At 44.7% G+C, this 1,153,433-nt stretch overlaps 4 protein-coding genes across 4 annotated transcripts; 3 read left to right on the plus strand and 1 right to left on the minus strand.

The window, feature by feature from the left end:
* The first annotated feature begins 77,482 nt into the window (after positions 1-77,482).
* LOC126210032 (axoneme-associated protein mst101(2)-like) lies at positions 77,483-78,217 on the plus strand. Its single transcript, XM_049939135.1, has one exon. It carries the CDS (start codon positions 77,483-77,485, stop codon positions 78,215-78,217), a length of 735 nt encoding a protein of 244 aa, XP_049795092.1.
* A 3,340-nt stretch (positions 78,218-81,557) lies between these two features.
* On the plus strand, positions 81,558-82,829 carry LOC126210034 (axoneme-associated protein mst101(2)-like). The gene has a single exon (XM_049939136.1). The coding sequence runs from the start codon at positions 81,558-81,560 to the stop codon at positions 82,827-82,829; it is 1,272 nt and encodes a 423-aa protein (XP_049795093.1).
* An 811-nt stretch (positions 82,830-83,640) lies between these two features.
* LOC126210575 (uncharacterized) lies at positions 83,641-84,972 on the plus strand. Its single transcript, XM_049939838.1, has 2 exons — positions 83,641-84,257; positions 84,351-84,972. The coding sequence occupies exons 1-2, from the start codon at positions 84,015-84,017 to the stop codon at positions 84,729-84,731; spliced, it is 624 nt and encodes a 207-aa protein (XP_049795795.1). The 5' UTR covers positions 83,641-84,014; the 3' UTR covers positions 84,732-84,972.
* A 229,677-nt stretch (positions 84,973-314,649) lies between these two features.
* LOC126210035 (activating transcription factor 3) lies at positions 314,650-862,426 on the minus strand. The gene is made up of 7 exons (XM_049939137.1): positions 861,710-862,426; positions 345,019-345,753; positions 344,859-344,967; positions 341,852-342,015; positions 328,574-328,681; positions 322,958-323,111; positions 314,650-319,694 (listed from the first exon to the last, which is right to left on the minus strand). The coding sequence occupies exons 2-7, from the start codon at positions 345,196-345,198 to the stop codon at positions 319,465-319,467; spliced, it is 945 nt and encodes a 314-aa protein (XP_049795094.1). The 5' UTR covers positions 345,199-345,753; positions 861,710-862,426; the 3' UTR covers positions 314,650-319,464.
* Positions 862,427-1,153,433: the final 291,007 nt, after the last annotated feature.

Genomic DNA, 1,153,433 nt, shown 5'->3' on the forward strand with positions numbered 1-1,153,433 from the left:
ATGCATTACGCTGATGTGCACAGATGCAAACAACTCGTAAGTTACAACGTCATGCAGTGGCTAGCACACTGGACTCGCTTTTGGGAGGACGTTGGTTCAATCCCGCGTCCGGCCATCCTGATTTATGTTTTCTGTGATTTCCCTGAATCTCTCCAGGAAAATGCCGGGATGGTTCCTTTGAAAGGGCACGGCCGACTTCCTTCCCTAATTCATTGAGACCGATGACCTCGCTGTCTAGTCTCCTCCCACAAACAACCCGACTCCAGAATTACTGAAACAATGCAGTACACACCGTGTACATCACTGAAGTAATGCATGCACAGACACTCACTGCAAGTAAAAAACCCAGCCTATCAAGCACTCGAACCCTGATTCGACTTGATGGAACCCCCCCCCCCCCCCCCTTCAACGCATAGAAACTCACCAGATGCGGGAGAGACACCCAAATATCCAAATATCCATCCTAATTACATAATTAATCACAAAGATCGTTCATAATTACACAACTATGTGCATAGCGCTGCACAAGGACGGCTTAAAATAACAAAAATATTTATACCATACATCTAGTTTTATCCTGCTTTAAAAAAATTTCCCAATACCACTCCAAACTCACGCTAATATCGCAATTAATCACAAAGATCGGACAACTATATGCATAGCGCTGCACAAGGACGGTTTAAAAACGTAAAAACTGACAACTCCTGTTATCCTGCTGGGAAAAAATTATACCACTCTAAACTTACGCAAAATATCGATCCTAATCACAAAGATCTGTCCAATTACACAACTATATGCATAGCACTGGAGAAGAGCGGCTTAAAACCGCAAAACTGACAACTGGTGTTATCCTGTTGGGAAAAAAAATTATACCAGTCGAAACCAGCGACAGAAACTCTCAAACTCTACGCTACACATACGAGTTAGGGGTGGGGGGGGGGGGGGGATGCTGCTGTTGGACAGACAGGAGTTAAAGACAGTGAGTGTGTGTTACCTGCAGGCATATAGCTACCATCTTTCGCTGTTTGACGTCACACTTCACTACACACGCCTACTAAAAACTCATTCTAACCGAAACCAATACGCGCCATCACAGCTGATGCGAGAAAAAAATTCATCACACTACTCAGGGAAATCCACGTCCTAAAAGACTGCCTTCTCATCTATCTACAATCACAAGCTATGGAATGGAGCTGCTACAACGACACTCTCCATGCCCGTTCTGACGCCAAGGCGAAAGTCCCGCCGACTGAATGGAGTGCCCCCAACCGAAATGCCTCGATAGTAGATATAGATATAACAGGACAGGCCCAAAACACCTCTCTTTCTTAGACTTTGTTTGACGTCACGTAGGACGCTTCGGTAGCGCTCTTGTGTGGGTCTCGTCCGCTCCATTATTTATTTAACATCAGCTAGACTCCTCTAATAAAGCAAAACATTCCCGACCATAATAAATGTCCTCTTTCCACGAAAATAGACAAAGTCCAGTTTTATGAGCAAAATGGGTATGGTTTTTTACGTTCGACTGAGACAATTGTCACGTCTGCGAAGACATTTTTGTGGAAACCGATATTTCCACTCGAGAATACAGATCTCGGTGATGTAGCAGATTCCAAATCACCCCCTATAATTTACAAAATCGAATAACGTCTTTCTCATATCAAGAGAACCGGCAAACGTGTCTTCAACGTCGGAAATACACCCTGCTGACAGCTGTAGCTCTGGAAAAAGAAATATCTTTACCATTCTTATGACTTGACATACGCCTCCCTGCGTCATCGCATTATTGCACATCAGATCCGTACCTTCCTTACGACTGGACATAGTCATTTCCTTTGCACATGTCAGAACGCAAACACGTACTTTATAAGCCTCAGAGTCAAGGCGAGCCTGTCACACACCCCCCACTACTAAGCGTAATGCATCGTCAGTAACTGATGGGCTGCAATACGAAATAATAAAACTGACCGAAAATCAACCATGGGCTGACATGTCTAATACGTTTTCTTGCGAGTGGTGCCACTCGAGATTACGAACAGCGTAATGTTAAAAAAACACAACCATCACAAGCGGTCCTGGTTCTACAGGCGCATACTAGAACCAATGTTAAAATCTATACCCACTTTAGAAATGGAGTTACAGCATTACCTCTGAATGAGGTGGCTTTTTTTGTCCAGACAAATACCACAACACTGAATATAGACGGTGATCGCTCGAGTATACTCGGATTTGGAATCAAGTCCTCCCATTCAAACACATACCTGCGTAGGATCCTATGCAGAAGTCCTTTATTGATTTCAGCCACTAGTGAATCATATTTCTAGCACTCTCATATCTCGAAACGAGCCACCTTTCTCGAACCTATCTGCTACAGTAAACTTCAAACCCTGTTTTAGGTAGCCCCCACGCATCTTGCAGCTGCTGCCATTTCTCCATCGTTATGCATGTGATTGTTCCAATTTAACTCGGAACATAGAAGTGAGAGTGTGACAGCAAGAGTTATATTGCACAAACTCGGCAAGGAAGCACTGGAAACGGAGGAAAATATATCTACCACCTTCTGCAACCCATCTAGAAACAGGCTAAGCTGCGTTACTGCGACAGGACTGTGTTTTGACCATTCGATGGAGACGGGAACAGCCATAAGGACAGGGATTTTTTGCTACTGCGCTGTGGTTCGTCCCCAACTACATACAAGTACTACAGATCCGTGTCCATTCACATCTATCTTCGTTATTCTGTACCATCCAACAGAGTAAAAAAAATTAAGAACTATAAAAGCTCGACTAACTTCATACCATATAGAACTCGATAACATTTTTACCGCATCTCTCTCCTACCATATATCGAAAACAAATACCGTATGCGTGCAGACATCGAGCCCATGTGACGATCCTGTTAAATCTACAGCTTGTGATCAACCGCACAGCCCAGTTTAAAGTTTCATCACCTGTTCTGTAGGAGGAGGGTCGTATCCTGAGAACTGTACCGTAAGTCGCAAGAGGCGCGCCCTGTCACCCCCTCTTGTTGTTTGAAACTTTGCTTTTTTCTGCTCTAACACGCATTGTATACCGCCAAACATTTTATTTTTTCCGCCACGACTTCGAGGTCTGGGTCAGGTTCTAAACTGACATTAACACGTTCTGATCCACATCATCTCACAGAAAACTGGACCTCGCACGGTGACGCGATTGTCGTCAGCTGATGATGCGATTGACGTCATTCATATAGGTAAAAGGGGTTCACTATACTTTCAACTACTTTTCAAGGTCATCCGACAACCCACTTTCAACAACCGAAATACACTCCTGGAAATTGAAATAAGAACACCGTGAATTCATTGTCCCAGGAAGGGGAAACTTTATTGACACATTCCTGGGGTCAGATACATCACATGATCACACTGACAGAACCACAGGCACATAGACACAGGAAACAGAGCATGCACAATGTCGGCACTAGTACAGTGTATATCCACCTTTCGCAGCAATGCAGGCTGCTATTCTCCCATGGAGACGATCGTAGAGATGCTGGATGTAGTCCTGTGGAACGGCTTGCCATGCCATTTCCACCTGGCGCCTCAGTTGGACCAGCGTTCGTGCTGGACGTGCAGACCGCGTGAGACGACGCTTCATCCAGTCCCAAACATGCTCAATGGGGGACAGATCCGGAGATCTTGCTGGCCAGGGTAGTTGACTTACACCTTCTAGAGCACGTTGGGTGGCACGGGATACATGCGGACGTGCATTGTCCTGTTGGAACAGCAAGTTCCCTTGCCGGTCTAGGAATGGTAGAACGATGGATTCGATGACGGTTTGGATGTACCGTGCACTATTCAGTGTCCCCTCGACGATCACCAGTGGTGTACGGCCATTGTAGGAGATCGCTCCCCACACCATGATGCCGGGTGTTGGCCCTGTGTGCCTCGGTCGTATGCAGTCCTGATTGTGGCACTCACCTGCACGGCGCCAAACACGCATACGACCATCATTGGCACCAAGGCAGAAGCGACTCTCATCGCTGAAGACGACACGTCTCCATTCGTCCCTCCATTCACGCCTGTCGCGACACCACTGGAGGCGGGCTGCACGATGTTGGGGCGTGAGCGGAAGACGGCCTAACGGTGTGCGGGACCGTATCCCAGCTTCATGGAGACGGTTGCGAATGGTCCTCGCCGATACCCCAGGAGCAACAGTGTCCCTAATTTGCTGGGAAGTGGCGGTGCGGTCCCCTACGGCACTGCGTAGGATCCTACGGTCTTGGCGTGCATCCGTGCGTCGCTGCGGTCCGGTCCCAGGTCGACGGGCACGTGCACCTTCCGCCGACCACTGGCGACAACATCGATGTACTGTGGAGACCTCACGCCCCACGTGTTGAGCAATTCGGCGGTACGTCCACCCGGCCTCCCGCATGCCCACTATACGCCCTCGCTCAAAGTCCGTCAACTGCACATACGGTTCACGTCCACGCTGTCGCGGCATGCTACCAGTGTTAAAGACTGCGATGGAGCTCCGTATGCCACGGCAAACTGGCTGACACTGACGGCGGCGGTGCACAAATGCTGCGCAGCTAGCGTCGTTCGACGGCCAACACCGCGGTTCCTGGTGTGTCCGCTGTGCCGTGCGTGTGATCATTGCTTGTACAGCCCTCTCGCAGTGTCCGGAGCAAGTATGGTGGGTCTGACACACCGGTGTCAATGTGTTCTTTTTTCCATTTCCAGGAGTGTATATGCTCATGCGTCATTTTATAGAGGAATTATCTTAGGATTTTTGGTAGGCTTTCCACCAAATGGAGAACTCTAGAGTCCCTATTGATGAAGAAAAGCTTGCAAAAGGTGCACAAAATATAAAATGTAGCTTGCCACATATCTAAGTATGAGAGGAGCGCACATAAAAAAGAAAAAGCATTATGTAAGTAATGTGCTGGTTGAGACTTGAAGTGTTTGTTTTTATTTCATGAAGTGAACAAATCATGGGAGTTACTATTAAATCAATTGAAAGTTCATCAGGAAAATTAAATTAAAAGTGGGGACTAAATACCTATCCACAGTATTAATATGCACATCTTACAATGAAATTATGGAGTATTCTACACACTAAAGGTATGAGTTTGTTGTGATGAATTCACAAACAATAAACACATTCCAAGTGCGGGAAACCCTTCACTGCATCTACATAACTCTCTGGATTAAAATTGTCTTTGACAGATGAATAATACTGAATTCAGTTTGTGTTAATGACCAAATTTTTAAATAATTCAGGGATAAACATTATAGTTCTTGGTTCAAACATAATTCCCACCTTTTGGCAAAATTCTAGCCTGTTCTAATAATAGTATTTCTTTGGGTTAGTACACACAGTAACAGAACAGTTGTCGTAAAAGAGAACAATACCACTTGTGCCAGATCTACATCCATGAACATACTATCCAGCAAGAATATTTCATGATATGTAACTCAGGCGGAGAGTTAAGGAAAAGGACTCTTGTGTTAAATAGGTATAATCTTGTATATATGGTTCTCGGGCGAGACGTCGGATGCCATAGTGAAAACTCCACAATATTTCGTCAGCGCAACTGGCCGACATCTTCAGGTGCGACGAACACACTGTTAAGGCAGGTTTTTTTTTTTCTTTATTGTGATTTTGATCACCTTACACAAGGCGGGCTGTCAGCAGCAGAGTACGCCGCTCTTCAGCCTTGAGTTTTACAATAAGTAATACATATAGGTGGCACAGAGAATACAATCAAAACGGCGGGCAAAAAAATGTAGACACTAAAAAACAAAAAACATGGAGCCGTTCACGCTGGATGACAAACATCACTAACACTAGTTGACACGGCGCACATAACATGGATGATGGCGACGGTACACGTGAACAGTGGTGGCGTGACGGCGAACAAACACTAAACACAAACGAAGGCACACACACGAGACACTGATGGCGGTGATCTGCGGCGCACGAAAGTCCACGTAGCGTGTGCGAGTCCGGGGACCTGACAAGAAAGGAGGAGGGGGGGGAGAGACAGAGGGGAGAGCAGAGATGCCATGGGCAGAGGAGATAGGAGGAGAGGAGGAAGGGGGAGGGGAAGCCCGGGGGAAGAGGGATGGAGGAAGAGGGATGGGGGGGGGGGAAAGGAGAGAGGAGGGAGGGAGCGCGCCTAAAGGAAAGGACACCGGAAGTGGGGGGGGGGCAGGATCAAAGTTGGTAGGAGGGGTAGATGGAGAGGAGGAGGACATCATCAGGGAGGGGGAGCTGGTGGAAGCCACCTTGGGAGAGGGTAAGGAGGGTGGAGAGATGGAGACCGGGTGGGACGTGGGAATACAGGCGCAGCAGTGGGCGGGGGTGGGAGAGGATGGGCGAGACAAGCGGGTGAGGAGGATTGAGTTTGTGGGAGGTGTACAGGATCCGTATCCTTTCAAGGAAAAGGAGGAGGTGGGGGAACGGAATGAGATCGTACAGGATCCACGTGGGGGAGGGGAGACGGATGCGATAGGCGACGCGGAGAGCGTGGTGTTCGAGGATTTGAAGGGATTTATAAAAGGTAGGGGGGGGGGCAGAGATCCAGGCCGGATGGGCGTAACGAAGGATAGGGCAGATGAGGGATTTATAGGTGTGGAGGATGGTGGAGGGGTCCAGACCCCACGTACGGCCAGAAAGAAGCTCAAGGAGACTGAGTCAGGAGCGTGCCTCGCCTTGGATTGTCCGGAGATGGGGAGTCCAGGAGAGGCAACGGTCGAGGGTGGCGCCAAGGTACTTAAGGGTGGGAGTGAGGGCGATAGGACGGCCATAGATGGTGAGATAGAAATCAAGGAGGTGGAAGGAAGGGGTGGTTTTGCCTACAATGATCGCCTGGGTTTTGGAGGGATTGACCTTGAGCAACCACTGGTTGCACCAAGCAGTGAACCGGTCAAGATGGGATTGGAGAAGGTGTTGGGAGCGCTGCAGGGTGGGGGCAAGGGCAAGGAAGGCGGTGTCATCGGCAAACTGGAGAAGGTGGACGGGGGGGTGACGGCGGCGGCATGTCTGTCGTGTACAAAAGGTACAGAAGGGGGGAGAGGACGGAGCCTTGGGGCACACCGGCGGAGGGGAAAAAGGTGTAGGAATCCGTGTTATGGATGGCGACGTACGAAGGACGGTGGGAGAGAAAGGAACCGATCAGACGGATGTAGTTAATAGGAAGGGCGAAGGTTTGGAGCTTGAAGAGGAGACCGGAATGCCATACGCGGTCATAATGACGTTCGAGGTCGAGGGAGAGGAAGATTGCGGAGCGACGGGAATTAAGCTGGTCGGACAGGAGATGAGTGAGGTGAAGGAGAAGATCGTCGGAAGAGAAGGACGGCCGAAAGCCACACTGGGTAACGGGAAGGAGGCGGTGCTGGCGGAGATGCTGGTGGATGCGTCGGGTGAGGATAGATTCCAGGACCTTCCTGAAGAGCGAGGTAAGGCTGATGGGACGGTAGGAGGAGACGGCGGACGGCGGTTTGGCAGGTTTAAGGAACATCAGGATACGGGAGGTTTTCCACAGGTCGGGGTAGTAACCGGTGGACAGGACTACATTGTAGAGCCTGGCCAGGACGGAGAGGAAAGAGACAGGAGCTTCACGAAGGTGACGGTAGGTGACACGATCGTGACCAGGAGCAGTGTTGCATTTCGTGCAGAGTGTAGCAATGAGATTCTGTGTAGTGATAGGGGCACTGAGTTCCGTGTGTGCAATGTTGTCCAAGTACTGGAAACCAGGAGCGAGGGGAGGGACAGAGGTGTCAGTTCGATCGCAGACATCTGGGAAGAGGGAGTAATCGAACTGGGGATCATCGGGGATGGAAAAGACATCGGAGAGGTAGGAGTCAGGGACGGGGTGATCATCATGGAGAAGAGGATAGTAGTGGGAGGGTTTAGTTCCGGTAAGGCGACTGAAGGCTGACCAGAACTTGGACGAGTTGATAGGTAGGGTAGCATTTAAACGGGTGCATGTCTGTCGCCAGTCCCGGCGTTTCTTAGCCGCGAGCAAATTACGAATGTGTCGCTGGAGTCGCCGGTGTCGTCGTAGTGTGTCCGGGTCATGCGTGCGGAGGAAGGCATGGTAGAGACGGCGGGATTCACGGAGGAGGAGGACGGCCTGTGGGGGTAAGGTAGGACGTTGGGGGTGGATGGCGACAGTACTAAGGCAGGACCAGGGCCCCCTATTTATGCCAGTTTTAGGCAGGAAGTGCGCATGCGTGGAGGCGCCAAATTCGATGGCTAATAGCGACGATATCAACTGGTAGCTGGAAGGACAGTAACGCCACCTACAGGATGAAGAACCAAATACTTCGGCGCATGCGCGAGGCTGCCGCCGCTGCTCTGCGCTGCCATCGGCCGCCCCAGCGACCTCTGTCGGAAGCCGCAAGCAAAGATGCGCGTCCGCGTAGGTGCCTTGATTATCCTCCCGTTGTCAACAGGATATTTATGTTGGTGGCGAATCGTCATCTGTCGTATGACCAATAGTACTCCGAAGCGACTTCAATATTGCCAGTGCTGGATCCCCAGCTGTACTAAGTTGAAAGCCCGTGTGTCTGTTTATAAGATTCGTCGAGCTACGTATTTCCACTGCTTCCTTAATAACACTGTCCCAGTACGAACTCGTCGATGCGAGAATTTTTGTATGTTGATAATTCATAGAATGGCCTGTACTGAGACAATGCTCGTCCACTGCAGACCTTTCTGGTTGCTCCAGACGAGTGTAGCGTCGGTATTCAGTGCATCTCTCTTCTACAGTGCGACAAGTTTGTCCGATGTACGACATGCCGCAGCTACAAGGAATCTCGTAAACACCGGGTCTTCTTAGGCCAAGGCTGTCCTTAGATGAGCCCAAGAGAGCTCTGAGTTTTGCTGGCGGACGAAAAACACATTTAACTTTATGCCTCTTCAATAACCTTCCTATTTTTGAAGAGACACCGCCGATGTATGGCAAGATGACCATTCCCCTATGTTCTTCGCCTTCTTCCACTTCCTCACGTTGGGTAATCCGCTCCGGTTGTAAGGCACGGCGAATTTCCCGTTCAGAGTATCCATTTTGTTGGAAAATGGTACGGAGGTGGAGAAGCTCATTGGATAAGCTCTCTGAGTCTGATATGACTCGTGCTCTGTGGACCAACGTCCTCAGTACGCCACTTCGTTGCGAAGGATGGTGACAGCTGATGGCCTGTAAGTATAAGTCCGTGTGCGTTGGTTTACGGTACACTGCGTGACCTAATGTGCCATCTTCTTTTCTCCGTACCAACACGTCCAGGAATGGAAGTTCGCCGTTTTTTTCCATCTCCATCGTGAACTTGATGTTGGGATGAAGCGAGTTAAGATGCTCAAGAAAAACATTCAACGATGCAATGCCGTGAGGCCAGATAACAAAGGTGTCGTCCACATATCGCCAAAAACACGTAGGTTTCAAATCCGACGTCTGGAGCGCTCTCTCCTCGAAGTCTTCCATGAAAAGATTAGCCACAATGGGTGACAGGGGACTACCCATTGCGACGCCGTCAGTCTGTTCAAAGTATTGTCCATTAAATAAAAAGTATGTCGAGGTGATCACATGTTGGAATAAATCTAAAAGTTCCCCATCCAGCTTCTCGCTAATGAGCAACAACGATTCCTGCAATGGTACTCGCGTAAAAAGTGAGACTACGTCAAAACTCACTAGTATATCTGATGGTGCGAGTCGTAAGTTCTTGAGCCGACGAATAAAGTCTTGTGAGTTACGGATATGATGCTCACACTTTCCTACTAAAGGGCTCAGGTGCGCTGCCGACAGCAAAAATTCAGCGAAAACCTTTGGAGCTACTCAAAAACAGCACCATCTCCGATGTGGTTGCTAAGAGACTACGTACACAGGCGCCCGTGCCTCCCAGGCTATACGGATTGCCCAAAATTCATAAGGATAATGTGCCACTGCGGCCTATTGTGAGTAATATCGGGGCGCCAACGTATAATCTCGCAAAACATCTGGCAGCACACAGGTATAATCTTATGTAGGAAGCACCTCACATCAGGACAGGATATTATGCAAAAAATTTGTACTTCTAGAATTACTTTATATTTTCTATTTACCATCAAGATCAATCAAATATGTGTTATAAGATAAATGGTCAGAAACCATTACTTGACACAAACAAAAATTTATGAATAGACACAAGTGGTACAACAGCCCGCCAAAACATTTTAATTTGATTTAAGTAAAGTTACAACACAGAGGTAGCGAATAAGTAACAAGGATTGTGAACTTCTGAATTCTGTATGACAAAGTAAAAAATAACAGAAATGCGATTTACCAATTGAAAGATAGCAGAATCCAAAAATTTAATCCTACATCATCTGTTAGCAAAAACAGCACAGTTTCACACCTATTTCAGTAAACTATATATTAAATCATGATTTCAGTTTCAGATATCACTATGAGCGATCGATGTTTACAATGAAAAACAAGTTATGTGCATTTTATATACTGATGTAGGACCGCCAAATATTGTTTGTGTAATCATTTCGAAATCTCACTTGTGAAATGTGAAGAACAATATTTCAGGGTCATGGGCGTATATTGAAAATGGAAAAAGGAAATTGAGTGAGCTGGCAATAAAGAGAGAGAGAGAGAGAGAGAGTGTAAGTAGTGAGGATACATACAGAAGAGAGGCATGGTATGGGAAGGATAGCAGTGTAGGTTTGGGAGAAGGTGCTAGTGCTGCCAATGGGAGCATGGGGGGGGGGGGGGACATAGTAGAGACAGGATAGTGAACCGCGAGCTGCAGTGTCCGGAGGCTACACTGGGGTTGTGGGGGAATGGACAAAAGTAGAGAAGAGAAGAGGATTGTGTCAGTTAACCGACGGGATAGAAGTGCGTTAAGGTCAGGGGGTTGGTGTGGATGGAATGAATCCAATCGATGAAGCAGTCATTGAATTCAAGCATATTACGCTGGGTGGCGCGCTCAGCAACTGGGTGATCCAGCTGTCTCTTGGCCAGTTTGGCGGTAGCTATTCATTCGGACGCACAACTTGTTAGTGGTCATAACCATGTAAAATGCCACAAAGTGGATGAAATAACTTGGTAGATCACGTGGTTGCTTTCACATTTGTTCCTGCCTTTGATTGGATGGGATATGCTGCAACAGGACTGGAGCAGATTATAGAATGGGACAGGTTTTGCATCTGTTGCAGGATAGGACCTATGGGGCAAGTGGTTCGGCGCAGGAGTGGAATAGGGGCAGACAAGGATATTGTGTAACTTGGATAGGCAACAGAATACCACTGTGGGAGGTTATTTTTCATTTCAGGACACAATGACAGCTAGTCAAAGCCTTGTTGTTCTCTGGAGTATTGTTAATGCATCATTAATGAACACTGATGATGACATCAAAATTATTATGAATTATCATAAATACAAGTCACTCAATCTTAGCATTTTAAGAAAACTCAGTTGTGTGGGTGCCTTAGCCTCAAATCAATATTTATGTCTCCAAGAATATATATCCTGTTCTTAGACAGTTTTGCAAAAGATAAGTCAATTTTCTTCAAGGCTGCCCAAATGGTTCAATATTAGTGTCTGGCATAGATGTAGTTCTGATTTTTAACATGGCTGTAACAGTGCAGCTGCTTCCAGTGCATTTTCTATGCTTTTATCACTAACATCAAGGACATTGTATTGTGTAAGTACAGTAAGTCTATTAAACTGATTTTTGTAGTCTCTTCTATAACACATCTTTGGCAGCAGATCAGTCTGAAGTCGTAAAGCTGAAAATCATAATGAGTACAGGATGGCATTTGCTCAAAAATGTACACACCACCACAATTTTGGTTTTACTTCCTCACACACTATCTTCAAGACCCTACTGCTTGGATGATGGCCAATTTCTTAACTTCACAGGAAAAAGAGGAGCCTAATGGCAGAATTGATGGGATAAATTATAAAGTTATTGAAGCACAGCTATTTAGAAACACTGTCCAAGAGTCAATGATAGCTCCAAAAATTCAATACACATGGCACACAATGCAGTTCATATTTACACTAAACATTACAGTTCACATGCAGCACTGTCCTGCAGTAATGTCCTAGAGAAAAATGCACAACAATATTTCAGTCCACACAACCTTTATGAAAGCCACCATTCTCAACAACAACTTGTTCCAATGACAATTATCTTCTGAACATCCTACCAGCCACACTATAATTCAGACAAAAAAAAATTCAGCCTGATATTTTTAAAAAAAGCACTTTCAAGTTCTTAGTCACCAACACTTAAGCTATTGCAGGTGCTGATACACATATTTTCAGGAAAGACTGCACGTAACTATTGCATGAACGAACTCTGGGAGTAGACTTGACATAATTGTTACTAGCTTCACTGGGACTCTCAATTTTATGTAACATCTGACTAATTAAAGACTGGCATATGAACAAATTACTATTTCAGAAACTACACAATCATTTGAAAACTGCTAGGTTGAATATTGTTACTCAGAATAGACTAAATTATTAATAACAACTTGATTTGTAAAAACGTGTAGTGGTAATAACCTGTTTATGGCTACAAGAACAATATTGAAAATTATGGCCCATTTATGGGTACAAGCACAATATTGAAAATTGTAGTATATTTTGCGAAACTCATAATTAATGGCTCAATCAGTTAATGTTGTAAGCCACCTTGTGCATAAATATTGGACTAACAAAAGTCTAGTAGTCAAAGAAGGAATCTAACCAGCACAGAGTCAAAAATCTGCAATGTAAATCGTTGCTGCCTCTCAACTTTAACGATAATTACGTTGTAAGCTAATTATTAGGACAAATTTGAACTATGTTGATGAAAAGTTGTAATTTCTGTACAATGAGTGGTATAATCCTTATCAAATCTATTAGCTCAAAATATTTTCACTGCTATTTACTGTAGAAATTTTTTTAACCAGACACAACTTTTAATTAATGTGGTTTTAAACAAAATTAACTGTATCTTTGCAATTAGATACTGAGACTACAAATGTAAAAATGAAACAGAATAAAATCTGACCTAAAAAACAAACTGACAGATTTGTGCCTACATCACATACGAATATTACTGAAAATCAGAACCAAATAGTGCCCATAGATCGAAAAACATTACTGGGTATAATTGGGGTGGAATTAGAGCAGACGGAGGATGCCAGCTTGAACTGTCACAGTATGCCAGGACTGACATATACCAGAGGGCCTATCCCCCAATTATGTGATGGTCTGTAAAATACTGTTACTGAAATCCAGGTGGTACATAAAGTTGTAGCTTATCTTCCTGAGCCAACATTTATTAACACACAATTTAGTCTTCTTGTTTACAACCAACAGAATACTATGATTACCAATTTTATTTTTCAGTGACCTGACGTTTAAATATATCAATAGTCATGAGTCATCACCACAAATGGGTAAAGGTGGTAGCAGCGCATAACTTTTCTCACTTAGTATATTCTTCTGTTATAAGGAGATTGTGTACATAAACAACAGGTAGCTCTTTGATCAACTGAATCCAGGTGATCCCAGCAAAGTGATTTACTCAGAATGAGCCATAAAAAAATCAGTTTCTTTCTTGTTCTGGCAGCCTCTCACACAATGACTTCTTTGTTTTCATCCAAGTTGTGTGTATTTGTTTCTTGCAACTTCTTGCTAATATAACTATGCTTGAAACTTTATAATACCCTCCTATGAAATGCAATTGTTTCCCCTTTCATGGATTTGTCTATGGATTTGTAGCAGCTACAGTAAGTGTGAAAAGCTGGACCAAATACATATAACACTTAAACCTCAGTCATTGCATAGAATGTAAACAAACAGTGAAATACTGTAGTCACGTAATAATTCCAGCTTGATGTTCTCAACTATGTATCACGAAATAAACTAAAACTACTTACTGAATCCCCCCCCATGAACCATGGACCTTGCCGTTGGTGGGGAGGCTTGCGTGCCTCAGCGATACAGATAGCCGTACCGTAGGTGCAACCACAACGGAGCGGTATCTGTTGAGAGGCCAGACAAACGTGTGGTTCCTGAAGAGGGGCAGCAGCCTTTTCAGTAGTTGCAGGGGCAACAGTCTGGATGATTGACTGACCTGGCATTGCAACATTGACCAAAACGGTCTTGCTGTGCTGGTAGTGCGAACGGCTGAAAGCAAGGGGAAACTACGGCCATAATTTTTCCCGAGGGCATGCAGCTTTATTGTATGGATAAATGATGATGGCGTCCTCTTGGGTAAAATATTCCGGAGGTAAAATAGTCCCCCATTCGTGTTGTGGCGTAACAAGCTAGTCACGCCACACTGAGGAGGAAGCCAAAGGCACGCGTACACACATGCCGACTGGCGTCAAGTCTGGAACAGGATAAGTTATGACTGCTATAAAGAAAATACGTAGCTTTGGAATATACTTAACTTTTAATGCTTCCTTTGGTACATCTCTCTTGACTATACAAATGAGACTCGTAAGATACATGCACTGATACAATTGGCGCCTTGCTAAGTCGTAGCCATTAACTTAGCTGAAGGCTATTCTAACTGTCTCTCGGCAAATGAGAGCAAAGGCTTCGTCCGTGTAGTCGCTAGCAACGCCGCCGTACAACTGGGGCGAGTGCTAGTACGTCTCTCGAGACCTGCCGTGTGGTGGCGCTCGGTCTGCGATCACACAGTGGCGACACGCGGGTCCGACATGTACTAATGGACCGCGGCCGATTTAAGCTACCACTTAGCAAGTGTGGTGTCTGGCCGTGACACCACAATTCGGATCTCCGGGCGGGGACTACTCAGGAGGACGTCGTTATCAGGAGAAAGAAAACTGGTGATCTACGGATCGGAGCGTGGAATGTCAGATCCCTTAATCGGGCAGGTAGGTTAGAAAATTTAAAAAGGGAAATGGATAGGTTAAAGTTAGATATAGTGGGAATTAAAGTTCAGTGGCAGGAGAATCAAGACTTTTGGTCAGGCGAATACAGGGTTATAAATACAAAATCAAATAGGGGTAATGCAGGAGTAGGTTTAATAATGAATAAAAAAATAGGTGTGCGGGTAAGCTACTACAAACAGCATAGTGAACGCATTATTGTGGCCAAGATAGACACTAAGCCCACGCCTACCACAGTAGTACAAGTTTATATGCCAACTAGCTCTGCAGATGACGAAGAAATTGAAGAAATGTATGATGAAATAAAAGAAATTATTCAGATAGTGAAGGGAGACGAAAATTTAATAGTCATGGGTGACTGGAATACGGTAGTAGGAAAAGGGAGAGAAGGAAACGTAGTAGGTGAATATGGATTGGGGGGAAGAAATGAAAGAGGAAGCCGCCTGGTAGAATTTTGTACAGAGCACAACTTAATCATAGCTAACACTTGGTTCAAGAATCATAAAAGAAGGTTGTATACATGGAAGAAGCCTGGAGATACTGACAGGTTTCAGATAGATTATATAATGGTAAGACAGAGATTTAGGAACCAGGTTTTAAATTGTAAGACATTTCCAGGGTCAGATGTGGACTCTGACCACAGTCTATTGGTTATGAACTGTAGATTAAAACTGAAGAAACTGCAAAAAGGTGGGAATTTAAGAAGATGGGACCTGGATAAACTGAAAGAACCAGAGGTTGTACAGAGTTTCAGGGAGAGCATAAGGGAACAATTGACAGGAATGGAGGAAAGAAATACAGTAGAAGAAGAGTGGGTAGCTCTGAGGGATGAAGTAGTGAATGCAGCAGAGGATCAAGTAGGTAAAAAGACGAGGACTAGTAGAAATCCTTGGGTAACAGAAGAAATATTAAATTTAATTGATGAAAGAAGAAAATATAAAAATGCAGGCAAAAAGGAATACAAACGTCTCAAAAATGAGATCGACAGGAAGTGCAAAATGGTTAAACAGGGATGGCTAGAGGACAAATGTAAGGATGTAGAGGCTTGTCTCACCAGGGGTAAGATAGATACTGCCCACAGAAAAATTAAAGAGACTTTTGGAGAAAAGAGAACTACTTGTATGAATATCAAGAGCTCAGATGGAAACCCAGTTCTAAGCAAAGAAGGGAAACCAGAAAGGTGGAAGGAGTATATAGAGGGTCTATACAAGGGCGATGTACTTGAAGACAATATCATGGAAATGGAAGAGGATGTAGATGAAGATGAAATGGGAGATATGATACTGCGTGAAGAGTTTGACAGAGCACTGAAAGACCTGATTCGAAACAAGGCCCCGGGAGTAGACAACATTCCATCAGAACTACTGACAGCCTTGGGAGAGCCAGTCCTGACAAAACTCTACCATCTGGTGAGCAAGATATATGAGACACAAGCGAAATACCCCCAGACTTCAATCCCAAAGAAAGCAGGTGTTGACAGATGTGAGAATTACCGAACTATCAGTTTAATAAGTCACGGCTGCAAAATACTAACACGAATTCTTTACAGACGAATGGAAAAACTGGTAGAAGCCGACCTAAGGGAAGATCAGTTTGGATTCCGTAGAAATATTGGAACACGTGAGGCAATACTGACCCTACGACTTACCTTAGAAGCTATATTAAGGAAAGGCAATCCTACGTTTCTAGCATTTGTAGACTTAGAGAAAGCTTATGACATTGTTGACTGGAATACTCTCTTTCAAATTCTGAAGGTGGCAGGGGTAAAATACAGGGAGCTAATGGCTATTTACAATTTGTACAGAAACCAGATGGCAGTTATAAGATTCGAGGGACATGAAAGGGAAGCAGTGGTTGGGAAGGGAGTGAGACAGGGTTGTAGCCTCTCCCCGATGTTATTCAATCTGTATATTGAGCAAGCAGTGAAGGAAACAAAAGAAAAATTCGGAGTAGGTATTAAAATCCATGGAGAAGAAATAAAAACTTTGAAGTTGGCCGATGACATTGTAATTCTGTCAGAGACAGCAAAGGACTTGGAAGAGCAGTTGAACGGAATGGATAGTGTCCTGAAAGGAGTATATAAGATGAACATCAACAAAAGCAAAACGAGGATAGTGGAATGTAGTCGAATTAAGTCGGGTGATGCTGAGGCAATTAGATTAGGAAATGAGACACTTAAAGTAGTAAAGGAGTTTGCTATTTGGGGAGCAAAATAACTGATGATGGTCGAAGTAGAGAGGATATAAAATGTAGACTGGCAATGGCAAGGAAAGCGTTTCTGAAGAAGAGAAATTTGTTAACATCGAGTATAGATTTAAGTGTCAGGAAGTCGTTTCTGAAAGTATTTGTGTGGAGTGTAGCCATGTATGGAAGTGAAACATGGACGATAAATAGTTTGGATAAGAAGAGAATAGAAGCTTTTGAAATGTGGTGCTACAGAAGAATGCTGAAGATTAGATGGGTAGATCACATAACTAATGAGGAGGTATTGAATATGATTGGGGAGAAATGAAATTTGTGGCACAACTTGACTAGAAGAAGGGATCGGTTGGTAGGACATGTTCTGAGGCATCAAGGGATCACCAATTTAGTATTGGAGGGCAGCGTGGAGGGTAAAAATCGCAGAGGGAGACCAAGAGATGAAATACACTAAGCAGATTCAGAAGGATGTAGGTTGCAGTAGTTACTGGGAGATGAAGAAGCTTGCACAGGAGAGCTGCATCAAACCAGTCTCAGGACTGAAGACCACAATAACAACAACTTAATGAATGTGGTTGAAATATGGTATGCCACGCCCACATTGCATTTTTTTATAGTTTATGTGCAATATGTGTTATGCACTCACTAGGAACTTGTGTATAATCCTGTGTATCCTTTCTGAATTTACCTTTCAGTTCATTTTTATAAAAAGAAAAAAAACACTAAATATGGTACGAACGTAGACATCATCCTATGCTACAGATCAATCCGTTACATAGAGCTCAAAACTCCCTGGCACCAAACAGCATCGCAGTCTTCTCAGCCCCACTTCTGCCTTCCTTCTTGCTCCAAAGGAGTTCTGCTTTAGTCTGTAATCATCTGCCAAGTTGTGCACTTCACCCACTATCAGCAGATGTGTTAGTTGTTCACATGCTGTTTTTCTTCTTAGGCTCTCCAGTCAAAGACTACTGACTTATTTGTTGTACTGGAACGATCTTTTATGACCTTTTGCAGATTCACTTGCTGTAGCTTAGAAGTTCTACTATCCAGCAGGCTTCATCTGCTGAACTACACCTCCCCTACCAGGTAGTGCTCGCACACAACAAAACCCCCACCACATCCACTGCACCCACACATACAATACTATCTGCACAGGTATTGAACAAGTTACTTTACCCTCCACACTCTGCTTCCACATTCAGCTTTGCATCTTGTAACCAAACCGCCACATTCCAGACTAACCTAGACCTCGGGCTACACTACAGATCAGCCATCACAACAAACTGGACATTCAGTCTTGTTATGTCATTGTTCATATTAATGTAGAACCATTTACAACATGGTTCAACTGTGTTCAAGAAAGTATAAAAAAACACTATCTGAATATCCCTTAAAGGCCCATATCGCTACTTCTCAGTAAATCAGCTTCTCAATAGGTCTCACAAGGGCTGAGTGCACTTTGCTTGCCAACAGCACACGGCAGACCCAGATGGTGACCCATCCAAGTGCTAGCCAAGCCCAACAGCTCTTAACATCGGTGATCTTACAGGAACTGGTGTTACCACTGTGGCAAGGCCATTGGCCAGGAAAAATATTGGTTTCATTTTTTATTGTGTTCTGACCAAAGGAAACTAAGGTGCAATTGTCTTGCACATGTTCCTTGGTGTATTACATAACTCACAGACTTCTGCATGTTTACACAAAAAATATTAAATACAAAATAATTTTTAATCATTATGGGCTCCAAATATTTAGGTTTTGTGTGTAATATTATGACTCCTAGCAGGTTTGTATGTCTGCGAATTTTTCTATTTGTGTTACAAAATCATTGATTAAAAAATTGGCTATTTAGAAACTGATTTCCCACGAATAAAGAGTATTAGATATGTATTTCAACATAGGAAGCAAGCTGTACAGGATACTCCCTCAAGGCAAAATTCATATCCTTTGGCAGTACTTTGTCAGTGGTGTTACTAATACAATATACATTATGCCCTTGCTCCGTGCAAACCAAGTTGAACGTGCAATATTAGACAATGAATGCCAGTGTAATAAAATCTCAATCAATACTATAATGCTTACTACAATTACAATTCCACATTTTGCTCATCTTTACTGTCAGTGCATTTCCTTTGCCCCAACTGAATAAAAAATCTGTAAAATTGTAATTGTAAAGATCACAGTACAGTGTATAGATATACTATCAATACTGTACAAATTACAGTGAGTACTGTTATTAGCTAACAAGAATAGACACTACATTAACCATTGTTGATTAGCTAGTTTATGACTTTCATGTAGAATAGAAGCAATACAAAGAAAAATCCTTATATACAGGGCAAAATAAGATTTTAAAACTGTGTCAGAATAATGGCCACAAAGGATGAAACTCAAGAAATGTACCAAGAACTGTTCTTCAATTGTTGATAGGAAAAATAAAACAATCTTAAATGCACACATCGTAAGCTATTTATTTTACAACTTTACTTACCATCCCATGATTGGAATACAGTCATTTTTTGAGCACTGCCATAACTTACTCTTCCTGCCCATGTATCTTATAAATAAGCCAAAAATTTGTAGCTGTTTTTGAAGCACTTAATGGTGTCTTCTGCTGTATTTTATGCACATTCCTCAAGCATGCATCATCAATATTTGGGCATAGTCTGACAGTGTTGAGACAATACACAGTAGCTGAAGTGGATGGGGTAAATTCTGTGAACGACGAACGATGTTACTTCCCATGTTTTGGTGTGAGTACAGTCTTGTGTTGATTTTATAAAGTTCTGTCATATCATAGTTAAAATAAGACACCTCTTTAAATGACATATTTCTAGGTCGTTAATGTAGTTACTATAGGGGAACATGGATTCGACCTACACTCCTGGAAATGGAAAAAAGAACACATTGACACCGGTGTGTCAGACCCACCATACTTGCTCCAGACACTGCGAGAGGGCTGTACAAGCAATGATCACACGCACGGCACAGCGGACACACCAGGAACCGCGGTGTTGGCCGTCGAATGGCGCTAGCTGCGCAGCATTTGTGCACCGCCGCCGTCAGTGTCAGCCAGTTTGCCGTGGCATACGGAGCTCCATCGCAGTCTTTAACACTGTTAGCATGCCGCGACAGCGTGGACGTGAACCGTATGTGCAGTTGACGGACTTTGAACGAGGGCGTATAGTGGGCATGCGGAAGGCCGGGTGGACGTACCGCCGAATTGCTCAACACGTGGGGCGTGAGGTCTCCACAGTACATCGATGTTGTCGCCAGTGGTCGGCGGAAGGTGCACGTGCCCGTCGACCTGGGACCAGACCGCAGCGACGCACGGATGCACGCCAAGACCGTAGGATCCTACGCAGTGCCGTAGGGGACCGCACCGCCACTTCCCAGTAAATTAGGGACACTGTTGCTCCTGGGGTATCGGCGAGGACCATTCGCAACCGTCTCCATGAAGCTGGGCTACGGTCCCGCACACCGTTAGGCCGTCTTCCGCTCACGCCCCAACATCGTGCAGCCCGCCTCCAGTGGTGTCGCGACAGGCGTGAATGGAGGGACGAATGGAGACGTGTCGTCTTCAGCGATGAGAGTCGCTTCTGCCTTGGTGCCAATGATGGTCGTATGCGTGTTTGGCGCCGTGCAGGTGAGCGCCACAATCAGGACTGCATACGACCGAGGCACACAGGGCCAACACCCGGCATCATGGTGTGGGGAGCGATCTCCTACAATGGCCGTACACCACTGGTGATCGTCGAGGGGACACTGAATAGTGCACGGTACATCCAAACCGTCATCGAACCCATCGTTCTACCATTCCTAGACCGGCAAGGGAACTTGCTGTTCCAACAGGACAATGCACGTCCGCATGTATCCCGTGCCACCCAACGTGCTCTAGAAGGTGTAAGTCAACTACCCTGGCCAGCAAGATCTCCGGATCTGTCCCCCATTGAGCATGTTTGGGACTGGATGAAGCGTCGTCTCACGCGGTCTGCACGTCCAGCACGAACGCTGGTCCAACTGAGGCGCCAGGTGGAAATGGCATGGCAAGCCGTTCCACAGGACTACATCCAGCATCTCTACGATCGTCTCCATGGGAGAATAGCAGCCTGCATTGCTGCGAAAGGTGGATATACACTGTACTAGTGCCGACATTGTGCATGCTCTGTTGCCTGTGTCTATGTGCCTGTGGTTCTGTCAGTGTGATCGTGTGATGTATCTGACCCCAGGAATGTGTCAATAAAGTTTCCCCTTCCTGGGACAATGAATTCACGGTGTTCTTATTTCAATTTCCAGGAGTGTATTTTCAGCGAGAATTGTCAGACTTGTTGACGTAGTTCACTGGGAATCTTATATAATTTCGTTGCGAGGAGCATACAATCTGCTCAGTTGGAAGCAGCCTGATCCCTACTGAAGGAAGCCTGCCGCCTACTGAGCAGCCCACCACCTGCGAGCATAAGCCGAGTCGTGACTGATGCAGGTCAATGCACAAATGGATGTCACAACAGCCTCCCAAAATAAACATCATGCCCAAAAATACGAGAGACACTGACACCCCAGGAGGACATCCACAACGATCACCCTGGTATGAAAGGCAAAAAGGTGATGTTGGCCAACTGCACAACACGACTGATGGAGGCTACCTGAGAGGATAGTCAGATCAACTCGAACAGTGAAGATTGATCAAAGAGTGATAACTGATGAAGTAATCCACTATAAAGGGTGGCTGCCACAGCAGGAAGAACTAAATCATAATATTAGCAACTTCGAAGAAGATAAAAGGCACCGAAGACTGAGTCGTGTGTGGGACACCATGGCAGACCATTTTGGCTACCGTGCTGGAAAGGAAAAGATTAGTCCCAGCTAAGGCTGAAACCTGAGAAGAAACCCCAAGGCACAACGTTATTTACTTGCCATTTTCTTATAATGTTTTTTTTAGCTATACATGTACCACATATAAATTCAATGTTCTTGTCTTTTCTTTAGCTATAAGTGTTATTTATGTGTAAAACTTGTAACAGCAGTCTAAAGAAATAACTTAAAATGGTAAGATTGAACAAAAGAAACTACCTGCTTTTTGCAAGAAAAGGTATATAAATGCAATAAAAATAAAATTTGTTAAAACCTATGGCTGTAAAGGTATTTAGCATAGCCCTCAAACAGCTTGCTCCTCCCCCTGATGGAGGAGACTGAGGGGGGGGGGATGATAATGTCCTTACCTTGAACTTTGGCGGGCTTGGATGGCAATGGAGCGGTTTGCACCTGCTAATATTAATAAAAATAAGATACAGTGTTAAGCCTTGTTGTTAATGACATACCATACCCATGATTATAAATATGTGTTACTCAGGGAATGTAGCTGATGAAACTTCCTGGCAGATTAAAACTGTGTGCCAGACTGAGACTCAAACTCAGGACCTTTCATATCAGCGCACACTCCGCTGCAGAGTGAAAATGTCATTCTGGAAACATCCCCCAGGCTGTGGCTAAGCCATGTCTCCACAATATCCTTTCTTCCGGGAGTGCTAGTTCTGCAAGTTTCACAGAACAGCTGCTGTGAATGGAAGGTAGGAGACGAGGTGCTGACAGAACTGCAGCTGTGAGGATGGGTCGTGAGTCGTGCTTGGGTAGCTCAGTGGATAGAGCACTTGCCCATGAAAGGCAAAGATCCCGAGTTCGAGTTTCGGTCCGGCACACAGTTTTAATCTGCCAGGAAGTTTGGTTGGTTGGCTTGTGGGACTGAAGGAACCGGATTGCTAGAGCCGTTGGTCCCTTTTTCCACGAATGTGAAACACTAACAAAGAATAAAAACAAACAATAGAGTTCACAAGAGACGACACAGGACAAGAAAGACTCATACAGAGACCAGACAAAAAGAATTAAAATCACACAGAGTGTGACAGTGGTTGACCGACCATAAAGACAAAAAAGGAAAAGCCAACCACCAAGAAATGCACTAAAAAACCCAGTCTAAAATCGTAGCCCAAAGGCCACACTCAACACAAAAAAAGAAACACTTAGATCAAGTGATAAAAGTCCCCTGCCCGAATAAAATGCAAAACTAAGCCTGCCATGGCAGCGTCATGTGTTAAAAGTGCAGAGAGCGTATCAGGCAGCGCAAACGTCTGCCTGAGCGCAGTTAAAAGGGGACAGGCCAACAAAATGTGGACCACCGTCAAAGCTGACCCATAGCGACATAAAGGTGGGTCCTCACGGCGCAATAAGTAGCTGTGCGTCATCCGGGTGTGGCCAATGCGCAGCTGGCAAAGAACAAGAGACTCCTTGCGAGAGACCTGCAAGGAGGAGCGCCAAGCACCAGTAGCCTAGTTGATGGCCTGAAGTTTGTTGGGTGAAGGAAGGGTGCGCCATTCTTCATCCCAGGTGCGAAGTACCTTCTGCCGCAGAAATGACCTGAGGTCACTCTCCGAAAGGCCAATCTCCAAGGCTGGTGCACTGACTGTTTGGCCAGCGTGTCAACACGTTCATTGCCCAGGATGCCGACATGACCCAGGGTCCACACAAAGACCACAGAGCAGCCACAGTGGGCAAGAGTATGGAGGGACTCCTGGACAGCCATCACCAGACGAGAGCAAGGGAAACACTGGTCGATAGCTCGTAAACTGCTCAGGGACTCACTACAGATAACAAAGGACTCACCTGAGCAGGAGCAGATATACTCTAAAGTGCAAGATATGGCGAACAGTTCGGCAGTGAAAACACTGCAGCGAGCCGGCAATGAGTGTTGTTCATAATGATCCCCTAGAATAAAAGCATAACCAACATGACGAGCAACCATTGAACCGTCAGAGCCTTGAAACGCGGCAAGGATTGAAAGGAAGCGGCGCAGGAGAGCCTCAGGAGGGACTGTCCTTCGGGCCCTGTGCCAAATCGAGCCAAAGGCACGGGCAGGGCACACACCACGGGGGAAAATAGGTCGAAGACGGAAAAGCTCGAGCCCAGAGAGAAGAGCTCTGACGTGAACTGCTATCGTACACTCTGACCGGAGCCGCCGTTCCGGAAGATGGACGACCGACTGAGGGAACAGGAGCCGATAATTGGGATGCCCGGGCAAGCTAAAAACGTGTGTAGCATAATCAGCCAGTAATCGTTGGCGCTGGAACCGCAATGGAGGGACACCTGCCTCCACAAGTATGCTGTTGACAGGGCTTGTCCAAGCTCCAGTGGCAAGTCGGATCCTGCAGTTACGGATGGTGTCCAGCAACCACAATGCGGAAGGGGATGCCGAACCATAAGCCAGGCTCCCATAATCTAGACGGGACTGAATTAACGCCTGGTACAGCCATAGAAGGGTAGACCGATTGGCACCCCAGCTGGTGTGGCTTAAGCAACAAAGAGCGTTAAGATGCCGCCAGCACGCCTGTTTAAGCTGCCGAATATGAGGCAGCCAAGTCAACCAGGTATCGAAAACCAATCCCAAAAACCGATGCATCTCCACCACAGCAAGAAGTTTGCCGTCAAGATAAAGCCATGGCTCAAGGTGAACAGTGCGTTGCACGCCTTGCGGATAGCGCCCTGCAGCTGCCGTTCAGCAGCTGCTATGCCAGTGGAGTTATAGTATAGGCAGAAGTCGTCAGCATACAAGGGAGCTGAGACAGACGTTCCCACCGCCACAGTGAGCCCATTAATTGAAAAAAAAAATGGTTCAAATGGCTCTGAGCACTATGGGACTTAACTTCTGAGGTCATCAGTCCCCTAGAACTAAGAGCTACTTAAACCTAACTAACGTAAGGACATCACATACATCCATGCCCGAGGCAGGATTCTAACCTGCAACCGTAGCGGTCGCGCGGTTCCAGACTGTAGCGCCTAGAACCGCTCGGCCACTCCGGCCGGCATTAATTGAAATTAAAAAGAGGCAGACACTTAAGACAGATCCCTGCAGTTCATATGGTTCAAATGGCTCTGAGCACTATGGGACTTAACATCTGTGGTCACCAGTCCCCTAGAACTTAGAACTAATTAAACCGAACTAACCTAAGGACATCACACACATCCATGCCCGAGGCAGGATTCGTACCTGTGACCACAGCAGTCACGTGGTTCCAGACTCAAGAGCCAGAACCGCATGGCCACACCGGCTGGCATCCCTGCGGTACCCCATTCTCCTCGACTCAGAAGCAACTATGGGAGACCACAACCTACACGTGGAAGTTACGAAGCGTCAGCAAATTTTGTATGAAAATCGGCAGCGGACCCCGAAAACCACAACCGTGAAGTGTAGAGAGGGTGGGATGTCGCCATGTCGGATCGTATGCCTTCCACATGTCAAAAAAGATGGCGACTAGGTGCTGGCGGCGGGCAAAGGCCGTACGGATGGCAGACTCCAGGCTCACCAGTTTATCGGCGGCAGAGCGGCCCTTACGGAACCCACCCTGAGACGGAGCCAGAAGGCCCCGAGACTCGAGTAGCCAACTCAACCGCTGGCTCACCATGCGTTTGAGCAACTTGCAAAGAACATTGGTGAGGCTAATGGGGCAGTAGCTGTCCACCTTCAGTGGGGTCTTACCAGGTTTGAAAATGGGGATTACGATACTTTCCCGCCATGGCGAAGGGAACTCACCCTCAATCCAGATACATTTGAAAAGGTGTAGGAGGCGTCGTTGGCAGCCCACCGAAAAGGTGTAGGAGGCGTCGTTGGCAGCCCACCGAGAGGTGCTTGAGCATTTGACAGTGGATGCTATCTGGCCCGGGAGCCGTATCAGGGCAAGCGGCTAGGGCACTTTGGAATTCCCACTCACTGAACGGAGCATTGTAAGATTCAGGGTGGAGTGCGTGAAATGAAAGGCTCCGACGTTCGAACAGCTCTTTCAGCGAGTAGAGGGCCAGTGGGTAATTTGCAGAAGCGGAACTCTGAGCACAATGCTCTGCTAAGTGGTTTGCAAGTGTGGCAGAGTCAGTACAGACCGCTCCATTCAGCGAAAGCACAGGTACGCTGACAGGGGTCTGATAGCCATAAATTCGCCTAATCTTGGCCCAAACCTGCGATGGAGAGGTACGGAGTGCAGTCGCCCGGTGTAATGTTAAGCTCTCTCTATACAGCTTAAGCGTTTTCGTGGATTTACTTGTTGAAGAATGCTGGTTCTGCTTTCTTGCAGCGCCGATGTCTTCTGCTAGCACCGGACACTTCTCCGAAGATTTCACTGCTAGGAAGGGGAAATTTTCGCTCTCTCGCCCTCTCTCTCTCTCTCTCTCTCTCTCTCTCTCTCTCTTTCTCTCTTCTTACTTAAAAAATATGCTACTCTTGGAATATCATTCAATGCATCAGAACATATTTATTTTCACTTTGTACCAAAAAACAACTTTATGGCGTAAGCCCACACATTACTGGGCACCCAGAATCAGTTAATTACACATTTTTGAACACAATTAATACATAATCTTTTATCGTGGCTGACTATCCACGTCCAGTCCACGTACTCTCAACAGCAGTTCAACGTCTAATAAACAGTCACTATTTCGAGTCTCTCCATTTGTTTTTCAACAATACGAAGCTACATTACTCTTTGTAGCTGGCCACGGAGCTTCCGGGCCGTATTTGATTATTCTTGGCAGGTCGCGCTGAACACTTGCCAGCGCCGACGAATTATCTCCCTTCCAGTTTCGCCTGCAAAAACAACAAATGGGTGCAGTATCCCATGCTCATCCTTACGCCCTGCTTTAAAATAACGCCTGTTCGAAACGGCTGGAACACAAGTGTCTCCAGACTTTCGTAAGATTCTGGGGGCACTACTGGAGGCCAATGGAGGAGATATACCTTTCGCAGCACTCCTGCTTGCATCGGCGAATGAGGCGGCGCGCTCGCGCACTGAGCCGTTTAAAGGTGATGAGGTGTTCCATGAGGGATGCCGCTTGTGACGCTGGAGGGCCCGCCTGCGATCTTTAATAGCCTCAGCGATCTCTGGCGACCACCAAGGCATAGTGCGCCGCTGCGGGGACCCAGAAGAACAGGGAATGGCAAATTCTGCGGCAGTAACGATGCCGGTGCTGACCGAGTGAACCACCGCATAAATGGCGTCATTGGAAAGAGGCTCAGTACTGCCAATGGAGGTGAACAAGTCCCAGTCAGCCCATCTACAGGGGCGCCCAGAAGAGTGACGCTGTGGCAGTGACAGAAAGATCGGAAAGTGGTTACTACCGCACAAGTTGTCGTGCACACTCCATTGGACAGATGGTAATAGGCTAGGGCTGCAGATCGAAAGGTCGATGGCAGAGTATGTGCCATGCGCCACACTGAAATGTGTGAAGGCACCATTATTCAAAAGAAAAACGGCCAAGCTGTACCAACACTTGCTCAACGACGCTGCCTCGGCCTGTTGCCACTGATCCACCCCACAGAGGATTATGGGCGTTGAAGTCGCCCAGTAACAGAAAAGGTGGCGGCAATTGGGCTATCAGCGCAGCCAGGACATGCTGCAGGACATCACCATCTGGTGGAAGATTGCAGACAGTAACAGTCTGAGGCATCCACACCCGAAAAGCGACAGCCTCTAAAGGTGTTTGTAGAGGGACAGACTCGCTGTGAAGAGAGTGAAGGATGTAGATGCAGACGCCACAAGATACCCTCTCATAAGCTGTCCGGATCTTATAATAACCCCGATAGCCACGGAGTGCGGTGTTCCCATCGCTGGAAACCAAGTCTCCTGAAGAGCAATGCAGAGGAAAGGGTGAAGGCTTAGAAGTTGTCAGAGCTCAGCAAGATGGTGGAAGAAACCGCTGCAGTTCCACTGGAGGATGACATTGTCCATGGCCAAGAAAGGCGTTAAGAGACTAAGGAGGCAGATTAGGCCGCTGGGTCACCTGCCGCCACCGATTGAGTAACCGAGCAAGTGACATTCATTGCGTCCAAGGGTCTGACGAGATCTAGGTCCTCAGCAGACGCCAGAATCTCGACCTCATCCTCAGACGCTGAGCTTGTAGGGAGCGGTGGGATGCGTGCCATTGCATGCTCTGGATTCTTGGGTGCCTTCTTCTTTTTCTGTTTTTCTCACTGTGCCTTCGGTGGTCCTGGCTGGGAGGGCTTCACTGGGTCAGTCTCAGGGATGGACAAGGACTGTGATGCCCTACGACCAGCGACCTATGGTTGCTTCAGCCACTGGCGGGTGTCCGCTTTCCCAAGGGACCCCTTCCTGGCGAGATGAGCCGAAGAAGACTTACACTTCTCTGGCAGGGAAGTGGGAACTGATGTCCCTGATGGTTGGAGGGTTGTTGCTCCTGAAGCAGATGGAGCAGGAGCAACAGGGAGTGAAGTGCCTCCCACCATCAAGGGGGCAGGTGGAGTCTGACGGATCAGAGAGCCAACTGTTCACGATGAAACAGGAGACGATAGAACCGTTGTCACAGCAGTGACGTAGGTGGATGTATTGGCACAGGATGGAGTCTCCCATATTTCCGTTTAGCCTCAGTGGAGGTCAGGCAGTCCAGGGTCTTATATTCCATTATCTTTCGTTCTTTCTGTAAAATCCTACAGTCCAGAGTCTCCACAGTTAACACAGATGGCTGGAAGTACATCGGGATGACATATGCCAAAACTTCCAGCATTTAAAACACCGCATCGGGGGTGGGATATATGGCTTCAGATCACAGCAGTAAACCGTCACCTCGACCTTTTTGGGTAAGGTGTCACCCTCGAAGGCCAATATGAAGGCACTGGTAGCTACCTGATTATCCATTGTACCCTGATGGATGTGCCGGACGAAGTGAATACCTTGTCGTTCTAGGTTGGTGCGCAGTTCATCGTCTGGCTGCAAAAGAAGATCCTTGTGGAATATGATACCCTGGGCCATATTTAAACTCTTATGGGGTGTGCTGGTAACTGAAACACCCCCCAACTTGTCACAAGCGAGTAACCTCCATGACTGGGCAGAGGATGCTGTTTTGATCGAAACTGACCCAGAGCGCATTTTGGACAAGCCCTCCACCTCCTTAAACTTGTCCTCTAAATGCTCCACAAAAAGCTGAGGCTTCATCGACATAAATGATTCGCCATCAACTCACATACAGATGAGGTACCGGGGTGAATAAACTTCGCTGGCTTCTTTAGCCATGCATTCCTCCCATGGAGTAGCCAGGGAGGGAAATGATCCCTGATCCTATTTCTTGCCATTGAGGTTAGACCTCGATCGCTTAGAGACTGCTTGTGGAGGCCCACCAGCAGGTCATCTGCCCTGATGCCACCCACTTGGACCAGGGGCTCTCCCCAAGGGCTCCACCCAGCCACAGCAAATACCACCTGGCGGGATGGCCTTTGCCACGAGTCATAATGCCCCAGGTAGACGGGCATCTACCCCTCGGCATACGTGGGGAGGTAGCAGCTCATGTATCAGCAGTGCGATCCCTGTGTAGTCATGGGGCTACCACCAAGAGGGTACATGACGACCCCACCACAATGGACTGGCTACCGTGGTGGATTTCGGGTGTCAAATATCCATTTGTATCGTGAGGGCGCAGATGTAAGTGCACAATGGAGGTAATGTATGCTACCCAGAACACAATGCAGCCGTTGTGTAAGTTCAACTCCATGACAATATCGAGTGTGCCAGATCTGAGGGCAAGATGGATTTATGATGTATCACGTGAGGCGTCCTTCCCATCATGGTACACACTAACAGAAAAGTTTGAAAAGTAGAGGTCAAACCCTTTAGGGGACCATCGCATTAAGATCGAAACGTTTGAGACTCGTTTTAGTCGCCTCTTACAACAGGCAGGAATACTGCGGGCCTATTCTTACCCCCGAACCTGCAGGGGGAGCCAGGAAGTTTCTTATCAGCGAACACTCCGCTGCAGAGTGAAAATTTCATTCTGGAAACATCCCTCAGGCTATGGCTAAGCCATGTCTCCACAATATCCGTTCATCCGGAAGTGCAAGTAGTGCAAGGTTCGCAGAAGAGATCCTGTGAAGTTTGGAAGGTAGGAGACGAGGTACTGACAGAATTGAAGCTGTGAGGACGGGTCGTGAGTCGTGCTTGGGTAGCCTGTGAAAGGCAAAGGTCCCGAGTTCGAGTCTCGGTCCGGCACACAGTTTTAATCTGTCAGGAAGTTTCATATCAGTGCACACTCCGCTGCAGAGTGAAAATCTCATTCTGGAATATAATTGATAGTTATTTATTTGTGTTATTTCTTTGATATAACATTGTTTTTTTAAAGCAGTTAAGAATAATCAATGGACAACCTGTAACTTTCCACATTTCGTATACCCCAGTCAAATTAAGAAAAATAGGGTAAATAATGCATAAGCTTTTGAAACTTTAGGAAAATAATCATACTGGATGTAGTAGTGAGAAACAAAAAAGTTCCCTCCCTTAGTGGGTGAGCGTCTGCCTCCACTGCCCCTTAATTCAGTTTTTTGAACTTTATTTTTCTGTCTTCACTTAAAACTTCCGGGCTGAAAGGCCGTGGTCGAAGTATAAACTCTCCCCCGACGTTTCGTCTCCGACTTCGGGAGACATCCTCGGAGGTAAAGCGGCGAACTGCGAAGAGAACTCGAGGAAGCGCTGATTATATAAGCAATACAGAGGGCGCCACAGTCGATCACGTGGCGTCGGCTATGAGATTGTCTCTGGTGATGCCAACATTCTCGATTGAAAGTAATCGATCGTCACGCTTGCGGTGCAACGCTGACATCCAAATTTTATCCAGTTTAACACCTTCGTCTTTCCTGTTAAAATTATTACGATATACAAGCGTGCATAATAATGCGAGGTTTTTGATATGACGCTTGTCTCGCTGAATTTTATTTCATGATCACCTTCCTGGTAAACATGTTCCGCTACGGCCGATTTATCCGTGTGACCCAGGCGGCAATTCCTCTTATGTTCAACAAGACGGGTGTTCACACTTCTCTTTGTGGTACCGATGTAAACGTGTCCACAACTACAAGGAATTTTATATACCCCCGGTGTAGCCAAAGGATGACGTGCATCTTTTACCGACCTTAAAAATTCTTTTATTTTCCTAGTGGGTCTGAAAGTAGTTTCCACCCCCATACTTGCCTAAAACTTTCCCAATGCGATCTGTGACTTTACTAATGAATGGAAGAAAAACTTTGCCCTTGGGCGACTGTTGTTCGTCGTTGCTACTGATTCTCTGCCTAGAGCGAAGTGTTCGATCTATATCGTTGCTGGAATAGCCATTCTTCACGAAAGTTGCCCGTAGATGTTCAATCTCATCTTTTAAATAAACAGGTTCACAAAGTTTGTGCGCCCTGTCTATCAAAGTTTTCATTACACCTCTTTTTTGTCTAGGGTGGTGGTTTGAATCTTTATGTAGGTAACGATCAGTATGTGTGGGCTTTCTATATACACTCCTGGAAATTGAAATAAGAACACCGTGAATTCATTGTCCCAGGAAGGGGAAACTTTATTGACACATTCCTGGGGTCAGATACATCACATGATCACACTGACAGAACCACAGGCACATAGACACAGGCAACAGAGCATGCACAATGTCGGCACTAGTACAGTGTATATCCACCTTTCGCAGCAATGCAGGCTGCTATTCTCCCATGGAGACGATCGTAGAGATGCTGGATGTAGTCCTGTGGAACGGCTTGCCATGCCATTTCCACCTGGCGCCTCAGTTGGACCAGCGTTCGTGCTGGACGTGCAGACCGCGTGAGACGACGCTTCATCCAGTCCCAAACATGCTCAATGGGGGACAGATCCGGAGATCTTGCTGGCCAGGGTAGTTGACTTACACCTTCTAGAGCACGTTGGGTGGCACGGGATACATGCGGACGTGCATTGTCCTGTAGGAACAGCAAGTTCCCTTGCCGGTCTAGGAATGGTAGAACGATGGGTTCGATGACGGTTTGGATGTACCGTGCACTATTCAGTGTCCCCTCGACGATCACCAGTGGTGTACGGCCAGTGTAGGAGATCGCTCCCCACACCATGATGCCGGGTGTTGGCCCTGTGTGCCTCGGTCGTATGCAGTCCTGATTGTGGCGCTCACCTGCACGGCGCCAAACACACATACGACCATCATTGGCACCAAGGCAGAAGCGACTCTCATCGCTGAAGACGACACGTCTCCATTCGTCCCTCCATTCACGCCTGTCGCGACACCACTGGAGGCGGGCTGCACGATGTTGGGGCGTGAGCGGAAGACGGCCTAACGGTGTGCGGGACCGTAGCCCAGCTTCATGGAGACGGTTGCGAATGGTCCTCGCCGATACCCCAGGAGCAACAGTGTCCCTAATTTACTGGGAAGTGGCGGTGCGGTCCCCTACGGCACTGCGTAGGATCCTACGGTCTTGGTGTGCATCCGTGCGTCGCTGCGGTCCAGTCCCAGGTCGACGGGCACGTGCACCTTCCGCCGACCACTGGCGACAACATCGATGTACTGTGGAGACCTCACGCCCCACGTGTTGAGCAATTCGGCGGTACGTCCACCCGGCCTCCCGCATGCCCACTATACGCCCTCGCTCAAAGTCCGTCAACTGCACATACGGTTCACGTCCACGCTGTCGCGGCATGCTACCAGTGTTAAAGACTGCGATGGAGCTCCGTATGCCACGGCAAACTGGCTGACACTGACGGCGGCGGTGCACAAATGCTGCGCAGCTAGCGCCATTCGACAGCCAACACCGCGGTTCCTGGTGTGTCCGCTGTGCCGTGCGTGTGATCATTGCTTGTACAGCCCTCTCGCAGTGTCCGGAGCAAGTATGGTGGGTCTGACACACCGGTGTCAATGTGTTCTTTTTTCCATTTCCAGGAGTGTATCTTATGGCCCAACGTTCCGTCCCGTCGTTTAATCACAGACACATCCAGGAAATTCAATTGCCCATTCCTTTCCGTCTCCATAGTGAATTGGATTTTCGGATTAATGCTATTTAAATGTGTCAGGAAGGGATCCAACTCCTCTGCTCCGTGTGTCCATACTACGAGCGTGTCATCGACATAGCAATACCATCTTGCTGGTCTCTTACTGGCAGTCTGCAACGCCCGTTGTTCAAAAGTCTCCATAAATAAATTAGCCACAGCAGGACTGAGAGGACTGCCCATAGCCACCCCTTCAATCTGTTCATAAAAGTCATTATTGTATTGAAAGTAGGTTGTGGTGAGGCAGTGTCGGATTAATACCACAATATCGGTAGGAAAAATATCCGCTATGCATAAGATAGCTTCGTTTACCGGAATCATGGTAAATAACGACACAACGTCGAAACTGACGAGGATATCATCCGGGCCCACGCTCGTTTCCTTTAACTTGTCAATGAAATGAGCTGAATTTTTAATAAGACTGTCCGTCCTACCAACATAAGGCTGCAGCATTGAGGCGAAAGTTGAAATTTCTGTACTAGCGAAAGGAGGCAATTTTGCTGTGACGCCCCAAAACGTACCCACAGAGGATATTGTAGCAAATATTGAGGCCGGTATCCGTCAGCTTCCACAGCAGTCCGCTGACGTAATTAGGATGGAAACGGCTAGGATTTGACGTACATGTAAGCCACCTAAAAGTAATTTGTCGCAGGCTCAAAGGAAGGCGCTGAGGGATATAAATGCAGATAAAAACATTATTGTTCTTAATGCAGATAAGGGTAATGCCACCGTCATACTGAACAGTAAGGACTATCATGGAAAAATCAATGATATTTTGGTTCCCTCCAATTACAAGAAACTCCAGAAAGATCCGACTATGAAGATTTTAAGAACGACAAATCGACTGGTGAAAGCGTCTTCATTTGGCTCCGACGATAAGAAGCTGATTTGTAAAACAGAAGCGTACCCACCTAGACTTTATGGCTTACCCAAAGTTCATAAACCTGGGATTCCGTTGAGGCCAATTGTCAGCGCTATAGGCGGACCAACACACGAGTTAGCTAGACACCTTGCCTCAATGCTGCAGCCTTATGTTGGTAGGACGGACAGTCTTATTAAAAATTCAGCTCATTTCATTGACAAGTTAAAGGAAACGAGCGTGGGCCCGGATGATATCCTCGTCAGTTTCGACGTTGTGTCGTTATTTACCATGATTCCGGTAAACGAAGCTATCTTATGCATAGCGGATATTTTTCCTACCGATATTGTGGCATTATTCCGACACTGCCTCACCACAACCTACTTTCAATACAATAATGACTTTTATGAACAGATTGAAGGGGTGGCTATGGGCAGTCCCCTCAGTCCTGCTGTGGCTAATTTATTTATGGAGACTTTTGAACAACGGGCGTTGCAGACTGCCAGTAAGAGACCAGCCAGATGGTATTGCTATGTCGATGACACGCTCGTAGTATGGACACACGGAGCAGAGGAGTTGGATGCCTTCCTGACACATTTAAATAGCATTAATCCGAAAATCCAATTCACTATGGAGACGGAAAGGAATGGGCAATTGAATTTCCTGGATGTGTCTGTGATTAAACGATGGGACGGAACGTTGGGCCATAAGATATATAGAAAGCCCACACATACTTATCGTTACCTACATAAAGATTCAAACCACCACCCTAGACAAAAAAGAGGTGTAATGAAAACTTTGATAGACAGGGCGCACAAACTTTGTGAACCTGTTTATTTAAAAGATGAGATTGAACATCTACGGTCAACTTTCGTGAAGAATGGCTATTCCAGCAAGGATATAGATCGAACACTTCGCTCTAGGCAGAGAATCAGGAGCAACGACGAACAACAGTCGCCCAAGGGCAAAGTTTTTCTTCCATTCATTAGTAAAGTCACAGATCGCATTGGGAAAGTTTTAGGCAAGTATGGGGGTGGAAACTACTTTCAGACCCACTAGGAAAATAAAAGAATTTTTAAGGTCGGCAAAAGATGCACATCACCCTTTGGCTACACCGGGGGTATATAAAATTCCTTGTAGTTGTGGACAGGTTTACATCGGTACCACAAAGAGAAGTGTGAACACCCATCTTGTTGAACATAAGAGGAATTGCCGCCTGGGTCACACGGATAAATCGGCCGTAGCGGAACATGTTTACCAGGAAGGTGATCATGAAATAAAATTCAGCGAGACAAGCGTCATATCAAAAACCTCGCATTATTATGCACGCTTGTATATCGTAATAATTTTAACAGGAAAGACGAAGGTGTTAAACTGGATAAAATTTGGATGTCAGCGTTGCACCGCAAGCGTGACGATCGATTACTTTCAATCGAGAATGTTGGCATCACCAGAGACAATCTCATAGCCGACGCCACGTGATCGACTGTGGCGCCCTCTGTATTGCTTATATAATCAGCGCTTCCTCGAGTTCTCTTCGCAGTTCGCCGCTTTACCTCCGAGGATGTCTCCCGAAGTCGGAGACGAAACGTCGGGGGAGAGTTTATACTTCGACCACGGCCTTTCAGCCCGGAAGTTTTAAGTGAAGACAATACCGGCCGTGAAAGCTTACATTGTATTTATTTTTCTGTTTTTATGAAAAACAGTTTATTTTTCGAAGACATCTATTATGACAAAAAATATTTCTAGTGAAATTCTGCTGAAAGAAGTTCAAATGCATGTTTCAACCAAGATAAACACGTTAGGATTACAGGAGACCACTCACTGAAAAATAGAAGTATTGAGTTGTCGATGGCCACAAACAAAAGAAAGAGAGCTTGCTAGCTTTAAGATTTATCCATTGACGAGCTAGACTAACAAAACACTCTCTCTCTCTCCATGCTGCCAGGTAGGCTGACAGTGTCAGTGTTATTTTGATTTTGTGGCATGTGGGCTGATTGTAGTGGGGTAGTGTCAAGCGGGGTTGGGTAGAGGGAAAGGAGGTGGGAGGGAGGGAGATGAGATGCTAATGGGTAACTAGCAGCTCGGACAGAGATGGCCATTTTGCCGGCTAGGAATGTGGGAGGGAGGGGTGGCAGGTATATGGGCTGGCACAATTGTAGCAGCCAGCGGGAAGGGGCACATGCTGAAAGCAACTTAACTTGGGAGGGGTGACAGGACGAAGGGGACAGAAATTGTTGGGTTGAGGATTTCAGAAACAGAGAATATGTTGTAAGGATAACTGCGGTCTGTGTTGTTTAGAAAAGCTAGTCGTGGAGGGGAGGATCTACGTAATCTGGGTTGTGAACCAGCCATTAAAATCAATCATTTTGTGTTCAGCTGTGTGTTGTGCCTCAAGTACAATCTACTTTGCTTTTGGCCACACTTTGGGAGTGCCCTTTCATCCTGGTGGACAGCTGGTTGGTAGTCATACAATAGACAGCTGTGCAGTAATTGCACCAGAGCTGGTATACGATGGCTGCTTTCACAGGTGGCCCAGCCTCTGATGGGGTGGGATAAGCCAGTGACACGACTAGATTAGTAGGTGCTGGGTGGGTGGCATATCTTGTACTTTGGTTGGTTGGTTTTGGGGAAGGAGACCAGACAGCGTGGTCATCGGTCTCATCGGATTAGGGAAGGATGGGGAAGGAAGTCGGCCGTGCCCTTTCAGAGGAACCATCCCGGCATTTGCCTGGAGTGATTTAGGGAAATCACGGAAAACCTAAATCAGGATGGCCGGACGCGGGATTGAACCGTCGTCCTCCCGAATGCGAGTCCAGTGTCTTACCACTGCGCCACCTCGCTCAGTCTTGTACTTTGGTCTGCCACATGTACATGATCTCTGTGATAAGCAGATGAGAGTGGGAGTGGCACAGAGATACACTAGGACGATGTGTAGGTTGGGTGGGCAATGAAACACCTTTTTAGGAGGGCTGCAAATGATCTTGGGTAGCATGTCCCTCTTTCTGGGCAGGAAGAGAGATAAGTACCTGGTGAACAGTATGGTTCACTTGTTCCAGTCCCGAGTGATATTGGGTGATGAGGGGGTGCTCCTTTTAGCTGATTCTTGGGGATGGTGGGAGGATTGGGTGTGTTGCTGAGGTCTCCCGTCACAGCACAGCATAGCAGGAGACACATCAGGCAGACATTGAAACCCTGTGGCAGCATCATGTTTACTGCAACAAATAAACTATGGTGGTGCTATCTTTTTGTTTGGTCATCAGCATACTCAGTTACAGATATTGGATGACAGTGTAAACTTCCACATGAGCCCCCCCCCCTCCACAAATCGCCTCACTAGACATGGCAGTCACCAGCTATACACCATGAAGTGAACTGTTATAACCATCTCTCAACCAAATCATTTACATTTACAATAGCTATGGCTTAAGTTACACGATCAAGTCAGTGTCCCCAACTAGACATTTCCATTTCAATCACAGAAATTTTGTCATTAATATTATCTTGTTAAATAGACAGAAGCAGAGTACATATTAAGGAGTTATTTTTCCCAAAAATATTTGCAGAAGTAAGTAAATTATTGACTAGATCATCTTAATATGATGGATTTATTGCATCAGAAGACCTGAAAATTTCACAACCTTTGCTCCTGAAGCATAAACCAGGTAAGTAGCACAGCTGTATGATACGTTATGTTATTTTAAACTGTACTCACCCAAGACAAAAGGAGTGACTTCATTCTTGTAGGTTTATGTCCAAATCAGCAGATGGCCTCTGATAAAGAATTTACATCATTGTACTATGCACCTGGTAAATAACGAATTCAGTGTTAGCCACAACCCATTTCATCTTCTGTACCTCTCTCACTGTAATGTTACTGGAAACTTATTACCTATAGACGTACTGTCACTGAAGAAGGAAATGCAACGTAACTGACTTTGCTTTTTGCATAAAAGCAAAAGTGTGCACAGGCACAGGTCATTGTTGTGTGGAGAACAGTTCTTGTAGCAAGACTTCAGCTGACAGAAATTGGAACCATCTCTTCAATGACAAACTGTTGCTCACTAGAGAGTGGTGCATTAAAATTGAGATCAGGTACGCAGTATTTCATTCTTTTGCAGTTACGGGGAATTTCCATATTTCTTTACCATGTTTTACTTAATCAGTATTTTTTCCACCTGCATTTGCATTGTAAGGAAATGAAACTCCATCATTCTGGCAGAAACAGCTGTGCCACACATGCCAGCTGAAGAAAATCAGGAAACGAAAGCAGATAAACGAAAATAAATAATAGCCATGAAATCAAACTTACTATACTTCAGTTACCACTAAATTTTTTTATATATATTTTCAGTTTGGGGATAATTTTCAAACATGCTGATGAACAGAAACTGTCATGAATTTCAATCAAGAAGACAACTTCTACTGCGAAAACACATTGTGTAGTGTAAGCTAAGTTTTGATCATGGAATCTATCAATTTAGCATCAGTTTCAAGTTTATGCTCTGAACAAATTTCCTCTCTGTTTATTTTCTTTACTTACCACTAACTCGATTTGAGGCAATGTTCATTTGGCTGCTACTCAGCCACTGATCTGATGTGAAAAGCCTTGAGGAAGATTGTGTCCATCTTGATGGAGACCACATAGTAAGAGATAAGCTCTACTCTTGGCAAGATATCTGTTGCATGTACTGTCTGTTGGTAGAAACCAGGTAGTCTGTCCTTACTACTGTGGTCAATGGGACATTAAACACTAAGCATCACACAATGGAAAATCCATTATGTAATAATGATATGTTATTCAAAGGGTAGTTGTGGTGAATGCCTGTTTGGCTGAAAGTTTTGTTTGACAATATTTTCGTTGTGCCTAACTTTGAATCAGCATCTCCACTATATGGAGAGTAGCATCAATCTTTTTTATAATATTGTCAAACATTAATATTACTTTTTTATTGCTGTGAGATGACAAAGCAATCCAGGTACAGTTATTGGTGTCACTATAATAAACCAGACAACTGCTTTTGTTGTTATAAACAGTGTTTGATGGTATACTGTACCGAAACCTTTGATAAAAAACCATTAAAACGATGTTTTAAGGCATTAATTTAAAAAAGTCCATGGTAAGTCACAGTACTGGTACTACTATTTTTTTTTTTTACAAATCAAGCACTGGTCATAACTATTGCCACTTCTGCTTGTATTTCTTCAAGATCATGTCATATCAAAAGGTGAAACCAAACTGAACATATCTAGAAGAAACTTGTAAATTAGTGTTCATTTTTGTAGCTCATTATGTACTATCACAGACTGATCAATCCAAAGTTATAAGTAGAGGAGAGGTGATGTGTGGAAAGAATCAGAGAAAAAGAACTGAACACATGAAAAATAAGAAGCTGTGTATCAAATACAAATTAACCTCAAATGAAGTACCTATGCGTTAAACCTCCTGCATTTGAACAAATATTAGTCAAATGCTGAAGCACATGTCCAGCTACTCTGATCACACATTACATCACATTGTAAGTGGGAAGCTGGAGATAGAGACACTACTGTTCAACAACAGTAATTTTGTAGGTGCATCTTTAAGGCATTATGCACTCTCACAGCACCTTCACAATATATGACATAAATAAACAATCACAATTTCAAAAGAATAGTGATTTATACCACTCACTGGCAATAATGACATCAATGCAAAACAAATATTCACCCAAACATCAAGCACACAAAATCCTTAAAATTTTAACACAAGAAATTACAAACCTGAAAACTATTGGTGTTGTAAATTTCGCGTGACCTACATATCTCAAATGGAGACCTCAATACCAGTAACCCATACAGAACTCAAAAACTCAACACAATTTTCACTTGACCTACATAGCTCCAACAAAGCCCTCGATACGGGGAACCAACCACTCTAAAATATGGTGTTGCAAATTTCACTTCACCTACATAGCTTGTAAGTAGGCTGTTTAGGTTTTTTTATTGGTAACGCCACCTCTGTATGAAAATCACTGGCTGTGCTGTGTGCAGCCTGTGGCCAGTTTGCATTGTTGTAATACTCGCCATTGTAGTGTTAGGCAGCTGGCTGTGAACAGCGCGTAGCGTTGCGCAGTTGGAGGTGAGCCGCCAGCAGTGGTGGATGTGGGGAGAGAGATGGCGGAGTTTTGTAATTTGTCATGAACTGCTATATATATTATGACTATTAAGGTAAATACAGTGTTTGTTCTCTATTAATATCTTTCATTTGCTAACTATCCCTATCAGTAGTTAGTGCCTTCCATAGTTTCAATCTTTTATTTAGCTGGCAGTAGTGGCGCTTGCTGTATTGCAGTAGCTTGAGTAGCGAAGATTTTTGTGAGGTAAGTGATTTGTGAAAAGTACAGGTTAATGTTAGTCAGGGCCATTCTCTTGTAGAGATTATTGAAAGTCAGATTGCGCTGCGCTAAAAATATTGTGTATCAGGTTAAGCACAGTCATGTAAAATTGTTCTAAGGGGACGTTTCATATGTCGACCCTTAGCCTAGGATACCTCACTGGAATCTTCTGATTTTTTTCTTTTAGTTTGTGTAATTAGTGTAGATTTTGTTTATTGCTAGCGCGTAATTGTAGAGAGAATCTCCTTTGTAGTTGCAGTCTTTCATTGTTGTACAGTAAAACAGTTGTGGTATGCATGTAGATTTGCACCAAGTATTTCGCAGCTGCAATTAACTAGATATTATTTTCAGTGCTATGTTAATGTGTTCCCCTATTTTTGCTCTTCAAATTGTGTTTTTCTGTGTTGTCATGTGAAACACTGTGACAATAATGGCGTGTGAAAAACGTAATACTAGGCTCCAAAGTAAACTGAGAAATGACAGTGAAAACGAAAGCAGTGTGTTAGCGCCACCGAGTAATGAATTAACTGATGTTCAAATTAGTAATTTGATAATTGTGCATAGGGAAATGGAGCTTGCGGCAAACAATGGCGTGGATAGGGAAACAATTAGTGAAGAGGGAAGCATTATCGATCGATCGGTCGGCAACAGCTCGCCTCAGGAATCGGGAATGACAGAACACAATATTGCAAATACTGTAGACTTAGGTTTTGGGTCCTCACCGTTTTCTCAAATGAGTCAAGACACATTTTCTGCTTGTCAAAATGTGAATGTTGCCGGTGCAAATGCACTGCCAAAAAGCATAGAGAAACAGATTCCGGACACTAATACATTATTATTGCAATTAATGCAACAAATGGAACAAAATCAGAGACAAACACAGCAAAAGCTTCAAAAATTAGACACAATGGAAGAAAATCTTCAAAAGTTAGACACAATGGAACACCAGAGACAAACACAGCAACAGTTAGACGCAATGGAACAAAAGCTTCAAAAGTTAGACTCAGTGGAAAATAAGCTTGAACAAACACGTGAAGATTTAACTACCGATTTACATAACATTGAATCGAAATGTCAAAAAGTCTGTAATGATGTAAAAACACAAATTTGTGAGCATTTTCAACCTATTTTTTCGCGGCATGAAAATGCATTACAGAATCACGAAGCAGTCATAAAAGAACTGCAAATTATTGTTCATGAAAATCATGAGACCTTGCAAGCTAAAATTGACTCAGTTGCATCTACCGATTCGGTTACGCAACTTGCAAAAACCCAGGAAAACTTAAAGGACACAGTAGAAAGACACATGGAGGAAATTAGTACATTATCGGAGAAAGTAGCCGAACTTTCGGATCAGTTCACTAATTTATCTACGAAGGTAGATGATAATCTGAATGACACAAAACCGGTAGTCTTTAATGACACAGAAGAGAGCGAACAAATTAGGAAACTGAAACAAAATCTGAATCAAATTAATACGCAACACCAAAGAGAAATCCGGGAAGTACAAGATCAGCTGACACAGGTAATACAAGAATTACGTATTTCAGAGGACACTCGCGCTCCAACACGGGAAGAGGGACTTAGAAATACGGAAAAGCCGCAAAATAATAACATAGGTCATTTCGGAAATTATGAAAGAAACTGGCAATGTGCACCGAATTTTGAGATGGAACGGCCGACACGACCTAACAATGACCGATATGCTACTCGCCGACACGATGATTTTGACTATAAGCTGTTCATTACTACACGTAAATTCAAAACATTTAAGAATTCCGGCAACGACATTCATCCACAAGCGTGGCTTCATCAATTCTCTCATTGTTTTCCTCCCAACTGGTCATTAGAGCACAGATTAGAATTTATGTGTGGCTATTTAGAGAATGAACCAGCTGTAAGAATGCGATCGGTCATTCACGATTGTCACAGTGAAGGAGAATTTTACCATGCCTTCCTCTCAGCATATTGGTCTCAAGCTACACAAGACCGGATAAAACATAGCATCATGATGATGAAACACTTTGAACAATCTGAATTTTCCAGTCTTGTCAAATATTTTGAAGACATGTTGCATAAGAATCAGTATCTTTCAAACCCATACAGCCCCTCAGAACTCATCCGCATTTGCTTACTCAAATTGCCTGAACATTTACGACATATTATTTTGGCAGGACGTTGCAAAGACGACATTGAAACTTTTCAGGGACTCCTACAAGAACTAGAAACTGACACAGACAATCGGGGAACGCGGAAACAGGAGCACAACAATTACAGTTCACATCTGTCACAATTCCGCGATGAAAGAAATAATAACTGGACACGACGAGGCTATTCTTACAACGCAAATCGTGAACAAAATAGACACCACCCATATGACAACCACTGGCAGAGTAATAGTTACAGAGAAAGTTCGCATTTCCGTAGTAATGAATATGACAGAGACAATCATAGAAACAGAACTATTATTATCAAGGGAGACAGAATAACTTCAGACGCAACAGTTCGGCGCACAGTTACGATTCAGGGAGAAATTCTCCACCACGTGACCGACAAGAAAGAAACTATGGAATCTACCGACATGACGACAGACGATATGATCGTAACGACAGACCTGAATTTTATCAGAACTGGCGAACTTCAAACAGGGCAGGGCCTTCTCGTCAAAGTGAATTTGTAGAAGTTAGGTCTCCTAATCCCAATAACGGCGCGCGCCAACAAAGAGACAGACAATGACTCGCACAGCAGGCAGCCGCGTGCGCCCGCTGGCTCCGAGAAAAATAACATAAGACGCTAACCTTGAGAAAAATTCCAGTATTCCTTACCGACGTATACCGCATGATAATTGCGTTCAAGTTGAAAGAGTAAAGGTTTACACCACATTTCACATGTAAAACCGTTTATTGAAAAATGATCTGCTTTTTAACTTAGTCTTTGCCATAAAATTTTTCACTTTACATTACTAGTATGCTTGTCAGATTTAGAATCTGTTAACATGCAACAATGTTTGAAGTTAAATATCCAGTCAAGAACCAAGAGAACTTATTTAAACAGAAATTACGAATGCATTGTTGTTGTGAACAGACGACACAGTGTTATTGTGTGTGTGCATTCTTGCTTGTTTGTTGCACAATTACGTAACGACTATAAGGCTCACATACTTAGAACATTTACCAGTACTGCTAATGAGATTTTAATGCAACATTTTGGTTTACTTGAAAATACATTCTGGATTTAAAGTACTTTCTGTGAAATACCAGATGACACAGTGGTTAGTTTATGTGACAGCTACACGATTTTATCACGACGCTACTAATGAGTGACAATTTACAATGGTGCTTTTGCAGTGTTTCTGTTTTATTTCTGCACAGTTTTTCTGTATTATTCCGGAAAGTAAAACATGTTTTAGTAGTAACTTTTGTGGTATAGCTACAATGAGACAGCCTTTTTCGTGGCACAACAATACGTTACAGTACAGTACTTTCTTCATCACAACAATAAACGTAATAAGTATGGTATCCATACGCAAAGCATTTCACTTTCGTTTATGATGAGGTAAGTATACTGACTTCAGCAGAACTTTGCTTACAGAGGACGATAAATACGAGACTTCCATAGAGATTATCTTACAACATGACGCACATTTAGCGCTACAGGACACGCATTTGAGTGATTAATTTTGTACTTAAAACATTTATTTTTAAAGATATTTGAAGTGCAATGATACAAGGGTTTTCCGTGATACATTTCATTCCATTGCTGTAATCTGTAACACCTGAGGCTATAATTACATTAATCCTCAGGGGGGTACACGCTTACTTTGTGTACCATGTGTGTGGCAACCACAAGGAGCCCTAGCTAATATGGTATTTGCTTATACAACTTTACACATCAGTACCATATTTCTCTAACACAAAATTACACAGCTATCTGATCATTTAACTGAGAGATAAACATTTTTTTTTACTACATCAGTGACACATGTTTTCGCAATTACACAGTTGGATAACTTAACACTTACGAAATTGTATTTTGTCTGTACTTTGTGAAATGCTCATATTTTTCTGGAACCATTGTGATACTATGAGAGCTTTGAATGATGTATTTGGTAAGGGAGCATGATTTTTAAAGTACGTTTGAGGTAAATGACACTACTGACATGAGCAGAGAATTTTTTTTAGGTTTTGAAATTATTGGAGGAAGCTACGACGATTTTGAGAATTGACTGAGGTGTTATGATGTTATTATTACGATGACTATGTGTATTATGCTGTTGCGGTATGTTTATGATCAGTAAGCTGATGCTATATGAGTTATTTGATTATGCTGCGTATTTATTATCAGGAAATATTGAAGAAGCGTCGACGAATTTGTATATGGGTAATAAGGTAAGGAGTAATGAATTAGGGACTCTGACTTGTAAAAAAGGATGTTGGAAACCAAGAATCGTACTTTAAGAGGTAGGAAATGTGTGTAAATGCGTGAATGTATCACAATGCCGGCGAAAATTTTTTGGACACTGTTATATTCATAAGATATTGTTTCTACACATTTGTAACCAAATTCTCAACCTGTGAATTTTTTTATATGAGACTGTCACTGTAGCGAAAACTGCTGTCGTCAATATTTCGGTATGAAAGGTAAGTGACCGTGACGTAATTCGTTGTGAGCGGCCAGGTGTGCCAGCCGCCTTGAGAAAAAGCCATTAGGTGGTAGAAAAAAAAGGGGAGGCCATTATCCTCGCTATTGACATTCCTTTGTAGAAAGCATCGTAAATACGACACGCTAATAATAACTTGGAAACATTTTTACATCTACACACCTGATTATGACAAGCGTCTTTCTACGAGAGTTGAGAGATTTTCTGTACTACCTTATGAAATGCCCTATGGCTAATGAATGATGTTTCATGCCTTCCTTTGTACATATTTACTCATTTTGTTTAATATCTAGTTTCTAGCTGCACTGCAGCATTGGTTAAAATAAAATTTAATATATGTACTAATATAGTTATTTTATGCCTACAGATCGAGTCAATAAGAAATTTATGATCTACTTCCAAGAAAACGAGGGCACATAAATAGACATTTCCCTTCACAGGAATTGCATAAATAATTTCTTTACGATTTGGTAACTTATCTGCTAGTGTAAGTTCTCGTGATGCATCACTCTAGTGTTAAGATGTGACATAGGTATTAGACATGGCCATTTTTAGTGTAATACTTTTTCTGCTTGAACTTTGTCATGTTTAGGTATAAGTTATGCTGTTTGCCAGGCATAGTGCTACTGAATTTTAATTTGTGTTACTCTGCTAAGCCAGATTTATTTTTCTTGTTTGCTGCACATTGCCTTACATTAGTTGTAATATTGCAATTGCTTCGCTAATTTCTAAAATGCTGCTTCCTTTGCAAATCTGCACCTTTTTGTCATTGCTGTTTGCGTTAATTGTTTTATGTGCTGCTGCATTGCCTCGTCCCTTAGTTTAGAATCTGAGCTCAGTAGATTTAAGTTAGCTTAAGAGGGGGTAGACTATATAAGAAACTAACTATGATGAATTGGAAGCAATGCATTGACAAGGTATATAAAAAAAGATTTGGGCCAGAATGAGTATTGTACAATGAGAAATAATTATTTTGAAAGAAATATGAATAGAATACAGGAACGAGGTTTAGATAGGACTTTTTGGCAATGATGATGAATGAAGGGAGATCTCCAAGAAGTAAAGAAAGTTTTGTTTGCAAAATACTGTAGTAAAACAAACCCTGTCCTTTCCTTGTATTATTCCGCTATGTGTTTGTGTACCCTTGTGTGTTTGTTTTCTTCCTGTCTCTGTGTAGTTTCATAGAATTTTTTCTTCTTCTAATACTAAGCTACATTCACTATGATGAGGAATACTGTTATCCTCAAATATAATTGGCATTAATAATATGTTATTTTCTTTGTAAAGATGTTTAGACATTATTTATTCTGTTTTGTTTTAATGCTCATGTGTAAAGTTGATGTTTCAAAATTTATTCTGATCTTATATGTATCTACTTATGTCATAATTCCTGTAACACTATTGTATATGTTATTTTGATTCTTTTGTAAAACCTGTACTACAAATGTTATCTGTATTGTTATGTTCTTTAATGATGTATTTTCTACCTTTGTAATTGTATTCTTATGTTATAAAATTGTAATTGACACCAGTTCATCAAATTAAGTAACTTGTAAGTTACATTTCACTGCACACGTTTCTGTTGGTTATAGTATATGGACAATATGTGAGAAGTAGGGACTGTTAGTGTTTGCGCGTGTGTTAATAATTCTGCAAGGGACTGGATAACAGCACTGCTGGTTCTAAGGACAATTCCAAAAACTTTGTGAGTGCACAAGTGGTGGTTATGGACTTGCTACATTATCCGCAAGACTCTTCGATGGTGATTGTGCAACTGCACAGTGGCAGCAGATGGCTGCTGGCCATCTCTACAAGGACTGCAGTGGGTCTACACCTTTGCTGACTCACCAGTACCATTATTTCTACAAGGACTGCAGTGGGTCTGCACCTCTGGTGGCCCACCAATACCACAATTTCTACAAGGACTGCACTGGGTCTGCGCCTCTGGTGGCCCACCAATACCGTAATCTCTACCAGGACTACAGTGGGTCTGCTCTCTGATGACCTACCCACCAATACTCTTCAAAACGTCGACTGACTCCGCTGTGAGTTTGCTCTGTTGTGGCCCATGACCTGTCTGCATGTCGAGAGTCAGCACTGTCTTTCCGTTGGAAGGACAACGCTACTTCTTCAAGATTGCATGGAAATCCACTACTTCCGTGTGCATTTTCTTTTCCTGCTCAGACTTTGAGAAAAACACTGCAATGTGATGAATGATCAGGACTTTCTTTATGGACTATGAGAAAATTTTAGCTTTTGACCAACATTGTATCAATAAGTATGTGCATTTGATTTCTTTGTTATTGTAATTATAAAAATTTTTTTTTCAAATCTGTATTGGCCACTGCCCAAACCAATTTGTAAAATTTTTTGTGGGGAGCATGGGGGCTATGTAAGTAGGCTGTTTAGGTTTTTTTATTGGTAACGCCACCTCTGTATGAAAATCACTGGCTGTGCTGTGTGCAGCCTGTGGCCAGTTTGCATTGTTGTAATACTCGCCATTGTAGTGTTAGGCAGCTGGCTGTGAACAGCGCGTAGCGTTGCGCAGTTGGAGGTGAGCCGCCAGCAGTGGTGGATGTGGGGAGAGAGATGGCGGAGTTTTGTAATTTGTCATGAACTGCTATATATATTATGACTATTAAGGTAAATACAGTGTTTGTTCTCTATTAATATCTTTCATTTGCTAACTATCCCTATCAGTAGTTAGTGCCTTCCATAGTTTCAATCTTTTATTTAGCTGGCAGTAGTGGCGCTTGCTGTATTGCAGTAGCTTGAGTAGCGAAGATTTTTGTGAGGTAAGTGATTTGTGAAAAGTACAGGTTAATGTTAGTCAGGGCCATTCTCTTGTAGAGATTATTGAAAGTCAGATTGCGCTGCGCTAAAAATATTGTGTATCAGGTTAAGCACAGTCATGTAAAATTGTTCTAAGGGGACGTTTCAAGCTCAAGTAAAGCCCTAGATACCACAATTTCACTAACTCTATCTAAACCAAATTTCTCAGTACAAAAAACCAAACTATGCTCACATGACTAATATCAGAAATGTATCCTAAGCAATGACAGTACATCAATACCCATGATACCGACCAACAACATCCAACAATTGGCAAACACTAACGAGTAAGTCCCGAAAATTCACGAAAACTTTCATCACCACCAATTTCAATATTCACAAACAACTTCGCTCATTGCCACAAGCAATGAGCTACTCATAAATATCTGTATCTTCTTCACAACTGAAGAAAAGAGAAAAATATTAAATCTCCGACCACAAGAAACACATGGCACTAATATTTCCAAACATAAAAATGAATCAGTCAGCCAAAATATGCAAATTCAAAGTAACTCACCAGAAAGCCAGCACAAATTCTTTCAATGGCAACCTGAAACATTCAATTCATGTCAGACAACTCACTAACAAACATCCAGCGCAAAAGAGCGCCACCAAATACTACAACACACAATGTACAAACACAAAGACTCAAAAACATCAAGGCTCACCATGAAATCAAGGGTCAAAGCAGATGGGTGTAGCATCGGCACTTGACCTTGTGTGAATAACCTCACATTAGCCTCAAGTAGGAAATAGTGATGGGGCAATGACTGCCAATTGACAAGAAAACAATGCTAAATTATCAAGAATGTAACTTAATTACTGTTGGACCATTTGTTCAGAGTTTGCGTCTTTTTGGTACAACCCAAAAAGGCCAGTACTGCCTGCTTTGCACTTAGATCTTTCTCACTCTAGTGGCCCACAAACAGGACTGACAGCATTCTTTTATTCAATCTGTCCTACAGCATATTCTTTCTAGGTAGCACAGCTAAGATCTAAAAATTGTCCATTCTAACACTGAAATTCTAATACTTACATGCTAAACCAGTGACTCCCTAATGGTACTTACGATTAATAATAAAGAGTGAATTTACTAGACACTGATTATTTTACGAATTTTCTGAATGTCAGGCTAGATATTCATATGAATCCTTACCTGCTATTTCAGCATCTTGTTTTGCAAATGCTTCCCACAGTATCTCCAGTTTTGCTGCATTTCTGTTCTTGTTTTTAGCGAGTTTCATCGCTATATACTTCATTGACTAAACATAAAGTTCAACTACTCCATTACTTAACATCTCAACATGTTTAAACGAGAGTTACCTTTTGAAGAAGCCACTACAACAGTACTAGTTTCACACAACACAGCTATGAAACTAAATCCGCCGTTTGTAACGTTCATGACTACAACACTACACGTGAGGCCATAGTACATATGTCACAGTATTAAATAAATCCTATACATTTCCTGTTATCTCTCCAACAATTTAGTGTTCCACTTTTCGTCTCTTAGAACTCACAATAGCACAAAGCCTATTGCTGAGTTACTACAACAGTTCCATGCAGCATCTAAAACCCCGACGAAAACAATAACAAACACAGATCTTTCTGCCCGCCAAAACTTTCGTCTTCAAAGATAACACTCGCAACGTCTTCAGTTGGATGTGGTAACTTCTGTACACTACGTCACTTCTCGTGTTTCGCTGTCGCTAGAGTCTAATGTTACTTCTCATTGGCTCTTACCGCCAACCAATGAGACTTTGGTGCCAGTTGCAATAGCTATGTATAATGCCTCGTTCCCCTAGACGCAAGTGTTAAAGCTCAGTTTACTCAAGCTTTGAAAACTTGCAGATGCACTAGTTTGTGGCTCCATTTTGCACAGGAGCATATTTGAAGTGCAAGAGTTTTCCATTGGATGCACTGAATTGTGCGGTTGTCAAAGTTGTATTCGAAACGGTGAAGTTGTGTTATTGTAACGAATTACGGAATGGAAAAGAAAACCAATATACGCGAGATAATAGAAACATTAAATGACCCCACAGAAAAAATATTGTGTTAGGTAAACGAAATTTACAGTTTGTAATTCAACAAATTCTTGCGATTATTGTGTGGTCACGATGAAAGTGCATTAATTGTTAATCTTTTTCTGTTTTGTGTGTTGTTCAGGAGACGATAGGAGTTGAAGGACGATGAGGTTCTGTTAAAAGGGGTTATTGATGGACTAAACGCTCTGAATTATGATCGAAACACAGGGTCGCCAGATCAAGTGGAGATCCTGAATGCTTATCAAAAGGCTCGAGAGGTAGGTATATAATGATATAATTAATTTCAGGTAACGATAGCAGAACGTCATTGAAAATATCATGATATTCTGGCTGCCAAAGTGGCATTGACTAGAAAGGCTTTCTGTAGGCTTTGATCTCTACAAGGAAATATTTTTCAAATATATTTATTCTTCTGTTTATTTAAAATGCGAAGTAGTGTAATGTCTAGAAATAATGATGGCTCACTTCTGCTTCGTCCCCTGGGCAACAATGACTTCCAGGTAAATGCCAGGATGGTTCCTTTGAGAGGGCATGGCCGACTTCCTTCTCCATCCATCACAAATACGATGGGACTGACAATGTCGCTGTTTGGCACCCTTCCCCAAATCAACCAACCAACAGTGACTTTTACCTGTTAATAAATTCAGTATGTGCATACGCCAGTATGTGCATACGCAGCTACCGCTGATTCTCAGATATACATCTTTGACTGGCAGGTCATTCCACGTCAAAGGGACCAATATTAAAAAGTGTCCCCACTCGACTATCTTCAAATCTAATGAAATTTTGTGTGAAGGTTCTACAAGGTCTTTGATGGTTATATACCAAATTTCAGACCAGTATCTTCAGTTGTTGAATTCGTAGGGGATTTTAAAGAGAAACTACTCACCTCTGCATCATGTACAAAGGCGCAAATGAGCCAACTTTTCTAGGCTTTCGTAAAAGTTCTAGCAAACATTTGATCATATTCTTAGGGGATTTTAAAGAGAGGCTACTCACCTCTGCATCATGTATGAAGGTGCAAATGTGCCAACTTTTCTAGGCTTTTTTAAAAAGTTCTATCAAACATTTGGTCATTTGCTTTAATATACATAGACAACTTTTTATGCTGAATCACACCGTGGCAAAAATTAGGGATTTAGCCATATCTAAATGTAGATACAAGCCTCTAAAGTGACTAAAATATTCATCGCGCTATTCTGAGAGCAATGGTTTGATCGACCACTGCTACTTTTCGTATCAGCCAATCATGTCAAAACTTCAGATGGCTATTCCCACCTACGATGTCTATATACCATCCAAATTTAATTAGTACTGGATGCCTAGATGAAAAGATATGCATCTGCAAAGTTGGCCAAAATTTTTTACTTGAAAATATTATGGTATTTTTGGGGGGCAATGTCTTCTTCAATCCTTTTTTTCTTGCAACAGTTGGATAGAGCATCCTTCAAGCTTTCAAAGCTATATTGTTTAATTTCTGGTTTTTGCATATTGATGAGTAAGAATACCTATCAACAGTGGGAAAATGAATTACTGATAAATACAAAAATTAATACAATTTGAAGTTGCAAATCAAAAGATGCGTAATTGTAGTGTCTTTTAAAGTATAAGATTTTCCTATGGTTTCGAGAAAGTAACTATGCTAATAAGTGTTTTTTACATTGTTTTACAGTATAGAATATAAATATAATAAAACCTCAGAAAGTGCCCTGAGGATTACAAAATCTAGAAGATCATAATGGAATGCTGTGTTGCTTTAGAAGGTTTTAATCCTACAATGCATTGTCACTCGGTTTCCATTGGTATTTTAGAGCAGCAATAGTTGTTTAAGGCTCTGTCCTGATATACATTGCTGAATCACCACTTTCAATTGCTGCTTTCATTATTGACAATTTTCACAGTGTCAGTCTTTTGTGCTGTACAGTCTTAGTGTTGAGTATTGAGTTTATGAATAATCAGTAATAGTTGTTGTAGCTGAAGGGAAGCACTAAAACAATATGTTTTGATAGCCTAATTTATATATTTTATAAAAAAATAACACTGAATATTGTCTGAAGTCATCACCAATCTATCATGGCAAGAGGGAACTACAATCACTTAAGGAAATGTCACCAATTGACAAGGAGCTTCTTCGCTGTAGGTCTGGGCTTGGTGTTAATGTAGATGCCCAAATTTGTTCATACCAAAATGCCTTGTTGACAACAAAATTTCAATTCCTGCAGAATTTCTGCAATCCATTTGGTAAAGTAAATCATATAACCAAGAAGGCTGGAACACCAGTAAACACTGCAAAGTCTGATAGGTTGAAGTTACTGACCAATGAAGTTTTTAAACTTGGTCAGAAAATTTGTACCAAATGTAGACATGAAATACCCAAAAAGAATCATCCTGCCAGAATAAGCAAGAATCACCATCCACTGAAGACATGAGTGTTGTTGTTGCTTGCTGTACTGCTAACACTTCATTATCATCACTTGGAGAAGCACTACTGAAGTTTCAACAGATCAGCCAAAGCAATACAATTGGACACACTAAGTGCAAATGTCTGAATGCCCAAGGTGGCATTACTAAGGTAATTGCCACAGCTGCTGCTGTGAGCCAAGTAGTTATTGCTCAGATACAAATGGAAGGTATGGACATCTTAATTGCACAACTTAAGATTAAACTTCAGACTTCAAGCAACAGCAGTAAAGTTCAAATTTTGACCCTGGCCCAAATAACTGCAGTACTGAAAAAATGGCAAAATAATTTGCTGTTTCAACTGAGAAGGTGAAGAATCCTAGGAAACTAAAGATGGAAGATGGCATTTTGGCAACACCTGCAAATCTAAATGGGAAAAAGCTCACTCTCTTTGAAGATGATGAGTTTTCTCGTCTATGTCCTGGCAAAATAGATTGTGTTGCAGTAAGAATAAATGGGGAAAGATTCACAATGAGAAACGCCTGCTCCTTCGTAACCTTAAGGAAATGTTCATTGCTTATTGTAAGCAATATGGAAAGAAACTAAGCTTCTCAAAATTTTGTGAGCTCAGGCTGAAATGTAGTACAGCTGGTGCTTCTGGATCACATTCAGAAAGCGTATGTGCAATTCATCAAAATTTCAAATTAATGTTGGCCTCAGCCATTATAAGGAACGCCTAGGAAAAATGCGACTAGATGCTTTTCTGGAAGACTCTTTTAAAGACCATGACCCTGAAGAAACAACGGAATACAAGCAGTGGGTCCAGGCTGGCAGACACACATTGGAGACTTGTCAGAGAACTGTTGAAGATTTCATGAAAGCATTGATTTTTGAAAATTACTGATTTTGTTGAGAATTATTCATTTATTGTTCAGGATACTGCACAAGGATTCCATTGGGAGAATATTCAGGCCACATTTCATCCATCTGTTGTCTATTTCAATGGCAAAGAATGTCAGAGTATTAGCATTTGTATTGTCAGCGACTATTGTGTCATGATACCATTCCTGTCTGTGCCTTTCAAATAAAGTTGATAGCATATTTAAAGACAGACTGAATACATTAAGAACATTTATTAATTTACTGATGATTCAGCTGCTCAGTATAAGAATTTCAAAAATTTCAGCAATTTATGCCTGCACAAAAAGGATTTTGTCATCACTGCCAAACAGAATTTTTTTGGAACAAGCCATGGTAAATTGCCTTGTGATGGCACTGAGGGAACAGCAAAAGGACTTGCAGGCTGTGCTAGTCTGCAGAGGGCCTTAGATGACCAAATATCGACTCCATATGATTTATTCAAATTGTGTGATGACAGTATTCCAGGTGTAAAGCTTTTTTGTGAACCAAAAGAAGAAATTGAAAAAATCCACCCAAATCAAAAACAAGGTTTACTATGGGATATACAGTATCTGGAACAAGAGAAAATCAATTAATTGTAATCAGCCCAGAATAAGCAGAGTTTCCAATAATGCTACCACATCCACAGTTAATGCCTTTGAAGCAGATGAAGAAATTCCAGCAGTCTCAATTCAAAGTTTGCAACCAGGACAGTATGTTACTTGTACGTATGGCAATTCTTGGTGGACTGGAAACACATGAAGTTTCACATGAAGAACAAGATGTCCTCATGGCGTTATGCACCCACATGGTCATACCTGTTCCTTCAACTAATTGACTGCTAAAGACACCTGCTATATTCCTGAGCAACATATCTTCATGACTTTAGAAGCCCAATCAACATCATCACCAGGGAGACAATACAGTTATCCACAATCTGTCATTGACCAAATTGTAGAAGTGCTTAACCTAAAATAGAACTGACTCTTTAGTATTTTTCTTCTGCAAATTTGCTGTGTTTTGACTATACTTGTTTTTATGTCATGGGTTAAACTAATGTTTGGAATCTTCAACTTTTGTAGTCCTGTCTTCCCCAGTTGCGTGTAATATTACCGTATATTGATAATTTTTACAGTTCAAAACATTACTACTTAATAGGAAATACCAACCACCAGAACAGTTTATAACCTATAGGCACAGTGACAAAAATGTAAATTAAATAGCCAACATATGTGCATATTCCAGGCCACTGATGATGCGTTGCAGAAAATAAAGGCAAAACACGTATGGCACTAAAATTGTGTTTTATTCAGTTGCTGTCAGATGGTCCATAAGTAAAAATTATCAATATACCATAATGTTTGAAACTTATACACTTGAATAAAAATAATTAATTATGGGACAACATTAGCAAAATATTTGACTTTTCAATTTTCTTGAACTGCTAAGATAACTTTTGAAATGTATTCTTACTTGTCAAACTGAAAGATCCAGAAATTAAACAATATTTCTTTCAAACTGTCAAGCATTCTTTTTCCAGCTGTAGCAAGAAAAAGAGGATTGAAGAAAACGCAGTTGAAATATATTGTCCCCCAAAAATACCCTAAAATTAGAAATTACAAAATTTTGCCCAACTTTGCAGATGCATATATTTTCATCTGGGCATCCAATGTTGATTAAATCTCGTCGATATATAGACATCATAGATATGAATAACCCTCTGAAGTTTTGGTGTGATTTGTTCATATGAAAAGTACCAGTGGTTCGTGAAACCATGGCTCTTAGAAAGAACAACGAATTTTTAGCCACTTTAGATGCTTGTATCTATTTTTAGGTAAGGCTAAATCCCTAATTTTTGTCAAGGTGTGATTCAGCATGGAAAGTTGTCTATGTATATTAAAGCAAATGATCAAATGTTTGCTGGACCTTTAAAAAAAGCCTAGCAAACTTGACACATTTGCACCTTCTTACATGATGCAGAGGTGAGCAGGCTCTCTTTAAAATCGCCCTAAGAATTTGACCACTGAAGATGCTGAACTGAAATTTGGTATGTAGCCACTAAACACCATATAGAACTTCCACGCCAAAATTCATTATATTTGGAGATGGCTGAGTGGGGACCCCCGGTTCTCTTGACATGGTGTAAGAGAAATACATTTAGGGAGTTTCAACTGAAGAAAGACCCAAAAGACTGCCAACCTTCCCCATCAGGTGCCTCAGGAATCCCATGTGCTTGTCCTCTTCGACCTGGAGAAGTGATGGCCGCTTATGGACTGGGTGGTGCAGATCTTCCGGGCTGCAGCTGCAAAATGTGATTCTTAATTCCTACTGTTGCGAAAACCCATAGCCTACTGTAACCTCAGATATCTGCCATTGAAAATGTTTTATCTGTTGCCATCTCATGGCTCATTTTTGAATAAACAAACTTGAATTAATTTACTTTAAACAGGATTGAACTGTTATAACGAAAAACTCATTTCACTGAAGAACAGATAATAATCGGAATCCGGTCGCTCTCTCTCAGTAGGCCAGTGAAAGAGAAAAAAAGCTCCTTCCCTCTTAACTAACGGCCAGTGTGCTGTCATTCTTGGGTTATGCTGGTTCTGAAAGTAGGTTCTGCTACTGTCATTCCAAAACTTACTCATCTGATTGACATTCTTAATCCTGTTAAGTTATACTTTGGACTTAAAGTACAAATATTGGTTCTCCTTAGCCTTCATGTATCAGATGCATGTACTGTCCAGTAACTTACCGATGATGATCTACATGACAGAAGCGTGCAAATGTGAAGAGAACAGAACAAAGAAAACTTCTTTTACAGCAACATTAGTTTTTGGGGTATAGGTTCTGGTGATAGCACAAGCTGAAGTCTGGGTTTGGCTGGAAGGTGACAGTTTGGTTGAGAGTTAGTGATGCCTATGATTTTGTAGGTGTGGTGAAATACTGGTCTGTAGGGCAACCTGAAATCTAGGTTTGTTTGAACGGTAACAGTTTGGTTGTGAATTGGTAAAGGAGTGTTTTGGTTAATCCCAAGTGTCCACTTAATAAGCCCATACCTCTCTGACAGATCAGAAATCTGGCTGAAATGTAGTAGATGATGCAGTCAAACATTGCGTTATACAGTGATATTACTGTTACAAACCATCAGTTTTTAATTTTTTTTGTGATTAAATGATGTTATCTCTCTTATTTGGCCTTAGGCTCTTTCTATTTAGCTTTGCTTCATTGAGCCAAGATATGCCCTCTCCCACTTACTATTTTAATGCACTTGTTATTTTGCCGTCTGCCTCGAATTGCGCGGTTCAAGACTCAAACCTTTTCCTTGTAGTGCCAGTTTATTTTGCAAAGACTCAGAAGTATTGTGCTTATGTCTGCTTGTCTTCATTTACAGACTCAATAAATTATTTACTTATAATAATAAGGAATTTTCTTAGAATAATTAATATTAGAAAGCTTTTAGAAAAACGAGTTTTGCACTTTGTTTAAATTTTACATAATTTTGTATTGTTTCTTTGTAATTCATCTTTCTCCTCTTAAGATTCGTGAATGTATGTGTAGTTGCAAGCTGTACCCCAATTTCTGCTCAGTTAATAGTTTGTTCTTTGTTTTCTTTTTGACCAGACAACTGATTTTTTTAAAATTGCTTATTTATGTCAACTGGCATTTCTGTTAGTTGTGCAGTCCAAGCTGCAACTCAGCATTGTGGCTCATGGGAGTGAGTATAAATGGGAAACGCCTTTATGGTCACTCTCAGCAGCTACCATGCAGTATGTCAGCATGGAGTGTGTGACTTGTATTATTTCAGCATCCATTTGTATGAATAATTTAACAGCTGTCATAGACAGTGTGCTGTTAATAAGGTTTTTGGCATTTGTGAATGGCAGCCTTTCTGAATTGCTGAACATTAGGTTGTGTGAAGATGGGGCACGCTGAACTGGGCCAGGCGGCAACTGGCAGTGACCAGACTTACAGCCATTACTTATGTTCAGAACCAATCTTGAGCAGGCTTCTAGAAGCAGTTAATGTACCACAAATAAAGCCTCTACATTTCCTTGGCAGGCTGCAAAATTCGCCCTGGACATTTCCTTTCACTTGGTTTGCTAGTTTTGTTTCCCTTTGCTCTTCAGTCAAATTATATTTTTTGCAACATTTGTTGTTCTTGAATGAGTCTTTTCCGTGTGTTAAAAGAAATGCACATTTCCAGAATGTTTTTGTGGAAAAGAATTCTTGAGCGATGCTTAGTTTGCCAATAAAACCTCTGTATCCTGTTGAGCTGTATATCATCTTTTTCTTGGGCTTTTAGGTATTCAGTTTATGATGATACTTTGTGTGTTTTGTGGCATAGTTAAGTTATTATTTTACAAAAAATGACGTTAGGGAACTAGAGAACATTTTTATAAAAATTATTTACCTGAAACTGATGTCAGTTGCCTATATTGCAAATTGTGCTATCAGAAGATGTACTTTCTGATAATGCTTACCCGTGTACATATTTTACTTGCAGGACCATGATGAATATAAATTTCAACTAAATGACTGCAAAAATAAAATAAAAGAACTGAAGGAGGAGCTTGAAGCAAGACAATATCTCCATAGCAGCAGATTTATCTCAAATCAATGAAAGGGTAAGCAATATATGGTCATAATTTACACATGTTCCTGCTAACAATTAGTGTATAAAGTAGGTTCCTTTCCTTGCAGCAGTTGCAAATCCAGTAACTGTATCAAAAAACTAATACCATTTGAATATTCTTATATGTGAATAAATTAGTTCCTTTGCTTATAAACACACAAGCTCATTTGGTGGTAGGATTTTAGGTTCAGAAACGTCTTGTGTTCATAACCCTATCCCTTGTTTGGTGTTAATTCACATTCTAAATATGGTTACTGAATTACTCTTTAGTGGTAAAATTAAGCCACAAAGAATTTGGATAAACTAGTGTAGGACAAGTTTCCCATCCTAGATCAATCGAAGGTAATGCTTTGCTGCTAATGACCTAAACACCACACCCAAGTTGAACACTAGTCTCCTTGAAATAGGGCTATATACACTAAATAAATACCCTTCAGTGGTATAGTTAAGAGATGAGTAAACTTGTTCTGTTTTAGGCACTAAGTTTTTTTTTAAACTGTTCAGTTTTACTTGTACAACATTCCTTTTTTTAAATTCATAAATGTCTTTAATGAATAATCCATTCCAATTCCTTGTTTAAATTAAAATTCATAAATGTTTCTAATGAATGCGCCATTACAAGTACGTACTTTAGAAGCTCGAAATAACACAGTTGTTGGAGGACATGCTTCCGTGTTATCATACCGATGGAATATTGAGAGTGAACTGTGAAATGACAAACTATGCATGGAATATTAGGAAGAACACACAACACAATGTTATATATGGTATACTATAGTGTATTTACATTTAAAGAACATTAGAAGTAAAACATTTCATAAATTTATCAAATAGGGTACAGAAATTAGACAAACTTTGCTCAAACATCAATGAAACAATAATGCAAGTCTCAATACGGTATACTATCACCTACAGTATGATAATTTACAGCACTACCTGCAAGCTACAATACATCATTATTCTTCTGCTTTAAAGAAGTCAGTTAACTTTCTTTGGCAGGTCATTTCACAAAGATTCAAACTAGCTTCATGCTTTCACTGTCAAGTGCAGCTATGGGTTAACACCGAATGGCACTGATGCCTTCTCTGATTGCATTCTTTGCACCAATTTGCAAAACATATTCAGTGTTATATGCAGTTATTAGGGGACCAGAACAGATGAAGCAGACATATTCCTTCAGTGCACTCAAATGCTGCACAGTGGCAACATCTGGGAGGCAAAATAATTTGTAGTAACAGCAACTGCATTTAGTGTCACTAATTGATGGGAAATGACCCACCTCTAGAAGACTGTGGTTTCTGCCACTTTTGCATATAAGGGGGAAACATTGTAACTCTCCACAATTGATAGTTAACTTCTGTAGACAAAAGTGGTAGTAAGGGTCAAACCTCAGTACCCTTGAAGTAACATGTATAAGGCACACAAACAAGAATTTTCTGTACGGATGATAGAGCAAAGGCAAGCTGCTTAGTGACCCGTTTTCCACCTTGGATGATAGCAAAATGAGCATGGTACAGTTTGTTCTTGGTGCCCTTTATATTCCCCCCACCCAACAGCTCCTCATTTCTCCAACAGTTGGAGTCTGTGTTTCTTCCATCTGTAATGAATAATCAATTGATCTCATGAAGCTGTATCCATAATTTTTATTTATAAATATTTCTGGTAAACTAATTAAAAGTAGCATTTTGAATGCTTGAGAAGTTATTTCACCTCATGGTTTAAAAAAGAAAGATACATTTTCTCACTTTATTAATTAATGGAGTATGACTGCACCTGGTTATTAGCTTTGTACGAATCTAGACTTATAATAATGCCATGCATTTCAGTTTAATCATGCAATTAGATTTATTCAGGACATTATAAAAAGAAATTCTGTGCAACTTATCGTGTCTTATGTATATGTGTTGGTGTCTGTTCTTTTGGACATGTCTGAAAGAAAAAGACACCATGCATTCATATAATTAATTCACCTCGATGGGCAATGAATCCACAACCTTCAGTGTGGATTGACAACAATGGTAGACATCTGATGGAAATCTAGAATTAGTGAGCGTAGAGGACATGGATCGAGACAGATATCACTCCGTCCCTTCCTTTCCATTTCCTTTCTCTCCTCTCGACTTTCAGTTTGTATAATTATTGCATCTTGTTACATAGGAAACGCTGGAAAGTTTTTGTGCCCTAACAAACAAAAATATCAAACAAGTTTGATTAGGAATCTGGCATATGGTCAGAAACAGAAAGAACAAATCAATTTCGTACAGTGGATCATAATAAAATGTAAAATTGTGAGCTGTGATTCCAGCATATGAAATTGTACTATACCAATCTAATTTACAAAGAGTGTGTAAGGAAAGATAAAGCACTGACGTTATGAATGATCCTTTTCAACATCCCTCTCCCTCCCTCTCGCCAGATCTACACATATGCCTCTCCCTCTATAAAAAGGGATGTGGCTCTTGTGGGATGCATGCATTTTGTGATCAGTCATAATGTGTTGTAGGTTGCGACCACAACTGCTGAGGTGTGTGCTGGTGCATTGTCATGATGGAAAAGGACTTTTTCGCGGTCCAATCGCTGGCGTTTTTCTTGCAGCTCGGTTTTCAAACGGTCAAATAACGATGAATAATATGCATCTGTAATAGTTTTACCCTTTTACAGATAGTCGATGAGGATTATCCCTTGTGAATCCAAAAAGACAGTTGCCATAACCTTCTTTAAAGTGCATAAACAGGTTATTAAATTATTGAAGCACTTAGGTAAGAACACACAATATATTCTATATAATGTTATTTGAGCGGGGAGAAGCCATCAGCCTCTGTCAAACAGTAGTAAGTCACATAATTAGCTTTTTTTTGTTTGTTGTCATAGTTTAATTATGAAGTTAGAAATGGTAGGATGGATAGGGTGTGTGTTGGACACAAGAGGAGCTGTCTGCAGTACATGATCAGCTGAAGGTGCTTTTAACTATGGTTTGCTGTCTTTAGGCTGCTGCATTCAGGTGTAGTGGTGGTGGAGAGGAGAAACTGGTGCATTGCTTGGAAAAGCTCAGGTATCATTTGTTTCACCATAGGCTCTGCTGTTGAGGCACCTTCTAGTGTATCTGATGTGGTGGGTCTGCCCTGACCATAGGATGAGTGGCGGTCGGTAATATATTTGCATCACTTGAAGCAAAGGGTCAATGTTGAGACAGGACATTGAGGGGGGGGGGGTGGATTGCACATGGTAAAGTGAGCATTCATGATCAAGGAAAGATGCTAGCAGAACACAGATTAAAGTGTGGCTGGAAGGAGGGTTGGGGCATGAAGAGAGGAATATCTTTGTCTGATTGTGGAACTACACTCCAGAAAACACCCTCTATATGTTTCGATGGCTATCAATATCAACACTAATAGGTAAATTTGGATATCATCTTATAATGATTGGTATTGGCAGTCATTAGGTGTAGTATGAAGGTCTTTGTGATACTATTCACCCTGTGATTTTGGAATCAGCTGAAGGCATTTTTCCTTCTACACTGTATAAACAATGTTTTATATCCTCATGATTATTATTGAATTGTTATGTGTGTTTGCATATTCAGCAAGGCATGATATTGTTTATAATGTTTGCAGTATTAGGTATTTAATATACGTATTGGCTAGCTACGCAAATTCCCAGTTGAAAGTGAATTTGCAATTTATTCAGACAGAACACTGCCGTATAAATTGGGATCATGCCTTATGACATGTAGTCTATAGTCTTGTCATAATGCTGTGACATAATCCCTTCTGGTTTTGTATTTATTACGACTCCAACACCACCCCCCCCCGCTTGCTACCACCATTTAGTCACTATTTATCTTACTTATACCCTTGACCATGCCTCCTCACCTTCCCATTACTCTTGCACAATCCAACCCCCCTCCATGCAAACAAACATTCTGTATATGAAATTTGGTCAGATATGTTGAAGAAATCATCAGCCAAGCCATGAGGATGAAGACCCAGCATGACTTCCATTCTATGATGCAATGGGTAAGTTAGAGTGTAAACAAGCAAGGAATCAGAGGAGTCTTTTTGCCACCAAGGAAAATTAAAGAAAGGTTGTGACCTGACAAACATACTCTCAGGCTCAGTGTACCAGGGATTTATAACATTCCTTGTGAGTATGGTATCAGTTATGCAGGACAGCCTATACAAACTACTCTAATTGCTGTGTTGATCATCATCACCTCAAGCATGAAAAAATGAAAATCAGCAGTTTCCGAGAACTGTTTAATGAGTAAATGCAAGATAGCCTTTAAGCAGATGAGGATCTGGCCCATATTTCTAGCTGTTGGGTCTCTGTAATTATGGAAGCAGCTGAAATTAGACTGTATGATCACAACAATACACACACTGGCTATGTAATTATCAGTTTATTTATTTGCTATTTTCTAATTCAAGAACAAACCACATGTTGCACATGAGGCAGTATATATGAATATAACACAATATTTTCACACAATTTCAAATTAATTAGTATAATTAAGCAGTTCATGGAAGCATGCACTTTGGAAAGAAAAATTACAGAGAAAAGCTTCACATAGTCCACCATCTGTTACAAGTGATGGCACTGCAAGCTATGCTGGACAGCTTGCAAAAAAGGTGACCTATGGATGTAGATGGTGTTGCTTTACCATATGCTTTCTCCATGATGTAATTTAGCCAACTGCATTGTGTCTGCTGGGTATAAATGTGAACCTCATTAATTTTATGACAGTCAGCCTTGGCCCCTGATAATGGCGATGGAGGCAGTAGTCACAAGCATGGGATTCTATTCAGATTTGATGTGGAATCTTATGAGAGAACTTTTTATCTTGTGAGTAAGATTATTATGTAAAAGTGATAGTTTGACATCTTACAGAAGCCTTCTCGTTGTCCTTGAGTTTTACACTCTGATGTCAATATATTAACCACCTAATTTTATTTACTGTCAATAAGAAGTGTGAATTTAGGATTATCTGTGAAATTAATTACTTGAATAGACTGAGTCTCTGCCTGGGATTCAGAGTAGAAATTTACATTCTGGTGCAAGGTCAGAATTTTATCCGTGATGGATGGTGCTGATCTCCATGATTGTTCCTTTATTCTACACCCTGCTGGCAGGCGTGAGACAGAAAACTGGAAACCCCAGATATTAAATAAATGGAATTACTTTTGAAACAGTGATTTATTTCCATATGCTCCACAGACAGCCGCTGCCAATGGGTCTGAAGATGACCACATAAGTGGTCGAAACCAGTCACCACAAATAAATTCAAATTGTGATCGAGACGATTTAAAGTAAGTTATCCAAAATAAATATAAAGTACAAGAGTATCTCATTAGCCTCTTCTCCTATAATTAATCATAATGTTTGGACTCAAGGAAGCATGTACTGGAGAACAGTAATGTTCATATTAAACAGATATTTAACTTTACAGTTATATGAACAGCTGATGGTGCTCTCTAAAAATTATAAAATGGTTTGTATAAACTATTAGAGGAAACAACAGTTGAGTAAAAAACTATTTCTAGCTTTCTGTAGCTGTAGTTCCTTCCTCTTGGAAGATGAATACATTAGGGAAGATTGGAAATGAGGGTAGTGTCACTCAGACCACAAGTTGAGAGAAACCCGCCTGTATTGAACACTGATGCAATTCATTCTGGAGTACCACTTGAATTTTTGGGATCTCCACCAGGTCAGTTTAAGGAAGAAACCAAGCAGTTCGGAAGTGGGCTTCTAGATTTCTTACTGGTTGGTTAAGACAACATGCAAGTATTATGGAGATGCTTCATGAACTCAAATGAGAAAACCCTGGACAAACATGTTCTTTTCATGGAACACTATTGAGAAAATTTAGAGAAATGTCATACAAGGTACTCATCACCACATACCGCAGACTAGGCCCTATGTTTGTAATACAGAATACAGAAAATAACTATGAGTGAATGTCTAATATATTAAAACATACAGTATCACTCTGAAACTTTGTGATTTATTTCAAATGTTTTGTAACACATTTCACTGTAACTGATAAACTGTGATTACCAGTGACCTACATCTATAACAGTCTCACGATTTGGAGATGTGAGTATTGTCCATACCAATTAATAATTCCGCAGTCAGCTTTGTTTATCACAATGCCATATGAACATAACCCGGATTCTGAAAACTAGATAAGGTATAGGAAGATGCAGTTCGTGCATAACATTGACATATAGTTCTTTGTTTACTCAACACTGACCAAAATTGAACATAACATATACTTCGCCTAGAGCACAATATTGGGACACCCCCACCTCCTGGAAATCTATGGACTTCTCTGTGATGTTGTCTGAGGCCTAGGTTAGTTGAAGGGTGATAATTTCGTTAGTTGTGGAACTCGTAAAGTTTGAATGCACAATAATTGTTGTGGTGACAGATGGACATATGGCATTGCCTAATATTTACGTTTGTGTTATCTATGAAGGTACCATATTTATCTCACTTCTTGCAATAAAATCTAAAAGAACAAGGTAAAATCAGAAAACATAGTTAATGAATAAGCATTCAAAGAGGATTTTGATACATATTATGAACAATATCGTACATAAACTGCAGAAAATGCAAGGAATATGTATGTAACTTTTACATATATTTGGTCCGCTTTTCCGCATTTGCTACAGCTTCAACCGGGTTAGTCTGTCACCGCATTCACGATTATTCACATTCGAACCAGGTTTTTACATTTAATTCCCATAAGCTAAGCTCCGTTGAATAATCTGGACTTATTTGACGTTCCAAAATGACAGCTGTATGCAGATCTACATTTAATGGCTTTTTAAACAACAGGTGAGCGACATAGATAATGTCAATAGAGCTCATTACAGTTCTCGTCACCAGGCGGCACTGCTACACACGTTCTGTCTTCCTGATGACGTCATGAGCCTCAACCAATCAGCAGACCCAATTCCATGGCGTCCCCTAGAACGAGGCATTATACATAGCTATTTAAACCGGCACCAATATCTCATTGGTTGGTGGCAATAGCCAATGAGACGCAGCTACCTGTAGGTAGATCTTTGAATGCTTCGTATGATTTTTCCTGGGACCTATCTTGGTGTGTGTGTGTGTGTGTGTGTGTCTAAACAAACATTTGAAGAGAGACAATTTCGCTTCTGGAAAGATAGGAGACAAGTTGGTTACATCTCTGTTACCATATAAATGCTGTGTGAATCTTAATGTAACACAAGTGCAACCAGGTGGCTGGTTTATTGTGAAGCGTGCTATATTGGCGAAAATGTTATGGAGATATCACCACTGTGATATCCCCAGTCTGAACATTTTTAGTAGCCTCTGTGCATTGCAGATTGAGCAGAAACGTTCAGGTAACACAAAAAGCACATGAACAGGTGCAGGGTTAGGCAATAAAGGAAAGGGTTCAGGAGGTTTATTACTAGGTAACAGTCGTGGGAAGTAATGCCAGAACTGGTGTAAAACTCTTTGAATGACGATTAACAGGTAACTAGTATATTTAAGCAAAGTACAGTGTCAATTGTGATGTAGGCCCTCTGGATAGATAGTTTACGAATAGATGGGGGTGCGGCCTTTCCTCTCAATATTTAAAGTAGTTTAATGAAGCACAAATTACTTATTTTTGATATTTAAGTAATGCAGGCCCTACTTTCTCACTGCGGCTTCGCTGTGTTGTTCCACATCCCTGAAGATTCTCCTTCATAATTTGCAGTATGAAACATGATGGATGAATAAGTGCATTAATTCTGCATACACGTTCTTTTTCCATTGCAGTACGCTATTGAGATATTAAGCAAAAACCTGTTTTCTTTGTTATTTAGATGACATGTACCGAGTGCAATACATTTAGATGCTCTCGGAGGCAAGAACTGATACACCATCTGGAGTGTGTTCACCAACGGAAAATGGAGTGCAAAGAAATGACATTTAATTCTGTGGAAGGTGAGGAAACAAAAGTATAGTGTGTCGTTTGTATTTGCCAGATAACTGATGTTGTACATTGTTTGTATATGTTGGCCTTTCCAATGAGTTAATGATATGATGTAATAATTATTAGTGTTCATGTTGAGTATCATTAATGTAAATATAGATAAGAAAGTATTGTAGGGTAATCAATGATTGGCAATAGATTTTCAGTGTGTACCTTAAACAACTCTATACTGTCGGATTTAAGTTCCAGCATGCTACATGTTTCTAAATCTTGGCGGCAGTTTTTTTTTTTTGTGTGAGGTTTTAGGGCGCAAAACATGTAAGGTCAAAAGCGCCCAGTAAAAAACCAGGGAATGCTGGGACCGTGAGGGGAAAAAACCGTACGGGGTCCAATACAAAAGGGAAGAAAAAACAAATCTAACACATCAAGATGTCACGGAAGAGTAATTAAAAGACGTCGACAAGAAATTGGAGTCACCAGGTAGAAATCAAATCTCTTTTGCCATATTACTGCTTTTAAAAAAATTGAAACGCTAGTCACGGCTCGCACGTCATCTGCTAAAATGTCTGGCAAAGTGGGTAGCAGCCTGACCCTGAGGCGTAAGTGGCTAAAGTAGGGGCAGAGGATCAGGAAATGTCTGACTGTTAATGGCTGGCTACAGAAAGGACAGCTGGGTGCAGGGTCGCCACTCAACAGGTGGTGGTGACTAAAGCGGCAGTGCCCTATTCACAACCGAGCTAACATTACTTCTTCATGGCGAGACGGGGAGGATGTCGACCAGGCTGTTGGGAGAGGTTTCACTTCTCTGAGTTTGTTCCTATGAAGGGAGCACCAATGGTCACGCCAAAGTGACGTGATACGCTGATAGAGAAAAGTACAAATATCTTGTGAGGGAACAGAGTAAGAGGTGGGCCGACCGAGATGGACGGCGGCCTTGGCTGCAGCATCAGCAGCGTCATTCCCAGGCAAACCAACATGGCCAGGAACCCACATGAACATCACTTGGGCTCCCCCATCCGGGAACAAATGGAGGCAATCCTGGATCCGTCGAATGACGGGGTGGACTGCATCGGGATCATTGTGACTCTGAGGGGCGCTGAGGGAGTCAGAGCAGATTATACAGCGAGCTAGCTGGTGTCCATGGACATAGTGAACACCCTGATTGAGGGCAAAAAGCTCTGCTGTAAAAATTGTGCACTGGTCGAGAAGCCAGTATTGAAACTTGTCAGCCCCGACGACAAAAGCACAGCCAACACAATGGCCGGACTTTGAACCATTAGTGTACAAAAATATGCTATCGGCAAGTTGTGAGTGAAGTTCAAGAAATTTGCAGCGATAGGTCACCTTGGGAGTCGAATCCTTCAGAAACGAGCTGAGGTCAAAACGAGCACAAACCTGTGTCTGAAGCCAAGGTGGTGAACGGCTCTCCCCCATTCGCAAAGTGACAGGAAGCGTGAACTGCAGCTGCTGAAGCAGATGACGAAAGCGGATGCCGGGAGGCCGCAGAGAAGAAACGTACATCTCGTACTGGCGGTCAAGAATGTCATAAAAAAAAGGGTCAAAGTTTGGGTGCCCTGGCGTGGAAGAAAGCCGACAAGCATGCCGACTGAGTAGGATGTCGCGCCAGGATGACAGTGGTAGTTCACCGGCTTCTGCATAGAGACTCTCAACAGGGCTAGTATGAAAGGCACCAGTGGTGAGACGGATCCCCAAATGGTGTATTGTATTTAGAAGGCCGTGCGGAGGGGTAGACAATGCATCCATAATCCAACTTGGAGCATTTTGGCCCAGTCGCAAGGACGGTGGAAGAAACGCCTTGTACCGCCAGAAGTTGATGCAAACGGATTTGGTAGCAGAAAAGCGGAAACCGTTTGTGACACTCCACGAATATAGATATTCCAGACAACGTTGAAGACAGTGTTGCAGGTGACACGTCCGCTGGGAGCTGCAATAAATAGCAAAGTCGTCCACGAAAAGAGAGCCGGAAATGCCACCTGGGAGGCAGTCCATAATGGGGTTGGTGGCTATGGCGAAGAGGACGACACTCAGTACGGAGCCCTGAGGCACCCCATTCTCCTGTGAAAAGGCGTGGGATAAGGAGGAACCCACACATACTCGGAAAACTCGGTCTGTTAAAAATTCCCGGATGAAAGTGGAAAGACGACCACGAAGGCCCCATGTGTGCGTAGTACGTAGAATGTCTGTCCGCCAACAGGTATCATAGGCTTTCTCCAAATCAAAGAAAACGGCCACTGTTTGTCGCTTCTGCAGAAAATTATTCATGATGAACGTCGACAGGGTGACGAGATGATCAACTGCGGAGCGGCACTTTCAGAACCCACACTGAGCATTAGTGAGAAGATGGTGTGACTCCAGCCACCACACCAATCGACCATTGACCATGCGTTCCATCACTTTACAAACGCTGCTGGTAAGGGAAATTGGACGATAACTGGAAGGAAGAGATTTATCTTTACCAGGCGTAGGTAGGGGAACAGTAGCAACTTCACGCCAAAGCGTGGGAAATACACCGTCAGTCCAAATATGGTTCTAGGTATCGAGGAGAATGCGTTTTCCCACAGGAGGAAGATTCTGCAGCATGAGGACGTGGATAGTATCGGGCCCAGGAGCAGAAGACCTGGATGAGGAGAGAGCACGCTCGAACTCCCTCATAGTAAAAGGAGTATTGTAGCATTTTCGACTCAAAGAGAGAAAAGAGATTGCACGAGCCTCCTCCGCCTGTTTCCGAGGAAGGAAGGTAGGATGGTAGTGGGTGGAGCTTGAAACTTCCGCAAAGTACCGACCCAAAGTGTTGGAAACATCGACAGGGGTCGACTATGGCGTTTCCTGCCACAGTCAGACCAGAAATCGGGGAGTGGGTGGTAGTCCCGGAAAGCCAGCGCAGGCCACCCCAAACGAGAGAGGACGGAGTAAATCTGTTGAATGAGCTGCTGAAGGAAACGCAGCAGGCTTTCTTGCTTTCCTTAATAGTGTGACGGCACTGCGCATGTAGTTGCTTGTAGCGGATGCAGTTCGTTAACGAAGGATGACGGTGAAAGACACGAAGCGCACGTCGTCGGGCACAAATTGCATTGCCGCACTTCACAGTCCACCAAGGGACCGGGACCCAATGGGGAGAAGTAGTAGTACGAGGGATAGAGGATTCGGCAGCTGGGAGACTAACGTCCATCAGGTGCTAGAGCTGATCATCGCAGCTGCGAAACGGCCGGTCGTCAAAGACTGCCAAGGAGGAATATAGCCTCCAGTCAACAAGAGAGAATATACACTGAGCGGGCCGCTGTGGCGGGGTATGAGTGTACAGGCGAGTCACACCACTCGAGACGTCGAGCGAGCTGGGAAGAGCAGATCGAGAGGTCTAAGTAGGAATAAGTGTGCGTGGAATCAGAGAGAAACGTGGCTTCGCCAGTGTTGAGGCACACGAGATGAAGATGATTAAGAAGATCCGCCAAAAGAGAACCTCCTGGGCAGGTGACAGGCGAGCCCCAAAGAGGGTGATGGATATTGGTGTCACCGAGGAACAGAAAGCTTGTAGGAAGATGAGCAACAAGCTGCGTCAGGTCCGCTCTAGTGACAGTGGAAGACGAAGGGATATAGATGGTGCAGAGGGAAAAGGTAAATTCGCGAAGGAAAACACAGGCAGCAACTGCTTGCAAGTGGGTGTGCAAATCGATAGGACGATGACAAACATCATCTCGTAGAAGCAGCACGACTCCACTATGAGCAGGAATCCCTGCCATAAGGGGAAGGACCATACGTAGCGAAGTAAAATGGGAAAGAGCAAAATGGTCTTGAGGATGTAGCTTGGTTTCTTGGAGACAGACTACAAGCGGAGACTGCGATCGCAGGAGCAGCTGGAGGTCCACCCTGTTAGACCAAAGGCCACGGATATTCCATTGTAAAAGGGCCATAAAATTTAGGAACACCGGAGAATGGAGAAGAAACACTCACCTCGATGGCCGCTTAGGGTGAGCCATCGAGGGAGGACGGCCACTAGAATCCACAGATGGAGGATCTTCGTCCATCAACTCAGCGAGATCAACGGAGCTTCCCCAGTGTCAGTCAGTTGAAAGGGACCGACGAGTCGAAGAGGGCCGATGAGTCAGAGAGGGGCAAGACTGTTTGCCTTTGGATGATTGTTTCGGCATTTGGCGATTGGCAGAAGAGCCAGACGGCTACGAACTTGGGGTACACAAGAAATCTTCCCGGGAATATTCCTTTTTGAATTGACGGTTCACTGGCTGCGTTACAACTGTCTTCGCCAGTGTGGGCGAAGAACAGGTAGCAGAATCTACAGCCTGGGAAGCAGGAGATGGAGTGTCAGCTTGAGGGCAAGGCGACTTTGCCACCATCGAACTGAACTGTAGGTCACAAGTTTGCGTAGCCATGTTTTTCGTGGGTTGGGGAGAGGCTAACATGGTACTGTAGCTTCCAGACGAACGGACAGTCGGTTTCGGCTCGCCAACAGTTTCCGGGCAACAGGAAAAGGTACCTTCTCCTTCACCCTTATCTCCTGAACAGCCCGCTCGTCTTGATAGACGGGACAAGAACGAGAAGAAGCAGCATGGTCTCGATGACAATTAATGCAGTGGGGGGAAGGGGGTGGACAGGCGCTTTCGTGTGCATCGCTGCTACAAGTGACACATTTGGCTGCGTTTTTACATGACGTGCTGGTATGATTGAACTGGTGACATTTATAACACCGCAATGGATTGGGAATATAAGGGCGCACAGAGGTGACTTCACAGCCTGCCTTTATCTTGGTAGGAAGTGTTAACCGATCGAAAGTCAGGAACAATGTGCGAGTGGGCACCAAATCGGCAGCTTCTTTTTCATAACTCTATGAACAGCAGTAACGCCCTAATCCGATAGATAATTAATTATTTTGCCCTCCGTCAAACCATCCAACAGCAGGATGTAGATAACACTGCGGGACATGTTAAGTGTCCTGTGAGCCTTCACTTTTATAGGATATTCTTGGAGGATTTGGGTCTTGAGCAGTTTCTGGGTCTGGAGAGCACGATCAATTTCCAAAAGCAGAGTACCACTGCGGAGACGAGAGTATCACTTCACAGGGCCAGCGATGCCATCCACGACTCTCTGTATAAGAAAGGGATTAACAATAGCAAAAGTCTGGTTTTCTTCTAAACGTGAGACTACTTGACATCGAGGTGCAATAGGAAGAAATATTGAGGCAGGAGCCTCATTACACTTTCGTTTGTGGGAAACACTCGGAGAAAGACAAGGAAAGTCAGTCATTGGGAAGAAGACCCCATGATTGCCAGCGTCTCTGATGGCCCGCACACTCCAGCAGGGGCCCTCCAAAGGGGAGCCCCCCACATTAGGTGATTGTCCTCACCTTAGGTCACACCTCCCAAACGACAGACGGAGGGACCAATCGCAGAGAAGAAAGCTAACAGATCAGGTAATCAACCCTCCCTGGGCCTGGCCTGTACCAGGGGGTATGTGCAGGCCCTACATGCCAAACCCGGGCTGGGAATTACCTGTTACCCAGTCTCCTGCTACGCGGCAACGCGTGGATGGCCGTCAGGCAGGGAGGAGAAGAAGAGAGCACAAGGAAAGGAGGAAGGAGAGAATGGCCTCAAACGCCACGATGGAGGAAAAAGAGATCGGAACAAGGAAAGAGCTGAACAAGGAAAGAAAGGATCAAGGAAAGAGCAGAACAAGGAAAAATGAACAGGAGAAGAGGAAACAGGGAAAGAGCAAAACGAGGAAAGAGCAGGCAGGGAAATGGCAATACAGGAAAAGGGCAGTGCAGGGAAAGAGCAGTGCAGGGAAAGAGCGATACACGAAAAGAGCAGTGAAGGGAAAGAGCACTGCAGGGAAAGAGCGATACACGAAAAGAGCAGTGCAGGGAAAGAGCAGTGCAGGGAAAGAGCGATACTGGAAAAGAGCAGTGCAGGGAAAGAGGAGTGCAGGCAAAGAGCGATACACGAAAAGAGCAGTGCAGGGAAAGAGCGATACACGAAAAGAGCAGTGCAGGGAAAGAGGAGTGCACGGAAAGAGCGATACACGAAAAGAGCAGTGCAGGGAAAAGAGATACAGGAAAAGAGCAGCGCAGGGAAAGAGGAGTGCAGGGAAAGAGCGATACACGAAAAGAGCAGTGCAGGGAAAGAGGAGTGCACGGAAAGAGCGATACACGAAAAGAGCAGTGCAGGGAAAAGAGATACAGGAAAAGAGCAGCGCAGGGAAAGAGGAGTGCAGGGAAAGAGCGATACACGAAAAGAGCAGTGCAGGGAAAGAGGAGTGCAGGGAAAGAGCCATACACGAAAAGAGCAGTGCAGGGAAAGAACAGTGCAGGGAAAGAGCGATACACGAAAAGAGCAGTGCAGGGAAAGAGCAGTGCAGGGAAAGAGAGATACACGAAAAGAGCAGTTCAGGGAAAGAGCTATACAGGAAAAGAGCAGTGCAGGGAAAGAGGAGTGCAGGGAAAGACCGATACACGAAAAGAGCAGTGCAGGGAAAGAGCAGTGCAGGGAAAGAGCGATACTCGAAAAGAGCAGTGCAGGGAAAGAGCTATACAGGAAAAGAGCAGAGCAGGGAAAGAGGAGTGCAGGGAAAGAGCGATACACGAAAAGAGCAGTACAGGGAAAGAGCTATACAGGAAAAGAGCAGTGCAGGGAAAGAGCTGTACAAGAAAAGAGCAGTGCAGGGAAAGAGGAGTGCAGGGAAAGAGCGATACACGAAAAGAGCAGTGCAGGGAAAGAGCGATACAGGAAATGAGCAGTGCAGGGAAAGAGGAGTGCAGGGAAAGAGCGATACACGAAAAGAGCAGTGCAGGGAAAGAGCAGTGCAGGGAAAGAGCGATACACGAAAAGAGCAGTGCAGGGAAAGAGCAGTGCAGGGAAAGAGCGATACACGAAAAGAGTAGTGCAGGGAAAGAGCTATACAGGAAAAGAGCAGTGCAGGGAAAGAGGAGTGCAGGGAAAGAGCGATACACGAAAAGAGCAGTGCAGGGAAAAGCGATACAGGAAAAGAGCAGCGCAGGGAAAGAGGAGTGCAGGGAAAGAGCGATACACGAAAAGAGCAGTGCAGCGAAAGAGGAGTGCAGGGAAAGAGCCATACACGAAAAGAGCAGTGCAGGGAAAGAACAGTGCAGGGAAAGAGCGATACACGAAAAGAGCAGTGCAGGGAAAGAGCAGTGCAGGGAAAGAGAGATACACGAAAAGAGCAGTTCAGGGAAAGAGCTATACAGGAAAAGAGCAGTGCAGGGAAAGAGGAGTGCAGGGAAAGACCGATACACGAAAAGAGCAGTGCAGGGAAAGAGCAGTGCAGGGAAAGAGCGATACTCGAAAAGAGCAGTGCAGGGAAAGAGGAGTGCAGGGAAAGAGCGATACACGAAAAGAGCAGTGCAGGGAAAGAGCGATACAGGAAATGAGCAGTGCAGGGAAAGAGGAGTGCAGGGAAAGAGCGATACACGAAAAGAGCAGTGCAGGGAAAGAGCGATACACGAAAAGAGCAGTGCAGGGAAAGAGGAGTGCAGCGAAGGAGCGATACACGAAAAGAGCAGTGAAGGGAAAGAGCAGTGCAGGGAAAGAGCGATACACGAAATGAGCAGTGCAGGGAGAGAGCTATGCAGGAAAAGAACAGTGCAGGGAAGGAGGAGTACAGGGAAAGAGCGATACACGAAAAGAGCAGTGCAGGGAAAGAGCAGTGCAGGGAAAGAGCGATCCACTAGATGAGCAGTGCAGGGAAAGAGCGATACACGAAAAGAGCACTGCAGGGAAAGAGCAGTGCAGGGAAAGAGCGATACACGAACAGAGCAGTGCAGGGAAAGAGCGATACAGGAAAAGAGCAGTGCAGGGAAAGAGGAGTGCAGGGAAAGAGCGATACACAAAAAGAGCAGTGCAGGGAAAGAGGAGTGCAGGGAAAGAGCGATACACGAAAAATGCATTGCAGGGAAAGAGCTGTGCAGGGAAGGAGCGATACAAGAAAAGAGCAGTGCAGGAAAGAGGAGTGCAGGGAAAGAGCGATAAACGAAAAGAGCATTGCAGGGAAAGAGCAGTGCAGGGAAAGAGCGATACACGAAAAGAGCAGTGCAGGGAAAGAGCTATACAGGAAAAGAGCAGTGCAGGGAAGGAGCAGTGCAGGGGAAGAGCGATACACGAAAAGAGCAGTGCAGGGAAGGAGTTGTGCAGGGAAAGAGCGATACATGAAAAGAGCAGTGCAGGGAAAGAGCAGTGCAGTTAAAGAGCGATACGCGAAAAGAGCAGTACAGGGAAAGAGCTATACAGGAAATGAGCAGTGCAGGGAAAGAGCAGGGCAGGGAAAGAGCGATACACGAAAAGAGCAGTGCAGGGAAAGAGCGATACACGAAAAGAGCAGTGCAGGGGAAGAGGAGTGCAGGGAAAGAGCGATACACGAAAAGAGCATTCCAGGGAAAGAGCAGTGCAGTTAAAGAGCGATACACGAAAAGAGCAGTGCAGGGAAAGAGCAGTGTAGGGAATGAGCGATACACGAAATGAGCAGTGCAGGGAAAGAGCTATACAGGAAAAGAGCAGTGCAGGGAAAGAGCTATGCAGGAAAAGAGCAGTGCAGGGAAAGAGCCATACAGGAAAAGAGCAGTGCAGGGAAAGAGGAGTGCAGGGAAAGAGCGATACACGAAAAGAGCTGTGCAGGGAAAGAGTGATACACGAAATGAGCAGTGCAGCGAAAGAGCTATACAGGAAAAGAGCAGTGCAGGGAAAGAGGAGTGCAAGGAAAGAGGGATACACGAAAAGAGCATTGCAGGAAATGACCGATACAGGAAAAGAGCAGTGCAGGGAAAGAGCGATACACGAAAAGAGCAGTGCAGGGAAGGAGCAGTGCAGGCAAAGAGGGATACACGAAAAGAGCAGTGCAGGGAAATAGCTATACAGGAGAAGAGTAGAGCAGGGAAAGAGCTATGCAGGGAAAGAGCAGTGCAGGGAAAGAGCGATACACGAAAAGAGCAGTGCAGGGAAAGAGCGATACACGAAAAGAGCCGTGCAGGGAAAGAGGAGTGCAGGGAAAGAGCCATACACGAAAAGAGCAGTGCAGGGAAAGAGCAGCGCAGGGAAAGAGGGATACACGAAAAGAGCATTGCAGGAAATGACCAATACAGGAAAAGAGCAGTGCAGGGAAAGTGCTACACAAGAAAAGAGCAGTGCAGGGAAAGAGGAGTGCAGGGAAAGAGGGATACACAAAAAGAGCAGTGCAGGCAAAGAGCGACACACGAAAAGAGCAGTGCTGGGAAAGAGGAGTGCAGGGAAAGCGCGATACACGAAAAGAGCAGTGCAGGGAAAGAGCAGTGTAGGGAATGAGCCATACAAGAAATGAGCAGCGCAGGGAAAGAGCTATACAGGAAAAGAGCAGTGCAGGGAAAGAGCTATGCAGGAAAAGAGCAGTGCAGAGAAAGAGCGATACACGAAAAGAGCAGTGCAGGGAAAGAGCGATACACGAAAAGAGCAGTGCAGGCAGAGAGCAATACACGAAAAGAGCAGTGCAGGGAAAGAGGAGTGAGGGGAAAGGGCGATACACGAAAAGAGCAGTGCAGGGAAGGTGCAGTGCAGGGAAAGAGCAATACACGGAGAGAGCAGCGCAGGGAAAGAGCTATACAGGAAAAGAGCGTTGCAGGGAAAGAGCTATGCAGGAAAAGAGCAGTGCATTGAAAGAGCGATACAGGAAAAGTGCAGTGCAGGGAAATAGGAGTGCAGGGAAAGAGCGATACACGAAAAGAGCAGTGCAGGGAAAGAGCAGTGCAGGGAAAGAGCGATACACGAAAAGATCAGTGCAGGGAAAGAGCTTTACAGGAAAAGAGCAGTGAAGGGAAAGAGCTATGCAGGAAAAGAGCAGTGCAGGGAAAGAGCGATACACGAAAACAGCAGTGCAGGTAAAGAGGAGTGCAGGGAAAGAGCGATACACGAAAAGAGCAGTGCAGGGAAAGAGCAATACACGAAAAGAGCAGTGCAGGGAAAGAGAAGTGCAGGGAAAGAGGGATACACGAAAAGAGCAGTGCAGGTAAAGAGGAGTGCAGGGAAAGAGCGATACACGAAAAGAGCAGTGCAGGGAAAGACCTAAACAGGAAAAGAGCAGTTCAGGGAAAGAGGAGTGTAGGGAAAGAGGGATACACGAGAAGAGCAGTGCAGGGAAAGAGCAGTGTAGGGAAAGAGGGATACACGAAAAGAGCAGTGCAGGCAAAGAGCGATACAGGAAAAGAGCAGTGCAGGGGAAGAGGAGTGCAGGAAAAGAGCGATACACGAAAAGAGCAGTGCAGGGAAGGAGCTATACAGGAAAAGAGCAGTGAAGGGAAAGAGCTATGCAGGAAAAGAGCAGTGCAGGGAAAGAGCGATACACGAAAACAGCAGTGCAGGTAAAGAGGAGTGCAGGGAAAGAGCGATACACGAAATGAGCAGTGCAGGCAAAGAGCAGTGCAGGGAAAGAGCGATACACGAAAAGAGCAGTGCAGGGAAAGAGCAGTGTAGGGATTGAGCGATACACGAAATGAGCAGTGCAGGGAAAGAGGAGTGCAGGGAAAGAGCGATACACGAAAAGAGAAGTGCAGGGAAAGAGGAGTGCAGGGAAAGAGCAATACACTAAAAGAGCAGTGCAGGGAAAGTGGAGTGCAGGGAAAGAGCGATACACGAAAAGAGCAGTGCAGGGAAAGAGCAGTGTAGGGATTGAGCGATACACGAAATGAGCAGTGCTTGGAAAGAGCTATACAGGAAAAGAGCAGTGCAGGGAAATAGCTATGCAGGAAAAGAGCAGTGCAGGGAAAGAGGAGTGCAGGGAAAGAGCGATATACGAAAAGAGCAGTGCGGGGAAAGAGCTATACAGGAAAAGTGCAGTGCAGGGAAAGAGCGATACAGGAAACGAGCAGGGCAGGGAAAGAGGAGTGCAGGGAGGGAGCGATACACGAAAAGAGCAGTACAGGGAACGAATGATACACGAAAAGAGCAGTGCAGGGGAAGAGCAGTGGAGAGAAAGAGCGATACACGAAAAGAGCAGTGCAGGGAAAGAGGAGTGCAAGGAAAGAGCGATACACGAGAAGAGCAGTACAGGGAAAGAGTTATACAGGAAAAGAGCAGTGCAGGGAAAGAGCACTGCAGGGAAAGAGCGATACACGAAAAGTGCAGTGCAGGGAAAGTGCTATACAGGAAACGAGCAGTGCAGGGAAAGAGGAGTGCAGGGAAAGAGTGATACACGAAAAGAGCAGTGCGGGGAAGGAGCAGTGCAGGGAAAGAGCGATACACGAAAAGAGCAGTGCAGGGAAAGTGGAGTGCGGGGAAAGAGCGTTACACAATAAGAGCAGTAAAGCGAAAGGGCAGTGTAGGGAAAGAGCGATACACGAAAAGAGCAGTGCAGGGAAAGACCGATACAGGAAACGAGCAGGGCAGGGAAAGAGGAGTGCAGGGAAGGAGCGATACACGAAAAGAGCAGTACAGAGAACGAATGATACACGAAAAGAGCAGTGCAGGGAAAGAGCAGTGGAGAGAAAGAGCGATACACGAAAAGAGCAGTGCCCTGAAAGAGCGATACACGAAAAGAGCAGTTCAGGGAAAGAGGAGTGCAGGGAAAGAGCGATACACGAAAAGAGCAGTGCAGGGAAAGAGCAGTGTAGGGATTGAGCGATACACGAAATGAGCAGTGCTTGGAAAGAGCTATACAGGAAAAGAGCAGTGCAGGGAAATAGCTATGCAGGAAAAGAGCAGTGCAGGGAAAGAGGAGTGCAGTGAAAGAGCGATACACGAAATGAGCAGTGCAGGGAAAGAGCAATGCAGGGAAAGAGCGATACACGAAAAGAGAAGTGCAGGGAAAGAGGAGTGCAGGGAAAGAGCGATACACTAAAAGAGCAGTGCAGGGAAATAGCTATACAGCAGAAGAGCAGAGCAGGGAAAGAGCTATGCAGGAAAAGAGCAGTGCAGGGGAAGAGCGATACAGGAAACGAGCAGTGCAGGGAAAGAGGAGTGCAGGGAAGGAGCGATACACGAAAAGAGCAGTACAGGGAACGAATGTTACACGAAAAGAGCAGTGCAGGGAAAGAGCAGTGGAGAGAGAGCGATACACGAACAGTGCAGTGCAGGGAAAGAGCTATACAGGAAACGAGCTGTGCAGGGAAAGAGGAGTGCAGGGAAAGACGATTGCAGGGAATGAACAGTACAGGGAAAGAGAGGTGCAGAGAAAGAGCGATACACGAAAAGAGCTGTGCAGGGAAAGAGCGATAGAGGATAAGATGAGTGCAGGGAAAGAGGAGGGCAGGGAAAGAGCCATACACGAAAAGAGCAGTGCAGGGAAAGTGCAGTGCAGCCAAAGAGCGATACACAAAAAGAGCAGTGCAGGGAAAGAGGGGTGCAGGGAAAGAGCAGTGAAGGGAAAGAGGAGTGCAGGGAAAGAGCGATACACGGAAAGAGCAGTGCAGGGAAAGAGCGATACAGGAAAAGAGCAGTGCAGGGAAAGAGGAGTGCAGGGAAAGAGCGATACACAAAAAGAGCAGTGCAGGGAGATAGCGATACACGAAAAGATCAGTGCAGGGAAAGAGCTATACAGGAAAAAAGCAGTGCAGGGAAAGAGGAGTGCAGGGAAAGAGCGATACATGAAAAGAGCAGTGCAGGGAAAGAGGAGTGCAGGGAAAGAGTGATACAGGAAAACAGCAGTGCAGGGAAAGGGGAAAGCAGGGAAAGAGCAATACAGGAAAAGAGCAGTGCAGGGAAAGTGCAGTACAGCCAAAGAGCGATACACGAAAAGAGCAGTGCAGGGAAAGAAGAGTGCAGGGAAAGAGAAGTGCAGGGAAAGATGAGTGCAGGGAAAGAGCGATTCACGAAAAGAGCAGTGCAGGGAAGGAGCGATACACGAAAAGAGCAGTGCAGGGAAAGAGGAGTACAGGGAAAGAGCGATACACGAAAAGAGCATTGCAGGGAAAGAGCAGAGCAGGGAAAGAGCGATACACGAAAAGAGCCGTGCAGGGAAAGAGCTATACAGGAAAAGAGCAGTGAAGGGAAAGAGCAGTGCAGGGAGAGAGCGATACACGAAAAGAGCAGTGCAGGGAAAGAGCGATACACGAAAAGAGCAGTGCAGGGAAAGAGGAGTGAAGGGAATGAGCGATACACGAAAAGAGCATTGCAGGGAATGAGCAGTGCAGGGAAAGAGCGGATCACGAAAAGAGTAGTGCAGGGAATGTGCAGTGCAGGGAATGAGCGATACACGGAGAGAGCAGCGCAGGGAAAGATCTGTACAGGAAAAGAGCAGTACAGGGAAAGAGCTATGCAGGAAAAGAGCAGTGCAGGGAAAGAGCGATACACGAAAATAGCAGTGCAGGGAAAGAGGAGAGCAGGGAAAGAGCGTTCCACGAAAAGAGCAGTGCAGGGAAAGAGCAGTGTAGGGCATGAGCGATACACCAAATGAGCAGTGCAGGGAAAGAGCTATACAGGAAAAGAGCAGTGCAGGGAAAGAGCTATGCAGGAAAAGAGCAGTGCAGGGAAAGAGGAGTGCAGGGAAAGTGCGATACACGAAAAGAACAGTGCTGGGAAATAGCTATACAGGAGAAGAGCAGAGCAGGGAAAGGGCTATGCAGGAAAAGAGCAGTGCAGGGAAAGAGCGATACACGAGAAGAGCACTGCAGGGAAAGAGCAATACACGAAAAGAGCAGTGCAGGGAAAGAGGAGTGCAGGGAAAGAGCGATACACGAAAAGAGCAGTGCAGGGAAAGAGCAGTGCAGGCAAAGAGCGATACACGAAAAGAGCAGTGCAGGGAAAGAGCTATACAGGAAAAGAGCAGTGCAGGGAGACAGGAGTGCAGGGAAAGAGTGATAGACGAAAAGAGCAGTGCAGGGAAAGAGCTATACAGGAAAAGAACACTGCAGGGAAAGAGCAGTGCAGGGAAAGAGCGATACACGAAAAGAGCAGTGCAGGGAGAGAGCTATACACGGAAAGAGCAGTGCAGGGAAAGAGCTATACAGGAAAAGAAAACTGCAGGGAAAGAGTAGTGCAGGGAAAGAGCGACACACGAAAAGAGCAGTGCAGGGAAAGTGCGATACACGAAAAGAGCCGTGCAGGGAAAGAGCGATACACGAAAAGCGCAGTGCAGGGAAAGAGGAGTGCAAGGAAAGAGTGATACACGAAAAGAGCCGTACAGGGAAAGAGCTATACAGGAAAAGAGCAGTGCAGGGAAGAGCAGTGCAGGGAAAGAGCGATACATGGAAAGAGCAGTGCAGGGAAAGAGCGATACAGGAAAAGAGCAGTGCAGGGATAGAGGAGTGCAGGGAAAGAGCGATACACGAGAAGAGCAGTGCAGGGAAAGGGCAGTGTAGGGAAAGAGCGATACACGAAAGAGCAGTGCAGGAAAAGAGCGATACAGGAAACGAGCAGTGCAGGGAAATAGGAGTGCAGGGAAGGAGCGATACACGAAAAGAGCAGTACAGGGAACGAGTGATACAGGAAAAGAGCAGTGCAGGGAAAGAGCAGTGGAGAGAAAGAGCGATACACGTAAAGTGCAGTGCAGGGAAAGAGCTATACAGGAAACGAGCAGTGCAGGGAAAGAGGAGTGCAGGGAAAGAGCGATACACGAAAAGATCAGTGCGGGGAAGGAGCAGAGCAGGGAAAGAGCGATACACGAAAAGAGCAGTGGAGGGAAAGGGGATTGCAGGGAATGAGCAATACAGGGAAAGAGGAGTGCAGGGAAAGAGCGATACACGAAAAGAGCAGTGCAGGGAAAGAGCTATACAGGAAAAGAGCAGTGCAAGGAGACAGGAGTGCAGGGAAAGAGCGATACACGAAAAGAGCAGTGCAGGGAAAGAGCTATACAGGAAAAGAGCAGTGCAGGGATAGAGGAGTGCAGGGAAAGAGCGATACACGAGAAGAGCAGTGCAGGGAAAGAGCAGTGCAGGGAAAGAACGATACATGAAAAGAGCAGTGCAGGGAAAGTGCGATATACGAAAAGAACCGTGCAAGGAAAGAGCGATACACGAAAAGCGCAGTGCAGGGAAAGAGGAGTGCAAGGAAAGAGTGATACACGAAAAGAGCAGTACAGGGAAAGAGCTATACAGGAAAAGAGCAGTGCAGGGAAAGAGCAGTGCAGGGAAAGAGCGATACATGAAAAGAGCAGTGCAGGGAAAGAGCTATACAGGAAAAGAGCAGTGCAGGGAAAGAGGAGTGCAGGGAAAGAGCGATACACGAGAAGAGCAGTGCAGGGAAAGGGCAGTGTAGGGAAAGAGCGATACACGAAAGAGCAGTGCAGGGAAAGAGCGATACAGGAAACGAGCAGTGCAGGGAAATACGAGTGCAGGGAAGGAGCGATACACGAAAAGAGCAGTACAGGGAACGAGTGATACAGGAAAAGAGCAGTGCAGGGAAAGAGCAGTGGAGAGAAAGAGCGATACACGTAAAGTGCAGTGCAGGGAAAGAGCTATACAGGAAACGAGCAGTGCAGGGAAAGAGGAGTGCAGGGAAAGAGCGATACACGAAAAGATCAGTGCGGGGAAGGAGCAGTGCAGGGAAAGAGCGATACACGAAAAGAGCAGTGGAGGGAAAGGGGATTGCAGGGAATGAGCAATACAGGGAAAGAGGAGTGCAGGGAAAGAGCGATACACGAAAAGAGCAGTGCAGGGAAAGAGCTATACAGGAAAAGAGCAGTGCAGGGAGACAGGAGTGCAGGGAAAGAGCGATACACGAAAAGAGCAGTGCAGGGAAAGAGCTATACAGGAAAAGGGCAGTGCAGGGATAGAGGAGTGCAGGGAAAGAGCGATACACGAGAAGAGCAGTGCAGGGAAAGAGCAGTGCAGGGAAGGAACGATACATGAAAAGAGCAGTGCAGGGAAAGTGCGATATACGAAAAGAACCGTGCAAGGAAAGAGCGATACACGAAAAGCGCAGTGCAGGGAAAGAGGATTGCAGGGAATGAGCAGTACATGGAAAGAGGAGTGCAGGGAAAGAGGGATACACGAAAAGAGCAGTGCAAGGAAAGAGTGATACAGGAAAAGAGCCATGCAGGGAAAGAGGAGTTCAGGGAAAGAGCGATACACGAAAAGAGCAGTGCAGGGAAAGTGCAGAGCAGCCAAAGAGCGATACACGAAAAGAGCAGTGCAGGGAAAGAGGAGTGCATTGAAAGAGCAGTGCATGGAAAGAGGAGTGCAGGGAAAGAGCGATACACGAAAAGAGCAGTGCAGGGAAAGAGCGATACACGATATGAGCAGTGCAGGGAAAGCGCAGTGCAGGGAAAGAGCGATACACGAAAAGAGCAGTGCAGGGAAAGAGGAGTGCAGGGAAAGAGCAGTGCAGGGAAAGAGGAGTGCAGGGAAAGAGCGATACACGAAAAAAGCAGTGCAGGGAAAGAGCGATACAGGAAAAGAGCAGTGCAGGGAAAGAGGAGTGCAGGGAAAGAGCGATACAGGAAAAGAGCAGTGCAGGGAAAGAGGAGTGCAGGGAAAGTGCGATACACGAAAAGAGCGGTGCGGGGAAAGAGCTATACACGAAAAGAGCAGTGCAGGGAAAGAGCTATACAGGGAAAGAGCAGTACAGGGAAAGAGGGGTGCAGGGAAAGAGCGATACACGAAAAGAGCAGTGCAGGGAAAGAGGAGTGCAGGGAAAGAGCGATACACGAAAAGAACAGTGCAGGGAAAGAGCGATATAGGAAAAGAGCAGTGCAGGGAAAGAAGAGTGCAGGGAAAGGGCGATACACGAAAAGAGCAGTGCAGGGAAAGATCAGTGCAGGGAAGGAGCGATACACGAAAAGAGCAGTGCAGGGAAAGAGCTATACAGGAAAAGAGCAGTGCAGGGAAAGAGGAGTGCAGGGAAAGAGCGATACACGAAAAGAGCAGTGCAGGGAAAGAGCTATACAGGAAAAGAGCAGTGCAGGGAGACAGGAGTGCAGGGAAAGAGCGATACACGAAAAGAGCAGTGCAGGGGAAGAGCTATACAGGAAAAGAGCAGTGCAGGGATAGAGGAGTGCAGGGAAAGAGCTATACACGAGAAGAGCAGTGCAGGGAAAGAGGAGTGCAGGGAAAGAGCGATATAGGAAAAGAGCAGTGCAGGGAAAGAAGAGTGCAGGGAAAGGGCGATACACGAAAAGAGCAGTGCAGGGAAAGATCAGTGCAGGGAAGGAGCGATACACGAAAAGAGCAGTGCAGGGAAAGAGCTATACAGGAAAAGAGCAGTGCAGGGAAAGAGGAGTGCAGGGAAAGAGCGATACGCGAAAGAGCAGTGCAGGGAAAGAGCTATACAGGAAATGAACAGTGTAGGGAAAGAGCGATACATTGAAGGAACAGTATGGGGAAAGAGCGATACAGGGAAGGAACAGTATAGGGAGAGAACAGTACAAGAGAAAAGAGTCCTACAAGTAAACCAAAGCAAATGAGCTTCAATATCCCATGAAGGTACGAGACATCTCCCCTAGAGAGGGGAAAAGGACAGGAGAAGAGGAGAAAGGCAGCACGGAAAGAGAAGCGGTGCTGCGAGGGCTGAGGCCCTGTGGTCACTAAGCATGTGCTCACCAAAGAGCGGTGAGCCCTTTGCGGTGGCTTGTGGGGGGGGGGGCGGGTTTGGGGGGTTGGTGGTGGTGACAGGCTGATCTGTAATGTAGACCTAGGCTTAGGTTAGGTTGGGATATTGGCATAAAGCATTCTGACATTGACTGTATGTACATAGCACAACCATTTTCAGATTCTATGACACATGAGTAGGAGAGACTGTCTCCATTACCATTATTTCTCAGGCACCTTGCTTATAATAATTATTGGAGGGCTGCTAATATGTTTTGACCTTATTCAGTGTTATCTTGTGTATTTCAACTAAATGATTTCCTCAGAATAACACATAAATGCTGTACTTATGTTTGTATTTCTTATGCATTGTAATTTTATTTTCACTTTCTGTGGAAGGAACAGATGGAAACTGAAGAAAAGGTTTCCTTCATAAGACCAAGGGGAAAAAGGAAATGTAATTTTTTTGTTTGTCACCGCTCTGATATATGCTGACAAAACAGCTTCAGGCAGAAGGTTAAACGAACCTTCAATCAAAATTGGTGGCACCTGCCCTGCCTGTTTGGTAGTCAAAAATTTGTCGTCTAACGTGGTTAATGCCAAGTTCTACATGACACACACAGGACACAGTCTCTCTGTGGGTAGCCTACATCTGACCACAGCTGACAGGGCTATGGTTGCTGAATCAATTGCACAAGGTGTTCCTGATACTACAATTTTGAAGAAAGTGAGAGGGAAGATTCAAGTTGGACTCTTCAGAAGAGTTCATCTTTTAAGCAAACATGATATTAGAAATATTAGGAAAGAATACAAGCTGGATTATATTACTGCACATCCAGATGATGCAACCATTGTTGAGCTGTGAGTGAGACAACAAGAGCGCTTAGGGAAAGATTCCCCGGTGATTTATTACAAAGCCCAAAGCACTGGGGATAATGGAAACAAATTATCAGAAAGTGACTTTATGATAGTCCTTATGACTGAGTACCAGCGGAAAATGGTAAAAAAGTTCTGTGCAGGAAATGTTTTGATAGACAGCACACATGGCACTAACAGATATATATTTCATCTGACCACACTGCTGACCATGGATGAATTTGGTGCTGGATGCCCAATTGCTTATTGCCTCAGTACACATACTGACACAAGGTCCAAGCAAGTTTTCTTTGAGCAGATTAAAAAATATGCTGGAAGCATCAAAACAAAGGTAAGAAGACAGTTTCATTAGAAAATGTTTGATCCACCGCTTGCTGGAAATAACTATAGCATTGGCATATATGTTTTATTTTTATTTTTGTAGGTATTCATGCCTGATAACTGTGACAACTACTACAGTGCCTGGAGTGTAGTTATGGGCCATAGTGAACATAGGTTATTATGTACCTGGCATGGTGATCGGGCATGGAGACGGAATCTATGTGCAAAAGTAAATGGGAATGCAATGCTGAAGAGTACTGTGTACAAAGCTCTGAAAACTTTGCACTTACAGATAGAGAGAAGTTACCAGAGCCGCTGGATGGCGTGTTATTTCCAGAAAACTGAAAAAGATAAATGCTGGGGGTTATGGAATACGGACAGAAATAAGAAAGAGAAGCAACATTCAATGAAATGCTTTCTCAGACACAAAAATCACAAATATTACATTCTGAATCTCCACTTCCTGATTCAGAATGCATTCTGACCACCTCATCAGTGGAATCTTGCTGCTTCACTATATCTAAATCACGGGAGTCCGTAGTTTGGGGCTTTTTCCTCCATTCAGACTCCTTTGAGGTTTTCTTTGCACTGATCGTTTCTGGTAGAGATGATGCGATTCGACGTCTTCTTGTTTTTTGTTATAGGCGATATGTTGTAGGGACTCCCAGCAACTGGAACGGCAGACAACCCTGGCAGAAAGAAAATGGTTTGTGTTTATTTGTGAAGTGCAGCGTGTTTTGGACATTGTAGAATGGCAAAACAAACTTTTTTGTAATAGACAATTAATAAATTTTGCTAACATGCTTTAGCTCTACACTTACTTAGCTGCTCCTGATTTTCTTGCTCAACATGACGTTGGGCATATCCGTTCCCAAGACTTCCTCCGCTTACAGCAGTGAAGTCACGATCACTGAAAACATTTCTGTTCTGCAGGAAAACGGCGGTGACCCTGAACACATTGACTGTAATTTCAGCGGTCTGAACTTTCATATAGGCTCGACCAGAGAGTTGTGCAACATTAGCTGGTTCTAGTATTCCGTAGAGTGCTTGAAGCCATTGCCAGGTCACTTCACTGCAGTAGGTCCTCAGCGGCCCCATAAACATTTTCCCAGTGGCTGGATCTTACAGGGGCAGTGAGGAGGTAGGCTAACTAAATGAATATGATGAACGAAAGCCATTTCAGTTACCTGAGTGTTTTAGGTGTGACTGTAATGACCTTGTAAAATGAGAAGCACATGAGAGTCCATACTCGGATAGATTTTGAAAACGAAATCTTTAAACCACTGCTTCAACAGGTTGCTCTATACTTAACAAGAGAGATGACACTGAAATAGACCCACGTGGTGTTCCTCTCATTAACAGCTGGTTCATGTTGTTCTTCGGGAAGCTACATCATAGGAGGAAAGAAGGAACCATCAGCATTCAAAACCATCGTACAATATGTGTTAGATGAGTATGTGCCAAGCAAGATCGTAAGAGATGGAAAAGAGCCACCGTGGTACAACAACCGAGTTAGAAAACTGCTGCGGAATCAAAGGGAACTTCACAGCAAACATAAACATAGCCAAAGCCTTGCAGACAAACAAAAATTACGCGAAGCGAAATGTAGTGTGAGGAGGGCTATGCGAGAGGCGTTCAATGAATTCGAAAGTAAAGTTCTACGTACTGACTTGGCAGAAAATCCTAAGAAATTTTGGTCTTATGTCAAAGCGGTAGGTGGATCAAAACAAGATGTCCAGACACTCTGTGACCAAAATGGTACTGAAACAGAGGATGACAGACTAAAGGGCGAAATACTAAATGTCTTTTTCCAAAGCTGTTTCACAGAGGAAGACTGCACTTAGCTCCTTCTCTAGATTGTCGCACAGATCACAAAATGGTAGATATCGAAATAGACGATAGAGGGATAGAGAAACAGTTAAAATCGCTCAAAAGAGGAAAGGACGCTGGACCTGATGGGATACCAGTTCGATTTTACACAGAGTACGCGAAGGAACTTGGCCCCCTTCTTACAGCGGCGTACCGTAGGTCTCTAGAAGAGCGTAGCGTTCCAAAGGATTGGAAAAGGGCACAGGTCATCCCGTTTTCAAGAAGGGACGTCGAACAGATGTGCAGAACTATAGACCTATATCTCTAACGTCTATCAGTTGTAGAATTTTGGAACACGTACACTCCTGGAAATTGAAATAAGAATACCGTGAATTCATTGTCCCAGGAAGGGGAAACTTTATTGACACATTCCTGGGGTCAGATACATCACATGATCACACCGACAGAACCACAGGCACATAGACACAGGCAACAGAGCATGCACAATGTCGGCACTAGTACAGTGTATATCCACCTTTCGCAGCAATGCAGGCTGCTATTCTCCCATGGAGACGATCGTAGAGATGCTGGATGTAGTCCTGTGGAACGGCTTGCCATGCCATTTCCACCTGGCGCCTCAGATGGACCAGCGTTCGTGCTGGACGTACAGACCGCGTGAGACGACGCTTCATCCAGTCCCAAACCTGCTCAATGGGGGACAGATCCGGAGATCTTGCTGGCCAGGGTAGTTGACTTACACCTTCTAGAGCACGTTGGGTGACACGGGATACATGCGGACGTGCATTGTCCTGTTGGAACAGCAAGTTCCCTTGCCGGTCTAGGAATGGTAGAACGATGGGTTCGATGACGGTTTGAATGTACCGTGCACTATTCAGTGTCCCCTCGACGATCACCAGTGGTGTACGGCCAGTGTAGGAGATCGCTCCCCACACCATGATGCCGGGTGTTGGCCCTGTGTGCCTCGGTCGTATGCAGTCCTGATTGTGGCGCTCACCTGCACGGCGCCAAACACGCATACGACCATCATTGGCACCAAGGCAGAAGCGACTCACATCGCTGAAGACGACACGTCTCCATTCGTCCCTCCATTCACGCCTGTCGCGACACCACTGGAGGCGGGCTGCACGATGTTGGGGCGTGAGCGGAAGACGGCCTAACGGTGTGCGGGACCGTAGCCCAGCTTCATGGAGACGGTTGCGAATGGTCCTCGCCAATACCCCAGGAGCAACAGTGTCCCTAATTTGCTGGGAAGTGGCGGTGCGGTCCCCTACGGCACTGCGTAGGATCCTACGGTCTTGGCGTGCATCCGTGCGTCGCTGCGGTCCGGTCCCAGGTCGACGGGCACGTGCACCTTCCGCCGACCACTGGCGACAACATCGATGTACTGTGGAGACCTCACGCCCCACGTGTTGAGCAATTCGGCGGTACGTCCACCCGGCCTCCCGCATGCCCACTATACGCCCTCGCTCAAAGTCCGTCAACTGCACATACGGTTCACGTCCACGCTGTCGCGGCATGCTACCAGTGTTAAAGACTGCGATGGAGCTCCGTATGCCACGGCAAACTGGCTGACACTGACGGCGGCGGTGCACAAATGCTGCGCAGCTAGCGCCATTCGACGGCCAACACCGCGGTTCCTGGTGTGTCCGCTGTGCCGTGCGTGTGATCATTGCTTGTACAGCCCTCTCGCAGTGTCCGGAGCAAGTATGGTGGGTCTGACACACCGGTGTCAATGTGTTCTTTTTTCCATTTCCAGGAGTGTATTATGTTCGAGTATAATTACTTTTCTGGAGACTAGAAATCTACTCTGTAGGAATCAGCATGGGTTTCGAAAAAGACGGTCGTGTGAAACCCAGCTCGCGCTATTCGTCCACGAGACTCGGAGGGCCATAGACACGGGTTCCCAGGTAGATTCCGTGTTTCTTGACTTCCGCAAGGCGTTCTATACAGTTCCCCACAGTCGTTTAATGAACAAAGTAAGAGCATATGGACTATCATACCAATTGTGTGATTGGATTGAAGAGTTCCTAGATAACAGAACGCAGCATGTCATTCTCAATGGAGAGAAGTCTTCCGAAGTATGAGTGATTTCAGGTGTGCCGCAGGGGAGTGTCGTAGGACCGTTGCTATTCACATTATACATAAATGAACTTGTGGATGACATCGGAAGTTCACTGAGGCTTTTTGCGGATGATGCTGTGGTATATCGAGTGGTTGTAACAATGGAAAATTGTACTGAAATGCAGGAGGATCTGCAGCGAATTGACACATGGTGCAGGGAATGGCAATTGAATCTCAATGTAGACAAGTGTAATGTGCTGCAAATACATAGAAAGAAAGATCCCTTATCATTTAGCTACAATATAGCAGGTCAGGAACTGGAAGCAGTTAATTCCATAAATTATCTGGGAGTACGCATTAGGAGTGATTTAAAATGGAATGATCATATAAAGTTGATCGTCGGTAAAGCAGATGCCACACTGAGATTCATTGGAAGAATCCTAAGGAAATGCAATCCGAAAACAAAGGAAGTAGGTTACAGTACGCTTGTTCGACCACTGCTTGAATACTGCTCACCAGTGTGGGATCCGTATGGTTGATAGAAGAGGTAGAGAAGATCCAACGGGGAGCAGCGCGCTTCGTTACAGGATCATATAGTAATCGCGAAAGCGTTACGGAGATGATAGATAAACTCCAGTGGAAGACTCTGCAGGAGAGACGCTCAGTAGCTCGGTACAGGCTTTTGTTGAAGTTTCGAGAACATACCTTCACCGAGGAGTCAAGCAGTATATTGCTCCCTCCTACGTATATCTCGCGAAGAGACCATGAGGATAAAATCAGAGAGATTAGAGCCCACACAGTGGTATACCGACAATCCTTCTTTCCACGAACAATACGAGACTGGAATAGAAGGGAGAACCGATAGAGGTACTCAAGGTACCCTCCGCCACACACCGTCAGGTGGCTTGCGGAGTATGGATGTAGATGTAGATGTAGAATGACGGAAATGAGTCAGAGTCTTTGTGTCATGGTGGGAGCTCCTATCTGACTTTTCTCCATGAGACTTCTGAGGCAGAGAATTTGCTTTGAACGACAGACAAACTGATGCTGTGTACGTTGGAGAAATTTCACACCGCTTTTCAGTTGACTCTAGAAGCTCTGGCCTGTGATGTACCAAGTGGATTCCGAAATGATAAAATATTTGTGTGTCTAAAACATCATCTCAGACAAACCTTTACTGCGATGCCAGTGCTACCAAAAGGATTGTTGATACTATTCCTAACAGCCAGCTGATAAGGCATCTGGCTAATATCTCTTCTCGTTCGCTCACAGAAAAGAGACTCCACGCCTAGGCAGTAGACAGTTGGCGCCTGTCGGAGATTCGCTGGTAACAAAATTCTACATGCAAATTTCGTTGTAGCTGCATCCTCCTCATCAGAGGTTTTAGACGTAGCCCGCCGAAACATTGTCGTCCAAGGGACTTCAGACATTGTGGCAGTTTTCAAATATCCCATTTTCGTTTCCTCACTAACGTAACAGCTTTTGCCATTTGCTCAGAATGCAGTTTCTTACATTGGCGTTCGTCTTGCGACACAATTTTCTTGTAGCTGTGAATTATTGAGCTATCAAAAAGCATGGGGATTGTATTAGCAGACTATATTTTGCAGTAATTGTTTGAAATATATGAAACAGCTTTGAACACAAGAATTATGATTTAAACAGCCATGTAAACGTGGAGGGGTTATGGAATACTTGAGAGCCAGACTGGTCCATAACTACCTCTCAAATACAACCTGACTTTGCCCATTCGGTGGATGAATAACTTCTAGAGCCATCATGTTGAGTTGTAAAATAGTTTTACTTTATTAAATTACTATCTGACACCCTCTTCACCCCAAAGAGCTTTTACCTATAAATATTTATAGTGTTTTTCGCAAGTGATGGGCCAGCCAAATACTCTGTGTTTTCTTGTTTTCCTCTGGTGTCAGTTGCGCTTTAATTGTCAATTTTCAACCATCTTCCAGTTTTTCACGTTTCCTTCTGTTTTCTCAGCAACTGTGATGGACACGTAGACACAACAAACGTCGTACCGCAGCTGTATCAGTCAGCACCTGAATGAGGCAGTAAAAGAGGCAGCAGGGGCTTCCGGCCCTTGCGTCTATTACAGACTACACTACACCCAGGAGAGATTCCATGCGGTGACCGTAAGCCCAGTGCCAGAACCAGTATAGTAGATGTACACCAGCAGAATGACTCCGACAATGTCCTCGAGGCATATGCAGTAAGCGCAGCACCTGTCTGATGGCGAGGCAATTCCTGAGGGCGGCATCACTGTCTTGGAGGGACGTCAGCAGGCAGCCTGTAGCAGGCAATGGCGAAGAAATTTCTGTATGACATCAAAGTGAGAATGCGAGGGTTACAGTAAACCAGCAGCAGTGCATCTGTTACAAGCTAGTGGACTCCCAGGAGAGATTGCGTGTGGTGACCGTGGCTTAGGTAGTCCGTGTATAACGGTTGGTGTGGCTGTGTATGTGCTGTTCTGTCACCTTCTAAAGGCCGCTTACAACACCTACAATTACGTTTAGTATTTCAGATGTGATTCTGGCTTTGGTAATTGAAGAACTTAAACACAAGGTAAGGTGTGGGATGCGTCACCAATAGCCTCTCCCACACAAATGTCAACCTCACCGGCACGTGGTATCCCCTGCTACGCTAACGAGGCTCTGGCGACCGAGTTTCTCCCGGGATAAGGAGAACCCTCTACTAAGTCAACGACCTTCTAGAGGGCGGATGAGCTGGTAGAGCAAGGGCACCCTCTTGTCCTTGGAGCGAGAAATCACTCCTAAAGACGGAAGAATCACCAAGGGTGGTCAACGGCATAGGATGCTGAAGGCAACGGGAAACCACAGCATTAAAGATCCAATGGATATCCCCAGGAAAACTCATCATGGCAGAGTTCAATGTCAAATTATCCGGAGTTTCAACTCCCCCACTCGGATCTCCGGGGGGGAGAGCCTTGAACAATGCCACAAGTAAATACAAAAATAATGCAACAATAGCAACTTGGAATGTAAGATCATTATACCAACCAGGCAAAGTAAATAATGTTATACAAGAAATGAAACGTCTAAAAATTAATATTTCGGGTGTAAGTGAAACAAGATGGCCTGACTCAGGAGAAATGACCATTGACAACATGAAAGTATATTACTCGGGAAATTCTGATAGCCAGCACAGGAATGGGGTAGGAATAATTTTAGATGAGTATGCTAGTAAATCTGTCAAAAGCATTTTACCAATCTCAGATAGAGTAATCAGTCTACATTTACAAACGAAACAAACAAATATTAATTTAATCCAAATCTATGCTCCAACAGCCGACAAAGAACAAGAAGAAATAGGAAAATTTTATGAAGAATTAACACAAGCAATAGGAACCTCAAAAAGCAGAGACATTATTATCATCATGGGAGATTTCAATGCCAAAATAGGTGAAGGAAGTGAAGGTGATCTTATCGGACCTTTTGGTTTAGGAACAAGAAATGAAAGAGGAGATTTGCTGTCACAATTTTGCCAGGAAAACAATCTGTCTATTACAAACACATTTTTTAAACTCCCTAAACGAAGACTTTATACTTGGAAATCACCAAGAGACTGTAATGAAGAAGTTTGCAGAAATCAAATTGATTTCATACCTATAAACAAGAGGTACAAAAATTCTATTCATGGTGTGAAAACATATCCGGGAGCTGATATATTTTCTGATCATAACCTTTTAGTAGCAAAGTTCCATGTGAAACTGAAAGCCATACAAAAGAAACAAAAGAAGGACTATATAAATACAACTATTCTAAGAGACCCCTTGACTAAACAAAAGACTTCTGAAGAGATTAATAAGGAATTAGTTAGGATAAAGAATAATCAAACAGAAGATATTGATGGCAAATGGGAACTTATAAAAGACACATTAAATAATGCATGTAAAAACATAATGGTGACCAAACACGACAACATGAAAAAGAAGTGGATGACAGAGAAGATATTACAATTGATGGAACAAAGAAGAATACTTAAAAATAGAGATGAAAGTGAGTATAAAAGATTACATGCAGAAATACGAAAAGAAACACGGCGAGCAAAAGAAGAATGGTACAAGGAACAATGCTCTGAAATTGAGAGTTATGAAACAAGACATGATAGTTTCAACTTACACAAAAAAGTTAAAGATTTAGCTGGACTTAATAAAAAGAAAAGTACAAGTTTATTGTTAGATAAAAATGACAAAATAATTCCTGATGTTAAAGGTAAACTGGACAGGTGGACAGAATATGTCAAAGAACTATTTGAAGACACAAGAAAAGATCAAAAAATTTATGATAACATGATTGGAGAACGAGGACCAAGCATATCGAAAGAAGAAATATTACATGTTATCAACAAATCGAAGACAGGAAAAGCCCCTGGACCGGATAAGATACCAAATGACATCCTGAAACTCATAGGAATAGACCATATAGATATATTTGTACAATTGTTTAATGATATTTATAATTCGGGAATTATTCCTAGGGATTGGTTGACATCTACCTTTGTTACATTACCCAAAAAGGCTAATGCCAAAACTTGTAATGATCACCGTACAATAAGCTTAATGAGTCACACCTTAAAGATATTTCTAAAAGTTATACACCAACGAATATACAAAAAAGTAGAAGAAGGTATAAGTGAAACACAATTCGGTTTTAGAAGTTCCCTCAGTACAAGAGAAGCATTGTTTGCTTTTAACATATTAGCGCAACGATGTATGGAGGTTAACCAGCCACTATATGTGTGCTTTCTGGATTATAATAAAGCATTTGACAAAGTTCGTCATGATCATCTCATAGAATTGTTAGAAAATAAAACACTTGATAAGAAAGACATCCGCATTATATACAACCTCTACTACAATCAAACCGCAACCGTGAAGGTAGAAAATGAATTTTCGAATGATATAGAAATAAAGAGGGGTGTGAGACAAGGTTGCGTTCTCTCACCCTTATTGTTTAATATGTATTCAGAAGACATAATCCAGGCAGCTCTATCAGATGAAATAGCTGGCATTAAAGTGAATGGGCTAAACATTAACAATGTTAGGTTTGCTGATGACACTGTACTACTAGCTGGAAACCTCAAAGATCTACAATTACTTCTTGACAAAGTCGCAGAAAAAAGTGAAGAATTTGGCTTGACTCTTAACGTAAGCAAGACTAAGTTCATGGTGATATCTAAAACACACCAACAAGAAAATCTTACAAGCAATAGGGAAAGAGTCGATCAAGTACGTAAATTTAAATATCTCGGAACAATTGTAAATGAGGAGATTGAAAGCTCAGAAGAAATTAAATCGAGAATAGGACAGGCCAGAAGTATCTTTAATAAGATGAAAAATGCATTCTGTTCGAGAGACATTTGTTTAAACACAAAAATGAGGTTGCTAAGATGCTATGTGTTCTCAAAATTATTATACGGAATGGAAGCGTGGACATTGAAAAAGAAGGACATGAACAGTTTAGAAGCTTTTGAACTGTGGGCATATAGAAGAATACTTAGAATTAGTTGGGTGTCGAGGATTACTAATCAAGATGTCCTAAGAATAATGGGAAAGGAAAAAGAATTAATTAAAACTATTAAAGTAAGGAAGCTACAATATTTAGGCCATGTTATTAGGGGAGTAAATTACAAAATATTGCGAATAATACTAGAAGGGAAAATTTGTGGGAAGAGAACGAGGGGTAGAAGACGGACATCCTGGATTGACAATCTAAAAAATTGGTACAACTGTTCAACGTCAGAACTCCTTAGATCGGCCAAATCAAGATCAGAAATTGCCATGATGACAGCCAACCTTCTTATAGGAGACGGCACATGAAGAAGAAACACAACTACCTCCTTAACAACCGCTAGTGATCTCAGATGCCTCGTAGTAGATAAAGCTCGGTCAAATATGAAGTTATCGTATAGTCTTGGTTGCAGCTTTTCTATTCGGTCAAACTAATTCTTGCGTGTGAAAATAATACTGAGAAACACTGTCGCCAGCCAAAATGACGAATCGACTGACGTTATTCAACCAATTCGCCAAATTTGGTCTTTACTATAGTTCAGTTTTTATTAAAACTTTTTCTCTTTTAATAATCTCCATCAGTGAAGGAGCAGGGTAATGCACGTTGATAGCAGAATAATGACTGCTTTCAGAAAAGATCACACGCAAACACTTAGAAAGTTTTGGTCCATGAAAACAACGCCTTAACAATAATACCTACTTACGTTTCTGAAGGTAAGATCAGCAACACTGCCTCTGAAAAGATTCATAATACACAAGAAATATTTTACGATAGTTTTGTAAGGATCGAAATGATTGTAAAAAGTGTTATACTTGGTTTTTCTCAGTTTTATTGAAATAGTTCCTTTACGTAATTTCTTGGACAGAAGGTCCCAATAACCAAGTTCACACACTAGGTAGAATTTTTATTTACTTTACGTAGTGTCAATGCAATCTGCAATTCTCCACATTTACTTTAATTTCTGCACTTGAGTGATGATTTAAATTTACTTTGAAAGAAAACACTCAGTTGGCCAATTATGTTTCAAGCCAATGGATTTTCGGTTTCTTTCTCTTGAGTATACGAGAGGATCCCTATTTGGAACACTTTAGGTTAAATGAGTCGTTTTGCGTTTGAAAAACAATTAAATGATTATCGAATAAAGCACACAAAAACTGGTCAACACAGCTCGTGGTCTGAACTATGGACGGTTAAGTTCTGTATTGTCGTCGTGAGCACAGTTGATGGAGATTTAGGTGCTTTCAAGGCACGTACCATTTTGCAGCGACGGAGATTATTACTTGTCTTCGTGGCGTTGAATTATGCAATTTATACCGGCGCAATTATGAGTTTGGCTTTCGCGGGGATCTGCGTCGGTCTAATTAATGGATGCCTTAGACCTTTCCCATCCAGGAACCAACACTCGCTGCAGACGTAATTTTATGTCTCTTCTAAAGCGTTGCAAACACGTACCTCAGCACTTCCCTTTCACTCAGTCAAACTGTTGCCTTTGTTTAAGCAATACTGCGGAGTGCAGCGCGCATCAGGTTTCGCCACCTGCCTCCACAGTGTCCCTCCACTTCTCCCCTCTGCTACCTGCTTCCGTTAGCAACAAAAAATCTCCACCTTTTTCGCCCTTCCAGAACGTCGGTAGATCCCTACTGGTTTTCGCCTACATTTACCTTTCGCCCTGAGCTGGTGTTGACTTCTCTTTACAAACAATTATATATAGTTAAATAAATGATAGTTATTGTTACTTACATAACATTATAAACGTTTGTTAATTACACATAAACACTAAACATCACATAGTCAAAGAATATTGTCTTCTGCAGACACTCTTATACACTACATACTGCACAAATCTCATTCTTTGCTTCAATAGTGCAAAGTCTCTCGACTCTCAAAAGGTCGATGGTGTTACACGTGCAGCAATGTTAGCTACTAAGCCAGGATATCAGGGCACATCTGCGGCACAAGTTTTAATTCAATTTTTCACCTTCTATCGTTTTCTTAGGTCGTAGATATGGTCATTAATCGGTGCGCTTGTGGAATATGCAGAAAATAACAGTTCCATCAAAATAAGGCGATTTAGTCAGATAGAATGTCAAATATTTCCTGTTTTGAAGTCAGTATGCTCTTTGTTTCTTGGAGATGCATGTTGATTTCTTTTCTGAAGTGACTTTTGGTGTAAAGGGTTAAGAAAGTTGACGTTTACTATACAACACACAACGGCTGTTGAGAAGAAAGACAGTGCACTTCTGGTAAAACTGTTTTATCAGAACGGCATGACCAGCACCACTGCGTTGGGGGCGGACGGCCCACAGAAATAGGCGGCCGATTCCCACGGCAGTTGTTGATCGCTTAAGGTACCGTTGACCATTCTCAAATTCTGCAACCAGTGCTCGAGTTGTGCATGGGACTTGTCCCTTCTCTAGTCAACACTTCAAAAGATTTTATGGTGCACTGAAAGTACTCCAGCATTCAATACGTGCAGCAAATGAAGCCCCAAGGTAAGCTACAGTGCTGTGACTTTCCCCTTTTTTTTGGCATGCGTGGAAATTGATGGTTTGATGGTGTGTGGCTGGGGAGTATTCTTTGGATGGACAACGCACATTTTACTCTGCACAGTGCTTTGAATGCACAGAACTGTCACATATGGAGTTCTCCCCCTGGTATTTAACTTCTCAGTTGCAAATAAAAAAAAATTCTGTTTCAGTGTTTTTGGAAACTGTACCCGTAAGGGGATGAAATAAAGGATGAGATTTTTTATGAAAATAATTTGTTACGAAAGCATTTTTAAAGCTAAATTTATGAAAATTTAGATTTGGCTTCTCAGTTAGAAATTAAAGAATGTGTGTTTCACTGTGTTTAGAAATTCTGTCCCTATGGGTTCAATTTGACTCCTATGTGGTGAAACAAAGGATGAAAGCTTCTGTGGAAATAGTTCATTATATTATGAAAGCATTTTTGAGGCTAAATCTACGAAAATTTGTATTTGGTCTCTGTTAAAAATAAAACATACACGTGTCACTGTTTTTGGAAATTCAACCCCCCTAAGGGAGTGAAATAGGGGGTGAAACGTTTTATGAAAATATTTAACTGAGAAAGCATTTTTGAAGCTAGATATTTGAAAACTGTTGTTCGGCTTCTCGGTTATAGATGAAAAAAGTGTTTCACTCTTTTTGGAAATTAAACCGCTAAGGGGATGGAATACGATCAGGCTGATTCGTTGACTCAGGCTCAACAGCTAACGATAGAAACCTGAAATTTGGAGAGCGTGTGGATCTTATACTGCAGGCATCGCACAAGAAGGGACTGTCCGAAATTCCACTCCTAAGGGGATGAAATAGAGGATGAAAAGCCTTTTGTAAGTATGTCGCTGTGAAGGGACTAGAACTACGAAAATTGGTGTTTGGTTTCTCAGTCAGAAAATAAAAAAATACGTGTTTCAGCATTTTTGGAAATTCAAACACTAAGGGGGTAAAATAGCGGCCGAAAGTGTTTTGAAAATAAGTAATTACTGAAGACAGTAAAGGATTTTTATGGGTTACATCTATAACAACTAGTATCTGCATTCTCGGTTAGAAACTAAAAAAAACGTTATTCTGGAAATTAAACCCTAATGGTGTGTAGTAGGGGATGAAAATTTTTCTCAAAATATTCCGTTACCTTAAAAAAATTTCAAGCTATACTTATGAAAATTGGTATTTCACTTCTCCCGTAGATATAAAGAAATATTTGTTAGTGGATGAAACTTACTATGGAAATATCACCACAAGAACACAAAAGGTATGATTAACAAAAATATTGGACTCTAACTGACAGCATCGCTTTTCGGTCAGAAGTACATTCGGAAAAGACCGTGACTACGTGGTCTTAAGTAGCGTGAAAAGCTTACAAGGTGTTGTTGTTTGTGAACATAAAAATTTGGTTAAATAAAAACAAAACAAAATCTCTGCAGGCCATACAATCTACGCGGGCAAAGCAGCGGGCACTAAGTTAGTCGTAGATAATACTGACTGTGCAAAGGAAAACAAAACTGCCCATTTTCACAGCACCGCATTTTCTTTCTCTCAGTCGGTAATACAGTAAGGGAAAACCAGTGCACTGTTATGTTTGAAAAAATTTGGAGCATATGTCTTCACCGAATGTTCATTAGCGTATCATATAAAAATTTGAAGTAAATCGGTCAGGTACTTTTCGAGATTTTTGCTAACAACTTTTACCCTTTGTGTATTGTGTACATATTGACGCACAATAGATTTTTAAAAATATCTAGTCTACATCTGTCCAAACGTTTATTAGAGAATATAACGACACTTCCTCTACACGTATTAAAATTCACAGTAAATCGGTATGGAACTACTCGAAATTTTTGCTGACAACATTTACTCCCGGGAGCGAATACAGAATTTTTTTCTTGGGGTGCCATAGTGTGTGTGAGACACAGGTATTAGAAGGGTAAACACGTCTTACAGGCTTTGTGAGACTAATTTTAAAATAAAGACACTCTCACTCTCACGCTCTGCCTTCCTCCCTCCCTCGATCTCTCTCTCTCTCTCTCTCTCTCTCTCTCTCTCCTTTCCTTCCTTTATTTTTTCCTCAGGCTGTCTGGGTGGCACGTGCCCCCATGCCCCCCTGATTCCGCCCTAGTTTACTTTTTATGTATGATATATAGTATCTTTATGTATCACATATATTTAAAAACTGTGAAGCTTATATCCGTTAGAACGTACATTAGAGTATTGGGTAAAAATTTGAAGTGAATTCGTAAAGAACTTTTCGATATTTTTGGCAACAAGGTTTCACCATTATATAGTACGTAGATATTTATTTATATGCCATATATGTTTAAAAAAAAAGTAGCCTATGTCTGTCTGAAGGTTTATTAGAATATCGTGTTATAATTTGAAGTAGATCGTCAAAAACTTTCCGAGTTGTTGGGTAACAACGTTAGACAACAAAACTGATATAGGCTTGAGTAAATGTAAACAGGCAGAACAAGGCACTGCAATTGGCAACGCCTACATAAGACAACAAGTGTCTGGCGAAGTTGTCAGATAGGTTACTGCTGCTAGAATGGCAGGTTATCGAGATTTAAGTGAGTTTGAACGTGGTGTTATAGGCGCACGAGCGATGGGACACAGCATCTCCGAGGTAGCGATGAAGTGGGGTTTTTCCCGTACGACCATTTCAAGCGTGTACCATCAATATCAGGAATACGGTAAAACATCAAATCTCTTGACATCGCTGCGGCCGGAAAAAGATCCTGCAAGAACAGGACCAACGACGACTGAAAGAATCGTTCGACATGACAGAAGTGCAACCATTCCACAAATTGCTGCAGATTTCAATGCTGCGCCATCAGAAAATGATAACGTGTGAACCATTCAACGAAACATCATCGACGTAGACTTTTGGAGCCGAAAACCAACTCGTGTACACTTCGTGACTGCCCGACACAAAGCCTTAGGCCTCGCCTGGGCCCATCAACACCGACACTGGACTGCTGATGACTGGAAACATGTTGCCTGGTCGGACGAGTCCCGTTTCACATTGTATCGAGCGGATGGACCTGTACGGCTATGGAGACAACCTCACGAATCCGTGGACCCTGCGCGTCAGCAGGGGCTGTTCTAACTGGTGGAGGCTGTGTAATGGTCTGGGGTGTGTGGAGTTGGGATGATATGGGACCCGTGATACGTCTAGAGACGAGTATGACAGGTGACACGTACGTAAGCATCCGGTCCGATCACCTGCATCCAGTCATGTCCATTGTGCATTCCGACGGACTTGGGCAATTCCAGCACGACAGTGCAACACCCCACGCGTCCATAAATGCTACAGAGTGGCTACAGGAACACTCTTCTGGTTTTAAACTCTTCCGCTGGCCACCAAACTCCCCAGACATGAACATTGTTGAGCATAGCTGGGATGCCTTGCAACGTGCTGTTGAGAAGAGATCTCCAACCGCTAGTATTCTTACGGATTTATGGAGAGGGCTGCAGTATTCATGGTGTCCATTCCCTCCAGCACTACTTCAGTCATTAGTCGAGTCCATGCCACGTCGTGTTGCGGCACTTCTGCGTGCTCGCGTGGGCCCTATACGATATAAGCAGGTGTACAAGTTTCTTTGGCTCTTCAGTGTACTTATGTAGTAGATTACCAGTACGCCAGACAACTCGTGCAGCCACAGACACACAGTTTGGCAGCTCGCTAGTATTATACTCTTCATAGTTCAAATTCCCGAACTGTCCTCCATAATCACACACTCTCACAAGGCAGACCCGAACTCAGTATTTCTCATGTAAAAGTATTCTACAAGAGTATGCAATCACAGAGCTCGGTTGGAAGACCCTGACACCGGCAGTGGACACAAGCGTCAAGGTGCTGCGAGGATCATACAGTGTAAGTAGGCTGTTTAGGTTTTTTTATTGGTAACGCCACCTCTGTATGAAAATCACTGGCTGTGCTGTGTGCAGTCTGTGGCTGCTTTGCATTGTTGTAATACTCGCCATTGTAGTGCTAGGCAGCTGGCTGCGAACAGCGCGTAGCATTGCGCAGTTGGAGGTGAGCCGCCAGCAGTGGTGGATGTGGGGAGAGAGATGGCGGAGTTTTGAAATTTGTCATGAACTGCTCTATATATATGATGATATCAAGGTAAATACATTGTTTGTTCTCTATTAATATCTTTCATTTGCTAACTATCCCTATCAGTAGTTAGTGCCTTCCATAGTTTGAATCTTTTATTTAGCTGGCAGTAGTGGCGCTCGCTGTATTGCAGTAGTGGGAGTAACCAAGATTTTTGTGAGGTAAGTGATTTTTGAAAAGTACAGGTAAATGTTAGGCAGGGCCATTCTCTTGTAGAGATTATTGAAAGTCAGATTGCGTTGCGCTAAAAATATTGTGTGTCAGTTAAAGCACAGTCGTGTAAAAATTCAAAAGGGGACGTTTCATATGTCGACCCTTAGCCTAGGATACCTCACTGGAATCTTCTGATTTTTTCTTGTAGTTTGTGTAATTAGTGTAGCTATTGTTTATTGCTAGCGCGTAATCATAGAGAGAATTTCCTTTGTAGTTGTAGTTTTTCATTGTTGTACAGTAAAACAGTTGTGGCATGCATGTAGATTTGCACCAAGTATTTCGCAGCTGCAATTAACTAGATATTATTGTCAGTGTTATGTTAATGTGTTCTCTTATTTTTGCTCTTCAAATTGTGTTTTTCTGTGTTGTCGTGTGAAATACTGTGACAATAATGGCGTGTGAAAAACGTAATACTAGGCTCCAAAGTAAACTGAGAAATGACAGTGAAAACGAAAGCAGTGTGTTAGCGCCACCGAGTAGTGAATTAACTGATGTTCAAAGTAGTAATTTGGTAATTGTGCATAGGGAAATGGAGCGGGCGGCAAACAATGGCGTAGACAGTGAAACAATTAGTGAGCAGGGAAGCATTATCGATCGATTGGTCGGCAACAGCTCGCCTCAGGAATCGGGAATGACAGGACACAATTTTGCAAATATTGTAGATTCAGGTTTTGGGTCCTCACCATTTTCTCAAATGAGTCAAGACACATTTTCCACTTGTCAAAATGTGAATGTTGCCGGTGCAAATTCACTGCCGAAAAGCACTGAGGAACACGTTCCAGACACCAGTGCATTGTTATTACAATTAATACAACAAATGGGACAAACACAGCAAAAGCTTCAAAAGTTAGACACAATGGAACAAAATCTTCGAAAGTTAGACACAGTGGAACAAAATCTTAAAAAGTTAGACACAGTGGAACAAAATCTTCAAAAGTTAGACACAATGGAACAACACCAGAGACAAACACAGCAACAGTTAGACGCAATGGAACAAAATCTTCACACCACACTTGAACAAACACGTGAAGATTTAACTACTGAGTTACATAAAATCGAATCGAAATGTCAAAAATTCTGTAACGACGTAAAAACACAAATTTGTGAGCATTTTCAACCTATTTTTTCGCGGCATGAAAATGCATTACAGAATCACGAAGCAGCCATAAAAGAACTGCAAACTATTGTTCACGAAAATCATGAGACCTTGCAAGCTAAATTTGACTCAGTTGTATCTACCGATTCGGTTACGCAACTTGCAAAATCTCAGGAAAACTTAAAGGACACAGTAGATACTCTGAAACTTGGTTCAGAAAAACACACTGAGGAAATAAGTACACTATCGGAGAAAGTAGCCGAACTTTCGGATCAGTTCACTAATTTATCTACGAAGGTAGATGATATCTGAATGACACAAAACCGGTAGTCTTTAATGACACAGAAGAGAGCGAACAAATTAGGAAACTGAAACAAAATTTGAATCAACACCAAAGAGAAATCCGGGAAGTACAAGATCAGCTGACACAGGTAATACAAGAATTACGTATTTCAGAGGACACTCGCGCCCCAATACGGGATGAGGGACTTAGAAATACGGAAAAGCCGCAAAATAATAACACAGGGCATTTCGGAAGTTATGAAAGAAATTGGCAATGTGCACCGAATTTTGAGATGGAACGGCCGACACGACCTAACAATGACCGATATACGACTCGCCGACATGATGATTTTGACTGTAAGCTGTTCATTACTACACGTAAATTCAAAACATTTAAGAATTCTGGCAACGACATTCATCCACAAGCATGGCTCCATCAATTGTCTCATTGTTTTCCTCCCAACTGGTCGTTAGAACACAGATTAGAATTTATGTGTGGCTACTTAGAGAATGAACCAGCTGTAAGAATGCGATCGGTCATTCACGATTGTCACAGTGAAGGAGAATTTTATCATGCCTTCCTCTCAGCATATTGGTCTCAAGCCACACAAGACCGAGTAAAACATGGCATCATAATGATGAAACATTTCGAACAATCTGAATTCTCCAGTCTTGTGAAATATTTTGAAGACATGTTGCACAAGAATCAGTACCTGTCAAACCCATACAGCCCCTCAGAACTCATCCGCATTTGCTTAATCAAATTACCTGAACATTTACGGCATATTATTTTAGCAGGACGTTGCAAAGACGACATTGAAGCTTTTCAGGGACTGTTACAAGAACTGGAAATTGACACTGACAATCGCGGAACGCGAGAACAGGAGCACAACAGTTACAGGTCACATCTGTCACAATTCCGCGATGACAGAAATAATACACGACAAGGCTATTCTTATAACGTAAATCGTGACCAAAACAGACACCACCCGTATGACAACCGTTGGCAGAGTAGTAATAAGTACAGGGAAAGATCACCTCTCCGTGGTAGTGACTATCACAGAGACAATCAGAGAAACAGACAATTTGGGAACCAAAATAATTATTATCAAGGGAGACAGAATAACTTTAGACGCAACGGTCCAGCGCACAGTTACGATTCAGGGAGAAATTCTCCACCACTTAACCGACAAGAAAGAAACTACAGGAACTACCGACATGACGACAGACGATGGGATCGTAACGACAGACCTGAATTGCATCAGAATTGGCGGGATTTAAACAGGGCAGGGCCCTCTCGACCAGGTGAATTTGTAGAAGTTCGGTCTCCTAATCCCAATAACGACGCGCGCCAACAAAGAAACAGACAATGACTCGCACAGCAGGCAGCCGCGTGCGCCGGCTGGCTCAGAGAAAAATAACATAGACGCTAACCTTGAGAAAAATTCCAGTATTCTTTACCGACGTATACCGCATGATAATTGCATTCAAGTTCAAACTCTGCGTACTAGGAAGAGCAGAGGGTTACACCATATTTCACATGTGAAACCATTTATTGAGAGATAATCTGCTTTTTAACTTAGTCTTTGCCATAAAATTTTTCACTTCACGTTTCTAGTATGCTTTGTCAGACTTAGAATCTGTTAACATGCAACAATGTTTGAAGTTAAACATCCAGTCTAGAACCTAGGGAACATTTTTAAACAGAAATTACGAATGTATTGTTATAGTGAACAGACGACACAGTGTTGTATTTGTACATTCTTGCTTGTTAGCTGCACGATTACGTAACGACTATCAGGCTTACATACTTAGGACACATACTGGTACTGCTAATGAGATTCTAATGCAACATTTTGGTTCACTTGAAAATACATTCTGGATTTAAAGTACTTTCTGTGAGATACCAGATGACACAGTGGTTAGTTTATGTGACAGCTACACGATTTTTATCACGACGCTACTAATGAGTGACAGTTTACAATGTTGCTGTTGCAGTGTATCTGTTTTATATCTGCACAATTTTTCTGAATTCTTCTGGAAAGTAAAACATGTTTTAGTATTTAACTTTTGTGGTATAGCAACAATGAGACAGCCTTTTTCGTGGCACAACAATACGTTACTGTACAGTACTTTCTTCATCACGCCAATAAGCGTAATAACTACGATATCTATACACAAAGCATTTCACTTTTGTTTATCATGAGGTAAGTACATTGACTTCTGCAGAACTTAGCTTTCGGAGGACGATAACTACGACACTTCCACAGAATTATCTTACAGCAAGACGCACATTTAGCGCTACAGGACACGCATTTGAGAGATTAATTTTGTACTTATGCCATTTATTTTTCAAGATTTTTGAATTACAAAGAAAGTTTTCCATGATACATTTCATTCCATTGCTGTAATCTGTAACACCTGAGGGTATAATTACATTAATCCCCAGGGGGGTACACGCTTACTTTGTGTACCATGTGTTTGGCGAGCACAAGGAGCCCTAGCTAATATGGTATTTGCTTATACAACTTTGCACATCGGTACCATATTTCTCCAACACATAAATTACACAGCTATCTGATTATTTGACAGAGAAACAAACATTCTTTTTACTACGTCAGTGACAGATGTTTACGCAATTACACAGTTGGATAACTTCACACTTACGAAATTGTATGTTGTTTGTACTTTGTGAACTGTTCATATTTTTTCAGAACCATTGTGATACTATGAGAGCTTTGAATGATATATTTGGTAAGGGAGCATGATTTTAAAGTACGTTTGAGGTAGATGACACTTTTGACATGAGCAGAGAATTTTTTTTAAGTTTTGATATTATTGGAGGAAGCTACGACGATTTTGAGAGTTGACTGAGGTGTTATGATGTTATTTTTACGACGACGATGTGTATTATGCTGTTGAGGTATGTTTATGATCAATAAGCTGATGCTATATAAGGAATGTGATTACGTGTTTATATGTATATGAATAATCAATAGAAGTTAGGGACTCTGGTTGGAAACCGAGAATCGTACTTTAAGAGTTATGAAATGTGTGTAAATGCGTGAATGTATCACAATGCCGACGAAAATCTGTTTGAACACTGTTATATTCATAGGATTTTTGTTTCTACAGATTTGTAACCCAAGTCTTGACCTGTGAAATATTTTTATATGAGACTGTCACTGTAGCGGAAACTGGTGTCGTAAATATTTCGGTAAGAAAGTTCAGTGACCACCTGCACGTAATGGGTCGTGGGCACCCAACGGAGCGGCCAGGTGTGTCAGACACCTGGAGAAAAAGCCATTATTGCAAGCCCTTTTCAGTGGCAGAGGTAGAAAAAAAAAAGGGAGGCCATTATCGTCGCTATTGACGTTCCTTTGTAGAGAGCATCGCAAAAACGACACGGTCGAACTTGAAAACATATGATTACACTGTGAAGCCCTTAATTTATGATATTTACTAAAATGCCTAATGAAACGATGAGAAACATTTCACAGCTATTGTCGTGCTAGTTGAGAGAAATGCCATATGGCTTGCTTTATGTATTTATTAACTCATTTTGTTTAATATCTAGTTTCTAGCTGCACTGCAGCATTGGTTAAAATAAAATTTAATAGATGTACTAATATAAATATTTTATGCCTACAGATCCAGTAAATAATTTTATGATCTATTCAAAAAAACGAAGGAGCATAAAAAGATATTTCCCTTCACAGGAATTGCATACGGAATTTTCTTTTCAACTACTGGGTAATTTTTTTTGGTAGAATAACTTCCTGTGCTGCACCACTTTAATTAGTTAGACATTACGATGTGATTATACATTTCCCTTATCTGCATTGTTATCTTTAGTGTACTATTTTTTCTGCTTGAGCTATGTCATGTTTAGATATTTCATTTTCTGCTGCTGTTTGCCAGGCATAGTGTTGCTGAATTTGAATTTGTGTTACTCTGCTAAGCCAGATTTATTTTTCTTGTTTGCTGCTCATTGCCTTATATTAGTTGTAATATTGCATTTGCTTTGCTAATTTATGCTGCTTGCTTTGCCTTTTCTATTTTTTATCATTGTTGTTTGTCTTAATTGTTTTATGCTGCTGCATTGCCTCGTCCCTTAGTTTAATATCTGAGCTCAGTAGATTTAAGTTAGCTTAAGAGGGGGTAGACTATATAAGAACCTAACTATGGAGAATACGGAAAGAATGCTTTGGAGGTTATATGAAACAGATTTGGCAAAAATGAGTATTGTGCACTGCGAAATAATTATTTTGAAAGAAATATGAATAGAATACAGAAAGCAGGTATAGATAGGACTTTTTGGGAATAATGATGAACGAAGGGAGATCTCCAAGAACAAAATAGGTTTTGTTCGCAAAATACTGCAGTACCAAAAGTTACACTGAAAACGAACCCTGTCCTTTCCATTGTGTTATCCCCCTATGTGTTTGTGTACCCTTGTGTATTTGTTTTCTTCCTGTCTCTGTGTACTGTTTCATAGAACTTTTTTCTCTTCTAATACTAAGTTACATTCACTATGATGAGGAATACTGTTATCCTCAAATACAATTGGCATTAATAATATGTTATTTACTTTGTAAAGATGTTTAGACATTATTTATTCTGTTTTGTTTTAATGCTCATGTGTGAAGTTGGTGTTTCAATAATTATTCTGATCTTTTATGTATGTACTTATGTCATTATTTTTGTAACACTGATGTATATGTTTATTTCTATTCTTTTGTAAAGCCCCTATTACTTCGAATGTTATCTGTACTATTATGTTTTTAATGATGTTTTCTGTATCTTTGTAATTGTATTCTCATGTTATAAAATTGTAATTGACACCAGGTCATCAAATTAAGTAACTTGTAAGTTACATTTCACTGCACACGTTTCTGTTGGTCATAGTATATGGACAATATATGTTAGTGTTTGTATGTGTGTTAATAATTCAGCAAGGGACTGGATAACAGCATTGCTGGTTCTAAGGACAATTCCAAAAACTTTGTGAGTGCACAAGTGGTGGTTATGGACTTGCTAAATTATCCGCAAGACTCTTCAATGGTGATTGTGCACCTGCACAGTCGCAACGGATGGCTGCTGGCCATCTCTACAAGGACTACAGTGGGTCTACATCTTTGATGATCCATCAATACCATTATTTCTACAAGGACTACAGTGGGTCTGCATCTTTGATGACCCACCAGTACCATTATCTCTACAAGGACTACAGTGGGTCTACATCTTTGATGATCCATCAATACCATTATTTCTACAAGGCATGCAGTGGGTCTGCGCCTCTGGTGGCCCACCAATACCGTAATCTCTACCAGGACTACAGTGGGTCTGCTCTGTGATGACCTACCTACCAATATTCTTCAAAACTTTGACTGACTCAGCTGTGGGTTTGCTCTGTTGTGGCCCATTACCTGCCGGCATGTCAAGAGTCAGGACTGTCTTTCCGTTGGAAGGACAACACTACTTCTTCAAGACTGCATGGAAATCCACTAATTCCCTGTGCATTTTCTTTTACTGCTCAGACTTTGAGAAAAACACTGCTATTTTAACGTCATGAACGATCAGGACTGTCTTTATGGACTGTGAGAAAATTTGAGCTTTTGACCAACATTGTATCAATAAGTGTGTGCATTTGATTTCTTTGTTATTGTAATTATGAAAATTTTTTTCAAATCTGTATTGGGCACTGCCCAAACCAATTTGTAAAATTTTTTGTGGGGAGCATGGGGGCTATGTAAGTAGGCTGTTTAGGTTTTTTTATTGGTAACGCCACCTCTGTATGAAAATCACTGGCTGTGCTGTGTGCAGTCTGTGGCTGCTTTGCATTGTTGTAATACTCGCCATTGTAGTGTTAGGCAGCTGGCTGCGAACAGCGCGTAGCGTTGCGCAGTTGGAGGTGAGCCGCCAGCAGTTGTGGATGTGGGGAGAGAGATGGCGGAGTTTTGAAATTTGTCATGAACTGCTCTATATATATGATGATATCAAGGTAAATACATTGTTTGTTCTCTATTAATATCTTTCATTTGCTAACTATCCCTATCAATAGTTAGTGCCTTCCATAGTTTGAATCTTTTATTTAGCTGGCAGTAGTGGCGCTCGCTGTATTGCAGTAGTGGGAGTAACCAAGATTTTTGTGAGGTAAGTGATTTTTGAAAAGTACAGGTAAATGTTAGGCAGGGCCATTCTCTTGTAGAGATTATTGAAAGTCAGATTGCGTTGCGCTAAAAATATTGTGTGTCAGTTAAAGCACAGTCGTGTAAAAATTCAAAAGGGGACGTTTCAACAGTCCCCTGGACGAGGGAGAGGAGGAGGAGAAGATTGCTGTTTAACGTCCCGTAGACATATAATCCCCTGCATTTATAAGATAATTGAATATGCATATGTAAAGGTTATTTAAATTAGTAAAAACACATAGCGCCCTTCGCGGGAATTAAAGTGGCTGATAAGCTAGCCAAAAAAGCGATTGTCATGGGCAGTCAGGAACACGATGAGTTTCTGTAGGGTAAATCCGGGGGAGGTGCCGGATGCACTATGGTACAGGCTACGCACCGCAAACACAGACCGAGTGTGCGCGTATCGGCACTGCAGTTTCTCAGTGCACGCCACGCCATAATACAAGTGTTAACGTTTCGATCGAGCAAGTTGTACATAAGCTCGTGGGGAACAATCGAGGTAAGTGTACAAACGTCCCTTCAAAAACTTCTCAGCGTCAGGATTAGGTCTTAGTATATGGTGGCCAGTCAAATATAACCAAATGTTTCAGTAGTTGTATTAGCAGTAAGTTCTATTGGGCTTGTTTTGATTCTAGTACGGCTGTCTTGGCTATTAAGGTCGTGAATTTATAAGGTGCGGCGTCTATCCCCTATAGATCGGGATACATGCTGCAATAAAATCCGGTACATATGTTCAAATGTGTGTGAATTCCTAAGGGACCAAACTGCTGAGGGCATCGGTCCCTAGACTTACAAACTACTTAAACTAACTTACGCTAAGAACAACACACACACACACACACACACACACACACACACACACACACACACACAGACCCGAGGGAGGACTCGAACCTCCGGCGGGGGGGGGGGGGGGCGCAGTCCGTGACATGGCGCCTCAAGCCACGCGGCCAGTCCGTGCGACTCCGGTACACACGCTGCTCTTTTTTTCGTTAGGGATTTCGTTAGGTGTTCACACAGTCTCGTGCAGATCAATGCACAATGTTATTCCCAAAATTACTTATTTCATTCGGTTTTCTTTCCATTTTCTGAGCCACAGTCGACACGAAACATATCAAAAACTGTGCAATCTTCGTATAAGCAAAACTACAAGTTCGCAACATAACCAGTCACATTTTTTTGTAGTTTATAGGTATAATTCTCCACACTCCTTACACATATCTAGCGATACTTCGATTCTTTTGTGTCGTCATCGTGTGGTCTGGCAATAGCCTCCTTTAATCTTTCTGGGTCCTAAAGACCGCGAAGTTTGCCCCTGGTTTTCGCTTATGAAATAACTGTACTGATGTCACGTGAGCAGTTCGTTTAGTCGCCTCCGCTTGGGTGTTGGCGGCTTCTCAGTTAAGATGGGCAATACTCCGAAATATTACATGTATGCATCTTGCAAATGCGAGACAAATTACTAAGGTCGGTGTGAGTATGGCGAGACGACCTGCACGAAACTGTGCAAGCAATGTGACGGATGGAGCTCCGACACGGACGCCAGTTTTGATAGCGAAGACGACGAGGACCTGTACGACCCCCTTGCAGTCACGCTGTCTAAAGCAGCCGAGGTGACACACGGTATAAATCACGTAATATTTTGCACCATTGTACATCTCTACTAATCAATTTTTCTTTCGTAACGTTAATGATTCAGTTACAATTTCTCATTTGTAGAACAGAAACAACCCACTGTTCAGCCTGGACCTTTCACAGCCTCGGAGGATTTTCCTGGATCTTCCATGGCCGAAGACTTTCCCAAACGGAGACGAGTAAAACAACTGCGTACACGACATCAGTACGTGTGTTTCTACCCATATCGATAGTTCACTACATAAATCATCTTTCTTTTGTATCATGTTGTGTCACTAAATGCCTTCTTTATATTCCACATAGGGAACCTACTCGAAGTGATGATCCAATAATGGGCTCGACATTCAGTCGTTTCATGACACGTGTATATTACTACATGTTGTTGTTGTGGTATTCAGTCCTGAGACTGGTTTGATGCAGCTCTAAATGCTACTCTATCCTGTGCAAGCTTCTTCATCTCCCAGTACCTACTGCAGCCTAGATCCTTCACAATCTGCTTGGTGTATTCATCTCTTGGTCTGCCTCTACGATTTTTACGCTCCACGCTGCCATCCAATACTAAATTGGTGATCCCTCGATGTCTCAGAACATGTCCTACCAACCGATTCCTTCTTCTAGTTAAGTTGTGCCACAAACTCCTCTTCTCCCCAATTCTATTCAATACCTCCTCATTAGTTATGTGTTCTACCCATCTAATCTTCAGCATTCTTCTGTAGCACCACATTTCGAAAGCTTCTATTCTCTTCTTGTCTAAACTATTTATCGTCCATGTTTCACTTCCATAGAGATACTTTCAGAAACGACTTCCTGACACTTAGATCAATACTCGATGTTAACAAATTTCTCTTATTCAGAAATGCTTTCCTTGCCATTGCCAGTCTACATTTTATATCCTCTATACTTCGACCATCATCAGTTATTTTGCTCCCCAAATAGCAAAACTCATTTACTAATTTAAGTGTCTCATTTCCTAATCTAATTGCCTCAGCATCACCCGACTTAATTCGACTACATTCCATTATCCTCGTTTTGCTTTTTTGATGTTCATCTTATACCCTTCCTTCAAGAGTCTGTCCATTCCGTTCAACTGCTCTTCCAAGTCCTTTGCCGTCTCTGACCGAATTACAATGTCATCGGCAAACCTGAAAGATTTTATTTCTTCTCCATGGATTTTAATGGTTCAAATGGCTCTGAGCACTATGGGACTCAACTGCTGAGGTCATTAGTCCCCTAGAACTTAGAACTAGTTAAACCTAACTAACCTAAGGACATCACAAACATCCATGCCCGAGGCAGGATTCGAACCTGCGACCGTAGCGGTCTTGCGGTTCCAGACTGCAGTGCCTTTAACCGCACGGCCACTTCGGCCGGCATGGATTTTAATACCTACTCCGAACTTTTCTTTTGTTTGCTTTACTCCTTGCTCAATATACAGGAGAGGCTACAACCCTGTCTCACTCACTTCCCAACCACTGCTTCCTTTTCATGTCCCTCGACTCTTATAACTGCCATCTGCTTTCTGTACAAATTGTAAATAGCATTTCGCTCCCTGTATTTTACCCCTGCCACCTTCGGAATTTGAAAGAGAGTATTACTACATACAGATTTCATATTCATCTCTCTGTTCAGTGTCATGTACCTAATATGCTGTGAACATAATTTGCATATCTTTTCATCAAATATGCTTTCCCAGCAATTCGTTGAAAACAGCCTTTTTGAAGCGTAATACACCCGAAGTATAGCGTCGAAGAGAGAGAGAGAGGGAGAGAGGGGGGGGGGGGAGGAGGTGTCGTCTGGCTTTAGGGAGCAGAAGGTATTTTTACTAATTTTCGCTTTGCTCACGCCTCCCTTGTGAGAAAATTGAATGTAACAGACTTCTCTTGTACGAAATTTAATGCTCTTTTACGTTGTGTAGGTGTTTTTGTTGGTAACATGTATGTTTTCCGAGTTGTATGGCTTGTGAGTGTGCATTTTGACGTTTTCGGAGAAGTGCCAAAAAATCGTTGCTTTTCTGTCCGTTGTAGAGCCTACGCTGCTCGCCATGAAGACAAATCTGACTAATGCGTTTTGTAGGAAATTTTGTGTACTTTAATTTCTGAAAAGAGTGGCCATATTTGAAGGACGTATAGTTTTCGAGATTGTAAGACGTGTATATTTCTATTGTCTATTGTCAAATCACAATTTATGAAAGATGTTTATATTTTATTAATAGGATTAAGTAGGAATATTTAATATTTGTCACGTTGGAAATAATTGTGGTAGCAGGGAATGTCTGCACCAAAGTATTGTTGACAAGAGAGACCGCAAATTGATATAATTTTAAAAAGGGCGGGAGAGACCGCGTATGAATACGTTTTAAGAAAGGAGCGGGAAAGACCGCGCATTGATACATTTTGTAATGGTAGCAGGGATTGTCTGCACCAGAAAGCACTTTAGCGTTCGTAGGAAGCCAGTAGTAAGCGAGAAGTGAAGCGAGTCTGTAGCAGGTCTGAAGCGAGAGGCTGAGTGAGAGGAGCGGTGTGCCTGCCAGCCACCAGCTGTGATTTACAGGAGATTAGAAACGCATGTACAGAGACATCACCTAACTGTCATCATAAGAGGAACTAATATTATTGAATTGTTTTCTTTGCGAAACTCAAGACTACTGAAGGTATGTTTGCGCAGTGCTAGTTGTAAGATTATTGTAAAAAGTAAGTCCCATTTGAACGTTTGTAAAATCATTTCATTACCAACAGTAAATATTTGAAGCGTTTTCAGAATATAATTAATTTTTGCCAGCAATGTTGCATTACTGATTATAATCCATCCCAAAAACCATCAACGTAAAACTTTGCAAAAATTTTATTGTTGTTAAAAAAATGTGTAACTATGAATTAGGTAACTTCAGTCAAATTAATTAAAAAATAACGTCAGCATTGCTATTAAAAAATAACGTCAGCTTTGGTAATAAATACAGCCACTTATTATGGCAGCCCACCAGTAGTTAATAGAGTATAGTAAACCAGAGTAAGTATATTCATGTCGCAGTTCGATGTAGCAGTCAGATGGCGATCCAGTAACAGTAAAAAAAGGTAAGGAACAGTTTTGGGTTACTGCAGATAACGACTGAGGGCCACAACAACGACACATTCTATGTTTCGTCTAAATAATCAGAAAATCACTTTTAATAAGCAGCAATTAAATCTGTATGCGAAGATTGAGAAAGAGAATAAATTTCAAAGGGAAGATTTCATTTGTTATTATTAAGCAAGAGATAGAAATCCTAAGGGAATGTTTCATAGGTTATTGTAGAAGGGAAAGTTAGCGTAACACAAAATAGATATAGAGGAGACGGGAAGGTTTCAAGATATAAGCGACAAATAAAAAAGTGGGAACAATGAAGCCGAAAAGGCAAAAAATATGGAATTCGGATTCAGTACCAGAGAAAACATATCGAAGAGCTGAGAAAAAAACTTGCGCAATTTTGTAACGGGAAAGTCAGCATGTGGCTGGGCTACAGGCCGACAACAGACTTGAGCGCACGGGCCGCGAAGCCTCGTCGTCATCGTTACTGTGCGGGGCGGGCCCGAGCGTCGCACTTCGCGGGAGAGCAGCAGAACTCGGAGGGGGGATCCAGGCGCCGCTGCAGTCTCCAGGCCGAAGGCAGCTCTCCACAGTCTTCTCTAGCCAGTTTGTGTGATAAGGACAAGAGACCTCTAATCAAACTGCGCGCCAGTCGAGTATCGTTTCAGTCTTGCGACTGGATACGTCATTTTCTGTCAGAGAGGTCACAGTACGAGGTCCGTTCACAGAATTCCGGAACATTCGTAATTTCGCGCCGGTAGTGTGTTGGATCGAAATGCGGTCGCCATCCCTGTACACGCCTGTGTTTAATATGTAGTTGTCGGAAGTTTCACTGTTGCATGTCTGTTAGTAATTATTCAGTGCTGAATGCAGAACGTCGTGTCGCACAGTTTGCGAATTTCGAGGTGGCCGAGTCAGAGGAGCAACTGTGCCGTGAAAGTCAGGAAAGCTTTGCAGAGACAGACCACGTAATGCAGGAGTGAGTCCTCGAGCCATACTCGGTGTTACGAATGGTTCACGCGGTGTAAAAATGGTCGGACGGAAGTTAAAAGACGACACTCGTTCAGGACGCCCTTCGCCGTCTACCGACGACGCTCGTCTCAGGAAGGTCAACAAAATTTTGTCTCCCCGAGACTGTCCGAGAGATTGCAGAGGAATGTAACATTCCAGTTGGATCACATCGTGAATTTCTGACACAGCATCTAGGGATGTATCGTGTTAGCAAAAATGGTTCAAATGGCTCTGAGCACTATGGGACTTAACATCTGTGGTCATCAGGCCCCTAGAACTTAGAACTACTCAAACCTAACTAACCTAATGACATCACACACATCCATGCCCGAGGCAGGATTCGAACCTGCGACCGTAGCAGTCGCGCGGTTCCGGACTGAGCGCCTAGAACCGTTAGACCACCGCGGCCGGCTGTATCGTGCTAGCGACAAGTTCGTACCGCGGTTCACGAGTCAAGACCAGAAAGACCTTCGCCTCGCAATCTGTGAAAAGCTTTTGGATCGAGCAAATGTGAACGAGATGCTCCTTAAGAGAATCGTAACTGGCGTGACACGTGCGTCTGCGGACATAATGTTAAGACCAAAATTCAGTCTTCACAATGGGTCGGGAAAGGTTCTCTAACACCAAAAAGAGCTTGTCAGGTCACGTCAAATGTGGAAGCCATGCTGATAGTTTTCTTTGGATTTGAAGGAATAGTTCACCATGAACTCGTGCTACAGGGGCACACTGTTAATCTATGGGCTATCGGGACGTGTTGCGATGCCTGCGAGGAAATGTGAGAAGGAAACGACCTGAAATGTGGCGAGACAATTCGTGGCTCTTGCTTCACGATAACGCACCCACACATTCATCCCTGTTGGTGCGTGGCTATAGCACCAAAAAAAAAAATAAAATAAAAAGAAATGACTGTGCTGCCTCTTCCTCAGTAGTCTCCAGACCTGGATCCTGAGGACATATTTTTTTTTTATTTCCAGATTTGAAACCCCTGTTGAAAGGACGAATATTTGCAACGATAGACGGTATGAAAGAGAATTCTCAGACAGCGCTCCGCGCGATCCAGCAAGAGGCGTACCGACGATGCTTCCGCAAGTAGAAACGGCGTTGGGAGCGGTGTATCAGTTGTGGAGGGGAGTATTTCGAACGAGACCGTGCACAATAAGTAAAAGGTAAGCGTAGGAAAATTTTGTGCACATGGTTCCAGAATTTTTCAAACAGACCTCGTACATAGTATCCGACGGAAAATCATCGAGTAAAACAAAAGTGATATCCGGCGTTCCCTGAGGAAGTTTTATAGACCCTCTGCTGCTACTAATCTACATAAACGATTTAGGAGACAATATGAGCAGCCCTCTTAGATCTTGTGCAGATGATGCTGTTACTTTACCGTCTGGTAAAGCCATCTGATGACCAAACCCAATTGCAAAATGACTTAGACACGAAAAATGCCAAAAGTAGCAGTGTTGCTCAATAAGGAAAAGCGTGAGGTCATTCACATGATTATACAAAGAAATACCTGAAATTTCGGTTAACACTATAAATCACACCTAATTTTCATCTTCTCACAAAAGTCACCACCATCTCAATGAATTTGTAGATTATTGGAAAACAGTAGCTGAATGAAATGCTTCCACATCGTTGGGCTATGGTTTAATGCTAACCATTCATTTACTCTACGAGATAGAACCTGAAGCTCACATTTTTTTCGAGCCCAACTTTGGTTCAAATTATCAAACACTGTCAACGCGCGTTGGAAACCTTTGTTTTGTGGTTCAAACCATCGTCTTCTTACTGGGGAGAGTTTTATAGAACTTATTTTTTTCCTTGCAAAATCAGGTGAAAATGCCACTTTTTTTTACTTTTTTGCAAAATCTTCCACTTTCAACTTAATTTATTCAGTATTAGAAAGTGTCACATAAATGAAACTTTATATTTTAAAACCTTGTGTTGTTAGGTTACTACATACGATGTTTCACGACATCATACCTTTAGTCCGCGAGATTTAAGAAGCCAAACTCTAAATTTTTAGGGCGAGTTTACCTGAACTGTTCTGACTGAGCATCGCTTATTTCTGTCAACAAAATATTACCCGAAGTAATTTAACAGGTCACAAGCCCTAGAAACTCGGAAATTCACGCTCGCTCTGCGCAAAGTCGCGTATGCAGTCAAACAAGGGACTGTATTTCGACCATCGTTGCTTCGGCGACCGTTAAAGTTTACCAATGTTCATAGGGAACATGTGCCAAAGTTCACTCAAAATTTCATCTAAATTGGCAATGGTCGAGTAGAAAAAGTTCCCGAATCAGTGATTTCGCGTGGAATGATCTATGCAGTTCGTTGGAGAGCAGACAGCGTGAGCCAAGGCAGACCATTTCAGTTTATCGTCGCAAATACGTCGTATATATAACGTCAACTATGTAAAAACAGGTACCATGAACGTAATGTAATCCCATTAAGAATAGATGAAATGAGATGCTTGAATTCTTCCGAAGTTCGGAAGTGGGATATATCACAGTAACAACAATAGCAGTGTAAGAAAGAAATATAAATTCTAAGTATTTCAATTTTCACTACATTTAAGCTTCCTACTTTACCAAAACGCCTCTCTTACCTTGTTTTCTTTTGTAGTCAGCTGTAGAGTCATTACTGGGAAGCAGAAATGGTTGGTGATAATATGTTGCATAGCACATCTATCCAGACAACCACACAAAAATTCCAGACTGCATCAGGATTCACTGCAAGTACTATGACAGTTGGATTTCATGGTCGAGCGGCTGCTCATAAGCCTCACATCACGCCGGTAAGTGCCAAACGACGCCTCGCTTGGTGTAAGGAGCGTCAACATTGGACGACTGAACAGTGGAAAAACGTGTGGAGTGATGAATCACGTTACACAACGTGGCGATCCGATGGCAGCATTTGGGTACGGCCAATGCCCGGTAACGTCATCTGCCATCGTGTGTAGTGCCAACAGTAAGATTCGGAAGCGGTGGCCTTACGGTGTGGTCGTGGTTTTCATGGACGGGGCTTGCGCTCCTTGTTGTTTGGCGTGGCACTATCACAGCACAGGCCTACATTGATGTTTTAAGTACCTTCTTGCTTCTCACTGTTGAATCCAGGGATGGCGATTGCATCTTTTAACACGATCGAGCACCTGTTCATAATGCACGGCCTGTTACACGACAATAACATCCTTGTAATTGACTGGCCTAGCACAGAGTCCTGATCTGAATCCTACAGAACACCTTTGAGATGTTTTGGAACGCCGACTTCGTGCCAGGCCTCACCGACCGACATCGATACCTCTGCTCAGTGTAGCACTCCGTGAAGAATGGGCCGCAATTCCCCAAGAAACCTTCCAGCACCTGATTGGACGTACGCCTGCGAGAGTGGACGCTGTCATCAAGGCTAAGGGTGGACCAACACCAAATTGAGTTCCAACATTACCGATGGAGGGCGCAAGGAACTTGTAAGTCATTTTGAGCCAGGTGTCCGGATACTTTTGATCACATTGTGTATTTGTCTGAGGAATTGGTACATGTTGGTTTAATTATTATATATTTGAGATGAGGAAAGAGGCAAGAATATTTTATTACAATTATTTTGATAAGTAACAGAACAGGATTTAATGTAAGGTAATCGACTTCAAAAAAATGGTTCAAATGGCTCTGAGCAATATGGGACTTAACTTCTGAGGTCATCATTCCCCTAGAACTTAGAACTACTTAAACCTAACTAACCTAAGGACATCACACACATCCATGCCCGAGGCAGGATTCGAACCTGCGACCGTAGCAGTCGCGCGGCTCCGGACTGAGCGCCTAGACCCGCGAGAGCACCGCGGCCGGCTAATCGACTTCAGATTTTGTACTTTATTGCGGCAGCCTGTAGATACGCGTTCTTGGTTCAGACATCCAGAGACTTGAGTATAGGGAAAGATAAACAGCAACGCACAATTCTCAATTTGAATTTGTGGGTAAGGAATAACTGCTGAATATTTAATGTCATTTTTTAGGAGTTCCACGTCTGAAAAGATCTCATTTGATGTTAAAGACTACTTCTGTTTGTTCTCTTAAGAACTGTTTGTGAAGCAAAGAAACATAATTTTTCAGTCTAGAACTTTTCTAGTCTGAAATCTAATTGCATTTGATGTTATAATTTATCCCAACCATTGTCTGCATCCAAAGTCCATGTCAAAGTATGAGTTATCATTTTTACTTATTCAGTTTTGCACTGCGTCAGGCCTATCTCAGTCGTTAGTTGTAGCTCAGGAAATGTGACACGCTTTCAGGAAAATAGCAGTATCACGGTGTTTCCATTGTACAACAGGTAAGCCAAAATTAAATAAAAAAGGCCCAATTTATCAGTTTGAAAATTTACTGATTCACAGTGTTAAATTCAGACAGTATGCTTGCCACGACGAATGTTTAAATAGACAGAAATCCAGATAGGCAGTTTCTAGTTTTTTTCTCACAGTCAGTTTGTAAGACATTCTCGCAGTCGAATTCTTGTGTTCAATGTTTGTAAATTCCGATGTTGCAAGATTGTATAATTTCATAAAATGCAAGAACGATACTACTAGATCTATTGTAAGCAGAGAGGATAAGAAATATGTTTGATTGTTCGCCGAAAGACAACATGAAGAACAAGAGCGAACGCAAGCGAATGCGAACCGGAATCGAGGGAATGCCGCGTGCTCGCGCGCTCCTAGCGTTTGCAGGAGAGAGAGTTCTCGGTCGCTGTCGCACGTTCGCTTGTGTCCGCTTCGGTGTTTAATGGGGTAGACCAGGGAGACACGCCATTTCGGAACCGATATTCATGACTTTTTCAGTAAAATAACAAACTAACTTTAGACCTTTATTGTACAACTTGTTTTATGTATTTTTTAAGTAAAAAAACTTTCATCCAGAGGACACTACACGAAATCGACGAAAGGTCTTCGCAGAGCGGTTGTTGGGAGCTCTGAACACCACAATTTTCATCCTAGAACAAATTTACAAAACTACTTTGAATCTGATGATATTTTCAAACGCAGTACGTGTAGATATTTAAAAGAAATGTTTTTAACAAAATGGCGGCACTCTGACAAGTCAATGTTTCTATAAAAAAGTCTTTACAAAAATGTGCACTAAAAGTCGAGATTAAAATACATAGCAACAATCCCACGTGTTACAGAAGAAAAAACGCCGATTCACAACTGAGAAAAAGGTATAATGAAACTGCATTTAGATTTCATGAGTTATAGTTCCTACCAACTTCAAGAATGTTGTTTTGGGAAAAAAGCATTCAAAGTTTCAACTTGAGTTTTTAAATATTTAATTTGAACAAACCTTTAATCGGCAATGTGAGCACTGTACCGTTCGCTTTGTTTTTCGCCGATGTCGGAACACTCTCATTTTGACGAAATCATACGGATTAACTGGCTTTCGCTTACCGATCGAAGCGTTCTTGCACGACTCGGATTGCTTTTCGAAACTTTTTTATCCGTACGACTACGTTTGATCGTCATTTTCAGGCACCCACGGTTTACTTCGTATATAATGCAAGTGAGATAACAAGTTAAGCGGACGCAAAACATGCACGTGCTTTCAGACTGTTTACCATAAAGGAGTCGTGTTACGAACAGAAATTGTGTTGAAAATAGTATTTTAGTTGACACTAATGCCTTCTCCAGTTGCAAGTGGAGGGGAAGAGGCCCAGAGGAAGACCAAGAGATAGATGGGTGAAGGGAGTGAAGGAATGTGTGACGAGAAGAGAAGTGGACGAAGGCGGAAGAGGGGGAATGGTGGAAAGACAGAACACGATGGAGAGGCTTGTGTTCCCGACCAGTGGCTGGAAACTGTCCAAGATGATGATGATGATGACTAATGCCTTCTGCGATACCATCCAAAGCCCCTGTTCCATCGGTAACGACTATAGTATTACTTCGGTTGAATTGGAGCTCTCGGATGTGCCAGATCCCTCATGCAGTGAATCGCGATTTTAAGATATTTTGCTTTTTACTGCACACATTATATGAATGAATCTTCAAAAGTGACTCTCTAAGGAACATTTTAAGCCAGCAAAAAATTAAACTAAAAAAATTTCTAGCCTGGTCTGTCCCCGTAAGGAAGACTTTGCTAAACGAAATAAGCAATAAAATTGCAATCGTGAGCACGTGAAAGAACTTTATCCCTGCGGAACTGTAGGGAAACAGAACAAGCACGGAATGGCTCTGGTACACTATGTGGTAATGGTGAAATAATGCCGACTGACAGAGTAGCTTCCTCTGTGTGTGTGTGTGTGTTTACCTGCAGAGCGCCGGACGCCCCCAGCGCCTGGCGCTAAACGAGCAGCGCTGGTTTTATTATTAATTTTTTCTCGGAACTGCGGCCACCTTTATTTATAAAGCGTTACGTAGCGCGTGGCGCTCTAAACGGGTACAATGGGCGCCGACTCGTGTCTGCTCGGGCAGTTACTTGCGGTGTGATAGGAGCAAGGGGGGGGGGGGGGGGGGAGCGGCCGCGGTGGAGGGGGAGGGGCACGCTAACAATAGACATTACGTCGCTGCGGCGTCGCGCCGTTGCCTGGCAACAGACACATGTCAAGGACGGCCGGCAGAAGGCAACGTGCGCGATGAGCGCTCTGCCAGTAGCGCTGCGAGGAACCTCCTATCCGCCGTAGAACAGGAAACTGCTCCGTACTGACGAATGTGCGTGCAAAGTTCTTCTTCAGGGTATTTGCTTGCCTATGTGCAAACATCTACAGAGTGAGGTTATTCGTTCAACCATCATGTCCTGTAGTGTCGTTCTTAACATCAAAGTACTTGCCGGTGTCAGTCGCGTTTTCTAATTGCTTAAATATCTTACGATGCTATACAGGATGGCGCACGAAAAATTCGGTTCCGATTGCTGATTGCCGCTCTTCAGTTGTCATCTGTTGTTTCGAAGCTGTTGCGAGTACGTTTTGTGTCGTCAGTACGAACGCCGTTGCGACTTGATCGAGACGTGTGAAGTAAATATCTCAGCGAGATGTATCTTCAAGAGAGACTCGCAACAGTGGAGGCGTGCGTCTCTACCGGTTCATTTAAGGAAACGCGGGACATTTGCAAAAAAGTTTCCTGGGGTTTCCGTACGGTCAAAAAAGCATTATACAGGTTTAGGTGACCAAGTGGCTTACTACTATGAGTAGCAAAAACAAAAAAGAATCGATCCCCGTTCGTTCTTACACCTCTGTGATCGTTGATATTCGAGCACGAATGATCGAGAGCAAAAAATAGCGACTCCTAAATTGTCGCAACAAATGAACGTTTCGCGTACGTCTTGTTTCACACCATATAGGGATGACGATCGACAAAATGACAGCTGTCCAACAACTGAAGGAAAACGGTGACTTACTGTACGTGGCTGTGTCAAATAACTGAGAGTGGAAAGGTTAACAATAACAACAACAACAGTAATAATAATAACAATGGTATTTTGAAACAGTAGTAGGTAGCACCAGCAAGCGATTGCCTGTATGAAAAGAGAATTACAAGCTTTACGTCCGAAAAAATTAAATTTGGTGAGTCGACCAGCACAGAGGTAGTTCTTGACCTAGACGTCACTGCTGAAGAGGAAATTGATTAAAAACTGCTGAGGAAAGAAAACTACGTTTTGAAAAGAAGTAACAGGGTCCTGAAAGCCGAGTTTTCGAAGTATACTATGGAAGTAAATCTGCAATAAAACAACAAATCAGAGATAACGTGAACAGCATTTTGTTTCAGTATTTGACACCAGACCACATTCGATCTTTGCTTGCTAAAAAGAGGGTGAAGTCTGACGGGAAAGACAGTGCTAATGCTCTGATCTGAAGAGTTTTCTCTTCCAAAGCTTACATTTACTTCCGAAAAAAGAACTGCGCTTTTCCTTGCCGGTCAACACTTCAGAAATGGATCAAACACATGGAATTCCGAAAGAAGTGCTGTATCTTATATTGCAAAGACATAAACATTCAAACTTCTAGAGAAAATAGAAATCCTATGCTATGGTGGTCACGGATCGTGGTTTGTTGCCATCACGAAAACAGCGTGTATATTTTGACTTCGATAGAATGGTGACTATTGAGTTACTCCGGAACATATTAAAGCAGTTGGAAGCAGCTGGGAACCAAACTACAGCTCTAATTTGTGACACGAAAGACAAGAACTCAAACGTCTGGACGGAGCTTGGAGCTTCCACAACAAAAACATACTTTCCAAACCCTATGGACCCAGCGACAATAGTGTAGTTTTTCTGTTTTGTCCGCAATTGCTTAAATTGCTTAGAAAAGATGTTTCAGACGAGTCTTGAGCAACAAGTTTTTTGAAAATCTGTTAGCAACACAGAGCAGGGATTTAAGCATCACACATCACATTATGGAGGCTCATGTAGAAGTAATGGAACGAGCTGGGCAGAATGTGCAAATGGCAGCACACCTGTTTTCACACCTTTGTGCCAGAGTTATCAAATACCAGCTAAACAAACAGCAGGAAGGAAATGTAACATAACTGATCAATGACGCCTTTGATGTTTTAAACGCAACACTTTCTAAGGATGACAAGACATCTCTTCGAAGTGATTAAAGACAGGAGAATACACGAAAACAATGCCTGTTCCAAATCCGGAAAGGTTTCATAAATTAATTAAACTTATTCTTTGGACTGTACAATGGCATAAAATGTATGGGAGCTTCGTATATCTTGACTTCCAGGCTGAACCAAGACTGTTGAGGGATCTTTGTCTGCAAAATTCGTGGTCTACAACTTTTCGAAGTGAAAAGGTTGGTTGCTTGGTTTTGGGGGAAGAGACCAAACAGCGAGGTCATCGGTCTCATGGATTAGGGAAGGACGGGGAAGGAAGTCGGCCGTGCCCTTTCAAAGGAACCATCCCGGCATTTGCCTGGAGCGATTTAGGGAAATCACGGAAAACCTAAATCAGGATGGCCGGACGCGGGATCGAACCGTCGTCCTCCCGAATGCGAGTCCAGTGTTCGAAGTGAAAAATGGAATACGGATTCTAATATTGACTGGAAATACAGAACAGATCCCCTTGTCGGCAAATACGTCCATAATGGCGAGCACTGGTCTGGTGGCGTGTCCAGCTGAAGAAAGTGAAGAGGACCACAAGCGAGTTGTGTATCAACGTGACTGGAAGCGTGGAAGCTGGCGACAGAGAACCAGAGCTAGATGTGTTACAGCTTCCTAATGATGAACCAGCCACCAGCGATGACCGTCAATCCCGAGATGCACTGACATGTCTTGCGGCCGACATAGCATTTAGATGCAAGCGCTTTGACAGTTCCTTGGGTTCGGTCTTACAGAAACTTCTGCCGGACTCAAATAATGTCGCCTGTAACGACCGGATCTCCGTCATTTCCAGAGGGCGGCTCATTTCCCCTTCAACTGATTATTTCAATTAAATAAAGGAGTGATATTTTGCAGTTCTCATGGGCGACGTGTGACGGAGTAGTTGTTGTTGTTGTGGTCTTCAGTCCTGAGACTGGTTTGATGCAGCTCTCCATGCTACTCTATCCTGTGCAAGCTTCTTCATCTCCCAGTACCTACTGCAACCTACATCCTTCTGAATCTGCTTAGAGTATTCATCTCTTGGTCTCCCCCTACGATTTTTACCCTCCACGCTGCCCTCCAATACTAAATTGGTGATCCCTTGATGCCTCAGAACATGTCCTACCAACCGATCCCTTCTTCTGGTCAAGTTGTGCCACAAACTTCTCTTCTCACCAATCCTATTCAATACTTCGTCATTAGTTATGTGATCTACCCATCTAATCTTCAGCATTCTTCTATAGCACCGCATTTCGAAAGCTTCTATTCTCTTCTTGTCCAAACTATTTACCGTCCATGTTTCACTTCCATACACGGCTACACTCCATACAAATACTTTCAGAAATGACTTCTTGACACTTAAATCTATACTCGATGTTACCAAATTTCTCTTCTTCAGAAACGCTTTCCTTGCCATTGCCAGTCTACATTTTATATCCTCTCTACTTCGACCATCATCAGTTATTTTGCTCCCCAAGTAGCAAAACTCCTCTACTACTTTAAGTGTCTCATTTCCTAATCTAATACCCTCAACATCACCCGACTTAATTCGACTACATTCCATTATCCTCGTTTTGTTTTTGTTGATGTTCATCTTATATCCTCCCTTCAAGACAACATCCATTCCGTTCAACTGCTCTTCCAAGTCCTTTGCTGTCTCTGACAATGTCATCAGCGAACCAAAGTTAATTGCTACAATAACCTGAAAGTTTCGCGAAATGAACCACGAAAGGACAAGAACTTTCATTAGGATAAGGCATATCAACACAAAAGCTAAAACAAGAAACAGACTTGCCGTGTCGTCATCTTCCTGAGCTACAGTGAGTAGCTATGAACGCAGCTCTTAATATTACATCTTTGAAGGTGGCTATTACAACATGCAAGTGTTTATTTCTTGTAACATTAGGCTTAAACGATGCTTAATAATGTGCTTCAGCACTAAACAACACGCAATTCGTGGGGTTGATGTTAAACTCTCTCGGTAGAACAGTATTCCAGATGATATCACAAACATTAGCCAATAGCAGCGTGACTTTGTGAATGGCCTGCCCGACTGTTTGCAGTTGTCTCGCTCCGAATGTACATTCTGAGAAATTGGTAATTTCCAAGACACACACCGGGCGCGCCACTGTTACGGCGCGGGGTATCCGTTTTGTTTACAGCGTTGGCAACAACAATGATCGAGCGCGCAACTGCCATGTTTACGTTTTACACTTAACAACAAGAACAACAAAAGATGTTCCAAGAAAATTGACAGAACCACCTGCAGAAAGTTTTGTAAAAGCATTCGGCAACACTACAAAACGCCAAACGGAAAGGAATTCTCATCGTAAAAGACATTCGACGGAACTCCAGTGAAAACAGTCCTCGATTATGCCGAGACAAGGAAAAAAGAGAAAGCTGTAGTAAAAATTGGACAGACAGGGGAAAAAATGAATGAGAAGAAACTGAAAGAAGGAAATAACAAAAAGGAAAAACAAACAGGGCAGCCTAAAGAGAAAAAAAGCCATGCAAACATCTAATCAGTTTTCAGTCTTCGTCATCTAATAACGATGATCGCAATTGATATTAGTATGATGATAATGAGGATGAGGACATCTTCAATATTTTTGTTGATAACGTTGAAATCTGTCTTGTTTGTGGAGAGTCTGGGCAAAGTGAACTGCGATATACATGCATACAGTATATAGTGACGAATGGTCTCACGCAGAATACAGTGGTTTTGATATTGCAGAAAATCAAAATGTATTTTTATTGAAGTTTAACGTCGATAAGTATTGTCAAGCCTTCTTGATGTCTTACAAAAAATGATAAATATAAATTACAAGTGTTACAACACCTGTTTACTAATACTCTTTTAGTAATTACGTTTTTTCTTGACTTTCGGATGCATGGTGGTCATTATCCCAGTGACACAGAATTACCCCGGTACCCAATGTAAAGGCTGCACTGTGTATATTTCGGAAATTTATTCAACTATAAAACTTTAAGAAAATATGGCTGAAAAAATTATAATAAAAATGATTAGTTGATAAAGCTATGGTATTATTCTGAAAGAAAAAATGAGACATCTAATGAGGTAAAAAATCAATTTCCCTTAAGGTGACATTATTACCTCGATCTTCCCTACGAAGATCGAGTTTGGGTATTGCTGCCTATGAAAACTCCACAACATTCCTGACGAAGTTTCAAAAAGTTGCGATGTCTTAAGAACCGTTACAGAATAAAATTATATCTCACTAATGCAGATCTTCTACTACTACTGTACTAGTTATAATGGCTTCCTACTGTTCCGATCGTGTAGTTTTGTGTGTTGGTGTTCTGGTTGCCCTGGATTAATTTACCGATTTTCATTTTTTTTTTTTTTTGTAGTTCACTGTTGCTATTTTAGGTTACACTTTGTCGTTTGGTCTATAAAATAAATAAATAAATAAAATAAAATATTAATTATTAATTATGTATTATAGTGATTGGTTGTAATTAATATTTGCTTATCTGGAACGTGGACGTTTAATTATTTGGTATCAGACGCTTGACAATGGCTTTTTCGTAAATGCAATGTTATTCGTAGTTGACCGTGAAATAAGACTCAAATAAACGGACTTCGTATTTAAATCTTTTCCAAAGACTGCTGCGGTAGGTGCGGACTCTAAATCTAAATCTCAATATTAGAATAATTTGCCAGCCATGTCAACACGCCGTACAGAGGTGACTGTCTACTAAACATAAAAAGTTTACACAGTTAGTTAAATCAGATATATTCAACGAATAAGCCTATAGTTAAATAATTCAACTTACTTTCATAAATATTGAATCTTTACAGAGTCGAGTGCCAAGTGAGATTACAACTCGCAGTGTTCTTATATAACATCAAATATGGCAGTGTGCCAGTTAATAAAATATACGTGCTTCCAGCCTCAGCTATTCTTCTCGACCTCCTCCTTCTTAATGAAACATAAGAGTGTCATAATTGTATTTTGTTTTATCAGCGGCATAGCGCTGTAGTTCTGTGCCATAGGCTTTATTTATTTGTCAGAGATTAATTATTTAATTAAGATTTCGCGTTTCCGAGGAAACTCACACACGGCATGCAAATGTGCCTTTATATTGCCCCCTGAATTGCGAGGCGAAAGGACACACCTGCAGGCGAGCGATTCACCTAAAGGCACAAGAAAATCTAAGTTACCTACAACAGTTTACATGACACATTATACAGTATATTATATACAAAATTTGAATGACGCGCGTGCGCCGTAAAAGTTCTTATGTTGGCAAAATAGAGTGCGCGCATGCGCAGAAGCGTCTATGTGACTCCGGCACTGCCGTTATATCGTAAATTTACATCACGCGGCACAGTATTACAGTTCATATTGTTCGTGTGCGCGCGCGTTTCTTAAGTCGTTGAACAAAGAAAATATTCCACCAAGATTACATATGAAGAGTAGATTCTATGACAGGTAACTTAATTTTAAAAGTACAATATTTGTTATAATACAATACAACTTTAGATTGTTGAATGTTCTTAGTTACATAGTATTGCATTGAAATGCTTCAAAGAAAAATGTCTTTTTGTTTCAGGTGCGTTGACCTATACACATCGTGTCGTTATTACAGTTTATATTCATCTGCTGCACAGTAATGTTTCACAGGTTAGTGTCGTCGTGGTAAAGTTTTTTGATCACAGTAACATCGCTGTATAACAACGTAATTGATACATAAGCATGTCCATTTCCTATTTCCATTATAGTCGTTGTGATGCAGTTAGTTGTGACAAAAAGCATTGTTTATTACAGATCGGACGTGACCCGTCGAGTAATTGGTCCATATGCAGTTTGTTTTCGATATTCCATGGAAGCTTGGTTGCAGAACCTCGGACGGCACATAGCTGGCGTCGATCCATGGACAGACCAGGTAAGTGTGTCCGTCACATATCGAGAACATTCCATTCCCTGAAGTTCCAACCAAAATTCTTCCACTCGTCGTGTTGTTGTCTGGACAGGCACGTTGTGACCGTTTAATCCAGTTAACATCTTGAAGTTAGGTACTGTAGTAATGTCTCTAGACGATGCACCAATTATGCACTTCACATTTTCAGTTTTTTGCTAAATATAGCTGACCTAAATGTTCGTAGTTACTTATCAAAGAAATCGTTCATCGCGTTTACAAAGGTACGATGCATGATGAATGTCATTAACAGTTTCTTTCACATAGGTTTCTGCGTAGTTGCAGACTTAGTAATGTACGTTAATGTCCGTGAACAGTTGTTCACTATGCAATTTTTTTTAAAGTTTTTCACATTTTGGCACTCGTTATCGTACAAATTTTCACATAGTAACAGTTACATTATACATCATTTTCCAAAAAACATAAGTAATCACATAAGTTACACATAAACATGTTTACATCATCATTACATAGCTATAAATTATTACATTATGTCACATTTGATTACATGAATTGCAGATATTTACTTTCTCTTTAACGGTTTTGCTGGGATTTTATCGATGTTTTTTGTGATGTCATCTGAAATTAAGATAGGTTAGACACAACATTCATTACATCAGTAGGCAAGACCAGGCGTTTTCAATACTCAATAAATATTCAGAATAATAAGAGACGGAAAACTGTTAGATTCCTCGCGTTTTGTGCGTGTGTGTGTGGCCTTGGCTTCTGGTAGATGCTTTTCTTGCTGAGAGATGTGCGTCTAATCGTCAGTGGTACCTACAGTCACAAATGTTCCGTGAAAAATTAATACATCATTCACTGCTACGTAATGATAAATTTTACCTTAATATTCAGTCTTCTCGGTAGTGCCGCGGCGTTGAAAGAAAAGTTCTTCTGTCTTCAACTGCGTCACTGGTACAGCTGAAATGAAAATTTCTATACTACTTATTATCTATGTTGTAGCAAATAGAGTTTTGCGAGTTGCTTAGCAATGTTTTCATGGATATGACTTTGACATTATTTAGCATGAAATGCTCTAAGATCTCGGTGTGCGTATAGCCCAATAATTTTGTTAGTTCTAGGATGTTGTAACAGATACGCACCAGGATGCGGTATGTTAACAATAATATAAGGTCCTTCATATAGCAGACGCCACTTAGCATTGCGTCGTTTGAGTGCTACAGATTTATGATGAGTACGAAGTAGTACAAGCATTCCTGCCTTGAATTTTTCTTTTCTTTTTATTATGTTTGCGTGATGTTTGTTTCGTATCTGTGCGTGATGTGTCAGTGTAGTCAATACTTTTATTTTCCGTTCAGGTGTGATTTCCTTGTCTGACAACTTAGGTAATGGTTCTATCCATTGATCGTTCTGTTTGCAATTGAACATGATCTCGTTAGGTGTGTAATTTGTATTGTAAATATTTAAGCTATTGTGTACGTCTTCGAAAAGACTTAGGTAGGACACCCAATTAGTATGTTTTGATGAAATATAAGTCCTCGTGAATCGGTTTAGTTCTCGGAAAAGTCTCTCAGTCGCGTTACATTGTGGACTAAACCTTGAAATAAATATACTTTTAATGTTATTGTCCCTCAAGAAATTTCTCCATTTGTACCCAGAGTAGTATGCTGCATTATCTGACAGAATTGCTTTAGGTTTTCCCACGTGCGTCAGGTAATCACTTGAGAATCTTCGTATTATACCATTTGCAGTGGCGGATTTTAAAGCATAAAGTTTTACATGTTTAGAAAATATATCGTAAAAAGCTAAGATATATTTGACGCCTCCAGAGCTTGCTGGATGCGGTCCACTGATGTCAGTACACAGAATTTCCAGGGGTTTACTCGGTATAATAGAATGTAAATCTGTTTTTGTGGATAAATTCTGAGGTTTTGATTTTTGACATATGACACATGTTTTCAGTTCCCTGTAAATTTTTCTTCTCATATTGCTAAAATAACAGTATGTGCTGAGCTTTGCCAAACACTTTTTCGTTCCATAATGACCCCAAACTAAGTGTGTGTGCCAAATCAAATTACGTTCAGACTCCTTGGGAATGCACACCAGTTAGTAGCATTTTGATGTCGGTGATAAAATAATACATCACTGTGTAACTTGTAATACTTAGTCAAAGGATGATTGTGTTTTTCTACCAGTAATATTATCTTATACCAGTGAGGATCAGATTTTTGTAATTTAGCCATGTTTCTGCACATATCAATATAATATTGGTGATACTGCTTGTCTTGCATTAAAAGAATCCTGTAGTCATTTATATTTTTTAAGTCACTGTGTTGGTTTCATTCATACCTTGTGGAAGTCTAGACAAAGCGTCGGCAATGGTGTTGTCCTTACCTTTTATGTACTTAATTTCAAAAGAGTAGTTCTGAAGAGTAACTGCCCATCGTGATAATCTAGGATGTACAAGTTTACAAGTTAACAAAAATGTCAGGGCCTGGTGATCGGTATAAATTACTGTATGTTTGCCAATTAAATAATAATTGAATTTCTTGAATGCCCAGACTATGGAAAGTGTTTCTAACTCAGTAGTGGAGTATGTACGCTCACATTCACTTAGAGTACCACTTGCAAACCCAATAATTCTTCTCTGTTCCTTTTCTCTATTCTTTACAACTTGAAATAAGCAACAGCCCAAGCCAGAACATGAAGCGTCATAAGTCATACAAAAATCTAAATTGAAATCTGGATGGCTCAATATGTTTGCATTCACTAAAGCATGTTTAATTGTATTAAAGTCATTCTGGCACTGTTCCGACCAGATCCAAACTTGATTCTTTCTGAGTAGATTTAACAGATGTTTACCGTTCAAAAGTGGTTGTGGTAAAAAACGTCTGAAAAATGAACATAGCCCAAGGAATGATTTTAACTGCTTTTTTGTTCGAGGGCTAGGAAAGTTTCTGATAGCATCTAATTTACTGGGATCAGGACGTATGCCCTGTGAATTAATGATATGTCCTAAATATTTTATCTCACTGCAACCAAATTTTGATTTTCTAAGATTGGCTGTGACTCCAGATTGTGCAAATTTTTCTAAAATTCTTTGGAGTGTGTCAACGTGTTCATTCCAAGACTGTGTAGCTATCAGTATATCATCTACACAGTGTGTGGCTGTCTCAAATAAATCATCGCCAAGCACGGTATCCAGGGCTGTAATGAATACCCCAGAACTGACATTCAATCCGAAGGGTAGAACACAAAACTGATAGGTTCGCCCCCCGAACATAAATGCAGTATATTTCCGAGAATCAGGAGTGATACCTACTTACCAAAATGAATTAGCGAGATCTATTGTGGAAAAATATTTTGCATCTAGAAATTTCTGTAATTGCTCTTCTAAATTTTCGGGTTTTGTGTGAACCGGTAAAATTATTTCATTAATTTCTCGTGCGTCTAACACTAGCCTAATGCTACCATTTGGTTTTTTGACAACAAGTAGAGGACTACAGTAAGGTAAGGTGGATGGTTCAATGACCTTCCAGTCTAACATTTGTTTTAGTTCTTGCCACACGGCAGGTCGTTGAGATAACGGTACGTTATATGTCTTGTGGTAGAAGATCTTGTGAGGCTTAACTACAATCTTGTACACATACGTGTTGATAACACCTAATCGTTGGGTAAAAACTTGTAAATATTTGGATAACACTTCCTGTAGTTTCATACGTTCATGTACACTGAGAGCTGTAGCTTCATTTATCTTATGGTCAAGCAATGTTTTCAAGTCCATTAGCTCTGTGTCAGATGAGTGTGTTTGCATGTCTTGAATGTCATTGTCAAGTACTAACTGAACCTTGTACCCTGTACAGTGTTTGTCATGCTTTAGAGTTCTCCTGTCCAAATCAATAATAATTACACTGCCTTTATCATTTAAAATACATTTACCTTTGGAGAAGTCTATAATGCAGTCCTTCTCGCTCATAATATCTAATCCTAATATGCAATTTGTCACAAGGTTTTGTACAACCAGGAATGGCCATTGTACGGTTCCATTACCTATTTTAATGTTTACAAAAACTTGCTTCTTAACCCTACATGACTTATTACCTAGAGCAGTAGTTATTTTACAGTTTTGGGCGGGAAACTCAGGCACAGGCTCCAATTCACACATCTTTTTATAGAAATTAAAAGACAAAACGCTCACAGCTGCACCTGTATCTAAGATAATAGTAGTTGGAATCCCACCTACTACACCAGTAGTAGATGCTAAAACAATTTCATTTGTGTTTGAACGACATTGTGTACTGTCTTGCAAAAGTTCATCTGATATATTGTCATTGTGGTTGTATCTTATAAATAAAACAGGTAGTTTTTGTTTAGAATTATTAGGCATATCAATATTTTGTTGTTCAATGGTGGTGTCAAATAACTGATTAACATTGAAGTCGCCCCCCAAGAATTCTTCAGCCACGACCCGGGGCATAGAAGTGACTGTTTCTAGTTTGTTGGTTTAGCATTTGTATTAGGTACTGATACAGATTGAGATTGTGTATCAGGTGTCACTTCTATTATATTCACATTCGGATATTGCCTGTTGTGATCTCCAAACTTTTGCAGTTGTTGTTGCTGTTGCGCATTATGACTTACCTGTCGGTCGTAAGATATGCTCCAATTTTGTCCTGTTGGCTGCTGTGGTATAGCAGTGTTTAAATGCTGTCTTGGCTCGTAGTTATTATTATTTCTATTTCTGTTTGTGTTTTTGTTGTTACATTTGTATCCGTTGTTACCGTTGTTGTTGTTGTTACCGCGGTGCCTTTTGTATGGATTGCCGCATGAAGTGTTATTACTGTTGTAACTGTTGTTTGTATTGGAATACGCGTGTTGATTTTGATTTCCGTATTGAGACGGCATGTGAGTTTGCTGTTTTTGCTGTACCGCGTATCCAACTGTGGGCGCGCCAGAATTGAGTTGGCAAGCCTGCATGTTTTGCATACCACTAGTATAAACATTGTGGCTGCTGTTTTGCCGCGCGAAGCGCTGATCTTCTAGTAACATGTCAACCGAATCTAAAGCTGTTAAAAAATAATCTGGATCGTCATCCGGAATATACGATAATGTTGCTGTGGTTTACCATGATAATAGCTTGTGTTTGTGTTTGCACGTCGTGGTGTGTGTTGTTGTCGTGGTGTGTTTTGTTCTTGTGTGTTTGTTGTGTTCGGTATGTGTGCGTCATACTCGTATGTACACTCCTGGAAACTGAAATAAGAACACCGTGAATTCATTGTCCCAGGAAGGGGAAACTTTATTGACACATTCCTGGGGTCAGATACATCACATGATCACACTGACAGATCCACAGGCACATAGACACAGGCAACAAAGCATGCACAATGTCGGCACTAGTACAGTGTATATCCACCTTTCGCAGCAATGCAGGCTGCTATTCTCCCATGGAGACGATCGTAGAGATGCTGGATGTAGTCCTGTGGAACGGCTTGCCATGCCATTTCCACCTGGCGCCTCAGTTGGACCAGCGTTCGTGCTGGACGTGCAGACCGCGTGAGACGACGCTTCATCCAGTCCCAAACATGCTCAATGGGGGACAGATCCGGAGATCTTGCTGGCCAGGGTAGTTGACTTACACCTTCTAGAGCACGTTGGGTGGCACGGGATACATGCGGACGTGCATTGTCCTGTTGCAACAGCAAGTTCCCTTGCCGGTCTAGGAATGGTAGAACGATGGGTTCGATGACGGTTTGGATGTACCGTGCACTATTCAGTGTCCCCTCGACGATCACCAGTGGTGTACGGCCGGCGTAGGAGATCGCTCCCTACACCATGATGCCGGGTGTTGGCCCTGTGTGCCTCGGTCGTATGCAGTCCTGATTGTGGCGCTCACCTGCACGGCGCCAAACACGCATACGACCATCATTGGCACCAAGGCAGAAGCGACTCCCATCGCTGAAGACGACACGTCTCCATTCGTCCCTCCATTCACGCCACACCACTGGAGGCGGGCTGCACGATGTTGGGGCGTGAGCGGAAGACGGCCTAACGGTGTGCGGGACCGTAGCCCAGCTTCATGGAGACGGTTGCGAATGGTCGTCGCCGATACCCCAGGAGCAACAGTGTCCCTAATTTGCTGGGAAGTGGCGGTGCGGTCCCCTACGGCACTGCGTAGGATCCTACGGTCTTGGCGTGCATCCGTGCGTCGCTGCGGTCCGGTCCCAGGTCGACGGGCACGTGCACCTTCCGCCGACCACTGGCGACAACATCGATGTACTGTGGAGACCTCACGCCCCACGTGTTGAGCAATTCGGCGGTACGTCCACCCGGCCTCCCGCATGCCCACTATATGCCCTCGCTCAAAGTCCGTCAACTGCACATACGGTTCACGCCCACGCTGTCGCGGCATGCTACCAGTGTTAAAGACTGCGATGGAGCTCCGTATGCCACGGCAAACTGGCTGACACTGACGGCGGCGGTGCACAAATGCTGCGCAGCTAGCGCCATTCGACGGCCAACACCGCGGTTCCTGGTGTGTCCGCTGTGCCGTGCGTGTGATCATTGCTTGTACAGCCCTCTCGCAGTGTCCGGAGCAAGTATGGTGGGTCTGACACACCGGTGTCAATGTGTTCTTTTTTCCATTTCCAGGAGTGTATATTGGTTTCTGAACTGTACATTTTGACTGATATTTTCGTTACATTCATTCAGACTGTGGTTGATCGGTGAATTGTCTCATGGGTGCAGTGACACACTGTACTGCGTCACTAATCAGCTGTTTGTTATTAGTGATGTATTCCGCTACGGAGTTGTGCACAATTGTTGGTAAGTTTTCACGTATGCATCTATCAAAATGTTTGTCTTTGTTCTCTACCCAATCATGAAATTCTTTATTAATATTTTGAAAATGAGCTGTGGCATCAGATTGTAATCTGTCAGTCAGGTGTTTTTCAACATCGTCAAATTTATTCTGCACGTCAGCAATTCGTTTTTCAAGGTTGTCATGTACTGAAGGATATGTTTGAATTTGTCCAGTAAGAGCTTCACACGTGACATTTAGGTTTTTTACTTGTGTCTGTAAAAGTGCTACGTCATTTGTAGTCTTTTCTTGTATCGTATTAAGCTTGGAAAATTTCGTACTGAGTTCAGTCATCTGTTTGGTCAGTATGGCGTCTATAAGTTCCACACGTTTACGTAAAGTGTCATTACCTGTCTTGATTGCTATGAGATCAGATTTAATTTCGTCATTTTGAGTCTTAACTGTTCATTTTATATCTTTAACTGTTTATTTTGTGTCTTTAAGGTTGCCATATTTTCTGCGTTTTGTTTCATTAGCATTTGTAACATGTTGGCAATGTTTGCTGTTTGCAAGGTATCTGTCCCCGCCGCGTGACGTCATGTATTACCATGGGCTCTGACTGAGACTTTGAAATTTTTGTGGTGGACGGCCTATTGTCAAAATTTCCGTTAACACTTGCGTCAGTATCTGATGAATCGTCACTACCGGTTGCTGTCGTAAAGTCATTTTCAAACATTTGTCTCTCGTCCTAGTCGGATTGCGTCTGAATAGTATGTCTTTGCTGTTCCATTTTTGCGTATTGTTTTCTAGTTATGACCATGCCACTCGTAAGATATGCTTCGAGAAAATAAAGTTTGACACTGGTTTTAAAATAAAATGCAGTTGAACATGAATCGCTCGTAGCAACAATGGCTGTTTGTTAATTTAAAAATGTAAACTGAATATGGGATTATTGTTAATGGCTGCTGACCATGTTACAACGTATCGTACAGAAGTCGGCCATATTGTACACTCGTGTATAGGTATTGTTGCAGAATGTATTGTTTAAGGAAAAGCACTGAGAATGAAATTTATCACTGAAAACTGCTACGTGCGAAAGAAATACTATAGAATCTGCTGAAGAGCTAATACACTGAATTATGCGTCTGGTCAAGCCTGCCAATGCAAAGATGCTGCGTCTTACCTTGTTTTGCTGGAAGCTTCGTTGCGTCTTCCGCAAAATTTTAGAATTGGAAAATATCTTCAGATTATTGTTATTTCTCATATATTCAAGTCCAGGTCCAGAAAGTTGATTTTTCACATGAAACAAAGAGAACAATGTAACAAATGACAAAATAACAAGTCCGACACGCAGTCGCCAATATAAAATAAATAAATAAATAAAATAAAATAAAATAAAATATTAATTATTAATTATGTATTATAGTGATTGGTTGTAATTAATATTTGCTTATCTGGAACGTGGACGTTTAATTATTTGGTATCAGACGCTTGACAATGGCTTTTTCGTAAATGCAATGTTATTCGTAGTTGACCGTGAAATAAGACTCAAATAATCGGACTTCGTATTTAAATTGTTTCCAAAGACTGCTGCGGTAGGTGCGGACTCTAAATCTAAATCTCAATATTAGAATAATTTGCCAGCCATGTCAATACGTCAGATATATTCAACGAATAAGCCTACAGTTAAATAATTCTACTTACTTTCATAAATATAAATTCTTTACAGAATCGAGTGCCTAGTGAGATTGCAACTCGCAGTGTTCTTATATAACATCAAATATGGCGGTGTGCCAGTTAATAAAATATACATGCTTCCAGCCTCAGCTATTCTTCTCGACCTCCTCCTTCTTAATGAAACATAAGAGTGTCATAATTGTATTTTGTTTTATCAGCGGCATAGCGCTGTAGTTCTGTGCCATAGGCTTTATTTATTTGTCAGAGATTAATTATTTAATTAAGATTTCGCGTTTCCGAGGAAACTCACGCACGGCATGCAAATGTGCCTTTATAGGTCGTAGTGAATGGAGCTGTGAACACTAGAAAATCGAGTGCGAAGTGGAAAAATCGGAACATTTCCGCCACGATGTTATGTTTGAGTTCAGTGAGTTTGAGTGACAGCAGCGTAGGCAGCCGGAAAAGCGTTTGCACCGTGTGTGGGAGTGATGCCACGACAGGGAAACCCTGCTCTCGGTTTGAGGATGATCGTTTCGACACTAGCAACCCTCCACGTTCAGAAGGGCCTCCAGCGGTTGATGAAAAATCGTTTAGAAGCATCAGTCCGCAGTGACTGACGCCAGTGTACTCGACAACTGGCAAATGCGCTCGAGTCCGGTCGTGGGGTCATCGTGCGACATTTGAATGCAATGGGAAAGATTCAGAAATCGGGTGTGTCAGAACCACACGCTCTAAACAAAAATCACAAAAATTCGCCGTGTGGCCGTATGTGTATCCCTGCTTTCCCGTCATCAACACCGACCGCTCCTACCCTGGCGACAAGCGGTGTCTTTACGCTAACGTAAGGGAAGGAAAGGAGTGGTCGAGCCCTAAACGGAGCAGCCAGTCTCCGCACAGAGGCCTGCGCGCATCCACAACGGATAATGTTGGACCGGCAACAGTGTGGTGTACTACGAACCACGTCACTGCTGACATTTGCTGTCAACAACTGAGGCGCCTTGCACAGACAGTACAAGTGCAACGACCAGGAGGACTGCGTCCCGCTAGACAGGCAGTAAACACCCCGCGGGAGTTGTGTTGGGGAGTCATTCCGCGCCCTCGGATTTTCAACTTCTCCGCTCTCTGTCGAGGAACTTCCCTTCCGGATGAAAATTCTCCCCGAACGTGGCTCGACGAGGTCTTCGCCTGAGAACCACGTCGTTTCTACAGTTGCGGAACAGAAAAGTTACCCCAACGATGCCAGACTATTGTAAATAGTGAAGGAGAATATATTATTGATCACGACAGTCTCTGCTATGGTACCTGTCGTGCTTAATTTATGGAAAAACTCTACGAGCTCATGGAACAACCCAATAACTAAACTGTCGGCGTCCCGAGCTCTGCAGTGCGGGCTGTACACATCGTACAGTGCTGAAACATCGTAGTTACGTTCGTCATCGGTGCATCGTGGAATACCCTGCAAAAATTGTACATGACTGTCTGCCACCAGGTGAAAATACGGTGCTGTGAGCAGTCACAGTGTGAAATGTTTTCCTGTTTTGACGTCAGTGCCGGCCGCGGTGGCCGAGCGGTTCTGGGCGCTACAGTCTGGAACCGCGCGACCGCTGCGGTCGCAGGTTCTAATCCTGCCTCGGGCATGGATGTGTGTGATGTCCTTAGGTTAGCTAGGTTTAAGTAGTTCTAAGTTCTAGGGGACTGATGACCTTAGAAGTTAAGTCCCATAGTGCTCAGAGCCATTTGAACCATTTTTTTGACGTCAGTACGCTGTTTCTCAATGACGCGCACTGACTTCTTTTGTGACGTGACTGCTGGTGTAAATGGTTATGGAGGTTCAAGTTTTCTGTACGAAACGTAGTGGCTACTGAGAAGAAAGACCGTGCACTGCTGATAAAGTTGTATTATCGGAACGGCAATAGTAGCAGCACTGCATTGCGGGAATATCGCCGACAGAACAGCTGCGAAGAGGCCCCATGTCAATGAATGAGCTAAACAATATTATCAGGAAATTTAAAGAAACAGGTGAATTAGGTGGTCCAGCTGAGTGAGAAAGAGGTCCATTCCCCTGGCAGTGGCTGATGAAGTTGGTGCAGCTATAACCGACCCTGCAGCACCAAACCCTTTTAGATACAAGGCCTACGCACAGCGGCCATATTGGCACGTGACGTCACAAACTGTTTGCCATCTTATCTGTAGTCGGCAGTCCTGTCGGCGTGTATGGTGTGTTGAAAGTGTGTGCCACGCGAAAATGATATATATTTCATACAGTATTCGCCTTCAGTTCTTCGAAGTATGGGATACAAGTGTTGCGTTCCCTTTTGCCAGGGAAATTATAAATCCCAAAAAGGCATGAAAGTGCACATGTTTCGATCTCCCAAATGTGTAAAGTTGAGAAATCGCTGGATTGCAGCTATTCCCAGACAGGAATTTGTGTCTACGCATCATTTAAGGGTAAGTAAATGACAAAAAATTTATAGCGTCTTATTTGTTTCCATTGCACCACATTTGCCAATTGTTTTTAAAAGCAGTTATGTATCATGTGCCAGTATAATTTGTTTCTTAATTCTGGACCATTGCTGCGAGGTTAATACGAAGCTGGCTGTGAAATGTCTCTCATATTTGCAACTATTGTCAAACAGAATAGTCATATTAATTAGTGTGGCTCGAAACTGTTTAGTATTCCTTATCATTCCTACCAGATTATTGAGGTTCCAGTACTCTTATTTGCAAGAGCTGCAGAATGATTTTGTTCAGTTTTACATGTACAGCTATTCGGAAATAATTTCAATTTGAGTAAACTACCTTAGAAAATGGCTTTAATGAATTCAGTGTTCGACAGATTAAGCAGTATAGAAAACAGAATTTCGATGTAAGTGCATTGTGATTAAATTAACAGCACTCTGTGAGATGAATTTCAGTCAAGGATATAGGAGAAACAGTCTTTTAATGTTTAAGGTTCTGAAGTTCTGGAGAAACAGGGAAGTAAAATATTTTTTCGGTTTTTTTGTTTTATTAAACATTATGTCAGGAGGTGCTCCATTTCGCCGAATGATTTGAGTTTCGTGTAAGGTCAGCAAATTTTGAAGTGGAGAGGAAAATTTACGAAAACAACCGGGGAAACAAATTCTTAAATTCTGTAGGAGCTCCAGCTGCTTTATTTAAAACCGAAAACGTCTGCTTGTTATTGCATATTGCCGATTTTTTACTGCAAGAAAACGTAGCTCCTGAGGTAAAAGAATTTAAAATTACAGTTTGTATTCAAGCCTAGAAACTCGTACGTAAGGCAAATCGTCAAAATAATTTTACATCTTGAAATAACATAGGGCAGTTTTGTTCAGTTACCTCACGCAATGATATAAATTTCCATACTTTCATGTAGAAGAGAATCCCTGTGCGGTCTCACCCCTAAAACTCGTAAAGTGCGTATAGCTGCAGAGTGCTCAACAGGAGCCGGCCATCGGTATGTGACGTCACAGGTGTGCGCGCAGGCCTGTACTCCAGGTGGTGTTCGCAGAACCTGCCTCAGATTCTGCAGCCAGGGCCCGAGCTGTGTCATAAGAATTGTCTCTCCCCTGGTCAACAGTTCAAAAGATTTTGCTGTGCATTTTTCACTCCACGATTCAGAATGTTGCAGCGAATGAAGCCCCAAGATAGACTACAACGCTGTAACTTTGCCGTTCTTTCCTTGGCACAGACGTAAGTGGATGAGATACGACTGGTTAACGTTGTTTGGACAGACGTGGCACATATCACTCTGCGCGGTGTTGCGAATGAGTGGAACTGTCGCTTATGGGGTTCCACTCTATCACATGTTGTGTGAGAACATGCACTGCACTGCGCTCAGGTGGCTGTGTGGTGTTGTTTGAGCCCGTCTTTCTTCGAGGAGCTGACGCCTTGCGGGACTGTTAGGACACCTGCACGTTACGAGGACCTCCTCGCGCGACACGTGAGTCCAGCTCTGCAAGAACGCAGCTGTGTCCACACCACTATTGTCATGCGAGATGGGGCGACATCACATGTTGCTTGCCACGTCAGAGACTTGCTTCGAGAAACCTTCGGTAATGACTGCGCCACCCCTAGGCAATTTCAAGGTGTGTAGCCTCCGTATCTTCCGAACTAGACCCACGTGACTTGTACTGTGGGCATATCAGGCAGGTCGCGTCTAGCAGGAATGTACCCGGACTCTCGCTAATCAGAAGAATAGCGTACGACGACTTATCGCTGTGGTTACGCCGGATGAGCTGCAAGCAGCTGCCGACCGTGTCTGTCATGTACGCAGCGTGCAGCTGAGTCGCTAGAACGCGTTGAACACGTGTTGTCACTTGTGGCCGCATCCTAAACAACGTGTCGGAACCTGTGTCTTCATATGTAGGATCGTTCCTCCCCTTCTCCTGCACCCCCACCACATTCTGTCAGCATACTGCGCCATATTTTCACCTGGTGTCAGGAAGTGGAAATATTATTTTCTTTCAGCATATTCCGTGAGCACACCGATTAATGAACATACTTACGACATTCCAGCGTCCTGCGATGCAGAAAGCCCACACATCAGCACCCACAACATTGTCAGTTTATTTGTAATATATCATTTAAAGCCGGTTCCTGGAACCTCGGGATAGTTTGCGACTAAAGTGTGTGGCAGTTCAGTATCTCTGTGACACTCTCCCATTGGTCAAACAAACCTGTGAGCACGCGTGCTGCCCCTTCTCTGTGTACGTTCACAGCTTCCAGCTTCCACACGCTTAAGTAACACTCTGGCACGAGTGGTTCGTCAGCTGCCCGCTCTGTAGACTGACTGCATTTCCCTCATACTATGAGGGCACCTGCTTCACCCACCTGCGATCTTTGCATCCCACACCCTTAAGAAGTATTACACCCACGTATGTGTATAAGTTGATCGATTCCAAGTGTGACTCGTCGGTACTGGAGACATAAGGTATACTACAATCTTCGGTTTGTGGAGTACACAATTTTATATTTCTTAACTTTTAAACCAAGTTGCTACTCTTTGCACCACTTTCAAATGTTATCACCGTCTGACTTAATGCGTGAAACTTTTTTCAGACAGTACTTCAGTATAGGTAATTGCATCAAGTGCGAAAAGTCTGGCATTACTATTAATATTGTCTGCAAGGTCATCAGTACAGAACAAGAACAACAAGGCTTCCAACACAGTTCCGTGGAGCACACAGGGAAGTTCCTTGTACATCTGCGGATGACTCCCCATGCAAGACAAACTGCTGCGACTTCCCGAGCATAAAATCCTCAATCCAGGTACAAATTTCGCTCGATACGACATACGATCATACTTTTTTACACTAAGGGTGGGTGTGGTGCTGAATACAATGTTTTTTCTAAACCGATAAATGCTGTTTCTGCCTGACTGTCTCGATCGGTGGCTTTCAGGAAGACATAAGATTAAAATGGGAGCTAGGCTCCACATATTGGATGTGTTCGGAATCCACGCTGGTTGGCTCGGATTGTGGATCACTTCGGATATTCTTGTTGTACACGGCTGTGACGCGTATTTTCTTCCAACTACTGGGCACGGTCTTTTGTTCGAGGGATCTGCGGTAGTTCATAGTTAGCAGAAGAAGTAACTCGTCAGCGCTACAGAATCTGATAGGGATTCGATCGGGTCCTCGAGCTTTGCTCAGCTGTTCCTCAACACCAGCGACACTAATATCTGTATCACTCATGTTTACAGTGGTGAGAGAGTTAAACTGTAGCAATGCCTATGGACAAGGCAGAGATGGATAGATACAGCCCGGTCATACGAAATATTCTCCACTTTTGGTGGACAACACCGGCCGTACCTCGGCCACAACTTGCACGACCCCTCTTATTGCTAGACCGTACGGCAACATTGTCGCGTATTGCAGGTACATTGCAGGAACTGTGTCGGCTAAACCACTCTGGCCACACATTGCCGTGGAATACATGGCACAGTGATATCAACGTGACCACCGCCTCTGTTCGACTGCTACGTGCAGTAACCGCTTACAGACTGCAACTGGCAGCACTAGCACTGGAGGATATACACTCCTGGAAATGGAAAAAAGAACACATTGACACCGGTGTGTCAGACCCACCATACTTGCTCCGGACACTGCGAGAGGGCTGTACAAGCATTGATCACACGCACGGCACAGCGGACACACCAGGAACCGCGGTGTTGGCCGTCGAATGGCGCTAGCTGCGCAGCATTTGTGCACCGCCGCCGTCAGTGTCAGCCAGTTTGCCGTGGCATACGGAGCTCCATCGCAGTCTTTAACACTGGTAGCATGCCGCGACAGCGTGGACGTGAACCGTATGTGCAGTTGACGGACTTTGAGCGAGGGCGTATAGTGGGCATGCGGGAGGCCGGGTGGACGTACCGCCGAATTGCTCAACACGTGGGGCGTGAGGTCTCCACAGTACATCGATGTTGTCGCCAGTGGTCGGCGGAAGGTGCACGTGCCCGTCGACCTGGGACAGGACCGCAGCGACGCACGGATGCACGCCAAGACCGTAGGACCCTACGCAGTGCCGTAGGGGACCGCACCGCCACTTCCCAGCAAATTAGGGACACTGTTGCTCCTGGGGTATCGGCGAGGACCATTCGCAACCGTCTCCATGAAGCTGGGCTACGGTCCCGCACACCGTTAGGCCGTCTTCCGCTCACGTCCCAACATCGTGCAGCCCGCCTCCAGTGGTGTCGCGACAGGCGTGAATGGAGGGACGAATGGAGACGTGTCGTCTTCAGCGATGAGAGTCGCTTCTGCCTTGGTGCCAATGATGGTCGTATGCGTGTTTGGCGCCGTGCAGGTGAGCGCCACAATCAGGACTGCATACGACCGAGGCACACAGGGCCAACACCCGGCATCATGGTGTGGGGAGCGATCTCCTACACTGGCCGTACACCACTGGTGATCGTCGAGGGGACACTGAGTAGTGCACGGTACATCCAAACCGTCATCGAACCCATCGTTCTACCATTCCTAGACCGGCAAGGGAACTTGCTGTTCCAACAGGACAATGCACGTCCGCATGTATCCCGTGCCACCCAACGTGCTCTAGAAGGTGTAAGTCAACTACCCTGGCCAGCAAGATCTCCGGATCTGTCCCCCATTGAGCATGTTTGGGACTGGATGAAGCGTCGTCTCACGCGGTCTGCACGTCCAGCACGAACGCTGGTCCAACTGAGGCGCCAGGTGGAAATGGCATGGCAAGCCGTTCCACAGGACTACATCCAGCATCTCTACGATCGTCTCCATGGGAGAATAGCAGCCTGCATTGCTGCGAAAGGTGGATATACACTGTACTAGTGCCGACATTGTGCATGCTCTGTTGCCTGTGTCTATGTGCCTGTGGTTCTGTCAGTGTGATCATGTGATGTATCTGACCCCAGGAATGTGTCAATAAAGTTTCCCCTTCCTGGGACAATGAATTCACGGTGTTCTTATTTCAATTTCCAGGAGTGTATAAAGCGTGTCGGAGTGACGCGGGAAGCAGTGCAGTCGTTGTCGTAGTGCAGAAACGGAGCGATTTAACTGACGTCCAAACGGGCATGATGACTGGCTTTCTGACCAAACGTGGAAGTACTGCCAAAACGGCTAAGTTTGTAAAATGTTCGCGTGGCGCAGCGTTGTTAAAGTACCGCGTGATCAAAAAGTCAGTATAAATTTGAAAACTTAATAAACCACGGAATAATGTAGATAGAGAGGTAAAAATTGACACACGTGCTTGGAATGACATGGGGTTTTACTAGAACCACCCCATATTGCTAGACGCGTGAAAGATCTCTTGCGCGCGTCGTTTGGTGATGATCGTGTGCTCAGCCGCCACTTTCGTCATGCTTGGCCTCCCAGGTCCCCAGACCTCAGTCCGTGCGATTATTGGCTTTGGAGTTACGTGAAGTCGCAAGTGTATCGTGATCGACCGACATCTCTACGGATGCTGAAAGACAACATGCGACGCCAAAGCCTCACCATAGCTCCGGACATGCTTTACAGTGCTGTTCACAGCATTATTCCTCGACTACAGCTATTGTTGAGGAATGATGGTGGACATGTTGAGCATTTCCTGTAAAGAACATCATCCTTGCTTTGTCATACTTTGTTATACTAATTATTGCTGTTCTTATCAAATGAATCTGTCGGAAATTTTTTGAACTTTTGTATTTTTTTGGTTCTAATAAAACCCCATGTCATTCCAAGTATGTGTGTCAATTTGTACCTCTCTATCTACATCATTCCGTGATTTATTCAGTTTTCAAATTTATACTGACTTTTTGATCACCCGGGCCAGAGATGACACGGATGAACAGTGGATGTAGAGATGTGTACAGGCGAATGTACGTGCCACTGTGGAGCAGCTGCCCGCCCGTATGAACCGAGGGGCCACCAAAACGGTCTCCTCGATGACTGTTCAGAGAGGGTTCCTGTGTGTGCACTCATTCTGCCTGCTGTTGACTGGTGACGGACGCAACTAGACGTCCTCTGAAGAGCGACGTGTGGCGTTTTCAGATGAATCACTTCTTATGATCCATCGGAGAGATTGCCGATGGCGTGAAAGTTCCGAAAGTAAGCATCTTTCAACAGTCGATTCAAGGATCCAGGCCAAAAGGTGGTGTGTTGTGCCCTCTGGACAGTTTTACAGTTTTCGTAGCGTTTCCTGAGTGATCTCATTCTGGAAGACACGAGAATGCATCTATCCTTAGGAACCACGTCCACCCTACATTAATTTAGTTTTTCCCCACTGTATAGCATCTACCACTGGGACAACTCAACGTGTCACACTGCTCGCAATGTGCGTGACTGGTTCGAAGAGCACCAGCATGAGTTTACCGTACTCCCTGCCCACCAAACTCCCTGGATTTTACCCCAATCGAGAATTTGTGGGACCACCTCGGTCCGGTTGTTCGCGCCGTGGATCCGCAACCGAGAAACGTAGTGCAGCTGGCCACAGCAGTGCAGTGGGCGTGGCCCCGTACCCCTGTCGGTAGCTTCCAGAACTTCACTGAGGCCGCTCCTGCGGTCTGTGCTGGCTTCTGACAGGTGGTGACATTAATGTGGGAGCTAGCCTTGCTAGGAACCAGTAGGGGCGTTCGTATGATGTCACGGCTTGCAGAAATGTAGACGACTCTGAGGAGGAATGGAAACAAGTTCTGTAGACCAGTAGCGGCTGCGGCTGCATCGAGGCCGGCGGAGCAGCCAGCCGGCAGGAGGTCTGGATGGGGAACAAGTGAAGCCGTGCGCCCACTCAACTGCTCTGGCGCGTGCGTTTTCCGATTCGGGCAAAATAATCCACTTTTAATGGACGTAAGAATAATCTGTCCTTATGATATCACCGACGCCTGGAATAACACAGTTTGTGAGATCAGGACACGTAGCAGTAGAGTACCGTCTTGTAAAAACTAGGAACTTGTGCTCTTACCGTGCTGTCGATTGCGAGGTCACTTAAAGAACGCGCACTTGTTCGTGTTGGGATACTACACCTGCTGGACACAGAGCCGGAGCACCCAGAAGGCAGGCTCACTCTGTGCACGTAGACTGCACACCAGCGGCCGATGTGTAAGCGACTAGAGTAGGCAAGAGGCGTGTTCAAAAAGTAAGTACTACATTATTAAATTTTTTTAGAAAACTAATTGAAAAAATTGCAGGATGTTGTTGATACACCTGGTGACTAGTTTTCCGCATTATCTTCATCCCGCTCAATGCCGGTGATGAGCCGAGGCACAAGCTTCTTCATGTCCTTCGCCAAGAGCTCTCTCGCCAGCCAGCCCGGCTGGGAATCGAACCTGGGCACCTCGCATAGCACGCCGCCGCGCTGACCTCTGACCTTGTCTGCTTGGAAAGCGAAAGTCTAGACGAAAGTGTCGTAGTTGCATGATCTTAAGGCCACAACTGTCCACCTATTGTAATGAGTGGCAGATCGCGTTAAACGTGAGATAATGGATACAACAAAGAGATATAGCCCGATAGTATTCGATTAGAAGGTTAGTGGGGAGAATCCGGAACAGGTCACGTCGTACAAATACTCTCTAAGACAAAAATAAATGACGCACCACGAACGGAGTATCCGAATCGGACGGAAATCGGTAGATGCGTACGTGTACAGACAAACAAATGACTACAGTTTCGGAAAAGTGTGATAATTTCTTCGAGATAAGATAAAGAGCTCTACAAATTTCCCCCGCTCGGGGATTCGGTGTTATGTTGTCTTCATGATGAGTTCGCCCTCATCGGCTTCAGCTAGAAAGCCCTGCATCAGGCGACTCGCCGTCCCGCAGGTGGGGCACCCGGAGCAGCCACACTTGTCGTTATTCTCTGCACGACGGCGACGTTCGCCTATAATCACTGTTACTGCTGATCCTGTCCGATGTATCGTTTAGAGGTCCAGTTAAGCTTCTTTGGGGCACACGCGATGCCATTCCAGGGTTGAGTTGGTGTGTGATGTTATTTCGACGACTACAACATCGAGTCAAATTTAGGTGGAAACAGCTAGTACGAGCCCACCTATCGCTGTCATGCTGCGTCTCCTCTAGCTTAGACTCAGCGGAGGTGCGCCTCTGAAGATGACCAGCGCAGTCCTGGACGAAACGTCAGGAACACAAGAGTTTCTTGGACCACGATCTCACATCCCGAAAGGTTTACCAGCAGCTACGTCACCCGGTCGTGAAAGCCTTCACTCAAAGTGGTTATCGCCAAGCGTGAACGTGCATAGTTTTCCTTTCATTTCTTGTTCTAAGGGGGATAGGCAGGCAGCTAGCTTGTTTATGTGCAGAATATCTGATAATAAATCAGTACTTAAATATACAGATGTAAAACTGGCAGCATATATACAATGTGCATCCAATATTTTTATACGCTGGTAGGTCCATATTTTTCTGTCTGTATGTCGATACTTACGTCGATATGTCGAGTCCAGAAATGACACTGTTTTCAAATATATCGATATTTCGAATTCCCGATATTTTTTAAAATATCAACAGTCCTATCGCACATCATAGCCCCAGAAAAAACACAGCTGTCCTCTTGAAGACGCTGGACATTCTATGTCCACTATAGCGTACTGGGTCTCATTAGTGAAAAATATCCCTGGATCCAGTGACATGTTGGCAGGGTACTCCGCATGGTCTTGCCATGATCACTGGTCGACAATGTGAAACAGTGTCGAGCGCCCTTCGGACATCTACTAACACCTGCATGTACCGTCTGTAAGACATTGCGTGTGAATAATGCAACTATCTTTCACAATAGTGGCTTTTTACTGAATTGGTGCTGACCCTGTGAGAAAAACTTGTTTTCCTACACGAATGTCACGATCGTTGAGATTAAAAAGTCTCTGGAGCCCTCCAATATTTCACTGGAATACTGAACAGCAACAGTGACAAGCAGTAAGTGAAAGCAATGATAAATTTGGAAAAGAAGTTGAAATTGAGGGAGAAGAAATGACCATTTCAGAATAAAATTCAATAGTTAGTTGTGGAGGTGTTTTTATTACGATTTGCAGCAAATGAATCACATCCATGTACACGCCAATGTGTTGTGTCAGTAGCAAGAAACACAAATATGTTACTTGACAACAGCTTGACAGGTACGTAGATATGATTCATTTACTACCTAAATTTTATCAATCTCTCACTCCGTGTTTACGCTTATCACTTATTACATGTACAATTCTGGATTTATAATGGCATTAGACTTCTGTAAGAAGATACTGACATCTGCGAAACCCTAGATTCGGATTCGGGAGGACAACGGTTCAAGCACGCCTCCTGTCATCCAGATTTAGGTTTTCCGTGATTTCTGTAAATTTGGTTATTGTTTTACGTTGAGCCTTGTTTGCGTCAGGAAAAACGGACGGATGATCCTGTAGTTCGGTCCCTTTATACCTCAAACGAAACAACAGTAAAGAGAAATAAAAACGTCAGGGGAAATGACGACTGAAGTATATTCTGAAATCTACAGTTGCTGAAAAATATCAGCTACGAATAAAAGAATGTTACGAATAACATAATAACAAATAAAAACTTTTGCTGATGGCACTGTAATCTTTTCAGAGGTAGCAAATGACTTGGGAGAACAGTTGATTGGAATGAATTGTGTCTTGGAAAGTTGTTATAAGATGTATATGAAGAAAAGTAAAATAGGAGTAATGGACTGTAGCAGTATTAAATCGGGTAAAGCTGAAGGAATTACATTAGGAAATGAGGCACTAAAATTAATAGATCAGTTTTGCTATTTGGCCGAAGTAGAGAGAATGTAAAATGTGGACTGGCTATAGCACGAATATAATTTATGAAAAAGAGATATTTGTTAACATCCAGTATAAATTTAAGAGTTAAGAAGACTTTTATGAAGATACATTCTAAGGAAAAAACAACGCATCAGGAAGGAGTTATGCAAACTGGTCACAAATTGATATTCATACAGGCATCGACGGAAAATGCAAAACAGTGAACTTGGACAGCCAGTGGACGAAAGCGTGACGCAGCAATGCGTGACGCAGCAGTCCAATTTGAGCGTGTATCTGGCAGGATAGTAAACAGAGGACATGTCGATACCAGAGTAGAAAGTCCTCGCGAATTTCATTCCGCGTTTTCAATTACACAGTAACTATGCCTCGCACAAAGACGCGTGAACAGCATACGCAGATGGCAACATTTGAGAGAGGAGTGTAGTCGGCCTCGAGGAATCCGTTTGCAATTATCGGCCGGTAGATCGACATTTGCACAGGAGCGATGCCGCTATTGGACGATGTTGCCGGGAATGTGTGAACTACGGCCGATCACGGCGTCAAGAAGAGAGCGGTCGACCTGGACAGAGGGCAGAACTCGACAGCTGAGGCGGCCACGGCCCCGCCGTCAACCATCCGACGTGCGGCCGGGGCTTCACTGACCACGGGGACCATTAATAGGAGGCTCGCAGAAACGGGGCTGAGCCCCCGGCTCCCCTCGCGCCAGCTGCCACTGACCTCTGCACCGACAAGTTCTAGTATGATAAAAAAAATAGGTTAAATATATCTGAATTTTTTTTTCAATTTTAATCTGATAATTATATATTACTAGAATGCCGTGTTCCCAGTTTGGCACAGCTTTGACACAGGAAACACGAAAGCGGTCGAAGACGTCCGTGTTCTGGTCGGCTCCTGATTATGCAAAGGCTTCTATTATTTGGAAAAGAACAACCCGGATTTCTTTACGTAATCAGTATGAAATTTATAATCACCTAAGCGACCTTTAACAATGAACAATAAAAAAATTGCATTTGCAAATGAAATCATTAATAAATGGGGCAGCTATGAGTTGTATAGAAGACAAGGGGCGGCCTTCTGTACACGACCAGGATGTCGCAGTATTCTCTGCTGTAGTAAAGGCTGTTTGATAATTACAAAAATAATATGACCTGGAGGTAAAAAAAATAAAGGAAAAGAATAGAATAAGAAATCTGGTAAACACTAAATATATTTTAATAATTCTCACAAGCAATTAGAGCTTCTATATAAACAGTATAACTTACATAAGTAATTTTCTAACTGTATGTTGCGATCAGATTTCAGCCTGTCCTGTACTAGCTCCTTGGTTCACGTTTTTGTCACAGATTACAGACATTACTTTTCTCCTTCCTTCGAGACAATTCTTGCACCGTTCAACACCGTCATAACAATAACTTGCCGATTCACAGTATCGAACATAAATTACTTGAATGTTATTAATTAATAACTGTTGTCTGCACGCGGGCAAGACCTTCTTTATGCTTTCACATTACAAGCAGAAGTACGATAGAATCTGAAGATCTACAAAAGTTTTTACTGTCATCTTTTATTTAGATCGAAGCGGAACGTTCCGTTCAGCTTCTGTTAAAATGTTTCTTTCACTGCGAAATCGATGTATTAGCGTCCGCGCTAGATGCGCATCTTTACAGTTACGTAAATTATATAAAACTAATGTTTTTCAAAGCATAGGTCTGATTTCATAAGTTGATCATTTAATATACAGATAGGTGAATGCCTTTCCAAGGGTACTCACAGCTTTCATACTACGGAAATCCCAATAGTATTACAAAGTCTGGGCACACTGGGCCTGGAATCACACTCACTGGAGTAGAACTGTCTTCGGCGACGAGTCCTCATTCCAACCTCACTTTGTTGCCCTTCGTGGCAAGCCATCCTGGGCTTATATCTCAGGAAGATAATGCCCGCCCATAGACGTCGAGAGTTTCTACTGCCTGTCTTCGCACTTGTCAAACCCTACCTTGGCCACCAAAGTCGCTGGATTTCCGTCCAATTGAGAACGTATGGAGCATTATGGACAGGGCCCTCCAGCCAGCTCGGTCTTTTGACGATACAACACCCGAGTTCGACAGAATCTGGCACTACGTCTGTCAACAACTCTGTCAATGAGGAGCGAGCCAAATAACTGCTCGAATGTGGGCCAGAGGCGGACCGACGCATTACTGATTTGCTCACTTTTTGAAGATCTTTGCCGGCCAGTGTGGCCGAGCGGTTCTAGGCGCTTCAGTCTGGAACCACGCGACTGCTACGGTCGCAGGTTCCAATCCTGCCTCGGGCATGGATGTATGTGATGTCCTTAGGTTAATTAGGTTTAAGTAGTTCTAAGTTCTAGGGGACTGATGACCTGAGATGTTAAGTCCCACAGTGCTCAGAATAATTTTTTTGAAGATCTTTCCCTCGAATAATTCATCAATTTTTTTTGTCTGTATATGTCCATCACATCTACCGATTTCCGCCCCATTCGGATAATTCCTTAGTGTTGCGTTCTTTTTTATTATTTTTTTAGAGTGTATTTGTGTGGAGTGTAGCCTTGACCAGAAGTGAAATGTGTACGATAAGCAGTTTACAGAAATGCAAATAGAAGCTGTTGAAATATGACGCTACGAAAAGAAAAAATTAAATGTGTAGATCAAGTAACTAATGCTGACTTACTGAATGGAAATGGGGAAAAATTATGGCATAACTCGACTAAAAGAAGGGGTCGACTGATAGGAGACATCGTGAGGCATCGAGGAATCGTCACTTTGTAATAAAGGGAAGTGTGTGTGGTGTGCGTGTGTGTGTGCCGGGGAGGGTTGCAGGTAGGCGGGGGGGGGGGGGGGGGGTAAAAATAATAAGAGGGAGACCGATGCTTGAATACAACACGAATACAAGAATAACGTTGAAATGCGTATGGGCTGCTGGGCCGCAGTGGTTTTTCAGAGATACAGAGCTTGCGCAGCATAGGCTGGCGTGGAGAGCCGCATCAAACCAGTCTTCGGGCTGAAGACCACAAAAACAACAACTGAACAGCAAGAAAAACATTTCGCGTGCTTACCTCTGTAATGATATGTGATCTTATCTGAAGACAGAACTTGCATGGTACTCATTTATTATTTCTTTTGCGTCTTCCTTTTTTTTTTGGGGGGGGGGGGGGCGGTCGACGTAACGATTCGTAGGCAGCGAGGTCGCCGAGCACAAACGACCGACTGAGCAACGACGAGGTGGTGACTGGACGGCGGTCCGGCCTGGATTGGGGAGCCATTCTATCGCGTGCCTCGAAGCGACTGGGGTCAGGAAAATCGCGGAAGGCGTTTACAGGGTGATTATACACTGCCTGACAATTGTCAAGGAACAGCTCAAAGTTGCTAAGGAACAAATTCTGTCAGTTGCTACGAAACGGCGAGCACTGCTACGGAAGACGCGACAAATGATAGTCAAATGAGATGCAGAGGGCGGGGCGGGGCGTGTTAACTGCAGCGGAGTCTGTGCCCGAACGCTCTGTACGCGCTCGACAGTCCACGCAGTGCCGTGTTTGACGAAGGTTGTCACCGAAGGCACCGATCAGTGAGACATTCCGCGTGGTACGGCACGTCTGCAAGACACGGTTTGAGTGCTTATGATCGTGGACGACCGGTTGGACGGCTCGAAGCACAGTCCAAGTGCCACTAAAAAGGCCGTTGTACTTCGAAATGCTTTTAGTGGCGAAAGGGAACACTCGTCTCTTTCCCAGACAGATCGCAGCAGTCCTTGAAACCGCTACCTGTACACGTGTCTCTGCCCAGAACCAATTCGTGGTGAATAAATCAAACTGTTTTCTATGCCCGGAAGCCTGTTAAGTGTATCCCATATCAACTACCCATCGTCAAGAAACAGTTCGTTGGTGTAGGCAGCTTGTTCGTTGGGACCAGCAATAGTAGTACGGAGTGATGTTCTCCGACGAATCCCGCTTCACTATGGCAAGTGATTCTGACCCCCAGTTAGCGTTGACAGAGAAGGGCTGCTGGTGAACGTCATCGGTGTGACGTTGGCGTTGTGACGCGGGCAGCCACCGTGCACAGTGACAGAACACCGCTGCGTATCTTTGCGCGAGGTACCGTCACAGCACAGCTGTATTGGAGGCTAATTATTCTGGATCTTGTCCACCTAGGCGTGCCATACGTCCCGACTTTCTGTTTATGGATGGCAATGGCAGCCCACACAGAACGCTGAAGTGTCGCACGCATTGGAAACTAAAGGTACTCACCGTACGGAATGGCCTCCGCACTCACCGAACTTCAACGCTACAGAACATCCTCGGGATGCTCTCGAAAGAAGTGCTTCTCAACGTAGACCCCCTCCCCCAACCGTGCATGAACTGAAAAACTGGTTGAGAGAGGGGTAGGCAAATATCACCCGAGGACTCCCAACAGTTTGATAGCCAATGTCCATTACAGGTGTCAAATGTGCGTTATTGCCTGAGGAGGGCGTGTTCCCTACCGATAGTCCGATGTCGACCTTTATGTTGGGAGTCTGACCGGTCTCAAACATGAACGTTATTTATGTCTTTTATCTTGCTTTCCCACGTGCTGAAACCTGTACTGTCTTGCGTTATAAACACACCACTCCACCTCTGTTACGTGTCCCCTGTGTTTCATTACCTGTCATTATTCCTGTCCAACAACATCACTGTTTCCAGAATGAGATTTTCACTCTGCAGCGGAGTGTGCGCTGATATGAAACTTCCTGGCAGATTAAAACTGTGTGCCCGACCGAGACTCGAACTCGGGACCTTTGCCTTTCGCGGGCAGTTGGTAGAGCACTTGCCCGCGAAAGGCAAAGGTCCCGAGTTCGAGTCTCGGTCGGGCACACAGTTTTAATCTGCCAGGAAGTTTAACATCACTGTTCCTTAGCAGACGTCAAGCAGCGTAACGAGACTTTCGCTACTTGAGCCAGTGTACACAGAAAACTACACTACCGACCATTAAAATTGCTACACCAAGAAGAAATGCAGATGATAAACGGGTATTCATTGGACAAATATATTATACTAGAACTGACATGTGGTTACATTTTCACGCAATTTCGGTGCATAGATCCTGAAAAATCAGTACCCAGAACAACCACCTCTGGCCTTAATAACGGCCTTGATACGCCTGGGCATTGAGTCAAACACAGCTTGGATGGCGAGTACAGATACAGCTGCCCATGCAGCTTCAACACGATACCACAGTTGATCAAGAGTAGTGACTGGCGTATTGTGACGAGCCAGTTGCTCGGCCACCATTGACCATACGTTTTCAATTGGTGGGAGATCTGGACAGTGTGCTGGCCAGCGGAGCAGTCGAACATTTTCTGTATCCAGAAAGGCCCGTACAGGACCTGCAACATGAGGTCGTGGATTATCCTGCTGAAATGTAGAGTTCAGCAGGGATCGAATGAAGAGTAGAGCCACGGGTCGCAACACGTCTGAAATGTAACGTCCACTGTTCAGAGTGCCGTCAATGCGAACAAGAGGTGACCGAGACGTGTAACCAATGGCACCCCCATACCGTCACGCCGGGTGATACGCCAGTATGGCGATGACGAATACACGCTTCCAATGTTCATTCACCGCGATGTCGCCAAACACGGATGCGACCATCATGTTGCTGTAAACAGAACCTGGATTCATACGAAAAAATGTCTATTTGCCGGACGCCGGCCGCTGTAGCCGAGCGGTTCTAAGCGCTTCAGTCCGGAACCGCGCTGCTGCTACGGTCGTAGGTTAGAATCCTGCCTCGGGCATGGATCTGTGTGTTGTCCTTAGGTTAGTTAGGTTTACGTAGTTCTAAGTCTAGGGGACTGATGACCTCAGATGTTACGTCCCATAGTGCTTATAGCCATTTGAACCATTTGACGTTTTGCCACTCGTGCACCCAGGTTCGTCGTTGAGTACACCATCGCAGGCGTTCCTGTCTGTGATGCAGCGTCAAGGGTAACCGCAGCCATTGTCTCCGAGCTGATACCCCATGCTGCTGCAAACGTCGTCGAACTGTTCGTGCAGATGGTTGTTGTCTTGCAAACGTCCCCATCTGTTGACTCAGGGATCGAGACGTGGCTGCACGATCCGTTACAGCCATGCGGATAAGATGCCTGTGATCTCGACTCCTAGTGTTACAAGGCCGTTGGGATCCAGCGCGGCGTTCCGTATTACCCTCCTGAACCCATCGATTCCATATTCTGCTAACAGTCATTGGATCTCCACCAACGCGAGCAGCAATGTCGCGATACGATAAACCGTGATCGCGATAGGCTACAATCCGACCTTTATCAAAGTCGGAAACGTATTGGTACGCATTTCCCCTCATTACACGAGGCACCACAACAACGTTGCACCAGGCAACGCCGGTCAACAGCTGTTTGTGTATGAGAAATCGGTTGGAACTTTTCCTCATGTCAGCACGTTGTAGGTTTCGCCAACGGCGTCAACCTCGTGTGAATGCTCTAAAAAGCTAATCATTTGCATATCACAGCATCTTCTTTCTTGCTGTGGCCTTGTCCACCAGACATCACGGCGCCTAGAGTATCAGCAACCAAACTGACATCCTGCAGCCGCGGGTTGCCCGCTTCGCAGGCACACCGAAGCACTACACAACCGACAGGCAATATTAATGAACGGCCATAACAACAACACCACCAGAGCAAAGACACCAGCGGCCACCACGGGCCACTACCGGCCCACATAAACATAAGGAAGAGGTCGCTGCAGATCCCGGAACTATTTTCACACGTCAAACCACGTGATGGAAAATAGTTCCGAGTCCGCCGAAGCGCTATAAAGGCCGGCGCTCGGCCGCACATCGGACCAAAACCCAGGCGATCATTGTAGGCAAAACCACCCCTTCCTTCCGCCTCCTTGATTTCTATCTCACCATCTATGGCCGTCCTATCGCCCTCACTCCCACCCTTAACTACCTTGGCGTCACCCTCGACCGTCGCCTCTCCTGGACTCCCCACCTCCGGACAATCCAAGCCGAGGCACGCTCCCGACTCAGTCTCCTTGAGCTCCTCTCTGGCCGTATGTGGGGTCTGGACCCTTCCACCATCCTCCACACCTATAAATCCCTCATCCGCCCTATCCTTTGTTATGCCCATCCGGCTTGGATCTCCGCCCCCCCTACCTTTTATAAATCCCTCCAAATCCTTGAACGTCATGCTCTCCACCTCGCCTATCGCATCCGTCTCCCCTCCCCCACGCGGATCCTGTACGATCTCATCCCCTTCCCCCACCTCCTCCTTTTCCTCGAAAGGATACGGATCCTGTACACCTCCTGCAAACTCGATCCTCCTCACCCACTCATCTCCCCGATCCTCTCCCACCCCCGCCCACTGCCGCGCCTGTATTCGCACGTCCCACCCGGTCTCCATCTCTCCACCCTCCTTACCCTCTCCCAAGGTGGCTTCCGCCAGCTCCCCCTCCCTGATGATGCCCTCCTCCCCTCCATCTACCCCTCCTACCAACTCTGATCCTCCCGCCCTCCTCCTGTGCTTGCTCCTCTGGGCACCCTCCCTCCCTTCTCTCCCTTTTCCCTCCCTCCTCCATTTCTCCCCCCTCCTGCCCCGGGCTTCCCCTCCCCTGTCCGTCTCCTCCTGCCCCCGTCTCCTCAGCCATTGGCATCCTTGTTCTCCCCTCTCCCCCACCTCACCCCTGTTCCCCTCTTGGCAGGTCCCCGGACTCGCACACGCTAAGTGGACATTCGCGCGCCGGAGATCACTGCCATCAGTGTTTCGTGTGTGCCGTCATGTTTAGTGTTCAGTGTTCACCGTCACACTCCATCGTTCACCAGTGCCATCGTCTTCTTCAGTGTTTGTGCGTCGTATCAACAGTTTGCAGTGTGGATTATCGTCGAGTGTGAACGGCTCCGTGTTTGTCTTTATGTGTCTACTGCTTTATTGCCCACTGTTCTGTAACTTATGTGTCTTCTCAGTGTTTCTTCTCTGTGTATCCTCTGGCTGAAGAGCGGCGTAGAATGCTGCTGCCAGCCTGCCTGTTGTGCAGGTTTAAAATAACAATAAAGAAAAAAAAACCGCACATCGGCAGTTCATCGACCGCCAGCAGACGTGGATAGCTGCTGCCCCGGCAGCCCGGCTTGGATCTTCTCGCTGATCTCTGGATTAGGCTCGGTATATCGGAGAAGTCTCTGGCGCAGACTAGTAGGAAATTATTTCAGTTGTTTTCTAAATTATTCTTGTATGTAGTTGTGATTCGAAGACGGATGACTGTTTTGTGTTGGTGTTATACATGGAGAATTTGTTTTGGTTAATTGAACTATCCAATAAATTGTTTTCGGACTTTGATCATTAGTTTCTTCTGCTTACGCAGACATATCATTCCTGTCGGTTAAATTTCGCGTCTGTAGCACGTCATCTTCGTGATGTAGCATTTTTAATGGCCAGTAGTGTATGTACCATACGGGTAGCCAACTTCATAGGAATGATGTTGAAACCGTGCGCTACAGGATTTGCGCTGTTAGCAATGTTAGTGGCTCGGCTCGCCGTTAGGTGCCGCTGGCTGGAACGCGAGCACCGGTGCGCATTACAGCTGCGGACAGGCAGCTCGGCTCTGGACCAGGTGAGCAGGGCCTCACCCGTGAGGCTGTTTCATCAGGACGACTGTAACAGAGCTGCCGTTCTTCGCGATTATGGACGCACTAAAGAAATACAGACAAATCCTCTTTCCTCATCGGGGTTGACGAACATTATTCGGAAGCTCTAATTGACTGGCGATTTTGGAATTGCTCTTGGGATAGGCTGACGACTAGTTGCTCTACAAATTATTCAGGAAGTTACTACTGTTGCCTCACCGAGAATGATGAACATGTGACGACTGCTGAACATTCCACGGTCCAGCAGTAGAGCGAAAGTTTCATTGCCCCACGATGACTCGTTTGTGATGGGGGCCCTCTCAAGTAGAGATAGTTCAAATTATAACCACCCTGTATAAAGGATGAACATTAAAAAAACTGACAAACTGCAGGGACGGATTCTCGACTGGAAATGGAGAAAAAAGGGTCCTACGAACACGTGTCCGGACATGGACGGGGTGCGTACGACGACATCAAATCGTCCCGGAACACAGTACAGCGCCGCATCGCATCCACGCCTCAACAGCTGTTCAAAGTGGCCTCCGTGGTAGAGACTGGTCGAACTCTTTCATTCCCGTGAACTACTTCATTCATTTCACTCTTTGCTGTGAAGCGTTCAAATGAAGTAGTTCATTCATGAAGTACGGAAGCCTGGCGAAGTTGCGCAGTTCGCCGCTCAGCCGCGGCTACGCTCGCTTCTCCTCGTTCGTACAATAAAGCTTCGTAATACTTCATAATTTTTGTGGTGTCACCGCCAGACACCACACTTGCTAGGTGGTAGCCTTTAAATCGGCCGCGGTCCGGTAGTATACGTCGGACCCGCGTGTCGCCACTATCAGTGATTGCAGACCGAGCGCCGCCACACGGCAGGTCTAGAGAGACGTCCTAGCACTCGCCCCAGTTGTACAGCTGACTTTGCTAGCGATGGTTCACTGACAAATTACGCTCTCATTTGCCGAGACGATAGTTAGCATAGCCTTCAGCTACGTCAGTTGCAACGACCTAGCAAGGCGCCATTACCAGTTAACCAGTTACTATTGATGCTGTAAAACATGTACCGTCAAGAGCGATGTTCACCAATTATGGATTAAAGTTAAGTATTTCAGCAGCTACATACGTTTTTTGCTAGTATAATTTCCTTGACCTGTTCCAGACCTCACGCCAGCCTGCGTGAGCTAAAACGCGTGCCTTTCGGCTTCCTCTCATAGTGGGCTGGCTCTCTTGCCAATCCACAACAGTTTTACCAACGATGGCCGAACTAGGCAGTAATGTGCACGCAACGTTTTACGCTCTTACAGCGTCTGGGTTAAATAGAGTACGGTCGAAAGGGACAAAGAAAAGATAAACACAGAAGCCTGTCTTAATAAAGAAGGTATTACATTTAATCTTGCTTGACATTTTCTCATGAATCGCCCAAAAAAGTCTTTGTCTGCCAAATGAAACGTTATTTGTTGTATTCATGGACTGAAAACCAGGGCTACCAACGAAATGCAGTCCAATTTTATGTTCCTTTTAACATTTAATGCAAAATAGAATGAGTATGTTTACCGCTGTCACAAAGTCTATATACCTACGTTAAGTAATTATTCAGACGTTTCCCTGTAGATTTTATTTTTGTTGAGATAATAACCCTCCACATTCAAAACGTAAACTGTCACCTGTAGTCATTGGTACGATTTCAGGTAAAATCCCTCTTTGAGTGTTATTAACAAACTTTTATTTTCATGTTGGCTGTGCGTGCTCACACAGCCAGCCTCTTCGTTTGTCTTTATAATATTGATTTGTCTGCAAGCCCTGTCAACGGTAAAACCCGTAGACGCGAAGTATAACTCCACAAATAGTCACGGGTAATGATGTCAGCACTGCAGGAAGCAGCTGACGCCGCCTTCCCCTCGCCCCTCACCCCCCAACCCCTCCTAAACCTACCGTTACCCACAAACACCACGCGATTCGTCGACTGGCAGCAGAGGGAGGACTGAAGTGAAGGGAGAACGAGTGACGTATCGCCGATGTAGTGGGAGAGGAGAAGAGAGTGAGTGAACTAGAAAAATGTGTGGAGTGTGCTATCTGTGAAGAGTTTGAAGTACCAGTTCATTGAAATTGAGTGGTTAGTTCAGACTTCACCGGAGTGAAGCGTTCATTTGAACGACTCATTCACGAGCTCCCCATCACTACTCCGTGGAACTGCAAGTGAGAGGGGTAGCAGCGGCTGTCGTGCAGGGCACACGTGACCCTGCTTTGGCTTACACCGTGTCGGCGGCTGGAGCTCGTACTGGGGTTCCCCTCAGTATCCCGCAGAACCCGGTCCTCCAAATCTGGTGTGCACAAAGTCCACCGCCTACCTGCACGTTCGCCTGTCTGAAAGGGCTCGCGATCACACAAACGCCAAAAAGGGCTCGAAGTGTTGTGTAATGTGTTGGTGTCTGTGAGGGTACTTGTTTTGGTACGGCCTTGCTGCCTCTCGACCGTTACACAAACAGCGTGTTGGCTTGTTCCTGACACGAATACCGGACCATTCTGCTGCTTACAGTAGGCCGCGTCGACCCCACGGCCTGCAACGCACGAGGAGCACGCAGCACGTCACTTGTCAGCGCCATCACCGTGGCAACGGAGCGTTTCCGTACTCGTGTTCATAGGACCCTTTTCCCTTCATTTCGTCCCTGCAGTTGCAAATTAATCACCGCGGTATGCATTAGCGTAAATGGTTCGTTTCTTCATTTCGTCAGTGATTAGCTAACCACACGTATCTTACTTTATTCTTCAGTTCATTATTCGGTAAGCAGAGATTAATGGGCTCTGTGATTAGAGATTAAGAGGCTACGAGAAAGGGCGACATCTCTTACCCAACATCTCACAGGGCATGAAATTACCTTGCTTTCAGTGTCAGTTTCACATCTTTTTTGATACAACCCCACTCTCGTATTTTCCACACTATTTAAGTAACGGGAAACTGTAGTGTAACGACGCATATGGCTCGATGATTTTTGTTTGAAATATAGCCATGTGCAGACTTCGTCACCTACGTCGTTTACAAAACACTTCAAAAAAGTTATTCAAATTCTTTTAAAGTATAAAAGATTCTTGAACGAAACTGTAATTAAAACACCACGGTGTAATGTTACGAAGCGTATAACTCAATGATTTTGTTTGAAATATGACCATGTGCAGAGTTCGTCACCTACGTCGTTTACAAAACACTTCAAAAAATTATTTAAATTCTTTTGAAGTTCTCTATAAAAGATTCTTGAACGAAACTGTAATTAAAACACCTTCAGTTGAATCGTTTGTGCAACATTACGTCACTCAGCCCAACTGGTTTGCGCAAACTTTTGAAATTTAGATGTCGTTTGTTTCTTCTTGGAAGTTATATTCTTGCAAGTTATCTTATTCTTGCCATATTAAAATCAGACTGTAAAACCTTTAAGATTCAAAAATCGAAATCAAACTATTCTGAAAATTAATATCTTGGAAAAATTCTGTAATAATTCTTCCTCAATATAATAGATAATTCTCGAACACGTATTTAAGCTTTAGAGCATACACTGTTTTATTGTCTTCGTATATGCTCCATACACATGTAAACATCAGACTCGACAAAACAGAACTGAGCCGGCCGGAGTGGCGCTTCAGCCTGGAACCACGCGACCTTACGGTCGCAGGTTCGAATCGTGCCTCGGGCATGGGTGTGTGTGATGTCCTTAGGTAAGTTAGTTTTAAGTAGTTCTAAGTTCTAGGGGACTGATGACCTCAGAAGTGAAGTCCCATAGTGCTCAGAGCCATTTCAACCAAAACAGAACTGAACGAAATACATAAACTAAACATTCTGTGACGTCATTACAATGGAAAATTACAATTTTTTTATTTATTTAACTGTTGGAGGCTCCACGCAACAACCCGGACACAGGATCTGCTGCTCTTTGGCCGTTGACCCGTGACGTCTAGTCGCCAGCAATTTTCTTTCTGGTTCCGGCAGTGAAGATGCTGATGCTGTTTCCGCGAGTTGTGCTGCTCTCTCAAACATGAAACATACAAAACAAAAATACAAAACTTTAAATATTTTGCAAACATAACAAAATATTGGCTGGCTCTGAGCACTATGGGACTCAACTGCTGAGGTCATTAGTCCCCTAGAACTTAGAACTAGTTAAACCTAACTAACCTAAGGACATCACACACATCCATGCCCGAGGTAGGATTCGAACCTGCGACCGTAGCGGTCTCGCGGTTCCAGACTGCAGCGCCAGAACCGCGCGGCCACTTCGGCCGGCAACAAAATATTACAAATACATAAACAAAACACTAAATTGAACTTATATTTACCTGCAAACTGAGCTGATCCTTGTGGGTGGGTGACGCTTCAATTTCGCGTCTCATTACAAAACACGTAAGTAATGAAATGTAGCATTTTACTGAACGACGTTGGACACTGTACACAGATGGCTCCAAAACATGTGAGGGCATGTGATACGCTTTCTACAGCCCCTCTAACGGCACCTATCAAATTAGTACACTTCCTCTTAAAACCTCCATCTACACAGCGGAGCTACTGGCCATACGAGAAGCCATTATTATCTAATGCAGACATTTAAGATCCTATTAATACTCACTGACTCCCAAAGCTTTATGGAGAGATTACGGAGCCGAAAATTCGACAAGCATGCTAACAGATTGATTTAGGAGATACTGGAGACCATCACAGAATCGGGAAAAAATGACACAAACATCCACTTCCTGTAAATAAAAGGACATCTCGGAATTTTATACAACAAAATAGACCACCACCCGTCAAAGAGTAGCAGTACCGAAGGGCATTTGCCTCTAACACCAACAGTATCAAAACTACGATCACGAAAGCTGGTGACCATGACTGCAGCCGTAAATGGTACGTATCACAACATGAAGTCAGACACCTAGCACCCAAATAATGTGGACATCTTTCCTCGAATGTGCTTCACTATGTGGAGCTAAGTTAACGCCATGGGACATCCATCACTGGCATGAGGCTGGATCTCGGATGTTACCCGCACATTTAAATAGAACAAAAATTCTAGTATCTGGCCGTTGTGATCGGGATCAAACCGACATGGAAGATCTACTTATGAATCATGTACTGCTACTGATATTTAATATGCAGATTGCACCAAATGGCGCGGTTTTGATACATCTTCGTTGTGCCGTAGCTCTGAAAAGGTACATTTTCGTAAAAAAAAAAAAAAAAAAACAAGTTATAACACTAAAAACATCAACTGCAGGAAGCTGTTACCTAGCGATACTTAGTTTCCTGTAATTTTATTGTGACAGATCGTAGCTGACACGATTCGTTTTCGAAATATCCTCAATTTGCTCAATCCTCAAGAGCTCCTGTTCCTACCACGTACTCTAGCGAGAAAGAAAACCCACCAAATACAATGTTCAACACTATACGGTGGTGCCTGTGTTCTAGTTGTCGCACCCTGCTGGCCAAGTTCCTCTCCACTAGGCAAAAACCTAGTACGCCAGTTTCTTTATTCCACGCGGGCGGTTCCACGGTGTGACGTCAGCAGCGCCTCATCGAGGCCCAGGAGAGATACAGGTCGTAGCGCTGACGTCACAGCACGTGACACTGCAGGTCTCACGAGGGCCAGCAGCCGCCTCCGGCGGGGAGCGGGTAACTGTCTCAGGCTAGTTTAATAGTTCTTTACTGCATGTTTAAACGCATGCAAGTTCTCGACATCGCACGACAAAACAACACCTTTAGTGGGTACCCTTTCAATTACATATTGATTTTCCGTGGGCCTCGCACGGAGCTGAGCCTTCGTGAAGTGTGGCGGGCAAGCCGACTAGTGTGACGTCACAAATTCGTTGCAGGGCCCGTACCTCTCGTTGGGCACCGAAAAGATGAGGTGAGGTATCCACCCACAAAAATCTCACCACGTACCAAGTTACGTAAAGCATTTAATAGCCAATGAAGTTAACTTCGAACACAAACTGAAATTATATGTGCTTTACAACTCCTACTCTGTAGAGGAATTTCTGCACGTGCACATTTTTTATTTTATTTTATTTTTTTTTTTTGAGAGACTGAAAAAGGTGTCATTATTACTGGTCCATCAGTTTAACATGTTATGGATGCCAAAAATACTGAGACGAATGAATTACAGAGAATTGGAAAAACTGGTAGAAGCTAACAGCATGGAAGAGCAGTTTCAGTTGCGGAGAAACATAGTATTACGTGAAACTGTGCTGTCCTTATAGCTTATTTTACAAGGCAGACTGAAGAAAGGGAAACGTACGTTAATATCATTTGTACATTCGGAGAAAGATTTTGACAGTGTTCACTGGAAAATACTTCCGTAAGTTCTGTAGGTAGCAGCAGTAATATACCGGCAGCGAAAAGTTATCTGCGACTGGTGCGGAAACCGGACTGCCGATATAAGAGTCGAAGAGTGTGAAAGGAAAGACGTGTGACAGGGCTGTAGTCTCTCTCCAATGTTATTTAATCTGTAAATTGAGAAATCAGTAAAGGAAACCGAGGGGAAATTTGAAAAAGAAGTGAAGTTTAAGAAGAAGAAATTAGAACTCTGCTGTTAGTCGGTGACACTATAGTTATGCCCAAGACGGCAAAAGACTTTCAAGAAGAGCGGAAGAGAATGGTTAGTGCGATTATGAGTATTAACAAAAGTAAAACGGCAGTGGAATCTAGTCAGATTAAGGTAGGCGATGCTGAGGGAATTAGATAAGGAAATGAGGCACTAAAAGTAGTTGATCAGTTCTGCCATTTGGGCAAAAAAAAAGGCAACTAACCGATGCCTGAAGCAGAAAGGTTATGTAATGTAGAGTGGGAACAACAAGAACATAATTTTTGAATAAGATAAACTATTGTCCACCATTGCAAACCCAAGTATTTTCTGAACATGTTTGTGAACAATGTTGCCTTGTAAAGAACGAAATATAGAGAAGAAGCAGTTCAGACATGAGCCGCGTTGCGGCTCACGTTGGTGCCGTGTGTAGGTTTCTGCCAGACCGTATCGCTTACTTGGCACGGTTGCATTGTTTGTCTTCTTGGGGTGTTCACTGGCGCCACTCGGTAACATCAGCATTGCCCGCCGCTAGTGGCAGCAGCGGCGCTTATCGATCTGTTGTTGTGCTGCCCTATCCTTGGGGAGACCTCGTGTGAGTGTGGAGCTCGGTTAGGGACGGAGGAGCAGCGAGGTCCGCGCATAGCGTCAACACGCCGGCACCGCTGGCGGCGTGCGTGGACTGCAGTGGTCACGAGGGTGCACGACCCCGTCGAAACCGGAACATGCATGCTGAAGTTGAGTGCGTAGAGAAACCTCCAGTGACTCGGGTTCGTGTTGCTGCTCGTAGTGTCGCCGAGGCGAAAAGCGGCGAGTCGAGGACTTGGGGAAGGCGGATCTGATTAGCCTTCCTGAGCTTCTAATTGCTGTTTACTATTTTCAGCTCCTTACACTGTTAAGTTCAACCAGCGGTATTTTTCTGTCTTGTGGCCGCTAACGCCCCAGTTACCTGCCCAGGGGGTTAGCGTATGTAACGGCAGCGTACGTTTCCTCGCTTTGCCACCGCTGTCCAGTGAGGAGTGTAAGTTTGACAGCTTCTCGATTGTAGCTTTGGTGGCGTTCTTCTACCTTAGTGGTACTCATTCCTTCTTGTTCCGGGCGCTCTAGGCACAGTATTCTGCGGGCGGAGACCAGACCGCGGGTTCCGGCTATGGCGTAATTTTACATCTTGCATTTGTATTGTGGGATGACAGGTAGCCTCACCAAGATTATCATTAGTCGCTCGCTAGACTGCCACTAGTCCAGCTTGTGATCTGAATGCAATCCTTGGCAGCCTTTCTCTTCGCTCGCGAAAGGGTTTTTGGTGTGACCTACTCAGAGGCCGATTCCTGGAGCACCGTCTGTCACTGGCCCTTCCGTTTTATTTTATTATTGTATTATTAAGTTACCATAACATGTCTCGCCTATTTGGTGCTCTGTTGTTCGTTTTTTTAAATTAACTTTTTCTATGCCATTCGGCGTTTGATTGTATATTTGTTAAATTTTTCTTATAATTGCCATTTTTCGCGTTAAAGTCCTTCAGCCGTGATTCTGGTAACGTATCTTAAAGGTCAGATTTGACCTCATGGGCTTGTTTTCAAAAATTATTCATTAAAATAAATGAGTGAAATTGCAATAGTAATTGATTCGGGCTCCGTCCACAATCGTAACCACATCCTGCCTTCCTTAATTACCAGGTTTCACTGGTAGCAGAGCGTGGTTACGATTGTAATATCGCCATTACTGTTTGTTTGATTGGTTAAGCCTTGTTAGTGTTGTACGGTTCTGTCTTTGTTTTGTTGTGGGTGAGACAAAGGCAGCCATTGAGTTTTTGTTTCAAGTTGTTAGGAGCCTCGAGGACTCAACCTAGTGACTGTCAGTTAGGCAGGGTGCGGACGCAGTCGGTACATTTAGCCAACCGGATATCTGACTTAAGGGCATTAAAATTAGAGGATCGTGATAAGGAATGAACCGCCGAATTGGGGTCCTTGGTTAATGAACTGCAGTTGAAGGTCACATGTTTAGAGCTTGGTGAGAAGAGAACCAGGGAGCAGGATTTGTTACCTTCCGGGGGGTGGGTTAGCGAGCCCGTGAATAATGCCCTAATGTCATTCGAGGGGTTGGACCAGGAGTTTGCTATGCTACCTAATCGCCTGTTGCATCTGTTTCGAGACATCACAGAATTAGTTATAGACCGACTCGAGTAAATTGAAAGGTTGTTATGGTTGCTTGTTCGCTTTGAGCAACACGCTGATGCGTTTGGTGTTTCCCATCAAGTACTTTTGTCTCTATTGTATCCTTTAACTAGAGGCGAATTGAGGACCCTGGTGTCCAGGGCCATGGCAGAAGGGTTGTCCTTGCAGCAGTTGAGGGAACCTGTGATTAGCGAAAGATTGACCACGGGAGTTCGCAAACAACTCGATTGTCGCTATATTTGGAAGATGCAGCAAGATAAAGAGGAGTTACATCAGTACGTGGAAAGGGTTAAGACGGCCTGCTTGGCCTTGTTAGTTGATTTGCCAGAGCGGCAGTTTGTTTCACTTGTCCTGAGGGGAATGCGAGCGGCGGATAAGTCACACTTTACTTTTCGTGGTCGTCCCTCTACTTTGGAAGAGCTTCGTGCCGCCGTTGTAGCCGTTCGCCGACGATGGATACCCTGAAGTTAAGGTTCAGCCCGCGGGCGGTACAGAGGGGAACTCCGGATTCCCAACATCAGCTGAGTCTGCTACAGGGGAATCGCAGCGTTGTTTTAGGTGCGATCGAACAGGCCATTTAGTTCGTACTTGTGCTCAGCCGCGGACACTCAGAATCAATAAAGGACGCTCGGCTGGGCAGCGACCCTGGGGTCGAGGCTTTAAAACCTGGTGTGCCCGTGTCGCTGCTCCATCATCACCCCCAACGCCTTATATTTATTCTCGAGTAGGTGGTGATCCCATTTGTGCCGTTTTGGATTCTGGTAGCTCCTTTTCATTGTTGAGCTTGGAATGGTTTCTTGAGTTTGGCCGTCTTGCGAGACTTAAGCCGGTTCCTTCTTCGATGCAGAGATGTCGGGTTGTGACCTCCCCTCTCCTTCTTTCTCTCTCTTGCTCCATCGTCGTCGTTTTCTTCTTTTCTCCTCGGCTGTCCAAACCCTCTTCCTTCTTCTTTTGTCGTACCGCGGCTATATCTCAAGATTTTCGACAAAAGGGAGGGAGAAGGGGTCACATACGTGGTTGGTTCAAATGGCTCTGAGCACTATAGGACTTAACATCTGAGGTCATCAGTCCCCTAGAACGTAGAACTACTTAAACCTAACTAACCTAAGGACATCACACACACCCATGCCCGAGGCAGGATTCGAACCTGCGACCGTAGCGGCCGTGCGGTACCAGACTGACGCGCCTACAACCGCTCAGCCACACCGGCCGGCACATATGTGGTTGATCACCATGACGTAGTGCTATGTGTGAATGTCATCCTTATCTCCGTTGTGGGAAGATTGATGACTAAAGCTGAAACATTTCTCTAAAAAGGTAAGTGCTCTCTTTTTCAAGAGGTGAACATTGTAGTGTAGACTATAATTTTTATCGATCTACTAAATTGAAGGAACACGATACAGTTTATAAAGTTCCAATTTCGGATGAAGTTTACTGATCCCAAGGAGCTCAAACGAAACTCATCCGTTCCGAATGTCATTCACAACGAGCGTAGTTTGTTTTCTGGTGTGTACGTGTAGTGGTCACGAATGGTTGGAAATGATCGTTCCATTAATTCCATTACAATCCGTTTATTGGTTGCTAACCATCAATCGACTATTCCGTGATTAATATATGTCGTATTCAAACAGTAAATATATGTCGTATTCAAACAGTAAATCAGACCCCATTTACTGTAAGCACCAAGAACGATTACTATTACCTCCAATAATTCTTTAATAGTTATTACCGGGTTAATGTCAGTAAACCACGGTCAGTGTCACTTAATCCTTCACGCGACTATAACGCGCTATAGCCTACCGCGTATCTCAAACTTCGCGCCGTTATTTCAAAGTCCGCGCGCGATCTGTTTATAACAAAGTTTGGTCGTGGCCCTCTAGAACGTTTTCCAAACCAACTCCGGATTATGGATTATCAGTTTTAGGTCAATTCTATAAAATTAAAGAGGACCCGCACTCGATTACAGTTTGTCCGCGCACTTGAGCTACTCAGAAGTTATTAACTTTTTCAAAGAAAAATATATCACGCATAACGCTGCATTGTGATCCGCCATGTCAAAAGAAACTCATTACCTATTGATACAGTGTCAATCGCTCAGCAAAGATCGCGCTACAAAAAAATTTCGACTCGAGATGACGTCACGCGTTACAGCCTGTTTTGACTCTCCTACTCTCACGTGACACAAAGTATGTCTGACTTTCATGGACATCCCGACAAGATTACTGCTTAGAGGTTTCTTGGGCTACTCGGACGATTACCCGTGTAATGCTACACCGCCCCCACAAACCTTAATATCACAGGTCACAGATATTGGAGGTTTCTCTGAGCGGTGGCAACGTGGTGTTGTGTCCTGTTGTTTTTGAACCAGTCATTTTCAGACTCGTACCACAAGCTATGGACGCTGTACATCGATCTTTACAGTGTTGATAAAATGTGGGGTCTAACAGGATTTGCCCATTAAATAAACAACAACTGTCCAAATTTTTAGGTACTTTTTCATAACAAAATATCACACTTTCACTTCACAGCAGTAATTTCACTACACTATTAGTTGAGAAGCCCTTTTTTTAACTGACTGCACAAAGCAGGGATTGCAGCCAGTTCCGATGGAAAAATGACCAGGCAGCGGCTGCCACCGAGCTGTCCAGGCTGCTAAAGACAGCTCGGTCACCTTCTTCGTCTCTTCGTCGTTCGAAGATCCCGGTACTGCTGCTCGTCCATCGGCGATTCCAAATTTTAAACAGGCCGCTTATAACGGCAGGTTATCTAATAGCTCAGCTGACGTGGTCATCTCTGTTCCCCAATAGTGCGTCTCCTGACTCTCTTTGGTGTCAGCATGGTATCTTTGACATTTCATGTTTATCAACAAGTCGTTGCATGTGCTAAAGTAATCTGCTCTAATTTTCCCTTATAATTATACGACCAATGATATCCGAAATTAATTCACTGAAAGATATCCTCGTTATTAATGCATTTCCCCTGTTCTAAATCACTTTGGTGAACCGGTCCAGTGTTCCCATCATTCTCGTGTTTACACGATGCTCGTCCTCCCATTTCGCACCTCACTGATGATTATTTTACAACAACAATCATAAAAGTATGTTAATCTATTTCGTGTCCGGATTCACTGTAGTTGACAATGAATTTTCCGATGTGATCTTTTGCAGGTCATCTTCTCGTCGATTCTGATCTCCTTTCCTTTTTCCATATACATATTCCTTATTATCATTCCTGTCGTTTTTCTCTTTATAACCACTACACACACATATGAAATCTTTTCATCTTATTACTATTATTATTAACACATTCTTCACAATGTATAAAAATGTAAGAAAAATATTTACAGATTTTAAATCAATTCTTCATTCCTCTGAAAAACACTCTTGAAATCCGTCAGCATTTCCTCCCTTCTTAACGCAAAATCTGTGATCCAATTACTTTCCCAATTCGGATACTTTTTTTCTGCTTCTCATGACTTTCTTAATTCTGTCTCCTTTCAACATATATATACAAATGCTTTCTACTATGTACATATACTATTTAATAACAGTTGAAAAAAATATTCATCTTAACTGTATACTGCTAATATACAATACCATTCATGCTTTGCTTCTGGCCTACTCGTGTGGCTCTATTCCACTAATGGTGTCCCAGTATCAAATTCCTTCTTTATTCGTCTTTCTTGCAGTTTATTTCCATATTACTGTCCGTCTCTTCTTACTGAAAGTACTTTTTAATTTCTGTATGGTGAAATAGTTCGTTTACGGTATCTGAGTCACAATCAGCTAATATCTAACTCCCTTCATGTGACATCTGCATTATTTTGTATGGCCACTTTTTAAGTTTCCTCTTGCTGGATGGTTTTGGATGATTTCTTAATAGTATTTTCTGACCAACTGTATATGTGATTACTTTCTTTACACTTTTGTCAAACTTTGCTTTCCGTAGTTTAGCCTGATGTTGGAGGTTTTTATAAACTTTTTGCAGAATGTCCCCTTGCTTAAGATCATCTTTTTGATTCTGGACCAATTCCCTAACCAATCTCGAGATTCGTTTCTTCGATGCACTGGAGCCATGTGGTAGTGAAATCCCTCAAGTAGCAGGACAGAGCGGGTGAGGTTATATTTGTGGAAAGGGGCCAAAATACGTTGCTGTCAGTTACACTCAACATATAAATTTTATTAGTTAAAACACACAATAACATAAGCAAGAATTAAAAACTCTCAAAGTTTTAACGAAAGAGCTCCTTTGATTTGATTTAAATCGGCTGAAATCCACATACGAAAATCCAGGGCCCAAGGCCTAACCAAGGTATTGAGATACAGGAGTTCTTATGGAAGTTTCACTTCTTTCAAAAAATATTTTTTTACTTCAATAAAAATAGGCTGAAGGTCACACATTAAGCAAGAACAGTGTTACGGCTTAAGGCCAAAAGAAAGATTTTGAATGTTAATTGTAAATAGGCTGAAACCCAGCTGAATGGCGCATATCAACTAAAAAATATAACGGCTTAAAGCCTAGGAAAAAGGGCTTTCAATTTAACAGGCTGAGGGCCTTAGCTTAAAACATTTCATGCAAACTCAGCTGGAGGCCTCATACTAAAGAATAATAATGTTATGACTTAAGGCAAGGACAAGATTTTAAATTTTTAGTTTAAGAGAGATTAAGACTCGGCTGAAGGCCAGATACTAAAGAATAAACAATCTTATGACTCAACGTTTAGAGTCCAAGATCGGTGGGCGACGAACTTGGTAACCCTGGCAAGAAGCGCCTCACAACTCCCTCCAGCCGCGCGTGCACGCCGCCAACGGCTCCGGCCCGACTGCGCACGACGGGGACCTCCCCGCTGCTCTGCAACAACCGACCGACCGCCACCACCCGGCCGACCGACCGAACGACCGACCGACGGTCGTTCCCGCTGCAGCCTCCTTCAGTCGGACAGTGGTGCACGTGTGTCGCCAGCGGTCGGCGAGTACCGGCTGTCCGCGCTTCACTGGTGCTCCGTCCCCGACGCTCCTTCGTCGCCGACCGCTGCTCCGTCCCCGACTGCACTGCTGGTCCGTCTCCAACTGACTTCCAGACACACGACGACCCGGAAACTATCAGTCGCTCCAGAGATGGTAAGACAGCGCACTATCGATACGCGCTGCTGCTGCCACTTACGGGCAAGTAAGGCAGGAAGTTAGTGACGTCAGTAAACTGAATAATAAAACGAGGCGGCAGTACCGCAACAGAAGATGACAAACAATGAATGGCAGGAACACGAGCCGTGCACGGCTGGGGTAGGTCACGGCTGGACTCCGCAAAGGATACAATTTGACACATTTTGAAAAAATGTCGTAACAGGCCAGTATATACTTAAATGTCCCTCGTGCAATGGGACACGGACCACACACATCGCAAGTTATTAGCGTTAAAGGTTGGTGAGGTATTTGGGATGTAGCTCGATCCTTCTACAATAGTTTGTGCGTTTGGTCTTTTGACATATTTTGCATTTCTTCAGAATATTATTCGCTAGCCGTTCTAGGTTCGGATAATAGCAATATTGACCCAACTCAGCTTTGGATTTAGAAGGCCCAAAGTGTCCCCACGTCAGATGAGTATACCAAAGTAATGGTTCTATATAATCTTTTGGGACACAAACTTTCCAGCTATCATTCTTGTTTTGTTTCCTAAATAATACCTCAGATTGTGAAGTATATTGATATTTAGCATTAGTAGGATATGTTTAACTTTATCCCTAATAGCCTTCCAACGTTCTTGCAACTGTGGCACCTTTCGACATAGCTGAAACTTGTCCTTCACAGTAATTTAGTAATATATCCATTATTTTAAATTTTAAAAATAGCTCATCATTTTCTTCTTTAGTTCTCCCTTTTGGTAATCGAGATAAAGCATAATAAATTACGTTGTCTTTTCCCATTATGTACTGCAACGAAATGTTGTATTCTTGTAACAACAGGGCCCGTCGGGTTAACCTTGAATGAAACATTCAACTCGTCAAGATATAGGATAAAGCCTTATGATCACAGTATATCGTAATCCTCTTGCCATAAACAAAATATCTGAACTTGTTGAGTGCCCAGATTACAGCTAAAACCTCTAATTCCGTGGTACAGTATGCTCTCTCCCATTTAGACAGTGTTCTGCTTGCAAAGCCTATAATTTTAATGGTGTTCAGGTCATGCGGATCATTTATTTGAAACAATGTGCCGCTTAAGCCTGTTTCTGAGGCATCTGTTGCAATACAAAAGTCTTATTCAAGTTTCGGGTTGTGCAGGAGTTGTGCATTAGTCAAAGCATACCGGATTTTATCAAATGCTTGGCTGCATTCATGAGGTCCATTTCCAAATAACGATCTTTCGCAATAGTTGTAATAAGCAATCTTGGCTAATTATTTGGTCAGGCAGAATTCGACGGAAGAATGAAGCTAGGCCCAAAAAAGACTTTAATTATTTTTTACTCCGAGGATACGGACACTCTTTGATGGCATTCATCTTCTTGGAGTCGGGCATAATTCCGCCCGGCATAATCATGAGTCGGAGAAACTTTAGTTGATTCTTGGCGAATTTTGACTTCGTCAGATTCAGCATCACTCCATACTCTGAGAACTTTATGAATACTTTCTCTAACAAATCGAGATGCTCCTCCCATGTCGTAGTCGCGATCAAAAGGTCGGCTACATACACGGTAACTCTGTCAAGGAGATCTCGTCCTAGTACGGTATCTAATGCGGAAATAAACACTCCTCCGCTGAAGTGTAAGCCGAATGACATAACCGTGAATCGATTGCTTCTCCCAAGAAAGATAAAAATAGTGAACTTCCGTGATTCGGGTGATATGCTCGTCTGCCAATAGGAACTCCTCATATCCAGGGATGTTTAAAAGTGGGCACCATTAAACTTCTGAATAAGTTCTAAATTCTCTGGTCTCATTTGTACCGTGGCCTCATGACCGGTCTTACATCACCATTCGACTTTAAGACAGCCAAGAGAGGGCTCGAATATGAAGAATTAGAGGGCTCTATTATTCCCCACTATAACATGTTAGTGATTTCTTTTTTCACTGCCCCTCCTGTAGACCACGGAACAGAGTAGGAAGTGCGACAAAAAGCTTCCTGAGGATGTGTTTGAATACAAAACTCGAACTCCGTGATGATTCCTGGACGTTTACCAAATACTGCTGCATAATTAGTTAACAAGCAGAGTAAGTCTTCCCTCTGATCTGACATCAGATATTCGGATTGAGAGTCTTTGACTCGTACTGTGTATTGATCTACCTCTTCTTCAGAAGATTCGATAAACTCCATTGCTATATCGCACTTAACACCAATATAGCTAACCATTAGATTTATACCACTCCGGGACTACTTCGCCCTTCATCATAGGAATTGTTACCACCTCGCTTCCTGAGTCCAACGTACACATTCCTTCTTTTACCATGGACCTTGCCGTTGGCGGGGAGGCTTGCGTGCCTCAGCGATACAGATAGCCGTACCGTAGGTGCAACCACAACGGAGGGGTATCTGTTGAGAGGCCAGACAAACGTGTGGTTCCTGAAGAGGCGCAGCAGCCTTTTCAGTAGTTCCAGGGGCCACAGTCTGGATGATTGACTGACCTGGCCTTGTAACACTAATCAAAACGGCCTTGCTGTGCTGGTACTGCGAACGGCTGAAAGCAAGAGGAAACTATAACCGTAATTTTTCCCGAGGGCATGCAGCTTTACTGTATGGTTAAATGATGATGGCGTCCTCTTGGGTAAAATATTCCGGAGGTAAAATAGTCCCCCATTCAGATCTCCGGGCGGGGACTACTCAAAAGAACGTCGTTATCAGGAGAAAGAAAACTGGCGTTATACGGATCTGAGCGTGGAATGTCAGATCCCTTAATCGGGCAGGTAGGTTAGAAAATTTAAAAAGGGAAATGTATAGGTTAAAGTTGGATATAGTGGGAATTAGCGAAGTTCGGTGGAATCACGAACAACACTTTTGGTCAGGTGAATACAGGATTATAAATACAAAATCAAATAGGGGTAATGCAGGAGTAGGTTTAATAATGAATAAAAAAATAGGAGTGCGGGTAAGCTACTACAAACAGAATAGTGAACGCATTATTGTGGCCACGATAGACACGAAGCCAATGCCTACTACAGTAGTACAAGTTTATATGCCAGCTAGCTCTGCAGATGATGAAGAAATTGAAGAAATGTATGATGAGATAAAAGAAATTATTCAGATAGTGGAGACGAAAATTTAATAGTCATGGGTGCCTGTAATGAGATAGTAGGAAAAGGAAGAGAAGAGAACGTGGTAGGTGATTATGGATTGGGGCTAAGAAATGAAAGAGGAAGCCGCCTGGTAGAATTTTGCACAGAGCATAACTTAATCATAGCTAACAAGGTCAGAAAAGAAGGCTGTATACATGGAAGAAGCCTGGAGATACTAGAAGGTATCAGATAGATTATATAATGGTAAGACAGAGATTTAGGAACCAGGTTTTAAATTGTAAAACATTTCCAGGAGCTGGTGTGGACTCTGACCACAATCTATTGGTTATGAACTGTAGATTAAAACTGAAGAAACTGCAAAAAGGTGGGAATTTAAGGAAAAGGGACCTGGATAAACTGACTAAACCAGAGGTTGTACAGAGTTTCAGGGAGAGCATAAGGGAACAATTGACAAGAATGGGGGAAAGAAATACAGTAGAGGAAGAATGGGTAGCTTTGAGGGATGAAGTAGTGAAGGCAGCAGAGGATCAAGTAGGTAAAAAGAAAAGGGCTACTAGAAATCCTTGGGTAACAGAAGAAATATTGAATTTAATTGATGAAAGGAGAAAAAATAAAAATGCAGTGAATGAAGCAGGCAAAAATGAATACAAATGTCTCAAAAATGAGTTCGACAGGAAGCACAAAATGGCTGAGCAGGCATGGCTAGAGGACAAATGTAAGGATGTAGAGGCTTATCTCACTAGGGGTAAGATAGATACTGCCTACAGGAAAATTAAAGAGACCTTTGGAGAAAAGAGAACCACTTGTATGAATATCAAGAGCTCAGATGGAAACCCAGTTCTAAGCAATGAAGGGAAAGCAGAAAGGTGGAAGGAGTATATAGGGCGTCTGTACAAGGGCGAGGTACTTGAGGGCAATAGTATGGAAATGGAAGAGAATGTAGATGGAGGTGAAATGGGAGATGTGATACTGCGTGAAGAGTTTGACAGAGCACTGAAACACCTAAGTCGAAACAAGGCCCAGCAGTAGACAACATTCCATTAGAAGTACTGACGGCCTTGGGAGAGCCAGTCATGTTTAAACTCTACCATATCTTGAGCAAGATGTATGAGACAGGGGAAATACCCTCAGACTTCAAGAAGAATATAATAATTCCAATCCCAAAGAAAGCAGGTGTTGACAGATGTGAAAATTATCGAACTATCAGTTTAATAAGCCACTACAGCAAAATACTAACACGAATTCTTTATAGACGAATGGAAAAACTGGTAGAAGCCGACCTCGTGGAAGATGAGTTAAGATTCCGTAGAAATGTTGGAACACGTGAGGCAATACTGAACTTACGACTTATCTTAGAAGAAAGATTAAGGAAAGGCACAGCTACGTTTCTAGCATTTATAGACTTAGAGAAAGCTTTTGACAACGTTGACTCGAATACTTTCAAATTCTGAAGGAGACACGGGTAAAATACAGGGAGCGAAAGGCTGTTTACAATATGTACCGAAACCAGATGGCAGTTATAAGAGTCGAGGCACATGAACGGGAAGCAGTGGTTGGGAAGGGAGTGAGACAGGGTTGTAGCCTCTCCCCGATGTTATTCAATCTGTAGATTTAGCAAGCAATAAAGGAATCAAAGGAAAAATTCGGAGTAGTTATTAAAATCCATGGAGAAGAAATAGAAACTTTAAGGTTCGTCGATGACATTGTAATTCTGTCAGAGACAGCAAAGGACTTGGAACAGCACTTGAACGGAATGGTCACTGTCTTGAAAGGAGGATATAAGATGAACATCAACAAAAGCAAAACGAGGATAATGGAATGTAGTCGAGTTAACTCGGGTGATGCTGAGGGAATTGGATCAGGGAATGAGACACTTAAAGTAGTAAAGGAGTTTTGCTATTTTGGGAGCAAAGTAACATGATTGTCGAAGTAGAGAGGATATAAAATGTAGACTGGCAATGGCAAGGAAAGCGTGTCTGAAGAAGAGAAATTTGTTAACATCGAGTATAGATTTAAGTGTCAGGAAGTCGTTTCTGAAAGTATTTGTATCGAATGTGGTCATGTATGGAAGTGAAACTGGACGATACGTATTTAGGATAAGAAGAGAATAGAAGCTTTCGAAATGTGGTGCTACAGAAGAATGCTGAAGATTAGATGGGTAGATCACATAACTAATGTGGAGGTATTGAATAGAATTTGGAAGAAGAGGAGTTTGTGGCACAACTTGACTAGAAGATGGGATTGGTTGGTAGGACATGTTCTGAGGCATCAATGGATCACCAATTTAGTATTGGAGGGCAGCGTGGAGGGTAAAAATCGTAGAGGGAGACCATGAGATGAATGCACTAAGGAGATTCAGAAGGATGTAGGCTGCAGTACGTACTGGGAGATGAAGCAGCTTGCACAGGATAGAGTAGCGTGGAGAGCTGCATCAGACCAGTCTCAGGACTGAAGACCACAACAACAACAACAACAACTGCTCCAGATCGACACAAAAAATCAAGACCCCAAACACAAGGCACGGCCATTTTCGAAACGATCAGGAAGGTACTTTCTATAGAAGACCCCCGCATTGTAATGACTCGTGCCTTTGAGACTCTCTTCGCACCAAATGCACCGGATACAGTGCATCCAGTAACAGGAAACGCTAACACTCTCCATTCTCGGCTGATCTGTTTATAACAATCTTTCGTCATTACGCTAATGCCTGCGCCTGTGTCGATCAAGATTTCGATATCGATACCATTTATTACTGCCTGCACCACAGCTTGTAAAATTCGCCCACATTTATTGGAAATATTCGGCACTTCCTCACTCAACTCTTCCCTTAAGTCCAAATCATTATTATATCTCAATACATTTATTGAAAAATGATGCCTGCCCTCCTCTTCATCCCCGGTCATCCTAGGAAGGCTTTTGGAGACCGGTTTTAGTTTAACCTTTCGGTAGATATCTTCATCGGTGGTTCATGAACTTCAACTATACGAATGTCGTGTTCAGAGTTCGGTATTGGTCCCCCGCAATTCCGGTGGTCTGTCATTCATTGGTATCGGTCCTTGCGGTTGTGATGCTGGTGCGGCTCCTTGCGAATGATCTGCCCACGGTTGCATACCGTCAGGACCTTCTTCCGGATATATATCACGTCTGCGGTGCCGACTAGGCTTTCCCGCATTGATATAATTTACGTGATTACCATTATTCCCATAGGTTTTCTTAGTATAATGAGCATCACGTTTATATTGATCTCTTTCATTGTTAGTTTTATGATAGCCAGAAGACGTCGTTTGCTTTGTTTCTGGTAGTGTAGGCTTAGCATTCCTATCTCTGTTGTCGTCATTACAACCACCACCGCGATTATTAATACCCGCATCATTACGCTGCGTAGCAGACCACTGATTGTTACTCAGAACTTTGGCATCTTCCTAAATCATATCAATAGAATCAACTACAGACAAAAATTGTTCCACATTACTATCAGGAACATTTATCAGTTTTTAGCGAATATGAATTGGCAACCTTCCATTTAGAATGCGTATTACTTCCCGATGTGAGATGGGCTCGCTCCAGTATCTCGTTCTGTTACTGTATTTTTCGAAATACTGTCGCAGTGAGCTACGCTTACTCTTATAATATTCCGATTGGTACACTTCCTAACGCAACTGTTCCTTTTTGCTGTTGGACCAGTATTTTGACAGGAAAAGCTGCTCAAATTCTGCTCAAGTATTACAGTTCTCGCCTGCTTCTGCAGTCGACAGTGCTGTTTCACCTGTGATTTGGATACGATGAACGTAAGCTTATCTTGTTCCCACCAACTATGTGGAAAAATACTCTTGAAGTTATTTATGAAAATTTTTGGATGGATGTTGTCCTTTTCTGACGAAAAGGTCGGAAACTGCCTGCTTTTAAATATGCTGGTTTCCGCTTTTAGAGACGACAGATACCTCTCTGAACAAGCAGTCTGCACGCTAAACAACACAGCGACATCAAGAAATAAGGGGGGGGGGGGGGGGGGGGAAGAATCTGGACTCGATAGACCATGACTGTTGGACTGGAAAGTGTTGTAGTCAAGCAGCTCTGTAGCAGTAAGCGCCGGGATGGCCAGCAACCCGTGCAGCACATGAGATACGCAGGCAGCATACGCCTCAAGGTTCAAATGGCTCTGAGCACTACGGGACTTAACATCTGCGGTCATGAGTCCCTTAGAACTTAGGTCTTAGAACTAATTAAACCTAACTAACCTAAGGGCATCACACACATCCATGCCCGAGGCAGGATTCGAACCTGCGACCGTAGCGGTCGCGCGGTTCCAGACTGAAGCACCTAGAACCGCTCGACGGCAACGGCCGGCCTCGCCTCAAGGGAGAGCGCTGAATATTGTGGTTGTAGGGAGGCAAAAACAGGTGAGGACAAGGGGACGCTCCACATTGACGGTCTAAGCAGTTATTACTGTGCTTCAGACCTCAGACGCAGCACAGCACCATCGGGCGTCAAAGCATGCAGTCACCTGGTTGGATTCCCATTTCGATAAATTGTGCGTAGCAAATTATTTCATAACTGCTCAGTGTCGTAATGAGCCGAACACATACACTACTTGACTACTTGACGAGTCAGTATAAAGAAAACTATCCCGAAGGTTAATAAGGAAAACTATTCAGAAGTTAATAAAGAAAACTATCCCAAAGAATAAGCTAAGACTTCACCTACGTTACTGGACAGACTACAAACGTACGCTGCTATTGAGTTTATAGTTGCCCTTGCTGCAATATGGAAAGAAGGACTCCTCTACAAATTCGCAAGTCTTAGTTGTTGTTGTGGTCTACGGGCCGAAGATTGATTTGATGCAGCTCTCCATGCTACTCTATTCTGTGCATGCCTCTTCATCTCCAAATAACTACTGCAACCTTCATCCTACTGACTCTACTTACTGCATAGATCCCTTGGTCTCCCTAAATAATTTTCAGCCCCCGCCCCCCATTCCCTTTCCCCCACTTCCATTCAACACTAAATTGGTGATTTCTTGATGTCTGAGAAGTGTCCTAGCAACCGATCCCTTCTTCTATTCAGGTTGCACCACGAATTTTTTTTCTCCCCAATTATGGGCAGTACCTCAGTATTGGAACAAGGCCAGTTCTATTCCATTGACAGTACCATTCCAAAGTACCGTTATCGATGGCGTCAGAGACACATCCCCCCGCCTACATATACGCGTTAGGCATGAAATGTTTTCATAACACCGCCACCATTCCAAAGCACAGTTATTCAACAACAACAAGGTCGCACCCAGTGTATCCACCACGTGGTGCGTGTCAAGTTCCTATTGCCGTGGCGCGGTGCGAGAGAGAGAGAGAGAGATAGCGTCATCTCTCTGTCACACCCCCGCGCCTACATACACGCGCTAGGCAGGACCTATATAAATCAGTGCACGGTCCACCTCACTCTCACACTGCTCGTATACTTCGTTCGTCCAGTACTTGTCACGTGTTCGTAATTAAACGTGCAAAAATGAAGCGTTCACGATCCGCCAGTGGCAACAGCAGCAGCAAACGTGCTTATGTGGACGAAGTTCCCTCGTGGTTCTCGTCTGCTGTCCCGCTCGTCGTCAGCTGGCCAGTCACCGCCACAAAGTGTAACTGCACTCACTAAGGATACGATATTTTATACATGATTACTTATTGCCTAAGCCACTTCCTCTTACGTCATCACGTACAATACATTACAATTATTTTACAGAAATACATTTCTTAAACAAATTTTTCAAAACAAAATTATAAAAACAATCATGATGGTCTTTTCCTGTGGATAAAATAAACGTTTATTAATTTAGTCATCCCATCACCACATGGTCTCTAACTACTAATTTCTCTAATTCCACTTTCTACAGTTGACGTCAACATGCTACTACTACATGCCGTGGCCTTTTATAGTAAACTCCTTTCCCTGGCGTCGCTCAGTTGCTGCTATTATCTGTGAACAATTAAAAACATTTGTTGCACATTATTGTAGGTTACTGTAACTCCGAATTTCTCCGATACCCCTTTGATGTTGTGCTTGTTTGACTGGTTATGGCATTGGTCTTCCGCTCCTAGCCTGCTTCTGTCTGTAACGGTAGACTCAATTCAACGTCATGCTTATCTGTTGAACAAAACAAGAGTTAGTTTTGCACGTTGCAGCAAGTAAAAATCAGTGCTAGTGGCCAAGGTTCATGGCTGGACTTGAGAGCATCTATCTTTTGTGGTGACCATTATCTTCCTTTAAACTGACTGGCGTGTTGTTTTAGCGTCTCTGCTTAACTCAAATACTCGTAGTTAAGCCCAGACTCGACTAGCGTCGCTAATACGTCTCTACAACACTCCTACGGCCCAAATCATCAATAAGCTCTGTCGGTCACGCTATTCCGTGCGACCAGTCACCTGATTTACGTCTTTCTATGACCGCTCAAAACTCGCCTTTTCACACAACATCCTCATCGCTCTCATTACGAATTATCCATGTTTGGTGCGTCCCTATCACCTAATTTCGATTGACTGGCCACCGGATAATCGTTTTGATCACCGTACTCACACCAGCAACACAATTGAGATAACAGGTGCGTCTCGAACACTACTGCGTCGGAGAGACCACCTCATAATTATCATCCGAAACACCCACAATCGCCATACGCTAATAACGCAACGGGTGGGTCCTGAACACTACCGCGTCGGACATCACACCCTGCACTCGTCTCAAGAAACGCAACACATTCGGTGGGACGCAATATCCACATACCACATCACAACACGCTCAACACACCCCAAATCCATCCACCACAGATCCAGATTTTGTCCTGAAAGTTCTCCTGTCCAATAGCCTTGCCATAAAATTTTGTATAGGAAGTTATCTACATAAGATAACCCCTTCTATAATCAATCTAATACTTCTAAATATTGTTTGTGTCATAGCTGAAGCAAATTTTCTATACTAAGCGATCCAGTGGTCCCCATACAACAAAATTTAACATCAAACACATAGTATACACAGAATCCATACCAAAATAAGACAAGCACATGAAAAATAGCAAAATAAATACACACAACATGAAACAAATAATCACAAAACACAAATAAAACACTGCCTATACTAATACAAATAAACATCGCCAACAAATCACAAAAATCTAATCTAATTATACACTACTTTGTTCCCGGGCGCGTTCTTCCGCTGCCGAGTGTGCCGCCCTAGTCGTTCTTGTCTGTTTTGCGCAGTTTGCGTACGGCCAGGGGTCGCCGGACGTATTTCGATTATTTGTGCAGGTTCTGGTTGCGGTCTTCGCTCGCTCTCCAGTTCTGCACTGGTTGATCCCTTCCATTTTGATTGGCTGGGTTCCAGTTATTATTACCCTGGTTCCACCTACGTCCCTGTGGCGGAAAATTTTGTCGTCTATTATCGCGCCACTGTGGGTTGTTTCCCCTATTGTTACCGTTACCGGCATAGTTATTCCTCATCTGGTTTCTGTTTCTCTCTATATTCGCGTCTTGGCCTTCCTCATGCGGTTCCCTTTGCTTCTTCTTCTCACGCACCTGCTGCTCGTTATAGGCAAACTCCAGTTCCCTAAAAATGCCCTTAAATGCTTCTACGTCATTTCCGCATCTGCCAGCTAGCGTCTGCTGATATGTAAGTGGCAACTTCATGTAGCATACGCGTATAATCTCCCCAGGGCTGCACGGTTCGTCCAGATACTGATTCTTTTTCAGCATGTTCTCAAAAAATTTCACAACACTTCGGAAACTTGAGCTCTCGAAGTCGCGTGTCATAAGGATTTCCTGTTTAATTCTGTTTTGGGTCTCCTTTGACCAATATCTGTTCATAAATGCGTCGCGGAACTCTTGGTGTGTTCTGCAACCTTTAGCAACACTACGCATACTTTCCGCTGATGCACCTTCCAAGTCCGCACACACAAAGTCAAGTTTGTACATTAACGGACACTGTAGTGGTAACGTTAGATCAAACTGTCCAATGAACGTTTTTGGATGTAACGTATTATTATCATCCTTATAGTGCTGGAACTTGCGTACCGACAGAAAGTGTTTATAATCAAACTGCCTAGTTTCATCTTTCTGCGGTGGCGTTTCGATGTTTTCATAAACCACCTCCGTGTGCGCCTCCTGGATATCCTGTGGCTCTTGCAAGTGCGAAGTGGATCGCCTAAACGGGTAGCAATTGCTTGCGCCAGTTGTTCTGCTACTGAACTCCGCCTCCGGCAAATCACTTGTTACACGCGGTACCCCGTACGTGTGACTCGCGGTTCATAGCTGCCCTGACGTTCTAACGGTCTGGTTTCCAGCATGCGTGCTTCATTATCACGTCGGTTCACAACTCCTGTGACAGATACTGTGTCCCGTTGCCGTACTTCCGAGGTTACCTCTTCCGTGGGTACCGTCTGAATATCGGCTCCAGTTTGTCCTGTATTTGTAGAAGTTCTGTCGACTGACAGTGCCTCTACCCTGCTCTCGATTTGTCGTTTAAATTCGGCAAATTCAGCCATAAGTGGTAGCTCTCCGGCTTCCTGCTTCCTGCTCGACACGGTTTCTTCAATCTTTTTCAATCGTGTCTGCAGCTTATATATAAGAGTTTTGCCGACCTTGGTCGTGTTCTCTTTGACCGTTTCTCTCGCTATTCTCCTGGCTCTCCGCGCAATTAATTTCGCCTCATTGGCGGTTCTTTTCGCTTCGGCTATGTCTCGGTCTAACTTCTCGCGCAACGCTTTTACTTCTTCCTTCACGCTGCATGTTTCACGCTTTATGACGGCAAGCTGCGCCCGGGTTTCCTTTCTACACTCCTGTATGCTGCTCTGTGTTTCTTCGCTGATTCTTTCAAGACTAGCTTGCCTCTCCTTTCTACACGATTCAATTCTTTCCTGCATCACTTTCGTACTAGCGTCTATCTTCTGCATCATACGCTCCAAGAATCCAGCGATACCTGAACCGTCTACCGCCAAGTCTCCCCTTTCCGCATGATAACTACTGTCATGACTTGCAGGTGATCCCCTGCTCATTCTTTCGTCTCCTGTCGAGTAAGGTCCAAACCCTGCTCGGTACGACAGTGTCGGACTATTCCGTTCCGATCCTCCTGTACGTAACCCATTCATGCGTCTCGTGGGCGACGTTTGCCCCCGCGGTGACACACTGCCGAACTCACGCGTGAGTATCACCAGTTCAATGGGCCTGATTGCACGTCTTGGACTCGCCAATGGCCCACCAATCCCTGCATCATGCTCCATGTTGTCCGGTGACTTTGATGTTAGGGAGATTATTGTTAAATAAATGTGTTCAATGCTACCCTTGTTTGTTTAGTAGTGATCAGTTCCCTGAACACGATTTAATTATTAAATATTAATCAAAATTTGTAAAGGGACAGTTTTAATTAACAGGTTGGGTCTCATAACAGGCTTTCAGCCAGAGCCAGTGACCCGATCCAGTAGGCAAAGTGAACAAGCAAAAGCATTCTTGTTAAAACCCCCGACATTTGGCTGACCTGTCTAGGGTCCCTAATCAGCATTTTATTGAAAGAAAACCCCTCCACGTGGCTGACCCTGCCTAGGATGTGTAGACAGCTGTAATCTTCTGATCAGTAATCACGGCGGCAGTCATTTGTGCGCGGTAAATTCTTTACACTTGTGTTTGTGTATTTATGCTGTGTATTTGTTTCATTGTTTCTATGTATTGCTGGCGCGTCGTTAATTTGTTGTTGTTGGGATTACTGTGTAAGTAGGCTGTTTAGGTTTTTTTATTGGTAATGCCACGTAGCGCTCTGTATGAAAATCTCTGGCTGTGCTGTGTGCAGTCTGTGGCTGGTTTGCATTGTTGTTTGCTATTGTAGTGTTGGGCAGTCCAAGAGGTGCAATCAGGCCCATTGAACTGGTGATACTCACGCGCGAGTTCGGCAGTGTGTCACCGCGGGGGCAAACGTCGCCCACGAGAAGCATGAATGGGTTACGTACAGGAGGATCGGAACGGAATAGTCCGACACTGTCGTACCGAGCAGGGTTTGGACCTTACTCGACAGGAGACGAAAGAATGAGCAGGGGATCACCTGCAAGTCATGACAGTAGTTATCATGCGGAAAGGGGAGACTTGGCGGTAGACGGTTCAGGTATCGCTGGATTCTTGGAGCGTATGATGCAGAAGATAGACGCTAGTACGAAAGTGATGCAGGAAAGAATTGAATCGTGTAGAAAGGAGAGGCAAGCTAGTCTTGAAAGAATCAGCGAAGAAACACAGAGCAGCATACAGGAGTGTAGAAAGGAAACCCGGGCGCAGCTTGCCATCATAAAGCGTGAAACATGCGGCGTGAAGGAAGAAGTAAAAGCGTTGCGCGAGAAGTTAGACCGAGACATAGCCGAAGCGAAAAGAACCGCCAATGAGGCGAAATTAATTGCGCGGAGAGCCAGGAGAATAGCGAGAGAAACGGTCAAAGAGAACACGACCAAGGTCGGCAAAACTCTTATATATAAGCTGCAGACACGATTGAAAAAGATTGAAGAAACCGTGTCGAGCAGGAAGCAGGAAGCCGGAGAGCTACCACTTATGGCTGAATTTGCCGAATTTAAACGACAAATCGAGAGTAGGGTAGAGGCACTGTCAGTCGACAGAACTTCTACAAATACAGGACAAACTGGAGCCGATATTCAGACGGTACCCACGGAAGAGGTAACCTCGGAAGTACGGCAACGGGACACAGTATCTGTCACAGGAGTTGTGAACCGACGTGATAATGAAGCACGCATGCTGGAAACCAGACCGTTAGAACGTCAGGGCAGCTATGAACCGCGAGTCACACGTACGGGGTACCGCGTGTAACAAGTGATTTGCCGGAGGCGGAGTTCAGTAGCAGAACAACTGGCGCAAGCAATTGCTACCCGTTTAGGCGATCCACTTCGCACTTGCAAGAGCCACAGGATATCCAGGAGGCGCACACGGAGGTGGTTTATGAAAACATCGAAACGCCACCGCAGAAAGATGAAACTAGGCAGTTTGATTATAAACACTTTCTGTCGGTACGCAAGTTCCAGCACTATAAGGATGATAATAATACGTTACATCCAAAAACGTTCATTGGACAGTTTGATCTAACGTTACCACTACAGTGTCCGTTAATGTACAAACTTGACTTTGTGTGTGCGGACTTGGAAGGTGCATCAGCGGAAAGTATGCGTAGTGTTGCTAAAGGTTGCAGAACATACCAAGAGTTCCGCGACGCATTTATCAACAGATATTGGTCAAAGGAGACCCAAAACAGAATTAAACAGGAAATCCTTATGACACGCGACTTCGAGAGCTCAAGTTTCCGAAGTGTTGTGAAATTTTTTGAGAACATGCTGAAAAAGAATCAGTATCTGGACGAACCGTGCAGCCCTGGGGAGATTATACGCGTATGCTACATGAAGTTGCCACTTACATATCAGCAGACGCTAGCTGGCAGATGCGGAAATGACGTAGAAGCATTTAAGGGCATTTTTAGGGAACTGGAGTTTGCCTATAACGAGCAGCAGGTGCGTGAGAAGAAGAAGCAAAGGGAACCGCATGAGGAAGGCCAAGACGCGAATATAGAGAGAAACAGAAACCAGATGAGGAATAACTATGCCGGTAACGGTAACAATAGGGGAAACAACCCACAGTGGCGCGATAATAGACGACAAAATTTTCCGCCACAGGGACGTAGGTGGAACCAGGGTAATAATAACTGGAACCCAGCCAATCAAAATGGAAGGGATCAACCAGTGCAGAACTGGAGAGCGAGCGAAGACCGCAACCAGAACCTGCACAAATAATCGAAATACGTCCGGCGACCCCTGGCCGTACGCAAACTGCGCAAAACAGACAAGAATGACTAGGGCGGCACACTTGGCAGCGGAAGAACGCGCCCGGGAACAAAGTAGTGTATAATTAGATTAGATTTTTGTGATTTGTTGGCGATGTTTATTTGTATTAGTATAGGCAGTGTTTTATTTGTGTTTTGTGATTATTTGTTTCATGTTGTGTGTATTTATTTTACTATTTTTCATGTGCTTGTCTTATTTTGGTATGGATTCTGTGTATACTATGTGTTTGATGTTAAATTTTGTTGTATGGGGACCACTGGATCGCTTAGTATAGAAAATTTGCTTCAGCTATGACACAAACAATATTTAGAAGTATTAGATTAATTATAGAAGGGGTTATCTTATGTAGATAACTTCCTATACAAAATTTTATGGCAAGGCTATTGGACAGGAGAACTTTCAGGACAAAATCTGGATCTGTGGTGGATGGATTTGGGGTGTGTTGAGCGTGTTGTGATGTGGTAGGTGGATATTGCGTCCCACCGAATGTGTTGCGTTTCTTGAGACGAGTGCAGGGTGTGATGTCCGACGCGGTAGTGTTCAGGACCCACCCGTTGCGTTATTAGCGTATGGCGATTGTGGGTGTTTCGGATGATAATTATGAGGTGGTCTCTCCGACGCAGTAGTGTTCGAGACGCACCTGTTATCTCAATTGTGTTGCTGGTGTGAGTACGGTGATCAAAACGATTATCCGGTGGCCAGTCAATCGAAATTAGGTGATAGGGACGCACCAAACATGGATAATTCGTAATGGGAGCGATGAGGATGTTGTGTGAAAAGGCGAGTTTTGAGCGGTCATAGAAAGACGTAAATCAGGTGACTGGTCGCACGGAATAGCGTGACCGACAGAGCTTATTGATGATTTGGGCCGTAGGAGTGTTGTAGAGACGTATTAGCGACGCTAGTCGAGTCTGGGCTTAACTACGAGTATTTGAGTTAAGCAGAGACGCTAAAACAACACGCCAGTCAGTTTAAAGGAAGATAATGGTCACCACAAAAGATAGATGCTCTCAAGTCCAGCCATGAACCTTGGCCACTAGCACTGATTTTTACTTGCTGCAACGTGCAAAACTAACTCTTGTTTTGTTCAACAGATAAGCATGACGTTGAATTGAGTCTACCGTTACAGACAGAAGCAGGCTAGGAGCGGAAGACCAATGCCATAACTAGTCAAACAAGCACAACATCAAAGGGGTATCGGAGAAATTCGGAGTTACAGTAACCTACAATAATGTGCAACAAATGTTTTTAATTGTTCACAGATAATAGCAGCAACTGAGCGACGCCAGGGAAAGGAGTTTACTATAAAAGGCCACGGCATGTAGTAGTAGCATGTTGACGTCAACTGTAGAAAGTGGAATTAGAGAAATTAGTAGTTAGAGACCATGTGGTGATGGGATGACTAAATTAATAAACGTTTATTTTATCCACAGGAAAAGACCATCATGATTGTTTTTATAATTTTGTTTTGAAAAATTTGTTTAAGAAATGTATTTCTGTAAAATAATTGTAATGTATTGTACGTGATGACGTAAGAGGAAGTGGCTTAGGCAATAAGTAATCATGTATAAAATATCGTATCCTTAGTGAGTGCAGTTACACTTTGTGGCGGTGACTGGCCAGCTGACGACGAGCGGGACAGCAGACGAGAACCACGAGGGAACTTCGTCCACATAAGCACGTTTGCTGCTGCTGCCACTGGCGGATCGTGAACGCTTCATTTTTACACGTTTAATTACGAAGACGTGACAAGTACTGGACGAACGAAGTATACGAGCAGTGTGAGAGTGAGGTGGACCGTGCACTGATTTATATAGGTCCTGCCTAGCGCGTGTATGTAGGCGCGGGGGTGTGACAGAGAGATGACGCTATCTTTCTCTCTCTCTCTCTCGCACCGCGCCACGGCAATAGGAACTTGACACGCACCACGTGGTGGATACACTGGGTGCGACCTTGTTGTTGTTGAATAACTGTGCTTTGGAATGGTGGCGGTGTTATGAAAACATTTCATGCCTAACGCGTGTATGTAGGCAGGGGGATGTGTCTCTGACGCCATCGATAACGGTACTTTGGAATGGTACCGTCAATGGAATAGAACCGGCCTTATTCCAATACTTACCTCCTCTTTAGTTATGTGATCTACCCGCCTAATCTTCAGCCTTCTTCTGTAGCAACACATTTCAAAAGCTTCTATTCACTTTTTGTCAAAACTATTCATAGTCCATGTTTCGCTTCCACACATGGTTATACTCCAGACAAATACTTTCAGAAAAGACTTCCTCACACTTAAATGTACATTCGATGTTAACAAATTTTTCTTCTCCATAAACTCTTTTCTTGTCATTACCAGTCTACAGTTTATATCCTCTCTAATTCGGGCATCATTAGCTATTTTACTGTCCAAATAGCAAAATTCATGTACTATTTTAAGTGTCCCGTTTGCTAATCTAATTCCTTCAGCATCACCTGATTTAAGTCCACTACATTCCATTATCCTTGTTTTACTTTTTTTGACGTCTATCTTCTACCCAACGTTCAAGACAACGCCTATTCTATTTAGCTGCTCTTCCTAATCCTTTGCTGTCTCTGACAGAATTACAGTGTCATCGACAGACACAGTGTCATCGACAAAACTCAAAGTTTTTATTTCTTCTTCCTGGACTTCAGCTCCCACTCCAAATTTTTGTTTTGTTTCCTTTGATGCATGCTCAATGTACAGACTGAATAACCTTTTCAACCACTGTACCCTTTCATGCCCCTCGACTCTTATATCTGCTGTCGGGTTTTGTAATAGCCTTTCACTCACTATATGTTACCCCTGCTATCCGCAGAATTTCGTATTCCAATCAACATTGTCAAAAGTTTCCTCTAGTCTACAAATGCTCTTAATGTAGGTTAGCCTTTCCTTAACCTATCTTCTAAAATAAGTCGTAGGGTCAGTATTGCCTCGCACGTTGCTAAATTTCCCGAGAATCCAAAGTGATGTTCCCGATATCGGCTTTTACCTTTTTTTCTATTCTTCTGTAAAGAATTCGTGTTTGTATTTTGGAACCATGAGTTATTAAACCGGTAGTTCGATTCTATTCATAACTACCAACGCCTGCTTTCTTTTGAATTGGAATAAAAATACATCTTGAAGTCTGAGGGTATTTTGCCTGTTCATGCGTCTTGCGCATAAGGTGGAAGATTTTTATCGTGGCTGGCTCTCCCGAATACTTCTGATGGAATGTCGTCTACTCCCCGGCCTTGTTTCGACTTAGGTCTTTCAATGGTCTGTCAAATTCTCCTGGCAGTATCATATCTCTCACGTAGCCTGACAGCGGTGTATGCTGCTAAAAGTGCCCCAAAGCATAAGGGACTAATCAAAGCAAACCGCGTGCCACCGATGCCCAACGCATCAGGCGGAGTTACCCCACTCGTCGTTCCTGCCCTTGTAGGTCTCTCAGCGATGGGTTGACTGGCTGGTGGTGGTGGTGCGGCTACTGCAAAAACAGTCAACAACACCCACAACTCTGAGGAGCAGCTAGAGGGAGCGAGAAAATATAATCACAGGACTATACCTGAAACCATACAAGAAAGGAGTGGGTCTCTTCGTAAATAAACAAAGCCCACTAACCATCCTACCAGGTAGACCACCTACAAATACAGATCTGCTCAAGTTTGTCAGGGGAAAATTCAGCATTCCAACGTTCCGAGGTGTGTTTATGAGGAATACACTACCAAAGGCTGTGTGGAAATCTAGAGAATGTGAAATTGTGAATTTAGATGTTGCTGGGGAACTCGGCACCCACTGGGTAGAGGTATGTTAAGGAAAATACAAATAATATCCACTATTTCGATTCATTTGGAGACCTGCAACCTCGAGAAGAATTACAGCGATAATTCGCTGGCAGAAGACGTGTTAGTAATTACCTGTGTGAACATCTGTGCATCATGTTCCTCCTAACGTTTACAAAGAAACATGTGTACAAAGAGGTGCATTAAGCATCCATTATTCAATTGACGTTAAGTTTCAAAGTCGTATATAGTGCGACTTTAAACGAAAAATCTTTGATATTATTCTCGAATTACTTCCCATCGACTGATTTAACCAATGGAGAGTGGAGTATTGTGCTGATTGGACTGGAGACATACAACAGCATTCTAAATATCACAGAGGCTAAGAATAAGTTTCATCTGGAAAATAGCAGCAGAAAAGAAATTGTGGAAACAGAACATTTTGCAAACGACACTGACGATTTTAATGATGTTTTAAAACATTCTCAAAAGGGATAGTGCTACGTGCAAACTTCAATACACTTAAATCTGAAATAAAGACGTAGAATGCAATGTCTGACTTTAACAGAAAGTACAGAAGGACAACTACTGCGTTTCATAAAAGGACAGTTTTTGAAATACGATCCTAACAAATTTTACCAAACAGATCGGGGAATGGATATACTTCCTGTCAGCACAATCCGTGTTGAATGTAACATTTCAACCAACTCCTATCTCAACACCAGGTTGCTTCATACAACTTTCTGATTCTTGCCATCAGTTGGAAATGGTTCTAAGAACGTTGAGAGCCCTACCAACGCTATGTACTTTCCAGGAACATTTCAGACATTGGACTATTTGGAGCTGCGTATTATGGATGAGGATAATGAACTTGTTGACTTTCATGGTGAGAAATCGTTGTGTGACCTCGTCTAACGTGGGATCAGCAGTGACCTCCAACGGGTAGAGACTTGTCTCGAAATGACAAAATGACAATATGTAATCTCAAACAGCTACAGCTAATTACAAATAAAAAATGAGAATCGCTACGTAAACCCATAGCAACAAGAATACTGACATGCAAACCAAAAACTGTACCAACTTATGCACCAACCTAATAATATGAGGGAATGTCTTGCCAAAAACACCTACTTGAAATTTAAAGGAAGCTCATACCATTTGAGTGTAAGTTTTATAGAACTCCGTAAGTCGATTTTTCTCAAGTACAGCATTTTTGAGTTGTGTCACTGATCTTGCCAGAGTGCGATGTGTTGTGGAAGCCCTGTGACGTTTGTGAGGCGTTCGACAAACTCGGCACGGGGCGCGTGACGCTGGCGGGCGACACGAGTGGTGGTTGGGCCACACGTGGCGCAGCACACGTGCCGTGCCGTCCACTACTTATTTGCGCAGCTGGGGTGAAGCTCCGTAATGGAGGTCGAGTCACCAAACGAATGCATTTCAAATATTGTTATTGTCCCGTAGGTTGTTTAATAGCAGAGCTTCGGGTCAATACCTAATCCGTTAACTAGTAAAACTTGTTCCAATAGAAGGGAGTAAAGATTGACTGTGTGCGGTATATTATTGCTCTGTTTCTACTGAGCGGCTTGTTCTTTTAAAACTTAGTGTTTTTATTCCAAGTACTGCAGTCTACTTGAGGTGCTGTTTAAAGTGGTGAACCTTATTTAACGTTGCTCGAGCTTTCTTATTGTATAACTGTTACGGGTTAAAGCTCGATGGGCCTTTGCCGTACTTATTCTAAAGGTTCTGCACAGCTACTGACTTCTTAATTGCTTAAAGGCCGTATACCCGTGGACCTGTTGGAGGGTCGGTTCAAATGGCTCTGAGCAGTACGGGACTTAACTTCTGAGGTCACGAGTCCCCTAGAACTTAGAACTACTTAAACCTAACTAACCTAAGGACATCACACACATCCATGCCCGAGGCAGGATTCGAACTTGCGACAGTAGCGGTCGCGCGGTTCCGGACTGTAACGCCTAGAACCGCTCAGCCAGCCGGGCCCGCGTTGGAGGGTTGTCTTAAACGTTCAGTGGGAAATTTTAACATTGTATGTTTTATGTATGTCAACATGAGTGTTTAATAAAAAGGCTCAGTTGCTTATTGCTCAAGGATTCCTGTATCCAACCCGGCCTGCCCCGTGGATAACCGATGCGTGCTCTTACCTTATGCTGTCCCATTTCAGAGAGTGTTTAGCGCTAATAATAACAATGCGAATGTTATGTTGGCACACCGGGACGTTCGGACTCTGCCGGACATAATAACTTCGGCTTGTGCCGAACAACAATGATTGCACAAGAACATGAATATTTTACACTTTTTTTCTGCAAGAGGTGAAAATGGAGTAGATAGAACATAATGGATGAAAATAACATGAAGGTAACCGCAGAAGACGTCAGAATTTTTGAAATGACACTCAGGGAAGTGCGTGAGATACGTTCGGTTCCAAGCAGCACATTAGGTGATAGGCTTAAAGCTTTACGCCAAAGTGAGGGCGAAATAGTTTTAGGAAACAATAATTTTCTTGCACGAACATTGAGTGATGGACAGGAAACAGTATTACATCATATCAACGTAATGATTTGTCGTCTGTCTTGCTCGATCGAGCAAGATTCACGGCAAGATTGAAGTAAATCCCGCAGCTACACTTTTCAAACTTTCGCTCAGTTTTTTGCCCAGTATTTCGCTCAGCCGGTCGAAAATCGTCATACGGGACGAACTGTTAGTGCGGACAGTTGGAGTATGTACTCTGAAACTGAAGAAGGAAACAAGATCTACACGTTGTTCGCGACGGTCTCGGGATTTTCTGCCGTGTGAATCTTCTTCGAGGAGTGCAGCACGAGGCAGAAGGTTGGCGCGGCTACTTGCGTGTGTACACAGAGGGGCGCTGCGAGCAGAGAAAATTTGTAGGTAGACGAGGGTCTGCATCATTTTAGGTGTCAATCTGGAAATTTTCAAAGTATTTAGAAATTCCTGGTAGCCTTGACGAATTCTCCGTATGATTGCTGCTTGAACTAGTAATAGACTGAAGTGGATCACAAGGTGTGCTGCCGGGAAGATTATCTTGCTAATAAGGAAAACACCGTTGCATTACACACGGTGCTCCGGAAGAACCAGCATTGTCGACAAGTGTACAGTCTTCTGTTAATACTTACGGTTCAGCTTTAAAAAAATAGTTCATTAAGGAGCTTTCGCGTAAGCATAATTTGTACGCTATATATTTCACGCGGGTACTAAACTCTTCGTTAGAACGAATGGCTTTCTAGGTTTGCCCGTGATCTCCTACGACACTCAAGAAGGAAGGTAAATGTAAGTACCATGGAAAAGGTTTTTCCCGTTCCTCCTACAGGTCCCGTGGGCGCCTTCATTTTCAGTCTCTCTTTGCGGTAAACTGTGCGAAATCAGTTGATTTTTTTTGGTGACCTAGTCTCTTGTTGCTTTCCGATCCACTTCTTTGTACTTACTAACTAAAGCGGTGTATGACTCGTGTAATCCTTAGATTTTTACTTGCCAGAGACAAGGAAAACTTTGATGCAGGTGTATGATCTCCGTGAAAAACTCGTGTGTTCGGTGTCATAATTCTCCCATTGTGTTTCGCCACTACACACACTAAACTAACAGCTGGGAACCGCAGCGTCACTGAGAAGAGACTGGCAGCGGAGAGCTAAGTTAGAGGGATAAGACTGACGTGCGTCTAGATGCACAGATTTGTCGGAAATCTTGCACGTACACGATGCTCCAACCCGTCAGACTTTCGCGACTTTGTCAAACTTGATTCAGTTCGTGTAAACTTCCATCCACACATAACCGTTCGAGAAAGCTGGCATGATGACGCAAGACTGAGGACGGACTGTAGACCAGGTTTCGCACACAGCCAGTTGATGCCTAGGCCTAAAGATAAGTTCTCGAATTTAGTGTAAAAGCGTGCAGAGAAACTGAAAAGAATGCATCGGTTCAGTAAGACAAAAGTGAAAAATCGGTAAAGACTTGTACTATGAGTTTGTGAAAAAAAATGAATACTTAATGCTGAGTGCAGCTGAATCCAGGAATTTGGAGCGAGTAGGATGTTTCAGCGGAGAACAAGTTGACAGGTTCGTAGATAAACTAGATGAGCTGGTAGACAACATCATGTTTATAGCCTTTGCGAGCCAGCTAATATTTTTGTACACCAAACATGACTTTCTAGTACATTATAATTCCATGTTCGATACAATCTTCCAAAAATTTGTACCACTTAAATGGAAAGGGTGGAAGAATATTAATAAATTCACGAACGTTTGTTGTGATGTCATATAGTTTTGTACTTCTATTAAGTAACGTAATACAATGTTGTTTTGTGTGACGAATGTTCTAGTACAGCCTTAATAAAAGAGTATGCCGCGCGGGATTAGGCGAGCGGTCTAGGGCGCTGCAGTCATGGACTGTGCGGCTGGTTCCAGCGGAGGTTCGAGTCCTCCCTCGGGCATGGGTGTGTGTGTTTGTCCTTAGGATAATTTAGGTTCAGTAGTGTGTAAGCTTAGGGACTGATGACCTTAGCAGTTAAGTCCCATAAGATTTCACACATTTAATGAAAGAGTATAATAAACGGTTAAGTCCAGCAACTCGTGCCGCTCGAATAACAACTAGTTTATGTCGTATGTCGTCCCTTACAAAGAGAATATCGATTGTACAAAGGCGAATAATGAAAATAATACGTGGTGGTCACAAACAGTCATCGTGTAGACGGCTTTTCAAGAAGTTAGAAATTCTAAATGCAAATTGGTGCAATACACATTGTTATGCTGAAAGTTAAGGACGAAAATAAATTTCTAACGATGTGGCCTTTGCAAGTAACCTCGGACCATACACAGGAAGAACTGTACAGAAGGTAACTAGTGAAGTACAGAATGAGACATGTAGGAAATACTGTTTTTATTCGAAGCCAATGCTTACGCTAAAGTCTTCAGGATTTGCAACGGTCCGCTAGACATTACAAGAGCCGAGACGTCGTCCTTTACTCCCACGGACGGCAATGCGCGCCCCCACGCTGACCACGCCCCGCCTCCGCCAGTGCGGCTGCCTGCTGTTGCTGCTGCTGGACGTTCGCTGGAGCTCGCGGCCGTCCTGCAATACGTCTGCCCGACGCACCCTACACCCACTCCATTGGATTTAAGTCGGGGGAACGGAGAGGCCGGCCCATTAGCCGAATGTCTTCTCATTCCAGTAATTCTTCTATCTGCACAGTTGGATGCTGTCGCACATTGCACGTGGCCAGGGCCGCACTCACCCCTAAAGAGACGCACGTGCGCAAGGAGTACAGTAACCAATAGCGTTGACCAGTGGGTGTAACGTTTTCAAAGATCTGGAGGATTTTACGCCCGTGCTACATAACACCTAGACAACCAAAATAATCGCATTCGACGAACTTCCTATATCCATTACGTGTTCTCATCTCTTGCGATATCAGAAAAACCAGGAACATTACATACAGATACAAGGGGCATTCAAAAACTAATGCAACTCATGTTTTTCTCGGCCTGTTTTGGTCGAAAAAATGCGGAGTTTGTCGGGAGAAATCGAGGAATATTCCAGCTGCAGCCCCTGTAGTTTCACGAAGTTCCGATAGATGACGGCGCTATACGCAGCTTCAAAATGGCGTCTGTAACGGAGGTGCGTTACACGCCTAGACCTGTCCTCGAGTTTCTTTCGGAGGAAAACCAGACTAGCGCAGATACTCGTAGGCGTTCGCAAATGTCTACGTAGACGTGTCACGGAAGAGAAGCGAGGCGAGTGGCCGGCCGAGGCGCCTGCCGCCACCGCAACCGGGCCGCGCACCCCCGCCCCGCCGAGTGCTGCAGTGCTCTCATTGGAGCTGAACGACAGGTCACAGTCAGACAGCTCGCCGCTCAACTAAGCGCCACCTGTCGGTACTGTCGGCACACTCGTCCAGCCCGCCAGTCGAGGCACTCAGAGACGTGTGCACGCTGCGTCCCGTGCCGTCTAACAAGAGACCATAAAGACGCGCTACGACGCTGATCGCGAACGTCGTAACAGGTGATGAAGCACGAGTTTACTTCTTTGAACCGAAAACAAAACTGCTTCCATAGAGTGGCCCCACACCACGTCTCCGCCTCCGAAGAACTTCAAAGCCGCATCCTCAGCCGTTAAATCGATGGCGACGGCCTTCTGGGACTCTGAAGCGCCAATTCTGTTTGGTGTCAGCCCTCGCGGTGCAACGATCAGCTATCAAGTGCAATGAAGAAACGACTTCAGCGTCTTACTCGTCGCAAAAATGCAAACGAACTTTGTTTCTGCACGACAACGCAAGCCCTGACGCGAGCTCACAAAGCTTCGCTGGGCCGCTCTCCCTCGCGCACGCTGCCGCCTGGACCTCCGTCTCTTTGGCACTCGGCGGGCAGCAGTAGGCGGCTGCTGACGCGGCAAGGTGCTGCCTCCGACGCCGACCAGCAGAGTGGAACCAGACGGCCACACAGGCCGTCCCACTGCGGTGGCGCCAGGGAGGTCGGGTTTAAAAGCGCGCTGTTGTAGCCAGAAGAGTGACCAATACTGTGCTGTATTGGATTCCTCAGTGAAACCATCCTACTTTCAGAGACAAATTGTGATGCATTACTTATGAACGCCCGTCGTATTTGACGTCTTGCCTTCTGAATGAAGGCCTGGCTTGACAATGGAAGGTATAAATTTCACTGAAATAACTTCTGTTTGACAGCTACTACTGTTCTACACACGAATACACTTGAAACGTCCCCTTGGAGAAATTATGAATGACTGTGCTTGTACACTTCTACGTTATTTGATTTTCAAACACCTCAGCAAAACTGAACGTACTCAGACAGCTTTCGCTTTACTTATTCTGATCAACACTAAACTGACACACAATATTTTAGGGCAACGCAATCTGACTTTCAATAATCCCTACAAAAGAATTGCGGTGACTAATAATAACCTATACCTTTCACGAATGACTTACCTCACAAAAATCTTCGTTACTCGAACTACTGCACTACAGCGAGCGCCAATACTGCCAGCTAAATAAAACATTCTAAGTACTGAAGGCACTGATAGGCATAGCAAATGAAAGATGAGCCGGCCGATGTGGCCGAGCGGTCCTAGGCGCTACAGTCTGGAACCGCGCGACCGCTACGGTCGCAGGTTCGAATCCTGCCTCGGGGATGGATGTGTGTGATGTCCTTAGCTTGCTTAGGTTTAAGTAGTTGTAAGTTCTAGGGGACTGATTGTAGTGGCAGCCAGTCCACAGTGACGGGTAACCGAAAGGCACGCGTACACACACGCCGACTGGCGTTAAGTCTGAAACAGGATACGTGATGAAAGCTATAAAGAAAATAACGGAGCTTCTCGTAAACTTTAATTCATTGTGGTACATTTCTCTTGATAATACAAGTGAGACTCTCTCCAGATATGGTTAATGGCGCCTTGCTAGGTCGTAGCCATGGACTTAGCTGAAGGCTATTCTAACGGTCTCTCGGCAAATGAGAGAAAGGCTTCGTACGTGTAGTCGCTAGCAATGTCGTCCGTACAACTGGGGCGAGTGCTAGTACGTCTCCCGAGACCTGCCTTGTGGTGGCGCTCGGTCTGCGATCCTGACAGTGGCGACACGCGGGTCCGACATGTACTAATGGACCGCGGCCGATTTAAGCTACCACCTAGCAAGTGTGGTGTCTGGCGGTGACACCACATTCCTCCCCCGCAAATCGGCGAACGGTCGTGTGATAAGGCTTCCGCCCGCCGTGGAGAGGACCCCATGTTGACGTATGCGATGAGGTGGGGAGCCTAACAACAGGCGAGGCTGTGCCACCCGCACCCGGCCATTCGGTCTGAGGGGAGCTAGGAAACGCCTGAAAACCTAGTCCAGGGTGCACGTCAACATGTGGTGTATGCGCCCGTAAAGAAACAGGAGGGGCCGAAGGGTCGACCTCCATTGCGTCGGGGTATCCGACGCGCGATGACGCCATCTGGTCCGGAGCGGGCAAGAGTTCCATGGCGGAGGACAGCTGGGCACGGGAAGCGATCGGCGGCGCGTGACCCACGGAGGCGCTTGGCGGCTGCAGCGAAGCGTCCACTGCGGGCGGCGCCGGCGGGAGAACAGGCGGCGGCGGCGGCGGCGGCGCGTCGCCATGTGGCAAAATGGAAGGCAGCGTCGGTAACACCTGGGGATGAGGCGAGCCAGTAGATGGGTCCCCAGGGCGCTGACCGGACGGCACCGTCGCTGAAATCAGACGGGGAGCGGCAGAACCCGTGCGACGACAGAGGCGCAGCTGATTGAGATGCCGACGCACCTCACCAGAGGCCCCCAAAACCAAATACATCGCGCGGCCGAGGCAGCGAAGAATGCGCCCTGCAAGCCAACGCCGTGAACCTCGACAGTTGCGATAGAATACAACGTCGCCAGGAGCAAAAGCAGGAGTCTGCCGCTGCACAGGAACCTGATGCGGCGGATGCAGCAAAGACATCAAGGTTCGATGAGGACAACCGTGGAGCAACTCAGCCGGCGAGCGACCACCTCGGGGCTGAGAGCGATACGAAGACAAAAACAATAACGCGTCCTCCCGAGAATGCGACTCTTTTAACTTCAACATCTGTGACTTGAAAGTCCGGACCAATCGTTCAGCGGCACCGTTTGACTGAGGCGAAAACGGCGCGGATGTCAGATGTTGAATACCATTGGCCTTGCAGAATCACTGAAATTCTGCGGACATGAATTGTGGGCCATTGTCGGAAACAATAGTCTGTGGTAGACCTTCAATGCAAACGATAGCGGACAATGCTTGGATGGTGGCAGAAGACGTCGTAGAAGACATCCAGACAACAAATGGAAATTTACTGAAGGAATCGACAATAACCAACCATCGCGCATTCCAGAACGGACCAGCAAAATCGATATGTAAGCGTTGCCAAGGGGAAGTGGCTTTTGGCCATGCAAAGAATTTCCTCGGTGGGGCGGATTGTTGTTCGGCACACGCCATGCAAGAAGAGCACATATTCGTAATCGCAGCATCGATTCCGAACCAAGTACAGTGCTGACGAGCAAGTTGTTTCGTACGCACTATACCCCAATGTCCTTGGTGGAGAAGCTTTAAGACAGAGGACTGTAACGAACGTGGGACCACGACCCTAGACTGATCATTATCAGAACACAACAACAAAATACCACGTCGTACAAAAAGGCTCTCCTTGTGAGCAAAAAACGGCGAACCAACGGATCCTCGATCCGCGACTTTGACAAGGGCCATTGCGTAGCAACAAAACGCAAAACGGTAGCAAGGACAGGGTCAGCTGCTGTGGCTGCAGCTACACGACGAAAATCAATCGGAAACGAGTCGACCACGCCATCGGTTTCCGAATCAAGGAACATACAAGCAAGTTCAGAAGAATCGAATGCTGTATCCTCAGCAACAGGCAAACGGGACAACGCATCAGCGTTTCCGTGCTTAGCAGTGGACCGATACAAGATATCGTAGCGGTACTGCGAGAGAAAAATAGACCAGCGAATGAATTTCTGCGCTGTACGTGGAGGCACAGGCTTGTGCGGATGAAAAAGCGATGTCAAAGGTTTGTGGTCCGTGATGATTGTAAAGTGACGACCATACAAGAAATCATGGAACTTAGTAACACCAAACACGAGAGCTAAAGCTTCTTTCTCGATCTGTGAATAATTCCTTTGCGCAGACGAAAGCAATTTGGACGCAAAGGCAATAGGGCGATCATGCGATCCATCTTTATGCGCAAGCACAGCACCGATCCCGAAATCCGATGCATCTACCATCAACAAAAGGGGTTTCTGGGGATCGAATGGCGTAAGGCAAGTATTTGAAAGCAACGCCGATTTCAACTGGCGAAAGGCGCGTTCGCATTCCGTCGTCCAGACAAACGGAACACCTTTACGGCGTAAGCGATGAAGCGGAGCTGAAATGGAAGAGGCATTGCGCAGAAAGCGATGATAATAGTTGATTTTTCCCAGCACACTCTGTAGCTGCTTCAAATTCTGCGGCGGAGGCAACTCTTGGATGGCACGAAGGTGCTCTGGACTGGGGTGTATGCCTTGGGCATTGATGACATGTCCTAGATATGGTAAGTCACGAGCAAAAAACACACATTTGTCCTTCCTCAAGCGAAGACCATTTTGTCGCAAGACCTGAAATAACGTTCGGATATTTTGTAAATGTTCTGCGGCCGTCTTTCCGGAGATCACAATATCGTCCAGATAGTTGGCAGCAGTAGGGACCGACGCACAAACAGTTTGTAAATATTGCTGAAACAATGCAGGGGCGGAAGCGCACCCGAATGGCAGTCTTTTGAATCGGTACAAACCAAGATGTGTGTTAACCACCAAGACGCGCTGGGATTCTTCGTCCACCGGTATTTGCAAGTACGCATCTGCTAGGTCCAACTTTGAAAAATACGTTCCCGGGCACAGTTTGTCAAAAAGATCTTCCGGGCGGGGCAAGGAAAAGTAGCAGTCACAAGTTGTGGATTCACAGTTGCCTTGAAGTCCACACAAAGTCTCAATTTTCCGGAAGGTTTTTGCAAAATAACTAAGGGTGAGGCCCAGAGAGAAGCCTGCACACATTCAATGACACCTTGTGATTCTAAATCGTTTAATGTTCTGGCGACCTCATCACGCAATGCGTGGGGAACAGTGCGCGCTCTGAAAAATTTCGGTTGTGCGTTCACTTTCAGTTCCAAATGTGCTTCATAGTTCTTAGCGCAACCAAGGCCCGGTGCAAAAATGTCTGCAAATTCTTCACATAGACGAGAAACACTGGCTGAAGGCACAGTCTGGTTCACTGATAGGACCTGTTTGTCGATAGACAAGTTAAACAATTGAAATAAATCTAACCCAAACAAGTTCACTGCCGAAGAAGAACGAAGAACGTAAAAAGACACAAGTTTTGTTTGTCCCTTGTATGTTGCAAGAAGGCTGCACTGTCCTAACACAGGGATATTCAGTCCTGAATAACTCGTGAGCTGAACATTTGCGGCACGCAACGGAGGTGCGCCCAGTTGTTTGTACGTGGCGTGATTGAGCAATGAAACTGCAGCTCCGGTATCGAGCTGGAACGGTATCACTTGTCCGGCAAAGTCCAAATCTACAAAAAGTTTATTGTCCTGCTGACGACAAGAGCGACTGTTTTGTGCAACTTGAACAGACACTGGTACAGAATCACGTGCGACGTGACGGGATTTGCGTCGACGTCGACGCACACTGTTTGTGGGACGAACACAGTCACTGTTAGCGAGAGGAACACTGGGCGGAGTGGCACTAACTACATGAATGTCCATGGGCGAAGGTTCCCGAGCCTGTGTGTCCTTGATTCGATTCCGGCGCGAAGCAAAGGGCCTGGAATGGGTGTGATTGTCTGATCTGAGCTTTTTCTGGCAAACACTTTGAACATGCCCTTTCTTATTACAGAAAAAGCAAATAGCTTGGTGTGATGGGCAATTCTCACGCGAATGTCTATTTGCACACCGCGGGCATGATTTCACTGCATTTGCTTGCTTGCGCGGGACACGTGGCTGCGCGGACGTGCGCGAGGGCAGGTTAGCGTTCCGTGCAGCGGGCCCGGCGGGCCAGTTAATGTGACACACGGCTGGCGAAGTTGCAAATGATTCCTGAGCAAAGTCAAGTGTGTCTTGCCTATCCAATATGTCTATCACTTGTTGAAGGGAGGGATTAACTAGTTTCAAAATCTGTTCCCGTATACAAACATCTGAAACGTTCTGTGCAATTGCATCACGCACCATAGTATCTGAATAAGGGAGTCCACATTCACACTCAAAAGCACAATCCCTAGTAAGGCCTTGCAATGTTGCAACCCACTCCCGATTAGTTTGACCGGCCGTACGTTTTGTACGAAAGAACGTATATCTTTTTGCAACGACATTGACTGTTTCCTTGAAATAGGCATCTAATGCAGACAAAATTTCTTCGTATGACAGAGTTGCTACGTCGCGCCGGGGAAACAATTTCACTATCACACGGTAGGTGGACACACCTACACACGAAAGCAAAAACGGCTGCCGCTCATTACCTTGAATTCTGTAGGCGGCGAGATGAAATCCAAATTGTTGTGACCACTCCGTCCAGCTTTCGTCGTCTGGACGAAAAGCACGGAACGGCGGTGCAACTGCGGGTTGTGGCTGCGGTAGCGATGAAGCGGCGGCGGCCGCATCGTTGTGCAGCGCACGTTGACCCTGGATGAGCTGTCCAAGGGCATCCAATAACGCCTGCGTCTGCTGATTCTGCAAGCGATAAAATTCGGACAGTACATCTGGAGATTGTGGCGAAGCCATGACACAAGCAAATTAGTGCAAATTAGAAAGAACACATCCCATCCTCGTCGCCAATGTAGTGGACTGACAAGGCAGCCAGTCCACAGTGACGGGTAACCGAAAGGCACGCGTACACACACGCCGACTGGCGTTAAGTCTGAAACAGGATACGTGATGAAAGCTATAAAGAAAATAACGGAGCTTCTCGTAAACTTTAATTCATTGTGGTACATTTCTCTTGATAATACAAGTGAGACTCTCTCCAGATATGGTTAATGGCGCCTTGCTAGGTCGTAGCCATGGACTTAGCTGAAGGCTGTTCTAACTGTCTCTCAGCAAATGAGAGAAAGGCTTCGTACGTGTAGTCGCTAGCAATGTCGTCCGTACAACTGGGGCGAGTGCTAGTACGTCTCTTGAGACCTGCCTAGTGGTGGCGCTCAGTCTGCGAACCTGACAGTGGCGACACGCAGGTCCGACATGTACTAATGGACCGCGGCCGATTTAAGCTACCACCTAGCAAGTGTGGTGTCTGGCGGTGACACCACACTGATGACCTCAGAATTTAAGTCCCATAGCCTCCCAGCCCAGAGCCATTTGAACCAAATGAAAGATTTTGACAGAGAACAAACAATGTTTTTACCTTAATACCGTTCAAAAGTCATAATATATATTTAATTTTGTGACATCCAATTAAACAACTTTCCTTTTTCTGACGGACACACGTCCAGATCGACCGCTCAAAACTCTGCCATCTCTCTCCCCACATCCACCACTGCTGGCGGCTGACCTCCAACTGCCCAACGCTACGCGCTGTTCACATCCAACTGCCCAACACTACACAAGCGAATATTCCAACAATGAGTCCAACCAGCCACAGACTGCACACAGCGCAGTCAGCGATTTTCATACAGAGCGCTACGTGGCGTTACCAACATAAAAACCGAAACAGCCTACTTACGCACTAAGTGATCAAAACTATCCCGACACCCCAAAAAACGTTTTTCATATTAGGTGCTTGGTGCTGCCACCTCCTGCCAGGTACTCCATATCAGCGACTTCAGAGGTCATTAGACATCGTGAGAGAGCAGAATGGGGCGCTCCGCGGAACTCACGGACTTCGAACATGGTCAGGTGATTGCGTGTGACTTGTGTCATACGTCTGTACGCAAGATTTCCATCCTCCTAAACATTCCTAGGTCCACTGTTTCCGATTGATAGTGAAGTGGAAACGCGAAGGGACACGGGCAGGACAAAAGCGTACACACAGATTTCATCTGTTGACTGACAGAGACCGCCGACAGTTGAAGAGGGTCGTAATGTGTAATAGGCAGACATCTGTTCAGACCATCACACAGGAGTTCCGAGCTGTATCAGGATCCACTGCAAGTAGTATGACAGTAAGGCGGGAGGTGAGAAAGCTTGCATTTCATGGTCGATGGGCTGCTTATAAGCCACACATGCCGCCGGTAAATGCCAAACGACGCCTCACTCGGTGTAAGGAGCGTCAACATTGGACGACTGAACAGTGGGAAAACGTTGTGTGGAGTGACGAATCACGGTACGCAGTGTGGCGATCCGATGGCAGGGTGTGGGTATGGCGAATGTCCGGTGAACGTCATCTGCCGGCGAGTGTACTGCCAACAGTAAAATTCGGAGGCCGTGGTGTTGTGTGGTCGTGTTTCTCATGGAGGGGGCTTGCACCCGTCGTTGTTTTGCGTGACACTATCATAGCACACCTCTACATTGATGTTTTAAGCACATTCTTGCTTTCCACTGTTGAAGAGCATTTCGGGTATGGTGACTGCATCTTTCAACAGGACGAGCACCTGTTCATAATGCACGGCTTGTGGCGGAGTGGTTACACGACAATAACATCCCTGTAATGGATGTAGTAGTAAAGGAGTAAGTAGTAAAGGAGCTTTGCTATTTGGGGAGCAAAATAACTGATGATGGTCGAAGTAGAGAGGATATAAAATGTAGACTGGCAATGGCAAGGAAAGCGTTTCTGAAGAAGAGAAATATGTTAACATCGAGTATAGATTTAAGTGTCAGGAAGTCGTTTCTGAAAGTATTTGTATGGAGTGTAGCCATGTATGGAAGTGAAACGTGGACGATAAATACAGGGTGATTCAAAAAGAATATCACAACTTTAGGAATTTAAAACTCTGCAACGACAAAAGGCAGAGCTAAGCACTATCTGTCGGCGAATTAAGGGAGCTATAAAGTTTCATTTAGTTGTACATTTGTTCGCTTGAGGCGCTGTTGACTAGGCGTCAGCGTCAGTTGATGCTAAGATGGCGACCTCTCAACAGAAAGCTTTTTGTGTTACTCAGTACGGCAGAAGTGAATCGACGACAGTTGTTCAGCGTGCATTTCGAACGAAGTATGGTGTTAAACCTCCTGATAGGTGGTGTATTAAACGTTGGTATAAACAGTTTACAGAGAATGGGTGTTTGTGCAAAGGGAAAAGTTCTGGACGGCCGAGAACGAGTGATGAAAATGTAGCACGCATCCAGCAAGCATTTGTTCGCAGCCCAGGAAAATCGACTCGCAGAGCTAGCAGAGAGCTGCAAATTCCACAATCAACTATATGGAGAGTCCTACGAAAAAGGTTAGTTATGAAACCTTATCGTCTGAAATTGGTTCAAGCACTGTCTGCAGCTGATAAGATTAAAAGAATCGATTTCTATGATTTTATCCTTGCTCAAATGGAAACAGGTGAATCTTTCGTTTCAAAGATTGTGTTTATTGATGAAGCAACTTTCCACACTAACGGGAAAGTCAACCGTCACAATGTCTGTATATGGGGCACTGAGAATCCGCGGGAAACAACTCAGTATGAACGTGACTCGCCTAAGGTGAACGTTTTCTGTGCCATTTCAGCCAATAAAGTTTTTGGTCCCTTTTTCTTCGAAGGTGCTACTGTAACTGGACTACAGTATCTGGAGATGTTAGAGAATTGGCTGTTCCCTCAGCTCGAACAAGAAGCACAACAATTCATATTTCAGCAGGATGGAGCGCCACCACATTGGCACTTATCTGTCCGTAACTACCTGAACGTCAACTACCCGAGGCGATGGATCGGCCGCCAGGCAGCCCGTGACAGAGCACTTCATCACTGGCCTCCAAGAAGCCCTGATCTTACCCCCTGCGATTTTTTCTTATGGAGGTATGTTAAGGATATGGTGTTTCGGCCACCTCTCCCAGCCACCATTGATGATTTGAAACGAGAAATAACAGCAGCTATCCAAACTGTTACGCCTGATATGCTACAGAGAGTGTGGAACGAGTTGGAGTATCGGGTTGATATTGCTCGAGTGTCTGGAGGGGGCCATATTGAACATCTCTGAACTTGTTTTTGAGTGAAAAAAAACCTTTTTAAATACTCTTTGTAATGATGTATAACAGAAGGTTATATTATGTTTCTTTCATTAAATACACATTTTTAAAGTTGTGGTATTCTTTTTGAATCACCCTGTAGATTGAACAAGAAGAGAATAGAAGCTTTTGAAATGTGGTGCTACAGACGAATGCTGAAGATTAGATGGGTAGATCACATAACTAATGAGGAGGTATTGAATAGGATTGGGGAGAAGAGGAGTTTGTGGCACAACTTGACAAGAAGAAGAGATCGGTTGGTAGGACATGTTCTGAGACATCAAGGGATCACCAAGTTAGTATTGGAGGGCAGCGTGGAGGGTAAAAATCGTAGAGGGAGACCAAGAGATGAATACACTAAACAGATTCAGCTGGATGTGGGCTGCAGTACGTATTGGGAGATGAAGAAGCTTGCACAGGATAGAGTAGCATGGAGAGCTGCATCAAACCAGTCTCAGGACTGAAGACCACAACAACAACAACAACAATGGACTGGCCTGCACACAGTCCACACCTGAATCCTACAGAATACCTTTGAGATGTTTTGGAACGCCGACTTCGTGCCAGGCCTAACCGACCGACATCGATACCTCTCCTCAGTGCAGCAATCCATGTAGAATGGGCTGCCATTCCCCAAGAAACCTTCCAGCACCTGATTGAACATATGCCTGTGAGAGTGGAAGCTGTCATCAAGGCTACCTGGTAAGATCATATTGAATTCCAGCATTACCGATGGAGGGCGCCACGAACTTTTAAATCATTTTCAGTCAGGTGTGCGGATACTTTTGATCATTTAGTGTAGCCACACTTAGTTGGGCTGACTATATCAAATTCTGTTGTGGATTGCGATTGCAATAAAATATCCAGTTGTCCAGTGACACAAGTAACGATGCGTCACAGGTAAATGTACCTTATTTGTAAACCTAATGTCTCTTTCCACAACATAGGAAGATGTCGCTAATGTGATACACGGAATATGCAAGCAAACATCTGCCGCAAGTAAGTAAAGGAGATGGTTTTGAAACAACTGTGATTCGTTTGGATTGGGCAGCACGTGCCAGTTCTAGAGGTTTCCAGATTGTCCCGCGTCGGTTTCCGTCCACTTTATTTATTGAGACCGTTCGAGTCGTCATTATTCAAAACATTTCGGTAGCGTGTGTTGCGGTCGGGGCTGTGGGCGGTAGACATATTAGAGCAGCAAAAGTATTCCGAGACATCTCCGACGGCCAGCGTCTATTTTTCCCCTCGCCCGTGCACGCCAGACGACTCGCCGTTGTTGCTTCAGCGGATGTCAAACTCCCGCAAGCGACGGTTCTGTTACGTCGGCCCACTGTCTCGGGCGAAGACAGGACTTGTTCTAGAAATTACTCACGGCGCTACGTGTTTATTCACAGCGGCATTTGTAACGCGATACATAGTGATCTTTATGGATTTTGAAGAAACGATTTGTAAGGTTCCTCCTAGGTTTTGATCACATATTACACATGAAAGTAACTCCGATTATGTCCTGAACTGACAGAGATACCGTCTCATACAAAATATTTAACTGCGCGAAATAACTAGTAACGAGATTTGGCTGTAAAGAGTTGTGAAATACTACCTAGGCAGTGAACGCTTCATCAAATGAAACTATATGGTACCATAGAGCTTTTCAGGTCGAGACGAACACACAGGAACTCCAAACTGCATCAGGATCCACTGCAAGTACTATGAAAGTAAGGCGGGAGGTATATATATAGACTGAAGCAACGAATTAAAATTTGTACCAGAGTGGGGATTGGAACCCGGGCCTCGGGCCTCCAGCTCGCCAAGCAGACGCGCTAGCCGCCGTAGCCCCCGACACAGCAGCTGCCTCCTCAGTCACGCCCCAACCCACTTGGAACCCCCCCCCCCCCTAAACTCGAACATCATTGCAGAGGCTGTCCAATTGTACTGGAATAGCACCTCCGCGTCGGACGAAACAGGGGATCCTGTCTGAAACACAGGCATAGGTGAGCAGCAGAACTGGATTTGAATCCTAGCCTTGGTACAAATTTTCGTTTGTCACTTCAGTCTGAAATTTGATTGTACCCGTATAATATCACCTAGGTAGTGCATGCTTACATTGAGAAACATTTGGTTGTGTAACATCACGTAGGTAGTGAACGCTTACTTTGCACAACGATTTTTTTTTTTGTAGGTTCCTGCTGATCATCAGTCCCTAGGCTTACGCACTATTTAATCTAACTTAAACTAACTTACGCTGAGGACAACACACAGCCAGGCCCGAGAGAGGACTCGAACCTCCGACGGGGACAGCCGCGCGAACCGTGGCAAGGCGCCTCAGGCCGCAGTGATTTACAAGCGGCTTAGCGAAAGGAAACTGATCTATAAAAAACCTCAGGAATTGTACCAAATGCATGAAAATATGTAAAGGTATGTGGCCTGTAGCCCTGCGATTAGCCCGTGGACACAGTTTGTTATGGTAGCTGATACGTACGTCAAATAATCACCCTTTGTACGGAATGAAGGACTGCGACTCTGCCAACTGCGTTAGCGCCAATACTCGGTTTTAGTGGCGGAAGGACATGCACATAAATACGATGCACAGTGTTCAGGGACTGATTTTACTTTAGATACGAACTGCAGTAAGAATTCTTTACATGTTCTACTAGTTGATGAAGGCAAGAAGTATTGCAGTGGTGCTTAAATTTGTAACGTTTTTCCATAAGTTTAATAAACGTAACAGATACACACAGCAGTCATCAGTAAAATATTCTTCTTCACTATTCTGGGATACCTTTTCGATTTCATGACTGTAGAAATCATGTGGTTTTGAGGCGAAGAACTTGTCGACCTACGTTGGCAGCACATTTTCATCCGGAAAATGTGCCGCAGGGGAGTGTCGTAGGACCGTTCCTATTCACAATATACATAAATGACCTTGTGGATGACATCGAAAGTTCACTGAGGCTTTTTGCGGATGATGCAGTGGTGTATCGAGAGGTTGTAACAATGGAAAATTGTACTGAAATGCAGGAGGATCTGCAGCGAATTGACGCATGGTGCAGGGAATGGCAATTGATTCTCAATGTAGACAAGTGTAATGTGCTGCGAATACATAGAAAGAAAGATCCCTTATCATTCAGCTACAGCAGTTAATTCCATAAATTATCTGGGAGTACGCATTAGGAGTGATTTAAAATGGAATGATCATATAAAGTTTATCGTCGGTAAAGCAGATGCCAGACTGAGATTCATTGGAAGAATCCTAAGGAAATGCAATCCGAAAACAAAGGAAGTAGGTTACAGAACGCTTGTTCGACCACTGCTTGAATACCGCTCAGCATTGTTGGATCCGCACCAGATAGGGTTGATAGAAGAGATAGAGAAGGTCCAACGGAGAGCAGCGCGCTTCGTTACAGGATCATTTAGTAATCGCGAAAGCGTTACGGAGATGATAGATAACCTCCAGAGGAAGATTCTGCAGGAGAGACGCTCAGTAGCTCGGTACGGGCTTTTGTTGAAGTTTCGAGAAGATACCTTCACCGAGGAGTCAAGCAGTACGTTGCTCCCTCCTACATATATCTCGCGAAGAGACTATGAGGATAAAATAAGAGAGATTAGAGTCCACACAGAGGCATACCGACAATCCTTCTTTCCACGAACAATACGAGACTGGAATAGAAGGGAGAACCGATAGAGGTACTCAAGGTACCTTCCGCCACACACCATCAGGTGGCTTGCGGAGTATGGATGTAGATGTAGATGTAGAAGTTCCTTGGAGGTTGTTCGATAGAGAGCAAAAAAGGTGAAAATCTTAGGGCGCAAGACGAGGTGAATAAGGTGGGTGCGGAATGAATTCGAAACCCTGTACAGCGCTTTCTGTCAGTCTAGCAGGATGCGGGCGGACATTGTCGTGTGGAAGCATCGCTTCACGCAGTCTTCCTGGTCGTTGTTCTTGGACTGCGTCTGCAAGGCGCCTCAGTTGTTGACAATAAATGTCAGCAATGGTGGTTACAACTCTCAAAAGCATTTTTAGTGCACCACACTGTGGCCGGTCCAATAGACGCCTCTCTTGTTGAGGCACGCAGGTCTTTGTATGAGGAATTGCTGCTTTGTTTTGGCTCAACCGTTCCTTCTTTTCCTTACGGTAGCATAAAAACACCATTTCTTGTCACCACTAACGATAAAGGATGGGAATGGTCGTTGTTGTTCAGGAGACAATTGGTGATGAGCAAGCAGAGATGCACAAATGGCCACCTGCTGATTTTGTCTTAGAGGGTACGTACCCATACACTCGATTTTTGAACGTTCCACATCGTACGCAAGAGTGGTCACAGTTCTCCAGTACACTGACGTGGGTCATTGTGGATTAACGTGTTTAAACGAAGGTCTTCATGAATGTGGAAAGTCAATAACGTCAAATGAGAAAACCGTTTTCATGCCGTGCTCTGTCCAGTGGCATTATTCCAACACATGCCGTGAACGTGTGTGGCTGCCTGCGCTGTTCAACTCGAACAGAAGCTTGCCTCTCCATTTTTTAGCGTCCATTTGTCCACTCACTATCTCCACATGACAAAATGACAATATGTAAACCCAAATAGCAGTAGTGAACTACAAATGAAAAAGGACAGTCCATAAATAAACCCATAACAAATGGGATACCAACGAGCAAAATAAAAACGCAACGAACTTACGCATCTACCTAATATGCCTCACATCGAGAGGTCGTGTGCTGACCGCTAAGTGTAAGTCGGTACAAACTCGTGCAAACAGGAAAGTGACAGCTAAGTACAAGCGGCGTTGAACAAGTAATGCAACACTTTTTTTTTTAAAAAAAAAGGAGCTTGGTTTTATTCAGGATTTCAATACACCGCGTTATAACGTATTCTTTTCGCTGCAATGGTTCTTTGTGGTTCTTTATAACTGTCTGCATTTATTCTTGTAAAGCACTACTTTCAGCATGGTTCTTTATAATCATTTACATCTATTGTTGTAAAGCACTACTGTAACATCAAGTCGCAGGTTCGAATCCTGCCTCCGGCATGGATGTGTGTGATGTCCTTAGGTTAGTTAGGTTTAAGTAGTTCTAAGTTCTTGGGGACTGATGACCACAGATGTTTAGTCCCATAGTGCTCAGAGCCATTTGAACAATTTTGAACATTAAATGGTGTAAATAAGACACTGATTTTACGTATGGTAACCACGTTTGGATTGTACCGATTTTCGGCACGATTGTGTTCCGGCCGCGAGTGTTGAGGTCGACACTGGCCTCACAGGAGGTTGTGGGGGCGCCGAGTTGGCGGCCAGTGGCCCTCTGGCGACGAGGAGTGGAGGACCAGCGAGTACCGAGCGGGAAGGACAGAACGGCAGTTTTGGCACTTCTGGTAATGAACTGATGGTGAAACCGATACGCTTGGGAAATGAACGCTGCTGTGGAGCGATAAGCCGTGGGCTCTGCGGTTGTACGGACACCACTTACGGCGAGCTGTGGCCGGTGTCGTTTGTGGGTGTTTTGCCACGGCACATACACGAGACAGCTGAACACGCTGTGCTGTAGCATGTTCGCCCACAATAAGGATGTTACGATATCGCAGAAGAAAGCAGTCGAATACAGTCCCCAAGAACTTAGAACTACTTAAACCTAACTACATCTGCAGTGTTAGTTTACTTAACTGTGTGGAGACTGAGTAGTAACTGTCACTTTTCAACGGAATTTACGATTGTGTAAAAGTGTGGGAAATACCGGACGGGCGTTGTCATAAAGTTATTTTATGTCTTATTTGTGAACTTAATTTTCTGTTCTCAGCATTACTCATTGGACAGATCTGAAATTGTCAGTTCTGCGCTGTAGTCCAGCGGGTTACAAATACTGGAATTTGACAAATATGCTAACTGTGGGTTTTGGATATGTTTTTATATCTGCGTGATAAATGAAAGTGAATTTTCAAGTTTGTAAGGTACCTTTCTAGCAATACGATTCTGTGAGTTTTTATTTGGAAGCGATGTTCTTTGCTACTGTTATTCGTTGAGGATTTATTACCCGATTAATCAAAGGAACAGTTATTTAACCAGCCCTTCTATGAAGTGTTTTGAGACTTGTTTTCAGTGAAGTATTATTAATAAATTACATAATTTATGTAAGTAATGTAAGCAATTTTGTGTAAGCAGTTATTGAAGGCAGTAGCCAGTCAACCGTGGCCAGTTGCGAACGGGCATTAATGTAACATTATGGGACTGGAGGCTATTTGTTAACTTGTGGCAACGCTAATCCTGTTGTTTGTTGTTCTTGTTGAAGTGTCTAGCCACCCCTAAATTAATTTCGCACATTGGTAGAAGAGCGTGGTTGATTGGCTGGAGGGAAGTGTTTGCAAACTATCGAAAATTAGGTTGTAGTATAAGACTGCTCGCTACTTTTTTGGACCTGACACTGCTGTAATTATTCCAGGATGCCATCGAATCTGGTGAAGGACGCGGCTTTATTGAGGAGAAGTGAGATGATGTACGAACTTCATAGGAGGGGTTTGGAACCACAAGGCAATGTAACCGAATTGTTGGAATTATTAAGGAAGAATATGCACATCCCGGTAACGACAAAAATTACTGAGTTTGGCCGCTGCCGCTATAGTTGCGCCGCTAGAGGAAATGTTGGAAAGTGTTGACGGTTTGGATGTGGCTTCAGTAACCGAAAGTCAGGTTAGCAGGTTACAAGAGAGACATGCCCATTACCTAAATCTGGTGGATGATTTAGTAGGTATGGAGAGGGAGGAGGAGAATGTAATAATGGATTATTTAAAGCGAATCAGTGACGGGCTGGCTCGCGTCCGAGGAGTGGAGGGTGAAGCGGGGCAGGTGGAGCGACGCCGTGTGGGCTCATCTTTCCAGATTGGCCGTATTCGAAATTACCTCACTCCCATGCAAAATTATTTGACAGGATGTAAGGTGTTTAGATTCGGTGGAGAATATTGTGGAGTCTTTGTATTTCATCATCGGTTTTCAGCGGAAAGCGCGAGCTGTTAACATGACGGACCTGGAAATTGTAAAACACTTAGTGGGAAAGGTAAAGAGAGAGTTGGTAGAACACCTGTTGAACGCGATTCAGGAGAGACTAACGTAGGAACAATTTAGAGGAAAAATTTGGATCTTGATTCCACCCCGTGCGTTGCAAGAATTATTTTATATGGAGTATGGTCGAGAGCAGGGGCATAGTGAAAAGATTGTCGACTTTGTCGAGAGAGTTAAAGAGAGTGCGCTAGTCTTGTGCCTGCCATACTGCGAAAGAGAAACTGTATTACATATTGTTCAAGGATTGCGACCAGACGATAGACAGAGGAAGTATTTGGCGGGACACTGCAAGCGTTTGCCCAGCTGAATGAATTAGTAAGGTTTTTTTTTTTTCTTTATTGTAATTTGAACACCCCATACAAAGGTGGGCTGGCAGCGGAACAATGTACTCCGCTCTTCAGCCATAGGCAGTACAATAAAAAAGAAAGGGAGACAGACAAGTAACAGAATGGCGGTTTAAAAAACAGGAGATACAATAGTTAAAAAACATGAAGCCGTTCACACTCGACGAAACAACAAGAAAAAACGGCGGCACTGGGCACAAACACTGACGAGGTAGACGACGCATGTGAACGAAGGAGCGTGGACGGCGAAAAACACTGATGCACAGACACGACGGCACAAACACTAAACCGAGGGCGACGATCTCCGGCGCGCGAAAGTTCACGATGCGTGTGCGAGTCCGAATTAGTAAGGCACATCGAGACTATTATATATGTAGACACACAGAGGGCGGGGCAGGACGTAAATTATGAAACGTTACGCGGTCAGGAGAACCGGTTGGGTAAGACGGAATGGAATAGGAATGTTCAAGCGGACAGTAGGAATAGTAAGGTGAGCCGTGCGTGGCTCGTGTTCCCGCCATCGTGTATTTCACACCCTGTTTTTAACGTACTTCCACCTCACTATGTTGATTTAAATTACTACTGTCACTGACTTACTGCCTTGTCTCACCATGAGCGGCGTTAGCAGCGCGTATCGATATATATCCCCTCTCGTAGTATCTTTGCTCGACTGCTATTAGGTGCCGGTCGTTGTCCATCGTAAGCGAGTTCGGTTTGCGAGTTCGGATCTGCCAGTCAGTTGGAACGTGTCTGCAGCGCAGTCAAGACCTGCCAGCCGGGGAGTTGCAATGCGGCACTAGTGCAGTCGGGTTGGAGCAGCAGTGAGCTATGCGTCGACATGGCTCGCCCGACCACTGCCGCCACCCATCACGTGAGCCGGGCCACGGTCTTGCTGGATCGTCGGTCGGTCCTCCTACTGGACAACTCGTTTTGGCTCGGCGGTCATTCATGAGTTGGCTGTGTGTGTGCATCGACTCCCGATTTGTCTTCGCGCGTTCTTAGTTATTGTTGGGTATCGTTCAGATCTTCGTGCAAGCGTTTGTCAGGTTCTGTGTGTAGTTGTCGTTACTTTCACTGACGACTATTTTAGATGTTGTCGGCATTCTGAAGCAGTCGGTCGGTTGCTGCGGACCAGGGAAGATATCTCCGCGTGGTGCAGTCGGCTGGGGCCGCTGTCGGTCCCTGCGCAGTGTCGGAGCGTGTGCGGAGCTGTCCGATCGCTACGAGCTTCGTGGTTCACCGACCCAGGACGTCAAAGTTGAGAGGTCTGTTAAGTACCCAAGACACGTCCGTTCATGTTGTGTCGTTCGTTTCGCTGGTTCGCTGTTGGGGAGGTTTTCTTGTGAGCAACACCGAGTTTTTGTTTAACTATATTAATTGACTAAAATTCAAGTGCACCAGCGGAATTTTCTGCCTGTTGGCCGTTAGTGTTCCGGTTACCTGCACTGGCCACTAACGTAATTTCAGGCAGTGTTTTTTCCTCACCTGTTGTCGCTGTCCAACACGGTGTGTAGTTTTATAAGCTTAATACATACACATATTTGATTGTGGATAATCACGCCCATAACATTTTGTGTTTGAATTCTCATGTACCGATTGGTGGCAAGCAAGTCGTTTGTCGGTCGGTCCGTGGCTGTCCCTTGGTTGGGTTCCGACGGATCATGTGTAGTTGGGATCACCACTCTCACCTAACTGAACGAGGGCAGACCGGCCCCCTGGAGGCTTCTGAGTGCTGTTGTCTTTACCGTCTTTCTCACTGGTGTAATTGTCTGTTTATAATCTATCATAGCCAATGATAAAAGAAAAATTCTTCGTTTCACTGTGTTTTATGTAACTTTGAATTCCGGCAAGTGGATATTTGCCGAAAGGTTATCACCGTGGTGTTGTCTTTTCTTTTAGTCCTGTTTCAGCTACTTAGAACTTAAGGCTTATGGTTATATTTTTTTAAAAAAATTGGGAAATTAATTGTGGGCCTTCAGTCTTGGAACCTTATTCTTAAAATTACCTTTCAAGCTTAAACATTGCGGCCTTCTGCCTTTGAGAGGTTATGGTAATTTATTTTAAAATCTCGAAAATTTTATTGTGGGCCTTCAGCCGTTTGTATTGCATCTTCTTTATGTTTGTTCTACCTACCTTTCTCTTGAGGCTATATTTTAGTTATTTTATTGGCTATGTTAACTGCATTTTTATCTTGTTGATTTTTAAGATTTCTTGTTTGGAGACCATCAACCGTGAAAGAATTAGATTTTAAATCTGGTAGCTGTAAAGGTTCGGCTATGTGCCGGTCTGGTTGTAAATGTGTTATTAAATTACAATAAATCACAATTTTAAGGTGAAACTGACCCCAACCTTATTTGGGCCTTTCCACAATACTAATCACTTGTTCTGTTTAAATGTATATACCACTACTTGGAGGACTTGGTAGTTTATAGTAATTCCATGCAGGAACATTATCAACATTTAAGGAAAGTTTTAGTGTGTTTAAGGAAGGCGGGTCTTACGGTGAATCCAGCCAAGGTAAAGTGTGCTTGTGAATCTGTGGACTTCGTCGGTCTCTCCGGAGGAGAACCATTGCTGAGGAACGGGTGCGAGCTATAAAGCAGTTGCCCATTCCTATAAATGTGAAGAAGGTTGCAAAGTGTGTCGGGGTTGCAAATTTCTTCCGTAAGTTCATTCCAGGATTTGCGGAGACGGCGGCCCCGTCGAATGCCTCACGTAAGAAGGGGCAAAAATTTGAGTGGGGTCCTTTGCAGGATCCGTGTGGGAATCCCTGAAACAGTGAAACGTCCCCTTAGAACAATTTCTACATGACTGTGCTTAAACTGACACACAATATTTTTAGCGCAACGCAATCTGACTTTCAAAAAAATCCCTACAAAAGAATGGCCCTGACTAACATTAAACTATACCTTTCACAAATCACTTACCTCACAAAAATCTTCGCTACTCAAGCTACTGCAATACAGCGAGCGCCACTACTGCCAACTAAATAACAGATTCAAAGTACTGAAGGCACTAACTACTGATAGGCATAGTTAGCAAATGAAAGATTTTGATAGAGAACAAACACTGTATTTACCTCAATAGTCATAATATATATAGCAGTTCATGACAAATTTCAAAACTCCGCCATCTCTCTCCCCACATCCACCACTGCTGGCGGCTCACCTCCAACTGCGCAACGCTACGCGCTGTTCACAGCCAGCTGCCTAACACTACAATGGCGAGTATTACAACAATGCAAAGCAGCCACAGACTGCACACAGCACAGCCAGTGATTTTCATACAGAGGTGGCATTACCAATAAAAAAACCTAAACAGCCTACTTACATAGCCCCCATGCTCCCCAAAAAAAATTTAACAAATTGGTTTGGGCAGTGGCCAATACAGATTGGAAAAAAATTTTCATAATTACAATAACAAAGAAATCAAATGCACACACTTATTGATACAATGTTGGTCAAAAGTTAAACTTTCTCACAGTCCATAAAGACAGTCCTAATCGTTCATCACAGTAAAATATCAGTGTTTTTCTCAAAGTCTGAGCAGTAAAAGAAAATGCACACGAAGTAGTGGATTTCCACGCAGTCTTGAAGAAGTAGTGTTGTCCTTCCAACGAAAAGACAGTGCTGACTCTTGACATGCAGACAAGTAATGGGCCACAACAGAGCAAACCCACAGCAGAGTCACTCGAAGTGTTGAAGACTATTGGTAGGTAGGTCATCACAGAGCAGACCCACTGTAGTCTTGTTAGAGATTACGGTATTGGTGGGCCACCAGAGGTGCAGACCCACTGCAGTCCTAGTAGAAATAATGGTATTGGTGGATCATCAAAGGTGTAGACCCACTGTAGTCCTTGTAGAGATTGTGGTATTGGTGGGCCACCAGAGGTGGAGACCCACTGCAGTCCTTGTAGAAATAATGGTATTGGTGGATCACCAGAGGTGTAGACCCACTGTAGTCCTTGTAGAGATGGCCAGCAGCCATCTGTTGTGACTGTGCAGGTACACAATCACCAATGAAGAGTCTTGCAGATAACATAGCAAGTCCATAACCACCACTTGTGCACTCACAAAGTGTTTGGAATTGTCCTTAGAACCAGCAATGCTGTTATCCAGTCCCTTGCTGAATTATTAACACACGTGCAAACACTAACAGTCCCTACTTCTCACATATTGTCCATATACTATGACCAACAGAAATGAGTGCAGTGAAATGGAACTTACAAGTTAATAATATGATGAACTGGTGTCAATTACAATTTTATAACATAAGAATACAATTACAAAGGTACAAAATACATCATTAAAGAACATAACAATACAGATAACATTTGTAGTACAGGCTTGACAACAGAATAGAAATAAACATATACATCAATGTTACAGGAATTATGAGATAAGTAGATACATAAAAGATCAGAATAAATTTTGAAACATCAACTTCACACATGAGCATTAAAACAAAACAGAATAAATAATGTCTAAGCATATTTACAAGGTAAATAACATATTATTAATGCCAATTATATTTGAGGATAACAGTATTCCTCATCATACTGAATGTAGCTTAGTATTAGAAAAATTCTACAACATAAGTCTTATCAGATAAACATATAAATACAGGAAAAACATAAATACACAAGGGAACACAAACACATAGTGGGATAACACAAGGAAAGGACAGGGTTTCTTTTGCTGCAGTATTTTGCAAACAAAACTTTCTTTACTTCTCGGAGATCTCCCTTCGTTCCTCATTATTTCCAAAAAGTCCTATCTATACCTGTTTTCTGTACTTTTTTCGTATGACTTCTCAATGCATTTCTTCCAATTCATCGTAACTCATTCTCTTATATAGTCTACCCCCTCTTAAGCTAACTTAAATCAACTGAGCTCAGATGCTAAACTAAGGAACGAGGCAATGCAGCAGCACAAAACAATTAACACAAACAGCAATGATAAAAAATACAAAAGGCAAAGCAAGCAGTATAAATTACAACTAATATAAGGCAATGAGCAGCAAACAAGAAAAATAAATCAGTAGTAAAACTGGCTTAAAAGAATAATACAAAGTGAAATTTAGTAGCACTATGCCTGGCAAACAGCAGAAGCAAATAAAATTTAAACCTAGACCTCAAGCAGAAAAAAATATTACACTAAAAATGGCCATGTCTAATACCTATGTCACATCTTAACACTAGAGTGATGCATCACAATTTATTCTAGAAAAGAAATTACCAAGTCATTAAAAAAAGTATTTATGCAATTCCTGTGAAGGGAAATGTCTATTTGTGCTCTCTTTTCTAAGAAAGTTTATCAGAAACGTATTCTTTACTGGGTCTGTAGACAGAAAATAGTGATATTAGTACATCTATAAAATTTTATTTTAACCAATGCTGCAGTGCAGCTAGAAACTAGGCATTAAACAAATTGAGTAAATAAATACATAAAGCAAGCCATATGGCATTTCTCTCAATTAGCAAGACAATAGCCGTGAAATGTTTCTCATCATTTCATTAGGCATTTTAGTTAATATCATAAATTAAGAGCTCCACAGTGTAATCATATGTTTTCAAGTTCGACCGTGTTGTTTTTGCGATGCTCTCTACAAAGGAACGTCAATAGCGAGGATAATGGCCTCCCTTTTTTTTTTCTCCACCTGCGCCTCTGGCACACACTAATGACTTCTTTCCAGGTGACTGTCGCCCATCTGGGTGCCCACGACGCATTACGTGCAGGTGGTCACTTAACTTTCTTACGGAAATATTTACGACAGCAGTTTCCGCTACAGTGACAGTCTCATATAAAAAATTTCACAGGCCAAGAATTTGCGTTACAAATGTGTAGAAACAAAATCCTGTAAATATAACAGCGTCCAAAAAATTTTCGCCAGCATTGTGATACATTCACGTATATACACACATTTCATAACTCTTAAAGTACTATTCTTGGTTTCCAACAACCTTTTTCACAAACCAGAGTCCCTAAACACTACTCATTATTCCTTACCTTATTCGTCGACACTTCTTCAATATTTTATGATAACAGATATGTATCTTACTCAAATAACTCATATAGCATCAGCTTATTGATCATAAACATACCGCAACAGCATAATACACATAGTCATCGTAATAATAGCATCATCACACCTCAGTCAAATCTCAAAAACGTCGTAGCTTTCTGCAATAATGTCAAAACCTAAAAAAAATTCTCTGCTCATTTCAATAATGTCATCTACCTCAAACGTACTTTAAAATCATGCTCCCTTACCAAATACATCATTCAAAGCTCTCATAGTATCACAATGGTTCCAAAAAAATATGAACAGTTCACAAAGTACAGACAAAATACAATTTCATAAGTGTGAAGTTACCCAACTGTGTAATTGCGTAAACATGTGTCACTGATGTGGTAAAAACAATGTTTATCTCTCAGTTAAATGATCAGATAGCTGTGTAATTTGTGTGTTAGAGAAATATGGTACCGATGTGTAAAGTTGTATAAGCAAATACCATATTAGCTAAGGCTCCTTGTGCTTGCCAAACACATGGTACACTAAGTAGGCGTGTACCCCCCTGAGGATTAATGTAATTATACCCTCAGGTGTTACAGATAATTGCAATGGAATGAAATGTATCACAGATAAACTTCGTATCATTGTACTTCAAATATCTTTAAAAATAAATGTTTTAAGTACAAAATTAATCACTCAAATACGTGTCCTATAGCGCTAAATGTGCTCTTGCTGTAAGATAATTCTGTGGAAGTGTCGTAATTATCGTCCTCCGAAAGCTAAGTTCTGCAGAAGTCAATGTACTTACCTGATGATAAACAAAAGTGAAATGCTTCGAGTATAGATATCTTAGTTATTACACTTATTGCCGTGATGAAGAAAGTACTGTGCTGTAACGTATTGTTGAGCTACAGAAAAGCTGTCTCCTTGTAGCTATACCACAAAAGTTACTACTAAAATATGTTTTACTTTCCAGAAGAATTCAGAAAAACTGTGCAGATATAAAACAGATACACCGCAAAAGCAACAAGGTAAATTGTGTCACACATTAGTAGCGTCGTGATATAGTCGTGTAGCTGTCGAATAAACTAACCACTGTGTCATCTGGTATCTCACAGAAAGTACTTTAAATCCAGAATGTATTTTCAAGTAAACCAAAATGTTGCATTAAAATCTCATTAGCAGTACCAGTATATGTTCTAAGTATGTAAGCCTTATAGTCGTTACGTAATCGTGCAACTAACAAGCAAGAATGTACAAATAACAACACTGTGTCGTCTGTTCACTATAACAATGCATTCGTAATTTCTGTTTAAATGTTCCCTAGGTTCTAGACTGGATATTTAACTTCAAACATTGTTGCATGTTAACAGTTTCTCAAGTCTGACAAAGCATACTAGAAATGTGAAGTGAAAAATTTTGTGGCAAAGACAAAGTTAAAAAGGAGATTATCTTTCAATAAACGGTTTTACATGTGAAATATGGTGTAACCCTTTGCTCTTCCTAGTACACAGAGTTTCAACTTGAACGCAATTATCATACGGTATACGTCGGTAAAGAATACTGGAATTTTTCTCAAGGTTAGCGTCTATGTTATTTTTCCCTGAGCCAGCCGGCGCACGTGGCAGCCTGCGGTGCGAGTCATTGCCTGTCTCTTTGTTGGCGCGCGCCGTTATTGGGATTAGGAGACCGAACTTCTACAAATTCACTCTGACGAGAAGGCCCTGCCCTGTTTAAATCCCGCCAGTTCTGATGCAATTCAGGTCTGTCGTTACGATCACATTGTCTGTCGTCATGTCGGTAGTTCCTGTAGTTTCTTTCTTGTCGGTTAAGTGGTGGAGAATTTCTCCCTGAATCGTAATTGCGCGCTGGACCGTTGCGTCTAAAGTTATTCTGCTCCCTTGATAATAATTATTTTGGTTCCCAAATTGTCTGTTTCTCTGATTGTCTCTGTGATAGTCACTACCGCGGAGAGGTGATCTTTCCCTGTAATTATTACTACTCTGTCAACGGTTGTCATACGGGTGGTGTCTGTTTAGGTCACGATATGTGTTGTGAGAATAGCCTTGTCGTGTCCAGTTATTATTTCTTTCATCGCAGAATTGTGACAGATGTGACCTGTAATTGTTGTGCTCCTGTTTCCGCGTTCCCCGATTGTCAGTGTCATTTTCCAGTTCTTGTAACAGTCCCTGAAAAGCCTCAATGTCTTTTTTGCAACGTCCTGCTAAAATAATATGTCGTAAATGTTCAGGTAATTTGATTAAGCAAATGCGGATGAGTTCTGAGGGGCTGTATGGATTTGACAGGTACTGATTCTTGTGCAACATGTCTTCAAAATATTTCACAAGACTGGAGAATTCAGATTGTTCGAAATGTTTCATCATTATGATACCATGTTTTACTCGGTCTTGTGTGGCTTGAGACCAATATGCTGAGAGGAAGGCATGGTAAAATTCTCCTTCACTGTGGCAATCGTGAATGACCGATCGCATTCTTACAGCTGGTTCATTCTCCAAGTAGCCACACATAAATTCTAATCTGTGGTGCAATGACCAGTTGGGAGGAAAACAATGAGAGAATTGATGGAGCCATGCTTGTGGATGAATGTCGTTGCCAGAATTCTTAAATGTTTTGAATTTACGTGTAGTAATGAACAGCTTATAGTCAAAATCATCATGTCGGCGAGTCGCATATCGGTCATTGTTAGGTCGTGTCGGCCGTTCCATCTCAAAATTCGGTGCACATTGCCAATTTCTTTCATAACTTCCGAAATGACCTGTGTTATTATTTTGCGGCTTTTCCGTATTTCTAAGTCCCTTTTCCCGTGTTGGAGCGCGAGTGTCCTCTGAAATACGTAATTCTTGTATTACCTGTGTCAGCTGATCTTGTACTTCCCGGATTTCTCTTTGGTGTTGCGTATTAATTTGATTCAGATTTTGTTTCAGTTTCCTAATTTGTTCGCTCTCTTCTGTGTCATTAAAGACTACCGGTTTTGTGTCATTCAGATTATCATCTACCTTCGTAGATAAATTATTTAGCTGATCCGAAAGTTCAACTACTTTCTCTGATAATGAACTAATTTCCTCCATGTGTCTTTCTGCACCAATTTTCAGAGTATCTACTGTGTCCTTTAAGTTTTCTTGAGTTTTTGCAAGTTGCATAACCGAATCGGTAGATGCAACTGAGTCAATTTTATCTTCCAGGGTCTCATGATTTTCATGAACAATAGTTTGCAGTTCTTTTATGGCTGCTTCGTGATTCTGTAATGCATTTTCATGCCGCGAAAAAATAGGTTGAAAATGCTCACAAATTTGTGTTTTTACGTCATTACAGACTTTTTGACATTTCGATTCAATGTTATGTAACTCAGTAGTTAAATCTTCACGTGTTTGTTCAAGTGTGGTGTCTAACTTTTGAAGATTTTGTTCCATTGTGTCTAACTTTTTAAGATTTTGTTCCACTGTGTCTATCTTTTTGAGATTTTGTTCCACTGTGTCTAACTGTTGCTGTGTTTGTCTCTGGTGTTGTTCCATTGTGTCTAACTGTTGCTGTGTTTGTCTCTGGTGTTGTTCCATTGTGTCTAACTTTTCAAGCTTTTGTTGTGTTTGTCTCTGATTTTGTTCCATTGTGTCTAATTTTTCAAGCTTTTGTCCCATTTGTTGCATTAATTGTAATAACAATGCACTGGTGTCTGAAACATGTTCCTCAGTGCTTTTCGGCAGTGAATTTGCACCGGCACCATTCACATTTTGACAAGTGGAAAATGTGTCTTGACTCATTTGAGAAAACGGTGAGAACCCAAAACCTGAGTCTACAGTATTTGCAAAATTGTGTCCTGTCATTCCCGATTCCTGAGGCGAGCTGTTGCTGACCGATAGATCGATAATGCTTCCCTCTTCACTAATTGTTTCACTGTCCACGCCATTGTTTGCCGCCCGCTCCATTTCCCTATGCACAATTACCAAATTACTACTTTGAACATCAGTTAATTCATTACTCGGTGGCGCTAACACACTGCTTTCGTTTTCACTGTCATTTCTCAGTTTACTTTGGAGCCTAGTATTACGTTTTTCACACGCCATTATTGTCACAGTATTTCACACGACAACACAGAAAAACACAATTTGAAGAGCAAAAATAAGAGAACACATTAACATAACACTGAAAATAATATCTAGTTAATTGCAGCTGCGAAATACTTGGTGCAAATCTACATGCGTGCCACAACTGTTTTACTGTACAACAATGAAAGACTGCAATTACAAAGGAGATTTTCTCTACAATTACGCGCTAGCAATAAACAAAAGCTACACTAATTACACAAACTACAAGAAAAAATCAGAAGATTCCAGTGAGGTATCCTCGGCTAAGGGTCGACATATGAAACGTCCCCTTAGAACAAATTATACATGACTGTGCTTAAACTGACACACAATATTTTTAGCGCGACGCAATCTGACTTTCAAAAAAATCCCTACAAAAGAATGGCCCTGACTAACATTAAACTATACCTTTCACAAATCACTTACCTCACAAAAATCACTGCAATACAGCGAGCGCCACTACTGCCAACTAAATAAAAGATTCAAAGTAGTGAAGGCACTAACTACTGATAGGCATAGTTAGCAAATGAAAGATTTTGATAGAGAACAAACACTGTATTTACCTCAATAGTCATAATATATATAGTAGTTCATGACAAATTTCAAAACTCCGCCATCTCTCTCCCCACATCCACCACTGCTGGCGGCTCACCTCCAACTGCGCAACGCTACGCGCTGTTCACAGCAACAATGCAAAGCAGCCACAGACTGCACACAGCACAGCCAGTGATTTTCATACAGAGGTGGCGTTACCAATAAAAAAACCTAAACAGCCTACTTACAACAGTCCTTGGCGTCAGCACCAGTAGTCGCGCATCCTGATTTACAACAAGCTGTTTTCCCAACATCCACCAGAAGATGGATGTACGAGCATATATCCTGAAGCCTATCGAGCTAAACTTCTTGGTTCTGTATTGGCCTCCTCCTGTTGCTCGACGGTCCAGTACCCTCCTGAGAAGACCTCGTTCCACAAGTTCCAAGTTTCTAACAAGCCTCAGCCTGACTAACACGATTCAGGTCGGATCGCTGTCTGCTATAGTCTTAAAGTTAGCATAGATTTAAAGATTCTTCTCGTCGTAGATGTTCGTAGTAAGATCACCTCGTTTATCCGTGCTGCCACACTTCCTTTTCCTGCCAAACCAGTGTCCTTCGTAACTTATGTTAGTATGAAACCGAAATTCGCAGCCGTCGTGAACCTTTTGGTTTTGCAAAGTCTCGGCAATGGTGCAGAAAGTCGCTGCGTTACCTTTGCATCGTTGTCGAGAACTGACTTGCAGGTCTTCTGAGAGGAAGTACTACGGGACACTATGTACAAGTTGCAGTGTTCGGTTCTGCAGTGACTGAACAGCTGTGTGTGCTGCTTTAAGCCGTACCAATCACTACGTATTCCAGCACTGGCCTATTATGGCAGATATATTGAAGAGGCTCATCCCAAGACACCGAAGACGTTGTCACGTCAACACCGGCTCTGGGACGAATAGCCTAATAATACCAATCACAGAATGAAACTTGTGAAATCGGCTCCAGTAATCAACAATGCGGGGGTGGGGGCGGTCCTTCTTCAGGAAGGGGACGAAGGAAGGAGGCCTACTGCCTACGCTTCGCGTGCTTTGAACCATTTACAAAAGAACTATTCTACACTCCTGGAAATGGAAAAAAGAACACATTGACACCGGTGTGTCACACCCACCATACTTGCTCCGGACACTGCGAGAGGGCTGTACAAGCAATGATCACACGCACGGCACAGCGGACACACCAGGAACCGCGGTGTTGGCCGTCGAATGGCGCTAGCTGCGCAGCATTTGTGCACCGCCGCCGTCAGTGTCAGCCAGTTTGCCGTGGCATACGGAGCTCCATCGCAGTCTTTAACACTGGTAGCATGCCGCGACAGCGTGGACGTGAACCGTATGTGCAGTTGACGGACTTTGAGCGAGGGCGTATAGTGGGCATGCGGGAGGCCGGGTGGACGTACCGCCGAATTGCTCAACACGTGGGGCGTGAGGTCTCCACAGTACATCGATGTTGTCGCCAGTGGTCGGCGGAAGGTGCACGTGCCCGTCGACCTGGGACCGGACCGCAGCCACGCACGGATGCACGCCAAGACCGTAGGATCCTACGCAGTGCCGTAGGGGACCGCACCGCCACTTCCCAGCAAATTAGGGACACTGTTGCTCCTGGGGTATCGGCGAGGACCATTCGCAACCGTCTCCATGAAGCTGGGCTACGGTCCCGCACACCGTTAGGCCGTCTTCCGCTCACGCCCCAACATCGTGCAGCCCGCCTCCAGTGGTGTCGCGACAGGCGTGAATGGAGGGACGAATGGAGACGTGTCGTCTTCAGCGATGAGAGTCGCTTCTGCCTTGGTGCCAATGATGGTCGTATGCGTGTTTGACGCCGTGCAGGTGAGCGCCACAATCAGGACTGCATACGACCGAGGCACACAGGGCCAACACCCGGCATCATGGTGTGGGGAGCGATCTCCTACACTGGCCGTACACCACTGGTGATCGTCGAGGGGACACTGAATAGTGCACGGTACATCCAAACCGTCATCGAACCCATCGTTCTACCATTCCTAGACCGGCAAGGGAACTTGCTGTTCCAACAGGACAATGCACGTCCGCATGTATCCCGTGCCACCCAACGTGCTCTAGAAGGTGTAACTCAACTACCCTGGCCAGCAAGATCTCCGGATCTGTCCCCCATTGAGCATGTTTGGGACTGGATGAAGCGTCGTCTCACGCGGTCTGCACGTCCAGCACGAACGCTGGTCCAACTGAGGCGCCAGGTGGAAATGGCATGGTAAGCCGTTCCACAGGACTACATCCAGCATCTCTACGATCGTCTCCATGGGAGAATAGCAGCCTGCATTGCTGCGAAAGGTGGATATACACTGTACTAGTGCCGACATTGTGCATGCTCTGTTGCCTGTGTCTATGTGCCTGTGGTTCTGTCAGTGTGATCATGTGATGTATCTGACCCCAGGAATGTGTCAATAAAGTTTCCCCTTCCTGGGACAATGAATTCACGGTGTTCTTATTTCAATTTCCAGGAGTGTATTTACGAGCTGGAGGCGCTCGCGGTATTACTTGGCTTTTTTCAGGAGCCTGGCAAGCAACATGATAGTCATGAATTGGATGAAGGTAGTTCTTCCATAGGGAGAATTAGGTCGATTCTTGCTGATTTTCCACAGCTGTTTAAAGACATTTGGGAATATCAGGAGAAGGAAGACAAGGTGCAGGAGCTAAAACAAAAATTTGAAGTAAAAGTGGTGACACCATATCTGCTTAGAGCTGGTGTATTGTGTTGCAAGGCTCAGTACGATAAAGGTTGCAAAATTGTGGTGCCTGGGGAACTGGTGCCTTTCATTTTTAAATATTTTCATGAATCGCCAGTGGGTGCCCATTTGGGAATATTTAAAACTCGCAAAAAGTCGTCAGCATTTCATATGCAAGGGCATGGATAAAGATATTAAGCACGATGTTCGCACATGTCAGGTGTTTGCTGCTGCCAAACCAGAGCAGGAGGGTAGGGTTGGGTGGCTGGAATCCGTACCTGCGGACTATCCCCTTCAGAAAATGTACCTCGATCTAAGAAAGGTAATAAGTACATCCTAGTATGTATTGATGCCTTCAAAAGGTTCTCTTGGATGGATCCCACTAGGGAAGCGACGACTGAAATTGTGATACAGAATTTGAAAAATATATTTGGCGTGTTTGGACCGCCGTAGTATTTGGTTAGCGAGAATGCTTCATGTTTTACTTCAGGAGGGTTTAAGAACTTTTGCATGGGAATGGGCGTTACCCATTTGACGACGACTCCCTATTACCCGAAACCATTGTATGTCGAAAGGGTAAATCGCTATCTCAGGGTGGCATTAATTGGCTATCCCAGTAAAGACCGGGAGAACTGGTGGGATCGCACTCTCCCTTGGCTTATGATAGCGTTTAACACGGCCAAACATGAAACGCATTTTTCGACTTCTGCGGAGCTCATGTTGAACTTCAAGATTTCCACACCTCTGAGTAACCTACGGTCCAGTAGGGATCTGATACCTGAGAACATTGAGCCTCAGCAGCTGGTGAATCAGTGGAAAAGGGCTACGTGCAATATTCTTAAGGCTTGTCAGATTCGCGCAAAGCGTTACAACGAGGGGGCGGCGGCCAAACCCGTATTAGTTGTGAGATTCGGTGTGTGTAAAAAAAACTCCTCCCACATTTCATCGGGTCTTACGTTATTAGACGTTTTATAACATCGGTCACCGTTATGCTGATGGACCCTCAGCAAGGAAAGACAATAACAGCTTATCTCTCTCAGATAAACCCGGATCCATCACTTATTCATTCTGGGAAGGGAGCCGTGAACGCCAATTAAGGAGGGGGGGGGGGGGATGGAGTATGTGTCGATATTCGGCACGATTGTGTTCCGGCCCGCGAGTGTTGAGGTCGACACTGGCCTCACAGGAGGTTGCGGGGGCGCCGAGTTGGCGGCCAGTGGCCCTCTGGCGACGAGGAGTGGAGGACCAGCGAGTACCGAGCGGGAAGGACAGAACGGCAGTGTTGGGGTCCAGGATTGTGCAGTAATAACTGTGGCACTCTTGGTAATGAACTGATGGTGAAACCGATACGCTTGGGAAATGATCGCTGCTGTGGAGCGATAAGCCGTGGGCTCTGCAGTTGTACGGACACCATTTATGGCGAGCTGTGGCCGATGTCGTTTGTGGGTGTTTTGCCGCGGTAGATAAACGAGACAGCGTGGGCCCGACCTGAACACGCTGTGCTGTAGCATGTTCGCCCACAATAAGGATGTCATGATGTTGGAGAAGAAAGCGGTGGAATGCGGTAATTGTATTAACCTTCAGCAGGCTTACGTGGCCGTTGTCACTGGAGTTAAAATCTTCTGGGTTATTAGGCCGCCTCATATTTCTACTAAAATGATCGACGTTTTGACCCCTCTGCTGGGATCTTGCTCAGAATCTTCTGGTGTCCACTACTGCTAGAACACTGTCCGAAACGAGTGTCGCGTCCTCTTAAAAAGGGGAGTTTTCTCGCGTTCCTGCTCGAGAAGTCATAGTATTGGTTAAAATTCATATGGCAACCATTGGTGGGCCATAGTCATAGGCTGATATTCCCCCTCTGATTCAGAAGAAGGGGCATTGTCGGCTAATCTCCTGTGGATACCATTGGCGATCCATCGTCATTAGATAGAAAAGGGGGATTGGTTGAAATTCCTGCTACTGCTATTGTTTGGTCGTCATCATTGGCTAGATTCGAAACGGACAGAGCAAGAGAGGGGGAATGTTTACCCAAAATATTATTGTCCGCCGAGGTGACTTGCAGCGCGTTGTTTATGTGGCTCGCACACCGTGGCCGCGTATTCACTTCCTTGATGGCGGGGAGCCACGATGCCGGAAGCCTATAGCCGTCCTCTCTATTGAAATTACATGCATTCTTGGAAATTTCAACCGCTTCTCAGACTTACCTCCTATAAATGTATCTTTCCTTAGCCAGTACACGTAAGTTATTAAAATCGATGTCAGAGCCACAGTTCTCACGATGTTCCGCTACCGCCGATTTTGCACTTTGTTTTAGCCGCATGTGCTGTTCGTGCTCCTTAACGCGTTCCTAAACAATTCTTCCCGTGTCACGTATATACGCCTTGCCGGAGCCACGTGTCACTTGATAGAGGCCTGCATTGTGGAGGCGAGCAGGTGCATCACTTCTCGAGCACGAACGCGAGATCACTCCACTTTATAAGAGGACGCGGCGCTCGTCTCTGACAGTGTTTTAGTAGTAGTGGACACCGTGAGATCCTGACGAAGATCGCAGCAGAGGCGTCGAAACGTCGATCATTTGAGTAAAAGTATGACGCAGCCTAATAACCCAGAAGATTTAAACTTTAAATCCTATTATATGTCTTATTTGTGAACATAATTTTCTGTTATCAGCATTACTCATTGGACAGATCTGAAATTGTCACTTCTGCGCTGTAGTCCAGCGGGTTACAAATACTGGAATTTGACAAATATGCTAACTGTGGGTTTTGGATATGTTTTTATATCTGCGTGATAAATGAAAGTGAATTTTCAAGTTTGTAAGGTACCTTTCTAGCAATAAGATTCTGTAAGTTTTTATTTTGAAGTGATGTTCTTTGCTACTGTTATTCGTTGAGAATTTATTACCCGATTAATCAAAGGAACAGTTACTTAACCAGCATTTCTATGAAGTGTCTTAAGACTTGTTTTCAGTGAACCATTATTAATAAATTACGTCAATCAGTAATTGTATAAGCACTTATTGTAGGCACCCAACTCCATCAGCCAATCAACCGTGGCCAGTTGGGAACGGGCATTTATGTAATATCAGGGGACTGGAGGCTATTTGTTAACTTGTGGCAACGCTAATCCTGTTGTTTGTTGTTCTTGTTGAAGTTGTAAGTAGGCTGTTTAGGTTTTTTTATTGGTAACGCCACCTCTGTATGAAATTCACTGGCTGTGCTGTGTGCAGTCTGTGGCTGTTTTGCATTGTTGTAATACTCGCCATTGTAGTGTTAGGCAGCTGGCTGTGAACAGCGCGTAGCGTTGCGCAGTTGGAGGTGAGCCGCCAGCAGTGGTGGATGTGGGGAGAGAGATGGCGGAGTTTTGAAATTTGTCATGAACTGCTATATATATTATGACTATTGAGGTAAATACATTGTTTGTTCTCTATCAAAATCTTTCATTTGCTAACTATGCCTATCAGTAGTTAGTGCCTTCAGTACTTTGAATCTTTTATTTAGCTGGCAGTAGTGGCGCTCGCTGTATTGCAGTAGCTTGAGTAGCGAAGATTTTTGTGAGGTAAGTGATTTGTGAAAGGTATAGTTTAATGTTAGTCAGGGCCATTCTTTTGCAGGGATCTTTGATAGTCAGATTGCGTTGCGCTAAAAATATTGTGTGTCAGTTTAAGCACAGTCATGTACAATTATTTAAAAGGGGACGTTTCATATGTCGACCCTTAACCGAGGATACCTCACTGGAATCTTCTGATTTTTTGTTGTAGTTTGTGTGATTAGTGTAGCTTTTGTTTATTACTAGCGCGTAATTATAGAGAGAATTTCCTTTGTAGTTGTAGTTTTTCATTGTTGTACAGTAAAACAGTTGCTCTTCAAATTGTGCTTTTCTGTGTTATCGTGTGAAATATTGTGACAATTATGGCGTGTGAAAAACGTAATACTAGGCTCCAAAGTAAACTGAGAAATGACAGTGAAGACGGAAGCAGTGTGTTAGCGCCGCAGAGTAATGAATTAACTAATGTTCAAAGTAGTAATTTGGTAATTGTGCATAGGGAAATGGAGCGGGCGGCAAACAATGGTGTAGACAGTGAAACAATTAGAGAACAGGGAAGCATTATCGATCGATCGGTCGGCAACAGCTCGCCTCAGGAATCCGAAATGACAGGAAACAATCTCGCAAATACTGTAGATTCAGGATTTGGGGCCTCACCGTTTTCTCATATAAGACACATTTTCTGCTTGTCAAAATGTGAATGTTGCCGGTGCAACTTCACTGCCGAAAAGCACTGAGGAACGTGTTTCAGACACCAGTGCATTGTTATTACAGTTAATGCAACAAATGGGACAAGGGCTACAAAAGTTAGACACAACGCTTGAACAAAATCAGAAACAAATGAAACAAAATCAGAGACAAACACAGCAACAGTTAGACACAATGGAACAAAAGCAGAGTCAAACACAGCAAAAGCTACAAAAGTTAGACACAATGGAACAAAATCTTCAAACGTTAGACACAATGGAACAACACCAGAGACAAACACAGCACCAGTTAGACGCAATGGAACAAAATCTTCACACCACGCTTGAACAAACACGTGAAGATTTGACTACCGAGTTACATAAAATCGAATCGAAATCTCAAACAGTCTGTAACGACGTAAAAACACAAATTTGTGAGCATTTTCAACCTATTTTTTCGCGGCATGAAAATGCATTACAGAATCACGAAGCAGCTATAAAAGAACTGCAAACTATTGTTCATGAAAATCATGAGACCCTGGAAGCTAAAATTGACTCAGTTGCATCTACCGATTCGGTTATGCAACTTGCAAAAACTCAAGAAAACTTAAAGGACACAGTAGATACTCTGAAAATTGGTTCAGAAAGACACATGGAGAAAATTAGTTCATTATCAGAGAAAGTAGTTGAACTTTCGGATCAGCTAAATAATTTATCTACGAAGGTAGATGATAATCTGAGTGACACAAAACCGGTAGTCTTTAATGACACAGAAGAGAGCGAACAAATTAGGAAACTGAAACAAAATCTGAATCAAATTAATACGCAACACCAAAGAGAAATCCGGGAAGTACAAGATCAGCTGACACAGGTAATACAAGAATTACGTATTTAAGAGGACACTCGCACTCCAACACGGGAAGAGGGACTTAGAAATACGGAAAAGCCGCAAAATAATAACACAGCGCATTTCGGAAATTATGAAAGAAATTGGCAAGGTGCACCGAATTTTGAAATGGAACCGCCGAAACGACCTAACAATGACCGATATGCGACTCGCCGACATGATGATTTTGACTATAAGCTGTTCATTACTGCACGTAAATTCAAGGTCATTAGAGCACAGATTAGAATTTATGTGTGGCTACTTAGAGAATGAACCAGCTGTAAGAATGCGGTCGGTCATTCACGATTGCCACAGTGAAGGAGAGTTTTACCATGCCTTCCTCTCAGCACATTGGTCTCAAGCCACACAAGACCGAGTAAAACATGGTATCATAATGATGAAACGTTTCGAACAATCTGAATTTTCCAGTCTTATGAAATATTTTGAAGACATGTTGCATAAGAATCAGTATCTTTCAAACCCATACAGCCCCTCAGAACTCATCCGCATTTGCTTAATCAAACTGCCTGAACATTTACGACATATTATTTTGGCAGGACGTTGCAAAGACGACATTGAAGCATTTCAGGGACTCTTACAAGAATTAGAAATTGACACTGACAATCGCGGAACGCGAAACCAGGAACACAATCACTATAGGTCACATACGTCACAATTCCATGACAACAGAAACAATAACTGGACACGACAAGGCTATTCTTACAACGCAAATCGTGACCAAAACAGACACCACCCATATGACAACCACTGGCAGAGTAATAATAGTTACAGAGAAAGATCGCATTTCCGTAGTAATGAATATGACAGAGACAATCATAGAAACAAACAATTTGGCATCCAGAACAATTATTATCAAGGGAGGCAGAATAACTTCAGACGCAACAGTTCGGCGCACAGTTACGATTCAGGGAGAAATTCTCCACCACGTGACGGACAAGGAAGAAACTACGGAATCTACCGACATGACGACAGACGATATATTCGTAACGACAGACCTGAATTGCATCAGAACTGGCGGGATTCAAACAGGGCAGGGTCTTCTCGTCAGAGTGAATTTGTAGAAGTTAGGTCTCCTAATCCCAATAACGGCGCGCGCCAACAAAGAGACAAACAATGACTCGCACAGCAGGCAGCCGCGTGCGCCGGCTGGCTCAGAGAAAAATAATATAGACGCTTACGTTGAGAAAAAAATTCCAGTATTCTTTACAGACATATACCGTATGATAATTGTGTTCAAGTTGAAACTCTGTGTACTAGGAAGAGTAAAGGTTTACACCACATTTCACATGTAAAACCGTTTATTGAAAGATAATCTGCTTTTAAACTTTGTCTTTGTCATAAAACTTTTCACTTCACATTTCTAGTATGCTTTGTCAGACTTAAGAAACTGTTAACATGCAACAATGTTTGAAGTTAAACATCTAGTCTAGAACCTAGGGAACATTTTTAAACAGAAATTACGAATGTATTGTTATAGTGAACAGACTACACAGTGTTGTATTTGTACATTCTTGCTTGTTAGTTGCACTATTACATAACGACTATCAGGCTTACATACTTAGGACTCATACTGGTACTCCTAATGAGATTTTAATGCAACATTTTGGTTTACTTGAAATTTGGTGTATCATGAGGTAAGTACATTGACTTCTGCAGAACTTCGCTTTCGGAGGACGATAATTACGACATTTCCACTGAGATTATGTTGCGACAAGACGCACAGTTTAGCGCTACAGTACACGCATTTGAGTGATTAATCTTATACTTAAAACACTTATTTTTAAAGATTTTTGAATTACAAAGAAAGTTTTCCATGATACATTTCATTCCATTGCTGTAATTTGTAACACCTGAGGGTATAATTACATTAATCCTCAGGGGGGTACACGCTTACTTTGTGTACCATGTGTTTGGCAAGCACAAGGAGCCCTAGCTAATATGGTATTTGCTTATACAACCGTACACATCGGTACCATATTTCTCTGACACACAAATTACACAGCTATCTGATCATTTAACTGAGAGATAAACATTTTTTTTACTACATCAGTGACACATGTTTACGCAATTTCACAGTTGGGTAACTTCACACTTATGAAATTGTATTTTGTCTGTACTTTGTGAACTGTTCATATTTTTTCGGAACCATTGCGATACTATGAGAGCTTTGAATAATGTATTTGGTAAGGGAGCATGATTTTAAAGTATGTTTGAGGTAGATGACACTATTGAAATGAGCAGAGAATTTTTTTAGGTTTTGACATTATTGCAGAAAGCTACGACGTTTTTGAGATTTGACTAAGGTGTTATGATGATATTATTACGACGACGATGTGTATTATGCTGTTGAGGAATGTTTATTATGATATGTATTAATTATGATGAAATACTGAATAAGTGTCGACGAATATGTATATGTGTAATAAGGTAAGGAATAATGAATAGTGGTTAGGGACTCTGACTTGTGAAAAAGGATGTTGGAAACCAAGAATCGTACTTTAAGAGTTATGAAATGTGTGTAAATGCGTGAATGTATCACAATGCCGGCGAAAATTTTTGGACACTGTTATATTCATAAGATTTTGTTTCTACACATTGGTAACGCAAATGCTCGACCTGTGAATTTTTTTATGTGAGACTGTCACTGTAGCGGAAACTGGTGTCGTAAATATTTCGGTAAGAAAGTTAAGTGACCACCTGCACGTAATGCGTCGTGGGCACCCAGCTGGGCGACAGCCACCCGAAAAAAAAAAAAAAAAGCCATTAGCGTGTGCCTTTCAGCGGCACAGGTAGAAAAAAAAAGGCAGGCCATTATCCTCGCTATTGACGTTCCTTTGTAGAAAGCATCGCAAAAACGACACAGTCGAACTTCAAAACATATGATTATACTGTGGAGCTCTTAAATTATGATATTTACTAAAATGCCTAATGAAATGATGAGAAACATTTCACGACTATTGTCTTGCTAATTGAGAGAAATGCCATATGGCTTGCTTTATGTATTTATTTACTCAATTTGTTTAATGCCTAGTTTCTAGCTGCACTGCAGCATTGGTTAAAATAAAATTTTATAGATGTACTAATATCACTATTTTCTGTCTACAGACCCAGTAAAGAATACGTTTCTGATAAACTTTCTTAGAAAAGAGAGCACAAATAGACATTTCCCTTCACAGGAATTGCATATATACTTTTTTTAATGACTTGGTAATTTCTTTTCTAGAATAAATTGTGATGCATCACTCTAGTGTTAAGATGTGACATAGGTATTAGACATGGCCATTTTTAGTGTAATATTTTTTTCTGCTTGAGGTCTAGGTTTAAATTTTATTTGCTGCTGCTGTTTGCGAGGCATAGTGTTACTGAATTTAACTTTGTATTACTCTGTTAAGCTAGTTTTACTACTGATTTATTTTTCTTGTTGAAACTTCCTGGCAGATTAAAACTGTGTGCCCGACCGAGACTCGAACTCGGGACCTTTGCCTTTCGCGGGCAAGTGCTCCACCAACTGAGCTACCGAAGCACGACTCACGCCCGGTACTCACAGCTTTACTTCTGCCAGTACCTCGTCTCCTACCTTCCAAACTTTACAGAAGCTCTCCTGCAAACCTTGCAGAACTAGCACTCCTGAAAGAAAGGATATTGCGGAGACATGGCTTAGCCACAGCCTGGGGGATGTTTCCAGAATGAAATTTTCACTCTGCAGCGGAGTGTGCGCTGATATGAAACTTCCTGGCAGATTAAAACTGTGTGCCCGACCGAGACTCGAACTCGGGACCTTTGCCTTTCGCGGGCAAGTGCTCTACCAACTGAGCTACCGAAGCACGACTCACGCCCGGTACTCACAGCTTTACTTCTGCCAGTACCTCGTCTCCTACCTTCCAAACTTTACAGAAGCTCTCCTGCAAACCTTGCAGAACTAGCACTCCTGAAAGAAAGGATATTGCGGAGACATGGCTTAGCTTCTGTAAAGTTTGGAAGGTAGGAGACGAGGTACTGGCAGAAGTAAAGCTGTGAGTACCGGGCGTGAGTCGTGCTTCGGTAGCTCAGTTGGTAGAGCACTTGCCCGCGAAAGGCAAAGGTCCCGAGTTCGAGTCTCGGTCGGGCACACAGTTTTAATCTGCCAGGAAGTTTCATATCAGCGCACACTCCGCTGCAGAGTGAAAATTTCATTCTGGAAACATCCCCCAGGCTGTGGCTAAGCCATGTCTCCGCAATATCCTTTCTTTCAGGAGTGCTAGTTCTGCAAGGTTTGCAGGAGAGCTTCTGTAAAGTTTGGAAGGTAGGAGACGAGGTACTGGCAGAAGTAAAGCTGTGAGTACCGGGCGTGAGTCGTGCTTCGGTAGCTCAGTTGGTAGAGCACTTGCCCGCGAAAGGCAAAGGTCCCGAGTTCGAGTCTCGGTCGGGCACACAGTTTTAATCTGCCAGGAAGTTTCATATCAGCGCACACTCCGCTGCAGAGTGAAAATTTCATTCTATTTTTCTTGTTGCTGCACATTGGCTCATATTAGTTGTAACGTTGCATTGCTTGGTAATTTAGATTTCCTGTAGCTTGCTTTGCAAGTTTCCATTTTTTGTCATTGCTGTTTATGTTAATTGTTTTGTGCTGCTGCATTGCCTCGTCCCTTAGTTTAGCATCTGAGCTCAGTAGATTTAAGTTAGCTTAAGAGGGGGTAGCCTATAAGAGAATGAGTAGCGATTAATTGGAAGAAATGCATTGAGAAGCTATACGAGAAAAGTACAGAAAGCAGGTATAGATAGGACTTTTGGAAATAATGTAGAACGAAGGGAGATCTCCGAGAAGTAAAGAAAGTTTTGTTTGCAAAATACTGCAGTAAAACAAACCCTGTCCTTTCCTTTTGTATTATTATGCTATGTGTTTGTGTACCCTTGTGTATTTGTGTACTTCCTGTCTTTAGTTGTTTATCTGATAAGACCTATGTTGTAGAATTTTTCTAATACTATGTTATTTACTTTGTAAAGATGTGTAGACATTATTTATTCTGGTTTGTTGCTCACATGTGAAGGTGATGTTTCAAAAGTTCTTCTGATCTTTATGTATTTACTTATGTCATAATTCCTGTAACACTGATGTATATGTTTATTTCTATTCTTTTGTAAAGCCTGTATTACTACAAATGTTATCTGTATTATTATGTTTTTAATGATGTTTTCTGTATCTTTGTAATTGTAGCTTGAGTAGCGAAGATTTTTGTGAGGTAAGTGATTTGTGAAAGGTATAGTTTAATGTTACTCAGGGCCATTCTTTTGCAGGGATCTTTGATAGTCAGATTGCGTTGCGCTAAAAATATTGTGTGTCAGTTTAAGGACAGTCGTGTATAATTGTTAAAAGGGGATGTTGTTTAAGGACAGTCGTGTATAATTGTTAAAAGGGGACGTTTCAAAGTGTCTAGTCACCGCTAAATTAATTCCACACAGGGTTAATGAGATTAGTTACAAATTTTGCGTTATTTGGTCTGCTACATACAAAAAGGGAACTTTTGTCAGCGTATATGGATGGGGTGTTGTTCCACATAGCGGCATACAGAATCACAGTCACACTAAAGGACGTGGAAACTACAGGAAATAGGTAGGGTTGCGTGTGGCAGATACTGCGACTAATTGCACCAGCTTTTACTGTAGAAAAGCAAAACGATACAGCTTCCCAAAGGGTTATGCAGCTCTTCACGAAAGAATCACACGTCGTAGAATCACTTTTCGAAAAGATTCATACACTTGAACGCACTCTTGAGACTTGGAGTGTGCCCAGAACACATTCCAAGCACCCACGTGGCCAACACAGTAGATGCATTACAAGTAACAAAGAAAACTGCCTGAAGTTTATAAAGCAACTCAATGAAAATACTGGGGCCCGGATTCTATTCTCTTAGCGAGCGTTTAAGATGCTTAACCACTCACGTGAGCATGGGGTTGCTATTCTGTTATTCTGCGAAACGGATTAATCTGAGATGTACCCTTTACCCTGTGGCTCCTGCAAGATGCAATTCCCACCCCCTCAGTACTACAGAAGTCAGATAGACGCTCCTAACGTTCTAAAGAGAAATGCCTGAAAAACTTTCAGCAATAAATATTTTCTGGAGTCGTCCGCTGTAAGGAAATGGCACAAAAATTCACAAAATTTCTTACGTAACTAGTGGGATACTTGGGTACTGGAGTAGTGCTAGTTAGTGTATGAAAAACATGAAATAAACGAAAATTATTATTTATTTTTTTTGCAAAAATTCTAAGAAATCAATGGCACTTTTGGTTATGAACTTAACACGTTATTTGCAGGTTCTTTGCGCAATGTGTAGTTACCTCTTATGGATAGGATTCGCTAATTAAATTTCTATACAAAGTTTAAGACTGTTATCGACTTGGCAGAATGGCTGAGAGCTGCACCTACTCAACGTGAATAATTATCCATTAGAATGTTGAAAGGTACGGTAGAGGCTGTCGCGTGTGAAATGCAGTGAAGTGTACTGTTGTGGAGGAAATATGGGGTCGCAAGAGCTGTAGCGCACAATACCGTAAGCTGCGATGACTGCTGTCTGCTGACAAATAAGATAACTCTCGTTCTATCTGGATTGACCTTCGCCAATCAAACTCTCCCTATGCCTTGATGAAGTCAAGGATTCCTATTCGCCCCTAGTCTAACTATTGGCGTGGTACACCGGTCAGATAACCAGTCCACCGCAATGCCACTCAAAATTCGCTCGCAGGCGTTTAACTATAACTCTGTCCGTTCACACCGCACAATAAATGTGGCGGGCAACACAGTGAACAACGCTTAATCGCAAGGACTCAATATAGAGAGTCGCACTTCGATTCGCTCTCGACAGAGGTGCTCTCCCAGTGAAGTACTGAGGAGAGACTTGTTCCTCGGTCTATGAGTACATGTACGAGCGTGCACGCTCTCGTTACGTGTTCTCGCTCGAAGAGCGACAACGGAACAGCGCCTCTCCACGCCAGACATGAAGGGGTATATCTTCCGGTCTCTTCCATTACTCCTTCAGCTCAAGGCGTCAGGACTATCGTCTGCCAATCGGCATTGCTCTTCTAAAACGGGAGAATGACGTTTCGTTTAAGTCGACCAATCTGGAAATCTGTAGTATCAGCGTTTGGCGCTTGCTGTGAAAATCTCTGAAACTGTGTGCTGTGTGTAAAGAATGTGTAGGCTGGCCGCTCCCACACAATGTAGCGGAATTTGCTTTTAAGCCGAACATGGGGTCGTTCCTCCTTTCACTCGGGCAAATGCTGTCCACTCCATGGGCGGTCACCGGCCAACGTAGATAGCTTGGGCCCGGCGTGCAGTTGCTCTCTCGAAGTAAAAGCTTTTGTGACCGTCGTGTCTTGAATGTGTGTGTGTGTACTCCAGCCTCGAGTATTTCAACCACGGTGCGCTTACTTGTTATTTGCATATCGTTTACATGAATTCATACAACATTGACTTTTTGCTATCGAGTTTGGGTTCGAAAGAAGCGTCTTGATGTGCGGAATATGATTGTGAGGGTGGAATAAGTAAGCAATGAAGGTCAGGAGACCACGATGTCTTACAATCGGCGCTGACAGAATTCGCGCGAACATGTGCCCATGACCTCATCATAAAGAAAACTACATCTGACAAAACTTTACTAATTAAGCAGTAACGACAAATTCTCTCAAACGAATAGATGTTACTCACAAGTGTTCCACAAACAGAGTGCATAGTCAACGGCCAACACACAATGTTCACGACTGCAGTTTACCAGTTACGTTAGACCAACGAAACTGTGATAATTAAATCGTTTTCTGCCTCTTCGCTGCCTGTACTGGCTCGAAACGACGCCGCTGCGAGCGCTGTAGGCGGCAGTGTGACCCACTCGGGCAGCTTCCACCTGTGGTGAGCACGAGCTGTGCTGCAGGGTCCCTGCACGGCCGACCCCGGACACGCCGCCAGACTGCCCAGGGGCGAACCTCTCACATGGTTGTCGCCACCTGATGCTCGCTATTCTTGACTCTGTTCATCTTTTCATGGGCCTACAGGCAATCCATTTGCTCAGGTTGCCCACAGTTCCATGCCCAGTGCACTCTACTTACCTTTGCCTTGTGCCCCACCTCTCTGTGTACCATTACATACAAACTTCATGCAATGACACACTCATAGAACCGCACAGATTGGAAGTGAGAAGCGTGACGCACAAAAATAAAACGCAGATGGGCTCATTCTCTTATCTATAGCTCATATTATAACGATGTAAAATTTTTGTTACTCCACACGATACTATGACAATCAGTCTGGTGAGATTCTAACATTACTGGTACGCAAATTGTTTAAATGGATCGTACTGACCGTACTGCTTCACTCAAACGCAATAACCGCTTCAGAGTCCCAGAAGACCACCGCGATGAGTTGCCGGCTGAGGAAGCGGCTTTGAAGTTTCTCTTCGGTGATGTAGCGCCACCGCACGGGTTGCCGTTTTGGTTCCGGTTCGAGGTGACGAATTCGTGTCTCACCACCTGTGGCGACGTTCGGCAAAAAATTGTCACGACCAGCCTCGCAACGCGCAAGCAGCTCCGCACACGCGGTCCCTCGTTGCCCTTTATGGCGGCGAGCAAACCGGCTGCCACACACGTTTGACTACACCAACTGGTGGACGAGTGTGTAAGCACTAGCAGCAGACACGTCCAGTTGTGCAGCGAGACGTTCGATTGCGATCCGTCGATCACCTCGAATGAGAGTGTCCGCACGTTCCAACACTGCAGGAGTCACAGCTGTTGCCGGCAGGCCGGGACACGTGTGCGCCACCTCGCTGCGATGGCGACAGATACCGCGCACAACGATTTACCGTGCTTTTGTTCATTACCATGTATCCGTAGTCATTCTACAAGCACCTGTGAGTATCTGCGAGACTCCGGTTTTGCGTAATGTTTGAATACTCCATTAGTAGTGTAGCGCTTGACACAGTCACGTCGGTTAAATATCTGGGCGTAACATTGCAGAGCGATATGAAGTGGGACAAGCATGTAATGGCAGTTGTGGGGAAGGCGGATAGTCATCTTCGGTTCGTTGGTAGAATTTTGGGAAGATGTGGTTCATCTGTAAAGGAGACCGCTTATAAAACACTAATACGACTTATTCTTGAGTACTGCTCGAGCGTTTGGGATCGCTATCAGGTCGGATTGAGGGAGGGCATAGAAGCAATTCAGAGGCGGGCTGCTAGATTTGTTACTGGTAGGTTTGATCATCACGCGAGTGTTACGGAAATGCTTCAGGAACTCGGGTGGGAGTCTCTAGAGGAAAAGAGGCGTTCTTTTCGTGAATCGCTACTGAGGAAATTTAGAGAACCAGCATTTGAGGCTGACTGCAGTACAATTTTACTGCCGCCAAGATAATATAAGAGCGATTAGGGCTCGTACAGAGGCATATAGGCAGTCATTTTTCCCCCGTTCTGTTTGGGAGTGGAACAGGGAGAGAAGATGCTAGTTGTGGTACGAGGTACCCTGCGCCACGCACCGTATGGTGGATTGTAGAGTATGCATGTAGATGTAGATGTAGAAATATATGTTGATCGACAAGCCAACGAACACTTTCGTAAAAATGAACATTTATTATCGGTGAAACCTCTAGATTTGCGGAGCACGTTGATCTCGCTGAGGAAAGATGATAGGGGCTGTTTGACCCGTCTCCTGTCTAGAATTTTGTCTTTCTGTAATGGGAGCTTGCACCGATAATATGTAAGTCGATTCGACTGTAATTTGCTGGCTTAGTATTATCTATTTCACTGTAATTAGTCGAGTTCATTATTTAAAAAGAACTACCAGGTCGTTTCTTATCGTATGCCTGATTTTGCGTTGTACTGCAATGTGTTTCACAGGCGAAATAGAAGAGCCGGAGATTGACGTTTCGGTGGCGAATGGCCGAACACTCTGTGTGTTATTTGGTTTATTGCTGTAGGCAACACTGCGTGCCTCTGATCGGTTACCGCCGGCAGACAGCGGCGCCTGCCAGCCCAGTCAGTGGCCCGGCTGTGACACAGGGGACCACCTGGTGGACCGGACGAGGTAAGGCTTCAGTCAGTGTTACAGAGTTCCTGTGAAGAAGATATTACTGTCCATCACCAATGTGGCTTGCCTCCAAGTCGCGACCGACAATTTATGTACAGCCATTTCTCTTATAAACTGCTATTTAATGTCGCGGCTTTGAGTAACTTTTAATTGAATATTTCATTGCGAGCCTGAGGGTAATGCCATGCGCTGAAATTTATGATTTCCCTTTCTGTACGTGATTTTCGTATGAAGCAGAGACCTACAAAATGAAGATTTGGATATGGCTGCCGCAGTAAAACATTTCCAACATTTCCAGATGTTTCGAGATCTACTTGTGGTGGTGATCGGTGGACCTCTGACAGCACAACGGTCGGTCTCTGACCTTCTGAGCTCCCATGCGTTACCTCTCACGCGACAGTACCATGGCGCCGTATCTCAGCCTGTAGAGACGGAACCCTTACAGGATCACTTTGTAGTCCGTCTCTCTCTCTCTGTCTATCCCTCTCACTGTTCAAAATCTTTTATCTCGGGAACTGGAAAACGTATTAAGTTGAAATTTACGTCACGTATTAACGTCTACTGTCCTTTGGCGATTTAAAACACTGAAACTTCTAAGCCAATGCAAACGATCGTTTTTGTCACACATTTTGATACTTTTCAAGCTCACTCATTGAGACCTTTAGGGTGCTTCCCGTTGATCTAGAGTCATGACATTTGGCAGGAAACAAGGCATCACAGCCGGCCGGAGTGGCCGTGCGGTTCTAGGCGCTACAGTCTGGAGCCGAGCGAATCCTGCCTCGGGCATGGATGTGTGTGATGTCCTCAGGTTAGTTAGGTTTAATTAGTTCTAAGTTCTAGGCGACTGATGACCTCAGAAGTTAAGTCGCATAGTGCTCAGAGCCATTTGAACCATTTTTTGAACCAATATCATACGAAAAAACTGTTTGTCATTTGTTATCCCGACTGACTGTCTGTCGGGATATTACAGAGCCTGTGTTATTCTGATTACGATGCAAAGTTGCTTTGGACATGCAGGAAGGGGCACTGCGGCGACTGCAGCCGTTATGAAATACATTAAATGAATTTGCAACTGCGAATAATCTCAACCGTCAGCTGTAGAATGGAATGACGATACCTGAAAAAAATTGTGCTTACAGGGACTCGAACCCAGCTTTCCCGCGTATCGCGAGCCGTCACCTCACCATTTTTATTTATTTTTGAACTTATTTATTTTGTTACTTAATTAATTTTTTGCACTAAGTAACTGAAACTAATAAGTACACTCGTTGTTGGGGACGCACATAACTGAAGACATACTTGGAGTTGCAGCAAAGCGCCAAAAGAAAGAGAGCAAACTGTGAGGCTATGGAAGCCATTAAATAAAGCTTAAGGGTGGAATCCGAACCACCATGAAGAGGTACTACATCATGCAACGGATGGGAAACAAAACCTGCGAAGAACCTTTCGTACTGGGGATTAAAAGAGGAAATGGGGAAAATACTGGTACAGAGTGCGAGGGTTCATGGCGAAACTCTCCATCTGCTTTATCATCCGGGTACGACTTCTGCAATGACCAAGGTAGATCCCACGTGGTGCCGTGTTGTACTCTATCGTCGTGTTGTAAATTTAGCTTCTCTTACCCGTAATGATCCAGCTGCGTGCAGGGTCGTGGTACGCACTCCACAAATAATTGGAAAAATATTGCCGATACTTTGAGTTACACAGGATCTTGCGATGTCGTTCCTGCAAATGGTTCCGAAAGTCTAAAGTATCCTTAGGGCCGTCTTGAAACAAATAATGCACTGCACATCCACGAAGCCACGTCACCGCATTATTTTTCGTGCGTGGGTAATACATGTCATCCGGGGACAATATAGTCTCGGGTTCTATATGATTCGGCGTCACTCAAAGTAAGTACGCTGCCATTTGCTTCAGTAAGTGCCAAACTGCCGTAGACTCGCCGCAGCTAAGACGGTGTTCATCGTCGTCTTGAACGCCACAGCTCGTGCACGTGTGTGAGTCCACCGTATGGATCGCATGCAGCCTTGATCTGGTCACCTGCTTACCGTTGACAGTATGAGGAGAACCCATTCTCTGAAGAAACTCTTGAACTTGCAAATGCACTTACCGACCATCCAATCGAGAAGTGCCGAGAAGAATGGCAACATCTAATTTAAAGTGTAGACATGAAATATTCTAGCCGGATTGCCTGGAAGACAATTAAGAAGCTAAAAAATGACCCTAAGCAGCAAACGGAAGCACCAAGAGTAACAGCCAAGCAAATAGCGCACCAACTCGTTCTTAATGGGAAAACGAAGACTCCAGCAAAAACCATCCCAATAAGAAGTGGCGAAAGTGACACGAACTACTACAGCCGTCCATTTACCATCGAAGAGCTAGAGTCCGCACTTAAATCTCTGAAACCTGGCAAAGCAGCAGGGCTACACAACCTTAGGAATGAACGGATCCTTAAATTTGGCGAGTACACGAAAAACTGGCTGCTCCTACTTTTCAGTACCTGTATCCGGCTAAACTACATCCCGAAAATCTGGAGAAAGGGTAAGGTCATAGCCATTCCAAAACCCGGTAAACCATTGGACGAGCCAAAAAATTTCAGACCGGTAACATTACTTTGCTGCTTGTACAAGGTGTTCGAGCGAATGCTGCTGAATCGATTTGTGCCTAATATTGATCATCAGATAATTCCGGAACAGACGGGGTTTCGCCCTGGGAAAACTTGCACTGGACAGGTCTTGAATCTTACCCAGTTCATAGAGGATGGGTACGAGAACCGTCTAATTACTGGAGCCGTACTTGTCGACCTCTCATCCGCATTCGACGCTGTAAATCACAAACTGCTGCTCACTAAAATATACGCTATGACTAATGATTTCGGGCTGATACAAATTATATCATATCTTCTCAGCAACAGACGGTTCATCGTAAACCTAGGAGGGAAGCGAAGCCGATGGCGTATCCAGAAAAATGGACTACCCCAAGGCAGTGTCCTCGCACCCACTCTTTTCAACATATATGATCAACCAGTTGCACCGCGGACGATCTTGCAATAGCCGTGCAGGGTCGGAACTTTAACGACATAGAAATTAGCCTTACGAATGCCCTCCACGGTCTAACGCCATACTGCGAAGCCAACTGCCTATTCCATCTTCGAAACCGAGACGCCAAACATACCCTAAACATCACGTGGAACAACCAACGGATCGCGTTCAGCAGCACTCCTTGTTATTTAGGCGTCACCCTTGATCGCACACTTACTTACAGACATCATGTAGACAAGGTCAGGGCCGGCCGCGGTGGTCTCGCGGTTAAGGCGCTCAGTCCGGAACCGCGCGACTGCTACGGTCGCAGGTTCGAATCCTGCCTCGGGCATGGATGTGTGTGATGTCCTTAGGTTAGTTAGGTTTAAGTAGTTCTACGTTCTAGGCGACTGATGACCACAGATGTTAAGTCCCATAGTGCTCAGAGCCATTTGAACCATTTTTGAACAAGGTCAGGGGCAAACTATCAACAAGAAACAACCTCCTGAGTAAGCTCACCTCCACAAAATGGGGTGCCGACCCACATACTTTACGTACGTCAGCACTTGCACTCTGCTACTCGGTTGCTGAATACGCTGCCCCAGATTGGGAAAGATCAGCGCATGCGAAACGAGTGGATCCTCTGCTGAACGATGCCTGTCGCGTAATCACGGGATGCCTAAGACCCACCCCGGTTAGCCAACTTGATTTGCTTAGTGGCATAGCTCCACCCAACATCAGACGAGCTATAGCAAGCGAAGCAGAGCGCCTCAAGCAGCTGCGCGACCAGCGCCATCCTCTCTTCGGACAAAACCCTCCACACACACGTCTGAAATCGAGACGGAGTTTCCTCACCTCAGTTCAACCACTCGAAACCTCAAAACAAAAGGCCAGATTGTCAAAATGGAAAGCAACACTGCCTACGGGAGACCAGGCACCTGTAATCTCACCCAACGAACAACTGGCCTCTGGAAATGAACTAAAATGGTCATTATGGAGAACGCTCAACCGCCTACGAACTGGGGTGGGCAGATGCAACGTAAACACGTGTAGATGGGGACACCGAGACGGGACGGACACGTGCCAGTACGGACAGACCCAAACAATGGACCACCTCCTGGAAAGCCTGCCGCGGTGGTCTAGCGGTTCTAGGCGCTCGTTCCGGAACCGCGCGACTGCTACGGTCGCAGGTTCGAATCCTGCCTCGGGCATGGATGTGTGTGATGTCCTTAGGTTAGTTAGGTTTAAGTAGTTCTAAGTTCTAGGTGACTGATGACCATAGATGTTAAGTCCCATAGTGCTCAGAGCCTCCTGGAATGCAGCAACATGGGGGAAGCGTGCAGGAAAGAAGATCTGGCAAACGCTACGGCAGTGGCAGTTAAATGCGCTGAATTTTGGCGGGACGTGATATGATATATATACTGTGTTTGTCTTTATATTGTAATGTGACTCCCCATTTTGGGTTTGTTTTATTTATACATATGTGTATTGTATTTGTATTTGTGTGTATATGTAATATGTGGGTTGTCTATGGCTTGGACACGATTAAATAAACCGGCAGCGTCCAGTGTCACGTGGTGAACCGTCCCCCCCCCCCCCCCCGCCCTCACACCACTCGCCACTCGACGTTCGACTGCCTCCTCTCCACGACGTCGTCGTGTCGTCCACGCTGCAGGACACGGTAAACCGCCCGTGCCGTCGCTGGTGAGGCGAGTCGAACGTAGCTGAGTTGGAGGTGAGAGACACCAGCGTACAAGAGTGACGCGGGGGCGTGGTGAACCGGCGCGGCTGGCGAGGGGGCGCCAGTGCTTCCGATAACAAACTCTTCAGGCTGTCCGGACGGCGGTGCCACAGTCTGACTAACGCGCTCACAAATAGGGCGACCGCTCTGCCATGAACGTGATAAAGGCCAAGCCCTCCCCGATCCGGAGGAAGGGTGAGAGTCTGATCTTGGAAAGCGTTCCTGAACTCACAGACACAAAAGCCGCCATTATACGGCGAGCTACCATCCACCAGTATAGGTAATATCTGGGCGATGTGCGGGATGCGTCACGTTAAATGTGTCTCGACATACTGGGTCCGTTCGACGATGTCCAGGGTTCGTAGGCGGTTGTTGGCAGTCCGAACACTTCGTAAAAGCCGTCGACAGTCGGGAGCAGCGGTTCGTCGCATGTCGTCTGTGAAATCAATGCCGAGGCATTTCAAAGTATCTCTGAGCTGGAAGGGGGTGACGCTGTCCTCAGGTAGTCCGGCTCCGATGTTCATCGCCACTGACTTTGCGACTTTGATACCACGACCAGCGGCCACGCGATATGTCGCTCTACCGCTGTGCTTATGTCATGCGTGGTGAGGCGACGACCGTCCTCCGTGTCGATGAAGCGTATCAGCGATCTCTGCCGTCGTTTACGTTCACGAACTACGTGGAACGTGGGCGTTCGCTCGCTATCCTATCCTGCGTCTTCCAGCGGATGACCACCCCCTTTAAGTGGCGTAACATAGTAGCGGTGATCTGAGCCTTAACACGGTGGACCGCCGTTTGTCGTTCCGGAGACGGCGCCATAGCATCGCAGTACCCTGAAGTAAAAATCGAGTTTATGTCTACGCCAAACAGCGTTCTTGCAACCGTAGGTTATCAACGTTCGCCTCAGAGCCGGTTTGGCGCAATGCAACCACCATCGGATCGTAGTGGGATATGCACGGAGGTGATTTTCACACGAATGCCACGTATCCTCAACGGCAATCTGGGTGCGACAGGTGGCTTCTCCACACGTGTAATCGCCGTAGGGTGACGGCGCAGATGTAAACTGAGTGGCCCGAGAAAGCTGCAGGCCACAGTTCCGCATCCTGTGTCCCAGCGGCGAGAGAGCGTGAGACATAACTCCGGTCGATGCGGCTGGAAGAGTGACCCGTGAAGTTTGTGAATCCCGGTCAGTGACCGTGAAGACGTTCCCAAGTGTGCATCATCTGCAGGTCTCGGATTAACGTCTCGAATTCGGGGCACGAATTACGTCGTGGGAGTTGGTCTCTGGGTGCCGGTACGCAGTTGTAGTCACCTCCGAACACCAGATGGTCGTGGCGGCCTCGGACGGACGGGGCAACGTCTTCCGCAAGGAACAGTGCACGTTCGTGACGTTTGTCCGTCCCAGAAGGTGCGCGGATATTGGTAACGCGGCCACCCACTGCTCTGAGTGCCTTTCCTCTTGCCCCAGGCAGAAAGAGGATTCCGACCGCAACTATCCCTTTCCGAAGAAGTACAGCTCCCTGTGGGGGAAGCTGGAGAGACGCGTGCCTGAGAAGCCGTAGACTTACACCTCCTGGAGAAGGGCTATATCGATGGCAGCAGAATTCGAGATATACTGAAGCGAGGATAACTTACCGCGCGTCCGTATAGTGTTGATCTTTACAGCCGCAACACGATAAGTTTGAGGTGTATCCGTAGCACCCATTTGGCCATCAAGACCCTGGTAAGGGGTGTGTGCGCACGTGACGTCTGGCTGTCTCATCGCTGTCACTGATGGTGGAAAAGGATCAACACTGGTGGGATGAATTCCCCTGCGTGGCGTCCGACACGGTGGACGAGTTTTCCTCACCGTCGTCCACTCAGTCGCCACGAAATACCATCGGCTGTCGGTGGCTGCTGCGGCATTCGGCGCAGACTCCTTCGGCGCCACTGGCTGGTAATCGGCAGCGGCTGTCTGCATGTGACCCTGCGGAGGGACTGAAGCCGTCATCATGGCGATCTGTCGGATGGGATGTTACTGCGGCCTCCGTATAGTCGTCGGAGTGTCCACAGTCCGTGTCAGACGTTCGCTGCAAGCACTCGTCCGATGGAGCACGCCGCCGTCTCTCGTGTTTCCGCGGAGAACGCTGTTTACGGACGTGTGTTTGAGTACCCGAATGTGGGTGGACCTCTTTAGCTGCTCCGCTGTCTGGAAGAAAAGCCGCTGTCGGCACAACCCGCGGATCAGTGTCCATCCTGTCATCTGTCGGTCGGTGATTGTCCTCAGGAGGGGGCGCCGTTGTAGTGGCTGGATCCGGTACCGCAGAATCCATCGCGGCCTCGCTATCGGGCGAATGTAGTGGGCATCGGAATGAGTGGCCGCCCGTGCAACCACGGCATAATTGAGAGGAAGGGTCGTCACCGTAGAAGGTGTCATGCATTCACCTGTCGGGATTTCAGCGACCCGTCGTCGGAGACAATCCGACCTGACGAGCCCTTCTTGGCCACAACAGGAGCAAGTGAGCGGCTGTCCGTCATACATAATAATCGCCCTACGTCCGCCGATGACAAGGTAGGATGGTACATGTTTGGTCAGTTCAATTTTGATCTGTGGCACCCCGTTAAGAACCGGGTACGCTGTAAAGGTGGTCCATTTTTCGGCCACGTGGATGACCATTCTCCCGTAAGGCTGGGGAGCCGCGGTGACCACGTCCGGTGGTACTCCGTATCGTACGGAGGCCAAGCCCCGCACGATCGATAGACTGCCCCAATATGGCCGTCACAATGTTTGAATTTAAGATCGTTCGCATCTGCGCGCACATTTCTGCTGCATACCTCGTTACTTATCAACCTGACGTAGACAACACTGCTCGTTGTTGTGACTTGGCAAGACAGCCAAGCCACTAGGAGGTGAAGCCGAAAGGCACGCGTTTAAGCTCACGCAGGCTGGCGTGAGGTCTGGAACAGTTAAAGGATTTGAGTCTAGCAAATGAAGTACGTAGCTGTACGAATACTTAACTTTAATCCATAATTGGTGAACATCGGTCTGACGGTACATGCATCACAAGATAAATAGCAATTGATAATGGCGCCTTGCTAGGTCGTAGCAAATGACGTAGCTGAAGGCTATGCTATCGTCCCGGCAAATGAGAGCGTAATTTGTCAGCGAACCATCGCTAGCAAAGTCGGCTGTACAACTGGGGCGAGTGCTAGGGAGACTCTCTAGACTAGACCTGCCGTGTGGCGACGCTCAGCCTGCAATCACTGATAGTGTCGACACGCGGGTCCGACGTATACTAACGGACCGCGGCCGATTTAAAGGCTACCACCTAGCAAGTGTGGTGTCTGGCGGTGACACCACACTCGCGATGGAGAGATGGATACCAATTATGTCCTTCCGATGAGTTTTAACATCGTCACGTAGAAAACGTTCCACTTCAAAAGCTCGCGGCTGTGCACAATCGAGTTCAAAACTGATCTCGATGGAGGTTTCTCTGTACGGATGTGCCACATCACGTCGGTAGTGACGGACTCTAAACTAGCGGCGACGAAGTACCGCAGTAAACGAGTACGGACACTCGCGACCGCGCGGACGCGACGTGAACAGGACGCCGTCGCCGCAGCCCTGCGCAAAGCAGGCTCACCACTCGGCCACCCGTGCACGACTCACGGGCGCACCCAGTCTTCCACTTGCCGTCAACCGTGCGTCTACGACGTGGCCTCCTAAATCCATTACGTATACTGCCGTACGCGTCAGACGTTGTGCTTGAAAGTCGCTTGCCCGGTACAGTCATAGAAACAGATTACGTTGGGAAGTTTCTTCGGACACGCACGCGTAACGCAGGCACTGCAATGTCGTATTTGTGTGCCAGTACCGCGCAAGCGACTTTCGAGCACAACGTCTGACGTGTACGGCAATACACGTAATGGACGTACGAGACCACGTCGTAGACGCGTGCTCGGGTGTGGCCGTGAGTCGTGCTCGGATAGCCAAAGCGGTTAAGGCGTCCGCTCGCCATAAGCGGGAAAGCCGGGTTCGAGTCCCGACCCAGCACAAATTTTCAGTGTCGTCATTCCATTCTACAGCTGACGCCAGTTGCGAGTACATTTAATGTCTGTCTGTTCGTCTGTCTATTAAAATCCCATTTTATCAGGAATGGGCAGATGTATCGAGTTAAAATTTATGTTACATACTGAGATCTATGGCCCCTTGGCGATATAATAAACGTTAGCCATAAGTCAATGCAATCAAAACATACGGCCATTTATGTCACATATATTGATACTACAGGCGAAATACCCTCAGACTTCGAGAAGAATATAATAATTCCAATCCCAAAGAAAGCAGGTGTTGACAGATGTGCAAATTACCGAACTATCACTTTAATAAGTCACAGCTGCAAAATACTAACGCGAATTCTTTACAGACGAATGGAAAAACTGGTAAAAGCCGATCTCGGGGAAGATCAGTTTGGATTCCGTAGAAATATTGGAACACGTGAGGCAATACTGACCTTACGACCTATCTTACAAGAAAGATTAAGGAAAGGCAAACCTACGTTTCTAGCATTTGTAGACTTAGAGAAAACTTTTGACAACGTTCAGACGAATACTCTCTTTCAAATTCTGAAAGTGGCAGGGGTAAAATACAGGAAGCGAAAAGCTATTTACAATTTGTACAGAAACCAGATGGCAGTTATAAGAGTCGGGGGACATGAAAGGGAAGCAGTGGTTGGGAAGAGAGTGAGACAGGGTTGCAGCCTTTCCCCAATATTATTCAATCTGTATATTGAGCAAGCAGTAAAGGAAACAAAAGAAAAAATCGGAGTAGGTATTAAAGTCCATGGAGAAGACATAAAAATTTTGAGGATCGCCGCTGACATTGTAATTCTGTCAGAGACAGCAAAGGACTTGGAAGAACAGTTGAACGGAATGGACAGTGTCTTGAAAGGAGGATATAAGATGAACATCAACAAAAGCAAAACGAGGATAATGGAATGTAGTCGAATAAAGTCGGGCGATGCTGAGGGAATTAGATTAGGAAATGAGACACTTAAAGTAGTAAAGGAGTTTTGCTATTTGGGGAGCAAAATAACTGATGATGGTCGAAGTAGAGAAGATATAAAATGTAGACTGGCAATGGCGAGGAAAGCGTTTCTGAAGAAGAGAAATTTGTTAAGATCGAGTATTGATTTAAGTGTCAGGAAGCCGTTTCTGAAAGTATTTGTATGGAGTGTAGCCATGTATGGAAGTGAAACATGGACGATAAATAGTTTGGACAGGAAGAGAATAGAAGCTTTCGAAATGTGGTTCTACAGAAGAATGCTGAAGATCAGATGGATAGATCACATAACTAATGAGGAGGTATTGAATAGAATTGGGGAGAAGAGGAGTTTGTGGCACAACTTGACGAGAAGAAGGGACTGGTTGGTAGGACATGTTTTGAGGCATCAAGGGATCACAAATTTAGCATTGGAGGGCAGCGTGGAGGGTAAAAATCGTAGAGGGAGACCATGAGATGAATACACTAAGCAGATTCAGAAGGATGTAGGTTGCAGTAGGTACTGGGAGATGAAGAAAGAGCTGCATCAAACCAGTCTCATGACTGAAGACCACAACAACAACAAGCAACATATTGATACTGGCAAAGTCACTTATCAAAAGGGACTGATGACTGCGTAGTTTGTCCCTTTACTCCCCAAACCAACCAACCAGCAGATCAAAATATATATGGCCTTCCTCCTGACTTGAATGAGTAAATTTGGCAAGAAGAAAGGATTCGTAGTGAAAGTAAAGGAAAAGAATATCAAAATTGTTAATTTGTAATTCTATCACATGGAAAAAAAAATTCTTTTGTCACTTGTTATCCGACTCAAGACGTGAAATTAAAACACACTCGTAAATATTGGAACCCCTGGGACCGACATCTCGCCAGTATGACTGTTGATAACCACCAAAAATCATAGACTGTCGATTCCCGTAATGGATGGACTGCCTGTATGAGTAATTCAGTTTTTACGGAACCCTCAGTGCGCGGATCCACTCGCACCTGGCCAACTGTTGAACAGAAAAATGCTCGTCCACATATGACACATGTCTCTGAGTTGCGTGCGCCATGTTGAGTTAAAAAAAAAGTCGTGTCGCTCAATGACCTGGTGGAAGTCTTTGAACTGGATGCCACTTGGGCGTTCCACGTCCACGTGTGGGCCCAGCTCCGACGTCGGCTCCACCCCAGTGGCAGTTACTTAAGTCGTGGGCCATCTGACCCCAGGAGGAGGCTACAACTACTTCATCACACCCTTCGCAACCGATCCACTACATGCTTTCAGGCCACACAGAGCGCGACGTAATAACCAAGAGAGAGCCCGTATTGCCAACATCTTGGAGAGGCAGTGAATCTTTTCATCAGATGTCGTGTGTAAAAGTAAAAACAGGCCGAGGAAATAACCGCTGTCCTTCATTTAGTGAGATATAAGTGAAGAACTGTGAGAACCGTCTGCGAGCTTGAGTTGCTATCTCAACAGCTTTCCTCCACAAAATCTCTTGCAGTTTTTTAAAATAAACATTTTGACTTGAAACTATAAATCACCATGTCATGTCGTCTAGTTGCATCACTCTTATTCACTCTACCTGTACTCATTTCACGCTACAATTAATAAGCTCTGCGTACGAACTTGTTGAACTGCAGTATCAACGAAGGGACTGCCTTGCACCAGTACGTGATCTTGTCTTAGGTAGTTATTGTCGAACCAGGGACCTTACTTCAAATCCGGTCGCAAGCAGAAGTTTCACACCAATGGTGCCAAGTGACAAATTATTTATATTTTACTTGTTCAACGTAGATTGTTTGAAGTTGTAAATGGATTCACCGACACTCTTCTGTCTAGTTTCCAAACAGCAAGAGAAGTGGGATTAGGGCGTTAAGAGCGCAATTTTTATATCAAATTGATATGCAAATTAATTAAATTGATCAATTAATTACCCCAACCTGCATCCCCGGATGACGTGACGTGTTTTCCCCAGCCAGCACGTGGGTCTCCGCTTCCTCACTCTTCCCGCCCCTCCCATTTCCCCACCAACCCTATTAGCGGGAATTTCGAATTTTAGCGGGAATTTAGAATTTTGGAGAGAATTTCTGTGTCCCAGGGCTGTGCTGACGTCCCACACCACCCCTCACCCTGGAATTGGCGGGAAATCAAAAACGACGGTGCCCTTTTCGGGACTCGAACCCAGTCCTAGTGAGTGGAAAGCCCAACTGCACCCCTCCCCCCCTTCCAACACATGGAAACTGTGCAAATGCAGGAGAGGAAGGTTACGTTGGTGTACTTTATTTATTCTGGTTGTGAAACTGAAGTAAAGATTCTACATCCGTATCTACATAGATGCTGCACAATCCACCGTATGGTGCTCGGCACTACTTGTCACTCCCCTTCCTGTTCCTCTCGCAAACAGAGCGAGGGAAAAACGACTGTCTATATGCCTCTGCATGAGCCTTAATTTCTCGTACCTTATCTTCGTGGTCCTTTCGCGCAATGTATGTTGGTGGCAGTAGAATCGTTTGGCACTCAGCTTCAAATGCCAGTTCTCTAAATTTTCTCAGTAGTGTTTCTCGAAAGGAACGTTGCCTTTCCTCCAGGGATTGCCGTTTGAATTCCTGAAACTTCTCAATAACACTTGCAGATTGTTCGAACCTACCTGTAACAAATCCAGCAGCCCACATCTGAATTGCTCCTAATTGGTCCTAACTGCATAATCAATCATAAAGACCGGTTCTAATTACACAGCTGTATGCTTAGCGCTAGACAAGGAGTGTCTAAAATCACAACACAGCTCAAAAATGGACGATGCCAAACAACTGGTGTTATTCTGCTGGGAAAAGATTTCACGGTACCACTCGCAACTAGTGGCAGATGTACTTAAACTCTACCCTCCACCTACAAGCTGGCGGAGAGAGAAGTGTGCAGCGGAAGGTACTATCTTCATTTTTGGCTGGAAATATGTTCAACTGACGAGAGGCTGGTGTTGAACAGAGAGGAGTTTAGTAGCTACAGTGAGCACACACAGCTGAGGACTGTGTCTGCCGCTGTTTGACGCCAGAGCTCGCTTCAGATGCCTCCCGCCGCATTGCTTGACAAACACCCTGCAGCCCAGATAATCGAAATTCAGGTGAGCCGACAAAGACTACCACAACTGATGGAAAAAGCTTCATTGTTGTAATTACACACAGAAATTTGCGTGAAAAAAAAACAGCACTCGTAATCAATGAGTCATATTGCAATACATGTGTTGGTGATGGGCAAAAATCGTCACCCCAAAAGATTGCCCCAGAAGAGAGGGGCGACAATTGCACTTATGTTCTCATCAATGTGCGACCACGAACTACCCAACTCAGAGCCACTCTCGCCACTGTGGCTGGGGATGCAGGCTTTCTGATACGGCCAGCTGCTGCCACTTCCGCGAGCCACCTGCGCACGCCACAGCCTCCCTCCGTACACGGGGTCAGAGTCTTCAGTCCAGTGCTTCCCCGGTGAAGCACGTGGCTGGTCGCTCCGCGCTAACGACACCGACACAGACGCCCCCTGAACAAAGCGGTCGCGACTCGCATGGGCCGCCACACCGGCTCCCACGCTACCAGCCATCCTGCAATGGGCAACACTTTTATTTAACGTCAGTGCATCTCTTATGAGAGGGCATCTATTAAAAAGAATAGACAATTGCGATGATAATAAATGTCCTGAAAGGAGCAATCCATTTTCTTTTACTTTTATGAGCAAAATCGGTGTGTTATTTTGCGACATGCAACGAAGTTAAAACAAAAAAAATCTTTAGCACCGTCGCCGATTACAGATGACCAAACTGCACAGGTCGGGCTACACATCTGACAGATTTATTAACTTACATCTCCTATAAATGTTGACCCTCCGTAAACTCGAAAAAACTTCCATTACCTTGCTTCCAAAACCGCTGATAACTGCAGAATGTCCTCGTTATTTCGATGGTGTCATCAGAGTACAGAAAAACCGAGAAGTTGACTCCAAAGAAGAAACCAACTATGTTTAGCGATTTCTTTCTGCTTGATGGACAAAATTACATGACTTGAGAGCATTCCTTGCGTTCAAATCAGTGCCTGTAAATAAACTGTCATGTACGTCTGTACTATGGATATTTCAGACACGAGAAATAACGTTACAGAATACAGCGTTTCCTGCCACTTGCTCACACGTCGGAAGAAACACAATCATTTTACGTTCGACAACAAGCTATAATTCAAGTGGATGTTGTTATTTTCTACACTATGGCAGTTCCCGTTTCACCAATGCAATGCTATTTTAAACTCGCGTTTACAAAACAAATCATAAGAACACATCTTGCAATAGAACCTCCTAATATCACCTAGTAGAGAATCGTATAAGATTCCTCCGACACGTTGAGAACAAATGCCGTATGTGTGACGTATTTGCTCCGTAACTCCCCTCTAACAACCTGCATGTAGGTTCTCTCATACAGCAGGCAATCATTCGCAATAACAGCAGCTTGATCGGTTCTATTTTCATAAGGAATTTGATCATCACAGAACAGCACGTCTCATGCAATCTACTCACATTTCAGGAAAAACAATATCATTTCTAGGTTCTACAACGAGCTATAATCCAAGTGGTGTCTACTTTATAGTTAGAGGTTATGATGTATGACGTAACACAGGACTTGTGGTAACACCTATTTTAAAACATGCAATCATGACGACAATGATAAAACCAGTCATGATTCGTGGAGAATAGATACAGTCAATTTCTATTAGTTTTATGAGAAAATCCGGTGTCGTTTGAGAGCATTCCGTGTGTTAAAATTACGAATTTTCATGCACGAGGGCATTATATTCATTTCAGATGTATGAAATATATATCAGCATCTATACATACAGTCATTTAGTACATTCGAGAGCAATCCTCATCATAATTTTGTAACATCCAGAGTAGGTAAAAAAAACTACGAGGTACCAGCATCCAAAGTTTAACCACTCACGCCGCTCCTTGTCACAGATCTTCCTATAAGATTTTAAAGTGTCTCTCTTCTGATACGTCGAAAAACAAGTACCACCAGCGTGGTGACATCGAGCGCACTACACGTACACGTACCACTCCACTGGAGCAGGCGGCCTGTGGTCGAAGTCACCTGTGAGAAGTCTTGTCACCTGTTCTGGAGGAAGACTGCACCCCACAGACTATCGATCACAAGAGAAGGTTCCTGTGTTCTTCTCTCATAAGCAGTTTAGGAGCTTGTTTTTCAACTGTAACACATCCAAGCAATTATGACTACAGCTCTGTGCACCGCCATACACATTGTTTTTCTACCATGAGTTTGAGGTCTGTGTCAGCTGCTAAACTGACGTCAGCATGTTTCGATCCATCGACTCTCACAGAAAGCTGGATATCACATTGTGTAAACTATGCTGCTCCCACAACACACACGAGGGTGAAATAAAACAGAGGCGATGTTTCTCATTGACAATATTGTGGGAGAATCTGCAACACAGTGGAGCATTTCCAAACAGCTGTCTGAAGGTGACGAGCCATACAATTAATCTCATCTTGCACAGTGACAGGATAGCAAATGCCTAGGTGTTCTGTTTCGAACAGCATTGTTTCCTCATTTTGCAGTTGCACTCAGGCACGTAATCACTGTTCCAGTGTCTATCATCACCGGAAGATGCTGTTCACAAAATGCACGATAGCAAAAATAAAAAGAGGAACTGTTATTTTACTGGTTAAAAAATGTGGAGGGCATCGCAGCGTATGGAATTACGACGAGTCTGCAGCATAGAGGAACGCATCCAAACAACTGTCTGAAGGTGACGACATCTACATTTAATCCTATGGTCCGCAGTGGCATGTAGCAGATTTTGAATGTTCCGCCAAGGCTCTTCATCTCAGTCAATCATTATGTGGTAATCAACAGCGACCCCGGGGACGGATGGGATGGGGAAGGCATCATCGAAATGAGATGGTGTACAACTGCAGATGATAGCGTGATCAAGTTTAGCAATCTTATCAGTTGTTCTGTAATTTCACGCCGGCCAATGACACAGCAAAACGCTTCCCAATTTCTGTGTCGTCGCTAAGCCACCCCTCCACTACTTTGCAAGTACGATAAACTAGATTCCGAATGGCGACAGATGATTGTGCAGTACATACATTCGTTCATATACACCAAAGTATACCAGACAGCGTCCTACAGCGATGCGTTTACGATATCTACATATTTCCAGCACATCGATCATAATGCAGAATTTACGATTACGACTGGCCATCTTTCCCTGTGTGGATGGGAGTCACAGAGTATTCTCGCATTCATAGGGTAAATTCGGAGATTGACAGATCTTCCCACATTGTTCTTGAGCAATCGTCCCTGCAACGCGGTGGCCAATTTAATTTGCAGCTGACCAGAAGTAGGGGGTACCATACCCACGACATTCCACACCTCCTGAAGGAACGGAGCTAGCTGTGTCCATAACCGCTCTTCAGTGAAGACTGTTCCACACCAATCTTACCTATGGCACCCAGCGGGATGCACAAGATCTCTCCAGATGTGTGCTTCTCTAGGAGGTTAGAGTAGACATGAGAGTGTTGCAGTGATGTAAAAGACGGTTAAGAAGAAACGTGTGGATTATACGTAATGGAGCTGCAGATGGATGGAATATGAAACATTTTACTTTATTCAACTGTGCTATCAATTCTGGATTATTAATGCAGCGTGTGGTGTCAGAACCAACAAGGTACCAGCATGAGTGAAAAAATCGTAGAGTATAAACACACACTCCTATGGCAACGCTCTTAATACTCTAATGCTGGACATATTTGTCAAACATCAGACATAGAACCATTCTGGAAGTTTTTTATGCCAATCAAGACGGTGACAAACTTTAAGAGGATAAAACTATTCTTGTGAGCCAGCTGTTCCCCACTCACTACGAATGCTTCGACGGTGTACACCCGCCGCTCAAGCTGCTTATTAACCAACCAGACAAAGTCGGGAGACACTGTTCTGTCTCTTAGGAAATTGTTGCATTTTGTACATCCTATTAAGACGAAAACATACGTACCCTCAATCACACTTCCCGCATTAGTCGTGCTTATTATTATTATTATTATTATTATTAGTAGTAGTAGTAGTAGTAGTAGTAGTAGCAGTAGTAGTGGTGGTGGGGAGGCTTGCGTGCCTCAGCGATACAGATGGCCGTACCGTAGGTGCAACCACAACGGAGGGGTAACTGTTGAGAGGCCAGACAAACGTGTGGTTCCTGAAGAGGGGCAGCAGCCTTTTCAGTAGTTGCAGGGCCAACAGTCTCCATGATTGACTCATCTGGCCTTGTAACACTAACCAAAACGGCCTTGCTGTGCTGGTACTGCGAACGGCAGAAAGCAAGGGGAAACTACAGCCGTAATTTTTTCCGAGGGCACGCAGCTTTACTGTATGGTTAAACGATGATGGCGTAATCTTGGGTAAAATATTCCGGAGGTAAAATAGTCCCCATTCGGATCTCCGGGCGGGGACTACTCAGGAGGACGTTGTAATCAGGAGAAAGAAAACTGGCGTTCTACGGATCGGAGCGTGGAATGTCAGATCCCTTAATCGGGCAGGTAGGTTAGAAAATTTAAAAAGGGAAATGGATAGGTTAAAGTTAGATACAGTAGGACTTAGTGAAGTCCGGTGCCAGGAGGAACAAGACTTTTGGTCAGGTGAATACGGGGTTATAAATACAAAATCAAATGGGGGTAATGCATGAGTAGGTTTAATAATGAATTGGAAAATAGGAATGCGGGTAAGCTACTACAAACAGCATAGTGAACGCATTATTGTAGCCAAGATAGATACGAATCCCATGCGTACCACAGTAGTACAAGTTTATATGCCAACTAGCTCCGCAGATGACGAAGAGATTGATGAAATGTATGATGAGATACAAGAAATTATTCAGATGGTGAAGGGAGACGAAAATTCAATAGTCATGGGTGACTGGAAATCATTAGTAGGAAAAGGAAGAGAAGGAAACGTAGTAGGTGAATATGGATTGGTGGGGGGGGGAAGAAATGAAAGAGGAAGCCGCCTGATAGAATTTCGCACAGAGCATAATCACAGCTAACACTTGGTTCAAGAATCATAAAAGAATGTTGTATACATGGAAGAAGCCTGGAGATACTGACAGGTTTTAGATAGATTATATAATGGTAAGACAGAGATTCAGGAACTAGGTTTTAAATTGTAAGACTTTTCCAGGGGCAGATGTGGAGTCTTACCACAATCTATTGGTTATGAACTGTAGATTAAAACTGAAGAAACTGCAAAAAGGTGGGAATTTGAGGAGATGGGACCTGCATAAACTGAAAGAACCAGAGGTTGTAGAGAGCTTCAGGGAGAGTATTAGGGAACAATTGACAAGAATGGGGGAAAGAAATACAGTAGAAGAAGAATGGGTAGCTTTGAGCGATGAAGTAGTGAAGGTAGCAGAGGATGAAGTAGGTAAAAAGACGAGGCTAATAGAAATCCTTGGGTAACAGAAGAGATATTGAATTTAATTGATGAAATGAGAAAATATAAAAATGCAGGAAATGAAGCAGGCAAAAAGGAATACAAAAGTCTCAAAAATGAGATCGACAGGAAGTGCAAAATGGCTAAGCAGTCATGTCTAGAGGACAAATGTAAGGATGTAGAGGCACATATCACTAGGGGTAAGATAGATACTGCCTATATGAAAATTAAAGAGACCTTTGGAGAAAAGAGAACCACTTGCATGAATATCAAGAGCTTAGATGGAAACCCAATTCTAAGCAAAGAAGGGAAAGCAGGAAGGTGGAAGGAGTATATAGAGGATCTATACAAGGGCGATGTTCTTAAGGACAATATTATAGAAATGGAAGACAATGTAGATGAAGATGAAATGGGAGATATGATACTGCGTGAAGAGTTTGACAGAGCTCTGAAAGACCTAAGTTGAAACAAGGCCCTGGGAGTAGACAAGATTCTATTACTACTGATAGCCATGGGAGAGCCAGTCCTGACAAAACTACCATGTGGTGAGCAAGATGTATGAGACAGGCCAAATACGCTCAGACGTCAAGAAGAATATAATAATTCCAATCCCAAAGAAAGCAGATGTTGACAGATGTGAAAATTATCGAACTATCAGTTTAATAAGCCTCTACTGCAAAATACTAACACGAATTCTTTACAGACGAATGGAAAAACTGGTAGAAGCCGATCTCGGGGAGGATCAGTTTGGAGTCACCAATTTAGTATTGGAGGGCAGCGTGGAGGGTAAAAATCGGAGAGGGAGACCAAGAGATGAATATACTAAAGAGATTCAGAAGGATGTAGGTTGCAGTACGTACTGGGAGATGAAGAACCTTGCACAGGATAGAGTAGCATGGAGAGCTGCATCAAACCAGTCTCTGGATTGAAGACCACAACAATAACAACACTAATAGTAGTACTAGTAGCGGTTTTGACGGATGTGGCTATGCCTAACTAGGAAATAGAGCAAGAAAGAAACGTCATGTATATTTTCGATAGTGCATACCCATGCCCTGCTGCTCGAAAATGCAGACGAAGAAGCTGCAACTTCTTACGAGGGAGTAAGCACCGTGATCAGTAGCTAAAGGAGATGTAACAGTCTTATTGCTGTTTACAGTAGCGTCACCAAGACCCTGGTAGCATTTCTCTTGCACGCCAAAGTCCTGGTAGACAGATTTTCTCACGTGTACAATAATATAGCAATTTCATCGTAACATCTTGTCTCTAGAGTACACCCTCCTCACGCTATTAAAGCTGATATATGTGGCATCAGTCAGCTTTCTACAGAACGCCCTAGGGAATGGCTTAAATCTGATAAACGCATTGATTTTTCTACTTAATACTTAAGAAATACACTCCTGGAAATTGAAATAAGAACACCGTGAATTCATTGTCCCAGGAAGGGGAAACTTTATTGACACATTCCTGGGGTCAGATACATCACATGATCACACTGACAGAACCACAGGCACATAGACACAGGCAACAGAGCATGCACAATGTCGGCACTAGTACAGTGTATATCCACCTTTCGCAGCAATGCAGGCTGCTATTCTCCCATGGAGACGATCGTAGAGATGCTGGATGTAGTCCTGTGGAACGGCTTGCCATGCCATTTCCACCTGGCGCCTCAGTTGGACCAGCGTTCGTGCTGGACGTGCAGACCGCGTGAGACGACGCTTCATCCAGTCCCAAACATGCTCAATGGGGGACAGATCCGGACATCTTGCTGGCCAGGGTAGTTAACTTACACCTTCTAGAGCACGTTGGGTGGCACGGGATACATGCGGACGTGCATTGTCCTGTTGGAACAGCAAGTTCCCTTGCCGGTCTAGGAATGGTAGAACGATGGGTTCGATGACGGTTTGGATGTACCGTGCACTATTCAGTGTCCCCTCGACGATCACCAGTGGTGTACGGCCAGTGTAGGAGATCGCTCCCCACACCATGATGCCGGGTGTTGGCCCTGTGTGCCTCGGTCGTATGCAGTCCTGATTGTGGCGCTCACCTGCACGGCGCCAAACACGCATACGACCATCATTGGCACCAAGGCAGAAGCGACTCTCATCGCTGAAGACGACACGTCTCCATTCGTCCCTCCATTCACGCCTGTCGCGACACCACTGGAGGCGGGCTGCACGATGTTGGGGCGTGAGCGGAAGACGGCCTGACGGTGTGCGGAACCGTAGCCCAGCTTCATGAGACGGTTGCGAATGGTCCTCGCCAATACCCCAGGAGCAACAGTGTCCCTAATTTGCTGGGAAGTGGCGGTGCGGTCCCCTACGGCACTGCGTAGGATCCTACGGTCTTGGCGTGCATCCGTGCGGTTCGGTCCCAGGTCGACGGGCACGTGCACCTTCCGCCGACCACTGGCGACAACATCGATGTACTGTGAAGACCTCACGCCCCACGTGTTGAGCAATTCGGCGGTACGTCCACCCGGCCTCCCGCATGCCCACTATACGCCCTCGCTCATAGTCCGTCAACTGCACATACGGTTCACGTCCACGCTGTCGCGGCATGCTACCAGTGTTAAAGACTGCGATGGAGCTCCGTATGCCACGGCAAACTGGCTGACACTGACGGCGGCGGTGCACAAATGCTGCGCAGCTAGCGCCATTCGACGGCCAACACCGCGGTTCCTGGTGTGTCCGCTGTGCCGTGCGTGTGATCATTGCTTGTACAGCCCTCTCGCAGTGTCCGGGGCAAGTATGGTGGGTCTGACACAGCGGTGTCAATGTGTTCTTTTTTCCATTTCCAGGAGTGTAACATAGCTCGTGAGACTCAGTTCGGTAGTATGTTTTTTCGACTGCTTGCGTGAGAACACAATTCGCGGTCGGGATACGTATGTTTCGCCTCTTTAATATAGCGCCTCTGTGTAGTACTTGTATCACATTCGTTGAAGCATGTGTTACGAAAATCCACATAGTTTACAGGAGGACGGTTAAAACTGAATGCCGACAGAGCATAATTTTGATGCTTTTCTCGGTCTTGACTGTCCAGGTACCTCCAACCCACCTCAACTCCCCGCGTTTCATGGTACTTTTTCTCTAATTTTAAGTATTTTCAGTCAATTTACGTAATTTTGCAAGTTTTTCGCGATTTTACATATTTCGTCGTATTTCCCTCAATATTACGTATTTCCCATGAATTTGTCGTAATTATACCAGGTTTTCAGAATGAGAATTTCACTCTGCAGCGGAGTGTGCGGTGATATGAAACTGGAAACACCCCCCAGGCTATGGCTAAGCCATGTCTCCGCTATATCCTTTCTTTCAGGAGTGCTAGTTCTGCAAGGTTCGCAGAAGAGCTTCTGTAAAGTTTGGAAGGTAGGAGACGAGATACTGGCAGAAGTAAAGCTGTGAGTACCGGGCGTGAGTCGTGCTTCGGTAGCTCAGATGGTAGAGCACTTGCCCGCGAAAGGGAAAGGTCCCGAGTTCGAGTCTCGGTCGGGCACACAGTTTTAATCTGCCAGGAAGTTTCATATCAGCGCACACTCCGCTGCAGAGTGAAATTCTCATTCTGGAAACATCCCCCAGGCTGTGGCTAAGCCATGTCTCCGCTATATCCTTTCTTTCAGGTGTGCTAGTTCTGCAAGGTTCGCAGAAGAGCTTCTGTAAAGTTTGGAAGGTAGGAGACGAGATACTGGCAGAAGTAAAGCTGTGAGTACCGGGCGTGAGTCGTGCTTCGGTAGCTCAGATGGTAGAGCACTTGCCCGCGAAAGGCAAAGGTCCCCGAGTTCGAGTCTCGGTCGGGCACACAGTTTTAATCTGCCAGGAAGTTTCATACCAGGTTTTCCTCGATTTTTACCGATTTCATGTCTTTTTTCATAATTTTTTCGATAGTTTTCCGTATGTATCCTGTCATATTGCTGGTATACCCATGTATTGTTTTACTGTATTTTACACGAGATATTTGCGTGTGCTATACACCACCCTACTGAAAAATCCTAAGAATTTCCCTATTCCAGATGATTTACATGCATGCATTTTAGGTAGGAAGATCATGAAAAGTATAGTAACACTCAATGGGTGGTGCAGATCGAAAAATCGTAACCTGGAAGGAAATCCGTATAATGCTGCAGCACATCAGAGGGCTTGTCTGCAAACTCATATAGCGACGCACTTGATGGAAACTCGAAGTCTGGCGCAGTTCTACCACGTTCATTTGACTTGTACTCTACCGAGGAGGGATGTGCAACAGGGAGTTGACACGTGTACATAGTTGATTTTTGCTGTTGCTCTGATATTTTTCCGATAACTATACTCTGTTATTGCTTATCGAGTGAGCTTTGCTAACCGGCCGGTGTGGCCGAGCGGTTGTAGGCGCTTCAGTCGGGAACCGCACGACCTCTACGGTCGCAGGTTCGAATCCTGCCTCGGGCATGGGTGTGTGTGATATCCTTAGGTTAGTTAGGTTTAAGTAGTTCTAAGTTCTAGGGGACTGATGACCTCATATGTTAAGTCTGATAGTGCTCAGAGCCATGTGAACCATTTGAAACCCGCCCAAAGATGTTAACAACCATGCATGAGTAGTGCCTATTAGACGGAGGGGGTCCGACAGCCGATCAGTTCCAGTCATTCCACTAGGAAGGAGGTACACGGCTCGTGTTGTCTGTAGTTCAACCGTGGCTAGACGGTCAATACCGCGGTTCGATCGCGTCTACATCGTTACTTTGTGCCAAGAACGGCTCTCAAGAAGGAAGTGTCCAGGCGTCTCGAAGTGAACCAAAGCGATGTTGATCGGACATGGAGGAGAAACAGAGAGACATGAACTGTCGATGACATGCCTCGCTCAGTCCGCCCTAGGGCTACTACTGCAGTGGATGACCGCTACCTGCGGATTATGGCTCGGAGGAACCCTGACAGCAACGCCACCATGCTGAGTAATTCTTTTCGTGCAGCCACACGACGTCGCGTTACGACTCAAACTGTGCGCAATAAGGCTGCATGGTGCGCAACTTCACTCCCGACGCCCATAGCGAGGTCCATCTTTGCAGCCACGACACCATGCAGCGCGGGACAGATGGGCACAACAACATGCTGAACGGACCCGCTCAGGACTGGCATCAAGTTTTCGTCACTGGTGAGTGTCGCATATGCCTTCAACCAGACAATCGTCGGAGACGTGTTTGGAGGCAACCCGGTCAGCTGAATGCCTTAGACACACCGCCGGCCGAAGTGGCCGTGCGGTTAAAGGCGCTGCAGTCTGGAACCGCAAGACCGCTACGGTCGCAGGTTCAAATCCTGCCTCGGGCATGGATGTTTGTGATGTCCTTAGGTTAGTTAGGTTTAACTAGTTCTAAGTTCTAGGGGACTAATGACCTCAGCAGTTGAGTCCCATAGTGCTCAGAGCCATTTGAACCAACCTTAGACACACCGTCCATCGAGTGCAGCAAGGTGGAGGTTCCCTGCTGTTTTGGGGTGGCATTATGTGGGGCCAACGTACGCCGCTGTGGTCATGGAAGGCGCCGTAACGGCTGTACGATATGTCAGTGTCATCTTCCGACTTCCATATCGGCAACATATTGAGCATTCGTCTTCGTGGACGACAATTCGCGCCTCCATCGTGCACTTCACGTGAATGACTTCCTTCAGAATAATGACATCGCTCGACTAGAGTGGCCAGCATGTTCTCCAGACATGAACCCTATCAAACATGTCTGGGATAAATTGATAAGGGCTGTTTATGGACGACGTGAACCACCAACCACTCTGAGGGATCTACGCCGAAGTGCCATTGAGGAGTGGGACAATCTGGACCGCAGTGCCTTGATGGACTTGTGGGTACTATGCCACGACGAATACAGGCATGTATCATTGCAAGAGGACGTGGTACTGGGTATTAGAGGTACTGGTCTGTGCAGCAATCGAGACCAAAGTAGAGGGACTACCTTCGTTTCAGTGCATTTTGTCACTGCTTGTTGGCTACATCAGGGGCAGGTATGCACTCAGGGGAAACCCTGTTTTCTCGTTTGATTGACAGATACTTAACGTATTGTTCTCCTTTGATTGACAGGTACTTAATCTATTGTTCTGCTAAAAGGATACTTCTGTTTGATTGGGGCACCAGTGCATTTTGTTATTGCAGGTTGCCTAAATCAGGAGCAGGTACACTCATGGCAAACCTATTGTTCTGCTTCGATTGACAGGCACTTAACCTATTGTTCCCCTTGCCCCCTCCCCAAACCCCTATCCCCGCGCTGTTACAGGTACACTTTCATGTCTGAATTATTGGAATAGGACCCCTCTCATTCTTATCAGTTTGATTGATTACTCAATTAAGTTGATCAATTAATTAATCTCTCTTCCTGTGGTAATCCCCTCTCCCCTCTCATCCTCCCCTCTGATAGAGAATTCGATAAGATTTTACCCGCATCTCTCTCCTCCCATATATCGAAAACAAATACCTCATGCATGCCAGCTTTGAGCACATGCTACGATCCTATTAGGTATACAGGTATTGATCCACTGCACAGACCAGTTTAAAGTTTCATCTCCTATACTGTACGAGACTATACTGTAAGTCACAAGAGATATTCCCTGTGACCCTGTGTCGTTGTTTGAAACATTGTTTTTTTTTCTACTATAACACGCTTTGTACGCTGCCATACATTTTGCTTTTCCGCCACGACTTCGAGGTCTGTGTCAGGTTCTAAACTGACATTAACATGTTTTGATCCATTGCCTCTCATAGGAAACTAGACCTCACACGGTGTAAATCGTGTTGTTACTGCGCCTACCATAACACGCCACACACACTGGATGATTTTAAATAAAAGACAGTTACAACATAAGGAAACTGTAAGAGTTTGGCAGCGTTGTGGAGAGTTTCCAAACTGCTGTCTGAAAGTGATAGACAACCTCTACATTTAAACTCATCTGTCAGTGACAGAGTAGCTGATGTCTCCATGTTCCATTTCGACTGGTTCTTCATATTGCAGTCATGTATGCAATCACTGTTTCAGTGCTGTCCATCCGCAGAAAGTGTTGTCCAACCATGAAAACTCTTTATTATGTCCGCGGGTGCAGTATTCATTATCACACATAGTGTCGGACTCCTGTCCTTCGTAACACTTGTTTGAGAGAATCTTGGGGGGATGCAGCACCTTCCAGAAGCGCTGATTCAAAGACTTTGTCAGATAATTTCCTAGGACTGAGGAGAATCGAGACATATAGGTGTTGTGAGTGTAGGCATACTATAATTTTTTTAGGTGCTGTACAGATATAAAAGATAACTGCACTGCTTGTCTGGAATGCGTATATGTTGCAGTGTGAAGATACTGCGGCTTATGGTGTGGCACGATCAGAGCAGATGAGTGTATGTCCTATTGTGAGGGACGTATAGGTTCAACAAATCGATAACTGCGAAGGTATGAGAGAGATTTTTATGTGCAAAATTATGTGTGCTATAGATACAGAGATTCGTTCTAGAACCACATCCATCCAGACCAGACATTACCTGTACATCGATAGGTGTCAGACTGCAGCAGCAATGGTAATATTTAATTGTAGTTACAACAGTAAATGTTGTCCTGGCTCGCAGTATGCTTGTGAGTCTTGTATGTATTTGATGATATGTAGACAACTTTTGTGGGGTTTAACAGTCAGTGCAATCTAGCGATCTGTACAAAATAATTTACCTGCTACATGTCTCGTCTGCAGAAATCCATGACGGACGGTGCTCCCACACCACCACCACCACCAGCAGTTTGATGGGTAAATTCAGTGACGAATGGGCTGTCCCGTTAGAATCGCTAGAAACAATGAACCCTGTGCTATTCTGGGAGGCATCGGAACATCTTTCTCTGTGTTGCACCTGCACTGCAGCTATACGTCATCACGCCAAAATGGTGCCTATGTGAACACGTATTTCGACAGGAATTTCTCAGGTGTCAAGTGTGTGTGTGTGTGTGTGTGTTTGAGTGTGTGTTTTGTCGTGTTCATCACTACACTATTCTCAACCACCACCCTGTCTCCTTATCATTTATTTAATTTACTTTTGATTCTTACATGTTTCCGGGAAAAACTGGAAAGTTTGGCACCGGATAACAATCCGAGAATGAACGGACACTACTGGCGTTCTTTCGTTTTTCTTTTTTTTTTTTTTTTCCAATTTGTAAGTAGGCTGTTTATGTTTTCTTATTGGTAATGCCACGTAGCGCTCTGTACGAAAATCACTGGCTGTGCTGTGTGCAGTCTGTGGCTAGTTTGCATAGTTGTCTGCCATTGTAGTGTTGGTCAGCGGCAGCTTGATGTGAACAGCGCGTAGCGTTGTGCAGTTGGAGGTGAGCCGCCAGCAGTGGTAGATGTGGGGAGGGAGATGGCGGAGTTTTGAAATTTGTAACACTGGATATCATGAACTGCTATGTACATTATGACTTTTGAACACTATTGAGGTACATACATTGTTTGTTCTCTATCAAAATCTTTCATTTGCTAACTATGCCTATCAGTAGTTAGTGCCTTCCGTAGCTGGCAATAGTGGCGCTCGCTATATTGCAGTAGTTCGAGTAACGAAGATTTTTGTGAGGTAAGTGATTTGTGAAAGGTATAGGTTAATGTTAGTCAGGGCCATTCTTTTGTAGGGATTATTGAAAGTCAGATTGCGTTGCGCTAAAAATATTGTGTGTCAGTTTAAGGACAGTCATGTGTAATTGTTTTAAGGGGACGTTTCATATGTCGACCCTTAGCCGAGGATACCTCACTGGAATCTTCTGATTTTTTCTTGTAGTTTGTGTAATTAGTGTAGATTTTGTTTATTGCTAGCGCGTAATTGTAGAGAGAATCTCCTTTGTAGTTGCAGTCTTTCATTGTTGTACAGTAAAACAGGTGTGGCACGCATGTAAATTTGCACCAAGTATTTCGCAGTTTGCAATTAACTAGATATTATTTTCAGCGCCATGTTAATGTGTTCTCTTATTTTCTGTGTTATCGTGTGAAATATTGTGACAATAATGGCGTGTGAAAAACGTAACACTAGGCTCCAAAGTAAACTGAGAAATAATAGTGACGACGAGCGTAGCTTACCAGCACCGCTGTGTAATGAATTAACAGACATTCAAAGTAGTGATTTGGTAACTGCGCATAGGGAAATGGAGCGGGCGTTAAATAATGGGGTAGACAGTGAAACAGGTAGTGAACAGGGAAGCATTATCGATCGATCGGTCGGCAACAGCTCGCCTCAGGAATCGGGAATGACAGAACACAATATTGCAAATACTGTAGACTCAGGTTTTGGGTTCTCACCGTTTTCTCAAATGAGTCAAGACACATTTTCCGCTTATCAAAATGTGAATGTTGCCGGTGCAAATTCACTGCCGAAAAGCACTGAGGAACATGTTTCAGACACCAGTGCATTGTTATTACAATTAATGCAACAAATGGGACAAAAGCTTCAAAAGTTAGACACAATGGAACAAAATCAGAGACAAACACAACAAAAGCTTCAAAAGTTAGACACAATGGAGCAACACCAGAGACAAACACAGCAACAGTTAGACGCAATGGAACAAAATCTTCACACCACGCTTGAACAAACACGTGAAGATTTAACTACTGAGTTACATAAAATCGAATCGAAATGTCAAAAAGTCTGTAACGACGTAAAAACACAAAATTGTGAGCATTTCCAACCTATTTTTTCGTGGCATGAAAATGCATTACAGAATCACGAAGCAGCCATAAAAGAACTGCAAATTATTGTTCATGAAAATCATGAGACCTTGCAAGCTAAAATTGACTCAGTTGCATCTACCGATTCGGTTACGCAACCTGCAAAAACTCAGGAAAACTTAAAGGACACAGTAGAAAGACACATGGAGGATATTAGTTCATTATCAGAGAAAGTAGTTGAACTTTCGGATCAGCTAAATAATTTATCTACGAAGGTAGATGATAATCTGAATGACACAAAACCGGTAGTCTTTAATGACACAGAAGAGTGCGAACAAATTAGGAAATTCAAACAAAATCAGAATCAAATTAATACGCAACACCAAAGAGAAATCCGGGAAGTACAAGATCAGCTGACACAAGTAATACAAAAATTACATATTTCAGAGGACACTCGCGCTCCAACACGGGAAGAGGGACTTAGAAATACGGAACTACCACAAAATAATAACACAGGACACTTCGGAAATTATGAAAGAAATTGGCAAGGCACACCGAATTTTGAGATGGAACCGCCGAAACGACGTAACAATGACCGACATGTGACTCGCCGACATGATGATTTTGACTATAAGCTGTTCATTACTACACGTAAATTCAAAACATTTAAGAATTCTGGCAACGACATTCATCCACAAGCATGGCTCCATCAATTCTCTCATTGTTTTCCTCCCAACTGGTCATTAGAGCACAGATTAGAATTTATGTGTGGCTACTTAGAGAATGAACCAGCTGTAAGAATGCGATCGGTCATTCACGATTGCCACAGTGAAGGAGAATTTTACCATGCCTTCCTCTCAGCATATTGGTCTCAAGCTACACAAGACCGAGTAAAACATAGCATCATGATGATGAAGCACTTTGAACAATCTGAATTTTCCAGTCTTGTCAAATACACTCCTGGAAATGGAAAAAAGAACACATTGACACCGGTGTGTCAGACCCACCATACTTGCTCCGGACACTGCGAGAGGGCTGTACAAGCAATGATCACACGCACGGCACAGCGGACACACCAGGAACCGCGGTGTTGGCCGTCGAATGGCGCTAGCTGCACAGCATTTGTGCACCGCCGCCGTCAGTGTCAGCCAGTTTGCCGTGGCATACGGAGCTCCATCGCAGTCTTTAACACTGGTAGCATGCCGCGACAGCGTGGACGTGAACCGTATGTGCAGTTGACGGACTTTGAGCGAGGGCGTATAGTGGGCATGCGGGAGGCCGGGTGGACGTACCGCCGAATTGCTCAACACGTGGGGCGTGAGGTCTCCACAGTACATCGATGTTGTCGCCAGTGGTCGGCGGAAGGTGCACGTGCCCGTCGACCTGGGACCGGACCGCAGCGACGCACGGATGCACGCCAAGACCGTAGGATCCTACGCAGTGCCGTAGGGGACCGCACCGCCACTTCCCAGCAAATTAGGGACACTGTTGCTCCTGGGGTATCGGCGACGACCATTCGCAACCGTCTCCATGAAGCTGGGCTACGGTCCCGCACACCGTTAGGCCGTCTTCCGCTCACGCCCCAACATCGTGCAGCCCGCCTCCAGTGGTGTCGCGACAGGCGTGAATGGAGGGACGAATGGAGACGTGTCGTCTTCAGCGATGAGAGTCGCTTCTGCCTTGGTGCCAATGATGGTCGTATGCGTGTTTGGCGCCGTGCAGGTGAGCGCCACAATCAGGACTGCATACGACCGAGGCACACAGGGCCAACACCCGGCATCATGGTGTGGGGAGCGATCTCCTACACTGGCCGTACACCACTGGTGATCGTCGAGGGGACACTGAATAGTGCACGGTACATCCAAACCGTCATCGAACCCATCGTTCTACCATTCCTAGACCGGCAAGGGAACTTGCTGTTCCAACAGGACAATGCACGTCCGCATGTATCCCGTGCCACCCAACGTGCTCTAGAAGGTGTAAGTCAACTACCCTGGCCAGCAAGATCTCCGGATCTGTCCCCCATTGAGCATGTTTGGGACTGGATGAAGCGTCGTCTCACGCGGTCTGCACGTCCAGCACGAACGCTGGTCCAACTGAGGCGCCAGGTGGAAATGGCATGGCAAGCCGTTCCACAGGACTACATCCAGCATCTCTACGATCATCTCCATGGGAGAATAGCAGCCTGCATTGCTGCGAAAGGTGGATATACACTGTACTAGTGCCGACATTGTGCATGCTCTGTTGCCTGTGTCTATGTGCCTGTGGTTCTGTCAGTGTGATCATGTGATGTATCTCTCCCCAGGAATGTGTCAATAAAGTTTCCCCTTCCTGGGACAATGAATTCATGGTGTTCTTATTTCAATTTCCAGGAGTGTATTTTGAAGACATGTTGCATAAGAATCAATATCTTTCAAACCCATACAGCCCTTCAGAACTCATCCGCATTTGCTTAATGAAATTGCCTGAACATTTAAGAAATATTATTTTGGCAGGACGTTCTAAACACGACATTGAAGCTTTTCAGGGACTCTTACAAGAATTAGAAATTGACACAGACAGTCGCGGGATGCGAAAACAGGAAAACAATCACTACAGGTCACATCCGTCACAATTCCGTGACGACAGAAACAATAACTGGACACGACAAGTCTATTCTTACAACGCAAATCGTGACCAAAACAGACACCACCCATATGACAACCACTGGCAGAGCAATAATAGGTACAGAGAAAGATCGCATTTCCGTAGTAATGAATATGACAGAGATTACCATAGAAACAGACAATATGGGAACAAAAACAATTATTATCAAGGGAGACAGAATAACTTCAGACGCAACAGTTCGGCGCACAGTTACGATTCAGGGAGAAATTCTCCACGGACAAGGAAGAAACTACGGAATCTACCGACATGACGACAGACGACAGACCTGAATTGCATCACAGCTGGCGGGATTTAAACAGAGCTGGGCCCTCTCGGCAAGGTGAATTTGTAGAAGTTAGGTCTCCTAATCCCAATAACGACACGCGCCAACAAAGAAACAGACAATGACTCGCACCGCAGGCAGCCGCGTGCGCCGGCTGGCTCAGAGAAAAATAACATAAGACGCTAACCTTGAGAAAAATTCCAGCATTCTTTACCGACGTATACCGCATGATAATTGCGTTCAAGTTGAAACTCTGAGTACTATGAAGAGTAAAAGATTGCACCACATTTCACATGTAAAACCGTTTATTGAGAGATAATCTGCTTTTTAACTTTGTTTCTGCCATAAAACTTTTCACTTCACATTTCTAGTATGCTTTGTCTGACTTAAGAAACTGTTAACATGCAACAATGTTTGAAGTTAAATATCCAGTCTAGAACCTAGGGAACATTTTTAAACAGAAATTACGAATGCATTGTTATAGTGAACAGACGACACAGTGTTGTATTTGTACATTCTTGCTTGTTAGTTGCATGATTACGTAACGACTATCAGGCTTACATACTTAGGACATATACTGGTACTGCTAATGAGATTTTAATGCTACATTTTGGTTTACTTGAAAATACATTCTGGATTTAAAGTACTTTCAGTGAGATACCAGATGACATAGTGGTTAGTTTATGTGACAGGTACACGATTTTATCACGACGCTACTAATGAGTGACAATATACAATGTTGCTTTTGCAGTGTTTCTGTTTTATTTCCGCACAGTTTTTCTGAATTCTTCTGGAAAGTAAAACATGTTTTAGTAGTAACTTTTGTGGTATTGCTACAGTGAGACAGCCTTTTCCGTAGCACAACAATATGTTACAGCACAGTACTTTCTTTATCATGGCAATAAGCGTAATAACTACAATATCTATACGCAAAGCATTTCACTTTTGTTTATCATGAGGGAAGTACATTGGCTTCTGCAGAACTTAGCTTTCGGAGGAAAATAACTATGACACTTCCACAGAGATTATCTTACAGCAAGACGCACATTTAGCGCTACAGGACACGTATTTGAGTGATTAATTTTGTACTTAAATCATTTATTTTTTAAGATGTTTGAAGTACAATGATACAAGGGTTTTCCGTAATACATTTCATTCCATTGCTGTAATCTGTAACACCTGAGGGTATAATTACATTAATTAACTGAGAGAGACAAACATTTATTTTACTACATCAGTGACAGATGTTTACGTAATTACACCGTTGGATAACTTCACACTTACGAAATTGTATTTTATCTGCACTTTGTGAACTGTTCATATTTTTTCGGAACCATTGTGATACTATGAGAGCTTTGAACGATGTATTTGGTATGGGGTCATGATTTTTCAAGTACGTTGGAGGTAGATGACACTATTGAAATGAGCAGAGAATTTTTTTTTTATTTTTTGACATTATTGCAGAAAGCTATGCCTTTTTTGCGATTTGGCTGAGGTTTTATGATGTTATGATGACAATGTGTATTACGCTGTTGCGGTATGTTTATGATCAATAAGCTGATGCTATATGAGTTATTTGATTATGCTACGTATCTGTTATGATGAAATATTGAAGAAGTGTCGACGAATAAGGTAATGAATAATGAGTAGTGGTTAGGGACTCTGGTTTGTGAAAAAGGTTGTTGGAAACCAAGAATCGTACTTTAAGAGTTATGAAATGTATGTAAATGCGTAATGTATTACAATGCCGACGAAAATTTTTTGGGCACTGTTATATCAATAGGATTTTGTTTCTACAGATTTGTAACGCAAATTCTTGACCTGTGAAATATTTTTATATGAGACTGCCACTGTAGCGGAAACTGCTGTCGTAAATATTTCAGTAAGAAAGGTAAGTGACCTTGACGTAATGCGTTTTGGGCGCCCAGCTGAGAGGTAGTCGTCTGACAAAAGAAAGCTATTAGGTGCAAAAAAAAAAAAAGAAAGAAAAGGCCATTATCCTCGATATTTACATTTCTTTGTCGAAAGCATCGCAAATACGACACGCTCAAACTTGAAAAAATATGATAACACTGTGGCACTCTTAATTTATGATATTTACTAAAATGCCTAATGAAATGATGAGCTACATTTTACATCTATTGTCTTTCTAGTTGAGAGATTGCTCATTTTGTTTAATATCTAGTTCCTAGCTGCACTGCAGCATTGGTTAAAATGAAATTTTATAGATGTACTAATATAAATATTTTATGCCTACAGATCCAGTAAAAAATAACTTTATGATGGATGAACTCCAAAAAAATGAGGGAGCACAAAAAGACATTTCCACTTCACAGGAATTGCATACATAATTTTTGTCAGTGACTTGGTAACTTGTCTGCTAGAGCAAGTTACAGTGATGCAACACTCTAGTGTTAAGATCTGACATAGGTATTAAACATGGCCATTTTACTGTAATATTTTTTCCGCTTGAGCTTTGTCATGTTTAGATATAAGTTATTGCATTTGCTGCTGCTGTTTGCCAGGCATAGTGCTACTGAATTTCACTTTGTATTACTCTGTTAAGCCAGTTTTACTACTGATTTATTTTTCTTGTTTGCTGCATATTGCCTTATATTAGTTGTAATATTGCACTTCCTTTGCTAATTTCTATAATGCTGCTTGCTTTGCACTCTGCATTTTTTTGTCATTGCTATTTGTGTTAATTGTTTTGTGCTGCTACATTGCCTCGTCCCTTAGTTTAGCATCTGAGCTCAGTAGATTTAAGTTAGCTTAAGATGGGGTAGGCTATATGTGAGAACGAGTTGTGATGAATTGGAATAAATGCATTGAGAAGCTATAAGAAAATGGTTTGGCCAAAAAAGAATTTTGAAATAGGATGTGAACAGAATATAGAAAGCATGCTTGGATAGGATTTTTTTGGTGGAAGCAAATGTTGAAATAAGAGGAAAGATCTACAGAACGAAGTTTTGGGTTGGACTGCAGTACCAAATGTCACACTGAAAACGAACCCTGTCTTTCCTTTTGTATTATTTCGCTATGTTTTTGTGTACCCTTGTGTATTTGTGTTCTTCCTGTCTTTATGTGTTTAGCTAATAAGATTTATGTTGTAGAATTTCTCTAATACTCAGCTACATTCACTCTGATGAGGAATACTGTTATCCTCAAATATAATTTGCATTTAGAATATGTTATTTTCTTTGTAAAGATGTTTAGACATTATTGATTCTGTTCTGTTTCAATTATCATGTGTGAAATTAATGTTTCGAAAACTATTCTCATTATTTTATTTATTTACTTATTTCATAATTTCTGTAACACTGATGTATATGTTTATTTCTATTCTTTTGTAAAGTCTGTGTTATTACAAATTTTATCTGTACTGTTATGTTCTTTAAGGATGTATTTTGTACCTTTGTAATTGTATTCTTATGTTGTAATTGTATAGACACCAGTTCTTCAAATTAAGTTACATTTCACTGCACACATTTCTGTTGGTCATAGTAATGCACAATATGTGAGAAGTAGTGACTGTTAGTGTTTGCACGTGTGTTACTAATTCAGCAAGGGACTGGATAACAGCATTGCTGGTTCTAAGGACAATTCCAAAAACTTTGTGAGTGCACAAGTGGTGGTTATGGACTTGCTATATTATCCGCAAGACTCTTCAATGGTGATTGTGCACCTGCACAGTCACAACAGATGGCTGCTGGCCATCTCTACAAGGACTACAGTGGGTCTGCATCTTTGATGACCCACTAATACCATTATTTCTACAAGGACTATAGTGGGTCTACACCTTTGCTGACTCACCAGTACCATTATTTCTACAAGGACTGCAGTGGGTCTGCACCTCTGGTGGCCCACCAATACCACAATCTCTACCAGGACTACAGTGGGTCTGCACCTCTGTTGGCCCACCAATAACATAATCTCTACCAGGACTACAGTGGGCCTGCTCTGTGATGACCTACCTACCAATAGTCTTCAAAACTTCGAATGACTCTGTTGTGGGTTTGCTCTGTTGTGGCCCATTGCCTGTCTGCATGTCAAGAGTCAGCACTGTCTTTTCGTTGGAAGGACAACACTACTTCTTCAAGACTGCATGGAAATCCACTACTTCCGTGTGCATTTTCTTTTACTGCTCAGACTTTGAGAAAAACACTGCTATTTTACTGTGATGAACGATCGGGACTGTCTTTATGGACTGTGAGAAAATTTTAGCTTTTGACCAACATTGTATCAATAAGTGTGTGCATTTGATATCTTTGTTATTGTAAGTATGAAAAATTTTATCAAATCGTTAGTGGCCACTGCCCAAAACAATTTGTAAATTTTTTTTGTGGGGAGCATGGGGGCTATGTAAGTAGGCTGTTTATGTTTTCTTATTGGTAATGCCACGTAGCGCTCTGTATGAAAATCACTGGTTTTGCTGTGTGCCGTCTGTTGCTAGTTTGCATTGTTATCTGCCATTGTAGTGTTGGGCAGCAGCAGCTGGATTTGAACAGCGCGTAGCGTTGTGCAGTTGGAGGTGAGCCGCCAGCAGTGGTGGATGTGGGGAGAGAGATGGCGGAGTTTTGAAATTTGTAACACTGGATATCATGAATTGCTATATACACTGCTGGCCACCGTAAATGCAACACCAAGAAAGACAAGAGGTAGCACAACAAAATTTATTTTGTAGATAACATGTTGACCAAGTATCAAATGATTACGTTTACAGACGTCTGTTACATGTGGTTCCTGCCAGAATCAGTAGCCAGAGTAGCCGCCATTGTTGGAGATCACCACTGCCACACGTCTCGGCATTGAGTCAAAGAGACGTTGGATGTGTTCCTGGGGTACAGCAGCCCAAGCAGCTTCCACACGTTGCCAAAGATCATCTGGTGTGGCAGCTGGGGATGTAATCTGGGTCACTCGTTGAGCAACCATGGACCACATGTTTTCTATCGGCGAAAGATCCGGAGAGCGAGCCGGCCAGGGAAGCAATTCAATCTGGTTATTGACGAAGAACCTTTGGACAATGCGTGCCACGTGTGGTTGCGCATTATCCTGTTGAAATATGGCTGTGGCCGAGCCCTGAAGGTAAGGAAGGACAACTGGCTCCAGCACCTCGGATATGTAGCGCCGGCTATTTGAAGTACCGGCAATGCGTACTAGAGGCGTGCGAGAGTAATATCCAATACCGCCCCATACCATAATACCCGGTGCAAGACCAGTGTGGCGGTGCATAATGCAGCTGTCCTGCATCCTCTCTCCACGGTGTCTCCACACTCGAATCCGACCATCGTGGTGCTGCAGACAGAAGCGTGCCTCGTCAGTAACGGCAACGTCATTCCATTCTGCCGTCCACATCCGTCGGTCATCACACCATTGGCGACGGAGACGTATGTGGTTCTGCGTCAATGGTAGACGAAGCAATGGACGTCTTGCGGACAGACCACTCTGCTATAAACGGCGTCGAATGGTACGCGCAGACACTGGATGATGCGTTACAGACGCAATGTGCTGTGCTATGGTTCGGGATGTCACTGAGCGATGCGTCACTGCCATGCGAACAATTTGCCTATCAGCACGTGCAGTGGTGCACCGAGGTGAATGCGATCGACCACGTCGGTCCGTCGTACCCTCCTGCATCTAACGGTCACATATCCGCATTACAGTTGTTTGGTTTCGTCCAACACGACTAGCGATTTCTCTGTATGATAATCCACAATCTCAGTAAGCCACTATCCTTCCTCTGTCGAACTCGGATACTTGAGCAAACGATGTTCGCTGTTGTCTACGAGGCATAACTGATCGTCTTGTGAAACAACCACAAGGTAAACACACATGCCGAACGTACACTCGTCGAAATCGCCAAGCCTTAAATGGCGCTATGAGGTGGCGCCACAGGCGCGCGTGATGTGCGTCTGCGCTGAAATTCTAATCAGTTGCATATCTCATCGCTGCAAACCCATGGTGTAAATTTCACTTGATTCGGATGCTTCCTTCAGGGTGTTGCATTTACGGTGGCCAGCAGTGTACATTATGACTTTTGAACACTATTGAGGTAAATACATTGTTTGTTCTCTATCAAAATCTTTCATTTGCTAACTATGCCTATCAGTAGTTAGTGCCTTCGGTAGTTAGAATCTTTTATCTAGCTGGCAGTAGTGGCGCTCGCTATATTGCAGTAGTTCGAGTAACGAAGATTTTTGTGAGGTAAGTGATTTGTGAAAGGTGGTTAATGTTAGTCAGGGCCATTCTTTTGTAGGGATTATTGAAAGTCAGATGCGTTGCGCTAAAAATATTGTGTGTCAGTTTAAGGACAGTCATGTGTAATTGTTTTAAGGGGACGTTTCAAATTAAGAGCCAGAACCTCCGCCCCCCTCCGATAATTTTACCTGCTGCAGGCAACGTTTTCTAGGGAGAACTATGCGGGTCTCATCGACTATCGTTTCCCAAGAATGACTCCTGCGAGCCTAATCGTTGGCCTGATGTAATGCAACTTGTTGTGAAGAAATCTGAGTATGGCCTACAAAAAGGTAACCTGTTACATGAAATCACAGAAACTTGTACGAGTTGCCCTGTGTCGTGCTGCCTGTGCACAGGGTGGGCCTACCTCGGCCCCTGAGGAATCCACACAGCGGCCGCCACACCGCGAGACACCAGGGAACGCACACCACGCTGCGATAGCGCGGCGCTCTTTCTAGTAACGTTGCACATTTTTTAAGTTGCGTTATGCAAGTGTGTAAGTGCCGATTTCGGATTAAAATGACCGGAGAGAGCTTTCTTTTGCCTATTCTGAAACCTTTTACTGTTATGTAGTTTTTTATGGTCTACATATTTGGTATTATTGTTACACGTTAAATTGCCAACACTGTGTCTCAACCGACTCGAGTATGACTGTTAGCGTGCGTGACCCGACGCGAATGAGAGTTTTCTCCTGCAAGCATAGAAAAGATCTAATAGAACATATTTTATTCATTTTTACGTAAGAAAATGGAACTATTCATGAATATTTTTGTACATCGTGTCTTCGTCTCTTATTCATTAAGGATGGTGACCAAACGTTTCTTTTTCCTTGAAGCAGAACACATGAAAATTCTTCCGAAATTTCTTTACAATGCCGATGATAATGAATTGTGAGCTGTTTGTGTGATCTTAGACACGAGGAACTGCTCCATTCTCCGTAAAATATAGAAACCAGAAGGGGCCGCTAGAGCTCAGTCGGCTGCATTCTGCACTTCCCCGTTCTTGTCTCTCGCGTTAGTGTAGCGCTCTCTCAGAAGAAGTCGACCGTACTCAAAAGCATTTACACGTCCTCGGACTCAGCTTCGGAATGCGTACTGCCAAGATGAGAAGTTTAAAACTCTTTTTCAAAGACGAGACAAATTATCTTATTGACGAAGCACGTAGATTTGTGAGGGACACATTTTACGAGACGGGCATTCCCGCGTAAAAAATTAGTAGAAGGCGATGATACCTCGAGAGAAGGCTGCAGCCGAGACTCTGACTCTGCAAAAGAAACCGAGAAGTTGAGTGTTACAGTGCACCGACAGGTTTCTACAAGAAATCGTTACACGCTGCTAAACCGTGGAACGAATATCAGATCTTTTTACAATTTTAGAGCCCAAAAATATAATTAAAATCTCAGAAATGGAACTTCCCACATTGTAAAAAGTTTAGGTGAGAATTATTTTAACATTTCTGAAGATGGTATTCTTGCAGAAATCATATGCCTAATGTAACGTATCCTCTCCCTCTTGTTTCCTTTGTTCTTGTTTTTTGTTCTTGTAGTTGTTTAGAGATATGAAATTATTTGCTTAGTCAGCCGTACTTCGGAATTTTTTGACATTAAATGGAGCCTGAAACTTGCGTAATAAATACATCGCGTGAAGTGCGATTTGCGGCATAAACAAAAATTAATTGCGGAGATGCAATCCACAGAATATTAACAGAAAAGCTTTAGAACAATGCGCACGACTGACTAGACACATTCAGAGGGTACGTACATTCGCGTACGAGTGGTTGCGATCTGATGAGAAAGATCTATCTTAATTTTTTTGTGTAAAATAATTACGTCGTAACACACTCGGAGATTTCGAACGTACAATCAGGGTAGAGGCACGTACTTTGTATCATTCCCCGTGGCCTGGGTAAAAGAATTGCAATTATATAAATTTAAGAATATTTCTTTTTCTATCGGACTCCTATTTTTATACGAAAAGGAAGATTGCAGGTTCTGAATGTCTCGGCAAAAACACATCGGAATTAATCTTAGCGGCCACCAAAGGAAAGTAGTGAGCACAATCACGTACCTCTATTGTTGAGCAGCGCCGTCGTAAAGATCGTCGCCTCCATCTAAAATTCGCCTTCTCGAATTAACAGAATAATTTGTACTCCATTGGTATGGGATTTACGCTTGATCTTGACAGAAATTATAAAACACATTTTTCATCATTTAACACCTTCATTTAATACACACATAGACATGAAACTATACAGTACGTCTTTACGCCAGCACATCAGAACAAAAAGGTCGTTAATACTAGAAGTAAGAAAAGAATCTCGAAATTAGACCTTTGTCTCTCAATGATAAAAAAGTTTTTTTAGAGTATTCCTCTGGTAGCACAGTCGAACAAATTTTCTTCTTGTATCTTTGAGATTAAATTACAACATTTTTTTAGTTCCTTTTCGTCGCCCCCTTGGGCGAATTGTCCGAAGAAATGTCAGTTTTCCGGGCAATGAGCCCAAACACTTAATACTTGACATAATGGGACTGCACTGTCAGTGTCTTTCTTCCCATATCTTCATTCTACAAACATGGTTTTGATGCCAGTTCTGACACAAGGCAATGAGGACAAAACATATACATTAGGATATACAGAACACACGTAAAACACACAAACTTACATACTATACACACAAAATCTTTTACATTGTCTTTATATTTCACATAAAATCATCACATCTGGATAATTATACACAGAATTGTTACATACTCCTTTTACCTTCTTTCTCTTCTTTTCTTTCTTTTTTATGTCGTACAGTATACACAAAATTATTTTTATTATCTCTTTGTACATTGTATTATACAAGGGTACTACATTGTTTTATACATAATACATCGCGGTATAAACAGCCTTCTCGTTCGCATGTTGACAGTAAAATTCATTTTTCATAAGTCTTTGTCTCCATGGTAAAAAAAAAAAAAAAAAAATACACGAAAGTCACATATTTATTGGAGTGTACGGATCTAGGGTGTGGGGCTAGCAGAGGTGTCTGGGGCAGCAAGAGGCGTTAGTTCTTGCTTAGAGTTGTTTGTGCTTTCCACTGCTTCCCTCTTCTACACCAGGATCTGCTTAGTGACACCCTTTTCGCATTTTACTATTGTCTCGTCATGGGTAATATAAACACGTAACAAATAAAAATTCACATTGATTAGTACTTAATACTCAAAGGTAACGTGGGACGTGAATCATGAGCTGTGGTAGTCAGACTTTATTTAGTGTGTCAGGGAACTGTTTTTCTACATGTCTTGGCACTTTGTTGGGTGTCCATTTAAACGTAGATATTGCTTTGCATTTAAATTGTCCTCCTATGTTACGCCATTAGCCAATAATGCGTCAGATGCGCATAACTGCAGACGCAACAATCAGTTTGAAGGCGCGCTGCGCGCCATTTGGAGCTCAGCAGTTGCGTGGGCCCACCGCCGTAAAGCGATGCCGCGCGCCCCGGTCCGTACTTTTCAGTGTCTCGTGCAGTGTTGGCAGAGTTTGCGAAAAACCTACCGCACTTGTTTCAACTTGCCGTTCACCTTGGCTGTGGGAAGGGACCACTGGAGTCGTGTGAAGTTAGCACCCCTTTTTCGAGAAATATACATTTTTTTCACAGTTCTTGTTAGATGTGCCATAGTTCTAGAGTTCTTTGCACTAAATTTCAATAGTTCTGCAAAATGTAACGAAGAAAACAACAATACTCGAAAACATTTTCGTATCGAAAACATTCTCTGACAATTTCCGCAAAATGTAAAGTACAAGAGCTCTGAGCACAGTTCTGAACAGAGCTCCAAGAGTTCTTTCGCAAATCCAAGTAACATTTTTTTGTGAAGCTAATAGTTTACGAGATAATTGCAATTTAAGGAGAAAATCTTTTCACTTACTGTGAAGTTGGCACCCTTTTTTTCAGAAATGTATACTTTTTTTCAGATTTCTTGATAGATATGCCATAGTTATAGAGTTCTTTGTACAAAATGTGAATAGTTCTGCAGAATTTAGCGGCGAAAACAATATTCGAAAAAATTTTCGTATCGAAAACATTCTTCGTCAATTTTCGCAAATTGTAAATAAGTACAACAGTTCTCAACACCGTTCTGAACGGAAATCCAAGCGTTCTATCGAAAACCCAAGTAACATTTTTTTGTGCAGCTAATAGCTTACGAGATAATTTCAATTTAAGGAGAAAATCTTTTCACTTACTGTGAAGTTGGCACCCTTTTTTTCAGAAATGTATATTTCTTTCACAGTTCTTGACAGGTATGCCATAGTTCTAGAGTTCTTTGTACAAAATTTCAATAGTTCTGCAGAATTTAACGAAGAAAACAACAATACTCGAAAAAATGTTTCTATCGAAAACATTTTTTGTCAATTTTCGCAAAAATTAAACTTGTACAACAGTTCTGAGGACAGTTCTGAACAGAACCCCAAGAGCTCTATCGAAAATCCTAATAACATTTTTCTATGGCGATAATAGTTTGTGATAAATTGATTTAATGTGGGACACACTTTCTCTACGGAAAATATAAATATATTCGTACAACAGTTCTGATGACAGTTGTGGACACCACGTGAAGAGTTCTATCGAAATTCCTAGTAGAATTTTTTAGTGCAGGTAATAGTTTAAGAGGTAATTGCAACTTAATTAAGAACCCTGTAAGAGCTCCTACTGTGAAGCTGGCACCCTTTTTTTTCAGAAATATATATTTTTTTCAGAGTTCTTGATAGATAAGTAATAGTTATAGAGTTCTTTGTACAAAATTTCAGTAGTTATGCAGAATTTAGCGAAGAAAACAACATTGTATAACATAGCTGATTCAGGAACCCTTTCCTTCTGATACAATTCTTACTGTTGCCACAATAAATCACTTGTGCATAGATTCCAACTGTACTGATCATTACAAAAATACAACCATTGACCAGCGGCGCACATTTCTTGCAGCGTTGTACAAAGCATTCGGCTTATCCGCTGTGAAAATACCACACTTAACGCTATTTTAAAATTTACGGTGGATGGCTTCCGTTTATCTACAATGTCAGCATCTATCGAATTCTCTTCATGGAAACGTGATGCCTGGATCACTCACGTCCCCTTTTTAGGTACGGCGGAAACTAGAGTTCAGTCTTGTGGAAGCCAAGAAAGGAAATGTGGGCAGCCCTTCTTTTACTGATAGCAAACTCTAGAGAAATCTCCACCCTTGTTTTTCTTCATCATGCCAACAAAAGAAAAATTCTCCCTTCATAGCTCTATTATCATTCCAGTACTAGTAAACCAGTTGTCCGCTTTCACATTTCGACCTGACTGATATATAGGTTTACACAGTCACAGAACAACATCAAAATGTTTATTGCTCAGTTGGTAAATCTTTCTGGTTGCAACACAGCGTATATTTCCAAATTGTACAGGTAAAATACTTAAGAATCCACACTTAAGAATCCATACTCGTTTGTTTTGATTGATACATATTGTCGAAAACTGTACCTTCCACAGAATCCTTCCAGCTTCTTGCCTACTGTAACATTTTCTCCAAGGGTGTAAGATTTGTGGTAGTTGCGTACAAACACAGTAAATATTTCCCGAATAGCTGTTAGCTTGTCTAATCGTCTCCTTTCATCACGAATAGCGCGACTGTAAAATCAAAGGCTCTCCAGAATAAATTTGAAACGTTTTATGTTCATTTGCGAGGTGAAATTTTTCAATGCCATCACCATCAGTTCCACACAGATCTTCCAGGCTTTATCTGTTACTTTTGTTAACAACAATTAAAAACAAGAGACTGATGAAGGCTTTCAATTCAATATCATCTATTGATTTTACCCCTCTCTCACGCTGAAATGAGGCTCTGATGCTCTCAAAATTCTGATTGGAATACAAAACTGCAATAGACAAATATCGTTATCTATGAGGTAATTACAGCATCACAAATGCTGCTTTGGCTGCACCTATTGGTACAGGTAAATTTCGAATAATATTATGCTCTTCGAACAATATGCTTTGGATTTCTTCAACATTATCTAGTACTTCCCACTTACAATAATAAAATTCCTATAAAATAACGCAACCAGGCGCAGTGTATTAATCTGAAATTTGACGTTCAGACAGCGGACACTGACTATTAAACAGTTCAAACAGAATTTAAGTGCAGTTTACATTCTGGATTAGCTTTGTACTACTTACTACGTTGATAAACAAATAAATTAATCGCTGAAATGAAATACGAAAGGGCACAGTGGATAAAAACGAGCAATTGGCTCATATCTCATCAAGAGAGCATTAGCGTCGATACTGAATCATACAACAATGAAAGGCACACATGAAGTGTATATTTTTAGAATCAGGAAGAACCAGATGAATTTTATTACGTAAAACAGTAATTGTTTTGAGCTCTCATGACATCCAGGACACACTAACAGCTAAAAATATGCCCAGGACCCTCATGGATGAAAGTTATGTGGCAACATCACCAGCCGCTAGGATACATAAAACCATGTGCTGTGTATAAGGAATAAATTTGAAATTGCTGTCGTTAATATTGTTGCAAACATTTGTTCTAGTTAGAAAGGAAGTGTGGAAGTTTGATGAGTTACACTACAGCGAGAGTTAAAAGTCTTTACAATGTATAGAAATGTAAGTATATATACTGAATATATCGTACAAACGAACTAAGTAGTATGTTTAAATCCTAATTGAATACATGACTGATAGAGGTGTTATAATGTTGAGGGGATACAGTATTAAAGTTAATAAGAAGTTCGAAATTTGTAAATAAGAACCTCGTTTATTTGGTCCTCAATAATCCGGATTTCCGGTTTATCCGGATTCATATTTTGTGTCCCTTGGTATTTTTCTCTTTTTTTCTTATAACACGAAGATGTGTAGTCGGTGAGGTACATAGGCTGCTTATCACTAGGCCGGTAATTTAGTCTAGTACTGAGTGATAAGGAACTCGGAGTGTGTGAATGACATTGTTTCTCAAGTATTGTACATTAATATAACGGTGTATTGATGCCCATCAAGTAAGTTGCATAGTAACCACGCCAACAGCACTCCACCACAGCTCATTGTACCTCTGGTGCGATTCTCGACAGGTGTGACACCATCTGGTTAGTGGCGCGTGTGAATGTATCTGCTCTCTCAGCCATCTGTTTGTTTTGCACTGACGAGCCTTCTCTCCCTGAATCATCTAAGCGTGCACATCCCACGCTTCCACCTACAGTTACTACAGTCAGTCTTAAGAAGGTGTACTGCCATATACATCCGGGTTTTCGATTTTCGGTTTTCCAAAATAAAAGTGAGAATTAACGATCGTACTCATAGCTGTACTTCCAGCAGTACTTTATCTCCTGCGTTCCCAATTTCGTAGAAGTTGTCCTACGAAAATTGCAGAAGAAGCACTCCTGGACGAAAGGATATTGTGACGATATTCTTTCGTCACAGCCTGGGGTTAGAGACCCGGTCCGGCACACAGTTTTTATCTGCCAGTAAGTTTCACATCGGCGCACACCCACTGCAGAGTGAACACTCAATCTATTTCATAATCTACTGGCACCATAAAAATGTTATGAGGGTTTTTAAAAGAACTCTTTCGGTGCTATCCAGAACTGTCAGCAAAAGGGTTGTGCCAATTTATTATAATGTAGACCAAGTGGGTCTCTCGAAAATGCTATTATCTCATTAACTGTTATCCCCACAAAAAATGTTATTACAGTTGTCGGTAGAACTCTTAGGGTCGTATTAAGAAATGCCATCAGATCTTTTGTACGAATTTATTACTTTTACATGACAAAAGTGAGTCCCACATTAATTATCTCATATAATGTCATCGTCACAAATAATGTTATTATAGTTTTTGGTAGAACTCTGTGGGTGATATTCAGAACTGTCATCAGAACTATTCTACGAATTTTGCTATATTAGATAAAGTGAGTATCAGATTAAAACAATTATTGTATAAACTATTATCGCCACAAAAATGTTCTTATCATTTTCAATGCAACTCTTCCGGTGCTATCCAGAACTGCCAACAGAACCGTTATACAAATTTATTTTTTCCAAACTGACAAATAATTTTTTACCATACCAAACTTTGCCGAGTTGTTGTTTTCTTCCCGAAATTCTGTAGAACTATTCGTGTTTTGAGCAGGGAAATCTAGAAATATTGCATATATATCAAGAACTGTGAAAAAAATTTATATTTATCGTAAAAGGGGTTCAAACTTCACGGGAAATGCTCATAAGCATTCCTTAATAAAGGCAGTTACTACGTAAACAATTACCTGCACAGAATATGTTACTAGTATTTTCGATAGAACTCTTACAATGCTATCCAGAGCTGGCATCATGGCATAAGAACAGACATAATTTTTTTTTGAGTAAGAGTGCCCCACAATTAATCAATTACCATACAAACTATTATAACCACAAAAAATGTTATTATGATTATCGATAGAAGTCTTGAGGTGTTAACCAGAACTGTTCATCAAAACTGTTGAACGAATTTACTTTTTCTGTGGAGAAAGTGGGTCTAACATCAAAGCAGTTACCGTATAAACTATCATCGCCACAAAAAGATATTATTAGGATTTTCGATAGAGCTCGTGGTGTTCTGTTCAGAACTGTTGTACGAATTTACTTTTTGCGAAAATTGACAAAGAATGTACTCGATACGAAAAATTTTTCGAGTATTGTTGTTTTTTTCGCTAAATTCTGCAGGACTATTCAAATTTTGTACAAATAACTCTAGAACTATGACATTTCTATCAAGAACTCTGAAAAAATATATATTTCTGAAGAAAAGGATTCCAACTTCACAGTAAGTGAAGAGGTTCCCTCCTTAAATTGCAATTATCTCGTAACGTGTTAGCTGCAAAAAAAATTGTAATTAGGATATTCGATAGAACTATTGGGGTTCTGTTCAGAACTGCCCTCAGAACTGTTGTCCGAATTTACTTTTTGCGAAAATTAATAACGAATGTTTGCTATACGAAATTTTTTTGGAGTATTGTTGTTTTCTTCGTTAAATTCTGCAGAACAACTCAAATTTTGTACAAAGAACTCTAGAACTATGCCATATCTATCAAGAACTCTGAAAATAATATACATTTCTGAAAAAAAGGGTGCCAACTTCACAGTAAATGAAAAGATTTTCTCCTTAAATTGCAATTATCTCGTAAACTATTAGCTGCACAAAAACATGTTACTTGGGTTTTCGATAGAACTCTTGGAGTTCTGTTCAGAACTGTGCTCAGAACTGTTGTACTTATTTACAATTTGCGAAAATTGACGAAGAATGTTTTCGATACGAAAATTTTTTCGAATATTGTTTTCGTCGCTAAATTCTGCAGAACTATTGAAATTTTGTACAAAGAACTCTAGAACTATGGCATATCTATCAAGAAATCTGAAAAAAGTATACATTTCTGAAAAAAAGGGTGCCAGCTTCACAGTAGGAGCTCTTATGAAATTCTTAATTAAGTTGCAAATTACCTCTTAAACCTGCACAAAAAAATTTCACTAGGATTTTCGATAGAACTCTTCACGTGGTGTCCAGAACTGTCATCAGAACTGTTGTACGAATATATTTATATTTTCCGTAAAGAAAGTGTGTCCCATATTAAATCAATTTATCTCAAACCATTATCGCCATAGAAAAATGTTGTTGGGATTTTCGATAGAGCTCTTGGGGTTCTGTTCTGAACTGTCCTCAGAACTGTTGTCCGAATTTACTTTTTGCGAAAATTGACAAAAAATGTTTTCGATACGAAAATTTTTTCGAATATTGTTGTTTTCTTCGCTAAATTCTGCAGAACTATTGAAATTTTGTACAAAGAACTCTAGAACTATGCCATATCTATCAAGAACTCTGAAAAAATATATATTTCTGAAAAAAAGGGTGCCAACTTCACAGTAAGTGAAAAGATTTTCTCATTAAAATGCAATTATCTCGTAAACTATTAGCTGCACAAAAAAATGTTACTAGGATTTTCGAAAGAACTCTTGGAGCTCTGTTCAGAACTGTGCTCAGAACTCTTGTACTTGTTTACATTTTGCGGAAATTGCCAAAGAACATTTTCGATACGAAAATTTTTTCGAGTATTGTTGTTTTCGTCGCTAAATTCTGCAGAACTATTGAAATTTTGTACAAAGAACTCTAGAACTATGCTACATCTATCAAGAACTGTGAAAAAAATGTATATTTCTCGAAAAAGGGGTGCTAACTTCACACGACTGACCACTGGGTGCCTTCTAAGTTCACTGCACGAAAGGTAAGTACTGCACTTCACTATTTGGCTTGCAACGGCACACTGGCCTATATAGTGCACAAACACTCGTAGCGTAGCAGGCTTCCTCGATTCACTATATCTCTTTTACCTCGAAGAAAAAGGTTTGTGAAATGAAACGTATTTTCACTTGCCTATTTGCGTATAGCTCACACACGGGTCACTGACACTGAATAACTCACTGTCACTGGGCAAATATACACTGTCCTGTTCATTATCCAGTTCGTTCAGAAACAAAACTGTAGCTCACGACACCACTAGCTTGTCTTTTATGATAAATGCCCACGTTCGTTATTTTTTCCCGTGCTTCTATACGGAACTATGTCGGCGTACTTTTTGCTCACAACATTTTATTACATAAATTGGTAGGTGATTGTGTTCTTAGAGAGTACGTGCCTCTAATACTACATTTCGCGGTCGCGACACTGCCTGACATCTCATAGAGCATATGAGAACACGCTTGAGAACAACAGCACTTTCTAAGTTTATGTCGTACTACTGATGCACTTATGTACTGAAGTGACAACACTAGGACATGAACGCACTATAAGTGTTTTCTAGAAGTTGTCTCCAAATGAGGCAAAATCGGTTCATTTTCTACCCGCGAGTTACTATGTGTGTGTGTGTGGGGGGGGGGGGGGGGGGGGATTTTTGTTTTTTCATCCTTTCGTCACCCAAGTTTGTAACAACGCATGGTACACACATTATAAACAAACATATAATTAAAAAAATAAGAAAATACATAAATAAATCACTATACTTAAATTGCTAGGTAGTACAAACAACAGATTAATAATGAAGCTCGGCTGCTGTGCGCTACTGCCTCTAAAGTCTGTGCTTGCGTATATGGTGTTTCTTTGTGTTCATGTTTGTGTTACTTTTTCCTTCCATCAAATATCTTCTGCTCAGATTGGACAAAATATTATAAACCTAGCAAAAGAAAAAAAAATAAGTGTACTGCATCCCTCTAAAGTCACCATACATCCTTAGTGTTTTCATACTGGAAAAAATAGATTATTAAAATCCTCTGGCATTACTTAGTGTCACGTAGTGTATTTCTCAGTGATCTTGGTAATGTAAGTCTCTGTGTGCATACAGTCCTTTGATTTTGCCATTGTGAGGGTATGCAAGTAAATAACATCCGTCGTGCGGAATATGTACAATTACGTACGGACCAGTATATTTTATTTGCCACTTAGCGTTTTTCTTAACTAACAAGGAAGATTTCACATGAGTTTTGAGTAACACCTTTTCTCTGATTGTAGATCTGGTAACACCATGTAGCTATTTATCATAATGCTTCTTTCGGCGTTGGGTTTGTTGTGTGATAGAGATTAATACTTGCCTTATTTTTTCATTTAGGTCTACAGGTTGTCTAGGAACAGACGGGATAGGGTTTACCCATTAATTATTCTATTTCTTATTGCATATCAGATCAGACGGTGTATTGCAGTATCGTATATTGGGAGATTGTTTACCACCTGTTGAAAGGTGGCTACACTGAGCCACAGCGCCAGAGATCGCGCTAGAGAGCATTGTTCCGCCGCCTCCACTGGCAGTGATTATTGAGATGTCGTAGTGGGCAGTGATTATTGAGAACTCGTAGTAGTCAGTGCTTGGGGAGAGCTCGTGGTAGTCAGTGCTTGTTAAGAACTCATAGCAGAGAGTGTTTGTTGAGATGTGCTAGTAGAGAGTGCTTGCTGAGATGTGATACTGAAAAGTTCTTGTTGAGATGTGGTAATAGCGAGTCGGTGTGGAGATATATTGTAATGATTAGAGTGATTTTGGTCAATATATGAAGGTAACGAAACTTGATTTATTTTTCATTATTTCCATGTTTTAAATAATGCGTCATTACAGGTTCAGTCAACAAAGCATCTGGCTTGTGTTCTTGTATTAGAGTGTAATTCTGGTATTCTTGAGTAATTATGGTATTTTTATTTTCTTTAATTAATTCAGTATAAATGATATTTAAAATTTCTTGTGTTATTGAAGAAGAACCGTGCCAGATGCGTACGTTGAGTCATACTTCCACACACAGAACAGTTACACTTGTGCTTTGGTTTCGTATGTTTTATAGTTGCTGGGGACTTAATTAATTAATTGTGTTAATGAAAATTTCCATTTCATTCTTTGTTATTGTTCTATGCAGTCAGATAGCGTAATAATACTACTCAGGGCCAACCGTTACAAGACTTCGTAACCGAACAGACAGCTACTAAAGCAAAAAATTAAAATTATTTGCATTCCATATTTTAATTAAGCCCCCATGCACGAGGCGACCGCTGCTTCGGATCGTCCCTTGGAATTCTTCTGATTGTAAAAATAGTAGACAGTAGTATTGTTGTAGTAATTTGTAGTTTAGTAATTGTAGTCTATTTTGCATGTGTAGATTTGGTAATTGTCATTCTTCTAATGGTTTTTTTTTTCAGAATTTAATTTTGTTGTCTTGTACACGCGTTTGACAATTTAGTGCCATTATTTCAATTGTTCGATTAATCGTGTTTGAGGGAAACATTTCGTGTGAATGGTATTGTTGGAGATAAAGTGTCATTGTGTGTAATTTTCATATAGTGACGAGTTTTGTATGTTTTGTAAATGATTACGCGTTCGATGAAAAAGGCAAAAATGATGGATAGTCAGAATGACGAAATTGTTGACATGGCGAACTCGCCAACCCAGGAGAACAGTATAATGAATAATGAAGTGGAAAACAATTTAATAAGTCGGGAAAATAGTCCGGAACCATTTCAAAATTTTTCTCAATCAGGAAATTCACAGAATACGAGATTAACGATAGAAGATTCTGAAATAGTATCGAACACAGATAGCCTTACAGCTATGACGAAGGAAACTGGTTTTGCGAGAAATGCTAGGGGCGAAAAGAATTTCGAACCAGATCATATGGAGCAGTCGATGGGTGCAATATTAGATTTGGGATCACAAATAGGAACAATTAAAACAGAGATGGGAACTTTGGCAACACGGTTAGACTTACAAAGGGGAACAATGGAAACACGGTTAGACTCACTGGGATCGCAGTTGGGATCTGAATTAAAAACAGTGGGATCACAAATAGGAACAATTAAAACACAGATGGAAACAATGGAAACACGGTTAGACTCACGAATAGGGACATGTTTCAAAATTATGAAAGATAAGTTAAAGAAAGAAATCAGAGAAGAAGTACAACCGATTTTGAATTCTCACAATAATAGATTAATTGCAGTAGAGATTAGACAAAGGGAACAAGATAGAGAACAGGAAGAAAGAGATCGCGTGATAGTACAAAAATTTTCAGAGTTAAATTTACGTGCACACGATAAGGAAGAAATATTTGAGAGAATCGAGGAATCCGTACCAAATGACAGATTAAATAACCTGACACAACAATATGAACAGTTAACTACCAAATGTGTCAACACTGAAACCCGAGTCGCGACACTTACGGAAAACGTAGGTAAACAGAAAGAAAAAATAGGTGAGTTATCGGAAAGAGTTGAGGAGATTTCAGATAAATTGACAAGTCTTAGTTTAAATGGGGATAGAGATTCAGATAATACAGCTCCATTACCATTTGCAGAAACCGAAGAGTACCAGAACATAAATAAGCATGTTGAAAATCAGGGAAAATTTAATGAACGCGTTAAAAGGGAAGTTGAGGCATTACGAAAGCAAGTCAAACAAATCGAAGGCGAAATTATAGGAAAAGACAGCAGAAGAAATTTAGAATCACAGATAGCAGAGGGCTTTGAAGAAAATAATTTGTTTCATTTACGGGACGCAACAAGAGAGCGCCAGGTGCGCGAACTTGACAATAATCGACATTCAAACTGGGACAGACGCGGTAGGTCTTTGTCGCCACGAGGCGAAAACTTTGACTATAAACACTTTTTGACTGTTCGGAAATTTAAGATCTTTCGTAATTCTAAGAATGACATACATCCATGTTCATGGTTAGATCAATTTACGTACGCACTTCCGCCAAATTTGCCATTAATTCACAAACTGAAATTTATGTGCAGCTATTAATGTCCTCAGGGGATTCACTATACTAAGTGAATATGTGCCGTAGCGAGCATAGGGCCCCGAGCTGTAGTGGTGCTATTTCCCTTTTAGTTTTCTGCACCGCTGCCTACTCTTTCACTATTCTTTGCATCTATAAAAACAATTCTTCTACTATCCATCTATCCAGACAGTAGGTAAAAAATAACCGGATATGACGATTTTACCAAAAAAGTGACTTTGGAAATTACCGTTTGGACTTAATATATTTTCTGCAGCATTCATTCGTAGCTTAAATGAAATTTTACCTGTTTATCTTCGTGACAATATTACTTCATATGTTGACGATATTCTTATTGCTAAACGTTCTTGGAGTGAGCACAACAAAATTTTGGATTCATTATTACGTATTTTTGCAAGAGTTGGCATTACAGTGAACTTGGAAAAATCTGAATTTGGTCGTTCTCAGGTGAAATTTCTCGGTCACATTATTTCTACAGAAGGTATTCTTCCTGCTCCAGAAAAATTAGACGCTATTCGTAATTATGCTGTTCCTACCACAAAACGTGATGTTCGTAGTTTCCTTGGTGTCTGTAATTTTCTTAGACGCTTTGTTAGATTGGATGATTTGGCCACACCTCGTTTACACATTTCAGTTATGCGCACTTTGGTCCCAGAAAATGCTTTCATAAATTACGAGAAAATTGCTACTTCAGTAATATGGAAAAACGTATTCGATCTGTTCTTGCCAAATGCAAATTATGTCAAAAGGCTAAGCCGCCAACTGTTTCTCACTGAGCACCGTTGTTTCCTATCATTCCAGCGAAATTAAAGGACATGGCTGCAGTCGATTTGTTCGGTCCAGTGGTTCGTTCTACTAATGGTTTTGCGTACATTTTCGTAGCAGTGGAATTAACGTCAAAATATGTGTGTTTTACACCCTTACGCAAAGCAACAGCTCGTTCAGTATCTAACGCTTTCATCAAACATTTTCTTAAAGAAGTGGGTCATGTTGAAAAGGTTATATCAGATAATGGATCACAGTTTCGTTCTAAAATTTGGCTTCGTACTCTACGGCGTCGTAAGATTAAACCAATTTTTATTTCACTTTTTCACCCTCAATCTAATGCTTCAGAGAGATGGATGAAGGAAATCAATAAATTGTGCCGTCTTTATTGTCATCAGAATCACAGAACGTGGGATCAGTATCTTCATATTTTTCAAAACATTCTGAATGAACTCCCTAATGACTCAACTTCTTTACCGCCTCTATTGATATTAAAAAATAAGGTACCAACAAATCGCATTTCTGAAATCGTTCCTTTTCCGCCTTCACGGAAACTGCGGCATTCTGAAGTTGTGAACCTGGCTCTGCAAAATATTGCATCTGCGGCTGCAAGAAGAGAGAAATCAGCGAAACGTCCTGGTCGTTTAAAAATCTTGTCAGTTGGTCAAAAGGTATTAATTAAGTCTCATCGATTGTCTCAGAAAGGAAAAGGCTTGTGTCGCAAATTTTTTCTGCTTTATAACGGTCCATATAGAGTTCGCAAAATTATTCATGATAACACTGTTGAAGTAGAAACTCTTAAATCTCGGCGCTCTAAGGGAATACATCACATATCTAACGTTAAAATTTTTGTGGAATGACATACTTGTGAGAAACTAACAGCTACGTAAACACACGGAGAGTACAAGGATACCGCGCTGTGTTTTGGCGGCGGCACATACTCAAAGCAACAGTCAGTCTGCGCACCGCACAAGGCAGTCGTTGACCGCAAACAATTACTTCCTACGTCACGCGCCTACAGCTGATCGAGCGCTCAGTGCGAATGCACTGACAGCGGTAAACAAATACACAGTCTAATTTCTCCGACTAAATTCTGTATAAAGCTATGGTGACTTTATAAATTATGTTATTAACGTTCAGTATTTTTCAGGATATGGTTGTGTAAAATATTTAAGACCTTCAGGTAAATTCTGTGCGTGTCTGACGTTAAGACGACTTGCTATGGAGAAAATTTCAGGAAGAATGTAATTTCAAAAAAAAAAAAAAAAAAAAAGAAGTAAAAAACCAAAAAGGTAACGATTAATTGAGTTTATTTTTTCAGGTAACATATTTCCACTTAGGTACGTACTTTAGACGTAATGTGCTGCTCGCGATTACGTGACTCATACTTTGTGCTAAATTTCATGTTCTATGAATTTACTTGTGAAGCGACGTGCTTGCGCACATTGACTGATTTTGACAATGAGTGATTAATGAATAGGGTTGTTACTTGTGTATATTGTGCATCGCTTGGCTGCTATGCCTTTTCACTGATGTCATATTTTTTTTATTATGTGCCTGCTGTGCTTATTTATTTAAATTGTAATTGTCAACTGATTAATTGTGCTGACTGTGGTTATGTATGTAAGTTATACTTTGTGATTTATCTGCTTGCGCCTTCATGTTTACTTATTAAGGTTACATATGAACATTTATTTGCTTATGCTGATATGATGATAATGGCCTGTTTATTATGTAAGATACATATTTGCTGCTTTGCGTATGGATTGCATATTTACACATTTCTGTTTGTTGTCATAACTATTCTTTAATTTGCTATATATAGAAATGCTGATATGAGGTGTACGTACATGGAGTTTAGGCCACAGTATAGTATTAATTATAGATTGTTCGCTTGACGGAGACTCGTTATAGGGATTGTGCTGCATCCACTTGTTGACATTCTGTTCTCTACTGGTATATTTACTCGCTATTGCATGTTTTGCTTATGCGCAGTGCTTTATATTTTTAAGATAAGTAAATGAACTGCTATAATTCTACGAACGACATTGGTACAAGAAACTGCATATAAGTCACATGAGCTGGAGATTTTATGGAAGCTGTATAAATTTATGCTAATAGGAAGTAAGTTAACGACATGACATACCAACACTAGGTTAGACCATTGACAGTTATTACACTGCATTCTTCGTGAGCAATTGAAATAGGAAGTGACACTTGACACAAGAAATACTCCACATGTTTGCTTCTGTTTGCCATAATTCTTGAAGTGGTGTACACACTGTGAAATATTATGATCATTAACACTTCGTAATCGTACTTACTTACTGAAAGTTATTCAAACTAAGTCTGTTAGAGGTCATGTATGCATTTCTTTTATTTAATGATGGACAAGGAACCAAAATGTATCTTATAATTTATAATGAGTAGAAAATTTGGGTCAGGTGGATTACACAGATGTTGTGTGTGGACACTGTGTCTTCGGATTGTATGGGATGCTGAATAGAAGTTTGCACTAGGATTTTGTCTGTACTTGTTCGAGGAGACTGACTAGAGGAAAGAGTTGTTATGGAAGTGAAATGACATTGGTGCTGAGGTTTATATGTATCGACGTATTGAAGAGGTATTATAGAGGTATTGAGATTATGTGAAGTTGATGATTATTGGAGTTTTAGTGGACAAGAGGTAAGGTAAATGATATGTGATGCTGATGATTATTGGAGTTCTGGTGGATAAGAGGTAAAGTAAGTGAGGAGCACATTTTTTTTTGTTGGCCTATATGGAACAAGGAGGATGAAGATGGCAGACTAGAACACTCAAGTAGATGGAAGATTGTCTACACACACACTTTGTTAAATCACTAAGCAGTATATACTTTTTTTTTTTTTGGAGAGAGGAAGTAATTGCATATCTTGGCTCGCTGACAGTTGTTCAGCAACCGTACATTTTGATCTGGCTTGGCAAACATTGGTCTTGACATGATGACTATGACGTTGACTAACTATTATTGGCTGTTATACATTGCTGCCACTACTACTTGATACACATGATGAACATAAAATTTTGACAGAATTGCATTTACACAGTTAACACTATTCAACTACACAGGAGCACTAAATGTGGATGAAAGATGAGTGAGTGTGTTTTGTGTGTTTTCCTTTTATAATCCCAGAGAAGTGATCCCAACCTATCTCCTAAATATTATTTTACTTGTTTGTTGTGGCTTGCACTGACACCCATAAATATTATAGGTTTACTGCTATTTGTGTATTGTAATAGTTAATATGACAATTATCTGATATCATTTGTGTGTTTATTATTATTTGTATGATGAACTGTCTAATCAGTGATAGTGAATATTATGGACTGTTACTTGCACTTTTTCTACATGATTGGTGCCACTAGGACATGTTTAATTTCTGCTGATGAACTGTGTGATTAGTGATAGGGAATATTATGGACTGTTATTTGCACTTTTTCTACATGATTGGTGCCACTAGAACATGTTTAATTTCTGCTGATGAACAGTGTGATTAGTGAAAGTGAATTTTATGGACTGCGGTCAGCACCTGGTCAACATTACTGGGTGCCACTGATGGACTGCTTCTACTGAAAAGATGTCACCTGTTGATGTCTGCACCTGCTCAACATTGCTGGGTGCCACTGATGGACTGCTTCTACTGAAATGGTGTAACTTGTTGATATCTGCACCTGTTCAGCATTGCTGGTGCCACTAATGGAACTCCTTATACTGAAATGGTGTTACTTGTTGATGTCTGCACCTGCTCAAGATTGCTGGGTGCCACTGATGGACTGCTTCTACTGAAAAGATGTCACCTGTTGCTGTGTGCACCTGCTCAACATTGCTGGTGCCACTAATGGAACTGCTTATACTGAAATGGTGTTACTTGTTGGTGTCTACACCTATTCAACATTACTGGGTGCCACTGATGGACTGTTTCTACTGAAAAAATGTCACTTGTTGGTTTTTCCACCTGTTGACCATTGCTGGGTGTTACTGCTGGAACTGTCAACTACTTGTTTCTTGGGCTATGGAAAGCGTTTATGTGAATATTTGTATAAACTGATTTTTTGTGTATTACTGTTTGTGAAAAGTTATGAGACTCTTACCTGCACATATTCGTCATTGCTGACGCTATTGATTGAACTGTTTAACCACATAATACTTGTGTAAACTATTATGTAAAGTCACATGTATGAAAGAATTTGTATTGCTTACTGTATTTTATATGTTAGGTTATTGAAAGGTCAGTGCAAAGCCAAAATTTTATCTAGTTATATGATATTTACGCATTAATATTATCTTTTATTTTTGTCTGTATTTTTTGACGAATTTGGTGGTATTTTCACCACCAATGCTGGCAAAAATACCATCAAATTCTAGCCTGTGGAGGAAGGGCATATGAAAGGTGGCTACACTGAGCCACAGCGCCAGAGATCGCGCTAGAGAGCATTGTTCCGCCGCCTCCACTGGCAGTGATTATTGAGATGTCGTAGTGGGCAGTGATTATTGAGAACTCGTAGTAGTCAGTGCTTGGGGAGAGCTCGTGGTAGTCAGTGCTTGTTAAGAACTCATAGCAGAGAGTGTTTGTTGAGATGTGCTAGTAGAGAGTGCTTGCTGAGATGTGATACTGAAAAGTTCTTGTTGAGATGTGGTAATAGCGAGTCGGTGTGGAGATATGTTGTAATGAGTAGAGTGATTTTGGTCAATATATGAAGGTAACGAAACTTGATTTATTTTTCATTATTTCCATGTTTTAAATAATGCGTCATTACAGGTTCAGTCAACAAAGCATCTGGCTTGTGTTCTTGTATTAGAGTGTAATTCTGGTTTTCTTGAGTAATTATGGTATTTTTATTTTCTTTAATTAATTCAGTATAAATGATATTTAAAATTTCTTGTGTTATTGAAGAAGAACCGTGCCAGATGCGTACGTTGAGTCATACTTCCACACACAGAACAGTTACACTTGTGCTTTGGTTTCGTAGGTTTTATAGTTGCTGGGGACTTAATTAATTAATTGTGTTAACGAAAATTTCCATTTCATTCTTTGTTATTGTTCTATGCAGTCAGATAGCGTAATAATACTACTCAGGGCCAACCGTTACGAGACTTCGTAACCGAACAGACAGCTACTAAAGTAAAAAATTAAAATTATTTGCATTCCATATTTTAATTAAGCCCCCATGCACTGTTCAAAAACATTTAAATAATCAGTCCACTTAGATTGCTTGTCTGCTACATATGTCCTCATAAACCTATTCAATTCACGGAAATTTCTTTCAATTGGGTAGGATTGCGGGCTATACCTGGATATCAATATTTGTTTAATCTGTTGTTCTTTCAGAAATTGTTTCCAAGCACGGCACGTAAAATTGGTTGCGTTATCTGATAAGATCGCCTGTGGTTTCCCAACAGACGGGAAGTAGTCGTTTAGCAAACGTCTGATAATAGGCTTAGCTGCAGTTGTTTTCGTGGCATACAATTTCACATACTTTGAAAATACATCATATACTCCAATGACACATTTTACACCTCCCCTGGCAGAGGGTAAAGGACTCATAACATCTATGCATACTAGCTCTAGCGGGTTTTTGGTAAAATACACTCCTGGAAATTGAAATAAGAACACCGTGAATTCATTGTCCCAGGAAGGGGAAACTTTATTGACACATTCCTGGGGTCAGATACATCACATGATCACACTGACAGAACCACAGGCACATAGACACAGGCAACAGAGCATGCACAATGTCGGCACTAGTACAGTGTATATCCACCTTTCGCAGCAATGCAGGCTGCTATTCTCCCATGGAGACGATCGTAGAGATGCTGGATGTAGTCCTGTGGAACGGCTTGCCATGCCATTTCCACCTGGCGCCTCAGTTGGACCAGCGTTCGTGCTGGACGTGCAGACCGCGTGAGACGACGCTTCATCCAGTCCCAAACATGCTCAATGGGGGACAGATCCGGAGATCTTGCTGGCCAGGGTAGTTGACTTACACCTTCTAGAGCACGTTGGGTGGCACGGGATACATGCGGACGTGCATTGTCCTGTTGGAACAGCAAGTTCCCTTGCCGGTCTAGGAAAGGTAGAACGATGGGTTCGATGACGATTTGGATGTACCGTGCACTATTCAGTGTCCCCTCGACGATCACCAGTGGTGTACGGCCAGTGTAGGAGATCGCTCCCCACACCATGATGCCGGGTGTTGGCCCTGTATGCCTCGGTCGTATGCAGTCCTGATTGTGGCGCTCACCTGCACGGCGCCAAACACGCATACGACCATCATTGGCACCAAGGCAGAAGCGACTCGCATCGCTGAAGACGACACGTCTCCATTCGTCCCTCCATTCACGCCTGTCGCGACACCACTGGAGGCGGGTTGCACGATGTTGGGGCGTGAGCGGAAGACGGCCTAACGGTGTGCGGGACCGTAGCCCAGTTTCATGGAGACGGTTGCGAATGGTCCTCGCCGATACCCCAGGAGCAACAGTGTCCCTAATTTGCTGGGAAGTGGCGGTGCGGTCCCCTACGGCACTGCGTAGGATCCTACGGTCTTGGCGTGCATCCGTGCGTCGCTGCGGTCCGGTCCCAGGTCGACGGGCACGTGCACCCTCCGCCGACCACTGGCGACAACATCGATATACTGTGGAGACCTCACGCCCCACGTGTTGAGCAATTCGGCGGTACGTCCACCCGGCCTCCCGCATGCCCACTATACGCCCTCGCTCAAAGTCCGTCAACTGCACATACGGTTCACGTCCACGCTGTCGCGGCATGCTACCAGTGTTAAAGGCTGCGATGGAGCTCCGTATACCACGGCAAACTGGCTGACACTGACGGCGGCGGTGCACAAATGCTGCGCAGCTAGCGCCATTCGACGGCCAACACCGCGGTTCCTGGTGTGTCCGCTGTGCCGTGCGTGTGATCATTGCTTGTACAGCCCTCTCGCAGTGTCCGGAGCAAGTATGGTGGGTCTGACACACCGGCGTCAATGTGTTCTTTTTTCCATTTCCAGGAGTGTAGGATGCAACTCTGTCTCGCAGTTCAGATTGACGGGCTTAACATTCTGACAAATAATAAAAGTTTTTTTATATTTGTTGTGTGCGTCGAAGCATATTGGGAAAGTAGCAGTACATATTTAATTTCTTACAGCACTTGCGGGCGCCGTAGTGCCCCCAAGCGTAGTGGGTATGCCAAATTAAACTTTTCTCATATGCTTCGGGTACACAAACGCACCATGTATCGCTGTCCATGTTTCTCCTGTAGAATAATACACCCTTATGTAACCTGTAATGCTGTTTTATAGGTAAAAGGGGGTTATTGTTTAACTGGGATCTGACTGTCCTCCAGCGGTCATCTTCTTCCTGTAGTTTGGCCATATTATTGCACATATCCAAAAAATATTTTTTAAATTTGGTGTACTTGATGAGCATAACTTTAAATTCTGTGTTCTCTTCTACCAATTCTTCGAACTTAGGTAATCCTTGTGGTAATCTTGACAGTGTGTCGGCGATTACGTTATCTTTGCCATTCACATATATAATTTCAAAATCATAAGACTGCAAAAATAACGTCCACCGCGCAAGGCGATTGTGTAGCAACCTACAAGTGAGCAAAAAGCATAATACCTGATGGTCACTGTAGACTCGTACATGCTTGCCAAACAGATAATAGTTGAACTTCTTAAAGGCCCACACAATAGAAAGGGCTTCTAATTCTCTTGTAGAATACCTGCGCTCGCATTCCGATAGAGTACGGCTAGCAAAACTAATTATGTTAACATTGTCGGAGCTAGCGCCTTCGTCCAGCTGAAACAGACAGGCTCCTAGTCCCGAAAATGAAGCATCCGCCGCTATACAAAAATCTTTGCTCATGTCAAGATGTTCTAGGATATTAGAATTAACCAAAGCGTGTTTTATTTTATCAGAATCGGTCTGGCATTGAGGCGACCAGATCCACTGTTTGTCCTTCTTTAATAGGCCCCGTAATGCGTGGCTATTGAGCAACTGGTTCGGTACGAACAGGCGAAAGAAAGAGCACAAACCCACAAATGCCTTTAGTTGTCGTTTTGTGCATGGAGCGGGAAAGTTTTTTTATGGCTAACAGTTTTTCTGGGTCAGTTCTTATCCCTGCAGGTGAAATTATGTGACCGAGAAATTTCATGTTTTTTCTCACAAATTTGGATTTCTTCATGAATCATAGACCTTGCCGTTGGTGGGGAGGCTTGCATGCCTCAGCGATACAGATAGCCGTACCATAGGTGCAACCACAACGGAGGGGTATCTGTTGAGAGGACAGACAAACGTGTGGTTCCTGAAGAGGGGCAGCAGCCTTTACAGTAGTTGCAGGGGCAACAGTCTCCATGATTGACTGATCTGGCCTTGTAACACTACCCAAAACGGCCTTGCTGTGCTGGTACTGCGAACGGCTGAAAGCAAGGGGAAACTACGGCCGTAATTTTTCCCGAGGGCATGCAGCTTTACTGTATGGATAAAAGATGATGGCGTCCTCTTGGGTAAAATATTCTGGATGTAAAATAGTCCCCCATTCGGATCTCCGGGCGGGGACTACTCAGGAGGACGTCAATATCAGGAGAAAGAAAACTGGCGTTCTACGGATCGGAGCGTGGAATGTCAGATCCCTTAACTGGGCAGGTAGGTTAGAAAATTTAAAAAGGGAAATGGATAGGTTAAAGTTGGATATAGTGGGAATTAGTGAAGTTCGGTGGCAGGAGGAACAAGACTTTTGGTCAGGTGAATACAGGGTTATAAATACAAAATCAAATGGGGGTAATGCAGGAGTAGGTTTAATAATGAATAAAACAATAGGAATGCGGGTAAGCTACTACAAACAGCACAGCGAACGCATTGTTGTGGCCAAGATAGACATGAAGCCCACGCCTTACGACAGTAGTACAAGTCTATATGCCAACTAGCTCTACAGATGAGGAAGAAATTGAAGAAACGTATGATGAAATAAAAGAAATTATTCAGATGGTGAAGGGAGACGAAAATTTAATAATCATGGGTGACAGGAATTCGGTAGTAGGAAAAGGGAGAGAAGGAAACGTAGTAGGTGAACATGGATTGGGGGTAAGAAATGAAAGCCGCCTGGTGGAATTTTGTACAGAGCACAACTTAATCATTGCTAACAATTGGTTCAAGAATCATAAAAGAAGGTTGTATACATGGAAGAAGCCTGGAGATACTGACAGGTTTCAGATAGATTGTATAATGGTAAGACAGAGATTTAGGAACCAGGTTTTAAATTGTAAGACATTTCCAGGGGCAGATGTGGACTCTGACCACAGTCTATTGGTTATGAACTGTAGATTAAAACTGAAGAAACTGCAGAAAGGTGGGAATTTGAGGAGATGGGACCTGGATAAACTGTCTAAACCAGATGTTGTACAGAGTTTCAGGGAGAGCATAAGGGAACAATTGACAGGAATGGGGGAAAGAAATGCAGTAGAAGAAGAATGGGTAGCTTTGAGAGACGAAATAGTGAAGGCAGCAGAGGATCAAGCAGGTAAAAAGACGAGGGCTAATGGAAATCTTTGGGTAACAGAAGAGATATTGAATTTAATTGATGAAAGGAGAAAATATAAAAATGCAGTAAATGAAGCAGGCAAAAAGGAATACAAACGTCTCAAAAATGAGATCGACAGGAAGTGCAAAATGGCTGAGCAGGGATGGCTAGAGGACAAATGTAAGGATGTAGAGGCACATATCACTAAGGGTAAGTAGATACTGCCTACAAGAAAATTAAAGAGACCTTTGGAGAAAAGAGAACCACTTGCATGAATATCAAGAGCTCAGATGGAAACCCAGTTCTAAGCAAAGAAGGGAAAGCAGAAAGGTGGAAGGAGGATATAGAGGGTCTACACAAGGGCGATGTTCTTAAGGACAATATTACAGAAATGGAAGAGAATGTAGATGAAGATGAAATGGGAGATATGATACTGCGTGAAGAGTTTGACAGAGCACTGAAAGACCTAAGTCGAAACAAGGCCCCGGGAGTAGACAACATTCCATTAGAACTACTGACAGCCTTGGGAGAGCCAGTCCCGAGAAAACTCTACCATCTGGTGAGCAAGATGTATGAGACAGGCTAAATACCCTCAGACTTCAAGAAGAATAGAATAATTTGTTTCTGAAAGTATATGTTTGGAGTGTAGCCATGTATGAAAGTGAATCATGGACGATAACTAGTTTGGACAAGAAGAGAATAGAAGCTTTCGAAATGTGGTACTACAGAAGAATGCTGAAGATTAGATGGGTAGATCATATAACTAATGAGGAGGTATTGAATAGGATTGGGGAGAAGAGGAGTTTGTGGACCAACTTGACTAGAAGAAGGGATCGGTTGGCAGGACATGTGCTGAGGTATCAAGGGATCACCAATTTAGCATTGGAGGGCAGCGTGGAGGGTAAAAATCGTAGAGGGAGACCAAGAGATGAATACACTAAGCAGATTCAGAAGGATGTAGGTTGCAATAAGTACTGGTAGATGAAGAAGCTTGCACAGGATAGGGTAGCATGGAGAGCTGCATCAAACCAGTCTCAGGACTGAAGACCACAACAACAACAACAAGGTTAGCTGTGACACCAGACGCTGTAAACCTCTGTAGCATTCTTTTCAAAAGCTCTATATGTTCATCCCACGTAGGTGTTGCTATTAATATGTCATCTATGTAAACTGTGAGTTTGTCAAGGAGGTCAGGTCCTAAAACAGTGTCGAGCGCAATTATGAAAACGCCGGCACTCACGTTCAATCCGAACGGCAGAACACAATACTGGTAGGACCTACCTGCAAATATGAATGCTGTATACTTCCTACTATCAGGTGATAGTGCGATTTGCCAGTACGAACTACGAAGGTCTTCTCTAGTTAAATACTGCACCCCATGAAAACGCTGCAGCTGTTCTTTCAGGTTTTCAGGTCGGGTGGTTACTGGAACTATAATCTTATTAATCTCCCTGGTGTCTAGAACGAGTCTCACCGAATTGTCGGCTTTCTTGACCGCTAGTACCGGACTGCAATAGGGCGATAATGAAGTCTCTATGATATTCCACGAGAGCATTCTCTTTATTTCTTGAGCCACTGCCTCTGTGACCAAGGTATAGAATAGGTGTTCTTACAGAATGTGTCGTGGGGCTGGACATCTATGCTATATTGATACATGAAACACACGAGCATAGCGTAACAATACACTTCTAAGATCACCCTAATGTTGTGAGATTTCCGAGCATTCAGATATTTTCTGCTCAATCTCATGCTGCTCTACCTGCTGACACCACAGTTCACTTAGGTCGCTACATCGTGAACTATTGAACTTTAGGATTTGGATGTGTCTAGTTGGACAAGATTTGTCGTTCCTACTCTTGACTTTTATTAAATACACACAACAATTCTTCCCGTTAATATACAAATGACACTTTCCAGATTCCAAGTCAGTTTTAGCACACTTTTCCCTTAAGAAATCCATGCCGAAAATGCACCGTTCTGTCAACCCTTCTACTACTAGAAAAATTGACTGAAAAACCACGTTTTCAATCTGCACTTCGACCATGGTTTGCATTTTAATTAGCTTGGATTTACCGCCTGTGGATCCTAATATCGTACAATTTTGTACTTGATAGGTCGGTAAAGTTGTGTGAATGTTAATATCTTTAAATAGTGCCTTGGACATCACACTAATTTTCGCACCAGTATCCACAAGGATATGCGTAGGTACTTTTCCTGTAAACTAGCTTGTACTATACCATCACCTTCACATGACTGTGGTTCTTTCTAATTCGTCAATAAATCACGCATGTCCATTTCATCTTGGTACCTGAGCAATTTACTATCATGACAGTATGGATCGCCCCCACGACTATCTATGGCCAACATTGGGGAGCATAATGAGGCCATGCTTAGTTAACGCTCCGCGGTTCACATCTGTTTGTGTTTCGTTTGCGACTTCAATTATATTTACCCCTGACGTGTTGTTCCTTAGCTGAGTATTTCTGTCGTGGTTTTGCCCTGAGTTTAGCGGCATATTGGCCCCTTAGTGTTTGAGCTTGATAGGCTTGGCTGTTAACTGGATATTGCCACTGCCTACTTTGATAATCCCCCGTGTGGTTGCGGCTAAACTCAAGTTGGAAATTATTGTAACTGTTTGCCCACTGGTTGCTATTGCCATTTCTGTTCCAGTTACGTTTTCGGTCATCGGAATAACCAGAAAAATTCCTATCACCGTTTTTTCTTTTTCTATTGTACTGTGGATGGTAGGTCTGGTTGTAGCTGTTGCCGTAATTTCCTCCCGAACTCGGGCCTGGCGTCTGTGCTGTCGGGGCGCGAACGACAAAAGCCGGTCGCGACTCAGCCGCTCACGCTACATTGTTGACACCGAAACGCGGCTGCCGCTGCGCAGGCTGGTTGCTACCGCTGCCACGAAAATTGTTTTGGTGGGCTTGATTTTGCCTGGCATCCTCATTAATTAAATCGATAGAATCTAATACAGATAGGAAATATTCGAGATTGCTCTCTGGTACTTGTACTAATTTTTCTCGGATACTGAACGGTAATTTTGCCTTCAGGTTGCGCAGTACGTCTCTGTGTGTGACGGGCTCGTCCCAGAACCGCGTTTTATTTAAGTATTTTTCAAAATACTTCCGGGGTGATCCAAATTTTGGATTGTATTGCTCCGGGTTGAACAAAGCTTTCCTTAATCTCTCTTGTACACCTTGTGACCAATAATTAGATAAAAATGCACCTTCAAATTGTTCTAAAGTCTGGCAGTTTTCCGACATTTCCATTGCCCATAGGGCACCTTCGCTTTGTATATATCCAGTTACATACTGTATTTTTTGCTTTTCAGACCAGGTCTTAGGCAACACATTCTTAAATAACTTTATAAAAATTACCGGTCGGACGGATTTTTTTTCTGGGTTAAACACTTGGAACTGCCTGTGTTTTATAAGGCTTTCCTCTAACAGAACAGCCGACAATGTTGGTTCGGTTGTCTGGTGTCTCTCTCGTTCGTCGCGGTAATGTCGGTTACCGTTACGACCTCGGTTAGGTGAAACCACGGGTACATCGGGATAAAGATAACTGTTTGCCGCATCGTCACTCTTACCTGTGCGTCTGTCATCAAATTCCTCTTCTGGCTGTTGTTCTCTCTCGTTCTGTGTAGGGTGTTTACTCTTTAGTTGCTCGTCTACATGTTTTTTCCAGTCAGGTAAGTCCTGTGTCAGAGTATTTTGTAACTGAGCTAGGTCAGTTTGTAGTTTAGTTACGGACATGTTCTGGGTAGTGTACACCTGTTCTACAGTATGAGTTATTGCTTTTTTTAGTTCTGTCTCTAAAGTATGGTTGATATGTTCGTATTTTTCGTCTAAAATTCGTCAAACTGCTGTTTTTGTTGTTTCGTCATGTCATCAACTTGGTCTACAGCCTCCTGCATTTTGACACTAAGCTCGGTCTGCTGTAAACTCATAGCTTTAAAATTTTCGGTTAAGGTACCGATCTGTGGACTTTAAGTTGTAGAGGTCTTGGCTCATGTAATTTAAATCTTCCGGTACTACCTCTATCACTTGATCCGCTACCTCTCTTCTTAACTGGGTCAGTTGAGTCGTCAGGTTGTTTTGCATGTCGGTCAGGTTCTTCACGTCATTTTCTATTTTGTCCACTTGTGTCGTAATATTTTCTACACGCCTATTTACAGTACCTATTTGTGCTGCAACATTATCTATCTGCGTGGTGACATTTTCTCTGTGAGCGTGCATTTGTGCTGTAACATTTTCTGTGTGAGCGTGCATTTGTGCTGCAACATTTTCTACACGTGTGTTAACAGTACCTATCTGAGCTGTGACGTGAGCTGCAAACTGTGACACTAAATTCGTCCGCATCTCTCTAAACATGCGCATGAGGTCTGGTTCTACTGGGTCTTGTTTATTGTCAGTATTCGCGTCTGTGTCTGTCTCTGTAGTCGACATGTTGCCGCTCGTCGCTTGCGACTGAGCACTGCCGGTCGCTGCGACTGTGTCTTCAGTATTCGCAGTACTTTCTGCCTCAAGGTTATGTAAAGGTTGGACTATGGTTTCCTCATCTGACGAAATATCCACGGTTTTGGTTGAGATCTGAGTTTCACCATGCCAATTCACAACTCAGAACAGCGTGCAGCCGAAGTTCACTATCACTACAGCTCGTACTACATGTAAATAAATCACAGATGGCTTTGCGCTCGTCCGTGGAAATTCACGTAGTAAAATATCTCTGGCAAAACAGAAGACTCGTAAATGACTCTTTTCTTTTTCGCGCGCAGTTAATAATTTTTTTCCGCCATCTTGTGATGCATTTACATATAATAGCAAATGAACTATTGCAATTTTTGCGTAAAAAAATGGACAAGAATTTGGAAAAAAGGAACTGATGCGTTCTACGCAGTGGGTGTCGAAAAAATGAAAAAAAAAACAATCCCACATATACTTTCAACTAAAGTGTAGTAATGCTGCTGCTCTTACCTTAAGATTTTTTTTTTGACGGTTTTGTAGTCAGAAGAATTAACATTAAATGGTCCAACACTTTTCTCTCAAAAATTGGTAATTTCTCTATGGCTTTTTTCTTTTTTGGTACGCAGCTCGCGTAACGTGCAACAGAAACAATGAGTTGTAATAGCAATAATGGATGGCAAAAATGGCTTAAATATTTAAACTAAAATTTCTACTGATTTTTACTGAAATAATCGTCATGGCACACGGTCGCCACTGTAACGTATCCTCTCCCTCTTGTTTTTTTTTTTTTTTTTTTTTTTGTTCTTGTAGTTGTTTAGAGATATGAAATTATTGTAGCGGTTTGCTTGGTCAGCCGTACTTCGGAATTTTTTGACATTAAATGGAGCCTGAAACTTGCGTAATAAATACTTCGCGTGAAGTGCGATTTGCGGCATAAACAAAAATTAATTGCGGAGATGCAATCCACAGAATATTAACAGAAAAGCTTTAGAACAATGCGCACGACTGACTAGACACATTCAGAGGGTACGTACATTCGCGTACGAGTGGTTGCGATCTGATGAGAAAGATCTATCTTAATTTTTTTTGTGTAAAATAATTACGTCGTAACACACTCGGAGATTTCGAACGTACAATCAGGGTAGAGGCACGTACTTTGTATCATTCCCCGTGGCCTGGGTAAAAGAATTGCAATTATTTAAATTTAAGAATATTTCTTTTTCAATCGGACTCCTATTTTTATACGAAAAGGAAGATTGCAGGTTTTGAATGTCTCGGCAAAAACACATCGAAATTAATCTTAGCGGCCACCAAAGGAAAGTAGTGAGCACAATCACGTACCTCTATTGTTGAGCAGCGCCGTCGTAAAGATCGTCGCCTCCATCTAAAATTCGCCTTCTCGAATTAACAGAATAATTTGTACTCCATTGGTATGGGATTTAGGTTTGCTCTTGACAGAAATTATAAAACACTTTTCATCATTTAACACCTTCATTTAATACACACATAGACATGAAACTATACAGTACGTCTTTACGCCAGCACATCAGAACAAAAAGGTCGTTAATACTAGAAGTAAGAAAAGAATCTCGAAATTAGACCTTTGTCTCTCAATGATAAAAAAGTTTTTTTAGAGTATTCCTCTGGTAGCACAGTCGAACAAATTTTCTTCTTGTATCTTTGAGATTAAATTACAACCTTTTTTAGTTCTTTTTCACTAAGATCCAAAAGGAGAATATCGAGTCTGGGCATCTTTAAGATTCTTAAAGTTCGTCGCCGAATATGAATTTTCCTACGTCATTTTGGTGACAAGATTTTTCACAAGTTAGTGTGTTTCAGTAGCTTCAGGTGAGCTAAGTTTCTGATAACTCAAAATAATTAAGAATTATGTTGGATCCACTATGAGTCAAGTATGTCTGCCTGGTTTGTTAATTTTGTCAACCTGGAGCTACAGGTATCGATTTCTGTGACGAAGTTTCAAAATTTGTAGCGGAAAAAGTTAGATGGAGAGCGTAAGGAGCATAATAAATATTTAGTTGCATATCTGGATGAAAAAACATTAATGGCAATAGACGGCCATCCGAAATTAATTCGAAATGTATTCGCTGAATGCGAATAACTTGGCCTCGAGAAGCGAAGGCTACGGCAATCAGTCGCAAGTGAAGTTTACCGCGTATCTAGATTTAGGTCACTGTGTGGCCATCTTGATTGCTATAAAACATGCAAGGAGCCAGTTGAAATAAGGTAATGTACATGCCTTATTAAATGTGCAGTTGCATAAGCCTTAAATGTATGTCAACCATAACATCTCGTTCAGATATCCAAGTTAACAAAATTTTTATTATTAAAACCATGCTACATACTAATCACTTAGGTATCTGAACAAAATGTTTTGCATTTTTTAAACTAGGTTCACTTGTGAAATGTGCAGAATTAATTGACCCTCCACCCCTCGCTAGTCCACACAGTCGCCGCTTTGTACCACTGTAAGATATTAGTCACTATAGTTACAATAACTATAAATTATGTACACACGTTTTTAAAAAGTATAGAATAATAAATAGAACGACAAAAATACGAATTGTAAAATAAAGTTAATACATGTCACGACTGCATCATACATGTAAGGACGGCACTGAAGATTGGTATCACATACACTGAAACTAGCTGTGTTATAATTGTAAACAGTGCCCTCAGTGGAACTCAGCCTTCTACATGAATAGTCCTGTTGGGATTGTGAGTATATACAAGTTGTTTTAATGTTTTAACTTACATTTTCCGGTATGTATTTTATGACTGACTTACATTAAAAGCTTATGAAGCTTAAAATTTAATAAGGCAGGCATGTTACCTTATTGTGACTGGTTCTTTAGATGTTTCTGGCACTGAAGATGCTCAAACAATGGCCATAATCTAGATATGCAATAAAGGTCATTTGCGACTGATTGCTGTTCCCTTTACTAACTGAAGCGAATACGGCCGCTAGGCACAACTGTTTCCCTGTGGAATCGAGCCGGACAAGACTCGGCCTCAGCTGTGTTTCGTACAGTTGTACCACCCACTGGTGACACGTGCCAGACTCCAACTCAGGCTCTCCAGTATAGGGATGTATAGGGTGGAGATCAACAGGAGGTGCAAAATAGCCAAGCAGGGATGGCTAGAGGACAAATATAAGGATGTAGCGGTGTATTTCACTAGGGGTAAGATAGATATTGCCTACAGGAAAATTAAAGAGACCTTTGGAGGAAAGAAATCACTTGTATGAATATCAAGAGCTCAGATCGAAAACCAGTTCTAAGCAAAGAAGGGAAAGCAGAAAGGTGGAAGGAGTATATAGAGGGTCTATCAAAGGGCGATGTACTTGAGGGTAATATTATGGAAATGGAAGAGGATGAAGATGAAATGGGAGATAAGATACTGCGTGAAGAATTTGACAGAGCACTGAACGACCTTAGTCGAAACAAGGCCCCAGGAGTATATAACATTCCATTAGAACTACTGATAGCCTTGGGAGAGCCAGCCCTGATAAAACTCTACCATCTGGTGAGCAAGTTGTATGAGACTAATGAAATACTCTCACTCAGACTTCAAGAAGAATGTAATAATTCCAATGCCAAAGAAAGTAGGTGTTGACATGTGTGAAAATTACCAAACTATCATTTTAATAAGTCACAACTGCAACATACTAACACGAATTCTTCAAAGACGAATGGAAAAACTGTTAGAAGGTGACTTTGGGGAAGATCAGTTTGGATTTCGTAGAAATGTTGGAACACGTGAGGTAATACAGAGCCTACGACTGACCTTAGAAGACAGACTAAGAAAAGGCAAACCTATGTTTCTAGCATTTGTAGACTTAGAGAAATCTTTTGACAATGTTGACTAGAATATTCTCTTTCAAATTCTGAAGGTGGCAGGGGTCAAACACAGGGATCAAAAGGATATTTACAATTTGTACTGAAACCAGATGGCAGTTATAAGAGTCTCAGGTGATGCTGAGGGAATTAGATTCAGAAATGAGACACTTAAAAGAGTAGATGAGTTTTGCTATTTGGGGAGCAAAATAACTAATGATGGTTGAAGTGGGGAGGATATAAAATGTACACTGGCAACGGCAAGAAAATCGTTTATGAAGAAGAGAACTTTGTTAACATATGGATTTATGTATCAGAAAGACTTTTAGAAAAGTATTTGTATGGAGTGTAGCCATGTATAGATATAAAATGTGGACAATAAATAGGTTAGACAAGAAGAGAATAGAAGCTTTTGACATGGGTTTCTACAGAAGAATCTTGAAGATTAGATGTGTAGATCATGTAACTAATAAGGAGGTACTGAATAGTATTGGGGAGAAGGGGAATTTGTGGGACAACTTGTCTAGTAGAAGGTATCGGTTGGTAGGAAATATTCTGAGGCATCGAGGGATCACCATTTTAGTATTGGAATGCAGAGTGGAGGGTAAAAATTGAAGAGATGAATACACCAAGCAGATTGAGGAGGGTGCAGGGTGCAGTAGTTACTTGGAAATGAAGAAGCTTGCACAGGATAGAGTAGCATGAGTGCTGCATCAAACAACTCTCTGGACTGGAGACCACAACAACAACACGGTTTACATATAAAGTTTAGGCCAGATCAGGAGGCGTGCACGGATAGCCTAATGCTTCAGGCGACCACTCACAACAAGCAGGAAATCCGGGTTGGAGTACCAGTGCAGCAAAAGTTTCCTTATGTCATCAGTTGGCAAATTTACTGCAAAATGAAGTATTTATGACTAAGAAGAAGTTTATTTTGTGTTATTCATTAAAATGCATTTCACTTATTTGTCTCCTTTTATAAAGACTGTTTACGAAATACTTACCATTATATTTTGCTTGTGGATCCACTTGTGTCCAAAAGTTGCTTCTCCTAAAAAAGTTGGTTGATGTTTTTTATGGTCTCAATGGTATCAAGAGGGCGGAACAAACGAGTAAAAATTCCGCACGGGCGCCAAACTAGTCAACAATGCTGCTGATGTGAAAGCTTTTTTGCTGTCCCAGTTGTAAATGATGTGTGGAAAGATCCTCAACTACTGACCCTCTGCATGAGCTCGAAGCTCTCTGACATTACCTCCACGGTCTTCTCAAGAAGTATACATGTAAGTGAGGAATATACTAGGAAAGTAGACCCATGGAATTTTAATACACTATACTGTGATGGTGAATATCTCTCTCGTAGTGTCTACACTTGATGTTGGATGAACATTCTGTGATGGTGTCACGTTTACTAAAGAATCCTGTCACCAAATACAATTCTATTCTTTGAATGAACTCTATTTCTAATTATGAATCGTATCTGTTAACCCGGCATGACGTCGGGTATGTCATACCAGAGGTGTTTTGAAGTGCTGATAGTTGAACGTCATGGTTGCCACACAAATCTCACTGTCTCAGTAGCTGGAGGTAAGGGAGAGTGGGCAAGATGCAGTGTTGAGTTTATCGTTGCACCAGCGTCAGAGGGAGATACACATGTGCAAATGTAGTCGGTGTTACATTTTTGAGCTTTCATCGATTTTATGAAATACAAAGTAATTTATAGTATTCTTTGATTTATTTTTAGATTTTATATTTCTCAGGACATCTTATGAAAAAACGGAACGTCGACTACAAGAACTTCTAGAAGCAGTTTTAGAAAATTGTTCAAACGCTATTTCCTGTGACTCCGAGAGCAAGGAAGAGATTGACAGAGTTTCTCAAGGAAGTGAAGAAAGTGATTCGGGGCAAGAAGGTATTTTGTATGATTCGGAAGATGCAAAATCTGCGATAGTGGCTCCTAGTTAGTCACCTGAAGTACATGGAATTTTTTATACGTCCAAAGGTGGTACAAAACGGATGAAGGATTGTCCTAGGCAAAAAGTTCGTATTCATTCAGAGAATATTATTACCAGTTCTCCGGGCATAAAATGTATTATAAGATAATATCATTATGTTAATTAATGAAAGAAACTGCAATTTTTTTCGAATTTTATATGAAAAACTGTTAAAGCTCTGAAACGTGTACTTTTTCTGAGAAAATATACGCACTTCATTATTTCAACCCCCCCGCCCCCACCCCCCCCCCCAAAAAAGATTTTATATCTTAAATATAGTATTCTACTTACTCATCTTGTTTAATAGACATCATTATTAATATCCCAAGTAAAAAAATATTTAACACACTACTACAGTATCAAAAATTTGTCATCAGAGTTTCAGGTATCTCATACCCACCTCATAGCTGGTGTAACAATTTTGCACCTTATTCACTCCGGGTTAAGAGTCCCAGATGAAATGCAACACTCAAGTATCCCTTTCAAATGTAGATTTTGTGAGCAATCCCCTTCACCAGTAAATTAAAGTTCCTGCAGATTCCTACAACAAATCTCAGTATGACATCTACATTTCCTACAATTGTATTTATTTTGGTATTTGCCTTTAAAAATCATTCCATACACACAGTTACAAATATTTAGTGCTTGTGACTGTTTCCATTGAGTAGTAACAGCAAAACCAAATAATAACAGGACTTTCTGGCTATTTATGTGCATTACTGTGTTTGTTTATATATACCAATCCCTTCACCAAGTGTTGATCCTCTGGTGGACTTCCACTTGTAACTGGCATTGATTATTTTTAGAATACCTTGCTCATATGTGACTCCATTCAAATGGGTCTGAGCACTATGGGACTTAACATCTGAGGTCATCAGTCCCCTAGAACTAAGAACTAGTTAAACCTAACTAACCTAAGGGCATCACACACATCCATGCCCGAGGCAGGATTCAAAGCTGCAACCGTAGCAGTCGCGCAGTTCCGGACTGAAGTGCCTAGAACTGCTCGGCCACTGCAGCTGGCTGTGGCTCCATTTTTGATCAGAAGTGATATAAACAAGACTGTCCCCTTTTTACATCATACAACATAAGTGAATATGACATCATGTGGACTGATCTTCAGCAAAAACTGGATCGAGCTGGAGAAAAATTTGCTCAAATCCTACTGATTTCCTAGTGAAGGAGTCATCTTATTCATTACCTGACAAAAGGTTAAGCCTTAACTGTGAATGTTTCAGATACTTCTTGAAAATAACTACATATTCAAGACGAAATCTAGATGGAAAAAGAAAAGAAAAACAAACCTTTCATCAGGACTATCCATCTGCCAACATAAATACTTTGGCAGAGTGTAAATACAGAATTAAACGAAGTAATTGTTGGAACATTTATGAAATAGCCGAAGCCTGCAACCTTCTGTTATATCTCTTCTTCTCGTTAATGTTTACCCTGTTTTAGTTATGGGCTCCACTGTACTCAAGTTTTGGTAATTTTGTTTTATTCAATTTTGTGGGCAGATCCCCTTCCTGTTGCGACATTCCATCTTCCATCTGTCACCAGAAGGGAAAAATAGTGCTGGAATACATTTTGTGTCAAGTAAAGAGGTCATAGTATCCACATACAGTTTTTCACTGTAAAACTCAGATTTTTCATAGTGTCCTCATACATGTAAAATGTGTAACATTCAGCTGAGGTTGCCTCTGTGAATAAAAGTGGGATCTATTTCACAAACATGAATTATAACATCAGACAAAATATAGAGGTAAGAAATAGTTTTATTACATACAGTGTTTTAATTATAGAAAAAATACATGTGGTCCATTATTTTCCAAATAACTTTTAAAGCCCACAGCTTCCAGGTACTGAAGTACTTAATACAACACTGAGATAAAAGGAATGATTCTGCACTCTGACGAACCAAGCAGCAAGCAACAAACTATCAATTTTATGTATTTGTACAAAACACTGTTACCATTCTATTACATATAAAAAGGTAATTTAGTAAAAGCTTGAAATTATACATTTTAGAATTAACTGCTAATAAGCAACTTGATAGATATTACATAAAACAGATTTTTGTGATTTTTATTTGTGTATAGTGTTATAAACATTTCTTTAATAAAACTTTTGATACTTGCTCTTCTGAAGTCTTGAGTTTCAACAATTTATTGTGTTACTGTATTACAATGCATACATAAGCTGATGAAACAGTTTAAAACAAAGTTTGTGTTATACTATTCCAATGAATTCATAAGCAGATGAAAAAAATTAAGACAAGCAATAAACAATACTTATTTGACATGTAAGGGAAAGGGTGCAGTCTGCTTCACCAGAGCAATCTACTTTTATCTATGTTTATTAAATGTACACCTCAAGGTGTTACATTTTTTATGCTGTGTTGTCAGCATTGGAATTAATTATTTACTCATGATATGAACTGTACTGCCTTCAGATTAACTTGATTCTATTGTCAGAGTATATATCTTTATAATGTGCACAATTTCACATTACATATATTCGTAAAGCAGAGTGTTATTTAGTAAACAACCACATCCTTGGCAACAAGTTCACAGAATACAAAGAAACACTCACAGTGACATACCACACAAAGAAACTCAAAATATCTATAAATGGAATTACCAGCTGTTTGACGTACCAGACATAGTTCTCATTTGGAATGGTTGAAGAAATGTATTTCACTCTGTGAAATAATATTGAAGCTGTACATTTTTATGTCAATTTATTGTTACAGATTCATTAAGATGATTGTCTTCAGAACTGTTTTGTTGTATATGCAAAAGTAAACACCTTAATGAGTGACCTCTCTGGAAGTGACGTAAATGAAAATAATTTAAAGTAATGTTCCAAGTAAAAAAAACAAAAACTCTTATTAGCACTGATTAGTATATCACTTAACAGTTTGCCATTATTGAACCTCATAAAGTGAATGTAAATTGAAATTACAGCCAGTTACCAAGAAAGTAGTCTAGGCTGATGTAGAAAATTATTGTTGTTCTCATACCAACAATAACAAACAGTAGCAGTACTTTTATCTCAATCTTTCACTTCACTACATTATTAGGAACAAAGCTCGTGAATGTGTGTACATTCCAAAGTAAAAATTAATTTGCATCAGAACAGATATCAGAAAAGATGAGCTAAAGTTACTGCTACTAATGGCTTCTTATAACTTTCTTTGTCAAATTTGTTCAAGCAAACACGACAAGAATGTTGTTACAGAATGAATGGCAATGAGTGTTTTGAACACTAAAAATTATTCTCATATAACACAGCCTAACAAGAGGTAATCAGGTCAGACCTGTATTAATTTACCACTATCCATTGCAAAAATATTTGTTTACAATTAAGGCACTTCCATTTTGGAAAATTGTTGATCACACTAGAGGTAAAACAGATACCAAAAGTGAAATATCAGCATTTATGGAAGAAAAGACCCCATCAAAACTAAATGGCACATAATGATTTAGCACACATGGAATAATAATGTTAATTTGAAGATATTCCTTTGGTAAGACTGAGGCTCTCATCCTCCAAAATACAAATGACATATCTTAGTTTAGGTATTTACAAAATATATTTGTGTCATTCCTAAGCAATAAACATTCCGTTGCAAAAAAAGCTCTCTGATTAAATTTTTGGTGATACTTTTCACTTTGAAAAATAGTACTTTGTGTACACTACAGTTATTGTCAGGTGTGAAGAAACTGAGGTGCAGCAGAAAAATGTTACTATTTCTCTGTACCAAATGTAGCAACAAGTTCAAAAAGGAGAGAAATTTACTGTTCTATTTGCTGTTATATTCTGTATAATAACAATAGTTGTTTTACCTTTGTTAAAATGTTGTCTCCACTGTAGATTCACATAAATTGCAAAAACTTTACATTCACGGGTTTCGAATAGTCAGTGAAATAATGTATTGTTCTGTTCATGGATAGCCTCATATCATACAACTCAATCTGTGTTCTACAACTGCATATACTTTACCATCAGAAACCTAGTGTCCTCAAAAAATGATTCCTTAACTCCCTTTCCTATTTACATATGAGTTCAGCTTGGAAGAGTTTTTAAGGGTGGTACCATAGCATGTTTCTTTCAGAAATTAATTCTGCAGAAGAATGAAAAGCAGTTTACTACCCTTTTATAGCTACTAAACTAACGATATTAAATTAATTGTTGATCCAAAAAGCACCTCCTAAGTGATGGAAGTATCCCAATGGAAAATCCCGTTCTATATATTTAAATATGTGATACCAAGAATGAAATATACTTAATATATATTACAAAATCAATGTGTAGAGACTATAACACACCTGGAGTGCTTGGAACAGTATGAAATGCAATAACTGTTATTGTTTCTATAAATAGGTACAAGTCTAGTCATATTTCTTGTTGCACACATTCAGTATGAGATGTGGCTATGTTCTTTTTTCAGATTCTTTAGATTTAGCTGCATCCCCAATCCCCACACACATAATGCTCCACATATTTTGCAGGCAGTCCATATTTTAATATATGACTGGAGCAAAAGCTTCAATGAAACACAATTTTGAAACATAAAAAACTGCCTTGTAACAGATAACCTGTCGAAATTCAATATTTTGTGCAACTTAATTAATGAAGCAGTTGCTACAAGTGCACTAAGAGACACAAAATTGTACTATTAAAACAAATACTTGTGGTTATTAATTTAAGAACTATATGACTCATTATTATACTAGTTTAAATGAAGAATAAATCACTCTTATAAAAATTACTTATGGTTCATTAAAACTTGTGCAAAAAAAATTACAAAAATAGAAGCTTAAAGTCTGCATCCTATTTTCTAACATTATACTAAAATATAAACAGTTATTGTATACAAGCACAACACACAACTTCTTATAAAACACAATAAAAACAATAAGCATTTTTACAAACATTAACCTTAATCTCGTAAATAAAGGAACATAGGCTATGCACACTTACAATATAGTTTATTTATTTTACACATTTGTTCTAATACCATAAGGACATAAAACATGCTAAAATTGCTTGCAGCAATGGTTTTGAAAAAAATACAATAAAAATACAAAGAACAACGTTGAATTATAGCTGCAATACAAATATATGATAAAAATTTTTATTCTTAATGCTCTAACAGAATATAAATTATCAAAGGCTATTAATCATGTGACGAACACACAAAATGTTGTGCAAGAAGAATGTAATTTTAGTAATTTAGTGAGTTTCAGAAATGTGTTTACAGAAAAATAAACATTGAAAGTAGTGCAAAGGCCTGAAAAGTGAACACATAAAAGAAGTCTTAATCCCATTTAAGGAAATTTGTAGCACCTAAGTTAAGCACCAGTTTCAACATACATCAAGAGTATCACTGATGCTAACAAGCAGCAGCAATAACAATAAGAAATTAAAGAGTACAAAATATATAAATAACACTCCTTTTTTCATGAAGAATGAGTATAAAATATGAAACCGTAACTGGAATTTCAACAGTGGCAAACAATGATCTCTCAGTTCACATCCTTTGTATCTAAAGCATCTACAACGGGAAGACACCAATCAGTGACTGAGTGTATTTTATTTTACTTTTTTCGAATAATGATGTTAATTGTCCTATTTGCGATGAGGGCATTGATCTTCATAAAGAGAAGCTTTTGTTGATGGAATAGCTAGACATTTCTAAACCTCAAATTCTCATATGGTCAGCTTTGGTGATATTCTTACAATTGACTCACAAAATATCATAGTACTTTACACACACACACACACACATACACACATTCCAGTTACAGCAATTAGATTATCACAAGTGTCAAATGTTATATAAAAGGTACATAAATGTTGTGAGTTAATATTTTGAAAATCATGGACAAGTTAAGTTTTTAATGTCCTTGATAACACATTGTTCTCTAATAAGCCATATTAGTACTTACTCACTTCTGCCACAGTGCAGTTTGAAAACTGACATTTCTGTTGTTTTGTGTACGTGGACGATTCTTTATGGAACCTTTTCTTGAAATCTTAAAAGCAGAAATTTCTGAGTTTTTCCTGCAAATTTTTAGACACTGATAGCAATTATGTGCTTGCTCTGCAAAAATGGTAAAATTATAATCTGGTAAGGCACTTTGATCTATTGACTCTTTCTTGCAGGATATTTAGAATACCTGGGTTCTTCAGACAATTAAGGCAGCATTAACATACTTTGAGAAATTATGGATATAGTTCAAATTTTATTCTACTTTGCGTATTTTAGAATCATACATGAAGGTAGAATAAATGAAAACAGTGGAAGATGACTATTTTGGAAGCATGATGTGTGCACATGACTTTATAGTTCAGGATGTATCCCAAACTGTTGTTTACATTGTTTGCTGAATGCACTGAACAATTTGTCATATAGATCTAAAGCCAGATATTTTACAAATAGGTTTTATGTACTTTGTAGACACCAGCACTGAAGCAATTTTTTATAGTGTACATCTTAAATCCAAGTTCTACAACAGATTAAGGTTACTACGGTCCTCGATTCTCGTACAGAGCTCAGGGTCCCGTTAAGCCATGCAGCCACCATCAATACCGGCCCCCGGCGAGGGATAGCCACTGCTATAGTTGCACGATGATGGGTACTGCTGCTCCGGTTGGTGCTGGTGGTGCTGCTGGGCATGGTGGTTGTGGTGGTGGTGGTGGTGATGCTGGTGGTAGGTGCTACTCGCAATGAATGCTTCGTAGGTCTGCGGCAGAGAGTCGCCATTTGTGCCGAAGTTGTCCCCGGACTGTGTACCTGCACAGTGCAAGGTAGTCCTTCAGTGACAAGACATTTCAGTATTAAGTCACAAAGGAATTACAGACATTGTATGTGAGTGGGCACTGATCGAAATCAAGGGGGAAAGTTGAAAATTTGTGCCAGACCAGGATTCGAACCTCGGTCTCTTGCTCTGACCGACATGCAGACAGTGGGTGTTGCAACTGCACAGACTACCCTAGCATGCCTCCTGTCGCACCCTCTACTAGTGCTGCCTGTTCTTTCAGATACGTCCAAAAAAGAGACCATTTTTGATCCGGCAACCATTACGAATTAAGACACAAAGGAATTACAGACAATGGCTGCGAGTGGGCACCGATTGGGTAGTGTGTCGATCAGCTGAGAGTTTGGGTCTGATGAGAGGTGTGCTAAAGCTAGTACGTGCAGTTGCAATGAACACTATGTGTAGATGGCTTAGCGGTCAAAACATCTGCCTAATAAGTAGGAGATCCAGACTCGAATCCTGATCTGGCACAAATTTTCGAATTTCCCTATTGGCTTCAATAAATCCGCACTCACAGCTGATGTCTGTCATTCCTTTGTGTCTTAATCTGTAATGGTTACTGAATCAAAAATGGTGTCTGTTGTCCGAAAGAAGGGACATCACATATATACATTTCAGAATGTATGGTCTACTAACTGGAATTTTCCAATAATAAAGGTACAACTTTGAAAAATGGCCTCAAGATAGCACCTGTGTCTACACGACATGTAAATAAAGTAATGACAATGATAGCACTCTGTTCAATCTGGCAATGCTAGACACGGGGGAGAGACAGGTGAACACGTGATACGTCACGAGTGTGTAACTGTCTGCACTAGCGTCACATTCGTTGTCCGTAGAGCTTTCTTCAGTGGAGAATGTTTTGCTCGTTCATTCGGACAGTAAGTGACTTACATATCGAGCAACGTTGTGCGATCGTATTTTGTTTCGTACTCGGGCACACTACAGTAGAACCGTTCGCAAAACACTGGCAGGCCTACAGAGACAGCATTCTGCCGTGGGCCCCGGGGTTTCGGTGGTGATAGTCATGACGGCTGGGGCAGAGTTGAATCTGGACCACACTACTGTTCATCAGAAACCACATGGTGTCGCATCACGATTGTGTCCCCTGTCAGTCAACATTTTCAGTAATCCACGTTTTGGCCATTAAGGACATTCCTGTGTGTCCTGAGCCAACTCATTCGCCCGACTTGAGTTCTTGTGACTCTTTTCTCTTTCCGCAACTGAAAACGCACCTCGAGGGAAGTCGCATTGGGGCGCTCGATAACATCCAAATGGGTGGAACCGACAGGATGAAGGTAATTCCAGTATCCGCGTTCCAGCAGTGCTATGAGGAGTTGAAGAACAGTCTCCAGCGCTGTGTGGTTTCCTAAGGCAAGTACTTTGAAGCCGACAAAGCTCAATTGTAACGCTATTGGAATAAAACAGGTGGAAAAATCACTCCTGTTAATTTGTTTGCACACCTTTATAGTCTCGATGCTGTGTAACTCACGTTACGCAAATTACACGTACAATATTCATTGAGTATTTGAGAGCGAGAGCACTTAGCAATTTAAACCAAACTTTACACACTATTTTAGAACGGTTTCATAACTTTATTTCCCTGACATCCCCAAAAAAATAAAGTAGGTAAAAAAGTTTATCACTTACGACAGTTTCACTATTCGTGCAGTAAAACTACATCATTTGCCACGACGTTTTAACTTATTAATTATTTACTACTAACTCCATTCGCAACACATTTCCAGACATTATTCACATATATCACAGAAAGTTCCCGCTGAAATGCATGAAAAACTACCTTTTCTTAAAATGGAGAGCAAATTTCCTTGACTATAAACATCCCAGTTAGGTTTTGAGTCTTTCATTAGAGTACGGGTAAATAACCTGAAACTAATAAAACCATCATAATCAGCGTTTTGTGTCTTCAACCCTAAAAGTTTTACAAGTGCAACAACAAATAATTAACAAGCTGTTTTAAACATTGTAGTTAAATTTTTTAAGAATCAGGAATAGGGGTAGGTTTACTTATAGTGCATTGTCAAGGTAGTAAGGGTATGTGTCACTAAATGAAGTTTACAAGTGACAAACAGACCTTCATGTAATGAAGGCATTTGTGAGAATGTATGTCTAGAGTTTAGCAGTGTGCGAAAGTCAATCACGAACTGTGGAAAAATCCTGAAAGATGAGAATCGAAGAATCTGAGATCATATGTTACAGGAGAAGGGAGAAAAATTAAGTGGACTGAGGAGGTCCTCCCTACAGTCGGCAAGGAGACGGATGTTGGGAAATCCCTGACTTACGATGAGCCGGGCCGGTTTGGGAGGAAATTTTCACACACACGTCATATAAGGAACAATCAAAAAGTCTCCATTGCGGCGGGATATACGAGTAAGCAACGTAGCGCGACTGCGATGCAGACATATAAGCACTGACATGTAAGCAAGGGATTATTGTGGCATTTGTGTCTTTCTGACGTTTGTGCAGTACATGTGGAAACGTGATCTATGGCGATATTATTACCAAATGCGTCCAAACAAGACCAATGTGAGATTTTTTCCTTGGCTGCGGGACAAACACCAGTAGACATCCACAAAAGAATAAAGAGTGTGCACGGGGCAGCATATCTGTTCAAGACCACCATTGTGGAATGGTGCGCCAAGTTCGCAGTTCGACACGAGACGGAAGTCGATCGGTCGTTCATTGCAGACAAGTGGCAGGCACGGCCCTGTAGCCACAATATCTCCCCGTGCGATTATCGCGCTTTTAGTCCCTCGAAAACGGCCTCGAGGGGTCGACGATTTCTGATGGGAGAGGACACGCAGCACTTCCTCGTGCAACAGGACAAGGTGTTTCACCAAATGGGTATGTGCAACCTGGCGCATCGGTGCGATCATTTCTTCAATGTTTGTGGCGATGTTGTCTGATTGGCATACCCATTCTGGATTGTACGCCCTTCGAACGGAACATTTTTGAACGTCCCTGATATCATTTGGCCTTTGGCAAGACAAGCGGCTACATGTTTTGCCTGAGCCTTCCACTGGCCCTGATGATGGGACATTTGTTAGTACTGGAGAGGGTAGTAGTGGGCAAAAATTGTTGGGTAAGACAGAGATTTGAGTATGACCAACAGATGAGCAAGGATGCTGGGGCAAGTGCTGCTCTGAGATAGAGAGGTTGCCACAGGAGAGGAACTAGTCAGATGTCCCAGCACGGAGTCTCATTTTCAATTGCTCACCTGTTGAACCAGCCGTCGGCGGAGCACCCCCCGAGTTCTTGAGGCAGGTGGGCGTGTGCATGGACAGCATGTCGATCAGCCGGCGCCGCTGCGCCTCCAGGTCCTGAATCTGGCTCTTCAGGTCGTGGTTCTGCGTCTCCAGAATTTCGGACTCCTGCAGACAAAAACCGTGTGATGCACTCACTGGGCTATACAGCTAAAAGAGCATGACGATACCTGCCGATTGTGTTCAGTCCAATTAAGGAGTGATAAAAGCTAGAACAATGTAGCAACAAGTCCACTTAAGAGTTTACACTTAAGCTACGAAAAAGTACGTGTACGTGTGTTTTTTGGTTGAAATTGGGACATGTATACCTACAGTCGGCTTTCAGCCATGTCGTTATACTATTGTAGCGGGTGACATAATCCATTAACGAGATTTACCATCCTAATCATTCGGACGTTAAACATTATCTTTGGTGCTTCTAATAACGAGCGATAATAGTGATTAGGAACAATTTACGTGATATTGGAATTATTTATAAATATATTTTCCTTTCTAATATTAAATTCTTACCTGCCATACTACCGGTTTGAGGGATTGAGCCTCTGCTTGTGGGTTACAATGATGTTAACCAATAAATCCCAAGTTTTATTTCCTTGTCGTAGTCATTTATTTTATTTGTTGCAGCTTTCACGTTGTAATTTTTGCTAAATTGATTCTTCTACTATACCTAGCCTGGCTAAAAAAGGGAAGCATCCAAAAAACACTTTGTGTACGTATACACCAGCGGCATGTATGTAAACGATTAGAGTTGCAATCCTCTTGGAACCGCGCCGCTGGTACAGTCGCAGGTTCCAATCCTGCCTCGGGCATGGATGTGTGTGATGTCCTTAGGTTTGTTAGGTTTAAGTAGTTCTAAGTTCTAGGGGACTGATGACCTTACCAGTTAAGTCCCATAGTGCTCAGAGCCATTTGAACCATTTTGCAATGCTCTGTGGAAGGAAGAGCGGGCGCCGAAGTGTGTTAGTATTTTTCCTATTTGGTGGTGAGGCATGTGGAAGCGTATATAAGGGACGCGGACAGCAGCAGATGTTGAGTGCTCACTGTGAAAGCTGTGAGCGCATAGAGTTGGTGTGCACTCGTGTGAGACAACGTTATCAGCACGAGCGACTGTCTGAAAGGGGCCTCACCGTGGGTCCCCATTTCGAGAGATGGTCGAATTGTACAACAGCCAGGTTTGCGGCGCACTCGGGTGTGTGTACGGAAACGTAAGGACAGGCATACTCGTCTGCAAGCTTCCACTCTACCGCATCTGACTGCACTAAGCACACCGTTGTCCCTTCTTGTCTGTACCTATCATCGAAGGACAAGTAATGAACTGCCTGCACGGGAAAACATTCCGTGCCGTACCGCATCACTGGTCAGAGACTAGCAGCAGCCAGGCTTGGGAATTAGTATCCCACGCGCAAGCTTCTGTTAACACTACGGTGCAAACAGCTGCCGTGACTGACAGGCGTGGACTGTTGACCAATGGCGTTCCTTCGTGTCTAGCGATGAGTTGCGGTTCGGCACCATCGATGGCGGTGACCTGGGGGAGAAGTGGCACCCTTCCACCGTTTTTCAGAGGCACAGTGGTGTTATTTCTCTGTCACGACGTGGCCAGTCCTCGGGTTGGACCTCACGTCATGGGCCTTACAAGGACACGTCACGGGCATCTTGCGGTCTCGTGTGTTGCCTCACATGTGACAGAATCGTCGTGCCATCCTTCAGCAGGACATTTGTCATCTACACGTGGCACACTTCTCTACGAACTGTTTGGCCAGCAGCAACGTCTCACGGAGCGAGGCGGCGCAGTGTTTAGCACACTGGAGTCGCATTCGGGAGGACGACTGTTCAAAGCCACGTCTGGTCATCCATGATTTCCCTAAATCGCTTCAGGCAAATTCTGGGACGGTTCCTTTGAGAGGGCATGGCTGTCTTCCTTTCCCATGCTTCCCTAATCCAATGGGATTGATGTCCTCGGCGTTTGGTCCCTTCCACCAACCAGGAACGTCTCCAGTTTTGTACCGAACAGAACAAGTATGGGACCAGCGTGGACGTGCCGCTGTTGAGACTATCGAGGACCAGTTACAACAGTTGTGAGCCACTGTGACTCAGCAGAGGGTACAACGGCTTTATGACGCCGTTATCAACCGAATCAGTGCATTCATCCACGTCACAGGCAATGAAACGTCATAGAAATAGCAGGCCTGATACCGCCAAGTTCTTTGCAAATTTAGCTTGATTTTCTAATCACTGAAATAACATCACATAACCTCTCAACCCACGAAGTTTCGTCTCCACCTCCTCCAACCCCAGCCCCCTAATGGACGGTTGGCCTTTTTTGTCAGGGAATGTATTTCATGGTCGGGAGATGGACGATTAGGAGTGTACTATTGAATTTTTGCAAGAGTTGCGTGTAATCGGAGCATATTGTGTCATGTGCATGGCGTTCATTGAGGTCTGACCATGGTTTCGTGTGGTGGTCATAGTTTTGAACAGTGTTTCTCTGGTTGTTTCGTTTTGCATATTTGCTTGTTTTCGTGATTTTATGTTTGTTATGTTAATCTGTCCACTCTAAATCCCCGCTCCCCATTCTAGCACGGTTTTCCCGTTAGTATTGGTATTTATTATTAAGGAACTGTACAATTTTCTATTTTATGATCTCACTGGTTGCCAGTCTATAATGATGTTTATGTTGCGCTTTGAGGTTTATTATTACGTCATTGGTCCACGTCCACTGATGATATCTAAGGCACTGGTTTATCAGTTTTTACTTTTACTGGTACCCCAACTACAACCTTAATGTGAACACTTTAGGTTGGACTTGACAGTAACCGTAAGGTGTTACATTTATTATTATTTCCACTATGCATTTTGGAGGGTTCCACTTCCGTTACCAAGGGGATTTATGTTAGTGAATAAACGATGGACAATGTGTACGAATGGCCTTCGCATAATCTATGACACTATGTGGCAGCAGACGACAAAAAACTAATTTAGTGCATAGTCCGAAGTTACATGGATACTTTGATTGCATCGGTTATGACAAACATAAACTTTAAATTCCTAACTTTCTTCACAGGCTGTTTTCCAGTCATATTTACACCAGAAGCACTTTCTAAAACCTGAACTAAGCAAATATAGTCTATTAGGAGCTAACATGTGCTAAGACAACCCAAACAATATTTTTTTTATAAAATTTTAAGTTATAATCATACTGATGTTAATTATAGTCATGTTGATACTGTGTGTCTGTGTGAAGTACTGCTGTGGAGGAGAACAGTTACTGCAGTCGAGCATCAGCCACGGCGACGAGCCCTGAAGGAGAATCAATCTGAATGGCCGCCGATGGTGAGAATGGCGTCCTTTTAAGACGACAGCTGGTGCGGCGGGGCGGGGTGGGGCGGTCCCCTGCAGCAGTGGTCGGTCATTGGAGTCAGTTTGGCACAACTGACTGTAGAGTGCAATTTGGACTGTGCATACAACATTTAACGTTAGTTTTTGCTGTTATGTCAGCTACAGTGAGCAAGGTGCTCGCGTACCAAAGAAAATAAAAGTAGAAATGATGCAGCTGAGAGACATAATTCTTTTTAATAAGAGAACATATCATGTTCTTCTTTCCCCCTGCTGTTGTGTGGACCGCAATGCGCTGTAAGGATAACAGTTTTTATTGTGAAAGTATTTGACAATGACCAAGGGCTGACATTAGCTATTTGTTAATTAATGAAATAACAATTATTACAATTCCATGTGGCTTAACGGCATGACGCGTGGCGACGTACATGTTTGTGTAGTGAAATAACGTTTTTATTCCCGAATGAGGAAAGTAAGAGAACAATCTTCGCATGAAAATGACTTCCTTTGAGTCTTTGAAATGAAAAGCATTTGAATTGTGGTACAATGAAGAATGTTTAAAATGAAACGTACTGATAATGTACAAACTGAACAAACAGTGAAAAGGATAGTCTAAGGAAGAGCCTCTTACGAAAAGGAGGGACAGCTCGGGGGCATCCTGTACCCCGTAATAGTTGACTTGGCACCACAACCAGCAATGGATGGGGAAAATAGTGGCAGCAGATATTAGACAATGTGCAGCATAAGATGAGGACAGCACCAAACATAAAAAGGATACAATGTAAACAACAAATATGGAATGCTGTAACATACAAAGTCAGCCCAAATAATGGTTGGCTTATTGGACCAACAGTGAATTCCATGAAGACTCTCGGCACAGTGAATGATGGTAGTAACTGAATGGTGACTGACGGTAGTAACTGAATCGATACATACTGAAGCACCTCGATCGGCACTATCACCACATCATATTGCCACTCGTAAACAGCACAGAATTTATTGTATCACTTGCTTTTGTATACAATAGCAGAGGTGACATCTTGGTTTAAAAATTGCTTCATAATCTTCATCACTCATTTTCAATGACTCCAAAATTAATAATTGATGGCCAAACACAAAATTAAACTGAGCACAGCGAAGAAAACACAGGAGGGCAAAAACACCACTTTAATGTAGCAGCCTTGGTTTTAGTATAAGAGTATCCAATACGTGGTTTGTTTATTGTACTGCTCAGTACTGTGTATTAGGTGTTGTATCACTATTATATGACTCCCTATTATCCATTACTTAATGTTGTGTGGAAGAGCTGTGAATTATTTGCTTACTGATGATGATCATAATGTATCACTGCAATGATCATATTTTAATAACATATTATGGATTTGTAATAAAAGATGTGAAATTTACAAACACTACTGTGATTTTGTAGTGGAGTTATTTTTATACAAAATTAGGTAATAGGAAGTCCTTAAAATAAACACTGTCTAACGCTATGACGAATTACTAAAACTATAGATGGCTTAGTAGATAATAATATTTAACATGGTTCATAAGATAGTTGCAGGTACCAAATGAATCAACTTTAGAATCAAGCCTCCGTAAATGCTAGTGATTTAAATAATGAAGCACCTAAGCACAAATTAGTATATTTGGAAAGTAATTGTTAAAAATTAATATTTCACAAAATTTTGCAAATAATTTTGCATGTTAAAAATCTGACTGAGTTAAATATTTTACTTTTTACTGTAAAACATACTATTATGATAATGTGTAATTTTTAACTGCAGACATTACTAATGTAAGAGAATCAAGAAGCTATTTTTCATGACAGGCTGTTATGTTTTTAGATTTTTCTTGTACTTGGTGGAAGATTGGAGTTGAAATTATCAGCAAAATGGAATCAATGGTTGCACAGAACTGTGTATTTGTCATTTACATATGAAGGGAATGAATTGGAAGAACATATGCAGATATTGTCAAGTGATGATTTACGATGAACAACCCTATATCCGTTGTTATTATTACACCGTACATAAACATCATTGTTAGTTTTACTCTATGTCCGATTAAATGTTAACATGTGGTGTCTACAGCAACTCTAGTAACAGAATTTCTCCTGCCTACAGACAAAAAAATTTTCAGCAGTATTATTCTTGTACATATGTTGTTTCGACCTCATTTCTGGTGCCATGTTTGCGCACGTGTTTCGGCGTGAATCAGTATGTATCCGAGCTTACCTGTACTAGATTCACGGTCCTCTCCCTCTTCTTCAGCCTACACTTCGTCGCAGCGATTTTGTTTCGTTCTCTTCGCCTTCTTCGCCTTTCTTCGTCTTCGGGCGTCAGCTGCAAAGTTTGAAAATTCATATGAGACTACCGGAAACAATTTTAAAACTGTTTTCTCGCTAGAACTGAATTCTGTGTGAAGCTGAAACATTTAAAAGTTACTGCGCATTTCCAAAACATTGATCCGATTTCACAGCATCTTATGTGCAACATAAATGAGAATAGAAACGTGTGGTAGCAACTAAAAGTTTTGCTTGGCAGCAGTTGTACGTTGCTGGTCGTGTGGTTGCCTGCCTGGTGCAGCCGACACCGGTTTAGGGCCGAAATGACACAAGCGGCTGTCTTGGGCAAGAAGCGGAGAGGAGTGCCGCAGCCATCAAAGAGCAAAATCTGTGTATAGCGTGTAACCATAATTTGAAGCGAAAAACGGCAGAAGGGAAAAATTACCCAACAACGATCCGGAAACAAGCCGTTTGTGAGATATTTGCGAATGTGTTTTTATAAGTCACTAATAAAGTCAGTACAAAAAAAAATACCAAAGATATAAATGTATTTGAGACATAAACTTTTCGATTACGCCGTCGTCTAATTGCGCTCAAATTTTACCAAGGCTGCCTTCTACACCTACATCTACATTTATACTGCGCAAGGCACCCAACGGTGTGTGGCGGAGGGCACTTTACGTGCCACTGTCATTACCTCCCTTTTCCGTTCCAGTCGCGTATGGTTCGAGGGAAGAACGACTGCCGAAAACCCTCCGTGCGCGCTCGAATCTCTCTAATTTTACATTCGTGATCTACTCGGGAGGTGTAAGTAGGGGGAAGCAATATCCCTCATCCAGAAACGCACCCTCTCGAAACCTGGACAGCAAGCTACACCGCGATGCAGGGCGCCTCTCTTGCAGAGTCTGCCACTTGAGTTTGCTAAACAACTCCGTAACGCTATCACGCTTACCAAATAACCCTGTGACGAAACGCGCCGCTCTTCTTTGGATCTCCTCTATCTCCTCCGTCAACCCGATCTGGTACGGATCCCACACTGATGACCAATACTCAAGTATAGGTCGAACGAGTGTTTTGTAAGCCACCTCCTTTGTTGATGGACTACATTTTCTAAGGACTCTCCCAATGAATCTCAACCTGGCACCCGCCTTACCAACAATTAATTTTATATGATCATTCCACTTCAAATCGTTCCCAGATATTTTACAGAAGTAACTCCAACCAGTATTTGTTCCACTATCATATAATCATACCATAAAGGATCCTTCTTTCTATGTATTCGCAATACATTACATTTGTCTATGTTAAGGGTCAGTTGCCACTCCCTGCACCGAGTGCCTATCCGCTGCAGATCTTCCTGCATTTCGCTACAATTTTCTAATGCTGCAACTTCTCTGTATACTACAGCATCATCCGCGAAAAGCCGTATGGAACTTCCGACACTATCTACTAGGTCATTTATATTGTGAAAAGCAATGGTCCCATAACACTCCCCTATGGCACGCCAGAGGTTACTGTAACGTCTGTAGACGTCTCTCCATTGAGAACAACATGCTGTGTTCTGTTTGCTAAAAACTCTTCAATCCAGCCACACAGCTGGTCTGATATTCCGTAGGCTCTTACTTTGTTTATCAGGCGACAGTGCGGAACTGTATCGAACGCCTTCCGGAAGTCAAGGAAAATGGCATCTACCTGGATCTCATGAACAAATAAAGCGAGATGGGTCTCACACGATCGCTGTTTCCGGAGTCCATGTTGATTCCTACAGAGTAGATTCTGGGTTTCCAGAAATGACATAATACGCGAGCAAAAAACGTGTTCTAAGATTCTGCAACAGATCGATGTCACAGATATAGGCCTATAGTTTTGCGCATCTGCTCGACGACCCTTCTTGAAAACTGGAACTATCTGTGCTCTTTTCCAATCATTTGGAACCTTCCGTTCCTCTAGAGACTTGCGGTACACGGCTGTTAGAAGGGAGGCAAGATCTTTCGCGTACTCTGTGTAGAAACGAACTGGTATCCCGTCAGGTCCAGTGGACTTTCCTCTGTTGAGTGATTTCAGCCATTAAAATTGCTACACTAAGAAGAAATGCAGATGGTAAACGGGTATTCAGTGGACAAATATATTATACTAGAGCTGACATGTGATCACATTTTCCCACAATTTGGGTGCGTAGATCCTGAAAAATCAGTACCGAGAACAACCACCGCTGGGCATAATAACGGCCTTGATACGCCTGGGCATTAAGTCAAACACAGCTTGGATGGCGTGTACAGGTACAGCTGCCCATGCAGCTTCAACACGATACCACAGTTAATCAAGAGTAGTGACTGTCGTATTGTGACGAGCCAGTTCCTCGGCCACCATTGACCAGATGTTTTCAGTTGGTGAGAGATCTGGAGAATGTGCTGGCCAGGGCAGCAGTCGAACATTTTCTGTATCCAGAAAGGCCCGCATAGTACCTCCATCATGCGGTCGTGCATTATCCTGCTGAAATGTAGGGTTTCGCAGGGATCGAAAGAAGGGTAGAGCCACGGGTCGTAACACATCTGAAATGTAACGTCCACTGTTCAAAGTGCCGTCAATGCGAACAAGAGGAGACCGAGACGTGTAACCAATGGCACCCCATACCATCACGCCGGGTGATACGCCAGTATGGCTACGACGAATACACGCTTCCAATGTGCGTTCACCGCGATGTCGCAAACACGGATGGGACCATCATGATGCTGTAAACAGAGCCTGGATTCATCCGAGAAAATGACGTTTTGCCATTCGTGCACCCAGGTTCGTCGTCGAGTACACCATCGCAGGCGCTCCTGTCTGTGATGCATCGTCAAGAGTAACCGCAGCCACGGTCTCCGAGCTGCTAGTCCGTGCTGCTGCAAACGTCGTCGAACTGTTCGTGCAGATGGTTGTTGTCTTGCAACCGTCCCCATCTGTTGACTCAGGGATCGAGACGTGGCTGCACGATCCGTTACAGCAATGCGGATAAGATGCCTGTCATCTCGACTGCTAGTGATACGAGGCCGTTGGGATCCAGGACGGCGTTCCGTATTACCCTCCTGAACCCACCGATTCCATATTCTGCTGACAGTCATTGGATCTCGACCAACGCGAGCAGCAATGTCGCAATACGATAAACCGCAATCGCGATAGGCTACAATCCGACCTTTATCAAAGCTCGGAAACGTGATGGTACGCATTTCTCCTCTTTACACGAGGCACCACAACAATATTTCACCAGGCAACGCCGAAAAACTTCTGTTTGTGTATGAGAAATCGGTTGGAAACTTTCCTCATGTCAGCACGTTGCAGGTGTCGCCACCGGCGCCAACCCTGTGTGAATGCTCTGAAAAGCTAATCATTTGCATATCACAGCATCTTCTTCCTGTCGGTTAAATTTCGCGTCTGTAGCACGTAATCTTCGTGGTGTAGCAATTTTAATGGCCATTAGTGTATTTTTTTAATATTTGTGTAAGTCGCCTTGTATGTGTTCACCTCTGAGCAAGTTGGCTTCAACTGTGAAGCCGCGCAGCAGAGCAGTCCATGCGGTAACTCCAGACACGTAAAACTACGGAACGAGTTTGACTGTCGTCTGGTTGTCAACTTACACCTCCTGGGAAACTGGATACCGGATGTTTATTTATTACGGTTTTTTCATGAAGTTCTAGCAATCACTGCTTGCTGCAGTGCTGAGCTCCAGATTACAGAAACATCGTGTTCACTCCAGGAACTGAAAGATCACCTCTAACTCAGTTTGGTGCAAGCCAGCGCGACACGCTGCCCGACGATCTGTACGGGCCACCGGCACGGCTGCACACAAATGTGACTGACGACGACGATTTCAAGGGTTCAGCTTTTGAAGGTCAGGTCTACCGGCAAGTTAGAGGCAGATTTTGGAAGATTTACCACGTTCCCACGTTCGTCTACTCGTGTGGTGCTGGGGTACAGTTTACTTGACTAACCGCAAAAAATAGAGGTTTCAAAACATATTTTGTTCAACTTTAGCTACGGCAGTCGACGTTAAAAAAAAGTAGAGAGTACGAAGGTAGTGGAATAAATCCGTTAACGTGATCAAATGGAAAGTTTTGTATGCAGAGAAACAGCTGCAGATATCATCAAAGTTGAATACGTCTTTTATGGCGTATATTTCCTGTTTGTCGAATTGGCTATTTGCTCGTTATTTTTCGATATCCAATATTATTTGTTCAAATATTGTGAGTTCCGCCTTCAGTGTGGGAACTGTAATGAAGTTTTTGTGAAAACCTGGTAGCTTCACACTGATGGGCCACAACATTATGGCCATCGCCCACCGCGAGCTTGTGTGCCGAGTGCTGGCGCCGAGGGCACGTGGCGCGTCGAGAGAAGTGTTACGAGCAGAGCAGAGACGAATGGGAAATTATTCTCGGTGCGAATGAGGAAATCCGTCGACTTGAGAAACTTTGACAACAGTCATGTTGAGGTGGCGCAGCGCCTAGGAGCGAGCGTCTCGCAAACTGCTGGGCTGCTGGGGCGCTGCTGTCGTCAGGGCCTGTGGAGAGTGGCTGGAGAAGGCTGGAGCGTCAGCACAGAAGGCAGGGACGGGCGGTTCGGCCGCTCTCCGAAGCAGGGCAGGCAGGGCGCGGCGCTGGCGAGGCGGCAGAGCGCCAGGGCGTCCCGTCTGTCTGGAGCCCTGCAGGCGAGCGGCTGCTGTGAACACGGACGCAGGCCGCCGGCACCAGCATTCAGCCGGGCTTCCAGGGGGCCCTGGAGGAGCAGTCGAAGGCACCACGGCGGCTGTGCAACGCCTCATCCTCGATGTCTTCCCGAACGGCGATGGCATCTTCCAGCAAGATAAGTGTCCGTGCCAGAAGGCCAGAATCTTCCTGCAACGGTTTGAGGGGCACGATAGTGGACTCACGTTCACGTCTTTGTAATCACAGTCGGCTTATCTGACTCCGATGAAACCCAACTGGGACGCTGTCTGGGGCCAGCTCCGCGGTCACAAACCAACCGTCCGTAAATTAGCTGTGCGTAGGCGTCTGGGGCCGCAACGCTCTGGAAACCCATCGATCACTTGTCCAATCCACGGCACGCAGAGTCGCTGTTGAACTGCGTTCCACAAGTCGACCAACGCGCTGTTAGGTAGGCGGTCTTAACTTTTGGGTCATCATCATTATCATCATCATCTTCTTCTTCTTCTTCTTCTTCTACGTGATCAGGCCCAGTGGACCGCACGCTGCTACATGCTTCCTCCTCCACTGTATTCTCTCCGTTGCTGCTATCCGCCATCTGTCCACATCTATTGACACTTTGTTTAAATCTTCATGGAGGCCATCCCTCCGACGCTTCTTGGGTCTCCCTGGGGGTCTCTTTCCTGTAGGTGTGAAATCCAGGAGCTTCCGAGACCATCTGTGATCTTCCATTCGGGCCACATGGCCGGCCCACTGCATTCGCTTGGCTTTTCGGTCATCAGTGTACGTAATTAAGGTTGGGATGACCAACTGATCCCTTCAGTGCGGGTGCACAGTAGGCTCACACTAACGGGAATCGGCGGAAGCGTAACGTGGAGCATGTTGCGTGCGCCCTTAATTGCGGCCGACCGTAAATACGTTGCGCCTGTCTCGAGAACGCCTCAGACACGGCCAACCGATTCGGGCCACATTTGGCAGGTGGCCTGTTTAGCCCCTAAACGGAAAAACTAAAATATTTTAGTAGAAAATCCCCCGTTTTTGAGAAGACCACACCTAAATTTCATGACTCGCAATCGACTCAAAATTGAGGGGACCGACAGATAACTGAAAGCTGAGCATTTTTGCAAGCAACTGTTACGGCTGTCGCTTATGTACCAAAAAGGTAAACGGTAGTCAAAGAAATGGCCGCTGGCGCAGAGACCGAGGCGTTTGGCACGCGAGCGGAGGGCGTGTGTTCGATTCCGAAACGCCTTCTGCACTTTTTTATTTTTATTTAATTTTCCATATGGACACTGGCAGGAATAGGACTGTCAACAAGGGCAGTAAATCAATAAGACATAAGAAACAGGTAGTCACACAAGTATCTCAAACTAGTTTCATTAGTGAAGAACTAAAATTAAAATTTTAATAATTCTTTTGTGAAAAGAATTCCCAGTACGATTGCTGCGAATTCGTCACGAGGGACGGCGTAGTGCCAACCACGCAGTGCTTGTGCTGGGCAGAATTTTATCCTGCAGCCTTCAAAATTGCAATGTGCTTCTGGAAAGCCATCGGGAATATTGCCCAACTGCGAGCATGCAGTAACGTTTCGTAGGGTAATTCTTCATCAACTATCAGCACCGATTTTTTGGTGAAGTTATCGTATGCGTGGTACGTATCAAAATTAATTCTCAAATAACATATATTTTCAATGTAAACCAAGTTCTTTGGCATCTCTGGTGTCACCGCCAGACACCACACTTGCTAGGTGGTAGCCTTTAACTCGGCCGCGGTCCGTGAGTATACGTCGGACCCGCGTGTCGCCACTATAAGTGATTGCAGACCGAGCGCCGCCACACGGCAGGTCTAGTCTAGAGAGACTCCCTAGCACTCGCCCCAGTTGTACAACCGACTTTGCTAGCGATGGTTCACTGTCTACTTACGCTCTCATTTGCTGAGACGACAGTTTAGCATAGCCTTCAGCTCCGCCATTTGCTACGACTTAGCAAGGCGCCATATTCAGTTACTATAATTACTTCGAGAATGTATTCTGAGCAGATAATATTGTGAATCATGTACCGTCAAGTGCGACGTTCATCATTAATGGATTAAAGTTAAGTATGAAACTAATTAGTCCGCTTTCTGAATTCTCATTCCTTGTCATGTTCCAGACCTCACGTCAGTATAGTTCTTCCCTCCTCACGCCAGCCTGCGTGAGCTAAAACGCGTGCATTTCGGCCTGCACTCGTAACACGGTGTTGGCTCTTCTGCTAACACAAAAGCATCTGGTGCTGAAAACCTCTACAAGCCATTCAAGTACTTGTCGAATCCGTGACACGCAGAATCACTGCTGAATTGCGCTCCGGAAGTGGACCGACACGCTTTTAAATAGGTGGTGGCTCATCAGAGTATGTTGTAAGGTGGTCATATCTGCGGAAACCTCAGATGTCACCTTAGTCCTGAAACCGAACCCCAGAGTACACAGCAGTTTCATTAGAAGAAAGCACCACTCAGAAAACGAAGTTATTGAAAGATTATTGCATTTATCGTTAAATCGTGCGAAGTCATATCTTGCCAGAAATGAAAATCGTCAAAAACGACGCAGGGACAAAGCAGTGGCGACAGCCGAGAAGACGTACCGTACTCCTGGAAGGCGATGCCAGGCGGGCAGGGAGCTAGAGGGGAGAGGCGTGCTTAACGTCTAGCGCGAAGAGTTCACTTGTGAGAACAAACACTGGCATTGAAGTGTTGGCATAAGAGCCAACACTGTGTTGCTAGAGGAGGCCGAAATGCACGCGTTTAATTACACGCTGACTGGCGTGAGGTCTGGAAAAGTTAAGGGAATTAATAGTAGCAAATAAAGTACGTAGTTGATATAATACTTAACTTTAATCCACAATTGTAGAACATCTCTCTTGATGCTACATGTTATAACCACAATATAAAATAATCAAATGCTATGGCGCCTTGCTAGGTCGTAGCAAATGACGTAGCTGAAGGCCATGCTAACTATCGTCTCGGCAAATGAGAGCGTATTTGTCAGTGATCCATCTCTGGCTAAGTCGGCTGTACAACTGGGGCGAGTGTTAGTAAGTCTCTCTAGACCTGCCGTGTGGCGGCGCTCGGTCTGCAATCACTGACAGGGGCGACACGCGGGTCCGACGTATACTAACGGACCGCGGCCGATTTAAAGGCTACCACCTAGCAAGTGTGGTGTCTGGCGGTGACACCACAGGGATAGTTAACAGTTTTGCGACAGAATACTGAGGGCGGAATGTAACAAAACTCGACCAAGTTTATATTTGACATCAAGTGAAAATACACTCCTGGAAATTGAAATAAGAACACCGTGAATTCATTGTCCCAGGAAGGGGAAACTTTATTGACACATTCCTGGGGTCAGATACATCACATGATCACACTGACACAACCACAGGCACATAGACACAGGCAACAGAGCATGCACAATGTCGGCACTAGTACAGTGTATATCCACCTTTCGCAGCAATGCAGGCTGCTATTCTCCCATGGAGACGATCGTAGAGATTCTGGATGTAGTCCTGTGGAACGGCTTGCCATGCCATTTCCACCTGGCGCCTCAGTTGGACCAGCGTTCGTGCTGGACGTGCAGACCGCGTGAGACGACGCTTCATCCAGTCCCAAACATGCTCAATGGGGGACAGATCCGGAGATCTTGCTGGCCAGGGTAGTTGACTTACACCTTCTAGAGCACGTTGGGTGGCACGGGATACATGCGGACGTGCATTGTCCTGTTGAAACAGCAAGTTCCCTTGCCGGTCTAGGAATGGTAGAACGATGGGTTCGATGACGGTTTGGATGTACCGTGCACTATTCAGTGTCCCCTCGAGGATCACCAGTGGTGTACGGCCAGTGTAGGAGATCGCTCCCCACACCATGATGCCGGGTGTTGGCCCTGTGTGCCTCGGTCGTATGCAGTCCTGATTGTGGCGCTCACCTGCACGGCGCCAAACACGCATACGACCATCATTGGCACCAAGGCAGAAGCGACTCTCATCGCTGAAGACGACACGTCTCCATTCGTCCCTCCATTCACGCCTGTCGCGACACCACTGGAGGCGGGCTGCACGATGTTGGGGCGTGAGCGGAAGACGGCCTAGCGGTGTGCGGGACCGTAGCCCAGCTTCATGGAGACGGTTGCGAATGGTCCTCGCCGATACCCCAGGAGCAACAGTGTCCCTAATGTGCTGGGAAGTGGCGGTGCGGTCCCCTACGGCACTGCGTAGGATCCTACGGTCTTGGCGTGCATCCGTGCGTCGCTGCGGTCCGGTCCCAGGTCGACGGGCACGTGCACCTTCCACCGACCACTGGCGACAACATCGATGTACTGTGGAGACCTCACGCCCCACGTGTTGAGCAATTCGGCGGTACGTCCACCCGGCCTCCCGCATGCCCACTATACGCCGTCGCTCAAAGTCCGTCAACTGCACATACGGTTCACGTCCACGCTGTCGCGGCATGCTACCAATGTTAAAGACTGCGATGGAGCTCCGTATGCCACGGCAAACTGGCTGACACTGACGGCGGCGGTGCACAAATGCTGCGCAGTTAGCGCCATTCGACGGCCAACACCGCGGTTCCTGGTGTGTCCGCTGTGCCGTGCGTGTGATCATTGCTTGTACAGCCCTCTCGCAGTGTCCGGGGCAAGTATGGTGGGTCTGACACACCGGTGTCAATGTGTTCTTTTTTCCATTTCCAGGAGTGTACGTCGCGCAGTACGTAATCATAGTTTACAGTAACAGTTGGTGTCGTAATACAACAGTGAAAATAACAACTGATGACGTAAGAGGAATGAAAGTAGGTCTTTCTTACTTAAATGAATCATTTGCCCACAAATTTATCTCACTAAAGTATCGACGCACTCCATCACCTTTCAACCTCGTACTAAGACAACAAAGAACCTATTCTTATTGCAGGAGTCCCAGCACAGTTCTTCTGGCGAGGAGTACACCGTTCAAATATAAAGACTTGCGAGTGTCAGTATTATCTGCTTGTCGAACAATAGCTAAATAACTTTCCCTGCAGTTAGTTTCCATTCATATATGCAATCATATTCAAAACTGTAGACGGATCTATAAATGCGTTTACCAAAAACATTTAAGATGCCGTACTTGGTTTGCCGAACGAAAATAAACAATTACAACAAAAGCTTTGGCTTTCCGTAAACAGTAGACTAATCATAAGTTGATAACTCTATGGAATTTGTTCACAATTGCACAATCTTTTTGACATTGGCTGCCTTAGGTATGAAGATATTACCTACTGCCGACATATGAAAATTGTGCTGGACCAGGACTCCAACCCGAACTTACCCCTCGTCGCGAGTGATCGCCGTAACCATCTCAGCTGTCCGAGTACGCTTTCAAGACGAACGCGGAAGACTTCCGTACATCGTACTGTCTACAACCCTATCACTTGCAACTTCACTTGCTTTCCTACTCAGGCTCTCAAGGAACAAACGTATTCCGCGTTAGTATTAGGATTGTCACTTTGGCCCTCGACAGTATGACATATGAATGTCTGGACTGGTCTTGGAAGTGCGTTCAGATAGCCTGCGTGTTTAAGGCGACCGCTTGCGAGAAGCTGGAAATCTGCGTCGGAGCGCCAGTCTGGCACAAATTTTCATTTGTCACCAATACGTGATGCCTTCACACACAGTTAAAATGATGTGCTTTGCATACCGTCTACATATAATAGTGATATACCTTAAAATACTAGATGGATAACTAACAGTCGTTTGCAGTATTACGCGTTTTGTCTACCTTTTTTTCTGAAACTTAGCTACTGGCGCATGGCACACTTGCAAGCACGCGGACTCCGAGGAGAACACAACCAGATTTTCCGCAAGCTTGGCTCAGTGGAAGAGGAGAGTAAAGAAGCTAACACGTGTCTCGGCTTATCCGTAAATACTCGACAGTTCCTCAAGAAGTAAACCGACTGCGTTCTAGCGCGCGATAATGTCAGCCAAAGTGGTGGTTCAGTGGGTAGCATCGCAGTTTCAGTTTTGTGCTCCGTGTTCTAAACCCGTGTACTGCTTTTATTTATTTTACTTCTTATATCTAATTTTCTACCGATGTCCGTAGAAGCTTACTATACGAATGTTTCTTACTAAGTTAGGGGATACAATGGCGTTGTACTAACTGTAAAATTACAATTGCTTTTCACAATGAAATGATCGTATGGCACCGTTGACCGGGAGGCCCCATCCGGGGACGTTCGGCCGCCGACTGCGAGTCTTACTTCAGTCGCCGCCATAGTGGGAGACTTGGGTGCCAGTGATGGCGACGAAATGATGGTGAGGACTCTTTAACACCCAGTCAACGAGCGGAGAGATCTCCAGCCCGGCCGGGCATCGATACCTGGCCCGCTGCATGGGAGACAAGCACGTTACCAGTCAACTGAGCAGGCGGACTGCGTTTCACAATAATTACGACGGTCGTCCACAAACTAAGTTCCGTTTCTATTTCTATCTGCGGCAGCGCTACGATCGCAGATGCAAGCATGCGCGGCGGTTACTCTGACTCAAGGAGAAGTCATGTACGCCATTTTCAGATCGCTGCTGCCGAGGTGTGCTTTGTTGTGCTTCTTTATAATGTCAGCCGTAATTGAAAATGCCGCCGCGTGTGAAATCAGATCTGTGATTCGTTTTCTAAATGCAAAGGAAGTTAAACCAAAGGAAATTCATCCGCAAATCTGCGAGGTTTACGGACAAAATTCAACGGGTAGAAGATGGGTCAGACTGTTCAGTGAAGAACATAATCAAGTGCACGATGAAGAACGAAGTGGATCCCCGTCTGTGGATACTGATGAACTGGTTCACACAACTGAAGATTAAGCCCCTTCCTGTGGAAGTTCCGCAAATCTCACGATCACTAATTCATGAAATTGTTATTGAAAAGCTAAAATTTGGAAAACTTTGCTCACATTGTATACCCAAAATTCTTAGTGAACAACACAAAAAACAACGGATGGGGCAGTGCACTTCAGTTTTTGACACGCTACAATGCAGAAGGCGATGGTTTTCTTTCTCGGATGTTCACGGGGGATGAAACATGGGTATCGTACGACTCCCCTGAAACAAAACGGCAGTCAGTGGAATGGAGGCACACTTCATCCCAAACGAAGGTTAAGCCTAAGTAAATTATGACGCCTCGAAGAGTCGTGTGCACCGTTTTTTGGGACAGAAAAGGCATTTTGCTGATTGATTTCTTACCACGAGGCCAAACAATCAATGCACATGGTTACTGCAAAACTATTAAGAAATTGCGCCGCGCAATACAGAACAAGCGCCGAGGATTACTGCCAAAAGGTGTTGTTTTTTCCCACGATAATTCCCGACCTTACACGGCGAATGTGACCAAAGAAGTGTTACGGGAATTTGACTGGGACGCGTTTGATGAACCTCCGTGCAGCCCGGACCGACTTTCATCTCTTCTTACACCTAACTTGTGTCCTCGGTGGTCAAGACTTCAGTGATGATCAGCTGAAAGAACGTGTTACCACGTGGTTGAATACACAGGCGGCAACCTATGAAGAAGGCATACAAAATTTCGGAAGCTATGTAGAAGAGTAGTTTAACAGTTGTAGATTTTTGTACAATAAATATTTTTGCTGTATCTGTACTCGTTTGTTTTATATAACGAAACGGAAGTTACTTTGTGGACATACCTCGTATCATGTACTTGTCTATGGTATTTTCAGGGGTTACAATCTTTTTAAATTATCATGTTCTTATACTTAATTCTGCCATTAATTATTGTTGTTTATTGTTCAGGAAGATTTGGTGCATTCCTTTGGAGAATATCGATCGCAGAGACATTCGGAACAAAGGAATTCCGAACACGACGAGGCTCGCGCGAAGGTACGTTTGCCACGGTGACATTTCTTCGTAGGAATCTCACCCGGGACAGACGCGCGGTCAACACTGCTCGATATTTCACGTGTTGGCAGTAATTTCATGGCAAGCCAGGCGTAAAGGATCACTTTAACAAAAAACTGGTGCTTGTTGTTGATCACGAATGAAGATACACTAAAGGAGTTGCAAGTAATTCAAAGAAATTTCAAATAATTTTCTCATTTTTTTTAATCCATTCACCAGACATACAATCTGCTGACGAGTACGGAGAACGTTATTTCGGTATACGTCGGAAAACATTCGTTTACGGACACGGGAAGATAAAAATGAGAAACAAAAATAAAAAGTTGTTCAAAAGTGTAGGGCCACGAAGGTAACGACTGTGCGACCACGTCGGTAGAACTACTTAATCGCTGAAAGGCGCCTAAAGTACGTGGAAGACTTTGACCGTCGTTTTCTCGGGAACGGTGGAGTACCCACGGATAAGCCGAGGCAAGGCAAGTGTTGGCTTATTGTGACTCCTTCTCCAGCGAAGTTTCTGGGAAACTGTGTTATGGCACTTGCCGTATTCTCCTTGTCAGTTATATCAAAATGGGCAGTTTTATAATTATGCCCCCTGTTGGGAAGATTTCCGCTGACGGCCGTGCTGGAGAGGTGTGGACACTGGAGTACCTACCTCGTCGTCGCCCTCGCGCTTGGCCGCCTTGGGCCCCCGCTCCGGACCGTACGCCCCGTCGTCCAGCAGCGCCGAGCCGGTCGCCTCCCGCTTCTTCTGGATGGTCATCTTGAGGCTGTCCTTGATCAGCTGCGAGCACATGTGCTGCACGGACGGCGGGGTGCCTGCGTACACACAAACAGACAAGCAACTCAGTTTTCCCAGCAGCCTTCCTCTGGGACTCCAGTCGCTTCTCTACAGACGACGTCGACCGGGTTCTGTCGCCCCATTGGAGCACTCGGAAGTATAATGGTGACTTACTATGAACGATTACACCGCCTCGCAATCCAACAGGTGGCACATTCTCCGACACTAAAATCTTCGCTTTTACAAGGGAAGCACGCACGCAAACGGTCACCCACCGATTTTGCTTATCTTTCGCACAATTGCAGTGCGTGCTCAGATGTAACCTATGCTGCTCTGTACGTGGCACTTCTCAACCGTTTTAGAAAACTCGAATCTTGCGCGTCCCGTTAAATTAACGTACGAGACCGCAGCCCTCGAACAGCTGCTGTAGCCCAGCCGGCTAGCGTCGTTTGACGAGCAAGGCATGCCGGGAGCCGCTGCGCGTTTGTCTGGTTCAATGTTCGCGCAACATTCGATTAGCCTCGCCTCTTCTACAAACTTGGTATCTAAACATTCAGCAGTTGCAGGTCCTCAGCCGATGGCAGTTAATTCCTCAGAATTTAAACACAGTCCCCTGAAACATTGTCTGCAGTTAGTACGTACCTAGTTGTCCTTTCCCAGCACATTCTTCGTTGTGGTACGCCCAAAAGTGTTGCAACAATACTGACTCCCCAAAAGTTGTGCACTTCCCCTACAGTAGAATGAAGCTATTTTCCTGTTTTTATGAAACTCCTAATATTTCTGAAATGAGACAAATCCTCAAAAAATGAACCGAGACAGTATTTGGAAGTACGTTCAAATGGCTTCTTGAGTTCGTCTGTGACTGCTCAGTTGCTGGCAGTGATGTTGGATTGGAGGTTACTGGGAAACTGAAAATGGCAAACATTATTGTTTCTCATTTGCATGCTTCCAGAACTCTTTCTCGATTTTGAGCAAGATGCACAGTTTCCTCTTCTTATGCCCTTCTTCACTTTTGATCGGTTTGCAGCAAAGTGTCATCTTCGTCATCAGGTTCATCAAACTCTGTGTTAGACTCATCTGGATTATTTCTCTCAACGAACTCAATGATCTATTTATCAATGAAGCCCGGTGACGACGAGGAAAAAAAATAAAACCACAATTCAGCTACGTAAACAAAGTTGGCATTGAGTCGCGAGGTATCACATATGGTACCTTCCAGTTTAAAGTCGATAAATCCGTTATAGCATTAATTTACAGTTCGCTATTAACTGAGGGATATCTGCACAGTTTTAATATAATATCAAGGCACGTGAAAACACATGTAATTAGAAAAACAAATGTCTTTACCTTTATTTCGCCGAGACGTGCTGTGCAGTCGGGGAATCCGAACCTTCCAATTAGTGTTGACCCCTCATATTGCTCGGCAGAAGAACGAATAAGTCAGCTGCCGCAAGTGGCGAAGACTGTTTACATGATACCACAGGCCACGCAAAGTTCAACTGCATATGTGTCAGAGAATGAAAACTAAAAGTATCGTATTTGATACCCTGCGACTGATGAGGCTAACTACAGCTACCGGGACCCTATTTAATGAACAACGCTACCGAATGATATGCGGAAGTTTTCGGAAACTGACAACTGCAGACACGTTAATCAGTAATGGATCGTGCCACCCAGTAATCCATAGAAGGGCGATGTTTATCCTGGTTATGCGACGGTGTTATTATCAGACTAGTAAGGTACAATAATCAGCCACAACATTACGACCACCGACCTACTATTTATACAAACCCGTCCAGTAGGCAGCAGCGTCACCTGGCGAGGAGCGACTGCTAGTCAGACACACGCAGCGAGCGTGCTGTCCGCGTGTAGAGTGGGGAAGATGTGACATCTGCCTGGGTTCGGCCGAGGGCAGATTGTGGTGGCCCGGGGGCTCGGCACGACCACTGCGAAAACTGCACGACTTGTCGCATCGAGGAGTGCTGTAAAGAGTGTCCTCAACAAGTGGCAAAATAGAGGTGAGACCACGTCCAGACGTCGTGGGGTTGGACGGTCGCCCCTCATCACAAATGTCGGACGTCGTGGGCTGGGCAGACTTGCAAAACGGGTCATGCGCCTGACTGTGGCGGAACTAGCATCACTTTAACGCTGGCCGGAGTACAAGTGTGTCCGAGCGCGCTGTGCGCCGAACAGTCGTAACGATGGGGCTCCACAGCCGACAACCCCTGCACGTGCCAATGTTAACACCACGACATCGGCAGCTGCGACTAGAATGGGCACGCGACCGTCGCCACTGGACATGGGGGCAGTGGCAGAGCGCTGCACGGCCTGATGAACCCCGATACCTTCTCCATCGTGACGATCGGAGTGTGCGAATCCGTCGTCTTCCAGGGAAACTGCTCCTTGACACCTGCGCTGCAGGAAGGAGACGAGCTGGCGGCGGCTCCACGATGCTCTGGGGGACATTCGTGTGGGCCCCCGTGGCTAAGGGGTATCGTGCACTGGCTGCACACTACTTACGCCTCTTCGTGACGGTCACGTTTTCCGACGGCAGTGGCATTTTTCAGCAGGATAACGAGCCACGTCACACGGCCAGGAGTGTAATGGAGTGGTTCGGGGAACGCAGTGGCGAGTTCCATTTGATGTGCTATCCCCCCAACTCGACATATCTGAATCCGATCGATCCTGGAGATGGTTGAACGTGGCGTCAGAGCTCATCGCCCCTGCCCGGAATTAGGTGACGTGTGAGTGCAGATGTGGCGCCAGCTGCCTACCCAGACCTCACTGTTCCCGCGCCACGACGCGTCGCTGCCGTCGGCCGACGTCCGGGCTACTGGGTAGGTGGTCGTAATGTCGCGGCCGGTCGGGGTACGGCACTTACCTGTGGGGCTGGACAGAGGCGACCGCGACGCAGATCCGCCGCCGCTGGCGCAGCCGCCATCACCGAGGCTGCTGTGACCCGGGGGCACGGAGGCGATGCGCGGCCCGCCCCCGACGCCGCCCCCCGCGACGCCGCCCCCGGCGACGCCGGCGCCGCGCACGCCGGCGCCGCCGCCGGCCGCCGTGGGGTAGCCGTCGAACGGGTTGGACATGGCGATCAGCGAGTTGAGGATCTCGGGCGTCTTGGGGGTGGTGCACGCGCCCTCCACCCCCAGCAGGCCGCCGGGTCCGCCCCCGACGCCGCCGGGCGTCAGGTTTACGTTCACGTTCAGGTTGTACATGCTGGCGCCTCGCTTTGCCGCCACCTTGTCAGCCGCCAGGGACTCCTCCTTCCTGTCAAACTACGCAGCGGAGTGGTTTCTGCTCGGCACGCCCACTAACTTCTTTGCCTAATTGCCCTGCGCTCGCTACGCCGAATAACCTCAGACGATTTTATCACAAAGACGCTTACCTATTGCCTACTGTATTAAAGCTTAAAACCTTTCGATATGTTCTACACTGCGCCAACCTCCCTATTAAAGCAATTTTCCCATGAAATATGTTACAGCGGTGATAACTAACTCTTATATTATAAAAAAAGTCTGCATAAAACTGAATGTAATTTGCGAAACTACACCAAACTGTTCGTATAAAAATATAATGCTCGTATAAAAAGAAACACAATCTTTCACGTCAAGTCCAGTCCAGTTGCCGGGTAATCACTATCTGCTGTAGATACCACTCAGTCACTAACGTAAGACCGGCAGCAACAGTTGAAGAAGCTCCTAATGTTCTTCATTCGAACAGTTCTATCACTTCCCTGGTTGCTGATGGAGGGTGTGGAATTGGGCTGCGACCTGCAACACAAATGAGAAGTAGAGAAATTAGTTATAATACAAATACATGGCTTCATCAGAAGCAAATACTGAATGAATGATGATTGGTGATCACCATCCCCGCTCCCTTACACACACGGAGTCTCTCAGATAAAAATCGAGGCATTCACATTCTTTTGTTGACATATCTTAACATGTTTTCTTAACATGATGTTAATGATATGTAAAAATACTTGGTAAATTATTTTTGTTATGTGTGTTTCCTAATATTTGACAACTTTATGGAAAAAGCATACATTCACTGTGATCTTCTCTAATTTTGTTTTAAAAGAGACACTTGCACCGTGATTTCTCTGACTACTGCTGTTAAAAGTTCTTAGATGAACACGTTTGCACACAGAAATATCTCGTGGAGGCACATGTAAACAACAGAAGTACCGCCAACACGTCACACGTTCTAAACTAAACACATGAACACGAATGAAAGACTGTACTGCAAGCAAATCAGCCAAATGAAGACTGGAGCGCACGACATGTGAACATTATCTCTGATGCTCTTCAACTTATATTCTGAAACACTGTTTCGCAAAACATGGACTGGCTTCGACTGAGGGATCAGCACCAGTATGTAAACAACATCCTTTTCGTAAACGAAACAGTGCTACTCAGTGACAACATGTTGTGTCTTCAGCTGCTTCTGAACAGACTTCACAGCAGTAGAAACATCAACAATAATTGTCATTGACAGGAAGAGAACTGAGATCGTAGTAATCAGTTGGGCTGGGGACACGACTGAGCGAGACGTTTTTCTCGTAGCCAGTAACCTGCGGCGAAGTCGGCGAAAGGAGGTGCCCGACAGCTGCCACCAGTGTAGCCAGCAACCGACTGTGAAGTGCAAACGATATCCACAGTCGAGTACAGAGTTGCGGCATTGCCAGTCGTATACAAACACGCGTTACGTGACTGGTTGAGTCAGATGGTCGAGGCAGACGTGCCCAACCCTCTGCAGCTACCTGGCAATGAGACCAACTACTGCGTCACTGCGGTCAGTGGACGCATACCTTAACCATTTAACAGTACCACAGTACATACTGTCGTCACACTGATCTTCATTTTTGTTATGCACGAGATAGAAGTGCACCAACTGAACAGTAAACTGCACTGTTGAATGCGATATCTGATGGATGCCTACAGTACCATTTATATCGATTTGTAACACAGTTTGTACAAAACGAACAGTATGTAGCGCAATTAATTGTAGCAATAACAAAAACAGGAGGTCAGATTTTGAAAGTTGTCATTCAATGGGTTTCCTAAGGAGTTCAAGCGGTGTGAGACGCTGTATTACAGGACTGTCTAGTCACGATTTTCTTGAACCCTTACGCATTTATTGAGGAATATCGTTTTTTAACGGTTATTAGATACTAAACAGCAGAAGACATGATGAACTGCCGAAAGACATCGCAGACAGTGGGGTCACAAAAGTCGTGGGGTGCCTCCTGATATCGTATCGGACTTCCTTTTGCCGGCCACAGTGCGGGAACGCGACGTGGCATCGACTCAACAAGTGGTTGCAAATCCCCTGCGGAAATAGTGACTCCTGCTGCCTCTATTTCCGTCCGTAACAGCGGAAGTGTGGCCAGTGCACTACTTTGTGCACGGACTGACCTCTCGATTAATCCCGTACATCTTCGGTGGGGTTCAGTTTGCGAGGCTTAGGTGACCAAATCATTCGCTCGAACTGTGCAGAGAGTTCTTCAAGCCAATTGCGAATAAGTCCGGCCAAGTGACACGGCACATTGTCATCCATAAAAATTGCATTGCTGTTTGGAAGCAGGAAGTCTATGAATGGCTGCGAGTGGTCTCCAAGTAGAGGAAAGTAGCCGAGAATTCAGCCCACACCATTATGGACCCATCACAGAGCTATGTTGACAACCTGGTCAAGAGCTTCGTGGCGGTGCGTCACACTCGAACCCCGCCATTAGCTCTCAGCAACTGAAACAGGGACTCATCTGGCCAGGTCTTCGTTTTCCAGTCGTCTAGGGTCGAACCGAGGTGCTGCAGCCCATGTCGTGCTGATAGCAAAAGCCTCTCGCGTCATTCGCTGCTGTCATATCCCATTAACGCCCAATTTCGCCTCACTCTCCTAACGGGTACTTCTGTCTCTAAGCTGGTCGTAGGTTTTGTTCCAAAAATGAACAGCATAGAGTGATGACACTTTCTGCAGAGCCTTACCATCACTTTGCAGGACAATGCTCAAGCACGTACAGTGCAAGCTGTTACTGATTTGTTTGACTGATGGGACTGCTAAGTGCTGTACCACCTACTGACCTACTGCGCTCCCTTGACTTAAGCTCTCGTGAATTCAACTCGATTTCTAAACTGAAGAAAACGCTTCACGGCATTCGCTTGAGAACTGCTACAAATTCGTCGCGCAACAGACCGCGCCGCTCCAACGGTCAACACAACTGGCACTGCTAAGAGTATCCTACGGCTTCCACATCGCTGGAAACGGGTTATAGACAATGCTGGTGACTACTTTGAAGGTCAGTAAAACTTTGAAACACGTATCTATTTTGTACGAACTGTAAATAAGTAGTTGCCACTATTACAGTTCCAACCCCCGTAGGACACAGGGAAAAATCGCAGTAACTTAGGGACTGCAACTGCTGTGTTCGGATGCAGCTTCAGGCAGTGTTGGCTTCGGTCACACAGCTTGAGGCTGTTGCCAATGGGCATCACTGTGGGGGTCCGGATGGGGGTTTGTCGGGGACGGCCAGCTCGTCCCACGCATCCCCTGATCGGACTAAGACTGTGGTTGCCCGGGATACTGCCCGCATTGAGGCTGATCCCTCACCTGTGGTAGAGGGATCGTCTCAAGGTGTGGCAGGGGGCGAAAGACATTCCGGAGGGCTGAACGGAAGGCCTCTCCAGTTTGTCTGACGAACCAGTTTCAGGCTCTGTCTCAGGCTGATACTGATCTTCGGCCTGACATGGCTGCTTGTCCTGTTCCAGAGGTTGCCCCTCAGTCTGCAAGATCCGGGCGGTCGCAGAGGGTGGGCTTACTGGTAGTTGGGAGCTCCAACGTCAGGCGCGTAATGGGGCCCCTTAGGGATATGGCAGCAAGAGAGGGGAAGAAAACCAATGTGCACTCCGTGTGCATACCGGGGGGAGTCATTCCAGAGGTGGAAAGGGTACTCCCGGATGCCATGAAGGGTACAGGGTGCACCCATCTGCAGGTGGTCGCTCATGTCGGCACCAATGATGTGTGTCGCTATGGATCGGAGGAAATCCTCTCTGGCTTCCGGCGGCTATCTGATTTGGTGAAGACTGCCAGTCTCGCTAGCGGGATGAAAGCAGAGCTCACCTTCTGCAGCATCGTCGACAGGACTGACTGCGGACCTTTGGTACAGAGCCGAGTGGAGGGTCTGAATCAGAGGCTGAGACGGTTCTGCGACCGTGTGAGCTGCAGATTCCTTGACTTGCGCCATAGGGTGGTGGGGTTTCGGGTTCCGCTGGATAGGTCAGGAGTCCACTACGCGCAACAAGCGGCTACACGGGTAGCAGGGATTCTGTGGCGTGGGCTGGGCGGTTTTTTAGGTTAGATGGCCTTGGGCAAGTACAGAAAGGGCAACAGCCTCAACGGGTGCGGGGCAAAGTCAGGATATGCGGGGACCAAGCAGCGATCGGTATTGTAATTGTCAACTGTCGAAGCTGCGTTGGTAAAGTACCGGAACTTCAAGCGCTGATAGAAAGCACCGAAGCTGAAATCGTTATAGGTACAGAAAGCTGGCTGAAGCCAGAGATAAATTCTGCCGAAATTTTTACAAAGGTACAGACGGTGTTTAGAAAGGATAGATTGCATGCAACCGGTGGTGGAGTGTTCGTCGCTGTTAGTAGTAGTTTATCCTGTAGTGAAGTAGAAGTGGATAGTTCCTGTGAATTATTATGGGTGGAGGTTACACTCAACAACCGAGCTGGGTTAATAATTGGCTCCTTTCACCGACCTCCCGACTCAGCAGCATTAGTGGCAGAACAACTGAGAGAAAATTTGGAATACATTTCACATAAATTTTCTCAGCATGTTATAGTCTTAGGTGGAGATTTCAATTTACCAGATATAGACTGGGACACTCAGATGTTTAGGACGGGTGGTAGGGACAGAGCATCGAGTGACATTATACTGAGTGCACTATCCGAAAATTACCTCGAGCAATTAAACAGAGAACCGACTCGTGGAGATAACATCTTTGACCTACTGATAACAAACAGACCCGAACTTTTCGACTCTGTATGTGCAGAACAGGGAATCAGTGATCATAAGGCCGTTGCAGCATCCCTGAATATGGAAGTTAATCGGAATATAAAAAAAGGGAGGAAGGTTTATCTGTTTAGCAAGATCAAAACGAAAATTTCTGTTCCGATACTGACAATGTTGAGTGTTTATGGAAAAAGTTCAAGGCAATCGTAAAATGCGTTTTAGACAGGTACGTGCCGAGTAAAACTGTGAGGGACGGGAAAACCCACCGTGGTACAACAACAAAGTTAGGAAACTACTGAGAAAGCAAAGAGAGTTTCACTCCAAGTTTAAACGCAGCCAAAACCTCTCAGACAAACAGAAGCTAAACGATGTCAAAGTTAGCGTAAGGAGGGCTATGCGAGAAGCGTTCAGTGAATTCGAAAGTAAAATTCTATGTACCGACTTGACAGAAAATCCTAGGAAGTTCTGGTCTTACGTTAAATCAGTAAGTGGCTCGAAACAGCATATCCAGACACTCCGGGATGATGATGGCATTGAAACAGAGGATGACACGCGTAAAGCTGAAATACTAAACACCTTTTTCCAAAGTTGTTTCACAGAGGAAGACCGCACTGCAGTTCCTTCTCTAAATCCTCTGACAAACGAAAAAATGGCTGACATCGAAATAAGTGTTCAAGGAATAGAAAAGCAACTGGAGTCACTCAACAGAGGCAAGTCCACTGGACCTGACGGGATACCAATTCGATTCTACACAGACTGCGCGAAAGAACTTGCCCCCCTTCTAACAGCCGTGTACCGCAAGTCTCTAGAGCAACGGAAGGTTCCAAATGATTGGAAAAGAGCACAGGTAGTCCCAGTCTTCAAGAAAGGTCGTCGAGCAGATGCGCAAAACTATAGACCTATATCTCTGACGTCGATCTGTTGTAGAATTTTAGAACACGATTTTTGCTCGAGTATCATGTCGTTTTTGGAAACCCAGAATCTACTATGTAGGAATCAACATGGATTCCGGAAACAGCGATCGTGTGAGACCCAACTCGCTTTATTTGTTCATGAGACCCAGAAAATATTAGATACAGGCTCCCAGGCAGATGCTATTTTTCTTGACTTCCGGAAGGCGTTCGATACAGTTCCGCACTGTCGCCTGATAAACAAAGTAAGAGCCTACGGAATATCAGACCAGCTGTGTGGCTGGATTGAAGAGTTTTTAGCAAACAGAACACAGCATGTTGTTCTCAATGGAGAGACGTCTACAGACGTTAAAGTAACCTCTGGCGTGCCACAGGGGAGTGTTATGGGACCATTGCTTTTCACAATATATATAAATGACCTAGCAGATAGTGTCGGAAGTTCCATACGGCTTTTCGCGGATGATGCTGTAGTATACAGAGAAGTTGCAGCGTTAGAAAATTGTAGCGAAATGCAGGAAGATCTGCAGCGGATAGGCACTTGGTGCAGGGAGTGGCAACTGACCCTTAACATAGACAAATGTAATGTATTGCGAATACATAGAAAGAAGGATCCTTTATTGTATGATTATATGATAGCGGAACAAACACTGGTAGCAGTTACTTCTGTAAAATATCTGGGACTATGCGTGCGGAACGATTTGAAGTGGAATGATCATATAAAATTAATTGTTGGTAAGGCGGGTGCAAGCTTGAGATTTATTGGGAGAATCCTTAGAAAATGTAGTCCATCAACAAAGGAGGTGGCTTACAAAACACTCGTTCGACCTATACTTGAGTATTGCTCATCAGTGTGGGATCCGTACCAGATCGGGTTGACGGAGGAGATAGAGAAGATCCAAAGAAGAGCGGCGCGTTTCGTCACAGGGTTATTTGGTAAGCGTGATAGCGTTACGGAGATGTTTAACAAACTCAAGTGGCAGACTCTGCAAGAGAGGCGCTCTGCATCGCGGTGTAGCTTGCTCGCCAGGTTTCGAGAGGGTGCGTTTCTGGATGAGGTATCGAATATATTCCTTCCCCCTACTTATACCTCCCGAGGAGATCACGAATGTAAAATTAGAGAGATTACAGCGCGCACGGAGGCTTTCAGACATCCGTTCTTCCCGCGAACCATACGCGACTGGAACAGGAAAGGGAGGTAATGACAGTGGCACGTAAAGTGCCCTCCGCCACACACCGTCGGGTGGCTTGCGGAGTATAAATGTAGATGTAGATGAAAAAAAATTCTAGAACCACACCGGGATCTGTGACGCTACGTCACATAAATATTGGCATTTTTAGCGGTTGTAAATCGTAGTTTACGTATTTTATGAATATAATTAGTGTAAAAGATATAGTTAATATTCTTGAAACAACGGATATGCAGCGATACCATCTTTATTTAATGTCTATGAAAGTAGAAAAGGATCGAAAGAGACGCGATTGTACGGCCGAGGAGGAAGGGCGTATTTTGTGTGGACACATTGTTTTGTTTCGCTACACGGAAAGCAGCCATTGAGGGGCTACACATATTTTATGTAAGTTATTCGTATTTATTGCTAAAATAAACGCGTTATTATTATTACAAAATGAATTTCTTTGTAATAGTTGTCACCTCAAATGCTCGCAGTGGCTAATTATTTTTAATAAGCATTTTTTCAGTAATTTGCGCTGCGAGAAGCTCATCTTCCGATGTAGCCTCTGGTCGGCCATTACGCGCCGAAGTATTAATTTATTTTTCAGTGTTAATAGTAACTGTAAATGCGAGAGATTTCGTTATAAGAACCTTTTTAAATTACAACACATAATTAATTTACGGTAAAGTTCATGTTTTTAAACTATACAGATTCCATGAGTTCAGTAAGTTTTATCTTGGCCGCTCCACGGCAACAATCGAAATTCTCTCAAGCCTTGCTTTGCAATCAGTAAATAGAAGTTAACAAAATTACATTCAATTCAGTTAACGGCAACTATATTTTAGTCATCACGTTCAAAATCTAAAGTTGGTACATGAATAACTGAGGCCCTTCAAGAACCCGTTTCGTATTTACTTGTGCACGTAAGTAAAAGTGATAAGAAAAGACAACATCCCTGAGAGAAAGAAGCATGCTGATAAATTATATATATATATATATATATATATATATATATATATATATATATATATATATATATAATTGGTGTTTTGCCCTTAAAGAGCGCATTTGGACTAAACTACATGGCCAGTTCCTTTTGCTGCCTTCCTTGCTGCCCAAACTTCCCTCATTCGCTCGCTGTGTTTCTGCTTCCGGTCCTCTGTCCATGCTTTTTGTCGGCTTTGTGTCTTCGGCTTCATCCTGATTGCCTTTTTGGTTGCCCATATTTCTTTCATCTTCTGGCTGTGATCTTGCTTGCGTTCTTCGGTCCATTTTATGCCTTTTCGTTTGTCACATTGTATCTCATGTAGTTTACTTTCCTTAATGATGTTTCTGAATTTTATTCTGTCGTTTATTGTGTCTGCTGTTATGTTGAGTTAGTTCAGGTCGTTTTCTACCTCTGCCACCCATTTGTTGTTTCTAGTGGTTACCCAGTCAAAGGATCTGTTTGGTCAGCTTGTGTCATGGCATTCTGTATAGGTGTCCACAGAATTGTAGTCTGCGTTTTCTAATCTTTTCTGTGATTGTCTCCGTATGTTTGTACAGTTCCTCTGTAGGTTTCTTGATCCATATTCCATTGTTGTTAGTTGCGCCAAATATTTTCCTAAGTATTTTCCGTTCTACTTTTTCTAATTGTCTGATACGTGTATGCCCTAGGATTAGTGTGGTCTCTGCTGCATATAGAGCCTCGGGGAACACCACCGTGTCGTAATGGCGTAATTTGGCTTTTTGTGAGTTAGACTTCTTGTTGTAATGATTCCACACTACTTTGTATGCTTTGTCCAGCTTAGCCTTTCTTTCTTCGTTTGAGTCTCTGTTATGTCCACTCATTTGTAGTGTTTCACCGAGGTATTTGAAGTTTGCCGTTTCGTAAATCGTGCCATACTTTATGTTCAGAGATGAGAGTTTCTTTGTGCTCATAAACTGTGTCTTTTCGTAAGAGATCTGTAGTCCAGTTTTGGAAGCGATTTCGTGCAGTTTTTCAATAGCGTCTTTTGTTTCCTTTATACCTTTCGTGACAATCGCCAAATCGTCTGCAAAAGCCAGGCATTTAATCTTTAGGTTTCCTAAGGTTATCTCCTGTTGTGATGTTTCCCATTCTTTTATGACCTTATCTAACACCAGATTGAAAAGGAGAGGTGAGAGGCCATCGCCTTGTCGGACACCTGTGCGAATTTCAAAGGGCTCTGATAGTTCCCCAAAGAACTTTACTTTGGAGGTCGTGTTGGTTAAAGTTTGCTCTATGATAGCCCGTGTTCTGTTGTCTACTTTGTATTCTGCTAGAATTTTGAAGAGAGTTTTCCGGTCGATAGAATCGTATGCCATTTTGAAGTCAACAAAGGTAATAATCAGGTTCTGTATGTGTTGTAAAATCATATAATTTCCTTTGTATATGACGTCACGAATCCCAACGGACGTCACAGATCGAACCCAAGCCGTAGTAGCGACGTGTCGCCGTTGCTACTGCGAAACATTTCGGGTAGCGTAAATTATTTGCTCTGTAAATCAGGCACAGCTGTTGAGTTGCAGCTCAGGTGGTCGCCACCCGTGTGCAGTACCAGTACGCTGTCCCTCGGCGGTTAGCCGTCGAGGCCCGGCCGTATGGTACTGGTGGGCGCAGAGCCGGTGACAGTTGAATGGGGCCGCCGCATTGTTGTGCAGGCAACTGCGGCCCCGTCCCTCACGCCGTGTTTCAACACGCGGCCTCCCCGTGGCTCCGCTCCCGGCATACTTTATTCCCCATCGCCGTAACTTTCTAGACTCTGAAAAACTAATGAAATTAGCGGAAACGCTCGGGCCCACCTGCTCCGTTGGCGGTCGCCGCCATAATTGGGTAATAAATCATAGCCTTAATTTTCCTTGTGTTACGTTGCTCCACACGTCCGCTCGTCTGCTGTCGGCGTAAATTAGTTTTCTCGTTTCGTCACACTTTTTTTTTTGCTACTGCTTTACTTTTGTTGGCCCCCCTTTTTTTTCTTTGCACCCGGACGCCGATCCGATAATTTTTCTGAGAAATCGCGGCACTGTCACAGTCAAACACACACAACCAAAAGACACTCGCTGCTGCGGAAGTTCGTACAGTGTGACGACGTCACACTAGCGCTCCTAGCGGCGAGAAAGACGTTGCTCACTTAACGTTAGATGTACCAACAGATTAATGTTTTTAGCTCTTTTCAACTTAATTTACGAAATAGTTATTGCATTTTTGCGTTCCCGGCATTAGTAAAATATCAAGAGACCTGAACACTCGTAAAATAAATGTAAGCAGAGTCCAAAATTCATGAACAAAATGACGTTAGCTACAATGATTTCATGAAGAAATACTCTCGGAACTGCATATAATTACAACTTAATTCACTGAAATCAAGAGAATATAAAACACAGTATTTCATCCATAAGAGGCAGATATTTCAGTTATTGACTGTTGTTATAATTGGGACTTTCTTTGACACGCAATTATTTTGCGCAAAGTCTAAAGATTCGCTCATCGTTCCAATTCACTCGACGTTTCCAATCCACGAATATTTATTTAATGCAAATACTCGTTCGTCGAAAGAGGCCTGTGTTGAAAAATTCTGACTTGTGTGACTCCGATGTAGCAACAGTTACGGAATTACTCGGAGTCGGGAAACAATTTTATTGTTTTTGACGTTTTATAATCATGTGTGTATGATAGTTGTCTCTTGAGATACACTTATGGTGCTTATATTGTACGCTAAACAATGTAGGTACCGCATTCCATGCCGCGTCGTCCGAGGCGTCTTGCCACAGTTCGCGTCGCTCCCCCTGTCGGAAGTTCGAGTCCTCCCTCGGGCATGGGTGTGTGTGTTGTTCTTACCGTAAGTTAGTTTAAGTTAGAATAAGTAGCGTGTAAGTCTAAGGACCGACGGCCTCAGCAGTTTGGTCCCACAGAAACTTACCAGAAACTTCTAAACTACTGCATTCCGTACCAGTTTCCTGTTTTGCACATTTATAAGGTGGTTTATTGTTAAGTATAGTGGACAGAACGTTACGTTATTATGTAAAAATACTACGCCTTTCAGCAGTCCCTCGCGTCTTATGCTCTCCACCTAGTATCCCTTGTTCTTAAAAAAAAAAACAAAAAAAAGTTATTCTTTTGTAAATGTAGGCAGGTTACACAAAAATCGTGACTAAACACTTATATCATGTGCTGCTTCATACGTCTCGACATTCTTAGAACACCCAAGGAATGACAAATTTGGATTCTTACTTTTGTTACCGATACAATTTATTGTGCTACGTACTCTCCGTTTTCATTTTACAAAGCAATAGAAAGCCTGGTTTAAACCAGAGTGGACAGAAGCAAACGAGCATCAGTGAGCCGTCATTCTTTCTGATGTGAACGACTGCATTCGGTCGTGTTACGTCCTCATTCGTGTTCCGCTCGTTGTCGGTCTTTTAACAGGAAGCTGCGTCCCCTTCGCTTCGGCGCTATCAGTACAGAGAGTTCACGCCGGCCATCCTGTCCACTTCCGTTGCTGACATGAGCTGCACGAGCGATAGAGTGATCTGTTGCTTTCATCAGGATGGAACGGAGTGAGTAAGTGTCAACCTTCCATTTCATTTTGCTAAAAATGAGTAGCGCAATAAATTTCTTCGAAAGTAAGCAAGTGCAAATATGTGTCTCTTATGCTGATTGAAATAAAAATATACAAAAGACATCATGATTCTCATTGCTTACTCCCATAGCAGTTGTTATTACATGGATTATGCATCGCTGTTCTGGTTCAAATGGCTCTGAGCACTATGGGACTTAACATCTGAGGTCATCAGTCCCCTAGAACTTAGAACTACTTAAACCTAACTAACCTAAGGACAGCACACACATCCATGCCCGAGGCAGGAGGTCGCGCGGTTCCAGACTGAAGCGCCTAGAACCGCTCGGTCACATCGGCCGGAATCGCTGTTCTGTTAGGAGATTTTTGATGATATATAAAAGTGGTTAATCCACTAAAAACTATTCTGTAGATTCTATCAAGTAACCCATGTCACAGTCATATAATTATTTCACATTTTGTTATCTTCGTTTTATTGACATTATCTTCCTTATAGAGACTTTAATGAAGTCCTTGAAGAGCTTTGGATACGTCATTGCAGACATTACAAACCATCTGAGATGTGGCGGATATCGAAATGCGCATCAATCATTAACGTAATTATCTCCAGCTTCTCAAAACAGAGAGAAAGTGCCAGCATGTCTTCACGTTATGTTGGACATCTGTAATTAGTGTTCTGCTTTCAGATTTCCTACTGGTTTGTAATGAGAACCCATCGAAAAGCGTCGGCTACCACTGTCGGAGGTTCGAATCCTCCCTCGGGCACGGATGTGTGTGTTGACCTTAGCGTAAGCTAGTTCCAGTTAGATTAAATACTGTGTAAGCCTAGGGACCGATGACCTTAGCAGTTTGGCCCCATAGGGCCTTACCACCAAACTTTCCGAAAAGCGTCAAGCGAAATAAGTGCAAAGTTTTGGATTAATTCTAAGGATAGTTGAAGCTGTGATTCCGTATTAAGTACACTACCTGCACGTATTTCACGTTTACGTACGAACTTACGACACCTGGAGTCCTTTTCTACGCCGTTTTGCTTACTTCGTTAAAGAAGAGTGGCCTCGCCCTGAAAAATAATCCTCTGTGAATATCAACGTTTTACGGCGTGGTTGTAACTACACACTGTTGTATTCCGTGTACCGATTACTGGCGCAAAAAACAATAACGAAGCGTTCATAGGCAACGTTCGTTATACTCTATACTGTTCTCTTCCGTTCGCGCTAGTGCAGTTATTCCGAAACGTTTCCTCTGACGGAACACTTTGAGAATCCTGGTACTTCGATGGGACATCGTGCTTATTTTGAAGGGCAATGAAATCAACAAGATTTCAAAAAATGAGAAAAACTTATACTCAGTGATTAATTTTAAATCATAACTAATTATACAAAAGTCATAAAAAATTTTGAAAAAATAAGATAAAAATGTCAGATACAACGCCATGTTATTAATAGTTTTTTGTGGAGGATAATTCACTTCCCACAGAACTGCGTTTAGCACACACTGCTCTGGTACGAAAGCTTGTTCACAGGTAGAAGGCAACTGCTGCTAATTCGCATTCGCTTTGGAGCTACGGGGATGAAAAATTGACCTTACTGTGTGAATACACTCGACTCTTTGCCTAACGGTTTCTTTATAGGCTAACACTCGCATCGACAACCGCAGGAACTGCTACCGGCTGTATGAGAAGAAGAATAATGAACGTTATTGCTCCTCGTTTCGCCCACAGCAATTAAAACTGTCCTCTTACGTTTCTACCTGTTATAAATTCGGAAATCGCTGCATATTCGGAAATAGACAGCGAAATATTCGTGTTAAGGAAGAAAATGTATGCTAATGCCTCTCGTTTCACTCGTAGTAATTTTAACCGTACTGTTTAGGCTCCTCTCTAAGCACACACTCGGAAATCGCCAAATATTTATTTCATCATTTCTCCTCTACTCGGAAGGAAATGTAAATAACATCGAATATAGCAGAACATACTTGCGTTGCATGCATAAGAAAGTCACAGAACGTGTTAACAATAGCGGTATGCGGACTTAATGTTTCGACTCCAGAAATCACAACAATGTCCATTACTTCGTCATCTGATCTCCTGTCTCGGTTATGATGATATATCTTGAAGCCTTATATCTTAACTGTATTATTAACTGACATTTAATGATAACGGTGCCATGCCTATGATAAAATTTCAGTGCTCCGTTACCTTGAAATAGCCTGCCCCAAATTATCATAGAAGCGTGTTTTATGCTCAGTTTCTAAATTATTGACGATAATAACTCATTCCTGAGAGAGAGCACTTAGATGAAAACATAAACTGCCGATGAATCATTATGCGATAGCAAACAATAATTATAATAAATCGTACCAAGGATGGCGTGTTTCATAAAGTCTCCGGTATCCGTGCACGAAGTCTTGCGAGAGGCTCGTATCGAACGCTAACGAAGTTCGATTGCTGTTCCTATGGTTGTCGATACTGCGTGTGACGTTAGAAAGTCTTGTGAAATGAGTGTTACTCATAGCGCCTAACGGTTTCTTTATGATCAATTATGTCAAGCGAAACTGAGTCCACAACGATAAGTTCATTACCTCAAGAAGCCGTAGAATCGTGCCAAGATGTTTTTTAGGTACCATCATCGGAGTAAAAAGAAAAAAAAAAAACCATACGTGCGGACTTGCATTGCTACAGCTTCCCTTTAGTGGAGCGTGGGGAAATGTCTCGCTTCCAAACAACGACGGCGGGCGCCCCCGATGTTGCGCCTCGCTGCCGTGTGGAAACAATTGGTCGTTACTCATTCACGACGGGGCGCCCGGCGTCTGCTGCGACGCGCGTGCGTGCGTGCGTGCGTGTATGTACAGCCGCGACGCCGCTCTTTGAAGTTTACGGTTATGCAAAGGCCGTGGAAAAGAAATATTCGACACGGCAGCGCGTACCCACTTTCACCGTGCCAAATATAGTTGGTTCAAGTGGCGGCAGACAGAGGGCAGTACTGGACAACGAATGGGGAGAGAGCCTACAGAGAATGTGTTGTGTGACAGAGAGAGAGAGAGAGAGAGAGAGAGAGAGAGAGAGAGAGAGAGATAGAAAGAGACAGAGAGGAAGCGGTTGGGGGGGGGGGGAGGGCAATGTTGACATCGCCGCTGATTGGCTGGGAGCTCAGGGCGCCATGTTTAACCTGCCTTTTGTTTACTGTGGCTGGAGTAGAGTGTGTGGTGCAGCTATAGACAGATTTTAACGTTCAAAATTACAACTCAGTGGCGGAATATTTTCCGGTGGAAATACACTTCTGCGTTTCCTTTGTCCGTTCGTTATATAATCTGCACCAATAAAGTAATCAAGTTGCAGCCGGAATCTGTGGCGATATCACAATAGATTTTCCCCCCAATTTTTGTAAACTAAATTTTGACAGATTTTACGCTTGTGGCCAATACGACTTATGTAATTTTTTCAGTGTAAGAAAGAGCAATTCCACTGAGTGTAAATATTGCAGTGGAGGTGGCTTCGGGACCGCTGTCAGGTATTTTGCCCACCCTAGGCGAGAACTGAGAAAAGTAAACAGACGCCCCCTCTCTTTTACTGTCACCGGTCCACGACCACAAAAACCCATTTTAATCAGTAACCTTGGGTGACTGGCCGTTATCATTTTTCTCCTCATTTGTTCAATTTTTTCCAGCCACTGCCGGCCCCCTAAAACCGCCCTAGGCGGGCACCTACTCTCGCCTACACGTAGAAATGGCCCTAGGTCGCCGAATGATGCAACTGTTTCCTATACATGAAAGACGCAAACAGTAGTCACTTAAAATTCTAACCCGGAGGACAGGAATCGTAATGGAGGTTTGTGGAAATCGACAAATTACTCGTTTCTGGTGAGAAGAGTGTATACTGTGCCATCAGCAATGTTTAACCAATAACATTTCGTTGCACCCGCTTTTCTTTGTACCTAATGTTCAGTATTGTAGTGAACAATTTGTATTTTACTACTATAGGGACGAATAGAAAAAGCCACATTTCTTACTGCTGAACAGTTGTCAGATGGTGAATCTAGTAGTTGGCCTACAAACATCATTAATGATATTTATTTAGTGCGTAACACTTTTTTTTGAGTTACCATTTCTTCATCCCTAGCAGTGATTTGTTAGTGTGAAGAATTTGATTTGCATTGTGTGAGATACGGTATGTCTGAAGCAGTACATCCAATTTACAAATCGCGTACTTTTCACTGACGGACTGGTTTTTTAATCACTCTTTATTGAAATTCACAGCACAAATAACTGGTTCTGGAAATGACTGGCAAGGAATACTATCTCTAAAAATGTCACTTATTCCTGAAGGAGGTAGTATTGGCCAAAACCAGAAGGGCATTAAGTATAATCATATGGCTGGAAAGCAATATCTGTCGAGATATGGTGTACTTTTAGTTGTGACGAGTAATGTGTAGTACTTGGTGATGGTCTGACATACATGATATAGTAATCTAACGCAACAAGTAGGTGTGGGCAGATGCAAACCCTGTCATGAAGGTGAGGCATCAGAATCACTTCATGAAGGTAAGGCGTGTGAACTGCTTCATTATCAATGTACTGGAAAGAACTGTCTGCGACAGACTCATAGGGTCATACACTGTAGCAAAATACTTAAGATGAACATGTGCTGCGCATCACCGATTTCTGTGCGATGAATTATCAGTGTTATCGGAGAGCGTTATCTTTGCAGAAAGTGCTGTGCTTCATGCCCAACAGGGCACAATCCCATATTTTACGGACCGTACGGGTTGGTCGAGGAGGTTCAGGAGCATGGCTTCTTCGTTAACATAACCTGAATCCGTTGAATTTCTGGCTATGGGGACATGTAAAGGCACTGATGTACGCCGAACGCACCTACGATGTGCAGATATTACAGGACCACGTGATCAGGTTCAGTGTGGTAACGTGGAAACGACTTACACTGGGAAAAATTAGTGTCGATCTTGGTCACTAAGTGCAAATATGGCGCTACGAATGCAAGAAAGACGAACATAAATGTTTCCGTACGCGATGGATTAGAAATGGGGCGTGGGCAGAAAAGCTCATACACGTGAGAAATTCATAATGCTGATTTTATTATTAACTGTCACTTACACAGTTTGTTCTATTCGAACAACAGAGAAGTCGACAGGATGCTGTACAGCGCCAGAAATGCATCTGGTGGCCAACGTTGGAACAATTCTTTTTGCAGCATAAATCGATTCCGCATTAACGCAATAGCGTACCTACCAAGTTTCGCTGTCATATGATAATTACAGCCCGCTCTGAATAAGGGCTGTTGATAAAATATCGAGACTTATAGGCGATATTTTTTCACCGATATATCGATATCAAAATGGCACTACGGTGCCGATATTTTTATTTTATATTTTTTTTCGCAATTTTCGATGAATATTTGAAATTGTTCTTTTGAAATTGTAGTATAACATAATTTTAGTTTCACTGTTTGGAGGAGTCTTACGAGTTTTTGAGCTATCATGTCCTCCCTTTCTCTTTGACTGTGTGAATCAAGTACAGGTGGCGCAAAGAAGAAATCCGAATGAAGGGGGACGGACAGAAGTGGCGGTGTGAATGGAATAACAAGATTTCCGACGTGAAGATATGGCACACCAGTTGCGTTAAAAAACGCAAGTAGTGTGCTATTTATTCTCATCGGCATTCTTCAAAGACGGCTGTTTCAAAAATCTAAATGACGAGACTTCTCTCTGCAATGGGGGCAAACGTATGAACTCAAACGCTGACGTAATCGGTGCTCGGCACTAATAACAGGAACTGCAACGTTTAGCTTCACCACGCAATTTTGACGCTAAAATTGCACGGTCGCTGAAATGAAAAAGTAAGGAAGTCGGCATGAAGTGTTCTAGTCAAATCTGATATGTGACGAAACCGAAAGACGGATCCATCGGACATTTTCTATTGTGCCACTTACTTGCTGGTACAAAAGTGGTTATCGCCAAGCGCAAAACGTGCATCGTTTTCCTTTCAATTCTTGCTCTAAGGAGAATAATCAGGCTCCTAGCTTGTTGATGGACGTAATATCTAATAATAAATCAGTACTTAAATATAAATCTCTAAGACTGGCAGCAAATTTACAGCTTGCAGCCGGTATTTTTATAGGCATTGCCGTCGTTATATGTTTCGTCGATACATCTATAAATAATTTCTATTTATCGAACACCGACTATGACAATTTTTAAAATATCGATACAGGGTGTTACAAGAAGGTACGGCCAAACTTTCAGGAAACATTCCTCACACACAAATAAAGAAAAGATGTTATGTGGACATGTGTTCGGAAACGCTTAATTTCCATGTTAGAGCTCATTTTAGTTTCGTCAGTATGTACTGTACTTCCTCGATTCACCGCCATGATTCCATACGGGATACTCTACCTGTGCTGCTAGAACATGTGCCTTTACAAGTACGACACAACGTGTGGTTCATGCACGATGGAGCTCCTGCACATTTCAGTCGAAGTGTTCGTACGCTTCTCAACAACAGATTCGGTGACCGATGGATTGGTAGAGGCGGACCAATTCCATGGCCTTCACGCTCTCCTGACCTCAACCCTCTCGACTTTCATTTATGGGGGCATTTGAAAGCTCTTGTCTACGCTACCCCGGTACCAAATGTAGAGACTCTTCGTGCTCGTATTGTGGACGGCTGTGATAGAATACCCCATTCTCCAGGGCTGCATCAGCGCATCAGGGATTCCATGCGACGGAGGGTGGATGCATGTATCCTCGCTAACGGAGGACATTTTGAATATTTCCTGTAACAAAGTGTTTGAAGTCACGCTGGTACGTTCTGTTGCTGTGTGTTTCCATTCCATAATTAAGGTGATTTGAAGAGAAGTAATAAAATGAGCTCTAACATGGAAAGGAAGCGTTTCCGGACACATGTCCACATAACATATTTTCTTTCTTTGTGTGTGAGGAATGTTTCCTGAAAGTTTGGCCGTACCTTTTCGTAACACCCTGTATATCGGATTTCCAATATTTTAAAAACATCAGCAGTTCTACACTGGACCCCTGTGAGTAGCTGCATTATATTTAAATCGGTCAATCTAAAGTTAGCAAAATTTGTTTTATTTAAAAATCTTCTAGAATTTTCATATAAAAAATTCAGTTGCATTATTTTTCAGCACGGTGTCGTACGTCCCGCGTGCAGTCTGGAAGGAACATATTGGCGGGCTGACTATTAGCCGTTCTTCATGTGGGTGGTTAGGGGAAGACGACGACAGTTGGCGGCAGAGTAATACATCTGCTCAGCGCGCCGCGGGGGCGGGGGGGGGGGGGGGGGGCACGGCAGTCTACGAGAACGACGGACTAATGTAAACGCGACTGTTTTGAAAGCTGTGCAAGGGCACGCCGGCGGCCTAGTTTTCAGCGGCGACCGGTGCTCGGCTGTCTGTGTGTTCTTTCTCTTTATTTTGCTGGTCCTCGCTCCCTGGCGCGTTTCCACGTTTCGCGTTGCGGCGCAAACAGACGGGACAGGGACGCGATTGAGGCTCGCCCCCACTTCCGGCCGGGAAATGTGAGATGGCGGGTAAACAGTTGAATGACTAACTGCCAGATGGCGTCCGCGCCATTTGCGACCGCTATTCTGGGTGCTGCGTGTCAACCCGTGACAAGTGGGCCGCGCTTCGTGTGTTTTCTGTCCGACCGACTCCGCCGAAACACAACCCAGCTGACCGAAAAACCGGCAGAATATGTGTATTTACCGATTCTAAAAAAAAAGGAAACCATTTCACTGTGTTAAAAGAGAAATATTTTGGACGCACTGTCTTCCTTTTCCCCATTTTATCCAATTTTATTTCATTTTATGTTTTCAAACTAATTATTTTTCGCTTATCTCTGTTTTTACTGGATTGATGTACCACTCCACGATTTCTTCACCTACAATCAACTTCTTGTAAATTATTCCACACACAAACACTCCACACAAATACACTCTAAGGCACCGCGAAGGATTTATCCGAATGGGGAGGAAAGAGGCGTGATATACAGGTAAGATGACAATTTCAGAAAAATGGATAATTTATTCGAGAGAAAGATTTGCACAAATTGAGCAAACGGTTATTCGTCTTGGCATTTAGTGATAGATTTGTTAAATTCTTGAAGGATACCATGGCAGATTCTGTCTAACTGGCGCGTTACACAGTCAAAATCCCTAGCTTATTGGAGGACCCCGCCCACAACGCTAGACACGATCTCAGTTAGTGAGAGATCCGGCGACCGTGCTGGCTTAGGCAGAGATTGACAAGCAGTGGGAGTTCGCGCCGGGCATTATCCGCAGCTCGTGGTCGTGCGGTAGCGTTCTCGCTTCCCGCGCCCGGGTTCGATTCCCGGCGGGTTCAGGGATTTTCTCTGCCTCGTGTTGACTGGGTGTTGTGTGCTGTCCTTAGGTTAGTTACGTTTAAGTAGTTCTAAGTTTTAGGGGATTGATGACCACAGATGTTAAGTCCCATAGTGCTCAGAGCTTGCTGAAATGTGAGCCCAGGTTAGCCTTCCGTGAAGGGCAAGATTACCGTCTATGTGCCGGTGTGCTGCGGCTGACAACCAGAGGGACCTGCTCCTTCTGTGAGAACAGGTGGCACCCCAGGCCAGCGCTCCTGGCGGGCTGCCACGATTACTTTAAAACAATCAAACCTTTCTTTACAGAAACGCCGTATTACAGCCATGTGTATATTGGCTATCCCACCACATATATCACCACAATGTAGTTTTGTTTATTGTAACATACCCTTCTGCTCGAAAATTAAACAAGACGAATCTTACCGAGTTTTGGGAAGCGTCTGTTCTGCCATCGAGCATCCGCTGGAAACGTCATCCTAGGCCAGAAGACCAGGAGTTCGATCCTGGCCTCCAGCCAAAACGCTATGCATCTTGCAAACTGGACGAGGAATACGTCCCGATGGATTTTATACCGCCTCGCTATCTGCCGGCATTATGTCACGTACGCGTCACGAAGATAGCCAGCGCATTATCTGGGTCGATTAGCAAACCGTTATCACGGGCAGTCGTCTTGTCAGTTGATCCTTGTACAGTTATCGCGCCCTGACCAAGCAGATAAGAGGTACGGACCAATCAACAGCACATTCACTTAGATATGGATCGTTATCTTCTGAAGGAATCGACTGTTGCCTTTCTGACGCCGTATATGCTGAGTTGTACTTTGCGACGCAGTATTGAATCATTTTAGATCGGTATTGCATCATTAATTCGAGTTCTATTGTTTTTTTTTTGTTTGCTTGTAGGTATCTAGCCGAGCCTGAATGCAGGCAAGTGCTGTCAACGAGAAGAAGGTAACTGAACCAAATACGCAATGAGACGAACAGAAATCACGTTATTAGAGGCAGGACTTGGTTGTTATTAAGGCGTGTGATCAGCACGGACGGCGATGCATTCTCCGCAACGAGAAGCGACGCCGGTAAGGAGCTGCTGGGACAGAGCCTTCCACAACAGCTGCCGGCCGGCAGTCGCTGCAACGCGCCAACCCGGCGCATCCCAGACGAGCGCGACGCGGTTTAAGTCGGGGGAACGGGAGAGCCAGTACATCCGCGGGATATTTTCTCGTTCCGAGAGCTACTCCACCTCGACGCGGTCGCGCATTCTCGTCCATAAAACTGGAGTCACGGCCGAGTGTACTCCTGGAAAGTCGCTCGCGAGGAAGGAGTACCGTGTCACATTACCGCCGAACGGTGAGAGAACAGTTTTTACAGATGTGGAGGTCAGTAAGCCCACGTTACATTACGCTTCCGCACACCGCAACACCTGTACCCCAAAGACGATCGTGTTCGACGATATTTGTGGGTGCATTTCGCGTTACGCACCCTCGTACGGCGGGAGGAGGGAACATGCAATGCACCGATCAGCGTTACCGATCAGGATCCTTTCCGTAGTCTAGGTGTGCGGAGGCATACTACTGCGTGGGCGTACTGACTTCCAAATCTCTGAACACGGTGCATTCACTTCTACGTTATTCTATTATTATTAGAATAAATGCGCACAAGTTGTGCACAAGTTACATAGCTATGTGATATCACACCTTGTTCGTCACATTTCAGTGTTCACACTGCTTGTTATTCTGACACTGTATTGCTTCCCCCCGGCCGTCTTTACAGGTGTGCTTTCGGCCTCGACTGCATTTCTTTGAATGAGGAGTGGACTTTTGTTCTCGAGGGACGGAATGATGGAACGTTCCGACCGTTCTTGACAGAGATTTGGTGATTATGTTGGAAAACTGTTTTTTTTTTTTTTTTTTGCGGCAATTATTGAACTGCACGAAAAAAACCTACAATAGTTACAAATTTGGCGCGCACCCACATTATTCACCGTGTTAACATCACCACATATATTCGGATGCAGTTTACGGCACGTTCTATATTATGCCTGCCATCAGTGGCGATGATGTGGAACAGACGAATAGCGAAATTCTGTATGACCCGCTGAAGTGTCGGAACATCGGTGCTGCCGATGACTCCTGAATGGCTGTTTTCAGCTCAGCAATGATTCTGGGGTTGTCTTTACTATAGCCCCACAAAAAGGAGTCGCATGTGTTCACATCTTGTCGAAGTCAGGGTCACTTCGGATAATGAGACGGAAATCGTGTTCCAAAACCTCCACGTACCGTTCGGTAGTCACCGTGCCATCAAGGAATATCGCATCGATTATTCCGTGACTGGGCACTGCCGACCACATAGTCACCCATTGAGGTTGAAGAACTTTTCGTTAGCGAAATGTGGATTCTCAGTCCGCCAAATGCGCCCAATTTCGCTTACTGACAAAACCCATCCAAATGAAAGTGGGTTTAGCGAAACCACGCAGTGCATACTAATTCCCATCATGCGTCGCGGCTAACCGTGCGGTTTGAACGTCCCAACCCAAACTGTTCACAAGGTATGACCATTTCTTTCATATAGTTCAACGCATGTATATATCACTTTAAGCGTAAGAGAGTCTTCAATAAAAGTTACTTAGTATGTCAGAATAATGTGTAACTTACTATTTCAAGCCTACTCGCATGTAAGTGTAACGTTGCAGAGTGGGATGAAGTGGAAATAGCATGCACGGTCACTCATAGGGAAGGCATATGGTCAACCTCGGCTTATCGGGATAAACCTATGAAACTGTGGTTCATTTGTAAAGGAGACCGCACACACAACACTAGTCCCACCCATTCTCGAGCACTGCTCGGATGTCTGGGGTCCCTGCCAAATAAGATTAGAGAAAACCGTCGGAGCCATTGAGATCGCCGGCCGCGGTGGTCTCGCGGTTCTAGGCGCTCAGTCCGGAGCTGTGCGACTGCTACGGTCGCAGGTTCGAATCCTGCCTCGGGCATGGATGTGTGTGATGTCCTTAGGTTAGTTAGGTTTAAGTAGTTCTAAGTTCTAGGGGACTGATGACCGCTGATGTTAAGTCCCATAGTGCTCAGAGCCATTTGAACCATTTTTTTGAAGCCATTGAGATTTTGCTAGATTTGTTGCCGGCAGAGGTTCGAGCAACTCGCAAGTATTATGGAGACGCTTTGAGAACTCAGACTGGAATCGCCGCGGGGAAGAAGACGTTCTTTTAGAGAAACACTGTTCAGAAAGTTTGGATAACATACAGCCGCGCGGGGTACCCGTGAGGTCTAAGGCGCCTTGTCACGGTTCGTGCGGCTCCCCCCGTAGGAGGTTCGAGTCCTCAAATTGTTCAAATGGCTCTGAGCACTATGGGACTTAACAATTGACGTCATCAGTCCCCTAGAACTTAGAACTACTTAAACCTAACTAACCTAAGGACATCTCACACAGCCATGCCCGAGGCAGGATTCGAACCTGCGACCGTTTCAGCAGTGCGGTTCCCGACTGAAGCGCCTAGAATCGCTCGGCCACAACGGCCGGCGTTCCAGTTCTCCATCGGGTATTGGCGTGTGTGTTGTACTTAGCGTAAGTTAGTTTAAGTAGCGTGTAAGCTTAGGGACCGATGACCTCAGCAGTTTGGTCCCATCGAACTTACCACAAATTTCCAAATTAGATGATATCTGAGACCGACTGCAGAAAGATTGCACACCCACGTTATACCCTGCAAAAATTATATTTCGTACTGAGGCATACAGGCAGTCGTTTGTGAGCGGAACGGGAAAGGACGTGACCAGCTGTGGGTGCGTGGTATCCTCCGCCATGCGGTGTACAGGTGCGGATCAGTGGTTGCCAACCTCGGGGTAATTACCCCCTGAGGGGCGGAATGAAATTTTCTTCGAGGTAAAAACAAAGGAATTAGAGTGTGTTACGGTTATGAAACAAAATTTCATAAGACTGTTATACCGATTATCAAGTTGCAAAATGGTTCAAATGGCTCTGAGCACTATGGGACTCAACTGCTATGGTCATCAGTCCCCTAGAACTTAGAACTACTTAAACCTAACTAACCTAAGGACATCACACACATCCATGCCCGAGGCAGGATTCGAACCTGCAACCGTAGCGGTCGCGCGGTTCCAGACTGTAGCGCCTAGAACCCCTCATCAAGTTGCAAATCGTTATCTTTTTTTTAAACACGAGGGTTAATCTGTTACACAATCTGGTTGCGGTTTAAGCTTTTGAAACGAATGTATCCAGATCTTCTACTCATATAGTCCACTTTTTAGATATAAATTATTTTACAATGTGCCGTGCATCTATAAAAGCAACTGAGACGTATACATCATATATGCTTTAATATCTCATCAAAATGTCGCCTCTAAGTTGTAGGTTGTCGCTACAATTGCTTTATTATTCATTTGCTTTATTATTCATTTGGCGACAGATAATCCATCTAACTGACGACACGACACAACGGTAACTACGTAATGGTGACTAAAGTCCTGCAGGGCCTTCCCAATGTTATTATTATTACTATTAGTTGTCAGACATAAAGCCTTGGCAGCCTAAGTTCTTCCAGTTCAGAAGTAATGACTACAGCAATGAAGTAATTTACAAACAGTAAGTGTAACGTATGCATTTTAATTCGGTTGCTTTTGAATGGTGGTGTAGAGTGTGTCTATCCACAATGTAGACAATTAGCTTTCTTTCTTGAAGAGTTGTTGTAGGTAGCACTTGCGGCGCACTGTTAAGTGTTTCATTATGTAATAAAAAAAAAAGATTGTTGGAAATAAGCAGAATCACTAGTCCGTGACATAATAAATCACTATCTGTCGCCATTCTAAAAATGGAAGTGTTCGAACAGATTTTTTTCATTCTACAATTCACTTAGGCACCGATGATGACGTTAGTGATGGCGGGTACTAGCTAGTATCTGACTGCATTCAGGGTTAATGACCTCAGAAAGGTCGAGAAGCACCGATGTACATGAAACATTGGGCGTTTAGTGAGGCAGGAAAATATCAAGATTCACAACTATGCAGTCGCCGTGAAATCGTTCTGGACGAAGCAACCTGTCTGCAGCATCAGCGACAGGTAGCTACGCCGCAGAACAAAGTTGCGTTTAACGCAGCCAGCACGTCCGTCACTGACTAACCTCCGCAGCCTCTGACATTGCACACACGGCCCCTGTCGCGTCACAGTGGAAGGCAGAGCGACGGCTGCGCCACTGCGACAGTAGCGGGCGAGGTTGGTACTAATGGCCCGTCCCGCCCAAGCAGGGCGGGGCTCGCCGGCGCAGATTGTAATCGAGCGCCGGGAAATCGACCCATCGACCACGCCGACAGCGAAACGGCCGGCGCCTCCGGAGCACAATGAACGATCCGGGGCGTCGCCGGCGGCGCCCGCGAGGTCAGCTGTCGACACAACAGGCCGCTGTGGCCAACAGCCGAGGTCGACCACGAGCGCGCGCACACACACACACACACACACACACACACACACACACACACACACACACACACGCTCTCGACGCCTAAGTAGTCATTTCGAGTCAGACTGCTGGAAGAAGCATTCTTCCACACGGTCCAGTCACCATAATGTGACCACCGCCTTTGTTCAGTGTCAACTTGCAACGAACACTCAGCATGCACCACTAGCAGCGGACTTTATACAATGAGCCGACGAAAGTCACGGAATAGCGACAGTGTCGCGCACACAGCGTATACAAGGGCAGTGCATTGGCGGAACTGTCATTTTTAGCAGGTGATTCGTGCGAAAAGGTTTTCAGCGCCACGACTAGAATTGACAGACTCTGAACGCGCAACGGTACTCGGTGCTGGACGCATGGGAAATCCCAGGTATCGACAGTGTACCGAGAACGCCAGATTTCAGCAATTACCTCTCATCAAAGGCAACGCAGTAGCCGATGCCCTTCAATTAAAGACCGAGAGCAATGGCTTTGCCGTAGAGTTGTCAGTGCTAATGGACGCAGCGTGAAATAACCGCAGAAATCAATACGGGACGTACGACGGACGTATCAGTTAGCACAGTTTAGCAACATCTGGAGTTAATGAGCTGCAACAGCAGACGACCGACGCGAATGCCTCTGCTAACATCAGGACACCGGCTTTCAGCGTCTCTCCTGGGTTCGTGACCATATGGCTCGGACCCTAGGCGACTCGAAAATCGTGGCCTCGTCAGATGAGTCCGCATGTCAGTTGGTTACAGCAGACCCCACGAAGGCATGTAGCTGCCAACAAGAACCACTCCGTCTACAGGCCGCAAGTGGCGCATCGGGACCATCTGACCGCCGTGTCATCCTCAGAGGACGATGCGGATAGGAGGGGCGTGGGGTCAGCACACCGCTCTCCCGGTCGTAACGGTGGTATTCTTGACCGAAGACGCTAGTATTCGGTCGAGTAGCTCCTCAATTGGCATCACGAAGCTGAGTGCACCCCGAAAAATGGCCACAGCGCACGGCGGCCTGGATGGTCACCCATCCAAGTGCCGACCACGCCCGACAGCGCTTAACCGGTGATCGCGCGGGAACCGGTGTATCCACTGCGGCAAGGTCGTTGCCCTGCCAACAAGGCACTGTGCAAACTTATGGTGGCATGCATAATGGTGTGGGTTGTGCCTACATGCAATGGACTGGCTCTTCTGGTCGAACTGAACCGATCATTGACTGGAAATTGCTACGTTCGGCTACTGGGAGGGCATCTGTAGCCACTCACGGACTTCTTGTTCCCAAACAGCGATGCGCCATATCACCAGGCCAGAACTGTTCGAGACTGGTCTGAAGAACGCTCTGGACAGTTCGAGGAAGTAATTTGGTCACTCAGGGCTCCCGATATGAATACCATCGAAGTTTTATGGGTCATAACGGAGAGGTGAGTCCGTGCATGAAATCCTGCAACGGTAACTCATTACCAGTTGTCAACGGGTACAGAGGCAGCACGACGCGATATTTCTGTTGCTGCATGGACTTCCAGCGGCTCGTTGAGTTCGTGGTACGTCGAGCTGCGAGCTGGTGCACTACGGCACTCAAAAGCAGCTATCCTATGTCTTCTGTTACCTCAGTGAAGAAAGCGTGCGGAAAAATGTGCAGTTGTTGTGAGACCTGAGTTTCCTACAGGACTGTTAGTATTTAGCTTAGATATAATGCGATATGTTTTTGTTCGCCATGATCTAAGATTAGGATCCTCTCAGGTTCCGCAAAGGATGGACGATTTTTCTTTGCGTAATGCGGGTGTCTACAAGTGTTCCTTGCAGTTGAGTCGTGTCGTGTATTAGTCGACTACCAGGACGGTAGAGCACCGGTGTACTGAGCGCAAGCGGCACACGCGCTCACAGCAACCGAGTCCGCCTCCGTAGCGTAGCGGCAGCGTTACCGCCTACCACGCAGGGGGCCCGGCTTCGATTATCCGCAGGGGACTGGCTGTTGCGTGTCTTCCAGCATCACTGACTCGCAAGTCTCCGATCTGGCGTCGCATAGAATATCCGCCATTGGAGAACATCGTCTGGGCGCCAGTCATCCTTTGGAATATGAAATCATGGAGATTCTGGCATGGACTTCCCAGCTATTGGGGTAGTGTTACTACGGAAGCAGTAGAAATTAAATTAGCAAATACTCTTACAAATAGAGATGGAGGGTTTTGTTTAAATCGTGAGTGGAATTATGCCCTCTCCTCTGTGAAAAAACAGACACAGAGTAAACGCCAACTAACCCATTGATTACGAATTTTCACTGTCGGTAACTTCTGACGTCGGTCATTTTGGTTGTGTGATAGTACTAGCGTTACACAGTGTGTGTGTTTGTGCTTTTCGGAATTGCTCTGTGAACTGAAGTTTTAAATTCCCTTGCATAGCGCTTACTTGCTGCAGTTTTGCCTTTAAAATTATAGGATGCCCCCCCCCCCCCCCCCCCACGGTCGAAATATTGGCAGCCACGCGGCTGCATTCCCGTGCAGTCGTTGTCGTAATGCGGAAACATCCAAAAGGGTACAGTCCTGGCTATCGGGCCAAGGACGGAAGCATGTCCAGAGCTTTTGCCGTGCCGTCGTGGTTGAAGTATACCGTGCATGGCAAAATGGCGCTATCCATAAGCGGCGCCGAGGTAACTGTGGTGCATGGCGGGCTTTAGCTGCAGAACGACGGACCGCCACGCTGCTACCGTCAATGTCTCGTTGATGGCTGCTGCGCGCGGTACTCCGGTGCACGCGCCTGGTTCACGCTCCCGTGCTGATGGCTGTTCATAGGCTGTAATTTGCAACCGGACGTCCACGGTGTGGTGACAGGAGGCCTTTTAAGAAGAATCACGCTCTATGCTTCATTGGACAGATGGCCGTTGATCGTCGAAAAAGTCCAAGCCGCGCGGGGTAGCCGTGCGGTCTGAGGCGCCTTGCCACGTTTCGGGCGGCTACCCCCGTCGCAGGTTCGAGTCCTCCCTTGGCCATGGGTGTGTGTGTTGTCGTCAGCGTAGGTTAGTTTAAGTTAGATTAAGTAGTGTGTAAGTCTAGGGACCGATGACCTAAGCAGTTTGGTCCCATACGACCTCACCACAAATTTCCAAAAAGAGTCCAAGCTGTGGGACGGAGCATTGTCATCTGCGAAATATTTCCTCGGCATAACCTGGATGCATAGGCTCAATCTACGAACAGTAGAGGCCAGTGAAGTGAAGTGGAAAGAATTTCTGATCAGATGAATATAAGGTAATATCAACAGCAGCAGCAAATTGTATAACAGGAGTAGGATTCGTTATGAACAGGAAGCTAGGGCAGCGAGTGTGTTACTGTCAACAGTTCAGTGATAGGATTGTTCTTATCAGAATCGACAGCAAACCAACACCGACAACGGTAATTCAGGTAGATATGCCGACGTCTCAAGCTGAAGATGAAGAGATAGACAAAATATATGAAAATATTGAAAGGGTAATACAGTACCTAAAGGGAGATGAAAATCTAATAGTCATGAGGGACTGGAATACAGTTGTAGCGGATGGAGTAGAAGAAATGGTTACAGGAGAATATGGGCTTGGGACAAGGAATGAGAGAGCAGATAATTGAGTTCTGTAATAAATTTCGGCTAATAACAGCGAATACTCTGTTCAAGAAGCACAAGAAGAGGAGCTATACTTGGAAAAGGCCGGGTGATACGGGAAGATTTCAGTTAGATCATGGTCAGAGAGAGATTCCAAAATCAGATACTGGATTTTAAGACATACCCAGGAGCAGATATAAACTCAGATCAGAATATAGTAGTGATGAAGAGTAGGTTGAAGTTTAAGACATAAGTCAGGAAGAATCAATACGCTTGAAGTTCTCTAAGGCTGTGGATACAGCAGTTAGGAATAGTTCAGTAGCCAGTACAGTTGAAGAGGAACGGACATCTTTAAAAAGGGCAATCACAGAAGTTTGAAAGAAAAACATAGCTACAAAGAAGGTAACTGCGAACAAACCATGGATAACACAAGATATACTTCAGCTGATCGATGAAAGAATGAAGTACAAAAATGTTCACGAAAATTGAGGAATACAGAAGTGCAAGCCGTTGACGGAGGAAATAAATAGGAAGCGCAGGGAAGCAAAGACGAAACAGTTGCATGAAAAATGTGAAGAAATCGAAAAAGAAATGATAGTTGGAAGGACAGATTCAGCACGAAGGAAACTCAAAACAACCTTCGGTGAAATTAAAAGCAACGGTGCTAACATTAAGAGTGCGACGGGACTTCCACTGTTAAATGCAGAAGAGAGAGCGGATATGTGGAAAGAGTATATTTAAGGCCTCTATGAGACGAAAGATGTGTCCGATATGATAGATGAACAAACAGGAGTCGATTTAAAAGAGATGGGGGATCCATTATTAGAATCAGAATTTAAAAAAAGCTTCGGAGGACTTAAGATCAAATAAGGCAGAAGGGATAGACAATATTCCATCAGTATTTATAAATTCATTGGGGAAAGGGTCAACAAAATGGCTATTCACGTTGGTGCGTTGAACGTACGAGTCTGGCGACATACCGTCTGACTTTCGGAAAAATATCATAAACACAATTCCGAAGTATGCAAAAGCGGACAAATGCGAGAACTATCGCACAGTCAGCTTAACAGCTCACTCATCCGAATTGCTGACAAGAATAATATACAGAAGAATGGAAGCTAAAATTGAGTATGCGTTAAATGACGATGAAAGGTAATGGCACCAGAGAGGGAATTCTGACGTTGCGGTTGATAATGGAAGTAAGGCTAGAGAAAACTGAAGACGGGTTTATAGGTTTTGTCGTCCTGGAAAAAGCGCTCGACAATCTAAAATGGTGCAAGATGTTCAAAATTTTGAGAAAAATAGGGGTAAGCTGTAGGGAGAGACAGATAACGTACAATATTTACAAGAGGCAAGGAGGAATAATATTAACGGACGAACAGGAACGAAGTGCTCGGATTAAAAAGGGTGTAAGAGAGGGATGTAGTCTTTCACATCTACTTTTCAATCTGTGTATCGGAGAAGCAATGATGGAAATAAAAGAAAGGTTCAGGAGTGGGAATAAAATTCAAGGTGAAAGGATATCAATGATACGATTCGGTGATGAATCTTTCTTCGATTTACTCTCAATGCATATTCTGTACTCATTAGGCTGTTCATTCCACTGAAAAGATCCTTTACTGTCCTTCACATTGAGGATAGTAATGTCATCAGCGAATATCGTTTTACCTAGAATTTTAATTCCACTCTTGAATCTTTCTTTTATTTCCATCATTGTTCCTTCAATGTATAAATTGAACTGTAGGGGCCAAAGGCTCCAACCATGCCTTACAACCGTTTTAATCCGTGCACTTCGTTCTTGGTCTTCCAGTCTTATTGTTCCTTTTTGGTTTCCAAACACACTATATAAAACGGGCACTTCCCTATAGCTTACCCCTATTTACTCAGAAGATTTTGAACCATTTGACATTGTCCAACGCTTATTCTAGGGCGACAGACTCTACGAATGTTTCTTGATTTTCCTGCAGTGTCGTTTCAATCATCAACCGCAACGACATAGCTGCGTCTCTGGTTCCGTTACCTTTCCTAGTAATCAAATCAAAACAGGTCATCATTAATTTTTAAACAAGTAGCAAACCAGACGGTGATTTTTATTCAAAATTAAATGGTGTTAAGTTCCTATGGGACCAAACTGCGGAGGTCATCGGTCCCGAGGCTTACACACTACTTAATCTAACTTAAATTAATTCATGCTAAGGGCAACATATACACACCCATTCCCGAGGAAGGACTCGAAGCTCCGACGGGGGCAGCCGCGCGAACCGTGGCAAGGCGCCCAAGACCGTGCGGCTACCCGGCGCGGCTATTCAGAATGCCATATAACAAAAGTCCATTTTTTGTTCGCTACAGCGGTGCAGCGAGTTACTGAGATAAGTTTTTATTTCTGGTGTTCATACTCTATTTGCTACTGGTTTATTCATCGATGGATTTTTTTTTTTTTTTTGCATTTAGAAAAAAGGACACACTACGAAGGAATTATCGGAGTATGACGAACGGAAATCGGTATATATAATGTACACGTGCAGAACAAATGATGACACTTTCAGAAAAATCGAATGATTTATTCGAGAGAAAGAGTTTGACAAAATGAGCAGGTCAGCAACGCGGTGGTCCACCTCTGTCCCTTATGCGAGCAATTATTTGGCTCGGCATCGATTGATACAATTGTCGGATGTTCTTCTGAGCCATATCGTGCCAAGTTCCGGCCAAGCGGCGCGTTAGGTCGCCTGAATTCCGAACTGGCAGGCCTGTGCGCATAACGCGCCACAGTGTCAACTATCCGGCGACCTAGCTGGCGAGCTCGAAGTCGAGCAGCAGAAATTCAAGCTGCGAGCGGGCGGGCATTATCTTGCTGAAATGTAAGCCCAGGACTGCTTATCGCGAAGGTGGAAAAAAAACGGGTCGCAAAACATCGTCGACGTAAGGCTGCTGCAGACGTCCTACTATGAAACAAACGGCACCCGAGACTGACTGTGAGCCGCTATCGCGCGGCTATGCTGCCGCTGCCCGCGCCTTCGGCCTGCAATGCCGGTGCCTGGGTACAGCTGTCTTTACACTGTAAGTCCCGCTTCGAACTAACAGCCGGTGAGCGGGGAAGACGAGTCTGGGATGCCCTGCACAGGCGTGCAATACCAACCGTACGGACCGACAGCCGGGAGTCACGCTCTGGGGTCCCGTTTCTTTGACGGCAGGACCTGTTTTTGTCATCCGCGGCAGTACAGCGATGTAGAGATGGGCGAACTGAAACACGTAACTGTTTCGAAACAAATGAAACAGTACAATGTAATGTTTCGATACGCTGTTTCGAAACAGTGAAACAGTTTGTGTTTTGTAATCTAATATCATCTTGAATGTCTACTCTATAAGTATGTCCATATAAACACAAATGAGGTGCGAGAGCGCTAATCATGTAGCAGAAAGTATGAAACTATCACTTAGGCGTCTTGGCAGTTTCGTCTTTCCTGCAGCAAATGCGCTGCTTTCGTGTCGTGTGACTTTTACACTTTTCAGTCGGCTGAGGACAGCCACAGCTGAAGACAGAAGAACCACCACGAACGGAACTGGAGGTGGGAGCGAACTGCAGAAACAACGGATATGCTACTGGGATTCCCATATTCTGTTAGTATGGGTAATATACCCATCCCGCTAATTTCCATTCACACAAAGGGAATCATTGTGGATAATAGGCACAGTGACTATAGACTCACAAATAACGCCAAATAATTCGAATAAATAACAAAGTATAACAGAAAAAATTTTTGTCTTTCAAGGGTTTTCGAACCGTTACTATAAATTCACCATGCTTCCCAGCCTTTCCTGTTCACCATTACACTATCAGTGATACGTCAAACAGATTGCTTGCAATTATACCTACATCAAATTTATGTATATGTCTAATAACTGTCACTCTACGCCTTTTTTTTATTCAAAATGTTATAGGCTTATTTGCGTTTCTTAATGTGATTACTGTACATGAACAGAGAAGCGTATGTTATAAAAAAGTGTAATTTAACTGAATGATTTTCACATATTTATTATTTTGAATGTGAATAGTATGCGTTGTTTTATTGTTTGGTTAGTGTTTATAAAGCAGATTTTACGCCATTTCGTAATAGGACAGTCAGATATAAACGAAGCTTTATTTTCGGATATCTTCAGCTTCACGCTATTGCTTGTCCAGAAGATTTCGACACTCTTGAAAGTGTTTCATGAAGTGTTATGTTGTGTTTCAGTACCTGTGCCAAGCCCGAATCTCGTCCGACACAGAACGGAATGAAACATCACCGTTTCGATACAATTAGTCCGTTCCAAGCACAGGTGGACTGAAACAGCCTTATTTTGAAACAACGATACAGTTTCTGTGTCTGGCTCGAGATCGAATCTGGTCCGGTTATCCGAGACAGCGGCGGAATGAAACACCACTGTTTCGAAACAGTGAACCACAGCCATTCCGAAACACTGAAACAGTTCCACGTATCGATACACTGTATCGAAACATAGAAACAGTGGCCAAGTCTAGAGCGATGGTATTCTACTCCCGTTTTGTTGCCCCTCCGTGGACGCCATCCTGAGCTTACATTTCAGCAACATAATACGCGCTCGCACACGGCGGGCGTTTCTACTGCTTCTTTTCGTGGGCAGAATTTTGCACAATATCTCTCAGTAAGACATCCCCAACCCTATCGATCAATGACAAGCCGAATAACTGCTCGCATAAGGGACAGACGTGGATCAGCGCGTTACTGACAGACTCAGTTCGTGAAGTTCTTTCGGTCGAATAAATCATCAAATTTTTGTGAAATTAGAATAATTTCTTTGTTTGCGCATGTATATCACTCCTACTGATTTCCGTCCCATTCAGACAATTCCTTCGTGCTGCATCTTTTTGTTTTGCCTTAGAGAGTATTTACGAATGCTGATTATGGCGATACGGAATTTCTGAACGACTTTTGTAATGAAAAAGCTGTTGCTGTTCGCAGATAACACAGCACACTACTTCCAAACAGCAGGGTATTTACACGTGACACTGATGCAGACTTGACTGCTGAGAACATTCAAATAATGAGAGTTTGGAGCGGACAGAAGCTGACAGAAAGGAGTCGTCGAACAAGCGTCCGTCGATTTTCTACACGTACCGCTGTTCCACATATAAGAATATTGTGGAGATTACCTGTCGTATCCGCCCGGTAGTCGATTCTTCCGTAAGCCGTAAGGGCAGCTGGCCCGCAAGGAACGCACGCGTAAACGGCCGTCAACGCAGAGATATTCGCTCGTGTGGCCCGCACTGTTTGCCGCAGACTCAGACGTCGCCTGCACAGCCGGCGCGCCTGCCGCAGCAGAGGGTGCTTTCGGCAGGGCGCCGCTTCGCCCTCGCAGCGCCACGCCGACATCCGTCCGCGTTCGGCAACTGCAGACCACTGCAGGAGGGTGCGACGTGAGTTACACCCAACACAACGCCTCGGGTACCGGCAGTTTCGTCCCAGCTCTCCTTTTCCTTTTTTTTCTATTTTTTTTTTTTTAGCCATTATTCTACTGACTGACTTCACGCTGCTCACCACGAATTCCTCTCCTGAGCTAACCTCTTCATCTCAGAGTAGCACTTGCAACCAACGTCCTCAGTTGTTGGCTGGATGCATTCCAAGCTCTGTCTTCCTCTACAGTCTGTGCCCTCTACAGCTCCCTCTAGTACCGAGGAGGTCATTCCCTGATGCCTATCAATCCGTCCCGTCTTCTTATCAGTGTGTTCCACACATTCCTTTCCTCTCCGATTCCTTACCTTATCAGGCCACCTAATTTTCAACATTCGTTTGTAGCACCACATTTCAAATGTTTCGATTCTCTTGTGTTCCGATTTTCCCACAGTCCACGTTTAACTACCATACAATGCTGTGCTCGAGACGTACAGTCTCAGAAATTTCTTCCTGGAATTAAGGCCTATGCTTGATACTAGGAGACCTGTCCTGGCCAGGAATGCCCTTTTTGCCAGTGCTCGTCTGCTTTCGATGTCCTCTTTGCTCCGCAGTCATGAGTTATTTTACTGCCTAGGTAGCAGAATTCCTTAACTTCATCTGCTTCGTGACCATCAGTCCCGATGTTAAAAAGTTTCTCGCTGTTCTTGTTTCTGCCACCTCTCATTACTTTCGTCTTTCTTCGATTAATTCTCGATCCATACTCTGTACTCATTAGACTATTCATTGCATTCAGCAGATCGTGTAATTCTTTTTCAGTTTCACTTAGATTTGGGGATCACGAAGCAAATGACCTTAAGGAATGCTGCTACCTGGACAGCAAAATAACTCGTGACTGACGGCGCAAGGACATAAAACGTAGAGTAGGATATGTGGAAAGCACTGACAAAAACAAGAGACACGATGGTACTAGCGGGGGGAGGGGGTGGGGCTGTAGAAGGGAAAACTGTAGAGGACTGGAATAGATCCACCAAATAATTGACGACTGAGATGAGAAGATTAGCAGAGGAATTGCGGCGGGGCTCCTGAGACTAGTCAGAGGACCGGTGCAAAAGAGAAAATCATCATCTCCAAAGCGTCTTTTGGCGCACCCGGTGTATTTCCATGCACTGCTATCTCGCTAAATAACTATCGCCAGCTTCGCCGTGGCCCGCGACACGGGATTAAAATTGTCACTTCTTCTGTACCGTTAATGAAGCCAGCTACTTTCAAACGACACTCACATTGGCCCAGTCGAGTGGAAAACCGTCCAAAGTTAAGTCTCTCTCTCTATCTCCCGAGAAGAGCACGCGACCACGCTGGTCGTTGCTCCAGCTCCTATGCTACCTCTACATCTCCATGATTCACAATTAGTGCGCCTTCCAGCTATGTGTCTACGGTTCCACTTTCTAACAGCACGCACGAAAAACTAGCACTTAAATCTTTCTGTGCAAGTTGTGATTTCTCTTATCTTATCATGATGATCATTCCTGGCTGTTGAGGTGGGAGCCAACAGAATATTTTTGCTTTCGCAGGTGGAAGTCGGTGACTGAAATTTCACGAGAAGATTCTGCTGCAACGAGAAAAGCCTTTGTTTCAATGACTGCCACCCTAACTCACGCATCATGTGTGTGACACTATCTCCCCTACTTCGCGATAGTACGAAGCGAGCTGCCCTTCTTTGAATTTTTTCGATGTCGTCCGTCAATCCCACCAGATGCGGATCGCACACCGCGCAGCAATACTGCAGGATAGGGCGTGGCGGAAGCAGTCTCTTTAGTAGACCTACTGCAGTTTCTGAGTGTTTTGCCAACAAATCGCAGTCTTTATTTTGCTTTATCCACAACATTATCTATGTGATCGTTCCAACTGAAGTTATTCGTAATTGCAATTCCTAAGTATTTACTTGAAGTTACAGCCTTTAGGTTTGTGTGATTCATCGTGTAACCGAAATTTAATGGCTTTCTTTTACTACTCATGTGGATAAATTCACACTTTTCATTATTTAGAGTCAAGTGCCACTTTTTGCACCATACAGACATTTTGTCTAAATCATATTGCAGTTAGTTTTGATCATGTGATGACCGTAGAAGGCGGTAAAAGGCAAGATCATCAGCTAAAATCTAAGAGGGCTGCACAGATTGTCTCCTACGCCGTTTATGTAGATCAGGAACAGCAGAGGACCTGCAACACTTCCTTTGGGAACGCCAGATATTACTTCTGTGTTAATTACTACGAACTGAGATTTACCTGAGTTGTAGAAATATTCCACAGGCACGCAATTTGATTAGAGGAAGCTTGTGAAGAAACGTGTCGAAAGCCTTCTGGAAATCTAAAAATACGGACTCAATTTGACAACCGCCGCCGGCCGGTGTGGCCGTGCGGTTCTAGGCGCTTCAGTCTGGAACCGCGTGACCGCTACGGTCGCAGGTTCGAATCCTGCCTCGGGCATGGATGTGTGTGATGTCCTTAGGTTAGTTAGGTTTATGTAGTTCTAAGTTCTAGGGGACTGATGACCACAGATGTTAAGTCCCATAGTGGTCAGAGCCATTTTTTTGACAACCGCCGTCGATAGTAGTCATAACTGCATCAGTATAAAGAACTTGTTATGTTTCACAAGAACGATAATTTATGAATCCGTGCTAAATATGTGTCAATATATCGTTTTCTTCGAGGTACTTGATATTGTTCAAAACCGTGCTGCAAATCGACGTTAATGACATGGATCTGTAATTCAGCGGATTACCCGTGTTTCCTTTCTCGGGTATTGGTGCGATTTATGCAGCTTTCCAATCTTTCGATGAGCGAGCAGTTGTATATCATTGGTACGTATGGAGCTATTGTATCAGCATACTCTGAAAGGAACCTGACTGATACGCTGTCCGGACCGGAAGCCATGCCTGTGTTAAGAAATCTGAGCTACTTCACTACACCGAGACTGTCTGTGCTCTTTGTGCGTCTGTCAGCGGAAGACAGTGTAGCGATCGTCGGACGGAGTGACCAGTCCCACGCACACCCCGTACCGCCATCTCTCGCGACAGCGGCCGCCCTCAGACGCGGTGTCCCTTTAACTGCTGCAGCTAGGGGTCAGCTGCTGCTTCAAAGTGCTGACCGACACACGCTGTCTCTGCCCGCCGCTTCAGCTGCCTCGCATTGCCACGCCTGCCCCATTTGACGCTACATTCAGGCCGAACTCACGCCACGTGACGTCTAGATTTCTGGGCGCGACTGGGGGAATTCTGGCACCCTTCATTGAGTTCCACAAAGTAGTTAACACGTTGTGTTGGTTCATCTACCTCACACTAAACTTTTCCAGAGCAGTGTACTCGTTGCAAGGTAATGCTTCCTGCCAACGCTTTGGCAAGGTTTTTTTGCTAAAGGGTATTAGCAAACAATGGTCATCCTATGGAAATCACTCGCCTTGCAGAACAGTACCGTCGGTCCAGACCACAGTTTATATGCGTTTAGGGAAGTTGACCACTATCTTCATACTGGAGAACAGCCGCCGCCACCCGTAAACCGGACAGCAGACGCTGGCATTCACATTTTCATGACGTAGGAATGTTTTTAGCAACTTTTAATATCCATTTTGCATTGTCATTAAGGATCTAATACTATAACGCGTCCACACACATGGTAAAATTATTAAGTACCATATACACTACTGGCCATTAAAATTGCTACACCACGAAAATTACGTGCTACAGACGCGAAATTTAACCGACAGGAAGAAGATGCTGTGATATGCAAATGATTAGCTTTTCAGACCATTCACACAAGATTGGCGCCGGTAGCGACACCTACAACGTGCTGACATGAGGAAAGTTTCCAACCGATTTCTCATACACAAACAGCAGTTGGCCGACGTTGCCTGGTGAAACGTTATTGTGAGGAGGAGAAATGCGTACCATCAGGTTTCCGAATTTGATAAAAGTCGGATTGTAGCCTATCACGATTGCGGATTATCGTGTCGCGACATTGTTGCTCGCGTTGATCGAGATCCAATGACTGTTAGCAGAATATGGAATCGGTGGGTTCAGGAGGGTAATACGGAACGCCGTGCTGGATCCCAACGGCCTCGTATCACTAGCAGTCGAGATGACAGGCATCTTATCCGCATGGCTGTAACGGATCGTGCAGTCACGTCTCGATCCCTGAGTCAACAGATGGGGACGTTTGCAAGACAACAACCATCTGCACGAACAGTTCGACGACGTTTGCAGCAGTATGGACTATCAGCTCGGAGACCGTGGCTGCGGCTACCCTTGACGCTGCATCACAGACAGGAGCGCCTGCGATGGTGTACTCAACGACGAATCTGGGTGCGCGAATGGCAAAACGTCATCCTTTCGGATGAACCAGGTTCTGTTTACAACATCGTGATGGTCGCATTCGTGTTTGGCGACATCACGTGACTGTTGTACTGCAAAATGTTGTACATGCCTATCTACATTTTCATATGAAATGGTTTCCACAAAACGGACGGTTTGATTTTATAAAATTCTATGTATAGCTTCTTTTATTTTACTTTAATTTGAGATTACGTCTGTCTATCCCTAGATTCTTGCCTGGTTTCTGGCTTGTGGCTTCTTTGATCAACTCTTGTGTGTCAGCCTCCTGCGTCTCGTCGAGCCTGAGCAATGGCGCTGTGCGCTCGCACCTCTTAAATGTTTTCAGCGTTGTTCCCCGCACGGTTAAGCGAGTATTACAGCGATAAGCACCAGTTTTGTTGCGTTTGCAAGTCACCAATGGCGCATGTCTTCCTGGTTAAATAGTACGTACGACAAGTGAAACTGTCACAACAGATATTTTTCGTCAGTACACGTAACTCTGCGACTAATAGTTCTGATGAAAATGTAACTTGTGTTGACGTTCATAGTTTTCTCTTTGTTTCCATTTCTGTGCTAGCACTGTGAAGATGGTCCGTGATCGAAATCGGTGGTGAGTAAATGTATTCCAAGACATCACAGTGTGCGGCGTGCCCTTCTCCAGCCTCACGATACCGACCACCACCAAGTGACAGGCGCGGCCAGCGATTGACATGCTACACCAGAACGCGACCTGCTGTAAACGAATTGTTGTTGTTGTTGTCGTGGTCTTCAGTCCAGAGACTGGTCTGATGCAGCTCTCCATGCTACTCTATCCTACTCTATCCTGTGCAAGCTTCTTCATCTCCCAGTACCTACTGCAACCTACATCCTTCTGAATCTGCTTAGTGTATTCATCTCTTCGTCTCCCTCTGCGATTTTTACCCTCCACCCTGCCCTCCAATACTAAATCCGTGATCCCTTGAGGCCTCTGAATATGTCCTACCAACCGATACCTTCTTCTAGTCAAGTTGTGCCACAAATTTCTCTTCCCTCCAATTCTAGTCAATACCTCCTCATTAGTTATGTGATCTACCCATCTAATCTTCAGCATTCTTCTGTAGCAACAAATTTCGAAAGCTTATATTCTCTTCTTGTCCAAACTATTTGTCGTCCACGTTTCACTTCCATACATTCTAGGCGCTACAGTCTGGAACCGCGCGACCGCTACGGTCGCAGGTTCGAATGCTGCCTCGGGCATGGATGTGTCTGATGTCCTCAGGTTAGTTAGGTTTAAGTAGTTCTCAGTTCTAGGGGGCTGATGACCACAGATGTTAAGTCCCATAGTGCTCAGAGCCATTCGAACCACACTCCATACAAATTCTTTCAGAAACGACTTCCTGACATTTAAATCTATACTCGATGTTAACAAATTTAAAATCATTTACTACTTTAAGCGTCTCATTTCCTAATCTAATTCCCTGAGCATTACCCGATTTAATTCGTCTACATTCCATTATCCTCGCTTTGATTTTGTTGATGTTCATCTTATATCCTCCTTTCAAGACACTGTCCATTCCGATCAGCTGCTCTTCCAGGTCCTTTGCTGTCTCTGACAGAATTACAATGTCATCGGCGAACCTCAAAGTTTTTATTTCTTCTCCGTGGATTTTAATTCTTACTCCGAATTTTCCTTTTATTTCCTTTACTACTTGCTCAATATACGGATTTCATAATATCGGGGAGAGGCTACAACCCTGTCTCACTCCTTTCCCAACCACTGCTTCCCTTTCGTGCCCCTCGACTCTTATAACTGCCATCTGGTTTCTGTACAAATTGAAAACAGCCTTTCGCTCCCTGTATTTTACCCCTGCCAACTTCAGAATTTGGAAGAGAGTATTCCAGTCAACACTGTGAAAAGCTTTCTAGAAGTCTACAAATGATAGAAACGTAGGCTTGCCTTTCCTTAATCTACTTTCTAAGATAAGTCGTAGGGTCAGTATTGCCTCACGGTTCCGATATTTCTACGGAATCCAAACTGATCTTCCCCGAGGTCGGCTTCTACCAGTTTTTCCATTCGTCTGTAAAGAATTCGTGTTAGTATTTTGCAGCTGTGACTTATTAAAGTGATAGTTCGGTAATTTGCACATCTGTCAACACCTGCTTTCTTTGGGATTGGAATTATTATATTCTTCTCGAAGTCTGAGGGTATTTCGCCTGTCTCATACATCTTGCTCACCAGATGGTAGAGTTTTGTCAGGACTGGCTCTCCCATGGCTGTCAGTAGTTCTAATGGAATGTTGTCTACTCCCGGGGCCTTGTTTCGACTTAGGTCTTTCAGTGCTCTGTCAAACTCTTCACGCAGTATCTTATCTCCCATTTCATGTTCATCTACATCCTCTTCCATTTCCATAATATTGTCCTCAAGAAAATCGACCTTGCATAGACCCTCTATATACTCATTCCACCTTTCTGCTTTCCCTTCTTTGTTTAGAACTGGGTTTCCATCTGAGCTCTTGATATTCATGCAAGTGGTTCTCTTATCTCCAAAGGTCTCTTTAATTTTCCAGTAGGCAGTATCTTTCTTACCCCTAGTGATATACGCCTCTCCATCCTTACATTTGTCCTCCAGCCATCCCTGCTTAGCCATTTTGCACTTCCTGTCGATCTCATTTCTGAGACGTTTGTATTCCTTCTTGGCTGCTTCATTTACTGCATTAATTTAGAAAGAAAAATAAACATTAGTTGGATGCAGTGTTTGGCAATGCAGCTTCTCCTGCAGACTTAAGCAGCGCTATGATGAGGTAGCGGCGGTTTCGCAAGGGAGTCTTGTGGGTGTCTGAGGATCCCTGCTTAGCCATTTTGCACTTCCTGTCGATCTCATTTCTGAGACGTTTGTATTCCTTCTTGGCTGCTTCATTTACTGCATTAATTTAGAAAGAAAAATAAACATTAGTTGGATGCAGTGTTTGGCAATGCAGCTTCTCCTGCAGACTTAAGCAGCGCTATGATGAGGTAGCGGCGGTTTCGCAAGGGAGTCTTGTGGGTGTCTGAGGACGCGATCGTGAGGAAGTCGGGGAGGGGCGCGTGACGGCTTCATCAGCGGCGCCCGCGGGCGTGCCAGGTGCCGGCCTAATGTGTGCGCATACATTTGCCTGCATTACGCTCGTCCGCAACTCGTGGGCCCCTCCTAATTAGCTGCCGGCGGTCGCGTCTGCGTATTAACCGCCGTAGAAGAAGTGTGCAACAACGAGAGACCGCCGCAATTACCTGCTACCGGCCGCGTAAAATTTATGAAGTGAGTCAGTTCGTGTAACTGTACGGTTGCGGAGACCTTTTCAGGTCTTAAACATCTACAGTGCATATGTGCACACTTAGGCGACGGATGAAAATTTGTACCGACGCTGAGTTTCGATGGAGGGTCTGCCGCCGCGCTAAGCACTACGCCACCCTGGCAGAGCGGCTTCGCGCAGCTGAACGGACCACTCCAGCACGGCTCGGAATTTGGAAGAAGATGGAAGAATCAGTGACATGCAACAAACTTTACACAAAATTTCAAACCTTTTAGAAACTTTTTCGCTCTGATACCACCTCCCCTCCCCCCAACCCACCCACCCACACACACACACACACACACACACACACACAATGCTGAGACAATATCTACATTTAACACAGGCAGTAGCCGAAAATTTATATCACTATACGACACATAGTTCGGGAAATATGACGTCATAAATATTCAGATGCGTGAAAAAAAAAAAAGAAAAAACCACTTGCTTTTGCATGGAGTGGAACGGAAATTATGCACACTGTAATTCTCCAGTCTCTCATAATTGGAACACTCACTTCCAACAAAACTTCAAGTATACGAGGTCTGTTCAAAAAATTCCGTAAACTGCCGGAAGTTTCATTGTTGTATGTCTGTTAGTTGTTGTTCAGTACTGAATTGAGTAGAACATTATGTCGCACGGTTTTCGAATTTCGAAATGACAAACGTAGTCGGGCGACGCGTCTGCATTAACTTTTGCGTGAAACTCGAGAAGACCTTTACAGAGACACACCGAGTGATGTAGGAAGGCGACGGTGGTGGGCGCTCGAGCCGTACTCGGTCGGCGGAGATTAAAGACGAGCCTCGTTCAGGACGCCCTTCGACGTGTGCCGACGAAGCTCGAGTCGGGAGCGCAAACGAAACTGTGCGTGCCAGGCGAAGACAGACTGTCCGGGGGATTGCAGAAGATTGTACGTTTCAGTTGGATCATGTGAGAAGGAAACGGCCTAAAATGTGGCGAGAAAATTCGTGTCTCTGGCATCACACTAACGCAACCATAAATTCGTCCCTGTCGATGCGTGACTACTGTGCATCCTCCGTACTCTGTATACCTTGTCCCAGCGTTTCTTTATCCAAAGCTGAAAACACCGCTGCAGAGATACACGAGGAAAAGAAAATTTGGAGACGGCGCTTCACGGAGTCCAGACTGCTTCCAGAAGTGGACAGTTAGGAGCCGAGTGTCAACTGTGGAGGGAAGTATTTCGAAGGAGCAGAATGCACAATACGTAAAAGGTAAGCGGAGACAAATTTTGTGGACAAAGTTCCGATTTTTTTTTAATAGATTCCTTAAGTTCAGATCTTTTCCACTAGTTTTCTCGCTCATACTCTTAACGTCATATATTTAACACCTATACTCATTTGTAAAGCCATCGAACGTTCGAAGACGTTTCATACACGGAAGTTGGATTATTTAAAGAGAGGGGATTTACTTCTGCTGTCCTAATTCACTTTAGTGTCGGTCCGTAAACTAAAATCAACACAGAAATGTTTTTATGACTGAGGAATGCGTTCGTCGCGACTGTGCCAGTCACGCCACGGGAAATTATGCACTGAGGCGGAAGAGCACGCACGAGAAACAGCCAGTTACGCGGTTAAGTCAACAGCAGCTCGTGCCCTGCCTGGGATATTGTGCGCGGAGGCTGTGCCCGTTAAAAGTCCGCTGCTGCCGACTGTAGGGGAGGAACACGGAAACGGAGAAACAGCGCGTCTTAAAGCGGAGCGGAATGTGGCGTGCGCGTGGCGCCGCCCATGAAGACGAGCTCTCGCCTGGGCCGAGACGCGGCGTCACTTACTTACTGTCGCCAGTACGACTTGCTGTAAAAACACAGGCGTGTTTTATAACCGACTTCCACAGGCCGGAACCGGAGGCGTAACGAATGTTATGTACGTGGCTCGGAAATGGCAGCTGTTGACTAGCACCTAATATGTTGCTCCAGCTTCAACGATGCGCGGAAGACGTGCGTCCAAAAATAGTTTCACTACTCATTTTTTTATTCCAATAAAAAAAATCACATAGCAGCTCTTTTTTTGTAGAGTGCTATTATTTTGATGTTCATCTCACACAGGCAGTATCGACTTCAGTATTGCCTCATCTTCAGGTACCTGTTACTCGTTTTGTCGCAGAGAGTAGACAGAGTTTGACACGAATTATCCAACTGTATGAGATAAGCATTATGGGCGCCTGGCTTGATTCGGAGCACTTATGGCATTTGATCCTTGAAACGAGCCCGACCGGTACACAAAGGTGACACGACATTGGCTCGAAATCGATAGTACATATGCGGGATGAATCATCGTCATCATCATCATCATTTAAGACTGATTATGCCTTTCAGCGTTCAGTCTGGAGCATAGTCCCCCTTATAAAATTCCTCCACGATCCCCTATTCAGTGCTAACATTGGTGCCTCTTCTGATGTTAAGCCTATTACTTCAAAATCATTCTTCACTGAATCCAGGTACCTTCTCCTCGGTCTACCCCGACTCCTCCTACCCTCTACTGCTGAACCCATGAGTCTCTTGGGTAACCTTGCTTCTCCCATGCGTGTAACATGACCCCACCATCTAAGCCTGTTCGTCCTGACTGCTACATCTGTAGAGTTCATTCCCAGTTTTTCTTTGATTTCGTCATTGTGGACACCCTCCTGCCATTGTCCCATCTACTAGTACCTGCAATCATCCTAGCTACTTTCATATCCGTAACCTCAACCTTGTTGATAAGGTAACCTGAATCCACCCAGCTTTCGCTCCCATACAACAAAGTTGGTCGAAAGATTGAACGGTGCACAGATAACTTAGTCTTGGTACTGACTTCCTTCTTGCAGAAGAGAGTAGATCGTAGCTGAGCGCTCACTGCATAAGCTTTCCTACACCTCGCTTCCAGTTCTTTCACTATGTTGCCATCCTGTGAGAATATGCATCCTAAGTATTTGAAACCGTCCACCTGTTCTAACTTTGTTCCTTCTATTTGGCACTCAGTCCGTTTATATCTCTTTCCCACTGACATTACTTTCGTTTTGGAGATGCTACAGTATCTTCATACCATAGTCCTTACATTTCTGATCTAGTTTGTCAACAAGTGGCCACGACAGCCTCAACAATTTTGTAGCTCTGAAATATTACTCTGCAAACTTTCAATAGAATCTGCCATCACAACTAAGTCATCCGCATATGCGAGACTGCTTATTTTGTGTTCACATATCTTAATCTCACCCAGCCAGTCTATTGTTTTCAACACATGATCCATAAATAATATGAACAACAGTGGAGACAGGTTGCAGCCTTGTCTCACCCCTGAAACTACTCTGAACCATGAACACAATTTACCGTCAACTCTAACTGCTGCCTGACTATCCATGTAAAGACCTTTAATTGCTTGCAAAAGTTTGCCTCCTATTCCATAATCTCGTAGAACAGACCATAACCTCCTCCTAGGGACCCGGTGATATGCCTTTTCTGGATCTATAAAGCATAATTCCCTGTTCCACTCGTAACACTTCTGCATTACGGGATGAATATCAGAATAAAACGTAATGAAACTGACTTTCACTGGAATAAACAACAGCAGCTAGTCCTTTGGGTATGCGATATGTAGCCGACTCCACAAAAATAGTTTGACTACGGTCAGCCTTCTAAATAGCTCTTCTCTCACGTTTGATATACTGCGTGTAACAAAAATACATGACACAAATATCAGGAGAATTTTCCTCACACGTAGACGGAGAAATAACGTTACATGAACACGGATGTGGAAACACTTTGTTTCCGTGTTACTACTCATTTTCTTCGACTCATTAATCACGGTAAACACAAGTTAGTATCATCGCGAACGTGCCCTGTTGGTGACGTGTGTTTAAGTTGTGCACGGCGAGTGTTGTTTTACGTATCCGTGTCGCCATGCGACATCGGTGTTGCTTGTCAATCACACGGGTTCCTGCGTAGAGTTAATCACAGATGCGTCTCGTGCAGTGTTAGTGGACAGAAGTGCAGAGGTGGCAGGCGCGCATCTGATGTGTGGATTACGTGACGGCAGTGGCGCTGGCGATCAACTTCTGTACCGGCAGAGGTTTCTAGGGCGAAAGTGTGCCGACAGTAAGACGTGTGAAGCCCCCCATTGTCGTCTCGGCAAACACGAGACATTTAAGCCCGACAATGACGACCGCTGGAGGCCTAGAAGGACGGGGAGGCGGCAGCTGTTGGCGCAGCTGACGGCGTCACCACAAGACGCGCAGCTGCAGCTGCAGCTGCAGCACTCACCTCGGACCACACGGCTGTCTCGCGACTGCTACACGAGCACCAGTTGTACCGATACCATTTGCAGCGTGTGCAAACGCGATCACCGGCCGATTTTCCTGCACGGCTACTCTTCTGTGAATGTCTCACACTTTCTGTCAATGTTTGGGCCGCCACTGTTGCTGACTGGTGGAGCCTTACCAGGCTCAACAAACAAGAGTACCGTAATTTCGCAGAGAACATTCTACCTGATCTGTTACTATGAGCCTTCAGTTGTGCGACAAAACACGTATTTCATGCACGATGAAGCACCTCCTGATTTTAGTGTCAATGTCCGTCGGCTTGTAAATAACAGATTCGGCAAACAGACGGATAGGTGGAGATGGACCGACTGCCTGGCCTCCACCGGACCTAAACCCACTGGACTCTTATTTGTGTGGGCATCTGAAAGGCTCTCGTGTGAGGGACCCGTGCGAGATGTTGAGAGGCTCCGTGCCCGTATTATGGAAGGTTGCGCACCAGGGATACCTCAGCGCACCCGAGATTCACCACGACGACGGCTTGGTGCACGAACCAGTGCCAACGGGGGGCCTACTGAACATCTCCTGTGGGAAAAGAGTTGCGTGTGGCGTGCTGGTGCGTCCTGTTCCCGTGTGTGTTTACTGTGATTGGAGGCAATGAGTTGTAACGTGGAATCAAAGCGCTTCAGAACCTAGTTTAAGTAGTGTGTAAGTCTAAGATCCGATGACCTCAGCAGTTTGGTCCCTTAGGAAATTCACACACATTTGAACATTTTTTGAAACAGAAAGGCTCGTAGGAGAGATGCCCATGATTACAGGCCTATATTTCTGACACCAGTCTGTTGCACAACTGTGGAATGCGCTTCCCTGTCACGTTTTGAGTTGTTTTCGGAGACCAAAAATATCCTCTATAAACGTCAACGTGGATTCCGCGAAGATATTTTGGAAACTCAGCTCGCTTTGTTTTTAATGTGACATCCAGACTGCCGTAGTCAACAGGGAACACGTTCATGTTTCCCGAAGGTATTTGGTACAATTCGGCACTGTCCGTTAGTGCGTAAAACACGAGAGTAGCGACTATCGGACCAGATTCAAAGATGAATTCAGGACTTGCTCGCAGAAAAGAACGCAAAACGTCTTTCTTAACTGAACAAGCTGGACACGCGTAAAGACAGCTGCTGAAGTACGCCAAGGAACGGTGACGGACCCGTTACTGTTCAGAGTATACACTGGTGTGCACAGATTAAGGGCGAAAGTAACCTCCGCATGATGGTACTCCCAACTAACAGGCCAAGATGAAAATTCAGTAGGTAAGTGAAACAAATACGCAGTGAGACGAACTGAAATGACTGACTAAAAGACTATAATTAGACAGAAGTCGCGCCGCAATTTACGGAGGTCTCCTGGATACTGCAAAAGGTTCAAAATGGCTCTGAGAACTAAGGGACTCAACATCTGTGGTCATCAGTCCGCTAGAACTTAGAACTACTTAAAGCTAACTAACCTAAGGACATCACACGCATCCATGCCCGAGGCAGGATTCGAACCTGCGACCGTAGCAGTCGCGCGGTTCCGGACTCAGCGCCTAGAACCGCTAGACCACCGCTGCCGGCACTGCAAAAGGCCAGACACGGTTGTTAGTAGGGTGTGTGACCACAACGGGTGGAAGGAAATGCACGCTTTGTGACGTGCTCCCTCCCACGCCGAGTTCCAGCGGCAGAGCGCCCCATTGCTCCACCAGTGCGGTGGGCGTGAGGCAACGCGCCTCCCTGACGCATCCGACACGTGGTCTGCGATTTAAGTCGCCAGCGAGAGGGGCAGGCCAGTCCATTCGTTCCGAGAGCTTTTCCGTCTGTACTGTCGCGCCTCGTCATCGATAAAAGTGAAGTCACAAGTGAATGCATCCCTGAAAAGACGCACCTGGCTAAGGAGTGCAGTGTTTGTTTTATTTTGTTTTGTTTTAGGGCGGAAAAACAACTAGGGTCACTCGCACCCTTATCAGAACCGTAGAACACGAAGACACGTAAGGAGTTAAAAACGACTACACGGTAAGCCCAATCGGCGGAAGGGAAGACAGCTACACTGAAGAGCCAAAGAAACTGGTACTCCTGCGTGGTATCGTGCAGCGCCCCCACGAGCACGCATAGCTGCCGCAACACGACGTGGCGTGGACTCGACTAATGTCCAGATGATGAAACAGGATGTCCGGTGTCACCTGTCAGAGTTGTATCTAGACGCATCAGGGGTCCCGTATGACTCGAACTGCACACGCCTCGCACCATTTCGGCCTCCACCATCTCGAACAGTCCCCTACTGACGTTCGGGATCCACGAATTGACGAGGTTGTCTCCACCGTCTATCCGCTCGACACAAACGAGCCTCGTCCGACCAGGCAACGTGTTTCCAGTCATCAACAGTCCAATGGCGGTGTTGACGGGCCCAGGCGAGGTGTAAAGCGTTGTGTCGTGCAGTCATCGAGGGTACACGAGTGAGCCTTCCTCTCTGAAAGCCCATATCGATTATGTTTCGTTGAATGGTTCGCACAGTAACACTTGTTGATGGCCCGGCATTGAAATGTGCAGCAGTTTGAGGAAGGATTGCACTTGTGCCACGTTGAACGATTCTCTTCTGTCGTCGTTGCTCCCTTTCTTGTAGGATCATTTTCCGGTCGCAGCGATGTCGCAGATTAGATGATTTACCGCATTCCTGATATTCACGGAACACTCGTGAAGTGGTCGTATGGCAAAATCCCCACTTCATCACTCTAGGAGACGCTGTGTCCCATCGGTCATGTGCCGACTAAAACAGCACGCTCAAACTCACTTAAATCTTGTCTTATAGACGCGTTGCAGACTGCAGCGCCGTATTCTGCCTCTTTACATATCTCTGTACTTGAATACGCATGCCTGTAACAGCTTCTTCGGCGCTTCACTGTAAAAACAGGGACTCGGAGAATGTCGCAATAATGCTGACCGATATGTGCGCCGTGTTCCGAAATATGCCGATCAGTACGCCCATTCATGATTATGCCTCCCACAACACACCAGGACTGCCGAAACGAACGTCTTTGTTAGTTCGTGGGTGCACTCCGTGTTCCCAGACCCCGCCATATGAAGGTACTCGTCGCCAGAGAAAAGCCCGCCAGCCCGCACCTCGCCGGTGCAGTCCCTACGCTGTTGGCACCATCGCAGACGGTGCTGCCTGTATGCGGATGTTGACGAAGCGACGCAAAGAAGGCCAGCCGGCCGCAGTCGCCGCGCCACCGTGGAGCAGCTGTCTGTCCGTTCCCACAGTTTAGGAGTCATCAGCCTTGTGACCGGTTCGGCGCGGCTCGCCACGCACTCCTCTCAGAGTAGCACTTGCAACCTGCGTCCTCAGTTATTTTGCAGCTGTATCCCAGTGTCCATCTTCGTCTACAGATTCTGCCCTCTGCAGCTCCCTCTAGCGCCACGGAAGTCACTCCCTCACGTCCTCACACATTCCCTACCATCCTGTCCCTTCTTCGTGTCAGTATTTCCCATACACAGTATTCCTTTACACGTGGATTCTACGGACAACTTCACCGTTCCTTATCCTGTCAGTCTGTGACGTCGCAAGTTATTAAGTGATAACATCTACGGCAATAAGATACGTATATGTGGAGCCGGTGGCAGGAAGACGCCTCAGCTACGAATCACCGCGCAGCTGACGCTACGTGGCCGCGCGAACGGGCTACCGTGTCGCCTAGTACGAACGTACATTCATACCCCCTACCAATCTAAATAAATCATAGCAAATATTAACCAATTGTTTTCAAACTTGGTATATTACTTTTTCTTATTCAGTAGATCTCATAAAACTTACAGCTTTCTAACTATTATAGTTTCGGAGACTGAGAAAATTACCTAAAAACCATAAAGCCGACACTTAGGGTGTCAAATTCACTTAGGAACAATAACCGTTTGTCTTTTATCAATTGAAATCATAACCAAAGTTATCAATGTGTAGTATCATTTAATTGGGATTTTCATTTTCAAAAATTTTAATTATTTCGCATTTCGTAGTATGAAATTCGTGAAAAATTAATATTTGTTTATTATGTTGCAGTGGGAATAAACGGCAACGAATGAGAGTGCGTATATGGGACACAGGTAAAATTTGATATTACTTTCTGTAAAACATTACGGAATCCGATCGTGGGAAAGCTGTATTGCTGATGACGTATGTCAAGGTGTGATTGCTTTTGTAAGAGAGCAGCAGGAATAGCTGTCTAAAGTGTAATAAGTTTCTAAATTAATTTCAAAATTATTTTTCATTTCGGTCATTTTTATTAAATAATATATTAGTATTTCCATTTTGAATGACGTCAATGACTTTTTGGTTAGTGATTGGCTAAGGCAAGTTTTGCCGCGTGAATGGTCTAGAAGGATCATTCTGATTGGTGAGTCACACTGATCAGCCAAACAGAATTAAGAGGTTCCCGCCTACTGAAAGTAGGCAGGCAGAGAGTGGGGAGGCATCGGGAGAGTGGCTCGCCAGCTATCTGAGAACGTAAGTTTGAAGCACAGAATTGTATGGTAGTGAAACGTGGACTGTGGGAAAACCGGAACAGAAAAGAATCGAAGCGTTAGAGGTGGTGGTAGAAAAGAATGTTGAGAATTAGGTAGACTGATAAGGTAAGGAGTGATGAGGTTCTCCGCACAGTCAGCATGTAAACAAATACTGCATGTAGCAAACACTGACAAGAGGAAGGGACACGGTGTCAACACATCAGGATACTACAGGGGTGGAAAGGAACACTGTATGTAGCAAAAACTGACAAGAGGAAGTTACAGGGTGTCAAGGCAGCAGGATACTAGAGGCAGTTGTAGAGGGTAAGGCAGAGATTGGGATACGTGTAGCAAACAGTTGAGGACGTGGGTTGCAGGTGCTACTGTGAGATGAAGTGCTTGGCACAGGACACGAATTCGTGGCGGGTCGCGTCGAACCTGTCAGAAGACTGACGCCTCACAAATAAAAAAATATTAAACAGAAGACCATTCGCATCTGTTTGGTAACTATACCGTTCCTTAGCTTCAGCCTGTGAATTCACTGACTTACTCCCGACAAATGTGTTCTCATACTCTTTTACGTTCGAAAATAACTTTATGTGTGGAACATATCTTTCAGTACAACCAAATGCTGCAAACAGATTTTTCCTGTGTATTGAAGAAATAGTTGGTCAGTGGTGGCAACGCACATTTTATTTTTGTGTCGTCCTGATCGGCTACTATGTTGGCGGAAATAAGTAATGAATTTTCGCGGAAACACTTTTACAGAGGTGTTCACGTTCACACTGAGCAGCGAGGTAACTGCACTGCTGTCCTTCGAGGTGGAAGGAACTTCCTGGCTGAAAAATCACCTCACGGATAACTTGAAACACAATCGCATACAAGTCACTCTATCAATTAAACTGCAACATCACAAATATAGCAGTTAAGAATCAGCTTGCTGCAATACGCACGCTCCGGTTCCAGAAGAAGCAAGCTTCCTTTGTATCTCGATCTCTTTTAGGGTAACACGCAACAAAGCGACAACACCAAGAATAAACAGTTCACTGCGTAATGACTGCGGCATCGCTTCACATTGGTACAACGCGTAAGTTGGCAGCTGCGAAGCGCCACGAAACGTTCGAATAACGACGGACAAGAACCGATTAAAATATCGTCAGTCTCAAAAACAGATTAATCATTGCTGCGCACGGCAGCGAAGGCAAATGGGGGGGGGGGGGGAGGGGAGGGTACGTGAGGAGGGAAGAATCCGAGCTTCCCGTGTCCCACGGTACAGTCCGAAACAAACAGTTTGCGGTAAATCCTTTTCCTTTAACATTATTCACATTGCAGATATTACTGTTTCTCACAATAATGATCATTTCGCTTCAAAAATACAGTAATCTGAGAGATTTACTCATATCAGTACATGTTCTGTTTATTTGAACGCGTACGGTCTAAAATGTCCTTCCTCAAACTTTCACATTATACGTTTCCGGATACATAAAATCAGGTAAATAAAACTTACCTCTGTCCACCGATCGCTGATTTTCTGGAAAGGTAATAGGAGGTTGAAAACCACAAAAAATCGCCAGTATCCTCTTACCGGTTCTAATTTGTTACGTCATTGTTCAAATGTATGTTGTAATCGAGAATGATACCATTATTTGGGCGTCGCGAACAGTCAGTGCTGAAGAGTGCCATTAGCTACGAGCCACAGATTGCTGGGGACGGATATATCTGTCGTCTGTCGAACTCACGGAGAGGGAGCAGACCGCAGAAGGATACACGGAGCTGGACAAAAGCATTCGGACACGGATCACGCGCTTATCTCACGTTCAGTTGTGACTGACGCACACACGGACTGTGTATCTGCGCCTCTGCCGTAATGAAGACGTCGACTGTGCGAATGTCACCGTACCCTCTACCTGGAAAGATTAGTTCCGTGTTACCGTCACAGGCGTGTGTTTCACGCGGAACAAAAGTGATCAGACACCGCCCCGCTTGACAAGGGAACCGCAGTCTGAAGGCACAAGTCGGCGGCAGCGAGCAGTCAGTGTACCCTAGGCAGCTGTCTCGTACTACAGGAGAGCACAGGTCTCGTCACAAAGGACCAAAGTAGGGCCGTTCCCCGTAAAGGTAAGGAAACGAATGTGAAAGAGCGAAGGCTTATTGTGCGGCTGCATAGTGAGGAAATAGGCAAGGTCGTCAGCCAAAGCTGAAAAACTGTATTTAGTATCGTACAGAAATGGAAAGAAGAAAATACTCTCGTCAATCGTCCACGACAGCGGCGTCCTCAGAAACTGAAGAGCAGGGACAAAAGGAAGATAGTTCGAATGGTGAGAAGCGACCCGCATACAACGGCCCCTGCTATAGCGACAGAAGTGGCAGAAGAGCGTTGGTACGCATATCACTGTTTGAACAGTGTGTAGGTGCCTGAACAGAGCTGGGTACAATGCCTGAGTGCCAAGGTGCAAACCGTTCGTAACTAAGTGTAACGCAGAAAAGCGGATGGTTTTTGTAGAAGAATTTGTCGGCAGGGATGTGACCTTTCGGGACAAGATTCTGTGGAGTGATGAACCCAAATTTACTTTGAGCCACGTGGATGGCCGCAGTTTAGTGTGGCGTCAAGGAAACACAAAGTGGGAGCCCAAAAACATGCAAGTAACCATCAAACATGGCGGCGGCAGTGTGATGGTGTGGGATGCACGTCTTCCAGAGGTGTTGGCGAGCTTGTCTTTATTGAAGGCACCGTGGACAGATTTCTCTATCTCGATATACTCAGACAAAATCTGGCAAAAGTGCTGCGAAGTTGGATCTTGGAGGTGGCTTTTATTTCCAAAAAGACAAAGATCCTACGGCGGAAACTGTCAAACTGTGGATCCTATGCAACACGCCTCGTCGCCTCATTGTCCCACCGCAGTCCCATCGAAAACGTACGGAATGAACTGAAAACGAGACTGCACAACCGACATGTGAGCAGTCTGACACATCTGCGTGCGCTGATAGAAGAAGAATGGATGAATATCGGTTCGGATATAAAGGAAAAGGTTGTTTACACCACGCCACAGAGACTAGGGGCTGTAATAGATGGAAAGGGACGCATTGCCAAATACTGACTGCTGAGTGTCTCAATGCGTTTTTTAACTCAAAACATATATTTTATTCTTTACGAATAAGTAATACATATGTCAATCTGAATATAAGCAGAAGAACAAGTAACAAAAGACGCCTAAGGAAAAAAAGACAAAAAAAATGGAAATATACGATGGACAAATGCAGAGTCTGAATACTTGTCTCCCCTCCTGTATGTCGTGCACACTTGTGACCCACCCACCCGCCCACACCCACATACACTCACACACGCGCGCGCACACACACACACACACACACACACACACAGACACAGACACAGACACACACACACACACACACACACACACACACAGACAGTCCTTCCTTCCCGCGCGTCGTCCGGCGTGTGACGCTTACGGCCTCGTACCAGTAGGCTCTGGCAAAAAATGAAGGAGTGTAAATAATTCGTCTCCTCCTCGGACCTGAGCTTTGCTGCTCGAGAAATGAAGCTGTTACTCCAATAAGGCGAAGAAATGTGTTCGCCGCAGCTGACGGCGGAGGAAACGCCCTGACAGCTTAGCAGATGCTACAAACACTCGCGTTCCCAGTGCCACGCTCATACGATACGTCCCTGTAAACACACATGTGCTTCATACAGCGAGTATGGGAATTCCGGAGGAGGGAACGGAGCAAAGAGGTTCCAACGCTCGGTCTGATACAAATGAAAGTGGCGTTTTCAGGTGCTTGTATGAAGACACAGAATAACTTGAATAGATGGCAGCTTGCTCTAAATATGGAAAAATGTAAATTAATGCAGATGTGTAGGAAAAAGAATCCCGCAATGCTGCAATGTTCGAAAACAGCATTAGTTCAAAATGGCTCTGAGCACTAAGGGACTTAACATCGGAGGTCATCAGTCCCCTAGAACTTAGAACTACTTAAACCTAACTAACCTAAGGACATCACACACATCCCTGCCCGAGACAGGATTCGAACCTGCGACCGTAGCAGTCGCGCGGTTCCGGACTGAAGCGCCTAGCCGGCCGCGGTGTTTTGCGGTTCTAGGCGCTGCAGTCCGGAACCGCGGGACTGCTACGGTCGCAGTTTCGAATCCTGCCTCGGGCATGGATGTGTGTGATGTCCTTAGGTTAGTTAGGTTTAAGTAGTTCTAAGTTCTAGGGGACTGATGACCTAAGATGTTAAGTCCAATAGTGCTCAGAGCCATTTGAACCATTTGAAGCGCCTAGAACTGCTCGGCCACAACGGCCTGCTCAGCATTAGTCGTGTCCTGCTCAACACAGTCACATCGGTTAAATTATGGAAGATAGTTATTGCTGAAACAACCGATTTTCATAAATGTTGTTATGGGAAATAATTAAAAAAAACTGGTTTCCTGTTATACCGCTTTGACCTGACTGTTGAATCCGTTCAAAATAATGGGTTTCTGAAATAACCGATTTTCGGTTTTCTATTGCTATTATTTCCAGCAATAAACGCAGAATCGAACAATTAAAATTATGACTTCCTCAAACTTTCGCAGTATACGTTTCAAGACGTACAAAATCAAAATGTCAAAATTCGTAAATAAAACTTAAGTCTGTCCACTGTTCGCTACTTTTCTGGAAAAGTAATGAGGGGTTGAATACTGCAAGAAATAACCATTTTTCTCCTATAGCTTCTGATTTTTTGAAACGTTGTTCTAATTCATGTTATAATCGAGAAAGATAGCTTTATTTGGGCATCGCGAACAGTCAGTGCTACAGAGTGAAAAATGAGATTTTTCGTGTTCACTAGTCCGCCTGCGAGGGCCACTATCACTTATGTACACAATGCCACCAGATACGCTACTTTCTATTATTATAGAAAAAAACTATGATCCAGTTGTTAAGTCGCAAGTGTTGTGCCTCCTGCCGTTTTTAATCTTTGAGAGCAGTGCATGGGGGCTTAATTAAATGGAATGCAAATAATTTTAATTTTTGCTTTAGTAGCTGTCTGTCCGTTTACGAAGTCTCGTAACGGTTGGCCCTGACTAGTATTATTACGCAATCTGACTGCATTGAACAATAACAATGAATGAAATGGAAATTTTCATTAACACAATTAATTAATTAATTAAGTCCCCAGCAACTATAAAACCTACGAAACCAAAGCACAAGTATCACTGTTCTGTGTGTGGGAGTGTGACTCAACGTACACATCTGGCACGGTTCTTCTTCAAAAGACAAGAATTTCAAATACCATTTATACTGAATTAATTAAAGAAAATACAAATACCATAATTACTCAAGAGAACCACAATTACACTCTAATCCAAGAACACAAGCCAGATGCTTTGTTGACTGAACCTGTAATGACACATTATTTAAAACATGGAAATAATGAAAAATAAATCAAGTTTCGTTACCTTCATATATTGACCAAAATCACTCTCATAATTACAATATATCTCCACACCGACTCGCTATTACCACATCTCAACAAGAACCTTTCAGCATCACATCTCAGCAAGCACTCCCCACTAGCACATCTGAACACGAACTGACTACCACGAGTCCTCGACAAGCACTGACTACCACGACATCTCAACACACACTCTGCCAGTGGAGGCGGCTAACAATGCTCTCTAGCGATCTCTGGCGCTGTGGCTCAGTGTAGCCACCTTTCATATGCCCTTCCTCCACGGCTAGAATTTGATGGTATTTTTGCCAGCATTGGTGGTGAAAATACCACCAAATTCGTCAAAAAAAATACAGACAAAAATAAAAGATAATATTAATGCGTAAATATCATATAACTAGATAAAATTTTGGCTTTGCACTGACCTTTCAATAACCTATTATATAGAATACAGTAAGCAATACAAATTCTTTCATACATGTGACTTTACATAATAGTTTACACAAGTATTATGTGGTTAAACAATTCAATCAATAGCGTCAGCAATGACGAATATGTGCAAGTAAGAGTCTCATAATTTTTCACTAACAGTAATACACAAAAAATCAGTTTATACAAAAATTCACATAAACGCTTTCCATAGCTCAAGAATAAGCAGTTGACAGTTCCAGCAGTAGCACCCAGCAATGGTCAACAGGTGCAAATACCAACAAGTAACATTTTTTCAATAGAAGCAATCCATCAGTGGCACCCAGCAATGTTTAGCAGGTGCAGACATCAACAGGTGACATCTTTTCAGTAGAAGCAGTCCATCAGTGGTACCCAGTAATGTTGATCAGGTGCACACAGCAACAGGTGACTTCATTTCAGTAGAAGCAGTCCATTAGTGGCACCCAGCAATGTTGAGTAGGTGCAGACACCAACAGGTAACACCATTTCAGTAGAAGCAGTCCATCAGTGGCACCAGCAATGTTTATCAGGTGCACACAGCAACAGGTGACTTCATTTCAGTAGAAGCAGTCCATTAGTGGCACCCAGCAATGTTGAGCAGGTGCAGACACCAACAGGTAACACCATTTCAGTAGAAGCAGACCATCAGTGGTACCCAGCAATGTTGAGCAGGTACACACAGCAACAAGTTACATTTCTCAGTAGAAGCAGTTCCATAAAATACACTGTCACTGATCACACTGTTCATCAGAGTTTATAAGCAGAAATTAAACATGTCCTAGTGGCACCAATATTGTAGAAAAGGTACAAGTAACAGTCCATAATTTTTTTTTTTTTTTTTTTTTACAATCACCGATTACACAGTTCATCAGCAGAAATTAAACAAGTCCTTGTGGCACCAATCATGTAGAAAAGGTCCAAGTAACAGTCCATATTATTCACCATAACTACTGAGACAGTTCAGTTATGAACAATAGTTTGAATGCACATACAATTTCTTTAACAAATTATTATCAATGCTCTTACACTAAACATACAAATCATAATAAACACACAAATGATATCAGATAATTGTCCTATTAACTATTACAATACACAAATACCAGTAAACCTATAATATTTATGGGTGTCAGTGCAAGCCACTACCAACAAATAAAATAATATTTAGGAGATAGGTTGGGATCACTTCTCTGGGATTATAAAAGGAAAACACACAAAACACACTCACTCATCTTTCATCCACATTAGTGCTATTGTGTAGTTGAATAGTGTTAACTGTGTAAATGCAATTCTGTCAAAAGTTGATGTTCATCATGTGTATCAAGTAGTAGTGGCAGCAATGTATAACAGTCAATAATAGTTAGTCAACGTCATAGTCATCATGTCTAGACCAATGTTTGCCAAGCCAGATCAAATTGTACTGTTGCTGAACAACTGTCAGTGAGCCAAGATATGCAAATACTTCCTCTCTTAAAAAAAAAGTGTATACTGCTTATTGATTTAACAAAGTGTGTGTGTAGGCAATCTTCTTTCTACTTTAGTGTTCTAGTCTGCCATCTTCATCCTCCTTGTTCCATATAAACCAACAAAAACAATATGCTCCTCATTTACTTTACCTCTTATCCACCAAAACTCCAATAATCATTAGCATCACAACATCTCAATACTTCACTAATACCTTTTCAATACGTCGATCATCAATATCATTTACCTTACCTTTTGTCCACGAAAACTCCAATAATCATCTACTTCACCTAATCTCAATACCTCAATAATACGTCGATACATATAAACCTCAGCAACAATATCATTTCGCTTCCATAGCAACACTTTCCTCTAGTCAGTCTCCTCGAACAAGTACAGATAAAAACCTAATGCAAACCTCATCATCCCATACAATCCGAAGACACAGTGTCCACACACAACCTCTGTGTAATCCATCTGACACAAATTTTCTACTCATTATAAATTATAAGATACATTTTGGTTCCTTGTCCATCATTAAATAAAAGAAATGCATACATGACCTCTAACAGACTTAGTTCGAATAACTCTCAGTAATTAAGTACGATTACGGAGTGTGAATGATCATAATATTTCACAGTGTGTACACCACTTCAAGAATCATAGCAGAAGCAAACATGTGGAGTATTTTTTGTGTCAAGTGTCACCTCCTATTTCAATTGCTTACGAAAAATGCAGTGTAATACTGTCAATGGTCTAAACCTAGTTTTGGTATGTCATGTCGTTAGCTTCCTTCCTATTAGCATAAATTTATACAGCTTCCATAAAACCTCAGCTCATGTGACTTCTATGACTTTCTTGTACTAATGTCGTTCGTAGAATTACTGCAGTTCATTTTCTTATCTTAAAAATATAAGGCACTGAGCGTAAGCAAAACATGCAATAGCGAGTAAATATACCAGTAGAGAACAGAATGTCAACAAGTGGATGCAGCACAATCCCTATAACAAGGCTCTGCCAAGCGAACAATCTACAATTAATACCACAGTGTAACCTAAACTCTATGTTCGTACACTGTACATCAGCATTGCTATATTCTAAATTGAAGAGTAGTTATGACAACAAAACAGAAATGTGTAAATATGCAATCCATACGCACAGCAGCAAACATGCCTTACACAATAAACAGGTCATTAGCATCACATCGACATAAGCAAATAAATGTTCATATGTAATCTTAATAAGTACACATGAAGGCGCAAGCAGACAAATCACAAAGTATAACTTACATATAACTACAGTCAGCACAATTAATCAGGTGACAATTATAATTTAAATAAATAAGCACAGCAGGCACATAATAGAAAAATATGACATCAGTGAAAAAGCATAGCAGCCAAGCGATGCATAATATATACAAATAACAACCCTGTTCATTAATTAATCATTGTCAAAATCAGTTAATATGCGTAAGCACGTCGCTTCACTAGTAAATTCATAGAACATGAAATTAGCACAAAGTATGAATCACGTAATCGCAAGCAGCAAATTACGTCTGAAGTACGTACCTAAGTGGAATTATGTTACCTGAAAAATAAACTCAATTAACCGTTACCTTTTTTTGTTTATTACTTTCTTCTTCGAAATGACCTTCTTCCTGAAAATTTTCTCCAAAGCAAGTCGTCTTAACGTCGGACACGCACAGAATTTACCTGAAGGTCTTAAATACTTTATACAACCGTATCCTGAAAAATACTGAACGTTAATAACATCATTTATGAGGTCACCATAGCTTTATACTGAATTTAATCCGAGAAATTAAACTGTGTATTTATTTACGTCTGTCAGTGCATTCGCACTGAGCGCTCGATCAGCTGTAGGCGCGTGACGTAGGAAGTGATTGTTTGCGGTCAACGACTGCCTTGTGCGGCGCGCAGACTGACTGTTGCTTTGAGTATGTGCCGCCGACAAAGACAGCGCGGTATCCTTGTACTCTCTCTATGTTTACGTATAGCTATTAGTTTCTCACAAGTATGTCATTCCACAAAAATTTTAACGTTTGATATATGATGTATTCCTTTAGAGCGTCGAGATTTAACAGTTTCTACTTCAACAGTGTTATCATGAATAATTTTGCGAACTCTATATGGACCGTTATAAAGCAGAAAAAATTTGCGACACAAGCCTTTTCCTTTATGAGACAAACGATGAGACTTAATTAACACCTTCTGACCAACTGACAAGATTTTTAAACGACCAGGACGCTTAGCTGATTTCTCTCTTCTAGCAGCTGCAGATGCAATATTTTGCAGAGCCAGGTTCACAACTTCAGAATGCCGCAGTTTCCGTGAAGGCGGAAAAGGAACGATTTCAGAAATGCGATTTGTTGGTACTTTATTTTTTAATATCAATAGAGGCGGTAAAGAAGTTGAGTCATTAGGAAGTTCATTCAGAATGTTTTGAAAAATATGAAGATACTGATCCCAAGTTCTGTGATTCTGATGACAATAAAGACGGCACAATTTATTGATTTCCTTCATCCATCTCTCTGAAGCATTAGACTGAGGGTGAAAAAGTGAAATGAAGATTGGTTTAATTTTCCGACGCCGTAGAGTACGAAGCCAAATTTTAGAGCGAAACTGTGATCCATTATCTGATATAACCTTATCAACATGACCAACTTCTTTAAGAAAATGTTTGATGAAAGCATTAGATACTGAACGAGCTGTTGCCTTGCGTAAAGGTGTAAAACACACATATTTTGATGTCAATTCCACTGCTACGAAAATGTACGCAAAACCATTAGTAGAACGAACCACTGGACCGAACAAATCGACTGCAGCCATGTCCTTTAATTTCGCTGGAATGATAGGAAACAACGGTGCTCTGTGAGAAACTGTTGGCGGCTTAGCCTGCTGACATAATTTGCATTTGGCAAGAACAGATCGAATACGTTTTTCCATATTATTGAAGTAGCAATTTTCCCGTAATTTATGAAAGCATTTTCTGGGACCAAAGTGCGCATAACTGAAATGTGTGTACCAAATCAATTTATTGACCCACTCATCAGGAATACAAACTAACCAAACAGAGTTTTCGACCGATTTTCGTTTAAAAAGAATATCATTGCGAACTAAATAATGCTGTCTAATCGCTACGCTTTCCTTTCTCCTCCACTTCTCCTTAATGTCCTTCCAGATTGGATCCTTGTTTTGCTCCTTAGCGATGTCCTGGAGCGAAGACGAAATAAAGTTCTCAAACGCAACACCTTGAATATACATCAAACAATAATGGTTTTCTTTGCAGTCCTCTTCAGCTCTTTGTTTCAAACCCATAGGTGCACGTGATAAAGCATCAGCAACAATATTTGAAGATCCCTGTATGTAAACAATGCTAAAATCAAATTCCTGTAGATACAACGCCCATCGTGACAATCTGCCGTGAGTTAATTTTGTTGACATAAGAAATTCCAGAGCTCGATGATCGGTGTAAACCTTAGTATGTCTGCCAAACAAAAATGTGCGAAATTTTGTGAAAGCCCATACAACAGCCAAAGCTTCAAGTTCCGTAATCGAATAATTCTTTTCGGATTTAGAGAGAACACGACTTCCAAATGCAATAGTCTTCTGTACTACAACGCCGTTTTCTTCTATCTCTTGAAATAAATGTGCACCTAGGCCTTTGTATGATGAGTCCGTCGCCAAACAAAAATCTTTAGATAAATCCGGATGTGAAAGAAGTGGAGCAGCAACTAAAGCATCACGAAGTTGTTCAAATTCTGACTGAGCTTCCTCATCCCAACACCAATTAGAATTTTTTCCAGATAGTTCACATAAACGAGGTGTGGCCAAATTGTCCAATCTAACAAAGCGTCTAAGAAAATTACAGACACCCAGGAAACTACGAACATCACGTTTTGTGGTAGGAACAGCATAATTACGAATAGCATCTAGTTTCTCTGGATCGGGAAGAATACCTTCTGTAGAAATAATGTGACCGAGAAATTTCACCTGAGAACGACCAAATTCTGATTTTTCCAAGTTCACTGTCATGCCAACTCGTGCAAAAATACGTAATAATGAATCCAAAATTTTGTTGTGCTCACTCCAAGAACGTTTAGCAATAAGAATGTCGTCAACATAAGAAGTAATATTGTCACGAAGACAAACAGGTAAAATTTCATTTAAGCTACGAATGAATGCTGCTGAAGATACAGTAAGTCCAAACGGTAATTTCCGAAACTGGTAACAGTTACCAAAGGCTAAAAAAGCAGTATATTTTCTACAATCAGGGTGGAGTTCTATTTGCCAAAAACTTGCGCGCATATCAATCGTGGATAAAACTTTAATTCCATGGAAATGTTGAAGAAGTTCATCTAAATTTTGTGGACGGTCAGTTTCAGGAATGATGATATTATTTATCTGTCTGGAATCCAGAACCAAACGAATTGACCCATCCTTTTTAAGAACAACGTGTAATGGGCTGGTATAAGGGCTGACTGCTGGCTCAATAATGCCCTGATCTAACATGTATTGAAGTTCATTCTTAACCTTGTCTCTGTAAGCCAAAGGAATAGCGTACGTTTTCCCGCGAAATGGTGTGTGTTCTTTTACTTTAAATAAATATTGTAAGCCTTGTATAGTTCCTGTGTGATGACTAAAGACTGTAGCATGTGAAGTCAAAATATGGTGCAGCTCTTCTTTTGCAACGTCATCTGGCACTTCAGCTTTCTTAACCTTTTCATTAATTAATTCTTCGCTACTAATTATATCCTCCATCGCGTCTCTGTATCTATTGTCATTGCCATGAATGAACACATTGTCGTCATAATGCTCAGCGAAAACATCAGAAGTAAGAAACCTTAAACATTTTGTATCTGATTCAGATCTTGCTAAACACTCGAAAAATTTCAAACATTTCGGCATTCCGGCAACAGTCAAATTCACACTTCCTTCTTTAAAGTTCAAAATTGCCTTATGTGCGTTAAGAAACTCCATACCTAATATAATTTGTGTACTGAGTAATGGAACAATAATAAAATTAGCAGACAATTCGTATCCTTGACAAATGAAATTTAGGTTGGTCTGTTGTTTAACTTCCACACCTTTTCCAGAAATCGCTCCTCGAATTGTAGTTTTAGAAATAGGTAACACAGGACAGGCAATAGTTCTTTCACATATACGAAAAACTGATTCACTAATGACGTTCAATGGGCTCCCAGAATCTAAAACTGCAGTGAACTTATTCTTACCCACACATACTTCAATAGCAGGATGTAAAAATGTATCTATATTATTTTCCTTTTCATCTAGCAAAATGTCTCTCATGTCTTCCAGGCGTACGTAGTGTAAAGTCGTAGTGTCATTACTTTCTGAACCGTCTATATTGCTGCCAGAAGCCGAAGCTGCTAGTCATTGTCGATTGTTTGCGTCACGTCTTTGATTATTCCCGACATTTCGCGGATCAATTTCTACTATTTCCACTTGTCTCTCTGAATTTCTGTCACGCGGAGGATGCCAATTAGGTCCTTCCTGTCTGTTAGATGCAAATTCTTGGTTGTGTCTGTTATTAAAATTTCTGTTTTCCTGTCTGTCTGCATAACTACTTCTTGTATAATTTCGACTGTCACTTCTGAAATTATTGTTAGACCTACTACCCTGGTTATTTCTGTAGTAAGAGTTTCTATTATTGTATGAAAAATTTCTGTCTTGATGATACCGATTACTGTTTCCGTATGATTGATCATTCCGGTACGAATTACCGTTATTATAATTGTCTGTGTAATTTCTGTTAGAACGTCTGTTATTGTCATAAGGCTGGTATCTATTGTCCTGTCTGTTACGTCTGTCATTCTCAAAGTTACCCATATAACGCCCGTTCCGATCACTATCCCTTTTCTCTGAAAATCTATCGTAATTACTGTTACTGAAAAAGTTACAAGAAGTCCCGTCGTCGTTGTCATACTCAAGTTCTTGTAACAAAGTCTTAAAAGTCTCGATGTCGTCTTTACATCTTCCAGCTAAAGCAATTTGTCTTATGGATTGTGGCAGCTTAGTTAAACAAATGCGAATTAATTCAGTCGGGCTATAAGGGTTGGACAGGAACTGATTCTTTCGAATCATGTCTTCAAAATATTCCGCTGGCGTGCGGAACTCAGACTGTTTGAAATTACGCTGCATAATAAGACTGTGTTTGACTCTGTCTTGCGTGTTTTCGGACCAATATGCCGATAGAAATGCATGATAAAAATCATTCAGATTATTACAATCTCTAATGAGTGCACGCATCCGCGTCGCCGGTTCGTTTTCTAAATATCCACACATAAATTCCAGTTTGTGACTTAGTGGCCAATTTGGTGGGAGTGCATACATAAATTGATCTAACCATGCACATGGATGTATGTCATTCTTAGAATTGCGGAAGATCTTAAATTTCCGAACAGTCAAAAAGTGTTTATAGTCAAAGTTTTCGCCTCGTGGCGACAAAGACCTACCGCGTCTGTCCCAGTTTGAATGTCGATTATTGTCAAGTTCGCGCGCCTGGCGCTCTCTTGTTGCATCCCGTAAATGAAACAAATTACTTTCTTCAAACCCCTCTGCTACCTGTGATTCTAAATTTCTTTTGCTGTCTTTTCCTACAATTTCACCTTCGATTTGTTTGACTTGCTTTCGTAATGCCTCTACTTCCCTTTTAACGCGTTCATTAAACTTTCCCTGATTTTCAACATGCTTATTTATGTTCTGGTACTCTTCGGTTTCTGCAAATGGTAATGGAGCTGTATCATCCGAATCTCTGTCCCCATGTAAACTAAGATTTGTCAATTTATCTGAAATCTCTTCAACTCTTTCCGATAAGTCACCTATTTTTTCTTTCTGTTTATTTACGTCTTCCGTAAGTGTCGCGACTCGGGTTTCAGTGTTGACACATTTGGTAGTTAACTGTTCATATTGTTGTGTTAGATTATTTATTCTGTCATTTGGTACGGATTCCTCGATTCTCTCAAATATCTCATCCTTATCGTGTGCACATTGTAAATTTAACTCTGAAAATTTCTGTACTATCACGCGATCTCTCTCCTCCTGTTCTCTATCCTGTTCCCTTTGTCTAATCTCTACTGCAATTAATCTATTATTGTGAGAATTCAAAATCGGTTGTACTTCTTCTCTGATTTCTTTCTTTAATTCATCTTTCATGTTTTTGAAACAAGTCCCTATTCGTGAATCTAACCGTGTTTCCATTGTTTCCATCTCTGTTTTAATTTCAGATCGTAACTGTGATCCCACTGTTTTTAATTCAGATCCCAAAGTTCCCATCTCTGTTTTAATTGTTCCAATCTCTGTTTTAATTGTTCCTATTTGTGAGTCAAACCGTGTTTCCATTCGTGCTCCGAAATTTAATATAGCACTCATCAACTGCTCCATATCTTCTGTCGCTAATCTCGTATTCTGTAAATTTTCTGATTGAGAAGAATTTTGAAATGGTTCCGGACTATTTTCCCGACTTATTACATTGTTTTCCACTTCATTATCCATCATACTGTTTTCCTCTGTTGGCGAGTTCGCCATGTTAACAATTTCGTCATTCTCACTGTCCATCATTTTTGCCTTTTTCATCGACCGCGTAATCATTTACAAAACATACAAACTCGTCACTATATGAAAATTACACACAATGACACTTTATCTCCAACAATACCATTCACACGAAATGTTTCCCTCAAACACGATTAATCGAACAATTGAAATAATTGCACTAATTGTCAAACCCGTAGACAAGACAACAGAAATGAAATTTTGCAAAATAAATACCATTAGAAGAATGACAATTACCAAATCTACACATGCAATATAGACTACAATTACTAAACTACCAATTACTACAACAATACTACTGTCTACACAATCAGAAGAATTCCAAGGGACGATCCGAAGCAACGGTCGCCACGTGCATGGGGGCTTAATTAAATGGAATGCAAATAATTTTAATTTTTGCTTTAGTAGCTGTCTGTCCGTTTACGAAGTCTCGTAACGGTTGGCCCTGACTAGTATTATTACGCAATCTGACTGCATTGAACAATAACAATGAATGAAATGGAAATTTTCATTAACACAATTAATTAATTAATTAAGTCCCCAGCAACTATAAAACCTACGAAACCAAAGCACAAGTATCACTGTTCTGTGTGTGGGAGTGTGACTCAACGTACACATCTGGCACGGTTCTTCTTCAAAAGACAAGAATTTCAAATACCATTTATACTGAATTAATTAAAGAAAATACAAATACCATAATTACTCAAGAGAACCACAATTACACTCTAATCCAAGAACACAAGCCAGATGCTTTGTTGACTGAACCTGTAATGACACATTATTTAAAACATGGAAATAATGAAAAATAAATCAAGTTTCGTTACCTTCATATATTGACCAAAATCACTCTCATAATTACAATATATCTCCACACCGACTCGCTATTACCACATCTCAACAAGAACCTTTCAGCATCACATCTCAGCAAGCACTCCCCACTAGCACATCTGAACACGAACTGACTACCACGAGTCCTCGACAAGCACTGACTACCACGACATCTCAACACACACTCTGCCAGTGGAGGCGGCTAACAATGCTCTCTAGCGATCTCTGGCGCTGTGGCTCAGTGTAGCCACCTTTCAGCAGATGGAGCATTTTATCGCACTGCCACAGCATTTTGTAAAATATTTCCAGACTAGCGACGGCGCCATTCCGATGACCTACGACGACAGCAAGAAACTATCATTCCGACCAGGTGGGGGCAGGTCTTGCACACAGGACGTACAGCCGTACCGTCCAATAAGGCACTGACGCACGGCACCATGTGTGTACACGTACACAATTATTGAACTGTACGAAATAAAATTGTCATAACTTCTGAACGGCTCAAACCGCACGTTTGGTCGCGGGGCATGATGGGAATTAATATGGATTCGTTTAGCAACGATGCCCACTTTCATTTGGATGGGTTCGTCAATTAGAGAAATTGGCGCATTTGGGGAACTCAGAATCCGCATTTCGCGATGGAGAAGCCTCTTCAGTCTCATCGGGCGACTGTGTGGTGTGCGTGTCCAGCCACGTGCGATATTCCTCGATGGCACGGTGACTGCCGGACGGCACGTGAAGGTTTCGGAAGATGATTTCGTCCCCGTTATGCAAAGTGACCGTGATTTCAACAAGATGTGGTTCATACAAGACAGAGCTCGACCCCCTCGAAGCAGGAGAGTATTTCATCTCCTGAAGCAGCACTTTGCCTCTGGGGTACCTACAGGCAACTGACATGGGCCTCGATTGACCACCATATTCTCCAGATGTGAACACATGCGACTCCTTTTTCTGGGGCTATATTAAAGACAAGGTGTACAGCAACAGGCCGAAAAGAATTGTTGAGCTGGAAAGAAACATTCAGGAGGTCATCGACAACATCGATGTTCCGACCCTTGAGCGGGTCATGCAGAATTTCGCTATTCGTCTGCTCCACACCATCCCCAATGATGGTAGGAGTATCGAACATATCATAACCTAAATTCGAATATCTCTGGTGACGTTTACATGCTGAATAAAGTGTGTGCACGCCGTGGTTTGGAACTAAGTTACGTTTTTTTTCGTACAGTTCAACAATTGTCGCCGTGTAAATTATCGCCCCAGTAGTGCTGCAACGATTCTTACGCCAAACGTATGCTGCTCGTTTCTGTCACAGACGTTATTAAAATAGCAATGATCACGTTTCCAATTTTCCATAATAACCCAATACTTCAAAGCAACATTTCTAGCGTTCCGTACAGCTATAGGTAAAAACAAATCCCTTATAGGATAGCTTTGTTGTCGTCTGTCTATCTGTATGTCTGTTTGTCCGACTGTTAAGCCCCTATTACCGATGCGCCTAAACCGTACACCTACGCACCAGCGCTCCAAGTGTGCATATCTGTAACTACAGACTGGTTCACGTAGACATACTGCGCCATCCGCACGAGATATACCTGGCGTACATGCGCGGTAGACGGCAATAATGCGTGAAACGAGGACAGAAGCGTCTGCTCTCTTGTAAAGTCGTTCGTTCTACCGCGCGAAACACAAGGGTGACCGAGTGACATCAAGGAAAGTCATTCGTTCAAATTATTTATGTGAGCTCAGGGTTCCAGTTTAATAAGAAATTGTTTTTATCATTATTTATGAAGTAATTGTTATTCTTTTATGTAGGTTACTACTGTTCTCAATTACAGACTCGACAGTTAGCTTTGTATTATGACATTTGGTTACACAGGTACATATTTACCAAAATTTACATTTTGCACATCGAGGACCCACTTGGTTTTGGAGCTACTGCTCTGGCAATGAGGGCAAATCTTCGTATTATGGCAGAACGACGACGAAAACGAAAAGCCAGACGTTGTTGAGTTCGACCCTGGCTGAAAGGAACGGACGAAGGCACTGCTTAAGAACTGAGGCCCGAACATCCGCAACAGTTTCGGATCTTCGTGAGGACGGACATGGCTTGTTTCGAGAAGCTGCTGTCTGAGACAGAAGATGGGACCAGCAGGTGTGACACAGTCATGAGGGAGACTATCTCACCTTCTCGGAAGTAAGAATTAAATGATATGATTATATGTTTTGTGATCATACCAACCTAGATCACTGATAAAATACCAGTACACGCCCTGTTATGTTGCAGGCTGGTTGTAACATCACGTTTCCTGGCGACTGGGAAATCTTTTACGAGTCTGCTTCTTAGTCACAGAATTACACAGCCCACCATTTCAGAAGTTGCTGTGAGTGTATGCACTGCAGTTTGCAACACTTTAAAGGACCAATACTTAGAGCTGTTATTTTTCCAAGTTTGGAAAATGGAATGCAATGTGCTACTCAGAGTTTAACAGTCCTCTTCTGTCGCACTGGGCGAAACTGCACGGACTTTCTCGCCATCACTGCCAGTCTCTCTTTTCTAGTATGCTGAACTATCAGTTTAATAACTATCAGTTCAATAAGTCACGGCTGCAAAATACTGACACGAATTCTGTACAGACGAATGGAAAAACTGGTAGAAGCCGCCCTCGGGGAAGATCAGTTTGGATTCCGTCGAAATGTTGGGACACGCGAGGCAATACTGACCCTACGACGTATCTTAGAAGACAGATTAAGGAAGGGCAAACCTTCGTTTCTAGCATTTGAAGACTCAGAGAAACCTTCTGACAATGCTGACTAGAAGACGCATTTTAAAATTCTGTAGGTGACAGGGGTCAAATACATGGAGCGGAAGGCAATTTATAATTTGTACAGAAACCAGATGGCAGTTATAAGAGTCGAGGGGCATGAAAGGGAAGCAGTGGTCGGGAAGGGAGTGAGACAGTGTTGTAGCCTATCCCCGATGTTATTCAATCTGTATATTGAGCAAGCAGTAAAGGAAACAAAAGAAAATTTCGGAGCAGGAATTAAAATCGATGGAGAAGAAATAAAAAGTTTGTGGTTTGCCGATGACATTGTAAGAGCAGTTGAACGGAATGGAGTGTTTTGAAAGAAGGCTATAAGATCAACATCAACAAAAGCAAGACGAGGATAATGGAATGAAGTGTAAATAAACCAGGTGACTGCGGGAATTATATTAGGAAATGAGACACTTAAAGTAGTAAATGAGTTTTTCTATTTATGGAGCAAAATAAATGATGATGGTCGAAGTACAGAGGATATAAAATGTAGACTGGAAATGAGAAGGAAAGCGTTTCTGAAGAAGAGAAGTTTGTTAACATCGAGTATAGATTTAAGTGACAGGACGTCGTTTCTGAAAGTATTTGTATGGAGTGTAGCCATGTATGGAAGTGAAACTTGATACTTGTAAACTGACCGATCAAAATCTACAGGGTACATCTCATTGACCTTCAGTCGTGGAATTTGCCAAGAAGCAAGGGTTCTCAGTACAAGTATACGAAAATATCCAAAAAATTGTTAATCTGTAAGTATATTAAACGAAAGAAATATCCGACTTAAAACTTTGAAATGAAAACATTCTAGAAAGTCTTGGAATTCTGGGGACCGATATCTTTCCAGTATAAATGTCGATAACAGTGCAAAATCGTCGAGGTTCTCAATCCGTGGAATCGATTAACTGAAGGTAATTAAGTGTGTACGGAACTCATCACACACTACAAATGTAGCGCGCCTTGTGTATTATCCTCATTATTCACGGCGATTGAACCTGAAGAGATCACTGGCCTTCCGCCTTGTGTGTGTGGTGTATGTTCTTTCGGACATGTTAGAACAGACACCATATACACTGTGTATATGATCACTGCTCGCTTCTTCCACAACGACAGCTGGTTGGCGGCGATCGGCGACGTCGCTGCGACTCGGCGACGGCTGACGAGCACGACTCCCTCACAGCGTCGCCGGGGCGCGTGGTCCCACTGTACACGCGTACTGCTGAACCGCTCCGAGCACACGATAAACAAGCAGCCCGAGTGCACGGAGCCTCGGGCGCGCGTGCAGCTGCGTTCACGGCGAGTCCGCGTCGCCCTTGAGCGATGTACCAGCATGTTCTGACCTCTCGCCTCCACAGTGGGGTTTAACGGGGGGGGGGGTTACTCTACGTTCCGGCACGCGCCCTGGCAGGCCCCCCACGACGTCCCCGGCCTCCCTCCTGCACTGTTTTCTTCACTCTGCCCCTCTCCCTCCCGCCCCAAGTTAACCTCCACGGCAGCGACGCGGTCGCATTACTAACCAGACGGTCGCCTTCCCACCGAGGCTAGCGCCAGTGCTACACCAGTTTGAGGGCGCTAGGGAATATGCGCCGAGATTTTACCCAAAGGTTCATCATTTTAGGCTCGCTTTGGCGAGCCTCACGCCCGACGTTCCAAGATCTTCCCTTCACTCCTCCATCTTTTATAGATCTGAGAAACTTCATTCCTAATGTTTCTTAATCGTCCGAAGTATTTCTTTCTTGAGTCTAATTTCAGCACCATCATCATCAATTCTTCTTCTTCTGCACTTATTACAATACTCTTTTTTAAATTTCCTCCTGTTCCTTGTCCTCCTCCTTACCTTCGCCATTGTTGTTGTCGTGGTCTTCAGTCCTGACACTGGTTTGATGCAGCTCTCCATGCTACTCTATCCTGTGCAAGTTTCTTCATCTCCCGGTAAGTACTGCAGCCTACATCCTTCTGAATCTGCTTAGTGTATTCATCCCTTGGTCTCCCTTTACGATTTTTACCCTCCACGCTGCCCTCCAATACTACATTGGTGATCCCTTGATGCTTCAGAACATTTCCTACCAACCGATCCCTTCTTATAGTCAAGTTGTGTCACAAACTCCTCTTCTCCCCAATCCTATTCAATACTTCCTCAGTAGTTATGTGATCTACCCATTTAATCTTCAGCATTTTTCTGCAGCACCACATTTCGAAAGTTTCTATTCTCTCCTTGTCCAAAGTATTTATCGTCCGTGGGGGAAAGAAATACAGTAGAAGAAGAATGGGTAGCTCTGAGGGATGAAGTACTGAAGGCAGCGGAGGATCAAGTAGGTAAAAAGACGAGGGCTAGTAGAAATTCTTGGGTGACAGAAGAAATACTGAATTTAATTGAGGAAAGGAGAAAATATAAAAATGCAGTAAATGAAGCAGGTAAAAAAGAATACAAACGTCTCAAAAATGAGATCGACAGGAAGTGCAAAATGGCTAAGCAGGCATGGCTAGAGGACAAATGTAAGGATGTGGAGGCTTGTCTCACTAGTGGTAAGATAGATACTGTCTACAGGAAAATTAAAGAGACCTTTGGAGAGAAGCTCAGATGGAAACCCACTTCTAAGCAAAGAAGGGAAAGCAGAAAGGTGGAAGGAGTATATAGAGGGACTATACAAAGGCGACGTACTTGAGGGCAATGTTATAGAAAGGGAAGAGCATGTAGATGAAGATGAAATGGGAGATATGATACTGCGTGAAGAGTTTGACAGAGCACTGAAAGACCTAAGTCGAAACAAGGCCCCGGGAGTAGACAACATTCCATTAGAACTACTGACAACCTTGGGAGAACCAGTCCTGACAAAACTCTACCATCTGGTGAGCAAAATGTATGACACAGGCGAAACACCCTCAGACTTCAAGAAGAATATAATAATTCCAATCTCAAAGAAAGCAGGCGTTATGAAAATTACCGAACTATCAATTTAATAAGTCACGGCTTGTCCATATACTCTACCATTATCTTCTTATCCTCCTTACTTCCCTTTCCGTGAATTATCTATTCATGCTTCTCACCATATTTCCCATTTTCTCAATTTTATTTGTCTTCTACTTGTTGTCCACCACCATCGGGTCTTCACCTTTTCTCTCCTCCACTCGTTATGAGTAACCCTAGTTCTCCTTTTCCTCGTTCTCCTCCATAAACTTCACATAATCTTCTGCTCATCACAGTCCGTCATCACCTTCCTCTACTCCTAGTACTGCTCCTCCTTGTCGCCCTCTTTCTCATCTTCTCACTTTCTTTTCTCTACCCATTTATACTTCATCACCACCAAGTTCCCCTTCCTCTTTAAGATCTTATCCTTTCTCTTTCATACAATTTAACATGTGGTGTGGTGGTTTGCACGAGACGGAAGAGAGTCGGCACGAATTGGATCTCTGCACAATTGCTCTGGTATATCAGCCAGCGTTGATGAGTGTTCACCCCTAGGAGAATACCGACCACATTCGATGGCTAAGTACCTTCAGCTTTTCAGACAACCGGAAGGATGTTGAGGTAATCACGAAGAAACTCTCGGGAAAACTGACACTTTTTCTAGGGATATATATGTTATAGATGTAATCTACATTTACACAGACACTCAGCAAACCACTGTTCAGTACATCTACATCTACATGGTCACTCTGCAATTTACAATTAAGTGCCTGGCAGAGGGTTCATCGAACCATTTTCATACTACTTCTCTACCATTCCACTCTCGAATGGCGCGTGGGAAAAAGGAACACCTAAATCTTTCCGTTCGAGCTCTGATTTCTCTTATTTTATTATGACGATCATTTCTCCCTACGTAGCTGGGTGTTAACAAATTATTTACGCATTCGGAAGAGGAAGTTGGTGATTGAAATTTCGTAAATAAATCTCGCCGGAAAGAAAACCGCCTTTGTTTCAGTGACTGTCACCCCAACTCGCGTATCATATCACCCCTATTGCGCGATAACACGAAACGAGCTGCCCTTCTTAGCACTTTTTCGATCTCCTCCGTCAATCCTACCTCGTAAGGATCCCATACCGCGCAGCAATATTCCAGCAGAGGACGGACAAGTGTAATGTAGGCTATCTCTAGTGGGTTTGTCGCATCTTCTTCTAAGTGTTCTGCCAATAAAGCGCAGTCTTTGTTTCGCCTTCCCCACAATATTATCTATGTGGTCTTTCCAATTTAAGTTGTTCGTAATAGGTATTTAGTCGAATTGAAAGCCCTTAGATTTGTGCGATTTATCGTATACCCAAAATTTGCCGGATTTCTTTTAGTACCCATGTGGATGACCTCGCACTTTTCTTTGTTTAGTGCTAATTGCCACTCTTCACACCATACAGAAATTCTCTCTAGATCATTTTGTAATTGGAATTGCTCGTCTGATGATTTTACTAGACTGTAAATTACAGCGTCATCTGCAAACAATCTAAGGGGGCTGCTCAGATTTTCACCTAGATCATTTATATAAATCAGTAACAGCAGAGGGCCTATGACACTGCTTTGCGGAACGCCAGATATCACTTCTGTTCTACTCGATGATTTACCGTCTAGCACTACGAACTGTGACTGCTCTGAGAGGAAATCACGAATCCAGTCACACAACTGAGACGACACTCCATATGCATGCAATTTGATTAACAGTCGCTTGTGAAGCACGGAATCAAAAGCCTTTTGGAAATCTAGGAATATGGAATCGATCTGAGATCCCTTGTCGACAGCACTCATTACTTCATGGGAATAAGAATCCGTGTTGGTTATGTATCAGTAAGTCACTTTCTTCAAGGTGACTCATAATGTTCGAGTACAGTATATGCCTCAAAATCATACTGCAAATTGAGGTCAGTGATATTGGTCTGTAATTCAATGGGTTATTCCTATTTCCTTTCTTGAATATTCGTGTGACCTGTGCTACTTTCCAGTCTTTAGGAACAGACGTTTCGTCAATGTTTTAACAGTTTTATTGCCGAACCCTGTACAATATGCGTAATTATATATACACAATGAATGCAGTTTGCCATTTAATTCAAACGTTTCACAGATCTGGTGAAACGTGGACGGAACAGGGAAACTATAGTGTGTATGGGGCAGTGGCTGCTGTCTCCCCTGTGTGTGTGTGTGTGTGTCTGTTGCTGCTAAGGAGGAAGGTCTTCGACAAATGGGGCGGAAAGTCTGGCGCCAGCCAAGGACTGAGCAAAGAAAACGACTCTGGGGCGACAAACATTGAGGGAGATAAATAGTTAGCTACAAAGAGAGAGAGACCAGTGGGTCAAGGGAGCGAAAGGTGTGGGGGGGGGGGGAGGGGGGGGGAAATTTAACATAGAGAGACAGGACATAACACCTGAGGGTGATCGTAAGCGACATCATAGTGTGACCGTCTATATGCGATAGGTGTGATACTGATAAAAGTGTTATCTAGGTTTTCATAGGGAAAGGCTTCATTCTTCGTCTGATGTGCAAAATGGCGGTTATTTCGCACTTTTTTTGTCTGCCTAGCTGTTAACACACTAGATGTTAACACACTTTGCTTGCATTCTACATTAAATGACTCTGGTTTCTCGTTTCTGTTTTCACACGCCATCACTTCATGGGCACGATATATTTTCTCCATATACACAGTTCCAGATTCTGAGTTTCTCACTTTTAGAATCATGGTTGTTGAGTGAACATTTCTAGATCTGGGCAATGTCTCCTGTCGGGTCTTCCATATGACCTGACCGAGACAAAACATCACTCTCGAAACCCAACTCGTGCCTTTCAAACACTATATCAATGCTCGAGAACTAGTCAAATATTTCTCTGGATAGTGTATTTTTAGGGAACATCAAACGAATAAGAGCAGAAAGACTTCCGAGAAGAACCGTAGATTGGACTGAATCTGGAGGTACCAGTTGATAGACCACGAACGAGATGGAGGGCCTACGTGAAGGATGATGAGAAACGAAGAGGACTGCAATGACAGGAGAGGCTAAATCACTGTGGGAGAAAAGAGAATCTTGGAAGAGACTCTGGTAATGACTAGTATAAGCAGAAACGCTTCAGGAACAAGAAGAAGAAGAATATTATATTTTTGTGCATTCTGTACAGATGCTAAAAGAGATACGTCTCGTTTCCTCATGTGGCCGAGGTCCTCTTGACATTTTGGCAGACGTCTTGTTGCTCCGAACTTTTCGGCCTGCTTCTGTCTCAAGTGCACCCACGATTTTTCGTGGGATTCTTCCTTCCAGGACTCCCAACTTCTCTAGCTTATAATTACTCGAGAGACAATCACTGGCATTCTGTTTTGACCGCAGTGTTAAAGCATCTCAGTTTGGCATTCCAGGAGACGCACTTACGGCTGGAGAAAGTTTTTAGCCGGCCGACATGCTCTCTCCAGTTTTGAGATCCGATCACGTATTGCAGCCGTTTGTGGTCCATTTTCCTTCACGGTTTTACAGAGTTTACTCGGACTTTTTTACCCCCGTAATCTGACCTATGTCTGTTTCAAGGAATTTCGGTCCATCTTCGTCGTTCACCACGAATTTGGTCTTTACTCTTCAGTACCTAAACCCCGCTCTGCTAGGGATGTTTTTGAGGTTAATATGGATGATAATATCACAATGTCATCCGCAAAGTCCATGCAGTTGGCTTCAATTCCTTCCTACTTCCTCTCTAAACAGATCAGTCATATTCCTGGTTTCTGAATTTCCAGGATATTGTTATTAAAACTAGCTGCTCTACCTGTTCCCAGCCACGCGCGACTGTGGCTCCGTAGGGTTAAACGGAAAACGGAGAAAAGAGGAAACACGCGTTTCTAGTGAGGACACACGTCGCAGTGTCCCGTCTCTGTTCACCTCCTCCTCCCTGCCCCTGCGTTCGTCGCCTCCTCTGCCCTCTGTCCCCCCCCCCCCCCCCACTCTGTCCATCACCTCCTCTCCCCTCATTATGTCCATCTTCGCCCGCCCCTCCATCTCCATCTACTCCTTCCCCTCTCCCTTTCTCTCTGTCCACTATCTCTTTCCCCTTTATCTGTCCATCTCCCGCTTTCCGCTTTCTTTGTCCACTCCCTCCCACGCCTCTGTCCATCTGTTCTTCCCCTCCTCCCGCTCATCATGAGCCTTGTTTACTTTTATTCCAAATTCCGATTTTACAGTAGTATTCAAATCTTTAAGTCAATTAATATTCCACACTTTCCTATTTGGTAATAACGTTTCACTATACATACGTAGCCTATGTCTACCCGAATGATTATTACAATACTGTGTAAAATTTCAAGTAAATCGATCTAGGACATTTAGAGATTTTTAGTAATAACGTTTCCCGTTTATGAATTACACATATATTTAGATATTATATATACACTATGTGATAAAAATTATCCGGACACATCCAAAAAATACGTTTTTATGTTAGGTGCATGGTACTGCCACCTACTCCATACCAGCGACCTCAGTAGTCGTTAGACATCGTCAGAGAGCAGAATGGGGCGCCCCGCGCAACTCACGGCCTTCGAACGTGGTCTGGTGATTGGGTGTCACTTGTGTCATACGTCTGATGCGAGATTTCCAAACTCCTAAACATACCTAGGTACACTGTGTCTGATCTGACAGTGAAGTGGAAATGTGAATGGACACGTATTGCAGAAAAGCGTACGGGCCAACCTCGTCTGTTGACTGACAGAGACCACCGACAGTTGAAGAGGGTCGTAATGTGCAATAGGCAGACATCTATCCAGGAACTCCAACTAGATCACGATACACTGCAAGCACTATGACAGGCGGTAAAACGTAACCAGATCCAGAAGCACAGCATGTTGTACATTTCTAGAGGTGATAACTTCGCTGCAGAAAGTCTTGCGTCACTCTAGACGTACACCAGTTAATCTGTTACCGACACTTGTTTATTTGTCACAACTTTATAGGCACCGTGACACACCAGCTAGTACTCCATCCGCTCTCTTCTAGCTCTCTGACAATGTGTATTTATACATCCTGTAACAATTACGTTCTTTGACATTATTGTGTTATTTCATGTTTGATGTTCTACTTGCAGTAAGTTAACCCAGCAAAAACTGACATTACGGAATGTTAGAAGAAATTAAAACGAGTACAATGATAATGCATATTTTCGAAATTAACGACCTTTTACCAGTGCAATTTTGAAACATACATATAGTTAACAATTAAGTTCTTATTATTTAGTCCAGAACATTCTCGAATATCTTTACGTAATTTAATTTATTATGCGATTTTATGAAACAACTTTGAGCTGGTAATATTTCTACATCATCAAAATTCAAATTCAAACGTTCAAAATGACTTTTTCACTACATTTGAATGCTAAAATGCGGAAAAATTACGTACAGCCCGAAACCTTTGAATCGTGTTACGAAAGATTAATGAATTGTTCTTCTTACATTATTTATGATACAAATTGTCTTTCTGAATCACGTTATGTCTCCAGTTTAAACGAACCTTCTCTAGTTTTGGTAATATCTGGACATTGCACAGAATTTCTCTATAGAATGTTCCAGAAACATTCATTACGAGTTTAATTACTGATTTTTAGTTGGTGATTTCCGTAAGAATATGTTGTCCTGACTTGCAAAGATACATAAATGTTAAGTTTTTCCAAAATTAATGGTTCACACAGTTAATCTGCGTTATGGTAAACAATGAATTTTACAAATTGAAATATAATTACAAAACTGAATGAAAAAGGTTACTAACATTTATACACTATTAACACTGATTCCAGAACTTGTTCTTTCTCTTCAAAACATTACTTTACCTGATTAAGAACATCCATTAATTGGTCTGTGACACAGTTTAACATTTTTGTTACAACTATTTCACACTCTTGCACTAAGTGACCTCATTCACTAATTGCCCTTGTTCACTACCCACATCTGTTCTAGCGTGTATCGCATACTACTAAACCTGCTGTATTGGGTACTCCACATGACCCAATACAACCTGTTCCATTACAGCGGGAGGTGAGGACACCAAGATTTCATGGTCGAGCGGCGACTCATAAGCCACACATCTTGTTTGTAAATGCCAAACGACGCCTCGCTTGGTGTAAGGGCGCTAAATATTGGACGATAGAACAATGGGGGAACGCTGTGTGGAGTGACGAATCACAGTACACAATGTGGCGATCCGATGGCAGGGTGTGGGTATGGGGAATGCCCAGTGAACGTCATCTTCCAGCGTGTGTAGTGCCAACAGTAAAATTCGGGTTCTTGCTTCCCACTGTTGAACAGCAATTCGGGGATGCCGATTGCAATTTTCAACTGATTGAGCACCTGTTCATAATGCACGGCCTGAGGCGGAGTGGTTACACAAAAATAACATCCCTGTAATGGACTGCCCTACTCAGGGTCCTGTCCTGAATCTTGTAGAACACCTTTGGGATGTTTTGAAACGCTGACTTCCTGCCAGGCCTCACTGACCGACATCGATACCTCTCCTCAGTACAGCACTCCGTGAAGAATGGGCTGCCATTCCCCAAGAAACCTTCCAGCACCTTATTGAACGTATGCCTGCGGGAGTGGAAGCTGTCATCAAGGCTAAGGGTCGACCAACACCATACTGAGTTCCAGCATTACCGATGGAGGGCGCCACGAACTTGTAAGTAATTTTCAGGCAGGTGTCCGGATACTTTTGATCACATAGTGTATATATGAAAAGAGTGACCTATAAAAACACGCGCTTATTTGAATAGAACGTTGTGTCAAAAGTGCGAAGCAATTTTTTCGGAGCCGGCCGCTTCAGTCTAGAACCGCGAGACTGCTACAGTCGCAGGTTCGAATCCTGCCTCGGGCACGGATGTGTGTGATGTCCTTAGGTTAGTTGCGTTTAAGTAGTTCTAAGTTCTAGGGCACTGATGACCTCAGATGTTAAGTCCCATAGTGCTCAGAGCTATTTGAACCATTTGAATTTTTTCGGAGATTTAAGATTCTGAAAAAACGAACGCGAGATATTTGCGAAGAACGTATCATCTTCATTAATATATTGTCATCGACAGACTATAATATGGGGCGGGGGAAGGTAGCGAGACAGTAACAGTATGTGACACACTGAGAACAGAAGCCTGCCGAAGACACGCAGCCACGCTTCCGACGCCCCACGGTAAGGAACCTCAGCATACGGAACAATAAGAAGTCGTCTCTGCCACGCACAGTATAGATTTAGTTGTAGCTGTCGCTGAATCGTTCGTTAAGTTCTTCGCTATTGCCCCCTGCTTATTGGCAGTGACGTGTTCGGTAACGTGTGAATATTTTTCGTGAGTCAGGAGACCGGTCAGCAGTGGCCCAGAGCGCTGCGTGTACGCACTTCCGCGCCCTGGAGACAGCCGGCGGGGTTATCTGCGCCTCCCACGCCGGCGCAGGCACACAAGGCGACCGCTGTGCCCCGCAGCGGCCATTAATTTCCGCCTCCGCCTCCGCCCCCGCCTCCTGCACGGTCTGCAGTATGTGTGCCGGCCAACACGCACTGCCGCACGGGCTGCTGCTTGCCACCACACAGCCTCCTGCGGCAGTCAACCATTCGCAGCCAGTGGCCTTTTTCCGTAGCGAAACCGTCTTTGTACATTTCTCTCACATACCTATTGTAGTTCCAGTTCCAAAGAAGGCAGGCGCGGGCAGGTGTGAACACTACTGACAATGGGAGGCCACGACGTTTGGAACGCGGGTTTACTGCAAACTTCGTACACTCGTAGTACTCCATTAGGACAAGATGTGTAAGCAGTAGCGCGCACTGAGAAAATCACAAGATAATTTCAGTCGTCAAATATATACCTGTTCGTGGCCATTTTTACCGGAAGCGGCGGCAACGGAATGATGCCGGCACGGTAACTCAGCGTGTTCGGACAGAGAGTTAGCTGCCCAAACAGAGTTACTGGATCAACAACGAACTGAAACGGGTGTCTTTCCACGTCCGCCCCGAGCAGATAAAACGAAAAAAATGAGATTTAAAAATAAAAAAAACAAAAACGTATCGCTGGGCCGCTGGATCGAGTTCCATTCGTCAGGTTTTTTTTTTTTTTATTTTCAACACAGTCATTTTCTTTACTATTTATATTGCAATTGATATAATGGGAAAAATACGTGTAATGGGATGAACTTTTATTAAATTTACGTTGTTATTTTCAGTCTACAAATTTTTACTGTCACAAATAATATACACTCCTGGAAATGGAAAAAAGAACACATTGACACCGGTGTGTCACACCCACCATACTTGCTCCGGACACTGCGAGAGGGCTGTACAAGCAATGATCACACGCACGGTACAGCGGACACACCAGGAACCGCGGTGTTGGCCGTCGAATGGCGCTAGCTGCGCAGCATTTGTGCACCGCCGCCGTCAGTGTCAGCCAGTTTGCCGTGGCATACGGAGCTCCATCGCAGTCTTTAACACTGGTAGCATGCCGCGACAGCGTGGACGTGAACCGTATGTGCAGTTGACGGACTTTGAGCGAGGGCGTATAGTGGGCATGCGGGAGGCCGGGTGGACGTACCGCCGAATTGCTCAACACGTGGGGCGTGAGGTCTCCACAGTACATCGATGTTGTCGCCAGTAGTCGGCGGAAGGTGCACGTGCCCGTCGACCTGGGACCGGACCGCAGCGACGCACGGATGCACGCCAAGACCGTAGGATCCTACGCAGTGCCGTAGGGGACCGCACCGCCACTTCCCAGCAAATTAGGGACACTGTTGCTCCTGGGGTATCGGCGAGGACCATTCGCAACCGTCTCCCTGAAGCTGGGCTACGGTCCCGCACACCGTTAGGCCGTCTTCCGCTCACGCCCCAACGTCGTGCAGCCCGCCTCCAGTGGTGTCGCGACAGGCGTGAATGGAGGGACGAATGGAGACGTGTCGTCTTCAGCGATGAGAGTCGCTTCTGCCTTGGTGCCAATGATGGTCGTATGCGTGTTTGGCGCCGTGCAGGTGAGCGCCACAATCAGGACTGCATACGACCGAGGCACACAGGGCCAACACCCGGCATCATGGTGTGGGGAGCGATCTCCTACACTGGCCGTACACCACTGGTGATCGTCGAGGGAACACTGAATAGTGTACGGTACATCCAAACCGTCATCGAACCCATCGTTCTACCATTCCTAGACCGGCAAGGGAACTTGCTGTTCCAACAGGACAATGCACGTCCGCATGTATCCCGTGCCACCCAACGTGCTCTAGAAGGTGTAAGTCAACTACCCTGGCCAGCAAGATCTCCGGATCTGTCCCCCATTGAGCATGTTTGGGACTGGATGAAGCGTCGTCTCACGCGGTCTGCACGTCCAGCACGAACGCTGGTCCAACTGAGGCGCCAGGTGGAAATGGCATGGCAAGCCGTTCCACAGGACTACATCCAGCATCTCTACGATCGTCTCCATGGGACAATAGCAGCCTACATTGCTGCGAAAGGTGGATATACACTGTACTAGTGCCGACATTGTGCATGCTCTGTTGCCTGTGTCTATGTGCCTGTGGTTCTGTCAGTGTGATCATGTGATGTATCTGACCCCAGGAATGTGTCAATCAAGTTTCCCCTTCCTGGGACAATGAATTCACGGTGTTCTTATTTCAATTTCCAGGAGTGTAATAGTCATAACTATCGACTGGTAAACGACCAAACACATAAAGTGATACTGAAAATGATGCTTGTCCGTGATTTGAGAAATCCCTCATACCTGGAAGGAGCCCGTAGCGACTCGTTACCTCCAAGTTTATGAGCGGCACAGACGGCTTTCGAAAGATGTGCAATTAATCGTCGGTTTCTACCTTACGAGTACAAGTTGCAGGATGGTATTTTTCGTAAAAACATGGAAAACAAAGTTAAACGGCACCAGCTGCATTGAATAAATGCTATATTTTCGCATATGCAAGGTCTTTTGAGGTTTTCCGTGGGCAAACAAACCTCGTTAACATTTTTGAAAACCTCTCTTTCAGACGATAATTTGGAAGCAAACCATGCATAACGAAGCATTTCCTTACATATCGGCGTTGCTAATTGGCCATGCAGTATCGACTGTATTTTAACAGCGTCTTCACGAGAAGCAATTTCTCGTTCTCTTTCGATTAAATAGGAAGAATTTTGAAGACACGGACAAGCATACATTTTCAGTATCACTTTATGCGTTTGGTCGTTTACTAGTCGATAGTAAATTATATTATTTGTGATAATAAAAATTTGTAGAATGCCAAATAACTTTGTAAATTTAATAAAAGTTCATCCGATTACATGTATTTTTCCCATTATATCAATTGTAAAATAAATAGTAAAAATATGACTGTGTTGAAAATAAAAAACGACTGACGAACGGGACTCGATCCAGCGACCCAATGATTACGGGGCTTCAACGCTAACCAGTCGGCTGCCGCCGGTTCATGACAAAAATGGCCACGACCGAAATTATCTTGCGATTTTCTCAATAACGCTTGAGAAGTACGCGCCACTGCTTACACATTTTGTTGTCCTCATGGAGTACTACGAGTGTACGAAGTTTGCAGTAAATCCGCGTTCCAAACGTCGTGGCCTCCCATTGTGGGATTGTCCGTAGTCGATTCCAGAGAGAGTTGCTTTCGGTTCTCTATATAGGGCCACTGGTAAAATATCGATGCATCGACATTATTCCAAGAAAATTATATACATCGGCCATCACCCAATGTATGGGGGTATAGATATCGAAACGACAGTATCGATATTTTTATATTATATTATATTTCTTCCCCAAGTTTCAGTAAATGTTTGAAATTGTTCTTTTGAAATTGTACTAGAATATAATTTTACTTTCAGCGTGTGAAGGAGTGTTACTACTTTGTCAGCTTTCAGCACGTCCAGTCTTTGTCTGTGTAAAGCAAATATAAGAGGCTGAAAGAACAAGTGCGATTGCTCTGGCGGTGACGGTGTGGATGGCATAACAAGACTTCCCGCACCAGTTGCCTTAAAAGAACAAAAGTCCAGACGACGAGACTGGTCTTTGCGGTGGGCAGAGACGTGCGAGGGGAAACGCCGGCGCTACCATCAGCAACTGCAGCGTCCAACTTGACACTACAACTGCTAGCTCGCTAGCGTTTGCGGAAATGAGGAAACAGGGAAGTGGACACGAAGTGTTCCGGAGAGATCCGGTATGTGAGGAAGCCGAGTGACGGACGCATCGGACACCTTTTACCTGCAGTTACCACTGTTGGGAAGTGGTTATCGCCAAGCGTCAACGTGCACCGTTTTCCTTCGAATTCTCCCTCTCTTGGGGATAATCTGGCTGCTAACGTGTTCATGTGCAGCATATCCAATACTAAACCAATACTAAAATAAACAACGCTATGTTTACGACCTGGAGCCGAAGTTTTTAAAGGACTGTTCGTCGAGATTTTATCTTTCGATTAATCGATATTTTTTTCGATATATCGAAGAGCTGTACTAAAAATATCAAGAGTCCTTCCTACCGCTACGTATCGCTGGCCGCGAGGTGGCGGACACGGAGCGCGGAGGAGGAAAAAGCAGCCGTGCGGGGACTGAGTTGTGGCGGCGGCAGCTGAGAGTCACGCTTACACGCCGGCGGGCACCAGACGGTGTGGGTGTGGTGCCGGGGTGCGGTGTAGCTCAGCAGGTACGGCAGACAGCGGTGGAGATCAGCCGTGTCGCCGAGTGTCAGCAAACCGTGTTGTGCGGGCCTGCGCTGGCCACGAAGGAAGCTGCGCGCTGCCGCGGGTCGGTTCTGGAGTCGGCCGTCGCAGCCGCACCGCTCGCCTGCGTTGCGTGGCTCGCAAAAGCTGTACACGCAGGGTCGATGCTAAGCGCCTTTTGTCGGTGGCACACTGCAAGTTGTTTTGGCCGGAGGAAATTTATTCTATGAGGTTGGGTAAAGGTGAATTCTACTTCGCCATGATATGGGTGAGCATCTGCAAGTGTACAAAACTTTTTTGATTGTCTTAGCAGGTTTCGCTCTGGCCACTTACTTTTATGTGAATCTTGAATGTTATCTTTATCGGCCGATGTGCTGAGTGTACTTGAAAGACAGATGTTTGTGCTGTTAGTGTTGTTTTAAAGATGTTTCTGTGATTTGTTTTGTTAAACTACCTTAAGGGTGGGGGGGGGGGGGGGGTAGGACGTCAAACGGGACGACTTGGAGCAGAAGAGACACCACAGGAATTTTTGGTTCAAATGGCTCTGAGCACTATGGGACTCAACTGTTGAGGTCATAAGTCCCCTAGAACTTAGAACTACTTAAACCTAACTAACCTAAGGACAACACACACATCCATGCCCGAGGCAGGATTCGAACCTGCGACCGTAGCGGTCGCGCGGTTCCAGACTGTAGCGCCAGAACCGCTCGGCCACCAGCGGCCGGCTCTACAATTTTCCAACCTTATTAAAAAATGTGGTAAAAATTGAGATAATTAAGTATAAAATTTGAGTTTTTTCTAAACATGAAGTTTAAAATGTAACAGGACATTCATTATTTTATAAATTAAATAATTTCTAGAGTTTCATACACCTGCAAGTATGGTTTGTATGCTGTGCAAAATTCATCGAAGAATCCCTCTTACTTATGAAGAAACGTGTACCTATAACAATAAACGTAGCCAACAGAAGTGAAAAAATGATGAACTTTCACATGTAAAAAAAATATTTTGTTATTGTTTGGAACTTCCACTGCTATGATTGTGAATCCTGAATCCTTCCTGGTCGTGCTGACAAAGTTTTATGAATTTATTTGTAAAAGTACAGACAGTGGAAATTAAAATGTCCTGTGGCGCCTCTGCTGCTCCAAGACGGCCCGTTTGACGTCCTACCCCCCCCCCCCCCTTAATGGGTGCTGAGCTTATTCAAACAGACACATACTTAATTACTCTAATTTGCAATCACTGGCCCACCTTACGGCAATAAACGTTCGGGAATTGTTTTGCTACTGGACGGGTAGCGGCTGAGTTTCATTTCTTACAAGTAAATTAACGGCTGAGTAATCGTTAGCGCGCCACTAGCTGACGCCGTGTATCTGTTATTTAAAGTTGGTTTCTTAAACCTTCTTGTTATCCACGACAATATGCTTTAGCAATAATTGCTGTAACTGTGTAACACAACTCCCGACCTCAGGGGTTTTAAAAAATAGTCGGATTTGTTGGTCGGTTCATTTGGGGGAAGGGACCAAACAGCGACGTCACCGGTCCGATCGGATCAGGGAAGGATGGCGGTGCAACTCGGACGTCCCCTTTCAAAGGAACGATGCCGGCATTTCCCTCAAGTGATTTAGGAAAACCACCAAAAACCTAAGTCAGGATGGCCGGACGCGTGTTTGAACCGTCGTCCTCCCAAATCCAGCGTTTTTTTTTGTTGTGGTTTTAGGGCGCACAACTACAGTGGTCATTAGCGCCCAGACTAAGTTATGAATGCACTGCGAGGCACACTAACAGCCAAGGGATTAAAAAAAAACTGCATAATCAAATGTCCTTAGACAGTTTTGTCAAGTGGATAAAACGAAGAACGCGAGCAGCTGCTCCTGGGTCACCCGCTGAAATTTCATCCAGAGTACATGGCAGGCCGAGATCAATGCGCAGTGTATTAAAATTCGGACAGGACGTTAAAATGTGGCGTACCCTTAGCAATTGCCCACACGGGCAGAACGGCGCCGGCGCATCCGTCAGCAGATGGCGGTGGCTGAACCGGCAGTGTCCAATCCGTAACGGGACCAAAACGACCTCCTCCCGCCGAAAAGGGCGTAAAGAGGTCGTCCGAGGCGTGGGAATAGGGTTCGAGGCCCTGAGCTTGTTTTCAGTAAGTGTAGACCAATCGGCATGCCACAGCGATAAAATGCGCTGACAAATGACCCTGCTAAAATCCGGCTATGGCATCTACCCCCTTCTGAATAACGAAAGGGTTGACAGATTAAAAATCCTTTCCGTCCTCAGATCTAGAAACTACGAGGAACTTTGGGGCAGGCGGTAGTACTTTTGTCCCTGGTGGCTGGTCAAGTTTCCGTTTTTGGGCAGATGTCGAGAGAGAAGAAGAAGAGAAATCGATTGCGGACGAATCCCCCCGATTGGCAGCGTCTCCGATGGCGCGCTCCTTCCTTGTGGGGACCGTCTCAGCTGTCGCTCCCGCCTTAGGTGAATGTTAACACCTCAGGTCACACCTCGCGAGAAACGGACGGACGGACCAATCGGCATGGTCGGAAGGTGTCAGCTCGGGCAAGCACCCCTCCCCGGGCCTGGCCTTTACCAGGGGGTACTTGTCTACCCAGGGCGGGAAATTACGCTTTGTGCTGATCACCGCGCCACCTCTCTCGGTAATTGCTCTTGCTGTTACGTATATGCTGTTTTTTTTTAGAGTTTAGAAATATTTCTGCCTCGTCTTATACATTGACGAGTGGCAGTTGGTGCCATTCATACGGCAGGCCTGAAGACTGGAGGGTCGCAATTGGATGCATATAAAACATAAAACAATACCAAAACAGCGGCTGTCGGTGCAGTGTTATTACATTTTACGGACCAGCCGCTGCCGCACGCTCCTGAACCCAGGACGGAGTCACATTTACTCGCATTCGAGGTGACCGACGCATCACAATGGAACACTCGGCTGCTGCACTGGACGCCTCTGTCGGTGGTGCTGACACGCCGCTGGGATCCTCGCCACCTGACAGAAAACCGTAAAGGGCAGCCGAGGATCGTCTGCGAGGAATCGCTTGCGCGTTAGGCGGCTGATCGTGACAAGTTTTTGTCGAACATCGTCACAGGCGATGAAACGTGGGTTCATCACTTCGAACAGGAAACGTAACGGCAATCGGTGGAGTTGCGCAGCACCACCATTCCTCGCCCCTCAGCCGGCGACAGTGGTCTGGGACTCTGGAGCGGTTGTCCCGCTTGACGGCCTCCCCCAGTGTGCGACGACTCACTCTGCAGTGTAGTGCGCTGCCTCCAGGAGACTGGAGAAGCGACTGCGGCCACGGATTCCTCCTCCTCGACGACAGCGCACGAGTGTGCGCACCCGGCAGGGGGTCGCAGAGAGCAGACCGCCACCGCACTGTTCTCCCCCCTCCACCCTACAGGCTGGCGCTCACACGTTCAGACTTCCATCTGTTTGGCTCAGAGAAGGGTGGACTCCGCGGGAAGCAGTGGGCGACACAGAGGTCACTCACGCAGCCACACGCTGACCGGCGGAGCGACGCCACGCCGACACACAAGCCCTCCCAGAAAGGTGGCGCAGAGAACGGAGATTATGTTGAAAAGTAGCGCTCCGTAGGCAAAAGACTGGGCAGCAGTGTGGTTTATTAGAATCCTTCATAGAAACCACCTGCTTTCAGGAAAAAGTGTAGCAGTAATTTCTGAGCCGGCCACGATGGCCGAGCGGTTCTAGGCGCTTCAGTCCGGAACCGCGCGACTGCTACGGTCGCAGGTTCGAATCCTGCCTCGGGCATGGATGTGTGTGATGTCCTTAGGTTCGTTAGGTTTAATTAGTTCTAAGTTCTAGGGGACTGATGACCTCCGATATTAAGTCCCATAGTGCTCAGAGCCATTTGGAGCATTTTTGAGTAATTTCTGAACGAGCTTCGTAAACAGGGCTGGGTGGCCAGCCTGCATTTTGCTCGCTCTCGCTTTTCTCCAGCAGCGAGTGCTATAATTTTAAAAAATCCGCATCCAGGGTTATGTACAAAATTAATTACCTATACGGATAGTTCATCCAACCCAGGGAATCGACAATCTCGTCGCTTTTAGCATGTTACCAATATCGACGTTGCCAACCTATCGGCCCCGGGAATTGTAAGGCCATCCAGAATGATAAAAAAGAAATATTTCTGTCGCGCGATGTAATTACAAATTGTTGTTGTTGTGGTCTTCAGTCCTGAGACTGGTTTGATGCAGCTCTCCATGCTACTCTATCCTGTGCAAGCTTCTTCATCTCCCAGTACCTACTGCAACCTACATCCTTCTGAATCTGCTTAGTGTATTGATCTCTTGGTCTCCCTCTACGATTTTTACCCTCCACGCTGCCCTCCAATGCTAAATTTGTGATCCCTTGATGCCTCAAAACATGTCCTACCAACCGATCCCTTCTTCTAGTCAAGTTGTGCCACAAACTTCTCTTCTCCCCAATCCTATTCAATACCTCCTCATTAGTTACGTGATCTACCCACCTTATCTTCAGCATTCTTCTGTAGCACCACATTTCGAAAGCTTCTATTCTCTTCTTATCCAAACTAGTTATCGTCCATGTCTCACTTCCATACATGGCTACACTCCATACAAATACTTTCAGAAACGACTTCCTGACACCTAAATCTATACTCGATGTTAACAAATTTCTCTTCTTGAGAAACGCTTTCCTTGCCATTGCCAGTCTACATTTTATATCCTCTCTACTTCGACCATCATCGGTTATTTTACTCCCTAAATAGCAAAACTCCTTTACTACTTTAAGTGACTCATTTCCTAATTTAATTTCCTCGGCATCACCCGACTTAAGTTGACTACATTCCATTATCCTCGTTTTGCTTTTGTTGATGTTCATCTTATATCCTCCTTTCAAGACACTGTCCATTCCGTTCAACTGCTCTTCCAAGTCCTTTGCTGTCTCTGACAGAATTACAATGTCATCGGCGAACCTCAAAGTTTTTACTTCTTCTCCATGAATTTTAATACCTACTCCGAATTTTTCTTTTGTTTCCTTTACTGCTTGCTCAATATACAGATTGAATAACATCGGGGAGAGGCTACAACCCTGTCTTACTCCTTTCCCAACCACTGCTTCCCTTTCATGTCCCTCGACTCTTATAACTGCCATCTGGTTTCTGTATAAATTGTAAATAGCCTTTCGCTCCCTGTATTTTATCCCTGCCACCTTCAGAATTTGAAAGAGCGTATTCCAGTCAACATTGTCAAAAGCTTTCTCTAAGTCTACAAATGCTAGAAACGTAGGTTTGCCTTTTCTTAATCTTTCTTCTAAGATAAGTCGCAAGGTCAGTATTGCCTCACGTGTTCCAACATTTCTACGGAATCCAAACTGATCTTCCCCGAGGTCCGCTTCTACCAGTTTTTCCATTCGTCTGTAAAGAATTCGCGTTAGTACTTTGCAGCTGTGACTTATTAAACTGATAGTTCGGTAATTTTCACATCTGTCAACACCTGCTTTCTTTGGGATTGGAATTATTATATTCTTCTTGAAGTCTGAGGGTATTTCGCCTGTCTCATACATCGTGCTCACCAGATGGTAGAGTTTTGTCATGAATGGCTCTCCCGAGGCCATCAGTAGTTCTAATGGAATGTTGTCTACTCCCGGGGCCTTGTTTCGACTCAGGTCGAATTACAAATTAAGAATTACAAATTAAGAATTTTCAATTATTTTCCCTTTAACTCCAATGTGAAATTTGGTTCTTGTTACGAAGAATGAATTTGCGAGTGTTAAAATATGTGATATAAATGGTCGCAACTTTCGATTGCTACGAGTTACAAGCTTAAATTTTGTACAACGCCAAGGGATCATGAACTTGAGTATGCGACATATACGAGGCCTGTTCAGAAAGTAAGCTCCGATTGATTGCCAAATTGAAACCACAGTGAACATCAGAAATGTTTTACTTGTAACAATTAGCTACACCTTTCAGCTACTTCTCTACGTAGTCGCCGTTCTGACTTAGACTTTTGTCATAGCGTTGTACCAACTTTTCAATAGCCTCATCATAGAAGGCAGCCGCCAGTGCTTTCCGCCAATTCTCCACGCTGGCCTACACCTCGTTGTCTGTGTCAAAATGTTGTCTTCAAAGACAGCGGTTCATGTGACCAGAGATGAAACTCAGGGGGAGACAATTGCGGACTGTATTGTGGGTAATCTAACATTTCCATTTGAAAACGATGCAGGAGCATCTTCATTGCCTCTGCAGAATGCGGCTGAGAATTGTCTCGAAGAAGAAACAGCACGACAGTTATGTAATGTTAGCTGCATAGCTTCAGGCGAACTTTCTCACCAGGCCCTCGTACTTGGCGGCAGACACTATTTTCTAGACATCTTTACGCACTCACTGCGAGCTCAGAAATGAGAAGAGCGACGTGATGCTAACTGGGGTTATACTAGAGACACTACCCAACACATCTGTGCAAAGCTTTATGGGATTTTCATAGTCGTTTCCATTTCGCGACCGATCGGAGCTTACTTTCTGAACGCCCCTCGTATTTCAACTTGGCACGTCTATCTGTTCAAATGTTCAAAGGTGTGTGAAATCGTATGGGACTTAACCGCTAAGGTCATCAGTCCCTAAGCTTACACACAATCTAAATTATCCTAAGGACAAACACACACACACACACACACACACACACACACACCCATGCCCGAGGGAGGACCAGCCGGATCTACCTGTTCCTGAGAAAAAGACTGTCATAACAGACGGACAGACAGTCAGACAATAAATGGCAAAAAATATTTTCCGTGCGATATAATTACGAATTAACAACAATTTTCGGATATTTTCTATAGTTGTACTGTGAAACCGTCCTTCTTACCAAGTTTCGTGATTATAGGCCGACGGGAAATACGCTATAGGTTTTGATGAGTGACTTTGCGAGTATCGAACCATGTGACATGAATGCCCGTAACTTTTGATTGCATTTTCTTATACGTTTACATGTATCACACTGCCAAGGGACACAGTCCTTTGGATGCGACAGAAATTTCAAGTTGATACGCCTCTCCGTTCCTGAGAAAATGGAGGCCTAACGGTCCGTCACACAGACATACAGACGGACGACAAATTGCTCCTGTAATGATTCCGTTTTTACCGACTGAGGTACAGAAACGTAAAAAAAAGCTACTCCTGTTGATATTTTCGTAAGGAACAGTCAGAAGAAAGGCAGGGACGCTGGTTAATGCCGCCCTGGAACTCTCATACATTTTTAGCGTTCTGTACCTCAGTCGGTAAAAACGGAACCGATGTAGCATCAGTGTGTTGCCTTGTGTCTGTACCCCTTCTGTACGACTCCTCAAGAGCACTTCTTCTCAGGAAAGGTTAGACGCATTGCCTCCCGTATTCAGGTCTACGGTCGCTTGGCGTTGTAAAAAAATGAAGTCTGCAAAAAAAGGTACGGCTGTCCATGTAACACATGTTGATACTAGCAAAGCTACGGGGTACTTGCTATCGACCTAGAATCATGAAACGTGCCAACAAGCAAGGTTTCGCAGTACAACCGAAGTAAAAAATCCGAAAGTTATTAATCTGTCATTACATCACACGAAAAATTTTTTCTATTAATATCTATCTGTCTGTGCCTCGGTCTGTTAAGACCCCTTTTTCTCAGGAAGGGGTAAAATTACCAAGTTAAAATTTATGTCACATACTGAGATCTTTAGTCGTTTGTTGCTATGTCTTGTACTACAGATCGTGTTCATCACATTCCTTTACGTCACATACATAAAAGCAGAAGTCGTGCTCCATCATAACACATGTATGTTACGATGAAGTGCGACTTCTGGTTTTATGTATGTGACGTAAAAGAAGGTGATGAGCATGATACGGGATACGCGACATAGCAGATGTGCTTGACAGCGGCTCACGGCCGAAATTAGCTGATAACACCATTTTAATATAGCACAATACAGCTTATAACGGACAATGTATTCTTTTACTGTACGGCCGTTTATGTCGGATATTTTGATGCTCGCAAACCCACCCATTAACACCTACCATGACGTACAACCATGAAATTCTGGAAAAAAAAATATTACAGTGTACAAGTAGAGGAAAAGATGTTTGTAATTATATCAGAAGAACACATTTCTTTTGTCATTTGTTATCGGGCTTCATAACCTGAAATTAAAAAAAAAAAGTGTGAAATCTTATGGGACTTAACTGCTAAGGTCATGAGACCCTAAGCTCACACACTACTTAACTTAAATTATCCTAAGGACAAACACACACACCCAAGCCCGAGGGAGGACTCGAACCTCCGCCGGGACCAGCCGCACAGTCCATGACTGCAGCGCCTAAGACCGCTCGGCTGATCCCGCGCGGCTTGAAATTAAAACCGTCTCTCTAATCTTTGAATCGAGACTGAGTACCAGTGTCGGTAACAGGGAAATTTGTCGAGATCTTCGATTCCCAGGATGGATCAACTGTCTATGTCATATCTTGGACCATTACCCCGCAGCGCAATCAGACATTACCTATCACCCCGCACTCCCCCCTGCCTGCCGTCTGTTGCTCCCCTCCCCCACATTATCAACGACTTCAGCACCTAATTGATCTGTAGAATGAGAGACTTTCCTTGGAACACTTTTATTTTTAAAATGACGATGAAACATGAAACATATTTAATTTATTTGTGTGTATGTGTATCAGAATAAATGACGAAGGAATTGGCGGTGCACCGCCAGTGCTGCCACAACTAACTATCCGCAGTGGTGGTGAACACTTGTTACCAAACACGCTTCCCTTGCATTACTCCTCTCCACTGACGCACTTTCTTGACCCGCACACTGCAGCCCCATTTGAAATCAACGAAGTTGAAAAGTGTGCGGTACAGTTAACGCTCGAAATCACTCGGTTGCTGCATTCCTTGCTTCTGAACTGGCAGAAATTATAATGTATTCTTTAATGAAACAGAATCGAACCACCTTTTAGGAAATTTCATTCTATCCCCCAGTTTGGGAAACCCTGGTCTGTGTACACAGATAAATTGGTACGGAACACTCACTGCAGTAGTCCTACCCGCACCTGCCCAAACCTGTCCAGTTTCTTCAGATAAAGAAATTATTTGGGATGGCCAAAATGGGACGTCCCGTATAACGGCTATTGCGTAAAATGGCCGCGCAAATAGACATAATCCCGACGAGTTTAAAGTTGTATGACGTATCGCGCAACCGTGTTGGTGCAAGTAGAGTGCTAACAGGCGTCACCGTATCGGATGTGAGGACGCGTCCTCTTTTAACGGAACAGCGAATGCCAGTGAGGGCACGGCACGGTGGAGCAGCAGGAAGGAAGCGGTCACATGTGGGACGATAACCGCGGCAGCGGCCCGGGCCAGTGCGTCCTGCACGCCGAGCACTTCACCGAGCCGTTCCGCGCCCCGCTGGAGCGAAGCTAGGCGAGCTGTGCAGGGCGTGGTGGGCGTGGCGCCGCTTTGAAGTCTGCCGACCGGCGGGCGTCGCCTGCCCGCAGCCTGCTGCCCGTAGCCTAGCAACGGCGTCCTTCAAAACAAGCGACTGCGCAGGATCTTCTCGCGGAACGGGCACTTTATCCTTTCAGTATCAATCCCTCCCAGGAGCGAAACACATTCCTCTTACTTATTTCAGATACCGTCGCACTCACAAGAAACATTAAAACGCGCGCCACACAGCGGCCGTCACTCGCTGTTCGGTGGGGCTGAGCGCTTCGAAAAGGCATTCAGTGAGCAGTTCGACATCGAGCCTGAAGCTGTTGTTCCTGAACGAAAATCGAATGTTTTGTGGGTGGAGACGTTTTAGACACAGGTACTGTGACAAAAAGAATGCAGGACCTTCGAGGCCGGTCATACTGAATACCCCCGAACGATCTGCACGGAAACGTGCATCTGCTTTTTGCATTTTCTGATCGCACTGTGAGGGTAAGTCTTAATTAAAACTGGATATTTCATCCGTGCAAACTGGAACTCGTGCACACGCTTCACCCACGGGACTGTGTTTCGCGAAAAACGCCTTGTGAGACTTTGATCAAAGACCTGTCCCGTGGCGCCATCGGATTCTACTGTAACGAGGCACGTCTTCATTTATCTGGACGTGTGAATAAAGAAAACATGGCACGAATCCGTGGAGAGGTCCCAAAAGATGGGTAAAGACAAGAATTTTATTTTTCATAGAGGATAGTTTTTACGAAAATGGGTGTTAACACTTTATCATACATACATTCGTGTATGAAATATAATGTCTTGTTGTTGTTGTTGTTGTTGTGGTCTTCAGTCCTGAGACTGGTTTGATGCAGCTCTCCATGTTACTCTATCCTGTGCAAGCTTCTTCATCTCCCAGTACGCACTGCAGCCTCCCTCTACAATTTTTACCCTCCATGCTGCCCTCCAATAATAAATTGGTGATCCCTTGATGCCTCAGAACATGTCCTACCAACCGGCGGTTCTAGGCGCTCAGTCTGGAACCGCGCGACTGCTACGGTTGCAGGTTCGAATCGTGCCTCGGGCATGGATGTGTGTGATGTCCTTAGGTTAGTTAGGTTTAATTAGTTCTAAGTTCTAGGGGACTGATGACCGCAGAAGTTAAGTCCCATAGTGCTCAGAGCCATCTGAACCATTTGAACCAACTGATCCCTTCTTCTAGTCAAGTTGTGCCACAGATTTCTCTTCCCTCCATTTCTACTCGATACCTACGCATTAATTATGTGATCTACCCGTGTAATATTCAGCATCCTTCTGTGTAGCACCACATTTCCAAAGCTTCTATTCTCTTCTTGTCCAAACTATTTAACGTCCACGTTCCACTTCCATACATGGCTACACTCCATACAAATACTTTCAGAAACGACTTCCTGACACTAAAATATACACTCGATATTAACAAATTTCGCTTCTTCGGAAACGCTTTCCTTGCCATTGCCAGTCTACATTTTATGTCCTCTCTACTTCGACCATCATCAGTTATTTTGCTCCCCAAATAGCAAAACTCCTTTACTACTTTAAGTGTCTCATTTCCTAATCCAATTCCCTCAGCATCACCGGACTTAATTCGACTACATTCCATTACCCTCGTTCTGCTTCTGTTGATGTTCATCTTATATCCTCCTTTCAAGACACTGCTCTTCCATGTCCTTTGCTGTCTCTGACAGAACTAGAATGTCATCGGGGAACCTTAAAGTTTTTATTTCTTCTCCATGGATTTTATACCTACTCCGATTTTTTCTTTTGTTTCCTTTTATAATGTCTTATGTCTATAAAAAGTTAAAGATGGCGGCTGCAGCCCTTGTCAAGATGTGCGCATTGTTGCACATCCTAGTTTTCGCGATGCATCGCAATCCACGAAAATGGAAAAGACTTAAATTATAAGGGGCAGTCAGATGAAAGTCGAACACCCACCACAACGGGACCACCGGACGTTCCACTGACCACGCGCGTTAAGACGCTTATCACACTGGGAGACGAGACGAGCGGTTCCTGTCTCGTAGAACGCGCTCGGCCGCCGGCGCATCCACGGCTGCGACTGCTCTCGCACTTCCCCGTCCGACTGAATCCGACGTCCGCGCGCGTCTCTCTCCAGGTCGCCAAGGATGTGAAAACCACACGGCGAAAGACCCGGGCTGTACAGAGGGTGTTGCAGCGCTAGCCGACCAAATGGCTGAAGCGTAGTCCTCGTTCGACTGGTGGTGTGAGCGCGGCCGTTATCGTGCATCCAGATGATTCCGTCTGACTTCGCTCCTGGCTGTTATGACAGTGTCTTCACAGCGCTGCAGACTGATTCTGATCCCGTGCTCGGGGAACTCGACCAGCTGAGGGCTCCTGCGCCCCAACAAAAAGGTCGTCGTGGCCTTACCCCAAGTTGTCACTTCTTTGGCTGTGGAGATGTGGCTTTGCCCTTTTCCCTCAGGCTGTCAGAATGCTGTCGGATGGAATCTTCAGTTGCACGATAACGCCCTCCTCCATACGGCCAACTGGACCAAGGAGTTGGTTGCGAAACACTCAACGTACTCCGCACAGCCCACAGCCTTCGCCGTGTGGTTTTCACATCTTTGGTGACCTGGAGAGAGACGTGCGCGGACGTGCGTATCAGTCGGACGGAGAAGTGGAAGAAGGGTGGGTGCCGTTGTGGATCCGCGAGCGGCCGACCGCGTTCTCCCAGTGGTACAAATGTCTTGACGCGCGTGGTGATTACTTTTGAACGGAACATTCCGTGGTCCCGGTGTGGCGGGTGTTCGGATTTCATCTGACTGCCCCTCGCATAATCACGTCGAGCCTTTGAACAATGCTCTGAAAAAACAAAATGGCAGCTATTTCTGAAACGTGCCAATTACTTTCCGGTCGGCGCTGCAAGAGGTGAATATTCAGATTTATGACACGTGGTGACATTAATGTGACTGGACAGCGTATAAGGTCGTTGAGATTATTGCCGTCATCAGCTCTATAAGCAAGATTGGATGAAAGTACGAATATGAGGCGTCTGTTACAAATTATCAGGTTACGAAAGATGAAAAATTATAAGGATAAACTTTTTTAAATATACTCTCACTAATACTCATCTCTTGTAAAACAACGTTTAGTGTCAATAAGTAAAGAAAAAACCCATGCCTTACCCGGTGTCAACTGCGAACTCGGCACCTTTTCTCTCTCCCTGTCTCTGACCTTTCACCGAAAATGCAAGAGCCAGCTGAGAGGTGCCGCTACAAAATGAAGGGGATATTTTGAAATATTTTTGGGGCTGCGTTGACAGTTCAAATGGTTCAAATGGCTCTGAGCACTATGGGACTCAACTGCTGATGTCATTAGTCCCCTAGAACTTAGAACTAGTTAAACCTAACTAACCTAAGGACATCACAAACATCCATGCCCGAGGCAGGATTCGAACCTGCGACCGTAGCGGTCCTGCGGTTCCAGACTGCAGCGCCTTTAACCGCACGGCCACTTCGGCCGGCGTTGACAGTTGACGTCCAGCTTACTTCTAAGTTTTGGTTAATCAACATCTAAACAGAATGTTTTAATCTTTTAAGTCTACGGCTTTTGCAGGTCGATAATGTATAACAAACACCTCTCATTGCTATGTTCCTTTAATCTTAATTAAAGAGTTGGCGGCAGTAGCCGCAATGATGTCATAAGCAAATAAATTAAGCGCTGTAGAAGCTTTTTAAACACTAAAACTCTTCGTTGTGTGAAATGGCGTAAGTACATACAATTTCCTTATCTACATTTACATTCACACGCAGTGGATGGACAGAAATGTGGTGTAGGAAAAGCGTTGGCATTCAAAACAGCTTTCTGTCCAAACGGAATGGTTAAATACAGTTGGTGTATAGTTTTATATCGGAATCTTGTACCATTATTTCTGAAGAATAGCGGTAAGTTGACGTAACGCTGATGGAGGTGGGCAGCGATCACACAGCGTTGCCTCTGACGCAAGCCACGAAGGCTTAGGTATGCCGAGGTCCGGTGAACAGACACGTCGCCGAGCTCACAAAACCAGCCTGTGTGGGCGGGGCACAGCGCCACCACCGTACCACGTGACGGGCCTCCTCAGCCGCGATGCTCACACAATTCTTGGCAGCAATCGGAGAATGGAGAGTGACCGTGGGACCCACGTAATACCCTCCATGTTTCACTCTCGGATCGTAAGGTCGGCCAGTGTGAAACAAGGCTTATCCGACCGAGTGATTTTCTTAAAATGCTCCAGCACCACGTCCCCCTGTTACAGGAATTTGCATCACACTGGACACACACTTTCGTCCGCTTTGTGACTTACCGGATGGGGTTCTTCCGCTTGTCCGGTGTGCGGTAAAAATTTTCGATACTGTGCCTCTCGAAACGCCAAACACCTTGGCTACCTCGGCTATGGAAATACCATCCGAGCACGAATAATTTGTCCACGTTCGAATTCTGTTATCTCGGATATCAGTGCTGTCTCAAGTACACAGAAGACTGTTCCGGCGCTTGCAACGAACTCAGGACACTGCGTTTGTGTTCAGGCACGCACTTCTCGCCGTGTTTACATATTTTTGTCCAACCGCATGCTCTGCAAGCCACCGTAAGGTGCACAGCGGAGGGTATCTTCTACCACCACCTGTCGTTCGCTCTCCCGTTCCACTCGCAAACAGAGCGAGGGAAAAAACGATAGTCTGTATGCTCCAGTAAAAGGCTTAATTTCTCTTACCTCGTCTTCGCGGTCCGTATGTGAGATGTACGTTGTCGGCAACACAATCTCTAAATTTTCCGAATAGCGTTTCGCGAAAAGAATGTAGACTTCTATAGAGAGATTCCCATTTGAGAATACGAAGAATCTCCGCATTACCCGGCCTGTAACAAATCTAGCAGCACGGCCCTGAATTGCTTCGATGTTTTCCTTCGACCGGACCTGGCCGAGATCTCGAGCACACGGGAAGTACTCGAGAATCGTTCCCAGAGGTGTTCTGCGCCCTGCCACTCGTACAGGCGAGCAAAACTTCCCTAGAACTCTCCCAATGAGCCCAAGTCGAGCTCTCGCCTTCCCTACTACCGACGTCACGTCGTCGTTCCACTTCTCAGCGCTCCGCAACGTTGCGCCTCTGTACGTAATTGTCGCCACTGTGGGGAGTAGGACACAGGAGACCAATGTTCCAGGGCTTCCTCTGCTAGATATCCGCGTTAAGGTGTGTTCATCTAGATTTAGAGCAGGCTGCCATTCACCATACCACACAGAAGTTGTGGGGCAATTGTCCTATATCCCCTACAGCCATTCACCGTCGACACCACAGCCTCGTCAGCAAAGAGCCGCCAACGTTGCCGGCGCTTACGTACAGGATCGACGACCAGTCCCCGTGGCCCTGTAACCCTGCTTAGTATCAACTGTTATTAGTCACGCTGATCGATATGCTGGAATCAGTTGCTAAATTCGTGTTTACATGTTGTCGGAGTCGGGTTTTAATTTGAAGCCACGGCATATGTGACTGGTCACAGTTGTACTATTGACGAGCGATTAGTAGAAAGTTTACGAGTGCACGAACAACGCACAGGGCAGATAATGAGATACATTATGGAAGCATTCCAGGAAAACGGACCGAGGTGGCGCAGTGGTTAGCGCGCTGGACGCGCACATAGGAGGACGATGGTTCACTTCCCAGTCCGGCCATCCTGATTTAGATTTTCCGTGATTTCCCAAAAACGCGTCAGCTAAATGACGTGAAAGGGCACGGCCGACTTCCTTCTCCGTCGTTCCCTAATCCGAGCTCTTGCCTCGTCTCTGTGACCTCGTTGTCGACGGGACGTTAAACACTCCTCCGCGACTCCAGAAAAGACGTAATAAGGCTGCACCGTGAAATAAGACACTTGTGGATTTGGCACTGTTCAACACAGGTGGCGGACTGGAACGAAGTGTCTGCTGCGACTGAATAGCCTCCTATCAAGTAAAAATGTAAACGTACTTCGGAACTCGACGTAACGAGAACAACAATTCGGGATCACGTGAAACAATACCTCAAGGTCAGACCTTTTCGATCCACGTTCGTAAGCGACTTACTGGACACAGACAGAAGTGTGTGCGTTTCAGCAGGCAATGCTTTCTTAACTGAGTTTCCAAATGAAGTGAACCCTGCCAAGGTTACGTTTTCAAATGGACGTGCCATTTATCGCAACTCACGTCCCAGAAATACTGTCGTTTGAGCCAAAGAGAATCCTCATTACACAGTGGGAAAGAAATCGGCCTCACGTAACGATACGGACAGCGATGACGTCACAACACCTTCTTCGACCGTACTTTTTTTTGAAGGGGCTGTGAATATTGCAAATTATTTACACCTGTTACAAACACGGTTAATACCTCAGTTGGAGGAAAGGGGCCTCACAGAACACATACGATTACAGCAACACGGAGCGCCCGGTCACCACGCGAGTTCCTAAAGGAGCACTTTCCAGATCGGTGGACAGGTCGTGGTTCGTCAGCAACGCCAGATACCGCCAACCAAGTGTGGACCTCACTACACCCGACAACTCGTTATGGGGAGTCATTCAGGCCCCACTTACCTGCACGTTGCTGTGCTACAAACGAAGAACTTGGCAGCGCTGTTGAGGATGGATTTCGCACTGTAATACCGGACTAACATAACTAATGAGGAGGTATTGAACAGAATTTGGGGAGAAGAGGAGTTTGTGGCACAACTTGGCAAGAAGAAGGGACCGGTTGGTAGGACACGTTCTGAGGCATCAAGCGATCACAAATGTAGCATTGGAGGGCAGCGTGCAGGGTAAAAATCGTAGAGCGAGACGAAGAGATGAATACTCTAAGCAGATTCAGAAGGAGGTAGGTTGCAGTAAGTACTGGGAGATGGACAGAGTAGCATGGAGAGCTGCATCAAACCAGTCTGAGGACTGAAGACCACAACAACAACAACAACAACACCGGACATACTCGAAAATACCGGGTGATCAAAAAGTCAGTATAAATTTGAAAACTTAATAAACGACAGAATAATGTAGATAGAAAGGTTAAAATTGACACACGTTTTTGGATTGACATGGGGTTTTATTAGAACATAAAAAAAAACCATATTGCTAGACGCGTGAAAGATGTCTTGCACACTTCGTTTGGTGATGATCGTTTGCTCAGCCGCCACTTTCGCGATGCTTGGCCTCCCAGGTCCCCAGACCTCAGTCCGTGCGATTATTGGCTTTGGGGTTACCTGAAGTCGCAAGTGTATCGTGATCGAACGACATCTCTAGGGATGCTGAAACACAACATCCGACGCCAATGCCTCACCATAACTTCCGACATGCTTTACAGTGCTGTTCACGACATTATTCCTCATTTACAGCTATTCTTGAGGAATGATGGTGGACATATTGAGCATTTCCTGTAAAGAACATCATCTTCGCATTGTCTTACTTTGTTATGCTAATTATTGCTATTCTCATCAGATGAAGCCCCATCTGTCGGACATTTTTTGAACATTTGTATTTTTTTGGTTCAAATAAAAACCCATGTCATTCCAAGCATGTGTGTCAATTTGTACCTCTCTATCTACATTACTCAGTTTTCAAATTTATACTGACTTTTTGATCACCCGGTATGTCAAGAAGAACACGGAGGCTATGGACATACATCACAGTTTGATGCGAAACGTACCGATGTACTGTACACTCAATACCTAAGTTAGTACTCGTGCTACAACGAATGAATGAAATTAGTTTTCGATACTCGGGGTACGGGGACTTGTCGTTCATCCTGTGTGCAGACAACGGGACTAGTCCAGTGACACTTTGCTGGGGCACCCTCGTCGGTGTCCTCGGTGTGGACGCCAGCCGGCGCCCACCGTGTAGCGAGCGGATCGCGGGCGTCGCAGACCTGTTGTTGGCAGGCGGGCGGGCTATGAATAGGTGGCGCAAACAGGGCCGCGAGGCGCCGCCGGCGGCCGCTTTGAAGTCTGCGTCGCCAGGAGGTGCGTGTGCGTGTGTGTGCGTGGCGCAACTTGGCGGCGGGCCGCAGTCGGCGTGTGTGCCCCCCGCGTTCGCACCTCTGTCGCACAGCCGTCCACCCGACAAAAGGCTTCCCTTTCTGCCCACTTCTCGGAGGCGTTTCACTGCCCCGATCCGCACAGGAGGAATGTGCGCTCAAACAGCGCGATTACGGTGCGGCGTAGGGTTTACCGCAAGCGCTCGGCATATTCCTTTTCCCTGTACCTCACTCGGTAAAAAGTTAACTCTTTTATGATCACTCTGGTGTCGCCCCTCTGCCCGTCGGTCTGTCCCACTCACAAACAAAACCCTTTTTCTCAGGAATGGATACGCGTACCAAGTTGAAATTTTTGTCATACTCTAGGGTTTCGGTCCCTTGGCTGTGTACAAAACTGAAGCTTCAAAGTCAGAGCAGTCAAAAGAGACGGCCTCTTCTTACACATATTTTGATACTCGCAAAACTCACTCAACAATATAGCGTACATCCCTTAGGCCTAGAATCATAAAATTGGTCAAGAAGCGAGGTTTCACAGTACAACTAAAGGAAAAAAATCCGAAAATGATTAATCTGTAAATATACTTACAAGAGTTCAAAAATTTAATAGTGGCAACTATTTATTTACGGCTCGTACAAAATAGACACGTGTTTCGAAGTTTTACTGACCTTCAATGTAGTCACCAGCATTGTGTATAGCCCGTTGCCAGGTAGGATACTCTTAGCAGTGCCAGTTGTGTTGACAGTTGGAGCGACGCGGTCTGTTGCCCGACGAATTTGTAGCAGTTCTCAAGCGAATGCCGTGAAGCGTTTCCCTCAGTTTAGAAATCGAGTTGAATTCACGAGGGCTTAAGTCAGGGAAGAGCAGTAGGTCAGTAGGTGGTATAGCACTTAGCAGCCCCATCAGTCAAACACAACAGTAACAGCTTGCACTGTACGTGCTTGAGCATCATCCCGCAAAATGATGGTCAGGTAAGCTGTAAGCTGGACGTAGATTCTGTTCCAAAAATGAACAGCATAGAGACAGAAGTGATGACACTTTCTGCAGGACCTTACCATCATTTTGCAGGACAATGCTCAAACACGTACCGTGCAAGCTGTTACTGATTTGTTAGACTGATGGGACTGCTAAGTGGTACACCACCTACTGCACTCCCCTGACTTCGGCCCCCGTGAGTTCAACTCGATTTCTAAACTGAAGGAAACACTTCACGGGATTCGCTTGAGAACTGCTACAAATTCGTCGGGCAACAGACCGCGCCGCTCCAACGGTCAACACAACTGGCACTGCTAAGAGTATCCTACGACTTCCACATCGCTGGCAACGGGCTATACACAATACTGGTGACTACTTTGAAGGTCAGTAAAACTTTGAAACACGTGTCTATTTTGTACGAACCTTAAATAAATAGTTGCAACTATTAGAAGTTCCAACCCTCGTATAACACCAAAAAAGATATCTGTCACTTGTTATCAGACCGTCTGTCTCTCTGCCAGTCCGTCTGCTTAGACTTTTTCTTAGAATCTGGCACACGTGTTAAGTTGAAATTTTTACCACATACTAAGATCCATCGTCCCTCGGCGGTGTAAAACAGTTTAGTTTGTAACTCAATACAGTCAATATCGCATACTTTGATATTCACATTCTCATTCATTAAAACGTGTGGGGTACTTTCCGTTGATCTTGAATCGTGAAATTCGGTAGGAAGCTACCTTTCGTCGCACAAGTAAAGGAGAAAAATCAGAAAGTAGTTAATTTCAAATCATATCATACAAAAATTGATTATTTTGTCATTTGTTATCCGATTTCAAAGATGAAAGTAACATTCGTGGAAGTATGTTCCGTATTTGTGAGGCGTTCTATTTCGGTTAGTTATTAAGCATCTTCAGTGGCGCTTTCCAAAGTTGCTAGTTCGTGTGTCTCGTCCCGAGGATGTGTTTCCTCGAACTCCATACTCCAGATGACCGGTTTTCGGAGTTCTCTCGCCCACATTTATTACAACACTTCACTCGCACTTTTCAGTGTATGTTGAGCGTGGGGAGTTAAAACGTTCTCGAAAGTCTTGGAATACCTGACACGGATATCTTGCCAGTATCAGTGTCGATAACAGGCAAAAATCGTCTAGTTTTTCAATTCTCGGGTTGGATGAACTGTCTATTTACATTCTTAATTAAGTTCGTAGGGAACCCTCAATGCGCTGCTGGCCAAGTTTTATTTTCTTTGTTGGCCTTTCGCCATCGCCATATAGTCACCCATCACACCGAGCGAGGTGGCGCAGTGGTAAGACACTGGACTCGCATTCGGGAGGACGACGGTTCAATCCCGCGTCCGGCCATCCTGATTTAGGTTTTCCGTGATTTCCCTAAATCACTCCAGGCAAATGCCGGGATGGTTCCTCTGAAAGGGCACGGCCGACTTCCTTCCCCATCCTTCCCTAATCCGATGAGACCGATGACCACGCTGTCTGGTCTCCTTCCCCAAAAACCAACCAACCAACCAATCACCCATCACAACGTACGCAGTATCTTTTTGAATGGTTATTCTGGTATATCCTCGTTTACACGATTACTCCGCAATTCACAATTAAGTGCCCGGCAGCGGGTTCATCGACCCACCTCCAGGCTCTCTACCGCTTCACTCTCGAAAACCGCGCGGGGAAAACGAACATAAAAAACTTACCGTGCGAGCTGTGATTTCTCTTATCTCGTTAGGATTATCGTGTAGGTGGGCGCCATCCGGAGGAGACAACTGGTGACCGGAATTTCTTGAGGCGATCCCACTGCAACGAATAACGCGTCTGTTTTAATGACTGCCGCCTCAAGTGGCGTACCATATGCGCGGTTTCTTTCAGGATGATACAGAACGAGTTGGTCTTGTCTGAACGTTTCCGATGTCCGCCGCCAGTCCGATCTGATGCCGCCCCCACACCGCGCACCACCAGTCCGCAAGAGGACGGCCAGGCACTCTGCGTAGTAGACCGTCGCGTCTCTTCAGTGTTCTGCTAGTAAATCGCAGTCTTTCGTTCGCTTTCTCGGTTTTGTGGTTGTATCTCATAACAGGCACAGGAAAACACTAGATGATTCACGTCTCCTTCTTCATTTCACAAATCGCACTCCCTTCAATCCTATTTGGAACAGGAGGATAAGAAACTTGCCGTGATACAAGCGCGTGCGCTTAATCGTTGTTATGAAACGTCTGCTTTTGTTCCAATTAGAAAACCACAGAGATGATGCTATTCTAGTTCGCAGCCGGCCATAATGCGTTCCTTTTGAGATGTGCCTCTGCCAGCCGTTTCTCGCTTTATCGTTGATTAAGCTAATACTCTCGCGGTAAGGGAGTCCATCATCTACGATTACGCCTAAGCTCACTGCTCGCTTCGCTAAGCTGTCTGTGTCATCATCAAAGGTGACGATGTGCCGTGGAGTCACACAAATGTGTTAGTAATCCTCATTCATTATTTGTGGCCATTTCTTTAATAATGTCTATCGTTACAGCAGAGTACTTTGAGACTCTTCACAGCTCTTAGGGAATCTGTTAACATCACAGTACTGCTTAGTACGCAAGATATCCCGTACTTTAGGGCCTGCGTAATTCCGATGGCTTCGGCGCGGTACGCTGTTGCCTGCTAACGTAGGGAACAAAAGACCTGATTATCTCCTGCGTGGCTGCATCCTGCGTATGCTGATTTGTCGCCGTCGGCAGTCCATCCGTATAAATCTTCGCCCAATTCAGGAACATGCTGTTAGCCAAAACGTTGACTTCAGTCACAAAGCTACGGAAATTTTTATATTGTACGATATTATCGACGATTAGTACGTTTGTAATATCTGTAACTGAATTTTCTGCAAATTTTCTATGTAATTACATAGCTCCTAGAGACAGATCGCATTAATATGCACCGTAGATTTTGTACATGTGTTTCATAGGCGTCTTAGCAATTTGCATTCTGTATCTAAAATGAACTTGACTACAGAAGATATAAATGCAAGGCAGCTTCGCTTGGCCGAGCGGTTCTAGGCGCTTCAGTCTGGAACCGCGCGACCGCTGCGGTCGCAGGTTCGAATCCTGCCTCGGGCATGGATGTGTGTGATGTCCCTAGGTTAGTTAGGTTTAAGTAGTTCTAAGTTCTAGGGAATTGATGACCTCAGAAGTTTAGTCCCATAGTTCTCAGAGCCATTTGAACCATTTTGAAAAAAAAAAAAAAAAAAAAAAAACAGTAAATGTTCAATTTACAAGCTGTAACTACAGCCAGATGTAGCGAATGTGAAGCGTGAAAACATGATACAGCAAGGTATAGCGAATGAGAACTGTGAAAAGATAAATACAGTTAGGTAACTGCAAAACAGCGTCATTCAACTGAGATGTTATTTGATTACAGTTAAATTTCCATCAATGATTACAGTTAAATTTCCTTGAGGCTTACTGTGTATACTTGAGTACTTCTCATAGAACTCTTGAATCATAATGTTCTAGCCAAACAATGAAATGAAGTGGACAGCGTTTAAGTTTATGGGCTAATACACCACACAATCTTTATTCAGAAAATACACTTATTATTAATGAACCACCTTCTTTCATGAAATGTGTAGTCTCGAGAACAAATTTCAATTACAAAAGACGGAATTTTTCTTATCTTTATGATGAGACATAATTGAAGTTGAGGAAACTCAACTTGCAGGCACAGTATTTTGAGAAATGTTGGGTTCGGAACGAGCGTAGCAGCGAAGTTGTGGGCAGGATTTCGCACTGGAACGGGTCCGTGCCTACGGTCTTCCTCGGATATCTCAGCTCCGATCCCAAACAACGGAATCGGACACGGCTGCATTACGCACTGCGTGCCTTCCGCGGCTGCCACACACAGCGACAAGAAAGCCCGCCGCGTTATACTTACTCTCTCGTTGCTCCTTTTGTTTCACAGTTGGCAAGTTTTCGCAATTACAGGCCGGCGGTTCATATTCGGGAGGTTAGAGAGGTTCGCAAAATACCGGTTGCGGCGGCGGGCGCGCACTTCTGTTTCGCAAGATTCCGGCCGCCCCAGGGGCCAAAGCTTTCGCCTCCTCTTTTTAATCATCCGATTTCGCGAGCTGCCTCGCGGTGGCCAAACCTGGGCCGGCGTGCGTCACTGCAGCCGCAACTCGCGTGCCGACGAGCAACGACGATACGGCGACGTTTACGTACTCAGCTCGACTGCACTAAACGCAGCGGTGTCGCAGACCTCTGACAAGGAGTGTGAATGATCTGGCGGACACTGTGGGCAGCAATCTGCTGGTGATGCTGTGGTGTACGGTAAGGCGTCCGAGTTGAGTGACTGCAGGAAGATACCAGACGACTTAAGGCAAAATTTCCAGTTGCTGTGATGAATGGCAGCTAGCCCTAAATATGGAAAAGTGTAAGTTAATGCGGATGAGTAGGGAGAACGAACCTGTAGTGTTCAGATACAGTATTACTAGTGTCCTGCTCGACAGTGTCAAGTCATTTAAATATGTGGGCGTAACGTTGCAGAGCGATATGGCGTGGAAGGAGCATGTGAGAATTGTGATAGGGAAGGCGAGTAGCAGACTTTGGTGTATTGGGATAATTTCAGGAAAGAGTTGTTCACCTGCAAAGGAGAGCGCGTGTATGATGACGGTGCGACCTTTTCTTGAGTACTGCTCGAGTGTTTGGGATTAGTACCAGGTCGGATTGAAGGAAGACATCGACGCAATGCTAGATTTGTTGCCGTTAGGTTCTGACAACACGTAAGTGTTACGGAGACGATTCGGGAACTCAAATGGGAATTCCTGGACGGAAGGCGACTTTGTTTTCGAGAAACACTATTGAGAAAATTTAGAGAATCGGCATTTGAAGTTAATTGTCGTAGGATTCTACTACCGCCGACATATGTTGCGGTTAACGACCACGAAGATAAGACACGAGAAATCGGCTCATACGGCCTTTTTTCCCTCGCTCTACTTGCGAGCGGAGATAAATGTAAATTAATGCAGATGAATAGGAAAAAGAATCCCGTAATGTTTAAATACTCCATTAGTAGCGTAGCGCTTGACACAGTCACGTCGATTAAATATTTGGGCGTAACATTGCAGAGCGATGTGAAGTGGGACAAGCATGTAATGGCAGTTGTGGGGAAGTTTTCGGTTCATTGGTAGAATTTTGGGAAGATGTGGTTCATCTGTAAAGGAGACCGCATATGAAACACTAATACGACCTATTCTTTAGTACTGCTCGAGCGTTTGGGATCCCTATTAGGTCCGATTGAGGGAGGACATAGAAGCAATTCAGAGGCGGGCTGCTAGATTTGTTACTGTTAGGTTTGATCATCACTCGAGTGTTACGGAAATGCTTCAGGAACTCGCGTGGGAGTCTCTAGAGGAAAGGAGGTGTTCTTTTCGTGAATCGCTACTGAGGAAATTTAGAGAACCAGCATTTGAGGCTGACTGCAGTACAATTTTACTGCCGCCAACTTACATTTCGCGGAAAGACCACAAAGATAAGATAAGAGAGATTAGGGCTCGTACAGAGGCATATAGGCAGTCATTTTTCCCTCGTTCTGTTTGGGAGTGGAACAGGGAGAGAAGATGTTAGTTGTGGTAGGAGGTACCCTCCGCCACTCACCGTATGGTGGATTGCGGAATATGTATGTAGATGTAGAACAGGAAAGAAAATGACTAGAAGTGGTACAGGGTACCCTCCGCCACGCACCGTACAGTGGCTTGCGGAGTATCTAAGCAGATGTAGGTGTCGATGCAGGTGTAGATGTGTAGAATCGGTTTTTTGTAATGTTTGATGTTTCTGGTACTTCAAGTTCAGAACTCAGATATGAATCACCCAAAGCCGTTCGATGCAACTCCCGAAAATTCGAGAAAATCGAGGGTGCTTTCCGAGGAACTTGAGGAATTTAAATTCTCCAAAATGAAGTGGATTATGATGCCACATAGCGTGCCACCTTCCTGCCACTGAGCTCTGCAGCAAGTGCAACCTTGTAGACAATTTGGCTTGTCGGTTGACGTGTGGAGATCGTATTATCAATTGAAGGAGGACAAAAGAGACTTCGGCAAACAATGAAGCGAATAACATTTTCTACACACCAGAAGAAAGTTACTACCCTCAGACGAAAAACACCGCAGTGATCTGATTAATGGGCAAATATACTAGCTAGATTGTTAACAACACTGGAAGTGATGAACACCTTGAATACAGAATGTATACGGAATCTGAATTCGAAAAAACACTAAAGTTTCCGACCCTGACCTCCACCACCTGTCACACGTAAAAAGTTAATCAGCAGTACAGCAAATACTGGAATATGGCGGCAAGCACGTGGTGTCTGTTACAAAGGGAAGTCTGGAACTCCCTAGCGACGCTGTTACAAGTCCGGAACCGACAAGACGCTTGGCGAGGCTGCTGCTCTGTCCGCATACTTTACCCTGCAGGAGACCAACGTGCGTACAGAAACGACTTACTGACTATCTGTGTCTGGGAATTGACGAAGAGGAACGTCAGGCTGCAGAAGAACAAAAGTGAATCCTCAACTGTCACCAGTTGAAGATGCCTCTCGAATGGAGGACGTTGTTACATTTTATTTCCACGAGCTACTGTCAAAGACTGAATGTCATTGCTCATTCTACGAATGCTGTAATTGATGACTAATTAGCTGTCACGTTATTTATTGAATTCTGTTGTTACTGCTTTTGTGAAATCGAAAATAAACAGAACGTTTTTCTTTACAAAAATTGGTAACATTGGAGAATGGTAATTAGGTAATCAAACGATCGCTCGTTCGAAGCTCACTATAGTCCTATATTTTCATTTTATTTTATTTTTGGTTCATTTCGAATACTTGCAAAATTTGATGCAAAATTCATCAAATACAGTATGAAATAATTATTTTCATGAAAAATGCACGTCCCTTGTCTCTAAGTATCTATCGCATCCAAAACTCCAATTTCCGTTGCAAATTAAATTCTTCATTGACATGATATAAACGACTGTTAATAAAGATTGATGATTAAAAAAACGCCAGCAATTTTAACAATCTCTTTATAAAACATCGAAAGTTAAGAAGTTATACCCGCTATGAGTTCTGGAATTCTGTGTGTGATATGCAATTAGGAACAAGGAGACGTGCGTTTTTTATAAAAATAAAGGTTAAATATGTGTTAATTATGATGTACGTGATGAATTCTAATTTAAATGATGTAGGTATATGAACTGAACGAAAAAATTAATAAAATAAAAAAATGAGTATAGTGAGATTCGAATCAGCAAACTGTTAATTACCTCTTATCTGATACCGACTGAGCCACGCTGCCTGTCTCGAAAATCCACCTCATTTTAGAGAAACAATGTTACTGATGTTCCTCGGAAAATTTTAATAAAGTCTGTTCCCTCGAGAATTTCTGATAGCTTCATCGAAGTGCTTTGTGGGATTGATGGTTGAGTTCCGAACTTACGTACTTAAAAAAAAAAAAAATTAAATATCCGATTGCTGGGTGGTCTTGTGAGTACATTCAGATAAGGAGCCAATGGCCGATTTTAAATAGTCGTTTCGTAAATTCAAAATCCCTCGTTCTCGCTGCAGTGTAAATATTCATTTACGTTGGAGACCGAGTTTTTCCTTTTACGTCAAAAGCATCTTTAATGGATTTAATCTGCAATAATAAGACTTGGACTATGAAAGAAAGCAATGAAGTCAAATTAGTATAGGCGATACGAAGCCTATACAAATAATCGAAAATTATAATAAATACAGGTGAAAGAAGAACAGAAAAAAAATTTAATAAAGAAACAAGTGCGACAAGGTGTCTAATACCACCCATTCTTTTTAGTAGCTATGTTAATTCTATACTAAATTAGAGGCAACACACACAGAAATATGTTAAAATATCAAAAGACGCCATTTTAAATGTTTTACTTTAGGCAAACGATGTCCTAACGTTGCAAGAGAAAGAGCACGACTTAGAAAGTGGTCTGCAGTACGCGACGTTGAGACCTCTAAAACGAACACTCAAATGATGTCTTTCTGGAGCAAAGACCCGGAGCGATCCAAAATCATTATAGATTATGTGATTGTGAAATAAGTGTCACCAGTCACTTATTGTTGTTGTTGTTGTGGTCTTCAGTCCTGAGACTGGTTTGATGCAGCTCTCCATGCTATTCTATCCTGTGTAAACTTCTTCATCTACCAGTACTTACTGCAACCTACATCCTTCTGAACTTGCTTAGTGTATTCATCTCTTGGTCTCCCTCTACGATTTTTACCCTCCACGCTGCCCTCCAATGCTAAATTTGTGATCCCTTGATGCCTCAGAACATGTCCTACCAACCGATCCTTTCTTCTCGTCAAGTTGTGCTACAAACTCCTCTTCTCCCCAATTCTATTCAATACCTTCTCATTAGTTATGTGATCTACCCATCTAATCTTCAGCATTCTTCTGTAGCACCACATTTCGAAAGCTTCTATTCTCTTCTTGTCCAAACTATTTGGCGTCCATGTTTCACTTCCACACATGGCTACACTCCATACCAATACTTTCAGAAAAGAGTTCCTGACACTTAAATCTATACACGATGTTCACAAATTTCTCTTCTTCAGAAAAGCTTTCCTTGCCATTGCCAGTCTACATTTTATATCCTCTCTTCTTCGACCATCATCAGTTATTTTGCTTCCCAAATAGCAAAACTCCTTTACTAGTTTAAGTGTCTCATTTCCTAATGTAATCTAACTCCCTCAGCCACTTATTAAGGTTATCAAATTGGCATAGACAGTAATAAAGAAGTATTACATAGGAGTATAAGTTGGTAGCGTTTTTGCTTTGCACCTTACTATTCCGGTTGCTATGGGTTTCAAAATGGCTCTGAGCACTATGGGACTCAACTGCTGAGGTCATTAGTCCCCTAGAACTTAGAACTAGTTAAACCTAACTAACCTAAGGACATCACAAACATCCATGCCCGAGGCAGGATTCGAACATGCGACCGTAGCGGTCTTGCGGTTCCAGACTGCAGCGCCTTTAACCGCACGGCCACTTCGGCCGGCTCGCTATGGGTTTATTTATCGACTGTCACTTTTTATTTGTACTTCACTTCTGCTATTTGAGTTTACATATTGTCATTTTGTCATTTTAAGATGGTGAGTGGAGCTGTGGACGCTAGAAGGAGGAGTGTCAAGTGGAGAAATCGGAACATTTCCGACATATTCTTCTGTTTGAGTTTAGCACAGGGGTGACAGCAGTGGAAAGAACCAGCCAGAAACGTTTGCGCTGTGTATGGGGATAGTTGCCATTGGACAGAGAAGGGCAAGGAAATGGTTTTCCCGTTTTAAGGGGCTATGGGGATAGTTGCCATTGGACAGAGAAGGGCAAGGAAATGGTTTTCCCGTTTTAAGGGGCATAGTTTTGACATCGGTGACCTTCCACGTTCAGGATAACCTTCGGAGTTTGATGAAGATTGTTTAAAAGCATTAATCCACAAGGGTCCACGTCAGTGGACCCGAGAACTGGCAAATGTGATGAACTGTGACCATTCCGCCATCGTGCGACATTTGCATGCAACGGGGAAAGTCCGAATACCGCGTGTATGGGTACCGCATGCTGTAAGCCGAAACCACACGAGTCAGCTGGTGGCCGGACGTGCACCTCTGCTCGCTCCTCATTACTTGGACAACTGGCTCGTGAACAACGACGACCATTCCCATCTAGCATCGTAACCGGCGACCAGGAATGGTCTCTTTCTGCTAACATGACGAAAAGATAGGGATGGCTGAGTCCAAACAAAGCAACAACTCCGCGTACAAAAAATTACGCGCATCCACAACAGAGAATGTTATGCATCCGATGGAGCAGCGACGCGGTGGCTTCCCCCAAGGTGTAGCCATATCACTGCTGACATTTATCGTCAACAACTGAGACGTCTGCGAGACGCAGTCCAAGAACAGCGGACAGGAAGACTGCGCCAAGTGCTGGTGCTGCGCGATACCGACAGCCGGCGCTCTGCTAGGCCAGAGGCCGGCCGCGGTTCTCAGCCGTACTCTGTGGCAGTACAGCATGGTGCGCCGAGCAACTTACGGCCGAATGCAAAAACGTGGACTAACGTCAAGAGCTTCTTAACAGTGTATCTTTGTTGGTCAGTAACGAAAATACTTAGGTGTGCAGGGACAGTAATATTGTAAGAGGTGCTTAGTTCAATTGTCGTTGGTTAAATCGCCGCGAGCTCAAAAACTCTGCTGCTTGCGTGGGCGGCAGAGTGTTACGCATGTCGGCCACTACTGAGGGTAAAAGAAGCGAGAGGGGCGACATTTTGTCGCCTGTCTCCGACAGCGACAGTTCACGAGTGTGCGCAGCTGCTGCGGTACGAATGTCGAACACGAGTCGCCTGGATTCGTGAATGCGTGTCGTATCATTCAGACGTGGTACATGTTTGTAGAAAGTTGTATGAGATGACATTAAGGTTGTTATAACACAACGCACCGAGTAAAAGAAAAATGACATTCAAAACACTCAGTAAACATGTGTGATCGTGTCTACTGTTATTAACACAATACATTTATTTGTGGAGATCACCAATTAGTAGCAAGATCGGTAGGAAAACGTATGGTAAAGTGGCCAGCCTGGGCAAAGTGGTCATAGTATATTTTTTGGCTTCAACAGTGCTGCTGTCTGTCGAGAAGTGGTCAAACAAGTTCTAACATACATCGCCATCGTTCAGAATCTAATCTGACAGATGAAGCTTGTTCCGTCATTTTTTAATGAAAACGTTCTTGTTTTTGAGTCGTCTCATGTAACTTTAGTCATTTGTATTATTCTTGTTACCTCACTTATATGGAGGGAAATAATGTTTTACCACATAAAAGTTTTAAAAACGTCCTTTCACCTATAAATGTAGTTGCTCGTAATTTACTTCAGTCTGATAGTTTCTTCTGTGGATCAGTAGCGCCGACACGGCGTGCTATCGTTATAAGCGGTCTGCTGCAACCGCGTGTTATTCCTTAAGCTACTAAGCATAAAGACGACTAGAAAACGTGCCCCGCAATCAGAGAAACAAACATGACGTGCTGTTGCGATGGCACTGCCCACAGCATCCGCTTGTGCACGGAAAATGGGCCACTGCGTAAGCCTTCACAAAAATGCGTGTCACTTTCACCTAAAATTATCTGGTACGATTCCTTTTAATACGTAGGTTCAAAATTTGTAAGTGGTGAGTTTCTATCAGTAATCAATGGTTGGTGAAAATTCAGTTTTCCTTTGAGTGGCCACTTGTCCCCCCTCCCGAGGTACCGCCCTACAGTGTCAATATTGGCTCTTAAGCAAAAATGTTTGGCGAGCACTGTACTAGACTACCAGAAAACACTGTACACGAGTTGGGTTGGTTCTGTACCACCTTATTCACCTGATCTTTTGCGCCCTCAGATTTTCATCTTTTCCGCTCTCTGTCGAACAACCTTCGAAGAACTTCCTTTGCAAATCAAAATGTCCTCCGCATATGGCTCGACGAATTCCTCACCTAATAACCACACGATCTGTACAGTCGCGGAATCGAGAAATTAGCCCAGCGCCGCCAGACTGTTGTAAATGGTGAAAGAATATATTCTCATTGTTGTGTTTATTAAACTTGTGGGAAAACACTACAACGTAATATATGTAAAATTAGCTACATTTGGTAACATATGTGGCGCCGTTCAAAATGTACAGTGTTCAAAATTAAGACCAGACAAGAGAAGAGAGTTAAATTTTACAAAACTGCGATTGTTCCCGCATTTCTTCATGGGATGAACGCTGGGTGCCTACAGAAATAGCATTAGGGGAAATATAAAGCGAACCACATACACAAAGGAAACAGGGCGACAAGAAATGAAAGGAGAGCCAACTGAAAGCAGAGTAATAAAAACTCCCTGAACACCTGGTACGAACACATACCAATGAATAGACACTAACAGACGTCAACTGACAAACAGGCAGCAAGAAGGCACTTGGGAAGACGTATGAAGAGACGTACAAAAGGAACACGCTCAGTGGCTAATCGATAAAGTGGAAAAGAAGGACAAGGAGAAGAGGCAGAACATAATACAGTTTTTTTCGTACCAGCTCACACCACATATTTTACAACGACAAAAATTTGACTCACTTAGTAGTTTATCCTACCTAAAAGTGAGCTTCCTCTCATCTGCTCTTAGGTAAGAGGGCGCACTTCCAACCGACTTGCAAAAAAATCACCACATATTCACGTCCACATCATTTGGTTTTGTAATTTTCATTCTTCGTTTAACGTTAGCTAAATTCTGTGTAAGACTTCACTCCTGATCTGGCGAGAACTGCTGATGTATCCTAACACATATGTGAATGATTTTCTGGTGCAACACTTTAGGTTCACTCGGTTGTCTCTTGGCTTGCTTGCGAATTTGACTGCTGCTGATCCTTAGTCCTTTGGCATTTTCTTGAAGGCTTAGTGTGATGGTGAGGTGTGTATACTACGGGCCCTGGCCCTTTAACTTGATGCACGTTGAGACAGTGGCAAGGCGGGACTGCGGCTGCTGTGGACCTGCCAGCCGACAAGGTGTGCTGTGCAGTGCTGTGTGCTCGGGCGGCTGGAGCTCTCGTTTCCAAGTTACAGGGAACGAAGCAGCCAAGAATCGTCTGTTAATGTAACTAGTGAGTTGTTTGTCACGCTTAGTTGTTCACTTAAAACGGTTTTCTTTTGTGCTTTGGTTTTGTGAATATCATAGTATTCTTGTAAGTTTGTGAGCGGTTTTTTATTGTTTGTTGCTTCAAACGTCTGATTATTTTACAACTGAGATTACGTGTTAAGTATTTGACGTTAACTCTGGAAGTGAGAAAAAACTTTAGAAATGCTTTGGAGTTATGTTTGAAGTTTGCTGAAATTCGCAAACAGTGGACGACCGTAGTCGGGATAATTTGCACTCCGTTTTAAGAAAAACTACTTTACGATGTTTATGACGTCATACCTCCTTAACTGCACGTCGTACAACGATGTTATTTCGCTGATACGTTAAATGGTATACGTGGTCACAGCCTGTGCAATGTGTTCCGAACAGAGTTAGTAGTTAGCGACTTTAGGGAAAGAAGCGAAGGAAAATATCTGAAGAAAGTGGAATACGGTGTTCAAAATTCTGCACACAAAACTGGTCTCTTCTGTACAGTGACAGTTAAATACACATCACGGAGAGGCAGTAGCTAAATTTGTTTGAATTCTATAGGACGATATCGGAGGGCACCATAATACTTTGGCTGTGTAACACTACCTAAGTAAGGTACAACGAAGGCAGCGTGAGGACAATGGGCGACATTCCTGCACGACTCACGTGTAACAGAAACACGCAAATTATTTATTTACTTCAGAACTGTGTACAGGAAAAAAACATTATATATTTACATAGGGATACTTACAGGCTACAACGTAACTGGTGACTAAAGTCTTTTGTTCTATTACAACTTTGCTACATCATCACGTGGCAGTTTCGGTTTTTCACTCTGCAGCATTGCTGCCGACAGAGCAACGAGACCACGGTTTTCTTACAGCCTACGGTGCGTCTCTGTAAACAGTGAGTCTGTAAGACTGAAAATCAGACATCTCGCCGAAAGGACTCAACGTAAATGCACAGGACTGCACACACTCGAGCATTCCTTTCCAGATCCAATGCGGCTCAGCTTAAAATAACAACTGTCGTCATGACGAAGATAAGCCTGATCCTCGTCGTAATTGAAGAACGAAGCCGGCCGCGGTGGTCTCGCGGTTCTAGGCGCGCAGTCCGGAACCGTGCGACTGCTACGGTCGCAGGTTCGAATCCTGCCTCGGGCATGGATGTGTGTGATGTCCTTAGGTTAGTTAGGTTTAAGTAGTTCTCCGTTCTAGGGGACTGATGACCACAGCAGTTGAGTCCCATAGTGCTCAGAGCCATTTTTGAAGAACGAAGTTTACTAAGTGGTTGGTCAGTTAGTGTGTATGCGAAGATCTTGTATCATACGGAGTGTCTTCACGAATACACTGTCCGATCAGAGCTTCCCGAACACCCTGTGTGAAGCAGAGGTCTCGCGAGAGGTGGGCACGGCAGTGTAAATGGAGGAGGCGGCTACAGTGTTTGTCAGTACGGAGGAACTAATGCTCGGACAGGAGGGAACAGTCACTTGCAACGTCGGCTAGTCACTGCACGTCACCTGAGTGGCAAACCCGTCAGGGGCGTTTCAACCCTCCAGACTGCCGATGGTGTGGGAGATACCGTGTCCTCCTCTTACGCAGCGGGTCGAGATGGCTTGGAACCTTCCCTCAGGTCACGGGCTGTCGACAGAAATCAACTGCGCTTCCTCTTATGGCGGGGGAGTGAGCTGAGGGACTTCGTGATGAGGGTCAGGCGGCCGCTGATGATGCGGGCGGGTGGCGCCGGAAGTGGGCGTGGCCTCGCCCCGCTGCAGGCGGCGTGGGTGGCGGTGGGTGGGCCCGCCGTACCGCACAGCTCTGCTCTGCTCTGGGCCGTCAAAGCCGTTAGCCGTCGCGGCGCCACGTCTGCTTAATACCTTGCAGGCGTAGGTGCCGGCGTTGGGACCACGGATTTACTTCAAACTTTCTACACCTTTAAAACAACATAATGTGCACTACTTCACCACGTCCAGGAAAATCGCAGGAGAAGTTTTACGAGTCCATTATGTAGGCGATATAACGATAAGTAGGTGTCCCATGCTTGAGTGGCAGCCAGCGCGGTATCTCAGCGTGTTCGTCAGAGGGTCGGGTGCCCTCCGTAATAAAAAAGAAAAGAAAAAGAATGGATCAACGAACAACTTGAACGGGTGTCACGGGACGACCGCCCCGAATACCGAACAAAATGAGATTTTTTTTTAAAAAAAGAAAACTGGTTACTATTCGAGCTTCGTAAAGGACGAACGTGTGTAAGGCGGCGATTCGACTCCCGCTCGAACCTTCATTTTTAATCTATATTTTTTTCATCACTGGCCACATTATTTAATTTATGTGACAGTTGAGAGATAATATAACTAACAAAACCACTTGCATTTGCATAAAGTTTTAGTGTATTTCTTGTTACTTGATTACTTACTATTTCTAATCAAATTTAATTATTACAACAAACATATTTATAGCTAGCGACAAGTAAATGAAGAAACGCAAAGAACTTTCCTGAAAATGTAAGCCTGTCGTCATTTGCGAAACGCCTTATACGTGCAAACTGGTAAGGTACCCTGTACTACTTTGCACCTCGACGCTTCGAAATGCAGACAAAGAGGCAGGTCCGGTTTGACAATTAACTTGCTTAGCGGTAAGATGGTTCAAATGGCTCTGAGCACTATGGGACTTAACTTCTGAGGTCAATCAGTCCTCTAGAACTTAGAACTACTTAAACCTAACTAACCTAAGGACATCACACACACCCATGCCCGAGGCAGGATTCGAACCTGCGACCGTAGCGGTCTTGCGGTTCCAGACTGCAGCGCCTTTAACCGCACGGCCACTTCGGCCGGCACGGGTTTTTCCATTTTTTTCGTACCTAGGCGGCTATGCGTAGCAAATGGTTGATATTTTTACGATGTATTCCTAAGATCCCGATTTCGAGTGGCTCTGAAAATTTCGTAGATGAATTTATCCGTTTCCGAGATGCGGGAGTTCAAAGTTATCCTACGTGTAAAATGAGAGGCGAAAATGTTGTTTACAAGGAGACTTAGCACGGAGAAATATACTGTAAGGTGTCAACGTTATCATCAGAAGAGTTCTGGGAATCCCATGTTCGAATACTGAAACACGTGCAAAATTTTTGTGCACGTAAAATTCGGTCGGAGATGTAAGAGTAGTTTTTCATTATTTCTATTTCACATAAGTAAACTATCAAAATTTTACCGCCCCCTCAAGTACTTTTCATATGAGTGACCTGCACTGCAGTGGCAGGGAAAAGAAGGGAACCAGGGAAAGAATGTTCCTACCGGAGCACAAAAAAGGCAAATAGGCTTCTGTTTAAAAGGTGGCGAGGAAGGCAGCCGGTACCCTAATGTTCAATAAGTCTTTTAAACAGGGGTATGTTCACCTTTTGTGTTGTCCGGGAGGGGCATTTTTCCGCTAGTAACGTACTGGGTTCCATCGGTCGAAAATTCTCCGCCCCAAATGACCGTAGCTTATACAGGTTTTCAGCCGCAAAATGTGGTACAGTGTCGAAAGATTTCGAAGATCTTTCAGAGTATACTGATGTAATAGCTCCATATTATGAAACGTATACAACGTATCACTCGCCAAAAGTTCTGCTCCTAAAGACTGGAAAGTTGCAAAGGTGACATCAGGAAATACGAGAACTCCGTTGAATTAGAGATCCATTTCACTGACGTCGATTTGCAGTAAGATTTTACAACACATATTGTGATCAACACTATGAATTTTCTGGATGAAAATGCTCATTTGACACATATCACGGAAAACCGAAAATATCGTTCTTTCTTGTGCAACACAGCTAGCTCTTTATTCTCAAGAAGTAATGGCTCCTATCGACAGGTGAACTCAAATAGATTCCAAATTTATAGATTTTTTGGTGGGTTTTGACAGCGTTCCTCGCAGCCGACTTGTAATCAAACTGCGTGCCTAAGGAGTATCGTCTTACTTGTACGACTCGTTTCGAGCTATCCTGCCAGTAAGATCACCGTTCGTAGTAAGTGACGGAGAGTAACCACGCAAAACAGAAGCAACATTCGGCGTTCACCGGGGAAGTGTTGTAGGCCCTCTGCTGTTCATTATCTAGGTACACGATTTAGCAGATAATCCGAGCAGCTATCTTAGATTCTTTGTAGATGATGATGTCATTTGACGTCTGGTAAAGACATGAGAACATCAAAAGCAACTGCAAAATGATTTAGCCATGATGTCTGTGCGGTGTCGAAAGTGGCAATTAAACCAAAATAATTAAAAACGTGAGTTCATCCACGCGAGCAGTGGCAAAAATGCGTTAAATTTCGATCACACAATAAATCACACAAATCTAAAAGGTGTTAGCTCAACTAAATACTTGGGCATAAGAAGTAAGAACAACTTAAACTGGAACGATAACAAAGATAATGCTGTGGGGAAGGCAAACCAATGAGTACGTTTTATTGAGAGAACACAGAAGACAACAGATCGTCTAGTTACAGTGCCCACACTATGCTTGTGCGTCCTCTTCTGGACCACTGCTGTGCGCCGTGGGGTTCTTCCTAGGTATTAGAGGACGTCGAAACAGGGTGTCTCGTGTTGTATTAATGTGAAATAGGGGAAAGAGTGTCGCAGATGTAATGCGCTAGTTGTTGCGGTAGCAATCGTTAAAACGGAGACTTTTTCGTGGCGGCGATATCGTTTTACGAGATTTCAGTCTCCGACTTTGTCCCTCCAATTGAGAAAATATTTTGCTGATACCCATCAACATCTTCGCAGAGAAGTGAGGGCAATCAGAGCTCGCACGAAGAGAAGTAAGTATTCGTTTTACGCCTGCGCTGTTCGAGATTGGAGAAATGGTGTGAAATTGGTCCGATGAACTCCCGCCAGGCACTAAAACGTGAACTGCAGTGTAGAAATCCATGAAGAGACAGTTTTCTGAATGCAAGATGCCATGCATGAACAAGCAAGGTATGTTTCAACAAAATGATGTGCTACCTGTTCCGTAAGAGCGTGCGAAATGTAACAGGACATAGGGAATACTCCAATGAGCCGGCCAGGGTGGCCGAGCGGTTCTAGGCGGTTCAGTCTGGAACCGCGTGACCGCTACGGTCGCAGGTTCGAATCCTGCCTCGGGCGTGAATGTGTGTGATGTCCTTAGGTTAGTTAGGTTTAAGTAGTTCTAAGTTCTAGGGGACTGATGACGTCAGAAGTTAAGTCCCACAGTGCTCAGAGCCATTTTTTTACTCCACTGAACAATCTGAGATGGGAACCTGGGGTGGGAGAAATCAGAGTAAGGAGATACGGAAGTAGACATGTCTACCGCTGATTTCGAGCTTATTTACAACTAACACGCGCGCAAGTTTACACGTACTGTACTGTTTATTGACACGTACATCCTTTATTTCCCGCAAGGGAGCAGGGAGGACGAGCCTGATTACCAGGAAGTCATGATGCAGGTTTCGTTTACTTTAATTGTCCATAAGGTGGCTCTGTTGTATCGTATTTGCATTGTCCCACGACAGAATGTGCTACGAATCAACGACAGACGCATCCATTACCCAGTGCTATTCAGAGACATACAGTACAATACGGTGCAGCAGTACCGGTACAGTTTCGCAGAAGTCGTTCTCATACACGTAGTTTACGTAGTTTATGGGAAAGTATGACGCAATGCTCTCGCGGCTGAACGGCTGCACACGAAATGATTCTTAACAGGCATCGTCTGTCACGTCGAGTGTTTATTTCTCTCGATTGGCGAATGCGGGAGACTGGTCCATTGGAGAGAAGAAACGAGGGACCTGACAACACGAGGACGAGAGTTTGAAGAGGAGGCGCTGCAGCGGACCCCGCTACCGGCACGTGAGATGGGCGCTGCACGTACTAATGTGTCGCGTGCACTCCACGGACAACACTTACACACATCTCAGCCACAACGAGCCCGTGCGATGCCTGTCACTCACTTTGAAGCAAGGGTCACACATTGTGGCAGTGGTTGCTCCGACAATGGACTGATCGACCAGGTTTCCTCCAAATCGTGCTGTTCACTGACGAGGCCTCAGTTGATCGTGATGATATTTCGAACAGCACGAATAGCCACGTGTGGGATGAGGAAAACGCGCACGCCGTAGTGCAGTCACACCATCAAGTATGTTTTGCTGTGAATATCTGGGCCAGCAGTGTAGGCGACAATCTCATTGGGCCATATCTTCTGCCTGCCCGTCTGAATGGCCGCCTGTACTTGAGATCCGTCCAAAGAGTTCTACCTGAGTTTTTGGAGTACGTGCTCCTGGCTGTCGGTGAGAGGACGTGGATACGACGTGGCGGTGAGCCGCCTCCCTTCAGTGCGGGTGTCTGCAACCATCTCAGTGCTGTACTTCCTGGTCTCCCGATCGGAAGGCGAGGTCCTGTACTGTGGCCTGCGGGGTCAGCTGACCTCAATTCAAAAAATTGAATAATGTGTGTGAAATCTTATGGGACTTAACTGCTAAGGTCATCAGTCCCTAAGCTCACACACTACTTAACCTAAATTATCCTAAGGACAAACACACACACACCCATGCCCGACGGAGGACTCGAACCTCCGCCGCGACTAGCCGCACAGCGCATGACAGCAGCGCCTGAGACCGCTCGGCTAATCCCGCGTGGCTGACCTCAATTCGCTCGATTATTTCCTCTGGGGATTTCTAAACTCACTTGTGTATGAGTCCTCAGTGATTACGGAGATGGAATTAGTTGCCAGAATTGTAGCTGCCTGTCGTGTGGTTCGAAACACACCAGCGATATTTATCAGGGTGCATCGGAATCTTTTTCACCGACGTCACGCTTGCATTGAGGTCGGTGGTCGTCAGTTTCGGCACATTTTGTAAGATGCACTACAAATGGCACGCTCATTGTGTCAGTGATGGTATTTGCAGTTAACTGTAACTACTGTAAGTAAAAAAGTACACGGTAGTGTGGTTTCCTTCCTGTGACCTCCTTAAGCTGGCTTCCCCGACCCCAGTTTTCTAACTGAAATTGTTCAGTGGAGCGTCCTCTATGTACCACTGAATTCTGGGACCCTCTTAGGGAAACACCGTGCAGGGTTTCGCAGAGCGTACTGACGATTACCCTAGCGGTACTCCGGCGCTGACGAAAAAACTCATTACGTATTTCGTGGCTCGCCTTTTCACGATGACATCCACATCACTTACATCACTACCCTGCAATTCACACGTAAGTGCCTGGCAGAGGGGTCTACGAACCACCATCAGATTATTTCTCTACTGTTCCACTCTCAACAGCGCGCGGGAAGAATAAACAGTTGGACCTTTCTGCGCAAGCTCTGATTTTTCTTATTTTATTACGATGGTCATCCGTCCCTACGTATGTTGGCTATAGTAACTTAGTTTCATACTCAGAGGTACAAATTGGTGATTAAAGCTTCGTGAAAAAACGTCGTCGCAACGCAAAACGCTTTTATTTTAACGACTGCCACCCCGACTCAGTTGTGATATTCGTGACACATACATTCCTAATTCACTATAACACAAAACGAGCTGCTGTTCTTCGCACTTTTTCGATGTTATTCGACAATGCTACCTGGTAAGCACCCCTCACCGCAGAGAAGTACTCCAGCAGGGCACAAACAAGCGTAGTGTAGGCAGTCTACTGAATCAGTTGATCTAGTAAGTGTCCTGCCATTAAAACGGAGTCTTTGGCTGCTTGCCCCCCAACATTCTCTACGAGGTCTTTCCAGTCCCATTTATTGATATTTACAATTCCTAGGTGTTAGTTCAACCGACAGCTTTTATTTGTGTGATTTATTGTGTAACCGGAATTTAACTGATTTCTTTTCGTGTTCACGTGGATGACCTCACAGTTTTTGTTACTCAGAGACAATTACCACTCTTCGTACCACAGACTCAGATGCCGCATCCGAGCCATTTTGCAATCGGTTTTGATCTCCTGCTGACTTTACCAGACGGTAAATGACAGCGTCGTCGGCAAACGATATGAGGTGGCTGCGCAGGTCGTCTCCTGATTCGTTCACACCGACCAGGAACAGCAACCGGCCTACAAGACTTTCCTCTTCGGAAACGCCAGATGTTATTTCTGTTTTACTTGAAGAATTTCCGCCGGTTACTACAAACTGTCACCTTTCTAACAGGAAATTACGAATCCACCAACTGAGACGATACTCCGTATTGTGAGAAACAGTGTCAAAAGCCTTCTGGAAGTCTAAAAATATGGAATCAATTTAATATCCCCAGTCGATAGGACTCGTTACTTCGCGAGAATAAAACGGTGTTGTGATTCACAAGAACGATATTTCCTGAAACCGTACTGGCTATTTGTTAAACACGTATCGACGTCAGAGATATGGGTGTGCATTTGAGCGGATTACTCCCGTCTCCTGGCGTGATCATTCGTGCTCGGTAAGCATCTCAAATGCTTCGAGACTTTCCACCACAGTTCAGAGTAAACATTAGTGACGACCCATACGCCAGCGTTAATCCCAAAAGAACACAGGCGGTACGAGTGCGTGGAGGACAGGGGACGACCTTGAGCACCGCTAGTCCCGCCTGGAGAGTGGGCGAGGGCAGATGCGCCCGGCTAACGAGTTTGCTCTGCGCTCCAGTCCGGCAGTCCGCTGTTTGGTCTAGAGAGAACGCCCGAGGGAAATGCCAGGCAGCGTCAGTAACTGGCTAACACCTCCGCTCGACCGGTCCTTCGGTCGCCGCCTAAACATGCAAATCTACTTCCACATCACGCAAGCCACGGTCAAGTCCAGGACACACGCCGCTTCCTACACACACCGTCCTACACACACCGCTGTGAGGAGGGGCAGCGAGGGAGTGTGTGCTCCAGCGCCGTGGCCACTGCTGCAGGGTCTCTCGGTTCAGGACCCGTAACGCGTACAGCGTGTAACTTGTCTTTCCTTACTGGCACAAATGCGGAACAGGTATTTAGCTGATTCGAAAATGTGCTTAATGCGTTCAAGAAAAGTTTGTCTCACGAAAGACATGTCACGAATGCAATGGTACGATGCGATTACCTGTGTAACATACATAAAATAATTTCTAATCGTCTGGTTAATCCTCATAGGTTTAGCGTCTTAATTATCCCATCGCCATTTCGATGGCTGTAGCCCTGGCCGCTACCGTACATCGTCATTCTTTGAAAGCAGTGGCCGTCAAAAATATTACACTGACTTGCACACGTAAGTTGGCAAAACTGTAACATCCACTTCGTACTTCGTACGTAGTCATGAAACGACACGAAGCGATAAGCTATCGGTCGTTTTCCATCCAAACAGAGTTGCGCTTTCCGAAAACCACGGTTCGGCAGCTTTGGTACGCTACATAAATAAAGTAGTAAACGGTAGTATTACCGGTAGTATTGCTGGTATTGGTAGCGAAAAACACATAAATAAAGTTGTGAAAGAGGAACTAGGAGCCGACGATTTCTCTTTGTGTCTTGTTTTTTTATTTGTTTTGCACATAATTTAGAGTCGCACATCGTTAAGTTTTAGCCAATTGTGTATAACTTCTGCGCTTTTATGTAACCAAACCTATTAAATTTCATGCAAGTACAGTTTACATGCACAAACAGAAAAATGTTTGTATAGTTATTATTGTTACAATATACTCAACAAAACGTTGTGAATCACAATCAAAGGTAAGAGTTCCCTGTTGCTACTGATAAGTGTGAAGTTGTTTGGCAATAACGGAAACATCTTTTGTACAAGCTCGAAAAAGTACTGAAGCACTGAAGCGATGTTGATACGGTTTTGTTATGGGTCTTTTAAAAATTTTTCCTTTTTTTGTACAGAAAACTGCACATGATAAAACCGTATTTTTTCATTTTTACTACAACATCTCTCTGTTTTACGTTACAGATCAACAATTTTCGAATAAAACCTCAATTAAACATTGATAATTTAAATTTTTCTATAATAGTTTTTATTTTCAAGTAACCTACCAGAGGATAACTACGTAAGATAAAAAAAATGTTCTGTAGGTTTGCGATTCTTTATATATCCTCAGACGGTTCACCACTTCCGGTTTCTAGGGGGATCTAGTAAGACACCGGTGCTTCGTGGAAACAAAGCGATCGAAATGAGGTAAGGCACGATAGGTATGCAACACACTTAATGTACAGGTACCGCGGTTACAGTCCTAACTGCCCAAAGCTGCCAGTCTACGCTTACTGACGACAGTCCACAGGAGCCTACCGTAGTTTTACAACTGTGTTTCCAAACGACGCGTCCGCAACCCTGATACACAGACCTGTCCAGATGTTGAAATTCAGGAACCAGATTAAAGTATTTTGTTCAAATGGATTCTACAAATGACTGCAGACACATCAGCAGAAATTTAACACTTATTATTCAATAGTAATTACAAATGACACAAAGCAGTTAAATGTACTTCTCGTAATTAAGGAAACAATAAGAAGAGCACGCTTCCTTACTTTTGTTTAAAAAAATGGATTACATGTAGATATAACGTTTGCTGGTCATCGATATACACAGTCTGTGAATTAGATATACAATTTACTCTCCTCTGATCACGTGCCTTCCTGAATGACGAAATCATCCAGGGAATGCCACGATGACGGTCCCCAGACCATAACGCTCTCTCCTGTTTCTAGGGTGTTGGCCTACAGACGCCGGCCGGAGTGGCCGAGCGGTTCTAGGCGCTACAGTCTGGAACCGGGCGACCGCTACGGTCGCAGGTTCGAATCCTGCCTCGGGCATGGATGTGTGTGATGTCCTTAGGTTTAAGTAGTTCTAAGTTCTAGGGGACTGATGACCTCAGCAGTTAAGTCCCATAGTGCTCAGAGCCATTTGAACAAACCATTTTGGCTACAGACTTCTCACGCCGTACACGCCATCGCCCAGCTATGCGATGGATCGCAAAACGTGATTCATCTGAAAAGGCCACCAGTGGCCACTGAGCGGTCGTCCAGCTGCGGCTGCGGCGGTGGCGGTGGCGTCGCCGACGAACGGCAGGCTCGGCTGAGGGGGCGGCCGCCGCTGGAGGTCGCTGGAGGAGACACTCCTGGCAGCCCCTCGCTTCACTTGGCCGTCTGTTCACCTGCACACGTCTCCGCAGCTGCCATCTTTGGCCCCTTGTGCACCACAAGAGTTTACAAACTTACATAATAAAATAAAACACCTGAAGCCGACCTTCCGATGTTATTTATTATACAGGAACCACTTTCGGTGACTCACTCCACGACCGTCAGGCCTTAACTGACGCTGAGGGCGTTTAAAAACTTACGCGTTTCGAAAATGCTTCGACCCGTGGCCCGAAAACCGAGGATCGTGCCCTTTTGGATGTGAGATGGATCACTCCGTTTTCGCATTACGAAACCAACTGCACTGCTAGTGCTGCCACCTGCGGTGGGCAGTCACTGGACAGTGCACGTCCTCTGCCAGTCGAAACAACACCACACACACGTACGGGCCTCTGTGCTGTCCCAGAGGGCTCTCGTGATGTCGTCAGTGCAGACCTTCCTGGCTGCTCTCACTGTTCCAAATACATGTAGGAAAACCAACCTGTCCACAGCATCGACAGCTCTATGTGCTGGCATTTGCACCATTTTTCATCTTATATAAATCTGCAAACTTTCGCGGCCTCGTCAGTGAAAGTAAAATCTTCTAGGTTGTCAACCCGCGCCCTGCACCTCTTCGGTTTCTTCTACACGATCTACGTTTCCACCCCTCTGCTATGATCATCTGGTATTCACGTTTGCCGGCCGGTGTGCCCGAGCGGTTCTAGGCGCTTCAGTCTGGAACCGCGCGACCGCTACGGTCGCAGGTTCGAATCGTGCATCGGGCATGGATGTGTGTGATGTCCTTAGGTTAGTTAGGTTTAAGTAGTTCTAGGGGACTGATGACCTCAGATGTTAAGTCCCATAGTGTTGAGAGACCATTTGAACCATATTCACGATTAGCTGAACCTTCTTGCTCCTGTTAGTGTACAGTAAGACGAGCGCAACACCACAATGAAGAAGTCTAGCGGTCATCCGTGGGATGCAGTGCTGATGCCTCATAGACTGGTGGGCGGACCTCAATCGACCTCGTATCGGGTCTTGCCGGGTGCTCGCACTGTTCTCAGTTCTGGTGATAAAGAGCGCGGGCTTTCTCTGTGACAGGGATCGCGGGAAAGCGAGGCAGATAGCCGCTTCCTGCAGCAGTTCCTCTTCCTGGCGACGATTCCGCTTCTCTTCTCACAACGAGGTGTGCACACCAGAAAACCCAGTGGCAGCTCCACGCTGACAAACTAATAACCCATCAAGCTGTCAGGTTGTGGCCGAGAGTCAGTTTGTCGCTAGCGCCTCAGGAAACTACATAGCTCCTCCTGGAAGGCAACTGACACGACATGTACAAGTGCAATTGTAAACAAAAGTAATTAAATATATTGAAGAAATGAATGGACGATGGGAAAAAAATACGTGAGGCTATAATGAGTTTAAATGACTTCATTGTAAACCACTAAGATAGGTTGAAGTAGTATCTTATGATTTACAGCGTATTTTAATAGTATGCACTGGAATTATTTAGAGTCATTACGTTGTCATTGCTTTTATCCAGATCGATCCTTAATTATATATCAGTAAATACCTCTCGTGACATGCTGAGCCGGGGCCTTCTACGACCAGTTGTGCTACTCTACTCCCACAAGCAGAGCGATGCTGCTCTCTCCCGCACATAACCACTGACGCTACTCTATTCCCACGCACGCACTGGCTCTACTCTATTCCTATACACGCCGTGGTGCTGTTTGATTCCCACGAACCTAATGGAGTTATTCTATTTTCAAATACTCAGTGGTGGTATTTTATTCCCACATACCCAGTGGTTCTATTCTATTTCTACATGCACAGTGATGGTATTTTATTCTCACATACTAAGTGTCAGTACTCCATTCCGAAATACCCTGTGATGGTATTCTATTCCCAAACAGCCAGTGGTGGTATTCCATTTCCACATACCCAGTGGCACTATTCTATTACCACTTACCCAGGGTAAAATTTCATTCACACATGCCCAGTGCTGGTATTCTGTTGTCACATGCTCAGTGGTGCTATTCCATACCACGCACGTTATGGTACAGCCTCTGTCAGTAATGTTCAGAAATCGTAAGTGGAAACATCAGTAATGTGATCAACACGTAGAACAGTTCGGTGACAGTTACGCGACTGTGGTAACGAATTCGACGGAAATGTGAGTGCCACTTGCAGTATTCTTTTTATTTTAAACCACGACTGGTTTCGGACCCCGAGGTCTTTTTGTCTCGGGTATACTATCAAACAGCAAATTCCGACAGAAATAGTCAAATCGTAAAGAATCTAGCAGGAATAAGCATCCTCAACAACAAAGGTACATATGCAGGACAACTCCTCCTTTTATGAAGTGCGTGGGCGAATTGTTTTGAACATTTATATATTTGACTTTGGTGTTCATCATGCTTATTGCTACTTCTTCACCGTTTAACAAAATCTGTTGTAGTTGCACAACTACAACACGCGGTGACATTTTCTTCAAAATTTAAGTTTCGGACAGGCCCGGGGACGGGGGGAGGGGGGGTTCTAGAATAGCCTACTGGCTAACGCGACTGCACCCTATACGCAGGAAATCCGGGTTCTAGTCGTGATCTCACAAATACTTTTATATTCTAACAACAATTTCATCCCCCTACAACAAGCTATGTAATCTGATGCATCGAAATTAACTTCGAGATATTATAGAAAAGGAAGATAAAGTAGGTGAAGATGCACTGGGGATCTAACACGGGCAGGTGAATTTGACAGAGCACTGGAAGACCTGCCTGCGAGTTACGGAAATACTTGGGAGTGCCAACCGCTACGAAACTTCCCCGCCTCACGACCAACCAGCCATACAGGGTGACTCAGCAGCCCCTACTGCTATCGATTTATGCAATGCGCAATGTTATAGCTGGCCTTCATAAACGACACGTGAGGTGAAACTTCCCGGCAGATTAAAACTGTGTGCCGGACCGAGACTCGAACTCGGGACCTTTACCTTTCGCAGGCAAGTGCTCTACCAGCTGAGCTACCCAAGCACGACTCACGCTCCGTACTCACAGCTTTACTTCTGCCAGTACCTCGTCTCCTACCTTCCAACCTTACAGATGCTCTCCTGCGAACCTTCAGAAGTAGCACTCCTGAAAGAGAGGATATTGCGGAGACAAGATTGGAAGGTAGGAGACGAGATACTGGCAGAAGTAAAGCTGTGAGGACGGGGCGTGAGTCGTGCTTGGGTAGCTCAGCTGGTAGAGCAGTTGCCCGCGAAAGGCAAAGGTCCCGAGTTCGAGTTTCGGTCCGGCACACAGTTTTAATCTGCCAGGAACTTTGATATCAGCGCACACTCCGCTGCAGAGTGAAAATCTCATTCTGGACACTTCGAGATTTTCATATCCTCTCGCTCGCTGAGCGCAACAATTAGTCGCAGAGAAGAAATGAACAAGGCCTTAATGTAGGAAATTTAGTGTAGTTAAATTTGTACTGGAATATGTTTTCGCTGGAGGATACGGTTTTCGTGTTGTTCGAGAATATTGTGATTTAATATTTTTGTACGTTACTCTTCAATAATTCGAAAACTGCAGCGTCTACATAAAACGCATCCAAGTACAGAATTTAACTACATTAAAGGTCCTGCAAAAAGACCTTGTTCATTTTTTCTACAGGACTAATAATTTGCACGTTGCGATCGAGAAAACATAATAATCCCGCACGTGCTTTGTGAAGATCAGATATAACATAGTGCGTTGGATAAAACAACAGCGGTAGGGGCAGCTGAATCACCGTGGATGCAAAAAGTGAAATAGCGTCACATTTCAAAAAGAATGTAATAATTTCGGCTCCAAAGGAAACAGATGCTGACAGGTGGTAACAGTACCTTCAGTTTCTTAAGTCACAGTTCCAAAATACTGACACAAGTTATTTACAAACGAATGGAACAACTGGTAGAAGCTAACCGCGAGGGAGATCTGTTTGTGTTCTAGAGAAATGCAGAACTCTTGAGTCAATGCTGCCCTATGACTTGGCTAAAAAGAAAGGCAGAGCTAAGCTTACAGCATTTGTACATTCCTAGAAGACATCAAAAGAGATTAACTGGAATACTCTGTTTGATATTATGAAGATAGCACGAGTAATATATAGGATGCGATTATTGTCTAGCAACTTGCACAGAAACCAGACTGTAGCTTAAGAGTCGAAGAACATGAAGGAGATGTAATGGTTGATGATATAGTTTTCGAGACATTTCAATGTCTTCCATTAAAACGAACACCTTGTATAGAGCAATTATTACGGAATACCAGAAGAAATTTAGAAAATGGAGTAAAGTTCACAGGGAAGAGATTAAAACTTTAAGTTTTGCGAATGACATCGTTCTGCTGACAGACAGCAAAGAATTTGGGAGAACAACTGGACGGAATGTAAAATGTCTTGAAAAGTATACGGAAGGTAGCGTTACAAGTGAGTCGTTTAGTTTTAATGGTGGAAGAGAGTCCCTGAACGGAGGGGTAATAAGTCTCTCGGAGCGACTAAGATTGCTCGCGTTTTAGACGGGTTGTGTGCTAAACGTACGCTCTGCGCCGGCACTAATAGCGTAAGTAAATCGGCACTGGCATGTTGAATGGCTGGCTGTGCACAGGTTTGCTGCAGTTACACGAACGTCGTTACCGTGTCGGTTATATTTTTCTTAAAACAGAGCGAAAATTACCCATACACTCCAGTGTTTAATAACGAGAGCTTAGTTACTTTCAACAGAAGCGAAACATACAAAACGGCTATCGCTTTTTTGGTTTATTATTTTCGGTTCTGACTGTTTCACCAGTCTATGAATGAATAATGTGATACTGATAAACCAACGAAATTAGGATTTCGTCTCTTCAACCATACAGGTTTTACATGCTTAGCGTCATTTAAGCCATTAACTCATTATATGTAAGCTGTTTTATACATGGCAGTTCGAATCTTTAAAACATCAGGCACGATCGGTTGCTGGTTGTTATAAGACATGATGATCAGCTCTTAGTAAATTAGACAAATGTAATACAGATCAGCAGCTTAAATGGGTAACAAACAGCCTAGCAAAATATGGTCCGTGATCTTCCGCAACTAAACAAGTGGTCAAATAATATTCTTTTTACTGTGATAATCATTACAGCTACATATAGTGACGAATTGAGTGTACGGATACTCTGACCGACGCGGAAAACCACACAGTGACCGCTCGACGGAAACACACTGACGCACGAGTTCCCGTACCGAGCGACTCGCTGAGGCTGACTCACGCAGCGTGCGCCACGCCTATTAAAAGACGCGTGCGGAACAGTTATTACAAAACGCTAAAATACAAAAATACAGAGATTTTTAAGTTTTAGATACAAACAAAAAATACAGAACAAGTAAGAGGTACGTGAACGGATTAGGCAGTGAAGTAACCACGTTCAGCTATAAACTGCACCCTTTTAAGTTGGCATTCATTATGGTCCTAGTTTATGGGTCGGAACTTATGGTGCGCGTGTGATTCTAAAGAACTCAACCAATAATCTTGTAGAAACTTAAATTTTCTAATCTTGTTTGAGTAAAGTTATACATTTGTATCAGCTGGGGCTACAAAAACCATGACAATGGATATTGGGAAGGGTCACCTGGTAAGATCCCAGAATAGCAGTAAAGTAGTCGATGAAAGTGAGACGTTTGTGTTTTAAGTGGAGAGAGAGGGCTTTCCATTAAGCAACGTCAATACCAAAACGAAAAATTCATTAGTGAGGCCAAATTTTTAAGTGCACATGGTTACAACATTCTTAAAGCACATGAATGTTTCTCCAAATAAAATGTTTCTACAGAATCTACTAATACTGTTATTGCAACTGGCCTGGATAATGAAGATTAACAAATTCCTACGTAGTCATTATACGCTCCACATGTAGAACAGTGATCTGAAAAAAAAATTGTTAAGAGAGTGAGATTATAACAGTTTGAGCCATTCGACGCTGCGCCGTGAGCATTGCAATATGTCGCCAGTTAAGTGATTACCGTTGGAGGCGGCTCGCCGTGCAACGCCCCCTCAGAGTGTGCGCAGGCCCACAGTCGAGCTGCGGCGGTGCTCGGACCAGGTGCGGCGTCGCCCGCAGCTGAACTCGGCGGTTCCCCGCTGGCTCCGTGACCGAGCAGCGGATTTCCGTTGTCTGCGGACGACTGGTGCTTACGTTGAAAAATGGTGGTCATCTTTCTGTGCCTGTGCAGCACTCATTAAAACTTAACTTCGCCTGCCATAATAATGTCTAACTTACTTTCCGAAGTCCACTTACGGCATATCGTAGATGACACAATAATTCGGGTTTCGGAGGCCACGTCCAGTTGCACTGTACAGTATCTTAGCGCCCTGTGTGACGGAGGCTTACAGGACGGCTCTCGGACACTGGCAGCCGCTGTAGTGTGAGGATACAAGTAGCCAGGTTTCACTGGATCGAAAAGGTCAACGAATTTGCTGCACACGATTTCTAAATATGTGGCTGCAGGGGCCGAGCTAATTTATTACTTTTTTCCCATGACATTACGACAATAATATTACCAGCCGCGTGAAGAAATGCATAAAGATCACATTCTTATATGCGAACGTACGCCTTCACTTGACGAGGAGATTAGAACTGAATCCAAGGCGTAGGAACACGGACTGGTGACCAGGGATTCGTACTCCAGAGCGCTACTCGATTTACGTCGGCTGTGTCAGAGCTTCAAATACGGAGGCGGGGACAAAGGAAAAACATCTGGCGCCCGCATGCTCTCCATTCTGTCAGTGTCGACAGCTGATAGCTCGCTTGAGTTAGAAGGGTATCTCGCCCTACCACATTACGTTCAATTACTTACTTAGAACCCAGAGTAGCCAGAAAGGCAAACGCCCTTCTACGTTGTCGAATATTATCTTTTATCCGTAACTCACACATGGGTGCCTTTATGTCTCAGTGGTTGCTAGTAACCTAGCAAAAGCCACCTCTTTAAAGAATCGAGCCCCCATTTATGAAACATCACATCTCCTGAACTGCATGTCGTACAATTATGCAATTTTTCAGGTACATTCGGTAGTGTATTTAGATATTGTCTGCGAATAGACTTAGCAGTAATGAAATAACACATTGAACACCATGCTTCACGCTGAACTTTTACTGCAGGAACAGCGAAAATGATGTAAGCGACAAACTTTTTTCCATTTATTGTCTCGTGGGAGCGACCAGCGAGGAAAAGTTTTGAAAATGTTTGAAATTACGAGTTAAGTAGTCGGAAATAGTTAAGTTCTCTGCTTCTGAAATTCTGAATGAATATAGTGTAGGTAATTTGCACGTCACCAGTTACGCTGCCTGCAGTCATGGACTGTGCGGCTGGTCCCGGCGGAGCTTCGAGTCCTCCCTCGGGCATGGGTGTGGGTGTTTGTCCTTAGGATAATTTAGGTTAAGTAGTGTGTAAGCTTAGGGACTGATGACCCTAGCAGTTAAGTCCCATAAGATTTCACACACCTTTTTTTTTAGTTATGCTGCCTGAACACACGTACAAAGTTTGTGAGCCGGCCGCGGTGGTCTAGCGGTTCTGGCGCTGCAGTCCGGAACCGCGGGACTGCTACGGTCGCAGGTTCGAATCCTGCCTCGGGCATGGGTGTGTGTGATGTCCTTAGGTTAGTTAGGTTTAAGTAGTTCTAAGTTCTAGGGGACTTATGACCTAAGATGTTGAGTCCCATAGTGCTCAGAGCCATTTGAACAAAGTTTGTGACATTATTACTTGAAATGGTGAGTTAAATCCTTAACGCAAGATTATACCCCTCTAGCGATCAGGTTACGACGGCATTCCAACTATTTTAATCGTGTGAGTAATTCTATGAAATACTGAAGATCGTGTTTTTGTTCCTCCTGGAAGCCGTTACATAGACAATATGCAATTGGAAAACGACGATCTTTTTAGCCGTCCCAAGAGGAACGGTCAATATTGGTACACGAGAGGAAAGATCATCTGAAGCAAAAACGCCTAGCGAACATGGCCTCTAAGACGCATACCTTAAGAGCTACGAGGACTTATTCAACAGAAGACAAGCGAATGTGAAGAATTGCTCAAAGCTCTTAAGGTCTCCATTTCAGAGCCCGTGCCGACCGCTGTGACCGAGCGGTTCTAGGTGCTTCAGTCTGGAACTACGCGCCTGCTACGGTCGCATTGTAGAACATCAACGGCGTACTCGCCTCCTTCAGTCTTGTAAGTCTGCCATCGCCGAACACTGAATTTCCACTGGTCGTGCCATGAATTACACTGAGACAAAAATTGTCGCCCATAAGCCTAACTTTTGTTCTATTATTAATGAATACGTGTAAAAGCGGCTGTCCGACAATCAGTCACTTATTAATCGTGGCGGCGGTTACCAATTGAATTCGGCACGGAATCCAGCCGTCGAAAAAATTCGTCGCGCGGCGCAGCAGAATCGAACGCGCTCGAGTAGCGCACGCGCAACGCCGAGTGAATCGACCACGCATGTGTAGGAGAGGCCTTAAATACCAGAGCTCAGGGAGTTTTCGCCAGTATCACCTGAAGATGGCCAGAAGACGCTGCGCCGAAATGTTGTGGCAGGAAGTTGCAAACATGTGGCAGTTCGCCAGAAATTTTGTGGAACAATATGTACGCCGGGAAAGTTTTAAATCTCACAACATGTACAGCGCATTTTGTCTTTTCATGAACAGGAAATTCAAAAAGTTTTTTTTTCCTCCCTGTTGGTAGGTGTTCAGTACGCCCCCTCGAGATGCACGGCATACGTCAGACTGTTCGCACACTGCAGCGGGCGTGTCTCGAGCCACGGCTTCCGCAGCCGCTGTGGGACCACGTCCCAGTTCACTCATTGTTTTTGCTAACGGACGCATACAGAGTCTTTTGTAAACCCCCATAAGAAATAGCTACTGACGTCCGATAATGTTAGAGGCCAGTAATGTAAGGCTCAATCATTTGGTCCAGTGCGACCGATCCATCGTTCAGTAATCCTTCCATTTAAAAATTCCCGCAGTTACAGATGTCAGTGTGGCGGTGCGCCATCCTCTTGGTAAATTATATCGTTCGCATCAGTCTCCAACTGTGGGAAAGAAAGTTCTCAAGCATATCGGGATAAGTTCTTCCTGTAAGAGTGTTCTCGGTAACGTAAAATAGACCATACACCTTTCCCTGTGAAACTGCACGAAACATCAAATTTTCGCGAGTCAAATGGTTCAAAATGGCTCTGAGCACTATGGGACTCAACATCTGAGGTAATCAGTCCCCTAGAACTTAGAACTACTTAAACCTAACTAACCTATCACACACATCCATGTCCGAGGCAGGATTCGAACCTGCGACCGTAGCGGTCGCGCGGTTCCAGACTGAAGCGCCTAGAACCGCTCGGCCACACCGGCCGGCTTTCGAGAGTCCCTCTCATGTTGTACAACTTCATGTGGTAGTTCTGCAGCGCATATTCTCACATTACGACGGTTCATCTTTCCATTTAAATTGAATCTTGCCTCGTCAGTAAACACTAAGCGTGAAAGAAAATTGTCATCCCCCATCCTGCCAAGAACGAAATTAGCGAACTCCAGAAGTTGTTTGTCACCTTCAGGAAGAGCTCGGAGTTCCTGAATTTTGTACGGTTTCACTTGTAAACGTCAGCGCAACACACGCCATACGGACATCGGGGGCGCCCTGAGCTGTCGAGCTGCACGGCGAACGGATTTCTGCGGACTCGTCGTGAGACTACAGCGTACGTCTGCGTCACGCACTCGGGGAAGGCCCGGCGATTTGCCTTTACACAAACAACCTGTTTCTCGTTATTGTTCACGTCATCGTTTAATGCTCTGTGCTGTAGGAGGATCCACACCATACCTACTACGGAAGTCGCGCTGAACAGTTATTACTCACGTTCACTGCTCAAAACGTAGAATGCAAACCAGTTTCTGAGCTCCCGACACCATTTCTACTGGAACTGAAGTGGGTGCACACTGCTGCTACCTAGCGGGAACGAACAGTACGTTGTTCGGCACATATATCAGATAACACAGTAGTTATGATTTTTTTAAAAAGATATCGGATGACCGTCTATGGCACACACTGTGTTGTACGCGGCCGCCACTTTGGCCGGCTGGTGCCTCTGAGCGGCGACCTCGCCAGGCGGCAGCCCCGCCCGCCAGTCCTCGACTCGCCCTGCAGTAGGAGCGCCCTGTCTACAGCCAATACGCTCTCCGAGGGTCTTCTCCACTCCGCCAGCACGGCGGGCGGCCCTTCCTCAAAAACACAACGGCCGATGACGCGTCCAATGCAGCCCTGTCAACAGAGACCAGAAGAGGTCGAACTGGAGAAGAAAATCGCGCAGTCGCAAGTTTTTGTACAGTGTGCAACGTGGCAAATTATTACGCGTCGTCACCCCGCACTGAAAACTTAGCTTGCCGTGGAGCCGGAAGGAGACATACTGGTTGTCGCTGGCGCTGGCTACTGGGCCGGAAGAGCCGATCCACTTGGTTACCGCTGAGTGTAACACGTTACACACACTCTCTGTGAATCCGAGGAAGCACTCTTAAACATTATTCGACCTTATCCATACTTTGTATACCAAATTCTACAGATAACAGAACCATACCCCTAAAATTTCAAATCAATAACTACAGTACTTTAGGAGATATGGGTTGGTTCGTTTCTTTGGGGGAGGAGGTCATCGGTCTCATAGATTAGGGAAGGACGGGGAAGGAAGTCGGCCGTGCCCTTTCAAAGAAACCATCCCGGCATTTGCCTGGAGCGATTTAGGGAAATCACGGAAAACCTAAATCAGGATGGCCAGACGCGGGATTGAACCGTCGTCCTCCCGAATGCGAGTCCAGTGCGCTAACCACTGCGCCACCTCGCTCGGTTAGGAGATATAAATTTTTACCTAAAACACATAATAACTGTGCTGGCATTGTGAAACCGAGTTACGGAGTGGAATATATTCATCTATAGTATCAAATGAAACTATAACTACCAGGACAGGTCCATACAATCTAATTTTCCGGAATTTTCTTTAGTTTCATTACCACAGATTTCTGACGTAATTTACAATACATTGAAAAAATATTGTTTCATCGTTCAGAATGAGATTTCCACTCTGCAGCGGAGAGTGCGCTGATATGAAACTTCTTGGCAGATGGAAACTGTGTGCCGGACCGAGACTCGGACTCGGGACCTTTGTATTTCGCGGGCAAGTGCTCTACGAATGACCTACCCAAACACGACTCACGACTCCTCCTCACAGCTTTAATTCTCCTAGTACCTCGTCTCCTACCCCCGAAACTTCACAGAAGCTCTTCTGCGAACCTTGCAGAACTAGCACTCCTAGAAGAAAGGATATTCCGGAGACATGGCTTAGCTACAGCCTGGGGGTATTTACGGAATGAGATTTTTACTCTCGAGTGAAAAACTTCCTGGCAGTATGCCGGACCGAGACTCGAACTCGGGACCGTTCCCTTTTGCGGGCAAGTGGTAGGGCAATTGCCGGCGAAAGGCAAAGGTCCCGAGTTCGCGTCCGGTCCGGCACACGGTTTTAATCTGCCAGGAAGTTTCATTGTTTTATCGTGTTTTGATGGCGTAAATGTTTCGGAGAGACTAAGAGAGTGAATGGAGGGCATAAGTAAATTTTGGATGCGATTTTTTTTAAACTATGTAAATGTTAGCGTGTAATATGGGGATTTGTGACATATGTCCGCGGGAGACTCATTTCGCAAAAGGCAGCCAGAATGGGCATTGAGTATTACATTTATCAGTGATTTATTTTGTGGAAAGGAATCGTATTCTGTTTGCATTAAATTGTACCTAGTTTCGGAATTACGAGATTTGCAGTCAAAATTGCCTGTGCTGTTTTGATTGGTTGACTAGAAATACCGCGAGTATAGAACTGCTCGAGACAATCCGATTGGCTGCTTAACGTACCGGGCAACGGGAACTCGGCGATTCCGACTCTGTGACCCTGATCCATGAGTCGATACAGTCCCCCGGCAGCCGACTTGTGGGAAACACGTATGTTAAACCGCACTGATCAAGGTTGTACCCAAATGTAGAAATTCGCGCCTTTGATCGGTTCTCGTGTCGTTCATGAAAAGCGACTGCTGTGTTCAGTATTTTGTGGAAGTTTGAAGTTCGTGAGCAGTTTATTTTGGGAGATGTTCAAATTGCCAATAAACTCCGCGTGGCGTGTTTCGTGCAAATTACGAGACATTATGAGGAACACTTCCCTACAAGAAGACTACTGAACGACTGACTGTGTTACTCGCAAGTGGCCGTGGGTCGGAGACTGTTTAGGACGTTAAAAATATCGATCGGGTCGCACTAAATGTCATCTGATTGCTTAACTAGCGTTGGGATATTAAATAATGACCTGATAGCGGTCTTCTGTGTTTTAAAGACAAAAATCCAGCTTACAGGAAATTTTCGACTTTTTTTTTTTTTTTTTTTCAAACGAGTCATGTAAGAATTTCGAAGGCCCGATAGTTTCACTAACTCCCCCCCTCCTACCCATGGACTGGAGTTACGTAGCCTTTGCGTGGCAGGTATTTAGCAGGCTTTTCGTCGACGCTGCTTTTATCGGCTAAACCAGTACCTACCGTCGCAGAGTGAAGGGGCAGAAAACCTGAAGGCTGTCGAGGTAGGTGGACAGATTGTTTAAAGGATAGTGAGAGAGCAGCCCGCCCCGCCGCAATTCGCAGGAGCGAGTATCATCAGCAGTGTACTAAAAACCCGTGACTGCTGGTGTGGGGTTTAAAGATCACATTTTCACGTTTTTCTTGCACAACTCGAATGTCACAGCTTTTGTCGAAAATGTTTCCCATTGCAAAATTAAACTAAATGAAATTTACTACAGAAAAGTTTCTATTCATTTTTTAAAGTAGAACTAACAGTTTCAGCGTTGTAGGGGATGCAAAAAACGCCGCTTATTAAAAACAGTGTATTGTTGGTATAAATAAATGATTACAGTTAAATGAAGGATGTTCAGAACACGTATTAAATGTGCGTAGCACGTCTACGTGCAGTAGAGCCCCATCAAGGGTTAAATTGTGTTCTGGGGGGGGGGGGGGGGTGTAATAGAGGGGTGGCGGAGGGGCTGGAGGGTAGAACTGCGAGGGAGGGAAGGCTGGCCGCCGGGTTCTGGTCACGCAAAAATGGTTCAGATGGCTCTGAGCACTATGGGACTTAACATCTGAGGTCATCAGTCGCATAGAACTTAGAACTACTTAAACCTAAGTAACCTAAGGACATCACACAACACCCAGTCATCACGAGGCAGAGAAAATCCCTGGTCACGCACTTCCATCGCTCAAACGTCTGCAAACTCAAGAGGGAGCAGTCTGGCGATGCAGTACGCGGACAAGCCCCGTGTATGCTTATTTTCCACAAAGTGCGTTACCACTGTAATGAATACAGATATGAGTTACTAACAATACTGACGGAAGACATGCACACGGGCAGAATCTGCGTAACTCTCTGCACCCTGTCTTACTCTGCCAGAGGGGAAATTGATTGTTAGTCACATAATATTTTTAAGTTTTCCACCTCGGCTGTTTCTCCCAAGTAGTCAATTTATTGGATCTTGGACGACTGTAAGATTTCGACATTACAAGTGATTTTCGGGCGCAGTAGGTGTCGATGAGTTGTACAATTGTCCACGCATTAAACGGCGGATGTAGCCACTCTGAAAGCGAGCACATGAAGTTAAAACCAGAAAGCTTACCGCGTGTGGTGACCGTCACCTTTGTATCTGAGGCCACGTTGTACGACACTGTATGTGCTCGTATGGAATCAGCAAGCGGGCGGCAGTGCTGAGCTGCTGTCTTCTGTCTTGTGCACAAGAAAAAATATAAGTCACGTGATATTAATTTAGGTTACGGTCGAAGTGCTTGTTGTTAGATGTCGCGACCGAATTTACTTCAATACTCGATAATCGACTATGAAATTATATCTCGACATGATAACGCAAGAAACAGAAGTGCCTCAAGCATGACAAAAAAATCAAAGCCTGGACCATATTGGAGAGTGCTCCCATACTAACATAATACCATACGGTCCTTCTGAAATTAAAGTTTAGGATTCCTGTAACAAATCTGTAATTCCAATATTGAAATGTCTTTAATTTATCACTCCATATTTTGGTACCATAATAAAATAATAATAACTTAGGTTTCACAAGGGACCTACTCGTTTGGCTAAATCGTGGTGCAATGTTAAACTTCAGTTAAAAGACGATTTTGAAAAGTGGCGTTCATTCAAGTGATACTGTAGGACAAACGATCAGCTTTTCCACAAAATATTGTAATCGACATGCATCAGACGAATTATCGATATTATTAAATTTGAAAATATTACTGACTCGCAGCCGGTCGGTGTGGCCGAGCGGTTTTAGGCGCTTGAGTGTGGAACAGCGCGACCGCTACGGTCGCAGGTTCGAATCCTGCCTCGGGCATGGATGTGTGTGATGCCCTTAGGTTAGTCAGGTTTAACTAGTTCTAGGTTCTAGGCGACTGATGACCTCAGATGTTAAGTCCCATAGTGCTCAGAGACATTTGAACCATTTGAACTCACTCGCAATATCAGAACGAAAATTCCTTTAAGATGAGAAAGTTTACATATCAATTCTCAATCGTTTTAAACATCGTGAAAATTAAATTCATATTATTTTGCTGAGATGGCAGACAGAGCAGTAGAAATAATAGTCTCTCAAGCACCGTTGCTGCCGCATTAAAATACATTCAAGCAAATTCAATATGAAAATGGAAAACTGTTCTAAGTTAAGACTAATATAAACAAAAAATAGAGACATTCTTTGACCAGTTTATTTCTATTTTTATGTTCATGTTCATACTTCATTTTCATAACCTCACTACAGATATTGTGGTAGGTCGTGTTGACCTATGCCCGCATCTCGTGGTCGTGCGGTAGCGTTCTCGCTTCCCACGCCCGGGTTCGCGGGTTCGATTCCCGGCGGGGTCAGGGATTTTCTCTGCCTCGTGATGGCTGGGTGTTGTGTGCTGTCCTTAGGTTAGTTAGGTTTAAGTAGTTCTAAGTTCTAGGGGACTGATGACCACAGATGTTAAGTCCCATAGTGCTCAGAACCATTTGAACCATTTTGTTGACCTATACATCTCTCTCTGTGAATGTGGTCCAACTGTGGATTGGTAAGAGCACGACAACATGTCCGACGTCTGTTGTTAAAGCGAAATTCGTTTCTCCCCTGTGTACGAAAAAAAATGTTATACTATGAAGACACCCTTGGGCTCTGTCAGCATTTAGATGGAACACAGAAAAACGCGACAGCGCACGCCAGCTCTTGGACCAGAGACCTGAAACTGACCGCGGACAGTAAATTCATCTGACAATACAGATGAAACGCACAACCTACATTCGTGGCATCATCGACTGGGAGATGCATAATTTAGCTTTTTTATCGACCCCAAGCGCAGAAAACGTCACATCGTACATCATCACTTCTCAACATTAGTGTACTAGGTACCAGACACTTGATATTACGTACGAGACCGTGACGCCCTGAATTTTTACATTTCACATTCACACGGTTTTATTTTTACGCCATGAGACAGTTTTGTGGGACGAAGGCAGTTTTCTGCTGGACTCCACGAGATAGGAAACTTACGGAATCAGCCGCTGTGGCCGAGCGGTTCTAGGTGCTTCATTCTGGAACCGCGCTGCTGCTACGGTCGCAGGTTCGAATCCTGCGTCAGGCATGGATGTGCGTGATGTCTTTTGTGGTGTCACCGCCAGACACCACACTTGCTAGGTGGTAGCTTTTAAATCGGCCGCGGTCCGGTAGTATACGTCGGACCCGCGTGTCGCCACTGTCAGTAATTGCAGACCGAGCGCCGCCACACGGCAGGTCTAGAGAGACTTCCTGGCACTAGCCCCAGTTGTACAGACGACTTTGCCAGAAGGGGATCACTGACAAATACGCTCTCATTTGCCGAGACGATAGTTAGCATAGCTTTCAGCTACGTCGTTTGCTACGACCTAGCAAGGCGCCGTATTCAATTGATATTTATTATATGAAGCATGTATCATCAAGAGCGATGTTCTACAATTATGGATTAAAGTTAAGTATTACAAGAATTTCGTACTTTATTGCAATTCTCAAGACATTGTCCTGTTCCAGACCTCACGCCGGTCTGTGTGTATTTAGACGCGTGCATTTCGGCCTCCTGTAGCGACACGGTGTTGGTCATTAGTCTACTGACTGGTTTGATGCGGCCCGCCACGAATTCCTTTCCTGTGCTAACCTCTTCATCTCAGAGTAGCACTTGCAACCTACGTCCTCAATGATTTGCTTGACGTATTCCAATCTCTGTTTTCCTCTACAGTTTTTGCCCTCTACAGCTCCCTCTAGTACCATGGAAGTCATTCCCTCATGTCTTAGCAGATGTCCTATTATCCTGTCCCTTCTCCTTATCATTTGTTTCCACATATTCCTTTCCTCTCCGATTCTGCGTAGAACCTCCTCATTCCTTACCTTATCAGTCCACCTAATTTTCAACATTCGTCGATAGCACCATATCTCAAATGCTTCGATTCTCTTCTGTTCCGGTTTTCCCACAGTCCATGTTTCACTACCATACAATGCTGTACTCCAGACGTACATCCTCAGAAATTTCTTCCTCAAATTAAGGCCGGTATTTGATATTAGTAGACTTCTCTTGGCCAAAATGCCTTTTTTGCCATAGCGACTCTGCTTTTGATGTCCTGCTTGCTCCGTCCGTCATTGGTTATTTTACTGCCCAGGTAGCAGAATTCCTTAACTTCATTGACTTCGTGACCATCAATCCTGATGTTAAGTTTCTCGCTGTTCTCATTTCTACTACTTCTCATTACCTTCGTCTTTCTCCGATTTACTCTCAAACCATACTGTGTACTCATTAGACTGTTCATTCCGTTCAGCAGATCATTTAATTCTTCTTCACTTTCACTCAGGATAGCAATGTCATCAGCGAATCGTATCATTGATATCCTTTCACCTTGTATTTTAATTCCACTCCTGAACCTTTCTTTTATTTCCATCATTGCTTCCTCGATGTATAGATTGAAGAGTAGGGGCGAAAGGCTACAGCTTTGTCTTACACCCTTCTTAATACGAGCACTTCGTTCTTGATAGTCCACTCTTATTATTCCCTCTTGGTTGTTGTACGTATTGTATATGACTCGTCTCTCCCTATAGCTCACCCCTACTTTTTTCAGAATCTCGAACAGCTTGCACCATTTTATATTGTCGAACGCATTTTCCAGGTCGACAAATCCTACGAAAGTGTCTTGATTTTTCTTTAGCCTTGCCTCCATTATTAGCCGTAACGTCAGAATTGCCTTTCTCGTCCCTTTACTTTTCCTAAAGCCAAACTGATCGTCACCTAGCGCATTCTCAATTTTCTTTTCCATTCTTCTGTATATTATTCTTGGCCGGCCGCGGTGGTCTCGCGGTTGTAGGCGCGCAGTCCGGAACCGTGGGACTGCTACGGTCGCAGGTTCGAATCCTGCCTCGGGCATGGATGTGTGTGATGTCCTTAGGTTGGTTAGGTTTAAGTAGTTCTAAGTTCTAGGGGACTGATAACCACAGCAGTTGAGTCCCATAGTGCTCAGAGCCATTTTATTATTCTTGTAAGCAGCTTCGATGCATGAGCTGTTAAGCTGATTGTGCGATAATTCTCGCACTTGTCAGCTCTTGCCGTCTTCGGAATTGTGTGGATGATGCTTTTCCGAAAGTCAGATGGTATATCGCCAGACTCATATATTCTACACACCAACGTGAATAGTCGTTTTGTTGCCACTTCCCCCCATGTTATCTACCCCTTCTGCCTTATTTGACCGTAAGTCCTCCAAAGCTCTTTTAAATTCCGATTCTAATACTGGATCCTCTATCTCTTCTAAATCGACTCCTGTTTCTTCTTCTATCACATCAGACAAATCTTCACCCTCATAGCGGCTTTCAATGTATTCTTTCCACCTATCGGCTCTCTCCTCTGCATTTAACAGTGGAATTCCCGTTGCACTCTTAATGTTACCACCGTTGCTTTTAATGTCACCAAAGGTTGTTTTGACTTTCCTGTATGCTGAGTCTGTCCTTCCGACAATCATATCTTTTTCGATGTCTTCACATTTTTCCTGCAGCCATTTCGTCTTAGCTTCCCTGCACTTCCTATTTATTTCATTCCTCAGCGACTTGTATTTCTGTATTCTTGATTTTCCCGGAACATGTTTGTACTTCCTCCTTTCATCAGTCAGCTGAAGTATTTCTTCTGTTACCCATGGTTTCTTCGCAGCTACTTTCTTTATATCTATGTTTTCCTTCCCAACTTCTGTGATGGCCCTTTTTAGAGATGTCCATTCCTCTTCAACTGTACTGCCTACTGCGCTATTCCTTATTGCTGTATCTATAGCGTTAGAGAACTTCAAACGTATCTCGTCATTCCTTAGTACTTCCGTATCCCACTTCTTTGCGTATTGATTGAACTTAGAACTACATAAATCTAACTAACCTAATGACAACACACACATCCATGCTCGAGGCAGGATTCGAACCTGCGACCGTATCGGTCGCACGGTTCCAGACTGAAGCGCCTAGAACCGTTCGGCCACCCCGGCCGGCTCTTTAGGTTAGTTGGGTTTAAGTAGTTCTAGGTTCTATGGGACTGATGACCTCAGATGTTAAGTCCCATAGTCCTCAGAGCCATTTGAACCATTTGAAACTTACGGAAGCGGGAAATGATCGCGTTTCGCTCATCATTATTCGTGGAAATGTCTGGGGGACGCCTTTTCCCTGTATCGTATATTTCATGATTATGATGAAATCATAATTGGGATAACGAATGACAGAGAAGGGCTTTTGCTGCGGTTTGGCAAGATGGCAGGATACTTCACTCGCTGCCTTATCTGCACGTCAAGCCCCCTAAGTATCGGAGTAAATGGGAGCGAGCACAGCGGATGTGCATTCGCAGGCTGCTCGTCAGTGCTGAGGGAACGCTGGAGAACACACCATAACGAACACACTGTACACTGAGGTGATGAAAGTCCTAGTGTCGTGTGAGGCCTCTTTCAGCGCGCCGCAGTGCACCAACTCGACCTGGCCGGGACTAGACAAGTTACTGGAAGTCGCCTCCAGTAATATTGAGCCGTGCTGCCTCTACGGCAGTTCAGAGGTCGTGCACGCACTGGCCTCTCGATTGCGTCCCATAAATGTTCGATCGGATACGTGTCGGGTGATCTGGGTGGCCGAGTCATTCGCTCAAACTGGCCAGAATGTTCTTCAAACCAGTCGTGAACAACTATGGACCGGTGATATGACATCGTTGTTTGAGAACGTGAAATCCGTGAATGACTGCAAGTGATCTCCGTACGGACGAACGTAACCATTTGCAGCCAATGGTCGGTTTCTGTTGGACCAGGGTGGCCACTCCATTCCACGTACTCGCAGCCCACACCGTTACGGAGGCACCACAGTTTGCAGAGTGCCTTGTCGACAACTCGGGTCCGCGGGTTGGTGCGGTCTGCGCCACACACCAGCCCTACCGTCAGCTCTTGCAGCCTGGAATCGGCCGCCACGTGACCAGACCACAGTTGTCCAGTCACCTAGGGTCTAACCAGCCCGAAAGAACCGCCGCAGGCGATGTTGTTCTGCTGGTAGAGGCATTCGCGCCGGTCGCCTGCTGCCACGGCAGTTACGTTCGTCGTCCGTCCCACGCCGCCTGCTGCCGTTATTCCACGCACTGTTGCTCGTGCGTTGTTCCTGACTCCTCTGCACAGACGGCGCTGCTCTCGGTCGTTATGTGTAAGCGGTCGGTCAGTGCGTCGTCCACTGTGAGAGGTGACGCCAGAAGAGTGGTACTGCAGGCACGCTCTGGACACTGTGCATCTCGGAATATTGAATTTCCTAACGATTTCCTAAATGGAATGTCCCGTGCACCTAGCTCCAAATACCGTGCCGCGTTCAAAGGCTGTCGGTTCGCGTCGTGCGGCCGTAATTACGTCGGTAGGCTTTTCACGTGTTATCACTCGAGTACAACTGACACCTCCAGCAACGCGCTGCCCTTTTATACCCTGTGTACGCAGTATTACGCCGTCTGTATAGGTGCATATCGCCATCCCACGACTTCCGTCACCTCTGAATATGAACGAGGCGTTATGGTTTTTTAGCGCTATTAATCGGTACACGGGATATAATACTAAATGACGTACGAAAAAAAAAATAGGTATCTCAGTTTGTAAGTAAACGTGACATCCTGGAGCTAGTGGACTAGACACTGAATTACAGCTCTAGCTACCCTTAGCATAGACCAAATCTTTTTTAGACACGTGCTTATCGTTAGCTTCTCATTGTAAATGAACAGGATATTTAAAAACAGAACAGTGTTTACCTACGACCGACACATCTCTGGTCAGCAGCAGCCGAGGACATTTACAATAGTGATGGTTTCGCATTTCAGTAACCGCTGCACGGACCGTAACGAATATAAGTGCAGATATTCCTATTGGTGACTGAGGTGGATGCACTGAACAATATTACGTCAGGAACTATGGCTAATACAAATTATACGTTTTTAGGTTGGTTAGTACTTCCAAGTACACTAAGACTAAAGTAAAGGCACTCCGCGATGGAATTATCGGAATAGGGCGGAAATCGGTAGATGTGATTTACACGTACTTGTACGAATGACTACAATTTCTGAAAAACTGGATGATTTGTTCAAGAGCATCTCAAATTGAGCAGGTGAATAAGATGTTGGTTACCTCTGGCTGTTACGCAAGCAGTTATTCGGCTCGGCATTCATTCACAGAGTTGTTGCGTGTCCTCCTAAGTGATATCGTGCCGAGTTCTGTCCAATTGGCGCTTAAGATCATCAGAATCCGGAGTTGGTTGGAGGGCCCTGCTCATAACGCTCCAAACATTCTCGGCTGGGGAGGGAGACGTCGAAGTTGCAGGCCGCGGCAGGGTTTGGCGAGCACCGACACAAACAACCGAAACATTACCCGTGTGCGGTCGGACATTATCTTGCTGAAATGTACGCCCAGAGTGGCTTGCCACGAACGGCAACAAAACGGGGAGAAGAATATCGTCATCGTAGCGCTGTGCTGCAATGGTGCCGCGCGCGACAACCAGACAGTCCTGGTGTGAAGTCAAATGGAAGCCCGGACCACTACTGCTGGTTGTCGAGACGTACGGCGGGTGGGTGACACCTGAGGCTCGTTGGCATTCCGGGAGACGTCTGCGCTGGCCATAGGGACTCAGTTCGAAGCGGGCCACATCACTACAGGCAGTCGGATTCCAGGTGCAAGTCATGCATGTGCCGCGTAAAACTACAGATACCTTGAACTTACGTAAGAAGATGATGCCGGCTTTCGCAAATTTTTAATTTAAATCGGCGTAATAGATATATATTGTCACTTGTTTACTTTCAAGGAAACGTTTTGCGCTTTTCGTTTTTATGAAAATAAATGTAAAGTTTGCGCTTCTTCATTTCCCACTGTACGACCTTCTGATTGATCCGTCTTCTTTTCCACGTGACTAGTTTTACTTTTGAGTGGTTCGGCAAATTTCTAGCAATGACATTTCTTTTTCTTCGTCTTTTGGATCCCAGGAGCATCTATGATATCTGCATTCTTCTGTCAGTAACATCACATTTCCTTCGGCTAAATCCCCGCTCACACCACGCATGTCGACAACGAAAACGGCAGACAGGATGGGAGACGAAAGCTCTCTGTGCCGCAAGCGACAAAGCGAAGAGGACGCGAAATTCCTTTGACGATTCGGTGAAAGATCGACAACCAGTGGAATACTGGCGAACGCAAGCGAATACGAACCGAACACGAGAAATTGCTGTCTACTTACGTGCTCGCACCGTTTACACCGGAGAGAATTCTCGTTCGTTGTCGCACGTTCGCCGTGTCCGTTCTGCCGTAAAGGCGGCTCGCAAACTGCAGAGGCCCCGGTGTGCACAGCAGAGCTGCCAGCAGCACGCACGACGCGCTCCGCCCACTCTGCGGTCGGCCGCGCCGTCAGCTCAGCTTCCTCTTGCGCGCCCTACAGTGACGCCACGCAGTCCCTCGGAAGCGGCTGTGTCCCAGGTCCCAGTGTCGCAGCGACACGCTCCTCGCAGAGGTCTGACATTTCAGCTGTTGACGCATCGCTGGGCCGCAGTGCTGTTACAGCAGCACTCATACTGTGGTGTCACCGCCAGACACCACACTTGCTAGGTGGTAGCCTTTAAATCGGCCGCGGTCCGTTAGTATACGTCGGACCTGCGTGTCGTCACTATCAGTGATTGCAGACCGAGCGCCGCCACACGGCAGGTCTAGTCTAGAGAGACTCCCTAGCATTCGCCCCAGTTGGACAGCCGACTTTGCTAGCGATGGTTCACTGACTACATACGCTCTCATTTGCAGAGACGACACTTTAGCATAGCCTTCAGCTACGCCATTTGCTATACCACCTAGCAACGCGCCATATTCTTCAAGAATGTATTCTGAACTAATAATATTGTGCATCATGTACCGTCAAGAGCAACGTTCATTATTAATGGATTGAAGTTAAGTTTCAAACTAATTAGGTCCGCTTTCTCAATTCTCATTCCTTGTCATGTTCCAGACCTCACGTCAGTATAGTTCTTGCCTCCTCACGCCTGCCTGCGTGAGCTAAAACGCGTTCATTTCGGCCTCCACTAGTAACACGGTGTTGGCTCTTCTGCCAACACAACACATACTCCTAAAAATACTATCACACATATATTCGTCACCGCTAGAACACACAACGTTCTCATCATCAGCATCATCACCACACATCACACACACACACACACACACACACACGTCGTCATTTTCTTACATGCCTCTGTGAACAAGTGAACAGTAACTGCATATTTATCTACATTGAAGAGCTAAAACGTTATCACGAACTGCTAAACAGCGTGTTGGTCCACCCACGGAACGCAATACAGCAGCGCTTCTGCGTGGCGTGGATTCGAAAATACCTTAATGTGCCGGCCGGTGTGGCCGAGCGGTTCTAGGCGCTACAGTCTGGAACCGCGGGACCGCTACGGTCGCAGGTTCGAATCGTGCCTCGGGCATGGATGTGTGTGATGTCCTTAGGTTAGTTACGTTTAAGTAGTTCTAAGTTCTAGGGGACTGATGACCTCAGAAGTTAAGTCCCATAGTGCTCGGAGCCGTTTGAGCCATACCTTAATGTGTTTCCAGAAAAGTCACGCAATTCCCATAAATTCGATCCCGGTGGTTTTTAGGCACGGAGGTGGCGCCAGATAGGGTGTTCCTCACCGTGCGGAAGTGGTGGCCGAGACATGACAAGTTCAGTATGATTCTGCTCAGAGCACTGCAACGCGGCTGCGGCCCGTTTCATTCAGCTGGCAGATGCCATCTCTGCTGGGGAATCTGTCCAGCAGCAGATGCCATCTCTGCTGGGGACTCTGTCCAGCAGGAAGGGATGCAGTCGGTCGTCAACAAGCTCCGCACGTGTCTCACACCTGTCGACTGCCAGCAGAGGACCAGATAGCAGGCAGAATGAGGGTCCCTCCACGACGGCGTAACATTGATACTGCTCCCATCGACCTGCGTCCGTGTCTCGAGCACCTGCTCGCCCGGCTGATCGCAAATCGCCACACGACACACACGACCGTGGTCCAGGTGTAGAACCTCAGAAGGGGACCCCCTCCTTACACAGCTTACGTACTCAGACAGACTTCTCCCACGCTTCGAGAAAAGAGACATACGGGCAATGAGAACAGCACTGGCAAATATCGAAGCAGAAAAAGGGCCTTTCCTTCGCTTCAATCCAGCAGACTATCCCAACAATAGGGCGGTATTGCCAGATGGATATTCCGAGAAGACATGTGACATCACTTACTGCAGTAAGATTGGGACACGTATGTTTCCCTGCACGCCTCTGTTATATTGGGGTGATATACCCTCCCACATGCAGCGAACATCCAGAAGATAGAAAAGATCTAACCAATCACGTCTGGATGTTATAAATATGCTCCACACAAAAATGGCACAACCTCGAAAAAATCAAGATTCCCTTGCCGGCAAATATTCGGTCACTAATGAATGAAAGCAATGTTGAAATTAACTGTTTAATAGCACGTTTCCACACGCACAGCCCGCTAGGCCGGGTGACGACACTAAGCAGGAATATTAATGCGCTGTGGTGACGTCACACAGCATTGCAACTCTATTTGTTAACAAACATGCAGATCCTGTGTACGTGTTCAATGGTATATTGACAACCGACCGTGTCTTCTGCGTGTTTCATTTGTTTTCGGACAGACAATTGCACCTTGCATCACTATTTTCACCAGCTTCCAAACCGCACTGACTTTTGAAACAGTGAGGTCATAATGAACAGCAATGGAGTTGTTTCCAATAGGCAACTCTAATGGTTTTGCACGAACTAAGACAGCAACGTAAGAGTTTAACATCTGTAAACGAGGACCTCGTTACGGACGAAACGTCAGGTTTGTTTGGAGAGGACAAGGTTCAAAAAATGGTTCAAATGGCTCTGAGCACTATGGGACTTGACATCTGTGGTCATCAGTCCCCTAGACTTAGAACTACTTGAACCTAAGGACATCACACACATCCATGCCCGAGACAGGATACGAACCTGCGACCGTAGCGGTCCCGCGGTTCCAGACTGAAGTGTCTAGAACCGCTCCATCACACCGGCCGGCAGAGGACTCGGGAATGAAGTCGGTCGTTTCCTTTTCGTGGGCACCACCGTCGGAGTTTCCTTAATGCAGTACTACGAAAATGGGATTTGAACCATTATCCTCCCATTACAGCAGGCGATACGAAACTTGGATTCTGCAGACTGAAACCGGGACCCAACTTACGCAACGGCAATGGAACTACTGTCTCACTATCATGGTGCGTGCTTAGTGTGTACAGATGGGTCCAAGTCTAGTGACGGCGCTGTCACTGCCCACTGGATACGCCGAAGCAAAGGCCAGGGCTGTACAAACAGGGGCCGTACTCGACATTCTGACAGCCGAGCTCACTGCCATTTTGGAAGCGCTGCTACTCGCACAGACGACCACGGCAGACCCAGAATCGGCAGTGTGTCAGCCCTATAACTGATTACACACCATCATAACAGCTCTACCGAGCCCATAGTTGTAGCAATTGCCGACATTGTGTTTCGGTTGCAGCAGAAGTACCGCAACATGGTGATGGTACGGATGAAAGACCACGCTGGGACACCTGAAAATGAACGTGTAGACGTCCTGGAAAAGCAAGCATCTCTACGTCTAGCTCATAAATAAGACAAACTCCCTCTCACAGGAACGATAACCGTGCTCAGAAAGCGGTTGTCATCGGACCAGCAAGAGGTCATCTAAAGTCAGAGGCAGTCACTACGCTCTAATTCGACCCACGATGGCATAGTCAGACGCAAACGTCAAGGAGCTTCACATGACAGTTATAGCACGTCTGAAATCATCTGTGTGTTTGGCGTGGAGGAAGAAGATCCAAACCGTATATCCCTACAGTTTCTTCGGAACACGTATCACATAAGAGACTTTGCAAGTAATCTTCCGCTTCTCGGTTATCAGTTTCGAAGCAGCTTTGTTTGCACCCAAAGATGTTGCAACGCATAAAATACTGTAGGAGTGCGTTAAGAGTGCCAACATCGAGATATAGCTCCCGCCGCTGCTGACCTAACGGTCTCGGAATACCGAGAGACGGTGAACGCTCGATTAACTGAATCTATTCCCACGTGCTACTCAGTAGGGTTGGGAACTTTGAGCCTCTTCGCGTACAATGAGGTGACAAAACTCGTGGCACAGCGATATGCACGTGTACAGGTGGCGGCAGTGTCGCGCGCACAGGGCGTGAAAGGGCGGTGTAGTGGCGGAGCAGTCGTTTGTTCTCGGCTGGTTCCTGAGAAAGGCTTCCGACGTCACTATGGCCGAACGACGAAAATTAACTGACTTTGAACGCGGAATGGTAGCTGGAGCTACAGACACGGGATATTCCAGTTCGGAAATCGTTACGGCATTCAATATTTCAAGATATACAGTGGCAAGTGTGTGCCGAGAATACCAGATCTCGGGCATTACCTCTCACCACGGACAACGCAGTGGCTGACGGCCTTCACTTAACGACCGAGAGCAGCTGTGTTCGCGTCGAGTCGCCAGAGCTCACAGACAAGTGACACTGCGTGAACTAACCGCAGAAAGGAATGTGAGACGTACGACGAACGTAGCCGTCACGACAGTGCGGCGAATTGTGGCATTAAAGAGTCTGGGCAGCAGATGACGGCTTAACAGCACGACGCCGCCTGCAGCGCCTCTCCTCGGCTCGTCACCGTGCCGACAGGACCCGAGACGGCGGGGAAATCGTGGCTGTAAGAGCTGGTGGTAGGGTCTGAGTGTGGCGGAGAGCGCACCGAGCGACGGACCCAGTCTGTGCAAGGCGGCGGTGACTGTGTTTACGAGGAATGGGCTGGTTTCTCTGGTACAACCAAACCGACCATTCACTAGCAGTGGTTATGTTCGGCTACTTGGAGGCCATCTGTGCAAGCGCCGGCACGCCAGTCGGGAACGATAGAGAGGAGGCGGCTGCGAGAAGCCGTCAGCCAATGGCACGCTGACTGGCCGCTCTCCAGGACGACAACGCGACACCAGCGCAGCGGCCCCTACGTGGAGAGGGCACGAGCGCCGCGACACCGGGCCACAACTGTCAGCTGTTGCCGGAGAAATCGCGCGTGTTATTTGGCCATCGAGACCGCCCCACATGAATCTCATCGAATATGATGGACAAGCCAGTTCGTGCACAAAATATTGCACCGACAACACTTTTTTCCTAGTAAGGACGGCTACAGAGGCTCAGTATTTGTGCAGCGGGATTCCAACGTGCCGTGTGGGGTTGCAGCAGTACATGGGGCAATAGGCGGTCCGACACGATACTACAGGTATCGCATGGCTTTGCTTACGTCACTATGTACCTTATATATGTATTGAATGAATACAGGAGTATCTATATGTGTGGCAGCAATACCGAAATCTGGTTCTTGTATACCGTTGTCATGTTCTGTCTAGAGGGTACTTATAGATCTGTACAAATATTCAATTCCGTGTCCGCAGCTTTTGACATACATTTTGTTCCAGAATGAGATTTTCACTCTGCAGCGGAGTGTGCGCTGATATGAAACTTCCTGGCAGATTAAAACTGTCTCCGCAGTATCCTTTCTAACAGGAGTGCTAGTTCTGCAAGGTTCGCAGGAGAGCTTCTGTAAAGTTTGGAAGGTAGGAGACGAGATACTGGCAGAAGTAAAGCTGTGAGTACCGGGCGTGAGTCGTGCTTCGGTAGCTCAGTTGGTGGAGCACTTGCCCGCGAAAGGCAAAGGTTCCCAGTTCGAGTCTCGGTCGGGCACACAGTTTTAACATTTTGTTCTTCTTTTAAAAATATAGTCATTAATATGGATTCTATTGGGATTATTCCGAATGTTTACCAACGGCAATCGTGATTTATTGTGTTATCAGTAGGATTTTTTTAGAATACTACGTGTTTATCCTCTGTCTCATTTCAGTCTAGTTTACTCACTTCGCTGCGCTCTGGTTGTAAGATTTGTTCCCTGTCAGAATCAGTCTTTTCTCAAGCCTATGTAACATAGTGTAAGCCTATGTAACATAGTACGAGAGTACGTCTTAAACTACTGTCTACTTTGAATTATCATAACAAACTTTAATATACTATTCCCACTTTTTTGTTTATTTATTTACAACATGTTGCATTACAATACTTGTATAGTAAATGTATGTATGGTGTGTGTGTGTGTGTGTGTGTGGAGTGTAATATCTGTGCTGTATGATGAGGATCATGATGACGGTGATGATGAGGAAAGGGGCAGTGTGAAACCCGGTGCCGGCACACAGACCGCTCCTCTCGAAGAGCGCCAAGGAGACCGCCGAGCTCAACGCCCCTGTTCGATGGGCGGATCATCGTCAACCGTGACACACGCCCACACCTGGTGACACACTGCGGAGAAGTTTGGTATCGAACCCACGACACTAGCACAAAGTCTGCACCACCTCTCCTCCCCCTACCAGCCAAATACTGACAGTGAAATTTTTTAACCGCATCCAGGATTCGAACTGGCTTACCCCTGAGTTGAACACCACCGCACAAGCGTGCGACCTCGGCCACGCAGGCGGATTATACCACTTCCGGTGTTGAGATGGCTGAACAGGCACGTGCCGAATGCCAGTTTAAACCACATTCGCCTGCAAATAGAGTCCAGTGCGCCATCTCGCTTTGGCCTCACTTTTCGAGTGGAGATTTGTGGGAACTTGGCAGCTGAGATGAGGTGCGTGTGGCACATTGGGATCAATGTCTGTGTGTGTGCCACGCCCCCCTTGTGCTCGCCGCCAGCTGGCTTTTAATTACACGCCTGTTAGCGCGTGCCAGCCGCTCCAGATTGGACCGGTCTCTTTGACTCTCGCCGCCGACCAGCTGGCACGCGTGCGTGACAACGCCTCGCTGCTCCCGAGACCCCTGAAGACGACAGTGTACACACGTGTCGAAACGTCGCCTGCGCGCTGCCATTTCAGCGACTCCGGCGAAGCGTCTTTGTGCTCTCGGACGAGATAACAGCTTCCGCTGCTGACCGCACACTTCTGGGGCTTTAGTTTGTAAATAAAGCGCGTCGGCCCCGCCCGGAAAGTTCACAGAGCGCGTGACGCTGAGACAGTTAAAACGGGCCACCACTTCCGGAATTAAATCTGTTTCTGCTTAATCTATACATACACATAAAATGGTCAAGTGTGAGTCGAGTTCACACACTGAGGGTTCCGTAGATACTATGTACGGTACACAGTTCATCCACGCAGGGAATCGAGAATCTAGACGATTTTTGGCCGTTGTCTTTATCGATAATCGCTAGATATTCGTCCTGGGAATATATATCAAGTAGGTCCTCGTACTGGCCCGGACGTACAAAAAGAAGAGAGCAGGGGGCGTCAGTCCAAATATGTAGAAACAGAAGGTTTAATAAAATGTATTTGATTTACTTACTAAAACATCAATGCAACTTACATTTTATGTTTGCATCCTGTAACAATCTTCAAGGGCAAGTTTTTCGATCTTTTTTGTGACTTACGCGGTACTGACTTGCGAAATTGACGTCTGGACACTGAGCTTCAAATCCTATGATGGGTTCATCCCCTGACGTCACTCCGTTAGTTTACATGCGTACACCGAACTTCTTCTACATAATTTCGAGATTGTTGTGCATCGCCACAGCTCGGAAATGCTGTCTTCGGTACGTAGACGTCGCCACTTACGTAAACGGAGACGACACAGGAAAGTCGTAAAGTACGCCGCTCTCAACCAGTTAACTCTACACAGCGCGCATGCAGCAGAGATACGTGATAACGCCTGTTGTTACTCCCTCACAACCCACGCACTGACAACACAATGGAACAAGTTGTACTTCGCAACACGCGGATTGTGGTATGCGTACAACTGGGTGTAAGTGTCCCACAATGTCGACAACGCAGCGACATGGGGGACACATGTTGTTACCTTTCAGTAACTAGGTAATATCGACAACATATGGGTAAATGGATACACCTAAACATACACGGAGTACGTACAGTAGCAGTTCGCAAAGTGAGGATGCAAAGAACTCTCGAATTACATCCTGAGTAATTTTATACCAAGCACCATGCGGAAATTAGTATCGTTATTTCGGATAAAAAATTGGCTGTGTGCGAGTAGGACATTACACGCAAAATCAATTACGTATACAGACAGTTGATCCATTCTGGGAACCGAGGATCTTGAGAGTTTATCCTGTTGTCGACATTTATAACGGCAAAGTACCAGTCCCAGGCATTACAAGACCTTCGCGGATGTTTTATATTCTTACTTCTGAAGTCGGATAACAAATGACAAAAGGTATATTTTTTTCGTCTGATATAATTAAAAATTAGCAATTTTTTGAGTCTTTCCTTTGCCTATACCGTGAAACTCTTTTTCTTGCCAAGTTTAATGATTCTACGTCAAGGGAAGGCCTCTACCTCACTGCAACGTTCCATCGGCGATGGACTGGTCGAGGAGGTTCGGTAGCGCGGCCTCCTCGCTCTCCACATCTGAATCCGTTGACCCTGTGGCTACGACGACATTTAGAGGCATCGGTATATGCTCAACCCAGCTACCTATGTGCAGACGTTATAGAAGCCCGCAACTGATGCTTGTGATGCAATCCTAATGGAAAGAGGAGCACCTGAAAGAGTGCGCGATTCACTGTGAAGAAGGACCGAAGGATGTCTCGGCCCTCCTTATGATGCCCCTTTCTATGGCCGGCATTACACTATCAAATTTCTTTGTCAAAGATTTGATCAAAGATGTGATCCAATATTCCGTTCAATATATTCGACAAAGATCTTTGACGTAGCGCTACAAGGGGTATTACACTGTCATCAAATTTTTCGTCAAAGTTCAAGATGGCTGACAACAACTTGTTATTAACCGCAGCAGTTCTACGTACTCCAATTGCATTGTGTGCACATGTGGAAAAGAAGTGGGGGGAAAAAATGGAACCATACATACGAGGTTGACAGTCTGAAAAGTCCTGGGATTACAACTTGATAATAAATTCAGTTGGGAGGAGCACACCACAGAACTGCAGAAACGCCTTAACAAATCTGTATTTGCAATTCGAGTGTTAGCAGATATAGGCAACATAAAAATGAAAAAGCTTGCATACTTTCATTCCATAATGTCATATGGGATAATATTTTGGGGTAAATCTTGAAGTCAAACAAAAGTTTTCAAGGTCCAAAAGCGTGTAATACGTATTATTTGTGGAGTAAATTCACGGACCTCCTGCAGAAACCTCTTCAAAGAACTGGGTATACTAACTACTGCCTCTCAGTATATTTACTTCTTAATAAAATTTGTCGTAAATAATATATCTCTTTTTCCAACAAACAACTCAGTTCATACATACAATACCAGGAACAAAAATGATCTGCACAAGGACTTAAAAGCACTTACTTTAGTTCAAAAAGGGGTCCACTGCTCAGGAACACTCATCTTCAATAATTTGCCAGGAAACATAAAAAATTTAGTTAGAAATAAAGATCAGTTTAAAAGGAGCCTGAAAGACTTACTACTGGCCAACTCCTTCTACTCCATTGGCGAAATTTTTAATAGAAACAAATGATGTATTTATTCATGTTATTAGTATTTTTATTTCAGCTTAAAAAAAATCGACATGTTCCACATCCACGAGGATCTCCTCAGCACGGATCTACGGAACGAAAAACTAATCTAATCTGGGTGAAGCCGTGGGTTTTACGACGACACGATAAAAGCATTCAACAAAACTTGTTACGTGAGCTTACAGTGGAAGACGTCAAGTCGTACATCAATTACTTAAGAATGGATGAGCATACATGTCTGTATGTGCTCAATGAAGTGTATCCTCATATCACAAAGCACAATTTTCACTTAAGAACTGCTACATCTTCAGAAGACATGCTCACTATAACACTCCGATTCCTTGCTACAGGAGAGAGTTAGGTTAGGTCAGGTTAGGTCTCCAATCTTCTTAATCTATTTTTGTATTCAGGGTGCCTCACGTTGTAAAGCGCCTCATAAGCTTCAGACATCTCTATTAATTCTGTAGTTGTCGGCACACACCAATTGTATTTACCGGCAATGGTTATAAAAACACTACAGACGACAGAACGCTGCAGCGATGCTAGCGCTCCGCGTGGTAACATGTCACATTGCAGTGAACAGAAGACAAGCGATTTCTTTGATCAAATATACGGCCTCGGCCTAGATTTGATCAAATATTGGACGACATTTGTCAAAGATCCCTATTACACTATCAAATATCTTTGACAAAGATATTGGACAAAGAAATTTGATAGTGTAATACCGGCCTATATAACAGACAGATGGGAACGAGAGAGGGAGTTCGGCTAGTATCTCAAAACCGTGTTTCACTATTATTGGTACAAACGTATTGGCTCCGAGTGATTACCACCTGTTTTCCTCAACTCAAGCACTTCTTTTTTCGGCAGAAGATAGTGTGAAAATGTCAGTTAACTCAAGGACGACGTTAGTACCTGGTTCAACATCTTGGCAGAAGTCACAGGAAAGCTTGTGGAGCACTGCAACAAATGTTTAAATTTGAACGACGACTATGTAGATAAACAAATGTCAAGATAAGATCTAAAAAAAGTTTTGTTTGTGGCTACGACGACCTGAGTTTCTCTCGGTTTATACAATGTTCATGCAACTTAACGGGAATACAGCCGGCTGACGTCGAGAACTGACGATATTTCGACAGAAGATTACCCTATTATTTTCAAGGCAAAACTGCAGCAGGAAAACACTGTACAAGGAAATTTACAACCTTGGTATGCAGAGCAATTCCAAAAAGTTAACACACACACTGTAAACGCTAACGCCACCACACCAACCACAGAGGGCTGACACCAGAATTTATCGACAGTGAGCAAACTGGCTGTTGCAGAACTTTGTGTTTGCTCCCATCATCCTATGGAATATAACATGGAGATTCTGGCATGCATTTCCAATTATTGGGGTAGTGTTTCTAAGGAAGCAGTTGAAAAGTAACCAGCTAACCGTGCAAATAGAGATGAAGGTTTCTGCTAAAATTCTGCGTGGAAACCTGATCCCTCCCTTGCCAAAAAACAGAGGGGCAGAGCCAATGCTAGGGCACTCGTTCTTCAGCATCTTCACTATCGGTAGCTGGTGTTGGTCATCTTCGGTTGTGTGATGGCGCTAGTATTCACAGTGTGTGTGTGTGTGTGTGTGTGTGTGTGGGTTATCCTTCCGAAATTCGAAATTGCGGGGGAAGTCGGGAACGCTAATGGGAACGCATATTTGAACAAAAAGTGGCAACAACTTATTGTTCCTAGTGTATTTCTCGGTGCACGAACTTGCACTATTGAGTGTTTTTTTTTTCTTTTCATTTTTATGATATTATATTGCAGGCTGTCACAAATGTCTACCCTGAGTAATAACAATGGAAATGTTAAACTACCATAGCAATACACTCAAGTTGTACCGGAGAAAGCAATTTAGGGTTGCGCCTAACAAAACAGATAATATAAAAACATAAATTTTTACGTTTTTTTTCTTGAACAGTCAAAAACTAAAAGTAAGGACAGAAATGGGATTTAAATACGAGAGCTATTCGTTTATTAAGGTCCTATCGATCGCAAAATAGAAACCACAGTGAAAATTAGAACTATTTTACTTGCAACAATCAGTTCCGCCATTCAGCTACTTCCCTACACATTCGCTGCTCCCACTTGGACATCTGTCGTAACGCTGAATCAAGTTTCCAGTACCGCCGTCACAGCAGGCAGCTGCCTCTGCTTTCCGCCACTTCTCGTGTGCAGTTCGTTGTGTGTGCCAAAACGTCGTTGATGCGAGCAGAGATGGTACTCAGAGGACTGTGTGGGTCGGTGATCAAACACTCCCCACCGAAAACGCTGCAGGAGCGTCTTGTGGCCGACAAGTATCATGACGAAGGAATTGCATGACAGGTGCGTTATGTGGGGTTGCATCAAATCAGGGGAATCTCTGTCACGGGATCGACTGGCATACTGGAGACACGGCCCAACACACCTCTGCAAAGCTTCGTAGGATTTTCACGGTGGTTTCCATTTCGCGCCCTATCGGACCTTAGTATACGAACAGCCCTCGTAACACGAATAGAGCCGTAAAGAAATAGTCAACTGTGTTAGGACTACAGCTAGGGACACAATAATACTCTAGTTGTGCAACATTACCAAGGTAAGGTCCAAAGAAGGCAGCGCACGGAGAATAGTCGACATTCTTACAGGACTCACCTGTAACACAAAAACAAAACCATTTATTTACTACAAAATTACATGAAAACAAAGTGACTATATATTTACAAATAGCGTGTTTCAAATAAGGTCCATTTTCTCTGCAATCTACAAAATAAGTGAAAGGAATGTTTGTTTGGACATGTACACGTAAGTGTGGAGTTACGAAAAATGTTAGTTAAAATATTTTCCAGAGACATTCAGCAACGAGCTATAATTATTTAAACAGAACATTTTTTCCCTATATGTAGCTGATGTATTTAAACCAAACCAAGTTTTTATCAGTTTTAGTTAGGCTACTACAAACGTCCGCAGTTTTTATAGGGATGGATGTAACGTGCCAGAAGTCGTCGTCATCTTGGATGACGGATGCCAGAAGTAACTGCCTGTATTCAGATGGATGTACTGGGGGCGGAATGTTAATCGAAATGGGCTTTTCAAACGAATGTGCATTATCTTGAATGCACAACTCCGTGAACCTTCTGGCCAACCTGAGGACGAGATGCCACGTTTATTCTACGTCAGACTCCGTGGCGTACCGAAACTCGGCTGTCTGTGCATTCCATCCCGTCTCGTGTGCGCCACTCTAAGAATGGACACTCGAAAAACCCTACTTTCCCGATACTTGCTCACCTTTCCCTGCCAATGCTACAACGCATTCCGACGCTGCCCCGCTACCTTTTGGCAGCGTCACAGCCAGACCGTTACGCTGTTAACAGCAAACGGTTTGGCAGTATCAGAACGACACAGCTGTTACATTTAACGAGAAACTGTTTCAAGCGGGATTAGTGAGATAAATGTTACAGAAGTGAAGCAAGCGAAGTACCGTCTTTGGCCACATAACTTTCTCTTTTGCGCTTGGGAAAAAACTGCCACATTTTCTCTTACAATATGAGCGATTTAAGATGTTTAAGGCAATGCTCAAATAAAATGTCTTCAATGATGGACTACAACATTTTTACAGTGATGTGATAGAGAACTCCAGTTTCCTGTCATTTCCATAGGTTTATGAAACAAAACAGGAAATTTATTAGAGCAGTTGCAATTAAAAATTTTAGTTTTACCCTCTTACATAATCAACACGTCTGACATACTTATTAACATTCAAAGCGACTCAAAATACTCGTCACTATATACTGCTTCTGTTACTATGCGTGTAATTTATACCTGGTGAGATTGTAACGTACTGTAGTAACAACTTCATATCATATGTTATGCATACAACTCAAATTGGAAGGAACACGTAGAAAACGTGGTGGGGAAGGCCAACCAAAGACTGCGTTTTATTGGCAGGACACTTAGAAAATCTAACAGATCTACTAAGGAGACTGCGCACACTACGCTTGTCCTTCCTCTTTTAGAATATTGCTGCACGATGTGGGATCCTTACCAGACGGAATTGACGGAGTACATCGAAAAAGTTCGAAGAAGGGCAGCACGTTTTGTATTATCGCGAAATATTGCAGAGAAAGTCACTGAAATGATACAGGATTTGGGCTGGACATGATTAAAACAAAGGCGTTTTTCGTTGCGGTGGAATCTTCTCACGAAATTCCAATCAACAACTTTCTCCTGCGAATGCGAAAATATTTTGTTGACACCGACCTGCAAAGGGAGAAACGATGACCTTGATAAAATAAGGGAAATCAGAGCTCGTACGGAAAGATATAGGTGTTCGTTCTTTCCGCGCGCTATACGAAACTGGAATAATTGAGAATTGTGAACGTGGTTCGATGAACCCTCTGCCAGGCACTTAAATGAGATTTGCAGAGTAGCCATGTATATGTAGATGTAGACATGCAACCACCTGTGAACTCGACCTCCATCCCCCCCCCCCCCCTCTCCCACCACGACCGTTCTCAATAACCCCCGGACTGTTCTCACAGTCACTTTTCAGGTATAGTTGTTCCATTTCATCTGTACGCATAACTAAAATAATGTGAACTTATTACTATGTTAGAATCTCAACAATTATAAATGACACACTTAGCAATACAAGTAGTGAATCGTAATGAGTACTGAGAGTCACTCTGTATTTTAATACGCTAATCAAATCTCGTGTTGAATATGTAAGAATGTAAACAGAAAGTGTTACCTGTCACATTTTCTTTCTTATTTTATTTCATCAAACTATGGAAACAGAAACGAATACACTACGGAATCATGGCAAAATATGATGAATATCCTTCATTTGAGTCATTTACTACTTTCATAAAAATGTTAAATCGTTCAAAAAATAACTGCGAATATGAAAGTTTTTCATCAATGCAGAAGACGAATGTTGTGTGGTCGCACGCGGCTTTAAGCCTTTGTTACAATACTTTATCTCATTTCTTCAGGTTTTCCCCTTAAATCTAACAATTCTGTCCTGATACTGTTATGTGAAAAACTGATGCAGATGGGACGTCCATTACGTCGACACAGTCCTTGAAAGTGCAGTTGCAGCTCCGAAACACGTTGGAGGCTTTAGAAAATCAAGAATTGAGACCGAAGTCGGAATATTACTAATATTGTCGCAAAAGAAGCTGAGTAGCACCGTGGTGTAGTAGTTATGCTACTAAAGTGTTGCATGGAGGGTCGTGAGTTCAAAAGTCACCTGCACTGTGCAATTTTAACTTCTATATTCGGTTCGAGCACGTTCTAGAAGTATTCACAAATGTCAAGAAACATTGTACTAGAATGTTCTGTAGCTGTATATACACCGTACGTGTATGGCCGGAGGCAGTTCGCTCCCCGCTATTGTATGTGCAAGTGCTGAACAAACCTTCGTTAAGTGAAGTTAGTGTTCGTCATTCATCTAATTACACCTTCTCCTACGTGACGATATTGTTACGGCATAAAGTGAAGGGCCGGCACGCCAGCCGGGAACGATGCAGCGAGCAGACGTCAGCCAGTTGCACGCTGACGAAGCCCTCTCCAGGACGACAACGCGACACCAGCGGCCAGTTCTACCGCAGCTTCGAGACTAACGACTTGGACAGAAGCGTCACGTCTAATCACTTGCAGAACTGTTATGCTGAAGAGATTTCTTATTTTTGCATGTCGTCCTTTGCTCGCGATATATCTGTGTAACACAAACTAAAATACTGTATTTTATCATTTTATAATAAAACACATGAATTTGTTTGAATGTTGTCTGGCGATCCGAGAAAGCAGGTTTCCTAGACACCCCATATTGACGACTAGGCTGGATTTAACAAATATGTCCCTAAGCAAGTTTATATTTGAAAAAGAACAACGAGGTGCATTCAAGTTATAGCACCACCGGTTTTTTTTTTCTGACTGGAAACAGAAAAACGCGGCTTCTTTTAAACTCTCTGTGAATGCGCAACAGAGATGGCAGCACTATACTGCGCACGTAACTCTAGTAGCAGCAGCAAGAGTAAGGACTGTAATTGATACTTAAAATGACGTCTTTACATTAAAAGAACAGCATGTAATTATTTGTTTTCACTGCGTGCTGTGACAGCGATGGAAATTCGTCACCAATTGGGGCATTCGGTGACGGTGTCATGGCTGAGTGTAATTTGCGTTTGTGGGTGCGACTGTTCAAAGAAGGCAGAACGTCGTGTGACCATAAACCGAGACAATCTCTCTCTCACACACCAACGACACGGTCGGGCAAATGGGGAAAGCTTTTTAGAAGGATCGCCAAATGAATGTGAAACACATCGTCACCAAAGTTGGTATTCCCGTTGGATCTGTGCACATGAAGACGTGAAAATGCGAAAAGTGTCCTCCAGGTGGTTGCCGCGAATGCTGGCGGACAATGACAAGGGTGCTCGCGTGTGCGTTGCCAGGCGATGGCGGCGAGAACGGTACGTTCCTTTCATCGGTTCTGGTATCGGATGTCGTTTTTCGATCCTCAAACGAACCGCACTGCATCTGCAGTTGCCCAGCGATCGAAACAAGACTCCTACATAAGTGTTGGTGGCGGCCGCGAAGAGTCATATCGCGTCGACGTTGTGAAACATGTGGCCGGCTGCAGGGGTGTTACGTCGAGAAGCGAGACAAGTTTCGCGTTAGTAGTCCGTGAGGAAAAGACGGACGTGCTACAACTCGAATACAACTGAGGTTGGTTTCCTACTGTAGCTACCGTGGTATTCTAAAAACAACGGGTGTTCATGTATGATGTCCACAGCGGGCAGCACTCTCGTATCGGTAGGTCGGTAGTAATGCTCTACTTTTTAGACTCTCATTGTGGTACGCATAGCACATTACAGACGTCGGCGCAATGAAATTCTGTGTTCGTTTAAACCATTCAACCACTGGGACTTATGGAAAGCGTACGGTGAAGATGCACTACCTCGAGCAACAGCGCTTAGGTGGTCCGAGCACTTCAAAGGTAGCCGACTCGTCTGTGTTGAAGCTACGTGGGCCTGGTGTTTCTGCTTCTGCTGTGACTCGAGTTACAAGCAACACGGCTGCCGTGGCTGTCCGTTAGGAGAGGCGGGTAACACTGCGTAACGTCAGGGAGGTGTTGAGAACCTCATACCGCAGTGACCTCGGTATGACCCGTGTCTGTGACCGTCGGGTGCCACGCCTGTTGATTCCCGAACAGGAGGCTGTGCGAATGGAGACACGTCGTGGGGTGCGGCTTCTCTTTGCTGATGGAGGAGATGCGTTTCTGGAACCGAATACCACCGATGACGAGTCGTGGCTACATCCTTACGATCCTGAACGAAAACGAATCGTCACAATTTGGAAATCGCCAAGTCATCAAACACCAAACGAGGAGAACGTTGTTGCATCCGCAGGGAATCTGGTGGTGATCGCATTCTTTGACTGTCACGGAATCATTTACCAGCCTGCAGTTGCCACCTCACACTTGGTTAACCTAAGGAAGCACACTGTCTCAGACTGGACGGCGAGTTCATCACGACAACGCGCGGCCTCACGTCGCAAATCTATTCGTGCCGTTTCTGGCTCAGTTCGGCATTACTCGTGTTCCACCTTACACCCCAATTTTGCCCGTTGTAAATTCTTCTTCAGCTTCATCAGTAAAGGCAAAGTTCCGAGGCAATCGGTGTGAGATCCCTGAAGCAGTGAGGCGATTGTCGAGAACCTGCACGGGTTCGAAGACGTGCAGAGACGCTACAAGAAGTGCATTCAAGTAGCAGAGGAGTACTTTGAAGAAGATCATGCTGACACTGAAATGGTTTAATAAACAACTGTGAAAAAAATTAGTCTCAGTCTTTGCCAATCAGCCGTCCTACGTCTTTACGTAGCGTGTCTACATTTTATCCTGGTGCAGGAGAGCAAAGATTAGGCACAGAAAGATACCCGAGACCACGAATTTGTACCAGTTAAAGCGTTACCGGCAAGTACGAGCGGTATTCGGAAAGTAACGTCCGATTAGGCGCGAAATGGGAACCACTGTGAAAATGCGACGGAACTTTGCAAAGGTGTGCTGGGCAGTGTCTTCAGTGTGGCTGTCGATCGCTTCCCATCGCAAAGTGACCACGCAGAAACGCTTAAAACAACAGTGTCTGCCGCCAAGTATGTGGATCTGGAGAGAGATTTCGCCTGAAGCAATGCAGCCCACGTAACATAAATGTCATGCGTCTATTTCTTCGAGACAATTTTCAGCCGCATTCTGCAGGGGTAATCAAGGGGCTCCTGCAGCGTTTCTGATAGGAAGTGTTTGACCACCCACAATACAGCCCTTAATTCGCTCCCTCCGATGCTCATCTCTGCTCACACGGACCGCAAGCTGCGAAGACAACATTTTCACACGAACAACGAAAGGCACACCAGCCTAAGGAATTGGCGGAAACACTGGCGGCTGTGAAGACGAGACCTAGTAGATAGTGTCGGAAGTTCCGTGCGACTTTTCGCGGATGATGCTGTAGTATACAGAGAAGTTGCAGCATTAGAAAATTGCAGCGAAGTGCAGGAAGATCTGCAGCGGATAGGCACTTGGTGCAGGGAGTGGCAACTGACCCTTAACATAAGACAAATGTAATGTATTGCGAATACATAGAAAGAAGGATCCTTTATTGTATGATTATATGATAGTGGAACAAACACTGGTAGCAGTTACTTCTGTAAAATATCTGGGAGTATGCGTACGGAACGATCTGAAGTGGAATGATCAGCCGACCGGAGTGGCCGTGCGGTTCTAGGCGCTACAGTCTGGACCCGAGCGACCGCTACGGTCGCAGGTTCAAATCCTGCCTCGGGCATGGATGTGTGTGATGTCCTTACGTTAGTTAGGTTTAATTAGTTCTAAGTTCTAGGCGAATGATGACCTCAGAAGTTAAGTCGCATAGTGCTCAGAGCCATTTGAACCACTTTTGGAATGATCATATAAAATTAATTGTTGGTAAGGAGGTTGCCAAGGTGAGATTCATTGGGCGAGTCCTTAGAAATAGTAGTCCATCAACAAAGGAGGTGGCTTACAAAACACTCGTTCGACCTATACTTGAGTATTGTTCATCAGTGTGGGATCCGTACCAGGTCAGGTTGACAGAGGAGATAGAGAAGATCCAAAGAAGAGCGACGCGTTTCGTCACAGTGTTATTTGGTAAGCGTGATACCGTTACGGAGATGTTATAGCAAACTCAAGTGGCAGACTCTTCAAGAGAGGCGCTGTGCATCGCGGTGTAGCTCGCTGTCCAGGTTTCGAGAGGGTGCGTTTCTGGATGAGGTATCGAATATATTGCTTCCCCATTCTTATACCTCTCGAGGAGATCAAGAATGTAAAATTAGAGAGATTCGAGGACGCATGGAGGAACGCGAGTGGAACAGGAAAGGGAAGTAATGACGGTCGCACGTAAAGTATCCTCCGCCACACATCGTTAGGTGGCTTGCGGAGTATAAATGTAGATGTAGATGTAGTGGGAAGTTTGTACAACGCCACGGCAGATGTCGGAGCGGCGACTACTCAAAGAGGTAGCTGGAAGGTGTCGCTAAGGGTTGCGAACAAAAACTTTTTGATTTTCACTGTGGTTTTGATTCCGCGACGGATCGGATCTTACTTTCCGAACAAGGCTCGTATGTTTAACTGATTTCCTAATTTTCTGACTTGAGTACAATGCGTGCAGTGCGAGTCGTCCTGAGTATGTGTGTGTGTGTGTGTGTGTGTAGAGACGCCACTCCCAGCCAGGTGGGCGCGGCCGGCACGCGTGCGTGACTCCACGGCGGTGTCGTCACTTCACGTCACGCATCTGCGCGCCTGCGTGTCGGACACGCTGCGTAATTACAAGGCGGCGTACGCAAATGCGCGCCGGCCCCGTTCTCGTATTCACCGGCTTCCCGCTCACGTTTTTTCCTCCCCTCGGTCCCACGCGCATCTCAGAAATTCCTGTACTCGGACCCACATACGGCAGCAGTGCAGCAGTCTTAGCGTCCCGTGTATGTCGGTCACACACGCGATAAGTACGGTACACCGGAAGCCACTAAAATGCGACACCACGAAAGGCAGTGAATAACGAAGTTTTGCTTATTGTGCGTATACATTGTAGACTGTCCAGCCACAGTAGTGTGAGAACCTCTCGAAGCCCCGAGTAACCACCCCCTGCAGCGCGGTCCACTGCGAGAGGTGCAGGAGGGCTGCCGGTGAGGTTCTGGGGGGGGGGGGGGGGTGCCGACGTCCACGTGTGGACCCGTGTCGAGCCGAGCGCCGGCGTCTGCTGCGCCGGGTTTCCGGTTGCGGGTCCGTGGCGCGAACAGGTGGTCGCACAGCTTCTCGATTTCATTTCAGTCCGGCGGCTTGGTAGTCATCAGGGCAGTACGGTAAACCGATTCTGGCGCTGTCTTTGAATCACGGACGTATGCTGTGAGTTGAATTATCGTGCTGGTAGACGCCGCAGTGTCGAGGAGGGGGTGGACACAGATAGAAGGGTACTTGCGTCGATCCGACGAGATCACGCAGGGAGTGCCACGGAAACACTCCCCAGTCACAACGGTGCCTCCTCCGTCACGGACCTTCCAGACGACGGCCTCGGCCGCAGTCAGCACGGGTGCAGAAGCACGGGCGCTCGCTGCGGAGGCCCACCGAACGGCCGCGGGGAAGACAGTGCCGGTTCGTCTCGGCGGTCGTTTGCTCAGCTGTTCCACACTTACTGCCCGTGCAAAACTCCGCTTTTGTTCACCTCTATCTTCTACAGCCAGCAATGTACAACAGCTGCTCGGGCGCGGGTTTTGCCTGCACGATATACTTATATCCCGGCGGCACGTGAACAGCTTACAAATTTGGCCGTTTCGAAAGTGCTTTCACTCCTGGCCTCAAAGCCAACGATCGTGCCCTTTTGGACGTCAGATTAATCGCTCCGTTTCCTCATTAAGACAACGACTGCACAGTTTTCGGCGTCCCGCCGACACACTTTGTATATCCTCCTGCTACCTGCTACCTGTGAGTGGTTATCGCTCACTCACGTTGGACATAAGCGCTGATCACATTAATGTGCCAGAACTGTGTAGTACTTTAAATCTGTTGGTGATTGGCATTGCAGAAAATTTTGTACACAGGGCTGCCACCTTCGACAGCAGCGACGGGCCTAACCTCGCTGAACGGAGCTCGCGTGACGCCGTCCCGTGCCACTTGTACACCTTACCAGAGTTTGTGAACAGTAGTGGCTGGGGAGCGGTCGCGAGCCAGTGTCTCAGCGTCGGATAACCACATGTTTGCAGCGCCCGAGATATCCACTACACTCTGTATCCAGATAAGCGGGTTGGGGTGGGTTGTTTGAGGAAGGAGACCAGACAGCGAGGTCATCGGTCTCATCGGATTAGGGAAGGACGGAGAAGCAAGTCGGCCGTGCCCTTTCAAAGGAACCATCCCGGCATTTGCCTGGAGCGATTTAGGGAAATCACGGAAAACATAAATCAGGATGGTCGGACGCGGGATTGAACCGTCCTCCTCCCGAATGCGAGTCCAGTGTCTAACCACTGCGCCACCTCGCTCGGTGTATCGAGGTAAGCCAAGGCAGCACAGCAGATACGCAGCCTTGCGTTAATTTGTTGAAAGATAACGTCGCCGAGGCCACGGAAGTAATGCACAGCTACTGGCATGTGGTTCGCACAGTCGGTTCTCTGGACACAGCCGGCTGGGTGCACAAAACTACCACCTGTGGTTCGCACTACGATTAGGATTTAACGTCCCGTGGACATCGAGGCTATAAAAGACGGGTCAGCGTCAGATCTTCCACGGAAGTCTTGAGCCAGATCTCATTTTTAAAATACTCACTACTTCCAGGTTCTTTTTAGAGAGTAACAGCTGAAAAACGTGAAGCGCGGTAACGTGCAACATCCGTTTGTCAACAGCGATCAAACATACTCTCTACAGAATATGTCTGAAAGTTAACAACAAATATTTACAACGTACAAAATAGCTTACAACACACACATTTAAATGAGAGAATATGGCAGAGCTAAACCAGTTCCACAATTTAAATATCTCCGTGAAACAATCCAGGAAAACGGATCAAAACAAAAGCAAAGCAAATTACATCCCATACGATTTATAAGATCTCATCACACTATCTGCAACAAGAAATGTACCTCCAAGCACACCAAACTAAGGTACTGCAATACAGTAGTTAAACCAGAATGCATATGTGGACAAGAAATATTAATTCCGAGTAGACACTGAAATCTCTGAGAGAAAAACGAACCCAAATGTTAAGAAAAATTCTGGGTACAAGACTTGCAGAAGAGCAATACGGACTCAGTGGCAAACAGGAAATAACAAAATGCAGAAACATCTACCGTGACAGTAGAACCAGGAGGTGAACATGCTACTGAGTCATTAAAAGAATGAACCGAGAGGGACAAACCAAACAGTCGAATTCTTTTACAACAGGAGTACAGCCGAAACGGACAAGATCAAATGCAATGGTGACATCACAAATGATCTGAAATTGGTGAAAATAACACTTGAAGATGTCAACACGGTGAAATCTTCAGGTCTAACATTCACAAACAGTAAGTTGACCAAGAGGAAAAACCAAAGATGAAGACTGGAACAACGACGGCTGATATGAAACAGGAAGCCCAGAGGAAGAGAATGGAAAATAAAATTGGACAGTAAAGGAGGGAAATACCCAACTGTTACTGTTTTGCGTGGTTCTAATGAGCTTATGCACTAATAATAATAATGATAATAATAATAATAACTGACCAGGTGCGAGTAGAGGGTTCTGTACGGACGTAATTATGTATGCAGACAGTTCATCCGTGCCAAGAATCGAGGCTGTCAACAATTTGTGTCGGTTGTCGACGTTGATACTGGCAAGAGAAATTTTTATTTAAGGTATTAAGTGGTATAACAAATGACAAAAGAAATATTTATTTCGTGTCATTTAATTATAAATTAAGAACTGCTTGGCTTTTTCCTTTGCTTGTACTGTAAAATGTTTCTTCTTACCTGTTTTCGTGAGTCTACATCAACGGAAAGTACCCTACAGATTTCAGTACGTGAGTTAGGAGTATCAAATATGAGACATAAATGACCGTATCTTTCGATCGCATTTACTTACAATGCTTACATTTAGTACACCGCCAACGGACGACAGACCTTAGTAAGCGACATAAATTTCAACTTAACACGTCGACCCTTTCGTGAGAAAAAAGGGGTCCTAACAGACAGACAGACAGACTGACAGTCGGATAACAAAAGACATTAAAATTTTTTCATCTGACATAATAACGAATTCACAATTTCCGTTTTTTTCCCTTTACTTGCACAGTCACAACCGCCAAGTTTCAGGAGTCAAGCGCAACAGTAAGAACACTAACGTTTTGTTGAGTGAGTTCGCGAGGATCGAAGTATGTCACACGAATGGCGCCCCTTTAGATTGCATTGACTTGGAAGTTCCAATGTTATACACCGCCAAGGGACCGTAGACCTTAATGCGTGGAATAAATGTCAGCTCGATATGTCTACCCGTGTATGACGAAAAGGGTTTTCAACAGACAGACAGACGGACAACAAAATGATACGGTAAGGAACGCTGAGTACCACGCACAAGTTGTCTACTGTGTGTAGAAGAAAGTACAGACTTGTCCAGTGAATTTCTCGAGTAACGAACAGTGGCACAATCATGAGCACGGCTGTAGCAGCCGACTGCCGAGGTGACAGGCCTCGCCGCGCTGCCCCTCCCGCACTCACCGACGCCGCTCCCAGAGGACGGGCTGTGCAGACGCGACACGACGGCGGCCGGCCTCGGCCCGCTGCACTGTGCGACGCGCGGCGCTGGCGCTGCCTGCGAGGCGGACACACGAGGGCCGCGCCGTGGCGACGTCCGCAGCAGTGCCTGTGTGTGCCTGTGTGACGGGGCTGGCTGGCGCGAGGAAGCTGCGGGCAGGATGTGGCCGGCGGCAAGACCCACGCGCCGCTGCAGCCTGGCCGAGGCAGTACAGCTCAGCCGAGGCGCTAACCAGCCGCCTCTCCCAGGAGAACACGTCTCACCACTTCCTCCGACCGGCTGCCTATTTCTCGTGTCGTATGCGACTTAAATCACTTAACAAAAGCAAGTCTTCCTTTCACAGTATGCTGATGCAAGAGCTCTGTACTTAACAATCATACAGGGTGAGACGTATTTAAACCGAAAAACTCTGGGAGGTTGTAGGGGACATCAAAACAAATATTTTTCCCTAATGTCATTTCTTCCTATGAGGAAGAAACCTGTGGCGGCCGTATTACGCTCTTCAGTTGTTAGAGGCCGTATTACGATCTTCAGTTGTTAGAGGGCGTATTACGCTCCTCAGTTGTAGGCAACTGCTGTCCACCAGTGTGGTAGTGCATTGTCTCTGTTTACTAATGAAGCGATACACCTGGAGTGAGTACACTGATACGGTTGGTGCGTACTACGCAGCGCACCACAACGGACGAGCTGCACAGCGGGTTTATCAACAACAATATCCTAATCGCCGTATCCCGCATCATACGACCTTCGTTGCTGTGTACCAACGTCTGCGTGAGACCGGGTCATTTAAGCAGATTACCTGGACAGGGACGCCGTCGCACAGTAAGAACGCTGCAATTTGAGGAAACTGTCTTGTAGCTGTCCCCAGATATGTCCCCTCTGGACGTTTTTGTGTGGGGAGAGATGCGCAACCTTGTTTATGCAACGCCTTCTCCATCAGAACAGGATCTCGTTGCCCGGATAGTAGCAGCAGCAGGAACAATTCAGGATACTGCTGGGGTTTTTGCCCGTGTCAGATGGTGTAACCTTTGTTTACATTTCACTGGAGGCATTTTTGAAAATCTACTGTAATTCAAATTGAGTTGTGTTAATGTGTTGTCTCTTGGTCATAAAAAATGGAAAAGTGTTTGTTGGTTTAATTAATTTGCCCCAGAGAAATCTTCCTCTACCGGTTTAAATACTCCTCATAGGTAAAAATGACATTAGGGAAAAATATTTGTTTTGATATCCCCTACAACCTTTCACAGTTTGTCGATTTAAATACTTTTCACCCTGTATACAATCGCTCGCTCGACGAAAGATCCGTACCCAAAGACTGGACAATTACACAGGTCACACCAATATTCAAGAAAGGTTGTAGGAGTAATTCACTAAATTTGAAGTCCCAATCATTAACGTCCATATGCAGCAGCATTTTGGAACATATATTGTGTTCCAACATTATGAATTACCTCGAAGAAACCCCTCTATTGACACATAGTCAATACGAATTTACAAAATACCGTTACTGTGAAACGCAACTAGCTCTTTACACACCACGTGTTGAGTGGTATTGACAAGAGATTTCTAAGTGATTCCGTATTTCTAGATATCGCAAAGGCTTTAGACACTGTACCACGCAAGTGGCTTGTAATCAAATTTCGTGATTAACTAATACACTCTCAGTTATATTTCCTGTAAGATACCACACAGTTCGCAGTAATTCACGTAAAGTCATCGGGTAAGACAGGAGTGATTTCTGGCATCTCCCAAGGTACTGTTATAGACTCTCTGTTCTTCCTTATCTATATAAACAATTTCGGATGCAATGTGAACAGCCGTCTTAGGCTCTTTGCAGATACTGCTGCCGGTTATCGTCTAGTCAACTCATCAGAAGATCAAAACAAATTGCAAACCTATGTATAAACTATCTGTATGGTCCGAAAATTGGTAATTCACCCTAAATAATGAAAAGTGTTAGGTCATCCACGTAAGTGCTAAAAGGAATCCGTTAAACTTCGGTTACACGGTAAGTCAATTAAATCTAAATGCCATAAATTCAACTAAATTAGAATTACTAAGAACTTAAATTGCGAAGATCACATAGAAAATGTTTTGGCGAAGGCAAACCGAAGACTGCATCTTATAAGCAGAACAGTCATAAGATGCAACATATCTACTAAAGAGATTGCTTACACCACGCTTGTCCGTCCTCTTTTGGACTACTGATGCGCGCTTTGGGATTCTTACTAGACAGGATGAACGGAGTACACCACGAAAGTTCAAGGAAGGGCAGCACGTTTAGTATTATCGAGAAACAGGAAAGATAGTGCCACGGGTATCGGTAAAACAAAGGCGTTTCTCTCTGCGGCGAGATCTTTTCACGGAACTTCAATCACCAACTTTCTCCTACGAATGCGAAAATATTTTATTGACGCCGATCTATACGGGGAGAAACGATCTTAGCAACAAACTAGGAGAAATCAGAGCGCACGGAAAGATGTAGGTGTTTGATTTTTTCGTGCACTATCTGAGAGTGGATTTACAGAATCATTGTGAAGGTGGTTCGATGAACCCTCCGTAAGTCAATGAAGTGTCACTTGCAGAGTAGCTGTGCAGGTGTAGATTAAAACACTGTAGCGTACCTCCACTACATGCGTAATAAAAATTAACAGTGGTTAAAACAGAAATACGCTGGACGGCACCAAAGTCGCAGCACGTAATACATGACGTGTAATTATCTATTTAAGACACGAGGCGATTTTTCTGTAACATAAGAATACGAGGAAGGGTCTGTGGGACCTCTACTCGTTTAAACTGAGATTTTAGGTAAAAATTACTCGAATTTCTATATTTATGTTATGTTGCGTTTATTTGTCAGCAGCTCGGGGACTTCCGGTAGCATTCTCGCTTCCCGCGCACGCCGTCCCGAGTTCGATTCCCGGCGGGGTCGCCGGCTGGAGTGGTCGAGCGGTTCTAGGCGCTTCAGTCTCGAACCGCGCGACCGCTACGGTCGCAGGTTCGAATACTGCCTCGGGCACGGATGTGTGTGATGTCCTTAGGTTAGTTAGGTTCAAATAGTTCTAAGTTCTAGGGGACTGATGACCTCAGATGTTAAGTCCCATAGCGCTCAGAGCCATTTGAACCATAAGCCGGGTGGATGATATTTCGGACGCTATCATCTGCTAGCTCCGCGCCCACAAACTGACAGTCCACAAGTTATAGGAATTGCGTGTCTGGTGCCACCTAACCCCGGAAACTATCGAGAACGTGGAAATGGACACACTACGTACGCCGCGGTCGCGGAACATGGCAATTTTATAACAAGTTCCATAAGATCGTATGGTGGCAGCATAACACTGTCGAAATCGGTCATCGCGGAACAATAAAAGTGTCTACGCTGCGACAGCGCCGTGAGAAGGCTGTTCATTGCCAACTATAGCGATCGCCGAGCAGCACGGCACGGGGCCCTATCGAGGGCTCGTCCGACGTCGTCTGCGCAGAATCGGTTCTGTATTCGTTCCAAAGCTGAACCGACGCGGTACTTACCTGGTGGTCGCAATGTTTCTGGCTCGTCTACACTTGTCTGTGTATCCTGCGAATAAATGGAACGAAGTGACTCACGAGGATGAGTACAAGCGAGGCTTGCGCCGACATCGCACGTCGCTAGCGCCCATCTGGCGCGCCTCTTGGCAGCGGCGGAGGTCGCTGACCCCGGCACGGCGGCGGCGGCGGCGCGAGTATTAGATGGCCGGTAATTAGGGCGGCTCTGCTCGGCCCACACCCATTAGGCCGGCGGTGGACGGCACGGGCTATCAGCGCAGATTCGCCACGACGCGTCCCACGCCACACCGCACCTCACGGCAGTGTGTCTTCTGGGCTCTCTACGTCGCCAGGTTTATCATTATCGCACACCGAACCGGCTTTTTTTTTTCACTTCATTGGTTTTCTGGTCGAGCCCGTTCACCCGTCCCAACAGTAGTGTCAATTATGACGGTACGAACTTACGGACAACACGACACCCACTTGCTAAGCGGAGATAATCTCCGACCCGGCCGGGAACCGAACCCGGGACCCTTCGGGTAGTAACCGCCGCGCTGACCTCTCAGCTACCGAGGCGAACACACCGAGCTGCGTTTTCAGCTATGGTAACCACTCACTGTGGAAGCTGTCTCAAAACGCTCCAGTTGAAAAGTGCTCTGCACGGCAATAAAAATCCACGTTAACTCTGATGATGCTTCTAATGCTTCGTCAGCCTTCAGCAGGCGAAACACGTACGTGTTAATGGAAACGAACCCTGTCACTTTCGATACTCTTGAAGCAGGGAACTGTTTGGACATAGGACAAGAGCGTTACTTCGTTGTCTTTAGATTGCTTCGACAATGTAACGACAACTTTCGACTGTGCAAAACCAGAGACACATGGTTTGATGCAGCTGTCCATATTACTCTATCCCGTGCGAGCTTCTTCATCTCACAGTACCTACTGCAGCCTACGTCCTTCTGAATCTGCTTAGTGTATTCATCTCTTGGTCTCCCTCTACGATTTTCTACCCCACACGCTTCGCTCCAGTTCTAAACTGGTGATCCCTCGATGGCTCAGAACGTGTCCTACCAACCGATCCCTTCTTCTAGTCAAGTTGTGCCACAAATTCCTCTTCTCCCGAACTCTCTTCAGTACCTCCTCACGAGTTACGTCATCTACCCATCTAATCTTCAACATTCTTCTGTAGCACCACGTTTCGAAACCTTGTATTCTCTTTCTGTCTAAACTGTTTATCGTCTACACATGGCTACACCCAACTTCCAGAAAAGACTTCGTAACAGTTAAATCTATGTTCGATGCTAACTTTTCTTGCCACTGCCAGTGTACATCTTATATCCTTTCTACTTCGGCCTCCGTCAGTTATTTTGCTGCCCAAATAGCAAAACCCATCTGCTACTTTAAGTGTCTCGTTTCCTAACCTGGTTCTCTTATCATCACCTCATTTGACTGAATTATTGTGTCTTCAAAGTTTTTATTTCTTTCCTTTGAACTTTAATTCCTACTTCAATTTCTTGTTTGGTTTCCTTTACTGCTTGTTCAAAGTGCACATTGAATAACATCGGGGGTAAGCTACAACCCCGTCTCACGAGCTGTTCACCACCTTATGAGAAGTATACGGACACCTGTACATGACACGAGAGAAGGTCGCGCCAGTGTAAGACGAGACTTTGCCCAGAGAAGACTCTGTCCCGCGGTGTCGGCCTGTGTCGGCCAGCACCCGTCGCTCACGGACAGCCTGATAAATACCCTCGCACTGGCGTCCCGGTCAGCTGGAGAGAGGAGGAGGGGGAGGCCTCTGGGAGCCGGCCAAGCCGCTGACGCCCGCTCACTGCGGCTCCCTGCTGGCAGCGCAGCACGCCCGTTTGGCCGTACCGTCACTGCGCCGCCGAGATCACAGCGCGTCACTCACTCCTACAGAACGAGGAGTCGCAAAAAAAAAAAAAAAAGAAAAAGCAAAGAGGAAAGAAAAGGAATCCTCTGCGCTCAATTGCCGTACACGTTTCGTGGAGATGTCGGGATAAAAACGTAACAAGAGTTTCGTATTAGTACGTAATTTACCTATGAATCTCTTTAATACGCTGGTTACACAGACTAGTAAAAGGTCTACATGTCTCTGAGGCACCGATCTGTCGCCAAATGAAGACCATACTGACACATGAGATCAAGCTTTGCGCAGAGTCTCTAGTGTGGCCGCAGATGGCGTCACGTCACGCTTTTCACTTGTGAGCGCGCAGCCTGGAACAGAAAACTGTGAAGTGTGCGCCGTCGTGCGGTTTCTACACGCTGAGGGGTTGCGTCAGATTTCGGGCAGTTCACATTACTGTCGCGAGTGACAGCCAAGTGCCGCGGTGGCAGAGGAACTGGGAAGCAGGGTGTGCAGATGTTCGCGATGCAAATAGTCACGGAAGGGAGGAGGTGTAGACCGGTCATTGTGTTCAGTGTGTGCATCACGCACTTCCGGAGAATCGTCTACGAAGGGCAATGCAGAACAAGGAAAGAGCAATGTTGTTCTCCTTACTGACAGTGCTCGGCTGCACGCTAGAGCTGCAGCAAAGACGCCCCTGCAGCGTCTTAGATGGCAAGTGTTCGGTCACCCACCACATAGCCTGGAAGTGGCGCCACCTCAGGTTCATCTCTTAGCTCACATGAACAGTTGGCTGCGAGGACAGCATTTTGGCACAGACAAGGAGATCCAGACCAGCGCAGACAATTGGCAGAAACACAACGCAGGCGGCTGCCTTCTATGACAGGCTATTGGAAAGTTGGAACAACACTACGCAAATGTCTGAATTGGACCGGCAACTACGTAGAGAAGTAGATGAAGGTGCAAATAAAAGTTTTTTTATTTTGACTCAGGTTTCTATTTCGTGACTGATCCTACCGTGAACAAAGGAATAATCGTCGTGTAATGGTTACAGAATGAATAAATCACAGTCTTATAACATGTAGCATCGACTGACAGCACTACGAGGTTTGGCGGTCGCTATAAATACTCGTCTCGTGGTGCCTACATATCATCATTACTGTCTGCGTTGCTTTGCATCGATACCTAGACGTCTGACTCTAGCTGGCTGCCGTATACGCGATCGGCCAGCTACGTAACGGCTTTCCACCGTTTTTTTTTTTTTTTAATATTTCCTCTCTGATGCTGCCTCAGCTTTAACATTCGCTCAGCACTGCACTTTTTAGGCGTTTTACGTTTCTTTTGACGGAAGCTATTCGCTGACTTCCATTTCTTCAACTATGAGCATATTTACGAGTCATATTACGTACCATCTTGCATTATTTTGTAATTTTGAATTTAAAACTGCTTCAGTCAATATTTTCATTGCCTCACTTTGGGTGCTAGTACTGCTCCGCAGACTCTTTACAATGACACCCGAGTCAGTGTCCTAGCTAAACGCGTTTCCATGCTACGTCACAAGCTAATTTGTAACAATCTCGCGGATGCGCCTATACTTGTACGATGATGTGCCGTATATATATATATATATATATATATATATATATATATATATATATATATATATATATATATATTACACCGCGACAAATTCATGGTCCAGCCACTGCGGCCGAGCGGTTCTAGGCACTTCAGTCCGGAACCATGCGACCGCTACGGTCGCAGGTTCGAATCGTGCCTCGGGCATGGATGTGTGTGATGTCCTTAGGTTAGTTAGGTTTAAGTAGTTCTAAGTTCTAGGGGACTGATGACCTGAGGTGTTAAGTCCCATAGTGCTCAGAGCCACTTGAATCATTTGAACAAATTCATACAGACACGATCCATGCGTTGTCAGCTGCGACCACGGTCTACGCGTTGTTGGCGATTCAAATCTGGCGGTACACAGCGGTGTTAGCCTCGAGATGTGTGAGGAGACGTCGGGTGTGACTCCAGGTCACGGCTGGTGCTGATTGAGAGAACTCTGTGGAGGGCACAACTGTGCGTCACGGACATCCTGCGTCCTCACGTACTACTTCTTATGACGCAGCTTTTCAACACAACAACGCCTCTCCACGATGGCTCAAGTCTCTACGAACTGTCTGTGTGATGCTGAGGTGCAACATCCCCAGATCTGTCTCCAGTAGAATATGGACCACCTCCGTCCCTGTTCCAGTATCCGAGATATCGAGGGCAGTTGCAACAGTTGCGGGGCAGCTAGCCTGACGTCAGGGTATAACGGCTTTATGACATCTCACGCAGCTGAATCATTGTATCCAACGAGGACAGAGGGGGTGCAACGTCACATCATTACGTCGGCCCATGCTGTAAAACTTGAACCCCGGACAAGCAGGCCTCGGCCGTGTCAGCCGCAGCTGATAAAGAGTCGCTGGATGCAGGTAGGGAGGGGCTTTTGGTCAGCACACTGCTCTCCCAGCCGGTGTTAACTTTCGTGGCTGGACGTGCTGATTGTCAGCCAAGTAGCACCTCGACTGGCCTCTCAGCGGCCACGAGCACCTCGCTGAGCAGACCAGGACGGCAGCCTGACAGGCGCTCAACTCCTGTCATCCGATGGCAGCCTGTGTTACAACTGCGGCCACACTGTTGGCCGTACTGCCAACTTCTCTGCAAATTTGACTGGTATTTAGCCGACTGAGGCGCCGCAGCGGTTAATGCACTGGACTCCTGTCGTTTGTCACGAACTACAGAAATTCTTCTCTCTGCTGTTGTTAATGTTGTGGTCTTCAGCCTTGAGACTGGTTTGATGCTACTCTATCCTGTGCAAGCTGCTTCATCTCCCAGGACTTACTGCAACCTACATCCTTCTGAATTTGGTTAGTATATTCATCTCTTGGTCTCCCTCTACGATTTTTACCCGCCACGCTGCCCTCCAATGCTAAATTTGAGATTCCCTGATGCTCCAGAACATGTCCTACCAACCGATCCCTTCTTCTAGTCAAGTTGTGCCACGAACTCCTCTTCTGCTCAATTGTATTCAATACCTCCTCATTAGTTACGTGATCTACCCACCTTATCTTCAGCATTCTTGTGTAGCACCACATTTCGAAAGCTTCTATTCTCTTCTTGTCCAAACTGGTTATCGTCCATGTTTCACTTCCATACATGGCTACACTCCATACAAATACTTTCACAAATGACTTCCTGACACTTAAATCTATACTCGATGTTAACAAATTTCTCTTCTTCAGAAACGCTTTCCTTGCCATTGCCGCTCGACATTTTATGTGCTCTCTGCTTCGACCATCATCAGTTATTTTGCTCCCCAAATAGCAAAACTCCTTTACTACTTTAAGTGTCTCATTTCCTAATCTAATTCCCACCGCATCACCTGAGTTAATTGGACTACATTCCATTTCCTTGTTTTGCTTTTGCTGATGTTCATCTTGTATCGTGCTTTCAAGACACTGTCCATTCCGTTCAACTGCTCTTCCAAGTCCTTTGCTCGTTCTGTCAGAATTACAATGTCATCGGCGAACCTCAAACTTTTTATTTCTTCTCCATGGATTTTAATACCTACTCCGAATTTTTCTTTTGTTTCCTTTACTGCTTGCTCAATATATAGATTGAATAACATCGGGGAGATGCAACAAGCCCCACTCGCTTTCCAACCAGTGCTTCCCCTTCGTGCCCCTCAACTTTTATTACTGCCATCTCGTTTCTGTACAAATTGTAAATAGGCTTTCGCTCCCTGTATTTTACCCCTGCCACCTTTAGAATTTGAAAGAGAGTATTGCAGTCAACATTGTCAAAAGCTTTCTCTGCTGTCGAACATCAAATAACGTAACGAGCCGATGACTGTCGAGGTTGCCCCTCGTTAGGAGCCAACAATTAACTGATACCAATAATTAAAGAAATTCGAACACAAATGCTACGACATCAGGGTTTTCGTGTATGAATGTAAAACATTGCTTATGTGTTCAAACCATAAAAGAAATGTATTTATTGTCGTGCTGCTTATACAATCCAAAATCAAATTATAAATCTCAGGGCCGATTTGACTGGGCGTGTACACGAGTCAGTTATTAAGGGGAAGGAGGAGGGGACGAACCGCCCCGCCATTCTGCGCTACCGTCCGCCGCACTCTGCCCTCGGCGGCAGGCGCCGCTTCGGCGCGGCGCGTCGCCTCGGAGCTGTGCTGCGCGGGTCGGCTGCCCCCATCACCGGTGGCGGCGCTGGCGTGGCCGGAGCCGCGCTGCCACGGCGTCGGCAGGCGGTGGCTGCAGGAGCGGCCGTCTCCTCTCCCTTCCGCGGTGCCTTCACCACTCTCCTCTTCTCGTCCCTCATCCATCTCCCAGCTCAGCTCCTAACAGAAATGTTGTCGTCGCCATTGGCGGACGAATTTTTCGATGCGGCCGTTTAATCGTCACGCCTCTCCGTGCGGGGTGGAAATTTCCTATCTGGCGTGTGGCTCGTGAATCGGCGTCTTTCTCACGATTTCACATTCTTTAGATGTTTTCCCGCATTCCGAGCCTGTTGGGAGCGCAGAGTTCTTTATAACCGCTCTCTCTGCGTGTGATACTCTTCACTGGTTGGCAGCTGAATCTTCAACTTGACACAATACAGAAAGTCCAGGCTAGAGGTATACGCGTACAAATCCTGATAACGAAAGAACGCGACATTTTATATTGACGGGTAAACACGCAATCCACAGAGACACTCCCCAGGATGTAACCCCCGCCATTTCCTGACCAGCGCTGAGTCGCATTGCGCGCGGGCGCCACTGGCAGGGCACGCCCTATCTCCGTCTGTTGGCGGTCTGTGCAGTTTCACAGGCGCCTCCAGATTTCATTTTCAAGCAAGATGGGTAGTGATGCCACACCCCACGTCTCCTTGTATCGGAGGGAGGCGGTGTCAGCCTGTTAACGCCCCCCCCCCCCCCCTCCCACAGCCCCCGGCGATGGTCTCCCGATCTGACTCCGCTGGATTTCAGTGCAGCGGAGTTTAAGCTTGTCAACGACATTCTATACGGAACGGAGAATCCGTAACTGGTAGATTTCGGACAATGGACCGCCGCCGCAGTAGAGGGCTTGACACCTGTCTCGCTTATTAACATGTGGTGAGGATGGAGGATGGAGGCTACTAAAACATGACTAGGCCTACACTGAACTGTACCGGCATGTTTGAAGTCGTCTCTACAGTGCTGCACAAATAGTTATGAACCTTAATAGATACTGAAATACAAACAAATGGTTTTGTGTACGTCTAGCACGGACGCCGTGTATTTGTACGATCGACGTGGCCGCCAGCTGCAGCTGCAGCTGAGTTTCACCAAACTGTCGCTACACTGGAGCCGGCGCCACCACAGGGCGTCCCAGCGGGTGTGGTCACTGTTCAGCGACGTGACTGGAACGATCGTTCGAAGAAAAAAGGCTCGTAAACGTGGGCTTTGAAGCCTAAGAGCCACGAGAACTTCTTCGTCTTTGATACTGTGATCCAAATCTCTTCTAATACAATTTCTTCCCTTTTCATATTTTGACAGGAGGCAGTACGGAACGACGTAAGAAAAAAGTCCATTAAACGTGGGCTCTGAAGTGCATACCTTAAGAGCTATGAGTGTTACGATCAGACGAAACTACAACTGTCTGGCCGTAAGTAAAGGTGCTGCGATTGCTGTGAGAATTGGTTCATTGCAACTACAACATATGAAATATCAGTTCACTTTCTTATATCAACGACAAAAAGAATTGCTTCACTCGGTGCTATCATTTGCCACAAGAGTGCTCGATAATTTACAACCGGCACTATTAAAGCATCACTCGATGATCTAATTGTAGTTCAATGTTCATCATTTACAGAACTGCGCTTCCATCTGAGACTTGAATAGCTCTTTAGCCTTACTCAGACACGCTGAGCGCGTCAGCTGAGGTCACGAACTGGGGCAGAGCGCTTCCACGCTCGGCTCTGTATTGACCTCCGTGCGAGGTCACTTGTAAGGAATGATCATTCCAAGCGGGAAAGACAAGTAAACATTGGGTCTAAGATGCATACATTATGAACTACGGACTGCGACACCAGGTCGATGCTATCAGTAGTGAGGAAGTGCACGCTTGTTCGACAGTGCAGCACAAGTTAATCTATCTTTCACTGTCTGGCGAAAGGCGACCTCAGGATGGGTTAACTCAGCTGACAGTCTCCCAGGTTGGGATATGACGTGCGTCCTGTGAACCCCTCGTGCTGAGCCGGCTGGTGACCACCATCAGCCTGTGGATACAAGTCAGCGTGAGTAGGCTTCCTGCAAACGGCATTTCTCAAAGTACTCTCGACCTCCCTACTTGCTGCAGTTTTGCTTTGCAAATGACACGCTGTGCTCCCATCGAAATATCTGCGGTTGTCGACGACGTCACCCAGCTACATTTCCGTAAGTTTTCTGAACGTTCTATACGGCGGGAGAAACTCAAGTCTCACTTTAGAGAACCTGTACGTCGGACAGACTATACAAGGATGTTAGTGCGTTAAATGTTCATCCCGCGCATTGTCCGTGACCAGAGTGTAAGAGAAATTAACGCTCGTACAGAGAAATACAGACGATATCTCTCCTCTCGTCCCATTTACGAGCGGAAATAGGAAAGTCAGTGACTTCTATTACTGATTCGAGGTACCCTACTCCATGTACCACTTACCACTGTGCAGTGGCTTGAGGAGTATCTATGTATATGTAATATGGTCACTCATTCTGTTATATCACACTGATCGTTTGTCGTGACAAAAGAAGATGAACACACACACACACACACACACACACACACACACCACACATACACGAAACAGTCCCATGTGTCTAGGGACAAACATTCACCCATGCTTCCCACCTCGAGATGCGCTGAAAGTAACGGACAGTAAGAGGACGAACAGGCGTGTATCTGTAGCTCGTCGTTCCTGCTGGGCACCACCTGGAGACTTGCCTGTCGGCCAGCTGCGTTTCTCTCCTCCCGCCGACGCACTTAATCGGAAGGCAGCAACACTACCTGTTCCCGCTGAGAGGCGTAATTGGAGGCGTCACGCGAACCGCGGCCTTGTACAGTACAGGAAAGACGGAGCTAATCTACTGCTGCTCAGTTCTGCGCGCCTCTGCAGGCAAAAAAAGCAAGCAGGGAGCAAATTTGGGGTGTAAAATAGAGATGCCCGACACGGTCGAGTTATTGGCCCACTGTTTCACTTGATGGGTGCTAAGTGACCAAACAACTACAGTTTGTTGTCGAGTAGTAGCGGAAATGATAACAGTGAAAAACTTAATATCGAGATTGGTGATCACGAAGCAGTTGATTTTAAAGAATTCTGCTAGTTTGGCAGGAAAATAAGCCGTGACGGACGGAGCAAGTATAACATAAAAATCAGACTAGCACTGGCAAAAAGAGCGTTCCTGGCCAGGAGAATTGTACTAGTACCAAAAACAGGCCTTAATTTCAGGAAGAAATTGCTGAGAATGTGCGTTTCAAGCAGAGGATTGAAATGTGAAACATGGGACTATGAGAAAACCGCAAAAGAAGAAAGTCGAAGCATTTAAGACGTGGTTCTACAGAAGGATGACGAAAAGTAGGTGGACTGATAAGTAAGACATGAGGAGGTTCTCCGCAGAATCGGCGAGGAAGGGAATACACGGAAAACAGTGACAAGGAGAAGGGGCAGGGTGGTAGGACATCAGGAAAAAACTTCCACGGTACTAGAAAGAGCTGTAGTGGTTAAAAGCTGTAGAGGAAGACAGTGATTGGAATATATCCAGCGACACAGGTTGCAAGTGCCACCTGGAGATGAAGAGGTTGGCACACGGGAGGAATTCGTGGCGGGACACAACAAACCAGAGGACTGTTGAATCTAAAGCAAAAGGCTCGGGTCACGGTGTTCATTATGTAACCTTTCCACCTCCGTCAGTGTATGTCCTACCCACGACCTCCTCCGTTGCTGAATGCTCAGCACAGTTGGCTGCCATGTAGAAGATACGGCTTAGATTCCCGATAATGGCATGGAATTTTCCTCGGGGGAGGAGTGGTATGGGGTGCACCCAGCCTCGCGATTCCGACTGAAGAGCTACTCGAACGAGAGGCAGTGGCTGCACGGTCTAGGAATTTGGAAATGTGGTGTGCTGACCGTAGCGCATCCGCGTGACGCCGCTAGGCACAGGATGACACGGCGGCCGGTCCACATCTCGCGGGCCTTCCGGGCCCGGACGATTAGCTCGCCGTGTGTCTAGTGTCTGCTTATTGCGGACCACAGGTGTTGCCACTGCCTGAACGCCGCAGTGTAAGGCACCCCCTGCCTGGCTCCGCAGACGGCCGGGAGTCGTTCGCAGGTGTCGCAACGCCGCGGGCGCGCACTGTCGTTGCATTCGCAGTCCCTGACTGCGCGGGTCCCCCCCGTAAATCTGCCGCCTATCGGCTCACCGGCCTGCTGTTTCGCCGTCCTCAGGCCGCATTTCATCCGCCTTTTTAATCGTACCGCAGCCGCGGCGGCCGGCACTTTCACGCCGTATTCGGAATGCGGCGCACCCAGCCGTGTGTTTTCGTGCGCCGATAGCCGATAGTCGCGCGGACGGCGGCTTCGGCAATTGCTTCGTCGTTTCCGAACGTTTCCCCCCCCCTCCCCCCCCCCCCTCACCACGAGTCCGTCGCGGGGAAATGCTCAGGGATCCTCCTTAAAGCCCTGTTTTGGTGAGCCATCTTCTTGCCGTGATCACGGACTGTTTTCAAATACGAATGTCGCATTCCTGTGCTTCCCAGAACGAATCTTTCACTCTGCAGCTGAGTGTACGCCGTTTTGCAACTTCCTGGCAGATCAATACAGTGTCATAATGAGAGCCTGTGATGAGCGTGGAAGCGGCATTTATCGGCTATACATTTTGTTGTGATAACCGATTTCGGCGTTCGCCATCTTCAGATCTACACTGAAGTGCCAGAAGTCACGAGATATCTTTTAGTATCGTGTCGGACCTCATTTTCGCTGTGTAGAGCGGAAACTCGACGTGGCATGGACTCAACAAGTCGTCGTGCAGTAATACCGAGCCATACTGCCTTACAGCCGTCCACAATTGCCGGTGCAGGATTTTGTGCACGAATTGACCTCCGGATGAAGACCCATACGTGTTACATGGGTGGCGGCCAAATCATTCGCTCGAAATGTGCAGTATGTTCTTCAAACAAATCGCGAATAATCACGAGCTGGTGACATCCATAAAAACTGCATCTTTCTTTCCACGAATGGGTGCAAATGGTGTCCAAGTAGCCGAACATAACCATTTGCAGCCAATGATCGGTTCAGTTAGACCAGGGGCTCTAATCGATTCCGTGCAAACACAGCTCGCACGGTAAGGTATAGATGTTTGTTCTTTCCGCACGCTATACTAAATAATGGGAATTGTGAAGACGGTTCGATGAGCCCTCTGCCAGGCACTTAAATGTGATTTGCTGAGTATCCATGTAGCTGTAGTGTAGATAGCTTCCACAGTCCCTTGCGGAGAACTTGGGTCCATAGCTTCGTGAGGACTGCGCCACACTCTTACCGACTGAAATCTGGACCCGTCTGACCAGAGCACGATTCTGCAGGTGTCTGGGTCCAACCGCGACGGTCACGAGACCAGGAGAGGCGCTGCAGGCGACGTCGTGCTGGTAGCAGAGGCACTCGCACCGATCGCCTGCTGCCGCACACCATCAACGCCAAATGTCTGCGCACCGTCCCATACGATACGTTCGCCGTACTCCGACATCGAGTTATCTGACGCCGTGCTCCTTGTCTGTTAGCACGGACAACTGTGCGCACACGCCGCTGCTCTCGGTCCTTAAGTGGGGGCCGTCGGCTGCTGCGGTGAGAGGTGACGCCCGACACTCGGTACTCTGACGCCGTGAATCTCGGAATACTGAATTAGCTATTTCCGAAACTGAACGTCCCAACCGTCCAGCTCCAACTAGCATTCCATGTCCAAAGCCTGCTAACTCCCGTCGCGTGGCCATAACCACTCGGAGAACCTTCACACGCGAATCACCTGAGAGTACGAGTGGCAGCCCCGCCACTGCACTGACCTTCCACGCCTCGTACACGTCATACTGCCGACATCACCGCTGTCCCGTGACTTTTGTTGCCCCAGTCTACAGGCTTATTCATAAGGACCTCCGGTGTTTCAGATGACGTCTGGACGAAAACTACAAGGCACGCGAGAAATGACACACACCATCGGATAGGCCGTCCCTCCGTGTCTCGACGCGTAAAAGGCGCCTGACGTAGTTGCTCTACGAGGCAGGTGACTCGGAACACGACAAATCATCCGCTCTCTTCTTCACCGTCGAATTAGTAGTTCACACCTGCATATACGATACCTTGACGAACACATTTCCAAAGCCGGTTGTTATCGCGCCTTCACAGGTGATTCGTGCCAGCGAATTAATTGAATTACACACTCGTATTGACGTTTGTGGCAACACAAACTGCCCGTATCGAGCACTTGTAATGTCAATTCAAGACTTGCAGAGTCACTCTATGCACAGATATGTCCTTTTTCCGTCTGCTTCCTAGTTTTCAAGCAGTAGTTTTCTGAAACCCTGGATATATGAGTAACCCTACATAAAGGAAGAACTAGCGTTAACAACTGTAGCTTAACAGCATAATAAGGAGCAATTCTACATATACACGGTGCAGCCTATGTTCGACGTCGACGTTCACTAACCACAGACAGACGAAAGGTGGGAACGCCGCCACTACAGCACTAGAGCGTACATAAAGTGTGTCGAGGGCACACGCAAAACACTGCAGTCGTTGTCGTAATCCGGAAACGGAACGATTTGTCCGACATCAGAAAGACACGACCTTCAGCTTCCGGGCCAATGTTGGACGGATTTCCGAAACGGCTGAGCTAATAAAGTTTTCGCGTGCCGCTACGGTTAAAGTATACCACGCGTGGCAAAATGGCGCCGTCCAAAACCTAACTGTGGCGCACCAGGCGCCGCAGATGACAGGTTCTGGACTGCGGCTGCACAGGCGTCTGCGGGCGAGAAGCCGCCCAGATGAACTGCAACCAACAGTAAACAGCGAGATACGGAAAATTCGTACATATAAAAATCGTTGTACCGGGTGGTTATAATTAAACTCTCTCTATTTAACACGGAAAGTAATTACCGTACGCGGACCAAACTTCGTAGCATTTATGTCGAGGACATGGGGAAGACAAATAATGCAGAATCAACTAAACTGAAACACTTTTAGTGTGCTGCTACGGTACATCATACCATTACATACCGGTACCATTACTGCTGCACAAGGGGTTCAGTAACACGCCCACGCCCATCTGAGTCCAGAAGAACTTGGAAGCGCGGGTTCGCATTATACACAGCAGAAGGAATCATGTCCGTAGGTATGCTGGCTACCTCTCTTGATATACTGTGCTTCAGATCAGCTCATGTGTGAATGTTCCTGTGGTAAACCCTGTCCTTCAGGTAGCCCCACAACCAGAAATCACAGGGAGTGAGATCAGGTGACCGTGCCGGGCAAGCATTTGGAAACGATCGGCTGATAATTCGATCGTTGCCAAATGTGTTTGGGAGAAGCAGGTCAACTTCACGAACGATGTGCGGCGAGGCCCCATCTTGCATGAAAACTGTTGCGTTTAAAATGGCTCTAAGCACTATGGGACTTAACATGTGGGGCCATCAGTCCCCTAGACTTAGAACTACTTAAACCTAACTAACCTAAGAACATCACACACACATCCATGCCCGAGGCAGGATTCGAACCTGCGACCGTAGCAGTCGCGCGGTTCCGGACTGAAGCGACTACAATCGCTCGGCGACCGCGGCCGGCTCTGTTGCGTTTAGTGTGTGTGTCTCTCTCCTGCAGGGCGGGTATGACAAGCCGGCGAAGCATATCGCAGCAACGCTGGCCAGTCACACTCCACGTCTTTGGTCCTTGACCGCCAACCTCTTCAAAGGAGAATGAGCCAATGATGAACGCAACTGTGGAGCCACTCCATACGGTGACACAGTGACTGGAGGTGAAGAACCCCACACTCGGCACAATTCTGTGTGTTCCCTTCATCCGGCATAGAAAAATGGGGACGGTCGAGGGCCAGTCCACGTGAACGTCAATCCCTGAGAGAAAGTGGAGAGCGAAGTCAAGACGTCGTTGTGCGTCCTGTGGTGCAAGCTGGATCTTGTACGGATACCATTTGAGAATGGATCGAAGCACCTTCCGCACAGTGGACCACGGGATGTTCAACTGTCGTGACACAGCACGCGCACTGCCTAACTATCGGGAACTGCGCGAAGCGTTGTTTGCCACAGCAACATCGACAACCTGTGGTGCAACCGGTGGTCGGCCTCTTCCCGGAGCGACGCCCAGTTGTCCAGTTGATTCGAACTTCTTCCTGATGCTCCGCACGGCAGGGAGAGAAAGAGGACCCTCCCGTCATCCTTCCAGCGGGCGATATTCTCCAAGTGGAGCTGCAGCATTACTGTTGTTTTGATAACAGAGCTTCACCAATAATGCCCTGATCATTTTGTCCGAGCTCATGTTGACATGTCAACAAGTGCACTGCGGTTGGTCAGGTGTGTGACACTGTGAATCACGATGACAGATCACAGCACTTGGCAGCCATAGTTGGAACTTGACGCTAGTCGTGTATCCCACACTCTTGACATTAATGCTACCAAGTTTGCTACTTGTACGGTAATTAGTTCACGTGTCAAAACGTGTTTCATAACGTGTTATATTGGAAAAGTTTAATTACAACCTCACCCTATGTCTGTGTGTTTTTTCCAAATCTCCTCCTAAACCACTGGACCGATTTCAACCAAGTTTGGTTCACGTTTGCCTTACCGTCAGGCAACAATCGCTGTGGGAATAGCAACCTTTTACCTACCATAATTCAGGAAGTATGACGTCAAAAACATTGATATGCGTGACGAACTGCTACCCCACACCTGACGTTCAAACTTACAACTTCTTTTCTTTTCGCAACTTATTTCGCAGAAGGTATCAACGTTTGCCGGTGAATGTACTACACTAATATTGTACGACAAACAGTTCGTGAGATAAGACATCATAAACACTCACATGCGCGAAAAGAAAATGCTGGATCTTGCACGAAGTTTTAATACATTATTCTTTACTACTGAGGCACACCTGCAGTCGAGTCAGGTTATGGAAATCCCTGAGGCAGCGATTTTGATAGTTTTCAACTGCAAAGCGCAGACGACGGTACGCGAAAACAGTAGTAGTCCACAGAGCTCCCATGAGGCGTTGGCACACGGAAAATCACAAAACAGCGACTACACACGCGAAGCAGCTGCATCCCGCGTGCAGGAAGTGCCCGGCACCATCTCACGCCGAGTCATCTGCAGGGCTTAAATGCACATTACAGAGAATTTGCATTTTGCGTACCTCGTTTCTTAATTTGCATACAGTACGTAAGACAGTTGTACACTGTGCGTATTTCTTTGTACGACTGGTTCATAATTCCAGCCGGCCGCGGTGGCCGAGCGGTTCTACGCGCTTCAGTCCGGAACTGTGCGACTGTTACGGTCCCAGGTTCGAATCCTACCTCGGGCATGGATGTGTGTGGTGTCCTTAGGTTAGCTTGGTTTAAGAAGTTCTACATTCTAGGGGACTGATGACCTCAGATGCTCAGTCCCATAGTGCTCAGAGCCATTTGAACCAATTCATAATTCCAAAGGTGTTTTCATAATATGTGGAAATGACCTTTTTTCGATATTACACTACGAACACAGTTAATTTCTTGTTTCAGTTTCTAATAGGATGTTGGCAAAATGAATCGGGTCGGATAATGCCGAAATTGTCAGTTGACAAGCAATAGAGGACCAGAAAACCTTAAAAACTCGAAATCTTACGTGCTACAACGTTTTGGTAGACAGATTACGATTCTACACACCAAATTACATACTAACTGATATAGAAAATGGCTTTCGAGTAGTGTTATTAGTCAGAAGTAAAGATTAACGCACTAAAGTTTCGTAATGAGAATCAGAAAGTAGCGAAAAAGGACGAAGGAAGAAGATAGTGCAGTAGAGGTGGGTGTAGCTGTTCAAAGAAACGGTGTAGGATGTTTAATGAGAAACGTCCTGGAAGTCTGATGAGAACTTGAAAGAAACGAAAGAAGAACAAGGAAGGAGTTGGTGCAATGGGAGTGAGTGCAGTCGGGCTGATGCTGATCGGGAGGAGGGCTTTATCCAGCCGGAGCGGCCGGTCACTGACGTTGAAGGTGACCGCGCTGAGCGCGCCGTCGCTGCGTAAGAGCACCTGAGGCGGCCGACATTCCGGGCGCACGCGTCCTCCGTGGCCCGGTAATGCCCTGGAACGCTGATTTTAAAATCAAATTTTACGGCGCACTAGTTGCGGAGTCGTGTCGCTGGGCGTCCCGGGAGGACAAACTATGCGGCGCGCTCCACGCTCGGCGGAGGGTCGTCGCGAGGAGGCAACACAGCCTCCGGGCCAGGCTGCAGGTGTCGCGTTGCCGCGGGATAACGGCCGGCGCCTCTCTGATGGGAGGCGACGCGGCCGCTTCGGGGACACGCCCACCGCGGACGTCACCTAGCGACGCCCCTGCGCGGCCCGGCTCCGCTAGCTGCAGCTGCCCCTACCACGCCCGGCTTCTGGGAGACGTCACCTTCTGATAGCTGACACAAATGATATCATCACGTGAACGAGACACCTCTATTACTAAGCGGCTCACAACAGTCCAGCCACCTTCGAGGTGAGCAAGTGTCTCAATTTAGACCACTCGGTTTTATTACTTTTGTATACATTGCGGGAGCGAACAGTGATCAGTGTGTTACAAACATATTGATTGGACAAGTATATTATACTAGAACTGACATGTGATTACATTTTGACGCAATTTAGGTGCATAGATCCTGACAAATCAGTATCCGGAACAACCACCTCTGGCCGTAATAACGGCCTTGATACGCCTGGGCATTGAGTCAAACAGAGCTTGGATGGCGTGTACAGGTACAGCTGCCCATGCAGCTTCAACACGATACCACAGTTGATCAAGAGTAATGACTGGCGTATTGTGACGAGGCAGTTGCTCGGCCACCATTGGCCAGACGTTTTCTGTTGGTGAGATATGTGGAGAATGTGCTGGCCAGGGCAGCAGTCGAACATTTTCTGTATCGAGAAAGGCCCGTACAGGACATGCAACAGCGTTCGTGCATTATCCTAGTGAAATGTAGGGTTTCGTAGGGGTCGAATGGAAGTTAGAGCCAAGGGTCGTAACATATCTCAAATGTAACGTCCACTGTTCAAAGTGCCGTCAATGCGAACAAGAGGAGACCGAGACGTGTAACCAATAGCACCCCATACCATCACGCCGGGTGATACGCCAGTATGGCGATGGCGAATACACGCTTCCAGTTTGCGTTCACCGCGATGTCGCCAAACAGGGATACGACCATCGTCATGCTGTAAACAGAACCTGGATTCATCCGAAAAAATGACGTTTTGCCATTCGTGCACCCAGGTTCGTCGTCGAGTACAGCATCGCATGCGCTCCTGTCTGTGATGCAGTGTCAAGGGTAACCGCAGCCACGGTGTCCGAGCTGATAGTCCATGCTGCTGCAAACGTCTTCGAAATGTACGTGCAGATGGCTGTTGTCTTGCGAACGTCCTCATCTGCTGACTCAGGGATCGAGACGTGGCTGTACGATCCGTTACAGCCATGCGGATGAGATGCCTGTCATCTCGACTGCTAGTGATGCGAGGCCGTTGGGACCCAGCACGGCGTTCCGTATTACCCTCCTGAACCCACCGATTGCATATTCTGCTGACAGTCATCGGATCTCGACCAACGCGAGCAGCAGTATCGCGATACGATAAACCGCAATCGCGATAGGCTGCAAGTCGGAAACTTGATAGTACGCATTTCTCCTCTTTACACGAGGTATCACAACAACGTTTCACCAGCCAACGCCGGTCAACTGCTGTTTCTGTATAAGAAATCGATTGGAAACTTTTCTTATGTCAGCACGTTGTAGGTGTCGCCAGCGACGCCAACCTTGTGTGAATGCACTGAAAAGCTAATGATTTGCATATCACAGCATCTTCTTCCTGTCGGTTAAATTTCGCTTCTTTTGCACGTCATCTTCGTGGTGTAGCAATTTTAATGGCCAGTAGTGTATTTACTATCAAAAACAGTCTTGATCACAATTTATAGTAAACACTTGGTTTTAATTCCGCCGCCGACTCTCATCGAAAATGGCCGAACACTGATCACCCGAAATATACATTTTTGACGCTCTATAGCTGCCTCTAGTATCACGTAAGTCATTCCCTGATGTTTTAACAGATGTCCAATGATGCCTCCCTTCTTCTTGTCAGTGTTTTGCAGATATTCCATCCTCGCCGATTCTGCGTAGAAGGTCCTCATTCCTTACTTATTAGTCCACCTAATTTTCAGTAGTCCTCTATAGGATTGCATCTCAAATGGTCCGATTTTCTTATTTTCTGGTTTTACCACAGTCCGTGTGGCACTACCACACAATGCCGTGCTCCTAACGTGCGTTCTCATAGAATCCTTCATCAAATTAAGACCTATGTTTGACACTAGTAGACTAGTAGACGGATGCCCTCTTACTCAGTGCTAGTCTGCTTTTTATGTCCTTGCTCCTTCCGTGATGGGTTATTTTGCAGCAGAATTTCTACGTCTGTTTCGTGATTTCCAATTCGCACTTTTTCTCGCTGTTCCCATTTCTGCTACTTCTCACTACCTTTGTCTTTCTTCGATTTACTCCGTACTCACTGGACCGTTCATTCCATTCGATACATCCCCTAATTCTTCTTCACTTCCACTCCGGATAGCATCGTCAGATCTTATCATTCGTGTTCTATCCAAATCCCGCTCCAGCTACTACCAGGTCTGGGTGTTACGATCGGATTTTGCAAAGGTTAACTGAACTGGTGTCCGGATGCCCCTCCTGTCGCGTCCCCGTACCCTCGGGGATGGAATCAGTGTACCCCAGCTGTCTGCGTCTAGTGTGTCAAATGTCTGCGAGTCGTGTAACTGAGGCGGAACGTGGGGACCTGACCAGTATTCACATAGTGGGATGTGGAAAACCGCCTAAAACCACATCCAGGCTGGCCGGCACATCGACACTTCGTCCTTAACTCGATTCAGGGCTGGCACACCTACCCGAGTCCAGGAGGCAGCGCATCAGCGCTGTCGGCTGACCTGGCGGGTCTCATCATCGATATCCTACTTATATTAATGAATGCGTAACTCGGCTCATACTGCGCTGCACAGGTTGCTTACTGCCTCACCTACCGGCTTCCACGAGCAACAAAAATATGATTTTGAATATTTCATATAATTATTCACTGAATTTAAAATTTTGTAATGCTGTCATAATTTCCCCATTAAGAGGTATAATCTTACGTTAAAAGTTTAGCACAATAAGTCAAGTATTAAAGTTAGAAACTGTGTGTGTATGTCCTGAAGCAGCATAACTCACGGGGCTCAAATTCTGCAGATTATATTAGTCCAGTGTTCGAGAATAAGGGCACTTACAGACTTCTAATAAATTTTACACATAATTGAAAACCTTTTCGAAACTATTTCTCACTCACGCCTCCCATAAATAATGAAAAAAAGTGTATATCGCTTACCACATTTTCACTGCTCATGCATTAAAACTTCAACAGCAGGCATGACATTTTAATTTACTACGTCGCCTTGCATTTTCCAGACAGTATCCAAATATACCACTGAGTGTCCCTGCGAGAATACATCTTTGCACGACACACAGGTCGGGTGATAGGAGAACATTCAGGGGAGGAGGATCGGGGGCGGAGCGTGCCTGCGGAAGGAGGACAGCGTTACTTATAAAATTTTCCTAACCAATGCACATAAATTATTGATACGGGCCTGTCATCAAGGACACGTATGACATTTAACACTGTATCAATAAAGACGATGTTCTGCACTGTGCCTCACAGAATAAGCATCAAACTATTGACTCTAAGGTCTGGGGTTCGGCTAACGATCAATTCTCGTTTTGCCTCTTGCAGTACTAACGGCATCACGAAACCACTGAATCATCTGTAACGTGCATTTCCGAGAGGCGTTCAATAAGTAATACAACACATATTTTTTTCTGGCAGCAGGTTGGTTTTACCCACGATTCAAATACACCATATTATTCCCAACTCTTTTGACCACAAAGCCCTATCTTTCAAAATATTCTCCTCTCAGTATGGCGGCCTAACCCTGCTTTACTGGGAGGGCTTGTATGCCCGCGTAGTAGAACTCTACTGGTCGACTTGCTGGCTCAGTAATCAATAACCTCCCCATCAAAAACGTATTGCTTCCCGCAGAGTGCATCCTCCATTCGGGCAAACAGGTGGAAATCTAAAGGTGCGGGATCTGAGCGGTACGGTGGATGAGGAAGAACAATCCAATGTAAGATCTCCTCTCGGGTATGCAAACTTGGGTGAGGCCTTGCGCGTCATCGAGAAGGAGAAGTTCGTTTGCGTTTTTGTGGAGACTGTCACCTTGAATGAGCCACCACGCGGAAGATCCGAAAGGTTTGCGCGACCTTGTTGTCGCCTCGCTGAACGACTCACCGTGCTTTTATTCACTGCCAGGTCAGCACAGATATTCTGCGACGGCCTGTGAAAAACTGCGATGCTCTGGTTTCCCACCGAAAGAACTCAACAACATCTCTGTGCTTGTGCCGCACCTCCGTCACAGACGCCACCTTGAAGGCGACGTACAGCACCGCCACTTACCGGAACTTCATGAAAGTATCGTATCTGAAGTGAGAATACTCACCGACGTCACACAACAAACTCCCCATTTTTCAACGAAATTGTTGGAGTAAAAAAGTGTTGGATTACCTACTGAACACCACTCGTATTTACCGGCAATTAGCGCTGGTCAAGTGACCATCTTCAATTCACGTACCTATTAGTAGGAACGTATAACAAATAGAAATTATCAAAACAATCATTGTGATAGGAATCCGCCTCCATAGCTGAGTGGTCAGCGTGTTTGGTTCAAAAATGGTTCAAGTGGCTCTGAGCACTATGGGACTTAACATGTGAGGTCGTCAGTCCCTAACTAACCTATGGACATCACACACATCCATGCCCGAGGCAGGATTCGAACCTACGACCGAAGCGGTCGTGCAGTTGGAGACTGAAGCGCCTAGAACCGCTCGGCCACAGCAGCCGGCAGCGTGTTTGGCTGCCACGCGGAAGACCCGGGTTCGAATCCCGATACAGTCACGGACTTCCCGTTGGTGAGAGGACTGGAGTGGGCTGCACTCGGCCTCGTGACGAGTCGTGGCAAGTCGAGCACGAAGTTCGACAAACCGTGAGCAATACACTGCAGCCGGAGTACCCTCCTTCGGGAGTGAGCTGAGGTCGAGATAAATATGAACCGGAGCCTGGAGCCAAGGTGGTGTCGGGCTCTCACCCTCTCTGAAGGTGGTAGGGAGGGCAGAATCCAATTGTCGAAGCAGGCGACGGAAGCGGACTCCGGGGGGCAGCAGGGCAGACACATACAAGCCGTACTGACGGTCGAGAGAATCGGCGAAGAAGGACTGGTAAGAGGGGTGGTCGGGCATAGACAACAGCTAGGAGCTACAGCGGCGCCAGGGTCCAGGAAGCCGACAACGGCCACGAGGGAAGCGTGCAGGCACCGAGCCCCTCCACACCGCATCCAGACGACGCAGGGCGAGGCGGCGGTCGGTCGGTCCCGACTGACCCGTCGGGGCCAGAGCAGCGGAGCATTGTGGACAGAATGTGCTGACGGAGACCGTTAAGTCAAGTTGAGCGAAGGTTCCTTGTCTTCCACTACATAATTGCTACGAGTTGCAGCACCTAAAGGAACAGTTAAAAATACAAATGTGCGGAGACTTCGTACAAACCGTAGCTTACAAAAATCTAACACGAGTATCTGTTGGATATACAGTATCTGATCAAAAGTATTCGGGACACCACTACGTAATGCGGATCCGACCGCTAGCTGTCACAAGCAGCAGAAGCGCCAGTGCGAAAGGAGGCGAAGCGTTGTCAGTAGAGAGACAACAACAGCAGAGTGGACACCTGAGTCACTTCCAACGTAGGATAGTCGCTGGCTGTCACCTGGGTAGCGAACCCATCAGGGACATTTCAATCCGTGTAAAACTGTCCAGTCAGTTGTTGGTAACGTCGACTTTGAAGCGAAAACGGGAAAGAACGACCGCGTCCAAACGAAGACCAGGCGGAGCTCCCTGAAGTACCGACGGAGATGGACCGTCGTGCATCGAGGAGGGCGGCTTTCCAGGAATCCCACCAGAGCTACAAAGCTGGCACAGGGGGCTAGAGGCAGAGACGTACACTGGCCGACTAGCTCCTTGAATGCGACCCTTTTATGTAGTCAGTGTTAAGTGAGGCTTGAGACGCTGTAAAGAACGACCCCACTGGACGAGGATGACTGGAAACGGGGTGACTGGAAGTGATGGATCGAGCCGTTCCCAACGGCAATCCGGTCGGACAGTTTGGGTTTAGCGGACGCCTCGAGAAGTCTACCTGCCATCGTGCGTGGTGCGAACAGTGAAGTACAGGGTAAGCTGAGTTACGGTTTTGGCGTTTTTTTCGTGGTTAGGGTGTGGCCCCCTCGTCGTGTTTAAGAAAACCCTAAATGTGGGAGCCGGCCGGAGTGGCCGAGCGCTTCTAGGCGCTACAGTCTGGAACCGCGTTGCCGCTACGGTCGCAGGTTCGAATCCTGCCTCGGGCATGGATGTGTGTGACGTCCTTAGGTTAGTTAGGTTTAACTAGTTCTAAGTTCTAGGGGACTGATGACCTCAGAAGTTAAGTCCCATAGTGCTCAGAGCCATTTGAACCTTAATGTGGGAGGATGTTAACACACTGTACAGCACTGCGTATAACAGAGGAACACTTCAGAGACGACAGTTGTTTGTATCAGCACAACAGTATACAAATGAGTTCGTGATTTGTAGACAATAAAATCCTTTAAACTGACTGGCCGGTCTAGAGAGTAGATCTCGCCCCCGATGAAGTCCTTTGGGATGAGTCAGAATGTTGGCTTCGCTCCAGACGCTGGACTACTCTCTCTCTGGGTTCGGCTCTAGAGGAAAACTGGGCTACCATTACTCTACAGGCATTCACACGCCTCACCTGATTGAAACTGTCCTCAGGAGAATCCAGGCAGCCCAGTGATAGCTGCCCAGATACTGTTGATCACATAGTGTACATAGCCGTGTACGCGATACTTATGATTTATTTGTTTTAACAGATGAAACAGCCTTTACTTTGATTCTTTCCTCACCGGCTGTCTGTAGCTGGCCCATCTATTGTCCAGCCCCTTTAGCTGCGGGCCGGCTAGTCACTTTTTTCGTAGAACTTTATTCCCGATTTGGTTCACAATAATCTCCCTCTCGCTCTCGACGTCCCCTTTCAGCGACCGACAGCTGGCCGCTCGAACGACAGCCAGCCATATACCCACGCCCCCTTCACCGGTTGCGTGTTTAAAGCGTGCCTTGCCTTTGCCGGCGCTGGTCTTTTCGTCGACACGCTGGGTTCATGGTCGGCTGAACCATACCGGGACAAGACACGGAAAACACACACACACACACTCTCTCTCATTGCCTTTCGCCTTAAGCACGCGGTGTCCCTGACCTGTCGCCGTTTTAAACAGCGAGCCGGGGGAAACAAAAGTACGACAGGACACGCCGTTCCAAAGCATGAGAAGAAGCGCCCCAGACAGTGAGCATTTCCTGTGGAAAATGGAGTTCATCTTCAACTCATTTGAAACACGACACGATGTATAGGTCAGAAGCTGTTGCAGTGAATATGTACACAGAGACAACTGGTCTCCGAGAAACGCCCATTTCAAGTCACAGATCAGCAGCAGATCAGGTTTACGGAACGTTCCTTGCCGTAAAATACGTAATTGGATCATCTGTCAGTCACAAACGCGCGTGTGTGTGTGCAGGGTGTTTCACATTTGTAGAGGTCGCAGGTGACGTTTTGTACAGGAAGCCACGTCCGGGAACGTTTGGCTGCAAACGGCAGGGTCCCGCTCACTCGCCTCACCTGGCTCCCTGCCACGTTCTCTTGTTTCCACGCATAAAAAGGGGCACCAAAGGACACCGATTTGACAACACTGAAGAAGTCGAGAAAAAAATGGGGCAGGGTCTGTCAGCTGTTTCTAAAGATGACTGCAAAAAATGTTTCGAACAGTGGAAACAGGTGGGACAAACGTATCAGTTGTAATGGAGAGTATTTTGAAGGGGATAAGGTTGGTTTGTAAACATTTTGAAAATTTACAGCTTTTAAAAAACAATTGCGAGTTTTTTTGGTACCTCCTCGTATTTAACGTGTTGAATTGCGTGCGTACAACCCGGACCTAAGCCCTATAGAGCGTGCCTGGGATGTTCTCGGCAGACGTGTTTCTCGACCAGCACCCCCTCCAAGAACCCAGCAAGAACTGAAAAACCGCCTTGAGAGACGACTGGGACAATTATTTCCCAAGGACTTCCAAACAATTTAGTAGTGAGCCTGAATAACAGGTGCAAAATGAGCTTTAGTGTTCGAGGAGGGCGTATTCCTTACTGAGAGACCGATATGCACCTTCATGTGGGAGTCTGTGCTGTGCCAAACGTCTCTGTTATCCCGATTTCCCATTTGGTGAAAGTCGCACCATTTTACGTTACAAATATACCACTCCACTTCTGTTACTGTGTTTCAGGTCGTCCATCGCCTTTAATTCTACCGTCAACAAATCACAACAGTGTTTATGATCCAATATTAACGATACAGAACTTTGCGCATTGCTCAGCGGTCAGAAAGGAACAATCATTTTCTGCAAACAAGTCTTCCACTTCACAGGGTTCGCTCAGGTTGCTAGCAACCGACAAGTGTTCAGTGTTCCGCATTCGCAAAGTTCACGACCGGTGATATCGTACTTCTTCAAACACGTTCAGCACTTCGTCACCCTTTTTGTCAATCTGTTGAGGGTCTTCCGTGTCGCGTACTGGTGACTGCAGTAGCTTCTCCTTCGCTGTTCATAATCCTCCATGCAACATTATTCTCCACATCTCAATTCGGATGGCTTCTCCTTGTAATATACCTTGTACTGCGCCCAAATTGTGTAACGTTATTGAATACAGTCGATTCGCCTGCGATAGACCTCAGCGCTCTTTGCATTGCGGTATTTTTACCGTGAAATGACAATTTACCAAAAAGAGACCGAGACAGACTTACTCACGATAGAGCTCGGACCAGATGGTCGAGGTTATTGCGACTAGACTCATTTCTAAAGTCTAGGCATTTTTGGCAGCAGCGATTGCATGATTTTTAATTTATGTTCTCTTCATGTCGTTACTGTGACTTAATTATCAAACAAGTACACACATCAAAAAAAGTTTTGCATCATCCCGGTTCCCAGAACTCCTCAAGATAGACGTTGACTGTGGATACAGTATCACAGACACAGTCCCTTTCACTGTTCAGAGATGGCATTAAACCTGCTCAAAGATGTAAACAGCCATGCCTGAGCAGCGCTTATTAGATTGAGGGTGTCCGACAGCCGATCAGTTCCAGTCATTCCACGGCTCGTGTTGTCTGTAGTTCGACCATGCCTAGAAGGTCGACCCCGCGGTTCGATCGCATCAACAACGGAAGTGTCCAGGCGTCTCGGAGTGAACCAAAGCGACGTTGTTCGGACACGGAGGAGATACAGAGAGACAGGAACTGTCGACGACATGCCTCGCTCACGCCGCCCAAAGGCTACTGCTGCAGTGGATGACCGCTACCTACGGATTATGCCTCGGAGGAACCCTGAGAGCAACGCCACCATGTTGAATAATGCTTTACGTGCAGCTACAGGACGTCGTGTTACGACTCACACTGTGCGCAATAGGCTGCATGATGCGCAACTTCAATCCCGACGTCCATGGCGGGTCAACTTTTTTTTTTTTTTTTTTCATCAGTCTACTGACTGGTTTGATGCGGCCCGCCACGAATTACTTTCCTGTGCTAACCTCTTCATCTCAGAGTAGCACTTGCAACCTACGTCCTCAATTATTTGCTTGACGTATTCCAACCTCTGTCTTCCTCTACAGTTTTTGCCCTCTACAGCTCCCTCTAGTACCATGGAAGTCATTCCCTCATGTTTTAGCAGATGTCCTATCATCCTGTCCCTTCTCCTTATCAGTGTTTTCCACATATTCCTTTCCTCTCCGATTCTGCGTAGAACCTCCTCACTCCTTGCCGTATCAGTCCACCTAATTTTCAACATTCGTCTATAGCACCACATCTCAAATGCTTCGATTCTCTTCTGTTCCGGTTTTCCCACAGTCCATGTTTCACTACATACCCCTAGACCACGGGTAGACACTCGACTCCACTTAGAACTACTTAAACCTAACTAACCTAAGGACATCACACACATCCATGCCCGAGGCAGTATTCGAACCTGCGACCGTAGTGGTCGCGCGGTTCCAGACTGAAGCGCCCTAACCGCTCGGCCACAGTGCCTTGATCAACTTGTGGATAGTATGCCACGACTAAAACAGACATGTATCAACGCAAGATGACATACTACTGGGTATTACAGGTACCGGTGTGTACAGCAGTCTGGACCACCACCTCTGAGGTCTCGCTGTATGGTGGTAGAACGTGCAATTTGTGGCTGTCATGAGCAATAAGAACTCTGGGAATCGAGGTGATGCTAAATATGATATGTGTAGAATGGAATGTGTAGCGAAAAAGTGTACTGCTTTTTCAAGAATAGGCGTTGTTAATTATTCCAAAAGCTATATAGGATTCTCATTTTGTGAATCGAACTATATGTAGCCAAGATATCTGTACGTGCGGATTTATGAAGGATGGATGGATAGTTAGGGCCCGCACACAGTGTCATGTTCAATTTTCAAAATTTTTCATCTGTACGAATTTCTTTTCAATGGTAATATGGCGACTGTCATGCAGTTTCCAGCGGCAGTGCGATATTAACACACTAACTGACTTCGGACGGTCTACGAAGATAAAAGTTATGATTCTATAAAGCTTCTGGCACGAGCTGATGTAAGGTTTCTGAACGAGGTTACAGAAACGTCACCGAGTGAACAACGAGACTTCGTCGCAAATGTCCAACTGTAAATCCAGTAAGTGTCAGGTACTACTTCTCCTGAATTTTGAATGCAGAACACTGACCCGAAGAACAGCCTTTAATTTTCTGAGTTATGGAAGTCTCTAAAGGGAGCACCTATTGAAGACAATCCATTTCGCATTAATGGCTACAATTTTCAATTCAATGAAATTAATTATTCGCAATATTACACTCTGGATTAGAGATATTATTGTAGGTAACTGATCTAAGGGCAGTGGGCACATATTTCATGCTGAATTTGGAGTCGATGCGTTTGTAAGGAGGAACCTTTCTCCAGGTTTCAATCGTGATAGACAAGCACGTATTCCAAACAAAGGGGATGCAAAAATGCGAAATCAATTTTTGTACGGAAACAAGCAGCGTCATGTGATTACAGTTTCTTGGGAGCGCAGAGTCACGCATCGGATGTGCATCAACTGTGTGAAACCCCATTCTCGAGGTCTTACATTCACCGTGCGCGGCTGCAGACGCGAGTCCATTTTCGAGTGGCGTCGTTCGTTACCCAGAGTGAGAAGATTAAGGGACCAAAATAAGAAGAAAGCACGAATTTATTACACACGATACAGACAAAAAAGAGCTGACGGAATTCTTTTTCCTCCTATGTTCTGGACGAATAAACTTTTTGTTAGATTAGGTTTCGTTCGAACGAAGTCTGAGGAGTTAGACATTACTTGTAGGGAAAATTGTAGCGAAAAAGTAATTTTTAATGCCAGTGTGAAGTAAAACATTTCGTTCCTCCTAGCGCCTGAGGGGCGAAGCTGAAAGCGTAAACGAGGGAAAAAATAAATGCGATAAGGAATGCTCGTTCGCAAACAAGCGGCTACGATTTATTACCTGCGGTCATAATTACTTGAGAGCGCATAACTCTTGCATCGGACGTGCATTAACTTTAAAAAGCTCACTCTCGAGGTCGTAAATCCGCCGTGCACGTGCGCGCTTCATTTTCGATAGGCGTCGTTCGTCTCGTCTCTCCTAAAAACACACCACGAGTGGTGGAGGGGGGGGGGCTGAGCAACCGAAGGGGGAGGGGGAAGGAAGGAGGGAGGGAAAAAGAGGAGCGCGGCTCAACGGAGGCCCCTCGGGCGCGAGTAAGCCGGAAAATATGTGCGGGCCGAGAGAAGAAGTCGTTATCTGGTTGCGATGAATGGGACCGGCTTCCCGGGAAAAAAGCAAAAAACGAAACAAAAAGAGATCGACCGGCGCGTTCCAGATGCGCTAGCGCCCTTCTAATTAATTGGACGTGGCTTGATTGGATGAGAGCTGGCGTGTGTGTGTGTGCCTTACGTGTTGCGAAAGCGTTCCCCGCCGAAGTCTCCGGCAGTAAGGTTTCCTAAGCACGAAAACTAACGACGGCGGCAACACGTTTACTGCGCCATATAGGGGAACTCAAATAGCAGCAGATACACACACACTGCCTTCCGATAAAACTTTCACAACTTTCGACGAGCTCCGAAACAGGCTTTGGCAGCCCAAAACATTTCGGAGGTGCTCCTGCTGGAACTTCCGAGTTTCGAGATACTCTCGGTGCCGCGTCGAGGCAGGTGTTTACGAAGAAAGTGCAGTGGCTGTGTTATCGACAAGTACTATGCAGTGCTCTATCGGACATGGAAGGGTGACCGTAGGAAAGGGCGCTCTGGCGTCTAGGTACCACGAACCGCATCCAGCTGTATAACGAAATGAGAAAGAAAATTTGTTCCGGACTTAGCGCTTCGGCTACTTGAGCACGTTTCAAGCCAGACCCAAATTCCCTATGTCGTCCACGTGTCGCACCTTTACACGTACGACCCACCAATGTTGTTCCCGTAAAGGGAGGCATTTTATTTGTAAGTGGCAGGCTCAGTATCGGCCAGTATAGTTCCTTTGTTGCCAAGAAGTACGGACATGCATGCAGGCACTTAGGCGACTACAGCTGCTATGAAGGACATGAAATATATTCGCACCTGCGAACGGGAACCACCTCCGGCTGCAAAGAAAATTTATGCCTGACTTGGGCCAGAACCTGTATTTTCCACTAGTAATGGTTCTTTATTTACGTGACCATTACGGCACTCCAACCCCAGTTCTCGATACCAGTAATATCGTACTACTTTTCTGAGAAGTAACAGACATATTTTTGTGACAATATTCACATGTGGTTTTAGTAATGTATAGGTACTCCGATGTATCGATATATTACAGTGATATGGTTCTTGTGTGTATTCATTTCTGTGAGACTGTCATAATCTTTGACTTACTTGTAACCGTTTTGGCGTGAATGCGCACAGAGCAGTCTTTGTTTCACTTTGCAGAAGTTAAGTTGTTATTTCGCATTGCAAAAGAACAGCCAAGTCTTGTGTTTGGTTACAGTGGAAATTACATATATATAGAGTGATACAAATCTGTTTTTTCGATGATGTGACAGTTAAGAAGAAGTATATGTGAATTTACAAGAAGTTTAATAAAAATGTGGATCTTGAACACCAAGTCAAAAATTATTTCTACCATACCATTGTTCTGATCTGGGATTGTTTGATCATTAAGAATTTCCTGAAAAACGCATTTGTTAGGTCTTCAAATATTGCTAAAATACAGATCTGGACCTTCTAGCAGTCAAAGTGGAATCACCCTAGAATCAACTAGATGAGCCATAACGACTTCGACTAAATCTACGTGGGAATCCATTCAAGAGAAGTGCCAAAATTAATGACTTTTTTAAAACGGCTTCATTATTTCTATTCTGACGAGACCATCCACAGTCAATAACTTTGTTGTTGCCCGATAAAGCGAACCTATGCTGCCTGAGCAACATTATTAATCTGATTCCTTACCTACTTTGCAAGTGCTGGTATTCTTAGACACTGTGTGTGAGCGGTGGCCTTAGACACTTTCGCTGTTCCAGCATAACTCGTGGCTAGACCCAAACTTCCATATGTCGTCGTTCATGTGTAATTTTCGTCTGAGTTGTAAAATTTTTTGTAAAACAAAAAGTGTATGTTAAATCATTTGACACATTGATAAAGCTAGACTAATACCCTGGCAAGCCCGATAAAGGATGTGAGATCTGATCCTAATGAACACGAATCGTAATGAAACAATTCGTATTCGGGAAATATTAAAATTCAGTAGAACAGTTTGATCGTAACGGAAGTTCATTTTGGTCGGCAGAGCAGTCAACTCCCGTGTTCACTCCATCCACCACCAGCAGCAGCCACCGTCACGGCGCTTACGGCCTGACGATGGTCAAAATTATGTACCGAAACCGCCTGCCAAGCAAAATAAACACCTGTTGCAGTCGAGACTGTTCTACTGAATTTCAATATATTATACTGATTGTTGTTCACTCTTCATTAGAGAATGCTTTCTAAAATTTTATATACAGTAATAATGAAAAGCTGAGAAATGAATTAGAATTTGTTCCACCATAGAGATGTGAACCTGGGTCTTCTCGTTTACTAGGCCGGTATGCAGCCCATTACATCCCCACAGCACTGCAATTAACATAGCTGCACGGAGTATACTACTCCAATGCCCGTGGCACATATTTTAATTCATTTCTTCAGCTTTCATCATTATCGTGTATAAAGATGAGACTCAAATGTCTCGAGGAAAATGTAATTATATCATATCTAAGAAAATTTATATTTGCAAAGTCATACTGTGATTACCAAATTGTTATTATTAAGCTGCAGATAGTGCTAGGGAAGGGTATAAGTTTGCATCTGTCCCCTGTAGTTGAAAGCACGTTCATTGTGAAAGCTGCACGCAAGTCATCAAAGTGAATCTCTAAATAAGTGAGGCTCAGTAAAAGTGATTTGACTGTCCCTACGGCTGGTCTCACTGTCGTGTTGATCAGCAACGTGACGGTCGAGTGGCTGCAAAGTCAGTCACTGGTTTGGTACGGACAACTCACGCCTACAGCTCAGTTTAACTGAGTGACAACAGTTTCCAAGTCCACCGCTCATCTGCTTGAAGAGGCGCCTGGCTGCTCAGTTCATCAAGTGCGGACCAGAGAGTGTGGCGCAGAAATGACTTTTTCCAGTGTGTTTCCTATAAGGAAGACTAGTGTTTTCTCGTATTTGGTTCGTCACGCTGAACTACGGATATTCTGTGAGAAGACGTCTTAAAACAAGCTGGCGTCCACCCCTGGTTCTTCTTTCAGGCTGCTAACCAGTAACATGCTGCCTTACACTCGGTGCTGAAAATCTGTGTCTAGATGTCCTCAGTAGAGTTTCTCTCTCTAACTGGTAAATTATTTGTGTTAGCCAGTCCTGGCTGTTCTTAAATTGGGTTCAACATTTGGTTTTTGTAGCGCCTGAGCTCGGTGACATCCCAAGCCTTCACAGGGGGCCTAACTCCTGGCTTCTCAATGCACTTCGCGACGTTACCTATGACGGGCAGTGTGTTTCGAAGCAGTTCTGCTTTCTACCAACACTCAGTACATTCTCAACAGCCAATATCGCTGAAACCATTTATTCGTGTCGATTACGGGTTTGGCAATTCTCTGTTGCCATTTTAGGATCTGTGTTTACATCATTACACAATTGTGAGCACCAAAACAGTAAGTCGTGTAATGATGTCAACATAGATCTGAAGATGGCAACAGAATTCTGGAAACTGGTAATCTACATGAATAAATGATTTTAGTGTTATTGGCAGCTGAAAATACTCCAAATGATCCCCACGCTGACAATGTCGGAAGTGTATCAGCTTTCTACGTTCTGTCCAGAGTAGCGTTCTTACGGCCTCACAAATGTGCCAGTTCTCCTCCTTCCACACTGAGGACTCTGCCGCCGGCCCTGCACTGCGGCGCGCCACTCTGGCCAGCAGCGTCCAGGGCCGGCTCCGCAAACCGAAGGTTGGCTCAACAAATGGCACCGCCGGCGAATTCTTCTGCGACTTCTTCTGCAGATGTGCTTGCAGACCAGCTCAGTGCGATTCCTGGGTGGCCTCCCATTTAGATGAACCACGCAACGAAGTATAAAAATATAATTAATTAAGCACTAGCAAACACTGCTACTGATACACCGCTCATTTATTGGTTGGGATTAATTGTTCTGATTTTTTTGGTCTGTTTAATTCCGGTTATAACAGTCATAAGACAGTTCTGGAAAAAAAGGGTCACATAACCCACTTGAACTTGTGTTGTAGTTTCTTTGACAAGCAAGGGGGCTATATTATATCCTTGTTATGTCAATGATGTTTCATCAGTTTTGTCCTTCTGCAGATACCATTTCCATGCCGAAAGCCTACAGCTTCGACCAAATGCCAGGCCTGAAGACATCTAAACTACCATCACGTCCACACGAATGATGACCTGTCTGTCCGCAACTCGTGGTCGTGCGGTATCGTTCTCGCTTCCCACGCCCGGGTTCCCGGGTTCGATTCCCGTCGGGGTCAGGCATTTTCTCTGCCTCGTGACGACTGGGTGTTGTGTGCTGTCCTTAGGTTAGTTAGGTTTAAGTAGTTCTAAGTTCTAGGGGACTGATGACCATAGATGTTAAGTCTCATAGTGCTCAGAGCCATTTTTTTGATGACCTATCTTCAGTGGTAAGGGACACTAGACCTGGGACTTAAACTCAATGAGAAAAAATAATTTCACTATCCCATCGGAAATGGACAAGTTCTGAATCCCTCGAACAAATATAGCTCCTGTTCTTCTCAGTAAACACCCAACACCTTATCAAAAACAGCGAAGAACTTGGATTCAACTCTGGATGGACGTTGCAGGGGGCCGAAAATACTGTCGTTTGCCTCAAGGCCCTTAAAAAGTTTCAGAACATATTTCCACAGTATATGAAACGAAAATATGTTGAAACACTCACTGTACAAAATCTCTATTACGGTGCACAAGTACCCCAATGACCGGAAGTTGAGTACCTGCCACCTGCTCACAAGGTCTCACATATCTGCTGTAGGTGCTGTCCACGTCTGGAACAATTCAGTACCCTGTTGCTTTCAAGATGTAGCTGAAACACTTCCTTCTGTCACCTTGTTAACGTTTCTTTCTATTTCTCAATCATCACACCACTTGCTTTTTCCATATCTGCATTGTGTTTTAGCATGTTTCCCTCTATGTCTCCATCTTCCATTCCTCGTCCCTTCTTTCATTACCATTGCTACAAACCCTCATTGTTTAAATGTACGTTCCTGCAACTTGTATTTATTGCTGTACGTGGTAGGGAAAATTAAACTGCTCTGTAAAGTACGAATTTTTGTTTTTTCAATCTCCGATCGTTCGCGAAATTAGAATTGCAACGAAAATCTGATGGAGCTTTGCGCAGTGTCTGTAGTACGCCCGTCGGCCGCGTCACATCACACTTTTTAAGTTGTGAGCACACAGTGAGCACGTAAAGACGTTCAGAGCAGTAACGTCTGCCGCCAAGTGTGAAGTGCACGCAGAGGGGTTCAGGCGGATTCCATACAGCTCACATTCATCGAGAGGCAGTCCGTGTCCTCCGTCCATTTTACCAACCTAACTGCGACGAGTCTCGTGTGTTGCCGTACGCGGTCGCCCACGTCGTGGTCAGCGCCGCTGTCGCCTTCATTACCAGCACCAACTACACAACGTCGCACGTTACCGATGTCCATACAATCATCACAGCTTCCGTTTTTCCACGGATTTCAATCGGAGGCACGTTTTCAACTGGTGGCAAGCCTTCCAGATCTTGCATTTCGGCAAGGTGATGCGCACCCGCGCCCAAACAGAGTTTCTGCTTCTTGTCTTAGTTCTTGCCACGCCCTACCTTGGCCTGCAAGGTCGTCGGATCTCCCCAAATTGAGAACTTTTGGAACATTATGGGAGAAATCGAAAATTTGTGGTAACCGTCTATGGGACCAAACTGCTGAGGTCATCGGTCCCTAGACTTACGCACTAGTTAATCTAACTTAAACTAACTTACGCTATTGACAACACAGACACCCGTGCCCGAGGGAGGGTGGACTCGAACCTCCAACAGGGGGAGCCGCGTGAACCGTGACAAAGCGCCCTAGACCGAGCGGCTACCCCGCGCGGCTAGCATTACGTGCGGGCCCTACGGGCACCCCGAGTTTTGATCACCTAATGCGGCAGTTGGGCCGATTCTCCAAGATATCCTCCAGGAGGGGATCAAAGAACTCTATCGATTAATGCCAAACTGAATAAATGCTTTCGTATGGGCCAGAGGTAGAACAACACGTTATTGACTTGCACAATTTGTGAAGCTCTTTCTCTTGCGTACATCATCCAATTTTGTTGCACCCAACTCTGCTCCTATTGCGCTGATATGTGTTAAAATGTGTGATATACTGATGGAATAGCAATGTATCTTGTCGCTCCTGTGTCGCAGGACACTATAGACGTCGAATTTAAGGGTGTACACGAAACAGTTAAAATTGCCGCAGTGCATGATCCCGATACTGTCAGTGTATCGACATTCAGACTTGTGGCAGTCGTTCATACCAATGCGACTGGACCGTGTATAAATATGTCAGTATCACTCGCCTGCAGCACTTCTAAATTTAAATTGTGACGTGTACGACTGTGTAGGGAAACTTACGACAGGATACATTTTTACTGATCACTCGCAAATATTTGCATGTTTGCACACGGTACCCACGATTTCCGTCCCATTCGGACAATTTCATTAATGATTACAAGCTACGTGGCGTCGACTGTTGCGTTCCACCCGCTGTCCCAAATAGACCCAACCTCTCTCTGTGGAATTTTGTTGATTGGGGAAGGAGATTAGTCTTTAACGAGGTCATTAGAGGCGGAGCACAAGCTCGGAGCAGGGAAGAATGACGAAGGAAATCGGCCGTGCCCTTTCAAATGAACCATACCGGTATTTTCCCGAAGCGATCCACGGAAATCACAGAAAATGTAAATCAGGATGGCCGGACGCAGGTTTGAACGAATGTCCTCCCACTGCGCCACCTCGATCGGTGTTGACCAAATACATTCCTCGAAATGCTTAAGGAAAGGATGGATTAAATACAGTAAGCGATGTTCATAATGTATATTTCAGCTACTGTTTCCGTTATTTTAATAAGAAGTTAGGACGCCTGCTTGCCACTATTTTACCATTATTTTATTTTTATTACGCTTGCATTTGTTGAACCTAAACAAATATTCTGATCAATTTCTTAATGCACTCTCACGCGTTGTTTTTAAGCAACTGCTGGTTTTAAAACTACGATACTGACAAGGGAACCTCCCCATCGCACCCCCCTCAGATTTAGTTATAAGTTGGCACAGGGATAGGCCTTGAAAAACTGAACACAGATCAATCGAGAAAACAGGAAGAAGTTGTGTGGAACTATGAAAAAAATAAGCAAAATATACAAACTGAGTAGTCCATGCGCAATAAAGGCAACATCTAGGAGAGAGTCAGCTGACGAGCGCCGTGGTCCCGTGGTTAGCGTGAGCAGCTGCGAAACGAGAGGTTTTTGGTTCAAATCTTCTCTCGAGTGAAAAGTTTAATTTTTTATTTTGACACAATTATTAAAGTTCAGGCACTCACACATAATCAACTTCGCTCTCCAAAATTCCAGGACATGTTTAGATTTGCTTGGACATATGCAGAATTTGACGGTCTACACACGGAAACATTTGAAAACGTAAAAAACGTATGTTTTGACAGAGCACAGGGAAAACTGTGCGACTGTGAAACTGTTGCATTCATTTGTTGCAGTTTATGTGACAAACTCTTATGTTTTCATCACTTTTTTGGCAGTGATTATCACATCCACAAGAAAACCTAAATCGGGCAAGGTAGAAGAATCTTTTTACCCATTCGCCAAGTGTGCAAGTTAGGTGGGTCGACAACATATTCCTGTCATGTGACGCACATGCCGTCACCAGTGTCGTATAGAATCTGTTGACCTACGACCTTGCGATCAAATGTTTTCGGTTCCCATTGGAGAGGCACGTCCTTTCGTCTACTAATCGCACGGTTTTGCGGTGCGGTCGCAAAACACAGACACTAAACTTATTACAGTGAACAGAGACGTCAATGAATGAACGGTCAGATCGTAACTTTGCGAAAATAAAGAAAGTAAAATTTTCACTCGAGGGAGCACTCGAACCAAGGACCTCTCGTTCTGTATTTGCTCACTCTAACCACGGGACCACGGCGCTCCTCAACCCATATTGTCCTTGATGTTGCATATGTTGCACATGGACTATTCAGTTTGTATATTTTGTTCATTTTTTCATAGTTTCACACAACTTCTTCCTGTTTTCTCGATTGATCTGTGTTCAGTTTTTCAAGGCCTATCCACCTATCCACTGCGTCAATTTATAACTAAATCTGAGGGGGGTGCGATGGGGAGGTTCCCTTGTGAGTACACGAGACGTTAGGGAGGTCGCCAGCCGCCTTGTCTGTGTGGCTACACACGATCCAGTTACATTAATGTGGCCGCCGTCTGCGTTCGTCACCGTGCAGTAACGATATCGAGGCAGGCGGTGGCGGCACTAGCAGTGGAGGGTATATAAAGCGTGTCAGGGGGATGCGGAAAACAGTGCGGCAGTTGTCGTGAAGTGGCAACGGAACGATTTATTTACCGTTCGAAAGGGTACGATGATTGGCTTTCAGGCGGAGGAAGAAACCACTTATGAAATGAGTAGGTCTGTAAACAGTCGACGTGGTGCCGTGGTTCATGTATACCGTAAGTGGGAAAATGTTGTTGTTGTTGTTGTCTTCAGTCCTGAGACTGGTTTGATGCAGCTCTCCATGCTACTCTATCCTGTGCAAGGTTCTTTATGTCCCGGTACCTACTGCAACCTACATCCTTCTGAATCTGTTTAGTCTATTCATCTCTTGGTCTCCCTCTACGATTTTTACCCTCCACGTTGCCCTCCAATACTAAACTAGTGATCCCTCGATGTCTCAGAACATGTCCTACCAACCGATCCCTTCTTCTAGTCAAGTTGTGCCACAAACTCCTCTTCTCCCCAATTCTATTCAACACCTCCTCATTAGTTATGTGATCTACCCATCTAATCTTCAGCATTCTTGTGTAGCACCACATTTCGAAAGCTTCTATTCTCTTCTTGTCCAAACTATTTACCGTCCATGTTTCACTTCCATACATGGCCACACTCCAAATGTGGCAGCTGTGGTGGAGCACGGGCCGCAGGTGACGGGGGCAAGCGGCGGCTGCTGAGCAGCTGACCGCCCGCGTTAACCGAGGGGCTGCCAGCGAACGTGGCCGCGTCTGGGCTTCCGTGGCAGGCGCCTCGTTCAGGCGGTGACGAACGTACCTGGATGTCCACCGGGTGGCGACAACTGGCCCTTCCAGATGAATCACGCTTCGTGTTCAAGCGGCGTGAAGCGTCTGAGAGCGAAGGCCTTCCGACAAGGGTTGGAATGTCCGGGCTGGAGGAGGGAGAATGCATTCGTGGCATTCCCTAAATGATCTCGTGTCACTCTACAAGTCATAACGGACCACACGAGTATGCAAGTCTGCATCTATCCTTTGGGACCATGTCCATCCCGACTGTCAGTTTGTTTTTTTGCCACGGAGACATCTACCAGCAGGACGACAGCTCGCAGTGTACGCGGGTGGTTCGAAGGGCACCCGGCTGAGTTAGCCGTACTCCCCCGGCCTCCACACTCGCCGGCTTCGAACCCAATCGAGAATTCGTGAGACCATCTCGATCGGGCTGTTCGCGACACAGACCCTCGACACAGAAACCTAGCGCTTCTGGTCGCGGTACTGAAGCCGGCATGACTCGTCAGTAACTTCCACAACCTCAGTGACTCTCTTCCTGCACGTCCCCGCTGCAAAAACTGGTTCATCGGAGGTGAGGCTATCATCTGGAGTGCCCCAGGGAAGTGTGGTAGGTCCGCTCTTGTTTTCTATCTACACAAATGATCTTTTGGTTAGGGTGGATAGCAATGTGCGGCTGTTTGCTGATGATGCTGTGGTGTACGGGAAGGTGTCGTCGTTGAGTGACTGTAGGAGGATACAAGATGACTTGGACAGGATCTGTGATTGGTGTAAAGAATGGCAGCTAACTCTAAATAAACATAAATGTAAATTAATGCAGATGAATAGGAAAAAGAATCCCGTAATGTTTGAATGCCCTATTAGTAGTGTAGCGCTTGACATAGTCACGTCGATTAAATATTTGGGCCTAACATTGCAGACCGATATGAAGTGGGACAAGCGTGTAATGGCAGTTGTGGGGAAGGCGGGTAGTGGTCTTCGGTTCATTGGTAGAATTTTGGGAAGATGTGGTTCATCTGTAAAGGAGACCGCTTATAAAACACGAATGCGACCTATTCTTGAGTACTGCTCGAGCGCTTGGGATCCCTATCAGGGCGGATGGAGGGAGGACATGGAAGCAATTCAGAGGTGGGCTGATAGATTGCTGGTAGGTTTGATCATCACGCGAGTGTTACGGAAATGCTTAAGGAACTCGGGTGGGAGTCTATAGAGGAAAGGAGGCGTTCTTTTCGTGAATCGCTACTAATTTAGAGAACCAGCATTTGAGGCTGACCGTAGTACAATTTTACTGCCGCCAACTTATATTTCGCGGAAAGACCCCAAAGATAAGATAAGAGAGATTAGGGCTCGTACAGAGGCATATAGGCTGTCATTTTTCCGTCGTTCTGTTTGGGAGTGGAAAAGGGAGAGAAGATGCTAGTTGTGTTACGAGGTACCCTCCGCCACGCACCGTATGGTGGATTGCGGAGTATGTATGTAGATGTAGATGTACTCAGGCTTCTGACTGTTGGTCACATAAATGCTACTGGACCCTCTATAAACATGTTAATACCATTCACCCGCTGCATGCGTAGGTCTGTACAGAAAAACATACGACAAGATACATTTTTTGTTTACTGGCAGATACTGGCACGTTTGCACAGTGTACCTACATTACCCGTAGAGCCTATGCAAATGTGAATTTTAGCTTTTTATGCTAGTTGTAATTCAGTTGTTAACAATTGTTTTTCTTTCATATTTACCTTAAAAAATCTGAAGCAGACTAACGCCGAAAATGGTAATCATAAGAAAGTTCCTACATAATCAATAATTGAAAATAATTATAGTGAAATTGTTGTTGTAGTTGGCTTTACGGTAAGTGAAGATGATCTGAAAATTAGAACCAGTTGCAAACAGAGAACGAGTTATCAGCACCTCTTAGCGGTTCAAATATAACGCGGTTTTTTGTTTTTCGAATTCTTACGATCTACGGATATAATTTTCACAAACAGAGTAAATAACGGCAGACAAATATGCGGAAGGAACGTGGATGAGCACAGCTGGAGATGATGATAGTGTAGAACAAGGTGTAGAGGAAGCCTTTGTCGAGCAGTGGATACTGAGTAGGTTGATTACGATGATGACACTGACGTTGTTGCTGATGATAATGACTCCATAATGTTGAGAAAGTTGGCTGACGAAAGAAGTATTGAGGTATCCTCACACGCTGACGTTAGTGGCATTTCTGCTGCATCACATTGAGAGTACAGTCTACAAAACAGACTGTTTAGGACGTTGGCTGCAGGAGGCATGCAGAGATCGAAAGATCGAGAAGGTTGTGGTAGGACAAAATGACTGCAACAAAAAATACCGAAAAACGCCATCAAGTATTAGGTTTTTCTCCCCCTACGGACGCGCCTCGGCTGATAATATCGACTATTTGCAGTGAAAGCTCTGCACGTTAGAGCCACCGCCCCACTATTAAGTCGACACCTGTACGTAAGGCGACTTATCGCGCGCATCTATAGCAGCACCTGCCCGCCGCTCCAGTTTGCTGCCTGGATCGACGGCGGACTCATTGAGCGCTGGCAGCACGTACTGTACGAGGCCGCTCCAGATAAGTACCGCAGTCTGAGCGGCGCGTTATCGCGGAGGAACAAAACCGGCGTGTACAACAGGTGTGCACCGTGTCGCCACTGCCTCGGCGACGAAACGGCACAGCAACAAATAAACTGGACGCAACGCGAGTGCACATGCTGCCGCACAAACAACGACCACTGTGATGTTACGTAACCCGTAAGTCGGGGACAGCTAATGACTGGAACTGTAACACTGCCGCACGCTACCGTAGAGTATTACGAGTAAGCGTAGACTACCGCAGTTTTAGTAGTTGCCTCGGTCTGTTAAGGTCGTATCGACATTAAGCGTACATCAGGAGTGTTCCAGACCTATCGGGCGTAACCTCATTTCCACTGCTTTGCTTGCGTATGCGATCAGTAGCTTACTAGATTACCCTAGAAATCGCAAGAGTTCAATCGTTAGAAACTGAGTTAGGACACATAAAGGACCGCGTAACCTACGGAACATTTTTGTACTACATAATAACGGTCCTCGTGTCTGTTAATTAAAAGTTAACAATATTTATAGCATGATTAAAATTTTCAATGTTTGATTCAGTTTTTATTCGAAAATAGTTGATTTGTAGCGTCAGACAGAGATGCTGCAGCAAAAATGCATAGAAAGCAATACAAACTTATCACATAGCGCTAGAAAACCCAATTTCTCCGAGAAAAGGTAAAATTAAAAAGAAAGCGCAAAACAAAAACACATGAAATATCACATCAATACCTAGACTAGTCTGTGTGAAACATGTTTCTGTTATTCATAAACAACTTTCGCAGTTGGCAATAGTAACAGGAAAACACGCTGTACCGAGTATAAAACAACAACAATAATTACAGAGATTTCTTTATGTTTGCGCATGTATACTGTACTTGCATCAAAAGTAATTCCTTTGCTTACATAAAATCGCAGAAGTTAGGCGATCAAGTAATTATTATTACCTATAAAATTCAATCAGTATTTTGTAAGGACATAAAATACACAATGGACTAGCACGGGACGATGTTCAGTACTAATTACGTGCGAAACAAACAAACAGAAACAAACAGAAATCGCCGGCTCCCAGTTACTGTCTCACATATTCATTCACGTTTCTTTCTCTACCGGCAATCTCACCATTTGTTGCTTCAGGTATGTACTGTACCAAAACTACCGAACCGTAGAGCGCAGCTCTACTTATGATGCAAGAAAATACCAACTCCAGGTCCGCGGCGAGACGTGGCAGGACAGGCCACCCGTCAAGGGCGTACGTACAGGGGGGACAGTAGAAGCTGACCGAGAAGAAACTGCCTGCCACTGTCGACGCAGGCTGTTGTCACACATCCTAAACAAATGACTGTTATCAAACAGACGTGTATCGCTAATACGGCTTGTGTGGCAACAGTGCGCCTGGTTCCATCGGCTTCCGCTTACACACACATCAGCCATTAGCAAAGTTCTTGCTGCTTCTTCGCTACGGCACTATACGACCTTACAGAACGGCGATCAAGTATTAAAGCAAGTACGTTCCAGAGACCGCTACAGCAGCGTCCGTGAGCACGACGTACGTCTGCCCACTTGGCTTGGTGTCCTGACCGCCCTGCCGGCCAGTAAAGGGCTGGCAAATCGCCGCGCACACCTTCTGGGGCACCACGTGTGAAGTCGTTGCCGGTGTGTTACCGTGCACAATATCGATAACAGCCAACAGGGCTCAGTACTGTCAGTATGCAACAAATCACGGGTACGGGAATATTGTTTCCCCTGTACGTCAGCTGTTCGTCAGGTGGGATCCTCAGCACTACAGATCGTTTGCTGCCGATGCCGTTGCCTGCAGGAAGGTATCGTCCTTGTACAATCGTAAGGAATTGTAGAAATACTTGTACAACATTATCAGTTGGTGTAATGAGTGCCGGCTCTCTTCAAATGTACATAATGCAAAATAGCATATGTAGCAAAACATGGAGTCAGATAGTTCTGGTCACAAGATTAATAGTGAACATCTTTAGCACTCGACACATCGTATAAGTATTCATGGATGATGCGACACGAAATGGGACAGTCACCTAAAAATGTGTTGGGGAAGGCAGTGAAAAGACGTGTTGGAAGGCTGCAGCGGTTATACCTAAACTCACAGTGTTTCGAGTGCTGCAGTGCGTGCTGTATACACCGTGGGACACTGAAACACCGTACGTATGTTCACTAATCGGTTCGCTCGCGGAGTGTGCTGAAAAAAAAAAAAAAAAGGTTCCATTTCCTGATACCAGGTGAAAATATGTCGCCGTAAGCAGTGACAGAACGTGGTGTGGGTGGAGGAGGAGCGGAGGAAGGACAGGACGACGGTGGTTCTGGCACGTCTCTCTGGATGTGGTCACGAGCTACAACATGTGTTCAACACGGTCTTCTGAGTCAGCGACACAGCACGGTCGACAGTTGCTCGCAGCATATCCGGTGTAATCAGAGCTATATGTCGTCACATACTATCCTTCAGATAAGGAAGAGTCCGGATACATTCCTGATAGACACGATCTTTCAGATATTCCCACAAACACAAGCCACACGGATTTTACGCCGGGGGAGCTGAAAGGCCATACATCTTGAAATTGCCTACGGATGGATGCAGGTGTTACCGAAAGCTGCCGTTGCTGGTCACGCCTCACAACATTGCCTGTCACTACTAGTCTGTCTAGAGCGCCCCATTAGATTCGAGTCGATTGTTTTTACTTCATGTTTGTTACTGTTAAGACAGACTCTAAAAGAATTCGTTATTGATTGTTTCATGTTAAATGGGTTTGGCTCGCTAATTCGTTTTTGTTACCGGAGGTCGGAAATAAATGTTTGTCTTGAGTTATAAATTGCTCATTTATTTTTTGAGCACTGGTGTGGAGCGAGAGAGTAGATATGAGTGGCGGGTCTGATCTTCCTAAATGAGTGCGTTAGCTTATAAGATTTTACTGTGTGAATCTGTGTAATTCGTTGTTGTACTAAGGTGTAGCAGGACTTGTTCTTGTTGCTTTATTATTGAAAAGTTCATAGTTGTTGCTCTGACATTCAAGCACCTCTCTTCCAACTTGTTCATATCCTTACTTATGGAGTTTAGATTATATATTAGTATCATGAAAGGTTGGGTTAAATATTTTTTGGGGGCGCGCAATGAAATGTCTAATTTACGGAACTTGAAAGAGCGGCCCACTATGTGAACTGGTTATTGTGTGTCTGTTAAATGTATTTTATGTTTTCAAGCACACGTTATTGTACTATTTGGCCAGGTCATGTAAAAAGGCGCACGCGGTACTGTGAATTGGTGCCGGGTTGAGTCCTGCCCGTATTCGATCGATTGTAAAAGGAAGCTAATTGGACACCTTCTGGCGTTTGTAATTGTATTGTAAACATAATCGCAAGCTTTTCTATTTAGTTACCTACAGGCAGAGTGGTAGTTTATTTTAATGAAATCGTTGTTGTGCGAATGACGTTTATTTGACGGCCTAGACCTATCATTCCACAAGCATCTTGCTTACTAACCTTTTCAAAGACAAAAATTTCCCTACGTAGAAATTTTGCCCCGTACGTATATTCGGTAGAAAACTGAAGTCAAACGAAGGCTGTAATGATCTTCATTCAAGACTATGAGGTTGTGCTTTATAGTTAATGCAGTTGCTACTACTTTGTGTTACAATACTCGCGTCCAAGAGTTCCACTCTGGCTCCATACTTCCTTCGATTAATTTCCTAATTTAAATCTGCCCTTGCAATGCTGCAGCATTCAGTTTATACTTATCGCATAGCTACAGTTTTTTTAGTGTCGATCGTAACAATTATTGGTCATACATGTCAGAAATATTCGTAAAGAGTTATAATCACTTAAAAATAAATACCTGACATAGGACAGAAGTAACGACAAACCTTATCGGTGTGTATATGTTGAACATACGTACTACAAACGGTTCGAATTTATAATATTTTAAATACACTTTTTTAAGAGTTATCAACCTTATGACTGCTTCCATGCGGCCCGCCACGAATTCCTCTCCTGTCCGGCCTTTTTCATCTTGCAACCTACCTCTCCAATTATTTGCTGGGTGTATTCCAGACTCTGTCTTCCTGTACAGTTTTTGCCCTCTACAGCTCCCTCCAGTACCACGGCAGTCATTCCCTGATGTCTTAACAGATGCTCTGTTTTCCACGTATTCCTATCTTCGCCGATCCTGCGGAGAATCTCCCCATTCCTTACCTCACCTGTCCATTTAATTTTCAACATTCTTCTGTAGCACCACATCTCAAATGATTCGATTCACTTCCCTTCTGGTTTCCCCCAAGTCCACGTTTCACAACCATATAATGACCTGCTTCAAACGTACGTTCTCAGAAATTCCTTCTTCAAATAGAGCATGCGAGGAATCGCACTGTTGTGCCCGAGTGAGACAATTTTGATTCGCTGCGTATAGCGGAAACTCCGCCTCCATAGCATGTGTGGCTGCTTTGCTGGGTTCGAGTCCCGGTACAAGGTGTGGCGAGCCCGGCGGCGCCAGCTGCGGTGAGTCGGCGGCTGCGAGATGGGAGGGCGGGCGGCGGGGGCTGGCGCGGTGTGCTCACGCCGAGCCGCACACCCACTGGCGCCAGCGGCAGAGCGTGGCGCGGTGGTCGATCGCTCCCCAGTCGGCCACCAGCTACACTTTTTCTCTCTCACGCCACGTCGAGACACTCCCGAGGGTTCTTTAGTTTCTGTGAAGCGTTCGTCGTTTCTGTTAGTCGAATAGTCTCGAGCTACTCGCACACCTGCGTGATCGCAGTCGATGCGGCTCAGTATATAAAGTTTCTCGAAAATCTAGGAAGTCAGCATTTAAAAGAGCTTTGAGCGTCTGCTGTTTGTAAGACGTACTTACAGTTCTGCTACAGCCACGTTTCGACAAGACAGTGTTAATCCTAATGTGATGCCTCCTTCGTCGGTTACAGAAACGGGACGAATGTGAGCGATATTCCAGATCAGACCGGTTAGAGGCAACGTGCGGTGTTCGCCCTGAATGGAGTGGCGGGTGTTGTAGATGGTAATCGCAGCAACCGAGCCTGTAAAGAGGGGAATGGAGCCAGTGCAGCTGCAGCTCGCAGCTGGCGGTGTTGTAAACTGGAGACAAGTTTATGAAGGGTGTCCCGTAGGAGAACTGCGAAGAGAGGGGGGGGGGGGAGAGGAGAAGCAGAGACGAGGCCCGCAGCCGCCTGTGTGTTACGGCTAATTGCTCGTTACCGGACGAGCTCTCGTTAGCCTAATGCGTGCCACAGGCAATGCCCGCCGAAGAAAAAAGCAAACCACAGCCGGTGGCAAGTGGCAGAGGTGCCGAGTGGATTCGGTCTTCTCTGACTAGGGAAGCGTGCAGTCGACGGTCGTCCGCGCGGCCTTACACGTGGTGTCGTCCAGAGATGTTAGGCGGACAGATCCCGCTCTCGCTGCCGTATGGGAGGCGTCTCAGCCCCACGGCTGCAGCGCCCTAGCACTGCCGAGGTCGACACAGAGCCGAGCGTGCACCAGTGCTGGCCAGATTGTGCCTGCAGCTTCGGCAGTCAACACCATCCTCAACGAACGGTGATTCTGAAGTTTCACACGAGTACGTTCGTTAGTTCAAGTTGGACATCGAGAGAAGAGTTTGTCATCGTATGCAACAAGTGACGCTTTCGTGGTCAGTGACGGGTGTAAATGTTCTGCACTCTGGTGTGGCAAATAAGTCTCGAGTGAAATAAATCTTTCTTGCCCAGAGCAATCAAAGAACCAACAATCACGGCCACACGAAAGTGGGTTCGTCTGCTCACAACACTACGTGGACTCCTGCTCTAGTAGCACGCAGTTGTCAGCCGATTCCGAGAAACCGAGGCTCAGACGCTTACAGGGTGTACTGAGAGCGCCAGCCGTGCAGCAGCCAGCAGCTCTGCCTGCTGTCTGCCTTACAGTCCCTCCAGTCGCCCACCAAACACTTGTATCGCTACAACTAATCGTGTTTCCTCGGAAAGGAACGACACTAATAATTGTAATAATAAAAATAATAATACGATATTAAGAGAAATCAGGACTTTAGCCGCTTGTGGGCGCTGAAATAAACCTGAGGTGAAGGCTGAAAATTTGTGCTGCAGCGGGGATTGCACCTGGATGCTCCGCCTCTCTGGAATAGTTGCCTCAACAGTCTCAGCCATTCGGATGCGCTACGGACTGACTCAAATTCTCGACCCGTCACGCAGAAGTAGCGCCCCTGTAAGTGCGAGGTACGTTATTGCGAATGTGAAATGCTCGTACATTAACAACCCGTGAAACCGCCAAATATTGAATACAAAGATGCAAACGTCCGTGAATTGTGTCGTACAGGTGCCAGATGCCAGATGTTACTTTGTGGGATGTAGTTCGATGCGTGTTGCACTTACTTGGTCGGTCGATACACGGACGGTTAATGCTGTTTGTGGATGATGCAGCAGTAGCCGTCCGATGACGTCAACAGATCTGCTGGTTGAGCAGTCGACTGTCTCCGCCGCGCGGGATTAGCCGTGCGGTCTAGGGCGCTGCAGTCGTGGACTGTGCGGCTGGTCCCGGCGGAGGTTCGAGTGCTCCCTCGGCCATGGATGTGTGTGTTTCTCCTTAGGATAATTTAGGTTAAGTAGTGTGTAAGTGACCCTAGCAGTTAAGTCGCATAAGATTTCACACACATTTGAACATTTGACTGTCTGCAGGGCATGTCAGGTTAGAACAGCGGTATGTCGGCGGGCGTTATGCTGCTGGGAAACACTCCCTGGAACGGTGTTGACGAATGGTAGCACAGCACATGGAATTACCAGACTGACGTACACGTTTGCAGTCAGGCTGGATGTGATGAGCGCGGCACCGCACCCCAGACCGTGACTCCAGGTGCGGGTCCAGTGCCTGTAGAGAGCGGACACGTCGGTCGCAGGCCTTCGACTGGCCCCCTCCTTACCGACGCGTGGCACCGAGACAGAAGCACCTATCGTCAGACCTCCGCCCTGCTCTCGCTTCACACCACTCGACTCGCAACTGGCGGTGGTTTGAGATCAGCGGAATGCGCGCTGCAGGGTGTGTGGCCCGGAGCTGTCCTCCAAGCAACCAGTTTGTGTCGCTTCGTCGTGTCGCCGTGGTGCCGACTGCCGCTGCAGATGTACCACGAGGCGCCAGAGCGACACGCCGCACACGGTGGGCTCCTCGTGGCCACATTGCAGGACCTCTTTGAAGCTCAGTGAGGTGTCGATAATGGCGTGTTTGTCGCCTTAAAGGCATTCTTGTCTAACACCAACTCACCACGTCCATTCTGACGCTGACGACCGTTAACCCTGTATTTAAAGCACAAACCTGCTTTGCGTCCCCACAGAAGCGCTACTGGTGCCATCCCTATGCAACTGACGCGAAATGTAGAAACACGCTCACCAACTTTCGTTTATGCCACACAACTCTTTCTTAGTGTTGGGACTTTTTTTCTTTCAGGTAACATGCACAGAACAACACCAATCTGCAGCCCCTTCTCCATACCATTCGGTCAGAGCGAGACGTTATCCTTATTCGCATTAACTTGCTGTTTTCTATTTTCTATATATGAAAAGAACCGTTGTTCATCTTTTCTCTTAATTACATCAAGTTCCAACTTTTGCAAAAATACGTTCAGCTCTTCAAAAGTGCCTCATTCACAAATGAAGTTTAATTGCAACTCTGACGGTATATAACGTGTAGTCCTTTGAGTTACACCTCAACTACAAATTTCATACTGAGAAACGGCTGTGTCCTCCTTAAGAGACGAGACACATCCTGCACAGAAGAGTGCTGGGCTGCTCGCATCTCAGACGCACACTCCAAAAGCGAGTGCCGCGACGACGACTATGCTATACATTCGCTCTCTGTCACACTAACACTTCCCAAGTGGACGTCTCTCCGCCAAAGCAGATCCACGGCTCTTCTGTTGCAGATCCACGGCTCTTCTGTTAGACAGTGCCTCAGTTCCGTACTGTGACTCATCCACAGTCGCTGCCGACAACATTCAGCTGCAGTCTATACGAGTGACGTCGGTCATCGTTCACCGCATCTGGGGCTATACCGTGGTTAAAGTGTGGTGTGCGTACTGTAAGACCTTCGGTACACACACCATCAGATTATTTGACTTGTCGCTCTAACGAAGTAGGCGAGTGTCAGGTATATGTCCCGTGTCTTATCGTGGCGTGTTTATCTTCTGCCGTTAGGTCAGACGACAGAAATGCCACTTGCGCGCTTAGAGTAGCAGATTGACGGTGACCAACTTTAAACAGAACTTGATCAATTTTCACACACATTTATTAAAATAATAACAAGCATAAAACTTACTTAACTTGGTTCTGGATGCTATTTACTATTGACAATCTGAAGTTCCTTTGGTATTGGTACGTTAATCTTATTCTCACATATATCTCTGATACTTGACAAAAGTGTCTATACATTTATCTTCATGGCTATGTACGAGAATACGGTAATCTTACTAGGCGCAGTCTGAAACTTGACTATAGACTGGTACAGACAAATGTAGAACTCGTACATACTGGTACAGACTAATGCAGACTGACTAACCGGACGTCTGTACACTCGTTATAATACCTCGCGCGTTCATGTATCACTGCGCGAGTGTGATCCGCGAGGAAAAAAGGTTCTACGTTAGCAGCAATCTCATTGGCTGCGTTACATATTAATACGCAGATCGGCGGAAGCAGAATTTGGTCCGTCTCTGAGTGAGCGCCATCTCGTAGTGCGGAGACGGACGAGCGCTGCGCCTGCGCTGTTGCGCTTAGCGGGGCGCGCTCTAGTGGGGAAGTTGTGTACGCGCTGACTACACGGAACTATGTACACAGCATAAAGACTGATCAGCACCCGCCTTTAGCACTGAGGACTGCTTTGAGACTTGCAGAAACAATGTCAACGAGGTTTCGGAAAGTGCGCCGACTCCGCCGCGTGGCCAGCTGCTCCGGGTCGCTCGGCTGAGAGTCCGATCGACGTGGTCCCACACATTCTCGACTGAGTTTAATTGCGGGGAATTTTGCGGCCAGGGTAACGAGGGAAAATAAAGTGCACGTAGGGGTGAACACGGTCTCCACGGATAGATGCATACTTCCCCGAGACCGTAACTGCTGCGGTGTGTGTGCTTTAAGACGTTGCACGCCCTGCACGCCAACGGTCCATCCTCGCCCCTCAGCGGACTGGAGGGACAGCAGCCAGCAGCCAGCACGGACGCACGCTGGACCGCGTGCTCGCACCGACTTCCGCTGAAAGGCTGTGCAGGCGCTGTCGGTAGGCCCTGGCCGGTCAGCTGCCCCACAGTTGCACGCACACGGTTCTTACGTCAGCTATGGCCCGTGGTGCAACACAGTTGCCTCTTGGTCGGTTTCGGACAGCGCCATTCTGCCACGCACGATGTAATTCAACTCTGGCGGTACGCGAGCAGTTTACACACTGCCGTGTTTCCGAAAAAGTTCCACCCTCGGCCGGAAAGCCGACGATCGCGCACCGCACCGCTCCGGCTCCGCGGCTGCTCCACCTCCCACTGCTAGCGCTGCCCCGACGCTGACATCGATGTGACTCCACCGTGTACACTGCCACGCACAGTTTCCTTGCTTCAGTTGAGTATAATTAAGCTTCTTTCGATGAATCACTGAACATTGCTGCCATCCATTTCTGCTCGTGCTGTAGCCTAATGTTGTTATTTGGCCCTTTGCGAAAGCCCTGTAATTTTTGCATGCAAGCATGACCGTTATAAACAGCTATTTTCTGTGCGAGGGGTTCTGTTCCTGAAACAATTATATGTTTGACCCTTGAGAAACAAAGGGTGGATCCTGTCGAGAACTTTTCTACGTTATCTTTTCTTGTAAAGGGAACGCACTAGAGTGCTCTCCGCGATGTTTATCTCCATTTTATCCAGGCAGGAGGGCCCCCTCCGCCTTACTTCTCAGAATAGTGGCTGTGGCTGTCTTCCGAAATATATGCTGCGCAGCATTAAGGAGCATCCGATGCGCGTCACACCGGGGAGAGCGGGGTACGGACCACGAAGCCAGCAACAGGTGGAACTGGGTGATGGCCGTCTGATACGTACGGATTTACGAGCGAAACGGTAAATAACGCCGACTCGAGCTGTCAGTTTTACGGCGCGAAACTCGCGTCAGAATAAAGGGGCAGATACAGAAGGGAGAACAATGGGCAGAGGCGAACAATACGCAATGAAGAACCGCTAAGCCCCTGCTATCGGCACGGGCGAGGGCAGCGGGGCGTGGACGATAAAATCGTAACGTACGGCGAAATGAAGCCAGGCGAGCCCGCCTCGCTGCCTAGCTGCGGGTCTGCGGACCCGACGTCCCGGGGCGCGTCCCTCACCTGTGAGGAGGGAACAGTGTCCGTCAGTGTGGCGGACACGACACTGGGGACCGGCAAGCGCACTGTAAACGCGACACTTCTCTGACAGTTCCGAAGCACCTGGAGAAAGCAACTGTCCTGCCAGGGCCTCTCGCAAAGAAAGACGAGGCATTAAATTAAAACCGCTTTTCCAGTACCGGATCCGTATTGATTAACAATTACGAGTTCAGTGACAGTCGTCACGGTCGTATAAACGAAACAATTCCAAAGTCGATGAAATTAGTCATTGAGTTCGTGCATTTAAATCGAAGCTTATAAAATTAAGAAACAAGCGAGGAAACAAGAACGAGATACTGTACAAATAAATCGAGGGCCGTTCAATACCTAACACAACATTTTTATTTATTTTATTTTTGCACTCGGGTCGGTTTCATTGAGGATTCCAATACACCATATTATTCCTTACCAACTCTTATTTTTCCAACAGTCTTTTCGCTCAGTGCGACGGCCTTCCTCCACCTCCCTGGGAGGGCGTTTACGTCGATAACCTCCCCGTGACTTCCTTCACTGGGCCAAACAAATGGAAGTCGGAAGGCGCGAGATCCGGGCTGCAGAGTGCTCGAGGAAGAACGGCCCACAGCAGTTTCGCGAGCTCCTCTAGGCTGCCCAGACTTTGTCAGGCCCCGCTTCTTCACGGAGAAGGAGAATTTCGCACGCATTGCTGTAACAACGAACACGCTCGAGTCGCTTCTTCAATTTCCTGAGGGTAGAACAATACGCGTCAGAGCTGATCTTTGCACACGAAACAAGTTAACCCCTTCAGAGAGCCAGAAGAGCGTCGCTGTGACTTTACTGGCTGTGAGTGCAATTTCGGACTTTTTCTCCGGAGGAGACGTGGTTCAAAAAATGGCTCTGAGCACCATGCGACATAACTTCTGAGGTCGTCATCAGTCACCTACAACTTAGAACTAATTAATCATAACTAAACTAACGACATCACACACATCCATGCTCGAGGCAGGATTCGAAGCTGCGACCGTAGCGGTCGCTCGGCTCCAGACTGTAGCGCCTAGAACCGCACGGCCACTCCGGCCGGCGGAGATGCGGTGTGGCGCCGCTCCCTGGACAGCCGTTCTGTTTCCGGCTGCAAGTGAGGAGCCCGTGTTTCACCGCCTGTGGCGATGTTCGACAAGAAACTGTCACGATCAGCCTCGTAGCCGTCGTACCGCGCAAGCAGTTCCGCACAGAGGGCCCTCCTTTGCCCTAAAGGGCTCCTGTTAGGCGGCGGCGAACTCAGCGGGCGCATACCTCACCTGCTGGACCACTGTGTCAGCAGTGCCGACAGACGCGTCCAGTAGTGCAGTCGGGTATTCGATAGTGATCCGTCGACCACCTCGAACGAGTGTCTGCATCTTCCGACACTGCTGGAGCCACACGCAGCTGCGTGCGGCCGACCGACACGCGGCAGATGGGACAGGTTTGCGCGACCTCGCTGCGATCACGGCACACGCCTCGCCCAAAGACTCTCCGCGCTTTTGTTCACTGCCTGTCGTCTACAGACATTCTGCAAGCGCCTACGAATATCTGACATGCTTTGATTTTCCGCTAAAACAAACTCAGATGAGAGCTCTCTCTCTCTCTCTCTGGAACGCATCTCCTCCGACACAGGCGCCATTTTGAACGGTACGCATAGTGCCGCCTCCTACGGAAACTTCATTAAACTCAAGGGGCGAAGAGGGAATACTCCGTGATGCCCCACAACAAATTCTGCATTTTATCAACAGGAACTGTTCCATTAGTTACTGAACGCCGCTCTTGTAACTACACTGGATGCAGTGTTAACACAGCACAGTAGTAGCCACCACAGCAACAGGTGTGGATACGTCGTCGTCACTTCGCCTTCTCGTGTCATGCAATTTTGTGAACAACACGATCGTTAACGGTCATCTTCTAAAATATTAGATGCGTGACATCAAACTGCTTTGAAGAGCAATAACTTTACTACCCCATTAAAATGCCATGTCTAGCCAGGAACGCCGAGGAAATAAATCTTCTAATGTCACATGTGCCACACTGCGTGTGAACGTATAAGAGAGAGAGACCGAAATCGTTACCGATAGTACAGTAAGATCGTTGAACTTTTTATCTTCTGACTTAGGGTTAGAAAATTTGCTCGTGCAGTCGTGCACGTAGTCGGTTGATCCCTCAACTTCAGTGTTATCAACGGATCACACACCTTTGTTACGTTGTCTCATAAATTTCTTTTTTCCGTGTTCGATTGAGTACTTTCTCACTACTTATTCGATCTAACCGTTCTTTTGTTAACACCACATTTCAAAAGCTTCTGTTCTCTAGTTGTCTGTAGTGCTTCTCGTCCAGACTTCACACACATTCAAAGCCACAATTCAGACAAATACTTTCAGAACAGACTCCCTACCACTTAAATTTAAATTCGATGTTAACAAATTCCTTTTTCCAGAAATTCTTTTCTTGTTATTGCGAGTCTACGTCGCCTGTTGTCAGTTATTTTGCTGCTCAAACAGTAAAACTCATTGCCTACTTTTCCTATCGCATGACCTAATTTAATTCGACTGCATTCCATTACCGTTTATTCACTTCTGTTGATATTCACTTTGTAACCTCTTTTCAATCTAGTATGCATTCTGTTCAGCTGATTTTCGCATTACTTTCCTGTGTCTGGCTGGATTATTATCTCGTCCGAAAACCTCGCCGTTTTTATGTCTTCCTCCTGACGTTTAATTCCCTTTCCGAAGCCGGCCTTGGTTGCTGAGCGGTTCTAGGCGCTTCAGTTCGTAACCAGGTAGCTGCTACGGTCGCAGATTCGAATCCTGCCTCGGGCATGCATGTGTGTGACGTCCTTACGTTAGTTAGGTGTAAGTAGTTCTACGTTCTAGGGGACTGACGACCAGAGATGTTGAGTCCCATAGTGGTCAGAGCCATTTGAATGATTTGAAGAGTTATTCAGTCTGTACACTGAGCAGTCAGTAAAGGAAACAAAAGAAAAATTTGGTGCAGGAATTAAAGTTCAGGGAGAGGTTAGCCGATGACATTGTAATTCAGTCAGAAACGGCAAAAGACTTGGCAGAGATGTCAGTGCTCGAAAGGAGGATATAAGATGAGCTTCAGCAATATCAAAACAAGGGTAATGGAAAGTTGTCGAGCTAAATCAGGTGATGCTGAAGGAATTACATTAGAAAACGAGACACTTAAAACGGTAGATGAGTTTTGCTGTATGGGCAGTAATAAAAAAAAATTGATGTGGCCAAAGTGGAGACGATATAAAATGTTGACTGGAAATGGCAAGAAAAGTGTTTCTGAAGAAGAGAAATTTATAACATCGAATATAGATTTAAGCAGTAACAAATCTGAAAGAATTTGTATGGAGTGCAGGTATGTATGGAAGTGAAACATGAACATAGAACAGTATAGTCAGGATGGGAATATAAGTATTGGAAATGTTGCAGTACAGACGAATGGTGAAGAGTAGATGGGCAGATCACGTAAGTAATGAGGAGCTACTGAATAGAATTTGGAAGAAAAGAAATTTGCACGACAATGTGAGTAGGTGAAAGGATCGGTCGGTGGGACACATTCTGAGAAATCAAACGATCACCAATTTAACATTGGAGGGAAGTATGTGGGGTAAAAATTGTAGAGGGAGCCCAAGAGATAAATGCAATAAGTACATGCAAAATAATGTAAGATGCATTACTTATTCGGAGACGAAGCGGCTTGCACAGGATAGAGTAGAATCGAGAGCTGTGCCAAGGCAGTCTTCGGACCGAAGACCACAACAGCAACAACAACAATGGAACATCCCTACGTTGCGATGGTGTGGGTGTTTTCGCATTTCGAGAGGAAACACTGAAGTGAGACGTGGAGAGAGGTCGGTAATCGGTGTGGCTAAGGCCGACCTTAGTGGTGTGAGCGCAGTCAGTCGCTGCCAGACCACACGTGGCCAGCCGGGCCAGCGCACGTTTCACGAGGTGCGGCGGGAGCGTGGAGCGCGGCAGGCATCGGGGCCAAGGCGTCGGGGGCGGCGGCCGGCCGCCGTTTCGCAACCTCTGCAGCGGCCGCCGCGCATTCCCGGCACGAGCGACGCCGCGGAGTCGGAGGACGCACCAGTGGAGAGCGCCGACAAATTTACACCTCGCTCTCCCCCTCTCTCTCTGAGACGGATGCCGTCACTGACGATGACGTACACACGCCCGTTCACTCACACTGTTCTCTGCAGAAAGGCGCGAGCTCAGTCATACACAACACGCAACACACAGGGCGACAATTATTGAACTGTTGTTGTGGTCTTCAGTCCTGAGACTGGTCTGATGCAGCTCTCCATGCTACTCTATCCTGTGCAAGCTTCTTCATCTCCCAGTACCTACTGCAGCCTACATCCTTCTCAATCTGCTTGGTGTATTCATCTCTTGGTCTCCCTCCACGATTTTTTCCCTCCACTCTGCCCTCCAATACTAAATTGGTGATCCCTTGATGTCTCACAACATGTCCTACCAACCGATCCCTTCTTCTAGTCAAGTTGTGCCACAAACTTCTCTTCTCCCCAATTCTATTCAATACCTCCTCATTAGTTATGTGATCTACCCATCTAATCTTCAGCATTCTTCTGTAGCACCACATTTCGAAAGCTTCTATTGTCTTCTTGTCTAAACTATTTATCGTCCACGTTTCACTTCCATACATGGCTACACTCCATACAAATACTTTCAGAAACGACTTTCCGACATTTAAATCTGTACTCGATGTTAACAAATTTTTCTTCTTCAGAAGCGCTTTCCTTGCCATTGCCAGTCTACATTTTATATCCTCTCTACTTCGACCATCATCAGTTATTTTGCTCCCCAAATAGCAAAACTCCTTTACTAGTTTAAGTGTCTCATTTCATAATCTTATTCCCTCAGCATCACCCGACTTAAGTCGACTACATTCCATTATCCTCGTTTTGCTATTGTTGATGCTCATCTTATACCCTCCTGTCAAGACACTGTCCATTCCGTTCAACTGCTCTTCCAAGTCCTTTGCTGTCTCTGACAGAATTACAATGTCATAGGCGAACCTCAAAGTTTTTATTTCTTCTCCGTGGATTTGAATTCTTACTCCGAATTTTTCTTTTCTTTCCTTTGCTACTTGCTCGATATACGGATTGGATAATATCGGTGAGAGGCTACAACCCTGACTCACCCCGTTCCCAACCACTGCTTCCCTTTCATGTCCCTCCCCTCTTATGACTGCCATCTGGTTCTGTACAAATCGTAAATAGCCTTCCGCTCCCTGTATTTTACCCCTGCCACCTTTAGAATTCGAAAGAGACTATTCCAGTCAACATTGTCAAAAGCTTTTTCTTAGTCTACAAATGCCAGAAATGTAGGTTTGTATTTCCTTAATCTTTCTTCTAAGATAAGTCGTAGGGTCAGTATTGCCTCACGTGTTCCAACATTTCTACGGAATCCAAACTGATCTTCACCGAGATCGGCTTCTACCAGTTCTTCCATTCGTCTGTAAATAATTCGCGTTAGTATTTTGCAGCTGTGTCTTATTAAACTGATAGTTCGGTAATTTTCACATCTGTCAGCACCTGCTTTCTTTGGGCATACATCGTGCTCACGAGGCGGCGGAGTTTTGTCAGGCGGTTTGCCTTATGACGTTCAAACTGCAGGCCACGATTGTAATTAGTAAGCGCTGTGTGGTTTGATGGAGTGACCAGGTCCACTTTCATTGGGATGGATTCGGCAATAAGCAAAACTGGTGCATTTTGGTGACTGAGAATTCGCTTTTCGCGATCGAGAAGTCTCTTCACCGTCAACGGTCGATTATGTGGTGGGCAACATCCAGTCACGGAATAATCGGCGCGAGATTCGTCGATGGCACGGTGACTACCGGACGGTACGTGGAGCTTTTGGAAGATCATTTCGTCCCCGTTATCCAAAGTGATCCCGATTTCGTCAAGACGCGGTTCACGCAAGACGGAGCTCGACCACAGCGTCTGATGTCCCGCGTGCCGGCTCCGGGCCACACAGAGGCGACTGGCACGGGCCTCAGCGGCCGCCATGTTCTCCGGATCTGAGCGCATTCCACTCCTTCTTGTGCGGCTATATTAAAGGCAAGGCGAACAGCAATAGCCTCATGACCATCGGCGATCTGGAAACAGCCATTCCGGAGGTCATCGATAGTATCGATGTTCACACACTTCAGGCAGAATGTCGCTATTCGTGTGCGCCGTGTCATCGCCAATGATGGCAGGCATATCGAACACGTCACAGCCCAAATCCGACTACCTGTAGTCACGTACATTTTGAACAAAGTGTGTGTACGCCGTAGTTCGTAACTAATTTATATTTTTTTTCAAACAGTTAAATAATTGTCACCCTGTGTGTTGATGTCAAACAATGGACCGAATTTAAAGATTTAAAATGGTGTCATGAAACACGCGTTTAGAGTTGTAAACTTACTTTAAAGGTTTATCATATTAAGTCGGGTTGGAATCTGTGTATATGTTCAAAAGGAGCACAACTGGTGGCGCGCAGACTGTCTTCACCCTGTATGTCCGCCCCTGGCAGCTGAGTGGTCAGCGCTGGGTTGCCGGCCGGGGTGGCCGAGCGGTTGTAGGCGCTACAGTCTGTGGTCGCAGGTTCGAATCCTGCCTCGGGCATGGATCTGTGTGATGTCCTTAGGTTAGTTAGGTTGAAGTAGTTCTAAGTTCTAGGGGACTGATGACCACAGAAGTCCCATAGTGCTCAGGGCCATTTGAACCATTTTTGACAATTATTACTTTTCGGTTTTCGTTTGTAGGTACGAATATATCTGTTCCTACAAATGTAAAAGACTTGAAGCAGAGTTCGTCAACTTCAGTACGGAAAACAAATTTTACGGTTGTCGCTTCTTTTTGCCTACGCCAGCATATTTTTCATTTGAACATGAAAAGACCGACATACGAAAAATTTGTATCCCGTACTTCAGTTGACCTATAAAGATCAACGGAAATTCGGGACACAACTCATATATGTCAACTGAGGTCAACTTCTGTCTCTTTTCTTTTTCTTTCTTTCTTTTTTTTTTTTTTTTTGATCTAGTATCCCATTCTTCAGTTGAGCTGTATAGGTCAACTGAACAATAGGATACTAGGACTCAAAGAAGCGAGATACTTAAGGACTCAAAGAAGCGAGATACTTAAGATGATATTCGACGTGAATACGTGTAACACCTGTTTTCTCTGTCTTGCATTCCTTTCTTTCTCAACAAAACCCCTGCTGCATGTCAAATGAAGAGCAGCACTGTGTGAGTGCCTTCCGGGTGACGGTCTCACGCTGTTGGTTTCACAGTTGCCTGTGCAGTACCCGCGTGGCACGCTGGCTGTGTTTGCTGGCCACAGGTTCTCCGCGGAAGTCTGTGCTTGTCCACTGACGAGCTGCGCTTGTTTACTGAAGGCACGCAGATTGCGTGTGTGTGTGTGTGTGTGAGTGTGTGTGTGCGTACCGACGCAATATCAGCGTGATTAAGTACATTAGCACTAAGGTGTTTTGTTTAAACTACGCAGTGAGTGTAACTCAGTTCTTGAAACAATTCTGCGAACAATTCATGTTGTTACTTGTTCTATGTTATTAGTGAATTACTTCGGTTACTGTATCGGAATTTATTAAGATATTATCAACAGGAAAGTTGCTGCTCACCATATAGCGGGGATGCTGAGTCGCAGACAGGCACAACAAAAAGACTGTCACCATTATAGCTTTCGGCCATTAAGACCTTCGTCAACAACAGACGACACACACACACACACACACACACACACACACGCAAAGGCAACTCGCACATACGACTGCAGTCTCAATTGTGAGAGTCTTTTGGTTGTGCGTATCTGCGACGCAGCATATCCGTCCGCTATGTGGTGGGTAGCAACTTTCCTTTTCATAATCTTGTTACATTCCATCATAGATTTTCCATTGTTTAATTTATTAAGACACCAGCTTAATATTCGATGCTTTGTTCGCGTACACTGTACGGTCTGCACATATTTTGTTTTGTTTTTATTTAATCGAATTTTTTATATTCTTCACAAAGTGAAACATCTTGTAAACTTTTCACGCTAATTAACGACACATAAGCATTGTCCTTTCCGAACGTACTTCTGGGCAAAAAGCGATTCTGGCAGCTGGAGTGAGGAGTGTTTGCTGATCCTCCCTTCTGAGTTCCATTTCCACAAAAAGGACTTTTATACCCCTAACGCATAGTTCGTTAGAAGTCGAATACCAGTTTTATAGATTTAGCTTGTACTGTAATGTAACGAAATATTTTCATAGAAATTTCCATCTCCTATTTCACCCCCACTAGGGTGCAGCTCAACAGAAACAAAACTGATTACGAGACATCGGTCCAGGAGAAGATGGGGCCACGAACGTCGACAGACGAGATCTGCCACGAGTTACAAAATGTTGTCTGGTTGCTTTGGGGGAGGGGCCAAACAGCGAGGAGAGAAGGATGGGGAAGGAGATCGGCCGTGCCCTTTCAAAGGAACCATCTCATCATTTCGCTGAAGCGATCTAGGGAAATCACGGAGAACTTAAATCAGGCCAGAGGCGGGTTTCAACCGTCGTCCTCCCGAATGCGAAGTCCAGTCTCCTAACCACTGCGCCACCTCTCTCGGCGTCACAGAATGTCAGTATCTCGGCTGGACAATGTCTAGCACGGCCAACTTACAAACGAGATGAACTGAAGGACACAGGCAGCCTCGATGAAGTTGGAATGACAACTAGAGTCACTTACGATCGTCGAATGTAGGGTCGTCTGAATTCAAAGAGCTGCCAGACGTCGCTTTCTACAGCACCGAGTGTCGGCCAACTACGGAAGAGGCAGAACGACGAGTGTGTGTCACGGGGATGAAGATGCTTACATGGATCACGTTTCGAACGACACTATCAGGACACATTTTAGGGTAGAACCGATACGGAAGAAAATGCGACAAACCCGTTTGCGACGGTTTGGCCATGTGCTACGCGCAAATGAGGATACTACAGCAGAGGCAGTCGACAGTAGGCATAGTGGAAGTAAAGAGGAAGAGATCCACGAGGCGACCGATCTGCGATGGGCCAGTGCTCTGCACCACGACCTGAAGGCTGTCAATCTGCGTCCGCACGTGGCCCACGGTCGAACAGAAAGGAGGCAGCCAGTCCAGTCAACGGACCGTGCCACCAGGCGGGACCGAGATGGACGTGTTGGGCTATTTCTCTCTCCATCCCACCTCCCCCCACCGGATCCAGCGCTCTCTTCAGCAGCTGGTGGACGACGGTTCTCCGATTACCTTTATGTGGGCTGCTGGCCATGTCGGTATGCCTGGGAAGAGAGCTGCAGATGCTGTAGCCAAGGCTGCGGTCCTCCAGCCTCGGACAGCTTCTTGTTGTGTGCCTTCATCTGATTTCAGCAGGGTCATTTGTCAGCGCATTTTATCACTGTGGCATGCCGATTGGTCTACACTTACTGAAACCGAGCTTCGGGCCTTGAAACCTCTCCCCACGGCTCGGACGACCTCTTTACGCCCTTCTCGGCGGGAGGAGGTCGTTTTGGTCCCATAACGGATTGGACACTGCCGGTTCAGCCACCGCCATCTGCTGACGGCTGCGCTGGCGCCGTTCTGCCCGTGTGGGCAATTGCTGACGGTACGCCACATTTTAACGTCCTGTCAGAATTTTAATACACTGCGCATTGATCTTGGCCTGCCATGTACTCTGGATGAAATTTTAGCGGGTGACCCAGGAGCAGCTGCTCGCGTTATTCGTTTTATCTACTTGACAAACCTGTCTAAGGACATTTGATTATGCTGTTTTCTTTCAATCCCTTGCCTATTATGTGCCTTTTATATTGTTGTCCTTTTTAGTTGCTGTTTTAACCTTGTGCCTCGCGGTGCATTCATAATTTAGTCTGGGCGCTAATGATCACTGTAGTTGTGCGCCCTAAAAACCACAAAAAAAAAAAAATCACGGTGAAAAGCGGCTGCCGCCGGCCAGAACCACAGCCACGCACGCACCGGGCAGCTCCAGCTCCGCAGCCGCACCCACCCCGTGTATACACGGCTCTCACGCCGCCGCGAGGTTCTCACGCGGCGCGCCACCCACGCATCGGCCGCCGTGTGAAGTGCGCCGGCAGAAAATCGCTAACAGCCGGTCAGCGGCGCAGAACAGAACAGAACAGGACAGGACACGGCAGGCACACACACACACACACACACACAGCACCCGCCTCGCAGCTTTCCAAAAAAAAATCCACAAACAACCGAAATTATTCGCGCCGTGCACTAAAACACAGTTTACGCCGGGCATTCCACAGCCTTGTCCTCTGATACGGCTGTATGTCTTTGTTTTCAGTGTTCGCCACGGTGGCTATTCTTAGCAAAACAAGAGACAGTCAACAAAATCTGATAACACAGTCCATATAATTCCCTCAGGATCGCCTGATTTCATTCAACCACGACCCATCTGGTGTGCAAGATGTACGAGACAGGCGAAATACACTAACTGGCCATTAAAATTGCTACACCAAGAAGAAATGCAGATGGTAAACGGGTATTCATTGGACGAATGTATTATACTAGAACTGACATGTGATTACATTTTCACGCAATTTGGGTGCACAGTTCCTGAGAAAACAGTACAAATAACAACCACCTCTGGCCGCAATAACGGCCTTGATACGCCTGGGCATTGACTCAAACAGAGCTTGGATGGCGTGTACAGGTACAGCTGCCCATGCAGCTTCAACACGATACCACAGTTCATCAAGAGTAGTGACTGGCTTATTGTGACGAGCCAGTTGCTCGGCCACCATTGACCAGACTTTTCCAATTGGTGAGAAATCTGGAGAATGTGCCGGCCAGGGCAGCAGTCGAACATTTTCTGTATCCAGAAAGGCCCGTACGGGTCCTGCAACACGCGGTCGTGCGCTATCCTGCTGAAATGTAGGGTTTCGCAGGGATCGAATGTAGACCCACTGGTCGTAACACATCTGAAATGTAACGTCCACTGTTCAAAGTGCCGTCAATGCGAACAAGAGCTGACCGAGACGTGTAACCAACGGCACCCATACCATCATGCCGGGTGATACGCCAGTATGTTGATGACGAATACACGCTCCCAATGTGGGTTCACCGCGATGTCGCCAAACACGGATGCGACCATCATGATGCTGTAAGCAGAACCTGGATTCGAGTGACACAATGACGTTTTGCCATTCGTGCACCCAGGTTCGTCGTTGAGTACACCATCGTAGGCGCTCCTGTCTGTGATGCAGCGTCAAGGGTAACCGCAGCCACGGTCTCCGAGCTGATAGTCCATGCTGCTGCAAACGTCGTCGAACTGTACGTGCAGATGGCTGTTGTCTTACGAACGTCCCCATCTGTTGACTCAGGGATCGAGACGTGGCTGCACGATCCGTTACATCCATGCGGATACGATGCCTGTCATCTCGACTGCTAGTGATGCGAGGCCGTTGGGACCCAACACGGCGTTCCGTATTACCCTCCTGAACCCACCGATTCCATATGCTGCTAACAGCCATTGGATCTCGACCAACGCGAGCAGCAGTATCGCGATACGATAAACCGCAATCGCGATAGGCTGCAAGTCGGAAACTTGATAGTACGTATTTCTCCTCCTTATACGAGGCATCACAACAACGTTTCACCAGGCAACGCCGGTCAACTGCTGTTTCTGTATGAGAAATCGGTTGGAAACTTTCCTCATGTCACCACGTTGTAGATGTTACCACCGACGCCAACCTTGTGTGAATGCTCTGAAAAGCTTGTCATTTGCATATCACAGCATCTTCTTCCTGTCGGTTAAATTTCGCGTGTGTAGTACGTCATCTTCGTGGTGGAGCAATTTTAATGGCTTCCAGACCTCAGGAAGAATGTAGTAATCCGAATCCACAGGAAGCAGGTGCTGACAGATGTGAATATTACCGAACTATCAGTCTGAAAAGTCGTGACTACAAAATACTAACACGAATTTCTTAGGTTAGAATCGAAAAACACGTAGAAGCCGATCTCGACGAGTATCTATTTGGATTCAGGAGAAATCTAGGATCTCGCGAGGCAATACTGACCCTACCACTTATCTTAACAAGCAAAACTACCAAATGGATACACCTACATTTCGATCGGTTTTGAATATGTTGCAGTGTGCAGCAAAATAAGAGACACAGTTTTTTCGTACGCGCCCGTACGGCCGTTAAGGGAGTGAACAACCGGCTTTAAAAAAATTACACTTAATATTTCTGAATGAATACCGTTTTGCTATTTGGGGAGCAAATTAACTGATGATGGTCGAAGTAGAGAAGATATAAAATGTAGACTGGCAATGGCAAGGAAAGCGTTTCTGAAGAAGAGAAATTTGTTAACATCAAGCATAAAAATTCAAATGGTTCTGAGCACTATGGGACTTAACATCTGTGGTCATCAGTCCCCTAGAACTTAGAACTACTTAAACCTAACTAACCTAAGGACAGCACACACATCCATGCCCGAGGCAGGATTCGAACCTGCGACCGTAGCAGTCGCGCGGTTCCGGACTGCGCGCCTAGAACCGCTAGACCACCGCGGCCGGCTCATCAAGCATAGATTTAAGTGTCAGGAAGTCGTTTCTGAAAGTATTTGTATGGAGTGTAGCCATGTATGGAAGTGAAACATGGACGATAAATAGTTTGGACAAGAAGAGAATAGAAGCTTTCGAAATGTGGTGCTACAGAAGAATGCTGAAGATTAGATGGGTAGATCACATAACTAATGAGGAGGTATTGAATAGAATTGGGGAGAAGAGGAATCTGTGGCACAACTTGACTAGAAGAAGGGATCGGTTGGTAGGACATGTTGTGAGACATCAAGGGATCACAAATTTAGCATTGGAGGGCAGCGTGGAGGGTAAAAATCGTAGAGGGGGACCAAGAGATGAATACACTAAGCAGATTCAGAAGGTTGTGGGTTGCACTAAGTACTGGGAGATGAAGAAGCTTGCACAGGATGGGGTAGCATGGAGAGCTGCATCAAACCAGTCTCAGGACTGAAGACCACAACAACAACAACCGTTGAAGCGATAACAGATGTAAAAAAAGTTTCCAGTAAAACGTTTATGTACATTATAACGGTGCACCACGTTTTATCGAAGACGTCATTTTTAAAAAATCTCCCCACCAATATCTTTGCGTTTTATTTCGATATTTGACTAGTAACAAAACATACAAGATCGTTAATACAACACTGAATCATATATGATCCAACAGAGGTCACAAATTGCTATTGTATTGCTATATCGCATTGTGCATACGTGTCTGATTCAATGTCAATTGTCATATTAGGTTCTTTAATAACTCTTTTCCTTGTAAATGTATTCTAAATGCATATTCCACCTGCATACATACATACATACATATAAAATATCTTATGCTGGTTAGAGAACTTGCCCGCGAAAGGCACACAGTTTTAATCTGCCAGGAAGTTTCATATCAGCGCACCTCCGCTGCAGAGTGAAAATCTCATTCTGGATATTATCTGGTGTTCGCTTTTTACATTTGGAGTAAATTATAACAAATTTGTCTGATTTCAAGTTTCAACTATTGCAGATTTTGCAGATTTAATTGCGTTATATTAGAAATTGTTTATACATCATTGTTGTAACATTATTGTAAATTTGTACAGTAATGAGGAAACACAGGATTGTTCAGGCTAGAAAAATGCTGAAAGCGCTTTGATTTTGTGTAGCAAACACATCGAGCAATTGCAATATCACTTCATCATATGTGACTGAAATTGCTGTCAGTGATGCTATAACGTTTTGCTGTAAGTCAAATGTCGAAATGAAAAACAAAATAGTGAGGGGGACCTATTTCGAAAAAATGGCTTTTACGACAGGTCTGGGTGCACCGTTGTAATGATATACATTGAAAGCCATTGAACGTATTTTCGAAGGTTTTTTTTATATCTGTTACCGTTTCAACAGTACTTATTCAGAAATATTCAATTTCTTTTTCACGAGCGTATCTCAACCCCGGAACGGCCTTATGAGCATGTATAAAAAATTCTCTCCTTCTTGTTATACGTCATATTCAAAGCCGATCAAAATCAAGTGTATCCCTGTGGTAGGTTTAATTGTTAGGAGATAGGAAAAGTAATCCTAGTTTACTGCACTTCTAGACTTACAGAAATTCTTTGACAATGTTGACTGAAATACTCGTCTTTAAAATTAAGAAGGTATCACGGGTAAATTACAAGGATCGAAAGGCTATTTACAATGTGAATAGAAACCAGAGGGCAGTTATAAGAGTCGAGGGGCATAAAAGGGAAGCTGTGGATGAGAAACGAGTGAGACAGGGTTGTTGTAGCCTATCCCCGAAGTTATTTAATCTGTTCATTGAGCGGCAGTAAAGGAAACCAAAGAAAAATTTGGAGCAGGAATTAAAATTCTGGGAAAAGAAATAAAAATTTTGATGTTTGCCGATGACATTGTAATTCTGTCAGAGGCAGCCAAGAACTTGGAAAAACTGTCGAACGAAATTAACAGTGTATTGAAAGGAGGATATAAGATGAACATCAAGAAAAGCGAAACACGGCTAATGGAATGCAGTCAAATTTAATCACACGATGCTGAGGGAATTTGAGTAGGAAACGGGAGAGTTAAAGATGCAGAGTTTTGCTATTTGGGTAGCAAAATAACTGGTGATGGCTGACGTACAGAGGATGTGAAATGTGGACTGGCGAAGGCGAGGAAAGCGTTTCCGAAGAAGAGAACTTTGTTGACATGGAATGTAGATTTAAGTGTTAGGAAATCTTTTCTGAAAGTACTTGTCTGGAATGTAGCCGTGTTTGGAAGTGAAAGGTGAATGATAAAAGGTTCGGACAAGAAGAGAACAGGAGCTTTTGAAATGTGGTGCTACAGAAGAATGCTAAAGGTTAGGCAGATAGATAGCGTATGTAACGAGGAGACAAGAAATATGTGGCACGACTTGGCTGAAAGGCAGGGCACGTGGGACACATTCTGAGGCATCGAGGGATCACAATTTAATATTGGAGGGAAGAGTAGGGGGAGAGCAGGGGACGAATATAGTAAGCACGTTCAGAAAGATGTAGCTCGCAGTAGTTATTGGGAGATGGAGAGGCCTGCACAGATGGAGAGCTTCGTGAAACCTGTCTTATAACTGAAGACTATGCAGAGGGAATTAGATAGAGAAATGAGACACTTAAAGTAGTAAAGGAGTTTTGCTATTTGGGGAGCAAAATAACTGATGATGGTCGAAGTAGAGAGGATATAAAATGTAGACTGGCAATGGCAAGGAAAGCGTTTCTGAAGAAGAGAAATTTGTTAACATAGAGTATAGATTTAAGGGTGAGGAAGTCGTTTCTGAAAGTATTTGTATGGAGTGTAGCCATGTATGGAAGTGAAACATGGACGATAAATAGTTTGGACAAGAAGAGAATAGAAGCTTTCGAAATGTGGTGCTACAGAAGAATGCTGAAGATTAGATGGGTAGATCACATAACTAATGAGGAGGTAGTGAAGAAGATTGGGGAGAAGCGGTTTGTGGCACAACTTGACTAGAAGAAGGGATCGGTTGGTAGGACATGTTCTCAGGCATCAAGGGATCACCAATTTAGTATTGGAGGACAAAAATCGTGGAGGGAGACCAAGGGATGAATACACCAAGCAGATTCAGAAGGATGTAGGCTGCAGAACGTACTGGGGGATGAAGAAGCTTGCACAGAATAGAGTAGAATGGAGAGCTGCATCAAACCAGTCTCAGGACTGAAGACCACAACAACAACAACTGAAGACCACAACAACAACAACTGAAGACTGGCACAACATCCGATTGAGAGATCTGGGCCGTAGGGTGGTCAGAATTGCGCGAGGCTTTGTCACGGAGGAGGAGAGGCTGGTTCGCATCCGTCGATTACCTCGAATGAGAGTGTCCGCACGTTCCAACACTGCACGACTTTCAGCTGTGTGCGGGTGGCCGGCGCGTGGGAGGTGGGACAGGTTTGCACGACCTCGTTGCGACTACGGCAGACGCCCCAGGGGTCGGTTCACTGCCAGGTTTCAGTGGACATTCTGCAAGCGCCTTTGAATATCTGCCATACTCTGGTTTCTCGCCAAAACAAAATCAATGGCGCCTCCGTTGCAGACGCCATTTTGAAGGCTACGTAAAGCACCGCTCCTATCGGACCTTGACGAAACCACTTCTGCTGAATGTTTCACAACAAATTCCGCATTTTTTCAGCCGGAATTGGCCGAGAAATAAAACGTGTTTGCAGTGCTTATTGAACGGCCCGGGTAGTTGTGTGTGTGTGTGGTTGGCGCGGTCCGGCGGTGACGGACGCCTTCCTGCGCAGAGCCACAGCGGACGACTGCCTGTTACTGGTAGCCGCTGTCCCCCGTGCTCGTAGGCTTTACTGCCCTGTCGTCCTCCGCCACTGGCGAGCGGCGGCAGTGGCTGGTGGGCAGCTGGCGCTCGTAAAACAATGGACGGCGCCCACGAGACGCCGCCGCCACGCGCCCCCGGGCCGTCCGCAGTCACAGCGGCAACACGGGAGAGGGGGTCCGTCTCGGGACGAAGTGGATTACAGCCGACGTCCCCGCCTGCGGATGCGAGTTAGACACAGGGTGCGGCTATACCTTCTTACTACGTCTCATTTCGCCTCCTGTTGCAACAGAGTTGATTTTCAAAATTCTTGTTTAGCACCACATCTCAAATCCTTCGATTCTCTTCTCTTCCGGTTTTCCCACAGTCTCGTTACCATACAATTCTGTGCTCCAAACATACATTTTCAGAAACCCTTTATCAAATGAAGGCCTTTGTTTGATACTAGTAGACTTCTCTTGGCCAGGAACGCCCTTTTTGCCATTGCTAGTCTGCTTTTTGTCCTCCTTGCTCCGTCCAGCGTTGCTTATTTTGCTGCTTACGTGGTAGATTCTTCATCTACTTCGTGTACATCAATTCTGATGTTAAGTTTCTCGCTGTTCTCATCTCTGGTACTTCTCACTGCTTTCGCCTTTCTTCGATTTACTCTCAGTCCATATTCTGTACTCATTAGACTCATCATTCAGTTCACCGGATCACGCAATTTTTCTTCACTTTCGCTTAAGATAGCAATGGCATCATCGAATCATATAACTGATCTCCTTTCACCTTGAATTTCAATTCCGCTTCTGAACATTTTTTTTCATTTTTGTCATTGCTTCTTCGATGTACAGATTGAACAGTAACGGCGAAAGACTACATCCGTCTTACACCATTCTTAATTCGAGCACTTCGTTCTTGGTCGTCCACTCCCATTATTCCTTCTTGGCTTCTGTACATATTGTATATTACCCGGCTCTCCCTTTAGCTTACCCCTACTTTCCTCAGAATTTCGAACTTCTTGCACTATGTTACATTGTCGAACTTTTTACCAGGTTGACAAATTCTATGAACGTTTCTTTATTTTTCTTTAGTCTTGCTTCCATCATGGCCGGCCGAAGTGTCCGAGAGGGTTCTAGGCGCTTCAGTCTGGAACCACGCGACCGCTACGGTCGCAGGTTCGAATCCTGGCTCGGGCATGGATGTGTGTGATGTCCTTAGGTTAGTTAGGTTTAAGTAGTTCTAAGTTCTAGGGGACTGATGACCACAGTAGTTAAGTCCCGTAGTGCTCAGAGCCATTTGAACCTCCGATGTTAAGTCCCATAGTGCTGAGAGCTATTTGAGCCTTGCTTCCATTATCAAGCGCAACGTTAAAATTGCCTTGACCTTACCTAAAGCCAAACTGATCGTTGTGTAACACATCCTCAGTTTTGTTTTCCATTTTTCTGTATATTATTCTTGTAAGCACCTTGGATGCATGAGCTGTTAAGCTGATTGTGGGATAATTCTAGCACTTGTCAGCTCTTCCAATGTTCGAAACTGTGTGCATGAGAAAATTTTCCTAAAGTCGCCAAGTCATATATTCTACACACTAACGAGAATAGTCCTCTTGTTGCTACTTGCCTCAATGATTTTAGAAATTCTGATGGAATGTTGTCTATCCCTTCTGCCTTATTTGTTCTTAAATACTCCCTTATGTTCTGATTATGATAATGGAACCCCTATCTCTTCTAAATCGACTCCTGTTTCTTCTTCTATCACATCGGACGTATCTTCTCCATCATAGAGACCTTCAGTGCGACGGCGATTGGCTTTGTGAAAGATAAAGCCACCACAGAGGCAGTTCTGACGTTGCCTTTGATAATGAAGGCGGGACTTGAGAAAAATCGTGACACCTTCATAGGATTTGGCGGCCTGGAAAAAGCGTTCGACAATGTAAAACGGTGCAAGATGTCGGAAATTCTTACAAAAATAGTATAACCTATAGGGAAAGACGAACAATAGACACTGCGTTCGAACTGCTAGATGCGTGTGGGATGTCTCCGCTCGCCCTTCCACCTGTCCACGTCCTGCTCCCCCTTCTCTTCGCTCGTCTCCTCCTCCTCTCCTTGTGTCCATCAGCTTCCCCTCCTTCTGACCATCTCCTCCACCTGCTGCCTGTCTCCATCCCTTCCTTCCCCAACTGTCCATCTCCTCCTCGTACCTCTCCTCGTCCATATTCTCCTTCGCTGCCTCTATGTCCATTTCCTTCCTCCTCCCACCCCCGCCTCTGTGCCCATATAGTCTTCCCTTCTCTTTTTGTCCTTGAGCATTTTTATTACACCACCTCGCATGAGGGACAACAGCCGTAAGAAGAGATCTTGAATAATAATCGCTTGGCTGCTCTAGTAAATAGTTTATGTAACGACCGGTTTCGTTGGCTGGAGGCCGCATCATCAGGTTAAACATGGCGAATCGTGCCGTTAAAGTTGCAACGTGGATGGGGCCGAGCACTCCTTGTGTGTGCATAAATGACGAAATTAGCGGATCGTCAGGTAAGAGGATAGTACGGATCCACTTCTTCGTTTAAATGTTGAGAAAACGGTGGAGCCATACTTTCGCTTACATGACGATCCGCTATTTCCGTCATTTATGTTGTCGTTGTTGTTGTAGTCTTCAGTCCTGAGACTGGTTTGATGCAGCTCTCCATGCTACTCTATCCTGTGCAAGCTTCTTCATCTCCCAGTACTTACTGCAGCCTACATCCTTCTGAATCTGCTTAGAGTATTCATCTCTTGGTCTCCCTCTACGATTTTTACCCCCATGCTGCCCTCGAATGCTAAATTTGTGATGCCTTGATGCCTCAGAACATGTCCTACCAACCGGTCCCTTCTTCTTGTCAAGTTGTGCCACAAACTCCTCTTCTCCCCAATTCTTTTCAATACCTCCACACATGTCATCTACCCATCTAATCTTCAGCATTCTTCTGTAGCACCACATTTCGAAAGCTTCTATTCTCTTCTTGTCCAAACTATTTGTCGTCCATGTTTCACTTCCATACATGGCTACACTCCATACAAATACTTTCAGAAACGACTTCCTGACACTTAAATCTATACTCGATGTTAACAAATTTCTCTTCTTCAGAAACGCTTTCGTTGCCATTCCCAGTCTACATTTTATGTGCTCTCTACTTCGACCATCATCAGTTATTTTTCTCCCCAAATAGCAAAACTCCAGTCAACATTGTCAAAGGCTTTATCTAGGTCTACAAATGCTAGAAACGTAGGTTTGCCTTTCCTTAATCTTTCTTCTAAGACAAGTCGTAAGGTCAGTATTGCCTCATGTGTTCCAACAATGTTCGGTCTCGTTCATGTTGGAACTCTAATACCTAAAATGTTATTGAAGTGTTATAAACTTACGATAATAATTGAACCCTTAATTTTGTGGTTGCTTCAGGGTGATGTGTGTATCATCAAAAAACGACGATGTATAACAGTGAGCAAGTTGTGACATTTCGCTATAGCTGCCGTCTCGCCAGTCTCCTTACCTTCGCCACTCTTGCTGGGGGGGGGGGGGGGGGGGGGGACAATGAGACCGATTTCTGCCACGGCCTCGACCTTGTACCGATAGTGATCTGCGACTCCTTCACTCCATTAGAATTTTTCAGTCTTTGTTCCAAATCTGTTACTAGAAGTAATAGCAATAAAAAACCGAAAATCGGTTATTTTGAGAGGGTTTACCAGTAACATTAAAGTATACACGAAAAGAGCCGGCGTAACCGAAAACCACTTGTTTCACCGGCTTTATAAGTGAAACTCGTCAGCTCACGCGATGCTGTCGGACCGCGCAAATCAGCAGACTGCGCAGTGGTGGCGCATTCCTGGAGACGGCGGTTCGACTCCCCGTCGGAATAGCGGTGCAGGAGGGCTGCACTCCCAGACAGGTGGGGCGTCGTGGGGGACCGGGAACGGACTGTACTGTGCGCCGGTCTCGAGGCGAGAGGCACAGACTGTCCGGCGGGTCGTGGGCAGGTGCACGGGTCACGAGTCACGGGCGCCCGGCGGAAGAGCCTCACGACCACGACCGCTCACACACACACACACACACACACACACACACACACACGGGGCAGGCTGTATCGCGATGGCACGTGCACGCATGGGCGCGCACCAGCAACACTGTGGGAAACTACACGTGTACGGGAAAACGTGCTCCATGCAGACGACCGACTTATACAGCATAACAACAAAATACGCGCCGGCCGAGAACGTGGCCAGACTGAAGACAGGGGGGACATCAACCCTGTCCGAGTAGAGCTACGGCACACCAGGTGCTGACAAACACGAAGAGCAGCAGAAACTGCTGCGGTAGTGTTGCTACGCGAGATAAATGACGTAGTAAATGGTAGCATTATCGGTAGTACTGGTGCAGTTGGTACGGAAAGAACCATAAATGGACGTGTAGGAGAGAAAATGGGAGCCGACGATTTGTCTTTGTTTTTTGTTTGTTTGGTAATTTGTTTTGCACATAATTAGAGCCGTACATCCTTCAGTGTTAGTCCATTGTCTATTTATACCCTTTCAGAACACAAACTGCATTTTATAAGTAATAAAAATTAGTTTATCGCTTAACTTCTGCGCTTTTACGTAATCAAAGGAATTACTTTTGATGCGAGCACAGTTTACAAAACCACACACACACATAATATATATATGACAGACACATGTATTTAAGTATTGAAGAGATGTCTGATACACTTTTGTTTTGCAGGGGTCTTTTCATTTTCCTTTTTGTTCAGTAAATTGCGTTTTCCTGCGCCATACGATAAACCCGCAAGGTTTCATTTATTTTTACTACAACACCACTCTGTTTCACGTTAAAAATCAGTTTTCGAATAGAACCTGAATCAAATAACAATCGCAATTTTGCTATAAATACTGTTTACTTTTAAGTAAGAGACACGAGGATAGCTATGTGGAAGAGAAATGTTCCGCAGGGTGCCCAGCCCGCTATATCCTCACTCAGTTTCTAAATGGTTCACCACTTTCCGTTTCTAGTGGAATCTAGTAAGATACTCACTGTGTAAGTCAAAAAAGCGATCGCTATGAAGTAATGCCCAAGACGTACGCGACACATGTAACGCATATGTACTGTGGGTAAAAACTGGCCGCAGCTACTAGGAAAACTGCTGTAGTCTTACTTATCTTAATCTATCGTTTTACAATTCTACTTGTAATACAACTCTGTTGACGTCACTACTCCTTTCATAAATCCGAGATCACTTCCCACAAATAAATCCACTCCAAATCGATTGCTTTAAATGAAAATTGCTTTTTTCGTCATATTCTAAATGTTCTATGCAGTAAAAGTTGTTTTTATGTAACACCAGCTGAAAAATGCTACTGTCGGAGACAAGAGAAGGCGAACATGCTCCACTTTAGAAGACTCTGGTAGCTGCCTCAGACCTGACGAAAGGTTTTAGCATGCGAACATATTTATGCAGTGACTGTATGTCACATTACAGTATCCTTCATTGCGCCAAACAGCTGGAATCGAGCTCTAGGGTGGACGGTGGAGAATTGTCCAATGAAGTTTCGTGAGCACTGTCAAAAATTGCGTCCAGTTGTGCAGCGAGACAGTTTGACGATTCACAACAGTTGTAAATATTATGAAATGTATTCACAAATTGCAAATATAGTTTGACGTTAGCTGTACATATTATTAGTGACACATGAAAATTTGAGTTGGACCAGCAAGCATGCATGTCTGAGGGACACTGTAATGTCATGGCCAAACACTGCATAAACACAGACATTGTGTGAATCCGTGTGTGGACATCGGCAAAGTGTGAGCACAGGCGATATGGACAAAATGACATATGACGTTTGGGTCGGTCCGAGAGGCGTGCACGGATAGCCAAAGTAATTTACTTTTGTCACTAATAAAACGTGCTGCTGACGTCAAACTGTATTCGCAATTTGCGAATCCATTTCACGATAGGAGGGGCGTTCAATAACTTTTTGTCGGCCAATTTCGGTTAATATTCCGCCAAAACCCCCACAGGTTCACGAAGTTCCGAACAAACGAAGCACGGTGAGTCGCTGACGGAGGCTTCTGTTGTCACAACGAGGTCGCGCAGACCTGTCAGATCTGCCGTGTGCCAGCCGGCCACACACTGCTGTCACTCGTGCAGTGCTGGAACGTGCGGACACTCTCGTTCGAGGTGACGGACGGGTCGCAGTCAAATACCTCGCTCCAAAGCTCCGTGCCTCTGTCGATACTGCTCACGAAACTTGGTTGGGCTGTTGTTCCTCGTCAACCGTACAGCCCGGTTCTCCAGCCTCCTGACTTCCATCTGTTTGGCCCAATGAAGGACGCACTCCGCGGGAAGCAGCACGTGGAGCTGGGGAGGTCACTGACGCAGCAGGACGCCTGATCCGACGTCGACCAGTGGAGTGGTTGGTACTACGGTGGCCGTTCAGGCCCTTCCACCAGGTCAATAGAGTGAGGAATAATTTGGTGTACTGGAATCCTGAATAACACCAATCTGCTTTTGGAAGAAAATGTTTCGCATTACTTATTGAATGCCCATCGTACAACTACAAATAGGACGGTGACAACGTTTGGTTTGTGGGACGCTGAACTGCGCGGTCATCAGCGCCCGCTAAAAGTCTCAACCTTTACACAGCCCAGTGGAGACACTTTCACGAATGATGATGAAGTGTTGAGGACAACACAGAAACGCAGCCGCTGGGCAGAGAAAAATCGCCAACCGGGCCGGAAGTCAGACCCGGGACCCCAAGATCCAGAGGCAGCAACGCCAGCCACTAGACCACGAGCCGCGGACAAACTGAAAATAGTTGACTGCCTTAAATGTGCTGCCAGAGAACGAAAACACTACATGTGTCACACAAAAATATGTGTAGATGAATATATTTCAAATTTTCTAGGTCCCTGATGAGGCCTGATATGAACAGATGAAACATGTTTGAATGATAACGAATTGCACATTCCGCGGTAAAAGACGGATAAGAGATATCCTTGATGCATGAAAAACTTGAAACACACATATCACTATACAGGGTGATCAAAAAGTCAGTATAAATTTGTAAACTTAATAAACCACTGAATAATATAGATAGCGAGGTAAAAAGTGACACACATGCTTGGAATGACATGGGGTTTTATTCGAAGAATAAAAAAAAAAAAAGGAAGTATTGCTAGACGCGTGAAAGATCTCTTGCGCGCGTCGTTTGGTGATGATCGTGTGCTCAGCCGCCACTTTCGTCATGTTTGGCCTCCCAGGTCCCCAGACCTCAGTCCGTGCGATTATTGGCTTTGGGGTTACCTGAAGTCGCAAGTGTATCGTGATCGACCGACATTTCTAGGGATGCTGAAAGACAACATCCGACGCCAATGCCTCACCATAACTCCGGACATGCTTTACAGTGCTGTTCACAACATTATTCCTCGACTTCAGCTATTGTTGAGGAATGATGGTGGACATATTGAGCATTTCCTGTAAAGAACATCATCTTTGCTTTGTCTTACTTTGTTATGCTAATTATTGCTATTCTCATCAGATGAAGCGCCATCTGTCGGACATTTTTTGAACGTTTGTATTTCATTCCAAGCATGTGTGTCAATTTGTACCTCTCTATCTACATTATTCCGTGATTTATTCAGTTTTCAAATTTATACTGACTTTTTGGTCACCCGTTATATAGTACTAATCACAACATCGTAAACTCTAAGGTCGGCTCAACACCTCAGTTTACTGAGCCCCAAACAACCGCCTGCAGCGTTACCTGACACCTTGGTTACTGGGTGGCGGCGCTCGACGCTGGCTGTGAGCAGCGCCCAGACCCCTCATCCAGCGGGTGACACAGTGACCGGGCGGTTTCCCGCGGCGGGCAACGCGTGCGTGACGCCACGATGCAGTGCGACACACCTCGCGCTCGGGGATATTAATCACTCACTCAGGGACGGCGCCCATTACGCGCCAGCGCTAGCAGCACCTGGCGCGAAGCCTAGGCACTAGTTCAGCGCCGGGGTCTCGTTTGTATGCTCGGCGAGTAAAGCTGTGGGAATTATCCGAGGTGACTTGCATCTTCTCGAGGAAAGGCGCAATCTGCGCTTCTGACGAGCGTACGGAAGACAATTGCCGGAGCTGGGAAAAGGGAGGGAGCTAAACGCCCACCAAGATGATGGGGACCGCGAACGATCCAGGATGAACAGTTCTGCGTTCCTTTGGCTCATATGTCGGAAAGTAAGCGGTGTTTCACAATTCCTTTTAAAGACTTTAGGAGCTGTCGAGGGTACTTCGTAGATACAGTTTTGATAACGAATCCATGTCTGGAAATGTGCCATCAGGATGTAACATACGTTCCGCTCTAAGAAAAAAAGGCAAATAAAAGATAAAAACCGACGCACCATCAATGAATTATCTGAATGGAACAGAAATCTGTAGATGTTACTTACACGTACAGAAAAACAGATGATTGCAATCTCAGAAAAACTGGATGATTTATGCAGGAGCAAGTGCTTCACAAATTGAGAACGTCAGTAAGGCGCTGGTCCTCCTCTGGCCCTTATGTGAGCAATTATTGGGCTTGGTACCGAGTGACAGACTTGTTGGATGTCCTGAGGGATATCGTGCTAAGTTCTGTCCAACTGGCCCTTTACATCGTCAGACTCCCGAGGTGGTAGGAGGGCCCTGCCCACATCACTCTCTCGCAGCATCAAATCCCAACACCCCACCATACCCACCAACCTCGAGTAGTGTGGCCACCTTTCTTATAGTTTATATTCCCACCGTAATTTCAACTGTGTTCCTCCCCCAGACCATGAAAAACTCGTTCAGATATGTCTATCCTATCAACTACAACTGACGCTTTCCCTGCGACACTGGTATCCAACTCACATTCCCTTATATCCGGTGCCTTGACCCTTCCCTATGGTAATACCACATTCTTTCTCGAATCCGTTCCTTCTCCAGTCCCATGTGTCCGAACTGCGTACTTAGTTCTAAGTAATACTGGTTACAGTCCATCGTTGGCGTCTGGTACACCAACTGGTGATCACATTTTTCAAACAAAGGCAATCTGGGTTGCAATTTTTTTTATTAATACCAATTACGCGACTGCCTTTATTTAAAAAAATACGTATTCCTACGTCCTCAGCTCTGCATATTGAAATATACACAAGACCTTCTACAATGTTTATGTTTGACTACTTTTTGACATATTTCTTACTGGATGATATTCTGTGGTAACTCCTCGCTTATGCAAAAGTATTCATTCCACAAAAGAAACTATTATAACCATGTGTGGGGTTTATGCATCTACATCTCACAGGAATCTCTTTCCTCACAGTACATTTGTAAGGTGGCAGAATAAATGAAGGTCACATCCCCACCTTACATACATCGCAACGAGAAGGTGAATATGACACCTAACATAATACAATACGGCAGTAATGAGCAAATTTGCCTACCAGTATGTAATGCAAAAAGCGAAGAGGTCAATTGATGGTAATTAACACACTGTTCCTATATAATGCATGTCTTTGAGCAGAAGGTGCAACAAGCTGCGCATGGCGTTTTAGTCTGAAAGCCAGAGGGACAAGGGCAGAAGCAAAGGTGCGCCGCAGTGGTTGCCTCAGAAACTACTTAAAGGAGTGGCAGGAGGACAGTCAGCGACCCCAACTGGGTGATTCAGGTGGGAGAAACGCGTGTAGCGGCACATCTGCAGAGGGTCAGAGAAAAAGCTTTAGAAAGCTGCATCTCGGAATTCCAAAGGCATACGGACAAAAACCAGTGACGCATTTCAATCATGTGTCCAGCAAGTGCAACGCACATGAAGGTCAATGTACTTTAGATGTCTAGAACGGGCACAAAACGTCCGATTGGTGGAAACGCTCTAGGAAGGAGAAAAGTACTGAAGTTTTGATGCTGTTTAATGCAAGGGACATTGCGATTGGTAGAGAGAGTTTCCACAAAATGAGAGGAACGCTCCTATTGGTCGAAAAAGGCCGTGATGCGAAGAACAAATGAAACCAGGTGGGGAGGCAGTTCTGCCACGAGTAGGACGAGAGAGAAATTTTCGCAGACTCTTCTCTGAACTGGCGTCGAGTGCAGAACAGAGCGCTTAACACTCTGTACGACTCAGAGAAGAAAATGCGTGAACACTGCATTCATAGTGGGTGAAATCCAGCTATAAATTAGCTGTAGCATCATTTAGCTCCAACTGTGGAGAAACAAACCAGCCTATTAGTTAATTGTTCTTGCGAGAACTGAGAGGGCACTATAATATGCACGCTGCTGCTCCAACCGTGCGTGTGTATAGCGCCAAATTCTAAGACTAGAACTGAGTACACGTTTTCTCGCATAACGAGAAACATAGGGAAAGTGCCTGTTGTGAAGTTCAGGTTTGATTAGTTTTATAGGAATTTCAGCAGAAGAGAGCGATCTAACAGATGGCAGCTCGTCGCAGCTTAAGGTAAATACTGCGTGCAGAGGTGTAAACTTAATGGTTCACCAGCTTGCGTCTACTGTAAACTCGAGCAGCCTTGGGTAATCTTTCGCTAAATTTGTCACATAACTAACCATCCACCGTACCCTTGAGTGTCATCCTAAATAGTACCAAACTTTAAAGCGTAATCGGACGACTTCTGTGGTACTGACCAACACCATAACATATATGTAGGAAAAATTTTGTAAAGAAACTTCTAATTAAACTTTAATATTATTGTGTTTAGGATTAATATTCTCTGTGAGAGTTAATATTTAATATTATTGTGTACAGGATTGTTTCACTTTTTGATGTTAGGCGAGATGCGTTATCCTGACAACTGTTATTATGTTGTCAAATTGAAAACTGTGTAAAATCGTGTATTTTTCTGCTAAAATTGGGACATTAAACATGTCATTTAAACTTACACAGTCGTTCTCATTCACAGAATAAGTAACCACGTTACACATTTGTTCACTTACGGAATTCACCATTAGCAATCTATTTCATTTGAGTATAGCTGAGTTATCAGAAGTAAGATACTAGAAGGAAAAGTGGACGTAACTTTGAGACGGAAGGAGGTGAAGTATGCGGATATGAAACTCTTTGACGGTCTACATTCACAACTAAGGTACTAGATAGAGTACGCAGGCCATATGTTTAACAGCTTCATCGTCCAGTCTGTCCGACACCCCAGCGGTCCTTCGTGGGCAGGCACTGTCGTTTGTGAACAGAAAGTCGGATTCCCCAGACAGACGAACACGATCCAGAACAATCGCCCTGCAATACAGTTATGCTTTAACGGTACCTCACACAAAAAATGTGCAGTGGTCTCCGGCCATTGTGCCTAATGCTGCGTGCACCATAACGCCTAAGCCATACGGACGACGTTCACGAACGTTCTTTGGTGCGTAACATGTTCCCGTCTCCCTCCACAGTAAGTGGAGGGCAGAATCGCTTGCCACGCTGAAATAGGATTCGTCGGAGAACATCACTCCGGACCATTGTTGCTGTACCCAAGCAATGTGCTCCATACACCAACGAACTGTTTGGTGACGATGGCGTAGTTGAAATGGGGCGCATTTATCAGGCTTCCGAGCATGCAAATCAGCGTGATTTAATCGCCGCGAAATGGTTCTGGCAGAGAAACGTGTAGCGGCAGCGGTTGCGAGGCCAGGAGCAGTTCGTGTAGGAGTGGGATGCCTTTTCCTTTTTGCCACCAGGACTACGTATCGACCCTCTCGCGGTGAGGTGGTCCGGCTGCGACCACCAGCATGCCCTCGCATAGCATGTCCGCCAACTGCGACATCACACCTTTGGACACATCCATTAACGCCGCGCCAGTGTCGACACACTGACCGGCTTCGAGCCGTCCAGCTGCTCGTCCACGATCCTCACCACTCAAATGATGCCACGCAGACATGTTATCGAACCGTACGTAATGTCGCACTTGTCGCTTCCGCATCAACATTCGTCCAACATCGTACTGCACGACCTATCGAATGCACACAGTGTCCGCGCGCAGGCTTCGCTGAACTTGACATTTTCCGCCCTCTACATTTCCTGTCACCATCACTGATAGTTTGTTCCGTAGCAATTATCTGTTGTTCCGTAGCAATAGGCAGTTATCCAAGTGTCAGCTGCTCCTTAGCTAGTTTCAAGTAGTAAATATTTGTACTGTTCAAAAATGGTTCAAATGGCTCTGAGCACTATGGGACTTAACTTCTGACGTCATCAGTCGCCTAGAACATAGAACTACTGAAACCTAACTAACCTAAGGACATCACACACATCCATGCACGAGGTAGGATTCGAACCTGCAACCGCAGCGGTCGCGCGGTTCCAGACTGTAGCACCTAGAACCGCTCGGCCACCCCGGCCGGCATTTGGACAGTTGACACGTTTCACGTCACAGTGTATATCAGTTAAATCCTCCTTGGGGCACTGCTGCTATTGCGGTCGTTGAACTTTCGCCGTACAACATAGTGCCCTGACATCTAGTCTCTAAACATTCCTGAGCCAGTCACACGCATGGGAAGATAGTTCATATGAAGGTGCTAGAAAGACAGCTGCACGTATTATTCGCATTATATCGCGTATGTGTAAAGCAAGTTGTGTTCCCCACGAGCGGTTTTAGCTACGCCTGTGGGACGACGAAGAGAAGGGGAGGATGACGAAAGCCGTTACTGCTGGAAGGAGACCACGGCCAACGCGAGGCAACACTTGCTGTCAGCAGCTGACAGTGAATATCGCGGAGCCCGTCCATTATTTTGCGTACGCTAAGACACAAGAGAGCTATAAATTTTCTCCTACAGAGGGCACAAGGAGCAGATCAACGTGCTCGCACGTTCTCTCTCTCCCTTTAACACAAACACACACACACACACACACACACACACACACACACACACACACACACACATCCACGCAAATTGTCGAACGAGCTTTGAGACTGAAGCCTGTTAACCACATTATGGTGAGAGATCACATGCAACAATTCTAAGGTTTCTAACTTATTTTCCGTATACAGAGAAAGTGATAGATCAATTTTCATCCCCTGCGTCATACTTCATGTCTGTAGACTGGTTATTTTTCAAACAGCAGTCTTCAGTAGTCGGTATGTTAGATCACAGAGGTTCTGAGACTTTTGTTGTCAGCAGCATCGTCGCTGGCAAGCAGCAGTCAGAGTGAAGTAAGAGAGTCGGGCGTCGGTTATGCTACTGAGTGGTCCGGAAATAACTTCCACAGCAGAGATACAAATGTAGGATGTTGCCTTTTGGAAATATGAGATGGTAAAAACTGATCTGAGAACTGTGAAAATTTTCAGGTAATGCTATCTTTGCATTCGTTCCTCGCGTGTAATTTAGGGTGAACGGCTATTTTTGGTTGATTTCTCTTTATTGTTTCGGTTTATGTATTATGGAACGTCTTCTATACACCATGAGCTGCAATAGAAATGTTTTACTTGGCAAAACTGGTTTTCGGGTCTATAACCATTAGTGGCATTTGATACAGAGTGTTGTATGTACAACGATTTCTACAAAATGGTGACTAACATGGCAGTAGCAGTAATGTAAATCTACTTATGTTACATATTTCTACAGTAATGACATACGTGTCAGTTAATACGGTATGGCGGCCGGGGTGGCCGAGCGGTTCTAGGCGCTACAGTCTGGAACCGCACGACCGCTACGGACGCAGATTCGAATCCTGCCTCGGGCGTGGATGTGCATGATGTCCTTGGGTTAGTTAGGTTTGAGTAGTTCTAAGTTATAGGGGACTGATGACCTTAGAAGTTAAGTCCCGTAGTGCTTAGAACCATTTGTAATACGGTATGATCAGAATGTATGTCCCGTTATATAGTCATGTTTGTCACGTATTTTGCTGCTGTGAAATCTTAGGCAGTCACATTCTTGATAACGTCTGGCATAACTTTCATACAGAGTAAACATGGAACTCACAGGACAAGCAGTCTACGTTACCTGTCTTACTCTGAATCTAAAATCATATTAATACATATATGTGACATGCATTCATAAATGTAAATTACAATTTCTAGATAATTGGTATATGAAGGTAGAATATACAAAAGGTATAAAATTGCAAAATAATCCAACATGTCATGTCAAATTAGACAAGTCTTCCTTGCTGGACATAGAGTCCAAACCAAAATTATTCGGTTCAAACACTACTGAAATTTTGTTTTGTTTATCCTTCTACAGTTAAACCTATAAAGGTGAGTAGCACTGTAACAGCTGTCAAGGTCACACTTGAAGTTGACGAATTCGTAAAAATTCAGTAATAAAAAGTAGGGCGTCTGCCCAAGGCAGGAAAAACTCGCACTTGGGGACCTATGAGCTAGATAATGATGATGACAAGGTCCTGGTGAAAACAGTTACACCAAACTACCAACATAAATGAGACATAACTATGTCAGTTACCTACAAGTTTACGTAATCCTCAGAGTTTGATAATGGCCCTTCAAAAGGATTCATTAGCATTCTGTACATCTCGAACGCGTGCTTATTACTATGACGGAGACTGTCAAAACAAGGAAGTTAGTCGTTTCTGAAGCTGATTCTGAACCGTGAATTTTAATCTTGACGCGAATTTCATTCACAGAACCAGCTGAGTACCGGGTGTTGCTCGGGTATGTATTTATTCGAGTCTTGTACCGGGGCATCTTCTCCTTCATCCCCTCTCTGTCCGCCTCCTGCACCCCCATTCTTTGTCCATCTGCTCACCTACCCTCTGTCCACCTGCTCCTTCCTCTTGTCTTTGTTCATTTCCTGCTTCCTCCTTCTCTCTCCCCTCCTCCCCCTCTAACTACTCATTTACTCATCGCCCCTCTCTGTCGACCTCCTCCCCTCCCTTCCTTCTCGTTGTCCATTTTGTTCCGGGTTTACTCGAAAGACATTGTCTGCGATTGTCAGGGTGCAAACAGATGGGAGTTCCGTCCGTAAGCAACACCCTGCCGGGGGCAGCGGTCTATTCTTCATAATTTCTTATCCACCTGTCACTCAGTCCGTGATGTTGTTGTGTAGAACGTGCTGTTCGCCATACTCGCCGGGTGCGCAGATTCGCATCGTGCACTCGTCTCCCAACAGTTCGATGCGATACATGACATTATGTAGCGTCTTCGAACGCCGAATTCAGTTCTGGAGCACTCAGCCCACGGTTGCTTGACTCGAAACTCTTAGATATCGATTATCCTGCGCACCTGTCGAACACGGACGGCCTGTGCAGTGTAATTGCTCAACAGTATCTGTGAACTGGAACCGATTCGATGTCTGGACCGCATCACTTTGACTCCCGTCCACAGGTCGAGCAACTTTCCTGCTTGACAAGACTTTGGCGCATAACGTGACGATGCGGACCCGCCTGTTCTTCGTGTCGAGATGAAAGTGGACACTACTGTACCACTGAAGTCTCTAATGTGTCCCTGCTGGCGTTTCACATTCAACCGAAATGCTGCAACCCATTCGAGTGCGGCGTCCCTCTGGTCGATAACGCTCGTGGTAACTATGTGTTTACGTCAGGACCGACTTTCCGATCGGTGCTACCCAACCACGATATTACTGTACTTGGCCGGCCGCGGTGGCCAAGCGGTTCTAGGCGCTTCAGTCCGGAACCGCCCGACCGCTACGGTCGCAGGTTCGAATCCTGCCTCGGGCATGGATGTGTGTGATGTCCTTAGGTTGGTTAGGTTTAAGTAGTTCTAAGTTCTAGGGGACTGATGACCTCAGCTGTTAAGTCCCATAGTGCTCAGAGCCATTTGAACCATTACTGTACTTGGCCTCCGTATGGAAGACAGAATAACTTTACGATCGAGTTGTCTGGTCATTAGAATAGCGGAGCACATTTTGGTGCGTTTCAACCGCACAGTTAAAGACAGGAGTCTACCGAAGCGCCATTAGTCCCAGGTGCAATAATACTGTGGTCGACTAACAGGGGAACAGTTACAATAGCAACACACCTGCACGACTTATCGGGGTGAATCAACACTTTCTGTTGATGTGTGTAGGCAGCCCCTTACCCCTAGCACGCAATCGTCACGCTCGCTTCCCAAGTAGGTGTGTCAAACACCAAAAGAAGTCAGTTCCCTGTTGATGGTTGCTGACATCAAAGTTACGGATAGTTTGCGTAAACCAATTATGTTGGCCACTGGTGCAGAGTATATATGGATCAAGACAGCCCCTTCAGAATCAACTAAGGCCTGAAGATTGCGCACTGAACCGCCGAAACTGGTCGCTACACGCTTTAAATAGATGCAAACTGCGGCCAGCAGTGGCAAAAGCGCCCCCTACGTACAGAGGGTCTTCATTTTTCTCCCTCTAAAGCCGTACAAGGTCCCGTTTGCCCAGGTCTACATTTTTGTGAAATACAAACAAATTGAGTGACTCTACGTACGCGTTCAAACTTTCCAACTCCAGCGCTGTAGGCATGAGAAAGAGGAAGCAAGACTAGAGTTTGAGACAGAAGGAGGCACATTAGGTCAAGGAGACAGAAATGCATGACCAGACCATTCGACATACTCCCCACACTTGGTGGAGAGTACCGGCAACTCCACGGCACCTGCAAGACTGTTCCACCAGCAATATTGCTCGGCCATGCGAAAACACTGACGTCTTTTGCAGCAACGTTACACCAATACTGTCTCACCGTATTGCAATATTCCCATGTGTTGCAGCCAAATTATAACAATACTATTGTGGCAACACTATTTGACCTCACCGGAATAATGGCCGGCCGGAGTGGCCGAGCGGTTCTAGGCGCTTCAGTCTGGAACCGCGCTACCGTTACGCTTGCAGGTTCGAATCCTGCCTCGGGCATAGATGTGTGTGATGTCCTTAGGTTAGTTAGGTTTAAGTAGTTCTAAGTTCTAGGGGACGGATGACCTCAGAAGTTAAGTTCCATAGTGTTCAGAGCCGTTTGAGCTATTTTGCACCGCAATAATGCCGTATGTTGCAGTACGTTAGTGCTAAGTTACCGGCTACACTACAATATTGTCGTGCATTTCAGCAATGTTGCTTGCATATAATCCAATACTTCCGTATGTTGTGGCCACATTACCGCAATATTGTCCAGACATACCGCAATACTTCCGCCCAATGAAGCTACACCGCATCAATGTTGCACAGCCACGCCACAATATATTTTGCCGTGTACTGCAGCCGTAGTGCAGCAGTGTTGTCCAGCCACATCGGAATATTTCCCTTGTATTGCAGCCACATTGCAGCAGTGTTAATGCAAACTCAACAGTGGCCATACATCCGATTACAATAAGGCTCGTGTAAACCCACCGCAACGAAAGTGTCACAGTGTAGTGATACTTTGTCGAAAGATCAGGCGAAATAAGGGCGGTAAACACGTGCCGTTGTGCTTACGTGGGGAAGGCCTGAGACACGGCCAGCCGATGAGGCTCATGTTTGGTAGGTAGCTTGTGTGCACCCTAACATGAAAGAGTGTAAGATATTTTAAATGGAAAAGTGACGATTTACTGTATACGCGGTACACAAACGCATATTTTCCTAGAAACTGAGAGAATGAACTTTTACGATTCGTGTTTATTTATCTCTAAGGTGAACGCCATTGAACATAAAAGGCGCTGGCGTACAAAAACATTAATAAATAAGTCAAAAGTAATAAAAAACGTATCGACCAAGCATCTGGCTATGGAGCAGAGAACACGTCTTCGATTCTCACATTGATTCTCCATTTTTTTTTTCTTTTGTATTTTTTTCCGTTTCGAAATTGTTGGTAATTGGAGGATTACTAAGGTAAGTAAATGAATAAGGAACAACAACAACGTAGGATATAAACTTCTCAAACGATTTCCATTACTAAAAATTAATAATTTAATCCTGATCGCTTTACAAATGCTCTTTCACATCTCCTCAGTTCGGTTCGAACAAATCGGTCGATGGAGTGTCTCATATAAACATTCGAAGCAAATAGAATCAAGAATTGACTTTTGATGTGCATCAGGTATACGATAAAGCTGTCTGAAAAATCGGTGCTGAAAATTGGTCACGAATTATAATGAGAATTACTATTTCATCCGTGCGATGATTTAACAGCCGCTGGGGTTTCAGAAGCAGATTGCAATTTGAAGCCTCGAAATAAGATTTTTAGCTTGGCGACAAAAATAAACATCACGTAGTTGGCACACAGGTGTGTAGTTTGGCGGTATTACTTCTACCGCGCAAGTCAGCTGAGCCTCGTCACTTTTAAACATGCTACCAGTAGGTGATGCTGTTAGTTTGTCCTTCCGCAGGAAACCAGTATTAGACAGAACTTCATATCAGTAATGTATGCTTTTAAAACGTTCTCAATATACGTTTTGTAAACTCACTTTGTCAATTTCTCAGATCTGGAACAAGTGACACAAAATTTTTTTGACGAGTCGGTTATACAATTGACCTCTTCCATATGCCGAGGAGCAAATCAATCATTTGGTTCTTATAAGCACAGGAAAACTTTAGGAACAAGTTTCCGGACGCTTTGATGGAATATTGCGCCGTATACGAAAGCGTTATTTTATGTATACTACCAACTGCGAGAAGGGTTCGTTTTCTCGTTTATGCGACAACGCGCACAGAATACTCGTCTTCCTGGCAGTGATAATCGGAATTGTTTTCATACAGCGAGGCTTAAAATTTTAATTATTTACTGACCCAAGTAACTGAGAAATTTATTTGTATACTTTGTTTTTATTCCTTACTGATTTACTTAATTTATTAACCCTCCTACTACTGCCAATTAAGACGCGGAAAAAATAGAAATAAACGAAAAGCACGCTGAGTACATCTGGGAATCCAGATGCCTTGTTCGCCAACCAGGATATACGTTACGGGCACGTACATAAGCTACAGTCGTAATAGTTTCTTTTCTCGATTTCTAGGAAAATAACTATTTGTATACGCGATATGTGATGAAGAAAAATACTGTTTTCAGGTATCTATCGATTCCGTGGGCTTTGAGTCGGTTACGTGACCTGCCAAATATGAGCCGAATCGGTTCGCCGTATCTGAGGGCATCCCCTTGCCAGTTACTAACCACTTCCACGCTTGCTGACAGCTTTTGCTCGATACAGTGAGTTATTTGCAAGTAATAGGACACACCTCCTAGCGGTATTCATTATCTACCTTATGCAGCAACAGTCTGTCAATGGTCACCACAGCAGCAAAGGAAAACCTCGAAGGGATTAGGCTAGGCGATCTGAGGGCCCAAATCATCATCTTCATCATATGTATATATATTCCTCGTGAATCGATGTACCTATTAGTCAAAACCAGACCAAAATCCATACAACAATTCGTGAGGTTAGCGTACATACACAGACAGACGCGAGATAGGTACACTGATTCACGAGGAAGGTTGCCGCCACAACTCGAGAGAGCAGCAGTGCGTCGAGAACGCAATCACGACCAGATTGGTATCTGACGGGGGTGGTCCGGAGGTACAGCGTGATCGAATCCCCGCTGGCACACTTCAGTTGTGTCAAACCCGCCTTGCGACTGAAGGCCACGGCAGCAATAGTGGGCGGCACAAAATTGTGAGTGAGCACTGAGGGTCCCCATAAAGTACCCGACGTGGTAATGGCTACCTGAAGCTGCCACCGGCTGTGTGGGTCGGAACGGCTGCAGCTGACCCTAACCAGACCCAGTTTGGGCAGCGAGCGCCAGCAGAGCGACCCTAATTTAGGCGGCGCACTGTCCACCAGAGGCCGGCTCATTATTCGCCCTAATGCCCCGCCCTCGGCTGTTATGCCCTCACCTCCCTGCCCCCTGCTGGAGAAACACGTCCCGGCCGGCTCAAAATACGAGGGATCCGGCGCAAGGCCGACGGCGAAAGTAACGGCGCCGCTACTGCTGCGACAGGGCACTGGTCGCTCCGGAAAATTCGATCGAAATGTGGGAAATTATCTTAAGCGGCAATTTCCTCTAGAATTACACGACGCACAGAGATCAGCCCGATCTCCAACGAAAATATAATATCGGAGGTTGCTCGTGTATATTTTCTGGATATTCTGGTATAAGGGACCATTTGTCTCCGGTAGTTCGTCATTATTATTTTTATTATTATAGTTACCATGATCGCACACACATTTGTCCCCAATTACCTATAAGCTGTTCTAATTATTTAAATATAAATGAATTTTTAGCTAACCATTGTTTCAAATCGTACTGAAAAGTATGAAATAATTTCTCCTAGCCTCGTCCTACAGGCGGTCCTGAAAATTGGTGACTGCGAATTTATGTAGCTATTAGAATAAGTATAAGATTTAAAATGAAAAACGTGGAGTGCATGCAATGGACAACAGTAAAGAGGTGAACTATTCGTGTATCAGCAAGCGGTCTAATAGTAAGGAAGCGAACTATTCATGTATCAGTTAGCAAGCGGTCTAATAGTAAGGAAGTGAACCATTCATCCATCCATTATGTATTTCATGTGTCCCTCGTTTTTCGTTTTAAATATTAGAACTGTTTTCGAAGCTGTTAAAAATTGACAATCACAAACTTTCATGTCTGTCTCTATGGAGTTGCGAATGTGTATGAGGCAACTAAAAATTATTTTATACTTTTTAATCCAATTTGAAGATTCCTTTTTATTTAAAAATTATTTTCTGCTTTGAGGTCTCGTGTGTGTGAAATTTTTAATCGATTTCTAACATTTTGATGAGATTACGACAGAGACATGTGGTACATTTCGGGTTTATTCAGGTTCTCTTGCCGGCTGGTGTGGCCGTGCGGTTCTAGGCGCTTCAGTCTGGAACCGCGTGACCGCTACGGTCGCAGGTTCGAATCCTGCCTCGGGCACGGATGTGTGTGATGTCCTTAGGTTAGTTAGGTTTAAGTAGTTCTAAGTTCTAAGTTCTAGGGGACTTATGACCACAGCAGTTGAGTCCCATAGTGCTCAGAGCCATTTGAACCATTTGTCCTTAGGTTAGTTAGGTTCAAGTAGTTCTAAGTTCTAGGGGACTAATGACCACAGATGTTAAGTCCCATAGTGCCATTTGAACCATTTTTCAGTTTCTCTTCCTAATAACAACCTCACGAACACGGTCAGTCATACAGGATGCTTCGATATTGTTCGTGCAAACAGAATGGGCGTGCAGACGACTACGAAACAAGCAAATAATCCAAATAAAAGTAAGTCCAGAAATCAATGGAAGAAAGAATTGGTTGCGACTATTTCAGTTAGCTGCCACGGCGAAGCTCAGTTAAAGTGGTTGGGTCACATCGGCACTGCTTCGCCGTGGTTACTCCGCCGTTAGGAACTGGGCGCTGTGCTTGTGCGCTGTAAAAACATAACTTGTAGGTTTCTCATGTTTCACCGAACGCAAGTTGATGATAGTACACTATATTTTCTTTTCGCTTTGGCGTGTTGTAAATTCAAAGCTGTCACAATCGCACGAATAATGAAGTAGCTTTGCTTGTTCATATTGGTATGCTAAACGTGATGTTGCAATAACTTGTCGTGAGATTGAACCTGTTGCTTTGAATATCCGTGTCGGACTGCAAATCTTATTTGTGTTGAATAGCAATATAACTGGTTATCAATCTAGTCCTTTCGGATTGATTTCAATATATACCTAATCATTCTTTGTTATTACGCACAGTATCGTACCATGCTGCACGGTCGCCATCTTGTTGCATGTTGTGGGTCCAGCTCAAGACCCAAGAACATCCCGTCGCATCGAAAGTCACGTACTGAGTTGCAGTCGCGGGCCGTTAGCATAAGCACTTTCTCTTTGCTTGCTACCTGATTAGATCGACGGGTGCTGTTTCGACGGGTGCTATTTCTTGAATATCGTGTGGATACATGATGTTACACGAAATTACGTAGAAATTATATCCAGGATTTATGTCTTCATTCAAATCATTGAATTATTCTTCGTAGGTAATTACAAAACTAAGGAGTTACCCTAAACGGATGGCATGTGAAGCTGACTGCAGCTCGATTCTACTGCCGCCAACGTACATCTCGCGTAAGGACCGCGAAGATAAGACAAATTAGGTCTCTTAAGGAAGGACATAGATGGTCCTTTTGCCCTTGCTCTGTTTGCGAATGGAACAGGAAAGGAAGAAGGTACCCCCCGCCGTTCACCGTAAGGTGGCTTGCGGAGTACGTATTAGATGTAGCACTGTACGCTACAAGCAGACAGCTAACACTTGTTAGGTATGGGATCAGTGTCTCGATTAATTATTACTCAGTCTGGGACCGCACGACCGCTACGGTCGCAGGTTCGAATCCTGCCTCGGGGATGGATGTGTGTGATGTCCTTAGGTTAGTTAGGTTTAAGTAGATTTAAGTTCTAGGGGACTGATGACCTCAGATGTTAAGTCCCATAGTGCTCAGAGCCATTTTGGCAGAACGTTTGATAATCTGCGAGGGCCTTTACGTTTTATGCCTATCCGAGCTGAATCACTGTCTGTAGCAATTCGTACAAGGTAGCTATGAGCTTCCTGCTCAGCTACAATTTTCGACACGAGAGGGGAGCCTATAAATACTGGTCGGATCGCAGCGCAATAATCTTCATTAGGACAAATTGACAGGCGCCAAATCTCTGCTCATTCTTCCTCAGCCATTACCCAGATCCGCAACCTGAAGACGGATGATGGTAGACTAAACTTCATTTTAGGGCCAGAAACACGGGCCTGCTCCGTTAACTGGTCGGTATTGTCATTCTGTAACAACCTTACGTAGGCTAGGGTCCGTACAAAGGAAACACCGGTATCACATCGGATATTCAGCAATGAGTTACATGAAATTTCCACTAATTAGCGTCCCGTACCTCCATGGAGCCATTATACCACCACTTTGTTGTCCGTCTGTGTGTCTGCCTCACTGTTCCACTGTTCAAAACCCTTTTCCTCAGAAATGGGAAGAAGCAGCACGTTCAACTTTAAGTCACGAGCTGAGAGGTCTACTGTCGTTTAGTGGTAAAACTGTTAAGCTTATAAGTCAATGGAATCAAAAAATACAGCGATTTATGGCACACATTTTGAAATCGCAAACTCACTGATTAACACCTCTAGGGTACTTCCCCCTCAGGCAGAATCGTGAAACCTGGCAAGGACGGTTTCACAGTACAAGTAAAGGAAAAAAATTTAAATGTTGTTAATTTATACTTATATCACACGAAAAAATATTTGTTTTGTCATTTGTTATCCGACTGTAAACTTGAAATTAAAACATTCTCGAAAGTCTTGGAATCTGTGGGACCGATATTTGGTCGCCAACAGGCAGAAACAGTCGAAATGTTCAATTGCCGGAACGGGAAAAACAATGGTACGAATGCGAAACGTCACGTATGTATTATTTGAAGTCTCCTGAGTAAGCACGCGAAGTTTTCGTCATTTCTGACACATAGCGTAGCTGCAGGACAGTTTCAAAATGGCTCTGTAGGTGACGTACGTTACAAGCAACGTGCCGTCACTGAATTTTCCACTGCAGAGAAAGAAACTGTGGGGAATATTGACAAACGCTTGTGCAAAGTCTGTGGAGCAGCTGCTGTCGACAGAAGTGCAGTTACCCGCTGGGCACGCAGGGTGGGGTCACCAGAAGGCGGTTCGGCGGAGCTCCACGACTTGCAGCGGGCGGAGACACCGTCCGCGGCTGTCACACCTGGCACGCCACAGCGAGCCGATGTCATTCGCGAGGACAGACGCGTTACGACTCGGCAGTTGGCGCTGCACCTGTCAATCAGCAAAGGAAGTGTGGGTGCAATTATACGCACTCTTGGATATTCAAAAGTACGTGCTACATTGGTCCCACGGTGTCTGACGGTGGATCACAAACCACACACAAAAAAGGACATCTGTCTTCATTTGTTGCAACGTTTTGAAGCTGAGGTGGAGGCCTTCTGGTCCCACATTGTGACAGGTGGTGAAACCTGGAAACCTGGGTTCACCATTCTGAGCCCGAAACAAAACGATATTCGATGGAATGGCGCCATTTCCACTGCCCACAGAAGAAAAAATTGAACGCAACTGCTTCCACCGGTGTCATGATCACTGTGTTGCCAAGAGGCGGTACCATTAATTCAGATGCGTATGTGACCACGTTAACAAAACTGAAGACGCGCTTCAAACTGGCTCTGAGCACTATGGGACTTAACATCTGTGGTCATCAGTCCCCTAGAACTACTTAAACCTAACTAACCTAAGGACATCACACACATCCATGCCCGAGGCAGGATTCGAACCTGCGACCGTAGCAGTCCCGCGGTTTCGGACTGAGCGCCTAGAACCGCTAGACCACCGCGGCCGGCAAGACGCGCTTCCGGCGACTTCGGCGCCACAGCAGCCCAGGAGATGTTCTGCTGCAACGCGGTGACGCTCGGGACCACACAAGTCTGAGCGCTGCTGAACGCATCGCAGAACAGGGCTGGACAGTGCCACCCCTCCACGCTACAACCCTAACCCGACCGCCATCAAAGGATGCCACTCGTGGAAGTCATTTGGAGCGTGATGGGGAGGTGGTTCACACAGTGAAGCACTGGCTCCGCCACCAAGACAAGGATTGGTGCCGACAGGCCATACACGCCCTCATTTCGCGCTGGAGGAAGGCCACAGAATGGGATGGAGATCACGTGGGAAAATAGGGCGTGTAGATAAAATAACATTCTTCCGTGTGTGTAATGCTCATTATGTTCAGTAAAGAACTGGTGAAGAAAAAAGATGCGGTGCATTACTTTCTGGAGCCGGCCGCTGTCGCCGAGAGGTTGTTGGCGCTTCAGTGCGGAACCGTGCTGCTGCTCCGATCGCAGGTTCGAATCCTGCCTCGAGCATGGATGAGTGTGATGTCCTTAGGTTGGTTAGTTTTAAGTAGTTCTAAGTGTAGGGGACTGGATGTTAAGTCCCATAGTGCTTAGAGCCATTTGTGTGTGGTGGGACTATATGAGAAAGATGATGATATATTCGGCTCATAACCTTTAACATCCAAGACAAAGTGTCATGCGTTAATGCTAGTACTCGATAAAAAGGAAATTATTGGCAAGTATTACAGATTTACAAAATACACTCCTGGAAATGGAAAAAAGAACACATTGACACCGGTGTGTCAGACCCACCATACTTGCTCCGGACACTGCGAGAGGGCTGTACAAGCAATGATCACACGCACGGCACAGCGGACACACCAGGAACCACGGTGTTGGCCGTCGAATGGCGCTAGCTGCGCAGCATTTGTGCACCGCCGCCGTCAGTGTCAGCCAGTTTGCCGTGGCATACGGAGCTCCATCGCAGTCTTTAACACTGGTAGCATGCCGCGACAGCGTGGACGTGAACCGTATGTGCAGTTGACGGACTTTGAGCGAGGGCGTATAGTGGGCATGCGGGAGGCCGGGTGGACGTACCGCCGAATTGCTCAACACGTGGGGCGTGAGGTCTTCACAGTACATCGATGTTGTCGCCAGTGGTCGGCGGAAGGTGCACGTGCCCGTCGACCTGGGACCGGACCGCAGCGACGCACGGATGCACGCCGAGACCGTTGGATCCTACGCAGTGCCGTAGGGGACCGCACCGCCACTTCCCAGCAAATTAGGGACACTGTTGCTCCTGGGGTATCGGCGAGGACCATTCGCAACCGTCTCCATGAAGCTGGGCTACGGTCCCGTACACCGTTAGGCCGTCTTCCGCTCACGCCCCAACATCGTGCAGCCCGCCTCCAGTGGTGTCGCGACAGGCGTGAATGGAGGGACGAATGGAGACGTGTCGTCTTCAGCGATGAGAGTCGCTTCTGCCTTGGTGCCAATGATGGTCGTATGCGTGTTTGGCGCCGTGCAGGTGAGCGCCACAATCGGGACTGCATACGACCGAGGCACACAGGGCCAACACCCGGCATCATGGTGTGGGGAGCGATCTCCTACACTGGCCGTACACCACTGGTGATCGTCGAGGGGACACTGAATAGTGCACGGTACATCCAAACCGTCATCGAACCCATCGTTCTACCATTCCTAGACCGGCAAGGGAACTTGCTGTTCCAACAGGACAATGCACGTCCGCATGTATCCCGTGCCACCCAACGTGCTCTAGAAGGTGTAAGTCAGCTACCCTGGCCAGCAAGATCTCCGGATCTGTCCCCCATTGAGCATGTTTGGGACTGGATGAAGCGTCGTCTCACGCGGTCTGCACGTCCAGCACGAACGCTGGTCCAACTGAGGCGCCAGGTGGAAATGGCATGGTAAGCCGTTCCACAGGACTACATCCAGCATCTCTACGATCGTCTCCATGGGAGAATAGCAGCCTGCATTGCTGCGAAAGGTGGATATACACTGTACTAGTGCCGACATTGTGCATGCTCTGTTGCCTGTGTCTATGTGCCTGTGGTTCTGTCAGTGTGATCATGTGATGTATCTGACCCCAGGAATGTGTCAATAAAGTTTCCCCTTCCTGGGACAATGAATTCACGGTGTTCTTATTTCAATTTCCAGGAGTGTAGTTCAAAAATGGTTCAAATGGCTCTGAGAACTATGGGACTTAACATCTCAGGTCATCAGTCCCCTAGAACTTGCAACTACTTAAACCTAACTAACCCAAGGACATCACACGCGTCCACGCCCGAGGCAGGATTCGAACCTGCGACCGTAGCGGTCGCGCGGTTCCAGACTGAAGCGCCTAGAACCGCTTGGCCACCAGCGGCTGGCTACAAAGTAGTGATGATAATAATAATAATCATGTTTTAAAAATAATTTAATTTCGTAGCCGAAACACAGTCAAACTTTTTGTTTTAATCTCTCAGAAAATTATTACTCCCCGATTGGGAGTCGCTACACTAGATTCTCCAGTACTGCAATCGGAAATTACTGACGGGAATGCTGTCACAGTGGAAACCGTATGGGTCTCTAAATACCTGGCCAATCTTTTTTTGCACGAGCTGTTTACTTTGTGATATCGTTCCCTTCAGTACTGACAACATCGATCGACATCCCTCCACTCGACTGCTCAGCTCGCCCACACACCCCCCGGCTCGTGCCACCTGGTCTCGGTCGAGACTCCTCGTCGGCAACTGACCGCCTCAAACTGTAATCCGAAGCGAAGGCGAGCGCCATTGACGGAGTTAGGCGACGGCTGGTACTCCCAACTCCCCTGCCCACGTTTCTTTCGCCTGTCGGCATAACTGGTTCTCTCCCACAATCTTGTTTCTACGTGTGTATCTACACTGACCACTGTACGGTGTGTGGTGGAAGGTACATGATACACATCACTAAATCAAAGTCCTACACAGCGCCTTTCTGTCTGAATGTGAAGGCTGGTTTCATAATTTACTGTAGGGATTTTGATACAGTTTTTACTAATACGCAGACTGGCGTACAACGGAGGTTTGTGTATATACGATGTAAACGAAATTCATTGCATCGTACTGAAGTACTGTACAGGAAGTAGGATTGTTGATAATTTTAAAGCCGGCCGCGGTGGCCGAGCGGTTCTAGGCGCTACAGTCTGGAACCGCGCGACCGCTACGGTCGCAGGTTCGAGTCCTGCCTCGGGCATGGATGTGTGTGATGTCCTTAGGTTAGTTAGCTTTAAGTAGTTCTAAGTCTAGGGGACTGATGACCTTAGAAGTTAAGTCCCATAGTGCTCAGAGCCATTTTTTGATAATTTTAAAAATATTGCAAATCCTATACATCGATATTTAACCGCTTTCATTATTCACCTTCGTCTGCAAGGATATAACGATATATCGACGGAAAAAATACCGACGAACCTGATTATAAAAATATTGGCTGCACATTGTAAATATATAGTACCGCTTTAAAGCTCTATATTTGATTGATTTATTATTAGATATTCGCGTGCGTTAACAAGATAACTGCCTGCCTATCCCCCTTACGGCAAGGATTGAAAGGGAAACGATGTACGTTCACGCTTGGCGATAACCACTTTGCTAATAACGGTGACGGCACTTCAGTGACACAATGGAAGGTTTCCGATGGATCTGTTGTTCGGTTTCGTTATGTATCGGATTTGTTCGGAACATTTCATGTCGCATTCCCCGTTTTTTTTAATTTTTTTGTTTTTTTCATTTCTACCAACGCCAGCGACCTAGGAGGTATAGCGTCAAAATTACGTGCCCAAGCTAAACGTTGCAGTTTTTGTGTCGGTAGCGGGCCGATTACGTCAGCATATCCGCCTCACACGTTTCCGCCCACCGCAAAGACCAATCTTATCGTTTAGATTTTTGTTCTTCATTTTCAGCAACTATTTTTGAAGATGCCGATGTTAAGAAAAAGCACACTAGTTGCGTTACGAAATTCAGTCCGCCACCGCCAGGTGCAATCGGGCTTCCATTTTAATATCGATGTAGCGGTGGGAATCATATTTCCCAAATGTACAACGATACTTCTTGAGAACAATCGATGTATCGGTACGTCGATATTTTGGCAATAGCGTTAACAGGAAGTCGAGACGAACAATTTGATGTAGAACACTTGCTGCCTATGATGACGTGCCTATCACTGTCGTGCGGCAACGCGAACTCTGTACGATACCACAAATGGTCGTATTCGTTTTTCTCTAGAACGAATAGTAGCACGCAAAGAAAAATAATATTGAAAATCCCACGCACCGCGCATGCACTCTACCTTTGGCAGCTTTTGTAGGCCAGTTTGAGGTTTGTTTCCCGTCATGATAGGCAGCAAGTGTTCTACATCAAATTGTTCGTCTCGACTTCCTGTTAACGCTATTGCCAAAATATCGACGTACCGATACATCGATTGTTCTCAAGAAGTATCGTTGTACATTTGGGAAATATGATTCCCACCGCTACATCGATATTAAAATGGAAGCCCGATTGCACCTGGCGGTGGCGGACTGAATTTTGTAACGCAACTAGCGTGCTTTAGACGATACCACACACATAAGCTAGGGCTCTCGCTGCAGTCCGCAGCGACGTATGGGAAGCGCCCCTGAAGAGCACGCCTCGGCTCTCAGCACAGCAGCGCCCTCACGCTGAGGCTAATGCCACACTAAGCGACTTTCTCCGCTGAAGGTCAACGATTTTTGTCTCGCCGGAAATGGGACTCCGTGTTGCAAACGGTAGGCGCCGCACTGGGCCGTAAGTTTCTGCGCGCGACTGTCGCTGTCCAATGGGTCCGGCCCTATTTTTCTTTTCTTTGGCCGGGGCAATAATTTAAAAAAATTTAAGTTAACTGTGAGTAGGAAGAAGACAGAGGCAATGAAGACGAGCAGACACCAACACCTTTGCACATCATACTGGAGGGGGAGAAAACTGTGTGAAAAGCTTCGATTATCTGGGTATCACCATATCACGCGATGGAAGTTCCAAACTAGAAGAATAACAAAAGGACCTATCTTCTTCCACCAAGTACCAAATCCAATCTGGGACAAGGAAGTCCCTCAAAGAGCCAAAAGTAATTTAATTTTTATTTTTTCTTCTTCCTCTAATAGTTTGACGTGCATAAAAACCTTTTAATCCAAAATAATTTAATTAATTGTGTCGAAACTTTGCTTGATTTAATATAAAGTTTTAGAGGTATTTTTAGACTACTGTCAATATTTTTAAAAAATCATAAAATAAATACTCTTAATTTTTACTAATTTTTCTTACTAATATCTTAATCCAATATTACCTAAGGTTAAAAAACCAGTTACGAGGATACCGACTCACACGCATTTGCACAATACCAAGTGGCATGTGGGTTTTTCCAAAACGTTTCTTTTAATTTCAGGACCTCGGGAGATACGAATGATGCCTCCATTCTTGAGGATGAAGAAGCGGAAAAGCATGGCGAGGACAGGGCGCCGCCACCTAACACTGCTGCTAAGCCTTCCACTGCTGAAGCAAATAAGAGGACACTTCGCGACCCATCTGAAAGAGAGTTGATAAGGGCTTTGACACAGTTCAACCTGTGCTGAACCACAAAAGGATCCCGATGAGCTGTTCTTGACATCTCTTTTGCATTACTTAAAAGAAATGACTACCGACGATAAACTAGACTTTCAAATAAAAACATTACAACTAATAAAATCTTACTGCCGAAAGGCTGTAGAGAGCAGCCCTACAACTGACTCCTTCATGAATACTGCGCCGTCAGGTACGTCGACATCGACAACAACTTACTTTTCACCAGTCACTGGGACCGCCGGATGGAGGCTCAATCTTGTCATTTGAAGAATATTACAAGTGATTGGGCAGCTGACATCAACTTGTAATGTAAACTCTTTCTTGGTAACCTAGTTTATGTTAACGGTATCTTAGGCGTGTGTTCATGTCCATAAGTTACTTACTCAATTTAATTAAGAAATGTACCTCAATGTTACTGCGAGTTTTTATTCCGCACCAACGCAGTCACGTAACTTGGTATCCATCTTTTGTAAGTTAGTTTCTATATTCGACAGCAGTAAGGCGAAAGATGCTACGGACACGCGGAAATAATTAAAGAATTTCTCCAGATAACTCCTAAGTTTCTTGAGTAACAACACAAACTTTCCTTCACTTGGACGATTCATAATAATTGGATGAATCCACCACTTTCGTTAGCAGTTACGCCTTCTACGACGTCGATATTTCAGTTTTGAATGACAGGTCATCATGCATGGTGTTTCTCGTGGCTGGTCGCAACACAACTGCTGGAGAGACCGATTTTTGTCGCTAGTGCGGCAGCCAGTTTCGTCGGCGCGACTTCATCCGCCGCCGCTATAATCGTTTGAAGTGTGGCACCCTAGGCGACTATTTCAGCCACGATTACTATCGAGAGGAGAATATCGCCCAGTGCGCCATTAGCCTGTGGCCGATATTGCGTCGAGCCCGCAACAACTCAGCCCTAGTTCGAGACCTCACCTTCAGCAGTCAACAACATCTAGTAGGGCAATGTTTGTGACGTTTCAGATGGACGTATGCTTTTGTCACGGTTGGACATCGTTCTTCAAGGAAATAATTTGTTAACTAGTGCATCAAGTGATGTTTTGCTAGTCAATGATAGTTGTAAATTATCCAGTATTCCTGTGGTGAAGAAGTGTGACAAAGTTAAGTAAATCTTTTACTCATTTACGTAATAAAGTGAACTAATATTTCATATGTTGTAGTTAACAACGAACCATCCCCCAGAGCACTCGATCAACAGCACCGGCAGTTGTGACCGGACGAAAGCAGTTTCACCTGGTCACAACACCTTTTTTCTAGGAAATTTAATGTAGTTTAATTTTGTACTGGCATACATTTTCACTAGAGGCCGCGATTTTGCGGTGTGCTTTAGTGGTAGAATTTATGGACTGGAAACCAGCTTTAAACATAATTCCAAATCTTTTCTAACCTTTTCCTCCCTTTAAAGATTTTACCTGATTAAAGCGAAGTGTTTCACACTTTAACCCACTGGTAAAGTAAGCAAACAGTATTCTTTGTCAAAGTCGATACGTCAAATATTAATGTCGAAGGAGTTCTATTGTGTAACAGAGCACTTTGTCAAATCTCGTCTCTCATCAAATAAATTTGATCAAATCTAAGGGCCTCGCTGTAAATTTGATCATAAAAGTCGCTTGTCTTCTGTTCACTGCAATGCGACTTGTTACCACGTGGAGCGTTATGTCACCTGCAGCGTTATGTCACCTGTAGTGTGTTTACAAACATGGCCGGTAAGTACAATTGGTGTGTACCGTCAACTACAAAATTAATAAAGATGTATGAAGCTGATGACGCGCATTACAACGCGAGGCACCCTGAATACAGAAAGAGATTAAGAAGATTGGAGAGCTATAAAAATATTACGGAGGTCATTAGCGGCGAGATACGGCGTGGTTGCACGGCAGCAGACATTAAGAAGAAAATTAATCGCCTCCTCACAAAGTAGTCCCAAGAGAAAGCAAAAGTACGTATCGACAGGTTTATTTGTTTTTATTTATGCAAGTAAAGTTTACATGGCATACAAATGATTTGCATAAATTTGTTCACTGCAGCTACTTGAATCACACAATGTTGTTTAGATGACCTACAAGTAGTTTACATTATTTTCATTACTATTATTGCAGATGCTTAAAAGCAAAAGTGGAGCCAGCGCACAGGCGGTTTATTCTCCGCAAGTGCAGTGGTTCCACATGCTCAAGTTCCTCGATGAGGCCACAGAGGCGGACGGACGTAAGTGCCAGCAATGTCGAGAGTACGCAAGCAAAGTGGCGGTGCACGTGCTACACCAACGCTCGAAGAAATCTATGAGGTATGTACATTTGTTAACATTTTACGTAACGAAATATGATTATCTTCCAGTGCACTTTCCCAGCGCCATTGTAAAATGTCTTGAAGCATTCTCTGATTGCTCTCCCGTGTAGTGGACGTACAGAAGCGGCTTGGCAAGCTCTCGGTTCCATTCGCTGTAGGCCCTCAGTGCTTTGAGACTCGAGACAAGTGCAGTCACCTACTACGGCAGACACCATTTCCTGACGGGTGAACAAGTGTTTTCTTCTCTCAGTTAACAAGTTGTGCAGTGTGCAACCAGTCAGTGTAATTGTGGTAACTTTTTCTGGAGGCAGATTAATGGTAGTAAGGAAAATCCTGAAACGACTGGCAAGAATGCCAAAGCTGCTTTCGACTGATCTTCTTCCTCCTGACAGTCTGTAATTGGAAACCTTTTCTTCCTCAGTGATTCCTTTTAACGGGTACGGCTTCATAATGTTGTAACTCAGAGGAAAAGCGTCATCTGCCAGTACAACCATTGGAGTTGTAATGTCTGTGTTCCCAAGCTTCCTGCCTTCAGGAATGTTCAGAATAGAACCGTCAATGAGACACTCCCGTAGTTTGCTTTTTGAAAACACTCCAGCATCACCAACGCGCCCATTAGTTCCTACATCAACATACAAAAATATGTATTTAGCAGCTACCGTGGCAAATAAAATGACACTGTTAATGGATTTATATTTCAAAAAGTGAGATCCACTATCTTGTGGGCATTTAATACGAATATGCTTTCCGTCCATTGCTCCTATAGTGTTATAATAGTTGCACTTGTCCTCGAAATCCTTTGCAATTTGCTCCCACCCTTCTCTGCCTGTGGCTACCTGTGAATAAGAAATATGTATGTGCGAGGAAGTATGTAACTAATGGCTATCATTTCAATTTTATAGCAAGAAATGCAGGCTGAAGAAGAGCCTGTTGTCGCATGCAGGGAGCCCCAGCCCCAGCCTCAAGAGCGGCCTCCCACAAAGAGGAGGAGAGGCGCAACCGACGTAATGCTGGAGGCCACCAGAGCCTTGAAGGCTGTGGCTGGTACGGCCCGAAATCAGCCCCAGCCCCAGCCTGTCCCAGAAGACCGCCGCAGCGGCCTAGCCACCCGAATCGCAGCTGGACTGCGAGAGGTGCAGAATGTGGGTGGTAACGGGCACTGTTCATGGGTTGCAGCGGCATTTGACGGACACGTGGGATCTGCTGCATGCGACATCTCGACATCCACAACCGTCCACCTCTGGATATATCCAGGCTGCCTAGCAGCAAGGTCGTAGTTTTCGGCCGCAAAATGTAATTGATTTGTTTACAAAATAAAAATAGTTCTTAATGCACATAAAGTGTATTGAACATTTATTTACCTTCAGACATTGGTCGTTTATTGCTTCATAAATAGCTGCACACGTATGAGGTATTGTTTTCGTTAATGTGCACTGCAGTATTCGAGTGCTGTACTGTAAGCTAGAGTAACTGTCTCCTGTAGCAAGGAATCCGAGCGTTACAGTGAGCCGGTCTTCTGCAGATAACGCAGCTCTTAACTGAGTATTGTCCTTTGTGATATGAGGTCACACTGAAATGTGTGCTCATCCATCCTTAAGTAATTTATGTACGACCTGTCGTCCTCCACTACAAACTCACGTAATAGGTTTTGTTGAATGCTTTTATCGTCTCGTCGTAAAACCCACGTCTTTTCCCCGCTTCTCTTCCACACATTCACACAGTGCAATTGTGGTACATGCAACTGCTGCGGTTAGCCGGCCGGGTTGGCCGAGCGGTTCTACGCGCTATAGTCTGGAACTGCGCGACCGCTACGGTCGCAGGTTGGAATCCTGCCTCGGGCATGGATGTGTGTGATGTCCTTAGGTTAGTTAGGTTTAAGTAGTTCTAAGTTCTAGGGGCCTTATGACCACAGCAGTTGAGTCCCATAGTGCTGAGAGCCATTTTTTGCTGCGGTTAATAACAAGTTGTTGGTGTCAGCCATCTTGAACTTTGACGACAAATATGATGACAGTGTAATACCGCTGCAGAGTGAAAATCTCATTCTGGAAACAGTGTAATACCCTTTTATAGCGCCACGTCAAAGATCTTTGTCAAATAAATGTGACGATTATTTGATCATATCTTTGTTGATATCTTTGACAAAGACATTTGATAGTGTAATACGTGCCTAAGACGACGCTCGCGCCGTGGCCTCTGTTTCTCGTGGGTCCCCGAGGTCACCTCAGTGTGAAGTCCATCTCTTCAGCACCTCCTGTATACACGAGGGTCGACTGAAAAGTAATGCCTCCACCTTCGTAACTCTTCAACAGTTGGCAGCATTGGTATGCGGCAGGTACTGTCTTGTTCCGTAGCCTCTTCTCTACAGCTCCAGTTGTCGGGAAGCCTCAGCAATGAACGGTTGTGTTGTTACAGTGCAAAGTATGGAACCCTGCACAGACGGTCGGACTATGCGATTTAAGCAACGTGCAGTCCTTGAATGCTTGACAGCAGAAGGTGTCACCCCAAAGGAGATTCATCAATGAATGAAGCAGTTTATGGTGATTGTGTTGATGTGAGTACTGTGCGTCTTTGGGTGAGTAACTTTGAAGATATTGAGGCGGGAACATCTGCGTGACAAACAAAGAGTTCGACGTCCTGTGGCAGCAACCACCGAATTTGGAAATTTGTGGTAAGGGCTGTGGGACCAAACTGCAGAGGTCATCGGTCCCTGGGCTTACACACTACTTAATCTAACTAATAGTAACTTAGGCTACGGACAACACACACACCCGTGCACAAGGGAGGCCTCGAACTTCTGAGGCGGGGGGGGGGGGGGAGGGGCGGGGGGGGGGAAGCCGCGGGAACCGTGGCAACGCGCCCCAGACCGCACGGCTACCCCGCGCGGCCGACCGAGTTCCACAAGCAAAGTGTTGGCAGATTGATTCAGAACGATCGTCGTATCACTCAGAGAGAAACTGCAAGCACAATCGGCTTTTCACAAGAACGTGTGGGTCACATTATTGCTTTGCTTGGCTATCAGAAGATCTGTGCACCATGGGTACCCCAGATGCTGACTCCTGAAATGGAAGCGCACAGACTTGAAATTTGCCGGGAACGTGCGCACAGTACCCACATCAACACAATCACCATAAACTGCTTTCATTCTCTGACGGATCTCCTTTGGGGTGACACTTTCTGCTGTCAAGAATTCCAGGGCTGCATGTTGCTTAAATCGCATTGACCGACCGTCTGTGCAGTGTTCCATACTTTACACTGTAACAACACAGCCGTTCAGTGCTGAGGCTTCCCGCCAACTGGAGCTGTAGAGAAGAGGCTACGGAACAAGACAGTACCTGCCGCATACCAATGCTGCCAACTGTTGAAGAGTTACGAAGGTGGACACATTACTTTTCAGTCAACCATCGTAGTTAACAGCGTTGACCCATTTCGCTTAGCTATGAAAATTCGGACAAAATCCCCACTGTGTCGTTGATACGGAGTCTTTGTTTTCGCTCCGCTCAAATATTTGACCAAAGTCTTCGAAGCCAGTGGCATACCTGGAAAGAAATGGGGGGCGGGTTTGACAGGCTAAATGCCTAAAAAATGCCAAGTTTACGAATGACCACGCTATATTAACCGCGTTGTTTCTCGTCTAGCAGCGGCAAATGTAGCTGGTGTTTGTTAGGCGAGCCACGACTTCTCGCAGCACGCAGACTGCGGCGACCCTGTGGGAGCTGTTTAATCTCCTCTGATAGGGCAGGTGTGTTTTGCCGCGACCTCGGCAGTCGTAACGTGCAGGGAAGAGACGTAAGAGTCCCTGTAGAGCGGCCTTGGCGGTCCGCGAGCCGCTAATGACACTCACTTCAGAGAGAGAGAGAGAGAGACAGAAGCCTCAGCAAAGAACTCGACGTACCCACCGCCCAAACTGCAAATCACGCTGCCATCAAAATTCTGCCAGACGTCATCTGTGCTGCCTGCGTAATCTCTGGCAATCAGGTGTCACGGCACGTTAGCGTAAGAGCACGCGTAGGAGGGGGGGAGGGGGGGGTTACTGAGGTTGGTGTGTGACAGACACTTTCTGCGTGTGCCGCATCAGGTCGTCTGTTACATCTTCTGATTTACGTTGCACGTTGACTAAACTACGGTAACACCCAAAAGCCTTTTCGTGCAGAACAAAAATTAATACATACGTAAAGCAAATGTTAACTGCCACGATTCCCTTACTTGTAACTTTACACGCTATGAAGATAGGAATAGTACCCGATATTTTTTACTACCTGAGTACCAGGCGTAGCCCAGGTGTGTACTTGTTCCAGTCTTCTGTTAGTCCATCTCCTGCTTCCCCCTTTCTTTGTCCACCTCCTCCTCCTTCCTTTCTTTGTTCATCTCTCTGCCCACCACCTCCTCTTACCGATCTCTGTCCATTTCTCCCTCCCCTCACCTCCCACATTTCCTCAATCTCCTCCTCCTCGCTTCTTCCTCCAGCGTATTACCTCCACCCCCGACAGGAAGGTACTGGTTCTTAGCTCCATAGCATTTTTTTAGATAGAAAGTAATATGTATGCCAAACTTGGCTAAATTCGATCCGGGGGTTTAGAAGAAGCTTTTTACCAGTGACTTCGCTCGCATACGCACGTGTCACAGATATTACACAAATATTTAACATATTTTAAGATATTTGTACGTATATTTCACCTGTATCTGTATCGAATTTCGCCATGCAGTTCCGTTTTCACGCAGCTAAATGTTTGTGACATCATATCTCCTGAACTGTACGTCGTATAGTGATATAATTTTGCAGGTAGATCCAGCAGTACATGTGGATACCGTCTGTGAACAGAGTGATGCGAACAGAGTAAGTTGTAATGAAGCAGTCAGTGCATGATGTAGTAGTTTTGCACGCGTTTCAGTTTTAATGAAGTCATATATCTGCTGAACAAAGTCATAATTTTGCTGGTACGTTCAGTGGTACATGTGAATACTGTCTAAAAAATGAATTGCGAATATAGTTCGCAGTAAGGAAATAATAAATTAAAACGGTATGCCTGATGCGGCAGTTTTACTGCAAGAACAGCAAAAATATAATATGCGACATACTTTTTTCCACTCATTATTTTCTGGGGTTGTCAGAGTTGCATAAAGGCTTGTCGTAAGTCAGTAAGTAGTCTCGTTCTCAAATACGAGATGAATATATTGTGTCTACTTGCGTCTAGTGATCTACGTTTCTTTTCCACACCACCCCCACCCCTTTGACAGGTAGGTGGTTCTTAACCCGAAATCGTCTCTTTTCAGAAACTGATATGTTCCCAAGTCTGGTTGAGACTGGTCCAATGATTTAGGAGGAGAAGTGGAAGATGCATACAAACACACATACATAAACATACATGCATACATAAATATTTATAACATGTATGGATTCAATTACCATCTTCCTCTCCTAAACACTTCAAAATTTTCTTACAGTGTACCATTCAGATGAAAATCAGAAACATAACACAGAATTAGCTTTGATCCTCCTGTACTATGTGGCGTTTCTTAAAGTCGAAGTCAGTAAAAAAAATTAAATTCTGAAGTCCCATGTCGTATGGTGTTACAGTTTTGTAGGTAAATTCAACAGTATATGCGATTACAATCTGTAAAATGTGTCGCGAATAAAAATTAAAACGCCATGCCTGATGGGGCAGTTTTATGGCACGAACAGCGAAAATGTAGTAAGCGAAAATCTTTTTATTCTCATTACCTTGTAGGAGTTGTCAGCAAGAAAAAGTTTTGTGGAGGTTTGAAATTACGCGTAAAACGTGTTGTAGGTCTTTCTCAAATACTGTCTGAATAACGTCTGCGAATTCGCACGTCATGGGCTACACTTCTCTTCGCCCTTACACTAATGCATTTGATAGGTAGGTGGTTCTTACCTGCCACAGCGATCTTTTCAGGATTGTAAGTGATGTGTTTACCATTTGTGGCTGAAATCGGCCCATTAGTTTAGGAGATGTGGGCTATACGTACGTATATACAGGGTGAGTCATGAGGAAAGGTACATGCTCTGAGAGGTGATAGTATCAGTAATTCTGCACAAAGAACTTCACGCGGACAAATGCCCTATTCCGAATAGTTTCCGAGATGCAACGCATTTAATATCAGTTTTCTACGTTTTCCTCGAATAGCTGGAAGAGCGCATCCTCCAGCGAAAACGGGCGGCAGTACAAAATTAAACAACATCAAGTTCCCTATAAAAATATGGTGATCATTTTTTCTCTAGGGGTAACAGATTGCGCGAAGAGAGCGCGAGAATGTTGACAATCTCGCGCGACGCGCAAGTGCTGTAGCGTAGGCAATTTATGTAGGCCAAATAGAGGTAGTTTGACGAGTTGATAGACGCAAGTGCCCTGTATTGAATTGTTCATCCCAACTTCCTCTACACTACTGTGGTACGCTGTAAAGAATGAAAATATTAGAGTAATACCGAAAATAAACAACAGTGTACATTAAACGTGTTCTATCTAGGAAACCATTTGGAATAGTAGATATGTTCATATGAAGTTTTTTGTTCTGAATCACTAATACTTTCACCTTTCGAACCATGTACCTTTCTTCCTGACTCACCCTATATATATATGTGGTCAGAAAATGTCTGAAACGCTTGTAAGCATGTTGCAGGGAGGGTTGTACTGAGATATGAACGTTACGAAAAAAATTCTCTACGTTGCGCCGTTTCCGAGTTATTTAGCATTGAAGTTAGCCAATCAGATCGTCGCGCGCGTAAATTCAAGTTTCAGCTAACGAGTGAAAGCACTCGTTGGGCAACACCGCCCCTGGCAGGCCGCTTCAGTGTGAGCGTTGACCCCCGATTGGCTAAATTCTACGCTAAATAACTCGGAAACGGAGCAACGTATCGAATTTCTTTCTTAACATTTATGCCTTAGTACAAACTGCCCTGTAACATCCCTACAAGCATTTGACATATTTTCTGACCACTATATATATATATATATATATATATATATATATATATATATATATATATATATACGTCCATTCTTACAATACAGCCGGCTGGAGTGGCCGTGCGGTTCTAGGCGCTACAGTCTTCAGCCGAGCGACCGCTACGGTCGCAGGTTTGAATCCTACCTCGGGCATGGATGTGTGTGATGTCCTTAGGTTACTTAGGTTTAATTAGTTCTAAGTTCTAGGCGACTGATGACCTCAGAAGTTAAGTCGCATAGTGCTCAGAGCCATTTAAACCAACCATCTTGCAATACGTATGAACTTGCAGTGTTGTTGCCTTTTCAGAATCCCCTTTTCGTGTGAGTGTGACCGCTCTTCTCCCCTTTTTCAAAATGGCTCTGAGCACTATGGGACTCAACTTCTAAGGTCATCAGTCCTCTAGGACTTAGAACTACTTAAACCTAACTAACCTAAGGACATCACAAACATCCATGCCCGAGGCAGGATTCGAACCTGCGACCGTAGCGGTCTTGCGGTTCCAGACTGCAGCGCCTTTAACCGCACGGCCACTTCGGCCGGCTCTCCCCTTTTTCGCCGCTAAAGAACAACTAAGGGGAATAGACCAACACCTACGGCAACATCTACATCCTCATTTGTTCACTGCCAACTACTTACGGTGTGTGGCAGAAGGTACTTTCGATGCCACTATCTTCGCGCCCACCCCCCTTCCCCCCCTCCCCCGCCACCTCCACAACTACTCCCTCCACAATGCCATTCACGGAAGATATGATATGATGATATATAGCAAGTGCGGCTGTTGACAAACCTCACTGTGAGCTCTCGTATTTCTCTGATAGTTGTCGCTCTTGTCAGTTCGCGAGACGCTTGAAGGAGGCAGTAATGCGTTGCCCGAATCATCTTGTCGCGATGCGTCACACCTCCGTGAGGCCCTGCTGTTTACGAAGCGCGCCGGCCGTCGTCGCTTGGCCCTCTCTCTCGCTTTCATTACTCCAACGCGCCGACGGCGCCACACTGACCAGCAGTACTCGAGGAGTCGGACGAACACGTGTTTCCTGAGCCACTTCCTTTGTGGATGAATTAAGTGTCCGTAAGATCCTTCCTATCAAACTGACTCCGATATCTGCTTTTTCTGCTATTTGTTTCACGAAGTCATTGCTCATAAGGTCGCTGCGAGGGTAACTTTCACAGGTGTTTCACGGTGATTTACCGCCAATAATGCAGTAGATCAGCGGCATATCTCTTCGTGTACGCCACTTTCTTTTACGTTCAGTGTCAACCGCCAGTCGCCGCACACCACGAAAGTTGATACGAAAATGACCACAAATAACACAACTAGGTGCTCACGTCGCTTAAGTAACACAGGCAGCGTTCCATGGCGCCCATTTCTGAAATGCCAGAATATTTGCGGAGCTTGTTTACGGTGCTTCATTTGTTTTCCCCCACGTGCGTCCTCCTTCGCTGACAGACGGGTGGTAGACAATGGCGGCGTTAATATTCGCCACGGGACCACACGCGTAGTCGCTCCAGCTATTTCCGTCCGCCGTCCTCTGGCTCTAAGACAACTACTTTGTTTGACACATTTATAAGACTGCATACACTGCTCGACAACGACGGATGACATGAAACACAGTACACACGTAACAGAGGTGGAGCGGCATATTTATAAAGGTCAGACTCCCAACATAAGGTCGATATCGAACTCTCAGTGAGGAATTTGCCGTCCTAGGTCACTAACGAGTTATTCATGCTGGCTACTAAACTGTTAAGAAGTCCTTGGGGGATATTGTCCCACTTCTCTGTCGTGGCGTTTACGAGTTATAGCACGGGTAAGGGAGAGAGGTGTCCGTTGAGGAATAGGTCTGCCCGGAGCATCCCAGACAGGCGCCAGCTGCAGGATTCACGTGTGGATAACACGCAGGCCACTCCGCACCTCAAATACCTTCACTTTGCAGTGTGTCCAGCAGTCCTGTGTGGATGGCCGCTGTCGCTGATAAACAGCCAGTCGGACACAACCCAGCGCTCAACAGATGCATGTAATCTCCCTGCAGTATGACTGTGCTGTAACCGTGCTTCGTCCAAAGGTATGCAGCAGTGTTCGGGCATTGTGCATAATGCTTGCCCACACCATAACACCTAGGCTATAGCGGCGATGTTGATGAACATTCTGTGTCCCCCCTCTCTGTTTTTCTGCACAGTAACTGGTGGCCAGAATCTGCTGCCACAGTGAACCGGGATTCGTCGGAGAACGTGAACCGGCCGCGGTGGTCTCGCGGTTCTAGGCGCTCAGTCCGGAACCGCGCGACTGCTACGGTCGCAGGTTCGAATCCTGCCTCGGGCATGGGTGTGTGTGATGTCCTTAGGTTAGTTAGGTTTAAGTAGTTCTAAGTTCTAGGGGACTGATAACCACAGCTGTTAAGTCCCATAGTGCTCAGGGCCATTTGGAGAACGTGACTCCATTGCTGACGCTACCGACACGCTCCCTACACCGACCAACTCCCGAAGACGGTGCAGCTCAAGTGGGTAGCAGGCAACCCGGCCTGATCGAACTGAAGTGAAATCCTTCTGCCAGAGACATGTCCACCGGTAGCGGCTGCATCGATCTGCCTGGGACTCACACGTCTGTCTCTTCCTTTTCGCCACTCTTGCGGTCAGGTGGTCCACCTACCACCACGTGCTTTCGCATGGAGCGTAGCATATCCACCTTGAGCGGTCTTAAAAAGTTGCCAGAGAAGTGACACACTGACAGGCTTCGAGCCGCCCACCTGCTCGTCCGCTATAGTAAACGCTCAGAAGATGTCTTGCCGATATGTTGCCGTACCACACGGATCGGCTCCACAAAAGTCTTTGTCAGAAAGCGTACTGCATCAACTGTTGAATGCACATAGAGTGTTCGTGCACAGGCTTCGCTATAAATAACGGGTCCCACTCTCTACGTTTCCTTTTACTTTCACTGGTCCGGTGTTCTGTGGCAATTGTCGGTTGTTCCAGCAGTTTGTGTGTGTGTGTGTGTGTGTGTGTGTGTGTGTGTGTGTGCGTGCGTGCGAGAGAGAGAGAGAGAGAGAGAGAGAGAGAGAGAGAGAGAGGGAGAGATTACACAATAGGTTAAGTTTTGCTGTCGGTGATCCATATCTGTGATGTTGTTGTTGTTGTGGTCTTCAGTCCTGGGATTGGTTTGATGCAGCTCTCCATGCTACTCTATCCTGTGCAAGCTTCTTCATCTCCCAGTACCTACTGCAACCTACATCCTTCTGAATCTGCTTAGTGTATGCATCTCTTGGTCTCCCCCTACGATTTTTACCCTCCACGCTGCCCTCCAATACTAAATTGGTGATCCCTTGATGCCTCAGAACATGTCCTACCAACCGATCCCTTCTTCTGGCCAAGTTGTGCCACAAACTCCTCTTCTCCCCAACCCGATTCAGTACCTCCTCATTAGTTATGTGATCTACCCATCTAATCTTCAGCATTCTTCTGTAGCACCACATTTCGAAAGCTTCTATTCTCTTCTTGTCCAAACTATTTATCGTCCATGTTTCACTTCCATACATGGCTACACTCCATACAAATACTTTCAGAAAAGACTTCCTGACACTTAAATCTATACTCGATGTTAACAAATTTCTCTTCTTCAGAAACGCTTTCCTTGCCATTGCTAGTCTACATTTTATATCCTCTCTACTTCGACCATCATCGGTTATTTTGCTCCCCAAATAGCAAAACTCCTTTACTACTTTAAGTGTCTCATTTCCTAATCTAATACCCTCAACATCACCCGACTTACTTCGACTACATTCCATTATCCTCGTTTTGCTTTTGTTGATGTTCATCTTATATCCTCCCTTCAAGACACCATCCATTCCGTTCAACTGCTCTTCCAAGTCCTTTACTGTCTGTGACAGAATTACAATGTCATCGGCGAACCTCAAAGTTTTTATTTCTTCTCCATGGATTTTAATACCTGCTCCGAATTTTTCTTTTGTTTCCTTCACTGCTTGCTCAATATACAAATTGAATAACATCGGGGAGAGGCTACAACCCTCTCTTACTCCCTTCCCAACCACTACTTCCCTTTCGTGTCCCTCGACTCTTATAACTGCCATCTGGTTTCTGTACAAATTGTAAATAGCCTTTCGCTCCCTGTATTTTACCCCTGCCACCTTTAGAATTTGAAAGAGAGTATTCCAGTCAACATTGTCAAAAGCTTTCTCTAAGTCTACAAATGCTAGAAACGTAGGTTTGCCTTTCCTTAATCTTTCTTCTAAGATAAGTCGTAAGGTCAGTATTGCCTCACGTGTTCCAGTATTTCTACGGAATCCAAACTGATCTTCCCCGAGGTCGGCTTCTACCAGTTTTTCCATTCGTCTGTAAAGAATTCGTGTTAGTATTTTGCAGCTGTGGCTTATTAAACTGATTGTTCGGTAATTCTCACATCTGTCAACACCTGCTTTCTTTGGGATTGGAATTATTATATTCTTCTTGAAGTCTGAGGGTATTTCGCCTGTTTCATACATCTTGCTCACCAGATGGTAGAGTTTTGTCATGACTGGCTCTCCCAAGGCCGTCAGTAGTTCCAATGGAATGTTGTCTACTCCGGGGGCCTTGTTTCGACTCAGGTCTTTCAGTGCTCTGTCAAATTCTTCACGCAGTATAGTATCTCCCATTTGATCTTCATCTACATCCTCTTCCATTTCCATAATATTGTCCTCAAGTACATCGCCCTTGTATAGACCCTCTATATACTCCTTCCACCTTTCTGCTTTCCCTTCTTTGCTTAGAACTGGGTTTCCATCTGAGCTCTTGATGTTCATAGAAGTGGTTCTCTTATCTCCAAAGGTCTCTTTAATTTTCCTGTAGGCAGTATCTATCTTACCCCTAGTGAGATAAGCCTCTACATCCTTACATTTGTCCTCTAGCCATCCCTGCTTAGCCATTTTGCACTTCCTGTCAATCTCATTTTTGAGACGTTTGTATTCCTTTTTGCCTGCTTCATTTACTGCATTTTTATATTTTCTCCTTTCATCAATTAAACTCAATATTTCTTCTGTTACCCAAGGATTTCTACTAGCCCTCGTCTTTTTACCTACTTTATCCTCTGCTGCCTTCACTACTTCATCCCTCAAAGCTACCCATTCTTCTTCTACTGTATTTCTTTCCCCCATTCCTGTCAATTGTTCCCTTATGCTCTCCCTGAAACTCTGTACAACCTCTGGTTCTTTCAGTTTATCCAGGTCCCATCTCCTTAAATTCCCACCTTTTTGCAGTTTCTTCAGTTTTAATCTACAGGTCATAACCAATAGATTGTGGTCAGAGTCCACATCTGCCCCTGGAAATGTCTTACAATTTAAAACCTGGTTCCTAAATCTCTGTCTTACCATTATATAATCTATCTGATACCTTTTAGTATCTCCAGGGTTCTTCCATGTATACAACCTTCTATCATGATTCTTAAACCAAGTGTTAGCTATGATTAAGTTGTGCTCTGTGCAAAATTCTACCAGGCGGCTTCCTCTTTCATTTCTTAGCCCCAATCCATATTCACCTACTACGTTTCCTTCTCTCCCTTTTCCTACACTCGAATTCCAGTCACCCATGACTATTAAATTTTCGTCTCCCTTCACTATCTGAATAATTGCTTTTATTTCATCATACATTTCTTCAATTTCTTCGTCATCTGCAGAGCTAGTTAGCATATAAACTTGTACTACTGTAGTAGGTGTGGGCTTCGTATCTATCTTGGCCACAATAATGCGTTCACTAAGCTGTTTGTAGTAGCTTACCCGCGTTGCTATTTTCCTATTCATTATTAAACCTACTCCTGCATTACCCCTATTTGACTTTGTGTTTATAACCCTGTAGTCACCTGACCAAAAGTCTTGTTCCTCCCGCCACCGAACTTCACTAATTCCCACTATATCTAACTTTAACCTATCCATTTCCCTTTTCAAATTTTCTAACCTACCTGCCCGATTAAGGGACCTGACATTCCACGCTCCGATCCGTAGAACGCCAGTTTTCTTTCTCCTGATAACGACATCCTCTTGAGTAGTCCCCGCCCGGAGATCCGAATGGGGGACTATTTTACCTCCGGAATATTTTACCCAAGAGGACGCCATCATCATTTAATCATACAGTAAAGCTGCATGCCCTCGGGAAAAATTACGGCCGTAGTTTCCCCTTGCTTTCAGCCGTTCGCAGTACCAGCACAGCAAGGCCGTTTTGGTTATTGTTACAAGGCCAGATCAGTCAATCATCCAGACTGTTGCCCTTGCAACTACTGAAAAGGCTGCTGCCCCTCTTCAGGAACCACACGTTTGTCTGGCCTCTCAACAGATACCCCTCCGTTGTGGTTGTACCTACGGTACGGCTATCTGTATCGCTGAGGCACGCAAGCCTCCCCACCAACGGCAAGGTCCATGGTTCATGGTCCATATCTGTGATATGGATACATAATCCGTGACCAGCACAGCAAACTTTTCTTTACATCAATTTCTGCCTTAGTGCTGAACGATCGTCAGATACCTGTTTTGTTGTTGTTGTTGTCTTCCGGACATTGGTGTGATGCAGCTTCCCGCGCTAATCTGCAATGCGCAACTCTGCTCATCTAGTCTGTCGCATAACTACGGCAACCGACATGCATTTACTCTGTGCACAAACCTTGGCCTTCCTCTGTACTCCCCCCCCCCTCCCCGATTTTTCCCTTCCCCATTAACAAATGGTTCAAATGGCTCTGAGCACTATGGGACTTAAGATCTGAGGTCATCAGTCCCCTAGGACTTAGAACTACTTAAACCTAACTAACCTAAGGACATCACACACATCCATGCCCGAGGCAGGATTCGAACCTGCGACCGTAGCGGTCGCTCGGTTCCAGACTGTAGCGCCTAGAACCGCTCGGCCAACCCGGCCGGCGGACAATAACAGAGCAGGACGAGAGGGCAATGGAAGCTTGTGAAATACGGACACCGCGCAGAATATACAAGATCAGTTGGAGTGAGGAGGTGCTGAGAAGAGCTGGATAAGATCGGCGGACGTTGCTGACAGAGATGAACAGGGAGCTGAACTAGATAGGGCGGACTGCCTTCTAGTAGAGGTAACTGGACGTTTTATTCCAGGGAGGACAGTGGAGGGCAGAAGAAGACACCAGGTGCTAGACAGCGTCAGTAGACCGCACGGAGGGTGGAAGAAAGCAGAGCACAGATAACCACATGATGATGGTTCTTACCTCCAACACCAAAGCAACATCTCCGTAATGTCTCAGGATACGTCCCGTCATTCGATCCGTTCTGCTAGTCAAGTTCCTCTCCTCCCTCGTCCTCCCCCTCACATAGCCACTCAATTTCCAGCACTCTTCTGTAGCACCACATTTGAAAAGCGTCTGCTCTCCTCTTGCCTGAACCGTTGCGCCTCCATGCGAGCCTACACTTCACACAAATAACTCCAGCAAGAATTTACATCAGACGTTCACACGTTGCTCTGTTTCAGAAGTCTCATTGAAATATACGAAAAACTGGTATATAGAATCTAAGGAACACCAATAGGTATGCATCTATACAATAGTAGCAGTTCGAAATAAGATATCAGTGTCGTTCTGATGAGGCTGCTTTCCAAACTATTTTATAGTCCAGAATTAACGATGAGTGCTTTTGTTTGTATACGCCGTATCTGGCGCTGCTACTGTTTCGAAATAAAAATTTAAAAATCTTGAAGTGTTTATGTATGGCAGTTGACTTGCACTTTTATTGTATTTATTGTTTTATTCTTGATGGTTGGAAGTTGTAATAAAGACATTCCCTACATCCTGAAAGGGTGGCTCCTATCTGACATATCCTTGTAGTAGCGAAGCAGTTACATGTTTTTTCTCTGACCATTCATGGTTAAAGTTGACTTTGTTATACGTATATGTACAATAATGATTTAATGGTATTTCGTAGAATACTGTTTCATCTATTTCGTACATGTATCTTCGACGATACGTTCTGTATCTCGTTACACGCATACAATAATTTTTCTAAAATTTTATTCGATAACTTGTAATTTTGACTTTCTGTCACGCAGGATGATTTGAAAACTGGTTTAGGTAACACGAAATTAGACATCGATTAAATAAAAAATGAATCTAGTAGCTTTGGCTGTTTCTAAATCGAAAATATAAAAAAAAACCTAAGGTAATCTCTGATTGGATGTATGTTTTCTTTAATTCGAGGGAGAAAGGGAGGGACGGACGGACTGACGTATACGGATATTCAGTAATTGCTGAACAATGCAGGATATCGAAGTATGGATTTGGAACGTGCCAGTTCAATATGGGGTGAATATCTGTGGTATGTATACTGATCGTAAGTCTTACGCTAGATGTGGAAAAAGGTCTGGGGAACGGCATCACAAAACAAAACGGATGCACTTCTCACACAGTGGCTAGATACAGACAGAACAGTGGTTTCCAACCACTGCTTCCAGTTTACCAGACTTTTGATTCCAGAAGGCGAGATTTTTCTACAGATATTAATAACGTTTATGTAGGACGATGAAGACAGAGAGAAAACAAGAATAAAATTCGAGGCTGAGCTTACCACTAGCTTATAACGAGCAGCTTGCGACAATAGGAGACGGTCAACAGTTGATGTCGCTTACCTGAAAGCACAAAGAAAAGCATTGTTTAGTTAATGTTCGTTTGGACTGCGTATATAACACTGATTCTTTTGCATATTCCGTTATAGTCAGATAATTAGAAGGATTTTAAAAAAAATTGCCTGGGGCTACATCTTTGTTTTTCTGAATCCGGCACTTGAGCGTCACGTTCGGGAAGACGAAAAAGTCGGCCCAGTTATGTTAGCCGCATAATGTACGAATGTTACAGTTTCCATCTTGCAAGCCCCCACTCTCGATGACACGACGCCACAGTCAGTTGAAGGTTTCGCTGTTTCTTCACACTTCCTCAGCATGCCTACCCACGCTTCGAGACAGTAGCAGTTGGCTCGGTTCCAGCATGGCGGTAGGCCCGCTTCAGAGGAAGACGGGAGATGAATGACAGGCGAACAGCCGACCACCCGCGAGGGCAGAGGCGAAGCCCCGCCACGCACGACCGTGCCGCTGAAGCAGCCAGCGCAGAGTCGGACCACCGACGGACTCTGATCGACTCGCCGCACGGACACGTGCACGTCAGTACGAGCCCCGCCCCTCACTCTCACTTTTTCTTTCTCGCCAAGCAGCGGGGCGGAGCTGCTCTAAACTGACGACCGACGTCCGCACACAACGGCCTGTCCGTGCATTGTGGGAAGGCAGACCCTGGAGCTCGCGTAAACGAACCAGCAGCGTCGTCATACGGACTGGACCGAAAACGTGTCTTTGTGGAGCCCCCAGCGTAGCTGCACCACTACCACCGAACACAGACCGCGCTCACGCTGTTCGCGTCACGTGGACTTAAATCTTATTCTCTACTTGCCGAGCAGAGGTGTACCGGCGTGACGCCTCGAGCATACAGCGCACTGTCCGTCGGAAGACGTCCATCAGGATGGCAGCAGCGGGCGGAACACATAAAAACTACTCGCTGGAACGGAAGCCTATACACTGTTCAGAAGAATTAGGGGAGCACCAACATCGACGTCCGGTATGCCACACATGTTTTGGCACACGCGGTACCTGTGATATTATTCCGTGCCTTGAAACCTTTGCAGTCATTCGCCACCTGTTGGCTGTCACGCATTACAGTGCCAGGTGAGTCCTCGGATACCGGTGCCCCAGGGTTTTCTAGTGAGGTGCGCGGGTGGCAGCTGTCACTTGTGGACGTTGTACTCGAGCGGGCACACTTCGTCTACATCCCATAAAAATGACAGATTCGCCGCTGTGTCCTCGTTGCCGCACGCTCGATACGGACGGACATTAACTGATGTGTGGATCATTTGCAGGGGTGTGGTAGGTGATTCAGAAGATGCTTGCCTTTCTTCTAAGTACGGCGCCCCATGCCATTACACCGCAATCTCTTCTGTTCCCAGGTGAGACACACTTCCCACGTACGAAGAACAATGCTGTGATCTGGATAAAAGGCCTCTCGATCTCGTATTTGTTGCATGAAGCAGATAAGAGTGTTCTTGATTTTTGGACGTTCCTGCATGATCGCTTTACTTTTCTCGTGCAACACCCGCGATACCGTCAGTACCGTGACAACATTTTGGGTAGCGCCTTCTTCGATCCCCCCTGCGGCTGGGGTGTCCCAGGTATGAGAAGGTGATTTCAGTGAGAATGTGTAATACCTGAACTCGATCCAATGTACCGGCAAAATGCAATGCTCTTCGCGAAGACGTTCAAATGGCTCTCAGCACTATGGGACTTAACATCTGTGGTCATCAGTCCCCTAGAACTTAGAACTACTTAAACCTAACTAACCTAAGGACAGCACAAACATCCATGCCCGAGGCAGGATTCGAACCTGCGACCGTAGCAGTCGCGCGGTTCCGTGAAGTCGTGCCTGGAACATGCCTTACTGCCTTGGGATTCAGTGTGCGTCTACTCACAAGTTGCCGGGACGCGGATGCGATTTTGTCTGTTCTGTCAAGAGGGCGTCTTCTTTATTTTCTACAATTTCCTTTTTATTTTGTTTGTTGCTGATGGTAATTACACATAATTGTTTTTCGCCTGGAGGGCGTCCTATGTGATCTCAACAAATATACGTGAAATAAATAAATAAATAAATAAATATGATAAAAAAGTTGGTAGAGCAGTAGTCCGCGACAGCCAAAGGTTCCGAGTTCGAGTCTCGGTCCGGCACACAGTTTTAATCGGTCAGGAAGTTTCATATCAGCGCACACTCCACTGTAAAGTGAAAATTTCATTATGGCCTTCGACTTATCTTAGAAGATATATAAGGAAAGCCAAACCTACGTTTCTAGCATTTGTAGACTTAGAGAAAGCTTTTGACAATGTTGACTGGAATACTCTCTTTCAAATTCTGAAGGTTGCAGTGGTCAAATACAGGGAGCGAAAGGCTATTTTCAATTTGCACAGAAACCAAATGGCAGTTATAAGAGTCGAGGGGCATCAAAGGGAAGCAGTGGTTGGGAGCTGAGTCAGACAGGGTTGTAGCCTGTCCCCGATGTTGTTCAATCTGTATATTGAGCAAGCAGTAAAGGAAACAAAAGAAAAATTCAGACTTGGAATTAAAATCCATGGAGAAGAAAAAAAAAACTTTGAGGTTCGCCAATGACATTGTAATTCTGTCAGAGACAGCAAACGACTTGAAAGAGCAGTTGAACGGAATGGACAGTGTCTTGACAGGAAGATATAAGATGGACATCAACAAAAGCAAAACGAGTATAATGGAATGTAGTCGAATTAAATCGGGTGATGCTGCGGGAATTGGATTAAGAAATGAGACGCTAAAAGTAGTTAACGATTTTTGATATATGGGGAGCTAAATAACTGATGATGGTCGAAGTAGAGAGGATATAAAATGTAGACTGGTAATGGCAAGGAAAGCGTTTCTGAAGAAGAGAAATTTGTTAACATCGAGTATTGATTTAAGGGTCAGGAAGTCGTTTCTGAAAGTATTTGTGTAGAATGTAGCCATGTATGGGAATGAAACATGGACGATAAATAGTTTGGACAAGAAGAGGATAGAAGCTTTCGAAATGTGGTGCAACAGAAGAATGCTGAAGATTAGATGGGTGGATCTGATAACTAATGAGGAGGTACTGAATAGAAATGGGGAGAAGAGGAGTTTGTGGCACAACTTGACTAGAAGAAGGGATCGGTTGGTAGGACATGTTCTGAGGCATCAAGGGATCACTAATTGAGTACTGGAGAGCAGCGTGGAGGGTAAAAATCGTATAGGGAGACCAATACACTAAGCATATTGAGAAGTATATAGGTCGCAGTAGGTACTGGGAGATGAAGAAGCTTGCAGGGATAGAGTAGCATGGAGAGCTGCATCAAACCAGTCTCAGGACTGAAGACAACAACAACAATGACATCTACCAGCAGGACTTTACAACGTGTCACACAGTCTACGTGCGCAGTTCAAAGAGCACCAGAACGAGATTACCTAGTCCTCTGGCCACCAAACTACTCCTATTTTAAAACCAGTCGATAACCTGTTGGACCACCTAGATCGGGCTGTTCGAGCCACGGGAAACCTAGCACAGCTTGTTACGGCAGCGCAGCCAGCATGGCTCGACACCCCTGTCGGTCCCTTCGAGATCCCAACCTCCTTGACTCCCTTCCCGTCTGTCTTGACCTGCGAAAGGCGGTTGTTCCGGCTTTTGACAGGTGGTCACATTAATGTGACTGGGATCAGTTGGACCATCGTCTTCTTTTCTTTTCTTCATGTTATAAAGTTAAAGTGAATGCAAGAAATCTTTTGTGTACATTGGTAGCGTTCCAGCTGGTGTATAAATACTTCGCGACAAGAACGTACAGTGTGACAGCTGCTTCAAAATGAGGTTACGTTTGACAGATTTCGTTGATTCGCCTCGTGCTTCTTTAACAAACCCCTGGGTTGGAGCCGGCCGCGGTGGCCGAGCGGTTCTAGGCGCTACAGTCCGGAACCACGCGACTGCTACGGTCCCAGGTTCGAATCCTGCCTCGGGCATGGATGTGTGTGATGTCCTTAGGTTAGTTAGGTTTAAGTAGTTGTAAGTCTAGGGGAGTGATGACCTCAGATGTTAAGTCCCATAGTACTTGGAGCCATTTGAACCCTGGGTCGGAAACTGCGGATCTGACAAACAAGTTTGATAGTTACCAGGGGCTTTCAGCGATGGTGCACTTTGTTGCCGTCTCCTCTGTTCTTCCGCTCCTGACTACCCACACAGGTGCTCTGGAGCGACGCGTCGAGTAAACAGCGGCCTGCCCATCACAAGGCGTCCATTAGCGGCGGAGGAGAGAGGAAAAAGAAGCGGCGCGGGCAGAAGCGGAGGCACGGCGAATAGGTTCCTGCCGCGTCGCGTCCGGGCCATTACAGCCGAGGCCGACCGCCCCGCCGCTAAGTGAATTTACAGCTCCACTGTTTTGCTCCTATCTCCCGCCTCCCCACTCCCACTATCTGACAGCACAGCGGGCGCAGGGGTACACCCGCTGTGGGCTCGGCTGCTAGATAAAAAGGAGGAAAAGAAAAGAAACGCAGAGCGGAAACGTTCAGCGGGGGGCCCACCGCAGCAATAACCACAGCAACAGGTGTGCGGAAATTACTGCACGGTACGCGATTTACGTTCGACGCTGCAGATACACACTTCTCCGACTAACAACACTTGTCGAGAGGGAGACAAGAGATAGAGGGCAAGCTATCTGACAGCTTTCTTCAAAATCGAGAATCAGACTCTCATGCTTTAGCGCACTGAGATTAAAAAAAGCTTTGTGCCGGAACAGGATTCTGACAGAGGGCTCCGAAACTTAGACGATAAGGAATACGATTTCGAACAACACACACTGGAATTATCGGAAAGAAAATTCCCTGGGGAAGGTGAACCAAGGACAGTCTTTCTTTCGTGAACAGAATGGTCAGTAAATATACAAGGTGATTCCGCGACGTTGTTAAAAAACCTTTAGGAGTGATGCAGAGGAGCAAATGTATCAATTTGATCAAAGAGACTGAGTCGGAAGTTATAAGTGAAAATCTGTCTGATACCTCTGACAGCGAACCTCTTCTATTGCAAGCTCTTTGCTTTCCATGTTTTGGCAGGAGGTAGTATGAAACAACAAAATGAGAAGAAATGTCTAGCAAACGTGGGATCTAAAGCGCATAGCTTAAGACAGTAGTTCGCAACCTGGAGGTAATTACCCCGCGAGGGGCAAAATCAAGTTTTCTGAGAGGTAAAAACTAAACGATTAGATTCGGTTTCAATCACGAAACTAAATTATTTTCAAAACTCATTACTATTATCACAATTTTCTGAATTAGTAGCATTAGTGTGATTGAGGTTATAGGTTCTTCACGTAGTTCACCCACTACATAGGTATATTGTGCTTTGGTCTGTACATTGTTCATGATAAAAGTGAAACATATACATAACAGATGCTAAATATCACAAGAAAATGTCTTCTCCAACTTCTAGATAGTACGTATTCTCCAAGTTGTAAATAGTACCTGCAGCAGTCCAGAAATTGCTTCATTGCTCCCTTCGAAACAGATGAATGAATTATTTGACAGCACGACAAGCAGGAAGTAGTCAAATACACTACTGGCCATTAAAATTGCTACACCACGACGATGACGTGCTACAGAAGCGAAATTTAACCGACAGGAAAAAGGTTCTGTGAGATGCAAATGATTAGCTTTTCAGGGCATTCACACAAGGTTGGCGCCATTGGCGACACCTACAACGTGCTGACATGAGGAAAGTTTCCAACCGATTTCTCATACACAAACACCAGTTGACCGGCGTTGCCTGGTGAAACGTTGTTGTCATGCCTCGTGTAAGGAGGAGAAATGCGTACCGTCACGTTTCCGACTTTGATAAAGGTAGGATTGTAGCCTATCGCGATTGCGGTTAATCGTATCGCGACATTGCTGCTCGCGTTGGTCGAGATCCAATGACTGTTAGCAGAATATGGAATCGATGGGTTCAGGAGGGTAATACGGAACGCCGTGCTGGATCCCAGCGGCCTCGTATCACTAGCAGTCGAGATGTCAGGCATCTTATCCACATGGCTGTAACGGATCGTGCAGCCATGTCTCGATCCCTGAGTCAAAAGATGGGGACGTTTGCAAGACAACAACCATCTGCACGAACAGTTCGACGATGTTTGCAGCAGCATGGACTATCAGCTCGGAGACCATGGCTGCGATTACCCCAGTTACGCCAGTCACAACTCTTGATGAACTGTGGTATCGTGTTGAAGCTGTATGGGCAGCTGTGCCTGTACACGCGATCCAAGCTCTGTTTGACTCAATCCGAGGAGTATCAAGGCCGTTATTACGGCCAAGTTTTTATGGGCACTGATTTCTCAGGTTCTATGCACCCAAACTGCGTGAAAATGTAATCACATGTCAGTTCTAGTATAATGTTTTTGTCCAATGAATACCCGTTTATCATCTGCATTTGTTCTTGGTGTAGCAATTTTGGTGGTCAGTGGTGTATTGAAAATGACAGTCACAATCGCATTATTTATTTTGCAATTTACACCATTTGGTCGCTCGCTGGAGTCGTCACACTGCCTGTGCACAGACAGGGTGACGACTCCAGCGAGCGACCAAATTGTGTAAATTGTCCTGAAGATGACGCCACCGCGGGTTGAAACCGGTTGGCGGCAAAATAAATAATGCGATTATGACTGTCATTTTGACTAATTGATTATAAGTAAATCAATCACTGTTATCTCCACACGATTATGTTGTCTAAAACTTGACTACTGTAGTACTGTACATAGTTCTGTTATTAAGTGGTTGGATACAAACGCATTAGCAACCTGAAGTCCTCCAGTTTTTGCCAGGAGTGCAGCAATGAAGTGATTTAAGTGATTTACGAGCAGTAAATACAGGGAACACATACCAAATTGGTTCATTTTAAATGGGGGGTTGCTGTGTGCGGGTCAAGCAAGTGCAGCAATGGAGAGGACTAATGCAGGGGAAGTATGTTTTGTAACAAGTGCCTACCCTCATCTGTCGATAGTCAGTTTTCTTTCCTGAGAAGGAGTTGTGTGTAGCACCTGCGGTGCACCACGGATTACTTCGTCACTCCTTCTAATACACACACACACACACACACACACACAAACTACACTCCTGGAAATTGAAATAAGAACACCGTGAATTCATTGTTCCAGGAAGGGGAAACTTTATTGACACATTCCTGGGGTCAGATACATCACATGATCACACTGACAGAACCACAGGCACATAGACACAGGCAACAGAGCATGCACAATGTCGGCACTAGTACAGTGTATATCCACCTTTCGCAGCAATGCAGGCTGCTATTCTCCCATGGAGACGATCGTAGAGATGCTGGATGTAGTCCTGTGGAACGGCTTGCCATGCCATTTCCACCTGGCGCCTCAGTTGGACCAGCGTTCGTGCTGGACGTGCAGACCGCGTGAGACGACGCTTCATCCAGTCCCAAACATGCTCAATGGGGGACAGATCCGGAGATCTTGCTGGCCAGGGTAGTTGACTTACACCTTCTAGAGCACGTTGGGTGGCACGGGATACATGCGGACGTGCATTGTCCTGTTGGAACAGCAAGTTCCCTTGCCGGTCTAGGAATGGTAGAACGATGGGTTCGATGACGGTTTGGATGTACCGTGCACTATTCAGTGTCCCCTCGACGATCACCAGTGGTGTACGGCCAGTGTAGGAGATCGCTCCCCACACCATGATGCCGGGTGTTGGCCCTGTGTGCCTCGGTCGTGTGCAGTCCTGATTGTGGCGCTCACCTGCACGGCGCCAAACACGCATACGACCATCATTGGCACCAAGGCAGAAGCGACTCTCATCGCTGAAGACGACACGTCTCCATTCGTCCCTCCATTCACGCCTGTCGCGACACCACTGGAGGCGGGCTGCACGATGTTGGGGCGTGAGCGGAAGACGGCCTAACGGTGTGCGGGACCGTAGCCCAGCTTCATGGAGACGGTTTCGAATGGTCCTCGCCGATACCCCAGGAGCAACAGTGTCCCTAATTTGCTGGGAAGTGGCGGTGTGGTCCCCTACGGCACTGCGTAGGATCCTACGGTCTTGGCGTGCATCCGTGCGTCGCTGCGGTCCGGTCCCAGGTCGACGGGCACGTGCACCTTCCGCCGACCACTGGCGACAACATCGATGTACTGTGGAGACCTCACGCCCCACGTGTTGAGCAATTCGGCGGTACGTCCACCCGGCCTCCCGCATGCCCACTATACGCCCTCGCTCAAAGTCCGTCAACTGCACATACGGTTCACGTCCACGCTGTCGCGGCATGCTACCAGTGGTAAAGACTGCGATGGCGCTCCGTATGCCACGGCAAACTGGCTGACACTGACGGCGGCGGTGCACAAATGCTGCGCAGCTAGCGCCATTCGACGGCCAACACCGCGGTTCCTGGTGTGTCCGCTGTGCCGTGCGTGTGATCATTGCTTGTACAGCCCCCTCGCAGTGTCCGGAGCAAGTATGGTGGGTCTGACACACCGGTGTCAATGTGTTCTTTTTTCCATTTCCAGGAGTGTAATTATCACTCATCTTTCATCATTTCAAAAATTCAAAAATAGAATTGTTCCAAAAGAATGTCTGATTGCACTCAGGCGTAATGGTCTAAGAAAGACTGGAAATCACTGGAGGTACGATCGCTTGTTCACCTTCCTAGTGTGATTCACATCTCTCCTACTAAACAAGTCCTCACAGCTCTTAAGGCATGCATTTTATAGCCCATGTTTACTTCACAGCCACCTCTCAAAATATGTAAAGCAAGGAGCGCGCAGTGGAAGAGGTCCACTGTCAGAGGCATCAGAAGAATTTTCGCTTATAACTTTCGACTCGGTTGTTTCCGTACCAGGGTCCTTTACCTCAAATTGATACAGTTACCTGCTCCCTCATCCCTGAAGGTTTGTAACACCATCACGGAATGACCCTGTACATTTACTTCTATACTGAACAAGCTACCTTATGCTACTGTGTATTCCACTGTCACTTAAGTTCCCTTTCCAGTCGCGAGTGGTTCACGGAAAGAACGAGCCTCCATGGAAGCTGAAATCTCTCATTTTGCGTTCGTGTCTTTTCGTGAAATATACCTAGTAGGAAGAGGATTGATCGACTCTTCTGAAAAGTACGCTATCGCAACTTTAGTTACTGTATTAAAGAGACTGCCTACACTACGCTTGTCCGTCCTCTTGTGGAGTATTGCTGCGCGGTGCGGGATCCTTTCCAGATTGGACTGACTGAGGACGTCGAAACAGCCCAACGAAGGGCAGTTCGTTTTGTAGTATTACGAAATTCTGAAGAGATCGTGACGGATGTGATATGCAAGTTGAGGTGGCTATCATTAACACAATGGCGTTTTTCGTTGTAGCAAGATCTTTCCACGAAATTTCAACCAGCAACTTTTTCCTCCGAATGCGAGTATATTTTGATGACTCCCACCCGCAAAAGGAGAAACGACCACAAAATAAGAGAAACCGGAACTCGCACGCCGCAGTGTCTAAGCGCTGTCGCCTGTCGGAGGCATAACCAATAGTAAAAGCCTCCTTTGCCTCTTACAAAAGTTATTCCCTGTGACGAGATCTATCACCCCTAGACGTCTGATCTCTCTCTTTCTCTAATTCATATATAGTCGAGTGGCGAGAGCTGCAGAGTGCCATGGGAGGGGCCCGGGTTCGATTTCCGGCCGCACCGGAGATTTTCTCCCTCGGGGTCTGGGTATTGTCTTCATCATTTCAGTCCCACGTCAGTGACGCACAAGCGCTGAAGTGGTGAACTAATAAAGAAGAACTTGGCCAGCCGACCGACCTGGCTGCCGACCCCGGCCGCGCGCACGTTTCATTTGTATAGCCAGGCTGATATCAGCTGCCCCTACCGCTGTCATCTTATGCTACCTGCAGTGTTACATTTGGCATTCATAAACGACGAGCGAGATTTTCGTATTCTCCCACACAAACAATTAGTCCTACAGAGAAAATAAGACGTTCAAAATGTGTGTGAAATCTTATGGGACTTAACTGCTAAGGTCATCAGCTCCTAAGCTTACACACTACTTAACCTAAATTATCCAAGTACAAACACACACACCCATGCCCGAGGGAGGACTCGAACCTCCGCCAGGACCAGCCGCACTGTCCACGACTGCAGCACCTCAGACCGCTCGGCTAATCCCGCGCGGCAAATAAGACGTTTTTCTAGGAAATTTAATGCAGACAAGTTTGTACTAAGGCCGTAGTTTTCGAGTTATTCATGAAAAACGCATCCCCCCTTCCCCACTCGGCCCTCACCGGTCAGGATTTATAACACGTTGTTCATGGCACTTCCTTCTACGACTGTGCAAGTATTTGCGACTGCGCCAGTATTTCCCATATTCGACTCTTTTTGGTCTTCACTGACTGGCGTTACTGGGCCACCGGCCTAGTTGGGCACTTGTAAGTTGTAAAATTGACGTTTGTGTAAATTTAACTTAACAATTTTGTGAACTTTAACAGCATAAAATAAGCAATTAGATCGTCGTATTTGTCTGGTCTTCTGACTACGAAACCACTGTGTTTCTACTGGTTAAGATTAAATCGAATTGTGAACATAATTAATCGAACATTTACGAAAGTCGTTTTTCTCACATTACCATCACGGGAACGTTTAAATTATTAATATTAACGAAGTATCCCACTACTCTGGCTGCGTAATAGCCCAATCATCATCATCATCATCATCATCATCAGTTGTCTGCTACATTAGCAGATCCTTTGCCTCTTCATTTTCTGCGATCCATTGCTTCCTTCTTAAGGCTGCTGTATGTTGTACCGTCCATCATGTCATCCATTGTCTGGAATCTCTTCCTTCCTCGCTTCCTTTTCCCCTCTACATAACCTTCTAAAGCTGTTTTTTTTTTTCAGTCCGTCATTCTTTCTTCATATATGCCCAATCAAATTTCTTTTTCTTCTATTACATCTATTTACTGTCTTTTCTCTCCCACTCTTCATTTTTTACTCTGTCCATCCACCTTATTCTTTCCATCCTCCGCCATGTCCAGATCTCAAAAGCCTCCAGCCGTTCTCTGTCTTTCTCCCTCTTAGTCCGTGTTTCAGCAATCCAGAGTTCTCTGTCCAGACTGCTGCAGAAAATTCTCCTTTTCTTATAAAACGCCTCTTTTATCATTGCTATCCTTGTTTTAATTTCTGTGGTGCACTTCCAGTCGGTGTCTATCTTGCTTCCAAGATACTTAAAATTTTGCGTAATTTTTGTTTCCTTATTTCCTCCTAGTGCCAATACTTTTGTTTTATTTGTGTTAATGTTCATTCCATACTTTTTTCCGTTAGTTTCAATGGCGTCCACCATATCGTGTAGTTCTTTTTCCCCTGTGGCTAGAAGGACCATGTCATCAGCAAACCCCAAAGACCCTACTCTTCTTCCTCCAATTTCTATGCCTTTGTCATCTAATGAGCATTGGTCAACCATAATTTCCAAGTAGAGGTTGAAAACAGTAGGTGATAGACAGCATCCTTGTCTTACTCCTTTTCCTAGTCCGATCCAGTTTGTACTTTCTCCTCTCACTTTAATTGAGACTTTTTGATTAAGATGTAATGAGTTTACAAGTCTTCTGGTTTTCCAGTCAACTCTCTTTTCCCTCATTATAGTCGCCAGCTTGTCTAGTCGCCAGCTTGTCCCAAACCACATACTCAAATGCCTTTTTTAGATCGATGAAGCACATATACAGGTTTCTTCCTTTTTCAATAAACCTTTCTCCCAAGATTCGTAGGAGCCCTATTGCATCTCTGGTGTCCGTACTCCGTCTAAAGTCAAACTGCTCCACGCCAAGATTCTCCTCCATTCCTTTTTCATTTTTTTTATTAATTATTCTTAACATCACTTTGGCTGCATGTGAAACGAGGCTGATTGTCCTGTGCTCGCTGCATTTCTTGGTTCCTTGTTTTTTCGGTAATGGAATCATTACTGTTGTCAGAAAGTCCTCAGGCCATTCACCACTATCATATATTTCATTACATAACCTCAATATTTCTCTTATTCCATCTTGGTTCAAGCATTTTAAAAATTCTCCCGGTATCGTATCTGTACCTACCGCTTTGCCATTTTTCATTGCAGCTATGGCAGACTTTACTTCTTCCATTATGATGGTTGGTCCTTTCTCGTCATCACTTACACTGTTGTGTGATTCAAGTTGCAGAGTTTCTGGTTTGCTATTTGTGTCATATAGCTCTTTTATATATTCTTCCCATCTCTGGAGGACATCGTCACGATCTTTGTACACTACCTCTTCGTCTTTACTCAAAATTTCCATAGTAGCACTTCCTGCTCTGTTTTGTTCCCATGTCATAGTCTCTACTCTGTTGTAGAGTAAGTCGTATCTTCCCTTCCTGTCCAGTTCTTCAATTTCATCACATTCCTCTTTTAGCCATTTTGTCCTAGCCTGCTCTGTTTCTCTTCGCAGTTCGTTATTTAACCTTCCGTATATCTTTCTTGCATCTTCAGTGTTCTTGTTTTTCATTTCTCTTCTCTCCTCCATCTTGGAAATCATTTCTTGTGTGACCCATGGTCTTTTTGAATTTTTCCCTTCTACATATCCTATATTTTGCTATCCTGCTTTAATGATTCGTTCTTTCAGCATATTCCAGTACTCGTTGGCATTATCAGGTGGTTCTTTGTCTCGTAATGTGTTTAGAATCTCCCGAGACAGCATTTCTGTAATTTGTTCCTTCTTGGATCTTATCTTCTCTAGGTCCCACTTCTTCATCATGGACGCCTTCTTCAGTTTTTTCATTCTTATTCATATTTCCGCCATAAGTATGTTGTGGTCACTATTAATATCTGCACCTGGTAATGTCTGCACATTCTTGATTCCATTCCTGTATCTTTCTTCTACCAGTATAAAATCGATTTGGTATCTATATTTATCCCCTGGTGATTTCCAAGTGCAGAGCCTCCACTTGTGGTTCTTGAACCATGTGTTTGCCGCTATCAGCTGCCTTTCCCTGCAGAAGTCAATTAGCCATTCACCTCTATCATTTCTCTTTCCAAGACCATGACTGCCTATTATGTTTCCCTCTTTCCTTTTTCCCACAATGGAGTTCCAATCCCCCATTACTATTCTGCAGCATTTTTTATTTTCGTCCATTATTCTCTCTATTACAGTCTACGTTTCCTCTACAATTTGGTCATCATGTTTGAAGTTGGCATATACACCTGGACAATCAGTAAGTATTTTTGTGGTCCTTTCAGCCTTACACCAATAACCCGGTCATTTGCATAGTCTACATATTCCACACATTTAGCCAATTCCTTTGTCATAATCATTCCTACTCCATTCATTGCTTTTACTTCTCCTCCTGAGTAGTACAACACATATTCATCTGACTGCAACTCTCCATGTCATTCCATCTTACCTGAGCAACTCCTACGAGGGCCATATGATTCTTTTCCATCTCTCTCTTAAGGTTTTCTAGTTTTCGTGCTTGTAGCAGAGTTCTAACATTCCAGGTACCAATTCTCGTTTTGATTTATTGCCTCCTTTCAAGTAAGTTGTCGTCCCCCCCCCCCCCCCCCCCTCGGAGATCCGAATGGGTGACTATTTTACCTCTGAACACTGATTTAACATGAGAGGAAGCCATTTTTGTGCATTAAATGGAGACTGCACTAGGCAGGGGAGATAATCTGCGGTGGTGTTCCGTTGCCTTCCGCAGTTCTGGAGGCCGCCCCTAACATGGGATACAGACGCCTTTCGCAGCCGCCCGCTCCGGGTCAGACGCTGCATGAGAAGTATAGGCTGGAAAATGAAAGACCCTATCCCTCGAAACCTGATAGCGTCAGGGTCGGAAAAGAACAAGAGCTGGCCGAGGGTGGCCAGATAGGAAAGATAAAAGTGAGGAGCCTGGCATAAGTAAGTGGAAGCAATGGCAGGACTCAGCTCGGGGCCCCGTGGTCGCCAGCCACGTACTCACTAGTAGGTGTGAGTCCCTGAGGAGAATAGCCCAATCAATAGAGACCAAACATGATCGGATACCTGGAATAATACGTGCAGGTCGGAAATTTTTGTACAGTGGTATTAGGGAGTGCCACCAACAAAATACTAGAAATATTGACTGATGAAAGATCATTGTGGAATGGAGGTGCGTTTGAAACTGACTTTTTCCGTGAATAATTCGAAAACCGTGCGCTCCAGCGAAAATATATCCCAATACAAAATTTTCCTACAAAAAGGTCCTATTCATTTTATCTGTAGGACTAATAGTTGCGCTTAGCGTGAGTGAGAATACGAAAATCTCGGAGGAGGAGGAGGAGATTAGTGTTTAACGTCCCATCGACAACGAGGTCATTAGAGACGGAGCAAAAGCTCGGGATAGGGAAGGATGGGGAAGGAAATCGGCCGTGCCCTTTCAAAGGAACCATCCCGGCAGTTGCTTGAAGTGATATAGGGAAATCACGGAAAACCTAAATCAGGATGGCCGGACGCGGGATTGAACCGTCGTCCTTCCGAATGCGAGTCCAGTGTGCTAACCACGAAAAACTCGAGCGTAATTTACGAAGGGTATGTATAGCATTGCAGGCTGCATAAAGCGGCAGCGGTAGGGCCATCTCAATACCGTGTATAAACGTGGGCAAGTTGATGAGGCCATTACGATGGCGCTTCCGTAACGAAGGAAGCACAAGTGTCAGATGTTTCGAGAGGCTCTGTGTCGAAGATTTGTGCAGCACACAAGGAATGGGGAAAAACATCACCCGCTAGGTCACAGCGCAGACGGAAGGTGTGTGTTGGGTGATCGTGATGGGCGGTCATTGAAGAGGATTTTGACGGAAAATGAAAGGATGACAGCTGCGAAAGTCACTCGCGAACCCCGTCAGTACCGAAACACCACCAAGAGCGCTCCGGAAGCTGGGAATTGTAAGGCGGGCTGGAAATAAAAAACCAGTCGTCAGTGATGAAAACGCCCGTAGCAGGAATAGGCGGCGCCGATGCCACGAAACCTGGACTACAGAACAATAGACGAAAGGCATTTGGTAGGATAGGTCTTGTTGCACACAAGTGTATGTCCGAAAAGTGAAGCATGGCGAGGGCTGCGTGATAGTTTGGGCAACAACATCGTGGTATTCCATACGGCCGACTGCTGCTTTGCAAGGTCGCATTACTGCCGAGCAGTCGGACGCGCGGCCGCCGTCCACGCAGCTCGCTGATCACGTGACCACCAGGATGAGCTGTCGGCCACGCCTCAGTGTTTCTGGCCCCTCGTGAAGGGTGCACGATCGCCATCCACCTCCGTCACCGTTACTGAACTTTCCACTGCCATGCAGAAAGAATGGTGTACTGTTCCCTCGAAAAACATACAAAATCTGTATTTATCCATTTCGAGATGACTGGAACGCCGACGATTTTCCTACATCGATTTAGGCACGCTAATGTGTTTTTCGTGTTTTCATATTTTCCTCCACCCCCTGTCGACAAATTCCACACGATAATGTTTAACGTGAATTTGATCTACGTAACACTGAACTAACTAGCTATATAACTAATTCAGGGCGTTTGACTATTACAGCGGTCAAGTAAAGGGCAGTGAAACAAGTAAATAATCCTAACAAACAAAGGTCAACAAAGCAATGGCTTCTCCGATGAGTGCAGTCACGCCAATCTTACAAAACTGTGAATGTCTAAGGTTACGTGTGGATGAGACACAGTTCGCTCAAAGGAGACGCAGGAGCATCAGCACACGTTGGTGTGTCTGTTCGAGAATACGAAGCACGAATCTGTGTCGGTCTCTTCTCTCCCGACATCAATCTGTGGTTTTTTTTGTGTGTGCGCATTTAAAAGTTTCGGTGTATTCCAATCCTATTCTATGCTGGACTACGGGAGCGGATTAGGGATGGCTGTCAGTGCGTTCAGAACACTCCCGAGGTTCTGAATGGGTGCAGGCAACAATGAGGAGACATGCTGAGTCCCGGCTTCACACGGACAGTAACCATCTCGAACACCTGTGGCGCATATCTGCAGTTCGGATCCTCGAGGACTCTGTCACTAGTTGCTCGTGTACCGAGTCGTAATACGTCGTACTGGGGATATCATTGGTTTACGAACCTATGTTTATTCCTGGTATTCGCTTATTTCGTTATCCTCTACTCGCCACTTTCGTTTGTGCCTGGAATGACTGCGCCATGTGAAGTTGAAGTATCTTCAGTAGTCCAGAATGAGATTTTCACTCTGCAGCGGAGTATGCGCTGATATGAAACTTCCTGGCAGATTAAAACTGTGTGACCGACCGAGACTCGAACTCGGGACCTTTGCCTTTCGCGAGCAAGTGCTTCGGTAGCTCAGATGGCAGAGCACTTGCCCGCGAAGGGCAAAGGTCCCGAGTTCGAGTCTCGGTCGGGCACACAGTTTTAATCTGCCAGGAAGTTTCTTTATCTTCAGTAACATCAGACAAAAAGCTGACCAAGATTATCTACACAAACAGGAGATGAGTTACTGTCTTATGCAGAAACGCAACGTATTCAAAAACAGAGAGAGCTCATTGCAAAGTATATACTATAGTGACTGGAGAGAAGCGACTATTAGCAAAAAATAAGAAAGACGAAACCCAGCAGCCCATCACTTGCAGCTTTTGTCGGCTTTTGCGGTAAGATGTTCCGTTAGTTTTACATCTACGAGGCAGCTGATTAAGATTTGCGACTAATAGCGATGTCTATCGTAAAAACGTTATAGCATGTCTCGAACTATGAGGAGTGTCTAATTTCTTCAGAGAACCTACAGCACGTATACGACAGACAATGACCAAGGATTACGCAAACGTGGAACAGTACAGCAGTCAGCTTTCGGCTGGCGACTCGACTGCCGTGAGACGGCCCTTCGATCACAGAACGCAGTGCCCCTGCGAGCCACGCTACGCCGCAAAACTCGCCTTTACTGCGGGTAGAGGAGCAGCGTAAGTGGGCTTTTCGTGAACACTATTCATATCGCCGCAGAGCATATAATCTTAGTTATGACTCATTTTGCAACTGAAAAATGGCTATATTTTCAGCAAATACGTTTGGTTTATCACGGTATAATAGTGCCACTCCTTGACAAAACATGTTCTTTGATTACCGCTTTCGTCACTCACGGGCATCTCTAAAAACCGGTTCTGTGATCTCGATGTACTATTATCCAGTAATAAATTGCAGTAATATGAGGATTACCCTCGGTTACCACGGCATATGTCGTAGTATAAATGTTTCGATATCTTTAAAAACGCCATCATTACTACGACTGCTGTCTCCTTTCAGTGTTTCGATTTATTCTCCCAGCTACCAGACATAATTTTGTCATCAGTCTACTTGCCAAAAAATAAAAATAAAATAAATTTGAATGCAGCTTTCTGAGAGGAAATACTTGAACAATACAAATAGAAAGATTTTACCTGTACCGTGGGAGTACTTTTACCAATCTGATATGCAGTGGAATAATATCCAGACTTAAAAGTACATTTACCAATTTAAAACCCCACAACATCATTTTTGGCCGGTTTTTTCCATCAGGGAATAAAAGAGCACAATGCATTAAGTGTAGAGGATAAAGGGGCTATTAAAAGGAAGTTGTTTAAGAAATTACTTAAAAGTGCCTGGTAAGCAATGTATCTATACTGTGAAGAATTTGTGGGATAACAGTGAGGTTTCTGTAAATAATGGAACGCTAATAGGAGGGCGTGCTGAAATCCAATGCCTCGGAATTTTTTATGTGAAAGTCTCGAAGCTTTTTACATAAAACAAACGTCATTAAGGGGGGTAGGACGTCAAACGGGACGACTTGGAGCAGGAGAGACACCACAGGACATTTTAATTTCCACTGTCTATACTTTTAAAAATAAATTCATAAAACTTTGTCAGAATGACCAGAACGTAATCAGGATTTACAGTTATAGTGGTGGAAGTTCAAAAATATAAGAAAACAATTTATTTTTTTACATTTGTATTTGACCTTTTTTCACTTACCATTGGCTGCATTTGTTGCTATAGGTACACTTTTCTTCATAAGTAAGGGAGATTCTTTGATGAATTTTGCACAGCATACAAACCATACAGGTGTATGAAACTCTAGAATTTTCCAAATCTATTAAAAACTGTGGTAAAAATTGAGATAATTAACTATAAAATTTGATAAAATTATAAACAGCCGACCAGTTGCAATGGATAAAGAATTCTGTACCTAGGTTTCAACAAATTTAAATTTGTCTTCTTCAGAAGGTGGCAATTTTACATTAGTATGGACTGATGTATCATCGCCGTTTTTACAAATGTCTGCATAGATCCATTTGTCAAAATTAAAATATAGCCCTAAAAATAGGGTTTGTGAGCTCTGCAACATCCATGTACTAATTTATATTTACGTGACAAACCCTATTTTTAGGGCTATATTTTAATTTTGACAAATGGATCTATACAGACATTTGTAAAAATGGTGATGATACATCAGTCCATACTAATGTAAAATTGCCACCTTCTGAAGAAGACAAACTTAAATTTGTTGAAACCTAGGTAAAGAATTCTTTATCCATTGCAACTGGTCGGCTGTTTATAATTTTATTACGTGGAACCGTTGCTGTTGTGCAGCTATGTTTAAAATATAAAATTTGAGTTTTTTTGTAAACATGAAGTTTAAAATATAACAGCACATTCATTTTTTCATAAATTAAATAATTTCTATAGTTTCGTACACCTGTAAGTATGGTTTGTATGCTGTGCAAAATTCATCGATGAATCTCTCTTATGAAGAAATGTGTACCTATAGCAACAAACTCAGTCAATAGAAGTGAAAAAATGATGAACTTTCACACGTAAAAAAAATTATTTTGTTATTTTTTTGAACTTGCACTGCGATGATTGTGAAATCCGAATCCTTCCTGGTCATGCTGATAAAGTTTTACGAATTTATTCGTGAAAGTATAGACAGTGGAAATTAAAATGTCGTGTGGTGTCTATCCTGCTCCAAGACGGCCCGTTTGACGTCCTACCCCCCCCCCCCCCTTTAACATTGTACGCCTTTATTTGCAGCCCTCTACCGCAAGAGGGTTCCGAACTGTAGCGTGTCGATGGCGGCGTGTAGCGTAACTATGTCGGTGTTCAGCACACGAGGTACCTTACTTAACCCCAGAGCGAAAAGTCGAGAGTGGTGAACTCCGGGGAGCGCACAAACCGATGAACAGTAGTCGGCACGGGTGTACGAAGCGGGCGCCCGGTTGCGGAGGCGCGTGCGCGGCGACGGCCCCCGGCGAGACACCGGTTCACGGTTCACCTGGCCGGTCAGTTGCAGCGCTGTGCGCCTGTAAACGTATCCGCAACTGCCGTGCACACCTGTGGTCTACGGCCGACGGTGCACCGTACTCCAATCGACGCCGGTTTTGGATAGCGCAGTTTCGTCACGCACGGCGGCACGCGTACAATTTACAAACTTAGCCGCTTCGGAAATCTCTCCATCGTTAACCCGAAAGCCAATGATCGGACGTGAGATAAATGGCTCCATTTCCGCATTACGACAGTAACTGCACTGTTTTCCACGTCCCCCCCCCCCCACAAGTTCAAATGGTTCAAATGGCTCTGAGCACTATGGGACTCAACTGCTGAGGTCATTAGTCCCCTAGAACTTAGAACTAGTTAAACCTAACTAACCTAAGGACATCACAAACATCCATGCCCGAGGCAGGATTCGAACCTGCGACCGTAGCGGTCTTGCGGTTCCAGACTGCAGCGCCTTTAACCGCACGGCCACTTCGGCCGGCCCCCAACAAGTATTATGTATTCTCCACTGCTAGTGCTGCCGAATGCCGGACATTTGGCACGCCGGACATTTGCCACACTTGCCCCTTCGCCAGGTAGCGATCTCTCAGGTAAGGGACGCCCTTCCTCGTACTTCTTCTGTCCGCTTTCAAACCACCGTCTCCACATCTTACTAGATACAACCAGTACGTAAGGGACCTTCTTCTTCGGCATCTTGGCGAAATACAGAGCTTCTTTTCCGAAATCGAAATATTTATATCTTTTGGGAAACGAAAGCAATTCCGACGATTATGTCAGTATGTAATTAGTTCTGCCAAGTATAAATATAGATCCCTCTGTCTGTACGGTAGCTTCCTTTCAAGCTTACTGATTGCCTTAGAAACAGTCCATCGCCATGGGAGTAACGAGAAAGGAATGCTGTAAAGAGAATGCAAATGTACGCTAATCATTTCTTTTTGATCGCTGCATTTCTGCCTACTTTAATTACTACAACTGCATGCCCAAAAAAAAAATAGGGAAAGAAGAAATGGGTATGTGAATGTTTGAAAAGAAGAGCGACATAGTCCATATTAATTTACTCTCTAAAATCCGATATCCCTTCCGGCGAAACATTAGTTAATAAAGTGTAGCGGGACAATGTTCAAAACAGAGATAAGAATATCTATGATTGACATGTCATCTAAAGTCGACGTACAATTTTAAAATGTTAAAAATAAGGAAATGAAGTAATAGAGAATGCTATGCTTGTAACGTACATTGTTCTACATTGTTTAGCTCTGGTATTAACAAGACAATTAGTTCACGAGGCCATTCAAATTGTAAATGGTTACAATTCACGACGGGTACAGGCACGTATAACTTAGACGAACGTGAAATCTCCAAGATTGTCGAAGTTTTACTACTGAGGCTCGAAATTTGGTGCGGATTTCAATGCGAGATGCATTAAATAGTTTCCACAACGAAACTCTCTCTAGAAATGCGAAAAATCCATAGAGGGTCTGGTCCTATGGTAAGAAAACCAGCGGAAAGGCTCGGTAAGTACCTGTACTGCGGGTCGGGCGGCGAGTGTGGAGGAGGAGGAGGAGGAGGGGGAGACAAGGGAGCCAACCCTTGGGAGCAGGTAAAATCGTGGCAAGTGTCCGGCGTGGCAAATGTCCGCACACCAGTGCTGCCACCTGGCGTTTGTGAACAGTTATTGCACCACTGGTGGTCACATTTAATGTGGATGGGCCGTACAATGATAATTAATATATTCGCAGAACAAATTATCTCATCTTAATTAAATGGTCTCCGCCCACATAACCGAGCACCTTAACGTCGCGTTTCGTGGATTTGGGGAGGCGATCTTGGCCCGTATCGAATCCGCCTCTCGGAGTAACGAACAGTGCTGGTGAGCCGGCAAGCGTGGATGCGGTTTTTAGGCGATTTCTCACACCCGACCAGGTGAATATCTGGCTGGTAGCCGAGTCCCGCTTCTGTTGCACGCTAGGCAAACACTTGGAGAACGTTCTCTCACGCGAGCACTGGACGCAGACAGGTGAGCCGCGCGTACCCAGTAGCTACGAGGCGCCGCCCACTGGCACAGTCGGTATATAACAGTGCCGAACCCGCAGAGAAACTAGAAAACTAAACGAGGAAGAACACTTAAATGAAGTGTGTATCTTGACCGAGTAGCTATATCGTCCCCTCCTTCCGGTGTCAAGCATCTACGTAATAAGTGCGTGGCTTTGAAAACATAAGGAAGGTTCCCACGACCTGTGGTGAGTGCATCACGTCTATACACAGTAGATTATATGAGAGCAGCGTCGAGGACTGAACAGCGCTGATCTGGCCACAACAACCGCTCAGGTGCACCGAGGGCCGGCTCTCTGGTGTCCACGATGCGGCGGCGACGCCGTCTGTTTGTCGGCGGACCGCTTATCGCTCTCCAGATAATATGCGCGAATATATTTTCAGTGTTGACTGCATGACAGACTGCTGACCTACCTTAATACCCTGTTATAAGCCCTACACGCAATGCATAAAACAGTTATTTATTTATTCGGAAAAATCGTTCAGTCTTTTTCGGATCAAGGTTTTGTAAGGCGAAGCTGTCCTTTTCCCGCAGGGCTGGTTTGAACGCCACACCGATTTACAGGGCGTGCATCCTGATAGTGGCGGCTACCGCTGCCTTCCTCCGAGAAACCAAACCAGTTGTAGGCGGAGCTGCAGTTAATGTGAACCCTGAACCAGAGGCAGGTAGTTCCCAAAGGAACAGGTCCAGAGGAACGGTTCACCAAACTGAGCGAGAGGAGCAGTCGCCCCCGCCGTCCCCCGTCCCTCGTTCCCGCCTCGGGCGCGCACTTCTTCGGCAAGTCACTAGTCCCTCGTCCAGGCAGAGATCGTTTCACTTCTTGCGGTCGCCCGTTTTTGTTCAGTTTCAAACCATTCTCTAAATCCTAACTTCTAGTTCTTTGCGTATGTCGTTCAGCATACACGAACGCTAATTTGTAACTTTATTACACTCATATATTACAATCGACACAAGAAATACCGATTCGCCGCAACTCGTTTCCTGTTTCCCTCTGTAAAAATAAAAAAAATAATAATAAGAAAAGTGCCCAAAATTTCTCATATTCGAATTTAGAACCAATATTTGTTAATACGTACGGGTATGTATAATTTTGTCTTGTTAAAAAATAAAACTCACTTTCAGTTTTGAGCTTCTGGCGCACACTTGGTAACTCTGTGAAGGGATTAAAGGGCAGTCAGACAACTTGAAAGCCATTCTAAGCTATTTTGTTTGCTCAAGCCAAGAACTCGTTCAAGTACGAAAATTTGGGATCCCGCTTGAGTCTGACGTATGTACTATATTTATCTAACAGACTGGCTCTCTTCCGTTTTCTTTATACTTATGGAGTATGAATCTGGGTGCCCAGACATCAATTTCCTTATGCTGTACGATGCAGTGCTCAAAGAACTCGATAAATCGGCTTTGAAGAAGACTGTCACGTTTATAAGCAGCGCTAAGCGCAAAGAAATTCCTCCTGATCAGCGTAATCGCCAGTAGCTGAGTGTAGCGATGCTGTGTGTGACGAAGAAATTTTCTACTATGCATAGTCATTGACTCGAATCTCACTCGAAGAATATTTTTACTTTTATTTAAATTACATATTTGCTGTTGTTGTTGTTGTCTTCAGCCCTGAGACTGGTTTGATGCAGCTTTCCATGCTACTCTATCCTGTGCAAGCTTCTTCATCTCCCAGTACCTACTGCAACCTACATCCTTCTGAATCTGCTTAGTGTATTCATCTCATGGTCTCCCTCTACGATTTTTACCCTCCACGCTGCTCTCCAGTACTCAATTAGTGATCCCTTTATGCCTCAGAACATGTCCTACCAGCCGATCCCTTCTTCTTGTCAAGTTGTGCCACAAGCTCCTCTCCTCCCCAATTCTATTCAATACCTCCTCCTTAGTTATGTGATCTACCCATCTAATCTTCAGCATTCTTCTGTAGCACCACATTTCAAAAGCTTCTATTCTCTTTCTCTTCTTGTTCAAACTAATTATCGTCCATGTTTCACTTCCATACATGGCCACACTCCATACAAATACTTTCAGAAACGACTTCCTGACACTTAAATCTATACTCGATGTTAACAAATTTCTCTTCTTCAGAAACGCTTTCCTTGCCATTGCCAGTCTACATTTTATATCCTCTCTACTTCGACCATCATCAGTTATTTTACTCCCCAAATAGCAAAACATCTTTATCCTCGTTTTGCTTTTGTTGATGTTCATCTTATATCTTCCTGTCAAGACACTGTCCATTCCGTTCAACTGCTCTTTCAAGTCCTTTGCTGTCTCTGACAGAATTACAATGTCATCGGCGAACCTCAACGTTTTTATTTCTTCTCCATGGATTTTAAGACCTACTCCGAATTTTTCTTTTGTTTCCTTTACTGCTTGCTCAATATACACATTGAATAACATCGGGGACAGGCTACAGCCCTGTCTCACTCCCATCCCAACCACTGCTTCCCTTTCATGCCCCTCTTATAACTGCCATAGGTTTCTGTACAAATTGTAAATAGCCTTTCGCTCCTTGTATTTTACCCCTGCCATCTTTAGAATTTGAAATAGAGTATTTCAGTCAACATTGTCAAAAGCTTTCTCTAAGTCTACAGATGCTAGAAACGTAGGTTTGCCTTTCCTTAATCTTTCTTCTAAGATAAGTCGTAAGGTCAGTATTGCCTCACGTGATCCAATATTTCTACGGAATCCAAACTGATCTTCGCCGAGGTCGGCTTCTACCAGTTTTTCCATTCGTCTGTAAAGAATTCGCGTTAGTATTTTACAGCTGTGTTTTATTAAACTCATAGTTCGGTAATTTTCACATCTGTCAACACCTGCTTTCTTTGGGATTGGAATTATTATATTCTTCTTGAAGTCTGAGGGTATTTCACCTGTCTCATACATATACATATATATATTAATCAAATGTGTTAATAAACATGTAATGAGTTACAATTAATTTCTTAGACACGATGTTTTTAATTTTAATTTCTGGTCATGGAGCTTTTCTTCCAATACTCAGTCTGTGTTTTTCAACCCATCTACACTCCTGGAAATTGAAATAAGAACACCGTGAATTCATTGTCCCAGGAAGGGGAAACTTTATTGACACATTCCTGGGGTCAGATACATCATATGATTACACTGACAGAACCACAGGCACATAGACACAGGCAACAGAGCATGCACAATGTCGGCACTAGTACAGTGTATATCCACCTTTCGCAGCAATGCAGGCTGCTATTCTCCCATGGAGACGATCGTAGAGATGCTGGATGTAGTCCTGTGGAACGGCTTGCCATGCCATTTCCACCTGGCGCCTCAGTTGGACCAGCGTTCGTGCTGGACGTGCAGACCGCGTGAGACGACGCTTCATCCAGTCCCAAACATGCTCAATTGGGGACAGATCCGGAGATCTTGCTGGCCAGGGTAGTTGACTTACACCTTCTAGAGCACGTTGGGTGGCACGGGATACATGCGGACGTGCATTGTCCTGTTGGAACAGCAAGTTCCCTTGCCGGTCTAGGAATGGTAGAATGATGGGTTCGATGACGGTTTGGATGTACCGTGCACTATTCAGTGTCCCCTCGACGATCACCAGTGGTGTACGGCCAGTGTAGGAGATCGCTCCCCACACCATGATGCCGGGTGTTGGCCCTGTGTGCCTCGGTCGTATGCAGTCCTGATTGTGGCGCTCACCTGCACGGCGCCAAACACGCATACGACCATCATTGGCACCAAGGCAGAAGCGACTCTCATCGCTGAAGACGACACGTCTCCATTCGTCCCTCCATTCGCGCCTGTCGCGACGCCACTGGAGGCGGGCTGCACGATGTTGGGGCGTGAGCGGAAGACGGCCTAACGGTGTGCGGGACCGTAGCCCAGCTTCATGGAGACGGTTGCGAATGGTCCTCGCCGATACCCCAGGAGCAACAGTGTCCCTAATTTGCTGGGAAGTGGCGGTGCGGTCCCCTACGGCACTGCGTAGGATCCTACGGTCTTGGCGTGCATCCGTGCGTCGCTGCGGTCCGGTCCCAGGTCGACGGGCACGTGCACCTTCCGCCGACCACTGGCGACAACATCGATGTACTGTGGAGACCTCACGCCCCACGCGTTGAGCAATTCGGCGGTACGTCCACCCGGCCTCCCGCATGCCCACTATACGCCCTCGCTCAAAGTCCGTCAACTGCACATACGGTTCACGTCCACGCTGTCGCGGCATGCTACCAGTGTTAAAGACTGCGATGGAGCTCCGCATGCCACGGCAAACTGGCTGACACTGACGGCGGCGGTGCACAAATGCTGCGCAGCTAGCGCCATTCGACGGCCAACACCGCGGTTCCTGGTGTGTCCGCTGTGCCGTGCGTGTGATCATTGCTTGTACAGCCCTCTCGCAGTGTCCGGAGCAAGTATGGTGGGTCTGACACACCGGTGTCAATGTGTTCTTTTTTCCATTTCCAGGAGTGTATTTCGATCGTCATCAATTGTTTCGCAAATAGCAAAACTGCTCTACTACGTTTAGTGTCTCATTTCCTAACCTAGTTCCGTCAGCATCATCTAATTTAATTCGGCTACATTGCAGTACCCTCGTTTTGCTTGAACTGATGTTCATCTCATAATCTCTTCTCAAGATACTACCGATTCCGTTAAATTGCTGTTCCAACTCCTTTGCTGTCAATGACAGAATTACAATGTCAACGACGGATTGCAATATTTTTATTTCTTCTCCCCAAACCATAATTCTCTTTCCGTATTTCTCCTTCGCTTCCTTTGGTGCTTGCCCAGTGTACAGATTGAATAACATCGGTGTAGGCTACGACCCTGCAACATTACCTTCTAAACCGCTGCTTCCCTTACATGTCCTTCTACTCTGCTTTTTGTACAACTTGCAAGTAATTTCTCGCTCCCTATGTTTAAATCCTGCTATCTTCAAAGCTCCGAAGAGTGTATTCGAGTCGACATTGGTTAAACCCCTCTACCTTCACAACAGGTTTGAAACACAGGGAACGAAAAGTTACTTGCTTGTCTTACTATCTAGAGCTCTAAAAGGCTAATATGTTAGCGCTTCGCGACCGTGTCATTCCGGAGTACCTTGTCAACTGGGTACAGCTTCTGTATATAGAACCGATGAGCTACGCCCAAGCGGCTGCAAGAGCGTCAAATGATTTTCGCATCACAGTAACAGTCGACCAACATTCGGCTGTTTATTCTTGTGATGGATACTGCGACGTCACGCCAGAGTATAGCACTTGCCTGCACTGATGCTGTGATGTTGGCTGCGGAGGACAAGTCCAGCCCCAAACTCAAAGAGCTGCGCGATAAAGCCTGCGGCTCAAAGAACAGAAAACTGAGTACATCGCATCAGGCCCACGAGAAGTTGGGAGCATCAGCGTCGCCGGAGATCTACCGAGAGTAGATACCTTTATCGGTTCTATAATCTCTAGCGATGGCCAGCTTACAACGAAAGGACGCAGGCAGTCTGGATGAAGTGGCCATCCTCAACGGGCGTCACCTGCGATCGTCGGGTTTGGGATCATCTACAATCAAAAGTCTACCCGACTGTCGCCCTCTACGGAACCGAGTGTTGGCCAGCTACAACAGACACGGGACGGCGACTGGGGGTCATGGAGACTAAAATGCTGGGACCACTCGACTGGATCTAGTCGACTGGTTTCTAGTTCTGGCTGTAAAATTGTCGCCCAGTCTTCTGTTATCGCTCTTTTCTGCTCACTTACCACCTCAAATTGCCCTCCATTGCAGTAAACACGCCTTAAATGGTTAATGGTACGAAGGTTTTCCGCGGGGTTCAAATCAGCGCAACGTGCTGACCAGGGCAAGACCGATTATCTTGTTGAAACATTAGACGCTCGTCCCCTAGGTCCTGATACATTCAAATCCATCCTGTTTCTGGCATCTCAGTGTAGATATTAGAGTTCTTTCTGGTGTTCACTCAAGCAATGCTTGGTTCACCTGTAACCCAGAACGCTGCCAACGTCATAACACTTCCGCCCCCATAACTTCTGCTTATTCTTACCTGGCGCTCTGTTCTCAGATCATGCCAATCATAATGAAATCCATCAGGGCTACCTAAATTAAATTTCTTCTCATCCCCTAAGATCACTTTATCCCATTCGCGATCTAGCTATATGTTTGGGTGTTAGGGCAGGTTTCTTGAGTGCAAGACGTTTATCGTGTGACAATATTTGCGTAAATTGGCGACAAGCTGAGAGGGGTAACGGTCTGTGGCCCTCACTTTGCGATGCCTCAGATAATTTTCTAGTCTGCCAATACTTTCCGTTCTGTGGACATCGTGCGGCCAGTGTAACCAAATTATATATCACTGTTTTTGACCGGTTTAGCTTCTCGGCGATTTGAGAACCTCATTTCCTTCTACGTGCCGATATTTTCTTTTTTGTCGCACGATAACTGCTTTGCGCGTGTGACTCTAACAGTCGTGGTTTATGTACACAACACGCACTGTCACTAGTGACGCCTGTTTCGTATGTGCAGGAAAGGCACGTACGTACACACGAACACCGCACAGACCACACTACCTACTCAACCGTTGATGCCTCGTTATATACTGTACCACTGACATCAAATGCAACACCATTTGACTGTATTTGTCGGATACTGAGCCTCATATTACTGCATCTATGGTGTGCACAAGTATTTCAATCGACAATGTTCATTCCTACAAATATCCATGCCTTTATACCGATTCGCACTACTCGAAAGGAGAGTATCAATTAATTTTGTGTTAACGTTTCTAATAACGTCACGTTTACGTGAATCGTACTCTGTAATGCGTTTCTGAACAGGTACTGAGGAGAGGAAGCGAAATACCGAGTAAAAAGTACAGGATGCCATTTAAAAAAGACGTAACGCTGTTAATAATTCGTAATGCACAAATGTACAAGAAAGGCAGTCAAGCTGGTAGTTATGCAACAGTTGCCTGATGTCTTTCTTCTTTCGTTTGGGCAAAAAGTTAGTGCGAGTAGTCAAGATAAATGGGATATCCTGCCTAGCTGGAACAAGAGCGGACTCGGCAACATTTCCTGTGGTACACAAGTACAGCAAAAGCAACAGCACAGCCAATATCGATTCCTGTCTTAAACCAGTAGTTGCTGTTCTCTTCGTAGTAACCTGAGATAGTCCCACAGTAAGACGAAGTAGTCCCATACTGAGGGAATGAGCGCTGGGAGCAGTTGCACCGATCCTGCGCGGACTTCGTTTCCCACTGCCTTCCTCCGGCCTGACGCGTGGACAGGCTGGAATCGGGTCTGCGCCTGTCGAATAGCACCAAGGCAGACGCCTAGCTGCTCGGCCCCATCTGACGGGCGGGTCACCATCAACGATGGCTCGTGCTCTCACTCCGTAAGACACTGCGGGAGGACTGGAATTTAATCCAGGTCACTCGCACAAAGACTGCTGATCAGGAACTTTACGTCACAGCTTGCCGGCCAAACACTAGCAGTCAAAATTTCATCCCTCACCAGGAATCGAATTGGAATACCCCCGACTCGATCGTCACCGCACAAGAGCGCATTAGCGACCTCGGTACTAAAGTAGACGTGAGCCGTGTATCGACTCGTGCTACACCTTGGGTTTATATTGCATTGGTTTCCCTTTTCTTCCCCTGACATGTTTGTTTGATATGTTGTCTGTCATTAAGTGGCTGCTTGGTTGTCTTTTCCCTCTGCTATCGATATCTGCGTTTTTCCTTCCGGGAAACTGCTATGGAGGAAGTGACATCTTCGACCGGTTGTAACCTCGTGTCGTGGCGCGGAAGTAGGGGCGTTGCGCGTATAGAGTGTGGTGGACACGGGAGGGCAGTGTGGCTCTCCAGGGCGAAGCAGGCGTGGTCGCTTGTACCGAGTCGCCACGTGTTGTATGTCGGTTGTGTGTAACGAGCGGGTCGATTTGACGGAAGAGCTTCCCGCGTGTTGGTTGTATACAGAATCGCCCCACGAGTAGGCTGTTCATTTCGCCTTGGTGGGACGTTAACAAGCTTCTTTAAATCCTCCGTTTCAATACTGGAGTTTAAAAGGAGACACCTAACATGAAGGAGCGGTCACTACCCGTCAACGTTGCAGAGGAGACGTGAACTCCGGTGACAGAGCGTGTTGTCGCGTGACCCTGGCGTGTTGGGTACGCTGGCGACGCGTGCGCGGTCGGATGTGTGGATCCTTGTCATTGGTGGTCATGTAGTGCCTGTTCGAGCATAATTGCAAGTTCGTGAAAGGTTTAATCATTAAGTAATAATTTGGTGTTACCAGCGTCTCTTCGGCCTTGTGGCCTCCGGCGACCGGGTTTCCTGTCCGTGGCACCGCTGTAATTTAAGACAGTGATCTTTCCTCCTCCTCTCGTTACTGTCAGATGGGAGGTGTAGTTTTGGCAGTTTAATTGTTTCGCTATTCTGTCGTGGGTTACGAGTAAATTCATGCTTCTTGTTGGATGATCGTGTGGTCGCTCATTCAGGACTGTGTGGTGTAATGTTTCTTTGCGCGAGGTTAGCTCTAATTGTGTCAGCAAGTTAAGCCATCTTATAACAAGATTTCGCGGGCTAAATGTCGGTGCAGTGACCAGCCTGAGAGTGGCAACTGTGTTTACGGGCGTATTTAAATTGGTTGGTTGGTTGTTTTGGGGAAGGAGACCAGACAGCGTGGTCATCGGTCTCATCGGATTAGGGAAGGAAGTCGGCCGTGCCCTTTCAGAGGAACCATCCCGGCATTTGCCTAGAATGATTTAGGGAAATCACGGAAAACCTAAATCAGGATGGCCGGACGCGGGATTGAACCGTCGTCCTCCCGAATGCGAGTCCAGTGTCTAACCACTGCGCCACCTCGCTCGGTGTATTTAAATTGGTCAGTATTCTGTCTAGCCTGAGCATCCCTGAGTGGGTGGTTTGCGGCCGCCTTACACGGGTCCCTCATATGTGTTACGTTCTAATGTTATTCCAGGACACTTTTGTTTAAATTTTTTTTAAATTCCTCCAAGTTTGTAAATTCCTTTTATTGCCATTAATCGTGTGTTTGCTCAGACCTGTTTAATTTTTTTAATGGCGGTGTTGGTAGCTTCTCTACCTCACCGTACCTTATTAACAAAGTTCTGTATTTACTTTAGTAGCCTGTCTACTAATGTTCTTTAATTTTTTTAAATTGTTGTATTACTATAAGTTACTTTATTGCCGTTAGCGGTGTGTTTAAAAGGCTGTTTATTGCCTTATTGCTAGTTTCTGTAAGATACGAATAAAACATTTGTGAAAATGTCAACTCGACAGTAAACTACTAGAAATTTGGCCCCGTTTCCCAACTTGTGGTGTGCCTTGTACTAACCGTAACTACTGTGTGTGTGTCAAGAGGTAATTAAATTAAGAAGGGGCAGCTTAGGTAATGACATGATACTGCATGTACCACAAATCAGTAACGTGTAGTGTATCTGCTTAACATACTGTGATCAGCGAGGCCTTCTGATCAACTACCTAAGAACTGGCATATCCACCTACGGCACGGAATGCTACGGCGATGCGCCGTAGCATGGAGGCTATGAGGTCTTCGTAGGTTGCTGGAGGGAGCTGCCACCACACCTGCACCCCGAATTCTGACGCCAGGTTCAATTACATCCCACATGTGTTCGATCGGTTTCAGATCTGGTGGGATGGAGGGCAGCACATCAATTGGAGCTGGACACTGTGTTCCTCGAACTACTCCAACACACTGCTGGCCTTCAGACATGGCGCTTTATCTTGTTGAAAAATACCACTGCCGTCGGGAAACATGATCGTCACGAAGCGGTGTATGTAGTCTGGAGTCAGTGTACGATACTCCTTGGCCATTAAGGTGCCGTCCTCGAGCTCCACGTGGAAAAACCCCGGAGCGTCACGGAGCCGCTGCCTTCAGCACAGATGTCAGGATCTGTTCCCTTGGAGGACGACAGATACGCCCCCTCCCATCCGCACGATGAAGAAGGTATGGGGGTTCACGAGAACACTGCGCCAACGCCCACCGCCTGTGGTCACCTTCCCATTTCAGTCGTAGTTGTCGACGTCGTCACGTTAACATTGACACACGCGTGGGACGTCGGTTGCAGAGGAGTGCTCCGTGCACCGTGTGTTCAGATACGCTTCTACTTCTCCCAGCATTAAGTCTGTCACTTCCGCCGCAGTTCGCCGACTGCCCTGTTTCACAAGCCTGCGCCAACCCCACGACTTCTGGACGTGGTTTCAGCTCGGTTTCGCGACGTGTTGAGGACCCTCGCCACAGCACTACTCGAACACTCGACGAGTCGCGCAGGTTCCGAAATGCTCCTGCCGAGGCTGTGGGCCATCACAGCCCGCCGTCGGCCGCGTGCCTTCCCCGTTCTGCACTCACAGAGACTACACGCACCGTGCGTGTCTGACTGTCAGTCATTGCGCGCCAGGTGACGCTGCTGGCCGGCCGAAGTGGCCGTGCGGTTAAAGGCGCTGCAGTCTGGAACCGCAAGACCGCTACGGTCGCAGGTTCGAATCCTGCCTCGGGCATGGATGTTTGTGATGTCCTTAGGTTAGGTTTAACTAGTTCTAAGTTCTAGGGGACTAATGACCTCAGCAGTTGAGTCCCATAGTGCTCAGAGCCATTTGAACCATTTTTGACGCTGCTGCCGCCTGGACGGCTTCATGTCGATACTAACTCGGTGGTCATGATGTTCCACCTGATCTTGCTATCAAGAGTCCACACTTAATAAAAACAGACGGGTCAGGGTGTCACTGTGCTACGACTCTATATACACACAGTTATGGCTTTGAGATAAATTCTTCATAAGAATGTTACAGTGTGTCAAGAACTACTGAAGTTTGACTTTTTAACACTGTGAAAAGATACAGAAAGACTCTGCCTGTAATAAAAATATGTATTGTATATAAGTCGTATAGTAACCTTTTTATTTTTTACTGGTTTTCCTGATGAAAAGTTATGTAACTATGGATGATTAGTAAATAATTGAGTGTACCAGAATTATGAGCCTGACAGAGGTAATCAGTAGTGATAGATATCGCCATTAGAAAATTTGTGGGATCACCTACCTAATAGATACTTTTCTGCTCATAACAATTTTATCTAAATTAAATACCATTATCTAGAAACCACAGTGATGTAATAGTAAGCAATTAGACGACTTTAAATGCATGATTGGTGATATGTGATTCTTAACAACTCCTATTAGTCTGATGATATGTACAGGAGCATATCAAACTATGCCATATAACAGAGATGAATAAATTATGACAGTAAATAGACCATAATTAATAAAATATTAGTGTCCCTTAAACTGTTGACACACAATAGTACTCTAGAGGTATACTGTAAACTATGGTGGTTTGTAAATTCTCAGCATACAACTGGTATGGTAGCACACAGACATCCTCTTTAGTAATATAGACAAATGCTATATTAACAGAAAAGGTACTAGAATAATAGTCAGATCTAATGATGTTAATAACTAGTAATTATTATCAAACTATGTATTGATTATCAAACTATGTGTCATATCTGGATATGTACCCAAGGAAGGGGAAAAATATTAAGTTTTAGTTGGCCCTGAATGTCACGATGACGTAATCTCTGTGACTAGTGCCTAAATTACTTTGAGAGTTGGTTAGACTGAAGTGTGTCTGTCTGTATTTCTACTAATGTTATACAGCAACCATAAACTGCAAATAACTTGTAATTGGATATTAATGTTGAAAGATTTGCATTCTGAGTTTGTTATTGTGTATAATGTTAACTACAGCGATAGCCGAGCTGTCGAGCGGCTGGGACATCTTCGCATTGCCTTAACTACCCCATTAAATAATCTTTGACCTACTTTATTCAGTGCACAAGTATTCTACACAGATACGCTTATGAGTATAAATGGACATAATATTGCGTATTTAAAGCTAATATCAATGATGGAACAATGCACATCTGATAACTATTATTCCAGTTACGCAAATGCATAGTTGAGATGATTTTATATCAATGATGGAACAATGCACATCTGATAACTATTATTCCAGTTACGCAAATGCATAGTTGAGATGATTTTATAAGTATTTCGTTACGATGATGTAAGATGTGATGCATGTAATGTTGTTTGACGTAACAGCTGCATACTGTAATGTTACACACTTCATTATATGCGTTATTGTTCTTCTTTGGTACAGTGGACTCCGCTGAGGTCTGATCCTAGATCGAACTCAGTCGTCTGTAACAACATATAGCGTCACAGCTACACGGTGACAATTACTGAACTATACGAAATAAAATGGTCATAATTTGTGAACGGTTTGCTAGGATGTTCAAACTGCACGGTTGCCCGCGGGACATGACGGGAATTAGGATGCGCTGTATGGTTTGGTTTAGCGACGAAGCCCACATTCAGCCATTCAGGAGGTCATCGACAGCACAGCATGAATATTCCGACACTTCAGCGGTCATGCAGTATTTCTGTTATTCGTCTGCGCCACATCATCGCATACGAAGGAAGGCATATCGAACATCTCATAATCTAAATCCGAATATCTGTAGTGACATTTACGTGTTGAATAAAGTGTCTGCACGCAGTAGTTTTATCTAATTTACCCTGTAGGTATTTTATAATGCAGTATTGAACAGTAATTACCTCAGTTTTAAACAAGATTTTATGATGAACACTTCCATCATTGATTTGTTTTCATAACTCATAAATTTCGACATTTGGAATCCTCCTGATAAGCTCAGGAAACGTGATGAGACGGTCAGCAATTATATATGGAACAGTTATGCATTGTTGGTGTACTCTCCGGCCAGCGGCAGCGAAAACAAATGCTGGCCAGAGGGGTTAGCTATGTGGGCGGGTGCCAGAGATAACCCTGCGACGTCAGCGCCACCCGCTCGCCATTTAAGGCGACGGGAGCGTTATCTCTGGCGTAACGTTTCGCGACAAGCGAAAGCGCTTGTCCCTTTGTTACGTACGCGTCTCCTGAGCGTTGAGTTCTGTTTTGTCTAGCGCTCGCTTGCCACGCGAACCACAGTGTGCATTTATAATCGCGTTGAAGTCAGGTGCTAACAAGTGTGATATTACCAAAGTGCAGACGCGAATTATTTACAGAATTCTGTGATAACTGGCAGAGGTCGACTTCGGAAGAGACTATTTGTGATCCGAAGAAATTTAGGAAGATGCAGAACAATACGACATTCATTACAGAGTAGAGTGAAAGAGGTTAACTAGGTTCTGCAGGGTAAAAGATTTTCTCACAAATAACCAACATTCAAATGCGATTTATGAAAACGAAACCCGCTATATAATTGCTCATTATATGCAGTAACACTTGCACACTACTTTATCAATTATTTGTTGCTTGCATTCCAATCTCTGTCTTCCCCTACAGTTTTTACATCCTGCAGGTCTCGCTAGTATTATGTAGGTCTTAAACCATGGCCTATCACACGGTTCCTTCTTGTTCTCATAGTTTTCCGTATGAGCCTTTCTTCACCTCTTTCTTGACCTTCACCTAATTTTCAAATTCCTTCTGCAGCATCACATCTCAAATGCTTCCAGCGTCTTCCTCTTTCCCACAGTCCATCATTCACTACCATACACTGCTGTGCTCCAAACGCACATTCACAGAAATTTCTGACTGACAGAAGGCCGATATTAGATTATTTTTGTCAGAAATGCCGTGTCTGCTGTGATAGTCTGCTTTTTATGCCCTCCTTGCTTCGTCCGTCACCTGTTATTTTGCTTATAAAGCATCAGGATTCGTTGATTTCGCCTACTTCGCGGCCATCAATTTTGGTTTTATGTTTAGCTATAATCTCATTTCTGCTACTCCTCATTACTTTCGTCCTTCTGCTGTTTACTGTCAATCCATATTCTGTACTCATTACAATGTTTATTCCATTTAACAGATCCTCTAATTATTCTTTACCCTAACTAGCGATATCAATGGCGTCAGCGAATATTACGACTGACATCCTTCCACTACGAATTTTAATCTCATTTTCGAACTTTTCTTTTATTTCCGTCATTCTTTCTTCCACACACAGATTTAATAATACGGGTGCTAGACTGCACCCCTGTCTTACCACCGTTTTGGTCTAAGCACTTCGTTCTTGGTGTTCGTAACTTGATAGCTAATATTGTAACGAACATTTACAAAATACTTTGTATTTTTTCTGAAGTCTTGAAAGATCGATACGAAGGTATCGACTAGTCAGCAGCTCATTACTACCCAGTATTATCTAAATGAAGGTGGAAGAATAAATCATTTGTTTTTAGTATTAAGGTTATTATACAGTACAAGCGAAGAAAGAAAAGGGCTGGCTTGTTAAAGTGTGCAGTCGCGGGAATGTGCACGTCCGCACAATCTGGGGTGAAACTTTCTACGTACTTGCCGGCCGCGGTGGCCGAGCGGTTCTAAGCGCTTCAGTCCGGCACCGCGCGACTGTTACGGTCGCAGTTTCGAATCCTGCCTCGGGCATGGATGTGTGTGATGTCCTTAGGTTAGTTAGGTTTAAGTATTTCTAAGTTCTAGGGGACTGATGACCTCAGATGTTAAGTCCCATAGTGCTCAGAGCCATTTGAGCCTTTCTACGTACTTATCACGTGTCTTCGACGCCAATGTTTGGTGTCGGTAAATCATCTGTACGGAGAAGTCGCGGAATGCAAGATTTTCCTGACCTTATCGAGATGGAGCTTGGCGGAGGGTACCTTGTACCACTACTAGTCCTGTCCTTTTCCTGTTCCACTCGCAACTGATCAATATTGGCAGCGAAGCGAGCCTGCTTGCGATACGACTTGCTCGACACAGAAGCCCCGGCAAAACGAGCAGAGAGGCGGCAGTGCAGCTGGCATATGGAGGAGCTCCGTTCAGCGGATTCTTGAAAGTGGCCTCCGGATGCACCTCTGCGCAGAAGCTCACGGCGGGACACTGCTGTTTGCCCGCTGGGGGGAGGATAGGCAACAGCGTCTGGGTTTCAGTCCAAGTGCATTTTCGCTTGGACAGTGTGCTTAACAAACAAAATGTACGCTTTTGGGATAGTGAAAATCCGCAAGTGCTTCGTGAACGAAAATGTAACGCTCCTAGTGTTGTGTCGATTCCCTAAGGTCTCGACACAATGAGTGGCTAGGTGCACGCGAAACTAACGCAGACGGGCGTAAATTCTGAAACAGGAGACTGGATGAAAACTATAAAGAAAAGAAGAGAGATTTTAATATACTTAACTTTAATGTAGTCTTGTTCTTGTTGAAATACATCTCTTGCATAGTAGTAAGCAATTAGCAATGATACACATGGCGCCTTGCTAGGTAGTAGCGATGGACTAGCTGAAGGCTATTTAATCTGTCTCTCGGCAAATGAGAGGAATACTTGATAGGTCTAGTCGCAAGCTATGTCGTCCGTACAACTGGGCGAGGTCAAGTCCGTGTCTTCTGACCTGCCCTGTGGTGGCGCTACGTTTGCGAATACACAGTGGCGACACGCGGGTCCGACATGTACTACAGGACCGCGGCCGATTTAAGTTACCACCTAGCAAGTGTGGTGTCTAGCGGTGACACCACACCTAGGATTACTGTATGTGTGTCCGGTTCCAAATCACTTATTTGTTGGATCATTTTCCTTTGAAGGAATTGTGACAGTGCGCGTTGTTTAAGTATGCATCCCAATAACTTCTTTCCACAGTTTCTTGTTACTCTATTGCTCTTCAACACGCCGGCCTTCATGTATGATGGAGGAAGGCCACAATGCAAAAACGCGAGCCTTTGGACTTGTGGGGGGTCATTTCATTCAATTTCCAGGTCGTTTCGACGACGTACAATATAGGCTCCTCAATAATCTGGACCTCAACTCGTCGGACTTTCGTCTTTGAGGATGCCAGAAGGAAACAATTTTTCCGAAACGCCCACACGATTTAATGAAGCTCAGGCGCCTTATTCTTCAGGCTTGCACCGAAATCGCAGAAGACGTGCGCCATAGGGTTGTCGCCAATATCAGTGTTCATGTGCACGTACTGAGCACATGCTGTGTCAGAAAAATTCTCCGCAGAGTGTCTTACACGGCAGTATATGTTCATTTGAGTTTGTCTTGGCAGCAAAGTATCTATTCAACGTATTCAAAACCAAAATGGTGATCCACCCGTACATTTCTTTGTGTAAATATCGGATTCATCATACACACACACACACACACACACACACACACACACACACACACACACACATATATATATATATATATATATATATATATATATATATATATATATATATATATATACGTGTGAGTGGGTGAAATGAATCCGACATTTACACCAAGTAAAACGGCAAGTGTTGCTAATCAGATGTATCGCAACCTCACAACCAACAGAACGTAGTCACGTGAGGTACGCACTTTGAGACACGCTTGCGTCCGCTGCAGTTTCTCTGCTCTCGCTGGCGCGGCCTGCGTACGTGCCCGCTCGTCCTTGGCGAGGGAAGCACGCACAACTATCTTATCCCAGGTTGTCTGCTCTCGAGATTGCGACCTCTCAGAATCTGTGCGTCTTCTGACCTCGCTCCGTCTCGGCTGCCTTACCTTGATAATGTCGTAATCCTAGTAGTATTGTTGTAGAATACTAATAATTCGCTAATAGACAGCAGATAAGGAACTAACGTGACTAGTTCCAACAGGGGCGAGGCGGTACGTTAGGTCTCCTACAAAATGCGTACGCTTCTGACGCTGGCTTAATCTGACAGATAACGTCACGTTTTTGTCGAATCTTACGACAGGCTTTATGTTTCGTATCTCCGCATCCTCGATTGGCAGGATCTACAAAGCGCTTACAAAATGATTCGACGATTTGGTTCGTTTACATTTCCACCGCCACTCGGTGTATGATTTTACCTCCGAGCTTTTTGGGGGGTAGAGGTGGGGCGGGAGGTGGGCCGGTTCTGTGGATGCTTGCTCCAAGTCACTGCCCCAAGCAGTACGACGTCTCAGTTTTAACTCCATCAACGGAGAAGGTGGAAGGGTGAAAACTTCGACGGGAAGAAATCACACAAGACTGAAAGAACGAAAAGCTTTCGCTTGTTTGGTGCTAAGCAGCACGCTCATCAGCATCCTATTTCAATATCGAAGATCACTCAGTTACGACCCCAGGTCTTCCGCCCACCCGCGAGTAAAGATTCGAACTCTCTAGTAAGAAACTCGTTTGATGCCCGAGTTTTACATATTTAGTAAATCACAAGCTGTTTTGCTTCCACTATTTTGTGGGGCTGGAAACGAGATAAAGTGCAGCGAAAATTTCAAATTATCCTTGAAGTTTATTAGAAGTCGCTAAGCGTTCCCTTTCTCAAACAATGGATGAGTGTAGTCTGTATGATGTGCGTTTCGCTGTAAGAGAAGCTAGCATTTCAAGCATCTCATGACGTCACATCTTCTAAACTGTGTGTCGCACAGTGATATAATTTTGTACGTACATTCAGTGGTATATGTGGTTACTGCCTGCGAAATGTACTGTGAAGAGAGTCTGTAGTAAAGCAGTACTAAATTAAAGCCTCGTGTCGGATGCTCAAGTCTTGCTAGGTGAGATGCGAAAATATAGTAAGAGATATTTTTTTCTCCTTTAACCATTTTATGGGAGTACCAGCGCCAAAAGTTTAGAAATACACACAGTATTAATGTGCCAGCAATTTTTTTTCCACACCAGCTCACACTTGGCTGCCGCGTCACCCAGGCTGCGGCCGAGCGACGCCTCCACTATGTAGGCTGCTTCCTTCCAGGAGTCCCGCGAGTCTGGCCCGCATGGTGGCAGATCAGGTACAGGTGGTAGCGCTTGGGTAAGAGCACCTGCACGCGGAAGGCAAATGTCCTGGGTTCGAGTCCTTGTCCGGCGCTGAGTGTTAATCTGCCAGGACGTCCCAGTTTCTAAATGGTTTCAAATTACTGGTAAAGTTTATTGGAAGTTGGCAGCTGCCCTCATTCTCAAATACTCGATGAACATGTTCTGGGTAATTTGAGCGCCACGAGTTGCGCTGCCTCGAGACATACACTCAGTTTATAACTTTAATATGTTTGTGCTACACGTTTAAAGTCAAGTTATACGTCTTAATGAGCAAAATTTCAAAGTCGATCAACGGCTACATTTATTAAAAAATATAAAAAAATCGTTTTGTTCGCGCCTTATATAGCCAATCTGCAAGTTTCAGCGCAAGGTATTGACTGTCATATCACAAATAACGCTTTCCAACCACTGATTTCCAGAAAACTTGCCTGCTTTACACATAATTTGATAATTTGCGATGGCAAAACGATCAATTAAATTGATTTCTGTCAGGAAAACTAATCTTTTTACTATTACTTGAGCACGTTACTATTTTTGCTGTATGCTTCATCAGACCTATCAAAATGAAACAATATTTTCTGTTGCAATGTGAGATACAAACTGGAGGAACACAGGAAAATACTGACGCGTAACATGCCACTCTGTACGCCAACATTAGACACATTCTATAAACTCATATGTGATAACAATCAAATGTACCGAGCTAGGTGGCGCGGTGGTCGGCACACTGGACTCGTATTCGGGAGGACGACGGTTCAAACCCACGTCCGGCCATCCCGAGTTACGTTTTCCGTGAAGTCCCTAAATCTCTTCAGGCAAATGCCGGGACGGCTCCTTTGAAAAGGCCACGGCCGGCTTCCATCCCTAATCCGATGGGAGCGATGATCGCGCGGCTTGGTCCCCTTCCCCAAATCAACCAACAGCCAGATGTCGTCGTTATGTTTACAACACACTCGGCCGTAGCGCTCCGGAGTTACAGTACGTTAACTGCAAAGTTACACATTAATAAACGCTCACATAAAAACAGTTTACATAATCTTACCATACGATACTACGATGGATGCCCCGGATATGAATTATGACTCACTGTTATAAAGAATCGGAAACAATGGAACATCTGTGAAATCTTAACAACGAAATTAAATTATATTCCGTAAAGCGGTAGGACGATTGTATAAAAATTTCATACGTCACGATTGCTTAAAAATATAGTCGAAGTAGCGGCTTCGGCACATCTTCAGATGTGGTTTATTCATCAAGATATAATGACACAGCACTTTGAACATCATGAAGAATAAAATACGTCAATGAATGTACATTGTACCGTCACATGCCAAAGGAGCCAGCCCATGTGACCGAGCGGTTCTAGGCGCTTCAGTCGGGAACGGCGCTGCTGGTACGGTCGCAGGTTCGAATCCTGCCTCGAGTATGGATGTGTGTGTTGTCCTTAAGTTAGTTGGGTTTAAGTAGTTCTAAGTCTAGGGGCTGATGACCTCAGAGCTCAGAGGCATTTGAACCGTGCCAAAGGAATCGGTGCTCGCAGCGACCGCTCTGCGTCGTTACGGGCGCCATCGCTCAGCACAGGCTGGGTCGGCTTCCCTCGCGCGTACCCCGGGGGCGCGGCGGGTTGCCCTCCGAGCCGCCGCTCACGCAGTGCTGGGCTACGGTCGAAACTCCTCATCGCTGACTCTAGCACGGCCGCACAGTGGGCCAAGTCGCTTCAGAACCTGGAGAGACTGCGAAAATGTGTATAAAAAAACTACAAAGTTCTATTCCTTTTAGATTTTTGGGATCGCTGATCAAGAATCCGAGTCAAAATCACAAAATTAAAAATGTTGGATCCAACATGATGCATCATAAATTTGCAAACTCGGCAGATTCTTGAAAAACTTCCGATATAATGTATCGTGTGCTCGCTAATAACGAACTGTTTACTGGCAACGTCAAGCGGTCGTAACTCCGTTGAGCTCGGTTTCACCGTATCCAAAATTTCGGCAAAATTAATCGCAAGTATATATATACGAAGGTGGTATCTGTTCTTTCGGACATGTCCGAAAGAACAGATACCATCTTTGTATATATATATATATATATATATATATATATATATATATATATATATATATAGTTAAGGCTCACCGGCCACTTGGCCGCCCGAGTGGCCGTGCGGTTCTCGGCGCTACATTCTGGAACCGCGCGACCGCTACGGTCGCAGGTTCGAATCCTGCCTCGAGTATGGATGTTTGTGATGTCCTTAGGTTAGTTAGGTTTAAGTAGTTCTAAGTTCTAGGGGACTGATGACCTCAGCAGTTAAGTCCCATAGTGCTCAGAGCCATTTGAACCATTTCACCGGCCACTTCACCATCTTCTTCTTCTGTGCGAATGCACAGTGCCCGAATTCTTACGGGAATCGGCAACGCGCCGCGAGTAATGAGTATAATGGGCGGGGGCACTACGAATGTAGTGCGGGACAATACGTTGAGAATGTGGGTTTCGCGGGAGGCGTGCCAGAGATAAATCCCTGCAATTGCGCTATCCTCTGTGTCCTCGGTGTCTCAGATGGATAGAGCGTCTGCCATGTAAGCAGGAGATCCCGGGTTCGAGTCGCGGTCGGGGCACACATTTCCATCTGTCCCCGTTGACGTATGTCAACGCCTGTAAGCAGCTAAGGGTGTTCCTTTCATTGTAATTTCAATCGCAAGTATTTTCCACTAGCAGTAGTGAGCTAAACCAGACTTTCGTCAGACAAATTTGGCTGTACAGCCGCGAACTTGAAAAAGAAATCATTAAAAATGTTCATTAATGAATTATCCACAGTACATTGTCTGTTGATTAGTTTTCATTTCAATAATGAAGCAGTTGTTTAATTCGCTATTAATTAACTTAATAGTTACTGAGCATTACCATAATTTCCACAATATTGCGCACGATTACAGAGTGTTTTACAGTATTGCACAATAAATGTCTACCGTGTGTCACAATCGCAGGGTCATAAATGACCGTCCACTAGAAACGCGCAAATAAGCGCAAGCAAATACGTTTGAAATCGTTAACTGAAGTATTAAGGTAGCAGGTGAGCCACTTACAAAAGTGGAGCCGCGCCGAGAAAATTTTGTAGCCAACGATTGCGGATAATATCGGTAGCTGTTTGGTTTTAAGTAGATACAGCTCATTTCATCGGTTAAAAAGTCACTAAACATACCTTCTTTACCGCTCCCGTCATATTTTACCCTGACAACTGCGCTCTCATGTGTCAAACAGGCCACAAAAACAGTATCTGAAAAACGTGTCCTCGTCCGCTTGACTGTTTCCCGGTGACTGCCGAGGCACGTGACTGGACAGCGACCGCGGCTTTGTTCAGCAAGCACCGGTGCCAGCCTCACACGATTCCGTGCCACTGAAGTCGGGATGCGCACCTGCGGCGTCACAACAAACACAGACAGCTGATGTACACACAGTCTACTTGTCTCACAGAGGCAATAAACGTGGCGCATATACAGGTTGCGCAATATGAAACTGCCTCAGAAAACATTTGATGCACCTTAACATAGGCAAACATTGTTACATCATCCGTAACCGAGCAAAATGAAATAGGCTGCGTCGTCTTATTTAAGGCGCGTGAAATACACTCCTGGAAATTGAAATAAGAACACCGTGAATTCATTGTCCCAGGAAGGGGAAACTTTATTGACACATTCCTGGGGTCAGATACATCACATGATCACACTGACAGAACCACAGGCACATAGACACAGGCAACAGAGCATGCACAATGTCGGCACTAGTACAGTGTATATCCACCTTTCGCAGCAATGCAGGCTGCTATTCTCCCATGGAGACGATCGTAGAGATGCTGGATGTAGTCCTGTGGAACGGTTTGCCATGCCATTTCCACCTGGCGCCTCAGTTGGACCAGCGTTCGTGCTGGACGTGCAGACCGCGTGAGACGACGCTTCATCCAAACATGCTCAATGGGGGACAGATCCGGAGATCTTGCTGGCCAGGGTAGTTGACTTACACCTTCTAGAGCACGTTGGGTGGCACGGGATACATGCGGACGTGCATTGTCCTGTTGGAACAGCAAGTTCCCTTGCCGGTCTAGGAATGGTAGAACGATGGGTTCGATGACGGTTTGGATGTACCGTGCACTATTCAGTGTCCCCTCGACGATCACCAGTGGTGTACGGCCAGTGTAGGAGATCGCTCCCCACACCATGATGCCGGGTGTTGGCCCTGTGTGCCTCGGTCGTATGCAGTCGTGATTGTGGCGCTCACCTGCACGGCGGCAAACACGCATACGACCATCATTGACACCAAGGCAGAAGCGACTCTCATCGCTGAAGACGACACGTCTCCATTCGTCCCTCCATTCACGCCTGTCGCGACACCACTGGAGGCGGGCTGCACGATGTTGGGGCGTGAGCGGAAGACGGCCTAACGGTGTGCGGGACCGTAGCCCAGCTTCACGGAGACGGTTGCGAATGGTCCTCGCCGATACCTCAGGAGCAACAGTGTCCCTAATTTGCTGGGAAGTGGCGGTGCGGTCCCCTACGGCACTGCGTAGGATCCTACGGTCTTGGCGTGCATCCGTGCGTCGCTACGGTCCGGTCCCAGGTCGACGGGCACGTGCACCTTCCGCCGACCACTGGCGACAACATCGATGTACTGTGAAGACCTCACGCCCCACGTGTTGAGCAATTCGGCGGTACGTCCACCCGGCCTCCTGCATGCCCACTATACGCCCTCGCTCAAAGTCCGTCAACTGCACATACGGTTCACGTCCACGCAGTTTACATAAACAAGTAGGATAACTTTGAACCTCCGTACCTCGGAAACGGATTAAGATATCAAGAAAATTTTCAAGACTCTTCGATCGGTATCTTACGAATACATCGCAAAAATTTAAGCGATTTGCTGTGTATAGCCGTCTTAGAATCCGCGGTTCGGTTTTGGTACTCAAAAACCAAGTTTTTTTGGTTTTTCTCAGGGACCACCCACAAATTAAATTGTGCCTCCATAAGCCCGTTAAGGCGCACAGTAGATCACATGTAAAGGACAATGAATCAGCCGGTACTACTGAAACTGCCTCTATACTGTAGGATAGTAACAGTAAGACGATCATTCTGTTGGATATACAGATATACATATACGGGATATCGAAAACACTTGACCTTAACTTTCTATCACGAACAGAACCCGATGTATGAGCACCCGCAAAGTCCCGTTTTTATGCGCAGCTTTTTGAAACGTGTTAGGAAAAGCATGCTGTCGCGTGCGTACCGATTATACAGCTGAGGTGGTTTTCAGTCATCATGACATTTGCTTTACTCTTTGACAGCGGCAAAACTGGCCGTATAAGTTAATTTTTGGAGGAAAGCTATGCGGCTGGCAGACCGAAATGCCACACCAACTTCTTGTTGAAAGCAACAGCGTGTCGAATTGTGCGCACAGTGCAGGGGGCCTTGTTCCAGTGGGGGACATCGGCAGCAAACGAGTAATTTCTGATTATTTTTGGTACTTTTATGAGGGGGCAGAACTAGGGTACTAGGTAAGTGAGACCTCGTGTTTCGAGTAGGACGAGATGACGGGTCCTTGACTCCGTCGTTCCCTCAGTGCACACAGCGCACGGCAGTCACGTGGCCGCGACCACCCACGCTGGGCGAACGTGCGCTGATGTGGTCACACTGACGGATGTCGCACGCGAGCGTTCACGGTTGTGACAGCAGGAGCACTGCAGCGGTTATCCCACGCACCCTGACTGCAGACTTGTAGGTCAGCCTGGTGATTCGACCTATTGTGCTGCCATTCACGAAGATCATTCCAGGGGATGTTTTCCAACAGGATAACGCTCGCTGATGTAACGCAACGTGCTCCACAGCGTGTCGACATGTAGCCTTGACCTACTCGATCACCAAATCTGTCTCGAATCGAGTACACATGGAAACCGTCGGATGAGAACTCCAGCGTCATCCACCAACAGCACTAACCGTCCCCGTATTGACCGACCAAGCGCAACAGGCACGGAACTCCACCCCACAAACTGACATCTGCCGCCTGTACAGCACAATGCATCTTCCGCCCGGTTACTGCTGCGTCCGAACTGTTTTCTGACAGAGCACTGTCACACAGTGGAGAACACTAGAAGGCAAATTTTCGTGGAGTTCTGAAGCTATTAGTTTCCACTGGTGGACAGAAAAGCATCACTCAACGTACACGCCCTCGCTTGAACGGGTGATACGGTCTGATGTCATTCTCTTTTATGGCACTCTTTTACATTTTATCAGCTCTATCTCTGATGCAAAATAGAAGTGAGGTGACCTAACTCGGTTATAGCCCCAGTGTCAAATTTTCCAAGAGATATAGAGGGCTCTCGATTGTGCACGTTGCTGATAGGCCGACACCGATTTAATGTTTCATCCGGCAGCCGCTTAGCAACCGAGTGCCGTCTGTAAAAGAAAGCGGGAGCCCCACAGATAAAGCCCTGCTAGCGTACGCTGACGATACCGCTATTTATAGTAACACTGCGAGATGAGCTAATCCTCCGATACAGGAACTCAGGTACACAAAGCAAAAGTGGAAATCGCGTAGTATCGAACACGTACGCTTTTTTGACATTTTTTTCTGAAGATTATGTTTTAACATTTTCCACACTAAACACTACTAAATTATACGTTATTCAATACGATCATAAAACGCAATGTCGTAAGGACATGCGTTCGACGGTTTTTTCCACCCTTTGCATTCAAGTAGCTCAAATTTTTAGAGGGTTGTATCGGATATGAAATTGTAATGAGCAAAAAAGTCATTTTTGTTGCAAAATATTTAAATTGGATGGTTGTCAACTTGAATGTCACAGAGTCCGTCAACTTGTTTCTTGCTGAAACCCGCTGCTAGCTGCAACCTCACTCATTCTGCTGTCCTCAGACTAAAGTCTTCACATCTTTTCACATAATAAAGTAAAACTCTTTAACCGCTTTCCCTTTTGTCTTACTGAACCGATGCTTTATTTTCAGTTGCTCTGTATACTTGCACACTAGATGTAGCAACGTATCTTTACTTGAAAGCATAATATGGCAATCTAAACTTTTAACGTGACCGTAAAACTGTTTCCTATCCTTACCTGAATGTTTTCAAAAAATTAAGAAAAATAAAGAAGAAACTCATTACTTCCTAAATCAGGTTTCATGGCCACATCCCTGTTTCGCCACTAAAGCTTTCAGTCTATCATCTACTGTACTATGTTGGTCCTGAACCATACTAACTCACTTACCTGATTGTCTTTTCAATATCTTTCACTTTTTCTACATCTTCCTTTATGTTGTTATCGTACCATATATGTCCTGACTTGTCCTGCTTGATAGGCAACAAAAATTTCATTTTCAAAATTTTATGTATACATTGCCCGAACTAAAAATAACGTCTTGGCATAATGTACTCGTGAACAGGTGTAATCTTACGTTAACAGTTTTACAAAATACAAGTATTATACGTAATAAGGAAATGTAGTTATACCTTGAGCAAACACAGTTTTTGTTGTTTTACTACCCATGTATGTTTTGGAGAAGGTTCTCCATCTTCAGTGGGTTTTCTTTATTATCTACTGAACAGCTTACAAAGACTTTATGCATAATGATATTTATCAGTTTTTGAGATTATAATATTTATATTACCGTAAGTATCGATAGAAATATTAACATCGACAATAAATATATACCTTATTATTACGTGGTGGCGTTGACAATCCTGTGTGGTTTTTGCACAACAGTTTTAATTATTTCCTTGCAGTATATCATCTGCAATTAGAAAGGTTTATCATGGTTCTGTTACACATTTCTCACAACTTTTTAAGGTATAACAGGACGCTGCCCGCTGTTTTATTCTTTCTATAACACTACTGCCGTTATACCGTGTTGTTTTGTAAACAAAGATTCGCTGTTTTACTCTGTGACAAGCATTTTTTAGGTTGCAGCACTAGTTCTCGAAAAATGTGTTGGAACGTACGCTGATTGTGAATAGGCTTTATGAAATGGTGGCTGGGGTGGGGGAGCGCACTACGTAAGTAAATCTGTGTACTCTCTGTAGTCCTCGTGTTTTCGAGTTGCTAAAGATGTCTAAGTGGAGCTTCCTAGCACACATTGTTTGTATGAAGCTCACTTGTCCTGCCATCTTGTGCTGGGTGTTCTGGGTCAGAATTTTAAATTTTGCAGCGATATTAGGCTGTGGGCGTGTGTGTCAATGTTGTTTGGTTGTGTGTTTGTGTTGTGTGTGTGTGTGTGTGTCTTTAGTTTTCTGATAATTCCGAGAACAGCGTTTCATTGCATACCGCTATTTTCATTCTTCACTTCTTTTCATTCCACTAGGGCTCTTTGTAGATTGCAATTTTCTTCTCTTATTAATTTCCGTAGAGTCCTTTAGGAATTGTTAAGTCTGTGTTAATGTCTGTTGATCTGTGCTTCTTGTCCATGAAATGGTCTGCAAATGCGTAATGACTGCTATGACTCTTAAGTGCCTTTCTGTGTTCTGTGTACACAAAACCGAAATTTCTGCTTGTTTGTCAAATATAAATTGAGTTGCGGTCTTGATACAAGAGATGGGACATACTATATGTGTTGTGTTAATCTGTGTTAGTATTTGAGTTCCATTTGTATAGAGTTGTCTGTATTCTGTACGCAATTTGCAGTCTTTGTTTTTTGAATATATTGCCTATTCTGTTAACTGATTTGTTGCTGTAAGTGAGGGTGCGTGCCGTTTGTGTGTTGTTGTGGATGCTTATTTTTCAGATATTATCCGTGTGTTTGCGTTCTGTGTGACCTGTGGTTGTATACCGTTGTCGATAGGTTTGCTGCTTTGTGCTGGATGTGCTTTTTATTTTTGTTTCAATCCTTTGGTTTAGTCTCTCTATCGTGTTTGTTTTGTTTCCATTTTAAACTGCTATTTGTTTGGTTTGTGTGTCTTTGTGGATGCTTATTTTTCATATATACTCCGTGTGTTTGTGTTCTGTGTGACCTGTGGTTGTATACCGTTGTCGATCGGTTTGCTGCTTTGTGTGGGATGTGCCTTTCATTTTTGTTTTAATATTTGGTTTAGTTTGCCTGTTACGTTTGTTTTGTATCTGCTATTTGTCTGATTATTTGCAGCTGATTTTTGTAGTCCTAATCGAGTGGAATTATTTTCCGTCTGTGTAGCATGTGTCGGAACTTACATTCCTTGTGGATAATGGGATTATTTGCTAATATATTATTGCGCTACAACTTGTCGGTTTCGGACTTTGGAAAATTGGTATTGGGTAATAGGTCTGTGTTGTGATATCTAACAAATTTAGTTTTTTGTCCTTTTCTGAGGGTAAGGTGAATTTTATCTGTTTCACCTATAAGGGCGTATGACGTCGTTTACACAAGGATACCAGCATATTATTCTGTATTGTTTGGGTTTCGCTAGGATTTCAAATATTTTGTTTTCAGTGTGATTTACGAAGATGTTCCACTGAAGATGATCCCATGGGGAGCCTGTTCCGTTGTGATAGAAACTGGTTGTCAAATGTGGCATAGTCATGTTCTGTGATTAATTTTAGAATGTTTGTTATTTCTTTTATGTGGGGTTTGGGGTTGTCTTTTTGTTGTTCTAATTTATTTGATGATGTTGATTGTTTCTGTGGTGGATGTGATGTCAAATGATATCAGTTTGGCTTTTGTTACTATGTCGATGTGTTTGACATTTTCCATAAGCTCTTCAGTGTGTATATACTTCTGCCATTTGTGTACGTACAATGTTTCCGTACGAGAGAGTGATATTGGATGTAGTTCTGTAATTTATGAGTGGCTGTACTGGTGTATCCTGTTTATAGATCTTTGGTAGGCTGTTTAGAGTGGGCGTCCTGGGGTTCTTTTGTTTCAGCCATTTTACTTCCCGTTTTGAGATTACGTGTGAGATGTTTTTTAAAAGTATCTGTGTATCTTTCTGGTACCTATGTGTTAGGTCACTGGTTACTTTTATTACGTTGTTCTCGTGTATAATTTTAGGGTTTCATTTTTGAACTGTTCCTGTTTTATTACTATCATGGAGTCGCTCTTGTCTGAACTTGTGATGAGAGCTCTCTTGTTTATAAATTTATTTATTATTTTTCTGGATGTTTTTTATTCCTGTGAGATGTTATTTTTGTTTTCCTTTATTATGCGCCCTATTTCCTCAGCTATTAGCTGTATTGTTAGCCCTGTATTAAAATTAGAGATGTTGTACTTCTCTTCTTGTCTCACTTTCCGTTATTAAGTTACCTATTGTCTTCTGTGTAACCTGTGTGTTGACACTGTATTTGAGTCCTATTTCTAGAAGGCATAGTTCCTGTTTTGCGAATTGTCCATATCTGAAGATATCGCTGAATGCAAGGGGAAACTACAGCCGTAATTTTTCCCGAGGGCATGCAGCTTTACAGTATGGTTAAATGATGATGGCGTCCTCTTGGGTAAAACATTCCGGAGGTAAAATAGTCCCCCATTCGGATCTCCGGGCGGGGTCTACTCAGGAGAAATAAAACTGGCGTTCTACGGATCGGAGCGTGGAATGTCAGATCCTTTAATCGTGCAGGTAGGTTAGAAAATTTAAAAAGGGAAATGGATAGGTTAAAATCACATATAGTGGGAATTAGTGAAGTTCGGTGGCAGGAGGAACAAGACTTCTGGTCAGGTGAATACAGGGTTATAAATACAAAATCAAACAGGGGTAATGCAGGAGTAGGTTTAATAATGAATAGGAAAATAGGAATGCGGATAAGCTACTACAAACAGCATAGTGAACGCATTATTGTGGCCAAGATAGATACGAAGCCCACGCCTACCACAGTAATATAAATTTATATGCCAACTAGCTCCGCAGATGACGAAGAGATTGATGAAATGTATGATGAGATAAAAGAAATTATTCAGATAGTGAAAGGAGAAATGAAAAAGGAAGCCGCGTGGTAGAATTTTGCACAGAGCATAACTTAATCATAGCTAACACTTGGTTCAAGAACCATGAAAGAAGGTTGTATACATGGAAGAAGCCTGGAGATACTAGAAGGTATCAGACAGATTATATAATGGTAAGGCAGAGATTCAGGAGCCAGGTTTTAAATTGTAAGACATTTCCAGTGACAGATGTGTACTCTGACCACAATCTGTTGGTTATGAACTGTAGATTAAAACTGAAGAAAATGCAAAAGGGTGAGAATTTAAGGACATAGGACCTGGGTAAACTGAAAGAACCAGAGGTTGTAGAGAGCTTCAGGGAGAGCATTAGGGAACGGTTGACAAGAATGGGGGAAAGAAATGCAGTAGAAGAAGAATGGGTAGCCTTGAGAGACGAAATAGTGAAGGTAGCAGAGGATCAAGTACGTAAAAAGACGAGGGCTAGTAGAAATCCTTGGACAACAGAAGAGATATTGAATTTAATTGATGAAAGGATAAAAAATAAAAATGCAGCAAATGAAGCAGGCAAAAAGGAATACAAACGTCTCAAAAATGAGATCGCCAGGAAGTGCAAAATGTCTAAGCAGGGATGGCTGGAAGACAAATGTAAGGATGTAGAGCCACATATCACTAGGGGGTAAGATAGATACTGCCTACAGGAGAAAAGAGAACCACTTGTACAAATATCAAGAGTTCAGATGGAAACCCAGTTCTAAGCAAAGAAGGGAAAGCAGAAAGGTGGAAGGATTATATAGAGGGTCTATACAAGGGCTGTGTTCTTGAGGACAATATTATGGAAATGGAAGAGAATGTAGATGAAGATGGAATAGGAGATATGATACTGCGTGAACAGTTTGACAGAGCACTGAAAGACCTAAGTCGAAACAAGGCCCCGGGAGTAGACAACATTCCATTAGAACTACTGACATCCTTGGGAGAGCCAGACCTAACAAAACTCTACCATCTGGTGAGCAAGATGTATGAGGCAGGCGAAATACCCTCAGACTTCAAGAAGAATATAATAATTCGAATCCCAAAGAAAGCAGGTGTTGACAGATGTGAAAATTACCGAACTATCAGTTTAATAAGTCACAGCTGCAAAATACTAACACGAATTCTTTACAGACGAATGGAAAAACTAGTAGAAGCCGACCTCGGGGAAGATCAGTTTGGATTCCGTAGAAATGTTAGAACACATGAGGCAATACTGACCCCACGACTTATCTTAGAAAATAGATTAAGGAAAGGCAAACCTACGTTTCTAGCATTTGTAGACTTAGAGAAAGTTTTTGACAATGTACACTGGAATACTCTCTTTCAAATTCTGAAGGTGGCAGGGGTAAAATACAGGGAGCGAAAGGCTATTTACAAATTGTTCAGAGACCAGATGGCAGTTATAAGAGTCCAGGGACATGTAAGGTAAGCAGTGGTTGGGAAGGGAGTGAGACAGGGTTGTAGCCTGTCCCCGATGTTATTCAATCTGTATGTTGAGCAAGCAGAAAGGAAACAAAAGAAAAATTCGGAGTAGGTATTAAAGTCCATGGAGAAGAAATAAAAACTTTGAGGTTCGCCGATGACATTGTAATTCTGTCAGAGACAGCAAAGGACCTGGAAGAGCAGCTGAACGGAATAGAGAGTGTCTTGAAAGGAAGATATAAGATGAACATCAACAAAAACAAAACGAGGATAATGGAATGTAGTCGAATCAAGTCAGGTGATGCTGCGGGAATTAGATTAGGAAATGAGACACTTAAAGTAGTAAAAGAGTTTTGCTATTTGGGGAGCAAAATAACTGATGATGGTCGAAGTAGAGAGGATATAAAATGTAGTCTGGCAATGGCAAGGAAAGGGTTTCTGAAGAAGAGAAATTTGTTAACATCGTGTATAGATTTAAGTGTCAGGAAGTCGTTTCTGAAAGTATTTGTATGGAGTGTAGCCATGTATGGAAGTGAAACGTGGACGACAAATAGTTTAGACAAGAAGAGATAGAAAAGTTCGAAATGTGATGCTACAGAAGAATGCTTTGGATTAGATGGGTAGATCACATGAGGAGGTATTGAACAGAATTGGAGAGAAGAGAAATTTGTGGCACAACTTAACTAGAAGAAGGGATCAGTTGGTAGGGCATATTCTGAGGCATCAAGGGATCACCAATTTAGCATTGGAGGGCAGCGTGGAGGGTAAAAATCGTAGAGGGAGACCAAGAGATGAATGCACTAAGCAGATTCAGAAGGATGTGGGTTGCACTAAGTACTGGGAGATGAAGAAGCTTGCACAGGATAGAGTAGCTTGGAGAGCTGCATCAAGCCAGTCTCTGGACTGAAGACCACAACAACAGTATCTGAAGATCATCTCATGGGCAAGAAACAAAAGCCAACAGACATAAACAGAGACTTAAAAATTCTTAAATGCAGCAATAGCCCTCCACAGAAACTTATAACAGGAGGAAATTACCACATACAAAGAGCCATAGTGGACGGAAAAGAAGTGATGAAGGAATACACAGTAGTATGCAGTGGGCCCCTGTTCTCAGCTCTAAAGGAGTTATGAGGAAATCAAGACACACTAACAAACACACACAGACACTCACACACACACACACACACACACACACACACACACACACACACACATACATACACACACGTTCCCAGTGCGACTACAAGACGGCAGAGCAAGTGAACATCACAGAAACTGTGGAACAGTGTGCGTTAGCAAGCTCCACTCAAACATCCTGTCGATGAACGAAAACGTGAGGTCTACAAAAAGTAAATACACACAAATTTACGTATGTAATCTGCTCCCCCAACCCAATCACCATTTGATAAAGCCTATTCACAAGCAGCATAGATTCCAACACATTTTTGGAAAAAATTGTACTGTAACTTACGAACTGCTAGTCAAAGAGTGAAATTGTGAACCTTTTTTTACAATACAGCATAATATACCGACATAAGTGCTATAGAGAGAAGAAAAAAAGGGATAACATCATACTTGCCTTAAAAGTTGTGCGAAATTAGGTAACAAAACAATGATAAACGCTTATTAATTGCAGATAACGTACTGGAAAGTAATAACTTAGGTGTGCTGCAAATATCAAACATGCTTGTGATCAACAGTTCGCAGTGGTAAGGTATATATTTATTTTTCATGTTAATATTTCTGTCAATTGTTATATTATCGTAAATACTTCAATCACAAAAAACTGATAAACATCATATTGCATAAATTCCTTGTATATTGTTCGACAGGTAATAAATAAAACCCACTGAAGATGGAGCAATTACTCCAAAACATGTATGGGTGGTAAAAGAAGAAAAATTGTGCTTACTCGAGGCAGAACCGCGTTTCCTTCTTAAGTATTAAGAAGCATTTTAGTTACAAACTGTGCATGTACTGAGAGCAGCCATCGACTTCAAACCAAACATTACATGTAATTTCAAATTTTTTCGGAAGGCACCGTCTACTAAATGGCGCAAGGGACAAAGTCGATCCCTTACTACACTCCCGCCGTCCACGCAGCAAAACTTCAGCTCCAGGCATGACATATTTTTTCAGTTTATTATCCCTTAAGTACCCACATATTTTGCAGGCAGTATCCACATTTACCACCGAATGTACCTGCAAAATTATATCATTGTAACCCTTTTAGTTCTGGAGACATGACGTCATAAATACTGAGATACTGATTTATATATATTCGTTAAAGAATCGTGAGTTTTGGGGAGTTTCTGGTTTTGACTGTTTCTCGATCACACCTTGATCAGTTAAGCTTTCGCTGATTCGAACTCTCAGTTATTCGAACATTTTCTGAGGTCACCCGATCTTTCAACTATCGATAGTCGACTGTGGATAATATTAAGGAAGCGCTCTCGAATCCAAGCACTTCACATTGTTAGTTAGCACTACAATGTCCACAGAAGCTCCGGCTCCCAATAAACTCTGCCCGTATTTACGCTTGTTTCAAAGTTTTTCCATCATACGTGTAGAGTTGATAGACCATATCATAGGATAACAAGCACTGCTGCAACGAAAATGTTCGCCGACACTTCGTGGCAAGACCAGATGTTCTTCTGTACTATAAGGGGCGATCGAAAAGCCTCCACTCGAAGGCCGCACGGTACAGAATCGATATGACAGTGAGCAAAACTGTCGTCAGGACTGAGGCAATCATACCACCGATGCACCAAGTTGAAGTCACCCGTTTGGTAAAACTAACTGAGTTCTGCAATATATTTCAGCTAGTGATACGGAATGCCCTCTTAAAGAATCGCAAGACGAAGGGATATGCTTGGGAAAGGCGTGCTGATACGGGAAGATTTCAGTCGGAGTACATAATGGTCAGGCAGAAATTGCGAAAACAGATATTTCAAAATGGTTCAAATGATTCTGAGCACTATGGGACTTAATATCTGCGGTCATCAGTCCGCTAGAACCTAACTAACCTAAGGACATCACGCACATCCATGCCCAAGGCAGGATTCGAACCTGCGACCGTAGCAGTCGCGAGGTTCCGGACTGAGCGCCTAGAACCGCGAGACCAGATATTTCATTGTGAGGTATACCACGAAGCAGACTTAGGTTCAGGTCACGATTTATTACGACAAAGAATAGACAAGTTAATAGAGTTGTCCAGAAGATTCAGTGTAGAAGGAAGTGGGATACAAAAATACTGACAAACAGTGAGACGAGTTTGCAATTGGCTAAGGAATACTGCGATAAAGAGTAGCAGAGTACGTATTTTAAGTGTACGTCTCTAAACAGGGCCTTCACAGAAGCTGAAAAAAAACCACTGGTACAAGGAAGATAACAGCGAAGAAGCCAAAGGTAGCAAAAGATACTCCAGTTAATCGACGAAAGAATGAAGTACAACACTGCCCAAGGAAATTCAGGAATACAAGAATAAAAGTCACATAGGAATGAAACAAGTGGGAAGTGCATGGAAGATAAGGCAAAATGGCTCCATGAAACACGTAGAGATAACGAAACAGAAATGACTGTCGGAAGAACTGACTCAGCATATAAGAAAGTCAAAACAATCTTCGGTGAAATTAAAAGCAAGGGCGGTAACAATAGGCATGCGATGATGATTCGACTGTTAATGCCAGAGACAGAGCGGATAGGCCGCAAGAGTCAATTGGAGGCTCGACAAGATCGAATAAATTCTAAAACGATTGGGGAAAGTGGCAACAAAAGACCACTGACGTTGGCGATATACCGTCAGACTTAGCCTACGGAAAACATCGCCCACACATTTCCGAAGACTACAAGAGCCGTCAAGTGCGACAGTTGTCGCACAATCAGCTGAGCAGCTCCTGTATCAAAGTTGCTGACAAGAACAATATACAGAAGGACGGAACAGAAAACTGAGGGTGTGTCAGATAACGACCAGTTTGGCTGTACGAAAGGCAAAGGCACCAGAGAGGCGTTTCTGACATTGTGGTTGATAATGGAAGCAAGACTAAAGAAAAAAAGATCAAGGCGCATTGATACGGTTTGTGCCGAGCGGGATAGCGCAGTGGTTTGCACACTAGACTCGGATTTGGGAGGACGACGGCTCAAATCCGCGCCCGGCCATCCTGATTTAGGCTTTCCGTGATTTTCATAAATAGCTTAAGGGAAATGCCGGGAGGGTTCCTTCGAAAGGGCGCGGCCGCTTTCCTTCTCCACCCTTGCCCTATCCGAGTTTGTGCTCTGTTTCTAACGACCTCGGGGTGGACGGGACTAGTTTCCTCCTTCTCCTTCTCCTCCTCCTCCTCATGAGATTTATCCATCTGGAAAAAGCGTAAATGTAAAAAATGGTGCAAGATGTTCGAAATTCTGAGAAAAATAGGGGTAAGCTGTAGGGAAAGATGGGTAGTATAGAATTGGTACGAGAACCAATAGAGAAAAATAAGAGTGGGAAGCCAAGAAGGAACTGCTCGGATTAAAAAGGGTATAAGAGAGGGACAGTCTTTTGCCCCATTTCTTGAATCCGTACATCAAAGAAGCAATGATGGAAACAAAAGAAAGGTACAAGAGTGGAATTAAAAGTCGGGGTCAAAGGATGATATTAATAATAAGATTCGCTGATAACATTACTATTCTCAGTGAAAGTGGAGAAGAATTATAGGATTTGTTGAATAGAATGAACAGTCTGATGAGTACAGAGAATGGACTGCGAATAAACCGGAAAAAGAACGAAGTAATCAGAAGTGGGAGAAATGAAACGAGAACATTAACATCAAAATTTGTAATCAATAGACGAAGTTAAGGAATTCTGCTACACTGAATGCAAAATAACCCACGACGGAGGAATTAAGAAAGACATAGAAAGCAGACTAGTAGAGGCAAACAGTGAATCCCGGCCAAGAGAAGTCTACTAGTATCAAACAAAGGCTTTAATGCGAGGAACAGATTTCTAGAATTTACGTTTGAAGCATTGTATGGTAATGAAACATGGACTGTCGGAAAACTAGAAGTGAAGAGAATCGAGGTAGAGGAAGATAGAGAGTGGAAAACATTCAGCAAATAACTGAGGACGTAGATTGCAAGGGCTACTCTGAGATGAAAAACTTGTGAGAGGAGAGGAAGACCGGTGACTAAAAAAAAAAGGGGGCGCGGTGTTCTGCGTGAAGAAGTCCGTAACTGGGTGCTGCGCATCTTCCTCCTTCTGAACTTCTCGGCCCTTAAAGGGACGGAATGCGCGATGATCGCACTGCGAGAGGCCGGGAGTATAGGGCGGTTGGTCGCGTGTCCCGCACTTGAGCTGGTGTGCCTTCAGCTGTCCGATACAGATTCTCCATTCTGCGATGAACAGCTGCCGGCCAAGAAAAGAAGAACAGCTCGTTGCTCCCGTTTGGACGCGTTTGGTAGTCACGTCGCCATAGTTGGGGTTGGCACACTAATGCCTTGCCTACATGTGTGTGCATCGCAGTCGCTGTACGTTCCATATACGCTACAATAACCCCCTGAATGGGAAACCTTTTGATCGCCCCTTATACACTGGTATTCGTGCTTCCGCCAGTTATGACGATTACTGGGAGTGGACTACACAGTGCCTACAGACTGACGGTGATCTGCGGTGGCGATGCAGTCACCTCTCATAGTTATGCCCAAGTGAGGCTGCAGGGTGTAGGCAATCTTTGGCGTGCGAATGCCTTATGTGTCGCCCGTAATCCAGGAATCTGCTCCGTATGATAGGGGATAGGCCTAGCAAAATTAAAGTTTCTTTCAAAGTATCTTGGTTCGCTTCGAGACATTCTTGAGTTTTTCTTGTTGAAAATCGCCCTAGCTAGGGTAGGAAGGAACAACGCAGCGCATCTGCTTAGCAGATCCTCTTAATTTGATGAAATTTCGTCGACACCGGACCGGAGAGTACTAAAGAGCGCTTAGCGTTACTGGGGAGAGTCAGCGAGCAGTTTGTCTGTAAGAAAACTTGTTCGCCGTCACGTGATCTATCACTAATTCGCGTTTGATGCAAACACCACGTATACCGTACACGTAGAGCCCGTCCGTCTCTTGACGAAGGTTCTTGAAGTGATGTCAAGGTTGTGTGGTGAATACTTCAATTACGTGTTTCGATGTGTACCTAGAGTTGTAAAAATACTATAGGCTACCGTAGACTGTCATAAGTGAAGGAAATCACGGTAGTTTTCTTATTAGCATGGGTCAGTTAACATCATAACCGCGTTATCGGTGCGGTATGTGTGTTGCACACATATTGGGCATTACGTGTGTTCGATCTTTTCATCTGCGTATGCGATTAGGGTGTTACTAGGCTTCCCTAGTAACCACATGCAGGGAACCGTCTACATAATGACTGAGGAAGTAGAAAGGGCCGCATAACCAACGGAACATTGTTGTTCCACAAAGTTATCTTCCTAAAAATTGACAGTATTTACAGCAGAATTGAAACTGCCAATGTTCGATTCAGGTTTTACTAGAAAATTGTTGATTTGTTGCGTACAACTTACGGGTGTTGCAAAACATTTAAAAAATAAGTATTTATCATATAGCGATTGAAAACGCAATTTTCTCAAAAGAAAGGTAAAATTAAAAAACACATAACAAACATCGCTTCAATACTTCGTAGACCTTACATAAAACATGTTTCCGTCATTACCGACAACTTTCGCATTTACCGACAGTGAAAGGGAACTCTTGCCTCTGATCAGCATGAACAATTTACTACTGAGTACAAAATAACGACAATAATTGTATTGATTTCTTTACGTCTGTCCATGTAAAGTGTACTTGCCGAAATCAAGACCCTAAGCTGCCGACAGGCCGAAAATCCTCGCGTATTCGTATCTTCGCCAGTGGTTTGTGTCAGCTGACACGGATAAGTGCTCCGTACCGAGCGTCAGACGACGCGGGTGCGTGTCCCGGTGACGTCAGCCGCCACGTGCAAACGCGTGTCGTGCCGTCCGGCCTCGTGCCCGACCGGCTGGCCGCCTGTGTTCCCGACCGGGCGCGCCTCGGCCCGCTGTAAACACGCCGGCCCTAAACCTTTTAGCGCCCGCCTTTCCTCGCGCCGAACGTTCAAAGATGCGCGGGCTAGAAACCAACTTGTTCCTGCACGATCTCGGCAAGTGATTTAAAGTCCGACTCTGTTCGGTCGCTCACATCTTAGCGTCACACGGTACGTGGCTGCGCGGTGACCTGGCTTTCACAGCCACAACTTTTGATCCGGTATTACGTGCGACTGCAAGTTCACGACCATCAACTCTTCATTTGTTCCACTGCGTATGTGTGACGCATTAACTCATATTCGACGCTGCTATACTTTCTAGCTACTCAGACAGTCTGTATATGATCCACTTGCACCATACAGCGAAAAGCATTCTTGATTCTAAATAAATAATCAGTCTTAAAGTACCACACGGATTCAACTCGGGCCCATTGTTGTCCCAAGAGGAATGGCCAACATTCAGTGGTATTACAAAAAATTCGTTTGGAGCGAAAAACGTCTTATGGACATATGCCCTATTGCGCGTGGTCTCCGAGATACAAGACATTTTACCAGACTTGTGGGGGAACATCTCAACCGCACTTTCCTCTAACCGCTGATTGGTCACAGTAGTGCTATCAATGGGCACCGAGATCGCCAGACCTTATGTCATCAGACTTTTGTTTAAGGGATTCGATGAAATCCGTGATGTTCAAACGAAAGGGGAATAAGTACGATGAAAATACGTATTTTCCAGTTCATACTTTGTAAAATGCACCTTGTAGAGTTCTTTAAATAAATGAAATAATGAACTTTACGATTACGTTCAGTGAATGTCTGATCTGTGGAATGGATGCAAACCTGGAGTTATCAAGAGGCGCGTTGTGACTGCAAGTGGCGTGCTTAGGTGTTATTGTCAGCAAAACTTTACACGAATTGACTGCGCAATGCAACTCCCAATACCAATAAATAAATACAGTCACTCCAAAATACATTCATCCCCTTAGGCACTGAATCATCTGGTCCTGTTCCAAACTGATGACTTTGCTGCCTGTGCACATAACAAATAAATTAAACTGTCTCATCTCTAGAGCGCACCAGTGGAAGGCGATATATTCCTGTCCCTCATAAAAAAAATCCTAGCTACAGGCTCAGCACTGTGCCATGCTGGCCGTAACACTTTGAAATTCTTTTGGCTGATAAACGATAACATTCGAGAAAATCCAACTTCTTTAAAAAAACATATGACCTGGATAGGGAGGCGGTAGTGATTATGGTAAATTATTAACACTGACTTTTTTTAGCAAAATTATTTTGCAACTTAAGTTTGGTTTTACAAAAACATCTGACATTTGAAGTTACATTGCTCACAACTGACTTACAAAAACAGCAAGTGTTATCTAACGTTATTAATCCAAACCATCAAATAACATATAGCTCTTAGAAACATTACAAAGTGAAATATCTAAATAGCATTTTTATCAGAACGGTTTTCGCACATTCTGGGGTTATTCAGCAATTACAAATTATCAGCCAACTCATATATACTAAAGCGCTGGCAAAAATAGAAAAATAATTATTTAACATTTTTACCTTGATTGCATGAAGACTTATGCTTCCATGGTCAACAATATTGACATAACTAAATTAATCTAACTCTTGGTGGCTTCCACAGCACACTATCAAAACTGCCTACTCCATCGTCTTTCCCTCACAGACACCTACCTACAACTCAGATCGGAAGCAGTGTCTCTCGGTCTACAATATAAAGCCTATCAAAGACATACATCGTTTATAAAATCATATTCGGGTGCCACATACAAATGTGCCCCAGTATCCTCCTTACAACCTTGTAATGTTTATTACCTTTTGTACATGTGTAAACCTGACGATATATCGAATAATACAGAAAATAAATAACAATGTACATTAAATGTCTACTATCTCGGAAACCATTCGGAATAGGGGATATGCCCGTGTGAGGTTTTTTGCTGCAAATGATGCTTCTTGTCAAAAATGGTTCAAATGGCTCTGTAAATTATGGGACTTAACTTCTGAGGTCATCAATTCCCTAGAACTTAGAACTACTTAAACCTAACTAACCTAAGGACATCACACACATCCATGCCCGAGGCAGTATTCGAACCTGTGACCGTAGCGGTCGCGCGGTTCCAGACTGTAGCGCCTAGAACCACTCGGCCACTTCGGCCGGCTGCTTCTTGTCATATCCCCGCATACTCAGCATTAGTTTTGGGACACCCTGTATTAATGGTCTTTCGCTTGTTAAACTTTCACGAGTTAAAAACCGTTCACAAGTTAAACGCTGTCCGTTTTGTAGATCACAAGCTAATTAGAGGCATAAAAGATATTACTGGTCTTCATAGTAAAATGACACCTAATGAAATATGTATTTGAATGCACCGGAAGCTGGTTAAGACAAAAAAAAGTCATAACTTTTTACAGATCTCATTACACATAGTTTGACATCTCTCAACGGCATGAACCTGTGGTCAAATGAATTAAAAAGAAACTGTTTGCTGTAAACACTGTCAGTTTACTCATATAATGCAATAGGCAGATCACGCTATAAATTTGGAAAATGTAAACACCAGCCTCAATTAAGTGCCTCAAAATAATTACGGCTCCGAGATAATCACTATTATTCAAGTTCGAATTTTAGTGGACACATTACATGGCCAAATTTTTCTTTCAGTGTTTCCCTGTGCCCGTATTACATTCATTTCATAACACTGGCGACTTTTCTGTCCTCAAACCAAGTGTTTTAAATCTTCTCAGGTTTTTCTGAGTGGTCAACAGCCCAGCCGTGAGTTTTAATAAAGTGCATTGCCTAGTGTGTTGTCACAGTTCCTTTCAGGTCCACTTTTACCGCAGCAATCTCCTTTATTGTATCAATTCCTGGATTTGTAAAGTCCTCCATTTGCTCTGATTGGTACCACTCTTTTGATATGCCCATAAAATTGTATCCCGAATTTTTTTAAAAATTTGACAAATGTGAGTATACTTTCGAGTTGCCTCGTACTGTAATGAAATAAATTGTGAAAATTAAAATAATTGCTTCTATTAAATTCCAGTATGTATTGTACCTAATAATTTTATTCGATATTGTTTACTTGAATTAAACTCCAGTACGTATCGGTCCTAATAATTTTATTCGATATTTACTGCAAATGTAGCAATCAAGTGCAATTTTTGTATTTCGCAAATGGAATTAATATAAATTAATTTCTCAAGCTGAATAACGGAAAAAATACGTCGCCACTTAAATAACTGACAAAGTGCGCGTCTTCACCGCTTCATGTAAAACAGCTTTTCAGTTGGGGAATAGCATGAAATTGCCTACAACAGTACGTTTCGTTCAAATGGCTCTGAGCACTATGGGTCATCAGTCGCCTAGAACTTAGAACTACTTAAACCTAACCAACCTAAGGACATCACACACATCCATGCCCGAGGCAGGATTCGAACCTGCGACCGTAGCGGTCGCGCGGTTCCAGACTGAAGCGCCTAGAACCGCTCGGCCACACTGGAACGCTCAACAGTACGTTTGTGGACGACGCAACGAAGGTAGTGGAAATACAGTTAACAGCAGGAAACTGTAGGCAGACAATCCAGTAGTCCTGTCTGCAAGGAAGAAAGGTTTAAGAGAAGTATCACACGCAGTGAGGGTGCTGCTTAACGCAGGATCCCAGTTGTACGCGTGTCAAAGCATTCACTGATGGACGGAGCAGAATTATAGCGCTGTGGGTTGCCTACTGGCAGGCGCAGTTCCGGTATCGCAACCGTTGAAGGATTGGTCGCAGCAAACGTCTCCTTCTTCAAAATAAGAAGAATTTGCAGAGCTTTTAAGTGCGAAACAATTGTTAATTTGAACATAAACGTTGGTACTGATGGCACAGCATAAATGTCTGGTACTTGACTTGTGTGGCTTGTGGTTTGAATCTCCTACTACCAGCGCCATTTTGCTTTTATTTCAATTCCATATTTAATAATAAATTGAAATGTTATTTACACAACAATGGATCATATATTTTAAAATAAAATAATATTTTTCCCTTTTTAATTTCTGCTTGTATGAAAACAAATTAAAATTTGATACACACGTGCGAAAAACCTTGTTGTTAAATGGAGGCCGGCCGAAGTGGCCGTGCGGTTAAAGGTGCTGCAATCTGGAACCGCAAGACCGCTCCGGTCGCAGGTTCGAATCCTGCCTCGGGCATGGATGTTTGTGATGTCCTTAGGTTAGTTAGGTTTAACTAGTTCTAAGTTCTAGGGGACTAATGACCTCAGAAGTTGAGTCCCATAGTGCTCAGAGCCATTTGAACCATTTTGTTAAATGGAAAATAATGATATCCATCATAGAAATGAATTTAATTTCCCATCTGACGTTTTTCATTTAGGCACCAATTTTTTTTAAAAATAAAGATTCAGTGTTTCTTAACATATCTACATTTGTTAGAAAATAAGGGATTCTCTTAAACGAAAAAAATTATGAAAGCAGGATAGAGTCAGCTGAAATGAAATTTTTAAAGAAGGTACAAGAATGTACTCCGAGGGGCTAAATAAAAAAAACCTGAAATAATGAAATACATTTTCATGAATGAAAGAATATGAAACGGGATAATAAAGTGGAAGAAGCATATTGAAAAACGGACAAAGAAAGAACAGTCAGGCATACAAACGACTATTGACCAGTAGGACAGAAAGATATAGGAAGACCAAGGTAAAGTGGGATTTTGTGAAGACGGAACAGCCTGTAAGCCTACCCTTTCGAGCGAAGAAGAAGTAGTAGAAGAAGGGGAAGTAAAAAAATCGGAAGGTGGACCACAGTCACGAATAAAAAGAGTGATTTCGGAAGCGTAGAATTTGTTTTTTCTTTTTTTTTAGTCTATCATCACAAAAAAAATTTTTTCCTCAGAATACCGCCTTTCTCAGTGGTAACTTTAAAAAAATTGTCCTAACATGCCAGTGTGGCATCGTCATGATGTGTACACAAAATCAGCTAGGCGTCGTGGACCATAACTACACTGCTGGCCATTAAAATTGCTACGCCAAGAAGAAATGCAGATGATAAACGGGTATTCCTTGGACAAATATATTATACTAGAACTGACATGTGATTACATTTTCACGCTATTTGGGTGCATAGATGCTGAGAAAACAGTACCCAGAACAACCACCTCTGGCCGTAATAACGGCCTTGATACGCCTGGGCATTGAGTCAAACACAACTTGCATGGCGTGTACAGGTACAGGTGCCCATGTAGCTTCAACACGATACCACAGTTCACCAAGAGTACTGACTGGCGCATTTGACGAGTCAGTTGCTCGGCCACCATTGACCAGACGTTTCAATTGGTGAGAGATCTGGAGAAAGTGCTGGGCAGGGCATCAGTCGAACATTTTCTGTATCCGTAAAGGCCCGTACAGGACCTGCAACGTGCGGTCGTGCATTATCCTGTTGAAATGTAGGGTTTCGCAGGGATCGAATGAAGAGTAGAGCCACGGGTCGTAACACAACTGAGATGTAACGTCCACTGTTCAAAGTACCGTCAATGCGAACAAGAGGTGACCGAGACGTGTAACCAATGGACCCCATACCGTCACGCCGAGTGATATGCCAGTATGGCGATGACGAATACACGCTTCCAATGTGCGTTCACCGCGATGCCGCCAAACACGGATGCGACCATCATTATGCTGTAAACAGAACCTGGATTCAACCGAAAAAATGACATTTTGCCATTCGTGCACCCAGGTTCGTCGTTGATTACACCATCGCATGCGCTCCTGTCTGTGATGCAGCGTCAAGGGTAACCGCAGCCATGGTCTCCGAGCTGATAGTCCATGCTACTGAAAACGTCGTCGAACTGTTCGTGCAGATAGTTGTTGTCTTGCAAACGTCCCCATCTGTTGACTCAGGGATCGAGACGTGGCTGCACGATCCGTTACAGCCATGCGGATAAGACGCCTGTCATCTCGACTGCTAGTGATACGAGGCCGTTGGGATCCAGCAAGGCGTTCCGTAAATACCCTCCTGAACCCACCGATTCCATATTCTGCTAGCAGTTATTGGATCTCGACCAACGCGAGCAGCAATGTCGCGATACGATAAACCGCAATCGCGATAGGCTACAATCCGACCTTTATCAAAGTCGGAAACGTGATGGTACGCATTTCTCCTCCTTACACGAGGCATCACAACAACGGTTCACCAGGCAACGCCGGTCAACTGCTGTTTGTGTATGAGAAATCGGTTGGAAACTTCCCTTACGTCAGCACATTGTAGGTGTCGCCACCGGCGCCAACCTTGTGTGAACGCTCTGAAAAGATAATCATTTGCATATCACAGCATCTTCTTCCTGTTGGTTAAATTTCGCTTCTGTAGCACGTCATCTTCGTGGTGTAGCAATTTTAATGGCCAGTAGTGTAAAAATATGATTACGGTCGAAGTTGTCTAGCTGATTTTGTTTGTACGACTTGGCAATGCCACCCTGGCTATACTGTATTAGGACACGTTTTGACCTCATCTGAAGATTGTCACCATTTACCGAAATCGATAGTTTCAGGAAAATTTTTCTGTGATGATAGCCTGGAATAAAAGTAACAACGTAAAAGATAAATTGCAGCTAGTGAAATTACCAGACCCTCACGATATGCACCAACCTACGGAAAATTATGCTAATGAATTACTTCCTTTAACCGAGTCTGTTCTACAATAGCCACGTAGTCGATTGAGCCTTAGATCCTAATGTTTCTTTTCGTTATTCCCCCCCCCCCCCCCTCCCCTCTTTTTGGGCCCAATTCCGGCAAGCGAAGTTGAACAATTTGGTCGTTACAGGATTTGTGTATGCTCCTGTTGCAGTTGCTTTGAACTCACATTACTGGTCACTGAAACTGCATCGCCACAATGGCGGCACACTTAAACCTGAATAACAACTTTTCGCAGCGCCAACCGCTGCGGAATGTGCAGAGAGAGGGTCAGTGACGCCCTGCAGGGGACCGACGGGGGTGTACAGCCACGCCGACTGTAGAGCCCTGGCCAGCTGCGCTGCAGTGCTCGGTTTAGGACGCACGGCGTGGACAGCCCTGTCGAGGTGGCCCCACAGGTTCTCGACTGGGTCTACATCCGGGGGTTTGTTGACAAGGGGATTACGCTAAACTCATCCTGCTCCTCCTCGAACGACCAACGTACGATGCGAGTTGTGTGACACTTTGTATTATCCGGCTGGTAGATGCAAACTTCACTTAGGGGCGGACCTGCTTCCCAAGGGTAGACGACAACTTGTATTGATGCAGTGACTGCCACGAAAACATTCCGCAGAGCGTAACGAGGTCTTTTCCGGCCTGGACCCTACCGACGGTTGTTGAAGCGCCGTACAAGCTGTGCCCGTACGATGGGACATGACACGTCATTGATCTGGAAACGCCACTTGTGAGCCCTCAGTGACCGTCCAATTGAGAAATGGGCGTGCTTATTCCAATTCCAATTTCTAGTGTCTGTAGACTTAGGGAAAGCTTTTGATAATGTTGACTGGAATACGCTCTTTCAAATTCTGAAGGTGGCAGGGGTAAAATACAGGGAGCGAAAAGCTATTTACAATTTGTACAGAAACCAGATGGCAGTTATAAGTGTCGAGGGACATGAGAGAGAATCAGTGATTGGGAAGGGAGTGAGACAGGGTTGTAGCCTCTTCCCGATGTTATTCAATCTGTATATTGAGCAAGCAGTAAAGGAAACAAAAGAAATATTCGGAGTAGGTATTAAAATCCACGGAGAAGAAATAAAAACTTTGAGGTTCGCCTATGACATTGTAATTCTGTCAGAGACACCAAAGGACTTGGAAGAGCAGTTGAATGGAATGGACAGTGTCTTGAAAGGAGGATAAAGATGAACATCAACATAAGCAAAACGAGGATAATGGAATGTAGTCGAATTAAGTCAGGTGATGCTGAGGGAATTAGATTAGTAAATGAGACACTTAAACTAGTAAAGGAGTTTTGCTATTTGGGGAGAAAAATAACCGATGATGGTCGAAGTAGAGAGGATATAAAATGTAGACTGGCAATGGCAAGGAAAGCATTTCTGATGAAGAGAAATTTGTTGACATCGAGTGTAGATTTAAGTGTCAGGAAGTCGTTTCTGAAAGTATTTGTATCGAGTGTAGGAGTGTATGGAAGTGAAACATGTAGGGTAAATAGATTGCTGAAGATTAGATGGGTAGGTCACATAACTAATGAGGAGGTATTGAACAGGATTGGGGAGAAGAGAAGTTTGTGACACAATTTGACTAGAAGAAGGGATCGGTTGGTAGGACATGTTCTGAGGCATCAAGGGATCACCAATGTAGTATTGGGGGGCAGCGTGGAGGTTAAAAATCGTAGAGGGAGACCAAGAGATGAATACACTAAGCAGATTCAGAAGGATGTAGGTTGCAGTAGGTACTGGGAGATGAAGAAACTTGTACAGTATAGAGTAGCATGGAGAGCTGCATCAAACCAGTCTCAGGACTGAAAACCACGACGACGACAACGACAACAATTCCAACTCTCCTCGCCGATGAACAGCAGTTGGTTGGTTGGTTGAGTAGGGAGAGATGATCAAGCAACGAGGTCATCGGTCCCTTCGCATGAGGGAAGGAACGGGAAGGAAGTCGGCCGTGCCTTTTCAGACGAACCATCCCGGCATTTGCCTGAAGTGACTTAGGGAAATCACGGAAAATCTAAACCGGGATGGCCGGCCGCGGCTTTGAACCGTCGTCCTCCCGAATGCGAGAGCAGTGCGCTGACCACTGCGCCGCCTCGCTCGGATTATCAGAATTTGTTGAGAACCATTAGGTATGTAATTTTTGTACATGTTCAAAATGGCTCTGAGCGCTATGGGACTTAACATCTATGGTCATCAGTCCCCTAGAACTTAGAACTACTTAAACCTAACTAACCTAAGGACATCACACAACACCCAATCATCACAATTTGTACATGTTATCAGATATATTTTTCTTGTACATTTCAAACACACCATTTGACGTGATATACCTCACATAATGATTGTTTGTCAATGATGTAATGTCGTATCCAGTAGGTGGGGTTTACAGTACGCATTCCCTAGTAATGCTGCCTTATTCGGCAGTTACAGAGCCTGGTCCGTCCAATGCCGGCAGCCACCATCATCTCTATAACATCATCTTTTCTTATTACTGTATCTTTTATTTTAGATGTTTTCAGCCCCACTACCATCTCTTTTTATGGAAACCCTGTGAATGTGTAATACTATTGTACTGCGGAGCTTACGGCCTAAAGGTGGTCTAAATTATACACCGAAGCCGGTTCCGAACCAAATGAAACAGGTTTTTCGTTCGAGATTGATTTACTGGATTTTAGTATGTCTGTCACTCAAGCACAGTTACACTCGATGTCCGAGAGGGTTACAGACGTTCTTGCTGTCCTGTAAACACCGAAATCAGCGACTACTGAACCATGTATTCTACGAACTACACAGTATGACGAGAAACACTTGGTTATTTCCATCCTCCCCGCCTTGCAGTTTTAATGGGCACACCCGCGCCTGGCAGCTCGCCACACACCAGACACGCCGGCTGCTGCTGTGCAGTTCTCCGGTCTCCCCGGCGCAGCGCAATGGGACGCCGGAGAGGCGCACGTGCAGGAAGCAATGGGAACCACCAGGCCAGGCGGCAGCTGGAGTTCCAGGAACCAGCCTCTCTCTTTCTCTCTCTCTCTCTCTCTCTCTCTCTGGTCTGCGGCCTTGCCCGGCACGTCTTCCCGGGATCGCTAGTTCCCAGAAGCGCCGCGGCAGCCAGCGAGGCGCCGCCGTCGCCACATCTACATCTGAGCTCTGCGGACGAGTGTGTGTTGCGTGGCTGTGGGTACTTCCCAGTGTGCCGCTTATCGGAATTTCCATTAGGGTATGGAGCGCGGTAAGGGTGAATGGCTGCTTAAACGGCCTCGTCAGAATTGTTAATAGTGTCATCTCGTGTTAGCGATTCCCACGAATGCGACATGCGGCAGGTTGTAAATTATTCCTCAATTCCGAGCTCGAAGGTGTTCGTCGAATCATTTTACTACAATATAAGTTGCAGGTGTTGCTCGGAGCGATACGTTATTATTTGACAACTAAGAGTATTTGACAGCCTAGATGTAATATTTATCTCTACTTTATTTACTAAATGGCCGGTCTCGACAGAAGGTATTTGTTATCTTCGGATCTATACTGTACCAGGTGAAGAACATTACTATAAGAATCGGCATCTATACGACCATTACATAAGTAGAAACGCAACATAATAACTGGATATCACGATGATATTTACACGCCTTTTTAAGTGAATTATAAAATTTTCCCGGGGAATTGACTGTTCAAACAAATTTCGGGCCTGCAGCCGGTCGTCGTTCAATACTTGGCACGATATTTCAACTGGGCACCTGCCAGTCATCTTCAGGTAAGCCGTCGCAGACTGGCGAAGACGTCCTCCGTTCCGCAACATATAGTGCGCTGTAACTATTGTGCGAATGAGTCCAAAGCTTGATAGATGAACCACACTGCCCGCCGGCAGCGCCCTCGCTGGTGGAATAGCGGAACTCGGTCGCCCTCTGAGTTGCTGTTTGCCACGGCCGTCGGCGCACTCTGTCGTCTTCGACTAGAGCAAATCGTGGAGATAATGGGATTCCACGCACTGTCGAATGTTCTTTAAGCCGGTCGCGAGCAACTGTGGACCGCTGACATTGCGTTACTGTTTGGGAACATGATGTCTAGGAGTGACTGCAAATGGTCTGCAAGTAGCCGAAGATAACCATTTCCATAACCATGATCGGTTCAGGTGTACCAGAGGACTCTGTCCATTTCATGTAAACCCAGTCCACACCACTATGGAGACACCACAGGCCGGCCGCTGTGACCGAGCGGTTTAGGCGCTTCAGTCCGGAACCGGGCTGCTGCTACGGTCGCAGGTTCGAATCCTGCCTCGGGCACGGATGTGTGTGATGTCCTTAGGTTGGTTAGTTTTAAGTAGTTCTAAGTCTAGGGGACTGATGACCTCAGATGTTAAGTCCCATAGTGCTCAGAGCCATTCCAACCATTTTGAACCTTGTTGACAAACTGGGGCCACATCTTCATGGGATCGGCACCACGCTCGTGCCCTGACATCAGCTCTTGCCGACTGATATCGGGATTGATCATCTGACCACGCCACGGTTCTGCAGTCACCTCGGGTCCAACAGATATCGTCACGAAACTAGGAGAGGCGCTGCAGGCAGTCGTGCTGTTAGCAAAGGTCGATATTCTCTTTCCACAGGCCATTAGCGCCACATTTCGCCGCTCTGTCCTAAAGTATACGTTCTTGGTACGTCACAGATTTATTTCACGCAGTGCTGCTTGTCTGTTAGCACTGACAGCTCTACGCAGCGCCGCTGCGTTGTCCGTGCTGAGAAATAATCCCAGAAAAATGATGTTCTCGGCACACTCTTCACATTGTGAAACTCTGAATATCAAATTCCCTAACGATTTCCTAAATGGAACGTCCGATGCTTCTAGCTCCAAACTCCATTCCGCAATCGAAGTCCGTCGTGCGGCCGTAATCACATGGGAAACCTTTTGTAATATGAATCACCTGAGTGATTGTTGTTTTATACCTCGTGTACGCGATACGTGGTACATGGAATACGTGATTGCAGTCTGCAAAATTTGTCGCGAATATAACTAACTAATGGTAAAGAAGTAACAAAAGGCAACCTGACCAGGGAAAATGATGTAGTAAGCGATAACTTTTATCCTACGGGTTTGAAACTATGTATAAAGTTTGTTGCAAATCTGTGAGAGGTCTCATTCTCAGATGCTGGAAGTTACGGGTATTCGCGCGTCATGGGCTTCACTGTTTTTTCATCTCCACCTCTGTCATAGGTATGTGATTCTTGCCCACACAGCGATGATTCCGCCGGCCGAAGTGGCCGAGCGGTTCTAGGCACCACAGTCTGGAACCGCGCGACCACTACGGTCGCGGGTTCGAATCCTGCCTCGGGCATGGATGTGTGTGATGTCCTTAGGTTAGTTAGGGTTAAGTAGTTCCAACTTGTAGGGGACTGACCTCATCTGTTAAGTTCCATAGTCCTCAGAGCCATTTGAACCATTTTTGAACAGCGATGATTTCCAGACAATAAGTGATGTGTGCACGAAGTTCGGTTGAAATGAGTCTGGTCGTTTATGAGAAGATGTGAAATATCTGCACAAGGCACACGTAACTTAGGCAAATGCTTTATCCTGTGACGCCTATTACAATTTTATGTTGACAAGAGCCTCTGCGTGTGGGCATTTACTAGTGGATGTTCTTTCTGAAGTGCGATATATGTGATGTGGCTGCTATCTAAAGCCACGGCTTGCAATAATTCTTGTTTCCTCAATTTTTTTTTATGACAAGAGCCGCTCGGCTTCATCTAATCTAATGTACCTTCATGTGAAACAGCAAGGCCCACTACTCTCCAAAATTATGTTATTGTGCACACCAAGTTTATTAAAATAAACAACGAAAAAACGACGTTACTTTCTTCACCCCAGCCCCGTTGCGATACTTAACATTCCATTCGAGAACGGGGACGACCATTAATCACGACCTGGAGTACTCCCTTACTGACATTGGCCACACTACGCTTGCGCCCACACTGGTTAGTCAGGACACGATCAGCACCGACCTACTGTCGATAGGAACGCGTCCAGGCGATGGCAGCGTCACGTGACGAGCAATGACTGCTGGTGCACGTAGTACCAGTGAGTGTGTAGAATGTGGAAGGCGCGCCATCTACGTGAAGCTGACCGATGACAGATTGCGATGGCGTGGAGGCTCGGCACGAGCATTTCGGAAACTGAGCGACTCGTCGTGTGTTCGAGGAGTGCTTCAGCACGTGGCGAAACCGAGGTGAAACCGCGTCCACACGTAGTGGGATTGTGCGGCCAGGCCTGATTGCAGATGTCGGACGTCGTAGGCTGGGCAGAGTGGTAAAGAAGGACAGGCGGCAAACTGTGGCGAAACCGACATCAGAATTCAATGGTGTGTCTCAACACACAGAGCACCGAACACTCCTCTGCAGTTGACAACCCACGTCACGACATCGGCAACTACGACTGAAATGGGCACGTGACCATCGTCTCTGGACGTTGACGCAGACGAGGTGCGGCGGCTCCATTGTGCTCTGCAGAACGTTCACGTGGGAATCCGCGGGTCCAGTGGAGCTCCTGCGAGGCACCGTGACGACCGAGGAGTATCGTACACTGGTTGCAGACCAAGTACACCCCTTCACGATGGTGATGTTTCCCGACAGCAGTGGCATTTTTCATCAAGATAATAGCCGCGTCACAGGACCAGGGGTGTGACGGAGTGGTTCGAGGAACACAGTTGAGAGTTCCAGTTGATACGCAGGCACCCAAAATCGCCAGATCTGAACTCGATAGAAGAACCTCGGATGTAATTGAACGTAACGTCGGAGCTCACCGCCCCCTCCCCAGAATTTGGGTGAATCAGGTGACGTGTGAGTGCCAACTCCCTCCAGCGACCCAGCGAGCACTCGTCGCTTCCGAGCCACGACGCGTCCACTCTGGTATCCGCGCCAGAGGTGGACCCACCGGCTGCCAGGTGGGTGGTCACAGGGTCCTGCCTGGTCAGTGTATGCGGATGGGTCTGAAAGTGAGGCGGGCATGCAACATTCCGTCTACCTACACTGCCGCCTCAATCGTCTATCTACATACCGAGTTACTGCCCGTCAGACTGGCTGTTTACTATGGCACCCAGATTTTCCGGCTAATACTGATCCTCACCGATTCCCAAAATGTGTTGCAGGAACTACGACATCAGGCGTTTGACGGACACACTAACACTTTTTCTTGTAGGCCGTAATAGACGCGCAGATATTGGGCCTAGACGGTCGCTTACTTTAGCTGAAGGGCATCCAGGCATTCTCCATAATGAAATGGTTGGCTGTCTCGCTGAAAAGAGCATTACGGAAGGACAGTTACGTCCGTCCCCGATCCCTTACACAGGTTTCAACTCGACGGCAACAAAGCTGCTTATCACGCTTGGAACCGTGAGCGGCACGCATCCCGCCACTTCGAGGGCGGCCCTACAGGCGAACGTCTCCTGACCTCGGTGAATCTCAGCCTGAGGCTGGGTGGGACACACGGCTGTTGCCCCGCCAGCCTCCACCGGTTGGAAGCCACAGTTTCTGGACACTGTGGCCAGGACACAACGGCGACGGCAGGTCTGGACCACGCCATACTGGCGTGTACCCAGCACTCCGCTGCACAGGCGGTCTTGTACCAAGAACTGCATACGACTACCTAACCTCTACTTACAAATATAGTTGCTGAACTTCACTGGTTCGATATAAATAAATACTACCTAACAACTATTTAAAATACGGTGGTATCCGGCTTTGACGTTTAAGTTGTGTGGATCTCGCCCTCGCTGGGTTCAGAAAATGGGACGCCTTTACTTAAAAAAAACTTATCTTTGTAAGCGACGCCGTTGTCCAGCTTTCAATTGAAAGTTACTGTGCATGTAATTCTCGTCTGTAACAGGTCCGGTTCGAATCCTGAGCCGCAATTTGTATTTCTTAATGTAAGTACCGAATTCTTATCACTGATCTACTGTGACAATTGCACTGATATTAACTTGGTACTGTTGTAACTACTGCTGCCAGTCTGGTGTACATATTTTAGTGTTTGTTTCTATTTTACATTAAGACCATATGTTTGTACATCGAAGTTTTTTATTGTTTTACAGTGGAATTTGCAAAAAAAAAAAAAAGGCTCTAAGCACTATGGGACTTAACATCTGAGATCATCCAGAGAACTCGTGAACTATATCCTGAACTGTTTTCTACCAACCGCCATGTGGAATATAGTGTTTTGATTTCGAAAAACTACAACATACGCATTTCCGTACAACGAAAAGAATAACACCATCGAGAATAAGCAGAGAAACCTGATTGTAGTAACACATCTGCGAACATTATACGACACATTCTACACACCCTACAAGTAACACACATCATCAAGGATAACTCGTAAACCGCCCGGGTTCCCGGGTTCGCTTCCCGGCGGGGTCAGGGATTTTCTCTGCCTCGTGATGGCTGGGTGTTGTGTGCTGTCCTTAGGTTAGTTAGGTTTAAGCAGTTCTAAGTTCTAGGGGACTTATGACCACAGCAGTTGAGTCCCATAGTGCTCAGAGCCATTTGAACCATTTTTTTGATAACTCGTAAACAGGACACATCTCCGAGAACAGAATAAGGAGCTATATCATCCTGTTGCAGCTTCCTTCCTAACTGCTTCCAGGAGCTACAGAAACTTTCAGTATTTCACATAATTATTGACCGAATTTAAAAATTTAAAATGTTGCCATCGCCTACTCATTAAGAGGTACCATCTTGACGGTAAAGGCTTGACACTGTAAGACAAGTATGACGGTTAGAGGCGTTATATGTCCTGAGTCAGTCTATGTGAAGGCATGCAAATTACTTGGACTACATTCACACAGCGTTAGAGGAACAGAGCACTTGGCGAGCTTCAACAAACTCTACATTTTCATGAATTTTAAATTGCAATCAAGTTTCTTATTTAAGCAAGACGGCAAAGCAGTATCTAAGGACATCACACACGTCCATGCCCGAGGTAGGATTCGAAGCTGCGACCGTATCGGTCGCGCGGTTCCAGACTGTAGCGCCTAGAACCGCTCGGCTACACCGGCCGGCCGTCGCTTTTATGCGCATGACAATGTTTATCTAAGATTCGCAAACTGTTTAAAATATAGTGAAATTAGAAGTTTAATTTTTTCTATGGTATTTTAAAAGTATTTCATAAGCGGTTGTGAATTTTAGATGCGTCTGTTCATGGCAATAAAAGCAGCGCTTGTTTACCAAGTTAACGAGATGAATGGTTCTACTATTCGCCGACTTGCTTCAAAAAGAATATTTTATGTAATTTGAAATATGTGTACACGAGAAAACGTCAGTGTACCAAATATAATGATGCAAATACCTTCCTTTCTGCACACTGAACTCCAATGAACGAGATACGTAAGAGGAATCATTTCACTATGTCTGACTGGTACGTTTAATCCACGTTTATTTACCATCTGACACGAATAACGTTCTGCACACATACGAAGTGTATTAACTCTTGTAAAAGCAGCTCTTATATTTCATTTTGTAATTTTACTACATCATTTTAAATTTATTTCAGTGAGCAATTATCAATTTTAGACTTTCGTCTCTTAGCGGCCGTGAAGGCGGCCGATACGTGCCACAGTTTAATGACATTATTGTTTTTGTATTACTTCAGCCTTAATGAGATATTAAAGTTCAGTAAAATAAATCGCAGACAAATACGCACAGAAGGTGGTGAGGATAGGCAAACGATTAGCATCAAAGTTGATTTTTGATAAGTTTCGCCTTCAGTTCTGATAAAGTTCCAAATTCTCTTGAAAACACCACAATGAGCTCCACTGAAGTAGTCTCGGCGTTCTTTTAATGAGGCAGCTCTGTTCATAATTTGAACGATCAGTTCGTCTCATGAGTTTACACTTTGTTTGTAGACTTGGCCTTTGAATCGTCCCCACAGCCAAAACATCTAAAGGAGTAAGGAGTGAGAAGCTCGGTGGCCAAGAAACGTGACCACTTCAGCAGGTCCGTCTTGTGGGGAGTGTCTGCTCCGTCCTTCCTCGGCACAGCGCGACATCTGGCTCGGTACTGCGCTGCGGCGTCCTTCGATCTCCAGAATCGTGGCGTAATCGCTGTTTACCCTCCGCTGCTTGCTCCTGCTACGAAGGATGTCCACACGTCCAGTGGCTATTCGCACAAAGAGAGGTAACCTCGCGACTTTCGTCACAAGACTGTAAAAGTGAATGCGAATGACACAGGAGAGGGCTGACAATTCACAATTATATTATGCAGTCGCATAAGCGACAGGTACAGTAAATTTGCTACGAAACGATATTACAATAACATACAGAAAGAATTTAAAGGATTATTTGACAATGAAACAGCAAAAAAGTTACAGCGATCGACGGACGACATTCATTGTTCTGTACATCGAGAAGCACTTAACTCTAAATTTGCAGGCACGCAGAACGTGCAGAAATTGGCGGCATGAGCAGTAAAATTTCTAAAGTCGCACGCAGTATTCCACTGTCAGTTGCAACATCGGACGGTTAAGCCGAGAGGCAGCCCTGGAATGAATTTGTGAGGAAAAAAGGAATGAAGGGACAAAAATTAGAACATCGTGAACCCGGGATAGACTGCGGGCCTTGTATTTTACGTGGAGCTGACTGCACATTGCTAGCTGAGGAACAACTTCTTTCTGAAATGATGGGGATGCATTCAAAAAGAAAATCGCGTCATAGAAGGGACACATTCTGACAAACAGAGTCCAATTCCCTAAGCACACTGGCGTTAATGAAAACGCGAGACGTGCGGAATTCATTGTCGCCTTGAGAGAATTACGAGGGTAGTTTCGTAAGCGTTTTGAGGACACTGCCAATCTTATGTCTTTTTTCAAGCTGTTTTCGAGACCGAGTCCAGTTTCAGCTGAAAGCGCCCTGTTCATGTGCAGATATAACTGATTGACCAGCAAGGAAGTTCAAGTCTTGACGGCAAATCCTTTTACGTTTCTTTCCATAATGAGGTTGCAAAAGTGCTACAGTATATCGCTCGACATATTTGTGAGAAAGATCTTTTATCGATTATGAAACAAAGTCACGATTGCGTGGCGACGTCAGTGCGAAACTCTTTGAAGTTGTCTGCTTCTATTCGTAGCCCGACTGTTTGGACCACATAAAAATTATATTACGTCTTCGCACACGACAAAAATGATTAAATAATGCCGAAAATTTCTTCTCTTTGTGATTTATGTTGTTGCGAAATGTGAGGTACAAAACCAACCCGCATGCAATGCGACTGCAGTGCCGCTTAAATGCGGCGCGTTCCCTGCGAGGATGAGCGCCCCGCCCACGTATTGACCTACTGCAGCCAGCTACTACTCCAAGTCCTCGTTGCCCCTCCCTTTGTTCATCTCCCCCATCCCGCACTCTTTGTCGATATCGTCCTGCCTCTCTGTCCATCCATCTACAGCTACCGCTCGCTCTCTCCACATGCGTCACCCCTCCTGTGCATTCCCCTCACTCCATTTCCTCCCCCCTCCCTGCTCATCTCCTCCACCCGTCGCTTTGTCCACCTCCTCCATTCCTCACTCACTGTCTGTCTCCTCCTGTCCATATCTCTGTCCATCTGCTCCTACAATTCTCTCTGTCCACCTGCCCCTCCCTCATCTGAGCGTCTCCTCCCCCCATCTAATTCCATCTTTTCCTGACCTTCTCTCTGACCATCTCGTCGCCACCCCACTTCTCCTCCTTCCCTCTCTGTCCACCACCTCCTTCACCACCCATATCCCAATAAGTGGCTGGTGGTTGTTACTGCGGCAGTATTTCTTTCCAGATCGTAACGAATGTATACCAAATTTGGTTGAAATCGTTCCAGGAGGTTTGGGATGAGTTTTTTTTACCCGTCCCTTTGCACACGTACGCACTTGTCACATCCATTTAACGTACATCACACGTGTTTCCACACATCCCGCCACGGTTTCAGGTAGCTCAATTTTTCTCTTAAACTATGTATCGTACGATGTTATAATTTTGCAGCAGCATACGCGGCTACTGTCTGCGTAATGTTTTGCGAATAGAGTTAGTCGCGAAGAAATCATACATTGAGACCTCGTGCGTCATGCGGCAAATCGCTCTGAGCACTATGGGACTTAATTTCTGTGGTCATCAGTCCCCCAGAACTGAGAACTACTTAAACCTAACTAACCTACGGACATCACAAACATCCATGCCCGAGGCAGGATTCGATCCTGCGACCGTAGCGGCCGTTCGGCTACAGACTGTAGCGCCTATAACCGCTCGGCCACTCCGGCCGGCGTGATGCGGCATTTTTTCACGTATCACAGTGTTTGAGACGTCACAGCTGCTGAACTACGTGTCGTACAGTGGTACAATTTTGCTGCTACATTCGGTGCTACATGAGAATACTGTCGGAAAAATGTGTCGCGAATACTCTTAGTAGTAACGAAGTACAGTTTTACTGCCTGAACAGCGAAAATATAGTAAGCGGCTTTCAGCATTTTGTGGCGGTAGTCAGCGACAATAGGTTTCGTAAAGATTTGAAATTGTTTGCAAAGTTTGTTGCAAGTCTCTAAGCGCCCTTATTCTCAAATACTGGTTGAATGAATATTCGCGCGTCGTCGGCTACCTGCTTTTTCAGCCGCACTCCCACCCACGTGATAAGTGGGTAGTACTTACCCTCACAGCGATTACTTTCAGACTGGTTGGGATACGTCCACTGGTTTGGAACATACATACATCGTACACCTACATACATCCGTTCTTATAATATGTATGGATTCGTACCGGCCACCTCGACCGATCAGAATGAGTACAGGGAGGTATTTATTACGCACCACTTTGTACAGAGCTCGGATGCCGGTGTACCGGTGTCATTAGCCGCCGCTTTATTGGAGCCGGCCGTGCAGCTGATGCGGGACAATTGACGGACTGCCCGTGTCCACATGCGGCACGTAAACAGCCGAGAATTACGACGGGAGCCGGCAGGCAGGGTGAACCACTGCCGTAAAGCCCTCAGGAGCTGCCATTCTCCCTCGTAAAAGTGGTTTCGAGTGCCGCGTACACACAGCAACCTGGCCAGGAACCGGCACGCAACAGCTTTTATTGAACGTTTACTCACGTAGTATTGCAGCTGTCGCGGCAGGCGCAGCCCGTGCACGTTTCAGCTTCGGGCAGTGTCTGGCACGTGTTATGGGAACTGCACGACTCACCTGTGAAAGGAAACAAACAGCAAGGCGTTACTACGTGCCGTACACAGGAGAGGCAGCAAACCTGTAAAAGTACGTTTTGCAGAATTTCTGTGGAAACCATACTCCAATAAAGCCAAAATAACGAATTAATGTGCACAACGTCCACACAGGGATTACAGATTATTGGAAGATTTTAGGAGGTTCAAATGACTCTGAGTACTATGGGACTGGTTCTAGGCGCTTCAGTCCGGAACCGCGCGACTGCTACGGTCGCAGGTTGGAATCCTGCCTCAGGCTTGGATGTGTGTGGTGTCCTTAGGTTAGTTAGGTTTAGGTAGTTCTAAGTTCTAGGGGGCTGATGACCTCAGATGTTAAGTCCCATAGTGCTCTTTACTATGGGACTTTACATCTGAGGTCATCAGTCCCCTAGAACTTAGAACTACTTAAACCTAACTAACCTAACGACATCACACACATCCATGCCCGAGGCAGGATTCGAACCGGCGACCGTAGCGGTCGCGCGGTTCCAGACTGAAGCGCCTAGAACCGCTCGATCACACGGGCTGGCTTGATTTCAGGAGGCTATATTTCCATCAGCAGTGGAGATAGATACGCTGATGACGGCAAAACTGAACACAAGACACGTTAAATTGGCACGAAATGCTCTATAATAGCGAAGAGAAGTTTCCGTTCGAGGGCGTTTCCTTCTGCAGCGCGTATGCAACGTAGGGCGAACACGGACATAGATTGCGCAACGGGTGTCAGTGCAGGAATCTCTATTGGTGACTGAGGACGGCGTGGTGGACAACGTAACACCAGTATTTACGTCGTTTGAAGACTGACAATTGTACATTTTACAGGTCGAATTTTTTTTGGATTGGTTAGTACCTCTAACTACACGTGGCAAGAGCAACTCATTAATGCTGATTTTCCCCTGGGCAACACGTCAGGTGTTGAAGCGCGGACGCAAAACGGGTAGTCTCTACTGACAAATATAGTCCACTTGCTGGTGTAGTATCAGACTGCGGGAAACATTACGTCCTGAAGGTTTTGACGTGTTTGTGAGAAGCCTGTTCGTCGAAGAGATGTGTCCACATATTAAGGTACCAGATACAAAAATATCTGCACCTGTTCCCGTTACACACGCTGTAAGCACCGACCCTTGTGCGAGGCATTAGCGTGGTTTTCGTCTCTTTCCGACTTTTGTACGGCAAATACAACGTGAACTGTGCAGGCATTATTACCCAATGCTTCCAAGCAGGACCAACGTGCTGTTGCTGTTTTCTTGACTGCCGGGCGACAGACACCGGCAGAGACCGTCGCGCACGAGTTGCGCTAGCTCTCGAGTTCCCGTGAGAGCAGACAATCCCTCGTAGGCCAGCAAAGCAACGGTTTCCCTGATTCCACGTATTATTACTGAGTATGTGACCACGTTACAATAAAACCACCCGGCTCTACACTGCACACATACCCTCGAAGACAAAGATATTACAACAATTGTTCCCTACGGTCACCGTTCATGTGAAGACAGCTCTCAGCATTCCCGCTCAAAATGTCCAGGGGTATTCGGAACGCAATGACAAGAATCCGCAACGGACATTATATTATATTGGAGTCTCTGAGTTGGTCTGATGTAGTCTGCAATGCACGTATGTCTGAAGGCACCGGAGCGATTGGCAGCCGTATTAAATACGAGAATTATATTCGTATTTGCGAATATGACGAAACTCCCGCTTCACTTTTTATTGCTGACTACGAAAATTTGTACAGGACCGTGAGTCGAAACCGGAATTCGCGCTTTACGGGGACGGTCATCTTAACTGCTTCGGCTACCCGAGCACGCTTCCGAGACAGCCCCAAACTTTGATATGTCACCATATAGTTTCGTATACTCGCATCGATACTGTAAATTCCGTACATGAAGAAGTGTACGATTAAAGTCACGGCGTTGTTTATAGACACGAAATGTTATGTTGCAGAGCCTGCAATGTCCTTCTGACACGAGTGCCTATAAATAAGACTGCGACTGTAATGATACGTGGATTCGCAGTATTTGTGCGAGTACAAAAGATACGGAAGTCGGCGTCTCTGCAGAGAGCGTGCTCCGGTGGCCACAGGCTGCTGAGCTGACCACACGCATAAAACTGGAAGTCAGGGTCCGAGTCCCGGTCCGCCACAAATTCTCACCGTCACCGAGAAACAGTACAGCTGATGTTTCAACATATTCGCAAATGCAAATACAGTTCTTCTAATCCACATTGCGTCCCAGGACTTCATTGACGCTAGAAACTTCATTGACGCCATCGACAGGGCAAGAAGACACCAAAGCTCTCAAATATCCTTTACACATAAATATGCTGCGGGTTCATGTCGGGTACTGGCGGTCTACGATCGATACCCTTGCTGTCGAAACTCTGTTTCCCGGTACTTAGGTATCCGGAATTAATGATGAAATCAATGGAGCGCAATTTATCACTCGACGTCTCATTTTCGGTGTTTCGAAATACACTACTGGAAATGGAAAAAAGAACACATTGACACCGGTGTGTCAGACCCACCATACTTGCTCCGGACACTGCGAGAGGACTGTACAAGCAATGATCACACGCACGGCACAGCGGACACACCAGGAACCGCGGTGTTGGCCGTCGAATGGCGCTAGCTGCGCAGCATTTGTGCACCGCCGCCGTCAGTGTCAGCCAGTTTGCCGTGGCATACGGAGCTCCATCGCAGTCTTTAACACTGGTAGCATGCCGCGACAGCGTGGACGTGAACCGTATGTGCAGTTGACGGACTTTGAGCGAGGGCGTATAGTGGGCATGCGGGAGGCCGGGTGGACGTACCGCCGAATTGCTCAACACGTGGGGCGTGAGGTCTCCACAGTACATCGATGTTGTCGCCAGTGGTCGGCGGAAGGTGCACGTGCCCGTCGACCTGGGACCGGACCGCAGCGACGCACGGATGCACGCCAAGACCGTAGGATCCTACGCAGTGCCGTAGGGGACCGCACCGCCACTTCCCAGCAAATTAGGGACACTGTTGCTCCTGGGGTATCGGCGAGGACCATTCGCAACCGTCTCCATGAAGCTGGGCTACGGTCCCGCACACCGTTAGGCCGTCTTCCGCTCACGCCCCAACATAGTGCAGCCCGCCTCCAGTGGTGTCGCGACAGGCGTGAATGGAGGGACGAATGGAGACGTGTCGTCTTCAGCGATGAGAGTCGCTTCTGCCTTGGTGCCAATGATGGTCGTATGCGTGTTTGGCGCCGTGCAGGTGAGCGCCACAATCAGGACTGCATACGACCGAGGCACACAGGGCCAACACCCGGCATCATGGTGTGGGGAGCGATCTCCTACACTGGCCGTACACCACTGGTGATCGTCGAGGGGACACTGAATAGTGCACGGTACATCCAAACCGTCATCGAACCCATCGTTCTACCATTCCTAGACCGGCAAGGGAACTTGCTGTTCCAACAGGACAATGCACGTCCGCATGTATCCCGTGCCACCCAACGTGCTCTAGCAGGTGTAAGTCAACTACCCGGGCCAGCAAGATCTCCGGATCTGTCCCCCATTGAGCATGTTTGGGACTGGATGAAGCGTCGTCTCACGCGGTCTGCACGTCCAGCACGAACGCTGGTCCAACTGAGGCGCCAGGTGGAAATGGCATGGCAAGCCGTTCCACAGGACTACATCCAGCATCTCTACGATCGTCTCCATGGGAGAATAGCAGCCTGCATTGCTGCGAAAGGTGGATATACACTGTACTAGTGCCGACATTGTGCATGCTCTGTTGCCTGTGTCTATGTGCCTGTGGTTCTGTCAGTGTGATCATGTGATGTATCTGACCCCAGGAATGTGTCAATAAGGTTTCCCCTTCCTGGGACAATGAATTCACGGTGTTCTTATTTCAATTTCCAGGAGTGTATATGTAAACGTGGGCATTAACAGTACTGTAACATTGGCATGCATGCGACGCATCTGGTAAACTATTGCTTTCCACACCTCTGTTCACTACAATCATTTGCTTGTTTCTCTGTCGTCTACTACCCGCTTTTTGTTTGTACCTATTACGTGGCGGTGGTGGTGGTAAGTTCTAATGGGACCAAGCTGCTGAGATCATCTGTCCCGAGGCTTACACGCTACTTAATGTAACTTAAATTAATTTACGCTAAGGACAACACACACACACACACACACACAGTCATGTCCGAGGGAGGACTCGAATTCCCGAGTCCGCAGCTCGTGGTCCAGTGGCTAGAGTTGCTGCGTCTGGATGACGGGGTCCCCTGTTCGATTGCCGACCGGTTTGGAGATTTTCTCTGCCCGGGGACTGGGTGTTTCTGTTGTCCTCATCATTTCATCGTCATTCGTGAAAGTAGCTAGATTAGACTGTGTAAAGATTGGGACTCGGTACGGGCGCTGTTGAGCTCCCCACAAACGAAACATCATCATCATCATCGAAGCTGCGACGGGGGAAGCCGCGCGAGCCGTGGCAGGGCGCCTGAGACCGCGCGGCGTTTGTACTTGTAAGAGTCGAACACTGTATGCAAGGTGGTACCGTGATGATGCTGCCAACTTTCAGGGATAATGGAGAAGGTTTTTTATTCCAGTACAGTATTGGATCACTGTTTGTACACGCGATTACGTCGCAGTTGGTGATAATGGAGAAGGGTACATGTGATAAGAGACCTCGGTCCAGAGACGACCGAGACGAAAGTTGTAAGCGATGATGTTTCTGATACCTCTGACAGTGGAATACGTGTACCGGCACTGTTGTTGCTGACACTGATAGACAGACAACTTTCAGAGGTGGCAGTACAGACCGAAAAAGCAAAAGATTGCCTCTAAACTGCGCACGTTAAGTGCTAACAGCAGGTGTTCACCTTCACCTCTCGTACTGCCGGCTGTCCCTGTACATGGCGGGGCGTCCCGTTCCCCCATCACCGCTGTTCACAACTGCCCGCGCTCACTACCGTCTCGTCTCGAGACCTCCTCCACCGTGCGCTGTTCGGTGCGGTTGCCCATTGTCATCCGTAAAAATGCAGCCAGGGCGGAATGTACCCTTTTAAAAAAACGTACCCGGGGAAGGAGTACAGCGGCAGACCAGTGAGTGTGCCGTTTTTAAGGATCTGGTCTGTACGTCCCACACCGTAACACACGAGCCACCAAAACGATCACGTTTCACCCATCATACGGCTCGAACACCCAAAACGTGGCCGAACCTCATCGTTCTGGTGGGTCCGCCTGTTGTGGAGACAAATAGTGTAGCTTCGGCGCGGTGGCCTAACTATCTTTGAATGCGGCACTATTGTCATACTGTGCTCCTACCTCACGTGCGTCCTCTCAGCTGCGCATTCGGCGTAGACTTTACTTTCGAGGACGATAATGCGTAGTCTCATCGAATTGCGCACTTGGAAGGCTGTCGGAACAAGACGATGTTCGGGGAATGAACTGTCCTGCTTACTCCCCCGACTTGAGTCCCACTCAGCACGTGTGGGACGCTTCGCGGAGGCGTACTGCAGCGTTCACCTCCACCGAGAACCGTCCACCAGTGGTCGAGGAACAGAACCACCACAACAAAAAGCCCTTACCGAGCTCGTGGGAGCACTTTGCAGAGCACGCACTACCGTTCGTGGTGGCCACGCACCCTGGTAACAGCCTCGTACTGTCTTCTGTAATGACAAAGGGATCATCATTTCTCTAAGTTGCCTGTTACTCGGCAGTGACACATTATGTGAAAGTTAATTTCCTCGCTGAGTTTTGCACACGAGCGTACTTTCGGTGGTCTACGCAAAATATAACCGGAATGAATGAGGGTATCGAGACACGGTTTTCACTAACTTACAGTGGGCTACGAGGCAAATTACAGGATGAAACCGAGCGGGGTGGCGCAGTGGTCAGCATTCGGGAGGACGGCGGTTCAAACCAGTCTCTGGCCATCCTCATTTACGTTTTCCGTGATTTACTTAGATCGTTTCAGGCAAATGCCGGGATGGTTCCTTTGAAAGTGCACGCCCCATTTCTTCCCAATCCTTTCCCAAACCGAGCTTGCGCTCTGTCTCTAATGACATAGTTGTCGACGGGACTGAATGAAATTTTCACTCTGCAGCGGAATGTGCCCTTATGTAAAACTTTATGGAAGATCAAAATTGTGTGCCTGTCGGAGACTCGAACCCGGCACCCTTGCCTTTCGTAGGCAAGCGCTCTGCCGACTGAGCTAACCAAACACGACCCGTGCTTAGAGGTCTACTTCTGCCAGTACCTCATCTACTACCTTCCAAACTTGACAGAAGTTCTCCTGCGAAACGTGCAGGGCTAGCAGTCCTGGAAGAAAGGATATTGCTGAAACGAGGCTTGACCGTAGCCTGGGGGATGTTTCCAGAATGAAATTTTCATTCTAATTCAGTAGATCGGCGGCTAGAGCACTTGCCTGCGAAAGCCAACGTCCCGAGTTCGAGTCTCGGTTCGGCACAAAGTTCTGATCTGCCGGAAAGTTTCATGTGGTAAATTGTCTGCCGAATTATCATCCCAACTTCTGAACCGTTCAAAAGCAGTCTAGAATTGATGAACGAGGCGATCCCGTTGTTCAAAACAGTACTCTATAGATACCGGGTACTGAATGCTCGCCCTTATTTCGATTGCACATGACACTGGATTCTTCCTACACGTCGGTCAGGGGCCTCAAGATGGCGTAGTGTATCGCCGAAACTGGCCGCGTAAGTAAATTAGAAGTTGAAAATATAAACGATTTAAGGTGTTTTTGGTTGTTTTATACTGAACAGCCAAACTTCGTCAACCATGCCGTATAATGATGTACTGACTTGAAATTAAAAGATCCGCGAAAGTCTTGGAATACCTGGGACCGATGTCTTGCCAGTAAGTGTCGATAACGAGCAAAAGCAGTCGAAATTCTCGATTCGCGGCATGGACGAACTGTCTGTGTATATATACACACACACAGTTAAATTTGTACGGAACCCTCAGTGCGCGCCGGCCGGTGTGGCCGTGCGGTTCTAGGCGCTTCAGTCTGGATCCGCGTGACCGCTGCGGTGGCAGGTTCGAATCCTGCCTCGGGCATGGATGTGTGTGATGTCCTTAGGTTAGTTAGGTTTAAGTAGTTCTAAGTTCTAGGGGACTGATGACCTAAGATGTTAAGTCCCATAGTGCTCAGAGCCATTTGAACCATTTTTTGAACCTCAGTGCGCGATCCTACTCCAATTTTACGTTTACGTCTCTTGAGGCGCCCCCTACGGACAGAATACCTGGTTGGAGGACGCAGTTAGATGTGTATTTACCTTGTGTTCTTTTCAGTTACTTAGCGAGGACTTGTATAATTTTGAAAAGAAATTAATATTTCTTCGGCGGCCGGTATGTTTGACCAGGTCAGTGGAGGGTGCTGCCCTCTCTAGAGGGTCAGCAGGCGATCTCTCCACGGACGCAACTGACGGTACACTCGCCCCCGCCAGACAGACAACAGCTTCCTGAACGGAATCTCTGTCCAGCGGCTATCCTAAGCTCGTGGCCGTGCGCCACGTACGCTAAACGTCAAATATGTACCTTCTGGTGCACGAAGCTTAACTTAATGTGAATAATAAGTGATTCAATAACAGCTGTCGACATTCATTACAACCGGAATGGATCCGAACCAATATACAGTGCTCCTACATTCGTGGACCTCCGGTAACATTCACGGTTTACATTTCCGTCTGCGGAGGCTAACAAATACCTTGGAAAATATCGAGATTTGAAAACTAATGAATCGCTTATAGTAGCCGTGTACTTCATTTAGCGAAGCACAGACCGAGATCGGTGTTTATCTACTTGAGTGAGTTTTGTACTGATGATTCGTGCGTATTGCGATGGCTGATTTTCCCCGAGTTTGTAAGAAATATTCCATCTGTAAATAAAATCTTCGAAACGCCGCATCGGTTTGCTATATTTATAAACACCGTGATCGATTTTTCTTTGATTCATTACTTTATTTTCACTTGTGTCACATATGTTGTGTGGCAGGTGTAAATTTATACATAGGGGTTTAAAAATGCACCACATATTCCTGCAGAAGGTAGCACTGCGCAAAACCAGAAGAAAAGTTCCTATAACGTTATGTCCGGAAACCAGTACTGCTGAGATAAGGGCCAACCTGTCCTCTTATTCCCACTCGTCTGTTACGTACAACTCGATGTTAAAGTAAATAAATCGGAACTGTGTTTCCTCCCCTCTGCTACGGTTCTGTGTTGTGAATTTCTCTGCTCCTAACAGTTTCTTTTATTTTCCACGCACTTGCTCTATGCAGTTTCTGTAGTTGCTATGAGTCATCTTTTAGATATTAAAGGGACAAGATCACTATTCCTAAAAGTGTTGTGTTCTTGGTATAAAGTTATATCGTAAGTTGAGCCACAACAGCCGACACTATAGGCAGTGGCTGCCACGCATCATCACACATCCTTCACGCCTTCTCCACGGTGAAGCACGCACTTTTTGAAATGCACCTGACTCTACTGGGACTGCGTCCCACGCACTGGTCACACTTTCCTATTACGCCTGCATATTACGGGTGCGTTGGACATACGTCAATGCCTTTAAATGCCCGTGGCCAGAAATTCAACTGCGTCATCTCCGGAGACCAGCGATGCATTGCCGGCAGACCTCTTCGACGAATCCATCGCACATGAAAGTGGAAACGGGCCAGAGTCAGTCAAGCTGAATGAAACGCGAAACTGAGGCATGCCCGTACACTAAATGACGACAGATATACACCAGTTGTGCTGTGGAAGAACCTGCGTGGCCCTGGTAGAGGCAAATCACCCCCCGTTGTCCCAGCCGAAGAGCTGAACCGCTACTTCACGTTACCCACACCCACAACAGTACTGGGACACAGTGCATTAAGTGCCGCAACTCTCCTATGAGATACTTGGGGACAAACGGGCAGAAGCTTCTGTACTAAACGTAAAGAACGTCTTAATCTAGCTAACTCCAGATCAGCGCTAAGTGACCAAACTTGCAATATAATTTAAAAATTCTTCACCAGGAAAGAACGGGACATAACCTCAACATTCTAGAAGAGATCGAGATATGAAGACGCAAAAAGCGTCTCCAAATGCATACCCTCAATGGGCAACTACAGTTGTGTCACCGCAACATTTTAGCAAAGTTCGACAGCTTAAACAGAATAATCTACCTCTGTTTTAAACCGTTTTTACACTGAGTTTTTTGGCATCCTTCCGTAAATTGCTGTTCTACACTCTGCCATTTTGATGCTTGACCTTTAGAATTGTTAATCATTGTGAGACTCGTGTCACCGTATATGAATTTTCTTTTCCAAAGAAGATATCGATACACAATTTCTTTTAATTAGTAACCTACCGTACCTATGTGAATTGGTCTTCGTGGGGATTTCTAGATCCGAATATAATATGTGTCACTTCTGCTTTATTGAAGTATACACGTAGCCTAATTATACGCGACAATTCTTGAGTCTCCGTTACAAAATTTGTTTTTGGTGAAATTTTCGACGTCGTCTGGTGACATGAAACTAATTTAGGGAATGCTGTGAAGCGACCTGAGTGGACGGGAACTTCCCGCTTCAGCCCCAACAAAATACCGTCACACAAATTCCTCCACTCGTCCACACTTCTGAATGCTGAGCACCGTTCTGTTACCACAGAATCAGAAGTAAACATGGTGCCCGAGACTCTTTCCATTCCTCCTGTAAATTCGTAAAGTGAACTCAGCAACATCATCTTAGCCATTATATTCTGTTTTGCCAACCCCAACGAAAACCGCCGATACCACACGTCAGAGGAGAGAGAAAAATTCAACTTGCTGTCTACCGCAGCAGATGAGCTCAGTCGTACAAGAGCCAAGTCAAAATTGGAGGATGAAAACTCCCAAACCGTGAAAGTAAATGTTCGTAAGGTGAATTCTACAGTACGCAGCAATAGCACGGAGCGGAAACACCACACAATGCAACAGAATTAAATCAACAGACAGAAGAACGCTAATAACAATATCAAAGATACCCTATGAACGGATATCGACGCTTCACACCACACTTGCAACCGACTCCATGGAATGGAGAATAACAAAACAGCTGGCCTCATACGGCGACAACAGAATACAGACAAACGAAAACATCAAAAAACTGATCATAAAAACACCGTCCCAGCTGAACGTACCAAAATACAAGTATCCAATTCCACCAGAGCTAACAGCAATAGCAACAGAGGAAAATCTGCCCCAAAAAACAGAATGAACTAGAACAAACTAGAGGAAAACAGCTACCACAACACCTACAAAGTAACGAAATATGAAATAAAAGAATATAAAGAAGTAAAGTTAAATAGGAACAACACCCGTCCCTGGCTGAGGTTTTAGGGGGTTTCCCTCAGCTACAAGGTGAATGCCAGGGAAGTGTATTTACCCCATCCAGGAAAAAAAATAGCGCAAGTAGAAAAGTAGATTTAGATAATAGGTAGTTCTCTACTCAACCTAACAAATAAAGAGTATCGCAATAGCAAAATTTAAGTCTAAGCTAAGGCTCCAAAGGACATTAAGTCCTCCATGAACCAGCCTACACGTATCTGGCAAAGGAATGAAAGTTTTAAAAAAAATTGCTGAATATCTGCTAACCTGTAGTAGTGCCATTCTCTTATAGTTTAGTGTCGTTGATTCTTTGATGATTATACAGGTTACAAAATGGAATTGTAGAAGTAGGCTGTACACGGCGCAGTGTTGCGTGTTTGAGAGTGTGTCCTGGTGAATATGTAGAACAGCTCTGCAACTGTCACTCTTCAATCGTTCTGTGTACGTTGGCATTATGATGCGTGTATCAGCAACAATGTGTTTAGAGTGTTAAGTTCTGAATTGTGAATGCAGTTTTGCCACGTAAGATAAGTTGATTTGATTCTTAGCGTTAGTAAGGAAGCAAAGCAAGGTAGAAATCAAATACCGACAGAGTTATAGCACAGTTCGGAAAACTGTGAAAGCCATGAATGTGTTGATGAAGCGAAGCATGGAGAGAATTAAAAGAACTGGAATGTAATATTCACAGAACACCAGTTTGGGTGATCGGAGTTGCACATCGCAGCTTACAAGGTGCTCCTTATTTGCAGGTAAGAGCGCATTCTCCTTTATTTCCAGTTTTGCTATTTCACATACGTGACGCAGCGCTGTAGCACGTACAGGGTAAGGAGCGGGGGCGGTGGGCCATCTGGCCATCAGCAACGAGATACGTAGGGAAAGTACACTTACTCTGGGGCGAATGAAGTGACAGATATTAACAAATATTTGCTAACAAAAGTTGTCTTGTGCCAGCCACACGATAGGAGGAGTCTACATGTGATATACACTATCTTTCAGTAATTTTACAATGCCAGGAAAAAATGATAAATAAATGGCTTTGTCCTAACCGAAGACGTACGACGTTATACGGACTACACCAACTAGACGCTGTGCCCCATAGCTGGCTGCAGTCGATAGGACGCCTTTCGACCTATCTGGTCACGTGGTGGATCGCGCTCTCGTACCGTTAATAGTTAGCTCATAGTCAATGTTAACAAGTTCATTTTACGGTATATCTTAAGTAAACGCACCATAACAGCATTCCATGTAAAAATTATTTGCACAAGAAAATTCTTACTGCTCCATTATGTGAAAAAGAAACAATAGTATTGCAGTTTCTGAAACCGACGGCTCTGCAAGGGGACATGAGACTGCGAGAGCATCTCCACCTTACAGGTAGCAAGAATTCCTGCGTGGCGGCTCACCGAGTCACTTCGAGGCCGGACTGTCTTCTGGGAGGGTGTAGGAGGGAAAAAAAAAAAAAAAAAAAAAAAAAAAAAAAAAAAAAAGTTTTTTGGACGTTTCTCGATAATGCGTAAAGATTTTGAAAACTGGGATATTTTTATTCCAGATAAATGCTTAGTGAATATACCGTTAAAATTTGAGCAATTTTCTGCGGTTATTTATTATTTAAATTTCGGCTCATACTTGATTTTACGTGTACAAGTGGGTTAACATTGTACGTCTGTTTCTTTGAAACGAATAAAGATATCAAAAACAATTTTAAGATCGGGATCTTTGGAACACAGCGTAAAATTTCAGCCATTGCCTGTGCATAAGAATCTCGGAATCCTCTGACGGGTTTTGGTTCGCTGGTGACGGCGAAAATGTAGTTCAAAAACTCGTTTATGACGTTTTACGAGAAACTGCCTAGGAATTAATGGCGCCTTCATAATTACTATCAAATCCACCGTAGAACAGAGCAAATGCAAATAAAAACCAACCGATTTGTTCCATTTGCCTACGCAGGAAGAAGTGTACAGTATTCGTAACGTGACCCTGTACTGTAAGGTAGTGACACGAAGACTGTTCGCTGTACAAACGGTCCCAGAGAACTTGACCCAACAGAAGACGAGGCACGAGGACTGGAAAATCCCGTTTTTATGTCCGGCGTTTTGGAACGTATTAGCTACCCACGCTGTCGCACGCATACCGATACAACGAAGAAGCCCGCCACACGAGTTCTCAGCGCAGAGCGTAGAGAATGCGCAAGCGTGTGGTGGCGGCATGCAGGTGAAGCCCCTGGCGAGCTTCGCTTCTCAGAGGAGACATCGCAGCAGCACGCGGCCGTCTGCAGAGGCTGACTCACGCGGACGTGACAGCTCTTGCACTGCGCGAGGCTCACGTCTCGCCACTCCGACGTGAACTCGCCGCACTGCGGAAGCGCGTCGAAACGCTCGAAGTGATCGAGCAAGTAGGCTGCCCACGCTACCTGTTACACCTCACACTGAACACGTGTGCAGTTATCCTCTGTCCTAGTTACTCTCGTTAATATTATTCAGTCATCAGTCATTCGCGTCATCTGCTGCTTCTGTCTAACTTTTCCTACACGGTCCAGTCGTATTAACGTGGCCACCGCCTATGTTCGTCAGTGCGCAACAACCACTCACACACCGCAGATAACAGCACAAGCAGTGGACGGTATCATAAGCAAAATCTCCACATAACGGCACCTGTGTTATTGAGAAGTATCGCACAACGTTCCTCAGGAGATGCATTGCGCTTCTTAAGAACGCAGACACTGCAGTTTCAAATTTATTCGCAAACATCAGGCCTGAGACTCTCAATAAAAAAATGTTTCAAATGCCTCTAATAACTGTGGGACTTAACATCTGAGGTCACGAGTCCCCTAGACTTAGAACTATTTAAACCTAAGGACATCACACACATCCGTGCTCGACGCAAGATTCTAACCTGCGACCGTAGCAGCAGCACGGTTCAGGACTGAAGTGCCTCGAACCGCTCGGCCAGAGTCTCAATAAATGTCTTCTTCCAGCACTGGAATATACGTACCGCACGAGTGCAGTTTGTGAAAAACAGACGACGACATTTGGAAATTTGGGTCTGGCCTTGGTTCGTACACGGATATCCGAAGCGGTTAAGGTGACAGCACGCGCAGAGCGGGATGTCCGGGTTCGAGTCCCTCTCCGCAGAAGTTTTCACTGTCGTCATTGCAATGTACACCAGACGAGCATTTGAGAATACATTTACTGTACAACAAAGCGGGCCAGGGGGACCCCGGAAACAGTGAAGTCGCTGTCGCGGTGCGGAAACGGAGCGATTTACCTGACGTCCATCCAAACAGGCACGAGCGATGGCTTTCGGGCCAGTGGTGGAAGCATTTCGGAAACGGCCACGTCTATAAACTGTTCGCGTGCCGCCGTGTTTTAAGAGCGCCTTGCGCGGCAAAACGGCGCCGTGGTGCAGCACAGGGGCGAACGGCGGCTGCGGGGGTTTGTGGGGGCGCAGCGGCGACCAGAGCTGCAGCCTGGACGCGACAGGTGAGTGGCCGTTGGCGTGGAACGTCTGAAACTAAACATGCCGGAGGAGGAGGAGGAGGGAGAGGTACGCTCTGGGGAACGTATAATGGGGGTAGGTGTCGTACGCTTCGCTCAAACACCTTTCCACAGAAGCAGAAATCTCTAGTAAGCTTGGCCTGTTGTCATTTGCGGTTTTTCTTGTGACCCGAGAGTGGAACTGCCTTTGCTTCCTTCATCTTCCGAATTTCGTTTTTGAACTGTCGTAACAAATTGAGTAAACCACAATTACGCTGTTATTCTGTAACGAATCACCGAAAATAACGGATTCTTTACACCAAAATACTCAGAAAATAATAGTGAACAAGAAACTTCCTGGCAGATTAAAACTGTGTGCCCGACCGAGACTCGAACTCGGGACCTGATTATATTTATATGTTTTGACGATGCCATTATGGCCGTATCACTTTAGGACATGGTGTAAAAAATGTACGTTATATCATATTTTATCTGTACATTTCCCTGGTGTATGACAGTATATTGTGATACATATCGCTGTTTTATGTTAAAAGACACACTGCTCACTAGATGTATATATTTATATATTTTAGATCTGAAGATGGTCATTGCAGACTGAAACGGTCATCGTCTAAAGAATTCATTTGTGATCATAGAGTGGAATAAAAAAGCATTTTACAGTGTTGGATCACCGTTTTTACACGCGATTATGTCGCAGTTGGTGTTACAGGTAGTTTCGATCAATATGCGAGTATTACGAAAATGCCGCGTGAACTCAAATGGGAACCCCTGAAGGGAAGACGTCCTTCTTCTCGCGATACTCGGAAGTTTAGAGAACCGACATGTGCGGCCGAATGCTGAACTGCTGCCGAAGTACATTCCGCGAAAGTGCGCAGAAATTAGGGCTCGTTCCGGAGCGTATAGAGAGTCATTTTGGCTTCTCTCAGTTTGCGAGTGAATCGGGAAAGGGAGTGACTAGCAGTGGTACAAGGTAGCCTCCGGCACGCACCTAATAGTGACTGCTGAGTATGTACTCAGATTTCGGTGTAGGTCGACTATTGCTACGGAGGTTCCCTGCTCGCTCTTCCGACGGCCTCGCATTGCTGTGCGCCGCCTCGTGCAGCCTCTACGGCAGCCCGGAGGCAGGCGAGCAGGCGGGGTGTCCGCTGGCGCCACCTATAAGAGGCCGCGCCGCTGGCGCCAGCCCGCAGTGCACCCCGCGGTCGCCTCGCCGCCCACGCTTGCAGGCCTTGGCCGCCGCCTCCACGGCCGCCAGCTCACCAGCTCGCACACAGACCACAAACACTTCCCGTGCTCAGCCACAGCACTAGCTCCCCCTCCCCCTGGTTACTCTCTTACACGCTGAGAGACACCTACTGAAGCTTCAACCACACATCCTGTCCGAATGGTCAATCTGAAAGCGAGCCTGCACGGAGCAAGTCTCAATCACTTAAGTTTACGAGTGATTAGTTACCAAGCGGGAATGCACAGGGTCGCAATTATTGAACTATATGAAAGAATACGCAAGTTAGTTAGAAACTACGGCGCCCATATGTGTCATTCAACATCTAAACGTCGCTACAGACATTCGTATTTAGCTTACACCATATTCGATATGCCTGCCGACGCGACGATGTGGCGCAGATGAATAGCGAAATTCTGCACGACCCACTGATGTGTCGAAACATCGATGCTGTCGATGACCTCCTGAATGTTTCTTCTCAGCTCAGCAATTTTTTTCGGCCTATTGCTGTACGCTTCGTCTTTAAAATAGCCGCACAAAGAAGGAGTCGAATGTGATCAGATACCGAGAATATGGCGGCCGATCGAGGCCTATACCAGTGGCCTCTGGGCACACCAGAGCCACATTGCGCTTCCTAAAGCGGTCAAACACTCTCCTGTTTCGATGAGGTCGAGCACAAAGAAGGAGTCGAATGTGATCAGATACCGAGAATATGGCGGCCGATCGAGGCCTATACCAGTGGCCTCTGGGCACACCAGAGCCACATTGCGCTTCCTAAAGCGGTCAAACACTCTCCTGTTTCGATGAGGTCGAGCTCCGTCTTGCACGAATCACATCTTGTCGATGTCTGGATAATGGGGATGAAATCACCTTCCAAAATCTCGACGTACCGTTCGGTAGTCACCGTGCCATTAAGCAACATCGCACCGATTATTCCGTGACTGGACACCGCACTCCACACAGTCACCCACTGAGGGTGATGAGACTTCTCGATCGCGAAATGCGGATTCTCAGTCCCCGAAATGCGCCAGTTTCGCTTACTGGCTAGCCCATCGAAATGAAAGTGGGCTTCGTCGCTAAGCCAAGCAATAGTGCGCATACTAATTCCCATCATGCCCCGCGGCCAACCGTGCACATTGAACGGCCTAATGCAAACTGTTCAGAACTTATGACAGTTTTATTTCATATAGTTCAATACTTGTCACGCTGTATGTGAGATTCGTCGAAAACGTTTAAACTATTTTTTTGTCATGATACAGTTCTCTAGCATGTAACAAATATTGTCTCGAATATTTTCATAGTTTACTTCGTGCCACAAATGATGTGAAAGCGATGTTATTGCAACCAATGTGCAGGGTCACGCCCTCTTTTCTACATCACTCTGTCGTTCTTCGGGATATTTTACTATTTCCTACCACCAGAGAAGACATCTGTCCAGTATATGAGGCTGCAAGACCATTAATGTAAGACATCGTGGTCTCCTGACCTTCAATGCTTACATATTCCGCCCTCACAATCATATTCCGCACATCAAGACGCTTCATTCGAACCCAAACTCGATAAGATAAAGTCAATGTTGTATGAATTCATGTAAACGATATGCAAATAACTAGTAAATCGCAAATGCGCTCCGAGATTGAAATACTCGAGGCTGGCGTACACACTCACATGCAAGACACGACGGTCGCAGGGGCTTTTAGTTCCGCAGACGCAAACCGCACGCCGGGGAGCAGCGGCCGGTCCCTTCAGACGACGACTCAGCCTACCTATGTCGGCCGGTGACCGCCCGTGGAGCAGACAGCGTTTGCCCGAGTGAAAGGAAGAACGACCCCGTGTTCGGCTTAAAAGCAAATTCCGCTACATTGCGTGCGAGCGCCCAGCCTACGCATTCTTTACACATAGCACGCAGTTTCAGAGCTTTTCACAGGGAGACAGCAAACGCCAAACGCCGATGCTACAGATTTCCAGATTGGTCGCCTTAAACGAAACGTCATTCTCCCATTTTAGAAGAGCAATGCTGATTGTCAGACGATATTTCTGACGCCTTGAGCTCAAGGAGTAATGCAAGAGACCGAACGATACACCCCTTCACGTCTGGCGTGGAGAGGCGCCGTTCCGTTGTCGCTCTTGGAGCGAGGAACAAGTCTCTCCTCAGTACTTCACTGGGAGAGCACCTCTGTCGAGAGCGAATCGAAGTGCGACTCTCTATATTGAGTCCTTGCGATTAAGCGTTGTTCACTGTGTTGGCCGCCACACTTATTGTGCGGTGTGAACGGACAGAGTTATAGCTAAACTCCTGCGAGCGAATTTTGAGTGGCATCACGGTGGACTGGTTATCTGACCGGTGTACCACGCCAATAGTTAGACTAGGGGCGAATAAGAGTCCTTGACTTCATCAAAGCGTAGGGAGAGTTTGATTGGCGAAGGTCAACCCAGACAGAACGCGAGCGGCGCAGACAGCAGTCATCACAGCTTACGGTATTGTGCGCTCGAGCTCTTGCGAGCCCCGTATTTCCTCCACAGCAGTACACTTCACTGCATTTCACACGCGACAGCCTCAACCGTATCTAGCGACATTCTAATGGATAATTATTCAAGTTGAGTAGGCGCGGCTCTCAGCCATTCTGCCAAGTCAATAACAATCTTAAACCTCGTATAGAAATTTCATTAGCGAATCCTATCCTTAAGAGGTATCTTCACATTCCGAAAAGAAACCGGAAATAACTTGTTCAGTTCACAACTAAAAGTGCCAATGTGATTTCTCAGAATTTTAGCAAAATAAATAATAATTTTCGTTAGTTTCATGTTTTTCTTACACTAAATAGCACTACTCCAGTACCCAAGTATCCCACTACTTACGTAAGAAATTATTGTGAATTTTTGTGTCATTTCCTTACAGCGGACGACTCCAGAAGTTATTTATTGCTGAAAGTTTTTCAGGCATTTCTCTTTAGAACGTTAGGAGCGTCTGTCTGACTTCTGTCGTAGTGTAGGAGTGGAAATTGCATCTTGCAGGAGCCACAGGGTAAAGGGTACATCTCAGCAGATTAATCCGTTGCGCAGAATGACAGAATAGCACCCACCCGCCGCTCACATTAAAGATGCGATTAATTACAGTGTATTAAATAAATGCACTTATAATGGAACACAAAACCCGAACGAAAGCTGTAATAACCTCGTTTAGGAGCGACTTGAGGGTCGCATTTTAGGCCTACTCACCTACTATTGTTAAAATTTGCTTGATGATGCTTGGCCGGTATCCAGTGATGGTAACAGTGGAAGATTCAGGACCCATATCAGACTAGGATTTGATGGAGGTTGCTTCACTCAAAACCTACTGAAGAAGGTTGATGGTGTGTATAGTGAAAAGTCAGTGAATGATATTACCAAAAGGGAAGACCACAAGGGTCAGGCTAGAAGCAGTGATCTACATGAAGACCAAATGTATGATTGTGGCGAATATTAAGGTACTTGTTTCTGGTATAAATGCTGATAAAATAATTCTTCTGCATTTTCCAGAAGTTTCATGTTTCAGCGTATAAGGAACATTTTCTTCTGGAATATTTCAAATAAAAAGATGAAATTTGCTATAGAATTTGTATGAACCACATCTTGTCGAAATCAGGATAATGGTGATGAAATCACCTTCCAAAACCAACTTCGTGCAGTACAATTTTTTAAAAATACAGTATATGAAATTTATTTAAGTTTTTGTGGCCGGCCGGGGTGCCCGAGCGGTTCTAGGCGCTACAGTCTGGAACCGCGCGACCGCTACGGTCGCAGGTTCAAATCCTGCCTCGGGCACGGATGTGTGCGATGTCCTTAGGTTAGTTAGGTTTAAGTAGTTCTAAGTTTTAGGGGACTGATGACCTCACCTGTTAAGTCCCATAGTGCTCAGAGCCATCTGAAGTGCCGTGGGCTCTGCTACGCAGAAATACCAACACATCCCACCTCCGCGCCGGTGTCACTTTGCAGAACTTTCTCAAACTACAAGAACTTTATCGTTTACCGATGAAATTGCAATTCTGTCAGAAACGGCAAAGCACAGATGGTTAGCTGCTTGGAGCTGTAGAAGGAATAGAGAAGATCGGAAGAAAAATACCATTTCGGTACAGGTTCATAATTACAGTAAGCGTGGAGATGTTAAAGCAACTTCTGTGGCAGACGCTGCGAGAGAGGCGTTCTGCCTCAGGCAGGGTGTGTTACTTCTAAAATTCTGAGAGCGTGCGTCCCCAGCAGAGTCAACCTATCTACAGGATGGCTCTGTCAAACTTTCGCTACTTGAGGCGGCGTACACAGAAAATTACTTACCGTGTGGGTACCCAGCCTTATAGGAATGTTGTTAAGAATGTGCGCTGCGGCACTTATTTTGTTCGTACTGCTAGTGCCACGAGTTGCCGTTAGGCGCCACTACTGGTACGGCGACGTAGGGCTGGAACGCAAGCACGAGTGGGCATAAAGCCCCTGTTACACGTTGCGCCTAATCCGTACACCTCTGCACCAGTGCCCCAGGCGTGCATATCTGTGACTACAGGCTCATTCACGTAGACCCATTACACCATACACGCGGGATACACCCGGCTCACATGCGCGGTAGGCGGTAATAACGCGCGAAACGCAAACAGGACTGTCTGATCTCTTGTAAAGTCGTTCGTTCTACCGCTCGAAACACAAGGGGGACCGAGTGACATATTGGAACGCAATTCCTTCAAATTATTTATGTGAGCTCAAGGTTCCTATTTAATAAGAAATGTTTTAATCATTATTTACTAAGCATGGAAATGCCGTGTGGCTTGGGGATCCCCTCGGGTAGCCCGTTCGCCTGGTGCAAGTCTTTCGAGTTGGCGCGACATCGGCAACTTGCTTGTCGAATTTACTAATTTCTCTTATGTAGATTACAGACTCAACAGTTAGTTCTCTATTACGCCACTTGGTTACACAGGTACATGTATACCAAAATTTACATATATACACCAGTTTGCAGATGGAGAACCCACTTGTTTTTGGAGCTATTGCCCTGGCAGTGGCAGTAATTCTTCTTGTTTTCCACCCTGGCTGAAAAGAAGGAACGAAAGTAGGGGATTATATTGCCTGTGAAAGAACTGAGGCCCGAAGATCCGCAAGAATTTCGGAACTTCGTGAGGATGGATATGGCCTGTTTCGAGAAGCTGCTGTCTATGATAGAAGAAGGATTTAGCGAGTGTGATACAAGTCGTGCGGAAGGCTACGTCACATTCTCGAACTCATACGTTAATTGTATGTTTTGTGATCATACCAGCCTAGATCACTGGTCAAATACCGGTAAACGACCTGTTATGTTGCAGAACTGAGGTGTACTTCTCGGATTCGGATAAGGAAGGAGCTGAGAGGTTACCAGACGACAGACTGTAATTAACACATTCACTGGCTTCAGTATTCAACAATACGGTGAAATCCCTGCAGCCGGCCGGAGTGGCCGAGCGGTTAAAGGCGCTACAGTCTGGAACCGCACGACCGCTACGGTCGCAGGTTCGAATCCTGCCTCGGGCATGGATGTGTGTGATGTCCTTAGGTTAGTTAGGTTTAAGTAGTTCTAAGTTCTAGGGGACTGATGACCACAGCAGTTAAGTCCCATAGTGCTCCGAGCCAAATCCCTGCAGTACGCTTTCGTATCAGACATAGCTCGATCAGAAAAATTATCCTGTGTTTAAGTTAGGAGTTTTGATCACTGTTGTTTGTAATTAGAAAACTACGTTAGGTGGGAACGAGAACATTTTCTTCTTTAGGTCTGGTTACCTAAGAAATGTGCGGTAGTGCTGCAGCTTTGCCGTATATTATTTCATTCTCTTTAAAAATAAAATGGCAGTCGAAGCTATATTGTTCCTCTGCTCGTGTCTTTTTACGTCTGAACTGCAACAGCTCACGTCATTACAGGTTAGTTGGACCAAGTGGCTGGCCAGTACTGTCCAAGTTAAATTCGCCGGTGAAGCTGTTGTCCCGCGTTGTCGCTCCGTCTATGTGCGGCAATTCAGTATAAAACTTATTCTTATAATCGTACTTGACTGTACTGGGCACAGCTGGGCTTCCGCCCCACGTGAAACAAAATGCAATGCGAATGGAGCAAACGCGGAAGAATACACGATCTAATATGTACATCTGGTTTATTCTTATGGTGGACACATATAGCGGACACGGCCCGTGCACGTGGTCACCTGGCTCTCCCATTTTTCAGCATAACAGGGCGTTTGGTGTCATTCTCTGAACGGAAATTTATATTTTGGTAAATACGAAGAGGAGCGTGATAGCAGCCTCACCTTCTGGGCTGTTTTCCCCGCAAGAACGCCATGGAAGAGAAAACTTTGGAATTGGAGAACAGCAGTGTTATACAATTTGTACAGAAACCAGATGGCAGTTATAAGAGTCGAGGGACATGAAAGGGAAGCAGTGGTTGGGAAGGGAGTAAGACAGGGTTGTAGCCTCTCCCCGATGTTATTCAATCTGTATATTGAGCAAGCAGCAAAGGAAACAAAAGAAAAATTCGGAGTAGGTATTAAAATCCATGGAGAAGAAATAAAAACTTTGAGGTTCGCCGATGACATTATAATTCTGTCAGAGACAGCAAAGGACTTGGAAGAGCAGTTGAATGGAATGGACAGTGTCTTGAAAGGAGGATATAAGATGAACATCAACAAAAGCAAAACGAGGATAATGGAATGTAGACGAATTAAGTCGGGTGATGCTGAGGGAATTAGATTAGGAAATGAGACACTTAAAGTAGTAAAGGAGTTTTGCTATTTGGGGAGCAAAAAATGATGGTCGAAGTAGAGAGGATATAAAATGTAGACTGGCAATGGCAAGGAAAGCGTTTCTGAAGAAGAGAAATTTGTTAACATCGAGTATAGATTTAAGTATCAGGAAGTCGTTTCTGAAAGTATTTGTATGGAGTGTAGCCATGTATGGAAGTGAAACGTGGACGATAAATAGTTTGGACAAGAAGAGAATAGAAGCTTTCGAAATGTGGTGCTACAGAAGAATGCTGAAGATTAGATGGATAGATCACATAACTAATGAAGTATTGAATAGGATTGGGGAGAAGAGAAGTTTGTGGCACAACTTGACCAGAAGAAGGGATCGGTTGGTAGGGCATGTTCTGAGGCATCAGGGGATCACCAATTTAGTACTGGAGGGCAGCGTGGAGGGTAAAAATCGTAGAGGGAGACCAAGAGATGAATACACTAAGCAGATTCAGAAGGATGTAGGTTGCAGTAGGTACTGGGAGACGAAGAAGCTTGCACAGGATAGAGTAGCATGGAGAGCTGCATCAAACCAGTCTCAGGACTGAAGACCACAACAACAACAGTGTTATTCTCCAGACTGGTGTTCGCTGGCCACCGGGGTGGAGACTCCAGGCGCCGCGGGCAGCGGTGGGGTGGCCGGACTGGCTGACACTCGGGGGCAGTGAGGGCGGGACTGCTCTGGCCGGCGCCTGCTGCGCTCTTGCAGCACAGCGGTAGGCTCTACGTCCCGTTTTGTTGTCCTCCTCACATTTCAGCAGGATAATGCCCGGGCGCACGTGGCGCGAGTTTCTACTGCTTGTCTTCATACGTTGGTGAACAAGATCGCCGGATCTGCCCCCAAGTGAGAACGCTTGGAGCATTTTGGGCAGGATTCTCCAACCATCTCGGAACTTTGACGAACTGACGTGCCAGTTGCACAGAATTTGGCACGACAGCTCCCACGAGGGGCGAACGGCCTCGCCGCAGTAGTAACACCGGTTCCCGTCAGATCACCGAAGTTAAGCGCTGTCGGGCTGGGCTAGCACACGGATGGGTGACCGTCCGGCCTGCCGAGCGCTGTTGGCAAGCGGGGTGCACTCGGCCCTTCTGAGGCCAACTGAGGAGCTAGTTGATTGAGAAGTAGCGGCTCTGGTGTCGTAAACAGACTTAACGACCGGGAGAGCGTTGTGTTGAGCACATGCCCCTCCGTCTCAGCATCTAAGGGTGTCTGTGGTCGGAGGAAGACGCGGCGGCCGGTCGGTACCGTTGGACCTTCATGGGCTTTTCGGACGGAGCTTAGTTTAGTTTTTATCTCCCAGGAGGACACCTAACTTCATTCAGTGTCAAGCCGAATAACTGGCTGAATAAGAGCCAGCTGTGGACCAACACGTTATTGACTTGCACAATTTGTGAAGCTCTTTCTCTTGAATAAGTGATCCATCTTTTCTGAAATTGTAATCATTTGTTTGTCTGCCCCTATACACTACCTCTACCGATTTCCGTCTCATTCGTCCCGTGCCTAACCAGCTGACTATGGACTCGCGGGGGCGGACGAATTTTCCGGGTCCTAACTTGATTAACTCCGCAATATTGGAAGGTAGAAAATATCTGCAAAGGCTATCCAGCTGTTGTTTTCAGATTCCGGCCAGGGCTATCTGCCTCGGAAGTTGCCGCCTCCTCAGCAATGCCGACCCCTGGTGGCCGCAGCTCTGGTCAGCTTGGCTGTAAGGCCCTTCTTTTGTCGACGGCTCCCCGGCCACAGCGCCACGGTCGCCCCAGCAGCCCTCACCTTTCGTACCAGAGAACAAAGTTCTCCAGCTCTTCTCTGCTCGTCCTCTCTCGTGGTTCAAGGGCTAGACCGTTTTAATTTAATGTTTTGATACAACTGAATGTTTTATACACTCCTGGAAATGGAAAAAAGAACACATTGACACCGGTGTGTCAGACCCACCATACTTGCTCCGGACAGTGCGAGAGGGCTGTACAAGCAATGATCACACGCACGGCACAGCGGACACACCAGGAACCGCGGTGTTGGCCGTCGAATGGCGCTAGCTGCGCAACATTTGTGCACCGCCGCCGTCAGTGTCAGCCAGTTTGCCGTGGCATACGGAGCTCCATCGCAGTCTTTAACACTGGTAGCATGCCGCGACAGCGTGGACGTGAACCGTATGTGCAGTTGACGGACTTTGAGCGAGGGCGTATAGTGGGAATGCGGGAGGCCGGGTGGACGTACCGCCGAATTGCTCAACACGTGGGGCGTGAGGTCTCCACAGTACATCGATGTTGTCGCCAGTGGTCGGCGGAAGGTGCACGTGCCCGTCGACCTGGGACCGGACCGCAGCGACGCACGGATGCACGCCAAGACCGTAGGATCCTACGCAGTGCCGTAGGGGACCGCACCGCCACTTCCCAGCAAATTAGGGACACTGTTGCTCCTGGGGTATCGGCGAGGACCATTCGCAACCGTCTCCATGAAGCTGGGCTACGGTCCCGCACACCGTTAGGCCGTCTTCCGCTCACGCCCCAACATCGTGCAGCCCGCCTCCAGTGGTGTCGCGACAGGCGTGAATGGAGGGACGAATGGAGACGTGTCGTCTTCAGCGATGAGAGTCGCTTCTGCCTTGGTGCCAATGATGGTCGTATGCGTGTTTGGCGCCGTGCAGGTGAGCGCCACAATCAGGACTGCATACAACCGAGGCACACAGGGCCAACACCCGGCATCATGGTGTGGGGAGCGATCTCCTACACTGGCCGTACACCACTGGTGATCGTCGAGGGGACACTGAATAGTGCACGGTACATCCAAACCGTCATCGAACCCATCGTTCTACCATTCCTAGACCGGCAAGGGAACTTGCTGTTCCAACAGGACAATGCACGTCCGCATGTATCCCGTGCCACCCAACGTGCTCTAGAAGGTGTAAGTCAACTACCCTGGCCAGCAAGATCTCCGGATCTGTCCCCCATTGAGCATGTTTGGGACTGGATGAAGCGTCGTCTCACGCGGTCTGCACGTCCAGCACGAACGCTGGTCCAACTGAGGCGCCAGGTGGAAATGGCATGGCAAGCCGTTCCACAGGACTACATCCAGCATCTCTACGATCGTCTCCATGGGAGAATAGCAGCCTGCATTGCTGCGAAAGGTGGATATACACTGTACTAGTGCCGACATTGTGCATGCTCTGTTGCCTGTGTCTATGTGCCTGCGGTTCTGTCAGTGTGATCATGTGATGTATCTGACCCCAGGAATGTGTCAATAAGGTTTCCCCTTCCTGGGACAATGAATTCACGGTGTTCTTATTTCAATTTCCAGGAGTGTATTTTAAATTCTTTTGCTGCCAAGGAGCAGTAGAACCTAGCCTTTATTAATTTACATTTATACTCGTCTATCAGGCTGTCTTGCCAATTTAATATATGTTGTTGGCGGAACAATATAGTAGATTTTGCCAGAACAGATACATTTTCTCTTGTCTGTAGCTTCGCTCTGTTGACCTATCCATTACATCAATTAACCGCCAACAAAACCCCTACTAGAAGTGAATTAGTTCGATGCCAGCCACGGTCAGACAGCACTCAACAGGAAGGTGAATGACAAACCTGACTAACTGGAGGGAAACAGAGAAATCGTCTGCATAAACAATTATTTTTAGTACTCACGCCATCGGTGTGTAGCAGCCAAAAGCCGCTACATGGGGAGCGGCCGACCGGTTCTAGGCGCTTCACTATGGAACCGCGCGACCGCTACGGTCGCATGGATGTGTGTGATGTCGCATGGATGTGTGTGATGTCCTTAGGTTAGTTAGGTTTAAGTAGTTCTAAGTTCTAGGGGACTCATGACCTCAGAAGTTAAGTCGCATAGTGCTCAGAGCCATTTGAAACATTTGAACCGCTACATGGGCTGTAATGGAAGCTATGAGACGCCGCACCGCCCCCTTCCCGCTCGGAAAAATAAATAAATAAAAACGCACCACGACAAGGCAAAAAAGCAACGGAAGGAAAGCAAAACAAAAAATAAGAATTAAATAAAAAATAAAACTGAAAAAACTCGGTAATGCATTAGCCCGCGAAATGCAAGCTTCTGGTCTCCAGTCTCGTTCGGGTACAAATATTTTTTTTTTTTAAAACGTGCCCAGAACTTTCAGATCAGCGCACACTCCGCTGCATTCATTATGGACTTCAATTATTGCTCCGTCTGTTGTAAGAGAAACGTGAATAATATGAGCGGCATTCGATATGTAATACAACACTTTTTTTTCTGAAAGAAGGTTGGTTTCATTCAGGATTCCTGTGGTGTCACCGCCAGACACCACACTTGCTAGGTGGTAGCCTTTAAATCGGCCACGGTCCATTAGTATACGCCGGACCCGCGTGTCGCCACTGTCAGTGATTGCAGACCGAGCGCCACCACACGGCAGGTCTAGAGAGACTTCCTAGCACTCGCCCCAGTTGTACAGACGACTTTGCTAGCGATGCTATACTGACAAACTACGCTCTCATTTGCCGAGACGATAGTTAGCATAGCCTTCAGCTACGTCATTTGCTACGACCTAGCAAGGCGCCATTACCAGTTTATATTGAGATTGTTAATTAATGTTCCCCAATTATGGATTAAAGTTAAGTATTACACCAAATGCGTCCGTTTTTCTAAGTTCTAATTTCCTTGTCATTTTCCAGACCTCACGCCAGCCCGCGTGAGCTTAAACGCGTGCCTTTCGGCTTCCTCCAAAACCCGTGAATTGGCTCCTGCCAATTCACAACAATTCCAATACACCATATTAGCCCCCACTATTATGGCTACAAAAACCGTATTTTGCAACATAATCTTATAATATCACTTCATAACCTGTAATGCAATCTGAGATAAGTCTAAATACTGAGTGCTGCGACGGCTCGAACAATACACTGTAAAAGAGAGTATTTGGTAGAAGAAGACTATTATTCCATTATATTTTGGATTACTTAGAAACACGGAATAACTCTCAGCTATAAATAACCTGAATTATGGCTTGCCTGCGAGGGCGCAGCGTTGTAAATAACATCGTTCATCGTTGGCTTCTTAAGAGTTCCGTGATTTTTAACAAACTTGTGTATTTCGTGACTTCACTAATGATTTTAATCACTGAAAAAAAAAATGGTTCAAATGGCTCTGAGCACTATGGGACTCAACTTCTGAGGTCATCAGTCCCCTAGAACTTAGAACTACTTAAACCTAAGTAACCTAAGGACATCACACACATCCATGCCCGAGGCAGGATTCGAACCTGCGACCGTAGCGGTCACGCGGTTCCAGACTGTAGCGCCTAGAACCGCTCGGCCACCTAGACCGGCTTTCGCTGACAGTAGACTTGACTGCGGAAGGGCGTATTTTCAAAGGAGGTGAACTTCTGATGTTAAAAAAGTAAACGACAGCCGCCACTGCTACGAGATGTCAGAAAATATTAAGTTTTGTCAACAGATACTGTAAAATTTTTCTCATTTCTGAAGTGAATATTATGCTCATCTTTCCTCTCCTACTAATTACAATATAAAGTGCAAGCAAGCAGAAGACTTGGGATTTTAATGCTAGGTACTACTGTGCAATCCCCGTTTAATAACACGGTGTTTTTGAATGAACGGACTCTCTTTTGTGAAAAGCGAAAATTTCTGGAACTTGCGCTACCGACACAGACTATCACAGTTGTTCAGAATCGTATCCGTTTGATTCGCCCTTCAATAACAGTGTCAAGAATCATTCAGAGCTACAATACGACTCAAATCTTGAAAAGCGGTTTTTTTACGCTGGCTGCTAACAACCTTAACCTTCGGTGCGCTCGATTGCACTCCGGAGACGCCACGGATTATTCGGATTATTGCAAAATTACTCTTTTTCAGCCAAGAAGACAGTAATTAAGATCCGCAGCACTAAATATTTTATTTTTGAAAAAGCCGCGCGGCGTTAGCCGAGCGGTCTAGGGCGCTGCAGTCACGGACTGTGCGGCTGGTCCCGGCGGAGGTTCGAGTCCTCCCCCGGGCATGGGTGTTTGTCCTTAGGATAATTTAGGTTAAGAAGTGTGTAAGCTTAGGGGCCGATGACCTTAGCAGTTAAGTCCCATAAGATTTCACACACATTTGAACATTGTTGATAAAAAAAGTCAATTTCAATTTTCATATTCAAAAGTAACACCAAAGGACAGATCATTTAAATCATTTAACAGTGTTAAGAGTAGGGAACAGTAGTCACAATTTTGCAGCGGAAGGATTCGAGGCTGACTGCCTGTTTGTTGTTACTTAATAATTTTTCTAGACCTTAGAACCGCCGTTCAGCGCGACAGCCCGACGCCACCTCGCTGGGAGGGCCTGTGTGCTGCTGCCGTCCTGCGTCAGCCACGTACTGCTCCCTGAGGAGTGCATCCCTCACTGGGCGAAGCAGACGGAAGTCGGGAGGTGCGAGGTCCGGGCTGTAGGGCGGATGAGGAAGCACAATCCAATCAAGTTCTGTCACAGGGAAGGAGAAGTTGGTTTGCATTTTTGGTCCCTCGTTTCTCTTTATGCTCTTCTGATGGGCAGCGAGGAACCCAGCGAGCACACTCCTCCGAGGACCCCAACTGGTGGACGAGAGTGTCAGCGCTGCCAACAGGGACGTCCAGCTGAGCGGCGAGGTGTTTGCCCGTGACGCGTCGATCACCTCGAATGAGAGTGTCCGCACGTTCCGACACTGCGGGAGTCACAGCGGTGTGCGGCCGGCCGGTACGCGGGACATGTTACAGGTTTGCGGGACCTCGTTGCAATCGACAGACGTCTCGCACAAACAATCACCTTTCTTTATTTCATTGCCAGCTCTCCGTACACATTCCGCAAGCGTCTGCGAGTCCGATTTTCACCCAAAAGAAACTCAGTGACAGCTCTCTGACTGGATCGCACTTCCGTTACAGAGGCCGTTCTGAACGCAATGTGCAGCGCCGCGACGTGTCACAAATCCGTCCGATGACGTCGCTGTCTGGTCTCCTTCCCCAAACAACCCAACCCACACTACAATTATAAGAATAAACGAGTGTAATTAAAAACAGTTTTCGTTGTCCTGCCTAACTGAGGCTACTTCATTGATCTTCGAAGTAACAACTGAGACAGATTTCTCCTCATTAAAACTAAAACAGTTTCTCTTCGCTACGTCAGCTGAATGGGACGGCTGGCGCTTCTACTACATTGGCAAATACGATAACGCAAGAGAGGGAGTCGTGAAAGACTGAGTGTGCTGGAGGAGGGAGTCAATTGCGGTTTACAGTGCCGGCTCCTAAGAGGGCCTCGTAATCCCAGTAAAGAGGCGACATTTCACAAAGAGCGCTCAAAGAAAACTCGGCGCTGCCATTGGACGCTTCTCGGAAAGCGAATGAAAAGGGCCGGCAGTTAACCCGCTTGCGGTGGCCGTAAAGTTGGCAGGCGTGGGGCGCCGCGCTGGCTGCACAGTGCCCGTCGCTATCGACGGAGCGCAGCTGAATGGGCGAGGCCGGCCGCGGCCGCAGCCGGCCGCCTTATCTCTGCAGATTGTGTCGCCGGCGGGCGGCCGCACGACAACAGCGCCGACCTCCGTTTGTCGCGCTGCCCTGACGCCGCGCGTGCAAGAAGGCGGAGCGAAGATTAATCGCCGCGAGCTTCACGGGACTGTCTGGTAAGTCTGGTAAATTCCCATGAAAGAATGGAACATTTTTGTTGCGACTTCACGGTTGGTTACCTTGCTTACTCCAAGAATCGTGTAAGGAATTTCAACAATATACAGTGAACAGATCATTCTTCACACACGTGTGAGTTGTTCCGTGTATCGGCTGCATTTCAAAATGGAGAAAACAAGGTATAACTAAACTCGTTCATTTGGAGGATTGGGCTGCCGCACAAATCGATACAGAATTAGATGGTGTTCAGGCGGACCCTCCGCCATCAGTGAAGACCATTTACTTTTGGAGCAATCAATTTAAATGTGGTCGGACAGGAACCCAAGACGGAGCGCGCTCGGCCATCCGAGGCAACCACAACCAAATCACCGATTCAAAACAATCGATAGAGACTGGTGAAAACACACCGAAGAAGAGAAAGACCATTTTGTTAGCTGGTGAGGTGACGACCACAGTTTTTTGGGATTCTCAAGGAACTGTCGTAACAGATTACTTTATATAACCGACGGCGAGTGTTTACAAGACATATTACGTAGAGATTTCGTAGAACGGAGATTCGTGAGGAGAAAAGTGCGTCGAAAAAGAGTTAGAGGGAGAAGGTTTGGAATGCTAATAGATGTGGAGAGGGGAAGAAGTTACAAACAAATGAAGGAAGATGCTCAGGACAGAGAGATACGGAGGACGTCCAGTTGGTACTGTCGGAGGACAGACGTACTGAAAGAAGAAGACAAAGAACACTTACGCACGCGCGAATATGAAGTGGAACGATGGACAGCATTAGCATAGAATTACGCTCAGCAGAAGAGCGGATTTACATGCAGCACAACAATGTACAAGCGTATTTAGCGATTTAAATTAACTGACAATCGCAATAAAATTAATGCAAGGAAGAGTACCGAAAAATATCTTGAAGAGGTATTTCATATGGAAGGTGATGCAGAAACAGAACGTAATGCTGTTAGATGGACGGAGGATAAGCAGTCCTTCAACCCAGAAAGACAATTCTGGCAGCCTTACTGCTATGTGGAATGAAGCCTCATTTCGCACACACACACGCACGCAGACACCGGTGTATTCTCCGTCATCTCATTATTCGGATGTTCAACAGAGTAGACGGTTTCACGTTGCCACACGGACGTTAAGCGCTCTGCAAACGTAAATTTTCAGTGAAAACTAGTTTTATTAAGTGTGACTTCCGTCGGTAATTGCGTCATTATTGCTCCTCATTGCAACAGTGAGATAATATGCCTCATTAGACCTTACATGGACCCGAGGATGTGCCTCCATGCTACGAAACCGGATGTACCAGTCTCTAAGCGATTACGATATAAACAGCTAACTTGGCAAATTTGACTCTCTCAGTTAGTTTTACTAGCATTTTAACACCTCAGTATATTGTGTTCCTTTCAAGGTGCATAATTATTTTAGCTGTGGGTGCTCTCCTTATAAGGCTGTTCCGAAATCCAGCTTAGAACGTGGTCCGTGCAGCTTGTGTTTGGTGTGACGGAAACTCTGCGTGTTCGGTCAGAGGGTCAGCTGCCCTCTGTAGTAAAAACCTGAGTTAATGGATCAACTGAAACGAACTGAAACGGCTGTCTTGCGACGTCCGCCACGAGCAGATACAAAGAACGAAGACGAACAAAAGAGATAAAAGAAAAATAAAAAGAAGAGGGATACTTGTGTCTTCCCTGCTCAGTGGAAGTCTCTCGTAAAGTTTTTAACAACAACAGTGAAGTGCTACTCGACGACAAGTTTCTTCTTACTATTCATTTTCAAGACAGCGATAACTTCAGTAATTTAGAAACCTTTCCACATGGCAGTAAGGCTGCCAGAATTGTCTTTCTGGGTTGAAGGACTGCTTATCCTCCGTGACATGTCGATATTAGAATCGACGTAAAAAATTCCATCATCCATACCCTAGTCGTCTTGCCATAGCGAGTGTGGCTATAATGAAAGTCAGTACACAAAGATCTGGAATTCTGAGGTAGGGAATTCGTGTACGGCATTCTCTACAACAAGCAGTAGCGTTTCCATCGATAAATCCGTACACAAATACCGCATCGCCGTATTCAGTATTTGCAAATATATGCGGCGTTCTTAAACAATACAGAGAAATCACCGCCAATCACAATGACAATTACAGGCGAAAAATTCAACTATGCGAAATTAACAACATCTGCACAAATTGAAATCGAAAGCGGCAATCGAAAAATTAACTCGTAGCGACTGGAGTACCAACACACGAATTGAAAACCTATCTCTGTAACCAGCAGTGTCTCTGGAAACAATAATAGCTACACAGGTGTTACGTGGGATGTTTCATTCGGATTAGTCTGCACTACTATTCCCTAAAACACACTGCTCAACATAATTAAAGGATCATCTTTTCGAAACCCCGAAACTGTCTCCAACTGCGAGGCAAAAAGTTCGAAATTTCGGTCGAAGGTCCCACCCTCCAAGTTTCCCGTGTGGTGTGGCAGAAGCGCGCCGCGCCGCTGCCACAGCGGTGTGGACACGTTGAAGAAGAGAAACAACTCACCACGTGGGCCGTAACATCACATGCGCACCGAATTTCACCAAAATTGTGACGAACGCCACTGTGGGCGTGTAACACGTCGGGAAGGTCGTCACACACCCATTCCTCTGACGCCTCTGTAATGGAGGTCAGAACCGGTACGCCCAGTCTTGAAACCAGGCGGTTTTCCAGTGAGTGGCCGACACCCCGTCCCTCGGAATCGACAACCACAGGTCTCAGTGGGTGGTGATGTACAAACATCGTCAATGAAACCAATCCTTTCTTTAGGGCGTCGATACCCACACCTTTCGCGGTCCGAAACGACAGTTCGCAGTGCGATGAGCAGCAGGGACAAGTTCTCGGCGACCAGTGGCGGCTGTCATGTAGGAGCAGAAGAGCACCTCTGCCACCTTTCAGAGTTACTGGTTATTTTTCCTCGAACGCTGTTAAACGTAATTTAACTGCGGTAATCTGAAATACGCGGCACTAAATCTACCGTGCTTGTTACACCGCTCCGTGAAACTTGGCATCTGGGTCGCGAGCACACCTGCACTTGTGCACATTTTAAGGAGCTTTTTGCGCATGCACAACTGGCGTGACGCAATTGCCTTGCGGGCCAAATACGTGCGGATTTGATAGACGACGTGCACGGTTCGCGGCGTGCACAGCTAGCCCTCACTATTCGACCACAAGTTTTACGTCAGCGCCACCGTGTGGCAGCACACTACAACAGACTTGGCTTGGCGCAGATCCTGCTAGACGGTAGCACATTCCTCAGATTGCCAATTCACTCACTAGACCAAGCTCAATATAAAACTTCCTGGCAGTTTAAAACTGTGTGCCCGACCGAGACTCGCACTCGGGACCTTTGCCTTTCGCGGGCAAGTGCTCTACCATCTGAGCTACCGAAGCACGACTCACGCCCGGTACTCACAGCTTTACTTCTGCCAGTATCTTGTCTCCTACCTTCCAAACTTCTTCAAGCTCAATATGTGTTGTACTGACAGAAAAACCTATTTTTTGTGATTCTGAATGAGATACAGTATAAGTTTTGCATTTTATGTTACAGCAATCCATTTGAGGTCGTGAGAACAATAAAGTCTATAACCGTCGATTGTGAGACTGCAGCATTTCTTCGTGCTTCCGATGCTGTTGATCTTATGATGGGTCACATTTATATGTGCTCTAGGCTCACATTGTATCTATGAACATTAACGAAAAATTGTCTAAGTGGTTTCTCTGATATTCACTTAAATGTGGGATCGACGATGGCGTACTTTGGCCTCTTATGGTTCTCAGCGCCTCACTTCTATTGCAGTCAAGTGATGATGTTGGTAGACGGCAAAACTTGAATTTAATCATTTACACAAACGGCAGTTTGTGTTTGGAAATGGTTGTTTACTGTACACCAATCTGCTTTCGTGTGTAGTGTCGACAGAGAAGAAAAGTAGCAGGAACAATTAGCGGCAAAGGAATTAAGTCTTCCCAGACCAATCCACTGACTGACAGAGTGAAGAAATCAAATAAGCGTTGACTAGAAGCGGACGAATAACTGTGTAATAACCGTAAATTGCTGAGTGAATGCAACGTAAGAATGTCTGATTTACAGCCAGCAAGATAGTTCCTTAACTAATACATGTGTTACAGATATTGTATATTTCTCCGGAAAAATAGAAAAGCAAGAAAACTCCCACATACACAAAAATTCGAAACGGAGAATGAGGAAAACTTAAACGTTATTTCGTTCTCTACCTAAACTGTACTTAATTATGTACAAAATAACAAAATTTTTCCGCAAAACAGACAAGTTACTACCGTTATTATTATTATTATTATTATTATTATTATTATTATTGTCAATAGTTGTAGTTGTACAGCGGTTGCTATTAATATCGCACTCTCGTATTTATCTGAATCTAAATATATACCAACTGTTTGGTGACCTTTGACACTGCTCATGCCCCACAGACGTTTCAGCCTATCTCTAAGGAGACTGCTGGAACCCCGTTGAATGTGATCGCATGTCTCTGGAGCGCAGGGTGACTGGAATTTGCGCTTTTATGTACACGTTGAAACCACTACGAACCGTTCACAACCGTTGAACGAAATGTGAAGCTGATCCCAAGGAGAAGTCTTATCCTTCAGGCCCTCTCTGGCGTGACCACAAGGGTGCGTGACACTGACACGTGCGTGAACAAAGCGGCAAATGGAGCCCCTGAGACGACGCAGTCCGGCAACTCGCTCGTTGGCACCAGACCATCTTTACTGAGAGTTTTGAAAACGTGCCTCTACAGAGACACGCTGCCGAGCACTCCTAGACGCCTACAGGCAGGGCTGTCTGCGTGCCAGGAATGCTTCGCAGGTTGCCTCTATAAGGGCGCATTTTTAAAATTCGCAATAAAGGTAGCCGGCTGGCACCGAGGGTCTCGCCGAACTGGTAAAACTTACAGGGACACTTTGCCCCATTTTATTCGTGCATGTGTCAATGTAGCACACCCCGTCTCCCTCGTCTTCGACCGTGAAATGTATGGGAATCGACGTCCCAACGGATGGGGTGTTTCAGTGCTGTCCTTTATGCCACCCCTGAGACCTTTTGGTGGCGATTCTGAGCGACTGTCTGTTCAAAATGTTTTCCTCGGCCATCCGTAAGAAAAGCGCGTGATTTCAGCGCTGAGCTTCGCGGTCGGGAGGCGTGGGGGTGCGAGGCGGCGTGGCGGCGCTGGCCAGGTCTGGGGGGCCAACGTGACACCACAACCCGCCTCACAGGTCACACCGACCTCTGACCTGTGGACACAGGCATCTTCCACCCAAAAACGAGACGAGTACCGTCGCAATGGGAGACAATTACGGGATTTCTAAAAAGTTAGCCTCTAACTGTGATTCACAGTGTATTTACTGCTACTCCTCAAACACCACGTATATCAAGACACGAGTCCAATTTTTACTACAAGTTTACTCACGTACTGCAGCACGAACGTCTGCAACATTTGCAAACGGCCAAGATTCACTAGGATCTCAGCTTCATGGAGTTTCCAACACGTACTGTACGACTGCAAGACTCACCTGTAACAACAGACAAACAATGAAACCATTATTAAGTGTCACTCGTTAGTTACGCAAGATAGCTGTACACAAAATTTTACAGAGCGATACAAGCCATTACAGATTATTGGAAGATTTCGGGGGCAGGGGGGGTGGGGGGGCCTGCTTTAATCAACACCGCTGATAAATACATGATAGTAAACGGGTTACCTCTTGAGGAAAAATAAACTTGAGAAATCTGACACGCATCCATTCCTGGCAGACCTATCCGATATCGGTTTGAAGCGAGCCAGAACATGCAGTGGGTATTGCCTTTAGCAGGAAGGATGTGTCCAGTGTTATTTGCTGTGTAATATCAGGACAACACACTTTAAAAAAAAAAGTTTGCATCTTCCCGGTTCCCAGAATTCCTGAACATAGATGCTGATTGTGGATACTGTATCACAGACACAGTCCCTTCGGCTGTTCAGAGATGTCACTAAACCGGTCGTTGTGGCTGAGTGGTTCTAGGCGCTTCGGTCGCAGATTCGAATCCTGCCTCGGGCATGGATGTGTGTGATGTGCTTATATTAGTTAGGTTTAAGTAGTTTTAAGTTCCAGATGACTGATGACCTCAGATGTTAAGTCCCATACTGCTCAGAGCCATTTGAACCATTTTGAAGATGTCACTAAACCCGCACAAAGATGTAAACAACCATGCACGATGCGTGCCAATTAGGCGGAGGGCGTCCGACGCCCGATCAGTTCCAGTCGTTCCACCAGGAAGGAGGTACACGGCTCGTGTTGTCTGTAGTCCAACAATGGCTAGACGGTCAATACCGCGGTTTGATCGCGTCCGCATTGCTACATTTTGCCAGGAAGTGGTCTCAACAAGGGAAGTGTCCAGGCGTCTGGGAGTGAACTAATGCAATGTTGTTCGGACATGGAGGAGATACAGAGAGACAGGAACGGTCGATGACATGCCTCGCTCAGGTCGCCAAAGGGCTACTGCTGCAGTGGAATAAACCTACGTATTATGGCTCGGAGGAAACCTGACAGCAATGCCACCATGCTGAATAATTCTTTTCGTGCAGCCACGGGACGTCGTGTAACGACTCAAACCGTGCGCAGTAAGCTGCATGATGTGCAACTTCACTCCCGACGTCCAACTTTGCAACCACGACACCATGCAGCGCGGTACAGATGGGCCCAACAACAACCCAACAACATGCCGTATGGACCGCTCAGGATTGGCATCACATTATCTTCACCCATGAGTGCCGCATATGCCTTCAACCAGAGAATCGTCGCAGACGTGTTTGGAGGCAACCCGGTCAGGCTGAACGTCTTAGACACACCGTCCAGCGAGTGCAGCAAGGTGGAGGTTAGCTGCTGATTTGTGGTGGCACTATGTGGGGCCAACGTACGCCGCTGGTGGTCATGGAAGGCGCCGTAACGGCTGAACGATACGTGAATGACATCCTTTGACCGATAGTGCAACCATATCGGCAGCATTTCGTCTTCATGGGCGACAATTCGCGCCCCCATCGTGCACATCTTGTGAATGACTTCCTTCAGGATAACGGCATCGTTCGACTAGAGTGGCCAGCGTGTTCTCCAGACATGAGCACTATCGAACATGTCTGGGAGGGACTGAAAAGGGTTGTTTACGGACGACATGACCCACCAACCACTCTGGGGGATCTACGCCGAATCACCGTTGAGGAGTGGGACAATCTGGACCAACAGTGCCTTGATGAACTTGTGGACAGTATGCCACGACGAATGCAGGCATACATGAATGCAAGAGGACGTGCTACTGGGTATTAGAGGTACCGATGTGTACAGCTGTCTGGACCACCACCTCGAACATGCAGTGTGTGATTTCAGGAGCAATAAAAAGGGCGGCAATGATGTTTATGTTGATCTCTATTCCAATTTTCTGTACAGGTTCCGGAACTCTCGGAACCGAGGTGATGCAGAACGTTTTTTATGTGTGTATTCTGCCATTCACCACGGAAACAAAACGCTCATGGTGACAGTGGCAACATCTCAAACCGGGATTGCGCCATCTTCACTTTCCTGTTATTATTGTTGTCGGAGAACATGGAGCCGACACCGACGATTGAATGTGCTTGAATGCGTGATAAGAAAGGCAGTGTGATTTTGTGTGTGTGTGTGTGTGTGTGTGTGTGTCAGCTAGCAAGTTCTAATTCAAAGGTTATGCGGCGTTAGTTTTGGTTTTCCCCTCCCCTACTCTGCATTCACTATTCACCATCTTTACTCATCCCGACGTTCACTATTTAGATCTTGAACGCCATCACTACTCTTTCATTGCACTCACATATTAAATAAATACATTACTATGAAAAAGGAAATCAGTTAGTAATGTTCCGTAAAATTATATTCATTTGGTCACGAACTTGGCTTCGGGTGTCTGAGGCAGTCTACAGGTGACAACTGAATGTCGGAAACACAGAGAAATATCATATGCGACTTACGCAGACATTATTCGTGCAGAAGATACTAATATGTCGGAGTGTTTGCACGGGAAAACATTACAGTAACTACATTAACTAAAATAGCGCTTTGTTAACTCCTTTTTTGGGTAATGGAATTATTACAATGTTTTCCTACGTAAGCACTGTGTCACTTTTGTGTTTCCTGTACAAATAATATCAGTGTAAGTATCACATCATGTTTATATGTGTTTGTGACATTCAGTTATCACCTAAGATGGCCTGAGAAGCGGAAAGCCAATTCGTGATCAGATCAAAAGAATTTTGCAGAACATTGCGAGGTGTTTTCCTTTTTAATATTATTATTATATCCTGCAAACTACCGACGCAGAATTCAGTTAATGAAATAAATAAATATTAACATAAGCAAACGCCATGATGCACACACGACAAACCACAGGAGTGAAAACCAAAAGTAGGGCATAAGTTGGCAATACCAGTCACATAAGAACACGCAGACATACGTTTAGCCTGAAGTATGGCAACAAACAGTAGTGGAGCTAGCTATTTCACATCAAGAAATGTGTAGCGCCGCAAACCGATATGCGTCGTTAAGCAACGGCAGTGAAAACACATCCATTGGTTTGTAGAAATGTGCTCACTCAGCTAGTGGAGATTGTAAACTTCCTCCGAGAATTTGGCAAACGAGATATGCTCTTGTTGGGCGCAGAAGTACGTTGGCTATCACCTGGAAAGGTTTTGCATTGAATGCACGACATTCAACAAGAAACAGCTTTGTTTCTGGAATGCACGAGAACAGGAAAGGAGAAAGAGGAGCATGCCAAAATAACAGATAATGTAACTTGCGAAATTCTTTGTAGAAGTAAATATGCTTAAAATGGCTTGCAAGGAATTGTGATGAATATATCGAAAGCGCAAGATAAAGTTGCCGGTTGTCTTCGCAGACTGGGAGTTAACTAACGCAGGGCTGAAGTTCGAGAGATTTTAACGTTCCCAGAACTGATAGTCATGCTCGACGTCAACAGTGAAAAATGCTCATTCACACATCAAGTAAGTCAGCACTTATCAGTTACAAATTCTCTGAGTAACTGCCTTCCTGCAGTGGGCACCCGACAAGTAAATCCCTGGGTGGGAGAGGTTTTCAGTGGATGAAGGAATATTTTCAGATAGCGGAGTTCAAGCCAAAGCATAATTTCTTGGACTAGGAGAAGACAACACACCGATAATAGATGTTTCTAAAAACAGAACTTTTTTGAGAAAGTTTGTTGACGAGTATCCATTATTATCAGAAAATGTGTTAAGAGTATTAATTTCATTCCGGACAGTGGATTTGAATTGAAACTGGAACACGATTTACGGTGTGCATTGTCCGAAACCAAACAGGATTAAAAGGACTGGCAGAAACAAGCAGTTCCAATCATCTCATCCACTTTTAAATCATCTACATCGGTGCTCCACAAACCACCTTTTGGTATATGGCGGAGAATACTTTGTGCACCAATGTTCTTTCCCCTTTTCCTGTTCCAGTAGCAGTTGGTTCACGGGAAGAACGATTGCATATAAATGAATCTCTCTAGTTTTGCCTTCGTTGTCCTTTTGCCAGATGTACGTAAGAGGAACCGGTATTTCTTCGAGGAACGTAATCCTCTCGCAACTTTTAAAAGTAAATCACACCATGATACACAACGCGTCACTTCTTGTATCTGCCACTGCAGTTATTGCTTTAATATACCTAAAAATGTCAGTTTCATTTGTTTAACGTCAATGAAATATTTATTTTTACGTATTTTTAAAAATAGCCACTTTCAAACAATTTTCTCCAACCTGAGCTTTCTTTAGATACTAAACTCTGGGGAGGGATTAGTTTCTATACTTCTTCCATACTCTTTCAGTGGTAATGGTATCGGAAAGGTTGGGAACTGCTGTTGCATGTAAAAAAATTAAAACGGGACTGGTGAAAAAAAAAAAAGAACTTCTTGTAGTTTTGCAGATGTATTTACAATATCTTCAACATGAATAGAGCTATCCCCAGATGAATTTTCACTCTGACCGTAGCGTGTGCTGATACGAAACTTCGTGGCAGATTATGTTCCAGCAAATACTCGTGGAGCACTTTCCCGCGAAAGGAAAAGGTCCTTGGCTGGAGTCACGATTTGGCACAGTGTTTTCAACTGGTAGGAAGTTTCATAATTAAGGTGTCATTAGCACTAGTGGATTTGTTGCGAATAGAAGCTGATTAACTTAGAACTACTTAAACCTAACTAACCTAAGGACATCACACACATCCATGCCCGAAGCAGGATTCGAACCTGCGACCGTAGCGGTAGCGCGGCTCCAGAGTGAAGCGGCTAGAACCGCTCGACCACAACGGCCGGCTGATTATGTTACAGCAGTTGTATTTCTCATTGATGTCGATGACTACTACGACGACGACGATGATTATGATTATGAAGATGATGAAGATGACGACGAATGGTTCTTCGTTACTCGGTGTAATCGCTTCAGTGAGAAAGACCGGTCTGAGCATGCTTCCGAGTAGGACGTCTATTATTTGCTGTCTGTCGCACGTTGATTTGTTTAAAGTAGCAGTTTTCCAGCCGGATGTCAATGACGATCATGATGATGATAATAAGGAGGAGGAGGGGGAGGAGGAGGAGGCGGGGTGTGCTCGTTGCTGGGTACAGTTTACTGGCTGCACCAGCATGCGTCCGTGTAGAGCGTGCAGCTTTCAGACCAAACAGAAGCTGCACAGATCACGTTCTAAGCTGGATTTGAGAACAATCTTATAAGTAGGGCGTCCACAGCTAAAATTAATATCCATCCTGAAAGGAACGCTCAAAAAAAATTAGAATATACTAAGGTGAAACAAATTGATAGTCAAATTTATTGTGTGCCGTTTGTCACATGCTGATTCTTTTAGAGTAGTTGTCTTCATCCATCATGTCGATGACAACGATGATTACGAAGTGTGTACTTGTTGCTGGGTGTAATCGTTTCAGTGAAAAAAAAAAAAAGGCTGGTCCCAGAATGCATCCCTGTGGAAAATGTACCATTGTTGCTGTCTGACGGATGCCGATTCCTTTAGAGTAATTGTTTTCCTCCTTGATGTTGACGATGACGCTGGTGATAAGGGGTGTGTTCGATGCTGAGTATAATGGGTTCAGTGAGAAACTCCGGTCCTGGGACGCATCCCCGTGGGGCATCCATTATTATTTGCTGTCTGACGCTGCGAACACGACAGATTGTGGACTAACACACCTGAACTAGAAAATCGCTACGCTTCGAACATACTGCGCCGCCATAGGAAGGACGCTGCTCGCGCTTCCCGTTAGGTGTGGTGGGAGAGACAGAGAGAGAGAGAGAGAGAGAGAGAGAGAGGCATGAGAGGCGAGCAATCTGCCAGTGCTGGCGAGTGGGCCCCGGGCGGCCCATTTAGCGCAGCCCAGTCGAACCGGCTCGGCCCACAAAGATAAAGCTCTTTCTCTCTCCGTCTTTCTCTCCATCTCTCCCTCAGCTTTTAACGGCCTGGGAACGCGTCCAAATGAGCCTTCCGCTTCCTCCGGGTGTAACTGACGAGATCGTCTGTCTTCTCTCCTCTCAACCAAATGAATTAAAGGGAGAACAGCGTGTGTTTTAGGCGCGGGTATGCGGCCCTACCACCGCCTCCAGATGCATCACGCGTTCTCTCACTATTCAATTCGTACGGGGTACAGGCGAAATATGGACTACGAATTCTTATGCAGACCTGTTTGGCAATGCCTGTCACTTGCGGCGGGGGAGACTTCTACAAGTGGCTCATTGCTGGTGATGTGTCGTGCATCAAACGGTACATAAGCTCGACGAGACATTCTCCACCATTCGAGTTGGGTACGTGACGCTGCCCTCCCAAAACCGCCACTCTCTCCCTGTATTCACTGTGTACTCGGAGTAAACCTAAACAATCACTGCTGGTCGCGTCTTTCTGCATTGCCCAGTCTCAACAGAATGCGTCGGTTTGTTTCCCATTACAATCAAAAGTATTTTTAAATCGGAATTTTACGTGCCCATTCGATACAGCCGTTTTCTCGCTGTCTGTTAAAAAGGACAGTCAAACACAAAGAATAAAAAGTAATCCAACAGCGACTAACTAGCGCTGCATGGTTGGCGCTGGCGGCCAGGGCAGAGGTTGTCGCCGCTGAAGTGCTCCTTACTTTTCGTGGTTTCCTGCCCCTGTTTGGGGGGATTGGACGTCGAACAGGCAGGAGAGGCACCACACGACATTTTCATTTCTACTGTCTGTACTTTTACAAATAAATTCATAAAACTTTGTCAGCATGACCAGGAAGGATTCAGGAAGTGGAAGTTCAAAAACATAACAAATTAAATTTTTTTGCATGTGAAATTTCATCATTTATTCACTTACTATTGGCTCTATTTGTTGCTATAGGTACACTATTCTTCGTAAGTAACACAGATTCTTGGATGAATTTTCCATGGCATACCAAATCTATTAAAAACTATGGTAAAATTCAGATAATTAACTATAAAATTTGAGTTTTTTCTTAACATGAAATTTAAAGTGTAACAGCTCATTCATTTTTTCCTAAATGAAATAAATTCTGGAGTTTCATACACCCGTAAGTGTGATTTGTATGCTGTGCAAAATTCATGACTCCTTCCTGGTCATGTTGACAAAGTTTTATGAATTTAGTTGTAAAAGTATAGAGAGTGGAAATTAAGATGTCCTGTGGCGTCTCTCCTGGTCCAAGTCGGCCAGCTTGACGTCGTATCCGCCCTTAAAACAATACAATAAAAAGAATAGGGCAATAGATTAATGTCCTATCGCTCTTTTTAAAAAATAATTTTCTTTGCAACGCTATACAAACCGACGTTTTTTGTATATAAAGGGCGTCACATGAAAGACGTACTGAGCAGCTTTTGTCTGGGATGACACCCACACAGTGCAAAAAAGAATTTGCAAATACCTCCCGAAACAGCAGAGAATATGCGGCTGATGAGTCTTAGGAGAGACACCCTGTATGTAGAGGGCGATTCAGCTGCAACACCTACGGGTTTTATGCAAGCCACAACGCCTTCGAATACCACTTGCAAGATTTTCATATTCTCTCAATCGATCCGTGCAAACTATCTGTCCCACAGGAAAATGAACAGGTTCTTTTTGTACGCAATTTAGTGCAGTTACATTATGTTGTAGGATACATTTTCATCAGAGCCGGAGTTGTCGAATTATTCAAATGAAATGTGCAAAACAGACCTTCAAACGCGATTTTCTGTGCAACTCGAAAATCGTGGCATGCTGCGAAAATTTACCCTACAGTACAAAACTTACCTACAGTAAATTTTCTACAAAAATGTCCCGTTTATATTTGCTCTGGGACTAATAGTTTGCATATGGAGAGAATATGGGAATCCATGCACGTGGATTTTTAAGGCGTTGCGGGTTGCATAAAAGCCCATACGTTGGGGCATATGACTCACCGTAACTGATTGCAGTAACCCATTATGGTCCTCATTCACTGATCTCCGAAACCACAGTACGCAGCCATATTTCTGGAAGAGAGCATAATGTGAAGGCGTAGCTTAGCGGTAGCCTAGGGTATTGTTTCCAGAATGTACTTTCCCTCTATAGCGGAGGGGGCGCTGTGGCTTTCGTGGGCATGTTTACTAACAGCTGAGCTAGCCGAGCGAGACTCACGACGCGTCCCCACAGTTTTACTTCCGCCAGTGCCTCATCTCCTACCTTCCAAACACCACAGAAGTCCACCTGCGAAACTCGCAGCAGTAGCACTCCTGGAAGAATGGACAGCGCGGTGACATGACGTAGCCACAGCCTGGGGGTTTGGTTCCGGAATGTATTTTCATTCTGTGGCAGCGTGGGGGCTGATTTCAAAACTGTGGGTTGTGGTTGGATACCTCAGTTGTTGGTTGCACTTGCCTGACAAAGTTAACGGTTCAAAAATGGTTCAAATGGCTCTGAGCACTATGGGACTTAACATCTGAGGTCATCAGTCCCCTAGAACTTAGAACTACTTAAACCTAACTAACCTAAGGACATCACACACAGCCATGCCCGAGGTAGGATTCGAACCTGCGACCGTAGCAGTCGCGCGGTTCCACACTGTAGAACCGCTCGGCCACTCCGGCCGGCAAAGTTAACGGTCTCACGTTCAAGTTCGCGTCCAGTATCAAATCAGCGCACCCTCTGCTGCGGAGTGAAAATTCATTCTGGAATAACGCCATTCCATTAAAATGGAAAGTAGACACATGGCAACAGGAATGGGGTACAAGCGATAAGGGACGGAGAGTCTATACATTTTTTCCGAACATAACGGAAAGGTTAAGAATGAAGCATGCCGATCCTAGCCCCGGCATGGTTCATTTCTTGACTGGCCACGGACCTTATCCCACGCACTTAAATCGCGTGAGTCTTAGAGACACATCAACATGTACATGCGGAGGTATGGGAACCCCCGAACACACAATCCTATTCTGCGGGAAATTCAGACAGCACAGGAACACACCAGGGATACAACACCTTCAGACAGAGGAACACATATACGATGCGATCAGAACACCTGAACTTTGGGACATACTGAACGAACTAACAGACAAAATTTCTGACGATTGTTACAAAGAGTACAGGAACAGAAGACCACACAGACAACAAACCTATATGCAGCACCCAGACAGACACCATAGTGTGGAAGAGCTTAACTAAGTCTCAATATAAAACAACTGACATGCAACAGACTTACACAAGTATACCTGAAACGGACAATAGATTAATGTATGAAATTAAGCATAAACAGTGTCGGCGCACCGTCGCAATGCCATCAGCTACCACGGCACTTTAAACCTGTATATAAATAATTAGATAGAACATAAATAGAGAGATCAATCACTATAAAAGAATAGAATAGAACTTCCTAGGCTAAGGTAGGAGACTGAGGATCAGAGGCTTGAAGATAAATCCCAAGGCGCTCATCCTCAGTCCCCTACGGTGGTGGGACTATCATCTCTTCCTTTCCTATCATCTTTTCTCCTCTTCAGTCTAAACTATCAAATGTATTTCCTTCTTCTAATCCAAAATTTAATTTTGTAAATTTTTGTTAAATCGGTTTTGGGAAAGCTGCCAAAGTAAAAAAGAAATAAGAAAAAAAAAAAAAAAAGAACAGACCCGCCTCCACGTGGCGGGACACGGGCAACGGTGCGACAGGATGCGGGAACTGGTGTGAGTTTCATTAACTACATCAGCATCCGTACTCCGGTCGTAGCGGCCAAGTGGTCAAAATAGACCCACCTTAAGCACTTAGGTGGTGGGTCGTAAAATCAGGGCGGCAAGTGAAAAAAAAAAATAACGCCATACAACGTAAGCTTACTTTTCAGCGGTTTTGTGGTAATACCCTGTGCATTCATTAATTAGGATGAGCAGGACTTGTACAGAAACGAAAAACTGTGATCCAGTTCTATGCAGACAACAAGAATGAAAGTGAATGATTGCAACGACAAAGCACAGACATCATTAGACATCGTGAGAGAGCAGAATGCGACCCTGTGCGGAACTCACGGACTTAGAGCGTGATCAGGTGATTGAGCGTCAGTTGTCTCATATGTCTGTACGCGAGATTTCGACACCCCTAAACATTCCCAGGTCCACTGTTGCCGACGTGATAGTGAAGTGGAAACGTGAAGGGACACGTACAGCAAAAAAGCGTACAGCCGATCTCGTCTATTGACTGACAGAGACCGCCGACAGATGAAGCGGATCGTAATGTGTAATAGGCGGACATTTATCCAGACCCTCACATAGGAATTCCAAGCTGCATCAGGATCCACTGCAAGTACTATGACAGTTAGGTGGTAGGTGAGGAACCTTGGATTTGATGGTCGAGCGGCTGCTCATAAGTCACAGATCACGCCGGTAACTGCCAAATGACGCCTCGCTTGTTGTAAGGAGCGTAAACATTGGACAACTGAACATTGAGAAAACGTTGTGTGGAGTGACGAATCACGGTATACAATGTGGCGATCCGATGGCAGGGTGTGGGTATGGCGAATGCCCGGTGAACGTCATCTGCCAGTGTGTGTAGTGCCAACAGTAAAATTCGGAGGCGGTGGTGTTACGGTGTGGTCGTGTTTTTCATGGAGGGGCTTGCACCCCTTGTTGTTTTGCGTGGCACTATCGCAGCACAGCCTACATCGATGTTTTAAGCACCTTTTTGCTTCCCACTGTTGAAGAGCAATTCGGGGATGGGATTCCATATTTCAACACGATCGAGCACCTGTTCATACTGCACGGCCTGTGGCGGAATGGTTACACGAAAATAACATCCCTGTAATGGACTGGCCTGCACAGAGTCCTGACCTGACCTGAATCCTATAGAACAGCTTTGGGATGTTTTGGAACGCCGACTTCGTGCCAGGCCTCACCGACCGACATCGATACCTCTCCTCAGTGCAGCCCTCCGTGGAGAATGGGCTGCCACTCCCCAAGAAACCTCCGAGCACGTGATTGGACGTAGGCCTGCGAGAGTGGACGCTGTCGTCAAGGCTGAGGGTGGGCCAACACCAAATTGAATTCCAGCATTACGATGGAGGGCGCCACGAACTTGTAAGCCATTTTGAGCCAGGTGTCCGAATACTTAGTGTACTTTAGCGATAGTGATGATGATGACGATGATTTGCTACGGAGTGATGTACTCAGTTATTTACTATGTCCTGGGGCAAGCGAGATAAGTAAAGCTCTTCTCATGACACAAGCAAAGGTCGCCCTGAACGTCTCACTGCTTTAGCAGCCACGGCCCGACCAGAAGCAGGACTTATCACTGACTTAAGAAGCTAGTTACAGGGGGAACTATGGTTTGACATGGACTCTGTACAGCGTCGCAACTTTACTTTTTCACCCATATATACTAGGAGACTTGAAGAAGTCAGTTCCACATTATTTCGTAAGGCCAGGTGACTTTAACTGAATTCTGTACTACAGATCAGTGAAACAGGTATATGATACTAGTTTTCAACGTAGTCGCCGAATATGTACAAACAATGATGGGAAGTTCTGCCTGTTGTCCATTTTCTCGACGATAGACACCCGTTCCCTGGTAGAACAGCCATTCGAGAAGAACTGTGCGAATGTCGTATTCGTTGAAATATGCGACACCTGCAAACCAGTTCTTAAGATTTGATAATAAAATGAAGCAAGGAATATACAATGATATCGCAGTATTAAGTTCAAATGGCTCTGAGCACTATGGGACTCAACTGCTGAGGTCATTAGTCCCCTAGAACTTAGAACTAGTTAAACCTAACTAACCTAAGGACATCACAAACATCCATGCCCGAGGCAGGATTCGAACCTGCGACCGTAGCGGTCTTGCGGTTCCAGACTGCAGCGCCTTTAACCGCAGTATTAGGTGGTTCTGTCGTATCATTATAATGAATGATGATTAAGTGATAATAAAACAAGAATTTCGGCGGGCAGACAACAGGTTAATCCCTCCACCTTTTGTAACAGCAGTCAATCAGAACAAAAGCCGATTGGGGGGCACAGTTTGTGACGGCAGCTGTAACTGGGCAAATCCCGAATCGGGTTTTCCGTGATCTCTGCAAAACGCTCCAGGGAAATGCCGCGACGGTTCCTCTTAAAAGGACACGGCCGATTTCCTTCCCCTGCCTTGAAGCAATTCGAGCTTGTGGTCCGTCTCTAATGACTTCGATGTCAGCGGCGCTTTAAACCCTAATCTTCCTTCCTTCCTTCCTTGTATCTTCGGTCAATGAGAAGCGAAACACGGGAAAAAGCTATGGCTCCAAGAGCCAGAAATGTTACACAGCCACACCGGCTTTCCCCGTAAATGTGTTCAAAAAGCCGCTGAAGACTTAAATCGAGCTGACTGCCAGGTGGTGACAACACCGCACCTTTGCTGCGCAAGTCCAGTGCCTTAATAAACGCGTCAGCTCGTTCCGGTACGCAGGAGCGCCTGTCTCTCTCGATATGTGGGAGTTGTGTAGCTGAGAGTGGAGTTATGGTTTTTGTTTGCGGGCACACGTGGCCGGAACCCCGTCTGTGCTAAGTGGCAGCGTGTGGACGCAGAGAGGACAAGACTAACCGCTAACGAGACGGCGCCGAGTGCAGAACACACACACCGGGAGGGAGGGAGGGGCAGGGGGAGAGGGGGGGATAGAGAGAGAGAGAGAGAGACGAGCCAAGTTAAGCAACACCTCTGCTCACACTGACGCAGGAGGACTTCTTCACCTCACGACACGTGATCAACCAGTGAAGGACATTTCAGAAAGCGCGCTGGATATTATGCTGTCTAAAATCAAGCAGAGCCTGTGCACGTTCGATTGATATACCGACACAGTTGATTTGCTTTATTTTGCTTTCCGTCTACTAAGGACCACATGAAATAACTTGTCTTCTTTCTTTTATCCTTTCTTTCTTTCCAGCTATTTTCCATTCTTTGCCTAGGTCTTTCTCTTATTTCTACTGTCTCTTTTTTTGTTTTTCCTGGAAACCCTCGTAACTTTTGACTTTTGCTCTTTCTCCTATTTCTTCCTCCGTTATTCACAGTTTCTTCCGTTCTGCTTTAACTTCTTTAATCCGCTCCTTGTATGTTTTTGGGTTTGTATAAAAAAAGTTAATAAGACCTTTTTTCTATTCTTTTTTGATCTAGCCGTTTTAGGTGTCCATATAAAATACATGTTTTCTTTGTCATAGTGTCCAATGCTTGTTTTATTTTTTCAAACACTTCTTAATTTTCATTTGTCTTTCTCATACACTGCTCAAAAGAATTAGAGAAACATGACTTTGAACGTCTGCCATATTCAATTGAGGATTAACTGAGGACTGGGTATGTCATCAAATTATACCTTAACCTTTCAAAAATTGTAATAATTGAGGACCAGGTATGTTAACAAATTATATCTTTATCTTTCAGAAATTAAGTACACAACAAAACATCATTACATACTCGACCTTCTACACAATCCCTTGATAGCAGCTCTATTAGGTATAGATCTACTACGCAGTTATGACATACGAAACAATAATATTTTCATATGTCACTATTGGCTAGTAATACAGCTGATGTCTACGGATTCGCAGTCAGCGAATTAATTCCGAAGCAGTTATATTACAGCGCTTATTAAGAAAGTACAAGAATTAATTTTAGTAAAGGTACCACACTGTAACAAAGCCGCAGCTGTCACATTCGAAGATCCTAGATTTTGAACACAGGTATTGGCAAATCAAAGTAGCTCAATTAAAAAAAAAAAGAACTCAGAATGTTAAAAGCAGTCTTATATCGTACATCAACGGTACAAATAGCTCAATAAACATAAATCTTTAAGTATGGAGGGGAGGGAGCCGAGGTACTTAGCAGAATGATAAGGAGGTAATGCTTGTAACATATTAAGTCATTGCAATAGCACTGTAACAACTGTCACTAAATGCAGTTATATATCCCGAGCAACAAGGCCGAAACTACTGCGCTTCCGGATGCTGTGATTGTAAGTGCAACAAAAGCGGGACTGGTGTAGTAAAAACCGACTGTAAAGGGCAATCCGTGACAGGAGCGTACCACAGAAATTTAGTGACGAGGCACGGAGAGTTATCAAGACGAAGGGTGGGGGCAAGCCGTCCAGGGACACGTTTTCCTCCACGACAATGTTTATTTTAGTTTATCATACAAGAATTTCACCCACACTTGGATGCAGCACAGGACGTGGCCACAGATGCTGACTCTTTAGGTTACCAGATTTTGCCTCACTTCCCCTAATTCATTACATGGAACATAATGATTTATTCCTCTTTCCTCGAATCAGAAACCCACTGCTTGGTAGAATTCCCAGAAGAACAACGAGGTGAGACTCGAGATAGAACGTTCCGTGAACAGCCAAAATGCATCACCGAGGTCTCCAAAAATCCACATATCATCGTGAAAAATATGTTGCATTGGAGACTAAAGATGTGGAGTAACAGCAAGTTTCAGAGTAGCAGTTTGATATTTTGGAGCTGATGAAAACTTCATTATTGTCATCGCACAGTATTTATGCAAATGAAATGCCTGTATGAGACCAGCAAAGTCTCTGAAATCGTGTCACTTCACTTGTGTGAGTACCTGCGTCTGGGTTCCAGGCTGGATCCCCCATGTACGCTCGATGCCGAGGTGCTGTTCCAGAACACGGAGAGCCTCGGCAACTCTGTTCGTGTGTGAGGGGGAGTTTAAAGTAGACTGGGGCGGCAAGCAGCATGTCGATCGACGAGGGAGCTGGGGGCCGGCGCGCCTGCCCACTGAGCACGAGACCCGGGTTCGGTTCCCGGCCTCGGTACAAATTTTCTCTCGCCATTTCAGTCTATGTACATACAATGATATCTGTATGACACCAGTAAAGTGTCTGAAACTGTGTCATTTCATTTGTAGTTCATTGTTTACTTTCTGCCAATTTCTTCTTGTGTTCATTGCTTACTGTGATAATAAAGGTTAATTTTGCGAAATTTTTTAAAATTATATTCCAGAGTGAAACCACCTCCTTATAATAACTGGTTGTTTACTTTTTTGCAATTCTCTGATGATAATGTTCAATTTGGTGAAACATTTTAAAATTACTTTTTTATGTTGTTCGGAATGAGGCACAACCTTATGTTAAAGGTTTAGCACAATAAATCAAGTACCACAGTTAAAAACTGTGTTACGTCAAGAGACAGTGGACAGCGCGCAAATTATTCGGAGTACATTCATCCAGCATCGGAGAATCAGAGCACTTGGCGACTTCCAACAAGCTTTACACCCAATTTCAAACCTTTAAGAAACTATTTCTCGCTGATAACGCCCCTTAAAATAATGAAAAGGAAAATTTTTATCACTTACTGCATTTTCGCTGATCATGCTGTAAAACTTCTGCATCAGGAATAAAGTTTTAATTTACTACTACTTTATTACTAAGTCTATTTGCAACAAAATTTTCAGTCAATACCCACATAACCTGAGTGCATCTGCAAAATTATGTCATTGTACGACACATAATTCAGGAAACATGACGTCATAAAAAGAGATGCGTGAAGCACCAGCATCGGCTTAAACTGGAGAGCAAATGACCCAGACTGTACTCATCCAGAGACCAGATTGTGACCTCGGACGCAGTTTACACATCATTTCAAAGCTTTTCTAAACTTTTCCTCGATTACATCTTTAACGTCAAATATATTCAAGACACCAAATCATTTGTGAAGTAATCAAATCTTTGAAGCTCTTTTATGCATGGGAGTTCCACACTGTAAAAAATCGGGGCATTAGTGGTTCGTCAATAAGCAGCGTTATGATTTTCATCCAGTATTTAGGAATCTTCAAAATGATAATTTTAGGTTAAAAAAAGGCTACCAAATCAAGAACATATTCTTTGACAATTTTGTTTTAGCTAAATATACTCTCGTAAATACACTTACTTGACAAAACTCATGGAATTCTTACTGATATCGTACCGAAGTCCTTTTTGCCTGGCGTAGCGCAGTAACTCGACAAGCCGGTGCAAGTCCCCAGCAGAAACATTAAGCCGCGCTGCCTCTACAGCCGTCCATAATGGCAAAAGTGTTGCCTGCGCAGGGTTTTGTGTACGAATTCACCTCTCGGTTATGCCCCACAAATGTTCGGTTAGATTCATTTCGGGCGATCCGGATGGCCAAATCACACGCTCAAACTGTCCAGAAGTTCTTCAAACCGATCGCGAACAATTGTGACCCAGTGACATGGCACAGTGTCACCCATAAAATTCCATCGTTGTTTGCAATTGCCTACAAATGATCTCCAAGAAGCCGAACATAACCTATTCCTGGCAATAATCGGTTCAGCTGGACCAGAGGACCCAGCATTCGATGTAAACACAGCTGCCACCATTGTGGAGCTTGACAAATCGGGTCCACGACTGCGTGGGGTCTGCACCACATTCTAACCCTACCATCAGGTCTTACCAACTGAAATTGGGACTCATCTGTCCAGGACGCGGTTTTCCAGTCGTCTAGGATCCAACCGATATGGTGACGAGCCCAGGAGAGGCGCTACAGCCGATATCGCCAAGACATTCGCGTCGGTTGTCTGCTGCCATAGTCCATTGAAGCAAAGTTTCGCCGGCCGCACTGTTCTAACGGATACGTTCGTTGTACGTCCCACGTTGATTTCTTCGGTTATCTGAGGTAGTGTTAGCACGGACAACCCTACACAGACAGCACTGCTGTAGATCGTTAAGTGAAGGCCGCCGGCCACGACGTCGTCCGTGGTGAGAGGTAATGACTCACACTGTGGATCTCGCAACATTGAATTCCGTAACATTTCCGAAATGTCCTACGCATCTAGCTGCAATTACCATTCCCCGTTCAGAGTCTGTTAATTCCCACGGCGCGGCCATAATCACGTGGGACAGCTTTCCACACGAATCACCCGACTACAAACGTCAGCTCCGCCAATGCACTGCCCTTTTGTACCACGTGTAAGCGACACTGTATGTGTGCGTAACGGCGTCCCACGGCTTTCTCTCACCTCTGTGTACGTTATTTGTAGAGGCCACGGTGTGTTTATCGTCAGTAGGTATGTAATCTACACTCACTCCGTACAACGTGAAATAATGAACAACAAATGTGAAATGTGGTCATAAGATGTTACAATACTCGATACCGTGTATCGAGCAATACATTGAAGGCACTCCAGTGCGACGCAGTGTGTGAGGGCAGAGCAGGCAGGCTGCGCACCCGGTACCTCGGCGCAGCAAGTGGGCGCTCGGCCTGCAGAGACGCGCGACGCGGCCTGAATGACAATGGCTGCCCCAATCAGCGCTGCCGCCGCCGCCGAGGTGTGCTCTGCACGGCGCAGCAGCCGGGGCATTCCTCTGCCAGTTACAACTTTGGAAGGTGCCTCGAACAAAATGACATCCTCATGACCACCGAGTTGGATTCCGAAAACTTCCATCATGTGAATACCCATTTCGCATTATTCTCACATGACATCTACATCGATACTCCGCAAGCCACCTGACGGTGTGTGGCGGAGGATACTTTGAGTACCTCTATCGGTTCTCCCTTCTGTTCCAGTCTCGTATTGTTCGTGGAAAGAAAGATAGTCGGTATGCCTCTGTGTGCGCTCTAATCTCTCCGATTTTATCCTCACGGTCCCTTCCCGAGACATACGTAGGGGGGAGCAATATACTGCTTGACTCCTCGGTGAAGGTATGTTCTCGAAACTTCAGCAAAAGCCCGTACCGAGCTACTGAGCGTCTCTCCCGCAGAGTCTTCCACTGGAGTTTATCTATCATCTCCGTAACGCTTTCGCGATTACTAAATGATCCTGTAACGAAGTGCGATGCTCTCCGTTGGATCTTCTCTATCTCTTCTATCAACCCTATCTGGTACGGATCGCACGCCGGTGAGCAGTATTCAAGCAGTGGGCGAACAAGTGTATTGTAACCTACTTCCTTTGTTTTCGGACTGCATTTCCTCAGGATTCTTCCAATGAATCTCAGTCTGGCATCTGCTTTAGGGACGATTAATTTTATATGGTCATTACATTTTAAATCACTCCTAATGCCTACTCCCAGATAATTTATGGAATTAACTGGTTCCAGTTGCTGACCTGCTATATTGTAGCTAAATGATAAAGGATCTTTCTTTCTATGTATTCGCAGCACATTACACTTGTCTACATTGAGATTTAATTGCCATTCCCTGCAATTTGTTGCAGATCCTCCTGCGTTTCAGTACAATTTTCCATTGTTACAACCTCTCGATATACCACAGCATCATCCGGAAAAAGCCTCAGTGAACTTCCGATATTATCCACAAGGTCATTTATATATATTGTGAATAGCAACGGTCCTACGACACTCCCCTGCGGCACACCTGAAATCACTTTTACTTCGGAAGACTTCTCTGCACTGAGAATGACATGCTGCGTTCTTGCTGCGATCTTGAAATCCGTGGTTCAAGGTTATCAGGTACACCTACTGTACATTTAAATACATACTCCGCAATTCACCGCTTGGTGCGTTGCGGAGGGTACTCTATACCACTGCTACGCATTTCCTTTCCTGTTCCACAAACAGGTAGGGAAAAACGACTATCTCTACGCTTCTGCATGAGCCTAATTTCTCCTATCTTCGTGGTTCTTACGCGAAACGTACGTTAGCGGCTGTAGCCATTCTGTGGTCAGTTTCGAATGCCGGTTCACTAAATTTAGCCAGTAGTGTTCCTCGAAAAGAACATCGACTTTCCATATGAGTGTTCCTGGAACCTACCGGTAACAAATCTAGCAGCCCGCCTTTGAACTGCTTCGATGTCTTCCCTTAATACGATCTCGCGTCGATCCCAAACACTCGAGCGGTACTCAAGAATAGGTCGCAGCAGCGTCTTATGTGCTGTCTCCTTTACAGCTCGTCCCACTTCACTCCCCCCCCCCCAGGCAGCACGACTCCCACGTATTTGAACGGCTGTGTCAAGCAGGGTGCCACTACTGCTGAATTCCAACATCACAGGTTTGTTACTCCTACTCATCTGCATTAACTTACATTTAGAACTAGCTGCCATTCATCAAACCAAACAGAAATTTTTTCCAAGTTACCTTGTATCCTCCTACAGTTACTCAACGCCGACACCTCCCCATATACCACGATATCATCAGACGCTGCCCACCCTGTCCGGCAGATCATTTTCGCTCCTGTCACATCCCTGGCGTACTCCTCGTCTCTGGTGGAACGCTTGCCGTCGATTTTGTTACTTACGTACTCTTAGAGCCTCTCGCACATCTGTGAACCTACACCGTATGCTTTCGGAAGTACTGAAATATGGAATCTGCCTGTTGTGCTTTATCCATAGTTCGCTGTGTATCATGTGAAACACGGGCTAGCTGAGTTTCGTACGGACGATGCTTTCCAAAACCGTGCTGATACGTGTGCACAATCTTTTCGGCCTGAACGAAATTTATTGTAGAAATGCAGTATTTCTCGATTTGAGAAAATCATTTCACACAGTGTCACACCTACTTGTATTGTGAAACACAGGATCGGATGGGGTATCTAGCGACACTGTCGATAGGAATGGTTTCTTGGTTTCATACCTCCCTGGGACACTCCTGACGGTTTCCTTGTCCCTGATGAACATTCGCCGTCGAGGACAACACAGTGGGTTCTGTAACTTAAGAAGTCTTTCAGCCACTCACATATCTGGGAAACTATTCCACATGCTCGTACCGGCGTTAACTGGCTGCAGTGAGATACCGAGTCAAATGCTTTTCTGAAGTCCTGAAATATGGAATCTGCCTGTTGCGCCTTCATCCGCAGTTAGTACTATATGATGTGAGAAAAGGGCAAGATGAGTTGCGCGCGAGCTGACTCGTGGACAGAACCTTCTCGGACCGAACTAAATTTATTATATAAACACAATACTTCTCGATTTGCGAAAAGCATTGACTCACTACCACGGATACGCTTATAGTGACCATCAGTATCGGAAGGGGTATCTAGCGACATTACTGACTGACTTAATGAGGTCTTCATAGCGAGTACGCAGCGTGTCTTGTCCGATGGAGAGTCATCGACAGGTGTAGAAGTAACTTCGGATGTGCCCCAGGGAAGCGTGTGGGGACCTTGCTGTTCATGTTGCGTAATAATCACCTCGCAGACAATATAAATATTGACGTCAGATGCAGTTATCTATAATGAGGTACCGTTTGAAAAAAGTTGCTCAAAAGTTCAGTCGTATCTTACTTAATAAGATTTTGAAGAGGTGCTTTAAATGTTCTGAAATGTGAAAATGTGTAGTTGTGAAAAAGAAGAAAGAGTAGTGGTTCACATGGCAGCAATGTTCGCCTCCGTAGCTGAGTGGTCGGCGTAGATGGCTGTCACACGGAACCCCGGGTTGACCGAATAGTAACTGATCAACGGCCTGGAAACTGTGCCGGGAGAGCGGTGTGCCCCTCCGTACGGCATCCTCGCGACAGGGCTGCCAGGAGACACCCATTGGGCCTTCGCGGCCACGAGGAGGAACTTCGTTTTATGACTACAATATAAACGAGTCACAGTTGCAGTCGGTCAATTCGTACAGATACCTGGGCGTAACACTTTGTAGGGATATGCAATGGAGTGATCACACTCACAGCTGTGGGTAAAGCACGTCGTAGTTTTCGGTTTACTGGTAGAATAATGGCGAAATGGAACCAGTCTACCAAGGAGATTGTTTACAAATTACCTGTCGCAGAATACTGCTCGAGTGTACCAAATAGAACAGGGAATATCGAATGTATGCAGAGAAGGGCAGCACAAATGATCACAGGTTTATCTGAGCCGTGGCAGAGTCACCACTTGAAGATTAAGTCGTTTGACTTGGTTTCGGGACTACTATAAGTGCCTTCATCAGAAGTAAGAAATTAAAAGTGGCCTATAACATAAGACAATAATTACGGGAATTTTTTTCTGTAAGTGTAAGTGCTGACTAACAGTACAAGAAAGAAACAGTACTTACATGTCCATATAAAATAAATATCACGCGATAAGCCCATAGTGGCTTGCCTTCCATGTATTCTTTCTCAAAAATTTTCTGACTAAAGCTTTATCGATTGATATTTATTTCATATGTGAAATGTAAGTACTGTTTCTTTCTTGTACTGTTAGTCAGTACTTGTGTAAAAGAAATTTCCCGTAATTTTTGTACTTATGTTATAGGCCACCTTGAATTTCTTACTTCTGATGAAGGCACTCATAATTGTGTCAAAACCAGGTCAAAAGACTTAATTTTTGCGACCGAGGTGTGTAGTTACTTTACTTTCAATTTTTAAACGGTCGCTGACCACGCAGCCATGTTACAAAGTTAAAGAAGGACGCAAACTGTCGCGAGGAAGCCTACTTAAAAAGGTTCGAGAACCAACTTCAGAGGCTGAATGTGGAAATATTCTAGAACACCATACGTATCACTCCCGAACGGATCGTGAGGGCAGATCAGATTAATTACGGCACGCACAGAGAAATTGAAACAGTCGTTCTGACCGCGGCCCACCCGTGAATGGAACTGGAAAAAGACCCAACAACTGCCTCAATGAAAGACGAACTAGGACTACGGACACCTGGAGTCTGCAGCATCAGCTACGAAGGCGGTAAGCGATATATCGGCCAGACACAAAAGGTGTGTTTCGCAACGCCGTTCAGAATACGTGAGAAACGATCGCCTCGGCCAAACGGACAAATCTGCACTGGCAGAGTACAGCCTCAACGAAGGCCATATGTTTGACTTTGAAGAGACGGAGGTGTTGTGCCGGACGAACGGGTTCTGGGACTCGATTGTCGACGAGGCAATGATGGTATCGGTTCGTGACTTGTCAACCGGGATAGCGGTTTCCATCTGCGTTCTGCATGGGTTATAGCGATGGTAGGAATACGCCAAGAGCGTTCTGAAGGCAGTGGTCGGAACAGACAGGCAGCACCAGGACTCGAAGCCAGGACCCTCCAGGGCCTGCACCCCCCCCCCCCCCCCCCCTCTCTACGACTCTCCTTCCGAAGGCGCACCATTGGCCCAGCCGTTGCAAACAAGGCAGAGGAGCCAGCCGTCCAGTCTGTAAAGATACGAAATGGACATGAACCCGACACTTCGCCTGAAGATAAAGAGCACGAAAGTTGTCGAAACGTTGTTGCCGCAGAACGACGTCCTGACTCGGCTGATAACCCGAGAAGAATTCATCACATCGAAATTGTTTTTGAAGGTGGAGGAAAGAAAAGTTGAAATATTTTCTTTTAACGCGCCACTTGCAAGTAGCCTACACCTCACTCGAGAACAGTTGCTCCACGTAGACGCACGTTTCTCAAATTAGTGCTCGCGATTTATTGTTGTACTTAAGGTTGGAAGAAAATCACGAAGGAGAAGACATTGCACACCAACAGTCACATAATCGAAAAGATTGGACACGTGTCACATTTAGGACAAAGTTTGACAAAAGTTTCTTTGCGACACCTATCAGACGTCATGTGTTAAACGAGTACAACTCATATATTAGGGTGAAATTATAGGTATGGGCGAAATTCAAAACATTTGTATAAATTAAATTTTAGTGAAGCCTAATGTTTTCACTGAAAATAATACTAAATAATTTGAAATAAATTTGCTGACGCCGAATTTCTTGGCGCCAGCTGTGCTAGGTGTAGATATACTGCTTATTAGTGACGTATCAGCATTTGTGGCGGACCGGCTCTCGAACCCGGATTTCCCGCTTACTGCGAGCGGTCGCCTTAACTGCTTCGGCTATCCGTGCACGCCAATGTATTTCGAATTAATATAGGACGGCTGTCAATCGTCATTAATGACGATGCAGAAATGCAAGTAAGGAATACCTGTGCGTTACTTTCCGGATTGAAAACATGAGCGAGAATTCCAGCATTGGTACAAACGCTGAAAATCCTGTGGTTGTTTCTGTTTGACGTGAATTTGATTCTCCATGTCACAGTCCCAGAAAAGAAAAAACTAGGAAGTAAAATAAAATTGCTGCAAGGAAAAAACCGGTACTTACAAAACAAAGTATTTTCGTCGCCATCTGAAGCTAAAATCAACGGCAGTTCATCGCACACACACACGTGAACGGTAATGAATTTTAAAGTTTATGCAGGCCGCGGTGGCCGAGCGGTTCTAGGCGCTTCAGTCCGGAACCGCGGGACTGCTACGGTCGCAGGTTCGAATCCTGCGTCGGGCATGGATGTGTGTGATGTCCTTAGGTTAGTTAGGTTTAAGTGGTTCTAAGTTCTAGGGGACTGATGACCTCAGATGTTAAGTCCCATAGTGATATTAAAAAAAAAATAAAAAAAGCTTATATGATAAGTTCTCATTTAGGGAGTTAGATGTTCCGTTTCGTAAGACTGTCCATTCCGAGCCGTAATAGTGAGCAGCTATCGTTTGGCGTTTACTCCGTTTGAATATGGCGTCGAGCACACAGCTCGACTTCATACAACCCAAAGCAGCCGTCCTCTGTCCTGTGCCCCTCCGCTGAGGCTACACGTACGGAACGGCTACCTGTATCGCTGGGCCACTCGAGCCATCCACCACGGTTCGCGGGAGGCGCATAAAATGTAGAGAGTCATAAATGGACTCGGTCGAGTCAGTTTGTACAGGCTGTGACCCTGTTCCTGAAGAAGATAACTCCTCATTCGTTGTAGGTCCCTCGAAGCAGGAAAATGCCGAGAAAAAAGTCTGCACTCCGAAGATAGCAATCCTCGTGGCGCTCGTAAATTTAGTTGTCAACTTTGTTTTTTTACTGGTGGCAGATAGCAGAACAAGCCGCCGCAATTTCAAACGAGAAAGAAAATAAAAAGAATGTGAGTCGAGTTTCAAATCTGTAGTACGTCATTAGCGTGCCGCTAACTAGAACAGTTTTCTAAGTTACGCTCGCCATTTGTCCTGGTACGACAGTAAAACTCTGACAGAATGGAGAGCCATTAGCGAGTGCTGTAGGGGGCGCGGCTGATACGGTGAAAGTAGTAAAAAGGGACGGACGGCGATGTCGGCACTCTGAAAAATTTTTCTCACTCGTACACGTTTTCTAACTCGTACACATCAACCTTCACACGAAGAGTGGGCGCCCGTAACACTTGGTAACTGGTCGGAAGAAGTTTCCGGCTTGGAATCACGTTGTGCGCCGCTGTCGCGAATGGCCCAACGAGTCATCCCCAACGAGCAATTTGGTCCGCCCTTTGTTGGCAACTGCGAGGTTGCGTGTCGGTGTGAGTCTGTGGGAAACGCAAACCATTTTCAAATTAAGAACGTTATTTATTGCTAACTCTGCCTGAAAAGAATAAGAGGTGATCAGTTTCATTCGAAGGCCGCACAGTCGAGAATCGATATGTCAGTCAGGCAGAATCGCCGTGAGCACTGAGGACATCTTGGCGCCGCCTGGTGGAACGCGGCGTGGAGAGGTCGGTAGCTGCCTCGTGCGACAGGAATAGTCGATCCTCGAAGGCCGGTTTTAAGGGACGGGAAGACACCAGACGGGCGGGTGCTACACTCTCTCCCACTCGAGTTGGCGTCAAGTTCTGCGTTACATTTGCGATACGGGGACGTGTGTCACGATGAGGCAGAAGCGCCCCTCGTCGCCGTTTTCACGGACGTTCCGCCTTAAATTACGTGCCGTAACTTGTCCGGCACAGCGCGGTGCCGCACCCCTTTGACGGAAACAAAAGCCCCTCGAATGGATGAGGCTGGCCGGCCTCCCAGACCGACTGGCGCCTTGTGGCGAATCGCCATCACCGTGGAACTTGGCGCACCATTCCGCAACGGTTATTGTCAGCATACGTGCTGCCCCTCGTACATTCCTCATCCTGTGGTTCGCACGCTGACACTTGTTGACGGCCCAGTATTGAAGTCTGCAGAAGAGTTGCACTTCTGTCACGTTGAACGACTCTCCTAAGTCGTCGTCGGTCCCGTTCTTGCAGAATGTTCTTCCGGCCGCAGCGGTGTCGGAGACTTGTTGTCGTACAGGATTGCTGCTATTCGTGGTACGCTCGTCAAATAGTCGTACGGGAAAATCCCCACTTCACCCCTACCTCGGAGATGCTGTGTCCCATCGCTCGAGGGCGGACTCTAACACCACATCAGACTGACTCAAATCCTGATAACGCGCCATTGTAGCAACAGTAACCGATCTAACAACTGCGCCAGACACTTGTTGTCTTCTGTTGGCGTTGCCGAACGCAGCGCCGTATTCTGCCTGTTTACATATCTCTGTATTTGTACGCACGCCTATGCCAGTTTCTTTGATGGTTCAGTGCACAAGATGTAACGGGTATAAGTGCACATATTTCTCTTGATGGTAGAGGACGGAGTACTGAACAATATTACAATAGCATTTATGTCATTTGCAGCCTAATAATTATGACTATTACAAGTCGCATATTTTCGGTTGAGTTGTACCTCCAAGTAGACGTGGTAAGAGCAAGCCATTAGTGTTTATTTTCCCCTTGGCAGCAGGTCAGACGTGCGCGGACTCAAAACGATTAGCTTATACTTTTATTTGTAATCCACTGAGTGGTACAGCTCGATCGAGCAGAAAACATAACGTAGTTAATTATGTGACTTGTTTATGTCCCATAGTGCTCAGAGCCATTTGACTTGTTTATGGGAAGACGCCGTGAAAACACTATTATGTGTGTACATATTACGGCACAAAATATAAAAATATATGCACTCATATTCGTTATACTCTGTATACGTGCAGCAGGCGTGCATTGCCCTGTGTGGTGAGTGTACATCGTTCATTGTTATTAGTACACGATTTTGTGATTGTGCTCTTGCCGACGCCAGCACCGCGAATAAAATGACTGGCATCCGTTTTGGAGTGTCGACTACGTCGTTTAGTAGTCTATCTGACGGGGATATTGAACGTATACAGAGGAGGCCAGCACGAATGGTCACAGGTTAGTTTATTCCGTGTGAGAGTATCACAGAGATACTGAAGGAACTTGAATGGCAGACTCCTGAAGACAGACGTAAACCATCCTGGGAAAATCTATAAACAAAGTTTCAAGAACCAGTTTTAAATGATTACTCTGGGGATATACTACAGCCCCCTACGCATCGTTCGCACAGCGATCGTGAGGATAATATTAGAATAGTAACTGCACGCACAGAGGCGTTCGGACAACCATTCTTCCCGCGCTCCATACGTGAATTGAACAGGAAGGAACCCTAATAACTGGTACCCACTGCCACGCACCTCGCGGTGCAGACGCAGACCCGAGCCTGAATACGCAAGTACACTCCTGGAAATTGAAATAACAACACCGTGAATTCATTGTCCCAGGAAGGGGAAACTTTATTGACACATTCCTGGGGTCAGATACATCACATGATCACACTGACAGAACCACAGGCACATAGACACAGGCAACAGAGCATGCACAATGTCGGCACTAGTACAGTGTATATCCACCTTTCGCAGCAATGCAGGCTGCTATTCTCCCATGGAGACGATCGTAGAGATGCTGGATGTAGCCCTGTGGAACGGCTTGCCATGCCATTTCCACCTGGCGCCTCAGTTGGACCAGCGGTCGTGCTGGACGTGCAGACCGCGTGAGACGACGCTTCATCCAGTCCCAAACATGCTCAATGGGGGACAGATCCGGAGATCTTGCTGGCCAGGGTAGTTGACTTACACCTTCTAGGGCACGTTGGGTGGCACGGGATACATGCGGACGTGCATTGTCCTGTTGGAACAGCAAGTTCCCTTGCCGGTCTAGGAATGGTAGAACGATGGGTTCGATGACGGTTTGGATGTACCGTGCACTATTCAGTGTCCCCTCGACGATCACCAGTGGTGTACGGCCAGTGTAGGAGATCGCTCCCCACACCATGATGCCGGGTGTTGGCCCTGTGTGCCTCGGTCGTATGCAGTCCTGATTGTGGCGCTCACCTGCACGGCGCCAAACACGCATACGACCATCATTGGCACCAAGGCAGAAGCGACTCTCATCGCTGAAGACGACACGTCTCCATTCGTCCCTCCATTCACGCCTGTCGCGACACCACTGGAGGCGGGCTGCACGATGTTGGGGCGTGAGCGGAAGACGGCCTAACGGTGTGCGGGACCGTAGCCCAGCTTCATGGAGACGGTTGCGAATGGTCCTCGCCGATACCCCAGGAGCAACAGTGTCCCTAATTTGCTGGGAAGTGGCGGTGCGGTCCCCTACGGCACTGCGTAGGATCCTACGGTCTTGGCGTGCATCCGTGCGTCGCTGCGGTCCGGTCCCAGGTCGACGGGCACGTGCACCTTCCGCCGACCACTGGCGACAACATCGATGTACTGTGGAGACCTCACGCCCCACGTGTTGAGCAGTTCGGCGGTACGTCCACCCGGCCTCCCGCATGCCCACTATACGCCCTCGCTCAAAGTCCGTCAACTGCACATACGGTTCACGTCCACGCTGTCGCGGCATGCTACCAGTGTTAAAGACTGCGATGGAGCTCCGTATGCCACGGCAAACTGGCTGACACTGACGGCGGCGGTGCACAAATGCTGCGCAGCTAGCGCCATTCGACGGCAAACACCGCGGGTCCTGGTGTGTCCGCTGTGCCGTGCGTGTGATCATTGCTTGTACAGCCCTCTCGCAGTGTCCGGAGCAAGTATGGTGGGTCTGACACACCGGTGTCAATGTGTTCTTTTTTCCATTTCCAGGAGTGTAGTAGCAGTCCATCTCAGCCTGCAGTGCCTGATCAAGAACCGAAGCCTCGGCAGTCACGGCGCTGCGATACATTATTTGAAGACGCCAGGCGTATAACTTTTCACAGAGCTTTGCGATCTTTCCCGATGCGTTAAGGTCCAACTGCGAACCCCACGTGGACGGCAGTATCAGTACATATGAGGCTAGTAAAGTCGACGCAGTGGTAACATTTGTAGGCGGAGCTTTTCTGATCAATAACCATCGTAACCAGTTTTAAACATTCCGCTACGTGAATGCTGGGATGGTTGCTTTAAAATGGCATCGCTGATTTCCTCCTCCATTCCGAGCACGTGCTCTGGCTCTAATGTTGTCGGCGTAACGTCCCCAGTATTTGACATTTCGCTGTCAAGATTACATTTGACGTACACTGTAAAGCTAGTACAGCTGACGCGCGTGGGAGAGAAGATACAGTTTTCGTTTACACACTTGCCGGCACGTGGTAGCGCCGGTCTGTTGGTGGCGAGTTAGTAGTTGTAGAGCGCAGTGCGTTGCAAAATCTGTAGAAATAGCGAACATACTGCAAGTTTTAGGAGGGAATTTCTTTACCGACTGGCCGAGCCACGAGTTGGAAATTTCATGAACACACTACGGTATCGTTATACGTATAATGGAATACAAAGGAATTAATGAGAAGCCGAATAAAGCAAACGATAGATAGGCTAATCATAATGGCGTGTGGTGTGTTTAATGCTAGTCGGGAATGTTTACACCGGAAAGGGAAGGTGCGTCTTGTTCACTACCGCTCTAGGACAGTTGACGTGCGAAAGCAGTTGGAGAGAAGACGCAAACACAAAACGTACCAGTTGACTGCACGCTGATTTCGCGCTCACAGTGTGGTATAGTTTGCCTCAGTCACCTGTGACGTGCTTCTATGTTAAATACATGACGACGCGTCCTCAGTGCTAGCAGCGGCGACGGCACGGTAGCTCAGCGTGTTCGGTCAGAGGGCCCATTGTCCTCTGTGATAAAAAACAATGAGTCAAGGAACAACGATCATTTTGAACAGATGTCATGTGACGTCCGCCCAGACCAAACGAAACGAACAACGCAGAACAAAATTGTAAAAAATATAAAACAGGTGAGCCTCTGTTTCCGCAGCGGTCTCATGCACCACGTACTTCCTGTGTCCCGAGAGGAAGAAACCCAGAGACGTGAGGTCAGCTGACCACAGGGCCACCTCCGCCGGCCCGTCGATGCCCGAAAGTGGCTCTCGGATGTTTCCTCACAGCAATGCTGCAAGTACATCCTTTGTCTAACACTCAGAGGCGCACCCCCCAGCAGTTGTGGCAACACATGTTCCACAAATACACGATATCTCTATCCGTGTAAGCGGGATGCCGTCCCACACATTAACACCGAGTCGCTGTTGGTGAGTACGAGGTCGAATACCTCGTGAATTCACATGCGGATAAACTTGCCAGTTGTGGGCATCTGAATGTCCGTATACGTTCCCAGTCAGCGACACCGGCGCAACTTACGGCAGCGCCACAAACAGAATGTTCCCTAACATCACGAGTTGGTTTCGGTGGCCGTGTCTTTCTTATCTAAATACAGAGGTATACAAAGACATTTATTTATGTTTGAGTACGTATTGAGGTTTACAACTTTATTTGTGCAACAGTGTACACAGGAGCCAAAACATTTCCACGCATGTTGGTACAATTCGAGGTGGGCACAGTTTGTGTCTCGACAGATACTCCACATCTCGCCAAATCTTCGATAAGCACAAGTGTTACGGCTTCGACTGCGGCGTAGATCCGTTATATCTAGCAGGTCTCGAACCCTTATTCTGTGCCGGCCGGAGTGGCCGAGCGGTTCTAGGCGCTACAGTCTGGAACCGAGCGACCGCTACAGTCGCAGGTTCGAATCCTGCCTCGGGCATGGATGTGTGTGATGTCCTTAGTTAGGTTTAATTAGTTCTAAGTTCTAGGCGACTGATGACCTCAGACGTTAAGTCGCACAGTGCTCAGAGCCATTTTTGAAGCTTATTCTGTAAAGAATGTCCTCGATAAACCCCCATGCACTGAAATCCAACAGAGTCAGATCCGGAAGGAGACCGAGGGAGCCAGGCAATGCGATCATTGCCAGGCAATACAACCATTTTGAATTTATATCAGTTCAGATGGACCACAGGACTCGGCCTATTGCATGTAAACACAGACAGCGCACACCATTGATGTACGGTATCTTGTTGACAACTTGCGTCCATCAAAATGTGGGGTCTGCGCTACACTCGAACTCTACCATCAGCTCTTAACAATTGAGATCGGGACTCGTATGAACAGGCCACGGTTTTCCAGTGATCTAGGGTCCAGCCGAAATGGTCACGATTTGTGCTATTATATGGGGCAGTGCTGCTTGTCTGTTAGCACTGACGCCGCCGCTCTCGGTCCTTCAGAGTGAAGGCCGCCGGCCACTGCTTTGTCCGTGTCCAGAGGTAATGCTCGAAATAAATTTGGTATTCTCGGCACACTCTCGACATCTACATCTATACGGATACTCTGAAAATCACATTTAAGTGCCTGGCAGAGGGTTCACCGAACGACCTTCACAATTCTCTATTATTCCAATCTCGTATAGCGCGCGGAAAGAACGAACACCTATATCTTTACGAGCTATGATTTCCCTTATTTTATCGTGGTGATCGTTCCTCCCTATGTAGGTCGGTGTCAACAAAATATTTTCGCATTCGGAGGAGAAAGTTGGTGATTGCAATTTCGTGAGAAGATTCCGTAGCAACGAAAAATGCCTTTCTTTTAATGATTTCCAGCCCAAATCTTGTATAATTTCTGTGACACTCTCTCCAATATTTCGCGATAATACAAAGCGTCACACTCTGGATCTCGGAATACTGAATTCCGAAACGATTTCCGAAATGGAATGCCCCGTGCGTCTAGCTCCAACTACCGTGCCGCGTTCAAACTCTGTTCATTCCCTCTGTGCAGCCAGAATCACGTCGAAAACCGCTTCAAATGACGGCTCAGCCAATCCTCTACCCTTTTACACCCCGTGTACGCGATACTACCGCCAGCTGCCGTCACCTCAGTGTGTATTGTAGCCTGTCTGTTTCGATGCGGTTTCAGAGTAAATTTCGAGACATTCTACACATCTTTCTCCTCAGTCATTACAGCGTCTCCAGTCATCTTCAGTCCAAGAAACGCGATTCGTTATCCGATTACAGGTGCCAGGAATCTCTGACGGACACGACAGTCAATGGTCCGACTATGTGCTGCGTGAGTGGAGGCCAATGATCGCGCATTCGAGCGGTCCCTGTGAACGCCACTGCTGAATTACTTCCTGTGCAAATCGTCCGTAAGATCAGAACTTGCGTTCGGGAAGCATATTTGTGTTCAGGGTATCTACCTTCCGTATTCATTTGAACGAATAGGTTCGGTTCACCCAGTAATGCTCAATATGAGTTCAAGGAGTGCGACAGGCGTGTGGGGTATAGGAATTGACTTGTTGTGAAAGAGCTGATAAGTACGCCGCCACTGGCAAGGCGGTGGGAGCGGCGCGCCACGGGAGCGAGGGGTACCCGGCTGACGCACGAGGGAGGACACCTGCACCACGACTGTCGGCAGTCAGCGTGCTGCGCTGACGGCCGTTTTACGTCGGCAAATCACAGTGCTTTGGCTGTCCGGTACGTTCTTCCAGCTCTAACCATTGATAGCTGTCGTGTAATTACTGTCAGTATAATTTAATCTCGTAACGTAGCCCTGACTAAAGTGCAGCTGTAACCGACATCTACATCTGCGTCTACCGTCTACAAATACAGCCTGAGACAACTAAGATAGGCACTCCCAAATATATCCGCAATGGGTAAACAGACCGAGGTACGGTTTTCCCTAAATTGTAACACAAAATATAACGAATTTTCTGACGTGCACATTTTGAACATTTATAGGTGCCGAATGTCACCAATTTTCTTTCTTTTATGGACTTACCTACATTCTTTTTTCCTGTAGCATTGGAAATAGCCTGTGAAGAGGACTTGGACATAACACATACGGAACTTAATGAAATAACAACAAGGTAACAGCGCAACAGCATTAACTGAATAAGGCGTTACGGAGAAAGAAGTCATCAAAGCAAGACTTAATAAGATGAAAACAGCGTACTGCCTCTCTGAGGGGTATATACAATAAGAACTCAATAACCTTCTCAATGCTAAACTTAGGGACTACTCTACAGTAGTTGACGTAGAACCACTTTATATACCAGAATGTTTAACTTCATACAGTAGAATGTTTAACTTTAAACAGAAAAGCAGTCGTAGAAGCACTGGAAATAGCGAAAGAAAATTACTAAAGAAAACTTTTGGACCAGTTACAGCAGCAAACACAACATAGACACGTCATAACAATAAAATTTATATACATACTGAAAAAATAAATGACATGATTAAGAAAAGAAGGACAGATTTTCGTCGGAACATCCACAGAATAAATCCCAACAGACTGACAAAAAGACTGTTCATTGATTCTGCCGAAATTAAAAATGGATAACATACGGTGCAAAGAAATCGGTGGGGCAAAGACGAGCACGGGATTGGTCCTCAGCGTACTGGAGGTACGATTACCACTAAGAAAGAAGTTGGACTTTTCATCGAAAGTTTTGGCTTTAAGGTTTCTACGAAAAATCCAAGAAGAGGGCTGGAAGCACCAGGACAGAAAAAAGAAGAGAAACATCGAGAAATGATGAGACAAATTAGAAAGAATAAAAAGAAGAAACAATTGAAATAAAAGTAATCAATAGTGTCTCATACGAAAACATATATAAATTAATTAAAACAATAACACAGCACGGTTCCGCTGTTGGAAGAAGAGGTCTCAAAAATGTCTCTTCACTGTACCAAATGCAAGCAATTCGTCTTCGAATGCCCTTCCTGATATATGAAGTTCTGTAAAAATAAAGCAGCAGTTTACTTCCATCTTTCAGAAAATTCACCACATTTCCCAGCATAATTTGGCATAACCTACGCCTCTGTATATTTAAAACCTCCAAACCGTATCGTCGTGGCTTTGTTTCGGGCAATCTGTTTTAGGTTTGTCCCTCTGTATGGTCCGCAAGTCAAATTCCCGTGACCCCTTCTTTAATGGGTCAAATGGCTGTGAGCACTATGGGACTTAACATCTATGGTCATCAGACCCCTAGAACTTAGAACTACTTAAACCTAACTAACCTAAGGACAGCACACAACACCCAGTCACCACGAGGCAGAGAAAATCTCTGACCCCGCCGGGAATCGAACCCGGGAACCCGGGCGCGGGAAGCGACAACGCTTCCGCATTATAGCAGAGTAATAAAGTGATCTTGATTAAACTACCGCACAGGATAATCGAATTTGCCGGATTCCTGGTCCCAGGACATGATCTACTATTTCTGATTTATCCCTGTTGCCCAGACTAGAATTGCTGTTGTGTTCCTTAAGCCTGGCTTACTTATTCTCTTTTCAGAGTAATAAATTCTTCTGAAAGTATTTCTTAAATGATCCAGCTCGTCTTCTAAGTACTATCGGCTCACAAATTCCTTTAGCCTGCTCCATTAAGCTTCGGGAATGCAGCCGCATGTATTCTGCTTCCTTTAGCCTGCTCAATCGATTTATTAATTACTCTGCTTTTCTGCCTAAGATGCTCATTGGAATGTTTGTGAAGGTTAGAATTGGAACATCAACTATTGGAGTCTTTACGGCCTCTGAAATTTTCTCGACGAGAAAAAACGTCCGTACCAAGCACAATAACTATAAAAATCACCGATGTAACAGCCATAGTTCCTTGTAACCGTGCAGTTTATTATAAAAACACCGTAACACTTAAAAACACAGTACCCAACATCTCATCAGTTATTCCGTTTTGAACATAACTATGGTGATGTGACAGGTGATGAAACGCGCATCCACGTGCTTGGTACAAACACACAGCATGAGAGCGCGGATATACTACGTAAAACCACCGTCCATTGAGAAAACGTGTTTACGCGGGGGGCAAACAGAGTGGGATCCTAGCGGTGTAGGTTTACACGCTCTGTCGGCAGTCGCTTCATAAAACACTTGCAGAAGGCGACAACACCTTCAGGGGACGCCCAACATAGGCCCAAAAAAAGGGTGATATCCAACGTCGCTTCTAGAGGCAGTGCCTGACAGTGCATCTACCGTAGAACTCATCCACGATATGAAGTAAGTGTACACTCAAGGATTTGACGGTATTTCAAACCTAAATGATTGAAGATGACGGAAATGTTGTACATCAGAAGCTACAAAATTGGTTGCAGGCCGAAACATCATTCCAGAGGAAAATTGTGCGCCAGACCGGCAATGGGACCCGGTATGTGGCGTTTCGCCAGCTGAGCTGCCCAGCCAGGCACGTCTCGCTCTCACTGCTTCGCTTCTGCCACCCAGAACCGAGGTCCCGTGTCCGCGTCCCGGCACGGCACACACTTTTAATCTGCCAGGATATGTCAGAAAAGTGCACAATCCGCTGAAAGCCGAAATAGCCCGAGTCCACAAAGAGTCGGACCGCCATGTATAAAACGGCTTCAGGCGTCTGATTACGTTACAAATGAACCAATGTGAAAACTATTTGACGCTAAGCATGTAGAGCCTTTACGGTTGAAGACAGAAAACCATAATTACGTTGGTTTCATTAGCTTCGGATTAGTCACTGTGTGAGCACAATATGGGTCATTTGCGCTCCGTTTTAAGAAACGTCAGCGTTTATGACGTCATATCTCGTAACCCACGTATCGTACAACGATACCGTCTCCCAGGCACATGCAGTGATATATGACAATAATTTTCTCGACATATAAACCACTTCCAATCGTCGAAGGTCCGCGATATTTCGGCGAACTATATCGAGCGCCTTCTGTATGTCAAGGAACACAGCATACATTCGAGGCGTCGACATCTACTGGCTACTGTGTCCCCACAACGAACAGAGGGATCATAATAATCGCGGACACGCTCCATGAATTAATTTCCTTTATGAATAAATAAAGTGTAATTTATAAGTAGACAACGTCGGAGTAGCGAAGCAACTTAAGCCAGTTGATAAAGGCAAGTCTTCCAGTCCCGATTAAGTGCCATTAGGTTCCTTTCGGAGTATGCTGATGTAATAACTCCCAATAAAAGATTCTTAAATAAAGACTGGAAAGTCGCATAGATCACACAGGAGTAATTCGCTGCAATACACGCCCATATTACAAACGCCATTTTGTAGTAGGGTTTTGCAATATGCACAGTATTCATACATTATAAAATAGCTCGGAGGAAACGAGTATTGAGACTTAACCATCATGGATGCAGAAAATAACGATCTTGTGAGACGCACAAACAATGAGTTTTGTCGGGAGAAAATCTCTAGTTGACTCCATTTTTTTAGATTTCCAGAAGGCTTTTAGCACTGTTCCTCACACAAGACTTTTAACCAGACTGCGTACCTGCGGAGCATCGCGTCAGTTATGTGAGTGGAGCTTCCTGTCAGAAGGGTCGCAGTTCGTACTAACTGACGGCAAGTCATCTACTGCAAGAGAGCGATATCTCAGGTTGCCCAACAACGTGTTATAGGCGCTCTGTTGTTCCTAATCTGTATAAACGATTTAGGAGACAGTGCGAGCAACCCTGTTAGATAGTTTGCAGATGAGGGGGATGTTTACAATCTAGTGACAGTCATCAGAAGATCAAAACGCATTGCACGCTGATTTAGCACTAAAAAAGTTGTTAAATTTCTGTTGCACGAGAAAATCACAAATATTTAAACAGTGTCGATTCAGTTAAATAGGGGCTACGTATTACTGTTGGAAACATCTTAAATCATAACCATCACACAGAAAATAACTTGAGAAAGGCGAAAGAAGGACAGCGTTTCAGTGGCAGAACACTTAGAAGATACAATAAATCTATTAATGAGAATGTTTACACTACGCCCGTCCGCCCTCTTTAAGAGTCTTCCTGGTCGGTGTGGGAAGCTTACCAGATAGGAGTCGTGGAGCACGTCGAAGAAGTTCTAAGAAGGGCAGCTCGTTTTGTATTATGGCGAAACGGGGAAGAGAGTGTCACGGACAAGATACAGGGGCTGGGTAACAACCACTAAATCGAGGGCGTTTCTCGCTGCGGTGAGATCTTCTAACGAAATTAAAACCATCAACTTTCTCCTCCTAACGCGAAAATATTTTACTGACGCACACGATTCTAGGGAGCGATGGAGTGGCGCATTAAGGCAGCGCGAGGCCTGTAGCCAATGTTAAGCTCAGGGCTTTACTTTTCTTCAGGGCTCAGTCTTCAGGATATAACGTAAAACATCACTGTACTTTAGTTCAGAACGAGTATGTGCTTTCTGTTGGATCGTCGTCTTCATAAAAACAATTAAAACGTAATCTCACGATGAGAAAATATAAACGCAAGCTGCATTCATCTCTTTTAAATATATATTTGTGCACAATAATAAAGTCGATACAATAATGTAAATTTTTAAAACGTAATCTCACCATGAGAAAATAGAAACGGAAGCTGCATTCATCTCTTTTAAATATATATTTGTGCAAAATAATAAAGTCGATACAATGATGTAAATAAGGCATTCAAGAAACAGAAATTAAATTTAAGAAAAGGTCATTATCTTATTTTAAAAATAAACACAACAATCATTTTGATAAGGATTTTAAAAAGTTACCCTTCTGTAAGGACTGAACAGGCGATGTTTAGTTAACGGAGCTACTGGGTAAACTCATTTTTTATGGTTCAGTGTCTTACCAGAAATAATTTTCGTTGCATATTCGTCACATTGGCTTTTCACGACCAGCTCGAATGAAATTAAGGTATTTCCCTTAAATTTTTGCTGTGACGTCAACTTACGACACTATGTACGGTGTCGCCGGCGCTCATTTTTGGAAATGATGTAAAATTGTTACTATTTGTATTACACTGGTGCATAAGTCCGTTGCATTTTGGTTTCCGACGTTGGTTTTCTGGCTGCTATCGGTTTATCTATCACTATAATTTTTTTATCTGTAGCTCTCTGTTACTATTTCACTTAATAGACGGTCATTTTGACATTTGGAGATGGAGACTGGAGCTGAGGACGCTTGAAAATGGACAGCCAAGTAGAAAGATCGGAACATTCCGGTCGTATTCTTCCGTTTGATTGAGTAGAACGGTGACAGCAGCGGACGCAGCAGGAGACGTTTGCGCGCGGCGCGCCGTGTGTGGAGAGGGCGCCACTGGACAGAGCACGGCGGGGGAGTGGCTGGAGGATCGTTTTGACATCAGCGACTCCCCACGTCTAGGAAGGTATTCGGGGTTTAATGAATATTGTTTAAACCGATTAATCCACAATGACCCACGTCAGTGAACTAGAGAATTGTCAAATACGACGAACTGTGATCATTCCACCATTGTGCGACATTCGCATGCAATAGGGAAGGTTCAAAAATCGGGTGTACGGCTACCACATGCTCTAACCTAAAACCACAAAAACCAACGAGTGCCGTATGTGCCTCTCCCCTTGCTCGTCAACAACACGCACCATTCCTATCCTGTTTTGTTACTGGTGACGAACGTGGTGCCTTTACCCTAACGACAGAAAAAAACCCGTGGTCTAGAGGTAGCATCTTTGATTACTAATCAATAGTATCTGTGGGAAGGGGAGGTGTGACCGGGCAGCAAGTGGTGGGAGGACCGAACCAAATGGAGAGGAGTCGTCAGTAGCCAGAGCCGGCAGTAGCTGGATGCTACTGCTACAGGTACCATTTCTAAACCATTCTGCAATTTGTTTTGATCCTCAGATGAGCTTACTAAACGATAAACGACAACATGATTTGCAAATAATCTAAGACGGCTGCTCAGATTGTCTCTTAAATCGTTTATATAGATATGGAGCAGCAGAGGGCCTATAACACCACCTTGGGGAACGCCAGATATCACTTCTGCTTTAGTCGATCAGTTACTAAGAACTATCACTTCCCTGACAGGGAATCACGAATCCGGTCGCATAACTGAGACTATATTCCGCAAGTACGCAATTTGATTATAACCCGCTTGCGTGGTACGGTGTCAAAAGCTTTCTGGAAACCTAGAAAAACGGAATCAATCTGAAATCTTTTGTCATTAGCATTCACAACTTCGTGCGTGGAAAGAACTAGTTGCGTCTCAGAAGAATGATGTTTTCTAAATCCGTGTTGACCGCGTATTAATAAAACGTTTTCTTCGAAGTAATTTGTAATGTTCGAGCAAAATGTGTAGTAGAATACAGAAATCAGAGCATTCGAGGGAAAATTTAGGTGTTAATTTTTCCTACGTGCCATTCGAGATTGAACGGCAGAGTAGAAGTGTGAAAGTGTTTCTCGTGAAGCCTCTTCCGAACAGTCAAGCGTAAATTGCAGAGTAGTTGTGGAGATATTAGAAGGTATGTTCTCGTTACCGGCACTTCGTGGCACATTGGCGTTGTGAGTGGTGAGCTAGCGGCGAGTGGAGGCTTTTTGAATGGAGCTCGTTGCTACGCACACACGCACGCACACGGAGCGCCGGATGCTTTGTTATGGCTCGCAGATGTGCGCGCTGGGTAAACACACGGCGAGCGCACGCGGCCGCCGCTGCTGGCTGCTGCTTCGCCGCTCTCTCCAGCGTCCACTGTCTGCCGCGCAGCAGGCGACACGCGGCATCTACTGGTCTACCATGTAATATTATTGTACGAGGGCCATTCAGTAACTAAAGAGACGAATTGGTCCGGGGAAAAAACTGTTAGTACGGCAAGTCTGGTACTTTTATTGCTTTAAGTTGGCATCAGTGGGATGAGGCCTGATCAGCTGATGTATCAACATTCTTTTGTTTATAACCTCAAAAATACATTTCAAGATGGCGAATCCGCTCGAAACGTCCACATTAGCTGAACAACGTTCTGTTATTAGTTTTTTTACTTGCTGAAGGCGAGAAACCAGTGAACATATACCGTAGAAAGTTTAAAGTTTATCGTGAAGGTTGTATGAATAGTGCAAATTTCTACGAGTGGGTAGAGCAGTTCAAAAATGGTCGCGATTCCGTGACTGACGAACACCGTTCTGGCCGACCAGTTGCAGTTTCATCTTCCTCACTTGAAAGTCTCAACTGCCTCACTGAAAAGTCGAATTGATGATATTATTCGTGCTGACCGCCGTGTGACTGTGGGAGTGATAGCTGATAAGGTTCAAATTAGTACTGGTACAGTACACAACGTTATCTGTAACAACATGAAGTACCACAAAACATGTGCAAGATGCGTCCCAAGGGAGTCGACGGAAACAAGGTTGAGAGAGTGCAGAGAGCTAAAGGGACGTTATGAAAGAGAAGGTGAGCACTTCCTGAACAAAATTTTCAATTGTGGTGAAACTTCGGTTCACTATTAGGAGACAGAATCAAAAAGACAAAGCACGGGGTGGAAGCACACCAACTCACCTGTGAAGAAAGAACTCAAAACCCAAACGTCAGCAGGAAGAGTCACGTTGACGGTGTTTTGAGGTGCTGAAGGTCCAGTTTTTTGTGATTATCTCGAAGAGGAGCGTACAATGAACAGCCAGTACCACTCAGATTTGCTTTTAAACACGGTGATGCCAGTCGTGAGAGAGAGACGTCTCAGAGGAGAGGTGTGATTCTCCAGTAAGACAACGCACGTCCTCATATTGCTGAACTAACCCTTGAAACCATCGACAAAATATGGTGAGAAGTAGTGCCTCATCCCCCATACAGTCCTAGTGATTTCCATTCGTTTGGTGCACATCATGTGGGAAGAGGTTCTAGGACAACGAGGACGTGAAAAAGTTTGTGGGAAATTGGTTGAGACATCAAGATAAAGAGTTCTCTGCAGCCAGAATTTAAACAAAATTGTAACCCATTGGAACAAGTGCATAAATGTTCAAGGGGCTATGTTGAAAAGTAGAACAAGTATTGTTTTGTAAAAATAAACGTTTTTTTTCTCCAGACCAATTTTTATTTATTTCATTTATTTAATTATTGAATGACCGTCGTACCTGGGAGTGAGGGTCGGGTTATTGCGAGTTTTTATAGCGACATTTCACGAGGACCCGATAAATTATTCGAATATACACAACTGTCTTAAAATGACGCACAGCGCGATGCGTTTTCCCTAGCCACCCCTGTATTTGTTTAGCGCAACTTCTCACTGTATTTCCGTTAATGGTCACGCGACACCAAGTGCAGTAATATCGTGGTCGGGTATTACACCTGTTTTTCAGATATTGCTGGCGTGCTGCTGATTTCTTCAGCACCCTCTAGGCCGAAGAGAACACAACCAAAAATGCAACGACCTACGAGAATTCTCTGTGGTGTGAACGCAAGACGCGCCTCAGTAAACGGCATTCGGCCATGTTCGCTCAGGTGCGTACACACTAGACCAACGAAGGCCAACGAGAGAGAACCAACTGGTTCGCTGGACAAGATTTCTTTGGTGCGAACGGATGGAAAATCGTAGGCAACGAAGCGGTTGGCTGTGGTTGCGGTTCGGACTGCCGGCGGCCACATCAAAGCGTCTACTGTGGGTCGGGCTTGGGATTCCTCTCCTTGTTTGGACGTTGAGTCGAATGTTCGTTAGTCCAGCACCAATTTGCTGCGTCTGTCGAACAGGTTTGTATTTATTGTGTTCAAAAATATTTGAGTATTCGGTGGAATATAGATAGTTTTTTATCCTGAACGAGAATATTTCTGGAATCTCTCGAACTGCGATCATGTGCTTGGAAGGAAAGAAGTGAGATGTTACAAAACAATGTTCAGGATGTGAAAAAGAAAACTGAGTATTTATTGGCCAGTGTTTGCTGTAGGTACAGCTCTTCTAAACGAAGTGACATATCCGGAAATTTTAGGGCCTACACAAGTCAATAACAAACCGAAATCTATAGCTTTCGTTCGAAAAAAATTACGAAAAAGCCGATTGCCAATTCAGCTTTTAGGTGAGACATTAATTTTGTCCCACGGCATAGCTCCATTCTCCTTCGCTTTGTGACGGCCAGCTTCTTCCAGTACAAGAAATGCTGCTCGTGCCGCGAGTGCTCACAGTCTCTCTTCCTCATCCGCCGAGCCAAGTGGCGCAGTGGTTAGCACACTGGAGGACGTCGGTTCAAACCCGCCTGATTTAGGTTTCCGTGATTTCGCTAAATCGCTTCAGGCAAACGATGGGACGGTTCCTTTCAAAGGCCACGGCCGACTTCCTTCTCCAGTCTTCCCTAATCCGATTGGATCGATCACATCATTGTTTGGTCCTTCCCCCAACACTGTAATTAAACACTGTTTTGTAACGTTAACAAAATGGGAGCAGGTTTGACAAGTTGTCTGAGACAACTGCGGTTTCGTGTGGCCGAATCCCTCGGTCTGAACTCCTCGGTTTTGGCGAGGATTAGAGGCGAAACGCCAAAGCTCTCGGCCCGATCCCCTGGCTGTCGTTCGTTAGGCTTCACTGGCCTAGTGTGTAGTACCTGAAAAGTAACTGCCGTTCTTACAGCAAACCTTCAAACCGAGTCTGCGCGCTCTCCGCCTAGGCGCTAGCAGTACAGAAAGCTTCCGTCCAGTAACTTGTCTGAATCTCCTGTTGGCACGGGTTCCGTGCTCCGTAGAGCGCACAGGAGAGAATTGGCTGAACGACATATAGGTGTCATATCTACGTCAGGCATCCGAGAGATCCGCAGCACAAATGACGAAGGAAAGGAAACACGGTTTTTAGAATACTGCCGAAGCGCCCAAAATCCTTATTGCGGACGTAGGGATCGTGAGATGGTTGCACCGCGCGGGAACGGAATCAAGTAACCACAAAGCTTTGATTCTTTTTATTAAAAAGAGAAACGACAGTAAATTTCCTTGAGAGCGAACAAGTATGAATATCTATTCACACAGCTTGCCATCTGCTGAGGAGCAACTGACACTAAGGAACAACTGCCAACTGCTCTACGGAACAACCGACGATTGCTACGCAACAACCGACCAGTGATGGCAAAAGGAAACTTAGAGGACAGGACGTGTTGACTGCAGCGAAGCGTGTGCACGAACGCGATCGACAGTTCGTGCATTGCTGCTGAGGAGCAACTGACACTAAGGAACAACTGCCAACTGCTCTACGGAACAACCGACGATTGCTACGCAACAACCGACCAGTGATGGCAAAAGGAAACTTAGAGGACAGGACGTGTTGACTGCAGCGAAGCGTGTGCACGAACGCGATCGACAGTTCGTGCATTGCGTTGTTTCACGAAAGCTGTTGAGGAAGCGACTAGTGCGACGTACGGTGTGGTTCGGCAACGTGTCTGCGAGACATCCCCTGAGTGCTTAGCGTCGTGGACGAGCAGCTGCGTGGCTCCCAGCCGGTCAAAGTGTCGCTACTGTCTTCAAAAGTGTCATCTCGCTATTAAAAGGGCGCTGAAGGCGTGAAACATGACACTCCTAGTCGCGGAAAGCACTTTCTCTTGAAAATATAATTCCGTTTTTTCCTAAAACTAATGATTTATTTGTTTTACATGTACATAACAGCTACCAATTCGGATAATTCGTTCGTTGTGCGTGTTTTTTTCGTACAAACAGTCATTTTTTTTCCTCACTCAGTTTGCTCTTGAACCAAGAAATGGATTAACTAGTGGTGGTTCAAGGTACCCTCTGCCATGCACCGTATGGTGACTTGGACAGCATGTGTGTAGACGTAGCTATAGAGGTGAAGTTAGAAGTAGATGTTGATGTCAGATAACCACTAGTAAGGGTTAGCTCGGCATATTAAATTGTACTGACGGTGATTACAGGATCCCAGAGCCGAGCAAACCTACCAGACCGCCAGAGCACTGTGATTTGCGGACGTTAAACGGCTGCCGGCGCAGTACGCTAATTGGCGGCAATCGTTCTGCACGTATCTTCGCGTTGTTAGCCCGGTATTTCTTGCTGCCGTGGCGTGTTTGCTCCTTCCGCTTTGCCCACTGCGGCGTACGAATGAACCCTCTCACGACCAAATTAAAATGTATATACATGTATCTGCGATATTGCTTGAATTCACGGTAAGTAAACCAATGTTTATAATTTTCCTGCTATTATAGTTTACCATTTCATGTGGTACATGTAGACGTTGCTTCGAGTTTGGGAGGGAGCGCTGGGTAACGACAGAAGAACGGGAAAGGAATATAAAACATGAACCGTTTTCACAAATTGCGAATACGGTGCCACAACAGATATACAACTTACTTGACATGAAAATTTGTGCCGACCAGGACTCGAAACCCGAATTGCCACTTGTCGCGAGCATTCGCCTTAACCGAGACGGCTGTACGAGCACGCTTCGGGAACCGACCCAAATCTCCGTGTGTCCCAATGTTTGCTTTCGACAGTGCTCGCACAATTATGTGATACGTGCACAAGGAGAGACTTACTCATTTTTCTCTTAGGGTATCCTTGGTTTTGGCATGAAATACGTTAGTGCAATATGTGTATTTGACAGTGACAATACAGTTCGATGCAATATTCTGTCGGACACGAATGCTTTGCTGCGGTATTTCACACCTCAGCTGAGACAACCAGACGAGATAAACAAATAAGTCTCTCTCTGCGTGGGAATCGTACAACATGGGAAGCAGACACTGGGACCTATGGAGGTTTGGGTTGGTCTGGCAATGTGCTCGGATAGCCGAATGGTTAAGTCGAGCACTCGCGACAAGTGGTAAATGCAGGTTCGAGTCCCGGCCCGGCACAAATTCTATTATGTTTCTAGCGAATTGTATAGCTGTTGTCGTACCTTATTCGCAGTTTACGAATACACTGCATAATTTAATACGGCTATCGATCCTCAGCAGTGTCTGTTCCTTCTGTCTTGCAAGCATAGAACTATACAGACCCTGTCAAATACAGGCACTGCACTAAAAATAAAATACAACACGAATTGCTACCTTTGAGAGATGGAATAGAGAAGATAACAAAGAACCAAACAGGTAAAAATAGGAAAGGCCTAGAAGAAATCTTTCGATAACATTCGAGCTATTGAATTTAATTCGTGAAAAAGAAAATATAAAAATGTAGTAAATAAAGTAGCAAAAGGAATATAGTCGTCTAAGAAATGAGATTAACAGAAGGTGCAAGATGGCTAAGCAGGAATGCAAGACTGAACTATGTGAAAGATGTATGACTGCCTATAGGAAAGTTAAAGAGAAATGAGAAGTAACTGTATGAAAACGAACGGTTTAGGTGCAAGCCAGTATTAAGCAAAGAAATCTGATAGGTGGAAGGAATGTATAGAACGGCTATGCAAGGAAAATGAACTTCAACGCAGTATTATAGAAAACGAAGAGGAAGTAGATGCATGGGAGATATGATATTACAAGACGAATCTGACCGAGCACTGAAAAACAAAAGTGGAATTAAGACCCCTCGAGGAGACAGCTATCTCTTAGAATTACTCAGATTATTGGGGGACGAGTCATGACAAAACTATTCCATCCGTAGTGCGAGATGTACAAGAAAGACGAAATGCTCTCAAGGCGTCCAGAGGAACGTAATATTAAAAACTTGAACACACAGCGTTAATGTTCCACAATAACATTTGTTCTTCATGAACCTGATATCGGCTTCTTAGGCCATAACTTAATACTACACAGATAACCTACCAAATTGCAACGACAATTCGTAGGTATACAAAATTGTTTTTCGAAAACGTGTGACATTTTACGACAATATCGATACAGAAATGCCCAAACAGACTCTTACTAAGTAAGTCTTCCATTACAGTACAGTGAAAGATTACAAGTATACGGATGTATAAGCCAAATATGTTGTACAGGTGAGTAATGGCGCAGACTACTGTGTTATACAGACAAACGGGTGAATGTGATTAACAGGCCAACAAAGAGTAGGGGGGGGGGGGGGGGACAGAAGGGCAGAAAGCATTCTGTGGAATGTTATCCACTGCTGTCAGTGGTTCTTCCGTGACTGCGTTACTTTCGTAAAATAAAGAACAATCGACTACAGTCACAATCGAGATTTTATTTCAACGCACGATGCATTTAGAGCTCTGGGGGATCATCTTCAGTTGCTTTGGCAGTCTACATCGAATTTTTATCTTTGTCTAACTTTAATTCTAATTGTTTTAGTTGAAAATAATGTTACACAAAGAAAAACCTTTTGAAAACATATTGAATTAACAAACAGAGTTTAGCAGTCACAATTTCTCCAGTAATTATAAAGCTTATTTTTTCCTAAAGAAACAAGTAGTTAATAGTGCAAACGCTTGATACCATAATCGACATTTGTCATATTTAGAAATATTTGTTTTGTAAATGATATCCTATATAACTAATTACGTAATACTTTGTATCTTCTTCGAAATAATAACACCTGTTTATTCTAGCATTTTTACATTTGAAATTCTTTGACTTATTTTGACCTGTGTTTACAAAATGTGCTATAGAATGAAAAGCGTATACGTGTACATAAATATATCCACTCACTATGTGCTTCAAAACCATGTATCCATCACTTGAAACAATAAATTATTTTTCGATCGATGTTATATTCACAACGTGCCATTTTAATCTTACCAGGACCACAGTTAACCCAAATCTGAAAAAAAGTATCGATGTAAACTGTAAAATCACCTCAAGATAAATTCCCTGGGCTCGAAATCCATCGTGTCTTGAAATAAAATCACGATTGTGACTGAAGGCGGGTGTTCTTTATTTGAGGGAAGGTGAGAGTAGCAGAAGACAGCATTGTTGCAACTCTTCCACACTCACACTCCACAGAATCCTTTCTCCCCTCTACCCCCCCCCCCATCTTTTTTTTGTCTGTTAATCACATTCACCAGTTTGTCTGTACAACACAGTGGTTTGTGCCGTTACTCGCCTATACGACGTACTTGGCTTCTACAATCACGTAATTTTAATCTTTGAATATACTGTAATATGAGATTTATTTGTTCAGAGCCTGAATGGATATTACATTGTGCCTGCATTTTTGTAGCGATACAGTCGTAAAATGCCACATATATTTGAAAAACAATCTTTTTACAGCTACGAACTTCCGCTGAAATTCTGTGGGCTATTTGTTTGTATTAGTTATCTGTTTAGTATTAAGTTAACTAAAATGACCTAGGAAGCAGAAATCCGGTTCATAACGGACTATCACATAAATATTGACGTGGAACATTAATATCGTATATTCAAGTTTTAATACGTCTACAGTCCTGCAAGAACCGACTGAATACTCCATAAATATGAAAGAATGTAATAACGCCTATTCCAAAGAAATCTGTTTGTCACAGGCATGAATACAGTGCCATTATTTTAATAACTGGTGGTTGAAGAAAACTCAAATTATTACAGTAAAATGGAGGAACAGACAGAGGCAGATTTTGGGGAAGATTAGCTTGGCTTCCGGAGAAATGTAGGAACACGCGAGGCAACAAGGGCTCTGTGACTTATCTCCGAGGAACAGTTAAAGAAGGGCAGATTCACGTTTATAAAATTTGTGTATTTAGAGAAACCTTTGGCAATGTTGACTGGAATACATTCTTTGAAATTCTGAAGGTATCAAGATAAAATACAGGGACCGAACGATTATTTACGACTTGTACAGAAAACAGACGGTAGTTGTAAGAGTCGGAGAACATGAAAGTGAAGCAATATCTGGAAGTGAGATATGTTGTAGCTTATCCCCGATGTTTCTTTGCTCGTCCATTGACCAAGCTGTGTAGAAAACCTAATCAGAACTTATAGAAGATGAATTAAGGTTCAGGTAAAAGGAATAGAAACATGACATTGTAATTCTCGCAGAGACAGAAAGTGGCTTCGAAGAGCAGTTCAAGAGGGTGGATAGTGTTTTGAAAAGGCGTTATTTTGTAAACCCTCGTCGCCAGTTTTGTGAAGCCCTCATCGCTACTGCTGTGGAGACCAAATTTGTGAGTTCGTGATACAGCTTCTGGTGCAATAAACCGCTAAGACAATTTCTCCCTGCCACTATTACATAGCTATGTTCCTGGGTCAGGTAACAGGATAGGAGAACGAATATTCTACAACTCTCCACCAAATTAGTAACAAAGTCACTAATGAGTTAAAAGGTTTACTTATGTTTGTGAATAGTTGAGTATTGATGACTGCAACACTGCGTGTAATATAAAAAAGGCGATCAATGGATAAATGCAGATAATCGGAGATAAACTTCACACTATATATCAAATGCAATTTACAACTGTCGGTTCACTTCTAAGAGTTCACCAAACGACGTTCCCTGCCCAAGCCAGGCCTGGACGGTGACGTACAACCAAGTGGGCGAGAGCGGCTATTCTACATTCCGAATAGGCTTCTGTCGGTTGTCGTCCGGTCATTGGCGGATTGTACTCGGCCGGCGAAGTCGCTATCTTCACCCTCAGCACCGCACGTGGAACGCGCGCAACTGGCGAGTGTCTGTGGCACTGTCACCAGCTCGCGTCTTCGTTCCTGTGCTGCATTCGCCCTGGCTGTGTCTTGTTCGGAAGACAGAGCAGGTCATGAATATCGAGAAAAGAAAACAAAGTTAGACGAATTAATTAAGTTGGTGCTGACAGAATTGGTTACGAAGAGTGTTACGGCACGAAGTGAAGCGCGGGCACGCCAGCAGAGGGGGCTGTGAAGAAGACGTCAACCAATTGTACGCTGACCGACCCCTCTCCAGGACGACAACGCGACAGCGGTTATGCTGGTCTCTTTATGTGAAGAGAACTGGCCGCGACCCAGTTCTACAGAAGCTTCACGATTGGCGACCTGAATAGAAGAGTCAACTGTTTTACTTCACTTGTGTTACGAATTGTATATACTGAAGAGATTTCTTATTCGCATGTCGCCCTTTGCTCGAGACACTTCTGTGATATTGTCATAGTTCATTTCGTAATAGAACTCATCTTGGGGTTGAAGCTCTTTTGTCCGTGTTTGCTTTTGGAAGGCATCCACCTTTAGCAAAACAGAATTTTGTTTTTTATCCCATACATGTTTCACTGCAGTTACAGCATCATCAGTGGGCTTTTACTTACATAAAGAATGTTCTGTGCTGTTTGCATACATGTAAGTATTAATTTTTTAAATCGTAATTACAGATTTTTGAAGAAAACATAAAATTATGAATTCATACATTTTTACCACATTGTGTGGCTTTGCTGATGTATTATGTTTTTACAGTGACTGTTTTCTTTCACAGTTTGTCGTGTGCAACCATATACAACTTAATGTAGACAAATATTTTAAGCAAAAATTACGATTTGGATGCTGTTCTGGCTATACCTGAAATTAATTAATTCTATGTGGAAGGGTTTGTGTGTGTGTGTGTGTGTTTACATTATGTTTCACTTACGTTTTCTTTTTTCCTCATCTTCTTCACTGTTCTATGTACTGAGCTGTCACTGTTTCATTGTTTACCAATTGTAAAAACAAGATGGCGGACAGTGGAACAGTTGAAGGTGTATAAACAAGATGGCTGACATTGGAACAGTTGAAGATGTTCCTGGCGGTTGTTGTAAATGTTTCAGAGGTGTCTGTGCATTTTGTGTGTGTGTGTGTGTGTGTGTGTGTGCGCGCGCGCGCGCGTGTGGTAGTGTGTGTGTGTGTGTGTGTGTGCGCGTGTGATAGTGTGTGTGTGATAGTAAAGGAGAGAGAGAGAGTGAGTGAGACAGTAACTGTGAAGATTTTTCATTATTATTATTGTTATTATGACTATTATTGTGTATGCAGGGGGCGTTCTATAGGTTGGTGTTTTCTAATAATTGCCTGAGGTCAGAGAACAGAGTTCCATTGCAGAGAGCAGTGAAACATGTTTGGGATAAAATGCAAAATTGTGTTTTTCTAAAGGCAGACCCCTTTCAAAAATATAAGTATTCTTTAATATGATTTGTTTGAATGTTGTCTAGCGATCCGAGAAAGCAGGTTTCCTAGAGACCACACATTCGACTACTAGGCAGGATTCAACAAAGAGACACAAAAATTTTGCTATATTGGCCCTAAAATAACTGACAACTGTTGAAGTAGAGTGGGAGGGGCAATATAAAAAAATCATTTCTAACAAACAGGAATATATTAACATCTAAGAAAAAACTTAAGTGTTAGGAAGTCTTTTGTGAAGTGAAAAGTGGCAGACAAGAAGAGAGCAGTGCTGCAAAATGGTGTTGAAGATAGATGGGGTAATGAGGAGGTACTGAATATATTTGGGGAAAAAGAAATTCATAGCACAACTTGACTGAAAGAAAGGATCGGTTGGCAGGACACACAGCGAGGCATTCGTGTATGTCCAAAGGAACACTGAATCGTACTTCTCAATAATAAACGCAATGCTATTTCGTATTTATCCGTCAATACCGAGACCTCGACTTTCCTGGACGGGAATATACGTAACGTACGACTGCAGGTTTCGACTCAGGGAAGACGAGATGTGGGAGTTGGCGTCTGGCCGTGGTTCGAGCTCGGATGGCCGAAGCGGTTGACGCGACCGCTAATGTAATATCAGCCGAAGAATACATTTCCTGTCGTGTAGAAGAGTCATGCACAGAATAGACTAGCACGGAGAGGTGCAACATTCTTCTGCCTGAAGACAACAACAACAATAAGAACAACAGCTACGTTAGATCTCGGTAGCGGCATCTACGGGTCTTTTGTAATCGTTTTAAGAGGACGACCCTTTCAAAGTAACGCAGCGCGCGCCCGTCTGTGTATGTGTCTTTTCCTTTCTCATAGCCCCTCTTCTCTCTCTCTCTCTCTCTCTCTCTCTCTCTCTCTCCTTCTCTGTCTCTCCTCTTCCTCTTTCATCCCCCCTTCCCCAACACATACACACACACACTGAAGAAACTTTTCCAGATAAACATGAAGAGGGGCTATAAATGTAGACGTAAAATTGCTCGTTAATTGAATTGCAGGAAGCGGGACAAAAAGCAGTAGAGTGCTGTGTACAGACTAGCCGCGCTTATATAAACAGGTGGCGTTAATAGAATTTTGCAACCTATGAAGCAAGTTAGCAGGAAACTGAGATAGTACGCAAACTGGATGGATGTGGTGCTTACGTGACCAGCTTCTACTGCACCAGGAAGTGGACGATATTAAAAGTAAGGATGAAGCCACTCCCGCTACGGTAGCAGTCTCTCCTTATGGCGAGTACATATCTCTTTTGTATTTATTTTTATTTATTTATGAAGCTGTCATACGCTGAATCTTGCGTTAAATAACAGCGTCCAATTTCCTCTAGCGTTACAGACGCTTTGGGTCTAATGTGTGACGGAAGTTGAGAAGGGGGGGGGGGGGGGAATACGGCTGCGTTATGTTTTCTATTTGCTTAGTTAGGTAGTTACATGCTCCCCATCTTTTTCTTTTGCCTTTACGCCGCATTTACAAGGGGTCGGCATTTTAATCATCGAAATTAGAGGGTAGCTGGATGCAATTTCTACCGTCAGTCCTTCATTGCCCGGGACGGAATTTGTGTACCACAACCGCCTACTTCTGGTCACATCCATGTGAAATTATGCGAACGTTATCTAAACGTTTGCGAATCGTGCAAGTGAGGTGGGACACGGGTGCCAGCCCGATATTCACGTAATGGGACGTGAGGAACCACCTAAAGACCACATCGAGGCGGCCGGCTCCCCTTCCCAAATACCAGAAGCGGTGTGCTGACACGTGCTGCTATCCTGGCGGGTAAGTTAAGCACTCCGCATATCAATGTAATGTTTTCGTCTAAATTGTAAAGTTTTCGTCCACTAGATGGACTGAAACTTTTAATGGCCGAGCTAACGTACAGAGAAGACCTAGAGCAATAAGAGAGAACTGCGAAGTTACTACTCGGTACCATGGGAAGATCTCCCGAAAAGGAAGTAAGGACAGAAACTCATCTCGATGTTTATCAAGTTATGTCGATATGAACGCCGCTCTACGGGAGTAAATCTTGAATAATGAGAACAAAAAGAAAAATAAGAGTATAGGTCAACGAAACGTAGTTCCTCAGGAATATAGCAGGATACAGGAAGTCAGATTATAAAAAGAAATTTAAGTATAAGGAAGGAATTTAAAACATCTGATCAAAACAAAAAGATCGACGACAATGGACAAAAATGGATACCACACGTGTTGCGAATGGAAGAGTCAAGATTAACACTTCATTTTTGCCAACTTGCGCAAGGTTAAAGACGCAATGGAAGACAAGCAAAAAGATGGAAGGACGAAGTGTAAAAATGACGTAACAAAGGAGTAGAAATAAAATTTACATTTAAACCAGTTAACTGAATAATACATGGTCAAAGTTATTTTGTCAAAGATTAAAAAAAAAAAAAAGAAAATGAAACGTTTCAAAGCACCTGACAAGATTCGAATCCACAACCTTTTCTGTGTCAGAAAGCCACGATAACCATTATGCTGAGGCAACAGTCTGATTAACTTTACTATTCTGAAAGCTGCAGACCATGACGCGAAAGCCAGAACTTTTTTTGTCGATTACTCGCAGACGAGGGTCCGTCGGGATGGATGGCTGCAAGGTGTGATGCCTCGGACCTTACGCTAGACCACCATACGCATGTCCGCAGTCGTGGTTCACACAGGGAAACCCCCGCGACGCAGTACCGGAACACGCCGCTAGAGTAGCCGAAGCAGATTGATGCAGACCGATGACAGAGTGCTGCGAGGTAAATCGTTTCCCACATATCGAGGGGAGCAACGCTGCGGCTCAGTTAATGCACCATCATTCGACACGCCGATTACGTGGCGAACGACGAAGAACCCAGAGGCAACCATCTCTCAAACCATCTCTTCTCGGGAGCAGCAAGAGATTTGATGACCCTGGGGCACGAACGCCGGAGTAGCAGAATCGAAGGAGCAGTGCAAAAAGTGAAAATCAGTCACGGGTTGATTTTCGCCACCCTGCAGTACATTCCGAACGTGAGGAATGTCGGCGGCTGCTCACCCATTCAACTAGTCTGACGAATACAGGCAGCGGCGGAAAAGTTGCAGGTGTGTCACGTCGAGCCAGATGACTTATTTCACCGCTAGTGTTCGGTTTATCACTGCGATACCCACAAAGGAGGAAAGCAAGCAAAAGACGAAAGCGCAACCGCCATGGGGAAAGGTGAACCGAGTGCTTTCTGCGACTGCCATGTTCTGGGACAATATCTAGATACGTACACCGCAATCCAGCGTACGGAGCATAGCGGAGGGTGGCGTGTACCACTACTCTCCTCTTCTGCTCGCAAATAGGGCGAGGGAAAAACGACTGTCTGTATACAAGCCTTCATTTCTCGCATCTTGTCTTCACGGTCCTTACGTGAAATGTCTGCAGTCTGCAGTCGGCCTCGGAAAGCGGTTCAATGAACTTGCGCAGTACTGCCTGCTGGGGAAGAGCCCCATCTTCTCCAACGATTCCCCATTCGAGTTGGTAAAGCGTCGATACTTGCGTACTGATCGAACTACCGGTAACAAATCTAGCAGTCCGCCTCTGATTTACTTGATATCTTCCTTCAATGCGACCTGATAGGGATCCGAAACATTCGTACAGTACTCAAGAATTGATCATAATGGCATTCTACATTTGATCTCCTTTATGGAAGACTTACACTTTCCCGAAATTCTCCCAAGAAAAGCAAGTCCAATCGAAGTTGAGGTGTTGACATAAGTGCCAACACCGTGTTTCTTGAGGAGGCCGAAAGGCACGCGTTAAAACTCACGCAGGCTGGCGTGAGGTCTGAAACAGGATACGTAATGAATGCTATAAAGAAAAGTACGTAGCTGCTGGAATACTTAACTTTAATCCATAATTGGTGTACATCGCTCTTGTACAGATATAATCTCCATTTCAATATACACTGGTAATGGCGCCTTGCTAGGTCGTAGCAAATGACTTAGCTGAAGGCTATGCTAACCATCGTCTCGGCAAATGAGAGCGTATGTAGTCAGTGAACTGTAGCTAGCTACGTCGGCTGTACAACTGGGGCGAGTGCCAGGACGTCTCTCTAGACCTGCCGTGTGGCGGCGCTCGGTCTGCTATCACAGTGGCGACACGCGGGTCCGACGTATACTAATGGACCGCGGCCGATTTAAAGGCTACCACCTAGCAAGTGTGGTGTCTGGCGGTGACACCACAGAAGTGACTGTGTCAAGCTGCACCGTTTTAATGCCGTATTCGAACGTTACCGGGCTGTTTACGGGCAAGCTGATTCTCGCACGAGCGACGCTTTATAAATACGTGCTGGTTTGTGGACAGAAGCTCTTCTTTCGCAAGCAGATTTATTATATTCGATTTCAGAATGTGTGAAGCACATATGCGTTCCCGGATATTGGTCTGTAATTATATACCTTTCTTATATACAGGAGCCACCTGAGCTTTTTTGCCATTGATTTGAGACTCTTCGCTGGGCTAGAGATTCAAGTTAAGTGCAGGATAAGCAAGGAGCCATGCCGCAGAGAACTCTCTTTAAAGTCGGATGTGGAACCATCGTGCGCCGACGTGACGACGCTGAGTGGTCTTTGCGCCTGCCGTGGTGAGCTGCACTCGTCATGGGCAAACCGTCACAGCACCAAACTACCGGAACCTCCTGACGAGGTTATGAAAGACCGCACAAGTGTCCGTACAAAGTCACACGTGCAGCAAACTTTACCTCATCCTCTGCATTCCCCTGACATCAGACCCAGTGAGTTCTTTCTATTTCCTCAGGTGGAGAAAGCATTGCGTGGAAGCAACTTTGGGAATGACGAAGAGGAGATGGTCAACGTGGAATGTTTCCTGGTCACCCAAAATGCAAACTTCCTACATCCAAGGTGTCCTCCAAGTCATCAGCCGTTGGGAAAAATGGGACGTGCTTAAGGGTGAATACAGACAAAAAGGCTGGCACCAAACCAAGTTCCATAATCGCAGATTGAATTTTTTCTTAGTCATCGTCATCGTCATCCTCCTCCTCATCATCATATTCTTCTTCTTCTTCTTCTTCTTCTTCTCCTTCTCCTCTTCAGATATTAGGTAAACTAGCCTGTTACAGGACCCATCTTCTACATCTACACCCTCCCTGCAGTACGGCTTGATGTTTTGGGGAACAACATATGACTCTAATATACGCAGTTTGCAACCACTACAAAAGGATGTGGAGCTCAGGCTCCCCAAGGTGGGCCAGGACGAGAGAAATGCACGAGCTGGCTGGAGATAAATACGTCGCTGAGAAGATAAAAAGACCAGGCAACTCGTCTTTTTCACAAATTAGACGAATATCCGAGGAATGTCCGTCAACTTGCGAATGTAGGCAAGACCCTACCACGACACTCGCACAAATGCAAGGTGCCTCGAGCCATTATTGTACCCCCATAGGACCAGCAAAGATTACGCAGTGTTCAGTTATTCAGTATCTCACATGTAAATAGTTACTGTCAATCGCTAGTACGAGTACATAACCAACGTTCTCAAAGAACTCAAGGATCCACAGAGAGCCCATGTTCCTTTGAAAGCGAACAAACAATAAAGCGAAACTATTTTCCATACTTTGCCATCTCAAAAGAAAAAATCGCCTAAGGCGATCACTCTTTGTACACAACACGCAAAAAAAATCAACATGTACATGGTTACTCTGCATATCACATTTACGTGCCTGGCAGAGGGTTCATTGAACTACCTTCACAATAATTCTCCATTATTTCAGTCTCGTGAAGCGCGCGGAAAAAAGGAACACCTATATCTTTTCGTGCGAGCTCTGATTTCCCTTATTTTTTTTAATGACCGTTTCTCCCTATGTATGTCGGCAACAAAAAAATATTTTCGCATTCGGAGGAGAAAATTGGTGATCGAAATTTCGTGAGAAGGTTCTACCGCAACGAAAAACTCCTTTGTTTTAATGATATCCACCCCAAATCCTGTACCATTACAGTGACACTCTCTCCCTTTTTTCCCCGATAATACAAAACGTGCTGCCCTTCTCTGAACTTTCTCAATGTTCTCCTCCAATCCTGTCTGGTAAAGATCTCACACTGCGCAGCAGTATTCTAAAAGAGGTCGGACAGGCGTAGCGTAGGTAGTCTCTTTAGTAGATCTGTTACATTTTCTACGTGTCCTGGCAATAAAACGCAGCCGCGGTCTTCCTCTATCTCTATCTTGGTCGGGAGAAGAGCCGGATAGCAATTTGGCAAGTAAACCGCTCGCTATAAGCGGCAATCCCGATCTCTGGTCCCGGTGCGGTCCAAGTACTCATATGTCAGAAATACGCAGAACATCTGTACGCAATACAGCTAACGCCAGGTTATTCCCATTCAGCGAATTTATTTCGATCCAGTTTCGAACGGCTGTCAATCAAGACCATTGTAAAAATTTCCGAGTTTTGTTTTTAAATTTTTTGCTAGTTGGTCCAAATACCCGGCTGAATTTACTGAGCTTAATTTCTACACCTTTGCTGCAGCTGTATGTCACCTCATATCCTAGGTAGCTAAGGTAGTTTATTTGTTCTAAAATCTTCTGATCTGCCACAGTTTTTTGGTTCATTCGTAACGTGGGCTTTCCTCATGAATGCCACTGTCTTAGTTTTATCTGTTGTGGTCTCCATATCACGTTTCGCACATATTTGTTTCGGTAAGGTAATTCGTTTCTGGAGGTCTTTGTCTTTATCTGTTAGGATCACTTCATCGTCATCATATACCGGGTGATCAAAAAGTCAGTATAAATTTGAAAACTTAATAAACCACGGAATAATGTAGATAGAGAGGTAAAAGTTGACACAAAGGCTTGGAATGACATGGGGTTTTATTAGAACCAGGCGCTCCACCCCATATTGCTAGACGCGTGAAAGCTCTCTTGCGCGCGTAGTTTGGTGATGATCGTGTGCTCTGCCGCCACTTTCGTCATGCTTGGCCTCCCAGGTCCCCGGACCTCAGTCCGTGCGATTATTGGCTTTGGGGTTACCTGAAGTCGCAAGTGTATCGTGATCGACCGGCATCTCAAGGGATGCTGAAAGACAACATCCGACGCCAATGCCTCGCCATAACTCCGGACATGCTTTACAGTGCTGTTCACAACATTGTTCGTCGACTACAGTTATTGTTGAGGAATGATGGTGGACATATTGGGCATTTCCTGTAAAGAACATCATCTTTGCTTTGTCTTATTTTTTTATGCTAATTATTGCTATTCTGATCAGATGAAGCGCCATCTGTCAGAAATTTTGTGGACTTTTGTATTTTTTTGGTTCTAATAAAACCCCAGGTCATTTCCAAGCATGTGTGCCAATTTGTACCTCTCTATCTACATTATTCCGTGATTTATTCAGTTTTCAAATTTATACCGACTTTTTGATCACCCGGTCTAGGTATATATCTTTCCGAAATTCACGTATGTAAATCTTGAACAAACTTGGGAAGCAGTCTTGCCGTACTGCTCCGTTGATTGGTACCTCACTGGTCATTTCTCCGTTCATATCGAAAGTGACAGTCGGTTCTGATATAACTTTCTATGCCATTCATTAAAAGTTTGGGGTATCCGCGATTTGTCGTCATTTTCCAGATTTTATGTCTCCGGACGTTGTCGGAAGCTTTTTTTAAATTCGATAGAAGCAATTTCTGACATTCTCTACATTTTTGTGTTATTTCCTGTAGAGTCTGCCGTGGAGCACTTTTACCTAAAACCCATTTGTTCCTCGTGCAGTTCTGCTAGCGTTATTATATGTGACAAGTAGAACTATGTGCCCACTCTTTGGGTGCTGCTCGCAGGCGACGTAGGTGCATACTCTGATGGATAAACACAGTGGCGCCACGTGTAGCAAGCAGCCATGCTGCCCTCACAACGCAGTGAAGTGGCCGAGTGTGCTTCGCAACCTCCCTTACGTTTACTGCGCACTCTTAATTAATGACTGCGCCGTTAACTGAGTGGGCGTGGCCTACACCTTGCCACGTTTTCTGCGGCTTCACTTCAAAGCGGCTCGCGTTACACAACGCACCACCCCCCTCCCCAGGCACTGCCCATTTTATGAGTCAATATCGCATCGCACTCTCATTTCCTTTACACCAGTTTTTACCAATAGTCTTTCACAATTGCCGTGTTAATTTAGTCGACAGCGCGTCTTTCCTGAGGAGAAGCTGTTCCCTGGCAGTAAATCATGGCTTCATTTACTCTTGTAGGCTAAATTACTGGCTGTGATGGAAAACATTATATATCTTCGTGGGACAACAACACTGCCTAGGCAGAACAACCAGCAACTGTTTTCAGCCCTATTATTACTTTATTTTTCTGTTTCAGTCGAGCTGACTGTGCCTTTCCTTATCGAACCATCATCTATGGTAAAAGTGCGCCATTAGTCGTAATGTAAAATCCAAATGTTTACACATAAAAAATAATTTTCTACTTCCGTTGGAAGAACTTTATTCGTCAAAACGTAAAATACAAAAATAAACTACATAGTTTTCTAGCACTCTGTACGTCCAAATCTCAGAAGTTCATAACAGTGATTGTAAAATAACTGAGTGGTTTGGAATGATAAGTGGAATAATGTGTTTGTGTTGATGTCTGTTCTTTTGGACACGTCCGAAAGAACACACAACGCACATATAAATATATATAAGCGTCGACTGATCATTCAGTGCAGGCGTGCTCTTCTTCCGACCTCTTGTGGGAGTAAGTGTGACCGAGACGCTGTGAGCAATGGGGATGATGGACAAGGGACGCTACGAAAATAGTGCGACACGGCCGTAACTTGGGTTGGACGTGAAGCCTAACGCGGGAAATATGAGATTCGAGTCGCGGACCGCCACAAATTTTCACTGGCAGCCATTCGGTTTATTTCAGTGCTCGACTGTGGCTGATGTTGGAATTCCTGTTTCGCCACGGAATAACTTGTGTTGTACACCCAAGAGCATTTTCTCGGAAATGTAAGTTTTAGCCTTACAGCGATATGACGAAGCCTTCTTACCATTAGAAATTCAGTTCTTTATGAAGAAATCTAGAATTTAACAACGCCAACAACATGAATGACACAGTAACACGTAGAACAGTGAACGTCTTAAGAGAAATACAAGACGCTAAACGTCTAATGAAAATGAAACTTCCTGGCAGATTAAAACTGTGTGCCCGACCGAGACTCGAACTCGGGACCTTTGCCTTTCGCGGGCAAGCGCTCTACCACGGAGCTACCGAAGCACGACTCACGCCCGGTACTCACAGCTTTACTTCTGCCAGTATCTCGTCTCCTACCTTCCAAACTTTACAGAAGCTCTCCTGCGAACCTTGCAGAACTAGCACTCCTGAAAGAAAGGATATAGCGGAGACATGGCTTAGCCACAGCCTGGGGGATGTTTCCAGAATGAGATTTTCACTCTGCAGCGGAGTGTGCGCTGATATGAAACTTCCTGGCAGATTAAAACTGTGTGCCCGACCGAGACTCGAACTCGGGACCTTTGCCTTTCGCGGCCAAGTGCTCTACCAACTGAGCTACCGAAGCACGACTCACGCCCGGTACTCACAGCTTTACTTCTGCCAGTACCTCGTCTCCTACCTTCCAAACTTTACAGAAGCTCTCCTGCGAACCTTGCAGAACTAGCACTCCTGAAAGAAAGGATATAGCGGAGACATGGCTTAGCCACAGCCTGGGGGATGTTTCCAGAATGAGATTTTCACTCTGCAGCGGAGTGTGCGCTGATATGAAACTTCCTGGCAGATTAAAACTGTGTGCCCGACCGAGACTCGAACTCGGGACCTTTGCCTTTCGCGGCCAAGTGCTCTACCAACTGAGCTACCGAAGCACGATTCACGCCCGGTACTCACAGCTTTACTTCTGCCAGTACCTCGTCTCCTACCTTCCAAACTTTACAGAAGCTCTCCTGCGAAACCTGCAGAACTAGCACTCCTGAAAGAAAGGATATTGCGGAGACATGGCTTAGCCACAGCCTGGGGTATGTTTCCAGAATGAGATTTTCACTCTGCAGCGGAGTGTGCGCTGATATGAAACTTCCTGGCAGATTAAAACTGTGTGCCCGACCGAGACTCGAACTCGGGACATTTGCCTTTCGCGGCCAAGTGCTCTACCAACTGAGCTACCGAAGCACGACTCACGCCCGGTACTCACAGCTTTACTTCTGCCAGTACCTCGTCTCCTACCTTCCAAACTTTACAGAAGCTCGGTCGGGCACACAGTTTTAATCTGCCAGGAAGTTTCATATCAGCGCACACTCCGCTGCAGAGTGAAAATCTCATTCTCTAATGAAAATGTTTTCGCCGGCCGGAGTGGCCGTGCGGTTCTAGGCGCTACAGTCTGGAACCGAGCGACCGCTACGGTCGCAGGTTCGAATCCTGCATCGGGCATGGATGTGTGTGATGTCCTTACGTTAGTTAGGTTTAATTAGTTCTAAGTTCTAGGCTACTGCTGGCCTCAGAAGTTAAGTCGCATAGTGCTCAGAGCCATTTGAAAATGTTTTCGTTAAAAGGTCACTGTATGACAAAAGCATACGGAACAGCAGATAGTATGGCCAAACAGCAACTACGGCGATGAGAAACATTTTTAAGTGTCGGCAGACGACTTTATACAAAAGTACAGCAGACCGAAGAAAAACGAATCGGACGAGCTGTGCACAGAGTCCTAGGAAAAACAAGAGGCCGAAACTACACGGTGGGAAAAAACAATTTAATAAGGCATTTTTTTCAGAAAATTACGAGTCGGAAATGCACCGTCGCGTAACTACTGCCGTACAACAGCAGCTAATCGGAGAAGGGGGCGTGGAAGTGCGAGCGTTTAAACTAATTTGCCACCGGTAATACGCGTTATGTTAAACAACCGCGTAGTTGCTAATTAAATTAGCTGAAGGTCATTATTTCAGCTCGGCAGTCAAAGGAAGGGAGACTTCAAACTTATATCCACAGCTGTTCACAACAGACGCATAATTTTAGTGATATTTACTGGGCAAAGCTTGCCTATCAAATCAGGTACCGTAAAATTATAGGAAATGTATTAGCAGTTGCGAAAATGAGTCAGCAGCGGGACTCGAACACAGATTTTTCGGCTTTACGCGAGGGTCGCGGTAACCGCTTCGACTACCCGTACACGACTCACTGCTACACACAAACTTCCACAACCCGCACTCGTACACTCTATATATTTCCGCCCATGAAGGATATTTTTATTGGGAGTCGAGGTGCTGGTATTGGCGAATGAATACGAGATATTAGTGTCTGTGATATTAAAAAGTACAAATCAATGTTCCTTCGGGCCTACATGCTTCATCAGCTCTACACAAAGGACCACGAGTAATTACAAAATTGCGCTTTTTTACACAACAGTAAAGGCGACAGAATAATACAGCGCCTCACGCATCGAAAACATTACGTATTAACGCCATAATAAAGGAAAGCACGCACTTTAAAGTGAGAACCGTTGCCCGAAACGCGTCGTGCAAGAACAATGGCGACTGGCACCAGAAAAACTTATTTTAGACACAAATCCATTGCTTTTACAGTCGCATGCTTTCGCCAACCACATGTAATGTGATGATGATGATGATGATCAGGTCCCATACACCGAGGAGTGTAGGGGCACAGTGCGGGAGATCCGCACCGCCGTCTAGGCAAGGTCCCAGTGGAGGTGGTTTGCCGTTGCCTTCCTCCGACCGTAATGGGGATCAAATGTAATGTACACCCTACAAAAAAACTTACAGAAAATATTTTACTGATAAAATGGCTCCATGTGCAATTTTGTATCCCAGACTATGCACCGTTACGTGTTCGACTTCCTTATACCGGAATCTCTTGATGGTCGCGTTACGTCATTTTGGCTCTTCTGCCTCTAGAGCAAGCTGCAACCAAAACTGGCAGCAGAACACGGTTTAATGTCTTGACCTTAAAATACGGATCAGTGGTTCTCATTCTGGGGATAATAACCCCCTGAGGGGTAAAACTGAATTTTATAAGGGGTAAAAACAAAAGGATTCGATTGTGTTTCAGTCGCTAACCTCTATTACTTTTAAAAGGTTGTTAAAGTATCACTATTTCATAAGATTGTAATTCTGATTACAGAAGTCATCAATAATTCTCTTTTTTCATACACTGTACTAGCGTTAATGCAACTTAAAATGTGGTGGAGTCCGCAGTTTGTCAAACATCATGTTCGTCAAGCAGTCGAACGTATACGAACATACTTTGAACTTTGTATCTTAAGAGTTACGATGGTAAAATTGATTCATTTTACAAAGATTTGAAGCCCCTCTTGATGTTTTTCCGTGTTTGAGATTTAAAAATTGGGTTGTTTTGAGAATCAGCCTGACGCAAACACGATTAATTATTTTTTTAAATTTTTATATTAACCCAGACACGTTTCGACACCTATGTGACATCTTTTGCATACACACACACACACACACACACACACACACACACACACACACACACACACACACATTACATACATTATGCCCTCTCCCAGTAGCCACACCACACTTCTTCTGACGAAACATTCAAAATTTGCGCCACAACAAGCACAAGACCAACGATGAACAAGTGAACAGTGACAATAACATAACACTTCTCACTGAGTGTCTGCTCAGATCACATTTCGCCACATTTCGTGAAAGAACAGGTGAGGTGAACCAGTGAGCGAAACTTCTGTGAAAAACTGTGGAAACTGTGCACTGAGTAGCAGTTGATCGGGGCATCAACCAGAGACACGCGACAGGACGGAAAATATAGGTACAGAAACGCACGTAACCCCTCTACCCACGAAACAGTTCTTTACAAATACACATAAACTTTCTTCGTGGCTAGCTTGCAGATGTCAATAGTTCATTTAGCGACGTAATTTTAAGGTAAGCGTCTAAACAAAACAAAAGCAAAATTGATATCTTGTAATTCTTAGGCTTACAATAGACAAATTATTATAAATTTGATACTTTATTTTACAGAAATAAAAATTTGACCCACGGAAGATGACACATAGGTGTCGAAACATGCCTGGGTAAATATAAAAATAGACTAATTGTGTTTGGATGAGGCTAATTCTCAAAACAACCCAATTTTTAGTAAAATATATATATACGTGACGTACATATACACCACATACGCTTTAACATCTCATAAAAATGCCTCCTCCGAGTTGTAGGTAGTTCCCGAAATACACCAGAAATTGCTTTGTTATTCGCTGTACAACAACAACAAACTAATTGGTAGTTTCAACGTAACAGTAACCATGTAATAGCGATTTTACTGCTGTAAGGCGTACACAGTATTATTATAATTATTAGTGGCAGTTGTCGGACACAAAGCAGTTCTATGTGAAGTCTCAATCTTTGCCAGTTCAGAAGTACGGAATCCAGCAAACAACTGATTTACAGTGAGTATTTTGCACGCATTTTAACCTGGTTGATTTTAAGTCGGGGAGAAGGGCGTGGGTGGAGCAAGTGTCACCAGGAGGATGAGCGGTGCAGAAGAAGACTGTTTCGTTAACAAGTGACTATCTTCCCCGAGAACGCGTTGCAGTGCTCTGGGAATTCCTTCACCACTGTATAAAAATGATTGTTAGAAATAAGCAATACCAGTTATGTCAGTGACTTATTAGTCTTTGGTTTAAAAAAGCGCCTACAGAAATAAAATATTTATCTTTGGTCGTTCTAAAAATAAAAGTGTTCAAAGAAAATTCTTTTTCTTTATAAAGTTTAGTAAGGCTCTAATGTCGATAATGGTGGGGGGGGCGGATACTGGCTAATAACTGATTGCACTGAAGGGTAATGGTCTCAGTAGTGCTGGAAACGACTGGTATTGGTGCTGTAGTCCGCGTATGACGTTGCAGTATCGATATTAGTTCACTGGTGGCGGAATTCATTTGCAGCCGACTGCAGGAATACTATTAATACTGTTTGTTCGGTATACTTTTATCTCAGTTGCAGTATTTTCAATGAAAGTTTCTTTACTAAACTGGTGAAAAGTTTGCCGTGACTGGTTGCACCAAAAGATATGTGAAAAGATGTAATATTTACTTCCACGGGTAAATTTGTACTCAATATACAAACTAATTTGCGAACACATTTTGCGGGATTAAGTCAGCGAATTTACTAAGTAGATGAGATTGGTCTTCAATTCGAGAGTATTTATTTGTGTCTAAATATTACGAACTGATGTAACATATTTGTTCAGGTGCACATCCGTAAGTGACGAACATATTTATAGAATAATTTAACTGGCAACTGAAGTGGATTTTTTATGTTATAAATAGTAACACTATGTGATCAAAAATATTCGGACACCCCCAAAAACATACATTTTTCTTATTAGGTACATTGTGCTGCCACCTACTGCCAGGTACTCCATATCAGCGACCTCAGTAGTCATCAGACATCGTGACAGAGCAGAATGGGGCTCTCCGCGGAACTCACGGACTTCGAACGTGGTCAGCTGATTGGGTGTCACTTGTGTCATACGTCTGTGTGCGAGATTTCCACACTCCTAAACATTCCTAGGTCCACTGTTTCCGATGTAATAGTGAAGTGGAAACCTGAAGGGACACGTACAATACAAAAGCGTACAGGCTGACCTAGTCTGTTGACTGACAGAGACCGCCGACAGTTGAAGAGGGTCGTAATGTGTAATAGGCAGACATGTATCCAGATCATCACACAGGAATTCCAAACTGCATCAGGATCCACAGCAAGTACTATGACAGTAAGGCGGTAGGTGAGAAAACTAGGATTTCATGGTCGAGCGGCTGCTCATAAGCCACACATCACGCCGGTAAATGCCTCGCTTCGTGGAAGGACCGTAAAAATTGGACGATTGCCAGCGTGTGTAGTACCAACAGTAAAATTCGGAGGCGGTGGTGTTACGGTGTGGTCGTGTTTCTCATGGAGGCGGCTTGCACCCCTTGTTGTTTTGCGTGGCACTATAATCTCACAGGCCTACATTGATGTTTCAAGCACCTACTTGCTTCCCACTGTTGTAGAGCAATTCATGGATGGCGATTGCATCTTTCAACACGATCGAGCACCTGTTCATAATGCACGGCCTGTGGCGGAGTCGTTACACGTCAATAACATCCTTGTAATGGACTGGCCTGCGCAGAGTCCTGACCTGAATCCTATAGAACACTTCTGGGATGTTTTGGAACGCCCACATCGTAACAGGCCTCACCGACCGACATCGATACCTGTCCTCAGTGGAGCACTCCGTGAAGAACGGGCTGCCATTCTCCAAGGAACCTTCCAGCACCTGATTGAACATATGTCTGCGAGAGTGGAACCTGTCATCAAGGCAAAGTGTGGACCAACACCATGCTGAATTCCAGCATTATGGATGGAGGGCGCCACGAACTTGTAAGTCATTTTCAGCCACGTGTCCGGATACTTTTCATCACTTAGTGTAACTAATAGGTAAGTGTGGAAATTTATGAAATATGCATGTCTAGGTCTTTCTTTTCCCCGTTTTTTCATGATTTGTTTTCATGTAATTTCAACCAGCACTGATGAGTTACAAAGGAATGTTTCGACCTTGCACAGAGCAATGCCGTAAATATATTTCCACGAGTTGAACGTATATTTCAGATCTAAAACATGCATGACGACGATTTCGGGACAACGTGCCTAATCACTTCAAGAGTTTTCTCTATAACTGATTTACGATATATTATGCCCCTTATCCTATGTCAAATCAAACACCTTTCAGCCGTCTAATTTCTAGACTTATTTTATTTGGCTACCAGTTTCGGCGATTTACTACGCCATCTTGAGATCCTAACCACCGTGGAGGAAGATTCCAACCCCGGTTCAAATACTCGTATCTGTAGATTTCTTCTTGCTAGTGCTGGAGTGATCACTTCAACCATGACCAGCAGATATGGTAACCAAATAAAATAAGCTTGGAAATTTGACATCCTGTAGCGAACAGGCGAATCCCGCAACCATCACTGAAAAGGTGGACACACAGAGACTTAACCAGCTGTACTGGAGTGAGAGCCAAAATATAAACTGACATTCTGTAATCTGGTATACAGCAGCTGTTAAAATGTGGAACAATCACTATAGCAAATGTCTCAGATTGCTAATAACCAGCGTGTAAATGCTATCCTTTCCTCAGGTTATGTTTGTCGTCGGTAATTAGTGTTCTACTTTTGGATTTGCTCCTCAGCTGTAATGAGAAACGAACGAAAAGCGTGAACCGACGTCTGTGCACAGATTTGGACTAATGGAGATGCGGGTGCAGCATTAAGCGCACAACCTGCACGCACTTCACACTTACATACAAACTGCCTCACCTCAGTTCTTCCTTTCCTACGTAATTTTGCTTACTTCGTTAGGAACCGCGCGCTCGCCGTGCGAAATTATCCTTTCTGTATAGCAAAGTTTGTACCGTGGCTTTAAGTATGTTGTGCCTTTTATTAGCGCCAAAAAACAATAACGCACCTTTCATACGCCATGTTCACTATCTCATATTCTCTCCCGTTCTGTGCAGTATAACGCTTGTTCACAGATGCAAGCGAATAGTGGTGAACACTGGCAAACTGTCTTCGAATGTGCATTCGTTTATGTTAGCATTCATTCGTTCCGATATAAAAGGGACTTTACTTAGATGTTTGAAAGAAACTAACGAAGCAGAGATATGGGCGTGAGCGGTCAATCTGTATCTATGGCTATTGAGTGTGTGTATCTATGGAGCGACCGTAGTCTACGGTAACATCACACCTGGCTATTCACGTGATTTTAGGACGACGTTGCTTGTCTACAATTTGTAGTAACAGCGAAACTTGAATATTACACGGTTTCGCCTTGTTTTATATACGTTTCTGCATGTAACAGCTATGGCGCAATACTGTCGTTGCTGTGGACGTAAAGAGAAGTATCCGAAAGGAAGACCAATTACTTTTCATAGGTATGTACCAAAAATGTAAACTATGAACACGAGGCACTTTATATGTTGATAAATATCGAGACATGGTATTATAAACTATTGTAGATATAATTTCTGTGATTTTATGGCCATATGTTTACAAGTGCTAGACAATATACATGTTTGTGCTGCATTCATTTGCAGATAAAATTAATACATAACAATCGGATTAATATCCTCCTATTTATGCCGGTTCTCAAACCCTTGTGTGTATTTGCGTATTTCTGCATGGACTGCTGCCTATATGTTGTCGATGTAACGTAATTAACTAGAGCGGATTCGACAATATGAATCAGTGCAATAGAAAACGCAAAGGAAACATTATTGACTGTCACTTCTTTTATTACCCTAAAATTTGAGCATTGATGTTGTATTTTTTACTTTTTTGTGCTTAGTGTACGGTTACATTTTTCTGATGAGATGACGAAAAAACAAATATTTTCTTTGGCTGTAGAAAGCAGATGGGCAAATAAAAAAAAAACTGAAAATAAAAAATGGACAAGCAGGAGGTGCAGACCACTTACCGTGTTTACAGCAGCAAATTCATACTTCCAAGTGCGTTGTCTTTTCGTGACCTTTCGACGCCGTCAACAGAGTCACTGTGACGTAGGCTATTTCATTAGAACAGAGATTCGACAATATGAACAAATGCAGTAGAAAATATTTAAAAATGTCGCTGGCTTTCACTTCTTATCCCGTAACCGAAAAAAATAACGTAAATAAAGTCGAATCTGAGCTAAGATAGTGTGGCGAAAAGCACAATACCATTGCTTTTCGCATCTTCAAGCTAATTTCACTTCCTGGTATCAAATTTTTAAGATGTCTGTAAAACGCATATACAAAGTTTCGCGGTACTTCTGAAGGTGACTATTTGTAGCAGCCAAATAATGGCATTAAAAATACGCTAAGCGCTATACAGGCTAAAATGCGCCGTACCGTAATCATGCGATTTCAGCTACAGGAGCTGTTGCGGACAGAATTTTCGTTCTGCGCATCCATATGTTCACTCCATAAATATTTATATTCTATGGTCTGAGACAGTAACGTGTTGGCGGCGCGTACTGTGGTAGACATATTGCAATTCATACTGTGACGGCTGCGCGCGCACATCCGCCATTTTAGGAAGCTACATGAAGCCGTGGCTGGTCAGCACGAGCAAATTCGTGCGCGCTTCCTAGTTATCCACACACACACACACACACACACACACACACACACACACAACAACAACAACAACAATATGGCGAAAGACTTTCGTTGTGGCGACCTGGAAATCATAGCGTCTGCAGTTTGCCAGTTCTTGCTGAAGTTTTTTTTTTTTTTTTTTTCCCTATAACCTTCCGCCCCGCTATCCCAGCTTCGTTCAGGCGTGTCTGAAGAAAAATCGAGACGTTTAGCGTGTAACCAAGTAAAAAAAGAAAAAAACAGAGATTTTATGGAGAAAAACATTTCATGCGGCAGGTGAATTTTACGATCAGTAATTCCGGAACAGCAGCATGATGTGGAAAAAAAGCAAAACCCTCTCATCACATTAGCAAACTCAGGGGTTTTATGAAAAAACAAGTGCCGTTGCCACATTCTCGACATTTTCGCACCACAAATCGAAAAAAAGCGGTGCGTTTTTCAGAGACCTTCGTGTGCCGTTGCATCGAAATCGCATATTCTCGAAGCACACAAGTTGACATGTGGAAAACCATCGTATACGGCAGTTTAAGCTTCACAGAGTTGTAATGACGTCTTCTCGGTTTGCTTCCGTCGGCCACACAACAGTTGTTGTTCCGGCGGTAATTTTTTCAATGTTATTTTTTTTATTTCTTACGTTTTTCTGGCATAATGAGTATTCCAAGATGTTCGGGATTGCAGCCAGATCAAGTCGACATCTTGCCACGATATTTCGGCTCTTACTCAGCCATCTTCAGGTTTGTCTTACACCGCAAACTGCTGGTGTACGTCGCTAAGTTTGTACTAAAAACTAACGCGGACGCGCACGTGTATATGTTAGTCTTCTATTAATGCGAGAAGGTGCATGCGTGATGGTGATATTGCGTGTACATCTTCTGCCGAATTGCGGACCTACAGAGTTGAAATCCAGCTGTCAATATAATCATCCAATGTAAAACCCATCTGAAGATCGCTGAATGATTTTCAGCAGAAACATCCAACCTTCAATCACCAGGACGGACGTACAAAAAATCGTGGAAAGTTTCGACGTCATGTGGCTGCAATCCTGAAACCCCATGAAAGACTATTTTCACTATTTTATAGACTGAAGTTCTGAATGCTGATCTGTAACATAGACTATACATTACGAGTGTGATGTGGCACAGTCTGTCGCTGTTGTCGTGGAGCGTGAATTAAATTATTGTATGATGGATGTAGCCATGTGTCCTGCGCTGTGGTTGCCTGACATTAGCGAACACAACATTGTACACACTGAATTACATCTTTGTGAACCTACGGCGCCATAGATAATGGTTTTCACATTGCGTGCTACGAAAATACGCTGATTCGATCTAACGACGCTTTTACGTTACCTCAAAAATGTTTCGATTCTGGTATTTCTGATTCTGATACGAAAAACTGGAAAACATTGTGTCACTGGAGGATCGAAATGTTACCTTTTAGTTTAATCCCTCTCGATCACCTTAATCTGATGTTCCTCCGTGATCGGTTACAATTACCATTGTGTTTGTTTCCAACAATGCTTGCAAATGGCAGAATTTAAAAGAGCAATACTCATGTTCGAAGGTTGTACCACTCCCAAAGTCCTATGTGCATTTTAAACAAATTTTATTGTGTGATTTTCAATCGGTGATGACAAATAATCTTATTAGACCTACGAAAAGAAAATATTTCATTCTAAAGAAGAATTCAGTGCAAACTTTCACAGATCAGCTACACATATGTAAAAATTAAGTAACACTTTGTGACGTTCGGCTTGACAGGGAGCTGTCGGAATTTGTCGAGTTTCCGATGGACGTAACAGATTTGTTTATTGTTTTACTAGGGAACCCAGTAATGCTACCCAACTGTTAAATACGTATGGAAATTGCTTCTTCATCCTAAATTCGTTGCTCCCCCTGTGCCTGCCTATCTTCTCATTCCCCCCTCTCCGTACATCTCTTCCCCCCTAATCTCTCTGTGCATAACCTCCTCCCCTCTCTCTGACGATCTCCTCCCCCACCCTTTCTACGTCCATTTCTGTGAGAAAGTTCAGCAGAGTATCGTGTAAAAATGTCAAGTAAATCCATCATGGCCTTTTAGAGATTTTTGGTAACAACGTTTCCTCTTGTATATGTATGTATATAGGGTGATTCACGACATCGCAAACCTGTACATGATTAAAGTAAAACACGAATTCCATTTATTTCGTTGTTATTTATCCGGTCAATCTAATAAAACATGTCCCAGACGTGAATTTGCAGTAGTTTTCCAGAATGTATAAACGTATATGTCATTGTCGGCAACCGTTAGTGAGTTGTTTCAGTCGTTTCCTAACCTTGAAAGGAGTTAGTTTTCTGTGTTCTTCAGTGAAAGAACATAATAACAACAGTGTATTTAAGTGAAATCACATAGTTACTGTTGAAGTTTGTAGATTATTTATGAAATAGGGTTGCCTTTTTAAATTTACGAGAGAAGAATACGGCGATATTGTGTTTATTTAAGGAAAATGTGATGGTAATGCAATGGTAATGCAATTGTCTGGAATTTTAAAAAAAATTGGGCCAAGTGGTTAATAAAATTAAAAAAGTTACGAAATTACTTTTTTACTTGTAGAATAACATATTAATATATTTGCTTATCTTCGTGAATCACACTGTATATATTCTTCAAACTGTCAAACTGAACACAATTTTTTATTTTCATTTTCAAATAAAAAATACCATTACTACTCACAATTGCGAAACAAAAGAACCAATTCGGTCGAGCCGTCCTCAAGTGATGGTTTTCCCAACTGATTTTAATTTCCGACTTTCCTGGTCGGTTTTCCAAAAATTTCCTTTCATCCAAACCTTGTCCTGCCAATAACGAACACAAAAACAAATCAGCCCAATCGATCAAGCCGTTCTCAGGTGATGTTCTTTCATACATACGGGTCCAGAAGAATGTACACACTCTGAACAGTCGGTAGTAATGAAGGAAAATGACATACCGTTACAATTCTTTCGCGGGGGAAGTTTAGTTTATGTGTTCAAAGTGACAGCCAACAACGTCGATGCCGCCGAACTGTTGACCGAACTGGGCTGTGGGCTGTCAGTGTTGCCTGTGAGATAGCTGCACAGGACGGCTCGATGGTTTCTCGCAGCTCGTTCACTGGTGCTGCCGTTTCTCAAGGCCCCCATAGACAGAAGTCAAGAGATGTAAGGTACGAAGACATGGTGCGTACTCAACAGCTTCTCTTCCACCTATCCATTGTCCAGGTCTATTTTCTTCCAAGTAGACTCTGATATATCTGTGGTAGGGAGGAGGAGCGCTATTTAGTTGTAGGTAAATTCTGGGATGGCAGGTAAAATCGGTATTTGCAGCATATGAAGATACACTCACCACTTAACGATACCTTCAAAGAAGAGTGGACCAATCGAACCGCGCGATGACAGAACACACCACACACGAACATCCGGTAGATTGAAATGTTTGTCCACATTTTCAGGAGCCTCGTGCACGCAGATGTGCCCCTCACACTTTGAACTGCGCGTCGTCAAGATCAGGTAACCGTTCCTGCAGACCGTTCATCCTCGCCTTCAAACGACTCGCAGTGCTCCGTCCTTCGATCCGGGTCGTCCTCGTTCATAGCGTGCACACTTTCCACCTTGCAGCCTTCACGGTTCGTCGTAGCCTTGATCGGCTTACCCCGCTTTCACGTGCAACATGCTTCACAGATTTTTGAGATTAACTAGTAAAATGTCGCAAGCCAGCAGCGCTGCAAGTGGATTTGTTGACGGGTTTGGTAAACCAGACCTTTCTTCATTCACATCATGAACAATACCGTCGGCTTCCAATCGATCCCGAATACGATAAATTGTGTTACGTCTTAGTGGCTGCGTTCTGTACACTTTACGCCATTGCCGTTGCATCTCCACCATGTCTTCGCACTTCCAGTACCAACACGGCCTTGCGTTACTCAAACGACAGTGTTGCTTCCTTGATTGCAGCAGTGTCGTCTGCTGGAAAACGCGCGCCAAGGTCTGTCGAGTGAACAATGGACTACGCTAGAGCGCAAAATTTAGCGATATGTCAGTTTATTTCAAAGATATTAACTATCAAAGAGTGTCTACATTTCTCTGGACCCCTCTGTTGCTAGATAAGGTACTACATACCTTAAGGCATTCTTGTCACATGAACCAGAACATTTTTCAGTACCGCAAGTAGAGAAAAACAATATTAAGTACAAGGAATACATATGACTTCAGGTCCCCGCTACTCTGTCCCCGAATAGCTACAGCAAGCCACATCCATTCGAACCTGCTTACTGTACTTGTCTGCAGGTCTCCTTCTGCAGTTTTAACCCTACGCTTCCGTCCAAAACTAAACTGAGGATTCCTTGACGTCGCACAATGGGTCCTATTAACCGGCCCTTCTTTTGGTCTAGTTATGCCATAAACACTAAATGGTGCAAAATCTCAATCAAAATGCAGCGGAGAAATTTTTGGAACATTTTGAAATTAAAAGAGGGGCGAGGCAAGACGACGGACTCTCTCCGTTGCTTTCAACGGTGTCTCAGAAAAAGTCATGCAAGAATGGCACAAGCTAAAATCGGAGCAAAGAACCGACGAACTAATAGGGTGAACCATTATTAGGATAGACCGTTTAACTTTTGCGGCAACCTGCCAATTCTATGTGAGGAACATGAAACTGCGCAAAAACAAATAGAAATTCTTAAAGAAACAGCAGAAACAGTAGATAGATAAATATCGTTAAGAAATTACATATCCACCAAGAACATGGCACTCAGAATTCTAATATGGGAAAAATCGAGAGAGATTCTCAGTTCAAATATTTAGACGAAACGTTTCAGGAAACTGGCCTCGAAAAAATTGTTACGAAATTCGCTGTCACATAATTGAAAGAACTCTCACGCCGAAAAGAGAACAGATATAAGAAAAAATATATCTCAAAATACTAGCTGATTCAAAAAGAAAGAACAGATTTCAACTACTTATTATAGACATCCCCCCCCCCCCATGAACCATGGACCTTGCCGTTGGCGGGGAGGCTTGCGTGCCTCAGAGATACAAATAGCCGTACCGTAGGTACAACCACAACGGAGCGGCATCTGTTGAGAGGCCAGACAAACGTGTGGTTCCTGAAGAGGGGCAGCAGCCTTTTCAGTAGTTGCAAGGGCAACAGTCTGGATGATTGACTGATCTGGCCTTGTAACAATAATCAAAACGGCCCTGCTGTGCTGGTACTGCGAACGGCTGAAAGCAAGGGGAAACTACGGCCGTAATTTTTCTCGAGGGCATGCAGCTTTACTGTATGATTAAATGATGATGGCGTTCTTTTGGGTAAAATATTCCGGAGGTAAAATAGTCCCCCATTCGGATCTCCGGGCGGGGACTACTCAAGAGGATGTCGTTATCAGGAGAAAGAAAACTGGCGTTCTACGGATCGGAGCGTGGAATGTCAGATCCCTTAATCGGGCAGGTAGGTTAGAAAATTTAAAAAGGGAAATGGATAGGTTAAAGTTAGATATAGTGGGAATTAGTGAAGTTCGGTGGCAGGAGGAGCAAGACTTCTGGTCAGGTGACTACAGGGTTATCAACACAAAGTCAAATAGGGGTAATGCAGGAGTAGGTTTAATAATGAATAGGAAAATAGGAATGCGGGTAAGCTACTACAAACAGCATAGTGAACGCATTATTGTGGCCAAGATAGATACGAAGTCCACACCTACTACAGTAGTACAAGTTTATATGCCAACTAGCTCTGCAGATGACGAAGAAATTGAAGAAATGTATGATGAAATAAAAGAAATTATTCAGACAGTGAAGGGAGAAGAAAATTTAATAGTCATGGGTGACTGGAATTCGAGTGTAGGAAAAGGGAGAGAAGGAAACGTAGTAGGTGAATATGGATTGGGGCTAAGAAATGAAAGAGGAAGCCGCCTGGTAGAATTTTGCACAGAGCACAACTTCATCATAGCTAACACTTGGTTTAAGAATCATGATAGAAGGTTGTATACATGGAAGAACCCTGGAGATACTAAAAGGTATCAGATAAATAATATAATGGTAAGACAGAGATTTAGGAACCAGGTTTTAAATTGTAAGACATTTCCAGGGGCAGGTGTGGACTCTGACCACAATCTATTGGTTATGAACTGCAGATTGAAACTGAAGAAACTGCAAAAAGGTGGGAATTTAAGGAGATGGGACCTGGATAAACTGAAAGAACCAGAGGTTGTAGAGAGTTTCAGGGAGAGCATAAGGGAACAATTGACAGGAATGGGGGAAAGAAATACAGTAGAAGAGGAATGGGTAGCTTTGAGGGATGAAGTAGTGAAGGCAGCAGAGGATCAAATAGGTAAAAAGACGAGGGCTAGTAGAAATCCTTGGGTAACAGAAGAAATATTGAATTTAATTGATGAAAGGAGAAAATATAAAAAGGCAGTAAATGAAGCAGGCAAAAAGGAATACAAACGTCTCAAAAATGAGATCGACAGGAAGTGCAAAATGGCTAAGCAGGGATGGCTAGAGGACAAATGTAAGGATGTAGAGGCTTATCTCACTAGGGGTAAGATAGATACTGCCTACAGGAAAATTAAAGAGACCTTTGGAGATAACCACTTGTATGAACATCAAGAGCTCAGATGGAAAACCAGTTCTAAGCAAAGAAGGGAAAGCAGAAAGGTGGAAGGAGTATATAGAGGGTCTATACAAGGGCGATGTACTTGAGGACAATATTATGGAAATGGAAGAGGTTCAAATGGCTCTGAGCACTATGGAACTTAACATCTATGGTCATCAGTCCCCTAGAACTTAGAACTACTTAAACCTAACTAACCTAAGGACAGCACACAACACCCAGCCATCACGAGGCAGAGAAAATCCCTGACCCCGCCGGGAATTGAACCCGGGAACCCGGGCGTGGGAAGCGAGAACGCTACCGCACGACCACGAGATGCGGGTAAAAATGGAAGAGGATGTAGATGAAGATGAAATGGGAGATACAATACTGCGTGAAGAGTTTGACAGAGCACTGAAAGACCTGAGTCGAAACAAGGTCCCCGGAGTAGACAACATTCCATTGGAACTACTGACAGCCCTGGGAGAGCCAGTCCTGACAAAACTCTACCATCTGGTGAGCAAGATGTATGAAACACGTGAAATACCCTCAGACTTCAAGAAGAATATAATAATTCCAATCCCAAAGAAAGCAGGTGTTGACAGATGTGAAAATTATCGGACAATCAGTTTAATAAGCCACAGCTGCAAAGTACTAACACGAATTCTTTACAGACGAATGGAAAAACTAGTAGAAGCCGGCCTCGGGGAAGATCAGTTTGGATTCCGTAGAAATACTGGAACACGTGAGGCAATACTGACCTTACGACTTATCTTAGAAGAAAGATTAAGGAAAGGCAAACCTACGTTTCTAGCATTTGTAGAGAAAGCTTTTGACAATGTTGACTGGAATACTCTCTTTCAAATTCTAAAGGTGGCAGGGGTAAAATACAGGGAGCGAAAGGCTATTTACAATTTGTACAGAAACCAGATGGCAGTTATAAGAGTCGAGGGACATGAAAGGGAAGCAGCGGTTGGGAAGGGAGTAAGACAGGGTTGTAGCCTCTGCACGATGTTATTCAATCTGTATATTGGGCAAGCAGTAAAGGAAACAAAAGAAAAATTCGGAGTAGGTATTAAAATCCATGGAGAAGAAATAAAAACTTTGAGGTTCGCCGATGACATTGTAATTCTGTCAGAGACAGCAAAGGACTTGGAAGAGCAGTTGAACGGAATGGATGGTGTCTTGAAGGGAGGATATAAGATGAACATCAACAAAAGCAAAACGAGGATAATGGAATGTAGTCGAATTAAGTCGGGTGATGTTGAGGGTATTAGATTAGGAAATGAGACACTTAAAGTAGTAAAGGAGTTTTGCTATTTGGGGAGAAAAATAACTGATGATGGTCGAAGTAGAGAGGATATAAAATGTAGACTGGCAATGGCAAGGAAAGCGTTTCTGAAGAAGAGAAATTTGTTAATATCGAGTATAGATTTAAGTGTCAGGAAGTCATTTCTGAAAGTATTTGTATGGAGTGTAGCCATGTATGGAAGTGAAACATGGACGGTAAATAGTTTGGACAAGAAGAGAATAGAAGCTTTCGAAATGTGGTGCTACAGAAGAATGCTGAAGATTAGATGGGTAGATCACATAACTAATGAGGAAGTATTGAATAGGATTGGGGAGAAGAGAAGTTTGTGGCACAACTTGACCAGAAGAAGGGATCAGTTGGTAGGACATGTTCTGAGGCATCAAGGGATCACCAATTTAGTATTGGAGGGCATCGTGGAGGGTAAAAATCGTAGGGGGAGACCAAGAGATGAATACACTAAGCAGATTCAGAAGGAAGTAGGTTGCAGTAGGTACTGGGAGATGAAGAAGCGTGCACAGGATAATCATGGAGAGCTGCATCAAACCAGTCTCAGGACTGAAGACCACGACGACATTATAGACATAAAAGATCGGAAATCATGGCGCGTGCCACTGGATAGAAGAAAGTTGAAAGTTTTGACACATGTGCACTGTTTTTTGTTTGTAGCAACACGGATTGGAAGAGGTGGACAAGATCTTGAGCGTCGAGGAAACCAGACCTCACACCTAGCGAATTTTGTTTTGTGGAGTACGTAAAAGACGGAGTCTTTGTCCCACCTACGGCAGGTACTCTTCAACAGCTGGGAAACTAACTGTTGAAACTTTCTATTCAGTAAATAGGGGTGTGGAATGAAATGGGCTACACTTTCGGTGCTTCTCGAGCAACGCATGGTGCTCATGGTGAATATATGGTACAATTCCTTTGTGGTCATAAAATTTGGAACCTTTCTTTTTCCAGTGACATGCTCAATGTGTTTCTATCTTTCATCGTTTTCCTGTAATAAAAATGAAAGTATTCTATCTTTCTGAATCATCCTCTGCGCCAAACTTAGCCTACACAACACAGTCATCAACGTATTCATGGTCCTGAAACACTCGTTTTAAACAGACAGAGAGACACTGAAGAAATCCAGAAGAGAGAACGGAAAATAGGGAGGAAATTTTACGTCTAAATTATATTGCAAAAGAAGCATACAGAATAAGAGAGCATAACGAAATTGAAACATGTGTCATCAATGTAACCGGGTGTGAAAAACCGCAGGCTAAAGTTCTATGGGGAAACTGAAAACCAACCAGATTAAGTAGAAAGGTTGTAGCACTCCACCAAAAACACCGTAAAACAAAAATAGAAACAATAATCGGTTCAGTAAAAGAAGTTCTGAAAGAAGCAGGAATAACAAAGCATGATATACAAGACAGGAAAATATTTAATCTGAAAATTTGCAACTGCACGGTTCGCCTCGCAGAAAAACAACTTGCTCTGAGGAGTGGCAAATTCTCAGAGAATAAAAGTAATTTGGACACAGAAATGCTACGTGGGAACGCCCCATGTTGCACATTGCGTGGTCCAGTAGCGCCCAAACATTAATAATAATAATAATAGTAATAATAATCCAATATTGCCGCGCGGGATTAGCCGAGCGGTCTAGGGCGCTGCAGTCATGGACTGTGCGGCTGGTCCTGGCGGAGGTTCGAATCCTCCCTCGGGTATGGGTGTGTGTGTTTGTCCTTAGGATAATTTAGGTTAAGTAGTGTGTAAGCTTAGGGACTGATGACCTTAGCAGTTAAGTCCCATAAGATTTCACACACATTTTTTGAACAATCCAATAGTAATAAATTATTATCGTTTGATTAGTTTTGTACCATCATTCCTATTATTTATTTCAAAGAGAAATCATGTTAATTCTGATCATTTGTTTCCGATACTTTTCCTTCAAGACTTGGAATCGAAACTAATTTGCGCGTTTGTGGTGTATGGGGTAAAATCTGTGACGGGAGGTCGGGTTTTACTGCTCCGTCAGTTCGCACCCTGCTTTACTGTTCTACTTCGAGGCACTTTTCTAGCTCCCACACGTCCCGATGAAAGTATTTAGATGTTCAACCGGGCTCCGTATTTCATAGCTCTATGTTGCGAATGAGGTCAAGGAGAGTCTAAAGAAGTATGCGCTTGCAGCGGCAAGAGTTTTCTCCGCATTGCGACACGGAAAGTTCGTTCTGAACGAAAAGGAAGGAAGGGCAGAGTCCAGGTACAGTCGATATTGGGGTCAGTAGAGACGAGAACGCTAATTTCAGTAAGGGGTACTTTCCCTCGTTTGCTCCTTAGCGCAGTAAAGTTTAAAACACTTCGCCCCGTTCTGGTATCTGAGACCCTGAATGGCTAATCACTATATTTTAAGAACAACATGTGTTATACGTTATTGAGAGAAAATGTCGGTGCAATTTCTGAATAGCTGTAGCTTATAGCTTAGGGATATTTTAACTATAGTAAAGTTATAAGTAGTAATATCTGCTTAAATTTACCACCCAGCAGTCAAGGAATGCCATATTCGTCGTTTTACGAGAGATGGGATGTGCCAACTAGCGAAATGGTATTCTTTTCTGATTCTCGAGCTAGACACAGCTGCAGAGCAAACGAAGACACGAGCAGCAAAGGCGCCACTCCACGTCCTCCTGACCGTCATTTACACCGGAGCGAATGGAAAAGAACACAAGCCACTGCGCATTCGCTAACAATTCGCCAGTGTTCAGTACCAGTCGTTAGTAAATGTGAAAAAGCGTCTGCACAAGAGGGACCGGAAGAGGTGGTACCGAAAATCACAGAACACCAAAATATCGGAAGTGAAAGGCCCGTGTTACGGTATGGAAACACAAACGGACAGTAGCGTTCCCAGTACCCTGGCCAATTCAGGAAAATATGGCGCGTTAATCTATATTCTTACGAGTGCTAGACGATAATATTTATCATTTATTCTTTACGGGTGAGATTGGTAGTCTGGTGGTAAAGTGTATTTATTTGTAAAGCCAATATTGTATTTTCGATCGTGTGGATGCTAGCAACTGGAAGTTATCGTCCAGATTACAAACATCTCGTGCGTGTTGCACTCTTTGAACTGCATTGTCAATATGTTGCTCGTATTCTGCATCATCCTTGCTCTCATTGTAATATAGGGGTTGGGGCGGGCAGTGAGTTTGCTTTTGTTTCAAACGAAACAGAAGCTGGTTTTGTCTCATGGTATTCTGTGGAGTCGTGTCTATTTGTTACAGCTTACTAATCTGTGCGTGAAGAGAATATGAGCTTTTGAAATGTGGTGCTACAGAAGAATGCCGAAGATTAGGTGGATAGATCACGAAACTAATGAGGAGGTACTAAAAAGAATTGGGAGAAGAGAAATTTCTACATCTACACCTACATGGATACTCTGCAAATCATTTTTAAGTGGCTGGCAGAGGGTTCATCGAACCACCTTTACATTTCTGTATTATTCCAATCTCTTATAGCGCGCGGGAAGAACAAATACCTATATCTTTTAGTACGAGCTATGATTTCCCTTATTTATCACGGTGATCGTTTCTCCCTATGTAGGTCGGCGTCAACAAAACATTTTCGCATTCGGAGGGGAAAGTTGGTGATTAGAATTTCGTGAGAAGATTCCTTCACATTGAAAAACGGCTTTGTTTTAATGATGTCCATCCGAAATCCTGTATCATTTCAGTGACTCTGTCTCCCCTATTTCGCGATAATACAAAACGTGCTGTCCCTCTTTGAACTTTTTCGGTGTACTCCGCAGTCCTACCTGGTAAGGATTCCATACGGCGCAGCAGTATTCCAAAAGAGGACAAGCGTAGTGTAAGCAGTCTCCTTAGTAGATCTGTTACATTTCCTAAGTGTCCTGTCAATAAAACGCAGACTTTGGTTAGCCTTACCCAAACATTTTCTACGTGTTCCTTCCAATTTAAGTTGTTCGTAATTTTAATTCCTAGGTGTTTAGTTGAATTTAAGACCTTTAGATTTACTGATTTATCGTGCAATCGAAGTTTAACGGATTCCTTTTGGCATTCATGTGAATCACCTCACACTTTTCGTTATTTAGGGTCAACTGCCAATTTTCGAACCATACATGTACCTTTTCTAAATAGTTTTGAATTTTTTTAATTCTCTGATGACTTTACTAGTCGATAAACGACAGCGTCATCTGCAAACAACCTCAGACGGCTACCCAGATTGTCACCTAAATCGTTTTTGTAGATAAGGAACAGCAGAAGGCCTATAACACTCTCTTGGGGAACGCCTAAAATCCCTTCTGTTTTACGCGATGAATTTGCGGCAGTTACGACGAACTGTCACCTCTCTGACGGGAAATCACAAAGACAGTCACATAAATGAGACGATATTCCATAAGCATACAATTTCACTACAATTCGCTTGTGTGGCACAGTGACAACAGCATTTTCGAACTCCAGAAATACGGAATCAATTTGAAATCCCTTGTCAACAGCACTCAACACTTCCTCTGTGTGGAGAACTAGCTGTGTTTCACAAGCACGATGTTTTCTTAATCGGTGTTGACTGTGCGTCAATAGACCTTTTTCTTTGAGGTAAATCATAATGTTCGAACACAATATATGTTAGAAAAACCGCTGCATATCGACGTTAATGATATGGGCCTGTGTGTTGTGTGCTGTCCTTCGGTTAGTTAGGCCGGCCGAAGTGGCCGCGCGGTTCTGGCGCTGCAGTCTGGAACCGCGAGACCGCTACGGTCGCAGGTTCGAATCCTGCCTCGGGCATGGATGTGTGTGATGTCCTTAGGTTAGTTAGGTTTATCTAGTTCTAAGTTCTAGGGGACTAATGACCTCAGCAGTTGAGTCCCATAGTGCTCAGAGCCATTTAGGTTAGTTAGGTTTAAGTAGTTCTAAGTTCTAGGGGACTGATGACCATAGATGTTAAGTCCCATAGTGCTCAGAGCCATTTGAACCATTTGATATGGGCCTGTAATTTAGTGGACTACTCCTACTAGCTTTCTTGAATATTGGTTTGACTGTGCAACTTTCCAGTCTTCGGGTACGGATCTTTCGTCGAGCGAACGGTTGTATATGATTGTCAAGTATGGAGCTAATGCTTCAGCATACTCTGAAAGGAACCAAATTGGTATACAGTCTGGACCAGAAGACTTGCTTTTATTAAATGATTTAAGTTGCTTCAGTACTCCGAGGATATTTACTTCTACGTTACTCACGTTGGCAGCTGTTCTTGATTGGAATTCTGGAATATTTACTCAGTCTTCTTTTGTTAGGGCATTTCGGAAGGTTATGTTTAGTAACTCTCCTTTGGTAGCACTGTCTTCGATAGCATCTCCATTGCTATCGCGTAGAGAAGCCATTGATTGTGTCTTTCGCTAGCATACTTCACACACGAACACAATCTCTTTGGATTTGCTGCCAGGTTTCGAGACAAAGTTTCGTTGTGGAAACTATTATAAGAATCCCGCAGTAAAAGATCACCAATCTTGGAGAGTTTGCATCTGTTTAAATTGGGCATGTTTTTTTCGTTGTTTCTGCCAACAGTGTTCAGACCCGTTTTGTGTACCAAGGATGATCAGCTCCGTTGTTCATTTTATTTGGTATAAATCTCTCAAGTGTTTCCGATAGTATTTCTTTGACATCAAGCTACATCTGGTCTGCACTTACGTTGTTAATTTGGAAGGAGTGGAGATTGTCTCTCAGGAAGGTGTCAAGTGAATTTTTATCTTATTTCTTGAATAGTACATTTTTCGTTTATGTCTGGAGTGTTTGGGGGTTACAATATTCCGTCTCGCTACGACAAACCTGTGTTCACTAATCCCTGTATCCGTTTTGATGCTCGTTATTAACTCAGGATTATTTGTTGCTAAGAGATCAAGTGTGTTTCCACAGCCGTTTACTATTCGCGTGGGCTCATGAACTAACTGCTCGAAATAATTTTCAGAGAATGCGTTTAGCACAATTTCGGATGATGTTTTATGTGTCCCTCCGGAATTAAACATGTATTTTCGCCATCATATCGAGGGTAAATTAAAGTCACCACCAATTATAATTGTATGAGTCGGGTACGTGTTTGATATTAAACTCAAGTTTTCTTTCAGCGATTGTATCATCTCAATTGGGCGGTCGGTAAAAGGATCCAATTATTATTTTATTCCGGTTGCCAACAATGATCTTTTCCGATCTAACTCATAACATTTAAATGCACTCCCAGCATATCGCTCGTATTATATCTTATTTTTGTTCACATCTGTGTTTCGTACTCTCGCATTTAACAGAGGCCACCAAAGTTTTTATTAACTTCTACTGAAATGTCCTGTTTGTAGTACCTGCTAATAACGTGTGCAGACATTTGCATGGCTACCAGGACTACAAAGCACACTCGTCTACATCTACATCTGTACTCTGCAAGCCACTGTAAAATGCATGGCACTGTAAAATGCATGGGACTTATTCGCAAGAAGCAAACCAGTTAGACGCAGAATTACATACTCATTCCGTGACAATTTGCAATACAGCTAAATACAAATACGGACAAAACCTGCTAACGTAGAGTTCTCCACGTGAGAAAGTACGGAAAACAGATGCAGACGAAAATAAAGTATAACAAAAGCAATGGACTTAACATGCATTTAAATAGAGCAGTTCACACGCAGATTCGTAAGCAGTAACAAATACACAAAAGTCCACAGGACACAAAGTGACGAAGCCAGTTCCTGTTTTGTATGAAACAAAACCAAATACGAAATTATTTACCTCACCCAATATTAAAGTTGGGAGCAGAACTCAGAATGTGAGCAAAATATTCACGATGCAGTTCGAAGAGTGCAATGTACACGAGAAGTCGTAATCAGAAGCACAATGAGCTGGCTAGCCGGGGTGGCCGAGCGGTTTTAGGTGCTACAGTCTGGAACCGCGCGAACGCTACGGTCGCAGGTTCGAATCCTGCCTCGGGCATGGATGTGTGTGATGTCCTTAGGTTAGTTAGGTTTAAGTAGTTCTAAGTTCTAGGGGACTGATGGCCTTAGAAGTTAAGTCCCATAGTGCTCAGAGCCATTTTGAACAATGAGCTGAAGCCAGTTTTTGTGAACTAAGAAACGGAAACAAACATGGAAGACTAAAGATGAAACTATAAGAAAACGAGATGGTGGACTGATGAACCTGAAACACTCCCAGTGTCCAGGCAGCGAACCAAAGTCGTGAAGAACCTAGCCCATGAACATTGCGTTGCTTTCCTCGCGCTGTTGGAGTATATCAGTGGCGTACGTTTCGAGATTTTTGGTCACAACGTTTAACGACTTGTCTTTATATAGTAGTATCGCGTATATATAAAAAGAAATGCAAGCATGTAATTAATTCACCGTGATCTTTCGTCCACAGTAGGCCATTTGAGTACTTTCTTCCTACTAATTATATTTCTTTTCCTTCGGCCTACTTCATCGTTCACGCAACCTATGTCAAAAAACAGAAGTAGACAGGATAGCAGACCAAAAGTACCTGCACTGCTAGCGCCGAAGTGAAGGCGCGAATCTGCTTCAACATTTGGCTAAAGGACCGAAAACCAGCGGCACAGGAGCCAACACTAACGAATTCGAACCGAAAGCGACCGAATGCGTTTACTGACGCACGCATGAAGTTTACACCAGAGAGATTCGTTGTTCGCTTCGGTGTGATTGCGGAGTTTAGAGAAACAGAATTTATAAAAAAAATATCAGGCCACCACTTGTCAAGTAGGAGGAGGGGGAATCAAACACACGCAGAAATGTGATTTGCCTATAGGAGTTGATAGATTCTAACTTCTCCGAGAAAGAAGCCTTTGCATTATGAGTCAGTGAATTGAAGATTATACGTCTACTCATCAAAAGGGTCTACAAGAAAAAATCGGTATTCATTTCCCTAAGGTACGGCAGTAGTGTCAGAGGTGCTGTACGTCATAGAAGGCCATGCTATGAAAAAGCGAGAAATAAGAGGTAAGTAAAAACAGATTCTGAGGAAAATCCTAGATCCAGTCAAAGAAAATGGTGAATTTAAAGATTACACAACGATGAATTCCAAATACATGTAAAAAAGACCACGGACGCCCTTCGTACAGAAGAATGTTCGTCTTCTGAGCTGGTGATAAGCTTCCAAGTTTACACTTAAACTTAAAAAAAAAAGTGAGGTAGTCCTTTAATATAGAGTTATACCTTGGAAACGTGTTGCACGTACACAGAAGTACAAAATATTGAGACAGAATATAGTACAATGCTAGCGATCACGCAACGAACCGATCTGGGACCTAAAAACTGTTCTGTAGATGAGACGCCAGAGAAACTATGACACAAGAGCTACATATGTATATTTCAAGAATGGCGCATGAAACCAGACACAGAAGATTTCTCATCAATATTATGAAAGAATTCAAGTTGGATCCAAAAAGTAGGAATTTTATCCAACACACATCGACGAATGCTTCACCTAAAGTCAGGTTCTGTGGAGAATCCTCGAGACATTTTAAGACAAAAACAGGACGTATGTTACTCTCATTTTTTCTTTTCAGCTGTGCCCTGGGAAAGGTAATTCGAGAGGTGAGAAAGTCCGAAGTGAAAAGCGTAAAATGGGGAAACGAAAACTGGAACATCCATGTGGACTGCCTGGCATTCACAGATGACACTGCCTTGGCAACAGACAAGCGACGAAATTCCAAAATCCAAGTAGAAAACCTAATTGTGCAGGCAGGAAAAAACTCTTTTCCAAAGGCAGAATTTATAAAAAAAAACTATCCACATAAATTACTCATAGAACATGAAAAAATCAGAAAAGTGAGCTCATTCAAATATTTAGGTGAGCGGCCAAGCATAAACTATGTGAAGGGCAGTGTAGAGAAGCGAAAATTGCATTCCTGAGCACCAGAAACATACAAAAGAAGAAAGCTTCATCGAGGGACGCTAAAGTTAAATACTAGAATACAGCAGTGAGCTCTTAAGCTCTTTACGGTGCCGAAACACACAAAATAGAGCGGCATCAACAAAATCATGAAAATAGATAGAAGGTGGTTAGAAGCATACTTGACCCAAGGACAACAGAAACAGAATATAACAGGCGGCGACCTAAAAAAGAAATGAACATGTAGCGAACATAATACACACCACGCGCAAAGGAAGAATAATGTTCTTCGGCCATTTGGCTAGAATGGATGATAACAGACTGACGAATCTAATGTTTACTGAATTATGAAGCTGAAAGGACAACTAGCACAGTTTACAGAGACTCTAAATAACCTCAATGAAGCAATATTCAGCACGATGGACACACATAACAGGAATTTATTTAGAACAAAATCCGGAGAGTTATCTTCAGGCACAGCCTCATAACATCTAACTGCTCCGGAAGCAGAGATAAGAAAATATAAAAACGGATGTGGGTCAAGGCGAAGAACAAAGCATGCAGCAAAAACTGAAATATTGATTTGACGTGCTCTGTTAAAGCGTAATTCCAATAAATAATAATACTAGTGAAATTATCATTAACCAACATGTGCATTAGTCTTCATTCTTTGTAACCGGAAATTAAATTTATTACCTGTGATAACGTCGAAATGGAAGCAAAAGCAAAATATCGGTTCCATTCGCAATTTCAATCCAAATGCATCGTTTCCAGTTGCAAGTTGATTCTGAAATGTATTACCACGCAGCGTTACGATATGAAAGCTTCGGTCGTAATTGGTTTCTGTGGGAGCATGGCTCCTGGAAAGTGTGGTATGTTATAGTAACAGAATTGTTATACAGGCGATAAAAATCGTTAAAGTGAGTGGATTCGTATGCTGCATAGTACTAGTATGCATGTATTTGAAAACTATGCGAACATAAATCGAACCTATTAATACAAGAGTTCGTTTTCTTAATTAAGGGGCTTCATCTTATGGCAATAATAAATATACGGATTTAAACTTGTCACTATGGCGCGTCACATTGGTTTGAATGTCGGTTATGTCGTCAAAGCGTTGACCCTTCATGTGAAATTCTACACTGTGTCGTTTAGCGGTAGGTTCGTACTGACAACACCAAGTCTCGTCACACGTGATGATTTTTTCCAGAAAAGATTTGTCCGCGTTTTGCATTTCAAACACGTCGCGTGAGGCGTCCACGCACCGAGGATTTTCTTTGGGAGTCAAGGCCTGCGGGAACTACTTTGTACATATTTTGCTCTTCTTACAAACATTCTGTAAAGTGACTTTAACACCTGAGTTACAGATTAGCTCTATTGCGGTTTGTGACGCACGAATATTGACAAACGACTGCCGCACGTCCATTACTTAACACTGTCTGCTCACAAACAACTGATCGAATGGATATCTATTTTTTGCAATTGTTTGTTCAAGCTGCCACCGTACATATTGCGCTGATGTTTATACGCCAGTAATAAAATCACTATTGAACCTTTTGACAGACGCTGTAAGTCCACGTATTTCAAGTAATTTTATGGAATATATATCTGCATTCCACGGTAAGGGATATTTAAGAGCAAAAGTCATAGCTGATGATAAGCTACGAGAACAGACATATACTTCCAAATACCTGCTATGTGAGATGTCATACGTTACATACAATTATCAGGAATTCAAACTGCAAAAATCTCAACAGTTCGTAGGCACTACAAATCGCGCTGTGCTCAATACAGTTAGGTAACAGATAATACTAAAGTTTTATAATGTGACAGTACGAGTTCTAATGTACGGGACAGAAACTCGCACCCTAACCGCCATTCGAAGGAGGAGGACTGAGGCAGCAGAGATGTATTCCAAGCTCACAGATCGGAAAAAGAATTCTGAAATTAGAGAACATATAAAAAGAAATGGCATGAACACTTTCAAAGGAAGTCAGATGAACGAATACATAAACTAATATACACATATACACCCCAAAGGAATAGAGACTTGAGCGTCCTGAGAAGAGGTGGAAAAATTAGCAGCAGTTCAACTGAAATTGGGGACAGACAATGTTGCCTAAACCGGACCTCGATATCATGACGAGTTTGAGAGAAAAATGTTCTTAATATGAGAGGCGAACTCTATATTACGAGAGGAGAACAATACATCAAATGTTACTTTTCCAGCAAGATAAAGGAGTTTAATTTATAAAACGAATGTTTATATACTTGTTACAAAAGACTGTCAGGCCGAAAAGTTTGGTGTATTTATGTTGGCATGAATTATACTCGTATGTTCGTATACTTTCCAAAATACAGACATAATACCGGTATGTCGTTTTCGGATTCACTACCTTTCCTGTCTTTTACTTCAATCTAACGATTTCTGATCTTCACGACGGCAGAAAGTGATCCAAGCCGAAAAACTGGCTGTGTCCACTGGTGTAAGCAAATGCTCAAAAACTTAGGCTCGTACACAAGATCGCAACAGGAGACGAAAATGTGATACATTCTTGTGGGTCGGTACCTAAGCAGCAATAAACAGTTCGATGCCAATAAAAGAGTTTCGTTATAGAAGCAAGTCTTAGAAAATTAACGCTCGGTTCTCACAGTGGATACGTCGTGACCATCCGCTAGAGAATGGAGAAACTGGCAGTGCTGAATGGTACAGAGCAATTCGTGTGCTACAAATCACCTATGAAATCGTGGAAATCAGCCGAAAACGTTGCATCATTCTGGATCATGACAATGCCACCATAGGAAAAAATTGTGCAATTGTCGAAGAAACACATCGAACTATCAATCCGGATATTCATTTGATTTTTCGGCCAACACCTTCTTCTTGGTCCCGTATGTCAAACGAGAAATGAGAGGGCAGCGATTTTCATGAACTCAGTAAATCGTCGAAACCTCCGAAACTACGCTTATGTTCCTCCGAAAGCTGACACTTGTGCATCGTTTCCTGGGGGATTCACGTTGAAACTTCATTTACGTGTGTTAGACCACTAGTGATATGGAACAATGTTATTCACGAAACAACCCACTATTCCGGGATAATCGTCACTAATTACTACTGATATAACGGCAATCATCTCCTGCAATTTCCTGTAGAAAAAAAAGTCTTCCTCTGCGGTTTCTGAATTTTTTTGCATTGTTTTTGCGATCTCGGCGTCAAGACGGGTTCATGAAACGCTCCACGCAAGTCAGTCCCGTACAAGCCTTCTCATCTTTCCGTAACTACTGCGAACTACACCAGTTTTAACTTTCTTACTGTAGTAACGCCTTCGCGTCCGACTACCAAACTCCTTTATGTCTCAGGATGTTTCCTATCAACCCATATCTTCTTATAGTCGAGTAGTGCCACAAATTTCTTTCGTCCCCGATTTGTCCGAACTACCCGTTTAATTTTTAACGATCTATTATAGCACCACATTTCAAAAGCTTCTATTTTCTTCTTGCCTGAACTGTTTATCGTTCATTTCTCTTTTTCAGAAACACTTATCTTGTTATTGTCGGTTTGAATTTTACATCGCCTCTACTCCAAACACAGTTATTTTACTATCCAAATAGTAAATCCCATGCACAACACTGTGTGTCTCATATCCTCACCATCGCGTCGTTTAATTCTCCAGCATTCATTACCTCTATACTGACGAGATTCAAATTATAGCCCCTTTTCAACACAATCTACATTCCATTCTACCAAAGCGCGCTTAAAAATAATGCCTCCGAATTACTCTTAAAGCTATTTCATTACAGCGAACGTTATTAACAATCTACGTCTTTGCTCTTCATACCTATAGATTTATTTCTCAACATAGTTACCCTGGCGACGAACAGATTTTTCCCAACGAGACACCAGCCGGCCGAAGTGGCCGTGCGGTTCTAGGCGCTGCAGTCTGGAACTGCGAGACCGCTACGGTCGCAGGTTCGAATCCTGCATCGGGCATGGATGTGTGTGATGTCCTTAGGTTAATTAGGTTTAACTAGTTCTAAGTTCTAGGGGACTAATGACCTCAGAAGTTGAGTCCCATAGTCCTCAGAGCCATTTGAACCATTTTGAACCAACGAGAGACTGGTTGCTTGGTAGCGCCCCTGTAGAGTGTTTGACTTTGTTGACAGAATCACTGCCTCACCTCTGCTAGCACAGATTTATCACTCTCAGGGTGTTGTCCTGGAGGGTTTATTTTAAGTTTTGTAAATCGGATGGGACCAAGTCGGTACTGTATGGAGGATGATCGATGACAGACAGTGGACCGAAGGCGTCGGACTGTTGCAGACGTGGCAGCGGTGCGCCGTTGTCATGCTGTACCTCCATGTGCGGACCAACTCTTCGAATTCGAAACTCGATTAAAGCACGTTGTTTCTCACGCACACACACTACAATTCTGAGTTCTCTAGCTGCAAAAGACTGCAAATATGTAGACATGAAGAATAAATATGTGGAATATTAATAACGTTTGTTTTATTGAAAAAGCTTTAAGAGTTTTCACATTAAAAATTCGGAGACATTCCTTTTTAGCATATCCTCATTCACTCATCTAAACCACCGCTGACAGGCCATGCATCAAAGTTTTTACATTCGAGGTATCGATTAAAAAAATGCCTTCAGTCACAATTTTTCGTGTTTTATTCAGTACACGATGCATTTCGGACCCTGTGCATCCATCTACAGGCGTAATTCGTCTTAATACATACTTCATATTTTCTCTTGAATGAGGTGCAAAGCATATTACTATCACGAAAAGGTTAGACGTTAGGTTACGAATTTCGTAAGTCAAACGCGATAAATATGTACGAAATAGTGGAAAAGATAAACAGTATAAACTTACCAAATAATCCAAGAAACATTTTTAACATTTTAGCTACAGCACACTTTTTTCTCCATCGTTTTCAAACATATCACGTCAGTCAAGAGATACATTCGCAAATAATTGTATGCAAACGCTTCACAGATGTTGTACATCATGTGGTCAAAGATGAATTTTTCATAGTGCTAAAGATATAATTATTGCAGAAAACAATTGACATATGCAGGAAATAACTTTAGAATAGGTCTTTAAAATTACTGAATTGGCTGTGGCTTGCGAAATCTGTTTGTTCATTTAACATCGATTCTAGTTTTTTGATTTTGTGGAGGTATATCTCCAGTTGTTCTAAGAGATTTACGGTCTTACCATTGGCTTCATTATGTAACAATACCAAATTGTTTTCTAGAATTTTGATACCATGTTTCGTTGCCAACATATGTTGTGCAATGACTGATTTTACAAAGTGGTTGAGCCTGAAAGCATTTACATGTTCTTGAAAACGGGTTTTGAGGTTTCTGACTGGTTTCCCTACACAGTAGGCAGGACAACTGGGACATGATACTTTGTACACTGCACCATTGTTGTATGTGTACGTATTTGATTTTATGTTATGGATGAGTAAGGTCCCTACTTTATTATTAGTTGAGAAGGAAACTGTAACTTTTTTTTAAGGTTAGCTATTTTTTGTGATATGGGACCCAGGTAAAACTTGAAATGGAACGACTGGATCTTGAAATGGAGCGACTGGAAATCGATATCCTATGCATATCGGACATGAGATGGCCCCAGCCAGGTGATTTCTGGTCTGGAGAATACAGAGTCATTCACACGGGAACTGACCGAGATAGACCAGGAATGGGAGGAGTTGGAATAATTTAGAGGAAAAACTATGACTCACGTGTCAAGGGATATGTGCAATATAGCTCTCCAATAATACTAGTCAAACTTGAAACTAAACTGTGGTGTCACCGCCAGACACCACACTTGCTAGGTGGTAGCTTAAATCGGCCGCGGTCCCTTAGTACATGTCGGACCCGCGTGTCGCCACTGTCAGGATCGCAGACCGAGCGCCACCACAAGGCAGGTCTCGAGGGACTTACTAGCACTCGCCCCAGTTGTACGGACGACGTCGCTAGCGATGCACACTGACGAAGCCTCGCTCATTTGCAGAGCAGATAGTTAGAATAGCCTTCAGCTAAGTTAATGGCTACGACCTAGCAAGGCGCCATTAACCATTTCAAGATAGAGTCTCACTTGTATCATCAAGAATGCTGTACAACTATGATGGAATAAAGTTATTACTGCAGCTACGTACTTTTCTTTATAGCATTCATTACGTATCCTGTTTCAGACTTCACGCCATCCTTCGTGCGCTTATAGCGTGCAGTTCGGCCCCCTCAAACACACTGTGTCGGCACCTCTTGTCGACACAACATAAACCAAAGGATACTGTGATAATACAAATATACATGCCAACATCCAAAGAAGAAGATGCAGTCATTGACGAAATATACGAAGAAATAAGTAATGCCATGAGAAATGTTAAGGGAGATGAAAACCTGATTGCCATGGGGGACAGGAACGCGATTGTGGGTGAAGAACCGGAGGAAGGAATTGTTGGCAAATATGGACTTGGAATAAGAAATGAAAGAGGATATCAGCCTATCGAACTGTGCTCGAGGAACCAATTAACTGTTGCAAACACACTTTTGCAACATCACAAACGAAGAAGATACACATGGAAGGCCCTGGAGACCTGAGGAGACAACAGATTGATTACATTCTAGTGAAAGCACGTTTTAGGAACCAGATAAAAGATAGCAGGAGCTATCTATCTGCAGACATAAGCAGTGATCATAACCTGGTCCTGATGAAAAGTTCACTGAGATTCAAACGTTTGAAGAAGAAGCCAGTAAAACTTAAATGGGAATTAGAAAAACTGAAAACTGAGGGACTGGCAAAGCACTATGCTCATGAAACGGATTTTCAGCATGGTGGAGTAAATGAAGACTGGGATCAAATTAAATCTGGTATATACAAAGCAGCAGAAAAGATAGTGGGAAGAACTGAACGCAAAAACAAGAGGAAATGGATTACAGCAGATATTATTGAGCTTATAGAAAACAGGAGACTATACAAAAGTGCAAGTGATGAAAAAGGAAAAGCTGAATACAGAAGACTAACGAATTTAATTAATAGAGAAGCTAGGAAAGCAAAAGAAAATTTTCTTGAAGAAATGTGCAGAGAAGTGAAAGAAAATATGCAAAACGGAAGAACTGATATAGCCTAGAGAACAGTTCAAAAATGGTTCAAATGGCTCTGAGCACTATGCGACTTAACTTCTGAGGTCATCAGTCGCCTAGAACTTAGAACTAATTAAACCTAACTAACCTAAGGACATCACACACATCCATGCCCGAGGCAGGATTCGAACCTGCGACCGTAGCGGTCACGCGGTTCCGGACTGAAGCGCCTTTAACCGCACGGCCACACCGGCCGGCCCTAGAGAACAGCAAATCAATTTTTTAACAAACGTAAAACAACACTCTCAGGCAGAACAGAAAATAAAGAGGGGAAAATGCTGGTTAAAAGATGGAAAGAATACATACAGAAGTTGTATGCCGGAACACCCCTTTCGGAGGAAGTAATAAGAAGAGAAGAGCAAGTAGAAGAAGATGACATTCTGCAAGAAGAATTTGACAGAGCTCTAAAAGAACTACAGGACAACAAAGCAACGGGTATTGATGATATCCCTGCAGAACTAATAAAGAATGCTGGTGACAGCATGAAAATGATGCTGTTTAAACTTATTAGGTCCATCTATAACACAGGAGAGATACCGATAGACTTCCAGAAATGTATCATTGTTCCTGTACCAAAGAAGGCAGCAGCTACAAAATGGTAACAGTACCGAACCCTAAGCCTAAAATCACATGCATAAAAAATGCTCATAAAAATGGTTCTAAAGAGAACTGAAGAGAAGGTGGAGGATATGCTGAGTGAAGATCAGTTCGGCTTCAGAAAGGGATTGGGAACAAGAGAGGCGATTCTGGCACTGAGACTCGTTATCGAAAAGCAGTTACAGAAAAATAAACCAACTTATATTGCCTTTGTAGACATGGAAAAGGCATTTGATAACGTTACCTGGCAAGAGATGTTCAGAGTGCTGAGGAAAAGTGGAATGAAACACAAAGACATCCGTGTCATACTCAGTTTCTGTAAGAATGAGGTGGCAGTGATTAGGAACTATCACCAGGAACGAGAAACAAATATTAGAAAATGGGTAAGACAAGGATGTGCTCTCTCTCCTCTTATATTCAATGCTTACATCCAGGAAGCTATACACCAAGTTCGAGAAACTACTGAGGTGGGGATCAAAAATTAATGGTCAGAAGATAGACATGTTACGTTATGCAGATGATATTGCTATAGTCACGGAGACAAAAGAAGATCTAGAGGAAGTCCTCGGAACAATGGAAAAAATTCTATGTAATCAGTATGGAATAAGAATAAACAAGAAAAAGACTAAAGTGATGATATGCATTGGAGGAGCAGAATATGAACCTCTGAGAATGAGAATTGGAAGAGAGGAGCTGGAAGTGATAGAGGAATTTACTTACCTGGGAAGCAAAATCTCAAGAGATGGAAGAAGCAGGAAAGAAATTGCCAGAATACAAAAGGCCAAAATTGCATTTAATCGGAGAAGGAACTTACCAGCAACAACATCAGTCTGAAAATAAGAAAACGTATCGTGAAAGGTTTCGTTTGGAGTGTGGCCCTATACGGATGTGAAACTTGGACGATTGGAAGAGAAGAGAGAAGACAGGTAGAGGCCCTGGAGATGTGGTGCTATAGAAGGATGATGAAGATCAGCTGCAGACACAAAGTAACAAATGAAGAGGTGCTTAGAAGAGTACAGGAAACCAGATCTCTGAGGAGGGACATCCAAACAAGAGACAAACTTGTAGGGCACATCCTACGACACAACAACATCATTGCAACAGTAACAGAAGGAGCTATTGAGGGAAGGAATCGGCAGCAGATCATGAATGACGTTGGATGTAAGACATAAATGGAAATGAAGAGGAAGGCAGACAGAAGAGAGGAATGGCGCTCTGCTGCAACCTCAGGGTTGAACACTAAAAGAAGGGGCCCAGGTATGCGATACTGGCGAATAATTTCTCTTCTTTCAGTGTTGCTTTTGTGTATTTGTCTGTCTAAATTGTCAGATGTTTTGGCTGTGTAGCCATTGGTTATGGAAATGCTCTTTATTGTATCTATCTCATTCTTGAGGTTGTTTTCTTCCAGATCCAGAGAATGTACTCTGTGTAGCATGGACATGAATGCAACATGTTTCTGTGTGATGGGATGCCATGATGAGTTGTCCAGTGTTATGTCTGTGTATGTGTGTTTTCTGTGTATTCTGAACTTATGTTTTTGTTGATGGTTGGTGATTTTAAGGTCCTCATGTTCTATTGTGAATTTTATGTTTTTGTGGAAAGAATTGAATACTGCTAGTAGTTCTTCGACCTCATGTTTTGTTCCATCAAATAGAAACAAGATATCATCAACATATCTCCAGTAATATATTATTTTACTTTCGAATCTGTTGTTTTCATTCAAGAACTTACTTTCCAGATGACTGAGAAATATGTCTGCCAGAAAACGTGATACGCTACTGCCCATGGCAAGACCCCCATTCTGTTGGTAAACTTTCCCATTAAAAATGTGAAGTAATATCAGCTGCGACACGTCCTTGACTTCTGATATTTCTGCCACTGACAATTTTTAATGTTTTATTAAGTTTTCAAAAATTATGTCTATTGTTTCTTCACCTGTTACATTTGTAAATAGGTTAGTTACATCAAAAGAGACAAACTTACCACCTGCAGGAATATTTATGTTGTTAAATTTAGTCGCTAATTCCTTTGTGTTCTAAAATGAGTATGATTTATCAAATGTGTAGTACTGTTTCAGAATTCGTCCAGTAATTGGCAGACTTTGTTACTCGCTTGGTGCACTTGAGTAACATATGGGATCACGTACAATCCTGCCTCTCTTCCCAATTACTGCTTCTGTTTCATGTCCTTTGAGTCTTATAACTGCGCTCTGCTTTTAGTACAAGTTGTGACCCTTATCTATGCTACCTTTAGAATTTTCAAATCTGCCTTCCAGTCAACATTGTCAAAAGCGTTCTGTAAATCTACATATACTTCTTCCAACATCTTCCATCATGGACCCAGAAACCAGAACTAATCTCCCCCGAGGACGGCTTCTAGTAATCTTTCCATTCCTGTGTAAATAATACGTGCTAGTATTTTGCAATCATAATTTATTAAACTGACGGTTCGGTGATGTTCGCACCTGACAAAACCTACTTACATATAAATACTTTATGGATTTGCACCGTATGGAAATCTGCGTAGTACCTATAACACGTAACATGCGTATCAGAGCAAATGGAACTTGAGGGGAAAAACATTCAGGTCGCGAAACACTCACTGTTCGTAGGATACATAAACAATTTTCTTTTTTCTATGCTGGAACCTATAACTGTGGCTCGTTAGTTGGAAGTGCGTGCTGAAGGCGACGTATACTAGCGGCCACCGGGTGAGAGCCGACTGCAGCCTGAAGGCCTCGCCGCCGACGCCATTTTGTAGCCGAGTAGGGCCGCGCATTTAAATACAGAGAGTTTCTCATCACAGCAACAGCTCCGCATTGCTTTCCAATCTTCACCGCACGCCTTTATTGCCAATCGCGATTTATTGCGCTCCTGATGGCAAACCAGTGTAGGCCGCAAAGAAAGCCTGCGTAGCGGGAGAGTATAACTGTTTCTAAGGCGGCCGTTCCCATCCCTGACACCACCTCACCCAAAGGGCGGATTAATTCTCAACGATCACTAAGGCTGTCTCGTATTTTCACGTACAGTTCTTCATCTTGAGGACGTGGTAGTTTTCTAGGTATTATATGCAAGCTGCGTCCTTCACTAGGATGTACGATAGCGGCAAAACATCGACAATGGTTTTGATTTCATCACCGTCGTCCTAATATCGATAGTAGATAATAATCGCCCACAGAATATCAATATTTTTATAAATCAATAAATACCGATTAAAATTACACTGCCAAAAATTTTTCTCTAGAGACTGTAATCTTTTCTGTTATTTGTTGGTAGTCCCAGTAATGATCCAGGTATAAACTGATTGTCACCTCGCAATAAACGTGACAAGGTATTCTCATCCATTATTGTAGTACGTTTCGTGACAAACTATTAAAAAATAAAATAATAAATTTCGTAATTCGAGACATGCACACCATGAACAACTTCTACACGAAACATTTTTCTGTGTAGGTCGCATATTATTTGTTCTAATTACGTAGTTAGAAAAATAAAATCCTTCGCAGGAAAAAAAAAGAATGTATAAAGAATAAAACACGAACAACGGTTGACATCGCTCGGCGTCGAACACGCAGATCCTACACCGTCTTGTCGTTTCGTAATCATCTTTAATACTAATACAGACCGTGTGACAATGATAAAGAGAGTGGTAAGTGTTTATTCTTCGCAATTGTTATCCTTCAAGGCAAAAAACCGAAAGAGTGATATAGTTCGAGAAATGGTGAACGCAAATATCTGAACACCTTACTTACGTGGATCAAAAGTAATCTGACGTATCATGAACAGAAAATTTACATACATCATTCGGATGATGGTTTCTAACAATTACAAAAATTCGAAACAAAACGGAAACTCTGTATTTGGCACCCTCACGAAGGTGTGAACTGAGTGAACCATAAAAGGCATTAGCCCACGCTTAGCTACAACATGGACACGTTTGTGAAGTCGCAAAACTGTTGCACTGGTGTTAAGAAACACGCTCACAAAACTTTACGTTTATATGACTAAAAAATTATTCACAGTGGTAACAAGTAGCTTTTTTTATTACCAGCATCGAACACAGGAATCGCAACCCCTAAACTTAATGAAGAAGGTGGAAATATAAACTAGACAATTATTAAAAAACGGAACCGTGGATGGCAAATACACAAACGTAACTGAAATTTAAGAAATTTAAACTATTAAATATAGAGGAAAATCAAAATTAGTCGTTTCTTACTATGAAGGGCAGAAAGATGAAAACCCAGCACTCGCAACAACAGGACAAAAGTAGCCACCACACGCGTTGACACGCTTATCCCACTGGGAGACGAGATCAGTTCCGGTCGGCCGCTGACGAATCCACAACCACGCCCACTCTTGTAATTCCTCGTGTGACCGAAACCGACGTCCGAGCAGGTCTTTCTCCAGGTCGCCAAGGATGTAAAACACCCAGGCTGACAGAGGATGTTGCAGTGTTTCCCAACCAAATCGCTGAATCGTAACATTCGCCCGAATGGCCGTGTGCGCGCGGGCGCTGCCGTCCAGCGGGATGATTCCAACGTTGCATTCGAATACTGGAGCGCCATATGGTATATACAATACAATAGTTACATACTTATTTGTCATGCATGTAATATATGTACCATATGGCGTCCCAGTAGGTATCGAAGAACACGCACGTCAAAAATTCAAGGAATCGATGAAGAACTGTTGGAGATTTAGGATTTTGAACAAACGAAAATAAGATTTTTGCTAACAACGTATCCCTTCTATATACATATCAAAACAATTTTAAACATCCGCATACACCATGTGTTTTCCGCGTCAGTAGCAAGGAGCGGAAACGTGCGAGGCATGTTCAAACACTGTGTAACAGAACTTTGATGGAAAAAAGAACATATGCAACACTTTGTAAGACAATTAAAATGCTCTTTTTACTAATTACAGTGTCATCACTATAGCATTAGCAGAAAATGAACAGGGAATACAAATGTTAGTACGAGATTTTTTCCATTGGTGTAGGCAGTTAAACAAGAGAAGGAAAATAGAACATAGGAATCGTCAGGAGGGCCCCAGGGAAGTGTGACGGACCGCTGTTGTTCCCTATAGACGGGGTGTTCAAAAAGTCTCTCCGCAGTGCCTTATGATTGTTAGCCGCGCGTGCCGTATGCCGAAGTGAATATACCGAAATGAAACTCAGTGAAATGCAAGTTATTAATTTATTGAATATTCATTTTTAGTAACAAATTTTCACATTAAATGTTGAAAGTGTCCCCCCCCCCCCCCTGTTGTTGAATAGACAATTCAATTCGTCTAATCATGTTTCCAAACACAAGCTGTAACATTTCTTCTGTAACAGAAGCACTGAAAGTGGATATTGCAGTTTTCAATTCGTCGATGGATTTTGGTCGGTTTTTATTGACAGTTGCATTCGCTGCGCCTCAGAACAAAAAGTTAGGTGGTGTTAGGTCAGGCGATCGTGGAGGCCAAAGTCCCTTTGATCACCAAAAACATCAGCAAGCAGTGACATTGAAACGCGAGCCGTATGCGCGGTTGCACCATCTTGTTGAAAATAACCGTTCAGTATTTCACTTAACACAAGCTCTCCTGTGAACGGACACAGAATATCACCGCAGTCTCGTTGTCCGTTTATTGTTACGTTGAAAAATATGGTACCCACAATCCGAAGTCTAGAAACTGTAATCCAAACTCCTATTTTCACAGAACGAAGTGGTTCCTCATAAATACACAATGGATTTGCAGTACTCCGCATACGAGAATTTTGTGAGTTCATGTACCCGGATAAATGAAACCACGCCTCATCAGTGAAAAACGTTTCATTGAGAATATCCCTTCCATTTTGTAGAACGAAATTTTTGAACCATTGACAATAATGCAGTCTCTTGTCGTGATCGGTATTTTTCAGTTCTTGCACGACTGTCACTTTGTACGGGAAAAGTTCTAATTTTTTACTTACAGCTGTGTGGGCCGTTCCGACACTAACATCGATTTCCTGGGCAAGTTTTCTTACTGACTTGTTCGGACTCGTGGACATTTTATCGGAAATATCGAGTAGTTTATCCTCAGACAAAACGCTAGGACGACCACTTTAAGGTGCATCTGTCACTGAACCCGCACTTCGAAATTTGTTAATCAAATCTCGCGCAGTATCGCGATGTGGGAGTGTTCTCTCCGGGAAAACTGAATTAAATGTTTGACGCACTGAAACTGTGCATTTACCGCCAGCTTTGAACACTTGTTCGACTAAAAACAGACGTTCTATAATGGTTAATATTTTAACAGTGACAAAAACGAAACAAACGAGCAGAGGAACTAAACGTTCACGTCAACACGTAACGACACACACCAAGGACACTACTGACGCTGTCTGAGATAAACGAAAGAGTGGAATGTGAGGAGAGTGCACTTGAAGGGAAGTAACCCTGGCAGGCGAACAATCATACGGCACGCGCGGCTAACAATCATACGGCACTGCGGAGAGACTTTTTGAACACCCTGTACGTAAATGATCTAGCATGCAGGGTGAGTATCGAACTGTCGTTGTTTGTTTGCTAATGATGGCACGGTGTACGCTAAGGTGTTGGAAGTTGAGTGACTGCAGGAAGAGACAAAATGACTTACACAAAATTTTGAGTTGGTATGCTGAATGACAGCTAGCCCGAAATGTGGAAAAATGTAGGTTAATGCCGACGAGTATGAACTTGTAACATTCCGATACGGTATTACTAGTGTCCTGATTGACACAGTCAAGTCGTTTAAATGTCTGGGCGTAACGTTGCAAAGCGATGTGGGGTGCAAGGAGCGTGTCAAAACAATGGTAGAGAGGGCAAACGGTCGACTTCGGTTTCATTGGGAGAATTTAGGAACGGCAGCACATAGGACGCCTATGCGACCTGTTCTCGAGTACTAGTCGAGTATTTGGGATTCCTAGCGGGTCGGACTGACGGAAAACATCGAAACAATTCAGAGGTGGGCTACTAGATTTGTTACCGGTAGCTCCGAACAACACGTAAGTGCTACGGAGATGCTTCGGGAACACAAATGGGAATGCCTGGAGACACACTACTGAATGTCGAACGATTCTACTGCCGCCAACATACATTGCGCGTAAGGACCACGAAGATAACATACGAGAAATTAGGGCTCATACGGAGGAGTACAGACAGCCGTTTTTCGCTCTCTGTATTTGCGAATTGAACAGAAGAGGAAATGATAAAAAGTAGTACAGGGTGCCCTCCGCCACACACCGTACGGTGGCTTGCGGAGTATCTATGTAGATGTAGACGAAATATCATGATTTGAAACGTAACGGGAAGGTAACGCATGTGGATATAATTGGATAAATTGTCTCTCCAGAATTACGGACGGCGGATAAAATAATAAAAGTAGCTATTGTCAGCCAATGAAGAATAACCTGCCTGATCAGTGGAGTGTGGGATGGATGTGTCAAGCAAAATGTAAGAAAGACTTTATGCACAAAAAACGAATACTTGGAAGAAAAGGCACCGTAATTTCGTGAATAAAAGCAGTATATGCTCTCAGTGCTTGAAACGAGATTAAAATTAAGTATCCGTCGTTCACTCTTTGCCGTTTACATTCTCATAGCAAAATTGTCTTACAGGTTTGGACTGTGGCTGATCTGGAATACTACTATAACTCCGAACAACTTCCTTCGGTTCGTGGATGAATATCTTTTACAAGCTGCTTTCGTGACTGTATGTTTCACTGAGAAATAAACCAGTCACAGAAGTGTCACTTATCGATACAACTGAACTTCAGAAATACATAGTAATAAAGAAATTAAAATTTTGTGGGTGGTAATGTTGTTTGCCTATAATTATTTCTACAGCTTTATACAAAATCTATAGTTCATGGATCTGTCGGGAAAAATCTATTTTTTAAACTCTGGCATGTGTTTTACACATTCTAGCTTCTATATAAGTGATATTTCCGCACGGAAAAAGATTGTTCCGAAATTCATAGACGATAAAAAGTGCAAGAAATAACAGAAAACTATCCTCCGTACGATAACGAGATTCTGAAAATAAAAATTAAAACAGGCTGTTAATAAATAAGCTAGCGAGATGAACATAGGTCATTACATAGAAAAACAGTCATCAACTGGACTACGAAGAGCAGGAACAACCGGTAAGTGCAGTTGGCACATAACACGAGTACTATGTTTCATGGGTGCGTGTCAGAGCACGTTTTAATTAGAATTTAAACACGCGACTTTCCATGTTATACGATAATTTAACGCGTCCTGAACCAGTTTTCTCCAGCCTAGGCCGTAATAAAGTAAAGATAATTGCGAAACTGAAATATTTCGATGCCACAGCCTATGAATTATAAATTTACGAAAATGAGAGTTCTGAATGATTTTTTGGCTGACTGCAGTATGTAATCCAGTGATACAGAGAAGCCAGAAATTTGTTCATATCAGATAATCGGATCTAACGGTGTTCGCTCAAAAGCCTGGTTCGTAAATATGAAATGTACAAAACGGGTAATTGATTACGACATACCGCGTTAGTTCACAATGCCCATGTCAGCAAAAACCGTTTCCAAAAATGGGTTTCTCTCTTTTTTTTTCCTTAAGGTCCAACGGAGAATTTATTGCCGCTCTTCTTGTTTTATTGAAAGTTACTCCTGTCGCTTATCGCTTCCGTACTAGACACTGGGTAAATTCTCCTCACGATCCGCTCCGCCGCTACAGCTACCGTGCAAATCACTTCACAAAGAAACTCTTCGCTGTTACAGGCTGAAACGGACCCTGTCAATATCGTGTAGCAACTGATAACAAAGACGGCAACCAAACGAAGATACACACGTCATATTCGAATCCGACCCGGAGGAAACATTTTATAGCTGCGGCACGGAAGGACAACAGACACACAAGCTGGCGATTGTCCGCGCGGCTCGGGAATTCTCCTTCGCCGGATTGAATCTTCACCTGGGCGACGCTCATTACCGGAAGGGGGAGCCCGAAGCCTTGGCGTGACGTCACACGATTATGAATGTTCATAGACACATGACTGAATATGAGTTATACTCTGGCCACGATACAGTTTATGTCTATGTTCTGCAGCACTGAAAGTTTTGTAAAACGTGGCATTATTTTGTACTCTGTGGTGACAAACAAACAAACTTGACACGTAAAAAAAATAAAAAAGCGTGTTAGGTCAGAGGGTGAGCTCCCCTATGTAATAAAAAACAGAAAGAACGGGTCAACGATAAATTTGAACTGGTGTCGTAGGATGTCCGCCCCGAACAAATGCAACGAACAGTACCGAAAAAAATTGGATATAGAAAAGTGGCCAGCGTGGCAGAATGCCATGCGAGGGTCCCGGATTTTATTCTCGGCCGGGTGGGACATCTCCGTTCGGGGACTGGGTGTTGTGTTGTCCACATCACCAGTTCATGCTCACCGATACGCAAGCCGCCCAATGTGGCGTCAACGAAAAAGATTGCAAGTCTTAGCCACACATTTCATTTGTACCACTACTGTGAAAATCGTACAGGTATTTAGTGAGTTCAGCGCGAACTGCTTGCTTCTCGGAGCTATACTCCCAACTATAAACTCTGTGTGTTGAACATATCAACTGAAGACAGCGCTGATTTCGTTGTAGTTTTCCTCTACATTTTAGAGTACGTGGCGAAGAGAATTACCGTTATAAAGTAAGTGGTAACATAATGATTCATTTATGGGTGAATATACATGAAATAATCTTAGTTTTCGGACATTAATGATGTGTCGGCAGCTGGGCCAACACCTTGTAGAATGAAGTGGCTGAAAGTGCACGCTAAACTAACGCAGACGGGCGTGAAGTACTGGAACATGAGACTTATTAATGAATAAGAAGAAAAGTACGTAGCTGGAATAATATACTTAACTTTATTCTCTTGTTGGAATACATCTCTTGAATAGTAGTAAGCTATAAGCACTTATACAAATGGCGCCTTGCTAGGTAGTAGCTATGGAATAAGCTGAAGGCTATTCTATCAGTCTCTCGGCAAATGAGAGGAAGACTTGGTAGGTCTGGTCGCAAGCTATGTCGTCCGTACAACTGGGGCGAGGTCTATCCCGTGTATTGTGACCTGCCATGTGGTGGCGCTAGGATTGCGATTACACAGTGGCGACACGCGGGTCCGACATGTACTACAGGACCGCGGCCGATTTAAGTTACCACCTAGCAAGTGTGGTGTCTAGCGGTGACACCACAATTAATGTATTTGTATTCGTTGTGGTTCGTTTATAGCAAGGACAGTGGCGACTTTGCCTAACATCTACCGCTGTTGGTGTTCGACACTGTACCGTCACACTTTGAGAAACTTGCTCGTATAGTGAGCTTTAAAAAAATTCGTTTGGCATTGTTAATGCAGCATTATGTTCAGAAGTGGCGAGGGGAATTTTATAATGTTTTCTTTATCATAATTTAGTAATTAAATATCTATTTTGAATTAAACAATGGCGATAGAAAGGCTTAAGGAAAGTGGGTCGCAAATGTATTGCATTTGGGTGTAACAGTCTATCGAAAATGGCGATCACGGATTAAATGAATGTGCACATATATCAAAAGTGCCTCAGGTACCAGTTAAGCCGCATGCTTAAAAGAAAAACGAAAATTCAAACTGAGATATTAAAATTTTTGGCCGGGGAAAAGCGTTTTCCTGCGAAGTTGAAAACGAAATGAAGAGCAATTTCTTACATTTGAAACGATGGTTTTCGCTTGAAGCATGTCCGCCGTAAAGAAACTTCGATATTGGAAAATGAAACGGACTGTTCCGTAGCATCACTGCAGAAGAAGCCATGAACAAGCAGAACGTGGACTGAAGGTATCCATCCAAGATATATCGTCGCCGAAACTAAATCTCCAAGGCCTATCGAAGCAGCGGAGGGGGGAAAGAAAGAAGAAATCCAGAAAATCAGTTGCGCGGAAGTCACCAGAAAAACTAAGTCGTAAAACAAAACAGAGAAATAAGGGTGGTACAATTTATGGAGTCAGTGGCACAATTTAGAAAACCCGATTTATAATTTGTACTATTTGTAGGTGTTTAGTAGAGTAATTGTAGCGTGTTTATTTTTCGTAGAATTTCCCGTCTTGAAGTCAGATACCAAGACAACATTCTACAGTTGAGGATGGCATTGCCTAAATAATTTAGGCTTTGAACATCTCCACCCATACGATGACCTGACCAATGGACAACCTCCAGGCTGCCAACCGATGAAGACCGCCAGGACGACGTTGTAAACGGCGGGCAGCTGGGAACTGTTCTTCTATACAGATTAGTGAAAAACAGTCCAGATCGCAATGGTAATGTTATTTACCATTGCCTACTCTTGGAACATCTTCAGAATAGTACCATCAGCTGAAGTTGACAATTGCCAGGTCAGGAGACCTCAATCGCTGAAACTGCCCTAGCTGCTTTTAAATAAAATAACCATTCCGATCTAGACTGTTTATCACGAATTTCGTATAGCTTACAAGATCGTTTTCCCCCTAAAGTTCCCCCAGAAAGTTTGACCTAGTCTTCTAGTTCGAGGTTAGTTCCGTGTCGCTAGTTGGTCCTGTTGATAGCTACACTCAGTGTACACAAACGGACCTCTGCTTATAGCCAGCCACGGATGCCCCACGTTGTCAGTTCTTTTATTTAAAGTGCACTTGCGTCAACTAATCTGATTGCTACGACGACACATCCCTTTGGCCACCTTCCACCCATTTATCATTAGCAACGAGGACGCAACATCTGGCTCCTCGGACTCGCATCATAATACTCACAGTTTTCTAGAAATGAGTGGCTGCGATGTGATTAAACAGCAGTGACGAGTGCAACGGGGAAACACTGCGTGTCTTAAGCAAGCTCGGTTGTCTGGATGTCCCAGGTAACCCACACCGGATTCGGCGCGGCCACCCAGCCATGGGGGATGCGATGCGGACCTTTCCAGAACATTACCGAAATACGACAGAGTGCAACATGCAGGCAACGTGTTAGCAACTGTGCAGTTGATCCGACATGAGTGCGCCACAATGTATCGAGGACTGCATTGATTCAGTCCTAGGACGTTAAAGAGTCGGTTCTACCGGTATATTGGAGGGTCGATTTGGAACAGCTCTCACGTTGCCACACGTCAAATATACGCAGCGTGCATTTCAGCTGTCTATATTTTACTTGTGATAAACTTGTTTGAAATTTTATTTTTGTCAAACCTGTGTCGAATTTACAATACACTCTCCATTTCCAATAAAAAATAGTTTTGAAAGCTATCTTGGATATAAGAAAATTTCTTTAGAAACATTTGTTGAACTTTTAGAGTGACAATGAATATTAAAAAATATAAAACTCATGAAAATAACGAAATGAACTTGCTGCCATGATGAGAGATGGTGTCAGTGTTGAATAAGCGTTTGTCTATAAGTTTACCTTCTGTTTCTGCAATTAGAGGAGTATCGACAGCACATTTTTTGCTGGTTATTTTTGGTGATATCCAAGAGGATTTCTCAACGGATCTGATTCCTTTTTCTGTTTCAGATTTTTTTAAAAATTCTATTCAGATAACATTATTGACGCAAAAATTGTCGACCTTTATTTCGTAAACCGGTGGATGTAATATAAAAAGAGGTACTTATGGAATGTGCTTACTTTTTAGATATGAAAAGACTCTTCAAAAACATGATGAGTGGATAACTGCCAAAATTTGAGATACGTTTTATGTTCTTCCTGCTAACTAAAGTTCTTGGGGCACAAAACGTTCTGAGACTCACTGAATCACTTATATAAGAGTGTCAACTTTAGAATCTTCTCCCCTCTTGGATAAATTCCTGTGGACGCCCATGTGTGGATCATTAGAAATTAGGAACATCTGGAACCTGGTAGCCGGCCGGCTCAGAGCCATTTGAACCATTTTGAAACCTGGTACTATCGAAGAACGTTAAAAATTAAGTGAACAAATATAGTAAGGACTGAAGAAGCACTAAAAAGAGTTGGTGAGGAATGGAGTCTATGATTGACCCCAGCCAGAAGGGTCAAGCTATACGGACATCAACTGCAGTACACGTGGGTTGCGGACGTGGACTGCAAAGCTGCAGGTGCAGACGCGTTGATACAGCACTTACATAGAGTTTAACAGAGCTTTCGGAGACTTGCAGTCAAATAATACAGGAAGGATAGAAAATCATTCTTCGGAATGTCTGAAATCGTTGGGACAAATGGCAACTGAGGCACTATTCGAGTCGGTGTGTAGAATCTATGAGTCTGGAGACACACCATCAGACTTCCACACAGTCTCGAAGTTCGCGAGAGCAGTTAAGTGCGAGAATTAACGCACAATCAGTTTAACATCCCATGCATCAAAATTGTTGACAAGAATTGCACTCAGGAGAACGGGAAAGAAAATTGAGGACGTTGTAGATGATGGCCAGTGCGGCTTACGGAAGCAACGGAAGCAAGGCTCAAGAAAAACCCAAACACTTTCACAGCAGTTGTCGACCTGGAAAATTCGTTCGAAAATTCAAAATAGTACAAGACATTCGAAATTCTGAGAAAAATATATGCTACAGGGAAAGACGGGTAATGGGCTTATACAAGCTCTACAAGAACCAAGAGGGAATAATAAGAATGGGCGACCAAGAATGAAGTGCTTCCATTAAAAAGCGTTAAGAAACGGAATTACTCTTTCACTTTATACTTCAAAAAAGCAATGACGGAAATACACGAAAAGTTCAAAAGTGGGATTAAATTTTAGGGTGAAAGGATATCAACGATATGATTCACTGATGACATTACTATCCTCTATGAAAGGGAAGAAGAATCACAGGGCGTGTTGAATGGAGTGAAGAGTTTAATGACTACAGAATGTGGATTGATAATCAAATAAAAAAAGAGGAAAGTAAAGAGGAGTAACAGAAATTATATCAGCGATAAACCTGACATCAAAATTGGGGACCACGAAGTAGACAAAGTTAAAAGAATTCTGCTAATCTCGGGAGCAAAATATGACACATGATGGACAAAGCAAGGTGGACATAAAAACCAGATTGGCACTGGTAAAGAGCGCAAACTCTGCTAGTATCATACATGGGCCTTAATCTCGGAAAGAAATTTCTGAGAATGAACCTTCGGAACACAGCTTTGCATTGTAGTGAATCATGGGCTGTGGGAAAACCGGAAGTAATCGAAGCGTATGAGTTGCGGTGGTACGGGAAGATGTTGAAAATTAGGTGGGCTAATAAGATAAAGAATGAGGATGTTCTCCGCGGAATCGGCTGGCATAGATACAGCAAATAATGGAGGATCTTGGGTGCAAGAGCTCCTGTGAGATGAAGAAGTTGGCACAGGAGTGAAATTCATGGCGCGCCGCATCAAACCGATCAGAAGACTGAAGATCCAAAAAAATAAATTTAAAAAGAATTACGTAGAGACGGAGAGATTAGCACATGATAGGAAAAGACGAAGGACGTCACCAAACACTTAAAAGAAATATTTTTCCTACACGATGCTCCACTGCAAGTAGTTTTAGACTGTTTCTCTATCGATGGCACACTGCTTTGTCTATTACCACTGGCGAGTCCTAGAAACAATTCATGCCGTGAATTACTTATGAAGGTAATCCACAGCTATGGATTCCCTTCCGCCTACATCTTTGTGCAGAACGCAGCATGTGAGTTTCACGAGGGAGACAACAACGATTTCACTGACAAGCGTGTTCCACCTAGTTCAGAGACTTCTTCCAGAGCAAGACATGTATGTAAACGGTACTTTATTAATTCGGACAGGTTTCTGTGCCAAATTATACCGATTTTTTCTCCAGTTGACGCAGTAGCACAAATTTTTCTGTAGTAAGCTATTTCTTGTGCGTCGCTTTCCAAATTGCATCTAAGAGCGAGTCCTGAGCCATACTATTACCAGATGCATGCGATATAATTTTTATTACACATTGAACTAACGCCTAATAGCCATATTCCCGACACTAAAATCCAGCTACAAGAAATTTTTTACCTCACTGAGATACATCTGATAACCAACATGTGAGGGAGAACAATTTGTAATCTGACTGTACTTGTTTTTTTAAAATCTGTTGTAATTACGACTCTGTAATGACGAGTGAAGCACTTATTGCAACAAAGTGGATAATTTGGCATTACTCAAAAACCATTTAAAGGGCACTTAATCGCCTTAAGTTACTAAATACAAACACATTTCCGTTCCTGAAAATTATGCAAAAAGTACGAAACGTTTATTGAGACTGAAGAAACCTTGCTATATACTATGTTCTCATAGGTTAGTAAAAAGGTACTGATTTAACAAATGTAGGTGCTCCTTCAACGCATTGCATGTTATAACTGCAGCATCACAATAAGTCTATTCTCTGATGAAATTTGTCATAAATAATCCATCGTAATATGTAACATCCACAAAAATACTGACATTTAATAACTCGTTACCTCCGTCGGAGGTTCGAGTCCTTCCTCGGGGATGTGTGTGTGTGTGTTAGCGTATGTTAGTTTAAGTTAGATTAAGTAGTGTGTAAGCCTAGAGACCGATGACCTCAGCAGTTTGATCACATAGGAACTTACCGCAAATTAAAAACAAATAATTTTTTTTATTTCACTTGCAACACAAATAGTGAGAAAGACTAACACGTTCATTTTTATTAAATATAAGTCACAGTTTTATTTGGTATTGCGTAAATGACAACGAAGCAGCCATAGACACTGCAGCCAGAAAACATTCGCCTCGTGAAAATCGTCCGTGGAACTATCTAACTAATTTTGTGGTAGGGAAATGCCTTTCTCATATGTGGCAATGTCGTTGTCGGTGTCAGTTCTTGTGTGTTGGTTTCCTAACGCCACATGGGAACGATCCAGGATTGCTAGTAATAAAATTACTATATGCTTTTTCTGCAATGGTAATTCACTCTCCCTCGGTAACCTCGCAGACTGCTATTACAAAGCAGTACTGTTTTCTATGCGTCACTTACCCGAAGTAAAGCCCAAGGAAGGCCGCTTAAGGGAATACAATGGCAGTGTTAACCATTCAGATTATGAAATGAAGTACTTCTGAGCAATGAGGGAATACCCACCAATTCTTATATGTTGCGGCGACATCAAGATGCATCACCAAATGACCGTAATACACCGAAACCTGTTATGATTGTGTCATAAAAAACGATTGTGATAAAAGTAAACAATACTCCGCCATTAAGTGTTACGTGGTTGATGGGACACCTATGCGCCATTAACGTAATACACTTCGTGAGTCTACCTCTCACATCTATCTAATGTAGCGAAATGATTTCGAAACCTGGAGAAAAAATCTATGGACCATGGATTGAGTATATATACAGTATAACCTCGTTAGCACGAACTCGGGCGGTTAACGCGAAAAAGATATTGGCCCCACCAGGAATACATTATTTCTTATGGTATGTTTTATCGGTTAACACGAATTTCGGTTAAGGCGAATTACGAACTCTTTTTCAGTTCCTAGAGTAATTAAATTTCACTGTAACACAAACTTCCGACCTTAGATTATTCCAAAGCGTAATTTTTTTTCCGAAATGAATGTAGGAAATGTATTTAGAAAGCTAATTATACTTATTGGTGACTCGTTTTTAACGTATTGTAGGTCGGTAGCCGCGATTATCACCTGAGTCAGCTTATGCTGTAATGTGTGCAGCAGCATTTAGGAGCGTACTCAGTGCCGGATTTGACAGGTGTTCTGTTAGTGGTAGCCGTATCGAGTTGGAATATTGAATATAAACTACAGTTACAACCTGTACCATAGCACGCGAAAATGGCAAAGAGGAAACAGACAGCTCTAAATGTACAGTTAAAGCTTAAGATTCTAGATGAAGTGGACCGTGGTACCAAGAAAACAGCAATTGCAGAGCAGTTTGGTATACCTAAATCTACTTTATCTACGATTATTAAGAATGGAGAAAAAAATTTTAATGCTGCGGCATCAGGTTCTGGAAACAAATCTAAACGACTTCGTACCGCCAAGTATGAAGACATCGAGACATTACTGCTAGAATGGTTCAGTCATATGCGTGCATCTAACATACCTTTAACTGGCCCTGTGATTCAGTCAAAAGCAAATGATATTGCTAAAGATACGGGCATCGAAGACTTCCGTTGTTCTGCTGGTTGGTTGTATCGGTTCCAAAAGAAACATTCAATTTCATCTGTACAGATTTGTGGTGAACCAAATAAAGTTGATGAAGAAAGTGCGAACAGCTGGTTGCATGAATTCAACCGAGTGAAGGAAAAGTATGCCTCGTGTCATGTGTTGAACATGGATGAAACGATTTTTCTACAATCTTTTTCCAAATCACACCCTGGGGATGAAAGATGATAAGTGTCACGGTGGAGCACGAAGCAAACAACGTGTGATTGTTGTACTGTGCTGTAATGCTGACGGCAGTGAGAGGTTTCGTCCCTGGGTTATCGGTAAATCCGAGAAACCACGTTGTTTTAAAAACATAAATATGGACACTTTACCTTGCACCTACTCTTACCACAAGAAAGCTCGGATCGATGGCACATCATTTCGTAAGTGGCTTCTTCGTTTTAACAGTCGAATGGTTGCTCAAAATAGACATGTTGTTCTTACATTGGACAGATGTACTGCCCATAACGTTCATGATCTGAACCTGTCCAACATAAAGGTTCAGTTTTTTCCACCCAACGCCTCAAGCCGCCTTCAGCCTTCGGACCAAGGCATAATCTCACTCATAAAGAGACCTTATCGAAAGCGACTTGTAAGAGCTGCAATTTGTGCTGCTGCAAACAATGGTGCAACTCCAAATTGGAATCTGCTTGACGCAAAAAAATCCATCGCAGCAGCCTGGAACTGTGTATCGCCACACGATATAGGGAAGTGCTTTAACAGAGCCTGGAGACGTAGACGTCCACGGGTTAGAAGGTGCCACTTCACCTGATGAATGGACAGTTGTGCAGGACGTTGCGAACCCTGGGATTAGTTTCGAAGAATTCATTAGTGTAGACGACGATGTTGCCGTATGTGCTTCTGTGGAATCGGATGTGCCAAAAGCTGAGAACGAGCTGCAAGAAAGGCCATCAGAAGAAAGTGAAGAGGAAGAGAACACAGATACCATTCCACCTACCCGTCAGGAGATGTTTACAGCCTTGGACTGTTTATAACGGGTCGCTTCAACATCCGACGTCACTGCTGGCTTTACGGACGCTATCATTACAATTGGTTGTGAAATTACAAAATATTATCGTTCCCATTAACGTCAGCGAACCGTGACTGAAGTTTTTCCAAGCAAGTAACGTATATAATTTGTGAGTACTTGCAATTACCATCTCCTCCATTCGAAGAATGTCTGAAGTAACTAATTCTGTTTTCTCATACATCATAGGCACTGTTTTTAAACAGTACTATACACTCAGCAATTCTGCCGGTTTGTACATAATTTGTGCGTTAGGCGGACGTATATGCCCCAAAAACTTCATAGAATGTAGAAAACATTTCTGTGTGACATCTCAAAGCCATTGTCAAATGTTATGTAGAAGACTTGTGTGGGATATTTCATGTTCTTCATTGCCAGAAGAATAAATGCCTTTTGGTACTGATTTGTTAAACTTTTTCCATAATTGCCATCCTGATAAAGTCATTCTAAAATTAAAAATTTGACTCTGAAAATCCTAGGTTCACATGAAACCATGGGCTACTTCCTCAATTTTCAAAATCATTCAGCTTAAAAAAATTTTGGTAGTGAAAGAGTATAGTAAGTTAAAACAAATAACTGATACGTTTCCTCTCCTAACTGAAGAACCCCCCCTCCCCCCCCCCCCCCAAAAAAAATAATTTCCTGCATTTTGTAGACGTCTCTTCTAAATCTAGTATTTGGTTTGTGTGTAAACCGAAGGTAATGTATCAGTTTTTAATTTGTTTCTGTCCTGTCTAAAATCCACTGCGATGCCGTTTAACAGAAAATCTCCTTCAATTTCTTTAGGCCAGTTGTTCACGAGATTCGTTGACAGCGAATGTTACTTTGTACCTACATGTATGATTGAAGATTTGTTGCAGTGCAATAATGTTTTCGTTTCACATCCTCGGTTCGTGACTGTTTTGTTATATCTGTTCGAAGTGATATTATTGTGCATAAGGGCAGTCGTTATGGAGAGGCGAAGAGATTTGCCCGGCGTAGATTAGCTTCAATTGTTTCATGATTTCAGACTTCAGATTAAAGAGTACAACAACAAAATATCAGCATTATTGTTATTATAATTGTTACTCTTCTGTTTCATATTTAATGTTGCGACATGTTCTGCGATCGTATAATAAGGTACAGAATAAGATAATATAAGACTTCAAAATCGGTGCCTGCTAAGAATATTTAGTAAATGGGAAACATCAATTTAGCGTCACATGTGTGTCGGTTGGAAACTGCGCTGTTAGCAAAAACTACCACGTTTCTGCAATTTGAAGGCAGATTCAATAAATCCAAAAATCTGAAGGAAAGTTATTATGCGAACTGCATAGATGGTCTCGATCATGTGCAGAAACGGGAACTCGATAGCGTTTTTTTTTTTTTCAGGATTCTTACAGATGTTTCTTGAATAAATACGGAATAATTTGCAATTTCATATGAAGTGAACGTAAGACACAATGCCCAAAACAAAAGGTTGCAATATTTCGGAAGACACTGACGTAAGTAACCGAAAATCCTTTCGTTAAGGCCACATTGCGCACGCCGAAAGGAGAAAATCTCAAATTCTTGGGTGCGGTTTCCGCAAGGTCGATTCAATTAGGTGCGGCATCCAGAGCATTCTCGCACGTCCTGTTCGTTGCTGCTGAATGCAGAAGTACGCCTCTGTTCTGTTTAAACGGTTGTTTGCATTACAAACGAACAAAAAATATGTAGAAAATGTTGCGTGCTTAGAGCGAACTGTAATGGCGCATCTACGCAGTTGCGTAGCAGGTGGGGGATATTTTCTGTTGACCCTTTGTAATAGAGGTCGTAGCTCGCACACTTGCAGCACTATTCTCAGTTCCACCGATGTACCGTGAACTCACTATGAATACGCAATCAGCTGGGATAGTTACCAATTTACAGAGTACAACGTTGCACGGAAAACGCGATTCAACCAATCCAACAAATCAAAATACGACACCAAGGTGCTCCATCGCAGAACATAAAAAACAAACAGTACAATAAAAACTTAAGGGGTAGGCACAAGTACGGAACGGAAAATTTGGATTAAAAATGCATAAAGTTTGTCTTAGCGACACCTGAAACTACACAGCCGTAGACTTATGTAGCAATGCTTTACTTTTTATTTCTACTATTGTTTGACAATCCCTTTACTGACACTTTCATTACAATCATCGAATGCCCTGCCAAGAAATAAAAGCTTAATTGAAGAAATAAAAGAAAAGTATTTGATTAAAATCCACGGTGAAAGACGACTCTGCCATCCCAATACAGGATCTCTTTGGAACGAACAGTTTAATGACTACTGAATATGGACTGAGAGTAAACCAATTAAAGACAGAATTAATGAAGAGGAGAAGACGTAAAATATAAACTTAACATCAAAATAGGGGAGCAAGTAATAAATGTAGTACAGGAATATTGCTGGATTAGAAGCGAAATAACACAAGACGGACAGAGCAAAGAAAGTATAACAAGCAAACTAGTAAAGGCAAAGGAAGCATACCTTGTCAAAGAAGTCTAGTACTACCGCTTTTAAAGAAAGCGTCTAAGTGATGCTACATCTGTACTTCACGAAATTTCACTACTACGCTGTGACCAGATGAAAAGCACTCCGAGTAATAATACAATACTGTTCAATAAGAAAATATCCTGTACAATCGGAAAGGCGCTGTTGAACAAAGTAAGCAACCCGGAACGGCGATAATGTTGTATCCTGTTTTGTGTCCATACGTGGTCATTCCTGCACCATCTGACGTTTACAGATAGAAAATTGCTTAATCTTTTCACTGATGTAGGTGACATTTCTTAGACGGTGATAAGCTGACGCAAATGTACCGCAAAAAAACAGTGACTGTGGTTCTTAAAAGTGGAGTTTCAACTTCTAAACGTGTCAGACATCCAACAGGCAATAAGGAGGTAGCGAGTTGGGACGGCATGTCGCTAGTAAATGGTTCAGCCTTCGTATCATGTACGGGAAATCAGATGTAAGCGCTAGGAGGCAATCTGGCGGCATGAGTGCATATCGATCAGGCCGTGTTGACAAACATTCAGCGCCTTCTGAAGCCATATCGTACCATAACCCTAGAGTACCAAAAATTTACGATTGTTGCTGGTACCAACTCGTGGTATCCGCCAATGTGGTATTGTGAATATGTGGTGCAAAACAAGAATTTTTTTTTACTTATTTTGTATGTAACATACCACTGGAGACCTTATCATCGTAATTAACTAGTGTTTAAACTGTAAATTATGACTTTCTTTGAATAAAACAAGGTGTAGTAAAAATTACGATGATTTAGTAACAATGTAAAATTTTCCTTCGTTTAGTGTTCGAGGGTTAATATGCCCAGAATTGGACTTACTGACTTGATACGCCACGTGCTACAAATGTAACATCGTCTAACGTACACATGTAGCATTATTTTTGAAATGTCAAAGACGAATTTTCTTACAAAAGATAATAATGAAATTCTCGTTTTAGAAATTAGGAAATGCTGAAGTAGAATGCATAATAGATTTGACTCAGATAATTTTGACAAAAAGTAGACCTCAAAAAGATTAAAACATAATTTTATTAAAAAAAAACATCACTGGCCATGTAAAATATATCATGTGTACAGTAAAATTTGGAGAGAAAAATTATCCAGCTCGGAATGTATCCGTATATTGTCAAAATATTGACAACCTATTTAAGTTTACAATGTTCTTGAAATGTACAGGATGACATTGTAGTAAAAAATGAAAATCATGCCGTTCTGGCTGCATGACAGTTGGCTGCGTGTTAACATACACTACGTTAGTTCACATCTGCACTTGGGTGATTGAAAATTGCGAAGCGTATTTACGATAGACAAGTTTCGCTGTTGGTACTCAAGGCGCATCACTGTCCTGAAAGAAAAAAATTTGACATTACACTTGCAAACATCTGTTGGTCGTTATTTTTTTACATCCGCCTGATATGCCGGTTCGTATGACCGGTGAATTTGCATGAAAGTTTGCATTTGAGAAAAATATTGTGATGGTATACGTTGCTCAAATACGAACTAGTTATCAACGTAGGGGACTGACGACAGCGCCAATGCAACTACTGTAATGTCGAAGAAATATAAACCACAAATCCAAACTATTAGACAAATTAACAAGTCGTACATGCTCCTAATCCAACTTTTACAGACGTGCGGTTTTTTTTAAATTTAACCACATGTCATAGCTGTAATATATTCAGATCACTGACGATGATATTAAAAATGAAATACGTCTGAAAAATAGGCATCGCAACTTTCTGACGAGGACGTCACAATATCGTGACATATACCAAATTAAAATTAGAAATCCAAAACCAAAAATTATCAAGTAGAAAGCTTCGTTTGCTTGTGACACAGTGGCCGTTGTAATTAAAATTCAGAGGTTTAAAATACCGCTCGTCACTATTTTAATCAAATAATACGCTACCTACGGCTGTTTATCTGAGCTTTAATCATATTTTACTGGATCGGATTATTAACAAGGGGAACTTACGCTATAAATTTATCTGAATGTAGTTTCAATCACACCAATAATAACAGCAACAACAAAAAATCAAGAGAGTTGGACAGGAAAATGAGAGAAGTAGATGTATAATGAGAGAGTGAAATACAGAAAGAGTGTCTGACAAAGAGCGAGAGAACGGAAGAAAGGGAGACGAAAAACACTGTGTGTACTCACCTTTTATTTGTACGCAGCTGAGCACGAAACAGCGGTCGTCGCTATAGTCCGATTGTTGGCGCGATTGTCGAATTAGCCGGATACGGCCGTGGTCGGACTGGAACCGCAAGAAGTCCACACAACCAACCCAGTCCAGGCTGTCAGGAATGCAGAGGAGGAACGCGGTAAGGCTAGGGTACGGTGTCCCAGTGTCTCTCTCCGACCACCTGTTGTCTTCGCGTAGGCGCTGGCAGCAAGCGGTCGGTAATGGACAGCTAGCGACGGCAACAACGGGCGACGCCTCGGGACGTCAGGCGTCGCGCACGCTTAGGCACTGTGCCGGAAGGGTAGGGGGCTAGAGAGTGGGGGAGGGGTTACTGGGGTGGGAGAGGTAGCGGAAGTGCGTGCTACGGAGGGAGGCGGGCTGTTGTGGCACAACTGGGCGACCTCCCGAAAATGGCGGCGGTAGGCTAGGGTCGCCTGTCGATGCGTCGGCGTCGGTTGCGGAAGCAGCACTGGCAGCAACAATGGAACCCGGCGGCGCAGGGGCAGGCAGGCATCATTCCAGGCGCGGAGCGAGGGGGTGTTTGGCACCGCGGGTGCGGTGCGGGAACGGTGCGAAAACACGCTCACTCGTAAACAAACGCGGCCGACGGTAAACACACAGCAGCCTCGGCGCGACGCGCGATCCTCGCTTGTTTTTCCTCTCAGTCGGAGCGACGTGTACGGAGCGGCGGACTGGCGCGAACGGGGCACGCGCGCGCCCGAACCGGGTCTTATATACCGGCTAAAAATAGCCGCATAACGTCACTCCGAGCGCGCCCATTGGCCGCCCGGCGTGCAATGATGTAATCCGGAGACGGCGTGGTGGGGGTGGAGCGCGCTTGGAGGCCGTGGCGGCGTCGGCGGGCGGCTGTGTGTAGCCGGCAGGACTGTATCCGTGTCTAGGAAGGGCGAGGTGGGGGGGTGGGAGGAGGGACGAGGAGACAACACACTAACGCCCGGAGACTTGGCGCGCGAAGAACTGCTCTGTTGTACTGCTGCGCTGCGGCTGTATTCGCACCAGCGCCTCTGTGTACGTGTGTGTGTGTGTGTGTGTGTGTGTGTGTGTGTGCGAGCGCTCACGGTCGCACGCCTTTCATGAGCAAGCATACGTCAGGCTTGACTCCTCAACAAACCACAGGATGCGGAAGCTCCGTTTTACAAGGGAATTTTACGCACTAAGGCGCTTCGACTTTCTTCATAACATGCAAAGTGTGATTAAAAAGTAAGGAATTTCTTTTGTAATTTTGCCTGGATTTCCAACTTTCTTTTTATCTCGTTGGTACACGTATACCTGATGGACGTTTGCGTTTTCAGCTGCTTTGAACGGTTATTTTGATTGTTGGCAGTCGAAAAGATTACACGTGTTTTCGAGTGCTTGGAGGGTTTTTACTTTCGAAACAGCTCGGTCAAACAATTTGCATTAAATTTTGCTCGAAAAATAGAAGAAAGTGCTGCACCGTACGCCAGATGTTGACTGGAGTTTTGCTGAATCTACTATGGGTAAGACAAGAATTCATGAGTGGTTCCAAAGAGGGTCGAGAAGACGTTGAAGACGACGACCGCCGAGGGCACCCTAGCACCCCAGTTACTGACGAACGTGTGGCAGAACTAAAGAAAAATGATTCTGGAAAATAGCCGAATCACCATCAATGAGTTGAAATTTAAAAGAGCCTTGGACGACCTGAGCTCAAATGTGGTAGAACGGATACGTAACATTCCATCGGAATTTCTAAAGTCATTGGGGAGAAGTTGCGACCAAAGAACAATTCAAATACTTCTGTAGAATCTATCAGACTGGCGACGCAAAATCCGACTTTCTGGACAATATCATCCACACAATTCCGTACGTAGCTGGGGCGGGTAAGAGCGAAAACCATTGCACAGTCAGCTTAATAGCACATGCGTCCAAGTTGCTGACGAGAATAATATACAGAAGAATGGAAAAGAAAATTGGGGACCATCAGTTTGGCTTTAGGAAAGGTAAAGGCACCACAGAGGCAGTTCTCACGTTGCGTTTGATAGTGGAAGCAAGGCTGGAAAAGAAAAAACATGTTCATAGCATTCGTCTACCGAGAAAAAGCGTTCGACAATGTAATGTGAGCAAATTGTTCGATATTCTGAAAAAGACGGGAGTAAGCTATAGGAAAGGCGGCTAATGTACGATATGTACAAAAGTCAAGAGGGAACGATAAAACTGTAAGATCAAAAACGAAGTGCTTGAATAGAGAAGGGCGAAAGACAGGAATGTAGTCTTTTGTTCCTACTGTTCAATCTGTACATCGAAGAAGAAATGATGGTAATAAAAAGAAGGTTCAGAGGTGGCATTAACAATCAGGGTGAATGAATATCAATGACAAGCTTCGCTGATTACATTGCCATCCTCATTGAATGCGAAGAAGAATTACAGGATCAGTGGGAGGGGATGAAGTAATGAGTCAAGAATACGGATTGAGAGTAATCCGGAAAAAGACAAAAGTAATGAGACGTAGAACAAATGAGAACAGCGAGAAACTTAACATCAAACTTGGAGATCACTTAGTAGACAAAGTTAAGAGGGATGTAATCGATTTTGGTCCAAAAAATCGATTTTTCAAAAATATTATTTTCTTGATCTATACAGTTTAATCTATGTTGTGTGTGAATTTTATCGTGATAGCAGCTTTAGAGATTAAATTGTTAAACTGATTAACTCTGCCCTGGCGGTCACTCCCGCCTTTTCCGACATGTGGGAAACTGCTTGCTTCTGCGAAATTTTTGTGTGTGAAGACTATTTTCTTTCGATATCTCTGGCTGACATCTATATCTCTAGCTGACATCTATATCTTTGCCTGAAAACTTTCTTACATGTGATTTATTAACATATTAGTAGTTGGAAAGTTGAATTCGCAAACCTTTACGTGGAAGTCAAGATTTATGCATAATGGGTGGTGGAAAAACTGTGTTTAGGAAACGGAGGTTTCATGGAAATCGGTTTACTAACAAAAAATAGGAAGCAGCTCGAAATGAAGAACATAAGCTCTTAGCTTCAGCATCAAACTTGGGAGAGGAGAATTGTACAGGAGCGTGAATGATGTTGATATGGATTCCACTGGATTCAGACTTACTGACTTAGAGCTTCTCTGCCAGGCTATAAAGTTTTCATGTTCATGTGTTAGCTGTAACAATACGGAATGCATGATTGTTGTTGAAGAAAGAAGAGTGGGGATAGCTTGTGATTTTAAATTAATTTGTAATTCGTGTGGCTATGAATTTTCATTTTCCTCCTCTAAAATAATTGACACTGGTACCTATGAAATCAATTTTAGATTAGGAGATTCTCTGAGATGCCTTGGACAGGGCAGGGAAAGAGGCAATTTATTGTGTGGTTTTCTGAACATGCCTCCATCTTGTGCAAGGTTTGAAAAAATAAAGAAAGAAATGTCTGATGCTGTATGCAATACTTCCAAAGTTTCCATGAGGAAAGCAGTGGAGGAATTGGTGGAAATAAACCAAAAAGAAATAGATCCTGCGGTAGATATTCATGGCAGTGAATCTCCTACAAATGTTACTGACCTGTGTGTGTCTGTGGATGGGACCTGAATGAAAAGGGGTCACATATCTCTGTATAGACGTATTGGTATTGACTCAGGTAAAGTTTTAGATGTAGAAATTATGTCTAAATACTGCCACCAGCGTGCAACGAAGAAAATGTCCAACAATGAAGACAGTGAGAAACTGTGGCAAGAAAAACATGCAGTGGCCTACTCTAAAAATTATGGTGGCTCAAGTGGGGGCATAGAGGCTGCTGCCGTTGTGATCTGAGGCTCAGTATGGTGTTATATATACTAAATACCTTGGGGACTCCTCTTCGTTCAAAGCTGTAACAGATAAAAATCCGTACAATAAAACAATAGGAAATTTGGAACGCGTTGGCCACATCCAAAAGAGGCTTGGTGGTAGGCTTCGTCGCTTGCTGAAAGAGAAGAAAGGTGAAGTACTTGAGGATGGAAAACCACTAGGAGGAAAAGGTAGGCTACTCTGAAAGAAATTGATTCTCTTCAGTTATTTCATGGGAGAGCTATCAGGAAAACCATACATAATTTAGAGGCAATGAGGCGTGCTGTGTGGGCAATTTTTTTTCCACAAACTATCCACTGACCATACATAAATGCACAATATATGTCCGAAATACGATTGGTGTGAGTTTAGCAACAGAAGTGAGACGTATTCACATAAACGCTCATTACCAGAACCTGTTATGAATGCAATTAAGCCCACATTCAGGTTTCTTGCAAATCCTGATTCATTGAGGAAGTGGCTTCACGGAAAGACACAAAATGCAAATGAAAGCCTCAGTAATTTAACTTGGATTAGATGCTCAAAAAGGACATTCTGTGGACTTTAAGTACTCAAAATAGGCCTCTATAATGCAATAATGGAAATAATGACAGAAGTGCAGAAGAGAGTTGGTATATATCTTGGTCCGTTTAGACGAAAAGCAGGATAAAGAAAGCTAACAGATCAGTGTCTTACCTGCAAATACAGACCAGGCAGATTCGAAGAGGAGAGAAAAGAAACCTGGAGGATGAGGAGTATCAGCACGGAGGATTTTAAAACTGAGGTAAGCTTCTTACATGAAGAAGTATGTGAAGAAAATCTTTGAACTTCATTTTCTCTGTTTTATATTTTTTACGTTATTAAAAGCCTTTTCTCAAAAGGTATATGCGCTAACGCTATGAAATTTTCAGGAACTGTTCGCAACGTGTTGCTGTCTCCCTGGAACTAAAAACTACACGATCCTGCAATTACATTCTGATTTTTAGATGATTGTGTGTAGAAAAAAAGTTAATTTGGATGTACAAAATGATAAACTCTATTAATGATACAATTTGTACCATAAATTAATAACTGTAGTTCAGTGGTCTTATAACCTTCTCCTCCCCCCCCCCCCCCCCAAGAACCATACACCTTGCCGTTGGTGGGGAGGCTTGCGTGCCTCAGCGATACAGATAGTCGTACCGTACGTCCAACCACAACGGAGGGGTATCTGTTGAGAGGCCAGACAAACGTGTGGTTCCTGAAGAGGGGCAGCAGCCTTTTCAGTAGTTGCAGGGGCAGCAGTCTGGATGATTGACTGATCTGGTTGGTTGGTTCTGAGCACTATGGGACTCAACTGCTGAGGTCATAAGTCCCCTAGAACTTAGAACTACTTAAACCTAACTAACCTAAGGACAACACAAACATCCATGCCCGAGGCAGGATTCGAACCTGCGACCGTAGCGGTCGCGCCGACTGATCTGGCCTTGTGACAATAACCAAAATGGCCTTGCTGAGCTGGTACTGCGAACGGCTGAAAGCAAGGGGAAACTACAGCCGTAATTTTTCCCGAGGGCATGCAGCTTTACTGTATGGTTAAATCATGATGGCGTCCTCTTGGGTAAAATATTCCGGAGGTAAAATAGTCCCCCATTCGGATCTCCGCCGGCCGCGGTGGTCTCGCGGTTCTAGGCGCGCAGTCAGGAACCGTGCGACTGCTACGGTCGCAGGTTCGAATCCTGCCTCGGGCATGGATGTGTGTGATGTCCTTAGGTTAGTTAGGTTTAAGTAGTTCTAAGTTCTAGGGGACTGATGACCACAGCAGTTGAGTCCCATAGTGCTCAGAGCCATTTGAACCATTCGGATCTCCGGGCGGGGACTACTGAAGAGGACGTCGTTATCAGGAGAAAGAAAACTGGCGTTCTACGGATCGGAGCGTGGAATGTCAGATCCCTTAATCGAGCAGGTAGGTTAGAAAATTTAAAAAAGGAAATGGATGGGTTAAAGTTAGATATAGTGGGAATTAGTGAAGTTCGGTGGCAGGAGGAACAAGACTTTTGGTCAGGTGAATACAGGGTTATAAATACAAAATCAAATAGGGGTAATACTGGAGTAGGTTTAATAATGAATAAGAAAATAGCAGTACGGGTCAGCTACTTCAAACAGCATAGCGAACGCATTGTAGTGGCCAAGATAGACACGAAGCCCACGCCTACTACAGTAGTACAAGTTTATATGCCAACTAGCTCTGCAGATGACAAAGAAATGTATGATGAAATAAAAGAAATTATTGAGATAGTGAAGGGAGACGAAAATTTAATAGTCATGGGTGACTGGAATTCGGTAGTAGGAAAAGGGAGAAAAGGAAACGTAGTAGGTGAATATGGATTGGGGCTAAGAAATGAAAGAGGAAGCCGCCTGATAGAATTCTGGACAGAACACAACTTAATCATAACTAAAACTTGGTTCAAGACTCATAAAAGGAGGTTGTATACATGGAAGAAGCCTGGAGATACTGACAGGTTTCAGATAGATTACATAATGGTAAGACAGAGATTTAGGAACCAGGTCTTAAATTGTAAGACATTTCCAGGGGCAGATGTGGACTCTGATCACAACCTATTGGTTATGACCTGTAGATTAAAACTGAAGAAACTGCAAAAAGGTGGGAATTGAAGGAGATGGGACCTGGATAAACTGAAAGAACCAGAGGTTGTACAGAGTTTCAGGGAGAGCATAAGGGAACAATTGACAGGAATGGGGGAAAGAAACACAGTAGAAGAAGAATTGGTAGCTTTGAGGAATGAAGTAGTGAAGGCAGCAGAGGACCTAGTAGGTAAAAAGACGAGGGCTAGTAGAAATCCTTGGGTAACAGAAGAAACACTGAATTTAATTGATGAAAGGAGAAAATATAAAAATGCAGTAAATGAAGCAGGCAAAAAGGAATACAAACGTCTCAAAAACGAGATCGACAGGAAGTGCAAAATGGCTAAGCAGGGATGGCTAGAGGACAAATGTAAGGTTGTAGAGGCTTGTATCACTAGGGGTAAGATAGATACTGCCTACAGGAAAATTAAAGAGACCTTTGGAGAAAAGAGAACCACTTGTTTGAATATCAAGAGCTCAGATGGAAACCCAGCTCTCAGCAAAGAAGGGAAAGCAGAAAGGTGGAGGGAGTATATAGAGGGCCTATACAAGGGCAATGTACTTGAGGACAATATTATGGAAATGGAAGAGGATGTAGATGAAGATGAAATGGGAGATACGATACTGCGTGAAGAGTTTGAGAGAGCACTGAAAGACCTGAGTCGAAACAAGGCCACGGGAGTAGACAACATTCCATTAGAACTACTGACGGCCTTGGGAGAGCCAGTCCTGACAAAACTCTACCATCTGATGTATGAGACAGGCGAAATACCCTCAGAGCCAGTCCTGACAAAACTCTACCATCTGATGTATGAGACAGGCGAAATACCCTCAGACTTCAAGAAGAATATAATAATTCCAATCCCAAAGAAAGCAGGTGCTGACTGATTTGAAAATTACCGAACAATCAGCAAAAAATTATGGACGTAAGGAGCAAGTGCTATTCTGAGACGAACAGGCTGGGACCGGAGAAAAATCCATTGCGGGCTGCATCAAACCATTCAGAGGACTGAACACTCTCCTCCCCTCCCCCCCCCCTCCCCCCCACAAACATCCGAGATAGCAAGGGGAATCTAGCCCGGCACCTCCGCATAACAGCCGGACACACTACCCACTGAGCTAAGGAGGCCGTTATTTTCTCATCATAGCCTGGTACGATGTTACCTAGGATTAAGAAAGGACGTATTCGACATAAAACACGATTTACTATCAGAATATGCCAAAACGGGTAAACGACACTAAAATGGAACACAGGATACCTAGTGATAGTAGTATACTGTAAAAATCGTACTGCTAACACTACTAGTACACATTTGCAATACTCCCAGTTCAGCAGATATTGATAGTTATATATCTAACTTAACAATAAAATGTTCGTCGTATGTCCTGTCAGAATTTCTTCAAAAGCTGCGGATAGAGAGTTGAATATTTGTGCAGCTCTAAGAGTACCGTCTGGACCCAACAGGATAACAGTTTACAAGAAGCTGTATATTCCAGCAAACGGTATTGAGACACAGACACAAAGGAGGTATGTAGTGACGTACAGTGGATGGGCGTTTTGCAAATCGAACACACTACGCCAAAATGGAGTATCACACGGAGAAAAATGCTCTAGGAAATGGGAATCATTTCACGAAACGCGTCGCGTTAAATGCAAATAAAAGAAACCCGTAACTGTTTGCGGAATACTTATTTATAAACAATCCCATCACTGAGTGAGTTTGATGCAGTTAATGATGATGTATGCTCTTCGTCGATTATGACAGACATTTTAGAGAACGTCCAGAGCTCAGAAGACGGCATCGAATGTGAACGACGAAGACGAATTTCACAATGGAATCAACAATGCAGTTCCTTTTCCCACTTGTAATTGAAATGGGGGAATCGGGAATACTACACTGAATAATTTGTCGAAAATCTGATGATCAACAGGATATCACCAATAACAAGGAACAGGTTTTTCCAAAAATCAATAATATACTGTGTAAACTTTAAATGTGCCCACGACAGTAAAGTATAGCGGAAAGTTTACTTATTGTATTGTAATAAAATTGGAAATATTAAAGGGTAAAGCAATCAGTCGCAAACAATGACTATTTCATATCCAGATTTTAGTGATTGTGTGGTCATCGTCAGTGCAGTAAATGTAACTTAAAACATTAATACGACTTGTAGATGCACGTGATCCAACTGGACTATTCATCTCAAAGGTTGAGTGAATTGTCGAGCATATTGCAGGATTTAGGTTGGGGATGGCGGGTTGGGAATGTCTGTATTGTACAAGATGTAAAGAGCCTCAGGTCACACCTGCAGTCTGGTGAAAGGTGTGAGAGGAGGTGTGGTTGATTGTGCGACGGTGGTGAAGGGAGAATGCTATAAGGTGGACATGGTTAACTAGGAGTGGATACGGATGTAGCTTGAAGAGAAATCCAGATTGCCATAGCCAGTCAAAGGATTTTTGGATATCAAGGGAGATGAGTTGATGAGTTGATGGGAGATTAGGTGGGTAAGGAAAAAAGTTGGTCGTCAGTGGAATGGTTGGGAAGAAAGCCGCGTTGGGTGTTGGGAATGGGTAGGTGAGATGCATGGTGCTGGTGGGTTGGTGTGGTAACAATGGTTTCAAAGAATTTTCTGAAAACTGACTTGAGGGTGACTTGTCATGTTTCAGGAAGAGGAGGGATTTGGAAGTTTTCCACTGTTCTGTGTAATACACAATCTGTGTGGAGGATGATATTATAAACGATGGCAAAGGTTTCGTGTAAGGCTCGGCAAGGGCTTCGTGTAAGGCGCTGGCACATTCCTTGAGATGGTGGTATCGTGACCAAGTGCAGTGTTTCGCTTTTTAGCGTGTGTTACTGGCGTGTTTTCTCCTGTTCGTGGAGTGCTGTGTAAACACTGGAAGTTTGAAATGAGAGAATTGTGTTGGTGCATTAGTAACGTAAGGGTCCCTCGAGTAATCAAAGTTGGGATCATGTGGGATGGTGGGATGCGAAGTCGTTGGCTTCGGTGAGATTATTAGGAAGTGGTCTGTTGTTTGTGGAGAGACTATTGACTGCTTTCCAACACTTTGTACAGTTTATCGATGTTTCGTTTAGTTCGTTGCATGTCATGTACCATTTGCAACATCATGCGCCTTGTAGGTTACTGCAGACATGTCAGTGGAGCTGTTGGTGGCATGAGAGTGTGTCCTGGGGTACGACACAGGGGATTGTTGGTGCACGGCAACAGCACCTGGAGGGGAACAGGACGGTCACGGAAGATAGTTCGGTGTGGGATATGACTGGAAACTGGGTTTAAGATGTTTCGAAGGAAGTCAGTCTTAAGTCTGAAATCATCGGGAGTTTGAAGGTTAGAAATACGGCTTCCGATTCTGGTACCGACTTGGGCATGGCATACATTCCGCTCGGCTGGCATAATCTGCCGCAGTGAGATGGGTTTAGTGCACACTGTGAGATATGCAGGAGAACAGGTAGGTGATCACTCCCAGTTGGATTTAGGACTTGTACTGTGGTGCAGGAGTACGTCACGATGGATGTGGACAGGGATGTGGATATCATTGCCATTTAGGATGCTGGTAAACTGACGCCACCGTTTTTCTTCGGCAGGTGTGTGGGAGTATGTGATAAAGATGTATACTATGTAGGTCAAGAAAGCGCAGCATGCGATAGATTGTGGCAAGGGTTCGGGTGAGTTTTGGTGGAAAGATGGTGAGGATGAAGTGCTCAGAAGGATCATTTAGGAGTGAGGGGGACGTAGAAGTGATATTTCGGAGATGGCCACTCCGCCACCGGCAGTAGGAGTGGGTCAGGAATCAGGTGACTATAGTTTAACAATATTGCTTCTGTGCGATTATTTCTTGGGATCATTTTTAATTGTCATCGAAAAATGCTTGCATTTTAAACTGTGCGAACGGAGTATTCCATTTGCTCTCGTAAGGGACTGTTGTGAGCATGTGTTATAAGGATATGTTAAGCATGTGGTCAAATGAATAATATAGTTTCCCTTAATGGATGGTAATACCCTTTGCAATCGAAATATCATTTGGCTCACACTGTCTTGTACCCACGGAAACGACAAACAAGTCTCAGGAACTAATGACAGGGAGGAGCTTCACGAGCATTACTAGGATAAAGCAGTACTGAGCACCAGAACACGGCAACAGGTTTACTTGCTTCCAGTGACGTGTAAGCCAGGGCGCCGTGGAGACGCCACGTGCCCTTAACAAATAACACTGTCAGCCGGAAATTTCAGAGCGAGAGTAAGAGAGTGGCAAAGAAGAGAATCTCTGAAAGGGACACATATACGTCATGAAGAACCTGTAGCAAGTGCAGGACACGAATTTACAACGAACACCTCCGTTCTTCCACCCAATTTCTGAAAAAAAACAGGCCTTCAACAGAACGCCAAGCGAGAGACTGGGAAGGGGGAAGGGGCGGGTGGGTGTGGGCTTTGGCAAATCGATTAAAACTCGGATGCGGACGCTCCGGAGAGAGAGTGACGGCTGTCAGAGCAGAGGTCCTGCTGGAAGTGGACAGACAGCAGCGCTGTCAGCAACAGCCGGAGTTATTAGCCGAGCAGGGGTCAGCAGAGTTACCTGCAATAATTGGGAGCAGTAGACGGAGTTGTAGCTGGGTAGCTTAGGGCTCCTCCGTGTCGTGTCGTGGGTGCAGCCGCAGTTGGTACTGGCACGTTTCTTTGGTAAACGGAACGATAATAGTTACGTCACCGGCTCTGTGTACAAGACTTCGTCTTCCGCAGCTACAACTCATTTTAAGCTAATGTATACAAGGGTCAGGGCTTTCTCTGCATACAGTCGGAAGTTGTAAAACACTCAATGTTCGTCAATCAGTACTAATTCTAATCCTTACTTTTTAATAAGGAAATTTTAGCAACATAGTCAGGAGCACAATGTCTCATTTATTACGACTCTTTGATATATACTCATCTGTAATAGGACGACTGGTTTGTAAGACCGGATAATAGCATTTTGACAATGTTACGTCATTTAGGGATTTGGATATTTCGTGACATGTTTTTAAATTATGTAAAGACCTCATGTTCCTCATATTATGCCCTGCATTATATGATCTCTATGTTATAATAACTTTCAGTTCAACTTGCACTTTAGAATTGTTATAATCCCGAAACAATCATTTTGTGAAATAAACGAATAGTAATTTACAATCAAATAGGGGAAACTTTTTTTAAAAAAACTGTACAATTAGTTCGTTTCGTAGCTCACACACTGACAGAGAAACGTAAAACAAAAAAATAATTAGTGTAGAGTAATGAAATTTCGAGAATACATTTGTCTAGGTAATATATGTAAGTGATTAACATTGAAAGATCGCAGGCTAACATAAAGCGCGAGATAAGCCATTGAAAATGTGAAATATTTGTTCGTTAACAACCCTTGTAACCGCCAGATTGTGGAACTGAAGCGTTGTGGACGATCGGTTCTAGGCGCTTCAGTCCGTATCCGCGCTGCTGATACGGTCGCAGGTCGAATCCTGCCTCTGGAATGGATGTGTGTGATGTCCTTAGGTTAGTTAGGTTTAAGTAGTTCTAAGTCTAGGGGACTGATGACCTCCGATGTTAAGTCCCGTAGTGCTCGGAGCCATTTTTTAAGCGTGGAAACGTGCATGCATTGTGTTGCACAGGTTTGTGGGATGGAGTTCTACGCCTGTTGCAGTTGCTCGGTCGATACAACTTCGAATAATGCTGGTTGTGGGTGACGTTGGAGCTGTCGACCGATGATGTCTCGTATGTGCTCCACTGGAGACAGATCTGGTCATCGAGGAAGCCAAGGCAACATGTCGACACTGTTTAGAGCATGTTGGGTTACAACAGCAGTACGTGGGCGCGCGTTATTCTGTTGGAAAACGCCCCGTCGGATTCTGTTCGTGAATGGTTCAAATGGCTCTCAGCACCATGGGACTTAACATCTGAGGTCCACTAGAACTTAGAACTACTTAAACCTAACTAACGTAAGGACATCACACACATCCATGCCCGACACAGATTCGAACCTGCGACCGTAACGGTCGCCCGGTTCCAGACTGAACTGTTCGTGAATGGTACAACAGCTCGAATAACCAGACTGACGTACAAATTTGGAGTCAGGATGTGTGGAGTAACCACAAGAATGCTGCTACTGTGACAAGAAATGCACCGCACACCATAACTCCAGGTGTAAGTAATGGAAATTTGTGCTAAGATCTTATGGGACCAAACTGCTGAGGTCATCGGTCCCTAAGCTTACACACTACTAAATCTAACTTAACTTAAGCTGTGGACAACACACACACCCATGCCCAAGGGAGGACTCGAACCTCCGACGGGGGGGACCCGCACGGACCGTGACAAGACGCCTGAGACCGCGCGGCTACCCACCGCGGCTAAGCTGTTCTAAGTAGGCTGTTTAGGTTTTTATGTCGGTAACGACACGTAGCGCTCTGTATGAAAATCACTGACTGTGTGCTGTGTGCAGTCTGTGACTGATTTGCATTGTTGGAATAGTTGTTATTGTAGTGTTAGGCAGTTGGATGTGAACAGCGCGTAGCGTTGCGCAGTTCGAGGTGAGCTGCCAGCAGTGGTGCATGTGGGGAGAGAGATGGCGGAGTTTTGAGAGCGGACGATCTGGACGTGTGTCCATCAGAGACAGTAAATTTGTAAGACTGGATGTCATGAACTATATATAATTACTTTTGAACACTATTAAGATAAATACATTGTTTTTTATCAAAACCTTTCATTTGCTAACTATGCCTATCAGTAGTTAGTCCCTTCAGTAGTTAGAATCTTTTATTTAGCTGGCAGTAGCGGCTCTCGCTGTATTGCAGTAGTTCGAGTAACAAAGATTTTTGTGAGGTAAGTGATTATTGTTAGTCAGGGCCATTCTTTTGTAGGGATTTTTGAAAGTCAGATTGCGTTGCGCTAAAAATATTGTGTGTCAGTTTAGTGTTGATCGGAATAAGTAAAGAGAGTAATGTCTGAGTACGTTCAGTTCTGCTCAGCTGTTTGAAAATCAAATAATGTAAGATGTTTATCAGCACAGTAATTCCTAAATTTTTCTAATGGGACGTTTTAAAACTTTCCGCCTTCCTAGATCCCCAGAAGGCTTAGACACTGAACCAGATTGTCAACTAGTAACCGAGATAACGATCATATTGAGTACTTCGTATATATGTCACTACCCCTGGTAATATTTGACTGACAGAATCCAGCCGAGATAAACGGCCAGTCTAAGGTGCTTTTGTTTTTTAAGCTGAATTGCAACACACGAAAATGCATAGAAATGAATGCCTATGATCTGCGACTACTGAAGTACACTGCGGTGACTAAAACCATGGTATAATCGGTTATACAAGGTATTAAAGGGCAGCGCAAATTGCGGAACTGAAATTTGTGCTCAGGTTATCCATGTGAAGAGGTTTCCCATGTAATTCTGTCCGCACGACGGGAACTACCAGACTTTGATCGCGCAATGGTAGGTGAAGCAAGACGCGCGGAACATTCCACTTCGGAACTCGTTAGGGAATTCATTATTACGAAGTCCATAGTGTCGTGAGTGTGCAGAGAATACTCAATTTCAGGAATTACCTCTCACTATCTTAAATGTGTTTTCTTATAGGACAACTATCCAAGGAGTTCCACCCAATAATATCCAAACAGCAGACTCTGTACACAGTTTATTAAATGGCCAATACTAAACTCTTTTAAATAACAACAAATTCATATAACTCCATGTTCCGAAACAACGATGGAATTTTTGTGGGTGACAATGCAGCGTGTCATTCACCGGGCCACAGTTCTTCACGACTGGTCTGAAGAACAGAAATGGTTCAAATGGCTCTGAGCACTATGGGACTTAACATCTGTGGTCATCAGTCCGCTAGAACTCAGAACTACTTAAACCTAACTAACCTATGGACATCACACACATCCATGCCCGAGGCAGGATTCGAACCTGCGACCGTAGCGGTCACGCGGTTCCAAACTGAAGGGCCTAGAACCGCACGTCCACACCGGCCGGCGGTCTGAAGTACATTCTCGACAAATCGAGCGAATAATTCGGCCAACCAGATGGTGAGACATGAATCCCATCGTACACCTATGGGACATAATCGAGAGACAAGTTCGTGCACAAGAACCTGCGCCGGCAACACTTTCGCTATTATGGACGAGTATAGAGGCAGCACGGCTCAATATTCCTGCAGCGCACTTCCAACAACTTGTTGAGTCCATGCCACATCGAGTGCCGGGCAAAAGCAGGTCCTGCAAGATATTCGGAGGTGCCCACCTCACTGAGCGATGTCGAATAGTTTAATTACCGCAGCATCAAATTATGTGCCATAAACAGTTTCTTTTTACACAGTATCTGCTTAGTGTTAAACTCAAAAGTAAGGGATAAAAAAATTTTGTACCAAAGAATGAATTAAGTATATGTTACTGTGAAACATGATTCGAGAAATATTATTAATACTTTTCACAAATGAAAGTTGAGCTGTGTTCTTCAACAAGTGTACGAGTTTCGTGGGCCCAGAGGGAGCACAACTAGCGATGAAGCCACTGCTCTTCTGGCCTCAAATCTGAATATTTACTTTTCCCCGTACGTATACTCTCTGTCTTCATCCTTGTCTAGGGTTGGGTCTCGTGCTGTTCGCTCTGCCTGCTTTCCGCTTTTCCTTCGTTTCCTTCCCTTTATGTACTTGCCGCTGCTAACTCTTATAAGGACTTGCTTCTTTCGGGAGCTGATGTTACGTTTTTCCCCCACACAAAGTGCCCAGGAGCCACTGCCGAGATGCCCAGTTTCCCTGCATTGACCGAGTTACACGTAAGCTGTATAGTCTCTAATAGCATGATCGAACCTTCTATGACTAAAATAGGTTTATGGAGTCAAGATATGACAAAACACAATGTCATTAAAAAGACGTACGTCACATTACTTCTCTACAGTAAATACACAAACTGACCGCTTACCTTACATCAGGATAACTAAGAAGCACAAAAATGACAGTAACTTTGAGCGGCGGCACAGTAAACAGGTTAGCCTTGGTTGGGTGAGTGGAGCCTCCCGCACCCTGACAGTTCCTTACGGCCCACTTTGCCCACCGAGGCCACTTCGCTGTGCTCTCCCCAGGTTGTACTGGACGGAACTGCTCCACCGAAACGAAAGCAACATCGGCTGAGTCGGAAGCAAGCACAAGAGGAGAGCTGATGTTTTCGACATACAGGGTGATCCTAATTAAAGTTCCAGTTTCAAAACGCTGTAGGAAAGGACGTCAGTTCAGAATGACGTCAAATTTGAACGGAATACTATCGACGAAGGGGCAGACTTTACGGGAACTTATCCGTTTTAACGAAAATGTTCCCGCTGGATGGCTTCGTAAGCGTCATAACGTAAATGGGCTTGGCTACAAGTGAGAAACGACTCGGAATACGACGGCTGTGGTGTGACTTGCATATTAAACCAACAGTACTATGTAATATGCATGACCGTACAAGTTTAGCATTCAACAGCTGTGGCACTGTTAGTTAGATATGCCCCATCTACCACGGCAAGATTGTACCTCATCTGGTAAGAAAGATCGGTTTTTAATTGTTCTGAGTCAGAAAATTGCATAAAAGTAACAATGACATGAGTTTTTAATTGTTCTGAGGCCTAAGACCGCATAAAAAGCAACAATAAAATCTGTTTTAACTGCCACGAGGCTGGAGTATGACACGTTCAATATGCCGTCCACCGTTTTCTGCCACAGATTGAAACGGAGAAACAGCACGTTCCACAGCGGGTCGGAGTGTCTCATAGTTCACATTCATAATGCGGTGCGCAGTGCATGCCTTCGTTTCAGCTACGTTGTAATGGGAGCACTGAATGCAGCATCTTTCAGATAACCCCACAGCCAGAAGCACACGGATTACGGTCAGGTGATTTGGACGGGCGGGCTGCAGGGAAACGACGGCTGATGATTGTAGCGTTTCCGAAGCGCCTCTGCAGCAGCCGCTTCACGTGCTGTACATTGTGTACAGAAGGACCGACGATGCGGCCCACAGTGGCACGCTGCTCTACTGCTGGAATGCCGTCGGTGCCCAAAAGGCTCTCATAACGTGACGGCACAGCCAACAGCACCCGGCGGACCCTTCTCGTCGGCCATTACGGTCGTACGATAAACGATGGGTTCAGAATGAAGCAGTACCTGTTGATGTGCGGGTGCATTTTCCGTTGTCCGTGTTCTGCAGTTACGTATATTGACATGTCCTTCGAGATGGAAATGACATTCATCTGTCCCCAGAATGTTCCATTGTCGGACATTGTCCACATCCGTGCGAGAAGTTCTACAGTAAACGTTTGCTTTACTACCAGGTTAGAAGGAAGTTATTCTCGAACATGTGTCTTTTGTGTGGATAGCAATGACGGATCTTTCGTAGAATTTTACGCACCGCGCTGACGGGCGTTTCCAAAGTTCGGGGAATGCCCCGTGCACCGCGTGTTCGCGCACCACAGCACTATCCGCCCACATCTTCCACTGGCATTGGATCAACTGTTTTCTCCCCTCTTCCACACTGCTCCACCGGCCTTGGCGCAGCCGCTACGCCGGTTCCCTCCAGATCACCGAAGTTAAGCGCTGTCGGGCTCGGCTGACGCTTGCCTGGATCACAGTGTGGGTCTACCGAGCGCTGTTGGGAAGCAGCGTGCACTCAGCCCTTATGGCGCCAGTTGAGGAGCTAACTGACTGAGAAGCGCCGGCACCGGTCACGGAAACTGACGACGGCCGGGACCGCGGTGCGCTGGCCGCGCCTGCGGGCTGAGGACGAAGCGGCAGCCGGTCGCTACCGTCGGGCCTCCCAGGCCTCTTCGGACGGCGTTTGTTTGTTTGCTACACTGCACTTGAAAGGGACCTGCCCTTTAGAATTTCTTACTCATTTTCTCCAGACTCTTAGCAGACACTTTTCAACTGCACAACTACTGGCACACAATCACCACTGCTCATGTCCGCTCCCGGTAGCTGAGTGGTTAGTTTCTTACTCGACAGACACCAGCTCAGATCGATGTCCACATGCTTTTGCACCCCGATAAGACTTTCTACCCCTCCGCCAGAACTCACTCTGTGAATTGGATCTGTGGCCACACGATCCGCTATCTTTTAACTTCTGGCGACAGGTCTACGCCAGGATATTGGACTTATCTCAACGAACGACACTGCGTCCTGATACGCAACCCACGCTATAAGCAATATTTCTCCAATTTCTTACGGAGCACCTTCGATGACCCACCTCGTAGCTGGAACGTCCGAGCCCTGAGAAGCTGAAAACTGTATTAACCGAACCGAACTGAATAGATCTGCTACTCAGAACACACGCCTACGCAATGAGAAGACCCGTTTGGACGAGCTGGCCTGCTGTAGGCAGAGACACTTCAGGCGCTCCTGTAAGAACTGGTCTTTAACTTAAAAAAAAAAAGTGGTCAGCGCGACAATTTTAAGGGCCCGGGTTCGATTCCCGGGTGCGTCGGAAATTTTCTCCGCTCAGGGACTGGCTGTTGTGTTGTCCTAATCATCATCGTTTCATCCCCATCGACGCGCAGGTCGCCGAAGTGGCGTCAACTCGAAAAACTTGCACCAGGCGAACGGTCTGCCCGACGGAGGCCCTAGCCACACGGCATTTAATTTAAACTACTGTTCATCAGCGAGAGCCGACCCTACATTCAGACAGTCGTGCTGAGTGTCTCACAAGGGGAGCACCACACCTGTGCGACGTCCTCTGGTTTCCGATAAAACCGATGTCGGCGTTTTACGCGTATCTCCTGCAGGCCTATCTCTAACCTTACTCACACGTCATCGAGAAAGTGTAGCGCAGCTGCTAACGCCGACGGCTACGACGCTGGCTGTACGGTTTCCAGCCGCTCGTGTCTACATTTTCCTTTTTTTTCAGTTTCATATTACAGAATATCGTTAAATGGTGTATGCAGCTGCGGAGGACGTCAGGTACAGATGAAAGGACTCGTTCCTAATTTTGTGCTCGATTATGCACTTCATAGCGATCAGCCGGCTGCCAGCACTAATCGGCGTACAACAGATGCGGAACAACCAGGGAAAACTGTTTCTGTGCAGAAAGAATATATGAACAAGATTAGTCATTCTTTCACAGCACAGTATACCACAACTGTGTCGAAAAATATATTTTAGTAAATTTTATTATGTATCGATGAACCATTCGAAATATTTGGTCGGATTCTCCAAATAGAATTGACTAGTTGACTCATAAATTAAAATACCCACGAAATCACGGAGGTTCACAAAAGTCCCGTACGAAGAGTTTTTAAAACATATAACTCTTCCGAACATAGGAAAAGAAAATATTCTTCACATTTGATTTATGTTGGAAAGGCTGGCTCACCAGACACTTCACGAAAAAAAAGAGCAGATCCCTGCACCTTTGGCGATAAAAGTTATCGGACCGAAAGGGACTCTGCGTGTCCCTCTGATGATTATTTTTGCAGGTAGGTTAAAATATTCAAGAAAAAAATTCAAAATTGCTGAAGATTAATAGAGATATCTTCCAGAAAAGATTCTATAACAATACATTTTTTATTTCTACATCAGTTTGAAACCTTCCCCATTGTAGTGTTGGGCAGTTGGATGTGAACAGCTCGTAGCGTTGCGCAGTTGGAGGTGAGCCGCCAGCAGTGGTGGATGTGGGAAGAGACATGGCAGAATTTTGAGAGCGGACGATCTGGACGTGTGTCCATCAGAGACAGTAAATTTGTAAGACTGGATATCATGAACTGATATATATATGATGACTTTTGAACATTATTAAGGTAAATACATTGTTTGTTCTCTATCAAAATCTTTCATTTGCTGACTATGCCTATCAGTAGTTAGTGACTTCAGTAGTTTGAATCTTTTATTCAGCTGGCAGTATTGGCGCTCGCTGTATTGCAGTAGTTTGAGTAACGCAGATTTTTGTGAGGTGAGTGGTTCATGAAAGGTATAGGTTATTGTTAGTCAGGACCATTCTTTTCTGGGGAATATTGAAAGTCAGATTGCGTTGCGCTAAAATATTGTGTGTCAGTTTAGTGATGATCAGAATAAGTAAAGAGAGAAATGTCTGAGTACGTCAGCTGTTTGAAAATCAAATAACGTAAGGGGTGTATCAGCGCAATCATTGTTAAATTTTTCTAAGGGGAGGTTTCAAGTTCTGTGCCCCTGTTCCCTGAGGAATGATCAAATAAGTGTGGTTCACATCGAAGCTGATTGAGGAAAATTGTGCTTCCGCCGGTCGGGGTGGCCGAGAGGTTCTAGGCGCTACAGTCTGGAACCGTGCGACCGCTACGGTCGCAGGTTCGAATCCTGCCTCGGGCATGGGTATGTGTGATGTCCTTAGGTTAGTTAGGTTTAAGTAGTTCTAAGTTCTAGGGGACTCATGACGTCAGAAGTTAAGTCCCGTAGTGCTCAGAGCCATTTGAACCAAGCCAGCCAAACTGTGCTTCCCGAAATCGGTGGTGGAAAATCCGCTGTAGCTTTCACTACACGTGGCTGGTGCTCTACGAATTTGTGTTTCGATTATCTCTAAGACAAACACCCTAACAGGGCATACGATGCAAGCGATCCTGTAGTCTGTTCTGCAACAAACTGGATACACATATGAAGAAAGTTTGCTGTAACAATTTATTTATAAATGAAATTGCCACGGCAAAAATTGTTTTTCAATATTTAATGATATTCTGTACGACAAAAGTGAAAAGAAGAAGGCGAAAGGTAGACAAACAGGAATGAAAGCCGAACATTCAGCGTGGTAGTCGTGAACGCCCAAAGCTCGCGTCGTCGAGACAAGACACTAGCGTTACGTGTAAAGGATCTAAGCAAAAAAATTTCAAAATCGATTTCCACGGATGTTTGCGCCATCGCTAGCGAGGTACTCCGGAGAGGTCACTTTACGACACAACTAAGACTCATCAGAACTGTGATTTAACTGGTCCGACGGTCCCCCTCTCATACGCAAATACGTGTACTCCACATCTTTTATTTTGCATACTCTGACCCTTACAGCGCTATCTAATACTAAAATTTTTGTTAATTGTTCTTTTTTTTGTTTCCATAATGATTACCGTCCTTCGATAATATTCCGTGACGTCATTCTGAGTATCGTTCTTTTGCAGTGTTTTGAAAATGGCATTTTAATTATAATCACCGTGTCCATAAAGACTTTATAAGACGGGACCAGCGGCGATGTCGGAGTGGTGACTGATGATGCAGTTGTGTGCACACAAGTATCGTCGTAAGGGAATGCAGTAAGGCTTGGACAACACTGCATGACATCGCTTTAACTGGAGATAAATGCAAGACAATTCTGGAGTAAATATCATAGTGACGTCAAGCGGAGTGCCATGCTCGTTGCAACTGCAGAGTCAAATAATCACTAACGTATCGTCTGATCTTGTCATTGAACGGAAAGGAAAACGCCGACACAACAAGACGCTACTTGGTAGTATATTTATTTTTTAATGGGTCACATAACCAGGAAAGTTGTAGGACAAGTTAGGGATACATAAATTAAGGTCAGGCCTACTTTTATCATATCTATGAATAATAGAGTTACGAATTGCGTTAACAAAAAGTGGGAGGTGCCAAATGATAGGAAGATTGCCTGGAAAATGAAGCACCAAGGCATCTTCATCTGTTCAGCTTGCAGAATGCAGTATGAGGAAACGAAATAAAAATTGTAAGTAAATCAGGGATTCAGGTTGCGTATCGAAAACATACCAGGAGCGACCTGCTCAGATTACGGGTTGTACTATTACAGCCCCTCGAAATGAGCAAAGAGTGACCCAGATGGCGGTTAGCTCCTAACTCCTCGAATAGTCCGTTTCCAACTGCACAAAAAATCAATTCCTCCTGCTCAGCTTCCAACTTTTCAAAATCTGGGTGTGGAAGTGACGACTCCTAGCTATTATCAATGTGGCAGGCGAGAAATCACGCAAAAAGGACAGCAAACTTTCCGGGTTTTGTGTGCAAGACACACATTTTACCACCGAGAGGTTGGCACACGGCTGAAACAGTGCTACGTTGATCGGTTGGCGCATGTGCACCGTACACTAGGTGCCACGGCACAATCGCAGCGGATGAATCAAACTTTAGTAGCGAAACGGAACCGACACTAGCACGCTAGCTGGCCAACACCGTGGTGTGCGGGATTTTTGAGTGCAGAAAGGCAAAAATGTCATGCTCGAGGGAAAGCGAGGTACCCGGGTGCGGCGTTCACTGTCCGGTATGCGACAGCCACGGCGTGGCGAGATTCACAGGCTGCCCCGCCCTCTGTCGACGAAGAAAACTCTAGACCGTACTGGGCCGCACCCCAACTGCTACGAGGACACATTTCCAGTGCCGGAAATGTAACCGCAAAATAGCGGCCGAAAAACGAACTGTACTGTACAGCGATATGCGACACTAACGTCACATAGACAAGGAACCTGGTACTATGCCATTACTAGATTAATGGTGAACATCTTGCGCTCATCGTATAAGTGTTTATGAGTAATACTAAGGGATAAAAATGTGACTAACTCGTAAAATCAGTAATAGAACCTACAAATGAAGGACTTACATTTTACGGAATGTATTCACAAATTGCGAATACGGTTGTACAACGGCTATACGATTTACTAGTAACATATAATTTTTTTTTTTTGGATCGAGACTCGAACCCAAATTTCCCGCATTACTCGAGCGGGTGCCCTAACCGCCTGGCGTGTCAGAGCACGCCTCCAGAATCCGCCCAAACTTCCATATGTCCTAGTTTCTGCGCCCCGTAGTGGTCGCACACAAATTGTATGATTCTCACATAAGAAGAGACATTATTTTGCTAGGCATATTGCCTTGCTTTGGCATGAAATGCGGTAGAGCAGTGGCTGTATTTTACAATGCCTGTAGAGTTCGATGGAATATGCCTTCAGACTTACATTCATGCATGCACAATCGTGGGATGTAGACATTTTGCAGACAGTATCCACATGTACCACTGAAGGTATCTGCAAAATTGTATCATTGTAGAACTCATAATTCGTGATATACAGGGTGTCGCCAGACGCGCCTCCTCTGGTGTTCCGACAGGTATGTCCTATTTCGTTTTTGCAATGCGTAGCTGGAGTGAGTCCAAACAAATACTACTAATCAAATCCCAGCGTAGACAGAAAGCATCGGTCAGTTTGCCGTTAGAAATAAACTTGTGTTTCAAATGAAACTGTGTGGATCTACAGACCTTTCCAAGTCTCAAACATCTTTGACGTATCTGCAGGCTGAAACGACGAATAAAAATTTGTGTGAAACCCACACTTGGAACGCGGGTCTGCTGCTCACCAGGCACTCGCGCTGACCACTACGCCACCCTGCCACAGTGGCTCTGCACAGCTGGACGTGGTGCCCCAGCACGCCTACCTCCTCACTTCAAAAGCCTCAGCAGTGTAGAGGCTATCCACGTGTGTCGGGATAGCACCTCAGCATCGAACAAAACAGTTTCAGCAGGATCCCTCACTTTCGTTCCATGCTGAGATGCTATCTCAACACAGTTAGAGAGCCCCTGCGATGCTTGGGGGGGGGGGGGGGGGGGTTAACAACTGGGCTGAGGCGTGAATGGAAATTTGCTCTGAGGAGTGAGGCGTGCTAGGGTGCTGTGCAAACCTAGTGTGCTACGGTGGCTACCGTTCGTGCGTCTGCCTAATGACCACGTCACCAGGTTTCGAATGGCGGCCTTGATAGAAATTTTCGTTCTTCGCTTCAGGCTACATATACACACTAAAATAATTTTTAAAGCGAAATTTTACGTTCTCTTCTGACAGAGCGGTCTCAAATTAGTATTGTGCGATATTCCTAGATAACACATTAGTAGTGAGTAATAATACGTACCAGAATACCTTACCAACATCAATCAGCACAGCAGCTCACGGTGAACTGCCTTTATTAGCATATGAAACATAATAGCATGCAGAGAAGTATTACCCGTTACTAATGTTGCTTAGTGCCAGCTCTGCATGTCGTACTCTCTGAGTTGTTTAGTTGGCTAACGTCCAAGTAACGTGGAGACTCAAGTAACGAAGTACAATGAATGATAAGATTGGTGGTAAAGTCAAACGAAGGACAGTGAGTTATCAAGGAGTATATTGACACAGAATATAAGAAAACAACTGTACAACTATTTCGACCTACAATTGCAAGATTCAGATTTGCAAGCGGAAGCAACATCGTTTTCATAACTGTTATTGAGCTTAAGGTTAGTATTCATACTCCAGGACAGGGTAATGTCTAGTGACTGGAATAAAACACAGTACAATGCTATTACTAGCTTTTAATTAGTTACGTGTAAGCAAGCTATGGGTTCCTGTTTCACTGCGACACGAGGTCCACTCGTAGAAAGATCTTGTCTGAGCAGTGCTGAACTAACCTCACCACACCACGGAACGGACTCTTCGATTCCACAAAACAACATCCGAACAGCGTATGCAGTGTGATAGTGGAGAATACTCCTCAAACGAACAACTCCGATTGGTCGAAAGCTCCAAAGACTTGAAACTTTCGCAGTGAGCCACACAGCTTGTATCGATTAAACAACTCTGACCGCACTAAACTCGCTTAGAGTTTAGTAATAAATATCATTATCTACTAGAAACAAGATAGACAGGGAGGAAATGAAAGTGCCGAATAAACGGGCACCAATCAGGAATAGTGAGCGCTTATAAAATGTTGTGCGCAGTCAGAGGTTTCATAAACGCTTTATGTCTTTCCTTTGCTCTCTTTTCTATTTTGTCTGTACTAGGTATGACGTGAAGATTATTTACCTACAAGTATTGTGCCTATGTGGAAACTATTAAAGAACGTTGAATTGTTGTTAGAACTTCGTATACTGTGATTTCTCTGTAGAGATACTGTTACCAAGTTGTTTAATAGCCGAATCCCCCCTCCAAAGAAGGCAGGTAGCCGCTGTACTGAATTGAAGAAGTCCACCACCTTGCTTATCGCTGTCTGACGTAATCTGGGCCTCGTGAACGGAAAGAGCCAGCCTCACTTCAGAGGGCCGTCAATATGCTCTCTACTGGGCAGCAAGCGCTAACGCCTTACAGATCTCACTGGTCGTCCTTGATAACATTCAAACCGGTGTTTTTCCGAAGCAACTTGTGCTACGTGTTTACAAATACTGCGGTCCCTTAAGAAGCACGATATCTCTGACTTGCTATCCGGTATGACCGGTCCGTGAGATATGTTGTGGTACAGCGAAGACAGGTCAGAATGGTGGAATTTGGTGTCTAGGAAGACTTTTCTGTCACCGTCGGCGCGGGTCACCTCCAGGTATCGGTGAATGTGCAATGTTTCTTGGTAAACACCACGGCAGTACATTCCATTACTGGCTAACTAGACTTCAATTACAGACCCCCGGCATCGAAGATGTTCATCCCTTACCGCCACAGCAGTCTATGCACCTCAAATACGTTTTGACTCGATAAAGATACCATTGTACGTAATCTCTCTTCACCTGTAATAACAGTGACAAGGGCCTTACGAAACGTGCTTTCGCAACTTAATCACTGAGATGCAGGCACAAACTATGCTTTTTTAAATGGATCAATGGTATTATTTGTGCCACAAAAGCAATTCTCAATGAGACAAACTGAAGTAACTCTTATTGAACACAATATTACGGAGTGGATAGACGAAGTACATCGAGGTCAGATGGGAGACATGATACTACCACAAGAATGTGACAGAACAGTGAAAGATCTAAATAGAAACAGTACAGGTCACCATCATCATCATCATCATTATCATACAAGGCCCTTCGACTTGTTGCGAACCTTAAACTTGATTTTTCCAGGCTTGTTTGTGCGACCATTCTCTGCCGCCTGTAGGGGATAGTGGTGCACCTACGAATGCTTTTTATACTGTTGCTTCTAGCCGGCCCAGTAAAAGGAGTTTAATATTTTTTCATATCCCATTTTTAAATTATGACATTCATTTTTTATGCGCTGCAGTCCTTTTTCTGAAATTAAAAAAATGACACCGGAAAGTTAAGGTTTGCCGGGCGCGGTGGCCGTGCGGTTCTAGGCACTTCAGTCCGGAACCGCGTGACTGCTACGGTCGCAGGTTCGAATCCTGCCTCGAGCATGGATGTGCGTGATGTCCTTAGGTTAGTTAGGTTTAAGTAGTTCTACGTTCTAGGGGACTGATGACCTCAGATGTTGAGTCCCATAGTGCTCAGAGCCATTTGAACCATATGTGAAAATATGTCCAAAGGTTCAACATGGTCATGTAACTAGGAACAAATGTTCTACTTAAATCTAAACGCGTTGCAGTCGAGGGAATCTTGTCACTACTGAATTTGGTCGTCTATTTGCTACATTATTACTCTGCTACACACTAATAATCAGCAAGTGAAATCAAATCAAGTAGACATATCATCAAAAACTAGTAACAACTTAAAAACATTTTCGAACTGAAGTTATTGGAAACTAACACAAAAACTTCCTTTTTCCACACAATTCTTGATACCAACATTTGGTTGCAGCAGTTGGGTTGACAAAAGGAATGAAGATGTGTTGAAGGAACTTGAAATGGAACCCATCACGCATTGCACAGGGTGTCCATAAAAGGAGGGCCCAGTTTAAATGGTATATTACAACACCCAGTTGAATGACAAGAGGAGGAGCTACGCTTCGAAGAGACCCAGAGACACAGGAAGATACCACTTGGATTAAATCGTATTCAGACAGAGATTTCGAAATTAGCTGTTCGATTGTAAGACGTATCAATGTGCAAATATTTCAGTAATGATGAAGAGCAGACTAAAGTTCAAGAGAATCATATGGAAGAATGTGTGGAAGGAAGCGCGATGCTGAAGTATTGAGAAATGATTAGATGCATATGAATTTCGATAAGGTTGTGAATACTGCGGAAAGGAATACCACAGAAGGCAGTTACGTTAAAGAGGAGTGGATATTTCTACAAACGACAATCACAGAAACTAGACAGGAAAACACAGGTACAGCGAATAAACCTAGGGTAATCGACAAAAAAAGAAGTAAGAAAATGTTAAGGAAAAGACAGGAATACAGTAATGTCAATCAGTTATGAATGAAATAAATACGATGTACAGGGAAGCCAAAGCAAACTGGCCGTAGAAAATACGCGAAGAAATCGAAAGAGAAGTGATCGTAGGAAGGGACTGACTCAGCACACAGAAAAGTCAAAACAACCTTCGGTGAAATTAAAAGCTACGGTGGTAACATTAAGAGTGCAATCGGAATTCCTCTGTTAAACACAGAGGAGAGAGAGGATAGGTTGAAGAAGTATAAGAAGTGGATGAAGTTGAGGAATCCTGCTGTCTTGGAAGCAAAATAACCTACGACGGGCGAAGCAAGGAGGCCATTAAAAGCAGACTAGCGCAGCAAAGAGGGCGTTTCTGGCCAAGAGAGGTCTGCTGGTATTAAAAATATGCCTTAATTAGAGGAATATATTTCTCAGGATATGCGTTACAAGCCCAACATTCCACGGTAGTGAATCATGTGCAGTAGGCAAAACAGAACAGGAGAACTGAAAAATTTGAGATGATGTTCTACAACAGAATGTTGAAAGTGAGGTGAACTGATAAGAGGAGGTTTTCTGCAGAGTCGGGAAACAAGGGAACATATGGAAAACACTGACACGAGGAAGGGACAGAATGATAGAACATATGTCGTGACATCAGGTTTTAATTTTGACTATTTACAACAAATTACGTATCAAACTGAGATGTTCAGTACATACATCTTTTTTCATACAGTACACTTCTAACCTAAAATCCAATGCTTCCGATACATTCCTTAAGAAATCCGGAGGAATGGAAGCAAAGCCTCTTCAGTTGGGTGTTTCAACTCTGACGTATCACTACGTGGCAGCAGAAAGTAGACACGATGTTTTATAAAGAGCTAAAGAAAAAAATCTCATGACCTGAGGTCAGATGAACGTGGAGGCTAGCAGAAAAGAGCTCAATCGTATTGACCATTTTGATCAGTCCAATGGTAAGGAACTTGGAAGTTCAGCCACTCTCGTGGAAAGAAATGGCAATACAGAGGGCATCCCTCTTGTTATCGTGTATGGTTTTCAGGTTCAACTAACTGGAGAAAGAGACATTCTTGGAACATATTCAGAAAAGCCACCCCTGTTATGGTATCTTCATCGAATTTCTTGACGTAGCGACACAGTGCAGAAAACGTCGAATTTTGGAGAATATGTCTGGTATTTTACTCTTTGGTGTGACGTCTGTGTGTGAGATCGCTCTCTAAGTTTTTATATATTTTTAGGTTTCAGATACATATTTTAACGGTTTTTGTGATAATATTTACTATATAAGTGACTTATTAGTGGTTTCTTCATTCACCTCTGCCTTTCTTGTGTTGTGACCTGATATTTGTGAGTGCTTCGTATCGCGCAACGTAACCTCTTACCTGTGTTTACATTTCGCGCTGACCAGTTGCAGCTGTAACGGCGCATCTAAAGCTAAGTAGTAATTAATTGTTTGTGTATAGTGGTTTATTTAGGAACTTTAGTAGTCTTCAACCGGTATTTTTTGTGTTTTCTGGTGAAATAATTTCAGAAGATCCTTTTGGGAACTGTTTTCAGCTACGTTACAGCGTCATTAGACGTTTGATTTTCTTTCTGTACTAGTCTTTTGTTATATTCACATTTATTGTTTATTAATACTGTTAATAATAGTAGTTACTTCCCTTGTAGAATAAGTTTGTGATTATTGTAGTCAGGTTTTTAACATCTTCTTATTGTAGTAGCGGAACTTAGAAAAAGTGAAATTTTACCATGAGTGAGAAGTGTGGGCTTTGCCGTAGGTTCGTGAGTAGTGGATTGCGGTGTGAGACTTGTTCGAAGTATTTTCACTGGGGGGAATGCAGTGGGGAAGCCAGTGGGCATTCTGGTGAGACCCTCTCCTGGAACTGCTGGTTATGTAGCAAGAGTAAGTTGAGCGTAAGATCTGTGCCCTTCAGGTGCAGTTGAAAAACGCACAGGAGGAGCTAGATATGATGAGGAGGGAGAAGGGGGTTGGGGAATTGGAGCTGGCTGTTTGCAAGAGATCTGCTAGGAGAAGAAGATTTTCAGATAGTTTTACTATTGGTGTTTACAGTAGATGTGAGCAACTGTCAGAATCTAGTGGAGAGGAATCTCTAGTAGCTGTAGATGTAGGAAGTATCCAGCTGACCTCAGTAGTTACGGTGGCTAGAACAGTTACAGAGTCGAAGAGGAAGAAGAAGGTTCTGCTGTTAGGTAGTTCTCATGGCAGGGGTGTAGGCCAGCAGTAGCAGGAAGTGCTGGGGAGTGAGTACCAGGTCACCAGCATTGTGAAGCCTATTTTTTTTTCTGCTACTCTTTGTAATAACCCGCCATCTTTATACATAAGACGGGTCCTTTCTAGCCTATGGGCTGGTCTCTTAGCCGCCACACGGAGCGCTACAACCATACTCTGTGTGTCATTGCCCGTGCCCCACCAACGTGGAGGTGGACCACTATGCCCTCTTTCTAAGTATTGATTGCAGCCATAAATACTTATAATTTGTTAGATCTATGTATATTCATAATTTAATAATTCTAAAGTTTAATCACTACTTCATACAATATCTTAACTTACACTAACATTAAAGATTATGTCTTGATAAAATTTTTGTTTAAGTTAACTATGCATACAGTTACTGTTCATTTATCAAGAGTGCAGACTTTAAATTGAGACCGACTTATTTTGCGTTCATATTAATTTGCTGCTTCTATATGACCAATGAAATTTTACCAATATTTGATTATATGAATATAAAACTTTGGATTAATAGATATCATATGTAACTCGTTGTTTACATGCATTTAACGCATTAAAAGCTTACTTATCTAGGACGTGATAACATAAAACTTGCCATTGACATAAATATTAACATTGAAATGGTTGTCAGTCACTAGCTTAAATTTCTCAAACACATGTTAAAAACTTAAAATGTTACTACTACGTCAATTCATAAAACGTACAGTTAGTCAGTCATAAAACTTGCAATTAGTACATCATATCTGTAGTCTCTATTTATACCGTCAGAGCATTACAGCTTTACGGTTCTTGGTATTCACATCGTGTTGGCCGCTGTCAGTGCTACCTGCCTCTGTTTCCTCGTCCTGGAGTGTCTGTCGCTGCTGTGGCCGGAACTGCGCAGCTTGGCGTTGTCCGTCTTTCCTGCACTCTTCCTTCAGGGCCCCCGAGACTCTGTCTGCCGTGTCACTGATTGACTTCCATTTATCAGGGGCCCGCAGCACTTGCTTCACATCGTCTTGTAGCAGTTGTACTGCCTCACCAGGTTCATGTCTATTGCACTGGAGAACAACATTCTCTGGTGTGCCCACGTTTCCACATATGCAATTGGCAGCTCTGTCCTGATGTATACGGTTAAAGTACGTTGGGTGCGGTCCGTGACCCGTAACGAAGTGCATCGTGCCTACGCCTGGGTCAGCATGTCTCATTTTTAGGCGCTCTTCAATATTAGGAAAAAACTCATATACGCGCCTGCTCTTTTCTCTGGTGTCCCACTGCCTTTGCCACTCCACCAGTCTCCATCGCTTTAAGTCGTGTCTGGTTGGTACATCCTCGTCAGTTATCTCCTGAACTTTGTGATTCTGTCCCCCTCTCAGCCAATACGCTGCTGCTCTGTACCTTATTGTTATATCTATAGGATACGTACCAAGCACTACACATAGGGCTTCAGTAGATGTTGTTCCGAAGGCGCATATAGCCGCAGGAGTACAATCCTCTGACCACTTCTGGCGGCTGTCACATATGTCGATAGGCGTAATCTGTGTGCCCATGTGCTAGAGGCAAAACTCACTATCGACTCGTATATTGCATAGTAATACGTCTTGATCATTCTTAGTGGCCTCCTACACTCTGCGGTATTTATTCTGGCGAGTTTATGTAGAATAGCTACTGCCTTGTCTGTTGTCAGCTTTATATGCTGCATAAATGATAGTCTTTCGTCTAGCTGGACTCCAAGGTATCTAGTTACCTTCTTCCTGGCAATTTTATTATTACCCAATCTTACCACTGGATTCCGCTGTAAGTTTCCTTTCATCAACATATATGTCGTCTTTGCTGGGGCTTTTGTTAACTTATATTTCTGGCACCAGTTGTTCATATCAAGCAGGGTGTCATTTGCCTTTCTTTCCAATTCGGCTCTTGAGTTCGCCGTCACTAAAACTGTTAGATGGTCAGCATAGCCCACGACCCCTTCTGTGTTGACGCTTTCTTCCATGAGACTGAGAAGTGGCTCAATTGTGATATCCCAGAATAGGGGCCCTAGGATAGATCCTTGTGGGCATCCTTTTGTTATCTTCTTGACTACCTTTCTGTTGCCTTCTTTCCATTGGACGACCCTATCTCGGCAGTAATCTTTCAAGCTGTGGTACAGGGTTCCCGGGAGCTGCAGCTCTCTTAGCCGTAAGAATGATCCAAGCCACCACATGTTGTCAAATCCTCCTTGTATATCTATCAGTATTGCTACTGCATATTTCCTGTCAGTATCATTAATAATTCGAAGCACTTGATTGATGGCGTCATCTATTGACTTATCCTTGCGAAAACCATACTGATGCTCGCTAAGCCCCTGAAGCTCTCTGTGGACTTGCAGACGATCCGCAAACGTGTTTAATAGACATATGGGCCTGTATGACCTCGGATTTGTAGGGTCTTTATCGGCTGCCTTTTTTATTATCACCGTATTTGCTGTATTCCACGAAGCCAGTGTTTTCCCTTCTGATAGTGCCTCGTTGGGAACCTTTGTCAAGAAAGGCGTTATCTGTACTGCTACTTTGTGTAATGTCTCCGGATGTATACTGTCCGGGCCCGGTGCTTTCCGGCTTTTCATACTGAGAATTGCCCTTTGTACTTCTTCATTCGCGAAAGGGGGAGTTTCTGCTTCTGTCAGATAGACATCATTAAAACGTCGTCGCATATTCGCGTGTTCTGGGTTATCTGACGTCGTCATCGTCTGGTAAAAGTTTAAAAAGCAGACATTCCGCAGTGCCCCTCCATCCTCTCGTCATGTTCCCATTTTCTTGTTTCAGTGTAGACAGTATGGTGGGCGACTTAATCTTCTCCGTCAAAAGCTTATATGGCGTGCTCCAAATATTTTCAGCTAGTTGCGTTTTGACATAATCGTCCCAATGCTGTTTCCTTGCGACGATTAATTTTTCTTTATATTTTGCTTTCGCATCACGATAGTCAGCCAATCTGATTTCTTTGTCTTGTATGGTTATCGCCTTTTGACAAAATTTGCGTTTCTTCGTACTATCTTTTCGGAGTACGGATAATTCATTGGTCCATGGCGTTCCTGTTTTGGGCCTGCAGTTGTGCTTTGGAATGCTTTCTTTCTGTGCCCTTACTAAGAGTTGCGTGAGGACGTGGATTCTGTAGTCCACACTACCACGTTTTGAAGCAAGATCAGCTGATTCTACTATCTGTCTCAGTTTAGGCCAGTTTGCTCTCTTCAGATTGAACTGCTTTCCTTCTCGATTACTGGTCTCTAGAGTGCCATGTAACTCTATCACTATCCCATTATGGTCACTATGTACCAGCCCTGGCCGCACTTCCCACCTGTGGCAGTGTGGTAAGGCTTTGTCGTTTACTATAGTTATATCTATCTCGCTCTGTGACCTGCCATTGTCGAACGTTGGTGGTTCTCCCTCTTTGTTTAGAATGTATAGGTTGTGCTCAGCGAGGATTTCATTGATGATTCTTCCTCTGTCATCTGTAATGTTTGCATGCCAAAGGGTTGACTCTGCACTAATATCAGCTGCGATGAGCAATTTTCCTCCTCTTGCATATTCGGCCAGCATCTTAATCCAATCCGCATATGGTTCTATGTCATGGGAATATTGGGCGTACAAGGATGCTATTATCCACGTATCATTTCCTCTTTTCAGTTCTACTGTTGTTGCATGAGTATTACTTGACTGAGTAATTTTAGTAATAGTTATACCTGCTGGTTTTACAACCAATGCTGCCATCGGTGGTGTATCTCCTGTTATCACTCTACTATTACATCGGATACATGTCAGTTTGCCATTTCTTGAATACGGTTCCTGCAAACTTGCTATATCAATTCGTGTCTCCTCCATTGCCTTAGGAAGCTCGATACTTACCATGATGCTATTCTTCATATTTAACTGTAGTATCCTCAATTTATTTATTTATTTATTTCAAAAAATGGTTCAAATGTCTCTGAGCACTATGGGACTCAACTGCTGTGGTCATTAGTCCCCTAGAACTTAGAACTACTTAAACCTAACTAACCTAAGGACATCACACACATCCATGCCCGAGGCAGGATTCGAACCTGGGACCGTAGCAGTCGCACGGTTCCGGACTGCACGCCTAGAACCGCGAGACCACCGCGGCCGGCATTTATTTATTTATGCATTTATTTTACCTGTTTTCTTCTCTATTCATATTGGATTTTAGCGATCAGTCTGTCGTGCAGCATCTTGTATGTTGGGCAGTGAGCTTTGTTACAAACTTTGTTTCTTCTTTTACATGGAATGCATACTATTGGGGATTCCCTTGACAAGCAATCAGCTTTTTTATGTCCCTTCTCCCCACACTTGGCGCAGGTTATTTGTTCATCATCACAGTACTTAGTTGTGTGGCCTAACCCACAGCATCTAAAACATTTACTTATTGCATCGTAGTCTTCAATATACAGTGCCAAGAAATTCAAAAGAATTGTTCTTATCTTTGGTGTAACTTCCAACACTATGCTAGTGAAGCCTAATGCAGGATTGGCTCAGGTGACTGTTAACATAGGGGGGTTATGTAGGGATTTCACTAAAGAGGATCAGGTAGTGATTGTGGGTGGGGCTGGTAATAGTACTGATAGGGATGGGGAGTATGACACAGATGGTGACCTGGAAAAGATAGCCACTCAGACTGGCAACACGAATGTGCATTTCGTGGAACTGTTTCAGCGTCACGATCGGCCTCATCTTAATACAGCCGTCAGGCGTAATAACATGAGACTTGGGGGTGCGCTGATGACAGAAAGCATGGGTCACATTTCAGTGGTGTCGGTGGAGTCTATCAGCAGGACGGGTTTCACTAGACATGGCCTGCACCTCAACAGGTATGGGAAGGGGAGGTTGGCAAAGCTTATAGGTGACAGCATAGGTGGGGGTGGTGGGATCACTCATGGGAAAATTCCTGCAGTAGTGGGTGTTAGAGCTGCACCTTTTTTAGATTGAAGTCAGCTGATAGGTATTCCTGCTTAAGGGAAGTCTCTCTAACAAAGGAACCACTTTTGACAAAGCTTAGGTATCCGAGTAATGAGGGAATTAGTATATTTCATCAAAATATACAAGGTATTAGAGATAAAGTTAGTGAACTACTTATAGATGTTGACTCTGAAATTATTGGTATATCTGAACACTTCTTAAATAAGGAGATAATTCAGAGGCTTCCTTTACCAGGATACAGGTTGGCTGGCAGCTTTTCGAGGAGCTCTTTGCGGTGTGGGGGAGTAGCCATGTATGTGAAAAACGGTATCCCATTTGAGTCAATTGATGTTTCAAATTACTGCACTGAAAAGGTGTTTGAGTGTTGTGCAGATGTGGTTAAATTTAACGGAGCTAAACTTCTAATTATTGTTATTTATAGACCCTCAGACTCCGATTTCACAACATTTTTGCTAAAGCTAGAGGAGGTTCTTGGTTCACTTTATAGGAAATACAAAAAGTTAGTTATATGTGGGACTTCAATATTAATTGTATAAGTGATTGTGCAAGGAATAAGATGCTGGTAGCCCTCCTTAATTCATATAATCTTATGCAAACCGTATTCTTTCCAACGAGAGTGCAAGGGAACAGTAGAACAACCATAGACAACATTTTTGTTCATTCCTCATTACTAGAGGGGCATTCTGTTAGCAAAAAGGTGAATGGCCTTTCAGGTCATGATGCACAAATTTTAACTCTAAAAGATTTTTGTGCTGCAACACGTGTTAAATATAGTCATCAGCTGTTTAGGAAAGCTGGTCTAGTTGCTGTAGAGACCTTGGTAAACCTTAACAAGGAACAAGAGTGGCAAGATGTTTATAGCGCTGATACAGTAGACGATAAATATAATGCTTTTCTCAAGACTTTTCTCGTGCTCTTTGAAAGGTGCTTTCTGTTAGAACGTTCAAAACAGGGTACTAGCACAAACAGGCAGCCTGGGTGACTGACTAGAGGGATAAGAATATCTTGTAGAACAAAGTGGCAATTATATCAAAACGTTAGAAACAATAAAAATCTAAATGCAGCAGCCCATTACAAACAGTATTGTAAGGTGCTTAAAAATGTTATTAGGAAGGCAAAAAGTATGTTGTATGCAGATAGAATAGCTAAGTCTCAGGATAAAATTAAAACCATACGGTCAGTCGTAAAGGAAGTGGCTGGTCTGCAGAGACAGGTCGAGAATATAGAATCAGTGCGTAGTGGGGATGTCCGTGTTACTGATAAGTCGCATATATGTACAGTACTTAATAATCACTTTCTGAATATAGCAGGTGAACTAAATAGAAACCTAGTCCCAACAGGGAATCATATAGCACTCTTAGAAAAAAGTGTTCCGAGACTGTTACCTGAAATGCTCCTCCATGATACTGACAAGAAGGAGATTAATAATTAAATCACTAAAGACCAAGAACTCTCATGGATATGACGGGGTATCTATCAGAATACTGAAGTATTATTCTATGTATGTTAGCCCAGTACTTAGCCATATCTGTAACTCTTCCTTTAGGAGTGGTCGGTTTCCTGACCGATTAAAGTACTCGGTAGTGAAGCCACTTTATAAAAATGGAGACATTGATAATGTTGACAATTTTAGACCTATTTCTATGCCATCGGTGTTTGCTAAAGTTATCGAGAAAGTTGTATATACAAGGTTACTGGAGCATTTAAATTCACATAATTTGCTGTCAAATGTTCAGTTTGGCTTTAGAAATGGTTGAACAACTGAAAATGCTGTATTCTCTTTTCTCTGTGAGGTTTTGGACGGATTAAATAAAAGGTTTCGAACGCGAGGTGTTTTCTTTGATTTAACGAAGGCTTTTGACTCTGTTGACCACAAAATATTACTGCAGAAGTTGAACCATTATGGAGTAAGGGGAGTAGCTTACAATTGGTTCGCCTCTTACTTTAAGAACAGAACGCAGAAGGTAATTCTCCGCAATATTGAGAGTGGTAATGATGTTCAGTCCCAATGGGGCACTGTTAAGTGGGGCGTTCCCCAAGGGTCGGTGCTGGGGCCACTGCTGTTTCTTATTTATGTAAATGATATGCCTTCTAGTATTACAGGTGACTCAAAAATATTTCTGTTTGCTGATGACACCAGCTTGGTAGTGAAGGATCTTGTGTGTAATATTGGAACAGTATCAAATAATGTAGTTCATGAAATAAGTACATGGCTTGTGGAAAATAATTTGATGCTAAATCACAGTAAGACTCAGTTTTTACAGTTTCAAACTCACAATTCAACAAGAACCGATATTTTGATCAGACAGAATGAGCATGTTATAAGCGACACGGAACAGTTCAAGTTCCTAGGCGTTCAGATAGATAGTAAGCTGTTGTGGAAAGCCCATGTCCAGGATCTTGTTCAGAAACTAAATGCTGCTTTATTTACCATTAGAACAGTATCTGAAATAAGTGACAGTTCAACACGAAAAGTAGTCTCCTTCGCAAATTTTCATACGCTTATGTCGTATGGTATTATTTTTTGGGGTAATTATTCTGATTCAAAAAGGGTATTTTTGGCTCAAAAACTGGCTGTTCGAGCTATATGTGGAGTAAGTTCGAGAACCTTTGTCGACCCCTATTCAATAGTCTGGGAATTCTGACATTGCCCTCACAGTATATATATTCTTTAATGTCGTTTTTTGTTAGCAATATTAACCTATTCCCAAGAGTTAGCAGCTTTCACTCAGTTAATACTAGGCAGAAATCAAATCTGCATGTGGAATGCACTTCCTTGACTCTTGTGCAGAAAGGAGTGCAGTATTCTGCTGCATCCATTTTCAGTAAGCTACCACAAGAACTCAAAAATCTTAGCAGTAGCCCAAACTCTTTTAAGGCTAAACTAAAGAGTTTCCTCATGGCTCACTCCTTCTATTCTGTCGAGGAGCTCCTGGAAGAGCTAAAAAATTAAGCAAATTTCAGTGTTACGTTGTTGGTTTTCTTTATTTAAACTTACGACTTGTCACCTGAATATGTTTTTTTATATTTCATTTTATCTGTTTCTAATAACGTGTTATAATTTCATATATTGACTCATTCCATGACCACGGAGACTTCTCCTTAATTTGGTCCCACGGAACAATAAATAAATAAATAAAATATTTTACAGGTTCGTGGGATGATCTGATTGGAGATACGAACTTTGTGCTTATTTCCCATCCCAGTTAGATGAAAAGTTGCCTGGTTGCCGAACACACGATCAAGGAAGTCATCCTCCCATTGCAACACTTCACTTGCAAAGTTGTAACGTACACCGTACTCACCTGGCTTTAATGCGTAACCGGTATGGACGGCCGCATGTGTAAACGTTTCCTTGAAGTCTTCCGCACTGTCGCCTTTGGTAACTAAGGTGCGACACTTGCTTGCCGAACAGATTTATTAGGACTACGAAGGCAAGATGCTCTGAGACAATCAACATCCTCTTCAGACACTTTTCGTGTCCCGTGTCCCGTTGTTTTCTCTGTACACACACACACACACACACACACTGGTGGTTTCGAATTGATTATGTATCGGCGGATGTTTTTGCCACATGGGAATCACTTTGAACGAATCGCAAGTTGAACTGAAATTACAGATTCAGACTTAGCAAACAGCAGAGCACAAAAAGCTTTATGCTCTGGGATCGCCATTTTGGGTATGTGGCGTATGTGGCTTAGCAAGAAGGGAAAACAACAAAGCAGTACTCACGCGTCAGCTTCTCTACAACCGTTTGAGTTTTCAGTTGTAACCTTGAACCAACACTCTGCGACGATTACCACTGATATTATTACGATTTATAACTGGGATATTCTTTTATCTACAGCCTGTATTGAAAACTACCAAGACGACTGGAGAAAACATCTGTAGAGAATGAGCTCAGAGGGGATCCCAAAGTCCGTGCTACAATACCACCCCAAGCAGTGTAAGATCGATCGAACAGTGAAAAGATGGGATAACTTTTCGACTAGATCGTAACAAGGCAAGAGGCCTAATACTTGGAAGGAAGAGAAGGAAGATGATGATGAAAAATTTGTAGTGCGAGCACTGAGGGTGCCCTACAAGCTTAGTTATGCATACAGGGTGGACACTAATAAAACCGACAAACTGCAGGGACGGATTCCTGAATGGGAATGGAGGGTGAAAGGTACTACGGACATGTCTGCAGTAAGGAGAGGTGTGCGTGCAACGAGAACACAGCACACACAGCTGCATCGCATCCACGTCGCAACGGACGTTCAAAGGGGCCTCCATGGGATGCAGGGTACGCGTTGGTTCGTCGGTAAAGAGGGCTGATCACAGAAAGACTGCTTCCCGTAGAGGGAACTCGGCTGCTGATAAGCCTCGCATTCGTTGCAGTTGACAGGGGTAGTAGCGGTTGTCATGCAGGGTACACGGGGAGTGTGGACTACGGTCCGTGTCAACACCCTGTGGAAGCCGGTCCTCCAAATGTGGTGTACGCGCATTCATCCGCCTCCATGCACGTCCGTCTGTCTGAGAGGACGTTCGATCACACAAACGCCCAAAAAGAACGTGAAATACTGCGTGATGTGGCTGGTGTCGGTGCTGGTGTAGCCGTGCTACGCCTCGACCGTCCCCATCTGCTTGGCCGTACACAGCCACCACCTCGGCCTGTTCACGACACGATTACTGAACCCTGCTGTACGCTGCGTCAGTCGCACAGCCTGCAACACACTAGGAACACACGGGACGTGGCCAGAGGAACGTTTACTCGTCAGCGCCATTTACCGTGGCAACGATGCATTTTAGGACACATGTTCATAAGACCTTTTTTCCTCTATATCCATTCAGAAATTCGTCCCTGCAGTTTGTCGGTTTATTAATATTCACCCCGTGTGTATACTTCATTGTCTGTACAGGGTGTTCGGAAATTCACGTTACAGACTTGTGCGACTTGTAGAGTGGAGTGAGTACATAATACATTGAAGAGGAACTCATGTCTGGAAACGTACCGTTTCCGTTCTACGACGGTTTCAATTCGAATGTGTAACGCGTCCACATCCTCTCAGGGAAAGAGAAAAGTCTGAGACATCCTTGTCTCGGTATGCAACAGGGTAGATAAGATGACGCGTGCTGCGCCAGACGGTCACCCCGTGTCACTTGCCACTCTTTGTGCGAGACATCTCAACAGACGGTATGGTGAAGGATGAACAGGCCGAGGTGGTGCAATCGCGTGGCCGCCGCTGTCGCCGGAGGAGTTAACTCCTATGGACTACAAGCGCAAAGTTTGATTTACTGTACTCCTGCAGAAACAGAGGAAGATCTGCCGGCTCGGCTTATGGCCGCTGCACCAGAAACTGAGAAGACGCCATGTGGGGTGGGGAGTGTGTTCCAGAGCATGCATCGTAGGTACAGTGTGTGCAACGACGCTGGTGGTCGCCGCTGCTGTAAAGTATCACAACTCTTCTGTACGAACAGTATGCTGGAATCTTTTTTTGTTTCGGAAGAATGTAATTACGTAATGTTTAAGTGTTAATACAAAAGAGATGCGCTTAAGTGATAAGTGGATGTTTCGTTATGTTCCCTTTCCAATTGTTTACCTTATAATTCTACTGCGTCACGCCTAATTCAGCTCTTCAAGCAGAAGTCGACGACTTACACATTTGGATTAAAACCGCCGTAGAACGGTCATCGGTTCCTGTTCAAAATATTACGTACTCACTCCAAACCCCCCCCCCCCCCCTCCCTACGAGTCGTAGAAGTCTGTAATGGGACTTTCCGAACACCCCATACGCATAGTTTATGCCGGGAACCCAGAATATCGAGGATTTTTGCCTGCTGTCTGTGTCAGCACCGGCGAGACACTGGTCCCACAAATTACGAGGTGGTGTGAAAATCGCTACAGTGGACCTCAGACGAGCCCGGACACGAAAAAGAAGCGAGAAGGAAGTTCGATTTATGTATTATGTGGAGAGGGAGGATTTAATAAAACTTTTCTTAATTTATTTACATTTTACGTTAGCATGGAGTAATGTTCGTCTACTGTTTTTGACGTATAATGAATGCAATGTATCTTGAAATGGCAAAAAGAAATTTTTATGTGACGTAATTACAACATAACAAGTTTCAGATGTCTTAATTCACTCGTACTGAGAAACATTAAACTTGAGTAATTTCACGATTCTAGGTCAATATGAAGTACCCTATAGGCTACGATGAGTGAGTTCATGAGTTCGAAAACATGTGTCATCACATTGAGTTAGAAGCTTAGCCGGCCGGTGTGGCTGAGCGGTTCTAGGCGCTACAGTCTGGAACCGCGCGATTCTACGGTCGCATGCTCGAATCCTGCCTTGGGAATGGATATGTGTGATGTCCTTAGGTTAGTTAGGTTTAATCAGTTCTAAGTTCTAGGGGACTAATGGCCTCTGAAGTTAAGTCCCATACTACTCAGAACCATTTGAACCATTTTTTTTAGAAGCTTAAATTTTTCACACTGCCAAGCGACTATAGACTTTAATATATGACACCAATTTGAACTCGATGTGCAAACCTGTTCCAGAGAAACATGGTCTTAACGGATGTACAAAAAAACACACAGACGAATAAAGAAATGACAAAATAAATATTTTTTCTGATTTCTTTTCCTTTACTTGTACTATGAAACCTTGCTTGTTGCCAAAATTCATGATTCTAGGTGAAGGGGGAGTACCACACAGGTTTTAACGAGTTATAGTATGAAGGCTTTCACGACCGGATGACATTTCTTCTGGTAAACCTTCCGGGATGTAAGGTCGTGGTCCATGAAACTCTTCAGCTTCTAACGTTTCGTCCAGAGCTGCGCTGGACATCTTCAGAGGGGTGTTTCTCCTCCGGTGGGTCTTGCCGACGAGTTAGTTTGCAAATATGAGAATATGTGAGATAAATGCTCATATATTCTGATTTTAAGGGCTTAAAAGCTTCAGTTTTGTACACCGCCAAGGGACCGTAGACCTGAGTAAGTGACGCGTATTTCGAGTTCATACGTGTAACCGATCCCGAGGAAAAGGATTATTAACAGTCGGACGGACAGAGATAGAGACGGACAGCAAAGCGATCCTAAAGGGCTTTACAGATAGAAGCGTGGAACCCTAAAATCCAGGCAGAGCTGCGTGGACGAGCACAGCGAGACACACACAGTGAGAAAGAACAGAGAGAGAGAGGCAGACAGACAGACCCACTTTGCAACAGTCGGCAGTTTTGCAACAGTTACGCTGACGAACAAGAAGATAGACACCAGATGAACAAAAAAGTATCGACAGCAATCGACTATAGTTCTCGTAAGAAAAATAAGCAGCACTTGCCAGATCAGTAACCGTGTTAAACAGCAGACAGCTTACGCTGTATGAAAACTACCAAACAAAAAGATCTGTCGATGTTTTATAAGTGAAATGTATGTGTGACCTCCCTGACGAGATGAGAATAAACGCAGATTGCGATTGCTCGAACGAATAACTGTGAGTAATAAATTATTAATGCGAAAAGTACGACGTGCGCAGTTTTCTAACCTACTAGTATCGAATATAAAAACAAAAGTGTATCATACCGGATGAACAGAATGTGTGCAGAACAAAAATAAATATAGAGTGCACTAACAAAACGGCGTTTCGATTTATAGAAGGAATACTGTGTTGCCCGTCTTGTCTCTGGTCCGCGCACATACTGAAATCACTGTAGTTTATATCGAATCTGGCAAACGCTGATCGCTTATATGTTCTATCCCAAATCTAAAATATTGCCGATATTATAAGATTGTTTCGTTTAAGCTATAAACGTTGTGTATCTGTTGTTTTCTTTCTATCTCCACACACTATCTGGTTAAAAGTATGCAGTTAGTCCTGTGTAATGCGGAATGGCACGAGAAGCGGACCTGACGGTATAAAACGAGGCGAGCAGTGTTGTGCTGTCAGCAGAGGATCAGTAACAGCAGAATGCGTCCGTCAGCAGAGCTCAGTCACTTTGAACGTGGGCCAGTTATGAGATGTCATGTAACAAACAGCTCCATCAGGGACATTTCACCCTTTCTTAAGTTGCTTAAGTGTCGGACCACCCAAGTTAAGCGCTGTCGAGTTGGGCTAGCACTAGACCATCCGGTCTGCCGAGCGCTGTCGGCAAGTGGGCTGCACTCGGCCCTTGTGAGGCCAACTGAGGAGCTCCTCGGCTGACAAGTAGCGGCTCCGGTCTCGTAAACCGACATACGGCCGGGAGAGCGGTGTGCTGGCCACGTGCCCCTCCGTATTCGCATCCAGTGACACCAGTGGGTTGAGGTGCCGTTGCGCCTTCATAGCCTGTTCGGGCGGAGTTTAGTTCGTAAAGTTGCCCGAGTCAGCTGTCGGTCGTGTCTGCGTGAAGCAGAAAGGTGAAGGAACAAGCAGAGCTAGGCGGAGACCAGGCGGACCTCATTTGCGGCTGCTGACGGACGAGCACTGCGGAGGGTGGTTCTAAAAGATCGCGTGTGATCGGCAGAAGTGAGTTCCAGAGTGCTACCACAAGTAAAGCAAACACAAGGAGCTGCACAGGGTGGAGCACAAGGGTCGTACAACACATTCCTGTAGCTTGACGAGGTGTAAAGACAACGGCTAACTGGAAACGAACGGTTTGTAGTGACGAATCACGCCGTACCCTGTGGCAACTCGAAAGGGAGGGCTAGGGTCTGGTGAATGGCGGCCGTTGTTTGTAATGCTAGCAGGTTGTGTTACGGTCGGGGTGTGTTTTTCGCGGCAAGTTGTGGTCCCCTTACTGCGCTTAAGAATGTAGTGGACTGACAAGGCAGCCAGTCCACAGTGACGGGTAGCCGAAAGGGCACACGTACACACACGCCGACTGGCGCGAAGTCTGGAACAGGATTCGTAATGAATGTGATAAAGAAAAGAACGTAGCTACTAGAACACTTAACTTTTATATCGTCCTTTGGTATACAGCATTCTTGATGATACAAGTGAGACTATCTTGAGATACATGCAATGGTACAAATGGCGCCTTGCTAGGTCGTAGCCATTAACTTAGCTGAAGGCTATTCTAACTGTCTCTCGGCAAATGAGAGAAAGGCTTCGTACGTGTAGTCGCTAGCAATGTCGTCCGTACAACTGGGGCGAGTGCTAGTACGTCTCTCTAGACCTGCCGTGTGGTGGCGCTCGGTCTGCGATCACACAGTGGCGACACGCGGGGACCGACATGTACTAATGGACCGCGGCCGATTTAAAGCTACCACCTAGCAAGTGTGGTGTCTGGCGGTGACACCACAAAGAAAGCGCTAAATGAGGAAGGATACGAATACGCTTTAGAGCGCTCTGTACTCCACACGACTCAGAAACAGTTCCAACTCGGCGATTCTTCGGATCAGCACGACAATGTACGTCGGCAATTGTTTCTTTCTGAGTAATATGGGTATACGGTGATTTTCCATTTGTATCGTAATGCCTTAGTTCACGAAAGTTCATTTTTGATATGATTTCATCTCTTGCTTTATTTCAGCATGCCAGAAAAGATGAATTGGTAGTGATAGGGGAGGAAGTCGGTGCAGTTTGGCCCAGTGCGCCAGACGAGGACTGCGAAAAACTGAGCAGCACATATATACAAGGTGTGATCGCAAAGTTTTAAGAATGAATCCGCTACTGCTTACTAGTTTGGCGGGCACGTACACGAAGGGTGGGGAACGAGTCATTGTCTTGTCCTTGAACGCCCTTTGACAGGAAACTGCGTTTCCTTTATTCAGTTCGTTGTGGCAGCTGGTTGAGTGCAGGTCTGTTAGACCTTGTTGGCGGATTCTGCCTCTGTGAAAATGGATGTAAAAAGGGATCAACGAGTTTCCGTAAACTTTTTTAAACCGGGAAATGAGCTTCTGAGACTTACAAACGATTAAAAACAGCTGTTGGAGATAATTGTATGAGACAGTACATTGTTTTTGTCCGGTTCAACAGATATGAAAACGGCCACGAATCATTTGAAGACGAACCACGGTCCGGCCGTCCTTCCACCTCAGAAACGAATGAAAATGTTGTGAAAGTCGCGACGCAGTGCGCTCTGATCGTAGCCTTACAATTAGAGAGAGATGGCTGAGGAACTTAATTTAAGTTTCTATTTAGTTCAGTCAATATTAACTGAAGGTCTGAACATGCGTCGAGTGTCCCCCAAAACTCATTCCGAAAGTGTTGTCAAGTGACCAGAGACAATTCCGTGTTGAAGTGTGCCACGAACTGATTAATCGGACCTGAAATGGCAAAGCCTGTCCAAGGTGAAGACAATGTTGGTGATTTTTTTTTTCGATTCTGCCGCTATTGTGCATCATGAATTTACCCCTGGAGGACAGACAATTAACCAGAAATACCACAAATGTGTCGTTGAGCGTTGCGCGACCTGCACTGTGGAGAGACAGACAGGAGTGCAGTGCTACAGCGCGACAATGCTCCGGACCGTCGTACCTTCTCCGTCGTTGACTTTTTGACCAGACTCAAAGTTCCTGTGTTTCCACAACTGCCATATTCCCATGTTTGACCCTTGCCGACTTCTGCCTGTTTCCCAAACTGAAATTTTCACTCAAAGGGAAGCGCTTTTGACTCGATTGAAGACATTGAGGCACCACACTTCACGAAAAAAATTTCCTGGAATGTTTCCAAAAGCGGAAACACCGTTGGTGTGTTCAGTCACGAGGGGACTATTTTGAAGGTGATGCATCACAGTAGCGTGTAAGTACCGCCAGTGTACAATTAAAAGCCCATACTTAAAGCTTTCCAATCACACCTCGTATATTCCAAACTTGGAAAAATAACACAAGTGCACCTTTAAGTACTGGCCCATTAAAGCGTTGCAAATTGCAGTCCATATATCCACAACGATTTTTGAAATGGCGGTCTGTGTTATTCTGTGGCCAAAAGCCAGACTTATAAAAGATTCCTCATTCGCCAGGAAACGTAATGTTACAACCAGCCTGCAACGTAAGACGGCATTTACCGGTATTTTATTCGTGATCCAGGCTGGTATGATCACAAAATGTATAAACATGTGATTCAATTCTTACTTTCGAGACTGTGAAACAGCCTCCTTCATGACTGTGTCACATTCGCTTCTATCACAGACAGCAGCTCCTCGAAACACGCCATTCCGTCCTCACCAAGTTCCGAAATCGTTGCGGATCTTCGGGCCTCAGTTCTTAAGCAGTGAATACAATACCCTGCCTTTGTCCCTTCTTTTCAGCCAGGATCGAACTCAGCTACGTCTGGCTTTTTATTTTCGTCGTTGTTCTGCCTCAATCCGAAGATTTGCTGTCACTGCCAGGGCAAAACGAGTGGGTTCTCCATGTGCAAAATGCTGTATAAATACATATACCTGTGTAACCGAGTGTCATAATATAAAACTAACTGTTGAGTCTCTAAATCAGAACAGAAGTAACCTAAATAAGAGAATAACAATTACTTAATAAATAATGATAAAAAACAATTTCTTATGAAACAGAAACCTGGAGTCACATAAATAATTAGAATGGATAACGTTCCAATACGTCACACGGTCCCGCCTGTGTTTCGCGCAGTAGGACGAACGATTTTACAAGAGATCAGACCGTTGTATCTGCGTTTCCCGCGTTATTATCGCCTACTGCGTATGTGCGCCAGGTGTATGCCTCGTGGATGGTGTAACAGGTCTACGTGAACCAGCCTGTAGTTACAGATATGCGCGCTTGGGGTGCTGGTGCATAAGTCTACGGTTTAGACACATCGTGCTATACGAGCTAAAGGCACACCATATTAACAACCAGTAACGGGTGCCCAGAGAATACTCTTGAACGGGCCGGCCATGGTGGCCGAGCGGTTCTAGGAGCTACAGTCTGGAACCATGCGACCGCTACGGTCGCAGGTTCGAATCCCGCCTCGGGCATGGATGTGTGTGAGGTCCTTAGGTTAGTTAGATTTAGGTAGTTCTCAGTTCTATGGGACCGATAACCTGACAAGTTAAGTCCCATAGTGCTCAGAGCCATTTGAACCAATACTCTTGAACAGATACGTTTGCGATCTTCTTTCATCTTCGTCAGCAGCGCAGGATGGCTTATATTATATACAAGGCCACAGTAAGATATTTACCATCAAGACTGTTGCAATTAGTGATAAGAAGACCTCAACCAGTAGTTAATAAACAAAGGCAAAGGTCGCTGTCCGGCACACAGTTTTAATCAGCGCACACTCCACTACAGAGTGAAAATCTCGTTCTGAAAACATCCCCCAGGCCACGGCTAAGCCATGTCTCCGCAATATCCTTTCTTCCTGGAGTGCTAGTTCTGCTAGGTCCGCAGGAGAGCTTCTGTGAAGTTTTTGAAGGTAGAATACGAGGTACTGGCAGAAGTAAAGCTGTGAGGACGTGGCGTGGGTCGTGTTTGGGTGGCTCGGATGGGCGTCGCCTTCCGGGCGTGACACCGTGCTGACGGGCTCGGCGCTCCGCACGCGTGGTTGTTTACCCGCTACTGCCTCATAGTACCCGTACCGACAAGCCATGGCGTTATCACATCGACAAGCTACAATCAAACTGACGTTCAGCGCATCGTACACGAGAGCGAAGGCCCACGAAATAGAACGCTTTCTTCGAGGCCTCACACACGTAGAAGCGCCAGAACTGACAGGCATCCGTTTGTCTATTGTATCCAGCACAGTGTACGTCAAACTGATTGACGAAGCGGCCTGTGACAGACTCCTCCGACGATCTAAGCCCGGCTTCCGCTTCCGCCACGCAGGCGATAACGTGAAAGTGATAGCAGTTGACCGTGTCGGTTCGGGGGTGAGTACTGTGCGCATCTTTCAACTACCGTTCCAAGTTCCCGCCAGCGTTGTCGTTGGCGCGCTGCAGCGGTGTGGCACAGTTTTGAGTCACACAGAGGAGAGATGGAATACATTCGAAACGTACCCTGTCCTTAACGTAGTACGACAAGTGAGCAAAGAACTTACGAAGCACGTTCCATCATATGTTTTCGTTGGCGACCTGCTCGGGCTGCGGCCAGCAGAGTCGTGTTAGAACTGAGTGTCTGCAGCGCCGCGTCGTTCAGGTGCCCCGAAATGATCCACGATGCCGTCTCTCCCGCTAACGTATGTGAAGGCGGCAGGACCTGATGTGACGGACGATCACAACCTGATACCGCATCAAGCGGCTGCAAGCTCCGTTGGAGAGCCGGCACCGACGACGACGACGGCACCGCAGCGGAACGGTACAGAAGTTTCTGCAGCCTCTGGCCACCGCGGCGTCGCAAGCAGCCAGCCGCCGTCACTGTCGGTGAGATCCGATGACCGAGACCGTGTCGAGCGCCGCCCTCCAGTCGACGTGGAGCCTCGCACGCGCAACCAAACATCACAGAAGCGACACGAGGAGAGACGACTCTCAGCTGGAGAACGGGACACGGATGTGAGACTGGTGGAAGACATCGACTCCGTTGCCGCATGTACAGTTAAAAAAAATGGTTCAAATGGCTCTGAGCACTATGGGACTTAACATCTATGGTCATCAGTCCCCTAGAACTTAGAACTACTTAAACCTAACTAATCTAAGGACATCACACACATCCAGGCCCGAGGCTGGATTCGAACCTGCGACCGTAGCGGTCGCGCGGTTCCAGAGTGAAGCGCCTAGAACCGCTCGGCCACTCCAGCCGCCCCATCACATCCGACGAGCTGACATCGGCCATGGCACGTGGAGCACCGAACAAATCGCCAGTCCTGGACGATTTACCCCTGGAATTCTACCACAGTTTTTATGACGTTATGGGCGACAAGTGGCTCCAAATGTTCCAAGAATTTATCCGCCCTGATTTCACTGTCTCCACGGAATTCACAGACGGCTTCTTGATTCCAGTACCGAAACCGAATGGTGGTTGTAGGTGGCAGGACTTTCGCCCACTTGTAACGCCGGAAATGCATATCCTCCTATTTCCATCTATTGTACTACAAATTTTTTCCTTATTTTGTTACCTGAAGAAATGACATTTTTGTGTCTTTATATATTGTAATTGTTTTACAATTTGTATATATGCGTTTATGTCAATTTATAATTGGTTTGTTTTGTAAATATTATTTGTATTTTTACGCTGGGTCTTGCCTAGGGAGAACTATGCTATCGAACGATTACATCGATAGGTCGTGTGGTGAACCAAAGTGTTTAGGATCTTTGGTAGTGTTAACTCTGCCACGTGGAGCGCGGACAGAGCAGAGTCTGGCTGGAGTAGGGCGGTGGAGCAGGTGTGTTGAGTGACACTTCCGCGAGTTGCCGCGCTTTCGGGGTTTGGCAGCATGTATTGCGTTCGACTTGCTATGATAGATTCTGGCACGGTGTCGCGGACGAAAGCACTAGCTGGCACACATCAAGAGCCCATTTCGCCAGGTGACCGTGTCAAGGAGAAGGCGCGCCAACATCCAGCTTCTGCAACAGCGACGGCCGACAATGAGTGACTGTCGCTACCTCCTCGATCGACGACTTCAAACCTTCAATTAACCAACAAGGAAGACTGGAAGCACGTAAAGTTTTAGAACTGTATGGCCGACCTCAGCTTTTCAAACTGTTTCAAAATTACAGCAACGTAGCATGAACCTTTCTTGCTCATTGTCCCGATTGCATTATCAAGCAGGGTCCCTTCCTTTTCCGGAATGAACCCGAGTGTCGTTGAAATTCAAATGCCAGCATTAAAGTAATATCATTCCATTTCACTGCTTTAATCTCAAAGTTCAGTTAAAGTATATATATATATATATATATATATATATATATATATATATATATATATATATATATAATAACCAAACAGAACTATATTTAGATTACACAAGCACAAATTAACAGTGCGAGTTTTGTTACCATATTTTAGCTTACCTGTGACTGCAGCTCAGCTTGTTACATACTAAATTTTACTATAGTTAATTGTTCAAAATCATTTAATTCAAGTTCAAAGTTAAACGTCTTATTTCTAAATTGCGTAGATTCAAGTTGCTTTTGAGATGATTGTTGAGGTAGCCCAAGACTAACCATATTTAATTTAAATTCGTTGTGTTTCAGAAACAAAGTTCACTATTAATTTCAGTCACTAAATTAACGTTCAATTTTCCGGTTTTATTAATTCTTTTGCTAAATTAAGTCAGAGTGTAGCGAAATTTATTACTTCTGACAAACATTCCGTTTTCACACAATACTGTGAACCTTAAGTTTCCACGCTTTTAGTGCTAATTATATGTGTATTAACCTTTCTTTTTCAGTTATTACAATAGTTGTCCATAAGACTGGTGACCGTAATTTTCCCCAAATCTCAAATATCTAATTAACGCCAGTTAATTGTTAACGTAACGACCGCAAAATGGTTAAAATTGATCTGAGCACTATGGGACTTAACGTCTGAGGTCATCAGTTTTTAGATTAGATTAGATTAGATTTACTTTCATTCCAATTGATCCGTAGTGAGGAGGTCCTCCAGGATGTGGAACTTGTCAGAAAAACAACAATACATGACAAATATTTACAATTAAAACAAATAAGCTAATGTACCATTCCACAGGTCCCAAGTGGAATGATCGTCATTTTTTAATGAACACTAAGAGTAATTTTACAAATACTAATGCACTGAATTTAAAATAAAAAAGTTTTTTATTTATTTATAAGGTAATACAACTACTGTAATACTTATTTACAATGAACACATTACTGCACTGAAATGGTGCAGAAGTTAGATTATACTAACACACACACACACACACACACACACACACACACACACACACACACACACAAATTTTCAATGAACACATTACTGCACTGAAATTGTGCAGAAGTTATGTTGTACTTATATACAAATCAGTTGGTTTTACTAAGAAATTCATCAATGGAGTAGAAGGAGTTGGCCACCAATAAATCCTTTAGGCTTCTCTTAAACTGAATTTCATTGGTTGTTAAGATTTTTATGGCTGCTGGCAAGTTATTGAAAATGTGTGTTCCTGAATAATGCAACCCTTTTTGTACAAGACTAAGTGACTTTAAATCCTTGTGAAGATTATTCTTATTTCAGTCCCCTGGAACATAGAACTACTTAAACCTAACTAACCTAAGGACATCACACACATCCATGCCCAAGGCAGGATTGGAACCTGCGACCGTAGTGGTCGAGCGGTTCCAGACTGTAGCGCCTAAAGACCGCACATTTACTTTCTTTATTAATTTTACCCTGTTTCAAAATTAATTTCCACCAATTTCGTTTGCATTTTTCCTTTCATTTAGATGTAACCCTTCCTCCCTATTTACCGAGAGATTAACTTCGGTGACGATTGCTTTTCCGAAATTTACATTGGGTACATGTGGTTTAATTTTTCACTGTCATTAAGGTCGATAAGTGAGGGGGAGGTTACACACTCACACTCCTCAGCAACGACTACAAGATCTTCGCCCGCATCCTCCGCGCGCGTCTCCACACCGCTATCGGGAAAGCCATCCACAGCGATCAGACATGTTTAGGTGGTGTCAGCAACATTCATACAGCGGCAGGAGAATACCGCGACGTCATTGCTTTGACGGCGGCCTGCAAAATACGAGGCGCCCTTGTCGCCGTAGATTTTGACCACGCATTCGACCGCGTCGACCACGGCTTCTTACGCGCAGTTTTGCAACACATGGGCCTCTCTCCGGAGTCTGCACAGGTGGTCCTTCGACTGGTCCACGGAGCGCGCTCCCGCATGATGGCCAGCGGTTATCAGTCTGGTCACATTGTTGTTGGACGGTCAGTGCGACAAGGGTGCCCCCTGTCGGGTATGTTATTTGCTGCAGCGCTTGAACCAGCTTTACATGGTCTACGACAGCGATTAACTGGTATCTCCTTGCGGGACGTGACCTTTCGTTGTGGTGCATTCGCCGATGACGTGGTGTTCCTGGCCACATCAGAGGATGAAATGCATATGGCGCTTCAGTGGCTACGCCAGTACGGGGCGGTCGCTGGGAGCGTCATCAACGTGAAGAAGACAAAATACGTGGATGACGGAGGGGGGCTTTCCCACGCAACGGCGGTGCCCTTTGACAAGGTGCCCGTACTCAAGTGTTTAGGAGTGCAATTCTACAGCAATGTCCGCCGCACGGCGGCGGCTACGTACCGCCGGCTCCTACACCACACGCGTGCTCTGCTGCAGGACAACAAACTGCGTCGCTTGGACATGCTCCTCAGAACACGCTATGTCATCACCTATCTTGTCTCCAAACTGAACTACTTTGCACATGTCCTTCCCTTGACGGCTACGATGGCCGACAGATTTCAAGCAGCACATGGACATTTCGTGAGCGCCGACCTTGATTTTATTAAAGTCGGATACGCCACCGTGACACTGCCGCAGGGGGGGGGGGGGGGAGGGGCGGTATCGGTTTAATTCACGTATATAACCGTGCGCGATCGCTTTATCTGCACACTATGCGTCGCACTTGGACCTCTGCCCACGCCACTCTGACGGGCACCCTGGTAGCGGAAGTGGCGCCACACTCTCTGCATCCCCCGGTTTCTGTTGGACGCATTTCATCGGCACTCACCCACATCAGAGAGTTCTTCATTGACTTCAGCTACTTACGGTCAGAACTTCCGACGACACGGAAGCCCGTTACGAAAGACTATTATCCTCTTTAGCAACAGCGGCAGCCTGTCAGTACGGTCGCACACAGACATCCTGAAGTTGTGGCGAGCGGTACACACTAGAGATGGTAGTTCGCGAACGAACGGGTGCAAAGGAACGGTTCACCAAGATGAACGAAAGGACCGAGGAACGAATTCCAAGGAACGATCGGTTCGTTCATAGTTCACTTCGGTCGCGGCGGTCTACTTATAGTTCCCGGGAACGAGCAACGGTTCATAGTTCACTTCGGTCGCGGCGGTCTACTTATAGTTCCTGGGAACGAGGAACGATCGGTTCATAGTTCACTTCGGTCGCGGCGGTCACTTTGGCAATTCTCGTTCCCGCGTCAGTCGCGTGCTCGTCTCAGTCTCGGTCTCCCTCCGCCGCACTCGTCGTTCTTCGCATGACCGCCTGTCTCAGTTCCACTGCCGACTGCTCCTAGTTAGTTCAGTATCCAGTTGTTCGTTTCGTTCACTGCGCTCGCCCGTTTTACATGTGTTACAAACTGTTCTTGCAGTTGGTTCTGGCTATTCAGCGTCCACGACTGGTAATTAAAAAGTACTTTATAGTTACCTAAGTTACATAAAAATTACGCTGTATGTAATAGGTACGTCTTTTCAGGTAACAAAAGGGCATATCAGCTCACTTCATTATATCGATGAACAGCAGAAGACATACTTATAACAAGGCAAGTTTTTTTTGTTATTCATAAATTTTTCTGGTTTCATCGACTTGATTTAGCAGCTAACTTTCAATAATTTGCTTAATTTTTAGTATAAGAAAACTCATATAAAACGATTTTCGTGTATCTTTCATATACAAAACATTACATTTAGGAAGACTCTAATTATTTTTAAGTTTGGTTGTTTCCAATTTGCATTACCTGCTAGTTTGGTTTCTTTGAAAAAAAAAATAGTGGGTTGTGGGTCATTTTGGCTCAGTAGGAAAAGCGGTGCCTCTCCATTTGAAAAGACATAGATTCCATTAAATCGCATTTACCTATTATCTCAAAAAAATTTGTTCAGAAGGAGCTTTCAAACCAAAAACTTTATTACTGCGAACTTAATTATTATTAATATTGATGCATTAACTTCAATAATGCAACATAAAAACCTAATTTTTACTAAGCGTGTGACACAAGTATGAGAAAACCACATTTTATGCTTCCATAAAGCCTCTACTTCGCCTACGAACTCAGAGACAACGTGAAGTATAGATAGGGTGTATACGATTATTGTTTACAACGTAGCATAGCTATGCAGTGGAAGTCGAAACGAAGAATTTTACGCAAGACGCTTGTGGTCTATTAAGTTGGGAAACAGCCACCGACAGGTCTACAAGACTACATGGGCTACAGCGCATGCGCGTCGCGTGAGATTTTCATGTTCTCTTCTCCAGCTCTCTACACATCGTCATCGATTGTTTCGCAGTTGTTGCTTGCATTAGCTTGTTAGTTATTCACTGCCTAATTATTAAGTGTTTGTCTGTTTGTTGTATCTGCTGTTAACGGGCAACACACAGTCCGTAATTGGCGAGCAGTCTGTACTCAGGGCCGGTTTTCCGTGCGCCACCCTATATTATTTCCCTGCGATCAGCCACACGAGGCTAGGTTGGCTAAACGAGAGGTTTTGCAGAATCACAGAAATTACTTCTAAAAGTGTAAAAGAATTCTGTAATGAATAAAAACTCTAAACTCCAGGGGGGAGGCAAGTACCCCCTCTTGGTGCCCTCCATACTTCAGTCACCTACACTACTAGTTTTCAGTTTTTCATAGGAACCATATACCAAGCACAAATGAACGGTGAACGAGTAATAATGAACGGTTCCCAAAAAAGAACGATCAGCAGTGAACTAGTTCCCAAGGATGAACGAGTTTCCCCATCTCTAGTACACATACCTTTTCTACCTGCGACGGTGTGTTCGTTGTGGTACTTGGTTGTGAACGGGAAGTTCGCTACTCGCCAGAGGCTACATTCCATTCATCTGACGGACGACCCCTCGCGTCCGACATGCTCAGTCGTTGACTCGGATGCACACCGCCCGGCTTGTGACGCGACCAGCTGGTGCTGGCTACTCACGCAGCGATTGCCGGAGTCTATCTCCCCTGATGATGTATTGCGCCCCGACGGCGTATACTTTCCATCGACCAGGGCGAACGCCGTTAACTGACTAAAAGGCATGGTCCTTTACTACATATTTTGCGATGCTCACAGAGGCACACTCGACTTTTGGTCCCTATTGATGACGACACGTGCAGCTTTCAGGCGCCACCCGAAGTACAGAAACAGTTTGGCAAATTGTTTAGCCTCATTATCTGCGGATCCTCCTACTCACTGGGGCGTTCTCCGTATGAGACGCTGAAAATGAAGAAGAATCCTCGAGCATACTCATCCTCTCCGGACTGAACAGGGGGGGAACCACCACCAACAGGCGAGAAGACGACTCGGACGCTCGGCTACGGCAGTTGTAGGATCTTTTTTGTAATAAAACAAAAAGAAATCCATAAATATAATGCAAAGAAAAATAAAAAAATTAAAACTGTTATCAAAATTAAAGAAATAAATAAATAAAACAACACACACACAAACCCGCTACATCCTCTTCCCTTGATCCTTTGATCCTCGAACACGTTGCTTGGGCACGGCGGCGGGATGGCCACGCCTCGGGCGTCTACCCCTGCCCTACCCGTTGTCCTGCTCCTGCAGCGGTTCCTACGGAGTGGAAATCTCATCCTGGAATAAACAATTATTTCGAAACACCTGTTTTTGCTACTAAGCATATGGATCTGAGAATGTGCTTACCTCGTCCAGCCTTACTGTTCCTCGCGTGCGCTGTGGTCCTGGGACGCGCACGGTTAGCAGAGCGCTGAACACCTCCCGTAACCGCGCGGCGTCATCGCCTGTTCTGGGACACAAGCTCACCTCTGCAACAGGTTTGTCTGCTCGTAAATTAAGCGCACACGCACGCACGTGGCGCAGTGATATTCTGTTTTGCTGTACTTTTTGCCTTCTTGTTGCCATTAGCCGGCGCTATAATTACTGTCAATCACAAGAAGGTCGATCGGCAAGACGTCAGTCAGCCACCTCGCTGCAATACGCGTGACTGTCGGTAAAATTGTGATTAACTACACTGAACAATTATTACATTTTAATCAGCTATAGTTACGGCATGTCTCTTTAAAAGGATATACAGGGGTTGGAGAAAAGCGTCGGAACACCAAACACACGACTTGTTACTATGCCTAAAACGGTGCAGTAAAATCGTCGGCATTCGCAAAATTTTCGATTCGTCAAGCAACGGATAAATGGATATCGTGTTTTCGGACGAAATATTATACCAGTTTTTCTGCAAAATAGCGGCAAGTTCAGGTAAGCGATCACTCAATCCTCTCTCCAAAGGAGACCACAGAGGCTGGGCGACCAAGAGAGATGCGACAATTCGTCCTCGTGCTGACAAAACCAATCCTGGACGATGCGAGCTATGTGAACAAATGCCCTGTCTTCTTCGAACTCAGCATCACTGCACCGTGAGACGGACCTTATCAGCGAAGGTGGTCACATAATCAGCGCATTGCGACCTTGCAGAGTGACTTGCAGAAACACCACGACATCGCTGCCCATATTATTACCGAAACCCCGCCATGTTTCACTTTGGGCCTGCATCGCTCATGAGTGGTTTTGGAATTCGAGCTCGACCTGCAGCGTCTTACGAAGGTTCGTGTTGTTTCGGTGCTGATAGGATTCGCGACAGCGGCGCTCAGTTCTGCAGTGATTTCTGCAGTTGTTGTCCTCTTATCTTTCGTCACAGTCCTTTTCAATGACCGTCCATCCGTTCACTCAAAACACACTTTCGCCGACATTATGCCTTAAGGGATGACGTTATGCGGTATAAACCTTCGGTATGGTGCCGTTTGAAAGACCAGGCACTTCTGATATCTACATCTCCATCTCCACGGATACCCTCCAAATCACGTTTAAGTGCCTGGCAGAAAGTTCATCGAACCACCTTCACAATTCTCTATTATTCCGATACCTCATAGCGCGCGGGAACAACGAATCTTTGTGTACGAACTCTGATTTCCTTATTTTACCACGGTGACATTTCTCACTATGTAGGTCGGTGTCAACAAAATATTCCCGCATTCGGAGGAGGAAGCTGGTGATTGGAATTTCGTGAGAAGATTCCGCCGCAACGAAAAACGCCTTTGTTTTAATGATGTCCACCCAAAATCCTGCATCATTTCAGCGACACTCTCTCCCCTATTTCGCGATAATACAAAACGTGCTACCCTCTTTGAACTTTTCCGATGTACTCCATCAACCCCATCTGGTAAAGATCCGACACCGCGCAGCAGTAATCTAAAAAGAGGACGGACAGGCAGTCTCCTTAGTAGATCTGTTATATTATCTAAATATCTGCCCAATAAAACGCAGGTCAACCGTGAATTTACTTTCAAAATCTATTCTTAAGAATTTACTTTATTTACTAGTGATTCATCAAGAACATTAATACATTTAACCACACTATGTGAGCGTGGAAGTAGTTGCCAATGGTAACTGAAGAAACAAATAAAAATGTGGTGTCACCGCCAGACACCACACTTGCTAGGTGGTAGCTTAAATCGGCCGCGGTCCATTAGTACATGTCGGACCCGCGTGTCGCCACTGTCAGGATCGCAGACCGAGCGCCACCACAAGGCAGGTCTCGAGAGACGTACTAGCACTCGCCCCAGTTGTACGACGACGTTGCTAGCGACTACACTGACGAAGCCTTTCTCTCATTTGCCGAGAGACAGTTAGAATAGCCTTCAGCTAAGTTAATGGCTACGACCTAGCAAGGCGCCATTAACCATTTGTAACGTTGCATGTACCTCAAGATAGAGTCTCACTTGTATCATCCAGAATGCTGTATACCAAAGGACAATATAAAAGTTAAGTGTTCTAGTAGCTACGTTCTTTTCTTTATCACATTCATTACGAATCCTGTTCCAGACTTAACGCCAGACGGCGTGAGTTGACGCGTGCCCTTTCGGCTACTTCACTGTGGACTGGCTGCCTTAAAAGTCCACTACATTGGCGACGCGGATTAATCAGGATCTTGTTCTTTCTCATTGCTTACATTTACTTGTGTCATGGCTTCGCCACATTCTCCAGATGTACTGTCCGAATTTTATCGCTTGCAGAATCAGCAGACGCAGGCGTTATTGGATGCCCTGGGACAGCTCGTCCAGGGTCAACGTGCGCTGCAAAACGATGCGGCCGCCGCCGCTTCATCGCTACCGCAGCCACAAAACGCAGTTGCACCGTCCTTCCGTAATTTTGATTCAACCCAAGAAACGTGGAATGAATGGTCCCGACAATTTGGATTTCATCTCGCCGCCTACAGAATTCAAGGTAATGAGCGGCAGCCGTTTTTGCTTTCGTGTGTAGGTGTGTCCACCTACCGTGTGATAGTGAAATTGTTTCCCCGACGCGACGTAGCAACTCTGTCCTACGAAGAAATTTTGTCTGCTTTAGATGCCTATTTCAAAGAAACAGTAAATGTCGTTGCAAAAAGGCATACGTTCTTTAATACAAAACGTACGGCCGGTCAGACTAATAGGGAGTGGGTTGCAACTTTGCAAGGACTTACTAGGGAGTGTGCGTTTGAATGTGACTGTGGACTCCCTTATTCAGATACTATGGTGCGTGATGCAATAGCACAGAACGTTTCTGATGTTCGCATACGGGAACAGATTTTGAAACTAGTTAATCCCTCCCTTCAACAAGTGGTAGACATATTGGATAGGCAAGACACACTTGACTTTGCTCAGGAATCATTTGCAACTTCGCCAGCCGTGTGTCACATTAACCGGCCCGCCGGGCCCGCTGCACGGAACGCTAACCTGCCCTCGCGCACGTCCGCGCAGCCACGTGTCCCGCGCAAGCAAGCAAATGCAGTGAAATCATGCCCGCGGTGTGCAACTAGACATTCGCGTGAGAATTGCCCGTCACGCCAAGCTATTTGCTTTTTCTGTAATAAGAAAGGGCATGTTCAAAGTGTTTGCCAGAAAAAGCTCAGATCAGACAATCACAACCATTCCAGGCCCTTTGCTTCGCGCCGGAATCGAATCCAGGACACACAGGCTCGGGAACCTTCGCCCATGGACATTCATGAAGTTAATTCCACTCCGCCCAGTGTTCCTCTCGCTAACAGTGACTGTGTTCGTCCCACAAAAAGTGTGCGTCGACGTCGACGGAAATCCCGTCCCGTCGCACGTGATTCTGTACCAGTGTCTGTTCAAGTTGCACAAAACAGTCGCTCTTGTCGTCAGCAGGACAATAAACTTTTTGTAGATTTGGACTTTGCCGGACAAGTGATACCGTTCCAGCTCGATACCGGAGCTGCAGTTTCACTACTCAATCACGACACGTACAAACAACTGGGCCAACCTCCGTTGCGTGCTGCACGTGTTCAGTTAAATAGTTATTCCGGACAAGCTATCCCTGTGTTAGGACAGTGCACTCTTCTTGCTACATACAAGGAACAAACAAAACGTGTGTCATTTTACGTCCTTCGTTCTTCTACTGCAGTGAACTTGTTTGGTTTAGATTTATTTCAGTTGTTTAACATGTCTATAGTCAATCAGGTCCTATCAGTGAACGAGACTGTGCCTTCAGACGGTGTTTCTCGTCTGTGTGACGACTTTGCAGACATTTTTGCACCGGGCCTTGGTTGCGCTACGAACTATGAAGCACATTTGGAACAGATTGTCAACGCGCAACCGCAATTTTTCAGAGCGCGAAATGTTCTCCACGCATTGCGTGATGAGGTCGCCAATCGCTACGATATCTTGTATCAGTCCACTGCTAAGCACGGAAACGCTGATGCGTTGTCCCGTTTGCCTGTTGCTGAGGATAGAGCATTCGATTCTTCCGAACTTGCTTGCATGTTCATTGATGCGGAAACCGATGACGTGGTCGAATCGTTTCCGATTGATTTTCGTCGTGTAGCTACAGCCACGGCTTCTAACCCTGACCTTGCTACTGCTTTGCGTTTTGTTGCTACGCAATGGCCCTTGTCGAAGTCGCGGATCGCGGATCCGTTGGTTCGCCGATTTTTTGCTCACAAGGAGAGACTTTTTGTACGACGTGGTGTTTTGTTGTTGCGTTCTGATAATGATCAGTCCAGAGTAGTGGTCCCACGTTCGTTACAGTCCTCTCTCTTACGGCTCCTTCACCAAGGACATTGGGGTATAGTGCGAACGAAACAACTTGCTCGTCAGCACTGTACTTGGTTCGGAATCGATGCTGCGATTACGAATATGTGCTCTTCTTGCATGGCGTGTGCGGAACAACAATCCGCACCACCGCGGAAATTCTTTGCGTGGCCAAAAGCCACTTCCCCTTGGCAACGCTTACATATCGATTTTGCTGGTCCCTTATGGAATGCTCGATGGTTGGTTGTGGTCGATTCTTTCAGTAATTTTCCTTTTGTTGTCCGGATGTCTTCCACGACGTCTTCTGCCACCATCCAAGCGTTATCCGCTATTTTTTGCGTTGAAGGTCTTCCGCAGACTATTGTTTCCGACAATGGCCCACAATTCATGTCCGCAGAATTTCAGTCATTCTGCGAGGCCAATGGTATTCAACATCTGACATCCGCGCCGTTTTCGCCTCAGACAAACGGTGCCGCTGAACGATTGGTCCGGACTTTCAAGTCACAGATGTTGAAGTTGAAAGAGTCGCATTCTCGGGAGGACGCGTTATTGCTCTTTTTGTCTTCGTATCGCTCTCAGCCCCGCGATGGTCGCTCGCCGGCTGAGTTGCTCCACGGTCGTCCTCATCGAACCTTGATGTCTTTGCTGCATCCGCCGCATCAGGTTCCGGTGCAGCGGCAGACACCTGCTTTTGCTCCTGGCGACGTTGTCTTCCATCGCACCTATCGAGGTTCACGGCGTTGGCTCGCAGGGCGCATTCTTCGCTGCCTCGGCCGCGCGATGTATTTGGTTTTGGGGGCCTCTGGTGAGGTGCGTCGGGTTCTGCCGCTCCCCGTCTGCTTTCAGCGACGGTGCCGTCCGGTCAGCGCCCTGGGGACCCATCTACTGGCTCGCCTCATCCCCAGGTGTTACCGACGATGCCTTCCATTTTGCCCCATGGCGTCGCGCCGCCGCCGCCGCAGCCGCCGCCGGCGCCGCCCGCAGTGGACGCTTCGCTGCAGCCGCCCAGCGCCTCCCTGGGTCACGCGCCGCCGATCGCTTCCCGTGACCAGATGTCCTCCGCCATGGAACTCTTGCCCGCTCTGGACCAGATGTCGTCTTCGCGCGTCGGATACCCCGACGCAATGGAGGTCGACCCTTCGGCCCCTCCTGTCTCATTACGGGCGCATACACCGCATGTTGACGTGCCCCCTGGACTAGGTTTTCAGGCGTTTCCTAGCTCCCCTCGGACCGAATGGCAGGGTGCGGGTGGCACAGCCCCACCTGTTGTTAGGCTCCCCACCTCATCGCATACGTCAACATGGGGTCCTCCCCACGGCGGGCGGAAGCCTTATCGCACGACCGTTCGCCGATTTGCGGGGGAGGAATGTGGTGTCACCGCCAGACACCACACTTGCTAGGTGGTAGCTTAAATCGGCCGCGGTCCATTAGTATATGTCGGACCCGCGTGTCGCCACTGTCAGGATCGCAGACCGAGCGCCACCACAAGGCAGGTCTCGAGAGACGTACTAGCACTCGCCCCAGTTGTACGACGACGTTGCTAGCGACTACACTGACGAAGCCTTTCTCTCATTTGCCGAGAGACAGTTAGAATAGCCTTCAGCTAAGTTAATGGCTACGACCTAGCAAGGCGCCATTAACCATTTGTAACGTTGCATGTACCTCAAGATAGAGTCTCACTTGTATCATCCAGAATGCTGTATACCAAAGGACAATATAAAAGTTAAGTGTTCTAGTAGCTACGTTCTTTTCTTTATCACATTCATTACGAATCCTGTTCCAGACTTAACGCCAGACGGCGTGAGTTGACGCGTGCCCTTTCGGCTACTTCACTGTGGACTGGCTGCCTTAAAAGTCCACTACAAAAAAAAAACTTTTTTTTCAATAAATGGAAATTTTGTTCCTAAAAGCCTTTTTTCTTAACAGATTTAAAATTATAATCAGAAAGCGCCCTGTCAATATCAAGTTACAATTTATTCAGAGGCAGAAATAACATTTTTTTTTTTTTTATAGTATGAGCTTTCGGGCTGAGAACCTTGCCGCTCCCTTTTAACACGGCCGTAGTCACGACCGCTCACAACGACCTCTGAAAGACTACAATGGTGCAAATCTGCATAACGCCAGATTACTTTAAACTAAAAATTTTAACAACTCACACAAACACATAAACTATGCACCCCGTAAAAGGGGTGGAAATGGTACAAAACACTCGCATTAGAATTATTTGCCACCGAAAGTGCAACTCGTTTTTAAAAGAACTCTTACATTGGAATGGTGGCAACTTTATATACTAAAATGACCATTTAAATAAAATCCATGAAATGCAGTTTTACATAAAATGTACCATGCTCTACATTACATGTATTCCACCTCGCAAGATGATAGGCAAGATGAAAACATATTTCAGGAATTCGGCCTTTACACCTTCAGCAATAAATTCGTTAACACCGAATCCGGCAAACATGACATAGGCAGCTACTAACGTATGGCAGATTGACAAGGGGATTACTGAACAACCCGAACCGCAGGTTGCTCTAACCCGCCCCAGCCCCACAAGGGAAAAACGGACCACCCAATGACCAAATAACCACCTTCCCGCGGGTGGGCAAACGGAGAAGAATGGTGGGACGACCCCAAAACAAAGCGGCTGGTGACCTCACCAAGAAAACAAGTGGAATTTAACACAGTAAATCAAACAACATATCACCAATCACTTAACTTCTAATAAACTGCGATTAATGGCGAAGACATGGCGCAGCACCCCGAACGCTCTCCCGAACCGTCCGCTGCCAGCCGCTTCAACGGACGCAGGAAGGCGCGCCGATCTCCCGTCTCACGGCGTCGCAGCTCGCACCGGCCAGACCGATGTCGTGGTTTGACTCCTGTTGCTCTCGTGTCGACCGCGAAGTCACTACCCCTCTCTATACGCGGTGGCCCCCTGGACTCACGTGGCGACCTCACATGCGCCAACGCTCAAGACGGGCAAGTCATCTTGTGTCTGAGTGCGCGACCGACCAACCGATCGATCCAACCGCCAATAACCGTTGCCCGAGCAACTCGAGCAGACTGGCGGCCTAACGCGCAGACTCAGATGTAGGAACCCAGCCCCGACCGGACGACCACTAGCTGAGTTCTGTTACTGGCGGAGTGGCAAGACTCTCATTTTCTGGCTTTAAAGTTTGATCCGAACGACAAACAGACACTAACTGGCTAACAAATGCGGACGAGAGACAGACTAGCAAGCTGGGGACGAGAGACTGACCGACTGGCGAGCTCATAGCGCCCCTTAAATGCACGTGAACAGTCATCCTTCCCCCTTTCCCACCAGAGGGAGACACCAAAGCTGCGACTGCCACAGCGGCGCCACCGCCAGAAACGGAGGGCGACTGCTTCACACAACGCGCTGCGGCGCGCTCTTCAAAACAGCAGTTTTTACCACGGCTCGGCAGGCTTTGGTTGGGCTTCCCCACAACATTTTCTATGTGCTCCTTCCAATTTAAGTTGTTCGTAATTGTAATTCCTAGGTATTTAGTTGAATTTACAGCCTTTAGATTTGAATGATTTATCCTGTAACCACAGTTTAACAGAATTCTTTTAGCACTCATGTGGATGACCTCACACTCTTCGTTATTTAGGGTCAACTGCCAATTTTCGCACCATACAGATATCTTTTCTAAATCGTTTTGCAATTTGTTTTGATTCTCTGATGACTTTATTAGTCGATAAACAACAGCGTCATCTGCAAACAACCTAAGACGGCTGCTCAGATTGTCTCCCAAATCGTTTGTATAGACAAAGAAAGCAAAGAACCTATAACACTACCTTGAGCAACACCAGAAATCAATTTACTCGATGCCTTTCCATCAGTTACTACGAACTGTGACCTCTCTGACAGAAAATCACGAATCCAGTCACATAACTGGGACGATATTCCATAAGCACGCAATTTCACTGCAAACTGCTCGTATGGTACAGTGTCGAAAGCCTTCCGGAAACCCAGAAATACTGAATCAATCTGAAATCCTTTGTCAGTGGCACTCAACAGCTCATACGAGTAAAGAGCTAGTTGTGTTTCACAAGAACGATGTTTTCTAAGTCCATGTTGATTGTGTGTCAATAGACCGCTTTCTTCGAGGTAATTCATGATGTTCGAACAAAATATATGTTCTAAAATCCTGCTGCATAACTACGTTAATAATATGGGCATGTAATTTAGTGGATTATTACTACTAGCTTTCTTGAATATTGGTCTGACCTGTGCAACTTTCCAGTCTTTGGGTAGGGATCTTTTGTTGAGCGAACGGTTGTATATGATTTTTAAGTATGCAGCTATTGCATCAGCATACTCTGAAATGATTGATATACAATCTGGACCAGAAGACTTGCTTTTATTAAATGATTTAAGTTGCTTCACTACACCGAGGATATCTATTTCTACGTCACTCATGTTGGCAGCTGTTCTTGATTCTAATTCTGGAGTATTTACTTCGCCTTGTTTTGTGAAGGCATTTCGGAAGGCTGTGTTTAGTAACTCTGCTTTGGCAACGCTCTTGTCGCTAGCATACTTCACATACGAGCAGAATCTCTTTGGATTTTCTGCCAGGTTTGGAGACAAAGTTTCGTTGTGGAAACTGATTAAAGCCGCGCTAAATTTCGAGCTTCTGTAAAACATCGCCAATATTGGGGATTTTTCGTCTGTTGAAATTTGGCGTATTTACTTAAAAGGAGAGACAGCATTGGTCGTATTTTTTTTGTTAGTTTTATTAACCGCAAAATCGATTTTCGGTCACTTAGTGACCATCCTCAGTGCTGTAATATATAATTTAAATTGGTAGGCACTGGTGTCAACAAGCTTAGAGCGATCACATAAACTGAGAACATGTTGACACCAGTACCTACCAATTTAAATTATATATTACAGCACTGAGGAAAATCGATTTTGCGGTTAATAAAACAAAAAATAAAAAAACGACCAATGCTGTCTCTCCTTCCAAGTATACCCATTATCTGGTCATGGTGCGCAGGACACTCCATGGAGTCGCCAATCAATTTGGCGTATTTGTTTCGTTGTTTCTGCAACAGTGTTCTGACCCGTTTTGTGTACCAACAAGGATCAGCTCCGTCGTTTGTTAATTTATTTGGTATAAATCTCGCAATTGCTGCCGATACTGTTTCTTTGAATTCAAGCCACAACTGGTCTACACTTATATTGTTAATTTGGAAAATGTGGAGATTTTCTCTCAGGAAGGCCTGAAGTGAATTTTTATCTGCTTGTTTGAATAGGTGTACTTTTCCTTTATTTTTGGTGGTTTTGGGGGTGACAATATTCAATCTCTCTACGACAAACCTGTGTTCACTAATCCATGAATCCGTTTTGATGGTCTTTATTAACTCAGGATTATTTCTTGCTAAGAGGTCCAGTGTGTTTTCACAACCGTTTACTATTCGCGTGGGCTCCTGAACTAACTGCTCGAAATAATTTTCGGAGAATGCGCTTAGCACAATTTCGGATGATGTTTTATGCGTACCTCCGGAATTAAACATGTATTTTCGCCATCATATCGACGGCAAATTAAAGTCACCACCAATTCGGCAGCGATTATAACCGTATGAGTCGGGAACGTGTTTGAAACCAAACTCAAGTTTTCTTTGAACCTTTCAGCACCGTGTATCATCTGAAACGGGAGGTCGGTAAAAGGATCCAATTATTATTTTATTCCGGTTGCCAACAATGACCTCTGCCCATAGTAATTCACAGGAACTATCTATCAATTCGCGAAAAGATAAACTACTTCTAACAGCAACAAACACACCACCGCCAACCGTGTTTAGCCTATCCTTTCGGAACACCGTTAGCTTCTTCACAAAAATTTCGGCTGAGCTTGTATCCGGCTGTAGCCAGCTCTCAGTGCCTGTAACGATTTGAGCATCAGTGCTTTCTATTAGCTACTTGGAGCTCTGGTACTTTCTCAACACAGCTACGACAGTTTACAACTGTTACACCGATGGTTCCTGTATCTACGTTCTTCCTATGTTCAGCCTTCACCCTTTGGAGGCCTTTTGGTGTTTTCCCGAGACCCTCTAACCTAAAAGACCGCCCAGTCCACGCCACACAGCCCTGCTACCCATGTAGCCGCCTCCTGTGTGTAGTGGACAACTGACCTATTTAGCGGAACGAGAAACCCGACCACCCTTTGGCGCAAGTCGAGGAACCTGCAGCCTACACGGTCGCAGAATCGTCTGAGCCTCTGACTCAGACCCTCCACTCGGCTCTGTACCACAGGTCCGCAATCGGTCCTATCGACTATGCTGCAAATGGTCAGCTCTGGAAGACTGGCAGCCTTTACCACTTCTGTTAGCCGCTAGAAACCAGAGAAAATCTCTTATGATCCAAAGCGACACACATCATCGATACCGACATGATCTTCATGGTATGGAGGAGGACCCTTTCCACGTGTGGAACGACCTCCCGGTATGCACACGGAGAGCACATGGTTTTCTTTCACTTCTTGGCAGCCATGTCCCCAAGGGGCCTCTTAACGCGCCTAACGTTTGAGCTCTCACCTATCAATAATCCTACCCTCGATTGTTCGAATCTTGCAGGCTGAGAGGTTTCCTCTCTAACAGGACAGGCGATGACATCTGGCTGAACGACAGTGTCAGCCACAGACAGCTCCTGGAACCTTGTTTGTCAGACAAACTGGGAAGGCCTTACGTGCGGCCGCCTGGCAAGCCTTTCTCCCCGGGGCGACCTCCCATTCGACGACAGGTGAGGCGTCAACCTCAGTGCGAGCAGTAAATGGGCTGGCCATCGCTGAGGAGCGATCGCAAGACTCGGTCGTGTCGGACGTCCGTTGGATCCCCACAGTCGGCCCACAGCCTCAAGCTGTGTAACCGAAGCCATCGGTGCCTGGAGCTGAGAGCCAAGTGTCACCAACTCGGCTCGCATCCTCACAGTCCCTATTCATACTAAAGGCCGAAGAAAACTAAAGTACCCAGATAAACGGACTATCGGCACCTGCTGCGTAACTCTACTGTAGGCGCTGACGAAAACGCAGGTACTGTGCCTAATAGATTAATACGCAGAGATTCAAAAACCTGACTACCGAAGCAGTCAGGTGACTAGGAACTTGTAATATGTCACAAAATCGGAAACCGCGAGAACTGTGGCTATTAGATATTAAACATACAGAAACTCAAGAAAGTACCCTATTAAAGCACACAGATGATATTATAAAATTCGCTCCTGTTTAGGAACTCGTAAAAGTGACAAAATCGGTTACTTCCCTGTTTCTGCGTCCGTCTCGGGCGACTGCTGCTGCTATATTGATTACGGAAGCACTCACCGACAGCAACACTTTTCCCAACTTCAGCTCACTCAGCTGAACGTGGCAGCGCCCTGACCGCGACTGCCACTCGCAACTCACTGAAGACGTCCCACAGGTGCTGCAGACTCCCCTAGCACCTGCATTTGTATTCAACTATGTGTCTCCAGTATGTAGGCCTGTGACCACACTGTCTGCCATCTTACGCCGTTATGTTGGAAAAATTGGCGACTACGGAAGATTGAAAAAAAAAATTGCATATACTAGTACAACCTATTTATTACACAGGGATTTCGGAAATTCCGTTTACAAATTTCTAGTACTTGCGGACCGAAGTGAGTACATAATATTTTGAATAGGAATGCATCTCCAGAAACTCATGCCCCATGTATCACAACTCTACCGCCGGCCGCGGTGGCCGAGAGGTTCTAGGCGCTTCAGTCTGGAACCGAGCGACCGCTACGGTCACAGGTTCGAATCCTGCCTCGGGCATGGATGTGTGTGCTGTCCTTAGGTTAGTTAGGTGTAAGTAGGGGACTGATGACCTCAGATGTTAAGTCCCATAGTGCTCAGAGCCATTTGAACCATTTTTGAACAACAACGCTACTGTCAAAGAGACAGCCGCAAATGCTGAGAGACGAGGCGCACTCTTCAGAAGGGCCTCCCGTACGTCGTTGCGGACTGTCTACATCTACATCTACGCCTACACCGATACTCCGCACCCCCAGAATACGGGTCGTGGCGGAGGGTACTCCGTACCACTACCATTCAGTTCCTTTCCTGTTCCACTCGCATGCAGAACGGGACATAAACGGCTGTCTATATGCCACCATATCAGCCCCAATGTCTCGTATCTTCGTGGTCTTTACGCGCAATATATGTTGGTCGTAACAGATTCGCTCTGTTGTCAGCTTCAAGTGCTGGTTCTCCAAATGTTCTTAATAGTTTTCCTTGAAAAAAAATGTCGCCTTCCCTCTAGGGATTCCCATTTGAGTTTCCTAAGCATCTGCATAGCTCCTGCGTGTTGTTCGGCCCTACCAGTAGAAAATGTAGCAGCCCGCCTCTGAGTTGCCGCGATCCTCACACGCTTTGCAACGTTACCCTAGATATTTAAACGACGTGACTGTGTGAAGCACGACACTACTCATGCTTTATCTGAACATACGGGTATTGTTTTGCTACTCATCCGCATTAACTTGCATTTTACTACATTTAGAGCTATCTTCCATTCATCACACGACCACATCTTGTACCTTCGTACAGCCACTCATGTTTAACACCTTCCCACCGTACCACAGTACCACCGGAAAACAACCGCCGACTGCTGCCGACGCTGTCCACCAACTCAGTTATGTATAGAAAGAACAACAGCGGTCCTGTCACACGTCCCTGTGGCGCTCCTGACAACAGCCTCGTCTGTGATGAACACTCGCCGTCGAGGACCACATAATGGGTTCTGTTGCTTAAGACGAGTCACCCACGTATCTGTGGAACCTTCATTAACAGCTTGCAATGAAGTACAGTGTGAAATGCTTTCCGGAAATCTAGAAATACTGAATCTGTCTCTTTCCCTTCATCCACAGTTCGCAGCATATCGTGTGAGAAAAGAACAAGCTGAGTTTCGCACGAGCGATGCCTTCTAAAACAGTGCTGATTGGTGGACATAAACTTCACAGTCTCAAGAAAGTTTATTATATTCGAACTGACAGTATGTTCAAGGATTCTGCAGCAAACAAAATTTAGGGATTCTGATCTGTAATTTTGAGGGTCCGTTCTTTTACCCTTCTCATATACTGGAGTCATCTGCGCCTTTTTCCAGTCGCTAGGGACTTTGTGCTGGATTCGCGATTAACGTAAGCCTAGGCAAGGGGCCAGTGCTGTAGATTATTCTTTGAGAAACAGAGTTGGGATTCCATCGAAGCCTGGTCACTTACTTGCTTTCAACTCCTTCGGTTGATCTACAGCAAACCGAAGTTAGAGATATTGGCCTGTAATTTTGCGGGCCCGTTCTTTCGCCCTTCGCACACTTAGGAGTCAGTTGCGCTTCTTGCACTCACTTGGCACTTTTTCCTCGGCCAGGGATTCGCGATAAATGTAAGGTAGGTAGTAGTCCGATGCTGCAGACTTCACTTTGCAAAGCCGAAATGAGATTCTATCCGGACAAGGTGACTTTCTTGCTTTCAAATCTTTCAGTTATTTCTCTACGTCAGGGATGGTTATTTATTACCATGTTGTCCGTAGGGTATGTTCTCCTGTGAGAATGGTTTCTTGCGCGAGACGTTCAGAACTTGGGCTTCCGTTTTGTTGTCTTCAGGTGTCACGCCATACTTAGATCCACTTAGCGATTTTACGTAGGACCAGAATTTTCTCGGGTTGTCTGCCAGGTATGGCGATGGTGGTTGTTGTATGCTTCGCGCTTAGATCTTTTCACAGACGCACAAATCTCTACTAACCTTCGCTTGTCGTCATTTCTGCGGTCTCTTTTCAACCCAGAATGCAGCAGCCTCTGCTTCCTCTGTATCCTCGCAATTTCGTTATTGCACCACGGTGGGTCTTTTCCGCTATTTATCCACTTACTAGGCACGTACTTGTCCAGACTACGATTTACAAACTGCATAAACTTTGTCCGTATATCCTCTACGTCCATCTTACATGTCTGAGGTATCGATTCGCGTTGCCAGTTTTGGTGTGGCAACGCAGTCTACGTACGATACCACAATAGCCGTGCACTCTGCGGCACTTTTGTTTGAACTTCCCACCGCCAGCATAGGGGTTTTCGTGGGCTTTTCGCAGCACTCTCCAACAGCAGGTTCGCGCTGTGCGCGGGCTTCGACGCCACCGCCTCTGGGGACGATCGAAAGCCCCAGAGGGAGGCCGAGACGAAGCCAGGTCAGCCCGAACCTGGTGTACCGAGCAGCCGGGCGGCCTGTGCAGCTGGCGGTTGACTCGAGGCGTGCCGGAGCTGGAGCTGCTGTCGACATCGCCGACATTGCTTTCAAGTTAAAACAAACACCTCCAAAATCGTCTACAAAAGACTTAGTAGAAGAAGTCGTCAGCATGGCTTAATGTACGTGTTTGAGGATTATATATTTCGTAGTTAGTGCCTACAGTAATTCTAGTTGTCATCTGACTTACCATTTTGGATTGACAAATGAATTTATCTTTGTAGGAGTATTATTTGGCACAGGATTAATAGCTAAACTAAATTTAGGTATTTGAGATGTTTGATGTATTTCATTCAGTTTACCGATTTCTTGACCTTTTCCAATACATTGGTCATACACAAATAATGTTATGTTATTAGATACTGGTTTTAATTTTTCACTCTCTTCTTGCATTGCAAACCAGTTGGGCTTACATATTTCGTTACAGTTGAAAAATCAGGCCTATTCGTTGAACTACCATATATGTATCACCTGCTATACCTACACAAATACCTATTTGTGGCTTATAATCACATGAAAAAATTTGTGAATTATCAATTGCACGACTTGCTATACCTTGTGAATACAATTTATTTTATAATACCAGTTCTCTTACTTCATTTTGAATTTTCCACATATTTTTTCCTGAACCACTATTATCAAACGTTATAAACCGTGAATCATAATTAGATCAATCACGTACTACCATTGTACAGGAAGGATAATCATTATATCCATCACCCGACATAATTTTTCCTAAATCTTTTTTCCCTTAATATCACTAATTACCATTGGATTAGTAGTTGTATTATTTATTTCAGCTGTTTCATGAGCAACAGCTAAATTGCCACCTTTATTATGCATAATAAATGGTAATGAGTAATAGACCCTCATCCACTTAATGTAATGCTTGTGGAAAATAAAGTTTGTAATTCAACAGATATTACAGCGATACAAATGGATTTAATGTAACAATAGTAGTGGGACAAAGCAAACACCACTCCACTCTCCATTGTTGCAAAATTTATTCAAGATGGCGGCGATGATGTCATCCAAAATGGCGGTCTGTAGATTTGGCAACAGCGCATGACATCATCCAAGATGGCGGCCGTGACGTCAGATAATGACGCTAGTACCTTTATCCTAGATGGCGGCTTTTGGCGGGAGACTACCACATCTCTCTGCCATGCCCCCTAGAAGGGAAGTTTGAATTTTGTAGGGAAGATACGTCAATTGGACTATCTCTACTAACCTAAGAAAATGGCGGGAAATAGGTCACTTGGGTTATCTCCACTAACCGACATCATCCAACCGCCATCTCTTGCTAGGAACTGGTGGGAAGGTTGAATTTTTGAGGGGACATAGGTCAATTGGGCTATCTGTACTATCATAAGAAAATGGTCAATTGGGCTATCTGTACTATCATAAGAAAATGGTGGGAAAGAAAGGGCAGTTGGGCTACCTCCACTAGCCTAAGTCACCTGACTGCCACCTCTTCCTAGGAATTGGCAGGAAGTTCAAATTCCATCAGGACAATGCAATACTAACCTAACAAAATGGTGGGAAAAAAGGTCACTCTGACTACCTCCAATAATCTAAGTCACCCGACTGCCACCTCTTCCTAGGAACTGGTGGGAAGTTCAAATTCCATCAGGACAATGCAACACACCACAGTTACCTCCACTAAACTAAAAAACTGGTGGGAAAAAAGGGCTCCTTAGCTGCCTCCAATAACCTAAGTCATGCGACCACCACCTCCTCCTAGGAACTGGCTAGAGAAGTACATGACCTGTGCTGGACGTAAGTCTTTATTTGGCATGCACTAGTTATTTAAACAACTAGAGATAGTATATATATGAAGACAGTAACTGTTCTCGAAAGAACAGAATACTGTTGATGACCGTGCAGCTTTCCCCTGGAATAAATGATGACTAACTGAAACCCTCAGCTGCCGACAGGTGTTGTTGATATACCTCGATGTGGACAGCTGAAAATGTGTGCCCTGACTGGGACTCGAACCCGGGATCTCCTGCTTACATGGCAGACGCTCTATCCATCTGAGCCACCGAGGACACAGATGAATAGCACGACTGCAGGGACGTATCCCTTGCACGCTTCCCGTGAGACTCACATTCCCAACTGTCCACAATTCTACATATGTATTGTACCTTATAGAACATTTGCCCACCCACTCATTACTCGCGCACGCTTTGGCGATTCCCGTAAGAGTTTGGGCAACCTGTGTGCATTCGCACAGATGAAGGTCAATGGCTGGGTAGCCTTTAACTATATATATAAAGACAGTAACTGTTCTCGAAAGAACAGAATACTGTTGATGACCGTGCAGCTTTCCCTGGAATAAATTATGACAGTACCACTGTCAAATGTGTTCACCCCAAGGTCCGAAGTCCAACTGACCTAGTACACACTACTACTACTACCAGAGGGCACTGTAGTCCATTCTGTGATGTAATCCAAAATGGCGGTCTGGGGTGGGGTGAAATGGCGGGAAACAGTGTGGTTGCCTTGGGTTCTGGAGTCCAACTGACCTAGTACACAGTACTGCCACCAGAGGGCTATGTTGTCCATTTCGTGACGTAATCCAACATGTCGGGGAAAATGGTGGGAACAAGTGTGTCGAACAGGGGGTCCGGACCGAGTACACAGTACCGCCACCAGAGGGCGCTATCGTCCATTCCGTGACGTAACCCGAGATGGCTTTCTGGAGGGGAAAACAACTCAGTCTGCACTGGACTGCTGGAGAGAGGAAGGAGTGTACTTTATTTATTTTGGAACAATTCATTTAGGGATGGATTTAAGATAGTATATTTATCACACTGATACAAACCATATTCTCTGAGAGGCTTGGGGTCACACCACACAGCCTACAGACCTGTAAACTATTCGTAAATTACCGAAATAACACTCTGCAGACACGCAATCAACTCCTGAATTTCAGTATACAGCACACAGTCATGTAAACTCCTCCTAAATAATGTAGTACACTGATGTGCAGACACGAAATCAACTCGTAAACTGTCCAAATAATGCATAGCACAACCTACAGGCCTGCTCACAATATAATGCAACAGACACGCAAACAATGTACGCAGGCACCGCCCGCAGCCCCCTGTCCACTGGACCGCCCAGGAGGCTACCACACACTCTCCCAGAAGTCAGGATGCACCGGCAGCACCCACGAAGCTATGCAGCCATCAGCTGCCAAGCCACGCACAGGTGCCCGTTCGGGTCCCTCAGGCACGAGGCGGTGGCATCCCTTTCGTACCTGACACCTGAGAAACTCCTCGTGAAATACGTGATCACCTAGTCACAATTGCTGATGCGACAGGACGGGAACGGAGACCTGTCTCAAGAGTGGAGACGTTCCAAAGGCGTGCACACGTCGACAACGGCGGGAGTCACTGCCGGACACAAGCCAGTGCGAGCCGCCACTCTCACACCTCTGCCGACGGCATATCAAAGTCACCTCTACAGTTTAAGTTTTTCGAGTGTTATACTGAAGTCACGTGTCTATCTAATAAGCGCCAAGTCATCGTCTGGGCTGCGCGAATGTGTGTTCACCGCTGCTGTGTGATCCCTCTCTCTACCTGCATTCCAGCGAAGACCTAATTGCCGAGCAACTCACCCTCTCAGACACTGCATGGGGTGCATTGTTGCTCGCAGTCCCAACGGGACATGTGTGATGTGCATACTGATGTCACAGATCGTGCAATATAAATCTGTTCGACCGCTCCCGATTCTAACAGAACGTGTGTCACATATGGCTGACACATCACTTTGTGAAGCTACATACCATTGCGAGCACATCTAGCAATGCTCTCAATGTTATACTGAAATCACACAGCTATCTGAAATAAGAACTAAGTCGAACACTCGGAAATTGTATAGTGTCCCAGAAATACTTAAAGTGCGCTTTTGTAGGAGGTTTCGTGATGTTTCGGCCTGTATGCACGGAAATTCTTGCCCTAACAGAACCTGTTTACGAAAATAGAGTGGAATAACGCCGAATGCATTCCTCCTGCTGGTCCTAATGTGGCACCCCGTCCATCACATCTTACCCTTCCTGCTTTCAACATGTAGAGACTCCTATATCCCAGCACAAAGGATGTCTTATGAATGAATGGGGCATTATGATTGGCTCTTATCGAATTTACCGGCCGAATTACTGATGCCACCAGTGTGGAAGCACCATCCACCTTTTCTTTTTTTTTCTTTATTAAGATGAGACTTTCAGCCACAAAAAACTATTTTATGCAGATAGCCATGTTGCACCCACAACTGCACAGTGCTCTACATATCATCAAATACGGAAAGACTCTTACTCAAATACACTGCTATCTGACTGAGGACATGAATATTAGAGCCTGAAACCAATCTCCAACCCAGCAATATATCACCACGTACTGTGTCGATGTAGTAAACATACAATTCGTATCCTGTGCCGTACAAAAATCACTCCTTTTACATCATTTGTACTCCTCTCTGCACTAGATATATTTTCTGCAGTCGACGGTCACAAGTTGATGCACTCCAACACGTGACCAGAGCACCCTCAGCGGACAGAGCTCACTCTCAGAACTATTCTACAAATTCGGGCTTATTTTCCCTCGGCACGAACGCATTACTGTTTCTAGTCCGGACCTGCTTGCTTGCTTGCTTGCTTTTCTGCACCCATCTCCAGACTCTGCGATTACAAGAACACATGGCTTGCCATAATATTATACCATTTTCGCTGTACTTCTCGATATCAAGCACCCAGTAATACACTACCGATCGCTTGCCCAACATAATTCTGAAGATATAGACCCCAAATTATTTCTCTACAAACCCTAAACTTTAGCAAGGTGGAGCGTGCTGTAAACCATTGAGTAACAAGAAACTTATCCCTTCTGCGAAGACCTTTACATAAGAACTCGAAAAAAATTAATGAAACTGATATTTCCACTTGCAAATATCGATGTCAGTGATGTAACAGACTCCAAATCATCCCTATAATTTACAAAGTCAACTAAGGTGTTTCTCATGTCTAGAGAGAACCAAAAGTATCTTCTAGCCGTCTTTCACCTGCTAGATGTACACACCACCATCGATGTTCCGTCAACTAAATTAAAGGAGCGAAATGCGCAGAAGCAGTCAGTCGGACAATTTACATGGAAAGGAACAACAGTCCAGTGCAAACACACGTCCATATTGAATCTTATCAAAAATTTCCAAGCGATCACGAAAGCTATCCAACACATACTACGTATTAGTTCGCTATTTGGTCGTCTAGAGGACAACATGGTTAAGTCAGCTACATTCCTACACTCCATCAGGCCTCTCCATTCGGACAGCTCCTACCGTTAACAGGATATGCGAATCATTCCCGCCGTAGTTCACTGGTGCTGCACGCCATGCACGTATAGACAGAATCGTCCTAGGAAAAAAACCGGCGTCATACATACTTTCTCCCTGTACTTACAACTAAAAGTTACAATGGCGGTCTCAGTTGAACGACATTTGTCAATGAGCAAAGTATCGCAAATACACCCTGCTGACGGCTCTGGCTCTGGAAATACAAATATCGCTACCATTCTTATGACTTGACATCTTTTCTATCTCAGTACTCCACGTCAAATACATACCTTCCTTACGACTGGACATATTCATTTCCTTTGCACATGTTGGAACACAAAGACATACTTTATAAGCCTGATGCACAAGGCGAACCTATCACTCACCCCCTACTACTAACTATAACATTTCGACAATAACCCGTTGCTGTCGATATGAAATAATACTGTCCGAAAATCAACCATTGGTGGGCATGTCTCATAAGTTTTTCTTGCAAGTGCTATCACCATGCTTTGAAAGAGAGGCGTAATCGTCTTACAAACGGCTATATGTTAAAAAAAAACACAACCATATTACCATCACAAGCGGTCTTGGTTATAGAGGTGCACACAAGTATCCATGATAAAAGCTATACCAGCTTTATAAATCCACGCATGGCATTACCTACGAATGATGTGGTTTTTCAAGACAAATACCATGACACTGAATATAGAGAGTGATCGCTGGAGTGTATATTATCACACCAGCAGTGCGGTTACACGTCGCCCACAGTGCACCCTGGTAATAAAATTACCGAAATTTGAAAGTAATTCGGCTAAGGAACGTGGTATGAAACTGGTATCTGCAACTTACTCAAGCCGCCGCCACTAGATATTTCTCGAGTATTTGTAACGCATTCTGTCTCGATGCCATGTCAGAGGTTCTGCGATATACCCACTGAGTTATAGGCGATGACAGATTGAGAAGGATCAAAAACAATAGTAGATGGTGTCATAAGAAATGCACACTAGTTTTTCAGATCTCTAGTGCTACACTTTTGGTAGAAATGATTATGATTTGGAATGAAGTCTTTCCATTCAGCCACATACCTGCGTTGGATCCTATGGAGAAATCCTTTAATGATTACAGCCACTAGTGAAACATATTTCTGGCACTCTCATATCTCGAAACGAGCCACTTTTCTCGAACCTATGTTGTTACTGCACCTACCATAACACGCCGCACACACTGGATGATTTTAAATAAAAGACAGTTACAACATAAGGAAACTGGAAGAGTTTGGCGGCGTTGTGGAGAGTTTTCAATCTGCTGTCCGAAAGTGATTGACAACCTCTACATTTAAACTCATCTGTCACAGTGATGGAATAGTTGATGGTTCCGCGTTCCAGTTGGATTGATTCCTCATATTGCAGTCATGTACACGATCACTGTTTCAGTGATATCTGTCCCGAGATGGTGTCGTCCCTCCACCAAAACTCTTTCTCCAACTCAAACAAGCGATGACAGTCGATCATTATGTGGTAACCAACAGCGTACCAGTGGACGGATGGGATGGAAACCACTTCCCCTATGTACTGAAATAATAAGCATTACAGTTGATTGTGTGAATAATTTTACCAATTTCACAGTAATTTGAACACCGGCCAATGATGTGACAGCATGTTTCCCAAGTTCAGTATCATAGCTAAACCTTCCCCTCCCCACTTTGCAAGTATCATTGCGAATGTGGATAGATGACTGTGCAGTACTTCCATGCATTGTTAATTCTCAGACATATCCATCATCAATGTATATCAGACAACACTCTACATATTTCTACCACTGCGATCATAGTGCTTCATTTACGATCTATCTCTATGCTGATGGGAGTCATAGAGCATTCTTGCAGTCTTAGGGTAAAATTAGAGACTGAAAGACGCCCTCACACTGTCATTGGCGAACTTGCCCTGCAGCACCGTTACCGATTTAAACTGCAATCAACGAGAAGTAGATTGCTACATTCCACGTCTCGTGAATGAATGCAGCTTGCCAAATCCTCGCCCATCAAAGTGCACAACATTTCTCGAGATGCATCTAAGTCAAAGAGGTTCGCACTCCTTATCGATGTGTAGTAAGAGATCCGAAAGTGTTGTGATGTAATAGCAGATGGTGAAGAGGCACAAGAAATGGGTGACTTTTATGCACGATAGAGCTCCAGACGGATGGAGTTCAAAGCATTTTTACATGATCAAACAAGCTATAAACTTTAAAGTATTATTTCAGGGTCTAGGATCAGTTCCTGAAGGTATTGGTAAGAGAGAACATAAACACACGCACTCCCGAGGTTACAACGTTCCATACTTAAGAGGGCTATAATATTAGATCGCTTGCGTTTCTGTTTCATATGGAATGTAGCGTTGTTAGTATTCCAATGTAAGAAATATATTTCAAGGACATGACATACATCCTTCTTCCCGGTTTCTCTAGGGTAAGCTATGTTATCGAACCATAAAACGAAGAAACTACTCTCTTAAAACATTGGCTCTGTGTGATACGACCATAATATAGCTTTCCAGAGATGTATAGCATCCATTGTTCACATCCGACCACGCTTCAGAAATTATACTATGCCGGCATCAGCCCTATATAAAATTATGGTTAGTAATGGGGAATACCTCTTACAAGGAAACAGATAAAAGCATAGCAGCAGCGTCCGACATGTGAAAATTCCAAGTCATTCCGCCACTAACTCTGTAAACAGCTCATCTGTCATGCAAATGTATACACAGGGATTGCAGTGCCTCACAAGCACCTATCGCTAACTAAGTTATGAGTCTGAAATGCAACATGGGGATGGAGTATATTGCATAAATCATAGTTGGTTTAGAGGAATGTGTCACGTTTCATCATACATGGGATGGAAGATGCCCTGATGTCTTAACACATCCTGCCTGCCACACTGCCCTTCTTTTTGTCAGTGTTTCCCATATATTCCTTTCCTCGCCCATCCTGTCATGACCCTCCTCATTCCCTACCTTACCAATCTACCTCATTTTCAACCTTCGTTTTTAGCACCATACCTCAAATGCTTCTATTTTCTTCTCTTCCGTTTTTTCCACGGTCCATGTCACACAGCTATACAATGCTCTGCTCAAAACGCACATTCTCAGAAATTTATTCCTCAAAGCGAGGCCTATATTTGATTCTAGTAGACTTCTCTTGGCCAGGAATACTCTTTCTGATTGTAGTAGTCTGCTTTTTATCTCATTGCTCCAACCGACACGGCTTATTTTGCGGTCTAGGTAGGATAATTCCTTAACTTCATCTATCCTAATGTTAAGTTTCTCGCTATTCTCATTCCTGCTACTTCTTTGATTTACTCCCAGTCCACATTCTGTACTCATCAGACAGTTCATCCCGTTCGACAGATCCTGTAACTCTTCTTCACTTCCACAGAGAATGGCAGTGTCATCAGCGAGTCTTACCACTGGTTATTTTCACATTGAATTTTAATCCCACTCTTGAACTTTTCTTTTATTTCTTTCACGCACAGACTGAAGAGCAGGGGTACTACATACTTGCCCTACAGCCCTTTTAATCCGTGCACACTTATTATTCCCTCTTGGTTGTTGTACTTATTGTGAGTTACGTCTGTCCCTATAGTATACCGCTATCATTCCCAGAACTTCGAACATTTTGCACCACGAACGTTCTTTCCAGGCTGACAATTCCTATGAATGTATCGTGATTTTTCTTCAGTCATCTTTCCGTCATCAACCGCAACGTCAGAACTGCCCCTCTGGTGCCTTTACCTTTCCTAAAGCCAAACGGATCGTCATCTAGCACATCCTCAGTTTTCTTTTCCATTCTTCTGTACATTATTCGTGTCTCCAACTTGGATGCATGAGCTGTTAAGCTGATTGCGCCACAATTTTCGCACTTGCTGGCTCTTAATATCTTGGAAATAATGTGGATGATATTTTTCCGAAAGTCTGATGGTGTACCACCAATCTCATACATTCTAAACACAAACTTGAATAACAGTTTTGTTGCACTTCCCCCAAAGAGTTAATTAATTACAATGGAATTTTATCCATCTCTTTCGCCTTATTTGATGTTAAGTCTTCGAAAACTCTTCTAAATTCTGATTGTAATTCACGATCACCTATCTCTTCCCTGTCGACTCCTGCTTCTTCTATCACGCAATCACGTTTCTCCTTCTAATAGAGGCGCTCAACATACTCTTTCCACTTATCGGCTCTCTCCTCTGCGTTTCACAGTGGAATTCTGCGCGCTATTATTGCACAAAAGACAAATTTCTGTAAATTCTTTATTCTTTTAAGTACGCCAATGGCCTACCCAAAATTTCACATACCTCTAAGTACACAAACTGATGTTATTGCTGTTGTTTTTGGCGTATATAACTCGGTAGACGTGTTGTCTGCAGTTCTAATAAGTTCTTGTCTTTTTTAGTGGAAATTCATTATATTCTGGTTTTTTTTTTTTTTTTCATTTGTTGTGCTACACTGAGTTGGTCGCCGAGCTGAATCGTTGTACGGGTAGAGATTGTAAATATTCTATTCTCTATGTTGTTCTTTTTGCTTGTTGCCTGCTTTACATGTCACAGTGGCTGAATCAAAATTGATTTATGATTTTATTAGAAAGTTCCTTTTCTTTATTCTGTTACTGTCTGATGCTCGCATACAAGGATTAGCTCTCGACAGTATGGCATAGTTATTATTGTTAAAATTCTGCTCATGTCAGTTTGTTTGTGGAGAAATATGTATCTCGCAAATCAATGTTTTTGTACGACAAGGCCAGGCTTACACAACCCTGGACCCATACCCCATAAGTGTACGAAACATTTCCCGAGCAAAATATCAAATTTATGTGGTACTTATTCCATAATGGTAATGTTCGTAAATAAACCTGATTTTATCGTAATCTAAGGTTGTTTTAATCTTTGGAAGAGAGGCAAGTTCAATGTTTCGAAAGACAATTGATGGTTGTAAAATGATTTAATCATTGAACATTGTTGTTGTTGTTGTTGTTGTTGTGGTCTTCAGTCCTGAGACTGGTTTGATGTAGCTCTCCATGCTACTCTATCCCGTGCAAGCTTCTTCATCTCTCAGTACCTACCGGAACCTACATCCTTCTGAATCTGATTAGTGTATTCATCTATTGGTCTCCCTCTACGATTTTTACCCTCCACGCTGCCCTCCAATACTAAATTGGTGATCCCTTGATGCCTCAGAACATGTCCTACCAACCGATCCCTTCTTCTAGTCAAGTTGTGCCACAAACTTCTCTTCTCCCCAATCCTATTCAGTACTTCTTCATTAGTTACGTGATCTATCCATCTAATCTTCAGCATTCTTCTGTAGCACCACGTATCAGGTAGGATTGTAATGCATCACACACTATGAATCAATATGTTCATCATGCCTTTTTTCAATCACTGAACATGATCAGTTAATTATTTATCTTCAGTTTTAGAGATTGAGTTATTTGCAATCGTGTACATAGACACAATTAAGTTCACCTGAACATCATATATTAAGAAGTAAAGGATACAATCACAGTACCTTTTGAGCTGGTTCTCCATCGATATTCAAAGATACCGAGACCACATCTCTTGGCAACGCCTTCCCTAGTGTCCCAATAGGTGGCGGGGGTGTCGAGCTGTGAGGCTTTAAAGCGCTTTGCTCGGGTCCGCTCATGGCCTTTACAGTCTCTGACGGTGTGGGCTCTCGAAGAAGATTGACATACAAGGGACGACTGGAGCACCAGAGAGATAACTAGGCAAGACCTTCGTCTTCAGGACTCCTCACGGTGGATCAACGTTCAGATGTGTACACAGTGGTCGGTAATAGGCGACACCTCACTCATCTGCGTGAGTCTGTGGGCGATAGCTGTCCAACAGAGAGTACAAACTGCCCGCACTGGCATAGACCGATCGGCAATAGATTGGCTCATGGGTTTTAATGCTGCAAAAAGTCAAGCTCTGCTGCTGACTAGCAAGTGTCCGCCTTACATCTCCAACATTACGCTCTTCAACTTGCCGACTCCACGGGCATCAACTGCAAAATACCTTGTTGCCACTTTGGAAACACCATGTCGATGAAGTCCACAAGAAGACGACCAACACCTCGGGCGTTCTTTATTCTTTCATCAATGAGCATTCAGCTCAGTCCACTGCGTGTTCCATTCGGATTTACAGGTCTTACATTAAACGCCCACCCCGTCTGGGGAACAGCTACGAAACATCAACACCTCCAAAACAATGCACTACGATGGATGTATCACGTCCTGAGGAACTTGCCTACGGCGTACCTACACGATGCAGCTGATGAGAAACTCATGCTTGGCAGATTTAAAGAGCACGCAATGACTTTTTTTACGACAGACGAGAACTTCACAAATCCCTCCAATTCGTCGCCTTGAGAGGCACAACGAAGTTGCCGACAGCTAAATGAAGCCCGTGGTCTTGCTGGACACACAGTGGGGCCACAAGAAGCTCACATCCCAATCAAACCCAATTCTTGGTCCCAGGCACACACATTCAAACACGAGAAGCAATAACTAAACAATATCACACCGAATAGCAGGCAATACCAACTGCAACATCATTACAGGGCAAATTACCTCAGAGATGTTGCTTGATTGGCTCATGGGATTGTTACCTCCAGCGAATGCCATGTGTCTTGTGAGACAGCTGGGGAGCTTCTGGCTTGTAGAGTTGATGACGTGGCCTTGCCACCGTGTTACCTTTCACCTGAACTTCAGTGACAGATATTCCCATGCTCACCTGCATCTCAAGTGGAGTTCCAATAGTGTTCGGAATTTAAACTGAGCACTGAGGTGAAGATGCTATGCATGCTGGCTCAGCTTTCGATCGAGATTACGAGTTGTGTATGCGGTATTGAATGTGCTGTCTATTTTATCGAAAGGTCAACAGGCGCAAGAAATACGCCTGCTGCCATTTGGTAATTTGGTTGGATTACTCCGTCTTACCTGGGGATTTTCGTTGTAGCCAGAGAAGGGACAGCGAGAAAGTATAAACAGTGAGTTTTACAGTTTGAAACGCAAACATTTGTCAATTTTGGTATCAATGTACGCCACTGATTAATCTTGGTTAATAGTGTCACAGTGTTTGGGAGTATTGTGTTCAAGTCCATGTTGCGAGTGGTAGACTGTGTTTTCTCTCAGGTGGGTGCTGTTAAGTTTTGTGTTTATGCTGATGCGTTTCGTTGCTGTGTTTTTCAGAAATTTTAAATGAGAGGGCACTTTTATCCTGGCTAATATATTATAATTGTTCTTTTATACCTCTGGTCTTGGTTAAAATTAGTGGTCTGTTTTTTTACAGAGATTTTTCGTAATCTGTGATTGATCTCATGCAAGGTGTCTTTGGAGTCATATTGACTGCCTGCTACTATAACACTATTATTTAATCAGTCATTTAATTTATAAAAATTTTATGCCTTTAAAATTTGTCATAATATAACTGACATAAAATGATATATGTGTGATACATGTGACGTGAAAGTGCTTTGCTAATGTGTATTTGTAACTTACGTAAGGAAATGTGCGAAATATATAATTTACTCAATAATATTTTGTCATGGGTTAATGATATGAAAATGTTCGTGTGTGTAATTTTAAATATTTGTTCAAGTTTTCATTTGTATAAAATGGTATACATCTAGGGACGACGTGTAGGATATGTGTTATGTAAACGATTGAGTGCTTTTGTACTGCACGGAACTTAATGCAGGAAGTGTGAAAGATAGCTTGGGTTTTTGGGACGCAGCGAGAGGACACAGTCTGTAGGCAGCAGTGGGAGAGGTGCCTCGCCAAGGTATTGTTGCACAGTGGCCTCGGATGACGACCGCTGAATTATTACGGCTTCGGTACAAGTTGTTCGGCTACGTTATGCGCGTCAAAACGACGCCAAGCAGAATTAATTAGATCATACTTCAAGAAACCTGTACGCTGTATCATGAGTAGTGTAGACACGTTCACACCCAACGTGAAGCGTGAACCATTAATTCAAAATTAATTTTATTTGAATAACTATTGTCTTATAACATAATCCCGCGCCCGGGTTCCCGGGTTAGATTCCCGGCTGGGTCAGGGATTTTCTCTGCCTCGTGATGACTGGGTGTTGTGTGATGTCCTTAGGTTAGTTAGGTTTAAGTAGTTCTAAGTTCTAGGGGACTGATGACCGTAGATGTTAAGTCCCATAGTGCTCAGAACCATTTGAACCATTTTATAAGATAAACTCTGATTCATCCTGTATTTTATTCCTAATCTTCCACATATACAGGTCCTTTCCTGGAGACTGATTATTCCAAGCGAAACTGTTGTAAAAACATTCGAAATGCTTTATTCAGTTTCTAAAAGCACTAACTTTCATCTTTGAATAAACGTCTGAAAATAATAGTTGTGCACTAACTTTTAAAGTAAAGGTAAAAGTACTGTATGATTTATATAGTACAAGTGCTGAAGTGAAATATTGCTTAAGTACTGAAGTAAATGTTTTCAGATACATTTAACGATTAGGTAGTCTTACTCTCTTTGTGGTAATAAGTAAAGTGAAAGTGACTAAATAAGTTTTGCTAAAATGACGAAATTGTGATGCATAAATACTGAGGTTTTGCAAATTTAAGTTTTGAGTAAAGTAAAGATAAAATTCTTTCTGTTATAAGTGAAATTCCGTAAAGTACAAAGAGTTATAAAAAGAAAGTTCCTTACGTGGGTCAGTAACACTGAAGTAGGGTTGCACAAAAGTACCGAATGACGGTTTAGAGTGACTGTACCCTCCCTACCTTTGGCAGATCATTTGTTAATAGAAGGTATAAACAAAGTGTCTTATTAAATTTTAATGTGTCTATTATGCGATTAGAATATTTGAATATTTTATTTGTTGGTTATTGAAATTTTTTCTTAGCACATAGTGATGATTAAAAATTCGTGGCCTTTCTACGTCAAAACTATATATGCATGTGAGTGTAGTGGCTAAAAGAATCCTGTGTCTTTTTCAGAACCATAGCCTGAAAAATTACATTTATCTGTGAAGCTATGTTAGGGAAGATCAGGAAAGTAGGCCAAATTTACTTCTTTGGCTTTCCTGAAACGTGACAATTTCTTTACCTAGATAGGCTGGCGACCGTAAATCCATTAGACAAACCACTTAATGAACTTGGTACGGAAATGTTCTAGATCTAGTATTGTTCCATTTTTGCAGCGTTTCTTTCTAACAGCTAGAAAACTCTTAGGAAAAGAACTAATAGTGTAATTTTCATGTCCATTAGCCACGGTCTAGTCCTGTAAAAGGGGTAACGTTATACGACAGTTGTGGAAAGCAGGCACATTTTTGACGCGTGTACTGTAAGCACAGTTCTCCGTATAACAGTGCTATACGCGGCTTTTCTGGTTAACGACTATTTGTTCTTTTTGGGTATAGTGTTATACTTGGTGCGTCCTGACAGCACTTTTTACAATACTAAAGCGTCCAGAAGTAGCTTAATACTGTCGTACATATTACACATACGTAGGATTCTTTGCAAGAAGTAAAAAATTTTCAGGGTGACGAATTTATACAACAGTTAGGAGAAAGGTAGAGCAGTAAAAATAGTAATACATGTGGTTTAAACAATTATTGAAAATGGACAAAAAAACGTATATGCGGTATAGGGAAGTAAAATCGGAGCATAAAACTGAGAATACTCATGTAAACTGTGATAATCAGCACGACACAGAGGAATCAGTTTTCGTATTACGAAAACAGTTAGAAAATGTGGATCTTGGGGATGAAACTTTTATGCTGTTAAGCCCATGTGAAATTAAGAAGGAAAAAGTAGGTTTAGAGGAGGAAGACAAAGGAGTAAAAAATAGCGCTGAGCGTAATGGAAACTATCGATAGATTCGTAAGCATTGCTACACATTACGCTCGCACAGCTAATAGCACAAAATGAAAATACTAAACTTCGGAGCGAACAAATGCAAACACAGTCTAAAAACCCTAAAAGTATAAACGAAAAGCTCGAAAACCAAACAAAAATTAGTCAGGAACAGGATGAAGTCACTAAAAAGCAGAATGAATAAACGGGGAAAAAATAACCACAAGTTAGAAAAAGTTAGCTTTCCTTACTGAGAGACTCATTAATATAAAGAAAGATATAAAAAATTTAAATGAAACTGTTAGTACAATTCGGGCAGAAACCATTGATATTAATGATAGGTTTGAAACTGAAACAGCGAAAATACTAAACTAGGTCGAACCTACGATGGAATCAAAGGCTGAGGTAAAGAAGTAACGATTAAAATAAACGAAGAACATGTGTCTCAAACGAGAATAACTGTTGAACAGCCTGAGAAAATTCTAGAGAAGAAAGTAAAACATCGCGAAGAGACGTATTGTAGTAATACTTCCAGTATACATGAGAAAGTGAGATTAAGTGTAATAGTTCCTATGTTGTAGACAGAGACACATATAACAAGGTACTTGAGGGTGAAAAAAAATTCGATCCTAATCGAAAACATAGTGGATTATCCCCTGTGGGCCTTACAAGGAACTGTGAACAGGAAAAACTGAATACTGTTATTAGTGATTTGGCAGGAGATGCTCACGTTGGGGGTTAACCTAAGCACTGAAGCCTTAGGTGAATTTAGCAAATACAAAACAATCGCTGAAGCTTTCGGTGAATTTAGCAAATACAGAACAATCACTGAAGCTTTCGGTGAATTTAGCAAATACAAAACAACTTTTGGCGTGAAAGAATTTTGCGAGTCACGGTATAGGAAGTCGGCTCACTTAAGGAACCGCAGGAGCGGCTCCGAAATTATATGGGAACTCCTGAAGAAATTACCAAAGCTTCCAAGAGGTGTGTGGGTAGTAACCACCGAACGTTTTCTTTATTTTTAGAAAAAATAATTGACGATGACCACTACCGAGAAAATCACAATTTCCATCAGAGTGACAACAGTAGCAACAGTGGAAATAACAATAGCAAGCAGAATGATACATAGTATCAGGTTAATACTGTCCAGAAAGGGAGAGGTAGAGGAAGATCTTCCTCCAATAATCGAGGAAGAGTAATAGCCACATAATAATGCCAATAGAGAGGTGGAAAACTACTGCCAACATTCAGGGTCGGATGGACACGGGAACAAGATACAGCAGGCCCAAGCGTAGGAATAATTCTAAACCCAGACAGACCAGCTCCTAAACGTCGACATACTGTATGGAAGCGAAGTTGGGCTGCAGGGCCGCAGTGACAGGTGGTACAGAGCTAGGAACAGGTGCGTTTCGCGCGCTAGCAGCCGTAGGAAGAGGCAGTGCAGACAGAGTGACGTCACAGAGACGGACCGCAATCAGCTGATGTAGTAAGTAAGCGAGCAGACGGTGATTCACTCGCTGTAACAATGGACAGACAACTTGCAGTAAATAAAAAGGAAGGTAGCGTTAACACGACCGAAAATGTGGCTAGAAACAACAACGAAGTGGAGGAGAAAGATTTATTTACTGCAGCCGCGCAGAGTTCGCGAGCTGCCAATGCAAATAAATCAAAAAGCACCACCCAACGAAGGCACGTAGCTGACGTTAGGGTAAATGAAGAGGTTGTGAGTGTACCCGAACTGGAAGATAAAAGCTTACACGTCGCGTAACAATCATTCCGTGACAACGAATCTGCGAAAAATATTTGTGTCATTCACTAGCCTGACGCAAAAGAAAATGAATTTGTACTACTGATAGAAATCCACAAAGATTTCAACGTATATGAAGTGCAAGCTGATGACGTCAGGGAAGATGAGGAGGACTCTTCGGATGAATACGAACTAAAATGAAAAATAAAATCCGACTGCTAATTAAAATAAGCTAGTGGAACACGTTACTATCGAACGAATTCAGAAGTGTACGAGCTATGAGATTAGCAACAACCTAGAATTCTCAAAGAAATTAAGTAGGGCTGAAAGTAGAGCTGAAAGTAACTAAAGAAAACATAATTCCGATAGAGGCTTATGGCTACAAAAATATAGCGTTACTGGACATTGGCTCTCAGATTAGCACTTTATCTTTATCTTTTTACGACTACATAGGAGACAAACCGGGTATAGTCAATAATGTCTGTGCAAGGAATCAGAATTGTAGGCGCAAGTGGAAGAAAAAGGGAACCATAAAGACGCAAGTTTTAATAGAATTTGTAATACAAGGTCATACTTTTACACGCGATTTCCCGGTGATCTCAGAACTTAGCACCGAAGTATTATGGGCATAGATTGGCGGCAGAAACAACGAGTAGTATTTAACTGTGAAGATGAAATAGTTAGTATTACGAATGAAGAGGGAACTACAACCATAGACTTAAAAAAGAAAGAGAAAAAAAAAACAGACGGAAGGATTCAATCAGAATTTCAGTATATGATTACGTAAATAGATACAGATAATGAAGGACTATCAGCATTATTTGAAGGTTATCACATACGAAGCTCCAAAAGTTTAGACCAAATGCCAGAAGAATTTCGGAAAATTGTCATTGGGATACAATATTCAGATGCTAGGCAGAGAAATGAGTTGCTACAAATACTAGAACGAAATTATTGCGTGTTTTCAGATACTCCAGGCAGAGTGAAAAAATTTCGAATATCGTGTGGAAGTACTCGATTCTTTGGCTCCGATACGTCGTAAGAAAATAGCAAGTGTAGTCAAAATAGAGAGTAATGCATTGAAGAAAGTTACAGAACAATCAAAATCTTATGAAGTTTGTCAAAGGGCTAAGGCGACAAACAATACAAACACAGGAGCTATGCAGAGCCTCTAACCAGAAGGTAACTTAGAGTTACTACCTGTCGACCTGTATGGGTCCCTACCAAAAGTTACTGGAAATTTCACATACATACTAGAATTTTTAGAAGTTTTTTCGAAATATTTTAAGCTTTATCCTCTCAGAAAATCTGCAGCCAAAGCTGCAGTATTCAATAAAATACTAGAGTACTTTCATGAAATAGGAATACCAAAAAGAATACTTATTGCTAAATTATGACTAGAAGGTGTGGATCAAAGGGAAGTACGAGTGACACACATTTAAGCGTACCACCCCTACAGAAATCCCATGGAGCAGATTATTCCAAAATTAGAAGCAATCATGAATTCATTACAACATGAATCCGCCGGCTTCAATCCTGCAGAAATTCTGTTACGTTTCAAAAGTAATACACTCCTGGAAATGGAAAAAAGAACACATTGACACCGGTGTGTCAGACCCACCATACTTGCTCCGGACACTGCGAGAGGGCTGTACAAGCAATGATCACACGCACGGCACAGCGGACACACCAGGAACCGCGGTGTTGGCCGTCGAATGGCGCTAGCTGCGCAGCATTTGTGCACCGCCGCCGTCAGTGTCAGCCAGTTTGCCGTGGCATACGGAGCTCCATCGCAGTCTTTAACACTGGTAGCATGCCACGACAGCGTGGACGTGAACCGTATGTGCAGTTGACGGACTTTGAGCGAGGGCGTATAGTGGGCATGCGGGAGGCCGGGTGGACGTACCGCCGAATTGCTCAACACGTGGGGCGTGAGGTCTCCACAGTACATCGATGTTGTCGCCAGTGGTCGGCGGAAGGTGCACGTGCCCGTCGACCTGGGACCGGACCGCAGCGACGCACGGATGCACGCCAAGACCGTAGGATCCTACGCAGTGCCGTAGGGGACCGCACCGCCACTTCCCAGCAAATTAGGGACACTGTTGCTCCTGGGGTATCGGCGAGGACCATTCGCAACCGTCTCCATGAAGCTGGGCTACGGTCCCGCACACCGTTAGGCCGTCTTCCACTCACGCCCCAACATCGTGCAGCCCGCCTCCAGTGGTGTCGCGACAGGCGTGAATGGAGGGACGAATGGAGACGTGTCGTCTTCAGCGATGAGAGTCGCTTCTGCCTTGGTGCCAATGATGGTCGTATGCGTGTTTGGCGCCGTGCAGGTGAGCGCCACAATCAGGACTGCATACGACCGAGGCACACAGGGCCAACACCCGGCATCATGGTGTGGGGAGCGATCTCCTACACTGGCCGTACACCACTGGTGATCGTCGAGGGGACACTGAATAGGGCACGGTACATCCAAACCGTCATCGAACCCATCGTTCTACCATTCCTAGACCGGCAAGGGAACTTGCTGTTCCAACAGGACAATGCACGTACGCATGTATCCCGTGCCACCCAACGTGCTCTAGAAGGTGTAAGTCAACTACCCTGGCCAGCAAGATCTCCGGATCTGTCCCCCATTGAGCATGTTTGGGACTGGATGAAGCGTCGTCTCACGCGGTCTGCACGTCCAGCACGAACGCTGGTCCAACTGAGGCGCCAGGTGGAAATGGCATGGCAAGCCGTTCCACAGGACTACATCCAGCATCTCTACGATCGTCTCCATGGGAGAATAGCAGCCTGCATTGCTGCGAAAGGTGGATATACACTGTACTAGTGCCGACATTGTGCATGCTCTGTTGCCTGTGTCTATGTGCCTGTGGTTCTGTCAGTGTGATCATGTGATGTATCTGACCCCAGGAATGTGTCAATAAAGTTTCCCCTTCCTGGGACAATGAATTCACGGTGTTCTTATTTCAATTTCCAGGAGTGTAGTTTAGTAGAGGCTATACTAGAATACAACCCAGAAAAGAGATGGATTTGGTTTAAAAAAAGGAATTGGTGAGGGGGTTAAGTAGAGAGAAGCAGAAATAAGAGCCAAAAGGACGATGAAACACCAAAATTCACAAAATGTAATATTGATGAACTAGTCTTTGTGAAAGCTCACTAAAAATGCAATGAGATAAACCATGAGGTATCCAAATTTAAATCTGTTTATTTTGGTCCTTCTGAAATTCAACGAATACCACACACAGATACATGTTTCCTAGTAAATCCTAAATCAAGAAAACAACTAAGATTTAGAAACATAGTTGATGTAAAGAAATATGTAACTAGAATAATGTAAAAACTATGACAACTATTAATGATGGCAAATCAGTATGTAGTACGCAATATTGTAATACACATTCTGATACCTGTCAAATTTCATGTTCTGAAGTACTTGTTTATAAATATATTGATGATTTGAATAAGTGAAAAAATAAATGTGCCACTTAGAGGGCTGTTGAACGAAATAACGCAGCCTAGGGGACATAGCACACACATACTTTTGACACCAGAGGATTGTCCAAATATGTCAAGTTAAAAAGGCAGCCAACTTGGCCTACATAGATACTAAGTCCACGCCTACCATAGTAGTACAAGTTTATATGCCAACTATCTCCGCAGATGAGAAAGAGATTGATGAAATGTATGATGAGATAAAAGAAATTATGCAGATAGTGAAGGGAGACGAAAATTTAATAGTCATGGGTGACTGGAATTCGATAGTAGGAAAAGGAAGAGAAGGTAACGTAGTATGTGAATATGGAATGGGGGTAAGGATTGAAAGAGGAAGCCGCCTGGAAGAATTTTCACGGAGCATATCTTAATCATAGCCAACACTTAGTTCCAGAACCACGAAAGAAGGTTGTATACATGCAAGAGACCTGGAGATAGTGGAAGGTTTCAGATAGATTATATAATGGTAAGACAGAGATTCAGAAACCAGGGGCAGATGTTGACTCTGACCACAATCTACTGGTTATGAACTGTAGATTAAAACTGAAGAAATTGCAAAAAGGCGGGAATATAAGGAGATGGGACCTGGATAAACTGACAGAACCAGAGGCTGTAGAGATTTTCAGAAAGAGCATTAGGGAACGATTGACAAGAATGGGGGAAAGAAATACAGTAGAAGAAGAATGGGTAGCTTTGAGAGATGAAGCAGTGAAGGAAGCAGAGGATCAAGCAGGTAAAAAGACGAGGGCTAGTAGAAATCCTTGGGTAACAGAAGAAATATCGAATTTAATTTATGAAAGGAGAAAATATAAAAATGCAGTAAATGAAGCTGGCAAAAAGGAATACAAACGTCTCAAAAATGAGATCGACAGAAAAATTAAAGAGACCTTTGGAGAAAAGAGAACCATTTGTACGAATATCAAAAGTTCAGATCGAAAATCAGTTGTAAGCAAAGAAGAGAAATCAGAAAGGTGGAAGAAGCATACAGAGGGTCTATACAAGGGCGATGTACTTAAGGGCAATATTATGGAAATTGAAGATCACGTAGATGAAGATGAAATGGGAGATACGTTACTGCGTGAAGAATTTAACAGAGCACTGCATCACGTAAGTCGAAAGAAGACCCCTGTTGTAACGGCGACCGGAACGGTCGCGGGGTAGTAGTGCCGGAAACGCGGCGGGACCCGCGCTCCGCGAACAACAGCAGAACGGGAGAGGATGGACACGACCAACGGAGGACCTTACGACACAACAAGAACGGACAACAGAGTTACGAACAAAACAAGAGAAGACAACCACGTCCACTGGGATAGAAACATGAAGTCAATACGCTGTCTGAGACGATATGTCCTGAGACGCAACGCGATGTTAGACTGCTGGCTGAGCGCGAGGCCGGCGCTTAACTTTTTTTTTTCCCTTTATTGAATTTCAATTCCCCCCGAAGGTGGCGGGCTGGCAGCAGCTTAGTATGCCACTCTTCAGCCTACAGACTTCGTTAGAAAGATGAAGAGAATCAATAATAAAAACAGGCGATGAAATCGGAGACTGAAAGAGTAACATGGCGAAAAGAAATCGTGGAACTTAAAACAAAGAACAGAGGGGTGATGACGCTAAGAAAATACATACAAAGCAGACAGGTAAAACAATAGACAGACAATTAAAAAACACACGGCGACAGTCTGGTTTCTGTTCGCAAAAGACATAAAATTCACACCCAGCGACAGCATGGTTTCTGTTCACAACACGAGAAAGGCGAACAACACTGAACAGTCACTGGAACACTGCACTAAAAAGTTGGAAAATGTGACATACCACAGCCGAGAGCAGGTGGGGGGAAACTGGACAGATGATGGGAAAATAAAAAAGTGGGGGAGCCGGGAAAGGAGCTGATGGAGGATGAGGACCCATAAGAGGGGTGGGGGGCGCTGGGCAGACGCGACATGGAGTGGGGTAGGCAGAGGAGGGGAATACAAAAGGACTTGGGGGGGGAAGGGAGGTAGGGAGAGGTTTAGTGGGGAGAAAACAGGATGGAAGGGGGGAAGAGGGAGCCCAGGGAAAGGACAGAGGAAAGGAGGGGGGTGAGGATCAGAGTTGATAGGAGGGATAAATGGAGGGAGAGAGGGCGTCATCCGGGAGGGGGAGTTGATGGAAGCCACCTTGGGAAAGGAGATGTAGGGTGTAGAGATGGAGGGTAGGGGGGACACAACGGTGAAGACGTGGCAGAGGGTGGGGATGGGAGAGGAGCAACCAGGGGGTGAGGGGGTTCAAGACGGCGGGAGGTGTAGAGGATGTGGATATGTTCGAGGAATAGGAGCAGATGGGGGAAAGGAATGAGATCATAGAGGATCCGCGTGGGGGACGGGAGGCGTATACGGAAGGCGAGGCGGAGTGCATGACGAAGGATCCAGAAAGAATTTGGGCGGGGGGCAGATATCCAGGCAGGACTGGCATAACAGAGGATGGGACGGATTAAAGAGTTGTAGGTGTGGAGGATGGTAGAGGGGTGCAACCCCCATGTCCGGCCAGAGAGGAGTTTGAGGAGTCGGAGGCGGTTGTGGGCTTTGGATTGGATGGAGCGGAGATGAGGGATCCAGGTGAGGTGACGGTCAATGGTGAGGCCAAGGTAGGTGAGGGTGGGGGTGAGGCAGACAGGACGGGCGCAGACAGTAAGGGAGAAATCCAGGAGCTGGAAGGAGCGTGTGGTATGACCTACGATGATTGCCTGGGTCTTGGAATGGTTGAGTTTCAGGAGCCACTGGTTACACCATGCAGCAAAAAGGTCAAGGTGATTCTGGAGAAGGCGTTGGGACCGTTGGAGGGTAGGAGCGAGGGCGAGGAATGCGGTGTCATCAGCATATTGCAAGAGGTGTACTGGAGGGGGGGTTGGGGCATATCTGCCATGTACAGGAGGTAGAGGAGAGGGGAGAGGACAGAGCCCTGGGGCACACCTGCAGAGGGGTAGAAGGTGTGGGAATTGGCATTATGGATGGTAGCATAGGAGGGGTGGTGGGAGAGGAAGGAGGCCACCAGACGTATGTAGTTGATAGGAAGGGCGTAGGTTTGTTTAAACAGGAGACCGGGATGCCAGACACGGTCGTAGGCCTTTTCGAGGTCAAGGGAGGCAAAAATGGCGGAGCGACGGGAGTTAAGCTGGAGGGAGGGGAGATGAGTGAGGCGGAGGAGTTGGTCATCAGCAGAGAAGGAAGGTCGAAAGCCACATTGGGTGTTTGGGAGGAGGTGGTTTTGGCGGAGGTGGTGATGGATGCGCCGGGAAAGGATGGATTCCAAGAGCTTGCTGAACACCGATGTGAGACAGATAGGACGATAGGAAGAGGCATCAGATGGAGGCTTGTTGGGTTTGGAGAACATCAGGATACGGGAGGTTTTCCACAGGTCGGGATAGAAGCCAGTGGCAAGGATGACATTGTAGAGGGTGGCAAGGATTGAAAGGAAGGAGGGAGGGCAGTGTTTGAGGTGGCGGTAGGTAACGCAGTCGTGGCCGGGAGCAGTGTTGCGTTTAGTGCGGAGTGTAGTGATGGGAGTGTTAAGTTCAGATGGTGGTGTGTGGCCCAAGTACTGGAAGCTAGGAGCAAGGGGAGGAACAGAGGTATTCGTACGGTCCACGACGTCAGGGAAGAGGGAATAATCAAAGTGGGGATCATCTGGGATTGAAAAAACATCAGAGAGGTGAGAGGCAAAGTGGTTGGCCTTACTGAGGTTGTCGGGAAAGGGACGGTCATTAAGGAGGATAGGGTACTGGGGGGTGGGGCGGTTCCCAGTAAGGCGGTGGAAAGCAGACCAATACTTGGAAGAGTTTATGGGGAGTGTGGTGTTGAGTTGTGTACATGTCTGGCGCCAGGCACGGCGATTCTTCGCAGTAAGCAGGTTGTGGATGTGTCGTTGTAATTGTCGGTGGCGGGTAAGTGTATCTGGTCACGAGTGCGGAGAAAATAGCGGTAGAGGCGGCGGGACTCTCGAAGGAGAAGGATGGCCTGTGGAGGCAGGGCGGGGCAGTGAGGGTGGATGGCTTTGGTGGGGATATGGGTGGCGACGGCCTCAAGGTCTGGTGCAGGAAGGCAGCAGTGCGAGAGATGTCAGCAGGAGATTGGAGGGTAAGGTCGTGGCCGTCAACCTGGGTGTGAATGGAGTCCCAGTAGGCATCCCAGTTGGCATGGGAGTAATCATGGACAAGTTTAGGAGGGACGTCAGGGCGAGGGGCGTTGCGGGGATGGCGACCATTAGAAATAGTGAGGAGAACAGGAGCATGGTCACTGCCAATGAGGTCAAGGACATGTGCGGTGATGCGCCCAAGGAGGTTGGGAGAGGCAAGGACCACATCAGGAGTGGTGTTGGATTTGGGTCGGGTGTGCTGAGGCAGGGGAACCAGGTCTCCCTGGAGAGTGGTGAGAAACTGATGCCACTGCTGGAGGTCGGCAGGATCACGGCTGTGGATATTGAGGTCGGTGGCAATCACGTAGGTGGAGAAGGTGCGGTCCATGTGGGCCAGGAAATCGTACGGAATGGGGGTGCGAGGGCGGACATAAATGGTGGCACAGGTGATGGTAAGGGTGGGGAAGAAGAGGCTGAGGGTGAGATGCTCGGCAGGATTGTTAAGGAGAGGTTGGGGCCGGACAGGGAGGTGCTTGAGGTGGCGCATAGCAACTCCGCCATGCGCCAGAGGGTACGGGTTATTGGTGCGGTGTAGGGTGTAAGGAGCCGTGGAGATGGAGATACAGGGTTGAAGGAAGGTTTCATTTAGGACGAAGGCATCCTCGCGGTGCTGACGGTGTGGAGGAAGAGGAGTTTGTGGGTGGGTAGGGAGCAAATGTTGTGGTACAGGAGACGGTAGGGTTCGTGCACCATGGGAGGGGAGAGTTAGACGAGGGTGGTGAGGGGGGTGAAGGTGAAGTGGGTCTGGTTGTGGGAGTATGTGGCATAGGTGGTAAGATGGAAGATGGAACGGGCAGCGAGGGCGATTTGGGAAAGAGTGTGTGAGCGCTGGAAGGGGTGGATGTTTTGGAGCACAATGGTGGTGAAACAGATGATGTCCTCGTCAGTAGGGGAAGGGCGGAGCGAGTTGTTGGGGTGGATGGGGTCATCAACAGGACGGACCGGTACGGTGAGCTCAGGGGTGACTGGTGGAGGTTTCGCTTTACACTTCGAGGAGTAGGTAGGATGTGGTTCGTTGCAAGTGTTGCAGGAGGGGGGAGAGGTGAGGTTGGGGCAATTCTTGAGGAAGTGTGAAGCTTTGCAGTGGGGACAAGTAGGGGGGTTCTTGCAGGCAGAGGTTGTAGGTGAGACAGTGTTGGCAGCGGTAGGATTGGATTGGGGAACGGGAGGGGTCCACCTTACAACGTCGATTGTAGACGAGGGCTCCCTCGGTGAGGAGGCGGTCAATGGAGGAGGAGGATTCGATGAATATCCGCACGAGAAAAGTCAGCCCGGCATCAATGAAGATGTGACGGGCTGAGCGGATTTCAATGTCGGGCCGGAAGTCGAGTTCCGCCAACACCTCAGCCTCCGTGATCACGGGGCTAAGCTTCGTGATCACAGCGGTGAAGGTCGGCGGACGTCGGGGAGGTCGAGGCTGACAGGGAGAGGACGGGGTGTGGTAGGGGGTGAGGGTTGCACGTCGGCCAAATTGGATACGGGGGATGTGGGAGAGGAGATCGGTATGGAAGGAAACATTGGGGGATTTAATGAGGACCGAGTCCTTGCGAGGAATCAGAAGGGAGATGGGGGCATTGGGGTAGTATTTACGGATGGCGAGGGTGAGGGAGGGGGCATCAAGGAATTGAGGGTCAGGATTCGAGAGGACAAAGGTGTGGGTGGCAGGCGTGGTGGGGGCGGGGGTCGGGGCCACGTACATGGGGGTGGGTGGGTCACGGGGATTGGGGGTTTTTTTGGAGGAGACTTCGGGGGAAGGGTCAACATTCGGGCGCTTTGAAGGTTTCGTGGTCACGACCGGGTGTAGAGGGGGCAGGGGGACGGGTTGCAGGGGGTCATGGCGGGGGGCAGGAACACCCAGAGCAGCGGATGACGCAGACGGTGGGGGCGTGGGTGTCACAGAGACTGTGGAACGTCGAGCCGAAATCAGTGCCGGCTTCGAGCCCGTCGGAGGCGGTGCAGGCAGCGGCGGAAAGTCAGTAGCTGTCGATGGGGCGACAGTGATAAGGGAGGAGGAGTTGGGGGTGGTTACAGCCGAAAGTGGCGCAGGGGTGGGGTGGACAGGGAGAGAAGGAAGGAGGGGAGGTGGGGTGGAGGATGAGCACCATGTGATGGTGCTTGGAGCAGCGGAGGGAGAGGTGAAAATGATAGTGGTGGTGGGTTGGGACATGGTGGCGGTGCGCGAGAAGGGCGGCGGCAGCGGCAGTGGCAGCGGCGGCGAGCACCGGCAGGCGGCGACCAGGCGGCGGCGGCGGCGACGGCAGGCAGCGACCAAACGGCGGCGGCGGCGAGCACGTGAAGGCGGCGGCGGCGGCGGCGAGGAGGACCGGACAGCGAGCAGTAGTGACGGCGAGCAGACGACACGGCAAGGAAATGGTGGGGCTCTTCCACGTCGAAGATGCACCCTGAGAGTAGCCCAGGCAGTGAGAGTCTTCGATGAAGAAGTGAGGGAATCCAACCCTCGAATGCCGGCGCTTAAGTGCTCTATCGGGGGCGCCGCTATTGGGCGCTGGAACCACGTGTTCCACTGTGGCGCCCTCACTCCAAACTGCGGGCCAGGAGGAGCGCGCCGCCACAGCTTACGGCGCGATGGTGCAGAGACCTCTAGGGACCTACGACGTCCATGACGTCTGGCGGGGATTCAAATTCCGCGGCGCGCGTTACCACAACCCTGGGAGTAGACAACATTCCATCAGAAGTACTGATAGCCTTGGAAGAGCCAACCCTGCCATAACTCTGCAATCTGGTGAGTAAGATGTATGAGACAGGTGAAATACCTTCACACTTCAAGAAGAATATAATAATTCCAATCCCAAAGAAAGCAGGTGTTGACAGATGTGAAAATGGCCGAACTGTCAGTTTAATAAGTCACAGCTGCAAAATACTAACACGACTTCTTTACAGACGAATGGAAAAACTGGTAGATGCTGACCTCGGGGAAGATCAGTTTGGATTCCGCAGAAATGTTGGAACACGTGAGCCAAAACTAACCCTACGACGTATCTTAGAAGCTAGATTAAGGAAAGGCAAACCTACGTTTCTAGCATTTGTAGACTTAGAGAAAGCTTTTGACAATGTTGAGTGGAATACTCTCTTTCAAATTCTGAAGGTAGCAGGGGTAAAATACAGGGAGCGAAAGGCTATTTACAATTTGTATAGAAACCAAATGGCAGTTATAAGAGTCGAGGGGCATGAAAGGGAAGCATTGGTTGGGAAGGGAGTGAGATAGGGTTGTAGCCTATCCCCGATGTTATTCAATCTGTATATTGAGCAAGCAGTAAGGAAAACAAAAGAAAGATTCGGAGTAGGAATTAAAATCCAAGGAGAAGAAATAAAAACTTTGAGGTTCGCCGATGACATTGTAATTCTGTCAGAGACAGCAAAGGACCTGGAAGAGCAGTTGATCGGAATGGACAGTGTCTTGAAAGGAGGATATAAGATGAACACCAACAAAAGCAAAACGAGTATAATAGAATGTAGTCGAATTAAAACAGGTGATACTGAGAGAATTAGTCTAGGAAATGAGACACGTAAAGAAGTAAATGAGTTTTGCTATTTGGGGACCAAAATAACTGATGATGGTCGAAGTAGAGTGGATATACACTCCTGGAAATGGAAAAAAGAACACATTGACACCGGTGTGTCAGACCCACCATACTTGCTCCGGACACTGCGAGAGGGCTGTACAAGCAATGATCACACGCACGGCACAGCGGACACACCAGGAACCGCGGTGTTGGCCGTCGAATGGCGCTAGCTGCGCAGCATTTGTGCACCGCCGCCGTCAGTGTCAGCCAGTTTGCCGTGGCATACGGAGCTCCATCGCAGTCTTTTAAGACTGGTAGCATGCCGCGACAGCGTGGACGTGAACCGTATGTGCAGTTGACGGACTTTGAGCGAGGGCGTATAGTGGGCATGCGGGAGGCCGGGTGGACGTACCGCCGAATTGCTCAACACGTGGGGCGTGAGGTCTCCACAGTACATCGATGTTGTCGCCAGTGGTCGGCGGAAGGTGCACGTGCCCGTCGACCTGGGACCTGACCGCAGCGACGCACGGATGCACGCCAAGACCGTAGGATCCTACGCAGTGCCGTAGGGGACCGCACCGCCACTTCCCAGCAAATTAGGGACACTGTTGCTCCTGGGGTATCGGCGAGGACCATTCGCAACCGTCTCCATGAAGCTGGGCTACGGTCCCGCACACCGTTAGGCCGTCTTCCGCTCACGCCCCAACATCGTGCAGCCCGCCTCCAGTGGTGTCGCGACAGGCGTGAATGGAGGGACGAATGGAGACGTGTCGTCTTCAGCGATGAGAGTCGCTTCTGCCTTGGTGCCAATGATGGTCGTATGCGTGTTTGGCGCCGTGCAGGTGAGCGCCACAATCAGGACTGCATACGACCGAGGCACACAGGGCCAACACCCGGCATCATGATGTGGGGAGCGATCTCCTACACTGGCCGTACACCACTGGTGATCGTCGAGGGGACACTGAATAGTGCACAGTACATCCAAACCGTCATCGAACCCGTCGTTCTACCATTCCTAGACCGGCAAGGGAACTTGCTGTTCCAACAGGACAATGCACGTCCGCATGTATCCCGTGCCACCCAACGTGCTCTAGAAGGTGTAAGTCAACTACCCTGGCCAGCAAGATCTCCGGATCTGTCCCCCATTGAGCATGTTTGGGACTGGATGAAGCGTCGTCTCACGCGGTCTGCACGTCCAGCACGAACGCTGGTCCAACTGAGGCGCCAGGTGGAAATGGCATGGCAAGCCGTTCCACAGGACTACATCCAGCATCTCTACGATCGTCTCCATGGGAGAATAGCAGCCTGCATTGCTGCGAAAGGTGGATATACACTGTACTAGTGGCGACATTGTGCATGCTCTGTTGCCTGTGTCTATGTGCCTGTGGTTCTGTCAGTGTGATCATGTGATGTATCTGACCCCAGGAATGTGTCAATAAAGTTTCCCCTTCCTGGGACAATGAATTCACGGTGTTCTTATTTCAATTTCCAGTAGTGTAAAATGTAGACTGGCAGTGGCAAGGAACGCGTTTCTGAAGAAGACAAGTTTGTTAACATCGAGTATAGATTTACGTGTCAGGAAGTCATTTCTGAAAGGATTTGTATGGACTGTAACCACGTATGGAAGTGAAACATGGACGATAAATAGTTTAGACAAGAAGAGAATAGAAGATTTTGACTTTGGTGCTACAGAAGAATTCTGAAGATTAGATGGTTAGATCACATAACAAATGAGGAGGTACTGAATAGAACTGGGGAGAAGAGAAATTTGTGGCACAAGCTGACTAGAAGAAGGGATTGGTTGGGAGGTCATGTTCTGAGGCTTGATGGGATCACCAATTTAGTACTGGAGGACAGCGTGGAGGGTAAAAAGTCGTAGAGGGAGACCAGAGATGAATGCATTAAGCAGATTCAGAAGGATGTAGATTGCGGTAGGTACTGGGAGATTAAGAAGCTTGCACGGGATAGAGCAGCATGGAGAGCTGCATCAAACAACAGTTAATAGTAGAACTTTATTCACTGGTGCCCCTGATTTAAGATCCCGTTTAGAGCCTTTACTTGGTTTTCAAATCACATTCCCCAAGAAATTCCATCTTCGTTTGGAATTCAAGAATGTATTTGCTCTTTCTATTTAAAGACATTTATTATTATTGCTTCTTATGTGCGTTTTATCAATGAAGAGTGTTATCCTCTCTGTATCGTAATTAACCTGTTTGAGAAGGAAACATCTCTGAAGGCCAGATTCTCCGATAGTCTTTGAAATTGTTGTACTCCAAAAAGGGAAGACAATAAAGAACATTCGACAGCGTCTGAAAGCAATCAGTCAACTTTCTACCTACATCTTAAAAATGAGAATCACGAAGGACAAGACACGGAAAACAGTGAACAAATTTTACACAATGTATCTTAAGGACGTACTTTGGAAGAACTGTAGATATAACCTCAGAAGACAAATTTCTCGAATGGCTTATTCACTAAACAAACTCATCTTAAACAGAAGCCCTACTTCAAATTCAAAGAAGAGTAGGTGGGTTTTGTTTTCGACTACGAGAAAGAATAAGCATATGAATTCACAGATAACGTATACACAAAAAACTTTAACCATACAATATCTATGCAACAAACACACCGTCCCAGACTCCCAAATACAAAAAGTCTTAAAATGTACAGAATTTAAGGATCCCAACTGTCAAATACCGCTCAAACCATTATCACGTAAAATTTCGTATCATAAGAACTGCGTGATTATAATAACGACGTTTCACAACAAAAAGCTTCCTGTTGGCGACTGGATGCCACACGATCGTCGACTCGACCTAGATCTACGCAGAAGTATAATCTGTAAAAATACCCTCTAGATAGTAAGTAAGATGTAAATAAGATAAATTAAGATGTAAATAAGATAAATTATTCACAACACCCAAAGCTCCATTTGAAAATGGCATTGTAATTCGAAACAGGCAAGCTTGTTGTGCAGAAATACCTACATACAAGCAAATAAATGTTACATTGCAGCTACTGGAATTGACTTGTTGTGAGATGTCGGATTGTAAAATGTCGGACTGTATCTAATTTAACATTTAAACTGGACGTGTCTTAAAAATACATTGTGGTTCCATAGGTGGGTTTATTGTGGGATCGGTTTTTCTAAGCTGGCCGCTTCTATTGGAGTTACTTGATAAAATAAAATTACGTAAAAATTTGTACTCGTCCATTTGTCAGTGCCCTCCACTACTGAAGTGAGTGTGGTATTTTGAGATAGGTCACCTTTTTCATATCTAATTCATCGATAAAGACAGAATTTATTTTTTTGATTCAGTCATACCATTTCTATTCATTCATTGTTCTAGCAAGTCGAAAGAAAATAGCGGCAAAGAACCATAAATTTCTACTCATGTAGCGCCTTTGCATTTCTGCTCCAACAGAAGCACAGATGGAAAACTGCGCGAAGTACGTGATCTGTTACACTGACTCCAGCGCATGCTGCAGCTAGACTACATGATTTTCATTACGTTCCGTGTCTACGAGAGGTGAGTGGGGACGTGAATGCAGTCGGTAGCGCCGCCCTGCCGCTGTTAGCAAAGTCGGCTAGCGGGTCAGCGAGCTGGCTCCTTTTCCTGCGGGTCGCCGCTTCCCGTCGCCAAATGTCGACACTCTGCAGACCTTTAGACTTACATACGTAATACAAGAGTCACTTTCTGACACTAGCGGAGGATACATCCTGCGTCAGAACAAGCTTCACATGTTCTTATGCCGTTTAGGGACGGCGGTCGGGAAGAAGGACTTGATAAGGCTATTATAGTAGCACTGATTTCTTACATTTTTCCCGTCATTTCGCGAGATGTTTGTGGAAGGCAGTAAAATGTTGTCCGACTCCTCTTGGAATTCAGGCTCGCGGGATTTTAACACAACATTTCTTCGCGATGCACGACGACTTTCGTGTAGTGTCTGTTGCAGGAGTTTCGTGGTTGTTTCTATCTTCTCTTTAACCCTGTTTGGTACGGAGACTATCGGTCTAACGAGCTCACAGTAACTTCAGCTAGCCTCCTAACGGCACAAAAGACCTAGTAGGCATCAGAATCTATGCACCATTTGTAGCGGGAAAAATCTGACGGATGTGTGAAAGTAGTTTCGTACATACGCCAAGGTTATATTACAAGACAGAGATTGTTAAAGGTTCTGATGGACATTCTCAGTGTGTGCACGAGGCTGTTGTATACATGATGTTAAAAGTGTCCTATATTTTTAGAGATTGCAGTATAGACCAAAATAGGACACAAGTATACGTGGGATTTAAATGCATCCAAAAATGTGCATTCAGTTATATTAAGGACGTAGCTTCAGTCTGAAATATAAGTTTAGAATTTTCACGAAATTAACCTTTATTATTATAGTAAGCAACGAATACAAAAAGAAATAACAATCAGTTGTTTTAAGGAGGTGGTTTCACATTGGAACCACTGGCACATATTGTTTTCAACCACTCATCATTTCATGCGACGAATTTCAAAGTAAATTCGCATTTTTTCTAGACAAAATGCCACATATCGAAACTTCCATGTACTCATAACGCCTAAAACAAAATATAGTCTTAAATAACAAAAAAGGGCCTAAAATTTAATAAATTTTGATTCAGAATTACATTCAGCGCCAGTGGCTCCATTACGAGAACCACTCGTAAAAGCGGTTGTAAAAATTAAAATTTAATTTACAGAAACTTTAGACACACTTACTTCCACTGCCGATAATCTCCTCAGTAAGGTCAACATGATGAAAACAACACGTCACAATCACCTACAGTCACGTAGCCCGATTTTCGCACCGACTGTTGCTTCTAAAGTTGTGAGTGACTGCTGCAACGCAGTACATTCGTAGATGTACACCAGATGTCTCTGTTTTGCAACAGTAACGGTGGTTTCATGCTAAAGGCTTTGGCACTCCAAAACAAAATTAATAAATTGTGATTTTAGGCAGAAACTACTGCTACACAAAGGGCTAAAAACTGTGGAGGGAAACTTGGGCTTGACTATAGCAAGCCGACAGAGGCGGATATCAGTTGCAGCATTTGTGCATAGATAAAGAGATTTCAGTGGATAGAAAAGTGTTGGAAGTGGCAGCTTGATTAGTACAACTAAAACATTATTTATTTCGCACACAGTTTTTCACACTAGGACATATTAAACCTTTTCTGGTGCTTCAGAGCAGTGCATTTAATATCAGATGGTGCCGAAGCTTTTGACAGTAAGCAGCAACGGCTGAAGGTCTAGTAGTAGCGATTTAGCAAGTAGTGTCAGTAACAAGTTACAGTTTAGCAAGTGTGTATTTGCACTCGGGGGATGGTTGGAGAGTTGAACCACGTTTAACAGCATCTCCAGAAACGTTACTTCAATACTTTCCACAAATTGCTCAAATTATTCTCAGGATGGAGAGCTGGCTGAAACTCGAAGCGGAAAGTTCAGAGATATTTAGCGAGCTGTGGAACGTATATGGGAAAGACAGATTAGAGGCTATTGGGGGGGGGGGGGGGGCGTTGTCTCTGTTGAGGCCGAAGTTGAGTGTGACAGTGATGGTTTCACCGGCCCCCGAGTAAGGTGTGACAGTTTGTAGAGTCATTCAAAGATAGTCTACGGTCAGTAGAGCGTAAATACTCAGATCATGAAATACTCGTTGGAGCCGACTTTAGCCCACTAAATATGGACTGGGATGTCTATGGATTCATTGGGGAGGGGGGGGGGGAGGGGGTAGACAGTCGTGTCAAATATTTTTGAGCACGTTTTCTGAAGAATGTCTCGAGCGCTAAGCTCGGCAACCCACCCGCAATGGAGATATCTTAGACCATGTAGCTGCGAGTAGGCCAGCTCTCATCGACGATGTCAGTCTAGAAACGGGGATTAGCGATCACGGTGTCACTACAGCAACTACGTTCACCAAAGTCAATAAATCAGTCAAAAAGGCTAGGAGACTGTTTCTGCTAGACAAGCAGTTCTTACCATCTCAGTGAATTGACGTCACCTAGTTCCACTGCGATTGACATAGAGGGATTGTGGGGAAATTTCGAGCAGACAGTACATCCTGGGTCTCCACTGTTATGTGTCCATTAAGCGGATAAAGAATGGAAAAGAACCACTACGGTTTAATAATGAAATCGAGAAACGCCGAGCAAGCAGAAGCCGTTGCACTTTCCGTTCTAAAGAGAAGGCACAAATGACGACAAGCGAATGTTAGCAGAGATTCGTGAAAAAATCTCTGTATGAAGCATACAAGAACTACCACCGTCATAGCTTAGCAACAGATCTGGCAGAGAACCCGAGAAAATTCTGGCCCTGTGCAAAATACCTAAGTGGGCCTAAGGCTTCCGTTCAGTCCCTCCTTGATCTGTCTGGAGAGGCAATGGAAGATAGAAAAAACGAAAGCCGAAGTATTAAATTTCGCGTTCAAACATACCGTCGTTTGACCATCGAACAGACTCCCGTATGGACGACATAGTAATAATCATCACTGGCGTAGAGAAATGACTAAAAGATTTGAAAGAAAAAGTCACCATGTCCGGATAGAATACCGATTCGATTTTATAAAGATTAGTCTACAGCACTGGATCCTTACTTAGCTTACATTTATCGTGAATCTATCGATCAGCACAAAGTCCCAAATGAGAGGAGAAATGCGCAGGTGACTCCTGTCTATAAGAAGGGCAAAAGAACGGACACGCAAAATCACAGACCAGTATTCCAAACTTCTGTTTCCTGCAGAATCATTGGACATATTCTCCTTTCGAATATAATAAATTTTCTTGAGACGGAGATCGGCATGGTTTTAGAAGGAATCGTTCGTCTGAAAATCAGCATGCCCTTGTTTCACTGCGAACTATGGATGAAGGGCAACAGGAAGATTCCATATTTCTAGATTTCCGGAAAGCATTTTACGCGACGCCGCATTGCAGGTAGGCTATTAACGATGGCACGGACATACGGAATAAGTTCACAGATATGTGAGTGGCTCGAAGACTTCTTAAACAATAGAACCCAGCATTTTTTCCTCGACGGCGAATGTTCATCAGAGACAAGATTATCGCCAGGAATACGCCAGGGAAGTGTGATAGGATTGCCGTTGTTCTCTACATACATAAATGATTTGGCAGGCGGGATGGCCAGCAATCTGGCGTTGTTCACTGATGGGGCTGTGGTGTACGGTAAGGTGTCGGAGTTGAGTGACTGTAGCAACATGGGAGATGACTTGGGAAAATTTCTGGTTGGTTTGATGAACAGCAGCTAGCTCTGAATATGGGAAAAGATAAGTTAATGATGTTCGGATACAGCTTTTGGAGTCTACTTCTTGACACAGTCACGTCGTCTAAATACACTCCTGGAAATTGAAGTAAGGACACCGTGAATTCATTGTCCCAGGAAGGGGAAACTTTATTGACACATTCCTGGGGTCAGATACATCACATGATCACACTGACAGAACCACAGGCACATAGACACAGGCAACAGAGCATGCACAATGTCGGCACTAGTACAGTGTATATCCACATTTCGCAGCAATGCAGGCTGCTATTCTCCCATGGAGACGATCGTAGAGATGCTGGATGTAGTCCTGTGGAACGGCTTGCCATGCCATTTCCACCTGGCGCCTCAGTTGGACCAGCGTTCGTGCTGGACGTGCAGACCGCGTGAGACGCCGCTTCATCCAGTCCCAAACATGCTCAATGGGGGACAGATCCGGAGATCTTGCTGGCCAGGGTAGTTGACTTACACCTTCTAGAGCACGTTGGGTGGCACGGGATACATGCGTACGTGCATTGTCCTGTTGGAACAGCAAGTTCCCTTGCCGGTCTAGGAATGGTAGAACGATGGGTTCGATGACGGTTTGGATGTACCGTGCACTATTCAGTGTCCCCTCGACGATCACCAGTGGTGTACGGCCAGTGTAGGAGATCGCTCCCCACACCATGATGCCGGGTGTTGGCCCTGTGTGCCTCGGTCGTATGCAGTCCTGATTGTGGCGCTCACCTGCACGGCGCCAAAGACGCATACGACCATCATTGGCACCAAGGCAGAAGCGACTCTCATCGCTGAAGACGACACGTCTCCATACGTCTCTCCATTCACGCCTGTCGCGACACCACTGGAGGCGGGCTGCACGATGTTGGGGCGTGAGCGGAAGACGGCCTAACGGTGTGCGGGACCGTAGCCCAGCTTCATGGAGACGGTTGCGAATGGTCCTCGCCGATACCCCAGGAGCAACAGTGTCCCTAATTTGCTGGGAAGTGGCGGTGCGGTCCCCTACGGCACTGCGTAGGATCCTACGGTCTTGGCGTGCATCCGTGCGTCGCTGCGGTCCGGTCCCAGGTCGACGGGCACGTGCACCTTCCGCCGACCACTGGCGGCAACATCGATGTACTGTGGAGACCTCACGCCCCACGTGTTGAGCAATTCGGCGGTACGTCCACCCGGCCTCCCGCATGCCCACTATACGCCCTCGCTCAAAGTCCGTCAACTGCACATACGGTTCACGTCCACGCTGTCGCGGCATGCTACCAGTGTTAAAGACTGCGATGGAGCTCCGTATGCCACGGCAAACTGGCTGACACTGACGGCGGCGGTGCACAAATGCTGCGCAGCTAGCGCCATTCGACGGCCAACACCGCGGTTCCTGGTGTGTCCGCTGTGCCGTGCGTGTGATCATTGCTTGTACAGCCCTCTCGCAGTGTCCGGAGCAAGTATGGTGGGTCTGACACACCGGTGTCAATGTGTTCTTTTTTCCATTTCCAGGAGTGTATGTGGGCGAAACCTTGTAAAGCGATACGAAATGGAAACAGCTTGTGAGGACTGTGGTAGGGAAGGTGAATTTTGGGAAAGTGTGGTCATCTGTAAAGGAGGCCTCATGTAGGGCGCTGGTGGCACCTGTTCTTGAATACTGATCGAGTGTTTTGGATCCGTAAAACGTCGGATTGAAACATCACATCGAAGCAATACAGAGGCGGATTTGTTACCGGTAAGTTAAGGAGATGCTTCGGGAACAGAAATCGGAATCCCCGGAGGGAAGTGGACGTAGTTTTCGAAGAACACTATTGCGAAACTACAGCAAACCTGCATTTGAAGTTGACTGTCGAATGATTTTCCTGCCGCCAACATACATTACGCGTAAGGACCACGAAGATGGGATACGAGAAATTAGGGTTGATACGGAGGCACATAGACAGTCGTTTTTCCCTTCGTCTGTTTGCGAGTGGAAAAGGAAAGGAAGTGGCTAGTGGTGGTACGGGGGTACCCTCCGCCACGGTGGCTTGCAGGGTACTTCTGTCGATGTAGATGTACTACTGCTAGCCTCAAAACAATTGTGGGGGAAAACTAATTAGGAATAATGGCTTTAATTAAATACTGACCGAAATTTTGGATATGTTGCCGTCCCACGCACTCATTCAAGTCACCAACAAAAAATGGCTCTGAGCACTATGGGACTTAACTTCTAAGGTCATCAGTCCCCTAGAACTTAGAACTACTTAAACCTAACTAACCTAAGGACATCACATACATCCATGGCCGAGGCAGGATTCGAACCTGCGACCGTAGACTGTAGCGCCTTTAACCGCTTGGCCACACCGGCCGGCTAGTCACCAACAACTCGTTTCGCTATCATCCCTGCAGTTTCCCTCTGCAATTAGTTAACTTCAGCAAAATTCTATGCCAGCAGTTTCTTCCGTCAAATTTTTCTATCCCGAAGTTTTCGAACAGTCAATGCAGATGGCCATTTTAAAGTCTTGGGACTGAGAGTAGATGGACAGCTTCTTTGGAAGTATCTTGTGCAGAAACCTGCTGTCTTCACTATGACTCTGAAACTAGTAAACTTTGTCTAATTTTTTTTATATTTTCCCTCGCATACTTGTGACGGCGTCAACGTGCCACCGGGGTATAAAAAGTGTGTTAGGGGGATGCGAGAAACAGCACACTTATTGTTGTAGTGGGCATTCTGAGCGATTTATCTGACGCCCAAAATGACATGATCATTAGCTTTCGGATCAATGATGGAAACACTTCCTAAGTGACTATCTAACATTCTGCGTGGTGTCTGTTTGTTCTGAGTCGTGTTTCCTACCACTTTCGCGCAACGACGCTCTGAGCGTGTTTATTAGGGAATTGACTAGTTTTAACCTGGAATCTGTTGCTGGTAAGAAAACGCCAGACCACACATGACATGTAGAGTTCAGAAGAGTTCAGTGAGACTAGCGATGATATAATCAAATACTTAACGATTTCAGTGTCAGCTCCACTGCACTCCCTGTAAAAGAATCTTAATACTAACTAAATTTAGTGAAATGGTTTCAAGGCTGTCCTATTTTTAGTTAGCTGGTAAAATAACGTCGAAAAGGCAGTTAAGTTTACCATAAAGATTGTTTATAATTTGTACTATTGATATATTTCCTTTTATCAGGATGAAAAAAACCAACTGCGTTCAACGAAAATGTGAACGAATATTCCCTGAATGGGTTTCCAAGTTCTACACTCCTGGAAATGGAAAAAAGAACACATTGACACCGGTGTGTCAGACCCACCATACTTGCTCCGGACACTGCGAGAGGGCTGTACAAGCAATGATCACACGCACGGCACAGCGGACACACCAGGAACCGCGGTTTTGGCCGTCGAATGGCGCTAGCTGCGCAGCATTTGTGCACCGCCGCCGTCAGTGTCAGCCAGTTTGCCGTGGCATACGGAGCTCCATCGCAGTCTTTTAACACTGGTAGCATGCCGCGACAGCGTGGACGTGAACCGTATGTGCAGTTGACGGACTTTGAGCGAGGGCGTATAGTGGGCATGCGGGAGGCCGGGTGGACGTACCGCCGAATTGCTCAACACGTGGGGCGTGAGGTCTCCACAGTACATCGATGTTGTCGCCAGTGGTCGGCGGAAGGTGCACGTGCCCGTCGACCTGGGACCGGACCGCAGCGACGCACGGATGCACGCCAAGACCGTAGGATCCTACGCAGTGCCGTAGGGGACCGCACCGCCACTTCCCAGCAAATTAGGGACACTGTTGCTCCTGGGGTATCGGCGAGGACCATTCGCAACCGTCTCCATGAAGCTGGGCTACGGTCCCGCACACCGTTAGGCCGTCTTCCGCTCACGCCCCAACATCGTGCAGCCCGACTCCAGTGGTGTCGCGACAGGCGTGAATGGAGGGACGAATGGAGACGTGTCGTCTTCAGCGATGAGAGTCGCTTCTGCCTTGGTGCCAATGATGGTCGTATGCGTGTTTGGCGCCGTGCAGGTGAGCGCCACAATCAGGACTGCATACGACCGAGGCACACAGGGCCAACACCCGGCATCATGGTGTGGGGAGCGATCTCCTACACTGGCCGTACACCACTGGTGATCGTCGAGGGGACACTGAATAGTGCACGGTACATCCAAACCGTCATCGAACCCATCGTTCTACCATTCCTAGACCGGCAAGGGAACTTGCTGTTCCAACAGGACAATGCACGTCCGCATGTATCCCGTGCCACCCAACGTGCTCTAGAAGGTGTAAGACAACTACCCTGGCCAGCAAGATCTCCGGATCTGTCCCCCATTGAGCATGTTTGGGACTGGATGAAGCGTCGTCTCACGCGGTCTGCACGTCCAGCACGAACGCTGGTCCAACTGAGGCGCCAGGTGGAAATGGCATGGCAAGCCGTTCCACAGGACTACATCCAGCATCTCTACGATCGTCTCCATGGGAGAATAGCAGCCTGCATTGCTGCGAAAGGTGGATATACACTGTACTAGTGGCGACATTGTGCATGCTCTGTTGCCTGTGTCTATGTGCCTGTGGTTCTGTCAGTGTGATCATGTGATGTATCTGACCCCAGGAATGTGTCAATAAAGTTTCCCCTTCCTGGGACAATGAATTCACGGTGTTCTTATTTCAATTTCCAGGAGTGTATAATGGATCGAAGGGTGACCTGTGCCATATCACATCTATAATCTAGGTGTAAATTAAGTTTCATAAAAGAGAAAACTATCAAAAATGGTTTACAGTGACCCTCAATTACCTTTAATTACTTATTTAACTTGTCGTAAATTACAGTGGCTGATGTGGCTTCTCAATAATTATGTAACAGAAAAATCATCGCGTTTCAGATTTTAACTTCAAGTAGCAAATGTGAATACCACGAAGTTTAATTGACGATCGACACTAGTATTACGTAAAAAGGGAATGTAACAGTGAGATTTCTTCAGTTCTGAGTGAAGTGTCATGCGCTCTTATGTGGCATCGCGTGCTTCCATTATCTTGTCGATGGTTAGGCAGTGTTAGGGGGCGGGGGAGAGGGGCAGCACAGCTCCACACACCTCGCTGTCTCGGTAGCAACTCTCTCGTAACTTCTCCTTACTACTGTTTACCGAAGATGGTTTAAGAAAAAGGTATCTGGCTGTGTTTTCAACTGACCAATCAGCGTCTCAGTGTTAACCTGAAGCTCCACCCACAAAAATTCTGTCTACCGAATGAGAAACGTTATACTTTTCGTGGTGGGGCAATGTTTTTAATGTTTGCTACGTAACAGAGAGGCGTATAGTTTCACGCTAAAACTTGCAGCTGGTGTGGCCCATTTAGTGTTATCATAAGATCTATACTGTTCTCCTGGAGGGCTCTATCTTTTAACATGGGCTGGGGGATGGACCCCCTGGCGGTCGGCCGGCTATGTGGGTGTCCCACTGTCCCGCTCTTATCGTAGGGCCTTCTAGCCTATCGTAGGGCCTTCTAGCCTACACGGCTCTGCTCTCGGCTTCTGTTCTCGTTTCTCCCCTCGGAACTACGACTGTTTCACGGTGGGAAGGTATGACGTGCATTTAGGCGTCCTTGTGTTAGTCTGTGGTATTCCATTTTCTCACTCGTTGATCGTATTACTTTGGTTAGTTTAATGTCAAGATTTATTCGGAGCTATGTGACATATTGCTGGATTTGCTGTCATGTCAGGGTTTTCATGGAAGGTGTTGGTTCAAAAATGGTTCAAATGGTTCTGAGCACTATGGGACTTAACATCTGTGGTCATCAGTCCCCTAGAACTTAGAACTACTTAAACCTAACTAACCTATGGACATCACACACATCCATGCCCGAGGCAGGATTCGAACCTGCGACCGGAGCAGTCGCGCGGTTCCGGACTGCGCGCCTAGAACCGCTAGACCACCGCGGCCGGCCGAAGGTGTTGGATTTGCCTGACTCCTTACAACTAAGTTCTGAGACCGTGGTTAAAGTGTACGGTGCATCACAAAATGGCGCTGTCGGAAACCGGGCAACTGTGGTGCAGTAAGTGCCACGGATGACAGGGCTGAGTGACGACTGCGGAGGTGTCTGAGGGCGAACAGACGAGCTACTGGGTGAACCGAGGGGCTACCAGCACCGTCTCCCCGATGCTGCATGTGGGCCTCTGCAGCAGGCACCAGCTTTCCTTACAGTTTACTGGCTTTCGGGCCGCGCCCACTCATCGCAATGTCAGTTATGACGATAACCCGACCGGACCGCAGGCACCCGGTTCGTGCACCCGTGCTGCTGAATGGTACTCATTGTCGACGAAGGCTGGAATTTGCACGCCGGTACTGCAACTTGTCGCCTACTGAGTGGTGATACGTGGCCTTTTCAGATGGATCATCTTTCACGCTTCATCGGACAAATGGCCTTTAGCGAGTACGACGTGGAACGTCTGAAGGCAAACACATCGCACACTCGTCGGAAGGGTAGGGGCCAGAAGGTTTTCGCTGGGTCAGCTCGTCATTGTGGAAGGCAAAAGTGATCAAGTACACGTCTATATTTGGAAACCGCGTCCACGTCTATAAGCAGTTTGTTTTTCCTCGGCGCAATGGCACGTATCAGCAGAATAATGCAACGTATCACAAAGCTAGCACTGTGCTTGGCTGAGCACCAGCACGAGTTTACCGTACGCCCCTCGCCACCAAACTACTCGGATTAAAACCCAGTGTACAAAGCGTGGGACCACCTCATTCGGGCTGTTCGCACCACGGGTCCTTAATGGAGAAACACAGCGCAGGTGTCCGCGGTACTGGAATCGCCTCCACACCCCTGTCAGTAGGCTACCTTCCAGAGCCCCGCCGACTCACTTCCAGCGTGTCTCGTAGCGGTCCGCGCAGCGGCGTGTGCTTGTTCAGGCTCTTCACAGGCGGTTACATTAACGTGACTGCACAGTGTATGTTAGAGCAACACAGGCCTTTCCTTGGTCTTCCTGTATCTCTTTCCCATTATACGTCTATCATTTCCCCCCCATTCTTTCAATACGTATCATACATTTTATTATCTCGTATTCTGTTCTTTCATTCATGAAAAATATTTCTTTCCTTTCTTTCCGAACTCTTTATTTGATCCTCAGAGTTCATTCATTTGTATTATTTAAAAATTACGTTTCAGCAGATTGCATTTTCTTTGGTCTTCTTTAGTCACTGGCCAGGTCTCACTTCGGTATTTGTACATAAGTGGTGCCATTACTTTGTACAATTTTCCCTTCTTGTTTTCTTTTTTTTCGGCTGAAGTACTATGGACAGTGGCTGGCACTTATCATAATAACAACTCCATAATTTAAATCAAATTCTAAGAGCTGAAAACGAGATATATATTCCAATAGTTTTCCATTTAGCAATTTTTACAACCTACAGAATAGTTTCCTTTAAAAGCCATAACTTTGATTTTATTTTCTTAAATGTTTAGATTATAGAGTTTGGTCGTTAAGTTCAAGCGATGTAGAGCAGAACGTAACTCATCCTCTGTCCGTTGTAAAATTATTTTGCCGATAGCAAGGAGTTTTTTTTTTTTTTTTTTTTTTTTTTTTTGCCAACCTCTTCATCACTTGTAACATACGTACTCAATTTCTGGATCTATCCCAATCTTTTTCTACCTCTACTGTTTTTTCCCTCTACAGCAGCCTATAGTACGACGGAAGGTTTCCACATATTCCCTTCCTATCTGATTCTGCAAGGGTGCAGTATTTCAATGTATGTTTCTAGAAATTCATTTTATTCCTGGTTTTACTTCTTGTTTCCATTGTCTAAAAATGTCATCAGTATATATATGTTAAATAATGTGCGTGGGAGGCTGCATCCTTGACGTACTCCTCTGTTGATTGCTACTGGCCCCGTTCTCTTTTTACTTGTATTAAAACATGATATAAAAAATAACAGAAGTATGGGGCAAGTAACTTTTGCCGTAAGATGTATTTTCATTCACTAAAGACATTATCTACGATCGAAGTTCCTGTCGTCGACAACCGTGCATAAAATGTTTCTGTTATTCGTGTAACGCCAAATTGAGGTGTAAACGACAGGTTTCCACGACTACTTCAGGAGCAACAGGCTGTCGTAACGCTGTGAGGCGGCCATTTTATAACCTGAGGCGTCTCGCGATTAGCCCACGATTGCTTCGCAATGTATGTATTGTGATGACGTCAGCATCAACAGCGACACAAATCACTCACATCACATCACGAGACGTTTATTGAATCCAACGAAACTCCTTTGTAGCGAAAATTGTATATTGTACGCGTTATTATCGGGGCACTGCTGTAAAAGATGGGGAATCAAAAGCATCGAGACATCAACGGTAGATAAAATCTGTGAAGAACGTTTTAGAGGTGATAAAAGCAGTGCCTGTTTAAATCCCCATCAGCGATTGTTTTAATGCTACGTCAACTGGCCATTAACAGTGATTACGGCACGATTTCATTGCGCGTAAAGCAAGCGGCGTAATAACGGGAAAGCGGCGGCAAAAAGCATTACTGCGAGCGCGGCGCCTGCTTAGCGCGGCAGATTTCCTGCCTGCCGAGAGGAGCGGCCGGCCTGGACGCCGCCTGCCTCTCTCTCTCCTGCCCAGACTGCTACTGCTGTCACGTCCTGGCCGGCGGTCGACTCAGCGCAACACCACCTGGACTACAGGCCTGCGCGTACACTTGTCGCGTCACATACTGATGGCCGGGTCTGTATCGGAAAGCTGCTAGGCACTCTGCACTTATACGGACTTTACGGGTTTTAGAGCTGAAACTGCGTAGGGATTCTCGTGCTTTCCACATATACATGGCCTTGTAATGAAAGTGTGGAAATTTATATCACTGTGTGAAGCAACTGAACAAAACTGCCATATGTTATTTCAAGATGTAAGATTATTTTGACGATTTACCTTAAATACGCGTTTCTAGGCTTGAATACAAACTATAATTTTAAATTCTGTCTTTTACCTCAGGTGCTACGTTTGCTTGCAGTAAAAAATCGGCAATATGCAACAAAAAGCAGACATTTTCGGTTTTAAATAAAGCAGCTGGAGCTCCTACAGAATTTAAGAATTTGTTTCCCCGGTTATTTTCGTAAATTTTCCTCTCCAAAATTTGCTGACCTCGCACGAAACTCAAATCATTCAACGAAATGGAGCACCTCCTGACATAATCAAAGAACCCGAAAAAATATTTTATTTCCCTGTTTCTCCACAACTTTAGAACCTTAAACATGAAAATATTCTTTCTCCTATATCCTTGACTGAAGGATAGTGCTGTAGTTTAGTGTTGTTAATTTAATGAGTGCTGTTAATTTAATCTCAGAGTGCTGTTGATTTAATCACAATCCACTTACCTCGAAATTCTGCTTTCTATACTGCTTAATCTCTCGAACACTGAATTCATTAAAGCAATTTTCTAAGGTAGTTTACTCAAGTAGAAATTATTTCCTAATAACTGTATGTGTAAAACTGAACAAAATCATTCTGTAACTCTTCCAAATAAAAGTACTGGAAACTCAATAATCTGGTAGGAACGATAAGGAATACTAAACATTTTCGAGCCACACTGATTAATATGACTATTCTGTGTGACAATAGTTGCAAATATGAGACACATTTCACAGCCAGCTTCGTATTAACCTCGCAGCAATGGTCCAGAATTAAGAAACAAATTATACTGGTACATGATACATAATTGCTTTTAAAAACAATTGGCAAATGTGGTGCAATAGAAACAAATATCAGGCTATAATTTTTTTTTTATATTTACTTACTCCTGAATGATGCGTAGACACAAATTCTTGTCTCGGAATAGCTGCAATCCAGCGATTTCTCAACTTCACACATTAGGGACATCGAAACATGTGCACTTTCATACTTCGGAGAACTGAAGGCGAACACTGTATGAAATATATATCAGTTTCACGTGGCACACACTTTCAACACAACATACTCTGCAACAGGACTGCCGAGTAACGGTAAGGTGGCCAACAGTTTGTGACGTCACGTGCCAATATGGCCGCTGTGCGTAGGCCTTGTATCTGGAAGGCTTTGCTCAGCGACGCCGCCGACACGGGGTGCGGGCCGCGTGCTTCCAAGGGGCGCAGGTGGCGGCGGGCCGTGCACCTCGTTACAATAGTCTCTTACCAACAAAAAAAAAAGGCTGACCACCGAGGAAAATAGTCGGATGAGTAGAAAATCGGTAGACGCGATGCACTTGTACAAACAAGCAAATGATTACAGTTTCGGGCCGGCCGGAGTGGCCGTGCGGTTCTAGGCGCTACAGTCTGGAACCGAGCGACCGCTACGGTCGCAGGTTCGAATCCTGCCTCGGGCATGGATGTGTGTGATTTCCTTAGGTTAGTTAGATTTAATTAGTTCTAAGTTCTAGGCGACTGATGACTTCAGAAGTTAGGTCGCATAGTGCTCAGAGCCATTTGATTACAGTTTCAGCAAAACTATGTTATTTATTCAAGAGAAAGGCCTGCACAAATTGAGCACGTCAATAAAGTGTTAGTACAGCTCTGGCCTTTGCGCAAGCAGTAATTCGGCTTGTCATTGATTGACAGAAGTGTTGAATGTCCTGCTGAGAAATATCGCGTCAAATTCTGTCCAAGTTGTGAGTTAGACTGTCAAAATCTGGAGACGGTTGGAGGGCCCTGTCCATAATGCATCAAACATTCTCAACTGGGGAGAGATCTGGCGACCTTGCTGACCAAGTAGTAGAAAATGTCGCCGTGTGCGCGCGGGCATTATCTTGCTGAAATGTATGCACAGGATGGCTTGCCATCAAGGGCAACAAAGCGGGCCGCAGAATATTGCCGAGGTACGGCTGTGCTGTGATGGTGCAGCGTATGACAACCAAAGACGTCCTGTTTTGAGAAGAAATGGGTCCCCAGACCGTCTCACTCCTGGTCACCAGTCAGGATGGTACTGCGCCGCTGTCCAGGGGGTCTCCAGACAAGCCTTCCGCATGGCAATATCATTGAGCGGAGTAGAATTGTCTTCAGTGACGAGTCCTGCTTCGAACTGAGCGCCAATGGCCGGCGAAGACGCGCCTGGAGGCGCCCTGGACGGCGATGGGACACCAGCCTGACTGTCAGCCGCGCATCGTGCGTCCCGACACACGTGACTGGTGGGTGGTCCGGGCTGCCGCTACGCTTCACTTCACTTCACAGCACTGCCAACTGCAGCATCCTCCTCACAGCACAACATTACGCCGACGATATGCTGCGACCCGTTTTGTTTCTCTTCATAGAAAACCATTCTGGCATTACATTTTAGCAAGATAATGCCTGTCCGCACATGAACAGAGATCCCATTTATTGTCTTTGTGCTTCCCAAACCTTACTTCGGCCAGCAAGGTCGCCGGATATTTCTCCTATTGAGAACTTTTGAGCACTATGGACAGGGCCCTCGGGATTTTGTCCATCTCGTCGTTTGGACAGAATTTGTAAGATATCCTCAGGATGATATCCAACTCTGTCAATCAATGCCGAGGCGAACAACTGCTTGCATAAGGGCCAGAGGTGAACTATCGCGTTATTGACTTGCTCAATTTGTGAATTTCTTTCTCTTCAATAAATCACTCACTTTTCTTGGAATTGTAATCATTTGCTTGTTTGCGATTGCACATCAGATAGGCCAATTTCCGTCCCATTCGCATAACTACTTCGTGGTATTTGTCTTCTTTTATCTTACACTATATTATGACCATTTGGTCAGTCGAGTGTTGGTCAACCTTTGGAAGGCAATGCAGCTGCTACTCTGCGTAACATGGATTCGAAACCTGCTTGGTAAATTTTCATAGGGATTATGCCGTATCCGAGCCTAGTGTAACAAGACCGGTTGACAGGTTTCGATCGATCCACGGTCCAGTCTCGGTCATCCACGCCCACTGCGATCTCAGTTGACGATGTCACCGCGGTAATATGGTAACAGGCTGGAACCGTCCGTTGCGGAGGCTCTTCTTCACCAACGTGCAGTCCAGAGTGTTCTCCAGAACAGCGCGACGAGCAACGGACGTCCAGCCGCTCATAGTCCGCGGCTGGCCTCGCAATCCTCCAACCGCTTTCCAGAAATGCTCACCAGTATGACTACAGCCAACGAAATTCGCCGTTTCCGTCATGCCCCTTCCCTTGTCCAAGTTCCTTATGTCACAGGAGATCCTCATTTGCGTCTCGCACCACTGCTAGTTGAAGCAGATAGTTCGTGTGAATCAGTACAGACGGAGGCTACATCGATAACCGGTTTACGTGGAAACTCTTACAGCGTTTTAAATATAATAAACTGTCTTAACATTCTACATCTTTGTTCTTCATGTCTCCATATTTATTTCTGGCGACGAGCACATTTCTCCCAGCGAGATATCAGTTTAATGATACCACATCTAATAGATGCAGTCGCGATACTCGCTGCTGTGAAAATTGTTACTGTCTGACAGTTCGAACGACTCTAGCGCCCCTAGCGGCGGGAAATCAGTTGCAAGTATAATTCGTGCTTCTAATTGCTTTTCTACGTAATTGACGAAAAAGTTATATTTTTGCGTTCCAAACGTAAGTTATCGAGAGGCGTGAATGATCGTGAAATAAATGTAAAAGCAGCCGAATCTCAGTGATCCAGTACCATAAGCTACAACTTACACATGCAGAAATACTTCGAACACGTGTATAACTGAAAATTATAGCGCTGAAGTTAAGTGAATACAAACACACATTCCGTGCATGAGGCCCATATACAGTGTTTCTGCTGTTGTTGCCTGTTATTATAGACCTTTTCCCTGACACGTAACAGTTTTATAAGAAGTCTAAAGATTCGCACATTGTTACACATCACTAGACTTTCCAGGGCACTAATAGTTTTGTAAATCTAACTCCTTTTGCTGCAATAGCGCGTATGTTAAAGTTTCGTGCTGTTTTTGGTTCAGATGTGGCAACAATAGCGGAATTTTTTTCTTCTGTGTTGGGAAACTGTTTTATTACTTTCGATGCTTTATTATCGCGTTTGCGTGGTTTTCCCTTCAGTTACAGCTGTGATGGCTTATTTGTAAGTTAAATACTGTAGATATTGCATTCCGTGCAAGTCTCCTACGTTTCGCAATCACTGTTTTGACTGGAAATGAAGAAAACATCACGTTGAGTAGATACATGGCGTCTTTCTACGATAGGTCTGATCTTCCGCTACTTACCAGCCATTTTTTTGTTCTTAAGAGACTATGACATCCTTCAATAAACATATGTAGGTTCAAAGAGAATCGTAAATAAGCTTCTGCGATGTTCCGTTTCATACCTCCCAGGGTCCTTAGGAAACTACAGAAGTACAAATGTGCTGTTATTGTTTACTTACTTTCGATTTTTGTGGCACCACATACGCTCCTAATTCGACACACTACGTTTCTACCAAAAAACGACACTATTGGCACTCATCCAATATTGTTGTTGTGGTCTTCAGTCCTGAGACTGGTTTGATGCAGCTCTCCATGGTAATCTATCTTGTGCAAGCTCCTTCATCTCCCAGTACCAACTGCAACCTACATCCTTCTGAATCTGCTTAGTGTATTCATCCCTTGGTCTCCCTCTACGATTTTTACCCTCCACACTGCCCTCCAATGCGATCCCTTGATGCCTCAGGACATGTCCTACCAACCGATCCCTTCTTCTAGTCAAGTTGTGCCACAAACTTCTCTTCTCCCCAATCCTATTCAATACCTCCTCATTAGTTACGCGATCTACCCATCTAATCTTCAGCATTCTTCTGTAGCACCACATTTCGAAAGCTTCTATTCTCTTCTTGTCTAAACTATTTATCGTCCATGTTTCACTTCCATACATGGCTACACTCCATACAAATACTTTCAGAAACGACTTGCTGACACGTAAATCTATACTCGATGTTAACAAATTTCTCTTCTTCAGAAACGATTTCCTTGCCATTGCCAGTCTACATTTTATATCCTCTCTACTTCGACCATGATCAGTTATTTTGCTCCCCAAATAGCAAAACTCCTTTACTACTTTAAGTGTCTCATTTCCTAATCTAATTCCCTCAGCATCATCCGACTTCATTCGTTTTGCTTTTGTTGATGTTCATATTATATCCTCTTTTCAAGATACTGTCCATTCCGTTCAACTGCTCTTCCAAGTCCTTTGAATTACAATGTCATCGGCGAACCTCAAAGTTTTTATTTCTTCTCCATGGACTTTTATACCAACTCCGAATTTTTCTTTTGTTTCCTTTACTGCTTGCTCAATATACAGATTGAATAACATCGGGCAGAGGCTACAACCCTGTCTCACTCCCTTCCCAACGACTGCTTCCGTTTAATGCCCCTCGACTCTTATAACTGCCATCTGGTTTCTGTACAAATTGTAAATAGCCTTTCGCTCCCTGTATTGTACCCCTGCCACCTTTAGAATTTGAAAGAGAGTATTCCAGTCAACACTGTCAAAAGCTTTCTCTAAGTCTACAAATGCTAGAAATGTAGGTTTGCCTTGGCTTATTCTAGCTTCTAAGATAAGTCGTAGGGTCAGTATTGCCTCACGTGTTCCAATATTTCTACGGAATCCAAACTGATCTTCGCCGAGGTCGGCTTCCACCAGTTTTTCCATTCGTCTGTAAAGAATTCGCGTTAGTATTTTGCAGCTGTGACTTGTTAAACTGATAGTTCGGTAATTTTCACATCTGTCAACACCTGCTTTCTTTGGGATTGGAATTATTATATTCTTCTTGAAGTCTGAGGGTATTTCGCCTGTCAGAACTGGCTCTCCCAAGGCCGTCAGTAGTTCCAATGGAATGTCGTCTACTCCCGGGGCCTTGCTTCGACTCAGGTCATCCAATATAGTGTTCAGAAGTGTAGCTCGTTGGCCGCTCGCAGCGCTGCTGTCGCAGGGTATACCAAGAGTGAGTAGGGGTGTCGCGACTCTATGCATATGTTATACTGTAACGATACCGTCAGCGTAGATGTTGATGGAGCCACAACCTTGCCGCTTCATAACTATCAAAGCGAATTTATGGAAAAACTAGTAGTTCCGTCACGCACGTTGAGGTTAGCACTAATAACGCAACGTAACACGTCACTGATGTCGACTCAATCGTAACCTCAAACAGCCTTCATTCATCTACGGGTTTCAGTTCGAGGCACGTTTTCTGGGGTTAGAAACTCGATTACGGCGCGCTGTTTCTCACGCACCGCCATCGTAGGCGCTAGCGGTAGAGCGTTTCAGCTAGACTTAGCGAAACGTAAAAGTCGACCGAGTAATATGCATGACGTGCAATGCAGCAGCCGACACTGAGAACAGAATAAAAAATTCGGAGGCGTTACTTTTCAGCACGTCCATGTACATTATGAATTAGTTCGTTTTACCGACCCACCGACGCAAATGACATAGTTGCTGAGGCGTGCAAGAAAAATTTAAGTTTCCTTTGGAACAGGTTCGCTACTCATTTACTTTCAGGTACACGGCAATATACGGCAAGGGATGTCGTGCCGAGGTCTGTGCAGCTGGCGCGTTAGGCCGTCAAAACCCCCAGCTGGTTGGAGGGATGCTCCAGACGTTCTCAATCCGGCGACCTTTTGGCCCGAGGTAGGATCTGGCAGGCACGAAGGCAGACAGTAGGGACTCTCGCCGTGTGCAGGCGGGCACTATCTTGCTGAAATGCAAGCGCAGGACGGCTTGCCATGAGGGCAACGAAACTGGGAGTAGAATGTCGTAAGGTGGTCGTGGATGACAACCAAAGCGGCCCTGCTACCAGAAGAAATGGCGCCCCAGGCCGCCGGTCGAGGCTGTCCAGCTGGAAGGCGCTCCCCTCCTCTCCCCTCCACTCCGCACAACACCCCCCTCCCACCCCCAAACCCACCCCGCTGCCACTGTCTGGGGAGTCTCTAGACTCGTCTTTGCCGGTCATCAGAGTTTATTTCAAAGTGGGACTCGTCAATGAAGACACTTATACTCCATGTAGAGAGACTCCAGGCCTATGGTTTACTTTCCAGCTTCTGCTGTTGCTCTTTTTAGGAATGTCCATTCCTCTTCAACTGAACTGCCTATTGAGCTATTCATTATCGCATTATCTATAGGCTCAGACAAATTCATTCCTTAGTACTTCCGAATCACACTTCTTTGCGAACTCATTGTTCCTGGCAAGTTCCTTAAATTTCAGCCTTCTCTTCATCGTTACTCAATTATGCTCTGTATATCTGCTCTTGGGAACGCCTTGCAATAGAGTATCTGGCTTCGGAATTTTGTCTGACCACGATGTAATCTAACTGAAATCTTCCGGTATGACCAGGCCTTGCCGGCCGCGGTGGTCTAGCGGTTCTAGGTGCGCAGTCCGGAACCGCGCGACTGCTACGGTCGCAGGTTCGAATCCTGCCTCGGGCATGGATGTGTGTGATGTCCTTAGGTTAGTTAGGTTTAAGTAGTTCTAAGTTCTAGGGGACTGATGACCACAGTAGTTAAGTCCCATAGTGCTCAGAGCCATTTTGAACCATTGACCAGGCCTTTTGCAAGTATGTCTCCTCCTCTTGTGATTCTTGAACAGAATATTCGCTATTACTAGCTGAAACTTATTGCAGACTCAGTTATTCAATCTCCTCCGTCATTCCTGCTACCAAGCCCGTATTCTTCCGTAACCCTTTCTTCTACTCCTTCCGCTAAATCGCATTCCGATCCTCTGCGAATATAAAATTTTCATCTCCCTTTACGTAATGAATTACCAGTTCACTATCCTCATATACTTGCTCTATCTCTTCATATTCTGCTTACGACGTCGGCATGTATATGTGAACTATTGTTGTCAGTGTTGGTTTGCTGTTGACTCTGATCAGAACAACCCTATTACTCAACTGTTCACAGTAACTCACTATCTCCCCTACCTTCCTTTTGGCAACGAATCCTAGTCTGCTGTTGGTCATATTACCCTATACTCGTCTGACCAGGAATTCTTGTCTTCTTTCCGTTTCACTTCACTGACCCCCATTATATCTAGACTGAGCCTTAGCATTTCCCTTTTCAGATTTGCTAGCTTCGCTGCCAAGTTCGGACTTGTGACATTCCACGCTCCGGCTCGTAGAACTGTATCCTTTATACGAATTTTTGTCATGATCACATCTCCTTTGGCAGTCCCCTCCTGGAGATACGAATGGGGGTCTAGCCCAGAATCTTTTGCCAATGGAGAGATCATCATGGCACTTTTGTCGATTACAAGCCACATGTCCTGTGTGTGTACATTACGTGTCTTCAGTGCAGTGGGTTACATTTCCTTCTGCATCCCCATGCCTGCTCATTTCTGATCCTTTCGCCTCTTAGGGGCAGTTTTCCATCCCAAGATCAAGAGAGTTCCTGATCCTTTGTCCATTCCTCCGCCTTGTTTGGCAAGACCGTTGGCAGAATGAGGGTGACTTCTTAGGTAGGAAGTCTTCGGCCGCCATTGCCGATGATTTTTATTCAAAGTTTAAGTTGTGGCGAGATTCCAACCCGGCACCGAGGTAGTTTTGATTAGTAATCAAAGACGCCACCCCTAATTAATTATTACACTACAAAAGCAGTCTGGGAGCGGAGGCCCGTATAATCGTGGGCCAGTCTCCAGTGCGGTCACGTATGTGCATCACAAGTAGTTAAAGTGTTACCTGCCCGCAAATACAGAAGGGTAGTGAAAACTAATGTTGTGCAAAGTATTATGTGTCCAGTGGACTCTGATGTGAAAAACCACAGTAATTATTAAGTGGCATCCCATAAAAATATTAAATTGTGTACTCTTTGTCGCAAGCGAAGTAATTAAAGATTTCCTCCTAATACCACCATTACAACTACATCCACCTAGTCTGTAAGAGCCCACGACCGAACGCTTTCAATGAAGCGAAGGGGCATTTCTGAATACGCAATATTTCATATAAACCGCGAGATGTGATGCATTTTCCCTGCTAGAATGACAAGTTCGTGTGTATTGTAGCTGTATTACAACTAGAGTCCGGGGCATGTCTTTACAACACAAGGAGAATGTTGAAGTGTGGTCAGAAGTACGAGGGAACATGTTCTTTCGAGAAAATTTGACGGATGTGGGTAACTTCGATTTTATGCGTTAGCATCTTCCAGGATTGCTTGACGATGTTCCCTCTGGGGTTGAACCATTTTCGTTCCTTACCGTATTCTTTCATTCGTGGTCCGCTAGCATTACGAACTGAAATTCCAAATTGACATCACCCGTGTTGATCAGACATTGGACCGTTCACGGTTTTGTCGTTAATTAAAACAAATTGGCCAGGTGCGTGTGGGCCTCGCGAACTGAGCGTTCCTTACTCAATTATGTACACACAGACAGCTTATCCGTTCTGAGAATCGAGGATTTCCAACTTTTCGGCTGTTATCGACATGGATACCGCCAAGATGTCAGTTCCGGGAATACCAAGACTTTAGACAATGTTTTAATTTTGAACTCGGATAACAACTGACAGAAGAAACATTTTTTGTGTGATATATTTACAAATTACCAATTTTCAGTTTTTTTACTGTAGTTGTACTGTGACAGCTTGCTTCTTGCCAAATTTCATGATTCTAGATCAATGGGAGTAGTTGGAATGAGTGAGTTTGCGAGTATCAAATTATGTGACGTAAATGGCGGTATCTTTTGGCTGCATTTACTTAGAAGTTTCAGTTTTTTATACCGCCAAGGGACCGTAGATCTCAGTATGTGACATGAATTTCAACTTGATGCGCCTACCCGTTCCTCGGAAAATGGCTTGTTAACAGTCAGACAGGCAGACAGACAGATCACAAGTAAAATTAATTAATAACCGTTTCTTGGCCTTCACTCACTCACTCACAACACGCATTCTGATGATAATTACGATTTCCTGATAGTCCTTCGAAATACACCCACGTAGTAACATCTTCACTGCTGATGTTGTATTTTGTGAATGAAAAGTGTACATTACATTGGTTTTGGGAAAAATAAATTTAAAATATTAAGTATTAATAAACCAGCGTGGTTCACTAAAATTTTAGGATATGTAGCATCAGGACTCAAATACATTTTTTTCGTTGTAATATTATCCTAATTTTGTTTCCGTAATTATGTGAGTCGCGGCACTTTTCACGGCTTTATCTATTGGTATCTCAACCTTGTAGTACTGGTAAGCTAGTAGCTCCTCCTCTTGCTCGCAATTTATGGCGCCTGAAGGTGAAACTTTATGCTTGGAAACCGGCCGTGCAGTACGAGTAAAAAGGAAAAAAAAATGGTTCAAATGGCTCTGAGCACTATGGGACTCAACTTCTAAGGTCATCAGTCCCCTACAACTTGGAACTACTTAAACCTAACTAACCTAAGGACATCACACACATCCATGCCCGAGGCAGGATTCGAACCTGCGACCGTAGCGGTCGCGCGGTTCCAGACTGTAGCACCTAGAACCACTTGGCCACCCCGGCCGGCAAAAAGGAAATTAGGAGCAGCTGAAGCGGGGTCTTATTCTACCAGATGTAATGAAATGTGTCATGGTTTGTTCCATGGGTTTTATTTATACGCTGACAAGTGAAACACATAAATATATTTATGTAATTATCACTAAATGTTATTTCTTTGTTATATGTGAGAGTACACTCACAAAATTGTTCAATAATTCTGTTATATAAGGAATAGCAGAAAACAGTTCCTTCCGAAATGTGCGGCTCACAGTATCGATGATGTTGGCGTGGCATGCCGGGGCTGTCTGGCTGCCACACTTTAGTGCTCCACATACAAATGATCTGCAAGCTGGTATAAACCTTATATTCCTTAACCCAGCAGTAATTGAAAATGCTCTGTGACTCCAAAATGTTAAATATAAATGAAAGCAATTTACATCAATCGTTTGTCATCTAAATTAAGTAAATTTCCTACGACATGTATACTGTTCCGTGTAGGAGTACCTGGTCCACAAGGGAACATCGCCAAAGTGGTTGCGCAGTTTAGTTATGTAGAAGACATCGGCCATATGTAATTCGAGGGTCACTTAATCTAATTTGTTGTAGGACTAAAGGGGGAAAATAAATCAATTCTTTTAAACACTCGATTTATTTTTTCTAAAATGTTTCACAAGAAAACTGAATATTTTCTGGAAATGAATCTGTAAGTAACTATTCATTTGATACTCAAATTAAAGACAAATTGTCTCTGCAAAAATCTAACAATTCAATTTCGACAATGGAATACACATTTACGTGCACAAAAGTGCAACGAATCATCGTTTGAGCGAAATTCTTTTGAGTATAGATTAATGCGTTAACCGCTGTTTGAACAGAAGTTCGCTATGGAACTGCGACTGGTTTTTCAGAATCTGCAGAGTTCGCAGACATAAGTTAAAAATTTGACCGAAGATACTAACAAGGAAAGACACCGACAAAGGAACACAAATTGTGGAAGTTACCTCGCGAATTGTGAGCTTGTCAGAAAAAAAAAAACAGAGCCCACGCTGAAAAGATGACACGTACTCGACCTGTTGAGCGGGAACTCCCCCTCGCCGCCCCCCTCTATCTCGGCCGTGCGTCCTCGACTGTTTAACGTTCCTCTCCGCACCAACATAACTACGACTCGGTGGGGAGTATTTACAGGTTTCGCCACAGTGACGACCAAGAATTTCTGTATGTGTGTGTGAAATCTTATCGGACTTACTGCTAAGGTCATCAGTCCCTAAGCTTACACAATACTTAACCTAAATTATCTTAAGGACAAACAACACGCCCATGCTCGAGGGAGACCTCGAACCTCCACCGGGACCGGCCGCACAGTCCACGACTGCAGCGCCCTAGACCGCTCGGCTAATCCCGCACGGCGCCGAGAATTCCTCTCAAACTGGTGAAACGCAGGAGAAGCCTGACTAGTCAATTTTCCCTTATAATGTGCCCGCTAATTTCGCACAGTTTGGTACACTTTATATGCCGTGTCGTCACTCACTGTTTCACACATATACGCTACACCACCCACGCCGTTGGTCCTTCTGGTTAGGGGACGTCATCGAGACAGTTACACTGTGGAATTTTCTCAGACTGAACACGGCACCGTGTCGACATCGCACATTTGCAGCCGCCGACAGAAAATTCAGGTTCGTCACACGAGAAATGCTCAGGAGACGTGTGGTCGGCCCGGTATCTTCCACGTCCGTGCCGCCTCGTGGACGATCGGCCAGCCAGTGGCCACAACGTTTCTGCGAACCAGCGGAACGGCGGGGAGAAGGTTGAGCCGGTCCGTATCCACAGTGCTGCGATCAGCCGCGTCCGCCACTGCAGCCTCTTAACAGCTGCCGCGGCGGAGGGAAGTTCGCGAGTCTGACACCAGAGCCACTGGCGATGTGCCTCCCTCCGGTACAGTTAGCAGCCTATTTTACTTGTTATCACAAAGTGATGTACGAGTTGTACTAGTGTCACACTTCATTTCTCTGGAGATGTATTTGCATTTATATATAGGAAAAACAGTCTCGGGTTAGGTTTATTTAGTCTTCACATGTGACGCGTTTCGCCTGTTCTATGCATCGTCAGACAATCAAATAGAAACTCTTGCTAATCGTGACCGAGGCGTCGAACATAGCTAAAAGTCCCATACACTCGGGAGGTGCCAGCAAGATAGCCACAGTAGATGCTTCATTACAACACCAATAAAACTCTCCCTACTGTTGTTAGAGGCGTCAAACGTGATTAAAAGTACTAAAGAACTGGGAGGAAACAGCCAGACAGCCACATATACTCATTCACTTAAAAACCATTTTTAATTACCTCATAGGGTAATAGTCCTTATGGACATCACGTAAATTAATTACTTGAAACTGAGACAAATGATAATTGGCAGCATTGAAATGTGATGATATTGTGGTCTGAATAGTTAGAACTTCCCACTCATCACACAGTTCCGACTTGTACTCATTAGTGGTAGATAACACATACTCCTTTGAATGCTTATCGAATTCCCAGAACCACAAAGTAAAATTATCAACACAGATCACCTCATTACGTGACAATTATTAAAAGAACGTAAAGTGAAAGTACTCAGCAGAACACATCTGTGGTAAATTACTAATACCGATTATCTTACGTAAGAATATTGCTCATTATCTACTCGTATTCTGAGAGGAGCCAGTCAGCGCCTCAAAATATCTCTTGTCTGAAAAAAGAAGATTTTAGACTAGAGAGTTGTCTCTCTCGCACCAACCACGGCTATATTTCGGCAAAAGACGTCCCTCACTTACAGAGAGATCTATTCTTTCCTGGCTGACCACTTCCAATTTCTGAAAGAAAGCTCTTAAGCTTCCCATACAGTCGTCGGCATGAAATATATGTTTTTGCCACTCCCTAAAAACCTGGCGACTTCCTGGCGCCGGGAGAGTTCCACTGTCGCCTCCACTCTGTCCGCACCGTCCCAGGGTCTAACACGAGAATGCTCGCAGTTTCTGACCTGCCCACCCACCACTTGCACAAAAGTTCGGATGACAGCAGTACCTCTGGAAGGGCTTCCTCCACCCGCTTCTTGCCGGCCCAGGGAAAATGTTGTGTGAACCAGCGGCCTGCTGCCACAGCCCAGAGCCGCTCTGCAGAGCGCCACTTACACTGGCCCCGCTCTGCGTCGCTCTCCACAGGCTATACACATGCACTTGTACGAACAATGTAAAAAGTCACAAACCACACATAACAAATATAACACCGAGATCGTCTACAAACAACGTGTGCTCTTGTGTCAGGCAGAACCACATCCTATTTGTAAGTCTTTTCGTATTTTATGAATGTCTACAAACAACGTGTGCTCTTGTGTCAGGCAGAACCACATCCTATTTGTAAGTCTTTTCGTATTTTATGAATGTCTACAAACAAAGTGTGCTCTTGTGTCAGGCAGAACCACATGCTATTTGTAAGTCTTTTCGTATTTTATGAATGTCTACAAACAACGTGTGCTCTTGTGTCAGGCAGAACCACATCCTATTTGTAAGTCTTTTCGTATTTTATGAATGTCTACAAACAACGTGTGCTCTTGTGTCAGGCAGAACCACATGCTATTTGTAAGTCTTTTCGTATTTTATGAATGTCTACAAACAACGTGTGCTCTTGTGTCAGGCAGAACCACATCCTATTTGTAAGTCTTTTCGTATTTTATGAATGTCTACAAACAACGTGTGCTCTTGTGTCAGGCAGAACCACATGCTATTTGTAAGTCTTTTCGTATTTTATGAATGTCTACAAACAACGTGTGCTCTTGTGTCAGGCAGAACCACATCCTATTTGTAAGTCTTTTCGTATTTTATGAATGTCTACAAACAAAGTGTGCTCTTGTGTCAGGCAGAACCACATGCTATTTGTAAGTCTTTTCGTATTTTATGAATGTCTACAAACAACGTGTGCTCTTGTGTCAGGCAGAACCACATCCTATTTGTAAGTCTTTTCGTATTTTATGAATGTCTACAAACAACGTGTGCTCTTGTGTCAGGCAGAACCACATGCTATTTGTAAGTCTTTTCGTATTTTATGAATGTCTACAAACAACGTGTGCTCTTGTGTCAGGCAGAACCACATCCTATTTGTAAGTCTTTTCGTATTTTATGAATGTCTACAAACAACGTGTGCTCTTGTGTCAGGCAGAACCACATCCTATTTGTAAGTCTTTTCGTATTTTATGAATGTCTACAAACAACGTGTGCTCTTGTGTCAGGCAGAACCACATCCTATTTGTAAGTCTTTTCGTATTTTATGAATGTCTACAAACAACGTGTGCTCTTGTGTCAGGCAGAACCACATCCTATTTGTAAGTCTTTTCGTATTTTATGAATGTCTACAAACAACGTGTGCTCTTGTGTCAGGCAGAACCACATGCTATTTGTAAGTCTTTTCGTATTTTATGAATGTCTACAAACAACGTGTGCTCTTGTGTCAGGCAGAACCACATCCTATTTGTAAGTCTTTTCGTATTTTATGAATGTCTACAAACAACGTGTGCACTTGTGTCAGGCAGAACCACATCCTATTTGTAAGTCTTTTCGTATTTTATGAATGTCTACAAACAACGTGTGCTCTTGTGTCAGGCAGAACCACATCCTATTTGTAAGTCTTTTCGTATTTTATGAATGTCTACAAACAACGTGTGCTCTTGTGTCAGGCAGAACCACATCCTATTTGTAAGTCTTTTCGTATTTTATGAATGTCTACAAACAATGTGTGCTCTTGTGTCAGCCAGAACCACATCCTATTTGTAAGTCTTTTCGTATTTTATGAATGTCTACAAACAACGTGTGCTCTTGTGTCAGGCAGAACCACATGCTATTTGTAAGTCTTTTCGTATTTTATGAATGTCTACAAACAACGTGTGCTCTTGTGTCAGGCAGAACCACATCCTATTTGTAAGTCTTTTCGTATTTTATGAATGTCTACAAACAACGTGTGCTCTTGTGTCAGGCAGAACCACATCCTATTTGTAAGTCTTTTCGTATTTTATGAATGTCTACAAACAACGTGTGCTCTTGTGTCAGGCAGAACCACATGCTATTTGTAAGTCTTTTCGTATTTTATGAATGTCTACAAACAACGTGTGCTCTTGTGTCAGGCAGAACCACATCCTATTTGTAAGTCTTTTCGTATTTTATGAATGTCTACAAACAACGTGTGCTCTTGTGTCAGGCAGAACCACATGCTATTTGTAAGTCTTTTCGTATTTTATGAATGTCTACAAACAACGTGTGCTCTTGTGTCAGGCAGAACCACATCCTATTTGTAAGTCTTTTCGTATTTTATGAATGTCTACAAACAATGTGTGCTCTTGTGTCACGCAGAACCACATCCTATTTGTAAGTCTTTTCGTATTTTATGAATGTCTACAAACAACGTGTGCCCTTGTGTCAGGCAGAACCACATCCTATTTGTAAGTCTTTTCGTATTTTATGAATGTCTACAAACAACGTGTGCTCTTGTGTCAGGCAGAACCACATGCTATTTGTAAGTCTTTTCGTATTTTATGAATGTCTACAAACAACGTGTGCTCTTGTGTCAGGCAGAACCACATCCTATTTGTAAGTCTTTTCGTATTTTATGAATGTCTACAAACAACGTGTGCTCTTGTGTCAGGCAGAACCACATGCTATTTGTAAGTCTTTTCGTATTTTATGAATGTCTACAAACAACGTGTGCTCTTGTGTCAGGCAGAACCACATCCTATTTGTAAGTCTTTTCGTATTTTATGAATGTCTACAAACAACGTGTGCTCTTGTGTCAGGCAGAACCACATGCTATTTGTAAGTCTTTTCGTATTTTATGAATGTCTACAAACAACGTGTGCTCTTGTGTCAGGCAGAACCACATCCTATTTGTAAGTCTTTTCGTATTTTATGAATGTCTACAAACAACGTGTGCTCTTGTGTCAGGCAGAACCACATCCTATTTGTAAGTCTTTTCGTATTTTATGAATGTCTACAAACAACGTGTGCTCTTGTGTCAGGCAGAACCACATCCTATTTGTAAGTCTTTTCGTATTTTATGAATGTCTACAAACAACGTGTGCTCTTGTGTCAGGCAGAACCACATCCTATTTGTAAGTCTTTTCGTATTTTATGAATGTCTACAAACAACGTGTGCTCTTGTGTCAGGCAGAACCACATGCTATTTGTAAGTCTTTTCGTATTTTATGAATGTCTACAAACAACGTGTGCTCTTGTGTCAGGCAGAACCACATCCTATTTGTAAGTCTTTTCGTATTTTATGAATGTCTACAAACAACGTGTGCTCTTGTGTCAGGCAGAACCACATCCTATTTGTAAGTCTTTTCGTATTTTATGAATGTCTACAAACAACGTGTGCTCTTGTGTCAGGCAGAACCACATGCTATTTGTAAGTCTTTTCGTATTTTATGAATGTCTACAAACAACGTGTGCTCTTGTGTCAGGCAGAACCACATCCTATTTGTATGTCTTTTCGTATTTTGTGAATGTCTACAAACAACGTGTGCTCTTGTGTCAGGCAGAACCACATCCTATTTGTAAGTCTTTTCGTATTTTATGAATGTCTACAAACAACGTGTGCTCTTGTGTCAGGCAGAACCACATGCTATTTGTAAGTCTTTTCGTATTTTATGAATGTCTACAAACAACGTGTGCTCTTGTGTCAGGCAGAACCACATGCTATTTGTAAGTCTTTTCGTATTTTATGAATGTCTACAAACAACGTGTGCTCTTGTGTCAGGCAGAACCACATCCTATTTGTAAGTCTTTTCGTATTTTATGAATGTCTACAAACAACGTGTGCTCTTGTGTCAGGCAGAACCACATCCTATTTGTAAGTCTTTTCGTATTTTATGAATGTCTACAAACAACGTGTGCTCTTGTGTCAGGCAGAACCACATCCTATTTGTAAGTCTTTTCGTATTTTATGAATGTCTACAAACAACGTGTGCTCTTGTGTCAGGCAGAACCACATCCTATTTGTAAGTCTTTTCGTATTTTATGAATGTCTACAAACAACGTGTGCTCTTGTGTCAGGCAGAACCACATGCTATTTGTAAGTCTTTTCGTATTTTATGAATGTCTACAAACAACGTGTGCTCTTGTGTCAGGCAGAACCACATCCTATTTGTAAGTCTTTTCGTATTTTATGAATGTCTACAAACAACGTGTGCTCTTGTGTCAGGCAGAACCACATCCTATTTGTAAGTCTTTTCGTATTTAAGAATGTCTACAAACAACGTGTGCTCTTGTGTCAGGCAGAACCACATCCTATTTGTAAGTCTTTTCGTATTTTATGAATGTCTACAAACAACGTGTGCTCTTGTGTCAGGCAGAACCACATGCTATTTGTAAGTCTTTTCGTATTTTATGAATGTCTACAAACAACGTGTGCTCTTGTGTCAGGCAGAACCACATCCTATTTGTAAGTCTTTTCGTATTTTATGAATGTCTACAAACAACGTGTGCTCTTGTGTCAGGCAGAACCACATCCTATTTGTAAGTCTTTTCGTATTTTATGAATGTCTACAAACAACGTGTGCTCTTGTGTCAGGCAGAACCACATCCTATTTGTAAGTCTTTTCGTATTTTATGAATGTCTACAAACAACGTGTGCTCTTGTGTCAGGCAGAACCACATCCTATTTGTAAGTCTTTTCGTATTTTATGAATGTCTACAAACAACGTGTGCTCTTGTGTCAGGCAGAACCACATCCTATTTGTAAGTCTTTTCGTATTTTATGAATGTCTACAAACAACGTGTGCTCTTGTGTCAGGCAGAACCACATCCTATTTGTAAGTCTTTTTCGTATTTTATGAATGTCTACAAACAACGTGTGCTCTTGTGTCAGGCAGAACCACATCCTATTTGTAAGTCTTTTCGTATTTTATGAATGTCTACAAACAACGTGTGCTCTTGTGTCAGGCAGAACCACATGCTATTTGTAAGTCTTATCGTATTTTATGAATGTCTACAAACAACGTGTGCTCTTGTGTCAGGCAGAACCACATGCTATTTGTAAGTCTTTTCGTATTTTATGAATGTCTACAAACAACGTGTGCTCTTGTGTCAGGCAGAACCACATCCTATTTGTAAGTCTTTTCGTATTTTATGAATGTCTACAAACAACGTGTGCTCTTGTGTCAGGCAGAACCACATGCTATTTGTAAGTCTTTTCGTATTTTATGAATGTCTACAAACAACGTGTGCTCTTGTGTCAGGCAGAACCACATCCTATTTGTAAGTCTTTTCGTATTTTATGAATGTCTACAAACAACGTGTGCTCTTGTGTCAGGCAGAACCACATCCTATTTGTAAGTCTTTTCGTATTTTATGAATGTCTTCAAACAACGTGTGCACTTGTGTCAGGCAGAACCACATCCTATTTGTAAGTCTTTTCGTATTTTATGAATGTCTACAAACAACGTGTGCACTTGTGTCAGGAAGAACCACATCCTATTTGTCTTTTCGTATTTTATGAATTGAGTAAAAACTCACTTCAGTCGTTCCCTTACATTTATGTCAAGTTTTATGAACAGGAAGATAATATCGTTAGTTGTTTTGTCATGGTGGACTCACATTTTATTCACCTTTTATAGAGTTTTGTCTTTGTCCATGCCTATGGCTCAGTTTTACAAGTTTATGATATCCAAATGAAGGTCCCCTGATAAGGTGATAACTGTAAACTCTAAGAACATTTGACAAGACAGATATTTTTCTAAAACTTTGTCATTTTAGAGGAAATAATGAGGTTGTAACTGACCCTCTTTTTCAATTGATAATCGAACAAGTGCTGTTCTGATCTTTTCACTCAGTTTTTCTAGTCATAATTTTATTCATAGACAACAGTTTGTTAATAATTATTGTAACGTTTGCAGAACATTGTGTTTGACTGACACTATCGGCAAAAACATTAAACCTGTGTGTTAACCTGGCCACTAGATCTTGTACGTCCTTGGTGTATTTTCGTATTTTATCTCCTTAGGTAAAGCGAATTAGTAGGTTTTCATGTGTTTGTTGCAAACGAGACTTAGAGTGGTACCATTGTTATGAATAGATAATGAGCAATATTCTTACGTAACATAATGGGTATTACCAATTTACCATAGATGTCTTCTGTTGAGTACTTTCACTTTATGTTCTTTTAATAATTGTCACGTAATGAGGTGATCTGTGTTGATGATTTTACTTTGTGGTTCTGGGAATTCGATAAGCATTCAAAGGAGTATGTGTTATCTACCACTAATGAGTACAAGTCGAAACTGTGTGATGAGTGGGAAGTTCTAACTATTCAGACCACAATATCATCACATTTCAATGCTGCCAATTATCATTTGTCTCAGTTTCAAGTAATTAATTTACGTGATGTCCATAAGGACTATTACCCTATGAGGTAATTAAAAATGGTTTTTAAGTGAATGAGTATATGTGGCTGTCTGGCTGTTTCCTCCCAGTTCTTTAGTACTTTTAATCACGTTTGACGCCTCTAACAACAGTAGGGAGAGTTTTATTGGTGTTGTAATGAAGCATCTACTGTGGCTATCTTGCTGGCACCTCCCGAGTGTATGGGACTTTTAGCTATGTTCGACGCCTCGGTCACGATTAGCAAGAGTTTCTATTTGATTGTCTGACGATGCATAGAACAGGCGAAACGCGTCACATGTGAAGACTAAATAAACCTAACCCGAGACTGTTTTTCCTATATATAAATGCAAATACATCTCCAGAGAAATGAAGTGTGACACTAGTACAACTCGTACATCACTTTGTGATAACAAGTAAAATAGGCTGCTAACTGTACCGGAGGGAGGCACATCGCCAGTGGCTCTGGTGTCAGACTCGCGAACTTCCCTCCGCCGCGGCAGCTGTTAAGAGGCTGCAGTGGCGGACGCGGCTGATCGCAGCACTGTGGATACGGACCGGCTCAACCTTCTCCCCGCCGTTCCGCTGGTTCGCAGAAACGTTGTGGCCACTGGCTGGCCGATCGTCCACGAGGCGGCACGGACGTGGAAGATACCGGGCCGACCACACGTCTCCTGAGCATTTCTCGTGTGACGAACCTGAATTTTCTGTCGGCGGCTGCAAATGTGCGATGTCGACACGGTGCCGTGTTCAGTCTGAGAAAATTCCACAGTGTAACTGTCTCGATGACGTCCCCTAACCAGAAGGACCAACGGCGTGGGTGGTGTAGCGTATATGTGTGAAACAGTGAGTGACGACACGGCATATAAAGTGTACCATTGGGGGGCAGCGTGGAGGCTAAAAATCGTAGAGGGAGACCAGGAGATGAATACACTAAGCAGATTCAGAAGGATGTAGGTTGCAGTAAGTACTGGGAGATGAAGAAGCTTGCACACCATAGAGTAGCGTGGAGAGCTGCATCAAACCAGTCTCAGGACTGAAAACCACCACAACAACAACATACTGAGAGTCGCATTCCACGTAATTATGTTGTTCCGAACGGGAGAAGAACAGTCAGAGCATATGTGGCAAGTTGTGCGTATTCATGAGGAGTCCAGCATCAGAAATCAGCAAGTCACATTGTTTTAAGCAATGACTGCACGCTGCAATCTGATCTCATTTCTAAAAAGAATTCATAGTATTCGGTTGACATATTTTCTGGCCTCCGCAAAGGCTGTACAAAAGGAGTCTGAACCAATGAATTCGTTTTTAGTGTTATATTCTGCACTTCAGAAAAATACGTCTCAAAAGATGTGTGCATATCACTGAGACATTGGACCAGTCTTTTAATTGAAAAGAAATGTCAGTCAAAATAGCTTGTAATTGAGTTCTTGGTACGAATAATCTTGTTAAGCCCCTACCCTGAGATAACCATCTAACCCCGATGTGGTATTTTATGTCAGCTTCCATAATCTTCACACAATATTCAAGACAAGCGCCACTAAAGAGGGCGGGATTTAACGTGACTAACTATTTTTTTGCTTCATCAAAAACCAGTTTTAGATTTTTTGACGGCACTGTCTTTCTCATGAGTGCTTGTCTACGAAAGAACTCAAGGCTGCAACTACAATTTCGTGCTCAATTTTTTATTAGAAATATTGATCCATTTTTTTCCGTCGTTGCCTTGGCCCCATGTTACAAATATCGATACAGTCATCTCAGTAGAGATTGTTTTGCTTACGAAAAGTTTTAATCGCGTTAAAAATTTCTTTTACGTTATTGCTTGTTGGCAGCGACACGCACATAGGCAAGTCGTCTTCGAGTGAACGTTTCATGGGTCTCAAAATGTTCAAATGTGTGTGAATACTGAAGGGATCAAACTGCTGAAGTCGTCGGTACCTACACTTACACACTACTTAAAGTAACTTATTCTAAGAACAACATACACAGCCATGCCCGAGGGAGGACTCGAACCTCCGGCGCAGACCGTGACGTGGCGCCTCAAACCGCGCGGCTGATGGGTGTCGTACAGTTATGATCTAGGTGGCTACACCTGCAACATCACTCGCCACATCCACCTGCAAGACGACTTTGCCGTGCCGAAGACAACCACCTGCTTCTCGTCTCCTACAGCCTGCGTGATTGTTAATATGATGAGGAACAGTGTCGTTCGAAAGCGGCGCTGTAGAAAAAGGCTTTGCAGATTTTTCAGCGAGCATAGATTGTACTTTGTCTGCCACACATGGTTTTATTACATTCTCAGCAATAGTGAGCACTTCACTCGCTTGCGCATTGCGATATCTGACCGAATACGATGCCTATGAGACTTTTTCATTCGCGGTTTCGGTTACAGACTCCATAATTTTCTTGAGTTCTTCATAATTATTCCTTCTTATGTGTAAAACATTCTTCCTCATAGTCTCCGCACTCAGAGTGTATTATTTCTAAATGTTGGCTCATGTTGTCAGGTGTCATGGAACTATTCGGAAGTAGCTTCCCACATTAGATCCACTGAGGTGAGTCATTAGAATCCGAGATTGATGTAATATTTCTCATACTTTCATATTTTCACCTTCAGTGGGTCGTTATGTGTCTTATTGCTTGAATACATGGAGACTGAAGTGGTTACTTCACCTTCTTGAATCTCATTATCTTGACTGGGAATATTTGAGGTTCATGCCATATCCGCTGGGCGAACTACGTTTGAACTATCTATCTTCATCCATCTTTTTGAATGAACTGTTTTAAACAGTTTAAAACAGCTTCAAACGTAGTTCGCCCAGCGGATACGGCATGAACCTCAAGTATTTCAAATATACCGGGTGATCAAAAAGTCAGTATAAATTTGAAAAGTGAATAAATCACTGAATAATGTAGATAGAGAGGTACAAACTGACACACATGCTTGGAATGACATGGGGTTTTATTAGAACCAAAAAAATACAAACGTTCAAAAAATGTCCGACAGATGGCGCTTCATCTGATCAGAATAGCAATAATTAGCATAACAAAGTAAGACAAAGCAAAGATGATGTTCTTTACAGTAAATGCTCAATATGTCCACCATCATTCCTCAAAAATAGCTGTTGTCGAGCAATAATGTTGTGAACAGCACTGTAAAGCATGTGCGGAGTTATGGTGAGGCATTGGTGTCGGATGTTGTCTTTCAGCATCCCTAGAGATGTCGGTCGATCACGATACACTTGCGACTTCAGGTAACTCCAAAGCCAATAATCGCACGGACTGAGGTCCGGGGACCTGGGAGGCCAAGCATGACGAAAGTGGCGGCTGAGCACACGATCATCACCAAACGACGCGCGCAAGAGATCTTGCACGCGTCTAGCAATACTTTTTTTTCCCTTTAGTTTTAATAAAACCCCATGTCATTCCAAGCATGTGTGTCAATTTTTACCTCTCTATCTACATTATTCCGTGGTTTATTAAGTTTTCGAATTTATAGTTTTTTGATCACCCGGTATATGAAATGGTATGGTTTCCATGCTAGAGACCGTTTATTCAATCACACATTGTTAACGAGACTGCGGTTTAATAAGCGCTTTACAATGCAGCCCGAGTTACAGTATATTTTGAAAATGGTTTGCATGTACCTCAACGCAGGTGTGAACGCGCTGTAGCATGTTCTGTCTCACACGCCCACATCGGCCAGGCTGCAGTGTCAAAGGCAGCACGAATACGCTGCTCCAGTGTCTCCGTATCTGGAGTGGGCTCTGCATACACGAGACTTTTGAGATGGACCCATAACCAGAAGTCGCACTGGTTGAATCCGGTGAACGAGCAGGCCCTGCAACTGAACCTTCTAGTCCGATCCATCGACCAGAGAAGACACAATTGAGATGTGTCCGGACGTTAACGGCAAAGTGGGGTGGAGCGTCTTCACGTAGCAGCCACATAACCCTTCTAATCATCAATGGCGCTTCTTCCAGCAGCAGCGGCAAAGTCACCCGCGAGAAATGGCGAGAGTTCCGGCCTCTTAGGCGACGTGGGAGGAAGACTGGTCCCAAACTACGGCCGCCAATTATGCCGAGCCACACGTTCCCGCTGCACCGATGCTGATGTTTCGCTGCCACCATACCGCGGGGGTTCTGCTTACTATCCCACAGATCAGTGTTATGAAGTTGGCGATAAGAGTAGTCATGGACAATGTTCCACACCGTCGTCTGGCTTACCCCGTACTGGCGGGCCAGCTGCCCGGTACTGACACGGCTGTAGCCTTCTACAGTGTTAATCACATTTTCCAAGTCTGGTGTCCCAACATTTCGGGCGCGTCTTCACGATTTGCTGCTTCCTGGAACGACCCTGTCTCAGACAAAGAGCAAAACACTGTTGCAAACATTGAATGCTGTGGTTGTTGTCGGCGGGGATAGGCCTCCTGATACAACTTTGCTGCCCACCGCTCGTTGCCATGTGCCTTTTTCATAAGTAAACACCTTGTCGGCAAGTTCTCGAGTCGATACGGAACCATTGAGTATCACATCCACTACAAGGCGAGTCAGCAAGAGAAGTGAATTGGACACAACATTACAAATAACTACGGCATGAGGGGGCGGTCGGGCATGACGTACGAGGGACAGTAGCACCCTCCTGGAGCGAGCCGTGCATTCTGTAACTGTGCCTCCATGGCACAGCGCGTATTAGCTCTCAGTCTCTGCAACACAGTATGATGGTATAAATGGTGTCTAGCATGGAAATCATGCATTTCCGGACGTAAGTTGATTTTAGTTTCTCATCTTATCATCGATGAATTCTTAGAGTCTGTACACGGTGGAAAAAAGGTGGAGTTTGACAGCCCCCATCTGGCGAGTCCCGATGTGGCGGATAGGCGAATGCTCGGCAGATATGCCGGGTAGGTGGGAAATAAAATGCCAGGACCAAAATGACAACGAGAATCCATGCTACGTCTGGCTTGCAACAAGCGGCAGTATAGCTGGCGTCTGTTCACCAGGAGGTGCGACTGTAAACATGCTCCAGGAACTCATAGTCTCTTGTTCTACACAAGTAGCAAAGCTAGAAAATTGATGACAAAAATGTTCAAATGTGTGTGAAATCTTATGGAACTTAACTGCTAAGGTCATCAGTCCCTAAGCTTACACACTAGTTAACCTAAATTATCCTAAGAACAAACACACACACCCACGCCCGAGGGAGGACTCGAACCTCCGCCGGGACCAGCCGCACAAATTGATGACAAGAGAACTTGATTCGTTCAAGTAATGACAAAATTACCCCAGGTGGACAATCCACTCACTCCAATGTGGCAACCAAGCATTCGGATTCTGGGGAGCTTGGACTTACACGAGAGCAAGTCGGAATGCTCTGGTAAACTTCCACGAAAAACAAACGCTTATGTGGCCACTTCCAGTATTCAAACAGGAAAATTAAACAATCTCACAACAAAACTCACGAAGCAGGAAGTTCAAATTCTCGCCTTGCAAGAAACACGCTATACAGATTCAGAAACGATAGACTACAGTAGTTACAAAATCTTTAAAAGTGGAACAAACAAGAAAATTGGCAAAGGAGCAGCACTATTTGGACTGGCCTTTATTGTAGATAACAAAGTGTTGGACTCAGACGTGAAACCAATTAACAATCAACTAATGACCCTAAGAACGAAACAAATAAACACTACACCTTTATTAATGCACATGCACCAACAGATGTTTATAGAGCCTGAAAAAACAGATAGATTCTGGGAAGAGCTTGAAACAGAGACTGCCAAAATTCCAAAAGATGATGTGAAAATTCTACTAAGTGACTTCAATGCACAAACTGGCATACAGGAAGACAGTAGGAAACTATCCAGCACACAAATTCACCAACAGAAACGGCACGCGACTCACTGAATTATGCCAACAAAACAACCTGAAATTTATGTCAACCTCACTTCGGAAAGCCGGCCGTGGTGGCCAAGCGGTTAAAGGCGCTACAGTCTGGAACCGCGCGGCCGCTACTGTCGCAGGTTCGAATCCTGCCTCGGGCATGGATGTGTGTGATGTCCTTAGGTTAGTTAGGTTTAATTAGTTCTAAGTTCTAGGCGACTCATGACCGCAGAAGTTAAGTCGCATAGTGCTCAGAGCCATTTGAACCTCACTTCGGAAACATCCCAAGAAACAAAAAACGTGGCGATCACCCATCCATTGTTTGGGAGAATTTCAGATTGATCATGTTGCAATATAATATGACTACCAGAAAGAAATTCACGATGTGCAAGTACTCAGAGGTGCAAATATCGATTCGGATCATTATTTAACCAGAGTAAAAATTAAATTCATACCCTAGAGGAAATTCAAAAGAAAAACACCTCTAATCCCAACATTTGATCTACACAAAAAAAGATTGCAAGATTACTGAAAAACCAGAAGAAAAACACGCAGAAGATTGAGAGAAATTTCAAATTAAAATCATCAAAATCTGATCCCTCGGCACAAAAAATCAAAACACCCTTGGTGGCACGAAGACTACGAGAATGCACTAGGAGAAAGAAGAAAGGCACTTCAGAATTACAATTGCAACAAATCAGAAGAAACGCAGAGGAAATTTTTCGAAATGTACAAACAGACTTCGCAGATTTTAAGAAAAATTAAACGAAAATTTGTCAGTGAGCAGCTGCAGTCAATCGAAGAAAACTTCAAAAACTACAATACACACGATTTCTATAAGAGCATAGCAAATCAGATCAAAAGGGTACTAACCACAAAAGCTTTGCTTTCGAAAACAAGATGGTAAATGGCCCTGACAAATAAAGGAAATTGCCAAGTACTAGCCATATATTTTCCAGAGCTTTTAAATTATCCAGAACCCAAAGAGAGATGCCGGAAAGTGCAGCCAGAAACCTCACCACAGAACTCGCCACCACCAACACAAGAAGAAATTTACGCGCACTTCAAGAAACGTAAAAGCAGTAACGCACCAGGGGAGTAAGGAATTGTAGCAGAACTCTTGAAGAATTTAGGCCCAAATTCACTCGACGAAATTACTCAATTAACCCAAAACATCTTGTGTGCTTGGGGTTGATCTGCGAATCTGTTATTCTGCCCAACGAATTAATCTGAGATGTACCCTTTACCCTGTGGTTCCTGCAAGATGCAATTTCCACCCCCACACTACTACAGAAGTCAGACAGACGCTCCTAACGTTCTAAAGAGAAATGCCTGAAAAACCTTCAGCAATAAATATCTTCTGGAGTCGTCTGCTGTAAGGAAATGACACAAAAATTCACAAAATTTCTTATGTTAACTAGTGGGATACTTGGGTACTGGAGTAGTGCTAGTTAGTGTAAGGAAAACATGAAACTAACGAAAGTTATTATTTATTTTGCAAAAATTCTAAGAAATCACAATGGCACTGTTAGTTATGAATTGAACAAGTTATATCCTGGTTCTTTTCGGAATGGGAAGTTACCTCTCAAGGATAGGATTCGCTAATGAAATTTCTGTACAAAGCTTAAGATGGTCGTTGACTTGGCAGAATGGCTGAGAGGCGTGCTTACTTAACTTGAATAATTACCCTTTAGAATGTTGCTAGGTACGGTCGAGGCTGTCGCGTGTGAAATGCAGTGAAGTATACTGTTGTGGAGGAAATGTGGGGCTCGCAACAGCTGTAGCGCACAATACCGTAAGCTGCAATGACTGCTGTCTGCGCCGCTCGCTGCTGACAAATAAGATAACTCTCGTTATATCTGGATTGACCTTCGACAATCAAACTCTCCCTATGCCTTGATGAAGTCAAGGATTCCTATTCGCCCCTAGTCTATTGGTGTGGTACACCGGTCAGATAACCAGTCCACCGCGATGCCACTCAAAAATTCGCTCGCAGGCGTTTAAGTATAACTCTGTCCGTTCACATCGCACAATAAGTGTGTCGGCCAACACAGTGAACAATGCCTAATCGCAAGGACTCAATATAGAGAGTCGCACTTCGATTCGCTATCGACAGAGGTGCTCTCCCAGTGAAGTACTGAGGAGAGACTTGTTCCTCGCTCCAAGAGCGACAACGGAATGGCGCCTCTCCACGCCAGACGTGAAGGGGTATATCTTTCTGTCTCTTCCATTACTCCTTCACCTCAAGGCGTTAGAAATATCGTCTGCCAATCAGCATTGCTCTTCTAAAACGGGGGAATGACGTTTTGTTTAAGGCGACCAATCCGGAAATCTGTTATATTGGCGTTTGGCGTTTACTGTCTCCTTGTGAAAATCTCTGAAACTGCGTGCTATGTGTAAAGAATGCGTAGGCTGGCCGCTCCCACACAATGTAGCGGAATTTTCTTTTAAGCCGAACACGGGGTCGTTCCTCCTCTCCCTCGGGCGAACGCTGTCCGCTCCACGGGCGGCCACCGACCGACGTAGATGGGTTGGGACCGGCCTCCTGGCGTGCGGTTGCCTCTCTCGAACTAAATGCTCCTGTGACCGTCGCGTCTGGAATGTATGTGTGTACGCCAGCCTCGAGTATTTCAACCATGGTGCGCACTTGCGATTTATTAGTTATTTGCATATTGTTTACATGAATTCATACAACATTGACTTTATCTTAACGAGTTTGGGTTCGAATGAAGTGTCTTGATGTGCGGAATATGATTGTGAGGGCGGAAAATGTAAACAATGAAGGTCAGGAGACCACGACGTCTTACATACCTTCCTCCTTCTGACAAAATTTTTGTCTGGTGTTTGGCAATGCCGAGGAAAACATTGACAAACTCAGGCAAAAATTGTTCTTTTAGAATTTCCAATAAACTTTTCTCAGCCATTCTTAACAATTTTTTCTAATTATTTCTTTATAGCTAATGTTTCTATTTTTTAATTCTACAATTTATGTTCTGTCGTTAGGCAAATATAGACTTTATAAAGTTTGTTATTCTTTGTCGTTGCCAGTATGTGTCTCTGTTTTTCATTTACATTTCCAAAAATTTGTTTTTACAATATTAATTTTTCTAAACTCGTAAGTACAGTGTATTGTGTTTTAGTGCGGTTATGTGTTTTCTTTTGTTAAGATTGCGTAAATGTTCGCAAAACTTCTGTTGTGTTACTTTATTTTATTTATTTAGGCGTTATCCTTTTGTGTGTCACTGGATTTTTTTTGTTTTTTTGTTTTGTAAGAATAAAGGAGTGTTTCCTCTTAATTCTATTCTCGGTATTAATATTATTACCCCAAAAAGGTGTTTTTGAATGTTACTTAAAGAAGAAAATTCCTGCAAAAATCCTTTTCTAATTTTACATATAAAAGAAATAAATAGACTTTCCATGAGTTTATGATATTATATAACTACACTAACTCTTTACAAAGGGTTTAAGTTATCTATAAATTGTGCATTTTACATACATAATAAAAATAATTACTTTTACAAGAAAGGAGAATGGTACTTTTACAAAAATATCATTTCCTTAACTCTACATTTGTGTTATATCAGTCTTTTCCTTTTTTGCTGCGTCAGTTTCTGTGCTCGACGATCCCCACTAAAATACTGCAAGGCGTCGACTCATTTGTATGGGTGTCACAAATCATGAGAGAAGCCTGGTCTCACTTGTTGACATTGTCATCATGGAGCGGTACTTTTAACCGATGATGATGACTGTGGTTTACTGCATAAATAGTGATGTGTTGTTACTCCTTTGCTGTCACACTTGGGACAGTATGGCAGTTCGATGATAGTAGTTGACTACCGACGACCGTCACACAATATTGTGCTGTGACGTCTTGGTACTTCACACCTGGTTCGGTATGGTGATTTGATGCTGTGGTAGGGAGAATACTGTTCATTTTGCTGAATCTATTTCTAGATAATGTTGGTTGGTACTACTTAGTATTTCATTTGCCGTTGGCTTGTATTTGTTTGACGATTCAAGGTTTATTTTTGGAGAGGTGGTTGTAGTAGTTGCCATGCCTCAAAGTTCATGGAAAGACTTGTAGCAATTTGCTTTGTAGGATAGGAGAGAAAGGTATCTTGCTGTCTTCTGCCCTTCTTCATCTTGCATCTTCTGTTCTTCTTTCTTGCATTCTTCTGTTCTTCTTGGTCTAGGAATATGTGAATTTTAGTGTAGGAGTGATATAGGATTTGTGGGATCTGACTGCCTTTCCAACTGTTACTTGGTGAATTTGTAGATCTTAGTAATTTTTTGTACCTTCATTGTCGTCTCGTCATATTATGATTCGCCCCACGCTCTTCTGTTGTGTAGCAGTGTCGTGACACATGAAATGTCCGTGCTGCACGTTGTCCTTCTGGAGTCCAACCTGGTTGCAACCTGCATTTCCAGTGTGGCGTTGGTCTTCATGTTGTTGTTATTGCCCTAAGTGCTTTCTCAACATGTCTGTACCCTCTCCGTCGCTATCTCGAAACATCTGGTGTTAAGGGACCTGGTGATTGGTGTTGGTGGCGATGTCCCTCTGACGCGTAGAAATATTTACAATGTTTGTTTTACATATATTTGTTATTTACAAAAAAACCTCTGATTTTATATAATGGAAAAATTTTCTGATAGTGGCAAAAATTATTGTATATATATGATTTCTCTTCTTTATTCTTATTATGTCCTACCACTTCTTCATTCTTTTAATTGTTGTGTACCATTCATTGTTTGTGTGTACTTGATACCAGAAGAGATTGTTAGTGTGTATTGTGACTCTTTTTCTATCAATTAATGTGTTATTTTGTTGATCTATTAATTTAACTTTTATTTAGTGGTTAGTATCAGATAGGCTGGACGTTAGTTTGTCTAACCTCTTCCGCATTTTTCAATTCAATCTTTACGTTTTGCCGGCCGGAGTGGTCGAGCGGTTGTAGGCGCTACAGTCTGGAACCGCGCGACAGCTACGATCGCAGTTTCGAATCCTGCCTCGGTCATGCATGTGTGTGATGTCCTTAGGTTAGTTAGGTTTAAGTAGTTCTAAGTTCTAGGGGACTGATGACCTCAGAAAATAAGTTCCATAGTGCTCAGAGGCATTTGAACCTTTACGTTTTGCAGTGTTGTTGGCCTAATTTCTACTTCTGGTTTCCCTTTGCTGTGTTGTTCTTGTCTCTGTGGACCATAATTTCCTCGGTAATTATTCGCGCCCTGGTCTCGCCGATTGCTGTTTCTAGCATCGTGACCTCTGTCAAAGTACCCTTGACCGTTGGCATTTTGATTCCTAAACCATATCCGCCACTGTGTGAGTGTCCATTACCGTTCCTATTTCGGTACAAATTATTCTGGCTATCGTTTCTATGCCAATTACCTTCATTATGCTACTGTCCTGGTCTGTCAAATTACCTGAAATGATTGGTGTTAGGATTACGATTATTATTATTGGAATATTCGTTTCTAGTCCTCTCCTTTCGCTGTTCCCTTTCCTTTCTCTTTTCTTTCACCTCGTCTTCTTTAAACATAAATTCAAGTTCCCTTAAAACCTCTTTGCATTCTTCGGTATTTTCATTTTTTCCTACTGTCGCCTGTTGATACTTTACCGGTAATTTCATTCTACACAGACGTATCAGCTCTCCGTTACTGTATGGTTTGTCTAGGCATTGATTCTTTTTGTCCATTCTATCAAAGAATTTTACCATGCTTTTCTCTCCTAAGTTTTCATACGGTGTCATCTGAAGTAACTCGTATTTAATTTTGTTTTGCGCGTCTTTGGACCAATATCTTTAGAGAAATGCTGTTCTGAACTGTAGGTAAGACGTACAGGTAGCCGCAATCTTTTTTATTACCTCTGCTACTGTCCCTGACATGTGTGCACAAATGAAGTCAAGTTTGTGAGCTACGTTCCAGTGGTTTGGTAAGCCTACTTGAAATTGGTCGATGAATGTGCGTGCATGCAAGCTACCGCCTTCTTCCTTAAAATGTTGAAAGTAAGGAAGTGGTCTGTATCATATCTACTCATAAATCCGGTTTATGGTTGATTCATGGACTCAAATAATCTGCCACTGCTTGTGTCGTCGTGTTTATTCTCTGGTAACATACTGCCTGTCTGCCTATTCTCAATTTCCTGACTCATATCCGCGTCATATCGTATCACTGGTGGTGTGTTTCTACTCTCGTCGTTCGTGGTATAGTACCTGTGCTGCTATTATGTTGTGTCATTGCATTTACTAGTTCAGTTGCCTTTCTTTCGATTGGTATCGTCTGAATGTATGTGTTCCGTTTTTATAGGTACTGTGCCTGGTCCTGTGGCATGTCATGTCTCACTTTAATCGGGGTTTTCTGTTTCGATTTCTGCGCGAGTGCTACGTCTAGCCTTGGTTCTACTTGAACTTTCTTAGACGGCGCGTGTTCGTGTACTGAATTAATGCTTGACGCGTCAGTTGTTTCGCTACAGGTGTAATCGGTCTTGATCTTTTCTTCGATAGTTTGTATCAACTCTGTTCGAAGCCTTTCAAACTGATCTTTGTTTTCAAGTTCTATTTTATTGATCCGCTGATCATATTTTTTCAGTGCAACCCTTGCGACATTGCTTTCAATTGCTTGTTCTTCCGAAATTTGTATTGCTGTTCGAGTAGCTTTTTTTGTAAAACTTTCCACCTTTTTGTCAACGTTTACGATGTCCAATTGGACCTTGTCCACGTCAGTGCGTAATTGCTGCTGACCTTGTGTTAGTACCTGAATTCTTTCTCTAGATTCTTTCGCGTCTTTGTTTATCTGAGTGATCTGACTATCAATTCTGGCGATCCCTTCTTCCATCTGGATTTTAACCTGTTGGATCTGTGTGTTAATCTGTTGTCCCAAGTTCTGATTATCCTGTTGGATCTGTGTCTTAATAGCCTGATTTTGTTTCATCATAGTAGCGTTCATTGTTTGTAACATCTCCATGATCGCGTCCTGTCCTGCAACACTACCTTCTGCTGAACTATGTATTCTCGATCCATTGTTTTCTACTTGGTCAGTGACGTCGTTTACTGGGCTATGCTGTGGCGTTTCTGTTTGATAACTGCAATAACCCGTGCTGTCTATGTTGAGGACTAGTTGCGTTTGTCATTGAACCATTACGTGGCGCAAACAAATCCGCCCACTGCCCTCTCTGTTGTCTATGCCTTGTGTTTGCAGGTACAGTTGCGTTTGATACGGAACCTTTTCGTGGCGTTCGTAACTCCGCAAAATTCTGTCTCTGCTGTTGGGGCATATTTAGAATGTGTACGATAGGTTCGACGTATTCTAAATGTTCTCCCACTTCCTCACTGTCTACTTGTCCTTGAACGTTAGCTAACTGCCGGTTCATTGACTGTATTGACGCGCATTCTGTCCCTGAATATGCGGCAAACAAACGCGTTTCCTGTGCTCGTTTCGCTTCTAATCTTTGTCATTTCCTACGTGGGTTGTCTATTTCTGGCTCAGAATGTGCCCTAGCTGGAATTTCATATTCTGGAAATTCGATGTTCTCATCCCTTCGATTCCCATCTGTCTGATCTGCCTCATTTTTATCCCAGTCTAACTGAGCCTGCTGATTCTGCAGCTCCCCGACTGTCCTATTCTCTGATTCACCTTCTGTCCTATTCTCAAGTTCACCTTCTTTCCTATTCTCAATAAGCTCGTTTACTTGCTGTCTATCTGGTTGATTGTCCCCCATTTTGTCTACTTGCTGTCCCTCACATAACCTCTTGGCTTGTGCTCTCGTTAACATGGAAATTCTTTCAACACACCACAACCCTATCTACAAAACTGTACGACCACTTACCAGTTGGTTGAACCAACAACAACAACAAAGTCGTGACTTCTCGGCTAATGTTCTGCCTGGTCTGCTACAGTCTCCAATCTCCACCTGTGCGGTTTCAAAGGGAAGAAAATGTTATTTCTTAATTCTAACTTATATGATACTGCGTCACACTGCGTCTCTGTGCCACTCTGCGTCTGTGCCTATCACCTGAAAATCCTAAGCCCTAACACATACACAAAAATAGTAAAGAATGCAAAATCTTCCAACACAGTAACACACGCCCTTTTCCCTACAACTCCGCTTTCTTCACTACCTGTATCTATTCTGATCCCAATCTTTTCAAATAGCTATTTAATACATGAAAGAAAGTTCTTCAAAGTGCTACTGCTGCCACCTGCCGTACCTAACTATCCTGACACTTTCCTATCCTGGTAGCTTACCTATTTTACCTATCCTGGCAGGTTACCTATTTTGCCTATGCTGGCAGGGTCACCATTTTCTGTATGCGTGGGATTGATCTGCGATTCTGTTATTCTGTGCAACGGATTAATCTGAGATGTACCCTTTACACTGTGGTTCCTGCAAGATGCAATTTCCACCCCCACACTACTACAGAAGACAGACAGACGCTCCTAACGCTCTAAAGAGAAATGCATGAAAAACTTTCAGCAATAAATATCTTCTGGAGTCGTCTGCTGTAAGGAAATAACACAAAAATTCACAAAATTTCTTACGTTAACTAGTGGAATACTTGGGTACTGGAGTAGTGCTGGTTAGTGTAAGGAAAACATGAAACTAACGAAAGTTATTATTTATTTTGCAAAAATTCTAAGAAATCACAATGGCACTGTTAGTTATGAATTGAACAAGTTATATCCTGGTTCTTTTCGGAATGGGAAGTTACCTCTCAAGGATAGGATTCGCTAATGAAGTTTCTATACAAAGCTTAAGATGGTCGTTGACTTGGCAGAATGGCTGAGAGGCGTGCATACTTAACTTGAATAATTACCCTTTAGAATGTTGCTAGGTACGGTCGAGGCTGTCGCGTGTGAAATGCAGTGAAGTGTACTGTTGTGTAGGAAATGTGGGGCTCGCAACAGCTGTAGCGCACAATACCGTAAGCTGCAATGACTGCTGTCTGCGCCGCTCGCTGCTGACAAATAAGATAACTCTCGTTATATCTGGATTGACCTTCGACAATCAAACTCTCCCTATGCCTTGATGAAGTCAAGGATTCCTATTCGCCCCTAGTCTATTGGTGTGGTACACCGGTCAGATAACCAGTCCACCGCGATGCCACTCAAAAATTCGCTCGCAGGCGTTTAAGTATAACTCTGTCCGTTCACACCGCACAATAAGTGTGTCGGCCAACACAGTGAACAATGCTTAATCGCAAGGACTCAATATAGAGAGTCGCACTTCGATTCGCTCTCAACAGAAGTGCTCTCCCAGTGAAGTACTGAGGAGAGACTTGTTCCTCGCTCCAAGAGCGACAACGGAATGGCGCCTCTCCACGCCAGACGTGAAGGGGTATATCTTTCTGTCTCTTCCATTACTCCTTCACCTCAAGGCGTTAGAAATATCGTCTGCCAATCAGCATTGCTCTTCTAAAACGGGGGAATGACGTTTTGTTTAAGGCGACCAATCCGGAAATCTGTTATATTGGCGTATGACGTTTGCTGTCTCCTTGTGAAAATCTCTGAAACTGCGTACTATGTGTAAAGAATGCGTAGGCTGGCCGCTCCCACACAATGTAGCAGAATTTTCTTTTAAGCCGAACACGGGGTCGTTCCTCCTCTCTCTCGGGCGAACGCTGTCCGCTCCATGGGCGTCCACCGACCGACGTAGATGGGTTGGGACCGGCCTCCTGGCGTGCGGTGCCTCTCTCGAACTAAATGCTCCTGTGACCGTCGCGTCTGGAATGTATGTGTGTACGCCAGCCTCGAGTATTTCAACCATGGTGCGCACTTGCGATTTATTAGTTATTTGCATATCGTTTACATGAATTCGTACAACATTGACTTTATCTTAACGAGTTTGGGTTCGAATGAAGTGTCTTGATGTGCGGAATATGATTGTGAGGGCGGAAAATGTAAATAATGAAGGTCAGAAGAACCACGACGTCTTACAATCTGCCAAACCGAAAAAATCACTTATGACTGGAAAATTGCTCTGATTCATCCACTACATAAAAAAAGGTAGTAAATCAGATGTAAACAACTACCATCTGCATACATAAGTCTGTCAGCTTGTGTCTTGAATAGGACACAACTGTAATTAGAACCCACAGTAGCAGAATATCAAGCAGGATTCACACCAAACAGATCATGTCCAGAGCAAATTGTCAAACTCAAAACTATACTCAAAATGCGAGCTCTGAGACAAAAACCAGTAGTAAGCACATTTATAGATCTCAAAAAAGCATGTGATTCAATAGACAGGCCCTCACTATTCTAAATTTTAGAAGATTGGGGATTAATTCCCAAACCACGACAGATCATAATACAAACACTAGTTGACACGAAATCTGAGTAAAATTTATGGGGAAGATCTCACAACCCTTCGACATCCAGACAGGTGTGAGACAAGGTGATGAATGATTCTGTTCAACGTAGGTCTGGACCAAGTTATGGAAGAGTGGGAGAAAGAAGATATGTGGGGTTTAGATGGCAATGCGACTAGGCGTTGCCAAAAACAACCTCTACATACCATACTGCATTTGTGGACGACCTGGTGGTACTAACAGAGGATGAGCAGGCCGCAGTCAAACAGCTGGAAATACTCAAAGAATGTGCAATAAGAGTAGGTTTACAAATTTCATTTGAGAAAACTGAATTCTTTTGTTCAAAAACAGAAATTACAAGCTTGAAAGCGAAATATGGTAAAATTAACAGTGACCTATACTGTAATGCCTTGGAAAATTCGTCGGACCGACCGGTATTAAAAAAATCTCACAACAACATCGCCTCCAAAAAATTAAAACATGATTAGGATTGACACAAAACCTCTATAACAAAAAATCAATGTCAAGAAGAGCAAAAATTGGACACTACAATACTGTCATAGAAGGAGCAATCCTGCACGCAGGTGAAACACTAACCCTTAACAGAAAACAACATGAAGACATCAAGACCATCAGGAAAAGGCGAATGAAATCCTTTGGCCATCGCAGCCGACTACCAGAAAACCGATCGACTAAGATAATAATAGATTATGTAACCTCGCTGAAGAATTCCACACCTTGGTTAGATGAAATACGAAAGGACCTAAATAATGCAAATGTAAGGCCAGTTCTAGAAAGAGAGATGGGAAGTTATATCAGAGCAACCAAAAGGGAAGCGTACACACCAAAGCGGACGGAGAAGCGTAAACAAGCCTTTTCGGAAAGAATAAATGCGTATTGGAAGGACAAGAAGAAATCAAAGAAAAATTGATCGAGTTATTTGCTTAAAGTCTTCCATTGCTGGGGAGAATTCGCTAATAATAACAGTTACATATATACACATCGTCTTAAGACATAAAGCTGTAATCAATAAAATCGCGAATCGAAATCGAGTATATTGCGATCTGAGAGCTTGCTGAATTAGACTGCTCGTTGCAATCGGATACTCGAGGTGGAACTGTGGGCTGCGCGATGCGCGGTTTTGTTGTCCCGGTCGGTGAAGCATAGAAAGGAAGGAGGCGAAATTCTTTTTGGAATTTAGAGTTGTTTGAAGATGAGAGGGAGATGGACAGAGCGTAGTGGAACGTCCACCGCGTGTGTAGGTGAAACAGGTTGCGGAGAGAGAGAGAGAGAGAGAGAGAGAAAGAGGGAGAGGGAGAGAGAGAGAGAGAAGGTGGGAGGGAGGGAGGGAGAAAGCTTCAGCACGGCCGTTCATTGCTTGTATAGTGATTAGTATCGAGTCGCTACACTACACACCTACTTGTAAAAACGAAATGCTTTCTTTCTAGGTTTTGATCGTACCATGACTAAATCCACTATGCTAGTTGTCACCTCGTTTTCGGCTATTACTCACTGAGAGAAAAAATAACTTTTCCAATATTAACACGGATACGATACTTATAAGAGTTGTTTTTCTCGGTGTTCTACAGTTGATACTATTTTGGCGTAGCCCCCACAGAGGCCTCGCAGAGCGGCCGGTCTCGGCGTGTCACTGAGTGTCGCTGGACTACAAAGTCTTTCCAGTAGTAATAGCGTCTGACAACGCAAGAGCTAAATTAGACGAAAATAATAGGCAAGTGCTTGAAACACTATTTGGTGCAACATTGTCAAGATCGAGAAGCTCTACAATGAGAATAAATGATCAATCCGTGAAGGGAAAAGAAGTATTTAGGCACCTTTGTCTGAACATCGTTCCATAAGTAGAAATCGTTTGCCACAGAGGCATCAAAATCTAGAAGCAAAAAGCAAAAATGGGCCAAATAATTCTTTCAGCGCCTCTGAGTGCAGTGAGAATGTACCAAAACGCAATCCCGACCGCTACTGTGAAATAATGGGGTCATAGAGGCAGAAAACGAGAGGTAGCACGTGTCTTCGGCGGACACAGAGAAGTGTACTCCTGCGCCTGACAGATGCATACAGAACAACAGGCGTCTTACTACCAGCTTACCCAGCAGTACGAAAGAGAGGTGCGCAATATTTGATCAAACAGGGTGAATATGATGAGGTTAAGGAGATGCTGAGCACACGAGTCGTGTCATGTTGTTGTTGTTGTGGTCTTCAGTCCTGAGACTGGTTTGATGCAGCTCTCCTTGCTACACTATCCTGTGGAAGCTTCTTCATCTCCCAGTACCTACTGCAACCTACATCCTTCTGAACCTGCTTAGTGTAGTCATCTCTTGGTCTCCCTCTACGATTTTTACCCTCCACGCTGCCCTCCAAAATTAAATTGGTGATCCCTTGATGCCTCAGAACAAGTCCTACCAACCGGTCCCCTCTTCTCGTTAAGTTGTGCCACAAACTCCTCTTCTCCCCAATTCTATTCAATACCTCCTCATTAGTTATGTGATCTACCCATCTAATCTTCAGCATTCTTGTGTAGCACCACATTTCAAAAGCTTCTATTCTCTTCTTATCCAAACTGTTTATCGTCCATTTGCCAGTTACCGTTGCAGGATTTTGTGCAGGAACTGACCTCCCGATTATGTCCCACAAATGTCGACTTAATTCACGTCGGGCGATGTGGGTGGCCAAATCGTTCGCTGAAATTGCTCAGAACATTCCTCGAGCCAACTCCGAACGATTGTCGCCCGTCGACATCGTTGACTGGAAACATCAACTCCGTGAACGGCTGCAAATGGTCTCCGAGCAGCAGAACATCTACATTTACAGCATACTCCGCAAGCCACCTAACGGTGTGCGGCGGGGGTGCCTTTTCTACCACTAACTGAGCCCTCCAAACCGCTCGTGGGAAGAATCATTTTCGGTAAGCCTCTGTATTAGATCTAATTTTTCGAATTTTCTCCTCATCGTCATTTCTCGAGACTTATGTTGGGAGAAGTAATATGTTGTCCCGGAAAGTGCTCTCTCGAAATGTCAATAGTAAATGTCTCCGTGATGCGCAACTCCTCCCTTGTAACGTCTGCCAGTGGAGTTCGTCGAGTATCTCCGTAACGGTGTCGTGCCGACTAAACGATCCGGCTCTTCGTTGAATCTTCTCTGTGTCTTCTATCAGTCCTATCTGGTAGGAACGCGATAGATGGACAGTCATCAAGAGTGGGTCGAACGAGCGGCTTACAAACCGCTTCCTTCGTGGGTGAGTCACGTTTCCATCAGACTCATCCTACGAATCTCCGCCTGTCATTGCTTCACCCACTATTTGTTTTATACGGTCATTCCAGTTAAGATCACTCCCGGTAGTAATTCCGACATATTTTACGGCAGACACTGTTTCCAGTGGTTTGTCATCAACAGCGTAGCTATACAGCAGTGGATTTCTTTGCTTATGTATGCGCAATACGTTACATTTATTCACGTTCAGGGTCAACTGCCAGACACTGCACCATTCATCAATTCTCTGGAGGTCATTCTGCAAATTGTTACTATCTTCTCGCGTTGCTACTTTGTTACAGACAACCACATCATCTGCGAACAGCCTTAAAGAGCATCTGACTCTTCTATTAGACCACTTTCCAAGATGCTACTCCAGGCGGATGTAAAATGCACGTGCTCAACGGAAAATATTGAACGCTAAAATGATGATTTGGCCCTGTCTTCAGCAGGTGATGCACTGCATCCCTCCATTTAAAAATAACAATACACCTCATTCGCAGATAGCAGTTACCATGGATGTAAGAAAAGGGAGAGCAGAAAGAGGAGGACGTGATCAAACAAGGAAAACTGAAAAATGCACAACGCAATGGTACAACATCACGAGTGTTGACTCGGAAGGACATTTCTCGAGAGGAACCACAGAAAGAAATGACTTGGACTCTACTGACACTGGCTGCGCGGGGACTATAGAAAGTGATTATGAATGATCTCTTGTATCTCCTGCAACTACACCAATATATATTTTCGTTTTGGTACTTTCATTTTATTTGCTGTTTACTTATAGTACTGAAGTCTTCTTGTGAAAATTAAATTATTTCCCAAGATCACTATGTTAATGCAGTTACTGGATTATTGGCGTGGACAAGATGAAGTGCCATCTTCAGAGCCATAAAACCGGGCGGTAGTCGTTATATTATACGATGCTTAAACGACTCTGACACATTAGGACAGTGCAATATGCGTAACAAAGTCCTAACGGAACAGAGTAGTTTAAGCATTGTGCGATGTAAGTACCATCTGATGATGACAATACATATTGCTGAAACTAGTAATCCAGTAACCGGGTGAACATAGCGATCTAGGCAAATGAATTGGTTTTCGCAAGAGGGCCGTAATACAGATTTGTTGATAGCCTCCTGCACTGAATGATCATGTCAGGTAGCCATGTTTACTTATTGTTTTTGAGATTGTCATACTGATTTCGCTTTAATTACTCACGTATCCTTGTGTTATAATGAGCATGTATTTTACTGTGTATAAAAATCTTCAAAATATAGGACAATATATAAAATGTTTTCGCATTTTTACTCTTTTTACTCTAAAAGCTTTAACTTTAAGTATTTTACATATTATAAAAAATAATCGATGGGCACTACAATCTCTAACTATACCTACAACTATTCACCAAGTGACTCAACATTAGGCAATAGAATATATTTCGATACTGTCACGTAATTTGTAAAAAGCCGTTTAACTTTCTACATCTACATACACATTCTCACTCCGCAGTCCACCGTACGGTGCATGGCGGAGGGTATCCTGTACCGCTGCTAGTCCTTTCCTTTCCTGTTGCCGTCGCAAACAAAGCGAGAGAAAAACCGCTATCTATACGGCTCCCTATGAACCCTAATTTCTCGTATCTTATCTTCGTGGTCCTTATTAGAAATGTATGTCGGCAGCAGTAGGATCGTTCTACAATGAGCTTGAAATGCCGGTTCTCTAAATTTTCTCAATAGTGTTTCTCGAAACGAACGTCCGCTTCCCTCCAGTGAATCACATTTCAGTTGCCGAAGCATCTCCAAAATACTTGTGTGTCGTTCGAACCCACAGGTAACAAATCTACCAGCCAGAATCTGACTTTGTTCGACGTCTTCCTTTACTTCAACCTGGTACGGATTCCAAACACTTCAGCAGTACTCAAGATTACGTTGCAGTAGCATCCCATGCGCCGTCTCCTTCACAGGTAAATCACACTTTCCTAAAATTCTTCCAACGAACCGAACTCGACCATTCCTCTCCCCTACGATAATTGCCACACGCTCGTTCCATTTCATAGCACTTTCCAACGTTACGTCCAGATACGTAGACTGCGTGACTTAGTCGAGCAGTAACTGTATTTTTCTACATTCAGTGCCAGCTGTCATTCACCACGTCAGCGAGTAATTTGCTGTAAGTCAGTTGAATCTTCCTAGTCATTTGCCTTCGACACCACAGGATCATCAGTAAGCAACCGCAGACTGCGCCGCACTCTGCCCATTAGGGCATTTGCAGCATTCGGTGTGTTCTCCTATCTGGATAATAAACTAAAAGAAAAAAGCAAACAAATAAATAAATAAATAAAAATACCTCCACTTGGGTCAGTTATCGGTGTTAACTATCGTAGCCGGCCGGAGTGGCCTAGTAGTTCTAGGCGCTACAGTCTCAAACCGCGCGACCGCTACGGTCGCAGGTTCGAATCCTGCCCCGGGCATGGATGTGTGTGATGTCCTTAGATTAGTTAGGTTTAAGTAGTTCTAAGTTCTAGGGGGCTGATGACCTCAGAAGGTAAGTCCCATAGTGCTCAGAGCCCTTTCAATCATTTTTGAGAGGTCTGATGGCTTCAGAACGTTAAGCAACTGTTCGCGAAAATAAGGAATTTCGAGTTGGAAATTCTGTCTGGTACAAAGTGACATAAGTCACCACATCGATCGGCATCTACACTACTGGCCATTAAAATTGCTACACCACGAAGATGTGCTACAGACGCGAAATTTAACCGACAGGAAGAAGATGCTGTAATATGCAAATGATTAGAAATGATGCATTCACACAAGGTTGGCGCCGGTGGCGACACCTACAATGTGCTGACATGAGGAAAGTTTCCAACCGATTTCTCATACACAAACAGCAGTTGACTGGCGTTGCCTGGTGAAACGTTGTTGTGATGCCTCGTGTAAGGAGGATAAATGCTTACCATCACGTTTCCGACTGATATAGGTCGGATTATAGCCTATCGCGATTGCTGTTTATCGTATCGCGACATTGCTGCTCGCGTTGGTCGAGATCCAAGGTTAGCAGAATATGGAATCGGTGGCTTCAGGAGGGTAACACGGAACGCCGTGCTGGATCCCAACGGCCTCGTATCACTAGCAGTCGAGATGACAGGCATCTTATCCGCATGGCTGTAACGGATCGTGCAGCCACGTCTCGATCGCTGAGTCAACAGATGGGGACGTTTGCAAGACAACAGCCAACTGCACGTACAGTTCGACGACGTTTGCAGCAGCATGGACTATCAGCTCGGAGACCGTGGCTGCGGTTACCCTTGACGCTGCATCAGAGACAGCAGCGCCTGCGATGGTGTAATCAACGACGAACGTGGGTGCACGAGTGGCAAAAAGTCATTTTTTCGGATGAATCCATGTTTTGTTTACAGCATCACGATGGTCGCATCCGTGTTTGGCGACATCGCGCTGAAGCAACATTGGAAGCGTGTATTCGTCATCGCCATACTGGCGTATCACCCGGCGTGATGGTATGGGGTTCCATTGGTTACACGTCTCGGTCACCTCTTGTTCGCAGTGGACGTTCCATTTGAGATGTGTTACGACCCGTGGTTCTACCCTTAATTCAATCCCTGCGAAACCCCACATTTCAGCAGGAATGTGCAAGACAGCATGTTGCAGGTCCTGTACGGGCCTTGCCGGCCGGTGTGGCCGTGCGGTTAAAGGCGCTTCAGTCTGGTACCGCGTGACCGCTACGGTCGCAGGTTCGAATCCTGCCTCGGGCATGGATGTGTGTGATGTCCTTAGGTTAGTTAGGTTTAATTAGTTCTAAGTTCTAGGCGACTGATGACCTCAGAAGTTAAGTCGCATAGTGCTCAGAGCCATTTTTTGTACGGGCCTTTCTGGATACAGAAAATGGCCAGCACATTCTCCAGATCTCTCACCAATTGAAAACGTCTGGTGAAAGGTGGCCGAGCAACTGGTTCGTCACAATACGCCAGTCGCTACTCTTGATGAACTGTGGTATCGTGTTGAAGCTGCATGGGCAGCTGTACCTGTGCACGCCATCCATGCTCTGTTTGACTCAATGCCCACGCGTATCAAGGCCGTTATTACGGCCAGAGGTGGTTTTTCTGGGTACTGATTTCTCAGGATCTATGCATCCAAATTGCATGAAAATGTAATCTCATGTCAGTTCTAGTATAATATATTTGTCCAATGAATACCTGTTTGTCATCTGCATTTCTTCTTGGTGTAGCAATTTTAATGGGCACTAGTGTACTTGCTCCAGCCTCACTGTCGCAACTGGACTGCTGCCCTTCGACTTTGCAAAAGGCACTCACAGCGTACTTTGCACGACAAAGGACATTCTACGAAAAAATTGTCGTCGCCAGCTCTGTCCACAATGAAGAGCTTAAGCCGGAATGCCGCTGCGGCCACGTACACGGCACACACTCGCTTAGCAGCCGGGGAATGTGCTCCGGGAACCGTGTGTGCTTGTGTGTGTGTGCGCCGGGCGCCGGTTTATCTGTGCCGTCGCCATTGTGTGTCTCCGGTCCTAAATCAGCCGCGACTGCCTCCGTGTCGGTCTCTAGGTCAGCGGCGGCGCTGGCTGCGCCATTCGTAGGGGGCCTTCCCCGCTTTGCTCCTCTCAACGGGCCTCGTTTTGTGTAAAGCAGCTGTTGACGCAGACAGAACTACGCACAGAACTGATGTTACGAGCACTACTGCAACAGTTGTTGTAGGCTTCAGCAGGAATGCAGAAAACCTAACGGTTGAAACAGATACCGGATAGTTCACCGAGCGGTATAGCTCAACGGATGCCGGCACGGCAGCTCAGCGTGTTCGGTCAGAGGGTTAGCAGCCCTCTGTAATAAAAAAAAGAAAAAAACTGAGCTAATCGATCAACAACGAACTTAAACGGATGTCTTACGACGTCCGCCCCGAGCAGATGCAACGAACAAAAGTGAAGAAAATGAGATATTTAAAAAAAAAAAAGAAAGAAAAAAAAAGATTAGCACACTGCACTCGCATTCCGGATGACGACGGTTCAAACCCGATTCCGGCAAGCCTGATTTAAGTTTTCCGTCATTTCCCTAAATCACTGAAGGCAAATGTCGGGATGGTTCATTCGAAAGGGTACGGCCGATTTCCATCCCTATCCTTCCCTAATCCGAGCTTGTCCTCCGTCTCTAATGACCCGGTTGTCGACTGCAAGTTAAACACTAACCTCCTCCTTCTGCGGATGGTTTTGAATAACCGGTATTTTTCGGTGTTCTTTTTTTGTCTCGGTTATAACAGCTGTATTTTACTTTTTACTAATAAGCGAGTGAAAGAACCATAGCACCACTGTTAAAATTTTTCGTTTTTGAACAGGCTTTTCTTTTAAAAAAAGGAATAATTTGATTGTTAAAATTTCCGTCGGTTTGAAATATTGCGTTGTTGTGGAAGACAGGGAAAGCCATCAGAGCGATTTCAGTAACAATGCCGACAGAAACAATCAACAAACACATGGCGCAGAAGGTGGTACAGCCTTTCTGAGACAGTGTTGCCATGTGCCGTGGCTTACGGTGCGCGTCAACAGCGTTGCGAAGTCAGCTTCCTAGAGCTAACACTGTTTTCTTTTTAATACCGTTTAGCTCGAAAACGAGTGATTCAGCTGCGGTCCGGAAATATGGCTTTTTGCGCAATCACTTGCTTTTCTTCTGGCTTTCTCTTTCTTGACTACAGGAAAGCACTAAAATCCACGTTGAGTAAAGGAAAATGAATTTAATTAAACACTTGTCCATTCTGGGAATTTACTGTACCACCTCTTGTGACAGCCTACACCACCTCATACCCATCACATGTAAAACAACCCATATCGCAACAGGTATTGCTTTCTCGAACTTTTCTTCTAGTTTTCACCAGTACTACCTACTAAAGTAATATGTGGCACTTTTTTTTAGACAGTCCACATTTCTCCGGGATCTAATCTTCCCCAAAGTCGGCTTCGGCCACTTTCTTTATTTTTATGACATAATTTATACCGGTATTTTGCAACAATTACTTATTACCAAACTGATGTTTCTGTAAGATTAACTTCTGTCAGCATTCCATTTCGTTGGAATTGTATTACAAGGAGAGAGTTTCACTGAAAGATTTAAGCTGTCAGGTATGCATGATCGGACATAACCTTTCACAGGCATGTGTAGAGGGCGCATTGCCGGGTTTTTGGGGTAATTCTTCGTTCACGACCCACTTAGACTCATGAGCAAAGAAACCACAGGTTCACTGTTTTGACTGCATGTAATGTCAAAGAACATACTCTGTGCGACCTTTGTACGTACATTACAGCTTGAAAACGGACATGTGGTTCAAACTGTCCAACAGCAGACAATCTACACATATCAGAAATTATAGTCCCTAGCCATGGTTTCCGCCTGTACGTGAAGGTTACATCCACATCATATTCCGCAAGCCGCCTAATGCTGTGTGGCGGAGGATAGTCTCGATACCACTCTCTGATCCTTCCAACCCTGTCCCACTCGCGAATAGTGCATGGGAAGAATGATTGTCGGTAAGCCTCTGTATTGGCTCTAATTTCTCGAATTTTCTCCTCGTCGTCAATACGCGACATGTATGTGGGGGAAGTAATATGTTGCCCGACTCCTCCTGAGAAGTGCTGTCCCGAAATTTCCATAGTAAATCCCTCCGTGATGCACAACGTCTCTCTTGTAACGTTTGCCAGTGGAGTTTGTTTAGCATCTCCGTAAAGCTCTCTCGCCAGACGAGCAATCCCGTTACGAAACGCGCCGCTCTTCGTTGGACCTTCTCTATCTCCTCTATTAATCCTACCTGGTAGCGACTCCAGATGGATGATCAGTACTCAATAATCGGGCGAACAAGCAATTCATGAGCCACTTCTTTCGTGCGTGAGTTACGTTTCCCTGAAATTCTTCCGATGAATCTGAGTCTGCTTTTCCCACTATCTGTTTTGTACGGTCATTCCACACAACGTCGCTCTGGATAGTTACGGCTAGATATTTTACGGCAGACGCTGCATGTCATCAATAGTGTAGCTGTACAGTAGTGAATTTCTGTTCCTATGTATGCGAAATATTTACATTTATTTACATTCAGGGTCAACTGCCAGAGCCTGCACCATTCATCAATTCTCTGCAGGTGCTTCTATCTTCTGGCGTTGCTACTTTGATATAGTCAACGGCATCATCCGCGAATAGCCTTAACGAGCATCCGACGCTTTCTACAGTATTGTAAAAAGCAACGGTCCTATCACACTTCTTCCGTACGCTCGTACTTTTTCCAGTAGACGGCAATGCGGGACGGTGTGAAATGCCTTAAATCAAGGAAGACGGCATCAACCTGAGCCCCGCTATCCACTGCGCTGTGGATCTCACGGAGGAACAGAGCGAGCTGAGTTTCGCAGGATCTCTGTTTGCGGAATCCATCTTGATTTTTATAGAGTAGGAGTTGATTTTCCAAAAACGTCATAATTCTTGAGCACGAAACATATCCATAATTCTGCAACAGACTGACGTCAGCGATATAGGTCTATAATTGTGTCAATCTGTCTTACGGCCTTTCTTAAAAACGGAAATGACCCGCACTTTTTTCCGATCGTTACGTCCATTTCGTTGCTTAACCGATCAACTATAAATAACTGCTAGAAGGGGAGCAAGTTCTTTCGCATAGTCTTTATAGAATCTTATAGGTATCTCATCTGGTCCTGAAGCGATTGTAGCTGATTTTCAATTCCGCGATCTGTTATCTCAGTATCTGCCATTTCGATCGTACGACGATTGAAAGGAGGGACACTGTTACGATCTTCCTCCGTGAAACTACTTCGGAAGACCGAATTCAGTATTTCGGCATTCTGTCTGTTATTTTTCGTTTCGGTGTCGGTGTGGTCGCTGAGAGAATGAATAGATGATTTTGACCCACTTACTGATTTTACATACGACGAAAATCTCTTAGCGTTTTTTCTCAGGTCGGTTGACAACATCTTACTTTCAAAATCACTGAACGCTTCTCTCATTGCCCTCCTTGCTCTCATCATCGCTTCGTTCTGCTTTTGTTTGTCTGCTAGGTGTTTACTCCTCTTGTATCTGAGATGAAGTGCTTTTTGTTTGCGTAGCGCTTTACTAACACTGCTATTAAATCATGGCGGATCTTTGCCATCACTTAAAACCTTACTCGGAACATACTTGTCTAGGGCATGTTGAACGATGCCTTTGAATTTTTCCATTTGTTCTGCATATCTTCGTCCTCATCACTGAATATTTGGTGCTGACTGCTGAGATATCCTGAAATTTGTTTCTAGTCGCCCTTGCTCAGCAAATATATCTTCCTACGTTTCTTAACGTTCCTTGTTGGACCCGTCGTCACAGATGCTGTCACAGCACCTTCGTCTACGCTGATTCGGTAAGTTCAGGTCTGTTTGTTGCCAAGAGGTCTAAGATGTCACCCCCTGGAGTTAGTCCTCTAACTACCTGCTCAAGGTAATTTTCGGACCAGACATCCAGAACGGTGCCACGCGGCTCCCTGTCTCTGATCTGCGAGGACCAAGATGCTCTGAGGTCACTGTGACGGATTTAACAGGCAAACCGTCTTTGATCCCACGCGATGGGTTCTCTAACCTAGAAAGCCCCACGTGCACGCTACCCTAGTAGCCACTTCCTGCGTGTAGCGCACGCCTGACCTATTAAAGGGAACCGTACAATTCTGCACGCGATAGCGGAGGTCGACACATTCGTATCCGTCGCAGAGCCGTCTGAGCCTCTGGTTTAGACCTTCCACTCTGCTCCAACCAGAGGACCGCGATCAACCACGGGTACGATGCTACAAATAGACAGCTTAGCCTGCACCCCGCGTGCGTTGCTAGTTGCTTTCACCAGATCAGCCAGCCGCCGAAAGGAGGCGAGGATGGCCTCAGAACCCGAGCGGCTGGCGTCACTCGTGCCGACATGTGCCGCTACATGCAGCCGGTTGCACCCAGTGCGCTCGATAGCCGCCGGCAGGGCCTCCTCCACATCACGGAAGAGACCTCCAGGCAAACGTACAGAATGCACACTGGAATTCTCTCCCGCCTTACCTGCTATCTCCCTGAGGGGCTCCGTCACCCGCCTAACATTGGAGCTCCCAATGGCAAGCATACCCACCCTCTGCACTTGTCCGGACTGGGCACGAAAATCGACCTATGGCCCAACAGGAGAGGCATCCCGTGCTGGCTCAGGGTTCTCATCCGCACTTGGAAGCACCTGGTACCTGTTGCTAAGACGTAGGGAGCCAGCCGCACGGCCTGCTCCCTCTTTCGCCTTCCGCCCAGTGATGCGCGAACCCACCACTGTCTGACACCCACTGTGGAGCGAGGACGGACCGGTCACATGTTATGTATCTGAAGCCGTAGCGACGTCCGGGTCACCAGGGGATTCCAGTGGCTCTAAAGGTGTCGGAGGTCTCGTCACTGGCGCCCCGACGTCACCGCAACTTCGAGCATTAGGTAGTAGCTTGTCGACGCTAGCCAACGCAGCTTCCAGCTGTTTACGGAGAGCTGCCAACTCTTCTTGTGTCCTGCTCACAGCACAGTACCTAGCCATATCGTCATCATCATCATCATGTTGGACACTTTCCAGCTCTGGCCGGGTCTGAATGGATCACAGGCCTCAACATCGTCTTCTGTCTTGCCACCATCTCTGCGTCTTCACCTTGGTCAAGTCTTCTCCTTTCTTCTGGTCGCATTCCTCTACTCCTTTCAGCCACCTGTCTCTCGGTCTTCCTCTCGGTTTCTTTCCTTCCAGTTTCATGTCGTGTATCCTCTTGGGTATCCTCTTCCCCTCCATACCATCTCAGCCTTGATTTCTCTATCTCCTTCTGTAATGGTTCCACCTTCATTCACTCTCTGATCCTCTCATTTAACCTATCTTTGTTACTCCAATGCTGTTTCTCAAGAATTTCATCTCACTAGCTTGTACTTTGCTTTTCTCTCTTCCTTTCATAACCCAGGTTTCTGATGCATATGTCAGAATCGGGACGTAGTACCCTTTTACTGGTTTGGGGTACATCCTTGCTCCATATCAGGCTTTTGACTTTCGAGATGCTTCAGCTTTTCTCCTAGGTCGTTTATTTCCCTATCGTTTTTTCCATCTTCCTGTATCAGGCTTCCTAGGTACTTGAAACTCTCCACTCTCCTCAATCGTTCCCCACCAACTGATATTCCCGTTGTTCCTCTCTTCTTCTTTCTTGTTGTGATAATCATCTCACTCTTACTTACACTAAATTTCGCCCCATATTCTTGTACTGTTCGTTCCCATACGTCCAACTGCTCTTGTACTTCCTCCTTCTTATTCCCCCAAATTATCAGATCATCTGCAAACACCATAGCTTTCATCTTTCTTTCACCAACTACTTGTGCTACTGCACTCATTATATCATCCATCGCTACAATGAAGAGTAATGGTGAAAGGGCAATTTCCTGCCTCAAGCCATTCTTCTGTTCAATCCAAGCTGATCTCTCTCCTCCCACTTTCATACAGGTCACACTTCCGTGGTACATTTATTTCCCTTATCCTCCAAATAATCTGTTTTGCTACTCCTCTGTTCTCCAGGGCTTTCCACACTTTGCTTCTACGTACACTATCATATGCTTTTTCAATGTCCAGGAGGGTCATTAGTAGATCTATTCCATTTCATAATGCTGTTGCCGTAGTTGTTAGATCCACCGTGGGCCTACCTGTTCTGAAGCCATATCGCTCTTCTCTCATTCTTCCTTCTGATTTTGCCCGAATTCGTGCTTTCAAAATTTTGTCAAAAATCATTGCACAGTGACTCATCAATATTATTCCCCGATAGTTCTTGCACTCTTTTCGATTTCCCTTCTTAAAGATCGGGACAATTATTCCCTTCTTTAGTCTTCTGGGATCATCTTCTGTCCCCACAAAATTTTCAGTACTCGATATAGCCATTGTATCCCCACCTCTCCTGCTGCTCTCACCATCTCTACACTTAGCTCATCCAGACCTGGTGACTTCCCTCCCTTCATCTTGCTCAATGCCTCTTCCACTTCTCCCCATGTAAGGTCTTCTTCTATTTGTTGTTCCTCCTCTTTTTTCTCCTCAGCTTGTTCTTCCTCGGGTTGAGGAGTTCTTAAAAATACTCCTTTCGCGTATTCTTGAGTTCCTCCTTATTCTCTACATCTTGTCCACTTTTGTTCGCCATTCGAGCATAATCTGACGTACCTTGGCCGGCCGCGGTGGTCTCGCGGTTCTAGGCGCGCAGTCCGGAACCGTGCGACTGCTACGGTCGCAGGTTCGAATCCTGCCTCGGGCATGGCTGTGTGTGATGTCCTTAGGTTAGTTAGGTTTAAGTAGTTCTAAGTTCTAGGGGACTGATGAGCACAGCAGTTGAGTCCCATAGTGCTCAGAGCCATTTGAACCATTTTTTTTGACGTACCTTTCTTCCTCTTACTTTTAATCATCCCATATAACACCTTGTTTGAACCTTCACTATCCTCATCCATCATTCTGTTCCACTGTTCCATCCACTTTCTTCTTTCTTCCGCCACCACTCTTTTTGCTTCTTTCTTGCTTGCCAGATACTCTTCTCTTGTCTCTACTGTTCTTTTCTGGAACCATACCCTGGTGGGTCTATTCTTCTTCTGTCATTCCACCAGGTTTTTTTCTTTTCATCCCTTTTTGTTGCTTGTCCTCCCATATATTGCTTCCGCCGCACTTACTAATGTTCCCTTGAATTTACCCCATTCCTCTTTTACCATTTTTGGTTCATCCTTTTTGGATGCTTTCCTTTACTAATTGCTTCCTCCTTCAACTTCCATAGCCTTACACGTCTTTCCTCGTTTTCTGTCCCTTTATGATCCTTAATTCCTCTCAGGTTCATTACCAGCAAACGGTGTTCGCTATCCAAGGCCTCTGATGGTATTACATTAATGTCAATGATGTTCTTATTCATCTCGCTGTCGCACAGGAAGTAGTCAATGATCGACTTCCTCTTTAAGTGTTGACTGTACCAGGTAATCTTATGGCTCTCTCTTTTCCTGAACCAAGAGTTCCAAACCAGTAAGCCATTCCATGGACAGAACTCCATTAGTCTCCCACCTTCCTCATTTCGGCAGCTCCAACCCTCTGGTCCAAGCACACTTTCGCAGCCTTGTCTTTCTCTTCCAACGTGTGCGTTTAAATCCCCCATTACTATCACGTTCCTCCTTCCCAGTTGCTTCTGAATTCCCTCTTGAAACTCTTTCTTCTCCTCAGAAGTGCAACCCATCTGCGGCGCATACACTTGTATTACCTCTGTAGTCGTCCCCTTGAGTGATATTTTGGTCTTCATCATCCTATCACTTATTCTCTTCACTTACTCTTTTGATTCATCTCTTACCGCTATTCCGACTCCATTGTTCCTTCCCTCTTTATTTCCACTCCAGTACAGTCGGTAGCCTTTCCTCAGTTCTCTCCTTCCTTCCCTTTCCATCTCCTTTCAGCTAACCCCAATATGTCTAACTTCCCTCTTTCCATCATGCCTACCATCTCCTCTAGCTTTCCAGTCAATGTTTCTACATTTAATGTTCCAAATATTAGTCTTTGTTTGTAGCCAGTTCACCGTCGATTAAATCCGTCCTTTCCGAGGCCCGTTCTACTCTGGAAAGCAGAAATCGTAATCCACTTCTGGCTTTCTGGGCCTATCGTAGCTTCACCAGAGTCCCGTTAGCCGTCACTTCGCAGGGTTCCTGTAGGACCTTCACAGCTACCGTGGCGGTTCTGGGGCACACACAGTCACCACCGTACCTCGCTCCTACAGGCAATCCCCTGCTTCATGCCGTTGCCCGTATCCTTGGACGAGGGGTTGGACTTGTGGGAGAAACTTCGGAAATTTGTGATAAGGACGTATGGGACCAAACTGCTGAGGTCATGGGTCCCTAAGCTTACGCACTTCTTAATCTAACTTAAACTAACTTATGCTAAGAAGGACACACACACCCAGGCCCGAGGGAGGACTCGACCTCCGACGGGGGAAGCCGCGCGCACCGTGACAAGGCGCCATAGACCGCGCCGCTACTTGCGAGACCCCCAGCCATATCGTACTGTGTATAAAATAGATATATGGTGTCAAATGGCGCTGCTGAGTTTGAAAATATATCAAAGGAGAATAAAGTAACACTAAAAGTTGCTGTGCACATTTCTCACTGTACACTCCGCAAACTGTTAAACAGAAATAAATTTCTCTACTGAAGTTGATGTATTATTAGAAATCCTGTTTACCGAAGAGTTACTGCACGAGATAAATATTCGAACTAGAATGCAGTCATCTAAACTGTGTGCTGTCTACTGGCACAATATTAAAACTTAGTGGCGTGACGGAGTTTCTGGCGACGGGAGAATTTACACTAGGAAACCGTCCTGCACAAGGATATGCACAAGACTTACGCAACAACAAAAACTACGATTAATTTTCTAACCACTAGTCTACACAGTAAAATACACACGTGTAGTTTACTTCTCTGCAGAAAAAAAAAAACAAAGACTAAATTAATTTACGCTGTGCATTCACCAAACCATTCCCCTCAAATATCGGCCAATACAGAGTTCTGTATAACCACATGTCACATTGTCACTTTGACACTGCGAGCAGGACGTACACAAAAATGGTTCAAATGGCTCTGAGCACTATGGGACTTAACATCTGAGGTCAGCAGTCCCCTAGAACTTAGAACTACTTAAACCTAATTAACCTAAAGACATCACACACATCCTTGCCAGAGGACGGATTCGAACCTGCGACCGTAGCAGTCACGCGGTTCCGGACTGAAGCGCGTAGAAACGCTCGGCCACCGCACATACACATATTTATTTAGAGTTTTAATCTTACCAGCAACAGAAGGTGTCACTGTTAACGTAAGCAGCTGAATGGAAATAAACCGCGTCACTCGTCATGAGAACCAAGTTATCAGTCATCCTATCAGGCATTCGGTCTGAAGACGTTATTTGTTTTGCATAATCTCGAGCAGTCACTTGCTGTTCCACAACCAGTTTGTCAGTGCGAAAGTGTAAGCTGGAGTGAAGTATTCGCCTTATGCTGGGATCTGAGAAATGGTTGGCCCCTGTTTACCTGCTGGTCGCTTTAGTCCAGGCCTCTCCAACATTTGGCTCCCAGAGCTCGCTCATTCTCCTCAAGCACAGCTGCTTCCCGCACTACTGCAGTATTCCCAGCACTTGTGAGTGACATGGCTATATGCCGATGGCTGCACACGTGGATCATTTAGTACGACGCGTACGCAACAGAGATGAATATTGCAGCATCTATTATCTCAAGCCCAAAAGCATGTGTATCTATTTTCAACGTGTTGTTTTTCTGCCAAAGCAGTTACTTTTACTTCTTGATTAAGTAAATAATTTATGAAGTGCTAATATGGTGAGCAGAACTACAGGAAGTATTATATAGAAGCATTTAGTATTATGTGTGATGTTTATAAACTTACTTATGTATCGATTTTAGAATATGTAATAATTCTGGAACTATGGTTCGTGCCACAGACGAACACATGCAGATTATAATGTGTTGAAACCGGACGTTGGCGAGACTTTGTCAGTTTCATAAGAGAAGGAAAACAAGTGAAATAACTGTAGCGGCTTGTCCATGCAATCGAGGATATTGATCTTAGAGTAACACTTTATAAAAGTCTTGTAAAGTTCTAGATTCGATAAACAAGTCGTTGAGCTGTGTGCTCCACTGTACAACTATTATCATGAGGCACATTAGCAGGGACAATGGACTGAGAAATAAATCGAAATCCATCTCCAGTCGTGAAATGCCTTCGAGAACTTGCGACTAAATGTTTCAATTACTGAAACATATGCACTCTGATCGGATTTACAAGTAACTGCCGCTAGTTATGGGAAACGTTTCATGTCATAACTCGAAGCTGATTTTTCTACAGGATTAATTTTTGTTCGACGGCATGGTCCTGTCGGCGACATTTGTTACCAAACGATTCTTCCCTTGCATTAAGACGCTTAAAGAATTCAAATAATTTACGATGTCGGCAATAAAAGATTTTGTCGCCAATCTACTTGCGCTTAACTCAGGTCTATTTCTCAATGGCCAGCTTCAGTTCAGCCAGCATGTAGCGCCGTTTGTCAGCAAGAATGTGCACGATGTCGTCTCTGTAGCTGGTATTGCAATGATGTTCGAACATATGTTTTTGCAGTTCACAATAGTGCAGTCGCATACTAAGTGCATTGCTTGACCCCTAAGAGATGCGAAAAGTGAGACAGTCCGTATTCGGCACTGAACAGGTGGCTTTTCCAGGTTTTCTTTTTTATACTTAATTGAAGGTGGAGAGGGGCAGAAAGTAAAGAAAAGAGGAGGGATCACTGCTGACAGCTGCATCGGGACATCACGCGGAATCAGCGGCGACGAGTGAAAATGTGTACCGGGCCGCGATTCGAACCCGGGACCCCGCGCTTAGCAGCCAGGTGCGCCAGCCGCTGCGCCGCCCGGGGCGACGCCGCGCCTCACGGCCGACGCAGGCTCCAGTCGAGCGCCGGCCACCAGCAGCCCCGTCCAGTTCCTCCGTATTCTCTCTCTGAGACCCCTCAGGTGGTCGGACGTATCTGTACATCCACGTTGAAGAAGGTGGATCCGTGCCGAGCTAGGCCAATCACATTATACGAATGCACGGTGTCTGTTCTTTCGGACATGTCTGACGTCCGAAAGAACGGACACCACACATCCATATAATTTACTTTTTAAGACACGCGCGTAGAAGCTAGAGCACGGCGACGGCGGAACGCAAGTGGCACTGCCGGCAGACTGCTCGGCTGCTGGCAGGGCGGGTGTCCAGCTGCAGCCTGCACTGTCCTTTTCTCTCTCTCCTCCCCGCTGCTCACGGAGCGCCAGGCAGCAGGCAGGGGCGCGGCGTGAGCGCTCGCCTTACCACACTGGTGTTAGGCCACGACTGTCCTTCGTACAATGTTTTATTCCATCAGTGATGGACAAACTGTTGGCTTTATTTTCAGAGTTCTAATGTTTTCCACCAATAACAGAACTGTGTTAAGGTGTGGAGGAATTCCCCTTTGAGCCATGCTGAAGTGCTGGCGGAAGTGACCGTTAGAACGAGACTGTGCCTTCCTTGAATCACTGATTTTGTAGAGATTTATGGTAATTGCAATTATTGTTGTTATTGTGGTCTTCAGTCCTGAGACTGGTTTGATGCACCTCTCCATGCTACTCTATCCTCTGCAACCTCCTTCATCTCCCAGTACTTACTGCAACCTACATCCTTCTGTAAGTGTTTGGTGTATTCATCTCTTGGTCTCCATCTACGATTTTTACCCTCCACGCTGCCCTCCAATACCAAATTGGTGATTCCTTGATGCCTCAGAACATGTCCTACCAACCGATCCCTTCTTCTAGTCAAGTTGTGCCACAAACTTCTCTTCTGCCCAATCCTATTCAGTACTTCCTCATTAGTTATGTGATCTACCCATCTAATCTTCAGCATTCTTCTCTAGCACCACATTTCGAAAGCTTCTATTCTCTTCATGTCCAAACTATTTATCGTCCATATTTTACTTCCATGCATGGCTACACTCCATACAAATACTTTCAGAAACGACTTCCTGACACATAAATCTATACTCGATGTTAACAAATTTCTCTTCTTCAGAAATGCTTTCCTTGCCATTGCCAGTCTACATTTTATATCCTCTCTACTTCGACCATCATCAGTTATTTTGCTCCCCAAATAGCAAAACTCCTTTACTACTTTAAGTGTCTCATTTCCTAATCTAATTCCCTCAGCATCACCTGCAATATACAGATGATTATTTCAGTTTATTTGCAATGCAAGTAACGTAAAAATGGAAAAATATAAAAAATAATTTCCACATAAGAACTCGACCCTGCAACCCTTGGATTACCGTTCCATACTCTTTCCACTGCCTGGAAACTAGCCTAACGTGCCTCACATGACCCTCACCAAAAGTGTTACATCAGTTAAATTAAATATTGTGTATAGTTTTGTTGTCGACGCTGGACGTAATAGAAAACAAAATAGATTCTGTTCTGTGAGATACGTCATAAGAAATTAAAAATAAAGGATAAACACAAGTGAGCCGTACTAAAGTTAGCTTTGAAGACCGCGCCGCGGCGCGTAGCGTGAAGCAGTCGCACTCCGTTTTCTGGCGGTGGCGCCGTTGTCGCAATTGAAGGCTTCGGTGTCTCCCTCTAGCGGCAAAGGGCAAAAGTGTGCTGTTCGCGTGGGTTTAAGAGGTGGCTGTATGGGCTCTCGTGGACAGTTGGCAGTCGGGGCATCAAGAAGCGACTTCTGTGTCGGTGCTGGAGGGACAGCACGCAGACCGCCGCATCAGCGTAAGGCTAGGCGCAAATTGAGGCGCGTATAGCACGTGTGAAGTGACACGACACTACAGCGCGACACGCACCTCCCGCACGAGTCGCTCGGGTCCAGCGCATATTGCGACGCGTACACCATACTTCGCAAGCGCCGACTGGCGACGCTCTGAGCTGACAGAAACGAAGCGCGCGCAACCTGTTATCTTTCTCAAACGATTTGACAGAAACTATTCTCTGAAAATATATGATTTTTGCCTTACGTGTAGCGTTATATGTCAGATTCGTGGCGAAGTGCCCATCAACTCGCTAATGACAATTCTTATTGCGATGTACACATTTCAGTAAGACATTACGCAAACTCAGAAAGTTTGCAAAGAAAATTAGAGGTCGCTGTGATATTGCGTTTGGTGCGTATTAAACCATATGTTGCTGCGTATGAAATCTAGCCAACATGTTGAATTTTTGTTTGGACTTGGGAGGAGGTCTCTATCTGCCTCCGATCTCGAGAAAATGGATCCTATGCAGCGCGCTCACTTCCGATCTCACGCCCGTGATAATGAAATACTCGCAACATCTCTCATATCTCCTAAACCGCTCGAGACATCGAAACGAAAGTTTGGCGAATGCTAGCACACAAGGAGGAGAGTGTTTTGTCAATTCTTAAACACAAGGAACTTTCTTATCTATATATCAGTACTTATACTTCCCTTTTTATTTATTTCACTCCAGTGACTGTAATTTTTTAAGAGTTTTCGACAGCTAGCGAAACAAGAGCTTCCTAGTATGAAAATAAACATGAAATTTCTTCTTTTAAGTTACTGCAAACCGAAACTATGAGGTTTTTGGAAAGCTATTGAGCTCTGTGACTGCCAATTACTTGTTTAATGAGGCACTCCGTGTTTCAGAATTCTGTCGCAATAGCTGCTGTGAGATGAGTTTGGCAAATTACATTGTGACAAAGGAAGTACAATTAAACCAGTCACCAAGAGAGATGTAGCCATTACTCACAAACCGTGATGCTTCTTCGAAAGAGAAAAGGTTAACAAATCACAGAAGAATAGATTGCCAATTCTGTTGGAATTTTGGTGGAATCCCCGTATTTTTAACACTAAGCGACTGGAATGGAAACTTACCAAAGTATTTTAGTCGTTCTCTTGATCTGAGCAGTATTAAAATGACGAGCGTTCCTTCAGGCGGAATGATAGGCACATGCAACACGGTTACTCACCTACGGCTTGCCAAATTAACAATGTGTGATCGCGAATAAAATAGTTGTTATTGAGAAAAATAAACAATTGGTCTGTCGCTCAACACAATGGTCAGTGTATTGTCAGCAGCGGAGGATAATGCGCGCGACAGGAATGCACAAGCTAGCCATGTGCGCCTTGTGAGCTAGAGTTCGAAAAACATTGTCATGAAAGTAGATCTGCCTTTGTCAGCAGTATTAAATGTTTCTAAACGTGACACTCTTTTAGAATAATTTCGTAATAATACCGACCATTTTCTTAATTTGTGTAGCAAGTTGTATAATTAGTGTATTAATGCTGATAATGTCCTAGCAACAATTAAAATGCTTTTTCACATCACGGCGAACCAATTAAAACATTGTTATTTATGACTGCTTTTCGACTGTTTCTGGCTTGCAGTGGAAACGTAATGTTCACATGCATGTGTCGTATTAAATTGTTACATCCATATCCAAGTAATCACAGTGAGACTTCTACACTTCAGATCTTGGACGCTTTTTACCAGGAGCACAAAAGAGATCACATCTGTGGAGATTATCCCTTTCTAAATTTTTGTATCAGATCGTACAGATACGCCAGCATACTAGGTAGCGAGAAGATAACCTTGTTTTACTTTCCTACCTTGATTCTTAATCACATGATTTTATAATATTCCTGGCTTCCTTATTCAGTAGTGCGACCTGAAAACATCGCGGAGGCATATGATACAATTCCAGCGGCCAATGGCTCATCAGTTACTGAAGTATGTATTTTTCTTGACAGAAGAAAAACAAAACAAAACAAAACTATACAGATATAAATAACAGAAAAGTATAATATACTAACGAAGAAAGATGGAGCGTTTAAATGGCGAAAAACGAAACACTACCCAAAGGGAATGAAATTTAGTACGCAGCAAGGCAAAATTTATCGTATTGGCAATACCACCACTGCTGATATGCGCAGTTCCGGTGTGATCATATGGCCGGGCTACTTTTCCGCTCCCCGCCTCAAATTTCCCACGGTGCTAGCGAGGCAAGCGCGACGCGCGGCGCGAGAAACTGTGCCTCAACCACAACGCCGCGCGACCTGGCGCAGGCGCGTGTCGCGTCCCAGTCGCGTCGCGTCGCAATTTGCGCGGTCCCATCTGAACCTGTGATGTTACAAAAACGCGCGCTGCGCTGCGTCGCGCCACACGCGCTATACGCGTCTCAATTTGCGCCTAGCCTAAGCGGCGCGAGCAGCGGCTCCGTGGTATGGGGCGTTGACTGCTCGTCGCGAAAGGAATCTTCCTGAGCGTGGGTCCGCGAGGGGCCTAATTTGCAGTTCGGCCGTATGCTGTCTACTGGCGAGGAGGTTCTGAAAATCGGCGCGCCTTCCCGCGTCCATTGAAACGGCTGGCAGCGGGCGGCTCGGCAGAGCATTTGGAGTTGCTGCGTTGGTTCAGTCCTGGGGGTCGTAACGCACCAGAAGTTGAATATCGATTGTTAACAGATTTTATAAACTTCAATTGAATTCAATTTACTTATTCTTGTTAATTATACCAGCCACATTGTTGGGAGTTTCCCGCCATTGAGTCTCGTCTGCCCACCCGCGAGAAGGTGATAATATTAGAAAGGGTGGTCCGTTTGTCCCCTTTTGAAGGCGAAAGGGGGGGGGGGGGGAGTCAGAGAAAACCTGTGGTTCGGATTGCTTCTTTCCCCTCCCAGCTTACCTACGGGTTTATTCGACTGTTAGCGTCTGCCATGTCTGTGAAAGACTAAGGCACCATGACAGTACTGTTTAAAATGCCAGGTACCAAGACCTGATCCATTCTCTCGCCTGCCATAACTAGTATTACTAGACTCACGTGTAAAAGGTACTCTAAGAAAGAAGAAAAATTCCTTTTGCCTCGTGGTAAAAACTAGTCAATTGCATAACGAATTCCTGCTCATCTGGAAGCTGTAACTTACGTAAATTTATGCTTATGTATATTTGGATATAATGAAGCAAGGTTGTTAATGTACGCCGTAGTGGATTTTTTATATTGCTTCTAGTCAGCAAAAACTGTTGTGTGTTTATCCAATTCAATACCTTTTAAGGCTTTTACTCAACGTGCTTGTTTGTTTTATACAGGTAGTTGGTTATTATTGTGTTTTCTTGCCATGCAAAAGTTTGCGATTCCATTACGGGTAGAAATTATTGCCTTGAAAGGAGGATGTTGTAAAAGTTCGCAAGTCCTACCTGGCGAGCGTGTGTGTTTGCCGTAAGGTAACTGGCAGAAATTTGTTGTTTTTTTATATATTTTGGAAATGTTAATGTTATTAACTGTGAGTGTTCCTCCGTGTGCATGACTAATGCGTTTTGGTTGTTCTATTTTGAGAACTTTTGTAAACAGAATTGTCTTTATATGTTGCAGACGAGTTAGATTCTGCGCCATTTAATGAATGGAGTGAAATTCACCTGTAATTTAGCTTAGCTCGAAATATTATACAGCGTCGCGTAGTATATGTTAAATTGCTTGCCTGTACTTGCCTTTTATTGGCGTGAAATTTTATAATAATTTAATAATTTAAAAGTCCTTTCCTATCGTAAACTGTGACTTATTTGTTAAATGATTGTAGGTCTTTAAAAAAAATATCGTAGTCTTGCACCAAATTTGAAAAAAGTGTGTTATTGAAAATTGTGTGTAATTTGACCAGTTATTCCTTGGCACCTACTTTCACTTTACGTTTTGTGTATTGATTGAGATTAATAATCTTTGGTGAACCAGTAGTAATTTTACGGTTCACAAACAAAAACGAAACATTACACAAAACCCCACTGCGACCACTATAGTTTTTTCTAACGTCATCTTGCATAACACATTGGCCCTCATCGTAATATGAGGCACTTCTGAATGCCATCAGGCATACTCCTTACCAAATTGTCAAGATAGGTCTTGGGGAAATTGTCCCGTTCCTCCATAGCGGCTTCTGTGATGCCCTGTAAGTGGCTGCTAGGACAGTTCGATTGCAAAGAACTCGTTGTGACATGTTTCGTGCATTCTGAATCCAGCTGAGATGCGGAGAATATTGAAGCCATTCCATCCAGCTGATTCTATACTCCCATATCACTGTGTTGACAAGACTGTGACGACCGCGGTTTCTGTTGTCCTCCACTAACAACAATCCCCCTCCGATATGTTCATCAGATCGCAGTGCATGTAAGGATGTCGAGCCGATACTTCACGCCAGTACCCTCCCACGTATTGCCACAAGGGGTGTCCTACAGCCATACCTGATTCAAACCCGAAACGTGACTGGACGGGACTGGTGAGGGTGGCGCTCCACCACAGTTAGGGTGTAAACGTCGTCCTCGTCGCGTCCACATACGAGTAACAGAGCTGCCAGACCTCATCAGGAAAGGGCGCTGTTTCCCACTGCTGGCCACGCGACGTCAGCCTTTCCCCGAATCGGATGTAGAGGACGAGCACTGACAGCTCTTGTGACTCGTAGTCGCTGCTCACAGAGCCCTCTTCGTACCGTTTATGTTCACATCTGTACTCCTGCAGTTGTTTAGAATTACCGCCATACACGTGAAGCGCTGTGTTGTGGATGTACGCTTGCTGTTATACGCAGATATCGGATGTCGTGTCCACTGTGCATTCCGGCGGACTTGGGCGATTGCAGCAGAACAATGCGACACGCCACACGTTCAGAATTGCTACAGTGTGGCTCCAGGAACATTCTGAGTTTAAGCATTTCGCGCTGGCCGCGAAACTACCCAGCCGTGAACGTTATTGAGCATACCTGGGATGCCTTGCAACATGCTGTTCAGGAGAGATGTGTACCCCCTAGTACTCGTACGGATTTATCGACAGCCTTGCAAGATTCATGGTGACAGTTCCCTCCAGCAGTACTTCAGACATCAGTCGAGACCATGCCACGTCGTGTTACCGTACTTCTGGGTACTACACGATATTCGGCACGTGTACCAGTTTCTTTGGCTCTTCACTGCATAAGTTTGTGATGATTATACCAGTGTCCAGGAACTGTATGTCAAATGCACAGTTCCAGCGGAAATCACAAGTCCGTTGAGTACTACAGCCCATCATTGAAGTCCAAGTTCCACTATCGAATTCGGATTTTAAGTCCAGAACGCAGCCAAATCAACTATGACAGCAGGTCCACCGCAGCGTAGCACTTCATAGTTGTGGAGTATTTTGTTTTTCTTTATTGGATTTCGATTCGATTGGGCGGGCTGGCAGCAGCACAATACGCCACTGTGCAGCCTACAGAGATGTTAAAAAACAGAATCAGAAGATATGAAAGACAAACAAAGCAGGTGATGAAACAGTGACTGTTAAAAACAGAAGCACGGAGAAATAGATACGAAGAAAATATAAAAACAAAACGATCGACAATTCTGATTAAAACACGTAGTAAATAGACAGGTGCAATTAAAAAACATGGTGGCAGTCTGGTTGCTGTTCGCACGAGATAAAAAAACACAACTAGCGACTGTATGGTGGCTGTTCGCAACACTGACAGGGGTTGCACATGACTGAACAGTCACTTATAACAGCACTATACAGGCGACACCGTGGAAGAGGGGGGGGGGGGGTGGAGGACCCGGACGGATGAGGGGGGAAAAGGGGTGGGGAGGAGAGGTAAAGAAGAAAGGGAGAGCCAAAGGGTGGGAGTGGACATAGAAAATGGGGGGGGGGGGGCTGGGCGGACGCGAGAAGGAGTGGGAAAGGCAGTGTTGGGTGAGCAAAAAGGACTCGGGGGGGGGGGGGGGAAGAAGGGAGGCACAGAGAGGGAAAGCAGGGAAAAAATAGGATGGAAGGGGGGGAAAGGGATCCTGTGAAAAGGACAGAGCAAGGGAGGGGGAGGTGAGGATCAGAGTTGATACGAGGAATAAAAGGAGGGAGAGAGGGCATCATCCGGGAGGGGGAATCAACGGAAGCCACCTTGGGAAAGGAGATTCAGTGTGTAGATATGAGGGTTAGGGGGGACACATCGGTGAAGGCGCAGGAGAGGGTGGGGGTTGGAGAGGAGAGGAGCAACCAGGGGATGAGGGGGATCAAGGTGGCAGGAGGTGTAGAGGATGTGGATATGTTTAAGGAAAAGGAGCAGATGGGGTAAAGGAATCAGTTCGCAGAGCATTCGTGTGGGAGATGGGGGGCATATACAGAAGGCGAGGCAGAGTGCATGAGGATCTGGATGGATTTGGGGGGGGGGCAAATATCCAGGTGGGATTGTCATAACAGAGGATGGGTGGATAAGCATTTGTAGGTGTGGAGGATGGTAGAGGGTTTCGACCCCCATGTCCGGCTAGAGAGGAGGAGTCACAGGTGGTTGGATTGGATACAGTGGAGATGAGGGATCTAGGTGAGGTGACAGTCAATGGTGAGGCCAAGGTAGGTGAGGGTGAGGGAGAGGTGGAGAGGATGGGCGCAGATGGTAAGGGAGAAATCAAAGGTGTTACCTGCTATTTTGGGACCGTATTATGTGGGGCCGACGTACGCCGCTGGTGGTCATGGAAGGCGCTCTAACGGCTGTACGATACGTGAATGACATCCTCCGACTGATAGTGCAACCGTATCGGCAGCGTATTGGCGAGGCATTCATCTTCATGGGCGACAATTCGCGCCCCCATCGTGCACATCTTGTGAATGGCTTCCATCAGGATAACGACATCTTTCGACTAGAGTGGCCAGCGTGTTCTCCGCACATGAACCCTATCGAACATGCCTGGGATGGACTGAAAAGGGCTGTTTATGGACGACGTGACCCACTAACCACCCTGGGGGATCTACGCCGAACCGCCATTGAGGAGTGGACAATCTGGACCAACAATGCCTTGATGAACTTGTGGATAGTATGCCACGACGAATACAGGCACGCATCAATAGATACTGGTGTGTACAGCAATCTGGACCACCATCTCTGAAGGTCTCGTTGTATGGTGGTACAACATGCAATGTGTGGTTGTCATGAGCGATAAAAAGGGTGGAAATGATTTTTATGTTGATCTCTATTCCAATTTTCTTTATAGGTTCCGGACCTCTCGGAACCGAGGTGATGCAAAACTTTTTTGATGTGTGTATTAACTGGTATATTAACAGATGCTCTATCACCCTATGCATATTCTTCTCAAAGTATGCTCATCTTTCTCTCCTCTCCTACTCATTTATTATCCTGTTGTTGTTGTTGTTGTTGTTGTTGTTGCGGTATTCAGTCAAGAGACTGATTTGATGCAGCTCTCCATGCTACTCTACCCTGTGCAAGCTTCTGAAACTGCTTAGTGTATTCATCTCTTGGCCACCCTCTACGATTTTTACCCTCCAATACTAAACTGGTGATCCCTTGATGTATCAGAGCACGTCCTACCAACCGATCCCTTCTTATAGTCAAGTTGTGCCACAAATTTCTCTTCTCCCCAATTCTATTCAATATCTCCTCATTATTTATGTGGTCTACCCATCTAATCTTCAGCATTCTTCTACAGCACCACATTTCTAAAGCTTCGAATCTCTTCTTGTCTAAACTATTTATCGTCCATGTTTCACATCCATACATCGCTACACTCCACCTAAACACTTACAGAAACGACTTACTGACATTTAAATCTATACCCTATGTTAACATATTTCTCATCTTCAGAAACGCTTTCCTTGCCATTGCCAATCTACATTTTATATCCTCTCTACTTCGACCATCAACAGTTACTTTGCTCCCCAAAGAGCAAAACTCATTTAGTACTTTGTCTCATTTCCTAATCTAATTCCCTCAGCATCATCCGATTTAATTCGACTACATTCCATTATCCTCGTTTTGCTCTTGTTGATGTTCGACTTATATCCTCCTTTGTTCATTCCGTTAAACTGCTCTTCCAGGTTCTTTGCTGTCTCTGACAGAATTACAATGTCATCTGGGAATTATAATATAATAAAATAATGGAATAGATGATAATAAAATGCGTGGCTTTTTAAAATGTATTGAATTAATGAGATTAATTTTTCGGCATGAATGACAAGCACAATAAGCTGAGCTATGCCTGGAAATAAGTTCGTATTAGTTCATATTATTTTGCAGGGCGAAGTAGTTTCTTTCTCCGCTGTAGATTTGTGCTTACCATTCTTTATAATGCTACGTTTGGTCGCCGTGTTCACCTTTGAAGTCTTGACCGTGTTCCCATTAAGCTTATCGGATCTTCGTAATTTTCCAAAGTACACAGGTGGGCTCCCTTCAGTTCTTGTAATTATTGTACTATTTGAAATAACAACTCACACGACCTTTCTGTTAATAAAACAATACTGTATTTTTCCAAACGGTGCACATATGAAATACATACTCCTCACTTATTCATAGCGACCCCAAAATGGCGGTCTACAATTACTCGCTAAAAATGGCGTGCTTCTCACTCGTTCACTAGCTGAGCGCGAATCCCTCCTTCCTCCTACTGGTATCAGAAAAAAATCCTCTGTTTTTTAACAACTGAAAGTCAAAAAATACATGACGGTAGGCATAGGCTCTATGATGTGCTACCGCTTCATCTTCTCTCTTTGCCTTTAAAGAGGACGAAAACATAAAGGAAATGCAAAAGGTTTATCACAGAACCTCAATGCTTTTTTTTTTTTAATTTCTTCTCCACGGATTTTAATTCCTACTCCTAATTTTCCTTTTGTTTCCTTTACAGCTTGCTCAGTATACAGATTGAATAACATCGGGGAGAGGCTACACCCCTGTCTCACTCCCTTCCCAAACACTGCTTCACTTTGATGCTCCTAGACTCTTATAACTGACATCTGCTTTCTGAGCAAATTGTAAATAGTCTTTCGCTCCCTGTATTATACCCTTGACACCTTCAGAAATGGAAAGAGTATTCCAGTCAACACTGTCGAATGCTTTCTCGAAGTCTACAAATGCTAGAAACGTAGGTTTACCTTTCTTTAATCTAAGATAAGTCGTAGGGTCAGTATTGCCTCGCGTGTCCCAAAATTTCTACGTAATGTAAACTGATCTTCCCCGAGGTCGGCTTCTACCGGTTTTTCCATTCGTCTGTAAAGAATTCGTGTTAGTAGAATTCATGTTAGTATTTTGCACCCGTGACTTATTAAACAGTTCGTGAATTTTCCCATCAGTCAACACCTGCTTTCTTTGGGATTGGAATTATTATATCCTTCTTGAAGTCTGAGGGTATTTCGCCTGTCTCATACATCTTGCTCACCAGATGGTAGAGTTCTGTCAGGACTGGCTCTCCCAAGACTATCAGTAGTTCTAATGGAATGTTGTCTACTCCCGGGGCCTTGTTTCGACTTAGATCTTTCATTGCTCTCACAAACTCCTCACGCAGTATCTTATCTTCCATTTCATCTTCATCTACATGGTCATCCATTTCCATAATATTTCCCTCAAGTACATCGCCCTTGTATAGACACTCTCTATGCTCCTTCCACCTTTCTGCTTTCCGTTCTTTGCTTAGAACTGGTTTTCGATCTGAACTTTTGATATTCATACAAGTGCTACTCTTTTCTCCAAAGGTCTCTTTAATTTTCCTGTGGGCAGTATCTGTCTTACTCCTAGTGATATATGCCTCTACATCCTTACATTTGTCCTCTAGCCATCCCTGCTTAGCCACTTTGCAATTCCTGTCGATCTCATTTTTGAGACATTTGTATTCCTTTTTGCCTGCTTCATTTACTGCATTTTTATATTTTCTCCTTTTAGCAATTAAATTCAATATTTCTTCTGTTACCCAAGGATTTGTACAAGCCCTCGTCTTTTTACCAACTTGATCCTCTGCTGCCTTTACTATTTGATCTCTGAAAGCTACCCATTCTTCTTCTACGGTATTTCTTTCCCCCATTCTTGTCACTCGTTCCCTAATGCTCTTTCTGAAAATCTCTACAACCTCTGGTTCTTTATCCAGGTCTCATCTCTTTAAATGCCTACCTTTTTGCAGTCTCTTCAGTTTTAATCTACCGTTTATAACTAATACATTGTGGTCATAGTCCACCTCTGCCCCTGGAAATGCCTTACAATTTAATACCTGGTTGTTAAATCTCTGTCTTACCATTATATAATCTATGTGAAACCTTCCTGTATCTCCAGGCAACTTCCATGTATACAACGTTCTTTCTTGATTCTTGAACCAAATGTTATCTATGATTAAGTTATGCTCTGTGCAAAATACTACCAGGCGGCTTCCTCTTTCATTCCTTACCCCAATTCCATATTCACCTACTACTTTTCCTTCTCTTCCTTTTCCTACTATCGAATTCCAGTCATCCATGACTATTAAATTTTCGTCTCCCTTCACTATCTGAATAATTTCATTTATCTCACCATACATTTCCTCAATCTATTCGTCAGCTGCGGAGCTAGTTGACATATAAGCTTGTACTACTGTGGTAGGCGTGGGCTTCGTGTCTATCTTTGCTACAATAAAGCGTTGACTGTGCTGTTTGCGGTAGCTTACCCTCATTCCTACTTTTTATTCATTATTAAACTTACTCCTGCATTACCTCTATTTGATTTTGTATTTATAGCCCTGTATTCACTTGACCAGGAGTATTGTTCCTCCTTCCACCGAATTTCACTAATTCCGACTATATTTAACTTTAACTTCTTCAGTTCCCTTTTTAAATTTTCGAACCTACCTGCAAGACCCGTAGAACGCGAGGTTTCTTTCTCCTGATAACAACGTCCTCCTGAGTAGTCCCCGCCCGGAGATCCGAATGGGGGACTAGTTGTCCTCCGGAATATTTTACAGAAGAGTACGCCATGATCATTTAACCATACAGTAAGGCTGCATGCCCTCGGGAAAAATTACGGCTGCAGTTTCCTCTTGCTTTCAGCCGTTCGCAGTACCAGCGCAGCAAGGTCGTTTTGGTTAGTGTTACAAGGCCAAATCAGTCAGTCATCCTGACTGTTGCCCCTGCAACTACTGAAAAGGCTGCTGCCCCTCTTCAGGAACCACACGTTTGTCTGGCCTCTCAACAGATACCCTTCCGCTTTGGTTGCACCTACGGTACTGCTATCTGTATCGCTGAGACACGCAAGCCTCCCCACCAACGGCAAGATCCATGGTTCGTGGGGGGATTTTTTATGTTATAGCTCGAAATTTGGCGCGAACGTCAATGGGAGATACTTTTAATATGTTCCATAACGAAACTCTGTCTCGAAATCTCTCAGAGAATCCAAAGAGATTCTGGTCGTATGTAAAGTAAACTAACGGCAATACGAAATTAGTACCTTCACTGCTCGATAACAATGATGATTTTAATGGTACTGTGCCAGTAAAGCAGAGTTACTAAACATGGTTTTCCGAAAGCCCTTCACCAAAATAGTGGCAGTAAACTGTTCCAGAATATCCGAATGAAGAACGACTGCGAGCATTAGTAAAATGGAAGTAGATATCTTCGGTGTAGTAAAGCAGCTTAGATCACTCAATAAAGGGTAGGCTTTCAGTGCAGACTCTACATGTCACATTCCTTTCAGAGTATGCTGTCACGATGTATCTGTGTCCCAGGAACACACATTCAGAATTGTTACCACTAGTGAAACCCCATAAACACTGCGGTGGGATAGCGTCATGCACACACACAGATGGCAGCAGTAGCGCTTACACAGGGCGTAAAACGGCGGCGCGTTGGCGGAGCTGTCAGTTGCAGTCACAGGGTTCAGGTTTCAGAGCCGATTATGGCGGCACGACGGGAACTAACACACTTTGAACGCGGGATGCTAGTTGGAGCTAGGCACGTGGGACATTCCATTTCGGAAATCGTTAGGGAATTCAGTATTCCGAAACCCACAGCGTCGCGAGTGTGGCGAGAACAACTACTGTCGGGCATTACCTCCGACCACGGTCAGCGCAGTGGCCGACGGCCTTCACTTACGGTGGTGCATACAGATGTTAGTGCTAACAGACAAGCAATACTGCACGAAGTAACCGCAGGAATCAATGTGGGGCGTACGGCGAACGTGTTATCCGTTAGGACAGTGCTGCGAAATTTGTGGTCAACGGGCAGTGGCAGCAGACGACCGACGGGAAAGCCTTTGCTAGCGGCTCTGCATCGCCTGCAGCGGCTCTCCTGGACTCGTGGCCGAAGCCGTGGACTCAAGTTGTCAACGAGGTACTCTGCAAGCAGGTGGTGGCCCTATAATAGTGTGGACTGTGTTTACATGCAATCGACTGAACCTCTGGTCCAGCTGAACCGATCTTTGACTGTGTAACGGCTGTGCTACTTGGAGTTCATTTTCAGTCATTCGTGACTTCATTTCCCAAACAACAATGGAATTTTTGTCGGTGAGAATGTGTCATATCATCAGGACACAATGATTCGACGTCGGTTTGAAGAACATTCTGGGCAATTTTATCGACTAGGTTGGCCAACCAGACCCCCTGACACGAATCCCATACAAGATAATCGGGAGATCAGTTCGTGCACAAAACCCTGCACCGGCAACAGTTGCGCAACTGTGGACGGGTACAGAGGCAGCGTGGCTCAATATTTCTGCAGTGGACTTCCACCGACGTGGTGAGTCCATGCCAGGCCGAGTGGCTGCACTACGCAGGGGTGTTTGGACTTTGGTCACCTCGGTGTGCAAGGCGTCCATAATGAACGTTGCAGAACGTTGTAGGCAGAGAAGCACTGGTCAGAGGGTCGTCAGATTTAAACAGCATATAACTGAGACAGGGAGAAACGTCACAAAACAAATTTTTAACGGGAATTTTACCAATAGGGGTCGATGACAAAGTCTTAACGTAAATGGGGTCGTCTAAAAATGACAGATGAATCGCTATGGTTTGAGCTGCACATCTCACCATCTGTGCAGTTCAATGTGCATGACTGCACACGTTCGGCAGTGAACAATTGTGGCACTGTTAATTACTTAGACCCGTCTACCACGGCCAAGTCGTGTCACTTCGTATGGGAAAAATCGATTTTTAACCGTTCTGAGGCTAAAAGGCGCGTAAAAAACAAAATGAGTTCCGTTTCTAATCGTCGTGAGACTGGCACAAGACGTGTTCAGTGTGCTGTGCTGTCCACAGCTCCCAGCTACGAGCTGGAATGGAGGAACATCAGGTCTCGTGCGATTGCGTTCAGAATGTGTTGCACAGTGCGTGCCTTCAGTTCATCTACGGTCGTAATCGGAGCACTGAACACAACACCTATCAGATACACCTACAGCCAGAAGCCACAGGAATGAAGGTCAGGTCGCCTGGACGGCCGGGCTGTAGGGAAACGACGGCTGATAATTGTAGCGTTTCCGAAATGCCTCTGCAGCAGCCGCTTCACTCTCTGTGCGATGTGCGGGGGAGCGACATCCTGCGTAGAAATTATCCCACCCACACAGCCACGCTGTAGAAGGGTTGGAATGACGTTCACCAGTGACGGTACAGGAGACAGCACTTGCAGGTCTCATGTTCTAGAAAAAATACAGCCATATCAGTCACATTTGAAGAATGAAGCGGTGCCTGTTGTGCGTGCGCGTTTTCCGTCGCTCGTGTTCTGCAATTCTGTGTACTGACATATCCTTGGAGATGGAAAGGGGCTCCGTCTGTCCACAGAATGCCCCACGGTCATTCATTGTCCACTTTCTTGCGAGCAAGAAATTGCAGAGCGAGCGCTTCTGTTGCTGCCAGGTCAGCAGAAAGCAACTCCTGAACACCGGTTATTTTGTACGGACAGCAGTGCAGGACGTTTGGTAGGATCCTATGCGACGTGCTCGTAGGCACGTCCAACAAACGGGAAGTTCCGGGTGCCAATGCTGTGGCCATATCTACGAAAGACTTCGCATCAACTGCTTTCCTCTCTCTGCCACACTGCGCTTCAAAAGAATCTGTCTTTTCGAATTTTGTAGTCCTTTTTTCCAAACTCGTAGCATAAGTAGAACAAATATTTTTTTCATATCCTTGAGTGTCCTGAACTTCTGCAGGGCTATTGACGCACAGCGCCGTTCTTGTAAAAGAGTTTTTACATGCAGGCGGACATGTCGGGTGTCTGGGACGCAAATGAGGGACAGCCGTTTGCCGCGCACCTCCTGGTGCGCACACCCTGGCACTTTCAGCGCCATCTATTGTTCAATCTTTTATTTTTTCCACAACGGTTGCCCCTGCGTCATTAATATGTTGTTCAAATCTGACGCCATTTTGAGCACCCGTTCTCTTTGTGTTTTGAAACTGGAACATCCATTATGGAGTGCCTGTTTATGGCATGAAAACTTTTTTATATTATGGTATATTACCTCAGTATGTCGTCACATCAGCATGACGCAGAAAGGAGAGCTGATTTAATAATGGGAACTTCCAAATGTACTTGTCGAGCTGGGAGCGAAGCAAGGAAAATCCAGAAACAGCCGACTCTGTCAGTAGCAGCTGGGCGTTATCTGTCGAGGTGATAGCGCGGCTGCGATAGAACCTTGAGTAGCGTGCAGCAACTCTGATAAAATCACCGGACAGGCTGCTCTGGAAGAAAAGGTAGCGGTATCTAATCGCACTGCAGCAGATTGTACGATGCGAGATACAATGCCATTCTACGGCCGAAATTCGAGGTCATTGGATTAAAGTGATATTTTGTTTAGCGATTGAGCTATTTCTGTTTTTCTTCTCGAACTGTTTTTGCTCTCTGAAGCACATTCTAGTTGCACGGAAGACCTGATGTCTTACCACGTGTGCTGTTATCCTGACCGTGCTTCTAGCCAATGATTCTTCGGACAACATCCTCGTTATTCGTACCATCAGTCGACTCAACTTCAAGGGTGCTTCTGCGCAAAATTAGACGTGAAGTGCTTGGATTACCCGGCTTCTGGTTTTTCTACACGATTCACTGCCATGCAATGCTGTGATGTTGATGATAATGGTTTGTGGCGCGCTAAACATCGTGATCGTCAGCGCCCGTGCAAGTTCCAAATCTTTCCATTTTCAGTTGCAGCACTTGCCTAATGATGATGAGAGGATTAGGGGAACACAGATACCCTGTCCCCGTGGGCACAAAATCTCCGACCCGGCCTGCAATCGAACCCGGGACTCCGTGATCCAGAAGCAGCAACGCATACACAGCAACGCATACAATGCAGTGCACCAGAGGCACATTTTGAGAAATTTCTCTTTGATTTTACGGCCTTTGGGTGATACTGGTAGACTGCTTTCCGAAAACAGAAGTAACAAACTCCAAAATGCCACGATCGCTTTTGGCGCGCGGTCTAAGGCACCTTGTCACAGTCCGTGTGCCTCCCCCTCCCCCCCCCCTCCCCCCCACCCCGTGTCCTCCCTTGTGCATGGGTGTGTGTGTTGTCCATAGCGTAAGTTAGTTAGATTAAGTAGCGTGTAGGCTTAGGGACCGATGACCTCTCTAGTTTGGTCCCATAAGACCTTACCACAAATTTCCAATTTTTCGATCGCTTTTGTAGAGCATTCATTCATATTACCGGTTTCGGCAGAACTACACTGCCGCAACAGAAGTAGTACACCTGGAAAGACGACATCGATATTGATAGGAGCGTGTCACGTGCCACCGGGGTACACGTGATGTGCTGATAATGAGTGTGCGACGTCGTCCACGAGCAGACGCCGCAGCGGCACGCCTACCAGAGCGCCGTCTGTGTCTGCCCTGTGACAGGGCCAGAAGGCTCACAGCCAGAAGGCTCGCTGTGGTGCACGCCGACAACCACGCCACTCGTGCTTCCTACAGCCAATCGAGGCCTCATCTGGATGGCATTGCACAACAGACCTGCGTCCTCCTCGGCTCTGGCGCAGCAGTGTAACACACCGTACGCTATTAAGGGTGACACTCCGTCCCCACGGGCTACGTGCGCGTCCTCCACTTGTCTGCCTACCTTTGATGAATGTGCAAAAACGTGCTAGACGACAATGGTGTATGGAAGGACGTCACTGGGGACAGGAATGGCGTCAGATAGTGTTTTCAGACGAAACCAGGTTCTGTCTGTTTGAAAATGATGGCTGCATTTCGGTTCGCTGCAGACAGGGGGAGTGGCATCACAGCGACTGCATTCACGTAAGACAACTGTGGCAACGCAGGGCCTTGTGGTGTGGGGTGCTGTGGGATACAACAAGAAACCACATCTGGTGCGCGAGCCTGCTGCGGCTCGCGTTGGTGCCGTTGCTGGGTTGGCATCGTTTAGTTGGTACAGTTACAGGAGTCGTCTTCTTCTTGTGTTCATTAGCGCCACTCCCTTTGCAAGCGTTGTCTGTCCGCTAGTGGCAGCAGCGGCGGTTATCGATATCCGATAACGGTGGTAATATCTTTGTGGCGACGTTGTGGTGTTTCCGTGTGGTGTGAGTCGGCAGTTCGAATGAGGACGGACGAGCAGCCAGGTCTGCGCAGCGCGAGAACACGCCGGGACCACTGGCTGCACGCATTCACTGCCGGGTGGAAGGGCTGTAGTCGCGAGGGGTACAACCTCGTTGTCGAGCGGACCCAGGAAGTTTAAGTTCAGTGGACTTGAATTCACGTAGTGAAACCGCAACCGTTGTCAGATCTCGAGATTTGCTTGTGTTCAAATGGTTCAAATGGCTCTCAGTACTATGCGACTTAACTTCTGAGGCCATCAGTCGCCTAGAACTTAGAACAAATTAAACCTAACTAACCTAAGGACATCACACACATCCGTGCCCGAGGCAGGATTCGAACCTGCGACCGTAGCGGTCGCTCGGCTCCAGACTGTAGCGCCAAGAACCGCACGGCTTTGCTTGTGTGTTGCTGCTCGCAGTGTCGCCGAGACAAAGAGCGGCGAGTGCAGCGTCTGCGGAAGGCGAACCTAACTAGCCTTCCTCCACTTCTTATTGTTGATTGTTTCACTCTGTGTGTTATTATTTGTGAAGTTCAAGCAGTGGTATTTTTCCTGCCTAGTGGCCGCTAACACCCCAGTTACCTGCCCTGGAGCTTAGTGTATGTTTCGGCAGTGTACTTTACCTCACCTTGCCGCTGCTGCCGTGTAAGGGGTGTAGTTGACCGCTTCCTCGATTTATGGGTTGGGTGGTGTTTTCCTTTTTTCTTTCCCCTACTCTGGTAGTAGTGGTTCCTTTCTGCTACCGGATGCTGTAAACAGCGGAGTCTGAAGATGTAGTTGAGACATGGTATCAAGGAAGGCAGGGGTGGGTTACAATTGGGGACGGGGCCAGAATGAATTCCAGTTGGTTACAGTTGGTTAGTTTATTTTTCAATCACGTAGGGAAACTAGAAAATCTGAAAAGGGAAATGCAAAGGCTCAATCTGGATCTAGTAGGGGTCAGTGAAGTGAAGAGGAAGGAAGACAAGGATTTCTGGTCAGATGAGTATCGGGTATTATCAACAGCAGCAGAAAATGGTATAACAGGTGTAGGATTCGTTATGAATAGGAAGGTAGGACAGAGGGTGTGTTACTGTGAACAGTTCAGTGACCGGGTTGTTCTAATCAGAATCGACAGCAGACCAACACTGACAACGATAGTTCAGGTATACATGCCGACGTCGCAAGCTGAAGATGAACAGATAGAGAAAGTGTATGAGGATATTGAAAGGGTAATGCAGTATGTAAAGAGGGATGAAAATCTAATAGTCATGGGCGACTGGAATGCAGTTGTAGGGGAAGGAGTAGAAGAAAAGGTTACAAGAGAATATGGGCTTGGGACAAGGAATGAAAGAGGAGAAAGACTAATTGAGTTCTGTAACAAGTTTCAGCTAGTAATAGCGAATACCCTGTTCAAGAATCACAAGAGGAGGAGGTATACTTGGAAAAGGCCGGGAGATACGGGAAGATTTCAATTAGATTACATCATGGTCAGACAGAGATTCCGAAATCAGATACTGGACTGTAAGGCGTACCCAGGAGCAGGTATAGACTCAGATCACAATATAGTAGTGATGAAGAGTAGGCTGAAGTTCAAGACATTAGTCAGGAAGAATCAATACGCAAAGAAGTGGGATACGGAAGTACTAAGGAATGACGAGACACGTTTGAAGTTCTCTAACGCTATAGATACAGCAATAAGGAATAGTGCAGTAGGCAGTACAGTTGAAGAGGAATGGACATGTCTAAAAAGGACCATCACAGAAGTTGGGAAGGAAAACATAGGTACAAAGAAGGTAGCTGCGAAGAAACCATGGGTAACAGAAGAAATACTTCAGTTGATTGATGAAAGGAGGAAATACAAACATGTTCCGGGAAAATCAGGAATACAGAAATACAAGTCGCTGAGGAATGAAATAAATAGGAAGTGCAGGGAAGCTAAGACGAAATGGCTGCAGGAAAAATGTGAAGACATCGAAAAAGATATGATTGTCGGAAGGACAGACTCAGCATACAGGAAAGTCAAAACAACCTTTGGTGACATTAAAAGCAACGGTGGTAACATTAAGAGTGCAACGGGAATTCCACTGTTAAATGCAGAGGAGAGAGCAGATAGGTGGAAAGAATACATTGAAAGCCTCTATGAGGGTGAAGATTTATCTGATGTGATAGAAGAAGAAACAGGTCGATTTAGAAGAGATAGGGGATCCAGTATTAGAATCGGAATTTAAAAGAGCTTTGGAGGACTTACGGTCAAATAAGGCAGAAGGGATAGATAACATTCCATCAGAATTTCTAAAATCATTGGGGGAAGTGGCAACAAAACGACTATTCACGTTGGTGTGTAGAATATATGAGTCTGGCGATATACCATCTGACTTTCGGAAAAGCATCATACATAGAATTCCGAAGACGGCAAGAGCTGACAAGTGCGAGAATTATCGCACAATCAGCTTAACAGCTCATGCACCGAAGCTGCTTACAAGAATAATATACAGAAGAATGGAAAAGAAAATTGAGAATGCGCTAGGTGAAGATCAGTTTGGCTTTAGGAAAAGTAAAGGGACGAGAGAGGCATTCTGACGTTACGGCTAATAATGGAAGCAAGGCTAAAGAAAAATCAAGACACTTTCATAGGATTTGTCGACCTGGAAAAAGCGTTCGACAATATAAAATGGTGCAAGCTGTTCGAGATTCTGAAAAAAGTAGGGGTGAGCTATAGGGAGAGACGAGTCATATACAATATGTACAACAAACAAGAGGTAATAATAAGAGTGGACGATCAAGAACGAAGTGCTCGTATTAAGAAGGGTGTAAGACAAGGCTGTAGCCTTTCGCCCCTACTCTTCAATCTGTACATCGAGGAAGCAATGATGGAAATAAAAGAAAGGTTCAGGAGTGGAATTAAAATACAAGGTGAAAGGATATCAATGATACGATTCACTGATGACATTGCTATCCTGAGTGAAAGTGAAGAAGAATTAAATGATCTGCTGAACGGAATGAACAGTCTAATGAGTACACAGTATGGTTTGAGAGTAAATCGGAGAAAGACGAAGGTAATGAGAAGTAGTAGAAATGAGAACAGCGAGAAACTTAACATCAGGATTGATGGTCACGAAGTCAATGGAGTTAAGGAATTCTGTTACCTAAGCAGTAAAATAAGCAATGACGGACGTAGCAAGGAGGACATCAGAAGCAGGCTCGCTATGGCAAAAAAGGCATTTTGGCCAAGAGAAGTCTACTAATATCAAATACCGGCCTTAATTTGAGGAAGAAATTTCTGAGGATGTACGTCTGGAGTACAGCATTGTATGGTAGTGAAACATGGATTGTGGGAAAACCGGAACAGAAGAGAATCGAAGCATTTGAGATGTGGTGCTATAGACGAATGTTGAAAATTAGGTGGACTGATAAGGTAAGGAATGAGGAGGTTCTACGCAGAATCGGAGAGGAAAGGAATATGTGGAAAACACTGATAAGGAGAAGGGACAGGATGATAGGACGTCTGCTAAGACATGAGGGAATGACTTCCATGGTACTAGAGGGAGGTGTAGAGGGCAAAAACTGTAGAGGAAGACAGAGATTGGAATACGTTAAGCAAATAATTGAGGACGTAGGTTGCAAGCGCTACTCTGAGATGAAGAGGTTAGCACAGGAAAGGAATTCGTGGCGGGCCGCATCAAACCAGTCAGTAAACACTTTATTTGGAAACAAGAGCAAATAAAAGGTGACAATAAATTAAGAAGTGTTCCACCACTGAAGGTCTTAATGACAACAAATTCAAACTGTTCCTCGGCTGAAGGCCCCAATACTAATAATTTAAGACCTGTTTCAAGGCTGAAGACCTGAACAGCAAACTTAACAAGCAGTTAAACTACTTCAACCAGCAATTACAGTTATTAAAATATTTTTAACAGAACAATCATCAAAACCTGACTAGTACAATACACTTGCCTAGTCAAAGTTTTAAGACGAGTAGCGATGCGAACCTAGCGACGGCCACAGCGCGGCTCAGCAGAGCAGACCGCCGGTTCACACTTGGCTGTGTTATTCCACCGTTGCACTGGTCATCGCACGTTAGGTGGCTTCGGCAAATCATTATTGGTCATGCATTTAAACTGCCACTAGTCTGAGTTACCATCTCGTGGTGAAGTGAATGCAACTCTCTCCTGCCTGTCTCATCGCTTGCGAAGTCCTGAGGGACTTTCCCAGGTCGATGCTTGGAGCAACGTCTGCGTCCACAGCGCCCTCCCCCTTGGTTTGGTCACATTTGACGATTTTTTAAAAATATTTTAATGAGTAATTTCAAGTTTGAAGATGTTTAACTGGTTCTTAAAAGATTGCTATTTAGGCCTTCGGCCGTGAATCAAATTATTACTATTGGTGCCTTCAGCCGAGAAATAGTTGAATTTGTTTCATTAAGACCTTCAACCGTGAGTGTTACTTGTCTCAAAGTTTTAGTTAGACAATTGTATTCTAGTAGTGAGATTTTGATGTTGTTCTTTTAAAAAATATTTTAATTACTGTAATTGCAAGTTGAAGAAGTTAACTGGTTATCAAGTTTTCTATTCAGGCCTTCAGCCGTGAAAGAGTTTTAAATTATGACTATTGGGGTCTAGGCCGATAAATAGTTTGCATTTATTGTGATTAAGGCCTTCAGCCGTGGAGCACTTATTAATTTATTGTCACCTTTTATTTGTTGTTGTTTACAAATAAAGTGTACGTGATTGAAAAATACACTAACCGACAGTAATTGATTGCGGCCCGGTCCACAATCGCAACCCAGTGCCGCCTTCCTCGGTACCAGGCCTCAGTCTGTGTCCAGGGCACTGTGGAGAGTGTGACCTACGTGAACGACGTTCTGCAGTCCGTACCCATACCCTTTCTGCACAACACCCCAGACGCCGTTTTTCAGCGAGAGAATGCACGACCACACGTTGCTGCACGTACACGTGCGTTCTCGGTGTCGCAGGATGTCAGCCTTTAGCCCTGGCCCGCCAGATCACCACACCTGTCGCCAATAGAAAAGACGGGTGCCGACCACTACAGATGACTTTTGGAACCAGATGAATGCAGAATGGATGGCCGTTCCACAGGCGTCTTACACGCGTCGACGGCATCAGGGAGCGTGGCGGCGCCTGTCTGTGGGTGCTAGGCAGCACGACCCATGCTGTATCTAGGCGACTGAAATGCTAATCATTTCTGCAGAACGTACTAATGTACATGTCCTGTGAATATGAATGTCCTATCTCTAGTCGTTGAAGCTGTTCTGTTATTTCCTGAACACGAGTGTATCTTGTAAACGACAGAACGATTCCAATCACCGCAGGCTGTTGGTTTGTTCCTTTAAGTCGGCTGCCCGTGAAATACATTACTAGCGTCACATTTAAAAATTTTGTTTTGGTATTATGTGGGGCCAGGAACGTTCCCACACATACACGTGTCGAATGTTACAAAAATAGTCTTAAAATTGCTTGTAAGCTGATTGGCATGTGCAAGACTATATTTTTAACATTCGATATGTGTATGATGGGAACAAGCCTGTCCCCACATAAAACGATACAATATTTTTAAATCACGTCCCCATAATCATACGTTTAAAAACGGCCTAAGGCCAAAACTGGTCGGTAATGTGGTGCGTGGTGCATTAAAAGAATAAAACCGGACAGCCCACGGTTGTTAAAATGGTTTCATCATTTAAAAAAACATTGGTCGTTCGTAGACGCAAGAACTGAAACAAAACTACGAAGTGCGTCCCTGATGCTCGTGACACTCAGTACAACTGGGACGCCACCGTCTTCAAGGTCGTGTTCGTCTAGGAGTACTGCTCCAGCTGCGGTCTGCGAATCACTGAGAGAGCGCGGCAGAGCAGAAACTTTTTTTGAGTCATCAGTCTTCTGACTGCTCTGTTGCGACCAGCCACGAATTCCTCTCCTGCGCTAACCTCAATTATTGCCTGGATATATTCCAGTCTCAGCTTCCTCCAGTACAATGGAAGTTAATCCCTAATGTCTGATAATGTCATCCCGCCCTTGTTGCCTTCAATGTTTTCCGCACGTCCCTTCCTTCGGCAGTTCTGCGGGGAACCTCCTAATTGTTTACCTTATTAGTGCATCTTCTGCGTTTGCACACCACCTCCCGACCCCTGCTGCAATCATGTGGCCACACCTTCGACAGACGTCGGATCAGCTGCTTTCCTTCCCCTGCCACGTTGCCTGTATTTTCAAATTTTGTAATCATTTTCTCCAGACCCCTACCACACATCGGGCCAACCCCTTTTTTCGTAACATCGAGTGTTACAGCGTAAAGTCAGCCCCGGCACGCCAGTCGGGAAAAGAGATGGCTGTGAGAAGAGGTCAGCCAATCACACGCTGACCGGCCTCCCTCCAGGACGACAACGCGACAGCAGCGGCCGCTACGTGAAGAGGACACAAGCGCCGCGACCGACTAGTGGTGGCCCACTTCGACATCAGCTTCAACGACAGCCACTTCGTCAGCAGACCCATCGTAGCCTCAGTCAGCAGCTATCTCTATGTAGCACAGACATGTGTTCGTCTGTTCTGAAGAAGACTGATTATTTTGTATGTCGCCCTTTGCTTGCGAAACATATTACAGTTAAGTATTGTAATTGCGTTGCTATAATGAGAGTTGTTTGATTGTTTGTCTAGTGAACCGCGTATGCAGGATTTCTAGACACAGCAACTTGACGACAAGGCTGGACTAATAACATGGCGACGAAGATGTCGGAATGACACGGTGCCGTAGATATAGGAGCTACCAGCTGCCACACATTGTCTCTGTTTTGTTTTGTCGTGGGCTTTAGTGTTTCTCTGCCGCCTTATTCTACCTTGTCTTTCTTTACGGGAGTGTGTTAACATGTTTTAACAGTGTCCATTGTAGTGTTTTTTCTATTCCGTGTTTTCAGGTGGGCGCTGCAGAAATTTCCCCGTGTGCTTATTTTTATTGCTTGCATTGTCTGTTTATTGCATTTGGCTTTTCCAAAACGAGCTACCTGCTTCTGCCACCCTCTGCTCAGGTGCCCCAGCTGCAAGCAGTAGATGCAACGCAGCTAACACAGATGTTTCAGTTTCAGACGCAGCAGACTGCAACCATTCTGAACGCGGTACAGCAGTTACTGGCCAACCGAGCAAGAAACGGAGTGCGACTGCCCGACCAATATCCAACAAGTGCCATACCGCCCTTTCGCCAGTTTAACGGAAAAGAAGAGGGGTGGCTCTAGTGGTTGCAACAGTATGAAGCCCACATCATTGCTCACAACGTACCAGGTACTGTGAAACTACATTAATTTTTGTCCACGGTAGGAAGAGCATTCTTTCGCCTCATTTAGAAATTGTTCCCTAACGCCACCCTCGGTGGACATACCTATGATAAGGTTATAGGTTCTCTAACTATGATGACCAACAAGTGAATGTGGTGGCAGCTACGTACCAATTCTTGCCACGAATGGGTAACAGATTTTCAGGGTACGACGAGGAAATGCAAATTCAAATGTGCTTGCAGTGCTTTATATTCAGATGTAATGTTGTGTGATGCGATCGTGTACGATGTAACTGATGACAAACTTAGAGAATAGGTACTGAAACAGTCAGATCCACCATTTCATGACGTAGTGCAAATTCTAGATCAGTACGATTCAGGTGCCGCAGCGGCTGGTAAATTTGCGCAGCCAGCAGTTTGTCGGAGTGAGTCGTCCTTGGCTGGCCCAGTAGGCAGCAACAGCACGTGAAAACAATTCTCTCAACAGGCGGATACATCAGTGGGTCGAAGTAAGTCACGCCCTCGGTGCTGTTCACGGCACAAACGCCAAGACTGCCCATCCATACAGGCACAGTGTTATGCTTGTGGCAAGAAGCGTCACATACAATCCGTATGTTTGCAACGAAACAAACATTAGAATTCTGCCCAGTCACAAAAATATAGTCACAAGACCCATGTAATCAATGCAGTGCATTCAAAGCGTGCTGCAGGCATTAGCAAAACTAGCAAGCAAACAGTTTTTTCAGTGCTACGCCAGTCCATCAAACTTTTTGCTCATTTGCATCTTAGTGGAAAACGTGTGAAATTTCATTTTGACAAGGGTACCTCCGTTACATTGCTGAATCGTAACTCATACGAACTGTTAGGATCCCCACGCCTGTCTAAAACTAGCACGCACCTGATGCCTTATAGTGGACAAGACATTCCCGTTCTCAGAAAATGTGCTTTGCCTACCATGTATCGCTTGCGTACCACAACGGTGACTTTCACTGCGCTACAGTCACTCAATTGTTAGAACATATTTGACCTTTATTCGTTTCATTCATTTGGTTTTTAATTTCAGGACAATGTGTTGTCAGTGACTGCATTCAATGCCAGTGACAGTGTAGCTCGCGTGCTGAAAGAATTCCCTGAACTCTTTTCTGAAGCTTTAGGCAAGGCTAACCATTTTGTTGCGCGTATTACTGTGGAAGACAATGCTCAGCCAAAATTTTGCCGCCCCACAACTGTTCCGATTGCATTACAGGACAAAATGTGGCCGCCGAACTTAAATAACTGCAAGTCAGCGGAGCTATTGAACCCATAAAAGCTAGTCACTGGGCAAGTCCTCTGATTTTCCTCTCGAAATCTTCAGGTCGCATTCGCCTCTGCGTTGACTTTAAGTTTACAATCAACCCACAAACTGTGATTGATACGTATCCATTTTCACGTCCACAGGATCTAAAGGACAGGTTGGGCGCTGGTCGCTACTTTTGAAATATTGATTTGCGCGATGCGTATCTTCAAATCCCACTTGATGTGTGGTGAACACTCATTTCGGCTTGTTTAAATATTTGCCTTTGGGTTTTGGCAGGTCTCCCGCACCCGCCATTTTTCAACTGTATTTGGAACAGCTGACTGCTCAAGTGCCAAACTGTTCAAATTATTTGGACCCTACTGTCGTAGCAGATCGTACACCTGAACAACGTGTTGCAAATTTGCGTGTTTTTTTTTTCGGGTGTTATCTGATGCAGGACTAAAGTGTACATTGGACAAGTGTGATTGTTTTGAAGCTGAGTTGTAGTATCTTGGTCATGTCGTAAACAGTCGGGGCGTACATCCCCCTCAGTCGCATTTGTTAGGCATACGAGGCTTGCCAGTTCCTCGCAGTGTCACAGAACTGCAGTCAGTCTTAGGGAAAATGAACTACTATTATATATACGCTTCATACCGAATGTTGCACGAACCGCAGCTCCATCGCATCGCTTGCGTCGGAAGAATGTGCTCTTTGTTTGGACACATGAGTGCCAAGTAGCTTCTCAAAAACTTGAAGATGCATTGCTCAGTGATCGATGCTTAGTTCACCTTGATCCTGACAAACCAGTTGTATTGCAAGGTGACGCTTCCTCTTACGGAATCGGTGCAGTGCTTTCGCATAGATTTGGTGATAAAGACAGGCCTATCGCTTCTGCATCAAAAAAGTGTTGTCCGCAGCTCAGTGTAACTATTCACAACTAGAGAAAGAGGCATTGGCTATTGTGTATTGTCACCAAATTCCACCACTGTTTGTACGGAAGAAAATTCTACTTAGTAACGGATCACAGTTCTTGTTTCATCCGATGACGCCGGTTTCTGTACGAACTGCCCAAAAATTTTAATGATGGGCATTGTTGTTGTCTCAATACCAGTACGAGATTGTAATGCGGACGCACATTCACGACTTCCGATTGACCGTAATATAGATTTTGACGCTTCTGCTGCATCTTGTTATTACACCGATGCTGAGGATACTGAATTGCTTCAATCCTTTCCTCTGAACTGTAGGAAAATAGCACAGGCCACGGAAGCTGATACAGATTTGAAATTTTGCTACAGTACTTTCGCACATCTTGGCATCGCTCATCGCATAGCATTAATAACTGTGTAGTGCGCCGATACGTTGCACGTCGGCATAGCCTCGGTATACAGCAAGATGTGATTCTCGTTCAAAATGACAGTGGACAGTGGACGCAAAAAGAAGTGTTGCAGTTACTTCACCGAGGACACTGTGGGATTGTTCGTACGAAACAGTTAGCGCGTCGACACTGTACTTGGCAGTGTACAGACACGCAAATACACTCCTGGAAATTGAAATAAGAACACCGAGAATTCATTGTCCCAGGAAGGGGAAACTTTATTGACACATTCCTGGGGTCAGATACATCACATGATCACACTGACAGAACCACAGGCACATAGACTCAGGCAACAGAGCATGCACAATGTCGGCACTAGTACAGTGTATATCCACCTTTCGCAGCAATGCAGGCTGCTATTCTCCCATGGAGACGATCGTAGAGATGCTGGATGTAGTCCTGTGGGACGGCTTGCCATGCCATTTCCACCTGGCGCCTCAGTTGGACCAGCGTTCGTGCTGGACGTGCAGACCGCGTGAGACGACGCTTCATCCAGTCCCAAACATGCTCAATGGGGGACAGATCCGGAGATCTTGCTGGCCAGGGTAGTTGACTTACACCTTCTAGAGCACGTTGGGTGGCACGGGATACATGCGGACGTGCATTGTCCTGTTGGGACAGCAAGTTCCCTTGCCGGTCTAGGAATGGTAGAACGATGGGTTCGATGACGGTTTGGATGTACCGTGCACTATTCAGTGTCCCCTCGACGATCACCAGTGGTGTACGGCCAGTGTAGGAGATCGCTCCCCACACCATGATGCCGGGTGTTGGCCCTGTGTGCCTCGGTCGTATGCAGTCCTGATTGTGGTGCTCACCTGCACGGCGCCAAACACGCATACGACCATCATTGGCACCAAGGCAGAAGCGACTCTCATCGCTGAAGACGACACGTCTCCATTCGTCCCTCCATTCACGCCTGTCGCGAAACCACTGGAGGCGGGCTGCACGATGTTGGGGCGTGAGCGGAAGACGGCCTATCGGTGTGCGGGACCGTAGCCCAGCTTCATGGAGACGGTTGCGAATGGTCCTCGCCGATACCCCAGGAGCAACAGTGTCCCTAATTTGCTGGGAAGTGGCGGTGCGGTCCCCTACGGCACTGCGTAGGATCCTACGGTCTTGGCGTGCATCCGTGCGTCGCTGCGGTCCGGTCCCAGGTCGACGGGCACGTGCACCTTCCGCCGACCACTGGCGACAACATCGATGTACTGTGGAGACCTCACGCCCCACGTGTTGAGCAATTCGGCGGTACGTCCACCCTGCCTCCCGCATGCCCACTATACGCCCTCGCTCAAAGTCCGTCAACTGCACATACGGTTCACGTCCACGCTGTCGCGGCATGCTACCAGTGTTAAAGGCTGCGATGGAGCTCCGTATGCCACGGCAAACTGGCTGACACTGACGGCGGCGGTGCACAAATGCTGCGCAGCTAGCGCCATTCGACGGCCAACACCGCGGTTCCTGGTGTGTCCGCTGTGCCGTGCGTGTGATCATTGCTTGTACAGCCCTCTCGCAGTGTCCGGAGCAAGTATGGTGGGTCTGACACACCGGTGTCAATGTGTTCTTTTTTCCATTTCCAGGAGTGTAGAACAGATGACGTCACAGTGTCACTGATGTGTGGAAAATCAGTCCGCTTCGCCACAAAAATTCTCTGCTTGGCCTAAGTCGCAATCGCCATGGCGACGTGTGCACATAGACTTTGCAGGTCCTTTTTGGAACATTAGTTGGTTGATTGTTGTAGACTCTTGTAACAAGTTTCCTTCTGCTGTGACAATGAACTCGACAACGTCACGTAGCACAGTTCAGGCGATGTTCTCAATTTTTTGCTTCGATAGTTGTCCTGAAGTTATTCCGTGAACGCAATGACACACGGCATCTAACTAGTGCACCGTTCCATTCACAGTCAAACGGCGAAGCGGAACGTTTTGTCTAAACTTTCAAGCAGCAGATGGCCAAACTTCGCATCGCACACACCAGGGACTGTTTCTGGCCTCCTATCGTTCGCACCCACGAGATGGCCATCTGCTTCACGGCTGCCGCCATCGCACACTGCTCCACCTGCTCCACCCTCCTCAGCATCCGGCGCCGAAGGAAGGCCGCAAGTACCGCCTCGCGCCGCACGATGTTGCGTTTTTCCGGGTTTTTGGCGGCAGCAAACTGTGGTCGCGAGACGAGATCCTTTGCCGACTTTGCACGTGCTTGTATCTCATTTCAGGCCCAGGCGGGCCGCAGCGCAGACATCGCCAGTCATGTGCACGCTGATCCTTCTGTGGCTCTTCTCCCAGATTCACGAACCCCGAGGACAGCGCGGCGACAGCAGCCGCCATGAGGTGTCATCACGACTCCGCGGGACGACCCCACGGAGACGGAGCCTTCGCGACGCCGCAGCGGCCGACGCCCTCTACATCTGGGTATGGGCCTGAGGAGGAGGACGCGTACCTTTCTGATCGTTTTCTGGGCGACGTTTTCACCAGAGTGAAGGTCGGATGGCGGGGTACGACCGGAAGTGTGACGTCCCCTGCAGCCACAGCTTCCGGTCCATCAGAGCGTCCACGGAACTTCCCCTCCCCTCCTCCTCCCGTTGTTGTGTGACGGTAGCCGCTTTGGGAGGTGGGAGGGGGGAATGTTACAGCGTAAAGTCAGCAACGGCACGCCAGTCTGAAACGACAGATAAGAGACGGCTGTGAGAAGCCGTCAGCCAATCGCACGCTGACCGACCGTCCTTCAGGACGACAACGCGACAGCACCGGACTGCTGGCAGCCCACTTCGATAGCAGCTTCAACATTAGGCACTTCGTTAGTCAACGCATCGCAGCCTCTATCAGCAGCTATCTCTACGTAATACAGACTTGTGTTTGTCTATTCTGAAGAAGACTATAGTTTCGTATGTCGCCCTTTGCTTGCGACACATACCAAAGTATTGTAATTGTTTTGTTATAATAGAACTCCTTAATACGAGTTGTTTGATTGTTCTTCTAGCGAACCGAGTATGCAGGGTTGCTAGAGACGACATCGAGGAACGGAGCTTTACCAACAGCGAGCTGTCCTGCATCGTCATGGCCGTTTCGATCGCAACCCGAGGGATAGCGACGTGCCGCTTGTCTGTTGGTGTGCGTATTCTGACGCTTACAGCGTCATCTATTGGAAAAAATTTTCGGTGATTTTTTTTTGTTCCACTGCGTTTCATCCTGCGTCAATAATACGCTGTTCAGAATGGACATTACTCTGTGCAGCCTGCTGCTTTCTACAGCGTTTTGAAACTGGAGCTTCAACTGTGGACGCCCTATACAAACGATAAACCGATATCAAGCAAATAAACGGAAGCGAAACGAGCAGAGCGAAAAGACGAACAAATGTTTATTTATTTGCATATATAGAACACATCTTGAAGAATACAATAATAGTAGTAATAATACGTTTACGATTTCAGTTTCTCAGGTTAAGATGGTGAAACACAGCGACCACACAACCACGCAATGGACCCATAAGAAATCATGTTGGCAATCACTGCAAAATAGTTGCTGGCTGGGAAACCCCGAGGGTTAGGTTCAGACCTCTGACCTCGATAAGTTTCTTCACAGGGCCGTTCCCTCGTACTGTTGGATAGTAGCAGTGTAGACAAGGAGTCCGTGTACATAGTACGTCGTCACGTTTCCTTGTCTGATGGCGAGAGAAGGGGCGGCATGAAGCTCGGTGCCGGCACTGACCGCACTGCTCAGGGACAGCGGCGAGGCGGTCTCCGGGCTCGGCGGCCGCGTGCGGCGGAGCGCAGCGTCACGTGCCCTCACCTCACGGGACTTGCAGCAAGGTCCGGAATATAATCAAGGACACTGGCACATGTTTCGTGATCAGGGTTTGTCTCCACCTGCTGGCCAAACACAGGTGACGAAAACTTCTTCCACCGTCTCGGTTCATCTATATTCCCGAATCGAGCGCCAGTCCACAGGGCATTTTCAATTTTTGCTCGATTTTTTTTCGTCTCCATCCTCCCACTATAGCCCAACATCACGCTCTCCGAGTGTGCCTTTTCAGGCGGACATCTATGTAAAAGTTGTTTACTTCTAGTCATTAAAACACCAACTGCAAATATTTAAACTCTTCTTAGAAAAAACGAGTCCTCTTAGAATATACTGCAACGTTGTTTCACAAAAAAAAGCTTTTCTTCGTAAAAAATTTAGGCTCTCTTTCGAAAAAATTAAAGCTTTTCTTCAGAGAAAGTAACCTTCTTCGAAATAATACTAACCTCTTCTTGAGAAAAAACGAAAACTCTTCTTGAAATAAAACTGCTCATTGATAAAAAAAACAGAAAACTCGGCTTCGAAAGAAACTAACAACTTTTCCTCCAAAAATTTAAGTTTTCCCAGGGACATTAAAATTCTTCTTCAAAAAACCGAAATCTTCTGAAGAAACCAATAGCTCTTTGAAAAAACTGAAAAGATTTCTTTGAGGGGAGACAGAACTAAAAACTCTTGTTTGGTTATGTTAAAACTCTGGCTCCCCTCGAAGAAATCATTCAAAGTGTTTCTTATAGTTGACGCCTCTCCTACCGTTCAATATTTTAGTCAGTACAACGAAAAAACAGTCCAAGTTTTAGTGTTGGTAAGTAGGGTATTCTTTGTATCTGATCTGGGTGTCTAATAATCTGTCTGACATAACTGCTAGCTTGCTGTCACACTCTCTCCATCACATTGCTGCTGGGACATAGTAATGTCTTCGCCATTGGACTACTGTACTACGGACATGGTGCAGATGCCCTTATATGACACTCCTGGAGGCCTTCAGCAAGAAAAGAGTGTCACGTAAAGGCGTCTGCACAAAGCCTACTTCATTGCAATGGAGAGGCGATTAGTGTGTCCCAGGAGCAATGCGATGAGGAAAGAGTTACAGAACGGCACAAGCTTTACCTCGCAAAAGACTACTGGACGCCTGGCAGACGTTCCATGAAGAGACCGTAGCAGAATGACACCAGCTGTACCATAGAAATACACTTGACTCCAGCAGTACCACAGGGGCTCTTGCAGTGGGCCAGCACCCGTCTGATGGTGAGGTGTGTACACAATGCCTCTAGTAGTACGATGGCGAAGCATTTACTGTGACCCGATGTCAATGTGATCGAGAAGAGATGGTTACAGTTAAGACGGCGGCTGTGCCTCGGTTGCAGACTATTTTACTCCCAGATGTGGTTTGATGGTAGACTTGCACAGTGACAGGTGACGTCGCAGACTCCAGCAGTGTGACTGAGCGAAATTTGAAGTAGCCCAGAAACCGAGAGATAGTGAAAACAGCTAGTCATTCCCATGCCCCTGCAGAATGCCTATAGTTCTGCAATGGCGAAGCAATACCCGAAGTAATAATCGAATTGTGTCGTGGAGACACTTTTAGTTGGTCGGCAGCCGTGTGATTGAAGGCCAATAACCTATCGCCAGCGGGAGTGTCATTTTGAGGCGGCTGTATAATGCCTTTTGAATGGCAAGGGCGAGGAAATTACTGTGTCCAAGGAGCAGTGTGATGGAGATCGTGTGCAGTAAGCCAGCAGCTTATTGCACACTCAGCAGAGGTTCCACGGTAAGACACTTGCTAAATGTCAGCAGCATTGTCAAAGCCAGATATACTCCGACAATGCCGTCCAGACACTTGCAGTAGGCCATTCTACAAGTGTATTTGTACCATACTGCTGTTGGCAATCGGCTAGGGTCGCACCATGACACCTCTTCTGGGCTTTTTGCAATCGCTTCTCCATTGCAATACATTGACATTCAGGTATTTCCTCTCCATAACACGGCATCTCACCTACTGCAAGTGTCTGGACGACATTGTTAGAGTTTATCTGCAATTGCTTTTCCTTGAGAACGCTGCCAGCATTTAGCAAGGGTCCCGCCATGGAACCTGTTGTTGGTGGTCAATAATCCCTTTCTGAGGCACGGCTGCATTCTTACAGTGACGTTCCCTCCATCACGTCGGTGTTGGGAGACAGTAATTACTTGCCCATTCCACTACTATAGCTATAGTCGACTCTCGTTGATACTCCTGCTGCCGTTCTGACATGTTTCCGCATCTCACCGTTTGTGAACTCCTGCGAATGCCTCTCCATTACACTACAGGTAACTGCGACATCTCGTATCGTTCTGCAACGTTTCCACTATGAAACGACGTTTAGTTTTGTGTCCTAAGGGAAGTGCCTTCGCGACGCTGCTGCAGTCATTCTGCAAGTGCTTTTCTCTGAGACTGCTCCTGACATTCTGCTTCAGTGTCACCATGGAACGTCTTCCATGTGTGCAGCAGTCCCTCTGTGAGACAACGCTGATGGCATGCTATAACCATCTCCCCATCACCTTGCACTGGGGAATGGTAATTGGTTTGCCATTGTAATACTGCGGGCCTACGCAGACACCTCAATGTGACACACCTGCAGGCATTCACATTTACCTCTCCATTACATGGCTACAAGTCTATAAGACCCTGTTGGGGTATTTCTACTGGTGCCTTTCTCTGAGAATGCTACTGCCATTTAGTAGGGGTCTCACCGTGGAATCACTTCAGGGTGTCCAATAATTTGTCCGCGATCCACAACTGCTAGCTTGCTGTCACTCTCTCTGCATCACAGCGGTGCTAGGTCAAGAAATTGCTTCGCCATAGCCCTATTGTGTGGATGCGTCGCCAACATCAGGGGCAGGTATGCACTCAGGGTCAAACTTATTGTTCACCTTTGATTCACAGGTCCTTAACCTATTGTTAAAGTGCTAAAACGATCCTTCCCTTTGACTGACAGGCACTTAACCTGTTGTCATCCCACACCCTCCCACTCCCCTCCCCCCTCAGGAAAAATTAGAGACAGTACCGCCATCAAGTGGGTTCACCCCGCAGTCCAGAGTCCAACTGACCTAGTACACAGTACCACCATCAGAGGGCACTGTAGTCCCTTCCGTGACGTAATCCAAGACGGCGATCTTGTGGAGAAGAGGAAGTATCTCATAACAGAAAATTAAAGGGAATATTGTTTATTTTTTTTTTTTAAAAGATCAGTTTGTGGAGGTTGGATTTCTCTTGCTCATCATTCTCTGCTGTTTGGAAATGTGTAGGTCTTGTAAGAAGTAATCACATGGGACAAATATGTTGCATAACTTAACGATCGGCACTGTTCTCTGGGTGTCTTAACCTAATGTTTGGCCCTTCGTTGGCACTTCACATATTGTTCTGGTTTTCCATGTCACTCCCATTTCCTTAAACTATCGTACTGCCTTTGATGCCAAATTAAAATTTTCTGGTACACTTTTCGAATTTTACATGCTTTTGAATGCCATTTCTAGCGCATTCGTCTTTGTTACCCACCTCCTTAAACTATTGTACTGCATTTTACATAAAAATTATGCAGATTAATGTAGTGTTCTGCACTTATCCCGATGTTCTGCTCCATGTTACCCACTCACACACACGCACACACACACGTCCCCTTAACTATTGTACCGCTAACACCACGTTGATATAAAAAATTTATGAAAATTAATTAAATGGATATTCTTCACATGTATCGGGTAGTTTCTTTTTGTTTTAAATCACAGCATTCTATTGACTTGTCAAATCGATGGAATATAGTTTAAACAAAAGATAGCTAATGAAAAACAGATCCAATCACTCGACCCCCGACACACGAAGCCAACGCCACCGCCACCGCCACCGCCTCTGCACATCTCCCTAAGAACCTGGATGCATCGGGCCTATCCGTGAAGTGATGACGCGGTCGTCAGCTGCCAAGCGATGCATTGGTGTCAGTTTGGGTCACACAAGGATGAGGTGGCGGCATCTCTTTTATACTTCACACCTGAGAAATTCCTGTCGAAATACGTGTTCACCTAGGTACCCTTGCTCGCACAACGACACATAGCCGCAGTGCGGGTCCAGCGCCGAGAGAGATGTTGCAATGCTTCCCAGAATAGCACAGGGTGCATTGTTCCTGGCGATCCTAACGGGACAGCCCGTTCATCAATGAATTTACCCGTCAAACTCCTGCTGTTGCAAGTGTGGGAGCACCATTTGCCATTATTTTCTGCAGATGACACTTTCAGCGGCAAAATTGCAGTGACAGTTAAACCCCACAAAGACAAGATTCACAAGAAATTTGGGAGACAGGAACATTTTTACCAGGGTAACTACAATTAAATATTATGATTGCTTAAACTTCACCTCCGTAATAGCACCCATCTTCAGCAAAACTTATGTCATTTGACACATGCACGGCCTTTATATACATAATATATTACGTAATATAATAGGGGAAACGGATTTTTGTAAATAACAACAAAGATGTATGGCAAATAACTTTTTTCTTGGTTCATTCAGTTCACACAAATACAATATAGTTCTTGAGGAACAATATAATTCTTGAGGTACAATATAATTCTTGACATATAAATTGAATCGGCTATTCCAGTGTGGACCGTGTGAGGTGGCGCAGTGGTTAGCACACTGGACTCGCATTCGGGAGGACGACGGTTCAATCCGGCGTCCGGCCTTCCTGATTTAGGTTTTCCATGATTTCCCTAAGTTGCTCCAGGCAAATGCCGGGATGGTTCCTTTGAAAGGGCACGGCCAGCCTCCTTCCCCCTCCTCCCTTTTACTTTTAACTTACACGCTCCTCAAGGTAATCAAGCGATATGGTGCCCAGTGTAATCGGTGGTGGTGCTCTGCATTGAGTTATCGCATCCCCCCAAAGTTGAGTCTGGTAGTGAAGAGACGAGTCTTCATTATCTTTGGGGGGAAAACGGAGTGATAACGCGGAGCGCAGCAATCGCCGAGTGGCATCGTAAATCCACCCTGAGTGCTGTACTGGGCCAGTCTCCTGGGATCGAAGTGAGAGGCTCAGCTAAGGCACTCAGCAGAATTCTACACCTGGACAGCCATACACATGTCTACGATCCGGTAAATGGAGGCTCAAGCTTTATCGAGCTGCCTAATGATACAGCTAATAAGCGTGTATGGATTAATGTCGAAAATAGAAACGATCAGGCTTGGTTTGCATGGTCAGTCCTGGCTTGCGAGAGAAATTACACAGAAAATCCGCATCGCACAACTCAGTATGCAGATACCTTGACTTTGATGGTATCGAGTTCCCCTTCAAGATCCACGACATACCTAAATTTGAGGCGCAGAATACCGGAATATTGTTTCATGTTTATGGCCTGGAGAGGAAAAGCAATTCAGATGAGCCAGACAAGCATATTGTCGTCGGCCCTCTCCATTTCTCAAAATTTGCTGGTGAGGGTGAGGAGCATGTAGCCATTCTACTCTTCTCTGATGGCGATACTTATCACTACGTTTGGAACAAAGACATATCCCGACTCCTTTCCTCCCAGATAAATGAACATGAACAGAAGCAACATATTTGCTTAAGGTGCCTGAATTATCTCTCCTCAGACAAGTTATTAGCTACGCATCTACTAGACTGCGCTTCCAAGGATCCGGTACGTTTTATTATGACTGCTGAAGAAGACAAATTCATAAAGTTTAAGAATGTTCACCACCGGGAGCGATGCCCATTTGTAGTGCACGCCGACTTTGAATGCCTCCTCGCTCCTGTGTCCAGCTGGGAAGGCGTCCCTACAGCCTCACATACGACCTTTACAGAAAAACACATATCATATGTGGCAGTGTACCCAGTTGTATCTTCATATGATTCCAGTCTTAACTGGTACAAATCTTACGTCAGGGACAGCCCTAAATATTGGCTGCTCACTGAGCTCGAAAAACTTTCGTGGGAGGTCGATAAGCTTTACAGCGGCAACGTTTCCATGACCCAATCGAAGGAGAATGAAGATTTGTATAATAACGTGGTTGATTGTCATGTTTGTGGGCTGCCGTTAGATAGAAAAGCGGAAATTCCTCGTAGGGACCACAGCCAACTTACGGGGAAGTTCCGTGGCGCAGCTCACAATGCGTGCAATTTGAAGTACCAGATACCTAGACACATACCCATTTTCTTCCACAATTTAAGCGGATATGACGCTCACTTTCTAGTTGAGCACTTAGCTGATTTCTTTGGAGAAAGATCAGGTCGAGAATTACATTTCATTCTCCAAACGAATGACGACAAGAATTACGCTCCGCTTCCTTGATATGCTAAGTTGTATACAGGCACAACTCCAGAAATTCGATGAAACACTACCTCGGGGGGATATGCATCTTACTTGAGCTGCATTTCCCGACGAGAAAAAGTTTCCGATATGGGTATGTACATACACTCCTGGAAATGGAAAAAAGAACACATTGACACCGGTGTGTCAGACCCACCATACTTGCTCCGGACACTGCGAGAGGGCTGTACAAGCAATGATCACACGCACGGCACATCGGACACACCAGGAACCGCGGTGTTGGCCGTCGAATGGCGCTAGCTGCGCAGCATTTGTGCACCGCCGCCGTCAGTGTCAGCCAGTTTGCCGTGGCATACGGAGCTCCATCGCAGTCTTTAACACTGGTAGCATGCCGCGACAGCGTGGACGTGAACCGTACGTGCAGTTGACGGACTTTGAGCGAGGGCGTATAGTGGGCATGCGGGAGGCCGGGTGGACGTACCGCCGAATTGCTCAACACGTGGGGCGTGAGGCCTCCACAGTACATCGATGTTGTCGCCAGTGGTCGGCGGAAAGTGCACGTGCCCGTCGACCTGGGACCGGACCACAGCGACGCACGGATGCACGCCAAGACCGTAGGATCCTACGCAGTGCCGTAGGGGACCGCACCGCCACTTCCCAGCAAATTAGGGACACTGTTGATCCTGGGGTATCGGCGACGACCATTCGCAACCGTCTCCATGAAGCTGGGCTACGGTCCCGCACACCGTTAGGCCGTCTTCCGCTCACGCCCCAACATCGTGCAGCCCGCCTCCAGTGGTGTCGCGACAGGCGTGAATGGAGGGACGAATGGAGACGTGTCGTCTTCAGCGATGAGAGTCGCTTCTGCCCTGGTGCCAATGATGGTTGTATGCGTGTTTGGCGCCGTGCAGGTGAGCGCCACAATCAGGACTGCATACGACCGAGGCACACAGGGCCAACACCCGGCATCATGGTGTGGGGAGCGATCTCCTACACTGGCCGTACACCACTGGTGATCGTCGAGGGGACACTGAATAGTGCACGGTACATCCAAACCGTCATCGAACCCATCGTTCTACCATTCCTAGACCGGCAAGGGAACTTGCTGTTCCAACAGGACAATGCACGTCCGCATGTATCCCGTGCCACCCAACGTGCTCTAGAAGGTGTAAGTCAACTACCCTTGCCAGCAAGATCTCCGGATCTGTCCCCCATTGAGCATGTTTGGGACTGGATGAAGCGTCGTCTCACGCGGTCTGCACGTCCAGCACGAACGCTGGTCCAACTGAGGCGCCAGGTGGAAATGGCATGGCAAGCCGTTCCACAGGACTACATCTAGCACCTCTACGATCGTCTCCATGGGAGAATAGCAGCCTGCATTGCTGCGAAAGGTGGATATACACTGTACTAGTGCCGACATTGTGCATGCTCTGATGCCTGTGTCTATGTGCCTGTGGTTCTGTCAGTGTGATCATGTGATGTATCTGACCCCAGGAATGTGTCAACAAAGTTTCCCCTTCCTGGGACAATGAATTCACGGTGTTCTTATTTCAATTTCCAGGAGTGTAGTATGGCGAAACTCAACGAAACCAGGCTACCTGACATAACTGCATTTTCCAGCAGCCTTACAGGCGATGCCATAACGGATGCAGTGTGTGAGCCTGAACGTTTGGCGGGAATTCAGTATTTCCACTTTAGGAGAGTACACATGGCTTTATACAGGCACAGACGTGCGCTTGCTTGCGGACGTTTTCGAGAAATTCCGGAGTCTATGTATGACCACATATTCTCCGGATTCCGCCTTTTATTACACGGCACCTCGGTTGTCTTGGGACGCAATGCTCAAGAAAACGAACTGCAGTATCGAATTACTGACCGATGCTGTCATGCTTCTTTTCTTTGAGCGGGGGATCCGTGGGAGACTTTGCCAATGTGTTCATAGGCACGCGAAGGCAAATAGCCCACGGATGGGTGACAGGTCCAACGCATCCCTTGATTCTGGTTATATAATATACCTCAAAGTGAATAACTTACAGAGGCACGCCATGCCGATTGGCGAGCTTCAATGGGTGCCCGGAGACGAATGCAAGGGATTAAGTGGAAAAATCATGGGCGGTATGGCAGCTGATTCTGATGCTGGGTATGTGGTGGAGGCAGAACTCGCAAACCCTATTAGTCTGCAAGTTGCGCATACCGATTTGCTGCTGTGTCCAGAGCAACTTGTTCCGTCAGGAGGCTCCATGCCAAAACTGATGACAACGCTGGTGGATAAGTGGAGTTACATTATTCATAATCGTAACCTCCAGCAGTGCCTCAGCTTGCGTACGGGGCTGGTTAGACTCACCTGGGCTATCTCCTTCAGGCAGTTCCCGTGGTTGAAGGAGTATATTGATTTGAATACGAGAAAGGGAGCTTCCGCAACGTGTGACTTTGAGAAAGATTTTTATAAATTAATGAATAATTCTATTTTCGGTAAAACATTGGAGAATTTGAGGGAACGACGTGAAATTTTTATTAGAACCGAATGGGGTGGGCGTTATGGCGTAAGAAAACGCATTGCCAGACCAAATTTTAGTCGTGTCACCATATTCAATAAGAACTTTGTTGCTGTGGAGATGGCGAGGACTGCAGTAGAGTTTACAACACCTGTGTGGTGTCACCGCCAGACACGACACTTGCTAGGTGGTAGCCTTTAAATCGGCCGCGGTCCGGTAGTATACGTGGACCCGCGTGTCGCCACTATCAGTGATTGCAGCCCGAGCGCCGCCACACGGCAGGTCTAATCTAGAGAGACTCCCTAGCACTCGCTCCAGTTGTACAGCCGACTTTGCTAGCGATGGTTTACTGACTACATACGCTCTCATTTACGGAGACGACAGTTTAGCATAGCCTTCAGCTACTCCATTTGCTATGACCTTGCAAGCCGCCATATTCAGTTACTATAAGAACTATCTTCAAGAATGTCTTCTGAACAGATAATATTGTGAATCATGTACCGTCAAGAGCGACGTTCATCATTAATGGATTAAAGTTAAGTATCAAACTAATTACGTCCGATTTCTGAATTCTCATTCCTTGTCATGTTCCAGACCTCACGTCAGTATAGTTCTTCCCTCCTCACGTCAGCCTGCGTGAGCTAAAACGAGTGCATTTCGGCCTCCACTCGTAACACGGTGTTGGCTCTTCTCTCAACACAACAACCTGTTTATGTGGGGATGTGCATACTAGACCTATCCAAACTCCACATGTACCGCTTTCATTATGAGTTTGCGAAAACTCATTTCGCAGATCCTAAATTACTTTATATGGATACAGATAGCTTCATCTATTGGGTGAAGAACTGTGATCCATATGAAGAAATTAGGTGCCATGGTAATGAATTTGACGCGTCCTCATACATGCCCAATAATCTTTATGGAATTGTTTCACAGAACAGGAAGGTTATCGGTCTTGTGAAGGAGGAGTCGAATGGATTGCCGATTATGGAGTTGGGTAGGTCTACACTCAGGGATGTATGCATATCGCACATTGGAAGATGCCACCCAGAGGCGGGCTAAGGGTGTGCGTCGCGTGGCATGAAGAGCCTTCTCCATCGAGGACTATTTGCGCTGATTGTGCACTGCTGTTCGCGGTGCTGCACTGCAACCACCGCATATGGTACTCTCCCATGGTGACGATCGTAGAGATGCTGGATGTAGTCCTGTGGAACGGCTTGCCATGCCATTTCCACCTGGCGCCTCAGTTGGACCAGCGTTCGTGCTGGACGTGCAGACCGCGTGAGACGACGCTTCATCCAGTCCCAAACATGCTCAATGGGGGACAGATCCGGAGATCTTGCTGGCCAGGGTAGTTGACTTACACCTTCTAGAGCACGTTGGGTGGCACGGGATACATGCGGACGTGCATTGTCCTGTTGGAACAGCAAGTTCCCTTGCCGGTCTAGGAATGGTAGAACGATGGGTTCGATGACGGTTTGGATGTACCGTGCACTATTCAGTGTCCCCTCGACGATCACCAGTGGTGTATGGCCAGTGTAGGAGATCGCTCCCCACACCATGATGCCGGGTGTTGGCCCTGTGTGCCTCGGTCGTATGCAGTCCTGATTGTGGCGCTCACCTGCACGGCGCCAAACACGCATACGACCATCATTGGCACCAAGGCAGAAGCGAATCTCATCGCTGAAGACGACACGTCTCCATTCGTCCCTCCATTCACGCCTGTCGCGACACCACTGGAGGCGGACTGCACGATGTTGGGGCGTGAGCGGAAGACGGCCTAACGGTGTGCGGGACCGTAGCCCAGCTTCATGGAGACGGTTGCGAATGGTCCTCGCCGATACCCCAGGAGCAACAGTGTCCCTAATTTGCTGGGAAGTGGCGGTGCGGTCCCCTACGGCACTGCGTAGGATCCTACGGTCTTGGCGTGCATCCGTGCGTCGCTGTGGTCCGGTCCCAGGTCGACGGGCACGTGCACCTTCCGCCGACCACTGGCGACAACATCGATGTACTGTGGAGACCCCACGCCCCACGTGTTAAGCAATTCGGCGGTACGTCCACCCGGCCTCCCGCATGCCCACTATACGCCCTCGCTCAAAGTCCGTCAACTGCACATACGGTTCACGTCCACGCTGTCGCGGCATGCTACCAGTGTTAAAGACTGCGATGGAGCTCCGTATGCCACGGCAAACTGGCTGACACTGACGGCGGCGGTGCACAAATGCTGCGCAGCTAGCGCCATTCGACGGCCAACACCGCGGTTCCTGGTGTGTCCGCTGTGCCGTGCGTGTGATTATTGCTTGTACAGCCCTCTCGCAGTGTCCGGAGCAAGTATGGTGGGTCTGACACACCGGTGTCAATGTGTTCTTTTTTCCATTTCCAGGAGTATATATATATAGGAGAGGGAGAGGGAGGGAGGTGTGTGTGTGTGTGTGTGTGTGTGTGTGTGTGTGTGTGTGTGTGTGTGTGTGAGAGAGAGAGAGAGAGAGAGAGAGAGAGAGAGAGAGAGAGAGAGAGTGAGAGTGAGGGAGAGAGGAAGAGAGTGTGTCTGCAGAGTAGTAGTATGACCCATTTATCAGTGTGTGTGTGTGTGTGTGTGTGTGTGTGTCATGTACTATGTACACGTGTACACAGAGAGAGAACGTATGTTTGGAAAAGAAAGAAAGGATAAAAAGAACAAAATTTATCTTTATACAGTATATGCACACCATTTGTGTGAAAGAGAGTAAACAACATAAACAAATGAATATTAAAAATACTCAAAAATAGAAAGAAATTTATATATTGATTTATTTGTTCTTAACGCAAAGTATGTGTAACCTGTAAATGTATATGCACCATGTGCATATATTAAATAGAATAGCTTTGAAATTTTTCACCTGCCGCTAGCCATCCACGTGAGAATAGTTTTTATGTGTATGTAGCTCACAGTCCATCAGAAATGTTACTTTAATAACCTTTCCTATTGTGAACTATTGAAATTGGATTCTAAGCTTTTCGCAGTCCCTCAGAATTATTGTAACAGCTATGCTACTGGGGCTATAGAATTTAGTTGTAGTAGTAAAGAAAGTATCTCAGAATTAGTGTTTAGTGTAGATTTATAAAAAAAGAAATTTACTACCTATGTTACTGTTGTAGCATGTAAGTTAAAAGTATTTCCGCATTGGAGTAGCCCATTCACTTTACATGTCAAGAATTATACTGTACCTCAAGAATTAAATTGTACCTCAAGAACTATATTGTATTTATGTGAACTGAAGAAAGCAAGAAAAAAGTTATTCACCATACATCTTTGTTGTTATTTACAAAAAACCTTTTCCCCTATTGCATTATGTATGTATATGTACATAAAGGCCATGCATTTCTCAAAAGACATTAGTTTTGCTGAAGATGGGTGCTATTAAGGAGGTGTAGTTTAAGCTATCGTAATATTTAGTCGTAGTTACACTGGTAAATATGTTCCTGGCTCCAAATATTCTGGTGAGTCTTGCCTGTAAACAACTTTTGTGAGGTTTAACTGTCAGTGCAATTTAGCGATCTGTGAGAAATAATTTTGCTACTGAAAGTCTTGTCTGCAGAAAGTAATGGCAGATGGTGCTCCCACACCGGTAGCACAGCAGTTTGACGGGTAACTTAACTGATGAATGGGCTGTCCCATTACGATCACTAGGAACAATGCACCCTGTGCTATTCCGAGAAGCATTTGGATATCTCTGTCAGTGCTGGACCCACACTGCAGCTATGCATCATCGCACTAGCAACGGTGCCCAGGTGAACACGTATGTCGACAGGAATTTCTCAAGTGTCAAGTATGAAAGAGATGCCGCCACCTCATCCTTGTGGGACCCCAACTGACACCAATGCATCGCTTGGCAGCTGACGACCGCGTCATCATTTTTCGGGGTGCGCCGATGCATCCCGACTCCTGGGAATGTGTGTGGAGTCGGCGGCGTTGGCATCTTGCGTCGAATGGCTGGATGTGTTTTTTACTAGCAATCTTTTGTTTAAACTATATTCAAACGATTTGACCAGCCAATAGGATTCTGTGAATTAAAGCAAAAAGAAACTACCCGATACATGTGAAGAATATCGATTTAATTAATTTTCATAAATTTTTTATATCAACTTGGTGTTAGCGGTACAGTAGCTAAGGGGGGAGATGTGCATGAGTGGGGGACATGGAGCAGAACAGCAAAAAAATGGTTCAAATGGCTCTGAGCACTATGGGACTCAACTACTGAGGTCATTAGTCCCCTAGAACTTAGAACTAGTTAAACCTAACTAACCTAAGGACATCACAAACATCCATGCCCGAGGCAGGATTCGAACCTGCGACCGTAGCGGTCTTACGGTTCCAGACTGCAGCGCCTTTAACCGCACGGCCACTTCGGCCGGCGCAGAACAGCAGTTTAAGTGCAGAACACTACGTTAAATTTCATAATTTTTATGTGAAATGTAGTACAAAAGTTTAAGGAGATGAGCGACAAAGACAAATGCGCCAGAAATGGCGTTCAAAAGCATGTGAAATTCGAAAATTGTACCAGAAAATTTTAATTTGGCATCAGAGGCGGTACAATAGTTTAAGGAAATGTGGGTGATATGGAAAACCACTTAACAGAACAATAGTTTATGTGCCAACGAAGGGCCAAACATTAGGTTAAGACACCCAGAGTACAGTGCCGAATATTGGGTTATGCAACATATTTGTCCCATGTAATTATTTCTTACAACAGGGGAGAATGATGTGTGAGAGAAATCCAACCCCCACAAACTGATTTTCTTATAAATAAACAATATATCCTGAATTTCTTGTTATGAGATCCTTCCTGTCCACCACAAGATTGCTGTATTGGATTACATCTCGGAAGGGACGACAGAGCCCTCTGGTGGTGGTACTGTGTACTAAGTCAGTTGGACTCCGGACCTCAGGGGTGAACACACTTGATGGCGGTACTGTATCTAATTGTTCCTGAGGGGGGAGGGGGTGGGAGGGTGTGGGATGGTAACAGGTTAAGTGCCTGTCAGTCAAAGGGAGGGATCGTTTTAGCAGTTTAACAATAGATTAAGGACCTGACAACCAAATGAGAACCATAGATTAAGTGTCTTTCAATCAAAGAAGAACAATAGGTTTGACCCTGAGTGCATACCTGCTGCTGATGTAGGCAACCCGCACATGGCCACAAACAGCCTAGTCCCTCTACAGACACTAATGCTAACCCTCAGGACAGGCTTCTGCTGGCCTAACGCAAGTGTCCATATGACACTGCTGGAGTCATTCTGCAAGTCTTTGTCTATGTTTCTAATTCTGGAATTCTTCTCAGGTCTCACCGAGGAACCTCTTCCGGGTGTCCAGTAGTCTTTTTGCGAGACCAAGCCACGACTCTCTCCTCATCGTATTTTCTTCTGAGACATGCTAATTGCTTCAACATTGCGTTCTGCAGACACCTCTCAATGACATTCCTGGTGCTGTTGAAGAGATATTTCACTATCTCACTGTTTCTGGGCTACTTCAAATGTCTCCCCATTACACTGCTTCGTTCTGCGACGGCTCCTATCACTCGGCAACGTTCTACCTTCAAAACACAAGTGAGTGTCCAGCGCTCAGAAACCGTGGCACAGTTGCCGGTATACTGTAACACTAGGTCTGTCACATTGACTTCAGGTCACAGTAAATGCATCGCCATCGCACTACTACAAGCCTTCTGTGGCCACCCCGCTGTTACACTAATGCTGTCCTTCAGGAATTCCCTCTCCATCACACGTCTGCTGGCCTACTGCAAGTGTCCCTATGACATTGCTCCAGTCATTCTGTTTCTCTGAGACTGGTGCTGGCACTCTGATAGGGTATCGCCAAGGAACCTCTTCTCGGTGACCAGTAGCCTTTTGCGAGACGAAGGTGACTCTCCCCATCAGCTTGCTCCTGGGACACACTAAATGCTTCGTCATTGCAGTACAATAGGCATTCTGTAGACTCATTCATGTGATATTCCTGCTGCCATTCAGTTATTGCTTCTGCATAACAAGGCAGCTGGTCTACTGCAAGGCGCTCATCGACATTGTTGAAGTATTTCTACAAGTGCCTTTCCATGGCCTTTTGCAAGGGTCCCACTTTGGTACCTCTTTGGGGCGTCCAATTATCGTGTACGAGGGACAGCTGCAAGCTTACCCTAACTCTCACGGCATCTTATTTCTGATGGGACACTGAAATGGCTACACCATTGCACAACTGTAGGCTTTACTCAGGTCCCTCTCAATTACACTACAGTTTTAGAAATGCTTCTCCATTTCACAGTTTCTGGGCTATGGCAAATGTCTATCCATCACACTGTTGGAGTCTGCGACGACTCCAATAGTTTTGCAAAATCAGCACTATGAAAATAGATGTAGCTGTCCACAGTCAGAAACCGAGGCATAGCTGTCCACATACTGCAACACTCGCTCCCTGGGGTACAGAAAATGCTTCACCATCGCGCGAATGCAGACATTCTGCAGACTCTTCACCATGACGATAAAGCTGCACTTCAGGAATTGGTTCTCCAACGCACAGGTTCTACCGCAGGTGTCTGTATGACGCTGCTGGTGTCGTTCTGCAGGTGCGTTCCACTTGAGACTGCTGTTGGTATTCTCCTAGCGTCTGACTGTGGAGCCTCTTCTGGGTGTCCAGCAGCCTTTCTCAGGTAAAGCTGTTGGCTCGCTGAAAGTCTCTCCCCATGACACCAAGCTCCTGGGACACTCTAATTTCGTCAGAATTGCAGTGCAGTAGGCAGTCTGCACCGGTCTCAATATGACACTCCATCTGGCCTCCAGGTATCACCTCAACCGTAACACAGCAGCTGGCCTGCTGCAAGTGTCTCGACGACAGTATGCCTTTCTGCAAGAATGCTGCTTTCATTTAGCACGTGTCCCACCTCGGTACCTCCTCTGGATGTCCAATAATCTTTCTCTGAGGCGCAGCTGTACCTCTCGAGGCATCGCACTGCTGCTCGGGCAGCAAAAACTGGCTCGCCTTTGCAGGTCTATAGGCATTCTGCAGACGCCTCTCAAATTAGAGTGCTGTTGCTGTTCTACAAATGCTCCTCCACCTCGCCGTTTCAGGGCCCATAATGCTGGGAAACATAAATAGCTTTGCCATTATACGACTACAGGCATTCTGCAGGTGTCTAACCATCAAACTATTGCCCTTCAGGGTTTGCCTCTCCATCGGACGGGTGTTGTGCTACTGCAACTGTCTCTATAACACTGCTGGAGTCATTCTGCTGACGTATTTCCACGATACTGCTGCTGGCATTCGGATAGGGACTCACCATGCAACCTTTTCTGGGCGTCCAGTAACCTTTCTGCGAGACAAAGGTGTTGGAATTGTGTACCTCTCTCCTCATCACGTTGCTCCTCGGACACTGCAAGTGTATTTGTATTATACTGTTGCTGGCATTCAGAAAGTGTCTAACCACAGAAGCTCATCTGGGTGTCCAATAATCTTTCTCTGAGGCACACCCTGGATCTCCCGCCATCTCGTTGCTGCTGAGACAAAAAATAACTTCGCAATTCCACTAGTACAGGCATTCTGTAGACGCCTCTAAGTGGTACACCTGTTGCCGTTCTGGAAATACGTTCCCATCTCACTGTTTCTGCAAATGTCTCTCCACCACAATGCTGGAGTCTGCGACGGCACCTATCACTCACGACGTTCTCTCAGGGAAACCACATCTGTGTGTAAAGCAGTCTATAATCGTGGCACAGCTGTAGGCTTACTGTAACACTCGATCCATCAACTTGGCGTCGGGTAGCAGTCAATGCAACCCCATCACTCGGCTACAGGCAATCTGCAGACACCTCACTATTCCACTAATACTGCCCTCTGCATCACACGAGTGCTGGACTGATTGTGCAAGTGCGATATTCTGCCGCTGGCATTGTGCTTGGGTGTCATCATAAGCCTCTGCTGGGTGTCTCTTGCGAGACGAAAGTGATGGCTTCTGGAACACTCTCCCTGTCACCTTGCTCCTGGGCACAGTAAACGCTTCCATCTATTGACGCACTAATGTAACACTCCTGCTGGCTTTCAGTTATTGCATCTGCATAACACGGCAGCTGACCTACTGCAAGGGTCTCGACGATGTTGTTGGAGTATTTCCGCAAGTGCCTTTCTATGACATTATTGCTGGAATTTAGGAAGAATCTCACCACAGGACCTCTTCTGGGTATCAAATAAATTGTCTCCGAGGCATTGCGGCTTTATTTATGTAATTATCTAGCCATCTCATTGCTGCCGGGACACAAAAATTGGTTCGCCGTTGAACAACAACAGGCATTCAGCAGGTGCCTCTCAATGACACACATATTCTGCTCTAGAAAGGCTAATGTCGCTCCATGAACCTGCTGGAGTTTACCATGGCTCCTATCGTTCTTCAACGTTACCAGCGTAAAACCACAACTGGGTCTGCAGTAGCCTGTAGTGGAGCCACAGCGGCCGGCTTACTGTAACCCTGGCTCAGTCATATTCACGCTGACACAGAAATCGCTTCGCCGTCGCACTGCTGCAGACATTCTACATACGCCTCACCATGAGATACCGCTGCACCTCAGGAATTGCCTCTCTACCACACAGGTGCCGGATTACTGCAAAGGAATTGATGACACTGCTGGAATCGTTCTGCAAGTGTATTTCTCCGGTACTGCTCCTGGTATTCAACAAGTGTCTACCCACGGAACGTCTTCTGGGTAACAAAATCCCCAAGGGACAGCTCTCAGCTTACTGTAACTCTCACGCCAACTCCTTGCTGCTGGGACACTAAAATTGCACTACAATAGGCATTCAGCAGACGCCACATCACAGAGTTGTGCAACCCTCACTATGGCACTGATGGAGCCATTCTGCAAGTGCGTCTCTCTGCCACTACTGCTTGCATTCAGCCACGGCCTCACCGTGGAACCACTTCTGGGAGTCCTGTAATATTTCTCTGAGACATATCTGTTGGTTTCGTGTAGCTCTCTCAGCATCTTTGTCCAGTAGCTTGTAACGAGGCACAGCTGGAGGCCTACTGCAATCCTCTCTCCATATCATTAACGCTGGAACGCAGATGTAACCTCTCCATCATAATACTACAGGCATTCTGTATGCGCCTCAAAATAACACTATTTCTGCCCTTCACGCATTAAAATTTCTGTTACAGTTTTAGAAACGGTTATTCACATCACTGTGTCTAGGATTCTGGAAATACTGCAACCTTTGATTCATAACATTCATCCTGGGACACGGAAATAGTTTTGCCTTCGCAGCATTAGGGGCTTACTGCAGACACTTCACCACGGCATGAGCTCTGCAATTCACGGGTGCAAGCCTAATCCAATAGTCACCAATGGTCACCACGTGGAACCTCTCTTGGGAGTCCAGCAGCTAGAGTCCAGTGCACCATTGCCCGTTTACTGTAATCATCGCACCCTCACAAAGACGATGCGCCACAGAAATTACGTCGTGATCGTGTACTACAGGCTCCATGCCGACTGCTCTTCAAGCGAGTAACACGCCAATAATCCCCGCATGCTACGTCTCCTGGGAGTCCTGCTAGTTGTATCCGATACAGAACTGCCCGTTGGCTGTAACCCTCGCACAGTCACATTGACGATGCGACACAGAAACTGCGGCGCGATTGAATACTACAGGCTCCAAGACAACATCTCTACAAGCCACTAACGAGGCTACGGTCACTGCATCGAACCTCTCCTGGGAGTCCAGTAGCTTGTATCCGATGTACCACTGCCCATTTACTGTAGCCCTCGCTCTTTCACACTGAAGATGCGACACAGAAATTGCGTCTCGATTCAATAGTACGGGGCGCATGCCGACTTCTCTCCAAGCGACTAACGCAGATACGGTCACTGCATTGAAGCTCTCATGGGAGTCCAGAGCTTGTTTCCGACGCTCCATTGCCCGTTTACTATTGCCCTCGCACATTCACATTCACCACGCGACACAGAAATTGCATCGCGTTTGAAAACTACGGTCTCCATGCCGACTTCTCTCCAAGCGAATAACGCTGCTACGGTCACCGAATGGGACCTTTCCAGGGAGTCCATTAGCTTGTATCTGATGCAGCCGGGCCAGTTTACTGTTACCCTCGCTCCCTCACATTGACGATGAGGCACAGGAATTGCGGTGGGATTGCCATGCCGACTTCTCTCCAAGCGACTAACAAGACTACAGTCAACGCATGGAACCTCTCCTGGGAGTCCAGAGCTTGTTTCCGACGCACGTCTGCTCGTTTTCTGGAACTCTCCCACACTCACATTGTCGATGCGCTAGAGACATTGCGTCACGATTGTATACTACAGGTTCCATGAGAACTTCTCTACAAACCGAATGGTGGTTCTCCCGGGAGTCAGGTTGCGTGGATCCGATGCACAACTGATAGTTTATTGTAAAGCTCGCACCCTCGTACCGACAATGGAAACACAAATTGCGTCGCATTCAATACTTCGGTCTGCAGCCATCTTCCCTCCAAGCGACAAATGCGTCTACGGTCACCGGATGGACGTTCTCCTGGGAGTGTAGTTGCTTGTTTCCGATGCTCCACTGACAGTTTATTGTATCCCTCGCACCCTCGTATTGACGATGGAGCACACAATTTACGTCGCGTTTCAATTTTTCAGTCTCCAACCAACTTCAGTCCGAGCGACTAACGCAGCCACGGTGGCCGTATGGACTTTCTCCTAAGAGCTTAGTTGCCGGTTTCTGATGCACCACTGACAGATTGTTGTAATCCTCGAACCGTTGTACTGACGATGCATGACACAAATTGCATCGCGATTTAATTCTTTGGTCTCCAGCCGACTTCTGTGGAAGCGACTAATGCGGCTACGGTCGCCGGAAGGATGTTCTCCTGGAATTCAAGTTGCTTGTATCTGATGCACCACTGACATTTCATTGTACCTCTCCCAACCTCGTATAGACCATGGAACAACCAAATTCGGTCGAAATTAATACGTCAGTCTCCAGGAGACTCCTCTCCAAAGGACTAACACGGATATGGATGGACGCTCTCCTGGGAGTCAAGTTCCTTGTTTCCGATCCACGAATGGCAGTTTATGGTAAACCTAGCACGCTCGTATTGACGACAGAGCACACAAATCGCGTCGCGATTCAATACTTCGCTCACCAGCCGACTTCTCGCCAAGTGACTGACGCAGATACGGTCACCGGATGGATGCTCTCCTGGGACGCAAGTTGCTGGTTTCCACACCAATGACAGTGATTGATGATGGATTCAAGTTGCTTGTTTCCGATAGCCACTGGCAGTGGATTGTAAACATCGAACCCCTCGTATTGATGATGGAACACGCAAATTGCGTCGAAACTTAATACTTCAGTCTCCAGCTGACTTCTCTCCGAGCGACTAACATTGCTACAGTCACCAGATGGACGTTGTCCTGGGAGTCAAGCTGCTTGTTTCCGATGCACTACTCACAGCTTATCGTAAACTTCATAACCTCGTATTGACCATGGTACACACAAATTGCGTCGCATTTTCATACTTCACTCTCCAGCCGACTTCCCTCCAAGCAACTAACAAGGCTACAGTGACCGGAACGATGTTCTTCTGGTAATCAAGTTGCTGGTTTCCGATGCACCACTGACAGTTTACTGTAAGCCTCACACCTTCGTATTGACGATGGAACACACAAATTGCGTCGCGATTCAATAGTTCAGTCTGAAGCCGATTGTCTCCACAGGTCTAACGCGACTACAGCTACCGGATGGAAGTTCTGCTGGGAGTCAATTTCTTTCTTTCTGATGCACCACCGACAGTTAATTGTAATCCTCACACCCTCGTATTGATGATGAAACACAGAAACTGTGTCGTGACTCAATACTTTGCTCTCCACACGAATTCTCACCAAGCGACAAACGCGGCTACAGTCACCGGATGGACGTCATCCCGGGAGTCAAGTTGTTTGTTTTCAAAGCACCACTGACAGTTTATTGTAACCCTCGCACCCTCGTATTGACAATGGACCACACAAATTGTGTCGCGATTCAATGCCACGGTCCCCAGCCGACATTTCTCCAAGTGACAAATACGGCTATGGTCACCAGATGGATGCTCTCCTTGGAGTCAAGTTTCTTGTTTCCGATGTGCCACTGGCAGTTTGTTGTTAAACTCACACTCTCGTATTGACGATGGAACACACAAATTGCGTCTCGAATAATACCTCAGTGTCCAGATGACTTTTCTAATAGAGACTAAAGCAGCTACAGATGGTCTCCTGGGCGACAAGCTGCTTGTTTCCAAAGCACCACTGGTAGTTTACTTTAGCCCTGACACCCTCTTATTGGTGATGGAGCACACAAATTGCGTCGCAATAGTTAAGTATCCAGCCGACTCTCTCCAAGCGAATAATGAGGCTACAGCGACCGGATCGATGTTCTACTGAGAGTCAAGTTGCTTGTGTCCGATGCACCACTGCAGTTTATTGTAGCCCTCGCACCCTCGTATTGATTATGGAGCACCCAAATTGCGTCGCAACTCAATACTTTGGTCTTCAGACTACTTCTCTCCAAGTGAATAAGCAGCTACAGGCACCAGATGAACGTTCTCCTGGGAGTCAAGTTGCTTTTTTCCGATGCACGTCTGACAGTTTTGTAATAATCACACCCTCGTAATGACGATGGAACACACAAATTGAGCTGCGCTCAATATTTCAGTCACCAGGCGGCAAGAAACTAACGCGGCTACAGAAGGACGGTCTCCTGCGAATCATGTTGCTTGTTTCCAATGCACCACTGACAGTTTGTTGTTACCCTCGCACTGTCGTACTGAGGATGGAGCACAAAAATTGCATTGCAGTTCAGTACTTCGGTCTTCACTCATCGGATTAACACCCTTCTAGGAGTGAAGCTGCTCTTTTCCGATGCACTACTGACAATTTATTGTAACACTCGTACTCTAGTATTGTTGATGGGGCACACAAGTTGTGTCGCGATTCAATACTTCGGTCTCCAGCCGGTTTCTCTCCAAGCGAGTAACGAGCCTACGGTCACCATATGGACATTCTCCTCGGAGTCAAGTTACTTGTGTCTGATGCACCACTGACAGTTTAATGTTAACCTCACACAGTCGTATTAACGATGGGAAACACGAATTACGTCGCGATTAATACTTCAGTCTGCAGGCAGCTTTTCTCCAAGAGACTAACGCAGCTACGGATGCATGCACTTATGGGAGTCACGTTGCTTGTTTCTGGTGCAACGCTGATAGTTTGTAATAACGCTCGCACCCTCGTTTTGACGATGGAGCACACACGTTGTGCCTCGATTCAGTACTTCAGCCTCCAGCCGACTTCTCTCCAACCAACTAACGCGGCTACGGCCACACGATTGACTTTCTTCTGGGATTCAACTTGCTTGTTTCCGATGCTCCACAGACAGTTTATTCTAAGCCCTCGCACACTCATATAAACGATGGAGCTCAAAATTGAGTCTCAAATCAATACTTCTGTCTTCAGGCGACTTCTCTCCAAGGGACTACCGCGACTACGTCCACCGGTAAACCGTTCTCCCGGGAGTCAAACTAATTGTTTCCCATACACCAATGACAGTTTATTGTAACCCTGGCACCATCGTATTGATGATGGAGCACGCAAACTGCGTCGCGATTAAATTCTTTATCCCTCAGCCGACTTCTCTCCAAGCGATAAATATCGCTACGGTCACCTAATGAATGTTCTCCTGGGAGTCAAATTGCTAGTTTCCGATGCACCACTGACAGTTTATTGTAACCCTCGCACCCTCGTATTCACGCGGGAGCACACAAAGTGCCCCGAGAATCTATACTTCGGTCTCCAGCCGATATTTCTCCAAGCGACTAAAGTGGCTACGCTCACCAGATGAACGTTCTAATGAGAGAAGTTGCATTTTCCGATGCATAGCTGACAGTTTGTTATAACGCTCACAAATTCTTATTGGCGATGGATTATACAAGTTCTATCGCGATATAATACTTCGGTCTTCAGCCGACTTCTCTCCAAGTGACTACAGCAGCTAAGGTCACCTGAAGAACTTCTTCTGCGAGGCAAGTCACATGTTTCCGATGCACCACTGACAGTTCGTTGCAACCCTTGCACACTCGTTTTGACGATGGAGCACACAAGTTGCGTCGCGATTCAGTACTTCCGTCTGCAGCTGGTTTCTCTCCAAGCGAGTAACGCGGCTACGATCACCAGAAGGACGCTCTCCTCGGAGTCAAGTTGCTTGTTTCCGATGCACCACTGACAGTTTAATGTTAACCTCACACCGCCGTATTAATGATGGAACACACTAATTGCGTCGCGATTAATACTTCAGTCTCCAGGCAGCTTTTCTTCAAGAGACTAACGCCACTACGGATTGACGCTCTCATGGGAGTCAAGATTATTGTTTCTGATGCACCACTTAATAACAGTTTATTGTAACACTTCGATGCTCGTATTGATAATGTAATACTCAAATTGCGATGTGATTTTTTTCTTCGGTCTTCAGCCACCTTCTCTCCAAGCGACTAAAGCGGCTACGGTCGCCAGATGAACGTTCTCCTCGGAGTCAAGTTGCTTATTTCTGATGTAACACTGACAGTTTATTGTAACCCTCAAACCCTCGTATTGACCATGGAATACTCAAATTGCGTGGCAAATCAATAATTCAGTCTCCTGCCGACTTCAAGCGACTAACACGGCTACTTATGTAAGCTCTCCTGGGAGTCAAGTTGCTCGTCTCCGATGCACCACTGACAGTTTATTGTAACCCTCAATTCCTCATATTGACGATAGAGCACACAAATTGCGTCGGGATTCAACACTTCAGTCTTGAGCCGAATTCTCAACAAGCGACTAACGTGGGTACGGTCACCGGATGGACGTTCTACTGGGAGTCAAGTGTCTAGTTTCCGATTGAGCAGTGACAGTTTATTGTAACCCTCACACCATCGTATTGACGATGGAGCTCAAAATATCGTCTCAAATCACTACTTCGGTCTCCAGGCGACTTCTCTCCAAGGGACTACCACGTCTACGTCCACTGTTAGTACATTCTCCTGGGCGTCAAGTTGATTTTTCCGATGCCCCACTGACAGTTTATTGTAACCCCCGGAGCCTCGTATTGACGATGGAACACAAATAATTACGTTGCAATTCAATAATTCAGCTGACTTCTTTCCAAGCGTGTGACGTGGCTACTGATGGTCGCACTCGTGGGAGTAAAGTTGCTTGTCTCCGATGCACCATTGACAACGTCGAGTTGCCGCCTCTCCATAACACAGCTGCTGGCCTTGTGCAAGTGTCTGGACGACGTTGTTAGAGTATTTCTGCAAGTGCCTTTGTATAAGGATGCTGCTGACATTTAACAAGGTTCTCATCACGTAACCTCTTCTGGCTGTCCAATAATCTGTCTCCGAGGCGCAGGTGCTAGTTTACTGTACTTCTCGCGCCTTACAATTGCTGCTGAGGCACTAAAATTGCTTAGCCATTGCACATCCATAGGAATTCCGCAGACGCCTCTGATTTACACCCCTGTTGCTGTTCTACAAATGCTTATGCATATAGGCAACTTCAAATGTTTTTCAATGACCTGCTGGAGTCCGCTACGGCATTCAGCAATGCTCTATCCTTGAAACAAAATCTCGGTGTCCAGTAGTTTGACAGCTGGGGGCTCACCTTAGCCCTCGCTCACTCTGGGACACAGAAATTGCTTCGCCAGGGCAGTACTACAAACATTCTGCAGACGCTTCACCACGACGCTAACGCTGCCCTTCATGAATAAACTCTCCGTCACACGGGTACAGGCCTATTCCAAAGTCTCTATCACACTGCTGCAGTAATTTTACAATTGCGCTACTGTGAGACTGCTCCTGGCAATCTGATGTCTCATCGTAGAACCTGTTCTGGGTCTCCAACAGTCTTTCTGCGAGACAAAGAAGATGCCTTGCTGCAGCTCTCTCCCCATCACTTTCCTCCTGGGACAGAGCAATCGATTCGCCAGTGTAATGAATTAGGCATTCTGCAGATGCCTCAATATTACTCTCCTGCTGCTCCTAGATGGCATGGACTCTGGGATACAGCAAGTATCACCACCGTTGGGCTATTATTCCACTATGAAAATGCTGCTGGCATCTATCCAGGATTTCACAATGGATCCTCTTCTGGGTGCCTCTGAGGCACAGCTGGTAGTTTACTGAAACTCTCACGGTTTCTGGGCTATGGGAAATCACACTGCGAGGGCTCCTATCAATTTTCGACTTTGTCACCACGAAACCTCATCTGCGTGTCCAGTAGCCTATAACGTGGGCACAACTGCCGGATTACTGTAACACTCGCTCCATCACGTTGTCTCTGGGACAGAAATTATTTCGCCATCGCAATCACCCCGGTATTCTGGAGGCGCCTCAGGGATTTTCTCTTCATCACATGGGTACTGGCTCGCTGCAAGTGTCTCTAAGACGCTGATGGAGTCATTCTGTAAATGCGTTTCTCTGAGGCTGCTCCTGGCAGTCTGCTAGGCTCTGACCATGGAGCAATATCTCTCTGAAGCAAGCTGCTAGCCTGACATGCGGAAGGGATATCTAAAACGGCGACTTGAGTGTCATTGAGAGACGTCTGCAGATTGCCTATAGTTGTGCAATGGCGAAGCAATTACTGTCCCAGGAGCAATGGGACGAGGAGAGAGTTACAGAAAGCCACCAGCTCGGTCTCGGAGAAAGACTACGGGACACCCTGAAGAGGTTCCATGGTACGATCGTAGTTGGTTACCAGCAGCTGTGTTACTGAAATACACTTGCAGAATGACCTACTGCAAGTGTCTGGACGACATTGTTGGAGTATTTCTGCAATTGACTGTCTATGATGATGCTGCTGGCGTTTAGGTAGCGTCTCATCATGGAACCTCTTCTGGATGACTACGAGTGAAGTCCAGTGTGCCATAGGCTAGGGCTGTGGCAGGACGTCGATATATCGATATAGTTCCGCAAATATATCGAACTTAAAGACTACTCATTATGTTGAAGTATATCGATACATCGATGTAGCCAACACGTTCGAGTGTCATTATTTTTATTTTATATAATTTTTGTCGCAATTTTCTGTAATTATTTGAAATTGTTCTTTCGGAATTGTAGTAGAACATAATTTTACTTTCACTGTGTTAAGGAGTCTTCCTACTTTTTGAGCTTCCATCACGTCATTTCTTTCTCTTTGACTCTATGAAGCACAAAGAAGAAGTCCAATTATACTGCGTGTGAATGGAATAACAAAATTGCTGATGTCAAGAAATAGTACCCCAGTTGCGTTAAAAAACAGTTTTTAATTTGGGTTGTGTGCTATTTCGTAACATCGGAATTCTTCAAAAACAGTTGCTGGAAATGATGGACAAAAATGTAAACGACAAGATTAGTCTTTGCGGTGGGCGGAAATGCTGACATAATGGGCGCTCGGTGCTACCAACAGAAACTGCAACGTTTAACTCCACCACAGAGTTTTGACACTACAACTGCAAGGCGGTGGGGTTGGCAGAAATGGAGAAACGGGAAGTCGACATGAAGTGTTCCGGACAAATCCGATATGTGACGACACCGAACGACAGACACCTATTACTGTGACACTTACATGCAAGTACCGTAGTTATCACCAAGTGCGAACGTGCATCATTTTCCCGTCAGTTCTTGATCCAAGATGGATTAAGCAGGCTGCTAGCTTGTTGATCTACAGAATATACACTCCTGGAAATGGAAAAAAAGAACACATTGACACCGGTGTGTCAGACCCACCATACTTGCTCCGGACACTGCGAGAGGGCTCTACAAGCAATGATCACACGCACGGCACAGCGGACACACCAGGAACCGCGGTGTTGGCCGTCGAATGGCGCTAGCTGCGCAGCATTTGTGCACCGCCGCCGTCAGTGTCAGCCAGTTTGCCGTGGCATACGGAGCTCCATCGCAGTCTTTAACACTGGTAGCATGCCGCGACAGCGTGGACGTGAACCGTATGTGCAGATGACGGACTTTGAGCGAGGGCGTATAGTGGGCATGCGGGAGGCCGGGTTGACGTACCGCCGAATTGCTCAACACGTGGGGCGTGAGGTCTCCACAGTACATCGATGTTGTCGCCAGTGGTCGGCGGAAGGTGCACGTGCCCGTCGACCTGGGACCGGACCGCAGCGACGCACGGATGCACGCCAAGACCGTAGGATCCTACGCAGTGCCGTAGGGGACCGCACCGCCACTTCCCAGCAAATTAGGGACACTGTTGCTCCTGGGGTATCGGCGAGGACCATTCGCAACCGTCTGCATGAAGCTGGGCTACGGTCCCGCACACCGTTAGGCCGTCTTCCGCTCACGCCCCAACATCGTGCAGCCCGCCTCCAGTGGTGTCGCGACAGGCGTGAATGGAGGGGACGCATGGAGACGTGTCGTCTTCAGCGATGAGAGTCGCTTCTGCCTTGGTGCCAATGATGGTCGTATGCGTGTTTGGCGCCGTGCAGGTGAGCGCCACAATCAGGACTGCATACGACCGAGGCACACAGGGTCAACACCCGGCATCATGGTGTGGGGAGCGATCTCCTACACTGGCCGTACACCACTGGTGATCGTCGAGGGGACACTGAATAGTGCACGGTACATCCAAACCGTCATCGAACCCATGTTCTACCATTCCTAGACCGACAAGGGAACTTGCTGATCCAACAGGACAATGCACGTCCGCATGTATCCCGTGCCACCCAACGTGCTCTAGAAGGTGTAAGTCAACTACCCTGGCCAGCAAGATCTCCGGATCTGTCCCCCATTGAGCATGTTTGGGACTGGATGAAGCGTCGTCTCACGCGGTCTGCACATCCAGCACGAACGCTGGTCCAACTGGGGCGCCAGGTGGAAATGGCATGGCAAGCCGTTCCACAGGACTACATCCAGCATCTCTACGATCGTCTCCATGGGAGAATAGCAGCCTGCATTGCTGCGAAAGGTGGATATACACTGTACTAGTGCCGACATTGTGCATGCTCTGTTGCCTGTGTCTATGTGCCTGTGGTTCTGTCAGTGTGATCATGTGATGTATCTGACCCCAGGAATGTGTCAATAAAGTTTCCCCTTCCTGGGACAATGAATTCACGGTGTTCTTATTTCAATTTCCAGGAGTGTATAATAATAAAACATTACTTAAATGTACAGCTGTAAAACCGACAGTATATTTACAACATGCAACCGATATTTTTATAGGCATGAACCTTGATATTTATTCCGCTGATTTGTCGATATGTTGACTCTTCGATATATCGAGTGCCAATGGTGATATTTCTTGCATATCGATATATCGGATTCCCGATATTTTTAAAAAGGTCAACAGTCCTGACACAGACCTTACGCGTTCGTTCCATTTGCTATTAGTTTGCAACGTTACGCCTTGGCACGTAATCGACGTGGCTGCTTCAAGCATCTCACAAATAATATTACAGTTTTGTTTTTCCTTCACATTTGCATTAAATCACTTTGTTTTACATTTAGAGCGAAGTGACCTTCACTACGCAAAATAGAAAGTCTTCTGTGCACTGCCGCATACACTCAGCGATACTTTGCCGTACGCTGCAACCTCATCGTCAAACAGCCGCAGGTGTTTGATTAGCCTTTTCGTAGGATCGTTTACGGATAGAGGAACAGGAGCGGTCCTGTAACACTTGCCTGGGGCACTCTGCACGATATCCTTGCCTCTGATGAACACTCACCGTTCAGGACAGCATTCGCAAGCCACCCGACGGTGTGTGGCGGAGGGTACCTTGAGTACCTCTATCGGTTCTCTCTGAACATTGTGGGATTGTTTTTCCGACTAATCAGCATTAACTTTTCTACATTTAGTGCTAGCTTCCAATCATCAGACCCTCCCGCAAACCACAGCACCACCATCGAACAAGCACCGACCGCCGCCCATCCCGCCCGCCAGATCATCCACGTATACAGAAAACAACAGCTTTCCCATAACACCCCCCCCCCCCCCCCCGGTGGCACTCCTGGCAACATCATAGTCTCCGACGAACACCCGCCGCCGCGGACAACGCACTGGGCCCTGTCACCCAGTGGAATACATCGTATGAGAAAAAACAAAGCTAAATTGCGCAGGAGTGACGTTTTCTCATCCCGTGCTGATATGTGGGCAGAATCTTTTCCGTGTAAAGGGAATTTATTATATTCGGACATAGAATACCCTGAAGAATATTGGTCTTAATTTTGCGGCGCATAGCATTTGGAGAAACAATAACGATAAATGAGAGCTGAGGAAGGGGTCAATGCCGAAGAGTAAGTCCTACAGCTGGGATTCCAGTCCGGAGACTTATTTATTTTCAGCATCATTCAGTTGCTTCTCAACGCCTGGTTTGCCTCAGTCCTCTATACGGGACTGTGTGTGTTGTTCAAACGATGGCAGATTTGTACAATCTTCCCGCGTGAATGGTTTTTTTAAACGCGAAATCCAGCTTTTCTTTTGCTGTCTTCTATTGCTTCACCAGGCTGAGTAGGTTACTGAAAACATGAGAACATCCACCGCTGAGACACGTCAGTGTTAAATATAGTTTTGTGCATCGACTTCACCATCGCAGGGTCATCACGGCCGTACGTTCGGAGGACCACATTGCAGATATTTTTACCAAAGGGTTACCAGCTCCTAGATTCATTGCTTTGAGGAGGTTGTTCGGTTTATTTTAATTTTTGCTAGCGTTGAATGTAAAATCGTTAAATTGAGGAGGGGTGTTAAGATTGCAATTTTAATGATTCTCTGTGTGACTTGCTTTAAGTGCTGCACCATCAAAGAGTAAAACAGGCGTTTCTGTTCAGTTGGTCTGTTACGCCTGGTGACTTTGCGTTGGACAACAGCCTCTGCTTCCTCAGCATCCTCCGGATTTAGCTCTTAAACCACGGTGGTCATTTTCCTTCCTTGCTCCACTTACTCGGTACTTACGTTTCCAGATTACTATTTAAAATCACTTTAAACTTGGCCTCTGATTCGTTTATGGGGTTTCCCAAACTGGATTCGGGGGAAGAAAATAAGTACCCCAAGAAAAACTATTAATAATTTGGCGTTTATTCTTTTTAGACGTTTTGACGATACTAATTACTGTTTGGAATTTTATTATGATTCTGTGTTATTAGGTATGATTTAAACATAAAGTTATCGCTGGATTAAAAAAGCTTCCTCATTCCTTAAAATTTGTTATCTTCAAACTGAACAAGGTGTTCCATCAAAGTAGATACCAGGTTTCTCAAAGCGCTCCGTTAGAGGAAAAGTTTGCGAACCCCTTACTCCACGTGCATCACGAATGATGGCGGGATGGCGGGATGAAAACAATTGCTTATCCGCTGTTTCTTGCAAAAATACCCTCCTAACCTTCTAGACGATTTTATTAATTTCAGTGACAATCGTCACTATGACGACCATATGATCACTAATGACTCTCTCGCTACTGACTTTGTCGACAAGGGCAGGCCAGTTTGTAGCCACAAGATCAAAATTCTTTTGCACTGTGTGCGCAGCGCAGCAGTCAAGCCGCAGGCGTCCCACTCCACACTGCGGTGACAGCAGTCGCCTGCAGGTAAACTGAGCCGTCCGCAGTTGGGAAAGCGTTGCCGGCGCAGGATTCTGTGCACGAACTCACCTGTCGGTTAGCTCCCATAAACGTACGATGGGATTTATTTCTGGCGATCTGAGTGGCCAAATCATTCGCTCCAGTTGTCCAGAGTTTTCTTCAAACCAGTCGCGAACAGTGCGGGCCCACTGTGTCATCCGTAAGGTGAGGACCGTGAATGTTTAAAAATGTTCTCCAAGTAGCCAACACGACCATTTCCAGTCGATCATCTGTTCACCTCGGCCAGAGGACACTGCCTGTTCAAAGCAGACGCAGCCCACACCACTATGAAGCCACCACCAGCTCGCACAGTGCCTTCGTGTCAACTTGGGTGCAGGGCTTCGTGCAGTCCCACTCAAATCCTACCATCATCTCTTAGCGACTGACATACGGGGCTCATGCCATCAGGCCTCTGTTTTTTGGTCGTCTAGGGCCCATTAATGCCAAATTTCGCCACACTGTCCTAACTGATAAGTTTGTCGTACGTCCCACATCAATTTCTGAGGCTATTTCACGCGTTGTTGCTTGTTTGGTAGCACTGACAACGCCATTGCTGTCGGCCATTAAGTGAAGTCCGCCTGTCGCTGCGTTGTCCGTGGTGAGGGGTAATGCGTCAGATTTGGTATCCTCGACACACTCTTTATACTGTAGATCTCGGAATATCGAATTCCGTAACGATTCACGGAGTGGAATCTCTAATGAGTCTGCCTCCAACTACCATTGCAACTCAGTTAATTCACACAGTGCGGCAATATTCACGTCGGACACGTTCTCGCGTGACTCACCTGACTACAAATGAGAGCTCCACCAAAGCACCGACCTTTTACCCCTTGTGTTCGCGACACTACGGCCGTCTGTATACGTCCGCATCACTGTCGCACGACTTTCGTCATCTCAGTGTGTACTCGGATAGGTAGCGCCTCCTGCAACTAACGTTGCGTGGTTGTGGTACTCACGGTTTCAACGGCCACTGTTATTCAAAGGTGCTGTCGGTCACCTCAAATGGACAGACGCCGTGAAGCCACATTTTTCACACAAAGCTGTGTTTTACAATACTATTCTTCGAGGGTACAGTGTCCGTCACGATTATATCGTACGTACGTGGGGAGCAGTAGATCCTGGATGTCCGGCCGTGCTTGCTAGCAGTTATCATTCTGGTGTTCGATACTGGAGGAAGTGCGCCGCGAACACATCGTCAGTTGGTCGTGAACGTATGTAGCCGCTATGGAAGAAGAAGACAGGAACTGAGCGGCGGAGAATACAAGTGGTACAAGTGCTTCCTGAAGCAAACTGACTAAATGACTGACAAAATTAATTGGCTATTTATAAATTGCACGAGTAACTATCGAAATATCACATATAATTTGCTGATGGTCAGCTAGTCTGTATATAGTTATAGCTATGGTTAGAGATTGTAGTGCCTGTGCATTGTTTTTCATAATATACTAAAAATACAGTTGTTAAAACTTTGTACAGTAAAATAGATACAAGTCCGCAAATATTTTATTTAATATTTTATATTTTAAAGATTTTTTTGGTGCGACACAGATGTTGTGCAGATAATTTTAAAACTCGGGCAATCGCAGATAAAATAGTTATACATGAGTGGTTGACAATTGCTACAGTAGACAGTTGCTTACAGACAGGTGTTAAAGCATTAAATATAAAACTGAATGAAGAGTCCAATAGTCCTCTGTAGTCGTATTTATACGCCTTTAGCCAGCTATTGGATTTTTCATTCAGTGTTTTATATAACAGTTTAAACGCCTGTATTTAAATAAACTGTCTACTTTATGAATTATCAATCAATCACATACACAGTAGAATACACGTTCACTATAAAAACGGTATGTGACTAAACTAAGCGAAATTAAGATAACAATACCACTGACATCGAAAGCAGCCATTGCCTTGCGCTGGCGCCCCTGGTGCATGAATCAAACTTGAAATTTTGTATTTGTCAAGATCGACAGCCTCCAGATGTTTAATAAACGTAAACAGGGTCTGTAGTATGCTGCAATGGCATTTTTATTTAATGGTGAAATTAGCTAATTTCGGCTACGTGTCATTGTGAAGCACCTCACATTAAAATAAAACATTACTGCACAAATTTCTTACACCATTAATGTTTTATTACAGACCCCGTTTACACTGCTACGGTCCCAGGTTCGAATCCTGCCTCGGGCATGCATGTGTGTGATGTCCTTAGGTTAGTTAGGTTTAACTAGTTCTAAGTTCTAGGGGACTTATGACCTAAGATGTTGAGTCCCATAGTGCTCAGAGCCATTTGAACCAGACCCTGTTTACGTTTATTAATCGAACTTGAGGTTGTTTGCTACAAAATGACGCACTTACCGATTCTGTAAGTTATCTCAGTAAATTTCTATATCGTTCTAAAGTTGTGAAGTCTTTTCCGTCTCACCCTGTACATATTTCGTGTGTTCCTTTGCCTTTAAAGAGAGACCAGAATCTTTACCACATTTGATAGATGTATGACTAGGTTCAAGGACCTTATGATGTACTGTGTCAGACTGCTAATTTTTGCCTCAAGATGTACAAACAGTATTTTAAAATATGGGCTACTTGAGCATGCGTTAAATATTGCTATAAGTGCCCTCAGAAGCGTGCACATTAGGCTACTGCTGAACCTTCGTTAAAGAGAATAACAATTTTTGTGTGGGCACTTGTACAAGTCGTATTGTAAATGCAGTCCAGGCGTTGCTTTAGAGGTCAAACTTTATCACCAAAGGGTGCAGCACTAGTCAGGAAATCGGTTGTAATTCTTTTCCTTACAAGAGATCCACACTTTGGCTTACCTAATGTCCATCTAGACCATTTTCTTCTGAAATTTCACTTGCACCAGTCTCAGCGCCGCAGTTGGTAGTGTAAGTGTCTTTACCTCCAGAAAAGCGTCATTTCCTTACATTTAAAAAAAGAAAAAGAGTGTGTCAAGGTGGGAGAAGCGGAAAGAGAAACAGAAGAGTCACTTTGGATGTAGATGTGTGTGCAGGTGTAGATGTGCAGATAGCGGTACGGCGTTTCCCACCGGTGAGAAGCAGGTGGCGCCCCCGTGCCGGGGTGAGAGGGCAGCGGGCAGGCGAGGCCTTGGCTCTGCCGGCGGCGGCGGAAGCCCTTCATTAGACACAGCGCGCGGCTCTCGCCACCGCCGTAATTATTTCTTCGTCTGCGCCCGTCACAGGGTGGGGGAGGGGGTGGGGGGGTGGGAGGGACATAATTTTCCATTTCCCAGGGCGGAAGCGTGGGCGGGGCGCGGATATGGCGCCTAAAAGCGGGGCCGGCCGCCGGAAGCGGCGTAATTACGGAAACAGCGACGGCGGCCTAGAGAAACAGCCCTGCAGCTCACTGCGGCGCCTCTGCACTGGCGCCGAAGGCCTCGGCGGCGAGTGTCGAGCCAGTCAGCCGCGGATATCGCGGTGCGTAATTAAATGTAGCGATTACCTGCGAGTCTCTGGAGTGTCATTAGTAAAACACGCCACAAAACAGAAGGACGCAGTCTGCTGACTATTTAACTCATGTTTACCAACTCTAATTCTAAGTGTGACTTCTTATAATGTTTATATGTGACGTAAAATTCTGTCCGCGTTTAGGAGTGAGATCGTGAAATTTTCGAGCTGGATCGAGTGTTCAAACGGCTCTGAGCACTATGGGACTTAACTTCTGAGGTCATCAGTCCCCTAGAACATAGAACTACTTAAACCTAACTAAGATTGGTTCAAATGGCTCTGAGCACTATGCGACTTAACTTCTCAGGTCATCAGTCGCCTAGAACTTAGAACTAATTAAACCTAACTAACCTAAGGACATCACACACATCCATGCCCGAGGCAGGATTCGAACCTGCGACCGTAGCGGTCACGCGGTTCCTGACTGTCTAACAAATCTGCGTGGTGTCTGTTTGTTCTAAGTCCTGCCTCCCTACCAGTTTTGCACAACGACGCTCTGTGCGTGTTTTTTAGGCAGTTGACTAGTTTGAACCTGGGACCTGTTGCTGGTAAGGAGACGCCAGACCACACATGACATGCAGAGTTCAGAAGAGTTCAGTGAGACTAGCGATGATATAATCAGATACTTAATGATTTCAGCGTCAGCTCCACTGCACTCCCTGTAAAAGAATCTTAATACTATATAAATTTAGTGGAAGGGGTTGAAGGCTTCACTATTTTTAGTTAGCCGGTAAAGTAACGTCGAAGAAGCAGTTAAGTTTACCACTGGAATTTTTATTCTACTCACAAAGCATCGTTTATAAATGACACTATTCATAAAAGGAAATATTTTAATACAGGATGATAAAAATCAACTGCGTTCACCAAAAATGTGAACGAATATTCCCTGAACGGGTTTCCAAGTTCTACAATGGTCGAAGGATGAACTATGCCATATCACATCTATAATCTAGATTTAAGTTAAGTTTCACAAAAGAGAAAAATCAAAATGGTCTACAGTGACCCTCAAATATCTTTAATTACGTATCTAACTTGTAGTAAATTACAGTGGCTGATGTGGCTTCTCAATAATTATATAACAGAAAAATCATCGCGTTTCAGATTTTAACTTCTAGTAGCAAATGCGAATACCATGAGCTTTAATTGACGATCGACACTAGTATTATGCAAAAAGTGGGTGTAACAGATGAGACTTCTGCAGTTCTGAGCGAAGCCGTATGCGCTGTTATGCGGCATCACGTGCGTTCATTACGTTGTCTGTGTTCGTCAGGGAGCAGCGGGCAGCACAGCTCCGCTCACCTCTCCGTCTCGGAAGCAACTCTCTCCTAACTTCGCCTTACTACAATTTACCGAAGTTGGTTTAAAAAAACTATCTGGCTGTGTTTTCAACTGACCAATCAGGGTCTCAATGTTAACCTTAAGCTCCGCCTACAAAAACTCTGTCTATCCAATGAGAAACGCTATACTTTTCGCGATGGGGCAATGTTTTTAACGTTTGCAACGTAACAGAGACGCGTATAGTCTCACGCTAAAACTTGCAGCTGGTGTGGCCCTTTTAATGTTATCGTAAGATCTATGCTGTTCTTCTGGAGGGCTCTATCTTTTAACATGGGCTGGTCGGCCGGCGACTTGGGTTTCCGTCCCTTATCGTAGGGCCTTCTAGCTTAACACGGTTCTGCTCTCGGCTTCTGTTCTCGTTTCTCCCCTCGGAACTGCGTCTGTTTCACGGTGGGAAGGTATGACATGCATTTAGGCGTTCTTGTGTTAGTCTGTGGTATTCCATTTACTCACTCGTTGATCGTATTACTTTGGTTAATTTAATGTCAGGGTTTATTCGGAGCTATGTGACATACTGCCGGATTTGCTGTCATGTCAGGGTTTTCATGGAAGGTGATGGATTTGCCTACTCCTCGTTGTCAGGCCGTATTGTGCGCGACAGACACGTTGGTACCTCACCACTGTCCGGCGTCTCTAAACTCGTCTCCGCTGCTCATCGTGGCTCAGTTCGAGTGGGACTCTACACTGAAGACAATTCTACTCCAGCCAGTGCGATTTCAGGCCCCGACGACCTGCGAAGACGTGTCTGGAGACACCCCAGCCCGACTGTCACACGTCGTATGGCCCGACAACCGGGACTGACGACCAGGCGTACCGCCTCACTCCACAGCGGCACCACTTGGGCTGACACCCGCAGTAGCCTTACAGCACTACGGTACGCCGAGGATATTGTGTGCCCCACTTAGCCACCTTCCTCAGTACACTATCCCACGCTTACATTTCAGCACGATGATGTCGACAGCCACGCTACTTGTCTCCGTGAGTGCCAAACTCTACCTTGGCCAGCGAGGTCGCCGGATGTCTCCTCTTTGGAGAACGTACGGAGCACTGTGGGCAGGATCCTCCATGCAGCTATCTAGCGCGTGAATTGACCAGAATCTAGCACGGTATTCCTCAGGACGACATCCAACAACTCCATCAGTCAATGCCGAGCTGAACAACTGCTCGCATAAGGGCCAGAAAGAGACTACCGCCTTCTTGACTTGCCCAATTTCTGAAGCTCTTTCCCTTGAATAAATCATTCAATTTTTCTGAAATGATCATTTGTCTATACATGTGCGTCACATCCACCGATTTCCACCTCTTTCGTCATTTTATTTGTCTTAGAGTGTAAGAAGAAAGAAAAACTTTAAGGTTCGCCGATGTCATTGTAATTCTGTCATAGACAGCAAAGGACCTGGAAGAGCAGCTGAACGGAATCGACAGTGACTTGAACGGAGGATATAAGATGAACATCAACAAAAGCAAAACGAAGATAATGGAATGTAGTCGAATTAAGTCGGGTGATGCTGAGGGAATTAGATTAGGAAATGAGACACTTAAAATAGTAAAACAGTTTTGCTATTTGGGGAGCAAACTAACTGATTGTGCTCGAAGTAGAGAGGATATAAAATGTAGACTGGCAATGGCAAGGAAAGCGTTTCTGAAGAAGAGAAATTTGTTGACATCGACTATAGATTTAAGTGTCAGGAAGTCGTTTCTGAAAGTACTTGTATGGAGTGTAGCCATGTATGGAACTGAAACATGAACGATAAATAGTTTGGGCAGGAAGAGAATAGAAGCTTTCGAAATGTGGTGCTCCAGAACAATGCTGAAGATTAGATGGGTAGATCACATAACTAATGAGGAGGTATTGAATAGAATTGGGGAGAAGGGGAGTTTGTGACACAACTTGACCAGAAGAAGGGATCGGTTGGTAGGACATGTTCTGAGGCATCAAGGGATCACCAATTTAGTATTGGAGGGCAGCGTGGAGGGTAAAAATCGTAGAGGGAGACCAAGAGATGAATACACTAAGCAGATTCAGAAGGATGTAGGTTGCAGTAGGTACTGGGAGATGAAGAGGCTTGCACAGGATAGAGTAGCGTGGAGAGCTGCATCAAACCAGTCTCAGGACTGAAGACCCCAACAACAACAACAACAGAGTGTAAATGTAGCGATTAGCGACGAATCTTTCGATCGTCATTTCTGAGACATGTCACAGAACGGGACACGTCTGCGGCTGATCTTCCACGAACGGTCTCGAACCGTATTCGGAGAGCTCGGCTCCAGCGACCTTTCGCAGGTTTTTGTCGCATCGGCGGGGCTGTCTACCTCGTGATATGCCTATGCCTCTTGCACTCCATTCCAGCACTGCCTTTGTCCAGCGGTCAACTGGAGACACGGTCGGCTCATTGCCATCACGTAGTGGCTGTTTCCTCCAGGATGTCCTTCGCGTCGGTGTCTGATCCCATCTTTGTGCCCTTTTTTCGTCTTTCCTTATGAATATCAACACAGAACAACCCATCCCTCGCGGTGCGGTTCTAAGTTTCAGTTTTGTATATTTGTCCACGAATCATTCATTTCTCACAGCCATAGCAACACGGGGAGGCCACATTGACAATGTTTGACATGATGATAATTCAATGTCTTCAAAAACGCTAGCCTGCCTATCGTGATGCGTTGAAAGATTTCCGATCTTACATCTCCCGTCACATTTACATGCTGGCGAAGTATTCTCTGACAACATACATTTTCTACTGTGATCAATTTCTTAGAAATAACTTTCGTCTTGGAAAGGTTTATTTAGAGTCCTGTTATCTAATATTTTAAAGTGACATCCGAAACCAACGTCTGTAGTTGTCCAAAATCACTTGCGAGTAGATCACTGTCATCTGCAGATCTCAGAGTGTTCTTTTCCCATTGATTCTGATGCCGGGGAGATAGGATCACCTTTTTCACTCCGCTTCGGATTGGAAACTCTTGAGTTGGTTCCACGACACAAAAAAGCTATAGAAGTTCCGTATACATAGTACAGTGTTTTAGTATAGACCATTTTCCTCAGCTAAAGCTTTCCTTATGTAGAAAAGCTGTACACAGACTCATTTCTTATCAGTCTGCTTAGCTTAAGACTTCCGCGGGAACAGGAATAGATAATTACATAAAAACATTGCCGGAAATAAATCGCAAACCATGAAGGAGTTGTGCGCCGTAAACGAAAGTTGGTAGCCGCCTTTCTACATCTGCAGGATGATACACTATGTGATCAAAATTATCTCGACACGTGGCTGAAAATAACTTACAAATCCGTGGCGCCCTTCATCGATAACGCTGGAATTCAATATGGTGTTGGCCCACCCTTAGCCTTGATGACAGCTTCCACTCTCGTAGGCATACGTTCAATCAGCTGCTGCAACGTTTCTTGGGGAATGTCAGCCCATTCTTCACGGAGCGCTGCCTTGAGGAGAGATTTCGATGTCTGTCGGTGAGGCCTGGCTCGAAGTCGGCGTTCCAAAACATCCCAAAGGCGTTCTATTGGATTCAGGTCAGGACTCTGTGCAGGCCAGCCCATTACAGGGATGTTATTGTCGTCTAACCACTCCGCCAAAGACCGTGCATTATAAACAGATGCTCGATCGTGTTGAAAGATGCAATCGCCTTCCCCGAATTGATCTTGAACAGTGGGAAGCATGAAGGTGCTTAAAAAGTCCCTGTAGACCTGAGCTGTGATAGTGCTTCGCAAAACAAGAAATGGTGCAAGCCCCCTCCAAGGAAAATACGACCATACCGTAACAGCACCATCTCCGAATTTTACTGTTGGCACTACACACGCCGGCCTCTGTGGCCGAGCGGTTCTAGGCGCTTCAGTCTGGAATTGCGCTGCTGCTACGGTCGCACATTCGAATCCTGCCTCGGGCATGGATGTGTGTGCTGTCCATAGGTTAGTTAGGTTTAAGTAGTTCTAAGTCTAGGGGACTGATGACCTCAGATGTTAAGTCCCATAGTGCTCAGAGCCATTTGAACCATTTTGAGCACTGCACACGCTGGCAGTTAACGTTCACCGAGCATTCGCCAACGGATCGCCACATTGTGTACCGTGATTCGTCACTCCACACAACGTTTTTCCACTGTTCACTCGTTGAATGTTTACGGTCCTTACACAAATGGAGGCGTCGTTTGGCATTTAGTGGCATGATATGTGGCTTATGAGCAGCCGCTCGACCAAGAAATCCAAGTTTTCTCGTCTGCTGTCTAAACTGTCAAAGTACTTGCAGTGGACCTCGACGCAGTTTGTAATTCCTGTGTGATGGTGTGGATAGATGTCTGCCTATTACACGTTATGACCCTCTTCAACTGTCGGCGGTCTCTGTCAGTCAACAGGCGAGGCCGGTCTGTATGCTTTTGTGCTGTACGTGTCCCTTCACGTTTTCACTTCACTATCATATAGGAAAAGTGAACCTAGGGATGTTTCGGAGTGTGGAAATCTCGCGTACAGGCGTATGACGCAATTGATACCCAATCACCTGACCACTTTCGAAGGCGGTGAGATCCGCTCTCTCACGATGTCTAATGACTACTGAGTTCGCTGTATGGAGTACCTAGCAGTAGTTGGCAGCACAGTGCACTTAATACGAAAAACGTATGTTATTGACGGTGTCCGGATACTTTTGCTCACAGAGCGTATCTATTCACATTTCGTGCCAGTCGAATAAGAGTGGCGGTGGTAGCGCCACTGAGAGGCTGTAAATGAGGTGTGCTTCACATACATGCTGTAACGGTCGTGCTAACAATGCGCTTTACTGACCGACGGTCGTATTTTGGTCGTTTGAGTGATGCAAGTTCGTTCACAGTGAAGGGCATAAGCTCTTAATTGAGTGTAATGAATTTTGAGTCATATTTTACACGGAAGAATGGTGTGGTGTTTTGAGGTTACTGTGTTTCCTGGTACTCTGTCTGTGCAGTTTATTGTCAGTCCCGACTTAAGTATTCCTAGGCCAGAGTTAAATTTAAACTTTATTATCATTGTGCCGAAGTAATTTGGTTCTTTTATTGTGCTGTTTTTATGCTCTCGCTTCAGGAATTATAATTGTGCTAGATATTAATTCCCATTGTATTAACATTTTGCAAATTATCAAGAAAGATATTTTTGTATTTAGAAGAATTGGTTTTCACGGTAAGCCCACGCCAGTATAATCCCTGACCCGAACCCGACTCCACCCAAAGCTTCCACTACAGTAGATATTTCTTAGTTCGTAATATTGGATGAATGAGTCAATTAGTTCTGTCTACGATCACAAAATTGTTTGGTCCTTATACTGCCGGTTTCAGTCAGCCTTCAGATCTGCAGTCAAACTAGAGGAAACCAAACACAACTAGTGGATAGCATACGTCTTAAAACACTCAAGTAGTCCATCATGAAATGTATTGCTTTCATACGCGTGGAAAACATGCGCTTTAAAAATGACGAGGCATACTTGTATTAAAAGATGTGCTAATATAACAAACCGTAGTGGCATCATCAAGAGATACACACAAAATTAGCTTAGCAACGTCGTAATTATTTAAAATATGGTGTACACTAGGTTACAGTCATCTACTGTTCATAACTGAGGCACCGTGGCCAGTAAATATGCCTGTGTCGGAAACTCGTTAGACGTAGGTGTAGCCAGGATTAGATTTCGCGAGGGGTTTTCAACAGATGGACATCATAATGCAGAGGACTTGTAAAAGAACACACATGGGGAGTGTGAGGTGGGCCACTTAGGCAGCTAACATATTATAACATTCATCCTCAAGCGGAAATCTGCCAGTAAAATTGTTTTGTCGATGATGTCTGAGCCATCTTGTAATGTTTTGTGGTGTCGCACTGTGCTCTAGTCTTGCTCAGTGATAGTCGTCGCCTAGCATCTGAGCTAGATGTGAGGCAACGTCAGTCACTGTATATAGTTGTGATACGGACACGACAAGATTCGACAATTAGTACGTGTTATTTGATTGCTGTTAACCATACAACTTCAGACTGGACAACAATGAAGTACTGAATTGGTTTCTGCAATAGAGTGTGTTTTAACCATGTGTGCATTTTGTGCTGTAGTGAGAGGGAACCGGCCACCCACCTATGGTACCATCCTCTCGTCATCCAGCCAGGTCCCTTATCGTAGTGCCTTCTCGCTTAACACGGTTCTGCTCTCGGCTTCTCATTTCTCCCCTCGGAACTGCGTCTGTCCCACGGTGTGAAGGTATGACATGCATTTAGGCATTCTTGTGTTAGTCTGTGGTATTCCATTTGCTCACTCGTTACTCGTATTACTTTGGTTAATTTAATGTCAGGGTTTATTCGGAGCTATGTGACATACTACTGGATTTGCTTATCATGTCAGGGTTTTCATGGAAGGTGTTGGATATGCCTGACATCTTACATATCACCACCCTTCGAACTTAATTTTTGCACTGAAGTTAGGCAATGATTGAATCGTTGTCTAAGTCAGTCAAAAATTATTGCTTTATCTAAATTTTGTTGCCTACTGTTCAGCCACGTTATTATGGTTCTATGCTAGTTTGTATTACTAATTTATGTTTTTATATTCTTCCACATTATTCTTAAAAATGACAAGAGAAGAATATTTTTATGCTATTATTAATTTTTAATTATTTTCTTTCTTTATTTAGGTGTGAAATTTGTTTTTTAAGAAGTTTGTTATCGAAAGTGAGGAGTCTTTCACATCGATTTTCTTAGAAATATTGTTTTTATAAATGTAGTAATTAAGTAAAATCTATTCCTAACAAATTTTCTAAATATCATGTACAAGTAAAATGTTTTTGTTTCTAGACACTCATTTCAACATTGTTACACTAACAAATAAGAATTATTTCCAAGAATTGCTTTGACAAAGAAATATACATACACAAGTATTGAGATATTATCCTAACAAATGGTACAAATGTTAAAAAAAGGGAAAACATCCAACAAGATAATTTTTTATTGTTTGTTTTTATAAGGAGAAAATAAGTAAAATATAGTTATTCTTTTATTTTTATGAGTAGAAAATAAGTGGCTTATAGTTTTAGTGTTTATTATGCCTTACTTTTGTTCTTTATGTACTGTCCATTTCAGAACTAATGACTTATTTTTATCGATAGTCTATTTTTTATTTAAGTCCATAGTCAATGACTGTTATTTTGTAGTTTTTTAGCTGTCTGGTGTGCTTAACTTATTTAGTTTTTCACACATTTCTTTTGCACAATTCCTACATCACATAATTTGATTTCACACATTCACACAATCCTATGAATGTTCAAGCATGAGGTTGGCGAATGTTTTTGCACGAAGGTGATGGACTTGAGCGAGATGGATGTGGGCAAGTATTTGATGTACAGCTTCGTTCGTCATTCCTTGTTGGCTTTGCAAGTGTGTGTTGCTGTTGTGGAGGTCCCATAATGGAATGGAGCTGTGAGTGCAGAATCTCATGGTTTACTGGCTTTGTATGCGTGAAAGTCATCGTTATGTGTCACTGAAAGCGGTCGTTTTTCGTTGTAATACTTTGCAGACGACTAGTTTACAATAGAATATGGATTTGGGAAGGTATGTCATCTATTCTTCACCCATCTTCTTTCTTGGTCTCAATCTTGCGAATCATCAACTTCTGTTCTTCCTGCTTTTTCTCTGCTTCTTACTTGCTTCTTGGTTCTTCTCTGGGCAAGATATTGAAATATTTATTGATAACTAGTCGCTTTGAAGTTCTCCTCTTAGTAACAGCTGGATAAATTGTTTGGGCGTGTCATTTTTACTTTGTGGACGTTTTCTTCAGTTTCGTGCATCAGCGTGCTGTTTAATAGCGGTAGTGTACCGTTTACACATATTTTTTGCCAGTGGTGGCTTGCCCAAGCAGTCTTCTCGTCGGCTCGTTTTTTTGCTCGCTCCGCTGAGTGGGGGCACTCTGAGACTCTTCCGGCATTCGGCGTTCGGCATCCTGTCTCTGCAGGGCTCCGTCACTGTGCGGCTCCCTGTTCGTTCCAGCAGGGTTCTGCCTAGCGGTCAAATTTATTGCCCACTCTACGAGGGCTCTCTGTTGGTCTCGCTGTCCTTTCCCTTCTCTCGACACTTCTGCCTTGTAGGAATCGTGTCTTGCTAATTACGTCCTTTTCTTTCTTGATACTTCTCGCATTGCAACTTGTGGGTCGTTGCATCTGGTCTTTGCTGGAGTTTTTTAAAATGGGTCTTACAAAAAGTTTTACTTATAATCATCTAACATATGTCTAGTACCTACATTGTCTTACGCCTTCTTAAAAGCTTTACAAATTTCGGCGCCCTTTCCATGTTTCAATTCTAAGATATTTTGAGTCTTAGCTTCTACAAGAAACCTCAAATTCGCTTTTTATTTTTGTGTAGTGTCGTGATGTATAGCGTTTTAGTATTTCATGCTGTTAGACTATCTACACTTTATGCCTTCACCTTAATCTATGGTACTATTGGTGTTATTTTTGTTTTTGTTTTTATTGAAACTACTTTCTTTATCCCACCTTCCTCATTCTTCTTTCTCCTGACGATCTTTTCTGCAACATAATCTTGAAATATTGTGCTGATTATTTACCAGTAATAAAATTAATCTTCAAACTTGTACTGAAAGTGTTTAATACTGCCAGTCATGGTAAAATACCTCTGCTTTATCTCGTAAGATACCCTCTAATTCTCTTTTACTGTGTTCCGAAATACCTTGAACTTTTTGCAATTTTTCGTCGATTTCTTTATGGACTTCTAACATGAGTTGAGGCGATTCCCCCTTTTTGTGCATACCATTCTAATTCTTCATCCTCTTTATCTCATGTCATTCTTAATTGTTTGATTATAACTGGTATTTCTTCTAATTTTAGCTTTTGCTCAAAGAGAAGTGTGACATTCCCGAATGTTACGCTACCTTTCCCCATATCTATTATCGCTCGTCTCTCATTTAAAAAATCTGCACCTATAATCAAATCTACAGTTAGTTTAGGTATAATCACGAAGTTGGCTTCGATCTTTTGACCTTGGCACGACAGAGTTAACCTTGTTTGTCTCATAACTTCCGTAGCATTGTTTCTAATAGGACCTCTTACTTTAATCTTACGTGTTTTCAGAACTGGAAATTCCTCATTGGCATTACACTGCATGAATAAATTTTCTGAGATCGCAGTCAGTTCACTTCCGCTATCAATTACAATATTGACTGGGATATGCTTTACCATGGCCTTCACAATTGGTTGAATTTGAAAGGGTTGGTTCTGTTCTTCTTCTTCTTGCATCAACGAATCCTCCACTGAATCATACATGAGTCTTTTTAGGAATTTCCCTTGTGAATTCGAACTTTCTGTAGGATAAGCTTCGACTGCTACTTCTCTCTCTTTTATTTCCTCTTCTCTATTTCTTCCTTCATTTACGCTTTCTTCAACATCCTCCACTTTTTCCTCATCCTCGTCTATATTCTCCTTCTTCGTCGCTACTTCTACATAATCGCATATAAATGCTGTAATTATCGCTTCATAACTTCCTTCATTATATACGTTGGGTTGTGTGCCCACTCGTAACTTATTTTCAACTTCTGTCGACTGCGCATTATCCTCATTGAATTCGCTTTCCCTGGTTTCCATCTCAAATAGCTCTGCAATACTCATTACTTCGTCCTTTCCTCCTACATTCGTTGTGCATGCATCTGGTAATTCATCTTCCTCGTCAGTATTCTCCCAATTACTTTCGTCCCAACACGATATTGTTATTTTCTTGTCTTCGTTTTCATCTGGTCCCTGCGCATTTGTTTCTTCCTTCTTCTCTTCTTGTGATAAGATTTTTACTTCTCTGTTCAAGGTGCTGCAATTGTCCTGGGTCGGTGCGTCATTCTCTTTGGCATGGGCGCTTAGCTGTCAATTCGAACGTTTATCGGGGTTTGGTGGTTTTACTTCCACCACTTCTATCTTTATTCTCTTTACATGTTCAGCTTGTTGATAGTGGTTTCTTTGTTGATAATTTGTCGGACTATTGGTTCTCCAGTACCCGTTCCGGTTGTCGTTATTCCCTCTGTAATAGTTGTTGCCGTTCCTGGGTGAATTATAGTTATTGCCATATTCTCTTCTAAATCCATAACTGGTTCTTTGTTGAAATCTATTGTCGTTTCTTGGTGCGAAGTTATCACATGGTTCGTAATTATTGTTCCTTCGTACTGTGTCTTGTGGATTCCACTGCTTTTTACTTTCGTTTTCACGTGCGCTTCGTCTTTTTCTTGCGTCATCTTCCGAAAATATGAACTCTAGTTCCCTTAGAATACATTTAAATGCTTCGACGTCATTGCCTCCGCGACCTACTAATGATTGCTGGTATTTCAATGGTAGCTTCATCGCGCATAATTTAATCAACTCTCCGTCACTGTATGGCACATCTAAGCATTGATTTTTCTTTGCCATTAATTCGAAAAATTTCGCGGGACTCTTCTCTCCTGAATTTTCAAAATATGGGTTCTGTAATAATTCGTACTTCACTCTGTTCTGTGCTTCGCTGGACCAATATCGTGAGAGAAACTTCTCTCTGAAATCTTCGTACGATCGGCATGTCGCTGCAACATTCTGCATGGTTTCTGCGACTGTTCCTGACATGTGTGCACATATAAAATCTAATTTGTGTGCTAGCGTCCAGTGATCTGGTAATCCTACTCGGAATTGATCAATAAAAGTTCGTGGATGTAATGAGTTTCCTTCTCGAAAGTGTTGAAATTTTCTGACTGAGAGGAAATGATCGTTGTCGTACTTTGTCATAGTTCCATATGAAATTCGCGATTCTTCGCCACTTTTGTTTCTGATCATTTCTCCCGTCGTTCTTTCCGGTTGTGGTAGATCCATTGGATATTGTCCACTGTAACTTTCGCCTACCCTTGCGTAGTATCGTTGGAGTGGTACGCAATAATTTTCTTGTGAACGTGTACCTGAATGAATTGCACTGTACTCTTCACGACCTGGCATTCCATTGACAGGTATTGGTTGGGTATCTTGTCTGGCTAACCTTGCTGCTTCATTGCACGATCCAAACTGTCTTGAAACATACATTTGTGGTTCCGCATGTGTTTGTGATGACGTTTGTTCATCAAGAATTTCGAAACGTGTTTGTTGCCGTGCAGGCTGTCTGATTTCACGTATGTTACTTTCCGCCTGTGATTGGAATCGCAAATGTGTATTATCTTCGTTAATTGCTTGTTTTTCCGGTGCTGTTACAGATGCGGATGTGGTTGCAGACTCTGTGCTTGTTCGATCCTGTTCACTACGCTCTTCAATGGTTTGCAACAACTCTGTTCGCAATTTCTGAAACTGTTGCTTCGTTTGCGCTTCTATTTTGACTATGCGGTTATCATATCTTTTCAGCGCTGCTTTCGTGATACGTTTGTATAACACACTGTTTTCAACAATTTCACGCGCTGTACCTGCTGCTTGTCTAGTAATTTCGTTTATCTGTTTCTCTAGTTTCTTGTTACGTAATGTTTTGATCTCGTCCTGAATGTCATTACGCAATGTTTGTACGTCCGCTTGTACCTTGTCTGTTCTCAATTGATTGTGACCTGTTATTAAGTTTCCTATCACTTCTCGAGATTCTTTTGCCTCGTCTTCAATATGACTTCAGTGTAACTGAATTTTTTTGTTTTGTTCTTTAATCTCACGCATTTGTCTCGTGGTTTCTGCATTTTGTTTCGTCATTTCTGCATTCTGAATTTTAATTTGGTTCCCATTTTCTTTATTTTGTCTTGTCATGGTTTCCGTCATTAATTGTAATAATTCTGCCAGATTGGTGGGTCCTATTGCGTTTTCTTCCGACGTCCTACGCTCTGTGTTTTCGCCCCAGTGTTGGTTCGCAACCGAGTGCATTGAACTGTGCGGTGACACGTTTCTGCTCGCATTCCTTGTACTCTGTGATGAGGGAGCTCGGATTACTTGTACTATGGATTCTACGTATTCAAGACGCAAGTTAGAATCCTCATAGACTGTCTCTCTACTTTCCTGCTCCTCTGTCGTATGCTGACTTACGTTTTCTATGCCTTGACGTACATTATCCTCGTTATGGTGCGTTATATGTCCTACTTCTCGCGATACTGCATCGTCTGTTGTACTGTCCTCTATTCTCTGTCCATTTTCATGCTGGGTCTCTACCTCAATTCGGTCAAGGTCTCGATCTGCCATTGCTAATCTTTCTGTTTTAAAAGCAATTCACGCGCCCTACTTCGAGTCAACATGCGCTCATACGATCTCACGCGTTTCATAAACTTTTTGTGCACACGACTTGACACTACCAAGACTGACAATCCATTCACTTACTTGTTGGGTCAAAACCAACTTGTCAACGATGTATCCGCCACCTGTGCGCTTGGATTGAGGAGAAAACTTAATTCTAACAATTTTTAAAATTCATAACTTAATTATGCTATTTTCTCTGCTAGAATGTCTATCTATTGAACACTTTCTTACTATCTATCGCTGCAGCTACTGTTTTCGACTATTTATAACGTTCAAATATTTTTTTTTTACGAAAATTTTTCAACAGGATATTTTTCTGACCTAGTTAGGCATGTGGTCGACCTTCAATCATGGTATTTTACCATCCTGGCCGCGTCGCCATTTTCTAAACATTCTGTGTGATGTCTGTTTGTTCTAAGTCGTGTCTCCCTACCACTTTCGCGCAACGACGCTCTGAGCGTGTTTTTTAGGCAGTTGACTACTTTGAACCTGGGACCTGTCGCTGGTAAGGAGACGCCAGACCACACATGACATGTAGAATTCAGAGAGTTCAGTGAGACTAGCGATGATATAACCAAATACTTAATGATTTCAGCGTCAGCTCCAGTGCACTCTCTGTAAAAGAATCTTAACTAAATTTAGTGGAAAGGGTTCAAGGCTTTCCTATTTTTAGTTAGCTGGTAGAATAACGTCGAAAAAGCAGTTAAGTTTACCATTGGAAATTTTATTCTACTCACAAAACATTGTTTATAAATTGCACTATTGATAAAAGGAAATGTTTTAATACAGGATGGTAAAAACCAACTGTGTTCAACAAAAATGTGAACGAATATTCCCTGAATGGGTTTCCAAGTTCTACACTGGATCGAAGGATGACATATGCCATATCACATCTATAATCTAGGTTTAAATTAAGTTTCACAAGAGAGAAAACTATCAAAATGGTCTATAGTGACCCTAAATTGTCTTTAATTAATTATCTAACTTGTCGTAAATTACAGTGGCTGATGTGGCTTCTTAATAACTATATAACAGAAAAATCATCGAGTTTCAGATTTTTACTTCAAGTGGCAAATGTGAACACCATGAGCTTTAATTGACGATCGACACTAGTATTATGCAAAAAGTGGGTGTAACAGATGAGACTTCTCCAGTTCTGAGTGAAGCTTTATGCGGTGTTATGCGGCACCGCGTGCCTTCATTACCTTGTCGGTGTTCGTCAGGGGGCGGCAGGCAGCACAGCTATGCTCACCTCGCTATCTCGGAAGCAACTCTCTCCTAACTTCTCCTTGCTGCCCGCATCTCGTGGTCGTGCGGTAGCGTTCTCGCGTCCCACTCCCGGGTTCCCAGGTTCGATTCCCGGCGGGGTCAGGGATTTTCTCTGCCTCGTGATGGGTGGGTGTTGTGTGCTGTCCTTAGGTTAGTTAGGTTTAAGTAGTTCTAAGTTCTAGGGGACAGATGACCATAGATGTTAAGTCCCATAGTGCTCAGAGCCATTTGAACCATTTTTCTCCTTACTACAATTTACCGAATTTTTTTGAAAAAACTATCTGGCTGTGTTTTCATCTGACCATTCAGGGTCTCAATGTTAACCTTAAGCTCCGCCTACAAAAATTCTGTCTATCCAATGAGAAACGTTGTACTTTTTGTGGTGGGGCAATGTTTTTAAGGTTTGCAACGTAACAGAGACGTGAAAAAGTCTCACGCTAAAACTTGCGGGTGGTGTGGCCCTTTTTGTGTTATCGTAAGATCTATACTGTTCTTCTGGGGGGCTCTAGCTTTTAACATGGGCTGGGGGGTGGTCCTAACGTAACAGAGACGCGAAAAAGTCTCACGCTAAAAACTTGCGGGTGGTTTGGTCGTAGCGGTTAGCTGGCGACGTGGGTGTCCGCCCCTTATCGTAGTGCCTTCTCGCTTAACACGGTTCTGCTCTCGGATTCTGTTCTCGTTTCTCCCCTCTGAACTGCGTCTGTCTCATGGTGGGAAGGTATGACATCCATTTAGGCATTCTTGTGTTGGTCTGTGGTATTCCATTTGCTCACTCGTTACTCGTATTACTTTGGTTAATTTAATATCACGATTTATTCGGAGCTATGTGACATACTACTGGATTTGCTTATCACGTCAGGCTTTACATGTAAGGTGTTGGATTTCCCTAACACCTTACAATGCTGCTATTAACAAGGATTTTTGTTTCATCATCAATCTTCTGACTTGTTTGATGCGGCCTCTCCTGTCCCAACCTTTTCATTTTTCATCTCAGAGTGGTACTTGCACCCTACGTCATCAGTTATTTGCCGTATGTATTCCAATCTCTGTCTTCCCCTACAGTTTTTACTCTGTACAGCTTCCTCTAGTACCATGGAAGTTATTCCTGATTAGGCTGTTCAATGCATTCCACAGTCCGCCCCCAGTAGCTGAGTGGTTAGCGGGACAGACCCGGCTGGGTCAGAGATTCTTCTCCGCTCAGGGACTGGGTGTTGTGTTATCCTAATTATCATCATTTTAAGAGGTGGCATGAGCCCCCTCTCATATTTCTCTGGGTAATTCGATCTTCCTCTCTAATGGCATGCGGTGAAAAGTCGCTATTCCTTCCCAAACAGCGTCTCTCGTCATCCGGGCGGTCCAGTGACAGGCGGGCTCTCCTGATCTTGAAAGGGTTAAGCCGACGGGTGTGAGGGAGTCGAGTGAATGCTTTCCAGATGCCGACATTGTCATAAGAGCGGCGGCGACACGCCCACAGGGGCCTGACAGAGCGGCTGGGCTAGAGATTCCGTTACTTCACAGAATCTTAGTGAAAACCGTTTCTGGCGGGCTACGAGCAAGGCGTGGGAAAGACTTGTGTTCACAGGCAGTCTTGGCGGGCAAATTCCCGCGTTTTCTGCCATATAGTAACTGTGATTGGCTTGCTCAGGGCATAGCTCCGTGACGTAGCAAAATCGGCGCAGAAATTGGCGCCAAGAATCTCCATTGGTGGAAAGGTACTGCTTCGGCAATAGAGTGGAATTTTCAGCCGGTTTTCAAGTTGCTGATTGGAACGTTTAACCACGGCCACTGTCGTGGGGGCGGGAATGTTCTGTGTTCGGCTTGTAGGGGTGCTCTTGTGAGAGTCGGCTCTCGCCTTTCGGTCGGATTAGGTTATAAGACTGAGCTCTCGCTGCTCTGGACAGCCTGCCTTCCGTTGGCTGTCTAATATACTTTTATTTAATTGTAACTGTTTGACGAAGTTGCTGAAGTTCCGACTTCAACGTAACTTTCCGAGTATAGTTGGCAATTGAGCGTTCCGCATACAAGTGGCCTATGGTGTCCGTCTAGAGCAGTTTTGGCTAAAGTTGACTGTATCGGAGTTACTGTGTGACTTCGTTTGTTAAAATCAATCACTGTACCATCAGTGATTGTGTGGCGAGCCTTCTTCGTCTCCCTCAGAGGCGCATTTGTATTGCTAGGAAATCATTAGTCTGGAACAACCAGACTAGGATAATTTGTTTTGGGCTCTACTGGCGACATTATCATCACCACGACGGGACGTCGAAGCAACCAGCCATCGCCTCCGGTACGCCAGATCGTGTCCTTGCGGTTAAGAAGACTGCTTGGTAATGTATGTCCGCAGCATCGGCGGATTAGGGAATTTGTTCTGTGATAATCAAAGCTCAGCAGAGCGCGCCTATTCCCGTCGTTTCTTACGTGGTTCTGTCTTGGATGTTCATTGTCTGAGTTCTCACTACTGTAGCAGCAATTAATGTTTGGTTGGCTGGGTGTTTCTCTTAAGATTTGAGTTGCAAGGGATTGGCTCCACATACCACTTCGTCATAAATGTCACAATCTATTTTATGGACAACTTCACCTTCACAGCATTTATTTATCCAATTTGATCCAATTTGATGTATTGTAAATGTTTCATGTGTTTTGTTTAAGATTTTGAGTTTAGTCATAATAAATCAAATTGTTATTTTGGACAGAACTTTCATTCTGTTAATCGGCAGAGCAACGCTTTCATTTCTCACTACGTTACTGAAACTTTTCTTTATTTAATTAATGTCTGTCAAATTAAATTATTGCAGGTGCCAAACTTTTTTCTACTTCACTTGCAGGGTCGATTACAGTCAGTTCGCATTTCTTCGTAATCCATGTGCAACAGCAAAAGTCGGAGTTAGAATGAGGGGGGGGGGGGGGGGGGGCGGGGCTTAGAGCATCATTTACATATGAAGATTCTAGAAGAATTTAGTGTTAAATACACTGCTACCCCCGGCACCACGCATAAATCAGTAGGAACACTCAAAATTTTTTGCAGTACTTTTTTATCGATTAATACCCAAGTTTTTTCTGTTAGTTCCGCGTTTGGTTTTTAAGTAGCGGCGCATGATTACAGTTTTTGTTTTCAGTGTATATATTTTTTTTGCTCATTGTTTTTTGTGTTTCTTTGATGTGGTGTCCGTGTCCAGGTTTGTGTCTGGTTTCTGTACCACAACAAATCGTGCATACAATTACAGCGTTGGAACGGCGTTGTTCAAATTTTATGTCTATGTGTAAAAACACAGGGAATATATTATTTTAATTGTGCATTTCAGATAAATTTGTTTTTCATGAATGATCACGAGAAGTAAGGCACGACTATTAGCGAGCGAAGCTAAGACGACAGTGGATAGCATAATGGATAAGGGGCAGGTTATTGCCGGGGATAGGTTCGGAGATGAGATGGGCACATTTTTAGCAGGACAGGGCGGCAGGTTCATTGATGAGGAAGGTGATTTGGACGTGATCTTAGAGCAATGTCGCGGCCGTGATTATGATAGTGAGCTACAGGATGAAACAGAGACAGGCATATAGGTCGAGACGGTAGCATAAGTTTATAGTCAGACGAACGAGGGCAGACAGAGGCCAACTCGGTCACATCAGCGCTCTAGCGCCCAGGTGTTCAGAGTTACATCGCCCATGTGTGACGAGGATAAAAAAGATGATATTAACCCAATACTGAGCATCCTACGATCAATGCAAGAAGAAGCTGACGAGCAGCGTAAGAAGGAGAAGGAAGAAGCGGACGAACAGCGTAAGAAGGACACTCAGACTATAATTTCGCATATACGTGAAATTCGTGGGGAATTACTAACAATAGAGAAAGAATGTGGAGAAGTAAAACAAATGTCAATGGCTGCACAAAAAGTAGCAGGCCTGGCCAAAACGGCAGCAATAGGGGCAATGAAAGTCGCGGAAGCAGCTTCTAAACTCGCAGGTCGCTTGCGACGTACAACACAATCCCACTCAAAATCCCTAGCGTTCTTAAAAACCCAAGGTAATATCGCGGTTGCGAACACCACGAAACGAATGGAAGAAGTAGAGAGTCGGATAGCAAAAGTAGAGCAAAACGGGCACACGAGCACTGCACGTTCGGGTACCAGTGATGGAGTACACAGAATTGTCTCTCCGAGGAAAAGCCCGCCGTGCTCTAGCCCAATGACCGAGTGCGGAACTAACAATGCACACGCAGGAACAGCGAGTAATAGCTCCAATAATTGTAGCCCACTTAGGAGAGTGAACTCTGAGTGCCACTTCCACTGTGATACAGAGGTAGCACATCAGAGTTATCAGCAAGATAGATCAGGACACTCAGCAGACGTGCAAGTATCGGAAACGAATGACAACACCAGTGCGAGGATCAGACAGGATTTTGATCACAATCACTTCCTGTCGATACTAAAATTCCAGAAGTTCAAAGAAAATGGGGGGTCGATGCATCCGAAGAGCTGGGTGATGCATGGCCAACCCAGGCAAAATTAGAATTCATGTGTGGACACATCAAAGGCCAAGCTGCGGAAAAGATGCGGGGTGTGGCAGCGACGTGTTGGACTTATCAGGAATTTGCTGGTGCATTCCTGCGGACCTACTGCTCAAAGGAAACGCAAGACAGGATTAAAGAGGAAATAATATTTTGTCCTGAACTGGAAGTGTCCGGGCATAGGAGCGCAACCAAATTTCTTGATGATTTACTCAAGAAGAATAAGTTTTTAGATAGTCCAAATAGCAAAGGAGAAATCATTAAATTCTGCTTTTCCTAATTGCCAGTTAGGTACCAACAGACACTTGTCGGGAAGTGTGGATCTGACATAGAAGCATTCTAGAGTCTATTGCGCGAACTCGAAGTAGTCTTTGATAAACAAGACGCAAAGGACAGGAAGAAGGGGCAAAGAAACAAATACCACTGGCCAGGAAGGGAAGACAACAACAGATCGCATAATCGCACTGGTCAGTTAAGAAACCAGGGTTACGGAAGTCAAGGTTACGCTATTCAAGGTTATGGAAACCAGAGACACGGAAACCAGAACGTCAGGGAACAGGGTCAATCTAGACAAGGAATCTGGGATGGGAGGAATAACGAACGGCAAAGCGACCGTAATTGGAGAGAGCGAAACCAAGAACAATAGTGGAGCCAGGAGATTGAAACTAGACCCGCAAATCCTAATGCACGTCAGAGGAGGGGGAGCTTAACAAGGGATTGACGCCAGACTAGTGCGAACACAGGCCGCCGGAATTTTTTCACGTAATCTCGGACCTGGTCAACTACGGATGATAAATTATGAAGATTTATCAGAAATCCTGCTCGAAGAACATAAAACAACTCCTCGACAGGATCGGCAGCCTCTTATCACAGTAGCAATAGCTGAAAAGAGTATGAATGCGATAATAGATAGTGGAAGCTACATAACAGCAATATCTGAGGCAGCATACAAGAGGTGCTCTCAGGAGGTGGACTGGCCTGTCCTATCGGTTAAGAAAACCAAAATAAAAGGGGCATTAGCGGGTAAATGTACGGAGGTCACCCAACAAACAAGACTGGAATTCTCCTGCCAAGGACACAAAATAGAGTCTAACTTCTGGTTCGTGCCAAATCTGGCGATCGACATGATAATAGGAACGGACTTCCTAAATGAGCATAAAGCGATAGTTTACCTAGACGAGGTGAAGTGGTTTTGAGGAAAGGGAATCCCGTCCACATTAAGTTCGACGACCAGCTGATCCCAGCTCAACTACCGTCTAACTGTGTACGGATAAACTATGCGTGTCAGAAAGACAGAAAGGAAGAACAGGTCGACGTTGCAGGTAGGGGAGAGGACACGGATGAGAATGAAGTCGTAATAATGAGAGATATAAAGGAGAAAATAGGAGAAAAAGTGGAAGCAATAAAGAATACAAGGTCCGACGAGCGCAAAGAACTTCATAAATTACTAGTGGAACATGCAGAGGTTTTCATTCCCAAGACGGGATCAACAAAGAACTTCCAATATGAATTCCGTGTACGTCCGCACAACCAGTTTCGTGTGCCACCCTACCCAATCCCCTTGGCATATCGACAGAAAGTAGCAGCTGAAATTACGCGAATGCTGAGTGAAGGAATAATAGAACCTACGGCTTCAGCCTATAATAACCTGTTAAGAGTAGTCGAGAAGGCAGATGGTAGTATTCGTTTAGTCTTGGACTCGCGACAAATTAATACCATAATAGAACCCGAAACAGACAGACCGGAACGATTAGAGGAACTCTTACAAAACTTCCATGGAATATGAATCTTCTCATCAGTTGATCTAAAATCGAGTTTCTGGCAAATTGAGCTCCACCCAAATTGCAGAGAGTACAGAGCCTTTTTAGCATTTGGAAGATGTTACCGGTTTCGTCGTCTACCATTTGGTTTGAACATTTCATCTGCCTCATTCATTCGGGGGCTGGACGGCATACTAAACAATAATTTGAAACGTCATGTCACCAGCTATGTGGACAATTTGCTGATCGCGGAGAAGTCTTGGGGAGAGCACAATGCGGTCCTCGGTGAACTCCTAGCGACATTGAAGGAATACAGAGTGACTATCAATATCGAAAAATCGAATTTTGGGACGTCTTCTGTCAAATTTCTAGGACATCTCATCACGGGTGAGGGCATTGCTCCAAACCCCGAAAAGATCGAAGCGATTGAAAAGTTTCCCATTCCTACGACAAAGAAGCAGTTAAGGGGGTTCTTAGGGATCATAAATTTTTTACAACCGCTTCATACATGTCAAATCTCAGAGCAGTCCTAGGTTGCACCAACTTACAGGAAAGAAGATTCCTTGGGAATGGGATGAGGTGGCCGAATCTGAATGGAAAGCATTAAAATGCGCATTATTACAAGCACCCATCCTCTCACACCCTAATTTAGCAGAAGAGCTTTGCATAGCAACGGACAGTTCGTATTCAGGTCTGGGTGTCATGGTGTTCCAAGACTATGTACATGAAGGAAACAGGGTGTGGAAGACAATTGCGTTTGGTAGCAGAGTACTACCCAAGAGTGAGAGGAATTACTCAGTAACCGAGTTAGAGGCGCTGGCTATTGTATGGGCGTTTGAAAAATTCAGGTACCTCCTGTTTGGTCGCAAGACGAGGGTCTACACAGACCACAAGACACTCGAGTTCCTGATGACTGCAAAGCTTAATCACAGGCGGCTGATTAGGTGGGCATCATATCTGCAGCAGTAGAATTTTTCGATATAATATATCCCCGGCAGTCAGAACATTTTTGCAAACGCCTTATCACGGTCACCAATCGGATTTGAGCACAACATGCAAGAAGATCTGGAGGAAAATCACTACTGCCTTTTCTAAATGCGAAAGTAGCATTTGAAAATTTTATTACCTGTAGTATGCAGGACATCAAGAGGGAGCAAGACTAGGACCCTGCCCTAGTGTTACTGAAAACAGAAATGGATAGACAGAAGACACGCCACCATCAGGTAGTTCTACCTCTTTCGGAAAGGCATAATCTTCCACCGAAATTATGCCAATGGCACTGAATGGGGGGTATGCATCTCTGAACACCTAATAAACAAGGTCATATGGCATACTCACCGCAGCTATGGACACTTCGTACCACGCAAGTGCAATCCTAAGCTAAGGACCATGTGTTACTTTTGAAACATGGAGCGTCGAATTCGGAGGGTACTGTCGTTGTGTAAAGACTGCCAAAAGGCTAAGCACACCACTGTGAGCATGCAGGCACCATTGTACCCAATCGTCCCGATCAAATTAAGACAATTAGCAGCAACAGATTTGATGGGGCCTTTGCCAAGAACAAGAAGAGGATATACTTACGTATTAGTCTTTGTTGAACTAACGTCCAAATACATTACCTTTACGACACTGAAGAGGGCGACAGGACAAACTGTATCACGAGCCCTAATCCGGGATTTCCTATCACAGGTTGGTCATGTGAGTAAAATTATTTCTGATAACGGGCCACAGTTTAAGTCAAAAACATGGAAAGAGACGTTGCGTCGATGTAAAATTGATCCCATTTTTATATGTTCACACCATCCGAGCTTGAATGCTGCAGAACGGGTTATTAAGGAACTCGGAAACTTGTGCCGGTTGTACTGTAACAAACAGCACACGACATGGGACGTTTTCCTTAAAGACTTCCAGGAGGTGATCAATGAGGCACCCCAAGGGATAACAAAATTGGCACCCATTACAGTACTGAAAAACCGGATTCCTAAGGACTTGATAACCGAGGTCGTAAACTTCCCACCAAAGGCTCGAACGCAGCACCGAGCCATAGTGGATTCGGCTCTCAAGAGGATACGGGCTGCAGCAGAGGTCAGGAAGAGACGTGCCGACAGGGTAGCTCGTCTACGACACTTCCAAATTGGACAAAGGGCGCTCGTGAAGCCTTTCCGACTCTCGAACAAACAAAAAATGAAATGCCAAAAATTCTATTCCGTTTACAACGGCCCGTACCATATAAGGAGAGCAACTCACCACAATGCTTATGAATTGGAGACGCTGAAAAGAAAGAAGTCCATAGGACTCCACCAAATCTCTCACATAAAGGAGTTCGTGGAATAGTAATAGTGTAAGTGGTGTACATAGTAGAACGGGCAAATACATGAACCTTGCTATAGTAGTAGTGTAAGTGGTGTACATAGTAGAATAGGCAAATATATGAACCTTTCTTCGAGGAACAATAATCGTTGCATTAATAGATTAAGATTGCTAAAGTATTAACACGCTGCGTTGTCTCGCATAAGAATTTACTGCTGCTATGCTTCTTTGTTTATGTTCGCGACTTCCAATGTCGATGGAGCAGGAGACACTACCTTTCCATGAGCAATGTTTTTGTCCTTTCCTGTCTGGTGTCCATGTTGAGGGATAATGATGAGTGAGAAGATGTCGCACAAACGGGCGCATACAAGAACGTGCTCCTAGAAGCGTTCTGGGATGTCGTGATACGCTCCATAGCGGCCACAACCAGTTCGCGAGACGTTCATACCAATGCTAGCAGGCACGCGTCAGTGCACTGCAAGATTGTGGTATATTGCGTGATTTCGAGGATGAATATGGGCAGTATAGTTTTTACAGTGATGCACCAGCATCGTTGTCTTGCAAGTCGGGGTGAACCTGTGAGCGTTTGACTCCAATGATGCCCTAGACGGTAGAAATGCGGGCATAAAGCCTACCATGCCAATGTGTTGGTTGGGGATTTAGCGTGCTGCTCGTGACTGTCACAGATGAATAACCGAGGAATTATACTTGGAGATTCGTGACATACTGTGAAGCTGGTGTGTGGTGGGCGACGGAATCCTCAACAGGAACCAGTCCTGGCTTGGTCATATTACATTGCCTCTGCAAAGAAGCGCTTTGATCGCGAAAATCGCATCACTTAGAAAAAGGAGTTGCCACTATAATTTGTCTTGTATAGCCATGGCTAACCCAGTCTCTGGAGTTTCAGTGAGGCGTAGTGAGAACTCGGAGGCCATGTCGTACGGCGCGCACATCACTGTCGTCAATAGCGGCGAGCAGCGAGACATCTCAACGTAACAGGAATTATGTAAGATTATTGTACAAGGTAAAAAAAAATAGAAAAAGGAGAGTACCATATACTAGGATAAGTTAAACTTTAGGAATTAATAATAACTAGATCCTTAATATTGTGGGGGTTTTCTACCACAAGTGTTTGGCGTGTGCCTGTTGTGATGCTATTTGTCAGGTCACCAAAGCACAGACCCCGAGATGGAGGGACGACGGGCGAGCGAACATAGAATAGTTGCTTGTTCTTTATAACTCAGTAAAACTTCCACCTGCACAATAACATAATTTATTCAAAAGACATAGAATGTAGATCGTTGGCAAATGGTAGTTAACTCTTGAGCATGTCTACTGTCGCTCTATATAACTAATAGTAATATTAGTGCGGGCCCGCACATTTAGTTGTTCATCCATTACATAGCATCAGTTGTCACCCACCATGTACAGTAGTGAGATCGGTCACTACACAAGTATCAAGATAAATTATTTTCATGTCTAGATTACATACACCAAGATTTTGTTATAATGATAGCCATAGGTTAAAAACTATAAACTTAAAATAAGAGTGTCTGAAATGACAGACCATCAATGTATCGTTATGTAAAATTTATTATAACACAGAAGGTCATAGAATACAGTTAGGCCTAAGATTTTTGTCAGAATTGTGCAGATGATGGATATCGTGGCAATGCAGAGGCCAGCCGGAGCAAAAACAAGAGGTCATCAGCTACCTACAAGAAGGAGAGCGTCAGCGCGCCACCTGACGAGAAGGGTGAGGCAGCGTCCGGTCCTACAAGCTGACGGTCACCAGGCCGTATACCTGAGGGATTAGGCGGCAGACAGCCCTCGCCGGGCCACAAGCGGAAGTGTGGGGGGCCGTTGACACTGACACGCGACCAGCACGCAACAGCCAGCTAGCTCTCTGGATGCGGCAGCCGTTTGGAGGGATTCCCTGCGGCAGACCACGTCGTCGTGAGTACACGAAGAAGATCCCATAAGGAGTCAGTGTGGTGTCACCGCCAGACACCACACTTGCTAGGTGGTAGCCTTTAGATCGGCCGCGGTCCGATAGTATACGTTGGACCCGCGTGTCACCACTGTTAGTGATTGCAGACCGAGCGTCGCCACACGGCAGGTCTAGAGAGACGTCCTAGCACTCGCCCCAGTTGTACAGCCGACTTTGCTAGCGAAGCTACACTGACAAATACGCTCTCGTTTGCCGAGACGATAGTTAGCATAGCCTTCAGCTACGTCATTTGCTACAACCTAGCAAGGCGCCATTACCAGTTTATATTGAGATTGTTATTAATGTATCCTCAAGAGCGATGTTCTCTAATTATGGATTAAAGTTAAGTATTACGTCAACTACGTACTTTATTTGCTACTATAAATTCCCTTAACTGTTCCAGACCTCACGCCAGTCTGCGTGAGCTTAACGCGTGCCTTTCGGCTACCCGTCACTGTGGATTGGCTGTCTTGCCAGTCCACTACAAGTTTGGCGACGAGTGTAAAAACGGTCTTCTTCTTTATACTTGCTTAAATTACTTGTGTCATGGCTTCGCCACTATCTCCAGATGTACTGTCCAAATTTTATCGCTTGCAGAATCAGCAGACGCAGGCCTTATTGGATGCCCTTGCACAGCTCATCCGGGGTCAACGTGCACTGCAAAACGATGCGGCAGCCGCAGCTCCACCGCTACCGCAGCTACAACATGATGTTGCACCACCTTTTCGTCCTTTTGATGCGGCACTGGAAAGCTGGACGGAGTGGTCACGCCAATTTGGATTCCATCTCGCCGCCTACAGAATTCAAGGTATTGAGCAGCAGCCTTTTTTGCTTTCTTGTGTAGGAGTGTCCACCTACCGTGTGATAGTGAAATTGTTTCCCCGACGCGACGTAGCAACTCTGTCCTACGACGAAATTTTGTCTGCATTAGATGCATCTTTCAAAGAATCAGTCAATGTAGTTGCAAAAAGGTATACTTTCTTTCGTACAAAACGTACGGCTGGTCAAACTAATAGGGAGTGGTTTGCAACTTTGCAAGGCCTTACTATGGATTGTGCTTTTGAGTGTGAATGTGGACTCCCTTATTCAGATACTATGGTACGTGATGCAATTGCACAGAACGTTTCTGATGTTCGTATAAGGCAACAGATTGTGAAACTAGTCAATCCCTCCCTTCAACAAGTGATGGACATATTGGATAGGCAAGACACACTTGACTTTGCTCAGGAATCATTTGAAACTTCGCCAGCTGTGTGTCACATTAACTGGCCCGCCGGGCGCGCTGCACGGAACAGTAAACAGCCCTCGCACCCCTCCCCGCAGCTGCCCCCAAGCTCTCCGCTACGTGTGCCGCGCAAGCAAGCAAATGCAGTGCTTAAATCATGTCCGCGGAGTGCAACTAGACATTCGCGTGAGAATTGCCCATCACGCCAAGCTATTTGCTTTTTCTGTAATAAAAAAGGGCATGTTCAAAGTGTTTGCCAGAAAAGCTCAGATCGTACACTCACAACCATTCCGGGCTCTTTGCTTCGCGCCGGAATCGAACCAAGAATACTCAGGCTCGTGAACCTTCGCCCATGGAAATTCATGTAGTTAATTCCACTCCGCCCAGTGCCACTCTCTCTAACAGTGACTATGTTCGTCCGACAAATAGTGTGCGTCGACGTCGCAGGAAATCCCGTCAAGTAGCAAGTGCTTCTGTACCAGTGTCTGTTCACGTTGCACGAGACGGTCGCTCTTGTCGTCAGCAGGGCAATAAACTTTTTGTAGACTTGGACATTCTTGGCCACGTGATCCCCTTCCAGCTCGATACCGGAGCTGCAGTTTCCTTGATCAATAAAGACACATACAAACAACTGGGCACACCTCCGTTGCGAGCCGCGAATGTTAAGTTAAATAGTTATTCAGGACAAGCTATCCCAGTGTTAGGACAGTGCGGCCTTCCTGCAACATACAAGGGACAAACAAAACTTGTGTCATTTTACGTCCTTCGTTCTTCTTCGGCAGTGAACTTGTTTGGTTTAGATTTATTTCAGTTGTTTAACTTGTCTATCGTCAATCAGGTCCTCTCAGTGAACCAGACTGTGCCTTCAGCCAGTGTTTCTCGTCTACGTGAAGAAATTGCAGACATTTTTGTACCGGGCCTGGGTTGCGCTAAGAACTATAAATCACATTTGGAACTGAAAGTAAACGTGCAACCGAAATTTTTCAGAGCGCGCAATGTTCCCCACGCATTGCGTGATGAGGTCGCAAGAAAATTTACACGATTTGGAATCACAAGGTGTGATTGAACGTGTGCAGGCTTCTCTGTGGGCCTCACCCTTAGTAATATTGCCAAAACCTTCCGGAAAATTGAGACTTTGTGTGGACTTCAAGGCAACAGTGAATCCACAACTAGTGATTGCAACTTATCCTTTACCCCGCCCGGAAGATCTTTTTGACAAACTGTGCCCGGGTAAATATTTTTCGAAGTTGGACCTCGCAGATGCGTACTTGCAAATACCGGTGGACGAAGAATGGCAGCGCGTTTTGGTGTTAACACGCATCTTGGTTTGTATCGATTCAAAAGACTGCCATTCGGGTGTGCATCCGCCCCTGCATTGTATCAGCAATATCTGCAAACTGTTTGTGCGTCGGTCCCTACTGCAGCAAACTATCTGGAAGATATTGTGATCTCCGGAAAGACGGAAGAAGAACATTTAGCCAATCTCAGAACATTATTTGCGACAAAATGGTCTTCGCTTGCGGAAGGACAAATGTGTGTTTTTTGCTCGTGACTTACCCTATTAGGGACATGTAATCGATGCCCAAGGCATAGATCCCAGTCCAGAGCACCTCCGTGCCATACAAGACTTGCCTTCGCCGCAGAATTTGAAGCAGCTACAGAGTGTGCTGGGCAAAATAACTTACTACAACAGATATGTGCGCCACGCCTCTTCCATTTCAGCTCCGCTTCATCGCTTACGCCGTAAAGGTGTTCCGTTCGTCTGGACCACGGAATGCAAACGCGCCTTTCGCCAGTTGAAATCGGCGTTGCATTCAAATACATGCCTTACGCCATTCGATCCCCAGAAACCCCTTTTGTTGATGGTAGATGCATCGGATTTCGGGATCGGTGCTGTGCTTGCGCACAAAGATGGATCGCATGATCGCCCTATTGCCTTTGCGTCCAAATTGCTCTCGTCTGCGCAAAGAAATTATTCACAGATCGAAAAAGAAGCTTTGGCTCTCGCATTTGGTGTCACAAAGTTTCATGATTTCTTGTATGGTCGTCACTTTACCATCATCACAGACCACAAACCTTTGACGTCGCTTTTTCATCCGAACAAGCCTGTACCTCCACGTACAGCGCAGAAATTCATTCGCTGGCCTATTTTCCTCTCGCAGTACCGCTACGATATCTTGTATCGGTCCACTGCTAAGCACGGAAACGCCGATGCGTTGCCCCGTTTGCCTGTTGCTGTGGATAGAGCAATCGATTCTTCTAAACTTGCTTGCATGTTCATTGGTGCAGAAACCGATGACGTGGTCGAATCGTTTCCGATTGATTTTCGTCATGTAGCTACAGCCACAGCTGCTGACCCTATCCTTGCTACCGTTTTGCGTTTTGTTGCTACTCAATGGCCCTTGTCAAAGTCACGGATAGAGGATCCGTTGATTCGCCGATTTTTTGCTCACAAGGAGAGACTTTTTGCTCGACGTGGTGTTTTGCTGTTGCGTTCTGATAATGATCAGTCCAGGGTCGTGGTCCCTCGTTCGTTACAGTCCTGTGTCTTACAGTTTCTCCACCAAGGACATTGGGGTATAGTGCGAACGAAACAACTTGCTCGTCAGCACTGTACTTGGTTCGGAATCGATGCTGCGCTTACGAATATGTGCTCTTCTTGCATGGCGTGTGCCGAACAACAATCCGCCCCACCGCGGAAATTCTTTGCATGGCCGAAAGCCACTTCCCCTTGGCAACGCTTACACATCGATTTTGCTGGTCCATTCTGGAATGCTCGATGGTTGGTTGTGGTAGATTCATTCAGTAATTTTCCTTTTGTTGTCAGGATATCTTCCACGACGTCATCTGCCACCATCCAAGCGTTATCTGCTATCTTTTGCATTGAAGGTCTTCCACAGACTATTGTTTCCGACAATGGCCCACAATTCATGTCCGCAGAATTTCAGTCATTCTGCAAGGCCAATGGTATTCAACATCTGACATCCGCGCCGTTTTCGCCTAAGTCAAACGGTGCCGCTGAACGATTGGTCCGGACTTTCAAGTCACAGATGTTGAAGTTGAAAGAGTCGCATTCTAGGGAGGACATGTTATTGCTCTTCTTGTCCTCGTATCGCTCTCAGCCCCGAGATGGTCGCTCGCCGGCTGAGTTGCTCCACAGTCGTCCTCATTGAACCTTGATGTCTTTGCTGCATCCGCCGCATCAGGTTCCTGTGCAGCGGCAGCCACCTGCTTTTGCCCCAGGCGACGTTGTCTACTATCGCCACTATCGCGGTTCACGGGGTTGGCTCGCAGGGCGCATTCTTCGCTGCCTCGGCCGCGCTATGTATCTGGTTTTGGGGGCCTCTGGTGAGGTGCGTCTGCATCTCAATCAGCTGCGCCTCTGTCGTCGCACGGGTTCTGCCGCTCCCCGTCTGCTTTCAGCGACGGTGCCGTCCGGTCAGCGCCCTGGGGACGCATCTACTGGCTCGCCTCATCCCCAGGTGTTCCCGACGCTGCCTTCCATTTTGCCCCATGGCGACGCGCCGCCGCCGCCGCCGCCGCCGCCGCCGCCGCCTGTTCTCCCGCCGGCGACGCCCGCAGTGGACGCTTCGCTGCAGCCGCCAAGCGCCTCCCTGGGTCACGCGCCGCCGATCGCTCCCCATGACCAGCTGTCCTCCGACATGGACCTCTTGCCCGCTCCGGACCAGATGTCGTCTTCGCTCGTCGTGTGCCCCGTTCTGATGTAGGTCGACCCTTCGGCCCCTCCTGTCTCTCTGTGGGCGCATACACCGCATGTTGGTGTGCACCCTGGACTAGGTTTTCAGGCGTTTCCTAGCTCCCCTCGGACCGAATGGCAGGGTGCGGGTGGCACAGCCTCGCCTGTTGTTAGGCTCCCCACCTCGTCGCATACGTCAACATGGGGTCCTCCCCACGGCGGGCGGAAGCCTTATAACACCACCGTACGCCGATTTGCGGGGGAGGAATGTGGTGTCACCGCCAGACACCACACTTGCTAGGTGGTAGCCTTTAAATCGGCCGCGGTCCGCTAGTATACGTCGGACCCGCGTGTCACCACTGTTAGTGATTGCAGACCGAGCGCCGCCACACGGCAGGTCTAGAGAGACGTCCTAGCACTCGCCCCAGTTGTACAGCCGACTTTGCTAGCGATGCTACACTGACAAATACGCTCTCATTTGGCGAGACGATAGTTAGCATAGCCTTCAGCTACGTCATTTGCTACGACCTAGCAAGGCGCCATTACCAGTTTATATTGAGATTGTTATTACTGTATCCTCAAGAGCGATGATCTCCAATTATGGATTAAAGTTAAGTATTACATCAACTACGTACTTTATTTGCTACTATAAATTCCCTTAACTGTTCCAGACCTCACGCCAGTCTGCATGAGCTTAACGCGTGCCTTTCGGCATCCTCGCATAGTGACTTGGCTGTCTTGCCAAGTCACGACAGTCAGAACCTGCGCCTCATGTGCTTCAGGACAGAAAGGGACGTTACATAATCACCTGTTTGAGTTTTTACAATTCACTAGCATTGGCCGATCTGCATACACAAAGCAGTATCGTGCCACAAACTCTAACAAATGAATTGTCTCATTTCTAACTTCTCCTCTCTATTAGAGAGCAGTTTTAGCAATCGTCGCTCCTAGTTCGATCCTGTCTGGATGACCTCACACACTTGTGGAGTCACTCCACGTGCCATCATCCCTCGTCGAACTGCAATATTGGGAAACGTAAAGCACTGTCCAGGGAGAGAAGAGACCTACCGTGATCATATGCGTGGGTCTTGCTGCAATCTCAACAGAGTACTGCAGATGCTCCAGCACACCCTGTTGCTGTTGCAACAACGTAGCAACAACACCCGACGTTTAGCCCTATGTGATGTCAGTACTGTGGCCCCATCCCAAAAGCCCCCCTCCGATGCTCAAGACATGGAACCACGTGCATCAATACATATGACTCAACATACCAACCCCCTGAGAGAAACTAACGAATTTGTGAAGTGCTTCAAATATTTCTAACAATGTCATTTAGTACCTCATTCTCAGCACAGTCCTGAACATTGTGCAATGTGCAAGCACAACTTGACACCCCATGAACCTTGATTTTTTTCTTAAATTTCGTTCTCTAGTGTTGTTTTTGTAATGTATGTTATGCGTTGTATGTGTTTGTGTTTTGCATTGTAATTCTTATGTAAGTAATACAGTAGGACGCACAAATTACTGTATTGTTCTCCACACCATTTTTTTTTGTATTCTGTATTTATTGTTGTTTGTATGCAAACAGTGTGCCTGAAGTCCCCATAAACTGAAGCAGATACCATCATTGTCATTGTGAATGGACCATCAGTTCAGGGAACATTTTGTAAAGGTTATTCTTGCTGCAGGGAGACAGAATGAATCGGGGGTTGTAATTAGATTCTGAAAGCTCACAAAGAGATTGTTAACTTAAATAGCAACACGTGTGATAGAGTACAGGTTAGTTTAATGATTGAAATTGTTGTAAGGTCTTGGGCATTAAATTGCAGAGCACTCCAACTCTGACTGTAAAGAATAAACTGCTTCATATTTCGCTTACATGTCCGGGCCATATTTAGAGTGTGAATGTCTGTGTGAATCGGTGTTAGGAAGGGGCTCCCTGGGTATGGATGTGTGATGTGAGTGTAGATTTCCATATTAAGAAGGTGAAGTTGGCTACATCATAAATAACCCTCCCTTTATGAGCTGCATTTTCTGTTGCAGTGATTTTTTTATAGAGTGCGGCATGTGGAGTCAGTTTGCAAGATTGTTCTTGGGCAACTGATTCACTACCTTGCTCCTAAGTGAGCCAACCGCTCACCAATTACAATCTAAAATGGCATAGGGGCTATGAGAGGTGGCATAAGCCCCCTCTTATATTTCTCTGAGTAATTCGATCTTCCTCTCTAATTCCATGCGGTGAAAAGTCGCTATTCCTTCACACGCGGACTTCCCACACAGCGTCTCTCGTCACCCGGGTGGTCTGGTGACAGGCGGGCTCTGCTGATCTTGGAAGGGTTAAGCCGACGGGTGTGAGGGAGTCGAGTGAATGCTTTCCATTCGAATTCTATCGACAAGTTGCGATCAGCATTTGGAGCCACAGAGCTAAAGAGAAATCGAACATACCGTATCAGTAGTGGACGTCTGTTTCTGCGATAACCAACAGTACGGATATGCTAAGGATATGTCCTTGGATTTCGACGACAATACTTTCATAATAAGAGCGGCGGCGACACGCCCACAGGGGCCTGACGGAGCAGCTCGACTAGATATTCCGTTACTTCACAGAATCTTAGTGAAAACCGTTTCTGGCGGGCTACGAGCGAGGCGTGAGAAAGACTTGTGTTCCCAGGCAGTCTTGGCGGGCAAATTACCGCGTTTCCTGCAGAATCGTAACTGTGATTGGCTTGCTCAGGGCATAGCTCTGTGATGCAGCAAAATCGGCGGAGAAATTGGCGCCAAGAATCTCCATTGGTGGAAAGGTACTGCTTCGGCAATAGAGTGGAATTTTCAGCCGGTTTTCATGTTGCTGATTGGAACGTTTAACCACGGCCACTGTCGTGGGGGCGGGAATGTTCTATGTTCGGTTTGTATGGGTGCTCTTGTGAGAGTCGGCTCTCGCCTTTCGGTCGGAGTAGGTTATAAGACTGAGCTCTCGCTGCTCTGGACAGCCTGCCTTCCGTTGGCTGTCTAATATACTTTTATTTAATTGTAACTGTTTGACGAAGTTGCTGAAGTTCCGACTTCAACGTAACTTTCCGAGTACAGTTGGCAATTGAGCGTTCTGCATACAAGTGGCCTATGGTGTCCGTCTAGAGCAGTTTTGGCTAAAGTTGACTGTATCGGAGTTACTGTGTGACTTCGTTTGTTAAAATCAATCACTGTACCATCAGTGATTGTGTGGCGAGCCTTCTTCGTCTCCCTCAGAGGCGCATTTGTATTGCTAGGAAGTCTTTAGTCTGGAACAACCAGACCAGGATAATTTGTTTCGGGCTATACTCGCGACATTATCATCACCACAACGGGACGCTGAAGCAACCAGCCATCGCCTCCGGTACGCCAGATCGTGTCCTTGCATTTAAGAAGACTGCTTGGTAATGTATGTCCGCAGCATCGGCAGATTAGGGAATTTGTTCTGTGATAATCAGAGCTCAGCAGAACGCGCCTGTTCCCGTCATTTTTTACGTGGTTCTGTCTTGGTTGTTCATTGAATACTCACTACTGTAGCAGCAATTAATGTTGGGTTGGCTGGGTGTTTCTCTTAAGATTTGAGTTGCAAGGGATTGGCTCCACATACCACTTCGTCATAAATGTCACAATCTAGTTTATGGACAACTTCATCGTCACAGCGATTATTTGAGTATCCAATTTGATCCAATTTGATGTATTGTAAATGTTTCGTGTGTTTTGTTTAAGATTTTGAGTTTAGTCATAATAAATCAAATTGTTATTTTGGACAGAACTTTCATTCTGTTAATCGGCAGAGCAACCCTTTCATTTCTCACTACGTTACTGAAACTTTTCTTTATTTAATTAATGTCTATCAAATTAAATTATTGCAGGTGCCAAACTCTTTTCTACTCCACTTGCAGGGTCGATTACAGTCAGTTCGTGTTTCTTCTTAATCCATTGCAACAGCAAAAGTCGGAGTTAGAATGAGGGGGGCTTAGAGCATCATTTACATATGAAGATTCTGGAAGAATTTAGTGTTAAATACACTGGTGTCCCCGGCGCCTCGCAATTTCATCTCCATCGACGCGCAAGTCGTCGAAGTGGCGTGAAATCGAAAGACTTGCACCAGGCGAACGGTCTACCCGACGAGAGGCCGTCGTCACACGACATTTATTTATTTATTTAATGCATTCCACAGGACCAGTAATTCTTCTTCATTTTCATTGACGATAGCAATGTTAGCGCGACACTTGACATTGATATACATTCACCTTGAATTTTAATCCTTACCTTGAACGTTTTTTTATTTCCGTCATTGCTCCTTCGATGTATATATTGACCAGCAGCGGTGAAAGACTACATCCATATTTAAACGCTGCTCTTCGTTCTTAGTCACCTACTCTTATTATTCCCCCTTGGTCTTTGTATACTTTGTATATTATCCGTCTTTGCTTATAAACTATGTGACCAAAAGTATCCGGACACCTCCAAAAACATACGTTTTTCATATCGAGTGCATTGTGCTGCCACATATTGCCAGGTACTCCATACCAGAGACCTCAGTAGTCATTAGACATCGCGGGAGAGCGGAATGGGGCGCTCCGCGTATCTCACGGCCTTCGAACGTGGTCAGGTGATTGAGGTGTCACTTGTGTCATACGTCTATATGCGAGATTTCCACACTCCTAAACATTCTCAGGTGTACTGTTCCCGATATGATAGTGAAGTGGAAACGTGAAGGGACACTTACAGCTCCAAAGCGTACAGGCCGGCCTCGTCTGTTGACTGACAGAGACCGCCGACAGTTGAAGAGGGTCGTGATGTGTAATAGGCAGACATCTATACAGACCATCACACAGGAACTACAAACTGCATCAGGATCCACTGCAAGTACTGTGACAGTTAGGTGGTAGGCGAGAAAACTTGGATGTCGTGGTCGAGCGGCTGCTTATAAGCCACACATCACGCCGCTAAATGCCAAACGACGCCTCGCTTGGTGTAAGGAGCGTAAATATTGGACGATTGAACGGTGGAAAAACGTTGTGTGGAGCGACGAATCAGGGTAGACAATGTGGCGGTCCGACGGCAGGGCGTGGGTACGGCCAATGCCCGGTGAACGTCATCTGCCATCGTGTGTAGAGCCACAAGTAAAATTGGTCCACTTTGCTGATGACGTATGTCTAAGTGTACCTGCTTTTGTAAGGAGGCAGCCAGAATAACAGTTGAAAGTAAAATCGTAATCTAAATTTATTCCAAGATTATCTTTCTTTTCGTTTGGTTTTATTAAATCTTATATTAGTATTTGCATGTGAATAATGATTGGCGCATGCCAGTTTTGGCACGAGAATGATCTCGAACAATTCTTCTGACTGGCCAGCGAAAATGATCGGCCAGTCAGAGTTAAGCAGTTCGCGCGCACTGCCAGGTAGATATTCTGTGGTAGAAGCAGCATCCAGGAGAGTCTCTGGTCAGCTGGTGGACGTGCAGGTCGTGTTGAACGTTTCAGTGTTCACTATGTGTAACATGAAGACGTAACTGGTTTCTCGCGTCCACATTGTGTGAAAGCAGTTGCATTTACCGACAGTTTGGTGAAAACTGGAAGTTTTGGAATTGTTTTGTTGGAAAGATATCCGAGTGTGAACTTTCGGTCTGTGTGTAAAGTGCACATGGCATGTTTTGTTTTCGTATGTGGAATATTTGGCAAGCAGTTTCTTTTAAAGAAATCCACTGAAAAGGACCGAATATGAAACTCACTATTAGTAGCGGAACTTTGACTGTAAGATCGTGTAATTATTTGGGTCGCACTTAGGTAAAATTCTGGTTGCTTTGCGTGTGATCTGGATTGCATGAACTGTGAACTGAGAACGGTAGTTTTGTTAGTTAAGTACATGCGGACTTGATGGCAGGTTTTTTTTTTCATTTGAACTAAAGGAAATAAAACTACTTTATTGAAGGAATGAAGCAACCACCTTCCGCCCGAAAATGATGATAAGATATTGACAGGATAGCTGGCTACTAGAGTTACGCGGACTTTGCAACGTAAGTATAGGCGTCGTTTTATCAACGCTGCTTTTTCGACGTACTAACAGTACCTGCGTTTGCAGAGAAACGGGATGGCGAACTGACGCCGTACCGAGGTAGGTGCAACTTTTGCACTGAACAATACGACGAACGAATAAAACTTTTTAATAACCTCGCCCCGCCACAAGTGGTTTCCATTCCCTTCTGCATCGTCGTGACGTTGATCATTGCTGCTTTTAGGGGCATTTTTCCACCCCCAGAACGAGAGAGTTCCCTGAACCTCTCTGTCCGCTCGTCCGCCCTCTCTGACAAGGCCGTTGGCACGTAGAGGGTGACGACTTACGCCGGAAGTCTTCGGTCGACGTTTTTGATGACTTTTATTCAAAATTTAAGGGGTAGCGGAGTTCGAACTCGAGACCGAGGACGTTTTGATTACGACTCAAAGAACACTCCCCCTTTTTCACACTACCCTCTCTTTACAATTGTTTTCTCCCCAAGCAGGAAACACTTTTTTTTTCGTACCCCTATGCCTCCTCTGAGTAAGTTTAATCTCGAAATATAACGAAAACGAAAATCAAATCCATCGCTATTTGGCAGTGACGCGTTTACCCTACCATAAAAAAAAGAACTATTCCTCTGCAGGCGTTGCCTCCAACTATGCGCTAGGCTCCACGGGTCTATAATTTTTATATATTTATTATATTACATGTTTGTAATTAGTAAATGTGTACAAATGAAAATTCGGTAAAAAATATATTAAAAAATATTTTGAAAGGATAAACTATAATAACTTAGTATTCCTTGTGCTACTTCAGCCGAAAGAATCTTTCTTCAATAAATGGTGCAACAGTAGTTTTCTTGTCCACTGCCATGGGAGTTTTCTCTCTCCAAGAATGACTCCTAGAGCACAAGTACTTTTTTTCCATCTGTATTTGTAGTAGTATCGAGACTGGCAACTAACTCTAAATTAAGGCAAGTGTAAAGTCGTGCACTTCACTAAACATAAAAGCGTAATAGGTTCTCATCGCAAGATAAATAGTTCGCAAATGAAATCAGTCTTGTCATATAAATACTTGACAGAAAGTATGTGTATGGATATTAAGTGGAACGATCACTTGGGAGTAGTTGAGAGAATGGCAAACAGTAGGCCTCTCTGCGTTGGTAGTATCATGGAAACTGTGATATTTACGAATGAAATTTCTGATAAGGTGCGTATACGGCCTCTACTTGATTACTGCGCAAGCGGGTAGGACCCATATCACGCCGGGCTGGCGAGGACGTACTGTTTGTACAAAGGAGGGCAGTGTGAATGGTCACAGATTTGTTTGATTCGGAGAGAAGGCAACGGTTATGCAGAAAAAAACCTGAATTTGAAACACTTGATTAAACATGTCGCACATCTCGTGAAAATCTACTTTAGATAAACGCCAGATCTTATGGCAGAAACGACATACATTCCTCATCGCGTACGTTTCGATCCCGAGAAGGTCACGGAGATAATGTTACGGAAATAAGCGCTCGCACGGAGACATATACTCGGTCGTTCTTCCCACGATCAGTTGTAAATGGAATAGAAGGAAATAATAATACACGGTAGTTATAAAGTATCCTCTGCCACGTACCTTGAGGTGATTCGTAGAGTTTAGAGGTACAGGGAGTGATATAATTAAAGTTAAACTTTCGAAACGCTGTGGAAATAAGGGGAGAAGTCGGAGAAGGAGGTAAAGGTACGGTAGAAGAAAAAAGAATGTGTCAGAATATGTATATGAAAACACCTGCCATGCGCACGGCCCGCTGAAGTCGGTATAAACACGCCGGGTACACGGCTTCTTCTTCTTTCGTGTCTGCGACGTTCGCCATGGACTGTCTCAATGCAGGATCGCGCTCTGCTTGTAAAACTGTGTTACGAGAATGATGAGTGTGCGCACGTCGCTCTGCAGAAGTCCCGGACACAGAAGGGTTTGAAAAAAGAAAATGATTTGGAAATTCGTAAAGACAGGTTCTGTTGGTGTGCCATCTGGTAAAGGGAGGAAACGAATTGATTCGACGTCAGCGGAAGCAGTGGCCACAGCAGTGCAGGAGGAGGCGAGTGGTGGTGTGCAAACGTGTAGCGCAACATTGGACATACCCGAGAGCACGGGGCGTAAAATCCTATGCAACATCCTCCTTTGCTATCCATTCAAAATTACCCATGTGCACGAGCTGCTTCCCGTTGACCTGCCAGCAACAGAGACCTTTGTTTTTTTTTGCTCACATGGAAGTGGACAATAATTGGCCGTGGAAGATTTTGTGGACAGACGAAGTCCACTTCCATCTGACAGGATATGTCAATACTCAGAATTGTCGGATATAGGCAACGGAAAATCCGCACGCAAATCAACCAGTACCACTTCATCCCGAAAAGGCCACTGTGTGATGCAGGTTTACCGCATCATTTATCATACGGCCATATTTTTTCGAAGAGACAGATGCTTCCGGTCCTGTTTCCTGTACTGTCACTGGTAAGCGCATTGAGTGTCTTTTGCGCAACCACGTTATCCCAGCTCCCAAACAGCGTGGATGTGGAAGGGATCATTTTTATGCAAGCTGGCGCACCTCCGCAGATTGCAAATCCAGTTAAGCAGCTGCTGAAGCGCCATTTCGGAAATGCTAGAATTATCAGCCGCCACTTCCCTGCAGACTGGCAGTCCCGGTCACCTGACCTTAATCCGTGTGACTTCTGGGTGTGGGCTATCTCAAAGATATTGTGTTCAGTGTTCCAATTGCAAACTTAGCTGCACTGAAAGCACGCATTGCGCAACACATTCTGAACGTGCCCCCAGAAACACTTCGATCAGTTGTGGAATATGTTTTGCGCCAGTCACACGGAATATAATGATTTGATTTTTATTGATGCTTTTTATACGGTTTTTGGCCTCAGGACAATTAAAAACCGATGTGATTGATTTTTTTCTTTATTGTTGTTTTAAACACCTTGGACAAAGGTGGGCTGTCAGCAGCATAGTACGCTGCTCTTCGGCCCCGAGTGGTACAACAGAAGACATAAGGGAGGTACAGATGATACAATACAAATGGCGGGCAAAAAACTGGAGACACAGAAAACAGTATACACGAAGCCGTTCACGCTGGACAAGAAAAAACACTAAAACCTGTTGACACGGCGCACAAACACTGACGACTGCGACGGCACAGGTGAACGGTGGGGCGTGACGGCGGAAGAACACTAAACACAAACACGAAGGCACACACACGAGACACTGATGGCGATGATCTAAGGCGCGCGAATGTCCACTGAGCGTGTACGAATCCGGGGACCTGCCAATAGAGGATGTGATTGATGCTTTTTATGTGGTTTTTGGACTCGGTACACTTCAAAACCGATGTGAGTTCTTGGCCTCAGGACACTTAAAAACCGATTTTTCCCATCCGATGTGATATGACCTTGCCGTTGTCGACAGGCTTACGTAACTAACAGCATCACACCTGTACACCAACGCACACTGAGGTAGTACAGTCTGTTTAACATCAAACGTACACCTTAGGCACTGTTGCACGATTCATTTGTCATTTGTAGTCGACCAGTATTAAATTATGATGCTTACAGCGCCATCTATTGGTACGTTTTGTAACTATTTAGTTTTCTTCTGCCATGCGTGTTCCCCCTTCTCCGATAATATTCCGTTGCAATTTGATTTCATCCTGACCAGTGGTGTTATATCTACAGCGACTTGAAAGTTTAACTTTAATTATATTCACCTTGTAAATGTACATTTAGGATCTGAGAACTGGCCATTGTACTTCGTGAACGTTTTGACAGTCAACTTCGGGTCAATACATACGGTTTTTTTTTATATTATGAAAGTATTGTCGTCGAAATCCAAGGACATATCCTTAGCATATCCGTACTGTTGGTTATCGCAGAAACAGACGTCCACTACTGATACGGTATGTTCGATTTCTCTTTAGCTCTGTGGCTCCAAATGCTGATCGCAACTTGTCGATAGAATTCGAACACGGGTGCGTGACCCTCAAAGGCGCACTAACGTGAAGAATCAAGTGATGTGTTTTGTGACGTAATGAACATCATCCCAGAAGATCCATTTATCGCACACTCAGGACGCATCCGAAATGGACTGTGATTGTGAAACAGTGCTGTGTTACCAGGAAATAATCTTTAATATTAGAAATGAACAGTTGAACGAACAGTAAGAGCACTGAATATGAACGAAGGTGTTCTAAAAACACCAACGACGGAAGAATATCTGATACTCCAGCACACATGAAGAGTGAGGTTCTTTATAATGAGATTGGGAAAGTCGGGGCAAATATTTAGGCATAGAAGTAGTTTTGTTTTTGGCGAACAGTCCGTGAATGGAACCACCGAGGAGCTGGATGTACTGCTACTAAAGTACCCTACGTGACGTTTCAGAGATACACTCCTGGAAATTGAAATAAGAACACCGTGAATTCATTGTCCCAGGAAGGGGAAACTTTATTGACACATTCCTGGGGTCAGATACATCACATGATCACACTGACAGAACCACAGGCACATAGACACAGCCAACAGAGCATGCACAATGTCGGCACTAGTACAGTGTATATCCACCTTTCGCAGCAATGCAGGCTGCTATTCTGCCATGGAGACGATCGTAGAGATGCTGGATGTAGTCCTGTGGAACGGCTTGCCATGCCATTTAAACCTGGCGCCTCAGTTGGACCAGCGTTCGTGCTGGACGTGCAGACCGCGTGAGACGACGCTTCATCCAGTCCCAAACATGCTCAATGGGGGACAGATCCGGAGATCTTGCTGGCCAGGGTAGTTGACTTACACCTTCTAGAGCACGTTGGGTGGCACGGGATACATGCGGACGTGCATTGTCCTGTTGGAACAGCAAGTTCCCTTGCCGGTCTAGGAATGGTAGAACGATGGGTTCGATGACGGTTTGGATGTACCGTGCACTATTCAGTGTCCCCTCGACGATCACCAGTGGTGTACGGCCAGTGTAGGAGATCGCTCCCCACACCATGATGCCGGGTGTTGGCCCTGTGTGCCTCGGTCGTATGCAGTCCTGATTGTGGCGCTCACCTGCACGGCGCCAAACACGCATACGGCCATCATTGGCACCAAGGCAGAAGCGACTCTCATCGCTGAAGACGACACGTCTCCATTCGTCCCTCCATTCACGCCTGTCGCGACAGCACTGGAGGCGGGCTGCACGATGTTGGGGCGTGAGCGGAAGACGGCCTATCGGTGTGCGGGACCGTAGCCCAGCTTCATGGAGACGGTTGCGAATGGTCCTCGCCGATACCCCAGGAGCAACAGTGTCCCTAATTTGCTGGAAAGTGGCGGTGCGGTCCCCTACGGCACTGAGTAGGATCCTACGGTCTTGGCGTGCATCCGTGCGTCGCTGCGGTCCGGTCCCAGGTCGACGGGCACGTGCACCTTCCGCCGACCACTGGCGACAACATCGATGTACTGTGGAGACCTCACGCCCCACGTGTTGAGCAATTCGGCGGTTCGTCCACCCGGCCTCCCGCATGCCCACTATACGCCCTCGCTCAAAGTCCGTCAACTGCACATACGGTTCACGTCCACGCTGTCGCGGCATGCTACCAGTGTTAAAGACTGCGATGGAGCTCCGTATGCCACGGCAAACTGGCTGACACTGACGGCGGCGGTGCACAAATGCTGCGCAGCTAGCGCCATTCGACGGCCAACACCGCGGTTCCTGGTGTGTCCGCTGTGCCGTGCGTGTGATCATTGCTTGTACAGCCCTCTCGCAGTGTCCGGAGCAAGTATGGTGGGTCTGACACACCGGTGTCAATGTGTTCTTTTTTCCATTTCCAGGAGTGTATTATCATACTGTGCGCACTATTTATGTTTCTCTCTCCTATTATCTTTCTACCCCCATACACATCTGGAAGCCCACCGTTGACTTCACCTATTGTAGTCTTCATTTTATTGCAATTTATACAATTTTACAATTGACGAATATTTACAGAAGCGACATCTATCGTACGACACGAACACATTTTGCGGCTGCTGTACCGCAGTTTGTTCTGAACAGGGTGACTAGAGCAGCACTGTGGACTAGTGTACACTATGTGCGATGAAGCTAAGTTGTTTCTGCGTGTATCTTTCGACGATGCCACTATCGATTCATTGTAGTAGGACGGGTTTTTAAACAGGTATGCCTCACCACATTTAAAACCGATATGAAAGTAATACTTCTCATTATGGACTATTTTATTGTATTAAAATGCGTAATGTGAACTATTTGTATCCTGAAGAGGCTTATCGCTGACCGATACCCGTAGTCTAATGACGAGACGGTTATGTCATCACAGACGGAAATAAAACAAATTTGTTCTAAACTTTTTGGATCACTGTGGCAACTTCTAATTTAATGAAAAAATTATCGTGTTGAAAATTAATATAACTGTAGATAATCGATTTTTACATTATCATATTTTCTTTTTCGAAGATTTATCTTACCTCATACAACCACATGTTGCATTTGCAGCTATCGAGTATACTGTTTGAGGATCACCGTATTGAATCACGTATAGGACACTGCACTACAGTCACTTTTGAAGTTGTTCTTTTTGTTTTCAACGTTCTCCTTCCACCTTGTGAGCTTCATTATGAATCACCGTCGGATTTATAGACGAACTTTTTAGATCACTTTTTGGGGCGGCGGGTGGAATTATTATTGTTAAATGATGTTTGTAGAATGTAGAAACACTTCATTTCCCGGCCGATTAACCATATGTGCGGCGGCGGGTGGAATTATTGTTGTTAAGAATGTTCCTATTATTTATGCTGTCTTTGGCCGTTCTCAACACTGGCTTTCTAACTACAATATTGGCAACCAGAAAGTGATTAGCAAAACGTGAAGCCTGCAATTAGAATTCCTAGTGCCCACTTCATCTGAGAATACACTTATAGTTACAGCTTATAGCTCCGAGGAATTAGGAGATTGTCTGGGATTTATAATCAAAAACAGTCGTGAAAAAACGTCCTATATTCTGAAAGTCACAGATGAAAACAAAAGAATCCACACAATCTAACTAACAGAGCAGTTCAGAGTCTAATGCGCTGATGCCACTATAACTGTCCAAATTAAATATTTAAATGAATGCTCGCCATAATTTGATGATTAGGTTCATCAAACGCCACGCTAAATAATTGGTAGAATGTCTGTCCCTCGGCGGCACGTGAAAATACGACATACGCAAACTGAAGCTTGATAATTAAAATCATCCCAGAATTAACACTTCACTCGAAAATGATTTCATGGTTACGCGTATCTCGAGTAACTTAATACGGCATCCGAGGCTGTTTGTAGCAATGATACCGACGCGACGCGACATCCGACACAGATGGCGTGCTATTCAGCGTCTGGAGAGAACTGTGGCCTTCCTTGCTCGCGCAGCGTTCTTATATATAAAGCCGCGGTGCGGACGACTAAGGGAACGCCTGATCAAATCGGCTCTCCCGACTAGCCGCTGGGCTAGTAATGCACCACTTTAAGTTACCTAATAAATCATAGCTTCTCTTGCTGATGGCCGAAGAAGCTCTCAATTTAAATGTGCATTCAGCACGCAGGTAAGTATTGATAATAAAATTTTGACGTGGCTAAGTTAAATATTTTGGGCGAGAGAATTAATTTAATTACACTGCACGCAGTAGACGAGCTCTGAACTGGCCCTTTGGAGATACGCTGTCGCTATAGTTTTATAGGTATTCAAATGAAACTTCTCACATCCTTATGGTGATAGCGGATCTCCATTCTACTTAAATATAAACATCCTAGCCTTATTTATTAGCCTACTTAATCTATCTTGCTTCCTTAAGTTTTGAGACTAAAACCAGAAAATCATGAATTTCCACTAAAATCTTAATTTGTGAAATCCAAAGTACTGTTTTTATTAAATTATTATGAAAGATGAATCTAAATATAAAATTTTAACTTTCTAGCTCTTTTCCGTTGCGCCAATGATTTTTACAGAAAAACGTCAAAATTTCGAAAATGGTTAATGTTATCGAACTGATATTCAACACATATTAATTTAGTATTACTCCTGACACGCTAGAAATGTTTTAGGTTATTCACTTGATTTTTAAAGTATTGCGCAACATTTATGACGTCAGAGCTAGTTACAGCAGACTAGGCTGGCACACAATGCAAAGACTGATGTGAATTTACTACGTCGTGAGTAGGCTGCTTCCCTACAACTTGAAGTTCCGCAATGTGAATTTTCACATTTTTGACACATAGCATTTTTTTAGGCAATGGCTAAAAATCGAAAATACGTGGGCACCATTTTATCTTATGGAAGGAGCGTTTGTTGGTGGTCGTAGTTCTTCATTTTGCTCTGCCATACGTTCATCTGCAGATTAATTTGTAGTTTCGGTGGTTTGGCCTTTAGGTAGCACAATCTGATCAAGAGAATTTTGAGTCTGACTATAGCCCATGAGAAGAAAAACAGCCGTTTCCACACCGCTGCAAAATAATTTTCACTGAATTATAGGTTCGATTTCACGTTCTTTGAGTCAAACAGCTACATTATCGGCTGTAGCTGATTTACTCAATGGAAGACGGCGTCAACAACTCGTCCCTGTCATCTTGCTGCAGTAGATTGTGTTAAAATAAAGGTTTGATTTTTTAGTAGAAATAACACAAATAATTAGGGACTATGAAATGCATATTACTTGTTTAGGCATCTATGTTAAGGAATAACCAATATTTTACCATCTGATGCACAAGAAGTTATTCCGAGTGTCTTAAAAATCATGATGCGTCAAGTAATATACACGACAGTTATCTCAGACACACTGCACTGGAGGCAGCGGCCATATCCTGCCCGCAGTGTTAGTAGTAACCGTACACTGTGTGATCAAAAGTATCCGGACACCACCAAAAACATACGTTTTTCATATTAGGTGCACTGTGCTGCCACGTGTTGCCAGGTACTCCATATCAGCGACCTCAGTAGTCATTAGACATCGTGAGAGAACAGAACGGAGCGCTCCGTGGAGATGACGGCCTTCGAACGTGGTCAGCTGATTGGGTGTCACTTTGTGTCATACGTCTGTACGCGAGATTTCCACACTCCTAAACATCCCTAGGTCCACTGTTTCCAAAGTGGTAGCGAAGTGGAAACGTGAAGGGACACGTACAACACAAAAGCGTACAGACGGACCTCGTTTGTTGACTGACAGAGATCGCCGACAGTTGAAGAGAGTCGTGGTGTTTAATAGGCAGACATTTATCCAGACCATCACACAGGAATTACAAACTGCATCAGGAACCACTGCACGTATGGGCGGGAGGTGAGAAAACATGATTTGATGGTCGAGCGGCCGCTCATAAGCCATACATCACGCCGGTAAATGCCAAACGACGCCTCGCTTGGTGTAAGGAGCGTAACCATTGGAAGATTGAACAGTGGAAAAGCGTTGTGCGGAGTGAGGAATCGCGGTACACAATGTGGCGATCCGATGGCAGTGTGTGGGTACGGCGAATGCTCGGTCAACGTCATCTACCAGCGTGTGTAATGCCAACAGTAAAATTGGGAGGCCGTGGTGTTATGGTGTTCAACACGATCGAGCACCTGTTCATAATTCACGGCCTCTGGCGCAGTTGTTACACGACAGTAACATCCCTGTAATGGACTGGCCTGCACAGAGTCCTGACCTGAATCATATAGAACACCTTTGCGATGTTTTGGAACGCCGACTTCGTGCCAGGCCTCACCGACCGACATCGATACCTCTCCTCAGCGTAGCACTCCGTGAAGAATGGGCTGTCATTAACCAAGAAACCTTCCAGCACCCACCTGACTGGACGTGAATGCTGTCATCAAGGCTAAGGGTGGGAGAACGCCATATTGAATTCCAACATTACCGATGGAGACCGCCACGAACTTGTAAGTCATTTTGAGCCAGGTGTCCAGATACTTTTGATCACATAGTTTATGATGGCGCTACCTAGAGGTGAGGAATTACGTGATGTCTTAACCGCTCTCGTCAACTTGCCCCAGACTCCCCTATGTTATCTGTAGATTTACATAAAGCTTCTGACAACATTGACTGACATACACTCCTGGAAATGGAAAAAAGAACACATTGACACCGGTGTGTCAGACCCACCATACTTGTTCCGGACACTGCGAGAGGGCTGTACAAGCAATGATCACACGCACGGCACAGCGGACACACCAGGAACCGCGGTGTTGGCCGTCGAATGGCGCTAGCTGCGCAGCATTTGTGCACCGCCGCCGTCAGTGTCAGCCAGTTTGCCGTGGCATACGGAGCTCCATCGCAGTCTTTAACACTGGTAGCATGCCGCGACAGCGTGGACGTGAACCGTATGTGCAGTTGACGGACTTTGAGCGAGGGCGTATAGTGGGCATGCGGGAGGCCGGGTGGACGTACTGCCGAATTGCTCAACACGTGGGGCGTGAGGTCTCCACAGTACATCGATGTTGTCGCCAGTGGTCGGCGGAAGGTGCACGTGCCCGTCGACCTGGGACCGGACCGCAGCGACGCACGGATGCACGCCAAGACCGTAGGATCCTACGCAGTGCCGTAGGGGACCGCACCGCCACTTCCCAGCAAATTAGGGACACTGTTGCTCCTGGGGTATCGGCGAGGACCATTCGCAACCGTCTCCATGAAGCTGGGCTACGGTCCCGCACACCGTTAGGCCGTCTTCCGCTCACGCCCCAACATCGTGCAGCCCGCCTCCAGTGGTGTCGCGACAGGCGTGAATGGAGGGACGAATGGAGACGTGTCGTCTTCAGCGATGAGAGTCGCTTCTGCCTTGGTGCCAATGATGGTCGTATGCGTGTTTGGCGCCGTGCAGGTGAGCGCCACAATCAGAACTGCATACGACCGAGGCACACAGGGCCAACACCCGGCATCATGGTGTGGGGAGCGATCTCCTACACTGGCCGTACACCACTGGTGATCGTCGAGGGGACACTGAATAGTGCACGGTACATCCAAACCGTCATCGAACCCATCGTTCTACCATTCCTAGACCGGCAAGGGAACTTGCTGTTCCAACAGGACAATGCACGTCCGCATGTATCCCGTGCCACCCAACGTGCTCTAGAAGGTGTAAGTCAACTACCCTGGCCAGCAAGATCTCCGGATCTGTCCCCCATTGAGCATGTTTGGGACTGGATGAAGCGTCGTCTCACGCGGTCTGCACGTCCAGCACGAACGCTGGTCCAACTGAGGCGCCAGGTGGAAATGGCATGGCAAGCCGTTCCACAGGACTACATCCAGCATCTCTACGATCGTCTCCATGGGAGAATAGCAGCCTGCATTGCTGCGAAAGGTGGATATACACTGTACTAGTGCCGACATTGTGCATGCTCTGTTGCCTGTGTCTATGTGCCTGTGGTTCTGTCAGTGTGATCATGTGATGTATCTGACCCCAGGAATGTGTCAATAAAGTTTCCCCTTCCTGGGACAATGAATTCACGGTGTTCTTATTTCAATTTCCAGGAGTGTATATACCTTGCTTATTCTGGAGCAGCAGAGATGACAAACAGGGAGTACATCGAAAAAGTTCAAAGAAGGGCAGCACGTTTTGTATTATCGAGAAATAGGGAAGGGGTCACTGAAATGAAACAGGATTTGGGATGGACATCATTAAAACAAGATGGACATCATTAAAACGAAGGCGTTTTGCGTTGCGGCAACCAACTTTCTCCTCCGAATGGGAAGTATTTTGTTGACACGGCCTTGCAACAGGGAGAAATGATTACTAAAATAAAATAAGGGAAATCAGAGCTCGTACGGGAAGGCATAGTTGTTCGTTCTTTCCGCGCGCTATACGAGATTGGAATAATAGAGAATTGTGAAGGTGGTTCGATGAACCCTCTGCCAGGCACTTAAATGTGATTTGCAGGATATCTATGTAGATGTAGATTTACGACTTATAAATTAGTAGTTTCTCACTCTGCCACTTTGCTGATCTTCCAAACAGCTTAAGAAACTTCGTGTTCATCTTCGTTCTCAGTTCTCAGTTCTTCCGCCCCCGCTACTGTTGAATGCGTGTGCCTGATCGAGTTCCAAGCGCGTGAGGCAGCTGGCCGTAGCGTGTGTGGAGACGAATGGTCGCCGTTATAGTGATTTAACGGCCCGTATTGTGTGCTGTCTCTGCACAGTCACGGCGATAATTGAAACAAATGCGCCCCGTACATGTCCCGGCTACTTTTCTAAATGTCATGTTCCGCGAACGGTGTTGTAAGCTGGCTTTCCGAATGTTCTGCTTATACGAAGCCCATTCTAAGAGAAGAAGAATGTATCTGCAGACATTTTTACTCGAGACCGAGTACCTGCCGTTGCCTGGGTATACACCTATTACAATCTTCTGTCTATCTGCTCCTACTCTGTCTCTCCATTTCCTCTTCGCCTCTCTTTGCTTGGGTATACACCTATTACAATCTTCTGTCTATCTGCTCCTACTCTGTCTCTCCATTTCCTCTTCGCCTCTCTTTGCCACTCTCCTCCTCTCTCTGTCTTAGTCCACCTCCCCATCTCTCCTTTCTCTGTTCACCTGCTACTACGCTCTTTGTCATCTCCTCCTCCCCTCTCTACCTCCTCATCTTCCTCACCCATATCTCCTTCCCTTCTCTCTCTCTGTCCACCTCCTCCTCTTCCCTCTCCATTTGACCTCCACCTCTCTCTGTTCATCTCGTTCTTCCCCTCATCTACGTCGTGCTTCCTTTTCTGTGTCCGTCCATTTCTTCCTTCCCTCTTCTGGCTCCACGTTATCACCCCCACCCAAATAGAGGTTGCCGGTGTTCACTCCCACAAAGCATTTTCTTCCACATACTACGTAACGCACGTAGAAAATATAGATGAAATCAATGCAGGGATTCAGTAGGAAATTTTTGGTCGTGGTTTCGCCTGGGTACGCAAATTTAAAACATATATCACAAATATTTGAACACAGGACCCGTATCTACAGCGGATTTCGCGCTGCCGTTTGGTTTACATGCAGCTCAGAATTCATGACGTCATATCTGCTGAACTTTGTGCCCCGCAGTGATATATTTTTGCAAGTACATTTAGTGGGCTGGCTCTGAGCACTATGGGACTTAACATCTGAGGTCATCAGTCCCCTAGAACTTATCACTACTTACACCTAACTAACCTAAGGACATCACACACATCCATGCCCGAGGCAGGATTTGAACCTGCGACCGTAGCGGTCGCGCGGTTCCTGACTGAAGCGCCTAGAACCGCTCGGCCACTCCGGCCGGCGTACATTTAGTGGTTTATGTGAATACTGCCTGCAAAATGTGTTGGAAATAGTACTAAGAAACAAAAAACTGACATGTAATGAATGATGTGGCAGTTTTACTACGTGAACTGCGAAAATGTAGCAAGCGATAATTCTTTTTTTCCCTGTCATCGTTTTGTGGGGGGTGTCAAAAGGTCTCTTGAAGGTTTGGAGCTATGGGTAAGCTGGTTGCAAGTCACCGAGTGGACTCATTCGGGAATACCGGGTGGTTATAGTGTGGGCATCTGGGCGTCGTGACCTACAGGATTCCCACCCCCACCCCTGCCTTTTTACCCCACGATGATTCTCTACACACAGTTACTGGTATGTGTACCAAGTCTGGTTGAAATCGGTGCAGTCGTTTAGGGGGAGTTGCGAACCGTACATACATGCATCCAGCTTTACACTGAAGCGCCAAAGAAAGTGGTACAGGCACGCGTGTTCAAAGACAGGGATACGTAAACAGGCAAAACACAGTGCTGCGATCGGTTACGCCTATATAAGGCAAAAAGTGTCTGACGCAGTTTTCAGATAGGTTACTGCTGCTGCAACGGCAGGTTATCAGGATTCAAGATTCAAGTCAGTTTGAACATAGTGTTAACTCCGACGTGCGGATTTTCACGTACGACCATTTCACGAGTGTACTGTGAATATCAGGATACCCGTAAAACATCAGATGTCTGACATCGGAGCGGCTGGAAAAACGTTCTGCACGAAGGGGACCAACGGCGACTGAAGAGACTCGTTCAACGTGACACAAGTGCAACCTTTCCGCAAATTGCTACAGATCTCAGTGCTGGACCATCAAAAAGTGATCGATATGGGCTTTCGGAGCCGAAGGCCTACTCTTGTACCCTCGATGACAGCACGACACAAAGCTTTACACCTCGCGTGGGCCCATCGACACCGACATTGGACTGTTGATGACTGGAAATATGTTGCCCGGTCGGATCAGTCTCGTTTCAAATTGTATCGAGCGGATGGACGTGTACGGGTGTGGAGACAACCTTATGAATTCATGGACTGAGCATGTCAGCAGCGGACTGTTCGAAGTTGTAGGAGCTCTGTAATGGTGCAGGGCGTGTGCCGTTGGAGTGATATGGGACCCCTGATACGTCTAGATACGACTCTGACAGGAGACAGGTACGTAAGCATCCTGTCTGATCAGATGCGTCCATTCATGTCCATTGTGCATTCCGACGGACTTGGGCAATTCCAGCAGGACAATGCTACATCCCACGCGTCCAGAATTGCTACAGAGTAGCTCCAAGAACACTCTTCTGAATTTAAACACTTTCTCTGGCCACCAGACACCCCAGAAATGAACATTATTGAGCGTACCTGGGATGCCTTGCAACGTGCTGTTCAGAACGGATCTCCACTCACTCGTACTCTTACGGATGGACAGCCCTGGAGGATTCACGGTGTGAGTTCCCTCCCTCCAGGACTATGTCAGACGGTTAGTTAGGTTTAAATAGTTCTAAGTTCTAGGGGACTGATGACCACAGATGTTAAGTCCCATAGTGCTCAGAGCCATTTTGAACCAGTTTCTTGGATCTTCAGTGTATAATATGTATGCATAAGGATTGAAACCGCGTTTTACTTTACAACATATTTGGACATGGAATGCCTATGGAAGCTCCTTGAATCGTGGCGAGGCATTTAGATTTATCTTTGAACGAATATTCTGTTTGACTCATGTATGGATAGCGGTCAATTTTGTGTCTGCGACCAGGGGGTACTGTGTAGGGGACCGGATACTCAGTACTGCTCGCTGGTTAAGCGACGGAAAGGGAAAAGAAGGTTGAATAGCGTTCGTGGAGACGGCGTGTGCTGTGGTGCGCTCGTACTGGTGGCTGCGCACTCGCTGCGGACTCTGGTGGCGAGAGGATGGAACACGCCTGTACTGCAGTGGCGTGAAGCGCGCGGCGGCGGGAGGGTTCACCGGCCCGGAGCGCAGCCGCGGTAACTGGCAGCTCACGCCGCGGCCGTGGCGACGCCGACTTCTCAACTGGTTAGTCAACATCCTGTGCACCCGACACGATTTGTCCTCTTGCTTGCGGAGACTTCCTTGTTTATTCAATGGTGAGCTTTGATAAATTTCCTTGTGACGTTATTATTCTCACTATAGGAAACCTATCAGCCTTACCGCACTCTCGTAGTCTCCCAGCGCGGATAAAGAAAGGAGAGAGAGAGAGAGAGAGAGAGAGAGAGAGAGAAATTTGTCCAGATACTTGTTAAGTAATGTAAGAGAGCGCAAGTTTGGTGAATCAGATTCTCACAGTGGTGAAATAATAACCTAACTGTGCAAGGCACTGCTCGGAGCCGTTGATACATTTAAATAGTTGTTTCGAGTCGATTCCTTAATTAGCGTGATAGCTGCACAAGTCCAAGTGATTACATTCTGATTATTTCTAGAAATCTGAGTGGCTTCCTTTTAGGGGCATATGTAGGCAAAAATTTCGAAAAAATTCGAATTGTTTTTATTGCGTAATTTATTAGATTGATATTTTAAGATGCGCAAAGTTCATGCTACAACTATGTTTTAAAAATGTTGTTTGGTCGTCTGCGCCTGCCACGACGCTGATTCTATGCTACGATCCGTGTGGTGTCACCGCCAGACACCACACTTGCTAGGTGGTAGCCTTTAAATCGGCCGCGGTCCGGTAGTATACGTCGGACCCGCGAGTCGCCACTGTCAGTGATTGCAGACCGAGCGCCGCCACACGGCAGGTCTAGAGAGACTTCCTAGCACTCCCCCCAGTTGTACAGCCGACGTTCATAGCAATGATTCACTGACAAACTACGCTCTCATTTGCCGAGACGATAGTTAGCATAGCCTTCAGCTACGTCATTTGCTACGACCTAGCAAGGCGCCATTACCAGTTTAGATTGAGATTGTAATTATGTATCATCAAGAGCGATGTTCTCCAATTATGGATTAAAGTTAAGTATTCAAGCAACTACGTACTTTATTTATTACACTCAACTCCTTTAATTGTTCCAGACCTCACGCCAGTCTGCGTGAGCTTAAACGCGTGCATTTCGGCCTCCTCTAGCAACACGGTGTTGGCTCTTCTGCCAACACATCAATCCGCCCATTCTCCGCGCTAGAACTGTTTTGTGCGTTAATTTTCGTTCACACAATCAAAACGAACTGAAGGGAGTCCATAAGGTTGTGAAATATATTATCTTTCCTTGCCCGTTTGTTTACAATGTTGTTTTTTCGAACAGTATGTGCTGCACACTTATCTCAGTTTTTAGTTTTACATATATCAAGTTGTGTTGCTCGAAGTTGGTCGTAACAATAGATGCATACTCAAAAAAAAAAAAAAAAAAAAAAGAGGAAATGTCGAATTTCACGTGTAAAAGGTATAGAAAATTTAAATAACAGTGTTACAGATGCTGCTCCTAACTGCAAAGAACACTTTTCGACAAAGTCACACAGTTCATGAGAGAAGAAAATTAGTGAAGAAACTAATGATGCTGTGTACAGTGGCAAAGACTAGTGTTCCAGCGGATTTAGGTTAACTGAATTAGAAATACTTTCCCATATGATTAATGTTTCGCGTGCATGTGGTAATTGTGGGTCAAACTGTATGATGACAGTGACAGAATTGGCATTGTAAGTAGTATCCATATTTTGCGTAAAGTTTGTAAATACGATGTTCAGTTCGAGACTTCTGCTCTCCGTAGGTAGACGTGTGAGGCAAATACAAGATTTTGTTACACCATGAGATGCTTAAGTGTAGGTAGAGAAGGCACAAATTTGTTTTGCGGTTTGATGCCTGCACCGGTGAGTAGATTCAATGATTAGAATGGAACACTCATCAGTAATTAAAGGTGTAATTAAGATCCTGGGAAATTTTATCTGTAATAAATGTGTTTTAAAGCGGCTCATCACTCCAGCACCTAGCTCCTGGCTGTCGCGCCATTATGCTCCTCCTCTGACTCTTCATTTAATTTTGGATTTATCACTCTCCTGATGAATTGTAACGGGAGCTACACCATTGAGTCATACAGAGTCACTAATGTGCGTTTAGTCAGTGCCCTATTTCTGATAGGCTATCAGTATGGATTTTGTTGGAACAGACTCATAAGGGCCGGCCGCTGTGGCCGAGCGGATCTAGGCGCTTCAGTCCGGAACCACGCGCCTGCTACGGACGTAGGTTCGAATCCTGCCTCGGGCATGGATGTGTGTGATGTCCTTAGTTAGGTTTAAGTAGTTGTAAGACTAGGTGACTGATGACCTCAGATGTTAAGTCCCATAGTGACTAGAGCCATTTGAACCATTTTGAGACTCATAAGGTAAGTCAAAAATCTACGCTGTTGGCCATTGAGGTTCTAAGAATAACGAAATTTCACAGGACGAACAATATGTGTTTACATTTTTGGGTGGTTTGACGGCGTAGAGGGTGCGTCTTTCAGTACACGGAGCTGCCGCCCGTGGCAGTAATTGAGGTGGTAAAGACGCGGCGATCCGGGAGAGGTAAGCGTCTGAACCCACACACAGCAGAAAATTTTCACAAATTCGTTTCAGACAAACAGTTTATACATACTGAGGGGACAAAAGCGCTGGGATACCTCCTGATACTGTGTCGACCCTGCTTTTGCCCGGCGTGGCACCGGAAGTCGTCTGCAGAAACATTCAACCGTGCTGCCTCTACAGCCGTCCATAAGTGGGAGAGGGTTGCTCGGGCAGGATTTTGTGCGCTGACTGACTGGGATTCAAGCCGGGGTGAACTGTGTGGCCAAATCATTCTCTCGAATTGTCCAGAATATTCTTCATTCTTCGAAGCAGTGGTGAACAGTTGTTGCCCGGTGACATGGCGCATTGTTATCGATAACAATTCCATCGTTGTTCGGCAGTGTCTCCAAACAGCCCAACATAACCACTTCCAGTCAATCATCTGATCAGTTGGAGCAGACGACCCAGTCCATTCCGTGTTAACACAGCCCACACCGTTAACAAGCCGCCACCAGCTTTCACTGTACCTTGTTAACGACTCGGGTCTACGGCTTCGTGGGACTGCGCCACACTCGAACCTACGGTCAGATCTTACCAAGTGAAATCGGGACCCACCTGAACAGGCCACGGTTTCCCAGTCGTCTAGGGTCCCAACGAACGCCGGCCGGTGTGGCCGTGCGGTTCTCCGCGCTTCAGTCTGGAACCGCGTGACCGCTACGGTCGCAGGTTCGAATCCTGCCTGGGGCGTGGATGTGTGTGATGTCCTTAGGTTAGTTAGGTTTAAGTAGTTCTAAGTTCTAGGGGGCTGATGACCCCAGATGTTAAGTCCCATAGTGCTCAGAGCGATTTGAACCATTTTTTGGTCCCACCGATTCGGTGACGAGCCCAGGAGAGGCGTGCTGTTAGCAAACGCACTCCCTGCCACAGCCCCTTAACGCCAAATTTCGGCGCTCTGTACTAACGGATACTTTCGTCGTAAGTCCCACATTGACGTCTGCAGTCAGTTCGCGCACTGTTGCTTGCATGTTATCACTAACAACACTACACAAACGCCGCTGCTCTCTATCGCGAAGTGAAGGCCGTCGGCCACAGCGTTGTCGGTAGTGAAAGGTGATGCCTGAAATTGGGGATTCTCGGCACGCTCTCGACACAGTGGATCTGTTCATTGTTAAAATGTGTGTGAAATCTTATGGGACTTAACTGCTAAGGTCATCGGTCGCTACGCTTACGCACTACTTAACCTAACGACAAACACACACACCCATGCCCGAGGGAGGACTCGAACCTCCGCCGGGACCAGCCGAACAGTCCCTGACTGCAGCGCCTTAGACCGCTCGGCTACTGCAGTGGATCTGAATGTCATGTCCAATACATCTATCTCCACATTCCTATGTACGCTCCGAGTCTGTTTACTCCCGTTGTGCGGCCATAATAACGTCGTAAATCTCTTCACACGAATCAGCTGAGTAGGAATGACAGCTGAGCCAATGCGCTGCCCTTTTATACGTTGTGTACGTGGCGCTACCGCTGTTTGTATATGGACACATCGCTTCCTCATGTCTCTCGTCACCTCATTGTGTTCGTCGCTGCGTCGAACCTCTTTGGTCGGTCTTGCGCAGCGCGGCTCAGCCGATGTGGACGCGGCTTAATACACTCCTGGAAATGGAAAAAAGAACACATTGACACCGGTGTGTCAGACCCACCATACTTGCTCCGGACACTTCGAGAGGGCTGTACAAGCAATGATCACACGCACGGCACAGCGGACACACCAGGAACCGCGGTGTTGGCCGTCGAATGCCGCTAGCTGCGCAGCATTTGTGCACCGCCGCCGTCAGTGTCAGCCAGTTTGCCGTGGCATACGGAGCTCCATCGCAGTCTTTAACACTGGTACCATGCCGCGACAGCGTGGACGTGAACCGTATGTGCAGTTGACGGACTTTGAGCGAGGGCGTATAGTGGGCATGCGGGAGGCCGGGTGGACGTACCGCCGAATTGCTCAACACGTGGGGCGTGAGGTCTCCACAGTACATCGATGTTGTCGCCAGTGGTCGGCGGAAGGTGCACGTGCCCGTCGACCTGGGACCGGACCGCAGCGACGCACGGATGCACGCCAAGACCGTAGGATCCTACGCAGTGCCGTAGGGGACCGCACCGCCACTTCCCAGCAAATTAGGGACACTGTTGCTCCTGGGGTATCGGCGAGGACCATTCGCAACCGTCTCCATGAAGCTGGGCTACGGTCCCGCACACCGTTAGGCCGTCTTCCGCTCACGCCCCAACATCGTGCAGCCCGCCTCCAGTGGTGTCGCGACAGGCGTGAATGGAGGGACGAATGGAGACGTGTCGTCTTCAGCGATGAGAGTCGCTTCTGCCTTGGTGCCAATGATGGTCGTATGCGTGTTTGGCGCCGTGCAGGTGAGCGCCACAATCAGGACTGCATACGACCGAGGCACACAGGGCCAACACCCGGCATCATGGTGTGGGGAGCGATCTCCTACACTGGCCGTACAACACTGGTGATCGTCGAGGGGACACTGAATAGTGCACGGTACATCCAAACCGTCATCGAACCCATCGTTCTACCATTCCTAGACCGGCAAGGGAACTTGCTGTTCCAACAGGACAATGCACGTCCGCATGTATCCCGTGCCACCCAACGTGCTCTAGAAGGTGTAAGTCAACTACCCTGGCCAGCAAGATCTCCGGATCTGTCCCCCATTGAGCATGTTTGGGACTGGATGAAGCGTCGTCTCACGCGGTCTGCACGTCCAGCACGAACGCTGGTCCAACTGAGGCGCCAGGTGGAAATGGCATGGCAAGCCGTTCCACAGGACTACATCCAGCATCTCTACGATCGTCTCCATGGGAGAATAGCAGCCTGCATTGCTGCGAAAGGTGGATATACACTGTACTAGTGCCGACATTGTGCATGCTCTGTTGCCTGTGTCTATGTGCCTGTGGTTCTGTCAGTGTGATCATGTGATGTATCTGACCCCAGGAATGTGTCAATAAAGTTTCCCCTTCCTGGGACAATGAATTCACGGTGTTCTTATTTCAATTTCCAGGAGTGTACAAACTCCCCACTGTGCGGCCTTCTTGTCGATTTGATGATAACACGCGGCATCGAGCCGGCCACGTAGCAGCACAGATCGAGGCGCGGCAGTCAGCAGCCGGTCACTTTCGCAGCTAGTAACGTGTTTCATTTGCTCTGCGCAGTGCGCAGTTTCGGTAAACTTGCGATTGTTAGTGGTGTCCTAACAGCTACAATGCTGTACAGGAAGCGTAAATACGAAGAAGAGAACGGAGTGGTTAATACGAAGAATGGGAGGAACAATTCCTTTTTGTAGAGAGGAACCGAAAACCAATGCGTCTTTTGCGTCAAATGACATTGTCACGGTACAAGGCCACTAGTCTCAAACGTCAACATGAAATCAACGGCAGTGGTGCCAGGAAAGACTTTGTCCTTGTTTCTCAGTTAAGAGAAGCTTAACTGTTGTCATTAAAGGAAAAATTTCAAGGGCAGGACAGGGTTATTACCACGTTTATACAGAAACAGGTTTAACACTCGAACCTGGCTTCGTCTCGGCTTTCAGTATTGCAAAATCAAAGAAACCTTACAAAGAGGGGGAGTTCCTAAAGGCCAATATTGCACAAGTT

The sequence above is a fragment of the Schistocerca nitens genome, chromosome 10, assembly GCF_023898315.1.
Source record: "Schistocerca nitens isolate TAMUIC-IGC-003100 chromosome 10, iqSchNite1.1, whole genome shotgun sequence".
Classification (NCBI taxonomy): Eukaryota; Metazoa; Arthropoda; class Insecta; order Orthoptera; family Acrididae; genus Schistocerca; species Schistocerca nitens.

Bases quoted from the DNA above. Each gene is read 5' to 3' on its own strand.
- LOC126210032 (XM_049939135.1), top strand. From the start codon at position 77,483: ATGCAGGAAAAGAGCAGTGCAGGGGAAGAGCGATACAGGAAACGAGCA.
- LOC126210034 (XM_049939136.1), top strand. From the start codon at position 81,558: ATGCAGGGAAAGAGGAGTTCAGGGAAAGAGCGATACACGAAAAGAGCA.
- LOC126210575 (XM_049939838.1), top strand. From the start codon at position 84,015: ATGATAGTCCTTATGACTGAGTACCAGCGGAAAATGGTAAAAAAGTTC. The intron at 84,258-84,350 runs GTAAGAAGACAG...TTATTTTTGTAG, and splicing joins CTGGAAGCATCAAAACAAAG to GTATTCATGCCTGATAACTG.
- LOC126210035 (XM_049939137.1), bottom strand. From the start codon at position 345,198: ATGTACAACCTGAACGTGAACGTAAACCTGACGCCCGGCGGCGTCGGG. The intron at 328,682-341,851 runs GTAGGTACTCCA...CAAACTTTGCAG, and splicing joins AGCGCGAGGGCGACGACGAG to CTGACGCCCGAAGACGAAGA. The intron at 319,695-322,957 runs GTGAGCAATTGA...TGCACTGTGCAG, and splicing joins GCCGACGGCTGGTTCAACAG to GTACACAGTCCGGGGACAAC.